Below are 1,153,433 nucleotides of genomic sequence, written 5' to 3'. Positions count from 1 at the left end.
TGCCTTGAGATGGCTTATCTAAAGAACAGACAGCAAGTTATTTAACTTCCTTCTTATCTTTGATATTGTATACATCATATCTATGGGCATTTCCTAACATGTATTTGCTCAGAGAAGTAACAGAGTGAAATGTTAATCTGCTTCTTGAATTCAGGAGCATAGCTCCTTCAAAACTCTCTCAAATCACAACCTGCCTACTAGCTCATACAAAATCATCTGTGGGAAATCTTCTACTAATGATCTTTTGACACAGATCCTGTCAGAATGCCTAGGAGAAAAGAAAGCAACATTAGAGAGAGGTGTCTGCTGAGAGTTAAAAGGGTCAGCGTGGTGTGATACCGGCTGTGATATTAATCAAAGACAGGAATTAAATTAGAGCACTTGGGGACCTTGCACAGATACTGTCAGTGCCCAGATTGATGTCTGAACTGTTATCATCCTGTAAAATGCCTCACTAATATCCACTTTGGGGTTACACTAGCCAAACCTATCAAAAGCCAATAGTAATATTTGGAATTAACTGAGAACACCCTGTCACTGTTGCTGTGCAGTCCATTGTAGTCTGGGAATAACTGGGAGAAAATGGCTTTGCATTAAAAGTTTCATTAATAAGGGTACCAGTCAACTATGGTGAGCTTGAGGATTCGGTTCTAAAACTTTGGAATGATTTCTCCAAATATAAAACTGCAATTCACAGAAGTGTTGCCTATATAACAAATAGTAGTCTCAGGCTCTGATTCAGCAAAGAAGTTAAGGACATGGTTAACAATAGCTGTGCAAACAGTGCCTTGAAGTTCCAGCTTGGGCTCTGAAGTCACAGTCTGGGAAGCGTGGTGCTGCAGGCTGTGTGGATTTATCCTTAAGGTGTCATGACAACACTTGAATCTTGGGGTGGGAGTGGGGAAACCTTAACATTTTTCTCTTTTTCTCTTTATGAAATATTATTTTGCTTAAATTTCCAAATGACTTTTGGAAAATTGGCACAGTTTCCTGAAACTTGAGGTATACTTTATCTTTACCCTTCCAGTAAAGTAAGTGTTGTATATTGTATTTGATTATAAAAACAAACACAGGGCTTTATTCTTTTATCTTGTAGAATGTGTTACACCTGTGTAAAGTGAACATGCCACTCAGAATGGTAGGTCTGACACCCGCTTGTCAGGTGTAAATGACTACACAAGTAGTAGAGCATTGAAGAAGTGGGCACATGCTCTTTTTGACTGGAGCATCTGCAAGGGCTTGCCTTGGTGATGACTTGCAGCGTGAGCCATCCCTTGACATGTAAAGAACGGTGATTGTTTTTTTTGGTAATATAAAAGTTGCAGGTTGAAAAAATGACAAACGTTAAAATGATGAATTTTTTTTTTCTCTTTCATGGAAAATTTGTTGTTATGCTTTGCTCTTCTTTGGCAACTTTAGGCCAGCAACCTAATGTTTCCAAACATTAACCTCACAGCACTTTTGTTGATCAAGTCATCTACCACTGAAGGGTATCCTTGGCACAATGGGGGAGACAAGGACCTGCTTACAGTGCACAACAACCTTAAATAACAGGAAGTGAAGGAGAATCATTTTTCCCAGTAAAACAGCAGGGGTTGTAACACACAACTTTCAGATTGTTAACCCTTAACGAACTGGCTAACCCGTAGGCATCCAAACATTTAAAGCCTGCTGGATCACTGCTTCCTGGCCAACTCTCTCTCACTTTCCAGGCTTCCTCTTTCCCTGCATGTAGTTTCTCCTGCAGTCCTTCCTTCAAATCAGAAAAACAATGTGCATCAGCAATAGAAATCGAGGAGAGAACTGGGTCCATCAATCTTTTATATTTAGTATTTATAAAAAGACAAATTTAGGAAATCTGGTTACTTTTACATGCTATAGTTTTTTAGTCAGATATGCTAGAAAGACTTCCCCCGAGTATGCTTCTCTAGTGCTATGATACATAGAAAACAGTCATTTAATCTACCGGAGGCAAGCATTGATGTTTTCTCTGTAGAATAAAATGATAGTTCTTGAAATTAAATTTATGAAAGATGCAAAAAGAAAAAAACTTGTCAGTTAAAGCAGAAATAATTACAGTAGGAAGTAAAGTGATATGATTCAGCCTTACAGAAAATGAGAATCCAAGAATCTGGAAATAATAGGAGCGCTATCAGTGGTTTATTATATTTGTTTATATTACTGTAGCATCTAAGAGCCAGTCATGGACCGGGACTCTGTTATGCTAGATGATGTAGAAACACTGAACAAAAACAACAATGTGGTAGTGAGGACAGGGCATTTCTACACCAACTTCAAGTGTATTATTGGACCTATGGAGACTTATGGCAATTTGAGAAGTGCTGTCACAGAAGTAGCAGGGTCTATCAGTAAAGAACATTATAGACCATTAGAACAGTGGTTCTCAACCTTTTTTTCATTTGTGGATCACCAACGCATTTTGAATGGCAGTGCAGACCCTTTGGAAATCTTAGACACAGTCTGCAGACCTCCCGGGGTCCACAGACCACAGGATGAGAACCACTTCATTAGAAGACTAACTTCCAGATGCTTTTGAACCACGAAAGGCCTTGTCTGTTAAGTTTCTTTAAAAAGAAAGTTAGTTTGAAATTTACTAACTGCTCTAGTGATAACACTGCCTGGAAAACTTAATCAGATATGCTGAACAGTTTTGCTCCCAGCCCATGGTGCAATCATGATTAATTCATTTTGTGAAAATTCTCATGATGTACCATTACAACTGTTTAAGAACTGTATCATAAAATCTGACAGAATGACTCAGCTCAACTGTATCCCATTACAGAAATGATATAAAATAATTTGAATCTATATGGAGCAAGCTTGCAAACCTTTAAGTATCCAGTTTGATAAATTGTTTAATCATAAAAATGTCAGGGACCCAAAATTAAATTTGATACAAAAGAGTGATATGACCATCTTGTACACAACAAAAATTTCAGATCTCCTGTACATTACTTTCTTAGCATGATAATACAGTTCTAAGAACTGACAAGTCTTTCTATCAGAAGAGCAGCATTTTGATTAGCTTTCTTCCATTCTCCCAAATTATTCCAAATGTTTTTTTGAACACAACAGCATGTGTTGATGTCGAGGTACCATTTTGATTTTTATTTTGCTGTATCATTTTAAAGATACATTTAAAGGTGAACTGCTTTGAATAAAAAAACAAACAAAAACAAAAAAGAGCCCAAGTCAAAAACTGGTTTGGGAGCTTAAATAACTTTGTAATGGCATTTAAGTGCAGACTTAAGCATTGCAAATAAACACATTTTAAAAGAAAATGTCTGAAATTCATCTCCTCCCACAGCTTCTCAAGCATACCCCAATTGCTGCTGATGTCACATGAAGCTCTTAGTGGATGTCACATGTAGCTGCATGTTCTGCATGGCCTAAGGATTGGCTCTGCTATCACATGATGGGCAGTGCTCTGGCCTTGGGTTGAACAAGGCTTTGGACTTCCAATATGGGATCTGTATGTTTTTCAAGTAGGCACTTCCAATTTTAGGGGGGATTATCCACAAGTCCTGCAATGTCTGTATGTTCACACATTATTTTTTTTTGGTTACTCAGTCATGACAATACTCACTTGGGAATGTGCAGCCAACCATAATGGGGTCACATTTAAATACACATCTGCACATGCCAGGGATTCTGGTGATGCTCTACCAATGGAAGTGTGAGGGTAGAGAGTCAGCTATTCACCATAATATCGTTGCTGTGACATATGCATGTTCATGTCACATTGCATTAACAGGGTGTAGTCTGGGTTATAAAATGGGACTGGCTTCCTCACAAGCTGCTTTCTGAGGAGTTTGGTTCTCTGCGGCTTCCCATGAATCATCTCCTACCACAGAATCTCTAAGAGTTTGGCTTCTATTTTGGCACATATTCCCCTGGGCACCCCGGCAGGCGTGTCCAGGAAATGTCTGAATACAGTGTGCTTTCCTGTGGAAGTACTAGGAACATCCCCTTCCTTTCTCCCTTGTAGCTTCTGATTGTGGATAGGTTCTTAAACTAAGACGTGATAATCCAGGGGCTCATGTTTAGCTTTTTAATTTGGCCTATGACTTCCTCATTGAGTCAGGATGGCAACTTTGGAATATTATGACTGCATCTATATATATTTTAAATATAGCTGCCAAAACACAGATGTCCTCCAATTCACTTCATACTCTATGTAGTTGCATTTTTCTTTGAAATGTCATCTTCAGGGACTGCCTGTCTACTTTCTCCATGATGCACTGATCTTACTGGATCCTTTGAAAAATCAGTGCAGCATCAGGGCCTTATGTCCAAGTTCAGCTGAGTTTATGTGCCCTGATTCAGAGCCACCCAGTCTGCATAGGAACAGCCCCAACTTACACCAGCAAAGGATTTAGAATAGCAGAGCTTCTCTCCACTGTGCCTCCTTTCCTGCCTGCCCTGCCATGCCCTACCCCTGGAATGCCTCCAACATGTCCCCTCCATCCTCTTACACTGAGAATGGGAAAGGGTGACTGATTTAGAAGCAGAAAGCTGCCTCTGCCAACTTATACCAGCAGAGAGTTCCCATATACATGCGGAATTTTCCACTAGCCAATGCTGGCTGCTTTAAAGCCCCTTTGCCTTGCTTATGTGGCCCAAAGTAGCATTAGTGGCTTGGAGAATCTGGCTCTCAGTGTCAGGGGATCTCCTTGATGACCCACCATACAGGCTTTAACTGAAATCAATTAGAGTTTTATTTAGTACTGCAGAACTGTATCTATGCAACAGTTATAGGAAATTCCTTCTCTTTCTTTACACTAATGGATTCTGGCTGCAACCTAGCTAGAGAGAATATTGAAGATGAAGTGCACATTTACCAAATATAAACAACTTTAAGTGTGCAATTTGTTGATCCAAATGAAGTATGAATCAAATACCATTTGCCTCTCTTGGAGAGTTTAGATAAGGATCAATAAGACTGAAAGTTCACATTACAGTTAATGTTTTTCTCAATGTTTTCTTTTTATCTCTTCTGCTTCTCATGTAGCCATATTTTTTTCTTCAGCTGCCAATGCTGAATATTAATTATTTAAAATACAAAACAATGTTAAATACAAAATTTCTTCCTACCGAGCCCACACTTTCAAGGTACCTGTAGAAGCGTTGGCTCCGTGGGAGGCCACAGCGGCTTCCTACAGACAGGGAATAGCTCGCACTTGGCAAATAAGTAGTCCTAATAGTCTGCCCTTAGGCAGGGTGAGCAGAGGCGGATTGCTCAGGCCCTCAGGCAGGGTGAGCGAACAAGGAGTCTATGGCTCCAACCCTTAGGCAGGGTGAGCAGGCGGATCGCTCAGGCCCTCAGGCAGGGCGAGCGAACAAGGAGTCTATGGCTCCAACCCTTAGGCAGGATGAGCAGGCGGATCGCTCAGGCCCTCAGGCAGGGTGAGCGAACAAGGAGTCTATGGCTCCAACCCTTAGGCAGGGTGAGCAGGCGGATCGCTCAGGCCCTCAGGCAGGGCGAGCGAACAAGGAGTCTATGTCTCCAACCCTTAGGCAGGGTCAGGCGGATCGCTCAGGCCCTCAGGCAGGGCGAGCGAACAAGGAGTTATGGCTCCAACCCTTAGGCAGAGTGAGCAGGCGGATCGCTCAGGCCCTCAGGCAGGGCGAGCGAACAAGGAGTCTATGGCTCCAACCCTTAGGCAGAGTGAGCAGGCGGATCGCTCAGGCCCTCAGGCAGGGCGAGCGAACAAGGAGTCTATGGCTCCAACCCCTAGGCAGGGTGAGCAGAGGATCGCTCAGGCCCTCAGGCAGGGCGAGCGAACAAGGAGTCTATGGCTCCAACCCTTAGGCAGGGTGAGCAGGCGGATCGCTCAGGCCCTCAGGCAGGGCGAGCGAACAAGGAGTCTATGGCTCCAACCCTTAGGCAGAGTGAGCAGGCGGATCGCTCAGGCCCTCAGGCAGGGCGAGCGAACAAGGAGTCTATGGCTCCAACCCTTAGGCAGAGTGAGCAGGCGGATCGCTCAGGCCCTCAGGCAGGGCGAGCGAACAAGGAGTCTATGGCTCCAACCCTTAGGCAGGGTGAGCAGGCGGATCGCTCAGGGCAGGGAGAGCGAACAAGGAGTCTATGGCTCCAACCCTTAGGCAGGGTGAGCAGGCGGATCGCTCAGGCCCTCAGGCAGGGCGAGCGAACAAGGAGTCTATGGCTCCAACCCTTAGGCAGGGTGAGCAGGCGGATCGCTCAGGCCCTCAGGCAGGGTGAGCGAACAAGGAGTCTATGGCTCCAACCCTTAGGCAGGGTGAGCAGGCGGATCTCTCAGGCCCTCAGGCAGGGTGAGCGAACAAGGAGTCTATGGCTCCAACCCTTAGGCAGGGTGAGCAGGCGGATCGCTCAGGCCCTCAGGCAGGGCGAGCGAACAAGGAGTCTATGGCTCCAACCCTTAGGCAGGGTGAGCAGGCGGATCGGGCCCTCAGGCAGGGTGAGCGAACAAGGAGTCTATGGCTCCAACCCTTAGGCAGGGTGAGCAGAGGAGGCAACAGCTTCAGGTGGGGTCATGAGAGAAATTCTCCTGGGGTGGCTAGGGAAAAGGGGAAGGGGAGGGGGACGCAGGCCCACCCGTCTCCACTGCGTCCCAGCCCAGAGCCCTAGCAATGGCAGAAGCGGCTGCCACTGTGCCGGCGGGACTCCCGCCGCAACACACCGGCAATACGGCGGCTTCAGCCACAGGCCGTGGCTGTCCCTGGGCTACTTCCTCCCCACTGACCCTAAGTACCTGTTGCCTCCGTGTCCCAAGGATGGTCCAGCTGGGGTAGCGTTATGAGTCCTTCCTCGTCGACCGGGGGCAAGGCAGGAAACTCCTCTTCAGGGGGCAGTTCCTCCAGGTCGTTGTAGGAGGGGAACGGGTCGGCCTCGGGAAGCTCCTCCAAGTCCTGCCCCGCTGCAGGGAGGGGCTCGGCGGCCGGCAGTTCCTCCAAATCCGGCCCGGCCTCCGGGAGTGCCCGCCACTCGGGCTGCTCTGGGGTCTCAGCCCAGTCTGGTGGTCCCAGAGCACGGCCCCGGGCTCGGGGTCGGGGTAACTCGGCCCAGTCGTCCTGGCCGGGTTGCCTGGTCCAGCTCCTCGAGGGCCCTATCCAATCCCCGGGCCCATGTGGGGCCGGGGTTCGTCGGCGGCAGCTAGGCTCCGGCCTAGGCCTTGGCTGGCGGGGCAGCACGTCTGTCTCTGCCGGCAGTCTGCCCTCTACTGAGCTCAGGGGCCGGGCTTTTGTATTTCCCCTTCCTGTTGGGGCTCCGCCCCGGGGCTGCCAATTGGTCTGGCCGGGTGGCCCTATCACGGCCCGGGTCCCCTGTTGCCGGGCAGACTCTGGGGCAGGGTGTGAGTGGGGCCAATCAGAGCTCTCGGGTCCTTCCCCAGGCTCTGGCTCCGTGGGAGGCCACAGCGGCTTCCTACACACCCCCCCCCTTAAGTCCGGCTCCCGGTCTCCGGGGCCGGCGGGCCTCCCGTTTTCGATTCGGGACAGGGCGTCTGCGTTGGCGTGGTTGTGCCCGGCGCGGTGCTGGACTTTAAAAGCAAATGGCTGTAAGGCCAGGTACCACTGCATGATCCGGGCATTAGTATCCTTCATCGTCTGGAGCCAGCGAAGTGGGGCATGATCGGTTACGACCGTAAAGGTACCCCCGAGGAGATAGTATCTCAATGCCTCCAGGGCCCACTTTACTGCCAGCGCTTCTTTCTCTATCGTTGCGTATCGTTCCTCGCGGGGGAACAGCCTCCGGCTAAGATAGAGTATTGGGTGTTCCGCCCCCTCGAGGACTTGCGTTAGGACGGCCCCTAATCCCACGGTCGAGGTGTCAGTCTGGACAACAAAGGGTCGGCTAAAGTCGGGACTGTACAAGACGGGCTCTCGGCATAGGGCCTGCTGCAGGGAGCGGAAGGCCTGGTCACGCTCCGGGGTCCACTGGACATGGAGGGGCTGGTCTTTCCTTAAGGTGTCGGTCAGGGGGGCAGCCAGCGTGGCGAAGTTTGGCACAAACCTGCGATAATATCCCGCCAGGCCTAGAAACTGCCGTATTTGCTTCTTGGTAGCCGGCCTCGGGTATTCTTGCAGTGCCTGTACTTTGCCGATGAGAGGGCGTAGGGTCCCGTGGCCCAGCGTGTACCCCAGATATGTTGTCTCCCTCCATCCGATACGGCACTTCCGAGGGTTGGCAGTGAGCCCGGCATCTCGGAGTGTTCGTAGTACGGCCGCGACCTGGTTGAGGTGGGTATCCCAGTCTTGACTGTAAATGACAACGTCATCCAGGTAGGCGGCGGCGTAGTGTAAGTGGGGCGCCAGGAGCCGATCCATGAGACGCTGGAAGGTCGCGGGAGCTCCGTGCAGGCCAAATGGCATACGAACAAAGTGGTATAGACCACTGGGGGTGGCAAAGGCCGTCTTCTCCCGAGATTGGACATCCAGAGGAATCTGCCAGTACCCCTTCGTGAGGTCCAGGGTGGAAAAGTACCGGGCCTCCCCAAGCCGATCTAGCAGTTCCTCAATACGGGGCATGGGGTAGGCATCAAATTTCGATATGGCGTTGACCCTCCGAAAGTCGATGCAGAAGCGGCGTGATCCATCGGGTTTGGGTACCAGCACAATGGGGCTGCGCCAGTCACTCGCTGATGGCTCGATCACACCTAGTCGGAGCATGGTCTGCACCTCTTCCTCTACCGCCGCTTGTAAGTGGCGGGGCGGTGAGCAAGCGCCGGTTCGTACCACCTCCCCCCATGGGGTGTTGATCATGTGGCAAACTTCGGTGGTTTCCCCAGGGACCGAGGTAAAGGTAGTGGCGAACGTGTCCACCAGATGCCAGGCTTGTCGCTGCTGGACGGTTGTCAAGTCCTCTCCGAGCTGGGGTGTCCCTTCCCCCTCCAGGTCGGGGACCTCTGGGCCTAACTCGGGGTCTGGGGGGTAAGGGTTGATTAACAACCCCTCCCGCTCCTTCCAGGGTTTTAATAGGTTAACGTGGTATATTAGGTTCTTCCTTCTCCGGTCGGGCTGGCAGATTTCGTAGTTCACTGTCCCCACTGGATGCAGGACCTCGTACTGACCCTGCCATTTCCCCAAGAGCTTGGACTCGCTCGAGGGCAGTAGCACCAATACCCAGTCACTGGGTTTGAAGGAACGAGCCCTGGCCCCCTGGTTGTAGGTCCGGGCCTGGTTCTGTTGGGCGGTCCGTAAGTGGTCCTGAGCTAGGGCCCCCGCCCGCCGCAGGTGGTCCTGTAGTTCCATGACGTATTGAAGCATCCCCTTGGAGGGGGATGGCATCTGTTCCCACTGTTCCCTCATTAGGTCAAGGATCCCCCGGGGTTGCCGCCCGTATAGTAACTCGAATGGGGAGAACTGGGTAGAGGCCTGGGGAACCTCTTGGATGGCCAGGAGCAAGGGGGGGACTAACTGGTCCCATCGCCGCAGCTCCTCCGGGGGGAACTTCTGTAGCATATGTTTAAGTGTCCGGTTAAAGCGCTCGATGAGGCCATCAGTCTGTGGGTGGTATACCGAAGTCCGGAGCTGCCTAATTCCAAGGATAGCACAAACTTCCCTCATTAGCCGGGAGGTGAAGTTCGTGCCTTGGTCGGTCAATAGTTCGTGGGGTAGACCGACCCGAGCAAACACCTTCACTAGCTCGCTCGCCACGGTGCGAGCGGTGGCGTTCTTCAGGGGGATGGCCTCGGGGAAGCGGGTGGCGTAGTCTACCATGACGAGGATGTACCGAAACCCGGCCGTACTTCTCTCCAGCGGTCCAACCAAATCGATGGCCACCCGGTCAAACGGGTTTCCGACCACCGGGAGGGGCACGAGGGGGGCGCGTGGAACGCCTGCCGGGGCTACTCGTTGGCATTCTGGGCAGGAGGCGCAATAATCCCGGACTTCTCGGTACACCCCCGGCCAATAGAATTGGGAAAGCACTCGGGCAAGTGTCTTGTCTGTACCGAGGTGTCCGGCGGCCGGGATATCGTGGGCCAGTTTCATGACTGCCCTCCGGTGCAGCTGTGGAACCACGAGTTGGGCGTGGGGTTCTTGCGTCTGGGGGTCACGTTCCAGGCGGTAGAGGCGATCTCTTTTAAGCTCAAACCGCGGCCATTGCATAGCCCGTTGGGGGTCTACCACCACCCCATCTACAGCGGCTAGCTGCTCGTAGGCCCGGCTGAGCGTAGGGTCCTCTCGCTGGTCTCGGCAGAAATCGGCCAGGGGCACGTCGGGATTTGCGGGGGTGTCAACCTCAGTCGGCATCGTCCCAGCCCCCGGGTCCTCCGCTTCCATGGGCGGGTCCGGTGGGGCTTCCCGGGGTTCCTCGCCCTCCGGTGGGTCCTCGTCCTCCGGCGGGTCCTCTCGTGTTCCACCCCCAGGGTTCCCTTGGCCGGTGTTGGGTCTATCCTTGGTTCGTTGGAGCATTCCGGCGAGGTGGGGCCAGTCCCGGCCGAGGATCACTGGATATGGGAGCCGGGGGGCCAGGCCCACGGTCAGCACTCGAGTCTCTGACCTAATAGTCAGGGGGACTGCCAAAGTCGGGTAAAACTTGAGGTCCCCATGAATGCAACGGAGGCCCACCTGTCCTAGGGTCCTCCCGTCCTCCAGGACAAGACCCCGCAGAACCAGGGTCTGACCACACCCGGAGTCCACTAGGGCCTCGTACTGCCGTCCCGCGATTCCCACGGGGATGGTCACGGCGGGACCGGATCGGCTCCGGGCCCGCCCTTCGCCGGCGTAGACGGTGCCGTAGGTGCACGAAAGGGCTGGGCACTGCCTTCGGAGGTGTCCCAGCTGGCCACAAGCGAAGCAGGGCCCCGGGGTCCCCGATCCTGGTTGGGGGCTACTCTGTCCAGCGTGGTCTCGGGGCCGCACCTCCTTGATGGGCCCATAGGTGGATCTGGTCGGGGCCCGATTAGTAGCCAGACCTGTGCTCCCTAGGGGTCGGGCAGGGTGGTTCTGTGTTCGCAGGATGGGTCCCACAGGTCCGCCCCGTCCGCCGGAGGCTTGAGCAGGTCCTACGGGTCTCTCAGCCGCCAGAAAGTCCTCCATCAGGCGGACAGCTTCAGCCAAGGTATTAGGATGGTGCCGCAGCACCCAGGTTCTCCCTTGGGCTGGCAGTATCTGGATAAATTGTTCCAAAATAACTTGTTCTGCCACAGCAGCCGCCGTGTTCTGATCCGGCTGGAGCCAGCGCCAACCGGTGTCCCGGAGCTCTTGGGCTACAGCCCGCGGGCGGGCCCCGGGAGGGTACACCTTCTCTCTAAACCGGCGGCGGAACGTCTCGGGGCAAATGTCTAGCGCGTCTAGGATGGCCGCCTTCACGGCGGGGTAATCCCGGGCTTCCTCATCCCCCAAGGCCCGATAGGCTGCCTGGGGGGCCCCCGTCAAGTAGGGGGCGAGGAAAGTCGCCCATAATGTCGGGTCCCAGCCGGCGGCAGTGGCGACGCGTTCGAAGGTCACCAGATAGGCCTCGGGATCGTCGGCCGGTCCTAACTTTGTCAGGCTCAGTTGTGGCCCGGCTGCTGGCCGGCGCCGGCCAGGGGCTTCCTCCAGGCCTGAGGTTGCAGGCCCGACACGGCCTCCCAGCTGCTGCACAAACTGCCGCTGCAGTTCCTGCTGCTGGGCTCCCAGGTCCCGGATGAGCTGTTGCTGCTGCGTGCCCAGGGTCTGTAATAGTTGCTGCTGCTGCTGGAGCTGGGCAGCTTGTTGCTGTTGCTGGGCCTCGGCCCACCATTTGATCAGCTTCTCAGCTTCCATGGTTGTCAGGGGTGATGGGTCGACACTCGCAGGGTCCCTATGCGTCAGGGCACGGTTGCCTGCATTCTCCACCACGTGTAGAAGCGTTGGCTCCGTGGGAGGCCACAGCGGCTTCCTACAGACAGGGAATAGCTCGCACTTGGCAAATAAGTAGTCCTAATAGTCCGCCCTTAGGCAGGGTGAGCAGAGGCGGATCGCTCAGGCCCTCAGGCAGGGCGAGCAAACAAGGAGTCTATGGCTCCAACCCTTAGGCAGGATGAGCAGGCGGATCGCTCAGGCCCTCAGGCAGGGCGAGCAAACAAGGAGTCTATGGCTCCAACCCTTAGGCAGGGTGAGCAGGCGGATCGCTCAGGCCCTCAGGCAGGGCGAGCGAACAAGGAGTCTATGGCTCCAACCCTTAGGCCCTCAGGCAGGGTGAGCGAACAAGGAGTCTATGGCTCCAACCCTTAGTGAGCAGAGGAGGCAACAGCTTCAGGTGGGGTCATGAGAGCTATTCTCCTGGGGTGGCTAGGGAAAAGGGGAAGGGGAGGGGGATGCAGGCCCACCCGTCTCCACTGCGTCCCAGCCCAGGGCCCTAGCAGTGGCAGAAGTGGCTGCCACTGTGCCGGCGGGGCTCCCGCCGCAACACACCGGCAATACGGCGGCTTCAGCCACAGGCCGTGGCTGTCCCTGGGCTACTTCCTCCCCACGGACCCTAGTACCTGTTGCCTCCATGTCCCAAGGATGGTCCAGCTGGGGTAGCGTTATGAGTCCTTCCTCGTCGACCGGGGGCAAGGCAGGAAACTCCTCTTCAGGGGGCAGTTCCTCCAGGTCGTTGTAGGAGGGGAGCGGGTCGGCCTCGGGAAGCTCCTCCAAGTCCTGCCCCGCTGCAGGGAGGGGCTCGGCGGCCGGCAGTTCCTCCAAATCCGGCCCGGCCTCCGGGAGTGCCCGCCACTCGGGCTGCTCTGGGGTCTCAGCCCAGTCTGGTGGTCCCAGAGCACGGCCCCGGGCTCGGGGTCGGGGTAACTCGGCCCAGTCGTCCTGGCCGGGTTGCCTGGTCCAGCTCCTCGAGGGCCCTATCCAATCCCCGGGCCCATGTGGGGCCGGGGTTTGTCGGCGGCAGCTAGGCTCCGGCCTAGGCCTTGGCTGGCGGGGCAGCACATCTGTCTCTGCCGGCAGTCTGCCCTCTACTGAGCTCAGGGGCCGGGCTTTTGTATTTCCCCTTCCTGTTGGGGCTCCGCCCCGGGGCTGCCAATTGGTCTGGCCGGGTGGCCCTATCACGTCCCGGGTCCCCTGTTGCCGGGCAGACTCTGGGGCAGGGTGTGAGTGGGGCCAATCAGAGCTCTCGGGTCCTTCCCCAGGCTCTGGCTCCGTGGGAGGCCACAGCGGCTTCCTACAGTACCCAAGATAAGTTTGTTGCGACACATCACTCTTCTACTGATATCTGCACTACTTAGAATCCCAGGGGCCAAATTCTTCCCTTGAGTAGTTCCATCAAAGTCAGTAGCATTACATCACCAATGAATTTGGTCCTTTGTCCATAGGTTTTTCTTTTGTTTTCCTTCCTTTATCTTCTTGAATGTCTCATTTGCATTTGCTATAAATAAAATCTGTCTTCAGGCTCTGTGGATCTGCTTTATTTTAATTTCATATGGTTAAAAGCAGTATTTTGTGTATAATAGTTATGCATCTTATTGTCCTTAATTTTATCACATTCTAGTCTGTGAGCTTTCCAATACTGATAGATATGAATATTAGTTTTAATTTGATTTATGCCATTTAAGCTCTTTCTTCCAAAGAATGCCATCTCAAATGACTGAGTTCATCACCATGTTCTAATGCACGGGTGGCCAGACCATGGTTTATGAGCCGCATGTGGTTCTTTTACAGTTAAAGTGTGGCTCACAGAGGCCCCTATGCCCCACCCCCATTCTCCACCTACCAGACTGGGGTGGGGAGCTCGGAGCTTCTGCCCTGTGGCAGGGTGGTGGGGCTAGCGGATTCTGCCCAGTGGGGAGGGCAGTCTCGGGAGTCAATAAGTTTGACCACCCCTGTTCTAATCTTTCTTTTCTGATACCAACACTATTCCATTTTCTTCTATAAGGAAGCATTAAAAAACAAAATTTAACTGGAAACATTCACGTTCTTGACAACTTAACAGCCACTTGTAGTTGAAATAAGAGCTGCGAATTTTCATCTCTGCTTGGATGGGCAGTGGAGACCTGGCATCTCATCAGCTAATTCTAACAAAGACGTTTAAAAAATACATTAGAATTGGGTTATCCTGAAAATGAAGGACTAATACTGTAGCATTTGGACCCCAATCCTACATCAATTCAATTAGTGGGAGATTTTTCATTGACTTAGATGGATGATGAATCAGGCCCTAGAGGCACAGTGAGCTAAATTTTGCTTGTATTTTACATCATCCAGACTTTGTTGTCTTCACTGGGGTTGCACAGGTGGTATACATGAGAGCAGAATTTGGTACAGTGAGGATAAGTGCTATGCAAGAGGAAACATGGTCTAGTGCGTGAGCATTGGACTGGGAGTCTGCAGAATTGCATTCTATTTCTTGCTCTATGGCTTTGGGAGAGTTACTTCAGCTCTGAATGTCTTGGTTTCCCTTCCCATCCTTTGTCTATCTTATCTATTTAGAATAGGAGAGCTATGGGGCAGGGATGCTCTCTGTGTGTCTTTTACAGTACTTAGCACAATAAGGTTCCTATCTAGGTTCAAAATGTCCCGCAATGACTCAAGAACATAAGTACCAACCTCAGGGCAGACTGTTAGGAAGCAGGGCATAAACCCCAAATCGCTTGTGAGTTTTATACTTCTATTTCACCAACCAATTATCAAGTGAAAAATCCTCAGGTATAGTAACAACCTTAACAGGGAGTTAAAGACATTCCCCTAGTTACCTGAGGTTTTGCTGAATCTAAAGCCCTTGGTAACTTTACTCTTTGCGAGGTGTTAGCAGGAAATAAATCAACAGGGACATAGTGCGTCCGGCCAATAGGTAGTTGATACAAGCAGGCAAACAAAAATGCTTTCAATCAGAGATTCTACTTTTAGTCTCCAGCACTTACTCACGTCTGCAACAGGTCAGTACAGCCCCCCCACCCAAATTAAGCCTTGATTAATAATTTACCCAAGGTCTTGAGGAGGTCTCAAGTGGATATCTGTAGATGTTCGGTGGCCAGCTTTCCATCTGCATGGGAACTTGAGAGATCCCTTCTGATCTGTTAGTTGTGCTAAGGCTTCAGATCAGCCTTTCAACCTGCTTTCAGCAATGAGCATAACAGTTGGTATTCCAGCTGCTGGCAGTGATCTAGGAATGTTACTGGGTCCTAGGTTACCAAAAATCTCCTCCTCCTACACTCTTGGGTACGCTGATCTGTCTCGCCACTCAGGCGAGCTATTTTGTCTCTTACAGCAAGAATCACAGCAATATTCTGGTTACTTCCAGTCCCAAAGAACCAGTCACCTCCAGGTAAATTGCACCTTAGATCTCACACCAAAGACAATGCTTGTAGTTCATTATAGGATTGGCTATCTAAAGACTTCTTAAATAGGAAAGGAAGTGAGTTATTAGCAAGATTAAAGCAGGTAAACATATGCACCATAAGTTACAATTTTAAGTTTCAAAAGGTAATAGAAGCTTCTGTAATAAACAAGATCTATATTTCTTTTAGAGCTAACCCAGGCTAAGCATCTGGCAATCCCATGCTTGTGCCTAGAAACCTTGCCCTCCAAACTCCAAGCAGCATAAAGATACAGATCCTTCTTGTTAGGGGTTTTATTCACCTCGTCCCAGGTACTCTAAGCTGTGAACTCAGCTGATGGGAGGAATCTACTTGCCTGACTCATGTCCATGGGGACTGGGATGAGAACAGAGAAACAAAGTCTGTTGTCCTCCTCAGTGTTCCACGGTAGTCCATCTGGTGCCAGTGTGCCTTCCCTACTGTCCGGGATGTAACATGTATTGGAGATCAGCACTTCACATTATTTAAGGCAAGCCTACACTACAAATGCTGCTTCATCAGTGTACCTGCAATGCTCTTGATGAAGATGCTATAAGCCAATGGGAGAAAGCTCTCCTATCAGCTTAGTTATTGCATCTCCACAAAAGGTGGTAGCTATGTCAGTGGGAGAAGCTCTCCCGCCAACATAGTTCTGTCTACACCAGTTTAGGAATCTCTCTTATCTGGTGACTTAGACAGTCACAGAGGCTTACCGTATAAATGTTTAAATATTACCTTACAACATGGGATTCAGATGCTATAAGTGAGACTATTGAATACGTATGAGTTTGCTGCATGCATTAAAGTCTAAACACATGCTTATAACCTAATACCTATACTAACACACATTGAGCCAGACCGATTCCAGCCATGGATTTGTCAGTGTTCAGTTGAGACATGGGGACCATAGCATGAGCTGGTACCTGGTCTGCCAGTGTGATAGAAGCCTTGAAATTTATGTCTACACAGCAGCAAGCCTCCCAGCCCAGATCAATAGCTAATAATAGCTGTGTAGACACTGTGGCTCCCTAGGGAGGGAGGTGGATTTCAGAGCCTTCTTTCCAGCCTGTCTACACAGCTGTTTTTAGCATGGTAATGTGAGCCCAAAATCTGTCAACCTGGGCTGGGAGTCTTACTGCTTCCGACTGTGTAGACATACCACAACAACTACTGTAATACAAATAACAAATTCACATGGGATCATATAATGTATAAGCTAGAGCAGAAGTTGGCCCTTATACAGTATCTTCCTACCAAGGCACCTGGGCTTCTGTGCAATAATTCATTAAAAATATATATATAACATACAATAAAAATAATGGCACAGTACAATTATATGCTCACAGCTGCAAACAAAGGAGGTACATGTAAAGGGTTAGGGTCATTCATATGAAGAAGGGGAAAGGTTCTAGAAATTGGGGCCATGGTATGATTGATTTTAAAAAATGCAACTGCTCAAAACATTTTGAATTTTCCTGATGCGGGGATAACCAGGGAAACTTTCTGGCTAAAAGGTTCATGGAAAAAGTTCCCCTTTTGACCATTAGAGACTTAGACTATCAGACTTACTTTAATGTTTGGAAACAAATACTGAAGTTTGGATCTCTTCTGGTAGAAAACTGTGGACACGGTTCTCAACACAAAGCTGTGGTAACCGGCCCCTGGACACCTTCTGCATTTACTTAGACTGTAAGATGTTTGGGGCCAGAGCTGACTTTTTGTTCTGTGCTTGTCAGGCATCTAGTAGGATGGAATCTTGGTCCATGAGTGGGGCTCGTAGACTGTACTGCAGTACAATAATAAATACTAATAGGAAAATCATTGAGCAGAGCCTCTGTAATAGATCCTTGTCACCCACTTCCTGGCTGTCAGTGTAGGGGATGTGGCCAGGAAAAAGAGAGAGCGAGCAGGGCTTCCTTATGTCCAAAGGATTCCCAGATGCTGGAACAAACTTGCTGTGACAGTTGTCACAAATTAGATCGGCCCTTAGGTTGCTCTAATTTATGCCAGGAACCCAAACTTGCACCTGGACAGCCCCAGGATTGGAGGGAAAGCAGAAAAATAGGTTAAAGCCATCATTGTATCCTCCATCTCAAGCTCTGCTGAGTGCTCGTTGGTCGTACTCTAGGGTCTGATCCTGGTAATATTAACCCACAAAGATGATAATCTGAAGATCTGTGTTTTTTTGGCAACCATGCTGTGCCACAGTGGAATGGTACTATGTTTCATATTGTTATATAGACTCTTTGGGATGTGTATTTGTAATGCTGAGCCAGAGAAGGTTAAACAAGCAGAAAGCTGGGTGACCTGTAAGCAACCTTTATGGACATATCAAAAGGGTGTTGCGATAGTAAACAGGGCCATTCCTTGTAGATAGTTATCAAAGTCATGTTAAGTAAACTAGAATATTTAACCTATTTGCCTGTTAGAGAATCAAAGAGTAAATGTTAATTGTGTCTGTTTACCTGCATCCTATTAGAGAGCTAACAATGTGATCTAATTTGCTTGTAGAGTCTAAATCTTGTTCCTGTTTTATAATGCTTCATTACTGTATTCTATTGACTCAGAGATCAACAGGGGATTTTATCATTTAGATAGGATTTGTGGTGTAATAATATTATAGTCCTAATCTCTCCTCAAAGCCTGTAATTCCACATAGTAAACTACTTGTGAACTACTGTATCTTGATAGTTTAAATGGCTGTTGCTAAAGATATTGTCTGAGAAAGGACCCATTGAATAGAGACTACAGACTGTTGGCTCATTTTCATCAAAGCCCACGTGCTGAAATTGCTTGTCAGTGCCCATCCTGCTTCAGTTGTAAAGAAAAGCTTTGGACTCAATCCTTTCCTCTCAGATCCGCTTAAACTTTAACAGGGAAGATCTAAACCATAAAACGGAGGTCTCCAATAATCCAGACACCTGGATTACTTTGGAATTCTCATGGAGAAACTCTAACAGACCCTACACTTGAACTGCCTATTGGACTATAATCCTTTGAATTGATTCCAGAAAGACTTACAAATCAGCAGTCTCACCATCTCTGCTATGAAAATGACATAAGGACTTTACATACATTTTTATGTCTATGTTTCTTTCTTTTTTCATTTTTATTAATAATTCTTAGATTTAGTTATTAAGGACTGTAAGTGTGTATTTTTGTAAGATCTGAAATATTCCTTGACCTGGGGATTAATGTGTCTGATCCTTTGGAATTGGAAGAACTTGATTTATGGTGAATAGGGTTTAATAACCTCTCACTACATCAGACTTGGTTGTCTAGATGGGCCTTTTTTTGTTTTTTTGTTAACTAGTGCAGTATCCTAGAAGCTGTTTTGTTACTGTCTTGGTGAATCTAATTATAGAATAAACCACCAGTCTGGGGGATTGTATGCCTTGTTTCTTGCAGTCTACTCTGAGTATGGCATTCTCAGTGTGGCCTATCCAGGCATCAGGGTCACAACATTAAACAAAAAATTAAGTACATCAGAAGCAGGAAGCCTGACAAACAATCAGTGGGGCCACTGGATGATTGAGTGCTAAAAAAGCATTCAAGGAAGACAAAGGCATTGTGGAGAAAATAAATCAATTCGTTGCATTGATCTTCACCGGAGAAAATGCGAGGGAGATTCCCACATCCGAGGCATTCTTTTTAAATGATAAATCTGAAGAACTGTCCCAGGGTGACGTGTCAATAGAGGAGATTTTGGAACAAATTGATAAATTAAACAGTAATAAGTCACCAGGCCCAGATGGTATTCACCAGAGAGTTTTGAAGGAACTCAAATATGAAATGGCAGAACTAACTGTGGTATGTAACGTATCACGTAAATCAGTTTCTGTATCAAAAGATTGGAGGATAGCTAATGTGACACCAGTTTTTAAAAAAGGTCCAGAGGTGATTCTGGTACTTACAGTGCAGTTAGCCTAACTTCAGTACCAGAAATTATAGTAAAGAACAGAATTATCAGACACATAGATGAACATGATATGTTGGGGAAGGGTCAACATGGCTTTGGAAAGGGAAATCGTGCCTTACTAATCTATTAGAATTCTTAGAGGGGTCAACAAACATGTGCCCAAGCGTGATCTAGTGGATATAGTGTACCTAGACTTTCAGAAAGCCATCGATAAGGTCCCTCCCCAAAGACTCCTAAGCAAAGTAAGCAGTCTCATGGATCAGTAACTGTTAAAAGACAGGAAACAAAGGGTATAAATAAATGGTCATTTTTCAGAAAAGGGAGGTAAATAGCAGAGTCCCCAAGGGAATTGTACTGGGATCTGTGCTGTTCAACATATTAATAAATAATCTGGAAAATGGGGTAAATAGAGAAGTGGCAAAATTTGCAGATGATACAAAACTATTCAAGATAGTTAAGTCCAAAGTAAACTGTGAAGAGTTACAAACGGATTTCACTAAATGGGTAACTGGGCAACAAAATGGAAGATGAAATTCAATGTTAACAAATGCAAAATGCTTTTAAGCAAAGTATCAGTAATGGGATAAGAGGGAAGGTCCTCTCCTGGATTAAAAGATAGGAAACAAAGGGTAGGAATAAATGGTCAGTTTTCACAATGGAGAGAGGTAATTAGCAGGTGCCTCAAGGATTTGTACTGGGATCTGTACTGTTCAACATATTCATAAATAATCTGGAAAAAGGGAGTAAACAGTAAGGTGGCAAAGTTTGCAAATGATAAAAAATGACTTGAAATAGTTAAATCCAAAGCTGATTGCAAAGAGTTACAGAAGGATCTCACAAAACTGGGTTACTGGGCAAGAAAATGGCTGATGAAATTCAATGCTAATAAGTGCAAATTAATGTACCTTAGAAAACATAATCCCAACTATATATACAAAATGAGGGGCTCTAATTAGCATTTGCCACTCAAGAAAAAGATTGTGGAGTCCTTCTGGACAGTTTTCTGAAAATATCCACTCAGTAGGCAGCAACAGTCAAAACAGCTAACAATGTTAGGAAGCAGTAGGAAAGGGATAAATAATAAGACAGTAAATATAATGCCACTGTATACATCCATGATACACCCACAACTTGAATACTGCAAGCAGTTCTGGTCACACCACCTCAAAAATATTAATATTCCAATATTAGAATTGGAATTGGAAAAGGTATACTGAAAGGCAACAAAAATGATTAGAGGTATGGAACAGCTTCCATATGAAGTGAGATTAAAAAGATGGGGATTTTTCAGCTTGATAAATTTAAGGGGGGATATCAGAATGGTCTATAAAATCATGAATGATGTGGAGAAATTGAATAAGAAAGTGTTATTTACCCCTTCACATAGCATAAAAACCAGAGATCACCCAATTACTTCAATAGGCAGTAGGTTTAAAACAGACAAAAGGAAATACTTCTTCACACAATGCACAGTCAATCTGTGGAACTCATTGCCAGGGGATGTTGTGAAGGCCAAAAGTAAAACTGGTTTAAAAAACAATTAGATAAGTCCATGGAAGATAGGTCCATCAATGGCTATTAGCCAAGATGGTCAGGGATGCAGCCTCATGCTCTGGATGTCCCTAGCCTCCTACTGCCATAAACTGGGACTGGATGACAGCAGTTGGATCACTCAATAATTGCCCCATTCTGTTCATTCCCTGTGAAACATTTGCCATTGTATCCTGTCTTCCAACAGTAGTCTGGGCTAGATGGACCATTGGTCTGATCCAGTATGGTCATTTTTATAGAAAAACTAGCTTGAAGGGCAGGCTGATATGATAGAGATAGTTAAATCTTTTACAGAAAGAACAGCATAGAGGATGCAGAGGGGTTGAAATGTACACATTTCATTTATAAGAGTAACACACTCAATTGAAGTTTCCCATAAATAATCAATAGCTTAGTAACAATTCACTATAATATCGAGAACTTGGGTAGGGAACAGTATTATTGTTTGAAATACCTCCTTCCACCAAATCCCCCCTGTAGCGGGGAGGTGTGGCCTCCCTCTGAGATTGATGCAGAGGGAGAGCCAAACCCCCCTGGGGGTGGAAACCCAGGAACGCAATGTGACCGGAAGCAGGTAGGTGGGACAAGGCCTTTAAATCCTTGGCCTGCTCGCTCAATCAGGGGCCAGCGGCCAAGGGAGAACGACGCCTCTCCCTTGGTGCTCGAGCTTTGGGCCGTGCCCAACATCAACCCAGAGAAGAAACTGCCGGATCTACCCATAGCGTGGGGCCCCGCGGATTCAGAGGAGCTGCCTGAACTGTATGAGTGGAGGGAGACCCCCGGATCCTATGACCTGGAGGAAGCCCTACTGGAGCTGCCTACTGCCTGGGACCCTGAGGACCTGCCGGAGCTGCCTACTGACTGGGACCCTGAGGACTTAGAGGAACTGCCCTCCACAGAGGACCCCACACACTTTCCAGACCTGCCACCAGTTGACGGTGAGGGACTCGTGGGACTCCTGCACGCCATCTACCCCAGTGACCCAGAGGGAGACGACTAGCCCCAGGTACTCTAGAGAGAGGGTGGGAGGAAGAAGCCCAGGGAAGACAACTATGGTTTGGCTGAGCTGACACTCACTGTGAGTCAGCACATTTTGGCCAGAGCACCGCTGATTCAATGACAGGACACCCCATCACTGACAGGACGCTGGGCTGGGATGCAGTGGAGACAGGTGGGCCTGCATCCCTCTCCACCTTTTCTCCTCCCAACCTGGGGTGAATGCCTCATTGAGTGCCAGAGCCTGTCCCTTACTGCCTGCCACGCCCTGCCGAAGGCCAAGTTTAGACTACTTATTCCCCCTGCTATGGGCTAGAGACTGCTTTCCCTCTGCCCTGCCCAGTCCTGTCCTGACTAAGGGCCAGGGCCTTGGTCAATTTCCTCACCTGCTGGGGCCATAGACTGCTGCTCGCCCTGCCAAGGGCTCGAGCCTGCGTTTGTTTGTCTGTCTGCCCTACTGAAGGGCCAGTCTATAGACTGCTGACTCGCCCTGTCCAGAGTTTGAGACGGTGTTTGCTTGCCTGCCCTCCTGAGAGGCTAAACTATAGACTGCGCCTTCGCCCTGCTGAGGGCTGTCTCCCGCTGTCGTCCCATCCTGAGCTGAGGGCCGGGCCGTAGACGGCTGGCACAGCCCATGGGGCAAGAGGCCTAAACCAAGAGGCAAGCAGCCCAAACCAAGGCTTGCCCTACTGAGGGCCGGAAACGGCCCCTTTAATTCAGACTTCCCAAAGAAGTCCCCATAGAAGCCGGGAGGTGTGGCCTCCTCTGAGACTGAGGCAGAGGGAGAGCCACCAGTGCTGCCCCCTACAGGGGATCCTCTACACTCCCCTCTACTAGAGTTGCTATCTGGGATTTTCAACCATTGCCTTTGAAATTTGCTTTGATATACTGTCTGGAAAATAGAAAGCCAAAGATATTGCTTAGGATGCATCTCAGAACTGGGGGAATAAAAGCTTCTTTGGGCTTTTGTGCCTCCCAGACCGTCAACCTTTTGAAAACCTCCAATAAATTATATAGAAAGAATCTTCATCTTATCTTCTACCAGCACTCTGTGTCTGTGGAGCATCCTGAGGTTTAAAAACATAATTATCTACTTTTTTTGCAAAGAAAATACAGAAGTAGGGCTCCTCTAGGTATGTTAACCAGGACATATTTACACATCTGGGGGTCTAATGCTACAGTATTAGTTATTACTTATTAATGTTTATATTGATAAATGTATTAAGCTAAACATTTAATTGGAAAAACAGAAATCTCAGCTATAACATATCTGCTTCTTGCTCATGTTAAGGGTACTGTAGGAATGTTAACACTTGAATTGCCTGATGTTTTAATTTAAATTTGCACATACCATTGCACTGACATAGCATTTTTAATTTAAACTGAATGTCCTACTAGACAGAGGATGCTGTTGTACAGAGGATAATGAATTGTTAATTGCAGAGCTATGCAGACAACACTAGCAAGTGATAGCAAGGTAATTACAAAAACAAGATAGCCATACCACTCTCTATCACAATTTTCCGATACTTCTCCTTTAGTTTCATAGGTAAGTATTGTACACTTACATGTTGAATGATATGCTTTTATCATTAAGGTGACCAGTAGTAACCATTAACTTCAAAAGAAGTCTCCTTCTAGAAATCTAAAGGTTATACTGCCATTTCTTAGCAGTATCAGCTTTTTTTCTTTTTCTTTACTGTCAATTTGTAAATTATTTTACATAGTGACAATATTCAATTTACAGATTACACCAAATACAGCAGGTGTCATAATAATGCGGTTGACTAGAGTTTATAATACAGTTTAGATGATGTAAGAGGCGCATGGGACTGTCACCCACTTGTTGATTTCAGAATGTCTGTGGAGGACTTTGCAGGAAAACCAGAGAAAGCAAAACTGATGGGGAAAATCTGCTAAAATACAGGACTGTTCTCTCCAGAGTTATGAAACTGGGCTTATTGTATCATTTTAATTGACTGCTTACATGTAGATTCTCATACATTAAAGGAAGTGTGTCAGGGTGACACTGGTGCTTTAAAAGGGAAAAAGGCTGTTGCACCTGTGACTGGTCCACTGACCCCAAATGGGCTTGAGAAGGCACCTGGGCCCCCAAAAAGAATTAATATGGGATTTCTCCAGTGAAAGGCCTGGGAAGTGGATCCCTGGAATAAGAGCTTAAGGAGTCTGGGAAAAGATTGTGTTTCTTTTATGGATAGATTGAGGGGAAACTAAAGCAGGTGAATGTGTTGTGCCATAGACTGTTGATGGACGGCACTCCAGGAGGGTGTTGCCTTATGACAGTGTTTTATGAAAAATATTGATGGGAGGGGGGTATTCAGAGAGTACCTTGGAGAACCAGGACCAGGTCCTCTGGTGCAATATAGCTGCTCTGCACCTCAGCACTAGGAGACTTTTCTCTATATTGGCATAACTAGTCACTGTGTAAGGGGAATATTCTGGTATCATAGACCCTAAGCCACTCTCGTTTGCTATCAGGGAGTGTTGGAAGAGGAAAGAGGATAGGGGAAGGATTTCCACTGACCATTGTGGCCATTTACAACTGACTGTTGTTAAATCACCCAGTATAGTGCTCTGGCTTATGCCCAGGGGGTGGCACTGCACACTGTGGTGAGTTTTTGAGCCATCTTTTTACATCCCAACTTGTGCTATGTGCATCTTGACCATAGCTGAAGATCTGGCCTCAGTTTGCAAATACTGTATGGTACAAGAGAGAGTGGTTCTTCTCTTTTACAGAGAGAGCCAGCTATTCACATAGATGTGACATTAAATCCTGGGTGTTCCATCCAGTGGAATTTGGGCTTTCAGTGGATAGCTGCAGTTATTAAGACTCAGATTTCTGCAAAAATTTTCCAAAAAAAGGAGCACTTAAAGCTTCAGAACAGCCACAGAGAATTTTTACCTCAGGGAGGAGACTCCGGAAGGGTTGTTCTCAGAGAGATGCCATGGCTGGTTTAATAGCTGTAAAAGTAAGAGTATATGTGGGTGGGTGGGGGGTTAAGTTTCACTTTCCCTGGAAAACTTGTCAGTTGAACACTAATACTTAGCTAGGATTGCAAAAGTGAAAATTAAAGGTTTTAAGCTTCAAAAACAGTCATGTGGCTGTTCTCCAGTTCAGGAGCCAATCCAACATATCCCCTCAGAGTGCGGTGGAGCAACCTGGGAGACAGTCAGACTGTTAAACTGACAACATGTAGGAACAAAATGTTCCTGTATTTGCTTCAGACTTCAAAAATGCCTAATACTGGTGTCCATGGAGAGCTTGTATGTGAGTTAGTGAATTATAGTTCTCCAAAGGCATTGCAGATCTAAAATATAGTTTTTCTTCTGCTGGCAAGCTGTGAGGTTTGGGCCTTTTTAATTAAGTTTGGAATAATGTGCACTCAGCTGTATGTAGCAAGGCTGTAATTCCATCAAGGAGTTATGCATTGAATGAAACATGAGAGAAAACACTATTAATATTAACCCTAACACCAAGGTGGAATAACAAGCTTTACACAAATTCTTGTTGTATGTAATTAAGTTAAATCAAATATCTATTCTATATTGGTCTTTATAGTGCACCCATCACCCTAGTATGAGCACCTTCTATTTGAACATTAAACAATATGACTACATATCTGACAAGTGTTTGTACTCTCACCCTCTCTCCAGAAGGAGAAGCATGTGCAGTGAAGTGTCTTGTTTTGGTAGAGTTTTTTATTATATAATAAATATACCTGTTGCTATGTGTTTATATTCAAGAAAGCAAAGTCAAAGAAAAGTGTCTTGCAGTTGGAACAGAAAATGATGAGATTTGTGACGGTCCTTAGTTTGGGAGGTGATTTTTTTCCCACAGTTTTGGACCATCCCCAGAGAAAGTTCTATCTCCCGCACAGACGAACTTTACTCTTATTGTTGAGTGTTCCATTATGCAAGAGGAGTGAAACTGTCGACCATACTTTCTCTTGGAACTTCAGATGTCCGAGGTATTCTGGACCCAGACTATGGAGTGCTTTGAAAATAAGGACCAAGGCTTTGAACTTGATTAGAAATTCTATAGGAAGGCAGTGTAGAGAGCGGAGGACACAATGCTCTGGATGTGGCCTCACCAGGGCCGAATGGAGGGGAATAATCACTTCCCTCAATCTGTTGGCAATGCTCTTATGCCATTAGCTTTCTTGGCAATAAGGGCATACTTTTGACTCATATCCAGATTCTTGTCCACTGTAACCCCCAGGTCCTTTTCTGCAGAACAACTGCTTAGCCAGTCGATTCCCAGTCTGTAGCAGTGCATGGGATTCTTCCATCCTAAGTGCACGACTCTGCACTTGTCCTTGTTGAATGTAATCAAATTTCTTTTGGCCCAATCCTCCAATTTGTCTAGGTCACTCTTAGGTCACTGTATCTTATCCCTATCCTCCAGCATATCTGCCATTCCCTGCAGTTTAGTGTCATCTGCAAACTTGCTGAGGGTGCAATCCACCCCATCATCCAGATCATTAGTGAAGATGTTGAACAAAACCTGTTCCAGGACCAACCCCTAGGGCACTTGGCTTGATACCAGCTGCCAACTAGACACCGAGCTATTGATCGCTACCTTATAGTCCATTCATCCAACCCATACTTTAACTTGCTGGCAAGACTACTTAGTATTTTTTGTTTTAGTTTCTTGATATCCAGTGTGGGGAATCATAAGCACTGTTTGTGGTTGGATGGGGAGTCTAACTTTAGTGTTACCCACAGTGCTGGGAGAATCTGATCTCCATTTGCAGCCTGCCCTGACCTTGGTATTTTCAGGTGGTCTTTCCTGGGCATGGACAGGTCACAGAGGCAGAATTATAGCAGGATCACAGAACCAGATCCTTTGAATTTTGGATCAGAACCCCATGCTATTCTGAATTTAAAATTTGATACTGAGAGTGTTAAAGGTTAAAGTTAGTTATGATGAGTGATCCATGATCATATGAAGCAATCAGATTGCAAGCCCTGAAAGATAGCCAGCGTCTTCAGCATGAGAGAGAAATGGCAGAATTCCAGTTGCAGGAAAAGCAAAAGATAGATGAGATGGAAGACAGAGCTCATCAAAGGCAGATGGAAGCAGCCAGAATCCAACTCTAGATCCTAAAAGTGAAAAAAATGTCTGCCATAGCCTGGAAGTCCAGCTCCTCTCAACAGTAAAGATTGGGAGAGTCTCTGTCCCAGTTTATAACAACTTTGATATGTTTAATAATTAAAAGGTAAATATATGTAACCAGGTTGATGTCATAACCCAGTCCCAGAGAGAGTATGAATGTAAATGTTCTGTGTTACCTGTAATCAACAGGGAAATTTGTGAAGGGGTGAGGGGTTCATGACTATAAGCAGTTAGATGTGTTTAGCCAGGTACACTGTGATAAGGAAGAGAGTATCTCTAGCCTTGGGATTGTGGAAAATAGCGACTTGTCTGTTCAGAAAAGCAGTTTATCTTCTGAGGAAGAAATTGTTTCCAAGTGTGTGTCTGTTAAGAATAGCAGTTTATCTGCTGGGGGAGAGTTTGTCTCTGGTGTTCTGTCTGTGGAGCAGGCAGAAAGTACCTCTCAGCTTATGCTGAACCAGAGGTGGTTCGGGATTCAACTAAAACCCAGGAAGTGAAGTGTTCCTAAGCCTATCTCTGTTGGGGGAAATGACCTGCCCCTGGAGGGAGCTACTCCAATCTCCAAATGCTTGTCTGGGAACAGCCATGTGGGCTGGGACAAGGGGGAGGAAATTTTAAACTTTGTGAATGTTAAAAATATCAGTTTATCTGCTGAGGGAGAGTTTGTCTCCAGTCTTCTGGCTGAGGAGCAGACAGAATGTGCATCTCATCTTATGAGGATGGGTGAGTTGTCTCAGAGTCGGTTCAGGACTTAACTGAAACCCAAAAAGTGTCGTCATGGCTCAGGAAGATGTTGTCAAGGGTTAGGACTTGATCCCTCTGAAAGACCTCCCTTGGCTTGAGTAGAAGTTGGACTAGCCTGGTAGCATACATCTGGTTGATTTCAGTTCTTCTCACTTTTCAGGATACCCTGCCTGTCTTGCCTGTCTCTCTCTCTCTTTTTTTCCCCCATTAAATAAAAATTCTATCATGCCACCTTATTTTTATTTCTTATTTGCATTATTGATGTTGGAATAACTTCTATAATAGGCAGAATATTTCTGTCCTAGACTGCCTACTTTCATCAGGGATATGAGGTACTGTTTTATAATCTGTTATTTATTTTTTTTCTTTTTACTGAAACTGTATAATTTGCCATCAGATAATCCAAGCTTTTTGTTCCGACAAGTTAGTGATCCCCCAGAGTCAATAATGAGTCAGTTAGGGAATAAATGAGTTTTATTATAAAAACAGGAGTAGTATAGATCTTCAACTAGTTACTATAAAATATAGACTAATATAATATGATATAAAAACAATTAACCACAAAACATAAATTGATATAAGAAAGTATTAAACAGGCAACTAACTATAAAAATCTAAACAAACAGTGGTTCCCTGCCTGGGAATCAAACCCTGGTCTCCTATATGGTAGGCAGGGACACATACCACTATACTACACAGACAGTTAGTTAATTATAGGACATAGAAAGGGGTTACACAGACAGATAACTGCAAGGCACAAACAGGCAGTTAACTGTAAGGCACAGAAGGATGTTACACAGACACACAGAGATTTCACACAGACAGTTAACTGCAAGGCACAAACGGGCAGTTAAACAGACAACGTAGGTGTAGAATACAGACTGATGGTTAACTCCTCACCTCACAGACTAGAATCCACAGCATTACTCGATTCGGCCGGCAAAAACACGATTCACGCTCAGGGGGAAGACACGGGAGCGGGAGAGTCGGGACCAGTTGATCAGGCTGGTTGCAATGAGGCTCTCAGTGGGATCTTGGGAAAGACCCCTCTTTATGGACTAAATGGGACATGAAGGGTTAACTGATTGGTCAAGGGATGGGATATGGGCTTCGTGCCAGCAACAGATTGGCCGGGGGACACTTGCAGTTTTCCTGCTTGCTGGGGAGTTTTGTTTCCCATAGTCAGTTACATTCCCCATATATGATATGGGAGCCAAAGGTGCAGCCGATTCCATGGTTACGCCCTAATAAGGTCAGGTCGTGGGTTGACTGTTAGCACCGAATGGGTAAGGGGGGGGGGGGGCGAGGGGTGGTCATGTGCAGGAATTGTGCTGCAACACTTTTAATAGGTATTTTTTGAATTTCTGTATTTTTCCACAGCTTGCCTTAAGAATTCTTTAAACAGGTCTGCATGATTCAATTTTTTGTGCATGTGCATTGTCCTGTTAATGTGTAATTTAGAATGGCTAGTGATGAGTTTATGCTTTGACAGTTTAAAAGGAAACTTTTATAGTTGTGTGTAGTGCATGTGCATTTTCCCAGTTCTCTATGTGGCTCCTAGGTTGTAGTCACAGCTGTCCTATTAACAGTGCACAGAACTGGCCCCCATTTCTCTGTTAAATCCTTCCTGTCTCAAATTCTTCATAACCATTCCTTCTCCTTTAATTACAGCCATTACACATCTAGGAAGCCATTCAATAGATGTTATTAGTATTGGGCTACATCGCTGGGTATGTCTACACTGCCAGCAGCATTGTCGGCAGTGCAGGATCGGTTCCGCAGGATCGATTGAGCAGCAGTGGAGACCCGCTCAATTGATCCCGAACGTCGATGCCATTAATCCACCACTGCAAGAAGAGTAATGCTATGTCAACCAGAGGACATTTCCCATCGGCGCAGCACAGTGGGGTCGCTGCGGTAAGTAGAAGTTAGAAAGTCGACAGGAAATACGCAAGCTACTCGATGTAGCTTGCATATGTCCTGTCAACTGCTGCTGAAATCCACTGGCAGTATAGACCAGGCATCAGTCACCTCTGCCCATATTAGTTTTGTAGCCTTTTCTTAAACTGAATTGATAGTTCTGTGTTAAACCATAGTATTCCTAGTGAATGAGTCTGGCTCCTGTGTTGCTACAGTTGTAAGATCAATAGGATGACAGTCACTCTTAGAGATTCTTTTAGGTTTGGAGACTTTAGGAATACATGAAGAACAAATACAGTGACTACAAACACACTTACAAGTAAAAGAATCTTATTTGTGTTATGAGTTATACTCACATACACACATACAAAACCTGAGAGAATCCACGTGATAGCTAATGCTGTATTCATACTCACATACCCAAAGATATCCTAGAGTTGGGTGGCTCTTTCAACAGGTGATCATTGATAGAGGGGTTTTCCCTGATGGGGTCTTCTTTTGGGGTCTTCCTACCCTATCCATACCAGGAAACCCTTTTTATCCTATATTATGATCAGGCCAACCATCTTATGCGTATACCTTATGCATGTCCCCTTTTCCTTATCTGTACCCCATAAATGTTGGAGTGCCCTGCTTTTCATAGGATGCTCTTAGTGCTCTTTGTTCTCATCAGCATCTTATTAATATCTACCTAAATGTGTTCCCATAGTAACCTGCAGTGACAACAAAACTTTCCATGATGTTACAATCAGGTGTCTTGCACTCTAGATGGGTACACTGTAGCACATTTTCCTGAACATCACATATTGGCACTTTTTTTAGAGTAATCTTATAACTTTACTTGTACAGGGTTATTCCTGGATCATCTGCTTATGTCAACCCTCCTGAGGCCTACTATGTCAGTGAAATGTCCCCTGTGATCCACAAGGGACTGCAACACCATTGAGAAGTATTCCTTTTGGTTTATGTACTCTGTGGCAAGGTAGCCCGGGGCTAAGATAGGGATGTGCATGCCACTTATCGCCCCCCCCTCCCCTCCCGCCATAGTTTGGGAACCCGATTGCGGAAAAGCCTTCCACTAATTGTCCTCCACATTTCCCAAAGTCACTACCCTTCTTAGCAAAAGTCTATTAATGGCACAGCACACTTGAATCACAGCTGCTCCCACGGTAGATTTACTGACTCAGAATTTATTTCCAGCTGATCGGTAGCAATCTGGCGTTGCTAGCTTTCACAGAGCGATGGCCACTCTCTTCTCCACTGTCAGAGTTGGTCTCAAGTAAGTATTCATGCATTTCAGGGCTGGGGAGAGATCTCCACAAAATTCAAACAAAGTGGCCTTTCGCATTCAAAAGTTCTGTAGCCATTGCTCATCATCCCACACCTTCATAACAATGTGATCCCACCAGTCACTGCTTGTTTCCTGGGACCAGAAGCAGCATTCTACTGACTGCAGATGGTGTGTAACAGCCTGCAGCAAATGGGAATTGTAGCAAGGTGGCCTCTGTAACATCACAATTTTCAGCAGTGCAGTACTGTCTCATCTCAGGCAATGGCATGCGTGTGGCAGCGAGTGAAGGTTTGAGAAAATGGCGCGAAAAGGAGATTGTCTGTTTGTTTGGACTGGGACATGAGAGGACAACAACCTTCCCAAAAGTCTCTGTGGCTACTTGCACTGTGGCTACTTGCACTGCTTTGATTGTTGACCCAAGCATAACTAGTGGGGACGTAATCCCCACCGATGCAATGAGCGTGGTGTGATCACGCTCCTCCAACTTATAAAATTTGGTGGATGAAAGTTGTTTTAAAATAAATCGACTTTACTCTGCAGTGTGGACATACCCTTAGAGAAAGAAATAAGTTACTTACAAAGTTAAAGTAGGTAAACATACACACAAATGAATTACAGTCTTAGGTTCCAAAAGGTGATAGACGATTCTATAATAAACAAGCTCTATATATCTTTTGCTTATACTTAGTAATTTTTACCCCTCAGAGTCCAATCAGCATAAAGATACAGTTCCTTCTTGTCAGGGATATTTATTCCCTTCTCCCCGAGTTCAGACTGATGGGACAAGTCCATGTGCATGTCTCCTCTTCATGGGTGTGGGGGAGGAGCAATTAGCAAAGTCTTTATTTTTCAATGTTTCACAATAGTTCATTTGGTTTCAATAGGCCTTCTTGGTGGACATGACCTAACACCTTCTGTAGGAAACCATCGTTTTACATTAGTTAATGCTTCTTTCATATTTGGTGAGTCACACAATTACAGAAGTTTACAATGCATTACAATAAAACTTAAATATTACCTTATAAGATGGGATACAGATTGTGACGGGGCCAACCCTGACAGCTATAGGAGGGTGCTACTGTTTACAAACGTAACGCCCGCCCACCGCTCAAGGGCCCTCCCCCAGCCTAAGGGGAGGAGCCACTGGACCAAGAATGCAACTGATTCCTTAGGACAATGAATGTAAAAACAGGAAAGGGCGTGAGGGTATAAACGAAGGGAACGGGAAGGGGACACCGAGCAGAGAGCCCCGGACAGCGCCCACTGCTCCCGGAATAGGAGGGTATTGGAAGGCATATATATCAGACCCAGGCGTAACAAATCCTTGTTCCCTGGGTAACACAGCCAGGGTTACTCCAGGTTAATGGGGTCACCTGAAGCCAATTAAGGAGCTTGCCACAGCAGGTAAAAGCCTCTGTTTCAGGCAGGCAGGGGCAGCTGAGAGGGAGTTGGATGGAGGAGCGGAGTGGAGCGGAGCAGAGCTACTGCAAGGCTTGGAGCCGGTGTAGGTGTTGTGAAAGCACCCAGCCACGGGAGTTAAGGAGAAGCCCATCCAGGCAAGGCCGGGGGAACACAGCCCCCAAAAACCTGAAGGAGGATCACAAGCAGGGGGGCCGCGGACAAGTGACCCAAGGAAGGTAGTAGCTCATGAACTAAGCTGTTTGAGGCTATTCCTTGCAGGGTCCCTGGATCAGGGCCCGGGGTAGAGGGCGGGACCGGGCCTCCCCCCTGCTCCCACCCAGCCACACCACCAGCATAGCTGAAGGGAGCGCAGACCCACAGGGCTGAATAGGCCTACCTCGCCACAGATATTATAAGTGAAATTAATGCATTCAGCTATGTACAAGCATTTCACAATATCTAAACACAGTTTTTATAAATCTAATACCTGTTTTAGCAGTACTAACATACAGGTGAGCTAGACTGATTTCTAGCTATGCATTTATCAGTGTTCAGTTGAGGCCTAAGGGTCTTGGCATGAGCTGGCACCTGGCACAATCTATACCTCTACTTTAAACTTAAATCTATTCATCACACACTGATTACATATGAAATAACATATGATTTAATTATGACAATAGATAACATAATTAAATGTTAAAGCGACTAACTGGCTACAGTTTCCACCACAGAGATTATGAACTTCAACAATGTATGGCACTTGGTTAATGATATTTGCATTAACAAGTCTGTAAATATGGTCTTGATACACTGCTAGATGCATGCTGGCCATTGTGTGCACTTCTCAAAAAATGAACACACGAGAGTGATATGGCTTGGTTTTTGTGCATTTTCATTGCAGTCTGAGCTCCTACATGGTTTTTGTGCATATGAAGGTGCAATTGAGCCCATAAGAATGGAAGTAACCTAATGAGAAAAAAATTGATTAAATTGTTCTTTTTGTCAGCTAATTTAAAAGCAAACAGGCTTTCAAAGTTAATTTCCAAGTTGATTTAATCTGGGCTGGAAATTGTCTTTTAAAAACAAAGTTGGGTGAGATGTTTTAATTAGATGGTCCACTAGGGACTCTGAAGTAAGTACCGGGTCTACAAACACACCTTCAGTTAATCATTATAATGCACTGTAATTTTTTTAAAAATAAGTTTATTTTCTCCAAAACAGCAAAATGTACAAAGGGAGATTCAACTTAAGATCTGGGTTTTAATTATCCACTTTGTGGAAATTGTTCTTAGACTGTCCCAAGAACAATTAAATGTGCTAAGGCTTCATTTTATGAGTTTCCAGGCTCCTTCTCACATCATAGTCTATGGAATTTAAAAGTGCTTATTACCTTGACAAATTGATTGGGCCTTCAATCAATATCTGTCTAAATATACTAAAAGTACTGGATGATGTAATATTAGGTGATGCATGCATATACATGTATAATCTAGGACCACATATCTATTTATCTTCTGGGACAGATTATAAATACATGTATATTTCTTAGTATGGCTCTGAGGCATGGAGCTATCCACTTAATTATATGTTTTGATCATACCCAAACTGGTGTAAAACTGAATTGTTGGGTTAATCATGGAGAAAATGGGAGACAGAAGCTTAATAACAGGTCTCTTTGAAAATCCTGAGATGATGGAGATAATACAGAATGAGTTCATTTGATATTTTCTGATACACAATAATGGAGAAAGTGAATAGTAAAATGGTCTGGGAAACCTCTAAGTCTGCAATAAAGGGAATTTATTAATGTTGTTTTGCATAAAAAGGGGAAAAGCAAAATCAATTGATGGAGGAGTTAACAGCTTTGAAAATGGAGAATAAAAATAAATTATAAAAAGAGTCAGTGTGTAAAATTATAGAAGTGAAGGGAAAATTAAATACTTTTTCTCTGTAAAACTGAGAATTTCCATGGATGCTTGCCATGGATGTTTTACAAAGGAGGGAATATAGCTAATAGGCTCCTAGCTTGTAAACTTAAGGCCAAAGCATTGGACAAAGACCGTAAAAGATAAATGGATTTTAACACATACTTCTAATCTAGGAATTAGGAGAGTGTCTTTAAAATTTTATTGAGATTTTTAATCATTTCCCTTTAAGGCTTCTGTTGAAAACTAAAAATCTATTTGTGAAAGTCTAGTTTGAAATTTTTGGATGAAAAGCAGGCTGATTTGTTAAATCAACTGCTAAAGTTGAAGTAGTAAATGCAAATGTTGGCGACATCTGGTGCTTATAGATACACTAGTGATGCCTTGCATGTGGAAACATGCGTCAAGGCATTTAACTATATATGATATATATTTTTAGGCAGGGTACAGTGCATATAAGGCTTCCAAAAACCTTCACCGAGTCAGGAATCATATTTTCACCAAAATATGGAAAAATGTATCAAATTTCTCTTTTTCACTGTCTCCCTTTTTAGTATTTGGATGCTAATCTTTTAATAAGAATTCTTATGATGAGGATGAAGGACATCTAGGCAACTAGAGATCAGGCTAGTAAAAATAACCTATCCAAACCTTTGCTCTACTCTGAAGGGAACTAAATTTCTGTGCAGGTTTGAAAGTACTTGAGTAATGTGTGTGTGATTTTATTTTTAATTTTTGACTGGTTGTGAAAGTAGAAGGGATAGAATAACTATAGGGAGAAACACCTTTTCCATCATATTTACGGCCCAGTCAAACCACAAGTTCTTTATAAGCCTATTTTCTTTATCACTGTCAATTAGGGGCAAATCCTGGGCCAATTCTGAGTATATGGCATGGGTAGGAGTAGAATATATTGTCCTCCCTGAGCCAGAGAGAGAGTGGAGCCACTCAGGACCATGATTATTACCTTTGCTTTGTATCCAGTGTAGCCTGTTCCCCCTCCATGCCACCTCATCAAACATTCTGGAGAGGAATTACACGACTGCTGGATATAGAGCCCTACATGTGTGAGTCATGAGGGCAGGATTTGTTCCATGTTACAGAATAATGCAAAAAGTTGCCCAGGTTTTTTTATGAAGTCACTATGTTTTTTTTACGAGACAGATAAATAGTCCATGAGTTATTTTTGCATGGGTTGATTTTTTTAAATGCACCCAGTCTCATTTTTTTTCTGTCAAAAATGATTTTAAGTGTTTTGCCCGTTATAAATGTATTTACTGCAATGATGATGTCAATGTTATCATCCCAAGATGGAGAAAACTCTTTCTATCAAATCTAGATTTACATACCATTGACCAGCTCTAACTTGCACCAGTCAAGAACAGCCCTTAAACCCACCAACCGTTAATAATGATTCTGAAAAATTAGTCTTGTGTCTAGAAGAAAGAAAATCTAACAATCTAGGCAAAATGTTTTGGATTCCATTGCATTCTAGGATCTTGTTCTCCTTGCTTTTCAGCTGTTGTAAATCAGAAATAACTCCACTAGAAAAAATGGAATTACCAGAACAAAAGATAGAAAACACCTATAAAATCATTAACTTGTAGGTCAGATCCAATATAAGGCTATCTCCTGGCAATATCTTTTATTTTTAAAAATGTGAGTAATCCCAATAGTTCATGGTTTTAATTGATCTGATGTGCTAATAGTTTGGGTGGTGTTATTCTGAATATTAGATTTTGTTTTTATAATACCTGTTTTCTAAAAATTTCAGATATTTCTACATTTATCTGTCAGCAGAGAAATTTTATGGATCATCCCAGTGAAGTGAATATTGCACAAAATGTTCAATAACAAGAACTGATTAACATGTCTTTAAACCTTTGTTGTAGAAATTAATCTTTAAACTCCTTGAATTCCAGCATGTGGTCTCTGAGGTTCATGGATGTGTGCTATGACCCTGACTCAGAAAACACTGAATCACTTGCATAAATTCATCCCACTTCAGGAGAGCGCTTAAGTAAATCAATGGAATTTAAGAATATGCTTAAAAGCAAGCATATGCTTAAGTAATCCACAGGGATGTTTTGCTGAATAAGGACTCATAGCCATGGAGAACTGAAGGGTAAAGATGTACTACAAATAAACTAGGCTGACTTTTGAAGTGTATATTTCATTTTAAAAAAGAACAAGAAACAGAAGCAAAAAAATGCAGTATCATGTCTGTCCCAGAAGTAGTTTGGTATCATTGATTCCCAATTTACCATTAACGTTGTACAACAAAATTCACCTGACACAGCAACAGACACTTTAAAAAGTCAATATACAGATGTTAGAAATCTGCCACTACAATTCCACTTTCTCACTAGACTGAAATTCCTAAACTAGAATGCTTAAAGTTAGGTGCTTAAACACATATTCAGGCACCTAAATGTGTCCTGATTTTCAAAGGTGCTGTAACTCCCATTTAAGTCGCATCTGAAAATTTGGTGTCTAAATATAGATTTACATGCCTGCCTTGAGGCACCTGGGTGAGAGCCTCAACCCCACTCAAGTCCCTTTATGCCAGGTAAAAGAGCCAGAGAGCTGTAAAAGGTCTCTCAAAGCCCCATATCTGGCTGGCAGAGGATTCAATTGGTTCAAGAACTGAGGAAGACAGCCATAAGGATGCCTTCTGTGGACTCTTGCAAACCCTGATGTAGCGGGCATGGTCAGGGTGAAACTGCAGCATATGATGCTACAAAGATTCCAGGCAGTGCTGGAATCCATAGACAGTAGGACACAGGCTGCTATAATTTAGACAACGCTTTGCCTAAATTATGATGTAAATCATGGAGAAGCCCAGGATCAGGAGAGCAGAGAGGTGGCTTAAAATCCCTGGTCAGTGCACAGTTTCACCACAGCATTTGAAAATTTTCGCCATTATGTCTAATCTGCATGGGAGATTTTCAAAGGTACAAACGGGAGTTAGGTACCCAGTTCCCATTGACTTCCAGTGGGAGCTGGATTCCGCTGTTCCTTTGATAATTTTCCCTTGTGTCCTTTGTGCCTTTGACATTTTTTCCCTTGTGTCCTTTAGTGAAGGCTTTAAGTTACTGCCTGATTTGGGGAAGAAGACTGGAAGAAACCATTCCTTAATGCCTTCCCCACACCCCTCAGACTAATGCTACCTTCCAAAAATAACAATAAAAGAACTGTTTAATCTTTTCCTTAATGATTAATTCTGTTGTGTCCACCTTTTTGCTGACTTAACCTTTTTTCTCTTTCTTAAATTTTGCCATTTTTGTACCTAGTCACTTAATTGTCCAATTCCCATCTCTTTCTCTGAGCCCAGTTAAAACACTCAGACTTGTTATAATATACACTAGGTATATCTATCATTTTTAGAGGCAATTCACATATCAGACTATTAGCTATATTCCAGCTACCTCATTAGCCTGAAATGTCTCTTCACTTTTTCATCCACCTCTTTTTCATATAGTACTATCCCAAAAATATCAGTTCACCGTAGGACAACACAAGCTAATACTTACTGATTTGTGAGGATTCCGGCTCCACTGCTGGATGTGGAGAACATTATCAGTTGGAGAGTATATGGAGCCATGCTGTAATGAGGGCTGGGAGAGACCTTCAGAAGACTGCCGAGGCCTGTAATGTATTCCCAAGATTCACAGGTTTCAAAGTCAAAACCTGTTTTATGGGGATGTGTAAACACCATCCAGTTGATGACAGAATTGCAAGGAAGCTCTGCAAATTCTGTAAACATCTTGTCACTTATCAATGTAGGCAATGAAGAGAATAATGTGGTGTATGCTTTTATACTTAGTTGTGTAAAGGTTGCTTTAACATGCCTTTAGTAGACATCACACACTTATTGCTATGTTCTTAATAAACTGCATGCACTCTAAAATTTACAAGAGGTAAAATTAAAAGACACAAGGTAGATAAGGTAACCTCTTATTGGAAAGAGGTAAAATTGGAATTCACAGTATTTTGTGCATATTTTTAATATTTGCAATTATTCAGTGGGGCAAATTAATTCTAATATGTTGGGTATTTTTGCTTCACACTGGATGCTCTTAACTTTTGTTGATATTATTGATATTAATTATATGATAATGATTAAATGATATCATATCAGTTATTGATATTATGTTGATAATATTGTAAAACATTTGCTACCAAACAAACATTGCTTTGTTAAACCATTTTTATCTCCATTACCATTCTCACTAATCTTAATTAAAATGACCATGAGCTAATATTAATTAAGTATCCTACTATAATTGCATACATCAATTAATTTTAAAATATTAAAGCCAAAACACTTAAACCCCAATCCCGCCACTTTTTGTACATGGTTGGATTGCTGTATTCCACATAGAGCCCATTGACTTCAGTGGTCTGCACACCCAGAATTTCAGGAATAGGACCTTATGCAGATACTCCTTCATTGGGGCCAGGATTTTACCCTGAATGACTTCCATTGCGAGTTTAGCTCTTGTCATAACCTTAATTAAATCTTAAATTCCCAGTGCCTTTTTAAAAACATTCATTGACTTCTAACTTTTCTTATTACATAGAAATGGAGATGATTGTACTTGTTGGAGATAATAAGCTAAATTTTATTATATCAAGGCAGAACTTACTTCTCTTAATCATATACTCTAGTGTTTTGGGCTCTTTGATCCCAGTGGGATCAGTAGTTACTGAAGGTTCTCAGTACCTTAACAGGAGGTATTCAGGCTAGGAATACAGCTCTTTTCAGTAAATCATTAGTAATCTTGTTTGCTATGCGGTTTTTTGTTTCTTGTCAGTGCAGTGGAATTCATTTGGCTTTAGGTACAATCCATCTTTAATTTAGTTTGGATTTTTTTTTTGCCTTTTTAAATGTTTCTTTTCTGTCTTTAAATTAAACACTAATTCTTCACCCCCAAAGAACAATGGAAAAAGTTTAATCTGTTATCTTTTTTTTCCTTTTTCTTTAATGGATAATGTTTAATGAAATTGTCTCAAGCTCTGACGACGAGCACACAGTATCATTAAAATCTACTCCCAAGTAATCCAGAGTAGTTTCTGTAAGATCAATACATAATTTCTGGGGAAGAGTAGCAATTAATTGTATTTGCCTAGTAAGTTAAAAGAGAACATTATCTAAGACAGTATATATTTGATGTTAAATTTCAGATTTAATATCCCATTTTATGCTGTAAAATTCTTGACTAGAGTATTTAGCTATTTAAATCCAGTTTGGAATTCCAAATTAGTTAACAATTACAGCAACCATGTCCTTCAGATTCTGCTTTCTATATTTTGATTATGAAGCTACAGTCAGACTTGGCTAGATCGTTGCAGGGTTTTTTAAATACAAGATCTATTGTTTTGTTTTTTTACATTCCTTGTTGCTGCAAATGGGTTCATTGTCTCAAGTTTATGCATTGCCTTTCTACCATGTCAATCTAAATTCTATATCTTCATATCTGGGATCAGTCTATAGACAAATCTAATGGGAAACACTGAATCTCCTGGTGCTTTTTTGAAACCCTCTGGCAGAGCCTGCATTTTTGGAAAAAAAATTCCTATTTAGCTGTATATTTTTGGATTATTGTTGTTAGAGAGAGTCACAAGCCAAACCCTGGATCACAGCATGCCAGTCTCTCTGCATGTTTAGATAAGATAAGAACAAAGCAACCACTACGCAATTTCATTGGTCAAGTCTTTCTCTCCTTCATACCCTGTCTGTGTGGTATAGTTTTGGCAGTATTATTTTTTTCATGTGATTTTTTTTGTTGGTTGGTCTGTTGGTTTGTTTGGCAGATACTTCAGCTCCATCGACTAATATATCAATGTATGTATCAGAAGTCATCCTGTACGTGCCACGTCACTCATGGTACTGAATAGACACCTAGTGTTACTGTCATGTAGAAATGGTGTCAAATCTTGGCTGTGGTTGATATAGTGGTAATGGGCAGTAAAATCCAAGGCCTTGTGTATCAGCTCGGCAAGGAGCTGAACAATCTTGGGGATGATTGAGCCTGTTTTGCAAGTGTGGAGGAGGAGACCACCTCCAGCCTGTTGGGCAGTGCGGAGCTACATGAGTGGCCAGGGAATTTATGCTTCCTGCCCCAGCTATTCCCTTCTGAGCAGTCCTATTCCTGACTGGTTCTGTTCCCTGCTGGGGATATGCAGGGTAATTACTGTCATTAGCTATGTAATAAATCTTTCCACAATCCCACAAGCCTGCAGAGAAACTGCCTTTCAACACTGCTGAAGGGTTTGTAAGAAACCGTAGTTATGCCTGCGTCCTTCTAGCATGTTTCTGAATATAAGAAATTGATAAGTGGTCTACACATTATTAGAAAAGTTCTTAATACATGAATACTGGTCAGTACTACTACTGCTGGGCACAATTATGATTATATAGAAAGCTAGGGGATATGTATAAGGGGATTCTTTATGAGACTACATTGAACATAGACAGTTCTGCCTGGCTTTCTAGCTCCCAGACTTTAAAAAAAAAAATCTTGTGGTTCTTGGACTCGACTTAACAGTCATGGATGGGATTGCTGATTACATTATGGTCTGTGTTAAGCCAAATGCTTAATATAACATTCTATGAATAAGAGTTAGACTCATAGTTATGAAAAGCGACTGAGACACTCCATAAAGCAATGGAATATGTCAAGTAGAATAGTGGGTAGGTTAAATGGATTGTAAATGTCAGTATTCTACCCTTCCGGCTCTGGGATCCTCCCCATCCTCAATTTTATTACTATGCATTTAAGTATGCATTAAATAGCAGCTTGTTTTTAATGAGCTTTACATCTGCAGTTGGGAAACATGATCATGCTTAGCAGGCGGTGTTTTAATTTTAATGTACATTTTAGAAAAGCTTACTGCTGGCTATTCAATTAATAATACTACAGCAGTATACAAGTTTCTGAAATTCAATCCAAATTATTTCTGGTAAGTCCCTGATATGGTTCCGTGTTAGGTAACTATCCATGATCTGCAAATCTGCTTTTGGAAGGACACATCCAGGGAACCCTTAATGAGAATACCTATTTGCTAGGGTGAAACCAGTGTCATGCAGTCTATTTCCAGAGGGACTTTGATTTTTTTTAAGACACTATATGGGATCACTGCTTAATTTTAAAATCTTGAAAAAAGACTATAAACAAAAGGATTGTCTTTCATGGAATTTTCCAAATCCCTATTATGCAATCCTGGATTCAGTAATGTTTTAATCTGGAAAGCATAATTAAGGTTTGAGTTACCTAGAATTTGGCAATATATATTGCCATCTACTTAAACCTAACCTTCTCTTTCCAGAAAATTTGCATTTAAAAGATAGATTTATTTATTTACTTTGATGATATTGAGCAAATGTTGATGTGTCCCTGAAGTGTGCAGCTGCAAAACACCTCGGAAAAGATGAAAAAGGGGGAAAAAATTACTCAGTTAGCTTCCTATGACCCAAACTCTGAAATTCTAGAACTGTAGAAACACTGAATTCTAGAACTGTATGTATGATATTGCTGGTTAGCAAGGTTGAAAATTATGACTAGGTACAACTTGGCTGCTATGAATGAAATTTAGTCCCCTTAGCTTTTGGTTGGCACTGTAAGGATGTCAATGTGAGGGTGTTGTTTTCCCCAAAAAAGTGATAGAGTGCATCACAGAAGTCCAAGTGTGACAGCTAAAAATAAAACAGCTTGTCCCCAATCCTGCAGTTGTTCCACACATAACTCCAAACTGACTTCAAAGAGTTATGCATATATAGACCTGTCAGAACCCTATGACAAGAAACAAGATTTTATATTTACAATAACATGAAAATATAAAAGAGATTATAGTACAATCTTCAGTCTGGGTCAATATTCACAGAGTTATCTGTGGAGTTAAATACACAACTTCCATTCACAATAGCTATGTGAACCACACTTAATTTAGACTATAAGCTCTTCAGGATAGGGTCTAGCTTTACCTGTTTGTACAATGCCTAGCACGATGGAGCTGGGACCTGACAGGCACAACAATAATAATAATAATAACTGAAAATTATCACAGCTATTAAATCTCTGTCTGAAATTAAAATAGTATTCTTATTTTGATAGAGAAAAATCACTGAAGGTTCTAGTGGAAAGTTATTCAGGTCATTTATCTCAGAAACAGAGGACATCAAGTTTTGCAATGAAGTAATGGGGTTTTGTGCCTAGTTTTGACCTGATTTTTTCCTATAAACTCTGCATAATTTCTACCATCATTACCAGAGAATTTCCGTATTTTAAATTTCGATCAGGTTCCCTTACTGGTCGAACAATAATCTTCAGGTCATGCTTTCTTCTATGTCCTTACTTGGAAGATGGTGCTCAGTCATGATTTCAAATTCATTAAGAAAATACTTGGCATTTAGATGGGGGAGAAGTTTGACTGGCACCAATGAAATAGATCAGTAATAGCATGAAGCATAAAGGCATTTATCATATAATACATGATGGTCTTTAGATCCTGATTGTTATATGCTGTTTACACTTTGCAAGGACTGACTTAGAAAACAGAGGATGTAATTCTTTGGTGCACATCTTTCCCCACTGTATTTAACACACAGTCTGGGATACTGTTCTAGCACTGTGGTTCTCAGCATTTCCATTCCGTGATCCCATGTTACCATGGCAATAGGTTTTGGGCTTCCCCCATTCATTTAACTATAAAGAAAGAGAGAATGGTCACTGTGACAAAAAGGGAAATTTTCTGCCATATCCTTGAGAGACCTTGTTGAATTTTGGGTCACCCCATTTCCCCGTACTGACTCAGATGTCTGAACGGTTAGGAAGCTGCAGGAAGGCACCAGGGATGATGAGGGCACCAGGCTTCCAAGGTCCATTGACACCATATTCCTTCACAAAATCATTCGAGCTGTTTCCCAACAGCATGCCTAACTTCTCCATCCTTCCAGATATTCCCTTCTCTTTGGACATAATTTCTCACCCAACCAGATCACTGACCTGAGTTCCGAGCCCCATACATCGACTCACGAGCTACAACATGGGAACTGTATGGAGTGACCCTACCCTGCCATCTTCTAATTCCTATTGTAACAAGACAAACTGTTTATGCCAACCATCTTCTTCCTCTCAACCATCCTCGCTGGGACCTCCATATCTGTTACCCGGGGTTCCTCAAACCCAAACCAAGTTACCTCTTGGTAACTTTATTCTCTGTGAGCAGTATCAGGAAATAAATCAAGGGAGATCCAATACCTCTGTCTGCTATGTGGTTGGCATAACTCACATAAAGTCAAGGGCTTTCACTTAAAGCCTTCACTTTATTAGTCTCCAGCACTCTCACAAGCATGCCTTTACTCAAAATCTCTGCTTTATTTAGTCTCAAGCACATACAAACACAATAGGTTATAGAACACCCCAAACTAATGGTTACAGTGCAAGTCTGGAGCAGTCTTTGGGTGAGTCAGCAACAGATTTCTGCTGGCCAGCCTTCGTGTCTGCTGCTGGAGATCTTTCCAATGTGTCCACAAAGCAATCTGCTTGACCCAGACCCCCAATTCCCCTCTTATACTCAAAAAGTTATAGAGACATGTCAGTCACAAATATTACATAGCTGACCAAACAAAATCAATCCTTGGGCAAAAAGCAGGTGGTACAGGAACATGTCACTAAAAAAAAAAAAAAATGTTAAGCAAGCAGTTTTGAGCCATTAGTCTGGTAGATTATTTCCCCATAACAACAGTCCTAAAATATATCCAGACTTCCTGTTTTTCACAGACTCATAGCCCAGCATATCAAGAAGGATATAGAGTCAGGCCCACTCCTGGTGATCGCTCACCCTCCTCCATGATAAGTTCCTACAAAGGCCTAATAAATGCAGTAAGCAAAACAATTGATAGTCTATTCCAATAATTGGCAGTGTCTTGGACACCCAGCTGGTTGCTCAAAATGCTTCTCATCAGATGAAGAAACTGAGGAATAAATAGGCAGAGAAATTGACTAAGGTCATTTAGCTTGTAAGTGGCAGAGCTGGGAATTGAACTCAAGTCTTCTGCCTCCCATTGTGTACCCCAGCCAATGGACCATATTGCCTGATAAATGAATGCCAAGGACTATGAGGATGAAAATGATCAAAAGTGCATAAAGTTGAGTGTAATGGGGTATACTGGCCCTTTAAGGTGAGACTATGCTATTCCAGGAATTGTGGTGTAGATGAGGGCCCCAGAAACGGCAGAGACGGGTGCTGGAAGAAAGGAACTGGTCCCAGGGTGGGATAGCTAATACCTGGGAGAAAAGCATGTTACTATTTCTTTAAGGGCCCAGGACCAGAAGCCCTGTGGTATAGGGTGGGAAAAGGGTCTCCTCTTTTTCTCAATCAATTAATCAATCAAGATATACCATAGAGAGAGAAGAACAGCACAAAAGGATCCCTGCTCGCACTGAGTGGGGGAAGAGAGCTGGTTTCTATGCCAGGAGACTGGCATACCCTCTTGGAGGAAAAGGGGTGACCCTGATTCTCCTTTCCAAGCTGAGGATGAGGGATGGAACTCCCTCCACCCCAAAAATCACTGGGCGGGAGGACTTTGTCTTTTAGATTTTTGTGTTTGAGAACTTTATTCTGGAAGACTTTTGTGGTCAACCCAGGTGGAGCTGGACCAGGGACTTGCTGAGAAAGAAAAGTGGCTTGGCGTAGTAAGCCTGTCACCTCAAGAAAGAAAGGAGGAGGTTGGGGGGGAATACAACTGTATCAATAGAAATGTACTTGGGTGGGCATGTATCAAATACCAGCATTTTTACCTGGCATTCATGTGAATCTTCCAGCAAATCATGAAGCTGTTCAATCTAGCATGGAGAGCTGAGATGGTTCCAGGATTTGGTGAAAGACCATGATATAGATGTCAGGTGAAGAAAAAGGCCGGCATTCAGGAAACAAACGAATGTGCTGCTTGGACTCATACATTTCAGATATTGGACCAAAAGAAAGCTCCTGTTGGATGTTAGCATAAGAAGGAAAGGAAAAAAGAGGGTGTAGAGGCACAGAGAGGGAGTTAGAGGAGAGGGAAAAAGCGACTGAAGGTTGGTCCTCAAGGGATAGAACATGTTGGAAGAGACAGAAAGAAAGAAAGAAAGAAAGAAAGAGGAGAAAAAATAAGAAAATGAGTATAAAATACAGAAAGAAGTAAATTAATGAGTAAAGGAGATAAAGATAGATATGGGAAAAACAAAATATTCAGCAAGCAACAAAGGGGGATAATCTATTTTTATAACTTTATTTTTAAATCAAGGAGAATGCAAGGAAAAGAATAGGTGCTCCTTTTAGCTGAATGAGTGTGTAAATGAAAACAGGCAAATAAGAATTTAACTAAAATATTAAGACATGATTTCATTAGTTTACAAATTGTTTTCCTGCGAAAGTATGCCTCAAATATCTCTAAATAAAACAGTCCTCATGCATTGGTTCTCATGCCATTCTAGATTTTAAACTCCTAAGGAAACACTAATAAACTTTCCATATCTTTTTTTTTTTAAAGTAATTTCAAAATGAAAACCTCCTGAAATTATGATGATGTGATGAGGTGTGCTTCCCACACAGACCCTGAAAGAGCTGAATTGGGACAGGTGGGCCCAGTCAGCTAATTAGGCTGCAAAAGGGGGTGGGGAGAGCTTTAGGCTGGAGGCAGCTGATTAAAGAGAAAAACTCACCTGTGAGGGACAGGCAGGGCTTCTACAGAAGCCATGAAATTGGAAGCAGAGGGGCCTTTAGGGAAAGAAACTGCATTTATTCCCTGAGAGAAGTGTTGGGGGAGGGCCTGTGGAGATGAGTTGCCTAAAGTTACTTCTTGGGAGGAGGGAGTGAAGAGACTGGCAAATCTAGAGGAGTGGGGAGGGCCTGAAGATATTGGAGTGGCTCAGGGAAAGGCAGCAAGATGCAGGGACTAGCCTTGGCTGCTGCATAAAGGATCCCTGAGCTGGAACCTGGAGAAGAGGGTGGGTGTGGGTTCCCCTGTCGACCACTGAGGGAGTGACACTGTGAAGCAGAAGACTGCTGGAGAGCAGGAACCTTGATACATTTCCTTGGCTGCCCTGGGGTGGGGAAATCATGATAGTGACCTGGCTGGAGGGCTGAGTCACAAAGAGGACAGCTGTGGCTCCTGAGCATGAGGGAGAAGCTGCAGAGGAGAAACTGACAGGGTGCACTGGCTGGAAGAGGCATAGGCCTGACAGAGCTAATGTCCAGAACCGCCAAGAGGTGTCATTGTCCAGTGGTGAGTAGAGCAACCCATCACAGATGGGCATACTGGTGGATAATCCATAGCTGGTGGTAATGGATTGAAGACACTTTAGACAGGCCCATCTTCCAGGATCTTATGCTGAAGAGTGACTTTTCATACCTCTTTGTAAAACTAACTCCTTTTTATATTAAGGCCTTTGCACCACTGAAATGTTGTGTAGTGCTGTGCACTTCTCACACAAGCACAGTTTTCACTACCTTAAGAATACCCCAATTTTGAATCTCAGTAGTGTGCTCTAATTCTTTTTTCTTTTAATTTTGTTGGCCACACTAACTCTTAGTGAAGGATTAAAAGATTAAGGCTCTTTCCCTCTCACTTATAAAAAGATAAGTTTTTAATTACTTTTTGTTGTTGAATTGGCCACAGGGGAGAGATTAAATTAAACTGATTAAAGGACTACATCAGCTACATTTTTAAACAATCTTTTCTATAGGCCTTTCTTGTTGCCTTTCTGATGATCCTCTGTTCTTCTGCATCTTTTCAATGTTAGGGAATTGAGTAATACGCAAGGAAAAAAAGCTTTATAAGTGGAGGAGGTTATTGCTAAAAACCTGAGCTTGAAATTGGAGACTTAGGTTTAGGATGGTATCAAAAGAAGCAGTCATGGAGTACAGTCCTATGCAACAGGTGCCTGAATTTGGCTCTAAGAGTATACTGGTAAGGAAGGAGGGGCAGAGACAGAGAGGCAGGAGAGGCAGAGGCATCTCAGGTTTTTAAAGACTTAACCCCATGTGTTTAAAATCCTTATGTCAATTTATTTTACATTGAAAAATCTAGATGTTTTTGAGGCATCTGTTGCATCAGGGTCTTAAAGTTCACCAGCACTGCATCACAATTATTGAAAATTCTAGAATCCAGTTGTATGTGTTTTTGTTTTTGATGATCCCTTGAGATCTTGTTCTGAAGCTTTTGTACGTATAACTTCACTGTGGAGTGGTTATTGGGTTCCTGGACCTCCACAAGTTTTCAGGGAACCAGACGGTGTTGTGGTTGCAGTGGGGAGCTTAATAAACTTAGGAACTTCCTAGTCAGGAAGTTCTCTAGTTGATGCTTAAAGCATGACTCTTGGTTTGTCCTCACACTAGATTGATGCTAACTGGAGAATGGTGATGAGTAAAGTTTATGTGGAACAGACTTGGAACAGAATTGCAATTGTCCCTTTTCCAGAAATCTAATGATTTATGTATTCATCTCATGCTGTTTTGAACCTATGATTATTTTCATATCTATAGCTAGCTATATAAAAGCTTCAGAATATTAAATATTAATTCAAAACACAAGATGCTTACAAAAGACATTGACCTTTTGAGGCTCTATCCATATGAACTGCTCACAGTCTGTCATTCCCCACCCCCCAAGTCTTCAATTCCCCTCACAATAGGCTTCAGTTACTCACATAGGGCCTCCCATTGACTTAAATGGGCATTGGCTCAAGCCCCTTTTCTCCAAATATCTCAACAGGCTCCTAGCACTACATAGTTCTCATGTTCCAGTCAGTAAGCTCTGGTACTTCACTATGATCCTTTCCCTTTCTCTGACACACAACCAACATGGTTCTGGGGACCTCATCCAAGAGCATTTCTCACCCAGACACATCTGGAGAATAACCACTCCATTCAGCAGCAATTTTTTGAGGAGTCAATATTTGCTCTAGTTCTGCACTGGAATGAAAATAAAAAACAGATTTGTGTTTGAAATGTCAGTTTTGGCTCAAAACATAATCTTTTTGATTCAGGATTGGTTTTGGGTCAAAGGTTCTCTAGTCAGAGACAGACACTCTCAGTGACCAGAGAGTGCTAGGCCTATAACTTTATAGAAACCAAAAGACTTCAACTTCAGTTTTGTCTAAGATGTTCTTACCAGCTCTACTCCGTACATTTGGATTTTGTAGCTCTGTAACAAAGCGCTGTGGCCTTCTTTGGAGCCTGGACCCAAGGAAGAGTCAAGGCGCCCCTGCTGGACAGAACCAGGCCCTGCAGGCCAAGCCACCCAGAAGCAGAGGGGAGGAGCCAGGGCCAGGGAGGGAAGTATAAAAGGCAAGCCCAGCAGCTCAGTCGGGGGAAGCTGCTGCAGGAGCCAGACATGTTTTCCCAGAGGCTGTGGTCTAGGCCTGACTCAGGATCTGTGGCTGTTTGGCACAACCGCCCCACCTACCAGAGCCTTCAAAGCCTGCCCGAATTGCCTTGCCCAAGTGACTGAATAGGGCTGCTGGGCCTGAGTGACTGGGTAGGGCCCCTGGATCCTGGTGACTGGAGAGGGCTCCCGGACCCTGGAAGCTAGGAGTAGCTGCCCGAGCCCATTGGGTGAGAGAAACCCCCTGAGCCCAGCTCTGAACTGGAGGAGCTGCCTGACGTGGAAGAACCACAGGAGTGGACCGAACCTTGTGGACCGGAGGAACCCCTGGAGCCCTGTGACCTGGAGGAGCTACCCTCCGCAGACGACCCTGAGGAGTTTCTGGACTTGCCACTGGTTGATGGTGAGGGATTCGTAGGACGCCTGCTTGCTGTCTTCCCCCAGTGACCTGGAGGGAGATACATGGATGCAGGTACCTGGGGATTGGGTGGGAGGAAGTAGCCCTGGGACAGCCGACTAGAGAGTGGCTGACTGCGTGCCAGACCAGTCAGCATGTTGCGGCTGGATCCCCGCTGACTCAGTGGCAAAACTCTTTGCCACTGATAGGGCCCTGGGCTGGGATGTAGTGGAGTCGGGTGGGCCTGAGTCCCCCTCCCTCCTTCCCTAACCACCCCAGGAGTACTTGGCTTCCTCTGCACTGCTGGCCAGAGGACACCAAGCTTTGCCAGCCCCACCTGAGTATAAGGCCGGGGGGTTATAGATCATTTACCTGCCCCACCCGCTTGAGGGACAAGGGCTATTGACTACTGCACCAGCCCTGCCTGGCTTGAGGGCTGGGGGGCTGTAGATTGTACCTGCCCCACCTACTTGGGGGCTGGGGGAAACATACTGCTTGTCTTACCCGCCTGGCTTGAGGGCTGTGGACTGTAAACTGTGGAGTTTTGCCTGCTCCACCCCGCCTGAGGGCTGTGGGCACCAGACTGTTTACCAATCCCGTCCTGTTTGAGGACCGGGGGCTATAGACTGCTTATACTTGCCAGCCCCGCTTGCGAGCCGGGGGCTAGAGACTCCTTTGCTCTGGCTGGGGGCAAGAGACTGCTCACCCACCCTGCCTGTTGGAAGGCCAGGGGTCATGGACATCCTACCAGCCCTGCCCTACATGAGGGCCAGGGGGCTATCGACTAACAGAGAAGCCCACCCCGTTTGGTGGCCAGGGCTACAGCCACATAAACAGGGAGCTTATTCCCCTTGACAAAGGCGCTGTGGCTTTCCTCGGAGCCTGGGCCCAAGGAAGGGTCACGATGCCCCTGGCTGTACTGTGCCACCAGGCTACAAGCTCCATTTTGACTCCCAGTCTTCTTCAGGAAGGTAGTTGAGGAAGTCAGGTTAGAGGAAAACAGTTAAGCTACATGAAGATGTTGGGCCAAATTATCAGGTGGTGTAAACTGGTGCACCTCTGTCAAAGGCAGTGCAACTACTGTAACTTCATCAGAGTTTGTCCAGTAGTATCTTTATATTAGAGAGAACGAAGAAAGGAGCACTGTGTAATGTAAATGTGTAATTTTTACTGAGATTTAAAGTTCTATTCTGATCTCTGTGAACAAGGGTACTTTAGTTTTCCCCCATATGTAAAAAGAAAGTAATGATACTTATCTACCTCACAAGGGAGTTGTGGGATTGAATGTTCATAGACGTAATTACCCTTGGATAACAAATGCAATATAAGGGTACTATTATGTATGAAATAGCCATGTTAGGAAAGAGTTAGCTGTTGAGCCTGTCAGAAATCTTCTTATGAAACATTTTCTTTTGGAGAGTGTCATTTTGCAGAAACTTGTCCATTTTCAACCAAATTTTGTTGTCTTGAGGAAAAAAGTGAAAGTGAAGCATTTAAATAATATTTCATTCCAATAATGTTGATAATGTTTCGATTTTTCATTTTGAAACAACTTTTTCATTTAAAAATTTATTTTACTTGTTTGTTTTAAAAATTGGAACAATGTTTCAATTGACCAGAAATGAGGTGTGTTTACATTTGTGGGAAGTTTGTAAAATGTTTTGGTTTCCTTCTGATTTGGAAGGATAATGGGGTTAAATGGGAGAGGTGAGGAGAGACTAAGTGGTGGAATAAGGAAGGCAAGAAAGGATCCAGAAAGAGGTGGGAGGCAGGACAATGTCAAGGAAAGGAAGAGATGATGGAAAGAGACTGCAAAAAGATCATGAATTGGGCATAGAATAGAGTTCATGGACTTTTTTTTTTTTTTTTTTAAATTCAGGAAGATTTGTGGCATAAAGCAGGGAGGCAGGACTGTCCGAAGGTTACTTTAGTTTTTAATTCAGCTGTCGCTATCATGAATATGAGGTTCTGGACCTTTTTATAGGCCCATTGGGACTCTGTGGATGGGTTCAAGATGGCCTCTTGTCCTGCAGCTGTGTCCAGTGTGGGGGATGGGCTGGTTACCCATGACTTCAGCCCCCGCTTCTGCGGCTGTTGGTGCCATGGGGCACAGTTAAGGTTGCTCATGCAAATGTAACATTTGCATTTACTGAGTTCTGAGTGTTTAAGAGTTTTACTTAATGTAGTTTTTGTAAGAAATTATAATTCAAGCAGGCTGTTAAAATATATTTGTTTTTTATACTACAACTAAGGTAATGAGATTGAAAAATAATGTATGAGGCTCTTGTGCTAGAAGCCAACTAAATGTGTCCACTAGAAAGAGGAGTTTGCAGTGACAGGCACTGTTATATAGTCAAATGTTGAATGAGCTCTTGAAGCCTTTCCCATAATGCATGGGATTTTAGCTGCAGAGCAAGTCAACATTAGTTAGGGAAGAAGCTTGTAATTAAAATTTTACCTATTAAATGATGTATTTGCACTGCTCCCAAGAGTGGTGTTTGCATAAACTTGTGGCCTTCCCTTTCACTTTAAATTGTTTCTGATTTTACTAGCTTGATGATCACGAATGATGATGAGTAATGCAATGATTTTACACTTGTAAATCCCTCAGCCCTGAAGTATACAGTTCTGCAGCCTCATGAATGTTGTATCAGCCTGTTTTCAAGCCATATTTAGCCACTCTAAGATGATCCTTCTAATGGCTTCACACGCCAAAAGCAATTTATCTGCATCCCCTCAGCCTCTACAGATCAGCATCAATACACAGTTGCTTATTTGGCACCAAATGGGATTTATGCAAATGTTTCAACTGTGTTGAAATCTAATGATTTTAGATCTTCAGTATTCCTAATTCTCTTCTTGTGTTCCTTATATAACTTACTGAGAAAATAACTCTAACCAAGCCTGCTTTTCTGCAGGGTTGGCTCTCTGTTCTTAAACAATGATAATGACAAAGAGCATGATATTGCAGTGTTGCCCATTTCTAAAATATTTTATGAAAGTGTCACTCACCTGAATTGTATTGACAAGCAGATTATTTTGGCAGCCTGTAGCTAGTGTATAGTTTACAAACTTTTTTTTAAATACTATTTCTACCAGTGGCCGTGTCTTCAGGTAGGTGGTGGAAGTCAGGGAACCAGTACTGTTCTTCAGTGTAAGAATCGTCCTTTCTAAAAGCTTTTCTTAATATGGCAGCAGATCCTGAAGTGGGGTAAGTCAGTATTTCAGCAGTGCTTAGGAGCCCCGGTATGGACAAGGACCCCCTCTTGTGCTAGGCACTGTACAAACACAGAGCAAAAAAGACTGTCCATTTCCACAAAGAGCTTACAATCTAAATAAATGTAGCTGCACTGAAACAATGGACCTGTGCTGATGGAGCTGGGGATCTGGCCTCCAGAATGCCTTTGGGATGGCCAGTATATTGATGTGTTGTGTTGTCAGTGTATTCTATATCTATATGCAGTACTCATGCGCACCCTATGTAATACAATGCAGCTTTGATCTGTACAACATTAGTGTGGGACTGTGGAAAATACAGTGAGGATAATTTCTTTTGACAATCTGAGGGAGAACTGAAGAGTGATGGAGGATGAAAAGGAAACATTTACAGATGAGCTTTGATTACAAATAAAGAAATGATACCGAGAGACACATGGAGGCTGCTCCAGAGGAGATGTTCTGCACGAATGGCAAGGATACTGAAGTCTAGAAGCCGATGCCAGGACAGGCACAGTGGATCCATGGCCTGCCTGGAACATGCTTGCCCACTGCTAACAGAAGCAGTCTGTGCTTCTCTATGAAAGCATTCTCATACTCACCCTGAAGCGTGCCCCTGTTTTTAAAAAAAAAAAAAAAAAAAACCTCACATGTTTTTCAGGAGTAAGATGCCGCAGCTGTGCCTGCTCAGTACGCCTGACATCCTAATGAGAGAGGTAGGCTGCCTGATGGACCACCCTGTCTGATTGGCTGAGGAACCCAACAGGCTGGTTCTTAAATGTTGCAGCAGCAGAAGCTTGCTGGCTGCTCAGTGCCCTTGTCCACGCCCTTTGCCCTGCACCCAGCCATGTTCTCATCCTGTCTCCGAACCAGCCCTACTCCTGCCCTCCCTGACTCCTGGTAATTTGGTTCCGACCCTCAGCTCTGATTCCTGACTCCCACTCTGTCTAGACCCTTGGCTCTGGCATTCAAACTCTAACTCCGGTTCTGACCTTTGGATCGGCTTCCTGGTTATGGCCCTGTTTCAACCCCTGGCTTTGGCATTTGGACTCAAACCACTAGACATGTCTCTTGCTCTGACCACTAGACATGACTGCCTATGACCTAGTCTTCTGACACTCCCTCACTTATTACCACACAGTTTCTAATCTCCCATTCTTCAGCAAACAGGTAGCAAAGAGAGAGACAACCAACATCATTTACTATCTTAGATTTTTCCTAATAGGCTTTAACTCAGGCTATAGTGTGGAAAAAGATCTGGTTGCATTCATGGATGACCAGGTACAGAGGTACAGCATCTCTCCTAATGATATTTAATGCATTTGCTGCTCTTGACATCCTCATTCATAGGTTGCTGTTGACTGGCTTGTGAAAGCTGGTGGGGGCAAGTGAGGCTGTTTTTTGTTTGATAGAACTTGGAGAGCATGTCAGTGCTGAGCAGCTGCTTCTGCATCCTGGAGGCCTTAATAGGGCCCAATTCCATCACTGCTCTTTGTAAACATCCTGGTGAAACCACCATTGAAGACTGAGACAACAAGAACTGTGCAATGTCAGCAACACAGTGAGGCTACACAATTGATTCTTTCTCAGCCTATGCATACAGGACTGTTTCCTTGCTACTCAGCACATGAAGACAATTGGAAACTGGATGAAAGACTGGGAAACTGATTCTTCATGGCCTTGAACATTATACAGCCTTAATGCCTGTGCAAGCAGTGCAAAGTGGGTGCAAAATGCTATCATTCTGATTTGCACAGTGGGTGCAATGCAAAGACCAAAGGGGCCAATATGTCATGCAGATGACTTGCTTCATATAGGGGGATATTCAGGAAGCTAGCATAGTCTTAAGAAATGGACTTGATGTTGGTGGCTGAGAGGAGGGGAAGGCAACACAAATTCACTTCTCCCTGTCTGGACAGACAGCTGAGTTGAACTATAATTTTTTTTTTTTTTTTTTTTTTTTTTTTTTTTTTTGTGATTGCTGCATAGTGTCCTTGTGACAGTCTGTACCCCTCTGTTTCCCCCTTTGCACAAAATGTATCATAATGTTGTAAAAGTATCATTTGAAAACTCATACTTTGCTGATCATTTTTGTCCTGGTAAAATGTCTGGCAACATTGTATGTAAAGTGATAAAATTCTACTGTATGAATTACTGAGATGTTCCACATTTAGAAAAACAGCCACAAACCAGTTCCTCAGAGAAAAGGCAAACTGATGCCTTAGCTACATGTCAACAAAATCAAATGGATCTTCAGTTGGTTAAGTAGCCATTCTTTGCCAGGAAAAAAGATGTGAGCAAGAAATTTACATCTTGGCAAAGAAACTGCTGGAGGAGAGGATCCTGTCCCCACAGATTGTCTCTTGAACCCCTGCTGGAGATTCAACCAGTAAGACTGCTACGACATGTGGGGAGAGAAACTTTTGCTTTGAATACACTAACTTGTTAATTTAGGTATTAGTTGCATTTTTACTTTTATTTTCATGTAATTAAACTCTGACTTTTATGCCTCATTACTTTTAATCACTTAAAATCTATCTTTCTGTAGTTAATAAACATGTTTTATTGTCTTATCTAAACCAGTGTGCTTGGATTGAAGTGTTTTGGAAACTCCATTTGAGAACAGTTTGTGCATAGGATTTGTGCATATTATTTTCTATTTATAAAATGATAGACTTCATATGAGCTTGTATTGTCCAGAAGAGGGCTGGGCAGTACTAGACATACATTTCTGGGAGAAATCTAGGACTGGAAGGTGGCTGGTGTTGCTCTGCAGTATATTCAAGAGTGACTGGCCATAGTACTCATACAGTATAGCCGGGAGTAATTTACATGCTGGAGGCTGTGAGAGACCAGACGAGGAGTGGTTGCTCTCACAGTGAAGAAGTGTAAAAGGCACGCGAGGCTGGAGAAATGAGGGGGCACAGCTATTCAACAGTCCAGATTGTACCCTGGGTATTGTCACAGTCTCCTCTTCTTCTGTGCATTCCACTTGGGGGGCTTGTGGTCACTCTATTTACATAAGTGTAAATGGAGTGGTCTTTTCCTCCTGACCCTCTAGCTTATTTGGAGCTAGCAGAGTCTATATCACTGATGTGCAGAGAGCTCCATATGTAGATGTGCTGCCTGCAGCCCATGTGCTAAAAGATTCACAGATTCCCAATCTAGAAGGGCCCACTGTGTTAATCTAGTCTGACCTCCTGTATAACACGGGCCATGGATTTTCTATGGCACACAGGCTCTCTACAATGCTGTAAAATTCCCCCTCCTCTGTTGCCTCCTACAGTGTTCACTGGTTCTGTGATTATATCTATTTCAAGTTAATGTTTCAAATGTCAATGCACTTACCTTTTCGATGAACTGAAAGAGTTGATTAACTTCTAGGTTAAATTTGTCTGTTGATGAACAAACATCTTCCAGGTACCTTTTTCAAACATAGGTTATAACTGTGAATCCCCCTGACTTGCAGTGCCATTGTCTAAAGTATTGGATAGGTGTACCTTTGTGAGACATTCAAGGGGTAGGAAGATGTTTTTGTGACTAAAGCACAGAACTGGGAATTGGGGAATAGGATTTATTCCCAGCTCAGCCACCACGTTCCTATGTGATCTTGGGCAAATTACTTTACATAGAGTTCTGCTCTTAAAAGTCTGTCTAAAAACAGTACCTCTGGCTAGGGATCAGCTGCCTGTGTGTATTCAGAATAATAACTGCTGACTTTAGTGGAAAAAATACTCTTTTCCTGTGTGTTTAATCCTGTTAGCCCTTAATAGGCATTACGATAGGGGAAGAGGGAGCTTGAGTGTGTTGCTTCTTGTGCATCATGAATTACTGGCTAGGTGGTAGTGCTGCTGAAAGGGATCTGAGGGATATAATGGATCACAAATTCAATGAGTTAAAAATGTGGTATTAACAAGTGTCCTATTTAAGACGTGGGAGGTAACTGTCCCGCTCTACCTTGACACTGGTGAGGCTCCACAGCTAGAGTATTGTGTCTAGTTCTAGCTGCAACTCTTTAGGAAAGATGTGGATCAATGAGAAAGTTTAGATGAGAGCAACAAAAATTATTAAAGTTTACAAAACCTGACATATGAGGAAAGATTTAAAAAAAACTGGGCACGTTTAGTCTTGAGAAAAGAAGAGTAAGGAGGGACTGGATAAGTCTTCAAATACGTTAAGGGCTGTTGTAAAGAAGACTGGTCAACTGTTCTCCATGTCTACTGAAGGTAGGACAAGAAGTCATGGGCTTAATTTGCATGAAGGGAGATTTGTTAGATGTTAGAAAGATTTTCCTAACTATAAGGGTAGTTAAGCCCTGGAATAGGCTTCCGGGGACTGTGAAATCCCTGTTACTGGAGGCTTTTAAGAATAGATTAGACAAACCTGTCTGGGATGGTCTTGGTTTACTTGGTCCTGCTTCAGTGCAGGAGGTTGGACTACATGGTCTCTCAAGGTCCCTTCCAGCCCTACTTATCTATTATTCTATCAACTGAACGTTACATCAGCTCTGCAGTGAGCATGTAGCTATCTTCAGTCACATATTCATTTACACCTGTGCCACTTTTCAGTTACTCACACTTACACCCTACTCCTACTTATAGTGGCATTTTGAGAGGGGTTCTAAACCAAAAACTCTGGAACTGAACACCCTCAAATCTGGATTTGGTAACCCAGTTTGAATTAGACAGGCGAAAGGGAAGAATTTCCCAGTCAACTCTAATGTTTGCCTTTGCAATCAAGCCATTCATATTGCCACTATAGTGATTACAAACCATTCTGTTTGTGTACAGTATATGTACACTATATTGTCCCATATTTTATTGTATCACATTGCTTTTTATTATATTGTAGCCATTCCTGGCCTACTTATTTTAAACATTTCAGGGGCCAGGATTTTGTTCAGTACAGTCAGCTTTAAAACATATAGTACATTGGCCGGCAGTGTATAAATACTGTTAATGCTTGTCGCACAAGAACCAGGTTGGATCATAACAGACAATATATATATGAAAGGCAACCTAATGTTATCTTGTTCTAAGCAGATCATCTTCTGCTTTATGCTACTAACTGGACTAACCAGCAGTTGGTCAAAATCAGAAGAGGCCTTCCTGCTAACGAAAACAAACAAACAAAAAAACCACCTTCCTTTAACACATGGCTCCTACCATATGTATTCCGAGTAGAAATACAGAGCGAGCAAGGGGATGTTTATAAACAGAATGCGTAAACTGAAGCAACTAAACTTAAGGAAAAGGCTCAAAGACTTGAACAAACCGCCAGTTATGCCTTGTAAGCAAATTGGGTATAATTGATTGCTATACCTTATACAGAACATTCACTCCACCACACAATGTGCTTTACATAGCACTATCAAATGCATGCTTTAAAAAGCTTAATGCTTTAAATGGTCCCTTAGAGCAGAGGGACCTGAAAAATCAATTGACTGGAACGGATGGAAATTTTAATGATAAGTTCTCCTAAAGAAAATCCACGTTTTTCATGGGAAAACACTGATTTTGATGAAATTCTTATTTTGTCTTTGAAAAGATTATTTTTTCATTGTTTTGAAATGGCATTCCAATATTTCAAAAGAAAACATTTTTGTTTTGAGAAACTAAATATATATATAATGATCTTTCCAAATTGAAATTTTTCACAACTCTATTCTGTGAAAAATTTTGGTATTTCAACTTATTTTGTTTTGGGATCATAAATTTTTCAAAATATCAGAATTTGCCAGAGGATGGAGAGTGTGTTTTCTGAACCGTTCTAGAAGTGGTACTATGGACTCATTGTTAGGTTGATTTTTCAGAATTGACAATAAGCCATCTAATATTTTACATTGAAGAGTGAGGCTTACATAGAGAGCCTATATTTTTTTATTTTATTTATATATTTAAAATGGGCTTTAAAGTGCTACATGGGCTTATTGAGTTATGTTGTGAGTTACAGTATGTTGTGAAATAGCTTGGCTGAATGAGGTTTTTTGTAGATCTTTTTTTCTTCGTGTATGGGTGCCCTACATTTTTACAGTGATTTTGTTTAATAAACATAGAATAAATAAAATTATTACTCTTCAAATTGTAATCATGAAGATAGGGAGAGAGTGATCGTAAAGAAACTTGAAGATGCTGTCTTCATTGCCATCCAGACAATGTTTCCAGTTATGATTACACTTTGGCTTTGGGGAGACTTCTAGATGTGGTGCAGGTGCAGAAAGAAACAATGCATCAAGGAAAGACATTATAATAATTGCATGTTCTATCAGGAAAATGAGTATTTTCCAAGAAAAAACTATTGCTGAAAAGCTGAAACCATTGTTCAAAATCCATGAGTAGTACATGAAATAAACTTTAGTCAAGAAACAGATGCGTCTATTTTAGATTTTCTAACTGATAAGAGGGAAGAAAAAGCTCATTTGATGATTAGGACTTAAGGCTCACCCTTAGCTTTGACATATCCTCCTTTAAATAGCATGGATGAGAGTGTAATGATGCTAAGGGCTTTCTGTGTATGGGTATTAATAGGTCCAAATTATATAAACTTGTGATGGTATTTGAGAAAGTGTGGCTAAATTGACTGAAATATTGATGTCAATATGCTGTTTTAGAGTTTTAGCACTGATTTTTATTAAAGTTTTTGAACATTATTAAAAGTTGAATCCTAATTGGTCTGACATTTTATTGGGTGGCTGCTGTAAAGGCATGTGTTGCTCACATATCTTCTTTATTTTGTTCACTCCAAAGGAATGAGGAAGACAAATATTTGTATGTTCCTTTGGATGGATAGTTATTTAAAAATGACAAGAATGTTGTATTTCCAGGACAGAAAAGTTTTTCATTTTTCTGTTCTGAGAAAATACTCTTCAGGTGTGAATTTAGTCAGTGTTAAAGAAGTAAGAGGAAGATGTTATATGGAGTTTGTTGAATGAGGAGGGTAGAAACATTTGCTGAAGTAAGTACATGATGGACGTGACAAGATGGTTAGGATACAGGATTTTTGTAAAACGTTATTGGAGGCTGATCAATAAGGACAAATGGTTAGGTGAAATACTAAAGTATTTTGAACTTGATGTGCAGTGGAATGGGGAGATGACTACAAGGGGGCATAGCTGAAATGACAGACAAAAAAAAAAGATTATTTTGGCACCAGGCTTTAGGAAGGACTAGACTGGGGTAAGGTGAGAATGTAGTATACCCTAGAAGAGGAGACTGTAATAGATGAGGTGGTAACTTGTAGCTCAGATTAAGATAGACAGTTATGTATCAAGAAATATGAACACCTTAAAACCCATAATTTGTAGTTGCTTTGTTTGTATATTTTGTGAATTTCCCTTGCCTACAAGCTTCAGCAAAATGCAACAACTTTTCAGCTGTTGCAAATAATTCTGCCCTGGGGGTCCATTCTTCTGTCAAACAAGCCAGCGTTAGTGCAAGATAGATCAAGGTCTTTTCATGATGCTTCCATTTAATTTCACTGAAGCTTCCACACCACTGTGGGAGACTATATTGTCCCCTAGACATTTTTCTTACCAGAAAGTTAAAGTAGTATGGGTTGGATGAATGGACTATAAGATGGATAGGAAGCTCAACGGGTAGTGATGAAAGCCTTGATGTCTAGTTGGCAGCTAGTATCAAGCAGAGTGCCCCAAGGGTTGGTCCTGGGGCCTGTTTTGTTCAACATCTTCAGTAATCTGGATGATGGGATGGATTGGCAGATGACAGAACAAGGATCAACGGTCTCAAATTGCAGTGGGGGAAGTCTAGGTTGGACATTAGGAAAAAGTTTTTCACTAGGAGGATGGTGAAGCACTGGAATGGGTTACCTAGGGAGGTGATGGAATCTCCATCTTTAGAGGTTTTTAAGCTGCGGCTTGACAAAACCCTCACTGGGATTATTTAGCTGAGGTTAGTCCTACTTTGAGCTGGGGGTTGGACTAGATGATCACCTGAGGTCCCTTCCAACTCTATGATTCTATGAATGCATCCCCAGCAAATTCACGGATGACACTAAACTGGGGGGGAGGTAGATATGCTGGAGATTGAGGTTGGTCCTGCTTTGAGCCCTCCTGATGTCCCTTCCAACCCCAATCTTTTATGATTCTATCTTCTAAGAAAAGAGCAAGCCAGGCCAAATTGTAAAATAGCTTGTCTGTTCTTCTTCCCTATGAAGAACAAGATTAGAAGAGTTCAATAACTTCACCGTGATGGAATGTGGTTGATATGTGGGCAATGGTTTCTTAGCAGGAACTATCTGGGATTTTTGTGTTGTAATAGGCAGGTATAGATGTAAGTTGCAGTGTGTTCCTAAATGTAATTTTAAAGAATTTTTCCAGTCTGAAAGGGATGTATAACTTTAGCACCCTTCACACACCATCCTTGGAATTTCTTAATTTATTGTCTGTCATGTTTGTTTTAATTTATTCTTTATGTTGAAGAGTTTTTTTCAGGGATTCTTTTTTTCTTTATAGATTTATTACTTTATTATTTCTATAATTGTTCTATTGGGGGCCCATTTTTAGCTGATCAAACTGCCCTCAGTTGGAGTTGTTTTTCTTCCTTCTCCCATTTCTTAAAATTGGGCAAATATTTGCTTAGATAAGTTTATTTTCCCCCCATTATGTTTTCCTTATTTGGCTAGTATCCCAGCAGACAACAATTGTGGTCTGTCTCCATTTCTTCCTGTGATAGGTCTTATGCCACCTGAACAAGGCCTCAGGTGCACGTCTCAGTAACAACTCTAATATTCACTGCTGGCTTTTCAGCAGTTTCTCCTGATAATTTGATTGTGGCATTTATTTAACTGGTTTCACTGTATCATTTCACCTTTCAATTTCTGTTATTGTTTTTTCACTGATTTTTCACAAGATTTTCTAACTCTGTTACAGCGTCAGCTCACACACGGTGTCTTTTAAACTCAAATGCATCTGAGTTTCCAACCAAGTAGATATATTGCACACAAAATGACCTTAAAAGAACGTTATTAAGTTTGCAAAGTCAAGCACTCAAATGTTAGTAAATGCCAGAGCTGAGGTTGCTTCTGCAATCTTAATTCAATTTCTGTAGTGTATGCATTATGATACAATACTTAATTACATCATCACTTACTATTTATTCCCATCTCATTCAGTACACAGTGCTCACGGTATGAGCAGCTGTTCAATACTTTGTTTTTTCCTCCTTGTTCAGTGCTTGCACCTGGGCCTTATTTACTTCACAGTATTCAAACCCTGCTCTGAAGACAAAATTATTAATTTCCTTATGGACTCTTCCATCATGCTCATCAGTATAGTATCTGAGTGCTTCACAAATATTAATTAATATATTTTCACAACACTCCTGTGAGATGAAGTGTGTGTGAGTGGGGGATACTAACCACATTTTACAGATGGGGAACTGAGGCATAGAGAGACTAATGTCAAAGGTATACACCATAAAGCTCATTGCCACGGAATGTCACTGCGGCCAAGAGCTGGTTTCAGTGAGAGAGGGTTGGGGAGAGGAAGGTAAGAGTGCCAGACAGGCAGGGGGAGTAGAGATGGTTTATAATGAACCCTGGATGTATCTGCTCAACCTCTATAAATATTGGTTCTGGAAAGAAAGAGGCCCTGGTGTGTACATATGGGGGAATAGGGAGCAATTGCTAGCCAGAGTTGTGGGAGTAGGGAAGGATTCTGCTGTGGGAGGGCTGTGAACTTTTGGGATCAGATTAAGGAGTAAATAGAGGGCAGGTAAAGATAAAGCATCTCTGAATGCAGAGAATGTCAAACCCCACATGATCTCTGACTCTGCCCCATTCTGGTCCCCATTACACCTCCCTTACACATCCCCTCCTCCCACCAAATTGCTGCAGGGAGAGAATTCTCTCTGGCTCCTCCCTGCTGCCTATACACAGTACAGGTAGCAGTTTTAACATGATGCTTTCTGTCATTGAGGGTACAGCTTGGACTACAAAAGAAACAAAGTGTGCGACATTCTAATAATTCACAATCACCCTCCTTAAACAGCTGAATATTTGCCTAAGATAGATTTCAGCGATAGGTTTTATATCCCTGTCCAACCTTCAGGATCTTTCAAATTAGTGACCTATAGGTGAATCCATTCAGGCTAGTAGTGACTGATAATGATTGCCATTTCATGATGGCTTTTTAGTAACTGGTCCACATAAAAGGAGCAGAGATTGGCAAAAGCTACAAAATTCAAATCCAATTAAAAAATCCAATCCAAAATTCAAATTCAAATATACACTTTGAGTATCCCAAATGTTGGGAATGTTTAGGTCTAAAGTTTTTTATTTGATTAACTAAAAAAGATAAGAGCCCATTGCAATATTGGTAGCTTGTTCCAGGTTTGGATTTCAAACACTGAATGCAAGATTTATGAAAATGGGTGTGGGTCCAATCCAATTTTAAGTGAATAATCCAGTTACAAGTACCCACATCACAAAAACCATTATCAAATTTTGCAACCTCAGAGACCAAGGGCTGACCTGGCAATGACCATAGACTAGGGGCAGAGAACACAAATTTACATTGCTTACAGTCTGGTATCATTTTATTTATGACTCTAGTAGTTTACATATGAGGGTGCATGTGCATACATGTCCACACACCTATTCTATACATATATTATATGTAAAAATATAAGTTGGTGTTAGTCATGAAGTTAACCAGCTCTGCTTGCTACAGTTCATCTAGCTGTGAATATAACATGGGTGAATGGTGTGCAGTAAAATTTTCATTTTTTCTATAAAAAGATGAGTTTAGATCATTGCTGTTTGATTCAGGTTGGAAACACTGTCTAAACTATCTGACTGGAGCATCAGATAAGAGTGTCTGGATCCCAGCCTGAGAACAAATTGATATGCAACAAGCACAGTGACAGAGAAGAATGAGTATTGAACAAAAGATGTGCCTCAAATGAGCTTGTGAGCCAAAACGTGAATAGGGTCCATCAAAATATATTGAAACCAGGTCTCTGCTCATGTACCTCTGGGAAACTTTTGATTAGCAAACTACAGTAGTACTAGCAGATATCAGTAAAAAGCAATTGAGTCTGCCAAAAATTTAATTGTAACATTGAATTTGTATAAATTCAAAGTCACCAAAGTGATTTAAGTTTTTAGAATGCTGTTTTTTTTTTTCTTTTTTTCAAGTGTACTCTCTGGCTTGGACCTTAGTTTGATTTTTTTTTTTCAAGCTTTTGTAACAGAAGATTATAATAGACAAAGCCACCCTCCACAGCCTGAGCTCACTGCAGTGGTAAAATGGAATTCTGAGCATTGTCTTTTTGGGTCCTAATCTTGCAATCTGATACTTGTGTATGGTTCCACTCACTTCAGGTTGCAAGACTCGGATCTGAGATCGTGGCAGTAAAAGGTACAGATATGGGGAAAAGCCTAAGAAAACACTCCCTATGCATCAGTAGTTTACCACAGGACATTTTGCTTCGTTACACTTCGAAGGCTATTGTGAGAGCTGAGGAAAAACTTGTTACAATCAGAACAAAAATAAGAAATACTTATCTTCAAACAGAGGATCATCAGTAAACAGAATGGGTTAGACAGGCAGCCTGAATGAGCTGTGAAGGACACAACAAAAATATTTAAAGAAGGTTTTTGCTTTCTTTTTAGAGGAAAAGAACTCATTTGTTGTTTTGACTTTCTAGTATCCCTTTTCATTGTATTTTTCATCTCTAGCCAAAATATGAATAAGATCATTTTCATATCACTGAGAACCAAAACAAAGCAAGCACTAAACTTAGTTTAAAGTGTAGCTGAAGGTTTTCATTTATTAAGTGTAAAGCAGTGATACTCAGACTGAGGCTCTTGAGCTCCAAGTGGCTCATTAATGTGTCTCCTGTGGGTCTTTGCAGCACATATTAAAACACTGTGATTTAATTATTAACCAATAAGGATGCTTTTACTATGTTGTTAACCAACTGTAATTGATAAAATAATAATTTTGCTGTGAGAATAATATATATTTCCTTTGCCATACTGTTTAAACATGAATATATAGTATTATAGTAAATGAAACAATGAATTCACACTACTGTGGGTCTCTTGGGTAACATTGATTGCTAATTTGGCTCCTGAACCAGTGAGGTCTGAGTAACACTGCTATAAAGTAAGGATGAAGTAAAAAGGATGAAATAAACAATCATATGCTAAATACAAATTTATTTGTAAAAATAAATTTACTAAGATTTAACCATGCAGTTAATTATCTACCATATAATTGTTTTCCAAAGCATTAATTTGAGAGCCCTGGAAACTAAAAACCTTTATTTATATGGGTAGTGATAGTGTTATGCTCAGTTTCGTTTAGCATGTAAATATTTTCCATATTGTGTTGATGCTATTTTGGCAAACAATCCTTGTGCTGTGTAACAGGGATACTACATATCCTGAAAACAGATGTCAGTCAAATGTCATATTTTGTTGTATTGAGCTGAAACCACATGAGCTCTGTTCTAGCCTTTATTTCCATGATCCATCCAGTTTGGGATCTGATTAGTACTAGGGGTAGAGGGGCAAAAGGAGAATTGGAATCTTTTTAAATATATTTCATGAAAAATAAGAACACATATGGGAAAAGATATTAGGCTTTAATTCAGCCCCTTCTCAACACTCCAGCACCACAAGGGGCTGTAAAGGAGCCTTAAACAGGAAGATGAAGATTCCCCTTGTGTAGCAATGGCACAGAACCAGGGTAGTTGACCACCACATGGTAGTCCTCAGCATAAGGGAATGATCAGAAGGAAAGCAAGGCTGGAGTGCTGTTTCCCTGGCATGATCCTTGATTAACAGCCCTTTGTCACTCATTAGGAGCTGCTTTAAATTACAACTATCAATAACTTCTGCTGCCTGGCCTCAAAAGTGGTTGTGAATAGTGTAAAGCCTCCTTTACCACCTCCTTAGGTTCTGTGACAATTACAGCTTGGCCAGATTTAAGGACCAGGACTATAACCTCATTTTCTGTTTTTCATTTTGGTTATCCACAATTTATGTATACAATATAAGACTTGTTTCAGCAAGCATGCTTATCTTTGAGCTTAAATGGGACAATTCGTATGCTTAAAGTTAAGCGTTCACTTAAGTCCTTTGCTGATTCATGATCATATACATCAAGCAACTATAAAATATATGGCTATTATGGAGTTTCAATGTCAAACTCAAGTAATTTTGCATTTGCCCCCCGATTCTAATGTTGACATAGTTCCAACTCAGAATTATAGATGTTTAATGCACACTAAAACATGACTGTTCCTTGGGCTTACAGACACTTATATGGGAATGCTTGACTGCTGAGGGTGAACAAATTAACATAGAAAGATATGACATCTATGTGAAAAGGTGGTCTAATTAAACTAAACCAAACACAATTAGGATTTAACTCAGATATTCCAGATGGTACTCCAATACAATGGAGACTGGGCCAATGCAAATAGATGGATTACAAAATGTTTTTCTAATTTTAATGTTTTTACATGTGAAAAGTTTTGGATCAGATTGATTTTTATACACACACACACACACACACACACACACACACACACACTGTGCCTATATAAAATGCAACTCTGGTTATCCAGAAAACTGATATTTTATGGCTTGATGTTGATAATATATAATCCGACAACACTACATGAAGAAACAAGAAAGTCTCTCTGAGCTGACAGCATCTGTTTCACATCAAAGAACTTCAGCAAAAAATAGGATTATTTAAAAAATGATTGAAAAATGAGGGATGGAAGTAGTGTATCTGATGGGCGGCATCTGTTCTTTACAATATTTGAAAGATTACTTTTGTGATGGTGATAGTGAATGCAATGGTGTGGCTACAGTTGGATCTTAAGGCTTCTTACCAAGCCCAGAGCAGAGGGGGTAATCGTGTGAATGGCTGTGACACCTCTAGGTTGAGCATAGATTGGGCAATTGTCTGTGTTGTGTCCAACAGTTTGCACCATATCACAGTCACAGTTCGGTGATTCCCTCACTTTGCATCTACGGAGTAAGCATGTGCACCTTCCATGTTGGGTGCGCAAATATGGTTTAGAGCTGTCCATATGCAGCATGGGAAGGAGAAGCTTGGCACTGGCAAAGTTGGGTAGTCGATTAGATTTTTGTTTGGAACATGGGCAGCCACTCATGTTTCAGACCATCTTTTGCCAACATCCTTATCTTCTGCAAGGAGGACTGTAGCATGAGAGCAGAAGGGTTTTCTTGAATTTGTTTTCTTTTAGTCTGTGGTGAGAAGGGGTGTTCTAGGTCATGGTCGAGCTGTAGTGGGGTGTTTGCTATGATCTTTAAGTACTCCTTAACTGTCATACTGACATCTAAATACTTGAAAGAACTTTGTACATAGGAGTTGCTTGCTGGATCAGAGCAGTAGTTCATGAAGTCCACGGTCCTATCTTTGACAGTGGCCAGTACCACCCACCTCAGAAGAAGATGCAAGAAACTCTACAGCAGAAATTTGAGATAATTGGATCCTAGCAAAAGTTTATTCCTAACATTCCTTAGTTAGTGGCTGGCTCATGTCCTGAAGCCAGAGTGTTTTTATTTGTTAATATTTATTAAGATTTTAGATATTCTTGACATCTATATAAACATCCAGTCTCACGAATTCTGCTGAGCTATTGGCCTCAATGATCTCCAGTGGCAATGTGTTTGACTATCTGTGACTGTATCAAAAAGTTTTGGTTTTGGTTTATAAATAGGCAGTTTGGTGTGGAGATGAATATTTAGCCCAAAAGACACCTGAAAAAAACCACATGCAACAATTTTTCTCATTTTTGACCCTGTGAGGATACTAAACAAATCCAGGTCCCATCTTGCACCAAATCCTCCAACTGTTGATATCAATGGAAGTTCTGAACACACAGTAAAGTCAATATCCATCCCCATAATAGTCCATTGTTATTTTATAGTCCTTTCTCTCTTCCCCAATGCCTGAATGTGATAGGCATTTCATGTGTGCCAAGTTCCAATGAAGTAACTATAAGAAAATGATTTTCTTCTAGGAGTATAGGACCCTATAATAGATCTTGGAACTGTGGGGTGTCCCCTATGCATATTTGTTCCTAACTTAGTGACACTCATGTTGGCTGATATAGAAAATTGTTGATAGTGTTCTCTGGATTTTCCAGGCAAATGGAAACAAGACAATTAGAAATGATGACTGTACTGCCTCTAAATCACTGAGTACTGACTTTTGTCTGAATTGCCGGTACTTTAGAATCACTGGCCACTCCTCTAGCGCTTTGACACAGAGGTTGTTTGCACTAAAATAATATTCATGGTTGCTTTTTATAGCACAGCGAGCAGGTAACTTTCCGAACAATTACTTCACTGGGGCTAATGTTGTCCAGAATCTCTTAAGAGGCTGTGACAACACCCCTCAAGATCAAGCCTATAGGATGAATGGAGTTTTTCCTAATAGAATTACTTCATAAGTATGGCCAATTATATGCTTGCACAACATCACAACAAAAAGCTTAATCTACTTCAGAAAAGCCAGAGTGTAAAAAATGATCTATGGTGTTTTCTAATAGCTACAGCCATTTAACTTGTTCTGCTTATGTACTTTACGCCATTAATTGTGACATTGTGATGTCTGTGTATAAAACCGGTACCATATTTATTGACTACTCGGGAACAACTGGAACGGTGGGACCGCTGTGCCCCCTTAACTCTCCAGTCTGGTCTAGTGACAAGTAGCCAACCCCTCCAGATACTGTTATCACTCAGACACCAACATACAGGGACACACCCAGATAAGTTGCATGAATGTTCTCTAAGCCCCTCATGAACTGCACATAGGGGGACACCAGCATATCCACCTAGCCTTGCACCCCGGAAGTGTACCATCTTACACTCCTCAAGACCTTCTCTTGAACAATGCAAGCTCATTAATTAGTTCGCCACTTTATCAAAGGATAGTGGACATGCAACAGCCTTTGTAATCTGAGCAGAGTCCCCAAGTATCTTAGACTAAGTCATTGGAGGATAAATCATTAAAATAAATTTATTAACTACAAATAGATTTTTTTTAAGTGGTAGGCATAAAGGTCAGAGAAAATTACCTAAGAAAATAAGAAGTAAGCACGCATTCTAAATCCTAAACTTTCAGATTAAGCAAGATTTGAATCAAACAGCTTTTCTCACCCCATTGCACATTGCAGACAGGTTACAGTTCTTAATACACAGGCTGAGCTTTCAGAGTCTGAGACCAATCTCCTCAGTTTGACGTCTTTGTCTTCCCAGCGTTCTTGTTGCCTTCAGAGAAGGTAGGGGAGGAGAGAGGTGGACTCATGATGCTACTCTCCCTTATTATATACTCTCAGTTCATGTCCCAGGAAAGATACTGGCCCAGGCATGTCCTGGTTGGCCTTGCTGAGTCACAGAGTTGAGCAATCCCCATTGTATGGTGCTTGCACAACTGTCTTTTACAGAATTATAAATCTCTTGTTTACAATTCCCCTTTTGGTCAATGGCTTGTGATGGTCACTTAACGCCCATTTGGGTTTGGGTCACCACCTTTTTTGTCACTGGGGAACTGGCAGTGGGCATCTCTCAAACTCACAACCTATTTCTATAACCATATAGCAAAATAACTTCATATTCTGACAGAACCATGAATTTCAGCAGTTCACGACCTTTCATATGTCTTACATGGTATGCCTTGTATGAAATATCACAACTGTATACCAGTGATGAATATCGAGTTACAGGTTGCTACTTTGTATCTTTGAGGTACAGTGCATCACACTACTATTTATTAATAATTTTATTCATAAAGCACTCTTCCCTCACTATGGCACTATACAATGTAATAATTAAATTCCTTAAAATTAGAACAATAAGAGTAAACTAGTGGATCCAATTAATAGAGAGAAAGGGATGTGGAAGGTGATGTAAAACTCTATGACCAAACTGAACTTAATTAAAATCACCTTGATTTAATTTTTCTAAAGTAGGCAGAGCTGGAGAGAGCTGGATATTAAAAAGGAATGAATTTCAGATATGAGAGACAATAGAATGCAAATAATCATACTACATTTCAGAATTATCATTTTAACAATTACATTAAATTATCATTTTAACAATGATAATAGGGAGAAGTTATCAAACTGAGACAACCTGTGTCCTGAGACAATTATAAGTTCTAGTATCTTGTGTCTTAATCACTATACAAGTTAGTTCAGGAAATATCATATTCAGTTTGAATATAGCACAAATTATAACACCTTTAAACCCCAAATTAGTTTTTTTTTTCCCCCTCTGGAACTTACAGCTTATCTGGAATCAAAACTACTGCTTTGTCAATCTACATCTTAAAATAAATAAAGTTTACATAAATGGGGCAAATCCTGTTCCAATTGACCTCACTGGATGTGGTTGGGCTTTCTCTTATCTATTGGCCTTGGATGATGCCAGGAAAATAAAGAAGAATGTTTAATACAAATAATTTCTTCCTGTGATCTCAGCTAAGAATGACTTGGTAAATGGATAATGACTATAATTCCTCAAGCAATAATATCCTTCGGGCCTTTTCCTTAAGGTAGCCAGCAGTGCAATAACAATATATGGTAAGCAAAATATTCAGACTAATAAAGAAGAGAATTTGCTCCAAAACTTCTCCCCTATTACAAAATAAGATTTCTGGAGGTATGACCTGATTTGATTTGCTAATAGTCTGATGTGTTTATACTGAAGATTATTTTTCTTACTTTATCTACTGAATAAAGTTTTGCATTTAATTAATTGTCGGAAATTATTATCTAAGGCTGTGATAAGCGCTCAAACTCATCCAGGTTTATGATCAACTTCTTCCAACAAGCACAGAAAATACTTCTGTGGTAAATAGACACCAGTATTGTCTATTTGTGTTGCTATGCTAATCTGACTGATTTGGGTACAAGCCTGGTTGCTGATTTTAAATTTCTGTAATGTTTGCATGGCATAAGAGAGCAGAATTTGGCCTTGAAGAAGGCAAACTATAGGTTTATAACTATGCACCATGTAAAAATACCAGCGTTAATGATATATTAAGAATGAGAAGCCAAACACATGTAAGAGTAAGGAAATAAACATATGAACAGAGTCATCCTCAACATCGTCCCCTTCTGTATATACTTAAAAACACGACAAAATCATTCTAAATTTATCAATTAATACAGTATATAATAGAAATTGGAATTTCTTATAAAGCCTTATACAGTTAGCAACCATTGTAGCAAGTAAAGCTTTCAGACATTACTTGATTTTTAAGACTCAACGAGATATGTTTAAAAAAAAAAAAAAAAAAGCCAATTTGAAGAAAAGTGGTTCAGTAGATTTAAAGCAATGAAACATGAACATTGAACATAATTGTCCTAGCATTGGATGTTAAGCCAAATTTCACTGTAATGATTGAAATGTTGATGAGTGTGCAAAACTGCATGGATCTAAACCTTCTGTTACTGTTTACACTGTTCTATAATGACGTGGATGAACCCAGCAGGACCAAAAAGTGCTGTGTGGCTTAACCTGATCATGGTAACCTTGTAATCAAGCAAGTTTCAGGAAGAACAAGATAGAATAAGGACCCGTTTTAAAGGAAATTAGAAACCACAGTAAATATCTCAAAATAAATAACATAGACCTACCCTACCATATTTTTAAATTCATTTTCAATTATTATATAAATATAGTCCAACCTTTTGTCTAGATTTGGGTATGTAATTGAAGACAAAAGGAAAGCATTTATGTACAGGCAATAAAAAGAGTTAAAAACAACTCATCTGAGGAAGTGAGCTAGAGTGCATAGTGTTGCTCAGGTCTGCAATTGCAATTTCTGTAGTTCTCTTCCTCTGCAGTTTCAGAATCAGCAAATTAAAATATCTACCAGGATCTATAACTGCCATCTTTTATAAGAGACTGATATCAGTGCTCCAGGCAACTATTAAACTCTGTCCATTCAACATTTTGATTAAGCCTTTTCCAAGAATTATTATTCACTGTTTGTTTGTTTTGTTTTTTGTTTTGTTTTTTGTTTTCAACATTAAAATCGAATAACTAAAGGGCTGCAAAGGACACTTTAAAAATCACACCAAATCTTCAATTGTCATGGTTGGAGTTGGGCTAGTTATTGAAATTGACCTAGAGATGAAAGTTAGCATTTACCACACCGCAGTGGATATGGTAGTGATCTTCTCAACATAGGGAGATATGTTTATTGCTAGTACATGGAATCTTGAATGTTGAGATTTTTAGGGATTCACTATGAGTATCTATTTCATTCATTCAATTACCTGTTTGTGCAGGTTGTAAATTATTGGTCTCTGGGTCTAGAGACATGGTTTATGATCAGGCTTGGACTTGGTATTGAAGTAAATGGTAATATGACTTTAATGAGGTCAGGATTTCACACTTTGGGCTCATCCAGTGATCCTCTAAGAGATCCCAAATATCTGACTGCTGCCTACAGGGAAATACTTGTAATCTAGGAAGAATTTCCTGTTAGAATCTCAGGCCTGGCATAAGACTTTCAGAGACTATTATTTTATTTAAAGTGTCTGCTTTACACAGAGGAGAATCCCATATAAAAACTAACCTTGGAATTGTCTTATTTCTATCATAATGTACTTGAATTTCTCAATTTTCTTATATTGATTCCAAATTCTGACACAGTTTATATTTCTCACCTTGGATAGCAATGCACTGCAACTTATTTTCACATGAGTTAGAGCCAGCCCAGGACAGATGCTTGGCATTAACTCTGCACTCCAGTGTCCATTGAAATCACAAATTCTATTAAACTGAGAATAGTCCACAACTGAGATTAGATATCTAATCAGTTGTCTTCCTTGGTTATTTATAACTCGGCAGAGAATGAGCTACTGTACTTACTTGCTGACAGTAGGACTCTTATTTAAACGGAGACCCTGAAATGGCATGAAGGCTTACTCATCATGTCTTTTTTAACTGCCATCATTATTTATAGGATCTTTCCTCTTATACTGTTGTTACCTATCAGTGCCACAGCTTTCCTGATTTTTTTCAGTGCTTTTCTTGCTTTGCCTGCCACTAGCTATCATTTTCTATGTGGAGACTTAATTCCTTGTGTATAATTTTATGTTAAGATCTTTCCTTCTATATCTGCATGACTTAGTTTGACTTATTACCCATCTTTGTGAAACTGTGAGATCTATGCAAGTAGAGTTCTGTGGAGGTGCAAAGCAATAATATTATTATGTAGTTGTTCTTTTGCTGAAGATTCAGGAGAAGATGGATGAAAATATCATATAACCTGTTCAGTAGTAATAATAGTACCTGTAGTCAAGTGCTTTCTAGCTGTAGATTTAAGGGAGGTAAGTATCATTATCTCCATTTTACAAATAGGAAATGGATGTGCATCATTGCTGAATGAGAAGACTGAGTAAGGGGCCAGGATATTAAGATGCTGTACAAAAGAATTGTATCTTTCCAATGTGGCAGATCAACCTAGTTCAATTTTTGCTCTGGACATGGGGCAATTATAATGTCATTCTTACCTTTTTTCTACCATGATCCCCCCCTCCCCCCTATATACCAGATCCTACTTGAGGGCCCATCCCATCTAGCTAGGATCTATATAGGACCACCCATTAGCAATGCCAAAAGGACAGGATGGGTGTAACCCCCAGGTAAATTGTGTTCATTTCATAAAACTGGAAAACAAAAACAAACAAACAAAAAAAACCTCTTGATTGATTAAGAGGTTCAGCTCCTATATTTTATAGTTACAGAACTGCTCAATTTTGTTTTGTGGTCCTCTCACCCTAAATTTCTGATATATCACAACTACTGCTGGGGAAAAAAAATCAGCAAAAACTATTTGTTATATCTATTCCTTTTGTTCATGACTTCTCTACAATAGATCATGATTTCTACAAATGTTTTCATGTTCAAAGTAGTCTGATAACTGGATTGTGCAAATTTAATTAAGGTGATAGATGGCACACAAATTAACAATAATTATTGCATATTCACAGTTCAGAATTTGAGCTATTTCATCAGACAAATAAATCACTCGGATTATTTTTGTTACCTGATTAGCAGAGTATAATTCTTAAAATCAGGTTTCCAGTGCAAATACTCACAAATATGAATTTGAAACTTGTTTCTCCATTTGTTTAAAAACCTATTTCCAAGCACATCTCCTGCCAGAAAATTCTCTATGCCAGGTCATCCACAGAAAGACAGACACAAAGGCTAGAAATCAAATGTGCATTTCTCTTGTGGGTTCATATAAATTGTACTTTGAAAACAATCACAGTAGTTATCTTTAATATTAAATGTTAATCATACCATAGCATATTGTGCTGTATATCACAGTATACCACACTATGGTATTCATTCTAAGTATAGTAAATACCATAGCAGTCATTACATGTGAATAATAAAGGAAAAGGTGTGTGGCTTTTAAAAAATTATTATAATTAAATAACTATATGTGTGTGATAAATTGACCTGGGAACTGGGGCTTTAATAGGATTATACAGATGTTTAAAGTAAGGCACGTGCTTAAATATGGCATCAGGGTTCAGGTGTCTCAATCATTTTTATCCTTAGATGAAACAACTGTTATACTATATAACTTCCATGAAAAAACTATGCAAATTTGGGGATTCACTAGTGGCACCCCATAATCAATGGCCTGCTCATTACAGGTGCTGAGGGCCTTCTGCTAAGGTATGAGTGCCCTCAACTTCCACTGAATCATCATACCATAAATTAATGGGAGCTGAGATCACTCAGGACCTGAAGGCTTTTAATTATGCAGTTCCAGTTGGGTATCCATAAATTTACGTGACTTTTGTCATGGAAGTTATAGGGTACTACCTTCATGCTACAAGGATTTAAAAAAATGAGGCATCTAGTCATAAAGTGCCCAGTTCTATTCAACACACCCAACATGCTTTATGTATAATAGCTAAAATAGAACATTTTTTTTAAATAATAAATTCTGTATTGAACATGTGCTTGCTAAAGGATTCTTCTGGAGAATCGTTTACAGTATTGAACCAAAAATGCCTAAAATGAAGTTACACATTGCCAATTCCCTCTATTTCTATTAACACGGTCTCTTTTAATCTAATTTATATGATGAGATTTACATCCTGTGTAGCCTAAATATTTGTTGTTTGTCTTTTGAGATTCAATTTTGTACCAACACTTGTGAAGAATCCATATTTTATAATTTCATTTGCTACAAGATGTCAAACAAAGCCATTATTCCACGGTTTAGTTTTGCCACAAACTAGAAAAGCCAGACCACAGCCTTAATGACATACAATGAGATATTGTTCTTAAATATGTAATAACTTAAGATGACTTGTGTCACAGTTCAGGGCAACTGCCCTACACCTGTATTTTCCCCTTTGTGGTCCAGCAAGGGCACCCGGTCTCAGGCTTCTGGATCCCCTGCTGTCACCTCTCTTGGGTGGAGATGTGTCTCTCTCCCTCCTTACTGTGGTATTTCCAGGCTGCATAGTTCCCTCTCTATACTGAATTCCCCAGCAAAGTCAGACTACCTAAATAGGCCTGCTCTGCTTCTGCTTATTCTTCAAAAGCTATAAACAGTGTAATTTCCACAGTTATAAGTTAGCACACAGCTCTTTCTAAGCAAGTACTTTTATTTAAGGTAAAAACATTTAAAACTATAAAAAAAAAAAAAAAACCCTACCTGCATGATGAAAAGCTTACCATACATCACCCCAACTTCAGCAAGGGCTCTGGCCAGTGAACAGTTCTACAAACCCTACCAAAGGATTTTCCTGTGGTTACAGGTTCATAACTGCTTTGGCTCAAGACAGCCACATCCATGAATCTGTGAGTCCTTCTATTATTCAGTTAAGGCCTTTTCAATCTTTCCTCGTGTAACTAATGTTCAGCAGACAAAAGGTTCCCTCCTTCTCACAAATTTTCAAAGGTTGAGTTCTTGCATATCCAGAGGAGATTATATTTCCTTACACCTTCCCTTAGAGACGTCCTGGGAAACCGACTTAACTTTATAAAGCTCACATTATTTCAAATAGTCCTTTGAAGCTCATAACACTTCCCAGGGCTTTACATTATTCAGGTCTCCTTTTTTGAGACATTACATAAAATTATATAATAATACATAAACATTTACATTTTTAATGAAATGTACTACTAATATACTTAAACTTAATTCAACAAATATTTGTTGTTCTCAGGCGATAATTGCTGTTCTGCATTTGGGTTGTTCACTTTTTGAATAATCTAGTAGGGTATGGATATTGCAGGTTTCAAGAAACACTTTTGTTTTTTGACTACATTGGGAGTGGTCCCTCTGGACACGGTTATCCAGTTGGGTATGGTGGGATAGCCTATGTTTAGGACACCTTTTCTAGCCCCTTCCCTGTATGGAGTGAGAAGAGGGGTTCCTAAAAAGGCCTGCAATGCTCCCAATCCCAGTCCAGGGGCACATGAAAACCCTCTTGCAGTCACCACCTGTGTTTGGTTCTGTTACTAGGGACTCCTGGTGACCACTTCACCTGTCCCCATTGCCACTCGCCCATTGCTGTAGGAATTTTGTGGGTAGGGAGTGGGGAAAAAATCTTCCTATGAAAGAACCCTGTGCGTGAGTAGTTTAGTGTGGGGAAGCCATTGAGCTCCAGCAGCCACACAAATATTGGCAGAAGAGGTACCCATGTCTGGTTCAAGGAAGTCCAAGATGACTGGCTATTTCTCTTCCATTGCAGCTATCATCCATCTTCGCAGCTGTTGAGAAGTAGTCTTGCTTCATCCATCTGCTCTGCCGTTGAAGTCTTTGTGCTGTGTTGTGTTGGTCTGCACTTTGTCTGGTACCTCACCTTCAACCTTGCTGCCATGGGTAACCCTACCAGGAGTTTTAGACTCCTGATGGCATCACTCTGAGGGTCTTCAGTATGCGCAAGCTTCTCCACCATGTCAAGGTGGCAACCCACGAGGAGAGATTCAGTGAGACAAGACGGGCAGACAAAAGCCACTTGAGGGAAAAAGGAGGCAACTACACTTTCTTCTGCAAAGGGAAAATAGCAAGTGACAGGCAAATACATGGTGTTGGCTTTGCAGTCAAAAACCTTCTAGTCAAGCACCTGACTGAGCTTCCTGTCAGCATCAAGGAGCTCCTTATGACCCTCCAATTCCAAGTAGTCAAGTCATTTGTCTCCATAATTAGTGCATATGCACAACATTTAAGGCTGAAGAACAGAAAGAATCCTTCTACACTGACCTTGACAGAAGTCTGTCATCGATTCCAAAAACAGACATTTTTTATCGTCTTTAACACAAGAGTTTGCTGAGACTCTAATGTATGGAATGGCACCATTGGGAAGGAAGGAGTGGGCAAAACTAATTCCGATGGCATCCTTCTACTCAGCAAATGTGCGGAGCATGGCCTTGTGTCACAAACACAATCTTCAGACAAAGCAGCCAGTATAAAACAACTTGGCAACCGCCCCCCATCAAAACAATGGTGCCTCTTAGATTGTCATTGTAAGAACACAGGATTTAAGAGATGTCCAAATCATCTGTGTCATGAGAGGAACCGATGATTGCTGGACTGACGACTGCCTGCTGAGGTCAGTCCATGTCTATCAGAATTGCACCAAAACCTAGAAAGCAATCCAAATCACTTAGATAGCAATACAACATCCAAAGACTTCAATCCTCAGAGTACCAAGAGAACTTTCAAGAACACTTCAGTGGAAAACTGACCATATGCACACCTGGAAACAGCAACACAAGTGTCAAAGAAGACTAAGAAGCCCTAAAACTGACAATCCATGAAGCTTGTAAGGAATCCATCGGTCTTGCTAACCACTGCAATCAGGACTGGTTTGACAACGACAACACTGAGATCACTGCCCTCTTGGACTAGAAGAGGAAATCTTTCTGCAATTGGCAAAATCATCCATCATCCAGTCAGAAGCAGAGCTCTTTCCATCAGCTCAAAGCTGTGGTTCAAAGGAGGATCTGAGAAATCAAAAATAAATAGTGGGAGGACAAAGCAAAAGAAATTCAAGCATTCACCGATAGATGTGATATGCAGAGATTTTTCTGTGAGAGACAGACCCTGTATGGGGTAGCCTCACACTGGTGAGATCTGAAGATGATAGTACCCTTCTTAAAATCCATCAGAGTGCTGGGCAAAAAGTTACCAAAAGCCTATAAATTGAGAATCATCTGTGACTGACACCACTGACTCCATCCCTCTGCACACAATCTGGGAAACTCTCGCCAACCCACCAACACCTAAGGAGGTCCGTAAAGCAATTAAGCAAATGAACAATAAAGCATCAGATCCTGATGGCATACCAGCTGAAATACTAAAAATGGGAGGCAAAGCACTGACAAACGAGCTCCATTTCCTGTTTCTCAAAATTTGGTGCACTGAAGAAATCCCTGTTGACTTGCGCAACACTAACATCATCACCATTTTCAAAATGGAAGATGGGGCTGACTGTGGCAACTATCAAAGTATCTGTGCTAAACTGTCAACTATTGCCCTCCGCTCCATCACTGGGAAGATTCTTGATAGAATCTTACTGAATTGTCTGCTCCTTCTTGCAGAGGAAAGACTCCCAGAGTCCCAGTGTGGCTTCAGACCATCTGGCACCTTTGACATGATTTTTGCAGCTGGACAGATGCAGGACAACACCAAAAAACTGTATACGGTTTTTATCGATCTGACCAAAGCTTTTGACTCTGTCAACTGTGAGGCTCTGTGGAAAATCACATCAAAGTTTGGCTGCCCAAGTAAATTTAGCGCCATTGTAAAACTCCTTCATGACCAGATGACTGCCCTCATCCTGTGCAGTGGCTTTATTTCTGAGCCCTTTACCATCCAAACTGGCAGAAAGCAAGGTTGTGTACTGGCACCCACTCTCATTTCCATTTTCCTAGCAGCTATGAAAATGCTAATCCAAGATAGTTTGCTACAAGGCATTAGCATCCAATATTGGACTGATGGCAACCTCTTCAATCTCTCTCGTCTCTGTGCCAGCACTAAAGAACCTCAGCAACAATATACAAACTCCAGGATGCAGATGAATGTGCTGTAGTTGCACACTCAAAGGAGGACCTACAAACAGCCCTTAACTGCTTCTCTGAAGTTTAAAAAAGCCTAAGGCTAACCCTAAACATTGGCAAAACAAAAGTTCTCCACCAGCCTGCTCCCGGTCAATCATCAGACTCCGCAAGGAAGATCTTACACAGAGAGAGGAACTGGAAAATGTAGAACATTTTACCTACCTTGGCAATTATATCTCACAAAGGGCAAACATAGACATCAAGATTCAGCACAGACTCAGCTGTGCCAGTCTTGCCTTTGGCAGATTCTCGCCGGATGTTTAACAACCACGCCATCAGAACACACACTAGACTCTTAGTATACAAAATGATGGTAATTCCAACTCTCCTCTATGGCTGTGAGATCTGGGTGACTTACAGAAAACACCTGAAAATCCTGGAATGCCAGCATCAACACTTTCTCTGGGAGATCTTCAATATAAAATGAGAGGAGTGCTGCACTAATGTCAGTCTCCTCATGGAGGTGAATATCTTCAGTGTTGAAGCCCTGATTATCCAACACCAGCTGAGGTGGAGTGGGTACTGTGTGCATATGCCTGATGCATGCCTACCAAAAAATTGCTGTGTGCCCAACACACCAAAAGAGAGGAAACAGGGAGGCCAAAAGAAATGCTTTAAAGACATCCTTAAGACAGACATCAAGAGATGTGGCATCGACATCATACACTGGGAGATGGTAGCGCAAGACAGGGCTAACTGGCGAAGACTTATCAGAGAAAGAACAACCACTTTTGAGGAAAATTGCCTCACTCTGGTTGCAGAAAATCACCAGAAAAGAAAAGAAAAATAACTGTCATTCAGCAATCATGGCCCAACCCTGCCTCCCAACACCACCTGCTATGTCTGCCAATGAATTTGTAGCTCAAGGATTGGACTCCTCAGTCACCAAAGGACCCATATAAAATTAAACCCAAGAAAGAGATCATCCTTGACTTTCGAGGACTGCAGCCACCACCAAGTTTGTCCAGGATGTTGCAGCAAATTGCCATATCTGCCAAGTTTCATAGAAATAGTAGTTAGCAAATCTGATTAATCATTTCCACAGGGGGGAAAATGATGCATGAATTCGCCATTGCTATTTACTGAATGAGTTCCAGGATTCTCATTTCAAAATAATTACCAGGTTCTTAATATAGCTGTGTTCAAGAGCCAGCTAAACACAGCGATATTTAGATAGATAAACTGTTCCTATGATGAGCTATTTTGGGCTTTTTAAATTAAGGCAAAGTGTGATTTTATTTATTTATTTATTTATTTTTTGTAATTCATGATTTTCTAATATCTAGTGTGTAGGACATTTACTTTCTGGGACAAAGTATTTTTTCAGACTTCTTAATACTGACCTATCATGTTGGAAGCTACAAAGTGATAAAAGCTACATATATAAATGTTACAAATATTTAATTTTGATTAAAAATGCACTCATGGGATTCTCTCTCTTCAGGGCTACCCTTTATGCCCATGCATAAACCACAAAAAGCAAAACCCTGCAAAGCCACTGCTTTACCCTCCTTTAAATTCCTCCTTAAAGGTTCATCTCAGCCATGACACACACAAAACACTGAAAAGACAACAGATGAACTAAAACCTCAGTTTATTGTACAATAATTTGCCTACTTTAGTGTTTCCCCAATCCCTCCCCAGGCCCTGTTTGTCTCATCCACATTTCATTTTATCATAATTTAGATTGATTACTCTAGAGAAGAAACTTGTCTGTGTAGCACTTGCATTTGGAGGCCACTAAACCTCGATTGTTGCTCTCAGTACTATTACAATACAAATAATAATTAATGATAGATGCCAGGTATGCGAAATGGACAATAGAGGCTCTGCCTGTAGGTTGCCAAGTCAGTGCCAGTTTAGGTTGTTCCTGACCAAAAGTTGTTATGGGGTGGCTGTTTAGTGACACATGATTTGGTGGTTTCGGTCTGGTTAGCAGTGGCCAAAAACCACAGATAGTCTTTGTCCTAATTTGTTAAACTATCACCTCATGTTTTCAGGTCAAAATGAAAGAAAATCACATGGGGAAACTTGTAACCTCACTGTCAATGCGCCACCTATTCTGTGGCTAAATACTGGGTTTTAGTCTCCAAGGCTGTCACGGTGATACTTCTCATCAGCATGAGATTCACACAGAATCAAAATGCCCTGCCACCTTCCTTCATTGGCAGCACCAACAGGAAAAAAAATACTCTGGCATTACTCCATTTGCTTTTCTTGAGGCGTTGAGCTCACAAGATATCAGTGATACAAGTTTGTAATTACCCTGTGTGACAAGATTATAAAGTACAGTGTTCTACTTTCAGACTAGCACAGAAGTTGTTAGAAAATCTTGATTCCCCCCCCCCCCCCCCCCCCCCCCCATGCTGTTCCCAGAACAACTTCTAATTCTTCTCCTAAGGAGAAAACAGAATGGCATACAGAAAAGCCATTGCAAATCTGAGCTTCCAATTACTGCCAACAAATACTTTTTCTGCTTTAATAGAGCTACTTTGGAACTGTTTCAAAGAGCAGACCTTCATCTCTGCTGTTTCCAGGTAAAACACATTTGTTTTTTTAAAAACCTCTCATTCTCCTGTTATGAATAATGGAACATGTTGCAATATTAATGGACTTTTATGTCACAATGCACTAACATGTATTAAATGAAATTGGCTATATTGTTTTGCATAACATATAATAGTAAATATAATAAAAATGTGTATTGGTTGCCTAATCTGTACTGGTATAGCCTAATAGCAGCAAAGAGCCTTACCCTGAAGACATCCCAGAAACACTGCACTCAGAATAACTGAAAGAAAAGAGTTTTATTAAAAAATATAGAGATTTAAGAAGCATTGTTGAAAACACTAGGTTTTTACTGTGCAGTACTCCCATATCTAGATAAAACACCTTTCAATATTCTACCTATGGAGTGAAAACCAAGTAGTCCTGGTACTCCCAGAGCTTCAGACCTCAAAACCCAAGAGCATTCATGCTACATGATCCGTTCTCCTTTCACCCCACATGGGGTTTATTCAGTTGAGGTTACAATTATTCTCTGTTTATATTGTGAGGCTGGTCACCAGGACCTAGATCTACAAGGGAACATAGGTGCTGTCTCTGTGGAACAGCTTCAACAAAAGAGAATGAGAGAAATACTCACATCATAATGTCCCATGCTCCAGTGACTAGGGCACTCACCTAAGAGGTAGGGTACCCCTATTCAAATCCATTCTCTTCATCGGCAGGAGGGGGGGAAGCAAATTGGGGTCTCCCTTATCCTGGATGAGTACTTGAACCATTGGGCTAAAGATTATAAGGGAGGAAACCTCTTCTTCCCCACCAATCCCTTTTTGTGTGGAGTTAGGTATGCTCAGATCAGGCCCTGTAGGAAAAGGTAGTCATCCCTCTGCCTATCTTACCCTGGTTTGTGGATCATGATCAAACTTAGGCATGCAATAGGTTTCTGGGTACCTGCCTCGGGCAGCAATGCGCATGTTCAGAGGCGGAAACTTAGGTGCCTTGTGAACTTTTATAGCAAAAACATAGGCACCAAGAAAATGTAATTGCCTACAAGGTTCAGCAGACGCCCCACGGGGGTTTTGTGGATCTCAGTGATTTCTGAAACTGGGCTTTTGTTGCTTAAGCCCTGTTACAGACTTGGTCTCTGAGGCCCCAGTCTCCACTGGGGACCAGGTGAGAGAAAGCTGCTACCAGTTAATATGATTGAGGTGGATAACTTGGGTGGGTCTTGAAAAGGGAGATTTCATTTATAACAGAAATATGTAGTTCAAACACCTGAATGGAAACAATAGCTGTGACTAGAGTGGAGTGAATGGGTGAATGAGGGAATTCTGTGGAGGGTATTGGGTGGGACCTGCAGTTGCAGTCTCCGAGGCAAATGTCTAAACTGGAGAGTGTGCAGAAGGTAACGAACGTTTCAAAACTGTTTAGAGAGAACAGATACAGGCTAATATGTTGAAAAAGTGGGAGCTTTACACAGGAGGGTTTGGCAAGCTTGATGAAGTCTGTGTAATAATTAGTGTCACAGGAATCAAGTGTAACTAGTGCTTGGCTCAAAACACTAGCATCTGAGCAAGTAACAATGATAATTAGCAATTTACCAACCAGAGTCATTAGCCTTATGGAGGATGAGCCTGGATGCGAGCTGAACACCACACTAGCTCTGGGAATTTACCCTTAACATTTATGTTTGTTATAGCCCGATCTCAAAAGCACCCTGTGAGCTGAGCACGATTGAAAAATTTGGCTAGTTTAATTAGGTGTCCAAACAGGAACTGAGCACTTTGGGGAAAAAGACCATTTCATTTACGTTACGGGACAGGCTTCCAACAACGCAAACTCCTCAGTTGAGAGAAGTTGGTTTTGTTGAAAACCTGTCTCATAATGTAAATCGTGATCATTATTGTTATGGGCTGAAATATAGCCTGTGTAATACCAGAAGTAGATGATTTCTACCAAAATGTTAATTATCACATACTGTATCATTGCATCCATTTAACACTCCAGATCCCTACTATCTGTATGAAAGTCTGCTGACTGCACTAGCTATTTGTGCACCTGATTACACAGCATTTCCTTTGTGTACCTGCCCTGAGTTCAGGCCTCTCTGAATCTCCTATTTAAATAAAAGGCAAGAAAAATTAAAGATTTACTTCAAATCAAATTAAAAAACAAACTAGGAGTAATTTAATTAAAACTTTATTATGATGAAAGAAAAAAACTTAACTTGTTGCATTCTTTGTTATTTCTTAGCTCACATAATTTAAAACAAAACAAAAACCAACCCTGCAATTTTGCAGCTCATTTGTTAAACCTGCACTATTTTGTAGGGTTGGGGACCAGTGTAATAAATACAAGAAGCTGGTATTCTGAACAGGTTACTTTCTCCTTCCATACCTGCCCCAATCAAAAATTCAGATGTTCTTGTGCCACATGCCAAATAATAGAAAGTAATAGCTCTGCCAAGTAATAGCCAAAGAACCTGCAAGGTCTGAGAAGCCATACAGGCACTGGCATGATCACTTTTAATAGTGCCAAAGAAGTTGTTACAGCCTTTGGTTCAGATCTGATTTCAAAACATCCCTAAACAATGACAGCATAGCCCCTGCCTGCAAGTTGCTCTGTGCACATGCACTTTGCACCAAAGAGGAGCCCCCCCGAAGCCACTGGATTCTAGTGTAAGCAGGTGGCAGCCTGATTTGAATACTTTGCATGATTGGGGCTATGGACTAGAGTATCTGAAAACAAAACTCAAACTAAAGTACTAAATTCTTAAAAGAAGAAAGAGAATGAAGACATCAGAGTACTTCAGAGACATGACAGAACTTTGAATTGAGTTATAAATGCTAAGAAAAAAATAAATAAAACTAGTTAAAAAATGGTCATTGTTTTTTTTTTTAAATTTCCCATGAAAATAATTTTTTTAACCACAAAACCTGAAAACTTTAATAAAACAATTTCCCAATTGAGGAAAAAAGCCATTTTTGGTTGTTAAAAAAGGGTTTTTTGAGAAAAATGTATTGACCGGGTCTACATATGAACTTCTGCTTAACAAGTTGTTCCTTATGGTCCATATTTTATTTTTCAAAAATAGAAAACGTGACATTTTTCTTAACAAGTGCATTTGCGTACTGGGGCTTTTTGGCATGTGTGGTCTGAGATTCAGATTAAGAGGGATCTCTCATGACAAGCCCTGAAAAGCTGTGTGTCTTATTCACAGTGAACAGTTTATGCAGCAAATTTAGCTTCTTTCTGCAGAATGTACATGAACATACTATTTAGTCATTATGGTCCCAATTCAGAAAGGTTCCCTTTTTTTAGAAGAGCACTTAAGCACATGCTTAAAGTTGAGCGTGTGCTTTAGTGTTGGAGTGAGAAGGGATGCAGAATGCAGTGTGCCTATGGGCAGCAGCACAGCCTGGAACATCTACAAAGCAAAGTCCTGCACCCTGATATGTCCTTCCTGCATGTAACTTCACCCCTTGGCATAACCCTATATCAAAACTTGCACAGGCATTTTCAGAAGGCAGTTTTGTGGTTGTCTTCCTAGGTTTCTGCACTGGGAAAATCCTCCCTGAAACACATTCAGGGCTTTCATGCTGCTCTAGTGCTTTTACCCCTCTTAAAGGGGCCAAGAGTTGAGGATCTCCGTTTCTCTTTCTGCAAGTATACTGCTTCTGGTGTGAGTATTGGAGTGTACCAACTTCAAATTAGCTAGCCCCGTGCATTTGGGTGAGTAAAATTGGAAGGCTGAGATGTTGGTGGAAACTGAGAAGCACCCCCCAAAAGGTGTAAGCACAGTGATAGTGAATACATTTTAAAGTTTGAGGAAATATTTGCAGAATTTTTTTGGTGGTGTTTTCCCAGCTTTATAAATACCCTCCACTAGCTGATTATATTAGAAGAGACACTGTCAACTCGATAGCTAGCTAATTTTAAAAAAAGTATCAGTTAATTTCAGGTACTACTCCTGACCCTGCTTTCCTCTGTCTACCTGTGGTTGTTTTACAACAAAATTTTCCTTAAACCAAAACATCCTTCCCCACCATTCCTGCGTTTTCTTTCCCCTGATGCTGTTTTAAAGACCCCCCACACTCAGGGAAAATAATGGCCCCCTGTGATTCAAGGACACAGAGGTCTGCCTATATAGAGTGTGTTGAAGGGGATTCCAGTAATTAGGAATACTAGCCTGCCACTTGGGAGACCTGGGTTCAAGTCACTGTGGTACGACAGACTTCTTGTGTGACTGGGCAAGTTACTCAGCATCTCTGTGCCTCAGTTCCCCCTCTATAAAATGGGGGGTGGTAATACTGCCTTGCCACACAATGGTGTTATGAGGATAAATACATGAAAGACTGCGAGATGCTTAGAAACTATGAAAATGTATAAATACCTAAGATTGTCTAAATAGATAGACCTCATTGGGAATGGGATCTCAATGACTTTTTTTACTTTTGGGACATGGTGATATTAACAACACACAAAGTGCTGTCAAAAGCAGAACAAATATTTCTAATCTTTCCGTTTAGTCAGTTGCTGTCTGTAGATAAAATATTCTTTCCACTCTCTGCCCTAGCTGATGAATTTTATTGGCTGATCAAATGACCAGCAAATTTCACCCAAACAGAAAGACCATCAGGCACCACCCCCATTAACATATGTTTGTGTTGGTTTGATTATATTATGGATGATCCCTCACTTCTTATGTAGCTATTATTTTGGTCCTGCATGTAAGCCATTTAGTTCTTCTCCTGTTGTCAAACAGCTTTGTGCCTTCCTATTCTCTTGTCTCTAGGCTACTGACAATGATTTAGAAGTCATTAAAATTCAGATTTTCAAAGCAGTGCTGGGGATTTAGCCACACATCTTCTATTAATTCCCATTTCTGCAGATCACATGATGAAACAGAGTGCATGTAAGTGATGGGAAATATAATGGGGAATTTAAAATATAATTACCAGTGAAATGTTGGTTTTGCCAAATAATTGTAAGCACATTTCCAATTCTCTCATTAGTAATAATGTTATGGAAACTAAAAGCAACTCATGTTTTCATCTTCTTTTAAGATGATTTTTGAAGTCATGAAGCTTGGGTTCAAAAGTGTTTGCTTATGTAGTAGGGTATGTATGTAGAATAATTTACTCCACTGTCAACAGCTGGGTAAAATTCTATGACCTGTGTTATGATGGAGGTCAGACTAGATGACCATGATGGTGGCCCTTTACAGCCTATGGATGATGTAGTAATTTTGTAGATAGGTAACAGAATCAATGCAAAATAAAATATAGAATAAAATCACCATATTTTCTGTTTTGTGCAATTCCTCCTCTTTACATTAATTCTTAAAACTAATGAGTTAGAAAGATACTTTTTTCATATTGATAACAGGGCAAACCCCTGACTTTTTCTGCCCTGTCCTACCTTTGCACATGTTGTCATACCACCCCTTATGCAAGTAGCCTCACAAAAGCACCCTTCAACAACGCCTTCAAAAAAAGTCTTTACATTTATCTGTTCTGTGAAGCATTGCAGCCATGACACTCATTCACCATGTTTATTCTGTTTTGTATTTCACTCCCTTATGTCTTTAGGCTGCATTGTCTTTGGTTCATGGTCTTTGGCTCCCCTGCTTCCCCATTTTTGGCACAGCTACCCATTGCGTAATGTATGGTGCACTTACACTATGGGACATTATACATCTCCCTCTCTACATATTCCCTATTTTACAATGTAAATCAAGATAATGATAATGGTGTTCTGCTTAGTTCTCCTGTCCTGTCAGAATCTCCTACAAACTCCCTCTTTATGGCACTTATTAATGTGCAACAATCACCTTCCATATTCCCTGCCAAAAAAATACAACAGAAAAATTGCAAATGGAAAGCTTTGTCTCTTGGGGAAGTGTGGGCTTGAGTTGAAGTGAAGAGAGTATCATTCCAAGATTTTATTGTCTCCTAAAAATAGCAGCTAGAAATGTCATTTTACTGAGCTGTTGTTTTAGACCAAAAGGCAAACTTTTTATTTTAAAAGAAAGTTAATAATCTGGGTACTAGTGACTATAAATAATGTTCCATGTTCTGCTGGCCCTAAAACCTGAATAAACATGGCCTTTTAAATTTCCAGGGCTGTGATTTGGATATGAAATTGCCTGCAGGACTGAAAATTGAATAGGATCTACTCTCTGAATCTTTGTTTCAGTTTGTAAAGACTGATTATAAAACACACACACAGAACAAGGTATTGTACTTTCTTTGCATTGTAATTATAATTCCATTCCTTAGACCTCACATAGAATATTGCAATTTCCTAGCTTGTTACGAAGTTGGAGATAAAGTGATTTTCTACGGACTTTTAGGGGAGCATTTTTCAGTGCTTTAAAATGTTTTTTCACATAGGCTGCAGAACCCCAGCAAAAGTGTTGGGAGGAGGAAAGTGTGTGAATGTCTAGACAATACAGCAGTGGTACTCCGACTGAGGCTCACGTGCTGCAGGTGGCTCTCTAATGTGTCTCCTGCAGTTCTTTTCAGCACATGATGTTAAAACGCTGTGTGATTTGATTATTAACTGATCAGGATGCTTTTACTATGTTATTAACCAATTGTAGTTGATAAAATAATATTTGGTCAGTCATTTTGCTGTGATAATTATATATTTAATATATATATATTTATATAAAACTAAATTGCTCCCCATCATACTGTTTAAATATGAATATATAGTACTATAGTAAATAAAACAATGAATTCACACTACGGTGGCTGTTTTGGGTAATGTTGATTGCTAATTTGGCTCCTGAGGTCAGAGTATCACTGCACTAGAGTTAAGAGGAGCAGGCAAATTGGCTCATTCTGTGTCTTTACTTTAACATTTCCCAACACACTTTACGTTTTACTGAAAGCCAGAGAAATATGCTTTATGGGGCCAAATCCTCCTTCCATGGAAATAATTAAGGACTTATCCTTTTCCTATCAAAGTCTAAAGCTCAGTCTCATCATATGTGTTACTGCACTGAGCCATGGATCTTCTCCCATTGGAGTAAAAACTGGTAATTAAGATACCTTGAAAGGATTCCCCTATAGTCTTACAAAAGAAACTCTTTTTGTAATTTCTGCCATTGAAAAATGAGCAAGTCAAACTAGATATCAACTATGGAATGCTACAGTTCAGTTTGGGAGGAACTGGATATGAACCAACCCTTCAGCTTCGGGGCTTGAGTCTGATAAGCTAAACTAATATGAAGCACAGCTATTCAATTTGGGAAATAGTAATGCTGTAAGAGATTTAGTACTGATAATGGAAAGCAAATTAGACATGAGTTTTCCATGCAAGATGGCAACAAAGCAATGCTAACTCAGATTTGGTCTGTATAAGCAGAAGCATGACATTATAAAGCTAGACGGTAACAGTCTATTCTGTTTGGCAGTGAAACAGCCACACCCAGTGATGATGTGTTAATTCTGGGTGTTTCATTACCTGAAAGAGATTGAAAAACAGAAGGGAATTCAGAGAAAAGCAACAAATATAATTGGGAGTAGGAGGGTCCTGACTTATAAGAAAAGCTTTATTAAGTCTAATATGTAGCTTGACTCTGTGACAACTAAAGGCTAGACTACCTCACTGAGATAAGCCTCTGTATGGGACCCTATATGAGTGGGTCCTAGTCCATCAATACCAAAATATGGGTTCAGTTGCCTCCACAGCACCATCCTTATGTGTGTAAGGGATAGGGCTGGACCGACCTGTCTTGTCCTCTACTAAGCCAAAGAAAAGACAACCTAGGCTTTTCCACAGTGCATCCTCCACCCCATGGAATTTCCACCTACCCACACACTGCTTTAAGAAAGAGGCCAAGGGGAGGTAGGCAAATCTCTGGAAATGTGGTTCTATTGGAAATGCACAGCTAAAAATTGGGGATGCTGGAGCCAGTGTAAAGGTACACAACCTCTGTGACAATAGTTATGTGCCTCTGGTGGATCCCCCAAGACCCACGGGTACAGGGAACAGAACTCCTTACTTGTTTTACAGTGAACAAACCCTGCTTCCCTGATGAATTGCTCTGGAGAATACATTGTAAGGAGAAACCTCATGGATTTTGCCTTCTTCCCATCTGTAGGAGAATAAAGAGTTAAAAGGTGGACAAGTAATCAGGCCTAATCTACAGGGAATGGAGTCATGGCACAGGCAAAACCTTTTTTCTGTTACTTGGTGTGAATTTTAGCTAGAGTCTGTTATCTCTCTTCTTTCCCTTCCTTCCTAACCATTTGTGCAAGGAACGAGACTAACAAATAACTATTCTCCCTTCTGTTCAAGGTCTTTGGTGGGAATACAGCATTATCTTCTTTCCCTCCCTTGTATACAGTATATTTAAAAGAATGTTAGTAAGTTTCAAGGTAATGTGCCTGACCTCTGTATGGTAATCCAGTAAACAACAAACAGGGGCGGGTATAATTATATTCATTATGTAGTTGTTAATATTCATTTTATAGGTGTCAGTGTAACCAGATAAAGGGTCTATGTGGAGTTGATGAAAATGTATTCATTTACATATTGTTATGGATAAAAGAATTCTAAAGTAACCCCCTCGTTGCTCACTCACTGCATTGAGATGGAACGAGCAGGCAATAAAGGGTTCTGTCTCCCCAATCCACCCCCAGGACAACCTGTTTGATTATTTCTAACACCATCCATTTTACCTGCTCCTGCAGAGTGTTCTGAAGAATCTGGTAATAAGAGGACATGTTGACAGGCCACATGTGTTTAAAAGGTGTAAACACTAAGAAGGCGAAGAATTATGTCTGGTTGTACTAGGGAAAAACAGCTAGGAATTACTAAATGAAATTGAGAGACTATTCGGACTGTTTAGCAGTAGTTAGTTCCTGAAAATATGAGTTATTAATGGTGACCTTGTAATAACTTTGGAGTGGTGGAACCCAAATCAATCGCTTTGGTCATGTGAAATTAAAGAGGATAAAATATTGGTAAATATACAATAGTGACAATTGTGTTTTGACAGGTAGAGTAGATGGCCTAAATAACCAAAAAGAGTTTTTTCCATATTTAACTTCAGTGGCTCTATGATTTCAGTTTCTTCATTTCTATTTTGTTTTTGTCTATCAATTTGCCTAATGCCACCTTTCAATCCTATATCTTGCAGTTCTTTGTGTGGTATAAGTAGCTGAAAGGAGACACTGGCTCACTATTTTCCCTGCCTGCTGAAGGGGCAGCTACCATTTTGTGTTTCAATTCCGATACAGAATGTTACAGAGTGAGGTACTCTGTACATATTCTCTACTATCTCATGATGACTTTGAGTAAGCCAAAGATTGAAGATATTTAGACTTTGAGTAAGCTCCTTACTCAAAGTTTAAATATCTTGAATCTTTGGCTTTAACTTTGTTATAATGAAACCTAATCTATTCAGGTCTTGACAGAGGCCTCAGCCTCTTTAAACTGTAAAAATGCCAGTGTGGTATAAAGGGGTTATGAAAGCCCTGCATCTAGCTGGAGGAGGATTCCTCTGGCCCAGGCACTGTAGAACACAACTGTACCTTCCAAGAAGTCCCTCATAAGCCCAGGAATAGGGGGCGAGACTGGGGTCAGGACTGATGCAGAGATTCCAGACAGTGCTGTGGGTTGGCCATAGGATGTTTTGGAGATGCTTACTTAGATGGGCCCCGAGAGGACTTAGATGGGCCCCCAGAGGACTCTTCAGCTCCTGAGGAGCCCAGGTTCAGGAGTTGCAAATTTGGTTTCAAGCCACATTAGCCCTCTCTTCCCCTGGGCCAGTGTTGCACTTTTGAGAGATACAGATCAGAGTCTCATCCTTTTGTATTTGTTTCTTCTTTGTTGTTGGTTTTTCTGTGTCTCCCTTACTAGAAATAAGTCAGGTAGGCTGAGATACATGTTTTGTTCTTTATATCACATATGGGGAAACATTAGTGCCTTGTGAAATCCCTCTTTAGATTAGTTCGTCTCTTCTTTCAGCTTTCCAAATGACTTAATCCTCCAGCATTAATTCCGTGCAACTCTTCACTTATCTCTCCTCAGTGTGATTAAAGTCAAAATTAGATTCTAATTATTCAGAATTCATTAGAAATTGTACTAACAAAGTTTGCACTCTTGCCACCATATACCACCACTTCTGCCTAGAAACTGCTCACTTGGCCAGGTTGGGTAGTGCCCTTTGTCAACAGCAATAACTTGCTTTTTCTGCCCAAGTGCTCCTCCTCGCCCCCAGCCCCACACACACTCTGGATGATGCTTCTAAATGTAGTAGTCTGGATTCTAAATATCTTTAATCTTTGGCTTTAACTTTGTTATAATGAGACCTAATCTATTCAGGTCTTGACAGAATCAGCAGGATGAGATGCAGAGTGGTGGCAGGGGAGCAATCGAATCAGTAATATGCTTTTCTATTTGCTATCTTTTCTCCTTCATTCTGACAGTGTTTTATAGCTCATTACTCTCTCCCCTCCTCTCAGACATCTGGAGAAAAAAAGGAGTGCACACACTTGCATATCAATTTAGTAAATGCTTTAAAAGGAAGTGTTTGAACAAATATATTTAACCAAGAAAAGAGTGCATCTAAATGCAGCTGATGGTATCCTAAAATGGGCCATCTTCTAAGTGAAGTGCATATTATACTTGCTGAGCCAGAAAGGGTCTACATTTCTGTTTTCAGTCCCTCAGGGATAGATAATGGATTTGGCAACAGCCTATGTGAGAGCATCACTGGGAGTTTAGCTGGCTAAAGTTTTCCTACCAATAGAAATTGCATTTTTTGCAGGAAAATGTAATATAAAAAAAATTGTTTTGATGTTTTTCAATGAAAAATTTGAAACGAATGTTTTGGACTTTTATTTTTAGCTATTTTTTTGTTTTTGAATACTAGAATTAAATACTTGGGCTCAAATGAAATCAAAATGAAAATGTTTATTGTGAAATGTTGTGCAAAAAATCATAACATCTTGAATGCAAATTTTCTGGTCTAAATTTTTTGAGAGTCTGCATCTGAGATCAATCTGTGACACTCTTGTCTCCGCTACATGGCACGTCGGAGGCAGAGACATGACTTTCCCTACTTCTCCTTGAAATAATATGCACATGTGGAGAACACTTAAGTAGCACTCCCCTGCATTCCCTCAAGTCAAAATGCGACTGACCCTTTCAGTTGTCCTACAGGAGAGAGAGAGAGGTTACTTAGTCCCTCCTCATCCCCATCCAACTGTGTGGCCAAATAAGGGAGGCCCACAATATAGCCCTGAATGACTGTAGAACCAAAATGGTCACCCGTACTCTTACTGGGACTGTCTACTTGAATGATAAAATACTACTCAACATGAGTATGGGTAGCAGAATCAAGAGCTGTGATTCCTTACATGATCAGTAATATCTTCTAGCCATTCCGTTCTTCCAAACTAGCTGTTAACTAGTCAGAAGACAGGAGGAGGTAACTGTTGCCATATTATGGTTTTTTTCACTCTTTTCCATAATGAATATATCCTGAAGAAAGAAAACAATAGTATGAGTTAAATTTTGAGGTATTCAAGTGTAGCTCAGATCAATCAATGGCAAATTCTGAACACTTCTGAAATTTGCTCTAAAAGTTCCTTGATTCTATACACTTCAGAAATCCTGGAAAGAGTATAGTCATACTCCTGAATGATCCGTGTAAGTGAAAAGATGCTTAATAAATACATTTAAAAAGTAAAATTAAACATGTCCTGCTGTTTAAATACATTTGCAAGCTATTTCTAGGTTACTTTGTAATTATTATTTTTGTTCTGCTTTTATATTCAAATTGCTGTTTTGAAATATGGTCCCAAATGTAATTTGTGCTTCGCCTACTGTAGATTCTCACATTAGCAATTTTATCAAAGCAACACACAGTCATCAGAGGTGATTTTATTTGACTTTTATAACTTATCTCCTCCTTCAGCTTCTCACTGAATGGTAACATTCTGTCTGCCATTGCAAAGTGTTGTGATTTTACCGTATCATTGAGCATATTCTAGTTCAGGGTTTTCCATTCTGTGGACCACCACATGAGATTATGTCACAGGCTACTTTTCCCTAATCACAATCTCACTCCATCCCTGTATCAACTATAATGCATGGTGAATTTCTAGAAGTATAATTAACATTAAAATCCAAACACATCTTTTATCTCTAGATATGGAAAGGTACAGGTAATAAACTTTTAAATTCAAATTAGTTTTCTTTCCAAAAATGTATCCTGCTCTCTCTGTTCTCTTCATTCAGTGTATGCTGCTCAGAGATGGTCATCAATTTTCTGACAAAATAGAGTTTGGTCAGAGAATGCTGATTCATCAGATGTGAGATGTTCCACAGAATCCTCATGGGTGTGATGCATTTTCATCATATCACAGACAGGGTTCCTGGCAGGTTGCTGGGGAGCCTGAGCTTCCAAGATCTGTGGCTCCAACTCAAAATGAAACTAAATTTCAAAATATCAAAATTTCCCATGAATCAGAAATTGTGTGTTTTTTAGCCTGCTCTGTCCTTGCTCTTTTATTCTGTCAGTTCCAATTTCCCTTACCGGGCATCTCCTCCTGGCTGCTGTCCTGCCTTTTCTGTTCTTCTTTGAAGTGCCTCATGGAAGGTCCATTTGTTCAATCCTTACACTGGTAAGCATTTATTCATGAAATTAGTCCCATTGAAATCAACTGATCTATTTGTACAAGCAAGTACTCACCGATGCGTGTAAGGGTTGCTGGGGAACCTCTTGGTTTTGGCTTTATTGATGACCTCTTGGCTGTTTTTCTTATGGTAGTTTTTTTATCTCCTCTTCTCTATTGGTTGCAGCACTCCCTAGTGGAGGCTGCTAGGCTTGCAGCTCATTCTTTAAAGCTTCTTTCTATAGCTGTGTTTGCATGGATGCCTGTAGGAACAGTGTTAAAGAAGGGTACCCCAGCACCATGTGACCAGCAGATCCCAGACTGAGAACTGCCTTTCTAGTTGTTAGGGCAGAAAGCTGGGAGTCAGGAATTCTATTACCAGCTCTGAACAATGGCCTGAATAATGGCTATGATTCTCTGAGCCTCAGTGTAAAACAGGAATAACACTACTTACTTTATCTAACATGGGTGCTGTGAGGTTTTTTGTTTGTAAGTACATTGCATTTATATCATACTTTTCATTTCAGGATCTCAAATTATTAGTATTTAGTGTCAGGACAAAGGAGAGCAAATGTCTAAGTCTTTCTCTTTTTTAAAGTTTGATTAAAGTTGATTTCCCATAATAATATCGACAGTCCCATGTTCAACTGTACTTTTGAACTCAGCTGAGGCTGCATATCTTCAGCAGCAGCCAGGTCCATGGAAAGCTAGGCAGTATCTAAACAACTAAATATATTCACAATAGATGAAAAATAGGTTCATAAACTATATTTGCTGAGTATCTTAAACATTACAACTTGCTGAATCTCCAAAATGTATCTTAGATAGATTGTGTGATGATGAACACAGGAGTAGATCTCTATACTAATACATCATCAAAACCCTGTTCTATGGTTTCTGTACATCACTGGAATGTCAGCACTCTGATGCATTACTATGGTATATCATGTGAATGAGGTACTCTCAGGCAGTGTCACTTGAAAGATAGCCCCGATCAGCAAGGATACCCACTACTTTTTAATGTATTTTGGTTACTAAGTGAAGTGGGGAATATAAAATGTGTGAGGTTCGTTCAAATGATTTAAATAATACACTTTAATTCTGAAGAGTTAACTCCATGTTTTTAGTATGGAGGCAAATCTGCCTATTTAAATATTTTGCATTTTTAAATTTAAATTTAATATTTATCTCTATGTAACGTGTATATAACACACGTGCATGTGAGTATGTATAAATATGATACAGACAGTAGCAGCTGCAACCACAGGAAAATTGCAGCTATAGTGAGTGTTCTGCTAATATTTTTTTATTAAAAAATATGACCTACTAAAATATATTTTCTCTTGCTGCACAGTACATTTTCCAGTTTTTTTCCTAGGCTTTTAAAAGATTCTAGCTCAGTGGACCACACCATGCATGCAAAGCTAATTTAGCTGCACAAAGAAAAATGCAGTGAAGCTGCACTGTGATTGAGATTGGTGCACAGGAGAGGGGCTCCTTATTTCAGACTTCCTAGGGAGTGTGGGATAGGGGGTTGTGGTAGTATTTAGGCAAAAAGTTTAATATTATAGAATTTATTTTTCTCTTTCAAGAAAACCTCGCAACTAAATAGACTCCAATTTCTGAATGAGATAAAAGCAGGCCCAAAGAAGTAGTATAATATTGAGAGATACAGGGCCAGATTTGAGATTTACAAACGTATCTGAGAAAGTTAGGTGCTAACTCCCATTGACTTTCAGTGAAACCCCAACATCTTTTTTCCACCTCTGTGGGGAAAAAAAAATTGAAATGTTCCTGCAGTGGGAATGTTTTGATATTTCCAAAATGAAATATACTTCCTGGGAACCCTGGCTCTGCAGCCGGTTAGCTGCTGAGGAGCCAGAAGCTGGAGAGCTCGTGAGCTGCTGGGAGCCCCAGTTCTGCAGCCACCTACCAAGCAAGCTGCTGGGGAGCTCAGAAACTAGGAGCTTGGGAGCCCTGGAGTGGGGGGTGGATGGCAGGAAACCTGACTGGATTCCATTGGAAGTTTTGTCAAGATTGACAAGTTCCCCTGGATCATTTTCATGTGACAGGTAGGCGTTTTCCAACAGAAAAACGTTCCCTTGAACAATTTCCCACTTGCTTTACATATGAATAGTAAAAGCTACTATTTCCGTAAATTCCAAGGAACTAAAGCTGTGTGAGCTATTCCCAGAAAATACTCTGTTCAACCAACCTAGTCCCTTTTCCTGTTTGCCACTATCCATTCACTTTTTTCTAGATTTGTTTGTGAGTGAAAAAGATTTGACAAATAGTTTACGTAACATATTTAGAGCAATAGTTGCAACAGATATTTACTATTGGAATTCACTCTCTGTGTTTGTGTGATTGGTCACCAAAGTTACCTGTTATCATTTCAGGTTCCTGACTGGATTAATCCCAAGCTAAAAAGAGTTTCCAAAATGGCCATGTGAAAATTTCCATCATGTATTCCCATAAGTAGCTACAATATTTTCCTTTTTCCATGAATATCCTTGCAAAGAATTAATAAAAAGGGCTATGAATATTGTTCATCTAAATTCATGGGTTTATTTAAACTTGAAAATTTGTGACTACTTGCAATATTTACCAACCTCTAGAAGGCAAGGTACAGTGTGTCTTATGATTTGTCAACAATAATTTATGTTCTAATTTATCACATCTATCACCACTGCTAAATGCAGATGCACCATGTATTCATACACACACACACACACATGTAAATCAATCAAACCATAACTGAACAACATCAAATCAAAGCAAGTTCCCCAGACCACAACAGAATATCAGCAGAAACACATGCATGTTTCAGACCATGCACTCAGTTGAAACCTGAAATAAACAAATAGGTCTTGCTGTGTTCCTAGAGGTCAATTTACTTGGTCTCTTCACACTAATGAGTGAAACCTGAATTCTAGAGTCAAGGCGATTCAGTGGGAATGCCTATCTTCCACCAACTTTAGCATCAGTCAGTGGGGAGGGAGGCGGCCAGATTCTTTACTGCATTATGGCCTATTTGCATTGTTCAGGCTGTCCAAATGACTACTCTGAGAATTAGTCTCTGTTTGAGGGAAACTCCCTGCTAGCCACAGGTAGACCTTATGCTTATGTTTCACCTCCCCAGCTATGCCAGTCCTCCACTAGCCTAGGGTCTATTATGTACCCTATAACAATAGCACAATGTAGAGTAGCCTCACTGCAGTTGAATGTGTCCCAGAAAATTAGGGAGCTATAACTGGTTTCCTGACATTTCTCTCTCTCTCATGCCTGCACGCGCACACACACACCTGCTCTTGGGTCAAGCAGAGCTCTGGTGCAGCAGAAGATTAAGCCTTTTGAATGTGCTTCTACAGTAAGACACTCTTCAGTACTGTGAACTTAAGTCACAGTCCAATGTGACCAACCCTGAAAATAAGGTTCATAATGGAAATAGAAAAGTAGCCCTTAACTATAGATGGAATGCTGTAATATACCCTTGATACAAAATGTTATCTGAGGTGGTTGGATGTTGAATTGTAATTTATAGTATAAAGTAGTATTTGTTTCAAATAGCACAAATGTGCATTGCTCTAATAAACTGAAGCAATTGTTGATGAATGCTAAGATTATGAAGGATCGTGTATTATCTAGAAAAGATATTAACAAACGGTGCAGTGCAGCTGAGCTGTAGGCTCACTGCATATTTGCTACTGCTTCTATTCAAGAGCAATGAAAATCCTTCTATTGATGTCAGCTCCTTAATGGCAGTGTTCTCACTACAACAATGCCTCAAAGCTTTTAGATATGCTGAGTGCATTTTTCTTCTGAATAATAATGCCGTCTAAGTAGTCCACTCAGTTTTGCATTTATATTCAATATTTCATAAACTTTAAAGGGCTGTGTGTTACAGAATAAATTATATTAGGCTTATACCACAGGATCCAGAAGGATGTCAGAAATTATTTTATCTTAAATATGTATTCTGATAAGTGATAAATCTAAGAGGGACACTCACTTAAGGGCATACCTGTTAGCAGAATAAATAAGTTAAATGGAAATACTGTATATATCTGTGGTTTTTAAACCCCAAGCTACCTAAAACATTATAGAAACTCCTTGAACAGAATATGATACCAGTTAAAAGAATAAAACATCTGTTTAACCAAGTTACTTACATCATGTGCAAGTATGTATATATACATAAAGCAAAGATTAATGGTATGATGGAACAGATATTATTGATTTATATTAAGTGTTGCCCAGTGGCACTCATAAACAGACATACATGGGGGGGGGAAGGGTACACTTTACCAGGGCCCAGAGGCCGTGAGGGGCCCAGTCCAGGCTCCAACCCCCATTACATATGTGGGAGGGGGCCTGTGTTACAAGTTTGTACTGGGCCTGAAAAAATTATGCTTGAGCCCTGCATGCATGTCCCTCTGTACACTCCACTGCTATGAAATAAACTGCCTATTCAAAATGGTAAAGCTGCTCTCTTTAACTGTCATCAAAGGCCCATTGGTTATTCTACCCTGCCTCCTTCCCAGAAGTGGAATCCCTGATTGAACCCAGTTAGTCATTCACAAGTGTATAAATTGTATTGGGGGACTCCCCCACCTATCTAAGAGAGACTTCCAATGCAAGGGAGGACAGAGCCTTCCCCAGCTGATCACATATCATTAAGCCTGGGAAAAGGTTTAAAGGGCCAGCATTGTATAGGACTGAAAGACACTGAATAGTTATAATACAATACAGAGCCTTTCATTGCCAGCTCATCTGTTCCAATTCATCCCTAGTAAGTAGTGATCAAAAGCTGTTATTGTTATCCTTGTAAATATAAGAAATAAGTCGGTGGTTTTAGTTCATTTCCTATTGCATAGATGTCCTTGTCACAAAATCCACAACTAAGTACTTTAGTAATGAAAGTCTTGGTCTGTAAGTTGTTCACCAGCCACAGATTGGAAATACTGATAGCCATAATATTGTGGTTAGCTTACACTGGACACATTGGTCAAATGCTTATTGGATGAACATAACTCTTCGACTGCTGTTTCTGGTGCATATACTCACGTTCAAATTTAAAATTTAATTTCCTGTGATTAATCAGTTAAAAAGAGCTGTTATCATAAATATTTCTGCCAATAACCTCTGTGTCTGGGATTCTGAATTCTGTTATATACACATGCTAATATTTGTGGATAATTTTTTGAAGTCTTCTACAATCTAAACTGTATTGTGTGTAGCTGTCTTTATTTATTCATACTGTGGTAGAGCCTAAGAGCCCTTGTCATTGACCAGACCCCATTGTGCTAGGCACTGTACAAACACCGAAGAAAAAGATAGTCCCTGCTCCAAAGAACTTACAGTCCAGTCTGTAAACTCCATCAGGCAGGTACAGTGAGTTCTTTGTATTGTACAGAGCTGAGCATACTGACCATGCTCAAATAACTAATCGAATGATCACAACCTTTTAAGATATTTAATTTTTATGTGACCTGGAGTGGTTCAGGGGAACTGAAAGGAAAGAGAGAGAGAGAGAGAGAGAGAGAGAGCAAATGTTAGGGAAGAAGACCGCAAAAGAAAGTGATATTTGTTGGTTGGTTGATCCATACGACAGCACCCCACTAGAAAGATCTGAATTTCAGGTTGATGCTACTCTATCATCAGAACTACACCTATTCTTCAAGGCTTTAGAGAAGTGGCATTCTCCCTTTGAAATATTCCCTTTGATTCATTGTATGTAGTTATCACATTCTGTAATAAGTGAAACATTATTTTTCATTAATAGAGCAAATGCACCAAAAATCCCTTCATACCTCTCCAGAGGGAAATGTATTAAATTCCTGAATTTATTGTATTTCCACAGAAAGATTTAGTCTCTTGCTTGGATATCTGATGATAAAAATATTGAGGTCTTAAAAAGACATAGTGTATTTTACTTCAATATAATAAGGTTGGAAATTCACATGGACAAAAGCATCTTATTTTTCTGTAAAACATATGAAGACGGTAAAGAACAATAGCTTGGTCAGAAGCAGCATCAGCAGAAGAGTTGGGTGACATTTTTTTGACAATTTTTTCTTCCACTGAAAAAATTCAGATTTGAGTTGTATTTCAGGTTGCTGAAATATTTTGCAAATTTGTGCTGAATTTGCCAAATTCTTCAGTGAAACAAAAATTCCAAAAAAGTTGAAACTTTTTTTTTCAATATTTTCAAAATGAAATGTTTTGACTTTTTTTTATTCAAAAATGACTTTTTCATGTTGAATTTTACTTCAGGGTTTTTTGTTTTTACAAAGGTAAAAAAAACCTCAAACAAAACAAAATGTTTCATTTTGGTTCCAAGCAAAATGGTATTTTTAACTTGTGAAAAATTTTTGTTTTGGGTCAATCTGAAATGATTTTTTTTTAAGCTTTGGCCACTGAACTGAAAAATTGTTTTTCAGTGATCAGAAATTTTGGTTTAGCAACAGTGGCTGAGATAGGTTTATTTTTAAATAAGTTGCTTCATTACAAAGGCTAATTACGATATGCCACCTTTCCTCCTTGTGCATTTGAGTTTTATTGTAAATTTAATTTTGTAATATTATAATAATCAATTTCCATTTTTGGTTCTGATGCACTAGAAAAAATCTCACTGACTGAGTGGGAGGATGGGATAAAATAGATAAGACACTTCAACAGTCAGAAAGCAGTATTTAACCACGCTGTTTCTTTTATAGATATCTAATTCTTTCTTTAAACTTAAATGAACTAGGGCCCAATCCTGAAAAGAAGTACAGTCTCAGCAGTAAGTCAGTTCAGTCATTCTGTATTTACCACTAGTGGCCTCACAGAAAACAAAAAGAGAACATTGCCCAGATAATCCAGACTCCCACAGAGTCAGTGGAGAGTTTGTGTGTGTGTGTGGGGGGGGAAGGGGTCTCACAAATGTAGATGCTGTCAACATGGACTACATGAACTGACACTGGAAAGAATGTGGAATTTCAGGACCATTGGCTTCAGTCATAGGAGACCTAGAGCAGATTGGAAAAAAGTACAATGAGAAATTACTTAGCTGTTAATTCCACTCTCATCAAAAACTTTGAGAATGTTGAGGAAAAAATCCTAAATAATGAATATTTGGAGTTTCTTGCTAAAATCCACAATTAATCAGTGACTCGCTCTCTATTATCCTGGCTTTGAAGAGAATGGAAATTAACGATTCCCTCTACCCACAAACTCTCAAATAGGATTTGGGATATAAACTGCATTGCTGCAATGTTGAATATGTAGAATGTTTGGAAATCGTTAATATAATTTTTAAAAAGGGATTATGACCCTTCTATAAAACCTACATTACAGCCAGTATAAATATCATTTCCCAGAGGAGGCTGATATAGCGTTAAAAATAATTTATCAATCAGATGTTTTTCTCAAATGGTGAAAATATATTTACATGATTTGTGCCCTATTGTATCAGATAATAGACTCATCGACTTTAAAGTCAAAAGGTACCAATATGATCATCTAGTCTGATCTCCTGCACAATGGAGGCCACAGAAACTCACCCACCCACTCCTGTAATAAACCTCTAACTTATGACTGAGTTATTGAAGTCCTCATATCATGGTTTAAAGACTTCAAGGTACAGAGAACTCACTAGCCCAATGACCTGGGCCCCATGTTCCAGAGGAAGGCTAAAACCTCCCAGGGCCTTTGCCAAACTGCCCTGGGGGAAAATTCCTTCCTGACCACTTATATGGCAATCAGCTAAACCTTGAGCATGTGGGCAAGACTCACCAGCCAGACATCCAAGAAATAATTCCCTGTAGTAACTCAGAACCCACCACATCAAACGTCCCATCATAAGGCATTGGCATATTTACCACTGTTAGTCAAAGATGAGTTAATTGCCAAATTAGGCTCTCCCATCATACCGTCCCCTCCATAAATTTATCAAGTTCAGTTTTGAAGCCAGCTAGGTTTTTTGCCCCCACTGCTCCCCTTGGAAAGCTGTTCCAGAACTTCACTCCTCTGATGGTTAGAAACCTACATCTAATTTCATGTTGTATAACAGATCAAATAACCTTAAACTAATCAGTTAAGATTTGATTTATATGTAGAAAGATTTACAATGTACCATTCAGGGATAGATTCTGACTCACCCTTATGCAAATATGCAAGGTGGCAGAAGGAGGAGCAGGTAAGGTGCCTGTTTCCTTTGCATACGCCACACAAGTGCCTGTCACAGTGCAGTGCTTGAACTCAGGATGAGATCTGCAGGCAAACATCACTGAAAAGAGGGCAGGAAGGCCAGGGAAGAAATTGGCTTATGATTTCTTTTGTTCAGTGTAGTAGTATTTTTGTATACATTTGACTAATTTTATGTGGTGAAATAGGGTTGATAATTTGGTATTCAGAGCTCCCTACAAAGTGCAAGACAAAAAGTGCAAGTGCAAGGGGAAGGAAGAGCAAGAGTTTTGTCACTAAAATTCCTTGAAAAAAATGTAAATAAGAATAAGAGAGAAAGGGAGGGAGAAGGGCTCAGATGAGATTAATTTCTTCTCTATTTGTACCAATACTAAAAACAAAAGACATATTTTTATCCTTCATGTCTCTTTATGACTTGGTTAATGGAGTGGAGAGCTTATAAAATTTGTGGAGACACCAAGCTGGGAGGAGTTGCTAGCACTTTGGAAGAAAAGATTAGAATTCAAAATGACCTTGACAAATAGGAGAATTTTGTTTGTTTGTTGAATTTTTTCTTGTTGAAGTTTGTTGTTTTTTGTAACCCACCACATAGACCATTGTTTGGTCATATCCATACAAACAGGTGCAAACCATGTTATAACACAATTGGTGTCAAACTATTTGGTCCAAATGTCATGGTCTAAGAGATCAGCACTCTTGATCTTTTGGAATGGTTCCTCGTTGGTGGTGCCTTCAACTCCCATTCAGTTCAGTGGGAGTTGAAGAGGCTCAGCACCTTTCAAGATTAAACCCTAATGTGTTCTCAGAAAGCTTTTATAAGCAGTCTCGGATTCCCTACAGTTCCCTTTCAGTTTCCAATTGTCACAGCACTTGCTTGGAAAGGGAAGTTTTCAGATCTGTCTGTATTGAGATACAGATGGAGATCTGATCTAAATTTCACATGTATAGGTTTTCAGCTTCTGAGAAGTTATAATTGTGGGGCACAATTATGTCTTTCATGAGACAGAGCTGAGCTAGACAGTGAATTCAATACTCAAGCAGGGGTGCTAGGAGGCATTATGCCTAGGCGATGAGATGGACCTCAGGTAATAATTACAGCTGGACAAATACTCCATCAAAGCATTTGCAAATGGTCACTGAATAAAACACACAAATTAACTCCATTATCCTCATCCTGTGAGCACAATTTTGTTTGGAGAAAGCAAAGGTGTCATAGAGTTTAAGGCCAGAAAGGGCCACTAGATCATCTAATCTGGCCTCCTCTATGTCTCAGGCCACCACCAGCACCCACACACTAGCCCCAACAATCAAAATGAGACAAAAGTACTAAAACCCACAGGAATTATGAATAACTTGGTAAGTTTGTAGTTGCCTGGGTATTCATGCCAGAAATGTTAGCACAGCCATCTTCAGAGGTCATTGTGTATTTCTGAGTCAGTCAGAGTAGAGATACCATGTAACTTTGATGACAAATGATATAAACTAGAGGCTGTAGTCGCTGTGAATTGAATGAGTAATCCAGAAGTGAAAATGCATGCATATAAGCCATCAACCAAATAAATGAATTCTGTAATTGAATCGTGTTTTTAGGTAATCCATTAACAGGTAAAGGGGCTACATTTATTGAATAAATAATTCAGTGAAAATATTCTCTTTGTTACGGTAGTAGTATTTCTTTTTAAAAGTCAAGATACACCATTGTGATTTGCCAAGAGGCAATATATCTGAAGCTAAAAGTCAAACTTTGTTTGAATTTAAGAAAAAATTGATAGGTACAGCAAGTGCAATTATACTTGAGGGAGCAGATCATCTCAAAAGATTGTCTCAGAATGGATTAATCAAGGGCTCTAACTGAATAAAAGAGTAACAATTTATTTTTCATGTGCAGATGGCAAACTACCCAGACTCCTGTAATATGTAGATCTGTTGGGTGTGTATCTAATGGATAAATAATTATCTGCAGATGGGACACCCTCTGTGTGACAATAGCTTACAAGGGTTTTCACTCCCCGGGCATATGCATTTTTTGTCTTTACACAATAGTTAATGATTTAATGAAGGCTTGAGAATAGTGGGGTCCCAGTGATGGGCTGGAGACCAGCTATGGAGGGGTTGGAGGCTGATTCCAGCCCTCTACCAGCTAGAAATGAGGAAGGAAGGAAGTCTGACCTGTCCTGTATAAATTATTAGAGAATAATTGCCAGATGAGTTAGTAAAATTTAATTTTGACTTTCTTCTGCATGTCCAGGACACAACAGGTGTATCTGTCTGAAGATCTTATTAAGGGCAAACTTAGTCAAAGAGATGAGTTTTGCTTTATTTCTGAATATACTCAGGTATGGCTACACTTCAAGCTGGGGATGCACTAAAATTAGAAAGCAGGCATGTTGCAAGTGGCAAGAAGGGATAGCTGCCCCAAACATGTGCTTGTCAGAGACCATAGGTATGTACTTGGGACAGCTAACTGTTCACACCACAATGGGCTATAACCTAATTTCCTTCTTTGACAGGGTTACTGGCCTAGTGGACAGAAGGGAAAAAGTAGACGTGATATATCTTGATTTTAGTAAGGCTTTTGACCATCCCACATGACATTCTCACAGGCAAACTAGGGAAATGTGATCTAGATGAATGTTTATGAAGTGGGTTCAACCCTGGTTGAAAGATCATAGTCAAAGAGTAGTTATCAATGGTTTACGGTCAAACTGGAAGGATGTATGCAATGGGGTCCCACAGTGGTCAGTCCTCCATCTGGTACTATTCAATATTTTCATCAATGGCTTGGATAATGGAGTGTAGTAAATAATTATAAAATGTGTGGATCACACCAAGCTGGGAGGGACTGCAAGCATTTTGGGGGACAGGATTAAAATGCAAAATGACTTTAGCAAATTAGAGAATTGGTCTGAAATCAACAAAATGAGATTTTAATAAAGACAAGTGAAAATTACTACACTTAGGAAAGAACAATCAAATTAACAAATACAAAAATGGGAAATAACTGGTAGGTAGAAGTACTGCTGAAAAGGATCTGGGGGTTATAGTAGATCACAAATTTAACATAAGCCAACAATGTGATGCAGTTCTGAAATAGGCTAAAATAATTTTGGGGTTTATTACAGGACTGTCGGATGTAAGACTCAGGAAGTAATTGCCCCATTCTACTCAGGCCTGGTCTACACTGCCACTGGCAGTCGATGGGAGATACACAAACTATGTAACTTGCATATTTCCTGTCAACATACTTATGTTCACATGGTGTGGTGTCTTCGTGGCACTTTGTTGATGGGAGATGCCCTTCTGTCAATGCAACCTTATTCCTTTTGGGGAGGTGGAATACTGGCGTTGACCAGACAGCCCATCTGGGATCAATTCAGCGGGTCTCCATCGATCACTGTGGAGCCAGCAGTGTAGACATATCCTCAGTCTTGTTGAGTCCTCAGCTGGAGTATTGTGTCCAGTTCTGGGTGCCACACTTTAGGAAAGATGGATAAATTGGGGAGAGTTCAAAGGAGAGCAACAAAAATGATAAAAGATTTAGAAAACCTGACCTATGAGGAAAAGTTAAAAAATGTGGGCGTGTTTCGTTTTGAGAAAAGAAGAGTGAGGGGGGACATAATAAAAGTTTTTAAATATATTAAAGGCTGTTACAAAGAGAATGTTGATCAATTGTTCTCTATGTCCACTGGAGGTTGGGAAAGACATAATGGGCTTAATCTACAGCAAGGGAGATTTAGGTTAGATATTAGGGAGAAAACTTTCCAACTATAAGGGTATTTAAACACTGGAATAATCTTATAAGGGATACTGTGGAATCCCCATCAATGGAGGTTTTTAAAAGCAGGTTGAACAAACAATTGTCAGGGATGGTCCAGGTTTACTTGGTCCTGCCCCATCATCTATGACTGGACTTGGTAACTTCTCAACATCCCTTCCAGCCCTATATTTCTATGATTCTATAAATTTAATGCTCTAGGGCAATGAGAGCTATGGTAGGTGTGCCTCGAGCTGGGAATCACACTTGTAGCTCAAAGAATAGACTTACCCTCAGTCTGGTGATTATTCTCATCTTTTTTGGGAGTCAGTTCCTTTCTCCAGATCTTGTGTTGTGAGGTGTTTTGGCTAGTGGACTGGCTGCTGTATCCCCATCCCTGGGGAAGTATCTTTGGGGAGACAGAAGGTCTATTCGCCTCAGTCCCCCGTTCTGTGGTGGGGCAGGGAAATACTACATCAGGTCCCTCTGCTACAGGCACTTTAAATTTCCTAGGACTATAATCCCCTAGAGAACACTGGGCTAAAGGAAAATTTAGTCTAGCCTAAGGGGAAAATATCTGAAACATATCTGAATGATTACTGGTGAGGTAAGACAGTTTACAACTTTCCTTGGAAGAAGAGATGGAAGGGATGCCTAAAATAATGAATAATCTAGATGAGAGAATGTAAGCCAGAGAGCAATGACTCCAATAAAGTGATTTAAAGGTAGTAGCTGTGGCACTAAATTTACAGGGCATTGCTCCTCAAACCAAACTGTTGATAAAAAGTATGTTGTTGTGGAAAAATATTGAAAGTGGCTAAAAAGGCAAATGCACTCCTGCAGTGTTCTGATAATCTAAATCCTGCCTGGGAATGAGTTGCCTAAAGCATATTATACACCACCTTTTGCTCACCCTATTGTATATAAACATTAAAGGCAATATGCTTTGTGTAGAGAAGAACTATTGAATTCCAAAGATGAGGCAGGATGTGATAAGAAAGTCAAGGACCATTATTGTTTCATTCTCAGATGCACAAGACTGAATGACTTGCTGGCAGGGCCTAATGGCAAAAACAAATTAATCTATGAGAGAGCAGAAGGGGTTGTTTTCCCTGTTCTTAATCCTACAACACAGGCCCAAAGGAATGATTTTAAAGAAGCTAAGCAAAGTTTCATCGTAGAATGCATGAAGACAATGCTATTATTCCCTAATGCTAATTGTAACCTTCCAGTTGTTTGGAACAACAATCCTTTCCTCAAAATTCCTGAGCCCTCTCTTGAATGGAATCCAGGGGAGATACCTCAAATGGGATGGAAGACATTAATTAGAAACTGAGCTCTTTTGATATTTTCATTTCAAAATGCTTCTGAAAGCAATATTCCATATTCAGCAGCTATAATCAATAGTTTAAAATTTGCTCAGCCTAAAAGTTGGGTAGAAAATGAATGTAGTATTTTAGGTTAATACAGCTGCAGGAGCAAAAGCAGCATAAAGATGTAGAAAACTGGTATGTTGCCATCTTAAAATTATTCTTGATTAACTAATTTTTGTAAACTGCTTTGGAAATGGAAAATGCTGTGTAAGTGCTCAGAATTATTATGATGAAGATTGCTAACTCTTTGACTGATCTGTTTAGACAGAAGAAAAAATATTTGAGATCCAGAATATTATGATGATGTTCTAAAGCAGGACATAACATATGATGATTTCTCATTCTCCTAACTCCACAAACATGCATTTACAGAAAGAGTTGATTGATTTATTCATTTCAAATTAACCTGTGTCACTTTGGACATAAAAAATAACTGTTGATCTGAAAGCACCAATTTTAGCATTGATCAATGTACCTGTTACATAATAAAAATGGGAAGGATAATGTAATGTACAAGCTTTTGTATACTGTGACACAAGATCCCATGGTTGCCCTAGTGAGAAGAATAGATGGGTTTTTCTTTTTATTAGCAACCCTTCTGTGAATGCACCCAAACCTAGGGAAATTCTTAGGCGCTACATTAAAGTCTTCTTTTAGTGCAGACCAAAGGGGATATAGGAGAAATTTCTATTATTGTTATCTGTGTAAAGGTCATTAAAATAGCCTGATTTTTAGAAGGAGCAAGTGCACAAAATTGCCATTGAAGCTAATAAGAGTTGCAGGCACTCAGCATCTCTGAAAATCAGGCCATAAACTTTCTTTATTGTAACTTTTTAAAAATATGACTGCAAGGGGTATACTGGCCTCTTAAGCTTGGGGGTGGAGGGGGAAGGGCGCAGAAGACTCTGTTCCAGCGATACTGGTGTGAGCATAGGTTCAGAATAGGGTTGTTACCTTTCTAATGGCTGGTAATCAGACCCTTAAGGAGCCCTGTAGTGTAGGGTAGGGCAGAGCGCCCCTGTCTTCCAGCCACTTGGGAGAAAGTATCAGAAGGAGGGTAGTATATATGCTGCCATCTCTCTCAGAACAGAGAGTATGTGGACAAAGGAAAGAAGCCTTAGCCAGAAGGCTTAGGCTTCTACTGAGCAAACTAAGGTCTCTGGGGAAGACAGGAGCACTGGAGATGAATATGAACTATGGGGTTATTATGATGAACTTTGCGTTTGGGACACTAAGCATTATATTAATTTGAGCTACTGACCCAGTTTCGTAGGGGGAAGGTTCTTAGCAGATTTCAGACTTGTTTTCACAGAATGTATATCTATGACAATCTTTAAAGCACACACAAGCATGTACACTTTATCACTAATTAGGTACCCAGTTTCAGGAAGTGGTCAATTGACTATTTTGGGTCATTGCCCAAGAGAAAGTCTCTGTGTTACTCATCACCAGATCTTTGTTCAGCCATCAACTTTTAGCTTAGTTATCATTCACAAAAGGAGTTGACACTGCAAACAAAGGTGGATCGAAGGACAAACACAACTATGGTATTTTTCCCAGTGCACTAGTGGGCAACCTGAATTGCTGGAAAATAGAGAAAGTCAAACATGCCCATCTGAGACAGGTAGTAGCTGTCACCATGAAGAATCCCAGGTGGCTGGCCCAGGACCTCAGTCTTCTCTTTTCCAGGTGTCTTCAGCTTTCAGGAAGTGATGTGCTGGAGATGAGTTATTTTATCCTATTTCTGCTGGGTGGTCCAACTTGGTTTCTTTTCTTGGAGGTGTTAGTGTGCTCCAATCGGATGGTGACCCATACTTCTGCTGAAGATTCAAAGAGTCCAACCAAAATGTGACTCATCCTCTTGCAACATCCAATCAGGAAACAAGACATCACCCTTTGTGTTCTTGTAGCAGGGATAGGAATTTTCCAGTTCCTATGCAACATATAATCACACTAGCTTTTATAAGACAAGTTAAGCCATAGCTGTTGGTACAACCATCTTGGGACATACCTTGAACACTGACTAGTTTGTTCCAGTTAGCAGCTTACTGCCACAAGTTGCTTAGGCCTTTTTGTGGTTCTTCCCTTGGCTAACTTTGCAATTATGTTTACTCAAGTTGCAGCTTCTCCATCAACATTCTGCTAGCTGCTGAAATGTCCACTTTAAAGTTAATGTAATTTATAAAAAGTCCTTCCGCATTCTTTGATGCTCTTTCAACTTGTTTAAACAGTCCATTATAGAATGCAAAGTCGCTTAAAGAACTGTTGTTTTCCAGCAGTCTGGACCAGCTGTGTAACTCTTCCATTTCTGTTCTTGTTTTAACAACAGTGGTGGGACTTTGGCATGTATGGATGAACAAAATTGTGCATCATTAGTCAAAATTATATTTCAGATTATTCAACTCTGTCAAGGTTTTTAAAAAGAACTGAAACCAAAGGGTGTGTTTATATTTATTTGCCTCTTTTAGTACATGTGTATTTCACTAACTTGATAGCATAAGCATGCTTGATTGAAAATATTAGCCTTACTTCTTTACTTTCTCACTTAAACTAAAATAAATCAATATGAACACACCTCCTTTCTTTCTCTAACATGATTGCCTGTGGGTTAAACGCTGTAATTTAGTTGACTTCCTTTTTATACATTCAACTTCATTAATCAGAACATTAGATTCCATCAAGTTCCCCATTTTCTTTCACTACTGTATCTGGCACAGCATATTATATATTAATGTTTGATATCAATTTAATATTTTCATTCATTCACAGTCAGGAAAAAAGGGAAATCTCTTCAGTTGCGCCAACAGTACCTTCTTCTGAAAGGTTTCCTAGGCAGCCTGAAGAAATCTTTAGACCTTGTTTCAATCCCCAGTCCTCCTCCTCACCTCCTTCCTATCTTTTCTACACAGCCTTGTTGGCTGGGAAACTGTTAAATGGTATTACCTCATCACTTTAATGCCTTACTTACTATATGTGATTCTGCTGCTGTGTTGCAACTTTCATGAATTCTTCCCTCCTGTTCCTTTTGGATGTTCCCATCATCCAGAACAAGTACTCATGATAGCTGTTTGTAACCGTAGTTGCTCCCCAGAACTGATACATAGGCAACATTTTTCAGTTCTAAGATGAAAGGCCTTCACTCTTAGAATCAGTAATATGCTTAATGCAGATGGGCTGCTTGAAGTTTTGAGCTTGAATATATTATTTGATAGTCTCCAAACAGTATGTCCACTTACTGAAACAAATATTGGGATCTGTATTTGACTCATAGCAACTATTTCCATAAGTAGAATTCAGGAAGTATGTGCCCATAGCAGAAATTCTCCCTTCAAAAACAAAACAGTTCTCACTTATTTTTATATGTAATCTTTTAACATCCCATTTACAGTATCCTGAGTACACAGAGAATATGGAATTTTAGGTTTTGACAGTTTGAGCTATTTATACATTTATCTGAACACATGTATAATTTCACTTGAAGCAAATTCTTGTGCAAGAAGCAATAGCAAAAATAGTACAATCTGCATTGTAAATTATGAGCTGGACTGGGTGAACCACTTCATATAAGAGAACCAACTTCTATCTTCATGCAAAATCCATACCAAAACCTTAAACCCAATGGGTTTAGAAATATTGTACATTTCTAAGAAATCTATTGGTAATTGATTCCTTTTTTAGGAATTGATGGAAAATGACTATATCTCTACATTAATATTAAAAAGTAAAAGAACACTTTCACTAAGAAGCCTGTAATAAACCATATATTAAATGGTCCTTTTCATAACCCCTTTGCACTGTATTCTATTATTCACTTAGAGAAAAATCCTGAGTTCCTTCCTCATATTTTTACCCACCCTTTACTCAGGCAAAACTCCTATAGACTTCAATGGAAGATTGTCTCAAAAAGGACTGAGTAGATTTCTCCCATTTTTTTTGTATAATTAAAAATTTAATGTTGTTCACGTCTAAACTAATAGTCATTGTCTTGCTCCAGAAAGTCCCTGTGTAGATGTGTTCATAATGTAATATATCTTGTGTATGTGATCTCTTTATTGTTCAAGCAAGCATGATATGCACGTAATATGTATGTGGCAGTAACAAAGCTAACTAGATGTAGTTGGATTACACACATTTTAGGGAAAAAATGCTTTTGCATATCTACCCGAGTATATTTTGAACAAGAATCATGGTTCCTGCAGACAGTGTGGGCTTTATGGTAATGAGAAAAAAATTCCTCTCAAGGTTTTTATCATCTTTAGCCTACAACACATTAATTCTAAAATCAATTAATTCTTAAGAAAATTTAGCATTTGTATGACTTAAATTATACATTTTAAGGATTGTGTGGTTAACATTTGTCTCCATCAGGAATGAGATTGATCTCAGTCTTTGGGTATCCCACTTCCACATTTTCGTCCTATTTAGTTAGTTTTGAAACTTATTGGACTTGTCATGTAATTGAGCAATGCAGTTGCACAAAGATGCAAGATGGCTCTGGTAAGTAATTAAGTTTCAAAGCTGAAATGCATCCCTTGAAAACTACCAGTACATAAATGCTATATTCCCCATTTGAATAGTCTTACATCTGTCATTTCAATAGTTCATTTGGCATCTGATTAATGGAACAGTCTGGAGCTGTGAGCAGATGTGATCCACCAGGCCATGGTGTCCTTACAGCATACAGAGAAGAGCTGGTTGGGAATTTTTTGACAATTTTTTAAATTGGAAATGCCGATTAGTCAAAAGTGCAGAAATGTATTGCTTTCTATGAAAAACATTGTCAGGTTGTAATAGAGGTTTCTCAGGTCCAGAACTTTTAATGTGGGAGACCCAGATTCAAGTTCTTATTCCGCCTGATTCAGAGCAGGGAACCTAAAATAGTTTGAGGGCTTCCTGGAGGATCCACCAAATAAAGTAGTGATACAAACAAGGCGGTGTAATATAAAAACCCATACAGAATGGAACGTGGATCTTTCCCAGCCTAGGTAAGGGCCCTAACCACCAAGCTATTGGCTAGTCTGGGGTTGGTTACCCCCTGAAAAAATCTGAAAGGTCTAGGTATCGTCTGTTGTAGAACAATCACAAATGTTAAAACCTTGACATTTTTTGCAAAAGGAGAATTCTTGCTTTTTGGCCAGTCCTAATGGAGAACTTCTCCAAAGAGTGAACGTATTTGTTACATTATGAGAACAGGAAGCTAATCAAGGATCTTCTCTGCAGCCAGGATCAAGGCACTAAGTCAAATCAGGAAGTCATTAAGTGTAAATTTATGTATTGCTGAGATGACATCCCAGTCTAGTGTAAAAAATTGTTTTGAGGATTTTTCTAATTAAATAATTAAGAACTGTGGGCATTGAAGCAAAATCCATCATCTACTCTACCCTGAGATGGTTCCAAAGCACACGCTTTGGAAGATTTACAACAAATCCCAATGATGGAAGAAGGAAGCATATTTCTTGAACCACAGTCTAGCCCTTTATAATAGTTTAAGCTTTTATCAATCAACTGTCCGCATATGGCAGAACTGAAAACCCATTTCTGGTCTGTTCCTACCACCAGAATCTTCGAGAAAACTGACAGAGCTGTGTAGAGGGTGAAAGGAAGGCTACACACTGAAAACCTGCTTGCTGATCTTGTATTTTTGGTATTTCTAATAAGATACTGCAATAAGGATATAGTGATTTGTCTTATGGATCTATGATTGCTATAATTAATGCATGTGATAGCAACTGCTCCTACTTATAGGTTGAAGAGATTCCATCTTCAAAAAGCAATTTCTGAGTGTTGAGACTTTAGACTGTTCTGAAGCCTAGTTAATTGTTAGGGACTAGTACAACTGAGAGAAATGTCTTCATCAAAATAATCTAAATGGACAAAAAGAATAGCATAAATATATTAAAGGTATTAGCTACACTTATTTAGAATATTTTTAAGGGGCTGATTGGAAAAAGGTGAGGAAGCATTTCTAAGACTGGGGAAAGTAAATTAAAGCAAATTCACTGAAACAATATAAGCCAATTTTGATGTTTTATTCTCTATTCCACAAAGAAATGTATGTAACCTACAGGAAGTCCTAACTGGGATTTCCAATTTCCTGTTCCTATGGTTCTCTAAGCAACAAAAGCTAAAGATCTATAAGGTTATTAAATCTAGTCAAAATTTTTATCCATGAAATGATTTTAGTTGTGGTAAAAATGAGCTTTTTCAACCTTTTGAAAACCTTCAAAACTTTTTGTGGAAAAATTGCCAGATTTGTTTACAGTTTCTGTTTGCAAAATTTTCCATGACACTTTTATTAATATTTTTCCATTATCAAAACCCCAGCCTTCAGTAAGATAAATATTTCAAACATGATTTCAATACAAATATTGATAACATTTCAATAACAATATGCATTCAAAATGACCAAATTTACACAAAAAGGAAAATGGGTTTGTTTTTAACGCTGGAGAATGGAAATGATTTAGCAATTTCAAAACTTTTAGAAAAATGGTTTTCCAGCGTGTTTTTTCCCCAACATCTGTAGCTAGTATAGGATTATCCTTTTTTTTTTTTAAATGAATCTATTCAGAAGTAATCAGGGAATCTGACCCTTTTGGATTCAGTGGCAAAAAGGGGAAAGTGGGCGTGCAGCGGGAAAAATAAAAATGAAAAAGTAGAAGAAAAATTTTTTAAAACCAAAAATTTTCAATTACAATTCTGAATAAATGAAAAATCATTTATTTTGGGAAGCTGTGAAGAGAAATTCAGATAACAAGATAGTGTAAAATCTCCAGCATTTTTTGACCAAAAATACTAATTTTAATTCCTTTTTCAATTTTTTTGAATCTTCTGAAGATAAAGGCTTTTCTGATGATAGCTGTATATGGACATATGCTCCTCTCTGAGTCTGAGCAGGAATTACATCCTGCATGTGCTAACGGCCGTGACCCCCTAATGGTGGAAGACTCTTCCTTCCTTAGACTTGTTCATCTTCTTGTTAATCACTCATAAACATGGCTCTTCAATATGATTTATTGGAGCTACTTACTGTAGAAGTGTAGTTTTATGAGATTTATGGTAATTCTTTTTCAGGTTGGATCAGAAATAGGGAGTTCAGAGGTAAAAATGAAAACGAGTTATTTCTCAGACCTTACATTTTTTCAGCCTTTGCAGCTTGCAAAGTGTTTCAAAAGTTATTTTGTCCTATTTCCATTTTAAAAACTGTGTTTATTTCACATCAATAGATTGGTGAATGTTTGAAACCAGTTTGTCCATGCCTATGTTGTAAATAACAAGACTTTTGGGTTCTGCTAATAATGCAAATAGGCTGGCAATGAGGGTTGGGATATAGTCAAAGTGACAGTACGGTATTGTCCATTGGGAAGGGGGCTGAACCTGTGGGAATATGTGTCCATTCCTGTGGGAGCTGAGAAATCCTCAATGCCACCTTGAAAGCACGGCCAGAGAAAGGAAAACTTCTCCATCTGCTTTTAAACCTTGATTTTCTGTTACAAACGCATCTCCTTGAATGGGCCTTGTAACAAAACTGAAGCTTTAAAGCAGCTGAGCTGTTCTTCATTGTTCAATTTCTTAAGTTATAAGCAGGACTGATTTAGTGCTGAAATTTGCTAAGACCTGCCAAGGCTGAGTGCCAGCCCCTCTTGTGAGGGAAGGTCAGATTAAAGGAAAGCAGCTTTCTTTCCCATCCTCTCCCATTGCTCCAAAAGCTGAGTTCCAAGACCTGGTAAATTATGCCAGAAAACATCTTGTCCAACTCATTATGCTAAGGACTTGGAGAAAACAATGAATACCTGCTGCACTCTAACGCACTTGTTACAAGTCATTTATCAAATCAAATTCTATGTGAGTCTCAAAGATCTTTGTCATTAGCAGTGTTGGCTGCAGCTTGCACAGACTTACTGATTTGTATAATTATTTTGCTGAGGAGAAACATGAAGAGAATGTGTGTGCCAGTCAGGGCAAGAATAGAAAAGGTGGAGGATGAGGTGGATTGCACCCTCAGCAAGTCTGCAGATGACACTAAGCTGGGGTGGCGGGGGGGAATGGTAGATATGCTAGAGCGTAGGGATAGGATACAGAGTGACGTTTGACCTATTGGACAAATTGGAGGATTGGGCCAAAAAGAATCTGATGAAGTTCAACAAGGACCAGTGCAGAGTCCTGCATTTAGGATTGAAGAATCCCGTGCATGGCTACAGACTGAGGACCGATGCGCTAGGCAGCAGTTCTGTAGAAAAGGACCTGTGGATTACAGTGGACAAGAAGCTGGATATGAGTCAGCAGTGTCCCCTTATTGCCAAGAAGGCTAATGGCATATTGGGCTGCATTAGTAGGAGCATTGCCAGCAGATCGAGGGAAGTGATTATTCCCCTCTGTTCGGCACTGGTGAGGCTACATTTGTAGTATTGTGTCCAGTTTTGGGCCCCCCACTACAGAAAGGATGTGGACAAATTGGAAAGAGTCCAGAGGAGGGCAACAAAATGATTAGGGGGCTGGAGCACATGAATGAGGAGGAGGAGAGGCTGAGGAAACTAGGCCTGTTTAGTCTGCAGAAGAGAAGAACGAGGGAGAATTTGATAGCAGCCTTTAACTACCTGTATGGGGGTTCCAGGGAGGATGGAGCTAGGCTGTTCTCAGTGATAGTAGATTACAGGAGCATCAAGTTGCAGTAGGGGAAGTCTAGGTTGGATATTAGAAAAAAAAATTTTTTTGCTAGAAGGGTGGTGAAGCACTGAAATGGGTTACCTAGGGAGGTGGTGTAATCTTCATCCTTAGAAGTTTTAAGGCCTGGCTTGACGAAGCCCTGGCTGGGATAATTTAGTTAGGGTTAGTCCTGCTTTGAGCAGGGGGTTGGACTAGATGACCTCCTAAGGTCCCTTTCAACCCTAATTTTCTATGATTCTATGGTGAGCAGGGATTCAGAAAGGGTCCACAGGGCATAATAGCTGCCTTATGCTTGTGTGTGTGGCAGCACCAGAACATACAATACACATCAGGAAAGAAGATTATAAATATAGGACAGAGTGAGTGCTATATTGGCGAATACTCGTTTCTCTGCGGCATTACTAATGCACATTTTGTCACTGGTTAGATGGCCATGACATCCTCAGGCAGTGCTCCCTCTTCTACAACAACAACAAAAGTTGCAGTAACCACTGCATCCACACTACATCATCTGGGACCATAGCTATCACATAGGGTAAATCACCATTGTATGTTCCCGATGGTGATATGTAGTGTACGTGTAGCTACATGCCACAGTGAAAAGCAGGCTGTATCCACACCTCCACACCGTGGTGTGTAGCTACATGTTTCAGTGAAAGGCTATGGCAGAGGAGAGGCAGTGGGGAAAGGCTTCAGCAGAGCCTTTCCTCGCTGCTGGAGCCTTTCCTTGCTGCCTCTCCTCTGCCAGAGCCATTCCCTGCAGCAGTGAGGAGCTGCCCAAACTTTCCCCCTGCCTCTCTCCTGCCAGAGCTTTTCCCTGCTGGCGAAGTCTTTCCTGCAGAGGGGAAAGGCTACAGCAGTGGGGAGGCAACAGGACACTACGCTGCTAAAAATAGCAGTGTAAATGAGAAGGCAGGCTTGGGCTAGTAGAGAGCATGCACAGTATGTACCTGAATACATGCACACATCCTTCAGGCATGTCTTTACTCTGCTTGCCTAAGCTGTGCCTCACCCACTACATGGCTGTTTATACCCATGCTAGGGGGCTTATGTGGCTGTCTACTCTACTCGCTGCTGAAAAAAGCATGAATCCTAGATGTACCCATAGACAAGAGTGAGAAAAGAAAACTAAGGGAAGGACTGTTTTGGCATTTATCACGGCACACTCATTTCACTCGTCTGCCAAATTTAGCGTCAGTGATGATGCATAGTTCTGCTTGAAGTATAAGCTGCTCTCATGGGCACCACCACAGTGGTATATGCTGCCAGTTATCCAGAGTATGACAAGTCATCTCATTGTATGAATGGTACCACTGACAACAACCACCTGGGCCCAGTGGAAAATTGAGTCTATCTTGGGAAATGAAAATATTGAAAAGGATAAATTATATGAATATATTGTTTTTGACCTATAGCCCTTTGATACAGAGAGAGAGAGACTGGGTCTCTGTTGCCAGTATCTGATGTTCCAGAGAAAGGCAAACCACCATTAGTGCACCCAGGCGTATTGTACAGTGCACGTGGCTGTTCACTCAATGATGGGTAAGGTATTAAAACTTACATGGGTTGATTAGAAAGACAATTCCCTTTCAGAAGCCCAAAGGTGGACATCATTAACAAGACCTTCTACAAGGCATCCTGTAATATAGTCTTTACAGTGCTCCAAAGTGTGGGCTGTGGAAGAACAAAAGCAAGGCCTGGTAGGCCTTACACTGAAATGTATGATGGAAATGTAAGTTAGCATGACCATAGATGGAAGAACCCACTGAAGACGGTTGATTGTGCTTAAGCTGTTTTCGAGAAGCTGTTTTCGCAACTATCTGCTCTTGTAATCGCTCCTAGCTATTCTTGTAACAGCCAAGAGGATAGCCGTTAGACTTGGGTAATAGATAAGGAAGTGTGTGTCAGACTTGTTTTGCAATAGAGAACTCCACTATGCGATCAATATGGGAAGAGCTATCCCATATAAGCCATAGGCATTCAAAGCTGGGGGGGAGGGGGGCTGTATCTCCTAATAGCAGCACAGAAACCCTGTGCTGTCCAGGGCTCCCCTATGGCCATAACTCTGTGTGTGTATGTCAGAATAAAGCTCTGCTCGATTCGACCCAAAAGAGAAGCTGCGTGATCTTTTCCATGACAGGGCCAAATCTCTTCCAGAATCAGACTGACATTAGGCCCATCTTTAGTTTCAGGTACCAACCACCTCATTTAGGGATTTGTTCAGATGGCAGTAGCAAGTGGATATATTTCTCTTCCAGCCACTTTTTAATTTGCATAAATAAGGGTCTGGAATAGAAGCAGATTAATGTAGTCATCATGGTTGAAATAGTTATGTGTAAACAGAATGCTATAGAGATACATTGTAATACTTGCTTATAGCATCATAAAGCTTTATTGGGACACTGCAAGTACCAATGCCAGTACACACAGGTGGAATTGAACATCCTGCTAACCCCCCAGTCAGATCAATAAAACAACATAAAGACCACAACTTAACACTAAAACAAGGATAGAGTACCATTGATTGGTGGATGTGCTGTCTACATTTAGCATTACAACTCCTCCTCTCCTGCCCCCTGGTAGTTAAATAAGAATTTAAACAGTAACACCAAGGAATCCAGGTAGTCTGCCACCCATACAGGTTTTCATGTTTGTCTGCCCACTTAAGTCCATTTTCAGTCATGGACACCTTACTTGTAGTTGGATTTAAATTATGAGCAAGTGCAAGGTTCGTATCCTCTAAGTCAGGCCTACCTGTTGTGGACAGACTATTAAAGATGGCAGTGTGCTGAAATCCCGAGAATACTCTGGTGATTCCTCCTCCACAATTGGTCTCCCACTATGAACCTCAGGAACCTGCTGAGGTACCTCCAAATCCTCTTCTTCATCCCTCTGAGATAATTGTTGAGCACTCTCAGTGTTTGCTCCCCCACTTCTTTCAATACATCTGTGCATCAGTTCTCAATGCACATAGTGACCATCCCCTGTCGTCCAGGCCCAGCTTCTGGCTGTCAGAGGTTTAGGGATACCCAGAGCATGGGGTTGCGACCCTGATCATCTTGGCTAATAGTCATTGAGGAACCTATCCTCCATGAATGTATCTAATTCTCTTTTTGAACCCAGTTATAATTTTGGCTTTTAGAACATCCCCTGGCAAGGAGAACCATAGGTTGACTGTGTGAAGAAAATACTTCCTTATGTTTGTTTTAAACCTGCTACCTACTAATTTCATTGGGTGACCTCTGGTTTTTGTGTTACGCTACGGAGTAAAAACACTTCCTTATTCACTTTTTCCTCACTTTTCATGATTTTATAGACCTCTATCATATCCACCCTTGGTCATCTCTTTTCTAAGCTGAACAGTCCCAGTCTTTTTAATCCTTCCTCATATGGAAGCTGATCCATCCCCCTAATCATTTTTGATGCCCTTCTCTGTACTTCTTGCAAATCTAATATATTTTTTAGATGGGATGACCAGAACTGCATGCAGTATTCAGGCATACCATAGATTTATATAGCGGCATAATGATATTTTCTGTTTTATTATCTATCCTTTTCCTAATGGATCCTAACATTCTGTGAGCTTTTTTGACTGCACACTGAGCAGATGTTTTCAGAGAACAATCTGTATGACCTCCCTGGACTTACTAGGTTGGAGCATTCCCCTAAAGGAGTTCTGCCTCTTCTTGGCAGTGCTTTTCTTTCTTGACAGATAAGACAGGAAAGTTTCCAGCTTTTAGCATCTGTAGCCATGCACAGCTAAAAATAATCAAATAAATCTGTTGGATACTACTGTCTTTTCATATCCAAGATGGTCTGCCACTTCATTATCATGAAGACCCTCCTGTTCCATTCTCTGTAAGCTTGCTGGCAAGACAATCCTGTTACCTTCATACATCAGCAAGTTGGTAGCTGGATCACTGAATAATCATTCTGAATTGCAGTGAACCTCACCAGTCTGGGTCTCATTTGGTAGAACTGCACTGACCATAACTCTGTAGCTGAATACTTTGTTTCCCTCTCATTTAACTTGTGACCTTCAAAAGTCTACCAAGCTGGTCAATTTGTTCAAGTGCAAATTTGACAGCAACCTTTGAGGCATCAAAGGTTACTGTAAATGGATGGGATGGATCCAGGAACTTAAGCACAGTATGGTTTAGAAATCTTTCCTTTAGTGACTCGAAGGCTTTTGATGTTCCTGCACCCAAAGTCACTCTTAGTTAACTAGTATGATGGCATTGCCTGTTCTGCAAGTTTTTTTTACAAATCTCCTGCAGAGGTGTACAAACTGCTGTACCTCCTCCAGGTTTATAGGAATCTTTCAATCCTTTATAACATTCAGTTTCTGCAGTTGAGGCTTCTGCCCATTTTTGCAGACTTTATGTCCTAGGAAGGTGATGTGACTCCTCAGAAACTTAAATTTGTTTCCAGCAAGTTCAAACCCTGACATCTTAAAAAGCTTTAGAATCCTTTTCACTCCTACTAGATGTTCCTGCCTTCTTTTTTGGAAACAAATAAAGTCATCTAAATACATGAGGATGTCTTCAGTTCTCAGAACTTGTGTTAGATCATTTGCTACCCTCTGAAACTTCCCTGGTGTATTCATGAGTCTGAAAGGCATTCTGTGGAATTGAAACAGTACATTGGAAGTCACAAAGGCATTTTTTTCTTGATTTGCTGTTGCCACTTTAATCTGATCTAGATTCCAAATAAAAAATACTAAAATATTTTATACGGTGTGTCTGCTATGTGGGAAAGTGGTTGGCTATCTTGAACTACCAGTGAGTTAAGTCTCCTGTAGTCAATGCATATCCTCAAGTTTCTGTTGTTCTTTTTCACAGTTGCAGTTGGGGATGGGAATGATGATGTTAGTTGCTTAGTCAGGCCCTCCTCCAGCATGCAGTTCAGCTTCTCTTTCACTGTGACCAGATCATTGGGGATTCCGAAAATGGGGCTACCTCACAGGAACACTCCTTGGCCTAAGCACAATCTGATGCTGTACCTGATCGTATTTCCCAGGCTTTTCATTATTCCATCTTGGAGAATACACTAGAATATCATAATAGCAGTTGTTCTAATTGCTCTCTTTCATTGCGTTCTATGGCTGCTTCTGTTAAGTCAATGACTGGGCTGCTTCACAGCTCTTGATCACTGCTCCTATGGGAGGATGTAAGACATAACCACATTGGACACTGTCCCCATGGTCTGATTTTTTACTAGCTGCACTTCCTGGTCAATCTCATTAATTGCTCTTACCCAGAACTCTGCCTTTGGCCCAACTTAAAACAGAGTTCTGCTAAATAACAATCCTGGCTGTATACTGGTATCTTCAAACACTCTGGCAGGTTCACGGCAGCAGTCTTTTGTCCTGAGGGATATTACTGCATAATGACCTGGCTTCACCACAATTTCATTCTGAGCTGCCACAGGGAGTAGCTCCTCTCTGTCATGCCGTAAGCATGGTAGAAGCATCTCATTTGAAGAGCCTCATGGTAGAGGGTCCGCATTTCCCACTACCCACAGCTAGTGGGGATTTCTGGATATTATCTAGGGATAAGTGAGTTCTGTTAACACCCCAGAAGTTCTTGTGATATTCTTTGATGAAATCCACACCCAATGCAACAACACTAGAAAAACTGGTCACCACAAAAACAGTCCATTTAGTAGGCAGAGACCTCAAGTTCAGAAGGAGATGGATTTTCTGTTGTTTCTGCAGTGACTGATGATTAATAGTCACCAATGTAACTCCTGCTGCACAAATTTTCGTCCTTTTCAGCATTGGGTATTCACCGTGGATCAGACTTATTTCAGATCCTCAGTCCGACGGCATTATGGTTTTCTAGCTGCTGATTTCTCCAGACACATAGTAACTGTTATCTAAGCAGCTCTGCACACAGACAGTTCTAATAGTTGCTGACTAGTGGCCTCCTGCATCAGCAACTTCTAGTTTCCCTGGTGTGTGTTCCCTCTGTTTGGGCAATTCATTTCCAATTGACTTTGCCTCTGTGCCACCTGCAAATGTCATCTAGCTTGGGGACCCAGTCAGGAAACAGTCTCTCTCCTCTGACCCATGGGACCATGAGACACCTACAAATAGCTTGCTTTTGGGCCTCCTCTAATTTTTTAGCCACTTCACTAGCAATCATTTCTTGAAGTGCTGCATCTGGCATAAAGGAGTCAACCTAAGGTTGGGAATTAGCAGCTGGTGCCTATAAGAACCCCAATTTCTGCTTTCACATTTTGAATTTTGCCTATAATCTGGTCCATAGGTTTCTCCAGTATGTTATCCTCCTTCATCAGCAGAAGCTCCCCTGCTAAACCATTTATAAATGGATTTTTCACATAGGATTCTCTCATGGCTTGCCACTGGACATATGCCCGTCTCTGTATTGCTCACTTGAGCCATCTCTCAGACAGCATGGTGCAGGGAGAGCCCTATCGAAAAACCTCCTTCATGTACACAAATAACTATGTAGGGGTTGCCCTTCCTGCCTACTCCTGGCTTGCCATTCCTTCTAGTATTTCAAAAAGTCCAATCCCTCATAGCGAGCACGTAAGTGTTTGCATCTGTCTACAAAACCCACAGTTCACAATGGCAAGCTGCTGATAAAATGCTTTCGAATCACCATCCAAAATCACTGCTAGGTACTGTGCCTCTTTCTCATAGTCCACTCACTCAGCAGAAGCTTCAAGTCTGTCAAGTATTCACAGATTCCAGTTTCATCTGCATGACCAGTACATTTTTTCTCAGGCAAAAGTGCTTTTGCCATCTTGAAGCTGCTACCAGTAGTTGTAATTCTCCCTTATAGAATCATAGAGATTTTTTTGGGCACTACAAGTATCAGCTCCAGGCAGGATTGAACTTTCTGCTAACCTCCCAGGTTAGATCAACAACGTAACAGACAAGACAAAACTTAACACTAAAATAAAGATATAGCACCATCTACTGGTGGAGGCTCTGTCTATGTGAAATATCACAATATCTCATTCTCTCTAGTATGATAATGGCAGTTCAGATATTGACTTATCATATTCACTGTTCAAGTTAACATACAGTATTCCATTCAACATGTTAAGAAAGCTGTCACCATAAACACAATATTCCCCCATTCATCCCCCCATACACCTATTAAGAAACGTAGAGCTATCTTCTAACCTCTGTTTTTATACACACTCTTCCACTGGCAACAGTGGAAGCCCCATGCATAGAAAATTAAACACTTTTAAGAGTAGAAATGCAGTGAAAGCCACATATCTAATTACAGAATTATAACAGCACTGAAAATCTTGAAGAAATGGGTAAGAAGAACTGAAGGATATGCTGAATGATCAAGTGGGGATTTAGGGCAAATCATGCTTATCTCCTCTTTTAGAGCAAGTTATCTAATATCTAATCAAATGTTACATTCTTCATGATTTCAGAAACTGTTTTGTAGGGTGCTTTGGCTGTAAGATGAGAGAGCTATGTCTTCATATTCAGTTTTACTTTCTTCCCCTCAATGCAGTAACACGAGTCAGTTTGAAATATTTCCAGCAGTATAACTAATGCACTCAGCCATTGCTGAGTACATTAGATTGGATATAGCTGCAGGTCTCTGAAAATCTGACACTAGCTTCCCAAGGCTCTGATTATCAGCCATTAATATGGTGAGGGCTGAATTACCATAACTGCAGTTTTAAAGGTGAAAAGGATAGGTGATTAACTGACTAATGGTAAAGAAAAGATACTATGGGTGCTACTGCTGTAAGTAACTGCATATTAGCACCAAGTATTTAAATTAATGGATTTAACAGATTGCGAGCAATTACTTTCTAGGTGAAGGAAAGCTTTTTCTTAAGAAATACTTACTTGAAAACATTCAGGATTATCTCAGAGTCCATGAGTGATGCAAGCAATTGGAAGTTGAACGTTCATTATTAAACTAGGAGGATGACTGTGGGATTGTTAGGTTAGATAGCTCTGTAATCTCTAAAAGGTTTGAGGAAAATATCATTTTCCCACTGCCACAAAAGACTTGATAATTCATGAGGGGGGAAAGCTTTACAAAAGTTCTGTAAAACTCTTTTTTTCGCCTGTGGGTAAATCTGACTAACATTATTAAGCTGCGGTCAATGACAGAGCTGTGTGAAAAGTCTGGGTTTTGACTTAGGAAAATGTCAGAAATTATTTATTCCAATTTCTAAAATGCAATTATAGTTGTCCATCCAGTGCTCAAAAACCACGTTGTTGTTTTTAAATAAAAGACTGCTCATAAATATATGCAAGTCAGCCCCCACCTCCATCAATAGACTGAGAAGACAGAACAAAGATGTCCTTTGGAGCCTGCTTGGAAATGTTTATAAATCTGGGCTCTGGTGGAATAAGGTGATGAATTGGATTCCAAAACTAAGGGCCCCAGAACACCCTGACAGCAGTTCCCTCTGAAGTGCCTCTTACTTATGGTTTTAGATCACAGGGAGAGTCCTAATCTCTCAAATAGTCAGGTACCAAACAATTTAGAACTGCATAAATTAAAAGCAACAGCTTGAGTTCCACCCACAAGCTTACTGGAAGAAGTCCTGATCATGGAAGGCTGATATAATTATGTTTCGAAAAAAATGCCAAAGCTAAAATCTAATGAATATTGATCTAATTAAGTACAAGTGGTTTTACACCAATAAAGTTCAAACTTTCTGTAATCATCTCATAATTTCATGCAAATTTACCAGCTATTTTTTACACCCTTTTTCCATTTAGTGATATTCTCATGGACATTCAGGAGAGCTAGAAATAATGCAGGATCAAAACCTTTTATAAGTCTATTGAAATTGAGAGGAGTCTTTCCACTGACATCACTTCTTTGAATCAATTCGTTCTGGTGTCTTCCTTCTGAACCCTTTTTGAATGAGATTCTCTGAGTAAAGGGAATTACAGTTTTTAAAATTAAAAGCAGATTTAAAAAAAAAAAGTCATTTTCTCTGCTCAGCTACAGATATCTAGGTAGAGTGGTGTTTGTATGATAGTTATGCAACCCTTGTTTTCCATAAAATATATCCTTTTTTTTTTAAAAAAAAATAACTAGAAAATAATGTTATCTTGCTGATAAACTTTAAAGTAAATGCAACTTCAGATACTATTGCAAGCTGCATAAAAATGATATTAAACAAATAGCTTAATAACTTCACTCTAACAAAATCAGGAAAGCAATGGCTTCTATAGTTGCTGCTGTTCCTCATGTATAATCAAAGAAGGAAGTTGGAAGGCTGCATCTGCTGTATAAATATGGTGAAAAGAGAGGGGAAAATGATCACCATACTCCTGCTATATAATCATAGCGGGAGGGGAAAGAGAAGTTGCTCTTATTGTAAGTCAGCTGTGCCATCTTCTCTGCAGAGCTGTCTTTGCCCCCTTCTATTCTTTCTCCTTCTTTATATTAAGGGGAAAATATCATGTGATCTATTTCCTTTACTCCAGTGCAACCCCTGACAATTTTCGTTGTTGAGTCCTGATGCAAATACTCCATTAACATCACAGGTGCCTTAGGGGGGAAGCAGTGCTGCTTTTTGTCCTGTCACTAAGCTCTCAACCACTTCTTATTGTTTATTGACTGAGTGCTGACAATGTGATTGCATTGTACAAACAAAAGGAGACATGATCCCTCCCCTATGAAGCTACAGTCTAGTCTACAGACGTAGACTAAACAGTTCAGACACATTATAAGGGGCAGTGATAGTGATTCTTCTGTTAAGGATGCCTAATGCTCCCCATTATAGGCCTTTGTTCTAATTGCTAAAGACTGTCATAATTTTAAATATTCAGGCTAAAATATTTCATTCATGATCTATTGTCTCAAGGCATGTCTACACTACAAAGTTAAGTCGACTTAAATTTAATCAACATCTAGCCGCCACAATAATTAAGTCAGTTGGGCATGTCCACACCATGCTCATTGTGTCGGTGGAGTGCGTCCTCACTAGCAGCTCTTGCATCGATAAACAGAGCAGTGCATCATGGGTAGCTATCCCACAGGGCAACTAACTGCAGAGGTGGGGGGGTTGGGAAGGGCTTGGAAAGCCTCATGAAACCAAAACATTGTCACAGAGGAGAAATGGAAACATGCTTTGGCCTCCTATGATGCAGTTTCCTCCCTCCTCCTTACCCTGTTATCAATGGCAAACTTTTTCATGCCTTTTTTTGTTGTTGAAAACCTGGCTTAACCACACGTATGCCTCAGATCGAGAAGCATGTGAACTCTGCTCACCTGTGCACTCTTGTTGAGAGCATTACAAACACCTCATGCCTTATCCTGCAGTATTTCCAGAGCCAAGACAGGAGTCACCCCGCGGAACATTATGATGTCATTCAAGCAGCCCAGCTGCAAGCCACAGAATGAAACAATTCCTGGTTGCTGCTGACAGTCACACAGCAGCTGAACAACTTGGAGTGCTGTTTTTGCTCTGGGAATCAAGCACTGACGGGTGGAATCGCATTGTTATGCAGCTATGGGATGACGAGCAGTGGCTGCAGAACTTTTGAATGCAGAATGCCACTTTCTAGGAACTTTATGCAGAGCTTTCTCCAGACCTGAAACATGGCAACACTAAAAATAGGACCTACTTTGACAGTGGAGAAGTCAGTGGTGATTGCTCTGTGGAAGCTTAAAATGCCAGACTGCTACCGGTTAGTGGGGAATCAATTTGAAGTTGGTAAATCCACTATGGGAGCTGTTGTGATGCAAGTATGTAGGACTGTTAATCAACTTCTACTAAGAAAGGCAGAGACTTTGGGCAACGTGTAGGACATAGTGGATGGCTCTTCCACAATGGGGTTCCCTAACTGCTGTGGGGCAATAAATGGCATGCATATCTCTATCTTGGCAACAAATCACATTGCCAAAGAATATATAAACCAAAAGTGTGCATCTTTAGGAACACAGGTCTGTTTGAAAATCTGCAAACAGGGTCTTTCTTTCCAGATCACAAACTAACCACTGATGATGTTGAAATGCCAATAGTGATCCTGGGAGACCCAGCCTACCCCTTGCTCCCACGGCTCATGAAGCTGTACACCAGCCTCCTGGACAGCAGTAAGGAACAGTTCAACAATAGGCTGAGCAAGTGCAGAATGGTGGTGCAATGTGCCTTTGGACGTTTAAAGGGTCACTGGCACAGTTTGCTTACTAGGTTAGACATCAGTGAAAGCAATATCCCCATTGTTATCATTGCCTGCTGTGTGCTCCCTAATATCTGTGAGGCAAGGGGAGAGAAGTTTCCATAAGGGTGGGGCATGGAGGCAGATAGGTTGGCAGCTAATTTTGAGCAGCCAGACACCAGGGCAATAAGAAGAGTCCAACAAGGAGCTCTATGTCTACGGGAGGCTTTGAAAATCTTTGTTCTGTTCTTAGGACCCTCCCCCAGAATTGAATGAAAGGGATACTGCACCTCCCCCCCCTTCCACCTCCTGGAACATTTGGGGGAGGGGGATTGGGAACAGGGCAATGCTTGCAGGCCATTCTGCAGGGGCTGCAAAGGAATGCTAGCTTCAAGCTGTTTTTCTTGACGCTTAACCCAGATGCCTCAACATGTCTGCTTGGTCCTTCATAATATGCAGCATCTCATCTGCGTGGCATGCTCATGTTCCTGGGATGCTCTCCTGCTCTCCATGTCCAGTTTTTCAGACAATGAAATCCTCTAGGCTCTTAGCTCCATATCAGCTGTTCCAGAGGCATTCATTATCTCATTGAACATGCCATCATGCATTCTCTTTTTCTGCCTTCTAACCTGCGAAAGCCTCTCCACTGGTGTGGAAGATGTGCTGAAGGCCACGCTTTCCCCTTTAGGGCATGCTAAGCACAAAGCAACCACTGTCGGTGCATACCCTAGTTCTAGTGCAAGGTTGTTATTTAAAAAAGACTCCCTTTATTACATTCAAGTGCAAACCAGAACATAATCAGAATCCTTAGCTATTCAATGAACTGGTTTGTTGCTCCAGCCATGGTGAATATGACCTTGTGACATGGGCAGTGGGACTTGTGCTGCAACTTGTGGGAAACCTGCATCTGGAGCACAGGTGGGTAGGTGGATGGTGCACCCCCAGCAGCATAAATGTTACTTTGAGACTAGGGACCAGTGTTGAGCCTCCCAAATTGTGGACTTTGTCCGACGCAGTTCCTGGGAAGGGAAGGGGGATTTGCCGCCATGAGAAAACATATGAAGCCCAATCACTGTTACATTTGGATACGTGGAATTTACTTGCACTCAGAAAGAAACCAGCAGACAGGGACACAGAGACATGTAAACATGTCTGTAAACACACAGACCAAGTTTATTCTTCAACTCAAGACCAGACAGAACTGGTTAAGCTATCCCATAATATTCTAGCTCTGTTAGCTATGGCAAGCTACACAGGACACACACAAAAATAACATATTCCTCTCCCCTTAATGGAAACATCCATTTATCAGAACAGTAACTAAACAAGGCAATGAGGGTAGACTGCCTTATTTCCTGGCTACACCCCAGGGATTATTCTGCCCCATAAACACAGGTTTGCCCTAGCTAAAGATTTAACCATTGAGGAGGCCTTCTCTCTCTACGTGGATTATGGAGGACTTCTGGTGTTCTCACACAGGAAGGTGTTATTGGTGTGGATCTAACAATGGACTCAGGGCTTGTAGCTTGAACAGATGAGGATGCTGTATGTGCTGCAGGGTGGATGAAGGAGGTGAGACAGGAATGGGCGACTCTTGGCTCGAGGATATCTCACCTGTGATGGTGAAGTCAGGCAGTGCAACTGGAGATGTCCTTGTGACATGTATGACCTGGCAACAATTCATCTACATGTCACAGCCAGGTGAGATCATTTGCAGTCTAGACAGTGTAGGAAACAGGTCCTGTCTGGGTGATGATGATAGCAGGGACCCATTTAGCTCTGGAAGCATAGTTTTGAGCTAGAACAGGCTGTTTTAAAGGTTTGAGTCTTTTGCTTTGTGTGAATGTCTGATGACTTGGCTGTGCTGTTGACGTTTCGCAACTTGTCATGCTTTGGAGGGTTTCAGCAGATCAAAGCAAGTGCACAGCTGTCATCCCTTCATTAGAAAGTCCAGAGGCACTTTGGTCGTAGCATGAGGTGTGTTTCTGTAGAATAGCAAGAAGGTGTCCAGACGCTTTTGAATGAACAAATGTCCCCATGCAGATTTTAAAGCTTGTTTCATTGTCTGCACAACCTTTCTGCTAATCCATTGGTGGATGGATGGAACTACAGTGCTGAAATGATGGGATGTATCCCATTTGCTTTCATAAAATTTTCAAACTCCTGAGAGACGAACTGCGGTCTGTTGTCACTCACAAGTTGTTCTGGCAGACCAAAACAACTAAAGATTTCACACAGTGTCTGGATAGTGCTTTCAGCAGTAGTGGACAGCATTACTGAAATTTCTGACCATTTAGAGTGAACATCTACAACAACCAGGAACATGCTTCCTTCAAATGGGCCGGCAAAATCAACGTGAATACGCTGCCATGGATTTTCAGGCCAGTCCCATAGGTTTAGGGGTACCAACTGAGGTGTGTTCCTCACAACTCTGACATGAAATGCAAGCTCTTGTCTTCTCTTCAATGGCATTGTCCAGGCCAGGCCACCAACAGTAGCTTCGAGCAATTTTCTTCATGCACATTATTCCACAGTGACCTGAATGTAGCTGTTTTAACATCTGTGATCTTATGTAGTGGTGGAATAATGACGTGCATCCCCCGCAACAAGCAACCAGAATGGATTGATAACTCCAATGTCCTGGACATGTAGGGACAAAGATTGAGTGAGACCTAAGAGTCCCGATGAGTCAACGCAAATTGCCTTTCTTACTTGAGTAGCAGTGATGGGTGTGGTCTGCACCTTTTCAAAGTAGAAGATTTCTTTCTGGCCAATATCTTGATTGTTAACTTGTAAAAGCTGTCTTGAGAGACCATCTGCACTGCAGTGCAGAGTGTATCTCTGATATTTGATCTCATGTGTGTGCGGAAAGCAACAATGCCCACCATTGCATACAACTAGCAGCCAATGGTGGAATGCCAGTGCGTGGTCCAAACTGATGTTAGAGGTCGATGGTCAGTGAGAAGTGTGAACTTCCATCCAAACAGGTACTGGTGACATTTCCAAATTCCGAAAATGATTCCAACTGCTTCACGTTCAATTTGGGCATAGTTAGTTTCTGCCTTGCTTAAGGTGCATGATACAAAAGCAATGGGTTTCTCCTCTCCAGAAGGCATAATGTGTGACACAACCGCTCCCATGTGATAAGGAGAGGCATCACAGGCCAACTGTAGAGATAAGGACAGGTCAAAATGAGTCAGAACCTCTGAATTTAGCAATGAGTGTTTAGCCTTGTTAAATGCAACATCACAGGCTTCAGTCCACTTCCAGACCTTGTCTTGCGGAGGAGTTCATGTAGTGGTTTTAGTAGTGTTGCTAATTGGGGAATAAATTTTCCATAATAGTTCAATAACCCTAAAAAAGTACAACGTTGGCTCACGTTTTGAGGAGGTGGAGGTTCCACAATAGCCTTGCTCTTTGAAGGAACCTTACGAAGACCAGTAGTGTCAATAATATGTCCCAAATATTCAACAGAGGGCTGGAAGAATTCACATTTGTCTTTGCGGACTTGTAGGCCATGCTCTTCCAGTCTTTGCAGGGCAGCAACCAAAATCTTAAGAAGATCATCTTCATTCTTGCCAGTAACCAGGATGTCATCAAGATAGCACTGGACTCCTGGCAAGCCACTCAAGATCTGGTTCATAGCCCTCTGGAACAAAGTTGGAGCAGGTGTTATTCCAAAGGGCAAGCGACAGTATTGGTACAGCCCTTTATATGTCATGATAGTCCGCAGCTCTTGGGACTTCTCATTGACGTGCATCTGTAAATATGCCTGACACAGATCAACCTTGCTGAACTTTTGTCTGCCAGCCAAGTCAGCAAAGAGGTTGCCGATGTGGGGAAGAGAGTATTGTTCTGCACACAACACTGGGTTAACAGTAACCTTAAAATCCCCACAAATCCGAATGGAGCCATCTTTCTTCAATACTGGAATGATTGGTGTTGCCCATTGGCTGTGGGTAACGGGTACTAGGACTCCATTATTGACCAAGCGCTCCAGGTCAGCTTCAACTTTTGGTCTGATGGTATATGGCACAGTTCTGGCTTTCAGACATTTTAGTTGGCTGTCAGGCTTAATGTTCAATTTCATAGTGATTCCTTTCATACTTCCCAGGTCCTCTCCAAAAACAGCAGCATGTTTCTTTAATACAGCTGTCAGACCTGTTTCTCCTTTAGCCATCATGTGCATTTCTGCCCAGTTCAGCTGGATCTTCTTAAGCCATGATCTTCCAATTAAGGCAGGGTAATTGCCATCCACCACAAACAGTGGCAATTGAGCATTCTGTCCATTGAGCTCTTCTTTAACATGAGCAGTACCTAACATGGGTACAGCTTCTCCACTGTACGCCTTCAGAACAATTTTTGTCGGCTTAAGTGGAAAATGATTTAGCTTCTCCTTATACACAGAGTCTGAGACCAGTGAAACTGCTGCTCCTGGGTCCAGTTCCATGTGTACGGTTTACCTTCCAACAGTGGGGTTACCCAGTATTCATGTGAGCCAACTGCCATGCACAAGATGTGGAGTGGCACTTCTTCTGACTGGGTTTCACTTTGATCATCCTGAGCCTGCTCTACCACATGCAGATTTTTCTTTTTGGTCCGCCAGACAGCAGGTTTCTTTTTCTCCTGATTGCCTGTTCTGTTTGACTCTTCTTTCTTATGTTTGCAGGCACGCTCAATGTGTCCCTTTTTGCCACATTGTTGACACACTTTTACCACAGCATTCTGATGCATGATGACCAGGCTTTCTACAGAGGTAACATTCCGGCTCCCCACTGTCTTGTTGGTAGGTTCTTGTGACACCTTATGCACGCTGGTTGATGCACTTAGTTGTTGTGCTTCCTTTGCTGTCAGTTCCATGGAAACTGCAATTTCAATGGCCTTCTGCAAGGTGAGCTTGACCTCTGTCAATAGGTGCTTCTGTATTGCTTCACTGCACAGATTACACACTAAGCTATCATGCAGGGTATAATTTAACACATCATTAAAATATGTCTTGGGGAAAAAAGTGCCTTCAGAATTTTCACAATGTCACTGTAAGATTTTGTGCCTGGCTTATCAGGTTGCACTAAGCTGTGCAGCAAATGTTTTAAGCTCCCATAACACTTAAGAAAGTTGCCACCTCCTTATCATCTTCAATTCCATTTGCAACAACTAAAAACTCAAAACGCTCAGTATATGAGCCCCATTGCTCAACAGTTTCATCAAAATGTCCCAGGGGCCCAGTAAGTGTAGCCATTGCTGTCTTTTTCTCTCTTTTTTAAGTGTCTTTTATTCACGTGTGTTGGGGCTCGTTCACATACAATTACTAGTAATTTCCTTTTACTAGAACTGCTTCCTCCCCCTTCCCAATCTGTGTGCTTTACTTTTGGTTTCTACCGTCAGCATGAACAGTGCAGCCACACAGAATGGCAAAAGGTTTTCCTTACATTTTACTTTTGCTTCTCACTGATGGCAGTACAGGTACAGGTCTGATGTCCTCGTCGCCACTTTCTTATGTTTGGATACTTGGAACTTACTTGCACTCAGAGAGAAACCAGCAGGATTCCTGGGCCATCCCTATGCGCATAAACAGGCTTTTCTGGGGGGCACCCTCTACGTAGTTGGGAAGCAGATACCCACTGCACCTCACATTTTCTTTATTTTAAACATAATACAGAAAAGCATCTAATACTTACCTTTGGAATGGAATTGAATACTCACCAAAGGTGCCTTTCCCAGCATCACCGTCAGCCACCATGCTGCCTGTGGCTGGCTGGACTGCTCTGAGGTTAAAAATAGCTCCTGGGTCTTGGGGGAATGGATCCTCAATTGCCTGTCTCCCATTCTCCTCCTCCTCTTCCTCATCCAGAATATCCTCCTTGTTTTTGCCTGAGGTGGCCTGGGACTCAGTATCCTGGGAGGTATCCATGCTGCATTTGGGGGTAGTGGTGGGATTGCTGCCGAAAATCGCATGCAACTCATCGTAGAAGACTAATTAAAAATCTATATTCTGATGCACATGCCCAAGGGGGAAGAATTAGGATTGCATAGTAACCTTAATTCTGGCATTTTCTAATTTTCAAGGGTGTGGCTCTGCAATTCTGATAATATTCCTTCAACATAGTTTTTGGTAGGTAATATAATATAATACATCAGGATGGTGGAGGAATCTTGCACAGATAACCTTTGAAAATGGGTAGAGAAGAACTGTGTTTGGAAAAGGAATTGAGGAGGTTATTTGATGTAGGAGATGAAAACTGCTGCAAGTGGTGCATTCCAAGTAACAGAGTGGGAGGAAGATATAAAGGTGATAAGAATTTGGAGAAAGGTGATAAGAATTTGGAGAAAAACAAAGAGGGCCTAGGAAAAAATGTGAGCTCTAGGATGTAAGCAAAGGGAGTGTTGTACAGGACCTTGAACATAGGGTACAGATGTGTGAACCTTAGGTAAAGGGAAGCCAGTGATAGGTTTCAAAGGGGGTGGGGTAGCTTGATTAGAGTTGCAAGAGGCAGAGATCCCTTTAGTAGCAGCAAATGCAGGCAACAGATAAGGACCAGATATCCCGATTTTATAGGGACAGTCCCGATATTCAGGGCTTTGTCTTATATAGGTGCTTATGACCCCTACCCCCTTCCCAATTTTCACACTTGCTATCTGGTTACCCTAGCAGCAGAGGAAGAGGTTGCAGTAATCTAGGTCACCAAAGGTGTTGTAGATGGAGATCTAGAAATAGGATTGGGGATGAAATGTCATATTTTAAAAATATTGTAGATGAAGGACTGAGAAAATGTGGTGAGAGTCTAGGCTTGTAGGGGAAGATGGAAGTTGGCTATGATGCAGAGGTTACAAGCCTGGACAATGGACAGGATTGTATAATTATCAAATGAGGTGGAGAATGACAGAGCAAGGGGAAAAGGGAGCTGAAAGGAAATATGGAAAACTACTATTTCTCAATAATCTTCTTGCAGGAGATAGTCTAATCCATAGTTCCAAATTTTTAATTGTGATTCCTTTCCTATTCTTCTTCTGTGATGAAAGCATTGCCATGATTCCTAGCATTTTGTATAACTACAGAATAAATGGGATGTTAAAATCAGAGTAACTAGATGGCACAGAAAGTACTTCTGCCCTAGGGCTACGGAGAATTAAACATCATTCTTTCTGACAGATTTTTAAAGTTTTGAGGTTTGAAATATTAAATATGAATATTTTACATGTTAAATTAAGAATGTCATATTCGTGCTTCGCTTCCTACCCTTTTGCATTCTGTAGGTTTATAACTGAGAAGTCTCATTGGTCAATCATAAAACTAGAAAGTTTATTTGGTTGAAGCGGATACATTTGCCTGCATACAAAATCACAGATTGTTAGCATTTAAATGCCATTTTGTAATAAATTCAGCTGTCAGTCTTTGTAATTTTAATAAATATTTTAATGTCTCCTAGGCTGAGCCCTTTTGTACTTCACCTTTTAATTTGCTGAAAAAGTAGAGCCCCAGTACTCAAACTATTTGCTTCTGTATTCAGAAAAGGTGGCTGACAGTGCCAATGAAATAAGCCAAAACAAGATTTGAAGCCTTTGCATTATAACCTTGTTGACATTCCAAAAATGATTCAAAGGTCAGACAATTGATGAAGAGATTTAGTGTCTGTGGAAGAAGAATGATATCTGTATGGAACTTATCTCTAAAGCTAAATTTCATGAGCACGTTATCAGAGTGTGACAGGGTGTACCTGGCCCTTTGAGACCACCTGCTTGAGGCCTTGAGATCCTACTACACCCCACTCCAAAAAGGAGCAGCAAAGGTGGGACCTCCAGGCCTGCCTAGAGAGGTCTCATGGAAACAGCCAATCAGAGCCCAGCAGGCTCAGATAAAAGTCACTGCATGAATTGATCAACTCAGTTAGTGGCTGGGTCTAGTGGCGTAAAGAAAGGTGCTCAGGCCAAAGGAGGTTGACAGGCTGCATTTGCTAAACCTAGGAGTGAGAGGACCTGAGTTCTAGCCCTAAAGCAATGGGAAAAGGTAAAGGGACTAGGTGGGAAGAGGCCCAGGGAATGTAGCAGCAACCAATTAAAGGAAGAAGTATGTAGCTGCCATTTACAGGATCTCTGGGTTGGGACCTGCAATAGTGGGTGGTCTGGGTTCCCCTACTGGCCACTGGTCAAGTGTGTAAGCCCATAGAAGGGGACCAGGCTCCATTAGATGCCTGAGTGAAGGGCTAGATTTAAAGAGCACAATGATGGGGCTGAAGATCCTGGTGAGAGCAAACAGTTTGCTGAAATCTTTGCTGCCTTGGAAAGGGTTCATTCATTTTTTACTGTGTGACTTGGCTGGAAGGCTGAGTCCCTGAAGACCCACCGACTGAGGCTGACAATGTACTGGGAGTGCCAGGGGCAGGAAAAGGCCTTTAGCACCTGACACAGGAGCAGGAGGTGCTCAAGAGGTTACAAAGAAACTTAATACAGTTTAATTCTTCAAGATTAGAAGATATTGGGCTAGATCCACAAAGGTATTTAGGGACCTAACTGCCTCTTTAGGCACCTATGTTCACCGTTTAGGAATCACTGATGCTCTCAAAACCACTGCTCATCTACTGCCTCATCCTGTAGGCACTTACATTTCCATTGGTAACCATGTACAAAAAGCACCTAAATCTTGATGCTTGGAGTCCTCCGTCAAACTGATGCTCTGGTGTGATTCTCAAAACAGGCATTACCCTGCCTATCTCCCAAGAGGGGCATGGTCTCATAGTTATTCTCAGAGCATGCCTATGGGATTGGTCTCTGCACAAGTCAGCCATGGATAAGCAGGTCAGAAATGCTGTGTGGTGGATGGGTGTCTGTCTATTCAGAATAGCCCGATAGTTAGGGTAATCACCTGGGATGTGTGAAAGTCAGGTGCAAGTCCCTCCTCTGCCTGAATAAGGACTTGAACCTAGGACTCTCACACCTGAGGGGAGTGTCCTAAGCACTGGCCTATTGGCTGTAGTGGGGTGGGCGTCTCTCTCTGGTTTTTCACAAGTAAGGTCTGTGTTTCATCTATAGGGCATGGACTGATCTGGCTTAGGCACCTACCTCCAGAAAAGGTTTCACAATGAGAATTCTGAGGAGGGAGAGGTGCCTCCCACTGGCCCATCATCAGGCATCGAGAGGCACAGATCAATTGGCGTTAAGTGCATAAATACCTTTGAAATTCAAGGCCTAAATCTCACTCCTTTCCTCTGGATTTCACTCCTGGCTAACTTTAGTGGCTTCCCACTAAGCTTCCTGAATTCTGAGGGTCCCTTTCTTAGGGGCCAAACTCTCCCCATGCATTGAATGGGGAGCTTGGGCACTTAACTGAGGGCTGAAATTCCACTAGGTGGCAAGTGCTCAGGGGTGAGGCCTTACATTGTCCCTTCCCCAGAGTATGTAAGACCAAGGGATTCAACCTTATTGTGTAACAAATGATATTTTGGAATGGAAGGGAGTTCAGCTCAGTTCTCCTATACTTCACATTTTCCCCCTAACTTACCAAAGTGCTAATTTAAAGCAACTAAAGTTAAAAACATGCTTCTTGTTCATTAGCTCAAGGCCAACATTAAAGTAGGAAACCATCTTAAAGTGCCAACAGCACCCCAATTCCACCCTTTCTATGCTGAATTGTAACAACAGCTTACAGGAGGCCAGCACAAGGCCAGTCCATGATTTAAGTACTCAAAATAAAGCTGAATTTCAGCCTGTGAGGAACATGTATTCTCCTTGCCTAGCAAAGTGACATTCAAAAATACATAAGGCCTTTTTGTTACATTAAATAGTACAGCTTGGTGGGAAACAGTTTTCAGATCCCATGAGAATCATTGAGATTTCAAACCTCTTTCCTGTCCCGAATGAAGATGAAATGTCAAAATCTTAAGTTTCATGAACAGAAAAATGTAAAAAATTTTCCAGGTTGAGTCAACAGAAATATTGTTTCAATAACTTTTAAAAGTTTCATTTTGATTTCAACTTTTTAAAAAACTTTTTTACCTTAAATTAACTTTTTTGAAAGGAAAAGTTGCTTTGAAATCACCACAACATCCTGTTTTGACATTTTGGGAATGGAAAATTTTTGCTGTTTTGAACCAAACCACAAAAAACAGCAAAACCTTTTCATTCCAAAAATGTCAAAACAGGATGTTGTGGTGATTTCAAAATTTCTTTTCAATTTTTTTTCAAGTGGGAAAACTCATTGAAACTGACTCTTGTAAATAGTTTTGCTTTTAACAAATTTGCATTTTCTCATTAAAAAGCTTTTTGATCAGCTCTGTTAAATGACCAGCTTGATTAAACAAGACATCAACCTTTTAATATTTATTATAGAGTATTCGAATTGTGGTAGTAGGTAGGAGGCCTAGTCAGAGAGCAGATATCCATTGTTCTAGGCTCTGTATAATCATAAGAAAAAGATGGTCTTCACCTAAAGAACTTTAGTCTGAGGTCAGCTCTATGCTAGAAACTTTTGAAGATATAATAATATTAGTTGGGGTGAGTTATTTTTTTTAATTACATTTCTATACTGCAAAAAAGTACTTTTGCTGGTGTAGTTTATTTCATTGGGGGGACTGGTAAAAGTTATACTGACAACAGCACTCTTTTGCCAGAGTAAAACACTGCTTATTGTTTACATTAGGAGACTGTCTACATTACGGAAACTTCACCTTGTCTACACTGGGAGTGTTGTTGGCATAGCTATATCAGTATATCTATACAGGCAAACTTCTCTAGTGTAGACGAGGCTTGATTATCCGCTGATCAGATTTAAAATCACCAGTTCACTCCCTACTTTTGCTGAGACTTTTTTCCTTAATTTAATGTATCGGTTTTTGTTCAGTAATTATAAGTTACGCAGTCCTTTGTTTCATTTTGTGTGTTTAGGCATTCAGTAGAGATGGTCAGGAATTTTATACTGAATGTTTTTGATGGAAAAAGCAGTTTTTGCAGAGCAGACATTTTCTACAGGAAAAGTTCAATTTTGCTGATAACTTTTTTGGCTGAAAAGCAAAAGATATCTGAATTATGACTTGTCATACTAAATGAAACTGTTAGTTGTGGGTAAACTTCAGCATTAATCTCTGTTTGCCTGAGCTGCTACTTTGCCTCACACAGGAGTTGTTTGGTTGCATCATACATCCATTATTCTCTATGAGCCGGACTTCTTGGTGGGATTAAATCTTCCATGATGCACTGTACCGCCTCCCCCACTGTCTGAACTGCAGTGCATCATCGGAGTCCCATGACCGTGATGCATTTTGTGAGATCTACTTTGTTTCTCACAAAAATTTGATATTTTGACTATCCTCCCAATTCAGGACAAAACCAAATGTCAAAATTTGTGATTTCTCATGGAAAGGAAATTCTGATATTAGACGAGCTCTGATGTTCAACTTATTTCAGAGGATTTGCTTATTCTCCCTGGAATATTTGAGGAATTTTTGTCTGTATCTAGACATTCCTTTTTCTTATTTTGTGTATTCTGTGTTTCCTGATCTTTGGTATGACCATTTGTTTTTGTAACGTTTAAAGAAAAAACAAACAAATTAAAATATAATCCTCCTGTCACATCTATTGCCAACCTCTCTGTTGTATTTCACTCTGCTGGATCCTTTAGTATGTCCTGAGCAAATCTCTGGTTTTAGAAAGGGATACTAAGTGATGCATAACTAAATTATCACAGTGCAGAATCACCCTTTCATCAGTCCAAAGCCACATGCTATTAAATCTCATGCTAAATATTCCTATGGCATTTGTTGTTCTACTGTTGAACCTCCTCACCATATGTTTGCAAAGTGAGACAAAGTCATTCTGCTGCATAGTACATTATATAGTAAATGCCCTCCCTTGGGCCATTCTTTTGGTCCAGAAAGTCTAATGTACGTTAGTTACAAGTGTGCTGTAAAAATGAAATCCATGAACTGCTACTTTGTTTTAAAATTGAAGCATATACATAAATATAAAACTGTTAAATGCCATATAAAATACTTATGCAAATATTAGACAAACTATATAAATGGTTTGTACAGAATAACATTGAGCAATATTAGGTAACAAGGGTTTATTTAGAAAAAAGATTCCTGGAGAAATCTTCTCTGATATATATTTTTTAAAAAAAATATAATTACAAAACTAGTAGGAAAAGGAGATTTATTAAACACCAATGGACTAAATCATTCACTGGTGTAACATTTGTCTTCACAAAGTTACACTCAGATGATTTTTTTTCTAATATTGACAAATGTGATCAAAGCTATTGTGATCAAAGCTCTTGGGAATTTAACTGAAGAAACAAGCATTTATTTGGAAAAATAAGCTGTGAAATTGATGTGAAATGGGTGAAACATCATTATAATCCACACAACACAAATGGCGGGGGGAAGGCACTGTTGGATCAGTATGCAACCAACCCCCCAATTTACGATTAGGAGATGTCTGGCTCTGCTGCAGTTATTGTCTAAGAGACATTGTGCAAAATAGAGATTCTAGATTCTATGGTTATTAAAGTAACATAGCATTTTTTCAAAATTTCCGGAAGGCAGGCCCTACTGCCCTAGAGAAATTTCTCTTTGAGTATGCCAGTCTAAAATAAATTTAAATCATATATTTGCTTCCTCTTCTACTCTGTACTTTTGTGTTATTGGCTGCTGTTTAATGACTTCATTGTTTCATCCCAGATTGTTTGCATTTCAGTGGTGAGTGGATGGACTTCTCTGTTTTATATATACATATACCTATGTCTATACTAACTTATTCAGAAAGAGTGGGATTGTGGAGGAAGCTTTCAAAGCACTTTAGGTTCCTCAGGGATGAAAACGGTTACATAAATGTAAGGTAGTTTAGGGCTCTGTAGGATATCAGAGTGAGTTTGCCCAAGAGCTCTGCATGCGGTTTCTATTTAGCAATGTATTTTGGTTGAAAGATTTTTTTAAACATTTCTGCAGCATGGAAAATTGTGATGGCAAAATATCTCCCCCCTCCTGCACACCCCACAACCACAAGGTCAGGTCAGGTTATGACTTGAGTACTGGGATGAAAAAGTCAAGCAGAGAAGAGACTCTGCGACACTATTTTCTTCTTCCCTAAAAAGCTCAAGGAGCAATGCTCCTCCATCCTTTATTTTTTCCCAGTACCACATGGCTCACTTTCTCCATCTTTCCTCTTTCACACAAATGCTCAGATCCTCCATTAGAGTAAATTATAGTAGCTCAGTTGTGACAAGGAAGCTATGACTATTTACACCAGCTGGGTCAGGCCCAGATGTGTGTTTGGAGGTATTTCTGCCTTCTATAGTTCTGGCCTCCCCCTTTTTTGTTTTAAAGTCAAAGGTCTTTTTTCAGAGTAGAAATCTGGGGTAAATCCTGGCCAGATTGAAGTCAGTGGGAATGTTGCCACTGACTTCTACAGAGCCAGGATTTAATTACTGATCTTCTCAGAGGACTGATGTTTACTTGTGTAAGTGAATTATAACTACAGATGTTGCCAGTGCAAAAAAACTACAAACTTTGATGTACAAAGATATTTAAATGAGTAATCAATCTGTAATCTGTCCATGATTAAAACATTCTGGCTGAGTGAAAAGAACAGAGAGCATGAGGGAAATGGTCATATTTTAAAAATAGCAAAATATAGTAAACTTGCAACAGTGTATTGAAAAGTTGAACCTAATAATCAAACTAGAAATGATTGACATTGGACCAATATTTCCTGTAATGTACACACACAGTTTTTCATAAATGCTACACAACTATAGACATCTGTATTTTTTTATTTCCAGAATGTGTGCTAGAATGAAATGTCTTAAGAGACTGAAGAAAGTTCAGGGCTGGGATCAAAAGACAGGGAGCTGCCTGAAAAACAAACATACATTTTCAGGAATGATTTTTCCCAATTTGATTTTTTTTCTTCATGTTTCATTAAAAAATAATATACCATACCTGTTTCCATTTCTGTTTAAAATTTCATTTTCATTTGATTTTGACAGTATCAAAGTTAGAGATGGGCCTGAACCGAACTATCTGCTCTGAACATCTTCAATTTTGGAAGACAGGGTTGGAACCCAAGCTAAGATCTGGACCCAGATTTCCTAGTTGCCCCTATCTCTAAAATGGGCTGAACCAAAACCCCACATCCAAACATCCTGGACTATGGTGGAGAAGGTGTTTCAAAATGTGGATCTTAATTTTTGTTACTCAGGACTATATCTAATCAGAACACTGACCTATTAAAATCATGCCAAGTGTCATGGTTACAGAATTAGCTGGACCTTTGATCACATTACACCTTCATACCTCTCACAGTGGAATCCTGATTTTGTCCCACTCAGACTGGGTCCCTGTGCCACAGCACCCCTGTTTACCAAGAGTGATTCCTCACCAGATCCAGCTGGGTGTGGCCCCTGCAAGAGACTCTTGATTTTGAGAGCTGGGACCATTTGGTAAATGCAGTGACCTAGAACAGCTTCTGCAAAAGCAATTAGCATTTATTTATCCACAGAAACATGACAATCATGGACGTGATATACCTTGACTTTAGCAAAGCTTTTGATTCGGTCTCTCACAGTATTCTTATCAGCAAGTTAAAGAAGCATGGGTTGGATGAATGGACTATAAAATGGATAGAGAACTGGCTAGAGCATAGGGCTCAACGAGTAGTGATCAACGGCTCCAAGTCTAGCTGGCAGCCGGTCACAAGCGCAATGCCCCAGGGGTCGGTCCTGGGGCTGGTTTTGTTCAACATCTTCATTAATGATCTGGAGGATGGGGTAGATTGCATCCTCAGCAAGTTTGCGGATGACACTAAGCTGGGGGGAGTGGTAGATATCCTGGAAGGTAGGGATAGGATATAGAAGGATCTAAACAAACTGGAGGATTAGGCCAAAAGAAATCTGATGAGGTTCAACAAGGACAAGTGCAGAGTCCTGCACTTAGGACGGAAGAATCCCATACACAGCTACAGACTGGGGACCGATGAGCTAGGCAGCAGTTCTGCAGAAAAGGACCTGGGGGTAACAGTGGATAAAAAGCTGGATATGAGTCAGCAGTGTGCCCTGGTTGTCAAGAAGGCTAATAGCATATTGGGCTGCATTAGTAGGGGCATTGCCAGCAGGACACGGGAAGTGATTATTCCCCTCTATTCGGCATCGGTGAGGCCACATTTGGAGTATTGTGTCCAGTTTTGCACCCCCCATTACAAAAAGGATGTGGACAAGTTGGAGAGAGTCCAGCGGAGGGCAACAAAAATTATTAGAGGGCTGGAGCACAAGACTTATGAGGAGAGGTTGAAGGAACTAGGCTTGTTCAGTCTGCAGAAGAGAAGAATGAGGGGAGATTTGATAGCAGCCTTTAACTACCTGAAAGGGGGTTCCAGGGAGCATGGAGCTAGGCTGTCCTCAATGGTGGCAGATGACAGAACAAGGAACAACGGTCTCAAGTTGCAGTGTGGGAGGTCTAGGTTGGACATTAGGAAAAAGTTTTTTCACTAGGAGGGTGGTGAAGCACTGGAATGGGTTACCTAGGGAGGTGGTGGAATCTTCATCTTTAGAGTTTTTTAAGCTGTGGCTTGACAAAACCCTCGCTGGGATTATTTAGCTGAGGTTAGTCCTGCTTTGAGCAGGGGGATGGACTAGATGACCTCCTGAGGTCCCTTCCAACTCTATGATTCTATGAATCAGAGAAAGGGTTTAAAATAAAAGGTCTACATCATATGACTTACTTAAAGCTCTCTCAAGCCCAGCTGCTTAAGACCTACTCTCTACATCAGCCTGCTGCCCTTGAACAGTTCCCTTTCCCATCCAAAGCAAGGGGAGTTGGGCTCAGCTTGGTCAGAGGCAAAATGTCAAAGGTGTTGTCACCTGTATTGTCAGTTACATACCGATGACTGAATTATCTAAAGCCACTATCTGCCTTCCTGTGGATGTGCAGTGTGCTCCTTTCGGAGTTTATCCTTTGAATCCTAGTAGCAAACAGCATAATAATCAAAAAGAAGCATACATAATGTTCACAAAAATAATAGATATCTCCCATGTTCTTCACACAACTACTCTATAGCTAGACTACAAGTGATGGTGACTATGTAGATATATTTTCTTTAGAAAAACAGAGAAATAACAATTATTTGTCCAAAACACCTCGTCAAACCAAATTCAATTCAAACTGAAACCTTAATCTTTTGGCTGTTTATACTTTATGTATGTCTTTACTTCACAACGTATCAGACTTCACCATCACAATTGTCTGTGTCCTCTCTGCTCACTTTATTATTGGAGACTTCAACACCCAACCATCTGGACAACTTTGAACACACTTATTATTGTAGAGTCTCCCACATACATCAGGACTCTAATTCTTGTCTTCTCAAGTTCTTCTCTTTTAAATATCTCTGACAATACCATTATTAATCACTGCTCCATGAAAATTCAGCTAGGTGACTTTTTTAACCCTCTCCATTCTCCTGGCTCACAAGCAATCCTGTACAGACATTTCTCTTCCCACTTAATTCCTTCCATGGTAAAGGCTCCTGTAGTGTCTCTTGGAAAAAAATGAGTTTGAACCAAAAAGCTTAAATATGTATCTAAATTTCCCCAGAACAATTAAGAGCTCAGAGTTCTGCTGTCACAAAAAACCAGAGCAGTGAGAACTTCAGTTCCTGTAGGGATGCTGTCCTCTCCTCAAGATATACAAAGCTTAAATACATCAAATATTAAAACTACAGGTTTAGGTTAGTTTTAACAAGAGTCACAGTACTGATATATTAACTGTGCTAAGTACTATTATATTTAACTCTATCCACAACACAGTTTTACCTATTTGCTCTACAATGGGGAAATAAAGACTTTTTGTGATACATAATTAAGTCACTAACCCTAGCTGTTGACAAAACTACAGTCCTAATCTTCAGAAAGGGTTGTCTGTTATGGGTTGTGACACCCTAATTTTCCCATCATCTTTCTCTATGCAGCACCCTGAGGAGTTTGCCGGGTCCCTCCTTTTTATACTAAAAAGATATAGGAGTACTGTGTTACTCAGAATAGATGACTATTTTTTTCTCTTAGTAGACCAGCAACCAGGATCTCTTTCTATTTCTTTCCTCCATCAGAGTCATCACCAACCTTCTCCCTAGTATGAAGAGACTTTATTTCACTCAACCACTTTCTAATTTTGTGGTGGCTTCCTGTCTCCCTACCTTTGGTCCTTTTATATCATTACCATCATCAGCTACTCAGTCTCCAGTAGCTCTTTTCCCGGAAAATTCTGAAAACTGCTGCTAACATTTCTGTTCTTTAAAAGAAGCTGTTTTTACCTCTTTCTCCCCTTCCATCCTGTCTAAAACTTGGATTTCTTTAGAAAATTTTGGATAATACTCTTGCCTGACTGACCACCTTTCCCAGTACTCTCTTGCTTTTTATTTTCTTTTATTAAGACCATTGATCCTTCTGCAATAAAAAAAGTTACTCTTTCCAAGTGTTTAATAATCAATTTCTTCCCTCTAAAATTTTCCCTTATTCTGCTCTTCAGCTGGAAGTACGTGGCTTTAGCACTCTCTTCTTGTTTGTATCATGCTTCTATAGCCAATCTAGATATCCTGATTTTATAGGGACAGTCCTGATATTAAGGGTTTTGTCTTATATAGGTTCCCCACCCCGTCCCAATTTTTCACACTTGCTATCTGATCACCCTAAGCCAATCACTTTTGAATTCTGATAGACTTTGTATTTTCCCTATTCTGTAGTGTCAGATATTATTCTGCCAATGGGAGTTGCACAGGATATGGATGTACTAATATGAGAAAAGACCCCATTAGAATCTATGTGCAAAATTCAAAGGTGAGTCATAAAGTGTTAAGTTATACCTCCCCCTGCCTCTCCCCCTTACGTTATGTCTTCACTGTGGAAAATTGTGTGTTTTTATTGAGATAGGTAACTTGAGTCCACTGTCTTCCTGTAAATCCTAGTGGAGATAAGACACAGGTAGTTTTTATCTTAATGTAGCTAGTTGAGGTAAAACTCAGGGGAGTAGTGTGAACTTCAACTAGCTATAACAAGATAAAAACTACCTGTGACTTGTCTCCACTAGGATTTTAAACCAAGATAGCTGACTTTGTAACATGATGTGACTTACATTTCTTTGTGGTTATGATGACTTCAGACAAGGAAATATGTATAGTCTCTCTCTCCCTCATACCCCCTAACCCCTCATACACAATCTAATGGAGTCTGACTATAAAGGGGATGAAGTTATTCCATTTTGTACATCATCTAATAAACCTTATGCCCATAGTCAGAGTCCTTTAGGCCTTAAAACATCCACTCTATCAATTTTTAAGGAGTCTTTTTTTGGTAGAACTTATACCTTCTCTTACGTCATTTGCATGCAAGGTAGATTTTGTGTGCGTGTGTGTGAAAGAGAGCCCCCATACACATTTCCTTGGTCTGAAGTCATCATAAGTACAAAGAAAGGCAAAGTTTGGTTCTTTTTCCTAGCTCTTTCCACTAGTGTCACAATTGTTCAAGTTGTCAGCACTCTTTCACTTTCCAGTCTCTTCACTACACATGAAGGTTCCTCCAAGATAGTAGTAATTGCTAAAGTGGCTCCATTGCTCACGTTAATCAGACATGATTTTTATCTAGAAGTTGGAAAACAGAAAAAGGTCACTTTCCTCACTGAGGTTTTTCAGTCACAGTTTGAAATGAGTCCTTCTGAAAATTGTTCATGTTATAGTAATATTCCTATTCTCCACCTAACCTCAGTTTTCTAACTTGAGCAGTAGAGTGGGAATAATAAACCTGAGCAATAGAGTGGGAATTCTTTGTGATGCCTGGCCAGTAGGGAATTCAACTCTCTTTGCCTAGTCAAGTTCTTTTGTTTGACCATCCTAGTTTCCAGTGCATTCATCACTGTCATAAGTAGGCCTGCTCATCAGGGTATGGATAAATTACATGAGCAGTATAATTATTATCCTAATTCACATGGTATTCTTTTCCCTTAATTCTGGGTACATGCACCAGTGCTGTTTTAGATGTATGCATGTTTCTATATCCAAGCTGTAGAGTAGAGAGAAATACCAGAAGAGAGGATTTCTGATAAGTGCCTATTTTGCATTAATTGAAAATTAGCTGGGTAAAGGCAAGATCTAGGGCTGGTGATGTGTGGCACTTCAATCCTATATGCATGAAGGAAAATATCTGCAGGTATTTTAAACTTCATTTTTCTAACTCACATTCCTTTAAACATATAGCTTCAAATCCTCTCAAACTTTCTGCTAATCAATTAATAGAACTATGCCACTTTAACAATGTCTGCTGAACAACCAACAGAAGGACTTAGATACTTTATTGCAAAAAGATAGATACCTATTTAAAATAATCTTCATAATTAATTACAAAAGACACAAATAAAAACAAACTGCTTCATAAAAGTTGTTAAAATAATCTCATTAGAAAGAAAATCTGTACAGACAGGAAAAGCAAAAAAAGGGAAAGGGAAATTACAGAAGTAAAGATGCAAATCTAAATGTGTTGGCCTGTAAAACATTTTAATTTGCATGTAAATTAAATATTGAATTAAGAAGATTTAAGAAAATTAAAGTATGAGCTACAATAGAAATACGAAGATCAAATCAAGAAAGCTGGGACATTTTTATTTGTTTCTTTTCAATTCCCCTTGGCATATATGCTTTGATGTTGATCATTCCCATTTCTATTAAGGAAGTGTAAAAGAGAGTAGATTTTATTTGATAATGTCAACCCACTGATAAGGCAAGCATCATCATTAATATGTAATGACTAATACAGTGTCTTGGATTCAAAACCCAGGAAGATTAAAAAAAAAAAAAAAAAAAAGATTGAAGAGCCTGGTCAGTTAGTGTAAAATCTGCTTTTGAAAATAACACTGAAAGGTTCACTGTATAAAATATTTATATATTTGTCTTTGTTTTAAACACACTTGAAAATGGTGATAAATAAACATTATTGCCACTGAGAATTACACAATGATAGTTCCCTTCCCTATGGAAGGGAATATCTGTTAAAGCAATATGACTGATAGTACACTTTGTCTGCTTTTACCTGTCTATAATATAAATGTATGTCTATTGGCCAAGACACTATTCTTGATAAATTGTTACTTTATGCAAAAGTAAGACAATCAATTACTATAAACTGCACCATTTCCAGTGCATGTACAAGAATATCTTTAAGTCTATTATAAGTCTTTGCTTTTAACTATAGAAAAATTATACAGATTGAATATGAAAATTAATAAAACATTCTTCCAGGAAGAAAATAATGCACTGTTTAAAATATCCACATGATAGTCTACTCTTCCCTCGGTATAAGTTTGTTTATCCCATTAGTGTCAAGAGGAGACATATTTGTCAAGGGGAAAACAGCCCTGCAATATCATTCATAAGTTTATATTAGATTTTTGGGGCTTATTTATTGGGCTTTCAGACTGTAACTGATTTACTATAGATGAATAATATTGCATGTTTTGTTAGAGAAACAATCAGGATGATTAAATACGGTAATTATTATTTTATTTTACTACCAGATCCAACTCCCATCAAGGTTTACCATTGGCTTCAGTGGCAGTTGGACAGAGCCTTTGTATTGAATCTGACTAGAGCAGCTAGGAATTTATTTTCAAGACAGAAAAAATAAAAGTTGGCATTTATGAATAACTACTGAGGGTTCCAAAAATATGAGCACCTGTTATGAATAAAAATAAACACAAACAGGAAAACAGATTCAAGTTCCAAGCCAAATTAATGTCTTTCACTCTGTGTTGAATGAAGGAAGACTACCAAATAAGAGTCCAATGATGCAACTGCTCAGTTTGCCCCATTCGGTTCCACCACTGCCTTATGGGTTTATGAGTTTGCAGAATGGGGGCTTAGAGCTCTGGTAGAATATCAAGGAAAATGAATTTCAGAGATGATGGGGAAGGTCCTGCTGTTGTTCATTGAAAAGGTTGATCCAAGGCACTGACAGCAAGACCCCAATCTGAGGAGAAAACTGCTTACTGGTCCACTAGATGTTGTTTAAAAATACCTTGTATAGAATCATGGATTCATAATTTCCAAGGCCAGGAAGGACCAATGTGATCATCTAGTCTGACAGCCTATATAACACAGGCCACAGAAATTCCTCAAAATAATTACTTGAGCATATCTTTTAGAACAAATATCCAATCTTAATTTTAAATGACCAGTGATGGAGAATCCACCATGATCTTTGGTAAGTTGCTCCAATGGTTAATTACTCTCACTGTTAAATATTTACACCTTATTTCCAATCTGATTTTATCTAGCTTCAAATTCCAGCCATTGGATCTGGTTATACCTTTCTCTGCAAGGCTGAAGAGACCATTAGTAACTATTTGTTCCCCATGAGGTACTTACAGACAGTAATCAAGGCTGTAATCAAGTTACCCCTAAATCTTCTCTTTGTTAAAGCTAAATAGACTGAGCTCCTTGAGTCTATCTCTATAAAGCATGTTTTATAATCCTTTAATCATTTTCTTTGCTCTTTGCTGTACCCTCTCCAGTTTATCAACATTCTTTTAAAATTGTGAGCACCAGAACTAGATACAGTATCACAACAGTGCCAAATACAGAGGTAAAATAACCTCTCTATTCCTACTTGTATTGTTAAAGAAAAGGTCTTGACCAGTGTAAGATGGTACATTTCTGGGGTGCCAGACTGGTTCTGGGGGAATTTGCTTGCCTGTTCATGAGTGACACAGTTCATGAGTGACTTGGAGAGCATTCATGCAGCTTAGCTGCGTGTGTGTTGTTGGCTGAGTGATAAAGGCTGGGTGTTGTTGGCTGATTGTCGGTAGCATACCATTGTGAGAAACTGTCCAGGCTGGAGTGGAAAGGGGGCTCAGCAGTCCCACAGTTCCAGGTTGTACCCCAGGGGTCTATCACAATGACAAAATTGCAATTCATTATAAACAAACAAAAAACACAAACAAATCAAATGAAGTTTTAGTTTTGTGAAGCTATTACCCACAGACAATTTTAAAATCCCACTTCTCTTGTCTCCCGTGGTCTCTGGCTGCCCCCTGGTCTTAATCTCAACTTTTGTTTTCATTTTAGCTGACCCTATCCTGGATCTCAATCACCGCTTTCCCCCTGCTGGTGGCAATTCCCTTATAGACAGTGAAGTTTAAGGATATGCACCACTCTTATGACTCTCTTTTCTGCTGCCTCACAACAGTCTGCTCCAAATCATTGTCTCATCAGTCTTGGAATCCACAGGCAAAGAGTAGTCAACATTTAAAGAAACCTTTATAGTTTTCCTTTATAGTTCTCAGGAGCCAGTAAAGAGTCTCAGAGAAAAGAGCAAGTATGTAGAGGACATTACTAAAATAACAATAGGTGCTTTCCGTGTTTCTCTCTTTTTTCAGTGTGCTCCTCCGTTGCTGATCCTCCACTATACAAACGCTGTGCTTCAGGCATTCTATTAATATTCCATTGAAATACATTCTAGAGCACAGTGGGTGCTTTCTACTGCTTTGGCAGCAGTCAAATAACTCTGATGAATGAAGTGCATGATTTTGCATCTGGAAGGTAAGGTGAAATTTGAAACAAAAATAAGCAGATTGACAGTTATAGTAACTTTCTGCCCTTATATGATGTCGCTTGTTCTTTATTTTCATAGTAATTTCTTAGAATGCTTTTTTAATTCGTTTGATACTCAAGTAACTTATCTTTTCAATTAGTACTTTCCAGCCTAATTCTGCCTCCTTTTAAGGTTTCTGTCTACTCAAAATTCTTTAGCCCAGTAAATGGCAACCTGCAATTTTTTATATCCTTACATGTTTTATTAATATTCTCTTTTTTATTTATTATTCCACTCCTATTAGAAGGACCCTTGAGGACATTTCCTTTCATATTTTATGGTTTGCTTTAGGTGCTATTGGTTCATAGCCTCTTCATTCACTATGATGTGTTCTCAACCTGTATGATTGCTGAGACTGTGCTATATCTCACCCTAATTCTGCTGTCTTCCTCAAAAGATACTCATGAAATTACACTTTCCAGACCGAACATTTCAAAGATGTTAATAAAAGCATAGAAATCATGGATTGTAGAAGCACATTAAACAATCCAAGGAATGTAGAAGATTCTCCACCACTTAAAATCTTTAAAATCAAGATTGGATGTATTTCTAAGAGCTACACTCTAGCTCAACTACTACAAGTTACTGGTCTTGCCACAGGACTTATTGGATGAAGATCTATACAATCCATGTGTTATGTAGAAGGTCTGACTAGATCATAATGGTCCCTTCTGGCTTTAAAATCTTGAATCTGTTAATTTATTCCATCTCCCTACCAGTACCAGATTTATTTTCTGCCAGTTCATTCTTAGGGTCAGTATCACTTTCAAAGCATCTTGTAATGAAAATCTTGACCCATCTATCAAACAACCAACATACGGATTTATCACACCATAGAACAGCATTCCTTATCCAGAACTGTCTTGTGTTAGCCTGGGTTTTGTACTGATATTTTGAAAGGCTGTAGACTTTGAAGACTTTGACTGAATGGGCAGACCCAACCCTACAGTTGAAACAATACAAACATTGAGTTAATGGTCAGTCTTACCCAGGGGTTTGCTTTCCTTGTTAACTTGACTGACAACAAAATAAAAAACCTCAGTTTAAACTTTCTTCAGAGATATGCTGTTCCTAGATTTTCACTCTTCAGGTCCCACTGTCCTTGACCTAATTCCTTTTCTTCAGAAAGAATCTCAAAAGCTTTTGTATATCCCCTGAGTTGGAGCTAATGGTTTAGTTGTGTTTATCAATAATCTTAGGTGTCTAAGTACTGTTGCTCTAATTTTTTCTTGACACAAACATTAGCTTTACAAAGAAATCACCAGTTTAGATTTAAAATACCTTTACTATAAAAATTATGTTGTATCCTGATTTGGCTGCTGGGAATTATAAAATAATTCAAATTTAAAACATAATGGACCAAAGATCTGATTCAATTTAGCAAACTGTCTTAAAATACTTCCTCTTATGCATCCTGTCCATCCCCTCCCTCTCCCCTCTTCATCACTTCTTCTTAATTGAGATCAGAGGAGAATCCAGGACTCCTTATTCTGAGGTTGATTGTCCTGCCATCCTGCCCCAGCCAGACATATTGAAAGTCAAATTGATGTAGCTGTTTCATTATATATTCCATTGTTAAATAGAGTGACTCTTACCCCACATTCCTAAAATGTAACTGACTGTAGTCTACTAAATTAATATAGCTATATTCCTTAAGAATTTACACAATTTATCATGATCGGACTACTGATCACTGAAAATACCCTGTAATGGCTACTTAAAGATGAAAATAAAGTATAATTCTGTGATTGATGGTCAGAACAGCCTGCTGAATTTAAGAAGCCAAGCTTTTATATTCAGTTCAATCTCTATGAGCCAAATCCAGCCCTGATGTAGCCCCACTGACGTCAGTGCAGTTTCATAAGGAATTAGTATAACATAAGAGCGGCCATACTGGGTCAGACCAATAGGCCATCTAGCCCAGTGTCCTGTCTTCTGACAGTGGGCAATCCCAGGTGCTTCAGAAGGAGTGAATAGAACTGGTAATCATCAAGTGATCCATCCCCTGTTGCCCATTCCCAGCTTCTGGCAAACAGAGGCTAGAGACACTTCAGAGCATGGTTTTGCCTCCCTGCAGCTTGGCTAATAGCCATTGATGGACCTATCCTCCATGAACTTACTAGTTCTTTTTTGAACTCTTTTATAGTCTTGGCTTTCACAACATCCTCCAGCAAGGAGTTCCACAAATTGACTGTGCGTAGTGTGAAGAAATACTTCCTTTTGTTTGTTTTAAACCTGCTGCCAATTAGTTTCATTTGGTGATCCCTAGTTTTTGTGTTATGAGAAGGAGTAAATAACACTTCCTTATTTACTTTCTCAACTCCACTCATGATTTTATAGACCTCTATCATATCCCCCTTAGTCATCTCTTTTCCAAGATGGAAAGTCCTAATCTTCTTAATCTCTCCTCATATGGAAGCTTTTCCATACCTCTAATTATTTTGATGCCCCTCTTCAGTGCCTTTTCCAATTCCAATATATCTTTTTTGAGATGGGGTGAGCAGGTCTGCCTGCAGTATTCAAGATGTGGGCATACCATGGATTTATATAGAGGCAATATGATCATTTCTATCATTATCTATCCCTTTCTTAATAATTTCCAATATTCTGCTAGTTTGGTTTTTTTTTGTTTGTTTGTTTGTTTTGGACTGATGCTGCACACTGGGTAGACATTTTCAGAGAACTCTCCATAATGACTCTAAGATCTCTTTCTTGAGTGGTAACAGCTAATTTAGACCCCATCATTTTATATGTATAGTTCGGATTATGTTTTCCAATGTGCATTACTTTGCATTTATCAACATATGAATTCAACATTCATAGGCAGCTAAAAAATATATGTAGAGAATAAATATTTGAAGAACTTTACTTCTCAGTCAAAAATAGATAATAATATCCTGATATGTAAAACAGAAATGGATATATTTGCCAATTCATTTTTTTCCTGGCATCTGTTCTACAAATGCTTGTTTAGCAGTGTCAGGACTTAGGGGCTGCAGCTATATCTTCCTAGTTGTCAGACAGCCAATGAGAGCATATAGGCCACAGCAGAATGACCTGGTTGGCTAAGAGAGTTCAGGTGGCTTGCTCTTAAATCCAGCAGCAGCAAAGGATCAGTGGATGCTCAAAGTACATGCCCATAGAGTCTTCGCTCCAAGCCCTTCTCCTATCTCTCTCCAAACTCTGCCCTGCACCCAGCTTTGCTCTAGCTTAGACCTTGCCCTACACCTGGCCCTATTCCAATCCTATCCCAGCCTTGCTTCAGCCCTGTTTCTGCCTTCGCTGGCTTCAGGTAATCGAGTTCTGACCTTTGGCACCGATCTGTCTTTGGCTCTGCCTTGACCTTGGGCTTTGACACTTGGACTGCAACAACTAGACCTGACTCCTGCTCTGCCCACTAGCCCTGACTGCCTATGACCTGGTCTCCTGACATCTGGGGTGACTGGCCCATTAAGGGGAGTTTGGCCCAGCCTCTGACAGATCAACTATGCTGAAATGGTCCTGGTCAAATATTAGACCCATAGGAGGCCTACAAAAGGATCTGCTGCCAATCCTGTGCTGAGCTCTACCAGCTGGGCTTCTGGCCTTGTGGTTCTTAAATACCTTTTTCTTTCTCAGTGTTGATGGCCGCTGACCCTTTCCTCTGCAAGATCTCCAAGTGATACTGCTGCTCAAGATCCCATATCTAACCCCCTGCAAACTGGGACAGCATCAGAACCACAATTGGAGGTTGTCTAGGATCTTTGCACTCCCTCTGATTAAGGAGGGATGATGGAGCCAAAATGCCCAGAAGCCTTCCTCGGCTGTGCAATATTTTCCCTCTTAAACTAGAGTTTGGAGGGACTGCAAGAGTTCCAACTCCCATTTCTGGAGATGGCCAATCAGCAAAAGCAGACCCAGGCAGTCCGCATACAACTCCGAGCAGCCCAGCAGAAGGCATAGTTAGATCTGTGAAGGTCATTGACAGTGCTTGAGGTGCAGCTGTGTTACCTTCTTGAGATCTTGCAGAAGGGTCAATGGCCACTCATATAGAGAAAGAAAGAGGGATTCAAGGATCAGAATGCTAGAACTCCCACCTTGAGAGCTGAGCCCATAAAGGGCCCGTGTGTAGACATCCCAGATGCCCGAGCTGGGTAGAGTTATCTGATCCCTAGCCAATCAGGGTCAGCTGGAAGCGTAGCTGATCTATCACAGATAAATCTGGGTCTGACTCCCATGAAAGGGCCAGCTTGCCTGTCATAGTTGGACATTTTATGAATAAAGACACATTTTCCTATCATTCTTCCCATTCCCATTTCCCTTTCCATCTATTCCTGTTAACACTACCCTGTTTACAAAAACATAAATGTTGTTATGGAGTTGAAATGTTGAATGCTAAGTAATTTTCTTTTAATATTACAAAAAGTATTTAGTTTAGAGAAACATGGTAGACCAGCTCTTACTAATTATTTCTCTTCCTGCAAATTCAGAGGCGTGACTCTCACCATTTAGTCACAAGCGTTCTTCTACATATCTTAGGAGACTCTATACTAAAGACCAAGAAAAATCATCACAATGATTGTTTTCTTTTTCTTTAATAATAAAATAAATAAAAACGCAAATAGAATAAATGTAATATACTGGTTACTTTTACAATCTCTTTTGCACGCATTTCTGTGGAGAGCTTTTAATAGAGATTACATCCTTGAGAGTGAACCAGCCTTTGGTGTGTCACTTATCTCTTTGTAAATTAAGACAAAAGTATATTCTGTCATAAAATTATTGTGAATTCAGTTTTAGAATATTATTAGATACTTAACATTGTTTATATATGGCAAAATAATTTAAGGGCAAGTGAAGCCTGTCTAGTTATTAATAATCAGATGAACAGTTAATAGTTGGGGAAAGTAAGCTATCTTAACTAAATCCTGTTAAAATTGAAGGAGATATTAAAATTAGCTATTTAGAAGAAGCTGGTTTAAGACTGGCCAGCTATGAATATTCGGAATCCTAAATCCAATTAAATCCCACTATTTCTCTGTTTACCAATGTTTAGCCTCTGTCTCCTCTCCAGAATTACGTGGTCTAACGTGATTAACAGGACAAATCGGAAATTAGTAATTAAGTTACAAAAGCATTTCAATACTCCAATAATATCATTACAAGAGTTTTAATGCAAATCCCTTGGCTATATCTTATTTAACTTTATCTGACCAATCCACGTTGAAGTCTTGAGGAGGTTTCCTTGGATTGGTTTCTTGTTGGGTCTTATCTGTTTTTCTTACCTGTCTGGGGCAGCTTGCTTGTGGAGATGTACAGGATGAGTTGTGGAATGCTTGCTGTCTAAGTAGAGGAGGTGTGTGTGTGTGTGTGTGTGTGTGTGTGTGTGTTTTGGGGTGTGTGCATGCTCCTTTGAAAGACTTTTATACACTTCTCCTTATTTTCATGAAATTATAGGGAAAAACAGCTCTTTCATGCCTGTTTAGAGTTAACTGTCATTAAGCTGATGTCATCCTTTCATTGCCTCCATTCCTTTGAGGTTGGTTTAGGTGACACTTTCAGCTCCTGAATATGCTTAATGAATATTCAACATTTCTTTAATTGCCTTTGTTCTTCATGTGGCAGGAAAGATCCAGATAGTTTGTAAAGTTAGTTTTAACTCTTTCTTACTTTGTATTCAGTCCATTTTCTGAGATTTTTATTAGAGTTTGACAGGAAATAAAATTCTGTTTTCGAAAAGTCCAAACACTCCTGTTCTTCATGTAGAAGTGTTTAGTTCTCACAAGTTTTTTAAAAGTATATAACTCATTCAAATTATTTAGCCTAAATTGTTGCCTCTACATGACAATTTTGAAACAATTTTTTTTTTGGTCTCTCTGTAGTGGGCGGGTTGTTGTTTGTGCACTGCCAATAATTAATAACTCATTAATATAAATATTCTATATTTAAATGACTTCTTATACTAATTTAGCAAGATCATTAGATTACCTGGGGTTCATAAAGCATTTTACCATTTACACAGCATGACATTAGGAGCTATACATTTAGCTAACACATTTGCAAGTATGCATGTCACAGAGGAGTTTACCAGTACAATATTGAAGGGGGGAAGGGAGTTTAAAACATCTCCAGTTGCACATGGTTTTTCTCTAACATTTTTAAGAACATAAGCAGGTTTCCTTGCATGGGGGTGGGGGCAAGGTGTTAGTAGAGCCCACTTTACCTATTTATTACTCTGATAACTTAACACTGCCTTCTTTTCACAATCAGTTTTCTTCCTAAAAGTGTTTACATGGTTTGTCTCTTGATGTTTGCTTGACCTTGAGAGGTAGAAGCAGAACCTTCTAGAATTTCTTTGATTAGTTTTAACACTTTGTAATATAATTAGCTAAATGTGCACTGTTATATTTTGAAGCATCCTGGCTATAACCTTCTGGTAGCTAGCTATATCTTAATGTTCAGTAAAGGTGCAAACAAGTTTGTAACAACTTAAAAAAATAAATTACGATAATTTTATTAATTTTGCTTCAGTATTGAGGTCTTACCCAAATTCCCATATAAGAAATTGTGATGGCTTTATTACCTGTTGCCTCTTCTTTAAAGAAAATAAGACAAGAAAAAACAAAGCAGAGATCTTTTGTTTATAATGCTTTTCTTTAGTCATTCAGGAATAAAAAACAGCTACATATTGAAACACTCATTCCTGCTATTGGTAGCCATCTATAGGGTAAGCATAACATTTGCAGGGTAATTTATATAGGTTCGGCTAATACAATACTTGTAATAGAGAGCATCTCTACATAATGCAGTCCAACTTTGTTCGTATGCAATTGTTCACAAGCACTGTATTTCAAGTCCTCAATCTTGCAATGTACCATGTGTGCACAGGCAGCTGCACTTCATGGAGCCCTATGGAAATCACTGCATCTTATTCTTCCCCATGCATCTCAATTTCTTTCTCCCTCTGCTATTCTTTGCCTCTAACTCTGAAGTGGGTCAACCCCCAGTTCTGCAGTTTGTATTGAACAGGCAGGCTGCTGTGCCTCTGAAGAGTCCTATTGAAGTCATGCTGCACATTGCAGAATCAAGGACTAAAACACTGGAGTTCACTCTGCGAATTAAGAGCTAGCCCCTTGCATTGGGAGGCACTTGAATCAGCTGGGATTTATCCAGCTGTCCAGCACCTGAAACAAATCTGCTGATGGAGTTTCTGCATGCACTATGGTGGCCATTTTTTTGCCTCCCTCACATTAATTGGACAAGATTTCAAATCTTTTTTGCAGTCAATCCAATTCAAGCCCTACCTCCAACTCTCTAGTTGTCTTCCCTCTCACTTCAGTTGTCAGTAAACCATAGTGATGCATGAGGCCAAAGCCATGAAGAGCATGCCTAGGGGAAACTCCCTCAAAGGTTGAGAACAAGTGTTTTAATAGTTACCAAACCTTCGATAGAGTAGTTTGTTGCAGCCCAAATGGACAATTTTCTCCCTCAAAATATTCAAGAATTATTGTGGTTTCACAGGGTTTCTGAGAGGGGACAATCAATAGATCGCCTTTATCCCAGCAGGAAAGTTGAGCCCCAACCAGAAATCAAAGCAGGCAGTGATTGCTCCATAACAAGTGAATAATTTCAGCATTTTCCCAATTCTATTTCCATTCCAAGCACTAAATCAAGAGTATGCCCAGCTGTATGTTTAAGTTTAAACTTGTTGGGAATCTCAGGAAGGCTCTCTCAGGAGGCACAAAGATGGAGACTATTACCACAGCAGAGGCATGATTGCTTTGAGGGATGAAAAGGCCAGTGCTAGATGAGCAGAGCAAGCAGTAAGTAACAAACAATCCCCACCCCCAGAGCCCCACACAACTTGCTTAAATATCATATAATCATTTTATCTGAGGGCCAGCTGCTATGCAGTTTCTATTGAACTCTTCTCTATTGTCTCTTCATTTAAAGCAGACTAGCAGATCGTGTGGGAACCATCTCAGGAAGTACACTTAGTCTTCCTTTGTCTAGGAATTCTTAAAGACTAAGCCTATAGATCACTGTGAACTAAGTTCTCTGTAAAGATCACAGGCGTGTGCTGAGTAGAATGATCAATTAATGGTAAAAATCCTGAAATGCTTGCTCATTTTATTTTACTTGATTCCTTACTTAAGTAAAACACTTTCTATTACAAGTATTGTATTAGCCTAACCCATATAAGGTTTTGAAGTAAGGAGAATTGCTGGAGTAAAGACTGATGACAAAGGGTGTCAAGAATTCAAAATTTGCCCTAATAAAGATAAAATTTTATCTAGTACACCCATGGCTTGTGCATGGTTTATACAGCAGTTTAACTCCTTTACAAATGCATATTGCATAATGTTTCAAATTCCCCTTGAAGTCAGTGGGAGTTCTTCTGCAGTAAACACCACAGGACTTGACTCTCAGGGTTTTGCCTAAGTGTTTAAGGAGTCTAATTCCCAACTCCTATACTAGGAAATTGCATTGGTGTAGCTACGTCCCTCAGAGGTGTGAAAAATCCACACCTCTGAGAGATGTAGCTATACCAGCCTAGCTCCAAACGTATACAGTGCTAGGTCAATGGATGAATTCTTCCAGTGACCTAGTCATTGCCTCCTGGAGAGATGGATTACCTGTGCCATAGGCATAGGTAGTTTCTACACTTAAAGCGCTACAGCAGCACAGCTGCATACCCTTAGTCACTTTTGAAAATTTTACCACAGTATTTAAAGTTCTCATGTGCATGTAGTCTGTAAATATTTGGTCAAATAAAAACAAGTCAATTTCATTTGTGTTCACACTTCTTTTTTGTTAACTTTTTGTACATATTCTGGTGAATGAGATTAGCAGTAGCAATGTTTGCTGAAAGAATTATTTTAAAGTGAATATTACAGAATAGTCATAGTAGGTAAATTCAGAATACTCAGACCCAATTGTTTTTCATGAGGAAAACTGATTCCAAACATTATTCTCCCCCAGTCAGGGAATAGGGATAATCTTGTGTGTCTCTCATATCCAATGAAGTCTGAAACAACTCATATTTTGAATTTGGGATATTGAATACTCACAATTTAACAGCTGAGGAATAATATAATGATCAAGAATTATTCACAGAAAGTATTTTGCCAATCTCCCAGGACACTCTGTCTCTGACCTGAAAGTTGCTATACTTCTATAAAAAAAACACTTCAAAAACAGACTTCAAAGAGAAACTGCTGAGTTAGAAATTATCTGCAAACTTGACACATTCAAACTGGGTTTAAACAGGGATTTGGAATGGCTATCTCATTACAAGAAGTAATTTGCTCTGACCACCCATTCTCGCCTCCTACTCAATGGTTGTCATTAGGCCTCAAGTACCCGGCTTTCATCCACCCACCCCATTGTTGTTTATGCCTTTGGATATGTATATGTTGCCTCCTATATAAGTTGCCAATATTTGTTCTATTATTTCAACCAACTGCATCTGAGGAAGTGGGCTGAAGCCCACGAAAGCTTATGCCTGCTGAAATTAAATTGGTTAGTCTTTAAAGTGCTACAGAACTCTGGTTGTTTTTGCTGTATACAGACTAACACGGCTACCCCTCTGGAACTCTTCTGAAAACAATGTTCCTCATGCTTAAAAACATGTCTGTTTAAAAGGCTTTCCCCTTTCTCATGTCAGGTTACTATTTCTCTTACCTTACCTCTTATGGGATTCTTCTTGCCCTTGCTTTTGGCTTGCCACTCTGCTGCTTGCTCATGTTAACTCTCTCCTTCTTGCAACACCTACTTCAGAGCCAGATATTTAGAGACCATGGTCCTTATTCAGGCAAACAGTCCTGTTGATATGAACCCTCTGCTCTTCCATTGGAAATGGGGGAATGGCTGGGAACCACAGTTTGTGGGTATTAGTATGTAGATATCAGTATAATTGTATTATTCTGGAATGCACTCAGATACCAAAGTGATGGGTAAAGTGTAAGAAACTGAACTGATGCATAGAATTATTATTAATAATTATTTGTACTACCATAATGCCTAGGAGCCCCAGCCATGGACCCCTCTGTGCTAGGTGCTGTATAAACACAGAACAAAAAGATAGTCCCTGGCCCAAAGAGTTTACGGTTGAAGAGTAGAATAGGATCAGATCCCTACAACTGAACTAAAATTTCAGTAGGTAAATTCCATCATATTTCAAAGGCATTCTGCTGTACTTTCAAATACCCTCATTTAGAATGAATTAAACCATTGACTTCCACAGGTAATAGAAATGTATGTGTCTATTTCCTTTTTGCCAAAGTGTTAACAATCATTAACAATTTTATTAGGAGTTAGGTTCTTGCTCATATTATTACCATCCTCCAATACTTCAGGAGATGCTTATTAAGTGGGATTGATACAGATGCTTACAGCTACAGAATGTAAAAAAAATGCCTGCACTGCACTGAAATATGGTGTGTTGCCCAGATTTTTATCACCACACAATTTACTTTTTTGTAATCGTGTGACAAAATGTCATAAAACATTCTCTTCATGAGCAGTAGAAGAGGCTACACCAGTCAGTCTGTGCCGAAGTGGGGAAATTAAATAAGTTACACTGTTTGTATAAGGATAGCAAGGTGTACATCATATCATTAGCAGCTAATCATCATTTATGGATACTAGAATCAATGAGAAATAAGTTGAAAAGGTAACTTTAAATGCTTGATAAAAGGTGGATCTATTCTGAAAAAAATCTCTGCCATGTTCATCAACTATAGAAAATATAGTCCCTGGATTTCAGAGGGCATTTTAGAAAAGATATGAGAATAACTTAAAGGAAGGCAGTTTTCCACCACTAGTCTCCTAACGGTCATCTCATCTCATCTTCCTTTGAAATTTCCACCATTCTCACTCCTCCTTTCTCTATCATATAGAAAATTGTCAGATTACCATCTTTAGAGCTGAATATATAGGAATCTCTGCAATAAGTATATACACCTGTCACAGTTTCTAAGTTAACTGCATCTTTGACCCTTCCTGCCCTTGGCTCCTTCAAGGCCACTTAAGGTTTCAGGCTCCCAGCTGTCACCTCTGAGTGGAAACAGACATTATCTCTCCCTCCAGACCAGGGTCTAGGTTTGCTGTCCCCCTGTGCGAGAGCTCAGTAATGCCAGCATAGGGATCATGCCATACAGGACTGGCAGCAGCTGAAGCACAGAGCTCCTGCTGTGGGAATTTGCCGACGCAATGTTCTGGCAGAGTCAGCTGCGAGGTGGTATCATCAGTGCTGCTGGCAAAGTTTCTTGCTCATCTGGCCTGTTCCTCTTGCAAAGCAAACTCTCTCACTGCTCAGCAGGGTGATTTGCATTGGAAACAGCCCTAGCCGCTGACCTGCCCCTACCCCTTAGGAGTTCTCCCTTTGGGTTAAAAACTACCTGGGACTAAACCCCTCTGTGTGATCTGGACAAGTGAGAAATTGTTGAAAAACCTGGCAACCCTGCATCCATCCCTGGCTGCAATCCCGCACACTTGCTTCCAGCAAGCCCTTCATGTGGAGTGGTGGTGCCGGGGGCCTGCTAAGCTGCATGGCATACACCCAAAAAGAGTTGCCAATAAATGGCAAGCCTGTCGCCAAGAATCTGGGGAGAGACACTTAACCTCCAACTTTATCAGCTATGTCATCTTGTGGAACAAATTGCATGTGTGTAATTTCTGTGTTCCCACAATGTGTCATCCTGTGAGATGCTGCTGTTGCAGTAATGGCCCTCTTTATCTAAGCTTCCTCCCTCTGAAGACCCAGTGGACTCTCACATGTTGAAAAACACATTTTTGAAGAAAGGGAGGTGCAAACGTGCATTTTTATGCCTATAGCTAAATTGTGGGCCCAAATCAGGTGTAGTAGAATCCGTATTTTCCAAACTGATTGAGGAGTTCATAAGATTGAACATCTCAGTTACAGTTGCTAGAATGCATAAGTTGCAGGATGGTGCACTTCATTGCTTTCTTGCAAGCAATTTCGAGTGGAATGTGAAGGAATGCTGATTTGTTCTTCATCGCCATCTCTTTCACTTTTCTTATTTTTTTGCTGAAGAAAAATGGTTTATATAACTGGTCATTCGTCAGTTTGGTGTTCGTAAAATTGAGGCTCTACTGCAGTTAGAAGTGCAGGTTTCAGATTTACTCCTACAATTCATTTTGTAAGCCCAGAAATAGGGGCACAAATTTTGTAGGAGCAGATTGCACCCGTAAACAAAGCAACTGCCACAGATGAAAATAGTTGTACAGAAATAACAGAAGACTCTTGTCTCAGAAACATGGGTCCCTCTAGCATATAAGGGCAAGAGCTCAAACTTAATTAATATATAAAAAGTGCTTTGAGATACTACTGTGGAGGTTGCCATAAAAGAGCAAATTAGACTGAATAATGAAATTAAAGGAAAATGACACAATATGGACTGCTACACATAACTTTCAGACCCCTGCTTTTCCTGCATAATAAATAAAAATACACAATTTATTAAAGTTTCCCAGAAAAATCTAGAACAATCTTTACAAAATAAAGTAGTTTACATAAATATCTTTATAAAATACAGGCAATATAATGGAATGGCTGATACAGGGCTCAATTAATAAGGAATAAAAAAGATGATAAGTTGATCAATGCAACTCAACATTGGTTTATGGAAAATAAATCCTGGCAAATGAAATTGATATATTTTTTATAAGATTACAAGTTTGGTTGATTAAGGTAATAGTGTTGATGTGATATATTTAGACTTCTGAAAGACGTTTGACTTGGTACTCCACTACATTTGATTAAAAAACCTAGAAGGATATAAAATTAACATGGAACACATTAAATGGATTTAAAAACTGGCTAACTGATAGGTCTCAAAATGTAACTGTAAAGAGGGAATTGTTATTAAGCAGGTCTGTTTTCAGTGGGTTCCCAAAGGGTTCAGTTCTTGGCCCTATGCTATTTAACATTTTTATCTATGAGCTGTAAGACAACATAAAATAATCAATAATAAAGTTTGCAGATTACACAAAAATTGGGGAGATGTAAATAATGAAGAAGACAGGTCGCTGATTCGGAGCGATCTTAAATGCTTAGTAAGCTGTATACAAACAAACAATATGTGTTTTAATATGACTAAATGTAAATATCTAGGAACAAAGAATGATGAGCCATGTTTACAGCATGGGGGGTCTCTATCCTGAGAAGCAGAGACTGAAAAAGATGTGGGTGTCATGGTGGAGCTAATGCAATTCTGGGATATATAAGGAGGGGAAACTTGAGTAGGAATAGAAAGGTTATTTTACCTCTGTATTTGGCACTGGTGCAACCACTCCTGGAATACTGTGTCCATTTCTAGTGCCCACAATTCAAGAAGGGTGTTGATAATTTGGAGAGGGTTCAGAGAAGAGCCACAAGAATGATTAAAGGATTAGAATACATGCCTTGTAGTGATAGACTCAAAGAGCTCAATCTATTTAGTTTAACAAACAGAACGTTAAGGGTTGACTTTATTAAAGTCTGTAAGTACCTATATAGGTAACAAATATTTAATAATGGGCTCCTCAATCTACCAGAGAAAGGTATGAGATGGTCCAGTGACTGGAAATTGAAGGTAGACAAGTCCAGACTGGAAATAAGGTGTACATTTTTAACACTGAGAGTAATTAACCATTGGAACAATTTACCAAGCATCAGAGAGGATTCTCCATCACTAACAACTTTTAATCAGCATTGGGTATTTTCGAAAAGATATGCTCTAGGAATTATGCTGGAAAAGTTCTATGACCTGTGTTGGATGGGTGGTCAGATTAGATCACAGTGGTTCCTTTTGGCCTTAGAATCTATGAATTTATCATTTGAACAAATCAACCCTACTAAAAGAGTTAATCCTAGGAATTACATTTAAACTGATTACATTTAATTCTACAGTGTAAATTATAACTTTATCATTTACCTTAGTACAAAATAATCAGGTTAGCAGAAGTCTCATTGAGCACAACGTGAGGAAATTGCTTTTATGTACTAAGTTATGTTGAAACAATTTTTTTTATCTAATCCTGCCTTTTACCCTACCATGGAGAAAAGGTGAAGGCAGTTCAATTCCAAATACTGGTAATTTTTTTTACTCTGTCAAAGTTTAGGAAGAAACTACAAAAGCATCTTCTTTACAGTTTGTGGAAGTGCAGAATCTTCGTCTTGCCTGTCTTAATGTTTTAGTTGAGCCAATAAAAACATTACTATGTGCCATTGTAAGAGAGTGGTAGGGTCTAAGTAAGGGAAGGGCCATTTTTGGAAAACTCAGTCTGTCAGGTGTTGGACTACTGCAGAGTCAGATGTCCTTCAATCCAGAAATATATGAAGGACGGGATTATCTCTAAAGCAGACAAAACTAGGCACCTCCTTCAAAGAAAATTCTAGTGATAGCCAAATTCAAGAGAGAGTTTGACCAGCTTTATTTTGTTTTGTTTTGTCTACATTAATAATAAAGGTAAGCCCTGTGAAATTGGTATATTTAGGCCTGTTATATTAATTTTGATGGAATATATGGACCCAAACAGATAAAGGTGTTAACATGACTCTGTCACTGCCCAGTATTAAACAATTTTAAACTAGGTTTGATATACAGAGACATCACCCTGCTTAGTACCATGGCAAATACTATCCTTTTAAAGCTTTTATTAAAGATACAGAAAAAGTAGAAACCTTTAAAGCATTTGAAATGTAAAGAATTGAATAAATCTTTGCAGTTCAGTCCTGTTTCCTAGAAGACTAACACACAAAGTTGAGAGAAAATAATAGAAAAAGATGGAAAATGCAGCTTCTGTCTCTGGTGTTGACTATCACTTTCAACTTTGCTGCTGTAAAAACACAGGCATGGCACATAGACTTTTTAGCCACTCTGAAACCTGGCAAACTTGTAGCAGGATCAGACTATTTTGGGCTTTTAGCGGTCTTTTTCTGGCCACAGACTCACACCAGTGAGAATATACAGTCTTAGCCAACTGAGCCAAACTCTTATTAGACCAAAGGCAAAAGAAGAGGAATAGGAATAGGAAATAAGTTGGGGGAGGAAAAGGAAACAAGGGGTGTGTGCGTGATGAAGTCTTACATCTCAGCCGGTGTTCAGAATTTAGCCACAACAGGTGGAGGTGACAATAACATCCAGGTTCTCTCTCTGGCCTGGTCTGGTCAAGATATTTCCAAGATCAGGAGGACAAAGGTCCAAGAGTGTTATGGTAGATCCTGTGCTACCAGGAGATGGTGGAGGTGACAGCCATAATGGTAAGGCTTGTTCCATTCTTGTTCATCTATTCCAACCAGCAGTTGTCAGATAGCTGCTTCTTGAACTAATTTTGCCCCAAAATGTCTTTTCTTTTGAAGAACCCCGAAAGGGAGTGATGTGTGGAATAGCCCATCCCATCATTATTTTATTCATCAGTTAAGTCTAATTTCTGCCATACCAATTTAGGTCCATTGATTTCCAGTCCCACACTTTTCTTTTTACCATGATCTGAACACAGCCCTTGGGTTATACTAATAGGTCTTTTTGTCTCCCATTTGCACTTTTTCTCACCAACATTTGTTGAGACATTTTATAAACTTTCACTCACTTTATATAGTTGAGATTACAATTAGGGTAAATTTGTAGGCCCAGTTATCACAGTAGAACTAATAAGGGTCTGACTGGTGGAAGTACTGTAAAAACTCTAGCTTGTGCAGAATGTATCTGCCTAGGACAGGCCTCTGAACATATCACCCTTGTGCTCCAGACCTCTTCTGTTGTCAGTTCAATGCGTTGGACCTGATCTTCAAAGCCATCATCAGCTCAAGACCAGTTGTATCAATGACCATGTCAAAATCCATTACTTAAATAGACAGTTTTGCTTCTCTGGGAAAATGAAATGAATGAAGCACATAGGAGCTGGAGATAAAGTATTATCTGTTGTGGGATTTTGACCATGAAATGATCTTCCAGAGGAGGTCAAACTAATCAAGACTCTTAATTGTTTAAGATGGACTTACGAGGTCATAGACCTTGTGCTAATTTTCTGCATGAAGGTGAATTTCACCAATAGGGACTAATTCACCATTCACTTTGAATTTATTTGGGAATGGCTTGTATATAGTGGCAATGGATTTTATAGAAAACTCTATGATAGATGATGAAGTCCATGGAATGTACTGTGCTGTTAATGAGGAGTTCTGCTTAAAAGATTGGTCCTTAAATTAACTGTAGTTGTATTATTTATAAATTGATGTAGGTGTACATAGATTACAAAACATAGAAAGACAAGCTCCCTGCTTTGAAGAGCTGTCAGTCTACCTTAGGCATTAAAAGTACATGAGAGAACAGTTCAAATGTAAGAAGTGGCAGATATTGCCACTGAGGAGATAACATTAGTTGAATTATAGTCCATGTAAGACTGTAATATTCACAAAACTTCCATATACCAGAGTATTACAATGCAGAAGGGTTGAGTTAAAATCCAGTTTAGTATTAACTAAGCTAATGAAAAATAATAGTTATTAATGACATTAACTGATTTTCCAAATGTTTAATATTCTTTTCACAGATGTTTTAAGTAGGGAATAATTTAAAAACCTTTAACGTTAACAAAGTTTTTTGTCTACAGATCATAAAGCCTTCAGTTTGCAAAAACTACTTTATAGACCTTGTCCCAATTGGAAACTTGCTTCCACACTTTGAAAAACAAACATAGCTTATGTAAGTAAAATCTTAAATCAATGAGATAACAGATAACACTTCAATGTGAGCAGCAAGCTGAGGAATCAGTAGCCATAATAGGCAAACACAAGAGATTAGACCAGAACAGCAGAAGAAAAACACCATGCAGTTGGTACTGTAGCTAAACAGGGCAGCAGAACCAGACTTTGTATACTCCTTGCACCAATAACTACATAGACTGTGATTGTGCCCAGATCGTGCACAGAGGTGACAAAGGAGGGCAGACTAAACCTGTTTAGGTTTAAAATATATAAAACTATCTGTACAGAAGCTCTAGACATCTTGACAATTAATTATAGCCACAATCCACCTAGGAATACATAAAACATTCAGCAGTATGACACTTCACCCCAGAAAAATAAATTAATTTGACAAAACAATAAATCAAAGTAGCAAACTATACACCATCCTATCTCACCAAAAACCCATTGTGTTTTCTTCTCCATCCTTGCTTTGTGTGTGTATGCAGGGCTGGATACAAAAGGGCTCCTAATATCTGTTCAGAGCTATAAAATGTTAAGTGTTATATTATAATCACTTCTGCAAGAGGTATATGTGGGATACAAGGAGTGATGGACCATGAACCACATGCAAAGTGAAGAGTGTGGAGGATCTTTGGAATTACTCTACATTGTATGTTCCATGGTATGAATAAATAGTGCTCATTGATCTGCAGTGGAATACTGTACACCAGGTGTTATTCATAGATATCTCTTTTTCTAACATTCATGCTACGGTGATTTATAGACTATTTGTTGATCACATATGGGTTATTCCTTTAGGGCCCATAAGATTGCTCTTGCAACCAGCTTGATTCATACTTAAAATTTCCACCTCACTTGTGGGAAAACAGAGGGGCAGCACTTAGTAAAATAAGAGGCAGGGGGTTATGTCATACACCTTGGCATCCCACTGCTATCACAAGAAGCGCATAGAAAATCCATTGTTGGTGTAATGTCTTTCCAGCATGCTGTTTTTTAAAAGAGAAAAGCTTGTTCAACGTTAGCATTTATAATGGCAGAAACGAAAGTCAGATATTATTGTTTTCTTAGATTAAAGCATACATTTTATGTTTGGGGAAGATTTATTTTTTGGTAAGCAATGCAAACTTGCATTTATTGGGAGTATACTTTCTGTCACAGATATGAGTTTCACTATCGGAGCAAAACAAGGTAAAGGGATAACTGCATATTAAACCTGTAACTAATATCTTTGTGTAATTCAGAGAGATGGAGACAACCATAATGCAAGTGCAGCATTAAAAATCCAACATGCTCTGTGAACAGATCTTCTAACACTAATGAAATGTACAAGATAGCAGTACATGTTATCCACCAAAAACCTGGCTATTCATATCATTGACTTACTTTAAAAATTAACTGTCCACCAATCCTAATTCTTTTTCCCTCTGATTTGTGTTAACAATTCTAACTAGTCATAAACGTTGTCTTCTCTCAATACTGATGATAGAGGCTCTGACTCAGTAAATCATCCCTACTCAGGATTTGAGCCAATGCTTAAGTGCCATCCAATTAAATGGGGTTTAAGCATGTGCTTAAATGTCCTGAATGAATATGGAATTAAGCATGTATTTAGGTGCCTTTCTGCCCCAAATCTAGATTCTGAAGCCAATATTGGTCTGAAGAACATAAGTGAGTCTTAAGCGGTTTTAGTCACAGGAGTCAGAGAAGATTTCCCTACATCATTCTAAGTAGGCTACGGTAATACAAAAATGGCTGCCCTTTGAAGTGGGAGCATATTTAGAATATCTAAAACTGTTTGTACAGAGGGATGCTATTTCCTCTTGCAAACAGAACTGTACATAGTAGCTCACTTTCAAAGGCTCTGATTTATCACATTTAGACTTATAAATGGAAACAACTAGCTGCAGGGCAGTGAGCAAAGAAAAAAAATTTCCTATGAGAATGGAGAGTCATATAATAGTATGTATTTCAGTAGATGTTGGCTGCAGCTGTGGACTGCATAATAATTACTAGCATGTTTATCTAAGGCCTGATTCTTCATGACTTTTGAATCTGGTGCAGTCGTTTACACCTGTGCAGAGTGGATATAAAATGCTACCAAGTCAGAATAATAAAATTTTGCACCCGCTTTGCAGAAGGATAAATGAGTAGACAGGATACAAGGAAGAGGAGAATCAAGCCCTCAGGCCAGATTCTCTAGTCTGTACCAGCTATCCTCTTTTCAGGGCAATAGATGGGGAGGGGCAAAGGTGGCTTAATCCCCAGGGCAGATCAGGAGCCAATTTGAGCCCTACGTACAGTAAGACACCTTGAAGGCAGCTCTAACTTACAGCAAGCTGCTCATGGCTCCAAGGAATTATTCTGGCAATGGGGAGAACAACCATTTAGCTCTACTCCTTTTCCTCAGTAGATGGGAGAAGGATGGCATAGATTCACTATGGTAGCTCTGGCACTCAGGATTCCACCTGCAGCATCAAGTGCCCAGATCTGCCAGGTTAATGACCACTCTTTGCCACCAGAGCCAAATCTCAATGGAGAATTTGCACCCCAATGTCTAGAAATCCTTCAATTTAGCTCCAGTGCCTGCTTGTCAGGATGTTTTTCTTTCAATTCCTTTATGTAATGAAGTAGCAGCATGTACTGAAATAATATCATACACAGAGCAAAGGCCACAGAAGGTGAAAGCAGATATTTTTGCTGCATGTATTGATTTTTCATCTGAAAACTGAAATAAATAGGATTTATTATACTTGTGTAGAACATTGGTTCTTCTAGTTCAGCAATAGCTAAAATCTGTTTACAGGTGAATTGCAAAAGAAAATGATGTGGATGTGTGCCCTCTTTTGGTTTTTAAAGATGTATAAAATGATCAGAAAGGTAATGGAGAGGGGAAGGGGTTATGTGTTTACATTTAGCTTGTATTTTTACCTCAGAAATACCTGGAATGACAAATGTTGTCCCTCCTGTTTTTACTAGATGACTCTTTGGGAAATAGAGAACAGGAATGGGTGTTTTCTTAGATTTTAATTGAAAGGAGTTGATTCTTCAACAAAGAGATCCCTTTCCCCAGCTGTCTGCAAGGCATCAGAATAAATAATGTTAACAAAAACAAATAAATCCCAATGGTTTTTTAAATATTCTAACTATTAATCCTTTCCTCCTCACTTGCTTGTTTCAAATCCTAAATAGTTCTGACTTCATATTTCTTCTACTTCCCTAGATGTTTGGGTTTTTTTCTAGGGAAAACTGAGTTAAAAATAACTGAATTTCTCATGTAAAAATAAGTAGAACCCCCAAAAGATTATCACTCCAGCATTCCTTATACATTAGAAAGAAACAAAAAAGTCAAACTCATTTGCTGGTTGGCTCTAGCTCAATTATAGAGTAATAGCTCTGTGTTTGCCTTCTGTCTCTCATTACTATCCCTATGTTTTCCCTGTGCCCTGCATGGCACAGCAGGACTTTTGCCTGCATAACAATTGCAGGAGCAGATGCATTATTTGGGATGAAATCTTTTTAAAAGTGGAAATAGGAGTTGATATCCAGAACATCTCTAATACCTTTCTCTCTTACTGGTTATTTTAAAACCTGATTTTTTTCCCCCAGTGTGTTTCTTGCATGTAGTAGGAAATCATTTGATATTCAATTCCCACATCAGCCTAGAGTACTGGACCCATACAGAATCCCAGTCAGTGTCACCTCAATATATAAGACTTAGATTGATCCTTTAGGGGCAACCCTGAGGACTGGGCAGCATGTGCTGGCAGTTGCCCTCCTGGAAAGACACACTTCTTCCTTGCTCCCCACTTGCTCCTGTGAGAAAGATGTAGTTTATTACAGGTATGAAAAAGCTGCTGCTTACTTCCCACCTCAAGCCCAGCCAGCAAGAAGGTGCAGAGCCATGGCTGTAGGGACCCCATGGCCACATTTCCGGTATCCCTAATGCAGCTGCCCTGAAGAATTTAGTCCTTACTCCCTTCTACTCTCCCGCATAGTCATGTTACAGCAATGGTTTTTACACCTGTGTAACTCCGTTGCTTTTAGTGGGGATCGCTCTGATCTACACTGATGTGAATGAGATCAGGATCCTGACCCTTAGCTGATTTAAAGAAAAAATAATTAAGTGAACTGCTTTGCTGCTGCCCACTAATGTTGGATGTTGCACGTTTCCAGAAGCACTGGTACTTTACTTCCTCATGGATCAGTGGATATCAATGAACATGGATGTTGTGCTCTGAAACAGTACTATGTGTGACTTGGCATAGAATGACAAAGGTGGAGCTGGTTAGAAAAAGGCTTTTTTTAAAAAAACAAAGCCAAAAAAAACCCACTTTTGACTTTTTGGTGAAAAGTTGAAATCCAAACACAAAACAAAACAAAATTGTTTGAGGAATCTCCCTAGAGTACTTCATGGGATTTGTAGTTCAGGTGCCTCCTGGGCCATTCTCCTCTATGAAATGGGATGCCTGGATAGACTCTATCACTCATGATGCACCACAGTCTTTCCTCTTACTGAGACACCATGGTGCTTCATAGGAGATATAGTCTGTCTGGGAAGCCCACTTTTAACACTGTATGCTGACTCAGCACTCTCACTTAAATCCCCACCTGTTTACACTAGCTGAGCCCTGATTGAAAGGCAGGCAGTTGACCGAGGTTATCAATTAACTGAATAGAACTACAGATGAGGGACTAATAGAGGGGGAAGCCAGCACGAGAGCAGGGATTATAGAAGCAGACAGGAAGAAAGTATTGTGGGATAGCAGGAAGGCAGAGTGTGATAGGATTGGCTGCTGTTACCGTCACCAGAGACAAGTGGGTAAACTGGCTATGGAATGTAAATAACACCACAGGTTGTAGACTGCTGAAAAGATACATTAAAGTATGATGGTGGTGAAGGGGACCTGGAGTGATTATGGTCTGTGATTAAGGTATGAAAGGATTCTCAGGGGGACCACCTATAACACTAATCCATTAAGGAGAATGGAGGTCTGAGGCTCCTGAACCATGTCTTCCATAAGGCACCATGACAATATTTCTGATTGAAATGTTTTGGATTTTCATGAGAAACTTTTGGCTTCTGTTCAAAAACCAAAACCTTTTCTGTTTTCAGGTATGCAGTTTTTGAGGGAAAAGTCTCAATTTTCCATGGTAAGCAGAGATTTTTTTTTAATGAAAAACATGTTTAATCAAAACCAATTTTCTAGACAAAACAGTTTTTGGACAGAAAATTTTGACCAGCCCGAGCATTAGGCTATTTTAATACTCTATACTGATACTCCTTTTTCTTAGTACGCATTACAGACCAATATTTGTATAATCTTGTACATTAAATTCAACAGTACTGGGCAAAATGCTGAGTTTTGACTTTTATTTTATTCAGGGAAACTCATTAATATTGTTGCCAACTCTTGCTATTTTATTGCAAATCTTGCAAAATGTGTAGTTTATTCTTAAAGCCTCAGCTCCAGTTGTCAGGTGACTACATAAGACAACTTAATTTTATTAAAAAAAGGTAGCTTCATGGTTACAGAGAAGCTTAAAAACATGAAATCTAAAGGTTCACAAAGAAAGCAAATAAAGAACCCCAAACTAATTATTTTTAATATCTTATGATTTTTGGTGGTCAGACCTATGATTTTTTAATACATGGGACTGGCAGCACTGAAAATCAGGAGGACTTTGAGTGAAAACTAAGTAGGACCTGCAGACTCCACCCAATATAAGGAGATGGTTCTACTTTTAAAAAAAGCAAAACAAAAACAGCAACTCTCTATCTGTTATACATTTCTGAAACTGCCTTCTAAACTAAAATGTCTTACACAAAGTTTTTAAAAACATTATGTTTCATTCTGCCTTCTCCTCTTATGGTGACAAAAGGGCTAGAAAGATCTTGTTGTTAAGAATTATAGAATAAATTCAGTGTTTTTAGCAAGTGGAAAGGCATGACTTGAATAAGGATTCTATGTACAAATAATCCCCACAGATCCGTTCAGCCAACTAAGCTTTAACATTTAACTGTACACGTAGCTGAAAAATAGAATTCCATTCTTTTTAACTCAATGTTCAGAATAATTCCTTTTGAGTTTACCTTCCATCAATAATGCACTGAATCACAGCTGCATTCAGAGCCTACCATACCTTAGGTTACTCAGCTCCAAAGTCCACTGAGTTTCTAAAGTATACCATAAAAATACATTCACAGTTCACTTGATATAGAACTATTAGCTCATTCTCTGCTTTTAGAAATGCTCCCTTATGCTTTATGCAAAATGTTTGCATCTGCCAGTGGGATACAAATTACTTTTTATTTTAGTACAAAATATAAATTTATGTCCTAGAGCGTGAGGGAGGCTGGTGTTTTGATATTAATCACAGATATTCTGCAGGTACAAAGGTTGACCAGTATGTCTTATGGAGAAAAGGCAAGGGAAGAATGGCAAGGATAAAGTGTAAATGAAAGATGTACAGATTTTCAGTGTGGACCCCTTATTAATGGATTGGCTTCTGGACCACTTCTGCCATTCATTAATGCACCAACCACCCTACCTCTCATTTCTGGTCATATAGCAACCCTCTGATTACTACCATGATCACTTACGTGGAAAATTAATATTAGGAGGGAATTAGTGGTCAAATGGCATTTAAAAAATCTATACATAGAACATATAGGTGGCAGGTTGGAACCCATATGCTCCTCAGAGCTCTATGAAGTGGGATGGGAGATCCACAGCTCTTGACAAGGGGTCCAGGCTGGGTTGGTGCCTCTCCTATTTCCCCAACAGCCACAGAGGAGAGTCAGGACATGAGGCATCTGAACTACATCTCCCATGAAGCACCACAGCAGCATTTCCAAATAAAAACTTTTGGGTTTGGGCTGAAAATTTTCAACTAAAAATTCTCAGTTTTTGAGTATTTGGTTATTAGGCAAAAAGGCAAAATTGTTTATGAAAAGTAGACACTCTGTGAAAAAACTTCAGTTAGTTGAAAATCCAATTTCTTTATTGAAAAGTAGTTTCAGTGGAAAATTTTCAATCACATCTAGTACTAACTTTTAAAGAAACTGATTAAAAATAGGGGATTAGAAATACCATATTTGTAGTTACCCAAGGACCAATAACTTGGCAGTAGCATGTTAATAAGCAAAAAGATTAAAGGGAAGATTCCTTCATTATTAACTCAGATATTTATTGCTCCTCCCAAATATAAAATCAGACAAAACTATTCACTTCCCATCTCAAGAACAGAAAACAAACTACTTTACCTCCAAACACTGACATGCTGTGTTCTAACTATCCAAGGAAGTGTGGCCTTTACTAAAGATTATATTTTAACACTGAATTTTTTTTTAGTGAACCGTGGAAACTATATCCAACATAAAAGAAAAAAATATAATACCAACTTTTCACGGAAGAGAAGTACACATGGGTTATCAAATTACAAAGCAAAGTAAAATCATTTTATTGCTTTTCTATTTTTATGGTTACAGTAGGAGAAACCAAGATTCAATAACAAAATAAACCAAAAAAAAAAGTAAGAGTCAGAATGAATTTGTTTAGGAGGAATATGCTTTAACAGCCCTTTATGTTTTCCTGGATGTAAGTAATGCATTGAGGTGAGCCCAGGCATCTACTCCCATGCTAAGTTCCTCATTCTCTAGGCTCTGTGTCTTTGCCAGGGGCTAGAATAAATTAAGCTAGAGTTATATTTGGCTGGGTGCTTCTTTTCACATTTTTCTCTTATCCTGCTCCCCTATAAATAATTTTAGCCTGTGACACTGTCTGAAAAAACACACAGAAGTCCATATTCACCAACGTCATGTAATTATGATATGTTCTGTAAAAAGTATGACTTGTGTGGTATTATTTTAAAAGTCTTGATTAATATCTTGTTGGATTATATGTGCAACCTAGGGTGACCATAAATCCTGTTTTTGTCCAGGACAGTCCCTCTTTTTAAGCCCTAACCCAGATGTCCGGACTTTTTTGGCAAGAGCAAACAGGACAAATGCCTGGTTTTGCCAAAAAAAAAAAATGGGTATGGAGCAACGTTTGGGGGGGAAGTGGGTGAGCAGACAGTGACGCCAGGCAGCTATGGCCTGCCTTGTGAGGGGGAGGCTTGGGTTGCCCCATGCAAAGGAGGAGGAGAGATGGCTCCTCATGGATTGTCCCAGCTCCATGCAGGGGCTGTGGCTTGGGCAAGCCCCATGCAAAGGGGGAGGAGAGATGGCTCAGGCAAGCCCTGCATGGCATCCTGTTTCCCCTTTGGAAAATATGGTCATCCTAGTGATACCATAGTATGTGATATTATAAAACATTGCTGAAACTGCTACTAGAATATGTGGCAAGGTGGGAAACTCCCACAAACAGTTTTTCAGGCACAACAATGGAGTGGCCAGACAGCGTTGATGGCTATCTCTCGCCCATTCAAACATGGATTCCACTAACAGGGACTGTTTATAGTGAAGACTTCACAGAGGGAAGCATGTATACCGTACATTACTGATTGGCCAATAAAGGTCACGAGCACCAACTGGTCCAGAAAGCTGGAAAAGGCTAAAAAAGAAGGGGAGTAACATCATGACTTGTCTTTTCTCCCCCACAGCTCAACACCTTAAGAATCGCCTGAAAGACAAAAGACTTTTGAATAAAGGTAGGAGGAGGGTCCGGGCTGCAAGGTAAAGTTAGCCTGTGAATGGAACAGTTGCAAGCCTGCTGGTATCTTCTCTGATTGAGACATTTCTAGATTTAAATCCTGTTAGAATTTAGACTGTGTTCTTATTTTTATTTCTTGGGTAACTTCTCCTGATCTCTTAAGCCTACAACTTAAGCAGCAGCACAGGAGCTAGCAAACAGAACTAAAAACGGGAGTTTGAGTGGGAATGTGTGGTGTTCTGCTATTGTAGGGGTGCTCATTGGGGATTGTTTTGGTAGGTTTTTTTGTTTTTGTATGTCTCACTGACAGGAACTAGGGGAAAAGGCTCTGACAGATATAGAGGTAATGGTAGTCACTCATGCAGTGGAAGAGACAATGAAGATGACTGGATGTGGAAGCTGTGGGATGTACATTATCCTGGAGGGAGTACCTCAAAAAAGCTTCATTTGTATGAAGTGCCACCTGATAAAGCTGATAGAAGAGAAGATTTGAGGGTTGGAGATGCAGGTGGAAATTCTGATTGAGGCTAGAAGGGGGTTTGAGCAGATTATGGAGCAAAAGAATGAGGAGGCTGAAGGGAAAAACCCAGACCTGCAGATAGAAGCAGGACCAACGAACTCTGAGGGGAGAATGCTGGGTGAGGAAAGTGGCCAGGGAAGCATGTGACTGTGAGAGCCCAATGGAGAAAAAGATGGGCTAGAGAAGGAGAAATCGAGCTCAGAAACAGGTTAGCAGAGTTGGAAAATGAAGGAGTGGCACAGAAGGTGGTTGCTGAAGGTGGGAGGGCAGGGAAGAAAAGAAGAGCAGCTAGTCCTCTGCAAAGAGTGGATGAGCCAATGGAGATACCACCAAATAAGAGCCCCAGGAGGATACAGGAACAGTTGCAGAGGATTGCAAAGGAGAATAGTAGACAAGATGATTTTCAGCCAGAAAGAACAGGGAGAGGCCAGAGAATCACACCGTCACCAGGAAAAGGCAGGTCTATGTGATTGGGGACTCCCTGCTGAGAAGAACAGACAGGCCTGTAACCACAGCTGATCTGGAGAACAGAAGGGTGTGCTGTCTGCTGGGTGCTAAGATACAGGATGTGGACCTGAGGCTGAAGAGGATCCTAACAGGAGCGGGAAAGAATCCAACGATTGTCCTTCATGTGGGTACAAATGATGTAGCTAGATTCTCTCTGGAATGTAACGAAGAAGACTATGCCCGGCTGGAGAAGACTCTTAAGGAAATTGAGGCTCAGGTGATCTTCAGTGGGATTCTGCCTGTCCCTAGAGAAGGACAACATAGGCGTGACAAGATTCTGATGATCAACAGATCACTCAGGCAGTGGTGCTATAAGGAGCCTTTGGGATGTATGGTCACTGGGAGGCATTCATCGACAGAGGACTGTTCTCTTGGGATGGACTTCACCTAAGTAGGGAGGGAAATGCACTTCTAGGAAGGAGGCTGGGCACAACTGATTAAGAGAGCTTTAAACTAGGAATTTGGGGGAGATGGTTGGGAGATGCACAGGTAATCTCCACATATGATTTTAGCATTGAGAAGGAGGAAAATGAAGTAAGAAAGGACAGAGAAGTGGAGAGCAGATTGGACATTAAGAGGAAGGGTAGTGTAAATACCAGTCTAATAGGTGATATTGGCAGTAGAATGATTGTGCCAAATCAGGTAAGGAAAATGAGTGAAGCCAAACAGCAAAAATTAAGATGTTTGTATACTCATGGAAGGAGCCTGGGTAACAAAATGGAGGAAGTAGAGCTACTGGTAGAGGAAGTGAAACCAGATATTATAGGAATAACTGAAACATGGTGGAATAATAGTCACAGCTGGTGTACAAGTATTGCAGGGTATGTGCTGTTTAGAAAAGACAGTAGTGGAGTAGCATTGTATATCAATGATGAGGTAGACTGTAAACAAATTAGAAGTGATGGAATTGATAAGACAGAGTCTGGTTGGGTGAAAATCACATTGGAGAAGAAAGCTACTAGAGGTTTTCCTGGGATAGTGCTTGGGGCATGCTACAAACCACCACAATTCTGATTTGGACATGGATAGAGACCTCTTTAAGGCTTTTAATAAAGTAAATACTACGGGGAATTGTGTGATTATGGGAGACTTTAATTTCCCAAATATTTTGTCTCCATTTTTAATGAGGCTAATAAAGATCTTAGGGATAGTGGCAGGGGGGCTAATCGGTTTGAGGATATGGAGGTAGAAATTACCACATCTGAGGTAGAAGCCAAACTTGAACTGCTTAATGGGACTAAATTGAGGGGTCCAGATAATCACCATCCAAGAATATTAAAGGAACTGGCACATGAAATTGCAAGCCCATTAGCAAGGATTTTTAATGAATCTGCAAACTCAGGGGGTGTACCGTATGATTGGAGAACTGCTAAAATAGTTCCTATTTTTAAGAAAGAGGAAGAAAGTGATCCAGGTAACTACAGACCTGTTAGTTTGACCTCAGTGGCATGCAAGATCTTGGAAAACATTTTGAAAGAGAAAGTAGTTAAGGATATCGAGGTTAACGGTAATTGGGATAAAATACAAAATGGCTTGCCAGACCAACCTGATCTACTTTTTTGAGAATATAAGAGACTTTTTAGACAAAGGGAATGCAGTGGGTCTAATTTACCTAGATTTCGGTAAGGCATTTGATGCGGTTACACATGGGGAATTATTAGTTAAATTGTAAAAGATGAGGATTAATATGAAAATTGAAAGGTGGATAAGGAACTGATTAAAGGGGAGACTACAAGAGGTCATACTTAAAGATGAACTGTCAGGCTGGAAGGAGGGTACTAGTGTTGTTCCTCAGGGATCAGTCTTGCGACCAATCTTATTTAACCTTTTTATTACTGACCTTGGCACAAAAAGTGGGAATGTGCTAATAAAGTTTGCAGATGACACACAGTCGGGAGGTGTTGCCAGTACAGAGAAGGATCGGGATTTCATACAGGAAGATCTGGATGACCTTGTGAACTGGAGTAATAGAAATAGGATGAAATGTAATAGTGGAAAGTGCAAGGTCATGCGTTTATGGACTAATAAGAATTTCTGCTACAATCTGGGGATGCATCAGTTGGAAGTGACAGAGGAGGAGAAGGACCTGGGCGTATTGGCTGATCACAGGATGACTATGAGCCATCAATGTGATGTGGCCGTGAAAAAAGCTAATGCAGTCAAGATATTTCCAGTCGAGAGAGAGAGGTGTTAGTACCATTATACAAGGTGCTGCTGAGACCTCATCTGGAATACTGTGTGCAGTTCTGATCCCCCATGTTTAAAAAAGATGAACTCAAACTGGAGCAGGTGCAGAGAAGGGCTACTAGGATGATCTGCAGAATGGAAAACTTGCCTTATGATAGGAGACGGAAAGAGCTTGGCTTGTTTAGCCTAACCAAAAGAAAGTTGAGGGGAGACATTATTGCACTTTATAAATATATTAGAGAGATAAATACCAGGGAGGGAGAGGAATTATTTAAGTTCAGCGCCAATGTGGACACAAGAACTAATGGAGGAAGTTTAGATGAGGAAGTTTAGATCATCATATTGATCCTTTCTAACCTTAGAGTCTATGAATCTATGAACTTATAACCACTTAAAATCTATTTTTTGTAGTTAATAAACTTGTTTAATGTTTTATCTTAACCAGTGTGTTTTGAGTGAAGTGTTTAGGCAATCTGTACTCTGATTAGCAGAAGTTGATGCATGATTTCCTCACATAGAGGGCGAAGTGGACGTACTAATAAGCTTATGTTCAACAAATCCTTGTCCAGCACAAGATGGCATTCTCTCAAGGTGCATTCCTAGGTAGTAAAGAGCTTGGGATCTGTGGGGGTTACTGACAGTGTCCTGGTTCTATGATGAGTGACTCAGTTCGGTGTGTGGCACCACCTTCTGTCATGTTAGATGATAACAGGGTCTGGAGAGACTGGGTCATCAACAGAAGCATATCTGGAAGTCAGCACAAGGCACAAGTGTAAGGAGGTTCAGCAGTATCCCAGATTTAAGCTGCATTAGGCTGCACCTCTGTGACGACTTGGGGCTGGAATAAATTAGACTAGAGTTATATTTGGCTGGGTGCTTCTTTTAATATTTTTCTTTTATCTTGTTGCCTTATAGACAAATTTTAGCATTCTCAAAATCACCCATTACTACCAGCTCCAACATTTTAACCTCAAAATTGATGAAGCTCCATAAGGTCTATATGTTCAGCTGTGCCTATGGCTCAAAACACTCCTTTCACCTCTGGAGATCTTGTTTTGGGTATTGGTATAGGCCATGCATAAAAGTTAGTTAGATAATCTCCTGCTATCCCCAGAGGTTGTCAGATGGGGTGCGACCGCTCTACAGCTTTTCTGAAAGTCTCCTCTGTGTGACTCTCGGTCTCCCTTAGCTCCTCCAGTTCAGCCACTCTAGTCTCATCAGCTGCTTGCACCAATGTACACAAGGCCGATAATCATAGATTCTGCATTCAGTGCAATAAACTGGATAGGAACTGGCAAGATGGACTTCTGCCTGCATTCTTTTTACTCTTGCAGGGTGTTTTGTTTGTTTGTTCTTTGTGTGTGTGTATGTGTGGTTTTTTCTTCTTTGCGGCGGGTTGTTATTGGACTAAGTTTAGAGAATGTTTAATAGGTGTATCTGGTTTGCACGCTCCCCCTCTAAATTCCCTCGCAAAACTCTCCTGTTCACCATTTACAGCATTGGCCGTGATAATACAAAATGCATTCCATTGTTGATTTCATTAATGGCAGGGAGGACCTTGGCACATAATTTAGGTTTAGTTTGCCAAATAAACATGATTTCTTACATTACCCATTAAAAGCAGGACTTACTGGTTGTTTGTGTGATGGCCATCCTCGTGGCTGATACAAAAGATTGCCAGAGCTAAAAGCATGAGTCTGTAAAGCTCAAGCTAAAGAGCCAAACTCTGAAGCTGAGACCTGCCACAGACTCTCATCCTCTGGATCCGGCATGGAGAGAGATACGTAACACACACTGGCCCATTGGTTGCATATTTCTTCTGGACAGAGGAAACTTACCACAGTAGTTCAAATCACAGGCAAGTCCATCATAGCCAGCAATGGAAATTGAATCAGGTGATCTGCTAGAGATGAAAGCATACCTGTCTTCACCTTGAACTAGGGATGCAGGTTCAGTAGCTAGGGGCTGTAACAGATTCATGATCTATGGTTTGGGCACACCCATCCATAGATGAAAACCCAGAGACCAATGTGAATGCAGGGGCCTAACTCAGGGCATAGGGGATGCTCTGGGGAAGGAATCCAGGGTGAGGGATGGAATTTTTTTTGGACATTGTTTGTAGGATGGAAAACTGTTTCCTGTCCGGCTCTAAAATGAGTGTAATTACAATGGAAACAGACTGATGGCAAAAATAACAATTTTTAGAAGAGATGGTTAAAAAAGAGAGAACTAAATTGAATGCAAACCTGTCTTCTGATTTAAAAACTTTAAAAGTAGAGCTCCCAAAAGAATCTGAGAAACTGAAAAGAAACTAATACAAAGAAAACAGGAAAAAATGAAAGAGGTCAGATTCAGCACATAATCGCAACATTTCAGTAAATTTGAGTGAAAACAGATGAAGATATTTGTGCTGCTGTTGAAGTGCTGATCATCAGCATAGCTGAGATATTTTAAATTGCTGACAAGAATATTAACATCCATTATCTTACAGTTTATAATCAAAGAAGTAAATGGATATACTACATTAGCTGAAAGTGAGAACATTGATTACAGAGATTTAGGATGATTACAAGGTTGTATAAAACACTAAAAACATAATATTGAAGCATTTGTTATTAGATTAGAATTGAGACAAGAGCTATGTCATCTTGTGGCTACAAAATTTCTTTTTTATACAAGCTAGGGTTAAACAGATTCTATTTTGCAAGAGAAAAGCCTAAGGTAAACAGCAATTTACTAATAGAAGACTGTATTTTTTTCTTGTTTCTCAATGCATGCTGAGAATTCAGAAGATCCCACAGACCTGGAGCTGATTAAATAGTTTAGCATCTATCTAAAGCAAATTCATGAGTAAAATCAAAGTGAAATTCACGTTGCATGATTTTATAAAATAATAACCCAGATTACCTTTTTCTGATAATTTGTTGGCAACATTGATCACATTTCATGCCACAGTACTACAAGAGTAGTACAATTATTTTCCAGAGAGATTCCTTGAGCTGCTATGGGAAAGTTGAGGAAATGGATGAACAGGTCATTGGCAGTGCAAAGTACTGTATCACATCTAAGGCATTTTTATTTGTAGGAAATATTTAGGCTGGATTATGCCATCTAAATAAATACGGTGTGGCAGATCTGATGATGAAATTATATTTCACTGGTTTCCATTTCATTGAGTTATGCATGAAATCACATCATGTTATGGGTAAGCACATTTCAATAGCACTCAGAAAACTTTCCCTCTCATAGTTTTATAGCAAAATTTTAGTCCAAGGATACAGGACACAAAGCTGGCACAACACCAGTGACCTATGCTGGGGATTGTGTCAAGCATGAGGTGGAATAGGAGTGGATGAGCTCTATGGCTATGACCCACAGAACTGCTCAATAGGACAGAGCATCCATGCATATAAGGTTCCTTCTTCCAGCCAGACCTCTGCAGATTTTGGTCCCACTGTTTCTGAAGATGAGACTTCAATAACTCCCGTGGAGCAAAACCAAGGAGGATGGAGGGAGAGGGACTATGACTGGTACTTTAATGTAGACAGCTGGATTTGAGTGAGTCATTGGGGAAGAAGGAAAAGTAGTCTCATCCTCTTTCCTCATTCCCATATTGGGTCTATTTCTTTTTGCTGGGTTCCACACGTCTCACTGCCAGTTGACAATCCTCTTCTGGCGCTGTGAGCCAGGAGATCCCTGTCTTGAGTTGTCACTCATTCAGTCTTTCTGATTGACAATGTGGAGGAAATCTCCCCTGTGCATATACAAGGTGCCTCCTCAACATCATCTCCTCACAGCTAGAGGGAAGAGCTATGAATTCTACCCCAGCGCAAGGGATGTGGATAATCATTTACAGAGATTCTACTGCATAGGAGGAAGGGTTTTATTCCACAGGATGTGTGGGAAGCTCCAGATAGATTTGCTACTTAGAAGAGCCAAGGGCCACACTTAGCCCTAAAATAATGTGAGTGATAGCACTTGGCAACCTTTTGCAGAAATGAGTAGGGTGCTTTCTCTCCACGAGACATTGCACGTTCAGTATACAAAGACTCCACTCTAGGTCAGGGACTGCATTAGCAAGGACATCTACTCAAAAAAAGTTTGGAGAGATGAGTAAGAAGTGGCCATCCTCAGAAGGAAATGATAGTGGTAAAATATACTTGGAGAGAGATACTACATACTCATTCTAAATACAATCCAATGAGCCCTTTACAAATGCCACATGACCCACGCTGACAAAAGAACAAGCAACGCTTTCAAATGACTAACAGTGGATGTTTAGAATTACAACTTGTGATAAAGTCAGGCCAGAGGGCCTCAAAAGGGCATACCAGGGCCAGAGTGTGAGCCCTGGAAGGCCAAAAACCCTCTTTCCTGCAAGCAGGGGGAGATGATTGCAGGGCAATTAGAGACACCTGGCCCCAATGAAGGGCTAGTCCAGGTGTAGTTAAATCCTGCCTTCCCTAAAGGGAGGGGGGAGAAGCCCAGGAGGAGAAGGCTGGTAGCAGCTGGAGGAGAAACGCTCCCGCTGGTCAGGAGATAGTGCTTCTCTGCAGCTACAGAAGGAGAAAACCCCTGGCCCCAGCCACCAGAAAGAAGCTGGAGCAAGGTACCTCCAAGGGGAGACAGGGTTACTGGGGACTCCCTGGCCCACTCCAAGGTGTTGAAGTGTGAGACCCACTAGGGAGAAGCTGGCTGTTTGTTACAAACTATTTTTGATTATGTTTAAATAATAAAGTCTGAAACATGTGAGTTGCAAACATTTTATTTTATGGCATAAAAATATTATGGTTTGATTTGGATTATCTAATGTGGGAGAAACTCAGTGAATGACATAAAGCACCATTTGGAATAATAATTCCATCCTTGTGATGGAGATACTCTGTCTGTTGGAGGAGCCCATTGTATTTTAGCACAGAATTTGACAAGTATGTTTTGCACAAGTAAATTCAATTACATTTAAATATTTCTTAATATAGTAAAATTGTGGTTTAAAAACAACTAAATTGCCAAGTCTCACAATGGTCCCAATTTTCTTTCCTGAAGATCCTTTTCATCAATAGTTCTTTCAGGAAGGACAACTATTCCATTAGAACATCAAAAGCTTAACAACTTTTCATAGAGGTTAAAGCTTGTCCTGAAGTTTAGAGACATTCTTCTGCACCTTTTTACCCATGCTAGTGCGTATTATGCATGGCAAGCTCATTCCATTTGGTGTAATTATGCAAATCATGTCACCTTTCCTGTTATTACAGCAAATGAGAAGTCACCAGGATCTGCCTCGAGTTTGCTAGAGGGTTTATGCCTTGGAAGAGCAGAAAATAGACTATTAAGTAGAGAGAGAAGGAAATGTGGATTTTACTAGAGGGGTAGAAAAAAGTGTTATAGGAAACTCAGGAGAATGTTGCTAGTCACAAAGAAATGACTGTGTGTTTGTTTTTTCAAAGCTGCAGAGACCGCCTTCTGAGAAGAAAAAAGAAGTCTAAGAAAAGCTATAAAAATGGTTGGGAGACATTTGCAAAGACAGGAGCCTGTGCTAAACAAGTATTAAAGGTCTTTGAAAAGTGTTTTCTTTTTTTTAATTTACCCAGACAGAGATTGTTAAATATGCCTTTAGGAGAAAAGGGCTTGGGCCAAAGAGATGCATAAACATCTTCAGTCTTTGCATTGATGTTGACTTTTTCAACTTCAGTAGGAGCTTGGAAATATCTTGTTGACATATGAGGGGACAACTTGCTTTAATTTTCTAGCATATGAATAGTTTTGAGTGACTTCCCACTGTGTAGAACTTCAGAAGATTTGCAGTAACACAAATAATCCATTCAGGGTTTTCATTGTGTCATCTTCCAGAGGCACAGCCAGGGACAGCCCCACCGCCTTGATGAAATCTGCTTTAATAACAATGTGATGAAATATGATACAGATGAGAAAGTGAAGTGTGACTAAAAAGGGGAATTTCTCCCTTACTTTTTAATTTCTGTTCTCTGCAAAGGAGAGAGGAAGGATGGTTGTGGTCCAGGCACAGGACTGGGGCTCAGATCTCAGTTCAATTTGTGAGTCCAGTCTGTCAGAGGCCCTCTAACTTTGGACAAGTCACTTAACTTCTGTGCATTTCACTTCTCTAAAACTGGGAAAATAGCTCTTCCTGTGTCATCTCAGGGTATGTCTACTCTGCAATCAGGTGGCATGATTGCAGCTTGTGTAGATGTACCTGTTAGATCAAAACTAGTTCAAGTAACTGTAGCAATGTAGCCACAGTAACAACATGAGTTAGTCTGCTGAGTACATATATAGAGTCCTGGACAGGGTGGTTCTTAGGAGGCTAAACCATCCCCCTGCCCCCTAGCTTGAGGATGCCTATACAAGCTGACTCACACCTCCTGAATGTCATGTAACCATATCCTTAGATCAGAGGTTCCCAAACTTTTCTAATTGCAGAAAGGACAGATCTATCACTCCTAATTAGAGCTGGACTTACAATGGATTTTTCAGTTTGCTGTGAGTTGCAACAAATGTTATATATTTGAACCAAAACCAAAATGTTTCATGACTTGAAAAGTCATAAAAAACATTAGTTTGGGGTTAACAGTGTTCTGCTGACACAAAATTAAATATTTAGTTTTCAAGCATTTTTCTATCATTTGAAAACAAAGGAAATTTTGAATAAAAAAATAAAAACATTTTTTGAAAATGTCAAAATGAAATGTTTCAATTTCAGGGGAATTTATTTAGTTTATTTCCAACCAAAACAAATGGGCAACATTGACATGAATTCACAAAATGTTTGTGTCACCAAATCTGCATTTTTTTCTGAAAATTTTGTTAAAAAAATTTCACTCTTCTGTCTGGGCAGCATTGAGGTTTGTATAGCAGACATTTTTAGGGTCCCAACACAGGGAAGCACTGCCCCTGAGTTTCCCTAGAAGGCTCTCCAAAATGACTTTTTTGAAAGCTTTACTCATGAGATAATAAACGGTGCACTGAGAGACAATTTCTACACCCACTCCAAAGTTTCTGAGTGCTTCCGGGTGGCAGAAACAATCTGGTTCCATTATCTGCTATGATGTGTTGGGGGAGAGACAGGTTTTCTTCACTAGAAGTAACAATTGGTGGATGTGTCCTTTTCAGAGAAGAAAAATTCATGAAAGAATGATATTTTCCTTTTTTTTTAAATTAAAGGCTAAAATTCAGAAAATAATTCTTATGTTTGCACATGGAAATTCAGGTTCACTCAGCCAGTTGGGGAGCAGAAACTATACAACCTGAATTCTCTGATACAGACACAGCTAATTATATAGTAGTGTACACTGCATTTTGTTATGACTGAGTATTAATTCTGAATATAGGGACAAGTGGATTTTTTTAGCATGTGTGTATAAATCTAAATAAATAAAAAACCCACAGCTTTAATTTTCATACTCATTATTTACAATGAAATGTCTGTGAGCAATCTACAGAATAATACATTTTTTAAAAAGCTAATTGGATTTGAATAAACTGAAATAAACTCATCTGAGTCACTAACAAACTGCATGCGCTGGAGAAGAGATTAAATCCATTAGAGAAATGATTTTTGGTGAAATTATTTATGCACTTCCAATAATAAAATAATAATAATAATAATAATGCTGTGCATTTCTATACTACTTTTCAGTCAGAGATCGCATAGCACTTGACAGACAGCATACGTGAATTAATTTAGTCTCACAACGTTTCTGTGACATCAGTAACTAAACTATCATCATTTCCAGTTTAAAGATTGGAAGCTAAGGGTATGTCTACACTGAAGCTAGGAGATGTGAATCCTAGTGTGGATAGACAGATGTGTGCTAGTTCAGCCTGATCTAGAATGCTAAACATAGCCAGATGGACTTGCAGCACTGAGGGGTGCCTCAGGTTAGTTGCCCAAGTATAAGCCCACTCGATCCCCTGGGTCCAAGCTGGGGTGACTAGGTCAAGCCGCCACATATCCCACAATGTCTGCTTTGGTATTCTGAGCTAGCTTAAGTCTGTCTACCTGTGCTGGAAATTACACCTCATACCTCCAGGTACTTGCCCAATGTCATACAGACCCTGATCTAGAATCCAGATCCCCTGACCCGCAGTCTTTTGCTGTAAGCACAGAAGAGCCATATATATAGTGATATCATAGGATCTCCCTTTGGAATTGGTAACATAAGAGGCTAGCATCTCTGTCCTCAACTTGCCTCATCTGAGCAACCAGTTGAGCTGTCAGACATACAGAACTATGCAACCCTTGATATTGCTTGAGCAGATATCTGTAAACTGTTGATCTTTTGAAACATTTCCCATGGTGTCAGTGTCCAAGAAATGAGCTACTATATTCTTCATTGCTTCTCTTTTCACTAGACAGGATGATGTAGGATTGTAAAGGGACAAGCTGGAGCCTACAACCAACCAAAAGAACTTGGGTGTAATCAAGGATGATCCTGCCCTAACGTGGATCAAGGCTCTTTAAACAGGAATCTGAGCAAAAGAGAGGGGACTAAAAAGCCATGCAGGCTGTTATTTGGGGAAAGGAAGGTCCTCACTTCATCTCATCACATCTCTTTTGCTAATGGGACTAGCTTGGCCCTAAAAACTTTGTCTGTGGACTTTAAGTTTGGGAGCTCTGAACCGAGGTTCTGAGGTAAAGGCCTTTTGAACAGTTGTTGTAACTACATCTTTGAGAACTTATTGAAGGGGACACACTTATTTTGTGAGTTTGTGTTTGGCTTCCCCCTTGCTTGGATCCTCTACAGAGAGATATAGACTAACATGCTGAGAAGTGTTTGTTCCAAGTTATGGATGTACCCTAGATTGATCACGTCTGTTATCCATTTTGCTAGTTTTTCCTCTTCTCCCTTTCCTATTTGCATTTGACAGAAGGGAACTGGAGGCTATAATTTATTTTATGAGATGGTGACACTGCCTTTCTATTGTTCGCGGGGGGGGGGACTCTCCACAGTGTGACCTTGTGACAGTGTGAACGTGCTGATGAGAAGTTGCTTAGTGTAATTGTTCTGCCTTTATGCTAGTTGAAATTGTCTAGTCTACAGTATATATTTGAAGCAATGGTTCTTGCAGAGAACTTGATGGTGTCAAGGCATGCATCTGATAAAAAGACTGCAGCAAGCAAGATCTTTCGTAACATTGATATTACATTTATGTTCTTAGTTGACTGGAAGTCTTTAGAGCCGGTAAAGGCTGCCTCCACAAAAGATATAGCAGCAGCCACGCACGCATCAATTAGTGCTGATTTTCCTCAATTAACATTTTACTTTGTGATCTATCTGGTCTTTAGGGAAGAAATGATCCTCAGCTGGAAGGCAAATATCTTTGGCAAGTAACACTAGTGACTTGTCTACCATGGATAACTGTACTGATGTTTCTCTCCTCTGTTGCAGCTTGTAAAACTGTACTTTCAGAACTCACAGGTGTCTCTGTAATTTCAAATGGCCCTTTATACAGAATTATCAATAGGAAAGAAATGATTGGTGCCAGCAGCTGCTTTGTATCTGATGGAGACAGGACTTCAGAGGCTTCCAGAAGAGGGAGTGCTGAATGGCAGCTTGTCAGCTGTCCCACGTTAGGATTGGTGAATTTAACTATAGCTGAAGGAAAGCATGGGAAGGTTAATAAATGTAGTTTATAAAAGTGAGGTGGTTCTGCAACAAAGATTGAAAATCAAGTAGGCATTTTAAACCAATTGTATTATCAGGAGATGTAAAATTTCAAAGTAACTTCATTTCTCTTTTTATTACTTATTGACCATTTCCTTTGAACTACAATAAAAAAACCAAAACCACCACAGTCATCACAGGAAAAAAAGTGCTTCTGTCACAATGCAGTTTTTCAAAACAGAAAAAACACAGCAATGGAATTTGCCACTTAAATGTACAGTCATCAATAATAAGAATGTGATAAACCTGTAGGGATCTCACTAATTATTCAGAAATAGGGGCTAGGGGAAGTGAGCCAGACTAATAGATTTGCAGGAACAAAAAAATAGGGGGAAAATATGAAGGTTATAAATAAATAATAATGTAACAGTCTTCTTATAGCCCAACCAGAATTATTACATTAAATATCTTTGATGTCAGAATATAATACAGTACTGCAGGTTATGACAACCTGTGAGAGAGAGCATCTACAAGATGAGGTCTATTTATAAAAATTGGTGGAATCATTTGTATTCCTAGTGGAAAAGTGTCCATAACACAAAATCCACGAAGGCACTAACTGGCTTTTTTGCAGGCAGTGTCAGCAGTGTGACAAAGGATAGAATGGACACAGAGGCATAACTATCTCATCACCCCTAGAAGAGATCTCTCTAAATCAGTATAAGAAAGTCTTTCCTCAAAGTCATGCCTGATATTGTCTTGTCAAGGTAGGAAAGCTTATAATGCTGCTGTCCAGGCCCATGGTGTGCAGGGAACGCAGGAGGCTCTGCACCCCTCAGAGCCTCCTGCGTCCCCTGCCTCCTGCGCGTTGTGAAGGGCCAGCCCAGCACCCTCCTTCAGTATGTCATTGGTAAGTATGTAACCAGTGTAACAATATGTAACCAGTATTTTAGTATTCCTTGGTAAAAATATCAAAGCTAAAAACCAAGAGAATATATATAATACTGTTCATAGAAATGAGTAGCTATTTTATCCTGCATAGCCAGTTCAAGTACAAATTCTGGAAGTGCATAAAGGACTGATGCAAGCTGGCTCCCCAAATCATATCATTTGAAATATCATGGTTAAAAAAAAATGCATGAGCCATGTGATGCTTCAGACAGTGTCTTATTCAGATTTTACACTGGATTCAGAAAATTTTTTACCAGCTCTACCATTAACACCATATTATTTATTATCTAAAAGGGACATTAAGTTAAATTTGTGCCTTCATTTGACAAGATCATAATTGCTTTTCCCTAGTTTGAAAAGAATTATTCCATAGTTAGAAGTGAGAGTTATCTGTGTAGGGCTTTGTGTATATTTCAGCAGTTTTTCAGAAATATGGGGTGAAGTCCCAGAAATGACCATGGTCTTCAGTGGAAACAGGATTTATTTCCTAGCAGTCCTTTTCTAGAGTTGAATTTTCAGATAAGTTTATTCAGGATTTAGCGCTGAGTTCAGAACTCATTGAAATCAATAGAAAGGCTGGCATTAGACCAGGCCTATTGTTCCAGAGGCAATCACTTATTGGTACAGTCAATATCATATAAGTTTAGAAGGAAGAGCTGTCCATACTCTCTTTCTCTTGGTACTCTAAGAGAGCTGACTGAAACCTGGTTGATTGGAAGGTTATAGTTTTGTGAATAAGAATATATTCTATTCTTGAGTCAGTATGAGGAGAGTGTGTCAAATGCAGCAACTTTTTTTTTCCCCTGGAGATTTTGTGGTGATGTGTAATTTTTGTATGAAGGCAAAGAAAATAGAGCACTTTCATATTATTTAATATTTTCCTTTACGTTAGGTTTTTCAGTTTCCTAACATTTAGAGTGATACTATTATTGATTTGAAGTATGCCCAACAGAATTATTTTTTTTTTTTGGTTTGGTTGGTTTTTTTGACACTCAATATCACTCTCTTCTCTTGTTACTTGAAAGATGGGTCAGTCGGAGGAAAATTGAAAATCAGTCTATCTATCTTTTTAGCTCTCTTCTTCTAAGTGTCTCCCCTTTATTTGCCTTTGCCATTTACAACACATGATATTACACAAACAGTTGGAAACTCAGTGATTTCCACTGAGCTTCTTGACTGTGAAGCAACTCTCATTATGTTGGGTTTTTTTTATCCTCTCATTTGTCATGGAGCTGATTGTAGGATGAGTTTTTGCTTTCAGCTCTTGGGCCATTCGGATATTGCTCCAGTGTGACTGGCTACCTAGGGTCAACCTATCGCAGAATCAGTTCTTTTTACCTGTAGAGGAGAAAGGAAAGTGCTGGGTTTTTTATGCCTCTGTCCTCATGATGATGATCTTCAATATGTTGCTTGGCTTCCTCTGTTCTGGTCTGGTGGGATTTCATTGTGTTTTATTTCAGAGGCAATATTTCTTAATCCTTTGTGATCCCCAGCCACTCCTTGTCTGAAGCAATGAATCTCCACTCGATACGTGTCACCTCTTCGATCATTTCTGTGAGTGCAGGCGGGAGAGTCGTACATGTAACTGGAGAGCATGAGGGGTGCTGCTTTGCTGCTTCCCTCTACTCCTGTGCCAGGGGATGTCTGACCCTTTTCAGAAACTTTTATTGGTTTTTTTTTTCCCAACTAGTCACAACTTCAAACAAGAGAGGGATCACTTCTTGACTGGGAGTGGCTTTGTTTTTAGCAGGCTAGGAGGGGGCGATTTTAGACTAGCAGTGGCAGGAGTGATTCTCTTAACCAGCCAACTTGTTCATCTACACACATCTAAATATAGGGTAACCTTTTCAAAAGCACCTAGGTGATGTGAACTTCTAAGTGCATAAAGTCATTTTTGAAAATTTTACCCATAGTCATTTAAGGACAGACTCAATCCCTAACTTCCTGATCCTACATAAAAGGTGCTTGCACGTCAAGAATTTAATTTAGTATTGACCTGTTCATTTTTATGTATGTGGTATTAATTTATTGTTGACATGTTCATATTCCTTATGTGAAATTAATTACTTAAATCTTTCTGGAGGTTTTCAAATATTAATTATACATGAATTGTTTGGGGTGTGTGTGTGAAATAATCTGTATGTTGGTCAAATTGCAGGACATTCACTTGAAGCAAAGCTTTCAGAAGAAGGGGGGTTGGGGGGAACCAAAATCAATTTTGCTCATGCTCTACACTGATAGCAAGTGCCAAGTCTGGCAAATCTTTTTGGTTCTTTTCCATTTGTTTGAATACTTTTTGCTTTATGATAGTCAGGTTGCTTGTCACCTTTTTAATATGTTTTGCCAGTCTGAATGGGGCATTTTATAGCTTGCCTTCCACATTTGTCTGTCAACTTTGTAGCTGCTCATCAGTAAGATTTTCATTTTTAGCTGTCTAGATCTGATCTATGCCATCAGGCAATCTGTCAGTCCTTTCTGAGAAACCTCTGGATCTTGTTTAAGTCCTTCTGAGTCCTCCTGATTTCATTTTAGGTCCTACTTTAATTCCACCTGACCCATTTTGATTTCTTCCAACGACTCAGTTATGTGTTCCATCTCACTTGAACAGGGGAATGCCAGCTCACAATTTCTCTGGATCACGGTGAATCTGCTTGTCTTCACTCAGCTTTTACCCCAAGTTAGCTAATTAGTTAAGTACACAACTACTTTTCCAGTGAAGATATAGCCTCTCTGTTAAACTACCACTAAGCAGTTCTTTCAAATATGATGTATATTATGAGTCAATGAGGGGCTATATAGATCCTTGGAAAGATGCAGAGGAAGAGAGTTGGCTCTTTGGGACCAGGCAGAGGAGGCTGGCCTGATGTTTCTGCCAAAGGAGGTTGGCCATATGCCATTTGCTACCACCCTGGCTTCAAAACACAGCCTTACATACATGTTGTGAAATTCAAATTGTGCAAAGAACCAGGATCTGTGTCATTGATTTCTAGTCAGAGAAGATTGCCAAGGAGGGAGGATGCATATTTCAAACTCCTGCCTGGGAGCTGCTGGAGCCCCAGACCCCAGAGGCCAGGCATGCCGAGACCCAGATGGATACCAAGCTACCCATGGAAGCCCAGGAGGAGATGGAGCCATTGGGACTGTGCCAACTGACAACCCCAGAGATCCCTGGACTGTGGCATGGGTGGGAAGTAGCCCAGAGAGACTAAACATTGATCCGGTTGTAGAACCAGGAACTCAGCCAGTAAGTTTTTGCTGGCTCTCCACGGATTCAGTGGCGAATACACTTACTGCTCACAGGGCCCTGGTCTGGGACCCGGTGGAGTAGGAGTGCCCGGGTCCCCCTACCCGCCCCGCCTCCCCCATCTTTCTCCAGCCATTAGGACACTGTCCTGTGACTGTCCATGGTCCTGTGACTGGGGGCTGCCATATTGAATCTAATCATTAGGCCACAGTTCCTCAAGGAAAGGCAGCTCCCCCAACTCAGGTCACTAAAGCTTGCCACCCTGAGGCTACAGGTGGTCCAGGACTTAGCTACAGGGATACAACACCCCATGCCCTGCTCAAAGGAGGGAACAGGGTGGACATACCCCATGACAGAGACACACGGTCAATCCCTACTCTGCCCTAAGCACTGGGATATTGTCTATTCTGGGATGCATGTCCCACTCTCATTTTGTATTAAAAAATTCAAAATATTGTGGTTTTGTTCTGATGCAGAACAAAAAAAATTCAAACCCCCCCCCCCCCCCTTTGTTTTTTAATTGTGTGAAATGGTATTGTTTTCTAGCCAGCCTAATTCAGACTCACAGAGTTTGGATTTTAATGATAATTGTATCACATATGTGAGTATCCTCACTACAGTAAACTAATGATATGGTCAATTAAAACTCAGCATGCTTCAGGGAATAAAGTGTATGCCTGTGGTCAGCAAGGTGTCTTTCTCCCAGCTGCGTGATAGTACAATTAGCTAAGACATTCTTTTCTTAATTTCCTACATATAATCAAATATTAGTTATTTTGCCAGAGTCAGAAGCTAGTCTAGATGGTATTGGACTCAGATCCATTAATGTATATTTGCTATATAAAGAAGATAGGTAGCATCACCACTGGTATCTGTGATATCACAAATGTTCCATCTCATTATATAAAAAAATTATTTTTTTTTCCTTGAAGGAAGTTTTACAGTCATAACATTATAAATCAAAAGCAAGACAGCAGAATAGAACATGAAGCTTTTAGAAAGCAGCCTCTTTGCATATTCACATCATCTCTGAAATTTATTGCCTGTTGGTTAAGAACAACTTGATATGCATGTATCTTGTTAGCAGAGATGAACTGCCATCAAAAGGTTTGCGATATGCAGGTGTCACACTGTCGGTAGTTACAAGATTTGCTATACTGCAGGAAGGTACAAAGAGGATTTGCACTTATACCTTGAACCAAAACCAAAACAAATGAAATGTCTGGAAAGTCTGATAATCCTACTATATTAGCCCACACAACAATATGCGATGGGTGAGGCTGGTGTGTGTGGAAGGTGAATGGTGCCAAACCTTTTGGCTAAATGTTTCATGACTTTAGAGCCTTGTGGGGGTTCATCATAACTCTTGGATCTGTGGCACATAGTGAGTTCATAATCTTCAGCTGGCCAGGAGGCTGTGACCACTCCCCTGTAATGCATGTTGCAATGGTCATCCACATCTCCGCAGGAAATCCTTTGAAACTGGCTCGAAACTCCAGCATTCAACTGCCCACCTTCTGAGTAGGACATGCTGCTGTGAACTTGTAGCACTTGTGCTCAGATCTTTGCACTGACTCTCTGTTAATGTCTAGGTAATTCTAGGGGCTAATGATGGTCTTTAAAATTTGAATGGTCTAAGATGGTCTAGGACACAGTTATTGTGCCTGAGAGTGTCTTAGTGAGGAGGCTTTTGCTGTGTGTTCCTGTGGTTAAAATACCCCAGGCCCTTTGACAGGGATTTATCATATGAGGGTACCAGACTATGGAATTTGCTCCCTTTGGCAATCCACCAGGCCCCAAGTATATTGAGAGCCAGAGCATTTTACCAGACACTTTTATTTGGTGTATTGTCTCTTTCTTAGGATTTGTTTATTAGGGTGTTGTTGGTTTTTTGGTTCTACTTGGGGTTTATTCCCAAGAAAAGGATTTTCATTTTTTAGCTCTTTGTAAGTGGTTTATTTACTTATTTATTTATTTGTTTTTAAATATGGATAGTGATTCAGTGGCTATAGTGATAGGTCCTCTAAAATTCAACACAATGAGCCTGTGGGGAAAATCTGCCCACTAGCTGTGCTTGTGGAAGAAGAGGACAGAGGCATCTCCTCCTCCCCACCCCTATACTAGTACAACACTAGTACCTCCAGATTGTGCTACGTTGGGTGTCTGAGTAACAACCAACTTTCTGCATTGTACCTTCAAGTGGGCATAGTCTTCAAGTGGGCATAGTCTTCAAGTGGGCATAGTCTTCAAGTGGGCATAGTCTTCAAGTGGGCATAGGCTGGTCAGACTCCCTGTGTGCCCCTCCCCCCCCCCCACATCTGCTGCAGTTTGCGGCAAGCACTAGAAAGTTCCTTATGGTGCTTCTTTAAAAAGTAGCAGTACCGCGTGCCACACTACACCCACTTACTTTCTCTTCTCACTCCCACTACCTTGAGCCAACCTGTCCAGCTCCTTTGTGACCAGATTCCTCTGCTCTGTTGCCCTCCTTCCCTGGTGAGCTACTATAAGTAAGGGTATAAACCCTACATCTAAATTAGTTCAATGTTGTTACGAAATAATCCTGTCGTCCTAATTCAGGTGAAAACTACCAATGCAAATCAAACGTCAGTGAAAGTTTTATCTGCATAAGGCTAAAGAATCAAGCTTGAAGTGAATAGAGAAGTGAATAAGAGAAGATGACTGTGTGACTTTGAAGGGCACTGATGTCAATATTGAGGCGATAAGGAAATCAAGTTAGAAGTTTCTCATTTTTGAGCAATCATGTGTGTTGTATTTTTGGTTCTTGAAACTAATATGAGCTATGTTTTTAGCGTGTGTTTATTTTTACTACATGTTTGAGTTTCCTAAATCTGCTGTCTCTGTACTGTAGGAATTGATCTATGGTAGAAGAAAGAGAGACTGAAAGCTGTTTCTTTGCCAAGTGTAAAAACCCACGGTTTCCCAGGCAGCCCTCACACCTGGGCCACCACTAGACAGCTCACCCAGAACTACTGGATGTGAGGAGCTAGCAGAACTCTGCTCCCTCCTGGAAGCACAGTCCATGTGGATACTAATTGGGGATGATAACTGTCCCTACCCATGGCCTGATCCTACTATTTAAGCCAGAAGGAGGCACAGGAATTTGTCTTAGCAACTGGGAGACTTCATGACTGGCTGTTGCACTGGACCTGACTCTTGTTTGATCCCTGGTTTCTGATTCTGGCTTTGACCCCTGACTTGGGCTCTGGCTTCAATCACTATGCCTGACCACTCCTGCTGTGACCACTGGACCAGAGCTCACATCTCAGTCCTGACACCCATTACCACATCTCGTCTGTTTGTGTGATCTGGAAACTCAGAAAGGGTGAATTAAATTGGTGGCGCACACATATAACAATCTATCTAGCATACAACTGATTGACATACCTTTTATATATTGCCTATACAAATATATGCTCAGTCAGTGTAATCATAACTACATTATGACTTCATGGAATGCCCGTAGACATTTTGGGGATTTACAAACACTGAGCTTCTCTATGTCAGGATACCATCCCTCTCAGCCACATTCTTGCTGACATGCCATTCTTTCTTTGCAAATCGAGGATTGCACTTGTAAATTAATTTTTTATAATCTCTAGGATAAAAATGACAAGGTTTTAAATCAATAAAATCTTAATCATTATATAATACCTAAGGGAAATGCTTTCCACTGCATTTTCACACCAAAAATAGAAGTGTGAACCTCATCCTCCCCCTTCCCCCACTTGCTATTCTTTTCTTAGTTCACTCAGGATTTGAAAAGCTTTTTACCACATTTTCTCTCACTTTGGAAACAAGTCTGACCCCAAAGACAGGTTTCTTCTCTATGTGGTAGCACAATGATAGATCCAGAAACAACAACATATTAGACTACAAACATATACTAGAAAAAGGTAACTTTTCTGAGAGAAAATACTAAATTTTAAGGGACTGTTGTAAATAACATGAGTCACAAGCATGCCATAAGTAAATTCTCTGCAGAAAGGCTTTATGAGGTCCCATGTTTACTAGCAGTCTTTGAACATTAAAACATATTTCTGGAGCCCTGATGCTCTCTTGCATCCATTATTCTAAGCTTTCAGAAAGGAAGGATAGAAGCAAGAATTTATCATAAATTAAATTAAAAGAAGCAAGAATTTATCATAACTTTTGGTCTCCATTTACTACTGCAATGCATTGAAAACTGAAAGGGTGGGAGAGAGGATGTTGACAAAAAAAATTCCCATTCTTTTCCTCAGCAAACACATATTTTCCCCAGGAACACTTCACTTAGTAGCATTTGGCACTGTTTGTTTTGTCTGTCTGATTGCTGATATTGTACTCCTTGGTAAAAAGAGTGAAAAATAAGTGATGCCAACAAGCTTATTCCCTGCATTCATTTCACCTCCCTTTCTGGAAAACCAAAGTATCTTGAATGCTGATATTTATTATTTGTATTATCATAGCACCTAGGAGCTCTAGTCATGGACCAGGATGCACTTGTGCTAGAAGCTGTACAAACAGAGAACAAAAAAACAGTCCCAAAGAGATAACAATCTATCTATAAGACAAGAGACAACATATAGATATGGACAAACAAGGAAGTACAATGAAATGAGACAATACTAGTCAGCATTACTAGCACTGGTCTCAGCACACCAGCAGCATAGCCGTTGTCAAGATTTTTTTGTAGGCATAGTGGAAAACAAAAGTTTTAAGGAGAGTTTTGAAGGAGAATAATGTGTTTGTTTTGCAGATGTTTATGGGGAGCTCCTCCCAAGTGTGAGAGGGAACATGGGAAAAGGCATGGAAATTTAAGAAATGTGTGATGGAGGCTGGCATCACTGGCCAATTGGAGGCAGAAGTCTACACCTTGAAAGTGAATGAGAGATATTAGGTAGGGTGAAGATAGGTCATGAAGGGCTGTGAAAGAAAAGACACTTATGTTTGATCGGATAGAGAAAGGAGAGCCAGTGAGGGATACAAAGAGGGCTGTCTGTGACCTAAGAGCATCCCAATACCAGAGAGCAAGTGGCTCACTGGTATCAGATTGCAGCTGGCTTGACCAATTCAGTGTACCCCAATTCACAATGGTTATATAATCTGTAGCTAAAAGGTGTCATGTAAGATATCACTGGAAAACTAAAAACTCACTGATAATTAATATTCTTGGGTGATGTATGTATGGTCTGTGTATTAAGAGCTATGAATATATGTTGGAATCACCATTAAAATGTGTTTTAGCTAGACATGTCAGGGGGAGTTGGTAAACAGTTGTCTGCCCTAGACAAAAGAATGTGTTTGCTTCTCTGGCCAGCCTGGTATTCAGGAAGAGACAATGAAGGTCCATTTATATATTAGGTAAACAAAGCTAAGAAGCCGGGGAGGAAACAGATTGGCATCTACACTCAGAAGGGAAGAGAAACTTTATCTGGGCTATAAAGACAGAGGGGTTCGAACTTCAAGTGATAAACAATTGAATCAACTAATTATATACAATATTACTGTGTTATAGTGACTCCAAGATCTCTTTCTTGAATGGTAACAGCTGGTTGATTATTGTTTTAAAGGTTTTAAATATGGTGCCTGATAAAATGTGCACACTTTCCTCGCATAAGCTACAGGACCATGATTGAAAATATGTGCTGTCGGTTTTAAGCCACTGAGTTTTGCTATTTACAACTGCTGTATATAGTAGTTAAAATGAACTATGCCAATATATGTCGTCTTGCTTTAATGATCAGTTGGTTGAAGTACCCATCTTTCACAGCTTGTAAGAGCTCTGGTCCCTTGTTTCTCTCTAGTGATGGATGCCAACATGGCTCTCTGTCTCAGCTTATCTTGCTCAAAGTTCAATTAACTTGTTTCAATCGGCAGGATGACCTCATGCAGTTCTTCCCTCCCTGTATTCTTCCCATCCCCCTGCTAATTTGAATGTAAATGTTGCTTCCATTGTTTTTGGTCACACCTTGCTTATTTTCATTGGAGACATGTAGATAGCGGTGATATTCCCTCCTGTCTGGGACAGACCTGTTTCTCCCATTGTTTTGTCACAGACTGTAAAACACAATGAGTATCCATAACTCCCTATGTAGTGTTAATATTATTGTGAACAGTATATATTAATTGTCGTGTCATAGGCTTTCATAACACACTTCACTTGTTATATTTCTATAACAGCTAACTTAGACCTCATCATTTTATATGTATAGTTGGGTTTTGTTTTCCAATGTGCATTACTTTGCATTTATCAACATTGCCTTTCATCTGCCATTTTGTTGCCCAGTCACTCGGTTTTGGGAGATCCCTTTGTAACTCTTCGCAGTCTGCTTTGGACTTAATTATATTGAGTAGTTTTGTATCATCTGCAGATTTTGCCACCTCACTATTTACCTTTGGTCATATTTTATTCCAAGGGGCAACTCTCAAAAGCCAGCACCTAATTAAGGAATTTGGGATGGTTTAAATATTTAGTGCAATAAAAAGAGGTCAGTATTTCCAATTAAAAAACCCATCTAGTTATTGTTTTGAAATTGCACAATCCCTCCCAACACAAATGCCATCTGAAAAGAAAGCTGAAGTATTTTTCATATAAGATAATTCTCTCATGTTGTTTACATTAGCAGTCATCACTCCACAGCTGAGTGGAAATGGTTATAATCCTAGGAACTTGATATAGAGGATAATGGCTTCAAGTAATGTTTATGTTAGAGAACAGAAATGCATGAAATAGCAAACCTTGAATGGATGATAAGCTTTTGAAATACTGCCATGGAAAGAAGCAACAATAAAAGGACCATCCTTTTAAAAATTATGAGCAAATTTCTCATAACCCTCAAAGAGAAGCTGCTGGTGAAATATTTAGTGGCTCATATGAATTCTTTTCATTCCAGAAGTCTCATGATGGATCTTTCATATTTGATCTTGAAACCTCTACTTATGACAGATTTTGAAAACTGAATGAGGTAACCATAGAAATCCCTAAAATTAAGACCACTCATAAAATACACATACTTACTATGACTATCATAGAACAAAATGAACACAGTAAAAAAAATCCTGATCACAAAGCTCCGATGGTTCGTCCTACCAGGAAAGTTTAACTTTGTTATATGAGGTTCATCAAACAGACTTGGTACTTACCCATTCCTGATATTTCTTTCAATTTTCTTTATGCACCCAATTCAGAGTTTCACATATTTGGTGTGTGGCTTGACATACAGTTAGAGGCTGGCAAGCATTATTGTTAAGGAAGAAGCTCCCTTTTTTTGGTATTTTGACTGCTAAATATGTACATGAATACTTTCATGCTGCTTTTTAGAGGAGTACTATAGGACAGCCGTCCAAAATGGAAGATTATGCTGTCTAAAACCCCAGTATATAGTAAGTCTCATTCCGGGTATTTTACTTCTTGGAATCCTAACTAGGATCTTATTTTTAGCTTTAAATATAGTTGTCTAAAGTACACAATGCTCAAAAACAAGAAACAAAACTTTTGCAGGATGTCAGGCATTGGACACACATTTAACACAGTGTTAAGCAACATCTACTTTGTCACCAAGAGCTAATCTGCTCTGTCTACTCCAGTGTTAAAAATAATCCAGAAAGCCAGTGCATCTCCATAGTTATAGATTCCCCCAATATGGGAGAGTCTCCTACTGGTATATTTGACTTCTATACTCTGACCCCTATTGAAACTCCAAACATAAGAGATGTGTCTGGTATATATACGTGGACTCAGAGCGGCCTGCAAGGACTTAGCTTTAGGATCGCGGGTCTCTGGGAGCAGAAGAGTTGCCTCAACTGAGGGGCGGGGGCAACCAAACAAGAATACGAACAGGGCTTTAACTGAAGAAATATGGCTCATTTATTTAGTCATTAATATTAAGTAAAGAGCATAAACGTAAACAATACAAACATGAAACCAAAGAAGGATACAAAGGCCTAATATTTTTCTATGCATGCAATCATTTCTCATAGTACACAATTCTACTATTGGTCATTTTATGTTTACAGACAGATCATCACTTGCAAACTCTCAGTTATTCTAATGCTTACAGACAAATGGTCATTTGTAAAATCCTAGTTACTCTTCACAGACAGATAAACAGGCAGATGTTCATTTGTTATCTTAAAGCAAGTGCTACTTTCATACATTACCAAAAGCGATTCTCTCCTTAAGCCTCTTCGGCCGAGTTGACTCTGATAAGTGTTAGCCATCCCTTGGATGCTGCTGGTTCATAGAAGGGCTCAGTCCAGCTACCGAGGATCCCAGTGGGCTGCAGTCCAAAGTGCAACTGACTTTAAGTACCCACAGGCTGATCACCAAACTGATCGGCTTGATCAGTATGTAACCAACCAGTGAACAGTGACACTTTTGCGGTCAGTGACATGATCAGTGAGCATTTCTGTTGAGTCATCCTGACTTGTAGGCACTTCCAGGCGCCACTCAGCTGGGTGTGGTCAACCTGGTCAGCTTTTGTTTTTATGTTTGCCCTCTATTTGTGCTGTGCTAGCGCCCAGACAGCCCTTATCAGGTCCTTCCAGCTCTTTTCCCAAGCTATATACTTTACTATTCTATCTTAAAGCACAAAACCCATTAACTATTCTTTCTATATTCTGATATGGGCTGCATTAGTAGGAGCATTGCCAGCAGATCGCAGGAAGTGATTATTCCCCTCTATTCGGCATTGGTGAGGCCGCATTTGGAGTATTGTGTCCAGTTTTGGGCCCCCCACTACAAAAAGGATGTGGAGAAGTTGGAGAGAGTCCAGTGGAGGGCAACAAAAATGATTAGGGGGCTGGAGCACAAGACTTATGAGGAGAGGCTGAGGGAACTAGGCTTGTTTAGTCTGCAGAAGAGAAGAATGAGGGGAGATTTGATAGCAGCCTTTAACTACCTGAAAGGGGTTCCAGGGAGGATGGAGTTAGGCTGTTCTCAGTGGTGGCAGATGACAGAACAAGGAGCAACGGTCTCAAATTGCAGTGGGGGAGATCTAGGTTGGACATTAGGAAAAAGGGTTTCACTAGGAGGGTGGTGAAGCACTGGAATGGGTTACCTAGGGAGGTGGTGGAATCTCCATCCTTGGAGGTTTTTAAGCTGTGGCTTGACAAAACCCTCGCTGGGATTATTTAGCTGAGGTTAGTCCTGCTTTGAGCACGGGGTTGGACTAGATGACCTCCTGAGGTCCCTTCCAACTCTATGATTCTACTGTCCTCTAGCAGTCCTCAAGGGACACACCATTCCCTTGGAGGCCATCGTCAGTGGCATAGCTCTGAGCTACTCTGGGCTTCAGACTGGCACAGGATCATTTGCAGAGCCTGATTCTGGAGTTGGCTTCTTTGCAATTCACTTCAGCTGCCTTTTGATGGACTGACTGAGGATTGTCAGGCCTAGTGCAGAAAGAGGGCAGAAGGGATCTACACCTTTTTACTGGGTGCAAAGTGTGGGATTGGTCAATAGGAACAGGCACTGAGGGCTGAGCGGGGTTCTCAGCAACAGGAGAGAATGGGAATTCCTCAGAAGGCATGGCTGTTTCCACGAAATAGTCTGCATTTGGAGACTGCTGAGAGGGCTGGAGGATTGGAGACATTTGGCTGGAAAATGGACTAAGAGCAACCGGGCAAGAAGTTGGGAGCACTGTAGAAGACAGTAAGGATGAATGAAGTGTCTTTAGTGATTGGAGAAAGAGCAGGAGGGAATTTAGAGAGAGCAGTGGGGAGTTGGGGGATTACTGGAATCAGGAATGGGGAAAAAGACTGGAGCTGGAGAAGGAGAGCAACTTGCCAAGGGAAAGAAATAGTCTGTGGATCATGAGGGGTGGCATCATGAGAAACGTTGCCAGTATGAACTGGAAACAGAGACCGCATAGCCAACATCCAAATAGTATGGTAAATAGAGATATAAACTGACATCTGATGTACAATATTGATAAAATGTTCCCTGATATAGTGACAGAGGCAGCTGAGATGTTTCCTGAAGACTTTCAAAAGGAGGTGCATGCAAAACAGGGTGGCTGAGCTGGATATAATGAGATTGAAGCTATCTTACTGAGCAGTAAGATATTTACAGCACAGGTATACATGCATAAATGTATCAGGAGGATTGCCTGGATTATGGTAAATTTAAAACTGCCTTGAACTGACCCCTGAGTATTATAGAAAAAAATGTCAGGTCTCAGGAAATGAGTGATGAGATTTATGTTAAAATTTGCAAATCCATTAGAAGAATACATACAAGGGGTAGATGGGAGCGCAGTTTTCACAATAGAGGGAACTTTAGAATCATGGTCATGGAACAAACTTACAAACAGTACACCTTGTATTTGAGAGCATGAACTGGTGATAAGCACCAAAAACCACTATTCTAAAATCTTGGATCCTGCAGTCCTTTCCCAGGCAAAATTCTGATTGTAAGACCGGGCTTCATATGATTAATGCCAGAGATTGCCAGCATAAGCAGCTGGAGGACATGTACAAAAGTGTGAATAAACATGCTTAAAATTGCGTACCCAAAAATGAATTGTGATGAGAAGAACTCTACAGCCTGTAGGGTAAAGTAACATTATATTTGTAAAGGTATTTCAAAACTTCACATTTTCACAGCACATATCTGCTCTTTGTGTGGCTTTTTCCCCTCTCTTTTTTCTTCTGAGTCATAAGATTAATTTATTAATAAATTTTTACTGCTGCCAGCAACCTTGCAAAGCCACTATATAAAGTGGCAGAAGATTCTGCCTCTATTCTACTTCTTGCATGATCAACACAATTACCAGAAAAATCCAGCACATTTGTTAATAGTGAAGACGAGAGAAAAATGTTTTTCTTAGCTTGATTTTCAGAGTTCAGGATGAGTTTGCAATGGAGGTGATTAAAACATATTTTTGACTTGTAAAGAGAGCACATTTAGGATGGAAATCATTTGTGGAGAATAAATATGGAACACCAATGTCACTTTCTTACAGTTTTTCATCTGCTTATGACCAGAGTCCAAACATAATTTTTGGCCCAGTACAAACTTGTAGCATGGGCGCCCTCCCACATACATACCACAATCCCTCATTCCATACATACAAGCTCATGAGCCATGAAAAACGTTTGAATTCTGAAATTACTGTTACATATTCTACATTTCTGAAAAATGGCCCCCCTTTGCTATTTTTATTTCTATAAATATCCTCAGGCATGATCTACAATTTAGCCTCAATTTTTTCCTCATGGTAATGAGGGTTGCAGCCTGGGCTGGGCCCCGGTAAAGTGTACCCTTCCCCCTCTTCCTTGTCGGAGCCCTGCTTATGACCAGACGTTAAGATAAATTAATAACTTTTTGGAAATTATTAAATGAACATTTTGAAGTTGACAGTAGCAAAAGACCTGGAAACCTGGAGATAACAAAAATATACATTGGTAAACAATGGTTAATCTTTTGGACATTAATGTGGTCTTTTGGACATCAGCATACGTGGTACACTTTAGGAAGATAATCCTCAAATTGCAGACTAGATAGGGACAAATGGGCACAAAACTCCCAAGAAAGGAGCAGAAAGAGGACAAATGATTCCCTACATTTGTGCTGCTTTTCTTTAGCTCTGCTACATCAACCCCATCAAGAAACAAGAGTAGAGCAGAATAAATGTTGACAGTGGTCAACCTTTCTCATAGAAGGCTAAGATCTGTGGGAATGGGACCAGTTCCTATGGACATTGGCCTATTCACGTCTCCACATTCCCTGTCCATCCCCAGCTCTTTTACAGGTCCAGTGGAGCAGTGCTTTGGCTCCTCTCATGCAATTGACTGGGCTTCCACTAGTTGCCTGATCAGACCCCTTCCATGGGAATGAACACCATACAGGTGGTGTTACTGCTGCTCAGGTAACATCTTTTTATTGAAACTTTTTATACTCGGGATTCGCAGTACACAAGAGGGAAATATGACAAATAATGGCAGTTCAGAATCCCACTCCTGCCTAGTTATGCCCAACTCTAACTATGTGGAACTGAGCTCTTGGGCTTCAGTAGCTGAGTGGTCATGTAGACTGGTGGATGCTGCAGCAGCTGCCTTTTCCCCTCCACATAGCTCCCTTGCTCATAACCCTTTTCCACTACCATTGATTCTCCTCTTCACTGTGCAGTGGAAGGGAGTTAAGGTCCACCAGAGAGCAAAAGACTAAAGAGCTTATAGAAATTTCTGCTCTTTTTTTGTAAAGTTGGTGATTTTCTGCATGTTCCGTATTTTACTTCCCTCTCCCCCAGCTCCTGGAACTGAGCCTCCTACCCTATGGATTACAACAATAATAACTCCAGAGTCTTTTGACATCATTTCCCTGCCTGTTTGTGTAAACTATATTGAGGGGTGTAAGTCAATTTACTTACAGTTCTGTTCTACAGAATTCTTCTATCTCACCTAAAGTATTTGCACAGACCATAAGTGCATATCCTTGTGAGAGACTACAGCTGGATTTTCTATAGGAACCCGTAAGATGGTCTCTCTCTCTGTCCCACTCTCTCTCTCACATACACAGACACAATTAACATTTTCCAGTTTATTTTTGTTGAATAACATCCAAAAAATAAATTGTGACCCATCCGTGTCTAGAGTAGCCACCTGAAAATGCTAAGGTCATGGCAGGCTGTAAAAGGAGAGCAGATTCTCCCAGCACTGGTGGGTGACACTGAAGTCAGACTTCCCAACCAGCCACAAACAGTGCTTCTGATTCCCCACACTGGTTATCAGGAAGTCAAAATAAAATATTCTCCGGCTCCCAATAAGCCACTAGGTCCAGTAAAGAGATCAGTTATTTAAAACTCTATGCTCTTTACCAAAAAGGTTTCTCCTGACCCCAAAGGGTCAGCCACAGTACCAGATCAATATAAGTTTAGATCTTACCCAAAGTACCACGCTGCCAACCAATCCTTTAGTAACTAAAACTAAAGGTTTATTATAAAAAGAAAGAAACAAACTATAAGAGAAATGTTAAAGGATTAAATCAATCCGATACATACAAATGATTTGAAAGTCCATATATATCAAGTTTCTAGAAGAATTATGGAGTTTGCAGTCTTGTATAGTCCCTCTGGTATACATCTAGTACCTGAATGGGTCTCAGTCCTTTGTTTCACAGCTTCAGTTCAGTTCAGTTGTAGATGAGTTGATCCAGAGGTAGGTAGGTGGCTGAAGGCGGACTAAAGACAAAATGGATGTCGTGCAACTGCCTTTTATGTCCTTTGGCCTTTGCCATGCTGCTTGTGGAATTTTACAGGAATAAAATGGAGTCCAGAGTCACATGAGTAAGTCCTGGTGAATCATCAGGTATATCCCTGGCTTCTCCCCCTCGGCCCATTGTACCTATGAATTTCCTTAATGGGCCATTAAGCATGCTAGTGCTGCAGCCATCCTGTCTGGGGTGTCACCCAGACACAGTACAATTTGAAATACAGATATATCAACCATATCCATAACTTCCATTACACATATAACACATGAACATGAACATTATCATCTTACTTAGCACATTATAGCCTTTCTAACGGTACCTGACATGGCATATCTCACATGAATTATTATGATTCTTATATATTGATGCTAAAACATATAATAACCCCCCTCCCCCCAATCCAGCCAATATGACACCCCCAATGCGAGATTGGTGTAGAAGGGAGTAATCAGAGCTCCTGAATACACCTCAAGGGCCCCCCTAATCCAGCCAGCGTCACATAAATCATTACAGTACAGCAGTTGCAATGCTTCCAAGCTACACTAACATCACTAACTAGAGATTTGTTATTTTCCTTTACAATGAAAAAGAGTATAACACAAAGCCTAAGACTGATTATATATCTTACAATCAGAGGCCTTCTGCTTTTACATAGGCTCGCCCTTGGTATTATGTTGATAATTAGATAAAACATTTAGTTGTACAACATAACCGATTGTTTCAGTATGAACAATATTGAGCACATACACAACTTTGAATAAAAAAAGGCTGACAATTATTGTAGCGGTTAGGCACACATGGTGTGTTTGGTTCAATGATGTAATACAACTCCTGAAGACATTTGGCTTCCAGCCTGTGATTCCTCCTTTATGGTGTTTTCCTAGTCTCAACCCCACTGACTTCTGTAAAATTACAGGAAACTGTACTGAGATCCAGCCCACAGATTTAGTCTGGGTTCCCCAGGGCAGTTCTATCTTCTCCCTGCAGGGCTGGGCTGCAGCTGATCAGTGCTCAACATGGCTACCAGTTTTGCACCCCTGCTAGAACTCACTACTGACTGGTCAGGAGCTTCCAGCTATGGGTGGGGGAGGGATAAATGTGTATATGCAGGAATGTCTGCCCATAATGATGCCTTTCCCACCAGCTTCAAAACAGCCATGCAGCATGGTTAACAACTTCCTGCACTACCGTTACTGTGCTCAAATAACAACTACTTGTTTGTGGTCACTCAAGCCTGTATACTGCCATCTTGTCTGGGAATGTTTCCATATCAACCCAGAGCAAGTAGAAACAGCTGCTGTAATTACAGCAATAATATTTTTGGCTGAACACCAGCCAAAAAGGAAAGGGGGTTACACTTGGATCAAGGGTAGGGACAGAATAGACTAGAAACTTCTGTTGAGGAGAATAAGGAAGCTTCTGCATGAGGTGCTATGGATAAGCAGTTTGTTGGGCCAATGATGAGACAGGGCTGCTTAGCCTCTCAATGGGAGGAGACAGCCTGACTCAGACTCAAAAAGTTTAGTTTTAGCTTTAGTGTTGAGCTTTGAGTTTGGGCGCTGAGAGAGAAGCAGAACAGCTTGGGAAGTCTGTGATTAACTTTGTCTCCCCACAAAGGGAGTCTTTGAAGGCTGTGGGATCTAGTGCATTGCTCAGACATTTCCAGCCCTGAGGAGATCAGTAGCCAGAGATCTGACCTTGTGCTGACTACTGAAAGCCAACTGAGACCTTCCCAGGATTCCAGGCCAGGAAAGACCCCTTCCCCAGCCAACATTCACCTTGCTGCAGTACACATCTCCAGACTATCCTCAGTGTTCCACTTGCCTGGGGATGTACCAGAGAGGGAGCTGGGAAATTTATTGATATTTTAGTATTTATTACTTAACCGTAACTGCTTCCTTCCTCACAACCTATTTTCCTGCTCCCAATAAAGGCTCCCTTTGTCATATTGTTATTTTGGGGGAGGAGAAAGGTCATTTATTTACCAAGATTTTATGTTGATGTCCTTCGTAGTTTCTTGTGTTGAATTCTATACTCCTTGCCAGTAGAGGAATCATTTTTCATTTTCCAAAGGGGCAGCACCTCTGTGTCTCAGGCACAGTGAGGATTCACCTTGGCTAGAGACACCAGCCATCACTAAAAAGAACCCAGGCCCAATCCATGTGAGAAGGGAGAAGCTGCTCCAAGTAGCAAGCACCAGAGAGAGGAGATTTGAGCCACACCTCAGGGGAAGGGCTGCACCTATACTTGATCAGCTTCACAAGTCTCCAGTCTTTAAAACCATGGGCACCCAAAACCACACTATTAAGTGGAGATATGAAAGTTTTGAATGTACTGTAAATGTATTCAGCTACTCCACCACTATATTTTATTGTTAAACAGGAAGAAGGAAATCCTATGCTGATTTATTTTACTGCTTCAAGGACTCTGGGAATCTCTTACCTCAGGACTTATTTCGAGCAATGAACTAGAGAAGGCTGTTATTTTTCATGTGTTTATACATTCTTCTGAAAGTTTCTCTGAGCTTGTGAGGCATGTCCAGGGAGGCTGACATCTCAGAGTAGTGGGAACACTGAATTGAAGTTGGGCACTTGAGCATGGAGATGAGCCCTTCTACGGGCAGCATGAAAGAATCATGTGGTTGAGAAGTCTGAAATTTGTTCTTCATTTCTCGGACATACACAGCTACAGCAACTTCGCTGAGGGAAACTGTGAAAGTTGCATCATTAGTGAAATGGTGAGAACCTGAACTATGCAAAAAAATCTATCAAGCCCCATGGTTAGCTAAAAGCTTCCTGAATAAGTCAGACAATAATGGGTCAGACAGATTTCTGCAGCAAAGCAGGCTTGACTAACATGAAGTGCTACTTCTGTCTTCTACAAAAAGGAAATGTATGGTTTTGACATGTGAAATAAAAGGACAGAGGATGACCTAAGTGAGTTAGAGCATTCAGTATGAGTCTAGGTGAAAAAAGGAAGAATGCAATCATTAAGGTTCAGCAAAAGAACATAAGGCATTTTGTTTGATGCACTAGAAATTTGGCTCACTGCCCTGCAAACAGGGAAACAAGTAAATAGATAGTGGCTTGTGTTTAAATACAGGCAATGTCTATCACACTAGTTCAAATACTAATTATAGTATGTCAAAGGCTTTTGATTGATCAGAACCACAAAGGTGACAAAACTAATGCCACTATCAAATGCATGGCACCTGGTTGAAATAGGACAGGCTTGCCACAGCAAAGCTAATGGAACTGACTGCAGACAGTGATGATAATAGCAGTGCAGAGATTGCTATTATTATTGATTTAGCCATTGCTAGCAGACACTTGCTGTTTAGGATAGAGCTGTTATTTCCTCCAATATAATAAGTGCCAAGGCATGTAATTGTTGCTGAGGAATACAGTTAATAGTAGCTCATTATTAATATAACAAGTGGTGGAATTTTTGAATGACTGAGTAATTATCCAGTGGCCAGATTATTATTTTTTAGATGAAGAAATGTTTGCTAAGATAGAAGCCCAAGAATTGTTTGTTTGATTTTATTTTTTTAACGCTAATAAAAATTCCAGATAAATCACATGAATTGGATTTGTAATTTCACATAAAGGAGAAGATCACACATTTGTTTGCTCTCTCTTTCTAAAACAGCCTATCAGGCAAATATTTGATAGGCACAGAATCTTATTTTGGGAGAGTAAACTGCCATAAAAGCAGCAGACTGGCCACCCATGGTTACAAAATATGCAAGTATAATAATTCAAGCAGGCATTTACCTTATTGTTCAGATACTGACATTTATTTACAGCAAAATCTAATATAAAACATCTGTAGTGAGGCATGTGGCTTCCCTCTGAGCCAGACAGGGAGGAGCAATCTTCCCTACCCTGGTGGGCAGAGCCAGAATACCTTTGCCCCTCCCACAGGAAGTAGGTAGGTGGGACAGGAAATATAAGAAGGAGGGCCTCTGGCTCAGTTGGGACTGAGACAGTGAGGGAGATGGATGCAGCCACTTTGTACTGACCTGTTGTCTGTGCCCAGAAACCCACTATCTGTCTATCCATCCAGGAGCCTCTGTCTACTGGAGAACTGCCAGGACTGCTGCTAGCCAGGCACACCACAGTGACTTAGGAAACCCCCAGGGAGCCAGGTACCCTCAATAGGAAGGGTAGGAAGTGGCCCCGGGGCAGCTGACTCAACTTGATATGATCGAAACAGTGTCACTAAGGTATGAAATTACTTTTAGAGACAAATGAATTACAGCCTTCCAAAACCACAAACTACAATCACTCTCTACTGGTCTCCATCCACTTGCTCCCTCAAGGAAGCATCAGATTTCAGCTCCTATACCTTGCAAGGGATGCAAAGGCAAATTCTATGTAACTCTTTACATGCCTGTACAAGGGTGGAATTGGGGTTTTACCCCTTCTTACTACTTTGTGTGGGCCTATTGGGGTAGTTACAATGTAGCCATAAGAGTCCCAACCTGTGAACACCAGCTCCCTCTGTATGGAACAATCACAAAGCAGTCAGCATCTTGGCTCCCTCATCCCTATTAGCAGAGACGCAGAAAAACCTTGGACTGTATAAATGTGATATGGCTATCAAAATGTGCAAGACTAATCACACTGACAAATCTCACAGTGCAGGAAGCATGTGGACAGTACTCTCTCTTTTTGTGTTGAATGCTGCTGAATGCAATGGAATTCTTAACATTGCATTTGTATTTATTCCTGGAGCAAAAATTATAATTATACAGTTTGGTATATGACTGCATAAACTGAAAAAAGGACAGATATAAATAACGGAGAGAGAGATGCAGTGCAGAGTCCTACTGCCCCAGAGGGAGCAGTGGGAGGCAGACTGCCTTGGGGAAGAGCAATGCAACTCATTGCTCCCCAGTGCAGAAGGGAGAATGCACACTGATATGCTTCTCTGTTGAATCCACTCCAACCATACTCCCCATATGTCACTCAACTTTTGTATTACGTTTGGAATTCTGTGCCGCCCCCAGCCCAGGAAAAAAAGGGGGGGAGCTGTCCTTGAGCTTGGAATAGAGCAGGGACTGCGATTCTGCCATTATGTAAGCTGAATACATACACACAGCACATAAGCAGAGATTATATTCATGTGATAAATTAATGTTTTGAACCTTTGACCTCTTCATCTGCCTTCTAGCCTCTACTACATTTCACTGGGACTTTAAACCCCTTTGAGTTGCTACAAATCCTGCTATTTTCTTTCTATTAATCTTTTCCACAAATGTTGAATTTTCTCCCCACAATGGTAACTTCGCCTATGGTCCAGATCAGGTAATAGTCAGTGTACAACTGCTAGTTTCTGTATGTATATAATTCACAGCTTTAAAACCAGTGTCTTGTAACCCTGTGGAACTTTATACAACTGGAAAAGAGAGTGTCGTGGAAAAGATCACGCAGCTTCTCTTTTTGGGTTAAATGGAGCAGAGCTTTATTCTGACACACACAGAGAGCTATGGCCATAGGGGAGCCCTGGACAGCTCAGAGTTCCTGGGCTGCTGTCAGGGAACTCCGCCTAGGTTCCTAAGCCGATGACTTATATAGGATAGCTCTTCACATACTGATCGCACAGTGGAGTTTTCCATTACAAAACAAGTCTAAGGATTACTTCCTTATCTAAGGCTATCTTCTTCTTTGTTACAAGAATAGCTAGGAGCAATTACAAAAGCAGCTAGTTTCAAAAACAGCTTAAAGTGCAATCAACAGTCTTCAGCAGGTTTTTCCATCTATAGTAATGCTAACTTACATTTCCATCATTTGTTTCAGTGTAAGGCCTTCCAGGCCTTGATTCTGTGCTTCCACAGGAGTTTCTCAACAGTTCTAGTCCAAGCTATTGGACTTGAAATTCATGGCATTCTTAGGTGTGCAAAACAAATTTTAGGCCAGTTTTAGAGATTTCTATAGCTCCTGCTAAGCTCTCTGGAGTTGGCCTGCTAGTAATTAATTTTGACTTCAGCTTTACAGATGAAAAAATGAGTCCCAATTTAAAAAAAAAAAATCTATACAGTATTCTTAGCGGTTTTTATTCTCTAATATATATGGGAAGTATAGAATACATAAGGTGTGTAAAGTTTCATCAGCTGCCATTTAAAATGCCTATACAGTTCATGAATGCAGCCCAAATGTGATGCAGAAAGGGTCTCAGCACTGGCAACCCTAGACTGCTATTGCAGAAGTACATGATGGGACAGGCATTGGTCACAGGATCTACATTTATATATATGCAAAGCACTATCACAGAGGATGCCATCCAGGGCTGTGTCAGTGTCTTAAATGAGTGCTGATAAAATCCTTTAATGCATATTTTTCCATGACTAAAATATCCAAGGAGAGAAAATTAAAAAAAAATTTCTCTGAAGAAATTTCAAGTACATACTCAGCAAACACCATAATGTTAGCCACTTGTTTTATACTTCTTTTTTTATGCCCTGTTGCTTATAGTTTTATGCTCTAAAGTTCTGTGAGTGAAAATTACAAAAGGAAGATATCAAGTTACAGTTATGTAGCATGCTTTGTATGGGTGGCAATTTTCTGAACTTAGAACTGGGCAAAGATAAAAACAAAAAATATTTGAATATTTAAATGAATTTGCTTCTGCCATGTTCTACCTCCTTTTGACAAAGTGAGTTTTGGTATCCACATTAGAAATTCTTCTGTATTCATCCAGTCAGTAAATAGGTCACATGATGATCTTTCTATTTGACCAATCACAATCAACACAGAATTTAAATATTCGTGACATGTAAAGTGAAAATATTAGTCTAATCAACTGAAATACATACATACAAGGAAGTAATATTCACTTGCATTTTCACAAAGAAGTTATATTTTATTTTTCACTTCAAGGAATAGTAAAAATTCCTACATTCAACACAGTGGGACATAATATATTACATGTATTTATTCTAACAATGTCACTGGAAAGTTGAATCAACAGATGTCATACACAGAACACTGTGCTGACAATAGTGTGCTATTACCATGCTCTTGGCGAGAATAGAAAGACTGTCTTGGCTCAGCATTGGTTCAATCTCATTCTTGTGTCAATCTTTGTAGGGATTAGAACCCAAAGTCCTAAACCCCATTAGTGAATATGTTGAAAAGCTCAGTATTGTACCCAGCCTAAAAGGGCTCAGTTTTCCTATCCAATGTGAAAATCAGGTCAAGGTGGCTGTGTGAATGTATGGGCTGCCATATGGAGGTATCTTTAAAAATGAGGATGAAATAATATTTCGTAGGTAATTTTTATTTCTGTATTTTTCTTAGATATTGGACTTTTAAAATAGCAGTTTCTTGCTCTTTCCAATCCATTCCAAGTTGTATGTATGTATCTCATTGTGCCCCTCCTTCAACACTAGTGTTCTGTTGTGTCAATAGTGTCTCTGCTTTGGTGAGCAATAGCAGGTAACCACGGCTTTGGAGGCCATCATCCCATGGAGAAAAGAAATCAGTGGTGTGGAGTCTGGACATATTCTTAGTGTAACTTGCATTATTTACACATATACACCAGTTTTGAAATAAGATGGTCAAGCAGCATGCAGAACCATTCCTTTTTCCAGTAATAACCGAACACCAATGCCCAGCTCCCTGGAAGCAACTCCTCCTACTCAAGAATTGACTCTGATTAGAGTCAAGACAGCAGCACAGGAGCCAGCAAACAGAGCTATAGACAGGGGAGTTTGAGTGGGAGTTTGAAAGAAGAGTTTGGGAAGGGAGTATGTACGGTTCTGGTATAGTCGTGGTGGTCACGGGGGAGTTGTTCTGGTGGGGTGTGTGTGGGGGGGTGTTCCAGACATACGTGAGGAACCTATGCCAGATACAGAGGCAGCAGTGGTAGTGATCCAAGCAATGGAAGAGACAATGAAGTGGAGGGGGGAGCTGCGGGATGTACATGATCCTGGAGGGGATACCACAAAAGAACTTGTTTGTATGAAGTACCAGCTGATAGAACTAACAGAAGAGAAGATCCAGGATTTGGAGATGCAGGTGGAAACTGAGGTTAGAAAAGGATTCAAGCAGATGGAGCAAAGACATAAGGAGGCTGATGGGAAAAGCCCAGACTTACAGATGGAAGCAGGACCAAAGAACTCTGAGGGGAGACTGCTGGGTGAGGAAAGTGGAAGTATGTGACTATGAGATCCAGGCAGAGGAAAATGTGGGCTAGTGAAGGAGAAATAGAGCTCAGGAACAGGTTTGCGGAGTTGGAAAATGAAGAAGGGATGTAACAAGAGGCAACTGAAGTTGGGAGGGCAAGGAAGAAGAGAAGAGCAGCCAGTCCTATACAAAAAGAGTGCATGAGCCAATGGAGATGCCACCAAATAAGAGCCCCAGAGGGACCCAGGATGGGTTGCAGAAGATTGAAAGGGAGCATAGAAAAAGAGGATCTGCAGCCAGAAAGAACAGGGGATAGGCCAGAGAATCACACCGTTACCAGGAAAAGGCAGGTCTACGTGATGGGGGACTCTCTGTTGAGAAGAACAGACAGGCCTGTAACCAGAGCTGATCCAGAGAACAGAAGGGTGTGCTGTCTGCTGGATGCTAATATACATGATGTGGACCTGAGGCTGAAGAAGATCCTAACGGGAGTGGAAAGAATCCACTGATTGTCCTTCATGTGGGTACAAATGATGTAGCTAGATTCTCTCTAGAATGTAACAAAGAAGACTATACCAGGCTGGGGAAGACTCTTAAGGAAATTAAGGCTCAGGTGATCTTCAGTGGGATTCTGCCTGTCCCTAGAGAAGGACAACAAATACATGATAAAATTTCTGATCAACAGTTGGCTCAGGCTGTGGTGCTATAAGGAGGCTTTTGGGATGTATGGCCACTGGGAGGCATTCATGGACAGAGGACTGTTCTCTTGAGATAGACTTCACCTAAACAGGGAGGGAAATTCACTTCTAGGATGGAGGTTGGTACAACTGATTAAGAGAGCTTTAAACTAGGAATTTGGGGGAGATGGTTGGGAGATGCCCGGGTAATCTCCATGCTTGATTTTAACATTGAAAGGGAGGAAAATGAAATAGGAAAGGATATAGCAATAGGTAGGAGAATGGACATTAAGAGGAAGGGTGGTGTAGATACCAGTCTAATATGTGATACTGGTGGTAGAATGACTGTGGCAAACTGTGTAAGGAATGTGAGTGAAGCCAAACAGCAAAAATTAAGATGTTTGTGTACTCAATGCGAGGAGCCTGGGTAACAAAATGGAAGAACTAGAGCTACTGATAGAGGAAGTAAAACCAGATATTAGAGGGATAACAGAAACATGATGGAATAGTAGTCATGACTGGTGTACAAGTATTGAAGAGTATGTGCTGTTTAGGAAAGAGATAAAGGCAAAAGTGGTGGACTAGCATTGTATCTTAATGAAGAGGTAGACTGTAAACAAATTAGTAGTGATGCAATGGATAAGACACTTTGCCTGGGCAAAAATCTCATTGGGGAAGAGCTTCCCCTGGGATAGTGCTTGGGTATGCTACAGCCCACCAGGATCCAATTTGGATATGGATAGAGACCTTATTTATTTCATAAAAATCATTACTAATGGGAACTGTGTGATTATGGGAGACTTTAACTTCCCAGATATAGACTGGAAGATTAGTGCTAATAACAATAGGGCCCAGATTTTCCTGGATGTGATAGCTGATGGAGTCCTTCATCAAATAGTTGCTGAACCATGAGGAGATGCCATTTTAGATTTGGTACTGGTGAGTAGTGAGGATCTCATAGAAGAACTGTGGTTGTAGGGGACAATCTTGGTTCGAGCGACCATGAGCTAATGCAATTCAAACTAAATGGAAGTATAAACAAAAATAGATCTGGGACTAGGGTCTTTGACTTCAAAATGGCTAACTTTAAAAAATTAAGGGAATTAGTTGGGGAAGTGAACTAAAGAACTCATGGATCTAAAGGTGGAGGAGGCTTGGAATTATTTCAAGTCAAAGTTGCAGGACCTATCTGAAGCCTGCATCCCAAGGAAGGGGAAAAATAAATAGGCAAGGGTTTTAGACCAAGCATCTCAGACAGGTGATTGAGAAAGCAGAAAACCTACAAAGAATGGAAGATGGGAGAAATCAGCAAGGAAAGATCTCTCTTGGAGGTCAGAACATGTAGAGACAAAGCGAGAAACACCAAAAGCCAAATAGAGTTGGACCTTCCAAAGGGAATTAAAACCAATAGTAAAAGGTTCTATAGCCATATAAACTGGAAGAAAACAAAGAAGTGGGACCGTTAAGCACCGAGGGTAAGGTGGAGGTTAAGGATAATCTAGGCATGTCCCAATATCTAAAACAAATAGTTTGCCTCCATTTTTAATGAGGCTAATAAAGATCTTAGGGATAGTGGCAGGGGGGCTAATCGGTTTGAGGATATGGAGGTAGAAATTACCACATCTGAGGTAGAAGCCAAACTCGAACTGCTTAATGGGACTAAATCGAGGGGCCCAGATAATCACCGTCCAAGGATATTAAAGGAACCTGCACATGAAATTGCAAGCTCATTAGCAAGGATTTTTAATGAGTTTGTTAAGTCAGGGGTTGTACTGTATGACTGGAGAATTGCTAACATAGTTCCTATTTTTAAGAGAGGGGAAAAATGTGATCTGGACAATTACAGGCCTGTTAGTTTGACCTCAGTAATATGCAAGGTCTTGGAAAAAATTTTGAAAGAGAAAGTAGTTAAGGATATCGAGGTTAATGGTAATTGGGATAAAATACAACATGGCTTTACAAAAGGTAGATTGTGACAGACCAACCTGATCTTTTTTGAGAAGATAACAGATTTTTTTTTTTGACAAAGGAAATGTAGTGGATCTAATTTACCTATATTTCAGAAAGGCATTTGATACGGTTCCACATGGGGAATTATTAATTAAATTGGAAAAGAGGAGGAATAATATGAAAATTAGAAGGTGGATAAGGAACTGGTTAAAGGAGAGACAAGAAGTCATACTGAAAGGTGAACTGTCAGGCTGGAGGGAGGTTACTAATGCAGTTCCTCAGGGATTGGTCTTGCGACCAATCTTATTTAACCTTTTTATTACTGACCTTAGCACAAAAAGTGAGTGTGCTAATAAAGTTTGCAGATGATACAAATTGGGAGATATTGCTAATACAGAGGGAGACAGGGATATTATACAGGAAGATCTGGATGTCCTTGTAAACTGGAGTAATAGAAAGAGGATGAAATTAAAAAGAGTGGAAAGTGCAAGGTCATGCATTTATGGACTAATAAGAATTTCTGCTATAAGCTGGAAGTGACCGAGGAAGAGAAAGACCTGGGCATATTGGTTGATCACAAGATGCCCATGAACCACCAATGTGATGTGGCCATGAAAAAAGATACTGCGGTCCTAAGATGCATCAGTTGAGGTATTTCCAGTAGAATAGGGAGGTGTTAGTACCAGTATACCAGGCATAGGTCATCTGGAATACTGTGTGCAGTTCTGGTCCCCCATGTTTCAGAAAGATGAATTCAAATAGGAACAGGTGCAGAGAAAGGCTACTAGGATGATCCGAGGCATGGAAAACCTGCCTTATGAGAGGAGACTCAAAGAGTTAAGACTTGAAATTAGTTGTAGATTTCTAACCATCGGGGAGTGACGTTCTAGAACAGCCTTCCAAGAGGAGCACTGGGGACAGGAAACCTAGCTGGCTTCAAGATTGAGCTTGATATGTTTATGAAAGGGATGGTATGATGGGATAGCCTAATTTGGCAATTGAGTGATCTTCTATTACTAGCGGTAAATATGCCTATTGGCCTCTGAAGCGATGTTAGATGGGGTAGGTTCTGAGTTACTACAGAGAATTCTTTCTGGATGTCTAGCTGGTGAGTCTTGCCCACATGCTCAGGGTTTAACTGATTGCCATATTTAGGATTGGGAAGGAATTTTCCCCCAAGACAGAATGGCACAGGCTCTAGGGGTTTTTTTGCCTTCCTCTGTAGCATGGGGCACATCTCACTTGCTGGTGAATTCTCTGTACTTTAAACTCTTTAAACCATGATTTGAGGACTTTAATAACTCAGTCTTAGGTTAGGGGTCTATTACAGGAGTGGGTGGGTGAGGTTCTGTGGCCTCAGTTACGCAGGAGGTCAGACTAAATCATAATGGTCCCTTCCGACCATCAAGTCTGAATCTGAGACAGAGATAAAACTACCTTGCAGCTTTCACAGATCTCAATCTCCCAACGCTGCCTCTACACACAATCCTGTGTAACTCAAAACTAAGGTCAGCAAAAGTCAAAATTTGCTCACACACTAAGAAAACAGAAGACTATGTGTAAGAGCATCACCTGCTGACTGTCACTAAATGTCATTAATGTTGTATACATTTATTGAATCTGTTTTCCATGCACCTCATTTTAAAAACCTGTAATTCTATAGCAGTGTCTAATGTGATTGCCTTTACAGTGGTTTACTTGATTTTCAAAGACTGGCCCTGGAAGACTTCCCTTAGTTTTAGAGACTTTAGAACACTTAAAATAAGGGTCAATTTGGTGAAAGTGAAAACAAATTTTATTTTTGATTAAAAAGTTCAATTACATTCTATTGCATGGCTAACTGATTGCGTAGGGATCAATTATGCATTGCACTAATCATTGATTTCTAGTCTGCTAGAAAGCCAAAAGGTCAGGAAGGACACATTTTTTTGTTTTTTATTTTGAGAGCAATCAGGTTTTATAATGGAAAACACCAGAGGACCTTCAACTGTGTGTACACTCATATAATCATAAGTATACTTAGCCTGGTAACAGTAAGACAATCAACTGAGCTACAAAAGAAATAGGATAATATGAAATACGTTACCTGCAGCATCATTCATTCCTAAAAGCACTGCTCCCCTTTTCAAATAGATGGCCCACTGTTTAGAGGTAGAATAAGCAGTAACTAGGATTTATAACTGAGAATGGTTATTGCTTTTGAAAGTTTAAACAGTTGCATTTTTCTTCTTTATGGCTTCAAAATGCACATTACCATGCTCTGAATATCCATTAAAATTAGTTGAGGGATTTCACTTTTAATCAATCAACTATCAGATAACAATTTGCACCCAAACAAACAAGCTTATGGATGCTTTAGTAATCCTTAGTGAGCTTTTTCTTCTATTTTTGAATTTCACTTTCTGTAAGTACAGTCTTTGCAGTTGTTAAAAATAAGTTGCACTGATTTTAACATCTTCATCTTTGCAACAGACCCAAAATGTGCTAGCTACATGTAAACTTTACAGGTAAACCTCTACCTTTTGATTATACTAGCCTTAAAATCTCTCTACCCATGAAGACTAAGAGCCTTTGTAGTAATTACATGACAGTTAGAACTCTCATAACTCTATGTGAATACAATTTTGGATTTCACCTTGGTTTGTCTGTGTTATGTTCCATGAGTTATATGACTAAAGACAAGGGCATATATTTGTGCTTAAATAGTATATTGGTCTGTTGATGAGCATAGCAGTGTAGATAGTAATTTTATAGCTAAGGTAGAGTTATTTCCATTCCATCTGACAAACAAACATGTTTCAGTTTACAGTGGGCTAAAACAGGTCATCTGGCATACAGGTTTGATTACTTTTTTCAAAAAAAAAGTAAAGTTTATATCCCTCATCAATATTTTAAAATTATAATCTGCTGTCAAATTTAGTTTTGGAAGCAGTCTGTCTTCTGAAAAACAAAACATTTGGAATACGAAAATAACATGAAAGCAATTTGAATCTGTAGTTTGGTTTGTTTATTTTAGTTCTGAAATATCACAGAAGAGGAGCATTTTTCAATCCAGTCTAAACTCTCGGTTGTATTTAGAAAAGAAAAGGGCCCAATCTATTCCCACTTCATTTTCTTGAACTCATGCCTCTAAAGCTAACAATCCTATGGAGTACCCAGCTGTTCTTGTTAATGGTCCAAGGTGCCCCAGATATGTTTAAATTTATTTTTAGTTAGAGCCAAGTCACTCATTTTAAATTTAGCCAAGGGTGAATATATACAGTATTTTACAGTAAAATATATAGCCGAGGGTGAAAAATGTACAGTATTAGTCAAATTTCACACATTTTAGATGTCTTCTCTAGCTTGCTGCCTACTGCTATACTATATTTCTCTTGCATTGCCATTGCATTTACCATAAGCTCAACCCAACAACCATAGAAATCAAAGAAACGAGTCCCAATGATTTCAGTGGGCACTGAAGCAGGTCCTATGTGTGTATAGTTATCTCTGTATGTTACCTCTAATAGTAAATAAAGAAGACTATTCTAGCTTGCTACAGAGGTCTTCACAGGGGACAATCTTTTATAGTTCACTCCTCCTTTTCTCCCACCTATCTTAATAGCAGCAGATATGGTTGAGCAAATATCCTGCTACAGCACTCTCCCACCGGGGAGCTTCCCAAAGGACGTGGCCTTTCATGGCCACTCCCGCCACAGAAACTCAAGTCTCTGTAGAGGATCCCCATCCCTGAAAAAGTGGTATCTTTTCTAGGTGACATTTTAGAGAAGAAATCTGGAGACTGAAATATCAGATAAAGAAGAAGAAATCTGGCTGTGGAGAAGATCAACATCCATTCAAATCTCTCCTTAGGGATGTCACCATAGGATCATAGGGAAGAGACTGAGAAATCTAGTCCGGTCCCTTGCTCTTATGGCAGGACCAAGCATTATCTAGACCATCCCCAACAGGTGTTTGGTGATTTAAGATCGGGTTAGACAATGATGGAGATTCCACAACCTCACTAGACAATTTGTTCCAGTGCCTAACTATAGTCATAAAACCACCATCCCCAACCTACCAGGAGGGGATGGGTTCAGGACTGCAATACTTAAGAGAATACAACAAACACAGGAAAGAAACACACCATCTGCCTAACCATAAGTACACTTAACTGCACATGCCATGGGTTTAGCAGATTTTTCTCACCAACGCTGTATGGTAGATGAAAACTTTGGGAGGCCCACTAGAGATACAATAGCCTCTGAAAGGGTTTTTATTTCATAAATCCTAGGCTGTGCCAGAAATTCTTTTTGGATACACACTTAAAAAAGGTCACCAGTGAGGACATGTGCAGCACCTGAGGTCAATAAAGAAGTAGACCGAAACCAAGGTGGACAATGATGGTATCGGTGTAGAAGCATGAGTTAAAGTAAGTTTTTCCTGCCAGTTAACTGAATGAGACAGCTGCAGCTAGGAAGCGAGATATACGTTGAATCCCTGGAGGCATCCATTAAGCAAATGCTCGGAGTGACTCAGGTCTTTTGATATTGTAAATTTGGACTGTCTCCAAAACAAAGGAGGCTTAGTCTGATAGAAGTCCCACACATATATGCATGTACCCATAGAATAATAGTGCTTAAGAAATAATCCTTTTTCTAAAAGAATGAAAACTGAATGCCCTAGCTATTCATGTCTGACCTCAATTTATAGGCTAATTTTCCATAAAGATGAGCCTGAGTTTCACAGTAAAATTGTCTAACAGCACAAGTGAGTGGGCTAACCAATGTGTATCTGCATCCTTGAATATTTTTCACTTATGAGCACAGGGCTCAGTCCTCAATGTGCAGCTGAGCCATGGGGGCTGAAACGACACCCTGTTCTATATTACACCCATGATACCACTGTGCTGGTGGAGGAACAGAAGTCCACCATGCGTTTCCCTTTCCCCATCGCATCATCCGCACCAAAGGTAATTCTTAGCTGCCCCTTTAAGGCAACGTACTGACACTTTTACCCTGCTGAGGAAGTGTAAAACAGATGAATCAGGGGCAAAGGATTGTACTTCAATACTTATTGTGTGATTAAATGATAGACTAAATAGTTGAGCCTAGCACCACAGCCCTCTGTTAAGCATGCAGAATCTTATCAAACATTTTGTTTAGGTTGAGGCAAGATGAAGAGTAAACGTTTTCTATCCAAAATAACCTGAGTGCCAAATCTGACTTTTCTTTTTATTCAAAATGTGCGTGAATGGATGTATTGATCCTTTGAGGGAGGGATGCTTCCGGACTTACAGCACCCCCCAAGATGTCCCTGGAGAAGAAATCTTTGCTTTCTTGTAAACTCTTGTAGAAACCGCTACAGCAGCATTTATCCAGGGTCAGCAGGAGTTAAACAACTGGATTTGTTTGGCAGGTGGGTCTTGTTAGCCTGTCATAGAAGAGCTAGTTAACCTCCTGATTTGGATGGGTGGGCAGCTCAGTCGGAGAGCCCCTAGCAAGTTATTGTTAAGCTGTAATGGGTGAGTCTGTTATACCTTGATGTATATTTCTTTAAGTGACTTATTAATGTTGGTTAAAGAACCACTAAGCCTGTGAGCTGAAGTAGAAGGAATCAGTGGTGGCCCCTATGCTTTTTGGCTGTTGTTTTAACCACCTCAATACAACACAGTACCTCAGGAAGTGGGACTATATATCCTTAAGAGGGAGTCTGGTATCTTTCTTCTGAAGGGGAACCTGGGCTTCATGACAATATGCTGCATCACAGGGAGAGTCAAATTCTCTCCTGTTCTGTACAGTCATTTATACCTTTCTGTAATGGCTATAAGCTACTCTTGTGACTTGGCAGTATTTTATACTCATTTGTGCAAATGTGACAGCTCAATGTGCAAAATAACTGGGAATCAGGTCTGTAATGCTGATCTCTTGCTGATCCTCCTCAAATATTTCAGAGTCATTCTTGAAGGAAGGTGACTCTTGGGGGAAGGCATCCTGATAAGGTTATCTTCTCTCATTTTCTATATAGAAATTTACAGCAGCTGCTTCTACTTAGTGTTGCCCAACACTTTGATTATAAGATGCTGTTTTCAGTTGCTTTTGTTGTTTAATGTAATGTTTAAAATCATTCAGGCTGAAATGTCCCATGCTGGGTGGTGTCTGCCTTCAGTGGAATCTTCTCAGAGTCTCAGCAAAACTGATCCAGCTGCTTCTGAGAACTAGCTAGAGCGTGGGGTGGAGAAACATTGTCTTGGCCAGCCATTTCGCTAAAAAGCTCTAGAGCGCCAACTTTAGACGATGGAACTTGATATTTGGCAGCAGGGGTTGTCCTGGTGCCAGAAATGTGCCTTAGCTGTTCTCGTGAAAGACTACAAACTTGGCCAAATAAGACTTACAAAAAACGTGCACACGCTCAGACTTGTAATTGAAAGGTTTTTAGCCACCAAACCACTGTATTAAGTGCTCCAATTCAAGGATGCAGTGGTTGAGCAGGACTTGCTTGCAATTGCTGCCACTGGTTGCTGCAGACCATTTGGGAGCAGGGCCCCTCTCTCATGAGCAATCAGTGCAGCCTTGCTGGTGCCCAGCCAGCATGGAAGAGGAGGAGGCAGCCCAACTATAACATGGCGGTGGGGATGGGGGGAAGAGGGGGATGGGGAAGGGAGTAGAGAGAATATCATTTCTTGGTTAAGGCAGTTGGATGCTGCTCTGGATAGCTAGATTCATCCCTCCCTCTGCTACAGAAATCTTAATAGTAGGCAAGTCACTTAAACCAAAATTTCACATGTGGCCACAAGGTGTGTTCCTCTCTTTCTGGATACCTGATTTTATACCCCTGGGTCTGATTTGCAGAAGTGCTGAGCACTCACAGTTGCAACTGAAGTCCAATAGGAACTGTGCTTTGAACATAAGTGCTATATAATGGTAAGGACTCTGAAGAACAGGTCATGGAAATCTCAAATTGGACACCCAAAACTAGTGCATACTCTGATCGTATGGTTTTTTGTTTGTTTATGAAAGGGTGATACACTCCTTCATACACCCCTGTGAGATGAAGCACACAGGTCCTCAGATACTATAGCGATGACATAGAAAGCCCATGAGGAAATCAATAATTTTCTCTCCAGAGAGGTTTGAATAGTGGGCAGTAAACAAGACCTCTAGCCACAAGTGGAATAATGAGGGGAAAAAATTAGAATAGCTGCTTATTAATTGAGTGTCCATCCAGTGCACTGCATGAGGTAGGAAGCCAGTGAAAAAGTAGTGTGTGATCATGTAATTACTGTATCATAACGCATACTTATAAGGGGGGCAAATTACAGTTGCACAAGCAACCTTAATTCTGTCATTTAACTCTTGAGTTCCCAACATTAATGATCTTTTAATATAACTTTGTCTGTAATTCGTATAAATAACCTGAGATGAGCTGCTGCAAATCTGACTTAAACATGTATTCTTGGATCAGGCTCTCCCTCACTGTCCTATATAATTGTTTCTTCCTCCTATATAAATGTGAGAAGAGAGATCATTGTAGTCTACTGCATGCAACCCTCCTATTATAATTCTACCTGTCTAACAAATTGTTTTAAAATCCTACAAATCCTGGGATGCTTGTAGTGTTTGTGTACACATATATAATCTTACAATTCATTGATTAGTGACAATGTGCTAGGTACTACTAATATAGAAAGGTACTAATTGATTAAGCTGGTGTAAATGAGATAAGAATCTGGCCCCTTGTCTTACTCTAGACAGTTTTATGAGGAGTAAATTATCCACAAAATTCTTAAACTATAGAAGTCACCATCTATTAGTGTAATGGTTATTTAAACATGTAGCTTTTCAAACATGGAAGCATTACTTGGAGATAACTCAGTTACAGTTGATATTCAGTGACTTGACTTCTAATTCCTTATTTAACACTTTTTTAGAAAACACAATCCATGAACTTCTCCATGCTCTAAAAGCTAAGATTATCTCCCAAATTTTGTTGGGGGCAACTGTACATCTGTACTGACCATGATAGACTAAATACAAGATAATTGGATAGGAAGAATAATGTATCTTAAATAAACATTGTGGTGGTTTCCTCAGTGAAGCTCAGATGAAGGTAAATATGCCACAAAAAAAATCAGAGCTTAATCTGAGGCTCTTAAACCACAATTTTGAAAGAGCTTGTATTCATTTATGCATCTAAAATGAAATGGCCTGATTGTCAAGTGTGGTGAGAACCCAGCAGCTCCCACTGAGGTTCAGCCCTCTTCAGAATAAGGCCACTTATTTGGATGCATAAATATGGGTTTAGGATCCTAGCTTGTGACACCTGTTTTTTAAATGTGAACTGAACTTTTCATAGGTTAGGCTTCCTAGGTTGGGAGATGCACAAAAACTTATGTCCCAGGACTTTATAGTAACTTATAAAAATTAATCGGGGGGTGGGTGGGGAACTTATTACTGCATAATACTTAATGCAAGCAATGTTCATTCTTTCCCCATTCCCTCCCCTCCCCCACTAGACCTAGCCATTATTCCAACAGATATGCATCTAATCAGATCTATTTCCAGGGTTAGAAACAGCTTGAATTCTTCTCTTCTTTGAAGTAAGAGAAAGGAATGCTGACTTATTACAATATACTGCTGTTCCTAATTAAATTCACGTTTAAATGCCAAATATTATTAAAATATATATAAAACTTTAATGTCACCACCACACAAATGTGATCACAATCTTAATTAAGAAAATCACATTGATCTGTGGTTCCTCAAACAGTCCAAGAATCTTATCCTTGTGCCTCGTTAGCTGTTTTATTTTCCATTTATCTTCCCTATCACAATCTACAAGAAAGCTTCCTAGCTTAAACTCAAGTTGATCATCATATCTTGCTCCTGTGAAGGAGGCAACCTCTGATCTTAGGCTTCCTGACTAGTAAACATGGTCACAAGAAACATTTGGTATGGCCAGAGCAACACATCACACCTCCAATATATCTTTGACTCCTTATAGACTATAAGACTCACAGAATAATCTTCTAGAAGGGGGAATAGCTTCTTAAGGGCATTGCTGCTGCTTATATTATCACGAACAAATGAATGTGCATGAGCTGATCATATTTATCTACTTGCTATAATCACCACAAGAGTTAACACTTCAGATAAAATTTGATTCTGAATGTCCAGAATTAATAAGGCCTGGATCCACAAAAGGACAAAAAGAAATTGCAATGGTGAGTGTTGCAACACCTAACTTCTAGGCTCCTAGAAAATTCCTGGAATAACACTAATTCACAAAATCTGAGTTAGGTGCCTAGGCTCTCTACATAAATGAATTGGGAGAAGTAGGCACCCTAGAATGCAATTAACGAAAAACAGTACATTAAACAGGGATCTGTCACCAAGATGGCAGGGTGTAGGATACTTTTCTGAATCTAGGCTGTGGGAAGGCACATCTCTGCTAGTAATCCACAACTGGAACTCCTCTCCTGAAGTCAGGTGGCTTAAGAACTTAAAAAGTTTGTTGGAGAATATGTCAGGTGCCTTCCTCACTCCATACAAAATGGCAAGAGGAGTTGGTGGTGGAAGTTGGAGAACTAAGTTGGGATGTGGGAGACTCAATTTAACCCCTGCCTCCCACTCAGCATAAAAAGGATTTGAACAGGGGTCTCTCTAAATGCTGCATACCCTGACCACTAAATTATGGAATTCTGATATGGAGCTTCCTCAGTTTCTCCTGTTAGTGAGAAAAGTTTATGTATAAATACTTATTCATAGGGTGAGTAACTCTATAGCCTTGTGGTATGGGCACCCACCACCCTTACTCTGATTACTTAAATATTACTCCATATTGGAACAGCTTCGACAGATTGAGGAGACCGACATCAAAATATCCTATAGCTCAGTGATCAGAGCACTTTCCTGACAGGATATCCCACACCTTTCTTTTTTTCAGGCAGAGCAGGGACTTGCACCTGGGTCTCTCATAGGTGAGTGCTCTTCTTATAGCTTGCAACCTAGTATGTCTTTCTCTGGCAGCCAGATTCTGAATGGGCTCTGACCCAGTAGGCAGCCTTTAAGCATGACTACCAGAATGGGGCCCCACAGATAATAAAAGCACTTGTAACAGGTATTTGCTCACCACCATGCACCTCCTACTGGCCATCCCAGGGAATCGCTCTGGTGGCCACTGAACCCCCTCCAGTCCTTTCTCCACTCCCAGACCCACATCTCCCCGTGCAGTCCCATCATCGCAGCACAGCCTTCCAGCTGTGTCTGTCTCTGCTCCTCCCCCTTCTGGGGGTGGGGAGGGGATTCAATAGTCCTTAGCTACTTATATCAGTGGCCACTGGCAGTCCAGAGTCAGGCCCTTACTTCAGGGCCCAGCTGCTCCCCGCCTGGAGTCAGCCCTGCCATCTCTGTTCAGCTCTTACTCCAGGGACCCCCAGCTGCTCTTCCCCTGGAGAGAGCCTTGCAGTCCACCCCTGCCCTTGCTTCAGGGCTTACATCTGTTCCTTCCCTGGAGCCAGCCACTACTCTATCCAGGGTGCTAGCCAGTCTTCTCCCACTGAGCTCCTGAGCATAACTGCTGCCTCCTTCCTTTGGCTGACAGCCCTTCTTATATGGGCCTGCCTGACCCTGATTGGCTGCTTCCCCTTTGACCCTTCCAATTGGCTGCTACTCCTGCAGTCTCCACAGGGTTCTATTAGCCGCTTCTCTGCCAGGGTGGGCTACCTGCCCCACCATAGCGCTCCTCTGCTTGTCTTCCACAGTTCATGGATTGTGCTGGGACTTAGGCAGGAGATAGGCAACTGGGTGCTTAGAATGAGACTGCAATGCACATGCACAGAGGCAGAAAGTTAGGGAATTTTAAACAGCAGAAGTCTAAGTACTGAATGAGTTTAAGCTGCCTACAGTGTAAGACCTAGCCAAATAGGGGTTTTGTGGATTGCAGTAGAGCCTAAAACTGGGATTCAGGCACCTCAGTAGCTTTATGGGTCTGGGCCTAAATCATTCTATTGACATGGGTTTGCTTATGTTGCAAGGAATGGCTCTGTGTCACTACAGGAGGAGGATGCCTGTTGCATATCCCTTTATGATGTGCAGCATTAGCCCTCCCAGTGCATTCAGCCAGTTTCCCTGCCTGATATACTACAGGGTGCAGCCTTTTGCCTGGTCCTTCTGCATGCCTTATGCCCTCAGGGCTATAGAGAGAGCGTAGCAGGACTTGCATTTTCATTTCTCTGCTGTGGAGGCTCCTTGTGCTCTCCCAACTACTTGTGTACCTACAAAGCACCAGGATGCAAATGCTTCATAAGATTAGTAGACTGCTACCTGATCAAGCAGGTTCTAACTACATCCAGTGGAGAGCAGTGATACACTTAAACATGAATAACTTCCCAAGAACTGGGAGTTGTTTGTATTGTTCCTTGTACAAGTTGCTTCTCACTGTGAGAGTCAACCATCCCTATTGGGTAACTAAGTACTACCTGCATTATTAAAAGGGAACCATTAAAAGGTGAGTGCAGGAACTGTAACTGTGAGAACAAGGAGGAGGAGGAGGCGGCACAAGGGTTGGGACTTTATGCAGGAGCCATCCAGTGTGATTCTCAACTCTTACAGTCTGTCCTGTGGAAGTAATCTTGGCACTACCTTGTACATTACATCCCATGATCAGCTGAACCAGCTGTTATCTTGTAATGCTTCATATTAAACAACTTTTTTCTATCCATCGATTCCCTTAGAAACCCTCAACTGTTCATCAGACTCAATGTTCACTTAGTTTATCAATATCCAGTAACAATAATAGATGATAGTTAATGGAAGGCTTAATTACTATTGTTTCTATTCAACAGCCCTGCACCTCCAACAAAGCAATAATGGTTCTGGAATAATCTTCTGTTTTAACCCTTGACAGATTATCACTGAGTCAGTCTCACATCTCTGCTATAAATCCCCAACTGCCTTAATGGACCCCCTCAGAAAAAAGTAATTCTAGGGTTTGTCAGGAGTCTAAGAAGGAGTAGAGAAGTTATTTTACCTCTGGTTTTGGCAGTGGCGTGACTGCTGCTGCAATATTGTGTCCAGTTCTGGCATCAACAGTTCAAGAAGCATGTTGAGAAATGTGGAGAAGGTTCCGAGAACATCTGTCAGGCAAAAGGTGCTGCAGCAGCTGTGCCTGCTCAGTCTCCTGACAGCTTAATGAGTACAGCTGAGCGGCATTAACTGGAAATCCTGATGGAATGCCTTGCCTAATTTGGCTGAAGAAGTGATCAGGCTTGCTCTTAAACACAACAGCAGCAGTTTGCTGGCTGCTCAATGCATTCACCCATAACTATCATAGCTTCTGCACCTGTCTTATTTTTGCCTTGTTCCAGTCCTTCTCCTCCTGCTGCTGTCGGACCCAGCCCTGCCTCACTTCACTCCAGGTAAGCTGGTTCTGACCCTGGGCTTCAATTCATTGTTAGTGAATCCTAGTCTAATCGCTAGGCATAACTGCCCACATCCCAGTCACCTCAGAAGAGCCATGAGAATGATTAAACAAGTAGAAAATATGCCTTATAATTAAGCTAAATAGACTCAAGAGGCTCAATGAGAAGGCTTAATTTAGAAGAGTTTATACTGGGAATAAATATTTAAGAAGGGGTTCTTCATTCTAACAGAGAACGATATAACAAAATCCAATGGCTGGAACTGGAGCCTAGACCCATTCAGACTAAAAAGGTGTACATTTTTAACATGGCATTAATTAACACTTGGAACAATTTACCAAGGGTCATAGTGGATTCTACATCCTTGTAATCTTTAAATCATTATATTTTAGAAAAGAGAGATGCTCTTGGAATTATTTCAGTAATGTTCTATGGCCTGTGTCCTTCAGGAGGCCAGACTAGGTGATTGGGAGTTGTCCCTTCTGGCCTTGGAATCTATGAAGTCAGGCTTCTTGACTTTCAGCAGTGTGTGGTTTATATGTGGCTTATTTGTGCACTCCCTGCAGACTCCTAAAAATGAAGTGTTGCCATGCTCAGCATCACACCACCTAAACCCTTTGTGGATCTGGGTGGCAGGACTGGGGAGGGGGAAGGACCCATACCATGTGATGAGAAGAGAGAAGCTGTTCTAAATATTGGTGGTCTGGGAGAGAAAAAGGAGGAGACTTAAGCATCCCCGTGGAGAAGGGGAAAAATATAGTCTACATAAGAGTTTAGTGTTCATTTTATTTAGACCTCCAAAGGAGGTTCCACTGACTAGCAGTCTGAATAACAAACTAACCACTTCCCAGACATATAGCACACTAGGCATAACGAGTTGGGAATCAGTTACTGTTTTTTACACTTACAGGAGCTGTAAGAAATAGCAGCGAAGGCAACTTCAATTGTCTTAGATGTAGCTCACCCTCTCTCAAATGTTAATGCTGTAGAAAATTTCAATGAGATTTTCTTTGTCATTGCCTTTCAGTCTCTTAAATCCTTGTCAGCCCTGAAGTAGAACATCTGTGTTGTTGTAACTTATGTTGAACGCTAGTAGCTTTTTAATGAGACTGGCTTTCAAAGTGTGTTATACATGCAATCAATCCATTTCCGCTAACCAGTCATAAATCCTGTTCAGGTGGTGATGTTCTCCAAATGGGATTGCTCATATGAGGAAAGTATGTAGTCTGGCTTCTCTTTCTGTCATGTATCTGAAGAATTGACAATCACTACTTTTATGGTCTGTCTCTAATCAGGCTCATAATGTTAATTTTTGAGCTGCTTTATATGAAGCTAGTGCTGTAAAATAGTATAACTCCTCTTCTCTTGTTAACATGTACCAAAAAAGCTGCAGGGAAAAAAACAGTGCTGGGTATAGAATCCTCAAAGGGATTACTTTTTCTACTCTGCTACTCAGACATTTTAATTAAACAAATGACTCAATAAATTGTAACTTACTAGTTGTTGGTCCTACTTTGTTTTACTAAAGAGAGAGGTGGGAGAAATGTCCAAAACATAGTTTAATTTTTGCCACAGCATCCAAAGGTCAGAAGTGTGACTTTTCTTGTGCTACTTTGTGGGTTGGAATCTGATCTTGTTTCTCTAGAAAATCTGAATTAAAATGGGACATTCTTAAGGGGAACCTTTTTTAGCTAAATTGCTTTCATTGTAGAATCATGATTTATACATACTAAACTGTACTAATGAAAGTTTGCAAAATATGAAATTCCACATAGGGGATTTGAAACTGCAGAGAACTTCATGGGAAAAATTGTGTTTTGATTATGGAAAGCTCTTATCAACTACTTAAACAGTTTTGGCAGGGATCAATAATCTGTTTTTGTTTTTTAATAGGAATAAATTTTAGGGTCTGACCAAGCAGCATCCAGATTATGCCAACCTTGTACACAACAAGTAGCATCTTATGTCACAAGTAGCCTTGTGCCAACCAGATATGAATAATCTTTTTCTTGCAAGACACTTAATTTACCAGTCAGCAAATATACTGTGATTCTGAACTCACATGCTTCTCATTGTCCAGTACTCTGCACCTCATGCAGTCATGGACCTGAAAAAATAAGTGCAAAGTAGCTTTCAAATTAATGGTTTTTGGGGTTTTCTTTGTGGTGGGAGACTTAGATGAGTAGATTGTAGATGCAAATGGCTAAAGGACATTGAATACATATATTTTAAAGAAGAACTATCGGCCTAACTCTGCTTCCCTTAAAGTCAGTGGGAGACTAAGAGATTCTGGAAATCCCACATGCCTTGGTAAATACAAGCAACACTTCTTATGTTTTACGGATGAAAATATTCTGACTGAAACCATCCTGTTGCCTCTGGACTCCAATTTCCTTATTTTATATATAAGACACACAGACAAAACATTGGCCAAAGAATCCAATTTCCTGTCTTCCAAGGAGGCTCCTACACAATTTAAAACTAGTTTGTACACTAATCTTTCAATTCTTGAGATTACTGGTAGTGATAAAAATGCATGGAAACGTTTTGAAGCTAGGCTTAAAATTATTCACCATTGTAGTCTCTCTTGAAGAAGAAGAGAGCAGGGAAGAGTATAGAAGCTGCCAGAAAAAGTTAAGTTGGCCATCTCTACTCTGTAGGCTTTCCGTCAGTCTTACACTGGAGTAAATCTGAAGTAAACTCATTAATATTGATTTACAATAGTGCAAGTAGCTTATTAATGCAATCTACATGTTGGCAACAAGAAGCCACTTGGCAAATCATTCAGAGAGAATGTTTTTATATTTTTTTCTTAAACATGATCCTTCTTTTAAAAAGCGGCTAATTTTCTACTAGTTGCTTTCTCAATCTGGGTCCTTACTAAATGAACTGAGGTTACAATCTAAAACTAAGGACACAAATAGAGAAAGCAAGTAGCACAAAATTAGCAGCTTTTTAAATGAAATATCATGTTTAAGGGGAAAAAAAATTCTTTCCCAAATGATTTGCCAAAAAGGCTTTATGCAAGTCTAATGTGCGTGAAAGCTACTGCTCCAATTTGGATCCAGACTCAAAATGGAAGCACTGCTCTAGCCTATCTGGACTAGAAATCAAGTAAGGGACAAATGAGAGCCCCTGAAAAGATATTGGTACTGACAGACAATCTGTCATATGACTCCTACATTTCTTGACTACCTGTTGGGTCTTGTCATTTTTGCACTGTCTTCCGTCACTCAATCCCATGGCTGCTTTTGTATTCCCTGATGTAAAGGGGGAGGAACAAGTGCATTACCAAAAAAGGACTAGTGTTGCTTCCAACACAGTTTACAAATGTATCCAAATGCAAATGTAGCCATGGCTGCACCTACACCTTATGCACCCCTAAGCACAGCATCTTCAGTGTCCCATCCCCCAGTCTACAGCTGACTGGGTTTTACAAGGGGGAGGGGAAGGGGGCTGGTGATCAGTTTGGTTGATTCCACATGGGGGCGGGAATATGCTCACCCCTAACCTCTGGCTTCTAGCCTGGCCAGGAGGTGGGGCTTGAAGGAGAAGAGGAGGAGCAAGGCGGTGGGACTCCAGGAGAGAGGAGCAGGAACAGACATCAGGGTCAGAGGCCCAGCACTTGTGCAAAGCTCCCACCTTGGCTGGGGCCCCAGGCATGGGCCCCGTTGGCCTGTGGGGTAATTAACCACTGGTTAGTTACCCCTAGAATGCTAATACCTTTACGCGTGTGCCTGCTGTGTCTAATTGGAAATCTACCCCTGGGTGCAGCTATCTGCTTTTTTGCTCTGGAGAAAAGCTGGTTAGATTTCCAGTTAATTTCTCAATTAATGGTCAAAGGAAGCAGCATACTTGCACACAATCCTGTAAGTATCCCACACTAAGTCTTTCCCACCTCCTCCCCACCACCACTTGATGAATCCTTCTAAATAGAAACATAAAGCCTACAGACTTGAAAAGAAATCCAGGCAGCAACTGAAAAAGCTACCTTGCGGCTCTCCTTCCTCTTTATTTTCCTCACTGTTTCCTTTAGGGAAGCAAACTCACCCAACGTAGAAAAGGCAGAAGATGATAGCAGGATAGACTACTGTAAGGGGAGTTTTATAGAACATTTAAAAATGTTATAAAGGCCCTAGGAACAGAAGATCCACTATTACAGGAAGGAATTGCACATGGCTTTCTAGCAGTCTTTAGGAGATATCAAACAGTATTTTCAGGCTAAATACAGAGGCACAACAGATTTATGAAAATACAATATTTGTAGGAAAAACTGTTGGTGCAACACATCCCATTAGTTATCCAATAACCTCCTTCCTGTTCTTTAAGAGTCCGGCACTTTAGTCTTAAACTCACTGTGACAAATTGCCAGCTTGGTTACTATGAGTCCTGCACTTTTCTTTTTCATGGAGGGCCAGGGTGCCCTGTGTGGCCCCTATTTCCAACCATTGGCCAGCCCGGGAATGCCCTGTGTGGGGAGTGGGAAGGGCCCAGGCCTACATACTTCTCCAGGTCCCAGCCCAGGGGCCCTAATAGTAGCGACTATGCACTGCCATTCAAACCACACAAACTGTAAAGGAACACAAGGTAAAGATAGGATGGGGGGGGGGGGCAAAGTAGGCTGCGAGGGGAAAGGAAGGGGTAAACTGCCTCAGGATTGCAAGAGAGCAAAGCAGAGGGTGGGGAGAGCCCTCCAGCCAAAACGTAGCTGGGGAAGGAAGCTGGGGAGGTCCCAAGGGGGAGAGGGGAGCAAGTCTGAGTGCCTGTGTGGTAGCAAAAGACCCCGCTTGCTGCTGCAACAGTCCAGATGATAAGCAAAGCAAAGCAAACAGCTGAGCTGGGGATGAGGAGACAATGTAGATGGCAGCTGTGGGTGGTGGAGGGGGCGGCGGCGGTTGTGGTGTGGAGTAGATGGATTGGGAGTTGAAGGTTGGATTGGGAATTGTGAGTTGAGCCCTTTTTGACCTCTGATTTTTATCTCCTTTCCTCTCACTACTCCAGTATCTTTCCACTTGCCAAATCCGTTGAAGGACAGAGGACAAACTATGAAACTAGCAAAGTTTATCCTCTAGCTAGTTTTTAAAGACTCTAATGAGACTGGGTAGATCCAAGAGCTGGTAAATCTATTCTGCTTTTGATGCATGTGCATAACTCCCATTAACTTTAATGGGAGTTATGTGCATATTGAGGGAAGATTACATCCCAGGGGTACTGTATGTGAGAGTCCTAGTTCAGTAGAGGGTGGACTCTTCAATCTTTTTCACTTGAAGGCATTTGTCTGAATTGGCTATAATAAAAACAAATCTGTCACTTCCTAAATCTTTCTGTGCATTGTTGCATTATTTAACAATTTTTTTTCTCCCGCAATGAATTCGTCATACCTCTTTCATTGACACTGCAGACTTTCATTGAGACTGCAGGACAGTAACTTCTATTTTGGCTTCCCATCTAAATTCCAGTATCGGGAAGGGGAGGAGAGAGCTCTGCGTTGCTCAGTGGCATCCGTCTCATTCATATTGTACATGAATGGGGTCCCCCCCCAGGTCCTTCTCCAGCACAAGAGCATCTAGTTTTGACTGGAAATTCAACTTTTCTTACCCCCACGTTAGTTTTCTAGAGGCAGGCCAATTTGATTTGACTATTCTGTTTTTTAGTGACTGTTGCACAATATGCCATTACTGAAGATTGCATGGAGTTTGCAAGGAAGCCTAGGAAGTAATGTTTTATTGGCTCTGTGCTTGTCTGTGGAAACAAAATAAACAGTGATGTATCTTAAGCTTTTTGCAGTACCCCCCCCCCCAATACTCTTTACATATAGCAAGCATATGAGAAGGATTGCTCTGCAAGTAAAGAAGTATTGTTTGCCTTATACTAGAAGGCTACTGGCTCTCACAAATGTTAGTCATTAATTTTTAGTGTGTAACACTCACTGCAGTCTGGCAATTCCTATCTACAATGAGACAGGACATTCAAAGATCTGAACAACCCTTGGGAAGGTGATTATTCTGTAGAATACCTCTTCACATAGGCTAAAGGAAATTAAAGGCCGTGTTCTGTATTTCACATCTCAGGAGATGAAGCAGAGAGGGGGAGGGGAGGGAGACAATTTAAAGCCACCTTTATCCTTATTCCTCCTGGATTCTAGGCTGCTGCTAAGTCTGATGCAGCTCCCAGCATAAATCAGAAGCCCGAGAGCTGCTTTAATTAAAGCAACTTCCTCAGAGCTGCCACTGTGCTGCTCCAGAAGCCAGAATAGCAGAACAGAACGTTCTGCCTGCTCCCTCTTTCACTGCCAACTACTCTTCCTGAATGCTCCTGTGTCTCAGGCTTTGATGTGGCTGGTCTAAGGGTGTCACTGCCTACACCACTGCTGTGCTGGGAGGTAGTCTCTAGAGGCTATTTCCACTCCTGTTTGTCTTGCCACAGTTCTGTAGAGAGGCTTTAGGGGTCAAATTCTCCCCCCACACACCCACTAATCTTCTGTTAATTCCAATATCTGGTGCAAAAGTTGTTCTTGCAAGATTTCAGACTAGTTTTGCAGCCATGAGAAGTTTGGATAACCATACTAAATTTTACATTATTAGCCATACATAATCAAAACTCTGAATCTACCGATGGCCACCAATTGCTGCATTCTCTTGTGTATTCCTTCCTTATTGTGCACTCTTCCTTAAAGTGCTGAGACACCTCTCCCCTGCCTCCACAGAATAATTGCCTGTCCTACCTGTTTTATAATTACTTCAAGGGCCAGAGAATCCGGCTCCAGCTGCTCCGTTACCAGTATCTTGTGAGAGTCTTCTGTATAAAACAGTGCAGAGTGAATTATGACAGCAGTAGTCACTTTGAAAACATTTAACAGATTGTTCAGCAGCTTTGCTTGGCTTTTTTCCTCCTGGTGGTTAAGCAACAGTAACTAACTCTTTAAGACCCATATCCATTGATGTTTAGGGTCAAACCTTAAGATGGAGCCATAGTAACTTCATCATGATGTAAATATATCTTCCTAATACTGAAGGAATTAAAATGTAACACAAGTAGTAAACACTTACGCTTTTTCTGTTTCCTATCTCCAATATTCTTCAAAGACTTCCCCAATTTAAAACAACATCCCTTTACAATCATGCATTATAGTGACTTTTTTTAGCTAAAGAGGGTAATTTCTTTGAAGCCCACCAATGCTTCTTAGAGATGAGTTGGAGGTGTCAATGAAGTGACACAAAATAGCACTTGTCCCTTGAAGCTCAGGTTGTTTTAAGTTTGACTAGAGAATTGCTTCTGACAGTCAAGTCTATGTAAACCAGATAATTGAGAACACTAATCTATGGGCACAGGCATCCTGCATTAAACACTGAAATCCATGTAAAATACCTGTATTAGCTTGAATAAGAACAAGGACCCTTCCTACTATGTTCAGGGAAACTAGACTAAACTTCAATGACTATGGCATTATTTGGAGTAAGATGAATGACTCCACAGTTCAGGCTGTAGCATGGATAGTAGAGCGTGTAAATATGCTAGATTCTTGGTGGTTAAAATTGCTGTAGCTCTGTTGGAGCTGAGGTTGAGTATGTGTCATTTTCTGATTCATGATATTTTGAACTCTTGCAAACAGTTACTTTGGTGGTGTTGTCCCTGAGCCATTTGATGTTAACAAGAACTCAGGATGTGTCTGAAGTTCACAAATGACTGTGAGACTGCACAAGAGACTAGTTGGATAAACAAGCATTCTTTTTTGCATACAACTTCAAGTAACTACTATCAGATGGCATTTACCTCTTAAATGCAGACATCTGAACCCACAGCAGGCTCTTAAAATTCTAGGGCTTGGTCTACACTTACCTCTGCAATTTGGCGGCAGTTGACGGGAGTTACACAAGTTCTTTGCGTAACTCCCGTCGACTGCTGTGCTTCTCTTCTGCACGCTGTCTTCACTGCACTGCGTCGACGGGAACACGGTTCCTGTCAGCGCAGCGCTGTGTCACTTACGGGGGTGGATTAATAATGTCGACTTCTGGATCAACTGAGCGGGTCTTCACTGACCGCTCAGTCGATCCAGATAAGTCGATCTGACGGTGGTGACTTTGCTGCTATCAGTGTAGACATAGCCTAGTTCTGCTGGCCACCAATCCTGTTCTGGAGATCCTATTGCTATATATGTCTGAATGGTGAGACAAAATAGAAGTCCTTCTAGTCATAATCTTAAACTTACTACATCTTTTTTTAGAGTCCTTATCCTATTTACTGCCTCAGTCAGCAAAACTCCAAAATGGGGGGGGGGAATGCCACACCACCCTTAGAAACAAATGCCACATCTAACTTGATCTTCCTGGGATAAACAGACCATTGAAAAGACAATAAAACCCCCTTTAACTTAGTGGATCATAAACTTAAGCCTGGCTGTAGGCAGGCCTATGCTAGATGGCATAGAGTGTAAATCTAACATCTTGGAGGAGGGGCATCCTGTGTTCTAAATCAGGACTTTTAGTAACAGGCTGTTACTGTAGATTTGCTAATTAATTGTGCATACACCAAGAGCTGTGGTGCTTCCTCTGGGAGATTGGATGTATACTGAGGATGAGCTAAGAAGAAATAATCAGATCAACTAATCTGCATTTTAAAGATTTTAAAATACTAGCTATGTTCCTGAACTCAGTCAAAACTACATTCTCATAAAGTGCTTGCAGCATATCTCTCTTCCCTTTCTTTCTGGCCTATATTGAATAAAGCATGCGGTTTTTAAGAAGGTGTTAGATGGTCACTGAAACAATTCCATTGTAATTTATTATCTTAATTTTTCTGTGTTCTATAAAATGTCCTATCCTTAAGAAGACTCTCTTGAATTTCATAATGACTTTTCTCCCTAGTGGGATGTCACTTGAACGTTAGGTAACTAACCTCCACACATCATCATTGAAGTCCTAGGTAGGAAATCATAGCAAATGGCTGTAAGTCTCACAGTTCTAATTACACTCTATAGATGGGTTGGGTGGGGAGGGGAGGAGGAAATATTGCGTTCTAAATATTAAGTGCAGAAGATATGCTGACTTAAAAGTAGCCTGCCTCAGGACAAACACTGATGTTGGATCAGGCTTTCAAAGAAGGCTGCTCAAAGCTGCAAAAGTGCTCTGATTCTTCAATTCCTCCACAAGCTGCAGGAGCCAGCTCATCTATAGATCATTCAGAAATACTGGGTCAGAGTCTCTCCACTGCAGTAAAGCTGCTTCAATAGACCTACACCAAACTAAACTATATGAGAATCTGGGCTATTATTTAAAGGTTGTGGGGTAGATCCTTTAGCCCCACTGCAGCCCAACTGCCATTTGGTTGGCATGAAGTGGATGTGATCTGCTTACTAAGTGCCAGCAGAGAAGTCCCCAGGAGTAGACAAAACTGTCTGATGGTGTATCTAGGCTGCTGGTAGGCCCTAGCCTGCTGCTACCTGCTACCTTTCCACCCCCTCCCCCGGGCCTCCCCTGGCATTGGGCTTGGTGGCATTTTGTTCTGCCAATCCTCCATTAATGGAGAGGTAGTTGTATCCTTCTACTGGCATAGTGTCCTCAGATGGCCAGCAGCAGTTCTAAATGGTGATGAGGCCTGGCCTCAGAATCAGGGAGGCAGAACCAACAACGGATCTGGTTTGTTTTTGTTTTCCCTCCCCCACTTAGCCTCCTGTGCTGAGCACAGCTGTGGAATAAGCTGTCCCTACATTATATTTTAACAGTAAACTAGTCACCTTTCTCTGTGATGAGCCCCTTTCAATTTTAAAGGTGTGCGAAGCAAGCAGTAGCTGATGAAGCAAGCAGAAGAATACTTCGAGAAGGCGCCCTGAGCCTGAGGGCCTAAAGACTAACCTGTCCCTGAATTGACAGACTGTTATCCCTCCCCCACCCATGCACACAACTTCTCCAATTTAAATAAGAAGGATCTTTCCTGTTAGCAGCAGAAACCCCTACACCAGGCATCAGTGCTACATTGCATGTCTCCATCACCCTGCACCAGAAGACAATACCCCAGAAGGATGAAATTGCACCTGATGCTTGGAAATGGTTTAATTGTCTGAAACTTTGGGGGGAGGAGGAGCCTCTCTGAGAGGAAGCATGCCAAATTTCAACAGACAGGCAAAACTTTGAGAGAGGTGTATATAATGGTCATTTTTGTTTGCTTGGGGCTTGTTCACGTAGCACATTGCTATATGGGAAGCCAAGTTGCAAAATGTACAGTGCACCAGCTTGTGGTGCAGTAAGGTCCTGTGTGGATACTGCTACACTGCAAGCTACTGTTCTGTAGATTTACACCTTGGCTTGCTGTGCAATAACTTGCTATGTTTACAAGCCCTTAGCTATTCCATTATAAGCAACCTTAGCTCTAGATATTGCTATGTGCACCACCTCTTCTACAAAAACAAACCCCTCTCAACCCCACAAAAGCCAGTCTTGCCATTTACATCAGTGGAGCTAAGATTTCATCCAGGGAAGTCAACACAAAAAAATACACTAAGAGTACAAGTGAAATATACAGCCTCCATGTGGTGGTGGTGGTGATAGGGTTGTGTGGAAGTTGCTGGCACTTGTAATTCATTTTTATTATGAAACGCTGACCATCTCACCTGCCTTCTGCTCTCTAATGTGTTTATGCCAGGGTTTGTTCTAAACTTTTAAATTGACCGAAGTTTCAATTTGTTGCTGCTGTCTTTCTTTTTATGTCTGTCTTACTCGTATGAGCCAAAAACCAAAGGGGAGACATTGGATTTTGAGTTTTCAGAAAAGCATTCACAAAAACTGTTTGAAAGTTCTACTAGGCCAATAGAAAAAGTAGAGGAAAGTCCAATATTTAATATTGTAACTCTCTAATCAGAAGCTAGCATTGGGGTAACTCTCTCCGCTGGGGAGAGGAAGGTGTTTTTTTTTTGTTTTGTTTTTTTTACACAGAATTTCATTATTTTTAAATTTTGGTTTAATTCCAATTCAGAATAAAAACCAAAAACTTCAGAATTGCCCACCATAAGGGATACAGCCCCATTGCAACCACCTAGTGGCTATCTTGGAACCCAGAAAGCCCAGACTCCCCACAACCCACCAGGTAGCTTCTGGAGGAACTTCATCAAAATAGAACCATTTTTGTGGAATGCTTCCATGTTGACAAATTGGAGAAAACTGATGAAAACATTTGTTAGAATTTTTCCAACCAGTTTTACTCATAGGCTATTCAATCAATCCTTAGCACTACTAGTGGTTTCCTACTTTATATCTTAGTGCAGTCTAGGTGGAAACATCCCCACTACTGTGACTTCTACCATGCTGTACAACCCTTGTTGGAAGCTATTCCACAAGGAAATGAATTTTGCTCTCAGAGAGCTTTTCCTGACATTCAGCATTCCTTCCTTTTTAGTTTTACTCCCTTACTCCTAGGAATTAAAGAGAAGATATGCAAATATAACTTGCCACTCTTTGTTTTACAGACTTAAAATACAAGGATGGCCATTAAATTACACCTTGATCAAGTATATATATTGTTACTTCTTAGTCCAAACAGTTAGTCAATATTTGGAGCCTTATGGGCTCTTTCCATTAAGAGGAGACATTTGATTATAGGTATTTCTTTGCTGTAATCCTATCTAATTACAAAATAGGTGCACAAAGTCTAGCTTCCCTGAATATAGTAGGAAGGTTGCTTGTTCACAATTTCAAGGCTGACTTTCTAGACAGCCATTGCAAAAAGTCTTCTGTCTTTCTCTCCAGGCCATACTTCCAGTCATTCTCTTGGTGCCTTGTATGAATGCATACATTTCCACTAATCAATACCCAGCTGCTGAATTTGCTTTCAATCCCCTAGGGGGGAAAACCACAGATAACATGGCTCACTTTCTAATTCAGCCATGCTCTGCAGGTCTGTGACTTGGGTGGTGGCTTCTATAGGTTTCCGTTCTTGCTAAACAAAGCGGCACTTAACTGCTGTCTAACTTAGCCTGAGTGAAAGGAGTCTATCCCACTTACAGGCTTCAATAGGTCTGTGTCTGCTGATAGAGCAAAGGCATATCTGCTGAGAGCCACCCAACTTCCAGCATAGAATTATTTATCTTAGTTTTTCCTCAGAAGATTCTATGTGGTCCCTTAATCCTTCTTAACATTGTCAGTAATAAGAACAAAGTAGTGCTTTGGTACGTCCTAGTCATTGCATGGTTACTAGGACAAAATACTGTCTACATAAGTATGGTTGCACCAGTGTGACAGATGTAGCATTGACATGTTGACCATTCATATAGTACCATTTTGGGGCTGTAGCCAATGCTCTTTTTAAGTCAGTGGAAGACTTCTGTTGGCATTGGATCAGGTCCTTGGAGTAGGACCCATTGTTTTTAGAACTGCTAGTAATGGCCAATGCTTTTGGCTGGCTAACTCAGGCAATACAGATTAGACTACTAGCAGTAGTCAACCAATTTTTCCGTCCTTGTGGGACTGGGGACTCTTCTGGCAGATGGCTAGTAGTTCCACTTTTTTCTGAGCTCAGCTGTGAGGGAGATGTGCTATGATGTATTGTACCACATAAAAAGATGCCATTAGATATCACTAAAATTGATCTCTTAACATGGAAGACTTTCTACTACAGTCTTCTCTTTTGCTTGAAAAAACTCATCATTTGGAGTCTTTCAGCATATGCAAACTCCAGTTTTCTATCTTAATGAGTGACTGTATTTTGGAAACAAGCAATAGCTTCATATTCATGAATAGGATTCATATCCTGAATGAAAGCTAGAGCCAGAGCTGTGAAACAAAGATGAGCAGTTCTGACACTCGTACTGTGAGCTAAATGTTTACATAAGAAAAGCAGTACTGCTAGCACTTTACTATGTGTTAAATAATATTGTAAATCATGAACAGATTTTTCCCGTAATGGAAATAATTAATAGAAAATGATGCTTTCACGAGGCTCCCTTAAACCATTCTGCAGAACTAAATAGAAAAACAGTATTCTTGCATGATATAGAATTCTGTACTAACTAAAAAATTTATAGAAAGTGTTTTATTTTCTAATTATGCTGGGACTGCTCTTCTGAAGTATTCCACCAAGAAATAAACAATTTTATATTTGTTATGAAACTTCAAAATGTGTACTAATGTTGTTGGCTGATGGCACAACACAATGGGATCCTGACTTTTTGTAGCTGAGCTCACAGGCTTTCAATTAATCTACATGGATTGGGGTGGGGGGGAAGGGAGGGAGAAGAGATGCAATTCCGAGTACCAAATTCCACCAGTGTAAACAATGAGATTGCACTAGTGTAACTAATGGAAGAATATAGGCTTGAAAATAGAACTTGCTTAATAACCTGTATTGAAATACCTCTATTTGAAGTGGGGACTCCACATAATTGTGGACAGTAGAATAATGTTTTCTGGTTGCTGAGTGGAAGGGGCAAAACTCAAAAATGGCTCCAACTTGCATCTAAGATGGCCAAGTCCTAAAATATTGGCTTCCTTATGCACATGCATTGATAGCCTTCAATTACATGATCACTTACTATCTTTCTCCACCTGCTTCATTCAGACCACTGCCTCATTTAGTGCACAGGCTAGATAGTGCTTATGGAATAGATCACTGTTCAATATTTCTTAATCCTCCAGTGTGTGCCCCTATACATTATTTACCACACACCTTCATACCCTATACTGGACACAAGACTATTCACTTCCCCCTGGGCTTTTCTGTGGTGCACTCACCATAGGATCTTTGTGCTTTCATAAACACTTACTAATTTCTTTTCTCAGCACCCTTTTAAGGTAAAATTTTTATCTCCATTTCTCAGATGGAAACTTATTTCTTTGCACTTCTCCACAAGCTCCTAGCTCCTTCCTTCTCTGTTACATCAGGTATAATTTGTCTTCACTGTCAAGTCCATTTAGGGCTTGTTCACATCTTACCTATAATCTCATTGACTATCAAGATGTTGACTCCTGCCTCCAATCCATCCATGATGCTCTGAGAGTAGAACTCAAGGACTTTTTTTATAATTGATCATTTATTGGCTGAAAAACACAGTTTCAGGTCAACTGAAGCTATTCGTGGATTCAAAAAACACTTTGGGGCTGGATTCACAAGGGGACTTACTTGCCTGTCACAAAACCAGAGCAGGTGGGGCTGCTCCCTCTTGTACCTAATGATTTGGTGATTTAGGGCACTCACCTGAGATGTAGGAGACTTTGGTTCAATTCCTGCTCTGGACTAAGGACTGGAACTCAAGTTTATCTCCTCTTTTTCTCTCATTGAGTGCCCCAGCCACCAGGTTATCTTCATTCCCTTTAGCTCAGTGACTATCCAAGTATTTTATTAAAAAAAGGAACAGTTTTAACTGGAGAAACTTAGGTAGATTCCCACCAGTCTACCCAATAGCCTGGTGGTTAGGGCACTTACCAGAGCAGGGATTTGAATGTGGGTTTCTCACATGTCAGCTGCATGCCGCAACCACCAGGCTATTGGTTATAAGAGGGCTGCCACCAGCAGCTAATCCTCTGTGTTTTCTGACTCTAGCCCTTCATAACTTTACTTTCTTTTAAAATAAAATACCCAAAATCAAAATGTTTCCTTTTGGGTCAAACAATATTTCCTTTGACCTGAAACAAAAAGTTTCTGACTAGGGTGCGCACAAGGAGGGACAAGCAGGTGCACAGACACCCCCCCTGCCCCCCCCCCCCCACACAAGTTATCAGCAGGGGCACAGAACTTCTCCGTTCCCTGGGGCTGGAGTGAGCAAGCTCCTCCAAAAGGGGTCAATTTTTTTTATTCCTGCACAGGCCCTTGTTTCTGACTCTTTCAATTGACCGAAAATTCTGAAAAACTTCACTTATACCCCAATTGAATTTTCTTCCTTTTTAGAATTGCCAGTGAACTGAAAAATCAGCTACTAGCAGAGGTATAGCTGAGACCAATGCCTGTCGTGCTGAACAATGAGACAATACTGGTTCCTTGTATTCTTCTGTCTCTCTGTAGTCGTCTATTATCTCTTACTTTGCAAGTTCTTTGGGACAGGGACCATCTCTTTGTTCTGTTTGTACTGTGCCTAGCCCACTGGAGTCATTGTCTATGATTAGTGCTTCTAGCTGCTATGGTAATACAAATAATCTTGTCACAGTTTAAACGTCAAGCAGTTTACTACAGCAGCAGATCTGTTTTTTTAAAATAAATTGGATAAACACACTCTTGTAAAACATTTTAAAAAATTGCTAAATGAACTGTCTGGTTACTGTCCTTGGTTGACCTCCTTGATCCATGTTTCCCTCCATTCCCCTTTCTTACCCCATATCTTGGGTCTCCATCTCTCAGAAGATACTCAGTGCTGCCAAACATTTCTGAAAGAAGTGATGTCAGTTAACTTGAAATAGCAAGATTCATTAATCTGCCAATATCTAAGTTTCAGAATGATTTAGCTTGGTCTTTGAGTTAACCTACACAAGGCTTCAGTCTTTCAGCTGCACTCAAAGGGTACATCTACAGAGCAGGCAGTATCCAGTGGCAGCAACTCTTGGAGTCTGGGTCTAAACACATGAGCTTGTGTTATGGTGCTAAAAATAGATGTGTTGAGCTTTGAAGCCTAGGGAGAGGGGTGGACTTGAGAGCCTGAGTCCAGATATCTACATAGCTATTTTTACTGCCATAGGGTTTCACAAGCTTGAGTCTGTAGATCCAGGATTTGAGACTTGCTGCTGCATGTTCCTGCTTGCTGTGTAGACATACCTAAACAGATTTGTTACACCACTGCAAACCCCGCATCCTACAAGCCAACATAAGCCAGGTTTAAATCGAACTTAATTGTGTCTGAAGTTAAACAAATTCAGTTTAAACTGGCTTCTATTGATTTTAATTCTAGAAGCCAAGCAGAGTTTAGCAAAGGGTTAAATCTGAAAAGAACATCGTTACATAAACTGGTTCAAATTTGAATATAGACAGGCTGAGTGATTCAGAGCCTTGGTTACAAAAGAATTCTAGGAATGATTTGTAAGACTAGTGAGAAGAATCTAGTAGAGCTCTATTGGCTTCAGTGAAATAATGGTCTCTCACTTCTGTGAGAGGAGAATCTGCCAAAAATCTGTGCCCATGAACCTGGCTTCTCTGATGTAATCAGAGTTCTCTTTTGGTTTCGTAAGAGTGCTGATTCTGGACCCTGCGCCTGATGCTTCCTCACCTTCCCTTCCACCTCAGTGCTGGGGCAAGAGTGGCTGGGGAATGAATGTTTGGCAGGCCTGCCGCACTGCTTTTGTTCTATTAAAGATGCTGTGTCCATGACTCAAGCAGACTTAACTCTGACTGGCACTAGGGCTGGCCCTGAGCATCAGGGCAGTAGAATCAGTTCTGACTTCCTCTTTCTACCATATGCACCAAACATAGGAAAGAATCTAGGAATAGGAGCATCAAGGCCAATATGTTCATTCGTCTATTGTGAAGCAACAGAGAACTGACAGCATCTGTCTTGTTTGGGATCAACAACAAACATGTCACCTTACTAGGTAACTTATAGCAGTTAAGTTTGCTAGCAGAGGAGGGGTATTGCCAGAGCTGTAGTAACATCACTACTGATGCTGGTGAACTGAACAAAACAAAATGGCCGTGTTAAATCCAAATCCCAATTTATCTCATGGCTGATAGAGGCCTGATTTCAGTCACTTCACTGGACTCTTTGTTTGCTATTTGTTTTGGAAATGTTTGCCAGTAATGTATTCCAAGTGCCTCATGCCATAGAATTTAGAATAATCTAATGGGGGAAAACACAGGAGCTAAACAATGTTGCTTGAATGGAGCCGGATTACTGGATTGAAGTGTTAATCTTAGAAATCACTTCAGCTATTCAGAGGGAGCCCTGCCACTCTGGGTGAGGTGCTTGCCATTCCCTCATCCCCCCTCTGCCAGGACTTGGAGATGTGCTGAGGAGTTTCGAGATAGGGGTTGCAGCATGCAAATCTGTACAAATTCCAGGCAGTACTGCAGCTTATGTGGTTTACTGTAATTCGGGCAGTCATGGGGACCCTGTCCAGCCCCTAGAGCAGTGGAGGGTCAACAAGATACAAAGGTGTCTATATGCAACCTTCCCAAACCTCATCCCACCCTAGATTATGCTCTTTATGCTGTCTTGATCAGGTGCAGCACAGAATCTCTGTCTCTGATGGGGGAGGAGGATGACCAAATGGCAAGTGTGAAAAATTGGGGTGGGAGTTAATAGGCCCCTCTGCAAGAAAAAAGCCCCAAATAGTGGGACTGTTCTATAAAATCGGGACATCTAGTCATCCCAGGAAGGAGCTACTATGTATAGGGGGGAAAAAGAGTGATCTTTACAGAGAACTTTTTAGAGTAATATGCCTGCCAGGGTGAAGATAACCACATGGTATGTTTAAGCTGGTAATATGGGACTTGGATTGCCTCAGGCCTTGATTCAGTAAAGCATTTAAGCATGTGCTTTGGTGAACAGGGATGCTTTGAAAATTTTACCTTAAGGGTCTAACTCAGAGAGCCTCATCATAGACTCTAAAACTGCAGGTGCAAGTTTTTCAACATCAACTATCTCAAATTAGTATAAGCAAATTGCATTTCTACTTACAAAACATGGATGCCTAACTACCCACTCTGAGTCTACAAAGCAGTTCTCTCTCAAATGAGGTTTTGCACATTGATTTTAAAGCCTGCTATTACAAACTTGGCCCAAAGATCTCTGTCTGATTTAGCCAGTTAAAATACTTTAATACTGTAAGAGGAAGGTTCTAAATGATATTTCATGAGTGCATTTTTACATCTTTCTCTAGAATAATATAGACTTCAAATGAATCAATAAAAACAGTTTAAGCTCCAAACAAATAAAATGTTTGTTTCTGTTAAAGTGGTACCTAGACACATCAACTGAGCCTCCTCATGTGAGACATCCCAGGAGACACTTACTGCCTGTAATAAGAGAGACTGCTCATTTAAGAGTAGAGAAGGGCCAAGAAGACCCCGTTACAGGAAACGGGAACAAAGCCCCAGGAAATGGCCTTGGAGTGGAAGAAAGGAAACCGTCCCAGAGAACTAACAATTAAAGGCCTCATCTACTCTAACTGAATTGACTTTGTTAGCACTTGCCCTCCCCATTGTTGTTTCTTACCCTTGGATGTATATATATACCTCCTGTCTGTGATTTCCATTTCATGCATCTGACCAAGTGGGTTGCAGCTCACGAAAGCTTATGCCTGCAGAAATTTGTTAGTCTTTAAGGTGCTACACAATTCTCATTTAATTTAATTTTTTTTTAAAAGACCTGGAGTCAGGAGCCCTGTAGTGCAGGGTGGGGCCAGGCTCCCTCTCTTCCAGCCAATCAGGAAGATTTCTTGGGAGGCGGTGCCATATATGCTCCATGTGGGGGGCGGAAGAGCCAAAGATAAGTGGGATCCTTTGGTTTGCAGTAATGGTGAGGACTGCTTGACACTGTGGACAATTATTAAACAATTTAAGCCCAACATAGAGGGTAGTGGTATTCATAACTATGGAGTTTATAAGGGGCCTTCCAGAGAGGAAAATGCAGAGGATGCTCTGGCCACACAGGTATGTTCAGTAAGTGGTCACCCTATTATGCTGCCTCAAAGAGATTGCAATTTAAATAGACAACATACCTACATTATCTTCATTTTACAAGTGGGGAACTAGGCCACTGGAGCATAGTGTGATGTCCTGTCCCTTTAAATGTTTGATTACTACCCCCATACCTTGCAAAGCCTCACTTTCATGTTGGTTTCAGTTTTGCAGCCAGAACAAAATTTTCACAGCAGCTAGCTGGCTTACAGAATAGGAAGATCATTTATTTTCTCCTCTGCTGGTGACAAAGGATTTTCTATCCCATATTTGTCCAGTGTTCTCATTGCCTGAACAACAGGAAGAAAAAATAAACAAATACTATAAAAAAGAAAAGTTCATCTAGAGGCACAAGGTGATATTGCTGCTGGGACAGCATGAATTAGCCGGCTAGAGAGGGGGGAATTGGAATTAAAAACAGAATGGAGGAATTGGCTCCTGCAAACAAAGCAGAGAAGGGGAAAGCAAGCAGCCATCTTGATTTACTTTGTGCAGGCAGGCAAACGGTTTATCCTGCACCAAAGGTCTATAGCCAACTGATGGAGCCCAAGTATGGCCAAGGAGAGAATTCTGTAGTGTTGGCACACAATCAGAAGAGGCAAGTGGAGCACAGATGGTGCAGTTTAAAAAAACAAACAAAAAAAATCTAAAACCTGTGGCAAAAAACAGGTCCTGGAAGGTGTGAAGTCCAACAGGAGAGTTGAGAAATGGTAATTATTGTGGGCAGTGTTGGAGAATTTGACCACAGCGAGTCTTGGATGATGTACCTTGAACATTCTGAGCAACTTGTAATCTGCACCATCATTCCAGGTTGAAAATGAGTTTCAACCTTGCTGACAGTGATAGGTCTGAAGGCATACAGACTACTATGTGGCTTATTATCTCCAGCTGTGCCCAGAACTGCCACGTATGTTGCTATTACTGCAGCAATACAGGAATTTTTTGTCATATCCCATAGATAGCAGAATTATATTGATCCCATCAACAACATCAAGGAAGTGGAGTCAGTAGCACAGTTCGTTGCCACTCTGTCTAGAGCATTGTCAGTTTGGACAATGTTGAGTGGTGCTCTGTGTGATCACTTTGTCTCTGGATAATGCAACAACCAGATCTGGAAGAAGCTACTGATGGTGTCAGTGCTTACCTTCTAGAAGGTGGCTGAGGTAGCAATGGAGACCACAGAGAAGTCTCTGTATTCTAGTGCAAATTGAGAAGCAAGACTGAGGACCATGAGACCATAAGGAATTGCCATGTGATTGTTGTGCACAAATTACATGCTCTGAGAAGGATGGCTGGGCATTCCAGGTTATTGACAGAAAGTGCCAGATGAAAGGACATATCTCCTATGACCTGTTGCACAGTTCAGTGACCAGCAACATCGAGGGTGGAAGTTGGGAATTCAAAATGTGGAAAAAGACAAGTTCTAGTGATTGACCGAGCAGTACATTTGTCATCAGACGCTGGAGTCAAATGGCATCTGGAGATCAAAGGATTTCCTACAAGAATGGAGCTTGATACTGGAGCAGCTGTTTCATAGACTTTCTGCATCTACCTATCACCAGAGTCTATCACAAATTCCTCTTGAAGAAACCTCTATGGGTTTTGAAGACTTAGATTGAGAAAAGTTATGTTGCAGCATAGTTCCTCCATATGGCCACCCCTCGCCCTCCCCCTTACCCATTTGTGCTAATAGTCAACCCACGACCTGACCTTATTAGGGTGTAACCATGGAATCAGCTGTACCTTTGGCTCCCATGTCATATATGAGGAATGTAACTGACCATGGGAGTTGAAACTCCCCAGCAAGCAGGAAAACTGCAAGTGTCCCCAGCCAATCCAGTGCTGGCACGAAGCCCATATCATATCCCTTGACCAATCAGTTAACCCTTCATGTCCCATTTAGTCCATAAAGAGGGGCCTTTCCCAAGCCCCTGCTGAGAGTCTCATCGCAACCAGCCTGATCACCTGGTCCCGACTCTCCCACTCCCGTGTCTCCCCCCCACTCCCCCAACCCCACACCGAGCGCGAAATGTATTTTTGCCGGCCGAATCGAGTAATGCTGTGGATTTTCGTCTGTGTGGTGAGGAGTTAACTATCAGTCTGTATTCTACAGCTGCATTGTCTGTTTAGCATTCCTTTTTATTAGTCTGTGCCTTAGAGTTAACTGCCCATTTGTGTCTTGCTGTTGACTGTCTGTGTGAAATGTCTGTGTAAAATCCTTCTGTCTTGCAGTTAACTGCCCGTTTGTGTCTTACAGTTAACTGTCTGTGTGAAATCTCTGTGTGTCTGTGTAAAAACATTCTGTCTTGTAGTTAACTGCCCTCTGTGCCTTGCAGTTAACTGTCTGTGTAACCCCTTTCTGTGTCCCGCAATTAACTAATTGTCTGTGTAGCATAGTGGTAAGTGTCCCTGTCTGCTACGTGGGAGACCGGGTTTTATTCCCGGGCAGGGAACCACTGTCTGTTTAATATTAGTTTAGGTTTTTATAGTTAGTTGTCTGTCTAATACTTTCTTATATCAATTTATGTTTTGTGCTTAAGTGTTTTTATATCCTTTTATATTAGTCTATATTTTATAGTAACTAGTTGAAGATCTATACTACTCCTGTTTTTATAATAAAACTCATTTATTCCCTAACTGACTCATTATTGACTCTGGGGGATCACTAACCTGTCGGAACAAGTTACTCCCAAAAGAGATATGAAGTGTGAAAGTTCAACTAACTGAACAATCCGTTTTTTTTTAACTCTTGTATGTGATTGCTGGAAAGTATCCACCTTTACTTCTCAGATCTTGGCTTGAGAAACCCAAGGTGAATTGGACTGAGATCAAGGCAATCGCAAAAGCACCTTGAAATCTTTCAGAAATACTGGGGACACTCCAAAGTTTTTAAAAAAGGAATTGGACAGATGAACAACATGAAGCATAGTGTTAAGTCTCACAGCCAGCCAAAATACTGCAAGCTCAGAGTTGTGCCTTCTGCTCTAAAGCCTCTGGTAGAAGCTGATTTGGACAATTTTTAGTGAATATCTGAGTTTTGTCATTGGTTTCACATCGTGAATGGGCTACCCCCATTGTACAGGTAATCAAGAAGGATGGCTACATTGGAACTTGTGGAGATGTCAAAAGTGACACTGAATCCAGTTTATGTGCAGACCAGTATCCATTACCTTGTATTGAAGACTTGTTTGCTACTCTGAATGGAAGACAGTGTTTGTCTATTGCATTGGCTCAATGCATACCTACAAATAAAGACCTGAGATTTGTGAGATGCCAGATAAATCAATATGTAAAGGATTATTTTTGTTACAACAGGTTAGCTTTTGGTATCTCATTGCCACCTCTCCTGTTCCAGAAAGCCATGTATGAGATCCTGAAGGAATTGAACATTGTTCAATGCTTTTGGATGACATCCTTGTTGAAGGAAAGGATCAAGAGGATCATCTTTGAAATTTGGATGCTTTCTGTCCATGGTTTTCCAGACATTGCAAAAATATATCAAGACAAATGTGAGTGTTCTCAATCCTTGATTTGAATACCTTGGACATGTAACTGATAGCAGGGGCTTAAGGAAATCTCCAGAGAAATGGAAGGTAGCTCTTCAAACACCCATGCCAGAGAATGCCAGTTATGTTCATTCCTAGTATTGCTTAATTACTATGGTAAATTGACAGATTATGCAGAAATATTGGCACCTTTACATGAACTGTTACAAGCAACCAAAACTGGAAGAGGGAGGGGAGTGTGTGTGTGTGTGTGTGTGTGTGTGTGTGTGTGTAAACTGACATCAGTTCACATTCTTACACATTTTGATGCTTTGCTACCACTGCATATTTGGCTTGTGATGCTTCATCATATGGAGTGTGTGTAGTTCTTTCCCATGCCCTCTTGAATATCTTTGTAATCCTAGTATGTGGATTCCTGTCTGTTTTTTGAAGCATCCTCTATATTTCCAGGGATGTATAGGCAGCAGCTGCAAATCACATCCACAGATAAGTATTAATTATAGATGTGGTTAAACAACATCCTTATCTAAGAGGAGAGAAAGACACCAATAAAGAGAAGCACTAACTTAGTTTTGCAGAAACACAATTCTGTGAAACCTCTTTGCCTGATAAGCAATCTGTTTGCTGTAAATGTTTTACAGTGTAGCGTTACATTTCTGAATCTTTGGAGAACTGTCTCATTACCATTACATGCTTTCATGATGCTAAATCATCATTTTAATGTAAGCAAATAACAGACCTTGGCTCAATCCTGGCCTTATTATGTCTGCATCACATGACTCAATGGGAGTCACGTGGCCTAGCCAGACTCAGACACTGTCATATAACTAGCCTAAGTAAGTGACCAGAACACCTCACTATTCTAGAAGCCTTATATACTGCTATTCCCTCTCCATCTCTCCCCCCGACCTTCCAAGGACTACAAATTCCTGATTTTAGCTAGGTGTGAAATCCTTATTTCTTTTGTCCCACTTAGTGACTTAAGTTCCGTCAAGGCTGAAGAACACTTCCCATCCACCTCTCCAGCCAATCAGCAAAAGAGGACTGGCAGAGTTTGTCATATTGTTCACTTTCAATGACAGCTCTATGGAACTTCCAGAAGTCACTTCTGGGGGAAAAGTGGGGGTCAATATGAAAGGTTCCAACTTACTCCCTAAGCATGATGAGTTCTATATACAGGGAGCTGACCACTTCCTGCAATACTACCATCTGCCCAAGCCCTCAGGATTTGTAAGGTCGATGTCCTGCTGGAGCATATGGCATACAGAGAGAACGTGCCCACTACAGCTTTGTAACCATTGGTCAGGATTTGTTCAGTGACTTTTTCAAAGGAATTAAATTACTTAATTGCTGTTGAACTGTCACCACCTGTGATTATTGTTGGATGAAAACATATTTGAGTTTATCTTCTGGTTGAATTGTTCCACGTTTGTATTAAAAAAAAATATTATCAACATTGTCATCTTATTATGTAGTTATTGCTCTTCTGTCAGTGTATAGTAAATTAAATAACCCTTGTCACTGTTTAAAACTTCCAAATACTTTATTTGGTGCTTTTGAAAAAAAATGAATTTCACTGATGGTGAAATGCAAAAATATCTTTATTTATGATGATACACTAAACTCATTACCTGATTTAAAAAAAAGAGTACTAAAAAATCCAACTAGGAAATACAGTTTTGTTCTTTAATTCTTAAACTAGCCTTCAACTGAATTCAATCATACCTGTACTTCCAAGCTATTTATCATGGCAATCATAACATTGTTTTCTGCATAACATTTTTTCTCATGAATAGACATGGACATTTCCTACTTCCTACAGGAGGATTGTCAAGACTGATTTAAAATTGTAACTCTGATATTATACAGTATAAAACTTATTTGAAGAAATAAGGAACATAGTTTATGGTGATGTTAATATTTTAAATCTACACATTTCAAACCTGTGATTTTTCTTGAAAACTATAGCCACATTTCCTAGCTTGAATACTTAAAATTAAGTATTTAATTCCATATTTAGATTTTTCTGCTCACCTGAAGTCCAATGGGCAGACTACAATAGTGTGCCCTAAGCATAAATGACAGCTGTATTTTACTGTAAGATATATAAACTGACGTGGAAAAATGTTTTGGTTCAAAGTGAACTCTTACACTTGATGAATTGGCTTTGATTTGACAGCTACAGCAATGCTTGGAACTAGAAGTCCATCCCAACCTCTCCTAAGGGAGTGAGTGGCTTGAAAGACTGAGATGTTGGTTATAAACAGCTCTCTCAAAGGTTGCCTCCCATCTAGGGTAAACTCAGTCCATTATTACTGTATGCAACCCTTTTTCTATGTGACCTCTACCTCCTGTATTGCTGGGTTATGATGCTACATTTGAAGACAGAAGTACTGGTGGTGCTATGCAGGTACTGCTGCTGTCAGAATGTAGGCTTTTAAAAACTGCATGTGCTCATAGGATAGCCAGTGCTGAACACTTCCGTCCTCAAAATAAAGCTGGAATTCTTTTACCTTTTTCCCCTTTGGTTTACAGAACAGCTTAGAAGACTAGGTGGCACAGAGAGACAAAGGGGGAAGGATTAGTGGATCAGAAGCCCTCAAGTGCCAACTGGCAAAAATTTCACTGTTCTACTACAGAAACTCTCCTCAGGCCTGACACCCTATTTTCATGGTATTTTTCCATAAAGAGTGTCTTGTGGAGATGTCCGATTAAAGCCAGTGACCTCACTGGTGGTCATAAGCATTGCAAAAGGTATGTAGGGCTGGTGTGCAAGGAGTTGAGCACTTACTAAAAATATGCTTTCAACTATGTAATAAGGCAGAGTTGTCCAAGAGCCTTGCTGGCTGGCAAAGCAGGTCTATTCATTTATTCTTTTCACTGATTTGAAAATTAAGCACTGTAAGGCAAACCCAATGGGAATTACATTTTGCATTCCAAGGGCCAGCACAATGGAGAACAAATAAGAGGGTATTTCAAAGGTTTACTGGACTATAACTGGGGGACAAGTAAAATTTTCTGTTATCCATTCATGGAAGAAACCCCTTGAAGGGCATGAGGTGTTCATGAAAGTTTGAATCCTGGTTATGAATGAAAACCAGTAGCTCTGCCAAAGATTGAATCCTTAGAAGAAAATCTGCTTTATTAAATAGGAGAGGTAACTATGAAGTGAAGACCTAGGATTATATTTTGTTTTGTTTAATATGTGTAACTTCTTGTTTTTACTTACTTACTTGCTTTACTCACCCTGTTTCTTATCAAAGGTTACATTTTACCATTGTTTCACTATATATGAATTTCAGTGCTATAATATTATGAAGCAGTTGGTCTTGAGTTGCATTAATCAAACAATACGTTCACTGTTCCTCCAGAGAGAGATTACCTGGTAATTGCTGTGACTGTCCAGTGATGGGCTGGACTCTGCAGGGGGAGCCTCAGCAGAGCAGTGGGATACACCAAGTGTTACTTTGACTTGTAGATTAAGGGCTGGTAAAGCCTTTGAGAGTTTTGTTTGGGAGCTAGTAGACTGGTGGTGTGAAGGAACCAACACCCAGCCTATCACCAGCAAGTCTCTCCCTTAACGAGGCATGGGGCATAACATGGTGACTCACAGTCTTAGGCATCCTGAGGAAATATCACGGGATCGCTCTTGTGCTTTCTAAAAGCTGTGGGAGATCCCACTGAGTTACTGACCTCATAATTATAAAAATCAAACATTTCTGTCAGCCTTTCCTGTAAAGCTCTCTGTGAGCCAAAGGCTGTATGCACCACAGGCCATTTGATTGATTGGCTTGAGATGAGATTAGAGAAGAGTAATTTTAAAAATTGCACTTTTCTCCCCTCATCTGTGGATGGTAGGGCAGTACAACTGCCACTTCTGTGGCAATGATGCTAATGAGACTAATGAAAACCTGACTCATTTGTTTTGGAATTAGCCCTTAGCTTGCCATATTTTCTTTAGGATGCAGTATGGGTCAAGTCAGGTTATGTGGGTGTTTGGGTGGTGCCCACAGTTACGTAAGCACCTCAAATTTTTTTCCCCAGCATTTTCTCTTTATTATTTATTTGTATTAGCACAGTGCATAGGGGCCCTAATCATGGACCAAGATCCTATGGTACAAAAAGACTGTCTGCCCCAAGGAGCTTATAATCCACATATAAGACAAGAGACGGCAGATGGAATATTGTTTTATTAGTACCTTTGCTTCTGCAGAGAAGATGGAAGAGGTAGAGAGAGCAAGTCAGCTGCCAGACTTTTAAAAAGTAAAAATTCACAGATCTTCATTTGTATTCTTTTTCCTCCAAAACAGAGGGGTTATTTTTTATATGTTGGGAGAGCTAGAGGCATCTCATTAGTAACTACTGTACTGGAAACATTTTACCACACTGTAGTGTCTGATTTCTAGTCCTGTTCTTTAATACAAAAGTTGGCAAGTCCATTCAGGGCTTCTATGTAATGGCCTATACTGATAAACCACTTTTTATTTTTACAAATACTTATTATTTTATAGTACAGAATAGGGAAGACGTGCGTCATCTTGAAAAATATATGCTGCCTCGAAGGAAGGGTCCTTGTATTTTGTCTCTTCTCTCTCTACCTACCCCCCTCCACTGCTACTACTTACAAAACCTCAATTGCAATGACACAATATCATACACACACAAATATGTTGCATTGTGTAAATAGAATGCCCCTAGTATTTTAGGTGAGTGTGCAATCCTGAAAAGTATTTGCAAATGGGGGATTTGTCCCACTCTAGTAGAGAAATTCCACTATGTACACAGTACCCCGCCTGACCTGCCCACTTTGACTTTCTCTCCTGGTCCTGTGTGAACTGGACTCTCAGCACACTGGGGAGGGGGTGAGGAGATGGGTGAGTTCAGGGGTTCCTGCGTGTTTACCTCAATTGTTCCATGGGCAACTGTGGGAAGAGACAAGGATGCCCTTATTCCAGGATACTCGTAGCTTACTTGTTACCCTTTTAACCTGTAATCACTGCAATTCACTTAAACATACATAATTTATTTACCCCCAAACCATTTTTGGGGGGATTAATGAACACTTCCCCGTGAAAGCACTGTGTGGAAAGGGCTAGCATGAGATTCAATGCAACAGCCTCTAAAGTGCAATAAATATTACAATTACAGCAAATTTGAATGTGATGTTGTCTTCCTGGAGCTAGATGTGCCTCAATGATAGTGCTTGGCAGCACTGCCCCAGGCTGGGTTTGGACTTTATGCACCGGAACCCATTCTACACCTTTGATTTTGGCACTCTTGACTGGTAACATTCCCCGCTGGGTCTGGCTCTTCATGCCCTCCCTAGCTGCTTTGGGAAAGGGATCCGTCTCCTTAGTTCAGTGCACATGACCCTGGTGCAAGAGCAAGATACCCCACCACTATCACTCTGATGTGTCTCTGGCCCCAGCTTCTGCTATGTTGCTTTAGCTGCTTCACTCTCCCTGTTTGTTCCTTTCCTTATGCTGCCCATGGCGCTCCAGTTCACATGGAGCATGGGATATGGGCTCTTGACTCCCTCACTGGTTTGCCCGTCTTGTCGTTCTGGCTGACTTCAATTGCTAGCCTCTCCTCATTGGCCTTGGGATTAGAGCTCTTCTGATTACACAGGTACTTGTCAGTCCAGGATCCTGACTCCTCCCCTTTTCCCTAGTATGGGGACAGGGCCAACCAACCCCCACCCACTAAGTTTCATAAGGGGTTAACAGCTCCTTTTTATCCTGTGACACATAGAATTAAAGAGACAACATGGTTTAAACCCCATATTTGTTTGTTTTTAAAATAAAAGTCTTTATGATACCTAATACAGATCTGTGACAAGGTAAAGGCACTGCTTCCTGAAAAGGGCTAGTACATCCCATCTGGTCACATGGCTGCTTGAGGCTGAGTATAAAAGGAAGAGGTAGCTGGGTCAGAGGGGGATGGGACAATTGCCCAATGTGTCTTGATTGCTTTTTTGTTTGTTTGTTTTTTATAGCTGTTTGGCACATCATAAAGGAAATCCAGAGAAAAGGCCTTATAACACTGTAGTTTGGAGCATTATTTCCATTTCCTAGCTTGTAAACCTGCCTGCTAGCTTGCAGGACCAATTGACTCAAGAAAAATTCCATGAAAATAGCATTTTTGGGGGGACAGGAGAGTGTGAAGAGAGTTTAAGGAGAAATTATATTCCTCTGTGGCACTGTGACCCCAACAACAGTAGTACTGAGCTAGTCCAGGAGACCCACTAAGTGAAACTGATCATAAATAACAGTTTACCATAATCAGTCTATTTCTTTTAGTCAAACTGGGCTGCATGATGTACAGAAAGAGTACACCTTAGTCAAATGCTAATTATGGTAGAATATAAATTTCTCAGTTTAAGTATTTTCAGATTTTAGTAAGATGTTTTTATAAATGTAGTTTCTTGACAGTGTCCCTTTGAAGGCTTATTTGGACACATTTTATTACTATAATAAGACATCATATAAAATCAATATAAATTGTCAGAAGAAGATAAACAAGATTTTTGCCAATTAGATGGACATCTGATAACAATCTTGTCATGCTTCAATTGCTTTTCTAAATTTAGCACGTGCAAATTGTTAACTTCTGTGGTATAATCCATCAAATCTATCTTTATAGAGCTATTTCTTGGCTGCCAATATATAGTTGATGCATATACTATACACTGTCACTTGTTTCTAATGACCTTTTGCCCCCTGCACTCTTTATTAGTCCAAATGGGAGTCTTTGTAGACTGCTCCCATTATACCTCAAATTCATAGCCGAGCTATTGTGACACTTACGTTGCAGCATTGTTGGGATGATCTAGCACTTGTTCAAGGAGTTGAGTGCATTCCATGAGAAAACAAAGGAAGAAGTAAAAGTGACTTACAGTCTTTGAATCTCCCCCCAGCGCTGTCAGTGTTTTATAAGCTGCTTCAGTGTACCATGAGAGCAAGTTTAAAGGCTGCCACAAAACTATATATATATGTGTGTGTGTTGTGTTTTTGCACTGCAGGGATTTATAGCACATTATTACAGTTAAATAATAGCTGCTGAACACAAAATTGGGAGTGGGGTGGGTAGAGACTGAGACTGTTTACTTGACGACTACCTAGCTCAATGCACTACCTTTTTAAATGCCAGGTTCAATCCAGAGGAGAGAAAGGATGATCCAATACTTACACCACTAGTATAGGACCTGAGATAGGTGGCTTCAAGTCCCTTCTCTACCACAGACTTCCTGTGTGACTATTGGAAAGTCTAGCTTCTCTGTGCCTCAGTTCCCCACTAGTAAAATGGGGATAATTGTATTTCCCTACCTCACAGGGGTACATAAGAATGGCCATACTGGGTCAGACCAATGGTCCATCTAGCCCAGAGTTTATCTAGTTCTTTTTTTTGAACCCTGCTATAGTCTTTGCCTTCACAACATCCTCTGGCAAGTAGTTCTACACATTGACTGTGCGTTGTGTGAAGAAATACTTATTTTTGTTCGTTTTAAACCTGCTGCCTTTTAATTTCATTCGGTCACCCCTAGTTCTTGTGTTATGAGAAGGAGTAAATAATACTTATTTATTTACTTTCTCCACACCAGTCATGATTTTATAGACCTCTATCATATCACCCTTAGTCATCTCTTTTCCAAGCTAAAATGACCTAGTCTTATTAATCTCTCCTCATATGGGAGCTTGTCCATGCCCCTCATCATTTTTGTTGCCCTTTTCTGTACCTTTTCCAATTCCGAAATATCTTTTTTGAGATGGGGTGAACAGATCAGCATGCAGTATTCAAGATGTGGTCATATCATGGATTTATAAAGAGGTAATATGATGATAAGATATTTGTTTTCTTATTATCGATCCCTTTTCTAATGATCCCCAACACAGGCGGCAGGTATAAGAGGCTTGGGGAGGCTCAGCCTCCCCAAATAGTCATCACTGGAAGCTCCTGCTCCTGCTCTCCCCCCTGCCCACATGCCCCCCACCACAGGCCCTGCTCGGCCCTCTTGTCCCAAGAGGTGGGCGAGGGACCTCGGAGGAGAGGGTGACGAGGCATGAGCGGCCATGGGGGAGCTTGGGCGAGAGGTCCCTAGTCTCTCTCACCGAAGGTGCCTGGAGTCTGGCTTGCACCCAGCCTTTGCAGGGGCTGATGCTGGGCACTGAGGGGGCTGCATTGCCCCGGCTGGCTACACAGGATCAAGCAGCTCCGGGAGCAGCGAAGCACCCGCTTCCTGCCTGGTGGCCCCGTCGCTCTAAAGGACCCCAGTGCAGGGTGCAGTCTGCTCCCTGGGTGGCTGCAGCAGGAGAGAGCTGGGGCCGCAGCAGAGAATCAGCGTGGGTAAGTGCTTCTAAGCAATGGGGTGGTCCCACAAGGGGGGGTGCTCCCGACGCACCCTGGGTCAGGGACTGACTGTGTGGGCTGTCCTGGAGCAGCGGGGAAGACAAGTTGTTCTGTCCCAGTCACAGTGGTTTAGCCCCAGTGCAGCTGGAGGGAGGCAAAGGCTGGGGATGCTCCAGACCCTTTCCTTCCCTGCTGTCCCAGGGCACCCCTACCCCTCAGTCAGTCCCTGACCCAGGGCACTTTGGGAGCACCCCGCATCCAGGCCCACAAAGGCCTGGCTCCGGGTGCTTTTGGTGAGAGGGTCTCAGGACCTGTCCTCCACAGCTCCCCCTGCCTGCCGCTAGCATCTCTTGCAGGAGGGGGCTGAGCAGGAGCGGGGCCTGGGTGGAGTAGGGATGGAGCATGGGCAGGGCCTCGGGGGAGGGGATGGAGCAGGGGGATGTGTCCCCCTGCCCAGCCTCCCCAAAGACAGGAGTCACGTGCTGCCTCTGATCCCCAATGTTCGGTTAGCTTTTTTGGCTGCCGCTGCGCAATGAGTGGATGTTTCCAGAGAACTGTCCACAGTGAGTCCAAGATCTTTTTCTTGAGTAGTAACAGCTAATTTAAACCCTATTATTTTATATTGTGGGAATACATACATTAAAAGGTGTGAAGCACTCAAATACTATGGTAATGGGAGCCATACAATTACCATAGATAGGTAAAGTCATTCGATAGCTGACCATCAATTTAATGCTCCACCCCCTTCTTTAACTTATAATTATGCAGGTTGGGGAGAAGAGGAGGTCAATCCGATGTACTGCCTAGATTTTAGAAAGTGTAGAAGGAGCCTCCTCTTTAAAATCTAAGTTTGGTCTGTTCTGCTGTACGGAAGTCTGTAAACACACAGAGTGAAAGCTTTATAACCATTTATGGTTTAATCAGAGAGTGCAAGACACCTCTGAGGACAAGTGACCCTGTTCTAGAGATCAGAGTAGTGACTTAAAAATGCTTTAATTTTCAAATGCATCTGTCGAAGTGGGTTTCTGCCCACGAAAGCTTATGCCCAAATAAATTAGCGAGAATTTTGTGGCACCTAAGGTTTTTTAAAAATTAAAACTCTTAACTTTGTACTTTGACACAAGTACACAGGTTCAGCTCCACTCTACTCTTTTTTTTCCCCCTGGGGTCAGAGGAGCTCCTCTTGCTTCTGCACTGGCTGGTGAAGTGAGGATTCATCCTGGTAGAATTTTATGCGGGAGCAGAAAGAGAAGCAGGTGCCTGCCTGGGGAAATTCTGGGCATCCTGTCCCTGTCCCTCCTGTCTGGAGGAATAGCAGCACCAGCTCCTGATAAGAAAAGAATTAAAATTGAGAGTGCCCTATCTACCTCCTATGTTCTCCAGCTTCCAATCCGTCCCAGTGCTGAAAGATGGAGAGACTTCAGACTCTAGCTCTCCCTTCCCTTCCAGGGAAATGGGAGACCCTGTCACTAGCTTCTTTTCCCCTTGCTAGAATGAGAATGGCCCTGTTAGTTCCCTCTCTGCTCCTGGCACTCAGTAGTGGGGTATATGTGGGGGTGGGGAAAGAGGGAGGAAGGGTTGGGTGTACAAAACATGTTCCCCTATGCAACTCCACTCCCTGGCTACTATCCTGATCCTGCTTCTACTAAAATTTGTCCCAACAAATGGATATTTGAGGTTTTTTGCAAGACTCTTTGCCCCACCCCCTGTGCAGAGCACAGGTTAGTTAGAGGATGACTAGGAAGGGGAGCGGATCTCCACTTCTTATCTGAGTGAGAGGCCTGGCTGGCTGGCGTAAGAAATGGCTGCTTGGCAGAGCCTCCCTGAGGAAAGGTAGGCCTGATGCAGGATTATCATTCTTTTGATTTGCTACCAGTGATGTGCCTGCAGTTGGGGAGGCAGGCAGCAGCTGGTGATGCCCCATCTGAAGGTGGCAAGAGACATATCGTTGTTGTTGTTGTTGTTTTCCCCAGCTAAGGACTCAGTAGTAGAGCAGGCCAGGCCCAGGAGTGACCCAGATCCCAATTCACCTTCAAATGCTAAACTTGCTTGAACAGTGAACTGAACAATTATCTTTGTAAGGGTTAGATTGCAACAGGTACTCCCTTGTATCTGTAAATAATCCGTGAAATACAGTGAGGCCTCAACAGGTCTAGCTGTCACTGCTGGACACTGTGTTTTCTCCCGATCTTGAGTCCCAGGGTTTTCTCATGCAGGGACAGAAGTCTCATTTGGTTCAGTGGGAGTGTCTCTTGCTCCCACTTATTCTTGGGTGGTGCTAATTGGGGAATTTTACGTCCCTTACTTCCCTTCCCCATTATTTTCTTCCCTCCTCCACCTCTATTCCCCTCCCCAAATCCTCAAACTTCCAGGGAAGATTTTCAGTTTTACCAGAAAAATCCTAAACCTTTCCTTCAGGAAAAATCAAAGTGAAATTTCATATTCGGTTAACTAGAAACAAAACACTTCTTTTCAGGTCATTTTGATGTTAATTGTGTCCCATGCTGCTGTGGTTTCTCATGGGAGTTGTACTAGAAGTGTTTCATGCCCCCGTTGTTCTCTCGGGGTCAGGCTTCTGGTCTGGACTACATCAATCTTTCACGATGCACCATGGTTTCCCTTCTTGCTGAGCCACTGTGGTGCACTGTGTGAGACAGCCCATTTTGGAACCAAATTGCTATTGGATAACCCAGTGGACAGGATTAAGAATTAGAGCTGAAATCTCGTCTCCACTCAAGTCCAAGGCAAAACTTCCGTTGAATTCAATGGGTTTAGGATATCATTCTAGGATTCAGGAGATCTGTGTGATCTTGAATTAGCTTCTCTGTGCTTCTGTTTCACTGTTCTAAAAAGTGGATAATAGCATTTACCCCTTGCCCATAGGAAAGTGCTATGCGATTTATAGATGAAAAGCACTGTCAGTATACTAAATTATAGCTGGAGTAAAGAATTATTTTATGTTTTGGCTGCTCTTAGTCTGTAAATTTTGTTTCTCCCTTGATCATATAAGTCCAGAGTTAACATTCGTGTTCTGTGCTTGTTCCCTAGCATAAGCATATTCTATTGAAACAGTGATAAGTTATAAACAAACTTGGCCATATACTTTAATATAATAGGGAGATACATTTGCAATTCTGCATAAACTATGACTTTTCTTCACTAAGCTTATTTACATAGTGTTAGCAGCTATAATTTAATATGATTCATCTTTACTTGGAGCAGTTGCAATTCTTAAACAGAAAAGTGACATCATTTTTTTTAATGGTGAAGAGCCAGCTTAATCTGTTTTTACATAACTTCATTGTGTGAAGTAGAGTTTGCTGAACCTCAATAATGTATTAACTAAACATAGATAGTAATCTGTCGACCTTTAGTCTGATAGAGTAAAGACCTAATGTGTGTGTACACTGCATCTGGGTTTATGCTTACCAGCACTGGTAGACAGAGACACACTAGCTCTGCTTGAATTAGTGTGCTAAAAATAGCAGTGCTATGGTAGTGTAGGCATCAGCTCAGGCTAATCACCCAGATCCTATTGGCAGCTTCTCGAGCAGCTAGCGTCAGCTGCCATACCACCCCCCAGCTACACTGCTATTCCTAGTGTGCTAGCTCAAGGAGTACCTGTCTGTCTACCTCAGCTGGGAAGCATTCTCCCAGCTACGGCATACACATACCTTTAAGCTTTTTCCAGAATAATTGATGCTATAAAATGCAACATCCACTCCCATATAAAGATTTGGCTATGGGGATTATTCATTACCTTCCTAAATGATAATGGGTGGATTTCAGATCACAACACTGAGTGTATATTTTTCCTGTATAAAAGGAACTAAATCTCTAGTAACTGACGACATAATTTATAGCAGGCAAAATGGCATGTCTTCCCCAAACCCATTTTTAGCTAACAGAAAATTGATTGTTAAAAGTAATTTTTGCTTTTTTAAAAAGGAAACAAATTTACAATATATGACTCAACCCCAAGTAAGTCACTTAGCGTTTATGAGGTGACATATTTCAAAAGAGAAAAGTAGTCTGTAAAGTGTGATAGTATTTAAAAAAAACTCCAAACAGTTAAACCATTTTTTAACTTTCCTTCCATCCTCCCCAGACATACCCTCGATCTTTAAATGCAGTCACTGTCATTTTTACAGTATTCTTTGTAAAGAAAGTAGAATAACTAAGGATTTAGTTACACATCTGTTAAACTGGCTTTTTGTTTTCTTGTCAATCTTCCCTATATTTAGCCTCTTTAAAAACTCTGATCAGGTTTTCTACAGTAATATGTAATATGGACTCGGAGAGGCTTGGTTTTCCATTATCCTTTGTGTGCTATATTCATGTGAGAATTTTAGACTGTATATATTAGAAAAATAAACCAAAAAAAGTAATGTCAGATTTACTACATGTATCCAGTCATTAGTCAGATTAATGGATTTGGCATTCTGATTTATTAATAATATTTAATATCTCTTGGAAAAAAGTATAAAACATGAAAATAAAAGGAAGATGGAAAACAATGTATTTAGACTGATACTTCCTACTGCCTAGGATAAGCTTACTATTTAAACAAAGTTCCTTTTTTGCTCTCTTGTTTTTTGCTTAACTGCGCACCTTTCTGGCATTCTTCTGTCTTTTGCCTTCCATCTTTCCTGGTACCTTTTTTAAGATAGAGCCTTACAGTGTGTGTGCAAAACCTTTTCTGAGCATATATGTCTGCATAGGTAACCATGTGTGCAAAGCTCACTTGCTGTCATCGACTGGGTAACTTGATGTTTGTAACCAGTTTTTAAAGACTTGAGTCTTACTGAGCTGCTTTTCTACTTTGCGTATAAAATTGTTTGGTTTGCTTTGGAGAGCACTGAGCTAAGAGAGCTACTCATAGCACTGAGAGCACATAGCTACTGGAGAGCACTGAGCTACTGGAGAGACAAAATATTAATATAATGGGACAAGCCATGGAATGTTAACTTGCTTAAGTGTTATCCGTTCCCACTCTTTGGGGGTACTTCAGGCTATAGCCTAGACAGACATTCAAGTCCTTCTCACCTGGTGAGGGACCATGGGGAAATACAGCATCTGGTGGTGGCTGAAGTTAATTTCCCCCATATATTGGCAGTGTGCTAACTATAATTAAAGAAGCTATTGTGAAATCTCTGCTAAGAATTCAACTCTACACATGGACAGTCTTGGCAACCATTGGCTTGTTTCTAATTTGCTCTTCTTGAAATGGTCCTTGAGCAGGTTGTAGATAGATAATTCTGGAAGCTCCTGGAAGCTCTGCTTTCCTTGACATCACCTCCCTCCCCTCAGATTGTAGATTTGGATATGGTATAGAAACTGCACTGCTTCCACTGTTGATCATCTCCTAGAAATAGCTGTGGTGGTTTTGTTCTTTCAGCAGCCTTTGATAGTCTTGACTGCTAAGTATTATCCTTAACAGGTGTGGCTAGAGTTATCTTTTAGTGACTCTCTTTTCTCAATGGTCCTGGAGCATATTTTTAAGTAATTACTATGCTCCAGCAGGAGAGGTCCCTTGGGTTAAAAGAGAAAAGACCTGGTGCCTCAGTGCCGCAATGATTTGGTGCTTTCTTCTGGATATCACTGAAATAATAGGTTGGGGAGGCGCAGCCAAATGCACAGTTACATGTTTAGGAACAAGAATACTATAGAATGGGGACTGTGTCCTGGAAAGCAGTGGCTCTGGAAAGAACGTAGGGGCATAGTGGACAAGCCACTCAGTGTGAGCACTCAGTGCAATGTTATGGTAAAAAGTGCTATTGTGATCTTGCCTTGTATTTTTTTTTATTGTCAGTTCTGCTTCCTCTGGCCTTATTGCCTCCATAGTATACTTTTCCCACAATCATCTCCACATTTTTTTCCAATACCTACCCATGGAATGTCCTATTCTTCTTCTATAACACCCATAAGGAACTTTTTGACTAAGGGCGAAAAAGTCTCTCAATCTTTGTTTAATACTACATACTTGTACTTATTATAAAAAATCTGAATAACTCATTAATCGGTTTTTAATATATTAAAAAACTGTTTAAATCCTCAACTGGAACAAATAACAAGATGTAAGTATAAAAACAGTCTGTCCTCTCATCTACACTAAAATCTTTTCATATGCATAGAAATATGACACTAGATGTGACATGATTCACTGAATGTTTTCTAATACATTTCAGTGGCAATTGTTGCATTTTTTTAAATTCATAACACATTAAAACATTAGTGTAGTGAATAAAATGTCAAAAATAGCTTGGTAGCTTCCATTTAAATGAATTGGGGGGGGGGGGGGAAGGGGGCTTAAGAACAATAAGCATTGTTTATATAGTACATATGACATCCTCTGACAGCCAATGAATCTATTAGCCAGTTGATTCCAGATGTTCTCAAATATTGTTTCCCAACAGTAATGCAGATTAGGTGCTTGTTTCAAAATGTTATATAGTTTACGTTGTAAACGTGTAAGGTTTGCTTTCTTTAAAAAAAAAAATGCACGTACTTTATTTACTTTATTATTTACACAGAAAATTCCCTTAAAGGAGTAACATAGCTTTAAACACCACTCTTTCTTTCAATGTGTTTTCACAGCAGAGCACAGGTCATGGAGTAACTTTCTCTTGGGTTATCCCCTTATTTCAATTCCTGCCTTGTAGAGAAACTTCTGGTCTCTTTACTTTAGGAGTTGAAGTGGAAGGTGAAGTCAGAGAGGGTCACATGGGTCTTTCGCATCATTTCACGGAAGGGAGCATGGTCTGCTGGCTAAAGCATGGTCAGACAGTCCAGAGTTTTGGGTTCTGTTCCTGACTCACTGCGTGGCTTGCGCAAGTCACATAGAGCTCAGCCATGCTGTAGTCATCCTATGTGGAGGCTGAAATTTACTTTTGGTTTGGAGGGCCACTGCAAGTGCTTCTTTAAAAAGCACAAGGGTTGTGGAAAGGAACAGTAGACTTAACAACTGTGAAAGGGTGTCTGTATGTACCCTTTATATGCTGTTGAAAGGTTTCCATGCCAGCTTCACACAGATCAGTGAGGAAGGCTATGATAAAACAGGCCAAGGGCTGATCTACACTGGTGGCAGCGGTATTTCCCTTCAATGTACTTAAGTTGACGTACCGCAACATCTTCACAGCACTGTGTCAAAGGCTGCTTCGATGGGAGGGCGTCTCCCCTACTCCTTTCAGGGAAGTGAACTAATTTGAGTCAACCAGAGAGTGCTCTCCAATTGACTGACTGGGTCTATGCAGACTTGCTCAGTCAGTGCTGCCACATCAATCCTTGCAGCCCCAGCAATGTAGATATACCCTGAGAGTGTGTGACTGGCTCCACATTCACTTGGTTCTTATGGCCCAATAGCTCATGCAACTAGTGCAAAGATGTGGCTGTGGAGAGCTGGTTAGAATAGCATCATGCAGGTGTTCTCCAGCACTCCATTCACCTGCAAGCTAAATATTCAGGTTCTACACAGGTGGAATGAATTCACAGTCAAGAGGTCAAGAGTCACAGTCAAGAGCCCTGTGTCATTCAGCATTTGCTTTTTCAGTATGCAGTTAACCATATTGATGGAGTATGTTCCCCACAGTAGAAGGTGCACAACCATTGACAGTACGGTCCAGTGGTCAGGCAGGCGTTGTCAGGTCATCTCCCCATTGACACACAATACTGTCCTTCAGTGCCCCAGTCTTCCCCTTTCACAGATGGGTTTTGTGGGCTGGGCCTTTGAACAGCTAGTCTCTTCCAGCTGGTCTTTCACCCTAGGCTAAGACTCTTGCAGTTGTATTGTCCTTTCTGAGTGGGTAGGGGAACCCAGCTCTTCCCACTCCACTGGGCTGTAGTCCAGAGCCAATGTTAGGCAGTGACACCCAACAACTCAGGGATCTAAGCCACTGCCCCCTTTGGACCACTTCCAAGACCAGTCTCCTTCAGATTTCCAGAGTAGATTATTCCAACAGAGTCTTTGGCTGCACATTCTGCCACTTCTTTTGTCGGTTTGAACAGCTCTCTGTGATGAAGTCCCAGGCAACAAGCTCTTAGACAGACAGTACTTTGCCCTCAGAGCAGTAATTTGCTCCCTTCTACTGACTCCCCATTTTAAAGCCCTGCCTCCAGCTTGCACAGGATTTGCAGATGTGTCTGGGCAGGACTGCCTGGGCCCTGAGATGTTCCTTAACCCTATGCTCTCCAGTCTGGGGTTTCTATACCCTGCCACACCCACAGTCAATTAAGGTGTTGATGTGCACCTAAGAGGCCAATTAGGCTACCTGGCTGTCCCTGGAGGGTATGCCAGGCTTAATTAAAGATAGGAGAAGAGGTAGGTGGCTAATTTAAAGGTGGGAAGTCTGGAACAGGAAGGAGCTGAAGGGAAGACAGGAAGGAATTCTGTAGCCATAATCTGGGAGTAGAGAGGTTGTGAGGAGAAAGTTTAGGGGGAGAGTTGTTCCTGGGTCGTCTGAATAGGGGAATCTGGCAAGTGGTAAGGAGAGACTTGGGGCAGCTATTGGGGGAAGCAGACTCTGGCGGTAAATCCTGATAAAAGGGCAGGATCTGGATTTCCTAGGAATGTGTTCCCATGAGGAACAAAAAGGAGGAAGCAGCAGTAGAGAGAAATGTTACTAAATTGCATAGTCAATTGCTTGGCCACATTTTGGTTCATAATGAAATATATTCAAGAGACCAAATAGCCAATATCAGTCAGGATTATTGCTAAAATCCAATAAGAATAAAGTACAGGACAAACATTCAACACGATACTACTCTTGTATAGTGGTAATAGCTTCACCTTATACGGAAGGTGTGCTCCCAAAGTCACATTCTGGAAGCCATCTTTTTTTTATACTCAAACTGTTTACAAGTAAAAGTTTACTGTATAAGTCATCTGAAACTAGATATAACCAGTTCACTTTCTACCCTTTTTTTTCTTTTCCTGGTACCAGGGTGTGCCCCTTATCTCTTTGTTCTGAACACATGCATTCCAGTACCAAAGGCTGTGAAGGCACCTCTTAGGTCTGTATTAGGGTAGAACAATCATTTGTCTTGTTCCCTTCCTTTAGGACATTCTAGTACAGTCCTGTGAGAGTAACTTCCTCTCTGTTGCTATGGTAAAATAATCATATGTCCTGATCCTGACAGCTTTTCTATATACTTAAGCCAAAATGTTAGCTAATGCAAGGTGTTATTGGATACTTGCCATAAGTGAACCAGATTATAGGAAAGGTATAGGCCAGCTTAGGTTCCATAACTGCTATCATATTTGTGCTTAATGGAGTGTGAGTGTGTATGATATATATATATATATATATATAGATGGTATGGCTAATATATATTATTATGATATATATGCACAAGCCAGCATATGTTGGTCAACAAATAAAAGGTCAGACCGGAGCAAGGCAGAAGTTGATTTAAGGTCATACTTGCAGTTTGGGATTTTGTTGGGGGATTCCAGGGGAGAGCTCTGTATTTCCAGTGCCTGAAAGAAAGGTGAACCTAAAGAGGTTGTGGGGGGGAGGTCTGCTAAGATCCTATGATAGGAAGAAGTCCAGGGAGGCAGCAGCAAGGAATCAACCTTGGCTGCTGGTTATATGGACCCTGGGCTGGAATTTGGTGTAGTGTTCCGCTGAGTTCCGCTAGCTGCCAATGAAGGTGGTGTGAGGGCAAAGAAAAGGACAAGGATGACTGAGGGTATGTCTGCACTGCAATTACACACTCATGGCTGGCCCATGCTAGCTGAGTTGGGCTTGTGGGGCTCAGGCCAAGAGGCTGTTTAATTGTGGGGTAGACTTTAGGGCTTGGATTGGAGCCTGTGCTGTAGGACCCTGCAAGATAGGAGTGTCCCAGAGCTCAGGCTGCAGGCCAAGCCTGAATGCCTACACTTCAATTAAACATCCCCTTAGACCAAGCCTGAGTCAGGTGGCAAAGGCCAGCTGTGGGTGTCTAAATGCAGTGTAGCCATACAGCAAAAGTCCTGAGAGAAGGATGTAAGGACTACAGGGCCCAAAGCTGGGGCTGAAGACATTTTTGTAAGGACATTGGGATTCTTATTTGTGGGACTCTGTGATACTAAAAGGGGTGGCATTGAATCATGACCTGGCTGGAGGGCTCAGTTACAGAAAGAGACCACAACAAGACCAGACCAGCTGTTGGTAGGGGGTGCCAGATGGGGAAGAGCCTGCTATGTCACACACATCCATGAGGGGGTGCTCTACAGTGGTGAGTTAACTCTTCTATGCATACACACAAGCAAAGCAACCTTTCTTAGTTGCACACTTCATAGAATTGACTCTCTTATGATTAAAAATGTACTGCCAGTGAAGAAGATGCAATGATGAATGGGTCCTCTGCCAAGTGATGCTTAATATTGACTGAAACACTGGCTGACACTTCTCCTGAGTGAGGACAATTTCCCTCAGCTTGCACAAAATGACGTAAGGCATCAATAGAATTACACCAATTGCTACCAGTTGTGACTCTGACCCTCTCTCCAGTCATTTTGCTACTAGATCTTTTGGGAGAAAAAACCCACTATTTTCATTATAATGGAAAAATGTATGTTTTCTCCACTGAACAAAGTATTCAGGGGTGAATTCAAATTTAATGTTTGTAATGAAGTATATCTAAGCTTTCCTATTCACATCACCCATAGCACGTGATAATGTACTTGGAAATTAATGAGTGCTTTTGCCCTCTATCCAGCAGAGCATTAAATCATATAATCTAACTTTAAGCATATGATAGTTCTGTGCATGTAAACACAATCTTAAAGTTAAGCATATACTTATATGCTTTGTTTGAATAGGACTAGGGTGCTCGGCACCTGGATGGATCACACTGAGTGATCTACTGGTTTGAATGGAGGTTGGTAATATAACTTGAGTCTATTCAGAAACTTCTGTTTCTATTTATTATCTATCTATTAACTTAAAAATAACTGTTTGAGTTTTACAATGGAAAAATAGAAGGGCTACAACAAAAGGAAAAGTAATGTATTTGATATGCTGGCGTGGAAAATCAGGATAATTTAACACTGAACATAACCATTCTTACTGTGTCATGTTAATCAGAACATGAAAAGGAATAAAAAATTTTACTGGTTCCATGCTGCAGATACTGTACTAATTCAGAAGTACGTTTTTAGCTGCAAGGTTAGAGAGATTGGATGGACTATTGTTGTTGCTTCATTGCAAAACAGCAGGCTGTTACATATTAATTATAAAAGCATTGCCATATTAAATTAAACTAAATTTAGGGCTGATAGTGAAGCGTTGTAACAGAAATCAAGTAAACTGAAACAAAACTCAATCGCTGCCAGGATTGTTATGCTCCCACACATTAGTGCTCTGAGTGCAGACATACAACATGTGCAGGCCAGGGGTTGTACACAAGCATATTGTTGGTTGAATGCACACATCTGAAGATATGGTTGTCATTTTTTTAATGATGCTGCCAGATATTCCACATCTGATACAGATTGGAATGGTTTTCCAAATCAATATGTTGGATAAATATGGCCATCCACATTAGAGAGCCAAGACAGTTAGTTTGTGCTCAGTTCGGGGTTTGTAGACATGTAGAGTGTCCTACAATAGAAGGATTATTAGAGTCAGAATGATGTGGGTCGTCAGTCTGCTGCTCCACTCCAGGTAAAGCCACCTATTAATCTAATCTCTGGACCACGCAGTTCCATCCCTCTCCTGAGAAAGAAGATGGGAGTGAGGGTGGATGCTGATGGTGACTGACTGTCCCCCTTCCATACACCTCTCACCCAGTTCTTCTCGGTGGGTATTGACATCTGCCCTGCTAAAATTATTTGTTTAAAAAAATAAAGCACCAAAAAAACCCCAAAAAACTTAGACTTGGTGTCTTCTATCTTTTTTTTTTCTATCTGCGCCACTTCTTGTAAACTGTATTAAACCAGCAGATTGCAAATGTTACATATATAATTTAATCAACTTTTTTCTTTCTGGTTAATCTTTCACACAATTAAGGATAAATCTAATGTAATCCACACAGTCAATGTAACTGAATCTGCACAGGAATTCATCTATGACATTTCTGAAATAGAATGATTCAGTAAGCTTTCTGCTAGATACATGTGTGTTCTTCACAGATGATAATGCCAATGGTATTGAAATGTTTTCTTTCATCCACTATTCATATCCACAGGAAATAACCTAAAGTTCATATCAGCCACCTTGCGCGCGCGCTCTCTTTAACTGCGGAGGGCAGTTATGGGGGAAATATCCCGAGGACTATTTTTCTTGTTTGATTACATAAACTTCCAGTTGATATTCTCCATTGCTTCTCTATTTGAAAGACATTAAAAAAGAGCAGGAAATAATTCTGGAAGCGTATGTTTTAAAGGGAAAACAGGAGAAGAAAAAGTTATTTAAAAACAGGTGAAAGAGAAGCGGAGAAATAGGGAGGGGTGTCTGAATATGGCTGGGGCACGAATGTCAAATATTGTTAGCATGCAGAGATTTCACACTGCTGAAGTCCAGATATACACATAACGGATCTAGTACAAACGTACCTTGGGGTGTGTGTGAATATATAGTTAGTTTAAACAACAGCAAAAGACAAAATCTCTGCTCAAGCTTTCTCCTGTGCTTGGCTGGACTTTTTCATGCAGAACTGTTTGCTCTGCATCCCATTTTCTTATGTCCAGGGTTGAAGATAATAGGACCCACATGCCCGCATAAGTCGGCAGAAATAATTGCACCATTACGTAAGGTTCTATTTCCTGACATTGGGGTGACTCACCTGTTCACTGCCATCTGGAGAACCTAGTCAGTCCCATCCAACTGGCACTTTGAAAACGTAAAGGTAGCAGAAGAGACTAACTATTGTGGCTTTACTCTTCTATGCATCCTGGGGGGAAAATTTGCTTCTGTCTAGTTAGCCTGAGTCACTGATACCTTAAGGAGTAAGAGAAGACCTCGAGTTAGCCTCACTCCTAGCCATTCCATGATGCAGCAAATCCTCATGGTGTGCCAGCTTATTGAGAAGGCACATGAATTCAAGTGCACCATTCATTTTGGGGATATCATTTGTGGATATCAAAGCCTTGTTTGATTCTGGCAGGGAATCACTTTGGCTGAATTTAAAACCTGCGGGCCTCCCTGTCAAGCTCTGTAGAATGTTCTATCTTCTATAGGATGACTTCTCAAGCTGTGTTCTTGTAAATGCGGAAAACTGCCTTCTTCTAGATTAGGCTGGGCATTCAACAAGTGTGTGTTGTGGTCTGAGAACCCTTCAATGCCTATGTAGATGATGTGCTTAACTAGACACTGGATAAATTCAGTTTGGCATAGGTCTTGATGATAAAACCTCACCAATGTCAGTTGCCGATGACTTACTGCTAGTTATCAAATCAATGGAGGAGCTAGTTGCAGCATTTAAAGCCCTGAAAATCTCCATGGCAAAAGTCATCCTGGAAATTAATTGGGGGGTAAAACCAAAATTATTCCATTTGGTGATTTTTAAGCACACTGCAAGCTTCAGCATCTTAATGGGCGTTCACCCAGTAAAGATTGTTGATGATTTCACTTACCACATGGGTGGTATTAAGAGAACTGGAAATCTGCATTGCAAAACCTCAGTAATTTGGGAACCACATCAAGAACCTCTTTTACAAACCAAATATCCTGATGAGTAGAGACGAAGCTAAATATATGTAATGATTCAGTGGTCAGCATTCTGACCTAGAGGATTGACAGTCATGTGTCAAGATTGAAAAGGAGTTGAACACCGTACAAATTCAAGTCAAATGAAGGTTCCATTTTCTACCTCAGTGGGTTCCACTCCTTCAAAATTGCCCAATGGTCTCTTAGGTGGCATATTCATATGCTCTGAATGTCTCCCATCTTGTCTGTGAGAATCCTCTTCATCTTGGACCTAAGAAAAGCAGAATGGAAAACACAGCACCCTTCCCGGGGCAACTTGATGATGATGATGGCTGGTGCAAGACTTGGTAGAGCTGTCTCTGTCAGCAGACGTTCCCTCTGCACAGGGAAAATTGTCCAATGGCTGCCAAATTTGGTTTTTATACTCTCAGGCTGATTAAACCAGTTATAGATATTGATAGTGATTTGTGTTCTCTGAAGTATTCTGGAGTCTTGTCAAATATAGTATCTTTGTTTCTTCATGTACAAGAGGTACCTGTCTGAGTCCCCTCAAGTGATCCAAGGTTTTGGAGCATACATGGTAATTCCTGATGCCATAGTGACTGAGCTTAAGAAAGGAATGAAACATATTTAGTTATGGAGAACATGGAGGAAGGAGAGGATCAGGAATAATGAAGTGATGAGGTGTATAAACCCCATACTGGAACTGAAGAGGCTAAGGAGCAACTCTGGGCTCAGGTGGCCCCCACCCACCTTCACCTGGAGAGCATGCTCCAGCTAGAAGTGGAGCTTAAAAGGAACTGCTCAGAAGGGGCCTGACAGGGAAGAGAGAGAGACCTACCCTGAGAGCTCCTGAAGAAAGATGCTTCAGAAAGTTTTCCATCGGAGAAAGAGCCTGCTTGCTGAGCGCAGAGGAGCTGAAGATTCAGTTCTTCTCCTTTTCTTTGCTACTATGTCAGACTGCAAGACTTTGGGGCGGGGGGAAGAGGGGGTAGGAAGTGGCCCGTGGAGGCAGTTACTCCAAGGTGGTACTTAAGGTACTCCAAGGTGCCAGACACTATTGCTGCTCACTAAGTCAGTGGAGTTGGGGAGGGCCCAGGTTCCCTTATGAATCACCTTGTTATGGAGGGCATGAAAACCCCCTCTTCCAGACTCCTTCTTGGGGAAACCCAGGGAGGGTAAAGACTTTGCAAACTTCACGGCTGGGACTGAACACCCACAGGGATCACTTCAGACTGAATGTCCTTTGGGAAGGTGTGGGCACGTTACCTTCTTTGTGACTCTGTCATCTTGGAGAAGAATATGTTTAATTAGCAATCTGACCAGAGGGTCAGGTTGATGCCCAACAAAAGGCAGTCTGCCACGCAACATGACAGTAGCCAATGAGAGACATTGGAGGTGGGGCGAGTAAAGACTTTGTACCCTAACCACTAGGCAACACTACTAATGAGCACTAATCAGCACAGATACTTTACCTGATCAAGTCATTTCACTTCTGCTTCTCATCTTCCTAAGCTATAGAATAGGAATAATATTTACCTATCATGTGGAGTGTTGTGATCTTAATATTTATGAAGTGTTCTGGGTGTCCCCTGAAAATCTTGAAATTACAAGATGTTACTTTAAGTTAGAGTGGTTTACTGGCCCTATTTGTAGGGAAGCATTCAATCTGGTTCTCATTCAGTCAGTCTGCAAAGAGTCACCTGAGAGCAAGGGGGGGTTGAGTTGTGCCTTCTTGCCTTCAGTGTTACCCGGGGTTCTGCCAGCCTAAAGCTTGTGGTAACTTTACTTTGTGCGAAGTTGTGTCAGGAAATAAGTCAAATGGAGACACGGCCGTCCAGCCGATAGATGGATTGGTAGAAACAGTATAACACAACAGTGCTCTTACTACAAAGCTATGCTTTACTTAGGCTCAGCCACAATATGAGAGTGCTCTTACTTTAAAGGTATACTTGTACTTAGGCTCAAACACTTACACACATCTGCAACAGGTTAGTAAAACACCCCAACCCTTAATAATTACCGAAGTCTGGATGGCTTTTGAGTGGGAACAGCGACGACTTTCCATTTGGCCTGATCTTCCAACTGTCATTGTAGGATCCAAAAAACACTCACTGAGTCCAAACAGAGATATATCTCCCCCCCCCCCCCCCCCCCCCCCGCCATTTATCCTTGTTGGTAGACAATAACACGTCAAGGAAAAACAAAGAAGTTTCAAAAGCTAGACCTAAGATGACCAGAGTACTTAATTAACGAGGAATGTTCTGACAGAATTTGTATATCTTGAGGCTGGGACAAACATTTCCCACAGGGCATGCATAAATAAGCTTATTGGTCTTTTCCTGAAACACAGATCCCAGCATGTCCACCAGAGCATCAGGGAGGGAGAGTAGAGTCAGCAAAGGTTGATAAAGGTGCTCCCCTCCACTCCTGGCTTAGTCATGCTAAGGCTACACAAGCCTGCTGAAAGGCCTATCAATTTTGGCTGCTGTTAGCAACAAGTATGATACACTATCACGTGGTCCTTGGCCCTTTTACTGGTCTATTCAAAATCTCCCCGTACATCAGGAACAGCCTGTTGTGTTTAAAATTCTGGATTCTAAAAGTGTTATATTGCAACCTTCCAGAAAGTGTTCTATGTTTCTATTTAACTTGTATGTGTGTATGCCATGTACATAAAAGACTGAGTCTTAAAGGAAATCAGATATTTTTTCACACAAGTAAACAGTAACGAATGGGACAAATTAACAAATCATCTCTCATAATCTCTAATCCAAGACATTTAATGCACAGTGAACAACTCTAACCTAATCTTCACATTGTGGAACTTTATTGGATTGTGAAGTTTTTCTTTTGCTTGTGTCCCTTTTCAAGTGACATGAACAAACTGAGCTTACATGAGGAACTGAATTTTTGCATGAACGTGTTCATAGCACACACGTACATACCTGTTAATGAAACAATGGCCATCAGATCATGTGTGTTGCATATTTATTACACAAATTAACAGGAAGTGGATTTATGCTATCTCTGAAAGGTGAAGTTGACAAATGATTGAGGGCAAGATTGCACCTGATGACCACTGGCCCATATTAGGGGCAGTGTTTTAGAATGTAACCCCAGTCAGGAGTCCCAGAGGGGTGTATACGTTGGGGATGAGTAATTCCTCCTAGAGCTCCCAGACATGTCTTGGGAGCATGCTGACTGCTCTTTAGGGGTGTAGCATGCTCTCATTCTTCTGGGGCAAGCCAGTTCTGTTAACTCACATACAGGAAGCTGTGGCCTTCTTCCTCTGTTAACTAGCATACTAGAGGTGCTAGAAGGGTGTATGCACAGGGTATGGGCTCATTGAGCCTTCTCAATCTTATCTTGTGCATCTGTGCTGGAGGTGGCTGCATTTTGGCCCTTTCTTTCTTGAACCATAGTGATGCAGAGGGAATGTAGTCTGGCTCTTGATTCAGTTGCTCAGACTTGTGACACTTGACTGGATTGGCATTCAGAACAAAGCTTTTTTTATTTGGGCTTTGCACTTGTGTTATGTGACTTGACCTATAGAAGAAATTCCCTAATTTCATTCTGATCTACTTGTAATGAAACCAACAGCGAGCTCTTTGCATAGGTTTCTTTAATAAAAATCAAAGGGTACCCTGCAGCCATTAAGATTTGAACTAACCCTTAAAGCTGTTTTAATATCATTACTGGAATTGTGGTGCATATGTAGCATTTCTGGAGTATTTTGTAGAAGAACAAATTGTAACCAGTTGAAACAACCAATACGCATATCATAAATATTAATACAGTAGTAATTCTCCATGGAGGACTATTCTCTGAGAACATCAATATAAAATATGTTGTAATCTTTCTTTCAAATGTAAGATTTTAAAATATGCTTAATTAACATGTTTTTTTTTCTTCCCATAGTTACCATGACTTTGAGAGTTTCTACAGCACTCTTCTTCTTTATAATCAGGCTGATTTAGGTTTTTAATCTAATTTCAGTTTCAATCCTGTATCTAAGGAAACATAATATGATAACTTGAATGTTGTGTATTGTTTTGGTTGTGTGGAAAAAATGTTCTTTAGATGCTATTGACTGATGAACTTTTTTTTTGCCTCTAGCCATATGGAATGCTTCTCTGAATTGTAGCAAATATATTGTCCCCTGCCAGCCTTTTTATAAAGCAAGTTTGGTCTCAAAACCCCCAGAAAGAATAAAGAAAAAACTGTGCATGAGCTTTTAGCATGATGTAAATATATTATGCACACATTGCTTTGGTTCCATTGCTTTGGTTCTCTCCCATTGATGTGTAGGGGAAGTTGCATGTAGACTGGCAGGATGTTTCCTTTAATCAACCGTGCCCCTTTCACCTGTTCAGTTTATCCTATGTAGCATCACAGCTGTTTGTTCATATCCATCCTTCCCTCAAACAACAAATTTCCAAAGTTTCTGAATACTTTTCTTCACAAGTAACAAGCACAAGTGAAATTTCGTTGAAGTCTAGGAACAAAGAATGTAGGCCCTACTTACAGGAGCGGGGGACTCTATCCTGGAAAGTCATGACTCTGAAAAATATTAGGGGTCATGGAGAATAATCCCATGAGCTCCCAGGGTGATTCTCTGGCCAAAAGAGCTAATGTGCTCTTTGGATACATAAACAAAGGAATCTTGAATAGAAGTAGTGAGGTTGTTTTATGTCCATCTATTGCCTCTCATTTTATACTTTGACGGTAAGCTCTTTGGCCCTGTATAAGTAGAAAATCTTTTCTGTTTGTACAGCGTCTAGCACAATGGGGCCTGGTCCACAACTAGTGCTTGTAAGTGCTGTGGTAGTAATAACATTACTAGAAAAAAAATGGTGATTACTACTTATAAAGCACCAAACATAGAAACTCATGGCTATCACATGAATTTCAGGTCAGTCAAAAGGTGCCCAACAGTTTTAAGCTAGGTATAGAAGCAAATCAGTAGTCTAATAATTGTCAGACACCTCACACATGGATTAGAATAGAGAGATGTGGGGTTCTAAATGATCAAACAGGATTAGTGGTGGTGATGTATTTCTGATTCCGTATTTAACATAATAATTGAGATGCATTATTAATCAATGCACATACAATGCATCATTACTCCCTCCACCCCGGGAAAGCAAAAATATCTTTTCCAGCAAACATTCTTGTGCTTGAGATGAGACCTGATTCTGAACTCTACTACACTGGTGAAAATCCAAAATTACTGAAATCTGTACTTAGCCTTGTATAGAAACTCAACATTACCTCAGAATTTCTGGGAGTTTCCTTTCATGCAACAATTTTGGATAAAGAAAAAATGATGGAAGGTATTCAAGGTCACTAAAATTTTTATGCTAAGACTTTTTTATTGGAGGGTTGTTCAAGTGAAGAAAGTCCTGTTTTAAGGCATTTAAAAAGAAACTGATTGACCTACTGATATAGCTACAGCAAACCTTTCATAATGGAGAAATGCATCATCTTCAAAGGCTTCTGAACAGATTTAATGAACTGACACCAAGGAGCATTGTACTGTACAAATTGAGAGTTCCTTTTTATCCGAGAGATATGGAAAGGGCTACAATATGAGATACATAAAATGTGTAGCCAATTACTTCATTATGTCATTCATTTATCATTGTTATCAATGGTTATGGTTGTTTCATGTGTAAATTGTAGGTGTAGATAGGATTATAGAAGTTAGTATGTATATAAATAAAGCAGTGTTATAATGCAAGGCATACAGGCTGAGTCCTGTAAGATTTCTACTTTGCTACACTAGGCTAATGGAAGCTTGACATAAATGGGTGACCAAAGAATAACCCTATGCCAGTAAAATCACAAGGTTACAAGATTACTGAAAAGATTGCCAATAGGTGGTGATCTGGATATGTTATAATGCAGGGGTAATCAATTATTTTTTTGTCAAGGGCCACATTTCTTGGTCAAGGGCCAGACTCTAGAGAAAATAATACCAAATTAATAATGGTAATAAGTAAATAAGATTTCATGGTCCATGCAAAAGCGTTTGGCAGTCCGGATTTGTCCTATGGTCTACCTGTTGACTACTCTTACTGTAATGTCTATGCTGTCGAGACTGTAAGACAGCTGAGTGTAACATCATAAAGTTTTGGTCTGACAGCAGGTTACCCTGGAAATAGGTTGATGCAAATGTTAATAAGATGCTAATAAGAAAAAGGAGAACTGTGAAAACAACCTATAAAAAGCGGGGCACCTCAACATTTATGGGGTGTAGAAGTACTGATAAGGAAAAGGTGGGTGGTTAGAACTATATGATAAGTTTCTCTGACTGGGCTAGAGTGGGAAGACCTCATTGGGAAGGCCACCCAGCAGGAACCATCCCTCTATTGATAACCACCTGTTGAAAGATCCATCTGACTCTATGAAATCTCTGGGTATGTGAGTATAGATATGGCATTGGCCAATGCATGGACTCTCCCAGGTTTTGTACATGTGTAACTTATAATACAAAACAAGATTGTTTTACTTGTAACTGTGTTTGTGATTACCTTCCTTGTTCTTTATTTACTCCTAGAGCCTCCAAATCTAAGGGTGATTCCCACTCTATCTGTAGCAGCAAGAGACAGACTCACTGTAACTTACCATAGAACTATCACTTCATTCAAGTTAATAAGAGGCTACAATGTCTCATGTTTTCAAGCCTAGGGAATTTCCATTAAACCATGAAAATGTATCTCTGCCTTTTCTGTTGCAGACATATGCTCAGTCTGTGTGGTGTTACAACTAATTTAAGAATGTGTCCTATCAATGAATCCAGCTAAATACTGATCAGAGCAGGACCCAAATGGGGAGGACACAGTTTACTTAATCACCTATCTGCTCTCCTCAATTTGAAGAGAGCTAGGCATGTGGTTTGGCTCTTGGAGTAAATTAGAGCAATTCAAGGGCTGTTCTAATGTACGTGGGCTGCAATGTGGCAGTAGGAGCTATTCTGCCAGTCCAAGTTGCTTCAACTATGTGCCCTTTAGCTCTCAATATGCTTACTATATTGTTGTGGAGGGCTGATTGGCTACCATAGATGTGTCTATGAGCAATCCAAGGATTCCTATACATATAGAGAATCCACAGCTGCCATCTTAGGATAGCTTTCTAGTGGATGCAAAGGGGACTGAGGGTCTGTCTCGTTTTTCTGCTAAAAAACTAGGGAAGCAAGTGGTGATACCTTCAAAAATAATTAAAGGGGATAATGAGAAGCCATATTTGTAATAACATGGAAATGACTTAAATGTTCAAATGTCAGCTTATTTCTTACAAATGTATTATCTTCTAAGTTTTTTGAAATAATGGAATATCTTCTTATTTATTGCACACTCTGCTCATAAAAGAGGACAGGCAAAATTTGAGAAGGTTGAGCTGGTATTTTAAATGTCAACCTAATGCTACCTTGGGGGAGAAATAATTTGGAACTATTCTTGAAATTACCTTGACAGATCAGAATTGTAACACGGGAAGGTTACATAAGAGAGCTGACAGACTGCTGATCTGCTTAGCTGAAGTAACCATGATCAGAAAGGCTATTTTCATTGGTTAAATTAATCTTTCTGACACATGAGAATAACTGTAGCACGTTTTAAAAAAAACGACAAAAACAAACGAAAAAAACAAATTTGCTGGAAGTTCTGTTGGTGCTGGTTATGCACACAGATCCACCAATAAATTTGGGCTTCAGTTCTGATCCCCTTGGCACGTGTCTTATGTTGGGAAGTAAATGGAATGACACTAAAATCACCCTCTATTTGATAAACTATTATTGGGCCCTTTGTCTTAATTTTTTATCTTCAAAATGATAAAATCTCTGGACCTGAGGTAAACATTCTGTATGATCTTGAAGATGCAGCTAAAATCCTACTAACAGTTAGTATGTAATTCTATTGACAGATCGCTGATTTTAAAAATGATTTTGTCCTGCCTTGAATTAATATTTTGGAAAGGGGGCTCGTCCATATGGATGTTCTCGATGGTTAAATAGATTGGTTGGAAATACCCATTTTGAGATTTCTTTACGGTTTAACAGAATTTCTGTACTGTGGTGGGAGGGAGCCTTTTCACTTTCAAAAATGGCCACGTAGAATTCTTCAAATTGGCAGTTCAAACTAAGAAGAAATTAGACTTTTTCAAATACATGTCCCATTAGTTTTATGCCTTTTTAGCATAATACAAATCCTCATCAGTGCAGCCCAGGATCTTGATCCCATGGGGGAGAGGGGCAGAGTATTTTGTTCATACATGTATAAAATAGACCTTTTTCCAAGTTTATCAGCAGCATAATTAAGTTTGGTTACTCTTGATCAATTTTCCCCTTCTACTGGTGACTCACTGTCTAGATGGGTAGATTTTTACATGCCAGTTAAAGGGTTTTTAAATGTCACTTTGACCATAGCAATAGTTCTTGGTCCTTGGCTATAAAGATAAACCAATTTCTATACAGCGTTACACCAGTGTAAATCTAGAGTGAGAGCAGAGAGAAGAATCTAGTCCCACATTCTCTTTTACTATACAGACTTTTATTTCGGGGGGGGGAACTTGATTTTAATTTTTAAATGCAATATTGTCTCAAATATCTACATTTTTAAATAAAGGACCTTACATTCAGTAAATATTTTCTCACCTATTTATAAAGTACATATTTACAATGGTTCTCAAATAGAGGTGCATGGTGAGGGGTAAATATAAATGTTATAAGAGCTACAGGGTTTTAGTTCACAGAAAAGTGAAAATCTCTGTCCTGAGTTAAATTCTGGTTTAGATTGTTTACATTCTTCCATCTTCCATGTTTTCCACTCTATCCAATCTAAGTTCTCAGCCCCATGTCACTATTGACAAATCTCCCTTTTGTTTCTTCCACTAAAGGATCAGATCTAGAGCTGCTGAGTCCTGGTCTTAAAACAATGATCTTGTTTTATACTCAAGTGGCTAATCAATTTTCAAGTGTTTACAGGTTGTTTCTATTAGGAGGAGAAATTGATGATAGTCAGCTATTTATTTGATGTAATCCTGTATATTTACAAATAATTACAAAGTCGTGTTTCCCTGAATGCAGGAGAAACTGAACAGAAGACAGTTTCCTTGTTGAATTTGAAATTTCTCTGAGCCAACACTTAACACAAAAGCTCTTTTTCTCAGGGTCACGGTACTACGGCTTCTGACTGTCTGGACTTCTTTGTTCTTTCTGTCCTTCTGTGTGCTTCTGCTGCTGCTTCTTTGTCTCACACATACATGTACACCTTGACCAATCAATACCCTAGCCCCTTCCTTTGCTTTCTACCACCAGAGAAATTCTTTTGGCCACATGGTTCAGCTTCTATGCAAGCCTTGTCATAACCTGTGTTTTGGGAAGTGACTCTCTGTTATCTGATTCAATATATATACTGGCATATGTGACATTTGCCCAACCATTTGATGACATCATCATCAGCCAGGCGGAAAGCCGGTAGCCCCCCATTGAAATAAGTCAGTGGACACTCGTAAAAGATATGTGACATAGTCTGAGGTTGACCACAGTTGTATCAGGGGTCATTAGAAAAAAAACCTTTAAAAACATTTTAAAGACTAACAAATTTAATATCAGCAGGCATAAGCTTTCATGGGCTGAAGCCCACTTCCTCAGATGCAGTTGAAGCCCACGAAAGCTTATGCCTGCTGAAATTAAATTTGTTAGTCTTAAAGTGCTACAGAGCTCTTGTTGTTTTTGCTGTATTCAGACTAACATGGCTACCTCTCTGGAACTCTTTTAAAAACATTGTTCACATAGTTGCCTTGTCCTGTTTGAAACCAGTTCAGAGGTGACCACAGGTGCCTTGGCAGATTAAAACCTGGTGAACAGATGGTTGGGTCAGTGACAAGAGAGTGATTAATGACTCAACTCGTTGCACCAAACAGATTCCACTGTCATGGCCTAAATGACTATAAAGTGTGTCTAGAAGACAGGTGAGCTAGCGGGTGGTTAAAGACATCTATGTGCAAAGGCAAGTCGCTATTCTCATGGATCCTGGCCAACAGCATGACAGAGGCCTTCTCAGGGCCAATACGTGTTGAATGCTATGTTACTAAGTATTGGTAGCCATGGCAACACAGTTGCTCATAAAGTCCCAGTAACAATACACATAACAAAACTCTATACTGACCAGCCTCAAGTGAGACAAGCAACTCCAGACAGAAGCTCAATACTCTGCTGTTGAATAGCCGAGGACAAGGGCTGATGTTCTAAGTGGCCGGGCGTTGCACCCCAAGCTGAAGGAGCCAGTATTCTGAGCAGGCTGTTCTGAGTGCCGACTTTAGCTTCTTTGGGGGACAATGGATCAGTGTTCACATTGTGCTCCCTGTCAGTACCCGGCCCTGGCCGGGGAAGCTAACGATCCAACCAGTGGATCAAATCTGGCAATGAGTCCTGGTAACATGCTGTCTGACTGTGACCCCAATGTGTTGCTATCCCTTGACTTTGATTCCAAAAAGGAACTTGATTGTTTCTGACCTTTATTTTGAATGCAGGGCAGCAGTTACACCCCACCAGTTTCAATGAGCTTTGCCCAATCTCCCAGCAGAACAGTACACTTTTTTGAAAAAAACACCTTAGTATATTTGCCTGGCTCCAACATCAACTGCTGTTCAGACCCCTCCATCTTTTCATGTAGACCGCTGCTACCTGTTCATACATGTGCAGCCCAAGGGTATGTCTATACAGAGTGAGTGCATGGCAAGCATGACAGCTCTTGGGAATGCCTGGCACTAACTGGCCGCACACTGAAAGTTCTGTAGTGCACTTTGACCTACTGCTATTTCAAATCGTGACTAATTAAACAGCCGGGGAGTTAATGCAGCCACTCAGTGTGTGACTTCTACTCCTGAAATACAGTTCTGCTTGTGTGAAAGAGAAGATGGATGTGCCTTCAAGGAAATAATAATGTTGAAGACAAAACTAAATCTTTTTTCATTTCAGTGATAGTTCATTACACAGATATAACTTAAATACTTGATTAAAGTACAGTAGATTTAAAGCTAGATTTCAAGACAGAAGGCTTATTACTTTTTTTCACTGATATTTTATAGGTGCCATTTAATTGGAATGAGGAAGAATTGGCTGAATATGCATATAATGTATAGCAGACACTCAATAACATTATTCAACAAATAACAATGCTAAATTACTGTATAAATAACACCATTAGGTTGGCCAGTACATATCAGGTTCAAAATTAAAATGGAACCCTGCTGTTCAGTCTAACACTGAGTCTTCGATATAATTGCCATTCTGATTATTAATGGTCCCTGGAGTACTTACTATTTGTCATGTTGCCCTGACAGTCTGAGCAGTGGCTCTCCTTTAATATGTAATGCTTATTAAGCCATAGATTAGGCAAATGGCTCAATTCTGCCAGTATTACTACACTGCAATTCTGTTAGATGAAAATTGTCATTTCCACTAGGTTTATCTGTATTGATACATTACAAATGGCTTTTCAAATTTTTATAAATGGCTTTTCTTACTGCACCTGACATGTCCAGACACGTTAACTCTTTATTTTGTTCTGTTTTTAATATAGGTCTCCACAGATTTTTTGTATATATGCTATATTTTTTTGTAAAATAAAACAAAGCATAAAGCCATGAGAAATCAACTTTTATTGCAGGAAGAGTGAGACAAAGCCTCGGTCTTGTAAAAACAAGCTAATTTTCCACACACATCCTTCCGTTTGTTATCTTGTATGCACATTCCCTTTTGTGAAGAAACATCCTGAGTGCTCAGTAAACCTTATTTCTACTTTTGTAAGGAGAAAGCTTAATAATAGAAGTAGAAAACCCAAACCACTGCTGACAAAGTTTTAACAGTGAAGATCAGATCATGGCACTAACTTCCTGGCCTAAATGTAGATCTCTGATGATATGATGGAGAATGGGTGAAAATGTTGTTGACGCTTGTAGGTTTGACAGCTGCCATTCAGTCAGGATAAATGTAAGAAGCAATTAAGCTTCTTTTTTTGACTAAAATAGCTGAAACAATATGAGCCATTGAGCAAACCACAGGCCACATACAAAGCCTTTTAAGAGCTGAGTTTTGTGGGTGGAGGGGTTTCAGTCAGGATGAATGCAAATGCAGAAGGCTAAGTATTGTTTGGTGGATCAGTGTCTGTGTGTACAGAGGCATCCACAAAAATAGAGAAGCAGCAGGAAGCCAAAGAGACAGTGAGGGGAAGCACTTGCAGAGTGACCCTGGAAGAAAGCCAAGAGAGGGCTCTTCTGTCAGAGTTGTGGCTGGAAAGAGGCTTAGACCTGTGAGCAAAGAAGCAAACTTCTGTTCCCCAAACAGGGGGTAGCATTTTTTTTTTTTTTTGGCTAAATAAACAAATACCTCCACCAAAGAAATGCCTGGCACTATCATCAATTTCTCATCCTAATGGAAACAACCTGCAAGACACTGAATATTGCCCAACTACTTACTGCCACACTCTCTGACTTATTTCAAGCTCTTTCTCTCTGCATTCCTGTGCAATATTGCAGTATTTCAGATAACCTACTTGGGAAAACCAAAAAAATGCAAATATTGTGGTGAGCAGCCAAGCCTACAGCTCCATCTCTACATGTGCTGGGGAGCATTACAAAATGGATTTCAGGCTACACATGGAGTAATTGCCCAGTCAGGCCACCTATAAACATCAGTAGGCAAGCAAGGCCACCTGCTTCCTGAGCCATAAAATACATTGATGTGATTCCTGTAATGGAGATTTGTTGAGCAGCTTCTCTGTGAATTTTGGAGTGAGCCAGGAAAGCTCCTCACTCTGAACATTTTCTGGTAGAACTGTATGTGCAGTGCCTATAATTTGTAAACTTTTTGACACTGAGACGTGAGTGTGTGTTTGTTTGACTATTTTGATGACTGCAATGCATTTGTGAATCCGAAGGATGAGGACTGAAGTCTGTCTTCAGACTGTAGACAATGAACATGTATCAGAAGGTCCAGGTGGCTTGTTTTAAATTACATTGTAGGGACTTGGCACTGCTCAGCTAAGTCTGATCCCAGTTAATACTACCTTGGTCAGAAGGGCTTCATAAGATTGGTCCAGCAAGTAGGGTGCTATCCAGGGTTCTGGGAAACCTGGATTCATTTCCCCACTGTGCCACAAGCTTCCTTTGGGGCGCAGGGTAAATTACCCAGCCTCTCTGCGCTTCAGTTCCCCATCTGTGAAATGGGGTGGTAATAGCACTTCCCAGCACCCCTCAGAGGTAGGGAGGATAAACACATTGAAGATCATAAGGTGCTCAGATACTGTGGTGATGAAGACCAGAGAAAGGGACCAGAGATGAGATCGAGACACTGAGTTAAGTAGCAGGACAGGAGCAGACATCAAGAAATGCATATTCTTACCTAAATGCATAGTAACTTCAATATGTTCCCTATCTAGCAAGGCTGTTACCCAGATCCTACACTAGACATTATTTTATATCACATATGTTGATCTGCTTTGATCTTTATGGTTCTAACTCAAACCACCCTATTTTTAACTTAAGATAAATTTGGAATGATTGGACCTGAAGCTCAGCTGTGCCGAAGGAGGAATGAGGGGCAAAAGGAGCCATTTGCACCCTTGATCCCAACTTCATAGTTAAGCATAGTTTAGATAAGCATTAGGGTGGCTGTAAACTATGCAGGCTTCTAGAGGCCCTCCAGGACCTTTCACGAAGCTCAGGACCATTGAGATACCTGAGCCATTGCAGTGCCCTCCCCGGGAGCCCTCTCTGCACTGGGGCCTGGAATGGGGGTGGAATAGGAATTGCTAAGGTGGCCCTATGCCATCTGGAGGTTCCCTTTAAACACCTGAACTCCAGATTGAAGTCTGATTTGTGATGGGGCGATCAGCACACAAGAGACTTCTTGGTCTGATAATCAGGCCAATTACCTAGCTATTTTTTTTTTATTTGCTGCTGAGTCTTCTTGATAAAAAGGCACCTGCTCAAAAAAAGTGCTAGAGAATAAAGAGATTAAACAACACAGCATGATGAGGAGCAGGACTGGACCAACTTGAGGTTAGAATTTTAAATTTACCCTTAATTTACCCATCTTCAAAGCCACTGAGAGGTTCTGCCTGAGTGAAGAGTGCCAAATTATTGCTTTAATCTGAATTTATCAACTGTGGTCCAGATCCTCTGTTGGTATTGTTTGACACTGACTTTCATGGCTCTATGCTGATTTGTACAAACTGAGGATTTGACACGGTTCTTTTTGTTATTTTTACAAACTACTAAGACTGAGAAATAACTTAATTTTTAAAAGTCTAAACAAATTATGCTAATATTTATTTTTTATTTTTGTTTTTTGTCTGTGTTGCTTTTTTCCCCACTCCCAAGATTAAATCAAGTAGATCAGTCCATTGCCTGGTTAAATCCTAAACTTTTATGTAGTATCCTTAGGTTCCTTCCATGTGCAAAAGATGCATCCTTATTTACCTTTCAAAGGTTATTCCATAATTCAGTTACTTTCTGTATAAAGAAATTCTGTCCAAAAATTTGCCTAATGGCTAGATTCTCTCAGCTTTAAAGCATTTTGTTTTGTTTTTTCTCTTTGTGAATCTTTTATTATAATTCAGACTCCTGCTGTAATTTTGTTGTGCTTCATCTCTAAGACTGAGGGCTTTGCAGCTTCAGTACCTCATAAACTCTCTGCTGTCTCACTTTGGTGCAGAGGCCTGATATGAAAATATTTGAAGAATTCATGTCATCACCCAGCTGAGGAACTCTGCAAGGATTGTACATAGCCACCTTCAGCAATCATAGTTTTTAGGTCCTAGAGAAAATTGTGATTTCCAAACTTACCTCTTTATTTTGTTAAATCATTTTATCTGATTTTGCACAGCAAAGAATTCAATAAATGTATTATCCTAAACTGGACCCAACAGCTCTGCTAGAGATCCCAGATTCACCCCTCCCCCAAAGGTAAATAGACACTATAATCATAAGAGACTGACACAAGAATATAATAAAAAATCACATAGAATTTAATAAATAATTATGCACCATGTATGAGATGCTTTTAAACTACTCAACAGAAAATAATTCAATCCTCTACTAAAACCTACTGGATTTGAATAACTTCTATAGAAGAATCCTGTTCAATTTCTATAAAGGTAGTGGATGCTACAGGGTTTTATAAGGGGCTATACCATGTTTCTTACAAAACCATAAATTATTCCACATTTTCTCTCCAATTTATTTTTTTTGAAAAGTAATATGCAGATTATAAAAAGTCAGTCTTTACAGGGCCAAATTATGAAATTAGGTGTGTAGCATGTCTGCAATAACATACAAACCAGGTATTTGCATACACCCACAGCCACTTCGTATCAGCTGTTGAACTGGTCATAGATTTGTGTATGTTGGTGCACCAGATTTGTATATTTAAGTTAGCTGTGGAAAATGTATGCAGTGACTTCTACCTGCCTAGCTTTGAATATCTGGACAGCATTGTTTTGTACTATTCTGTTGCACAGAAAATTGAGGGAATATAAATTAACAAGCAAATCCTTGTCTCAGAACTGTGCAGAGATGTTAATACTGATACACAAAAAAAATTACACTTATGATAGAGCCTGATCCTTTCAACTGCCACTGATACAAGTAATCCTTTCTTTTTGAAGTAGTCTCTTAATGATTAACTGGACTACTCAAATGAGTAAGGATTACAAAGGTGGCTAAGTGGTTGAGAGATTAGACTCTTAATTTCAAACTCTGAAACAGTCAAGAAATCATTTTTTTGCTACATGGGCAAAATAGGTAATTATTTGGATCTAAAAATGTAACTATTGAAAGGACTTTCAGGTTTTTGGAGTACCTCTAAATGGGAAAAAAATGTTTGGAAATCACCGTTCTCAAAGATTTATTAGAAAAACACTTTGGCAGTTAAGTGGGACCTTATTCATACCCAAGGGGTATAGATTATTTAGAATTAAATAAATATTACATGGCCATCCAACATCTTGACAGATGAAAGGAGATGCAACAACGTCTGTCCGTCAATGGTGCTTCGCAATGGTATGGAAAAAGAGCCCGAAGCGCGAGCAGCAAATCTTTGCACAGTAGCTACAGGTCCACTCGCCAGCTGGAAATTGAAGCATACTCTGCTTCCTGACTTTCCTGTGGGCCTCAGCCTGGGTTCTCTGATGGCTCTCCACAGTGACTGCACCGGTCTTAACTCGGCTTCTCCAAACTGAACGATTGTGGACAGGATTTTCCCAGCTGTCAGTAGGAATGCTGAATTTCTTGAGGCCTTGCGTGACCTTGCTCCTGTATTGAAGCTTTAGCCTTCCTTTGCATCGCAGGCGATTCTTAAATTGGCCACAGAGCAAAGCCTTTGGCAGATGATCTTGAGGCATGCAATCCATGTGTCCCAACCAGAAAAGCCTACAAATGTCCAGCCTAGACTGTAGGCCAGTTCTCTCAAGAATCTAGTTATTGGTACCAAGTAACTTCAAGGATTTTTCTAAGACAGCAGAGGTGAAAACGGTTTAATCTTAGCTCCATCTTGGAGTACGTAACCCAGCTTTCACAATTGTAAAGGAGGGTACTAAGGACACAAGCCTGATAAGCAGATACCTTTGTGTTCAGGGTTAACAATTTGTTGTTCCAAACATGTGAGGTAAGTTTGACAAAGGTAAAAAAAACTTTACTGATTCTAGCATCAAGTTCCTTTTCAAGGTTAAGTGCACTAGTAAGGACTGAGCTGAGATAGTAGAAGTAATCCACCTGTGAAAAGGAATATTAGGCTGTAGTAAATCAGATTGTGAACACAGTTACCATAGGAATCTTACTTCCAGGCACCTATCAAGATGTGAAAAGAGCTGCCGAAGAAAAATAACCAAGAGCTATAGTTCTCCTGGAGACTTGAACCTAGATCCCAATGCTAATTACATCTGCTTAATCTGGTGTAACTCTCCTGAAGTTAAATCCCTGTCTCATTCTGGGGGGCGTGTGTGTCCCCTTGTGCTTCACGTGAGCATGCAGGGTGGGAAGGAGGTGGGGCAGAAGGGTATATGAGGCCATACCATTGCCTTGCAGAGCTTTAGAAGGCCCAAAAACACCAGCATTTTTTTTTGACTGCTTCTTCCAAACTTTCCCATGGGCACAGGGCTTCTCGTAGGGGGGCAGGGCCATGCCACCCCCTCCCCATTCTGCACTTGTCCATGGAGTGGAACTGAAACATCAAGAAGATATAAATGGCATCCCATAAGAATATTACATTGGTAGAAGAGTGAGCCAAAGAACAAGTGAGCATGGGGACCCTGATTTTAAAATGTGTCTATATTAGGGCTCCCAGTGTTGTATTACATTGGCCAAAATGGTACTTGGGCACTAGAATACTTTCTTTAGGCACTTACTGAAATATACCAATGCAAAATTGCATACCCTAGCTAAAAAAATAACTTCTGAGGTTTCCCCAATGCATCACTATCAAATAAGCAGTTGTGCTTAATAACTTCGCATCAGTCTGAAAAGATCTAGTATTCAATAGCACATATTACCTTTTTTTCTTACTACCTTCGTTTCTCTGATGTTTAGATACTCAACAGGAGGGACATTTCAGACCCCTTAAAGAATACTTTGCATTAATGTATTTTTCTTTTCCTTTCATTCTCCACTTATCAGGATATGCCGTTGGATTTCTGCATGTTAATGAGACAAAGTCTTAAAGATGCTAATTTATACAATCCATGTCATGCTCAGGAGGAAAAAAATATAATGAAAATGTAAGAACAAAGATTCAGCTCCACTTTCCTTTTCTCCCAAAACTGACAATGGTGAAGATCTGAAAGGTGGTTTGCAGAAGACATGTGGCTAGCTACAGAATTTGGGTTAAGAGATGAAGTTCAACTCCAGCCCAAAGTTTGGATGAAGGAGTAGATCTGTGATTTTTGACTTTGGCCCATCTCCAGAGTCGGGCTCTTTTAAAAATGACCAGTTCTGTTTTATTAATGTAATCTGTTTTACTCATTTAATCTTGCTTCAGTTGAGGTATGTATATTTTGTTCAGTGTGTGTAGACTCAACTGTGCCTACAGGGTGCATCAGAAACCCGTTTACATGGAAGTTAATCTTAAATATTTCCACTGGCAGCTCTACCATTATATTTTTAGTGCAGAGTAGGTGTCTGGCGCTCCTTTGAAGTACACTCATTAGTTTCCATACAGCAGCAATTCCTTAAAAGAATGAAACCGTGCACATTGAAAAATATTAACTTTAGCAGGTACTAGAATTATTCTACTCCTACCCCATTATGCTATTTTTTTTTTAAAAAAAAAAGTGTTTATGATGCTTCTATTCTGATTAGACATAGAGTAGCTTATTAGACCTGAGAGTAATGGTTGTCTGGATTTTCCAGGTCGTAATAGTGAAGCAATGCTTTTTCTCATTACTTTTATGCTACTGCTGTTGATGAAAAGAATGACACTGTTTCTTTCCTACTAGGGAACACAACAGCCACTTAAGTCTGAGGAGAGATTGAAAGACCCTATTCTAGCTCTGCTGTTTAATTTCTGTCCTTGATACTTCTAACAGAAGCAGCACAAGAGGAAAGATGCCTTCATTTAAAACAACCTCCTCCTACACAGGACGTCTTTGCATTCTCCATTCTCCCCCAGACACTCCCTCTGTGCCATCCTCTCATCCCCCTCTATTTCAGGGACTCCCTGAAACCTCCCTACCACTTCTCTCATGCCAGGAGCTTTGTGTGTCATTCCCCCTCCCGCAATAGCTGGGTCTACCATTCTCTTCTTTCCCTTCCAGTCTCTGTGCTCCCTCATTTTCCTTCCTCCCTTTCTGTCTGGGATTTAATTCATTTAGGATGCCCACATTTTAAACTACACTGGGACCAGTGCCATAGGGGAGAGAGGGGTAATGTTATTGCTGGAAGCTTTTAACAGCTGCCATCAACTGTTTCTTCGATTTAGTCAATGACACAACTGATTAAAGATGCTTAATCTGCTAACCCGATGTAAGGGGCTCTCCCCTCCCTTTTTTTCCACCTGTGGTTTTCCGGTTTTCACCAGAATCAATTGAGTTCTGTCCAGTGATGCCTAGAACATTCTCTAAAATTTTAGAATTGATAGGATGCAGCATTCAAGTTAGTGTTTCCAAACAGAGAAGTTGAGTGTAGGACTCACTTTACTTGGCCACTATCTTTCCTCCACTAGTGAGAAGCACCCAGCACAGGAATGCTGCTTTCCCCCACTCCCAACAAGAGGCAGAGTGAGCCATCTGTCAGGGACCAGTTGCGGAACTGAACTTTTTGGATTTTGGGGCTTTGAAACCCTGACTTTAAGAAGCATTAGGCTCAGAGCCTCTAAATTATTTTGATGCCTAAGTCCCATTGACATTTAAGGAGGTAAGTGGGACTTAGACACATCTGAAATTGTTACCCCAGTATCTGCTGTTTGCAGTCCCACCACAAACACTCACCAGCATTGCTCCTTCTCAAGTCACATCCTTGCTTTTCATCTATAAGAGTGGGGGGGTCGGGGGAGGAAGAAAGTGGTTGAGAAGACAGAGAGCGTGCATGAAAGTGTGTTTGATTTTTCTTTCGCTATAATGTTGTTGTGTGTCCATGTAGGTGTAACTTCCTAGTGCTAGTATATTCAATCAAACAGCAGGTCCTCTTACAGCAGGTGAACTATAGTGCTGGAACTCTGATAAAACCTAGTATGGGAATGTTTTATGTGTGCATGCATTTAGATGTACTTTTCTGTATCAGGGCTTGCTCTTCAAGTCTTATTATTCAAGCACTGTCAAACATTCACCAGGCATTTTGCTCTAAATTGAGAGACTCTGTGATATACTCCTCCAGGTTAGATTTCTATTTCAGTGGGTTCCACTCAAGGAGGCAAAAGAGTCATTTAAAAAAAAAAAAAAAAAAACAACCCAAAGCATTTGTTTAAACATAAGTGTTTAACTGGGTGTAAGTATAGGCAACCAGAAAAGAGTGCCTGTTGTCTTTTGTCCCCTCATTCCAAATGAGGAGGGATACAATGATTTTGTCTAATTCCCAACCCAATATAGGTACTAAATTTAACTCCAATTGTACTGCTTCTTCATTCAGGAGAGATGTGAGGGGGGAGGAGAGAACATTGCCTAGACAGTGCAAAGAAGAATAATACTGTTATAAAAAAACAGGTTAAAAGTGAAGCAGTCAAGGTGAATGGCAACTACAGAGAGTATGTGGAAAGAGGAATAAAGGGGAGGTAGACAAATTCCAATGAAAAGAGGACGTTCTGTGTAGGGCTCCTAAGTGTGCAAACCTAGTGTTTTGAAAGGGTTTAATCAGGAGAGAAAAAGGATGGTCTGTAGTTGACATTAGATGGGAACTCAGGAGTTCTGTGTAAAATTCCTGGCGCTGCCACAGATTGTGCTTGACCTTGAGCATGTCCCTTATGGGGCTAGATGCACAATGGGACTTAGGCATTGTGATGCTGAGTATCAAACACTCCACTTTTATGTCTCTAGAAAATTATAGGAACAACACTGCAATTCACAAAGTTCGAGTTAGGTACCTAGGCTCCCTATACAATGAATAGGATGAGAGACACCTCATCAGGCTCAAAACCCATCAGGCTAGGTGAGGAGCCATCTAAACTGGCCATTGAGAGATGCTGATGACGGGCTTTTGTTAATTCCTTCCTTTCCCATAAAAGTATGTGCCTAGATCCACAGCCCAGAATCCTGCTCCTGGAGTCAGGTGCCTTAGGGCTTGTCTACAGGGTGAAGTAATGCGCACTGTGCAGGTGTTATTTCTAAAGCATTACATTAAAACACACTAGGGAATCTTTAATGCACACCACCAACGTCTACAAGGACCAATTGAAGTGCAACACACTCGTGTGCTTTAGAAATCATACTGGGTATTATCACACTGTGCTGCCAAACTCTTAGACCCCTAAGGGTAGATTTACACTGCAAAAACAAACAAACAAAAAAAAACCCCAGCCAATCTCAGAGCCTGAGTCAACTTACTCTGGCCTGTGGGGCTTGCACTCTGGAGCTAAAACTAGCAGTGTAGGTGTTCGGGCTGGAGCCTGGGCCCCAGGACCCTCCTCCCTTACCAGTTTTCAGATCCTTGGCTCCTAACCCAAGCTATCGCTGCTTTTTTTAGCCCCATTGTGCACGCCCCAGTCAGTTGACCTGGGTTCTGAGACTCACTGCCGTGGGTCTTTTTATTTATTTATTTATTTTTATTTTTGAACATAGAAGTACCCTAAGGTGTTTGTTGTGAGAATGACTTACGCAGGCATCTAACACCACACAAAATGGGGAGGGGCACTGGATGGATTTAAAGTGTAATTAGGTGAGAGAGAATATGATGCTGAAATCTGGTGGTTAAGACGCCTACTTCTGAGGTGAGAGATTAAGGGTCCAGTCCCTCTGCTCTAATGACTCTATTTATTTATACACACAGAAACAATTTCAACAGGAAGAGACTGAGAAACCCATATCAGACTATCCCATAGTTCAGGGATGAGAGCGTTCTCCTGAGAGGTGGAGGATACATGTTCAAGTCCCTTCTTTTCCTTTTGCCTGAAGGGGGGGAATTGAACCTGGGTCTCCCACAGCCCCAAGTGAATGCTCTAACCACTGGGCTAAAAGTTATAACATGGGGGCACCTCATACTGTTCTGGATAGATTCTTGACTGGGACTGGATCCAGTAGGTGGGTTCAGAAGCCATTCACCAGAGTGAGCCTTGCATTCAAGCTAGGTAGGTGAATCCCTATCTTTCCTGGTTTGTGAATTTCTCTGGGGCTTAAGCAGGAGATAGGCACGCAGTCACCTAGAGGGAGGTAGCAATGCACGTGCCAGAGACAGAAATTTAGCTGCCAAGGGGACATTATCCAAAAAGTTAGGTTCCAAGTGAGTGTAAGTGCCTACGAGGTTCAGCGGCAATTCTGTAAATTGCAATGGAGCCTAAAACTGGGAGGTAGGTGCCTAAGTATGTGGTGAATCTGAGCCTTAATTTCTTGGTCCCTCAGGTCTGCATTAGAAACTGGAGATAAAACTTCCTTTCTTGGTCTTGTCCATTTAGATGGTAAGCTCTTCAGGACAGGGACAGTCTCGTACTGTATTTATATAGAGTACCTAACATAATGGATCTTGATTGTTGTCGGGGCCTCTCTGTACCACCACAGTATAAATATCACAGGGGTCCATTTAGCTGGAAAAGTGTGTGCAGTAAAGGAGAGGTTGTTTGATTAATATTAATTCTGGAGTGTTTGCAGAGAGTAGAGACCCAGGTTGCCATAGGGGCAATGACTCAGTTGTGCACTATGCTCTCAAGTACCGTGGATGCAATAAATAAAAATAGAGGGTCATAAACAAACCAACCATGAGTTTTGCCTATCTCCAAACCCAGTTCTAACAGTGCTCTTACAAGTATGGTCTTGCTAACTAAGGATCTGAAATCCTCTACAGTGTTATCAGAATACAGTACTTTCTGCTATGGGCAGATACATCAATAACAGTATTTGTGGCTCAGCTGCAACTGAATTATATTTCTAGTATTAAAAAGCATTTTATGCAGGAAATAAACTGGGGAAAGTAATGATTGGTAAGAGGGCTGCCATAACCCTACTTCCCCACAAAAATGTCATGTGTCTTCTTTTTTTGTTCCCCCACTTTAAATTCTACCTCTTTTGGCTCCAACCTTTGGTATTTCTGCTTTATACTTTCCTGATTTTCTGATCCATTCAGTATATGAGAGAGATTATAAACAGGATGAAATTGACTACATCCTTATCTCTCTCAATATCAATTTGTTGCTATCAACTCCAGACTGAACAACAGGGGAAAAGATGCAGAAAGGTGGAGGTTTACCTATTTCTAGAAATATATGCTCCTCATTGTTCCAATTACATGGAAACTGTTGGGATGTATGTGATTCTAAAAAAGGAGCAATATTCTGTTTTCACATATTCCACTGGATAGCTATAGAATTTCTGTTGCCTTCAGTACACTGGTGTAGCAGCAGAATCTGGTCTAAGGTTCTTGTAGACTCTAGTCTTTGGATCATGTAAAAGAGGAATAAAGTGAGAGCAGAAAACAGATAATTTATTTATAGACTATGTGTAATACTACAAGAAAGCCTTTCATCAACCAGTCTAATCAGATTGATGTTGCACACCGAGCAGATGTTTTCAGAGAACTATCCACAGTAACTCATGATATTTCTTGAGTGGTAACAGCTAATTTAAACCCCATCATTTTATATGACTATTTGGGAATGTTTTTCAATGTGTATATCTTTGCATTTATGAACGTTGAATTTTATCTGCCATTTTGTTGCCAAATCACCCAATTTGGTGAGATCCCTTTTTAACTCTTTGCAGTCAGCTTTGGACTTGTGTATCTTGAGTAATTTGTACCATCAACAAATTTTGTCATTTCACTGTTCAGCCCATGAAGTTTTTTGCACTTAAAATACTTATCTGCAGACAATATTACTGATCTATTTGTGTGTGCATGCATTCGTGCGTGTGCTTTATAAATCAGTGCAAAAATGTGAGTGTAGTGTTTATTAGCCAATAGTTAGGAAATAAAAATTGAGGTCCCTCCAGCAGCATGAGCTGAGATGTATCGCACATAAGTAATATATTTTAGTCCTGTTTTTCTGGGTAAATGTGTGCTGTAATATATGATGGGCTATGTATGAAATATAGCCTACAAAATAATCAGGATGTGCATTGGACACGTTTTAGGGACCTCAACTTTTTAAGTTGCCTGACTTAAAAAAATATGAATTCTGCACCTTAACATTTCTTTTTTTTGTAGCTTTTGCATTTAATTTTCTTGAATTTGCTTTTTAAAGGAAAAGCAGAAACAATGTGGGCATTGTCCATGAAACTGTCACATTCTAGGGTGCGGTGCAGTCCAGACCAGAGAGGGGTTGTGACATCACTTACTGTGTAACTCTAAGTGCGTTAAAATGGTCTGTTGCTGTAGCTCCCTTGGCTGGAGGCTCCCAGACAGCATACACAAAGTGTCCATGTGATAAACCACCCTGGACCAGCTGCTCTGTGCCCTATTTGTTATATCACAGCCACATTCTGGACTCCACCAGCCTTGGTTACGCCTGGGAAGATGACCCCAACACTCTCCAGGCCAAAGTTTTCCCAAAACACATGCTCTGCAATGATCCTTTCCTTGATCATTCAGAGGAATAATAAGGTTCATTTTCTCCTCTAAAGTGACAAACTGCACAGCTTATCACTTTAACTGGAGTTAACTATCATTTTAAATCAAACATCGCATTTGATTGGCTTCAATTAAAAATAAAACAAGTTTATTAACAGAACAACATAAGATTTTACGTGAGTTCAAGTACAAAGGATAAAGTTAGAAATGGTTACAAGCAAATAAAAGTGAAAATGTTTTCTAGTGGCTAAGACATAATGCAACAAGCTGTAGCCTTTCTGCAAGTTAGGTTCCTTACCAATCAACCTACCATCAAGATGGCTAACCACCCCCTCAGTCAGGATCTCTCACAAAATCTGAGGTGCTCGGTTCCTTTGTCGTCTTAGGTGAAAGATAACTGGGGTTCTTTGCCCTCTTTTATAGTCTAGTGAACTTTTGAAATAGATTTTTCTGAAGGTTATCTCCCAAATAAAAGTTAATTTACTTCCTGTGAGGAAGGAAACATGAAATCTACTAGTGAAGTAATTCCTATGCTGTCTTCTTCCCCTGCTGGTGTTTGCTAAAATGCAAATGAATGGCTACTTGACAAGTGATTGCTAATCGACCCCTGGCTATGTCCTGATGCCACTTGGCTGGAGGCATTAGCTTGTCCTATTTCTGCAGAAACCTGTTTACCCACTCCCCTGTCTTGTCTCGTAAACATTATAGTTCCACATTTCCTTCATATTTGTATAGTCCCTTCAGTGTTTACCATACATACACCACACAAGAATATTACTAATCAGTATGTTGTTAAATTTCTCTATCTTTCATTACACGTTTTAGATACAGGTTATGACATTAGTGATTTGGGGTACATTGAACTGGTCAGGCCAGCTGAAACTCACTACCAGATACCAGTGAGTTCCTCATCTTCTTGCAACTGGGATACTGTTAGGGTCACAGTGATCTTGACAGCACTTTCAACATTCCAATAGTTTATGACTCCAAGTTTCAGAAATCACTAATGATTTTTGGTGCTTAATTTGTGGCACCTGAAAGGAACCTGATTTTCAGAGAGTGAGTGCTCAATACTAGCTAAACATGAGGCCCTTTTAAGGAGACTCAGCCTGGGCACCCAAAATCACTTGTCACCTCTGACAGTCTGGTCCTATTTATAGTAAATGTCCCAACTTTTTTAAAAATAGCTTTGTTGTGGTTTTATCTGAGATTGAAGTTGACTTTTGTCATCTGCTACTTTCACTGTCTTGCTGGCTTCAGGAGCGGGGAAAGTGGGTCTCATATCATTTTTGACAGAACATAAGGGAACTAATAGATTATAAGGTTAGGAAATCAGCCTACATCTTCACAACCTTCTCCAAAGTTTTATGGATAACAGGGGGATCCTTTCCCCCCATATCTGTCAAAGTCAAGACTCAGAGGAGAAACTATAACAGTTTGAGAGATCACGATCAAGAACACCTGGGAGATAGACTCAGTGAGGAATGGGGCTACCAGATGGCTGCTATTAAAGAACTGTTCAGGCTGCAGCAATAGTGCTTTCCCTTAAAGCTGTTTCTGGCCTTCTGCCCTCCTTGACCTGGTACTGGCAGTGCTCAGAAAAATCCAGTTAAATGTCTTACTGTCACACACACACAAAGTAGAAAAATGGTTTCTCTGAGGAGAAATAACCACTGGTGGTTCTCACTAATAACATCTGTTCATCTGCTCCTTTTGTAGCAGCTATAGCTGTTTTGACTGGCTTCCCTGGAGGGGAAGAGGATTCAACTTTCCCCAGCTCTTCCTTACTAAACTGTCAGTAATATAGATGTGAAGATAAAGAGGACAGAAGGGAGAGAGATTTTACCTATCTCTGTGTGTATCTATCCCTTTGTTTGTATATATAAACAAACAAGATGAAGAGGTGCACAGGTGAAAAAGAAGGTATTTGTCCTGCAGAAACTTCATTACTACCAAAGAAGATAAAACCAAGTTGAATTTTCAGATCCCAAGGCCACTTTACAAGGGTCAGAAATCAGGATCAATATATTTTAATTTGTAAGTTGAGTGAGTACATTTGGTCTGGAACCTACTGAAACACAATGCATATGCAATCCCATGATGTCATTTTAACACAGTCACTTTTCAGAGATGAAAGGCACTTTGACATCTGCTGTCAGTTACAGCAATATATTGTTACTCAGATTATATGAAGTCCAGAAATAGGTGACAGAGGTATAAAGCTTCTCACCAGTTTCAATTTGCTATCAGTTAATATTATGAAATAATATTTTACCTTAATATGATGCCTTTTAGCCCCCAGTAGTTTACAGATAGGGTGACCAGATGTCCCGATTTTTATAGGGACAGTCCTGGTATTCAGAGCTTTTTCTTATATAGGTGCTATTACCCCAACTCCCTGTCATGATTTCTGGTCACCCTATTTGCAGATTACAGCTATACATTCAGTGCCACTGAAATGCACTTCTGGGGCGGAGGGTGGTAGCCAGGGTGGCAATGCACTACAAAGCAATCAGTGAAGGTGGTCAGTTCTCTTAACTCAAGTGCTTTTTGTGGTTCCCCAAAATGTATTATTATTTCTCGACAACAAGTGCCAAAGATTGGCCTGGTATTTTTCCAAACAACTAAAAAACCCAAGATCCCTGCTACAGGGAACTTGCAGTCTAAGTTCCAGTTTGACAAAGCACTTAATCAGATGCTTAACTTTAAGCAAGTGTAATCAGTGGGACTGACCCAACAGCTGGGAGCGTGCTTCCAAGCAAGAGTGGACAGACACGCTAGCTCTCTAAAACTGGCAGGATGCCTACAACAGCACAGGAAGTGACTTGAGCTAGCCACCTGAGTATGTACCAAGGGACTTTGGTAGTTAGCTTGAGTTGCTGCCTGTGCTGCTGCAGCCACACTAATATTGTTAGCGCACTAGCTCAAGAGGAACTATTGTATGTACCTATGCTGGGAAGACATATCCTTAAGCACATGTTTAATTGCCTCACTGAACTGATATACAATACAGGCAAGTAAGGAAGAATGGAATGCAATGAAAGAGAGCAGGGAAGTTAAGTGTTCATTTTGTTAGTTCCATGGGGATTTTTTTATTGATTTTTATACATAAAATATTTTCTTCCTTTTTTTTGGTAAAGCGTATGACAAATTTTTGGCCCCATAGAACTACAAACTGCAATAATAATAATTTGGGGACTGCATGGAGCAGCTCTTGAATCGAGGGCATATTTTAACTATTCTTGAACTGTTGCACAGTATACTTGCCCACGTTTCAGCCTGACAGTAAAACTTATTTTAGACACTGAAATAAGCAGATATATCTCTCAGTACTCTCCAAGAGCAAATTTATTGTGTAAGATGGTGATATTTTTAGTCAATTTTCAGGATAGAACTGCACTTTGAGAGGTTTCATCTGAGGAATATCTTTTAAAAAGGTGTAAAAGCCAGCTGTGTTTTTATTTTTACTATCAGTTCATGATGTATAATAGTAAAAGTAAATGTATAGCAATGATACATTGATACCCCCAGTTTCTCACACACACATCCCATAATTTTGAAATCCATAGGACTACATGGTGAAACTCGAGGAGAAATCTGATCTAGAATTTGAAGTATACCAGAAAATTAAAACATTATATATTTCATGTCACTTTCCTATGTAAGTCTGTATCTGGAGGTACTTCAGTGCCACAGTGATGAGTGGCTTAAGTGCGTATATGGGCTTTTACTTTTTCTAGACAAGTGAATTGCCAGTGTATTCAATATTTTTTTTAATTTTATTTTATTGTATACAAGACTTCAAGGCATAAGAACAGAGGAGAATGCTCTATTTTTAATATGCAAAGGAAGGGATTATGTGCATACTCAGTATTTTTTTTAAAAAAAGATTGATGTTGAAGAAAACAGTTGTAACTCATGTCAACATTATTTTCTTATGTTATGCAAATATTTACTTTGTTGTTCAGTTGGGAAAAAATACTTTAATGTCTCTGGAACATTGTTTTGTTTTGCCAGTGAGCTACTGAATGTTGCATTTAAATAAAAGGCTGTCATATACAGTGGGGAACACTGGGAGCTGAGATATTTTAAGGAAAGGACATGATTGATTAAAATATTTTTGCTTTTTTTAGCCATTTCCCTTACACAATAAGTTTTACAACACAAATTAAAATTCATGCTAAGGAAACTGGGAACTCTTGAAGTAAGGAGGAGACAGGGAGAAGTGAGTGAACATGGTGGTTTCTTTACAGAGCTACTATTAACAGTTTCTTTTATTTATCTCTCTATTAGTGCCTGATCTAAGACAATAAACTGAATGGACTTCATTCTGCTGTCACTAACACCAATTCCACACTGGTGTAATTCCATTGACTTCAAGAGTTACTATCAATTTACGCCAGGGTAACTGAAGGGAGAATTAGTCCCACAGTGATTTTTTTAAATCACATAAACTATGCAGATTGCTCCCTTAAGAAACACACTAGTATTTTATTTAATTTTTTTTAATTCCATGAGAGTCACAAAGGGAAACTGATTGAGATTATATGGAACATTTGAACAAATTAGTGCAGTTAGAGAAGTGAGTGTATGGATATGTGTATTGCCTGGGGCATTAGTCAATGAGGTGAATGTCTTGAATTAAAACGTAGCAAACCTTCAGAGATGCATGAGAGCTCGAACGGGACATGCGTCTCTGAAGGTCTGCTATGTTTTTAATTTTTAGACATGCACATCATTAACTAATCCCACCAGCATTTCACGTGTGTGTGTGTGTGTGTGTATTCAGAGTGGCCATTTAGCAGAGGAATCAAAATGTTTTATAGTTTAGTACAGGGGTGGCCAAACTTACTGATCCCTCCGAGACCTTCCTCCCTGCTGTGCAGAATCCTCTAGCCCCACCACCCTGTCACAGGGCAGAAGCTCCATGCTCCCCACCCCAGTCTGGTAGATGGAGAATGGGGGGAGGGAGGCATAGGGGGCTCTGTGAGTCGCACTTCAATTGTAAAAGAGCCGCATGCAGCTCACGAGCCACAGTTTGGTCACCCTTGGTCTAGTAAACTTTAAAACAGGCCTGTATGTTAACTGCAATATTTGACTGACCTTGTACCAGTCACATACAGGAAGTAAAATTGGTTGCCAACCCCAACTCCTGGTAAATTTATAAGATAACTCATTTCTGAAGGTTGGTAAATATCCAAAATCTTCTGAAGTTTGAATTATCACTACCCAACTGCAATGACTTAAATATATTTTGTTAGTCTGAAAACTTTAATGTCACAGAGAGTTCCTTCTCAGTATTAACAAAAAAGGACTCCTAGGTTTTTTTAACTTCCCTTTGTTGCAAAGGCTGGTGTTCAAAATAATCTCAAAAGAGCATTGTAGTGTTTGAGGATTGTTTTGACTTGCAAAGTCCTCTGATGCAGTTTTTTTTTCAAATGGCAGCTAAGTGACAACTTGGAAGTAGATGTTGAGGGCATCTTAGCAGATTCCCCCCCAGGAGAAATCTGAAAAATGAAAATAGGTGATGTGCAAGGCCTAACTGAATATTTTCAAAATGGTATGAAAGAGTGTGATCCTGTGAGATGCTGAACAACCTCAACTCCCACTAAGTTAAGCGAGAGAGCTGGACATTTAATGCCTTGCAGGCTTGGGATCTAAGTGCATAGTATTGTTGCTAGTCAATGAAAGACTAGGGAACAGCACTTGGGACAGGAGATCTGTGCTCTCAGCCCTGTGAGCATTTCAATAAACTTTGTGTCTCCAAGGACAGTGGTAGTGCTTTGAAATTTCACACTATTTCTCCTTTGCTTTTTTTGTTTTCTTTATATTGTTAAAATTTATTTTGATTTTTCCCAAGTTTTGCTAATTCAAAAACTATGAAAACCCTATTCCTGTCTTTCCCCAGGCTTCGTTTAACAGCCAGCTGAAAGCACCAAAGAAATGTCCCTTCATTTACATGCAGAGAAGTTACGTGATGTGTGGTTTGGGGCTGAAGGAGAACTGGAGGGCTCTGCAATTAGGAAGATTCTAGACACAGAGTCTGATGCTGTTAGAGCCATAAATGCTACAGAGGAAACTGGAACATCAGGGGAGTGTTGTGTTTTGATGTGGCTTCAATGGATTGAGCTGATCCATTTCTGAAAACTCAGAACCTGATGCTAATAATACTAATAATGAAAAGGGGGGGACAGATCCTCAGCTGGTAGAAATCTATGTGGCACCACTGATTTCAATTAAAGTCCATCATTTTAAGCCAGCTGAGGTTCTGGCCCCACATACATACCAGTAGTGGAACATATTATATATGATCAAAAGCAAATGAATTCAAAGCGATCAAGAGTATTTTGATCTGGAATTCTTTAATTTATTTCTCATTTTCAATTATTTACCAATTGTGTATTTAAATTAGTTAGTTTCAGATGCAGCATTGTTCATATGGATATTTTGGTTTTAGTTTACAGAAGGTACATCTAGCTTACTCCAAAATTAAATCCTCAAACTACAGTAACAAAAACAGGGCAGTGTTCTACACTAGGATACTTGTTAGAGCAAGGCAAGCTGAGTTTGATTTAATAGTTAGAAATCCAATAGAATTATTAGATCACTTATTTCACGCTGCAGAGATAGTGAACTTGTATGGATATGTGCATCAGTGCTTTCGTTGTCATTGATTTGGTATCACATGACATGGGCTGGTCAAGTGATTGAGTTCATGTTTGCATGCACTGAAGTCAGGCAATAGATAAATGAAGTCTGACAGCATATTCAAGGCAATAGACGTACAATATACTAATGTGGCATTACAAATGATAAAAAGTCACTGTTTTGAGAGGGAATAATTTTCCATTTGTCTTATAAACTAAAAGTTCAAAGGTCTGAGTTTCAGCTGCAGTTGATGGAGGATTACTAATATTTTCACAGCCCCTCTGCTTCTTGTCCGCTCTCTGTACTGCTATGCTAAATGGCTTGTTATGAGACGCCAATGGCAGCTACAGATGGAATATCTACAAAGGATTAAAATAGGCTAAGTGCAAAATTCAGTGTTGATTCATCTGTGCTTTAGTGAATTTAACACAATTCAGATTCAAGACCAAAGGAGATGATGTGACAGTATTGTTCTGGAAGAGTCTTCTCCTCTAATGGAAGAAAGCTTAAAGCAGCTTTTACTATAACTGTACAATAGCTCATAAATCTGAAAAAAGGATGACATGTCAATAGTAATGCCAGCATTTGTCAGTTGCTCGTTGATTTAGGGTTAGAATTAGAGGCAAAAAGAATAGGCCTGTGGCAAAAACTGTGTGGGGACCTGAATCAGAATACCTGGGATTCACATGCATTCTTGTGTCTCATGAAGAATGAAGCTATAAGTTATCATGAGTGCAGCTCACAAAGCTGGTAATAAGAGCAAGATGCTAGCTGCTGAAGCCTGAAGTCAGTTATCACACGACAAAGATGGTTACACTAGAGGAGCCTTGCAGAATTGGCACGCTGTCTTTTAGCAGACAGTGAAGTCCCAGTGTCACCAAATATCTAGTAAGAAACATATGGAGTCATAGAGTCTTATTTTACTGTTTCTTTCCTATGTCTCTCTTGATGTTTACAGGGTAAAAAGGGAGGCTGAAGACGGATAGATACTTGTGAATACTCCTCAGAAATTTAACTTGTTAATTATTGTATTCAAACTGAATGAGCTGCCGTTTTGTTACATTGCACAATTAACCAGCAGTATCTTCAGGCAGGACGTTGAATCAACCCAATCAGTGTCAACTGCTGCTGTGACATCATTACAGCTTTCCTAGTGGCAATTCTTCAGTGTCATTATTCAAGATATTTGGAGGTAGATGAAGTTGTCAAAAATTGGACCTTTCTGAGAATCCTTATGTGCCTGGAAAAATGATAAAACAAATTTAGAGAGATGGTGGAGCTCTCATGGGGAGTCAAGAAATCCAGAAAGACTGGTGCAGGAAAGAATAACAGAAACAGAATAATTAGGAAGGTGAGATGAATAACAACATCTCAGGCTGTGATCTAGTCAGTTCTCACAAGCTAAGGAGGGAACGAATTAGTATCCTGCAAGGGGTTGTATGTAGGTGCTGCCGCACATAGTTTGGTGTAGTAAAGTGGTCATCAAGGGGTTAATTGGGTTACTCAGAATATTATCAGTTACCTTACCCTTACCCTCAGTCAGTGGGGATTTTCCCCCCACTCTGTTTATTATGTAGACAAATGAAGCAGCACATTCCCAGCCTGAAATACTGTAAGTATAGTGTGTTTATTGTGCACTGAGTGGTCCCTTTACAAAGGTTGGTGATTCAATAGGTGGCATTCTTCCCTTGCAGTAAGTATGGAGTGGTAACAGTGTGAAGACCCTAACATGGCAGTAGGTGGCACTGAGCTATGGGAGTGTCATTTCTCAGAAATGAGACATCAGACCAAGACCTGATCAGTTGACAATCTATGTAAGAACAAAAAGCTTTTAGCTCTGCTATTTTGGCCATATTCTAAGAGGTGAAATATTTGGCACTTTCATTTTTTAAAAGTACTTTTTTGCTTTCTTTCCAATTTGGTAGTGTTGCTGTCCACTGTCAAAAAATGACTAAAGTTCATTGATGAGTTAGCTACATTCTAGTGGTTAATGATTCCTGTTTAAGCCCCCGTGGCCTAAAACTAGAGAAGATAAGGAGCTCTCTGCTCCCATCTGTTGATGAACGGGGAGAATGGCTGCAGAGCTGCTTCATCTACATAAGTTGTTTACCCAGAACTCCAGTTAGCCAGATGCTACAGAGGTGAAGGAAAAATTGGCCATCGTCTATTGGTAAACAGGGGGAAGTACAGCTATAGGGAGAGCTTAATTTGCCTAAGTTTTCTACCCAGAGTTTCTCCAATGACAGTCCATGAGTCACCATAACTGAACACAAACTCAACTTTGGTTGGGTAGTGGACCTGAAGAGGAGTCTCCTGTATTTTTGAGAGGACTCTGTAGTGAGAGGAGGGGAAGGTAGTTCTTTGAAGTTGCTTTAAAAAAAAAAAAAAAAAAAAACACAGCAGGATCGTGCTAATATGTCTCAGGACTCTGGGATTATGCTACCCACCAACCCTGAACTGTGAGTGGGGCTTAGTAGATGGGGGAAGGCAAAGTGATGTGGTAAAGAACACTTGTCTGGTGTGCGGGGAGCAGAGTTAACAGACTACTACCAAAGTTACTGTGAGAGGATGTTTTGTCATTCATATAGATTGTTGCTGTGTTTCCCAATTGATCCTGTGTTCCCTCTTCTGCTAATAAAGTTTTTCTTGTTTCATACACAGACTCTGTGCTTACAACTGTGGAAGCATTGCTTATTAAGATTGTCTAGGAAGGCATTTAGTGATCCCAGAAATTCTGGGTGGGGTCTCAAGGCAGTGCTGCTTGTTAATTTAAGAGGGATCCCTTCCTATTTGAACCTGGCTATTATTGCTCGTGACCACCTGTTGGAAGGGTTATATCTGTGTATGGTTTTTATACCCTTTTAAATCTGTGAAGTGTATTGGGACGAAAGATGAATAAAAATAGGAACTCTTACCCAATTAGAAGTGAGAGTGAGAATTGGAAAGAAAGTTAGGTTTAGCTCTCCCTCACTTTAATGCAGTATTATTTAATATGAAAGTTAGTTTACTTGTGCATTTATAGCTCTATATAAATTGCTAAATACAAAGAGTCAGATTTCTTCATGTCCTATGAGAGCTAATTAGGACTCTAGACTTAGTTTATGTTAGTGGTTGTTTAAATATGTAAGGCTAGATTGTCTGTTGCTCGGCAGGGAGGTGGAAACTACCATACACCTTCTTCAGCTGCTGTGCCAAGGAGATATTAAGCCTTCAGAAAAAGAGGTGGATAGTCTGTGTATCCACTGTTGCCCTTCATCGGAGTTTCTGCAGGAAGGAAGGGTAGTTTTGAGGCCAGCATTCTATGTGATTATAGACTGCTTTCACTGTCAGACAATATGGATGAATCTGAACTTCAGAAAGAACTACCAGTTTTGGTCTAATCAAGTAGACTTGATAAGATTCAGGAGGAGGGAAATGTATGGTATTGTCATAGTATATGCTGGATAGTGTGTTTAATGACTTTCTTGACCCAGGCTGCTTGTTTTCTTTGTCCTGTTGCAGAAGTAGTGGGTAGCACTTTTTCATGGTTAGCTGAGCTAATGATGTTCCAGTGTAAGATTTTTTTTATACAAACCATTTATTTACTTTTTGTTGTTAAGAATATTGGCTGTGTGTGTGTGTGTGTGTGTGTGTGTGTGTGTTTGTGTGTGTTATATAATGGATCCTTTTGAAAATTTGGCTCTTCCAGAATTCTCATGTATTGTACATATGTGTTTATTAGTTGTAATGGAATAATTTCAGAACACAAGCCTTGAAAGCATATTAATGCTGAATATTTCACTGTGACTCACTTTAATATGAATGACTAGTATCTTTAGACCAAACATTTCAGTTGAACTAGATAGCATAGATTGCGATCTGTTAATATAGCTCTCCTGTTTATAGCAGCACTACAAAAAAGTCAGCATAAAAATTAGGTTTATATTTTAAGGTGATCTTTCTGACAAGTCTAATTTTTCATTGTAAAGTCCAAAAATCCTCAAAACAGATGTGACTCTATTGGCTATATCTCCAGGTATTCCAGTGGAAAGAGTGTTTCAAATTCTATCCTACTTTAAATCTGTGCCATTCAGTTGAAATTAATGGTATTGCATGAGTGTTAGCATCCCACTTGGCCCCAGAATTTAGCCCCATGACCTCTAGTAATATTTGATATAACTATCCCTTTGCATGTACAACATCCCTGATTCTATTGCAACGAACTGATCAGATTGTTGTGAGTCACACCAGGGATGAATCTAACCCAGTTAGTTCAGTGAATTTTACAACCTTACCATTCAGGTACTTTATGATGTCTCCAGCCCAGCACCTAAAGTTTAAAGAAGCTGAATGAAGAGGGCTCTTTTTTTCAGATTTCAAAAGCTTTTAGTCCTGCTCTGTTCCATTTCTAGTAAAAGCTTCAGTCTTACCAATCTGGTCAGAAAAATTCCTGCAAGTTCACAAATATGGGCTTGGGGACTTCATTTCTTTGGTCCTTTCCAGTTATGAAATGGCCTGAGAATAATGATGAAGAGCCTCTTTCAAACTTGGCATGGCATATCTCTCTGCTGTGTGTCTACTGAAGTGAAATTATTTTCTCCATGTGGATAGAATTCCCACTCTTTCTCAAACTTTTCTTAAAAATAACCTGCAGTGACACACATTCCCCTAGCTCTGTCTCTTGGAGAGCCTTTAAATTAGGCTGAGGACACTGATAAATGTCTGGTTATAGTGACAACTGAGGCATCTTTACTAGGTACTAGGAGATTTTTCAGGGCAAAGTTACTCTTTTCCTTGTTCCAACTAGTTCTCTTCCTTTCCTGCTGCAGGTTCCTCTTAGTCTCACAGCTACTTCAGGATTTTTGGTAGATACTTCTTCCTATCTCTTCAGGTTGCTGAGTGAGACCTTAAGTTCCTTCTATCCCTGGGGAAACATTAATGGTGCAATTTTCAATGGAGCCTTAAATTAAATGAGTATGGGTACCTAACTCCCTTAGACTCCTTTGAAAAGCTCAGCCTTAAATGGATATCTTTCATTAGAGAAGCTAGTTTGCCTTAAGAGATTCTTCAGTTTCTCTGTGTATTCAAATATGTTGTTTGGCCTCTGTCATTCACTTGCTAGGACCTGGCTGCCTTGCTATAGATCTTGCCAGGAGATACTTCAACTTGTTCCGCTGTTAGTCTTTTCTCACTCTTTGACGCTTTGCTCCTGTTTTTCCAGGTAGGCTCCACCGGCACCATTTCTTTGTAATTCATGCAAACTTCATAAAAATCAAACTTCAATTGATTTGTTTGAAAGTATTTATAAGTTGAGCATTAGAGATGGATACTCGTAAGAGCAATGGAACAACAACAACAGCTAGGATTACCTTTGCTATTTTAGTCTGTCAATTTGTGTTAAAAGGCTTTGTGGACCTGGTCTGAAACAACCACACCAATTTAATTTGCACTGTAATCTAAACAGAGGCATTAGCCCTATTCATTGGCTGTTTGTCTCCACAGAGTGCATAGCACAATTTGTGTGAAGAGGTGCAAATGGAATCATGGACTTCTCTCTGATATTCTAGGATGGACAAGGCTATAGCAACACACAACAACCTCAAATGGCCATTACAACAACTGGGGATGGCAAGCACAGATAAATCCCAGATACACCTTTGTGCTGGAACCATGGTAGTGGGGTGATGTTGGAACTGTGCTGTGGGGGCTTGCGGTAAGAGAGAGCTGCCTGGGCTGGCTTCACTGAGTTAGGGCAGTTTTGCACCAGGAGGCTGATGCAAAGTGACCAGATGCAATCTAGGATCAGGGCCTCTGGTTTTAACCTCTTTTGAATTAGCATTTTTATACTGTTTGCTTTGTCTTATAGTAAAGACACGGTCAAAAATAAAAATCATAATGAGAGAAAAAAGCTGACTTATGGGAACCCTTTGCCCTCTGACTCATCTTTTTTTGTGAAACATTAAAAATCATAATGCAGCTGGAGAGCTGAAGAAATCAATCAATGGAAAAGATGTTGAATTCTAGAGTTTATATCATTAGAAACAGTTTTAAGTGCTGAATATCTTCACTAATTAGATATCATCTCATTTATATTCTTTCCTTTTTGAGAAAAGAGGCTCCTTTTAAAAAAAAAAAAAAATTATTTTATCCATAGGAAAATTAGAGCCTTTGGGCTTAGCCAAAGTTTACTTTTTCAACAAACTCACTTGCATCTGCAATTTCTGTTTTATAAAGTCCTAGATTATTCAAGCATTCTATCTGCAATGCTGTTATTTACCTGATAATCTGCCTCTGGAGCTGAATGCTGTCAGTACAGAATATGCTTCCTTTGAATGCTTATCTTCACCCATCTATTTTAATGGACATCCTAGGTCTTTATAATCTCCTACATTAAATCCTACACTTACCTAAGATTATTCTGATTTTCTTGCTGCCTTCAGACTCACTCCAGACAGCCTAGCAAAGAATGTGATAGAGAGTGTAATGGCCTGATTGATATCTTAATATTGATGATAATAAATAAATAAACTGCCTTGGCATTCTGTTTCATGGAAATCTGTGCAATACAAGTACCACAAATAGGTTTTTCAGGGTCTGCCTGCCTAGGGTCAGACCTTCAACTAGTGTAAATTATCAACTCCAGTGGGTTCAGTGGAGCTACAAGTATTTACACAAACTGAGAATCTGACGCCTTATATTTTCTTTTCTCCTTCAGAGGAAGCTGGTCTTTTAGTTAGTATTAACAGATATTAGGAGCAATATTTTTATTTATAAAATCTTTTAGGTTGATTACTAATATTTTTTTCTGTCGGACTTCAAGATTCTAATATTATGCATCAATGCACTGTCTTATCAGAGTCGGTGAAATTATTCATTGGATATAAATTATCCGATGAATGAAGACGTTTTTTCCTGTTTGCAGGTTGATCTTGATGTCTGTGAATTTATTCATAAATATTCCCTGAATAGTTTATTCACACAACTTGCAGCTTCTGGAATGTTTGCAAACTGTTCACATTGAGTGTTCACATTGTTGTATATGAATAACATGATATTGTTTTTACACCCTAACTGGATGACTGAAACTTTTAAAACAGGAGATTAACGGATAACTAATGGCAAATTGAGGTGTGTTTGTTTATTTATGACTGTGATTTGCAAAGAAGCGTAAGGGAATGGAAATTCATTGAGACTTGGGTGCCTTGTTCTCTTTATGCTGCTTTTTAAAATCCCAGTCCATAGAGTGCAGTCATAATAAGACTTCAGTCAGAATTAGGGCCCTGCTGTACAAACACATAGGAAGATGCAGTCCTTGCCCCAACGAGTTTACAACCGAAGTAAAGACGAGAATCAACAAGTGAGCATAACAAATAATAGGAGAGAGGAATTGGGTCACAGTTATAGGATTTGCTTGGTTACATAGGCTAATCATATGCACAATCGGATGGCTCTAAATCCTCTAACCTTTTTTAAATTATAATTTTAGAGGGAGATTTTCAAGAGCACTTTGGGACTTGGGCTCCTAACTCCCTTAAGAAAGTCAATGTCACCCAAACCCCAAAATCCCTGATTCATTTTTAAAAATTCCCTTTAAGAATTTCCTTCTTAGCAATACAGCAAGAGTTCTATGGCACCTTAAAGATTAACAAATTTATTTGGGCATAAGCTTTTGTGGGCAGAAACCCATTTTGTCAGATGCTTCTTAGCAATGATTCCCTCTACTTCCTTTAATTCCCCAAAATAATGACCAATAGTGCCTTTTATTTTATAGTTTATTTGTATTTTCCCCTCCTATACAGGTTGTCTGAAACTGCCCCTGTACCTATTAGTTCCCATTTAAAATAAAAACTATCCCACCATTTGCTTAAACAATGGGGCCCCCTTTCTCTCCATTAGCTCATTTCATGCTGTCCCAACTTCAGCTAGGACTTGGAGGCTTTGATGCTTCTCCTATTCTTCTGGTGTCCAATGGGTCTCTACAGTGTCAGGTGCAAGAAGGCAGAAAGTCCAATAATCAGTTCTGGAGTGGACACTGATCTTACTGCAGGCCCTGGGATGGTGAAGATGCCCCCGGAGCCTCTCTCAAAAGTTCATCTTCCAGCCCCAATTTAAATAAAAAGCTCCGAGTCTGGAACCCCTGACTACAGATGGTTAAATAACTGGTTGCTTTTTTCACTGGTGGTTCCAAAAAATCAAAGAGAATTTTGGGTCACATTAAAACCAAAAATTCTGAAAAATTTCAGGAACTAGGAAGAGCTGACAAATTCTGTTCTGGGTTGAACAAAATCTTTAGTTTCCAGGCATTTTTAGATAAAAAAACAAAAGGAATAAAGGGCTAGATTCACAAAATCTCTGGTGGTGCCACTGCTCTAATAACCTTATTGGTTAGTGCACTCTCCTGTGATGTGAGAGACCTGAACTCAGTTCCCCCCTTTTGCTTGATGTGGAATAGGGACTCGAATGTGGCTCTCCCTCACAGGTGAGTGCCCTAACCACCAGGCTCTATAAAGTAGTCTAGGTTGGATGTGTCTCAGTGTCTCTTGCTGAAGCTATTCCACTTTGTACAAAATACTTGAATAGTAATTGGGCCAGAGAACAAGTGATCAAGAATAGCTCTATAGCCTGGTGGTTACAGGGACTTATCTGGGAGTTGGGAAACCCAAGTTCAAGTTACTGCTTCAATGACTTTAATTACTTTCTGTATAATGGAACAGCTTCAAGAGAAGAGATTGAGTGACTACCCCCAATATCCTATATCCCAGTGGCTAAGGCACTATACTTTATTGTGGAAGAATTAAATTCCTTCTGCACATCAGGCAGAGGAGCGACTTATACATGGAGCTACCCCATCCAAGGTGAATGCTGAAACCACTGGGATAAAAGATGTAACTGAGGCATTTCCTTCTCTGGCTGTTTTGTGGATGATGCCTAAGTGGTTTGGTGAATCCAGCCTGGGAAAAAAATGTTCAGCCAAATTTGTGTCAAATTCGTAAATAATTTTGGGTCTACCAAACTTCATTTTTCAGGAATAGATGTGTTGAGCTGGGAAAAAGTTTTGGACAACGGCCGACAATCAGGGCTCTGTGGCTCCAGTGTATTCCCTATTACACGCAATACAGCTCATCCCCATAACCCCACACACAGAGCAGAAAATTAAATACCCAAGCTGAAGTACAAATAGTGTGAAGTAGGCCCAGAGATTTCTTTGGTTTATCTGGTTAATTTCTGCTTACTCCTTCTTAAAAAAACTGCACCCTTTCTACTCTGCCATTATCTGAATTCTGACAGCTCATTCTTTATTGCCTTTCTTTAGTTTCACATCTCAGCTGCTGCTGCTAATATTTTGGACCTTGTTATTTTGGTTAACCACAATGAAAGCTTTGCTGTTTGGCTCCTCTTCAAACATGAGGTGTCTAGCTAAAATTCAACTAGTTTACTTAATTAGGCTTCCTGTCTCTAACTAGATCTCTTCTTTTTTGTCTCCTTGATATTCAAACAGTCTCAGAGAATGAAAGTCCTATTATAGTTGATCATTATAATCGTAGCAGAAAAACTCTGAATAAAAGATACATTATCAAATAAGGAGAGAGTGTTTTTTTTAATAGATGGGCTCTTGGCTGCCCAATATCTCTGGTTTGATTTAATTGCCTTAGGATAAAATGGTTCTGCATATTTGTCAGAGCTGGTTGCTTCCCCTTTGCTCCACCCAGCTAAAGCGTAGCAAGAGACTACTGTTGGAGAGAATCCATCGGTTGCTATCTCTGATATTTAAGACACAGTGCTACACAGAGGCTTATGCAGAGCTGTGCTGAACTAGTGTAAGTTTAGTCTCTCCCACAAGTGTTAATTTCAGGAAAGCATCCCTCTAGGAAAACACTTTGAGCACATGCATAAATCCCAGTGAAGTTAATGGAACTTAAGCACATGCTGAAGGGATTTCTTGATCAGGGATGGATTTAAACGTGCTTGAGTGCTTTCCTGACTCAGCCCTGTGTTGCTACTTGTGCCTGGGAGATGTTAAATCTACTCCAGTCCTCTCCGCCCACATTTTGGAGTCCTATTCCTCAGAGGGAATTAACGGTGACCCACTGCCCAGAGTTCAGGGACTGCTGTTTGGCCCATGTACGGTCACAGAACAGTGGGAAAGCTTCTTTCTCATCTCTTTTAGTGTGTGGTTGTGCAAGGGACACCCATAGTCTAGCGCAAGGAATGTATGTAATTGAGTAAGATGGATCATGGAGCCAGTGATATAGCCTCTTTTCTAGAGCAAATCTCACTTAAATCTTCCACATAAGTTAACTTGCTCTCAGATAACCCAGAGGGTAGTTGAAAAATTATGAATTCACTCCACATTCTTATTTTATTATTGCTGTATCTGTTATTTATGTGCTATATAATTTAAGGCTCCAGACTAAATGCTTATGACACATTAGCCTATTTATCCTTTTCCTTAGTGTTCCACCACAGAGGTAGCTATGTTTCTGATACCTGGATGAAGTGATGCCTATGCAATGTGTTCTTTACCAATAACTCTAAGTAAGTCAGAAGCTCTTGTGATCAAGCAAAGTGAGAACTGGACAAAATTCATTGCAGAGTATAAGACCTATTTGCTTGGCCAGGTTCTTAATTTTGTTTTTAATAAAGGTTGTTATTTTCTGTTTTTCATTTGTTTATATGAGGTGCGCCAGTGTCTTTGGGACTAGCACCCATGTACATTTCTTGATTAATTTTATTTATAAAAGGCTTTGAATTCTTCTGATGAAAGGTGGTACAATCCATTCACTATTCATTTTCTTTGGTGTAGGGGAAATTGGCATTTAGGGCTTGATCCAAAGCCCACTGAAGGCACTTGAAAGACTCCCATTGACTTCAATGATCTTGGTATCAGACCTGAACAGTATAATGATTCTCAAAAGAAAAGTCTTCCCATGATATAGTTTTATTGCTGTATTTTCAGGCAAGATGTAGCTTAAAATGTCACATTTCAACCAGAATTTTCATCACAGTGCAAATCTATGGCAGTATTTTGTGACAGATGATTCAGATTCTTTACTTTAGTACTTCTGCATCTCTTTTTGAATGCAGCATTTGGCACTACTGATGGCAGCAGATTAGACTGTTAGGTAACAGTTGGAATCATGCCATGTTATTTGAAAATATATATTAAATTAACTGAAGTTGGCAGGTTCCCAAACCCCTCAAGTAATTTTTACATTTTGCTTTTGTTTATAAGTCATACATGACAGATGATAATATCTGGAAGTTAGGATTTCATGTGGTTAGAAGCTTATTTGAACAATAGACATGATCAGGCTGCTGTCCTAAATTATTATGGTTTTAATAAATGTTTAATGTTCCTTCGAACACTCTCACGCCTGTGAAGGTAGTCTGAAATCAGAAGTCAAATCCTGAAATCCCCTTTGGTTTTACCTAGTTCTCACTTAGGCAAAACTCTTACTGAAGATACTTTTTACCCAAACTGAAACTGACTAAGGACGTCAGTAAAGGTCTATGTTTAAGTAATTGCAAAATTATATTAGTAGTAGAATTTCTAGAACTAGACTGGGTTGAAAAATTGTATTTGGAATAGCTTTCTGCTGGAAAGCATAGTTTTTGACAAAACTGAAATATTTTGAAATATAATTTTTTTCAACAGGTAAAAGTAAAAATGAATCATGGACGTTGTTTCATTTCAATAAATGCCAAAATATTTCTTTTGGCTTTATCATTTTGACTCTTTGTTTTAACTTTAATATTAAAATATTAAATTTGATATTATATAATATGTCTGTATATATAATGTAGTTTAATATAATTGTAGCTGGTTGAAAAAAATGACTAAATTTTTTCCATCCAAAAATGCTGTTTTGGTCCAAATGAAAATGTTTTGCAAAAATTTATTGGTATTGATGAAAATTCTGACCCATCCCAGTATAGCCATTAGCCTGGTGGTTAGGGCACTCACATGGGGGACTCAGGTTCAAAGCCATGCTCCAAATCAAGGAAAAAAGGGTATTAAACCTGTCTCCCCACATCCACGCTGAGTGCTTTAAACCCCTTGCTAGCTGCTGTTGTGGGGTGGAATTCTGTCTCACCCATGAAAAAAAATTCAAAAGGTCTTGTTTTATTTCAATGTGGAATGAAAACAAATTTAAAAAACTCAGAACTTTTTGCGAAAGTTTCTAAGGCTATATATACAATGGAGTACTCAGTAGATATATTCTGGTTTACTCAGATTCAGTTTCAACATCCATCAGACTTCCACAGAGGATGACGGTAGCACACAGCTAACCCAGAGCTCCAAAATACTAGAGATTGTTCAAAAATGGAAAAGCCATTTTGTAATTTGAAAGTTACCTCCATTTCACATGGTTTGAAATGGAACAATTTTTTTCTTTTTGTTTTCTTTCAAAGTTTTGTTACCTGAATTTTTTTCAAAAAATTATTTATATTAATTTATTTTCCCTACTACCCCTGTTTTTGCCAGTAAGTGTAACAGAATGAGTAATGTCTAGTTTCTTTTCCAGTATTTTTTTTTTTTTTTTGCTTTTGCTTTTGCTTTTGCTTTCACTCATTTGCTATTCTGTAACTTTTCAAAACTTCTCTAACTTGTGAAAGGTTACAGAATGGCAAAGGGATGTGGGAAGAAAAGAAAAAAGTGGAGGGAAAACTTTTGTTATAGTCAGTTGGAATAATGGAAGGGGAATAAGGAGAAGGGCAAAAGACAAAGATTCAATGTTTCTGAAAATTATTCTGTTTCCAGAAAACAAACAAAAAAAGTTATCAATTTGAGACAGAATGAGTATTTTTATTTCAATTCAAAAGTTCCACTAGAAAAATAATCACAAAAATTGAAAATATTTTTGATGAACCTCTATTTTTGGTAGGTAAATAGCAACATAGGAACTGCCACTGGGTGTGAAAGCTGTGGCCCATCTAGTCTGCAACAATGGCCAGAACCAGATGCTTCAGAGGAAGGCGTAAGAACCTTGCAAATTTTTTTCACTGAATCTACTCAATACAGAGCCCTATCATTTGTTTCTATTAAGTCTTGCCCATGTAGCTGGTGAGATTTGTATATGATATAAAGCTGTCACTCGTAAGTCTTTCTGTCTCTTAGGATATGTCTACACTAAACACTAAGCCTGAGTCAGTGGGACCCAGGCTTGTGGACTTGTGTCGAAGCCCATGCTTGAGTGTCTACACTGCATTGTAAACATGGACTTGGGTCTCACAGCTATGCTAAAGTGTCCATACTGCACTAAACAGACCTTCTGACTGGGGTCTGCAGCTTTACTTGCCTCCATGCTGTGAAGTGTGGGCTCTGACCCACCCCCCAACAGGATCCTAGGCCCTGAGTGCTTGCTGACCCAAGTCAGACTGATTTGTGTGTGGACAGAAGGGAGGCCAGGGGCCTAAATACTTTTGAAGATCTGGGCCTTTGATTTAAATGGGACTACTCATATACTTAAAGTTAAGCATGTGTTTATGTGTTTAGTTAGACCAGGGTAAAAGTGCTGAGCATCTGCAGGATCAAGCCCTGTTTAGCAACTTATCTCATTGGTATCCGAGCACTGTACCCAAAGTCACCAGTACAAATGCAGACCAAGATGGTAGTGGCTATTAATTAAGCCTCCAGAAAGCCTCTGTGAGCTTAATCAATGTTGTAGCAAGTTTTGGACACAGTGTTGTGGTGTTATAGCCTTCCAACTGTTGTTCAGTAGCCTACAATACTATTACTTTTTACTTGCATTGCGCCATTCACTGGAGTGTCTCCATACACTTTAGCAACAGTAATTCATTTAGCCTCACAATGCTGCTCTTGTCCACAAAAGTATAATGGTCCTCGTTTTACAAGCGCAGGGTGACACAGGAAGTGTGGGGGAGAGCTACTGTAGAGACTGTCCTGCTTACTGTGTGTGACATGAGAGCCTGTTCTGTTAGAGTAGTGGACACTAAAATATAAACCCTGCGAAAGCGAGTCTCAGAGCCTGGTTCAACTGTCTTGGGCTCTCACTATGGGGCTAAAAGAAGTAGAGTACATGTTCCTGCTCAGGCTGGAGGCTGGGTTCTGAGACCCCTCCCCCTCTTTCCTGGGTTTCAAAGTTTGGGCTATGCAGCTATTTTTAGCTCCATAGCATGAGCGGAGACACTTGACCTGGGATCTGAGAGGCACTACCATGCACCATTTTTTCTATGTAGCTGTACCCTTAGGGGTCTGGAGTTGACGGCATACAGAAAATAGGGTCAAACTACTGTAGCATGAATTAGCATCTTTCTCACTTTCACACAGATGCCAATTATTGAGTTAACGATATCACAGTTCCCAGGACTATCAATCTGATATTCTTCTCAAAGACTTAATCTATTTCCTTTTTAAAAAGTGAAATGAAATAAAATCTGGCTTTCTAGCTTTTGTAAAATACATTATACATGCCCATAGATTGGATGTGTCTGGGTAATTTTTACTGAATGGATTGTATCATTATAGATAAGCTTGTTCAGCATTTCTATTATAAGCATTCAGTTTCAGATTTTAACATCATGGATACAACAATTTATACTAAAAATCAGAAGACAAGTTATATATTTAGCATAAATTCTTGCTATTTTAGGAGGAAATTATTCCAAGACTTTCCACAGTTCCAAATATTTTCTTTTTAACTTCTTAATCAAAACTGACTTGCTTATTCAATTTAATCAAACTGCAAGATAGAAGAATTGGGCCCTAATATACACCAGTATATTAGTGTAACTTTGGAGACCTATCACTAAATTTAATGGAGTGACTCCAGATTTACACAGATGTGCTTAGAGTAGGATTTGGCCCCTTAGTTCAGTACAACTATATTAAAGACAATGCCCCAGCAAAGCACTCAGTATATACTTAATTTTATATTTATGTCCCATTCCCTTCCTCTTGACTTCAATGGGACTTAAGCACATACTTAAAATGCTTTGCCAAATCAGGTTCTTAAACTCCATTGAGTTTACTTTGTCTCTTGTCTGGTATTTTGAATTAAAAAGCATTCAGTGAATGAGCATTTTTATTTTTAAAACTAAATACAAGATGGCCAATGTTATCTTTAGTGGTTTTTAGTTCTCTATCCAGTGAAATAATATTTTGCATTTATATAGTTCCTTTCTTTCTGAAAGATCACAAAATGTTTTTCAAACTATGTATAGAACCATTGAAATGGAGCTACCTGTGGACAGCAGCCAGCCAGCCAATTACAACAATGATAAGGAAGGGTACATATCACCATGTTGAGCAACTAGGGTCAGCTGATAGGAACAATCCATCTGAGTCTTCATTCTTAAATTAAAAAGTCCCAATTTATATTAACAAAGAGGGGGGAGAGAGAACATTCTTTTCCCTCAGCAGATCATTCATGAGCAATTTGTAGTATTTGATGGTCAAAATTCAAGCTCTGTTTGGTCACTTAAGTGCCATGGTATGACTCTGTTCCTTGACTAGATGAGTCTAACTGATAGATCCAGGTTTCTGGTCTGAAGACTCAAGGAACTCAAATTTAAAGTTTAGCTTTTGCTGAATATTTTCTGATTCACTTAAAATTGGGTATTTTCTGCAAATGTTCTTGCCAATAAAGTATTTTTCTAGAACATCCATAGAAAACACACACAAAAGGGTACTGAATAGAGCTGAAGCAAATTCTATCTGTTGTCCCTGATACCAATTCCACTGGGAGTAGGGAACAAAGAAGTGGGAATTTTCTTCTGTGCATGAATCCCCACGTCCTCCCTGAGCAGTGTTCCTGCACTCTGTGGTAAACTTAGCCTGTGACTCAGCTTTATATTACGGACGAGCCAGGACATTCGGAGACACTGGAACAAGATTGGCAATGTCAAAATCAGATATGCAGTGATGGAAGACATAGTGGGAATAAGATCTCTGGTCCTGAGAGGGGCTTTCTGAGGACAGATAGTATTGAAGGATCCATATAGCAATAAATTATGTGGTTTCTCCCCTTAATCTGCCCCCAAACTATTGTGCAGGAAGCCCCTGTGAATCTGGGCACTATTCTGCATTGACCCATGTACATACACTTATGCTACAAATCTTCCTAAACTCTGCTTCCAGAAGCCTTTTTCACCTGTGAAAGTAGGTTCACAATTTTCCCTTTGATTATTAAATAAACACACAAATAATATTCATTTTTCTCAGCTTAAATTTCACACATTAATGGAAATGAAAATCTTACTTTAGGAAGACTTTCTAAAAATTCTAAATCCTCAGAATATACTGTATGTCTCAGATTATTATTTTATAAATTACAATCTGATCTTTTTGTATAGCCCTATTGACACCGTACTCGCATTTAAAAATTTAAAATGACTGAATTTTTGTCAATAGTTGCTTTAGCTGAGAAACCACAAAACTGATGCTAACATGGGATCAGTTAGACCTAATACATCTTCACTATGACTAAACATTACACATGATAAATGCAAGTGAAATTATTTTATTTTAGCATTTTGTGCCACTGCACATCACCACAGTATGAACAACTTTCTCATAAAATCAAATCTGTAACACTGAAGTCAGTGGGACTATCCGGAGTGTGCAACGTTAAATATGTGCATAAGTCTTTGCAGGACCAGGGCCCAAGTTAGTATTTTTCACTATATTCATATTTTAATTTCCTTCTCCTTCCCTCTTTATTTCCCCCTTCCTTTGCCCAAACACACACACAGTCTGAGTGCCAACATGACATTTTCTCCTGAAGGTAAGATTGTGAGGTGGAACTGCTTCAGCACTATTCATAATCACAATTACAGCACCACGTCTAGAAGCAGAAAAATGCAACTGAATTGTGATCTCCCACTTGAGAATCTATACTGTCTTTAATTGCTCTTGCCTCACGACATGCAGCAAGCTGTAATGTCTAGGAAGCCCAACCTCAAGAAAACCATCTCCTTCTTAATCACTATAAACAATGAATCACTGTTTGGATATAAAACACAAGTGTTTCTATAATGGTAGGTCTTAATTTTTTTAGTGGAATTAGTATTCAGAAATTAGTTGTTAAGAATGCTTCTGGTTGGTGTTCCTTTGCCTTCAATAAAACTGAAGGGCTGATTCAAATCTTATTATACACCTTGAGTAGCAATGGTCTGTGCCAATAACTTAGCAATAAGTAAACAAACAAAAAACTGGCCGATACTTATGCTTTAAAAAGTTTTCTTACTCATCGATGTCAACAAAAGCTGCTAAAAACTACGTCTACAGTATTCTGTTTTTTGTTCATTTGTCTAAATGATTTGTGAATGATAATCCATGCACTTAAGTCACCAGTGGAGTTTTCCAAACTGCTGGGAAGGACATGCCAGCAACGTTAAATGTATGTCAAGCATGACATTTTATTTGGGAAATGCCTGTCAGTTGTTGCAAAATTAATTTGCCAATTTTTTTTTTTTTTTTTTTGAACTGGTTCAGTCTTTACTTAAAAGAAGTTGACATATTTTACCATTATTTCTTGAATAATTTATTTGATGTGTAGTATTCAACCAGCTATTAAACTGGTTAAACGTTACCAAAAGTATATGTCAAAAATTATTCAAGAAATAGCAGTAAAATACTTCTAATAAAAAATGCAACAAATAGTATTCAATCACCTTTACTGTTTTTACAAGTTCTGTGTGTTGAGACTGAAGACACTCCTTGGCTCTATATGACCTTATAAACTGCCTAAAATATGAATGGACCTTTCTCTCTCTTTCCCAAAATGAATTGTTAAAATTATGGTAATTGATTTTATGAAGGGACTGTTACAGTAATTAAACACTAAGATTTTCCTCAATTTATTTTTAAATAATTATAATAAATGTATGCCAAATTGAAGCATAATTTGCAACAATCTTCATCTGAGTTTATGGGTGGTAGTTTAGTACAGTACTGTGCCTGCATACATACATGTCAATTAAAAACACTAAAAAGTGTTGTACTTTGGTGCTTTGTGACACTGACTGAAAAATGCATATAATAAGAACTGGTAGTGGTGTGAGATTTTACTTGTTACAGAAAAAGACTACAGTTATGTATTGTCATGTAGATTAAGGCTATGTCTTCGCCGCTGTCAGATCGACTTCTCTGGATCAAGTGAGCGGTCAATGAAGATTCGCTCAGTTGATCCAGAAATCGACATATTAAGACCACCTTCTCAAGTGGCGTAGCGCTGCGTCGACGGGAATGTGGTTCCCGTCGGCACAGTGCACTGAAGACGGTGCACAGAATGGAAGCAGAGAAGTCAACGGGAGTTATGCAAGTTTTTTGCATAGCTTGCGTAACTCTGGTCGACTGAAGCCGAATCTCAGAGGTAAGTGAAGACAAGCCCTAAGTCTCAGGAAAAGCTTCTTAAGTGTAAGAACAATAAGACAATAGAACAGACAGTCTAGGGAGGTCATGGAAGCTCCTTCACTGGAGGTTTTAAAGAGGAGACTAGATAGCCATCTGTCTTGGATGTGTTAGACACAACAAATCCTGCATTTTGGCAGGTGGTTAGACTAGATGACCCTTGCGGTCCTTTCTAACCCTGTGGTTCTATGATTTTATGAACTGAATAAATAAGATTGTCTGTCTGTTATAAGCAACCTTGTGGAAAAATGCAAACACTTGTGGATATTTAGATCAGATTTTCAAATGCAAGTGCAAGCAGATTGTATGACCTGTGGTTGAATCTACATGCATATGTATTTATATTCTAGGGAGATAATAAACTTCACTAAAGGGAGAGGGACTCTTGCCATTGACTTCAGTAGGTTTTACATCAGGCCCTAGAATGGCTATTAGCCTCTGATTCAGTAGTTCAACCATATTCTATAATGTGTCAAACGAATGCTTACATGCTCTGCTGAATTTGAACATTTTGTACTTGCGCCGAATGTCATGTGCCAATGTGGAATTTTGTGTGTGCAGACCTTTGTGGGCACAATTGTTGTACCTTCATTACCCTAAAGAAGTACAGCAGCATTTGGGCCTGATTGTGGCATTAAGCCTCAGATCCATTTTGGGAGTAGTATGCAGGTTCACATCCTTACTGGGAGCTGCCCAAAACATTTTGCCTCACTCATACACAATACATGCCTATGCTCCACACGGTGAATCAGCCACTCCCCTTCATCTGAAAGGAGGCACCTTTTTTGGCTGGAGGGAGACTGGGCAGGTCCATGACCCCATGTAATCTATCCTGTGTGCCTTCCATATTCCTTCTATAAAATGGGGAAAATAATTCCCTACCTCATAGGAGTGTTGTGAAGGTCAAAACCGAGTGATTGTTACATGCTTAGTTAGTATTGTGATGAGGGCCATATACATATATAGAAGATGAGAACCCCTCTCTGCATCTTCTGTTGAGGCTGATGTAGGTCCTAGAATAGTAGTCCTAACAAAGAGAAGGGAGAGGACTGACCTATTAACCACCCCCCCCCCCCCCGCCCCGGAACAGAAGCACACGGACTGAGAAGAGAGGCCTCTTGCTGGCTGACTAAAATACTAAATAAACTTTTAAGTGTTCATTTTGATCTCTTAGGTTGTTTTAGCAGTCCTCTTTCTGGGTATTCTTTAGTCCTATTGAGGGGCTAATAACAGAACAATTAAAAGTTGTGGAGTTGGAAAAGAACATTTCATCATTGATGGTGGCAACACTGCTCTGCTGGACACTGCTGCTGTCCTGTATCCATTTCTTCAGCACTACAAAGGCCTATCTTACTTGGTGCTGGCATGCGGAGTTGCTCAGAGATGAATCAAAGAAAACATATGGGTTATAGATCTACTGCTTTATGATTCTTTTGAAGCAGAAGGTGGCCTATGCTGGTCTATAGGGATGATTCAAAACTAGTCTCAGCAGGGTTTACTTAGGCATGAAAGAAAACTTTATTATATTGACTCTCCACATATTGCAAGTGGCCCAATAGACTGGTACGTGTCTGAAGAGATCAAGGTAAGATCATCTGAAGGAAAGCTGAGTGATCTGGGTGTTCAAATGCAAGAAATGTAGGATTATTCTCCTTTCCTTCTCAATCCATACAGATTAAAGCTCTTTGGGAATTTTCAACAAAATGTTTTTCTTCAAAAATAGCCATTTGTTGGTACTAAAACATTTTGTGGAAACATCTATTTTTCATTAAACTTTCATTAGGAAGGTTTCACAGCTCCAGGATGGAATTCTGATCAAAACAAATGAAGGAGACAACACTAGCCAATAGCTCAATGATTAGGTCACACTCACCTGGGATGTGAGATAAGTAGTTTCAAGCCCTTGCTCTGCCTAATTCAGAGCAGGGATTCCAATGGGCATTCCAAAGGCATTCCAATGGGAGTTGTTGCAGACCAATAAAGTAAAGCTTTAAGGTAAGAGCACTTGGTTTTGACTTATCTATAGCAGCCATATAGCATGTGGAGGTACTGCATTTCCTTTGATTTATTTCCTGATACTGACTTGCATTGGCTAAAAGTTACTGAGGTGAGGAACGCTGGCTAACACATGCATGTGTGCTTTTCACAATTTTTTTTTTTTTTTTTTTAGTTTTTATTCTGATGGGGAATGAAACACATTTTTGAAATCTCACAATTTTTCATGGTACAGATTTATCATTTTCTGGCCAGCCCTAATAGAGAACAAACCTCTAGCTCTTCCACATGCAGAGCTGCCAGTGGCAATGCATGGAGAAGCATTATGCTCCAAAGTAAGGCTGCATTCTTGTCACATCGGTCACTGGAGTCATACATTCTGTGATTGCCATTTTTTTTAAAAGTATCAGTAATATTCCACATTTTGTACATGTCTGAGTGGGTGGATTTGTTAGCAAGCTGGGGACACTGACTTGCACTAAGAGCTGCCAACATAAAACTTGAAACACATGGGAAGCCAAGATAGTAAGAATTCTCATAATTAGGGCTAGTGGTTTGTCATGCAGTAGGGAGTCTGCAAAGTGCAGTTGCTTCTGCTGCTCTGAGAGTGGCTGAGACAAGGGAGCAGCTCTGAAGAATATACAGACAGCAATGACCCTCCTCCACACCTGCTGCTGTGGGGCTGAAATGGCAGGCAAAAGGGTAGTGTTTTTAAGTGTCTTTAAATTATCAAATGTTATCTTCATTGCAAACTAAGGAACTTCTTGCTAATGTGGCTATTGACATTTTGTATTGTGAATGAATGACTTTAGCTGCCTTTTCTATGACCAGCCTGTGTTTGTTTTCTACATAATTTACCCTGAGAAGCCATTATAATAGACACATAAATAGACAAAAAGCAAAAAGAGCTTCATTCCCATATTATTTCATGAGACCTCCTTTGTGTATGTGTATATAACATATACACTAGAAGCTTTTAATTAATACATTTCTTCAAAATTCACAACCAGATAACATAAGGCATATTCATTACACACTTTCACCAGACACAGATCTGAGGTGAACAATATGGTGTTAATTGTAGCCCTTTTTTTCCCTTCACCCTGTGTGTTATCACTTGTAATGTTATTTGTAAGCTTAGATTGTGATCCTGGAAAGAACTCCAGGTAGGAATGGTAGGCCACCCATGCCGTGCTCGTTGCAGGATTGGGGCTTTCATTTGAAAACCCTTGGATCATCCTGGGCTGTCTCTCTCCTATATTCTGTAAAATATTTAGGACTTGTTATGTACCACATAAATAAATAACTAATAATAATGAGATGCATTAATTTCCTTGAAAATGCAAACCAATAGTAAAAGTCTCAGGGTGGGGGGAGATCAAACTGACAAAATAAAATAGGCCTCCTGCTTCCTCTGTTCTGCATGAGGAACTGAAGTATCAACTTGGTTAAAAAAACAGCACAAGTAATTAAAAAGTGAGAAATCATGGTTCTCCGACATGGCTCCCCTCCAAACATGCATTTAGTTGGGCTGCTGTGGGCTTGGAAAGGGGGTGTATCAGGGCAGGAGTGGAATTGAAGGAAGACCTGTGGAAGCAATGCTATTTATAGCTTGCTCCCCAAGTAATTTGTACATTTCCACTTTGAAATTCACCATGGAAGATAAACGTTGGTCAAATGGATGTAAGGGAGTCCAAGTTGATATGAATTATATGCAGGGGAGGTAGGAAAAAGGTGTAAGAGAAAGTAGTTCCCACTGTATTTCTGGTGCTTAAGTAACAACAACTTGGACTCCTTAAACATTGATAGAATGTATGTAAATAGGGTCAGAGGGTTCAGCATGATATATGTTAGACTCTCTTAGGCTACAGCTACAATGATGGCAGCAAAGTCGCCACCGTTAGATCGATTTCTCTGGATTGGTGTACTAAGACCACCTTCACAAGTGGCATAGTGCTGCATCGATGGGAACATGGTTCCCATCGGCGCGATGCAGTGAAGACAGTGCGCAGAAGAGGAGCAGAGAAGTTGACAGGAGTTATGCAAGTTTTTTGCGTAGCTTGCGTAACTCCCATCGACTGCCGCCAAATCTCGGAGGTAAGTGTAGATAGATAGTGTCTTACTGTAAGAGTATCTTGCATTAGTTGCACATCACTTCTGAACTTGGCCTTCTGATTCTAGAAATGAGGAGTCAAAATGGCATCAATCACACACATGCAATTAAACAAGCTGACAGTATTTGATCGCTTACAACTGGCCGGGTTTTTTTCACTACATAATCAACTAGTGGCTATCATGTTCTCTAGTAAATAAACATCTGCCACTTACATAATGTCAGAGTTTAGCAACACTTACGTGCAGAATGGAGGAAATTCTTATCCATATTTTTGCTAACCCTAAGGAAAGGCACCCAGAGCTCAAGAAAATATTTCCAAAGCCAAGAGAGGGGAAGACAAAGAGCGGAATTAAAGGGAGGGATGCACAATATTGGCAAAATATATGTGCCCAGGAGAAGATAAATGTATAGGCAAAACTAAATTGTCCCATTTTTACGATGACCTTTTCCATAAATCTAGATATTCTACATTCTGGCTAGGCTGCTCATGATCATTTTGTTAAACAATTGCCGACAGGACTGTTAACATGAGTCAAATTCTTCTTACACCCCTACACATGCATGCAGTCTAAGTCACAATCTAGCCCTATGCAATTTATAAAACTGTGTTAACTCCCAACAAAAGTTTGTGTTTTCTGGTATAATGTGGCAATTGCTTTCTTCTGATTTAAAAAAAAAAAAAAAAAAAATCAGAACTTGTTTTCAGAAAGTCAGATCAACTCTGATTACCATTCTGAGCCAGGCTGTTCAGATGCACTTCTGCAATTATAGATGAATATTTATGGTCTCTTAATGGTTCATTCATATAGAAAAATCACTGCCTTAGCATAACAATAACAATATAATTGGTGAGAATACAAAAAAAGGAGTGTATTAAAAAACTGAACGAGTTTTTGGTTCATTAGCTATAAAATTAGTATCTCTGAATTTTTCACTAAACATTGTTTTGTAAATAAATGCAATGTTTAAGACGTAGCATGAATAATATTTATTAGAAGTACATAGGTTTTTTCCTAATGTGACAATTTATTTGCTTCCATGCTACATTGATTTTAAAATGCAAAGAGGGATTTAAAAATAGATAGAGAAGGAGGTGTCTATTTGCAATTAAGATATGCATGGAAATATAGAGCAGCCAGTGTGAACTGAGTATACAAGTTTGCATTAATATCTATGCATGTTACATCACTGAATGAACATGCTCTGAATGAGCATTTTTAGAGGAAAAATGCCAGATGAAATAGCTAGCAGTAGTACTGTTGCCTGTGAATGTGCCTGCAGTTACATTGAGCAGTGAGTGTGACAGACGGAGATTCTTTGCACAGCATAATGGAGCAAGCCATGCTGTGTCAAATAATTAAAAGTAATACCTTCTTTCAGTAATTTTTAACTGAATTTAGAAGTGAATTGAAGGTGTTAGGCTCACATCCCATCTGAAATTGAATTGGATGCAATTCAACAGCAGGTGTTCACTGAAATGTTGGCACTTCTCAGTTAACTGATATGTATTTTTAAAAGAATAGGATTGGCCAAACTTAGGGTCCAATGCAATTGGGTTGCTTTCAGTCTCTGAAGCCACTGGAGATTGACAGAATTCATTACATTTCAGAAGTCATTTGGCATTCAGTGTTTGGAATCCTCCTGGGACTATTGTTTTGAGTACACACATTCTATATCCAAAATATAAATCAGAGTGGTTTCCAGCTGTGTCCTTTGGTGGTTTAACTGTGTACCTATTTGTAGCCAATAATCTAGGATATCCTGTTTTCTTGTTATGATGTCCTTGTGGTTAAAGTAGTGGAATGTGACTCAAAATTACCCTGTTCTGTTCATTGTTCTGAAGTATCAGGCACAGGCCACCATCAGAGACAGGATGCTGAGCTAGACAGACCATTAGTCTGACCGTTCTTATGGCAAAGTTAGTTTCTCTTCCTGACCCTGTTTAGGCAAAATTTTTCAAAAGTAACACTGTTTGGGGTGCCTCAGTTATTAGATGATTAACGTGGAAAGCAATTTAGGCAGTTAAAAATGGTGGCAACAGAAAGTATTGGCCACTTAACAAAAGGACTTTTAATTTAAAATAATGAAAGATGTTTAAATGGGGGATAATAATAATTTTACTATCTCTGGAGTTTCAGGAGGAAAATCTGTTAATGTTCATGAGATACTCAGCTGCTATGGCGATGAGCATCAGCCTATAAATATTTTAGCCTTGTTTTTATAGTAAGTGAGAAATGATTGCATGCTTGAAAAGTGCACTACCACTATCAGTTCACAGCCCATCATATCTTATTAACGCTTAAAAATTGCATGTATTAAAGAGTATCTGGAATAAGATGCCACATGTTTTATTGCCATTTAGTAAGTCATGTAGGTGGTTGCTTTATTATTTAAACTGTGGTAGTACCTAAAGGCCCCAATGAGGGATCTGGCAAAAACAAAACTCAATGTACACACACACAATAAGAAGACGGTTCCTGCCCCGAAAGAGCTTACAGTCTAAACAAAAATGTTGAGAGGTGAAGAATGCTGGTCAATATGCAGTAGTAGATTGGCCCGATATCATTAAAACTCCAGGATGCCCTAAAAGTCCCCATGACTCCTTCATTTATCTCTCCCATGACTCTGTGTCTCTGTTCCTTTCCTAATGGATTCTGATCTTCACCTTCCCAGCCCACAGAGATTTTTGATGATTCTGCCCTCATTTACACCTAGGATCTTCATTCAAATCAACAGAATTTTGTGGGTGTAAGTATGGGAAGAAAATTACCCTTGATTTCTCCCTGGCTCCATGCTGTGTTGGGCTCATTCAAAGCACTGATCCTATATTCCAATGATCTTCTTCCTTGCCAGTCCTTTTGTAGTATCAGGTATATAATTTTAGCACATCACCTATAGAATGCAGCTTCACAGGTCTACCAGAGAACTGGTTACAAATAAACAAATTAATTTGTTTCCCCATTTCATAGAACAAAATTTAAATTTGCCCTGAGGCTGAAACTCTGTCTGCCAATTTTTTTTTATCTTGGAGTCAGTTCTATGACTAATTTATATCCACCTAAAAACAAGGTTGATAATAAAAAGGTTGGCAAACCATTGATATCATTAAGCTGTATATTGTACTACAATAAGAAAGGTCAAATTAGAGATCTGATCTCAGAACAAGAACTATGGGCAAGAATGGTTTTTTGAAATGAATAATAATAGATTAGTATTTGGAAACTGAGCCAATTAGATTTTTTTAGTGGAAGATATCAATAATTATTACTCAGTAGGACAAAGAACATGCAGAATAAACACTATATGTTGCATATGGGGATAAATTCTGGTTTCGCAAACAGCCATGGAAAACAGTGAACTCAATGTGTATCAGAATAATTTGTGCAACCATTGCTCACAAGCACCCACCACACTCTGGTTATAAGTGGAGTGCACAGCAATACCTGTAAGTAATCTTTAGCCTAATTGATCTTTTCCAAATGTCTGTAAACTGTTATTACCTCACCCACCTAGTCTAGCTCAAAAGATATCTTTTTTGGGACCAACTTCTGTTGGTGAAAGAGACAATCTTTTGAACTACATAGAGTGCATCAGGACATTTTCCATGTTTGTTCTTAAACTGAGAATGATTAGGGTTTCATTTTCAAAAAGGATTTAAGCAGTTAGGAGCCAATATCCCACTGACAGTCTGGGATTTAGGTGCCAAAACACCGAAATACCTTTGAAAATCTGGGCCTACGTAATCAGCACACAGTAAAACTGGTGTGACCAGCTGGAGAATCAGGCTTATTCTAACTTACTGTCCTTTACTAGCTTCAACATTTAAACAGCAGCTACTGCTTCCTTTTTTATGTACCTTACTGAATAGATAAGATCATTCATCCACTCCATCTCCTGATCTCCTGTTTTCTCATATTTCATCCCCTTCTGTTCAGTTTCTTTGTGAAGAGTTCACTTGTACTTTATTTTCTGAGATTCCTTTTTCCTTACTTTTAAACTTGTCAGGTCACTGGCTGGTCTCTGTTGCCTCTCGTACTTTGAGAAAAAGCCTAGATTTCTGTTTTCCTTTGTATCTACTGTCAGTCTTACTCAGTGCTCTAGAATAGCTTGCATTTATTTCAAATGTCAAAAGTATCTTGTGATAGGGAAAGTTTCAAAGATGTATAGGCATACGTGTGTTTGTACTCAGCATACTATTGTTTGAAACACTGTAGCAGACTAGTATCTGAACAAAATAAAAACAAATATCCTTGGGTGAAGGAGTATTGTGAGTGAAATAATATCAATTATGTAAATTATAAACAAGGCTTCTGAAAGCAAATTCGTTTTGGGGTTTGTAAGTATATTTCTGTAATGAGAAACAACTTCATCTATGCCCAACCCCACCGACTGCCTTTGAAACCCTAGAACAGGTTCTCAGCCATGCTGGGTGGGTGTGGCAAGTCGCATGGTGTTTCAGTGGTTATGGAAGATGTATGGGAGGCCAAGCACCAGATCACAGCAACACTTACCCAGGTTTGTCCCAGCCACCATTCTGTCATGGTCAAAGTGTAGCTGGGGCCAAATTTCAGTGAGTGGCGTTACGACCTGGCACAGGCGGCCATAGCCACCCTGCCACCCTAGGCAGAATCTGCTGCCTTAGTTTTCCTATAGCCGGAGCAGCCTGGCTTGAATATGCATGCTTCGATTCATATTTTCTTTTGAGCTGCCTGACGTCTGATATGAAAACACACAGGCATATAACAAAAGAATATCATTTTCCATGCAATCATTAGTGCTTATTGTGAGGCTTAAATGACCCTGAATATGCAATTTTGTTACTCTTTTATTCAGAATCTATAATGTAATGGTATAAAGGAATACATGGCTCAGTGCCAGTTTTCAAGCTAACCTAACAACTACAACCACATTTCCACAAACTTTGGCTGTTACAGACACTGTTTGTTGTCTTTTTCCTTCTTCCAGAATTACAGATACCTTTAGAACCATGAATTTGATCAGTTATGTTCAAAGAAGAAATATAGTGTAGGAACAGATCCTTTTGACACCTCACCACATTTCAATGTCTAAGAGGGAAATCCACTCCATCAGCACCACTTTGCTTGAACTCCTACTCTGAAGCTATGATACTCAGCTAATATATCAGCCTAATTGGAAATAAGAATTTAACCTCATAAAGGTCTCCAATTATGTTCAGAATGCAGACAAATTTGTTAAACCATCTTTTAATAAATTGCTTTGCAAATCACAAAAGAGGGCTGTAGTTTGTTTTGTGTTGCATTAAACAAGGCCTCTGTTCACTTTTATTGCCTATTTATAGCTATGTTGCTTGAGAAAATGAGGCCATAAATATTAGAGCCTCTAAAGGTAAACAAATCTCTGAAATTCATTTTGGAAAAAAATCCTTATCTCTAAATTAAACCAGATATTAGGGTCATTCTGTAATTTAAATACATCTTAGATAGATGGAAGGAAGTACAACAACTTAGACATCTAAACAAAGGTTCCTGTATTTTGAGATTACAATTTTATACTCAAGATGTTTTAGCATCTTGAGAAATAAGGAACTGTTGAGACCAAAGTAATTTTATGGCCATTCTGTTAATTTCAAGGTGAAAACTTTGAATTCCTTTCTGGTAACAAAACCTAAGGCTTGAGTGTATAGCAACATTAGTTATCTTTCATGTTTCTAGTTATTTTTTTTACTAGTTTATTTAAGTATAAAGTAACTTAAGTTCATAGTCATAGATTCCAAAGCCAGAAGGTACCATTATTATCCTTTAGTCTGACCGCCTGTATAAGTCAGGCCATAGAACTTTCACAAAATAATTCCTAGAACGTATCTTTCAGAAAAATATTCAATCTTGATTTAAGGATTGCCAGTGATGGTGAATTCACCATGACCCTTGATAAATTGTTCCTGTGATTAATTATCCTCACTGTTAAAAATATACGTCTTATTTCCAGTCTGAAACTTTCCAGCTGCAACTTCCAGCCAGTGGAGCTGTTATACTATTCTCTGCTAGATTGAAGAGCCCATTATGAAATACCTGTTTCCCATGTAGGTACTTATATACTGTAATTGTCACCCATTGACCTTCTCTTTGCTAACCTAAATAGATAGACTCAAAGAGCTCAATCAATATAAGGCATGTTTTCCAATCCTTTAATCAACCTCGGGGCTTTTCTGTGAACCCTGTCCAATTTTTCAACATCCTCATTGAATTGTGGGCATCAGAACAGTACATCGTATTCCAGCAGCAGTCGCACCGATGCCAAACAGAGAGAAAATAACCTCTCTACTTCAACTCAAGATTCCTCTGTTAATGTATGCAAGGATTGCATTAGCCCCTTTTTTTTCCCCCTTTCTTTTGGACACAATGTTGCACTGGGAGCTCACATTCAGTTGATGATTCACTGTGACCCCAAAATCTTTTTCAGTCACTGCTTCCCAAGACAAAGACCCCTTCCTGTAAGTATGACCTACGTTCTTTGTTCCTTGGTGTATACATTTACATTTAGCTGTATTAAAACACACATTGTTTGCTTGTGCCCAGCTTATCAGGCAATCTAGCTTGCTCTGCATCAATGATCTGTCATCTTCCTTATTTACCACACATCCCATTTTTTGTGTCATCTGCAAACTTTACTAGTGATGATTTTGTTTTCCTCTGGGTCATTGATAAAAATGTTAACTAGCAAAAGGCTAAGAATGAATCCCTCTGTGAAATGAATAGAAACACAACTGCTTGATGATGATTCCCCATTTATAATTATATTTTGAGACCTATCAATTAGTCAGCTCTTAATCCACTTATTATGTACCTGTTCATTTTATACCTTTCTAGTTTTTAACCAAAATACTATGTGATACCTAATCAAATGCCTTGCAGATAAGTATGTTACATCAATACTATTATCTTTATCAACCAAATTTATAATTTCATTTAAAAAAAAAAGATAGTTAGATAGGATCTGTTTCCACAAGTCCCTGCCGATTGGCATTAATTATATTGCACTCCTTAATTCTTTGAGTCCCACTTTATTATCTTGTCCAAGATCAATGTCACGCATAAATTACCTGGGTCATCCACTTATCTGCTTAAAATATTGACACTTTAGCTTTCTTCCAGTCTTCTGGATCTTCCCCAATGTTCCAAGACTTATTGAAAATCAACATTAACAGTCCAAAGAGCTCCTCAGGTAGCTCTTTTAAAAACTCTTGGATGCAAGTTTTCCAGACCTGCTGATTTAGAAATGTCAAACTTTAGTAGCTACTGTTTAACATGCTCCTGAGCTCCTAGTGCAATCAAAAAAGTGCTATCATATTATATGACTACATCATCTTTTTTCCTCCCAAATACAGAACAGAAAAACTGATTGAAAGTTTCTGCATTATTATTGATAATTCTGCCATTTCCATCATTAATGGATCAGTACCATTGTTAGGATTCTTTTTGTTCCTAACATACTTAGAAAACTTATCCTTAGAGAATACTTAGAAAATGTCTCCTTATCTCTGCTGGCCATACATGTACTCCTATGTCCCTTTGCTTCCCTTATTAAATTTTTGCAAATATAAGTAAACTTTTAAGCCAGTCTCTGTTTGATAGTGGATATGTAGATGTAAAGTGAATGTTCAGTTATTGAACATCTGCTTTCTATAACAACAGGACATATAAAAATTAAGTCACACACTAATTTATTTGAGACTATGGTGTGTCTAATTAAGATGCAAGCTCCCAAAAATTAGATAAGCATGAGTGAATTTGGTTTCTGTCGTGGAACTCAGAGTGATGAGTGACCAAGCCGGTCTGATATTAAATATAATGGTTTTTATTTAACGTCAAATTATTTCAGCTGCCATGACCATCAAGATGCCTAATTTATCAAGTCAGAAAAAGTGATTTATATAAGGATCCTTGCATCATTAAATCAAAAAAGCAGGAAGAATTCATGCATGGCTAAGCAAAACCCTTCTTGCTTTTTTATTTGATATGGGGGGAAAAAATTCCCTCTAGAGGAGGACTTATAAATTGTTTCCTAATTAGCAGTCTTCTAGGGAAAAGATCCCAGTTTATAGTCACAGTGATGCTGAAAATTTCGTACGAGTCCAGTTTTGGATGGGACAGGGCCCCTTTTAAGACCTGTCCTGGATGTCCTGAGTTTTTTGGGCAAAATTGGGTATTTAACCCATTTGCTCTTGTGAGCTAATAATCAGTTGGCAAGAGCAAAAAGGAAAAATGCCGTTTTGCCAAAAAAGTGGGGCGTGCCTCCGTAGGAGGGTATGGAGGAGTGTTCAGGAGGTGAGCAGCAACATTTGAGGGGGTGTCTTCCTGCAGGTAGCCCCAGGCCTGTGCCCTATCCCCCACCAGGTGGCTGTGCTTGAGCCTGTCGATGTCTCTGCTATGCCTTGTCCCTCCAGTCAGGGAGTGACGTGGTGTCATGTGATTACTCTTCAGCCCAAGCAGAGGGCAACGCTGTCAAGGACCTAATTCAAACTTTTCTCCATAGTTTCTATGGAGATGGTGAGGCCAGCTCAACCCTGGGCCCTACTGGGAAACCCAACTGGTAGAGTCCCACAGCATCCACTTGTATCGAGGCACTGAGCACAGCACGGTCTTCCCCAGAACCCCACCCAGCCCTCTTGCCCTCTGCCCCCGAGCAGTCCCAAGAACTCCCACCCCGGCCTCATGTCCTTACCACTCCCATCCTTCAGGGCCACTCCCTACAGCCCTCTTCAGCCCCACCCCCTTTCCCTCCTCACTCCACCTCCAGTTGACCGATTCTGCCACATCCTGGTCTCCTCCAACCTTCCCCCAGGGCTGCTGTCTGGAGTCTCCTTGGTTTCTCCCACTATCCAGAGCCTCTTTCCTGCCCCTCTGTTATCCCAGCCCCCAAAGGGGCATCACATTGCTAACTGGATCATAGTCCAATAGCTTCACCTCCTGGCTCTCAGCCCAAAAGTACTCTCACACACTCACACCCTGCTTTGCTGCCCAGATCCCAGCCCATACCCATTCCTCTTCCCCACTGCCTCCCTCTCTGCTACTTGACTCATTTGGGGCCGCGGAGCAGTGAGTGGCGATGCCAGGCAGCTCATGCCAGCACCATGCATCCCGTTTTCAGTTTAAGGAAATACGGTTAGAGGCCAAATCCCACAGACCTTAATCAACGTTTAGTCAAGCAAAATTACTTTACGATTTTTCCTGAGTACAGATTGAGGGTCTGAATCTCCCCTTACTTTACACTAATGTAGCTCCATTGACTTCAGTGGTTACTCATGAGTTACACAGGAGTGAATGAGAGCAGACTTAGGCCCTAAGTATGGACTGCAGGATTTAGCCCCTGATAAATAGGCTTCTGTGGCCCATGTTGAAATTCTGTCTCCTGAGTTATGCAGAAGGCCAGTCTAGCAGATCACAGTGGTTCCCTTGTGGCTTTAAAAATCTACAAAACCTGCAGAGTGAGCTCCAGTATGCAAATGAAGAAAACCATTTTTAATTGTACTGAATGTTTTTAGAGTTATAGTAGTTGGGTTTGTTCTGATATATTTGCATATAATATAGTATGATTTTCACCCCCTTTTTGAAACCTGGGTGGCATAAAGAGTGGCTGATGTGGCAATGGAGAAGCAGCGTATCAAATGTTATTTTCTCAACCACTCCTGCCATTCTTCCCTTTCCCTAGCCTCCAAGGAAAACCCTAGAAAATGTACAGGCTTTGCAATTTGATGTCAAGGTCAGCACATCTAGACTTGAGTGGTCAAAGGGAAGAAATTTTGTTCTAGATTGTATCCCTCTCATTGAGAGTGGCTAGATGGCAGCCATCTCCCATCTAAGCTGGGGGGGTGGATGGAGGATCTATTTAAACTGATGGCCTTTATCTCAGGTGCTGACTGCTGCACGGGGAGAGAAGCAGTGCCTGAGTAAAAAGGGTTTAAACCATTTATTGCTTTATAGGTTAAAAGTAACATCGTGAGTTATATCCAGATGCCAATGGGTGTTTTGGAATTAACTTCAGCGAAGCCAGGATTCCACTGCAAGATTTGACAAGACCTCCCCTAATCAAACCTGAGTTACAAAATTCAGCCAAACAATGTCAATTAAGGGAGCTGGTATTGCCTCCCCAATTTCTTTGGGTGTTGTTTCCCATGCTAGCACCATTGCCTCCATCTTAACTGGGTTGAGCCTCAGCCAGTTAGCTTTTACTCAAGTCTGTTTCAGCTGGGCAGTGGGTAAGCTGATCTACAACTGTCTGTTTTAACGAAATAGAGATGTAAAGCTCAGTGTCACCTGCATAGTCTCCACAATGTATAACACAGATTTGAGTGGACAGGAAACAAAAATAGAGACTATTTTAAAAGGTTAAAATTATCCAGCAAACTGCTGTCTTTCAGAGATTCTGCAGAAAAATGAAATTCTGAGGTGCCTTTCTTGTGAGTGAGAGAGAGAGAGAGAGAATAAGGCAAACTGAAAATGGCTCAGAATTAATTTGTTCTCATGACAACAGTTTTAATGGAAATGGGAAAGGAAATTAACTTAACCCATTCTCCCTGTAAAGTGAAGATTGTAATCTATATTCATCCCTAAATGCTGAGCCCATAAAGGCTACAAAATTGAATTAAAAAAGGGAAGTACAGTGATTATGCTTCTATTTGCACGTCTTACTAGTTCTCTTTGAGTGCCAGAATGAAGCGCATGGTATACCACGTGGCACTGGATGAGGGAAGGTTATATTCTATCATGCTGGGCTATTCATCATGTACAAGACAACTGGACAATTTTGTAGGATCTGAAATATTTAGAAAAATAGAACACCATTAACGCTTCAGTTTCATAGGGCCAGATTTTGCCACTCCTATTCATATTAAGTAGTACTTTCCTGAGTATTTCCACAGAGTTCAACAGGATTATTCCTGGAGTAAGGAACTGCTCAATTTACATAAGAGTGAATGTCCAATAATTACTTTTATATTGACAGTGCAAAGCAACACAGTGTGTAAAATGGATGTGAATGGCATTATTAGTTTGCTCTACTGTTCTCATTTAATAAAATGCACACTTATGTCACATTTCTGTCTGTTGTTATTATGCTACTTTTACCTTAAGTGAATTTAATTTTAAGCTTTTTACTGGTGTTTACTAGTATAATTAAGAAATGGTTTTAATTAATTTGATACCACCAGTTTTAACACTTGGAAAAAGATCAGTTTTAGAACAGCTTTGATATCCTAAAATGAAGCATATTTGTATGCAAGAGGCTTTCCTCTGGGGCAAATTAACAATGAACTGATCTGGAGAAAAAACACGTGGGTGAGAACATGAGGATGAAGGAAATGAGGGTGTTTATAATGGAAATTAGAATGCTGCGTATATTTAGGCTGCATTAACAGTCTCTTTATATGTTTGTTTGAAATATATGAAACATTAGGGAAGACTGTGATGTATGCAAATCTCTGAGGAAAGTAACCGCTCAGCTTAGTGGTGGAACAAGACTTTGGATAGAGGGTTGACCTACCAAAGGAAAATGTTTTGGCAGAAGACAAATGCTCCTTTAATTTGGTCATTCTCCAGATTATAAATCAGTTAAGATGTATGGCAGGTCCAGTGTTGGATACATTTCCAAGTAGTCTTCTGTGTATCAAGTTTGTCTGACAAGTCAAAAAAGAATATAATTGTCAATTAAATTCATGTTAATGATTCTTTATTACTTGCATTGTGTTAGCACATAGCAGGCAAACCAAGCAGTAGAGACCCATAGCATAGTGCTCTACATACATATAATGAAGACAGTCCCTGCTCCAAAGAGAGCTTAGGCCCAGATCCCCAAAGGTATCTAGTCTCTTAACTTCCATTTGAAATCAATGGATGTTAGGAGCCTAAATAAATGTGAGGATCTGGACCTTATTAGGTAAACAGGAACTCAAAAGGTGAGGCTAAGCAAAGTGGAAAGAACAAACAGTCAAGCTATCATATTTGGTACAGTTAGTGGCACTCACAACATGCCCAATTTATAGCCATTGGTCAAGAGTTTTGTATGCATTACCACATGGGTGAATTTTGAGGATGGATTTGAAAGAAAACAATGCAGTGGCTTTGCAGATTTTTTTTCCAGGGAGCTTCTCCCAGGGTGGCAGTCTTTGATAGTGTAATAGAGGAGGAAGGGTTTGAATTTCATATGAAAGTAAAGTTGTGATGTGTAACGTTGAAGATGAAGGCGATTTTCAAAGGCACAAACTGGAGTTTGCTTCTTAACTGCCGTTTGTGTCTTTGAAAATGGCTCCCTGCATAAATAATTGAATCCATGTCAAAGAACTTTCTAATTTTGGTTTAGAAATTTTTAGAATGATTGAAATAAAATTGCACCAGTAGCAAATTTAGCAAATTTAGAATAACAATCACATTCAGGAGTCTTTCACCAGTTTTGTCAAAGAAAAAATGGTCAGATTCTACCATCCTTACTCTCACCGAGTAGTACTTTACATTTTCAAGTAGCCCTGTGGAAATCAATGGGACTACATATGGAATTAAGGTACTCTGCAAAGTGAGTATGGGTGGCAAAATCCATCCCTGAGAGTGGGAATAGATTATATCCTCTATTTTTGTCTCCTGAAATTAACATAAAGGGAGATTTCAGTGGCAGTTTGAGCTGTCCCACAGCTAAAAGCAGCTCCACAGGAAAGTTAATATAGCTTCCCATGGGGCAATCAGTATTGTCAACTCTTGTGATATTTGAGGCTTTCATAAATTCCCAGCTGCAGGGAGCATGTGATTACCTGAGAACCTCAACTTTCATTTTTTTTAAAGTTGAGTTTCTATCTCTCATGGTTGCTCAGAAAACTTGAAAGCATGAAACCAGAAGATAAATAAAAAGCCCTTCAAAGTTATTACATTTTAAATCCTATGATTTTTAAACCAACTTCCTTATTATATATTTATTTATTTAATTTATTTATTTACAGTTAGGGGTAGCAATACTGGAGGGTGTCCATGGCCACATCCTCCCCTTTTGCTGATGCTGGGTCCAGGGTGAGAAATGACATGGAGTTGGCTGTCCTAGTCTTCTTTCTGGGTGAGCAGGGAGAAGGCCCTCTCTTCTGGCAGGAGGAGCAGTAACTGGAAGAGAGGAAGCCTTGGAGTTTTCTTATCCACCAATGGCAGATGGGAGGAGGGGGAGCGCTGGCCTTTTATTAACGCAGAGGGAGATGGCTCCTGTGAAGGAAGTTCCTCTGCTGGCAGGCAGTGCTGAGTGTATGCTTCCTGACAACAAAGTGCTCGGCTGTTCATGACACCCCAGTTCCCTTAATTAAAAGGAAGCAACATAAACTTGCGAAGTGAGACATTAGGCTCCATGTGTTTCTTCAGTTGCCCAGGGGAGTGGCAGCAGGACAGCTGTACCTGATTACCAATAAGGGAAAGTATAAAGGTAGTCTGCAAAGGGGGGAGTAAACATTACAAGTGTATGTATGCCCTTTGTTGGGTATTGAATAAGCTGCCTGGATGCACTGAGGGTCTCTATGAAGGGACTCTGATTTGTGTTAGGACTCAGAACAAATTAATACAGCCTTTTGTGCAAAAGCGGTTATCCTTTTACCTCACAGGGGACTTCTGCTCTGTGGGAAGGACTCTGCGACTGGGACCTGGGTACAGTTTGTAAATAACCTGTAAGCATGGAGGAGAACTGGTTGATAGAACAGCTGCCTACAGATAGCAAGCTATCTAGATCACAGCAGCAGTGAAGATGTGGGTTTTGAGCAGTGTTTTAAAATAGGGATGGGCAACCACTAAGATGGGGTAAGATGGGTAGACTGTTCTGTATAGCTGATCAGAAGTAGCAGCACAGGGATCAAACTGACAGAAGAGACAAAGGAATGAGGGGAGGTAAAGAAGCCAGCAGTGGCAGGGCTGAGAGAACAAGCTGTGGTAAAAAGTGAGATGAGAACACAAAGATAGAATGGACGGGGCAGGGCATGAGCATGAAGGACCTCTAAAAATACAGTTCTGTAACATTATGATATGCCAAAAGTAACCCTGTCTGAGCATGGCTTTTTTCTTGTAGGGGCAATTAGCTATGCTTTTAATTTACTGGCAAGTAAAATGCATACTTAACTCCTTTAATCTCGGGCAAATGATGTAATTTAAAGATGGGAGCCAGGAAATATATGCATCTATTGAGGTAATGTTACACAGCTTCCAAGAAGCAGATTTGTTTTGTAAGTACCAGAAGAGAACACTGCCACTTTGCACAGTTGAAGACTCCTTGACAACGTGGCTAATCTGCGTACTCTGTTGTTTTGTTTTTCTGGACAGATGGTTGCATGTTCTGCCACCTCCTTGTAGAAAAGAGGTGTCAGTTTGAGCAGTAAAACACCTAAAGGATCATTTTATGTGACTTTAGTGCTGGTGTAAATATGAGACTAAAGCCAGGCACCATGGAGGCAATTGCTATTCAAGCTTCCCTGTACAGCAGAGATGCTCTGAGAAGGTGGCATTTGAATTTGTATTTAGAGAAGAATTAGGCAGGAGATTGGGTTTCAGGCTCTAGACAAAATGAGGCCTAGATTTCAGGTCTGGGTTTGATGATGCCACAGCATTGGGAGCTGTTACTTCAAAACCTCAGAAAAACTCATGCCAGGTATTTTATATTACTGGATCCTTACACAGCATTTGATGCCATCGGCCATGAACTGCTGCTGGTTCCCCTTGGAAACTAAGATTAGTGGTAAGTGGCTGCATCTGAGAGAGAGCTTATTTTCCAGAGAGTAGTGAAAAGAAAGTACAACTCTCTGTCTCCGGAATGCTCTTATAAAGTTCTATAAGCCCTCATTTTCTTACCTCATTCTATTAAAATTTTATGTCAAACCACTGGAGGAGATTAGGTACCTTAGACTTGAATGCCAGCAGTACATGTGTACACACACACACTTAGCTGTAAATGTGCTTAACACCAAATGCAAATAGTACCATTCATCAGATTTCCCAGTGGTCTGCAAGATATCAGCACCTGGGTGAAGTGCCACTTGGCTAAAGCAAAACCCAGAGAAGACAAGGATGATGCTGGTAGGAAGAGGAAAAATATTAAAGGAGCCAAAAATATATCCTCCTCCATGAAAGGCTTCTGTTTCCATCCTCACGCCTCCTTGTACAACAGAATGCAGTCTCTTTTATTCCTTATAACAGCTGCAAAAAACAACTTCTACTTATGGCTGTCCAGGAAACTATAGCTCATCTTAACAGACTTCTAGGCTACCAAGAGACCACAGCATCCAGTTTGATCACTGCAGTGCACTGTACCATAGACGCTATAAAAGCTCTATCTGGTGTAACCTGCTATCACTGATTTCCTAAGCAATGCAGGTTGCTGAGCATATCACTCTTGGGCTGTGATCATAACACTGGCTTCCAACTTAATACTGGATTGCTTAAAGTCTTGGGCTTAGTCCTGATTATCAAAATTCTAAATGGATTATCCAGGGCTATGTTGGTGATCACTTCTCCATCCCGGACCCCACACATTGAATGCACTCCTCAAGGACAAAGGATATATTTATGGCAGGAGTTAGAATAATATGAGTGGGAGTCAGAATCTTCTCAGTGGCTGATGTGATTGTGAAACAACTTTCCATGAAAACCAAGTATGATACATTTCCTCTTCATGGCTGAAAAGTTAATGAAGAACCACTTCCTCACTGTGGCTTTCCTTTTAAATATATAATAGTAACTCACCTTATTATTTTTTTTTTTTAAATATCTTTTAGGCAGCAGAAAGGGAGCTAAAGAGAAAACTTCTTTAGACTTCATCACAATTTGTTTGCCTTTTGTAGCCAGTTGAGAAAATAGTGGCTGCTTGTGTGTATCTGGGAAGGCAGATTACATTTTGCCTTTCAGCCTCTATCATGCTGCAGCTGAGAGGAAAGCTCTGTGTGTGGTGTGGGGGGAAGAAGACTTGTGCAAATCACTGTGGCAAGTTCAGCTACAGTTTAAAAAAAAAAAAAAAAAAGTTAAACATGTCTCAGATTGGTATTCTTCATTCACTTCCCTACATCACTGAGGCACCTTAAAAAGAGAAACACAAAAGGAAAACAAAATAAGAGACAGCCCCATATGGCAAGTTTAACCACAATACAGAAATTATTCTAGTATATTGTAGTTTTTCTTTATTTCATATAGTTGTACTTTTTGGTACTTTTTAAAAAAAATATACTTTCAACATGTGATTAAACTACAGAGCTCCGTACCATAGGAAATTGTTGAGGCCAATAATTTAAGATTTGAATGGGGATTAGATATTTATATGGATCTCCAGAGTTAACATAATTAATGACAACCAAAATGTTGTAAGGGCTATCAAACTTTGTGCTTCAGGTTTTAAGCCAATGTCTAACTATTAGAGACCAGGATGAGACCCAAGCAGGGGTCAAATTAACCCACGTCTGCCTACTGTAGTGTTGTTAAACCTTCTTCTGAAGCATCTGGTGGTGGCCATTGTCAGAAACTGGAAACTGGTTTAAATGGATTTTGAGTTTGACTCAGTAAGCAATTCCTATATTTCCTATGTTAAAGATAGAGTTGGGTGAAACTTGTTTGGTGAATGAAGTATTTGCTGAAATACAGTTTTGATTGACCCAAATCTATTCCCATAGTTTGCTGAATGGTTTTGATGGAACTGAAAAACTCAATGTTTTGGTAATACCAAAACAAATGTTTTGTTTCTACCTGATTCAACATTTTTTGTTCTCAGTTTGGGCATTTTTGAAAGAGCAAAGGACTAGATGCACAAAGCATTGGGGTGGCAGGATGGTGAGGAGGAGGAGGGCTTAATTTATAATCTTTAGTCCTGTGGTTCAGGTATTTTCCTGGGATGTGGGAGATGCTGGTTCAATCCCACCTCCTGCCTGATGTTGAGAAGGGATTTGAACTTGGGTCTTTCTCATGGAAAGAGATTGCCATAACCCTGGGTTACAGGATATTCTGGCATAGGTATTTCTTCATCTCGCCTGTTGAAGCTGTTCTACTTTTGCAGGGATACGAATTTAGGTCTCCCACATACTGGGTGTGTTCCCTAACCACCAGGCTATAGACTCATTCTCTCCCTCGCTCCCTAATGGCTATTCATTGTCATTGACTATGAATTGCCACTATGCTTCTTCTCCTGCACTGCCATCCCTCCCTCTGGTGTTTTGTGAATCTAGGGCCTGGATTTTGCAAAAATGCCTGAAATCAAAACTGAAAATTCCAGATTGGATTGAAATAAACATTACATTTTTAACCCAATTTGGTGAAATTTTTCATTTTTGGTTTGATCAGAAACAAGACTGTGATTCCCCCCCCCCCCCCCCCCCCCCCCCCCCCCCCCCCCCCCAGAGTTGCCAGCAAACCAAAAAAATCCATCATTTGGCCATCTCTAGTTAGAAATGTGCGATAAATACTGACAAGCAAACACAAGAAGTCAGAGACATTGGGTCAGTGCTTTTTTCCCTAAACAGGTTCAATTTAAAATTCTCATCGTCATTGTGACAGATATGGCAAGTTCCTGCAGCATCCTGGACAAGCCTTATTAAATTAAATATATGTACCATGGTGGGCCAGAATTGTATGTAATTGTATAGGGAAGAAGGACCACATTTCTTCAGGAACCAAGAACAGTGTGGTGTTCTTGGAGGCAAATTCACTCACATTGTAACACCCCTCAAGAGGTACCACCACCTAGAGAGTCTTGCATGTCCTGGTTCAGACTGGATTCTCCAGAGAACCAACAGCCAAAGAGAGGACTTTTGGATAAATAGCCTGACTGTAAGCTGATCCAGGAAACAGATAATACCTTCCCGCCAGGGGAGGCCACAGTCCTTCCTGAGAAGTGGTGGAAGGACTTGGTCTATTCAAGGGAGTGCTTGTTCTGAGCTAACTGCTGTTATGAGCTTGTTGTGACCCATTCGTGCCTAGGGTAGCCATCTGAAAATGCCAAGGGCAGAGCGGGCTGCAAAAGGAGAACAGATTTTCCTAGCACTGCTGGGTGACGCTGAAGTTGGACTTCCCAACCAGCCACAAACAATGCTTCTGATTCCCCACACTGGTTATTAAGAAGCTAAAACAAAATATACACAGCCCTCATCACTGCTCCCAATTAGTCTCTGGCTCCCAATTAGCCACTAGGTCCAGTAAAGAGAGAAATTATTTAAAACTCTATGCTCTTTACCAGAAAGGTTTTCCTGACTCCAAAGGGTTAGCCACATTACCAGATCAATATAAGTTTGGATCTCACCCAAAATGCCACGCTGACAGCTAATCCTTTAGTAACTAAAATTAAAGGTTTATTATAAAAGAACAGAAACAAACCTTAAGAAAGATGTTGAACTGATCAAAGCATTCAGATACATACAAATGATTTAAAAGTCCTTCTATATCAGGTTTCCCGGAGAGTTGTGGAGTTTGCAGGCTTGTATAGTCCCTCTTGTGTACATCCAGTACCTGGATGGGTCTCAGTCCTTTGTTGCACAGCTTCAGTTGTAGATGAATTGATCCAGATGTAGGTGAAGACTGAAGATAACAAGGATGTGGTGCTGCTGCTTTTTATGTCCCTTTGTCCTTTTCCATGCTGCTTGTGAAAATTTACAGAAATAAGATGGAGTCCAGGGTCATATGAGTAAGTCCTAGTGACTCATCAGGTGTATCCCTGGCTTCTCCCCCTGGTACCTGTGAGTTTCCTTAATGGGTCATTAAGCAGCTAATTGCTGCTGCCATCCTGTCTGGGGAATCACCCAGAAACAGCACAAGTTGAAATACAGATACATCAAACATATACATAACTTCCAATACAAATATGACACATAATATCATCTTAGCAAATTGTAACCTTTCTAATGTACCTGACATGGCATATCTCATATGAATTATTGTAATTTTGAAACATTGATGTTACATAATATTATAAACGGCCCCCCTAATCCAGCCAGTGTCACACTTGTTACCACAGAAAAAACTCTCAGTGGGATTTGAAGGATTTACCAACTGCCAGAGCCATTGTTGGAATTGAGTAGTCTCTGGTAATCTTATCAGCATGTGTATAGGTTCTTTTATTGTTTTAATATATTTTCTCTGTAATGTTTTCACTTTAGGAATAAATGCCCCTGCTTAGGAAAGGCTGTGTTAGTAATTTATGTTCAAGGGCAATTACACTGATTATAGCCCTTGAATAGAAAGCAAAGCGGGTCCGCTTAGGCAGTCTGACTGGGGAATTCACACTGCAGGCAGGGAATTGTGGAAAAAAACCCAGTTAGGAGAGGGAGAGATGAGATGTGATGGCCAAGGAGTCTAGAGCCTAGAGTGAGTGCCCTTGCTGGACCAGAGAGGGGATATGCAGGTGCAATTGTCCTGAATGGCAACATCCCTATTGTAAACAGGATCTTGCTTACACATTTTGAACCAAACTGAAAAAATGAGGCCAGACATGCAAATGCAGTTGTTTATCTGCACTATGTTTGTAATAATGTTGTGGTCAATAGCACTCTCAAACTGTGTAGCTGTACTGTGAAGCAAATGGTCATATAAGTATTTATGGGGTGAATAGTGAGAGTGCTGGAATCTTTCGCCAGAGCACCACAAATAGTAAGCCACTTATGCAAATAAACATTCCTCTGATTTTATTTTAACAGGTTAAAAATGGTTCTGTTACTTTACACATGGTTTTATAAAATAACTTGGGTCTTGATCCTGCAATGGGTAGTCTGTTGGCTGACTGCTGCACCACTACCAAGCCCAGCTGATTTCAATGGATCTCTAGGCAGGTGTAGCAATCTTCCTGTACGCTATATATATATCTATATATCTGCTTATGAACGTTGGGCTTGATACAATATATATCAAGCCCAAGGTTCATAAGCATGTGCAATTGCGTACGTGTGTGTGTGTGTGTGTGTGTGTGTGCGTGCGTGCGTGCGTGCGTGCACGCGCCAGAATTAGAGCTGGTTGGGAATTTTTTGCCAAAACACTTTTTTTCATCAGAAACTCAAACTTTCTCGGAGAAGAGCTATTTTGACAAAACTTCTGTTGGGAAGGCTTCTCAGGGCCAGGATGGAATTTCTGGTGAGAGAGAGAGAGAGACCACAGGCTATGGGCTATTCTGAGGTGGGTCTCTCTCACTCTTGCCTGTTGGATCTATTCCACTTTGTAGAAATAAGTCATAGATTCCAACGACATAAGAAGCCATTGTGATAATCTAGTCTGACCTGCAATATACAGTAACACAGACCATAGAATTTCCACAAAATTATTCCTACAGCATATCTTTTAGAAAAACATGCAATCTTGATTTAAAAATCACTAGTGATGAACAATCCACTATGATCATGGGTAAACTGTTCTAATGATTAATTACCTTCACTATTAATATTTTACACCTTATTTCCAGTCTCAATTTGTCTAGCTACAACTTCCAGCCATTGGACAGTGTTATACTTTTCTCTGCTAGATTGAATAGCTCATAATTGGCTCTTTGACAGAGGCCTAGTCAATAGGAGGGAAGCAATAGATGTGATATACCTTGATTTTTAGTAAGGCTTTTGAGACCGTTCCACATGATATTCTCTTAAGCAAACTGGGGAAATGTGGACTAGATTAAATTATTATAAGGTGGATGCACAATTGGTTGAACAATCATACTCAAAGAGTAGTTGTCAATGATTTGCTGTCAAACTCTGTTGCTAAATTGTATAGTTAATTGCTTGACCACTCTTGGTTCATTATTTCCTTATGAAATATACTCTAGTCCAAATAACCAGTGTCAGTCAGGTTTATTGATACGGAACAGTGGAAAAAGGTTCTATATGATACCAGTCTCCAGGGAGCCGTTCCATGCAGTGATGTTATGTTCACCTTACGCAGAAGGTGTGCTCTCCACGATACTCATTTCAGCTGGTATTATTTATATGAGTTTATAAGTTATACATTTCTTTACATATTACTAAAATCCAATCCATCAATTTGTTCCAGTTCCCTAACTTTGTTGTTCTGTTCCTTCTTTATCTTTGTTTTAGATACTAGCATTCCAGGTACTGATCTGTGAATATACTTCCCTAACTTGTACTAAGACACAGAATAAATGTATTCTTGATTTTGACAAGTTTCCATTCTGCTTCTGCCAATGCTTCAGTAAATGCAGTGTGTTATGGCATCTTTAGCATACAAAACAGGATTATGACATAAGTCAGTTTGGGCTATATCACTGTTACAATATTTGTGCTTAATTATTATTGGTGCTTTTTGTATACTTATATATAGTGTGGATAATACATATTATTAATATAATATGTTTATATGCTAGTCAGCATATATTAGTCAACAGGCCCCACTTATTGCCTTGATTATTATAGTCAAGGCAACTCCTTTCCCAAATTAGTGTATGAAATAGTGGTGAGAGCCTTTATATGTGATTTTAAAGTGTTTTAGTCAACTGCGTAAGCAGCAATACATAATTAACATAGCTTAAACTAATACACATTGTAAAAAACACGAAAAGCCCTAAATGCAACTTTTATTCAAGTATAGGAAGTATGAGTATTTCAAGATCTCCATCAAGGATAAAGTCATTCTAGGCTGTTTTGTCTTGTACATATCGTTGTTCATATGAATAATATGTGTGTCGTCTTTGTCTGCTAATGTTTTAAACATTAAAGTGATTAATATGCACATGAAAAATTGGTAGATCAGTTTCAACTTGATCCTCATATTGGGGCTCACTCCAAATGATAGATACATTTTGAAAAAACTGGGATTGGCGTTATCATAGTGGTATTCCACAGTGCTACATACATGAGGAGTGAAACAGAAATTTGGAGTAGTGACACTACAAGTGAGACCTTTGTATATACGTTTCTTGTAATTAGTTACTGTACAGTACTGTCCATCCATTTTCTATGTTACCCTTATTGCTGGTTGTCACCATCTGGTAAGCTTCAGCGGGCAGTGTACAGGAATGGCTAGGTTCTCTGTCCCATTGTAATGGGCTGAACCACTGTGCAACTCCAGTGTGTGGTCAATGTCAAAAACATCTCATCAGCACGCGTAACCCTTAATAGAACAACAAGCTGTGTGTGGTTCCCTCCAGGTTTGGTGTCCCACACCACAACACAATAGTTGTAGTAGATCCAGTTGTTTCTTATAGGTGCTGTCTTCCAGCAAACCTACTGAATAGACAGTAACCAATTTATTGCTGTGTCAAGATCCAATGTAGTGATACCATGAAAGAAATGTACGTATCTAGCAGGGCCCCCTTGGGTCCAGGAATAGTCAATATTTCTATTAATAATTTGGATAATGTAGTGGAGAGTGTGCTTATAAAACTTGTGGATGCCACCAAACTGGGAGGGCTGGGAAGCAGTTAGGAGAACTGGTCTGAAATAAACAAGATGAAATTCAGTAATGACAAGTGCAAAATTTCATTCATTTAGGAAGCAAATATCAAATGCAAAACTACAAAATGAAGAATAACTGGCCAAGTAGTATTCCTTCTGTAAAGGATCTAGCGGTTATAGTGGATTACAAATTAATGAGTCAACACTGTGATGTAGTTGTAAACAAAGCTAATATCATTCTGCAGTATATTAACAGGAGCAGAGAAAACCCATACCTACCAATAGTGGAGGGGCAGAGTGAGGGCAGTGGTTTCATCAGATGTTGCCAAGCAGTACATCTGGGGGGAGGCACATGACCACACGTGCCCTCCCTTATGTGTCACCTCTGAACAGGAGTGGCATATGTAAGACAAGGGAGGTAAATGTCCTGCTTTACTCTGCACCTGAGAGTTCTCAGCTGGAGTACTGTGTCCAATTCTGGATGCTACACTTTTAAGGAAAGATGTCGATAAGTTGGGGAGTCCAGAGGAGAACAACAAAAATGATAAAAGGTTTAAAAACCCTGACCTATGAGGAAAGGTTAAAAAAACTGGGCACGTTTAGTCTTGAGAAAAGAAGACTGAAAGGGGACCTGATAAGTCTTCAAATATGTTACAGGCTCTTATATAGAGTACTGTGATCAATTGTTCTCCATGTCCACTGATGGTAGGACAAGAAACAATAGGCTTAATCTGCAGCACAGAAGACTGAGGTTAGATATTAAGAAAAACTTTCTAACTCTGAAGAGAGTTCAGCTCTGGAATAGGTCACCAAGGGAGGTTGTAGAATACCCATTTTAGGACGTTACTAATAACCAGTTAGATCAAATCCTGTCTAGGCTTACTTGGTCCTGCCTCAGTGGGGATGAACTTGATTACTTCTTGAGGTCCCATCCAGTCCTACATTTCTATGATTTGTTCCGCATGTGGGTACTTACAGGCTGTAATAAAGTCACCCCTTAACAAAGAGAAGGTTAAATTTAGTAGATTTAGCTCTTCAAGTGTATCTCTATAAAGCATGTATTCTAATCCTTTAATCGTTCTCGTGACTCTTGTCTGAATCCTCTCAAGTTTGTCAACAAGCTTCTTGAATTGTGAACACTAGAACTGGACACCATGTTAGAGCAGCAGTCACACCAATGCCGAATACAAAGGTAAAATAACCTCTCTACTCCTGCTCGAGATTCCCCTATTAATGCATCCAAGGATGGTGTTGGCTCTTCTGGACACAGTGTAGCACTGTGAGCTCATGTTTAGCTGATTATCCACCACAATCCCAAAATCTTTTTCAGAGTCATTGCTTCCCAGGATAGAGTTCCCTATCCTGTATGTAAGGCCTACAATTCTTTTTCTTAGAGGTATACATTTACATCTACCCATATTAAAATATATATTGTTTGCTTGTGCCCAGCTTAGCAAGTCTCTAGATTGCACTGCATCAATGGCCTGTCTTCTTCCTTATTTACCACTCCCCCAATTTTTGAGTCACCTGCAAAACTTATCAGTGATGATTCTATGTTTTCTCCCAGATCATTAATAAAAATGTTAAATAGTATATGGCCAAGAACCAATCCTTATGGAACCTGACTAGAAACACACCCATTCAGTAATGATTTCCCATGTACAATTACATTTTGAAACCTATCTGCTAGCTTTTAATTCAATTAATATGTGCCATGTTAATTTTATATCATTCTAGGTTTTCTAATTAAAATGTCATGTGATACTAAATGAACTGCCTTACAGAAGTCTTAATATATCACATCAACACTATTACCTTTTATCAACCAAACCTGTAATCTTGTTTAAAAAAAAAAAGAAAAAAAATCAAGTTAGTTTGACAGAATCTATTTTCCATAAACCGATGTTGACCGGCCTTAATTATGTCACCTTCCTTATGACTGTAGTGAGTTTTTTGTACTGTAAGTCTTCAAATGTGTTGATGTATTTTTCAAAGAATGTGCCTTGCATATCTGGATGACAACAAAAAGAGGAGTTGAGGTAGTCTCCAAGTAAAATAATAAATAGGTTCTCATTCTTTATTCTACATATTTATAATGAGAAATCATTTGGTCTAAGCTTTGCTAGATGTGACAGTTTGTGCCATTCTCATCTGGTGTAGAAGAAGGGAGTAGGTAAAAAGGCAGTAAAATATGGCCTCAAAGGAATTGTGGGGGAAGCATTGGAGGACATTGGTACTGGACTTAGGCAATGTGTCCTCACTGCAAAGTGGACAGGGATTAAATCCAAATTAAAGCAGAATTTAGGCTATAAGCAATACCCTCAACCAGGTCACATAGTCTGGGTTTAAAGCCCTCCAAACCTAGGTCAAAGATTTGTGTGTGTGTGTATGGTAGAGCGGTTAAGGGAAAAACCTAGTTCAGAGCCCAAGTTAACTCTGCAATGGAGATGTATAGTTAGATCTGGATCCTGCAACAACTAGTAGGGGTTTAGTAAAGTCATAGTTTAATTTTAAAAGTCTATTAATCATAAGGTGCTGCTTCAGGGATGAGCACAGACATACATTTAGAAAGAGAGAATATTCTCTTTCTTCACATTAATTCTGGTTTGTTTAATTAGTTGCACACAAGTAAGCAGTACAAGTTGTACTTGTAACAGATCACATGGGCTTCCAAACAGCCTCTCCTGGCAAATCATGTTACACCTACTCCAGTACTCTAATTCCATAAAATTCATGTTCCACACAGGGAATAGTTGGCTTTCCATCAGTAATTGAGATGGGTTTTTTTACGATATTGCATTAGAACCTACCATGGTACTGATTCAGTACATATTTAGCAATGTAACAATACAGTATTTCAAAGGAAAACACTATGTTTGGATTGAGATGACTGTTGTCAGAAAGTGTGAGATCTAGAGTGCAGCCAAGCAGATCAAAGTATGGAGCAGAGGAACTGTTAATCATTCTGTAAATTGGCTGGTCAATGTGACTTCTTTTTTATATCAAATTGTGTCCATGACATCAATGGTAATTTTTGCTTTCTGAAACACTCTATATATAATCTAGCTTTGGGAATATAAAATGAAATGTCTAGTGATATAGTATCAGGCTAACAATGGTCCAAAAACACAGTAAGTCAAGGTCAGTTGTAAACATTGCCTGCAGCTCCAAACCTTTTCAGAATGGGAATGGATCAAGAAGGGTGATGAGTTATGAAAGTCTAGGGGAGGAAAAAGCTTGGGGGTATAGTTTTTAATTTCACTGATAAGATTCTAATGACACTGCATTCTGCAGGCTGATCCCTTTGCCATACTGAACTTTGTTTCCTTTCTTGGCTGAATAGTGATGAAAACTTTTGAGGCATTTTTTTAAATCTATTTAAAATGTCACGCAGAGGTAAAGCAAAAGAGGCTTGCCCTCCACCTCCTTTTGCTTTTTTCAAAATGCTATGCTCTTGCTGACCCTTCTATTTTTTATATTTTTTATATGATCAATTTTTTAGAGGGCATATTAAACCTAATCAGATCCTCAAGGAATCTGTAATGTGTCGATTTCTGTGGCAAGCTGGTAAGAGAAACCTGCTGCAGATTTCAGAGAAGTCTGAGACACAAACGTAGAATGATATTCTGCAGAAGTCACCGTCTAGCTGCAGAACACCACGATATCTGGTTTCTCAATTCCCTGGCTATGTAGTCAGTTACTCAGTATTCAAAATACTATATTTTAAAAACTTTTTTAAACCCCTTTTAATGATCTCCTAAAAGTCTTGGTGGGAAGGGCTGTATTGTTAGGACTCATAATGGCTGTGATGTAAACAATCAGTCCAGTTTTTGTGTTTGGAGTATATGGTCCTATGAATTGTATTTTGTAATATGTGACTTCTGACTGTTCTTTGCATCAGTTCACAAGTTTCAATCTGGATTTTAGGAGCCTGTGAAATTTTGTCATACACAAAACACCACATAGGTAAAAACTAAAATAGGTGGCTTATCCTAATAAGCATAAATGTTACTCAGATCTTGCAATCCTTGCTTAAGCAAAATTCTCAACCCAGTGAGGCCCTAATCCTGAATGAGTCTTCTGGGCTCTACTATCAAATAAATAGCCACGGGCCATGGAATCACTTGCTGAAAAATTGTCCATATAGAAATACTGGGCAAAAAAATCTTTCTGCTCCAAACATATTGAGAAATGGCAGTATTTTATAGCCAAGTGCTGCGTTATTTCTCATCCAATTATTCTCTGACAGCATGTCAATAAATAAACAAGAAGGCAGAAAAACAAATTGAAACTGAAGGACATGGAGGGGACAGTCTTTTAGATCATGTTTCAATTTTAACAGCTTTTTAAAGCAAGTTTTAAGAGCTTCTCAGATATTTCTCTGGGAGGTAATATGTATGTTCTTTAAAAGGGATCTGTGACAGACCTTTGGCCCTGTAAATCCAAGCTGATCAGAACACCTATCCCAAGCTGGTTCTTTTGCTCAGTTGAAGAGAGGATTTTTCCTGCTATTCACAACTGGAGTAGAATGCTTTGCTATATTAAAGGAAGAATAGCAACTACCGATGTAATTAAGATTTCATGAGCACCTTCCCTCTAGCTAACTGTTTTCAATTGCTCATGCCTTTATGAAATGTTTACCATTGGCACTGGCATTTGTCAGGCATCAGGTATCTGCTTTTAGGTGACTTTGAAAAGAAATGGCAATTCTGAGTATGAAGACATTGATATAATATACTCTTACTAATATAAAATAAGTCTTACAACCTTTTTTGAACAGCTCCACAACAAAAATAAGTTACTTTTGGGTGAAAAATTGAATTTTGTGTGAAAATGATCCTCATTGGGAAGAAATGCCTCTGAGTATTTGGGTGAACATTAACTGGGATTTGGCCAAGTTAGAACCACTTGAAAACTGCACTCTATGCCAGATATGGTACATTGTGCTTTTTAAAAAAAATACTACTACTACTTGGGGTTTTTTCTTGTTACTGTCTTCCTGCTACATTCATCAAGTGTGCATCTATGGAAGGCTGCATGTCAAATACATGTGTGGAAACCTAACTCTACGCATACACACAATTGTAGTTGGAGTTCAGAGGCTGAGGCCTTGGCTCCATAAGATGCAAAAGTGTTAATGGGAGCTGCAGCCCACTTTGTCAGAAGAATCCCCAGTCAGGGCTCCAGAACCTCCTTATGATATCTGGCCACATAGTTCCAGGTCTTGAAATTTACCCATGCTTTCAAATTATTGCCGGTCTGCAGTGATTTAAATTCCTGGAAAGTGATGATCCTCTTTATTTCTCCCTTGCTTTACACTTGGAAAAATACCAAAAGCACACACATGAAACAAAGAACCCTACATCCTACATTAAAAGAAGGTAAAAAAATTTCAAGGTTAAATACTCAAAAATCAGGAAAATTCACATTTTAAGGCTACATACACAACCTTAACTGATTCTGTTATGGGTAGGCATTGCTGTACAGTTATTAATTACACAATCATTCATACTTCTCAGATCATACAGTTATACACTTTCTTTCTGACCGCCTTGGATTCAACCTTCTGTCTTTTTTGATGGAATTGGTTCATAGCTGGGCAGTGAACATGCTTGTTTTTGGCGGGCAGGGGTGTTGACTATGCAAGGGAATTTGTTGTTATTGGTATCTCTACAGTACCAGGACACCAGCTGCTGTACAAAAAGATGCTCCGTCCCCTGGAGTACTTACACTCTAAGTAAGAATATAGATGATAAAATATAGACTGACGAAGGTGTAAGGAATGAATGAAATAATATTGGTCAGCATAGCCTTGGCATACAAGCAGTCGAACTGTTGTCTAGTATTTTGTAGGAATCGGGGAGAAGAAATTTTAAGTGGGGTGTAAAAGAAAGATATTGAAGTAGCTACTCCCAAGGGTCAGAGACAACACAGGAGAAAACATGAAGGTGCTTGTTTGAAAATGTAATATGTGAGCAACAGAGGCTGATCAGACAGGGGTCAACATCTTGATAGTGAATGAGAGATGATAGGTAGGGTGAGGATAGGCTGTGAAGTGCCTTGAAAACGAAGGACTGATTTACACTAGGAATTTCCATTCCAAGTGTCTCTCAGGGGTGTGAAAATCCACATGCAGCTGCAGTGATGCAGTTGTGCCACTGTAGTGTTTAAGTGTAGACAAGCTCAAATAACAGAAGCTTATGTTGGTGAAATAGAGAAGGGGGTTGTAAATTCTTTAAATAAATTCAAAGGGTCAACTCTTCAAACACCACCTCAGTTTTTACACCTTTGAATTTACAAACAATTTATGGGTGTAAGGTAGGTCAATTGTGTCTCTGTATACCTAATTTGTTGGTGCAATAAGTTAATTAGATGTCTAAATTACATTATTAGAACCCATACAATTGCAGGTGCAAAATTCCTCTTCCAATTATTTGTATTCCCAAACTGGAAGACACAAAAAGAGAGGTTCTTGAATTTTACAGCCATTACTAAATCCTGCATGCTTGGAACTGCAGACAGTTGCATGTTGTTATTACCACTGCCTAGAAAAACCAATAGCTTCCTAAATTATGATTCACTCAAAAAGTTCTTAGTCTTATGCCAAAAACTGGCACAGAAATAACTCAGAAATAGGTGCTCCATGTTATAGACCAGCGGTTCTCAACCGGTGGTACGCGTACCACATGTGGTACTTTGAAGAAGGCTGGGTGGTTTGCGAGCCGTACCGCACCGCCGAATCTGCTGCCGAAAGTCCCCCCACTCCTCCCACCCCCGTGAAACCCTGCCGCCGAAAAGGGGCAAACAGCGGCAGGGTTTCGGCGGAGGGCATTGTTCCCCCCATGTAACCCCGCCACTGCGAAACGCTGCCGCTGCCGCCGAAAGTCTCTCTCCCCCCCCCCTTTTTTTTCCCGAGTGGTACTTGGGGGGGAAAAAAAGGGAGAACCACTGTTCTAGACAGAGAATATTGGACCAGAATTCCTAGAGCTGTTGAGCTTTTCAATAAAGGAACAAATATGTCTTAGATTTTCAGTATATTGTGGTTACAATTCACTTAAAATGTGAGTCCTCATCAGAAGCAACCAAAAGACTTATATCGATCCTACCAGTCTCATTTTAAACAGCATAGCAAAACACAGCTTGAACATTACATCTTTACAAGTGATGTTTTCTTCCAAATCAGTTTCACTTCAGGCCAAGGTTATAATCCCCGGAAAGCATAGATCAATTTGACTAACAAAACTTTTGTTGAATTTGATAAATGTGAGGAATGTAGCACAACGACTATAGATTTTTTTAAAGGCTTTTGATACTGTGAATCACACTGTTACATCAAATAAACTGTCACTGCAGGGCAGTCATGGGCATTATTTATGCTGGTTTGAGGTCTTATCTGTCTACCGGGAAACAGACTATAATATCAAACATTCCCGTATCAGGTTTTGCAATGGTGGGGAATATCAGAGCCCTACTAGCAATGTGACAAACACTCCAAATATAATTTAGATAGGCAGTGAACTTGCATGGTCTCTGGTTCTTTGCTCACAGATTTTATAGGCACCTTCACTATAACTTCTCTTTCTGGTTTGTTGGCTTTATCTGGCATTAGGCAGATACCATCGATAAACATTAACATTAGGTCTGTGATCAAAAAACCATGTATCTTTAGAGATGTGCCACAATGTGTCGTGACATTCTGTTGCTCATGCTGTTGCACGTTATTCTATATAAATCTGAATTATAATATATTTTTAAAAACCCAGTGTTAATCTATGCACTTTATTTTGTGAGCGCATACTGAAGAGCCCTGAGCTAAATAGACAGTATTGAAAAGGTAGAGACAAATTGGGTAATGTTGAGCGCACAACAAAAAAAAATCATTAGTGGCTAGAGAGTTATAGCCCTATTAGCCATTGCTTCATCAGAATCGTTTAAAAACTAAGGCTGAAAAAAGCATTCAGGCTGCTCTCACTTACACCTAGCTACTTGTGGCCCTAGGGGCCATTCTGGCAGTTGGAGATAGCCAAAATAGTCTTGCCACACCTCTTCTTTCCTGTCCATATCTCCACTATTTCATGGCTCTTTGCTTTGTGCTTGCTCTGTGTGACCTGGGGATTCCTCTTATACAAAGGGAAATCTCCAAGTATACGGTTAGGATGTCTTTGCTAGCAGAATGGCACAGAGCAGCCAGAATCTGGTATATCAACAGACCCAAGATCTGTGGGCTGCAAAATGGGCTAATCTGTTCTCTAGTGTCAAGCTATGGCACATCCATGCAGTAAAGTCAAGGGATAATAGGGTCAGGTGGAAAAGATGACCACAATCCTGGAAGATTAGGTCTGAGACCAATGAAAATGAAAGTAGAGGTTTCACTGACAGTGCCAGGAGAGAGGAGAACCAGTGCTGATGGGCCCCTAGCAGGGCTATAAGTATGACTCATAGAATATTAGGGTTGGAAGGGACCTCAGGAGATCATCTAAACTAACCTCCCTGCTCAAAGCAGGACCAACCCCACCTAAATCATCCCAGCCGGGGCCTTGTCAAGCTGGGCCTTAAAAACCAATCAGAATGGAGATTCCACCACCTCCCTAGGTGAGAAAGTTTCCACCAGTGCTTCATCACCCTCCTAGTGAAAAAGCTTCTCCTAATATCCAACCTAGACCTCTCCCACTGCAACTTGAGACCATTGTTCCTTGTTCTGTCATCTGCCACCACTGAGAACCGTATAGCTCCATCCTCTTTGGAACCCCTTTTCAGGTAGTTGAAAGCTACTATCAAATCCCTCCTCACTCTTCTCTTCTGCAGACTAAATAAGCTTAGTTCTCTCAGATTCTCCTCACAAGTCATGTGCCTCAGTCCCCTAATCATTTTTGTTACTCTCTGTTGGACTCTCTAATTTGTCCACATCCTTTTTGTAGTGGGGGGGCCCAAAACTGGACACAGTACTCCAAATGTGGCCTCACCAATGCCGAATAGAGGGAATAATCACTTCCCTTGATTTGCTGGCAAAGCTCCTACTAATGCATCCCAGTATGCTGTTAGCCTTCTTGGCAGTAAGGGCACACTGTTGACTCATATCCAGCTTCTTGTCTACTGTAACCCCTGGTCCTTTTTTGCAGAACTGCTGCCTAACCGGTCGGTCCCCAGTCTGTAGTAGTGCATGGGATTCTTCCGTCCAAAGTGCAGGACTCTCCATTTGTCTTTGTTGAATTTCATCATATTTCTTTTTGCCCAATCCTCCAATTTGTCTAGGTCCCTCTGTATCCTATTCCTACCTTCCAGGGTATCTACCACTCCCCCTAGCTTAGCGTTATCTGCAAACTTGCTGAGGGTGCAATCTACCCATCCTCCAGATCATTAATGAAGATGTTGAACAAAACCGGCCCCAGGACCGACTCCTGGGGCACTCCGCTTGTTACCAGCTGCCAACTAGATATTGAGGTGTTGATCACTACCCATTGAGCCTGACAATCTAGTCAGCTTTCTATCCACTTATAGTCTGTTCATCCAACCCAATACCTCTTTAACTTGCTGGCAAGACTACAGTAGGAGACTGTATCAAAAGCTCTGACCTGGTCCTGTCTTATTTTTAGCAGTGCCCTTCAAACGTGTAGAGGAACATGCTGGAGCACATCAGTAAAAAGGCATCTGTCACAGACACCATGTTGTGGCCCTCTAGGGAGCAGAACTACTGACACTTTCAGGTTGGACTTGGTCACCCCCACCAATTCTAGTTGCTGAGTCTGCTGTGTCCAGCCCCACGTGCAACAATGTTCTCATGACAAGTCTACCCTCATTGACTAGGGAAGAGAAAGAGAACTGTCTAGTGGTCTCTGGGAGCAGTTCTCTGAACTTTTCCATGGAGCCCCATATATTAAAATCATACCACCCCAGCAGAGCTTGTTGGATAGCAATATGCAGCTGTAAATCCCCTGTCAAATAAATCTTTCTACCAAATAAGTGCAGCTTTTTAGCATCCTTTCATTTGGAGGTGACAGCCTGGTGCCCTTGACATGCCACTCTCTCTCTCATTAGAGGCTTGTCACATGTAATGAGCCCACTGATGGTACTCCAGTACTTGGAGAAGTACTCCAAGCCTTGGGAGGAGACACAATATTTTCTTTCTGCCCTTTTTTAGGTGGGAGCAGTGAAGATGGAGTCTGCCATAGGGCCTTTACAGGTTCTAGTATCTCCTCATTAATTGGCAGAGCTACCTTGAAGGGACCCATCGATGATAAAATATCAACCAGGTGATGTGAAGACTCTCTGACCTCTTCAACCTGTACACCTAAGTCTGCAGCCACTCTCTTTAGCAATTCCCAATAAACTTTAAAATCATCAGGAGAAGGTAAAGTTGTGCTGGACAGAACAACCTGCTCTGGTGAGGACAAAGAGAAAGCCAAGACTGGAAGGGGTAAAATCTATTGTATTGGCTGTTTGCTCTGGCTCTGGGACCCTCTTTCTGATGCTCTGTACCAGGTTGGTACCAGACTATAGGGACAGAACTGCTTGGTGCATAGACGCAGCTCTTCTAGCTGAGGGCACTGAGTATACACAACATGGGGAAGATCTGGAAATTGGGGCAAAACCCCCAGGTTTCCAAATTAGCCATTGATAGGGGCCGGGGTCCCATTGTCCTGGCCACATTCCCATGGAAGGTCCCATTTAAGTGTCATGGTGGTAAGTGGGAAGAACTGATCTGTGCAGAGACCTGCAGCTCCTGCTTTGGAGTTGAAATATGTACAACCCCACCTCTGAGTCCAACGAGGATGATTCCCTGTTCTCTGCCCATGGTGGAGCTGATCCAGTCGGTGCCAGGGACTGGTGCCAGGTGATAGGTGGTGATGACATCATAGCAGGCATCCCCTTGGATGGTACTGAAAGACTGCCTGTCCGGGAAGGAGGTAACTGTGGTACCAAAAGTTGAATCGCTGACAGCAGTGACCAGGGCCTACCTCTGTACCATGAATAGAAAAACACCAAAGGGGAAAACAAGAAGACCAAAAGCTCCTCTTTTTTTTTTTTTAATGCACTACGTTACACAAAGGCTGAGAGAACTGTTCTGGTATAGAACAGAATTCCAACAATAGCCGGTGGTAAGAAGGAACTGAGGGGAGCTGGGCAAGCTGTGCCCTTTATACCTACATGCTGGGGCGCGCAATAGTGGGGAGCTCAAGCTGCCTAATGGGTATCGCTGAGGGAAAAGGTTTCTGATGGCTATGCACTGGGCACATGGACACCAAGAGTGGAATGCACATGTGCAATCACTCAAAGATCAACCAGCATTTCTTCTTTCCTGGCACGTAGACTGATTTGATTTCATTCCTGGTAGCTGTCTAATTAATAATACTAGCATATAGAGAACGGTATTAATTCTGAATAGTTTGCACTCATTGTTTCAAACTTATGATGAACATCAAGATGAACATCAAGAGTTTATATTTTGCATGTACTTGAATCTGCAGGAAAGTGAGTCATTTGTGCTACAAATACCTGTATCTAATGAGATGGGTGATTATTCCAATGCATTATTTGTGAAAGTGCTGTGTCTCTTTTGTTCACATAATTTTGCTATAATTAATTCCCCAATTGTTTGACAGTTGAGTTAATCTATCATATGACTGCAATTAGAATAATTGCACTATTGCTACAGGGTACTCCAGGAAGGGCAACTAATGCTGATCATTTCTATCACAGAAACATCTTTGTGTTAGGGTTACCATACACATATGTTCTAACATAGCTATAGTATTTGCATGAGAAAGAGATGATTTTCATATAGTTGGTGATTACCGTACATATTTGTTCTAATGTATATGCATGATTAACAGATGATCTTACTATAGCATTGACATTCAGCATATCCTTCCTCACACCTTCACATCATGGCCTGTACATTTTTTCCTTAGAATTCCACAACTCTTTAGATTTGTCCAAAACTTTGTGGACATGGTCCATGTTTCAGACAAATTTTACTGCCCTAATTCCCTTCCACATAGCTCCAAAAAGACCCTTTTAAGAATCAGGGAGTAGTGGTCCACTAATATGTTCTCATTTTGATTGTTAGTTGCAGATCGGCACATTAAGATATCCCCCTCTACTGGACAATTGCACAAATTCTTTAGGCTTTTTTTCCCCTCTATTAGAATAATTTGCATACTAGACTAACCCTTGGATATTAAGTGAAGGGTTTACTTTTAGTTATTGTATATTCATGAACCAGTTGTCATACAGCATTAACCACAGTAGTGCCTATGTTGTAAATGATTTGTTATTTTGAATCTGTAAATTAACATAGAATCCCATCATGATGATACAGTTTTTGTAAGAGTAGTACTGGTGATACACCACATCAGCAAAAGTGGTTACCCACAGAGATGTATGCACAGTGTCAGGTCATTCTTCCCATGCTTACAGTGAAATGGGATGGAGTAACAGACACCAGAAAAACAACGAGAGTTCTGTGTCACCTTAAAAACTAACATTTATTTGGGCATACGCTTTCATGGGTAGAAAACCATTTCTTCTGATAAAGTGGGATTCTGCCCATAAAAGCTTCTGCCCAAATAAATTTGTTAGTTTTTAAGGTGCCACAGAACCCTCGTTTTGCTGAAAACAGACTAACACGGCTAGCCCTCTGGAACTTGTCAAGACACTAGAAAGAACACTTTTAAGAGGATGGAGAACACTCAGGATAAAATATCAATTCACAAGATAAATGTCTTAACTCACTTCTCCTGTTTGTAATATTGATGCCACAATGGACGCATCAGTTGGCTAAGAGAAACTGAGGCACTTCATAGCTGGAAAATTGGCAATTTAGAATGCATCACCATGTCCTGAATACAAAATAAGGGTAAGAAAGGAAAGAGACTTCCATAAAATACACAATACCAGATATACACAATAAAACCATCAGATACAAAGACGAAGATCGCAAATACCACTTTTTCCAGTTAGAGAAATAGAAATTGATTGTGATGTACCCACTTCATCCAAAAACATCCTGCTCATTGCTCTTTAGGTGGATGACAACTCCCCATGTTTCCTGCCATAGGCCTTGCAGGAAAATTCCTTCTAACTCCAAATCTATGTCCAGATTATGCTTGCATATAATTTCCCCTGCTCTGCGCAGATGCCTTCCAGTACTGATACCCCCTATTCCCTCTGCTTCTTGCATCTCTTGCAAATGGCAGGCTGTGTTGTCTCCCCCACTAGCTCCACATAACTTACACTCTCTGGAATGGCATTACTTTTTCTTACTATCCCCTTTTTATGGATCTTCTCCATGTTGGGGGAACCCCCACCCTTTCATGGAGATGTAAGGGAGTAGCCATTGCCATGGGTGTCAAGTGGACCAAAAGCCCATAGCTTAGTCCATTGCATAGATCTTGTGGTTTTCTAATTCCTCAGGACAGCTCCGCGGTTTACTTTTTGGTGGGGGAATTCCACCACCCTTCGCAACGTTTAGGGGAGAAATTTCATGAGGAATTGGTCTTGTTCCCAATTCCTCTGTCCCACCCCCACCACTGTACATCTCTGGCTACTTTCCAATAGTATTTCCACAGGAGAGGATGTTCTGGGCTTCAGAAACATTAAGCATATGTGGGCATATTATCAGAAGTTTGCCTATCACGTAATGAACAACAATTATGTGCACAATTTTGTAGAGGAGAAAAAAAATAGCCTTATCAAGCCCGTGCAGACTGGGGAGACACTCAAAAGGTTGCATACAGTTTGTGTCAGACATGAATGCCCAGGATCAATTTACAGTAGCATGACAGGAGCCAAAGATTAGCATGCTCCCCATCAACCAAGTTTGTGGCTTTTGATGATGCACCAAGGACCGAGCAAAGCAATCAGTTGTTTCCAGAAGTAGATTTTGAAACTTGTGGATTTCAAAGGATAGAAAATTACTTGAACACTAACGGTATTTCAGGATATAAAGGGGGTGTGGACCCCAGTTTTCAGAAGAGTTTGCTTGTTTGGGGAGTGGGGATGGGAAGAGGGTCTAAGATTTTGGATGGCCAGATTCTCCCAGTGCTGACTTCCAGAAATGTTGAGTACTGATAGCTGGAGTAAGGGGTGGAGAAGGTGAATATCTGAGGCAAGACAAAGGTGGGATGGGTTGGAAGGAGTCAAGATCTCTATAATGGACTGTAGGATAATTCCAGCACCATAGAATTAAAATGGTATAAAACTGGTGCAAGTGAAAGGGGAAACCAGGACTAGCTGTATTAGGATTAACTGTAGAATCTAGTTTTCCATTGTAAATATACAGCTATCCCAGTCTAAACTCATGTGCTTCTCTGTAAACCCAGGCTTGCAGAAAATGGGCAGGAGACTACCAAGAAAAGTAGCACATGGATGAGTTCTTCCCCACCGTGCCCCTCACCTTTCCTGCCACATCAGGTCTATTTAAATGCTAACATTACTAAATGAGAAGGTATTGCTTTAAAAGCAATCAAGAAAGTAAATACAAAAGCTAAGGGCAAAATTGCCTCTGTGTCATTGCCCTCCAACTCCATAGAACGCCTCTGTGGGGGTGGGCTCTATGAGTGGGGATGATACATGGCAATGGAAACATTCTCTTTGTGGCATTCTCCCTCCATCAACCCAAGAGGGGATTTCCTTAGTAATCCACTACTGACTCCTTTATTCTCTCAGCAACATGAATGCACTGACAGCAGAGGAGTTCTAGAGGAAGTGGCTGGTAGAGTTGTTCCTCGAAGCACAAGAACAGGGAAAGCCAGGAGGCACTGCAGAGACACAGAAGCTTCCTGTAGATGAGCCTGACGCCCTAAAGTCTGTGTGGATCCAAGAGTTATTTGGTCTCAAGGGCATGTAGGTCAGCAAGCTCTGAATGCATGAAAGAACAGTCATTGGATGAGGTAATAGATGTGCTGAGCGAACATTTCTCCTTAAACTGATGCAGAGGAAGATTTTAAAATTGTAACTAAAGAGACCAGGTATCTGTGCTAAAAATGTTTGTGTCGATTCTTGCCTTTATTTCATATCATCAGGCTGAAAAGTAGAAATAACAGGAAATGTTGTTTTCAAAAGTCATCATTATTTTGTCACCTAGCTATATTGTGAGTCACCAGGAAACCTGGAGACAGGCCTATAAGGGGTACACTGTACAGCACTTATTCCTTATGAGTGTATTTAAAAAAAAAAATCAAAATGTTGGTTGCTGAGTATTTTTTCTGAAACACAACTATTTAAAGAGTGAGCTGCAGCTGAAAATAAGATGTGACTGGCTTAATCAAGTGCCTTGCTAACATGAATTTAGAGTCTGAATAGCTACAAGACTTACCATTCTTTTTTTTCCTCACGTGACTCAGACTGTGAGCCATAGGTGCTTAATCTAAAGCATTCAGTGAGCACTTACAAGAAAGGAATATATTCAAAAAAAATCAGGACCAGTCCACTAATGAAAAAGAGTGACAGTAATTTTAAAGATTCATAAACAGAAATAGTTTGACCACTTCTATGTATATAACAAAGCAATGATTTAGCACAGATTGAGTTAGTTATCCACTGTACTACAAAACCAGCCATTTGATTCCTAAACAGTGATGGAAGCTTCCATTCAGTTCCTGCATGGAATATACCATGTTCACACAGTGTTTATCCCCTTTAATCATTAACAAACAAAAAGAGGATTCTTGTCCATGTATATGATTAAATATGTGCCAAAGTACATTGTCAGACCAGAGCTGTCTACATGCTACCATGCTCTGATGCTTTTCTATTGCTAAATGCCTTTAAGACAACACACGCAGTACAGCTTTCTTGGATAAAATACCCTGATATTCAGAAGCTTTAAAACCATTGAGTAAGGCCTGTAAAGTTAAGGAGGTTTAATGTCTTTGATGCCAACAACATTCCTGCAACCCTGGAGTCCACACTGTATTTTTATTTCAGTCATCCTTTTGTAGTCAGAACACAGAGTGCATATCCAGAGCTGTGCTGCTGCCCTTTTTTGGATATCAATTGTAAGACTCAGGCACTGAAAACTTGTGTGTCCTAAATGCATATTCTTTTGTGAGGAAAGTGTGACAACAGGCTCTCTTTAATTAAAATAAAATAAAGTAAAATAAAGATTCTCAGGTGGTTGAGATAGGAAAAAGTATAGGAGAAAAGTATAAACTGACTGTACAATTTTAACTAGCGTTCTCTAAATGATACCCCAATTCAGAATCTACATAAGTTTCTATGAACACCTCAGTTCTTAGTGTTTCACATTAATAATAGATGAGTTCATAAGTGAAAATCAAAAATCTTATAGGTTCCAAATTTTTATCACTGCCATTGATCTTCCTGGGTCAGAGAAAATGTTAAATGTAGTGTTCTCAGGAATGGTTGTCAAGATGTACATTTTTATTAACTTAAGCAGAGCTAAATTAATTTGTATGTTAATTTAAAATATCAGTTAAAGGAAGCATATCCTAGGATAGCAGGCAAGAATTTATGCCATTGAGGCATTAATGTCTTATGCTTGATGATTTATGACATTCTGAGAATTGAAGGTTGGATCTGAGAAGAGAATATTGATACGACTGTTTTCAGAAAGAGTATTTATATGAGGCGGTATGGTAAAAGGGAATGACCACTGGACAGGGCTAAATCAGGAACTCCATGAGTTCTAATTCTGTCTCTGCCATTCACCCTGCTGTGTGATCTTTGATAAATCATTTAACATCTGCTTCTTTCATTCCTCATCTGTAAAATGAGTCTTACTTTTTGATGGCCCAGGGGGGTTGAGAAGGTGAGTAGAGGTTAGTACAGTACTATGGGGACCAAAACTTCTATGGCTAAATCTGCACTGTGAGCTAAGTGTATGAGTCTCAGCTTATGTACACACACTTGTGCAAGCTCTCACTGAGCTAGAGTGAGTATAAAGAGCAGTGTAGCCACAGCGCCATGAGCAGTGGTAGGCCAAGTATAAATTTCATGGCACTGCTGCTGCCCGTGTTATGACAGCTACGCTACAATTGGTATTCATGCTTGTTCAATGAGAACTTGAGACTGTGAATGTGAGCTGAGAATAACACTCTGAGATCGTAGTCGGCTAAATGGAGTGCTATGTATTAGCAGTATGCTGTGTCAGAATGGAATCCTCTATGTTTCCCTTGCAAATTCAGGGTCCTACCTGCTCTGGTTGAAGTTAATGGAAAAAATGTGAAGTGCTAAGCCCCCAACTCCTGCTGGTTTCATTACGCTGTAAACCGCAGTATTGAACTTCTTACATTTCTCTTTATGGCTTTACATTACATGACACCTACTATAACAATATCCCTCAGAAACATTTTCTTCTCGCGATGATGCTGAGCCTATCTCTCCAGCCATCTGCTGAAACCTCAGCATAGATTTGGTATGTCTGTGAAGGTCTAATGATCTGAGCAGGCAACAAAGTTTGGATCAGGCATGAGGAGGGTAGGAAAAGACATAATTTGAGAGGTAACTGTCAGAGATGCCAGGCTTGCGTCCAAGGAGAACTACTGGCAGTCAGAAAAGGAGGGAAGAAGGAAAGTCAGGAGGAAGGAACTGGGAGAAATTGATATTTTGTATGAAATGTGGCAATTTTGGTTTCCAATAGATATTCTTGCATTTAAAAAAAAATCCCTCATTTAGTTTTACAACTTGGAGAGAACGTCCTTCAAAGCCATCTATCTAAAGTTCAAACAGATGAAAATGATCTAAGAGAAAAATGGGCGATGCAAACAACTCTAATAATATAAGAGCTGCAAAACTGTATCTGAAATAAAATCCTGTCTCCTTGCTCACCTCTGGATGCCTTTGGCAATGCACAACTTTTATGCATGACAAAACTGGATGTTGTTAAAAAATCTGAACATTTCAGCCTCTCTGAAAGTCAGTCAAAAATTAGGAAAATGTACATGAACATCTTCTAATTAGGTGTGTTTGAATAGGTCCCATTCTTCTTCTGGTTTTCCATCTGTTACATGCTTCATAGACTTCTGCATTGACAGCAGACTAGGAAAATAATGTGTTTCTGCTCCATGAGGACAAAAGGGATGAGATCTGATCTCTGAGGAGGCTTCCTGTGTGTTATGGTTCACTTGTACCAGAATCTAACTTTCTGCAGAAAGTGCAGGCTTGAAGTATCCTCTGTTTTACAAGCAACACAAAAATAAATTAAAGGAATCTCTAACACTTTTCAACTGTCACTGTTAAGCTGATGTTTCTCTTGAAACTTGTTGTATTGTACAAAACATGGCTGACTCAGAAATAATGATTTATTTTAAAAAAATCGTTCTTACACATTTGAGGCTAGATGCTGGCCTCCAGTATGGCCCTTTTGCTCTGCTCTGCTGTGGCAGTCAAACTGGCTTAAATCTGGTGTTTCGCACCCTCTCACAGTACCAAAAGGGCCATGATAGGCCATTTTCTTGGGTGGACCCAGTGATTGGCAGGTTTCCAAGCTCTGTGCAGTTCATAGGGGATCCAAATGTTCTGTGGACTGTACCACCAGCTTCTTGCACTTAGGGCAAGAGTGGAGAGTAGAAAGTAACACCGAGCCTCAGTCTGGAAAAAATTCCATGAACCAGACCCTGGCATCTTCTGTGGGCTGCTTTGCTCCCCATGGGTGGCACAAAGCAGTCAACAAGCCAGCAGACCTGCTCCATTAGAGTTCCCCCTAAATTTGGGAATCTTTGGTATTGTACAATCCCCATAGGTGCTCATATGCTGCCCCTTTCCTGGTCCTTGCTGAAAGGACATGTCTGGAAGATTGGGGTCATGGCTGGGTGACGAAGCTAACTACAATTGCCAGAACAGCCTTTAAGGTTGTGGAAGCAGGCCTGAGGTTGCTCTTCTCCTTCCCCATGGCCATGACTAACCTGGCGGCTAGTCTCCAGATGAGGGGGAGATGGGGTGCATGAAATTATCTGTGTAGCTCAGACACAGCCCAGTATCTGGACCCATGATTCCAATGTATTAAAATAAGCAATACAGAACTTAATACTGTTCAGTAAGTGGACCAGGCACTTCTTGCCTTGAATCTTATGGTTTCTTTGCCAAAGTTAATAAAAATCTGTGATTTACTCAGGTCAGTATTGACCTGGGGTCATATTTTGAAATAAGCTCCAGTAAAAAGCAATGTATTCCCAATCCCACTGTGGCAAACCTAGATTGCTCCTTTTTCTGAATTACTTTCTTTGATGTGGACAAAAGATTTTATTCCGGATTCTAGAATTTAAAATATCAGCTAACCTGTAAACTTTATTCAAACTTCATTTTCTCTCACGGGAAAATGCTCAGCTTATTGTTGTTAGCTTCAATTAATATTTTTGAAACTTAATGTCCTGCAATTATACTTCCCAGGGGCACCCAGGGTTGTGAGGCACTTTGCTGCCATCTGCCCTTGACATGAGGGAGAATTGTCTGTGCCTGCTGGGGGTTCGACTCCCCGATTCCACTGGCCATGGACAATACAAGCACTCCCTTCTCGGCCTCACTGGTCCCACTGTCTCTCTACAGGTAGCAGTTGGCACCCACAAATCCTTGAGCTCACCAAGCATCTCCCTAGAGTGCCCAGCTGCTGGTCCACGGGACACTTGCAGTATTCAGTTTAGCTGATTTTAAAGAAACAGTACACCCCGGCTTATCAGCTCCATCTCAGATCTCCACTCTGCTTAACATGTAGCATGTAGATATGCTTATAGTGAAAACAAGTATAAGTTTATTTTAGAAAGCATAGAGATTCAAATAATAGCAAGTAGAGGTATTGGAAACAAATGGTTACATATAAAACAAAACCATAACATGCATTAGAGAGCCTAGACATGATTAACAAAATGTTAATCTTGTAGAATATTATTCTTCCAAAATCCTTGCAGTGCTTTACAGCTAGGCTGACTGTGACCTTCCTTTCATAAGACAAAAATGCTGTTAACTTGCCTTCTTGGTGAAGGATTCTGTATGTGTTTCACTGTACCCCCAGCTATACCCTAACAATCCATTTTAGCCTGTGAATTTCCTTTCTTGTAGATTTCACAAACTTTTCTCCTGCCTGTGGCTGGCTCACTCAGTATGCAAATAGACCTACATTGTGAGGTGTACAATACACACGAGACCAGACAGAAGATAAGCATCTGTTACCTCTTGCCTTAACGGAACATGTCCAAGATGACCTGCCTTAACTTTAAGACTTTAAGAACATAATTTTCAGGAAAGATGCATAACTCCTTAAATATTATCTGTACATAGATTTCATAATAATTACAATGCCCAGTGGGCTACTGACCTCTCACATGACCTTTTTTGGTGAACTCTTATGCATATAGTTGGGGATCCCTGTAAAACCCTATGCATCCCCAAGAGGGCACCAAGAGGTCTTGATCACACGTCTAGACTAAATCATTTGTTTCAAGTTCTTCTAGTTGTGGTTGATTTTTCATCATAAAGTTACAAAAGCTATTCCTCTGGTTTTATAGGATTAATAGCTGCAAAAAGTTAAATAGTTGCAGAAGAAAAAGGATGTGGAAAAATTAGCTTTACTTTGCTTTGGATATCACTATTTCGTAACCAATTTTTTGTTGTTGTTGGCACCATCAGCAGCAAAGGTTAAAAAATGAGCTACTCGTGTACATCTAAAATTCTCCCCATTTTATTCCAAGGCATAATGTATCCAGTTATTTCCCTGATAACCTATTTTCCTCACATGCTTTGGTTCTTTCAGTTCTTTTTGCTACTATTTCTTATTATTTATCGTTTTTGAACAAACAAGAACGTGTTTGGCACACTCAGAATCAAGACACTGAATCATTCATTTTTACAACAAATTTTGACCTCTCTTCTGTTCGTAAATTATCTTCCCCACAATCGATTCTTTATTGTTTTGCTTGCTGCAGCATTCCCTCTGATAGGGACATCTGACAAAGCATGAACATTGCTTTTGTACAGGATGGTGTATGATCTTTAAATCTTATTCACTTCATTTTTGCAACCACTTGAACAATTGTCCCTTGGCATTGTTTAGATGTATGATCTATTCTGAGCACAATTTCCCCTATATACGTAATTGCAAAAACTGTTCAATAGCTTTAATTACTGCTCAAAATGGTGCAATAATTTCTCTCAGCAGAATTCAGATTTTAATTGACATATGCCACCATCATTTCCAGGTCTCATTCTTTAGACAAAAGTGCACCAGTCAGCACTTGTATCTGTGTTTAATTTGAAAGGGGATCTGAAACAAGAGTGAGCCAACAATGGAGTAAAATTAATGAGCAAATACCAAGTCCCACTCTAGTGGCCACTCCAGCTTCTTTTACCATTTAATTTTTGCAGTTGCTTAGCTTTATTTGCAAGCCTCTAAATTACCATTCTGGTATAGAAAAGCCCTAGAAAATTGTATATGCATCTGTGAATGTTTGCTTTGTGGGATCAAATAATGGTACAAATGCACTATTTAAGAGCGTCCATAACAGGTTCATCCAAAATAATTTCAATCTGAACCATTTCAGTGTTGGACTTCCATAAAGGTATCATAGAATCATAGAATATTAGAGTTGGAAGGGACCTCAGGAGGTCATCTAGTCCAACCCCCTGCTCAAAGCAGGACTAACCTCAGCTATATCATCCCAACCAGGGCTTTGTCAAGCCTCAGCTTAAAAACCTCTAAGGATGGAGATTCCACCACCTCCCTAGGTAACCCATTCCAGTGCTTCACCACCCTCCTAGTAAAAAACTTTTTCCTAATGTCCAACCTAGACCTCCCGCCCTGCAACTTGAGACCGTTGCTCCTTGTTCTGTCATCTGCCACCACCGAGAACAGCCTAGCCCCATCCTCCCTGGAACCCCCTTTCAGGTAGTTAAAGGCCACTATCAAATCCCCCCTCACTCTTCTCTTTTGCAAACTAAACAAGCCCAGTTCCCTCAGCCTCTCCTCATAAGTCCTGTGCTCCAGCCCCCTAATCATTTTGGTTGCCCTCCACTGCACTCTCTCTAACTTGTCCACATCCTTTTTGTAGTGGGGGGCCCAAAACTGGACACAATATTCTAAATGCGGCCTCACCAATGCCAAATAGAGGGGAATAATCACTTCCCTTGATTTGCTGGCAAAGCTCCTACTAATTCATCCCAGTATGCTGTTAGCCTTCTTGGCAGTAAGGGCACACTGTTGACTCATATCCAGCTTCTTGTCTACTGTAACCCCTGGTCCTTTTTTGCAGAACTGCTGCCTAACCGGTCGGTCCCCAGTCTGTAGTAGTGCATGGGATTCTTCCGTCCAAAGTGCAGGACTCTCCATTTGTCTTTGTTGAATTTCATCATATTTCTTTTGCCCAATCCTCCAATTTGTCTAGGTCCCTCTGTATCCTATTCCTACCTTCCAGGGTATCTACCACTCCCCCTAGCTTAGCGTTATCTGCAAACTTGCTGAGGGTGCAATCTACCCCATCCTCCAGATCATTTATAAAGATGTTGAACAAAACTGGCCCCAGGACCGACCCCTGGGGCACTCCGCTTGTGACCGGTTGCCAGCTAGACATGGAGCCACTGATCACTACTCGTTGAGCCCTATGCTCTAGCCAGTTCTCTATCCATTTTATAGTCCATTCATCCAACCCATACTTCTTTAACTTGCTGATAAGAATACTGTGTGAGACAGTATCAAAAGCTTTGCTAAAGTCAAGGTATATCACATCCACTGCCTTCCCTACATCCACAGAGCCAGTCACCTCATCATAGAAAGCAATCAGGTTGGTCAGGCATGACTTTCCCTTAGTGAATCCGTGTTGACTGTTCCTGATCACCTTCCTCTCCTCCAAGTGCCTTAAAATGGATTCCTTAAGGACCTGCTCCATGATTTTTCCAGGGATTGAGGTGAGGCTGACCGGTCTGTAGTTCCCTGGATCCTCTTTCCTCCCTTTTTTGAAGATGGGCACTATATTTGCTTTTTTCCAGTCCTCAGGGACCTCCCCCTGTTCCCACGAGCTTTCAAAGATAATAGCCAATGGCTCTGAAATCACCTCAGCCAACTCCCTCAGCACCCTCGGGTGCATTGCATCCGGCCCCATGGACTTGTGAATGTCCAATCCTTCCAAATAGTCTTGGACCCATTCCTTCCGCACTGCGGGATGTTCGCCTCCTTCCCATTCTGTGCCACCCAGTGCAGCAGTCTGAGAGCTGATCTTGTCTGTGAAGACAGAGGCAAAAAAGGCATTGAGTACCTCAGCTTTCTCCACATCCTCCGTCACTAGGTCGCCTCCCTCATTCTCTAAGGGGCCCACACTTTCTCTAATCTTCCTCTTGTTGGCAACATGCCTGTAGAAACCCTTCTTGTTCCCCTTCACGTCCCTTGCTAGCTGCAACTCCAATTGTGCTTTGGCCTTCCTGATTGCATTCCTGCATGTTCGAGCAGTGTTTATATAATCCTCCCTAGTCATCTGACCAAGCTTCCACTTCTTGTAAGCTTCTTGTAAGCTTCTTTTTTGTGTTTAAGTTCGCCAAGGACATCTTTGTTAAGCCAAGCTGGACGCCTACCATATTTGCTATTCTTCCTGCACATCGGGATGGTTTGCTCTTGTGTGTGGTTGGACATAAAGTGACAACGCTCCTGCGATAGAGCTGAAGCATGAGAAAACATCTATCTAAATCCGAGATAGTTCACCCATCTTGTCTGTGGCTGATATGCAATGTAATAGGAAGCCCATTTGAATTTAGATATAAAATCATCATTCATAAAGAAAGGGGCCACTAGTGTAATGTTGATTGATGTACTCTTTTATTGACTCAGCTTGCTAAAATGGCTGGTTCTATGATAGTTATTGAAAATAAATTGTAATGCATGATATCTTCCTAGCTTAGATAGGACTTGAGAAAGAAAACTGGGCTTCATAACTTCTACCACATAACACTGTGGGTGAAATCCTAGCCCACTGAAGTTACTGAGAATTTGGCATTGATTTCACTGAGGTCAGAATTTCTTCTATAGCGTTTATATGAACTTTTAACTACTTCATATTCCTTCTGCCGCAAGACAACTTCCACCATTTCAAGCTTTGGAGCAGCTGAAAGTAATCCTTATTTGTTTCTGTCAAAAATAAATGTCATAAACATTTACCCCACTCTCCACACATACAGGTGGTGGTGAGATACTAATTCTAATGTGATAAGCTAAAGTGCCATATTACAAATTACATTTATAACAAATTGCCTAAGTGTGCATATCCTCTGCAGTGGCTAGTCTGCATATGGATTAAAGCCTACTACTACTGCCAGCTAAAGGAGATATTCCTTTAGTTTATGTATTAAGAGTCTGCGCTTTTGCTGCTGAAGGTTTTGAGTTCTGACAACATGTAGTGGGATCATTCTGCATTTACCATACACCTTACATTGCCTCATTTACAATCTGCTCATTAATTCATCCCTCCCAGGACTATTTTGGATATTCCAAACCTCCTGAACAGCTTCAGAACAGATGTCATTTAACATTTCTTTAGCAATTTTATTTTAAATTCTTCCCTTCAAACTCCATCTTCTGCACCCAGTTACACTGATCTGAGATACTGCAGTGAAAATATACATCTGGACCTTTTGACAAGTTTAAGCTCCTATAGTTTAAGACCCACCAAGACTAGCCCTGGGAGTTTCTAGCATATGTAAATGAAAATTCCTAGATTCCTCCACAAGAAATCAAGAAACCGTCAAATAATTTTCAGAGGTTTCTTATTTTATTTCTTTACATTCCCTTTATTTCAGTGTTACATAACTTATGTCTTCTAAAATGCCTTTGGAAATCCATAATTTCCCATTGGTGCTCTAATTTAAAGTTTGTAATTAAAAATTGATAGAAAGCTTGCCTCTTCAGATAAAGGCCAGACTGGGGCCATGATTTCTAAATGTTACCAATGCAAAATAAATAACAGTAAAATTTACTTCACCTACTTGAGATGGAGAATACTGGATATTAATAAAGAACTGCTTTTTAAATGAAAATAAGGTATTTAAGAAGTCATAAAGATGCCAAGGAAACCTTCATGTTAAGGTGATATCAAGACAGGTTTAATTCATAATGATGCAACACGAGAGACACTACGATCCTGGCAATGCTATAATAAATAACAAAACATTATTAATTTGTTTGGTATTTATTTAGGGCCTGATTTAAAGCCCTCTGGTGTTAACAGGAATCAGATCAGGCCCCTACTGCATTTGTTTCACATATACAGAATGTATCTTCAGGTGCTGTTAAGGACAAAACAAGTTCCAGAACTGACACTTATAAATCATTTATGCTTGAAAAATGAAACTCTAACAAACTCTGTCAAAGGCCCATGTAACATATAGCATTATAACTTTGTTCTTGCTGCACTTGAGTTCCTCTTCAGTGAAATACATGCTCTAAATTTTAGAATTAAAGCTTCAACATAAAATATGCTAATTGTATTGAGTCCGGAAGATGAAGGGAACATTTTTGAAGCTGAAGATTAAAAATGAGAATATATCTTATCTTCTGTCCACTAGGTATGTCTGTGACTGAATTTATATGGAGTAGGTCTATACTTACAACTACATGTCCAACTAGCATGCATACAAATAGTAGTGTAGACAGTGAAGGACTACTCAGGCAAGTAAAATAGAGAGATGCCTGAACCTAGGGTATATATCCTACATGGTTCTCTGCATGCCCAAGCAATGACTTTCACATCTACACTGCTATTTTTAGCAGTACAGTTTTCTGCTGCCTCCCCCTTGCTAGAGCCTTTCCTTGCTGCCTCTTCTGCCTCCCCCTGCCACAGCCTTTCACTACCCCATGTAGCTACATGCTGCCGTGTGTGGACACAGCCTGCCTTTCATTGAGACATGTAGCTGTATGTTCTCTACACGCTGCCACAAGCATAGAAAAGGCCATGAAGTAACATAGGATGTCTCTTTCCTTTACTTGCACCCTAGATGCAGTTCTTCCTTTCCCTTTTCCCACTTTTCAGCATCAGTTATCATTTTTTCATCTTTTTCCTTAAAGTCTTCTCTCCTCTTATCCTTTATTTCTTTTTTATTGGAACTATTTTCTAAGCTTAAAAGTTGCCAGCTATAGAGTGAGTATTGGGAAGTGTATTGATTCCAGACCTCATGCTTAGGGATACAAGCCCTCATGGACTGGGACTACAAGCCTGTGCAGGGGGCTGAGAAGGTGTGAGAAAATTCTTTATGCTCCTGCAAAGGATATCCGGAGGACTTCAGGTCTGTGAATGCAGGAGGAAGCAAACACACAGTTCCTGCTTACCAAGCAGCCTGGAAGGGTGTGTGCAGATTCTGCTCCCCCCCCTTCCAGAGAATCAGTAGCACTTTTTCATGTCCTGTGAACTTCAATGGGACTACTACTTGCAGAGTAAAGTACTGCTCAACCTGAGAAAGAAGGGCAAGATGTAACCCATAGCAAGATGGAGTGTGTGCGTCCTACAGAATCTCAGTTAAAGCTCCATGCAAAGCCCAGTGAAGTCTTTTAACTGATTTCATGAGCTTTGGATTAGGTCTTAGGAGTCTTTGCCTTCATTTGTACTGACCCATTTGAGCAGTTAGTTTGTAAAATTACTGGAGCTGGTCAATGTAGAATAATTGCCCTCTCCTCCTCTTTTTTTTTTTTTTTTTGGTAAACCAGGTCTAAAATTGACTTACTGTATTCAGTTGGCCAGTATCAAATCTTTGGCCTTTATGCTAGTCATTTTCAGAGGGAGATGATTATATTTAAACTCGTGGATACCAGTGCAATGTATTGTATGTCTAATTAGTCAAAAAGTCTGGTGGAGAATAGTTTCATCTATGTCAAATTTTGACACTATTCAGTGTCAAATTTTGTACAACCTGAATCACAAGTCAGACCTTCCGCCAATGGTGCCAACTGTGTGCGTACTGAAAATTGTACTCTTTCTTACTATACATATATTTTATGAATGTCAGCAGTTTCACCAGGACAGGAGATCAATAGATCATCACCAATGTAGATTTGTGAAGAAAATTTTAAGTGTTCAGCAGAAGGTTTTCATAGCCTCCTCTTCGTGATCATTACTGAGGAGAGAAATCCATCAACTCTCATACTTCTGCCTCACAATGAGGCTGATCTAAATTACACTGAAGATAATGAGAGCCATTTCCGTTCACTCCAATGGGCTTCAGTATCAAGTCCAGCATTGAGATTCTTTTTCTTCTATCATTCATATGTCTCTGTGTCCTCTTTGTAGAGGAGTTACATTCACCTTCTCCTAAAGTAGGACACCCCATATTCAACAGAGAATGGGGAAAATCTGTAGGAAAACCATGGGCTTTAGTCCCTTTCATTGTATTTGCCCTTCTTGCAGTCTTTTCTCACTCAGACCCTTATGTTAGAGAACAAACAGCCCAATAATTATGTAGGAGCAGAATTGATCACATATGGCAAATGTTATAATATAAGAAAACTATGGGTATTTAAGTGGCCTGTGCAATAAGAAAGACAGACATTTGTCAAGGATTTATTTGTAATGCTATTTTTAAAAGCACTTGATAAGCTTCCATATAAGAATGATGAGTTAAAGATAACGTTAGTCAAATTTTGACCACACGTACAATTTTTAAATGGACTAATATTACAGATATTTTTAGAGCAATTATAAACTTGAGGTCTGAATTTGACTTTGATTTAATTACAGGCCAACTTTGACATAGGCAGATAATCTTTTCTGCTGTTACGTAGCTCCCTCACTACTTCTATGCTAGAAAGTACAACAGACTCTCTTTTATGATTTCCCCCCCCCAATTCTTCATTTCCATGGTGTTTTCACAGATCTTATTTGCTCACCTGTGTTCCTGATTGAGATGAAAGCTACAATTTTATAAGTAATAGAATGAAAAGAGTGATATTTAGATTCTGTTTTAAATCAATCTTATGATGTGCAAATGCCCTATCTTTTTCCAGGCATAGAGACACTGCAGTGTCGTTGTTTTAGTCATTTAGCTCCTGATCCAAAGCCCATTAAAATCAATTAGAGTCCTTCCATTGAGTTCAATGGCCTTTAGATCAGGACTTGGTTGCATTGGCTTCTTCTCATAATGTCATTGCATTGGAGAACATCTCAAGAATGTGAGAAAAAGAAGGATGGATGATTTGGGCAATGGTCTGATTTAAGACTAACCTAGAAGTTTGTTTAGCAGTTGCTGGGTCAATTTCAACAAGCCTGATGCATTTCTAAGAGTTATCAGTAGGAAAACAATTGTTGGCACCAGTTCTTCTTTGGGTGCTTGCATATGTCTGTTACACTGTAAGTGTGTGTGTGTCCCTTACATCGGTGCTGGAGAGTTTTCCCACATGTTACCCACTTGAGATGGCCCCACCAACATACTACCTCCCTATGCTTTGTATGAGGGTATAAAGCATGGAGCCTCTCCTCCTTCACTTCTTTCTTGTGATCAGATCCTCTTGCTCCACCTGAACCAACTTATTGCTGCTTAGTTACTTACCTGTTGGTATTCTATTTTATAATTCGACGTTTGAATTTTTTTCTTGTATTTTCTTTATTCTTATTTTGTTTTAAAATTTCATTTTTGTTCAAATGTTTCCAGTTAGGTGGCCTTCAGGCCTCGCCTCGTCTGGGGGTATCAGGAATCAGGACCTGCAGCAGTGCCAGTTTGGAAGCAGGGCCTGCACTAGAGCTGGTATCCAAGCATGCTAATGAACACTGCTGGCCTATAGTAGGCTGTCTGATTGGCTATACTGCCCAATTGGTCGGAAGAGTCAGACAACCTCTCTTAAACCGAGAACCAGTTCAGCGACTGCTTAAAGCATACACCCATGGCTGCAATAGCTCCTGTACCTGCCTGTTCAAGTTTTACTCCTGTCTTGTTCCAATTCTGATCCTGCCTTGAATCCAGCCTTGCCCCTACCTTGCCTCACTCCAGGTAACCCACTTCTGACCCTCAGCTATAATTCCTGACCTCAGCTTTGATCCTTGTCTCTTGCATGTGGCCTCTGACTCCGGTTCTGACCCTGGGCTCTGATTCCTGGCTACCAACTGCTATTCCAACCACTAAGCCTGCCTCCTGCTCTGACTATTGGGCCTGTATCCTGCTCCAACCACTAGGCTCCCCTGTCATTTGATTTGGATGTAGGTGGTCATGCCTATGCTAAGGTTCCCAGGTTTCAAACATCACTTGTGTTGTCCAAAACCCATCCCTGTCAGCGACTCTCATTTGCACTATTTCAAGTGCTTAGGCATGTCTCATGTTAGAGACAGATGTGCCATTGATTATGGATTCGAGATCAGGATGAAAAAATTGAGGGAAGAGTTCTTTGGCAGATGTAGAAGAGCTTCTTCTCAAGGCAGGGGATTTTATCACCAATATTCCTGACACCCAAAGCCAGAGGAGGTCTCAGATCTATTCTAGACCTTTGGAAACTGAACAAATACATCAAGAAGATAAAGTTCTGTATGGGATTCCTTATTATAACCATCCCTTCCTAGATCCAGGAGACTGATATGCTGCCTTTGACTGGCTTCGGTTTCCCATTGCTCTTCTACTAAACTTGTTGATATCAATGGGAGGTGGGGCCATGTAGTTGGAGTAGAGCATTGAAGTTATGAATCACTGGGCAGAGAAGAGACGTTTGTCCAAAGTCTCTTAAGAATTAAGTTGAATTCTGGAAACTAACTCTTCAAGCAAATGTTTACAAATTTATTTCCTGTGTATCTTAAGTGAACCAATGGAAGTAAAAATAGTCAGGGGGTTGCAGTGGCCGTGCCTTGTATACATGAGGTCTACCACTTCAAAAGGGATTGAGTATATCCCTCTTGTTTGTGAATCTTAAGATATGACTGAAATAGAACGTATATCAAATACCCAACTACAGCTTGCATTCCCTACCGGGGTAAACTGAATTGAATGTGCTGGTGTTGGAATCACTGCTGAGGCTTATTGTACTGGGAGGCTTCAGTGTCCATGAGTGACAGTATTTTAAGTCAACCATAGGATCGGCCCAGGTGTTTTTTGGCTTAGTACACTGATTTTAGGGTCATGCTTCAGGAGAACATCCCTAATCAGGACAATATTTAAATATTTGGGACTTAAACAAACAAAGTGTTGTCCTGAATACAGATGTTTTCCTGAATCATGGTGTAGCTGGACAAAAATTGTACCTTTATTATAGTCAGAAGAAAAATTCCTTTTAATTATGGTATAAACTACACCTTTTTAGTAGTTCTTGAGGTTCTGATCCAAAGCCCAGTCAAGTAAAAGGAAAGACATCCTATGACCCCAGTTGACTTTGCATCTTAATGCTGACTGCTTAATGGGTATTATAGCACATAAAGGATGTCTTAGAAATATAAAAATTCCACTCATTCATAAGTCGATGTAGGACATTCAGCCATTTAAAATGCATTTATCTTAATTAATAGCATTGCATGTCTGAAAATCTGGTAGTAGCTGTAAACTAGGAGGACAGCTCTTAAAAAAATATATCAGAGATTAATATGCTTGTCAAAGTTTTCCATCAAACATCATTGAGTGAATATCCAGCCGAGATCTTCATTTGTCAGTTTAAATCCACCCACATATGTCCTCAAATTGAAAGCAGCACAAAAACAGACTGCACGGAAAACAAAATTATCTTAGACAAATGCAATGTTTGCTATGAAGTAACGCACCCAATGTAATTACCACTATAAAAGGACTGTTAAGAAGACTGTAATGTTTTGATTCTCCTCTACCTCAACACTTTCCAAGCCAGCTACAATATATAACCACTTAACTTCCATATACTGCCCTTCAATTATTTAATTAGATAAAAGGGCCTTCTGCCATCTCAACTTCCCACCATAGTCAAGAGACCACAGCAGTTCGAAGTCTATCTTGCTATATATTGTCCACAAACAACGTCCTTCCCCTACTTTGTATTGTGTGGCAAGTCACAAAACCCATTTTTCCCCATCTGCCCTCTTTATCTTATTCGCTCTTGCAATACGCATGTAAGATCCAGACATCCAGCTCCATAACATCCAGTTTCAAGATACTGGTCACAGACTCAAGCTGGATGAAATAGTTTGGACAAATAGTTTATTCATGGGGAAAAAAAACAGTTTTGGTCAACCAGAAACTATATGCAAATTTGACACCAATTCATGGAATAGTTTGAGTAATTTTTTGGGAGTGGGAGGAGGAATTTAGGTGGCTGGTGGGAGGTAGAGGTAGTGCTGCCCTTCTTATAACTTTTATCCCTGTGGTTAGCCCACTCACCTGGGCTGTGGCAGACCCAGGTTCAATTCCTCCCTCTGCCTGATGTGGCGAAAGGATTTGAACTTAGTCTGCCACACTGCATGATTGTGCTATAAGCACTGGACTATGGGATATTCTGGTGTGGGCCTCTTTCTGTTGGAGCTGTTCCACTTTTTTATAAGTAATTAAATAGCCTGTGGAGCAGGGACTTGACCTTGGTTTCCCATATCCTAAGTGAATGCCCTAACTATTGGGCTGTAGAGTCATTCTCACTTTTTTCTCTAGTCAAATGACTATTCATTGTTGTTATGAACTGCCACGTAGACATTTGGCTAGAGAGAGACACACATGAGAATGATTTTATAGACTGACAGTGAGGACACTTCTCCATATCAGGCAAGGGTGAAATTGAGCTTTTGGTCACTTACAGCCTAGATGAGTACCCTAACCACGGGGCTAAACAGCAGCTGGAGAAGGTTGCTACCTCATCAACCTCCTCTGACCATTTTGTGAAATTAGCCTGAAGAAATCCATTTCAGGTCAAATGAAACATGTTTTATTCAACCCAAAACAGATATTTTTCCATTCCCTGAATGTTTTTTTAATATTTGGATTTGATCTGACCCTAAACAATTTTTTATTTTATTTTCCAGAACTGCCAGCAAACTGAAAATCAGTTATTTGTCCAGCTCTGTCAAACAGCCTAGAATACCTCATTTTCTGACAAAGGGTAAACAGGTAGACTGTAGCCTCCCCTTAGGAAAGTTGATGTGTTTAAAATAAATTACTATTTCATTATTAATAATGTCAACAGCTGACGTCAGTGTAATTACACTGGTGTAAAACTGTTGTAAGGGGGTAGAGAATCAGTTCTGTCTACTCAGCAGATCTGCAAAGGACTTCTGTGTATAAGGAAACCTTCTGGACCCTCCTAGTGTATCCATTGTAGGCTGGAAAATGTATTCTAGCATAGCTTCCTTTTAGAGATTTTGAACATTCTCGATACCCTGCCTTTGATTCAGTCCTGCAAATACCATTAGATATTTTTACCTACTGAATCCTAAAGAGAATATTCTTTAAAGTGGACACAGAAGAATGTTGAAAGCCCAAGGAATTTGTAACCTTTCTGCTGTTCGGTGTTGACAGCAACAAGGGCCGAGTTCAATATGTAGGGGTTTCTTTCAACAATATAACACAAAACTGGCTCAAGCCCCCACCCCGTAACCTGGGACAATTACACATCACCCCCTGGGCATCTCTGGAGGCAATACTTCCTCTCTTGCAAGCACAGAGATTGAGTGTAGAAAAGAGACTTTTAATAACGAGGGAAAAGTAACCTAGCATTAACTTAGGAAAACGCCACAAGAAGGATTCACACACATAAAACCATGAACAAAACACCCATCCCAGAGTACATAGAGCAGTTTCCTTTTGCTTCAGGTTTTTAAGTCCAGCAACAAGAAATTCCTTTAATGTGCCCCTCCCTTCACAACACCCCACTCATAGGTGTTCTTCTTAGTCAGGGCTGACCCAGAGTCTAGAGGTGCAGATGCAGAGTTCACCTCCCACCCTGGCTGGGGAGAGATTGGGAAAGAAGGCACCTGACTCACTCGCCTCTGTGACCGTTACGTTCCAGTCTCCCTGCCAGCTGCCCTGCTGGCCGCTCTGCACACCATCACCGTCTGCTACCACCTGCTTCTCCACTTTGACCTCTGTGGGTTGGTCTCTTGAGATTGCACCCTGTTCCCTGATTCTCAGGTCTCCGTGATTTCAGCTCTTAGTGACTGTCAGCTCTTAGAGGGTGAACCTCACTGCTGAAGCTGGGCAGGAGCGCTGTCCCACAATAGATGAGTTCAGCTCCTGAGAGCTCTTAACAAAAGAGTCCGAATGGAATCTTAATTAGCTCTCTCTTTGAACAGTGGGAGGGGCAGGTTAAACAATGCCTAGGTCTCTTCCAGGCAGGAATATCTGTTTCCACGCCCTATCAACCTCCACAGGCCTCTGGCATCTAAGCCCCTTGCTTAGCCAGTTCGGTTCTGATGACAATGACCCTTCAATCAGAGCAGGCTAAGCACAGTTCTGCTGCCCTTTGCTCACACAATAAGGGGAACAGCATTTTGTTATTCCTCCATTTAAAGTGATTTGAAACCCAACATCAGCCAAAGGGGATCATTGGGGCAAACAGTCCCATCATGCTGAGCACTTAAGCAGGGTGGGTTTGCTCACACAAATAGCAGCTCGGCCGAGGAGAGTCCAATCAGACCCTGCTTACACATTGTGAAGTTTCACCTTTGTTGCTCATTTCAAGCTGTCATTCAGTGAATTCAGCAGTGTCACCAATGTCTTGTAGTCTTGAATTTGTATTGATGCCTCAGACATTGCCACAGTCAGTTAGTACAATTGATATATGTCAAGCATGCTTTGAAAAGTTGCCTATGCCTTCATTGAAAGGATGAATTACCCTGATTCACCTGAAGCGTTCATTAATTTATGGGTAAAAGGAGTTGCTGGTGCACTTTATGGACTTGGACTCAACTTTTATATTTATTTAATACCTATTATTTCAAGGTTAAGGCCCACCTTTTCAAATATAACCTCCGATTTTTGTTGCCTCTGTTTTTGGATGCCTAACTTAAGGCAACTGTAAGGACAAACATTCAGAAGTGCAGAGAACCCACAGCTCTGACTGACTTCAACCGGAGTTGTAGCTGCTCAGTGCTTAGGAAAATCAAGCCAAAGCTACTGCCAGTTACACATCCAAAAACTGAGGCATCCAGAATCTGAAGCCACCCTTGAAAATTTGGGTTTAAATATGTAAAGGGAAGGTGTGGGGGTAGGGAGAATGACTGAGGTAAGGTGCAAAACACATGGCATGTAAGTGGGACTAGAAACTGTTCTTTAGAAATTGTTGACTTTAAGAAACTTGAACCTCAGTCCTGCACTGTGTAGCATATGGGGTGGACTTCTGCACCCGCACAGAGCCCATAGATTCAGTGGGCTCAGCAGATTCAGCAGTCTATCCATGTGCTGGCACAATACATCTAGTGAAAAACTGCATACATGGACATGTTGTAAAAAAAATATACAAAATGATATCCCCAATACATCTTATTGTCCTCTTTTTGCTTACTCACTTATTTAGTAAGACCAAAATTCAACAAGATACATGCTGACCTTTTTAAGCATGTGAATAGTCCCATGGGAATTGATGAGACTGAGGCATTCTTAAACTTAGGCACAGCTCAACTATCTTGCTGAATGGCGACCTAAAATGCCGTCATGCACTTTTACACAGGCTTGGTCATTAAGTCCATTGTAAAATTCCTCATGCTGGGGTGAAGTGTATTGATGTCATGTAGTCATTGTGTATAGTTCTCTGAAAACATCTACTTGATGGGCAGTGGCAGTCAAAAAAGCTAACAGAATGTTGGAAATCATTAGGAAAGGGATAGATAATAAGATAGAAAATATCATATTACCTCTTTACAAATCTATGGTACGCCCACATCTTGAATACTGCGTTCAGAACTGGTCACTCCATCTCAAAAAAGAGATATTGGAATTGGAAAAAGTACAGTAAAGGGCAACAAAAATGATTAGGGGTATGGAAAAGCTTCCATATGAGGATAGATGAATAAAACTAGGACTTTTCAGCTTAGAAAAGAGATGACCAAGGGGAGATGTGATAGAGGTCTATAAAATCATGACTGGTGTGGAGAAAGTAAATAAGGAAGTGTTATTTACTCCTTCTCATAACACAAGAACTAGGGGTCACCAAATGAAATTAGTAGACAGCATGTTTAAAATAAACAAAAGGAAATATTTTTTCACACAATGCACAGTCAGCCTGTGGAACTCTTTGCCTAAAGAACTAGATAAGTTCATGGAGGAAGCTGGGAGGAAGCTGGGAATGAGCGACTGGGGATGGATCACTTGATGATCACCTGTTCTGTTCATTCCCTCTGAAGCACCTATTATTGTCCACTGTCAGACAAAAGGACACTGGGCTAGATGGACCATTGGTTTGACCCAGTATGGCCGCTCTTATGTTCTTTTGATGTGCAGTACATTGTAATGATGCTTGGAAACAATAACCTTCTCCCAAGGAACCCATAGGAAAAGAAAACATTTTCATTTTTGTATTTGACGTACTTGGAGGATCAGAGCTCTGTAATTTACCATTTGTGTTCCAATTAATATTCAAGTTTACAAAGCTTTTATAGAGACTGTCCAGCAAAGTGCCCTATTGTGTCCCATCCTTCATATCCAGTGCAAAGGAGCAGAGGAGGTGTAAAGTGCTCCTTTACTCAGTTGCCCCAGTGTGCCTCCTTTCTCATGCAGGTGTACATGAGGGAACAGAGCCTTAACTCTGCTTCACCCTTCCAAAGTGCTGCAGCATGCCATAGTTCTGCTGCTACATTGGGGAGTTCATACTGTAACAGGTGTATAGAACGCAGAGCAGTTAGGAGACTGGGAGAGGGATTCCTCAGTGGGTTGGATTGCACACAGATGATCAGGCCCAAAGTGTTAAACTTGCTTAGTCTTATATTGTGTCATAATCAGTGGATGATCTAGATTAAAATCTCGCCACGTGGATTCTAGATCATAGAGAACTTAGTTTTAAAACAACTTTTATCTGTTTTTTTGGGGGCGGGTTGTTTTGTTTTTCTAAGACATTTATAATTCAGCTAATCTTTCAGCAACAGCATGATCTGGGACTCTTAATCTCTGAAAGATACTGTAGATGGTATTTTGATTTGAGTTTGGCTCCCATGTTACATGCATGTAAGCAGAGATTAAATGTAGCAGAGATTTTCTTCTGTTCAGAAATAGAGTTACAGGGGAGATTTTTAGAGACACAAAGGGCACGTTAGGCATCCATTGGCTTTCAGTAGGAGTTGAGTACCCAAGTGACCTTAGTGCCTTTGAAAATCTCTGCTTACATGCTGCATGGAATATCTAAAAACCTGTCATTTTTCTGGTACTTCTGCTCCTAATTACAGATAGTTTAAAAATATCATCGTAAGGGGAAAATATTTCAATGATTATACATTTGCTTTGCAGCTATGAAAGGAAACTTTCTATAAGCTTGAAAGGCAATTGTGTCTCAATTACTAGTCCTCTCGGAAAATGTAGGTCTGATAGCATACTATCACATCACTGTGTTTATTTTTAACGGATGTTTAAAGAATGATACAAAATGATGGCCTTCACTAGGACTGCCAATGGAAATAGAAGTCTGAGAAATACACTCATGCAATGTGCTGGGACCTTCTGACATGCAGCTAGTTCTACATATAGGCTGGGAAAGCATTTCAAGAGCAGTCTGCTTCTTACTGATTTTTGTCAGGCAAGCTGGTATCCTGCAGAATGTTATCTAAAGTCAAGGATAAGATGAGTTTGTTATATATTCAATATAAGTGTTAGAGGAAGAGAAACAATTATATTTTAAAGTACTCCCCTCCCCCCATCTTTGAGGGCCTAATCCAAAACCCATGGAAGTCAGTGGAAAGACTCCAATGGATTTCAATGGGATTTGCATCAAGGCTTTATAGTATATCACAGTTATTTACTTTGACTGTGTAGATGTTGATTTTTACCTAGACTGTTCTACCCCAAATCTCTGACTCAAACTTTCTCTTCTAAGGCTCTGTATAACTGATAATTAGTTCTGGTAGGGCCACTTACCAGTGTGATGGGGAGGGGGACAGAAGAGGAGGAAAATTGACCATACAGTGAAAGCATGGCCTGGAGATGAAGATTGAAATAAAAGCATCAAGATAGAAGAAAAATGCAAAGGGGAAGAAAAGACAGGTAGGGGACATAAAGGGGAAAATAAATGGAAAAGGACCAAGGAGGAAAAAACGGGGAGTGAGCGAGAAAGGGATTGATATAAAATCAATCAAATCAATCAAAAAAGAGAAGAAGCTTTAGGAGGGGCCATGCTTCTATATAAAATTCTAGTTGTGGCCCAATTCAGAAGGGTATTCAATTTTCATAACTCTTGATAATTTAAACAAATATTATGAACTGCTCAATGAACAGAAAATGTACAGGACAGACAAGAAGAGTGATCAGGGTGTTCTTACTCAGTAATGTACAAAGGCACATATCTAACTTTAAGCACATGCCTGGGACTTGGGAGACCAAGGTTTGATTCCCTTCTCTACCTCAGACTTCCCATATGACCTTGGGCAAATAACTTAAGGCCAAATTTTAAAGGAATTTAGGTGTCTAGAGATGCAGAGAGGGTTTTGTTTTGCTAATCTTATCAGGCTGCATCTTTAGGTGCCTAAATACTTTTAAATATCTGTCCCTTAGTCTCTCTTTGCCTCCTTTCCCCCACCTGCAAAATGAGGATAAGAGCAATTCCCTACGACATATGAGTGTTGTGGACAAATACATTCAAGATGGCAAGATACTAACTATGGTGATAAGTATTTTAGGTTGATAGATAAGTAGTCCCATTGATTCGGAGAATGGGGTCCCATTTGAAGATATGGTTCATTGTTTAACTATGGTATTGATCACAGATTCTTTTTCACAACATTGTGTTGTTTGTACTTTAAGGAATATACAGAAGAAAAATTCCTAATTTGTTTTGCTTAGAAAAGGCCACAAAACAATTCCTCCCATCTTGCATATGCTCACAGGGAAACAGGACAAGTGACATTCTATCTAAATCTGCCAGTGTACAGTGCTGCTTCCTGCTTGTGTGGACAACTGCGATGTGGCATTGACTGGTCATGAATGTTGCTTTTCTGTCACTGACATTTTCAATAGAATATTTACCTTGCATCAGCCTCTCATCCAGATGGTCTCTGCTTCTTGAAACAGATGTTCGATATATACAGCGTGTTAATCTCTTGATTTTTTTTTCCTTCAGCTAGCACTATCTGCTTGATCTTTATCCCCTTTCCTCTCTCCACACAAGCACACACTCCGCTTGTTGCTCTCCGTTTCCATGACTTTCCAATAAAGCTAGAGTTAAGATCTCTGACTCAATCTCTTTCATATTTGGTTGCCTGCAGGATCCAAGGTTTCTGATCCATCTGTCTGACTATTGAAGACTATTTCCTGAACTCTTCTTATCTTTGTATCTAAATGTTTTCATCTAAGCATCTATACACTGCAAGAGATCAAATCTGTACTTTTATCGGCCTGAGTTTTGCCAACAGAAATTCAGAATCCTGCTTTGACTCAAATGCCAAATGGAGCTGTGCTAAGACAAGTGAAGCTGTGACAAGCACCCTAAATGGTATTAGAAATAGCCTTCGATTTTCATAATTTGCATAGTACAGCTCCATTTCTTTAAGAGGTAATTGAGTGGGAATGCTGGGATAAACCCAAGTTGTTTGTATGGTTAGCATAAAGTGGCATGGAATATTACACACAATGGTCACAATGAAACCTACTTTGCCAACAGTTACCACACAGCTACATCTAAGATTACCACAGGATTGCCTTACACTTACAACAGGAGATTATCTGTAGTAGGAGCAGGCAAATGACATTCTAATGGCTTCTAAATAGTGATTGCCACTATAATGTTCACCATTTATCAAGAGTTGCTGCACATTGGTGGCTAAATTATCAATTCTTTCCTATTCTAGAAAATACTGACTTTCTAATAGCAACCACTGTATCTTGCACAAGGACTGATCTGGACTGCTTATATCAATTTGAGAAATTGCTGAATAATGGAGAGAATATACTGTAATCAGGCCACATTTGGATACTGTTGTATCTTTTTCAGCTAATCATTTGTGAAATCCAACACTAGCTCAAGCCACTCTCATCCGAATGAAAATAGGAATTCGAATGAATGTATACACTCATCAATACAGATGGTATCATAAGCAAAAGTGAGATTAGAACACCTGCTTCTTCCAATGTGAATTCCACAATTGCAGCCATCAACTTCACACTAAATGTGTATTATCATTGCCATATAAAGTTCAGGCAGGTGTAGCAAGACACTTTATTATACTTTTTTTGTAGTCCTGATTGTTGGTTTCTGGGCAAAACAGACATATATATATATATATGGAAGTTCCTTTAGAGCGTTATGTGACAAATTGAGTACAATTCTCTTTCACGGGCTATTAAATATGTACACACTTGTTGGTTGCAGTCTTTTCCTTTCTCTGTAATAATTACATTAATGTGATTGCTTATCATCCCTTATTTCACACACTCCAATTCATGACTTTGTATTGGTATTTCACCATACACTCACTGTCCTTCATGTAAATTGGGCAATGATCCTGCTATTGTGGGGAACTTTCCTGGATTATACACTACCCGGTGTTATTGGTTAGCAAAAGGATCTGAGTCCTTGCTCCCACTCCCTTTACCCAGAGGCCTGCCTGATCTCAAGGACTGGGGTGGGTGGGTGAGGTGCTGTCGCCTGCATTGTGCAGGAGGTTAGACTAGATGATCATAATGGTCCCTTCTGATTTTAGTCTATAAATCTATGAAACTCCCCTTCCACTCTCCTGTGTGACAGAGTCCTTGTAAGCCTGACAAGGCTGGGTCCAGGATTCCTGGGGCCTCAACCCCCAATCTTGTCTTGGTCACTTAAGACAGGGCTAGGGTGTCCCCACTCTGGGTTACTAACTCTGCACTGGGTGCTTCCATGACCCACTGATCATTGAGTATAGTTCAAAGCAAATACAATTTATTAAACAGCAATCAATTAAAAAATAGAAAAAAAGGGGAAGGTTAAAGGAAAACACTTAACGCTGGCCTGTGGGCACAGAGAAACCACACGCAGCATCTCTGGGATGCAAGGGAAGTTCATAGTCTGTTTCTCACATGTTCCAGGCCTCCTTCAAAAGTTTTGGCTGTGCTATAGGGAAGCAGTGGGTTGGACACTTGCTCTGACAGTGGCCACACATCCTCAGGCTATAGGTGGCAGGACCCTTCCCCCCAGCATGAGCACTCCCATTGGGATTACGATCCCCCTCCAAGTCTGGCCAGCAAGACTTCTTGGCTGGTGGCGTCTTCCTGCACTGGGCTCTCTACTCAGGGTCCCCCTTACTCTCCCCAGCTGTTCACTGCACTTGGCTATGGACTGCTCCAGCTCCAGCCCCATTCTGCCTCAGTGCTGCTGCTGCTGCCCTGCCTTTAGCTCAGCTTCCTGGGCTGCTCCTCAGGCAATGGCTTCAAGGGTTAACCATCATGTTTGAAATACCAATTTTAGACTCTAAGAAAACACAGCTCCATAACTTGCAGGGTAAGCAACGATCCACCCTTCAGAAAGCGATTGAGCTTCTACACTTAAAACATTGGTTGACAAAGCTATGATACTTGAGAGTGTGAAAAATTCACACTGCTCTGCTCCCTAGTTACGCTGTCTTAACTCCCAGTGTAGACACAGCTAGGTTGATGAAAGAATGCTTCTATTGACCTACCTAGTGTTGCTAAGGAGGTAGAGTTACTACAGAAATGGAAAAAACCCTTCCATTACTGTAATCTGTGTCTGCACTATGAGGTTACAGCAGCATAGCTATGGTGCCTTAACTATGATGCTGTAGCATCCTCAGTGTACACATGGCCTCAGTCTGGTGTGATGGTGTTTGTTTTCAAAACGAGGTATGTGTAGCATGCCCACTGCTGAAAGTAATTGGCCTTTATTGTCAAGTAATTCTTAATTATCCAGTTCTAGCGCAGTGTTTGAAACACAATAACTCCTACATTAGTAATGGATGGGTTTTGTTTGTCTGTCCTTTCTCTCATTCAGCTTTAAAATTCATTTTTCATTTATCTTGATAGCTAATTCCATTCTGATATGCTGGCTATGGATCTGAGTGGAAATTTAAAAACATGTCCCTGTAAGATAAATTGGTAGAAGGAATTATTTTCCATGCCATAACCTGTTTTTTATTTAAAATTTAATTGTCACTACTTCTTGTTTTATCACTTGACAGAAATCCAAATAAGTGATTCAGAGCCAGAGTCACTAACCTCATCAATTATATCTCACTGTGACAGTGAGGTACCCTGACAGGGATTCAACCTAAAGGAGATTAGCCACTCTCTTTTTGTGTTTCTGCTGAGAGAAGGAGGAAACAATTTTACCTCAAAATCCTGCATACACCCATGTGCTTCGCTTTAAGTGTGTGAGCAGTCCAGTTGACTTCAGTGCAACCACTTAAAGTCAAGCTCATGCAAATACTGGGAGGACTGCGTCCTTTAATTCTTGCTAGACCTCCATAGGAGTAAGACAATACAAGAAGGCACATATGCTGGATGCTCTGATAACAGTTCATTCCCAGTCAATGATGCCCACCTTTTGGACTGCATGGCATACTGTGTCCCTGTTACCCGAGTTCAAGGAAACTACAACTGCTTTTGGCCTCTGCTACCTCCTCCCTATTGGGCTCTCACTGGAGGTAGAATCCCTGCAGAAAATCTATGCTCCTCATCTTAAATTTTCTTAGTTAAAAGGTGTTAGAGTGGTTATAATGCAGATTAATCCCTAGGTTCTCATCAACCACCAACACACACTATTTTTTTTGGCTTATGCTAGCTACTGCCACCCTGTTACACAAAGCACTTGGCTCATATTGTTAATGCCACCAACCATCTTTTTCCTAGAAGCAATGGGCTTAAACCAAACCCCTGAAGCGGAATACTCAAAAACCATCTGCATATGTGTGGGGGTTGGATTCTGCATCCAGAACTAAATTTGGTGGCTCAGCCCTGTCTCTAGTTTCTAGGACACCAGTTGGGATAACAGAATTTCCACAGCTGCTCTGTATATTTGGGGATTATATATTTTGATTTTCATAGGCTGCACTACTAGAACATAAGTCTCTCTAAAATTTAATATTCCCCTATTTGTAGGCAGAGACTATTGGTGTATAATTTAGGCACGCTGTCTATGATCATGAGCCCTGTGGATAAGTACTTTAGGGATTATTATCCCCAAATTACAAAAGCCTTCCCTTAAATTAGAATAATATGTATTGGGCACTAGTGCAGTCCTATGAGAGAGCCAATTTAAACTTTGGTCCACCAAGCTGAGTTGTCCCTAGAGAGTTTTTCATTTATTTACTTTTGTTTGGAAGTGTTAAGAGACCAAATCTGAAATTGAAGAATAGTTAGAAATATTTTTTGTGATAATTAAACATAATCCAGCACAGTGTTTTGCTATTAGTTAGTATTAATATATCTTTTTCAGAATAAAATCTTCTCTGGGTTTATCATTTACTTTTGTTTCTTTATTTTATTTCTTAAGCAAAGACAAAAGAAAGCAACTATGCAATAGCTTAAGGTAACTGTATGTCAGTTACAATATATCTGACAAATTACCAATACATAATAGAGTAAATATTGGGATGTGGTTTGTAAATACCGTGGCCCTGACTCTGCCATTGTCTCTGTGTGGATGGACCCTGCACTGTTTGGAAGCTCCATTCTAAATGTTTGGTGGTTTCTTTGTCCAAAAGTGACTACTTCCTTTTTCTTTCTTTTGTGGAAAGTCTGAAAAAAAATCACGTAACTTGCAAAGCCTAATAATGCCTTCTGAAGGTAAAATTCTTTTCTCAACTTTAATAACAAAAAATGTGATGCTCTTTTTGCACATAACTGAACTTTGAAATATAATGATTCTCATACAGGAATACATCCATAGTCAAGCTTGAATAAATTTGGCTATACAGTAATAGTCATGTAAATAATAGAGCTAGTTGAAAATGTTCTGACAGAAGAGTTTTCTGTCGGAAAAGTCTCATTCAATGGAATCAAAATGTTCTATGGGAATATGTCTATTCTGTCAAAAATTGCAATGGAAACTGCCTGCCTGGTTTCTGGCAGCCCAAGCTGCCCAACTCACAGGTTGCCAGGGAACCCATCAGGTGGCCTGCATGGCAGCATGGGACCCTGGGGAGTTTGAACTGGAAATTAAAAAAAAAAGGTCAGTTATATTTCTTCCAAAATAGATATTTTTGACAATGTCCATCCTGTAGAATATTTCATATCTTTGATTTTTTTTTGTTCCAATGCGGAACAAAATTTTTAGTGGAAATACAAAATTTTCCATGGGATGGAAATACCTGTTCTCGCACAGCTCTAATAACAAAAGTCTTTAAAATGACATCTACACCTGCAGTAGAAAATGTTGTCTGAATGTTTTCACTTTCACAGTGATGCAGTGTACTTGTGTACATCAGGGGACTTTCAGCACTTTGCTTTCTTTAAAGAAAAAGAGAGAAATTAACTATCAAAAAGTTACTAATGCAACATTCATGTTGTGAAGTCACACTGAAAGCCAGGAAAAGCAAAAGTCACCATTCTGTTACTCCAGTTCTATTCCAATGTCACTCCATGTTAACTCAGCCACATTATGCATACAATCCAGTATAGGGTATTTTCTGTACCTATGTATCTTGCTAAATTAATAGCATAAAATATTATATATGTACCAGGTTGCTGTAGGAACCATGATTTTGCTATTACTGACACTTTGTTTAATGGTGGTACCTTAACATGGCATATACAATTTTACATTTAATATATAAGAAACAAATCTTGTCCATCTCTGAGGGTAAAAACAGTGTAAACATTGTCTATGAAAAAAAATACTTCGTGAGATAGTACATATAGCCTGAAGCTGAGGGTATATGCATAATCAAAAGAACAACTTTCCCTTTGGCATTATATTTTTTTACTGCTATTACCTCTGGATATAGTAAATGTTTGTCTCACTATCCCTTTGGATTTTAATAAGCAAAATCCTTATCTACAGAGGCTTCATATTATTAAAATAGATAATTTCCCCGTGCAAGACATGTTGGAGGGCCCAGCCAACACTTTGGCTACTTTTTCCTCTGGTTAGGCATCAGGCATCACTGATGACATTAGAGGTAGAATGATTGTAAGAAAGCAATGACAATAGCAGAAATATTTAATTCTGGCAACATGGTACATTTTAACCAAGCAGATGGAAGAAAAAAACTTCTCATCGAGATTTTATAATATATAAAATAATGTGTATATAATATTATTTTACAGAACTCGGTATTTATAATACATTTTATCTGTATTTGAGGATCTTAAAGCACATTGCAAACATGGGGATTATCGCAGCTTTATAGATGATGAAATTGAATCACAGAGTTCATTGTCTTATCATCACACTGTCAACATTTTCCATACTCTTATGTGAGCTCTCAGTTACAGTCATCCCATTTTAAGTATAGGGAACTACTGCAATACTTCTGATAGCACCATGTGATCGTAGTTATGCAATTTCAACGTTTTAGGTGTTGATCCTTTTGCGTATGTATGTGTATATGTACAGAAATAAAAAAACATGTAAACTGCTTTTAAAATCCTTCAGAATGAAAGGTTTATAAAATTGTTAGATACTTTCAGTATTTACTGGCATGGAAGCAACTGGAATAGAAGTCAATATGTTAGCCCAGGAAATTGCACAAACCTTACGAAGGCTTTCATTTGGCAAGAGAAAAAAGTCAGAGAAATAGAACTATTGACAAGTCCATAGTATTAATAGTTTTACAGCATTAATAACTTTACTGACTACTAACCTGACTGTGGCACATCCATAGATTCGTAGACTCATAGACTTTAAGTTCAGAAGGGACCAATATGATCATCTAGTCTGACCTCCTGCACAATGCAGGCCATAGAACCTCACCCATCCACTTCTGTAATAGACCCCTGACCTATGACTGAGTTATTAAAGTCCTCAAATCATGGTTTAAAGACTTTAAGGTACAGAGAATCCACCAGCAAGTGAGCAATGCCCCATGCTACAGAGGAAGGCAAAAAAAACCCAGAGCCTTTGCCCAATCTGCCTTGAGGGAAAATTCCTTCCTGACCCCAAATATGGCGATCAGTTAAACCCTGAGTATGTGGGCAAGACTCACCAGCCAGACACTCAAGAAAGAATTATCTGTAATAATTCAGAACCCACCCTATCTGACATCACTTCACAGGCCATTGGCATATCTACCACCAGTAGTGAAAGATCATCCAGTATTGTTCCACTTTGAAGGAAATGTAGTATTGCTTCTATTCACAAGGAATTTCCAAGTCTAGGAGAAAACCAACTGATTAGATTCAAGTTGGAATTATTTCTTTAATTATTATTTTTAGCAGATTTTTGACAAATCATAACAAAAAACGTAGGAGCTCAAATGTGGGTTTTGGAGTTCATGACAGATCATTTCTTCCTAGAATCTGCCTGTAAATAGAGCTTTCTTCGATATATTTCTCATTTGCCACCTACCTTCCCTTTGCATTCTCTTTTCTTGGTGTTTGCTAATAGAATATAGCAAGGCTTATTGGTAGAAAAAGAATTTTAGCAATAATACTTTTTCTGAATGTACCATTATCAATTCAGGAGTCTGATCTATGTCACTGATTCTAGGGGTTTTCCTTCTCTCACTTTTGCCCTCTCTCCATAGAAGAGAGATTAAGAGACTAAGGGGATAATGTCAAGGGTCTGATCCAAAGCCCACAGAAGTCAATAGTAGAACTGTCGGGGGGACAATGATTCTGTGGCAACTTCTGTGGTTTTGAAATTTGTTTTCATTCCTCATTGGAAAGAAAAAAAACCTTTGGAATGTTTTTGTGAAAACAGAAGTGGTCAAAAAGTATGTTGTCAGAGAGAAACCTGAAGTCTTTGATTGGAGAGGGGATTAAGGCTCTATCCTGGGATATGGGAGATGCAGCTTCAAGTCCCTGCTCTATCTGATTTAGAGCAGAGCTTTTCGTCACAAATCACTCTGAATCAGCCAGAGCAGAGACTTAAAGCTGTGTCTCCCACATCCCAGGCCAGGCCAATGCCCTGACTATTACACTATAGAGTGTGAGGGAAAGAGAATCTCTCTTTTCCCCAGCCCACCAAAGGGTTTGGATCAGTCCCTTGGCCCACATCCGTAAAAGTACTTAGGCATCTAAGTCCCGTACTAGTGCTCCACTGCGATCCACAAAACCCCTGCTTGGCTGCCACCTAACCACATAGACACCTGAATTCACTCAGCACCTAAATTTTCAAAGTAAAAATTCCATAGGCACCTAGGTTTCTGCCACGAGGTGTGATGAAGTGGATGTGGGATGTTCCTTCAGTAGACTTGGCGTCTGTGAAGCATAAACTATATTTTGGTAATACCGTGCAGTGAACATACAAAGTAAATGTTCAGATTAATTAGAAAGAAATAATTCTCTCTTCAGTCATTGATACAACATAATTCACCCCTGATTTCAGTACGTTAAGCTGCATATCACATTCAAAAATCTTTTTGTACATTTAAGTTCCTTATTCTCAATAATTTGATGTTTGAAGGTAACTTAATGTATGAAAAGATTTAGTATGGTTTTTATTTCCTTTATTTAATAAGCTGGCTATTACTGTTCAGAGGTCTTGATCCTTTAGGGAAGTGAGTGGTGCTCTGCACAGATAGAAGGAGGGCCCTGCATAATTTGCCATGTAGCATTGTTCCTAACAAAGTGGCCATGAAAGCCATATTTCCAACAACTTTTGTTGGATCAGGCTCCTGCATCATAACTTATGGTATGCGCTAATTCTGAACATTTAAATGGTCTGATTCAAACTCCAATCAGACTGTTATGCCATGCCCTTCAATTTCATTTGAACGATCCATAGATTTACAATGATGTGTCAGATCTGACCCTGATTCCATGATAATTTGAACATTCTTACAATTCCTCTTTGTGATGAGGTGGATAAACCCCACACTGAAGATATAAGGGTTCAGGAACTGTAGGCCCTGGAAGATCTGCCTCAGCAGGCCTGCTGGGCATGCTGCAGTTGGACGAGAAGCTTAAAAGGGAACCTCTTCAGCACATCAGGGTGGAGAGAGACATGCCTGCACTCGCTGCTATGGAGGGGTTATGTTAGGAGAGTATCCCCAAGAGGAGGAGTGCTGCATGAAGCTGGAAGAGCCTGTAGACTGGGTACAAGAAACAGCTAGGTGCAAGAAACAGCTAAAATGTCCCTTCCATTGCAAAGACTAGGAGTGCCATCCATGGCAAAGACTAGGAGGCTGAGCAAGAATGTTCCAGGACACAAAAGCCTAGGAACCCAGGGAACTTCCCTGTCCATCATTGCCTCAATGGATGGGGTACATATGTTGGCCCAATGATGGGCAGTTGCATCAAGTGTGGGAAGCATGGTCATTTTTGATGTAACTGCTCTTTTATGGATTCTAACTGCAGGCAAGCCTGGACAGCCATCCCTAGAGCTTGAAAACGGATCAACCAAAATGATAGTCCCAGTGAGGGCCTACAGATCCAAAGTGATGAGCTTAATAGATTCAAGGTGCAGCCAGAACTTCATAAGGGAAAATCTGGATGAGAGCCACCAGACAGCAACTTACACAATCTTCTTGCAGCATATACATAAGAATGGCCATACTGGTTCAGACCAATCATCCGTCTATCCCAGTATCCTGTTGTCCAACAATGCCCAATGCATGGAAACATATACCTATACTCCATGAAGCAGGTATGGCTGACAGTGGGGACCACACCTAGACTTCCCATGTGGGGTGGTAGCCTCTGTCAGTACCCAGTGGTCCTAGTCTATGACAGAAAGTTCTTGGGTGAAGTCTTGCAGGTGTGGGGGAAGGACTTGGCTGCAGGGGATGACCATGACTCCAAGACCAGGGAAGACCATGGACCCATGGAGCTGGCTGATGCAGGAGTGATGAAAGACCAAGGTGAGGCTATCAGCAACTGAGTCATGGACCATCTTTCCTAGTGGTTGGGGTAAGAGTGCAGCCTACCAGTTAGAGCTTAATCCAGATGGGGTAGGTCCAGGAGCAAAGCCAATGTTTATAGCTGGGAGTCAGAGACCAAAACCTAAGCCGAAGGGTTAACTGGAGTTGCAGTCAGAAGGCAAGCAGAGCATTGGAACTGGGAGTCAGAAACCAAAGCCTAAAATAAAGAATTAGCTGAAGTCACAGTCAGAAGGTGGAGCTAAGGGTCTGAACCAGGAGCCAGAGGCCAGGAAGGAGCTGGGAGCTGGGGTAGGTACAGACTGGGGCTAGGAGCAGAAGCAAGGCTAGAGATAGTGGAGGCAGGAACAGGACCAAATGCAGCAGCAGGCTAAGAGAGTGTTGACCAATTACTGGACAACTGTTGCTGCTGAGCTTACGTATCAGACTGCAGTTTCCTGCAGCCTGGCACAGTCACTCAGACAGCTTCTATCAGGGCCAGCTGCTCTCATTGGGTTGCTAAGAGATTGGATCTGATACATGTTGGCCCTTGACACAGGGGATTTCACAACATGCAGAAGTGCCCTGGAGGGACAAGTAGCTCAAGACCACCAAGATACTGTATGGCTGACCCAAAACAGGAACTTCTTAGGGGAACAAAAGGGAGATTCCACCTTGTGATGAGCATATAAATAGCTCACTGCTTTCAACAGGAATTAGTTGACTGATAAAAGATAACACAAGGCCACACTTTGCGTTGAAAGAGGAATGACTTGCCACTTAGTACGTGACCACCAGACCAAGCAAGTTTGGGCCCAACTCCTGTAACCTGGCTCTTTTGGGGGGAGTTAATTTGACTTCCGCATGTGGTACTGTGTAATGGACATCTGGGAAGGGAGAAAACCCTTGAAAGCATTACTATTGGCTGGACAGCTGCAAAGAGGAAAGGAAATACTACATGAGCACTTCAAGGGATCCCCTGATAACAAAGCCAGTAGTAGACAATCCCTTTGAGAGAATTGGCATGGGTTTGATAGCACTGCTAGGGAAGAGCATGAATGGACATGAACACATCCTGGTGATCATGGATTATGCAATGCAGTACCCTAAGGCCATTTCACTTCGCTCAACCAGCCTGAGCAATGGAACTCATGAAGATCTTTGTGAGGCTGGTGAACCCCAAGGAAATAACAATAAACATGGGGATTAACTTCATGTCACAAATGATGAAGAACTTGTGCGAACTACTGAATAACATACGTCTCTGAGGACATCCATCTACCACCCCCAAATGGATGGGCTAACCAAACACATCAGTGGGACCCTGAAAGGGATGCAGAGAAAGTTTATGTCTGAAGTCTCTTGTCACTGGAATCGCTTGTTAATGCCCCTCTTATTTGCAGTGCATGTGGTTCCCCAGACTTTGAAGAGGTTCTAATCCTTTGAGTTGTTATAAAGGAGATAATGCTGGGGAATCATAGACCCTAGTTCAGGAAACCTGAGAGGAGCAAGAGCCCAGAGGTACTGGCGTAATACAGTATGTTTTCCAACTACAAAAGAAACTGAAGACACTATAGGATTTTGCAAAGGAAAATCTCTTAAAGGGACCAGACTGTCAAGAGCAAACCTATAATGGGGCCCCCACCTGCATGAATTCCAACCCATCAACAGCGTATTGCTGCTGTTACTCAGCTCAGACTCAAAGTTAATGGATAGGTGGCAAGGGCCTTTTGAGGTAATACACCAAGTGAGAACAGTAGATTATGAGATCTGGCAATTTTGGAAGAAGAAGCAGACCCAGATTTACCACATTAAGTTTCTGAAGATCTGGTGAGACTGCGAGATCTTATTCATAACATCTTTCCCCCCTGAATCCAGAGCTGAGCCCCCAGACTTTGTTACCCAAGGACCCAGACACAATTCCCTTCCCAGGAAAAGGGCTCCACCCACCACAGTGGACTCAGATGTTACATGTGGTCAGATCTTTCCTTTCTGTGTTCTCATCATGGCCTGAACAAAATCAGCTGACTTGTTACTACATCATGATGGAGCCTGGATAGAAGGTTCAGGAGAGCCAACATCCCCCACTCAGAAAGATGTAGGACATTGTTCATCAAGAACTGTAGACAGTGTTGGACCTCAGGATGGTAGAGGAACTTCACAGCAGGTGGCAGAGTCCTATCATCTTAGTGCCTATGGTGGATGGAATGTCTCAGTTTTGCATCAAATTAGGAAAGTGAGTGAAATATCTACTTTTGATATCCTATACCCTGAGTTGACGAGTTGTTAGAGTGATTAGGGGCTGCAAAGTATATCTCAACCTTAAATTTGACCAAGGATTACTAGCAGATCTCCTTAACAAAGCAATCTCAGGAAAAAGCAGCCATTGCAACGCCTTTCAACTTGTATCATTTCAAGACCAGGCCTTTTGGCCTTTATGGGGCTGCAGCCATCTTTCAATGGGTGATGAACATAGTTCTGCAGCCACATGGCCAGTATATGCATCTACATGAATGATATAGTTGTTTATAGATGTGATTGGGAGAAACATCTCAAGCATATATCAGTGATCTTATGGGCCCCTGAAGAAGCCGGCTACATGGTGAACCCAGATAAGTGCTGGTTGGGGTTTCATCAGATAACAATACCTTGGATATACTATTGGAAGAGGCAAACTTAGGCCTCTGATTGGAAAGGTCCAGGCCATGACCGATTGTCCTATCCTGTGAACAAAGAAACAAGTGTAGATTATTTTTGGGTCTGGCAAGCTACCATAGACGATTCATAACCAGCTTTGCTACAACAGCGGCACCCCTCACGGACTTATGCCAGCTCTACTACTCTACGCTGACAATTCACACTCCTGAGCAATGTAGTTATACCGACCATAATTTCTTATGTAAACAGCATGATGTGGGCAGGAGAGCTTCTCCCACTGACATAGCTACCACCTGTCATGGAGGTGGAGTTATTAAGTCGACAGAAGAGCTCTCTCCTGTTGGCTTAAAGCAACTTCACTGGAAGCAGAACAGCAGTGCAGCTGCACTGATGCAAGTTTGTAGTGTAGAGTTGTCCTTAGGGAAGAACACTAGCCCCAAGAAGATCACCTATGACAAAAGCCTGTAGGGCCTTGAAAAACTGTTTGAGCAAAGAATTAGTCCTCTTTCACCCTGACATCACATGACAGCTTATATTCCACACAGATGCATAAGACATGGCATTAGGAACCATGGTGTCCCAAGAATTTAATAGGGAAGAGCATCTGATACTCTGTATCAGCTAGAAACTGTTTCTCCATGGAAGGCCTACTCGACTATAGTGGAAGAGGCCTTGGCGGTGCAGTGGGCCATAAAAGTAATGCAGTATTACCTACTGGGAAACCCTTTCCACTTGATAACTGACCACACACGCCTCTGCTGGCTAAATTCCATGAAAGACACCACCCCCGATAATGAGGTAGTATTTGACCTTACAATCCTGTGCCTTGTAAGTGGCCCATAGGCAGGGGGAAAAACACCAGAATGCAGATTTCTTTTTCCAGGATGGTGGACTGTGAGGCTTGGATTCAGACACACAACACCAAATTTAAGGGGAGTATGTGATGGGGTGGATAAACCCCACACTGGAGAAATAGGGGTACAGGAACAATTATGATCCCAGGAAGCCTACTGGACATACTTCAGTTGGAGGAGGGGCTTAAAAATGAGTCTTTTGAGCACAGTAGGGTGGCAGGCAGAGACATTGACTGCTACAGAGGGGTAACACCAAGAGAATATCCCCTGGAGGACTGCGGCATGAAGCTGGGACTCTGCAGCCTGTAGAGGCCTGCAGGCCACGTTGCAAGGGACAACTGTGAACCATGTCATCCACCGAGGAGGGGACAGCAGTAGGAAGAGACCCAGGAGAGGATGTTAGCTGGATTGCAGCTAGCAGACAGTTTCCTTACAGTGCTGAATCAGAACCTGGTGGAGTGGGGCACCCGGGTTCCCATACCAGTAGGTCGGATTCTGTCAAAGACACTAACATCTAAGTGGGGGCCTCCCCCCCCCATTCACACTCTTCTTCAGATGTGTGCCTTCCCTAATATAATTTATATGGCATAAATTATTTTCTAAGTAATGTTTTTTAAATATTATGATTATGTAAATCATACACAGAGTGATTGCCATTTAGAAACTCAGTGTTCACTACTCCAGGTTTCTGTGGCAACTGTGTTATTTTCCTATATTTAGAATAGGAGATACCACTTTTACCCTGGAGCTCTAAATGCTGATTTTAGTGATGTCTATTCCACATGCACATACAACTCCCTGTGACCCATTCTGTCTGCCATTTAAAAAAGCAAAATGATTCATAGGCATCAGGCAGAGCTCTCTAAGATACTGCTGAAATAACAAATAACAATGGTATCTCAGATACAATGGGGCAGTAAATGAGGATAAATGATGATCTTCCAGATGTGGAAGGCTGGAGATGTGGATAGTGGGAGCTGTATTAAATGTGCTCCCACACAAGCAGCAGCAGCAAGAATAAGAAGAGGCAGCCACTGCAAAGGGTCAAGATTTGGAACTGAGCTGCCTGCACCCCTCCTTAGCCAGGGACATAAAAGAATAGGTAGGATTCTTGTTCCTGCAGTACTTAGAGAGGAAGCCAGGAGAATGAGAAGAGTGTCGGAGTGCCACTAACTGAGGAGAACACTGATCAGGGAAGCCTATGGCTTGGCAGCAGCCCAGAGAGTCTGTCAGCTGTTGCAAGAGTGAAAAAGCTACTGGGGCCAGTGTTGAGACCCAGCTGCAAAAAGCTACATTTAGAAGGCTCAGCCAGGTACTCAGTTTCCCCAAGGTCCCAGGATACTACCCAGAGTAGACTAGAACTATCTAGAGAGGTGCAGCGAGGGGGAGTAAAGCCGAGTTTGGTGGGGGGAGTCCAGAAGGGTTTCTCCACAGTCCAACCCCCAAGAAACCCTAACTGTACATCTTAAGTGTCTGAGGGTCAGGTAGGAGCTCCTTATTTGGGGAGTAGTTTTCAGTGGAATCTGATGGAATCCCTCCCAGGTGACTGTCCCATGTGGTCCAGAAGGGTCATTAACTTGTGCCTTCCCCAGTGCTCCGAAGTGGAGACTACTGGAGATGGTTTAAGACTCTAAAGTATTAGATATATAGAAGGCAGATGGACATCTCTGTTCAAGGTGGATGGAAGAACAGATAATATGCTATAGTGGGATGCTATTTGACTTTGAGATTTATGGGTTTCATTTCCTTCCTGGGGCCAACCCATAATCGTAGTTTTATGAAATGAAGGTTTTCTACTAGGAGACATATCTTTTCATTCCTACAGTGGCTCCAGGAGAATGGCATTTGTTCTCACAAGGGGGAGGCTCAGGGTACTGATCAGGGCACTTCTGGGAAGTAAAAGGGCAGTGGCTGATGGAAAATGTTTTATTAATGAGTAGCTGTGCATGAATCCTCATGCTCACAAGCTCTTCTCCGTTATAGGACACAGTTTGACAGAACAGTGTAGCTCTTGACAAAGGAAGTTTTATATGCACCCATCCCCATCAACCCAGGTTGGGCTCAGCCCCTTGTCCCGTTCTGTCCCCACCCCAGTCCAGATCTCTAGATCCAGCTTGCATACCCACTGCATAAACTTTCAGTTACAATTAGAGCTGGTAAGAAATTTTTGGATGGAATATTTTTCTGTCAGAAAATGCTGATTCACAGAAAACAATTTTTTTTGCAAAAGCATATCATTTTTTACATTTTGTTTTGAAAGAAAAAATTGTTTTGACATTTTTTAAACATAATGTTTTGATTTTCTGTTTCAAAGTGATTTCATTTCAATTAATTTCCATTTTGATTTTTGTATAGACTATGATATAATCAGAATGCCACGTTTTGATTGACCTAATCAAAGAATCTCATTGTTTCCTGGGGCATGTAAAAAAGTTTTGTTTTACATTCTCTTTTGGAATGGAAAACAATTAGAAATCATAAACTTCCTGAAAAACTAAAATCTGGTTCCCACCAAGCTCTAGCTATAGTGTGAATAACAGCTAAAAAACACCCTAAATTCCACTTAAAAAAAATGTACTCATTGCATTAAATCTCTCAGGATCCACCTCTAACAAGTTTTATGTAGATGGACAAGGGTGCTTTTAAGAGCCATTAATCAACAATGAAAAGTAGGCTTCCATGGAAAAAAGTAAAGCAGATTGCAAAAGCAAAGTCTTCCTACTAAAATAATTATGAAGATAAACCAACCAAAACTGCATAGAAAATTGTGATGGGAGTGTACTACCTTTAAAGCCTGGCCAGGAGCTGCAATCAGAACTACCTGCATATAATTAACGAGGCTCCTTCCTGCTCCTGAGGACTGATCTGGTTAAAACTGGAAGAGGAGGCAGGGGAAAATGTAGAATGGAGACAAGAAGATGCATAACTGGCAAGGGATGGTGTTAGCTGATTTAGCTCTTGGAGACTTTGTTTCAGGACTTTTTTTCTGAGTAGTCCAACCCTGGCTTCTGAGGTAAGAGCCTTTAAATTCTTATTCAAGGCTCTTTTCAGAGGGCTTCCTTAAATGGAGACACTTATATTCATTAGAATGTGGCTTCTCATTGCCTCATCTGTTAAAGCAAACCCATTGCTGCCTCCATTGAAGGGCAAATTGAGGCAGACCTCAGCAGATCCATGCTTTGCCAGACAGTGGCGTTACAGTGTAGGAATAAAAACTAAATCTGTGGGGATATTTTACAGCAATTGGCCACTTACTTTTAGAGAAAAACAGGAATTCATCATCTATTTTATAATGCAACTCCATGGAGTCACTACCAGGTGTCTCCATAATGTTATATTTGTTAGACCCATTTGTATCTAGGCTGCTCCAAATCACACCCATTGTAAAAGGAGAGGTGGTTTTGTGTGTATAAGTGTGTGTGTATGTGCATGCATCTATTTCCTCCCCCATCTGCCTTCCTGCAGCACAAAGCAAATTAACCCTAGAAAACAAAACATTCATGAACTTCATATTGACACAGTTATTCAATCAATCAGGAGCAAATTCTGTTAAATGTCGGAGGAGATGGTGTGTATATGTTTTGTCTACTCTAAACCACAATTACAGAGAAAAATATCAGATTGGTAAATGAGACACATTACCAAAGGGAGAAATAGATTCAAAGTATGCCTAGGAGTCATTTATCATCATAATATAGAGCACAAATTAATAAATGTATTCTTCTAAAGAGCAATAAACATTTTAATTCAATTTTATTTAAATAATAGTTAAATTGTTGCCCCAGTCAACCCTTCACTGTGGTATGTACAATCTACTAAGATAAAAAGTCTACAAAAGAGGATAAATAAGCTTCTTTTCACTAAATATTTATATGCTATTTATAACAAGAAAAAAAGCCTCTTTATTAGTTAGTGCATAACCCTTAGCCACATAGTAAAAAGGGGCAACACTTTACCAAGTTCAACATACAGTGAAATGTCTGAAGTCAGCTTGCTAGCCACTTACAATATAGCATGGAACAGATGTTATTTTTAGAGAAAATGGACTTTTAAGTGCATCATCACGGTTGTGAGGCTAGATTCAGTAAACCTTTATAAGTGGGATTTTTTCCCCAGAGAAATACCTATTGATCATTTCCAGATGTCTTGCATATTACTTGAAATGTCAAGACCATGCCCCAAGAGACCATTCCAATTTGTTAAATTGATATTTTAAAAATGGCATCAATGCTCACTCTGTGTATTAAGTGCTATTATATCATGCCCAGAAATGCCCCTTTTAGTGACTGTACATCCAAAAAGAGGGAGGGTAATGTAAGAAGGGGGATAGTATTGTTAATGGATTGGACTGGTACTCAGTGTTCAATTCTTGGTTCTGCTACAGACTTCCTGTGTCACCTTTGCCAAGTCATATAGATTCTCTGTGCCGCAGTTCTCTATCTGTGTAGTGGGGATAATACTTCATTACCTCATAGGTCTATCGTAAAGATAAGTACATTAAAGATGGTGAGGCAGTAATATGGGGAAATAAGTGTCACAGTTCAGTGCAACTGCACCTGTATCTCCTCCTTGTGGTCTAGTAAGAGCTCCCACTCTAGGCTCCTAGCTATTATTTCCAGCTGCACGATTCCCTGCCTACACTGTGAATTCCACGGTAAGTCAGACTGTGTATGTAGGCCTGCTTTGCTTTCTCCTCAAAGGCTGGGAACACGGTAACTGCCCATAGCTATAAGCTACCACACAGCCCTTCCTAAGCAAGCACATTTATTCTTAAAGTGAAAACAGTATAGAGACAATTAAGAAAAATAAAATAACCACATATATGTTATTGAGTTTACAAGAGATCACCCCCAGCTCCAACAAAGGATTTGGCAGATAATCAGTCCTTCAAAGACCACAAAGGAGTCTTTCTGTGGTCATAAATTCATAACAACTGTTAGCTCAGATCAAGCACTGCATTGAATCGTTCATTCGTTCCTTTATACAGTTTTGGCTTTTATCTTGGTAACAGGTAATCAGCAGTTAGGTTCCCTCCTGAGGGTGAAGCTTCAGAAGACTGAGTTCATGAATAACTGGAGGGGGTTCTTTTGCATAACCCTCCTCAGAGAGATTTCCTGAGAAACCTCCTTTCCTTTTAACTTTGTTTGCCCCAAAAGTTAGTTTTTTGTCTCATGTTATTTAAAATAGTCTTCTGAAGCTCATAACATTGGCCATGTCCTCCCCCATAGAGAAGTTATATAAAATCTCACAATAATACATACAGTTTGCATTTATAATACAGTGGACTTCAAAGCTATTTAAACTTAATTCAATAAGACCTCCTAAATATACTGCAGGAAAACTGGCACAATAAGTACCTAAAACAGACAGATCCCTGTGTGACTTTGGAAAAGCTACTTAATTTCTCTGTTCATATTGTGAAGTGGAGTTCAGTGAGCATAAATTAATTAATGCTTGAGAGGCATTCAGATTATTATTCTGATGGGGCAATATAAGTAGATAGTATAATACAAACATCATTCTGAAATTATGACTACAGTTAAAAAAGAGCATTTCAAAAATACCATGCTGATGCATTTTTGCTTCCTAAAAATGAGCATATATTTATGTGTCTTGCTTATACTACTAAATTATGAATTTCATGTTTTCTGAATAAATTGCTGTGGGTGTTTTTATGACTTTTAGCAACCCAGGTTGGAGTTGCATGAGGGCTTAGTTTGCCCCAGAGTCTGTAACTCTTGGGAAATGTGGTATCAGAGCTGAAACTTCAGCTCAGATATTTCATGTTTCTGTAATGTGATAATCTTGTTATATACATATGCAGACACAAAAAAAATGCTGTAGAGTGGGAATGTGTTGAATTCCTGCTTACTTCTGATAGTAGTCGTTTCCTTCCCCCTCAATGATTCCAGTCAGTTATACTGAAGTGGATGGAATACTTCCATGTATACAGTCCAGGAAACTGCAACTCCAAAAGAGTCTCATGACAAGGGTCTTTGAGCAGCTGCGGCCACATAGGGAAGAGTCAGGATCCAGTCAGGATCAGGAAGTCAGGAAGAGTCTCTTTAAGGGAGGAGGTAGGGAAACACTATTATGGGATGCTACAGTGATAGTGGCCCAATTAGTAGCTCAATAGCTATAGAGAAGTAGCAGATTACATCAGGTGGAGGAGTGGAGCTGGAAAAACTGTTAAATACCTGTCTTCATGGCCAAGCAATTCATTGAAGGTGTTCTCTTGCACACAATTCAGTTTCACCTTCACTATTCCTTTCACCTTCCCTTGGGCCCCCGGCCATAGGAGCAACACCCAGAGGCAGATATCTATACATCAGGGGGAAGTAGCAGACAATAACTCTTTTACCAGCCACCTGTGTAAGCAGTGAAAAGACAGGGTGAAGGAGGGCAGTGTTGTGGAGGGAGGCAGAGTCACCTGGGATTAGGTGGGACATGAAGCAAGGGGCAGAGCCACCAGGTTTTGGGGGGCTGCAGTAAAACATAGGGTGGCATGAGTTACTTAGGAGAACCTTCTCAGTGGATGAAAAAATGAATAGGACATAAGCATGAGGCAATGCAGAAGTATATAAAGGGGGAGGGATATTTGGCATTTGTGCTGGGAGTTCATCTGAATATTATGTCACCAGGTTACAAGGAGGGGGGGGGGGAAATGATATGATGCTTAAATTCAGATACTCTGGGCCAGATTCTTAGCTGGTATAAATCAATATGGCTCAATTGACTTCAGTGGAGCTGTGCTGATTTACACTAGATTCAGACTTTATCTGACTACATGTCAACTGTAAAGTAAAATGTGAGCATATACGTTCACCTATTGCAGTATGTAGCCGGGAGGTGTGGCCTCCCTCGGAGATAGACACCAAGGGAGAGCCAAACCCCTTCTGGGGGTTGGAACCCGGGAGTACACCACCTGACCAGAAGCAGGTAGGCGGAGCTAGGAGGGTAAAAGCCAGGCCTGCCTGCTCAGTCAGAGCCTAGTGGCAGAGGGAGAAGGACGCCTCTCTCTTGTTGCCTGAGCCTAGGGCCACACCCGACTGCTCCACGGATGAGAGGATGCCGGAGCTACCCACTGCCTGGGGCCCTGAGGACCTGGAAGACCTGCCTGAACCTGGCGAGCTGGAGGAGATCCCTGGATCTTGCAACCCGGAGGAGAGGTTGCTGGAGCTGCCCACTGCCTGGGGCCCTGAAGACCTGGAGGAGCTACCCAAGCTGCCAATTCCCTGTGAGCCAGAGGGGACTCCAGGACCCTGTGACCTAAAGGAGCTGCCCTCTCCAGATGACCTGCCGTCATGCGATGAAGTCGAGGGCTTCTGGAGTTTCCCTCAGACAGAGTGCCCCGAGGAGCCAGGGTACAGCTCAGGAAGAGGGTGGAGGAAGTAGCCCATGGGAGCGTACTACAGTCCGGCTGAGCTTGCGCTTGCTCTAAGGCACGTGTTTTGGCTGGAGCCCTGTTGACCCAGTGTCGGGACAGGGCCCCAGATTGGGACCCCTCCCCGCGTCCTACCCTGACCTAGAGGTGAATGCCCACTGAAGGCCAGAGCCTGTTCCCTTCTGCCTGCCCTGCCTAAGGGCTGGAGCTTTTGACCACTTCCTCACTCCTCTGGGGGCTAGAGACTGTTTCCCCATTGACAACCCGCCCTGCCGAGGTAGGTCTGAAACCATTGCCTCACCCTGCTGAGGGCTGAAGGCTGTTTCCCACAGCTGATAGTCTATATCAGCTCGCCCTGTGAGGGCTGGAGACTGTTCCCATTTGCGGGCCCGCCCTGTCTAAGGGTTGGGGCCCTGAATTGCATGCTCGCCCTATTAAAGGGCTAGAGACGACTATCTCTAAGGGGCGGGACCTGAACCCAAGGCTCACCCTGCTAAGGGCCGGAGATGGCCCCTTTATTCTGGATTCCCCACAGGAGGCGGAGGCCGAAAGGTGTGGCCTTCCTTGGAGATTGACAGTGAGGGAGAGCCAGCGGCGCCTCCCACTACTGAAGATCCTTTACACAGTACTTCTGAGACACAAGGCACTTTCTTAAAGAAATACATCAGTAAAGCATACAGACATCTGGGCCCATGTTCTCAACCCCTGTTCCAGCCAGTCTGCACTGCTCAGATGGCTCTCAGGTCAGATGCATGTTTCCCTCATGTTGGAGAACTGATGAGCTGAGATGTTGCCCAGCCCAGACTATAATATCTATTTTAGGATTGACTATAGCATCAATTACTGTCATGTTTAAATATGTGTATGTAGATGAGTTCACAGGGTGGTGCATGATTTCAACCCTTTGACAAAATTGTGCCCTTCCTGACACTCATGCAAACCCACTGAAGTGATTCTGTATTTGTAAAGTGCACACCAAAGGTCTTAATTTGGATCTGTAATGCCAAAAGCATGATAGTCATTTTACAAGCTACAGTTATAGCAACGTGTGTTTCACAATATCGTAGTCTTTTACACTATTTGCAGACCATATTCTATATGTAAATTCCATGATCATATTTTTAACTAACGTTAAAAATTGTGTTGTAGATAGAAATAAGAGTACTCTGCCTTCACAATCTTTCTTTTCAGTTCCATTGTGTAGACTAGGTTACACAGCCTATTTACTCTTACAAGTTAGTTATTTAAAGTGACAAATGCCATCATCAATTACATGTTAACCAAAGACTCATAGAAATTTTGAAATTTGTAGATCTTAGGATATCTTTAAAACACCAGAAGATAATTTCATTTTCTTGTGATGAAGAAATAGTGATTATGAAAATAATTAGAGGTTTTGATAGTGAGGATAATTTAGAAAAAAATATGGCTGATAATGTTCTTACTGTTCTATATATATATATGGAGTGTTAATTGTTCACTTACTCTCTTATTTTTGATAATTAAAATTTTATCTCTGTCTTTGTAATTAGTTATGAGAAAGCAGATTATTTTTCCTGAAACTAGTTAATTGTTTGTTATAACCTTATTCAAATTCCATTATGGATTAAGAAATTATGCATTAATCAGATTCAAGATAACTATGGATTGGCATAACAGAAGATTGGCATAAAGGAAACAGAGAAAGGTAGCAATAATAGTCAATTAAAGCAGTGTACTGGAAGACACTGGGTGTATATGGCATTTGGAACCAGGAACTAGGTCTCCAGGTTGAGAATTTGACAATGTTGCTTTCTTAGTGGGTCATGGAACTCTTTCCTTCAGTTTCAATCTGTCTGGGTTTACACAATCCAAATTTAACTCTGAATTTCATGTTTGAACAAGTGCAAAATCTCCAAGCGAAATTCAGTCCAAACTGATGAGTTCCACCTGTCTTTATGTAAAAATAATGAATTTTACATGTTGTTACTTCATAATCATGCAAAATTCATCATCTCAGGTTCACAAAAAATTGGGTCCCTATTTGGTTCTGCACCCATGTGAGTTTCCAAATGGATTTAAGATGGAGTTCTGTGTAGAGCACATTTCAATAATCTAATCTCAAAGTAATAGATATGAATCACGGTGGCAAGATCTGTAACAGAAAAACAAATGATTGCAACCTCCTGGCCAAACAGATTCCAAGAGGCTCTTTTGACCACTGTTAATTTCCTAACCAGAACGCCAAATTGAAAAACTTGGTGACAAATGACATAAATATTTATAAAAGCAGAAAGCAAACTCTTTGCCATATTTTCTAGCTGCTTTACCCTGGGATTCTTAACCCTTTTTGGTCTAGACTTTGCTCTTTACTGAGGTAGGCATTTTAGGTGGAACCTTGGAACAATGTGAACAATTCAGAATTTGGGGATACTATCTGCACTTCCTACATTCAAGATAAACAATGCAAAAGGCTTCAGACCCTTTGACAACATGGTAAGCTGTTTGATATAGTGCTGCATATATACCAATTGTTGAGGGAAATACATTTGGAATCCTGTTTACTAAAATAACATTTGTCGTCATTTTTGTCAAATCTGAATGCTAAACAAAAGTTAATCTTTTCTGATACAGATGATGGAAAAATAAATCAGTGCTGTATGTTTCATTTCACTTAGCATCTTGAAATTTTAGGTATGAAGATCTTCTTGTCAATAGTGATCATCCTCTCTGATTGATTACCTAGCTTTAAATAGTGGTATACTGAAACTATCTGCAGTGTTGGACATTCAAGATGGACAAATTAGGAAAAAATTACAAAATCTGCTCAGGGACCAAGATGAATCCACTGTGGTGAAAACAATAGCACTGACCCAGAGCCCATGGAAGACAATGGGGGGTCTCTTCATTGACTTCAAAGGGGCCTCAGATCAGGCCCATTTAGAGAAGCCAATGCACCTTTGGCACATATGTCAGAGTCTTTTTTGATGTGTGTCCCCTATTCTTTCTCTGACAGAGACTTCACAGATCGAAGCCCTTGTCATCAATTTAAAACAGCCAGTGGCACCATATGTATTCCAGTCTGAGAAAAAATATCATATAAATGCTTGCTTTGAGCATGACAAACTATAGCTGAAGTCAGCCAGCGGAGATGTTCATTGACAAATGTGTTCTCTCTTAGCAATAAAACGTCTTAATTGTATCTTTGAATGCATGTGTTTTTAGTTCTTAGAAAATGTCAGTCTGTCTTACTTGGTTAAATATGCTGTACATGCTTGACGACATTCTAATCTTACCTGTAATGTGATTTCACCCTGCATAAGAATCCTTGTATTGTGTTTGTTGCCTGGAGCTCAAGATGCAATATACTGCATTACTCTTAGTCTTACCCAGAATTAGAAGAGTGACAGTCAAACTTGTATCATAGAATCATGTGGCACCAGCATAGTAGTGATAAAAATAATTGCACACATTTAATAGGGTTTTGAGAGAGTTTAGATCTGTAGGGTGGTATTCCCACCAGAAACAATGGCCTGTGCCTAATATAACTTAGACCAACTTGCAAGATCATGTGATGGAAATAAAAATAACTTGCTGCACTTACTATTGCTGAAAGCATGACTTACTTTCTTTTGTACTTTAATTCTTTGACTTCATCTTCACATGAAGGAAAAGGGAGCTACCATTGCTATCGGGGTCAAGAAAGATCTTTGATCTTTTTGCAGCAGCTGGGAATAAACACATTGATTAGTTTATATCAAAGTTTGTGAAATGTACAGGGAGGTGGTTTCAAAAGCTCAAATAGAGAATAATCCTTGCTGGAATCTAGCTCTACAACAGAATCCCTACCCCATGCCCTTTTTATTGGGACAGTCTAGAACTAAACATTGCACGTTTCATAGATTCTGATTTTCCCCACACACTTCCTCTCCCCACTCCCCCAACGCTCCCAGATAATTTATATCTGCTTGGTTTAGTAACTATGCATTTTAAATTAAATTATGGGGTTGTGTTTCATAATTAGTATAGGACAACCTTTATTGTGCACCCCGGGAGCTCTTTGCATCTCTCCATCCTCTGGCACAAGATCCCTGTGTGCCATCCTCCCATGCCCCTCCATTTTAGGGACTCCCTGCAACAACCCCCAGTCTTCTCCTGCCAGGGGTTCTGTGTAGTCCCCCATTATTTCTCCACCCATACCAGGTTCCCCCATGACAGCAGCTCTGTGTGCACCCTCATTTATCCTCTATCCATTGCAGGGGCTTTCAATGCACCTCCATTCCCCTTCCCCCAATACCAGGGTCTCCCAACGCTTGCAGTGGCTCTGTATGCCCTATTCCCATCTTTTTCCCCATAGCAGATTTGGATTCCCCTATTTTCTGCCAACCAGGGATTTTGTGCATTCCCCCTATTTCCTCTGGCCAGCTCTTTTCACCACCATGACTCTTTCTGTCTAGGAGATAAGTCATTGTGGGTGTCAACATGTTAAATCATATTGGGAGGATAGGCAGAGATGAAATAGGAGTATTTTTATGTTGGAAGGCAATAATGGGTGTCACAAACTAGTTGTTTGATCTGGACAGACAATCGCACGAGTACTTGAAACTGTAGCTGTGCTAAAGAACTGGCAGGGACTTCATGTGTATCCCATTTTTCACATTTTGGTTTACCAGTTTTCTCCCAAATCAATATCCTTTTGACCATTGATGGCTAGAGTATTCTCTGAAAACTTGGAATTGATCAGATGTGGCATTGAAAAGTTATCACATTAGACAGGTGAATAGAGAAATGCTGAGGAATTGAGGGTAAGGCTTTCCCAAGCTGGGCCAATGATGTCCTTCCTGAGCACAGTATGAAAATGGTTGGTTTGTTTAATTTTGAAGAAGAGGATTCATTTTCAAACTCATGGGCCTTTTCCTATCTATTGGTTTAGCATATCTCAGTTATAGTTGCAGTGTTGCAATCTCAGCAGATCCATTTAAGTGCTTCAACTTAAAGATACATATATATGCACATGGATAGTAGCAGATATAATTGATGACTTTTCTAGTACTTGTGGGGAGGAAAAAAAACACACACACACAAATATATGACCAGAACTGACAATTCAAATTATTCAACAGATGAACAGTGGGAGAGATATCTATTTGGCTTGCTGATACAAATTGCTCAGTTAATATCAATCACTATTAAGAAAAGACTTTGTATCTCCATATTTGAAATATAAATGTGTTCAACTAGACATAAAGTCTATCAAACTGCATGTTCTCATGCATTTATCAACTCACTACTTATTTACTCTTTCCAGAGTAACTCTATTAGCTTTGCATTTAATCTGCATAAAGTTGCCTTCTTTAGTATGTTGTTTCTTGATGGCTCACTGCTCCCTATTGCAGTTAATATTTATAAAAGTAATAAATAATTTGAACAATAGCGCTTCTATTTGCATCAGCTCCCAATTTACAGCTGGAGATCTTTCAGCCATAAAAATTAGACATGAAATAATGCTGTGTCAAGAGCGGTATGGGGGGAAGTACAATGAAACATGAACTAACAAATCATTTTGAATGGATTCCCAAATACCCTCTACTTCCTCAAATGTGTGGAATTACCTCTAAAATGAGAGAGAGAGGTATTCAGAGTGTCTGAACTTCTGAATAAAACCCCAGCTCCCCAAATCCATTAGACTGTTACCCCAACTCCAGACTGAGAGGAGTGTCCATTAATTTCAGCTAGTGCTGTAAAATGTTGCCACTTTAACTGGTGAGATGTTTTCCTGTCCTTGTAGCTCCACATAGTGTCAGTGGGATGAAATGAGTCATCTAAGCATGGCCTCTTCCTCCAGAGAGGGGGCTCCGCCTATTGAAAGGCTCTGCACAGATCTTATGGGCTAGTCTAAAACCTAATAAGGGGAAAATCAAAGGATCACTACCATGCAAAACCAGAGCAGGATTGAGTACATTTGCAATGTCCAGTATCTGTAAATAAGGTGCTTGCTCCATTTCCTCGTGGTTTAAAGTTCTCTCCTCTGCACAACAGCCCTTGAAAGGGTGGCTGAGTGCCTCGCGGAATAACCACTCAACCCATATGCAGCGTGCATCATGCAGCGCCTTATTAGGAGGGAGCAAAGGGGCTGAGCAGTACAAAGATGCAGACAAGGCAAGGCAAGGCACAGGCGGGCGGCTAGGGACCTGACGGCTGGATAGGTGGCCTCTAATGTGGTGCCTTTTAACTGAAGCAGGGAAAGGGAGAGCGGGGAGGGTCTGATTGCCCCCTCCCTCTTGGACTCCCTGCAGACAGGTCTATTTTGGTTCTGGGACATGGGCCAGCCTCCCCCAGCCTAAGAAATGACTGGGTTCAGGACTCAACTGATGTCAGGGGAATGAGAAAACAGGAACAGATGCGAAGGTCAGAGGGCTAAATGGAGGGAACCTGAAGGGGACAGCGTCCACTGCTCCTCAAAAGTGGGTAAGGAGTCAGCTGACCTTGCCAGGAGGAACTCTGCCCAGATCCCTGATGGGAAGGAGACCTCAGGGCTGGTGGCTAGATGCCTCTCCAGTTCTAAGACCTCCCACTCCAGCAGCTCTATCCCCGCCTCCCTCTGCCGGCTGGCCCCAGTAGTCCAGGCAGAAGAGCTGCCCTGCAGGCAGGTGTGCTTGAAATCAGCAAGCAGGGAGCGGCCTGGCCTGTTTGAAACCTACCTTCCGGCCCCGCCCCCGTGCCTCTCACTCAATCGGCGGCAGCAGCAAGCCTATTGCCAGAAGGGAAAAGCAACCAGAGCGTGGCTGTCTGCGGCAGGGGGGACGCGGGGGCTGGATAGGGTGTCAGCGGCCCAATGTGCGCCCTCTCCCCAGGTCCCGCCGCCCCTGGGAGAGGTTCCCGCGCCAGGCCAGAACTCATTAGCCAATCGCTGCTGCAGCCGCGTTACACGGCGGCGGGCGGGGGTTCAGCGGCCCCCCGAGGGTAAGATCTCTCCCCCAGCTCCTCCTCGGTGAGCCCCGGCGAGATTGCCCAGCTGGGAGAGGCGAGCAATCGGCAATATTACCGGGGGGATACCGGGTGTAGCGTCTTTAAAAATGCATCGTATTACAAGCGTCTCCAGACACGGGCTCAGAAATCCCTAAAACCACCGCCTTGTCCACGAATGTGTGTGCGTCTGTCTTCCCTTCTCCCCCTCCGGCCCCCCACTTCCCAAGGCTCTGTGTGCACCTCGATCCCCCCCCCACCCCAGAAATGCAGCCTCGCATCCAACCACCAGCGATGAGAGGAAGAGGCAGGTGTCCTGGGCACGGCGCGCACGTGAACTGGGTGTCACTGATTTGTTCCGTCACTTTCACCGAGCCTTCAAAGGGGCTCTGGAGAAGGGCAGGGTTCCGCCAGAGCCTCCCGGTCTTTGGTCCCGGACCCGCCCACGTTCCGCTGCATAAGCGCAGAACAAATCTGGTGTCTCCCACTTCACACACGCCCGCGCTCTCTGAGGCATCCCGGCTCCGCCGTCTGGATCGCGTTGGATCTGGCAAATGCTTTGCTCCCGGTGTTTCTACTCCATAAATGTAGAACAAGCGGGTACTCCTCCTTCACCAACAACAGTCTGGACAGGGCCGCATCCTGACGCCAGGGAACAGCAAATACCCAGGCCTTACGGCCCCGGCATCCTGCGAGATCACTCCATGTTTTGACCCTCCAACGTGCAAATTCCAGAGTCTAATTAGCGACCGACCACCTTTACTTGCTCTGGTCGCACGGAAAGAACCGCGTCACGGCGCAGGGCAACATTAAAAACTTGCATCCGGCGTCAAGCTTTTTGCCAGACTCTGGCCAGAAAACCCAGAATAGAGAGCAAGCTTCATTCTCCTATTCCACCAAGCCACCCTTCCCCAAACGAAGCTCCCCGCCCCCAACAAATCCTGGAATAAGCAAGCCGCGAAATTGGACAGCTTGCTTATACCAGGATTTACTTGGAGCTGCATTCCCCCCGCCCAGGTTTACTACCTAAACTTTAGTGCATGTGGGGCTCCCCGAATCTCGAGGCTCCAGGTCCTAATTTATCATGATGCAACAACGCTCTGTCCTCCACCACCCCTCAAGTGACATCTCACAATTATACAGAAAGCTTCAAGTACTAGTTTAACTAGTGAAACTGCAACAAGTTAGGAATCTGTTTCTTAAACGTGTTGGTAATAAGAGCTGGAGGCAAACCGCAGATCTGAGATGTTCCATAAATGATCAGCCATGCAAATGATGAAGTATGGATCTTTGTTTATGTATTTACTGTCAAGAATAGTAATGAGGGCGTTATTTTCTTAGCAGATGGAATGACAACAAAGTCAAAGTACAAGAGCCCAAATTAGAAAATAGCCCAGTCTTGCTAGATTGCGTGATGTAATTGACTAGGAACTGGGTGAAGACTGTAATGTTTCATTTAATATTGGAAATTGTCTCTGTAGCTTTAAAAGAGTCTGTAAAAAATCCTAGGCATAACTTTTTGCTGAATATAGAACTTAATGTATTATCCTTTCCATCTGCTAAGGAATAAATAAAGTGACAGGCCACACAATGGGGAAAAATTGCATTTCATGACGTCTGGTAAGAGTGGAGCTGGTAAAAACAGCGTATACAAACCTAAAATAGCCATTTCTAGCAGGCTACAAGTGTCAAATTAAAATATTTGCCCTTACAAGATTTGCTGGGGGCCGGATTATTGGGGAAATAGTGGAAGCAACGCCTTGTGCTCGGTTGTCAGGGCGCAGTTCCTGAGGGTTCGGTGAGACTTTGGCAGGCTCCTGATGTGGGATCTAAATCGGTGCGGTGTTTTGGCTTTTGGGCACAGCAGGGTGGGGTTTTAAGGCACAACAGGAAATACTAACTGACTCCTCTGTTTAGACAATAGAATGTGGACTTTCGAGGCCAAAAAATAACAGGATCTATTCATATTCAGTTCCAGATCAAGGTTTTTTGGTTGCCCTGGGGCGCATTGATGACCCTGGTATAGATTTAGGGAGGTTAGGAGGGTGGTACAATAGCGAATCTACATTTATTCTCTATTCCTGTGGCAACATTTGTACTTGTTCTTTATTTCTACAATAGGATTGGGGGGGAGGGGTAGAGCCCCCAAATTGGCTGGATCTGTCGGGATCCAGGTGGAGGTTTCAAGTTCTCGTGGCGCTGTTGCACTGGGATAGGTTGGGAGCAGGGTTGCTTTGAAACAATATAGGAAGGGCAGGATTTGGACTCCGTTTAGACAGTGGGAAGTGAGGGTCGGCCAAACTGACAGGATTTTTGCAGGATCCACTTTTCTCCCTCTCTGGCTTCAGCTTTGCCTCCTCCCCTCCCCTTTAAAGCGCTCTCCCCAGCAGCTCCAACTTCTCCTAATCACGTGTGATTTCCTTTCGGGGGCTCTCCTGGGAGTGAGAAGCCGCCTCTCTGAGCCGGTCTGAGTCTGGAACCGCGATCCCGCTCCTCAAGCTGCGATCCCCTCTTCAGCGGTGCGTCTCCCCCTCTGATACCCGAGAGATTTCGGACAGAAGCCCTGCTTCCTCCCTGGTCAATCGCACACGCTGGACTTTGCAAAAGGCGCTGTCAATTTCCTGCCACACGCCCTGAGTCCGCCTGATCATCGTTCTCTCTCTCTCTCTGAATAGGGTCTGACTGGCTAAGGAGGACTTAGCCAGGGACCTGAGCCTCGCCGGCTTTTCTCCCGAGCTCCACAGCAGAGAATGCCGTGCAGACAAAACCCAGCTACCCCGCGCGCTGCGAGTCCCAGTGGGAGCAGATGAAAGGAGAAAGCGGCTAAGGCGAGAGGCGCAGGAAGCAAGTTGGGGGGCGGGCAGGGAGCTGGGCGGCGGGCAGGGGGCTCTCAGTGTCTCCGATCGACACCAGCAGGGATGGACAGCGCCTCTGGACGCAGCAGCCCCGGGGACACAGCGCTGCTGCTGCTGCTGCTGCAGGTGTTTAGACAGCGGTTTGCCTCGCTCTGCTGCTAAAAGGGCGGCGCTCCCTAATCTCTCACTCCCCCCTCCTCCCCGCTGATTTATTTATTTATTTGATTGTTTGGGGGTGGACGACAAGGAACCCCCCTCCGTGTAACTGCAAGCGGGGACAGTGGCGTCATTCCGCTCCGGAGTTTGAGATTTCACCAGCGACTTCAATCCGGTTTCTTTTCTTGTTTTGTTTGTGTTTACACAAATAAGAGTGTAACTTTCCGGAGACTTTGATTTAAATCATGGGCACTGAGATCGGGGGCAAGGGGAGAGATTTTCCTTATTACGCCAAATAAACGTGGAAATGTGCCGGAGTGCTTTGGAAATACTTCGGACTTAGCTCTGAGAGGAGATCCGAGGAGTACAAGCTCTGCAGCGTATCGGCAACTGAGAGCAGCTCGCCTAACGCTGGCATATTGGCAAGTAAGTGCTTCTGGTTTCAATCCGGATTACCTTTATCCCTGGTGACTTTTTGCAGCTGTTGGTTTGAAACTCCTTGTCTGGAGGGAGGACGGGAGTCAGTGAAGTCAGCTGCAGTTTTAGATCTCAAGGTCTATTTATTTGAGAGGTTTGTGATAGTGAGAGGGGCTCTGTTGCAACACAGCATTGGTCCAACAGTGTTGAAGTGCATTGTAAACATCCTTTTTACAGCACCCTGGCAGGAACTGTCTTAAAGAAATAGTGGTGTCCACTTGTGCAACTACAGTAAATGGAAATGAGGCATTATATAATTATTAGCATATGAAATGTTTTCTCTCTGTGTTTGTATGTAACTAAACAATGGGAGTCTCTTAAAAGAGTGTATTTTAGCAACAGCTTTTGTGTGTATCTCACACCTTTATACAATGTAAGACAGTTATTGAATTTGATTTGCATAGCTTTTAACTTTTACCCATGCTGTTTTGTAATTTTGGGTTTTTTTTCTGATGCTCCTTCTCTGTGTGGGTTTTGTTTTTTAAACTTCTGGTAATTGACATTTGCCACAAAACAGAAGCTGAGTCCAGTATGGTTTCAGTTTAACAGGGCATACAGAAAAGGTGTAGTAGGCAACGTGGCCAGTCCTGCTCCCATGGAAATCAATGGCAAAACTCCACTTGGGAGGGAGCAGGAGCAGGCCCAGGAGGCTATTATCTCTTGCTAAAAATTCAGTTTAAAGTAGTTTGCTCAGAACTAATCTGCCACAGTGCAAAACACCAGATCTCCTATTCACCTTAGCTAGTGCATAAGCTAGCTGACCTGCCTCATCATATCTATTTCCTATCCAACGCTGAAATTCAGGAGATAAAAAATTGTGATTCTGCAGGGAATGGGCAAACAGCAAACTTCAAAGCGTGTTTAATTACATTTGCATTTATTGATTTTTCTTAGCATATTCTCTATAAGTCTGAGAACCACAGTTTTTTACCTTGATGAGCATTGTGCTTTAACATGAAGGTTTCACAGAGTAAAAAGCAGTTACACAGATTTATGGCCAAGCACTGACATTTCGCTAAGAGTGTGATGAGTTCCAGTGAGTAGTGTTATTGGTGACAGGTGGGTTAGAGGAAGAGAGGGACGTTGTATTTACTTTTAGGAGTGAACTTTCTTCACCATTACAACATAAATAATACTATATACCAGCTGCAAGTAACATGGAGGGACTTCCTTCTGTAAAAAAGTAAATGAGTATGAAATAATTGTGAGGTTTTTTTGTGTTTTTTTGTCTTACTTTCTGATGAGAAGTGTCTAGTAAATGGAGATAGGTTTTAAAAAAAATCCCAGACCTTTCCAGGTTAATACACTTTGATTTGTCAGCGCTTGTCAACTCTGAGGGTTTAGAAGAGGGATCTTTTTATATGGAGTTACCTACACTTTTTCCATATGAGCAACATTAACCTAATAGGATAAAAAGGCATAGGGTTGGTTATACACTGAATATGTGACTAAACCACCAGTTTATAGCAAAAGGATGAAATAAGCCTTTCCTTTGTTGGTGGATGAGTCACCTACAGCATGTCTGGGATAAACAGTCTGAGATGAACGTCAGCTGTTTGAATACACTTTCAGAAGAGCTCTAACATGGTTTAGATCTCTGACATGCACAAGATCCTGTGAAGTGTGCAATAAGACTACTGCCACAAGTATTGTTAGATACTGTGATTAGCAAGCCTTTCTTTTAATTAAAGTACTCAGATTCTGCTCTCTCTGTGTGGGTATGTGTGAATCCACTATATTTCTAGAGCGGTATACTGATGGGTTTACAGGAGTAATTCCCTCCTCTGTTGCGGAGTGTCAGGCTTTCACTAAGTGTGTGCCAGAGAAATTGTAAAACACTGAAGCATGCATTGAGCTGGAATTCATTTAGGGTATATTACTGTGGTTCCTTCCACAGGGAACATAAGTGATGGCTAATGGCTTATTATATAAATGAATGATTTTCCAGAAATCATGTCAGCTATGCCACCTTAGATGCAAGCTACACAATGCTTTATTTCTGTTCCTTTATGACATTAGGTTACATTGCATGACTTAAAGTGAAGCCATTAACTTCACTTAATCTCTGTTTGCCTGGAGAAGAAGAAAAACCATCATTTTAAGGATGGGTCATTTGACTTTTGCAGTACGTTGTATGGTTGTTATGAGATAATCTAATGAGATGCTCTCTTCACTGAATTAAAGAAAATGTTACTGTTTATCCTTTCACTTTTTTAAACTATACTATCAGAAGGATGATTTTACTGCATGGCCTAAGAGACACATTTTCACTGAGTATGAATGAGAAAATTAATCCGTTATATTCTCCGATAAAACTGAAAACAAAGGGGAAGGTTAATATTAGGTCTTGAACTATTCAAGAGTGTAACTAGAGTAGCAACTACATATAAAATATATTTTAAGAAATTGATCAAAGACCTTCTTTACCTTAGCTCCTTGACTGGCTTGGTAGTCACTTGAACATCTTTCTATGTATTGTAATATACATTTATAATTTTTAATTATGAAGGCTGAAGTATTGAGTAAAAGTTATACACTTTTCCACTAGTTTTATTAGACTGGTACGGTAGCCTAGCTAACTTATGTCTTTTAAATTACAAGTTTCCAAAATGTAATGCATATTATGTTCAGTTCTAAAGTTTACATTTTTATTTTAATACATCTTGGATAACACAAGTCTCTTTAGCATAGAAGTTGGTGATTTGATTCAGGAAGCCTGAGGCACAAACAAACAATGCAAGTCCTTCGTAACTTTGTTATGCTTGTTCAGGAATACTATTTGCTCATTAGATACTACTTTCATGGATAGATATAAACTGTAAGTGAAGTTGAGCATATTGCTAAGAAAGAAAGGTTTATATAGTTATCTCACTCATAAACTGCATCTTTTTTTTCTGCTCATATTTTGATGAACAAAAGAATATGTGTTTATAGATTGTTCTCAGTCTTCCTCCATCATGCAGCACTGAGATTTATAATTTCCAGATGCTAAAAATTTAGCACTACTCCTAATGTCTCAACTACTGGGAAAGCCATTCTTTTTTTTAATGCCACTTCTTAGCAGTCATGGCTGGGTTTGCTGCTTGCATGCATTTTTATGGGGAAGAAATGGTAAAGTGTGTAGAGTAATTCCAAATGAGATAAAGTTAGTAAACAGGGGTCTTCACTTCAGATTACAAGGTAGAGGAGTAGGAATTCCAGTTTAAATTTACAGCATTGGCATGCACCTCTTGTACACGGGAGCTACTCACAGCTTGGTGACACCATTCAACGTCTAAACATTCAATGAGTTTCTTGACATGGGTTGGCAGCAAAAACTGGCATCAGAGCCAGCCTATATTTGCTTCCATCCTACCCTATATCAGAAGGGGGAGGAGAGAAAGCTATCTATAATATTTTTAAATTTTTTAAAAACAAACATAGTTCACATTCTTACAATCCATCCACAATATATAGGCAATACAGTGGAGCCTAGTGGTGGTACCAACCTGTTAATACATTGCATGTGTCTGCGTGTGAGGTGCATATTGTACATAATTACTAAAGGGCCGATAATCCAGTGGCATTAATGCCAAATCAGGATTGGACTGCCTCCACACTGTTCCTTGGGTCAGCCCCAGCTTTTCATCCTCAGTGACAGGGAGGTTAGGTTGAATTGATGCTGTGCCTCTGCTTATGTAGACGCAATTCTATAATGTCAGAACAGATCTGTCTCTTTCTTGGTTTTTGGGGAGTCTGCATTTGAGAGAGTAGTTGTGGCTTACTATCTAGGCCCTTAACTGGTCACTTAGCTCTAGCAGGAGTATCTCCTTCAACAGTCACCAAGAGAACTGAGAAATGCAGTTGCATGTTGAAAATATGGAGACCCCCAAGGAGGTGTTTGGGGCCAGGGCTGGTTTTAAGAGCTTGGGTCCTTCAACCTCTTTGGTAGCAGGAAGAGGGACAGAAGGTAGGACATAGGCTCATCATTTTGACTCTGGGCTCAGTTCCACTGTTGTATTCCATTGTAATTAGTTCTTAGTGTGTGGGATGGCATAGGGTAAGAATCTAGTATTCACTTCTTGCTGATTAATTCTTAGGTGGAAGTTAGTAATGCGTTCGCTTTCCATGACTTGCTCAAAGATGAATATAATCAAAAACCTGGTTGAATGATACTGCTGGACAAATTTTGCCACAACTGACTCCAAACAAGTATTCAGGACATCATGAGCAGAAGGAGAAACTGTTGGGTTGTGTACAGCATTGCTGCATGCGTCGAGCATGAAACACAGGAAGTCTTCCACCTAAAAGTGGATCAAATATAGTCTGTCCATTTATATACCATTTATGGGATGGAACTAAAATGAAACTGGTATGTAGTGTACCAATTGCCCCATTGCACTGTAAAATCCTTACAAGACTGTTGAAGTTTCTCATTGGGATGGAACTATCTGCAGTGAGGCTGACAGTGCTTGATGATTTTAACATCTGCACTGGTTGCTCAGGATATCATGGTTGACCTAATGACCATGGATTGTTGGCTCAGTTCATACTGCTGGTCACACTCTTGATTGAATGTTCGGTTTCAGATTAGAGGGGAGGCAACTGAAAATTTTAGCCATATGATTTGAGTAGAGGTGCTTGTTTTGATGGTGGACTTCTAGAAGCTAACCGACCCTGATTATTTTGGTAGTGCTCTGAGGAGGCCCGAGAGGGAGAATATTGGTCCTCTGACAATCTGGTTGAGGGGCTTTTGCTCAGTCACCATCAACCTGTTTTGTTTCAAGTAATGGACAGTCTAGCTAATCCAAACTGTCTGCATGTTGCAGCTGACACAAGTTCCTCTTGTTTGTAAGGACATTTCCTGTCACATTGTTGATAACATTATATAAATTTACACTGAAATGTATATTAAAAACCATGTCACGAAAAAGTTATTGTTGTCTTGAAAAAGAGAGAGACTGTTCCCTTAATCATTTTTTCCTTCAGCTGTTATATTAAACTTATTTAATAATACATGGTGATCTATAATCGGGAGCTACATGACTTTAACATTTCTTCATTTTCCATTCCACAGCCAAAGTGATTCTGTGCAGATGACAGAGTGCAGGCAAAACAATAATAATTCCTTGACTTACATTTCTTTCCTTCTTTTTTGGGGGGTCTTTTCCTGTGTCTGTTGAAGTCAATTGCAAAACCCACAGTGATTTCAGTTAGAATAATATCATGTCCTCCGGGATGTATAAGGTTCATAAGTTTAGAGTAAAATTGTTACAACTTTGTATTAAAATAAAACATTGTTATTGTGGCCTTCAACTTAATTACATAATTGGTTTTTGTTCATTTTCTTTTTTTATATTCAGAAGTAATTAGCCCCAAAAGGTTGTGTGCAAACAGCATTACATACCCTAGCAAAAGTTATGCAAGTCACACAATATTTTGATGGACTTTGTAGTAGCTGTTGTTAATGAATCATATGATTAAGCTTTGGCAGCACAAATGAGCATTGATTTTTCTTGGCTTTTTTTTGACCCTAAAGAAGTAATACAATTAGAATTATGCCCAAAAGAGAATTTACTCCCAGTTCTTCATATGATTTTGTGTAGTCAAAGAAAGACAGCATTCTCCAGGAAGAGCTTTAGGCAACTGATCTAAATTAATCAAATGTTCTGGTGTGAAAAGGGATGGGAAAATATCAATTCTCCAGTTTAGAGAGGCTGTAAACTCAGTTTTCATCACATAAAGCCATCTTCCTGTGCCCACTCCCAGTTTTATGTTATGTTTATGTATTTACATGAGTAGACTTCAGCACACCACAGTTCAAAACACTTTATTCATATACCACTGTGGTAGTTGGCTATTGGATTTCAACATAAATCTGCAGAGTGTTTGACTATAATGCAGATCAGCTGTTGTCCGATATTAAAACTTACATCAAGCCATGCATGGAAATTTCCATTGAAATCTAAGGGTTTTTCTTTGTAAAAATCAGTGTCAGGCTGTGTCCCATGAAATCCTGTAAATCTTGAATTCATTTTGGAATTTCTCTGTATTCAAAATACTAAGGATTCTGTGTTTTATTGCTCTTGTATGGAGTGACTTTGAGAACATTGGGGCAGTGTATGTGTGACGGGGAGAGCACATGTGTATGTACTTGCATAGACTATAATGAGACATCTCTTCAAAGCCACCTTTGGATTTTGCGCCATCGAGAAATGGATTTAAAAGCACATTTGAGTCATATGGCTCTGAGAAACCAAAGTGTTGATGTACTAGGAATGTGACATGTTCAGCTGCCAACGAGGAGACAATCTGTAGCAATACTCCTGCTAGAAAACTAAGGAACAAGGTTGGTTGTAGCTGTGAAAATAAATATTTCCTTGCCTTTTCAGCGGAAGAAAGGTTTTATTAAAATTTTTGATTTTCATGAAATGACCCCACTGGGGAAAGCTTGAACTTTAACAGTGCTAGGCATTTGTAGACAAGGGATATGAAGGTCACAAGTTTATGTAAAACATAAACCTCTCATTGTCCATCGAATTGCTAGGATTGGAAATGACTGGGTTATAGAGTTCATCCCTCACCACAGATAGAAGACTGTTTTCTGCACAAGGTCTTTAGTCTTCTAACTAGTGTGCTCTTAAACATCTCTAGTGATATTACTTCAGCTACTTCCCTTGGCAAGTTACCACATTATGCAGTTTTTCTCCTAATGGTTAAATTACATCTTCTCTTGCATTAATTTTGGGCCACTAATCCTTCTTATGGAATAAATTTCCCCCTTTACTACATTACATAATCTCTTGCCATCTTATGTTGTTTTTCATCTCCTCATAACCAGTGATATAGTCCATTTTTGTTGCATTTTTTCATGCTCTAAATACAACATTTCTTTAGATTCTTGTAGTATCTCTCTGATCCTTCTAATATTTTTGGAGCCTAACTAATTTATTATTGTCTTAATTTTTTTGTTTTTAACTAGCAGAAAGCTCAGCTCTTAGTACTATAAAAGAGGTATTCCCGTTTAACTCCCTGTTCCTACCCATCACATTCTTTCACATACATCCTACTAGAACTGTTTAGTTTTTCCAATGAATTTGTGTTGTGAACGTTATAACTAATTTGCTGCTCACTAACATCACCAAATTCTTCTCTGAATTACTGTTTTCCAAGACACAGTCTCCAGTCTGGTATATCTGCTTAGCGTTATTTCTCTCCTTTCATGTGTTGTCTGTATTTATATTAATAAAATGTCATCCCATTAATATTTTTCTCCTATCTGATTCTATAATGTCTGCCATTGCTACCATGTTTAATGTATAACATTCTGCCTAGAGTGTGAATATAGATATTAAATAAGTATTATTGATCCCGTTTGAAACCACACTTAATATTTCTCCTCAGTCTGATTGATACTTATAATTACTTTTTGTTTATGGTTTGTCAATCACATAATGTAGTCGTAGCAATGGCAATTGATTTAGTAACATCTAAAGGCTCGTGGGAAGGAGAAAGGTTTATTGGAAAATAGGAAGGAATGAAATCAAAGTGAATGATTTGGGGCAAATCTACTAGTAGCATATTTCAATGCTCATCAAATGAACGGGAGTCTTTCTAGGATGAACTATTCATAAAAAGTGTGCTGGTTTGTCTTTCTGTGGACTTCCATTGACCTCAGTGAATGTTGGATCAGTCTCAGTGTTCATACTCTCTTGATTTCAATAGAGTTTTGATCACTTACACTAGCAGTCAATATGTCCTTTAAATGACAAAATTACCTATACAGAAAGAAACCAAATTACATCTATGTTTTAAGCACATTGTGCAGCTTAATCTCAATTTGAAACAAAATACTAAGGTTTTAGTAGATGGCTAATAGTTATACTTGTGCATGAGCCATATATGTTTCATTAATCACAAAGGCAAGTTCGGCAGCTGGCCCTAACACAGTGCCTACGAAACAGGCCTTCAGGTGGTCCTCCTGTACTCATGGACACAGCATTTCATGATGAATACAACAAAATATTCATCTAAAGGAAAACTCATTAAAATGAGCTATAGGGAATTGGTGTCTGGTTGAGAATGGGGTCAGCACAGAGACTTTTTATTGAAAGACCTGTATATGTCATGGGTGGCCAAACTGTGGCTCGTGAGCCACATGCAGCTATTTTACAGTTAAATGCCACTCATGGAGCTCCCATACCATCCTCCCCCCCTCTTCTCTGTCTACCAGACTGGGGTGAAGAGCTTGGAGCTTCTGCCCTGCGGTAGGATGGTAGGGCTAGAGGATTCTGCTCAGTGGGGAGAAGGGTCTCAAGGGGTCAGTAAGTTGGTTGCCCCGGTATATGTGAACACAAATACATGTGTAGAACACATCAAATGGCTCAATTTTATGATTCAGTTCCTTAAAATATTCTGCAGCAGTACTTTACAATTCATATAACTTTCATTCAAATTAATCAGCTCTGATATTGCAAGCTAATAACTATTAAATTCAATTCTAAAAAACTAGGCAATTCAGGAAAGCAGTTAAGCACATGCTTAAATTCCATTGGCTTCAGTGAGGCTTAAGCACATGCTTAAGTATTTTCTTAAATAGGAATGCTTTCCTGAATTGGGGGAGAAGAGAGCAAATCCTGCACACACTGACCACTGGGGGTAGTGCTTACTGTCATTAAATCTGATCAGATTATTTAGGATTCTAAGTGTTACACCTAGTAGTAAGTATTTTCAGGATTGGACCCTAAATTATATTTACGTTTACAAAGTTAAAAACCAATAATAATTGTGTTTGATACAATCTTAATTTATCTGTCAGAAAAAAGGATACAAGAGAAATTTTGGTAGGCTACAGAAATTAATAAAATTGATACCCAAACTGAACAGACCCTTCTGTGGCTAATTTCACCAGTGATGCTATCTTTTTAACAAACTACTTCACTTTTTTAAGGGCCATACACTGCTCTTGATCCACACCAGAATGTCTTTTGATGGATGTAAGGTTTCATTCATGGGCGGTACATATTCTTTAGACATTATAGGCCAAATCCTGCCCCCTACTGCAACTGTGCATCAGGGTGGCGAAGAAGTCCTAGGAAGTCCTCCCTTTGGGCAGCAGCATGAAAGGATTGTAAGACAGTACTGAATGCATGCTTGGGAAATGTTCCCAAACCTACTGATGCACTGTGATCCCAATGAGGTCAAGGCCTGAGTGCTAGCAAACATGCAGGGCCCTCAACTTGATAGTGCACATCAGCAACTATGTCAGTACAGGAGTTCATGCCATTGTAGAGTCGCAGTCATGTGAGCCCTGACATGTGATATATCTGCCCATGCTGTGCTGGCAGAAATGTTCCTGTGATTAGTCCATGCTTTGCACTTCTCCACTCCTTTGCCACCCTATCAGTTGCAGAATTTCACCTCAATTCTGTATCCTATAGGTAGTACATCACATTATCAAAAGGAAGGGAAAAAATTATGAATCCCAGCCAAGACATTCCAGGCCAAATTAATAACATTTTAAATAAAGAGACTATTTATTTATTTATAAAAGCTTTCTTTATATCTGGGACATGATTACTAGATGCAGTTACAGCCTTTAATGGCTTATTATAAAGCATGTTATAAAATGCATTAGTAATGAACATTTAACAGATGACCAGCTGTTAGAAAGTGTTATAAGATATAGATTACTTTGTTAAAGTAACATATGTTCATGTTTAATACCTGAATTTCAGTTATCTGATAGAAAGCATGTATAAAGTGTTCTAATGACTCAAAGTGATAAGCAATGAATGCTGCTGTGATATGTCTGTTCTTTCGCTTACGGTCACCACCGTTAAATAACAGCTTCCCATCTAACTAGGATTACCCGGAAACATGCAGCTGCACAATAAATTCTTCATGGTTCATTGATGATCACAGAACTCCTAGTCTGGAGCTGCCAATGGTGGGGCGGTGGGGGAGGGGGGTTGAGTCATTGAAGTGGACTGTGTCAGAAGAGTGGGAGAGTGGAATGAGTTTGTTTTTGTGTTCTTTATGTTGTGACATAGGGAGGAGGTGAATGACTATGGTGGAAAGAAAGAGTGATTGGTTGAATTTCTGGGGGAGGTGGATGGAAGACTATTTGAAGGGCAGGAGCATGCTGTTAAAGAAGGGATGGGAAGGACTATTTTTGGTGGGGAAAGTGGAGTATATGTTATTGTGATGGGGAGGATTTTGTCACTTGTGAACTACTGTTAATTTAATATTAATTCAGTTCCAGCAAACTTGTTCAAGGAAACTGTATAACAACTGAAGATAAATTTTGGTTTTCAGCCTTCTGAGATATTATTAGCCATTCTGAAAGATGGCAGCTGTCATCTTTTTAATGAACTTAATGAGCTATAGTTTATGACCTCATCCAAATGCTGCATCACACTATTAGGTCACATTATGAAATCTCTTCAGGTATACAACAGGACTGAGAGGACCTGACAACGGTGTGTACGCTGAAACACATCTGTTGCAACATTTCTAACTGAGCTGTCTAAGTAATATACCATACCTACCGAAATGGTGAACTTAACAGCTGGCTCCCTATTAGCGTTTTTTTTTTTTTTTTTTAAAGCCTGAAAATTTTAGAGTTCTTGTTGGTCCCATTATTAACAGATTTACATAGGAAAATAAATGGAACAGATATCAACTTAAATTACTTTTGTTTGTTTTTTCCTTTTATTCAAATACCAGTAGCACAGAGGTGTTTTTCTTCTTCTTCTCAATTGTATATATGCATTTATTGTGCATAGAAATAAGTGTCATTTCAGTTTTCAAATGGGTCTGGTTCATTTTTGTATGGGGACCCCTTATACCGCCTCTACTGATATAAAGAGACCATAAAGGTGGTGGATTCAGACTCCAGGGAATACATGACTTCCTTGTTTGGCATATAGCTAGAGTGTTTCAGCCATATCCCCGCTCTGGGGACTCCCTCCTCTGGTGACAGAATGTACTGGCTGCGTAGGGAGAATAGGCAACTTGGGAACATAGGCAGCCAGGTACAAGTTGGTGCAGCCAGGTTAGTGGAGATGCAAAGGTTTTATAAAACCACCATGCTCCACTCCTTCCCCTACACACCTACCTTCTGTTTCTATCCCGGCTAAGCTTCTGCACAGGAATAAATGAGGCCTGATATGTACTCCAATCTTTACAGCATGTTCTCCACACTGCTCAAAAAATGACTCCTGCTATGCAATTCTAATGTTCCTAGAAAAATTGCGTAGGTAGATTCCTTTCCAGTTGAAGAGCTTGAATGAAAACCTCCCTCTAAAAACACCTTAATAAAAATGCATATATTATAATAGGGATGCCTCTAATTACCCATCTTCACTTCTCATAGAGTGGATTAGAAGGACTCTAGTTTCATGACTCAAGTACTACTGTCTCCACAGTTCTAAAGTGATACACAAGAATAGAGTAACACATCATGCTGTTCATTTACAGTAGCAGAGGAACGTGATTCAGGTGAATGTATATTGGAAAAGCTATTTTAGATTTCTGTATAGGCATTGAAGTGTCAAAGACAAAAATATGTTTTATCTATAATGGCAAAACTTCTATGATATGTAACCTCAAGCATCAGGATTTTCAAACAAAACATTGACACAGGATGCCATTTTAAGGACAATTAGTCCTTTATTTGTTTTCCTTTTAAAATATACATCTGTAATAGTAAGTCATGTGTTTATTAAACTGTCTTTATTCAGAGACCTATAGATTTAACCAAAATATCCACCTGTTTCAATATCCAATATTAATCAACTTCATTCATTAAAAATAAAAATAGTGATTTTAAATGTCATGTTTTTATTGTAGAATGTTTTCTAAAATCATCCATAAAATAAAATAAACTGTCTTATTTAGGAATTGTATGAGGGCAGACATCTTGAAAACAAGTTTTGTAAATACTGCAAGGTAGTTACAGACATCTAAATTAATGTTTTTGCACAAGCTGTTTGTTTTCACATTTTGTGGCTTGTTTTGGATGCAGTTTGAGGGCAATATTTGACCTTAGAGTTTGTGATTTTGCAAACAAATTTTAGCACAATGAGCATATCCTGCAAGATGCCATAGAATTGAGTAATATTATATATTAATGATTTTTATCTAAGCAGCATAGGATATATATAAGCATAGGATATATATAAGCATAGGATATATAAGCATAGGATATATAAGCAGCATAGGATATATATATATCTGCATTGCCATGTATATAATAAATATAATCAAAGTCAGATGAACATAAACCCTGCAACCAGAGAGATGGTCTTTTGGTTTTAGTATTCTGGTCCTTTAAACGTTAATGATACTAATGACATTCCCAGTATTTCCTATTGAGCCCTAACACTCAAAAATCATGAGTACCTTTCAAATGATATTTTTGAAGGAATGCTGCAATTCTCATGTATGTGAAAGACTCCTGGATTTGAGGCTTTAAGAAAAATTGCCAAATATCATGAGATTGTCAATGAGATCATGAAAATTGTGTAGTTTACATTTAGGCTTTGCAAAATTCAATTTTTATTTTTTAAATAATTTCAACAGATAATATCAATGTTAATTTAAAAATTGATATAAAAATTTTCACAGTTGTGCTGAATTATTAGTTTTAAGCACTTTTTTTTGTTTTATTAAATAGTCATAGTTTTGGGAAATTGTTGGAGGGGGGCAGACCATTATTTAATGACAGTAAACATTGCGATTAAAAACATTAAAGTTTTAAAATCATTAAAACAAATTGTCAACATCACATATCAAAATATGCACAGGAACTATCCTTAAATCAAATTCTAATTTCTCAAGCAGCAGTTTCTTACTTTGCCTGTCTATAAATGTAAATGATTATTGATAGAAATATTTTTGTTGGTTTATGTTTGTACAGAGAAACTGACATTTACTGATCCATTTTCAAGCCTACTTATAGTAATATATTTGTGTTGCCGGTGGAGTGTGGATTGGTTAAGGAATAGTATTGTCATCACCAATAAAGTCTAATTTCCTTAATCAGGAACCCTACCTAAATCTCTTAGGATATGTCCACACTGTGATAAAATACCTGCAGCTGGCCTGTGTCAGCTGACTTGACACAGAGCTTGAGTGGTGGGGCTATAAAACTGCCATGTAGTTATTCACCTGAGGATGGGTTGAGGGAGGAGCTGAAAAGTTCTAATAAAGTCTGAAACATTTTGGGGTGGGTATAAAATATCAACAAAAATATACTTGATATGGAGCATCAGGAGCAGTGGAAATCCTGCTCATTCTCTGATTGGCCTCATCCCTATAGTTGATGGAATACAGGTAATTAGAATTGGAGCTTCTTCCACAGTTCCTCCATCCACCCCTTGCTTGTGGGGATTATGACAACCAGCATAGTCATTATCCTTAGTACCATAATATTTCATGGTGGCTCAGCCATCAGGAGAAGTCAGTGTTTCATGGGAGATGTTGTCCAGCCAGGAAGCAGAGCCCCTGGAGAAGAATGGGGGCATGAGAGACCTAGAACTCCAACTCCCATAAGGCAGTGGTGGCTCAGGCAGATACAGAGATTAACATTGATCCTAAATTGAAACATTTCTGTTTGTCATCCTATTTCATTTTGGAATGTTAAAACATTTTATTTTGATTGTAAATATTTAAATAGATTTTTTCTGAACATCATGTTCCATTAGAAGTTTTAATATTTCAACTTTTCATGTTGACTTGGAATCAAATGTAAAAATATTGGAATTTCCCATGGGACAGAAATATGTTTTTGGTCAGCTCTAATAATTACAAATAAATAAAATATGCTATGATGAGGTGACTGGCTCTGTGGATGTAGGGAAAGTGGTGGATGTGATATACCTTGACTTTAGCAAAGCTTTTGATACGGTCTCTCACAGTATTCTTATCAGCAAGTTAAAGAAGTATGGGTTGGATGAATGGACTATAAAATGGATAGAGAACTGGCTAGAGCATAGGGCTCAACGAGTAGTGATCAATGGCTTCATGTCTAGCTGGCAACCGGTCACAAGCGGAGTGCCCCAGGGGTCGGTCCTGGGGCCGGTTTTGTTCAATATCTTAATTAATGATCTGGAGGATGGGGTAGATTGCACCCTCAGCAAGTTTGCAGAAGACACTAAGCTAGGGGGAGTGGTAGATATTCTGGAAGATAAGAATAGGATACAGGAGGACCTAAACAAACTGGAGGATTGGGCCAAAAGAAATCTGATGAGGTTCAACAAAGAAAAGTGCAGAGTGCTCCACTTAGGAAGGAAGAATCCCATGCACAGCTATAGACTGGGGACTGACAAACTGGGCAGCAGCTCTGCAGAAAAGGACCTGGGGGTAACAGTGGATAAAAAGCTGGATATGAGTCAGCAGTGTGCCCTGGTTGTCAAGAAGGCTAATAGCATATTGGGCTGCATTAAGAGGGGCATTGCCAGCAGGTCGCGGGAAGTGATTATTCCCCTCTATTCGGTATTGGTGAGGCCGCATTTAGAATATTGTGTCCAGTTTTGGGCCCCCCACTACAAAAAGGATGTGGACAAGTTAGAGAGAGCCCAGCGGAGGGCAACCAAAATGATTAGGGGGCTGGAGCACAGGACTTATGAGGAGAGGCTGAGGGAACTGGGCTTGTTTAGTCTGCAAAAGAGAAGAATGAGGGGGGATATGATAGCGGCCTTTAACTACCTGAAAGGCGGTTCCAGGGAGGATGAGGCTAGGCTGCTCTCGGTGGTGGCAGATGACAGAAAAAGGAGTTACGGTCTCAAGTTGCAGGCGGGGAGGTCTAGGTTGGATATTAGGAAAAAGTTTTTCAGTAGGAGAGTGGTGAAGCACTGGAATGGGTTACCTAGGGAGGTGGTGGAATCTCCATCTTTAGAGGTTTTTAAGCTGAGGCTTGACAAAGCCCTGACTGGGATGATATAGCTGAGGTTAGTCCTGTTTTGAGCAGGGGGTTGGACTAGATGACCTCCTGAGGTCCCTTCCAACTCTAATATTCTATGATTCTATGCTGCTGGCCTAACTGTACAAGGTGATGTATTTTTGGATTATTTGGTTTAAATGTGCCTCACCATGACTCTGTTATCCTTCTTATTTTGGTGGAAGGTCTTCATTCCAGTTTCGTCATATGCTTTTGTAGCAATGTGTGTGCCTATTTGGCTTCAAGAATCTCAGTTCCTTTTCAGAACATAGCAGGCTTGACATATGACCTGCTTCACTCTGTCAAATATGCAACTTTCTATCTTCTACAAAGACGAAGAGGCTCTTCTAGAATAAGTCCAGTTTTCATTAGTCTGTGAAGGAATAGCCAATTGACTTTCTTCTGGCTAGAGCTCAAACAATATTTTTTAAACAGGGGAATTGTTTCTTTTTTACACTTTCCTCACAAACAAGTTATTTTACACTATTGCCCCTTTTGGCCTGAGTTGGTTACCACTGTTCGGGGCCTTACTGGATTTTTTCCATTAGGAGGATAAAATGATAGATATTTTTTTGGTGCAATCCTGTTGATTTACAAAGAAAATACACAAAGTCCTGTTTCCCTGAACACTGTAGAAACAAACAATGGCAGACAGTTTTGTTGCTCAGAAGGCCAAGGTTACCTTTCCAGAGAGTACTGTGTCTAAAAGAAGTTATTTTGGCTTCCTCCCAGTGCTACTCTCACCATTGCTTCCCCCCTTTCTTCTGCTTTCAGTCTCTCACATAGACAGAGACACAGCTAAAACCAATCAGTCCTCTAGCTCCTGTATTTGCAATGAGTCCATAGAAAATCATTCAACCCTCATGGTTCAGCTTCTGATTGACCATGCCAGGCAGCCCATGAGTTTGGGAGGTTGCTTCCTATTGTTTTCAGCTATCACTATATAAAGGGGAATTTAATTGCTCCTTGTAGGTATCTGTAAGAAACACATTCAACATACCCATCAGTTTTAATGAGGTCTTCAACTGTCTAGAGATCAAAGACCAACGTGATGACTGCCATTAACCTTTCTGCATAACAGCATTACAACAATGATAGTGTGATCCCATAGAATGTCTGGAACCTGATAAAAGTATGGCAAGTTCTTTGGAGTAGGGACTGTCTTTTTGATCGGTGTGTGTATACTGCCAAGCACAAATGGGTCCCTGATAAAATAATAGTAATAATAATAATAATAAATAATTAATAATTACCCTGCAAATGTAGAGAGGAACATCAATTTATTAATAAAAAGTTGGGGTTGATGTGACCTTTATTCCCTTCACTTGTTGCACCTGCACTTACATATTATATGGGGAATATGTTTCTCTTTAATCCTCATCATGTTGAACTCTTGCTTCTGAGCCCAGGTTTTTCGTTAAGGAAAGACAAAACATAAAATTTGTAACTCCAGACTTGTCGGTCTTTACAGCTTTTTAATTCTTGGATTTAATATTAGCATCAAATTTATGATGGCCTCCTTAAACTTTTGTCAGTGTTTCCATTGTAACCCACTGTTATAGGTTTATCACTTGGCCATAAAAATATACTCCAGGCTAAAACATGGTGTGTGGTTTTACATTCAAGTAATCCACTAGTCTTTATAATAATACATTCCTAGTAATTTAACATTCTTTGTTAGATACACAGTTAACATATATACTGATATATGATAAGATATACTATCTTAACTCAGGTCCATCTCTTAGTCTAATCTAAAACCAACAGCCTCTTCTCACTGTCAGCTCCTGCATCCTGAAGATTCTATTCATTCTCTTAAAGCCACAATAACACCACATCTCCTTTTTTTTCCCAATTAGAACAAATTTATTCTTGTATCTATATATATAACGTCACAATTATTTCAACAGCTTTCTATAAGTTTTTTAGTAGAGTATTCTTCGATGCAATGAATTTCTATATTTGCTGTATTATTGAAGTTGTTCTTATTACTTAGGGGAATTATGTTAGTTTCATTTTCTTGCTACTGTACTATATCGTTTCTTCTTTCAGCTGAGTCTGGTCTTGCAGGTAACAATTGCAAATGTCTCCGATTTCATCTATATACTTGTCCATTATTAGTTATGATGTCATGAGATTAAGGTACTACTTCTTTTATTATAGTGGCTTTTTGAACCCAGTTTCTGCCATTATAGATATGTACTCTATCATTCAGTTTCAAATAAGGTAGCTCATATGATCCCCTATCATAATAATTCTTTTGATACAAACTCAATTGATATTTATACTTATTGCTTTCCTTATATTCTTCTTGAAAAAACGTAAGTAATCTGTTTCTAAATTGTCTGTTAAATAACAACTGTGCAGGTGATAAACTTTGTATTGATGATGATCTATAATTTAATAATGCCAAATATAAATCACTATTTGTTTCTTCAGCTTTTGTTCGTAGGTTTTTTGTTTTTTTTTTTTTTTACTATTATAACATCATTTTAGAATGTCTGTAACCTGGACTTGACATTATAAGTTTGAAATCACATACCTTGGCAAAACTTTTAAACTCTTGACTGTGAAACTGAGGTCCATTATCAGTCATTACTGAGTTGAGAATATGACGCCTTTCATAAGATTTAATTTTATTAATGACTTGTTTGGAAAATGCAAAAAATAATCAATAATTTTAACACATGCAAGCCCTTTATATTGAAATAGATCTAAACCTACTTTGGTCCAAGATCTTGAGTTTTTTTGAATAAATGTCATAGGTTGTTTAGAGTGAGAATTTCTGTATTTTTGACATGTCATTCTTCTATGTAATCCTCTGTTTTGGTTCATTTGTGGCCAATACAGAACCTCTCTTGCTTTACATTTATATTTTTCAATGGTTAAATGTTCCCCATATATCCATTTCAACATCTCTGCTGTTCACCCTAAAGGAATTACTAGTCTATTATTTTTAAACAGAATTATGTCAATTTCCTGAATAAATTGATTATATTTTTTTGGTATCACTTTTATTTATATATCCTTTTTCCATAGCTGTAATAACCCTTTGTAAAGTCTCATCCTGTCTAGATGCTTGTACATTTTATTCCCATATTCTTTCTGATATAGGAAACAATGTTTAAGTACATCTACATGTATCATGTCATCGTCTTTAATTTCATTGGCTACATCATAGGCTCTAGAAAGAGTATCAGCAACAATTAATGATTAGCCTGACCAATATTCTAACTTTAAATAATATAAATACAATTGCAAAAATAATCTTTGTAACTGAGACAGGATATGTCTGTTATATTCGTTTTTGAAATATTAACTAATGGTTTCTGTCAGTACAGAACTACCCTATGTAAACATGGTGGGTGGGTTGGTTGGTTGCTGGTGTGGAAAAATGAATTCCAAACCGTCTTTTAATATTTGAGCATACTAACATTCCATTTTTTTGACATAGAGCTAGATGCATAAGCAACTGGTTTCCATAGATCACCATACTTTGGTAATAGAGCTGCTCCTAGCCCCTGTTTGGATGCATCTGAAAACAATTTTGTAAATCTGGTACTATCATAGTTTTGATACTGGAGCTGTTTTTCTTAGTTGCTTAAGATATTTAAATTCTTGTTGCTGTTGATAGTACCATTTCCACTGATTATTTTTACAAGTAAAGTCCTTAAATGTATTTTGTTTTTGTTTTTGCTAAGTTAACTATGCATTTTCCTACAAAATTACTTATACCCAAAAATTTCGGTAATGACTCCTTATCTTTTGGGTAAGCAATATTATCAATGGCTTGTATTTGTTATGGATCAATCTGTAATCCGACTGGTCAGTTTTCTCCTAGAAAGATTAATTCTTGCAATCTAAATTTACATTTATTTTCATTTTAGTTTGTCCTGCTTCTTTTGCTCTTGATAATGTTTAGTTACCCTTATATCATGCTCTTTCATAGTTCTTCCCCATATTATTATATCATCTATACTTATGTGCCATCTATATTTTCAACTATCTTTTGTAATGCTCTGTGAAATACCTCGGGAGCCAAACATAATCCAAAAGGTAATCTTTTAAAACAGTAATGTCCAAACGGTATGTTAAATGTGCATAGCAACTGATTTTCTTGCTCCAGTGGTATTTGCCAAAATCCATTTGATGCATCTAAAGAAGAAAAATATTTTTGCTCCTGACATTTGTGGAAATATTTCTTCCCTGATAGGTATTTTAAAGTGTTTCCTTTTTAACATACTTATGGATATTTTTTATGTTTAGATCTAAAAAAAAATCTTTCTTTTTCTACCGTTACTAATGAATTCACCCACTCAATCAGCTCTTCCACTCTTTCTTTTACATTTAAATTAATTAACCTTTCCAATTCCTTTTGTATCCTATTTCTTAAAGCCAAGGATATTTTTCAAGTTGCATAGAGGTAAGCAAGGTCTGAGTGTCTGAGTGGCACTCCCCCTGCTCAGCCAGCGAAAGGAGGGGAGGGAGGCACTTTTTGCATGGGCTTTGTATTTAAATGAGTACAATTAAGTACTCAGCATGATTGCACTGTATCTGCATAAACACACCTAGGTGCTGAGCATGATCGAAAATAGTCAGTATGGCTGGTATTGGGTTACAAATCACTTTTGTGTTAACTGCTGCTGTAATGAAATGTTGTCCTCCGATTGTATGAACAAATGGCAACAGAACTGTTTTTAGATTTCTGATTAAAAATTCACTCTCATCTAAACAGAACCCAGCAAGGGTGGCATACAGATGCTCAAGCATTGTAAGACAGCAGGAAGGAGTGGGCGAGTGGGGGAAATCTGCTGAGATTGCACTAGTCCTGGCAAAGGGTTATGCTTAAGCATTGATTATCCCCTCCCACTGTTAAAAGGTAGAAATAATTATTCCTTTTGGGATATGTCCTCACTGACGGTGGTGAATCGATTTCTCTGGATCAACTGAGCAGTCAGTGAAGACCTGCTCAGTTGATCCAGAAATTGACGTATTAAGACCACCTTCTCAAGTGGCGTAGCGCTGCGTCGATGGGAATGTGGTTCCCGTTGGCACAGTGCAGTGAAGACAGTGCGCAGAAGAGAAGCAGAGCAATCGATGGGCGTTATGCAAGTTTTTTGCATGGTTTGCGTAACTCCGATCAACTGCTGCCAAATCTCAGAGGTAAGTGTAGACAAGTCCTTGGAGTCTTTTGTTGTGTTAAAAGCAGGGGCATTGCTCCTGTGTCAGCAGATTTTCACATGAGCTGAAATTCACTAAAAGCTGAAATCACTAAAAGAACAGGGAAACTTTGAATGGCAACCAGCACAGAGGACCTGGCAAGTCCTGCAGACAGCATGAGCCAGCAGTGGTCAGCACCTGCAGATGGCGGAAGACAGCAGCGGAGGGGGTCCCAGGAGGTGGGAGCCAGCAGTGGTTGGGGCCTGCAGATGGCAGGAGCCACTGGAGGGGACCGGTCCAGCTGTGTCTGGCAGGAGCCAGCAGAAGGGGCTGGCTGAGCCCCAACCGAGAGGTGGACACTGCACTTACGACAGTCAGGAGGGCAAGGCAAAAGCGAGAAGGGAGAGGTGAAGGACACGCCCCATGTACTCTAGGGTGGGGTGGGTTCAGCTCATTGTGTTAATGAATTCTGTTTGCACTGTTTCCCAAACTAGTGCTGTGTTACTTCCTTCCTTTTATTAAAAGGTTTATTTTCTACACTCAGACTCCGTGTTTGGAGAGGGGAAGTATTGCCTTTTGGGGTGCCCAAGGGATAGTGTGTCATTTTCCCAAGGTGACTGGATGCAATCAAAACAGTTTGGTGTTGTATCATTGACAGAAACCCCTAGATCTAGAACCCAGCCCTTGCTACTGCCGACTCTGTCTGGCAGAAGGGTTACATATATAACTGGTATCTTTGTTTCATTTAACTCTATTTTATACATTATATCTTATTTGCCAATGCCAGTAAATAACTCTGTAAATTGATGTTCCATAGCCAGTGTTTCAGAATCCTTAATAGTCTAAGTTCCATCAGTTAGATTTAGTGCAAAGTGACTCCGTTCCAAAATAGAAAACAATTTTTTTTTCATTTGAATGTCAGCTCTGCATTCCTTACTCAGCAACTTCTCTGAGACTTTTTTGAATTTTGAATTAAATGTCTATTTCTGTTTTTCTAGACTTCTCTGTTTATAAACTTTTGCAAAATGGTTCTTTTTCTTGCAGATATGACAGGTTTGATCATATGCTGGATATTACCTAGGTTGGTGCCTCCTTCCACATCTAGAACATTCTTTCATATGCTTATGTTTTAACTTGAATACTTTCACTCTCTTTCCTTCCATAGACTTGTTCTTTACTTTTTCTTAAGTCTATATTCACATCAGTTTGTTTTCTTTCCAAAATGTGCAATCTTTGTTGATTAAGTTTAGCAGTTTGGAAAATTCTCACTACTTTTCTGGATTTAGCCCTCTGTTGTTTACACTGATATCTTTTCTACCCATCACAATTTGATCTCTCATCATTGATTCAGATTTGAGAAATTACGTCTGATTTTTCTTATCTTTCAATATGTTACAAACAATTCAAAAGTCTCTTCCTCCATTTGACTTCTTGAGTAAAACTGAAATCTTTCAAATGTTTCATTTCTTTTTGATGAACAGTATTCCTCAAAGATTTTTAAGGTAGATTTCATAGATAGCTCGTTCTCTAACATTACGTTCAAATGAATTATATAATGAAATTGCTTCAGAATCTGCAATATTGGGGAAAAAGGCAATCTTTTGCTCATCTTCCTTATGAATATATCTTAGTGCTCTCAGAAATATATCAGATTCTTATTTAAATGTTTTACAATTTTCTGCAGCATTTCTCGAATTTTTTTAAAAATGGGGATCCCCTTAATTGATCCATCTTATTTCATTCACACTTATTTTTTACACTTCTGAGAAACTTTTACCTTAGGTTGTGGTTGTTTGTTTGTTTGTTTGTTTTTAAGTTCTTCCATTTCTTTTTATCACTTCCTTCACTCCTGGTACCATGTGTTGTTTTATATTCAAGTAATTCACTAGTCTTAATAATAATTCACTGCTAGTAATTTAACAATGTTTTTTATTGGACATATAATTAACATACACAGAACATCTTAACTTGGGTCAATCTATCAATCTAACCTAAAACAACTGCTTGATCCCATTGTCAGCTTCCACATGCTGAAGTTCCTATTCATTCTCTTAATGCCACAGTAACACCACACATGGCTTGCAAAGTACTATCATTGTCAAGTAGGAAGGAAAGATATTTGGAATTTTTTACTAAATCTTCTCCTGCCTTGACACCAGCCATATTATTCCTTGCGCCCTTGAGTCCATTTAAAAAAAAATCCAGGGCTAGAATCATCATTCAGACTGTATCACGTCCTTCTGCATCCCTCTGCTGGGCCCCCCTTATCCATCTCTTGAAACCTCGGCTCCTTGCCTGCATTTAGTCCCACCTTATTTATTAGATTGTGTGTGTTAAGTTATATGGGCTCACTGAGCTTTAACTCTTGCCACTGCTCTACCACTGATAGTCTTAATTGCTCAGATGTCTGCATCTCCCTCAGGCCCCTCGGTGCTTTATATTTTGCCAATCCATATGCATGGGAAAGACTTCCTATTAAATTTTGCAACACCGCCACTTAATCCTTTTTTAAACACCTCGTTAAGCCTTCCTGGGCCATGATGCCCACTACTATTTGGCATTGATTAAGGAAGGGCAAAGCCTAGACTTTACATTTTCTGCGTAAGTGTTCATTTTTTAAATCTTTTCCTCCAATACCCCTCAGCCTGTCTGACAGTTTTGTCTGTCTAATTCTGTCTGACTCCTTGACTGTAGATTGTCTGGGGCTGGGCCTGTCTGCTTTGTTGCTTGTCTATACAGTAGCCCAGTGGGGCCCTGATCCTTGATTGATGCTCTTATGAACTACCATAGTATTAGTAACAAAACAAATGAGTTATTTAGATTTTTTTAGACAAAGTGAATGCAGTGAATCTAATTTACCTAGATTTCAGTTAGGCATTTGACATGGTTCCACATGGGGAATTATTAGTTAAATTCGAAAAGATGGGGATTAATATGAAAATTAAAAGGTGGATAAGGAACTGGTTAAAGGAGAGACTACAGTGGGTCATACTGAAAGGTGAACTGTCAGGCTGGAGGGAGTTTACTAGTGGAGTTCCTCAGGGATCGGTCTTGGGACCAATCTTTTATTTAACCTTTTTATTAGTGACCTTGGCACAAAAAGTGGGAATGTGCTAATAAAGATTGCGGACGATTAAGCTGGGAGGTATTGCCAATACAGAGAAGGATTGGTATATCATACAGGAAGATTTGGAGTTATAGAAATAGGATGACATTTTATAGTGGAAAGTACAAGGTCATACATTTAGGAACTAATAACAAGAATTTCTGCTATAAGCTGGGGATGCGTCAGTTGGAAGTGACAGAGGAGGAGAAGGACCTGGGCGTATTAGTTGATCACAGGATGACTATGAGCCACCAATGTGATGTGGCCGTGAAAAAAGCTAATGCAGTCCTTGGATTCATCAGGTGAGGTATTTCCAGTAAAACTAGGGAGGTGTTAGTACCATTATACAAGGTGCTGGTGAGACTTCATCTGGAATACCGTGTGCAGTTCTGGTCCCCCATGTTTAAGAAAGATGAATTCAAACTGGAACAGATGCAGAGAAGAGCTACTAGGATGATCTGCGGAAAGGAAAACCTGCTTTATGAGAGGAGACTGAAAGAACTTGGCTTGTTTAGCCTAACCAAAAGAAGGTTGAGGGGAGATATAATTGCTCTCTATAAATACATCAGAGGGATAAATACCAGGGAGGGAGATGAATTATTTAAGTTCAGCACCCATGTGGACACAAGAACTAATGGATATAAACTGCCCATCAGGAAGTTTAGACTTGAAATTAGACGTGAGTTTCTAACCATCAGAGGAGAGAAGTTCTGGAACAGCCTTCCAAGGGAGCAGTGGGGGAGAAAAAAACCTAGCTGGCTTCAAAACTGAGCTTGATAAATTTGAGGATGGGATGGTATGAAGGGACAGCCTAGTTTGGAAGTTGACTGAACTTTGGCTACTGGTGGTAGATATGGCAATGACCCGTGAAGGGGTGTTAGAACGTGTGGGTTCTGAGTTATTACAGAAAATTCTTTCTTGGATGTTTGGCTGGTGAGTCTTGCCCACATGCTCAGGGTTTAACTGATCACCATGTTTGGGGTCAGGAAGGAATTTTCACCCAGGGCAGATTGGCAAAGGCTTTGGGGTTTTTTCATCTTCCTCTGTAGCATGGGGTACAGGTCACTTGATGGTGGATTCTCTTTACCTTAAAGTCTTTAAACCATTATTTGAGGACTTTAATGACTCAGTCATAGATTAGAAGTTTATTATAGGAGTGGGTGGGTGAAGTTCTTTGGCCTGCATTGTGCAGGAAGTCAGACTAGATGATCATCTTGGTCCCTTCTGACCTTAGAGTCTACGAGTCTAGGTATGTTAAAACTGGTATGCAGTTTTCTAATTTACAGTACATGAGTGTCTTAAGCACTTTTTAGAAAAACGGCTTATATAAGATAAATACATAAATGGGCCCCAGTCCTGCAACTGGATCCATGCAGCTGGAGTCACAGCAAAGATTGAAACACATCACTCCCTGGGCAAAATCCTGCATTAAGGCATCACCTGACAAAGCTCTAAATCAGAGCACATTTTCACCTACTGCATGTTACAGTTTCTCAGCATATTAGAGAAATAATTACTGAGATGCTTTGTTGTTATACCTATGTACTGGAGAACTGTGACTGAATTTTAAGCCTTTTGTACTTCAGTATTTGCTGTAAAGTGAAATTCAGAAAAGTTGCAGGAAAGGTTCCTCACCGAAGCCAAGTGCTAGAAATTTCAAGCAAAAGATGATTTCCAGGCAGCTCCTCTACCAGAGAGACTGTAGATTGGATAACTTAACTTTCAGAAACTGAAGTGAATCAAATTATAGTTTTGAACCTCTGCAGTAGACGCTGTGCTATTGTTTTCCCTCCTAATTTGTAACCGTCTTTCTATGTAATGTAATTGCTCAGAAATAATAGAAAAACTTTGGACCAAATTTATATAACTTAGTGAGAGCTAAATCTGCTTACACTAGGTCTGAATTTGACTTTTTGCCATATTTCTCCCTTGTTTAGTTTACTTCAGAATAAAATCTACTTAATCCCAACAGTTTCTCAGTCTGCACCCCCCAGGAGCCGGGGTCCAGAGCTGTGGACTGGCCAGGAGTGCAGCCATGGCTGAGGGCTGGGACCAGGAGTGGGGCGCAGCCATGGCCTGGCAGAGCCTGGGACCTGCTGCGTCCCCCTGAACGTTCTTCTGCGCAGCCCTAGTGGGGCTCACCCTACAGTTTGGGGACCACTGACCTAATCTAAAATGTTGTGTATTAAAAATCCCATCATAGAGCATGAAATAAATATTAACTAATTAAGAGCTATTTAATATATACTTAATTCAGCAGAACCATGAAAACTGTTTAATTGGAATGTTTTTAGACATCTACATCAAGGTAATACCTAGAAGACGAGGACAGATTCCCTGGAAATGTACTTACATTCAGCTCTGTCTTTCAGACATGATAATGAGTCCCTGTTTTTTGTTTAAGAATGAGTTTTCACTATTTGACATAAGTCATGAGAGTGGCTACTGGTTAGGTACCTATGGCCTAATCTTTGCTTCCATTGGCTTCAATGGCAGCAGGATCAGGCCCTTAGAATTAACATAGTTTTGTGTAAAAATTAACAAAAAGACTTTGAAAGTAACTGCTTAATTGGGTGACCTTATAAATATCAATTTGAACATATAACACCTACAATAGTGGATGGATGAAGGAAAGTTATGCTGTCAGATCTGCTGTGTGAAGAGACCCGCACTGAAGATTCTAATTACGTATGTGTTAAATCCCCCGCTTATGACAATGAAATTTCAGTGCAGAGATGAAATATGTAAAAGGAATCATCAATGCAGATCCGCTTTGCTGTCTGGAAGCTGATCTTTGGCCTTTTGGAATTAAGTTATACTGGAGAAAGTGTGGAGGCAGGAAGAGCAGATACACTACTGTGAAACTGTGATAGCAGTGGAGATAGCTAGCAAGAACAAGTGAACAAGTTAAATGCTGACCTTGATACTCTGATATTTCTCTCCCAAAGGAAAGAAAAGAAACATGGTTCTAGGATCAAGAAACTGTGGATGATTTAACTAGAGATGGGTCCAAGCCATAACGGTTGGCTCCAGAGCAGAAGTGCCTTATCTTTGGGATGTTTTTGCTTTGAGCCTATGTCTAAGCATAACACGAAAGGAAGGGAGGTGATAAAAATGGTGATTAATTGTCCTCACTGAGTGATATCTACAAATTCCCAAATAATCTGGATTCATCTACCTTGTACGTTCAAACCACCCAACATGTCTTCAAATGGAATATTATTACCAAGCATGCTGTCAAATCACATGGCACTTTATAAACATCAGTGCACACTCCTTGCCTCTGAGAGTTTGTCATCCAAATATGACAAAACCAACACATCACTTTAGGAGTGGAAAGGTAATGGTTTATTAAGAGAGGAGGAGGGGTCACTTGAGGGAATGGATTGAGTAGTCCAACCCCATGTCTATAAAGCCTAATGGCTAGGGATTAGAAGGACCTAGAATTTCTGGATTAGGTTGCTGTACCCCTGATTCACTGCATGGACATGAACAAATCACTTCAATTTAATTTGTCCCAGTTGTCCCATTTGTGAAATGAAGTTACGGCTAGTATGGATGGCTAGTATCTTCTGGCTTAATTAATTAATTAATACTTACAAAGAGTTTGGATATCCTTAGTTGAAAGACACTCTAGAAGTGCAAATGGACAGCTGGGCTAACCCCGAGTAACGCTGCGACACTGGAGGCTGCAATGCCTGGAACAGGGAGTTGATCCCAACCAGGCCTGTGGGACTAGAGCCACTGGAGCTGTCCTGTGACCCCTTGAAACATTCTAGCAACCCAATCAGGGGTCATGTTCCACAGGTTGGCAAAACCCTGGAGTGTAATGGGAGCATTTGGAGGTCTTAGCATTTGCATGCTAAAATAAATGCTTAAAGGGCAAATCCTAGCTTCAGTGAGTTTTGTCTGAGAATAGAGTGATAACTAAGAAGTGAATTGTTATGTGCCACTTTCTACATTTTCACTTTTTTGTTTTCCTGCAAACTTTTTTTTTAACAGAACTTGTATGCAGAGTACTAAAACTTATCCCAGTATTTTACCTTTTAAAAAAAAAAACAAATAGCTGAGAACATACTGTAGTAACATTAAGCCCCTTAGTATAGTATGGCTGTTTCAGCATCAACAATATCCTTTTCCTGTTATGGTAGACTCTGAGTCTAGCTGGAAAGCAGATTGTACTTTCATTTGCACTTTTACAAACCTGTGCATTATAACATGGATTTGGTAGTTTACATGTTACCAATTCTAGGGTAAGAATTTGAAGCAACTGAACTATACCAGCTGTTTGGACAAAAGCAAGAAGGTGAACTTTTCTGTAGCCATATCATGCCACATCTTCCACTAGGAAGTACATGCAGATTCACAGAAAGTACTTCCTTTATATGGTCTAGGCAAAGCTTTATTTCTGTGTTGCTCTCAGGATTCTCAACTGATATAAACTGTCATAGTTTCATTGTAGATCTAGAGCAGTATATACCAGCTGAGCATCTTCACCTGAGACTTTAAGAGCATGAGAAGAAAGGAGTTAAAGGCTTTCCTTAATCTCAAATTGTATTTTAGAAAGGATATTGCACTAGCTGAGTCATCAGATTGGCTCATTTATTTTATTTTTATTTGCCATTATAAGAGTTAAAAATATCTAAGTGCTTCCTGAAAATATGGGAGATTAACACTTGTACTAATGCATTTTACATTGTTTATTATGTCTTGGAAACAACTGTCCATGTAAACAAATATAGGTTGGATCCCCCTTACATGAGTAATCCCATTAACTTCAGTGGGCCAATCTACATGATTTTTCAGGATTGGCTCTTGACCATCTTCATTAATACATCCTTCATGATCAACTGAGCAACTAATCAAAATCTGGGGAGGGAGGTTGGTTGTTGTTGTTGTTTTTTTTTTTTTATGGTGCTAATTATGAAAAGTTAAAAGGCTCAAAAGTATTTCAGTTCTGAAAAACACACTTTGATCCTGACTTAAAATTAAAGAAGCAGAACAAATTTTATGGAGAAAATATGTTCTACATATTCATCTGTATGTAAAGGGAGCTAGGCGCAGCCTTTCATTAATGCTAAATTTTTATCCATCAAGAAAATATGTTAGAGAGTTAGAATACATTAGAGCTAAACCAATTCATAGACAAATCAACTGAGAAGACTTGAGAAAAGTGTACAATGCAATAATATATATTTGTTACGTCAACCTTAATGCATGAAGTCCCAAAATGGTTTACCAAGAGGGTCCATTGTATATTAGGGAAGGTCTGGTGTCATTCACAGCATGTGTAGGCAGACTCACATGACCTCAGCTCGAGATCTCAGTCTAAAAAAAGTAGTGTTGATGTTGTGGCCACCTGACCTTGAACCCAGGGGTTGTGTGGGCTGGGATTTGGGTGGCTAGCCAGAGCCATTGCCTGTTTCACAATGCCTACACTTCTCTTTTTAGCATGCTAGCTCAAGCTGAAGTAGCATGAGTTTGTCTCCCCATGCTGGAGATGATACCTCCCAGCTGAAGTGTAGACATATCCTTCTTGTATTAAGCTTTGAGCCAGCAAAGACTTGCACATGTACTTAACTTTATGCACATAAGGATAAACAGTGAGTTCCATGGGACTAATTGCATGTGTATAGTTAAATCAAGCCCTGAGGCCTCAGTTCAGCAATGTCTTATGCATGTGTTTAAGTCTCACTGAAGTCAATGGGCACCTTTCAATTTGATTTCAAAAGGAGTTGGATCGGTCCTTTGAGATTTCAGTATTTGAGCAATATTTTTCACCATAGTGAAATATTATATAATATAAAATTTGTATTTCACTTTAACAGATGTATTATATAAGAATAAACATGCAACTGTGTAATAGGTCACATGTTTTCCCCTGAGGAAGCATTCTGAGTTCATAACCATGGAAGAAGAGTTGAGTGGCTTAGCTCTACAGATGTTACTTGGATTTTCTCAGAGTGTATGCTGTGCTACCAGCTGGTAACCAGACACCAAAACAGCAAGTCTCCTATTTGGTGCAATGGTATGTGTTCTTTACTCTTTAGCAGCAGATACTCAAACTGCTACTCTCATCTTTAGCAGGTCAGTCAAAATAGAGCTCCATCAGTAAGCCTGTAGATCTAAGATTTTTCTCAGCAGTAAATTGTTGTTTGCAATACAGTATTTTAGCATTACATTATTTATGAACATTTTTGTTTTATTTGAGATACTTTTTCTCTACATTTGGTTTTCCAGTGTCACTGTTAGTGATAGATTATACTTCAAATTGATATACACTAAGTACTCCTGACCCCATCATCATAATATCTGAGCATCTTCCAAACAGTCAAAAAAAATAATAAAAAGAAAAAATGATATAACTTCAAAATTTTAATGCTACATCAAAATTACTTTGTGGTGTTTGCTGCTCTCTGAAAAGTTTTATAAACTGTTGTATATTAGTGTACAAGATAAATAACCATGTATATCAAGAAAGTGTTTTGAAGGGTTTCGTAGTTTCACAGTTTAAAACCAGAAGGGACCATTAGATCAACTAGTCTGACCTTCACAGGTCATTAAATTTATCATTTCAGTCCTTGGAAGACTAAGCTTTCATGTGCCACAGGCAGAGTACAGGAAAGACTGAAGTGCCACCATTGCCTGAGGCCCCTGCCATTGGTTAGGAAGAATATGCCAAGCTGATCCCTGCAGGGAATTGGTTAGGTGGGATATGCTCAGATGATCTCAGCAGGCAATCTGTACCTCTTGTTAGAGCGGAAGGCAAAACATCCTTCTCAGCCAATTGGACCTGGGAGAAGGTTCCTTCCCGACTCAAATCTGGCAATCAGTTTGACCCTGAGCATATGGGCAAGGCACGCCAGGCGGGCATCTAGAAAGAGGATTTCTGTACCACTGCAGAGCACCAGTACACACCATCCAGTTTCCTGTCCCCAGCTGTGGCCAAGCCTAGATGGTTCAGAGAAAGGCAAACAAAGAAACAAATCCCAGAATGTAGTGGCCAACTATGCACTGGGGAAAAAAATTCTTCCTGGCCCTGCATACAACTGGATGAAGCTCTGCAGCATAGATTTGCTTTTACTCATTGTGATATTGCAGAGCTGCAAGTGTTAAAGGCAATGCATAGCATTCTGTTCTCTTTTTAAGGCCCATGAACAAAAAGAATGAACAAGGGGATTAGTAGATTAACAGAATCACAGACTTCAAGATCAGAAGAGACCATCACAAACCTGTAGCCCTCCCTCCTCCCCCCCCCCCCCCGCCCCCACACTTGCACACACAATTTCTCCCAGAAGTTGGATTAAATAATATTCTTTGGAAAAATATTAATCTTGGCCCTGGTCTACACTTCCCTGGCGATTCGGCGGCAGTCAACCGGAGTTATGCAAACTACATAGAGTAGCTTGTGTAACTCCCGTCGACTGCTGTGCTTCCCTTCTGTAAGGCGTCTTCACTGCTCTGCACTGACGGGAACCGCGTTCCTGTCGACGCAGAGCTATGCCACTTGAGGGGGTGGTTTTACAGCATTGATTTCTGGATCGATTGAGGGGGTCTTCACTGACTCCTAAGTCAATCCAGAAAGGTTGATCTGACGGCAGTGACTTTACCACCATCAGTGTAGACATACCCTTGTTCTAAAGACTCTAAATATGGTAAAGGAACTCGACCCTGTATGGGGATATATGATTTAGGGGTGTTTGACAGGGCATTCACCCTGGTGCTCTATGGAGGTAGCTGCTCCAGCTGGAAAAGTGGTAGGAGGTGGCCCCTCCCCTCAAGGGGAGGGGAGGTATAAATTGGAGGAGAAGAGGGGGATGATGGCGGGACAGAGGCGTGCAGGGGGAGCCTAAAGAGAGACAGAAAGAAAGTCTGGGAATAACTGGAGAGAAATAGGCTGGGGAGAGGGTAGCCAGAGGGATGGACGGAAACTGGAACTGAAAGAAAACTGAGAGTGAATGGAGAGGCTGAGGTTGGACAGGACAGACAGGTGTGCAGGAGAGGGTCCCCTCAGTTAAAAGCTGGCTGGTCAAGTCAGTCTGTGTTTTGATGGCATGTTCCTGAACGTTGGATCTAGTCATCTTCTGTCATTGATGCATGTTGTCCCAAAGATACAGAACAGGAGAACCAAAGGACTTTCCGATCCATGGGTCTTGTCTGATGTGCACCCACACACTCAAGCACCACTAGAGTCAAGTCCATCTTGTCAGGAAGTCATGAGAGGGACTTGAGACTTGACTTGACTTGAGAACCCAGTGAGCTATTTAGGGAAAGGGAACTCTGAACTAATTATAACAACAATAATCTATAAAATAATAGCCTGTACGTACAGAGATATAGAGATTTTTTTTTTTTAATTTAGAAGGTTATAGTTAGTTAAGGATATCTTTTCCATGTGTAAGTACTTACACACAGTGATCAAGTCACTTTTCAACCTTCTCTTTGACAAGTTGAATAAGCTGAGCTCCTGAATTCTCACATTGAAGTAGTCTTTTCCAGCCCCAGGATCATTATTGTGGCCCTCCTTTGAACTCTCTCTGGTATTTCCACATCTATGTTGAAGTAAGGAATCTAAAAATGGAGTGTTCTAGGGTTCTGGATAAGAACACAAGAATGGCCATACCGTGTCAGCCCAGATCCCTGTTTCTGACAGTGGCCAGTTCTGTATGCTTCAGAGGAAATGAACAGAACGGAGCAATTATTGAATGATTCATTCCCTGTTGTCCATTTCCAGCTTCTGGTAGTCAGAGGTTTAGAAACACTCTGAGCATGGGGTTGTCTGACTGACCAGCTTGACTAATAGCCATTGATGAACCTATCCTCCATGAATTTATCTAATTCTTTGTTGAACCCAGTTATACTTTTAGCCTTCACAACATCCTCTGGTAACAAGTTCCACAGGTTGACTATGTGTTGTGTGAAGATGTACTTCCTTATGTTTGTTTTAAACCTGCTGCCTATTAATTTATTTGGGTGGCCCCTGGTTCCTGTGTTATGTGAAGAGGTAAATAATACCACCTTATTCACTTTCTCCGCACCATTCATGATTTTATAGATTCTCCCTTAGTTGCTTCTATTCTAAGCTGAACAGCCTCAGTCTTTTTACTCTCTCCTCACATGGAAGCTGTTCCATACCCCTAGTCATTTTTGTTGCCCTTTTCTGTACCTTTTCTAATTGTAATATATCTTTTTGAGATGGGACAACCAGAATGGCACACAGTATTCAAAGGGGTCAGCATATCATGGATTTATATAGTGACATTATGATATTTTCTGTCTTATTCTCTATCCCCTTCCTAATGGTTTCTAACATTCTGTTAACATTTTTGACTGCTGCACATTGAGCAGAAATTTTCAGAGAACAATCCATAGTGACTACAAAATCTCTTTCTTGAGTGGTAACAGATAAATTAGACCCCATCATTTTGTATATATAGTTGGGATTATGTTTTCCAATATGCATTACTTTGCATTTATCAACATTGAATTTCATCTGCCATTTTGTTGTCTAGTCACCCAGTTTTGTCCCTTTGTAACTCTTCTCAGTCAGCTTTGCACTTAATCTTGAGTAATTTTGCCACCTCACCGTTTACTTCCTTTTCCAGATCATTTATGAATATATTGAACAGCACAGGTCCCAGTACAGATCTTTGGGGGACCCTAGTATTTACCTCTCTCCTTTGTGAAAACTGAATATTTATTCCTACCCCATGTTTCCTGTCTTTTAATCAGCTACAGATCCATAAGAGAACCTTCCCTCTTATCCCATGATTGCTTACTTTGCTTAAGAGCTTTGGTGTGGGAACTGGTCAGAAGCTTTCTGAAAGTCCAAGTAATTTATATTGACTAGATCACCCTTGTCTACATGCTTATTGACCCCCTCAAATAATTGAAACAGATTGGTGAGGCATGATTTCCCTTTAAAAAAGTTGTGTTGACTCTTCCCCAACATATCATATTCAGCTATGTGACTCATAATTCTGTTCTTTATTATAGTTTCAATCAATTTGCCTTGTGAAGTTGGTTTTATTGGCCTGTAATTGCCAGGATTATCTCTGGAGTCTTTTAAAAAAAAATTGGCATCACCTTATCTGTCCTGGAGTCATCTGGTACAGAGGCTGGATTTAAGTGATAGGTTACCGACTAGTTAGTAGTTCTGCAGTTTAATATTTGAGTTTCTTCAGAACTCTTGGTTGCATACCATCTGGTTCTGGTGACTTCTTATTGTGTAATTTATCAATTTGTTCCCAAACCTTCTCTACAGACACCTCACTATGGGACTGTTTCTCAGATTTGTCACCTAAAAGGAATATCTCAGGAGTGGGAATATCCCTCACATCCTCTGCAGTGAAGACCAATTCAAAGAATTGATTTAGCTTTGTCTTCCTTGAGTGCTTCTTTAACACCTTGATCATCCAGTGGTCCACTGATTGTTTGTTTGGCAGGGTTCCTCCTTCTGATGCATTTAATGAATTTTTCTCTTTAGTTTTTGTGTCTTTTGCTCTTCAAATTCTTTTTTTCTGCCTAATTATACAATTAAACTTGACTTGCCAGAGTTCATGCTCCTTTCTATTTTCCTCAGTAGGATTTGACTACTGATTTTTAAAGGATGTCTTTTTGCCTCCAACTGCCTCTTTTACTTTGGTGTTGAGCTATGGTGTCATTTTTTGGTCATCTTACTGTTTCTTTTATTTGTGGTGTACATTTAATTTGACCCTCTATTATGGTTTAAAATAGTTTCCATGTAGCTTACAGGCATTTCATTCCTTGTAACCATTCATTTTCATTTCCATTTAACTAGCTTTCTCATTTTTGTGTAGTTCTATTTTTGAAGTTAAACACTACTGTGATGAGTTTCTTTGGTATCCTTCCTCCATAAGGATGTTAAATTTAGTTACATTATGGTCGCTATTACTAAGTGTTTCAGCTCTATGCTCATCTTGGACCAGATAGGATGATTCACTTAGGAGTAAACGAAGAATTGCCTCTCCCCTTGTGAGTTTTAGTACTAGCTGCTCCAAGAAGTAGTCATTAATGGTGTCTAGAAATTTTATCTCTGCATCCCATAGTGAGGTGACATATAACCAGTCAATATGAGGATAGTTGAAATCCTCCATTATTATTGGGTTGTCTGTTTTTAGTAGCCTCTCTAATCTCCCTGAGCATTTTACGGTCACCATCACTATGGCTACAGCTACACTGACAGCGGCAAATTCGCTGCCGTCAGATTGATTTCTCTTGATCAACTGAGCGGTCAGTGCAGACCCGCTCAGTCGATCCAGAAATCGACGTACTAAGACCAGCTACACAAGTAGCTTAGCACTGCATCGACAGGAACGCTGTTCCTGTCGGTGCAGCACAGTGTAGATGGAGCGCAGAAGAGAAGCTCAACAGTCGATGGGAGTTATGCAAGTTTTTTTGTGTACTTTGTGTAATCCCGTCAACTGCCGCTGAATCTCACAGGTAAGTGAAGACAGGCCCTATCCTTGTCAGGTGGTCGATAGTTTATTTCTACTGCTATATTATTATTCACGCATGAAATCTCAATCCATAAAGTTTCTATGATACAGTTTGATCTATTTGAGAAATTTACTAAATTTGATTCTATGCTTTCTTTCACATATTGTGCCAGTCCCCCACCAGCATGACCTACTCTGTTATTCTTATATGTTTTGTACCTTTTTACCTACAGTATTCCATTGATTATAATCATTCCACCAAGTTTCTGTGATGCCTGTTGTATCAATATGCTTATTTCATAACAGGCATTCAAGTTCACCCATCTTAATATTTAGACTTCTAGAATTTGTATATAAGCACTGATCAAATTTGTGACTATTTAGTTGTCTACCATCATGTGATGTAATTGAATGGAACTCTTCTTTGTTTGACTGTTTCTCTTCAGTTCCTATCTTTACTAACTTCTATGCTATCCTAGGATATAGAGTATCCCCTTTAATAAATCATCTGCTAAGAAATGTCTTTGCCTGAACCATGTGCTCCTCCACACCTGTCTTATTTCCCCCAGCCCTTAATTTAAAAAATTCTCTACAACCTTTTTAATTGTACATACCAACAATCTAGTTCCATTTTGGTTTAGGTGGAGTTTATCCTTCCCATACAAGCTCCTCCTTTTCCAAAGGGCTCCCTTAATAAATCTAAAACCTTCCTCCCTGCACCCTAATCTCATCTGTGCACTGAGACCCTGTAGTTGTGCCTGTCTAGCTGGCCCTGCCATGGAATTGGGAACATTTCAGAGACTGCTACCATGGAGCCCCTGGATTTTAATCTCATACGCAGGAGCCTAATTTTAGCCTCCAGCATCTCTTGCCTACCTTTTCCTGTGTCATTGTTACCTACATGTACCAGAACCACTGGCTCATCCCTGGCACTTCATGTAAGTCTACCTAGATGTCTTGAGAGACCAGCAACCTTTGCAATGGACAGGAGTGCACTATGCAGTTCTTCCGGTCATCACAAACCCAATTATCTATATTTCTAATAATCAAATCTCCCATTAGTATTACCTTTCTCTTCCTAATAATTGGAGTTCCCTCCTCTGGAGGGATATCCTCAGTGCAAGAGGATACCATGACATCATCTGGAAGGAGGGTCCCAACTATGGCATCATTTTCCTCTGCTCCAGCTTGATGTTCTCTTTCCCTGAGACTTTCATCCTTTCAGCACCACAGAGGCTGTCAGACTGGGGCTGGGAGTTCTTTGCTGTGTCCTTGAATGTGTTGACTGACTAGTTACCTCTCTGTCTCTCTCAACTCCTCTAGTTCAGCCACTTTGGTCTCAAGAGCCTGTACTTGGTCTCTGAAGGCCATGAGTTGCTTACGCCAAAGGCACACATATGCCAACTGTCCACAAGGCAGGTAATTGTACATGATGCATTCAGTGCAATACATTGGATAGCCCCCACTCTGCTGCTGGACATCTGCCTGCATTTTTTTTTTAAACCTTTGCAGGATGTTAGTTTGTTCTTTGGGATTTTTTTGGGGGGGGGGCATATGTTAGGGTTATCTGCCTCACACACTCCCTCTCTAAACTCCCTTGCAAAGCTCCCCTGTCAGCTGCAACTGTTCACTAGTTCCTCGTCACTTAGGAGCTGGCTTTTTAAACCCTTCTGCTCCTGCAGTTAGCATTTAGATCTAGTTGCGATCAATGTGCAGTGTGTGGTACAACTGGGGAATATACTTAATGAGTACCTCAGGGCCTAATGGATATAGTGTGCTATTCCATCAGTTTGGATGAATATTCTTTTAAAACTGTTGCTGAGACGGGATTATTTCTACTATTTAGTATATAGACTAAGAAAAGCCATAATCAATGGCACCAGATGTTTTGCAAAAAACTCTTGATTGCATGAAAGGGTGAAAAAGCTTTTGCCACAAAATTCTGGGCTTCACAGTTTGTCATTATCCCATCAAAGAGAATAAAATAATTTAAAGCTTAGAACATTTAAACCAGAGCTGCCCAACACAACGTCCAAAGGACTAAGGAGCCTTCAAACCTCATTCAAATGCATAGCAATAATATTCCAGAACTCCTATATGTAACTAAACATGACATTGAAACATTATGAAATGGTGTGGTCACTCTTTCTGAATATGTGATCTGTTAACAAAGGCTGGAAATTGGGGCATGGAAGAGTGACATATGTCAACTAGAGGGAATCAAAAGGTAAAAATTCTATTATATGCTTAGTTACATATAGGAGTTCTGGAATATTATGTAGTGAGATGTTTTGATGTGCTCATTGGAAATCTGAAATGTCCACCTCTGAGCTTCAGTGTTTTGTTGATATCCAACACACTAGGATTAGCTTTTGCTACTCCTTTATTTTTGGGGAAAAGGGAGTTGAAGAAATCAACACAAATTTGCAAAATGATTGACAATCTGCATTTTTCAGTGGAAAAATTTTCTCTGAAAAATTTCACCTAGTTCTAATGATTACTCATAAAAAAAGTCAACATTTTAACCTGCATCAAAGTTGGAAATTATTAAAAACAGTTGTGTACATAAATGCTTATGAAGGGGGAATAAAAGACTTTTCCAATCCTTGCTCCACAGACTTTTGCAACACACACATACAAACACACAATACACAGAGACAAAAACCCAAAACCATAGTATTGCACAGATCAACATAGGGAGCAAAATGGAATCTGGGAGAAACCACATCACAGAGATTTGAAAGATGGTGAAAAGATAGTTAGTTCTCCTTTGGGAACTCAGGTGATACATGTGTTGGGGCTCCCCTGAGACCTCTTCCACTTGGTTCCCCAAGAATTCAGGCCAACTCCAGTGTTGTCACTCAGGTTTCTTGATTTGGCATATAGCAAAGATACTCTGAGTTGATGAAATTCAAGCTTAGGGGCTGGATATAGGGCATGCCACCACTTTCCACAGCAAATCTCTTTCTTTATACACATTTATGCATTGCATTTACTATACATTGCATTACATGTTTTGGGTTTAGCTTGGTCACCTTGTAGGAACCAATCCCTGTACAGCACGCACTGTTCATGCACAGCTTACTCTTTCCCTCATCTTACATTCCAGGCTTATATTTTCTATTCTTATCTTGTTCATTGTAAACGGTTCCATGGGTGTTCTGCCTTGTCATGGGTTGTAGATACCCTTTGCTGGCTGGGCAAAAGGAACTGCAGGCCAGCACTGATTGGCAGTCTCACAGTAGCTGGAAGAACAAAAGAGCTGAGAAGCAGAGGGGCAGGAGAGGGAAATTCTTACCAGCAGGAAGCTGAGAAGCCACCCAAAGATAACATCCAGAAAAGGGGTGACCGGATCTGCAGGCTGGAGAAGCCTACAAAACCAAGGGAGGAGGAAAGGAGCTCAGGGTGCTGCAGAAGTTGCTGTTGAGGCCAGAGTCTGCTTGCCTAGTTAAAAGGCCATGAGCTGGATGCCAGTGGAGTGAGTGGGTCTAGGTTCTCCTAGTGGCCCCCCTGAGACTTAAGAACTGAAGGGGTTTGCAGACCACCTAAGAACCAGGACCAGCTGACTCCACCAAGTAGAAAGGGGAAAATCCATACACCCCCATGGGACTGAGACTAACAGCCCAGAATGGGACTACCATAAAAATTAGGGTGACCAGATGTTCCGATTTTATAGGGACAGTCCCAATATTCGGAGCTTTTCCTTATATAGCCGCCTATTACACCCCCAACCCCGTCCAGATTTCTAACATTGCTACTTGGTCAACCTTCATAGAGACTCAGGCAAGAGGAGCAGATTGACCGCCTAGCCAGACTGAGCAAATGTTGTACAACGCTCTGTCTGACCAAACGGGATGCCATTGCATCAGCACACCAGTTCATGCCCCTTTTCTTCACTAGTACAGACACTGTTTCCAGCCTGCTCATCCATTTACTTCCCTAATCTTGTCTTCCAAGAAAGGAGGCCTTACCCATGTCCGATTGTTCATGTCAAGGCAGGCCCACAATATGAAGAGTGACTGCTAGCAGGTAGCCATAAATAAGACTTGAAAGGGTGAATATGATTAAAGAATTAGTCCTCCTGCAATTACTTACACATTAAATGAGGGCAGACTCCAAAGTAAAAGGTTAATGCTCTACAAATAACGGGACTAGTCTTGAACAAATCTCATAAGCTCATCAGTCTAAATAATAAATAGGAGCATATTGTTTTCAGGAATGTGGTCATTGTATAAAAGCACATACTGTCCATCCATGTGCAGTAAGTGTCACACTTCTGTGAAGGTCTGACCTAAGGTGACCTAATAGTTTCTTTTCTCGTGTTTTTCATCCTCTCCTCCCTTGCTAGCCACTCATTACGCTTTGCATTCAGCTGGGGAGAACATGCTATTGCCTTTTTTCTGGTGACGATGTCAGCAATGTGTCTGGCCAAAATGAAGGAATAGGCACTTTTATTTAGTGGTAAAGATAGTTATTCTGTTTATCAGAAGACTCAGCATGCCACCACTGCCTCCACCACCTGAAGCCTGGGAAGGAAACAAAATCTAGCTGCTAAATTTAGTCACTCCACAAACAATAATGGTGAGCAGCAAAAGACGAGCCAAGTTCATTTGATTGGAACCTATGAATGCCATTTAGGGGGAACACATACTGGTCTGTGACATCATTCCCAGCACTGCTGTTATATGAACAAGTGGTTAGAACAAATTCATGTAACACCTATTGCTAGGGTCAAATCTAATTATAATTCCATTAGCTTTACTTGAAGTTTTACCCTGTTCTTTTTCCCCCTGCAGTTATAATTAAACAATTTCTTAAACAAACAGCAAAAAATATTAAGTAAACATATTATTTATCTCAGAGCATAATGTATGTTTGGAATCTAGCGCTTGAGGTGTAGATAATTATCTTTTTGGCAGAAATAGATACATTCAGTGATACCTGGCCTAGGGCCTAAAACCAGTGAAGGGCAAATTTCTAGCTAAGTAATAATGACATTGATGAGATTTAAAAATCCACAGTAAAAGACCGAGGTCTAAGGTTAATCAAAAGTTGTAATGCCATTATCTGCTGCACATTTTTTGTCTCAACTGGAGGAATTTATTGGTATTCATCTTAAACTGAGATCTTTTCTTTGACAATGTAACTGTACATGGTGGTTACTGAACAGTAATTGACTGTGAAATGGGGAACTGGCGCTTCACAGGCAAGGAAGAATTTTGGCCCTGATTCTCTACCACTTTGCTACCTTACACAGTCTGAGTTACTTAAGCAGCAAGCCTCGTGGCCTGGGATATTGCAGTGTCGATGTTGCAGCAGAACCGAGGCTGGGATAATGCAGACATACACTTACACCTGTGAAAAGTGGGTGTGAAAGGCTTCTCGATGAAAATGGTAGCATTTTATACCCAATTTGTACATACTTTTGTATGGGTGTAAATAACTACCTAAGGAGCAAGGCAGTGGAGAATTAGACCCTTTGCACTGTAGTACCTAGCAGAATGTGCTTCAGAACAATGTGAATGCATGCAAACCCAAAAGGTCAAACCCCATTTTACTCCCGTTTTTGGTTTTCTTCTGGCAGATCAATGGAATCCTCGTTGGCCCCAGGTTAACATATTGACTTTGATTGAACCTTGGCATCTCTTGGAGCCAAAAGCTAAACTATAGAAATACCACTAGATCCTATTTGCATGAAATTTCTAGCACCAATACTGCTGACCCAAGAAGTTCAGAAAAGTTGTATGTGCATCTGCTAGCCAAACTCAGATTTTTGAGGCTCACCCATCGTACTTTAGATTGGCCGTGGTAGACCTCAAATGGGTCTTCTTTCTTGATCTTTACTTCCTGAATTTGAACCATGCCCGGTACCTCCATTAACTGTGGTTAGTTATTGAGATACTGGAACCTTCAGCAATGTAGTAGACAACATCTGCTAAAACAATATAATGGTACTTTATTAATGCTTAAAATATTTTTACTAGCCTGTGTTGCAATATTTTCTCTCCTGTGAAGGTGGTAGCTTAATTTGCTATATTTTTGTTTGTATGTTCCCTTTTTTTAATTTAACTCTTGCATTATTTCTTTATCCTGCTTTATCCTGATTTGTTTTTCAGATTTTTTTAAGAATTGTGAGCCCTCGTTATTTTTCCTCCATCTCTTTAAAAAAAAAAAAAAAAAATTCTCCTTTCCCTTAATTTTTATTATCTCAATTCCTCTCTTCCTGTATAACTCATCTCTTCACCTTCATATAGTTACTTGTTTTGAGCGTTGGCAATTATTATATGAAATGTCATGGTTAAAGAAGATACTTATGTGTTTCATTGAATGATAATATTTCAAAGTGTATTTTTTACTTGTAAAACTGCATTACTCAGTGACTTAATGTTTAAGAACATTAAACAGATGTCACTATTCAATTGACCTTGACCAGAGATAAAGAACAGAACCAGTCACAAGACAGGCATTTAAAAAAAACAAAACAAAACAACACAAAACCCAATCAGTGACTAATAAGAACTGATGTTAAAATTGTAGCTCTAACGTGCTGCTTCTCAACCTTGACAATGTCCCTTCATCTTAATTCCTGTCTTTGCTGCTTACTTGTTATGAGCCTCCAATTGTCTTTTGGAAGTTAGCTAGGATTTCTTTTGGCTTGCTGAAAAATATTGTCCGCCAGAAAATGCTTTTTTTTTTTTCTTTTCTTTTCACAGATTCACTAAGCTCATCCACATTCTTGTCATTACAGAAATGGATTTTTTTTTATTTCATGATTGGTGAGTCTAGAAAGAACGTGCTTTGTTAAAACTTCAGTTGAACCACGTTATTGAGGCAAGGTTACTTACCATTGTTAGGTGAAAATGGTATTCCTATGGATCTTTATGTATTAGTCACTCCACTGGGTCCCTGTAAACCTTGACTCCTGGTATTTTATTGTACTTACTATTGCAAGATCTCCCTGTATGAGACTTCAATTCCTTTTACTTGCTGTAATTGTACATTTTCCCTCTAGATTTCACCCCATGGCATACAGCATTTGGGTACTGATTTGCTTAAATATAAAGATAATATAATGGCATCAGAGCAAATATTAATCATAGTAAAAGGCAGTGAGACTTACAAACTGACATTGGAAAGACAATTATGTATATTTGGTACATCTTTTTCAGTGAAACTTGAAACAAATGTTTTCAATGAAACAATGCATCTCTGCCTCCAGAACTCTGGCTTCAAGTACAATAGTCATGAGTGACAAGGGAGCTCCTGGGATTTGTCTGTTTTTCTATTGTGTTTGTACTTTGTCTTTTACTGTGTTTGTATTCTCTATATGTATAGCATATATTACACCTGGCGTTAAAACTTATATGATAAATTCTATTTATTGTGCACCTTTACTAACTCTTCTGCATTTTTCCAAATAGTCCATCTCCTGCAGGGCATATTCAAATATTCCAAACCTCTCAGCAACTTCAGAGAGCTGCCGTTAAAGGGTGGGGGAGAGCTATAAATATTGTTAGTTGTTATTCCAAATATGATAGCACCTAGAGGCCCCAACTGACATAGAGTGGAGGTGGGTGCAACTGACATGTACAAACACAATCTCTGCCCTGAAGGGTTTATAGTCTAAAGAGACAAGACAGATATAAAGGGTGAGATAGGAAACTGAGGCACAGAGAGATGAGGTGACTTAATTGAGGTTACACTGCAGGTTAGTGGCAGAGCTAAGAATTGCACATAGGTCTCAGAGTCCCAGCCTTATCCATTAGACAATGCTGTCTCTCTCCTCCTTGAAAAGGAAAAATGTTTCCTTCTTTCTCTGAACTGTAGATTTTTTTAATTTTTATTTATTTTTTTAATCCCCGAAACACTCTAGGCTGGTGTACAGGATGGTCAATACTCAATGCTGCACCAAATATTTTTAGTGATTGCCATTCAATGATGATAGGGCAGATAATTTTGAAATGTGAAAACATTTCTGAAAGTAATCTTGTTACAGTCAGTTCACACACAGTAAAAGTCAGTATCTGTTGAATAGATTCTTACAGATTATATACTCAGCTCTAGCACAAATGATGTAGTATGATTGTGTGGCTTTAAGGTAGAAGGAATGAAAAATAAATATTTATTTTAAAACACTCTACAACATCTTTAAATATGTTTCTATGTTAAACGTGGTAAATAAGAATATACGATGGTGGTGTTTAAAGGCTTTATTGGTACACGTTTGGAGAGACCTCTCATGGCTTTATGTGGTGGCTACCATCTTGGCTGGCACACTGGGTATTGAAAGAGCATCCTCTGAGCATGAGGCAGCTACAGAGCTTGGAACATACTCACAGCCTCTGTAGGTCAGGTAGAGAGCACCCACTGACCAGTGGATTGCATTTGCGTAGTAGGAAGTCTATTTCAAAAACGGTGCGGGGAGCCTTGTACATCTCCCTGCCATATCTGCCTTCTAAAATGAGAGGTGTTTTATGGGAGGTAGTGTGTGGAGGAGGCATGACTTTCCAATCTCACATATGCATGGAGGCTACCAGAGGAAGAGATGATGCCTCTGTGTTGCTTCTTCAGTCAGTCCTTCTTCCTAACAACATAGTGCTGCTAGGTGTGACAGTAATGTCTGAGACCCTGCAGTTTTGCAGCAGCAGCTGTGTAAGGGATGCTGTAGGAATCAATGCTGCTACCAGTCCCACCCTCCAAACCCTATGGAACCCAACCCCCAGGGAGCTGTTATGGGTTGTGGAAGATTAGTGACACATTGCTATTCTTCACTCCTCTCCAGCTTTCTTTCCTGTGGAGGAGGGGAAGATCTGGCCAAACAGAAGAGCTAAATTCTGCTCTCATGTATATCTTCTTCAGTTTATTAACATCAGTGGGTTTGCACGTGGGGGGGGGAGTCAGAGAGTTTCATAGAATCATAGAATATTAGAGTTGGAAGGGACCTCAGGAGGTCATCTAGTCCAACCCCCTGCTCAAAGCAGGACTAACCTCAGCTATATCATCCCAACCAGGGCTTTGTCAAGCCTCAGCTTAAAAACCTGTAAGGATGGAGATTCCACCACCTCCCTAGGTAACCCATTCCAATGCTTCACCACCCTCCTAGTAAAAAACTTTTTCCTAATGTCCAACCTAGACCTCCCCCTGCAACTTGAGACCGTTGCTCCTTGTTCTGTCATCTGCCACCACCGAGAACAGCCTAGCCCCATCCTCCCTGGAACCCCCTTTCAGGTAGTTAAAAGCCGCTATCAAATCCCCCCTCACTCTTCTCTTTTGCAGACTAAACAAGCCCAGTTCCCTCAGCCTCTCCTCATAAGTCCTGTGCTCCAGTCCCCTAATCATTTTGGTTGCCCTCCGCTGCACTCTCTCCAAATTGTCCACATCTTTTTTGTAGTGGGGGGCCCAAAACTGGACACAGTATTCTAAATGCGGCCTCACCAATGCCGAATAGAGGGGAATAATCACTTCCCGTGACCTGCTGGCAATGCCCCTCCTAATGCAGCCCAATATTCCATTAGCCTTCTTGACAACCAGGGCACACTGCTGACTCATATCCAGGTTTTTATCCACCGTTACCCCCAGGTCCTTTTCTGCAGAGCTGCTGCCCAGCTCGTCGGTCCCCAGTCTATAGCTGTGCATGGGATTCTTCCTTCCTAAGTGGAGGACTCTGCACTTGTCCTTGTTGAACCTCATTAGATTTCTTTTGGCCCAATCCTCCAGTTTGTTTAGGTCACTCTGTATCCTATCCCTACCCTCCAGGGTATCTACCACTCCCCCCAGCTTAGTGTCGTCCGCAAACTTGCTGAGGGTGCAATCTACCCCATCCTCCAGATCATTAATAAAGATGTTGAACAAAACCGGCCCCAGGACAGACCCCTGGGGAACTCCACTTGTGACCGGTTGCCAGCTAGACATGGAGCCATTGATCACTACACGTTGAGCCCTATGCTCTAGCCAGTTCTCTATCCATTTTATAGTCCATTCATCCAACCCATACTTCTTTAACTTGCTGATAAGAATACTGTGCGAGACAGTATCAAAAGCTTTGCTAAAGTCAAAGTATATCACATCCACCGCCTTCCCTACATCCACAGAGCCAGTCACCTCATCATAGAAAGCAATCAGGTTGGTCAGGCATGACTTTCCCTTGGTGAATCCGTGTTGACTGTTCCTGATCACCTTCCTCTCCTCCAAGTGCCTTAAAATGGATTCCTTAAGGACCTGCTCCATGATTTTTCCAGGGATTGAGGTGAGGCTGACCGGTCTGTAGTTCCCTGGATCCTCTTTCCTCCCTTTTTTGAAGTTTACCTTTGACTCTTTCTGTAGTAAGAATGTGCTCTGTAACTAACAATGAACACCTCACTTTCCTTTTTTGTGCTCCAGACTTATTCTCTCAATTCTACTGGAATTCCATAAGAGGTCTTCTAAAGAGCTCTTATCAGCTCCAGTATCGCGCGCGCGCGCTCTCTCTCTCTCTCTCTCTCTCTCTATATATATATTCTCTCTCTCTCTCTATATATATATATATTCTTACTACTGTCTTTCTGTGTACCATTATGACATCCCTTTCACCCAAATAATTTACCAAGCAGGGAAGATGCAATGAAAGTATGATTCTGTTGTCCATTCATCTTGTCAATTGATGACATCCTACAAAATGTTTCTTTTACTCCCCTCATGTGCAAAAACATTCCCATTGCCAGACACTGATCTCAGTGACACCAGTGGAAATATGGACTAACTCCATTTACTTTAGCAGAGTTACTCCAGGTTTCCACAAGTGAAATTGAAAGCAGATTCTAATCCCAACTGCCAGGGTCAGATCATGTCAGATGATATCTTAGAATTCCTTACATTCTGAATATGCTATAAACAGCTCAAACACAGTCTATTCACTGCAAATCAAGCTGTTGCTTTGTGGAAACTTATCTTGCAAAATGATTTTCACAACGATATTAAGGTCCCCTTTGTGACACTGATGCTTCATTGTTGTTTTTCCCTGTTGATCAGAAAGCCACAAAGCCCAGTTTAATGCTTCATCACTTTTTCAGTTCCAGTGGAAGTTTTCAGCTTGGTTCTGTTTTATCATAATGTAACATTGTTTGATAACATAGTTTTGAGAGCGAAATAGCCATTAACGAAGTTATGGATGTCTTAGATTTCCATACATATGGTGAAAGGCTTTTCTTCCCTCTCTGGTTAGTTAATAATAGATGCATAGTTTATTTATTGGCACATCTCTCTTGCAGTTCTGCAAGACTGCTTGAACAAGTTGCTGTTCTGATAACACAACCTCAGCATTGTTTAAACCCTACCCAGGGTCACCAACTCTTGTCTTTTTACAACTGGAATGTAATGCATCTCAATTACCGTTTTCACCACTGATACTTTAATGAGACACTCAGACATAATTTGTTCGCAAGTTTAGTCTACGCATTGATTTCTGCTGTTATATCATTATTAGGTCTGTAGTTATCTTTGTATGAACCTGGAATCAGCTCTTTCAGTGGCATTTGTGGTAGAGTTAAAGAGAAGAGACCTGAGAACTGGTCTGCACATGAATTTGCACCAGTTTCAAGGTGTATTTTAAAACTGATTAGGTTAAACTGATGCAAAAAATGTGATGCATGTTCTTTTATTGGTTTAATCCTGGCTTATAGCAGTTTAGCTTGCATCAGTAATTTTATAGGCATATGCCAGAGTGCTATAACCAGTGTTAAACCAATAAAAGAATGTCTACACAGGGACTTACCAATTTGACTAACTCACTTTTAAAACTGATTTTAGTTAAACTAGTGCAACTTCATTGTGTAGAAAAGGCCTGATTCTCCACTTAAACTTTTTGTGTTCATTTATGCCTACCTGAGTGCAAAGTGAGTGTAAATTCTATAGTTTAGAATGCATTCATTTTGCATTGGTGGTAGCGGTGGATACCTGAGCGTTCACTTCAACCAGCTAACTCATGTTAAAAAGAAACTTGCCTATTTGCAGTAGGGTTTTTAAATATTCTATTTAAAAGAGCTTAGCTTACATTTAAAAACACAAAAACAAAACATGCCTTTTTCATAGGCCTGGTCTACACTGGCCACGGAGATCGACATAACGTCACTTACATCGATCTCTGAAAGCCTGCAGTTACACTGGCATGGCAGGTCTGTCGACTTAACGCACGGCAGAAGTCGACGTAATAAAACCACCTCCGCAAGTGACATAGCACCTAATTCGATTTTATTGGTTCAATTTTGCATCAGTGTAGACAAAGCATAATGTAATTCGACGTTCATGGGCTCCGGGACCTATCCCACAATGCCCTGTTGTGACTGCTCTGGAGATTCACGCTCTGCTGTTATGTGGTCACGCTCAGCAGAAATGGCCCCTCCCCTCATGCCCTGGGAAAATTTCAATATTCATTTCCTGTCTGGCCAGCGTAGAGGGAGCTTGTAGCTGAACTCCTTATGGCTACTGCAAGACTCAAACATGCTCCAGCATGGAGTTGACCAGATGTACTAGATCTCATTGGTCTTTGGGGTGAGGAGTCCGTTATGGCTCAGCTCAGAGCCAGCAAAAGAAATTTGGACGTTTACGGGACGATATCCCAGGGCATGTTGAAGAAGGGGCACAACAGGAACGTACAGCAGTGCCATGTGAAGATCAAGGAGTTATGGCAGGCATATCAAAAAGTCAGGGAAGCTAACAATCATTCTGGCTCCTCGCCCAAAACATGCCACTTCTACAAGGAGCTGCATGCCATTCTTGGCGGAGACCCCACCACAGTGCCACCAGGCAGCATTGATACCTCTGCTCCAGCCCACTCCAGGGACAATGATGAGAACTCCGTGGAGGAGGAGAGCAGGGTACAGGAGAGTGAGGTGTCCCTTCTCCCAGACAGTCAGGACCTATTCCTGACCCCAGAGCAGTCCAGCAGCATGTAGGACAGCAATAATGATCCCGGGGAAGGCACATCTGGTGAGTTGTTTTTTTTTTTTTTTTTTTTTTTTTTTTTTTTTTTTTTAATTCTTAGCAGTTATGTTCTTTTTTAAGGGGGGTGGGGAGGAAAGGGGATTTCAGGGGTTTAGTGGACTGTCTTGGGTGGCTACTCCTGGAACAGATTATTTATGTGCAGAGAGATGCTCCGAGAATCACCAGTTGATATCTCAAGGAAACTTTCATGTAGGTAATCTGTTATCCTTTGCACAAGGTTTTGGGGCAGGGCAGCCTTGTTCCTTCCTCCCCAGTAGGATACTTTGCCACACCATGCTGCAATCAAGGCAGCCGGAATCATGGTGGAACACAGCATAGCAGCATAAGGGCCAGGCCAGTACCCCGCTGCGTGCAGCAAATTTTCCCTTTCCTCGAGCATTACCCTCAAGAGACTGATATCGCTCATGGTCATCTAGGGAAGATGGTGAATGTTTAAAATATCCAGGCTGTACAGTAGATACCCTGTATCTCTCTATTTCCCATTGTAGTGTCCTACTAAAATCACTTTAATTATTTTGCTTTGGTTTCTGACGAGACTATTAACCCCCCACCGTGCTGTCCCTAGATCCCTTGTGGCCACTTCGTGACAAAATGGTCATCTTAATTAAACTGTGGCGCCCAGTCACCCCTCTCATACAGGGTATTTGAAATGAGCTTTTTTAATCCTCTCTAAAGCAGAGTAAAGTGCCCCTAGCTTACCATCTCTGTAATGGCACAGCGAGCCGACCCTTCTGGGATGCGTGGAATGGAATGAGGGCCTGTCTTACCCTTGTGCACAGTAAGAAGAGTTTTTTATACATTGTTGCATTTGTTTTATTTCCCTGGGTCTGCTAACAATGGCAACATTGTGCATTTCTTTTTGTTATGTAAACACCTCGGCCTTGGCCCAGCCCGCTCAAACTGCTGCAGAAAGACTATTGCAGATTAGGAAGAGGAAAAAAAACCCGAGACACAACATGTTTGGCGAGTTCATGAATGCCTCCGCGGCCGCAGAGACAGAGCTCCGATTCAATGAAAAGCCGCGGTGTATTTATGACACTCACAATAATAGTGTAGAGTTGAGCTGGCTCCATGTCTCCACAGCAATGGCAAGCACGCAGCATAAACAAACGGCATGAAAATCGGTTTCCTGTTTGTTTGCGGGAAGAAGGGAGGGGGAAGGAGCGTTGCATCATGGGCCAATGAATCTCATCCCAACAGCCACCGCGGCTAGTTGCACTGTGGAATAGCTACCCACAGTGCACTGTTTTGACTACCGACACAATAGTGGCGCGTGTGGACGCACAAGCCCGGTACAAGGAGCGTGGTGTTGACACAATCCAGTGACTTCTAAAAATTGGCAGGTGAAAGTCAACTTTGTTAGTCGACTTCACTCTGCAGTGTAGACATACCCTATCGTTTCCAAATGGTGGCTTTTTCTGACAGTCTTAAAAATTCTAAGGGTTTAGACTTCTTTCCAGATGTATAGGAAGGTCAAGGCTCATCTGGTTATAGCAGATAAAACTCAAAAACTGCTTGTTTAATCACGGCACACAGCCTTAGTCCACAATATTACATAAACTCACGGGGCCTGAATCCCCATTGCCTTACATCACATGTAGTCATTTACACTTGTTGAAAGTAAATGCATTCTGAACAGGCATCAATATTCACCCTGGACAACTAACAAGAGTTAAACTACAACTGGCCCTGTCTACGCTCAGGCTTTGTAATGTGTTAGGTGTGTCTCAATCAAGAAAAGGTGAGATTAGGCTGGAGCTACATACCCTCTAGTTAAAACGTAGTTGATAACACTTTAAAATTAAAAAAAAAAAAAGGCGAGTGAGTTTTATCCCAGTTATAACAAGGCCTAGAAGACTTGGGTGCGAGTCTTGGTCACAGTTTATATCTCCACAGCATTTGGAAGTTTAAAATCCAGGGCTTGTCTGCATAGCACAGCGATGCACGAGAGGGGTGTGATTTGTAAAGTGAACTAATATGCTGTGCTAGAGCCTGCTGGCATGCTCTAAGCAGAACCTAGATCACATTAACATAGAAACAGAACCATGTTAATGCAAACTAGGTACCTTTTAGACCAAGGCCCTATGGGACAGTTAGATTACCATGCATTAGAGCATTTACAGATCACACACCTCTAGTGAGTTTTGCCTGCACTGTACAGACAAGCCCTCAGTTAAGAGAAAGACTGAGATAAAGACTTGAAATTACTTGTCCCACCCCCTACCTCAGGCTACTCAAGATTTGCTTCTAGCCCCACCCTTTTCCCTCTCATTTTATATCTGTGTGTATGAAAACCCTTTTCCAAACAAATAATTCTGCAGCCTTTCATTCAGTTACTATTCCTGATTTCTATCCACCCACCAATCTTCCGGTTAGCACCTTGTTTAATGCTGCTCCAATACAGGAGCCACCTTCTGATCTTGTGCTCCATGCAGATCCAGTCTCCTCCTTATTAGCCTTCTGATGCTGAACTCCACCTGTTTGCTTGCTGGATTTTGCTCAAACAATCAGTATTATAACTTAAGAAAGAGACAAAAACCAAACTGCTACTGTTGATTTAAAAACTACCAAACCTATTTCCATGATTAAAATGTGTACATGCAACTAAGATGTTTATGTAACTAGAGTTCCAGCCCTACATTTCAATGATTCTTTAGGTTATGAACTTTTACTATACTTATTCTTGCACTTGCCATAATGCTTTCCTTAGACATCTATCCTTTGTCGTCCTTGCTGTGCCATGAAATTAAGAACTGCAGCCGCAGATGGAGTCAATACAAACCAAAACTGCAGTGATCTCCATACAGGTAAACAAAGTGGAGCCCCAGGGATTACAGTGGGGCTGTCTGGGGGCTCAGAGGGCCACCCACACAGAGCTCATAGGATTGGTGTCTTAGCATTACGCATGTGGTATATTGAAACCTAAAAATTGTAGGCAGTCTCTTTCAATTTTAGGGGGTTTTATTGGTCCTGCTTGAAGGCTAGGGGGTTGTGTCAGAAAATGCGTCATCTGGGCCAAGCAATGATCAGTCTGCAGCCAGCCAGCCTAGAGTAAGGTGGGGTGAGTTGTGCTTCTCTGTTATAGGGAGCAGCTTGCTTTGTGTCTCTCTGTTTTGGTGTTGCTATGAATTAGTATTCTGAATTCTTAGAAATAAGTAGGATTACATTACAAACGTCCAGAAAAATCATTAGTTTTTTTTAATCTAATTTTTGTGTTTGCCATGAACATAACAATGCACACCTGTATAAACTATAGGAAACCATGTATAACCATGCAATAGCTGCATAAATTATAGCAATTTCACTGAACAAAGCACAGCAACTGCTAATAAAAGTACTTTTGTAAGACATCCTGATGGCATAATGAGGAAAGCAACTTGTAAAGCTTTTCTCCTTCAAGCAATTAAGGGTTGAAAACTGCACTCTAAGTTACAAGAAAATTGAAATAAAATTCATAAAGAAACAAGTCTCCATGCATTTTTGGTATTTTGTTTTTTCTATGCCCAAATGCCATGATTTTCCTAATGGGAGAATTAATATATTGGCCTGAAGGTTGTTATTCTTAACTGAGGTTATTGAGTGGCATCATAAAATTCATATCCAGTACTCAGATTTTATAAACCCAAGGATTAATGTCTCCTGTTTTTGTACAAATATAGATGTTTATGCAGTACACACCGAAACAGTTTTTTGTGTGAATAGCCCGTCAGAAGTTTGTTAGTTGAGAGGTCCATGAAGCAAAACTAAGTGATTCTGGCATCCAAGGGCCTTGCAAGATAGCATTCAAATAATCATAAGAGACAGGTTCTCGACACACATTCATCATTTGTGTTCAACAAGAAAATAACTATTAGTTTTGAGTTGGAAAAGAGGTCTTTTTTTAAAAAAACAACTGGTGGTTCCTCTGGCATTTTTATACACATTGAAGGCATCTTTTCACTGAAAATAAATACTGAAATAATTATTTTTGATGTTAATAATATGTCATGGGAAAAGTGTGGGATGTGATTTATTGTGCACAGATTGAGTCCTTTCAATTCATTTCCTCAACTCTGTTTCTTTGGTCACAAATGAATAACTTGAGCATACACCTGACAGCAATAAAGAGAGAGAGAGAAAAAACATTCATTTAGTAAGTATCTTGCTGTCCTGGTACCCCTTTCAAAAGCAATTAGAGTAGTTGTTTTTAAAAGAACCCTCTTCACACAAAGCTCTCTCAGACCTATTTATAAATAAAATAGAAATATATTTTATATGCAAAATCTCAGGATGCTTCCTCTCCCTAACAGCTGCTGTAATTTTCTTTAGAAGATCCATGTGTTGCTATTTTATGCATAACCAAAAGTTATTTCTAAAAAAAACAAGCAGCAAGTTGATAAAATGAAATGAGGAATGACTAAGCAATCATTGTTTGCCCTCTAGGCTGGCCAAAGATTTCCTTTAATGGAAACCTCACAGCTTGGTGTGGGTTAAATCCTGGACCTATTGAAGTCAATGGGAGTTGTCACCCTGTAGTTTTAATTTTGCATGTTATGAATTTTTGCATTGCTTTGACCATGGAGGCATAATTATAGTAGTTCATTACATGTGAGGTTGGAATAGGTTCTGGCCAACAATTTTTGTTTAAAAAAAAAAAAAAAGTTCTCCAAAGAACAACTCCCAAACTTCTCCTACCAAAACAAATCTCCATTGGCCAGGGCCTACCTATTTCCCTCTGCCTGCATCTTGCAAAGAAGTCTGGAATGTTATGGCTGGCAAGAAAAAGACAGATTTTTCTCCACAGTTTCTTTGTACTGTCATTTGGCTGGAATGAGGGCTGTATAGGACATTCTTTTCTTTTTGGATTCATGCTTTACATAATGCCTGTGTCCACAAATCCCTTAACAAAATATCTTCAGAAGTGGTGCCATTTTTATCTCATTGTACCGATTCTAATTATTTAAGAAAAGATATTATTAAGGTTGCTAAGTCAAGCACTCAAATATTAGAAAGTACCCACACAATCTTAACTGAGCCTTCTTGATCATACCTTATGATACAATCTTATTACTTGATTGCATACTATTCTTTTCCACAAGATCCCTGTTTCATTCAGTGCACAGGATGGATGGTGATCTGTGAATAAATCAGGATTAATTAATGAATGAGTCTGTTATGTTACTCATGTTATGCTCTCATTTTGCTGCTGTGTAATTATTGAGGCTGTGGACCATAGAAAGAGAATGGATGATCTTGTGTTTACCGCAATTGAATATCAACCAGAAGAACTTGGCTCTGTCCGTGACTCTGTTGTACTTCCTATGTGATACCATTAAACTAACTTAAACCAAAATCTTTAGGATGTGCCACTAATCGCAAGTTCTTCATTTTCTGAGTTTAGTCTGAGATACCTGGCATTCAGAAGTGCTGAACTCTTACAACTGCAACAGAAATCAATAGATACTGTGGTTGCTCTGCAACTCCAAAAAAAAATCAAGCTCTGAATTTTTTAGATGGGTACCTCATCACTAAGGCCCTCGAAATAAGTAGATATGTTAGTGTATGTAGTGTTTTTTTAGCCATGTTGGTCCCATGATATTAGAGAAACAATGTGGATGAGGTAGTATCTTTTATTGGACCAACTTCTGTTGGTGAGAGAGACAAGCTTTTCAGCTACAAAGAGCTCAAAAGCATGTCTCTTTCACCAATATAAGTCAGTCCAATAAAAGATATTACTCCACCTTGTCGCACTAGATATTTTGGAAATTAAAATTTGTGCCTCAGTTTCTTATCTGTAAAATGGGGATAATAACACTTTCTTGTCTTACAGAGGAGTTGTGAACATGTACTAATCAATGTTTCTCAGATACTATACAAAATTCATGAGAAAATTAATAATTCTGTATTCAGTGCAGGGTTTGGATGGTATGCATTAAATAAGGCATTGCGAACGTGCACTGAATGGTTAGGATAAAAAGGAATATTGAACAGCTGTCTCATTCTCTAAACAAAGTTCATCCTCTGCACTGAATAAGGGAACCTGTGGTGACAATACAATCTTAATTCTGGCATTTCCTAATTTTCAAATGCTTGACTTTGCAGCCTCAGTATTCTTTTATCTACTTTTTTTTTTTTTTTTTTTTTTAATGTAGTACACACAGATATCATTTTATGTGGTTTGGTATGACACAGGAAATACTGAACTTTCTCTCAATTGCTGGACTGAATTTGGCATTTGTAAACTCTTTGTAAACATTATTTTTGTTAAATTAGGATAATTCAGATGTACACTTTCACTTCTAAAAAGATATTCTGAAACTACCTAGATGCATATTTTGATTGTCTTAATATCCTAAATCTAAAACTGCCACTCATCATGTATTAACTCGACAAAAGCTGTTTTTAATCCTTTATTCAACAGATGGATGATTTTACTAATCTATCCTCATTTTTAGTGGATCATAGCCAATTGTTAGGGTGGAAAGAAAGTGTTCTTTTATGCTGGTCTTAAATATTTTTAGAAAGTATCTGAGAATAGCTGATGGTGGAAAATAGACTAGAAATGTAATTTAGCGCAAAAGAACCAAAAAATAAATGTGCTGAACATAGGCACAGTCTCCCAAAATATGAAGTATGTATTCTTGTTACTAAAGATTATTTATGAAATAGTAGAACCCTTTTGTATAGTAAGCCTTCTAATATGTGCAGATGCCTAGTGTAGTAAACACTGACCTTCCTGAAGCAGATTTAGTGCATATTAAATATAAATGAAATCAGTACATTTAATATAGGGACAAACACTTATCACAAATAGAAACAAAGTTAGGAACTGGAGCAGAGTTTAATGTACTATGAAAACTCAAGTATAGTTTAAGATGCCAATAGAATCTGCTTCAATCTCAGCATGTAGAGATAAGAATTTATATGAACATTTTACCAAAGCAGATAAAGGACTAAAATTGAAAAAAAAAATAGCTCACTCAGAGGAATCTTTTATTACTGTATAACCATTACATTAATTTTACTTGTATATAAAGGAATTAGATTCAGAAGGCTTTTGGCGCAACTAGGAAGTGAAATTTAGTTCTGTGGATGTTTACAACATCTGACCATTAGTTACTGTATTTATTATGCTGAGTTGTTCAGGGAGTAAAATTCACCTCATATAGAAGGCCAGCGGAGGGATTAAGTGGTGCATAGGCCTCTGAATGGGGATGGATTTTACCCAAAAACAGAACACCATAGCTGATAGCTAAGGCAGTCCTAGAAACATTTTTCTGAAAATGAAATATCCCCACTGTTACTTAGGGATGCTTAAATAAATAATTTCAGGGGAGCTGGCAGCAACCCGTATATTTAGGTTACCGAACACTTTCCATTATAAAGGACTCTTCTGCTTTTTTTTTTAAGAGAATTAACACAGCCCATCGTTTGCAGCAGGTCTTTGATATTCCATGAGGAGAAAGCCCTGGGGCTAGATAAATGCCTTTTCTTTTTCCCATTAAATTCATATTTAGCTGAACTGTAAAGTATTAAAAATCAGCATTTCCGTTCCCTCACTTGCTTTCTTCAGGAAACTTTGGTATCTTGCCAAAATCACTGAACATTCTAAAAAGCCTGGCCAAATGCTGCTGCTGCTGCTACTGCTGCTGCTGCACACCGGGACTGCTCGGGAGATGGCAGAGCAGCTGCATCAGGGTTGGAGCCAGGTTGGGATTTCCTTGTTGATCCCTCCCCTCTGGATGCAGCACATGGCCACATTGTTCTATTTCTGCTCCTCAGGGAATGAGTGGCACTGCATGAAAAGGTTGTTACAATTGTATCTACTATCTTCCTTTATAAAAAAAAAAACCCCTAAACAATTACATATAGAATGTCTTCTTAACATTATATAGAGTGCAGAGTCCAACACTTAAAAGTTAGAAAATGGCAGCTTTGTTTGCTGATGCAACTGTAATTTGGCACCCTTATGGGTATGTATTATGATCTTTAGTTACTTTCTCACCCTGTGTTTTTCTGCATGTCCCCTGCCTCATTCAGTGCAGAGGTTGAATGCACAAGAGAAGCTGAATTAAGGTTACACAGGCAACTGCAAATTTGGCATTTCCTCACTTTCCAGTGTTTGACTTTGCAACCAAAATAACTTTATTTTAATTTAGTTATTTTTATGGAATAATAATAATAATAATAAAAGTTGTACTGGGAAGGACTTCAGTCAACTAAAAAGCAAGAACCTCTTTTTTACAGTACAGGTACACGTATTATACATTGCCAAAGAAAGGCAAAATGCAAGTTTTGGAAAGGTCTCCACATGACCCTGGATGGACACGCTACGGAAAGATGACTTCTTTGGTTTCCTGTTAGAATAAAATTTGAATTTTCCACTAGGGTAGTGAATTAACCCACTGTTCCTCTGATAACACATGTGCTCTGATTCTCTGTTCTGATACACCAATTTTACACCTTGTTGACTCTATTGCTTGTGTCACAATTCAGGGCAACTGCACCTGTATTCCCTTTCCACAGTTACATGTGGGCACCCTCTCTAGGCTCTCCGCTCTTCAGCCATCACTGCTTTTGGGTAGACACCCACATCACTCTCCCTACTTACCAGGTTTTGTCCAGGCTTCATAGCTGCCTGCCTACAGTGTGATATTTCCAGCAAGCCAAACTGACTGAACAGGCCAGAATCTGCACTTTGCTTTCTCTCCAGAGGCTATGAACAGTGTAATGGCCCTCAGTTGTAAATTACCATACAGCACTTTCTAGCCAAGCACATGTAATCTTCATATGAAAGCATTATAGAAAAAACATATTAAAAATAATAGAAGAACCTACAGATATGCTGAAAAGCTTACCAGAGTTCATCCCCAACTCCAGCCTTGTGATGCCTACCTAAGCCCACCTTCAAAACCCACATCTCAGTTTTCCCCGTGGTTCCGAGTTAATAACTGTCTCTGATTCAGAAGCAGAACAACCATTTATACAACCTTTATATAGCTTAGGCCTTTGATCTTGGCCTCATGTAACAAGTGATCAGCAGACAATGGCCCACTCCTCAGGGTGTAGCTTTAAAAGGCTGTTTTTTTACATAATTGGAGGTGGGGAATTTGCATTCATTTAACACTTGTGTTCCAAAAGTCCATTCTTGACAGGCCCATTATTCAATATAGTCCTGTGAACGCCCAGCTCTGACATCTGTCACATTTCCTCCCTGAAGAAATTACAGCCCACAATAATACATAAACCATTCATTTAACACAGTGGTTCTTAACCTTTCCAAACTACTGTACCCCTGAAGCCTGAGTCCCACCCCCACGGGGCTGAGGCATGTAACTTAGTTTCATGGCGCCCCTGTGGCTCCAGGCAATTGCCTTTCTTGCCACCCCCAATACCAGCTCTGCACTTGCGACCCCTCTAAAACCCCAGGTTAAGAAACACTGATTTAACACAATGGACCTCAAAGATACTTAAACTTAATTCAGTAAGATCTCCCAAGGATATTGTAGGAAATTGCCATATCTGTCACAGCCTTTATCAGCAAAAACCTGGTGTTAAAGAGTGAGAATCAGGCCCATAGATATGTGGATCCCATTCCATGTCCCCCTTCCATGCACACACACACAATCTCATCTAACCTATCCCAAATCTTCCCGCCACCCCTGCAGGGTGTTGGCATGGAACTGAATTCTGTGTGATGCAGGGATGTAGACTTCTTCCTATGTGGGCTGTGAACTGTAAGGCATTTTGTCCATTATCTGGCTGTTGGTTTGAGGAACACAGAATTTATCCTAACTGCTTGTTTTTGCAATCATTTCTCATTTGTGTTTGAATCTTCCTTGCATGTAGTTCCATGTCAAAGCACCACTTATTAATGTATCCGTATCATGTGTTGCTTTAATGCCAATCATACATACTTTTAGTATTCAACTGCAAAGGTTAAATGGGTGAAAGGACATATTTGGAAGTGGTTTGGCATTCATTCTTTATTGACAATATTTAGTGTCCTTCCCACAGCATTCGATTTGAACTACTGTAACAAAGATCTAAAAACTCTACATAACCCAAAAGTAAAGTTAGATTTGGTACAAATGGAAAAACAATTGTATTGTACTGGCAACATTTATCCAGTTGAAGGAATGGAATTGGAATTGTTGTCTAGTACTATACCACAGGACGGGAAGCCAGGAATCCTGGCTTCTATTCTTGACACTGATTTGCCATTTGGCTTATATTATATCTTTAGACTCTCTGCCTAAGTTCCCTCAACTGTAAAACGGGGATAGTTAAATTTAATTGCCTCCTATGGCTGTTGGTGAGGCTTAATTGATTACTTCAAAGTATCTCAAGTTCCTAATATGAAGGGAGCAGTATAAGTTCAAGGTATTATAGATTGTTCTTAAACAGACAAGGTGGATGAGGGAATATCTTTTACTGGACTAACATTTGTTCGTGAAAGACACATGCTTTTGAGCCATAAGCTCAAGCTTTTGCAATAAGTCATAAATTCAGTGTCTTTATCATGACCATGAGTTTTAGGATCTAGCAAAGATATGAATTTAGGCTCCCAGGTTCATCTTTTGAAGGTATTGGGAAGGTTTCTTTTGGGAATGAGAACTGAGAGATCAGAAAGTTTTGTGAAAAGTGTTCACCGACAAGTGATATGATATGGTTTTTTTGTCTTTCATCAATTTTCTTTGAGAGTTCATTTGAGAGTGTGGTGATTGTCTGCTTTCACTCATATATTTGTTGTTGGGGCATTTAGAGCATTGGATGAAGTACACCACATGTGATAGGCATGTGTAGGGCATATGAAAGTTGTATTGTTGGGAGGTATTGATCGTTATCTCAATAAAGACACTGGGTTTATGGCTTATTACAACAATCTGTAACTCACTAACACCCCTTTTTTTTGTCCTATGACAGCAGAGGTGTTAAAAAACCACTTCACCTTGAATTGTCTCTTAGAATATGTATTAACTACTTGTGCTAAACAATCTATTCCACTTCGTATTTAGCTATTACCTTCTGAGTATCTTTCCCAGACCTGAAGAAGAGCTCTGCTTAGCTTGAAGGCTTGTCTTTCACCAATAGAAGCACGTCCAATAAAAGATATTATTTCATCCATCTTGTCTGTCTCTAATATCCTGGGACCGACATGGCTACAAGAACACTGCAAACAAACATAGAATGGTATTGTTAATTAAAATAAATATATATCTCCTATATTGACTTTATTTTCCTAGTTTGTTTAATTTAAAATGTTTATAATTTTGTGTGTTTATACATACATTTAAGAAACTGCTTTTTAAAAAAGAACACAAAAAATTGAGCAACTGTCTGTAATAAAATGTTTTCTCTATATGTTTCTGAAAAGGAAATATTTCAGTAATTTAGGTTTAGTCCAGAATTATAGTTACTCAGAAAGAATATCAATGCCATGTCCATTTGGAAACATCTTGATTTTGGGAAAATGACTGAAGCTGACACTTCAGGTCAATAGATGGAAACCAATACACTGGATCAAAGTTCAGTGGTACGCTGGATGGTAAAATTCAGTTCAAGAAATAGAAATCCAATCCATATATGCAATGAAGAATCCCTCAGCAGACATGAATTGATTTTAATGTCAGCTTCAATTCTTTGTCAGATACTGAGTCATTTTCAGACAGTCTTTGCCTTGTTATCACCAATTTCAATGGTTTATTTTTCTTTCTGGACTCTTCTCGGCTAACACATCTTGTTCATCTGTTGCATACATGTTTCCAGCTGTTTTAAAATGTGTGCTACCTTTTGAGCTGTCTAGAAGAGTTTTGTTGGCAGAGTTTGGGTTAATTTTCTTTGAGAGAAAAACAAGCAGACAGATAGAGGATAGTCTTCTAGATTTTGCACAGCAGTTGGGGACAGGTTTGTGTGTGGGAGGATTCCGGCTAGAGGCTGAGTGAGAACTTGCCAGAGCTCTGAAAGTACTGCTGTTTCTTTGTAAGTTTTGCTGCTGATTATACTGTTTAGCCTCCTGGTTCAGAGCATACATAAGAGTTATGAGCATATTGTAGATAAAAAGAAAGACTGGGAGAGATTCTCATTAGGGTTGTGTTTACTCATTTCTCTCCCAACAAAGAATGAACATATTCCAGAAGTCCAAATATTTCTTCACTTCTCAGAAACCAGGACAAATGCTTACATTTCTTGGGCTAACTGGGCAACTGGGATACTTATTTTAATTGGTATTTTCTTAAACATATATTTTAACCTTCCCAGATCTTAATTTAACCTATGATCCTTGACCTTTAAACTTGAAAATTATCTCTCTCCCCCACATCATACGTAAAATGGCCCCTGAATATCTTCACTGGAAGAGTCATTAGGCCACAGTGATCAGAACCATGCTAAAACACCTTAACCTTTAGGAACTATATGCCATTGAACCACAGACCTGGAGCTCCAATCATGGTTAGCAAAGGCTCCATCTTCCTTATCATCCTTAGTTTCCTCTCTTGTAGCTAGATTCTAAGGACACACCATGGACCTGATCCTGCTTCCATGGAAGACAATAGCAAAATTAATTTTTGCAACAGGAAGGAACCCTGATGCTTTGTGTGGTCTGATGCATGTATTTAGTTCATTTCATGCAGCTTTCTGCTCTCTTGCTGTTTCTTTAAAGCTTCAGAAACGTTGGTTTTAGCATAATATAATTTTATAACCATTTTGGTGCTTCAGACAATGAGAATTTTTAAAAATAAATTAAGACATTAAAGTGAATATCGAAAAGCCCAGTGGGGACTTCTTTCTTCCTTTATATTTGGATGGGCTTTGAGCACTTCTGCAATACAAATAACCATCATCATCTTTGCCAGTCAGGGTCCAGTTTAAGCACAGTTCCTCCCTGCAGGCAGTGCAGAGCTGCATCACCCCTCTGGGAACACAGGAAGACTTCCTCCCTGATGCTCTGGGGAAGTGTTCCTGCTGCTGCACCCTTTCATGGGATGACACTTACTGCATCAGATCGGCCTGAAAGGGGAAAGGTGGAGCGATGTTCATACTTTCCTTTCCTTCCCACCCACTTTCAGAGCCTCGGGGGAAGTAAAGAGGGAGGAGTTTCTGCACTCCTGAGTATGGAGACTGCCATTCTATCTAGTCCTTAAATGATCTGTGATAGTGAGGGGACCATAAAACTTTCTTCCCAGGAACTCAGACGAAGGCCAGGTATAATCTAGTCTTGTAATGGCATCTTTGTTTTCTCTGTGCGCCAGTGAAGAGCACAGCAGCATATTATTTCCATGTAAAAGACACAGCTCCTACAGAGGTTTGATTTTAAAGAGTTAACAGATATGCTGTTGAATAATTAGGGACTGAATGCAATATACATAACTCCCTCCCCCCCCCACACACACACATACTTCGCTTCTAAAAATAGCAGGGTTATTAAAAGATAGGATAGACATTGCTTTGAAATCTTAGCGTTAGTGCTTTGGCATACAGCTGGGGTGGAGGTGTTTTACACTTCAAAGGAACAAAATGTTATTTTAAATATGCATTGGAAAATAAAGAGACATAATAAAATTAATGTTCCTTACCTATTTAAAGAGTTTTGGAATGCAATACTTCACTGCCAGCAAAAAATTAAAAGTCTGTTGTAATGCAGGCAGCCTGAGAAGTCTTCAGGGAGATGTTTTGACTACAACAGAAGGCAAGTAGCATCCATCAAAGTACAAGATTCCAGAGGGGTATTTACATTATTCAGCATGTAGCTGAAATATAACTACATTTAGATTCAAGGATGATGGAATACTCATGAGGCTATTGATGATATTATGATATGAAGGAGATATTCTGTAACACGATCAGTTTATAGCCAGATTATCTCATGATATCTGATGTCGTGTGAATACGAGCTTCTTGTAAAAGAGCTGTAAAGTTCTTATCTTTTCCAAAAGAAAGAGATTATGATGATAAAAAACCCATGTTGGTGGAGGGTAAAACTAGATCTTGTTTTCTTTATGCACAGTACAATCATACACCAGCCAGCTAAATATGATTTTAAAAACTTTCCTTTCAGCTAGAGGGAGGTGAGGGAAAATTTGCTTATTTCTGCATGGAATTCAGTATCCTTGCTAGGACAACATTCGTGATCACTGAGGGCTGCTTAGATATGTGCAGCCTGGATGATGTGGTATTTTGGGTGATTGTCAGTTTTTTACTTGACATAGTAAACATTCACAAACTTAGTCAAGGTCTAATATTACCTGTTTCTGCTCCTAAACTGTTATAGAATAATAGAATCCTAGAATATTAGAGTTGGAAGGGACCTCAGGAGGTCATCTAGTCCAACCCCCTGCTCAAAGCAGGACTAACCTCAGCTATATCATCCCAGCCAGGGCTTTGTCAAGCCTCAGCTTAAAAACCTCTAAGGATGGAGATTCCACCACCTCCCTAGGTAACCCATTCCAGTGCTTCACCACCCTCCTAGTGAAAAAACTTTTTCCTAATGTCCAACCTAGACCTCCCGCCCTGTAACTTGAGACCGTTGCTCCTTGTTCTGTCATCTGCCACCACCGAGAACAGCCTAGCCCCATCCTCCCTGGAACTCCCTTTCAGGTGGTTAAAGGCCGCTATCAAATCCCCCCTCATTCTTCTCTTTTGCAGACTAAACAAACCTACGTCCCTCAGCCTCTCCTCATAAGTCCTGTGCTCCAGCCCCCTAATCATTTTTCTTGCCCTCCGCTGCACTCTCTCCAACTTGTCCACATCCTTTTTGTAGTGGGGGGCCCAAAACTGGACACAATACTCTAAATGCGGCCTCACCAATGCCGAATAGAGGGGAATTATCACTTTCCGCGTCCTGCTGGCAATGCCCCTCCTAATGCAGCCCAATATGCTATTAGCCTTCTTGACAACCAGGGCACACTGCTGACTCATATCCAGCTTTTTATCCACTGTTACCTCCAGGTCCTTTTCTGCAGAGCTGCTGCCTAGCTCGTCGGTCCCCAGTCTATAGCTGTGCATGGGATTCTTCCTTCCTAAGTGGAGCACTCTGCACTTTTCTTTGTTGAACCTCATTAGATTTCTTTTGGCTCAATCCTCCTGTTGCTTTGTTTTTGTTTTGTTGGGAAGGGGAGGAGCAAATTTCCACTCTGCAAGAAATCACAAATTTTTGCTTACCTACCACATGTGAAAATCCCTTGTTGTCATTCATCATTTCTGTAGTAAAATATATACATATATTTGGCCTGCAATAATTGCTTTTGTTACTATGGAAGAGTGCAAACATTTTGAGACAAAAATGCTATTTCATAGATGAAAACATGACTTAAAGAAATCAGTTCTGCTCATGGAGTGATTTCTTTTTCTTACAGCTTTGTTAGTGAGAATATGCATTTGACTGACAATTCAACCTGTAGTTATGATTTCCTTTGCCATAACCTTACTGATGATCAGTATCAGAAAATTATTCACCAGTTTCTGCAGCTTAATCAGCAAAGCATATTAATCTGTGTATTTAGTCAATAAAGAGAGAAATATCCATTGATCATATTTTCTTCAAAGAATAATCTCAACACCATGGATGTAAGGAAGATTTTGTCACTCTAGGAAACTCAAGGAATTCCCACTCAAATTTCACTAGAAAGATGATACCTTCAATATTATGTAGTAAACCTTTTGCACTAAACACTGCTTAAGATAGAGAACCCTCCTAGAAACATTTTGCATGTTTAATCAAGTAATAAGGATCTCCTTTATAAAATATGGAACCTTTGAGACCGTCCCAAATTTTATATTGTTACCGATATGGGAAACTTTTGAATATCCCTGCCTAAATTGCTTCAGGAAAAATAAATGAGCTGGCGTTTTAACATAGCAAGTGGTTTGTATGGATCACTACCTTCCAATGGATTGAACAGCAGTCCTCCCCAAGTGTGTCTCATAAAGCCTAATACTGCTATAGCTACCTTAATCTCTGAAGAAGCCCGTGATTTTTGGGCAGAAGGACCCTAATTCTATCCCTGTTTATATCTGTGAAATCCTGTATTGTTATGGTGTAGTATCAGAAGAATTGGGTGGTTACTAAGTTGCCACAGACCTGTTACAATAGGCAAACGGGTAGTTACTCATTCAAAATAAATTCCGGATACATGTGGAAACGAGATTGAATGCACAGTTACTAGTTTTGCTCTCACAACCTAGTATTTTGCATGCATGGTTGCCTGTTTGTGCCTGCACTTCCACAAGTAGAGTTCCAGCTTCATCTCTGTTGTTTACCAGAGACCACACTCTGCAGAGTACTCAAATTCATCTAGTGGGTTAATAATACCCTGCAAGTAAACAGATCATTATAATAACTAGTGTATGAAAAGAAAGCTATATACATAAGTTATGTATGGAACTTTAGTCCATTTTAAAAATAAATGTGGGTCTACATATAGTAGAAATATCCTCCTACCTGCAGGTTGGGCTGTTGTTTGTGCACTATCTCCTACTGTTAATGATTCAAAGATTCTAAGGCCAGAAGGGCCTGTGATCATCTAGTCTAAATCATCTACCTTTTGCTATCTAGTCTAGATCATTTACCTTTTGTAGAACACAGGCCGCAGAACTTCTTTTAAATTATTCCTGTTTGAACTAGAGCATATCTTTTAGTAATAACTTTCAAACTTGATTTAAAAATTGGCAGTGAGGGTAAAATCCACTATGACCCTTGCTAAGTTGTTTTAATGGATAAATACTCTCACTGTTGGATAATTTGATTACTCCTCTGAGGTGGAGAAGGAGGAGTTGTAGTAAATACTTACATTATGATAGTGGTCAGAAGAAGTTGTACAATTCTGCGCAAAACCTGTAGGGGTAACCAGTCTAAAGTTATCTCCACATCTGAGAATCCTCTCTGTCATGTGTATTCAATATAACTTCTTGGTACATCTGGCAACCATTTCACTTCTCCTCTAACTTTGACAAGCAGCATTATTTCTCGGATGCATTTTTGTGGAGTCAAGTGGAAACAAGTAAACAAATCTGGAAAAGATCAAGACCTGATGTTCAGATAAAAAGAACTAAAAGACTTGCAGGTGTTACATCTGTCTATCTAATAGCTGTATGTGTCTAAAGAATCTAACACAAGGTGAAGAAGTGATTGTGGCTCACAGGCAGAGCAGAAAAGGTCAAGTAAAGATTTATTCAGTGAATATAATTGAAGGAAGCAGTAACCGACATCTGCATCTGAAAGTAGCACTGCTAGATATGAGAAGACTGCAAAGCCCTAAGAAGAAATACTCATGGGAGGAAGTGGGATAAACTGCAATACAAACTTCTCACTGCCTAAGAATACATTGACTCCATTATTTTCACCTAGTCATGATAACTCTGAGGCACAGTAAAATAAAATCAGCTTGGCAACTTTTCTTTTACTACACTGATTATTGTAATGATACGTTTACTTGCAGTGTATTATTAACCCACTAGATGAATTTCTGTGCTGTGCAGTGTGGTCGCTGGTAAAAAACAAAAACAAAGCTACAGTGTATTTCAGGTGGATGCCTGTAGTTTATAGTTGTGGGTCTATAATAAATATCTCCTTTTTAAGGAGTACCGTGTTTCCATGTGTCATGACAGTTCATTGCTAGGCTGAAATAAAGGTAAATACTGTTGCTGAAATTACATTAGAGAGGACAGATTAGGAACAATGTCAAAAGACCAAAAAAATAGAGAGAGAGAGAGAGAGAGAGAAGGGAGAACAAGAGGATGAGACTCACAGGGAAGGATGAAGAAATCTTCTGAGTTTTTTCCCCCTATTTTATCTCTACTTCCTCATTCTTATTAGCAATTCTAATACTATAAGTCATTGTTTAATACACTGTGTCCATGGATTTTTTTCCTTTCTATTTTTCTCTCATCAGTTCACCTCTTTTGGGAATAAAAAGAAGGCAGTACTATTTCAGACAAGGCCACCAGTGGTCAAACCACCATGCGTTGAGCAGGTTTAGATTACATGATGTTGATCAGCAACTGGCCTATATTTAGCACAACCAGCAGCAGAACTGCACCACTGGGAAATATGAGGCAGATTGAAAGGAAATACAGAGATGTGGGGGAGAAGAGGACAAATGGATGTCGAAGGGACAAGTGATCAAATACCAGACTAAATCATATCCATCAAAATGCATCAGGCATTGTTCCAGTCTGTCAATTTCCAAATGGCATGTCAGTAGGAAACATGCAGAGAAATCAGCATTTGGGTGAGTCACACCTGCATCAGCCTCCTGCAACAGCAACAGCTATGATTTGTCCCAAGTTTAAATGAACAGCTCCTGCATTTGCTCAGGACAATAATACTAACATCATCAGTGCAGTAAAACTTGGTAGGCTGTACTTACTACTTGAACTTGATTGTTAATAACCTTATAAAGGATTTCTGCACTAATAGCAGTGTGTTCAGGATGAACTGTGGACTATATCTTTCCTGGAAATGCTTCCCTATTTCCAAATCCCACTCTCCTCATCAATAATAATAAGAATTGAAACTGAGTTATAGGAGGAAGTTAAAATTTGGAAACATGTTTAAGTGCAGAAGCCCTCACTTCTTGGAACTGCATTTACTGGATGCAAAATACGTTGGCCACATTTCTTGCATATTAGCTCAAGGGCAGAATGAAATCCTTTAATCTCATAGAGACACAGATTGCTGAAAGGATGTTCTCATAAACAAAATGATGAAGGACATGCCACTTGCTTCATTTCTCTTTCATGTTCTGCCTCCAGTCTAGATGACAGAGTTTCTTTAGAGACATCTGATAATACAGAATGAGGACGTTAACAAAGTAACCCTACTAATAGCAGAAACGTGTTAGCGCGCGCACACTATTTCTGAGTTCTTCAAACATATGAATAGCTTGAGCAGATTGGATTTGTTTAGGTAATCCAATCTCAATCTTCCTCTCTACATTAATGAAAAGATGTTACTTGGGCAAAGTCCATGAATGCCAAATTCTCTTAGGAGTCTGCACCTGAGAACTAATCACTGATAAGTGCTACCCATTTACAAGAGTGTGATATATAATGTACCTTCTAATACCTGCCAACTTCTATTCAGTTTTGCATGCTAAAAGACAGAGGTTCTCAAATGTTTCACACTGTGGATGATATTTTGATGCAGACTGTCTTGTGGAGCACCTTTCCTCCCATTTATAAATCCATTCCTGTGGGAAGAAGAGCAATTGATTGCATGGGAAAGTATTTAATATGTTTTAGTGTGAGGTGGGTAGGTGATAGGGAGAAAGTAATGTGATTTAGCTGCTGGAAATAAGGGGGAGGAGACAGCACAGGATGACCTTATTACCTCTCTGTGAACTGTAAATGGGTCCACAGATAACAGTTTTGGCCCTTTTAACCCTCACACACAATAGAGGTTTGACCTAACCTCAGCATTGGATTTTTCATCACTGACCATTTTTAATTCAAGATTGGATATTTTTCTAAAAAGATATGCTTTAGATATTTTGGAGAAGTTCTATAGTCCGTGTTCTATGAGAGGCCAGACTACAGGATCACAACGATCCCTTCTGGCCTTGGAATCTATAAATCATTATAATTGCTTAGAGCATTCTAATCAGCAAGCACAAGGGAATGGAAGAAAAGCAGCAGAGATGCACTGGGGCCCATCCCCAAAGTTCCATTATTAAGGTAGGAAGGGGGAGTCTAGACATTCAAAGTAATAGGGTCTTGTAACAGAATCCATGAGAAAGGGGCACTTTAAGTGCACTGATAACACTACACAAATTCTGGGTCTAACACTGCCTGAAGCTGCCCATCATTTTCCATATTAGAAGATGGACTGCTCAGACAGAAACGCACTGGTTTTCAATCTTACTGCTATGTGAATAAACACTGGTACTTCAGGCTAGTCATGACCAGTGAACCTGTCCGCGTTCTTATAACAGAATATGGATTGGGAACCAGTGCTTTTCACTCCAGGAGTAGTCTATCATCTAATGGGCAAAATGATGGGCAGCTTCAGGCAGTGTTAGACACACAGAATTTTCACAGTGTAATCATTGAATTTAAAGTGTCCCTTTATCAGTCTTTCAAAGAAATTGAACTGAAAATCTTCTCAAGTTATGGAAACCCCTCTTATACCTCAAAGGAGAAGGCTGAGTAGGTCGACCCAGCTTCGTTGCTCAGAGGTGTGAAAAATCCATACCCCTGAGTGGCATAGATAAACTGGCCTAACCCCTAGTGTAGACTGAGCTAGATTAACAGAAGAATTCTTCCATTGATGTAGCTACTGTGTCTCGGGGAGGTGGATTACCTTCGTCAATGGGAGAACATCTCCCGTCAGTGTAGGTAGTGTCTAGATTGAAGTGCTTCAGCAGTGCAGCTGTGCCACTGTAGCATTTCAAGTGTAGACAAGCCCTTAGTTGAGTCCTGATTCAGTTAGGTACTTAAGCCTGTGCTTAGCTTTAAGCATGTGAATACTCCCACTGATTTAATTGCTACTTAGTAGAATCAGGGCATTAATTTATTAAATGGCTGTTTTCAGGGCTTAGCTTGAGCGAGTATATAATACTGACACCTCTTTCATACTGTCTTTTTGTTTTCCAGAATTTAAGCCTTCATTTAAAAAAAAAAAAAAAAAGACTGTTATGATTGAGATACTCAGTTCATGTTTTCAAGTCTAACTACAGGGACATCTGCCCAGAAGCGACACGTGGGGGGAGCATGCAGAGTCGCATGCCCTCCACACCAAATTTGCTGCTTGGCTTGTACTGAGAATGCTCACACAGACTAAGCATGCTCAGTAACACTGCTGAACCCGTCTTCCCTCACTCTTCCCTCCTCCCACTATTGGCAGGCACAGTTCGTCTCTGCATCTGCCTGCATTTGCAGATCTTGAAACAACAGCTTTGAAAGGTGTGACCTGCTGCCTTCGTCTCAGTGAGTGCTAACAGAGGTACCCAAGGATAATACTTTAAAGGTCAATATTGTTGACTGTTTCACTACACATCAAAGTACATAAAAGAGGAGAGGGACGGTTATATTCCAAAGATCTGCATAATCCACTGTGAGAGAAGGCTTATTTTGGCAACACAAGTTTGGCAACAACCTCTTAGGAGAGGTCTATCACTCCCCCTTCCCCCTCAAATCAAAGAGCCAAGGTCAAGGAATCTAGCAGAGTCCATCAAGTCATACATGGGAGATCGAAGCATGAGGAGCCAGGCACAGTTCATTGATGTAATCAGATCCTATTGAGGGGAAGCAAGTCCTGGAGCCCAGAGAGGATTCATGATCATACTTTGTATTCATTATTCTTTTCATTTTCAAAGTATATGTTATGATAGTTGCATTTTAAAATATAGTCCCCAAATACATTCAATATTTAGGATTACTGCTCATTGCTTATAATTTAGTATTCTGTGTTCTTGGTGCTTACTTTGTATGAGTCATTAAACATGCCAATTTAAGTCCACTGAGCCTTGATCTTTAAGGAAGTGCACACCATCACTGTGGAACTATCTTCCTGTCAGTTTGACGTGCTAAATAACACTCTGTTCTTAAATTCAGGTTAAATAACGTTGGGATTTTTCTACTTTTTTTAACAGTATAAAGTCCAAGGGATTTTTTGGTTCAGGAATGATGATGGTGCAAATGGTATTGCAGTATTGGATTCAGCAGGACAGAGCTGCAGATTCCTTCCCTATCTCTACAATGATTGGCTCTTCCCTGAAACCTACAGAGTCATTTTAGTCCTTTGCAGGGGTTCAAATGCTCCATTGGTCCTTGTATTGGGTGAGGACTTCCTGGCTCTCCAATAGGACTCTTCTTCTTGGCCCACCATTGCACAGCTCCCAGCACTTTCTGCTGCCTGCATGGGATCACCTGAATCCTGGCAAGCTTCCTGCCTGCCACTAGACTGATGTTAGTGCAGAAGAGCCTTCCTACTCCCTGCAAGTATCTTCCGCGGTGTGAACATGCATCCCACCTTACTGGAGGCACTGTTTCTGGATTGCTGTCATATGGCCTTATGGCATCCCAATGCAAGAGGGCAGGGCTGTCTGATATCTGGTAGTGAGTTTCAGCTAGCCTGACCAGTTCTGTGTACCCCAACTCACCAATGTCATAACCTGTATCTAGAAAGATATCAATAGAAAGCTAATAACATACAGATCATTAATGTTATTGTGCGGTATATGGATAGAGGACACATTCAAAATTACAAACATATTGGAAATTATGTTATCAAAATGTGTCGGTCAGGCAGAGCTAAAGTTATCCCACCTAAAACAAAGGAATCTGATTCTGCCACCTGAAAGTATTTCCAAGGTACATTAAGAGACAATGGGAATGCAATTTACATAGAAAGTAAACAGGGCCATCAAACCAATAAGGGGAGGACATAACCGCTCAGCATCACAGCAGGGTGAGGAGATTGCAGGAAAAAGATTAATTTGCATTTTAGCAAACACCAGCGGGGGAAGAAACCATCTTAGAACTTCTTTCGCCACCACAACCCATGTCATTTTCCTCACGGTTTGAGTGTTCTTTATGTTGTGAGTTAATCTTCAAAAGAATCCATTTCAAATGTGCACTAGGCTGTAAATGAGATGGGCAGAGAACCCCATGTTATCTTTTACCTGACCACCTTGTACTTTTTGGGAGATGACCAGATGGGTTAGTCAGTCATTTGTCTGGAAGGTAGTGTGGTAAGCCTTGGCTGTAGCCTGTTTTGTTAAGTCTTAGTCTCCAGAGAGTGTGTTTCACTTTTATTTGTTTAAAACCATTTCTAACTCTATCCTTTATATCTGAACTCACTTAAAATCCTATCTCTTTTTGTTTTGTTTTACTTTTCATATAAACCAAATCAGTGCTGTGTTTGATTTAAAGTGAATGTTAACACTAGTTAATGTGGTAAGCTGCTGGCTATCATGTCTTTAAAGGAACAAACCTTAATATTTTTCTGAATGGTCCAAGAGATGGTTGGACATTGCAGAGCACACAATTTTGGAGAAATTTGGGACTGGGGGAGTGTTGGGGTCCTCTTGTTAGGAACAACCAGAGTGTGGTTGGGATGTAAAAAAGCAGGCTGGTGGAATGAGAATTGCTGTGTCAGAGCTGCTTAACACACAGAGAGTCAGTTCAGGCTTATACACTGGCTGGGAGTGTCCAGAGAAAGACACTACAGCATCAGAGCAATTTAAGGCACCCAGGATTACAGGGCAGGCAGTCACACACCCTCTCACTGGTCTGGACTGCGCTTCAGAATGTGATATCCATGCTCAGGGCAGCCCAGATCACCTTGTGACATCACTCTTCCTTTACAACTAAGTTGCATGTAACAGTTTTGTTGGTTGTAATGACTCAGTGGTCTGATGGTGACTGTACACATGTGCCAAAAGTTTTCATGGATAGATTACTTAGCCCAACTGTCTGTCGCGGCTCTTTAAAGGTTTCATTGCTGCACACTAACTTGGGCATCAGTGCTTGGAAGGCTCCCATGGCCCGGCTATCTCAGCTCCACTGCACGCTGAGGCAGTGCTGCCAAGGCAATGGGGGGGAGTGGCAGGGGACAATATGAAGGGAAACATATGAAAAATGTCCCTCTTAAAACTCTGTTTAATCTAATCAGGGACCATAAATGCTAAAATCCCTTAATTGTAATTACACAGACATTTTATGGTGATAATACAGGACAGAGTTAAGATTGTTGGGGTGCCTTAACCATCCATTTCCATTCCTTAACATGCTGGATTTTTTTTAAGTGTAACTTTTACTCTGAATTTCCTGGGTTTGTGGTACATGACATTTGAATAATTACAATATCCCCTGTAATGTTTTTTACCCTTATGTTATATTGATATGTACTCTCAATGTTAACTTCATCTTAACATAATATTTTCTGGGAATCAATAGAAAAATACTTAGCAAAGACTGGTCTGAAATGCCGCTAAATCTGCTGGTCCCGGTGCTCCAGAGAAATTCAGCTTACTTTCCTGGCTTTAAAGAAGGCATTCCATACAAAAGACCACTTAGCATGGTCTGTTTTTATTTCAGTGCTTTCTTTGGTCTCATTTATTTAATAAGCACACAGCAGTCTGACTGTCCTGGCAGCTGCATACTTGTATTTCCCAGTGAAATTCATCTGAGTTATATGCTCGCCTTTTCCCATTCTCTAAAGTGGAGATAATAGTGCTTCTCCACCAAACAGTGGTATGGGGAAGATAAATTCAGTAAAGTTTGTGAGGTGTTCAGATATTTGACCATTGAAGGCTATATAGGAACTGACAGAGATGTAATTAGTTGAATGATTGTACTACTGGATTTAAATTTGTCAGTATAAAATTAAGACTTTTTTATTATCTGGACATTCAAATCACTCTGAATCTTCTCAGGCTTCTGGCATCACACAGTTTTTCACTAGGCATCATCAGAGACTTTGCACAGACATTAGTATATAGTCAACCCATACTAACACGAGGCAGACATTTGCACAGTCACTCCACATTGTAACCTTTCCTTACAAACTCTCTGCACATCTATTAGCACTGTTACAGTAGCTGTTCATAAACATATTTTTGTTTCCATTTTTATGCTAGTACATTAACAATCTTTCCATTCGTATCACTCATATCCAGTGTTTTTATGGTGCTGACAATGTGTCCAAATTTATGAACTCCTATTTTCTTCAAACTATCCTGACTAGAAGACAGACTACACCATTTTTAGCAATTATTTAGTGGATGCAGGTGCTGTATAGACAGAGAATGTTGTAAATAGACTTTCTGGAAAGCAGTATCTTAATTGAAAGTTTGTCAAAATTTCTTTGGAAATCAATATAGAAATTCGGATTTAGCAAAAATCTGTGTTTTTCAGTAAGTGAAAAATCTCAATAAATGATTTCATAAAACACTTCAATAAACATTTCAGTCAAATTTCTGTAAAAATGCTAGTGGAAAGCATAATAAAATATTTTGCAAAAAATGTTGTAAAAATGTTAAATGGATCTATTCTGAATTCTGTAAAACGGAAACAACTTTGCAGTTATTTTCCACTTTAGTTAACCCAGAGTTTACCCTAGTTATGGGAGTGGGTGGGAAGGAATACTTTAAAGTTGTTGCATTATATTGTCTGGTGATGAGTGGGTTTCATGAATAAATGAGCCACTTAATGGGTTGGAAAAGCATTATGACATAAGAAGTCCTTTTAGCTATTGATTAGTATCCTTTTACAGAAATCATTCTAGAATAGTCTACAGTAGAACAAGTTTTTAGTAGTGATCAGACAGTGTATTGGGTTATTACTGTAATCATTTAGGCTCTGATTCAAATGAGCATTTAAGCATATACTTAACCATAAACATAAATAATCCCATCCTTATCCAACAAAGTACTTAAGCAGGTTCTGAATTTCATACATATGTTTAAATCTCATTGATTTGTAGTACCTTATTTTAGTTTCTGTGTTTCAAATAGAACTTGTGTTGATTATCCTCTCTCTGCAGCTTTCTCGTGATGATTGAGATTATGCAAAAAGTTATAGCCAGTGCCTGAGAAAATCAACTAAAATGTCTTCTGCTAATTCCTGACTATGCAGAGTAGGTTAGCCAATGAGGGAACCACAAACAATGTCATGTGACATTTATCACAAGTAACAACTACCAAAATCAGCACAATGTAAAAATAAAGTTGTAAAACTTTGTCATGCACTTTGCACAATTATTCTAACAACAAAAATATGTATTGATAACAAAATGTTGTTGGAAAATTTCAGAGTTTAGAAAAATTAACTTTGTGTCAAGGACTCCAGAAAAGGAGACTTTTGACCAGTGAAAATATACATTATCATTATTTTACCTAGGGATAAGGTTTATATAATGAGTAAAATTAAGAATTATTTATGCATGTAGCACAGTAATGCTTGATTTTAGTCGATATGTAAAAAGTGTGCTGCATTTGAAATCTGAATATTGGAGTACATATGGGGCAGTCAAATGAACCTAATGGATTCTGAGCCAGTTCCTTACCTGGTGTAAATTAATTCTGGTTGAGAATCTGGCCCCATAGCTCTAAAATCAGTATTACAGTGTACAAAATAGTCAGTAATAAGGAAAGGTTTTACAAACCAGAACTATGACACTTTAGGAGCCATTTAATTCTCTCTGTTTCAAAAATCCACTTTTAAAAAGGGCCTCATTGCAGATTTACATGTCAGACCACAATATGCAATCTGTGAATTATCTATTGAATTAGGCTCTTGAAATCGAATGCTTTTCCAGGCATTGAATCAATATACATACTTCCACAATCACCTGGAAGGAGTTACCCCATTAGTGAGCATCTGCTTTGTACATAGAATTAAAAGAGTTTATGTCTGAAATATGTATTATTTGCATCTTATATTTAGCCTTTTTGACACTGAAAAATTTAGGAATTTTTTGGGGGAAAACAAATCTTGTCTTTTTGTTACAGAGAAAAATAAATTATTCAAGATAGTTGTTTGTTCTGAAACAAGATGAATAAACATACTGATGCATGTTTGTCACAGAGAAATAAAATTACAGAACAAAGGCATACACAGTTTGATAAACCCAATAGCAACTATCAGAGGAGCTTAATCTACAAAAATGGGTATTAAGAATTGCTGAAACTATTCCTAATAAATGATTACTTAGTGGACTACCTACAGCCCAGAAAGTGTAGAGCACTGGAGAAATAGTCTGACTCTGACATAGGGATTTGATGAGCTAGTCACTAATAAATAATGTACATGTGGGAGTAAGTGATAGTTAGGAAAAGTGTTCAGGAAAAAGGAAACATGGAACATGGGCTTGCACCAAGAATTCTGACTTTGAGCTATTGCTGGGGTTCTATGTGCTGAATTTTGCCTCTGGCGTAAAGTATGATGGTTTCACTTTGCAGAAGTTCAGGCAAAACTTCCTTGAGTTTCAAGGTAAGGCTGTTCAGAAATTTTCCATTGAAACTATTTTCAACAGAAAACGGGGGGTTTAATTAAAGGGTTTTTTTTCCCCCATATAAAGTGTCTGCTTTCTGCAGAACATTTAAACTTTTCATCAAAAGCATACAGGATTGCAACGCCACTCAGGTTTGGCCCATCCACCCTTCTCTTTCCGTCTATGGAAGGGCGGATGTGCCAAACCTGAGTGATGCCAGGTCACAACACTTGGAGCAGGCAGTCAGACTCAGCCCTGTGGGACACGAGCCACTACTGTGAGGTGAGTGCAGGGTGTGTTTGCTCTCTAAAACCATCTTCCTATCCCTCCAACAGCTATTTACAAGATTTCACTGATGTTGTTTGAGCCTCTGAGAACCAAGCACAGGAAATGTCTTTTCGTGTGGAATGCAGTGTTGTTGTAGTTGTGTTGGTCCCAGGATATTAGAGAGACAAGGAAGGTGAGTTAATTTTAATAAAAGAGTCTCTTTTATTGGACCAACTTCTCTTACCTCGTAGACTTGAAGATGAGCTCTGTGTAAGCTCGGAAGCTTGTGTCTCTCACTAAGAGAAGGTGGTCCAATAGAAGATATTACCTTACCTACCTTAATTATCCTATGGAATGCATTGAATCTACATAAAAGCAAAGCCATAACGCCTGCCAGGACTCTGTGACTCTGTTTTTTTTCCTGTACTTCTGCCATGGAATTTCCTAAATATTTCCATGACAAAAAATTTCCATGACATTAGTCATAACAAGCTCGTTTTTATATTATAAATCTTTTAGGAAAGGGTCTGTGTCTTATATAATCTAACTCAGTTCTTGTCCAGTAATGGACAGATTAAGAAAAGAGATTCATTAAGATACCGTACTCACACTTTCATGCAAGTATTTAACAGAAAATCCTAAATGGGATATTAGCTATGTGTGTGAATTTCTTGCAGTTACATCTTTAATTCAGTATTTAGGCCAATATTTTCAACTTTAGGTGTACAAATTCAGGTACCTAAATCTGTACTGAGGTACCTAAATAAAAAGGTCTTGATTTTCTGAGATTTGAGAATTCAAAATTTTAACTGAAGTCATTGGAAGTAGCAGATGTGCCACACCTCTGAAAATAAGACTGCACTTTTGTTTAGGTGCCTAAGTATGGATTTAGGTGTTTGGGCTTAGGAACTCTAATTTGTAAATGTTGAGCGTAATCCATTTATTTTTACAGTACAGGTGGATTAGTAATACCGTGGTATGCAATTACATTATAATGTTAATACTTTGAAAAATGCTAAGGGCAAGATTGTGGTTTTCCAGTCTGCCCTGGGTAGCTGCACTGCCTCACGAGCAGTGCAGAAGCTGGCTCCCAGAGGGCAGTAGTTTGCTACCACAGCAGACTGGTGGTCTCCTTCCCCTTACCCATGTGATACAGAGGTGGAGCTAAGGCTTGCACATTTTACCACCTATCTGTGTAAGCTAGGGAAGAATGGGCATACAACGCCAATTTACTCATATAACAATGTCTGTAGAGGCTGCATCAGGGTATGGGCAGGATCCCATTCTCCCTCATGCTCGTGCACAGCCACACAGTCCAGACCAGAACCTGGCTCTACATATTTTTGTAATAAAAAAAGACCTGAATAAGAGAGACCATGAATAAGTTCCCCTGTATGTTATGTTCTTTTCCACTTGAGAGAGAAGACATTCTGGATGATAAATAATAATATATGTTAAACTTTAGGTTTCTAAACCCACCTTACAACACCTAGGTGAGCAGCTAGGAACTGAACTTCGGTAGACCAGTTTGAAAATGTGGCTCCCTATGTAACTACCTTAGTCTATAGAATAAGTCTATGATGCCATAATTTTAAGTCCCATGGCTCTCAAAGGAAGCTTACATTAAAGCAAACGAACAAAAAAAAAAAAAAAAGTAAATACGGGTATATATTCAAATGGCACTTTCAGTTTGTCAGTAACAGGACTATTTTACAGAGACACAGAGACAGAGAAAGATGTAGATGAAGTGGTTGATGTAGATTTGCTAATGTTACCTGTGAATGAGAGGCCACATTAAAATTTCTTATGTGTTCAAAAGAAGAAGGAACTATATGGATGTGTTTGAAGAGTTGTTTCTTGCACTGTTCTTCTATGTATGTACGTAAATTTACAGTTCCATAAACCCAAGATACAAAAGTAGCTACCAAGTGTGCACATGCAATGTAAGGACATGACTGAGCTCATTTCAGCAGTTTAGAATACCCACACAGAATGTACATGGAAATAATGTAGTGCTGTATGTATCAAAGTTAAATGACCACCTGTTACAATAGGGAAAAAATAGTTTGAAAAAATTCATTCAGTACAGTACCTCTGTAGTTTTTAAGATGCATATTATATTTATCAAGAGGTCCACATTGTTTGTATCCACACATAATTTGAACAACTTGCCTCATCTCTAAAGAATTTGTTTGCTACCATCATAACTTTCTAATGTTTATTAATGCATTTTTGGATAATACTATTAAATATGTAAATTACATTCATTTTGGGATAATAAATTTTATATTAAATTCCATTTGATCTTTAAAATTACTTTTTAATTTTCATATCCTTTTTTCCTTGTGTTAATTAGTAGCTAATTCTTTAGCTGCACTTGTAAATCCATTTCCTCTGTGATTTGCTTTTAAAGAAACCTGCATGATACCTTTTTCTGGTTTTGTTTTTCTCCCCCCCATGAGCTGCAGATGTTGATAACGCATAAGAACATCTGATTTCTTTTCATACAGGTGTAATTTCTGTAGAGACAAGATTTGTTAAAGTATATCAAAATGCAGTGATGGGGCTGCAAATTCTATTCCTACTATTATAAATGGAGTATTTCAAGCACCTCCAGTTTAGATTGTTGACATATGGTTTGTGTCTGTGTGTAAAAGGAGAGTGGGTATCAGACTTGTTTTTCACTTTGTTCACTTATGGGCAATATAAACTTCTTTTGAGCAAAGCAAAGAGGATTCTTTATGCATAAGAGAAAATATTATGCACAGCAAATACCATATTGGATCAAGCCATGTGTCAGTCTATCCCAATATCCTGTCTCTGATAGTGTTTGCTACCAAATGCTTTAGACAAAGGTGCAAGAAATCCACTAATAGATCACTTATGGTAAACTTGCCCCTGGGGGAAGTTTAACTTCAGGCTGCTAGAAGATGGCTTATGCACTGAAACATAAGGTTTTGTATGTTGTTTTCTATTGTGTCTAACATGACTGTGAAAATTCCTATTATCCATATAAATGTTGAATACTTTTTGGAATCCTGCTACACTCGTAGTCTATGTATTTCAACAGTGAGTTACAGACATTTTCTTTCTCTATTTTTTTTTTTTTTTTTTTACAAAGTGCATACAATTATTTCTTTTCAGTTCAAATTTCAATTTACCCCTTTCATTTTTATTGTATGTCCCAATGAAATGTGATGTATTATATTGATGAGCATCACATACATAGACTGCTGGCAGGTTTTGTTAGCTATGGTAGAGTTTTATGTGGGCAATTGAAAAATTCCTAATAATAGTAGTAGTTAAGGGCACTTGAATATGTATCCCCTTTCCTCCAAAATAGGAAAAATAGGGGAATGTTGTTATGCTCAGTGCATTAAACCATCTCTTCTCCCCATCCTGTATTTAGAGTCCTCAAGTTTCTATTAAGATTTCTGCTATGGACCCCACTTTTCAAAGGAGTACTATAACTTGGTCAAACTTTGCTCCATGTTGAAATGTGATCTTATCAGGGACTATGTTAGGAAGAAGAGACAGAATCTTTGCTGTGTGCTGCTTCTGCTTGGCACAATAATGTGACAAAGGGCTTTCAGTAAGTTGGTTATGGCTCTTTGATTTTCTGACCCATGACCCATAGAAACCATTTACCTGCTGGGGATAGCCAGAATGACATTCCTCATCCCTGCTGAAAGGCTATCCCCATTCCATTCCCCTCCCACACACCCACACCCACCCACACACACACACACCCACAGAGTCAAATTCCCAGAACACCCACTGCACAGGGCACTGAAGGAAGATGTAGGAGCCTGCTCTACTGTCTGTGTACTCACTGGGACTTCCCCACTGAGGGAGTATCCCCAGCATCTCAAAGGAAATAGTATGGAGGTGACAGCTCGTAAGGCTAATATATGGAACATAATAACTGACAAAGATGCAAAATGATAGTCGCCCCAAATTATTAAAAAATGCTGTGGGATTCCCCTAGTGTAAATATTTTTTCTGTAACCCCAGTTTTAGGAATTTTTTTATTGATGATATCATTTTCAATAATTAAAGTGAGAAGGCAGCAAATTTGGATGAAAGATAGGGAACTGTAAACTAAAATGAGAGATGCCCAGGTATTTTTGAGAGCAATATCTTTTTCAGAGGAGTCTCTAGGGAGCCTATCTTTCCTCAAACTTTGTCACCAAGTTTAGTGGGCTTTGAAAGTAAACTAAATGCAGAACTTAACATTTTTAAAACGCAGAGTAGCCAGAAATAAAAAGAAAAGTCGAGAAGCTGAATGGGATACAATAACAGTAAGGAATATTAACTGCAATGAAATGGCACTGAGAATATTGTGGGCCACCCACCTACCAGCTGCTTGACAATACTGGCAGGCATGCTAAAAATATAGCATTTCCCTCCTTGCAACAGCTACATTTGATATCCCACCGAGGAAAGGTGAAAGAGAAATATTATTGTCTCTTCCAAAGTGCTTTTGTGTGGCAGTCCTGCTGAGCTTTCTTAGATGCCTGCCACAAATAAGTAACCCTCTGTCATACTTGCTGCTCCTATCAAGAAATATATTAAATAAATGCAGAATGGCTGGCAGTGTTTTTCATTTAGCTTCTCTCCCTGCTACATGTAAACCCGAGCTGCTGGAAATTGTGGTATTCTACTAGTTAGAACAACCTATTGAGAGGAGTACACAAATTACTAGAGGAATGTTTAATATGGGAAAAATATTCACTGCAAGTTTTGTCCTAATATAGATATATATATTTTTTTTAAATCCTGGGATAATTTATTTAAAATCCTTTAAAAAGTCAAAATATATGTTAGCTATATTGCAATGTATTTGTTATTTGTATTACAATGGCCCTGATATCAGGGTCTTATGCTAGGCACTGTACAAAAATCATGAGTCATCTGAGATAATTACCTGAGAATCCTCAGGGTCCAGCCAATCCACAAGCAAGGATTTAGCCAGGTGATCCTAAGGCAGGTTCGTAGTTTCCTTAATTCATAGCTTCCTAATGAAAGTAGCCATTCTAGTCTTCTCAACATCACTGCTATGTCGCGGATACTGCTAGCTGCCTGGTGGTGCTGGTTCTGAGATATAGTCCCTCACCCACAAGGCTTACAGTCTAAACAGGGAAAAGAGACAACAGATGGGAGAAAATAAGATGGTGAGGCAGAAATGCACAGAGATCAAGGGCCAGATTTTCAAATGGCCTTTGCACCCACTGGAAAACCTATCATAAGCATTACAAAGAACTTAGCATACAATATAAGCCCTTTTAAAAATTTGATGTATTGTATTGCCGAAATGCAAGCTGATTTTAAAAATCTAGTTTATAAGTGACTTCCCCAGTGTCATACAAGAAATCTATGACAGCGCCACACGTATTCCAGGCTGGTGCCTTAAGCACGAATCTATCCCGTCCATCCATGCTTCCAGAAAGATGGAATAGGGCATCCCTAACTTTATTTCCCCCAAATATGTTAAAACTATTTTCATAATAGAAAATCCAAACATCACCATATTTGTTGATGTTTTTGTGGTGTTGGTGCAGAACATGTCTGGTGAGAACACATGGAGAGGGATTACTGAATTAAATCTTTTACCTTAAACATGGTCATATTTTAAGAAGAAAGTTCAACGAGTTCATTCTCTATAGCGCTTGCTCAAGGAGCTAATGATTTTGAATGATAGAAAGGAAGGATGGTCCAATAGTCAGGACACCAGTCTAGGTGTTAGAGACCTGGGTTCAATTCCCTGTTCTACCTCAGAATTACTAGATCAAGTTACTTAGCCTGTCTGTGGCTATGTCTATATTTACGGTGGCATGTAGAGTACATATATGGCTGACCCTCCTTGCAGAGGTGTAAATAGTGAGGCACTGTTTAGGTGAGTAAATACACACCAGAAACTTAAGGTATGTACCCTACCAGTCTCTCTACATGCCCAAGCAGTGCCTCTCATGTCTACATTGCTATTTTTAGCAGTATAGTGTCCCATTGTGTTTCCACACCGCCACAGTGAAAGACTCCAGCAGCGGAGAGAGACTCTGCCAGATCCTCTCATTGCCAAGTTTAGCTACACACAGCAGTGTGGATGCAGCCTGCTTTTCACTGAGGAGTGTAGCTACACACTGCTGCCAGTGTAGACAAGGCCTGAGGCTCTGCTTCCTTGCTGTACGGAGGGGGGATAATAGTAATATTTCCCACCTCACAGGGAAGTTGTGAGGATATGTACATTAAAAATTGTGAGGCTCTCAGATACTATGGTGATGGGGATCTTAAATAGGTAGCGAGATGTGCTATTTTGTTGAGAGCCAGAACAGTTTGCTGTCATGGGGGCACTTAGGGACCCATGTAAAAATGAACATTATATGTGAGTAAACATTCTTAAATATAACATTTAATATTTCAACTCTACTTATTACAAAAGATTGACCTATTAATTAGCACCTAGTAATGGTGCTAACCCATTACGTCTTGAACCTAGGCCTGCAGAGCTGCCAGGCAACAGATATCTCCATACTGTCACCCAGCGAAAGCTGTAATCAGTTTGTGCTCCACTACCCATGATTTTCTGGGGACACAGCTCAAGTGAATTCCCAACTCAAGAGATCTGGCAGGCACCAGCCTCATGGCTCCTGGTTGGTTCCCCACTCTATATAAACCCAAAGGGTGTTCCCAGAAGTATCCAGGCAACAGTGTGGTTTTCCTGTAGCTGCCATGACCATTCATGCTCCCTGTTCATGAACTTCCGGCAACAATCTCACCTCGATTTGGACCTCATCTCCTGAGGTGGACCCTGAAACCTGACTCAAACTCTGATGCCATTGGACCCCAGTCTGGAACTTTCCTTGGACATGACTGTCCTAATCAGGATTCTGACAAATGGAAAACCGTGCACAAGGAAAGTGTTATCAGGACAAATATTTTTCACAAGTAAAATAAACCATCTTTTTGAAATCATTGGCAACCTTGGAGTTTCTCCTGTTGCTTTTTCTATTGCTTTTATTCCTTCCCACAAACTTTTCACCCCTCCACTTTTTTGACATCCCTCTTCCACTCTCAGGTTACCAATATGTCAAAATTACCTTACTCATGACCTGAATCTCACCTCTACATTTCCTAACTTTTCTCCTCAAATGTTTCTCTTTTGTCATGCTGAGAAAATAAAATGACTTGTTCTTTCTGCTGTGGGTTTTGCGCATGATACCGAAGTCCTGGTCTGCAAGGTCATCTTTGTTTTTGCTTTGCATTCACTTAAGGATTCAGGTTAGCAAGGCATTTTTTTTGTAATCCTTCCCAAAATCTGTATTAGCAGACCCATTTTTAAACAGGAATCTTATGATGTCTCCTGTGCACTGCAGTCAGTCTGACAGTGTGTCAATGAATTTGCTATAAATTCAATAAAAAATATTTAAGAGAGACAAGCAGAGCAGCTGGCAATTTAACGTGTTAACCCCCCACCAGTATTACCCAATCAAACAGCACAACTGCAGACACTGTAATCTTTGTATTGCAGGTTACAGTACCTTTGGCTGTCACCTCAAGATTCTAGCTGAATTGAGTTTTCCATCCTTGGAACACATATGGCTACAAACAACTGCACTGTATTTCTCCCCATTTCCCCTCTCCCCTCTAGTCATGGGAGATTAAATAATTTCAGCCAAATCCTATGTTTGCTTCCCCATATCTACAAGTATAATGTTAATCTTAGTTGCATCTCAGCCTCCTATATTTCATCAAAACCCCAGTATCCTTTACTAGCTATACCTTCTGTAGAATAATTAGCAGCAGCACCTTTGCTGCAAAGTGTAGTGCTGATAGTATTAAAAAAGTTTGTCTGGTCTCATCCACACTTCTGATCTTCCCTCTCCTTTACCTCCCCATTCACTTTCCACCTCTATAATTCTCTCTTGCTGTGCTCCTTCTCTTTCCCTTCCCTTCCCAGCACCCCATTAGAGAGAATATTTAAGCAAACTGTATAATACTTCAGTTTCTAACCAAAACTGAAAAGTTTCACCAGTAAATCAAATTGGGTTAATGGTAAACTGAATTTTATTTACTTTAATGATGTTTGGCTAGAGCAGAAATTTTGGAGAGATGAAAACAGGTGAAACAAAAAGGATAGAGATCTGTGATTTTCTTTGTGAAATGAAATTCATTGCATTCCCTCTTCGTCACCCCACTCTCCTTTTTCTTTCAAAACACTTTTTCTGTATCAGTATTTCACAGTATTATCTGAGCCCCAGTTCCAGCATTGGTTGCAGCTGCTGAATGTATTTGAACCTCCTCTGTTCTTGAATATAAATATTCTTTCATTCTTAGTACAAGTGTAAGGCTTTCTATTGCACATATCTTTTTCATACCTTTGAGATGTGACAGCCATTAAAAACAGTAAGAGGACCTGTGACAAGATGAACTAGGTCCAGAGGCCCCATGCTGGAGGCCTTGCAGCCCTGCCCCAGGATAGAGCAGAAGAAAAAGTCCTGCATGCAGGCTAGAGTGGCTGCAGGGGAGCATCCAATCAGAGGGGCTGCTGGAGTGACCAACTGGGGGCCAGAAGGGCCATATAAAAGCAAGCAACAGCATTCAGTTGCTGCCTGGAGCTTAAAGAAGAAGGACCAGGTGCCTGGAAGAACAGCAGGACTGCAGACAACCTACTGCACACTGGAGGGAGCCCCAGGGAAGGCTGTTGAAGACTGGGTGCTTGGCTGGCTGGAGAAGCAGCAAGTGTACTGTGATGGGAACTGGTTGAAGACTGAGCCCAGGGAGTGCTGCCAAAAGGATACCAACTGGGGGTACTGATGGGCCCCAGTTGGGTTGTTAAAGAAGGCAGTGCCTCCAGGAAAGAAGCCTTGGTGCTATAGCTCCTTACCAGGGCTGTGAGAAAGAACTAGAGACTGTATATCCTGGAAGGGGGGACAGTGTGTGTGACTTAGCTGGATGGCTGAGTTATTGAAGACCTGCCTAAAGAACCATTGGTGGGGGTGGGGTGGTACTCGCTCGAGGCAGATGCCACCCTGGTGTAAGAACTAAAAGAAAAGCAGGCTCACACCCGACTGGAAAGAGGGTGCCCACAAGAGGCAGGTGTTGCCTGCTCAAAAACTGAATGATTACAGGCACATGTTGGCCAGAAGGGGGCGCTCATGAGAGGCAGGCACCGACTGTGTTAGAGGACCAAGAAAATGCCACCATGTCTAAACAGAGTAAAAGAGTCAGTTAGAGACAAAGTTATCTGTAAAAACTGGAAGTCAAATCCTAGAGAGGAAAAGAGAAGGGAGCATAAGTTCGAGCAAGTCAGAAGCAGGAAGCCTGCCAAACAGTCATTGGAACTACTGGATAATCAAGGTGCTAAAGGAGCACTCAAGGAAGAAAAGGCAATTGCAGAAAAAATAAAGGAATTCTTTGCATCAGTCTTCACTGCGGGCAATGTGAGGGAGATTCCCATATCTAAGCCATTCTTTTTAGTGACAGATCTGAGGAAGAGTCTCATATTGAGGTATCAGTGCAGGAGGTTTTGGAACAAATTGATATATCACACAGTAATAAGTAACCGGGACCAGATGGTATTCACCAGAGTTCTGAAGGAACTCAAATATGAAATTGCAGAACTGCTAACTGTGGTATGTAACCTATTGCTTAAATCAGACCTTTACCAGCTGAATGGAAGGTAGCTAGTGTGGTGCCAATTTTTAAAAAAGGCTCCAGAGACGATCCGGGCAATTACAGGCTGGTAGGCCTAACTTCAGTATCAGGCAAATTGGTTGATACTATAGTAAAGAATGAAATTATCAGACATGTATATAAACACAACATGTTAGGGAAGAGTCAACATGGCTTTGTAAAGGGAAATCATGCCTCACCAATCTACTAGAATTCATTGAGGGGAGGAATTCATTCAACCATGTGGACAAGGGTGATCCAGTAGATATAGCATACTTGGACTTCCAGAAAGCCTTTGAAAAGGTCCTTCACCAATGGCTCTTAAGCAAGTGAGCTGTCATGAAATAGAGGGAATGTCCTCTCATGGAATAGTAATTGGTTAAAAGATGGGAAACAGGATAGGAATAAATGGTCAATTTTCACTGTAGAGAGGTAAATAGTGGGGTCCCCCAATGACCTGTACTGGGACCAGTTCTGTTCAACATATTCATAAATGATCTGGGAAAACGTGTTAACAGTGAGGTGACAACATTTGCAAACAATACAAATTTATTCAAGATAATTAAGATCAAAGTTGACTGAAGAACTACAAAGGGATCTCACAAAACTGGGTGACTAGGCAACAAAATTAGAGAGACAAGGTACGCGTTGGGGGATAACTTTTGTTGGACCAACTTCTGTTGGTGACAAGTTTTTGAGCCACACAGAGCTCTTGTTCAGGTTGCGGAAAGTTATTCTGAGCATCATGGCTAAATACAAGATGGAACAGATTGTTTATCATAAGTAGTTAGCACATATTCTGAAGGACCATTCAAGATAGAGTGGCCAGTTAACATCTCTGCAGCCATAGGACAAAAAGGAGGTAAGTGGGATCATGGGAAACAAAATGGCAGATGAAAACTAATGTTAATAATTCACACTGGAATACATTATCCCAACTATATACATACTAAACAATGTCGTCTAAATTAACTGTTACTGCTCAAAGAATTATTGGAGTCATCCTGGATAGTTGTGCTGCTTAATATGCAGTGGCAGTCAAAAAAGCTGATAGTGTTACAGACCATTAGGAAAGGGGTAGATAAGAAGACAGACAATATCAAAATGCCACTGTATAAACACATTGAAAATCCACACCTTGAACACTGAGTGCAATTCTGGCTGTCCCATCCCCAAAAAGATACATTGGAATTGGGGGAGGGAAAATCCAGAGAAATGTAACTAAAATGATTAGGGGTGGGGAACAGCTTCTGGAGGAGGAGAGATTAAAAAGACTGGGACTGTTCATTTTAGAAAAGAAATGAATAAGCGGAGATATGATGAAGATCTATAAAATCATCAATGATGTGAAGAAAGTAAATAGGGAGTCTTATTTACCCCTTCACGTAACACAAGAACCAGGAGTCACCCAGGTTTAAAACAAGCAAAAGGAAGTACTTCTTCGCACAGTCAGCCTGTGGAACTCATTGCCAGTAAAATATTGTGAAGAATAAAAGTATACCTGGATTCAAAAAAGAATTAGATAAGTTCAGGTCTATCAATGGCTATTAGCCATTATGGTCAAGGATGCAACACCATGTGCTGGGTGATGGTAAAACTCTGATAACTATAAGCTGGGACTTGATGATAGGGGATGGATCACTTGATAATTGCCCTGTTCTGTTCATTTCCTCTGAAGCATCTGGTAGGAGCCACTGTCAGAGACAGGATACTGGGCTAGATGAACCATTGATCTGACCCAGTATGGCCATTCTTATGTTCTTGGTTATGGCATGACTTATTTGTCAGTAGTTTTCAAAATACTTCTGGCCTTTACTTGCTTTTCATTACTGTAGTGTGTGTATTGTACAATAGATCAGTGCTGTGTGATGATTGTAACAAAAAAATTGCTCCTCCAAAATGGCATCTTCAGACTCAGTCCTGTTATCCAATAGACTGTCCCACACAGAAGTTATACTACTCTCATGATCATAGAGTTAGTTAGTGACTGACTACCACTGACCTTGGAGGTTTTGGAGCATTGTTTTTTACTACTCATGTGTCAGTGCTTGCAATTGCTGACTTCATAAAATAGGTATCAGTGCATACTCATATATCAAAGGGCCGGACTGAATTTTCTGCCCAAAACGTTGAGAGTTTTGATGGACACCAAAATCCTTTCTTGGCACCTAAAAAGAAGCAGACAAATTTTCAGAGATGGTGAATACCTACAACTGCTGTAATGGCAGCAGTGGGTGCTGAGCACTTGAAAATCAGGCTGCTTCTATTTTGGAGCCAAATTTTCGTGACAGGATTAGACCAGATGGCTACCAGAGAGTGCTAGAAGGTTGATATATCAGCCCCAGGATCAGTAAGTCCCTTTTCCCCTGGTAGTTGAGCAGGGGTTACTCCCGGTTAATTAATATACCTGAGTCAATCAAGGCTCTGCCCAGGATTTGTTAAAAAGCCTCATCTCCAGAGAAAGGATGTGGCTGGAGTTGTGCGGGTGAGGCGAGCTACCAGAGTGTGTGAGAGCAGGCAAGACACTGTCAAGAGCCAGGAGGGTTTAGGAGAAGGAGCAGAATGCTGGCAGAAGAGACCTATGCAGGTACAATGACTGAGGGAGGGAAAACCCTGCCCAAAGAGGACAAAGGACCTTTCCAAGGCCTGGAGGCCTAGGGGAAGAGACCCTGCCAGAAGGGAAAGATTGAACTGGATATTTGGTTTGGGCACTACCATGCCTGTGGGGCTGTCAGAGGTCAAGAACCTTCCCTGGCAGGGAGGCCAAGAAGGGCCCCTGTCCAAGCAGGGTATGGGCATTAAGTCAAGGAGTATGGAGAAGTAACCCGGAGAAATAACCCAGGGAAGCTAGCAGCTTTCCTGAAGCCACAGCGTGAGGCTGCGGCTTGTAGGCTGCCTGGGTTGTGGCCCAGAGTTGAGGGTGGGACCGGTCCCCCCCTCACCCCCTACTGGTCATTCACCGGAGAGGCAAGAGCCCTGGTGAAGAGGCAAGGCCTGTGAAAACCAGAGACAGGACCGGGAGCCAGCAGGGAGCGGCCATCTTAGAGCAGCTGCATTACCCTCACCCACCACTAGAGGATGGAAGAAACACTAAGGGGTGAAGCAATTCTTTGACCTACTGCTAGAAGGAAGCGCTGGACCCACTGAGGTAGAGGAAGAGCTTTGTCACACTTTATACACTGAGGATTGACATTTTTCAGCAGTGTATTTTAATAAAATCAGCCTTTTTCAGTGTGAGGTCCTAAACAGATTGTAAGCTTATTCGAGCAGGGACTATCTCTTGCTATTTGTTTGCACTGTGTTTACCCAAGAGGTCTGATGCTGAGTAGAGCCTCTATTTGCTGCCATAATGCAAATACTGAATAAATTGGTTTTAGTCCAACTTTTCTTTCTGTTTTGTGCCTGAAGGGCTTAAAAATTATGCAATCAAAATAGATGTATTAACCTTGCCTTAAACCCCCTCTGGTTACCAAGTGGGAGTTCTGTTTACGTAGTCAGGCAAAAGTCAACAATATCAGGTTGGTTTCAATAATACAAGTAAATGTGATTATCATGTAGCTTCCTAGTTTACCCAGGGGGTGGTCAATTATTACATAACTCTCATTCATTTCAGTGATGGAAACTTCATTCCGGGTTGCTTTTCCAATTTTGTTTGTGTGACACTTGGCTTGCACAGCCAGCATATTTATTTTATGGAGTTTGCTAAATTGCCCACAATGTTTTTACAATTGAACATTTTCTTGACAGTTATTTATTATATTGCAGATGGCAGTGTAGTTATGACTGCTGTCCACAGTATGTAACAGGTTCTCGCTGGGTATAATGGACAGAGGCATCATTCATTTTACCTCAGGCTTATAAACATAGAAAAGAAATGAAGGAATGACTGAGATCAATTACGGAAAAATAACCCAGATTGACTCATAACGGTATGGAATTTTAATATGAGCCACAGGTGATATTTTGAACAAGAGATACATGTTATTAAAATACTCACTACCTCTGTTTTACAGCGTTTGTGAGCACACGTATTCCCATTTATCTGTATATCCAGCCATAACATCTTTCCCAGAAATATTACCTCTAATAGGCAATACTTTTGGAAATAAATATGTAATAATTCATGCTTACACAAACACCAGTACTACACAGTTTATCATTTCACGCACATACAGAATATGAAAGATGGAATCCATCTCCAAATGATGGCAAACTAATAGAACTTCCCCACTAGCTTATTTTTTTAGATGGGCCTCCCAATAGCCGTTTTCTCCAACACAGCTCACCAGAAAGCAATAGTAAACAAAGACCATAGGTTAAATAGTGCAGGTTAAAGAGTCAGGGGCAGATTCTCAGCCAGCCTAAATCAATATAGGGTCATTCAGTGTCAGAGACAGAATACTGGAATAGATGGTTCACAGGAACAGGACAAGATGAATGAAGCCATGCCAGTTTGAACTAAGCTCTTTTGAGCCAGCCAAGTATCCATCCTCTATTGTTTCCAGCGCTTTTGGGAATTAGGTTCCCATGTGTCAATGTACGGAAGAAAGTGCTTCCAAATATTGGTATGAATAGCAAAAGAGCCCTGTGACGTTCCCCTCTCCAATCTGGACTGGTGAACCACTGTGTCACCCTCATCACCCCAATTCCTGGAGCCTGTCTTACTCTGCTTGCTGTGTGAACTTCCACTCTTGGGCAGCTCATGCATAGCCACCAGCAAGTAAGTTGCCCCCCAACTCAGTGAGTGAGTGATTCTAGCCAGCCACTCATGGGTTTATGCAATGGTATGACCCCAGTCAAACCCCCAGTGCCAGATGCAATCCTAGGAACCTCCATTTTACAATGTTCAGTGCTGCCCACTGAACCCTGCAAGCCCATATGTTTGTCAATTTATCAAAGAAATTGATATGAACCATTCTTGTCACTTCAAATGGAGCCTCTGACACACCTTAAACCAAATGCACTGTTTTAGATAAAACAAACAAATGTATTAAGTACAGAAAGATTTTAAGTGATTATAACTCAAAAGGAAAACAAGTCAGATTTGAGCAAGAGAAAACAACAAAAAATAAATCACATTCTAAACTAAGCTTCACACTCTGAGCAACCTTACAAACTCAGATGATTCTCACCACAGGCTGGCTGGTCTGCCTCCAGTCAGACCCTCCACCTGTGATCAGCACTTCAGTTGCTTGTTGGTGTTTGAGGAAGAGAAGAGAGGTGGAAGAGAGAGGAGAGAACAGCAAAATGTCTCTCCTTTTTAAAATGTTCCTTCTCCCCTCTGGGGCTTCACCCCCCCTTCAGGTGACAAACTATGTTCTTGTATGGCTTCATCCAGGTCCAGAGTCAGTGAACATCCCCTTACTGTGGTTCCTTTATTGATGCTCAAGCTAATCCTTTGTTCCTGGAAGAGCTGGGTTTGTTTTATACATGTCTTTAGTGAGGTGCAAATTACCACTCAACTCTTTAGAGATTTGCCTAGATTTCTCTTAAGCCATGAGACGCAGTTTGGGAATATTACATAGCGAAGCCTCATAACCATACACATGACATTGCAACAAACATATTACTATAACAATACTGTTCAATATGTCATGAGCATTCCAGAAACATCTTAAATGACATATTTTGCATTAACAATACACAATTACACTAAACGGGTGAACATGGGGGGTGCAGTGTGTCACAACCCCCCCCCCCCCCCAAACACTTTACCATATAACTGAATCAATGTGCTTTACCACAGTTATGATGACACAGAATTTTTTAAGGTTTGCAGTGCTTTTTATAGTTCAGTTCTGCAGCTTGCTGAGCTTCACCTTATATCATTTATAAAACCTGCAGAAATGAAACATAAAGAAAGCAGTGCACTTACTCATGATGTTAAGATATCCTAAAGCAAAGGTTGAAACTGCTATTTAATAGACTGTAATAGGTGAAAGGAATAAACAAGTGCAGACCCTTATGGCTATGTGGTATCTGGGCCCCATGCATGCACTTCCCTGTGTATGATCAGAGCCATAGTGAAATGCTGACTGAACACACAGATTTATTTATATGTGTTTTAGTTGAAAGGATGTAAGCGTTAGTGATCCATCTAGACCAATATCTCATTTCTGGCTGTCACAGATATTCAAGAGGAAAGTGCAAGAAAGTCTAGGGGCAGTGGAGTCTGGGGTGGGAAAGGGGAGGCTCATGCCCCCCCAATAGAAATATTGTGGGGGCTTTGCCCCTGTATAAATTCATACACACGAGGAGAGGGGAGTTTGGGGAGGAGGTGAGGAGCGGGTCCCAGAGGGGCTGGAGTGGCTACCCTGATTCCCAAGATCAGGCCTAAGAGCAGAGAATGGGACCTGCAGGGACTGGAACAGGCCTGGGAGCAAGTGGGAACACCTGGAATCCTCCTTGTCAGCCTCGAGCCAGCTGCTCCCCTCCCCTTGAATCACAGTACCTCTCATCATTCCTCCTCCTATCCCTCTGCCCCCCCATATGCTGGGAGGCTCCCCCTGAGAAACTCTGTAGTGACAATTATGGCATAACCTGTTCATAAGTGGAATTTTTATCTTCCTATTGTCCATTACAGGTAGGTTTATGCCCTGAAGCAACAAGAATTTAGGTCCCTGCACTATTATTTATTCATTCTATCTAATGTAACTGTAGCTTTTGGAAAACTCAATAGATCAGCCTCTTGCTGGTGTTCGGGTGCCCATTATTGTGGTGATGTAATGGAATTTCATTATCCCTAGATATGTCATGTGATGACTGTGCAAGCAGCCCCAATTGGTGCCATGTTGCACTTTAAAAGCCTGTCTAATTTGATAAACTGTCTTTCCTCCCATTGAATGTTTTCTGCATGACCATTCTTTAGATGTATTAGCCAGCATCTTTCTAGGTTGAGGCTATTTTCTTTCTTTCTGTCTTGACATTTTGGCTTAGAATTTAACAAGGTTTAAGATGTTTAAAATTTCCCCATGCAGGAAGGCAAGCTATAGAAGTGGCAAAAAGCATTCAGTATGAGCATACCTCTCAAAGAGAGAAGATGTGTTAGAACAATATGATTTTCAACAAGCCCATCCCCTACTCTGACATGGAGCGGGAGGAGATGACTAACATACTTGTCCCTTCTCATCTTTTTATGATGACCCTCCTCAGTGGAGAGTAGTGTGATAACAATTATCTTCCTACACTAAATCAATTAAAGAAGCACATGGTGCCATGCAAATTCACCTATAGAGACCAAATACATTTTTTTAACAAGTAGCTGACATTAAGAGTTATCCTTTGGCCACCTCTGATTACTGTAGGCATCTCTTCAAATATTCTTGTTTAAGTGGCTCCAAGGCTTACCATTTATCTTGGGTAACAAACCTTAAGGTCTGAGGGACAAAAATAATATCAGACCTAGCTTTTATATAGAGCTTTTCATCAATAGATCTCAATGTGCTTTACAAAGGAGATCATTATTAATTATCCTGCTTTATGGATAGGGCAACTGAGGAATAGAAGGTTGAAGTGACTGGCCCAAAGTCACACAAAAGACCAGCAGCATAACTGGGAACAGAACCCAGGATTCCTAAGCCCCAGACCAGTGCTCTGTCTACTTGGTTACATTGCCCCTCTGAAGAAGAGTTTCATGTCATTGTATGATTGTTTTCAGTGATGTAGCCTTTTGCAGATCTGACCTTTCAACAAACCAGAAATAATTGTCCTGCAAGGACCGGTTGTTGGCCTCAGGTTTCTGGTGTTGAATCCAGGATGCACATTTTACCACTGCAAAGTTCTCTGGCATGTTCAGCTACAAGATCACTTCCCAGCCATTTTTGGGAGAAAATTATTGGATTTTTATCCTGGCTCTTCTGTATTGGGAGTTCTTAGTGGCCAGGAACTTCTCTTTGAGCTGCTTTTAAACTGTTCCTTCTTGGTAATGTATTTCTACTCTAGTAAGCTCTATGTGGGGTCTCTGTGGTTTAGGGGCTCTCCAAAACTATGAATCATTGCTGTGAGGAGACCTACAGAAACACAAAACAGCTCTGGGTACCTCAAAGGTTAATTGAACATTGCTACACAGTTTAGTTAACAGATGGTTATACATTTTTGAAATTCTGCATTATGTTAATGTTAATTGTTAACTGTTATTGTTACATTTGACTTGGGAAGGAAGATGTGGGGAACTGTACCTTTCAGAGGCTCTGGCATGAGCCAGTTGGAACCAGTTCTTATATTGTGTTATATAGAGGCTTATGTTATGCAAATACAATGCTGATCAGTTAGAATTTAGACCTTGAAGGAAAAGTAGACTACTGGATTCCACAAGAGAGACCCAACCAGGAGAACTACCATAGTTATGTAGTTATGACAATAATCCCCTATAGGCAGAACCACCACCTGTGAAGGATGAATAACACTCTTATTAGCAACAACATTTCAATCTCTTTTCTTCAGGACTTACTTTTATTGAGTCGCATGCAAAAGATTCCAAACTAAAATAAACCAGTCATCACAGGGTTCTCAATTGCCAGAGACCTTTCCAGTTTCTTATCCCGCTGAAAGGGGAAAGGACACACCTTCCCACTTCCCTGTCCACCAGGTAGCTGCTCCCACAGTCACTTCCCCACATCCAGAGCTGGTCAGAAAATGGGCTATTTTTCAAAGGAAAATTTTAACTTTTCATTGGACAGCTGAAAACACAAAAAATGCCCACCCCCCATTGGGAGTAATTGAAAACTAATAAAATTTAGATGAAAACTACCAAAAGCCAGAAAATTACCAGAAATATTATCCAGTTTTCCAATGATCAATTAACATTTTTCAAGGGAAGTGGATGCTTTTCATGGCAACATTTTATTATTTGAAAGCCCAATTTTCTGTCCTAAATCAATCAATCAAAAGATTTGATGGAATATTTTTGATAAACTCTACCCTTTACTTTTATAGTCTTAGCCCAGTTACTCCCAGGACAGGAGTGTGGGTTAACCCCTTATGCACTGGGGCTTCTGGAGTGCTTTTCTATCTTATCAAATCCCGCAGTTCCCCAATGACCAGAGACTTGGAGCTGTGGCTAGAATGACATCGGTCAGTGCTCTAACCATCTCTTCTTGACCACAGGGACTTGCAGACAAAAAACAGGGATCAGCAGCTGGAGCCAGGTTAGAGCACTCTAGCCAGAGACCAAAGGGCAGGGAGCAGCCAGAGCTTCCCCAGCCAGGAAGAAAGAGTTAAGAAAGAACCAAAACTTGGCAGTCAGATAGGAGCAAACAGCCCAGCCTGAGAATTCCCCAGCTGATGGGTTGGGTGCAGCCAGTTCTGCCTCCCACTACAGGACAACCAGTAGCCTCAGCACAGAACAAGTGACTCACATAGTTCAGGAAAAAAATAACCTGGGAAGAGCCTCAAGGAACCACCAGAGTTACCTGGATATCCACCCAGGGACATGCTAGAGTCTGCCAGGAGCATGGCAATTTCTTACACTCTCTTTGTACCGTGCATTTGGTCTCCTAGCACACATATTTCCCCTACGCAAGGTATCTTTACTCAGGCTTTGTCAGAAGACCAGGATTTTAACTTATGTGTGTGAGAACTAGCTTTTAATTATAGAAGGTTGAAAGCCAACATTTCCTAGTCTTCTGCGGAGTAATAAATTAACTTCAGTGTGATATTTAATCCTACTCAATTCTGCTCAATTTTAAAAGGTTTACACAGCTTTACAAATCAAAATCAATGATGGGAATTTGGTTCAGATAAATTGAAGCCATAACTAAACACCGCTGTTTTTGGCTTTGCAAATCAAAACCTGACTGAAAATGTTTAGAAAAATTAAACACAACCTGTTTTCTACATTAGAGGGTTGGAGGAGGGGGAATAGAACTTTTATTTGACTTTTTCTCCATCCCCCTACTCAGCCTTTCCTCCAACCTCCAGATGTTGCGATGGTTTAGTTAAATAGATCCTGGGTCTTTTGGTTTTGAAAAAGAGTTTTTCTTTTTACCTATCTGCCTGATGAAATTAACAAGCCTTGAATAAGGTTTCAGGATCTCCATACAATATGACAATACATTATCTAATTGCAGATCAATATGACCCAAGTTACTAAAATCCCACTAAAACCTTATTACCCCTAAGCTTGACATAAGTAATTTAATATCCTGAATCACTTTTCTGAGGGTCATACTTTCGTAATAGGAAAACAATAGTCTACTGTACATAGAAATAGGCATTACTACTTCAGATTTAAAATGTACAATATGCAGTTGTTAGGTATGTATCAGCTACCTTTCCATTGCCCTTCATTTCATTTTAAATTAATCATAAACTGTTTTAAAATAAATACAAAACCTTCTGGAAATCCCTCATAAGAATACATGTTTCTAGTGGAATTGTGCAAAATTGTTTTATGAATCAGTCTCTTTTACAGCTCCTTACTATGACCTGGTTTAAGGACATTATTTTTCTCTATATCGCTGGCTACTTATGATGATGACATCTCAAAACTCTAAAACAGAGTTAGGAATGCACCTTCCTGCAAGCTTTGGGATGTTAGTCCATGAAGAAATATCCAAGAAACGCAACAACCTGAGACCATAGATTATAGGTTTGACAATCCTTTTGGCAGTGTATGACTCAGTTCTAGGGAGCATAATTACATTCTTTAAATCTTCAAAAATATTGTGTTCCTTTTAAGGTGCAATTCATCATGTACAGAGGGGGCCCCCCTTAGGCTCTCTCTCTGTAAAGGGCTGAATTCCACTCTTGGTGAATTGGGATTTTTGTATCTTTTAAAAGTAGTTCAGTTATCCATGTAACAGATGCACCTTTTGGCCAAATGTTTCTTCCTGTTCTATACTGGATGAAAATTAAGATGAGCTGGATAGTCCTAGGCATGCTGCGTATTCTTTGGGAAGTGCCTGCTCTTTTCTTGTTCCCTTTACTCACCTCTATTAGTAATGGGAACTGTATACACCTTGAAGTCTTTCCTCAATCTGAGCTCTGTTGGGTTTACAGAAATTTCAAAGAAAATCATCTTTATGCTCTGGTTTCTATACTACTTGAACTTTAAAACAGTACAGTTAGTCTTTATGGAGATAAATATGCTTGCCTTGTATCTTTATTGTCATACTTCCCTTGGTGTAAATCCACTGTTCTTACTGAGATGGAAGTTCCCCTCCGCTGCCCATGTTGTATTTTGAGATTTGGCTAATATCTATTTAGCTCTCTCTACCACACTTACTATGTGTTCTATATTCAGTCTGAAGAAGCATTAAATTATTATTACATCTTTGTTGAGACAAAACTTCTGGAAGGGGGGAGAGGAAGTCATGTCTCACTAAACAGAAGATCAACTAAATCTGCTAAATAAAAGATAAAGCAAACAAATTCTATATTCATAGAAAACTTGTCAAGTGACTACTATTGAATCTAGTCACCTAGGAGACACACAGCATGAAATCTTCATGTTTTTTTAATATTGTTCTTCTCAAACAACTTTTAGAGTTCGTTTAGAGAAATACTGCTTGCTCTAACATATACAAGCAAACATTTGATGCAACTGTCTCACTTCTGCTTCATCTTTCAGTCACACCCATAGGCTATAAAACTCTTATATTATTTTGTTGTGTTTTTGCTTAATAGAACATACAATGACTCCAATTCTGCAATTTTAAATTTGCCCTGATTCATTTTCTCTGTTACATTTATCATACTATGCAAAAAGTACATTTATTAACAAATGCTGAATAAAAACAGATGATAATGTAGCTATCATTTCCAAGCAATACATTAAATCTGGTTTTATGGTAGTTAACTTTGTGACCAAAACCATCAATTAGTATAAGAACTGTCAACTTAAAATCCTTTTTTCTTGCTAGGGATAGCAATCCTACTACTGGAATTCTGCCTGTGGCCCCAGATTTAAATAAAAGTGACACTGAGCTAAAGACAGACTGACTAGAATTGAAATGCATGGTACTTTAGTGTCTATACGACAGTCCCTATCTCAAAATACCTGGGTATCTCTCAGGATTCAGGGCCATCAAACCATATCATGTCATTCCTGAAAGCACTGATTTTGAAGGCTTCCAAGAATCATTTCAACAGTCTTGCAGTTTAATTTTCTTTAGGCTTTTCTTTACATCTGCACCCTTTCCAGTCCTCTTTGCTGGGAAAGTTGGAGCATTTCCTCTGCCAGTTCAGTGGTTATTAAATGATGCAACTGATCATATGTTGAAGTGGAATGTATCTCTTCATTTTTACCACCCATATTTGCTGTGATGTAATTCTATTTTCCCAAAGGGAAAAACTGTTCGATTGCTGAAAATATCCTTTCCACAATGACAAGTGTGATACTTAATGTATCAGTGAAAAGTAGGACTGTCTAACTAGTGCAAAAATCACAATTGTGAGATTAAAAAGCAAATTTGTGATTAATTGCAGTTTTAATTGCATTGTTAAACAATAATAAAATACCAATTTAAATTTATTATAAATATTTTGGATGTTTTTCTACATTTCAAATATACTGATTTCAATTACAACATATAATACAAAGTGTACTTTACTCACTTTAATATGATTATTTTTATTACAAATATTTGCACTGTCAAAGTCAAAGAATGAAGGGGAATATGAATGTTTAGCATATATGGTATGTAAATACCTTGCAATGCTGGCTACAACAGTGCCGTGTGAACTTCTGTTCTCACTTTCAGGTGACATTGTAAATAAGAAGCAGGCAGCATTATCTCCTGTAAATGTAAACAAACTCGTTCAGCCAATCGCTAAGAGAAACAAAAAGTAGGACTGAGTGGACTTGTAGGCTCTAAAGTTTTACATCATTTTGTTTTTGAGTGCAGTTATGTTAAAAAAAAATGCTACATTTTTATGTTGCACTTTCATGATAAAGAGATTGCACCACAGTAATTTTATAAGGTGAATTGAAAAATACTATTTCTTTTGTTTATCTTTTTTACAGTGCAAATATTTCTAATAAAAATAATGTAAAGTGAGCACTGTACACTTTGTATTCTGTGTTGTAATTGAAATCAATATATTTGAAAATGTAGAAAAATATCCAAAAATATTTGATATATTTAAATTGGTATTCTATTGTTTAATAGTACAATTAAATCTGTGATTAATCATGGCTATTTTAAAAAATCTAGTTAATTTGTTTTGCATTAATTGCTTGAGTTAACTGCGATTAATTGACAGCCCTAGTGAAAAGTTAATTTTTTTGCCTCCTTCAAAATGGTCAGAATATTTTTTCTGTGAAATCCATGTATGTTAGAATGCCTTCCTTTTTTTTTTTTCTTCCACCCCCCCCATATTATAGGCCTCTCACCTTTCCCACAGTTAGGTTAGTTTATACTAACCATCTATCATGCCATACCCATCTTTGGCCTCCAGGTGTGAAAGCATGCTGACTCAATGGCCTTAGCTGAGAATATTAACCCGAGATATGCTCACCCAGTATTATTCACACAGTTGGAGGTTCTTTGCTCATTTCACCTTTGTTTCATGACTATTGGGAGACTGCTGTAAAACTTCTTTGCCAACTGAAAATGTGTCTCAGAGTACAGCTTTAGGGGTTTTGTCTTCATGATAGAATTTCCATTAAAGTTTCAGTTACACTGAGAGACTGGATTGACCCATCCCTAGGCCTTAGGCAAAGATGCACTTCTACACCCTTGCTTTGTTGTAGAAGGAAGCATTTTCTTTACCCAGTGAAATTATGTGGATTTGTGCATCATGACAGAGGACTGGCCGGGCCAAATTTGGGTGGCATTGACATCCCATGTGCTGCGTTGCAATGCCACTCACTCAACAAGTGAGTTTCTTTCAGTTTATGCACAAATCTGCATTGATATTTAAAAAAATAAGCCTCCCCCTGAATTGTTCCCTAGAAAATTGCCTAGTTTGCCTATGTGTTAATCTGGCCCTACTGAGAGAAGAATAAACCATTCAGGTGGGGTGATGGCCTTTCAGTGTTTAGGCCCAAATCCTCAGTTTCATGGACCACTTTGCACTTGTCAACTGGAAGAGAACCTCAGTGTAGAGCACAGGTTCTCAACCTTTTTTTGCTGAGACACTCCCTCCCGCCCCATGCCATGCCACCTTTACTAACATGTGGTGGCTGACAGCTCACGTCTCCCCCCTCCAGTAACTTTGTGATCCCCTGAGAGGTCACAACCCTCCAGTTTGAGAACTCCTGGTGTAGAGGATCTTGTAATTGTAGTGGTTCTTACATCACTCCACCTCTCTGTGACAGTATAGAGGTCGGGGGAATGGGACTGGGACTCCTCTGAGCAAAACGGACCAGTCTGGTTTACAGACAGTCCAGGATCAGAGAACTGGAAAGGTGTTTTAAAGTTACCTCTACACCTCTCCTCCACCACCTCCTGCTTCCGCTGAGAATCATGGCCTTTGAATTCAGACCTGTACTACGCACTAAGCGAAGGAGAATAAAGACAGAAAACAAATGTTTTCCTACAGATAGGTTTATGGAAAGAATACACCTAAAAGTAGTTCAAGAAAATTCATTCTATATAGAGGGACAAATGCTGCTCATCTTGTTTGAAAAAGTCCCAGTTTTTTATGGGTCAAATCCTCCTCATCAAATATTTGCAATATTTGCTGAGTGGTGAAATCGTTGTCAATACAGTTTGTAAAATATAGTCCTAAAGATATAGAGAAAATATGTGTTTATCCATTTGTGATAGGTAGCCTCTATCCAATAGAAAGAATACATTAAGTATATTGTAAATGTATTAATGCAACAGATTACATAAATGAAGCATGCAAGATTGGCTTATAACATATTCAGGGGGAAAATACAGCTTATAAATGCATGTGCAAAGCTTCTGTTGACTTCATTGGAAGCAATACATCTTCAAGGGTCCAGGATGGTTCTGTGTAAATAATCTAAGTCAATGATACTAATGCAGTCAACATAATTATTTGGTTGGCTACCCATATATGCACAGGTAAGCAAACATTTGTCTTACACTGCATATATAACATATAGAAGCCAGCCTTTGGACTTGTAATTTATTATGAACTAAATTGCCAATGTTTTCATTACTTTGCAACCACTCTCATCTGTAAAGTGCTTAGCATACATTTGGCATTATATAAAAACTAACCAATAAGTACATCTGTCTTTAATCCATTAATGATATTATTGATGCTATATATTGCTTTCAAAAATGTTTTTCTAAATTATGCATTGTACACAACTGAAGATTCTACTCATAGAAAATTTATACTTGAGCTCTTTCCAAGAAATAATTCATTTCTAATTTAGGGAGAGTAAAAAAGGCTGCAGTAACTTAAATAGCAACACTTCATATGAACTTTACGTGATGTATTTACTTTATTGCTGAGGGGAGATTTACGCTGTGAATATTCAGTACAAAATCACACACATTGGGCTAATGTAACCCACTGTTCAATGTAAGTTATGCATCTTTTCTAGTGGCTGAGCCACAGAGAATCTATGGAGAATGCGTATATTGCAGTCAGATGCTAAAGTTGCTACCTATTTAGCTCAAGTGATAGACAGTTATGCTTTTAGTGCTGAAGGTCCCAGGTTCTATATATGGTGATGACTATAACTGGCATAAAAATGGAATTTCCATCTCACGGGAAACTCCAAGACTTCAATTTTTGGTTTTGAAATCTCAGAGTTTTTCACAAAATGAAATATTCTGAAGGATTTTGTTTCTCTTATCGAGATTTTCATTTCAACTTATATATTATATCATACTTTAAAATATAAATATATAATAGTTAAAATGATAAAGTCAAAGTAAAACATTTCAACCTTATCAAAACTGTTTTGATAATTTCCCTTAGCTAATTTTGACAAAATCAATACTTTCACATGCAACATTTCCATTTGGTTGAATCAGCATTTGCAGACAGAAAACTGTTCAGTTGGAAACTTTTCTACCAGCTCTAGTGACAAGTCATCACAGCAGCTATTACAAATAGTGGCTTACCTGGGATTTCAATGGCTGTGGACTTCAGACACTCAGGACAGCTTTACTCTCATGAGAGGAAAAATGTAACTTGCTGTTCAAAATGAATACCTCATAAGAATGGTCATACTTGGTTGGACCAATGGCTGGGCAATAGATGATATGAGTCTACTATAGCTACTAACTAATGGAGTGACTCCTTTAGCTCAGGTAGTGGTAGTTAATTCTTCTGGCACTGAAAGTCCCAGATTTAGTCCCTGGTGAGGATTCACAATGGTGCTTCTACTCATCCCTGAAGCACATTGTGATTTTCGATTTCAGAGATAAAAGGTACCCTGTTAGGAAAGATTGACTCACAACAATGTTATAAGCTTTGGGTCCAGATAAAAATAGTGCATTTTGTATTAAGTGAACTCACTTCAGGTTTCCTTTAGAGTAATAAGCAAGGCTTTCCTACAGAGTATATGTGGGGGATATTATTTCATTTTGAAGAAATATCATCACTAGTTCCCTTGTTAGTATTCATCTAGAAAATCTACTGTACTTGTTTATGAAAAATAAACTATTTATATCTGACAGTCCTTTTATCCTGTTATAGTTGGTTGTAATTTCTAAGGCTGGGGAATTGTGCCAAAACACAAATAAATCTGAGCCTACTTTAGTATGCAGTTAAGGCTGTCAAAGTGAACTTGAAACTTACCCTTCAACATTTTAAGTTTTGAACAGATGTGGCATAATTTTACACCAGATTCTTGGCTTCACTGTAGTCTGCAGTACAGACCATAATCTAAATATGTGCTCCTCTTCCCCTGGGTTCTTAAATGCTAGGAACACAACACAGGGAGTACTTGATTAGACCCCAGCTGTTGGATACAGATGGCTCTTGGTAGGTCTTCAATGGATAAGTGCATCACCCACTATAAATTTGATCCTTGTCAGAATCATCCAACCCAGAATCCATGTCTGTGAGAGTTGATCTGGAGCAATATATAACCTTGGACTTTGAACCCATCCCTAATTTCTATTAGACCAATAGCAACTAGTGAATAAAATAGTCAGGTCTTGAAAGGAGATACAGATACAGTTTTATATGAGTCTTCTGAGTTCCAGGTCAGTACTTACCCATTCAGACAATGGGTAAACACTAGTATTGGTATATATGTAACACTCTTTTTTAACTACCAGTGAGTTCTACTTTTGGTTCTAAAACTTCCCCGTGCAAACCCTTGGCTAAAAATAGTAGAAGTATAATGCTTTAGTTACAAAACCAGGGATGTCTTATAGTCTGTTACAAAGTCAAACTCAGCCAAGGTTTGCAAACTTGATACTGTAATGGACTTGTATATGGTTCTGAGGCAAAGTCAGGAGAAACTCAATGATTTTGACTGAAATTTGCTTTGAGATTTAAATGCTAAAACTTAGACCCTGTCTACACTTACCTCTGAGATTTAGCAGCAGTCGACGGGAGTTACGCAAGCTATGCAAAAAACTTGTGTAACTCACGTTGACTTCTCTGCTTCTCTTCTGCATGCTGTCTTCATTGCATTGCGCCGACGGGAACCGCGTTCCTGTTGACGCAGAGCTACCCCACTTGTGAAGGTGGTCTTAGTACATCGCTTTCGGGATCAACAGAACGGGTCTTCACTGCCCACTCAGTCGATCCAGAGAAATCAATCTGACTGCAGTGACTTTGCCGTCATCAGTGTAGCCATAGCCTCAGTTAAATTTAGCCTCTATGAGCCATGATTAATTAAACCCAAAGAACATAAGAATAGCCATACTGGGTCAGACCAATGGTCCATCTAGCCCAGTATCTTGTCTTCCGATAGTGGCCAATGCAAGGCTTCAGAAGAAATGACTAGAACAGGTAATCACCAAGTGATCCATCCCATCAGCCATTCCCAGCCTCTGACAATCAGCAGTCCCTGCCTATCCTGCCTAATAGCCATTGATGGACCTATCCATGAACGTATCTAGTTCTTTTTTTAATCCCATTATAGTATTGGTAAAACATTGAGAATCATAATTGCTGAGCTTTGTACAGTTCTGCCAGTTGGTACTTCATAGGGTTAAATTTTGCTCTATAAAATAATTTCCCATTTCAATATTTTGTATGAAGGACTGTACTAACCTATGCTCTGCCATGTCATGTTGCCCATAGATCAATACAAGCCTATTATAGAACTTTCTTTCCATTTATGATTCAACATGTAGTTCATCCCAACTACAGCATGAACTAAACAACTGGAAAGATTTCCTACTTTTTATATTATGCTACTTCTTAAATTATTTTCACATTAGTAAGCTTTATTTATATAAAACACAATTTAAGAAAACACAGAATAACCTCATTATTTTAAATATGTAATTATATTTCAATAAACAAAGAGCCCAGCTTCTGTTAGCACCTGATTAAACTGAATGGGATTATTCACATGAGTGAAGTTATTCATATGTTTAAATACTTGTAGGTTTGGGTCATAATTATCAGATACAGTAGTGCTAGTAGGAAATTATTTGTTGATCTGAGACCAGATTTTCAGTAACATTCCCTTTGAGCAGACTCAATCAATTAGGCATAAAAATAGAAGTAGTTACACATCTCTTTCTGATTCTACTGAAATCAGGTAGGTGTCTAACTGCTAGTATCTGTGCTTGCAATTCATTGTTGCAGCAAAAATATGGATGGAACTATTTCCAGCCTTAAGACAAAGCATCAAAAATTAGACTAGGGCCAAAATCTGGCCCATATAACATTATTCTACCTCACACTTGACTCTGTTTAGCTTTAATGGGAGTTTCATTTATAGAACGGCGGAATTGGGAAGAATAGGCCCAGAAAAATATGATAACTCTTGTTTTTTAAATACTTAACTTAAACGGTTAGTTTTATTCACAGGAATAAAGTTGCACATGCACTTAATTATTGATAGGAGGGGGACCTAGGTTTGTAAATTATTAATTAATATAAGGAAATTCCATGTCAAAATATGTCTAATACATTAAATGATCATAGATTTTAAGGATGAGGGTGATCCTTTTAAGGGTGAGGGTGATGATCCAGCTTGACTTCCTGCATTACACAAGCCATAGAATTTCACTCACTAACTTCTGCACTGAGCCCATAGCTTCTCATTGAACAAGAGCATTTCTTTTAGAAAGACATCCAGTTTTGAGTCAAAGCTGTAAAGTGATGGAGAATCCATCCTAAGTGTGTTTTTCCTCCAGCTCTGAAAACCCCCTGGCTGATAAGGCCTTGTGGCCTATGGTACCTTCATCAAGAGCCTTTATTATTATTTTTTTGCTTTAGGGTCCTGATACAGTGCATTGTAGGAGGAAATAAAAGAGGCTTGCTCCCTGGCTTAATCTTTTATACTGCTTGCTCTCTTCTCCCAGCCATCCAGCTGCTGAGCTAATTATCTCATTAATTAGCAAGGATCCCAGAGCTCCGGCTCCAGCCCAAGCCCAAATGTAATAAAAGCCCAACTGCAATAAAACATCCCTTTAGCTGGAGTCAGCTGGCATGGGCCAGCTGCGGGTATTTAATTGTGGTGTAGACATACCCTAAGTGACCAGAATCCTGCTCCCTTAAGGGGCTCTGTTTTTAGCTACTAACAGCGCTCTGTCACACTCTCACAAAATATGCAACTTTATTTTCAGTTTGAACTTGTCTAGCTCCAGCCATTGGATCTTGTTATCCCTTTACCAGCTATCAGGTGTGATATTTTATATTTTAAAAAGAATACTCTTCACCATAAATTTGAATACAACTAATCCTGTCCCCAGATGGTTCAGCATTACTGTATAAGCTAAAACTTAATATCCATGAACGGAAATGCTGTAGTTTGTGTACTGGCCTCAAAATGTACACGTTGTGCAACATCGATCTAAGAACAGCTGTTTGTAACCAGTTCAATTTCTGCTGAGAGAAAAAGATTGCAAAAACAGCTGGCTATCACATTATCAGAGATAATGTCTAAAAGTTGGTGCAATTCAAATAATTATTTAATTGTTTGGTTTATGGTGACAATTTTGTTGCAGGGGTTTTAAAGATTAGTCTTGGCCAATGTCCCTAGAATCACTAACTAAAATAAAAACATCATTAAGAAATATACATAATTTAGTTTTATGATAAAAGAGGACCATTATTGTAAAATCTGACTTTGTTTCTCCTTAATTCGTGGTCTAGCCCCAATGTAAAGTTAGAGCTCACTGATTTTGTGTATTCAATGTTACTGAAATACGGTTGTGCTACCTCCTTCCCCTGGAAGATGACGGTTAATTTACTATTTGCCATATACTTCTGAGAGTGGATGGGAGCCTGTTTTCTTTCCAATGCCCTAGATTTTCAGTTAAGCTAAGAAGCAAGCCTCATCTTAAAACTGATTTTTTACACTTATTGGGCACAATCCTGGCTGCCCCTGAGTGAGTCAGCTCAGGAGGGAGAGGGTGAAATGAAAGTGTTTTCTCTGTGCTTACAGATCATGCATAAATGAGACAGATTGTTCCCTTGTGTGCTAGTCAGTGAGACCAGCCAGTGGACCTGGAGCATTCCACAAACCCTTGGGAGCAAAACCAACTGGGTTGGAGGCCTGTCCAAGCCCTGACCCGTGTACATCTGCTAGCATCTGGCGAGCTGGATGATGGTTATTCAGCTCTATCAATGGAAGGTTCAAGTATTTTCACCAGCTGTCACTGAAGCAATCTGGAGTTCTAACACATTCGGTATAACATTCCTCTGAATGACCAGATCCTTAGATCTTTTGGCATTTTTTTAAAATCAGTTTGGAAGCAGGAGAGAAACTGACTGTGAGTATCTGTAAAGCTGAGACCAGTCTCAGGTCTCCATAGACAGCTGCTGCCTCTGTGCAGAGAAGAGGCTATATGTGCATTGAGCTGAGTAGGAATAAAGATTCCTCATATATGAGCACGAAACCCTACTTCCACCAGAGCAATGCTGAAAAGTGCTAAAATGGGGTAACATCATGGCTATTCTGAATTCCATTTAAAGATTCTTCTTATCAGAACCACTGGTAGGCTGGAGGGGGAGAGAAAATCGGACAAAAAACCTCCCTAGGAAGGAAGGCCACAGAATGTGTTCTTGCTGCTTTGTATGAAGACAGAATATGAGCTCTTATTATCTCAAGTGCTCCAGTAAGGATTCAGCTTGATTAGATTCAGATTAGGAAGATTTTCTGTCTAGATCTTAAGTAGTGCAGAAATGTTATCAGTAGTGAGCTAGCACAGCAGTGGCTACTCACATAGACAAGATAAAATTACAGCTAAGGAAACTAATTTTATTGTGTCAAGCGACTTTCCTTGAATTATCAAAAATTGGTCCTCTCCAAAGCCTTGCATTCCGAGGGATGAGTTCTATGTGCTGTCTTGCTGTCATTGGAGCCAGTTCGCTGTTGTTAAGACACTCAATCAGAGTTGGAAATTAAGCTACTGATATATGCCAGAGAAGCGAACAAGCAAAGAACAGCTTCATCTGAAAGCATTAGAAATGCTGACTGTTGGGTCTTGCTGAAATGCTGAGGGTCTAACTGATTGCCATATTTGGGGTCAGATTGGCAGGGACCCAGGGGGTTTTTCGCTTTCCCCTGCAGCATGGGGCACAAGTCACTTCCACGTTTAAACTAGTGTAAATGGTGGATTCTCTGTAACTTGAAGCCTTTAAATCATGGTTTGAGGACTTCACTAACTCAACCAGTGGTTATGGGTCTATTGTGGGTGGGTGCGTGAGGTTCTGTGGCCTGAAAAATTCAGGAGGTCAGACTAGATGATCATGATGGTCCTTTCTGGTCTTAAAGTCTTTGAGTGGAAGAGGTATATATCACCCAAAATAGAGACATGTGGACAGCAATACTGAAGTGGAAGTGTATGCCAGCAGAAGCCATGGGAAGCACTCCAATACAGTGTCTCATGTAAAGCCACACATGGACTCTGTTGCTTATAGCTAATATACTTTTCCAGACAGCAGGAGTGGAACAGATGATAGAATTAAAACAGCAGTGACAGCAGGCCAAATACGAACATGACAGAATTTCCTGAATCTCAGATAGCACAGCCAGTAAAAGTACAACCAGCACCTAATGACAGAGACAAAGAAGGGCAGGGTCATGTATACAAAGAGTAGCACCAAGCTTATGCATGGTAGAGTTAAAAGGACAATTCTAATGCTGCATCCATCGTTTCCAAAGTACCAGCCAAGGAACAATTGTCCTCAGGTAGGACCCTAATGAGTCACAAAGCTCTGACTTCATTATCTTTGATTCTTAATTCTTAATATTGTGATGGATTTGGAGATGTTTTGTAATAATCTAAGAATACTGATATGTAACCAAATTACTGAGGGTGACATATTGGGGGTAGTGAAATATTTATTATACGCCTAGAATGCTTGAATTCAGGGGGGATTATGCAGGAAGGCAACACAGTGGCTCCCCAGGTAAGAACATCACAGCTCACATTTGAAGGATAATGGGAGGAAGCTTCATTCTATGTTCAGTCTCCTGTGAAGATGCACAGGTTTCCCTTTGCCAGGCTGGTAGCTCAGAAAGCAAAAAATACTGACCAGTTAAAAGCCCTTTGAGGAGAGAAGGGGGACTTTTTTTTGTTGCCAAGGACAGTCCAGAGAGTAATCATTGAGCTCTGACATGGACAAGCTGACACAGAGAAAGGTTCTTCAGAGGAGTCTATAGGAAGTATCAGGGTCTCCATGTGCAAGATGGTAAAACACCTGGTAAGCCAGACAAATGTACAGTCTGTTTTTTGTTTTAAAATCTGTTTTCTCTTAAATGCATAAATTGTCTAAGTAAACAATACTTTGCTTTAAGGAGGCTGTTTGGTTACTGATTACCAGTGTCGTTGCTCTCTCAGGGAACAGAATTGCAGGGTCTGGACACAAGTCCAACCTGTTGAGTTAAATCATGGAAGATACTCAGGGGAATGCACCAGAACCCAGTTTGAGTGTAGAAGAATCACATGATTCCACCCTGAGACAGGTGAAAGGCTAGAGACCTCAGACTTGAGAGAGGGTGCACTTGAAGAGACCAGGAGAGGTCAGAGGTGCAAATAGCCTGGTAAATAGGACCTATGTGATTTCTAATATATTAGCCCATTTGCCAGTTTTACACGATGAAACTAACTGGTGTATGACAAAGAAAGCATGTCCCCTGAGGATATGTTAATTGTGGACATGCTTTCTTTGTCCATCCATACACCTCTTACTAGTGTCCATGCAGCCCTGAAACACTACAGTACTCACAGCTATTCCTGTGCATTTGCTTTGCCCCAGGAAGTAGAGTGTTGCCCACTGCTGAAGTGACTCATTGCCTCCAGTCAGCCTCAGCAAAAAATTAAAGTAGTAAAAACCCTTTTGCACCCACTTGCTCTGATTTCCATTTCAGGTTTGCTTCACTCATTTATACCCTGCAATTGTCAGTTAGTTAATGGTCCAGATCTTCAGCCGTGGTGGAGGAAAGCTCCTGGGGCCATAAACACAAGGCAGAGTAGCCTAACAGTCTAACTTGCACCTGTTTCTTCTGATCATAAGGGGCTGTTAGAAGTGCTGTGATTTGCAGGAGCATAAGAATTCCAGTTTCAGGAAGTTTGGGTGATATAGGAACCAACTTATGCCACTCAAGAATCACTTCAGTGTGGGAATCCTCCTGCAGGTAGATAAGTCAATTTAAGGCAACTTTTTCACTGCCTAGAGCATCTCCATATAGAGCATCTCAGTGCACCAGATGATCTATCCCATTGACCTTGATTCTTCTTCCATGCTTAGTTTCACCATTGCTTTACTTCCTTTGCTAACCTGGGATTTTCCTGTTATATGCTAAGAATTTGGGCTCTCTCTTTTTAAATCTAGTAAATGGTACATGCCATGTTTTCCTCTTACCTAACAGTTTCCTAGAAGTCTGTAATGTCTGACACAAGGTTTGCGTGGCTGGCATTGACATACACTAACTGAAGGGATATAAATATGCTGTTAACTGTCAATCCGTCAGCTAGACCCAGGATTGAAATATTGAAATTGGTTAGCATCTTGATTCTGTTTAATATCTATTTAATAATTGTATATATAAATCAAATCAAAACAACTAATATTTTAAAGGGTGTGCAAATCCTGCGACTTTGGTATATCTCAGCAACTTTGTCGCTACTTTGAAAAAATAACACTTTGCAAAGCAGCTGTATCTACTCTATTACTTGTCTTTAGAGATGGTTGAAACTCAAAATTTCCATTCCGCAGAAAATTCTGATGGAACAAAAAGTTGCAATTTTTAAATATCCTGAAAAACAAAATTTCTGAGGGGAAAATTTGTTTTGGGTCTGTCAAAAAGTTTTGATTTAATCTTTTATAAAACATTATTTTATATTTTCATATTACTTGATATTATTTTTCTTGTATGTTTTATTTTTATATTTTAAAACGAGGGTTTATTTCAAAATAAAAAACCAAGATGTATGTTTTTTTATCATTCTTCTTAATTAATTTTATGGATTTATTTTTATTGTTGTCACACCTGCTTTGGGTTTATGTAAAAGAGGACTATTCGTTTCTTAAGTGTGCTTTTCTCCTATCCTGTTAATGTTTCTGTGCATTACCTGAGAGGATAAATCCTTGTTCAGATCCCACACCAGTGTTCAAGACAGTAAAAGGGCAGGACTGATAACTGCAAACCTAATTAGGGTCTTGGATGGTTAACAGGGAACTATATAAAAACAGCTACTTCATAGTCAAAAAGGTCTCTGTGAAGGGAGAGCTCCACACTAATTGATACAGGGCTGGACTGTAACCACACCTATTTACAGTTAAAAATTGAATAACCTCAGGTTTTCACCTTGGCTACTTCACTCATCCTCATACCCAAGGTATCTCTTTGTTATAGATCGGGGGGAAAATGACAAATAAAATTCATAAAAAATAAGTCAGTCAGAAAATGAAATCAAACCACTTTAAGATATTTGCAGTTGGTCTCCCAAAAATGAGGCATCACAAATCACTAGTCTGTCTTGAAAATTTGGGCCAATGAAATAATATAGTTTAAGTGATACTGGAAAAGGGCAGATGTCAAGAGCCCAAGAACTGTGTTCTTTACAGACTGCCTATTTGGGACCAACCCTCTCTTCTGCCTCTTTTCTATTCAGTATCACTTTGACAATTGAAGGTCTGAAAGGTTTGAGATTCTGGAAAAGGCCTGAGACATTCCAATAAAGCTCAAGTCTTTTGTGAAAAGCTTGAGGTAGTAACCCAAGTTGTATTTTTTTCAATTATTTAAAAATCTTATTTCCTTATTTCTAAACAACATAATCTGAAATCTCAAGAGCAAGAGTTTGAGGAAATCCTGACTGAAAACTTTATTTTTATTGTTCTGGTTGAACAACCATCATCAACTTTGTGCCACTTAATGAAATTAAAAAGACAATCCACATTTACACTCTCCTGCTTTCTAATCTCCCTTAATTAGCTATTTCCACTGTTTTTGTTGTTCATTATTTTCAGGGTTTTTTTGTCTCCTCTGTTTTCAGATATGTTTGGGGGATGTATATATGCATTTTTAGTCATGTTTGTATCACTCTCTTCTTAATCTTCTGTCTATCCAAGGGTTTGATACTGACATCCAACACCATAGAACATGAGCACCTCCCATATCAACTGTGTTTGGAAAACATGGTCCCTAGTGAACTTCTTGAAGTCTTCTACTCCGCCCTTCTCCCTTTCTTGATTATGAAGCTGCTGCTTGGAGTAGATTTTTGGTTTTGTTTTGGTTTTTTAACCATCTCAGTTTGTTCCTTGCTCTAAATCCAAGCCTAGCTTATTCCTCTTGAGGCTCTTGCCAAGGAGGGAAAACCTGTCCCATTTTTACAGAGCTGCCATAGTGATTTTCCCAAAAATAATCAGAATGTTACTGAGACCCACAGTTAATTTGTTTGCCCCTCTGCTCTCTTGAAGGCTACTCATCCGTGACACATTACCATGTTTGTCATATTAATACACAAAACAGAATAGCCAAGTTTATTTTTCAAACATCTTATTGCATTGGTTCTGAAGACTGTGTGTGTGTGTGCTTTTATTTGGCTGTTAGCTTTGTGATTCTTCATTGAATTTAATTTAGCATTGACCTTGAGCAGTACAATAGCTGAATGAAGTTAATTGTATTATTATGAAATATGGGAGATGTGTAGTGTTAAGATTTAGCAAAAAATAAGAAACCTTTAGCAAAACATAACAAAAATCTGAAATTGTCTTGAGATGAATTACATCTATAATATTTCACCTTTAAGAACACCCCCTCCTCAGTTTTATCATTTAACAAAAAAGTATGACTTGATCTTCATGAAAATGAGGAACACACAACACTAGCCATATTTGGATATAGTGTTAAGAAATGTTGGGTAAACTTCCAAATCTGGCTTGCCTATACACACCAATTCTTGTCATTTGCAGTGGTAATTCCTAGTCATTCATGATGACAGTGAATAGCCATTTGGACAGGGAAAGAGAGAGTGAGAGAATCTATAGTTTGGTGGTTAAGGCACTCACCGACAGCATGGGAAACCCCCATTAAAGTCCATGTTCCAATGACTATTTAAATATTATATACAGTGGAACAGCTTCAACAGAAGAGGTTGAGGAAAACTGACTTTTTGATTTGCTAAAAAGTTCATTTTTGATTAAACCCAAAACATTTTTTTTTTTGAACAGCCAACAGTGAAAAATCAGCATTTGCCCGTCTCTTGTACTAAGCATCCACAAATCCAACCGAATTCATTTTTCTGTTCTCCCCTTGCTCACCTCTGTTAAGCATCTCTCAGAAGCACATACTCCTTCACTTCGGGCTACACTGTTCAAGCATGCTGTTTCATAACAGTGGGGTACCCTATAGGTGTGGATCCCTTTGCAGAACTTGCCTTCTGTTTTTTCTCTGGGATTCATTTCCTCTCTTCATCTCTTCTGCTCACCATGAAAGGATGCTCTATCTTAATGCTGTTCACCTTCTTTCAAAACAAAGAGAACAAAGTCTATTTTCTACATTAGCAAATTGTTTTAAGCCTTTTCTTCTGAATAGTCATTTTTCCTTGGATGATTTAAAACTTGAGCTGTATGGGTAAGATTTCATATCCAGGCCAAGGACAGGATACACACACATTCCCTGCATTCTCCTTTGTTTATGAGTTCCCTCTCTCTCACTGTCATGTGCCACTATTGAACTGGCTCAGCCAAGATAATATTTTTATTTTAATTTTTGGTAGTAAACGTAGCTAATTGTGGAAGTTCATGGACTGACAACTGAAGAGACTGAAAATAGTTAACAGTGAGGGTAATCAACCATTGGAAAAATTTATCAGAGGTTGTGGTGTATTTTCCATCATTGACAATTTTTAAATCAAGATTGGATTTTTTTCTAGAAGATACACTCTAGGAATTATTCTGTGGAAGTTCTATTGCCTGTTATAAAGGAAGTCAGTCTAGATGATCACAATGGCCCCTTCTGGTCCCAGAATCTACAAATTTATTAAACCAATTCCCCTTCTGCTTTCTCCACAAAAGAGACACTGCACTGGCAGCTAGCATTCAAGCTACCTTCAAATGTATCTCAGCTCTAGCCTGAAAGGACCCTCCTCTCAGTGTGAGAAGAGAGTACAGCTGGTCAAAAATGTTCATGTGGAAAACTTCAATTCTGACAAAAAAAAAAATTTCCATCAGAAAATTTTGAAATAAATTATTTTGGTTTGAAATTACTTAACATGATATTTTGTTTCAGTTTTTGGAAACTGAAACACTTTGCTTCATTTCTTAATTTCATGTGGAAAATGAAAAATTTTCACTGTGAATTTTTTCCATGAATTCTTTCAAGGGAAATATTTTGCTTTTATAACCAGCTCTAGAGGATAGCTCAACTCTGTTGCTCTGCCTGTTCTATAATTGGCACTTTATAAAACCTGCCAAGAACAGTGTTTATAGTGGCAATTGTGGTGATTTTTGATTTGCATGCTTGTGCTGTAGACATTGAACTATGATCACAGCTCATTTCTTGTAGATCAACAAAGAACCATCAGAGTAATGACTTTTTGTCTCTACTGAATATCAGTGGGATTTTCATCAACATCCTAGTGGTGAAAAGCTTCATATGCCACTACCAATACCCTGAGACATTCTGTCCTGCAGAGCCAATTGAAAATTCAATTCACTATACTTCTCCGGAAGCAAATTATGACTTTTCATCTTCTCATAAGTTCAGAAGTTCTTATTTTGCTGCATGTTCTTGATCAGAAGCACAGATGTAGTTTAAATTGCAAGGTTCCTCTTTTTTTTTTTTTTTTTTTTTTTTATAGTTACTATCTAGTTTCGAGCTCACTCTTCAGCCCCCACTACTGCCACTATCTGAGTCCCTTTATCTTTAAAAAAAAAAAAATAGGACAGCAGAACCTTTCATTTGGATTTGAATATGAATTTACTAGTAAATATATTTTCAAATGATCCATTGCTAAAGAATTCCCAGGTAAAATAACAGGACCTCTTTTCTTCTTCATATTTATATATAGTATAATTGAAGTTCACATAATTATGTACAATATAAAGTAAGGATCTCATATAGACCTGTTCATCCATTAAAGTTCTTACTATGCTGAAGATGTCTTGAGCGTTATATGTGTTACTGAAGTCATTTATAAAGTGGTAAAAATCCAGAGGTCTGCCTTTGATGGTGGTTTTTTATCAAGCATAAAAAAAAGACAAATCTTAAAATATTAAGATTGCATTTCAAGCTGAATGAACAAGTAATATTTCTATTATACTTACAAAGGGCCTCCTTTTAATTCACATTTTGATTTTCATTATCCAAGCCTTCATTTTGTCAGTGGTGGCTGAGGCATGAAAATATATAATGATTATTGATTTTTTATAAGTCTTATAATCAAAGTACAAACTGTAGATTCTTAAAAAGTGCAGGAGCCACATGTTTCATTTTTCATCTTGACAAACTTGTTATCAAACAGCTTGCATGAGCTGTGAGAAAATATATACTTTTTTTTTTTTGCTTTTCTTTAAGGACAAAGATAAAAAGAAGATGCAAGCTTATGTCTTCATAGACATGCACAAGAAAGGAAGCTTTCTTTTTTGATATTTTGTTTTTACAAATAAGTAAATATCTTGTCTTGAAAATCTACAGTAGAAAGAACTAAATGAGAAATTTTGCAGTGGTTATTTACAATTTATTGCTGTTTTAAGTTAGTAAAAAGTTGCACTGACATTGTGTGGACTTATTCTTCTGGTTATGACTTCTCAAGATTATAACAACAAAAAAGGGCAAATGTTCAGGATTTATTACAGTAGCTGGGCTATTAATAAAGAAGAACTTATTTCTTGAAATTATTTCATGTTTGATTAACTATCTTAAGGACTTATATTGCCCCATCACTGTAATATCTGAGCACCTCACAACCAAAAACTGTACTTCTCCCTATGACACACCAATGAGGAATAGACATACTATTATCCCCATTTTACAGATGGGGAACTGAGGCTCAGAGAGGTTGTGACTTACCCAATGTCACAGAGAAAGCTGGCAGGAGATCAATTATCTTCATAATTATAAATATCTTTATTGTAACTGAATCATAGTCCTTTGGGCACATGCTTGTTACAGAGACATAGCCCATATAAGGCCAGGGTTTTAGGCATTCTAGTTACCAGAATGAACATCGTACCAAGGGATCAGGTGACTGCCTGTGGAGACTTCATAAGAAATAGTTGGAGCTCAATGTGGGAAAGACCAGAGTTGGGGAAGGATTGTGACTGCAGCCCAATTCTTTGGTGGTTGATTATTGGTTTCCAACTAATACTAATTAAAAGAGTTGCGGGTGATAAGATTCTAGTCCCAGAATAAGGCACAACAAAATCAAGATTATCAAGATCAATATCTGATTGAAAACCTGAATATCTGATTGTGCACAGTGAGGACATGGACACTGTGGAGAAAGCAAAAGCTTTAACCACTTTTATTAGCACAATTACTAAAGACAGAAAAGGTTCAAACCACATAAACATATAACATTAACTTCGTATTACTGTTATCTTTTGTACTGTCCCTTGCATATACTTTATACTCCCAGCCTTCATTGGGGATCTGGTAGTGAAAGACAAAGAACCTGCTCTGTCCCTGGCATGCCAAAGGAGTCCGATGGTCCAGATCCAAGTCGAGACCTACCAACCCTGTTTACATGGTTGTCTGACATATTATAGGACCTAGGGCCTGTCGTGAATACTCATTCAAACGTCCAGCCTGCCTTGTCCATAACTAACTTCCTCACTCTAAATAACGTTTGGGTGCCTTTATCCTATAGATTAGTATATTAATAATTTTAGCTTATTACCATATATATCAACTTGTTGCGAAGACAAGTTCATGCTTAAGCATCTGCCAATAATTATATCCTAAAATATCCAAGCCTAGTATGAGTTCAATGTCCATGTGGTTATCTGGTATCTGGTATGTACAAACTTCCCCCATAGGCATGCTATTCCCAGTTCCCCAAACCTCAGGGTTATGTATGCCAAAGTTCATAGGCCTCCAGCCTTACGCTAACTGCTTAAGCTAACGTCTTTCAGGATACAAACCTGTAGGTTCCTTGCATTAGTGCTAAGTAAAATAAAATGCTAAAGCCAGCTCTACGGGTGACAGTGACTAGGGCTGTCCATGGAGGATAAGTAGGAGGCCTGGGAGTATAGCATAATAGGGCTTTAGCCTGAAAAGGGCCCCAGGGAACCCAAAAACTCCCAACCAGGAAGACACTTTATGAAAAGCCTAAAATGAAACAGACCATAAAGGAAGCAGCCCAAGAGGAAAGTGACACACATGTGTCAAGTGGAATGGACAGATTTTGCATATATGTGGTCTGTAGGATGGAAGCTGATGTAGAGGAATGGCCTGGGTTCCTCTACAGTGCTGTCTTCAAGTGGTGAAAATAAATTGCTGCTCTGAGGAGAAAAGGACTGACTGAGTCCTAAGAATGGAGACCAGAGCATTTGGATCATGATGGGAAAAGAATTGGCTAGAGCCTGGAAAGAGGGGCCTGAAAGGAAACGGGGCAGTGGCCTAGCAAGAGGTGCACTTTTTTTAATCCCCAGAAGAGGAAAGAGTCGTATAGATGTTTGGCCAGAAGAGTAAATCCCAAATCATCCAACCCGCAGATTACTACACTGGCAGGGAGAGACTACAGGTTAGCTGGAAAACTACTCTATCACGGGGAAACTGAGACACAACATGCAGGAGAAAGGTATATCACCCTTTATATAAAAATAAATGTGACTCTTAAGTTCACTCACCTGAATTGTAAGACATTTCCTTGTACTTACTTATGTACAAATTCATTTATTTTTTACTAATTAGTTGACTACTCGAATCTAGGCAAATTGTAATATTTACAAACTGTTGTTAGATCAATGCAGTCAAACTTTTTTTTAAGCGAGAAACTTATTCCTTTTATATCTATTTACTACAGTAGATATAGCAAGCTTAATATAATGAAAGTGTGTTCATTAACTTATTATCCTTGCTAGATGCTTTCAAGAGAAAGCAAATCAAGTATGCTCTTTGAAACACATGCTTTGGATATATGATGATATAGATGTATGCAGAAGGAAGAAAAAGACAGATGCTTTTTGGTGATAGTGATTTTTGAAAACTATTGGATTATTCCAGAGGCGTGTTAGGTTAGGTCTCGTTAGGTCAGAAATAGAGACTAATCACACTGATAGTACACAATATTGTAATTCTTTTTTTAAAAAAATCACCGTACTACTCAGGTCTAAATTTGGCTTGGAACCAGAGTGCACATGCTTATTAATGGGCTCTGTAATGTAAAGTTGTTAAAACCAGGATTTTGTATCTGATTCTCTATAGCTTGCACATTGTCAGAAACAATTGTGGTCAGAAACAATGCAAAGTGGATGTAAGATGCTGCTTTTGTAGCATTTTTTGCCTACTTTTCACTGACATAAATGACTGCATAAGGTGCAGGGCAACAGAGAATCATGCCCTAGAAATAGAAGCTAAGCTGTGAAATTGTATTGTTATAGATATGAATGGCATAATGTCATGTAACTACATTTGTCATTGGTAATACTGACCACACAAAGTCTCCAATTTTGACAGGAAATTTTTGCAACCACGTAAAATATACAGACACACTACTGAGTGTCACTGTTGATGTGTCAACATCTATGAGTATTATCAATAATGATTATGAAATGGCATTTAAGTAAGTTAAGTTGTGATTCAGTATTTGATGTTCTTCTTCACTCTGTCAATACTTTCTGAACTAGGGCCAGCAATTCCTGCATTGTTGGATATGGCATATTTTGATATATTGAATAAAAATAAAACCATGGTTTAAATCTCTTCTGATAATTAAAGAACCCATTAATAAGGGTTTGATTTCAGCTTCCATGCCAGATTTAAATCCAAGTAATTACACTGCTTCTATATTAACCAAAAATCTCCCTAGTTTTTAATGAACAAAGTAGTGTTTGCTTCCAGTGCTAATCTAGTGTATTGTGTTTATATGCTTTGTTGCATTTCACCCTAGAATTGGCTGCAGTACAGTTACACACTGCACAAAGTGACACTGCATTTTCAAACCGCAGTATCTCATGAGAAGAGGTATTTGGAGCCTGATGAGAGTGGGAGGAAGGTAGTCATGTTGCCCTGTGAGGCAGAAATGCAGGTGAGCCGAGGAACACTCTGGCAGGTCTGGATACACTAGCCTTGCAAAGATGTTCACCGAAATGTCCCTGGAGATATCGAAATGTTTATGGATTAGAAGGACCATTCTCCAGGCAACTGTCAGGTAGACAATCTTATCCTTCATGACTGCATGAAGCAGCAGAAACTCCATGACCTTGTCTCCTGTCTTCTCTCCTCTTTCATGGAGGGGTTTGTTCATAAGCATCTACCTCCCATCTGTGTACATTTCTTATCTCTTGTGTTGGTGTTTGCAGGGTGACATAGGGGGCCAGGCAAGTATTTCCTGATGCTGCCAAGGGAGTGAAAAAGCAAGTTCCCTTAGTCCCATACTCCTGTTACTCCATAGTCGAGGATGGAAAGGTGTTTTGGTTTGTTTTTTGTTTAAGTGGCTCCGTGCTCACCCTTACTTTCTTCCAAACTCTCTTTGCTGCCAGATCTCATAATACAGGTGTCTAAGGAGTGAAACATGGGTTTCATCTTCCAGACTCTCAGTGCTCCCCAGTACATGGGTCTAGGGAGTGAAGACATCACACATCAGTTACCTCAGGAACCCTTACTTAGCTGTCTCAGGCACTTCTTAATTTCCTCCCAGCTGGCTGCCCAGGGATTGCACCTCCCCTTGGCTGCAATTGTCTATAGCAATTTCCTCGTAGCTGGCTCCCTGACCTCACTGAACATGCCTCTGGTGCAACGGCATGGTCCTCCTAACCCACAGACATTATGAGATCTCCAGTGACATCAGGTGCATCTTTGAACATCATCATAGAGCTGGAGGCATCCATGGGAAGGGCTAGGCTTGCCACAGAATGAGTATTTGTATTCAGTTGGTGCTCATGGACCCTCCCACCCAACTGCTTGTGTGGGGGAAATAGGGTCCTGTCTCTCACCTACCACCCACAGGTGTTGCCACTGCTCTGAAGGGTTTGGCTTGTACCTCTCCATCCCACCAACCCCTGTCATGCTCCTCAGGATGATTTATGGGGGAGAAGAATTGGTCATCTGATCACTGAGCAATATCCTATATGAACCCACATAAAATTTGATGGCTATACGTCCATACATTTGGAAATCCAGCTATTCAGCTCCCTGAGCTAGAAAAGGCTGCTTCCCCCACTTGATAGCGGCAGGGTTAGTTAGAAACCCTCTGAGTTGAAATTTCTGGAATTCCCCATACAAATCTACTCTCTCTCGGATTTTCCCATGGGACAACATTATTTGGCCCTTCAATGGATCCTGTCAATTTCAAGATAAAAAAATTATAATGAATATAGATCAGATTATTTTTCCTGGTGGCTTGTTTGTGCTTAAAATGTGACAGTGGCACAGCTATGCTACTGTAGTGCTTCTGTGTAGATACTACCTTTGCCAAAAGGAGAGGTGAGCCCATAAATATATGTAATCCAACCAGTGCCAATGCTACTCCGTTGGGTGCCCTATGCAGGAATATTTTGCCCCCATACAAAATATTTACTAATAATTAATAGGGGGCCCACTTGAGCTGCTCAGGGCCCTAAATAATCGCTTAGTCTGCTTATGCTTAGCGCTGGCTCTGATACTATCCATCTTCCCAAGAGGTGGTAGCTAGGTTGACGGCAGAATTCTTCTGTCAACTTAGCACACTCTGCACTTTAGATCGGCTTAACTATGCTACTAAGGGGTGTGTATTTTTCACACTCTGGAGTGACATATTTTAGGGTTGTAGCATAGACTAGGCCTAAGAGAGGCCAATCTCAAAAACTGTAACATCAATAATAATGTTAAACTTCTTTAAGACTAATTGTGCCATTTGGGCGCATTGCAAATTAAGGATGGATAGAGGGAACACTCTGACGCCCATCTGTAACAAGTATTGCATTTGTAGCATATCATATTTGTAACAAATTTAAGGGATACATATTTGCACATTTGTAGTCTTCAAATGAACCTTACCTATGATGATGTGAATTAATTAGCTGTTATTCCACGTCACTTGTGGTGTTTTATATTAACAACATTTCCTGAAAAGGAACACCATCATGCTTCAAATTTGTAGGTAATAATATTTTTGGTTTCGCTATTGTGGGTATATTAGACACTTGTGATTAAACATGCTAATTTTGTATGTCCATAATTAATATTTATTGTTCAATGCAAAACATACACGTAAGTACAAACAAATGAACTGATAATTGAAAGTGTTACATTTAGTAGAATCTTCTGTTTGAACACAAGCATTCTAAACCAACTGCTAGAACTAATTGCATTTTTTATTTAGGGACAATTAACATTAACCCTATTATATACTGTTCCACTGTGTGTCTTTTAGTATTCCAGTGACTACAGTGATATGCTGCATGCCCCATCTAAATAAAACAGAGAGATAGCACAGGAATTTTAGATTTAAGGCACTGGCCTTCCATCTGAGAGCTGTATTTAGGGCATCACAGTACAGTATTGAGCCCATTGATTACAATAGCACATGTTATTCCCTAATGAATTGGTCTGTCCTTTTGGTGAAGTCAGGATTTTGATTTTTTTTAATATCAAATGTTGGTTCATGGATTAGATTTTGTTTGCTAAACTTTCTATTGTATGAATTATCAGGGTCTTTGAATAACACTGGTCTTCAGTAATTGGGAAAAGGAGAGGTATAGTGTGAAGGAGCGGGTTAATGTTTATGATGTTATGTTAATGTCAACTGCAGTAGTTCTATTTTTTAGCAACAATGATTGCAAGCCTCCAAATTTCAGCTGCATTTAGTAAAAAATCATTACCTTGGCAATGAACAGAAAGAGAAGAAAAAAAAATCAATCTATTTTAATAATCCACTCACTGGTTAATGTCTATAGTTTAATGAAGTATAGCCTTACATAGGGGCTAGTTGGCCATTATTACATCTAATTTGATATGATTAATTGTGATAACCTGTAAATGAAGTATTGTTAAATTAGATATTTTGCAATCCACAGCTGGCTGATCCTTTTGTCTAAAATAATAATAGCAATAAGTATTCACTTAGATAGGAGAAATATTTATGGACTGCATTTAGGATTAGAGTTGCTAGGCCCAAACTCAACTGGCACCTTGACAGCCTTTCAGAGCTGAGGTAACTTTTTCCCCCTTTGCCTGGTGTCTGAAATTTGACAGCACTGTGAGTCTTCTGTGAGATCTGAGTGAACTTGTGAGCATCTTCCCTAGTGTAGCCTTTGAAGATTTCACACCTTAAGAAGTGGTTCTCTTTGAAGGTGTTTTATTTACAATTCAACCCACTAAAATTATAGTCAGATAAATTCATTTACTGCGTCATGCGTTCAAAATTAAACTATCAAGACTGAGTCTTGTATAAATACATAATTAGCGACTCTCTTATGTAGCAGCTGTATGTAGTTTATATCTTCCAACTAAGATTTTTTAAAAATCTAGCACCACGCTTGTAATGCGCTACTCCATGCAGTAAATTCTTAGGGCTAGACTGTCTTTTAAATCTAAGCCCCATTAGGGGTGCTGCAGAGCTATGAAGCCTGAGGAAGAGCATAGTGCTTCAGATTGTGTTCCTTTTCCACTCTAGAGAAAACAGAAAAGATTCCAGGTTCTGCATTTCCCCATTCCTTTAAAAGTGATGTTTGGGACTCTGCTTCTCCCCAGTCCTTCAGCAAAGGCAACATCTGATGCAATGTTCCCTCACTCCCCCTGCTAAGCTAATGATAACTCAGCTGTACACTCTGTGCCATTCTCATTCTTGGGGGGGAACAGCAACTCAGATGCTGCTCTACTCAATTGTCACCCAACCCCCTTCCAGGGAAGGAGCCAGCCCTTGCCCCAGTCTGCTCTTTGCCTGGGTAAAATTTCTGTTTGTCCTGGTGAGCGGATATTTCAAGCCTTATGGCTATAAATGTCAGTTACCTTGAAAGCAAAATATTGCACTGAGGTGGTGGGTGGGTGGGGTGTGTGTGTACACAATATTCTTGCTCTTTCTCCCAACTTTAAATTCTGCATTTGGCTTTCCCCCATGTATTTTATATCATGAAGCTGGTTACTGGTGCTATCATCCACCTGTAAGAAGATTTTTAGGTATTTTGGAGTTGACTCACTGTGTGTCTCAAACCTTAAGGAAACATTTCAATTTAACTTTCAAAATTAAATTAAACAAAATGAACTAGAGCTGCCCTATTGATGTAGTATCATTTTGTATTCCATGATGGGATGATCATATGAAAAAAACTCATAACATACATGATAGCGTCCCAAAACTAACTCTGACAAGGAAATGGTTAGCACGCTTCAGAGAACATCGCATTCTAAATTTTAAACAGGGAATAGCTATTTGTGAGAATTGCAATTTACTGCTGTTGGCAAGCTTGAATGATAAACGTGATGGCAAGTCTCAACATGTGAGTGTTTGTCATTTTAACTGTTATCAAGCACATGTTAATCCTGTCAAAGTAATGGGTTTTTAGTTAACCACCAGCAGAAGTAAGGTATTTTGCGCTCAGAAGGTATTTTGATTTTTTTAATTAAAATATAATAGAGGGTATTAAAAGCTAATTCTTTGAAGTTTGATTTTATTGCATTTCCTTCTAGTATATAGTACATCTGCCTCCATCTACAGTGAAATTATCCTCTTCAGCTTCTGCCCAGGAGGATGGTGGGGCTGAAGCTGTCAGATTCTGGGGGCTGCAGGGATCTGGGAGCTGTCAGCCGCCACAGGACCACAGAGCCCCAAGCTCCTGTTGGCAGTCGGAGGGGACCCCCTAGAGATCCCAGCTGCCAAGGGGGCCTGCTGCAGCCCAGACCCACCACATGTGGTGGGTGGACCCCACAACCTCCAGCTGTGGGTAGGGGTGGACCCCACTGCCCTGAGCCATCAAGGAGGAGCTCAGAGACCCAGCGCTGGTGGAGATTGCTGGAACCTCCCCTCCTGTAGTGGGGCTAAGGCTTTCATCCCCACATCTGGCTTCAGTAATGCCCTCAGCCCCCCTGCCCATTATTATTATTAGTAGTAGTAAAAGTCACAGATCATGGGCAATACACAAAAATCACAGAAGCCTGTGACCTGTCGGTAACTTTTACTAAAAATAACTGTGATAAAATCTTAGCCTTATTTATGAGCTACCTGCTGAACACATTTTAGGAATGTATTTCCAGGACACATCTATAATTCTTAGTATACACCCAGAACATACATCTCACAATGTTTTTTGGGACCAGTATGTTACCAGTGTGTGTATGATACCTTACATGACCTTTTTGATACAGATTGTGACAATAGTGTGTTGGCGGCAGAGGGGGTGTCAGGCCTGATGGGAACTCCTGTTGGGAACCCCGCAATACCAGGCTCACAGCCAGATCAAAGATGTTAAGTAGAAAATAACCTGTGCTTAACATGTTCCTTTAACTTGTATGCTTTTGGCTTTTGCGATCTTGGTAGAGATAGGGTATCAAACGCCAAACTCCGGACACAGGGCAGTTTCTTACGCATTCAGGAACAAGTCACTTTTCCATCATAAGGCAATTTCCAGGGAAGAATTATTTAATAATCTGAATTGTCATGAACAGAAGCAAAAAAGCCTGATTCTCATGTATAATAAGGCCCATTCATACTACCAGAGTAGTATAAGGGGGCTTAGTATACATGAGAATCAGATGCTGTCTTTAAAATATATAGTTCACACAGTGCTATCCCTGATACAAAGATGAAGCAACTTGATCATCTTGATTTACTAAAAGCTGTAAATGACTTTAATATTGCAAAATATTATTCCTTTGAAGACAAACTTGATGGATTGTCTTCTTCTGAGTGACTGACATACATTCACAGTGAACATGACAAACTCTCTGCTCGGAATCATGAGCTTTCGGTTTCCAGCTCTCTATTAAGAGGAGAGAGAGAGTGTGTGTGCATGAGCATACCAAAAAGCATTTTTCAGCCTCCTGATCAATGCCAAGTATGGGTGAGGACTTTGTGGAATACCATCCTGATATTACACACAAACTACCTCTGGCTGATACATTACAGAAAGGCTGAAAACTGACCAAAGAACTGGTCCCAGATGTTTTTATGCCATTTACATGTAAGAAGGTACCCTTATTTTTCTGCTCACATTTGAAGATTGTTTCATTCATTCTTCAGCTAAAGTAATTGAATCTGTCACTTTGGTCAGAGCAAGTTATTGGCTGAACTAGAAACTTGGGAATTGGGTACAAGAGGAAGCACTTACAAATGAGTCATTTATTGACCAATTCTAAACATCATTTCAGCAAATATTTTTTTCAGTGTTTGGAATCTCTATTTTTAGTACCAAAATTTTCTTCACAAACTGAAGATGGTTTAGTTAGGCACAGATCCTGGACTTGTATTTGTTCTACACTGTTCCAGAGATTTAAAGTAGCAGAAAGTCAGCTCAAGTGGCCAGCTGGAGATAACTCAGGTATGCTGACACAGAGCCAGCAGAGCCTACTTTATGCTGCCTCACCCAATAAAGAGGAAGTGTGTAGGGGGCATGGCTGGAGCACAACGTTAATCTACTGAGCCCTGACTGACTGACCAGGCCAGTTGGGGCTAGAACTGCAGGTTGCTTTAAGTCATTTCTTGGAATTGACACCTACCACCCAAAGATCAGACCTACAAAGCTGGTTTGGAGCTATCTTTGCATCAGTCACCAGGACCAGTTGGTATTCACCCAAGAATTCTGAAGAAACGCAAATGTGAAATTGCAGAGCTATTAACTGGTATGTAACCAATCATTTAAATCAGATTCTGTATCAGATGACTGGAGGACACCTAATGTGATGCCAATTTTTAAAAAATAGGCTCCAGAGGTGATCCTTGCAATTACAGGCTGGTAAGCCTAACTTCAGTACCAGACAAATTGGTTAAAACTATAGTAAAGAACAGAATTATCAGACACCTAGATGAACATGATTTGAGGAAGAGCCAACATGGGTTTTTGTAAAGGGAAATCATGCTTCCCTAATCTACTAGAATTCTTTTATGAGGTCAATAAGCAGGTGGACAAGAGTGATCCAAGTGGATATAGTGTACTTAGATTTTCAGAACCTTCTGACAAGATCCCTCAAAAATGTCTCTTAAACCAAGTAAGCAGTCATGGGAAAAGATGGAAGAATTTTTCCTGGATCAGTAAGTGAAGATAGGAAATGAAGGGTAGAAATAAATGGTCATTTTTTCAGAATGGAGAGAGGTAAATAGTGGTGTGTCCCCACAAGGGCCTGGGACCAATACTATTGAATATATTCATAAATGATCTGAAAAAGGGAGTAAACAGTGAGGTGGCAAAAAGTTTGTAGACAATACAAAATTACTCAAGATACTTAGCTCAAAAGCTGCCTGAGAAGAGTTACAAAGGGATCTACAAAACTGTGATTGGGCAAGAAAATGGCAGATGAAATTCAATGTTGACAAATGCAAAGTACTGCACATTGGAAAACATAATCCCAGCTATGCATATAAAATGATGGGGTCTAAATTAGCTGTTACCATTCAAGAAAGAGATCTTGGAGTCATTGTGGATAGTTCTTTGAAAACATCTACTCATTGTGCAGTGGCAGTTAAAAAAGCTAATAATGTTGGGAATCATTAGGAAAGGGCTAGACAATAAAACAGAATATATTGTATTGCTTCTCTATGGTATGCCCACATCTTGAATATTGCATGCAAATTTTATTGCCCCATCTCAAAAAAAGATATATTGGAAAAGATACAGAAAAGGGCAACTAAAATGGTTAGGGGTATGAATAAGCTCCCATATGAGGAGAGATTAATAAAAGTGGGACTTTTCAGCTTGGAAAAGAGATGATTAAGGAGGAAGATGATAGAGATCTATGAAATCATGACTGGTGTGGAGAAAGTGAATAAGGAAGTGTTATTTACTCCTCCTTATAACACAAAATATAGGCATCACCAAATGAAATTAAGAAGCAGCAGGTTTAAAATTAACAGAAGGAAGTATTTCTTCACACAACGCACAATCAACCTGTGGAACTCCTTGCCAGAGGATGTTGTGAAGGCTAAGACTATAATAGGGTTCAAAAAAGAACTAGATAAGTTCATGAACGAGAGATCCATCAGTGGCTATTAGTCAGGATAGGCAGAGATTCCTGTTTGCCAGAGGCGGGTATGGCCTATGGAATGGATCACTTGATCATTACCTGTTCTAGTCATTCCCTTTGAAGCTCCTGGCATTGAACATTGTTGGAAGACAGGATACTGGGCTAGATGGACCATTGGTCTGACCCAACATGGTCATTCTTATATTCTTATTGTATGGTAGCATTGCATAGGTACAAGAGTCATAGCCCTTCTGATATCTGGGTTTTTTTTCTCACATATTCCAATACAACATAAATTACTCTTTTTCCTCAAATGCTGGTATGCCTTAATTTTATTGGTTCTACATTCTTCATTGTTACAATGAGAAGTCTTCAAATAAGAAGATAAATGAGAACTAACAGAAAGCTCTTGTAATATTATCTGTGCAAAGCAAGACATTATTGCAGCTGCGAGAAATAATTCACTGCCTGACAGCAACAAATTATATTTTTCTATCTTCAGCTGTTTTAAAGATATACTTGATTCCTCTTGTGACTAGTCAGGTACAATTATTTGTTTCATGGCAAAAATATTTAATATTGCTGAAATGCCTCATAGTTTGTAAATTAAATTAGGGTTTTTTTTTTTTTTCTATGTTGGCTACAGACTTGCATGTCTCAAAGATAAACTGAGGCTACATCTTCACTAATGGCGGCAAATTCGCCACCATCAGATCGATTTCTCTGGCTCGACTGAGTGGTCAATGAAGACCCACTCAGTTGATCCAGAAATCAATGTATTAAGACCACCTTCTCAAGTGGCGCAGTGCAGTGAAGACGGTGCGTGGAAGAGAAGCAGAGAAGTCGATGGGAGTTACGCAAGTTTTTTGCATAGCTTGCGTAACTCCGGTCGACTGCTGCCAAATCTCGGAGACAAGTGTAGACAAACCCTATGATTCTAATGGGACCTGCTGGATGCTCAACACTTCTGAAAACAATCACTTATTTAGGTGCCTATCTATGAATTTAGAAGCCTAGATTCTGGATTTGAAAAATCTTGGCCCCCCACTAGAACTGTCTGCTTGCCACATTCAGTAATCTGTCACTTGTAATCAATTGTTTTTAGAAAGTGTTATTAACTAGCCTACCTATTGCAGCACTCACATTCTAGGAAGAAAATAATATTGCAAACCTTTTGGTTTACATTTTATAGGTATTGCATGCAAATGATTACTCTGGCTCTTTCATGATTCTGTAGCGATAAGGTTTAACAATGTGTTTAATTTATGATTGTTTTGCAGGAAGCTTTGTGGGTTTTTTAAAAATCAACAACAAAAAAACGCTATACCACTCTTCTTTGAAACTACTGTATTTAGGGAAGTGAAGAAAATATGCTGTTAAATCACACTGGATGTTTGAGTAAGTGAGGATACCAATGAAGCTGAACAACACATTTTTATTTTAATGTTATTGTGTACGTGTTCTATTTGTACTCCAATATCTAGCTGTGGGGCCCACACACAACCTTTGATCTGAAACATATTCTGGACATGATCCTCACTTGGAGCTAGGTTGACTTACTGCTACTGAAAGACAGATTCTCAGCTCCTGTATGAAACTGTCAGTGGCATTTTACACAAGTCTGCCATGGCTCTAGTCCTGGTCTATTTATTTTACTATTGCATTACTGTTAATTGACTCTGTAATACATTGCCATTAAGAACTTATGTTGAACATAAATATGAGCTTTGGTGGTGAACTTCAAAAAAAAAAAAAAAAAAAAAAAAAAAGGTAACTATGACATCTCTGGCAGACTGATGTTAAAACAGTCTTTCCAGGTCACATTTTCAAACCTGGGTGTAATGGTGTCCCAATATTAACTTACATTTGTGCAAACTGCTGGGCATTTCTTCATGCAAATTAGCTAATTGTGTGGGCTTTTATCAGATTTTTTTCAGTCAGTTTCTAGGTGTACCTATTGTGCCCATGCAGATGTCCAGGTCACATGTGCACATGCTTATCTAGCTAAGTCTCTAGCTAGCTGTGAATAAATCCAGCTGTAACAGTTTAAATATAATCCAAAAATGTATAAATGAACAGTCATAGTAGGATGAGTCTGTATCTTTTATTTTCCCAAATATATGTAAAGCAACTTCTAGCTACCTTCAATCAAAATGACTTTCTTTTCAGAGTACAAAAGCCAACAAATCAGAACAAAATAAAAAGACCTGATTCTCTACTGCCTAGCCTCTTCACTAATTTATATCTGTGCAAAGCGGTTATAAAGAATCACAGTGTCAGGGTAGGGGTTGATTGGTTTGTTTTACTATCAGTAAGATAGTGGTGAATCAGATCCAAAGTGTGTTCCTTGCTGACAGCCTGTATTAAAGGGAACATAAAATGGCTCAGTTTCTACTGATGGCAGAGCCCTTCAAAATTTAAAGCTGCAGTATATAGAAAGAAAGTAATAACCATTACCACACTGCACAACTTGTGTAATATGACCATTTTGAGAGACATTCAACTGTCTTGCATTTCAAGTTCTCCTAATCTTAAGACAACAACTACAGATTAAAATAGTACATATGCTTTCTAAAACTGATCAACTGTGGTTATAGAATCAGCACTGACTTACAGGATTCCTCCTTTCCCCATTCAGTCTTCAGAGCAGTTACCTTTGTATGGTTATGTGTTTTGATTTAGACCAGAATGGTTCATTTGCATTGTAAGAATTTTTTAAAAGCATGGTGCTATGATACTCTAGAATCTGTTTGCATTAAAATTTCAAATAGTTCAACACAATGACTTTGTAATAAATACTTTTTAAGTCTTCCTCATCTTTCATGCAATAATGGTAGTAATTACATGACTCCAAAACTAAGTAAGAATCTCTTTCTGGAAATTTTATTTAAGCCCAAGTAAAAGCAAAGGTAAAATTAAGTCCAGATTTCAAGGACCAAGGCTAGGAGAGAATGAAGTATCTCATAGAAAATGTAAAATTGAACTACATTGGTGAGTTGGGCAAGGATTATGCTAGCTACTTTAAGTGCCGCTTATTTCAGCATCACAAGGGACAAAGTCTTGTTGTCCAGATTGCAAGCTATTGTGTGTTTATTTCCATTTGAAACAGTATTCATCTCAACTGGCACAAAACTTTGAAAGCTGGATAAAAAGCTTAATTCTCTAAATGAGTGGGTGAAGGGAGAATTGATGACCTTCCAAGTTTATCTGACAGGAATCAGTATTTCAGAACTCAAACATATACATCAGTTTTGTAATAGCGTATGTGCCAGGAGCCAAGATCAGTGTGTCATTTGTAATAGAAGATTCAGACTTCAGATGTAAATTTGTGGTAGGAGGTTGAAATAAAACACATTGATTTTTGTGTACGGAACACTTTGCAATTATTGGGTATAACAATGAAATTTGAAACTCTACCGCACAAGGAATAGCTTTACAGTGTATGATAATCGCAGAAGATAAAACCAAGAAAAGAAGTAGTATATTAGCATTCTAGGAACCTGTCCCAATTTTTTGGATGTCTGGGTATGCTTAATAGAATATGATTTGTGCCTTTGTTAGGACTTGTGGGCAAAATACTCTGCTTAGCATTGTCTGACTCAGCAAACAGCGTTCAGCTCAATGAACATGTTAGCTATTGATATTTCAAACTGCAGAAAACTGAGACATGCATATAAATGAAGAATAGCACTAAGTAATTTCTTCAGTGCAGGCATTTTGTTCTTACTGAAAAGATAAACAAGGCTATGCACCACATACACTTTTGTTAGAGCACTTTCATTAAAGGGACTGGGAAGGGGGAAGAGAAACAAGATGGGTGAGATAAGACCTAGCTATTTGCTCAGGGGTGTGGAAAAATTCACATCTGAGAGATGTAGTTAAGATGACTTAAGCCCCAGTACAGACACCACTAGGCCAATGGAAGAATTCTTCCATCTACCTAGTTACCGCCACTGCAGCACTTGTAGTGTAGACAAACCCTTTGTTTGGGACAGCTTTCAAACTATTTATAAACCACCTATCACTTTCAAAAAGCACCCATCTTGCCACTTTGTAAGCATTTGCTGTTAACATTTCCCCTCTGGTCTCTTAGGTGTATTGTAGAAACTCAGCTGCTTCAATATATCTAAAATGAACATATACAGGATTAATGGATAATGAACACACTTCATTGACTTACATACTTGAAAGGAATTTTAGTTACTTAACTTCCTTTTACTGATGGCAGAACTGAGGCACAGCAAAGCTAAATGACTCACCCACAGTAGAGAAAAGTGACTGCAGTATATTCACTGTCAAATGCCTTGGGTACTTTCTTCTTTGTTTGCTCCGCATTATGTTTAACACAGTGAGAGAGATACTAGCTCAATTCAAGTTAATGGAAATTTTGCCATTGAGTGACTTCAATGGAGCCAAGATTTCACCCAGCATGATGAGGAATGATTTAAGACCAAGCTCTTGGACAGAATAATTGTTTTGAAACATCTTATTTATTGCATGTGTGAGAGATCATATAAAATTGTTAGAAAACATTTTTAATTTAAAATCTCCCACACAATAAATTGAAGGTGTTTCAAAACAATTTTATATAATGTGCACATATGCTGTTAAAAAAATGGGAAAACATATCTGTTTTTGCACAAAAAAACCTGTCCTTTTGTTGCAATGTGTTTTGAAATTTAACTAGGTCTAACTGTGTTTTCATACGTACTATGAATCATCTAGTTTTTTGTCCACAGAAAGGGACATTTTCAAGAAGTCTCATGTTTTGGGCCCTCACATTTTGCACACGTGAACACAAACTCTCTACAACTGTAACAACAAAGGAAATAGACTAGTTAACTAGGTAGTGATGCAGTGGGATTCTTTGAAAGGTACAGGAATGTCTACTTCCTCAACTACACGTCTGCCTTCCGCTGCTAAGTCTCCTCTATCTACTTCTGGATTATGTGTTGCCCAAAGCATTAGATTAAGAGCGCTAGAAACAGCATTCTCTGGCAGGGGGTTTCCAGTGTAAGTTTATAGAATGATATGAAATAGACAGCAGGCAGAAATAGTAATGTTATATAATCTGTGACTTTAGTGTGAGAGCTGGTGTTTTATGAAATCAACCTGTAATCATAAAGGTGGAGAGTTTTGCAGTCATCTGCTCAAATGTTCATCTGCACTGTTATTTCAGTAGCTAAGGAGGTATCAACATAAGTAGTATCTTCAACTTCTCGTTATTTTCACCAGTACAACTTGTATTCAGAAAGTATGGGTAGAATTTCCATCTCTCAACTCTTCTTAATCTGGCACGTGTGATGCTGGCAGATCAGATGCCAGTTCATGCCACAGCCCCAGGCATCACTGACCACTTACAAATGCATAGCTTCTAACCAGTCTTCTCTACCTCTGTGTTAGCATCCTCAAAATAGATATTAGATGATAAATTGATTAGATTTTTTGTTGGTAGGATGCTGCATGTATTGATTTTACTTATCTCTGTAGCCCATGGTAGAAAGTTATATTGAGTCTGTGTTGTAAACCTCTGTAATGGTGTAACTCAACAAGCCGGAAAAGAAGCATTGGTTAGGTTAAAGTGTTCACCCTGCATACAAGAATGGCCCATTGAAAGCAACTGATGTATTGTGTAGCATCAAAAGACAAAATTTTGTTGACTCCATTCCTAAGTCTCTCCAGGAAGGAGAGATCTACACATGAACGCATCCCATCAGTTATGGACTCTGTAGAGAAAAGGATTAAAATCACTGACAAGGAGAAACTGAATCTTTTATCCTGTCTGGACTCTGATGGGCAAGAATTCCTAAACGTAAGCATAGAGATTCCCATACTTCCTGGCATGGGTATGACCTGAAAAAAAGACATTTTTGAATTGAGAGACCACTTTAACACTGTCACTCTTAGGATTTAGACTGAAACACATTTGCGTTATATTCTTGCTTTAACCTGTAAATAAGTTATTTATTTCCTCCAGTTAATAAACCTTTAGTCAGTTTCTTACGGAATTGGCTACAGGCATTGCCTTTGGTGTGAGATCTAAGATACTCACCGATCTGGGGTAAGTAACTGGCTTATTGGGACTAGAATCAACATGAATGTGTTGTGATTGATTGATCCTCTGTTCTGTGTCCTTGTCCGTGTCCAACCAGTTACCATGAAGTCCACCTTGTCTACATAGCAAGATAGACTGCAGAGTCTAAAGGGACTATCTCGGTCTCTATGATAAAATTGATATGTTGATACAGGTGTTCCCATTTGTTACTGATGTGGTGAAATCTAATTATAGAACATACCACCAGTTTTGGGTATCTGCCCTGAGGTAGCATTCAGTCGTGAGATCCTCTGGACAGCATGACAGTGTGCTCCCTTGATTTCAGTGGACTAACTCAGGTGCAAATGACAGCAGAAACTATTTAAATGAGGCACACTGTGATAATATCAGATGCAGCAACTCATATTTGAGCCCTGGGTGACAAAAATATATGCCTCCTTCCACTCCATGTATATGCATATACTGGCAAGTGTTTTAAATAGACTTGGGATGCAAAATGACTCAATCATTTAAAAGTAAACCAACGTTTTGTGAAATGGCCTCTACTTGAAGCTTAAGTGCTGCAAAAAAACCAAACAAACAAAAAAAACAAACCTTCATCCAGTTATATTTTATAGTTTTATAAAACAAAAATGTATATAAGCAGCGTAACTATGAGGAATTATCTAGTATAACTAATTCTGCCTCTCAGTGGGGGAGGGGAGGACTATGTGGCCTCTTGGGGTCCATTTTCATCCTATCATTCTATGTTTCCAACCAGACTACTCCACTTCGTTTTAAGGATGGTAGGCTTACATAGTCCTAACCTGACAATCTCTTCAATTGTTCTTATATTTACATGGTCTGCTTCCCGTCTGCTCCCAGAGCACATTTAATGGCCTTCCCATCTGCTTTATTCCTAACTCAGAAGAACTGAGACAAATAGATTTAAGTGACTTACCCAAGGCCACACAGTAAATCTGTGACAGAGCCAGAATCTGACTCAAGATCTTCCGAATAGAGTTGTTCAGGAGATGTCTTGTTCCCTCAAAAAAGTTGATATTTTAACTTTTGCCTAAATTTTATTAAGTTGCTTTTTCAAACCTGAAAGCTTCCTTCCAGCACATGAACAATGAACATTCTGCCCAAAGTGTTAATTTTGAGCTGGAAATTTTCAGTCATTGAAAATTCAAATTATCAGTCTTTGATGAACAGCCAAAAAAAGTGGTAGAAAATGGCACTTCCTCTGGAAATTTCCATTTTGACTAAGCTATTTTTCATTGATGAAACATTTTGAATAAAAAAACTACATCCAGCTCTACTCCTGAGTTCCAGTCCTGTCCTTTAATGTTAAACCCCATTTCACCTCTCTCAGGGGAGAGCTGCTGAGACAACCTGTGCTGAAGAAAGTACATGGGAAATGCCTGGTACATCTTTAAGTAAAAATAAATAGCACCATCTCCTTGCTTTTTCACTCCCTGCCTCAAATTGGCACCAGGCAGCTGGGTTCAGCTTAACCAGGTGAAAGAAAGGCGATACTAGGCAGAAGAGTGAAGAACTCAAAAAAAAGGATAATTAACATTGGAGCATCTTGTACAAAATACTCTATATTCTAACATGAACTAGGGAGGCTGTTGCATGTCAACTCAGTTATGGGGATGGGATTATAGGCAGTAAAAGACTGCGTTTTAAAATACAAAGAAAATATGTACTTCATTTTAGGGCCCATAGAAACAGATATCTTAAATGACAGAAATTCCTGTAACGTCTTCTAAACATCATAGCTGCCAGCTAAAGTAAAAGCCCCCAGCGTTGGAGCAGCCTGCGTTTAGGCTAAACAAGATGTGTTGAGACTCTTGCAGCTCTCTGTAAAGCCTCCAGACTACACTCAGGCTCCCATATCTCCCGGGAAAAGAGTTTCTTTAATTCCATCCACATTTAAACCCAGTCAATCAGCAATTGCTTTGGGTCAGACCTCTCCTCCATAACAGGATATTAAACTACTCCTAAAGACTTTTAACGCTGCAGTGTGTTTCATTCAGCAGAGTAGTGCTGAATGCAGTTTAAGTTGAAAAGTCACACTTTGTTAGACCCTGTGCTCTGCTCTGTCCATGTGGCTGTGTTGTACAGCTTAAAGCCCCATATTCCCTGTACCACTGGTGTCCCATCTGCAACAATCTCTGCAGGGAATATTGGCCCTCTGACTCCAGTTCTACTGATCTTGATACATCCTCCCTATTTTACAAATACTAATATAAACATTAAAAACAAATAGATGCCCAGACCCCCATCCACCCTGCCCCTTTGGCTAGAGATTGCTAGCACATAGCTGAGTTGGAATCTCATCTTTACCACAGACACAGTTGGTTACATAGTCTGGTCTCCTCTCTAGGCAGCCACAATGGGAGTGATCTTTTTCTATCCCCGAGTCTAGCAAACCATTTATCTGTGGAATCTACTCCCTCTTTTTTGTGGGTTTGGCCTCCAGAGGGTTCTCTCTCTCTGTTCTGTGAGAGCATATAGAGGTAATCTGGGGATTGGATCTGCTGGTTTATAAGTATCTCCTTATCCTTCCTGCATAGCCCCCTTGTATGACCTGGTTGCCATTCACCCCTCAGAACCCCTTTAGTCTGCTCCTTCTGGTCTTTCTAATGGCTGGATCCTCACAGGAGTGCCTGTTTCCTTGGCTGTCCTGGTTTCTCTGATTGTTGGCCATCCCCTTTCTCGGACGTTGCCAAAGACAACAACAAGGTGTGAATTAAAATCAATTTATTTATTTCATTTGTTAGCAACTTTAGTTAAATTGACCTTCACCTACTTTGGAATAAAAGTGGCTTATACATGTAGAATGGTCTTGAAATTCCTAAATCAGTTTTAAGAGCCTGAGGTAGTTATGTGGTACATGTTTGTGTGTAGACCAGTCCTTTATAGGAGCTCACTTTTTTATTTAATGAGACTTTCATTTAATCAGACTAGTATCATTAGTAATGATACTAATCCCCTACACTTTAGTACAAAGTGACCAAGTAGTCTTCCAGGAGCTGGGTGGTGTAGTTCAAATGAATGTGGACTGTGATAGAAAGAAAGAACAAAACAGTGGTGTTCATGGAGAGAAGGGGGGGAGAGGGAGGAGCGTTTAAATTGAACAGAATTACCTGATACTCTTTGCACTTTCATGGCCAGAAAACATTTAATCCCTATAAATGAATTGTAGAGTACATTTTTATTGGTTTTGAAAAGGCTGCTATTTGGATAGAAGCTCTGCACAACAGAGGTAGAGTTAACTGAAGATTTCCTAATATCTTACTTAAGTCAATGAAGTTGCCTGTGTTTGCTTCAAGTTTGAATTTGACCATTAAGTCTTTTTTTTTTCTACTGAAACATTAGTTCCTAAAGTCCTTTTGTATGATTGAAATACAAGCTACAGCATGAAAAAACAGAGAATAGTTTGACATCTGCCTTTATCTTATGGGCAGGGGTTCCCTGCAGAAATCTTGGGAGGCCCCTCAAGCATCTGCCACACAGCCAAGCCTAGGCTAGTGGTCTTTTTATTATCAGCACAGAAAAATAGTCCAAAACAACAAACTCACTAGTCTTGTGTGAGACACATCTTCCTCCACCAGGGCTCTGGCAGTTCACTCCCTACAGAAGTCCTGGACATGTCTCTTCTGGGGAGGGAGGCAATGAATAGAAGTTGTGTTCTCCTCCCTGGTCCGTCATGAACTGTGCTGTTCTCTTCCATTTTTATCTGCCTGATGAGTGCAGAGGTAGCAGGACAGGACACAAAAACAGCTCATTAACACTAGCTGGCTCACTAGGGGGTTGGTATACTCTGTCACAGGCTGATTTAAAAAAAAATCTAGCAAGTAAAAGACACTTGATTCTTTAAGTTATATTATCTTCCAATAGACTAGCCATTAAAAAAAGTCTTAAAGTTGCATTGCCCCCTAGGAACCACATTAGAGTGGCAATTCCCCAGTGTGGTCTTCCTCTTCCCACAGAGCCCCCAAAAAACAAGTAATACCTGGGGGAGCTGCTTCGACATGGCAGAGAATGTGACAGGCAATATCATGGAGGTAACTGTCCCACATTGTGCCTCCCACACCAGATCTGCTACATCAGCATCATCTCCACTTATGTCCTACCTAAAATGAAGGAACTCCTGGAAATTCCATTTAACACCTTTGCAGAATGAAGAGGATCACACATACATAAGCTGCAGACCAGACTGTGCCATTAAATGATGAATAATAAGCACTTACAAGGGTACAAGTGGTGTGCAATATATTTAGGTGGACAATGGGTCCATATATTTGGAAGGACATTAGCAAACAATTGTGAACATAACTTAAAATATCTATTGCTAAACTCATGAATTCCATGATGCTGACAACTGTACCCTACATCAGTTCAACAGTAACATCTGAAAATGCATACAGAGTTGTCTTGTACGCTGTTGGGTGATTTAAAACTCATTAGCCCTTCTTGTTCACTACCATTATCATACATTATCCCCTGTATTAGATTTTTTTCCATGTCTTAATGGATCAGATATAATACTCAATCAAGGCACCATGCTGCCTTTCACTCAATAGCTGAGTATTGTCAGCAAGTAAGCTGGTCAAAACTGAAGCAGAGAAAATGATTTACAGATAAAATATTTTCCTTTTATTCCCTAAAGGTCTTTCAGAAAAGGAAAAGGCAGCTTTGATTCCCTCCCATTCCCCTTTATTCTTGTATGAGATGAAGCCTTAAAATATGTTTTTAAGAATTCAGTGTTGGAGAATTCAATTAGTTGTGCTTTTCTTAAGTGCTTCAATGCAAGGTTGATCTTTTTATAGCTACTCAGAGTGAATGGTCAGAGAGAGAAAATGCCAGGACTCAGTGAGCAAACCAAGTTGCTGTGACGTACCCCTAGTGCAGTCTGGACTGGTGAATCACTGTGTAACTCCAATCCCCCAGTCTTGGAACCCATCTTACGCTGCATTGTTGAGAAAACTCCCTCTCCTGGGTGTCCACACACCTCCAGCAAGTAAATTGTCCCCAACTCAGTGAGTGAGTGCTTCTAGCCAGTTACTCTTTGAGTTATACAACAGAATGACCCAAGTCGCTATCCCCAGTCCCAGATGCAACCCCAGGAACTGCAAGCTCATATGTTTGTCAATTTATCAAAGAAATTGATATGCACCATCTTTGTCACTGCAAATGGAGTCTCTAACACACCATAAACCAAATGTACTATTTTAGGTGAAATAAACAAATTTATTAAACTACAGAAGGATTTTAAGTTATTATAAGTCAGAGGAAAGCAAGTCAGGTTTAGTCAAAATAAACAAAAGCCAAATTAATTCTAAACTAAGCTTAATACTTTCAACATCCTTACAAACTCAGATGACTCTCACCACAGGCTGGCTGGATTCCCTTCCAGCCAGGCTCTCCCCGCGGAGTCAGCACTTCAGTTGCTCAGTGGTGTTTGTAAATGGAGGTGGAAGAGAGTGCCAGAATGGCAAAATGTCTCCCCTTTTTAAATTTTCCTTCTCCCCTCTGGGGCTTCACTCCCCCCGCCCTTCATGTGACAAACAATGTCTGTATATGATTTCCTCCATGTCCTGAGTCAGTGAGGTCTTGTTGATTCCTTTTTTGACGTCTGGGCTATTCCTTTGTTTCTGGAATATGGAGCTGGGTTTGTTCTATAGAAGCCTTAATGAGGATCAAACTGTCCCCCTGCTCAGAGAGTCTTGCTTGGGTATGTTTTAATCCATGAGACACATCTTTGGGATTATCACATAGCAAGACCTCATAACCAAACACATGACATTGCAACAAACATATTACTATAACAATAATGTTCAGTACGTCATGAGTATTCCAAAAACCCCTTACATGACATACTTTGCATTAAACAATACACAGTTACTCTATAAGGGTGATCATGGGGGGTGTAGTGTGTCACAGTGACATTTTCCAGGTTCCTGTATTGTCATGTTATTTAGCTACTTACAACTCAGCTAGCTCTAAAACATTTTAAATTCATTTTATACCTCAGATGAAGAGTCCTCTCTGTCAAGGTAGCTAGAGTGGCTCATGACTGTAAGTGCCAATCTCAAGGCAGACTGTTGAGAAAGAGGAGACAAACTCCAAAGTAGTTGTGTATTTCATACTTAAATTTCACCAGCCAAGTATCCAAGCATGAACTCCTCAAGCACTACAACAGCCTTAACATGGAGTCATGGACAATCCCATTGGGCACTCCACTGTATCTTGCCACCTAGGCAAGCTTGTGTGTGTGATTGTCCCTTTAATCAAAAATCACAACAATATTTAGGTTACTCCCAGTCCCAAAGGATCGATAACTTAACCCTAGGGTGACCAGATAGCAAGTATGAAAAATTGGGACACTTTTTTGGGGGGGGATGGGAGAGGGTGACAGTTGTATATATGTTATGGGATGCACCCCCAGGGTGCAGCCTAGAAGCTGGGGTACTGCTGTGTCCCCTTAACTATCCAGCTTGGTTTGCCTCTCACAATGCTCTGCTGATGACAAACAGCCAGCCCCTCTGGACCCTGTTATCACCCAACATGACAGCAGGTGGAGCCACCCACCCAGCTGAATTACCTGGTTGCTTTCCAGCTACTCATGGACCAGCAATGGATAGAAAGGCACCAGCCAGTTCACTCCAGCTCCCTGTTTTGCACTCTGAAGTTGCCCTGGGCTGCCCTTGTCAGAAGCCTCACCAAGATAAGTTTATTACCTAGTCCGTCCCCCTTTGATCTGTGGAAGACATATGCCAGCTTCTATTAACTGAGCTAATATTTCCCAAATACTGTTTTAGATAAAATTATGAAACAGATTAATAAATTACAGAAAAATAGATTTTAAGTGTTTATAAATGATAAGCATAAAAAGACCAGAGATAGTTACCAAAGAAATAAAAATATGTTTGGATTCTAAATTCTATAAAACTGAACAGGATTTGAATTAGGCATTATCTCACCCTACCAGATGGTACAAGCAGTTCCTTAATACACAGGTTAGATCTCCCTTCCCAAACCGGGGTCTACTTTTTTCCCATCCAAAGTTCTTTGTCTTCCAAACATTCCTTCAGGTGTTGAGTTGTGGGGGAGTGAAGCCAAGTGATGATGTCACTCCCTCCCTTTTATAGCCTCTCCTGCTTGTTGGAAAGGTCCATGTATGTGACAAGGGAGGTGCCTCCCATTGGTCAAACAGTGTCCCGTTGATTACATGCTTCCTCAGTGAAGTCTCTAGGGATGGGGATTGGGAGGGCAGATTCTCCTTATTGGCCTGTTAGCACATCTGGCTACTCCATTGTTGTATCTGAAACGTTGATTTGGATGTTTCTCACCTCACAGCATGTTCTAGCAACATATACAGCAATAGTTCATAACTTCACATACAATGGGAGTACATGCAATCCAGCAGGGTATTAATGTTTAGCAGATCAAGACTTTTAATATGATACCTCACAAGCAAACTTTGTACAGAACAATCATAATTATATGACTGCTGAATATGGGGTTTCTGGGCTGTTGCTTTCAGACACAGGGTATGTCTACACTGAAGAGTGAAGGCGACTTACTTAAAGTCAACTTTTACCTGCTGATTTTTAGAAGTTGCTGGATTGTGTCCACACCACGCTCCTTGCGCCGGGCTCATACATCCACACTCGCCATGATTGTGTCGGCAGTCAAAGCCCTGCACTGTGGGTCGCTATCCCACAGTGCAACTAGCCGCGGTGGCTGTTGGGACGAGATTCATCATCCCATGATGCAATGTTCCTTCCCCCTCCCTTCTTCCCCCAAACAAACAGGAAACCGATTTTCGTGCCATTTGTTTATGCCGCGCGCTCACCATTGCTGTGGACACATGGAGCCAGCTCAACTCTGCACTATTATTGTAAGAGTCACAAATACATTGCGGCTTATCATTGAGTATTTTCAAAGAAGAGCGAGAACCCAAAGCACAGGGAACTGCAATGTCACCGAGGCTGCCCTGCTACAAGCCATCGAGCAGAAAAATTCCCGCTTGCTGAAGGCCATAATGCATTATTTGCAGTCTGTGGTGCACCGGTTCTGGTCCCGGGAAACAAGCACAGACTGGTGGGACTGCATCGTTATGTAGCTGTGGGATGATGACCAGTGGCTGCAAAACTTTCGTATGCGAAAGGCCACTTTCCTTGAACTTTGCTCAGAGCTGGCCCCATCCCTGAAGCGCGTGAATACTCGCTTGAGACAAGCTCTGACAGTGGAGAAGAAAGTGCCCATCACTCTGTGGAAACTGGCAACCCCCGACTGTTACCTCTCGGTTGGGAATCACTTCGGAGTCGGTAAATCTACATTGAGAGCTGCCGTGATTCAAGTGTGCAGGGCCATCAATAGACTTCTGCTACGAAGGCTAGTGACTTTGGGAAACATGCAGGACATAGTGGACAGCTTTGCCGCAATGGGGTTCTGAAACTGCGGGTGGGGGCCATTGATGGCACGCACATCCCTATCTTAGCGCCTGCCCACCTCTCAACCGAGTACATAAACTGCAAGGGTTACTTTTCCATGGTCCTGCAGGCCTTTGTGAATCATGGGGGTCATTTTACAGATTTCTATGTGGGGTGATCTGGAAAGGTGCATGACACGCGTGTATTTCGGAACTTGGGCCTGCTCTCTAACATGCAGGTGGGCACTTTCTTCCCAGACCAAAAAATTCACATCGGGGGTGTTGAAATGCCAATAGTGATCCTGGGGGATCCTGCTTACCCCTTGCTCCCTTGGCTAATGAAACCGTACACTGGGCACCTTGACAGCGAGAAGGAGCATTTTAATAGCAGGCTAACACTTGCAGAATGGTTGTTGAATGTGCTTTTGGGCGTTTAAAGGCCAGATGGAGAAGTCTCCTCACTAGGCTGGACATGAGTGAAAAGAACATCCCCTCAGTGATATCTGCATGCTGTGTTCTTCATAATGTGTGTGAAGCGAAAGGGGAAAGATTCCCCCAGGGTTGGGCTGTGGAGGCAGAAAGACTGGCTGCCAATTATGAGCAGCCAGATGCCAGCAATACACTGAGAGCTAACTGCATAGCGCTTTGCATTAGGGAAGCTTTGAAAACCAGGTTCTGCAGTGAGATACAGGACTGATTTCTGTTCCTGTATGTTATGTGCCTTTGCTTAACATCCCCCCTACCATGGATATCAGTACCCTCCAAATCTCTCCCAAGCAAGCTTTGATTTAATAAAGAAACATGTTGAAACGATGCAAACTTTTATTTATGAACATTCAAGTTGGTGGGGGAGGGGGACTAGTGTTCATTCACAGTCTGAAATGGTAGCGTGGTTGCATGAAGGCCAGCTGTTAGCGGGGCTGCTGCTGCTTTCTGCTCACCTCCACTGGGGTGGAATGCGCCACATACCGCAGCCTGGACATTGTCCTCCGAGACTGCTTGGGGGTGGGGGAGGTGAGGGCAGCAAAGCCATAGGTTGAGGAGCGTTATAGAGGGGTTGCAGTGGGACTCTGTCTGGCTTCCGCTCCTCCTGAAGCTCCACAAGCCGCTGGAGCATGTCTGCCTGGTCGCGCGTGATTCGCAGCATCTCCTGCGTGGTACTGTGATCATGCTCCTGCATCACTTTTCGACTCTCCCTCTCCATGTCGATGTTCTGGAACAAGGTCAGCCACCACACTCAGAGCTCTGTCTCTGCGGCCGCGGAGGCGTTGATGAACTTGCCAAACATGTCGTCTCTTGTTTTCTTTTTCCTCTTCCTAATCTGCGATAGTCTTTCCGCAGCAGTTTGAGCGGGCTGGGCCAAGGCTGAGGTGTTTACATAACAAAAAGAAATGCACAATGGTGCGATTGTTAGCATACCCAGGGAAATGAAACAAATGAAACAATATATAAAAAACTCCCCTTGCTGTGCACAAGGGTAAGACAGACCCTCATTCCATTCTGCGCATCCCAGAAGGGTCGGCTCACTGTACTGTTGCAGAGATGGTAAGCTGGGGGCACTTTACTCTGCTATAGAGAGGATTAAAAAGCTTATTTCAAATGCCCTGTATGAGAGGGGTGCCTGGGTGCCACGGTTTAATTAAGATGACCATTTTGTCACAAGGTGGCCACAGGGGATCTCGGGACAGGGTGTGTGAGGGGGTGTTAATAGTCTTGTCAGAAACCATAGCAAAATAAGTAAAGTGACTTTAGTAGTGCAATACAATGGGGAATAGAGAGGTACAGGGTGTCTGCTGTATAGCTCAGCAATTTTAAACATGTGCCGTCTTCCCTAGGTGACCATGAGCGATATCAGTTTCCTGAGGGTAACGCTCGAGGAAAGGGAAGATTTGCTGCATGCAGCGGGGTACTGGCCTGGCCCTTATGCTGCTATGCTGTGTTCCACCATGATTCCGGCTCCCTTGATTGCAGCGTAACGCGGCAAAGTATCCTACCAGGGAGGAAGGAACCAGGCTGCCCTGCCCTGAAACCTTGTGCAAAGGATAACAGATTACCTACATGAAAGTTTCCTTGAGATATCAACTGTTGATTCTCGGGGTATATCTCTGCACATAAATAATCTGTTCCAGGAGTAGCCACACAAGACAGTCCGCTAAACCCCTGAAATCCCCTTTCCTTCCCCCACACCCTTTAAAAAAGAACATAACTGCTAAGAATTAAAAAAAACCCACCAGATTGCCTTCCCTAGGATCATTATTGCTGTCCTGTGTGCTGCTGGACTGCTCTCGGGTCAGGAATAGGTCCTGACTGTCTGGGAGAAGGGATACCCCGCTCTCCTGAACCCTGCTCTCCTCATCCTCCTCCTCGTCCACAGAGTCCTCATCATTGTCCCTGGAGTGGGATGGAGCGGAGGTATTGATGCTTCGTGGCGACACCGTGGTGGGGTCCCCGCCGAGAATGGCATGCAGCTCCTTGTAGAAGTGGCATGTTTTGGGCGAGGAGCCAGAATGGCTGTTAGCTTCCCTGGATTTTTTATATGCCTGCGATAGCTTCTTGATCTTCACGCGGCACTGCTGCACGTGCCTGTTGTGCTCCTTCTCCAACATGCCCTGGGATATCTTCCCATAAATGTCCACATTTCTTTTGCTGGCTCTGAGCTGAGCTATAACGGACTCCTTGCCCCAAAACTGATGAGATCTAAGATGTCTGGTTGATTCCATGCTGGAGCGTGTTTGGGCCTTGCAGTAGCCATAAGGAGTTCAGCTACAAGCTCCCACCATGCTGGCTGGACAGGAAATGAAAATTGAAATTTTCCTGGGGCATGGGGGAGGGGCCATTTCCAGTGAGTGTGGCCACATAACACCAGAGCGTGAATCTCCAGAGAGGTCACAGCAAGGCATTGTGGGATACCTCCCACAGGCCATGAACATCAAATTACGTTACGCTCTGTCTACACTGAAGCAAAATCGACTCAATAAAATTGAACTAGGCGCTACCCCATTTGCAGAGACGGTTTCATTACGTCGACTTTTGCCATGTGTTAAGTTGACGGAACCACCATGACAGTGTAGATGCATGCTTTCAGAGATCAATGTAAGTGATGTTACGTTGACCTCCATCGCCAGTGTAGACCAGGTCACAGTGTCACAGTATATAAGACAAAGCCCTATTATTGGGACAGTCCCAATAGTATCAGGATGTCTGTTCGCCCTACTTACCTAAGGTCAGTAGTACTTCAGATCTCAAACAAAAGACAATGCTTGTAGTCATTTCTATAATACTAACTTAAGGTTTTATTAACTAAGAAAAATAAAAGTTATTTACAAGTTTAAAGCAGGTAAACATATACACAAATGAGTTATAGTCTTAAATTCCAAAAGGTAATAGAAGTAGTGGTAATATGCAAGCTCTGCATGTCCTTTAAAGCTCATCCCAAACTAAGAGCATGAGGATCCCTTGCTTAAGTTTAGAAACATTGCCCTCCATTTTCCAAGCTGCATAGTGATAAAGTGGCTTCTGGACAGGCATTCTTACTCCCTTCCCCCAGACTTAAAACTGATAGAGCAAGTGTTGGTATCCGTCTGCTCTTCATGGATATGTGTGGGGGGGAGGGTATGAGAAATCAGTCTTTATCCTTTGTTTCACAGTGGTTCCTCTGGTATTAATGGACTTCCTCGTGTGTTAGACCAGCTCTTAATGTTAATTAATGCTTCTTTCCTGTTTGAGTTACACAATTACAGGGGTTTACAATGCAAACACTCATACTTTATACGGTGAACTACAGATGTTATAAGTGAGATCAATACATGCAGCATCCTATAAGCATTTCATCAAGTCTTAAACATGCTCTTATCAGCTTAACGTCTACTTTAACAATGATAACACACAGGTGAGTCAGACCAGAATCTAGCTATGTGTTTGCCTGTGTTCAGTGATGCCTTATCATGAGCTGGCACCTGGTCAGCCAGCATGTCATTCTCCTCATGCTACTGAAATCTAGTCATGATTATCTCTCTCTTCTCAGCAGGGAGATGCTTGCTGCTACTGGGTGTGGCATGAAAGATAGACAATTTGCCCATCAGAAGCACTTATTCCCACAAACATGACTAATTATGATGTAATCAAAATTGATTGAATTTTGAAACTCAGGATATAAAAATTGCATAAAACATACTGGGTCAGACTAATGTGCCATCTAGCCCAATATTCTGTCTTCTGGCAGTGTTCACTGCCAGATACTTCAGAGGGAATGAACAGAACAGGACAATTTTGAATAATCTATCCCATGTCATCCAGTCCCAGCTTCTGGTAGGCAAATGTTTGGGAAACCCAAAGCATGGGGTTGCATCTCTGACCATCCTGGCTATTAACCACTGTTGGACCTGTCTTCCAGGAACTTATCTAATTCTTTTTTGAACCCCATTATAGATTTTGCCTTTGCAATATCCCCAGGCAACGAATTCCATGGTTGACTGTGCGTTGTGCAAAGTACTTTGATTTGTTTGTTCAAAACCTGCTGCCTCTTAATTTAATCATGTGATCCCTGGTTCTTGTGTAATGTGAAAGGGTAAATAACACCTTTTCCCCCCACACCATTCATGATTTCATACTCCTCCCCTTAGTCATCTCTTTTCTAAGCAGAACAGTCCTAGTCTTCCTACATTCTCCTCCTATGGAAGCTGTTCTCTACCCCTAATAATTTTTTGCCTTTCTCTGGACTTTTTCCAATTCTAATACAGTATATCTTTTTGATGGGGAGACCAGAACTGCATACAGTACTCACACGTACCAGGCATCATATAGTGGAATTATATTTTTTGTTATCTATCAATTTCCTAAGGGTTCCTAATATAGTTAGCTTTTTTGACTGCTGCTACACATTGAGCAGATGTTTTCAGAGAACTGTCCACTATCAGTCAAAGATCTTTCCTGAGTGGTAACTGCAAATTTAGATCCCATCATTTTATATGTATAGTTGGGATTATTTTTACCCAGGTGAATTAGAATGCATTTATCAACATTGAATTTCATCTGCAATTTTGTCTCCCAGTCACCTAGTTTAGTGAGATCCCTTTGTAACTCTTAAATCCGAAGCTGATCGTGGGTAATTTTGTATCCTCTGCAATTGCCACCTCACTGTCCACCCCTTTTTCCAGATCAGTTTATGAATATGTTGAACAGCACAAGTCCTAGTTACAGATTGTTGGGGGACCTCCCTGTCTATCTCTTATCATTTGGAAAACTGATAATTTATTCCTTCACTTTGTTTCCTGTCTTTTAAGCAGTTACTGATCCGTAGAAGACCTTCCCTCTTCTCCTATGACTGCTGACTTTGCTTAAGAATGGAGTGGGATCTTGTCAAAGGCTTTCTCAGTCCAAGTACATTATATACACTGGATCACCTTATTCATCTGATTGTTGACCCTCAGTGAATTCTAATAGAGTGGTGAGGCATCATTTCCCTTTACAAAACCCGAGTTGACTCTTCCCTAATAGATCATTTTCATCTGTGTGTCTGATAATTCTTTGATATTGTTTAAACCAATTTGCCTGGTCCAGAAATGAGATTTACTGGCTATAATTGCTAGGGTTGCTTTTTGAAAAATTAATGTTACATTAGCTATTCTCCAGCCAGCTGGTACAGAGACTAATTTAAGTGATAGGTTACACACCTCAGTTAAAACAAGGAGAATCCTGTAGCACTTTAAAGACTAACAAATTTAATTTCTGCAGGCATAAGCTTTCATGGGCTGTATTGTAGTGTCCAGGAAGTGGATTTCTTGTGTGGACTGGTCCAGGCTGAGGTTGATGGTGGGGTGGAAATTATTGAAATCCTGGTGGAATTTTTTGAGGGACTCTTTCCTGTGGGTGATGAAAATGTCATCAATGGAGCGTAGGTAAAGGAGAGGTGCTTGGGGACAAGTGTTGAGGAAGCGGTGTTCTAGGTCAGCCATAAAAATGTTGGCATACTGTGGGGCCATGTGGGTGCCCATAGCTGTGCCACTGACTTGAAGATATAGATTGGCTCCAAATCTGAAGTAGTTGTGGGTCAAGAAAAGTCACAAAGTTCAGCTGTCAGGTGTTACTTCAGCTACCACAGTTAGTAGATCTGCAATTTCGTACTCTAGTTCCTTCAAAACTCTCTGGTGAATACCATCTGGGTCTGGTGACTTATTTCTGTTTAATTTATCAATTCTAAAACCTCCTCTATTGACATCTCACTCTGAGACAGTTCGTCAGATTTGTCACCTAAAAAAAAAATGGCTCAGCTGTAGGAATCTCCCTCTCATTATCTGCAGCAAAGAGCAATGCAAAGAATTTCTTTAGCTTCTCTTCACTGGCCTCGTCTGTCTTGAGTGTTCCTTTAGCATCATGATCGTCCAGTAGCCCCACTGATTGTTGCAGGCTTTCTGCTTCTGAAGTGTTTAAAATATTTTTTGCTCTTTAGTTTTTGTATCTTTTGCTAGTTGCTCTTCAATTTCTTTTTTTGGCCTGCCTAATTATACTTTCATACTTGATTTGCCAGAGTTTGTTCATGTCTCTCTTCATTAGTAGGATTTGACTTCCAATTTTTTAAGAATGTCTTTTTGCCTCTAAATGCCTCTTTTACTCTGCTGTTTAGCCATGTTGTCATTTTTATCCTCTTCCTCTTGGTTTTTATTTGGGGTGTACATTTAGTTTGAGCCTCTTATGATTTTTAATAGTGCCCATGCTTTTCACTCTTTCCTTTCATTTTCCATTTAATGTTTCCACATTTTTGTGTAGTTCTCCTTTTTGAAGTTAAATGTTACTCTGGATTTTGTTGGTATCTTCACCCACCCCACAGATACCCCAGGATGTTAAATTTAATTACATTTTGGTCACTATTACTGAGCAGTTCAGGTACATTCAACTCTTGGATGAGATCTCATGCTCCACTTAGTACTAATCTAGAATTGCCTCTCTCCTTGTGGGTTCCAGAACTAGCTGATTCAAAAAGCAGACATTAGTGGTATCTGTCTCTGCATCCCATCCTGAGGTGACATGTATCCAGTCAATATGGGGATAGCTGAAATCCCTGATTACTATTGGGTTTTCTAGTTTTGGTAGCCTCTCTAATCTTCTTGATCAGTTCACAGTCACCATCACTGTCCTGGGCAGGAGTATATTCCTACTGCTATACTCTTATTATGCATGGAATTTTTATCCATAAAATGTCTATGATACATAGTTTTATTCACTTTAAATTTTTATTATATTTGACTTTTTTCATATAATGCCAATCCAAGAATGTGACCTACTGTCATTCCTATTTACCTAATCATTTACCTTAATGTTACTGTGTCCTACTGATCATCATCAATAGCCTCATTTAATACTCAAGTTCACCCAGTTTAGTATTTAAACTTGTAGCATTTTATTCTAGTACTTATAAAATTTGTCAATCTTTAGGTGTCTGCCTTCATGTGATGTAACTGAATGAGACTTCCACTTGAATATTTCTCTTCAGTTCCTACCTGTGCTTTATCAACTTCTACCCTATCCTTTTTACTAGAATATAGAGTATCCCCTTAAATAAAATTCCCCTAAGAGATATCTCTATCCAAACAGTGTGGTCCTCCATACCTGTTGGCTTTCTGCCTGCCCATAGTGTAAGAACTCCTCTCCTCTTTTCAAAGGGCAGAGGGTCACAAAATAGTTCCACTCTTCCATAGCCCATCAGTAGGCTGTTTGTGTCACATACTCAGCACTGGATCTTCTGTTGATACTTTGCTTCAATGTCTTTAATCTCCGTTCCTGTTGGAGAAGGAAAGAGATGAGGCCCCAATCCTGTAAATCTTTACATGTGTACTTAATTTTAGGCATGCCTGTAATTCCATTGACCTCTATGGAACTATTCACATGCTTAAAACTAAGCATGCACATATGTATGTGATAGTAGTATGAGATCCTCAGAAAGGGAAACCAGTGGAGAGGCCAAACAGAGGAGCAAAACCCATGAATGTTGCAATTCTTTATTACTTTTGGCTGAAAAATCTTGAGTGGCTAGTTCATGTTGCTTCCTGAAGGTTCTTTGATTATATTAAATGGCATAAGAAAAAATTGGGATACTATACATCAGGAAGAAACAAAACTACTTAGGCTGTTTGTCATTTATAAATGTCATTTTTGCATTTACTGTGAGAATCATAGGTTATGACTCGGCACAAGAGGAATTAATGGCATGAAAACTTCTACTTACTATGAAATCTTGATATCAAATTCCCTTTGTCAGTTCTGCTTACTGCTGTGTACTGTGTGCATTTTCTCAGTAGGTAGAAATAATTTTCCCCTACTAGTAACAGCATTAATGAACAGATGGCATTTTTTAGGTAAGCATGTAGGGAGGGAAGGCTTAGAAATTCAAGCAATCAGCTACCTGTATGAAACTGTCATACCAAAAAGATGATGGATTCTTGCAGAATGATTAAGTGCATGAGGAGGTGCAGTTTGAATATAATATTCTTTCTCATCACAAAGCGAGAAAATAAACAGAAATATTTAAATGAATTCAATGAAAGTGCTGAATAAACTACACAAAAGTGACTTCAGAAACAACTAGAGCTTTATGAATTATTTAAATGAATCCAGCAACAACACAGCAAAACTCAAATGTGACTTCATTCTGTTTTCATGAAGTTGTTGCTATTGTGCTTTTTCTTTCCCCTTCTTTATATAACACCTCAATTTCCACAGCGAAGCATTTAGGTCCTGGTTATTTTGTGGCCTTTACAAAAGCAAAGGCCTAGATGAAGCATGTAAGCTAATATCTGAGATATATTTCTTCACATCGTAAACAAAATTATCTCTTGGTATAGTAATCCTTGTAGATCTGCCACAGAAGAAAAGAATGGAACAGAATTACAGTCTCTATCTTTATAATATGTATAACTTTTGGGGAATGTGGGGGGGAGGGGAGGAGGAGTTTGAAGTTCTAGTTGACCTATAGTTGGTTGTATCATCCTTGCTTCCTTTTGTGATCTTTACTGAAGCAGAGGGAAATGTGGGAAGTGTGTGATGACACAGACTGAAACAAGGAATTGCTCTGGTGGAAGACAAGAAGACTGTATTGTGGAGGAAGAATTCTGATTTAATGTGCTTAACTTAAACAAAAATAAAATAAACCATCGTGTAACCCAATATGTGTAGCATCACTCTGTATTAGTAATAAGTCTTGTTAAAATGCTGTTATAAACTCTCTTCCTTCTTTTCATCTGTTTTTTATAGTGTAAGCTTTTTGGGTGAAGGAGTGCTCTCCCCTGGCTTTAGAAAGTGCCTAGTGCATCTTGGATGGTACTACCACAGTCTGAATGGTTTGTTTATCAGATTGAAAATTGTAGACTTGAGCTAAGCTGATTGTGTTCCTTTAGATTGACAAACAGAGTTAGAAACCCTGGAAAACCTTCAGGTAAATTATTTTAATCATCTTAAAATATCTGTGTGACAAACCCAAGTCAAATTGTTGAATACTGTAAAGTGTTATAAATTATCTAAAATATTATGTACATCAGTAAATTCATAGACCTATTTTAGCAATCCATGATTAAAAATAAACCTCTTCACATTCAAGATCCAAGGAATCTAAATCAAGTGCACATGTAATACAAGAATGTTCCCTAAATGTGTTTTTTTAGTATATTCTATTGTTTCACACTTTTAATTTGATTGTGTATCATTCCTTTGGTTGTATGCTGTGTTCATTTTGCCCTGATTCTTTTTGTTAGATTTTCATTCTTCTTTATGAGCATTATGGATGTAGAAACCAATCAACCAACCAAACAAAAAAAACTCTAATGCGAACATTTTGTCTTGAATTATTGAGAAGCATGAAATTGTGGTATTGCTCACTTTCTTTTTAAGAGTCAGCATAGAAGGCTTATGCAGGCTCATATGTCTAACCAGATTGTAGTTCAGTGAAAACAGAAAGTTACACATCCACATCTATGCACAGGCTTATGTCTTTTTTTAGCTCTTGTTTTTTACATAGTTTCATTACACACCCTCCATCTCTTAGTGGTTCTGTTCGTTGCTGAGCCTTCCTCCTGAGTGCATTAAAGTACATGCTGGTGTTATCATGGTATGAGAGGATGCAACAGTTATTCATAGCCTTTTGAATGCAGGAGATCAGATACAAGGTGTAGCTCACATTATGCACATCAAATATTAAGCATGTCACCTTTGTAGGAGCACTGAGGTCACTTGTCAATGACACAGCCATGCTTGACCAGTCAGTTACCTTTTAAACATAAAATCTCATGCCCTTACTGAACAAGAAATGAGACACAAGGTGAGACACTTCACTTGTCATAACAGAGAACACATTTATGAAAGCGGTATCATAGGATTTTAAAGTACAAGAAATTATTGTTACAGCTCATATTTGTAGGGAACACTACATAAATCAGACATTTTTCATTTCTGGAAATCACTTTTTGAGGCTGTACTGAGATTTTTAAAGATTCAATCAGCAAGCATGTGAGGCCACTTCAGTAGGTGTTTAGTCAGACATTCCCATTGCTGTATGAGCCCACTACATTTAATGAATAAGTAATAGCACTTTATGGTAAAAGAAAATTCATCTCCTTGTTTGTAATACAAAAAGGGCTTTTCCATTGACTTCTGTCGGCTTTGGCTTATGTTCTTACATATGAAAATTGACCTAGCATACAGGTGTTGAACAAATTGTGAAGCTCAAGATAAATTTTAAAAAAATTTACTGTGAATTTCATTAGTCTATTGTCATGTATTTTGATAAAAAAAAAAAAAAAAAAAAACTTGCTAGGTAGAAATGTATTGCTTTATGCCACTGAAGAGTGACAACACAGGTCCAGTTCAGTAAAATGGAAGAAGCTTCACATGTCACAGAGGTAACACGTGACCACCTGGGAGATGAAGCTGAGGAGGCAACCGTGACTGAAGGAAAGGACACACTCTAGAGTGGAAGAATAGGAATAAAAAACTAGCCTTTGTAAATGACACTGAAACAATGTTAGAACTGTACAGGCAGCTCCTTATCATTTTAGGAACTAGAAATACTGAGCTATAAAATACCTATACATTATTCTTCTATTCCTTAGTTTATTATTTTAAGTGTGATGTGTCACTATACAAGCTTTTTGGGTTTGTGGGTTTATTGACCCTCTTCAAGAGAGACAGTGTCTCTTGCTGTACTTATGGCTGGGAAAAGCAAACTTCCCCTTGCAAAGCTGAAAGATGCTGTATTTTTTTCTCCTTCAAATTGTCACTTCCCTCCTCATTCAGTTGAGTGATAGTGTAGGAAGCCACTGTGGCCTCCCACGGAGCCAGAGCCTGGGGAAGGACCCGAGGGCTCTGATTGGCCCAACTCACACCCTGCCCCAGAGTCTGCCCGGCAACAGGGGATCCGGGCTGTGATAGGGCCACCCGGCCAGGCCAATTGGCAGCCCCGGGGCGGAGCCCCAACAGGAAGGGGAAATACAAAAGCCTGGCCCCTGAGCTCAGTAGGGCCCAGACTGCCGGCAGAGGCAGATGTGCTGCCCCGCCAGCAGAGGCCTAGGCCGGAGCCTAGCCGCCGCCGACAAACCCCGGCCCCACCTGGGCCCGGGGATTGGATAGGGCCCTCGAGGAGCTGGACAAGGCAACCCGGCCAGGACGACTGGGCCGAGTTACCCCGACCCCGAGCCCGGGGCCGTGCTCTGGGACTACCAGACTGGGCTGAGACCCCAGAGCAGCCCGAGTGGCGGACACCCCCGGAGGTCGGGCCGGATTTGGAGGAACTGCCAGCCACCGAGCCCCTCCCTACAGCGGGGCAGGACTTGGAGGAGCTGCCCGAGGCCGACCTGCTCCCCTCCTACAACGACCTGGAGGAGCTGCCCCCTGAAGAGGAGTTTCCTGCCTTACCCCCGGTTGACGAGGAAGGACTAACAACGCTACCCCAGGTGGACTATCCTTGGGACACGGAGGCAACAGGTACTAGGGTCAGTGGGGAGGAAGTAGCCCAGGGACAGCCACGGCCTGTGGCTGAAGCCGCCGTATTGCCGGTGTGTTGCGGCGGGAGCCCCGCCGGCACAGTGGCAGCCGCTTCTGCCACTGCTAGGGTCCTGGGCTGGGACGCAGTGGAGACGGGTGGGCCTGCGTCCCCCTCCCCTTCCCCTTGTCCCTAGCCACCCCAGGAGAATTGCTCTCATGACCCCACCTGAAGCCGTTGCCGCCTCTGCTCACCCTGCCTAGGGGTTGGAGCGATAGACTCCTTGTTCGCTCGCCCTGCCTGAAGGCCGGAGCGATCCGCCTGCTCACCCTGCCTAGGGGTTGGAGCGATAGACTCCTTGTTCTCTCGCCCTGCCTGAGGGCCGGAGCGATCCGCCTGCTCACCCTGCCTAGGGGTTGGAGCGATAGACTCCTTGCCCGCTCGCCCTGCCTGAGGGCGAATTGCCTAGACTGATCTCTCGCAAAGCGCGAGCTATTCCCCTATAGGAAGCCACTGTGGCCTCCCACGGAACCCGAAACGCTTACAGATAGATAGATTTAATATATTTTAAAACATTTTTTCTTTAGTATAGAAGGATAAGTAAGACACATACATACACACTTCGACGTATTACAGCTAAATCTCACACAAAATGAGCATGAGAGAGAGAGAGTTGGTTTAATATTCCATAGGAGTCAATTTTGTGAACTTGAATCAGCTGAGTACATCTCTTAACATTCTGTGACTACAGTAATTCTAATGTTAAAATATTTTGGAAAGATGTCTATTTACTCTGCAAATTTCTGATAGTCTGCATTAAATCATCCAGAACATTCATGTCTTTGATATGATTATGATGATCTACTTTCCTATGAATCCAATAACAAAACCACCGTTGGATAGTCTTTTGTAGTTATGACGGTTGGCGGCTATCCCTAGTGTATTTCTAACTCATTATCTGTCTGAGAAATGAATAATATAGCTGTATTTTCATCTGTTTTCTTTTTGATTCAGTTACACACTATGTAATCTGACCCACTTGCATATTCACTAGATAATTAATTCATGGCAAACCACATGTTTTTCCTTTCTCTTTACCAGTCTAGTTATCTATATTTTACAGTCAGGTCAGGGTACTTACTTTGAGTTCCTGTCACAAAGACACATGTCCCTGCATGGCATAAAGGTGATTATGACTGTATGTAGAGGTACAGGACGCTGAGTTTTATAACAAGTTTGCTGACCATGTGGCATTAAAAAAAAGTTAGTGTACTGCTGCTATAGAAGGGGGGTTGGCTCATTTCTACTTTTTTAATATAGTGGGACTGAGGGTTATGAATAATATATATGGAGAAATGAAATATAGTCCTATGGCTGTTTTTGACAGAATAAAGAGCCATTTCTAACTTTCCTGGGCAAACCATGCTATTGCTCTGAAACATATTCATTATGGTTCAACTGATATAAGAACGCTAAAGCAGAATGGAATAGAATAATAAAACTCTCAGCATCTTCACTGGGAGCAGCAAGTGTTCCAGAGAGCAAATATGCCCACTGAGGTCTTCAGTGCCTAGATTTATATGGAGATATTCATGGTACCTTAGAGTTTGCAGGTCTAGTGGGCTTTCTATGGGTCTTTCTTCAGAGGACCTATCTAAACGCCACCTCATCTGTGAATCTTTCTGGCTATATTTACTCATATTGCACTAGCAGATGTATATAAAGGGTCTGGGTTCTTAGGTTAAGTTGATACTAACAGTTATCTGTTTTATAGCAGCTGGCTATGGTGTAACCAATCACTTGTTGATGGTGTCATGAGGAGATTTACACAACTGAGGGTCAGTCTATCTCCAAGATTAACTCCCCTATGTATATTTTACACAGTGCTTTGAAGTCGATTAAATAGTTAAGAAATAGTTCCACGCCAATACAAAAAAATTAGTTAAAACCCACTTAAGGTAAGTGAAAAACCCACTTACCTTGCAACTTCTTTGCTTTGAAGGGTTTATCTAAGAAATCTGCTTTCACACTGACATGGTGCGATAAATTTAGAAATTGCACCTCCACAAGGAACTCCCACTTCCAACAGATAAAGAAGCTCACTATGTCCACCATATTACACTCATTAGCACTGAAAGGCAACCTTTAACTTCAGCCTCAACAACCTTAACATTTACTGTAGACTTACATGAGCTGGTTAATTGCATAAGTTATTTTTTTATTTGTGGGGTAAATAAGTTGCCTTAAATGCTATGAGTCCAACTGTGCAGGCTTCGGAATGCCAGAAAAAATGGTATTAAATAAGCCTCTAAAGGTAATCTAAAATATATATTTTTGTAAGTTAAGATCTCTCACACTTAGGGTCTGATTTCTTATAGCTTGTCCAAGCTACAAACAAATACTTTGAACTATACAGCTGCAAAGGAGGAATTCCCAGCTCTTCTTTGACATAGGGCAGGTATTTCTAGTCTGGAGAGTTTAAAAAAAAAGAAGAGTTCTCTAATTACAACACTGAATTGGGTGATAAATCCATGACTGAAGTGTGTCTGTCTTGGGTGTTAGACAGGAGTAATCATGAGGGGGCAAATACAACACATGGGAAGACAGAAGAAAACATGGTTTGTGGGAGGCTCTTTTTATAAAACAGTTTTTGTGAAAGCTGCCCAGAAATTTAGATGGTTGGAAGTCAGAAATAGATTAATAGGCAGAATAAAAATGGGATGATAAAAGATGTATTGTCATATGTTTGGAAAGTAGCAATGGATATCACCACCACATATACTGTAAATTGTATATATTTGTTTGGAACATAACTGTTTATAGTAATACCTGAGATTGAAGGAATGCTACATAGTTTTAACTACCCTTCATTTGGGATGACTGCCTTTCTTGCCTATGGGAAGGGAGTTTAGTTTCCATGAACATTCATTCCTTGCCTAGTCTGCTTAGATCTGAAACAGCTGTCATGATGATTATTATACATAGAACTGTCCCCTAGGTACTGTACTGAGATCACTAACTTGTTTCACACAGGACCCCAAACGTAGCTATCTTCTGCTAACAGCTGGTCATTTCTGATTTAAATCAGATTTGAATTAGTGACCTAGAGATGAAAGGTTCTGTAGCCAATTACCAATATCATTGTACTATGCAGCCTTCCAAGATTTATAGGGTGAAATCCTGGCTCCATTGAAATCAATGTCAAGATTCCCATTGACTTCAGTGGGTCCAGGATTTCAGTGAAATAGCTCAATACACTGCTGTATTCATAGACTTCCTTCCATCTAACAGCACTCAATTTTTAAGTCACATTTTATAATACAGTACATTTATTTTAAAAGTGGATGAGACAATAAAGCAAAGTTTTAATTGACTATCAATTTTAATTTAGTATATTAAAAAGAACAGGGAAAGGAATACAGGGCCTGGTTATTTTTTAAAAGCTTTTTTTTTTTTTTTTTTTTTTTTTTTTTTTTTTTTTTTTTTTTTTTGCAAGTAATTGGAGTACTTGAAGCCTTCACAACACTTTCAAGGGAATGTATGGTTAGTCACTTAATATATAGTTGGTCACTTGTTCAAATCAAGAAACTCACTTGCATAACAGAATTACATTATACTGAATAAATATGCATAGAAGATTATCCCATCATTTAAATAAGGACAAACCAGATTTGGCTCAGCTCAGCCCACTTGAGAAGTGGTCTGAGAATCCAAGAGGAGATGAAGATTATGGTTCCCCTAGACTTCAGGCAAAGACATAACTGCTTGCTAAAAGTATGAATGGAAAAGGACATTATTTGTAGAAAGAAAAAAGGACCATAGAATTTTTTCATAAAAAGCCAAAATATGTTTATTAGAATAAGGATATTGGAATATGATTGAATGTATAGGAGCTGGGAACATAGCAGCCTTATTAATTATTCATGCTACTGAACTTATTGCAGAGTTTTATCATTCTGCTGTACACACCTTTTCATCTTTTAATTTAATAACAAATTGGGGACCAAGTGCTCCGTTCAGATCAGAAGTATTTGAAGGTACCCAGGTATGTGTCGAATGGTATTTGCACATAAAAATGTGTCATGAATTTGTGACAATCTCACTTATTTTTATTGCCCAAGTGAAGAGAGAGGCTTCCAAAATGTGGTGACTGAGTTAGTGGATAACAGCCAGAGTACACAAACATACATTTATTATCAGAAAAATAAATAAAAAAGTTAACATGAACTAAATATATCCCAACTCAGACTTTTTTTCTATCCCAAATACTTGAATGGCTTCTGTTGCAGAAGCCTTGGGTTTAACAGGTAGTGTCCATGTGCCTCAGTTCTTGTTAAATGAATCTTACTCACCTGTGTCTCCTTAAATTAGCCCTATTTAGGCTGGTCAGAACCCAATAACCATCATAGTTGTCAGAAAGTAGTTAACAGATTCAGTCTCTTCCCTGATCAAGCTAAACAAACAATCCCCAAGCCTCCTCTAAATAGAACACAATCACTTGTCCTTCTCTGCAATAAGAATGCCTACCTCTTTGAGCCAGGGAGAAAAGGACAAACCTAACTGAAGCTTCCCCTGCCCACCGCACCCCCCAATAAATAATATAGGTCTCTTGTAGTGTAAGCTGAGCCACCCACCAGCATCCTTCAAAGAATATTTAATCCTTTAAATAGGAAAGAAGTAGTTTATTTTCTGCTAAAAAGGGTTGGAAAGGTTAGCCACCTGCTGCTCTTTAAATAAAAAGAGGATGAAAAGGGGATAAATCCTGTCTGCAAATCTTATACATCACCCTCATTTGCTGAAGATCCACAAGAGAAGGAATTTTCTATGCAGAGAAGGAGCCATAAATTAAACAAAGAGCCATCCTCCAGTTAATGTGAAGGGGGAGGAATGGAGATGCCACCTCTTCAAGAGTTTGGGGATTAGTTAACCAAAAAGAACCAACAGATCCCTTCCACTGAAAATCCTCCTGTTCCAAACTCCAAATAAGTAAAAAAGGAATGTTAAGTAGTTAAAACGTAACATAAGATTTGCCATACTGAGTCAGACCAATAGTCCATCTAGCCCAGTACCCTGTTTTCGGACAGTGACCAATGCCAGGTGCTGCAGAGGGAATGAACTGAAAAGGTAATCATCAAGTGATCCATCCCCTATCACCCATTTCCAGCTTCTGGCAAACAGCAATCCCTGCCCATCCTGGCTAATACCCATGGATGGACCTACCCTCCATGAACTTATCTGGTTCTTTTTTGAACCCCGTTATAGTCTTGGCCTTCACAACATCCTCTGATAAGGAATTCCACAGGTTGACTGTGCATTGTGTGAAGACATAATTCCTTTTGTTTGTTTCAGACCTGCTGCCTATTAATTTCATTGGATGATCTTTAGTTTTTTGTGTTATGAGAGGGAGTAAATAACACTTCCTTATTTACTTTCTCCACACCAGTCATGATTTTATAGACCTCTATCATACCCTCACTTAGTCGTCTCTTTTCCAAGCTGAAAAGTCTCACTCTTATTAATCTCTCCTCAGATGGAAGCTTTTCCACATCCCTAATCATTTTAGTTGTCCTTTTCTGTACCTTTTCCAATTCCAATAGATCTTTTTTTGAGATAGGGAGATGAGATTTGCACGCAGTATTCAATATGTGGTTGTACCATGGATTTATAAAGAGGCAATGTGATAATTTCTGTTTTATTATCTATCCCTTTCCAAATGATTCCCAACATTCTATTAGCTTTTTTGACTTCTGCTGCACATTGAGTGGATGTTTTCAGAGAACTGTCAGAAAGACTCCAAGATCTCTTTTTTGAGAGATAAGAGCTAATTTAGACCTCATCATTTCATATATATAGTTGGGATTAGGTTTTCCTATATGCATTTCTTTGCATTTATCAACATTGAATTTCATCTGCCAGTTTGTTGCCCAGTCACCCAGTTTTGAAACCCCTTTGTAACTCTTTACAATATGCTTTGCACTTAACTATCTTGAGTAGTTTTGTATTATCTGCAAATGTTGCCACCCCACTGGTTACCCCTTTTTCGCATCATTTATGAATATGTTGAACTGTACTGGTCCCAGTACAGACCCCTTGAGGACACCACTATTTACCTTTCTCCATTCTGAAAAATGACCATTTATTCCTTCCCATTGATTCCTCTCTTTTAACCGGTTACAGATCCAGGAGAGGACCTTCCCTCTTATCCCATGACTGCTTACTTTGCAAGAGCCTTTAGTAGGACCTTGTCAAAGGCGTTCTGAAAAACTAAGTACTCTGTATCCACTGGATCGCCCTTGTCCACATGCTTGTTGACCCTCTCAATACATTTTAGTAGATTGGTGAGGCATGATTTCCCTTTACAAAAATGATGTTGACCCTTCCTCAACAAATCGTGTTCATGTATGTGTCTGATAATTCTGTTCTTTACTATAGTTTCAACCAATTTGCCTGGTACTGAAGTTAGAGTTTCCAGCATGTAGGTCAGCATCACCTCTGGAGCCTTTTTAAAAATAATTGGTGTCACATTAGCTGTCCTGGAGTTATCTGGTACAGAAGTTGAGTTAAATGATAGGTTATATACCACAGTTAGTAATTCTGCAATTTCACATTTGAGTTCCTTCAGTACTCTTGGGTGAATACCATCTGGTCCTGGTGACTTATTACTGTTTAATTTATCAATTTGTTCAAAACCCTCCTCTATTGACACCTCAATCTGGAACAGTTCGTCAGATTTGTCACCTAAAAAGAATGTCTCAGGTTTGGGAATCTCCCTCACATCCTCAGCTATGAAGACAAATGCAAAGAATTGATTTAGTTTTTCCTCAATAGCCTTTTCTTCCTTGCATGCTTTTTTAGCATTTCCATTCTCCAGTGGCCCCACTGGTTGTTTAGCAGACTTCCTGCTTCTGATATACTTTTTGCTGTTACTTTTTGGATAGCAGTTCTTCAAATGCTTTTTTGGCCTTCCTAATTATATTTTTACATGTCACTTGCCAGAGTTTATGTTCCTTTCTATTTGCCTGAATAGGATTTAACTTCCACATTTTAAAGCTTTTTGCCTCTAACTGCTTCCTTTACTTTGTTTAGCCATGGTGGCACTTTTTACCCCTCTTACTATGTTTTTTAATTTGGGGCATACATTTAAATTGAGTCTCTTATGTTGTCTTTAAAAAGTTTCCATGCAGCTTGAGTGGATTTCACTTTTGGCACGGTACCTTTTAATTTCTGTTTAACCAACTTCCTCATTTTACTGTAGTTCCCCTTTCTGAAATTACATGCTATTGTGATGGGTTGCTTTGGTGTTCCCTTTCCCCTTCCCCCCCCCCCCCCCCCCCCCGAGGAATGTTAAATTTTATTATGCTATGGTCACTATTACCAATTTACAGAACGTTAATGAAGTGTATCTACCTCCCCCCACTCTGCCACTCCCTCACAACTCCCCTGTTAGCTGCCTCTGATCACTTAGGATGGGGCTCTTTAAACCCTGGTTCTCCCTGGGTGGTCCTGCCCCCTAGTTAACGGCTGATGGATGCTAAAAGGCTTGGGGATAAAAGCCTGGTTAAGAAACTCTCAGCCTTGCCTAACAGGCTGCAAGGATCAGCACACGATCCCCCAAACAAACCACAAGAAAATCTTTCTACACAAAGAAGCTTGCAGGATTGGGGCCACAGCTTAGTAAAAGCAGTAACCCCTCAAAAAATTTAACTTCAAGCCATTACATAAACTAAATAAGAAGGGGGCTGGAGTCGAAAGAGAAAAAAACCAACCAGCCAAAACTCCACAGCAACACACAGATGGCTGAAATTAACATTAATTAACAACAACAGAAACTTACACTGGCTATTTTAGAGAGAAGAAGAAACCAGAGAGACTCCATAGTTTGCAGAAGAAGTGGTAGGAGAAAGGAAGGATTCTAGATTCCTTAGAGGATTTTAATCTAAACCCAAAGATCATATGAGTAGTGAGGAAATGCAAACAGGTATGTGTATTATTTTGTCTAGATCTGTTTATTTCTTATGGTCCTAAAGCAAAAGGTGATTATTTTTTTGTGGAGAGGGGAATCCTTACAAAGTCTGAGTTTCTGTTTGCTTCACTGTCATCTGTCCTTGAAGAGGTAACTATAAACTATAAACAGTGTGACCACAAGATTGGAGATCTGGGAAGGGCAGTGCTTAAGTTGTTGGGGGGATGGGAGGTCAGAACTAGTCCTAGGGGCCAAGGCAGCTGGAATGTGGGGCCCCACTTCTGTAAAGGGGTGATTGTCTGGGCACAAGCTCTGTCTATGTGTTAAAGGGGAGATAGTATTAGAACCTACTGCTGAGATGTAGAGCAGCTTAAGCATGCCTGGGCCCAATGTGTGAGGCGCATATGCAGCTGCCTAGTGAGCGTCCAGTCAGGGGGAGTTCTACCAGGGCTGCAGTGTGACAAGTATCATGCTAGAATCTTGAGGACAGCATAATAATGAAAGTCTGAAAATATCTAATGTAACTGGAAGGGACAATAAACAAAGATTAATATGTTATCTTGGGTTGTCCAGGTAAACATGCAAGTTAATAAAAGATGCAAGTTTCTGGAGAAGGTACTAAAATTCTTGTAATGCTAAATATGTTTTGGTGCTAGCAAGAAAATAAGAGACTTTTAATGATCTAATCCTAAAAAGAAAGTGTAGCAAAAGAAATTATAAAGAAACAGAAGAAAATCTAGTGATTGGGGACCATTTCAAGTCAAATATTGCAAGGTACAAAATATTTGAAGATATGCAACAAGTCCTCATAATTTCAGAGAAATCTTTGGGCCAAAATCTGGCCACCGAATACAGAAGTAAATCCTTTACGTAGGCACATATTATGCTGTTTTTGAAACATGGGTGTGTACTCAAATGGAGGTTGCAGAAGCCAGAACACCTTCCCGGGGCCTAATACACACTCTGTACCAGTTTTGCTGAATACTTGTAACATTGTAGTTTTGTTTATATATTCCAGGTAGAGTAAATTTAGCCTTTTGATCGGATAGTATAGTGCAGAAAAGAACTCAGTGTACACATCTTTATATTCTTTGTTCTGACATCAGTATTGCTTAAAATAGCTGTGAGATGGAAGTACATTTTAGGTATTGATATGCAAATCAGCTCACCAAACATCCCACTTGCTTCCACAATCTGTATGTCCTCTTCTAGCAGCACAAGTAACTCTTTACACTGGAGCAGCAGTATTCACATTGCATAATCCTCTTTATCAAGAACAGATCTGATTTAAATGTGCTAGTTTTCAACAGCACTCGTAGTTTCTTTAGATCTTTGAAGTCCAGTTGCATAATTAATAGATTATAAACTTCATGAGAGAAATCTCTCATTTCCACAGTTCTAAATGGCCTCTACTCTGCTTAGTTACTTGAATGCCAATAATTTATTCAGCGGGAGAATACAGCAAGACATAGATCAATAATTAAAACTTTGGAAAAGCTTGCAATATGTTAGTACCAAATTTTAATTGCACTGTGTGATTATCTGCTGTTCATGTCATCTAAATACATATTCTGTTTAGAGTTTGCATCACTTAACTCTAGCATATATCATTTTGCATTAGATTTAGACTTAATTATTTCCCCCCAAAATTTTTTTTATTACTTTGGCTGCTGTGTTAAAGTAAAATCCTAACCTCTCCTCACTCACATGTACTTGTGTAATTGTCACACTCTCTGGAGCTGCTCACAACTGTGAGCACTAACCTCAGGGCAGACTGTCAAAAAAGCAGGGCAGACACCCCAGACTAGTGGTATGATCTATAATTTGTTTTCATCAACCCAGTTTTCACTTATTACACATACATGATCCAGGCAAGCCAAGTAACACCACAGCATTTTTATCAATCATGTTCAAGGCACAAAGACCTCCAGGAAGTTGAGGCATTTTACAGGCCCTAACAATATGTCATGGTTCCTGACTGTCCACATTGACATAGTGGGATGGCTAAAACACCACTGAAATTCCAGTACAGCACAAATTTCACATCCAGCACAAATCCAGTTCAGAAGCTTTTGTGGTAAATCAAACCTGGGTTGATGTTGAGTAGGGTCCAAGACAAGATAATTACTGGTCACTTTCTCTGCAGACCATAAGCTTGTCATGTATCCTACTGTAGATCTTTCATCTGGTAAACTTAGAATCATAGAGTTGGAAGGGACCTCAGGAGGTCATCTAGTCCAACCCCCTGCTCAAAGCAGGATTAACTTCAGCTAAGTAATCCCAGCGAGGTTTTTGTCAAGCCGCATCTTAAAAACCTCTAAAGATGGAGATTCCACCACCTCCCTAGGTAACCCATTCCAGTGCTTCACCACCGTCCTAGTGAAAAACTTTTTCCTAATGTCCCACCTAGACTTCCCCCCCCTGCAACTTGAGACCGTTGCTCCTTGTTCTGTCATCTGCCACCACTAAGAACAGCCTAGCTCCATCCTCCCTGGAACCCCCTTTCAGGTAGTTAAAGGCTGCTATCAAATCTCCCCTCATTCTTCTCTTTTACAGATTAAACAAGCCTAGTTCCCTCAGCCTCTCCTCATAAGTCCCCTAATCATTTTTGTTGCCCTCCGCTGGACTCTCTCTAACTTGTCCACATCCTTGTTGTAGTGGGGGGCCCAAAACTGGACACAATACTCCAAATGCAGCCTCACCAATGCCGAATAGAGGGGAATGATCACTTCCCGTGATCTGCTGGCAATGCTCCTACTAATGCAGCCCAATATGCTATTAGCCTTCTTGGCAGCCAGGGCACACTGCTGACTCATATTCAGCTTCTTATCCACTGTTACCCCCAGGTCCTTTTCTGCAGAACTGCTGTCTAGCTCGTCGGTCCCCAGTCTGTAGCTTTGCATGGGATTCTTCCGTCCTAGGTACAGGACTCTGTACTTGTCTTTGTTGAACCTCATCAGATTTCTTTTGGCCCAATCTGCCAGTTTGTTTAGGTCCTTCTGTATCCTATCCCTATCTTCTAGGGTATCTACCACTCCCCCCAGCTTAGTGCCATCTGCAAACTTGCTGAGGGTGCAATCTACCCCATCCTCCAGATCATTGATGAAGATGTTAAACAAAACCAGCCCCAGGACCGACCCCTGGGACACTCCACTTGTGACCGGCTGACAGCTAGACATAGAGCCATTGATCACTACTCATTGAGCCCTACACTCTAGCCAGTTCTCTATCCATTTTATAGTCCATTCATCCAATCCATACTTCCTTAACTTGCTGATAAGAATACTGCGAGAGACCGTATCAAAAGCTTTTCTAAAGTCCACCGCTTTCCCCATATCCACAGAGCCAGTCACCTCTTCATAGAAAGCAATCAGGTTGGTCAGGCATGACTTTCACTTGGTGAATCCGTGTTGACTGTTCCTTATCACCTTCCTCTCTTCCAAGTGCCTTAAAATGGATTCCTTGAGGACCTGCTCCATGATTTTTCCAGGGATTGAGGTGAGGCTGACTGGTCTGTAGTTCCCCGTCTCCTCTTTCCTCCCTTTCTTGAAGATGGGCACTATATTTGCTTTTTTCCAGTCATCAGGGACCTCCCCCAATTGCCTTGAGCTTTCAAAGATAATAGCCAATGGTTCTGAAATCACATCAGCCAACTCCCTCAGCACCCTCGGGTGCATTGCATCCAGCCCCATGGACTCTCGTATGTCCAATCTTTCTAAATAGTCTTGGACCTGTTCCTTTAGCACTGCGGGATGCTCACCTCCTTCCCATACTGTGCCGCCCAGTGCAGCAGTCTGGGAGCTGACCTTGTCTGTGAAGACGGAGGCAAAAAAGGCATTGAGTACCTCAGCTTTCTCCACATCCTCTGTCACTAGGTTGCCTCCCCAGTTCTGTAAGGGGCCCACACTTTCCCTAATCTTCCTCTTGTTGGTAACTTATCACCATGGGCAACCTGAGGCAGATGATCATGTGGTGAATTAAACAAATCTTTAATTAGCGGTAAATATGGCATGTCCCACAACTTCAGCAGGAGCTTTACTGCACATTTCTCTCTGTGAACACTGGGAGGAATAATATTTCAGAGAGCTGATAACCATGGCAGAGGAGTAGACTTAAGTGTGCCTGAAGTAATACACATGGTGGAATTAAGTTGTGTGTCGATCATCTTTGTGTGATACAAGAAAGCCCATACCGCAGCGCAATACTCTGCCACTGAGTAAAAGAGTTTCAAGGCTAAAGTGTGTAACATCTGGGTATTGGCACTCTAGGTCAGTTCTGGCCAGTTTTCCATGCATTTTGACCTTCATCACTGTCTTTGTAAGATGATCACGATATACAAGAGCTCTGTCCAATATGTCTCCTAGATTAAACTTGGTATGAATCATGCTTTATTTGCTGACCCTTGAGAACTATGTTCAGCTCTCTGCCTGCTTGTGCATGATAAGTGGAAGAGAGTAGACAGTCTTATTTCCACTTGGTATCAGGTGCCACCAGTGACAATAATCAGCCATAGCTGCAATATTTGTATTCAGAACATTCGAAAGTATGTCAAAGGAGTGTGATGTAAGAACGGCTATAGTGGGTCAGACCAATGGTCCATCTAGCCCAATATCCTGTCTTTTGACAATGGCCAGGTGCTTCAGAGGGAATGAACAGAACAGGTAATCATCAAGTGATCCATCCCCTATTGTCCATTCCCAGCTTCTGGCAAACATCAATCCCTACCCATCCTGGCTAATACCCATTGATGGACCTATCCTCCATGAAACATCTAGTTCTTTTTTGAATCCCATTATAGTCTTGGCCTCACAGCATCCTCTGGCAAAGAGTTCCACAGATTGACTATGCATTGTGTGAGAAGTACTTCCTTTTGTTCATTTTAAACCTGCTGCCTATTAATGTCATTTGGTGACCCCTAGTTCTTGTGTTCTGAGAAGTAAATAACTCTTCCTTATTTACTTTCTCCACACCAGTCATGATTCTATAGACCTCTATCATATTCCCCATTAGTCGTCTCTTTCCCAAGCTTAAAAGTCCCAGTTTTATTAATCTCTCCTCAGATGGAAGCTTTTCCATACCCCTAATCATTAGAATTGCCATTTTCTGTATCTTTTCAATTCCGATACAGCTCTTTTGAGATAGGGTGACCAGATCTGCACGTTGTATTCAAGATATGGCTGTACCATGGATTTATAAAGAGGCAATATGATATTTTCTGTTTTATTATCTATCCCTTCCCTAATGATTCCCAACATTCTGTTAGCTTTTTTGATTGCCGCTGCACATTGAGTGCATGTTTTCAGAGAACTGTGCAGCATGACTCCAAGATCTTTCTTGAGTGATAACAGGTAATTTAGATCCCATCATTTTACATGTATTGTTGGAATTAGGTTTTCCAATCTGCATTCCTTTGCATTTATCAACACCGAATTTCATCTGCCAGTTTGTTGCCCAGTCACCCAGTTTTGTGAGATGCCTTTGTAACTCTTTGCAGTCTGCTTTATATTTAACTATCTTGATAATTTTGAATTATCTGCAAATTTTGCCACCTCTATGGTTACCCCTTTTTCCACATCACTTATGAATATGTTGAACAGTACTGGTCCCAGTACAGACCTCTGTGGGGCATCCCTATTTATCTCTCTCCATTCTGAAAAATGACCGTTTATTTCTACCCTTTGTTTCCTATCTTTTAATCAGTTTCTGACCCACGAGGGGACCTACCCTCTTATCCTGTAACAACTTCCTTTAAGAGCCTTTGGTGAGAGACCTTGCCAAAGGCTTTTTTTAAATCTAAGTACACTATATCCACTGGATTGCCCTTGTCCACACACTTGTTAACCCTAGCAGATTGATGAGGCATGATTTCCTTTTACAAAAATCCATGTTCCCTCTTCCCTAAGAAATCGTGTTTATCTATGTGTCTGATAATTCTGTTCTTTACTATGGTTGCAATTAATTTGCCTTGGTCTGAAGTTAAGCTTAGCAGCCTGTAATTGCCAGGACTGAGTGCCAAGGCATATTTTATCTGCATAAATAAACTCACAAGACCTGGTATATGGTAGATCATTTGAATATAAGTTGAATAGCATTGGAGATAATACTGATCCTTGTGGGAGGTCTTGTTCTGTCACCTACAAGCATTTGTTCTATCACTTGTATGCACACAGAAATGGTGATTTCTGAAACAGAGGCATTACACATACTTACCAACCTGGTGTACTTCTAGACAATTTCGCCAAAAGGCCTGGATGCCAGACCACATTGTATGCCATGGTCAGGTCAAGGAAGACTGAACCAGTCTTCAGCTTATGTTGGAATTGATTTTTTATGAAAGCTGTAAGTGCCAGCACTTAGTCACATGCACTACAAACACGGCAAAAACCAGCTTGCTCTGGTGCCAGCATGCCTTCCACAGCTGGTGAAATTCAACCCAGTAACAAATGGGAACTCCCAAGGCGATATAAAAGCTTTACCATGGAGTCCCAAACAGTTTCCTTGGGCATTCCAGTTTATTTTGACACCCAGGCAAGCTGAATTAAGTGCTGGATGGTTGCCATACACAAAGATGGCAAAAAAAATGCAGGTTGTTTCCAATCCCAAGAGATCAGTCACCTACCCCAGGCAAATTTGTTTTTCAGCTCTCACACCAGAACAATGCTTATAGCCAATCATACAGTAAAGTTACTAAAGATTAATTAACTTGGAAAAAGAAATTAGTTATTTACATGTTAAAGCAGTCAAAATATATATACGAATGAGTTAGTCAATGGTTTTCCAAAAGGTGACGGAATAGTATTAATGTGTCATCACTGAATGTCTTTTAGGGCTAACTCATGCCATCCAGCAGGGTATCTCTGAGTCCACACAATATAAAAGATGCAGTTCTTATTGTCAGGGACACTTATGCCCTTCACCGCAGAGGCCAAACTGATGGGATGAGTTCATGTATAGGTCTCTCCTTCCTTGAGGGAGTTAGGAATGCAATCAACAGGGCTTCTGTCCTTGATACTACACAATACCTTATTTGCCTTCAGTGAGCCATCTTGCATGCAGGATGAGCATCATAACTTAATGCTGCTTTTCCTGTTTGAGTTACACAATTAAAGAGGTTTACAATGCAAATGCTCACCCTGGGCTATGGAGGTTATATAAGTGAGATCAATACATGCAGCATTTTACAGGCATTTCATACAGTCTAAACACATTCTTATCAACTTAACATTTAATACCTATTTTGATCATGCAAACTCACAGGTGAGCCAGAATGGTTTCCAGCTATTCCTTTATAAGTGTTCAATGAGGCCTTGAACTTTGGCATGAGCGGACACCTGTTGTGTCACTGTCACACTAGGGGCTTGTCTACACTTACCACCGAGATTCGACGGCAGTCGACCAGTTATGCAAGCTATGCAAAAAACTTGAGTAACTCCCGTTGACGTCTCTGCTTCTGTTCTGCGTGCCGTCTTCACTGTACTGCGTCAATGGGAACCACATTCCCGTCGACACAGCCCTATGCCACTTGAGAAGGTGGTCTTAATACATCGATTTCTGGATCGACTGAGTGGGTCTTCACTGATCGCTCAGTTGATCCAGAGAAATCAATCGGACGGCGGTGAATTTGCCGCCGTCAGTGAAGATGTAGCCTAAGAGTGCTTGGCTCTGTTCAGCAGCATACACCTTTTCTAGTGGTGGATCTGGTTTCCACAACTGGCATTTGGTTACAGCTGGTGAGCTAAAGTTTGCAATTGTGGTTTCTTCATGTGAATAACTCTATAACTTTGTTAGAATTGTATAAAATTAATGTCCAGAAAGAATTTTTCTTTTTGCTTTCTGCCACCTCTCTCGTCTCCTCTGTCAGCTCCCATTTCGATTTCTCTTCCTTCACCCCATTTTTGGCTTTCAGTCTTGCTTTCTCCATAGCACCTCAACTGGCCACCTCACCCCTGTTCCCTTCTGCCTTATTCCAGCTCTCATTCCCTCCCTCTCTTTTATTTGAAGTTCACACTCTTTTGGCTCCTTTTCTTCTGTCTATGAGCAGTCCCACCCATCCTTATCAAAAGCCTTCACTACCAACCAGCTTGTCCTACTACCATACTATTTACCTTTCCCCCTTTCTCTGAAATAATTAAATATGATGATGGGTGCCTAGATTGTACCTCCACCAACTCTCTCCTTGATCTTCTCCAGTATTTCCTCTGCACTCCTCCTTCTGCTGAAAACATCCTCTATAGGGACATCACCCCCTCCTAGTTAAAAATACTTCTCTATTGTTATCCCTTCTGATGATTCTGCTGCCTTTAATGCACCTCATCATTCTCTCTCCTCATCCAGTTTAGCACCTTTCTAAGTTTATCCAGTTCACTGATCTCGAGTTCTCCTCTTGCCTCACTGACCAGCCTCCAGTATTTCTTCCCTTGATTCTTTCTGTTGGGGTCCCTCAGTTCTGTCCTTGAATACCCTCCTCTCCTACCTGCCATTTTTGCTTATCACAACCTCATCCATTCCCATGGCTTTCATTACTATCTCTTTGTGAATGACTCCAAAATCTGCCTCTCAACTCTAATCTTATTTCCCAAGTCCAAATTCTCCTTCTAACCTATCTATCCATGGATATCCGGCAACCATCTCAAACTTTGTTCAGAATCAAAGATGGTTTTATTTTTTCTTCTTATCCTTCTCTACCTTTCATCCTTATCATGAATGAAATCTCCACTGTCTCTTCTGTCATCTAGCTTTGCAACTTCACTATGACCTTTGATTTGTATCACCTCTCTTATTCAGTCTTTTGATAAATGTTCTTGGATATCTCACAAATCCTTCCTATTCTGTCTCCATTGTTGGGGGGGGGAGGGAAGCTTTCCCAGTGATCTATATTGTATTTAATGTAGACCTCCAGACTGTACTCTGAAGTCACTGTGCCTTCCCCCTATTTAATTTAAACTTCTCCTCCCAGGCCCGGCTACATTTCAACTCTCTCCACTCCACTCCATCCCAAACATTGCTGCTAAAGTCTGCTTCCTGGAAGTGCTCCAACCATGTCATTCCACCCCCAGAATCCTTTAAACTGGCTTCCTTCTCCTTACATTCAGAGTCAAGCCCCTCTTCCCTCCCTTTTCAGGTCCTACATAATCATGCTTCCCCCTCTAGCTCTGCTCTCATTTCCTCCCCCTCATTCCCTTAACTCTCTTGTTTGTGTCTCTTTAGCTCCCTTTGTTATCTCTGCCTAGTCTTGTATCTCCATTTGCGCCGCCCCCCAAGTATACAATAGTCTCTCATTTCCTGTCTGCAAGTTACTATTTCTTTCCCCAAACCCTCTATAAATCTACTTTAAAATCACTACTTCTAAGAATTCTTCCTAACTTGTTCCCCTGACAAATTATCTCTCTATAAATACCTCTCTAGTCCCATGTCTCCCATGCAGGATGTTTTAAAGAGGTTGCATGCAGTGTTTGTAAAGTGCCATGTAAATTTACAGTACTGTAGTAATGATTAATATTATCATGAATTAATATTATTTCTCACATGCTTAGAAAATAAAAAGCATAAGTATCTTATATCTCATTATGTTGGCTCTCACTTCGTAATGTACTTTCCACTTTGCTGAAAGTATGATAATGAAGCATGCATAATTGAAATGAACATCTCTTTAGAACCCCTTATGATTGACTAGACTGTGAATCATAATCAAGGACTTCTGAAATTACACAAAACTACACATGATGATGCACAGCAAAAATCTGGGGCTCTGCATGAGTTACTTAGTTGGTCAACATACTGTCCTTAAAATTACTTTAATTATGAAAAAATAGCAGGGATACACAACTGGGCAATAAAACCAATCTTTTATATGCACAACAAAGGAGCTCTGTGAATTAAATAAAATGAAAATGATAGAAGTTGGACACGTTCTGTTCTGGAAATGACCTCCAAATGAGCAGTTTAAAACCTGCAAGAACAAAGAAATCTTCACATCCCAGCTACATCTACAATTGTCTGTAAACGGAAGCACTATAGATGCAATATTCCTGTTAATATCAATATCTATACACTTATTTTGCAGTGTGAAGATATTCTCCCCTAACGTTTGAGATAGTGATTTGTGGGCATTAAGCAATTACTTTCTGACTATATACATAATTTCACAAACATCTATGATGTCCCTTTCCAAGGGCAAATTTCCTTTGTTTATTAGAGCACAGTTGAACATAGGATGCTTTATCCCTCAAAATGATGTCCACTTAGTCAGTATTACAGAGACCTACTAAAATGGAAAATTATTAACAAATATTTCATCCCAAAAACTGAGTTAAAAGAATGGGAAACTTGCAAAGTCAAGTGCTGAAGAATTAGGAAATGACCGCATTTCACAATCATAATGTGGTGCCTTTGTGCATGTGCATGATGCTAGTCTTTAATTATATGATATATATTTTTTTCCACAGGACACCCGGCCTCATTCAGTGCACTGGATAGAGGGTGCTGACAGAATGTTGGTTATTTAAATGTTTCCTTTTCTCCTCATCATTCAGCATGTCTCCCTCCCCACCATGCCTTATTTAATGCACATCACAGAAACTCTGCACTGAATACGAAACTGTTTATTTCTTCCTGGGCTTTTCTGTTGTGCTGTCATCATGATATCTGAGTGCTTCATAAGCATTAATGGGTTTCTCTTCCCAACACACTTGTGAGATGAGGTGTTATTTATTAGCCTTATTTTACACAGGCAGAACTGATGCATAGAGAGATTCAGGCCAAAACTGTCAAATGTCAACTAATTTTGGCTGCTCAGCCTCTGGCCTGACTCTTTCTTTTTCCAGAGCATTGCATAGCATTTCAATGTTCAGAGCAGAGCTCCCATCGATTTCAGTTGCAGTTGTAAGTGCTCAGCACTTCTGCAAGTCAGACTCCAGGTATCTCAACGTAGGTAATCCGTCTGAGGAATGTAGAGTAACCAGAGGTGAAAAGATTAGTTTAAGTGATTTGTCCAGCATCATATAGGAATTCTGTGACAGAGGCAGGGGTAGAATCCAATTCACTAGCATACTGCCTTTATGCAACATTGACATTCTTTTTTAAGTGGTTTTATTTTGGGATGTAACTTTTTAAAAAAAAAAAAATGCAAACTGAAAAACCAGAAATTTCACCGCATGGAATCACATTGATCCCCAGCTTGGGTCATCAGCAGAGTTGGGATGTTTAGATCCCCAGTACCGTCCTCTCCTACTTGAGCTGGTGGAGTAACTGGTAGCAACAGAAATTATCTTCTGTGTGGACCAGCTGAAAGAGCGGAATAGAGAGAGACACTTTGCCAACTGGGTTTTACAGCTATTTGCTAGACAACATAGAAATACTGAGACCCAGGAATCCTGGGTTCAATTTCAGGTCTGTAGAGGTATGTGTTCAATGGTTACAGACCATTCTGCCCCTGTCCTTCCCCCCCTCCCACTCCTGTTCTTATCACCCTCCTCTGCTTCTGTCCTTCTGTCCCTTCCTGCCTCTGGCCCCTGCCCATTTTCCTCAGGTCAGCTCCTATCCTCTCCTCCCTCTTTGTTGCTTCTTTCTTCCTTCCTCCATATGCTCCTTCTAACAATTTTAAAAGCAACTTATTATTCTTTGACCTTGTTCTTTGAAATGGATGAACCACTGTAGCTATATCATTTAAAAAAAAAATCAGTTGGAGGCAGATAACTGGCACAGCAAACTTCAGCCAGAACAGTTTATGCAACTGAAAACAGGATCTCAAATGGAAAGTGTTGAGCAACATTAAATATAGGTGCTATTATATGCTCCACTTAAACACTTTCTGCTCCCTCCGCACTGAGGAATACAGATGTGTAACTTTATCTTATCCCTGAAAGTCTTCAAATATTTGGTATTTCAGGGTTACATTTGGTCCCCTCTATTGTTAAATATGTGTAATTCTTCAGTGAGCGGTTGGGAGGCTTGGGTTGTAACCACTCTGAAGATGGCATACACCTCTAACTTTAATTGAATATGGATTCTTCTGTTATGGACAGACACTAGTTGAAAGCTGCAGATCTGAACATCTGCAACACTTTGCAGTGAGTTGTAAAGTTTAGAACCTAAATTTATTTTTCATTCCTACCTCTAGCTCCTCTGCTTCTTCAGTACCTAAAGGAGCTTTGGACATGGGTAGGAGTATATTGGCCAAGATTCGTTCCAGACAAGACTGAAGAAATGAACTGGGTTGAAAGATTCTTTAGAAGATTGGAGGAAGATTGGGTCTGGCCTTTCAGTTGAGGGCGTTGTGCTCTCCTTTTCCAGCAAGGTTCTACTATTTCTGTATTGTTTTGTGATGTGCAGATGGCAGATGTGGTCTGTAGTTCCTTTTTTTCCCATTAGACTGGTTATTAGACAACTCTTCTCTCAGATGCAGAAATCTTGTAGTGGGACCATGCTTTTGTCACCTCCATGTTAGTTTCTGGAGCTACTACAGTAACCCATCTGGTGCAGAATATAGTGTCCCATCTCCTGAATGGGATGGGCTAAAGTGAATACAAAATACGTGTAATGCTCTTAAGAGGCTATCCAATTTGTTACAAATTGCTAGTGATAATCTTTTAAAACAAAACATAGTCTGTGTAATCCAGTTTTCTATCTTCAAGTGATTGCTCATATCCATTCCACTATAGGTGTGTGCGCGCCCTGTGCACAGATTCCCGGAACTTTTTTCCCCTTAGCAGGCCCCGTAGGGTCAGCTCAGGCACCCCCTGGAGTACTGCGCTCATGCCGTGGTACATAGGGCGCTGCCGACCCCGCGGGCCCTCAGTTCCTTCTTTCCGCCCGTTGACGGTTGCTGGAACATTGCCTCTTGCTTTGCAAGTCGCAGCCCCTTAGTAGTTAGTGTTTGTTTGGAAAGCAGTTAAGTAATTAGGTAGTTTAGGAAACCGTCAGGGGTTTTTCTTCGCATTGGGCCATGCCTGGCTCAACGGGTTTCAAGCCTTGCACCGAGTGTGCTAAACCTGTCCCTGTGAGTGATCCTCACACTCGCTGCCTCCGATGCCTCGGGGAGCAGCACCGCAGGGGCAAATGTAAAATATGCAGAGCCTTCAAGCCACGCACCCAGAAGGAGAGAGAAGCGCGGCTGAAGGCTATTCTGATGGAGTCCACCCTCCGTCCGGACTCCGAACTGGCACGTTCCCCTGCGGCACCGAGTGTCTCCTCGGTGCGGAGCGCTCCACCGGCACCGGCGTCGTCAACCAAGGGCCCGGCACCGAAGTGCCGCAAGGACTCCGCGCACCGAGACTCCCCCGCACCGCCGACCCAACCCCGGGGGAGTCAGGAGATGCCCCAGCCACGTGCCGTCGAGATTACTCCGGCACTGGCATCTCCACGCAGGGAGCCTTCCCCGACTCTGCGGAGTGGAGTAGTGCCCTTGTAGGGACCGTCAACGCCAGAGGCGTTCGCCGCAGCACGCGCCCTCATGGGCCTGCCCACACCTCCGTCCGCCCCCTCGGCCGAGGGGACCTGCGTCTCGGGGTAAACCCACGCTGGGTGGCCCCGGTGGGTGGCAGAGACAGGAGTCCAAGTCTCCCCCAAGACAGTCAAGGAGGGTGGAGAGTGCGGGCTCCCCTCCCAGCTCCGGCACCAAGTCAAGCTCCTCGACACCGCGGCACCAAGGGAGGTCGAGGAGTTCACAAAGGACTACCTCTCAGTCCTCCGTGGAAAGTCCGACTCGGCACCGCAGCCCACGGCACCGGTCCCGATCCCCGGCACCCAGCCCGGCGCGGATCCCGGTGCCCTACATGGCGGCACTGCCGCCTCCGCCTCTGCCTCTGGCACAGGCTCCGGCACCGCTGCCTCCGGCACTGCTCCCGCTGCCTTCGTCGGCACCGCTGCCTCCGGCACCGATGCGCACGACATCCCGTGGTTGGTCCCACTCGTCACGGTCCTGCTCCTCTGGTCGGCGCTGATCCTCGTGGTCCCGATCCTCACACCGGCACCGATGGCACCGCTCCTGGTCTCAGGGGAGCAAACGTCGACGCAAGTCGTTGAGAGGGAGGAGACGCTCGGGCTCCAGTAGCTCCTCTCCGTGCCGGCACTGCACTCGACGGCACCGACATTCGCCGTCGTCGTCATCCTCCAGGAGCTGCTCCCCCAGAAAGGGGAGTAAGTGGAGATCTAGTGGCTCCGGCTCCAGATCTCGGCACCGGGTGTCCCAGTCGGCACCGATGCCAACTCCAGTGTGGCCTCAGGGGCCTTGGCAGTGGCCATATTGGGGTCCCTGGGGTACACAGGTGGGCCAGGCTACCACCTCACTCCACTCTTCTGCGGCCCCGCCACCACCTCCTCCTGTGACCACAGGGCCACTTCCTCAGTCCTCCTCCTCATCCCCAGATGATGTCACCTCCTGGGACCGCAAGACTCCATTGCCTGGCTTTAGAGTTCACCAGGACATGCTGAAAAGGGTTGCCAGCAACCTGGGGTTAGATCTGAAAGAGCTCTCAGAGGAGGAGGATCCCCTATTCGGTGTTTCTGGGACGGTAGGCCCATCAACAGTAGCCCTCCCCATCCATGAGAGGGTGCTCAAGGTGGTGAAGTCCCTCTGGCAAACCCCTGCCTCGGTTCCTCCTACTGCTAAGGGAGCCGAGAAAAAGTATTTTGTACCCACCGAAGGGGTGGAGTACTTATATAATCACCCTGCACCATGCTCACTGGTAGTGGATGCGGTGAACCAGAGGGATAGACAGGGGTCAAGGTAACACCCCTAAGAACAAAGAGGCCAAAAAACTAGACCTGTTTGGCCGCAAGGTCTACACGACGGCATCTCTACAGCTGATGATCGCAAACCACCAGGCGCTCCTCAGGAGGTACAATCTCAACCTCTGGTCCTCGCTGCAGAGACTCACCGAGATCCTCCCGCAGGTCCTACCCCAGGACAAGGCTGCGGACGCCACTAGCAGGGCTATGGCCTCGGCCATAGTCATGAGATGGTCCTTGTGGCTCCAGTCGTCGGGGTTGTACCAAGAGGCCCAGCACACCATTCAAGATCTCCCTTTCGATGGTGTTGGCCTCTTTTCGGACAAAACTGATGACAAGCTGCATGCCCTGAAAGATTCTAGGGCTATGCTGCAGTCCCTAGGGCTCTACACCCCACAGGCCTCGAGGCGTCAGTCTCGGCCTCAGGCCCAGCGGCAGCCTCAGCCACCTCCAAGACAACCCCCCAGACCTGCTCAACCCAGGAGGGGTCAGGAGCGGTTCCGAGGTCCAACCCGCCGCGACCATTCAGGGTCTTCGGCCGGGGCCCAGCAAGGCCCTAATAAGGGCCAAAATAATAAAAAATCCTTTTGATGGTGCGCACGAGGGTGGCACTCTTCCTTTCCTCCTGGATCTCAACCGGCCCTTTGCCCACAGACTCAGGCCGTATTATGCTCACTGGCAAGCCATTACTTCGGACCGATGGGTCCTTGATATTGTCCGCAGGGGCTATGCCCTGCAGCTGACGGCCTTCCCTCCAGACTCCCCTCCCAACCAATCCCCCTTTGGGGGCCCCTCTCACGAGCAACTCCTCACTCAGGAAGTCTGCTCCCTCCTCCAGCTAGGAGTGGTGGAGGAAGTTCCCTCGCGGGAAAGGGGAAAGGGGTTTTACTCCCGATACTTCCTAATCCCCAAGGCCAAGAGGGGTCTGAGGCCCATTCCAGATCTCCGCCATCTGAACAGGTTTATCAGACGCCTCAGGTTCCGGATGGTCTCCCTAGCCTCTATCATGCCTACCCTAGATCCAGGGGACTGGTATGCTGCCCTCGACTTAAAGGAGGCATATTTTCACATTTCTATCATCCCAGGACACAGAAGGTTCCTACGCTTTATGGTAGCTGGTGCCCACTACCAGTTTGCAGCCCTGCCCTTTGGCCTTTCATCCACCCCAAGGGTATTCACAAAGTGTATGGTGGTAGTAACGGCCCATCTGTGCCGCAAGGGCATTCAGATATTCCCATACCTGGACGACTGGCTGATCCGGGGCAGGTCCAGGGCCCACGTCAGGAACAGCCTGGAGCTCACGTGCACAGCATGCACCAACCTGGGGCTGCTCATCAACGAGCAGAAGTCTATTCTCACCCAGGTGCAGCGAATAGAGTTCATTGGGGCCACACTAGATGCCACCCAGGCCAGAGCCTTCCTCCCAAGGCCCCGCTTCGAGGCGATGGCTGCCATAATAGACGACCTCCACAGGTCCCCCACGACAACAGCCAGGCGGTGCCTCCAGCTATTGGGACACATAGCAGCCTGCACATATGTGGTGAGGCTAGCTCGCCTCAAACTCAGGCCTCTTCAGATGTGGCTAGCCTCAGTGTACGCCCCAGTCAGACACCCTCTGAACAGGATGGTCACATTGCCCACCCCAATATTGGCTTCCCTACTATTCATAGGGAAGGACCCAAGGGAAGTGTTGAAGGGAGTTCCCTTCAGGGAGGTAATACCGTCGGTGACTGATCACGGACGCCTCAGATGTGGGGTGGGGAGCGCACGTCACCGGCAACCTGAGCACCCAAGGGCGCTGGTCACCAAGCGAGATGTCCCTACACATCAATGTCAGGGAACTCAGGGCAGTCCATCTGGCATGCAAGGTCTTCCTCCGGTTCCACAAGGGCAGAGTGGTACAGATCCTAACGGACAATACAGCAGCCATGTTCTATATGAACAGGCAGGGGGGAGCGCACTCCTCATCCCTATGCCAGGAGGCCATACAACTTTGGGACTTGGCAGTGAGACACGACTTTCATATATCTGCCTCTCACCTCCAGGGGATCAGGAACGACAAGGCAGACCACCTCAGCAGGTCGTTCCTTCCCCAGCACGATTGGTCACTGCACCTGGAGGTGGTAGCTTCCATCTTCCTCAGGTGGGGTGTTCCCCAACTGGACCTGTTTGCATCGTCCTGGAACAGGAAATGCCCAAGGTTCTGCTCGCTCCGAGGTCGCGAGCCGGGCTCCATCTCCGATGCGTTCCTTATAGACTGGACGGGGACCCTCATGTATACATTTCCCCCGATTCCCTTGATACCCAGAGTCCTCTTGAATATCAAGAGAGACAAGGCGGATATCATATTGATCGGCCCAGCTTGGCCGAGACATTACTGGTTCAGACTGTCCATAACCACGCCCCTGTCGCTCCCGAGGCGTTATGACCTGCTCTCCCAGGACCAGGGTCGCCTGCTCCACCCGGACCTGGACTCCCTCCACCTGACAGCCTGGAGACTCTGTGGCTAACGGAGGGAGAGAGAGCCTGCTCCATGCAGGTACAGCAGGTCCTGCTTAGCAGCAGGAAACCTTCCACCCAGGTGGTGTACCGAGCCAAGTGGAAGCATTTTACCTGTTGGGCCCAGTCCAGGGGTATCCTACCGTGCTCCTCGCCAATACAGGCGATTCTGGAGTACCTCCTTCACTTGAAGCTGCAGGGCTAAGCCCTGGCCTCCCTTCAAGTGCACCTGGTGGCCATCTTGGCCTTCCACCAGCCGATGGAGGGTAGATCCTTGTTTTAACACCCCATGTCATCTAGGTTCCTAAAGGGGGTGAAGAGGCTATATCCCCAGGTCTGCGACCCGGTGCCTCTCTGGGACTTAAACCTGGTCCTCACCATGTTGACAGGACCCCCCTTCGAGCCCATGGCGACATGCCCGTTGCTCTTCCTCTCCTGGAAGGTGTCCTTCCTAGTGGCCATTACATCGGCTAGGAGGGGCTCTGAGATAAGGGCTTTAACCTCAGAGCCCCCCTACACGGTTTTTTATAGGGATAAGGTGCAACTGAGACCCCACCCGGCCTTCCTGCCTAAGGTGGTGTCTCAGTTTCATGATAACCCAGATATCTTCCTCCCTGTGTTCTTTCCTAAACCGCACGGTTTGGAGGAGGAGCGGAGATGGCACTCCCTGGATGTCAGACGAGCTCTGGCCTACTACATCGAGAGGACCAGGCCGTTCCGGAAGTCAACGCAGCTGTTCGTGGCAGTGGCGGACCGGATGAAAGGCTCACCTGTCTCCACCCAGCGCATCTCCACCTGGATCACCGCCTGCATCAAGACCTGCTACGAGCAGGCAAAGGTGCCGCTTCCAGGAGCTGTGACAGCACACTCAACCAGAACCCAGGCCTCATCGACGGCCTTCCTGGGAAGAGTGCCCCTGCAGGACATCTGCGGAGCAGCAACCTGGTCATTGTTCCCCACCTTTACATCCCACTACGCCATCATGCAGCAGGTGAGAGAGGACGCGGGGTTCGGCAGAGCCGTCCTGGCAAGGGCGGCGCAACGCTAACTCCTACCCACCTCCAAGGTATGGCTATTTAATCACCTATAATGGAATGGATATGAGCAATCACTCGAAGATAGAAAACAGGGTTACTTACCAGTAACTGTTGTTCTTCGAGATGTGTTGCTCATATCCATTCCACACCCACCCTCCGTCCCCACTGTCGGAGTCGGCAGAAAGAAGGGACTGAGGGCCCACGGGGTCGGCAGCACCCTATGTACTACGGCATGAGCGCGGTACTCCAGGGGGCGCCTGAGCCGACCCTACGGGGCCTGCTAAGGGGAAAAAAGTTCCGGAAATCTGTGCACGGGGCGCGCACACACCTATAATGGAATGGATATAAGCAACACATCTCGAAGAACAACAGTTACTGGTAAGTAACCCTGTTTTCTAGGAGATTACCTTTTGCCCTGGGCCCACTGTGGCAGTTGAGGTTCACCATGCTGTCTTGGACAGCACAGCCTGGGGCAGTAAAACATTATCACTTTCATTCCCCTTCCTTTGAACTCACTTTCCTTCACTTTTCATCAGAATAAAAGTGTGTGGTGAGTTACAAATCACGTTGCAAGGATTTCCCATTGTCAGTTTTTAGAATGAACATTCCTTTAACAACATGGTTTGGATTAGGCAATTTTATATAGAAGGATGTGACATAGTGAGTCATCTAATGCCATGTCTAAACACATATTGTCTTTTGTGTCAGGAGCTGAACAAGATAATTGTTTTTTCTTAATGGATACTAAGACATAAACTAGACTTAAAAAAGCATAATAGGCATAAAAGCAAAATGTGTGGTGCCTTTGTGCCAAATCTGATGTCTTTCTAAGATCTGATGCAAACGTTGCAGCATCTTCTATGTCCAAAGGCAAATGTGTGCCTCTTGATAAAGGCTAGACACTTCAGAGCAGTCCATGAATAAGTATTTGAATATTACAAATAAAAATGTGAAAGCTCACCATGTTACTTGTAAAATTCTGATAATTGTTCAGACAGTTTAAGGATTGAATTTAACATTTGTTAATAATGCATAGCCCCTACGTTCTAGTAACCACTGGTTATAGTGTCCAGACAAGTGTCCTGATTTTACAGGCCTTCTGCAGTCAGAATTTCTTCTTTCAGAATCCTGGAGAGTTTACAGGCTTGAGCTCCTGATTTTGATCCTGATTGTGTGTGGGTTGTTTTCAAGGCTCCGTCCTCCCAAGGTGATGAGCACATCCTGGAATTGCTAATTGCCCTCAGCTACTACTGAGTACCAAGACTTTTAAGGTCCAAGTTTATGACTAACTTAATTGTATTTAATTCTTTATCATCAGTGTGTGTATATATAACACTGATTACAAAAGTCAATAGCTACTTTAATCTACTGTTAAAAATAGTTAAGTCAAATAGGAGCTGATGACTTTGCATTATCAAGATCTTATCTAGCTTTGAGGCAGACTTTTAAAAAATCCATATGTATGTTTCAATGGTGAAATCACTGCTCCAGAGCCTTTAAGACTAAGGTCCTGATCCTGGAAGTTGATGCATGTGAGTAGATCCCTTCTCATAAAGTTATGCATGTGCTAAAGTACTGACCTCCTTTTTAAAGTGCTTTGAGATTTATTGGTAAGTGCTGTATAAGAGCTAGGTGGTATTATTTACAAGAGTGGGACCTAAAATTTTAGACCAGATTTAATAAATAGGCAATGCAGGATGAATAAGAGGAAAGAGAACAAGGGTAACAAAAATAGCATGCTGTTACTTTAGGTTGATATGTGCATTTTAGCATTAAAAGTATGTGGGTAAAAGGCATCCAATTTTACTTATTTCAATTATTTTATTTAATTTGACAGATCTTTCATGTTGCTTCTAAAAAAAGCTGCTATTTCTAGGTACTGGAGGAATTGGGTTTGCATTTCCTAGTCAAATCCTTGACTTGCCCAGGATCAGGGTCAGATGCTACTTCCCTATCTCTGTTTAAGATATTATACATTTTTTTGACTCTTGGGGGACTGGAAAGCCCTCAGTGACTGACTGCCTGCACCTTAAATTGGCCATATATGTCAATGAAATAATGGGGAATTCTGGAAGAATAATGTTGTACCATTCTAGAGGCCTACGGGGGAAAGACAATGAGTATGTGCATCTGTATGATACCAAAGCCTAGAAAACATCAGCTATATTAAGGATAACTCAGGTCTTCTAAAAACAAGATGTTACTTTGGTTTAATAATTGATTCCTCCCAAGTGCTCTATGCAGGCAGTGCTAGACAACACAGCAAACTGCCAAGTAAAGCACAGAGATACAAGTACATGTAGAATATTTATATAGTATTCCCTTTAAATCAATAAAATCACTGAAACTAAAATTCAACATGATGGATGTTTCATGAAACAGTTCTTTCAGCTCTTTTTGCATTATTTAAGCAGAAAAGTTTCCTATTCACATCTCATCCCTAGGTTTCTTTCTACATTCCTCTGGTGGGTGGAGGGAGTCCCATGCTTTGTGTGGTGCCTTATGTCCTTCATGACTACTTTGCTTGATTTTTCTGCCCCATCCTCCTCCAAACTAAGCAAATTCCTTTTCAATCTGGCCCTTAGACCTGGCGCAGTCCCCCTTCATATGTACTAAGTTTACTCCTTCAGAACTCTCCTTTGAAACCCACATCTTTTGGTTTATTGTAAATTCCTGAATTGAGTGGACTAGGCATAGGAAGTGCCAAAGCATTAGGCTGAAAATCCTTTGAGAATAAGGGCAACAAAACACCAAACAGGTAAGAAATAACCAACCCAATAAAAATTAAACAAAACTAACAGTTCTCCTAAAAAGGCAGTAGCTGAACCAAAAACACATTTAATTGGTTAGGCAGGAACCAAGAAAAGCAATGGCAGTACACACAGTGATTTAGAAGAAAATGCCTCCCAGGGTAAAATTGTTGTAGAGCTCACATTTACTGAACTGTTAAAACATTTAAAGGAGGAAAGTAAAAATTGTCATCAATAAAACAGAACAAAATTATGGAAGAAGTAGGTACAGTTGAGCAAGGAAAAAAAATGAAACTAAAAATTGGAGTGGGGTAGTCTGAAAGACCGAATAACTTTTGGAAGGCAAACACCTCTCTGAAAATAGAAAACCAGGAAAAATTGACTATTTGGAGAATCAGTCCAGAGGCAGTGAAGTCTAGTTAGTTTTCTTCTAGAGCACACTAATCTGCAAATTTGGAGGGTTTATTACAATCCATGCTAAAACTACTCAACAGCAAAAGGATAGTGGTCATTTTCTGATGAGTGGGCATAGAGTGTTCTATCCGGGAATCAACTATTGCCCTACTCCAGGCAGCTAGCCAAGGACTACTAGGATGGCAAGGAAAGAGTCATGGTAGACAAACCAGGAAACTGGGCTGATATAATCTGGTGAAAATTGTGGCGTTTCTATTTTTTTAGGATTTTCAATCCAAAATAAAAGGAAAAGTTAAATGAAAGCTATGTGAACAACTAGTAAACTTACCCAGCTCTGAGAGTGCAGTGAGAGAACAAGATGTAGTTGGCTTTTTTTTTTTTTTTTTTTTGGCAACATCAGAAGAAGCCCTTCTTATTTCTGAGCAGAAAACTAATCTGCCACAGCAAATTCACTTTGTGAATAAAAGTGAGTATTTCACATTACTAAACTGCTGTAAAATATTGGTGTGGTCAGGTTAACTTGAGTACAATAATGAACAGAACTACGTAAAATGAGAGTCTCAATGGACCCAATTGTACAGGACTAAGAAAGTTTAAAATATCCTCTGCGTTTTACAAAGCCCATCAGCAAAAACTTTCAAGCTGGGCCAAAATTTTCAAATATGTACATCTCTAAGGCCTATGCATCTAGAGCCACATTTATGCACATAAATATGGGACCTGATTCATAGCCCACAGTTACTGAATGACTCTGAATATTGTAACACTAATTCTCTATCACCGTTGGTTTGGTTCTTGAGCCAGACCCACAGCATTCTCCCATCCAGAACAATCCTCAACTAGTGAAGCTATACAGATTTATACCAGATGAGCATATGGCCCTGAATCTTTATCAGATTCCATAATTGTTTTTGCAACCATAGGCCAGAGATTGGAACTAGAGGCATATATGCAATGATAATAGTCAGTGACACTATCATACCACTTACTGCAAATTTCATTTCTATGGGCTCGTCTTAACTTTGTTTTAGTAAATTCTAGCTATAACTCAGTTGTTGCCCCTCACTCAAGCCCTGAAAACACACACACACACACACACCCTTCACTCACGTTGGCTGGCTCAAGAGGGTATATAAAACTTGAATGAGCAGAACTCTCCAGAAGCTAACATGGATGTTCTAGTGCGTGGATGCAGACTAGCTCTAATCCAATGCTGTTAGTCCTCCAGTGCCTTACTGTGATTCTCTCCCCATGCCCAAAGGACAGATGAATTATCCCACAACTCACTGGGAAAGGATATATAGAGCAGCTCTGCTTCTTGCAGTGCAAAGAGCTATGGCAGGTCACCCCAGAAGTCATTATAATCATGTACTGGTGAGTATAGCACCAAAGTGGACACAGCAGATCAAGAGTTATTTCACAATGTGGCCACTCTCACTCAAGCTAAACTACCTTGGAAGGAGTAACTCAAGTGTAGGTAACTTCAGTTAACTCTGCAGTTAAGACATAACCTATATGCTAGAACTGAGTGAACTAGTCACAGCAAATACTTCTTGAGAAATTGATTGGAGCCTCTTTTTCTGTTCAGAAATGATCTGAAAACAGGTTTTAATTTTCAACAATATGTGCATGGAAACTATTTGAATGTTTTATGTGGAGATATTTGTCCACGAATTGCACGCAAGTTGTTAACCACAACTATTATTTCTACTGTTCACTATTTATATTTGACTACTCATGTGATACAATGCTTCACCTGTCACATGTTCATGCTTCTCTTTCCCTGATTGGATGACTTCCAAACTCACTAAGAGCTTTCATGAGGGCTGCACAAACTCTTCTAGGGAAATACTTCTACAAATATAAAAATTGCATAGGTATTCACAACATTTTCTTGATTCACACATTTTGCAGGCAAATGTACATTCTTATTAATAGTTGCAAATAAGCCATGTGTAGGGGTTGTGAGTATAAAGCAAATTCACATGAATGATTATCCATTTTTGTTTTGTTTTGAATTTTGCCTACTTGGTATATAAGCAGATAGTTTAGGAAAAGTGAAGAAGGAGGAACAGTGCTATGATCATATACCATTATTCCCCAGATACTAATGGAGGTTCAATTAATTATGGTAAGAGTGAATCCTAAAAAATTGTCCTAATTTTTTTGTACTACATTGTGTTTTAAGAAATTGAAGGACATTATTAAAATACAGTATTCAAAATCATCTATAGAAGTTCTTATTTGATGCTGAAAAAGCACTAAGATGGCTGTTTTGACATTCAGCAATATTCTAGGTATATAACTTGTTTCCAGTGTCCTCCCCCCACCCCCATACGGAACACTTTCAAATGCTTTACCGAAAACTTCAATAGAAGCTTAATAAAACAGAAGGTTTCTAAGTAAGATTGACAAAGAAGAGGTGGCTCTGAGGAGGAGCAATAGTGGGGGAGTACAACTGAGGAGAATCACAAGGAAGAGACAGAGTTAAAGACTGGAGAAGTGAAGTGAATGAGTGAGGATAGAGAGGTAGGTTAAGTCCCTAAAATGTTTAGATTGCTAGGATAACAACTTTGAATTGGATTCTGACATGGACAGGTGGTTACTAATGTGATATACATATTATTCAACTAGCCATGACCAAAATATAGGAGATAATCGGGAAACAAGACACACTATAAAAAACAAAACTTCAGGATCTGTAAAGTGCGTTGTGATACAGTTCTGTTTTAATTTTCTGTTGCTAAAGTGGGATCCTTAAATGATAGTATACTATTTTCAGTTACATTATTCAGCACATGTAATAGTACTCTGACATATCTCAAACCTCTCATAATGTAGAGTAGTTGAGACTATAATATGGTCCCAATTTTTCTGGAATGGTGGGGTAGGCCTAGTCTCTGTAGTCCAGAAACAAGATTAGAAAATCAGGATTATTATAAGAAAGTTAATTGCAACAAAATAAAGACCAGAATGAATTTAAAGCATAACTAAGAATTCCAGCAGAGGTAGAATTAAAAATAAAAGCAAATTCTGACAATGATTAAGACTTGAACAGGAGACATGTAAGAATGGAAAAGTACTAATCTGAGTTAAGGAGAAAGGTGGTAAATTCAGACACTTATATTGAAAACACCTTGTGTGGCTCCTTCTGCTTCTTATGGTCTTCACAAATAATTTTAATCCTGGTGCCTAAATTAAAGTAATTAATCTGAGGTTAATTATGCATCATCAGATTGTCTGTTCATTTGTATAATACCATTGTTCTGCATGAGTTCATTCCAAAGCTCTGGCAATTAGTGTATTTTTTCCTATTTCATATAATGTTATAGCTGCAAAAGTAGAATTTATTTATAGAGTTGGTAATCCTCCGCTCTTAATGTGTTTGTTTGGTTTGCCTTTTAAAAACTACATTTTTTATTAACTCTATTAAATGCAGTGAGAGGTGAGAATCTGTGTGCATCCTGAAAAAGCAATAACAATACTCGGTGCTTTTTCTGCTAAAGAGTTGAAAGAACCAACATTTAAGTCTTCTGTCCATATATTCGTATATACTGAAATGAAAGAAATATTCTACGAAACAGAAATCCAGAAAAATGTTTTTAAAAATTGTAAAACTTTATTTTGATACATTCAAAACTTCTCCCTGGTGTGCTGATGGGGAGCCAGGGCTCCCTAATTCCTGGGCCAGTTGGCTTCATAGTTATCTCACTCATGGGAGAAAGGCAGTCCAGGGAGTCAGCTACCCCAGAGAGTTGGGAATCCCTGGGATCCCCAGCCCCAAAGCAGTCAGCCCTGAAGCTACAGACTCTGGAAGATCTGGAGTCTCTTGTTCCAAGGCAATCTGCATGGCAGGCTGCCCTGGAGCTGAGAACTTTGGAAGCCTGGGCTCCCCATCAATCCACCAGATGATTTGTTGAGGAGCCAGGCAGGTAAACTGGCTGGATTCAAAGGAACAGTTCATGGAGTGCAGGGCTTTGTCGGAAACCTTCCTGAGTTCCATCAGAGCTTTATCAAAATTGAACAGTCTTCATGGAATATTTTTATGTCAATGAACTGGTAAATTCTGACTGACAGTATTTGTTGGAATTTTTCTGACCAGATCTAAGTGTGTGTGTTGGGGGGAAACAGAGATAGGATGAGGAGCCTGGAGACTCAAACTAAGACTGAGAGTCCATGTGGGGGAGAGGAGAAAAATCAAACAAGGAATTACGAAGGAGGAACTGGGACTGGTTGGGCAAGAAGACAGGGATTGGGTGTGAAGTGAGTGGGGAGAGATGGGGACTTGGGTAGCAAGCCCAGAGCGGGAGACTAGGATGAGCTGGGCAAGGAAACTGGGAATGGGATGAGAAGCCTGAGGAGTGAAGCCTGGGATGGAGTAGGCAAGGAGAATGGGAGTAGGACAAAAAGCTCAGGGGTGGGGAAGAGACAAGACTGGGATATCTTCATATAATTACTATATCATAATCCATGCACACAAGGGGGCACATGCAACCTTAGTACTTGTGTTTTCTAACTTTGGATTGTTTGACTTTGCAACCTTAATGTTCTCTTTACATGGGGGGGGGGGGTGTGTGTGTGTGTGTGTGTGTGTGTGTGTGTGATATAACATAAGTGCTGATAATATCTACCCCAACCCTTACAGATAAATAAAATGTCTCCCAGAGAATAAATGAGGAAGGTTGTGTGTGTGCGTGCGCCTGTTCTTTGACACCCTTTTTTGTTTGTTTCTATATCCACTCTGTCATTCTTTCTTTCATGCCAGGTCAGATGATACTATGCCTCATACAGTGATCATATTACATTAAAACTTCTCACTACTTAATAAATTATGAACACCTATGTAAGCACATTAAATGAATAAGAAAACCAAATGCAGGTTTTATTCATATCGGCAATGAACACATCAGTATGCTTTAAATGTTCATAATGGTCTAGCAGGCACGCTACAGATTTTCTGTCTTTGCAATTTTTTTCCTCTGATGTTAAATGACATTTCAGTTTTTTCCAATAGACTTATCAATATTTCTGCTTGAAATTAAAATACCAACATTAGGTAGACTACTGCCATTTAATGCCACTTAAAAATGCATTATTGTATCTATTAACATTTTGTTGTCTTTTACAGTCTAGATCGCGTACTGTAAAATGCTTTATATTGAGTTGGTTCATGTCTACTGTAGCAGTGTTTTTATCATTTCTATTTGATCAGAGATAACTACATTACCAATATGCAGTTTCAACTCATTTGTAACAAACAAGAAAAAAGTATAAAGCAGCAACAAGAGATCATCCTGACAGATGGCCTTTAGAAGGTTAATTTGCTGTCTAAGGACATGATCTAAAGACCTTTGAAGTTAATGGGGGTCTTTCCATTGACTTCAGTGGGTTTTGAATGAGGCCTTAAATGTTCTTGCTACTTCAGAGTTTTGCATGACTGAAATTGAGCAAACCAAATATCTAAATAGAGCTGGTATTCAACAGCGTAATTATATTCTTTCCTGAGTACTTTTAGCTATGATTAGGTGGAGATGGAACTGAACAGTGTTGGCCATAAGTTGGGATCTGATTTGTAGTGAAGGGTCAGGATAGCTGAATACAGTGCACTCTGGAGTACATCCTACTGCTGTTTCAAAAAAGAGCACAGTGACTACCTCTCTAGCATATGTTGCTGACCTCAAGAAGTGTTAAGGTCCCAGGCATTATAGGTTAGGGGATTTTCAATATGTACTCTATAATGTATATTGGTGTGTGTCTTTATGTTCTCTGAGACAAGGTGGGTGAGGTAATATCTTTTATTGGACCAACTTCTGTTAGTGAAAGAGACAAGCTTTTGAGCTACACACAGCTCTCCAGGTCTTAAATTCTCTCTCAACTGAGTGCATGAAAGTAATTTCATTAATCGTGACAATGATTTTAAGAATTGTGATTGTACTAGCATACTACATCAACCTTAGTAAGAAATGTGCCATTTAATAATGTTTCATTGGAGAAGGTTCAATCTGAAAGCCAAGTGTGAGAATGTCTCTCACTCTAAGGTTGCCTAGGGCATGAATCAGTAAGTAAGGAGACTCGTTCAGCCTCTAGGGAAAAAAATGAAAAGAGTAGCATAGCTTCACACACACACCCATCCTCGATGAGGTTGAGTATAGTTTTCATTTCACTGGGGCCAAGACCTGAGCAGGATGCCAAAATGGTTGGACAAGAGTATCCAGAGTTTATAATAATTAGAGTTTTGGAAGGGATATAAATACTGATGTTTCAGAAGGAGAGGATTCAGAGTGGTTAGAGTGCTGACTTGGGACTCGTAGATTCAATACCCTGCTCCTCCACAGATTTCCTGTGTGATGTGGGGGAAGTAATTTAGTATCAATGGGCCTCCCTTCTCCATCTGTAAAATGTCCTTAGTGGTTTGAGAATAAATACATTAAAATATGAATCTGAGACACTGTGGTAATCTGGGCAGAGGCAAGTAAGCATAGATGAGGAGAATTTCTTTTTACTCCTTACAGTAGGAGTTAGGGAATTTTTTGGTTCAGGGAGGGGAGGTTGTAGCTTCTTCTGAAGCATCCTGTACTAGCTTCTGTCAGGGACAGAATGGATTAGCTGGGTCACTGGTCAGATCCAATATGACAATTCCTATTGAGGTGTTCAAGTGATTGCTCAGCTCCCAGCCATAAGGTTCTGTGGAAGGGGCGATTAGTCAGGGAAAAAGCAACTAATTAATAAACTCATGGAAAACTTTAGTGTTATCTCCACACATCCCAACTTGTTTATTTCCTGAGTTACTTCATCATGGTAGTCTGAGCTCCTAACTAAGTTGACGAATTAAGGGAGGCACCATATGAGAATGTGTCAAAGCCTTCTGTTGCAATAAATAAAAAGCTAAAATTTAATCCAGAATTCCTTCTGACAAAAGTTGCGGTCCACATGAAGAGTGAAAATTAAATAAAAGATGGATGACTGAAACCAAAATAGTACTTGATCCTCTGAGGCACCATGCCATTTTTACTGTGTAATCCGTAATTAAAAATGTGTATTCTTAAGGAATACAGGTTTTCTCTGGGACAGAGTTATCGTCTTTGCTTTTAACTGTCACTTTTGTTTTCTGACCTTACCTAGATCTTTTGTACAATCACAAGACCTTATTATAAGGACTGTGATGTTGCATGTTTCATGCTTTGAATTCCGTCAGTAACATCCTAGATTAATACGAAGAAAACATGACAGTGGGGAAAAATAGATTTTGTTATTCTTGTAACGAAGTAAGATTTTTAAATAGTAAACTAATAGCCTTTAAAGGCTATATACTTTTCCTGTATTAGCTACTCTACTAGCACAGGATGGAACACCTAAGATAAAATAAGAATATACTTAACCCTTTGGCTAAAACTAAAAATGAATCTTATTGTCTGGGGATTTTTTGTTTTGTTTTGGAGGATGAGAAACAGGCCATTTTTCCTCATATTTGCATCTTTCCTTGTTCTTGCCAGGATTAAAAGCAGAAACGCCTAAATAAAACACACATAGGCCTGTTCTCAAATGTAGAATCATAGAATCTTAGGGTTGGAAGGGACCTCAGAAGGTCATCTAGTCCAATCCCCTTCTCAAAGCAGGACCAACCCCAAGTAAATGATCCCAGCCAGGGCTTTTTCAAGCGAGGCCTTAAAAACCTCTAAGGATAGAAATTCCACCACTTCCCTGGGTAACACATTCCAGTGCTTCACCACCATCCTAGTAAACAAGTTTTCATAATATCCAACCTGGACCTCCCCCACTGCAACTTGAGACCGTTGCTCCTTGTTCTGTCAACTGCCACCACTGAGAACAGCCTAGCTCCATCCTCTTTGGAACCCCCCTTCAGGTAGTTGAAGGCTGCTATCAAATCCTATCTAGCCAGCTTTATATCCACCTTATAGTCCATTCATCCAGCCCATACTTCTTTAACTTGCTGATAAGAATACTGTGGGAGACTGTATTGAAAGCTTTCCTAAAGTCAAGATATATCACGTCCACCACTTTCCCCACAGTCACAGAGCCAGTCATCTCATCATAGAAGGCAATCAGGTTGGTGAGGCATGATTTGCCCTTGATGAATCCATGTTGACTGTTCCTGATCACCTTCCTCTCTTCCAAGTGCTTCAAAATGGATTCCTTGAGGATCTGCTCCATGATTTTTCCAGGGATTCTGTTGAGGCTGACTGGTCTGTAGTTCCCGGATTCTCCTTCTTCCCTTTTTTGAAGATGGGCACCTTTGAGTGAAGACAGAGGCAAAAAAAGCAAAGAATTCTTCAGCTTTTTCCACATCATCTGTAACTAGGTTGCTTCCCTCATTCAGAAAGGGGCCCACACTTTCCCTGACTTTCTTCTTGTTGCTAACATACCTATAGAAACCCTTCTTGTTACCCTTCACATCCCTTACTATCTCGAATTCCAGTGGTGCTTTGGCCTTCCTGATTTCACACTTACATGCTCAAGCAGTATTTTTATACTTCTCCCTCATCATCTTACCAAGCTTTCACTTCTTGTAAGCTTCCTTTTTGTGTTTAAGATCACCAAAGATTTCTTTGTTAAGCCAAGCTGGTCGCCTACTATATTTGATATTTATTCTGCACAGTGGGGTGGTTTGTTCCTACACCCTCAATAAGGTTTCTTTAAAATGCAGCCAGCTCTCAGATGCCTTTCCCCCTCATTAGCCTCCCAGGGGATCTTGCCCATCAGCTCCCTGAGGGAGTCAAAGTCTGCTTTTCTGAAGTCCAGAGTCCATATTTTGCTGCTCTTCTTTCGTCCTTTTGTCTGGATCCTGAACTCTACCATCTCATAGTCACTGCTGCCCAGGTTGCCACCCACTTCTACTTCCCCTACCAATTCTTCCCTGTTTGAGCAGCAGGTCAAGAAGAGCACGGCCCCAGGTTGGTTCCTCCAGCACTTGCACCAGGAAGTTGTCCGCAACATTCTCCAAATGGACTGTCTGTACCAATGCACTCCCAGAAGATTGTATTGCTCTCCCAGCAGATGTCAGGGTGAAAATTCAACCCAAGAACCAAAATTCAACTCCAGCGCCTGTTAATCCATCTTAAATGGAAATACTAAACAAACAAACTCTCAGAAGAAACTATTCTTATATCATTACCAGCCCCATGTTGCAGACTCAAGAACTCTGGATGGTTTGGATAAACCATAATTTTAGCTGTTCTTCACAACTAGAGGTTTCCGATCACTAATCAATATCCTATCCAACGTAGATAAAAACTTCCCTATTTAAGAAGCTTTTTAAAATAGCTGTTACTCTAAATATATTCACTAAATATATATATCTTCCCAATATATTACAACTTCCTTCTATTTTTTTGGAGGGAAGGGGTATTCCTGTATAGATTTGCACAGTTTAATAGAGTTAACAAAAACAGAAACAAATTAAAGTTGCAACTCAAAACAAGGCATATCACTATACACTAAAACACTTAGCTTATGATTTCGTTGTTTTATTCTAAGGCTACATAAACGTTCAGGCAGAGACACTTCCATTTATTCTCCCCGTCAACACATCCACAAATACAAACGCTATTACGGACCATTACACAAACAGCTAATCTATCTAAATTTATCTATTCATACCACAATTGTGTTTCATGGCAATGCATAAAATCTCAATACCCTGTTTTATTCATACAAATACTGTACAAAGCCTAGATGTTAATATAAAAGCAAACCATCCAAAAAAGCAAGGCCACTATTACAATTTCAGATTAAACCTCATGCACACACAACAATCTTTTTCCCCTGAGAAAATAATTACATGCAACCCTTTTAAAATAAATCTCATAAGACACAAAGCTAGTTTATGAAAAATCCTAAATCTTATGCAAGATAATAAAACTGTACCTTATGTGGGAACATCAACTGTTGTTGTAACAAACCATTATAGCTAGTGATAAGAGCAAATGTGTATATAAACCCACTTATACAAGCAATACTCTGTGTAAATCATATTTTTCAATTCTCCATATGTTATATATACTTCTCCAGACGGTGTATATAGAACAAAGTATGTAAAACACTAACAAAGCCACAGGGGTAGTGTTAAAATTGGTATGGCAGTGGTTAGCAAGCAACTATTTTATTGGTGGGGGAGGTGTATGTAAGAGATCTGGGTGTTAAGGTTGATATCAAAGTTCCGTAATTCTAGCTTTCTTTTATTTCAGTCCCCACACTTAACCTTAAACTAACATAGATTTTTTTAATGGGGTTGGGGGGAAGATGGAGGGAATGTATACTCCTGGTTTTAAAAGGGATCAAGTATTTAACTCTTTTAAACCTTTTCAAACTTCACTATGGCAGCATGGAGAGGGGCATAGAGGGGAAAGTGTCAGGAGAGAATCCAGGGGCCTGAGACTGTCCTGGAGGAGACATGCTGTACAGTCTCAGTTGACATATGTCTGATGAGATTTCCAAAAGTCCCAGTACTACCTCTCTTCCCCCTGAAGCCAATTGTAAAACTCCCATTGATTTCAATGGGAGCAGAACTAAGCCACCGTTTTTGAAAACCCATACTTCAAGTTTTTGCATATAAAATAGTACTTCTACTTAGAGAAGAAAGTAGTGCTGTATGTCTCTGACTTCTCTGCTGTCATCCTAGCACCCGACACATTTCCTGTCTCTCGCCATGATTTCCTAAACCTCTTCTACCCCTACTTTTACTTTGCTGTTCTGGGGAGTACAGTTCTCCAGTCCTGGTTTATTTGTAAATATGTACATAAAATATTCCACATAAATCTTGACTGGAAAACAGTGCTCCCTGGTCCCAATGCCTCCTAACCTCTTCCCTGCCATACTCCACCAGGCTCCTTTTTCCCCTCTCCAAGCATCCCTTTTTGCTACTCCAGAATACCTCCATTTTGAGTCTGAGAATCCATGCCCCGTACTAGACGCATGCCTGCGCCCTCCCACACCGTCTCCTCTCTTCCATGTCCTTCTCCAATGATTCACTTCATCAGCTGCTGTCACAATTTGGCACTAGATCAGTGTATTGTATAAATGCTTTTACCATAAATGTATTTTCGTTTATATGCAAAACAGCTCTTCATAACTTTGCATTCCACACCTAATCCGTCACCTGACATCCTAGAAGCATTTCTCCCTGTCATGGGAACAAAACTATTCTGGAATTTATAGCTCAAGCCATTTTTAACTCACAAGGTGCTAATAAAGCTAGAAAAATCTTTAAAAGCGAAGGACAGGGAAACTTTGGAAACACATTGGGCCACATCATAGGCTAGTGTATTCTGGCATAGTTCCATTAAAGTTAATGCCTTGTTTGCACCAGCTGAGGAGTTAACCCTCCAATTTATAAACTCCCTGTGGGACCTTTTTCTGGGAGACTTCCAGAAAAAAATTCTACCATGAGGGAGGCAGTGGTAGGTAGCATGAGGGCTGTTGAAAATCAGACTATAAGTGGAAGGTAGTTGTTCCTCTAATTAGAGAGAGCCTGGGTCCCCCTACAATGTTGAGCTCACTAATAACACACAGTGTGTTTTAGCTGTTTTCTTAATCCCTTCCACTCTTTTTGTTTTGCAAAGATGAGCTACTCCTCTTCTTTTAAACTGAATGATTCGCTGACTCTGGATGACTCATCCAAAACGCATGGTTTGTACTACAATTCTTAAAGGTATGTGGTTATACTGTTACAGTAATTTTGTTTTAATTTTATAAAATAACTATCTGCGCAGACAGGTCCACCAGGAATGGAGCAGGTAGATTAAATGCTCAGATGTTCAAATATAGAGCTGTGCAGACCCTCCAAGTTTAGTTTTTAGATTTTTAACAGTGGACTAATCACATCTGCAGAAAAGGACCTGGGGGTAACAGTGGATAAAAAGCTGGATGTGAGTCAGCAGTGTGCCCTGGTTGTCAAGAAGGCTAATAGCATATTGGGCTGCATTGAGAGGGGCATTGCCAGCAGGTCGCGGAAAGTGATTATTCCCCTCTATTCGGCATTGGTGAGGCCGCATTTAGAATATTGTGTCCAGTTTTGGGCCCCCCACTACAAAAAGGATGTGGACAAGTTGGAGAGAGTACAGCAGAGGGCAACAAAAATGATTAGGGGGCTGGAGCACAGGACTTCTGAGGAGAGGCTAAGGGAACTGGGCTTGTTTAGTCTGCAAAAGAGAAGAATGAGGGGGGATTTGATAGCGGCCTTTAACTACCTGAAAGGGAGTTCCAGGGAGGATGGGGCTAGGCTGTTCTCGGTGGTGGCAGATGACAGAACAAGGAGCAACGGTCTCAAGTTACGGGGGGGAGGTCTAGGTTGGACATTAGGAAAAAGTTTTTCCCTAGGAGGGTGGTGAAGCACTGGAATGGGTTACCAAGGGAGGTGGTGGAATCTCCATCTTTAGAGATTTTTAAGCTGAGGCTTGACAAAGCCCTGGTTGGGATGATATAGCTGAGGTTAGTCCTGCTTTGAGCAGGGGGTTGGACTAGATGACCTCCTGAGGTCCCTTCCAACTCTAATATTCTATGATTCTATGATCTGCTGAGCAAGAGGGCTGATTCAAGACCCAGTTGTTTGCCAAGATGTGCTGCAAAATGAGCTCAAATCCAGGCTTATCCAAATTGTTTTTCATTGCCCATGTTCATGCAGCCCTCCTTTAGTATTCCTCAGCAGTCTTCTGCAAAATAGACTAGATTAGGTCACACCAGCAATTTGGCCCTGCCTGGTACTAGTTCTAGTTGCTCGGTCATTGCTACTGAAGGAAGGATGGCCCAGTGGTTAGGGCATGAGTTTAGCACTTGGGAATCCTGAGTTCAAGTCTGTATCTTGCCACAGTCTTCCTATATGACAGGGGTGGGGAACGTCCGGCCCGCGGGCCGTTTAAGGCCCACGAAATCATTTGGTCCGGCCCGCGGGCCCATTCGGCAGCGGGGGGAATTCGGCAGCATGCGCAGTTCCGTGGGGGGGCAGTGCCCGCCACCGAAACCCTGCCGCCGTTTGCCCCTTTTCGGCGGCGGGGGGGAGTTCGGCGGTGGACACTCATCAGGCCCTTGGCACAAAAAAGGTTCCCCACCCCTGCTATATGACCTTTGGCAATTCACTTGACCTCTGTACCCCATCTATAAAATGGGGATAATAGTGCTTCACAAGAGTGTTGTAAGGGTAAATGCATAAAATGATTGTCACGCACTCAGATGCTATGGTAATGAGGAGGGGGCACATAAGTGCAATAGATAGCATCCTTTAAGTTGAGAGATGCTTAACAGTGTTCTGCAAACTTCAATACAGAATGTAACTCACTTCACCAATGAATAGTACCTATTGCTGAGGTGGAGGACGTTACACAACACCACCTAATACCAGTGTAGTGCAGTGTGCCCCTCTGGACCACGAAAGGACTCAGAGACCCTCAAGCTTGCAGTCACCAGTGGTTTATTTATAATGTGCACAAGATTCACCCACCACCATACTGGGGCTGCTTGGGGTCCAAGGAGACTGACTGGCGCTGGCTTCGGCTTCTCTCACTGTGCCCCCCTGCCCCTTTTCTCTTGGGCCTGCCTTATAAACTCTGCTGAGCCAGCAGGGCAGCTGCAGCTCATGGCCTAATCAAACCTCCAGCTCCCAACCCTCCCCAAGGCTGCTCAGCCTGTGCCTGTACACAGCTGCCTCCCCTCAGGCAATCAAGCCCCAGCTCAGCTACCAGCAATCTACTGCCCCCTGGGCTAGCTAAGTTAGCATGGCAGAGGGCTGACCAGGGGTTCAACTCACAGCACCTTGTCACAACCAGGTAGTGGAAACTTTAGCCAAGGACATGGGCTAATCCCATCTTGTGTTTGACCACGAGTCATGGTATTTTTAGTGTCCGTTTGTCATCTTGCAGTCTTATCTGAAAGGCACGGTAAACCTAGTGCTGGTTGGGAAAAATGCTGGCAGTTTTTGTAAATAATTCTAGAAACTTTTCATTGGACAAAAAAACATTTTTGATATCTCCAAATAAAATACTAAGAACTAAACTTATTTATTGCTGGAAGGATGAAGGGTGCCCCGCTGGCAAGAGAGTTGGGGGCGCAGTAGCATTCCCTGATTTGAAGGAAGAATAGCAACCGAATGCCTTAGGATTTTGTTCAATGGCTTTCAGCACCTTCACTATAAAAGTTATTCTTGTGTCCCTGTCTGCTGGGATCTGAAACAGTAGTTATTGCTGTGTAGATTGTGTTGGTGCCAAAAATGTTCTCAGCATGTTTCCGTACATTCTTGAAAACATATTCCCAAAAACTATATAACCTACAATGATAGCATAAAATAATATTTCTCTTTTTCTTAATATTTATGACACTTGGGTATGGTGATTTTCGGTGTCTTAATGATATGCCTGCAGTAGATTACTACTAGATGCTGAGGAATACATTTTAGTCTTTGGAGAAATTATATATTTAAAGGCTTTTTTCAAGGCTCAGGCACTATTCCTCTCTTTGTCTGTGTATCTTTTACTATTAAAAAGTCCATATTGTCTTCAATATTTTACTGATGTTTGTATGAAGAAACGTTGTGGCAAATGGCCTTAATATTGTGTCTTGCAGTCTCTGTTACCGTTACATAATATTCACAGGTTATGACTTATGATAGCTAATGTTCTCAAGGAATGTATTTGGATATATTAAGCCTAGATGATAAATGATGCTTGGGCATTCATTGCTTTGATCTTTATTCATATGCTTTGATTTTAGACATAATGTACATCAAAAATGACAGGGATCTGGGAGGGAGAGGGTTGATAGAAATTCTCATTGTTTTATGAGGGAGATAAAGAATTGTGGAAAGTATCAATGTTAGCAAGATTTAAGTTGTCCCTAAAAAGGGATAAGGAAATAAAGTCTCCTCTTCAATCACTATGTACTCTACATGGCATCACAGATTTTCATGTAATCTAAAATATGCTTTGAAGTAAAAAAGTGAGTTTTGCATCCACCCCTACCCCTTCAAGTGCTACATGCCTGCTGAATGTTCACCACTCTGTTACCTTCTGGATTAATGATACCAAATCCTTGAGGTCCTTTGTTACAGACAAAACTTTTTTGTCAAGCAAGAACAATAAGCTCCTATTGAATTAATCAGTGCTATTAGGTTTTTTATTTAATTAATACACCAAAATCATTATCTAGGACCAGATTTTTTTCTCTCCCTGTCTATTTGAATAGTAATTTAATCCCATGACTAGTAATCCATGTGCATTAAAGTATCAAAATATGCTAATAAAATTTGCTAATATTAGACCCAGTCCTAAACTCTTTACAGGGATAAAGTACTCCTTGAAATAAATGAGTTTCGCCTGAGGCATGCAAAACCGCATCTCTGTGGGTTCGAACAGCTTTGATACATAAACTTAAATCTACAGCTCTTCCAATTTACACCAGCAAATAACAGGTTTTTTAGAAGTACTGTGAGCAAACCAATTATTTTGCCTTCATTGCTAATCAAGCCTTTGATTATTAAAACAGGATTCTAAATATCCATTTTTCTTCTTGCAGTTTTTGTCATTTACTTTTTTGCACTTATTCTAGAGATGAAAATCAGTGGAGTCAGTTCCCAGTCAGGCTGAGCTTTTCAAAGAACCACAAAGAACTGAATGGGAGTTGGGCACCTAGTTTTTTTATGTTCCTTGAAAATCTGTCTGACATTCAGTATGTCATCTAAAATGTTTGAGTTGCCACTACTGCAGGGGGAATATTCATTTGTTTTAGAAGCCTAATTTCATTAGATTTTTGTCTTTTAATTCATGGAAACAATTCTATTGAGTGTTTAGTTTTACAAACTCTACATTTCGGGCCAGTTCTGAATTGAGAGAGTTCCTTAAATTTAATCACCTTTAGTTCTCCAAAATGCAAGTTTCATCAAATAACATTCCTTTATAGCCTTGTTTCACTGCAAATTAACTCTCTCTGATCCCATCCTTTAAGTGGAAAGCATTCCTGTAATTCAATTTGTACCAAAATACCAAATGAGCCATATCCTCCTCTGTTACTTACTAGGAACTGGCTGTAGTCATCAATCATTCTTTACAATCATTTCTCAGCAATACTAGTGTAGATACATTTGTTTAAACATTTTCTCAAGTAGTGACAGGCATACCTCAAATGGCATGCAATTTCCATTCAGGTAAGTGCCAGAAGCCTGCATGTTTATCTGAACTGACGTTTGAACTATTCAACCTAGGCTCTGTAGTCTCTAAAGCTGCGTAAAAGAATACTGTGCGAAGGTGTTCTTGTGATGTTTTGGCACTTCAGCAACTAACAAGACCAGAAAGCATGGAGATATTTGAGAAGCTAATTTTTTAAAATTCCAACTTTGGTTAAAGTTTGGATTAGTTCCAGGATTATTTCACTCTTCCCACATCCTAGGTGAACTGAGTCACTACTGTAGGTGAATGCTAGCTTGTAAATTAAAATTACATAGTAAAGGGTGGCCAAAATTTTCCAGTTGAATTCTCCTTGCCTGTGATGACGTTTTTGCCAAATGTCATAAATTGATAGACTGGCCTGTTTATAATGGTGATTTTTTAATTTTCCTTTTTAGAAGCCCATTTTGTTTTCAAAACGATGCATTTTTTTTAGCATGATGTGACCTGCAAGCCACGTACAGAAGTGGATCTCCTCAGAATGCTATAAATATGTTCTATGGATAGGAAGTGTCACTGCCAGACATAATTACACACACAGACTGCATAATTTGATCCATATATTAACAGGCATCCCAAACTTTACCAAGTGTGAGCTCAGTGGCAACAAGCAACAGCATGCAAATTTGAGTGCCACTGTTCCAGCTGTCCCTGCATGACCCCATACACACAGGTATATGTAACTGTAAATATGTGCCTAGGATCAGAGACATTTTTCTTAACTGAGACTTCCTATCCTAATAATTGGGACATTAATGGCCACCCAGCAATATCTAGTCTAGATTTATAGGCTTAGTCTTCATAATCAATCTCTCAGAAAATCACATTTCTTCTTTCTCTGTACAACCTTTCTAATCCTAGAAACAAACTATTGTAGACAAATTCTGCTCCCCCTGATTTCAATAGTGGAAAGTTCAATATTGACTTTACTGAGCAGGATTGGGCCCTCCTGACCTTTTCTTGACCAAAGTTTAAGGCCTAAGCATTTTACTTCAACACCTACATATCAGACATTTCTATAGCTTTAGTCAAAAAAACTCATCTTAAACAGAGCTCATCTCCTTGAACACTTCACTTCCTATTTCTATTCTGTTTGGATTCTTCTGATTTCCTTCCAGAAGCATATGAAGGACTGAAACTAACATCTGTCAGATGTGGCTAATTTTTTTTAATTTTCTCCTAGAGAAGGAAAACTGTTTTTAATAAATCACATGTACTCTCTGCTAATGTTTGCAGGAGCAAAGGCTAGGCCAAAGAAGTGTGCCTTTCATTTAAAATGAAAAGGCCTCAGGTGTGTGTGTTTTTTAGGAATCACAGGTATTACTTTCCTTCCAATTCACAATTGCATAACATCCCTGTGGCAGCTACAATGGAAAAGTAATATGAAAATACACTGTGTGATTTTTAGTGTACTTCATGTAACAGACTGGCTGAAAACAAAGAAGAGCCAGCCAGCATTTTATGACTAGACAGCTCTCCTCACAGTGATGACTGATAGCCAAAATAAATGGTCTGGTTGCAGGTGGACTGAGGGGTGCACTTTATCTTTCTATTCTCCTGTCTAGAAGGACCCTGTTTCAAACCAGCGAAACTGGTCAAAAACCAAAGCATTCTCAGCTTGTGCTCATCAGCGGAAATACTCTATGTAAAAGTCAAGACTGTTGTTTCGACTGTCAGGAGGAGTCCATGCAGAATTCTTCTTGTAGCGTTGGTAGGAAGGTATCTGTGGGTTAGTGTGTTGTTCAGTGGTGTGGTGGAAATATTCCTCGAGTCGGAGCCACTATGGATGTAGAAGCTCTCTACACCAACATTCCACACAAAGATGGACTACAAGCCATCAGGAACATTTTCCCTGATGATGATATGGAAAACCTGGTAGCTGAACTTTGTGTCTTTGTCCTGACCCACAACTACTTCAGATTTGGAGGTAATCTATACCTTCAAATCAGCGGCACAGCTGTGGGCACCCGCATGGCCCCACAGTATGCCAACATTTTTATGGCTGACCTAGAACACCGCTTCCTCAAAACTCGTCCCCAAGCACCTACACTATATTGATGACATTTTCATCATCTGGACCCACGGGAAAGAGTCCCTCGAAGAATTCCATCGGGATTTCAATAATTTCCACTCCACCATCAACCTCAGCCTGGACCAGTCCACACAAGAAATCCACTTCCTAGACACTACAATACAAATAAAGGATGGTCACATTAATATCAACCTATACCAAAAACCAACTGACCTCAATACATATCTTCATGCCTCCAGCTTCCACCCTTGACACATTACACGATCCATTGTTTACAGCCAAGCCCTAAGATACAACCAGATTTGCTCCAATCCCTCAGACAGAGACAAACACCTACAGGATCTCCATAAAACATTCTTAAAATACAATACCCACCTGGAGAAGTGAAGAAACAAATTGACAGAGCCAGACAGGTACCCAGAAGTCACCTACAACAGGACAGACCCAACAAAGAAAACAACAGAACACCACGGGCCATCACCTACAGCCCCCAGCTAAAATTTCTCCAACTCAACATTAAGGATCTACAACCTATCCTAGTAGATGATCACTCACTCGCTCAAGCCGTGGGAGGCAGACTTATCCTTGCTTACAGATAGCCACCCAATCTGAAGCAAATACTCACTAGCAATCGTACACCATACGAAAAGAAGACTAACCCAGGAACCTATCCCTGCAACAAACCCTGTTGCCAGCTCTGCCTGCACATCGACTCTAGTGACACCATCACAGGTCCTAACCACATCGGCCACACCATAAGGGGCTCAGTCACCTGCACATCTACTAATATCATATATGCCATCATGTGCCAGCAATGCCCCTCTGCCATGTACATTGGCCAAACCGGACTTTCACTACGCAAAAGAATACATGTACACAAATCAGACAAAAAATGGTAACGTCCATAAACCAGTCGGAGAACACTTCAATCTCCCAGGATACTCTGTAGCTGACTTGAAAGTTGCCATACTTCTACAAAAAAAACCCTTCAAAAACAGACTTCAGAGAGAAACTGCAGAGCAGGAACTCATATGCAAACTTGACACAATCAGACTGGGTCTGAATAGGGACTTGGAATGGTTATCTCATTACAAAAAGTATTTGTCAGTGTTCAAACATTCTCACCTTCTAATCAATGGTTGTGAATAGGCCTCATCTACTCTAACTGAATTAACTTTGCTAACACCTACCCTTCCGATTGTTGTTGCTTACCCTTGGATGTATATATACACCCTATCTGATTTCTATTTCTGGCATCTGACAAAGTGGGTTGCAGCCCACGAAAGCGTATGCCTGCAGAAATTAAATTTGTTTAGTCTTTAAAGTGCTACAGGACTCTCATTGTTTAAATGAAGTTTAACGCTTTCAGCAACCTTAAAATCTTAGATGATTCTCACGAGAGGCTGGCTAGATTCCTTCCCAGCCAGGCTTCCCTCCCCACCCCTCAGGTTACCATTTCAGTTGCTTGGTGGTGTTTATTGATGGAGGTGGAAGAGAAAGCAGCAAAATGTCCCTCCTTTTAAAAAATGTTCCCCTTAGGGTCAAGTGACAAACAGTGTCTGTGTATAGCTCCCCTCATAGCTCCTGAGTCACTGTGGTCCTTTGGGTATTTGTTTGTTGACATCTGCACCAGTCCTTTGTTCCTGGTATGCTGATCTGGGTTGTTCTATACAAGTCCTAATGAGGTGTGAATTGCTTCTCAGCTCTGAGTTTTGCTTAAATCTGTCTCAAACCACGAGACACGTATTTGGGAATATTACATAGCGAAGACTCATAATCATACACATGACATCGCAACGAACATATCACTGTAACAGTAATGTTCAGTGTGCCATGAGCATTCTAGAAACATCTTATGACATACTTTGCATTAAACAACACAGAATTACACTAGAAAGTTAAACATGAATGATACACAATCACACCATAAAGGTGTACCTGGGGGTGCAATGTGTCACACCAGGACAAGCAGATGTAAGACACGGGAGAATTGTTCTTTTTTACTCAGCACTAGTGAGGCCTCAGCGGTGTCCAATTTTGGGCACCACCCTTTAAGAATGATGTGAACAAATTGGAGAGATTCTAGAGGAGCAATAAAAATAAGAGGTTTAGAAAACATGACTATGTGGAAAGGTTGAAAGAACTGGGCATGTTTAGTCTAGAGAAGAAAAGGCTGAGGTGAGACATAGGTCTTCAGATTTGTAAAAGGTTATAAAGCGGACAACGATCAATTATTCTCCAAGTTCTCTGAGGGCAGCACAAGAGGTAATTGGCTTAGTTTGCAGCAAGAGAAACTTTAGTTGGATATTAGGGAAAAAAATCTACTTTTTAGGATAGTTAAGCTCTTGAACAGGCTACCTGAGGAGGTGATGGAATCCCCATTGCAGGAGGTTTTTAAGAACAGGATAGACAAATGCCTATTTAGGTGTACTTGGTCCTGCTTCAGTGCAAGTGATTGGATTTTTCAATCCCTACATTGCTGATTCACTTGCACTGAAGCAGGACCAAGTACACCTAAATAGGCATTTGTCTATCCTGTTCTTATATATATATATTTCATATTCATGGACATGGAGTTCTGTATAAATGAAAACATGGATGAGTTGGGGGGTTTTAGGATTCCATTTAATGTAACATTTTATAAGTTTACATGAGAGCATTTAGTGTTACAAATACCTAGAAATCCCCAAAGGGGAAATGGAAAGGGCTGGGAGCCAAAACAAAGGCTCAAAGAGTGATAAGGAAAAATCAAAGATGAGAGAGCATAAAAAACCCAAATTCCAGAGCAGCTCTTTAGGGAAGGTCATATAGAGACTGTTGTTTTGCAGGGAGTTGATGGTGATTATCCTTTGAGCTTTTTATTATAATCTATATTTCAAAGGTGCTTATGACTCCTATTACTAGAATATGTGAGCACCTCACAATCTTTAAAGTATTTATATTTACAGAACCACTGTCAGGTACCCCATTTTACAGATGGGAAACTGAGGCATGGAGACTAAGTGGCTTGTCCAAGATCACACCACAAATCTGTGGAGGAACAAGAAACTGAAACCAGGTCTTCCAATTTCCAAGCTATACCAACCCACTTCTTTATTCATAGGATACCAACATATGACTAGCTCTGTACATGAGTAAAAGACCATCCCATTCCCAGGGGTTTGCTTTTCCTGTGTAGGTAACTTGTAAAGAGCCAAAAGGCCATACATTGGACAGATCTGATCTGTTTATCCCATGACAACTAACTAGACATAGCAGATAATTTGACCCAGTTTCTTTACCTACCTTGTATCATATCTTGTATCATATGTAGTTTTACTCTGTCTTAGAGCCCATTCTTAGATCAGATTTGCCTAGAAATATCTGAAAAGGGTAGTAGGAGACAACAAACAACCTGACATAATTCAGCCACTCAATGAAGCACCTTACTCTTGTCTCTATATACAATAAACCTCTGCTTTATAGTTTACAGGTGTATGCTGGACTGGATCTCATTCTAAATGTAGAAAGTTTCACCTTAACTGGTGTATATTAATGACACAAAAGAAGCCTGTAAATAGAGGAAAAATCTGAATGAAAACCAAAAGTCAGCACCTACTATAGCCATTGAGGTAGTCACTCCACCAAGGAATACTCTCGATTTACTAAGACAGGAGGGTTCTCTTAAAATAGTCACAATCAAAATTCCATTTCTTCTTTAAAGCTATTTCTGGGTCCCTCTTCAGAAACTTCTTCGTAGTTGTTGTGTTTTTTTGGTTTTTTTTTTTTTTTTTTTGTCCTATGCTATCAGCACTTTCAAAGCACCATGAGTTCAGAGGACAACAGGAAGAGGAGGCAGGCAGTGCATCCATGATTGCATCTATACAGCCCTGATAGGGTAGGCTAGCATACTCTGTTTTGCCTGAAGGAAGCAGTTTCTGAAGCAATTTCTCATGGTATGTTAAATCAGCAGCTCCTACTTTCAAGCCATTTGTCCCACACTTCATCGGGGAGGACAGTCTGCTCTAAAGAGGGCTTTCTCCATTTGAACTCCCTTGGTATGGATTTGGAAGAAGAAACCTGGGACCTGCTGGTGGACTCCTCTTCCCCTTTGCTGTGCAGATAGGATGAAGGAAAGGAAGAAGACCGCAGAGCCATGGTTATTTCCTTTCTAAACCATGCCTTTTTCTGAGCCTGCACTGTATCTAGATGGCACTTCCCTTCCTTTATCACAACAAGTGTTTGTCTCATTTTGGTGGCTGGGAAGGGTTTCCATCCAAGTTCTTCAATAATTCCAGACATGCCCTGTCCCCTCCCCCCCTTCTTCCCCTTGCCCCCTCACATTATCACTGACAGTACAGAAGAGGAAAATTTCTGTCCTCTGAGTATGAAGCAGAGCACCCGGATATGGAGGGTTTCTGTTCTGGGCTAGAGGAACATGTTAAGTAGGTGGCCAAAACACTTAAGATTCAAACTACTGGGGAGAGAGAGATCCTCTTCCCTTCCTATCTTCTGGTATAATGCTGAAAGGAAAACACCTTACCTCTCTTCAGTTACGTTGCTGAAATTTCTTGAGAATCCCTAGATGCTAGTGTTTCTGTGGCAAGGTCAGTGCCCAAGCATTATAAATTAGATTGTGAAACTGAGGGGCAGACTGTACCAAGTCCTCTTCCATCTCCTGGAGTTCCTATGGCTGAACTTTTCTGAAGCAGTCTGATATCATCTGATTTGGGAAGCTAAGCAGAGCCAATTTCTGTTATACTCAAATGGGATCCTGCCTGGGACTATCATTTGGTTTTAGTACAACATTTTCCCTAAAGAGGAAGATGTTAGCGGATACTTAGAGGACACTTTCCTTTCTAGGAGGATTATGATCCTAAGGATCAGATCTTTCAGGGACACTCCTGCATAGAGGGTGAGGTGATAATTTACCTGCATAAGACTTTTCTCAATCAACTTCTATTCAGAACCCTCGGAAACCTTTAGACTTCTGGCCCCCTCCAGGTCAAAACTTTCTATGGCTAGATTCAAAGTCCTTTCCCTCACCCACAGCATCCTTGTCTTCAGTTTATCCAGCTTGAATCCTAGCTCTCCCCAGAACATGGTTTTGAGAATTAGGTCTTGTGTCTTCTGCCCACACATCGATATTGCTCTTCTAGACATGGAATCCATGGGATATCAGAGGCAGGTTGGCAAGTAATTGTGAGACAGCCAGTGCTAAGCACTCTTCCTCTCCACTTTCTGTCTCATTCCCATTCTGTCTCACTGTGCTAGAGAGGCCCAGCAGCATCAAGGGAGTCAGCAAGGAGAGCAGACGGATGAGAAGAGGAAGAATTAGCTACCAGCTCCACGGCTCAAACAGCGCCTAATATTCACAAGAAGGGACTTTAGAAGAAACTTTTTCTTGCTCCCTGCAGCCCTGCTTCTGAATGATAGAGCAATAGCAGGGACAAATGTGTGGCTGTCACCCCAGATTAGATACTTGGCAGATGTGACATTGGTCTGTCTGATGTTCCTGGAGTGCTACTTAAATCAAAGAAACGAGACTCATTAGGGAAAAACAAACTGTAACTTTGAGCTGCTTTGAACATGTCTGCACTGTGAAAGTATTCAGCCAGCCCAGACGCAAATTACAGCATGCAGTGGGCTCATTGGATGAGCAAGATAACCCATCAGATGTTTACAAAGTCCTGGTGGAGGAACCTTGGGGCTATCCCTAGGATATTGCAATCCTCCGGAAACTTTGTATCTGAATTACTTTGTCTGATTTGCTTGCAAGCTCTGTGGGTCAAGGATGCATGCTTTTGACTGTTTTGCACACCTCCAAAAATGCTGTTGGTGCTTAGCAAAAAGTAAGTGTGTGTGTGTGTGTGTGTGTGTGTGTGTGTGACAAAGCTCCCTCTGTCTGTAAGCAAAGTCCAGTCAAACTGAATAAAAATAACATGAAAAGAAAAGACTTCTAAAGCTTTGCTTTCAGAGAATTTCCTATTCACTCTTCTGAATCTGTGCCCTATGAATTCATGCAGTGTGTGTTAGGGACTCCCTTGCAAATTTTTATATATGTTCTCATTTGCTATTGAATTTTGTCATGATGTAGTAAACTATCTACTTCCCCAATGCCTAAGCTTCACCAAACATGTCAACACTTTTAAATCTCTTTCCTAACCCATTTTAGTTTATTGGTCTATAACAATTTCCCTCCACACCAGCACATCGTTACTTGCTGGAAGAGGCTGCATTTTTCTGGCTCTAATGAGTAAGATGTGTTTGACTCCAGAAAAGTAGCCAGGATTTCTAATTTTTCATGAAGGCGAAGAAAAAGGGCTTTATGCTTTTAACGGTTGCTTAAACATATTTCTTGAATATGTTCTGTGAGGATAAGTTATGATGAGCTTATCCATGAATATGACTCGAAGTGGTGTTTGGCCTTTAATACTTGTGATTCTAATTAAAAATGTAATAAATACTGATATCTTTAAGCCTGTCATTTTATTTATAATAAAGCATAACAATAAACAGTTGATGTTGTGGAAATCTTACTAGAATCCTGATTATTAATCCAGTTTCTTCCTTTAGCTTGTAGGCCTTGCATCTGTGACCATGACAAGCTTAACATGCAGAGAGCTCATTATTTTTTACTGTACATAAATAGTTTTCATCCTGCCTATTCAGAGATATGTTACTACTTTTATAGAATGGGACTGCTCAGGAAAAGGTTGAATATACTTTTTATTGATATTCCTGTCCTGATGTGACAGCCAGGTCCGTTCTGATGAAGCAGTCAGAAGAAACCATAAAATTAGAGAGATGTTACATTCACTGATGGCAATTTTAGACAGCAGTTAGTTTCTACCGAATGAGAAAGTAAAAAAAACAAACCCCACAGCATGCACTTGTCATTCTTACAGTGAAATAAATGGCTGGCTCACCTGGAAACCTCATCCTAAAAGGTTTTGATGAATTATTAAGAGCTGTGCTTTGGATTCAGAGCTGAGCTTGTCATTAGTAAATGGAGTTTTATTTTCAAGTCACCAATTTTATCTGGCTTCTTTTGGCAACTATCCAAAACTCCTATCATCTGATGACTTTTTTGTGGCATATGTATAATAAAATGGTGGTCTCACTCCATTTCCATACTTCCATACTTGTCAGGTGTCCGTGTCATAAAAAACAACCACTGTACAGTGTGGATAAATTGGCATTCTTTGTGGTGTTCTCTCAACAAAGACGGTAGGAATTGGAAAAGTAAACCAACTTCTCACCACTAGCGATTGATCCATTGAATTCATAAGTCAGGTATATTGGTGGTGGAGTGTAAGGAAGGTGGCACTATCTTTGCTAACATTGTACCTTTTCTGTGGTTTCTTTCTAATACAGTCAACCCAGCACTTTGTACATAAATTCCATAAGTTAAAATCCAGTGTTTCCATTCTATCTTATTTCAGTCTAAGATACATAGATATCCTCTCAAGGGTTGTCTCCCTCAGGAGACCACAGATCTGTTTGTAGACCATTATTTCTATTTTGCAAGCTGTTACCTCATCTGAAATCAATGGGCTACTGCTATCAGATTTTTCCATCTTTGTTTGGAAAAAAAGTTGTCATACTAGATCATTGTCACATGCATTGATGACATTAAGTGGACTCTTGTTAAACACCTTTGCTTTTATGGCAGTGGGAATTTCAGTGGCAAATAGTTTTCAAGTATCATTTTAATAGGAAACTTGGTACACATGGGGATCACATTTTGCTCTGAGTTACACCCCACCAACAGTAGGATAAACAGATTAAGCAGTTGCTCAGGCCACAAGCAGCTCAAGGGCACCTCCTATTCACTTTTAATTGTGTTGGGAGGGGGGGAGCAAATATATTCCTGGTTAAGGCCCCTAATTGGCTATCACAGCCTTACACCATTGTCTCAATTTTGGGAAGGGCTGGCAGGGGTTGCAGCTAATCTATAAAAATGGGCACAGGTGAACCCAGACCTATTTCTGTTCTATCATTCATGCTGCTGGAACTCCCACCTTCTCACTCCCTTTTCAGGGTTGTGAATTGTGTGGGCATTTGTTTCTTGTCCCAGCCTCCCAGCCTGGTGGTTGCTTGTGCAATGATCAGAATTTCAAATGGCTATAGCCTTGAAATAATCCAGGTGCGCCAGGCCAAAGAAATTGCTGATGCTTAGCATTTTAGTATTGAAAAGTGGGTGGGTCAGTGACTGCGTAGGGTGGCTGTGGCCTTCCACCCTCCCCCTTTTCCCAGGTAAAATGAAAGTTTGTCTTTAGGAGATATTAAACCTTTTACTTAAAATAAATCTGTAACCACTTGGCTGAAATATTATAATTTTTGTCTTTCTCCTCACTTTCCCTTTGCCTTTCACAAAAATGTTAATATTTAAATGGAGTATGTAATTTGTCCTAACCTTTAGTCATATCTGGTGCAATGGCTGGTAATAATCTGGGATGTCATCTTTAAAGGTTAACATTTTTACAAAATGATCATAATTAGGGATTCCTGGAGCTTAGTTTTTTTGGTTTGGGCTGCTGTTACTTTTTGGTTTCTTAGAACTTTGGGACATCCTAGAGAAATCAGAGTTTGAACTTAATGGAGACTTATATACAATGAGCAAAAAAATCTGCTGCTTCATCGCTAGCAATGAAACAAAAGGACTTAACAAGGACTCAAACAAAAACCCCTCAAAACTCATTAAGCATGGCTTTCTTATGTTCTCACCTGATGTACATTTGTTTCCATTTAATAACTTCCTTGATGAGCAGTGATTGGTTGCTAGGCTGCAAACACATCAGTGGCTTCCCTAATGGAATTTACTGAGTCACAATAGGAATTGCCTCAGGTGATACCCATCCCTTGTGTTGTGCAGGTAGCCAGGAAAGGATGATCACCCATTCCGAATTGGGTGGGACAGTCCCGAAATGCAGAGTTCATGTCCTGTTCCCACACTGAATGACTCCAGGACAGCATTTGTCCCGGATTCCCTGTGACACTGCTCCATGTCTGCCCAAGGCTCAGGGGCAGCACCAACCTCTTCCAGGTGGGGGAGGATAAAGTTGTCCTTAGCTCCCTCTTGCAATGGGGCCCTGCCCCCTTCTCCTCCTCTTCCCCTGAGTTTATGCCCCTGGCCAGGCCAGAAGCTGGAGCCAGGCAGTAATAAAAGTCACCCAGGGAGCCCAGACTGCTCTGGGGAGCCCTGGGGGGCATGGACATGAGCCAGGGGTTGCTCTTTGGTCCCCCAGCCTGTGCAGATGGAGAGTTTGGGGCTCCCCACATGGCCCAGGCTCCCTGGGCAACTCTTATCATGGCCTGGCTCCGACTTCCAGCCTGGCCAAGGGGGTGGGACCATAGGGAAAGAGGAGGAATGGGGTGGAAGCTGATGGGAAGAGGGACAGGGGCAGGACCTCAGGGGGGAAGGGAAGGAGCAGGGCCACGGGGCGGGAGCTGTGCTCCTGCATGTGTCCCACTTTTGCCTTTTGAAAAGGTGGTCGCCCTAAGCCAGGACCATGTCTCTGCCCCAATAAAGCCCTAGGGAAATTCAAAGGGAATTTTATCCTTAATTAGCACTGCTCGGGCGATCCCCGGGGCCAACTGCATCACTGATTGGGCAGCCTGAGGTCAGCTGCATTGGCAGCTGCAATTGTGGAAGTCAGAGGTTGCAGAAAGTCATGGAATCCTTAACTTCCACAACCACTGAGATAGACTTGCAGTCTTAGTTATTACTAATACAAATAACATTTTTCCAGGTCTTTTGGTAGATATCCCACTTTCTTTACAAGTGCAGCAGTTGAGCCTTCATTACATGCCTCAGCCACTTTCAAATCAGCCATTATTGTTTATCTTATACTGCTTTTTTTTCCTACCCTTTTAAAATCAAGAGAAAACTTTAAACGAAGCTGCTAGACCTGATTCACCCATTTCTAGTGTTTTTGTCAATCATTTAAAATGAAGTTTTTACTTGTTCCGCAAAGAGACACTGCAAACATGAAATTTTGTCAATATCAAAAAAAAAAAAAAAAAAAGAGAGAGAAATAAAAGGGTGGGGGGAAGCATGACTAAGAAATTATAAGGCAGATCATATGAACTGAACAGGAATTTATTAACGTGTGGATCCCTTTCATTTCAAGCTCTCTACTACTAGCATTTTAGCAGTGCAAAATGGGGGGTGTAGTAATAAGCAGCTTAAGAAAAATTTTGCATGTGCTCCATAAAAAACCCTAAACTTAACACACATGCTGATCAGTGTGTCCTTGCAGTGCAAAATTTACAGTAATCTCACGAACAGAATGTGCAGTGTTTTTTCCAAGATCTGTTTCCAAAATACCTTGTCATTTCCTAGAGGTTTTGGGGTTTTTTTTTACCCCTTCAGACTGGTTTTAAAAACAATGCTTAGAAATGTTACAATTAGTTATTTTCTATGTTTTTGGTTTAAATTAAAACTGGAATCCATAACCATATTTATGATGTATTTATATGGAATACACCAATATCAAATAACTAACCAGTTAATAAATAACATAGCATTGCGTGTAGTGACCAGATGATGTGAATACAGTAAAAGTTGGACTACTTGCCATTACAAATAATAAAGTTGTGAACTAGAATCACATAGTAAAGCCTCAAGAGATCTTGTAAGTGATCCAATCTGACCTTCTCACGGGCCCCATCTGCCCCATCTGGCATTTTGCAGAATGACTCATTGCATCTTTACTACTAACACCTTTTGTCTAATTTGTTCTGGAATATCTTCAGTGATTGATATCTTGAATTCCTCCCTTAGCACTATGTTTCACTTTAATCCTACTGCTGCACCAATAATTTACAGTACTCTTAATATGTAGTCTACATTTGTCATCTTTTAGCTATTGCTCCATGTCCTGCAATCTTCTGAGAAGATGAATACTTTTCTTCTGTTATGTTGATACCTCAATGGTATCACAAATTAACCCTTCCAAGTCATCTGTAAATATTTGGCTTCATTATTTTCATTAAAAAACTTATGTACATTTGTGCTGCCTTTCTTTGTATATTTTTGCAGTTTTGCTATGAACTGTGTCCAGTATTTAAGTATGGTTGCCCAAGGGTGGTGTAAAGTAGCACTATTATTTTAAGTAGCAATCTTTACTATATATGCAATCGCCTTTATCTGTATCCCAGAACAGAGCTGGGTTTCATTACATTTTATTTAATTTTCTGTGCCTTATATTTACAATCATGGCCCAATACAGGATCTTGCTCTTTCTCTTTTTTGGGCTTGCTACTTTCCAGCTAGTTTCCCCTCAATTTTTATTGATGCTATTTGTCTTTTTTCAATCACATCTCATGGCATGCAACCCACGGCTCTATTATTCTGAAGTGGCATGGCAGTTTGGTTGTCTCTTGTGTTTTCTGCACATCTGATTTTGCTAGTGTTGCAAAAGTTGATCTTTGTTGACCTTCAGCTAGATAATTAATAACCCATGTAAATAGGAATCTTGATAATGAGCCTTACACTACTCCATATGATATTGGTTATATGTCACAGTAAGTGGTGCGTTAAATGCTAATGTAGGGCCAGATTCCCCCACATAATCTGACTCCAGTAATGCAAATCAGTCACATCTTTATTAGGTGGTTAAACTGGGTTTATGGCTGCTTTATGTAGATGGAGTGGTACAAATAAGATAGAGTGTGTACCAAGTCTTCTCATTTTTGTTAGTGCTAGATTGCGTTGCTATATCTCAGATTATGTCCTGTATAATGAAACATAACTTCACTTAATGTAACTTGACATGGTATGAAACAATGAAAAAGATAGTAAAACATTTTAATCTAACACTATTATACTTCTATAGAAGTATCCAACTCAAAGGTAATGAGAATGACATGTTACGAAGAAGTGCATATGACAAAGCCTAGCTTATGGTTGTGAATTAAAACGATCTCTGCATTTCATGTGTGGCCATCTTCCATCAAGTATACTTACCCCACTTAAATAATGGAAATTGACAACATTACTTTATAAACTGAAGACAAAAGAAACTACAGCTTCTTTGTTTTAAGTTCTTTCTTGCTCTGTTTCCCTGCTGTGAAACTCTAAATGATCAAGGCTGACCTGAAGGAACAGAGTCAGCAGATTTAAAAATGTATCTGGTTCATAAAATGTATAATGTTGAGGCAGTGTAAATTTCTTGATGCTATGACAGTTTTATGTTAATCTTTGCTAAATAGGCATGTTTATTTTTTCTTATGTCTCTTTGCTCCTGTACCTCTTTCTGACTTCTCCATTTTTCTCTGTAAAAATTTGTTGTTATAAGATGCTGCTTCTTTAACCTTCCTTAAAGACTTTACCTCTAAGATGGGCAGTTAAAAATTGCTTCACATTCAAGTACCACACACATTCATTTTTCCTCTGCTATAATGGACAGTTGAATCAGTGGATATGCTGGTATGATCAATGTGCTATTTCAGTAGCATTAAAAATAAAAATAACCTTCCTCCTGGAACCTCAACATTTTTTTCCTGACCCTCTGTCTCTTCTGTTAGATGTATAAAATCTGCAATATTTAGATGCCAGTGAGAACCATCTCTGAATTACTTTGTATTTGGTATATCCTGCATATTTGTTTTTAAAGCCTCATGATAGAAATGGTGCCTTTCAAGAATGCATAACTTAAACAAGCTCTGCATTATTTAGAGTAGAGTGGAATCATGAAGAAGCTGCACACTTTCTAGTGTTGAAGCTGTGATTTTAAATCGATTTCTCCAGCTCTGGTTTTTGGAAGCTACAACCTATGGCATTTAGCTATGCTATATAAACCTTTTCAATTCCACTTTTGCACAGAAAACTTTCCCATCAAATGTGGTTTGTATGTGAATTGTTAATTGTCCCTCTCTATTCAGCATTGGTGAGAACTCTGCTGGAGTACTATGTCCAATTTTGGGCACCACACTTGAGGAAAGATGTGGACAAAGTGGAGAGAGTCCAGAGCAGAGCAGTACAAATGTTAAAAGGTTTAGAAAACCTGACCTATGAAGAAAGGTTAAACTGTGGGCACATTTTAGTCTTGAAAAAGAAGTCCTGTTATAAAGAGGACTGATCAATTGTTCTCTATGTCCCATGAAGGTTGAACAAAAAGTAATGGGTTTAGCCTGTTGCAAGTTAAGTTAGATATTAGGAAAATCTTTCTAACTATAAGGGTTATTAAGCTCCGGAACAAGCTTCCAAGGGAGGCTGTGGAGGTTTTTAAGAACAGGTTAAACACCTATCAGGGATGGTATCGGTTTACTTGGTCCTGTCTCAGTGCAGGGGGATAGATTTGGTGAACTACTGGAGGTCTCTCCCAGCCCTGCGTTTCTATGATTCTATAAAATACAAAATCTCATACTTACATTAGTGTGAACAAGCTCCTGATTTCAACACAGTTCATTACAAACACTCAGCCGTAGCCTATGTTCTCCTTTGAGTCTGGGCTTGTTCCTCTCAGATGCTGAACCCTTTGATATATTCTACATGCTCTTAACTAGCAGAAGTTCCAACTGACTGGAGGGCACTTTGGTCCTTTTAGCTGACCACAATCATAGTAAGAAAAGAAAAATGACAGTTTGATGCAATAAGACAGAATGCAGGTATCAGTGAAAATTTGTATTGTAAAACTAAAATGTAAATGACCAACCCAAAGATAAAAATAGAAACAAAAGACATTGTCCAATAATTGATAGTTACAGAAGATAATATATTTAGTATTGACAACTCCAACCATTCAAAAATTTTTGAGTCAGGTCCCCAAATCAGGAGTGATTTAAAAATCATGACTTTTTAAAAAAATTGTTGAGTGCTTCATATTTATCTTTCAGAATCTGAGATTTGAGTTCACATTTTCAAGCTCTTCTGCGTAAGCACGAGGACTAGAAACTTACTAGGTATATAAAATGGATAGCCTCATGTAATCATGACTCTAGGAGTTGAGGTTTTAAGAAAAACATTCAATGTCATGAGACTTGTAATAAAATGGGGAGAGTTCACATGTGCACTTGTATGCAATGGGCCTCTACAGGTCTCTGATCTAACTTCTTCTCTGGTTCTCCCAATGTATCTCATTTGTCGGGATGGGGAGAGAGAGGGGAATGTCTACCTTTCAGGCACTGGTCCTGCAATTTGTTGCACATAGGCAAGTTTCCATATGAGCATGCCTTTGACTTCAAAAGGAAGTAACATACAGACACAACAGTCTACCAACATGTCACAAATGGTACGATCGATACCTTAGGTTAGTGGCTCTCAACCTTTCCAGACTACTGTATCCCTTTGAGGAGTCCGATTTGTCTTGTGAACTCCCAAGATTCACCTACTTGCTTACAAAATCTAATATAAAAATACAAACGTGTCACAGTAGACTATTACTGAAAAATTGCTTACTTTCTCATTGTTACCATATAATTATAAAAGAAATCAATTGGAATATAAACATTGTGCTTACATTTCAGTGTATAAGTATATAGAGAAATATAAACAAGTCATTGTATGAAATTTTAGTTTGTATTGACTTTTCCAGTGTTTTTTATGTAGCCTGTTGTAAAACTAGGCAAATATCTAGATAAGTTGATGTACCCCCTGCAATACCTCTGTGTCCCACTAGGGCTTAGGTTGCAAGCTCTTCAAGGCAGGAACCATCTTGTATCTTGTTGCATGTTGTTGAGGCATTTAGCAAATATAAAATAGAAGTAATAGTACATTTCTACACATAGTTAAAGGCTAGCCCTAATTTTATCTTGTTTAACTTAACTGTTGAGATGGCTGATCACTTTCTAATATAGTTATCTGTACAGTTTAATATTTTAACTGGCTAAATTACTTTTTTCCATTGGATACATACCTAGCACTGGAATGAAACAAAGAAATGTTCAGTTTCTAACATTGATTTGTTCTTAGAACAGAATATTTATTTCCATTTTTGTGATGTAAGTAAAGGACATGTAATGCTCTGCCAACTCTAGCTTGGTCCATAATGGCCTCCGTTGTAGCTCTGATGTCTAGAGAGACTAACATCGTCCTTTGCACAGTTGCCACCATGCAGCATACACAACAACAAAATAGTCTTGTTTAAAAACTGTAACATACAGGGACATAAAAAAAAATGAAGAATCCCTTTGATTTTTAGTTCAAAGCATTTAGAATGATGACACAGAATATTACCTACCTGACTTGGAGAGTGAATATGCTGAAGTTGCTACCAAGTCCTTTAGTTGCTTTCATTTGATGTTTGCAGCATTTAAAAAAAAAGAGACAGGAAATTAAATTCCAAGCTATATTCTGATAAATAACATTGAGTCTTCTGTTAGCTTATTTTTATTAATGGAAAACCTCAGTGTCTTCTGCTAATTTTAATGATGTGTATGAAGTAAAATATCAGTCCTGGATGACTTATCTCTGCCATTGCTATTTTATGCATGCTAACATATAATTATAATATTTGCAAAATATTTCCAAAACTTTGCACCTTAAAGGAGAGATAGTTGGCAGCACTAAGGACCTTATCAATCAGAAACTTTCTATGGACTTCCAGACCAAATATAAGCAGGCCACAGATTCTGACTCTATGTCGAATTCTGAGAAAAGGCCAGCCTGGTGTGGATGGATAGCCACCAAATCTTGCCTTACTCCCTGCTCACTGCCACCTTGTTGTGGTGTGTTCTAACTGCACACTGGATATGAGTAGAAAGGAGCTAATATTCTGCCCTGCATGTAAGGTCTGAAATTGATGCTGCCTTCACTAACACCTGCCAGAAATGCCAAGCTGGGGGAAGGACCCTTCTGTTAATCAGGAGGTAAGCAGAAAATAAAAGGAAGAGTGCACTTCCAGAGAGCTGACTTCTCTTAGGGAGAGAGGACCTTTCTTGAAAGCCTAGAAAGAATAGCATCCCAGAGCACTGAAAACTACAGCCTGCCAGCAAACGAGGAACTGAAGGGTTTTTTTCTGAAGGGTAGGGCACAGGTTGCAGACCATTTATCCATCAATTCAATGGGTAGAAAGACTTGATAAAGAAGAATCTACAGACCAGTTTTACGTGGTCTTTCCCTCTTTTCAGCTGCTTTCAAACCATTTGAAAATTTGGTGAATAAGAGAGGCCCTTCAAGAAAGGGAAACGCTAGAAATGGGTTAAATAGAAGGAAAAGTTTGTTTGGAAGCTGACTCCAGTCCACTATTGTCTTGGATGACAAGTTTGTTGCTTCTTGGGCTTTCCATTTGAGGAAAGAGGATTTCCCCCCCTACCTACAACTAGAAGCCCAGTTTCTTTAAACCTCCTACTGCAGTGCAGGGGACCTCTGCTAATGGGGGCAAGCTCACATTCCACATCTCCACTCTGTTATTCTTTAAATTGATCTCTTTAATGCCACATCCATGACTATCATTGAAAAAGAAGGAATCTATTCCTTGTAAGATGGAAAAATCTCAGCAGTTTGGTTAAAAAAAGTATCCATATGATAGGATGCTTATCAGAATCTTATTCAAACTTTTCTAACTGGTTGGGTATGCCAAAGTGAGTTAGAGAAACATCTAGGAGAAGAGTTGAGTTCTTGTGGTCAAGATAAAACTATTATAAGAAGCGTGTGTGTGTGGGTGGGTGCATGTGAGCTTTAGACGCCTGCTCCTGGTCTCAGTAAGAATCATGCAGAAGAAAATGCTTAGAAAAACAGTTTTTAAGATGTTTTCCATTTGATTGACGAACACCTGTTTGAAAGCCTTCTACAAACACTACTTAAACCCTTTTTAAGTATGTGAATTGCTCAAACTCACTAAACAAGTCAGTGGCAAAGATGGAATGAGAGTTCAGGTGTCATAGCCCAACTGGTTTTAATCTCTGGACACATTGGTTCAATTCTGATTTCAATGTCACTGGCGTAAATGAGGAGGAAATCCGTTAAAAGAAATGAAGTATGCCAGCATGAGTGAGATTGAATTCAGATCCATGCCTCTCAAAACTAAACATAAAACTACTGCTTTCCAAAAAAAGCAAATACCAGAATTAACTATGCTTTAAACATATAAAAACTGGAACCTTTTAATCAAGCTTGGTATTAATCATTAGTTGTAATAAAGAGACTTTTAAACCACTATTAAACGTTACTTGCTCTTGGGTATAAAATGATCTGTTTAGATGTTCAGTCAACAATTCTTCACTTATAGTCACTAATTACAGTAGCATTTCATCTGAAAAACAAGACCATAAAAATGATTCAATTTTTAAAAGATTAAATTTGCTTACCATTTGAGTGATGTTTCAAATGGAAAACAAGAGTTAAATAAAGCTAATCTTGCACAAACATAGAGGTGTTAACCACATTCTTTTTGAAGTGTCTCCAAATCATTTAAAATAATTTATCCAGGCACAAAAAAAAGCTTTCATGATCATTGCGAATGATATAAACCAAAACATTAAACAAAACCTTCATTATTATATACTGTATAGAAAGGCAAACCATATTGCCCAATAAACTTTCCAGTTCTCACTACAGGGCAAATCTAAGTGATTTTGCTTATCACAATAGTCCCAGTGATGTCCTCAGCTGATGTGAATAAGATTACGTGGATTTCGCCCCAAGATCATGCCATTATTTTACATGTAAATGACCAGACAGAAGATTTTAGGGTAGTTCCTTGGTTGGTATAAATAGTCATTGCTCCATTGACTTCTATAGAGCTATGACAGTGGAGCTGTAAAGTTTACACCAGATGAAAATCTACCTCTTTTTATGTTCAAGTACAGTGAAAAGTCTAGCCAGAAATATGGGGTGAAATGCTGGCCCCATTAAAGTCAATGGTTAATTTCTCATTCATATTAGTGGAACCAGGATTTCATCCATAAAAATCTAACCATAGAAGATATTACTTCTGCACTAAAAATGTTTTGATTTTCCCCCAAAATTTGCTGAATTCGTAACACTTGGGCAGACTTCTGCTCCAATAACTGTACACTAGTGTAAATCTGGGATAACCAAACAAGAATGGCATCTAATTTTGTCTATTTTTGTCTTCAGATTCTTTCTTTTCTTTTCTAAAAGATACAATATTATGAAATTGCAAACTTCCATAATTCATTACTATTTCAGTACAATATGCCCCATAGGCAATGTAAAATATCCTAAATTCATTAATGTTCAAAGTAAAATTTGTTAATTAAGCGAGATAATTTTATATATTTTAACATTTACTTTAAGTAGTACTGTGAAGACACTAGAAATGTATTACTATTCATTGTGCGTAATATTTAAGATAGATCTATGCTACAAGTTAGGGGTGTGATATTTTGTCTGCTCATGTACACTTATTAAAAAGGTTGGCATGTAATTGGAATGGCTCTTCTGTGACTCTGCTGCAGCTCTCCAGGTTCCCACATCCACACATATTCATACTTGACCTATTTCATGACAGATACCAGGAGTATGTGTACAGTTCACAGTGTAGACATAGCCTTAGAGGACAGATTCTTCTCTGTTACATAGGTGTAAATCACGAGTAACTCCACCCACTTGGCTGAGGTTTTTTTTTCCTGTTTTAATTTACAGTATCAAAATATTTTAGATTTGTTTGAATCAGAACTGTAATATTTTAAGACTACAAATGAGGTTTGTTTTTATGGATTTTATTATACGCTTAACTTGTCCACACTAAATACAATTTGTAAATCATAGGCATTTATTTTATTAGAATTTTTTTAACTATTGGAAGCATAGACCAAAAAAGATCTGTTTAGCAATTTCTATAAAAGAAATTAAGTGTTATTTCATGAAAAAGCCTCCTTATCAAACAACTTTTCCTCCAAACTCCTTTTTTATAATTATTTTCAACAATTTTTAACCTAATTGAATAAGATTTTAACTTCCTATCCTAAACTGTTGCATAGCACTGTGATCCAAACAGGAGTTGTTTCTCATCTCAGAGGTGACTGTATTCCATCAGAGGTGATTGTATTCCAGTGGAATTTGAAGAATTTGGAAGGAAAAGGACTGTGCAGTTGTAAATTATTGTGGTTACACTTTCATTTTAAAAATACGTATTTAACATTTATATTGTGGGGCTCCCTTGGATTGGGCACTGGACAAATAGAGTAGATGAAAGTCCTTGCTCCAAAGATTTTAAAGACTAAAAGTAAATGTATAATATGATAGCTTTAGTTAAAAGGAAAATCCATTGTAAAGATTATCTAAAGAGATCTGAGCATTGTGAAAGAAAAAATAGTTCTATTCATTCTCTTTAGATCTTTGACTTCAATCAGGTCTATCCGTGAGCAGCCAGCTGCACAATCTGGGCCATTGAGTAGTCCCTTACTCTTTAAGTAACCTGATGACAGGACTACCTAAGGAGTAAATGACTACTCAGATTGAGTAAGGGTGTCTGAATCACGGCCTCAGAAATTTCTTCGTATTGTAAGGATTAATTGTCATTTTTAGCACTCAGTTGTCATAACCTAGCCAAGTACCCCTTCTCTGGATAGACATCTGTCTGATGAGTGGAGCCAACTGCTGGGTCCAATGGGTCAGGGCAGATCCACATACTGTACTGCTAGAGTTGCAGATCTGTGCAAAATAACAGTGCTGTGTTCTCTTATGCCTCCCCTTTCTCCTTAGACTAATTGCCCCCCTGCTGTGAGTCTGAGGCCTGATTAGCATTTTAGGCATAGCCAGAGTCTGTCCACTCTTTGTCTCTCTAGCCTGGTCTTTTGGCATGGCTGTGGATGGCCCCCTTGGTCAGAGACGCTCCCCTTAAATACAGGCTCTGTCCCTTTTTATCTGTGTGCTCCAGATATGAAATCCCTGGTCAGGCTTCTGTATAGAATCCAGTTTCCCATGGTAAAGGACTGTACTTGAAACACAAAGCTAATGGCCATAAAATGCACTATGATGGCTTCTCAGTCATAGTTATTCAGCCAGGTGCCAAGTGCCTAATAGAAAATGGATGTTCAATCCAAAATGAAGATTACATTATGAAATGAAGATTGCTGCAATCCAAGATGGAGGCTCCAATACAAAATGGAGTTGACAATTTGATAAACATTCCACTTTGTCACATCAATTACTAACAAAAATATATTTTAACTCTAACTAGCCACACTGTAAACTCACTAGGCCGATTTTTGCTTTCAGCTATATTGCTGTAAAATTGGGGTAACGCTATTTTGTCCAATAGAGTTGGTCTAGATTTTGCTGTACATGAGACCAGAATTCAGACCAGAAGTTTATAAAAAGTGTTTGGTTTTGTGTGTGAGACTGATATCCATAGAATTAATGGATTTGAAATTCCTTAACTATGTTTTGCCATGCTTAATTTTCAGTCAAAATCCCATATGAACATTGTCAATGTAATGCTTGAAAAGGAAATATCCTATTACCTTAATGATGGGAAAAAGTATGCTGTTTCAGGGACTTATTCCAATTTTTACCCTATCTACAGTCTGTACTGGAGGTTTCATAAATGAACCTGTTATGCTACAATTTCCGTGTAAGAATATAACCGGGTAACTTTGTTGTTCTTGCTAAATTTCAATTAGAATCACAATCTCCTGATTATTGTAGCAATCATATTCATAGCAAATGATATACATTAATTATGCAGAACAATTCCCCTTTTAACCTCATTTTCATGTATTTGTAACTTTGTAACATTCACCTCCTGGGGTTGAATTTTTCTATGCCTGGGTTATTCATGAAGATTAAATTAGTTGGCAAATTTGAGTAAAACCCTATGATTGATTTTTTTTTTTTTTTTTTAACTTAAGGGAGAAATTGCACTTTCCCATATTAAAAATAAAACTCACAAAAACAACAACAACAAAAATTCTTTTAAATAGCCTTGCTTCCAAACTGGCTGACATCTGAATGATGAAACTTGGCACACCATAGTAATCATTTAAGACTAGTGTCTGGTTTGAAAAGGGTTGGTTTTAATTTGCTAAAGTTAGAAGCAATTGAAAATTGCATCCTGACAACGTAAATAATTCAGAAAAAAAGAACAACTTAGCAGATGCATGCAGCTATAGAAGTGTGCTGTCTTCTCCTGTTCCTTGGACTGACCCCAGTCCCTTTTGAAACTTTCTGCCTATGAATTGTGTGCGGTGAGGGAGGGAATAATTTTGCAATGTTTTTTGATATTTTAAACCAGTCCCCAACCTTAAAGCTATAGATAGATTTAGCTTACTTGAGCTGTATGAAGGCTGAGAATCTTCTAAGTTGTGAAAAACATTCCCCCAAATCTCATATTACTTCTCGTCTTATGTTTTTTCTTATACCCTTAGAAATGTACAGTTTATACATGCTTGAATATGCTATCCATAGTTAGAGCCACATTCTGTTTTTAGTTACAACTTGGTAACCCCGCTGAATTAGTGAGAGTTACAGGGATGCAAGTGAGAGCTTAGTGTAGCCTTGGGTCTGTAGTGCTAACTTACTTTTGATGACCTCTCAGGTTCATGCACAAGTGGGGGGCAAGCAGGAGGACGCCTCCCCCTGCAATAATCATAGAGGACACAGAACTCCTCCGGGGCTGTGGTGGAAGAGCGTGGGGGAGAACAGGGTTCTGCTGCGGCCTGGGTGGGGGAAAGGAAGGGAGAACTCCTGTTGGGGCAGGGGGAGGGAACAGCGAGCTCCTTTCAGGGCTGCGGGGCCGGGGGCCACAGGACATGCTCCCACCAAAAGAGGTCAAAGTTAAATTTCTGGGCATCCCCCTGTGACCTCTTGTTAACTGGGGCCTGCTGCATCTTCAAGTTCGTTGCTTATGATCACCCTTGAATGGGAGTTGGCTCACTTGTGCCTATTATAGAACTGATGACTTTTTATTTTTTGTTGTATTTATATATGAAAATAAACATTTGCAAGAGGGTTACAAGTCCCTATCTCTGCTGATCCATATAGCATATAAACTGGTACAGCCCTATTCATCAAGCTTTAGCTGAAGCTGTGACAGCTTATCCTTTAGCTATGGAGGTCCCTGATTTCATGGCAGACCTCACACAAACAATGAAGTTCAAAAACCAATATTAATTTAGCCCCATTGCATATATGTAGTAGTTTACATTTCTGCTTTAACTTTTAGAGCGCACTATACTGTGCAATATATACAGTGTGGCAAAATAACATTGTTTGAATTAGCTTTTGCATCCCTATTTCCTGCCTCCTTTTGTTTGAATTTGTTAGCCTACTCCTGCATTAATGCAGGATTTTGCATTATATTGATTTGAGTGGTTTTAGAAGGAAAATATGGGGCGGATGGAAGTTAGGCCATTTTCTATAGCAACGTATCTGGGGTTAGAAATTCTCAATCATTGAACCCCAGAAGATACTGTATTAATTAACATAATAGAACATCAATTTGTCAGCCAACATACATAAATGACCTCTTTCCCTAGATAGCACTCCCCCTACCTGGCATTACAACCAAGGGAGTTCTTACAAAACTCTCGGCACAGTTTGCCTAGGCATGAAGCCTATGCTTTTCATTAATTAGAACTGACTGTACTTAGTAGAATTTATATGCCAGACATACTGTTGTAAGAATATGCCAGCTTCTGTCCCTCGGCTTGCAGCATTTAATTTCAGCCTGGGTCACTATGGTAAAAGCACAGTGAGCACACGCCAACCATATGCTATTGACATTAATTTCCCTTTGTGCCTGAGGATCAGGGAAAAGCATTTTGGTCTCTACACACTTTCCTACATTACAACAGAAGAGTAGAAAAGAGTGGAGCTCTAACAATTTGGCATGTTTAATATTTTTATACTTAGGTTCTTCTTAGTAGAATGCAAAACCTGCTTCAAGTGAATTAACTTGACATAGTTCTGAGAAACCTGAAAAAAGGAGATGGTAGAATGTAATGGGTTGCATAACTTTAATCTGAAAGTAGCATATGTGTTTTAAGATGCTTTGTTCCATATTTTGAACTATGAAGGCTTCTACCCATGAGGTTACTGTGCTCAGTAGTGTGTGGAGGAGGGGAAGGGGTAAGGGGTAAAGCTTCTGTTTATTCCTGAAATAACAAGAATCCTAAAAGCAATTTCTCAGACATGCAGCACTGTTTAAAACACAATAATCTCTGCCTGATGGGATCAGAGTATCAGTATCCTCCTTCCTCCACATACCCATGGACTACTGGCCCACCTGAGCCACTTCAGCTCAGTCCCTGATTCATGTACCCCCATCCCCTTAACTCAAATGAGGGGGGACCCTTAAAATAATTGTCGTCTTCTTTTCTTCTTCCTGGTCAGACAAAGCCCCCATGGAACCCTCCCCCCCACACACACACATTTAAGATTGTGGGGAGCACATTATCAGTGAATGAGAATTAGCAGCTGCATAAGCAAGTTAATTATGTATTCTTTTTAAATAAAGGCTACTGTGGAGTAGAAAGTGAAGAATTTGGCCTGGAGCCTAAATTCAAACTGCACTTCCATTTAACAACCATCCATTTGATGTTGAAGTTAAGTTAAGGTTTATGTGCCATAGATGCCCTCCTGAACACAGCCCATCCATCAAATGGTTGTATATTAGGAAAAGAAGTCTTTTTAATGACTCGAGACCGCAAACTGCTGTGCATCACACTAAGTGGTAGCTTCTTTTGTTTTTCCCTCTTCAGGTGCAAGAACAATTTGATATTTCTTTTTAGGCATTTTCCGAATTTCTGTCTACCGATGTCTGTCTGGTCAAATCTGGATTAAATTGCCATCACAGGATATCAATAAAATTGACAAAAAAAAAAATGTCCGGACCTGAAAGGCATCCTTCTACACTAGTGGAGTGTAGAGGTTAATTTTGTTTTCCAAAATGAGGCCTTTTCTGTTTCTGTACAACCATCTGGTTTTGAGAGATGATACCTAATGGCATCCTTGTAGGCATGGAATAAAAAAATCTTCGGTTTTTCAGGCAATTCTCAGAGCATAATAGATTAAAAGACGTAATCCGCAACCTTCCTGTAGTTGGTGAATGTGATGTACTCCCTCATCTGAATTCAGAAACAAATTATCTATCACTAAAAGATGGGAACTGCAGTTCTGAGTATTAAAGGATAATCATTCAATCCCAGTTTTGGGGTGTTTATTGGTGATCAAAGACTGTGTATTCATGGTATGATCTAAGAAAGGATGTTTAAAACCTAGTTTAGCAGCACCATTGGGCTTTTTTGGGATAAAGTAGAACCTGGTAATAGGAATCTGGGGCCTATGCAAACTTCAGCTGAGACTGAACAGAGGGAGAACTACTGTAGAAAAGTAACAAACAGGAACGACAGAGGGCTGAATAAAAGAGAAATTGATCATGGGGAAGATAAAGACAAAAGTCAAGAAGGTTGGAAGAGAGCAAGAGAAGCAGGTTTTGTTTTTATTAATGATTATTTATTGATGTTAGTTGTTGGCAGATTTGGACAGTACTGACAACCCTAATAGAAGTGATGGTGGTTGTCCCAAGGATCTTCCACTCTACACTTAATATAGGAAACATTTCCGGTTCATACAATATACAGATTGGAGGTTTAACATCAGTGTGGTCCAAGTATCCTTAGTGAATATCATTGAATGGATTCACATAAGAAGCTTGTCTTTTGAAGGAGGGGTCTCTATTAAGAAAAGAAGTTTTTATGTTATTATGAGACTTGCAATAGTGATGCATTCTTTAATAGCCCCAGCTTCTGGAGTGATGCTGAGATTCTCACAGTCACTTTTTATAAAGAAAGTTCCTAGCCCATGTGCAACCTAAAAGCTCAAAACTCAGAAGGTAAAAATATTTTAACCTAATTCTTAAGAGAGTCTCAAGATTTTGTGGTTTGACTCTTAATTTAACACACTTAGGGTTGGCAATATTGCAAATTGAGGCTAAGGTTCCTTATATGGGGATTGGGGCCAAAGCACCAGATCCAATTTGTAACCTGAAAAAATGGAGGTCGTGTATCAATGTTACTGGGTAGGAGTTAGCCAATTATTTATGTCTTGTCTGCTAGTAAAGAAGAGTTCACTGATGGGTGGTAATATAGCTCATTTGAGCTATCTGAAATACTGTAACACAAAATGCTAATTTTTCTATTTTCTGATCTGAAGACTGCAAGGTGAAGGCTCCTATTAAAGCAATTTCTGTATGGAGGTGAAGTGAATTTCCCTGTTCTTGCTTTGACTAAAGACATGCAAACCATTAAAAACAGATGCACTGCAAGAGCACTTTTAAGCACTTATATTTTCAGTATAAAGGAAATACTGTTAATAGTATTACAGCTGTGTCCGATCATTCCAAAATCCCTTGCTTACTACTAACTGAAGTATGTTCTCCGATTTACTAATAACTATATGGTGGAAGTACTGAATCTCATCTCTTTTGTCTCTAAGAAATATTGACAGATTACATTCAGATTTGACTAAGCAGGTGACAGATTCTAATAAAGAATGTTTAATTTGAAGTATTTTTACCAAAAATCGTAAGACATTCACAGAAAGCATGTTCTTCCTTACGTTTTCCTCAGTGAGGCCAGAGGAGCAAGAAGATTAGCACCTCTTGATGATAACATTTCCATTTTCGCATCAGGGAAAAAGAAAAAAATATCAGTTCTGGCCTATCCACTAACATCAAAATGATCATCGGGTTTAGTGTTATAACTGATGGCTAGTTTAAACACTTGTCATATCACCTTGTAATCATCTCTCAGGATTGACCAATCCCAGTCTAATTAATATCTCCTTATACTATCATTACACCATTCTATTTACCATTTTTAGTTTTATGCTATGCTACATCCAACTAAATGCTGACATTTAAACATACAGTTAACTGAAATACATAAGAACATAAGAATGGCAATATTGGATCAGACCAATGGTCCATATAACTCAGTATCCTGTCTTTGACTGTGGCCAATGCTGGACGCTGTAGAGGAAATGAACAGAACAGGGCAAAATTTCAAGTGATCAAACCCTGTTGTCCAGTCCCAACTTCCTGCAATCAGAGGTTTAGGGACATTAAGAGCATGTGGTAGCATCCCTGAGCATCTTGGCTAATAGCCATGATGGACCTATCCTCCATGAATTTACCTAATCCTTCTTTTAATCCAGATATAGTTTTGGCCTTCACATCATCACCTGGCAATGAGTTTCACAGCCTAAGCCTGTGCTCCTTTATGTTTGTTTTAAACTTGCTGCCTATTAATTTCATAGGATGACCCCTATCTCTTGTGTTATGTGAAGGGGTAAATCATGCTTCCTTGTACATTTTCTCCACACCAGTCATGATATTATAGACCTCTGTCATATCCCCTTATTTGTCTCTTTTCCAAGATGAGAAGTCCTAGTCGTTTCACTATCTCCTCATCTAAAAGCTGTGCTATACCCCTAATCATTTTTGTTGCCCTTGTCTGTATCTTTTCCAATTCTAATGTATCTCCTTTGTTTGTTAATAGGGTGACCAGAACTGCAGACCATATTCAAGGTGTGGGTATATCATGGGTTTATATAGTGTCTTTGATGTTTTCTGTCTTATTATCTATCCCTTTCCTAATGGTTCTTAACATTACGTTAGCTTTTTTGACTGTTGCTGCTTTTTTAATAGATGTTTTCAGAGAACTAGCCACAATGACTCCAGTTGCCTTTTGAGTGGTAACAGCAGCTTAGACCCCATCACTTTTTGTATGTAGTTGGTGTATGTTTTCTAATGTCCATTACTTTGCACTTATCAACATAGAATTTCATCTGCCATTTTGTTGCCCGGTCACCCAATTTGGTGAGATCCTTTTATAACTCTTTGCAGTCTGCTTTGGACTTAACTATCTTGATTAATTTTTGTGTTGTCTGCAAACTTTGCCACCTCGCTGCTTACCCATTACTAGATCACTTATGAATATGTTGAATAGCACTTGTCCCAGTACAGTTCCTTGGGGGACCATGCTATCTACCTCTTTCCACTGGGAAAACTGACCATTTATTCCTACCCATTGTTTCCTACCTTTTAACTAGCTACTGATCCATGAGGACTTTTCCTCTTATCCTATGACCTCTTATTTTGCGTAAGAGCCTCTGGTGTGGCACTTTGTCAAAGACTTTCTGAAAGTCTAAATACACTAATCCACTGGATCATCCTTGTCCATCTGTTTGACACACCCCCAAATAATTCTAATAGATTGGTGAGGAATGACTTCCTTTTAGAAAAGCCATGTTGTCTCTGCCACAATTATATCATGTTCATCTATGTGTCTGATAATTCTCCTCCTTACTGTAGTTTTCAACCAATTTGCCTGGTACTAAAGTTAGGCTTACTGGCTTGTAATTGCTTTTTAAAATGGTGTCACATTAGCAGTCATCTGGTACAGAGGCTGATTTAAATGAGGGATTACATATCACAGTTAGTAGTTCTTCAATTTCATATTTGAATTCCTTCAGAACTCTAGCATGAATACCACCTTGTTCTAGTGACTTATTACTATTTAATTGATCGATTTATCCCAAAACCTCCTTTATTGACACCTCAATTTGGGAGAGTTCATCAGATTTGTCATCTAAAAAGAATGGCTCAGGTGTGGGAATCTCCCTCACATACTCTGTAGTGAAGACCAAGGCAAATAATTAATTTAGCTTCTCTGCAATAGCCTTATCTTCCTTGAGTGCTCCTTGATCATCCATTGGCACCACTAACACTGTTTGGCAGCCTTTCTGTTTCTGATGTACTTAAAAAAACCAAAGCCCTGCTGTTAATTCTTGTCTTCAGCTAATTGCTATTCAAATACTTTCTTGGCCTGCCTTATTATACTTTTACACTTGTTTGAATTTATGTTCCTTTCTATTTCCTTACTAGGATTTGACTCCAACTTTTAAAGGGCATCCTTTCATTTTTATTCTTCTTTTTAGCATATGGTGGCATTTTTTGATCTTCTTACTGTCTTTTTATTAAGTGTTTTATTTGGGGTATATATTTATTTTGAGCCTATATTATGGTGTTTTTAAATAGTCTCCAGGCAGTTTGCAGGGAATTCATCCTTGTGACTGCTCATTTTAATTTCCATCTAACTAGCTTCCTCATTTTTTATGTAATTCCTCTTTTTGAAGTTAAATGCTTCTGTGCTGGGTTCTCTGGCATTTTTCCCCCTACCACAATGTTAAGTTTAATTACATTATGTTCGCTATTACTGAGCGGGTCAGCTATATTCACCCTTGGACCAGATCCTGTGCACCACTTAAGATTAAATCAACGCTTGCTTCCCCCAGTGGGTTCCAGGTCAAGCTGCTCCAAGAAGCAGTAACTAATGGTGTCTATGTCTGCATCCCTTTCTGTGGTGAGACATACCCAGTCAACATGAGGTAGTTGAAATCCCCATTATTATTTCATTTTCTGCCTTTGTAGCATTTCTAATTTCCCTGGGCATTTCACAATCATTGTCACCATTCTGATCAGGTGGTCAGTAGTATATTCTACTGCTATACTTGTATTGTTCCATCAAGGAATTTATATCCATTGGGCTTCTATAGTACTGTTTGATTCACTTAAGATTAGTTCTATATTTTGCTACTCTCATTCCTATATATTTTGTACCCTGGTATTGGTGTCCCATTAATTATTCCCATTCCACCAAGCTTCCATGATGCCGATTATATCAATACCCTCATTTAATGCCAGGGACTATAGTTCACTCATTGCAGTATTTAGACTTCTAGCATTTGTGCATAAGCACATGTACACTTTGTCAGTGTTCAGGTTTTTGCCTTCATGTGTTGTGCTTAAATGTGAGAAGGTTTTTTACATTTAACTGTTACTCATTAGCCTCCTACCTTTACTTTACTAACTTCGATTGTATCCTCTTTCCTAAGACATAGAGTTCCCCCCGTAATAAATTCATCTCTAAGGGATATCTCCACTTGAACAGTGTGCTCGTCCATACCTATCAGCTTTCCCCCAGCTCTTAGTTTAAAAAAAAATTCTCTACAACCTGCTTAATTGTACGTGCCAACAATCTGGTTCTATTTTGGTTTAGGTGCAGCCCATCTTTTCTGTATAGTCTTTTCCTTTCCCCAAAGGTTCCCCAGTTACTAATATACCTAAGCTCTCCTCCCAGCACCCTCGTCTCATCCACGCATTGAGACCCAGCAGTTCTGCATGTCTTCCTGTCCCTTCACATGGAACTGGAAGCATTTCAGAGAATGCTATCATGGAGGTCCTGGATTTAAATCTCTTACCTAGCAACCTAAATTTGGCCCCTAGAACCTCTTTCCTACCTTTACCTATATCATTGTTAGCTACATGTACCATGACCACCAGTTCGTCTCACAGCACAGCACATAAGTCTGTCTAGATGTCTTGTGGCAGGCAATTTACCATGTGATATTCTTGGTCATCCCAGACCCAACTATCTAGATTTTTAATAATCAAATCCACCATTAAGGCACACTATACCACATGTCAACACAATATCCTTTTATTTATATAATGTATCACTGCTTATATAAGCCAATAGTCTATTACCCATTTTTAATGCCACTGTATGCTGAACCAAGAATTTCAATGTTAGGCCTGTAAATCCTTTTCCTTTACTGTATTAACTAATTGTCACCTAAGCACGACTTAACTTGGGAAATATTTTCACCCAAGTATATATACCTTTATACATAGAAACATTAAATTTAATATTCAGATCACTAAATTAGTATGACCTAAAAAAGACTCAAAACAGGTCTTTCCCTTCTGCATTATTTCTTCTGTGTTCATATGAGAAGAATGGTACTTTAAGGTGAAAATACAGGGGAATACAATGGGTGATTGCACCATTTTCTGCTCTTCCTCTTATCACCGATGGCTTATCCATGTATATAATTATGACTCTTGTCGCTGTAATTTCTGAGTGCCTGAACTTCAGTTTCTTTTGTTGCTTATTCCTTAGCATCCTCACTGGGATGGGAGGGGGAACCTAAAAATTAAATACAAAAATAATTAGAGAAAAAATCAGTATAGAGTGCCTAAATATATTAAATTTTTAATAACAGATTTTAAAATGTCACATTTTGAAATAGAGTTCTTGAGTCTTCTTCGAACATGGACCAACTGAGTCACAGCTAAAAAAATTAAGGTGTTGTTTATTAATGTTTGTTTGGGTTTTTTGTTTTTGGGGTGTTTTTTTTTTTAATCAAAATGCATGCTGTAAAACGCAACTCTATAAATGTTCTCTCCCTGAGAATCAAGAGTAATTATGATAGCCAGTGTATGTTTGCAATTTTACATAATTTATTTATTTGGGCTACTCCAGATTACATGTTTCAATAATTCAGATGTTGGCATTTTTCAGAGAAGAATTTTTGATGATTTGGACCCTAACAACACTAGGGAAAATGTTTTCCTATACTCTATCCAAAAGTGTAATTCAGATATGACCAGAGCAGTAAGTCTTGGGTTATATCTACACTTATGGTGGCATGTAGAATACATATACTGCTGACCCCCTTAGCATGGTTATACATGGCAGTGCAGATGATGAGGCATTGCTTAGGTCAGCAGAGCAAAGGCGTGGCAGAACCATAAGTTGTATACCCTATGTGACTCCCTATATGCCCAAGCAGTGCCTTCCCATCTACACTGCTATTTTTAGTAGTATAGTGTCCCACTCTCCTCTTCCAGAGCCTTTCCTCAGTGTTGGGAAAGATTCTGACAGTGTGAAACGGCTCTGGCAGCTACCTCCTTCATGAATCTTCTGTCCCTACAGCAAGACTCAGGAGTAACTCCATTGTAATCAGTGCAAAAGTGGAATGACCTCATTGTTAGTAAATATTAACATTTCAGTCCTCTTTTTCCTCTATATTAAATCCATTTGCATATTAGCTATTCCCCCAAAATTTTACAATTTTAGCAAAGAGTGTCTCTCTCTTCATCCTGGTCTGAGCAACATGGTGGTCATAGCCACCTGGAGCCTTCACTGCAGTGCCTTCCTACGAGGTTCCTTTGCCTCTCATCAGAATAGCTGTGGGAGCACTGAACAAAATCAAAAAGGTGGTCTATATGAGAGACTGATTTTTTCAGGCTTGGGCAGCAGCTTCTAGACAGCTGATCCTAATACCCTCAGCTACGGGTTCCACCACACTCCTCTTTCATCAAGTCCTCTCTCTCTACTGATGCCATTAAGAACAAATTGATCCAGAATGAAGGAGCCATAGGACTTCCTTCCAAGAAAAGTTCTCAGCATTGTAGTCCAACTTGTTCATCATTCAGAAGTGCATAGGGGGAAATCAGAGCCATCCTGTATCATAAAAGGCTCAACAAGTGAATGAAGAAAACAAAATTATGGGTGGAGGCCATAGTTTCTAATGCCATGCTGTGTCAAGGGGTCTCCCAATCTCAGCAGACCAGGCAGGCGCATATGTCCCCATTCCCATCTGCACATTCCAACACAGATTATGGTGATTTGCTTATGTCACAGTGCAGAACTAGTTCCAGATCCTCCCATTCAATCTTTCATTGGCCCCATGGGTCTTTACAAAGATGCTGGAGATGGACATAGACTCAGTTCTTAAGGGACTCCCCTGCACACTTTTTCGGATGACATTATAATCAGAGCTCCAAAAAACAGTCTGCAGCGCACACCACCACAATGTAAACTCTGGACCTCCTGAAGGTCTACAGTTTTCTGATAAATGTCAAGAAAAGTTCCTTGATCCCATTGACAAGGATAACAGACACTTGAAGTGGTTAAGATCTGCCCATCACTCAGCAGGTTGCAGAAGATCAAAATCCCATCTGCACCTGCACAAGTGCACCAAACCAACCATAACTCAGTGCCTTCAGCTGCTGGACCTCTTGGTGTCACACATAGCAGTCACCCCGTGGTCAAGATCCCACATCAGGCATCTCCAGGCCTTCCTTCTGATAGTATGGGAGCACTCCCCGGAATGCATGAAAGATCAGATCCTCGGCTATGTTGCATGGTGTATTATTCTTGGGAATGTCTGCAAGGGCCTTCCATGTGCATTCCAGACCGTCTGGTTCTTGCAGTTGATGCCATCATGCTAGGTTGGGGAGTATAATTGGGATCCCGAATGGTGCAGGGTACCTATAGCCTTGAGGACAGGAAATAGCATCAATCTCCTGGAGTTCAAAGTTGGATTTCAGAAGATTCCAGAGCTACCTACATGGTGATCATGTCCTGGTCTAGTCATGTAATACAACTGTGGTTGCATACATAAATAATCAAGGAAGCACAAGGACCATAGATCTACATGCAGAAGTAATGGAAATAATAGAATGGGCAAAAAAAAATCCTACTTTCCTATTATGCTCCCTGGAGTACCCTGGATTGTACCTCACTACTACCTGCCTTACCATGAAGTAGTTTTGTCTGTGTCTACTATAGTTCAGCCCCCTGAAACCAATAGTCTCTCTGGCAACACAAGTACTGCCTTCCAGGCTTCCATAGACCTCACTCTCTGAGTGCATGCTAGTGATGGACACACACCAAACCCTGAGTCCTCAGAGCACTCTCTGCAGTGTTCAGCTCTTAATCACTGGACACTCACAGAAATTACCAGCTGTGCTATCCCAAAAGAGACAGTGTACACACTAGTCTGTTTGATTCAACTGAGGACCGACTCCTAGAAAACAATGCTAAGATTATAGTGAAAACAGTCATAAACCTATTATTAAAGATTAAAATGTAAGAAGTAGCAAGTAAGGATAATGGAAACAAAATGGTGGCGTATAAAACAAAACCATAAAACAAAAACCTGGGTCTACAATTACCAAAGGTCAACTTTCCTATATAATAAAGTAGATTTCCCCCATCCATCCCCCGGTTAGGTCCTTTGCAGAGAAAGCTGGTTTCAGATAAAGCAGGAATGAAGTGTTCATGAAGCACCTCCCTTCCGTTAGGGGTTTTCTTCAGTGAATGGATATTAAAATATCTCCTTACAATCTTTTTATATTCTTTAAAGCCCATTTTTTGCCCCCACAGACAAAACATCTCCCTGTGATTTAGTCTCTGGGTCTTCCTATCCCCCTGTTTGATATCATATGTAAATTGGGCTCCCATTGTGTTGGCTTGCAATGCTTAATTTATAGGTGAATATACATCCTAATTCTTGTCGGGAAGAAACCTGTTTTCTCTTTGATTAGTGACAGACTTTTAAATCATATTTTTCAGTACATATACACATCTCCTTAAATATCCTCCATGCATACATCTTGCAATGATTATGATCAGTATGACATAAGCTTTTGTTAGAGACCTCACTTGACCCTTTTTGTATAAATAGTATGAAAGTAGTTGGTTAGGTGTAGGGAGCATATTGACTCAGCAGACCTACAGTAAGCAACTTGGAATGGTGCCTCAACCAGGAAGTCTTCGATCTGATCTCAAGACATTCGGTTTCCACTCAATCAGTCTGTTTGCAAGTTGCACTAAAATCGAATGGATGAAGTACTTCTAGGGAAGTGAATTCCAAGTCCACGGGAACAGATGCCCTATTGCACAGATGTCTGTACTACCACGCTTCCCCCTCATAGGGAAAGTCATCCAAAAGATGGAGTGGGAACTCTGTGCTGGCCAAGGAGGCCCTAGTTCTCTGATGTGACAGGGCTGAAGTTGTAATCACTGTTGCAGCTGCCAACCAGATTGGACATTCTTTTCCAAGGCCCTTTTCTCCACCTGGGCCCAGACTGTCTTCAGTTGTCAACCTGGTTATTGATAGGCCTTGTTCTGTTAACACATTACTATCTTCTGAAGTTTTCAGGCCTTTGCTCACATCCAACAGAGTCTCCAGGATGAAATCCTATTTCTTCATCTGGACCAACTTCAGCTTTTGGTGCCAGGAGAGCAGTACTAACCCAAGAGATCCTGGAATTCCAGATATCCTGGACACACTCTCGACTTGCTGAACTAGTTAATAATAGCTGCAAGAGAAATTACAGAGACAAGGTGGGTGAGGAAATGTCTCTTATTGTCTTAACTTCTGATGCTGAGAGACAAGCTTTTGAGTCTTACACAGAGCTCTTCTTCAGGTCAGCTCTGTGTGAAATTCAAAAGCTTTTCTTTCATCAACAGAAGTTGGGATACTAGATATTACCTCACCCTTGTCTCTGATATATCCTGGAACCAACAAGACTACAACAACACTACATAGGGAAACAGTCAAGATCTAGAGAGAGACACATAATGAACATACTGCTTTCCAAATTTCTCTTACACGAGATATTTGGAAGACGTCTAAAACAAAGTCCTGTTTAAGATGAAAGTTTAATCAGCATAATTAAATCTTGCATTTGAGTTCTTACTTGATTGTACTTGAAAACATGTATACATTTATGAATTCCATGAACTACGAATTTGTGAGAGGCCTGTTATAATATTATGCTGTCGGGTTTATTTACTGTGAAGTAGCTTTTGTGGTGACACTCTGTCAAAATGCATAAATAGAGAACTTGAATTATGCAGAACACATCATAGAAGGAAAATGTAGATCTTAAATTAATATAAATATTAAACAAAAGGAAGAGGGGAAACCAGCAAGAAACATAAAATAATCAAATGATCTATTCTCTGAGGAATAAAGTGGCCTGTATCCAAACTCTTTCCTATCTTATTTCTTTTATTGCCTTCCTAGATTCTAGTTAACCAGTATAGTTGTGACATGCTCTTGATCTAATTTAGACTGCAAACTGAAAAGCACAGGGAACTTGCCTGTATCTGTTTGTAGAGTTCTGTGCTCATCTATGATGTTGTGTAAATGTTACAGGCAGGCTTGGTAGCTATTATTAAGGTTGTCCAACACTTCCCACTACAAGATTGCATACTCAGCTGCTTATACCTTTTTTTTTTTTTTTTTTTTTTTTTGGCCAAACTTTTACCGTTCGGGCTGAATTTTTTTGTTACATTGTTTTGGCCATTTAAAAATGTGACTATCTTTCTCTTGTTCTTTCTTTTTGTATCTTTCTTTTGAAAAACGCTAGCAATCCCATGCTTTGGAGTGGGGACTTAAAATATGGCAGGGGATTGATGTCTATAGGTGAGTCTACAATCTGTGGCTGGCCTGTGCCAGCTGACTCAGTCCGAGCCCTGTGAATCAAAGGGGTTCTTTAACTGTGAGGCAGACATTTGGGCTTGGGCTGGAGCCTGGGCTCTTGGATCCTCCCGTATCCCGCTCCAGCCCAAGCCCAAATGTCTACACCACAATTAAACAACCCCTTAGCCTGAATCTGAGGCCAGCCGCGGGTATGTAATTGCAGTGTAGACATACCCTGTATCAGGGATGTGCCTTTTCTCGTCTTGTGAAAAACCATCCTAAAGTGGGATAAGACTTTGAAAAATCACATTTTGCAGTGCTGAGGAGAGACTTGCTAGAGCTTAATCAACATTTCCAAGGATTCTATCCTCCATGAGCATGCTCAAGCTTCTCTTAGCTCCTAGTCCTGACCAGACTGTGCCCATGCCTTCCCACAAAGCAAATGAGTATGCTCCATTCCCTCACTTTTAGAGAAGGTAATGTGCTAACGTCAGGTATAGTATTTCTTTCCTCTTCCTAGAATTCAGCTTACCTTTCTGCTCTGGCACAGACCAGGGTTCAGCCTTTTCAGGCCTTTCATAGATATCTAGCTATATATTATAGAGTGAACTCTGTGGTAGAAAAAGTGACAAAAATCTCTAAAGGAAAATGTGTACTCGTTCATTATACAGACTACTTAAGGAAAAAAGCAGTTTAGAGTTTCCTGGTGTCCTGACCGCCATATTTCTGAAGGGGACAGGAATGAGGTACAAGTTCCACTCACATGTAGTGTAACTTCCCCAAGCCTTTGAAGTGGGAAAGAAGTTCCTCTAGGATTGATACCAAAGTGTGCTGTTTATAAGTGGTGATATAGACTAACAGGAATGTTTTAAATGGCTGAGTCTAAAAAGAAATTACACAACATTGTAGTCCTGTCGGTCCCAGGATACTGGAGAGACAAGTTGGGTGAGGTGACATCTCTATTGGAACAAATTCTGTGTGTGAGAGGCAAGCTTTTTCGAGCTGGCAAAGCTGCTCTTCAGGTTTGTGAAAGCTACTGAGGGTATGTCTACATTGACGGCAGCAAAGTCGCCACCGTCAGATCGACCTATCTGGATCGACTGAGCAGTCAGTGAAGACCCGCTCAGTCGATCCAGAAGTTGACGCAATAAAACCACTCCCTCAAGTGCTGTAGCTCTGCGTTGACAGGAACTGTGCTCAGTGCAGTGAAGACGCCACACAGAAGGGAAGCACAGCAGTTGACGGGAATTACGCAAACTACCCTGTATAGCTTGTGTAACTCCCGTCAACTGCCACCGAACCTCCCGGTAAGTGTAGACCAGGGCTGAGTGTCACAGCTAAACTTGAGATGTAACAGATAGGTAGTTAGCGCCTATTCTAAGGGACCATTCAAGGTGAAGTGGCCTGTTAACACCTTTGTAGTCATAAGACAAAAAGTGGGGTTAATGGGTTATAATGGTTGCAATAATTCATAAATCTAGTGTCTTTAAGACCATAATTTTTAGTTTTTTGCAAAGTTATGAATTTAAGCTACTAGGCTTGTCTTTTAAAAGTGTTGGACAGAGGGAAAGAATGGGAGACATTGATCATAGGGAACAAAAACAAGAAAATGACTAATATGTAGGCGGGAGGGAGAGAACAACACAAAAATAGAGAAGTAAGAAGGCAGAGGAGGAAAAAGTAGGTCAAATTATAATGAGAGAAAACATACCGAAAAAGAGACACCACAGAAAGAGAGAAGTAAACAAAAAATGGAGTGAAGGAACACAAAAGGAGACAGTAAGCAAAGGAGACAGAGAGAGAGCCTTTTAAAATATGTTTGATATTAAAGCGTTATAATAAATGAAAAGATACAAGTTTGATAAGTATGCAGTAATGTGTGGCTTATAAAATTTCAAACTCCCCCCTCACTTTATCAGGATGTTTGTGTGTAATATAGATAGTAGGACTGGAAGGGACCTTGAGAGAGCTTCTAGTCTACTCCCTTGCACTCAAGTCAGGACAAAGCATTATCTAAACCATCCCTGACAGGTGTCTGTCTATCCTGCTCTGAAAAATCTCCAAGGACAGAGATTCCACAACCTCCCTAGACAATTTATTCCAGTGTTTAACCAACCTGACAGTTAGGAATTTTTTCCTAATGTACAACCTAAACAGCCTTTGCAGCAATTTAAACCCATTGCCCCTTGTCCTATCCTCAGAGATTAAGGAGAACTTCTTTCTCCTCCTTGTAACAACCTTTTATGTATTTGAAAACTGTTATCAAGTCCCCACTCAGTCTTCTCTTCTCTAAATTAAACAAACCCATTTTTTTCAATCTTTCTTCATAGGTCATTTTCCTATACCTTTCAACATTTTTGTTGTTCTCTGGACTTTCTCCAGTTTGTCCACATCTTTCCTGAAATGTGGCACCCAGAACTGGACACAATACTCCAGATGAGGCCTAATCAGTGCAGAATAGAGTGGAAGACTTGCTTCTTCTTCTTCCTTATAACACTTCTGCTAATACATCTCAGAATATTTGCCTTTTTGCAACGGTTTTACACTGTTTACTCATATTTAGCTTGTGATCCACTATGACGCCAAGATTCCTATCTGTAGTACTCCTTCCTAGGCAGACACTTCCCATTTTGTGTTTGTGCAACTGACTGTTCCTTTCTAAGAGGAGTACTTTGCATTTGTCTTTATTGAATTTCATCCTGTTTAATTCAGACCATTTCTCCAGTTTGTCCAGGTCATTTTGAATTTTCATTCTATCCTCCAAAGCACTTGCAACCCTTCCCAGTTTGGTGTCATCCACAGACTTTATAAGTGTACTCTCAATGCCATTATCTAAATAATTGATAAAGAAACTCGACAGAACCACAACCAGATCTTCATACGTACTTCCTGCTTGACTGTGGACAACTGATAACTACTCTCTGAGAACAGTTTTTCAACCCGTTATGCCACCCACTTTATAGTAGCTTCATCTAGGTTATATTTCCCTAATTTGTTTGTGAGAAGATCATGTTAGACCACATAAAAAACCTTACTAAAATTAAGCTATAACATATCTCCCACTTCCATCCACAAGGCTTGTTCCTTTCCTATCCACAAGGCTTATTCCTTTCAAAGAACGCTATCAGGTTGGGTTGATATGATTTGTTTTTGATAAATCCATGCTGATTTTTACTTATCACCTTATTTTCTTCTAGATGTTTGCAGATCGATTGCTTAATTATTTGCTCCATTATCTCTCTGGGTTCTGAAGTTAAGGTGACTGGTCTGTAATTCCCTGGGTTGTCCTTATTTCCCTTTCTATAGATTGGTACTATATTTGTCCTTTTTCCGGCCTTCTGGAATCTCTCCTTTCTTCCATGACTTTTTGAAAAAAATCTATTAAACCTAAAATGAAAAGCCAAAATATCTTTTTTTTCAAAAACACACCAACAAAATATTTTGAATTTTGCCTGTTAGAAACCACATTTTCTGCTGGGATTTTTAAAAATATTCATGTACATACACATGGCTTTGGTGAACTGAGGGGGAATTTATTTGAACAACACTAAAGATACTAGCTGGCTCATTTCTGCACACCTATCTGGCTTGATTAGGATGACCAGATATCCCGATTTATAGGGACAGTCCCTATATTCAGGGTTTTTTCTTATATAAATGCCCTATTTATCCCCCCCCCCCACCATTTCCTGTCCTGATTTTTCACACTTCCTAGCTGGTCACCCTAGGCTTGGGGAAGAGAGGAAATGGAGAACAAAGGATTAGGTGGTATCTGGGATAGAGAGTACAACATTATGTGTAGGCACAGCAAGAAAATCTTGGAGGAGAAGGAAGGGGTGGGCACTGGCAGAGAGTATATGACAATGTCTTTGGTCAAAATACCATCAGGGCTATTTTCTACCTATCACCCTGTGCATATCATGGTGTACTGGAAAGACTTTAACCTTCGTTTTAATGCATTTTTGCTGTATACTGTTCATTTTCCTAGGTATAAAATTCAGTTTGTAAGAACACTGTAAGAAAGCCACTGTTTCTACCAAGGGCTTCTAATTCTTTCTTTTAGCTGAATTTGCTTCATCAGCCAGGAGCCTGTGATGATGCCACATTTTAATAGGTGTTCTTGTAATAAAATTACTTGAGCTAGCAAAAATTCATTGCTTCTGCCAGGACTGGATTGGAAACAAACAGGTCATTGGAGTGAAGTTTTTGGATTCTCTGTGAATTTCTGTTGCTTGAAAGAAGTTGTTGTCGCATTTATCTTAGCTATCTCTAATATGTAAGGAGAGCGCACTTTGTACAGAAAGCCAGTGACATACTGAATTAGAACAGGTAAAGACAATGTCCCTCAAATGATAACAGTACATATCGATGCTGACGCAGGAAACATTCAGATACATGTACTGAGCTCCTTAAAATTAAACGCAAGTTCCAAGTTCCAAATGCCAAATATGCATGTCTGGGATTTGGCAAACCTGTCACAAAAGGAATGATTAAGGCAGTAAGCTCAGCTAAAGAAAGATCATGCAGCAGAACAAAAGACAAGACTATTTTTGGAACTGTTGACGTCAGGTGTAGCCCAGGGAAAGGACTGGCTGCATGTTTTCAGTGTAAGTGACAGCAGTGGCATCAGGGAGAGCTGGAAGGACATGTTGCAAGTAAATGGCAGGGATGTCATATTGAAGTCTGACATAGGAGCACAATGTGACATGGTGGCCTAGCAGACGTTCTATAAATTGAATGTCAAGAATGCTATTTCTTAAAAGTGTCAAAACATTGTCTTGCACAGGTCGACGTACCATTCTCTGTGTTGTAGGCAAGTCAGTTGTACAAAGCCCTATTCTGACAGTAATATGAACTTAAACCAACATTGAAAGTTAATTGAAATTCAACTTGCTGCTGAAGCTCACAAGTATTAAGTTGTAACAGACTTGTGAAAGTAAGTCAGACAATATTTTATCTTAACCAGTACATTCCATGTATTTTCCAAACATTTGGTAGCTGAGTATCCCTACAGAAAAATAAAATCAATGATAAAGGCAGTCACTCAGAGTAGATTGCATAGATCTTCTTAAGATACTTCCTCTCCTTTCTTCCATGCTTTGAAAAGTGCAATAGTTTACAGTGTTGACATTTAAATTGTCATTGAAATTTGAGTGAGAATCCATTAGGACAAGTCAAACCTTAGAGGTAGGGTTGACTGGGCCCAGACTTTCTCCTTAAGCCCTTCTGTCCCATTGGCGGGGGGTAGTTACACCTGCCATCACAAAGCTATTCTGAAGAGTTAGAAGTACCATCATGACAAGGAGTAACCAAGCACTTGAATGTGAAGGAGACTTGGTGAAGATCAGGTGAAATGAAAACTGGTAGTCATGCCAAAAATTCTGTTAAAAATAGAGGGGAGAAAACTCCCTGCACAAACTTTGTTTCCTTTTGAGATGGCAAGTTAATATTTCAGAAATTATAAAGGTCTTAATGTAGCTACCCAACAGAATCTTCCACAATCTGCTGCATTCTTTCAAATGAGCTGTATTTAGAAGTCTAATAACAAGCAATCAAGTACTGCAACCATGTGATAGTAAGAGCTTATAAAACAAAGCATATGTCAAGAACTGAGGATAAGGTGGAAGTTAAGGATAATCTAGGCATGGCTGAATATCTAACAAATACTTTGCCTCCATTTTTAATGAGGCTAATGATGAGCTTGGGGATAGTGGTATGGTGGATAATGGGAATGAGGATATGGAGGTAGAAATTACCACAGTCCAAGTAGAAGTCAAACTTGAACAGATTAATGGTACTAAATCGGGGGAGGGGAAGGGGAGTATAATCTCCATCCAAGAATATTAAAGGAACTAGCGCGTGAAATTGCAAGACCATTAGCAAGGATTTTTAATGAGTCTGTTAAGTCAAGGGCTGTACCATATGACTGGAGAATTGCTAACGTAATTCCTATTTTTAAGAAAGGGAAAATAAGTGATCCAGGTAACTACAGGCCTGTTAGTTTGACCTCAGTAGTATGCAAGGTCTTGGAAAAAATTGGGAAAGAGAAAGTAGTTAAGGACATCGAGGTTAATGGTAATTGGGATCAAATATAACATGGCTTTACAACAGGTAGATCATGCCAGACCAACCTGATCTCCTTTTTTGAGAAGATAACAGAGTTTTTAGACAAAGGGAATGCAGTGGATCTAATTTACCTAAATTTCAGTAAGGCATTTGATACAGTTCTACATGGGGAATTATTAGTTAAATTGGAAAAGATAGGGATTAATGTGAAAATTGAAGGTGGATAAGGAACCGGTTAAAGGGGAGACTACAACAGGTCATACTGAAAAGTGAACTGTCAGGCTGGAGGGAGGTTACTAGTGGAGTTCCTCAGGGATCGATCATGGGACCAACCTTATTTAACCTTTGTATTACTGACAGTAGTGGCCGGGAGATGTGGCCTCCCTCCAAGACTGACTGTGAGAAAGGACCAACCCCCTGCTGCGGGGTGGAACCGGGAAGTCTACCCCCACCTGACCAGAAGGACAGGGGTGGGACAAGAAGGGGCAGTATAAATGTCAGGCCTCCCAGCTCAGTTGAGAGAAGGCGGCTGAGGGAGAAGGACATTTCTCCCTGAGCGCTGGGACTGGACCCTGACTGCTACCCTGGAGAGAAGCTGCCAGAGCTGCCCACCGCCTGGGACCCTGAGGATCTGTTGGAGCAGCCTAAGCCTGGTGTACCTGACAAAGTACCTGGACCCGGTGACCTGGAGGAGCTGCCAGAGATCCAGGACCCCTGCGTGCTGGAAGAGATACCTGGCCCTTGCGACCTGGAGGAGCTGCCATCCGCTGACTGCCCCGAAGAGCTGCCAGACCTGCTACCAATCGACGAGGCCAAAGGGTTCTGGAACCTCCCCCTGGCAGAGTACCCTGAGGAGATTGAGGGTAGCTCAGAGGACAAGGTATGCCAGGGAAAGCAGGGAAGGAAGGACTCCAGGGAAGCCAGACACTAGACCAGCTGTGTTGTGGCCTATAGCCAGGTCAGCGCATTTTGGCTGAAGCCCTGCTGACTCAGTGATATCCCATCACTGCCAGGGCTCTGGGCTGGGACACAGTAGAGCTGGGTGGGTCTGTGTCCCCCTTCCCCCTTCCTATCCCGAACTTGGGGTGAGTACCCTGCATGGTACTAGACTGTCTGCCTCATCGGCCCGGCCCTGCCCTACCTGGGGGCCGGTTGTAAACTGTTTGTTTACCCTGCCAGGGGCTATAGACTATTCACCTTGCCTGCCCTGCCCTGCTGAAGGGTCGGGCGTTGGGCTCTTTGTTCGCCCTTCCCAAGGCTAAAGATTGCTCCTGCCTTGTCATGCTTGAGGACCAAGACCTTTGTACTTGCTGCTCACCCTACCCTGAGCTTGAGACTGCTACAGCCCTGCCTTGCCTGAGGACCAGGACCTTGAACTATTTGCATGCCCTACACAGGGCTAGAGACTGCTTCTGCCTCGCCCTAGCTGAGGGTCAGACCTGTGAATCACCCGCTTGCCTGATAAAGGCTAAATTCCTCGTTAGCTCAAGCCTCCCCACAGGACATAGTGTCCAGGAGGTGTGGCTTCCCTCCAAAATTGACTGCAGAAGGGCCACTACCCCCTCACCTACACTGGGGAATGCTTACACTGACCTTGGCTCAAAAAGTGTGAATGTGCTAATAAAGTTTGAGGATGGCACAAAGTTCAGAGGTATTGTCAATGCAGGGAAGGATTGGGATATCATACAGGAAGATCTGTATGACCTTGTAAACTGGAGTAATAGAAATAGGATGAAATTTAATATTGGAAAGTGCAAGGTCATGCATTTAGAGACTAATAAGAATTTCTGCTATAAGCTGGGGACACATCAGTTGGAAGTTACAGAGGAAAAGGACCTGGGTGTATTGGTTGATCACAGGATGTCTATGAGCCGCCAGTGTGATGTGGCTGGGAATAAAGCTAATGCGGTCCTTGGATGCATCAGATAAGGTATTTCCAGTAGAAATAGGGAGGTGTTAGTACCATGATACAAGGTGTTGGTGAGACCTCATCTGGAATACTGTGTGCAGTTCTGGTCCCCCATGTTTAAGAAAGATTAATTCAGACTGGAACAGGTGCAGAAAAGGGCTACTAGAATGATCCGCGGAATGGAAAACCTGCCTTATGAGAGGAGACTGAAAGAGCTTGGCTTGTTTAGTCTAATCAAAAGAAAGTTGAGGGGAGATATAATTGCTCTCCATAAATACATCAGAGGGATAAATACCAGGGAGGGAGTGGAATTATTTAAGTTCAGCGCCAATGTGGACACAAGAACTAATGGATATAAACTGGCCATCAGGAAGTTTAGACATGGAATTAGATGTAGGTTTCTAACCATCTGAGGAGTGAAGTTCTGGAATAGCCTTCCAAGGGAAGCAGTGGGGGCAAAAATCCTAGCTGGCTTCAAAACTTAGCTTGATAAATTTATGGATGGGATGGTATTATGGGACAGCCTAGTTTGGCAATTGACTGATCTTTGATTACTGGTGGTAGATATGCCAATGGCCTGTGATGGGATATTTGATGGGGTGGGTTCTGAGTTATTACAAAGAATTCTTTCTTGGGTGTTTGGCTGGTGAGTCTTGCCCACATGCTCGGGGTTTAACTGATTGCCATATTTGGGGTCAGGAAGGAATTTTCCCCCAGGGAAGATTGGAAAAGGCTCTGGGTGTTCTTCGCCTTCCTCTGTAGCATGAGGCATGGGTCGCTTGCTGGTGGATTCTCTGTACCTTAAAGTCTTTTAACCATGATTTGAGGACTTTAATAACTCAGTCATAGGTTAGAGGTTTATTACAGGAATGAGGTTCTGTGGCCTGCATTGTGCAGGAGGTCAGACTATATGATCATATTGGTCCTTTCTTACCTTCGAATCTATGAGTCTATGAACCTTTGCCCCCCCCTGAATTTTGTTAATAGATGCAGAGATCTTTTGAACAGGTTAGTTCAGAAAATGTTGTCATATTATAAATTATTTATTAAATTTAGTAGTGATCTGTGTTTAATTTGTGAAAGTTTTTATTTGTCAGCTATGGGCATAAGGAGTGTTTTGAAATAAAACAAAACACAAACTGCCTGCTCTTCCCCACCCTCCTCACATGGACAAAAGAAATGGGATGGGACCTAAGCAAACTACCACTGTTGCTTCTGCTCAGGCAGACCTGTCAGCAAGTGGAAGAAGGGGCATAGCCAGCATGAGTTGTGCTGCAGCTTTGAACCATCTCCAGAAGCTGCAAAGAGGAGGAGAGCAGCCCATGTGTAGCAGTGGGAGATGCTGGGCTGCGGAAAGATCCTTTATTTATATAGAATATTATACACATTCCAGTAGAAGTGGGGGTAAATCAAAGTAAACCAAGGAACTGTTAGCACTTGTCAGGAGGGCCCACATGGACACCTACTGTGTGGCAAGCTAGTGTTGGGTAGCTTTATAGCCCAGCTTGCCACGAACTAAACATTCATGTAAACAGGCCCTAATCTACACCAGCTGAGGATCTGATTCAGTATCTGTATAAAAAATGTGCATGATGGTGTGGTGTAATATAAATGTTTTATCAGTATGAGATGGAGGTAATGCAGGATCGAATCCTGAAGTCACCATTGAAGTGAAAGGAACTTTTGTGGTTGAATTGTATGAGAGCAGGATCAGACCCTTTAGTGAATTAGAGATTAACCCAAATAGTTCCAATAAAATTATTGTCATCCCACTCCAGTCATGTGTTCTGCATATGTTAGTTTATTATGTGAAATATGTATCTTACACTCTAAAAAATTTCTATTTAATTTTTTTATTGGTATTACTTTTCCCAGTGATCCAACTGGAAGCCAGTCTGCCTTACTTTCCATCAGTCTTACTGTCTTGGCCATGAAGGGATAGAATATGTTTAGAAACGTCTAAGATTTCCTAAAATGCCTTTTCCATACATCCTCATGAAATTTGAAAGTGTAGTACGCTTGGACCTTTGAGGTTTAAATGCATGTACCATGTGTTTTAGTACAAAGCTGGATTCTCCTCTTTCCAGTGGTATAAAGCTCCTGTTTCTGTCCTGTTGAACATGATCTATATATGGTAAATCTGCCATCAAACAATATAATTACCTCTTTTGGACCTTAGTCCAGTGCAATTTTAAAGAGAGAGATCTGTATTTGGGAAGGAAATAGGAGCAAAGGCTCCGATATTTGCAATATCTATTTAAGCAATTCGAAAGAGCCTTACATATGAAAAACTAAAAGTGCTTTACAAATACTAATTTACTCTCCCAAATCCCTTGTGAGATAAATAGGCCGTACTATTTTACAGGCGGGAAACCAAAACACTCTAGGGTGATATTTTCACCCTCACCCCCCCTACACCAGGTATGAAGGGGCTCTAACTGCCGGGATCCATCTCCGGATGCGTATGCTTTGGGGGCTGGATTGGGGGGGAAGAAGGATTCCCCTGGCACAGGAACTGAGGAAGATAGTCACAAGCTGTTTTCCAGGTATAGTGAGCATTCCAGGGCTGGCGGTGGGGAGGAGGTATCAAGAGTAGGGCTGTAGTGCATACAGGATTCTGAGAAGAGCTGCTGCCTATAGGTTTCCAGGAACAGGCTGCTGTAATTTAGACCATGCTGAAGCACTAAATTATGCTAAGTGTTGTTATGGCCACTAGAGCAGCTCAGATTAAGGAGGGCGTAAAGGTTGCTTGGAACTGAGAGGGGGTCTAAGATGGCTTTAAATTCTGCACAGAATCTTATTGAGAGACATTAAGTGAATTGCCCAAGGTCACAGAGGAGTTCTATGGCAGAGCAAGGGACTGCCCCAGAGATCTCCTTGCCCCAGTCCTGTGCCATAACCATAAGACAAACTTGCCACATAAAGTTGCCTCATCCTTGCTCATTGATCCATTCCTGGTGAACTGTTCCAGATTGTTCTCAAATCCAGATTGTTTTTTTTTAACCTTCGAAAGGGGTTTTAATTATTATTACTTATTGGTTTGATTTTACCCAACTTTGACAAGCCAAAGGAAGTCTGAACTTCAGAATAAATTAGTTTGTGAATGCTGGAAAACAACAGTTCTAAACAGGAGCCCAGCATAATAGTTACTGTGGCATATATTCAGTCCTTTTGTATTGCCTTGTGCTCCTTGATTCTTACTTGAAAAACTTCATGTTTGTACAGTGAATTCTTAATTGGGCTGGCTGATTAAGAGCACTTGCAATTAAAATAATAAATTGTGACTGGCAAGTAAATATTTTTCATGTTTTTAGCCAATTTAAAATGAAGTTAACATTTGAAAAGCTGTTAGTGACTAATTGCCAACTTCAGTTCTTTTGAAGCATGAGCTTCACTAAGAGCTGGACATTTAATCAAAACTCTTTGTCAGGTGATTACTTCCTCATTGCTGGAAGAAGAGCTTACAGCATGGGTGAGTTTGCAGAGTTCATCCAAATTCCAACACTATAACCAGCCACTAAACCATATACTTAAAGTACATGAAGCTTGATAGCCTCAAACTTTGAGGGCTTGTCTATGTGGCAATTTAGTGTACATCAAGCCAGGGTATAAATCTACAGTGGCTTAGCCAGATGCATGCTAACTGTGGGTCTGTCTGTATGGACCCTGCTGCCATGTGTTAACAGTTTTACAGCACACAAGTATGTCAAAGTGCACTATGAAACTTCTAGTCCATGGTAGCAGGTTCCATATGGTTAGTTAGTATGTGGCAGGCTAGAGGGCTACAGATTTACAATCTTGCTGCATACTAAATCACCATATGAACAAGCCTAGAGTATTTATTAGCTTACATGAATTTACTAAGACACCATTCCTGCAGTGGGCATTTATTAGACCCCTTCTTCTGCCTGGAGTCCCCTTGACTTCAGTGGGGGTGTGTGGGGGTGCAGGGATCTGTATATGCTGAGCTCTTTGTAGGATTGGGGTCTAAATCTTAAAGTGAGTCAGAGCAATAGATTGTTTACCATGATCTTCGTTATAGTAAATGGCTTTATTAATTGAATTTAAAAATACAAAAGGTATGGTTCCTGTAATAACGAGAGTTGGTTGAAATATATGTTTAGATGAGAACTTCACTCCAGTTCCAGCTGAATCTCCTCTCTCCCCCTCCCCGTCCACCCTCCCCCCCTCCCCGTCCACCCCACACACACACACACACTTCTCCACCAGTATCTTATCACTTAGATATTTTTTTCCTCCGAAAACCTAAAAGAGGGTTTATTTTTCAAGAAGTACCAATTATATATAAAGTTTGAGTTCTCTGTTTGAAATAGTTTTTGAATTACTGGCCAGCAAGAAAGTTTTGCAGAGCTAATAAAAATGGTTTTGTTTTTGTTTTCACTCTCCAGCAATTAAAAATTGGATGAAGGGATTTCCTCAAACTCACCTCCTCCCCACAAAAAAAATGTTTCATAGGTTCCAAGAGCAGGAGGGACCACTCTGATTCTCTAATCTGACTTCCTATGTGATATAGACCATAGAACTTTCCCAAAGTAATTCATGGAGCATATCTCTTAGAAAAACACCCAGTCTTGAGTTAAGACCGAGGGGGATACTTACAAAGCATGTGTGCCAGTGAGGGAACCAACTCCTAACCACTATTATGTCTTTGAAAATCTCACCAAGACACCTACCCTGCAATGAGCTCTATTTGAGAGGAGCTCTATTGATTTAATGTGGGGGGGAGCCTGCCTATGATGAAGCCATTGCTTGATCAGGGCCCACAGGGGGAACATTTCATTTCCAAAGGAGACTTTTGTGGTAGTTTGAGTTTCTGGGCGTGTGAAGGCAGTGGGGGTTATACTGAAAATCCAAACATAACCTGAAAGAGCTTTCATAACGATGATAAGCATGGCTGACTAAGTGCCAGGAAAATTCTTCCAGCTGAGTCCAAGCATTTGCTCGCCTATTCAGGGGAATAATGGGGAGAGAAAAATGTAATATTTTACTCATCCCAGCCCCCAAAAATTATTACTATTCCTAGACAAATATGTAAATAGACTAAGGTAAGTTTTAGTTATCAGCTAAACTTAATTCCTGAATATATCACTTCTACATCAACTTATTTGTGCAAACAATATTGTATTCTTATTGTGTGATTGTAACCCAGAGAATGAAATGTGTTTGTATTGCTTTTAATAGTAGTTCTACTCTTGGCTAATGGTATGTTTGTTTATTACTGCTACTAAAAATGCATGACACTTTTGCTACCTATCAGTTTATTAAATGGTATTATAATGCCCTATCATGAAGCTACATTGTGAAACTATATCTCCTGTACCACTAAAATACAACCTGATTTATTAAAGAAAGATCAGAGTAGCTACTCTTAGCTACTCGGTGCATTATCCTAAATGAAGCAGAATTACTTTGTCTCCAAGGGCTGCCATACCCTTCAACTATACTATTATGTTTTTAGCCATAGATTTCCCTTTAGAACAAGAATGCTTGAATAATGCAATTCAGTAAATGTTTGTGCAGTAGTTAATAAATGCTTGTTCTGTTGACGATGTGCCAGATTCAGTTCCTACTCTCTGCCGTGTGTTATACTGTTTGCACATAACAGCAGAGATGGGCTAAAGAAATTTGGTAACTCAGAAGTATTTAAGTACCTGCTAGACACAAGACAATTAGAGAAAACACAAGAGAAAAACTAACTAATTTTTCTAAGTCTCTGTTTATTTATATATCTCCTAACCTGTTCCCCACTCTTATTTTTCCTGCTTGTTTTGTTTGTACATCTGGAAGCTCATATGTTCTCTTATGCCGCTATTTAAAAAATAAATATTCAAAAATAAGCATAGTATAACAAATTAGCTTGCTCATCATAGATTGCACATATTTAATATGGACAATTTATTACCCAATAAATGTTTACCTGCTTTGTTATATAGAGTTTTTTAACCAATTTATGTGACTTGTTAAGACAGATTCCTATTCTCAAACTTGGATGTGTAACTTTATCTTCTCTATAGCTCCAATTCAGGAAAACACTTAAGCATGTGTTATGTCCATCCCTATTCAAGACAGCAATAAAGAACATACTTAATGGTCAGTGCTGTCCTTAATAGAGAAGCTTTCTGGAAGACTTTATTTTTGTGTTGTTGTGACTTGTGTGTCTTGTGAAGACAGATAGCTTTATTGATAATGACTAAATGCAAGTGATCGTATAGTAGTCACTGGGCTCAAAATCAGTAACCTGGAGTTACATTATATGTACTGGCATGAAGGAAATGTTCAAATCTTCCTTATGGATCAATTGTTGACCCTTTCACCTTTCCTCTTTGTGATAGGCACAAGTAGCTCGGAACATTTCCATAGCTCATGCACTGACAGAATCATAGGACCTGAATATGGAAATCATTGTACAACTTGTGTGACAGTTAAAAGGACACACTTATAAGTCTTGAATAGCAAGCTTCAATAAACAAGATTAGGTTTCAAAACACTTTGCTAAGGTGAGGCAAATTGTGAGTCCACATCAGCTTGCTTAGCATTCAGAAAGGAGTGCTATAAATGTGTCAAGAGAACCAGTTTCATTGTACATGTCTAACCCTTCAATGAAGAAAGTCTCTTCAGAATTGTAATAGCAACTGTGCTTTTAATGAGTACTTTGAGAACATAACTATAAATGTATAAGTCTATTAGCTCCTGGTGAGCTTGTAAAACATATGAGGAGGGAGTAATGATGTGTCTCTCTCAGTCCGCTGCATCATAAACTGAGAAGTCATCTAATGCTGCAAAGTTCAGAGCACAAGCTGTGAGATCACAAAACAGACTGATCACCATAAATAGAGAATATTAGCTCTATACCTACATGTGTGGTTGAATCTACTTCCACCAGACACCACCACATCTGCTACCATTTAATTATGGTAGCATAAACTTATACATATTAACAGCTGGAGAAAATGCAGGTGCCCATGTAGGGATTTGACTGGGCTGTCTACTTGAAGAAGCATGATGATATCCCAAGAATGTTCCTTGAATAGTGAATAAACAGATCTTAGCTGTTTTTTCTCTCTTTTTTCGTTACTTTTTTAGGTTACTTTTCTTTCCCTGAGAAACAACACAAATAAACACCTGGGCCATAATAGTTGATTATTATATCTGAACAAAAGACTTTTTGGTTAATTTCACATAGTTCAAATGTGTGGTTGTTGGCATGCTTACATGTAATGCAAATATTCTCCAGTGACTAAACATCCACTGGTCCTGGATTTGCTAGATTTAGCCAGCCCACTTGCAAATTGAAGGCAGCCCTAGATCCTACAGCAGTTCAGAGACTGCTGTTGTAGGGAGGGGGAGTTAATCAGAGACCCCCTGAGCTGTACTGCTTTTGTCTCATCTCTCACGACTCTGTTTGAAACTGAAATTAAAACTAGTTTTTTGTCTCTGAGTCAGGCTGACCCCTCCCCCTGAGGGTCTGAGTGGCCCTGGCACATCATTGGGCCAGCAAAGTACCTGAGCTTATTACCTCATGCAGAAGCTTCCCTGTTGGCCTCAGCAGAAGTTTCTAGTTTATTCTGTCCCCATCCCTGACTCCAAGCATACTGGGAAATGATGGCAGAAGACGCTAGTAGCCATTACAGTTTGTGTCCATACGGTAGGATCCCTTAGGTTACATTGACCCTGCAATACAAAACAAAAATACTGCAGTGAGTCTCCGAGTCCAGGGCAACTGACTCGGGCACCCAGAATGCATGCTATGGGCTAAAAATAGTAGTGTAGACAATCCTGCTTGGGCTGGGGCGCAGGGCCTGAGACCTATCTCCCTCGCCGGGTTTCAAATCCTGAGCTGTCCAAGTGGGAACATGTGTGCTGCTATTTTTAGTCCCGTAGCATGAGCCTGCGCCAGCTGATTCGGGCTCTGAGACTCGCTGCTGTGGCTTTTATTTTATCACTGCAACTAGATTCCCATGGCTGGCTCATGCCACTTGACTATGGCTTGTGTGGCTCAGGCTAAGGCATTGCTTAATTGTGGTGCAGATATTCGGGCTCAGACTGTAGCCTGAGTTCTGGGTCCCTCCCACCGTGCAGCGTCCTGGACCCTGGGCTTCAGCACAAGCCCAAATGTGTACACCTCCATTAAACGGTCCCTGAGCTGAAGTCAGCTGGCATGGATCAGATCAGGATCATGGATCAGATCAGAGTTTCAGGAGCTGGCAAACTCCAAGTGGTTTCTGGATTATGCAAAAAGGGCTGAGACTCAGTTTCTCCTTCCTCTGGAAAAGATCCTTCTCAGTCTCTTGTGATTCTAACTTTAACCGCACTATACTGCACTTTCTCTAAGAAAAGGTTAATCTTCACTCGCTTGTGCACTAGGATGATGTATATGCCTTCCCCTTCTTTTGCTCTTTTTGTATTCCTCTTCTCTTGGCCTTGGAATTTTGTGACTGAGTGTGCTTGGGAGCCTCTTACAGGGCCAGTGATTGGGTATTTGCATAAGGATTGCCTGCAGCTTGCAAGTAGGCATGGTTATTTTTACCCAATTGAAATCTGTGCCAATAAATAAGGTTTCTGATTGGCTGGATATTATTCACTGGTAAGTTTCAAACAAAGTAAAACCTCAATTGTCAGAAACCAGCCTGTTCATAGGAGCATAACACACTTGCAGAGGGAGGGGGAATTATGAAAAAATATAATACAAGACTGAAGCTATGATACTGTTTTTTGAGCCAAGCAGAATCTAGAAGGCCAATAATGGCACAGTTAAATAAATATAACTCTACAAATGTTGTGGCTTGTGGTGAATCTTTATTTACATCTCTCGTTCGCTCCTCTAATTTATTATATATATTATACATTTGTCACCATGTGTTTCTTTTATTATCCTCATGTTTCTACACAACTCAGACCCTTTCTATGAAGGTCTCTCTTCCCGTCTGTTGTTTAGGCCCCAAACCTGTACACACTTACGCATGTCCTCCAGAGGAGAGCAATAAAAATTATTAGGGGACTGGAGCACATGACTTATGAGAAGCTGAGGGGAACTAGGTTTGTTTAATCTGCAGAAGAGAAGAATGGGGAGGGGGGGAATTTGATAGCAGCTTTTAACTACCTGAGAGAATGGAGCTAGGCTGTTCTCAGTGGTAGTAGATGACAGAACTAGGAGCCTATGGTCTCAAGTGGGGGAGGTCTAGGTTTGATATCAGAAAAAACTTTTTCACTAGGAGGGTAGTGAAGCACTGGAATGGGTTACCTAGGGATGTGGTGGAATCTCCATTCTTAGAGGTTTTTAAGGTGCAGCTTGACAAAGCCCTGGCTGGGATGATTTAGTTGGGGTTGGTCCTGTTTTGAGCAGCAGATTGGACTAGATGACCTCCTGAGGTCTCTTGCAACCCTAATCTTCTGTGATTATATGATTCTTTGTCCTTAACTTTCTACATCTTGAATCAAAGGGAACACACACACAGCAAGTAAAAACAAACGTATATATGTAAGTTTTGGCTTGATTGTGACCTTAGATTGTAAGACATTTGGGGTAGCAACTATATATTTTATTATATGTTTAGACTTGGAAGGATTAGATTGTTGTTGGTAAATGCCAGTAAATGTCGACTTCACCGCATACCCACAAACCTATTAAAAAAATATTTCCATCACTAATAATTGAAATTTACTGCTAGACTAAGTTTAAAAAAAAAAAAGTTGCTGGAGAACTTATTAGAGTTAATGATGTTTAGTTTGTACATTTTGACGTGATATTCACTATTTGTGTTTTACCCATTGTTATAAAACTTTTAACTTTTTGAATCTCAATGTCCACTGTCATTAAATAATAATTGTTTGACTTCCACCGTAATTTCTCACAATTGTGAAAAGTTAAATTGATTAAAAAATAAAAAAAGTTTTAAACCATAATTTTGCTCAACTGTGAAAACTTAAATAGATGAATGAAAAAGCTTAGAAATAAACACTGATATTATCCATCAAAATTATATATAGAAATTGAATTCTGTCAAACATATGTATGTTTGACAAAGAAGCTGCAATCTTGGTTGGGGCCTCTAGCACTACGGTAATAAAAATAATAAAAAACTTATTAAATGACTGAATTACAGGAATCAGTCAGAATAATAGTAATAACACCATTGCAATAGTTCAGTGTTTCTGGACTTGGAAATAAATGTCTCTTTTGCCTAGGAAATATTTTCTATAAATGCCTCTCTTTTGCATCAGTATTTATATTGTAGCAGGACACTATTATGCTCTAGCATCAATTTATACCATAAACATTATTTCATAAATAAAGTAAAAATAGCTAAATGCATCCAAGTGTGTATTAGGATGAATATGCTGTGGGTACAGGCCCACCATAGTAATAATTCCAGTATGTGATGTGCTGTGATATTTTACATATTACTGATATCTGTAACATTCAGTTCTTCTGTAGTTATGTGTTTCACTAAATTTGCTGCTCTGATAATTGAAGTTAGCTCTCTTGGAGAGATAATATTAGTAAATAAAATTTTATGAGTCCAACAGAAAAAAAATATTTATGCATAAAGCTTTTTAATTAGGGAAAAAGAAAAAAAGTCAACTTTTTACAAAAGGGAACCTTATGAAAAGCAAAACTTAATTATTTCTTTTCCAGAGATTTATTTTCAAGTATGCTTACTTTCAAAAATAAATGTGGGAAAAAACAACTCTCAGTTTCAAATAAAAGGTCAGAAATACAGAAGAGTACATTTGAATGGCTGGTGCAAAGGGGCGATTGATAGGCACATCAGCTCTCCCTTAATCACACTTAATAAAACCAGTTGGAGGTTTCATAAAAGCCAAGAACAATTTCTACCAGCTCCATATGCATCCTTACCCTCCTACTGACTTAGTCATTCCTGCTCATAAGCAATGACTATAAACAAAGCTCACACACAGGAATGCAGTGTCTTCCAGCTTAATTTAGATAACTGCTTTTTATGTTGCAATCTGTCTGTTCTATTTGCGGTACTGAGTTCTAATGAAATCTTTCTGTCTGTTTTAGGCAAATATCACTTGCTGTGCCATAGCACATGGATTTCAGGACCACCTGTGAAGAGGTAGGGTCAGAAAGTTTTCTTTTCCAATCAGTGATCTGAACATAAATGTACTTTTTAGTCTTCTGTACTCAGTCTTTTCTTTCTGAAGTGCAAGGAATTATAACATCACATGGAACTGAATCCGAAAATGTGACTAGATAATCCCTATACAATGACAGTGGGGTTTTCTAATGGATTATCAGACTATCAGCATTCATAATGAGTGCTGAGTTCCATTATGAGTACTGAGAAAATAAGACTGAGTTGGAACCTGATAACAGCCTTCAATGTGTTAAAAATAGTATGATAAAGAGGATGGTATAATCAACTGTGCTTCATTTCTATTGAAGATAGACCAAGAAGTAATCACTTAATCTGTAGCAAAGAAGATTTAGGTTAGATATTAGGTAAAATATCTAATTATACTATTAGATTATACTATACTATATTATACTAGTCTAACTATCAGAATAGTTAAGTACTGGAATAGACTTTCAAAGCAGGTTGTGGAATCCCTGTCACTGGAGGTTTTTAAGAACAGGTTAGATAACACCTGTCAGGGATGGTTTCGTTTTACTTGGTCCTGCCTCGACGTGGGGGGACCTCGCGAGGTCCCTTCCAGCTCTACATTTCTATGATTCTATAATTAAAACCCTGAATCCAGCAATGAGTTCTGTGTGGAAACACTCCTTCTGTAGACCTCATTTGGGCTCCACACATATGCAAGGTCTGCCTATGTAGACCTTGTTGCAGGATCAGGTCCTAGATGCTTGAAGTCTGTACAGAATGATATCACTGGAGAAACAGGAATATGCTGGCAACATAACATGCTATCAAAATCAGAGACAAATCCATGGGAGTTTTGGGAGTGTTTTTTGTTTTGGTTTTTGTTCAACTAAAAAAAAATTGAAAACTTTTTTTCATTTCTTAATTCCCTTCCCCTCCCCCCCAGTAATAGCAAGCATTTTGTGCAGAAGTGAAATGTGTGTTTTAATACACAATATGTGCATTTTCAAAAATTTAATGCAAGTCAAATAATCCCACCATCCAAGATTTAGTTTTCCAGGCACAAAAATTTGTTACTTTCAATACCCACTACCAATTTTTTTCTTGCAAAATGGTAAAAGTTCTTCCAGAAATAAATTTGCAAATGCATGTGAAGACATCCAGTTTCTTCTTTGAATATACATGATGTAAAAAAAAAAAAAAAAAAAAAGGTATATTCTCACAACTTTAGCGATTATGAGCCTCTGTGTTTCACTATTAGGATTGGTGCCAGTTACATCGACCTGGATAGCCTTTAAAATACATTATAGCAAAAATCACTGAGTGGGAACCTCTGCAGTCTATGGACTGAAAACAACAAACAAACAATTGGAGATGATAACTGGCAACTCTTATGATCACTATGGGTCATAATTTTGAAAACTCCTAGATTGTACACCTGAAAATGAGGCTCTGATTAGAAATAGGCTCTGTTCATCGGATTCGTATATTGCGATTAAAATTATGAGCAGATGTTGTTTCATATGAATTCACTTCACTTCAGTCATGCTTGACAACCAATAAAGAGACTTTCCGTTGGAAATCAGCTTCTATTGTTAGCAAAAATAAAATGGATATAATTATTAATCTAAACTATTGCTAACTCATCAATCCTTGTTCACTGCTTCACTGTTGTCTGTTTTGAGGCTGCTGGAGAGACATCACAGCATTATGTTATTAATGTGAAACAGGAAGAGTGAAAACTATTTTATTCTCTTCAGATGAAGAACGAGAGAAAATAAGAGAAACTTGTATTGACGTCACAAATAGAAACCCATAGCATAGCAAACTGAATGATAAATGTTCTTTAACAAATATTAGGCCCAGATCTTTGCATGTGGTTGAAATGCATATGTTGAAATCAGGTGGAGTGAGCAAAGATGGCTTAAAGCTCTTACTTTGCGCTGTCCTGGTGCTGAAAATGCTCTGTGAACAGCTGTGCCATTAGAGCACCTTGAGGGCTTTTCTAGCTGTGCCAGTCTGTATTAGTAAAACTTCAGCACAGATTGATGTGGGGAAGCAGAGAAGTATCACAGCTTTGCCACCTCTTTCCCATTAAACCAGCTGAGGGAGGGTGAGTGGTTTACAAGGCCCTACATAGCCTCTAAGCCACTGCAGCATCAATATTCCTCCATGGTAGATTTTGCAAAGCAATGGCACTGCATTTATTATTTGGTGCACAGCTATAGATTTGTTTGCCCATGCACCTAGCCATTCATTGGCCCACCATAGACATGAACCATTCAGTACCCCTCCTCTACACAAGCCCATTCAGTCATCACTCTTTGTTTTCCCCACATGCATCCAGCCAGTCTATCCCATGCACTTCACAAATACATGTGCACCCAGCTATTCACATCTGACAAAGTGGGTTACAGCCTATGAAAGCTTATGACTGCAGAAATTAAATTGGTTAGTCTTTAAAGTACTACAGGACTCTTGTTGTTTCAGCTATTCACTGTTCATTCCCCAGGTACATGGGAGCAAGTGTTGGGAAGTGGCAATTTAGGCTGAATATTGGGAAACAGCTTCTGACAATAAAATAGATTGGAATATAGATGTTTGGCAAGGGAAAGAGAGGAACATCTTTTAGTTGGTTTTTAAAATTAGAATTAAAAAATGCCTTTAATATGGATGAAACAATTCTGCACTGTCTGGGAGATAGAGATCAGTTAGACCATGCAGTCCAACTGCTGGGATTCAACCAAGATTATCCTGGGAGAAAGTATTAACTTTTATTTTCATTCTAATTCTGCCTTAAATCAAGTATCTGAGTTGTCCTCCACTGATTCAGAGACTGGATAAGAATGGAAGAGTTCAAATGTTTGTCCAAACCATATCCAAATTATCTGAACCTCTGCTAAAAAATTCCCAAGTAATTCTTGCTCTTGTACTGTTTTGGTGCTTCCATTTCTAGAGCATGCTGAGTAGACAAAAATGAAAAATAGTGAGAAAAGTTGAATGACATTATTGTATTCTCAAGGGCTTGGCTTGAATTTATTTGCTCATTCCTAATTAAATCTTTAATTGCCGCTCTGAGAATCTGCCATGTTTCAGTGCTCTGCTCTTTCCCATGTCTATTAACGCTACTCACAGGTAGGAGAGGAAGGGAGGTAGTGTAACAGAGGATTTAATTTGGAGCTGTATTGCAAACCAGCTTTCATACAGCAAAAACAATAGCTACTTGTGCTTCATTACATTTTAGAGTGTTCTATGTAAATTAGAGTTGTGAACAAGTGTGATCAATCTTTCAAAGGGCCAAAATGTTTTGCTATTCCCATGGTTGGCTTCCTTGTTCAAACTGAATAGACCCTGCCCATTTGTATCTAGCTACTGACTTGACTTGTAATTTTATTGTAATGCCTAATTGTGTCTGCTATGGTTATGTGCCACTTACTTCACGCAAAGAAGCCCCTCCACTTTGTGCAGAAATTTTCTCTGGAGATTTTTGTAAGGTAATTGACTGAATCAGAAAGGTGCAGTCAAGTAAAGCACCACTGCTAAAATCAATATATTAAAGGTAGAATTTATCCCATTGCTCTCGAGGTGAAGTTTACTGGGAGTTCTTGATGTTGAACATTTACAAAATCTTTAATATTTCCTGCTGATGCTTGTACAAAACTAATGATGTTACAAGCTCAAATAGTAATATTGTCGTTTTGGTGGGAGTTAGAGAACATTGTAACTTACTTTGTGGCCAGATTTGAGTACAGCAGGTCAAAGTTTTTAAACTGAATTTTTTACCTAAAATGCATTTTTAAGGTAGTGTTGACATTACAAGTGTGTTTTATATTTTTGCAAAAATTGTGATGTTTTAATATGTAGTTATATCAAAAAAGTTATTGAAAAGATTATCAAAATTTTTCATTTAACAAAACTCAGCTTTCAGTAAATCAAAAATGTCTACAGCCTATTCAGTAATACGACAGAAAAAGATCAGGAAAGACTTTGAAATAACAAAAGGGTGGGCCATTTGGAATGCTTCAAAATGAAAACAACTTATCTCCCTCCCTCCCACCCCAATAGACTTTTATATTATAGTTCTAAATTTGAACGTTTTCTCTGACATCCTTTTGGCCTGGGTAACTTTCCAATGACAATCACTGAAGAAAGCAAAAAGCCTTGCCCTTTAGCACCATTCTTGACACAGTCAATGGCTTCCTATTTGCCATTCTCAAATGATAGCTATTCCAGGAGTACTTGTCCTTTTGATGAGAGAAGGTGAGGTCAAGCACCAGCTTCTCTGTATGCTTGCTAACAGGAACTTGGTGTGAACATATGTATTTTGGGCTTCCTCGATATTCTGGAGGAGTTGGCTGGGTTGTGACAAAATTAATTATATATGACATATTCAATTATAGGTGTTCTTCTGCTGTTCTGCCTCACCCATCTATACTTGACGTGATGCACTGCACAATAGTTAGGGGCTCCCTTCCATCTGAATTAGGCTCCTGCTTAGCTTGTTTTTTTCTGATTATGTGCCTTGTTATGATTGTGCTTGATGTGGCTCTCTATGGACATGATACCTCACATGGGGGTAGGGTTGCCAATTTTGGTTGGATATGTTCCTAGCAGTTTCATCATTTTCATCATTAAGCTTTAATTCCTGAAGACTCCAGGACAATCCTGGAGAGTTGGCAATCCTGCATGAGTCAAGACCACATTTAACTCTCCTAGTGTAAGAGGGCAAATTGTACATGTTTGATTGCTGATGTCCACGGGAAACCCATTATTGTGTTGATTTGTGCTGTAGCAGTAACAGAACTGAGTATGTGCCAATGTGGAACAATATAGAGAGCACTTGGGATCTCCAGAACCTCTTCTAGGCCTTGTGATGTGTCTTATTTCTTTGGTAGAGCAACAAAATTAATGATTCTTCTCCTAGTCCTCTCCACTCAACTGTATATACGTATGTACTTTCTGCACATTTTTGAAGTAAGGGTCATCAGCTTATTAGTGGGAGCTTCTCCTCAAAACCCATTAGTACTCCTTATCTGTGACGGAGCAGCTATAGTTCCCTTTATCAGATTCAGCAGACTTCTCAGTTTAGTCATCTCCCTGGCAGAGCGACTCACGGCAAGCCATACCATTTCCCTGACTTCCACCCCTTCCCAGGACTGAGGAAAAGAAACCCAACAAGTGGAATCCAGCACCTTTTGAAATCAGTGGGCATTTTACCAACAATGTGAATGAGACCAGGATTTCACCGGCATGTTTTATTAGCAGTGTACAATTCTCATGATTCCTGGACTAGAAATCCCAGAATTCTTCTGACTTTGGGAGAGAACTTGTTGCAGAAGTGAGATGAATTCTAAACCTTCTTAAAGGCCCAAGATCACTCTTTGATGCTATCCTAGGTCACTGTAGAGGGAGGGTGCTGGTGTTGGGTCTGGTAGCAGTTGAACAGTTGCTTATTACATCCTAGAATAAGGACAGTTTCTCTCTCATATTCACAGACCCCCCCCCCCCCACTGATTGATTTTAAACAGAAACTGACACCTCAGGATGTAGGTATCTGTTCTTGCCAGTTGGTGGGATTGTCCAAACATGTTGGCTAGATGAAAAAAAGAGAAAAATAATAGGAAAAAGAAATGTTTTTCTGCCTCAAAATTAATGGGTTTTTTTGTTTTGCTTTTAACTTTGTAAAATGTTGATGTCCTTTTAATATCAGCTTGTGAACAGTTTCCACACACCCCAAAAAAACCAACTAATGCAAAATCTCTGGGTTCCTGTCATTTTGGCTGCGGGCATTGCATGAAGTCTTGTACAGAGAGATTTTTGCTATGTATTTTCAACACAGACTCTGAGGTAAAGATTAATATAATTATGCATGCACCCCTTCAGCCACTTGACTTCCCAGACCTTTCATGTATAGTCTATAAGTAAAAGTGGTTTAAGAGACAAGTCCCACAGTGCCACTGTGAATTAGGTTAAAAGCACTTTGATGGAAGTTGAACAATTCTACTGAATTTCTGTCTTATAACAGTGTTGGTTTTTTTTGTTTGTTTTTTAAACATAAAAACTAAAAGCCATAGCATGAAGCAGGATATCAGATGAAGCTTGGTTTTATGATCTCCTTTTCTCTGTCTGCTTAACTTCATCCTGCCCAATTTGAAAAGAACGACAAAGGCACAGGGTGGATTGATTTAAATCACTGATTTTAGTCATGATTTAAGTCAGCAATCAAGAAACCGTTATTTAAATATTTGATTTTAATTTTGTTATGCGTTTGTGTTATTTTGCTAAAAAAAGGTTGATTCTTCTAATTGGTTGGTAACCGCTGAAATGTTGATTTGCAATTTACGATAGCCTTTACACTAAATTTGGTACTTTTTGATAATCCAAGGATACAGATTGATTTAAGCAACTATTTAGCTTCACATACATTATTCAGATGCATAATTTTTATGTTTTTGTTTGAAAATGGTGAATAATGCATTTATTTACATGATGATGAATTTTTACCTCTGATTTCTGTCAAGGTGCATTGGGATAGAAATTAGAATTCCATTAAAAATGCACAAAAACAGTATTTTAAAATTGTTGTATAAGTTAAATAAAACTACTTTAAATATGTGGATACATAAGGGAAAAAAGGAAGTTTATCAAAACATATTTTGCATTTCAATCTAACTGATTTATTAAACATAAGAAGTATTACCTGTAGTTGGAAGTGAGATGATTGTTTCTCATCACCATGTCCTTCAAGATTTTTAGGACTAGTAGAATTCATCGCCTCACACTTAATTTTTATTCATAAATTGGAAAAGGAAGACAAGTTTTCCTGCTATTTCAATTCCTAATCAGTTTCTCAACTTTGAATGAACTAATCATTTAATTGAACTAGTTGAATAAATTGAAATGAACAGAAGATGATACTTCTGTCAAATACAGTCTAGCACATCAAACTCTTATTCCACACATTAGCCAGTCATTTCTATCAATGGTTTGATTTTCTTTCATACATCTTCAGCAAACATGTAGTGCTTGAATATTATTTGTGTGTTAATTTAAATGATTTTTATCCACTCTGAAATGGCATGACTAAATACAAATATCCACTCTGAAATGGCATACCCTTCATACAAACTAGGGATTGTACATGACAGTATAATATTGGCTTTTGTGTAGTACTCTTTTTGTTTATGTATGATTATTTTGGAGATGTTAAACTCAGTTTCCCTCCCTTCGTGGTACGTACTAGTGCTACGATGGCTGTTATTATCTCCTGAGCAGATGGATTAGGTATCCAGCAGTTGATTAACTGACACGAAGTATAGCACCCTACTCTTGCTTTCATTGTAGCTAGTGACAAAAGATTTATTAACTTATGAGCATGATCAGGCCCACAGTATTTAAAAAAAGTCAACATTTCCCAACTGTTACAAGTAACTGAGATAATTTCAGATACTCCTTTGTGATAACTGTTGTAAATATTGAGTTAAATTATGGTGACTCCATTACTAATAGCGCATCTAAGAAATATCAATAAATCTGCTTTATAATATGGGCATTGATGATAATTCAATTTGGAAACTAAGCAAACTTTTCTCTCTCTTCCTTCCTTTGAAGACAAAGACAGGGATTTGTTTGCTGCAGGATGGTAACCAGGAGCCTTTCAAAGTGCGACTGCACTTAGCCAAAGATATTTTGACGATCCAGGAGCAGGATGTGATCTGTGTGTCTGGTGAGCCTTTCTATTCTGGTGTAAGTAGTCTTTTATTCCTTCCGTTAAAGATTCATTTATAAATGAAATCATGGTGTATATATTTTATCATTCATCTATCTTGATCTTTCCTTTGATGGAGCTATGTCTAAGTATATACAAATCTGGTATCCTGAGTTAATACTTACCAGTACTGATCTCGGAAGAAGCTGCCATAGGTAGTGGTAAGGTGTTCCCTTCACTATTCCATCATAGGGTATTGTTTGAATGTTGAGACCATCGTATTTTGGGACCTGGATAATATATAAATGATATGGCTGATGTTTTTCCATGTGATGCTATGTGATCCAGATTCTTCAAGGCAATTACATATGTGAGTAGCCACTTTAAAATCAATGGACTCATCACATATTAAAAGTTATGCCTGTTGTTAGGTGCATTGATGGATCAGGATCTATGAATGATGTGAATATTGCCTGTTGCTGTTGGTTGCATAATATATTACCATGATACTGGACCTTATTTAGGTTCAGTGTCCATGCAGTGGCTATCACTTTGAGTTCAACTAGAACAATGTATTAGTGTTAGGCGTCATTAATTCAAATTCAGTACTGTAATCATTGAGTCATCCATAGATGATGTGTTACCATAGGATAGAAATGACAGACCTCTCATTTAAATGCCATATTAAATTCAATAGGCATGAAACCAACGTGATTCTATAGTTTAATGGTGTACTATAGAAATTACTCTAGAGACCTTTAGGATTTGTTAGTTCAAAAATCTATAGTAAGGATGTTATTCTCTATCTGACAGAATTCTATACTTCAGATATATATTTTTATTACATTTTAGAAGATGCTTCCAAAACTCATGAAACGCAGTCACTATTCATTTCTATTGACTTTTGCATAGAAGCTATAATTATATTTTATGAGATTTTTTTCAGATTGAATGCAAACTATTATAAATACTTTTTCTCCCATTCAGCTTAGTGAAGCTATCACAAGATTTCATGTAACATCTTGTGAGAGAGAACTGTACAGTGTTTGTAGCTGTCAATTATCTATGACTACTGTATGTATTGACAATAATTACTGTTTTGCCCCTATATTTTATAGTAACTCTAAATAAAATTGTAATGTGGCTCCCAACCTGGGCTGCTCCCAACTAGCCCACCAGCCTGCAAGTCACACTCTGAGTGTCTGTGTGCTAGATAGCCCTAGTTCACAGCTCTGACCCCAGCGGCCTGTTTACAGCTCATAGTTCCACTCTGGTTTCCACCAGCCTTGCAACTTGCTGCGTGACTTCAACACACTCCCAGTCCCCAATTTTTCCAAAAAATGTGTGTTCTGCAATGTCTGGCCCTCTCCTGGACACTTAAGGTATTAAGGCTCATTGTCACTTTAAGGAGTCAATATTCAATAGTTTGTTACATAAACTGGAGTTACCAAACAGTTCAGTTTAAACCCAGCACTAGATTGATTTAGATTAAAAATAAAACAAGTTTGATCCCAAAAGAAAATAGGATTTTAAGTGAATTCAAACATGAGAAAAAGTTAATAATTAAACTTCTCATAAAAGAGAAAGTTAATAAAAAATGTGATTTACCAGCAAATAAAAATGAAAACACACATCTAAATGTCTAAAACTTAATCTAGCAAGTTTTGGTTTAAGGCTTTGTTCAAGATGGCCTTTCTCACCCACAGTCTTCCAGCAAGATGGTGATTGTGACACTCTCCTTTGTCAGAAGCCCTCCCAGAGGCGCAGCTGCCTTTGTCTTCTTGGGTGAAAGAGAGAACTTGAGGTTTACTCCTTTCTTTTATAGACCAGCGAACTTTTGAAGTTGATTCTTCTGAAAGTTATCCCTCCACATAATGTTTACTGAAGCAGTGAGGAAGGCGACATGGAATCTGGTGGTGAAGAAGCTCCACGCTCTTTATTCCCCCACTGAAATTCAAATTGTTCTGTTTCCTGCCCTCTTCTCCCTGTGCTATCTCAAGGACCCTGTTTACTACTTATATGTAAATTGTGGTAAACACACATTCCTTTGTTTAGGGTAGACCTGTTTAATGATTTTTGCCAAGGCAGGGCTGGTTTTGAACTGGTTTTGTCTGGTTTTGAACATGTGTTAATGGTGCCATACAGGGGGAATTCATAACTTTATGTATAATAAAAACAACAAAAGTCCTGTAGCTCCTTAAAGACTAACAAATTTCTGTGGGCATAAGGTTTCGTGGGCTGCAACACACTTCGTCAGATGCATGACGAAGTGGGTTGGAGCCCACGAAAGCTTATGCCCGCAGAAATTTGTTAGTCTTTAAGGTGCTACAGGACTCTCGTTGTTTTTGCCATATACAGACTAACACAGCTACCCCTCTGGAACTTTATGTATAACGTTGTCACATACATTTCATGATATTGACCAGCAAGTCATTAGTTTTGGAATGATACCTCACAAGGCATATTTCGAATGATACCTCACAAGGTATATTTTGTACAAAGTTTGTTAGAGTAGTGCATAGGGTGTGAATACAGGCGTGCTTTCAGTCAAACCTCTCTCCTTACAAAGCTGCAGAAAGGTGAGCCACTGGCTGGCCCAGAGACAGCAGATTAGAACCCTCTTCCCTGGACAGGGAATCCGCCACCATGGATTTTCCCCCCCTTTTTATATGTACAATTTCCATATCCTATTCTTAGAGTATGATGCTCCACTGTAGTAATTTGGAATTAGAGCCTTTAATTTAGAATAATCTAACTAATGGAGAATGGTCAATTAGTACCCTCAATTTTCTGTTCAAAACATAGGGCTGCAACAGCTTGACTGCCCACACTATGGCATAACATTCTTTCTCTCTGACAGAATAATTCTGTTCGTGGGTTTCAGTTTCTTGTGTCAGGAAGCAATGTGGTGTTTATTGTTGTTCTCTCCAGAGAACGTTAGTACGGCCCCTTAACCAGAGTCTGATGTATCTGTAAACAGCTCAAACATTTTTTCAAAGCCAGATCAGGCTTTTCAGATAAGAAGACATTCAAAGTGTGACCTACATGCTGGTAGGCTGGTTGTGAGTGGTCCAGATTTGGAGCTATAACAGCAAACCATTGTGAGTTGCTCAATGTTACAGGGCAGGTGGTGACACAATTGCCAATTGGTCTGGATTGAATGCCACGGAATATACTTCTCTATATGCACTGAAAGGATATGGACACATGCACTATAAATAGTTTGGTGATTTGCATGTACAATGTGATTTCAGTTTTTGACTGTTCAGTCCTGTAGTAATGAAGTGTGTACATCACTGTTTGCTGATGCTGGTTTGTGTACTACATGAGGAGTGTGGCTGTCACTTTCATCAGCCATGGAGTGCTGTAGAAAAGCTGTGGCTATACCTCCCATTCCATAGATTACCCTCAGCAGCACATTGAGTCTCCATGGCACCCAGGCAGAAGGGAGCATGAGTTCAAACTCAGGCCTGGGTTGTTCCCTTCATAGTGCCACGCTGCAGCACTGCTCCTTCACCAGGCCAGTTCTGGGTTTATTTATTAAAAGATTTTATCACTCCCAAAATGACTTTCATTAATATGCTGTAACATCTATTACTTATGCTGAATTTGGCATTGAAAATAACTTCATGGCATGCATATTTAATATTTTTCATTAAACATGAAAGCTTCCCCTTACAATTGTTGTCTTCTGTCTTTTCAGAAGATTATTGTAAAAGTTAGCAAATGATTTGCTTCATTGATTATCCTGCCCCAGAATAACTTCACAGTTTATATCAATATGTATATGCGTTATATCAATGTGGTGATGAGGATTTTCTATTCTCTTGGCAGTGCCACTGTTGGGCTAGACACTTTTGAGCCCTTTACCCTGATTTCGTCTGGGATTAAGACAAGGTACTAAATTAATAGGTTCATTCTAACTAAGGATGATAGACATTTCACAGACTGTTAACTATCCTTTTGTCACAGACCATTTAAATCATCTTGAATCATGAGCTCTAGTTGTCTAGGCTGATTCAACAGGTCCCAGGGGGCTTCTCTTCTTTTACTCGTTAGATCTTTTTTTCTGTTTAATTCCTGATGAGTTGTTAGTGTGTTCTTTGTATAGCATTCTAGTTAATATGAATGATCTAAATGTAAGTGTTCTGATTTATATCCAATATTGAATCGTTTATAAAATGTACTATATAGGGGGGAAAAAAGAAAAGAAAGAACAATAATCATATCAAACTTTACAAACCAATAGACATAGTAGCAATCATTGGTGATCCTTCATAAGTATATATTTTAAAATTAATTTTAAAATACATGTTAATATCAAACTATGCTGCCCTAACAAAATTGGAATAATACCTTCCTTTGGTCCCAACTCAGCAACTTTTTTATTTAGAAAGCATAAGCATAAGCACATTCTTAACTTTAAAGCAAAGAACATGTTTACGTGCTTTCCTGAAAAGAAACAGTGATTTCCTGAACTGGGTCATCCAAGAATAGTGCCATAGAAATCAATGGGACTAACTGTAAATAGAGGTACTACTTCATATGAGTGAATGGCTATTAGAATTTAGGCCTTAATGAGGTCCACTTAATGTTTATTGCAGAAGAGGTTTTAATTTTCAAGTGCTAGGGAGATATGGAGGATCCTTTTTCCTTCTCTTGCTATATAAGACTTTGAATATGTGGCTAAAAACATAAAATTAATTTTAAAAAATCAGTTAAATGGGAATAAAGTAGCACTAATTTTTCACAAGTGCTTTTCTTTCTATAGCACCTTGTACCAAATGTATTAGTTGTTAGGTAAGAAAGATATGTGAAACTCAAATAGCAGAGGGTAATGGCTTCTTTAATCCAAATGACTCTCCTAGCCAATAGATTTTGCTAGTGGTACTCATGGTTATCTCTGATGAGAAAAACATAAAGTTAAGATCTGATGACTACTAGATAAAATACATCCAGCAAAAAATGTTTTTCTCAGAACTGCACTATCATAGAATGCCAGTTTATGAAGTGGAACAGTATTGCAATCTTAAAAATAAAGAGAACTTCATCCATAGGCAGAAACTTCCATGATTGCTGGAGACTCTGGCTGAGCAGTAATCAGGATAATTACTCCTTTTATAAAAAAACAAATCAAAACAAAACAATATCAAGCAAATAAACTCTCATTGTGTCAGACACAGTTTATTATATAAGCATATAAATAAAAAAATGAATAAACGATTGAAAGCACCAAGAGAGTGTAGAGCATCTCCTGGGCCACAAGAGGGTGTGCTTGATGGTGGCACCCCTATAACAACAATACTTCATGAAAAACACTAATTCATAAGTGACAGAAGAATAGAGGAAACTCTTTTCCCTAAAAAATCCTTGCTAGCAAATTGCTAGAATGACACTGAACTTAACCTTGCAAGAGACTGACTACTTGCTGTTCAAAAGAGAGGCAAAATATTGCACAGATAGTAAAAGATCAAGGTCTTGTATTGATCATCCCTTAAGTCCAAAGTCCAGCTTATTCAGGCATGTAGATGGGTAGTCTTCTCTAAGATAAATTGTGATAAATTGTTCTTCTTAATCACTGAATACAGGATAAGAAGTTATGGGCTTAAATTGCAACAAAGGAAATTTAGGTTAGACATTAGGAGAAACTTCCTAATTATAAGGATAGTTAAGCACTGGAACAAATTACTTAGGGAAGTTGTCCAATCTCCATCATTGGAGGTTTTCAAAAAACAGGTTACACAAACACCTGTCAGGGATGGTCTAGATAATACTTCCAATACCCCTCAGTGCAGGGGACTGGACTATATAACCTATCAAGATCCTTTCCAGTCCTACATTTCTGATTCTATAAGATGGTTCAACAATCATCTAGGACCTTCCCCATCGCCATGAGTTTTCAAAGACTCTGTAATGGCTCTGTGATCACATGAGCCAACTCCCTCAGCGCTCTCGAATGCATTGCATCCGGCCCCATGGACTTGTGCATGTCCAGCCTTTCTAAATATTCCTGAACCTGTTCTTTCAGCCCTGAGAGCTGCTCACCTCCTCCCCATTCTGTGCTGCCCAGTGCAGTAGTCTGGGAGCTGACCTTGTTTTGAAGACAGAGGCAAAAAAAGCATTAAGTACTTCAGCTTTTTCCACATCATCTGCCACTAGATTGCCTCCCCATTCTGTAATGGGCCCCCACTTTCCCTGATCATCTTCTTGTTGCTATCATACCTGTAGAAACCCGTCTTGTTACCCTTCACGTCCCTTGCTAGCTGCAATTCCATTTGTGCTTTGGCCTTCCTGATTTCTCTCCTGCATGCTTGAGCAGTATGTTTATCCTCCTCCCATATCATCTGACCAAGCTTCAACTTCATGTAAGTTTCCTTTTTGTGTTTAAGCTCATGAAAGACTTTTTTGTTAAGCCAAGCTGTTTGCCTGCCATATTTGCTATTCTTTCTGCACATCGGGATGTGTACCTTTAGGGCTCAGGACTAGCAGCTTTGTGGCACAAGGTAGAGGAAGGCCCCCCTCTCTCCCAGTCAACTGTGACAAGACCTGAGAAGGAAGGCAAAGTATATATTGTCTCCTTCCTCAAACAGGGGAAGCTAGCAGGAGGCGGAAGCCTGTCTGCTCACCTCTCCAAGAGTAAGGGGGAAAGGACTGAGTGGGAAATGGGCCCAGCATGAGGAGAAGCTGGCTGAGGTCTGTAGCTGGCCTGAAGTACAGCCCAGCTCCTAGAAGGGCTGGGGACTCCTGAATGTTGGAGTGGAATCCAAACTGAACCCCTAAACAGACCCCACAAGGGCTTGGACTTCGGGGGCTAAAGAGGTGTTTGTGCTCTAAAAGAGTTAACAAATCATACGCCCCACAAAAGAGGCATATGTTGGAAGTGTTCAGGTCTTGAATAAATGATTGAAAGCACCAAGATGGAGTAGACTCAGTAGAGGGCAACATATCTCCTGGCCCCCAAGATGGTGTGATTGATTGTGGCACCCCTACAATAACAGTTCTTTATGAAAAACACTCATTCACCAAGATGAGGAGCCACCAAGTTCTGTGGCATCATTCTTGTTGTTTCTGTAATAGGTGCTATTGAGTCACTAACACGTGCTCTGAAGGAGTTTTTTGCTGAAGTGGATCCCTATGCCGGTCCAGAAACCTAACAACGTGAAAACCGAGTACTCTAAAGCAATGGATGCTTCAAATAATTTCTTCTTTTTCTGTAAGACTGCTATAAAAATAGTGTGTTCAGGTTGTCAAAGTGTTGCTAAAATTCTGCAACACAAGACATTAATTACTGGTATTCTGTGGTGTTTTTCTTAAATTCCAGGCGTGCACTGAAAAGTCCTAGGGTAGTCTGAAACAGCACTTCTTGGTCTCATCCTAGCTGTTAAAGTATCAAAGCAAGTATTACTGATAGCTGTTAGTAATTTCCTTAGATTTAGTAACAGAGTTACTGCTTTAAAATCCAAGGAGCATCTGTTCAAGTCCCATCAGGATTCAAATTTTTTCCACATTGACAAGGCACAGATCATTGATTCAGTTTGACTGGTCTGATTCTGTGTTATTGCATAGTAAGCATAAACTATCTGAAGTACATTTTTGCAGAATTCTGTGATTAAGGATCTTTTAGCTATATTCATATGGACAACGTGTAGATAGTTCATATTTTGAATGTTAATAACTAGTTCTGATATTAAGACACACTTTTGAAAACCTTAAGAATGACAATACCTTGGAATATTATAGCTCTGTCCATCCAAGGATTTCATTTGGGTTTGAGCTTTACAAACATATTTAAAGGTATCCTAAGGGAGTATTTGTCCCATTTAGTAAATGAAAAATCTGAGGCACCAAAGAGTGGCTTTTTACAATGTTATCAGAAAGGAAGTCACAAATCAGTATTTATTTTTTATTATTTGCAATTTGGTCCTTGTGAAAACAAGTGAATTGATAGCTTCATAGACAAGGGCTGTATGATGTTTTAGAATAGAGATGAACAAATTACAGAACGTATTTGATCAATTTTACGTCTTTTTGTTTGTAGAGTCTCCACAAACATCACTATTTCTTGAAATTCTTCATTTTAAAAGAATTTATGCTATTTGTTACTTTAAATTGAAAATTCAGAATTTTGCTTAGTTGTGATTCATCAGATAAATCAAATGGTGTTTTTTCCCTTTCCTCACTTACACATTTTAGTTTTGGAAACTTACTAAAAGTGAATTTTATTTTTTTCCCATGAGTACTTGAGTGTGGAAGCTTAAAAATTAAGAACATAACATCATAATGGCCATAATGGATCAGACCAATGAACCATCTAGCCCAGTATCCTGCCTTTCAACAGTGGCCAATGCCAGATGCTTCAGAGGGAATGAACAGAACAGGGAATCATCAAGTGATCCATCCCTTGTTGTCCACTCTCAGCTTCTGGCAAACCGAGGTTAGGGACACTCAGAGCATACTGCTGGATCCTTGCCTATCCTGGCTAATAGCCATTGATGGACCTATCCTCTAGGAATGTATCTAGTTCTTTTTTCAACCCTGTTAGTTTTGGTGTTCACAACTTCCCCTGGCAGTGAGTTCCACAGGTTGACTGTGTGTTGTATGGAGAAATATTTCCTTTTGTTTGTTTTTAACCTACTGCCTATTAATTTCATTGTTTGATCCCTACTTCTTGTGTTATGTGAAGGAGAAAGTAACACTTCCTCCACATCAGTCAAGATTTTATAGATCTCTGTCATACACCCTCTCCCCTTAGTCATCTCTTTCCAAGCTGAAAATTCCCAGTTTTTTTAATCTCTCATCATACAGAAACTGTTCCATACCTCTAATCATTTTTGTTGCCCTTTTCTGTACTTTTTCCAATTCCAGAGTATTGTTTTTGAGATTAACTTTTGATATGTATTGATGCAAGTCAAAGTCAATTACAAAAATAGTTAAAAGGTGAACATTAGAGGAAGATAAACACAAGTGAAGCAACTTTTTTCAATTTTTTGAACAAACGTTTTTTTCTTAATATTACCTTAGCTCTGTAGAATAATACAGCTTGAGCAGTACCAGGGAAAGCTTCCTTAACCCTGGGCAAAAAGGTTAGTTCATCCTTGGTTTCTCTACTGAAACTGGCAACAAAGATGCCATTTATGATGGTGATTTTTGTAATGTGGTTATCTGTCAACGAGGAAGAGGACTCAGACTGCCAACTCTTTTCACAAAGGCCACCAAAAAGCCATCAGATCGTGGTAACTTTTGCTCACGTCCAGCTTGGACAGCTTTTAACCAATAACATAGAGCTGACTGATGTAAATACTATTATCTAGAGACAATCAAATCCCCTGTTTTTCTGCATCTATTGAAAAATGTAATTCATTGTAACAATGTATTGACATTTCAAAATAGAACTGCCTTTTGCTAGGCCAAATTTGAAAGATCACAATAGCCTGCCTGTTCTCTGAGCAATCGGGTATTTTCTTTCCTCAGAAAGTGTGATGACAAAACCCACAAAACTCAAAAGCCAAAGCATCATTAATTAGTATAGAATGTAAAGAGCTTCCTCAGTTAGCAGCAGGTGTTCAGGTTCATAGTGACTTTGTGTGTTTTTTGTTTTGAATATACTAAGCACATGTAGTGTTTGTGAAAGAAACTGGATTGACAGAATTGGAGTTGATGCATGCCTTTCTCAGGAACTCTGAGAAACTGGGATGAGCAATTCTAGCTAAGGGCCTATGCTGTAGCAATGGCAATCTTTTTTTGGTGTGAGAACAAGCAGAGGGCTGGATGATCAGGTCCACTAAGGCCAATTTGCATGGCTTATACAGCATATGATAGTTTATGCCAATTACTCTCCTTCCTCAAAGTAGGTGTGGAGGAGCTGGGAGGTCCACTTTGCCCAAGCCTCCACTGGGATAAGGGGGGCCATCCATCCTCCAATCTCATACCCTTGCCACTTAGCCTGCCTCGATGGTGTGTATGAGCTGAGCAGAGATTATGAGGCAAACTGGCAGCATCACAAAACGGACGTAGCTGGCAGATCTGAGCACTGCTGTTGGCCGGCCTTGTCCTAATTCAATTGTATAATTATGTGTTTAATTTTAAAATGTCACAGGTGGCTTGTGTCCAAGATGTTCTCAGAATATGTGTGAAGTTTAGAGTTTATGGGGACAGTGGTTTTTCATGTAGAGGAATCCAAATAAATGGAAGCAAAAACAGGACAAATATTCAAAATGAGAACATTTAAAAATCTTTTCAAAACCTTTTAAAAATCTAGTAAATAGTTCACTAAACAAAATATGAAAATCTAATTCTTATGTAAAAGTGTAGTGATAGTAATGATGGGCAATAAATCCATTAAATTATGAACAGAGAGGGATTTCAACTTCAAATATCAATGCAGCTTTGGCTCTGAAGTTGTTGCCAACGGGTCCATTTTATTTGGATTTTTTTTGTGTTCTTACAGTATATGTGGTATAATTTTTCTTCTTTTCCATTATCTTTTTCTGTATCATTACCATAAATCCAATTCTTTTTCTAATCCATTATCTTTTCCCCACATACTTGTTTTTTCCTTGTGTTGTTGTCTCTTCCATAGACTCTTATTCCCTTCTATGTCTGTACCCATTCACTGTGAAACTAGCTTTTGTGTTCATTGTAGATGTAAGGGGGAAATAACTCTTAAGGCTGTATAGTGAAAAAAGTTTCCAGGATAACCTTTCCACCATAATCACCAGTGTCCCAATTTGAAAGCATCCCTTTGTGTCTTAACATGAAAGATGTAGCAGGGAGAATTGGAGCATCAGTTATATAAAGAGCATTGGAATGTCTTGGTTCTTCTTCTGTCCAAGTGAAATTCAAATAGTACCTTTACAGGCAAGTTAACAGAACACACTACATTTACTGGCTCACTCTTGAGGGAGTTTAATATACAGAAAATGTTACTAAATAATCATTACTATTAAGAACCAGCTAACCACTGTCATAATTCTTTTCCCAGAGTCAGTTCCTCACATCAGTTATAGAGTCATGTGAATTATTTTATATCAAAGTACGTTCATAATTATTAATATTTGAGAGCAAGAGAAGATTTAATAATTTATTTTATTAACTAATGGTAAATGTGATCATTAATATAGTAGTATATTTTACTTTAACGTTTCTGTATTCTACACTTCAGTTACCCAATATTCAATTTAACACCTGTAGGCAAATGGCCAACTGAGATTGTCTGCCATGCAAAACATCATCTTTTTATACTTACCTTGTGCTCTCATTTCACTTTCCACTCTAATTTGTCTGTTTTATTCATGTGTTGCATCTTTTCATAAGCCTAGATTGGAGGCACTCTTGGTACTAGTTTGTATAGCATCTAGCACAATGGGCCCCTGGTCCTTAATTGGGGTCCTTAAATAGTACTCTAATAAAAATATTTAATAATAATTCAATTTCAATAAACTTTGGACAATATTTTCAAAAGTGACTAGTAATTGGGGGTTTGTGCCTATTGTGAGACACTTTAAAGGGACTTAAATTTTTAGAGGGTTGGTGGTCAACACTTTCTGAACATCAGGCTGTTTTAAGATGTCTCAACCTGGGTACCCAAAACATTAATCACTTTTGCAAATCTTGAGTTGCTAGGACATTGTTTCACAGGTGGACATTTAAACAACATGTGAATCTCTTATGCTTGTAGTGACAGTCTCCTTTTCATGGGTAAACCCAATTCTACAGGTTTACAAAGAAAATTGTTTAGGTATCATAGATTTTCTGAGACCCATAAAACTTCCTTTACACCTTGATCTGTGATGAGTAATTAAAATGATGATGTTTCTTGCTTCGTTATTATATGCTTCTCGTATGGGTGGCTAACTTATGGTTAAAGATCAGCTTCTTTCTCGTGTTTTTTGCAATCTTGACCTTGCCCACAAATACATCTTGTTGTCTTGGATACTGCAGTCAGGCTGTTCTTCACTAAACAATACCTCTATGAAGGATGCAGGCAGTGGGCATAATATAGGACAGCCTCCAGATGTAGAACCAGTTGCAGAATAGGGAAGCCATAAGCCATTCCTTTGCAGCCTCCCTACCCTGCTGTGGTCACCAGTTACTGCAAGTAGCACATAGTATAGGCCATTATATGCATTCACTCTAAATTACATGTAAATAGTATTGGTTTAATTTGGGGGGCTGAATTTCTACTTGAGTCTCCTCTTTTTCCTTCTACACTTACTTACATTTTGCCTACGTACTCCTTTGATACTTTTGCTCTCTCCCTTAGCACTAGAATCACTTCTATCACTTCTACTTCTGTTTATGCTACTGGAGGGTCTGGCCCTTTAATCATTAGCTCATAGGGTGAGTCATAAGTAGAATGCAAAAAAAAAAAAAAAGGTAACTGAAAAGTTATGGAACTCAGAGGTTTGCACTGGGCTCAATATTAATTTTGGGCATTTATTCAAACTAGTTTGCTTATTTCTACTTTTTATTGGTTTTGGTAGGAAGTATATAGCAAACCAGGAAGTATCTGTGTTTTGGATTGATTCACAGGTCTTTAAAGTTCAGTCTCCGTATGAAAATTCTTTAAACAAGTTTTAATTTACATTTTGAAACTCCCTTCTATGAGACATTGGCCTTTAAGTGTGCTACAGTCAAAAAATGTCTCAATTGCACTAAACACTAGTCTTAAGACACTACTGTTATTTTTCATTTTGCATTAGTGTAGTGCTATAAGGAAGTAGACTGGAGTGCCATTGTGTAAATGCTGTACAAACACATATTGGACTTATAGTCTAAGGCCCTGATCTTGAAGAGATGTGCTTAATTTTAACCATACAAGTGATTCCATTGAAGACCCATTGATATCACTGGGTCTACCTGAATAATTAAGTTAAGTATGCATGCAGGGTTCAGGTCTAAATTAAGATAAGATGTAACAAATTGCTGTAATAAATCTGAAGAGGTGAGGGCGATAACATGAGTATGACCATGACAGGAAGGTTTGGTGATTACATATAGTAATTGTTTGTACCATTTTCAGTTTTGAGGATGAGTTTTTTTGTTTTGTTTATAAGTAATTGTTACTATAAGACCATCCTGTATTTGAGTTTGAAAAATATACCACAGTAGAAATGGGAATTGCAAGAGTGCCTAGATATACTGTTCTCTAATTTTATGACATTATTTATTGAAAATAAGTGCAGCTCTATATATGATATTGAATATCTGCTGTGATATTGTGAATCTAGTGTAAAGATACAACATATACAAGGAGGGGGATTTAGAACACCCATCTAGCAATCCATGGAGTTTATAGCTTTGGGATCTGTCTTTCCTATACTATTTATAATATTACATGGACATCTTAAGTTCTCAATATGCCCTTAATTCTGCTTTCATGATAATTCTATTTTTCAATTTCTTTATACATTTCTATTTCTATTCCAATTAAATTAGATACATTTTTTCCTAATAGTTTAGAAAATACTGCCTCATTGCCCACCATAATTATTATACAGGTTTTTAATGAGCATTTTACATAAAATTCTGTCATGTGTCACTTTCTTTGCATGTAGCATGTAAATCTAGCCAAGTTTTTCAATATTTTCAACTTCCTTTATCAGTCATTCCTCACTGAAAATTGTTGGCTTGCTATAAAACAGAAAAATTAACCCCCAGAAGATGGAGAAGATTAAAAAGCAAAGGTGATTTTACATGCAATACTCCAAATGCCATAAATTCAACTTAAAAGTAAATATTGGTTTATAAGTTTGAACCTACATGGCAACCTCTTTAATGAATGATTCCAAATCATGGCTGCTACGTAGAAAAACACATGGGTATGTGGAAGGGACAGAAACTTACGATACTGTCTATTAAATCATCCCATTTTAGCCTTCTGTGTGTGGAGGTGTGTGTGTGACAGGGTTAAGGGAGTGTTCAGCACTTTGTCCTTGGTGGAGTGAGGGGGGAAGCAAGTCCTTCCAAATCTATGAATGTCCCCAAGATCCACATGGAAATCATATGTCAATACTAGGCCCTTTATGGAGCATTCACACTGAGACCTAGTGCCTTTGTGATAAGGTCCTTCCATGACTTCTCTAGCAGCATGGCTGCCTATAGAAACATTTCAATGCACCTTAAGGGAAAATCCATAAAAACAATGCTTGCCTGGCTTTGAGATGGAGGATGGCATAGAAAATACCCACTCCTACACCACACATGAGGACAAGGTTTCTGCATAGTTAGAAGTAGAACACATGAAATTATGCTACACTGGCATCATTTCCAAACTTTCCTACCTTCCAATAAAATTATATCCACTTTTGCCCTCACTAGGATTTTCTGGAGGCCAGCATCAGATCCTGCCCAGGCATAGATCTTACATTAAAATGTCCTAGATACCTTTTCCTTTTTTTTGTGTGTAGCATGACATAACTGCTGTATGTTGGTAGTAGTATCACAGCCTTGTAAAGGTGTTTATTGTAGCCTCATTATCAAACTGTTACTGTTCCTCAGAATGTGTGTGTGCACAGATGAGCTTGACCCTGGACTTCATATTTAGAGTACAAACCACACTGTGTAACACAAAAAGTGTTAAAGAGGTAGAGGCAGTGTGTTCAAGCTGACTAAAATAAGTATGAAACTGGTAGCCAAACCTCCCAAATTCTAGATCTGACACTGATTTGCTGTAAGATCTTTCCTTGAGCAAGTCTTTTAACATCTTTGCCAAATGTGGCTCACCTTACTTATGCAGGTAGTTCAAATGATTTCAGTGTAACTACCAAGCTGAGTAAGGAAAGCAGGATTTAATTTCTATGGCTCTGATTCACCACTATCTTACATTAGATTTACACCAATATAGCTCAGTGAGAGTCAATGACATAGCGTCAGTGTTGAAGTGGAGCAATGTAGTGGTTCTCTGTGCCCATTTCCCCATCTGTCATAAAATGGAGATATTTTTTATCTCATGCAGCATTTGTCAGATTTAATTAATGAATGTTTGTAAAGCACTATGAGAACTTCAAATGGAAGTCATTAAGTCAGTGAAAAGTGTTTAATTATAATTACATATTTGCATTGTTAGTTAAATTCACCATAATGGGCTCAATTATTCAATTTCTGGAGTTCAAATATTTTATTAATTCTAAGAATATTATATAAAGATGAAATCTTTTCTATAAAAGGGGATTGTAAATAAATGGAAAATTACAAGGATTAGTTAATTCATGTCTTCTCATGGTTGAAGACTACCCGAATAATAGATATTTGTTTGGATTTATCATAAACTATCAACTTCAAAAGAAATACAAATTTTGTTCAAGTAATCAATTTTCCAGCTAAGCTTTCCAAAGTTAATGTGAATCTACAACATATTTATTACAGGGCTACCATTCTTCAGAAAATATTAGCCTATAAAAACTAGGATCCGTTACCTTTATTAAAATTAGTAAGCTAAGATTTGGTGGGGTAACTTATTAATGACATTCATGGGAAGTCTAGTTCAATATAATATTTTATGGAGGTGAGTAGTCATGGATGGCAGGGAGGTGTGTGGGGGGGTGGGTATGTGTAAAGTTTATTTTTATATTCCTTTTGTTGTTTGCTTTTTATAATTGTGTAGATACTGTACCGTACCATATCATACCATAAGGAAGATATAAAATGCCTAGATATGATAGACCAGGCCAATTGTAGTCTTTTTTTTTTTAGGAGGACAGAAATCTTTATTTTTAGGAGGACAGAAAAATGCATTTTGCCCATTCAGAATTGGGCAAAACAACACCCTCACCCTAGCCTTACTCCATTTTTAGAATCAAATTCAAAACATGTCTTTTGTGGTTCTTAAAAGTTTAAATAAGAGGTAGGTAGGGGGAGTGTGTGGGGTTGTTTGTTTGTTTGTTATTTTTAACCTTCTGTTCCTAGCTGCATGCAGAATGGAAATGCCAGAATATAGCAAGGAAATTGGTTACTGGAGTATTTCAGCGGGGATAGGACATGGGATTTTCAGAAATGACTCTAGAGAATTGTCACAGTTACACTTTTATTTAGATGTTCTTTTACTGCCATATGATTAATGCCACATCTTAAGGTTCATTTGGCCTGAGCCATTAGCCAATATTCAGGGCCTTAGAGATTGTTTCTATTTGCAAGAGACATTGATGAGAACCAAATATTTCTTTGGTGTGATCCTGTTTATTTACAAAGAATGTACACAAATTTCCTGAACACGGTATGATCAAATGACAGAATACAGTCTCCTTGCTCAAAGCCTGCCTTTCAAGTCTGCCCCAAAATCTCTCTCAGGGTCACACTACAAATGCTTCTCTTACTGTCTTATGGCTTTCCTGCTGCTCTCCCAGTCTGCTATCTGGTGTCTTTTTTACCCACACACAGAGAGATTAACAATATCAATCGCCAGCAACTGTATTTAGTCTAATCTTTGTGTGGTAGCTGAAATGTTTGAAATAGTCACTAAATGAAAGGGCACTTATTTGTTTCCTCATTTAACCTGAAAGAAAGGCAGCCATTGTGCCCATCACCTTCAAAAAGGTCAGCGACTGCCCATAGATCAAAGACATGCTTGCTAGGAGCCACCCAGGCTCCAGCAATATTTAGCTCTTTATAGTGCTTTTCCTCGTAGATCTCAGTGCTTTATGAAGAAGGAATCATCCCCATTTTACAGATGAGGAAACTGAATCATGCAAAGGAGAATTGAAGGGCCCAAGGTCACACAGAAAGACAGTGGTAGCGTTGGAATCTGGGTCTCAGGAGCCATAGTCCACTATTCTGTCCAGTAGGCCACACTGGGTTTAGGCTTCAGCAGCTCAGTAACCACACGTTGATAACCTTCTATTTGGAAATCTTAGTGTGCAAGGCAAATTGCAAGTTAGAACCAGAAAGAAAAATAAACAGAATTACACAACAGAGAGAAATCAAAACAAATACAAAAAAACCCCAACCTCTTTTGTTAGGTTAAGGAACAACAATGGGGAAGGTAGGTATAAGCAAAGTCCATTCAGTTAGAGTAGTTGAGGCCTATTCACAACCATTGATTAGGAGGTGGGAATGTGTGAACAGTGACAATTACTTCTTGTAATGAGATAACCATTCCAAGTCCCTATTTAGACCCAGTTTGATTGTGTCAAGTTTGCAGATGAGTTCCAATTCTGTAGTTTCTCTTTGCCATCATGTGCCAGCAATGCCCCTCTGCCATGTACATTGGCCAAACTGGACTGTCACTATGCAAAAGAATAAATGGACACAAATCTGACATAAAAAATGGTAACATCCATAAACCAGTCAGAGAGCACTTCAATCTCCCAGGACACTCTGTAGCTGATTTGAAAGTTGTTATAATTCTACAAAAAAACTTCCAAAACAGACTTCAAAGAGTTGTGAATAGGCCTCAACTACTCTAACTGAACGGACTTTGCTTATACCTAACTTCCCCATTGTTGTTCCTTAACCTTATATATATATATATATACCTCCAATCTGATTTCTATTCCTTACATCTGACAAAGTGAGTTACAGCCCACGAAAGCTTATGCCTGCAGAAATTAAATGTGTTAGTCTTTAAAGTGCTACAGGACTCTCATTGTTTTTGCTGTATACAGACTAACACGGCTACCCCTCTGGAACTTTTCAACCTCTTTTGTGTTACTCTGGGTTTTATACCACTCAGTCTATAGAAAACTGCCAGCTGTTCATACCAGTCCTTCCAAAAAATTTGCAGTAATCTCCTAACTTAAACTATTTTCAATGTGCACACTAGTCCACCTGGATTGCACTCAAAACATATCGGCCTTCGCAGTCCAAATTTTGGGCAGTGTTGTAGTCGTGTTGGTCTCAGGATGTTAGAGAGATAAGGTGGGTGTGGTAATATCTTTTAGTGACACCTTGTCTCTCTTAGTAGTCCAAGAACATATCAACAAAAGCTCAGTTCTTAAACAAAAGTTCATTCAAGAATGCCACATGAATCAAGTTCTTCTAAACATGACTCCAGTGAAATTATTTTAGGCCTAGAGTCCATTGGGCCTAAATCTGTAATAGACTGTTTCAGAGATAGGCCAAGTCACTTGATCTAATTGTTATAACACAGTCTTTTGTCCCAGAAAATACTGGGGAAAAAAGACAAGACACTGGGAATATTGTTTAAGTAGACTGTAACTTTATTAAGTAACTTATCTGGGAACTACCCAATAACTCATCCAATACATATTGTTAATACCTTTTAATAAATATTAATCCTTTTAGTTATTTCTTTTTGTATATTTGATTCATTTATATATTAACTATTCTTTAGAATTTTTATCTTTAACAAAGAGGACAGCTATCTCAATGCTAAGGCCCAGAACACTGGTCCTTGACCAATAAGTAACTCTGTTCAGAAAATTTATTCATTATGCTGTATTTATAACACTTGGGTGCCTTTATGTGTATACAATTCCAGATGTTTGTAAAAAAACATCTCCTTAACACATATAATCTTGGGAAACTAATAAGGGATCATTTTAATAGTGGATTTTTTCTGTTGCGGAAATCAACATTGAAGAATGATTGTGGGGTAAGAAAGAACCAATGAGAGATATTAACTTGAAGAATTGTTAGTCTTCTCAGATGTAAATAATCATGCCTTCATTCGTAAATCAGGTAAACTGAGACTATATAGAAACAACATGACAACATATATTTCTGGGGAAATATTCTGGTCAATGAGGTTTCCTTTGTCTAAAACCCTATATAATGATACTGATATGAGAACTTGGGGGGAATGAACAGTTCACATCTCTTCCAGATGCAAAAGAGACATATACAGGTCTTAGTCTGACAACAAAAGATGGTAATGTATTATCTTCTTTTCTGTGTAGTGCTGTACTAATCTCTGATTGATAATCTCAGATTAAATAATTCCAATTGAGCCTGTTATTTTGACAATTTTGAGTCATTACTCAAACGTGCAACAAAGTGGTAACCCCAACGTGATTGTCAATAACGGTATCAATTGGATCCAGATGACCTGGGATAGAGACCTACATTTTCTGGTAAAGGCAAGGAACAGTTTACAGATGGTTTTCTCTACTGTTTCATTGCCTGAATGCATCATGCATTCCAGCATTCAGCAGTAAAAGGTACCTGGGGAAAAGAATAAAGAAATTTTAAGATAATAAAGAAAACCTTGAGATAGGTTTAATAAGAAAAATATCATCTGACAAGGGGAAAACCTTAGAGAATTTTATAATGAACTATGTTATTGAACAAGGAACCACTTTATTTGCATTAAAAGCAATTTATGAAAGTGATCCTTGGAAATGTGTGTAAATTGCTCGAAAAAGAGACAGAGAGAGACTGTTAAAAGGCATGGTTATATAAGGTCTGTATGTAACTTTCATGGCTTTAATTATGGTTAGTAAAATGAGGGAGAAAATAAGAGAATTGGAATATGATTTGGAAGCATAAAAGGAGCAAAACATGGAAGTAAAACAACAACTGAAGGATGTCAGTAGTTTAAACACCTCCTTGTCTTGTAATTTCCAGGAGGCAAAGGATAAAATAAGGAAATTCCAGGAACAAATCAGTCAGGCGAGATTAGGGTGGAAATCACAAGCAGAGGATCTGAAAAGTGTAATAGTGCAGAGTCAGGTTACATCAGCAAGTCTCCCAAGTGTGAAAGACCACAGTAAGTGTAAACTGAGAGAGAGAAGGATTTAAAAGAACAGAACATTGATTTCAGGAGGCAGATAGCAGCTTTAAGACTAGATCGTCTGCCACCCACAGTACTTCCGTATCCAGACCCTGGAGATAGATGTTTATTGGGCTTGTCAGGAGTATGATTATGAGTATGTGGAACCCTGGGTAGATGGGGAGAGTGAGAGAGCATGTGGTGAAAGGATTAAGATTCCTGTAGCCATAGGGAGAAGGAGACAGTCTAAACAAACAGCTGCCAAATGTCATCAGAGTTGATTGATTTAGGGGAAAAATTTGAGGAAGAAGCACAAGAAACAGGATCTGAGGAAGAGAAGGCAGAGCCCAGTGGCATGCCTTGGCAGCCACTAGGGTCTTCTTGCAACACTAAAATAAATAATTAGGATCTTCCACTAAAACTGAAAAGTCAGGGACTGTTACTAATATTAAAACACTAACATTTGCAGCTCAACTTGTGGGTCACATGCAAAAAGGAGATCCCATCTCTCTGCATGCTAGTAGAATTAAACAACAGGAGCTACATCATTTAACTCAGGAAGACCTGATTAAACTGTTGCAGATGACAGTTGACAAGGCAGCATGGAACGTGCTTCTGGACTGTTTCAGAACTGACCAAAAGGGCTTTGATGAAACATTAATACAGTTACAGGGAATTTTAAATCCTGGGCAAACTGGGATTACTCTGACGGCAAATATTAGAGTCACCAGAGGAACATCCTACAAACTATCATGAGAGGCTGTCTTCTGCATCACAGATGAATAAGATAAATGACACTGTTAATTGGCATCATGGGCCCCAGTATGTAAATTTGCTGGTTAATAATGCTAGCACTGGGATCAAAAATAAAAATGGAATTAGCAGTAAAACCAGACACCCTCTAAAAGAAGTTTTGGATTTAACCAAAGCCAATGCTAATTGACACCAGAGCATCCATTTCTCTTTTGCACAAAGGTAACCCTTCTGTGATTCCTCTTCCTCTGGTAAGCCTTTAGCTTTGGAAACATTTGCTAGTAATTCTGTATCTTCTACTCTTTCTTTACCACTACCTGTGATTATAGGACCAATACAACAAGTGCATGTGTTTGCACTCACTTGTTTGCCTGAACCACAAAATATACTTGGTTCTGATTTTATGGTTCAACATGAGTGCATAACTGAGCTTCCTAATTGCTTGTTGCATGCTATTACTGAACCTTTCTGTGTAACTAATCCAACTGCCATTCCTGATTCACATGCAATTGCTATGATCAAGAACCCTGAACAATACAATGTGTCAGCAATTTATGAGACTCACTCTTTGAGGGATATTCTGGAACCGTTAGTGGAAGCAAATGCTTCAGCTTTTGCTCAATACAAACATGATTGTGGCAGGATGGCAGTTACTGTAAAGATTCCAGGACCAGATCCACTCCCTCAATGCCAATATCCTTACCCAGATTAAACAAAACCATATATTGCAGAGACTATTGCTTTGTTGGTACAGCAGAGCTCCTGCACTTCCACAAATAACTCTCCTATTTGGCTAGTGACTAAATCTGATGGTTCTTGGAGACTCACAATTGATTATCACAAACTGAATCAGGTTACCCCTACTGTAGCCACACCTGATTTGCTGAAATTGTTTTCTCCAAATATGCAGGTGTTCTCTGTTTTAGATATTTCTAATGGATATTGGGCCATCCTTTTGGATCCCAGATGCCAATATAAACTGGCTTTTATCTTTCAAATTGTTTGCTCCAAGGACTAAAATGCTCCTTCTATCTTTCATAGGCAGATGAAACGTGCACTGTTACCTTTCTCTAAACCATCTAGTCTTCTTCAGTATGTTGAAGTGTGCTTTGCTACAGTTACCCAGGCTGGGCATCTCAAGTTGCTAGATGAACTACTGAAACTATTACAACAGGCAGGTCTAAAGTGTAATCCAACCAAAGCTCACCTGCTGACTCAATCAGTTTCCTTTTTAGGAATTATTCTGATTTAGGAAGGACTGACCCCATCTCAACAAAAGCTAGACCTAATTTTGCATTTGCCTCTACCTACTAGTGTGTCTACCTCAACATGTCTTCTAGGTCTTATTGGCTACCACAAAGATTTCATACCTGATATTGCCTCAGTCAATGCTCCCTTGTACCACATTCTTAAAAAGGGCGTGCAATGGTGCTGGACAGAGGAACATACAAGGCAATTACTGCTTTAAAACAAACTGTAGCCTCGGCTCCAGTTCTGGCAAAACCTGACCAGACCAACACCTTTCATTTGGAAGTTGCCAGAAGAGAAACCGCGCTCTCTGCTGTTCTCTCTCAAGAAAGTCATGACAAAAGAAGGCCTGTTGCTTATGCCTCTAAAATATTTTCACCAGTGGAACTCAAGTATTCTCTGTGTGAACGTAACTTATTAGCTATTTACTGGGCAATCAAACATTTTATCTTCTTGATTGGTCTCTCTCCCATATTTAACACACACCTACTAGCTTTCTTTTTCTGCTCGGGAAAAGGACGGACAGGTCTCTAATGCTCAATTAGCTCACTGGTCACTGTTGTTGCAGGACAAGGACATAACAGTCTGCCCTGTGTCTACATCTTCACCTCTCCCTTTTGCACTTTTGTATTATGGTACCCCTCACGAGTGCCCTATGTCTACACTTCCCTTTTCGCTACACCAGTTTTTCAAACCATAACCTCCTTTCTCTGACACTTCTTCATTCCTGTGTATTTTCATGGATGGGTCAAATTTCTGCAAAGATGGAAAACCTTTTACTGGTTTTGGGCTCTTCATTCTTTCTCCATCTGATTCTCCTCTTTCTCTTCTTTGTCATATACACCCCACTCAACCCAGTATGCTGAACTCGGTGCTCAGGCATGTGCATTGGAACATTTTGCTTCCTCTACTTTATATTTGCTTTTCCTATCTGCTTTTGCATGGTCTGTTATGCTCTTCCAGAATTTCCCCCTTTTTGGCATGCTCACAACTTTGTATCCTTTGATGGATCTCCTTTGGTTTATGCCTCCCTACTTTCTTACATTGCTTCCTTTGCACCGCCCTTCCTTCCCCTCCCTTTGTTTGCAAGGTGAAAAGCCATAGTAAAACAGTCCCTATTCATGTGGAAAATTGTGTCACTGATTCTCTTGTGAAATGAGGGGCTCAAGAGGGCGAGAAGTGGAGATATTCACACAAAATCATGAGCACTCCAATTTCTCCAATTAATACTGCAGAAACTCTGTCTGTGTCAGCATTCAGCACACTTAAATAAATTGGAGACAGAACAGCTCCACCTCCTCTGAAATAGTGTGCAGTAGTTTCAGAGGTATGGTACAAACACAGCATTTGGATATGTGACTAGTGCTTTGTTGTTAAATAAAGGCCTCATTCCTATGGATGCAGGACAGCTTTTCTTAACTGTAACAATAGATGAGGAGCTTCCAGAACCTGATAATAGCATTGGAAGAGCCAGTGTATTTATCACGATCATCTCATGAAGTGGTAATCCTAATTACCTAGTCCTATTAGCAGAACCTCCAACTACTGTACCACACATATTAACTACACAAAGAGAAGCTGTGACCACTTCATCACCTTTAAGATGCCCTGATGTGGAATCTGGATCACCAAGTGGCTTAACTGCTACTTCAATACCTGGGACGTTGCTTAATAATGTATAATTTATGCATATACCTTTTGTGTTAAACCTCTCTCATTGGAATTTGGTTGAAATTGCAACATGTACAAAAACTGAGGTTTCAGAGTTGCATCTTACTGCAGTAATAGATAAATTGGCAACATATGAGAACAAAGCCTAGGACCCCTCTAGCTAGACAGACATTTGCCTCGCAACCTGGTATTTTTCGAATCAGACAACTCCAAAGGTTAGATGGAATTGTTGGTTCTATTTTGGGTTTGCTTGGGTCAGGCATGTCAATATGGAATAGAGCAGATTTTGAAAATATAAAAAGGTATATCAGCTACTTTGAACACCAGGAAAGAAAATTAGTGTTACAGCCTGTAGCAGAGGAAATTGATGGTTTGGCTCAAGAAGAAAGATTTACCATTTTTAATTTTCATGACATTGGTTGTTTGTTCAAACAAACACCAGGATAAATCAATGAGTTAGCTGAATAAATAATGAGGCAAAAGAACAACAGATTGGCAGGGAAACTATGTGTACTGCTTATAGCAGTTATATATCGGATGTAATAAGCAATTCTTTAAAGGATATTGAAAATGGAAGGATACCAGATCTTGTTGAAGGATGGGCATTTGGTTAAATGGCATTGCCCACAATGTGTAAAGGGAACGTCTGTAAATTGGCAAGGTGCAGAAAAATGTAGGCAAATTCCATTTAGTACTATTAGAAATTTGGGATCAGTGACACCCCATCCTAATTAAGGCACATGTTATTTAAAGAAATCTTGTTCAATAACAGAATAAGTCTGTTCAATTCTTTTATGGTATCTTTACCAATATTAGATCCAAATACAGCTGTTTTTAATAAATTAGCAACTGTCCATTCAGTAGGTTACCTAAAAGAAAAAATCTACAAGAAACTACTGGATATGCCACAGCTACTAGTGTTTCACTCAGCAACACAAACATGGAGGGTATTTCATACAGCTTGTTGCTCTGCAAAGGGGTATCAATATGTTTGCAGGTGTGATGTTTTTGATGTTGCAATATTTGTCTGTGGCCATGCAGATCCTACACATGCCAATGAGACAGATAAGCTAGCTGCAACTTTTTTTCATGCCTCAAACTTTTGATTTTTCCTTATGAACGAAGCATAATTGGTCAAACTGTAATTAATTATGCCTGTAACAATTTTTCAAAAAGAAACTATTATCCAAAATGAGCTCAAGCACCATGAGGATATTGCAAATAATATACCAGTTCTTAATTTACATATTCATCCATTGACTTTAAATCTAAAATCATTGTTAAATTGGGACGATACACATGTTCAAATCAGCAATGACATGTATGCAGCAGAAAAGGCTTTAGAAGAACTAGTACATGATGGGGATTTTAACTTGCTTTTTTCTCATATATGGATAGAATTTACATTTGAGGCTCTAGTTACTTAGGAAGTACCGTTAGGTTTCTTTGTATTGATTTTATTTTGTCATTTATGTGTATTACTCAAGCAGTAAAAATCTCACCTGAACACCTTAACTATACTCTCATACAAACAATTAGCTAAGTAATTTAGTGTTGCTATGATTAGTCAACAATAGCAACAAGGGGGCAAATGTTAGTACTTGTTAGTAAATATTAATCCTCTTAGTTCTTTCTTTCTGTATATTTGATTAATTTATTTTTAAGTATTCTTTAGAATCTTTGTCTTCAATTTACGTCTGAATTCTAAGGCCCAGAACACTAGTCCTTGATCAAGAAGTAACCCTATTCAGGAGTTTATTCATTAAGCTGTATTTAATAACTCTTGGACACCTTCATGTCTATACAACTCCAAATGTTTGTAAAAAAAATCCCCTTAACATATATATGTTGCTAATAAGGGATGATCCGTATGGTGGATTTTTTCTGTTGCGGAAATCAACATTGAAGAATGATTGTGGGGTAAGAAAGAACCAATGAGAGATATTAACTTGAAGAATTGTTAGTCCTCCCAGTTGTTAATAATCATGCCTTCACACATAAATCAGGTAAACTGAGAATGAATAGAAATTACATCACAACATATATTTTTGGGAGAATGTACTTGGCAATGAGGTTTCTTTTGTCTAAAACCCTATATAATGATACTGATATGAAAACTTGGGGGAGGGGGAATGAACATGCGCATCTCTTCCAGATGTAGGACAGACATATCCAGGCTTTAGACTGACAATGGTAATTTATGTTCTTATTTTCTGTATTCTGTATAGTGCTTTACTAATCTCTGATAATCTTAGATTAAATTGCTCCAATATAGCCTGTTTTTTTAACAATCTTGAGTCATTAATTTAGACACACATCAAGGTCATCTTTCCTTTGTAATCCATTCTACCTGGTGGGGCCCCGACCCCCACTCTACACCTGGTCCCTGCACTGCTTTATTGCAGAATGGTGCCCTTGAGCAGGGAGAAAAGCATATTATCCAATACAATTACACTGCACCTTCTCTCCAACCCGCAACCCCAGAGCCCATCTCCTCCACTTCAAGGAGGGATAGGGATTTACAATCCTTAAAGGGGACAGAGTTTTTCTTTCCCATGCTGGGCTAAGGCTCTGGGGGCTTGTGGGAAGTATTTGCAAAAGATTTCCATCCTAGTTTTTCAGACTGAAGAGGTTTGGATAGGTTTCTGATAAACATTCAAATATTCAGATTCTTGGTCAAACCAAAACTCAACTGGAACTCTTTTGACATTTGCCTGTTCTAATCTTAAATATGTTTTTATTTATATATTGTTTCCCTTCCATTTATTTATGTTTACAGAATTTTTCTGTCTGTTGAGATAAGGTGTTTTTGAAGCATGTTCTCCTCTTAAACATTAAAGACTGGCTTCAGGAGAAAATATGTCCAGTTTTCAATCAGAAAACTGTGTAAAGTCAAACAAGTCCGCAAATACTGTTTCTTGTTTTTCCATTTGTTTGTTTTTGGGGTTTTTTTGTGGCGTGAGTCATCCTGCACAAACTTGTATAATGAGGAAGCCAAAAAGATTTTAACACTAAGGTAGACAAAATGAGTCAAAAATATTTTGGAGAACAGTTTTTGTATTAGGCTTCTTAAAGGTGTAGATTCCATTTACAATGATGCAAAATACTGCCTTTTAAGAATTTATTCTGCATAGGGCCACCATTTACCTTAGAACACTTGTTTACTAAGAACAAACTTCCTACAACAGAAAAGATTTCTGGTGGGTAAACATATATTAGCAGTTTTCTGGTTATTGATTTGTTGATTTCTTCAGTTATATGTATTCCATCCTCCATTAATTATAAACATATAATCTCTTATTCTCTATTTCCATATATGAGTGGCAGTTTTATGGGCTATAGTTTATATTGTAACTTTTAAGAGCAGAACCAAGTGATGCAAATTTATTTGTGATATATATTTATTTTGTAACAATGTATTAAATAATGTTTTAGGTGTTGTACACCATATATTAAAAACATTTAGAATAGATTTTCAACCATGCCCCAATGCATGTCATAACATGTGATAGTCACAAAACATGTGATAACGTGATAGTCACAGAAACTAGAAACAGACTGTGTTCTTCAACAACTGATGACTCTTTGGTGACCGATATGAAAGTGGGGGAGAACAGTTGATACTACATGATACAGATGACACTAAGCTAGGGGGAGTGGTAGATACCCTGGAAGGTAGGGATAGGATACAGAACAAACTGGAGGACTGGGCCAAAAGAAATCTGATGAAGTTCAACAAGGACAAGTGCAGAGTCCTGCACTTAGGACGGAAGAATCCCATGCACAGCTACAGATTGGGGACCGACGAGCTGGGCAGCAGCTCTGCAGAAAAGGACCTGGGGGTAACAGTGGATAAGAAGCTGGATATGAGTCAGCAGTGTGCCCTGGTTGCCAAGAAGGTTAATAGCATATTGGGCTGCATTAGTTGGAGCATTGCCAGCAGATCACAGGAAGTGATTATTCCCCTCTATTCGGCATTGGTGAGGCCGCATTTGGAGTATTGTGTCCAGTTTTGGGCCCCCCACTACAACAAGGATGTGGAGAAGTTAGAGAGAGTCCAGCGGAGGGCAACAAAAATGATTAGGGGGCTGGAGCACAAGACTTATGAGGAGAGGCTGAAGGAACTAGGCTTGTTCAGTCTACAGAAGAGAAGAATGAGGGGGGATTTGATAGCAGCCTTCAACTATCTGAAAAGGGATTCCAGGGAGGATGGAGCTAGGCTGTTCTCAGTGGTGGCAGATAACAGAACTAGGAGCAACGGTCTCAAGTTGCGGGGGGTGGGAGGTCTAGGTTGGACATTAGGAAAAAGTTTTTCACTAGGAGGGTGGTGAAGCACTGGAATGGGTTACCTAGGGAGGTGGTGGAATCTCCATCTTTAGAGGTTTTTAAACTGCGGCTTGACAAAACCCTCGCTGGGATTATTTAGCTGAGGTTAGTCCTGCTCTGAGCAGGGGGTTGGACTAGATGACCTCCTGATGTCCCTTCCAACTCTATGATTCCATGATTCTATGTACATGTGGCTAATCTCAGTGGATGAGCAGTAACACCCAACAGATCACACAAAGCGAAAAGTTAAAGATGTGGAGTTCTGGCCCAGATTAATTTTCATTTCTACATTATCCCTATCAGATATCACCATCATATCTTGGTGTCTAGTAGTAATCAAAGGCTTCTTATGAGAGCAGTTTGTTGGCCTAAATGAAGTAAATTTGTGGTCTCAGTCCTGTTCCTAAAAGTCCTACCTAACCAGGAGAAAAGCACACTGATAGGGCAGGGTAGGCAAGTGTGATTTTGCTGTATCTGCTTGTGAATAAATACACGAGTATAGTCTTCAAGTTTGTAATCCAGCATATATCATCTGGACATTAAAAAAGTGTAAATATTGAACAACAAACTAAAACAGCCTTTACCCAGAGATGATTAACCAACATTAACAAGTTGCTCTAACTAAATAAATGAGAAATTGTTGTGTAAAGTATTAGAAAGACAAGGTGGGTGAGGTAATATTTTTTTGTTGGACCAACTTCTGTTGGTGAGAAGGACAGTCTTTTCAGTTTACATACAGCTGTTCTTCTGGTCATGTGTAAAGTATTAACATGCAGGGTTCTCTCTACCCCTTCTATCTTTCCATCCAGCACAATGGACTAGCTCATGTCTGTTCTTTCTATAATTACACAATTCATTTTTATCACAAATAGAGAATGGTACGAGGCATGTGTATTTTTCCTCTGATTCAGTAAATCCAAATTCTCAATGATTTCAGTGTGTTGCCTTACATTCCCTGCCCTGTCCACCTATGAGGTGAGAAGGAAAAGTAGTGGCTCTGTAGAGCCTGCTTCCCTCTTGCCTTATGTCTCCTTACACCTTTGCATTGACACAGAAACCAGCTGATAGTGTGGCCTTTAGTTTAAACTATTGTCAGATTATTTGCTCTACAAATTACGTAGAAAAGAGCGCTACTGGCAGACCTATTCTTGTCGCACTGCAAATGTCCAAATTTTATACTATCTTTATATAAAATAGATACACATGTATATATATCCATATGTGTGTTTATTATTAGATGTAGCTTTTGAGTTGTTGATTTCATACACATATAGATGGAAAGGCATCAACATTTGTGTGTGTATATATATGCATCTGTGTGTATGGTATATGTGTACAAGTGAAATATGGTTTTCAAAATTAAGTAAAGTAGCTAATATTAAATGTTTTCCAGGAATGAAAGTGGCCAGGGGAACCTACAAAATATTTCATACTTTATAAATATACATTAGCAAGATTGATGTATAAATCTACAGTATATCAGTTTTATACTTTGAGTTTTAAGAAAGCACAGTGCATGGAAAATATTGGTTATAAATATTGGACTGTGACAACACAGACTGATTCATTTGTTAATCAGGCAAGATTAATTTAGTCGTTGCTGTTCAATTCAACACTACCATAAAAATTAAACAAAAGAGTTTTAGATTGAGACAAGCACTCTACTTTTTCTCCAGGTCTTCTTGTTTCACCTACAACATGGGATTTTTCTCACTCTGGAATTGACAATTATATTATGAGAAGGCAAAAGTATAAAGTCTATAACAGTCTAAAACAGACCATTAAAGAGTTAATATAGATATTGTGGCAGAAAACATTAAAACTAACTGAACTTGATTTAACTTTTTCAGGAAAGAACGGTAACAATTAGAAGACAAACTGTAGGAGGATTTGGATTAAGTATAAAGGTAGTATGCATTTTTTTTGGTTTATTTTTCCACAGGTTACACAAAACATGTTTTTGTCTTCTAGTTAATGTATTTTAATGAAGGCAAATTATATTTCAGATTACATGAAACAATAGCGCAAACAAATTCTAAAAGGGTTAGTTAAAGTATTTATTTACTGTCACAATAGGCAATCAGCAGAAACGTTACCTGGTGGAAAGAATGGATGGAGGGTACATCCTCTTAAGATTCAGGATGGGGTCTCTCTAATAAAATTTTACATGAAAATAAAAAAGGGTATGCAATTGCACAAGACTATTCTTTTGTTCAAAAGTGCTCTAATTCAAGTGTTTGTTAATAAATACAAAATTACAGTGTCAGGCACAGGAACAGCTAATGAGTTCATCATCAATTCTGTTACAAATAATATCACATTAATTCACTTTTAGTCATTAATAAGACTGGAAATGCTATTGTTTCTTCATATTGTTTATTTTGCGGTAAATGAGACAACTGTAGCAATTTATCATGCAACTTTATTTTCTTCATTCCTTAGGAATATTTAAGGAACATTAAAGACCTATGGGGGTTCTTCTTTAAAAGAGAGAGAGAGTTAAGCATTTTGAATACCTTACTTCAACCTTCAGTCACAGTGCAGATAACATGGCATTAATTCTATCTTTCTTCTAAACACAGCATTCTTCAGCTTTAAGACAGCAGTGGAGAAAATCAAATATGCTACACATGAATGAATGAAAAAGAGCCTTAAGTTATGCATATGAAGTTAAGAGTACAGATTTATTTTGTGCATATTGCATAGGGCTGACATTATATACCAGAAAAAGTGACCCAGAATATGAGATGAATGTGCACTTCCCTTGTGTGACATGGATAAGAAAATTGCTGAATAGAAAGATTAGTTCTTAAAATGTTTTGATACTTTTGTTTTTATCTTATTGACCCCTAAGGACTCCAATTCATGGAAAACTAATTGCTATATTTGGCTAAAACTGAGTATGAACTAAGTCAATGGCAAGCCAGTTGTTCTCTTTAAATGTCATTATAGGTTGTTATTTACTTAATAATCATGAAGTACTACATGTCATTGTCAGGTTACTAATGGGCATGAGTGAAATTGTGAAGCTAGTATAAGGGAAAAAAAACAGAACCTGGGCCTGGAAGTCAGGATTTTGGGGATTTGGAAGGTGAACTTTTTATGAAAACTCACTAAAACAGATTTTTATAAGTGTACGATACTGTGAAGTCACTTATAGAATACAAAATTTGGGGGTGGACAGGGTGCAATAATCTTATTTAAGTAACAGACAAATAGTAACAAATAAAATAAGATTACTAAACATAAGTAAGAGTCCTTGGGAAGTATGTTCTCTCCACTGAAATATGAAAGCTGCATGTTTTCACAGCAGAGATGTGAATTCTCTCGAGGCGTTTTCTGGAGAGTATACAACTGTTATATACTACTAAGTAAAAAGTTCTACTTTCAAAAAGCTGGAAAGTTTGAATTGCTAAGCTTGTAAGCTCTTTGGGGCAGGGACTTTAATTTGTTATGTGTTTGTAAAGTGCCTAGCCCAGTGTGTCCCAGACCCCTGATTAAGGCCTAAAGTGATACTGCAATACAAATAATAATCATATGCCAAGGGAATTGGAACAAATTATAGTAAAGTTGCTGAAACATTACTTTAAAATTAAAAAAAATAATTTTATTTCAGTTTAGATAATTTATTATGTTTTATTAGTATCACACAGAGAACCTCAATCAGAATTAACTCTAATAGCTGCAAGCTGAAGCTCCATAAATAGGACCTGCATATTTAAGACAGGGTAATTAACTACTGGAACATTTTATGAAGGGATGCAGTGGATTCTTCTTCACTTGAAGTCTTTAAATAAAGATTGCATGGTTTTGTGTTAAAAGGACCTTTAGCTCAACCACAAGAGATGATTCAGGAGCCACAGGGTTGAATTTTATGGTCTATATTGTGCAGGATATCAGACTGACTGATGATAATTGTCCCTTCTGGGGCCCTATATATGCTATGTACTTTACCAACAGTAGAGTCCTAAGAGTCATAGTCTAAGAAGATAAGGGATGTAGAGAGGGTTGGAATAGGGATACATTCAAATAAATATAAACACATAGAGACATAATATGTATTTTATCTATATGTTTGATAATGAATAAACCACTTCCAGGACTATACCAAAATGTTTTTCAACTTTCCTTGGAATATCAGTCTTTCATACAAAGATTGCTATCTATTTAGTTATTCTTCTTCCTGTTCGTGGACAATAGCGTTTTCCCATGATTCCCCCACTTTTACTAGCCAACTAGTGAAAGTTGGTGGAATTCTTAACTCTTTTTTTTTTAAGTGCATGCTTTAGCTCTTATTGAAATACTGACATGCTATCCGAAAACCTCCTGTTCAGGACCAACTAAAAGGAAGAAACTTTTGAAATCTTATGAGATCATGTCCTATCATGTGAGTCCAGAACTATTCTTGAGCACTAGGGAGCTTCTGACCATTCATGTTTCTCTTCAACTGTAGGACAACACAGAGATCATTCTAACCCCATTGATTCATAGAATTGCATATTTTAAGGCAATAGGGACAATAATGATTATCTAGTCTAGGGCATAACACAGTCTATAGAATATCAAACAGTAATTTCTGCATCAAACCCGTAACTTCTTGTTTGAAGTATAGCACATCTTTTTGAACAATGGCTAGTCTTAAATTTAAGACTTCAAGTGATGGAGAATCCACCACATCCCTAATTAAGTTGTTCCAACTTAATGGTAAAAAATTTGCACCTTATTTCTCATCTGAATTTGTCTAGCTTCAGCTCCCAACCACTAGATTTCTTTTTACATCTTTTACATCATTATATCTTTACAGCTAAAATAAAGAGCTAAGTACTATGAAAAAACTCTTCTTCATCTTAGTAATGGTAGACCATGATCAAGTCACCTCTGAATCTTCTCTTGGATAAACTAAATGGATAAAGTGTCTTAAATCTCACACTTTATGGCATGGTTTCCTGACCTTTAGACACACCTTTTTCTTATGAGCAGGAGGAGAATATGTTATAATCTCCTTGGGATGCAGCACTCCTTGCCTATCTGTTGATGACTAGTCTTTGGGGAAAATCTCCCCCATTACATTACCACTGGTGCAGCTCTATCAACAGTTGCAATGGTGGGAGAATTAGTTTAGTTTAGTGGGGGACTACATGAATGATTAAGTACTTCTCAGTGTAAAAACATAAGACTGAAGATCCTTTTCATGTTTATATTTTCTTCTTCTGTATTTGGACATCACTTTGAGACCAATTGTTTATGTATGAATACAGGAGAGTCGCTGTCTTTCTTTGCAGGAATGCAGACCCAGTCTCCTTAGACCTTGGACCTGATCTTGCTGTCAGTGAAGTCAATAGCAAAACTTGAATTGACTTCACTTGGAGTAGCATACGTGATCTCTGAGGTCAATTATGTGCATCAAACTTCAGTCAGTAATTCAGATGGATTTATTTTCTCAAACTTCTAAATCTCCCTTCCTACCACTCATTAATAAATCATTGTGATAAAGGATGACCACAGAGACAGATTTAGAGATTGATGAATAATCAGTAGTATTTCAGTCATGTATTCATATCTTACTGACAAGATTAAATTGCACAGATTCAGAGAAATATGTTGCTAGGTGTATGACTTTTGAAAGAACATTGTGTTTCTCAATAATCTGACTGAGCATATCATTCCCACTGAAGCAGGCAATAACATTGATAGTTCATTAAAAAAATTAAGTTTTACAGTTTTATTATTACTCCTGGCTCTCAGAGGCCTGTACAATGTTCTTTCTTCCCTTGTTTTGATTATTCTTTTTTACCAAATAATCTGCATAAGAAGCCAGCTGAGTCAGAGTCTGACATTCTGTCTGGTTACAAACAAAAAAAGCTATAAACTAAATGTGTACATGCACATATATATATACATTTTGTACATATATGTAGATGCATTTTTGCAAAAAAGTTTGGTTTTGAAGAATCAACATTTTCTAATGAACAAAAGTGTTACTGAAAAATTCCCAACCACCTGGATATTAATGTCTAAATATCACAATTCCATCTTGAGCAAATACATAAAGAGTATCAATAAATCAAGTACATGAATGTGTATTTTACTGGAAAATGCTTAGTCTTCAAAACCAAAACTATTTGCAAAAATATATCTTTCAATGAAACTTTCTGAGGATGAAATTTGGGGGTACAGAGGTGAAACAATCAATCTTAAAACCATTCATAGTGCAGTGGTTGAGCCATTCACCTAGGCTGTGGTAGAGCCAGGTTTAAGTCTGTGATTTGCCTGATTCAATAGTGAGTATCCTAACCACCAGGCTATAGAATCCATCTCTTTCTTTCTCTGATCCAGTGAATATTTAATTATTTATACAAAGTGAAACAGCTTCAACAGGAGAGATTGAAATACTGACTCTATAGCACACTTATCTTGGATGTATGTGATCTAACCACTGGACTATTGGCTATTCTGAGATGGGTTTCTTACACTCCTACCTTTTTTCATAAAACTTTCAAAAGGTCTCTCTGTTTTTGTTTTGTTTTGTTTTTTCAATGTGTAGCTAAAACAAATATCGGAACCTTAAAATATTTAGTGCAATGGAATTCTTGTTTTCCAGCCAGCTCTTTGTGAATATAATCTTTGTATACTTTCTCTGAATTTCAGATTGAATCTATAACATTGGCTAACCTTTAAGCTGGTGTCTTCTGGTGTCTGTGGCATGACTAGGACACAGGGAGGGATGTTTACTATTAAAGGTTGGGGTAAAATTTGTTGAAGCAAATGGGTGTAATTGGTGACTTCATTTAAGATAATAGAAATGGGTAAATCCTTTATGAATAATAGCAGTCTTGAGGTATTTGAATAGGAATGTATGGGGAGAGACAACAGAGAAGCACACAGAAATACAGAAGGAACCTGCAGACACAGCCAAGACAAGCATTGTGTGCAGTTCTGGGAGAAGTGTAGAAAGAGGTTTTGGGTCAGGTGCAGGATGAAAGAGGCTTGTAAGAGTGATCAAGAAAACTGTTTACTGTTGTTTGATTCCTCCTATGTTCAGGGAAACAGCACTTTGTACATTCTTTGTAAATAAAGAAATCAAAATTGCATCAAAGAAATACTTGACTCCATCACCAATTTTTCCCAGTTTGAACAACTTACACATTTTTGGCTTGCTGCTCAGGTCAAAAGGAGTAATATTATTTTACTCTGTGTGGTACAGCTTTATGCTCCTTTAAGCACCAATTTATATAGTGTTGAATAAACAAGGTAGAGGATACAGCCAGGTTAGGGCTGCATGGCCCAGAAGCAGCCTCTCTCCTCCCTGTGGACTAGTGCTTGAGGAAAGGAGGAGGCAGACCAGGCTGCTCCGAAGGTGAAACCAAGTAAATGACTGTGATGAAGGAAGACCAAAGCCCTAAGTGCTGTGTTTGAGCCCTAAGATGCACTGGACAGAAGGAAGTGTCTGGTTTTCTGTGTACTCATGTGAAGCCAGGATTACATGGGTTGCGGGGAGTGGGTTGGGAAGGCATTGATAGTGACTGACTTTGTTTAGAGGTTGTGGAGAGAATTATGTGTGTATGTAAATGAAGGTATCTGAATGGAAGGTGAGACTTGTAAAGTTCCCTGACTTGATCTGGGTTATTTTAGCCAAAGAAAGGTCTGTTGATGATGATGATGGATGAAAAAAACCTCAAAGGATGTTTAATAATATAAAGTTGTACATTCATTTTGTAATTTTGAACAGTTCAGCTGAATCCCTGCACATATGTGCAATCAAAGGGAGCTTAGATTCTCTATCTACTAACTGAACAATCAGCCCACATCCATGACAGTTTATGCATTGTGCATACCTGTAGAAGCTCCACCCATACACTGGCAGTAGAAAGTATAGGGCTTCCCTTCTTGCATCCAGTTGCTAGGGGATGTCAGTGGGTTCCCTAGCTTACAGTCAATGCGTGAAGAAATATTCTCGTTCTCAACCACTTCCAGAAGTGTTAACCCACTCCTACTGCTCCACGAAAATTTCAGGCCACTTCCTGCCATGGCCACAAGGACACATTTACATTTGTGAGAGTGGAGATGATAGTGGCTCTTACCTGGCATCTCCTATTCTTGTCTCCACCCCCAAGGAAGCTACAGAGAGGAAGAGAGACCATCTGGATATAACTATTCTGGGCAGTTGGGGTCAGCAAGACCAATAAGAGATTGGATTAGGAGAGGGACAAAGAAAACATTTTTCAAGGAACATTTCCCTGAATAAGTTGGTTAACTAAGAGGAACGCAACATCTGGTTTTCATTTCCATGCTTAGGTCACTAGACCATGTTATTCACATAAGAGATCAAAGTAAAGAGACCACTCGGCTACAGGCATTTGGCCATTGCCTGGAAAGGATACGTAGCATCCCTAGGCTATGAAGAGTTGTGCAGATGGCAGTGCTCTGTCGTATAGCTGTGAATTAGTCTAGGGGTGCTCCTCAAAACTGAGGAACCCAGTGGTGTGGGTGTCATGGGTCCCAAAGTTAAGCCGTAGTGTTTGTAGGTGGGTTGCGATGACAAATAGCTCTTAAGCAAAAATGATGGTGACAAGCTATCCGTTTCAGTGATTTGAGTTGCTATCGGTATTAATCAATTTTACACTTTCAAGGTGACCTCCACAAAGAAAAGAACTAGAAAATTATGATTAGCCTTGACCTTTGTAGATCACTCCTAAAATTGGGCAGGGTGGGGCCTGGAGCTTTGGGGTCTGAAGTCCCAAATTTCATCTGTCTACACTTGCCTACTTTTCATTCCTTTGATCTCCCCTTTTTTTTTTATTTTAGCTTTACTTTTAATATTGGCAACATACGGGTATACAAACCAACAGGGAACATTGAATGAAACAGTAAAGCTGAATGCTTCTTTAATACTATGTGGTCCAGTTTGTTTTCTTTAGTGAATACCTGCTGCTCAATTACTTAGAGACCCCTTTTTTGTTCCTTGTACTTATTCCACTGCTTGCTTATTCTTTGTATGTGATGACAGACAGAAACAAACAAAATCTGATAACCAAACCTCTTGCTTTTTTGGCCATTTGTTTGTCTGTTTCTTGCCAGCTTGAAAATAAAATGAGTCCAGCATTTTTGCTAATACAGCATTATGCCCATTTCCCCTTTGTATGATACAGAATTGATTTACTCATTTGTAGAGAATTTGGAGAAACCTGCAGTGATTTTTATTTTACTTTTATAGAATTTTGTCTATCATTCAGTTAACAGCCTGTTTAACTGATTTCCTGTAAGGCAATAAGTAATTGATTGCCATCCTATTAGAAAAACAGAAAGAAAGCCATTAGAGAGAGGCTGCATTTTATTTTTGCCTGAAAATAAAAGTTGCTCTCTGGAAAATGCACAAGATATATTTCAGGTTATAAACATATTTATGAATGAAAATAATTTCAATGAGGTATGAATGACTGTTTTCTAATTCTAGGGTGGAGCAGAACATAATATTCCAGTGGTCATTTCCAAAATTTCCAAAGAACAAAGAGGTAGGTGCCTAATAACAAATGCAGTTTTATGAATTTCAACCCATTGCTTAAAACAGTGAAGTTTTAATTCTTTTGGTTTTGTTGGCTGTTTTGAGATATGAATGCTGTAAATTGTGCATAACTCTGCTTTGATGTACCACTTGTGTATGTGTTACATAATGAATTTTCTCTAAATTAATAGTTTTCTCAATAAAATGCAGAACAGGGGCCAATTTTTTTGAGTTAAGATAGCTTTTCACTCGGAAAACATGCAACAATTCATACTTCTGCATGTCTCCTAATATGAAAATGGGTTTTTTTCTTTTGCTAAAAGATAATTAGCCAGATTGTGACTCTTTCTGAATTACTTATTCCTCTGAACCAGATACCCACATTGTGAACAGTGACATGGGGTGGGGAAAGCAGCCTCCACAGAACTGTTGTTTGTCACCCTGTGCTGGTTGTTTGGGGAGTGGGCAGGCGGGCAGGGAGGGAAAATAGCAGATCCTTAATTCTGTCCCCTAGAAGACTGGGAGGCAATGCATGGGGACTCTGTGGTATAGATATAGATCTATACTAGTATAGATCATGCATAGAAAAGCTGTCACTGGTTCAAGATTAAACCTTGGCCACCCTAGATCTTGGACAGGTGTAATTTTGTAACTATATTCCATCTTTTATGGGAAAAAGAGGCAATGTTCTTTGGCACACTGTTTGTTTGTTATTTTTTTAAGTGGCAGTGGTGCAAAGCAGTTGGAGTAGTGAAGTAAAGTTCATGCGGACAGAGTAGTTGATGGAGGGCAGATGATGTGGTCAAAGCTATATGAACAAGTCACTGATCATGTATCTTTGTGTGTGTATATATCTCGTTTGTATCTTATATACATTTGTGTGTGTGTATATATTTGGGGCAATGCAAAAGTAATAATATGGTATTATGGCTACCCACATCTGTGTGTTAAAATATCATCCAACACGGTGAAAATACTCTGGATTTAAGTTTAGCCACGTATGGTAAGGAGGAAAACATTTCCTATTTTTTTTCAACTGCTCTGTTTTGAACTCTATTTACAATTTAAGCCTAAACATATACAGTGTTACTGGTGTGGGGGTCATAAAAATCTTTTAATCCTTAGGAGCAAGCTAATCTCAAGTGTATCTTCCCTCGGGAATAGCTATTTTTACCATGTTTTGGGTGGCCATTTGGAGGTGCCCTGCCCTGGATGGGTGATGTGGGCTGGGCTGGACATCTAGGGTGGAAGAAATCCTGCTTGACCCACCTGAAATCCATCTCTCTTGTGCTTTGCAAACTTTGTGCGTCACTACAGTTGCTTTCCAATCCCTCCCTGAGGTCATTGCACAGGAAGATGATGGTGGGTCTCATCAAGTGCTGCTGAGGACAGGGAAGATCCAGACTGAGAGAGGCACTCGGGGGGGAACCAACAGGTTTAGTGCATGAAGCCATTAGCCCATGTGCTTTCAGGAAGGAAAGACCCTCATTTCCTCTGAAGGAAAGGTGATTCTATTTGACAGAATAAAACATCTGAGATACTGAAAGTTGGGGACAGGGCTATGTTTAAAGCATTCCAGTAGAGCTTTAAGCACCACAGCTTGGATTTACAAGAAGGTGAATTGCAAGGCCTATCTTTTAAGCACCTAGAAGAATCACTGCAATAATACTGTGATTCACAAAGCCTGAGTTAGGAGACTAGGCTCCCCATACAATGAAAGGGGAGAGACAGATGCCTAAGAATGTGATCCACAAAAGTCATATTGCTTACCTGGGAACTACCTAAGTTAGTCAATGTGAGATGCTAAAGAAATGGATGTGTCCTAAGCCCTGCCTCTCTAACAGAGGTAGGCACCTAAGTGCAGGTTGCAGAGAGATGCCTATCTCTGCATGTGATTCACCACCAGCAACCTTTCTGCTGAAGTCAGAGGCCTTAGGCTCCTAAGTCATTTCTTGTGAGAATGAATTAGGTGCCTGCCTCACTCCATACAAAATGGCCAGAGGACGACAGCCCACTCACCTTCTAACTCTTAGCCCAGTGGTTGGCATGCTCACTTGAAATGTGGGAGACCCAGGTTCATCTCCCCCCTCTGCTTGTGGGGGAGGAAGGTGTTGAACAGGGGCAAGGCTGGCTTATAGTATTGGTGCTTTAGCCAGGAATGGTTCTCAACCAGGGGTACATGTACCCCTGGAGGTATGCAGAGGTCTTCCAGGGGGTACATCAACTCATCTAGATATTTGCTTAGTTTTACAACAGGTACATAACAAGCACTAGCAAAGTCAGTACAAACTAAAATTTTATACAGACAATGACTTGTTTATACTGCTCTATATACTGAAATGTAAATACAATATTTATATTCCAGTTGATCTATTTTATAATTATATGGTAAAAATAAGAGAGCCATTTTTCAGTAATAGCGTGCTGTGTCACTTTTGTATTTTTATGTCTGATTTTGTAAGCAAGTAGTTTTTAAGTGAGGTGAAACTTGGGGAACGCAAAACAAATGAGATTCCTGAAAAGGTTATGGGAGTCTGGAAAGTTTGAGAGCCACTGCTTTAGTCAGTAAGGTAAAAACTACAGTAACTTTATTGATTCTGCCATTCCTCATTTTGAGAGGGAAAAGGACAGAACAATAAATAATCAAGAGACAGCCCAGAGGCTGTCAGCATTAATAATCTCACTATCAAGTCTCAGGCAGTAAGTGGATTGTGCTATGCCCTTACTGACTTTGTTCTTTTCTTTAGCCCATTTATATTTATATCCTGTTGTTTTAATGGCCTAACCTGCTGCAGCTGCTGCAATCATTAATTGTCCTTGATAACAAAAACTGGTTCCCAGGTGTGTGCACTGGGGCTACAATCATCCAGGCCTATAAACTAAACCCAGAGGGAAGAAAGCAAACAAAATCCCAGGCAGCAATTTAAGGCATTTAATCACTTTTGCACAGGTGTCCAATTTGAGATTTTAAAAAGGGCGTGACTTTTTAGGAATGTTGAACATCCACCCTTTGAGTTCAATTCACATGTGTGAGGTTCGTCCCAGGTATGAGGAGCAAGTAGGACCAGATCCTGCAGCAGAAAAATTGAGGTGGAACTCCCCACTCCTTTGAAATTGATGAGAGTTTAGCCATTATCTTCAATGAAGCCAGGATCTTGCTCTTGGTGACTTGTGTAAAGCCTTTGTATGCTATGTCTAACCTAGTGATCAATTCTGAAAAGATGCAGCTGAGTACCTTTATTGCTATCAATAATGTTAACACTAATGGCACTACTCATGTGAGTAAAATTACTTTGATACATACATGTTTGCAGGATCAAGCCCTTGGACTCCAAACTCCAGGGACTTTATTTTATTTCTCTATAATATGCCATACGAACTGATGGCATTGTATTAGCATGCATTCTTTTTAAAGATATTAACTAGTAAGTGGTTTGGGTTAATTATTAAATACAGAACCCTATAATAAGTATCTATAAAATGTATTTCCACTACCTAATGTGTTTACAGTCCGACTCTGGTCTGGGATTTTTAAAAAAATCATCCCTGTTTATTCTAGTACATACTTAATTCATATTCTGTCACATTAGATTTTAAAATACACATATTTGGTGATTTGTTCTCCCCTTGTATGTATTGTTTATTCAGGAGCTAAGGTTTAAAGAACAGTAGTAATTATGGAGGGAATGAAGCAGTCTCTGTCTGCCCTGAGTGCCAACTACTAAAACATTATAGTGGGATTAGGCAGACAACCCTTTGTCTGGAACAATGTGTAAAGGTGTAACTGAAAAGTTGTTTTCATCTTTGTATGGCTTAAAGAGTGAGACCTTTCTTTCTAATGTGACCTGCATTTGCCACCTCGAGCAGGAGGGTCTGGAACAATTTTTTTTTAGTGGGGGTGCTGAGAGCCATTGAACCAAACTATAAAACCTCTTATGATGGAAACTACTTCAGGCCAGTGCACCCCTAGTTCCAGCACCTATGATCTCGAGTCCAGACTACAATAAACTCTGCATGCATGTTAATGCAGGGCATCATACAGAGAGCTGTGATGGAGAAAATCCTGCTCTGATTTACTTGGAATCCAGAGGCATTGATTTATGGTACGTTTCTGGATGGAGTTCACAATACTGGTTTTGAATGTAAAAAGCTCTAAGTGGTTTGGGTCCCCATTATCTGAAGGACCTCCTCTCCCCCTGTAATTTACAGATGCAGCTGAGATTGGCAGAAATGCAAGACTTGGAGTTTGCTCAATTATAAGCAAAGGGGAAGTAAAGTGTTTGAAAGTGATTCCTATAAGTGCTTCTTGACTCTGGATTGGTCTTCCCTTTATGGTTTCTCAGAGCTTGGATATGTTAATCTTGTGCATTGCAAAGTCCATCTTTTCTCAGTCATTTAGGACCAATTCAGCAGTTTATCCTGATTCAACAAAACACTAAACATATGCTGAACTCGGGCTGTAAGGGAGATTGGAGATGAAAAGATGATCTGCTGGGAATCTCTCATAAGGTTGTGTAAAAGGTCTCCCTCCCACCCCTTTTGGTAAAATCTATATGTTGGTATTTGTAGTTAAAAATATGAATCAAAACCACGTATTGATACATTTTAGGGTTTTTCATTATATGTTTTACATTTTCAGAGCCAATCCAACCTGAGGATATATTCTAGATAAACTGAGAAAATAAGTGTGTGTGTGTGTGTGTGTGTGTATTCAGTATGCTGTATACCACTTGGACAAAATATCAAAGTAAAAAGCATGCTTTCTGTTGTTTACAGCCGAACTCTCAGGTTTGCTCTTTATAGGAGACGCAATTCTACAGGTATGTAAAACTGTTCAAGTGTTTGTTTGTTTTTTAAACTCCTGAAAAGTAAACTACAATCTGTATTTATGATGTACAGAGTCAATCTTATCTTTCTTTCCCTTTAACAGATTAATGGAATTAATGTGCGAAAATGCAGGCATGAAGAAGTGGTGAGCTTGTATTCATTTTCTTGATCATTGGGGTTGTAATGTACATTGACATTTAGTGCACCACCATTGCATTGTTCATCATTACTCTCTCTAAGCAGATATGACCATGCCTCCTAGGTTGCCAGCCTTTAATACAATTTCTTCTCCATAGATTTGCTGTCCTCAAATCAGTCCTTCTAGAGTGGAGCTGGGTACTTTACCACCAGTAGTGTGGATGTACTTATTCCAAGTTTGCTCTGTCTGGCCCATCTCTATTAAATTTCAGCAGTACTGTTGCTTTCTAGCTAAGGGAGATCATTTTAGTTTGAAAAGTTTTTCCAATCACTCCAGATTGGTGGAAAATATTCCAAGGAAGATCATCTGTTTTACATATCCGCTTTCAAATAAGCTGTCCTTCAATTAAACCAACTGCTTTTGGTGAAAAACAGGATATTAAGGAGACCCCTTTAAAAATAGTCATACTGTATTTGAGAGATCTACAGTATTCTCTCTCATATCAAGACTGCTTTATAAAGTCTCCTGTACTCTGGCTCCTAAGCTATTTGCCAGTCCCTGTTGACCTCCACTTTCATGTATAATGTAAAGAGTTTGGCTCCGCTAAGTCCTTTTAGACATGGGGAACTCTGTACTGTAAAGGAGAGATAAATAACCAGGAATGAAAAAATATTACAAAAGAGTATCCTTAAATTCCATTTAGATCCAGGGAATTTATAGCCAGTTTACAATGTTGTGTAGTAATGATATGTACAGAAGTTTAATCTGTATTTAGTCACAAGTACAAAGATCTATATTCACTTATCAGCCTGTTACATTTCAAAACTATTGCATGGTGTTATATGGTATGCTGTTGAAGATTTGCCATTCAAATGCAGACAGCATGCTAACAGACAAACTGAGATGTGATGGAACAGATTAGTGCAGTATGAAAGTTTAAACCATTCTACTAATGGCACTTCTTGAGAGTGCAGATTCACTTTTGGATTTGTTCTTGAGATTTGAGTTAGAAAGGATTCACCAACCTTCAGCATGCAGCTTCCTCTAAGAAAGGCTTAATCATAACAGCTTTGTGTACACAGGCCCTTCTTAATTACTGTATTTGCAATCTTTGGCCTTTCAATAGTGATCATATTTTCATCTTTTCATAAGCCTTACTGTAGTGATCATTTAAATTAATGTGGTAAATCCCTCAGTGGGATTTAAAGAATGGAAAACCAGGGACTAGTAAAGATGAACACTCACACACCCACACACAAAGAAACATTCAAAACTGTGGTGATATGCTGCCAGTCATTATTTCTGTTCTGAGACTGTGATTGAGGTAGAGCTGTAGCTTAAGAAACAGCAGACGGTGTCTTGTCAGGATATAAAATGCAAGTTACGGTGTGTTGGCTTCTGTTAACCTAATGACACTAAACCAGGTTGATCTTTATCTTTTTTTAAAAGTAAAACTATATATTTGGCTTGCAGAGCATTTCTTTCTTGGAAAGTGTGTAAATATAGCTTGTAAACAAATAACGGACATCTTAGTATTTCCAATGGTGTTAAGACATTATCTTGTATGTCTGTTTTCAAACCTTTTACTATTTTGATAGCACATACAAATGAAAGAACCATGAAATAGTTTTCCATTGAAATAATCATATCCATAAGAAAGAAGATATCCATAATCAGTTCCCATTGTCACCCTAGACTATGCAGGAGCAATATGATAGATGTTAGTGAAAAAAACTGGGTCCGTGGTTTTCTAGACTTTATCAAATGCATCTATTATGGTGGTGTTTGTGACTTCAGTGTGCTGAAATAGTATGTTAGAAACAAAATGTAACCACTGACTGGTACTTCCAGTAGCTGTGGAGAGCTTCTTCAGCGTTCTAAGTCTGGTTTTATTATTACTTTACTGCATGCATTTATGGACAACCATGAGCAACAGGCAGTGCCTGAGTTGCACCGCCTCAGGAAGCATTTTGTCTTAAATGTTTCATGGAGGCAAAATTGCTCCCACATTCCTCTCTTGCAATGGGGAAGGAGGTGCTACAGCTCTTTGCAGACTGCAGCATGTTCCCTACTTGTATCCTGTCAGCAATGCTGGCTGGAGAATAGAGGGAATGGAGCCATTGCTCCACCCACTCCCTACCCACTTGCTCATGAGGAAAATTAGTAATGGAACCCTAATCACTGTTGTGCCCCTTCAATCCCAGGCAGGACCCCCACATGGAAAGAAAAAGGGTTCACTTTACTGGGGTGGGGAGCCTGGCCCAGGCAGCAACCCTCATGGGCATGTGTGTGGGAGGGGGCCTGTGTTACAAGTTTGTACTGGGCCCCAAAAAATTATGCTTGGGCCCTGAGCCCAGTCATGGCAAAAGATGTGTTCTGAGTGGGTCTAAAGCATACAAGTTTGTTGGTGTTGGGGCCTTACTGCTCTCTTATTGACTGTGCAGCAGTATAAGACCTGGCCACAGTCTAATTATATGACAATATGCCAGTCTTGATTTGTATGTCTTAGTATCCTGTAAAATACTATTTTTAATAAACCAATTTGGTGATTACTTTGTGATGCTTCCAAGTGAAATCAAGCTTGAAAGATTGAGGTATGTGCAAGTGACAACAAACAACATTCTGTACATTTTCTTTAATCTCATGCCTCCTTTCCTTTTTTTATTCATGAAAAGATCCAGGCCTACCCAATCTTTTTGCAGGATGCAGATATATTTTAAACAAAGGTCACACCTACATAGTTCAGCAATGAATAAGCCTGTGAAATAATCAGCGTAGCATATTGTGTTACAACAATGATAAATTGTCCCTGGAATGTTGCTGTGCTTTACTGACAACTGTACTAGGCAAATAAAAATATGATTTTACATCAAAATTCTTATTAAACAGTTTAACCAAGTGAGTGCTGCTTTATATAGTAAGTAAAAATCTATTCATGCTTTCTTAATAAATTTAGCTGGTTTCATAGCCTTGGAGACTGAGCAACAGAACTGGTACAGCATGAAGTGATGCAAAGTTCATGACGCTCCACCAATGTGCTATAAGTCCAAAACTGGAAGGATCAACAGGAAAGGGAAGAGATAGAACTCTCCAGTGGTTAGACCCTTAGCCTAGGAGTTGGTAGATCTGGGTTCAATTCCTTGATTTGCCACACCCTTGCTGTGTGACCTTGGGCAAGTAATTTAGGCCCAGATTTTGCAAGGTATTTAGGTGCTGAAGAACTTGGCATTGTAATGCCTAACTGACTCAATCTCTGTTAAAAACGAGATTTGGGCTCCTAAATTAGTAAGGTGTTGTACTGCTGAGTGCTGCAATGCTAAAACACCTTTAAAAAACCTGGGCCTAAGTCTCTGTGAGCCATCTGTAAAATGAAGAGAATAGCTCTTCCTTACCTCCTGGGGGTGCTGTGATGGGTTCAAGTATGGTGGCAATGGGGGTCATATTGATACCTGAGGTAAATAGTGTGAAAGGATGATTCAGTCTTAATGATTTGTGGGGGTAAAATATATCCCATTGTGGAGAGTAAGTATGTACCACTTAAGCCAAAGGCCTTTGTTTTAAGTAGTGCATAGAACCTTAGACATGTCTTCTGCTCTGTGATGAATACACCTTTAGGAGTCTGCTCCTGCTCCCATTGGTCCATATCAGCCTGGGAGGAGACTCATGGAAAGGAAATCTGTATGCAGAACCCCTCCCAAAGATCCCCCATGTTATCCCTTCAGTTTGCCTCCACAACTGCAGTAGCACCTTGTGCAATATAGGGGCTTTCTAAGATCACAGTGATCTTTCTACCCCTGACCTCCCTATTACTCCTTTTCCTTCCCACTCCCATATCAATTTGCCAAGTCTGTTCCTTTTCAGGGCTGAAATTAGGGGTCATCGACATTGGCAGCCATCTAGGGTGATCTGTCACACTCTGAGGGTGCTCAGAACCAGATGCCACTGTGTAACCCCTCTGCCTCAGCAAGCGAGAGCTTTGCTGGAGCTTAAACTGTGTGTCAGGTCCTTGTCACGTCAGTGTGTCCAGCTCACAAGCAAACTCCTCAAGACTCTGCCCATTTAAACTTTGTCTTCCAGGTAACGTTCAGTGAATCCCAGTTCCATAGCTCCCCAAAGACTCACAGAAATTAAATCCACTGTCTCCAAAGAGACAGTACACACACACTAGCCTATTAGCCCAGCTGAGGACACATTCTTTACCTTAACACAGTGTCGAGATGGTTTACAGAAAAACTAAACATAAGTTTATTAATAAAGAATAGAAATTTAAGTGATACTAAGCAGAGATAATAAAAACAGAAATGCTGACATATAACAAAATAAAACATGCTTTCCAATGTCTAAAATTTAACAGATTATAATCCTTGTCTCAGGCAATTTCTCACCTAGTCAGTCCTCAGCATCCTCAACCCAGAAAGTTGAGGGGTCCACCTTTCACAGAATCCAAGTGTGCAGGTCCCATTTGTCCCTTAAGTGAAGGATAACTAAGGGGTTCTCTTCCCTCCTTATTATAAACCATTGAAAGGTACATGTTTGAAGTGTAACACTAGATAATTTTTTTCCTCCCATGCTGCTTGTGCTCCGGGAAGAAAATGCCATCCTGTCTTCCTCATCCTCCTCTCAATTTGCTTTTTCTATGGGCTGAGAGCTTGTCTACACTTAAACCACCATAGCCATGCTGCTGTGCCATGGTAGTGCTTCAGTGTAGACATTACCTATGCCAACAGGAGGGATTTCCCTGTCAGCGTAGATAATTCACCTCCCCAAGAAGTAGCAACTAGGTCAACAGAAGAATTCTTCCATCAACCTAACACTATCTACACAAGATCTTAGGTCGGCTTAACTACATTACACAGGGCTGTGAATTTTTCCACATCCCTGACTGACGTAGATAAACTGACCTAATTTTCTAGTGTAGACCAGGCCTCAGATGCAAATGAACTTCCATTGTCTCTGGCATCACCTTGCTCAATTTACAATGAAGACTCAGGCAAACAGGCAGAAAAAACATCCTTTGTTTATGACAAACTTGTTTATCAACTGCCTCCACCATGTATTTTAAGAACATATTACCAGCATACATACATAACTCTTCATACACAACCCATACAGATACCGCACAATGATATTGATGACCAATAGGTGATGAGTTTTTATACGAACAAGTTATTGTTTGGCTAAATATTCTGACAGCAACGTGTGGTGTGTGCCAGCTTGTATAAAGGGGCTGTTAGGGTCATAGGTGCCTAACTTTCAGGGGTAGCTCCTGGCTAGTTGGCTCCTTCCTCCAACACAAATGTCCCCACCATACCACACCACTGGGGCAGCAGCAGCCCAGACTGGCAGCCCAAATAGAGTTCTGGTTCCTCCATCCAAGACAGCTGCAGACAGCTTTCCCTTGAGAGTACTGCAAATGTCGTGGTGGCAGCCAGAGCTGTTAACAGCCATCCCAGCATGACTCAAGCCTAGCCCAGTCACCCCATTCCCACAAGTCAGGATAGATTTGGGGAGGAGGGGGGTCCTGTGCTGTGCTCCTCTCCTGGAACCATCAGGTGGTAGTGACAAATGGTTCTGAAATGGCTAGTGTCAGCTATGCCCCATACTATGCAGAGGTTCCTCTGCTGGACTTGCTTTGCAGGAGGTACGTTGGGATTACAGTGCCATGGAGCTAGCTGAGCCCTTTTCATGTGGAAAGAGGAATCAAGATGGGACAATAAGGGTCATTAAAGTAAACAGCAAGACTCCTCTTGACTTCAGTGACAAGATTGGGCTCTTAATCCTTGGCCTCTGTGTTGAGACTATGAACAAAGGGCTCTAATTAGTGCCAACAGTGAGGGCTGTTTCTGTCATGTGGCTACATTGGAAATAAATTAAGACTATACTTTTTACATTTGTATTACCGTGGTGCTACTGAGCCATAGTCATGGATCAGGACCCCATCGTGCGAAGCAGTATACCCACATTGAACAAAAAGAAGAGCTTACTGTATATTATATGGTGTGTGGTTTGCTTTGACTTTCTAAGAGTCAGATCTTGATTGTTGCTGAGCATCTGGCAAGTCTCATCAACGTTAATAGGAGTTTCCTGGTGTTTATCTCCTCTAGGGATTTGGCCATAATTTAGGAGTTTATTTCCCTAGGAGAGACAAACGGCTTATTGTTCCTCCTCACATACTTGATTTGCTATCACATATTACAGCTGGAACTGGCTTGTATTGAAATACAACCAACATCCTTCAAAGTCTCATCTAGAGATGAGCAAGTGGGCAGAATTTTGTTTCAGATATTATTTTTCATTTTCCCTCATGTCCAAATTCCACATTGAATTTTGGATATATCAGAATCTAAAATATATATGAACTGAAATTATTAGTAAATGCTAAGGGCTTGTCTACACAGCGAGCTAGTGTGTGGCAAGCCAGAGTATGAATCTACAGCACACCAGTTTGCCACGCACAAACTCGTTGTGTGGATACTCCTACAACACAGTGGAAATCATGAGCTGCTTGTAATAGTGACCATACAGGACATTCGTGCACTGCCAACTGGCGCACTTAGTATGCAGCAACCCAAGTTGTGACACTCTCTCCCCATGCAGGCAAGCCCTAAAATAAGTTATACCACTGTGTAAGTGATTTTATTTTTTATTTGCAGATATCTATCTGAATCCCAAAATGACCTAATTACATCATGATTTGAAATTTCTATCTGATGTTTCCAGTAAGTGCTAGTCTTATTTTGTGACTCCCTGTAATATACAGTACCATAAAGATTGGCATTTATGAAGAAGAAGTTTGGGGGGGGGGATTGCTTCATGCCTTTTAGTTGATCCCTGACAAGAAAAACTGTACATGAACACTAAAGTGATTATCAAACCAGATTTGATCCAAACAGAATACATAAAAGAGAGAGTGCAAATGCTCAATGTAGCAGATGTACTTAAGGATAAGTGACAGCTACATAAAACTATTTTGTTTAGGATGTTGCTTTTGGTATTTTCTGAAGCCTGTTATAGTGAGATGAAATCTCTGCTTAATATGCCAATAAGGCCAAAAAAAAAAAAAGAAAAAACAATAATAAAATATACCACAGTAGAAAGTGTTTTCTCTTTTTTTCACAGTGAAATGTGCTTTCTTTTTGGTATTAATGTAATGTGTTGGGAAGGAAAAGTTCAATTCCTACCCAGAATAAACAGAGTTCTGTGTAACTGCTGGGGATAAGGAGGAGATGTGCTGCAATTAGTACCGAAGTTTGATGTGCTGTTTTGTAATCTAGGGGTTACATTAATGATTGCTGGAGACATTTCAGTGATACATAGATAATTAAATGTATGGTTAGATTTTTGAAAAAAAGATGGTCAGCATCCACTTGCTAAAAAGCAAAACACAACACATGCATGCACCTACATTTATGCATGCAAATTTGTACTCATGGACACTTTGCATACACAGTTAACCATTTGCACACTGATCTGCAGTCGTGTGAATAGGGTGTGTATGTGCATTTATTTTTACACTTGGCCCTCATCCTCTTTACTATCTCTGTGAAGAATTCAGTTAGAAAATCCTACTAAACTGAGGTGACCAGTATGCAAAAACACATCTCCTTAGACAATGACCCCTTCCCCTTTTCACCACTACCACTCCTATGCATTTGTGATAATGTTTGTTATTATCCTTGTCTGTTGTTCAGTGCTGGAGTTCGGTCAGTGCCATTACACTACTAGCACAAATGGGACATAGGGGATCCATGGCATGCATCATGAACCTGGTGTGTAATGTATGTGACAATTAAAATGTTGCTATGTTAGTTTTTTTAAATTGTCACTCTGAACACCTCATGGTTCCCCGAGACATCTAGATGTCTTGAATCAAAAGAAAACATAATGTTGGAGGTTAGGCAAGGACCTAGGATTCAAACCTCCAGAGTCCTAATACTGCATGCCACTTGACTCTCCCACTGTGTTACTTTGGACTAGCCATTCCCCTCTGTGTCTGTTTTCCACATGCAGAATAGGAGAACCATTTCCTTACCTCATGGAGGAGTTACGATCCATAATTAAAGTCTGTAAAGCACTTAGAGACTGGATAAAATTGCAAACTATTATTATTCAAAGGAGAGATTTGGAAGGTGGTAGGAGAATTCAGAGTGCTTGTACATCTAATGCAAATCTAGACAAGTGCATGTCCAGACACATGAGCTTCTGCTGCCATTGTGTCAAGTAATGCATCAATTAAAAATGGAGTCCCCCCATGTCAATGGCGATGTTTTGACTTCATAGTCTGTAATTGTTTCAAAATCGCAAGGCAATTATTGTCTGTTGTTAAAATCATTCTTATTTTGTATGTTGTTGGTTACAAAGTAGCAAATACAGTTTTTTGAAACTAAGTCCATAGGATGAAAGTTCTTATCTGTTTTTCTTGTTTTTAAAAATGGTGAGTTAGTGTATGCTGTTCAAACATACAAAACACATAATTCTTCTTCTGTCTCTGTAACCTCTTTCCATAACCCTTATTTGGAGAACAAATGTTATATAGCTGTAAAGGCACAGGTCTGAGAATTAAGAGATCTGGATTCCATTCCCATCTTTGTTTGGTTGAGTCTGTGACCTTGGCCTTATCACATATCCTTTCTGTCTTTATTTCATTGTCTGCAAAGTGGAGATAATACCAACTTCACAGGACTATTGTGAGCTTCATTCAGTATTCTTTGTAATGTGTTTTGAGAGCATCTGATGGAAAAGGTCGCTGTGAATCACCTATTATATTAATGTGTTACATGACCGTGGTGATGGCAACACTTTTTTCAAGTATACAGTAACATTCTTTCACTATTATGGTGTTGATCTTTATGCTATATTGCATAGTTTATATCATGTAATTATATATTACCCTTTCCCGTGATTTGATTAAATTAGACATGTATTCTAAGACCTTTTGTATGGTGGTATCCTGAGCCCAGAACATTAATAACTCATAAATTTATAATTGAAAATAAAAGTATTTCTAAATTATTATACCACAAAAGATTATTATTCATCAGTAGCCAAAAGCTCTCTTGCCCTGCCCACCAGCTCTTCTTTTCTATGCTGATACCACCTCATTTTATTGATACTACCAATGTATTTACACTGTATTTAATGAATGGTATTTGAAATTAAGCATAATCTGTTTAAATGTTTCAGTAATTATATGAAATGAGTGTACATTGGCTGGCAAAGATACAAACAAACTGTACATAATAACTTGCCATATTATTCTATGTTGTATAAATAGTTTTTTAGATAGTCGTTCATGTTGGGCTCATTGATTCTGCAGATGTAATCTTGTATGTATGAGTGTCTTTGACACTTTTTTTTTAATCCAAATCTATCTGTGGTGTGGTAATTGTATTTTTAGCTAAACTTGTGCCTATCTCAGATAAAGTCTAAAAATAATAAAATGTATTAATCAATATTACATGTTTCCATAATTTATATTTTTTATTTCATCCCCCTCTTCAAAATATGTGTAGTTACACAAGAGTTGTGTAATTGAGTATTCATCTCTTTCCATCACTTGGCAGTCCAGTTAACAACCTCTAATATTAGAATCTTCACCATGAATGGGATTGAGTGAAACAGCAGCAATGAGACATATCTTGCTAAGAAGATTGTTTGTTTCTTCATTGATTAGCTTGGAAAATATATTTGCAGTTAATGCTCATGAAAGTAAGGATCAGAGAGTAGTAGCTAGAGTGAAGCCTGATGTGAGCAGGTAGCATATCATAATATTAGAAAAGTTTTTTGTCATTGCCCACCTGCCCCATTTTGAGGTAAAACTTTTTATTACTGTTCCAATTCTGAGCTTCTCTTGAGCAGACTGATTGATTGGTTTTGTAGCATAGACTACTTTGTCTAAACTACAGGTGTAGACCGCTTTGCTTGTGACCTGATTTATATTGATATATTATTTTACCCTACAGTTTCCTTTTGTTTCACTGAGAAATCAACATGAGTAGTTTTTCAAAATGTTCTTGGAAGCTTTCATGTTGTAAAGTACATTCCAAATACAGAGCTGTATTGATTTGGCTTTGGTGTAGGGAGTCCATCTTTATTTGCTTTGTAAAATGCTATGCATAACTGTAGCACCGTACAAGTAATAAAAATAAGAATATACATAAAGAGCACCAAGCCTCAATTACCCTAAATCTGTGAATGTGTGGCTTATATTTGAAAAATATGGAGCCACCTCTGTGTTCTTTAACTGAAATAAATACGCCATAATAACCCAGTGGAACTGGGCACACAAATGAAAACAAGCATTATCAGTGTTTCTCTTCACTGGAGGTTGTGCCAAAGAACAACAAATAACGGTATAAAACATTTCACAGATTGAAAACAAAACAAATGTGGGAAGGGGAAAAAATATTTTAATCATCCCCTGGAAACCATTCCTAAGTGAAGCAATTTATGTGTACACTGGTCACCAGCAAAAAGTCAACATTTACAAATACTCACCCCACAGCAGTATGCGAGATACAACTACTGTTGTTCCTCTAAACAAGAAAAGGGGGAACTATGTGGCATATAGATTTTTGCATGGTGGTTGTTAGTAAATGGGAAATTATTTTGGCCTCAATACATTCAGAAGTGCACAGGGAGGGGTACTTAGTGCTTGTCTAACACCTGAAGTTCTTTAGGTCTTTTTTTTCCCCCTCTACAATGGGTCTTTGTCTTTTGACAGTTTGTTCGGTGGAGGAGGAAGAGGAAAGGAGAATGGACCCTATGTATTTTTCAATAATATCCAGTGTTGGACTGTTCCAGACAGATACTTGGAGGTTTCCAGAAGCCCACCCCATACTTCTCAACCACTAGTATGGTATAGTATGGTACTTGGGGAATTGGTATCTGTATGTCAACACTGGGCCCTTAGTACCTATTTTCCAGGTTTGTATCCTTCTCCCAGTCTAACCCTGATAGCACTGGTGTTTCTTTATACAAGTTTAAAAGCTAGCACTTGCTGTTCTACATGAGGTGTTTGTTTCGCAAGGAAGGGCCCAGTGAAACTGGACACAGTAGTAAAAGATTCCTTTATAACAGGACCAATATCAGTAGAAGAAATGGTAATAGAAACAGGATACTCCTCTCATTTAACATTTACTGATGATGCAGAGTCTGTAGAACTTTTGGTATAGGGTCCTGCAGCAGTTGCTGTGACCATCGTCTTTTCAAATTGTTACCGGTTTTCTGTGATAAATATTTCAGACTAATAGCCTATGGAAATAGGCAGGAGAGTGAAGATTTCAATGATAAAATGCTACCATCAAGACAATGATACATGTCATTTAGTAAATTACAGTTCTATATTACTTTATATGCCCCTGCTGAGTCAACAAAGACATGGATATAGAAGACTACAACAGTCCTCATCATGTAGACAACAGAAAACGAATACCTAGATGATGATTTCCATAAATGACAGCATATTGGTGTGTGTCAGAAAACATTATGGACACTTTTGGAATCATTGCAATATGTTGTTCTGAATAAAACTCCTTTTCCATAACTACAAGCTTCTACAAACATGTTGAGGAAAACCACCATCACCACATCTCCCTTACATACTCAAGTTCTCTAAGCAAGTTCTTGTAGAAATATTTACATAAATAAAAATCTAATATAAAATTTCCCTTGTTCAAAATCACTGAATGTATTACAAATCCTATTATATTGCTTCTGCATTATCACTGAGAGTTATTATAGAATAAAACACACATACAGTATATCCTGAAGCATCCCAAAATTTTAAAAACCACATGCAGGCATCACTTCATCCCTCACTGAATACAGGCATCTTTGAGGTAAAATGGATCAACAATTTAACAGTCCACAGCAACATAACAAAATATTTAGGACAGGGTGATAATACCTTTTCCAAATGAAATGGGATGGGAGGAAGAGGCTTTAGAATTTGCCCAGGATAATGTGGTAAAATTCTACTTTTACAAATACTATGGGCATTAATGACCCTGCAGTCAAGATCTTGGGTATACATCTCATCCAAAATATGACACCTTCAATAATATAATTCACCTTGGAGCCATGCATTGGTTCTATAGTGACTCAAAAGAATGTCTGCTTCTTGAATTGCCACCAGCAATTGCCTAGTATCTACATGTTCCTTAGAGCTCTCCTATGAAGTAGTATCTCAGCCTGACCTTGCTTAGCTTGTGAGATCTCACAAAGTTTGACAATGCAAGCTGATCTGGGATCCCAAAATTACTTGGGTTTGAAATATCTGGATTTTGTAATGGTCAGATTTGTAATTGGTGGATTAATTTTGTTGAAAATTTCAACACACCTGCCCAGAATCAATACAGCAGCACTTTAAATATCATTTCCGGTTTTACTTTTGTTATTGGTGTTCCAGGTTTTTCTTAAGAGGGGAAAAAACCTCTCATGTATTGCTGTATATAAATTATGACTTGTAATAAATTATAGCCCCAAATGGTAATTAACTGTTGGCAAGAATGGATTTCTCTGGGTTTACTGCCTAATTAGGAACTGAAAAGAAAATAAGAGCTGCAAAGGAATAAAGTTAAATATGAATGATAGCAAACACAATTTTAGCTTTATGCTAAACTATGAAAATCCTAAAAAACTGTATACTACAGGCAGATTAAATCTGAAATTCAGATTTTCATAGAGTGAACTACAACCTAATATTTGCACTTTTATGGAGTTATTTATTAATCCACAAATCTAAAATCTCTACCCTACCCAAAAATGCCTATTGATTCTTTGCAAGTATTGAATATCTGAGTGCATCCAACTCTGCTATAAATATGAATCCTAAAATATGGATGCTAATAAAAATGATCCAAAACTTGTTAGATCATATTGTTCATTTTATTTTCACACTGTAGGATGCGAACTATATTAGGGTTTGATTCAGCAAAGCAGTTAAATATGTGCTTAAAGTTATGCATGTGAAGTACTTTGCTGAATTGAGGCCTTTTAGTACTTTGAACATTTTGTTCTTTTTACATATTTGCAATCTATTTCAAATAGATACAATACAATTATTCATCTATGTCTGAAAGGCTGTCATTATACAGAGAGGCAGAAAAGAGTTTTTATATGGCTTTCGGGAGACAATATAGTTCTTTTGTCATTGACCACATCTACTGCAGAAGTAAAATACCTTTTTCAACAGAGATTAGAGCCTGGGCAGCCTAGATAAGTGGAGGTAGCTCCAAGTATTGATCTAAAGCATTACTTCAAACACAAGATTGTCAAAAGATTGTGCTTTATGTCAAGGTGAAGTTCTGATAACATTCAGCATTGAACAAATAGTAAAAGACTTCTCCATACATTTTGATTCAAATTTGAAAATGGATTTTGATTTCAACCACTTTAATGATCTTTTCCAAAAATATCTATGTGCTCATGCTTAATTAGTGCAAACTCTCATAAAAAGTAAATGTTAAGGTCCTGTTTCCCAAAAGCAATTTTTAAATTGCAAACTTTACATTTAAATATTCTATTTGCTCTATATGTGTCCTCAGTCCTACAATACAGGTTTAGCAGAGGCAGATCCTTATGTCTTCATGGATCTTTTTTAGCATCAGTGCCTTGGCTTAGTTCCATGAGTCATTCAGGCCAAATTTGAAGGAATCCCTCAAGCATGTTCTGAAGTCCATTCTTATTCAAACAGCACTTAAGGGCATGTTAGTTTATTAATTCCAAGCCTCATTTAGGAACAGAAGTAATGTCGTGTAAATTATGTAACAAACCAATATATGCACATTTTGAATATTCCTTACGGCCTCTTCAGAAATCATGTACAGAACAAAAAATGTAATAGATTTGTTGAACTCCAGGCCCAAAAGCCTGAACACTAGCCCTGATCCAGCAAAGCATGCAATCGCACGCATTACCTGAAGCATGTGAGTAGTCCTGTTAGATTTTATGGGACTACTCACAGTTATAAGTTAAATGGGTGATTAAGTACTCTGCTGAGTGAGGGTTAGCGAGCTCATACCTGGCAAAATTAAGACCATTCGGAATAAACTAGAATTTAGTCATCTCTTCATTAACAATTTGCAAAAAGAAAAATAAATCGAACACGTCTGATTTGAATTATTTCCTCATTATAACTGTCCCACAGGTTGTTTGAAGCACTTGCCCCATTAGAGATTTTCGTTCTAGTTCAATGACTAATGGTCATCCTTAGTCACTATTTGAAAATGTTTTGTTTTATTTTTCCCATGGAACATTTTAACTTTTTGTTGAAAATCCAAATACTCAAACATTTTTAGCTGAAAATTCAAAAATGGTTGGTTGTCAGTATAATTATTTTTCAGTTTGTCATTTAGATGAAAACACACATTTCTGCTGGAAAAGAGTTTTGATGGTAAAATTTTCAGTCAGCTTTAGTCACTACCCATCTCTATCCTGATATTAGTTGGGTGCTACAAAAATCCTACAGGTAGATCTGGTACTATTATTATGGAGATTATTTGAAGAGGTAACTGCACTACATCCATGATGAGCAGCAATACCACAATTTCCTTAACTAGCCTTACTTATGGGTTTAGTCTTTTCTTTCTGCTGAGTCTCATATGAGACCCTTTCTCTGGCGTAACACTTACGTCTCTATGATCATTTACCCCCATTTCCTGGCTGATGGTTGAAAAAACAAAAGTTAAGAACTATTATGGATTTTTGAAGAGGCATGCCATCACATTTTCTGCAATATAAGCACTTTTCAGACTCTGCTCATAAAAGATTCTGACCGTGTAATTAACATGGTCCCTTTCAATTTTCTCAGTCAATGCCAACTATTCATCACCAGTCATATGATCGAGTAAGTTCAGAATATGGCTAAGGCCTAAATCATTTTTAGCTTTCACTCATTTTCTCCACTTTATGTTGCTGAATGAAATAATTGGGCCTAATGATACTTTCAACATTGACTATTTTAGATGGCAACTAGAGGGTTTCAAGATCAGCATTGTATATTGTTTTCCTTTTGGTTACAACTTTGTAATCAATAACATATTTAACCATGTAATAGGAAAATTCCTTTTGGTGTGTATGTACATAAATCTGAAATTCATTGGATTTTGGACCTTTTCCTGGATTCAGAAAGTGTCTCAAGTTTTCTGTAAGTGGCCTAAATGAGTGCAGATCCTGCAGACCTTCCCAACAGGTTTGTCACCTGCATTCACTGTCAAGAAAATTTGTATGATTGAGCTAAAATAGGTTTTCAAACTGTGGTCTGTGGATCACTGGCAATCTGCTGAGCAGTTGCTGGTGGTCTACGAAGTGCTGCCAAATCATGTGGTGCTAGCTTCTTCTAATTGTTTCCAGGGGTTAAACTGCATTAAAAGACAGCTAAAATACATAAATAAATTTACTATTCTACATAAGCAGTTGCTGTAGTTGCCACAGGGATTTTATGCAGTTGTGAATGTGAGGGTAGGTGTCAGAGACAATCTGTGCATGAAAATATATTCCAGATTTTGAAAATGTAGATAACTCCTGAATTAAAACAGTAGATTTAAGTGGTGGATCTTTTGAGGTGACAATCCTTAAGTGTGTGTGTGTGGTTTTTTTTTTGTTTTTGTTTTTAAATATATATAGCTATCATTATCCGCTCAGAAGAAGCCATATGCAAGGCCCAGGAAAGTGATGTAAACTTTCTCCAGATATTTCAACTTTTTTTTAATGTTCTCAACAAGTCTGAATGAGGAAAAATCAACTTGTAGCACTTCCTGTTTAGCAATGTATTCTGCTGCCAATGTCTCTGATTGGTGGATAGTCTCAGAATTACTTATGAATGGTGCCAGAAATTGTGCCTAAAATAAGAAATCTCTCTTCGCAAGCCAGCGGAGGATAACCAGTTGTATACCTACTTTATCATACAGTTGGCAAAAATCATGAATTTTCACTTTACTTCTAACAAAGCTATCCTAACTTTGGAGTACAGCTCTCTGTATAATCGACATTGTTACCTTCTGTTTTGGTTCAGATTAAAGGCTTAGTGTCTCCCACAATAGTATCCAGAAGGATACTATAGGAAATATTTAGCTGCCTTTTCTAAATATATAAATGTATAAACTAAATTATATTCACCTATTCCATTGTGTTAAGCACTTTTCTGGTGCAGTGCAAAATGTTGATCATTGTTGTGGAGATGGTGTGGAACTTGTAAGAAGACCAGTGTAACTCAGAAGAATATCTCCTCTAGTTTCTTCAACTTCGGTAAAAGTTTTTATTTGAAGCAATTCATTTAGTAAGTGGGTAAGTAATTACATATCTTCCAAGGAAGCCTTGAACATAAGAATGGCCATACTGGATCAGACCAATGGTCCATCCAGCCCACTATGTTGTCTTCTGACTGCGGGCAATGATAGATGCTTCAAAGGGAACGAACAGAACAGGGAAATTAATAAGTGATCCATCCTCTGTTGTCATCCATCCCCATGAATTTATCTAATTCTTTTTTAATCCAGTTATAGTTTTGGTCCTTCACAACATCCTCTGAGTTTCATAGGTTGACTTTGTGTTGTGTGAAGAAGTACTTCCTCTTGTTTGTTTTAAACCTGTTACCTATTAATTTCATTGGGTGGCCTCTGGTTCATGCGTTTTATGAAGGGGTAAATAACACTTCTCTATTCACTTTGTCCATACCATTCATGATTTTATAGATCTCTATGATATACCCTGCCCCTCAGTTGTCTGTTTTCCAAGCTTAAGTAGTCCCAGTCTTTCTAATGTCTCTTCATATGGAAGCTGTTCCATACCTTTAATCATTTTTGTTGCCCTTCTCTGTACCTTTTCCATTTCTAATTTATCTTTTTTGAGATGGGGCAACAAGAACTGAATGCAGTATTCAAGGCGTCGATGTACCATGAATTTATATAGTGGCTTTATGAAATTTTCTGTTTAATTATCTACAATAGAACCTCAGAGTTAAAAACACCTCGGGAATGGAGGTTATTTGTAATTCTAAAATGTTCATAATTCTGAACAAAATGTTATGGTTGTTCTTTCAAAAGTTTAAGCTGACGTAATACAGCTTTGAAACTTTACTACACAGAAGAAAAATGGTGCTTTTAACCATGTTAATTTAAATAAAACAAGCACAGAAACAGTTTCCTTACCTGGTCAAATCTTTTTAAATCTTTCGCTTAATTTTTTTAGTACACCTGATTGTGTATTTCTGGTTCCTCAGTTCATAACTCTGGTTTTCAGAATGCAGAGGTTCTACAGTATCCCTTTCCTAATGGTTTCTAACATTCTGTTAGCTTTTTTGACTGCTGCTGCATATTGAGCAGATGTTTTTAGAGAACTATCCATGATGACTTGATGATCTCTTCCTGAGTGGTAATAGCTAATTTAGACCTCATCATTTTGTATGTATAGTGGGGGTTATGTTTTCCAATGTGTATTACTTTGTATTTATCAACATTGGATTTCATCTACCATTTTGTAGTTCAGGCAGCCAGTTTGGTGAGATCCCTCTGTAACCCTTCACAGTCTGCTTTGGACTTAACCATCTTGAGTAATTTTTCATTTCTGCAAACTTTGCTACCTCACTGTTTACCCCATTTTCCAGATCACTTATGAGTACGTTGAACAGCACTGGTGCAGTACAGATTACTGGGGGACACTGCTATTTACTTCTCACCATTCTGAAAACTGACCATTTATTACTACCATCTGTTTCCTATATTTTAACTAGCTACTGATCCACGAGACCTCCTTCCCTCTTATCCCATCACTTCTTACTTTGCTTAATAGCCTTTGGTGATGGACCTTGTCAAAGACTTTCTGAAAATCCAAGTACACTATCTCTATTGGATCACCATTGCCCACATATTTGTCCCCCTCAAAGAATTTTAGTAGATTTGTGAGGCATAATTTGCCTTTACAAAAGCTGTGTTGACTGTTCCCCAAGAAATCATGTTAATCTATGTGTCTGATAAATCTTTTCTTCACTATAGTTTCAACCAATTTGCCTGGTATTGAAGTTGGCTTAATGGTCTGTAATTTCCAGGATTGCCTCTACAGTCTTTTAAAAAAATTGGTGTCACATTAGCTGTCCTCTAGTCATTTGGTACAGAAGTTGGTTTAAGTGATTGGTTATATACCACAGTTAGTAGTTCTGCAGTTTCATATTTGACTTCCTTCAGAACTCTTGAATGAATACCAGCTGGTCCTGGTGACTATTTTATGTAATTTATTAATTTGTTCCAAAACCACCTCCACTGACACCTCAACCTGGGACAGTTCCTCAGATTTGTCACCTGGTCAATATTGGTCTCATCAGTTATTAGTCCTAAATGGAAGATTTTTGGATTTGGATGTCTAGAAACCATGATATTCTACATTTCATTTTGATCCCACATATGACCTATTGGACATCTTGTCAAATGCAGTATGTTGGTATTATCACTGCATACTTATGTTAGAGTTCCTCCCTTGGGACACTATTTTTATGTATAGACGAGTGGTAGAAAGTTTATCTAGTATAATTACTAATTTAAATATTCAGGCTAGAACTTACATTATTGGATTTTTAAAAAATGGTCATAGCTGTTGAGACTGACTAGTTTATTTTTTTAAGAAGATGGTGATTGTTAAAAGAACTATCTGACACCTGTAATCTAGCATTGGAAATAGAAATTAAAACATTCTGCACCAGTGGATTTCAGAATTCGCTATTTTTGCCAGTTTTGGAGAACTTATGGTGAGAAAAATTTACAATTAAGTTTTAACGACATCAAGGACCTTGTTGTCTGATTTTCATAAACAGTCTCAATATTTTTGAGTAACCTGCTGGATTCTTCTTAGTATCAATTTTAGAACTGAATGACTAGCAAGTTGCCAGTTATGACTGTTGTTTATGTTTTTTTGAGAAGCATCTCAGTCTAATTGTTAAAGTGGGGAGTCAGTCTTGGAAGTCAGAGGATCTGAGTTGCATTCTTTGTTCTGTCAATATTGCAGTGTGACACTTGGCAATCAGTTAACCTCTGTGTTTGGTTTTTTTTTTCCCCCCTGTTTGTACAATGATGTATAAAGATTTACTGGTAATATTATTTTTAAGCCCAGGCCTGTCAGTAAAATACTTAGCTACAGTACCTCACAGGGGTACTGTGAGGCTTGATGTGTAACACTTACATATGCAGAGGGCCAGCACAAGGGTTATGTCACTGCTCAAATCAAAGCTACAGAGGGACTTAGGAGTCACATAGCCCTTGTCCAGGCTTTCTACACAAGTTTGAGTTCTACCCTAATGTTTAGTGCTTTTAAATCCTTTGAAAGGAGTCTGTATGAAAGATAAGTGTTTATTTATTCTGTGATTGTTGATAGTTAATCAGCAAAAAAATTAGGACACATTAACTGTTCTTAAGGTTCTACTGTGTCACCATCACAGATTCACTAAGTCGTGCAGGACGTAGCAATGGAAGCAGATATGGAGTAGGAGAGGGTTTAAAAAAAAAAAAAAGGCAGATGCCATCCTAAAATTTTGTTCCATATTTGGCAGAGATCCAGCAATTGGGTACATTCTTGTTAATTTCTTAATTTTTCATTAAAATTTTGGGTGATGAAAATTCTTATAATCAAATTCTCATGAAACTCCATGGAAATGGGAAAATAATTTTCTGTTTTTCTAATAGTGACATCCATATTTGTCATAGGAGCAATGTGATGGAATCATCTTGTTCACTTCTTTTGAACAATGAAATGCATAGTCTTTACATGTCTAGTGTTACTTCTTCTCAGTTAGACTTCCACCAGAATGTATAATATAAGATTATTCATATGTAAGGAATATTAGTTAAAATATATTAGTCTCAGCACTGTAAATTATCCTTGTCCTGCACAGCACACAATACAGTATTATACATTATATTTAATTACATGTTGGTAACTAGATGACTATTGAGCTGGATGCTCACTGTACACACGTGTGGGTGTGTGTGTGTGTGTTGATGAATTTTTAAATAAATTTGTTTCAACTGTGGTCCTTCTCTATTTGCTCTTTGAGAATATTCAAGCAAACGAGTTTACTGACAGGAACAGTCACCGAAACTGTAAATACTAAATAATGTTTCAGAATATTCACAGAAAATGAATATTGAAATTCATATTTTCACGTATTCACACAGGAAAGCTGCTCAGAAGAGCTTTTGCCCATCCAGTCATGGAACAGACTTGAGTGTCCAATAAAAACAATGAACATTTTTAATTGTGAATATCAAATACCCATTGCAATACTTGAAGCAAAGAGCTGGGGAGCATTCCAGAAGCTGAAATGTATTCCATAAAACATTTGAATAATTTTGAACAACAAATGCGTTTGTAAATTGTCTTCCATTGATGGACAAGAAATGAACAGACAGAGAAAAGCTAAATTCAGTGAATAACTTGTTTGTTGTGAATAGTTAGCCAAACATTACCAGTAATTGATCTTCTTTTATTTTATTTTATTTTTTTGACTGAAGGATCAAATTCTGGCCTTGGAACTATGCTGCATGCATGTATCAAGAAAATGAAAATCCACATATGGCCAGAAAAATATTTGGTATAACTAGTAGATAATTTGGTACATTCATGCAGAAATGGATATCTATTCAAGCCCAACGTTTGGGAGAGACTGGAATATGGATTAGAATTAACAGGCTGAACGTCCAGTCCAGATAGGACTGAGAAGATGCTGATAGTTTTTGGAAGCAACCAAAAGTATAGTAAAGCTGGTGCTCTCCAGCCCTATTTTTGGGTGAATGTTACAGTCAGCTAGCTGAAGAATACGGGCTGATAATTAACTCCTTACCACCCAGACGAGAACGGGACACAGCCTAATGAACACAAAAACTCGAACTTGGCCGGCTAACAAACGATTCGCACTCGGGGGGGACGATACGGGAGCGGGAGAGTCCGGACGAGGTGATCAGGCTGGTAGTTCGGGAAGGCTCTCAGCGGGGGCTTGGGAAAGACCCCTTTTTATGGGCTAAATGGGACATGAATGGTTAACTGATTGGTCAGAGATGCAGCAAGGGATGGGGCTATGGGCTTTGTGCCAGCACTGGATTGTCTGGGAGACACTTTCAATAAGTTTAGTTTCCTGGTTGCTGTTAAGTTTCGTTTCCCATGGTCAGTTTCATTTCCCATATATGACGTGGGAGCCGAAGGCACGGCCGATCACATAGGCATACCCTAATAAGGTCAGGTCGTGGGTTGACTGTTAGCACCGAATGGGTGGGGGGTCAAGGGGTGGTCATGGCAGAATTGGTGCAGCGACAATTATATGTTGAATGACTGCAGAAATAGGATGCAAAAGTTTGGCTTACAGTTTTCTTGATGTTGCAATACTCAGATGTTTCATAGTTCGTTTGAATTCCTGCTTTCTGTCCCCAACACAGATTGTTTATTAATTGTAGATCTTGGAAGTCATGGCAGAATTGGTGCAGTGACAAAGAGATTACAGCCACTTCTTTCAGACATGTACCTTGCTACTACTGTTCATGTCTTTGTCACCTGAAGTCTGGATTACTGTAGTACGATCTACTTGTGGCTTCACTTTAAATCTATCTGGAAACAAACTGTTGCAGTGTGTAGTAGCAGGTTTGTTAAACATGACTGCACAGTGGCAGTATGCATTACCAGGGCTCTGTGATCTGCTCTGGCTGCCTGTTTGAGTGGAGTATAAGATGTTGGTTATGACCTATAAAACTTTAAATGTCTCAAGTCCTGCATCTTTTCCCATGCCAAATTGCTTGCCACAGCAGAAGCTCATTTGAACCCCACCCACCCTCATTATAAAAGAAAGGGGCTGCGGGCAAAGTATACTCTGTAAGGACCTCTTTCCTTTGAAATGGTCTCCACCTTCCCACTGCCAAGGTCATTCAAAATCACCTGAAGTTTTTTACCTTTTTGGACAAGGTGCAAAACCTTTCAGAATAACTGAGCATTGGTGAAGAGCTGAGGCAGTTGTGGTGGGGGTTTTAAATAGTTGTCAAATGACATGATTAAATGGCATGTGCTAGGGTGGGAGGAAGGAGAAGTGCTGCTGTTTTGGGTTACTTGTGTTTTGTAACTCCCAGATTCTTATTGTGTTTAAACATATGGTTTAAATGCTTGTCAGGGGTGCTTTGGATAGTCCTCTTTGGTGTGAAGTTGCTTATAGACCATAATCTAAGTACATACTTTTAAATTCCTTGGTTTTCATAATCTCTGTATGGAGCAGATGGCCTAAGTATGGTTTGAAATACTGTGGAGGCCAGTAAATACAGTATTTAGCAGCTCAGAGCTAGAGTACATGATCTGAGAATGCATTGTCTGATTACAGCAATGTTCTTTTGGATGACATTCATTAATGGTGTCAAGTGTTAGTAAAAGAAGAGCATGAAAACGCTGCCATAGCATTTTTTTCATGCTTCAGTTTTACAGAACTTTTATTCTCATTCATTTGCATTGTTCTTTTTGCTGACACATCTCTTAATTAATTTTGAGAGCATAAACATGCAACTAATCATAATCACAGGTCTATTGCTATCATGACTGAAATATTATTGCACTTTGTAATGCTGATTGAAGAGCATAGCACTATTTAATTGAAAGGGTTGAGCTGTCCGAAAGATTTATCTCAAGTTCTTCACTAAGTTTTGTAGGCTGTTCACTGATGAGTTTAGAAATAGTTGATCTTTCAGAAAAATGTAGCATATATTATGTCTCACTTCATTTGCTGGAGTTTTTAACTGCCCTTTGGAATGGTACTGGAAAAAGACAGGTTTGTATACCTGAAATGTGATGTGCTTAAAAAGTGATGTGCACATTTCTGTGTTCTGGGTTCCTGTCCATTGAGCTGTCCCTATCCTAGTCTGGGATGAGGGATATATCCTCCCGCTCCTCTCCTCCAGCAATTCTTCATCCACAGTGGAGTGTAGCCTGTGGTCCTCATCTGCTCCAGATTGTGGAAATTGAGAGTCTCACACCCCATGGGGTGGTGATTCTAGGCCCATGTTCTCTGGCAAAGCTGCGTAAAGGAATCCTCACCCACCTCAGAAGCAACAACTCTTAATGCATCCAGGAAGGCCAGACTGAGCCCTTCCAGGGTATGAGAGGAAAGATCATCTACAATCCTGGAACACAGTAAAAAGAGGCTCCAAGTGGTCCAGGTTGAGGTTTAAATTAATGAAAGGTGAAGATGAAGGTCCAATCAGCTCTTTTCCTCTCCAGGCTTGCCAATGACTGGCTAGAGATGCTGAAGGGGTGGGACACACCTGCATCTCCTCAGTGTATTCTCCTCCCCTATTTAACTAGGACTGTCCCAACTCCAACTAGTTTCTCACACATTGAGGTGGGTGGGTGGGTGGAAATCTCTAGGGATTTGGATTAACCCCATAATGTTACCCCAACAGGTTGATATTAGGTCCTCCACAGTTCCAGGGAAGTGATTTACATTACACCAATTGAGTTTTTCAGTATCTATCTACTTTTTTATTCTGTTCTGGTGGGTTTATTGAGGTGGGTCTGTTCATCATATAGACTATTGTGTAAGCTTCCTGACACATTGTAACCTACTGGGGTACTATTCAGACCAATAGAGGGCTGTCACCTCTGCTCTGCAATTTTGGGTGCCTTACTATGCCTTGCTGAAGTAGCTTCCACAGGGCTGCTCACAACCAGCATGCAAGCCTCACCCTGAGTGTCTGTGTGCAATTAGATCCTGCCAGCCACACGTTGGTTACACTCTGGCTCTCACCAGCCTTAGTTACACTGCAGGGTGATCCCAACACATCCCCAGTCCCAGATTTTCTTCCAGAAATGTATGTCCTGCACTGCCCAGCCCTTTCTTGGACAGGACAAATATATTAAGTTTGCTATTCTTTTAAGGGAATAATTTGCCTGCGTGTCTTGACCCAACACCTCTCTACTAGCTACAGGTCATTGCACTTCCATCCCGTTAGTCAGGAAATTAACTATTTTCAAAATGTGAAACATTTCAGAACTGAGAAATATTCTGTTGGTTAATACATAGTTCATGAATTGGCATGCTCTGTGTGTGTATCTTTTTTGCATTTACAAAATGTCTACAATGACACCACAACACAGTTGCATAGTCAGTTTTAGATACTGCTTCTAATATGTTGTGATCCTATCATCATTGCTTCTGTATGCCCAGTGCTACAGGGTGGGATTTACACACACAATTCCTGTAGATTTATGGGGAGCTCATGGAAGCTATGAATATAAAACCTCTGTGCATTTATGGGAAAGATTTACAAAGTAGCCCTTGATAAAAACAAAATTGTTTAAGAACACTGGAGAAGAGAATGTAGCAGGCTTCCTGGTTTTGGCTCTTTTTTTAGATGTCATGTAGTAAGTCCTAGATCAATCATGAGCTGTGTGAGATCACTTGGGTTTTATTTACAACTGTTACTGTCTCTTGAAAAATTTATTTATGTCGTCTGTATTGAATCTTCAGGTTCAGGTTCTTCGGAATGCAGGAGAAGAAGTGACCCTGACTGTGTCCTTTCTGAAAAGAGCACCTGCGTTTCTCAAATTGCCGCTGAATGAAGATTGTGCCTGTAAGCATTTATGACTAACTAAATGAAAAATCCATTCATTGTTCATGTGAACCTATATTGTTAGTTTCCAAATTTCCTGTGCACTGTCAGTGATTGACAGGAGCTGCTTCAGTCAGTTTTGTGGCCTGAATATAAACATTTGATATCACCATGTGCTATGTTGACATTCATTTCAAGCTAATGCTATCTTTCCTTTAGAAACAGGAGTCCCATACCCTGAGCTGGTGTGAATCAGCATAGTATTACTGAAATCAATAGATCTTCACCAGTTTACACAAGCTATGGTTTGGGCCCAAAGTATTTAAAGATCCTTTTTTGAAACAAAATTGAAAGGTTTTACATATTCTAAATGTGAAACTGAGATTGAACATCTACATTTTAAGGTCTTAACTTCTCAATTTAAATTTCATTCAGGGACTTTAGTGGAGATATAACTTTAACTTGAGATGAATATACTCTGGACTGAATAGTATTTTGTTTTAGTCAACAGAATTTTAGTTGACTAGTCCCAATGGGAGCTTGAAAGAGATGTATGGAAGCAGCTGCCTCCTTTTAATTATAATAAGTTATAATTGTTGGTAAGTCATTGTAGATAGCTACAGTATATCTGTGCATGTGTATCAGTGTGACTGTCTTTATTCACCCCTGATTATTTTCAGCTTCCTTCTTCAGAAAGCATAAAGATAATGTTTACTTTTTAATTTTAAAATTTTAAAATTTTGGTCTGAAACCTATTTAATGTGTGTGAACACACAGACACACTCACTTATATATAATATGTGTGTGTAAGAAATCTGTTCTAAAATATTCATTGTATATGCCTGAATTCATTATCAATTCCTTATTTTTCACAAATGTCGTACATTCAGTGTTTTTGTTTGCAACTGATCAAAATATTTTTGAAACTTTTTTCCATTGAAAAAAGTTGTCTTGTCAAAACCAGAATGTTCCATGAAACATTTCTGTTTCAATGATTGTTTTGCAGGAAGGTTTCTCAGTTCCAGGAAGAACTATTTTGCCTGCTCATTATAGGGCACTGATTGGAATGTACCACTAAAGCAGAGTGGGGACTTGAACCCTCACATCCCAATCCACTGCCTTACCACTGGGCTATTGAGTGAGAGTATGTTTTTTTACTAATCAGAGAATGAATTATGAATAGCTAATGCTCACAGTAATACTCTGTGAAAAATTCATAGGTTGACTATTGTTCATGTCAGTTATTCATTGCTAATTTTGAATAACAAATACATAAAAATCAGTCTGTCTGTGCATATTTCCTGTGATTTCCATATTTCAGTAATAAAAAGAGAAATAAATTGTTCTCTGTGAATAGCTCAGTTCTAGCCATGATAGTGCTTAGGACAAAAATATAATTGTTTAAATATGAACTCTAACATCAGGTAGTCTGGGACAATATTATATGCATGAATATTTTTATATTAGGTGTTCCTAGTGACCAAAGCAGTGGCACATCATCTCCTCTCTGTGACAGTGGTTTGCATCTCAACTACCATCCCAACAATACGGTAAGAGATTGTTTTACTTTTCAGTGCTAATTCATTAATGAGGTGACAAATAATATACCAGAAGTAGCATGGAAAAAATCTATAAAGTTAGAAGTATATGGGAATCATCTAAATAACACTGGATTTGGTTGGTAACTAAGAGTTTCCATTTAGTCTTGGACATATCTATAAAATTGTTGACTCATCTTGTTCTGAGGCACCCTCTACTGATCTTCAATTAAACTTGACTGAGTGTATAGAATAGTGAGGTAGGTACTATTTTTCATTTTTTCTGCCCTTTTTTGAAGAGTACCTGCCAAAGAGACAACATACTGCATGGTATGATTGACATGAGGCACATACAGAAGGTAATGGAATGTCAGTGTTGTATATTTAATGAAGTGGAACTGGCAGACGTTCCATTGCTATCTTAATCAGCTACTAGTGAGAAAACAGGTATTTTGAAATTAGAGAGCATTCTTATTGCATGTTTGTATAATCAAGTCATTTGTGTCCCTTGCATTTTAAATGCTTCTTATAAAAGTATGTGTAAGAAAAATTTAAGTCACTCTGGATGCTGCTGCTGAACTATAAAATAATTACAGTTAGTTGGGAATTTGTTGATTAAATGGTTTTCACCGGAAAATGCTTATTTGTCAATACTGAAACTGTTCACAGAAAAAGGTTGGATGTGACAATTTTCCTGGTTTTGAAAAGAAATTGAGACAAGTTTGAAATTGTCAAAACATCCCATTTTGACATTGTTGAAACACAAAAGTTCTGATTTTGGGTCAAAATGACCTTTCATTTCAAAATTTAAGTTAATTTATAGGGAAAAAGTAAAAAATTAAAATTAAACTTTTTGAAATTATCTAAATGAAATGTTTCATTGACACAATCTGAATTTTTTTCCAGATTTTTTTCCCATAATCATTTTTGAGGTTTCAACTGTCTGGTCTTATTTGGAATGGGATTATTTCTTTTAATTTTGAAAATTCCCCTGGGGTATTCCCCCAAACTCTAAAATTAATCCCACAAAACATACACAGCATATACAAAACAGAACATTGTTCAGCATTTATTCTTATTTCTATTTTAACACATAAACAAACAAAAAAATACCAGTTAATTATGAACACCCCTCCAAGAAAGCAAATCAACCACCATATTCCACATAAAAGAAATCTGTCCATAAAACCAAAATTTCCCCATCCCAGCTCTCTCGCTAAACCTGAAATAAAGATATCTGTCTGTTGGCCCCCTATATTGAGCTACATGGTATGGAAGAGAGCTGCTGAGCCAAGGAGAAACTATTTAGAGAAAGCAGTTACATAAAATCTTATCCTTTCTGCAGAAAACATCTTTGTGATTCATCAGTGCAGAAAATGGAACATGGACAGGAATGATGGAGATAAGGAGGCAAATCCTCAATTTGACATCAATGGAGCTATGACAATTTATACCAGCTGACTGTCAGGCTCTATGTATATACTTAATAATTGTATACGGAGACTGAGAGCACAGCAAGCCAAGGTGTGAATGTACAACACTCTAGCTACCATATGTGCTGTGTGGACCCTGCTACTGCCCACTAAAAGTTCCATAGTGCAGTTTGACATACTGCTAGTTCAAACCACAGTACATCAAAGCAAGCTAGGGGACTTTTAGTGCACGGTACCAGGGTCCATGCAGCCTGTCAGTGAGCAGCAAGCTACATTCACACCCTGCACATTCACACTCTCTGGCTTGCTGTGCACTGACTGCGTAGTTAAGCCAATGGAGTGACAGGGATTTTGTATGTTTGTCTCCTTACATTTGGTGACCTTTGTAATTAGAGCTCGGCAAACTGATTCATATAAAATGAAAACTCTTCTGGACTTTCTCCCAAACCTTGATCTGAACTCAAACCATGCTTTCGTTGTCACTTCTAAAAGCTCATTTTCTGTTGCAATCAAATGAAGATTATATTTTATAAGGTGGAATATTTAAGTGTATCTTTCTGCCTGTTTCTTAAAGAGGGTGTATTTTAAATTTCATTACTTAGCATCACAAAAGTGTGACTTAGCATCACAAAAGAATGAGAAACTGTCATTTAAAGATTAAAATCTACAGATAAATGTTTAGATTAATATTCAGAGATGCCTCTGGAGAGTATGGTACACTTTCTTCACAACGTAGGAGAAGACAAATGAATATAAAGTGAGGTTTTTTTATGCAGGAAAAACAAAGTATTGGTCCCTTTATTCAGTCCTTGAAGGTAATATTTGACATGTAATAATCTTTCTGATGTGTTTCAAACAACTCATGAGTGGGTTTCATATGCTAAGCAAGAATTTGCACCTGGAATAATCCTTTATAAATCATACAGCATATTACCAGTAATATTATAAACCACTATATATGCCATATAATATCAGAATTTGAATTGAAAAGATAAGTGCTTATAAGCACTCCACCCTCAAGCCACTTTTGAAGCCACGATTGAATTCTGACTTCATTGGAACTCTGCACTGACAAACAAGTCTGCCTCCATGGATTAGACTTCAAGATCAGGCCTTAGTGCTGGTCAAAGCGTATTTAAAAATACATTCATGAGTAAATGTTGGTGACTTTGCTCCTCTGCTATTTGAGAGGATCCCTTTATTTGTGCTATGGAGACTTCAAGTTCATAAAAATATTTAACAATTTGTGGAAATACTTGTGAAACTTTGGATATTTGTATTTATTCAAAAATATATACTAGGAGGTGTTTGCTGTTCTTCATTCCTTATCTGTTATTCTCCTGTGTAAAAGCTTACAGGGAGCAGAAAACAATTCCTTGTGACAAATCACAAGCCATGAATATTGTAACTAAACCATTACTGCACTACACATAGGCTGAACATTTTTGCCAAATTTTGCCCATTTTTAAAAAATTGATGAATACTTATGAATAACCAATGAATGGGGGGAAGGGTTACATTTGCAACAAACATTATTCACAAAAAATAATTCAACTTAATCGGGTCTATAATGAAACTCTGGTTGTACGGCTACCAAAATAACTGCAGCCTAATTTCAACCAGAGGTTTTCATAGAATATTTGTGCTGCATCCAACTGCAAAATTATTTTGGAGAGTAAAATAGTAAAACATATTGTAATATGTTTGGTTTTTAAATATGGTTAAAATGAGCTTTTTTCACATGTGTTGACTGGTATGCCATTTAATAGTACATCACAACTTATGAAGGATGAATGTCAAAAACACAGTGGTTCAGGGAACCACCTAAGATATTACATCTTTATCACATTCACTTCTGCCTGTGAAATTGGGCTAGAAATTTTCTTTTTCTTTTTTCTTTTTTTTCTTTTTGTGATTGATTTTTTTAAAAAAATGGAAATACAAATGACAGCATGTGTGAGATAAATGACTTTTTGTATGCTAACATCCTTCTTCTCCCGTGGGTGGAAACTGAAGATGCTTTAATACATCTGATTTCCCCTGTGTGTCTCATTTGTTCCTCTTCTATTCCAATGGAGAAAAATTAGGTGCCTACAGCGGTGGCTGTGTGAAGGGTATGAGCTAGCCTAGCTAAGATGTACCAATTTATCCTCTCCCTCATATAAAAGCATCTGTATGGGGCACCCAGACTTGCAAATTGGGAATAAACTTGTAATTTGGAAAAACTGGCTGAGCAAAGGGCATCATATGGATTTCCCAAATAGTCATTTATGAGGGCTTTGCCTCTGCTAACACTGAAGTAGCATTATGACCTCCCACCTCAGTGGAGAGGCAGTACTTACAATCAGGATACATGCTAACATATCAATTTTGCCCTGACACCCTAGAACTGCCATAGACCCCAGAGCTACTGGGAACTTATGGAAGCATTTCATGTCCACTGTATATGCTTTATGAATGAAGAGAAGATCCATTAGGCTGGAGTTATTTGTGAAAGCATAAGAAGAGGATTTATCATAGCCCTTAAAAGTATGCACTGGCAGAGCATAATATGTAATGCTAAAAATACCTCTTTGGATTCCAGATTATGCTCAGTACAGCAAAATATCTTATTCAAAATGTGTTGAATGCCACAAAGTTTGCATGAGATACTGGCCTTATTTCTGTTATTTATTGGCACTATAATAAAGAAAAGGTATCCTGATGCACATGCTATGGAACAGTCTAACCATCAGGTAACTGTGCAAAGAGGTGCAAACCAGTTTAAACAGTGCTCAACTTCAACCACCAAACCTCTGCTGAAAATTATATCCTAGGATATTTACCTGTTAAACTGAGTTTAATTCTGCAACAAATACTTTGGTTCTTGAGAGCTGCAATGATCACCAAGTGCATGATTTTACAAAAATGGAAGAGTAGGCTTATGCCCAGAATAGACCAGTGATATTCAGACCTCCCTGGATCAGCAGCCAACTAACTGAGTCTCTGAGTTGTTATGCTTCCTTGTGGTGGGCGGTGGAGCTGAGATAAGCAGAGAATACTTGGTATAAAATGTCATTTGCTAGGCAAAGCAAGAGCTGTGAACAGAAGCAGCTCACATGAGAACTTTGGAGGGAGTTGAGAGAGGGAGTGTGAGAAGCTTTCCTTCCAGGTTCAGCACCACATGTGATACCAAGATGCCCAGCGATGAAATGGTGATGGCCTGCAATGGATGTACTATGTTCTCTTTCCTGCCGGAAGCCAGAAAGGATTCCTTGTGCATGAAGTGCATGTTGGTGGCTGTGTTGAAGGGAAAATGTCTTGGATTGGAGGCATGAGTTGAGGCATTAATGAGAATCGGAGAACTTGAGGAGTTCCTAGACAGCCAGGTTCAGGAAACACCACTACTCCAGGTTCAAAGAAGAATGGAGGTGGCTACCAAGGAATTGGGGAAAGGAAGTTAGAGAGGAGGCCTGGCGATTCATAGCCATGAGAAGCAAGAGTTTGTGGTGGCATTCTACATTGATGGAAACAGATGGAGATAAGCAGGCTGAGGCCACGAGAGAAGCTAGAAACAGAAGGAATTCTAAACGGCTAGAAGTTTCAAATTGAAGCAAGGTCTTCAATGTGGAAACTGTGGAAGATACCTCTCAAGATCCAACAGGAGATGAAGAGATATATGTACCATGCATGTGGGTGGCAGCTCAGCCCAACCTGTCAGAAAGTGAAGCTTGCTCTCAAAGAATTTTCCAACCATCCAAGAAAGACAGACTATCCTTGTTGGAGTTTAAATACTCTGAAGAAGTGAAAGAACATTTTGCAAGGACCACTGGACAACAGGACAATGCACTGCCTTCCCAGAGCCATGAGACATCACTCGAAAATTGGATAGGCTTCTGAAGTCAATGGGCAAGGATCCATTTAATGATGATTCCTATCAGCGCTAATGACATTGAGTTGTGGGATATCTTGCAGATAATAGCTGACTTCAGGGAACTCGGAAGTGTGTTGAAGAGGAAAATGTCTAAGCAATCTTTTCTGAGATCCCTCCCATCCCACAAGCAAAGGAAGACAGAAAGCAGATGATAGGTGGTGTAGAATGGAGAGTTTTGGTTTTGTGGAACATCGATCCACCTTCTATAGCGAGAAGGGGCTGTATAATTTGGATGACGTCCACCTCATTAGAACGGGAACTAATCTTTTCAGGGACAGGCTGCTTAAAGTAGTCAGGATAGCATTAAACTAATAGCAAAAGGAGAGGACAAAAACAAGGAAGATGTGTGAACTCTGCAAAAAATTGATATGCTGAGAACAAGAGAGAGGGAATGAATATCTTTTATTGGACCAACTTCTGTTGCTGAGAGAAACAAGCTTTTGAGCTTACACAGAGCTCATCTTCAGGTCTGGGAAACATACTCAGTGTGTCACAGCTAAATACAAGGTGGAACAGATTGTTTAGCATAAGTAGTTAACACATATTTCAAGAGGCCGTTCAAGGTGAAGTGGCCCATTAACACCCTTCCAGTCATAGGCGTGAAAGAAGGGGGAAAACAGCAGCTGAGATGGGGGGTTGTTAGTGGGTTATAGATTGTTGTAATAAGCCATAAATGAGTGTGGCTTTTCAGTCCATGGTTTTTAGTGTCTAGCAAAGTTATGAATTTAAGCTCCCAGGCTCATCTTTGGAAAGTGTTGTGCAGGTTTCCTTTGAGGATGAAGACTGGTAGGTCACATACAGAGTGATTGCTTTGTTAAAAGTGTTCATCCACAGGTGATATGGTGTGTTTGTCTTTTTATCATTTTCCCATGTGAGTTCATTCCAGAGTGTAGTGATTGTATGGTTCCCCCCACTGTTGTTGGGGCATTGAGTGCACTGATGAGGTATGCCACATATTGTGATAGGCATCTCTAGGACTCATGGATTTTGAAAAGTGTCTTGTGGGGGATGTTGATCATTGTAGCAGTGGAGATATGTTTGCAGGTTTTGTATCTGTTGTTCTGGCAGGGTCAAGTGCTGCTTTGAGTTGGTGTGTCCTAGTGTGTGGGGAGCTTGCTTTGTATGATGAGCTTGGAGAGGTTGGGGAATTTTTTGAAGGCCAGAAGAGGGATTCAGGAAAGATTTCCTTCAGGATTGGGGTCCACATTGACTATGGGTTATAGTTCTTTGTTGGTACCCAGTATGGATTCCAGTTTGGGGTGGTAGGTGACAACTAGGGGTGGGTGATCAGAAGGTTTTATTCCTGTATTGAAGCAGATTCTCTTGGGGTATGTGGGTGATCTGTTCAACTATGTGATCTACTTTCCTGGTGGAGTGTCCTTGTTTGATAAAGGCAGTTTCAAGTATGTTAAGGTGCATATCCTAGACTTTCTCCTCAGAGCATACTTTGTAGTATATGAATGCCTGGCTGTAGATAACAGAGTTCTTGGTGTGTTTGGGGTGGTTGCTGGATCTGTGAAGGAAGGTATGGTGGTCCACGGATTTCTTGTATTTAGTTGTCTGTAGGGTTCTGTTGTTGAAGCTGACTGTGGTGTCCAAGATGCTGATGCTTAATGTGGGACTATTCCAAAGAGAGTTTAATGAACATGTGGTTGTTGAAGTTGTGGTAGAAATCTATGTTGAGAACAAAATTAGTTACAGAATCAAAGGATGTGAAGAGAAGTCATTTTTTATTGCCTATATACCAATGCTAAAATGTTAGGTAACATACGAGAGGAATTAGAATTGCTCATTTATGAGCATTAATTCTATCTAATTGGTATTACTGAATCCTGGTGGAATGATTCATACTATTGGAATATTAAAATCAATGGTTACAACCTTTTAAGGAAGGATCCAGTGAGCAAAAGGGGAGAGGGAGTGGCAGTCTGTTGAAAATAGCATTACCTGTTTCCAAGTCACTCATTACACAGAAGAAAATGATCTTGAATGTTTATGGTTCAAGGTCCTAACAGATAAAGCACATGGTTAGGGTATTAATTTGTATCTTCTGCAGACCTCCAAAACACACTAGGGAACAGGATGATCGCCTCTTTACACACCTACCTATAATTTTTAGGGGAAAATAAAGCTTCATGATCGTGGGGGACTTCAATTTGAGTGACACATGCTGGAGGTCTCATGCTACCAGTACTAAAAGATCCTTATAACTTTTAAACATTTATAGATGACAATTTCCTAACTCACAAAGTATTACAGCCAACATAGAGGAATTCTTTATTAGTCTGTGTCTCAACAAATAAAGAGAAACTGATGACAGAACTAAAGATTAATGGTAGCTTAGGTACAAGTGATCATGACTTGATCACATTTATAATTTGCAAACAGAATAAAGTCCAAACCAGTAATATATATACTTTGTGCTTTAATAGAACCAGTTTCACAAAGCAGAAAACAATTATGAGCCAGATCAGCTGAGAGGAAGAATTTAATCAGAAAAATGTGTACGATAATTGGGAATCATTTAAGAACCCCTGAGTAGATGCCTATAAAGCTGCAACACCATAATTGAGAGAGAAGGCTATATTGCTTAAAAAACTGACCTAGTTTAGCGGGGAAGGCAGTAATATATAAAAGATGGAAAAATGGGGAATTTGATAGTAAATCAATATTAATCTGAAGTTAGGAATTGTAGAAAATTGATAAGGGACACAAGGAAAAATCTATGACCAGCAGATGCAAGGACAATAAGAAGGAGTTTTTAAAAAAAATATATTAAGAACAAAAAGAATCCTGACAATGGTGTTGATCCATTATTAGATGGAAATGGTAGAATTATCAGTAATAATGCAGAAAAGGCAGAATGGTTTGATAAATATTTCTGTTCTGTATTTGGGGAAAAACAGATGAGGTAGTCTTATCATATGATGATAACACTCTTCCCATTCCATTAGTATCTCTGGAGGATGGCAAACTGCATCTACTAAAGTTAGAAAATTTTAAACGAGGAGGTCCAGATAACTTGCAGCCAAGAGTTTTAAGATTGCTGGCCAAGAAGCTTTCTGGGGAATTAATGCTGATTTTCAATAAGTCTTGGAGCACTGGGAAAGTTCCAGAATATTGCAGGAAAGTTAATGTTGTTCCAATTTATAAAAGGGATGACCTGGGTAATTATAGGTCTATCAGCCTGACATCGATTCCTGGCTAGATAATGGAGCAGCTGATATGGGACTTGATTAATAAAGAATTAAAGAAGGGTAATGTCATTAATGTAAATCAACATGGGCTTATGGAAATAGATTTTGTCATATTAACTTGATATCTTTTTTGATGACATTAAAAGTTTGGTTGATAAAGGTAATAATGTAGATGTAATATATTTAGACTTCTGTAAGACGTTTGTTTGGTACTGCATGATATTCTGATTACAAAACTAGAAAGATATAAAATTAATATGGCACACATGGATATGGATTAAAAACTGGCTAACTGATAGGTCTTAAAATGTAGTTGTAAATGGGGAATCCTTAGTGAGGAAGTGTATTTCCAGTGGGGTTCCACGTGGATTGGTTCTTGACCCTATGCTATTTAACATTTTTGTCAATAATCTGGAAGAAAACATAAAATCATCACTGATAAAGTTGGCAGATAACACACAAATTGGGAAGTGGTAAATAATGAAGAAAATAGGTCACTGATTCAGAGTTATCTGGATCACTTGTTTAACTGGATGCAAGCAAACAACATATTTTAATATGGTTAAATATAAATGTATACATTTAGGAACAATGAATGTAGGCCCTACTTACAAGATGGGGGACTCTATCCTGGGAAGAAGTGACTCTGAAAAAGATTTGGGGATCATAGTGGATGATGAACTGAAGATGAGCTTCCTGTGTGACACTGTGGCCAAAAGAGAAATTCTGGGTTTCATAAAGGGGGGAATATCAAGTAGCAGTAGAGAGATTATTTTACCCCTATATTTGACAATGATGTAACTGCAGCTGGAATATTGTGTCCCGTTCTGGTGTCCATAATTGAAGAATTATTTTGAAAATTGGAGAGGGTTCAGAGAAGAGCCATGAGAATGGTTAAAGGATTAGAAAGCATGCCTTATAATGATAGAGTCAAGGAGCTCACTGTATTTAACTCAACAAAAAGAAGATTGAGGGGTGACTTGATAACAGGCAATAGTATGTACACGGGGAACAAATATTTAATAATGGGCTCTTCAGTCTGGGAGAGAAAGGAATAACAAAATCCAATTAAAACTAGACAAATTAAGACTGAAAAGTAGGTGTAAATTTTTAATGGTGAGAGTAATTAACCATTGGAACAATTTATCTAGGGTCATGGTGGATTCTCCATCCCTGATCATTTTTAAATCAAGATTGGATGTTTTTGTAAAAGATATGCTCTAGGAATTATTTTGTGGAAGTTCTATTATATAGAAAGTCAGACTAGATGATCACGGTGGTCCCTTCTGGCCTTGGAATCTATGAATCTAGGAAGAAATTTGGACCCCATTTTTAGATTCATTTGGATAAAAGACTTTCAGACTGTGGAAAGAATGCCAGACCTCCATTCCACCTAACTCCTCCTCCTTTTTCTCCCCTCCCTTGTTCCTTTTTCCCTTCTGTATCCTATTTTCCATCTTCCTATTTTACTACTATAATCCGCACCCTAAAGTGTTATGTATATATAGCATTACTTGGTTTTGTTTTTTCTGGCCTTGCATATTTGAGGAGCTGTAAAATTAAATAATTCTACTGGAGATTCCAGAAAATGTGTGGTATTTGGAAACATAAGGGCAAGAGATATGCTGAGAACAGGCTCAGAAATTAAAGTTTCAGAATTTCCTGCTTCTGGACGTACAAGAAATATATCACAGCTAGGCTTTTCCTGACACATTTGACATTTCTGCATCTGGTCCCAGTAAGTAGCCAAAATTCACAAGAAATGAGGAGGGAAAAGTTTAGAAGTTATCCATTAGTTCATAGCTTAAAATAGCTTTTGGTGGGTTTTATTGTTTATTTTTATTCTAGGTAGTTTATTCATTCCTTAATTAAAACTAAAAACATCAATGCTGATTGTGACAGAAATACAAAGAGAAGGATTAATCTGATCTGGAATATCGGAAATGAAGCAGTTTGATTGTATAAAAGGAGTGAGTGAATGTGTGTGAGAGAGGGAGAGAGCACAACTGGCTGTACATAAGTTTATCAGTGTATTTTTCCCCCCTCTTCCCTCAATGTCCAGATTCGTACATAAATCTTTAGCGAGCAGGTGCACCTTGTAATTTTCCAGTGTGTGATTTCTGTGTAAGAGCTGCAGAGTGCCAAAGCTTTAAAAACTCAAGCTCCCAGACCAGCTTTATCTTTATAAAAACCTTTTCATGTGGAGAAATAATAGTAGGTGTAAACAACAATTTTGCTTGAAAAGGATGAATTTATAAACAAAGTCAACAGCTGAGGGATCAAACCCATGCCCATTAGATTTACAAACAATGACTGAAATGTCAATGGAGTGTTCTCTGTGCTTTGATAAGCATTGATCAGGAATCCACTTTTCGAATGTAGCTGGACCATGGAAAAATAATTGGTGTGCAAAAGTAGGATTGTATTTAATGTTATAATCCCAGATCCTCACATGCACTAGAACTCTATTTGGTTTTAACCGGTATTTGTGCTCACTTAATCCCATAACTGGCTCCTAGAAAAATTAAGGTCAACATTAGGGGTACTCTAAAGTTCTCTGGCTTGCAACAGCCCCTGAGAGGCAAATTCTGAAAGCTGCATATTACAGGAATACAGTGCTATTTAGGATATTTTCTTGTCCCCATGCTGAGGGCTGTGAGGGATGATGCCATAGACTTGAACATCACCTAGGATTCACACCCAATGGGACTGGGAAAATTATCAGCTACATGTTTAAAACAGTTTTGTGGTGTAGTTTTCTGCTGCCAGAGTAGGAGCCAGGAGCTGGTCCTCATGCAAACATGCAAACAACGATCATGTAAACTGTAGATTTATAAGATATGAATTTATTATCTCTATTGAAAGACAAATACATGTTTCAGTAGAAAATAAACAATTCAATTGCGAGCATTGCTGTCTTAGATTAATTTTCATCTGGAAATTCACTGTAGCCTCTCCTGTAAAATATACCCTTATTTCAAAGTTACAAAGTTAAAATGGCTTTCTTGTGCATATGCATTACAATACATGATTACACATAATTTCCCTAATGCAATAAATATATCTCTTAACTTTCCACAACTTTAGATACAAGATACATCTTCTAATGTTTGTATGCCTTGTAGAGAGAATCATGGAAGTCATTTATATGCAAGATAATGAATGAATGACTCCTGCTGAGTCCTGCCTCATTTACTGTAGGTCTTAATAGGTTCACCTTTCAGTAAAAATACTGTACAACACATTTCATTATCTGAGTTTGTAATTATATAGTGTACAGTATAACATATAGACCAAAGGAGCAGAGACAAGGTTGCTCAGGAAATCTAAATATACATTTCCTGTCTTTTGAAGTTTGAACCGTGTATCCCTAATTATGGAATTTTACAGAGTTTTTCCTTTTAAAAACAAAAGTTTATAATTTGGAGATATTTGTGCAGTCACCTTTAGAAAACCTTAATTTATGCCAGGGACTCGATGATTCACTTCTATTGTTCAGTGGTCACCTTAGGAAATGTGCTTCAGTCAATACACACTTTATGAATGAGTCACCAGCAAAAAGCTTCCCCTAGACCCAAACCAAATAACTTAGTGGATGGATATGAAACAACGTCAATAACCAATGACCTGAATCTTAATGGAGTGTTCTCTAAGCTTTTAACAAGCATTGATTAGGAACCCACTTTTCAAGTATAACTGGTCCATGAAAAAATCATTTGTGTCTGAGTGTCTGCTATGGTCTGATAAAAATATTTTTGATTTGGCTGGATTTTTAAAACACAAATTCTGTCTCCATGGAATATGTTTAATGATAAGGGTTCTTTCACTAATGAACTCCCTCCATTCTTCTGCCACTACACATGTGTACATAACATAGACCTCTATTTTACCGTGTGAGTTACACACATAGAATGGGGGATTGATGCAAACAGTATGACATTCTGTGGTCCTGTATCTTAGTATGAGTTATATCTTATTCACAATTACCATGAATCTAGTGAAACTGGTGGACTGGAGAGTATATTGAAAACAATATTAAGCAGAAATAGATTTATTACACATTATGCAATTAGTAATTAAAAGGCTGTTTTCACTAAGTAAATTACCACACATAGGTGTAACTCAAAGTATATTGGGTTCTTGGTAGACAGAAAGGACAGTGGTTACTGGTTCCATCACTGATATGTAGTGAATGGTGTAGGAGTAACAAGGATCCCTGCCTTGTTCAGAAACAGGTTAAATATAGTATATGATCATGTGACACAGTATGACTAGAGGACTGGTGATTGCTGTAGTTAATATTGTCTATGTGTTTCCATTTTAGCCCCTTTTTCATTCTTAACTTTCTGAAACTTTCACTAGGTCTGGGGTGAAATCCTGGCCCCTCTGAAGTAAAGAGGAATTTTACCATTGACTTCAGTGAGGCCTAAATTCCACCCTGGTCTCAGATTAAAGAGTGTTGTGGGGGCTTTTTTTGTTTGTTTTATGTAAATAGTTCTGCTGTTCTTGACTAAGAATAGAGAAAGGGATAATATAAATCTCTCATTTATAATAATGTAATTCTTACAATTATTATTAGTGGTAGTTGTAATATTACAGTTGCCCCAAAACACCTCAACTCAGGGATTTGTGTCCAATAGTGTTAGGCACAGTACAAGATTTTATTTAAAAGACAATGCTTGCCCCAAAGATATTCTTCAGCATTTTGGTAATAACTCAGTGTGAAGGACTAAGGGTAGAAACCTGAACTTTGAAAAGGAAATTATTCTTGTAGAAAATTGCCTTGGAGTGTCCTAGTAAAATGTATTGTATTGTGTAGGTCAAGAGAGCATGTATAAAACACATGTACACGCGCGCACATACACACACTCACAGACTGCTCCCTGTGAAGATATCATTCTGTTTGCTTTATTTTAATGTCATTTTTATTTATATTCATAGGATCCTAGAAACATAGGGCTGAAAGGGACCTTGAGAAGTCAACAAACCCTCTGCACTGAGGCAGGATCAAGTAAACCTAGACCATGCCTGACTGGTGTTTGTCCAACCTGTTTTTAAAAACCTCCAGTGATGAGGATTCTGCAAGTTCTCTTGGAAGCTTATTCCAGAGCTTAAATACCCTTATAATTAGCAAGTTTTCCCCCCTAATATTGACCCTAAATCTTCTTTGCTGCATATTGGTATAACACATGACAAGTAAAAGGAATATGGTGACCCCTCGAAGTAGAAGACATTTTACAGTTTGGTACTAAAGCAATTGCAGGTTGCCAAGCATGGCAGTTTCAGAATATTTGTGAAATACTATGAGAAAAGCCACAATGTGGCATTTTAAATAGCTACTTTTATATTCAATACTTAAAAATATTGTACTATACATTTGAATTTTGAACACCTTCCTTGGCTATTCATTGCAATAACATAATTCAATAATATGCAGTTCTGTTCTTTTGTTTTCCCCAGTCTTTTGATATGCATTTTCATACTTTACAATGTAGAGTATTGGTTGGGGGCAGGAGGGTGGGAGATGGCAGTTCCTCCAACCATATTTGGGTGAGTAGTTTTAGTTTTTCTTTTGCAGTCAAATGTTGGGGGCGGGGGAAGAAGCTTGGATTCTCTCCACAGCTTACTAAACCTGATAAAACTGAATTTTCAGAAATGTCTTTATTATATTAAACAAGGTACCAAATACATGAAGGAAAAATGTATCTCTCTATAGTAGATAATTATGATAAAGGCCAAAATTCAAAAGTGTTTAACATTTCTTCCAGGATACGCTATCATGTTCTTCATGGCCAACATCACCAGGGCTTAGGTGGGAGAAGAGGTGGTGTGATCTTCGATTAATCCCACTCCTTCATTCCCGGTTTTCCCAGTACCTCCCAGGATCAGATTTGTGCAGGTAAATAAGTATGTATGCTTGAAATTTGTCTTGCCTATGGATAGATATAATCTTAATGGTAATTTACTAAATCAGCACTTTAGTTGAAAATAGTCATGGGCCATAGAGCTACTTTCAGTCCTCTGACTACCTGTCACAGCTTAGTTTAATGATTCCACTGTTGATAGTAGCTCTCAAGCCAGTATTAATAGAAATCAACAAGGAAGCTGAAAAATAGTAATCATGCTTGAAAGTCTTCCCAAATATTTTGCATTTAAGTTGATTTATGTACAGGAATCTTATAAAACAATGATAATAAGCACATAAACATTTTAATGGCCTGAACACTTAGATATCATTACTGTCAGCTCTACCAGCAACATACAACAATAGAAATTTTCTAGTAGCTGTCAGTATAAATTTTAATCTGGTAACTAGCCAGTACATTTCTATACTTCAATCTACCACCTATAACTTGTTCTTAAGCATGTAGGAATCACAGGAATTAAAATACAAAATTCTGATGCCAATGGTAACAAATCAGTTACCATATAGACTTCACAATTGTCCACTATTCGTGACTAGACCTGAGTAAATATTTATTTTTTGGTTCAGCGGCTAAACCAAAAAACTCTGGTTTGATCAAATCCTAATTTGTTTTGGGTCAAGTAAAATATTTCCCTTTGTTTTCAGGTGGTTTTCCTTTTTTATTTATTTATTGATTGTTTGTTTGTTTGTTAAATCTAGGTAAATTTTTAAATGAAACATCATTTAAAAATGAAAAATCAAAATACGTTGTTTGGAAATGTAAGAATGTGTTGACTCTTTTGCAATTTTTCACCCATTTCCTTTTTTTCCAAAATTATTTGCCAAAATTTGAACTAACTAAATTCGCCAACAGTTTCAGTTGAACCAGCTCTTTGATTTTACCTGCTCTATTCCTGACATCAGCTTCATTTTCTCTTCTTTCTCAATGCTTATGGCGGAAAAGGATATGGGTTACTCTTCATTAGTAGGTAGTGATGGATGTTTTGTGAGAAAAAGAGAGAAAGCATTTTAAAAATACAAATAAAACAGGGACAGGAAACTTTTCTGGGAAAATAGAAGGCATGCTATTACTCTAGTCAAATTTGAACACTGCTCTGCTTTAAACTGAACTAAGCAATTGAATTCAGGGGGGACTGCTCACATGGTTAGAGTTAAGCATGCATGTAACTAGTTTTTGGATCTGGAGCCTTAAAGTTTAATTTTGAACATTGACAAAATACAATTATTTTCTATTCTTTTGGTTCTAATGCTTACTATTCATAGACATATTTCATGCGTAGGCACAGCATATTTCTTTTAAGAAAGTAACCATACATCTGAAAGTCAAGTCAAGCCCATGATTTCCAGAAAATAAATTTGAGTATGTTTAGTTCAAACTAAGGATGCTTTGTATTTTCATCCCAGAATAATTACACAGTCTCCCTGTATCCTCCTATATCAACTATATAACATGAACATTTAACACAACAGTACTTAACTTAGAAGAAAATTGAGTTGGCAATGAGAAAAAATTGTGTTTTGGTGGACAAGATTTTAAAAACAACTTTTAGTTGTGCTGGGAAAGCAGGCTATGATGACCCTTCTGATTAGTGAAAATTATTCTGGAATACAACACTGTCTCAAGAGGTCTTGTTATCAGAGGAAGGCAGATAAATTCTTAACGTTGATTGAAAACACTAAAGCTATTGAAAGCAATATTAATAAGAGGATATCAAAAACAGTATTAAGTAGAAATAGATTTATTACATATTATGTAATTATTAATTAAAAGTCTGTTTTCATTAAGTAAATTGTTACATGATGTCTTTTTATGTCTTAGTTAATGTTTGTCTTTTTAAAATAAAAAATACTTAAGTTAGTAACTAAGTATCATTATTGTATCCATCAGCATTATCATTATCATGTTTCTACTTCTAATGGACCATTTTATGGACAGTATTGGAGAGGAACCCTCTATGTAATTTGGAGGTTAATTCAGGACAATGTTCAAAAAGATTTTGACGTGGTTTCAATTGTTTTTTTACAACACTTTAAAAAATATGAATTTATAGAAATATTCTGTATCAGACACATGCTCATGTGTATGCTTACCCAAATTCTTGCACACAGCCTTGATAACATGGATTAAAGTCTAAACTAATATAATTGGCAATGTTTGCAACATACTAACACTTCAACCTTAAAATAAAGCTTCATGCCATCAGTCTTATGACTTTGGCTTATTGGTTTAAAACCTTCCATGAATTTTATGCTGCAGAAGCCAGAGAACCTGAATACTACTCTGGCAGAAAGTAAGAAATCAACTTGCTGACCGAGCCTCGTGTTCTTAAATATTTTCTACACCAGAGAATAGAAAAATGTGGTGCAAACCAAAGGGTCTTTCAAATCAGTTTTTTTCCCTATACAAAACAAACCATGGGTTTGATTTATTTATGTCTGTGTGATAGTGTATCTGAACATCAAAGGGGTTAAAACTCTTCACTGGGGTTAAAAGAAGAGATTCTGTGTCATCTCAAAGCTTCCAGGCCTAGAGGAAAAGTTCTTTATCTGTTGCTCCTTAACCTTCAGCCAGTAGAAGGGCTTGTTTGGGGGTATGTTGTTGTTGTTGTTGTTTTTTTAATTGATTTCCACTTAGGAAGAGCTGCAGTTGCTCCTTGATGATAAGGAGGAAACCAGAACTGGCTTTCCTGAAACTAATGTCCAACTACTTTGTGTGTGTGTTTGAGTGCATGTGCATGCGAGTCTCAATACCCTGCTGAAAAGGGATTTTCACCTTGCTAAGAAGGAACTCAAGCTGTCTGCTGGCCAGGAGTCCTGAAAAAACATTCTCTGCCCAAAACAGAGAATCAGTTTGTTTTCTTGAATATGGTCTCTGTTGAATTTGTGTCAAATAAAGACCTGACTTTCAGTCAGAAGGGGTATTTAAAGGGAAAACAGGTGTGTCTTTGATTTGAACAATCCAAACATGGGATGGGTCTCAGGATGAAGGAACAGAGCTTATATACCCTCCCCTGGGTGCACAGGAGCCAGTAGCTTACCTGAGCCCCACCAGCTAGTCCACCTACTCAGGTAATGTCTACCCCCACTTCCCAGCCTTTTCCAACCCAAAAGGAGGAGGAGAGAATCTTAAAGGAACTGCTATCCATTTTTTCCAGGTGGTTCAGAAAGACTCGATGTCTTTGAGGTTATAGTGGGGGCATTTAAAGGGAAAACATGGGGTTACAGAGCGACTAAAACAAAGAACATAAGTATGCTAGATATACAGCAGCTACACATTCCACATAATTACAATGCAGTTTTAAGAGGCAAAAAGAACCTTTCCAAAATCTCTTTTATGATGTCAGGAACTGATTTCATTAAGTGAGACCCAATCTTTTTCTTAAAGATGACTGATTGTGGATGAGCTAATCTCAAAGTATCTGAATGACACGTGCCTAATTTTGAACTATGAATTTAGTGCTGAAAGATAGAGTTGTCACAGAATGCCAAGTGTGTCATGACATATTCTCCGTGTGCTTTGCAATTTTTTGTTCTGCAAGATGGAATCAGGTTTAACTTTTGTGGCTCTTAAGCCAGAGACCCAGGAACCTCCTATAGACTAGATGCGAGAAAAGCTGTTTACTGAAGAAATTAAGTTCCAAAGTACTTAGTATCCAAAAGTTGTTTTTCTGTTCCTTTGTAATTGCCTGGCATTCAACTGCAATAAATCAGTCCGTAATGCATGACAACACATTATATAACTTCCCAGAATGGTACTGATATATAGGATACTTGGATGGCTTCCACTTACATCAGTGGGTGTCTCATAGTCTTCCATTGTACTTTATGCTCAAATATTGCAGAAAGGCAATATGAAAAAACCATTAACGCTATGTGGATCATTCTTGAATTCCTCCAATCCTTTCATAAGTAGTTTAGAACAGGATAATTTTTAAACTAAAACTCTATCACTTATAGGACCCAACATAGGGCAATTAGACATGAAGCTAACTGCATTTAAAGAATGGTTTAAAAATCAAATCTCTTAGGGATGTTGTATTCTATGACACTTCATGAAACCTTGATTTCAACATTTGATAATGAATTTCTTACATTTCTACCTTTTCACTTTATATAATAGTTTTTAAACTTCCAAATAATCCCGGATACTGTTGTATAAATATTGAATTGCTTTTAAAAATGCATTCTCCTTTATTTACTTCTGAAGCCATTCAGGTAAATGTTTTGAGGAGACTCTATGAAAAACATTGTTCTATAACTGATGTAGAGGCACCAGAACTGAGTGATCATTCAGTCTAAGGGCCAGCATTTTCAAACCTGGATGCCTAACATTAGGCTCCTAAATCCATATTAGGAACTTAAATCAACTGCCTAAATATAGATTTAGGAACCCAACTTTAAATAGTCAGGTTTAGCAACCATTCTTATCTTTGTACTTGTGCCATATATAGAAGTTAAATATAGTATGGATTGACCTTTTATTACATTCATTTTAATAAGTCAAATATTTTATAAAATGGAAAAACCAAATAAGATATGAGTTTAGCACTTGACCATTGTGGTTGAAAGAAAAGCATTTCTACATGTATTGGTAAGATGGTATTTTAGAACAGATGACTTTTTCTTCTGACCTGATCTGTTGTGACATGTCTATAGGCAAAATGCATTCCAAGTAATTGCTGTGGATGGGGTTTGCAGTGGAATAATTCAGTCTCTCTCTGCTGAAGACTGTATCGACTGGCTACAAGCAATAGCAACTAACATTTCCAACCTCACAAAGCACAATGTAAGTATGGATCCAAGTGGTTCAGTGGATTTCCAAATCATATTTTATCATAGCCATTGTAAAATGCCTTACACGGCTTATGGTTTTAAGCGTAGAATTATCTGTGCATAAACAATGCTTGAGACTTACCTAGGGAAGTCAACTCAGTCTATCATGAAATCAGGCTTTTTGAAAACTCTTTGAAAGGGAAATCATTCTCTCCCCAGCTATACAGTCCACTTCATCACTATCAGGATTATTTGCTTCTGAGTGGTACCTACCAGATTTAGAGAAACAGAGCTTGAAATTTAGGAAGGTCAAGTGTGTTGGTTATGCATGTCTGCAAGTAAAAAGTAAATGTTGTTATTTATACATTTAAAAATACTGAAATATATTTTTTCAAGTAAGCCCACTGGAGCAGGGATCTTGTCTACCTTTGTGTTTGCACATCACCTAACACAGAGGGGCCCTCTGGACGCTTCCATAATATCAACACATGAAATTAATAATTCATTTGTGCTTCATGCTCTCTACTTTATGCATGGTTTAATCTTATGTGAGAGATGTTTCATATTGTACTAAGGGCACATTTAATGCAAAAGCTTTTTCAGATTACCTTACTAATAGAAATTGCAGGGTATTTGGTAGATTATATATCATTTCCATATAAACTTTTCATGGCATGTTTTCTTTATTCAAGGGCAGCAAATGCACATGGGGCTAAATTTTTCTGTAGTATAAGCCACTGAACTCACACCAATGACCAATTCAGCCCATTAGGTTTTAATTTAGATCCCATAAGATTTACTTCAATCTGAATGACCTTTTCCTACCTGCTTCAAAATTTGTTTTCATTTCAAATACCAGGAACACATTGAAGGTGATTTATATTCTAGTTTCAAAACTATGTTCCAGCTGGCAGCAATATATAAAAGTCAGTGTATTGTAAAAACATGACAAAAATGAATTCATCCACCATCTGCAAGATTCCATGCAATGCAAGCCAACTTTCATGGCTATTTATTCACCCCTATAATGTTGTTGCTGCGTAGAGCTGCCAGTCTCATCAGGATGCTGACAAATGAGGATGCTCTTTCCGTTACCAACTTCAGATCATACTATAAACTGTTTTTGGTATTTAAAGTAGTGCATTTGTTTTCTCATAATAATGCGTTGTTGCACACAACCATCTGGCAACACTTTAAGTGGCTCCAATTATGCTGTAATCACAGCTGCCTCGAGTAACTGCATTTTGGTAACACATTGTAGTTACATGACAAGTCTTATTTCAGTGCCTTAAAATGAGCACAGTATATAATTCCACAGTCGATTCCATAAAACTCTGGAAACAAATAGACAACATGAAATAACCAGAGATAAAGGGATAATCATTCCTTCATTGTGCAAAATCTTTGAAATTTGTTGTTTCATCACAATGGCTCACAGGAATGTCTTTAATTGAGGGTCTGCTGAGGTTTATAATCCCTCTATATAATAATTGTCCATATGTATATCTTGAAATCTAGCCTGCCCATGACCAGTCTGAACTCATGGGATGTGATAAGAACTCTGTTATTTATAATGTAGTCATACTGTTCTTTAAAAATATCAGTTTCCAGTAAGAATTACAGTTGACCACCTACAACGATGAGCGAACATAAGAACATTTAGAGACACAAATATGAGAAAAATGACTGTGCTGCTTTGCACAATGACCAGATGAGATTAGAGGTGCTTCTGATTCATCTCAGTACAGAATGGTTATTGACATTCACATACTGTTGATGTTAACAATGTTTTGCCTTAGAAAGATAAGGCATTTAGCTGAGGTACCAACTGGTTCTGCTTTAACTTGACATGTCACAAATGACAAAAAGGTTACAGGGATTCCTATAAACATGAAGACAAACTAACATAACAACTCTTGAGTTTTTGGTTTGAATTACATTCTTATTTGCTTCCTGCGGTTGTGTCAATCAGAGCCAGACTTAGGGGAAATGGAGCACTGGGCAAATGGGGGGGCAGCTACCTATACAGTGACTCCTCCTCCCATGGCTGCGGGGCGATGGGGACAGGAAGCATGGAGGGGTAGCGAACCTCCTACAGCCAGTTCCTGGAGGTTCCCAGAGGTGGGTCTGATCCAGCCCTGAGAGCGAGCCATGCAGGGGAAGAGGAAGTCTGCTGGGACTAGCAGCTGGAGCCAGGTGAATGGTAGGAGCTCTGGCTGGGGCAGCTCTAGCCCTGCCCCTCCCCAGCTCCAGGGATTAAAGGGACCTTGGGCTGTATGTGTGTGTGTGGGCTTTGACCATGGCACCCCCAACCACAACACCCTGAGCAGTCACCCACTCCGAAGGCTGGCCCTAGTCTCAATGTATTTACTTCTCTGAAAATGCAGGGCTGTATTCTTCCCTTTACTCTGTGGCACAGCAGAACACAAAAGCAAGTAATAAGGGTCAGAAAAGCTTCAACAGCCCCTGAAAGCCTCTTCTATAGCCACTGTGCACGGCTGAAACTCTGTTGGTTACTGTTTGGATACAGGTAGAGGAACAGCTGGGCGGTGTAGCATGCTGCAGAATAATAGCTGGAAGTTCTGGCAGAAGTTAATACTGTTCTCAACTGGTAGAACTCAACAGGAGAACTTTTAATCTATGACCCACAAAATGACTCAAATCCCACAAACTTTTGCATGGGAGAGGGATAAGGCTTTCCCTTCTCCTCTCTGTTTGTACAGTGCTTAGTTTGAAGAAGTCAGAAGCATTGATCTATGGCACCAAAACTCTTGATCTCTTCTAAGTGAGGCCTGTGTGGATCAGGATGAGGATGGGAAGCTGACAGAGCTACTGCCAGTTTGGATGATGGGCAGAAGGAGGAATATAAATGGGGAAGTAGTGGGAGGAGATGGAAGAAGGGAGCAAGCTGATCCTTCCTTCTTTCCTTTACCCAGTTTCCCACAGGAACTTTCCGAGAAGGAGATTTTGCTCTTCTCTGCCAATGTGGTGTGAGACACAGGCCTCCTAACGGCTTCAGCTCAGCAAGTAATTGACATTTCGATTAAGTGGCAGAACCAAAAAAAATCCAGAAAACAGTTGTTGAACCGAAGCTGAGTTTTGTTTTTTGTTTCAGCAAGACAAGGGAGAAAAAAATCATTTTGGTCAAATGACAGGTTTCAAATGTCATTTTGATTTCTTTAAAAAAATTAATACTGTTTGTTTCAATATTTTTGAAATTGTTGACCTTGTTTTTTATTCAGCTGAAAGTAGTTGCCAAATTTGACTCAAATTCATGAATAGCTTTGGTTGCCCTGGAACTGCATTTTTTGTCAAATTTCCCATTTGACTGAAAAATTTCACGCAGATTTACTCCTAACCCACCTCTTGGTTGTCCTGCACTGTTTGAGTAGTTCTGCTGAAAGAAATGTTAACTTCTGCTCAGCATATCTACTCCTGTGGAGTGGAAGCTGTGTAGTTGTGTGAAGGTCTGATGGTGGCAGCCAATAGCACTATGGATTTTAAGGGAACTATGCTAGAGAAGACTGAGGACTGACTCAGGGGTCATGCTCTTTGTGAGGAACGTTTGTGTCCACCACTGGCCATTGGTACAGTGTATTCTTGAGGGATTAAATCTTTTCAAAATTTAAATGACTTCATTGGGGACAGAATTTCAACAAAGAGTTATCAAGCTCAGCTCAGTTCAAAATAATGATGTGGCACAATAAGCTATACAAGTGCTGTGATCATGAAAAAAGGATAGAAGCTTTAAGTCTTTGTTATAGGTAAATACAGTGCATCAGGTCAGGTGCCTAGGACAGAGCTGAACAGTATATTTGGGAGGTTATCCCGTGTCCATTTGTCACTGTTGCTCATTCCTCTCTCTGTGGCACATTTCTACATATTGTGATAATATCTCCGCCATTTCTTTCCATTCCCCTTTCAATTTAACAGTTTTGCTTATGCCTGTTACCTTGGAGCTGATACTCTATGAGGAAATACTTTGCAAACATTAACTCCAGAAAGACAGCTAAACCTGGTTACATGTCATCCAGGAAGTGAATTAGTGAGAAAAAGAATTGTAAATTTAGCACAGAAATGCTTATAAGATCTTGTGAGATTAACTACAATATATCAGTTTTATTCAATGCAGGGAAATGGTGATATTGCCCACTTTCCAGATAAATCTTACAAGATGTCACATACCTGTGAAATTACCATACCACTGCCATCCTACCCTCTAGAGGAAGAATGGCCTTGTGGTTAAATCAGTGGTTTAGGATTCAGAAAATGTACCCCAAACTTCTTGGATGACCTTCGGCATGTTATTTAGGGATAAGTTCAGGAAAGCATACTTTTTCCGCAAGGCAGTTCTGCATGTGTTTTAATTTCTATTGACGTCAACAGTTCTTAAGCATGTTCTTAAAGTTAAACATGTGGTTAAGTGCTTTCCTGACTGAGGGACCTAAACTCTTTGCCTCCATTCTTCCTTTGTAAATTGGGTATAGTAGAACTTTCCTGCCTCCAAGACGTATCTGATTCAGGTAGAAGAGGGACTTAACCTGGCTCTCTCACATTTCAGATGAATGTCCTAGCCAACAGGCTATTGACTGTTCTGTGTCTTTCTCCTCTCTCCTGTCTCCTCTGCCCCTCACTTTCATGACAAAAATTTTGTTCTAACAGATACATTTCTAGAACACATTTTGGTTTCAATAGGGAAAAAATGTTTTCTAGAAACATTTTCAACCAGCTCTAGTTGACAGCCTGTAAGGAGGAAATGGAAAGCTAAAGATGAGTGTAGCCTATCTGGAAGGGAAGGGGGGAATATTATGTACAGAATGGTCTTAAACTTGTTATCTAGAAGTGTCTATCAGGCCAAAAAGCCTGCTCATTTGAGATAAAATGGGTTTAGTTTAAAGTGTGTCCAGCTGTCCCCAAAACAGCATTATATATCCATGTGACTAAAAATACCTTGCTGCTTCTTTCCCCTCTCCCTGTCTGTATTGAGAAGGAGATCATCAAGGCCCTCTCTCCCATACTGCTTGCCCATTTCTGTTATGGTCCTTCTGGAAACATTTACCTCATCAGAGAACTCAAAATTGAACTCACTTGCAGTACAAAGATGAGACGTACATTTTTGTTTTCTTAGTTTTCTTGAGACACGTGGACCTGATTAAAAACATTCATGCATGCAAAATGCTCAAAATTATTTTAGTCAGCTCCTTCTTCTCCTGTTCTTCCAATCCCCGTAAATGCCGGTTTATGATCAATCTGCTAGTTGAAGATATGTGTGCTTATGTGTCATTGGTAAGTTTTGCTGTGGGTTGCTTTTACTTATCATGTATTCACTTACATTTTATGTAATTTGCTTACTTCTTACTTCATTAATTTGCTGGTTACACCTTACTGACTGTGGAACTATGGTGTAATTTACACCCTTTGGGGTGTAGTTCTGACTGGGTTGATCCAGATTTACGTTATGTGCAGACCCAGAGCAAAGGTATGAAGTTAAAAAATTCCTTGATAATGCAACAGTATGTTTCACCAACTTATCCAGAAGCCCTTTAATTTGGGCAAATATTGCTACCATGAGGAAAGGGGACACTCTATCAGTGAGGGGGGAGGGGAGGGGAGGAGAGGAGGGAAAACAGTTTCAGGAAATGAAATGAAAAGGGATACGCTTTTGTATCCATGACACAGTAGACTAGTGTAAAGCACAAAGGATTATTTCTTAAGAATCAGGCTTCACAGATGGGACTGAAGAGGTTTATTCACGATATCGGGAAGTCTGACAAATCAGCTTCAACTTCATGGTGTTACAAAGATCACTTATATACGTTTTTTTTTTCTCACTTAAACAATTCATTTACATTTCTTTTATCTATTTACTTACGAATACAGACCTTGTTCTTCTCAGTAAGAACAGGGATGATAAAGACAGAGACAGAACAGGATTTCTGACTATCCTTGAGGCCTGGGGAAGGGGGAGGGAGAAATGGGTGGAATCTTTGCAGATAAGAGGGTACACCACAAGGGGGGTGGGCGGAGTGTATGGAATGTGCTGTTCTCATGGAAAGGCAGAATCACTAAGTGGGCATCTGGTCTTCGAGTTATCAGGCATTTACACTAGCCATTGTCCTTGAGGTTTTGTTATGCACGTCTATTAATTATTGTGGGTTTTGGTTGGACTGAAAACTGCTTTCAGGTCTAACACTAGCTTTAACATTGTCTAGGATTAATGCTAACTTGCAGTAGGTTCTCTGCTTTCATAAGCACTACAGTTGTTAAGAGGTGCTCAAATCACAGTGAGAGTGCAAGATGACAGGTCTTGGGTTTAGAATACAGCTTGATGTCTTTGATTTAGTCACTGTAGGTATTCAGGCAGCTCATGCAGCCTCATTCTTACCTGCATCCATAGATGGGTTGCTTTTCATTTACCCTTAAACGTTCCAATTATTTTTTCACGATGTCTATTTCTTTTATGAACTAAAAAGAAAGAAGAGCTCTACAGTGTGTTACTTATTACTTTCCCAGCTATAACTATGTAATCAATGTCACTTGATGTAAAATATTATCATTTATGCTGCCATAAATTACTACAGCCCCAAACCACAAGCAGTGTGAGAGCAAAGTATCCCTAGAGAGACAGATTGAAAAGCCTTGTGTTTTATTAAATACTTCTTCAAGCAGGAGAGCCATAGTTTACCTCTAAAATGTTGTAAGCTTTAAAAGAAAAATTCATTCCATTGGCAAACCAGCTGCATTACACTGATGCAGAGGGAATTCTTTTTTTGTTTGTTTGTTTTGTGAGCATTATTTCAATCAGGCTGGCTCAGAAGTAGGAATATCTGCTCCCTCACTAGTATGTAGTCAAATTATAAATGGTAGCACTGTGTGTGCATTGAACTGAAAAAGGAAATTGCCAGAATAGTTTTTCTTAGGGCCCTATATGGGATTTAAACTATAGCTTTAAGGCCATTTTTCTCCCCATTGTCTAGATTGAATTAAAGTTTGTGTGCGGTTACCGATAGTCCAAATGCATACTCTGATTGGCTGCTACATCCTTTTAGATAATGCTCTTCCTACCCAACAACCCCCAAGGGAGTAGAGTTGGGACCTTATCATTGAAAAACAAAATCATAATCTCTAAGCTCGTTATATGAAGTACTAAAGGGAGAGTTAATGGGGAGAGGGAAAAAAAATATTACTATCAGCCTGAGAGGGAATGAGGAAAGGCAGCTGGGTTTTTCCAGAGAGGGAGTGAATAGAGGGGGAGAAAAATGATAATTTTAAATTGCCCTTTGCTGCCAAAATGCCAAATTAACCTTTCAACAGCAGAGTGAGGACTTCTAGACACTTACCCAAATTTCTATTGTAATGGGAACTGTTCGATACCCCAAACTAAGTTTATTGTAATAGAAAGTGTTGAAAGTAACTGAGTCACTAACTGCTGTTGATAGAACATCCAGACTGCCAGGATTGGGAGGGGAGATAATGATAAAAATGCTTAGTTGTTATGTAGCACTCTTCATCTGTAGGTCTCAAATCAAATCAAATGAACCTATTTTTTTTAGGTAGGGAAACTGACTACATATATATTAAATGACTTTTAACTCCTCTTTTCTCTCATTGCCTTAGGAAATATATCTCTTAGTGATTGATACGTTGGAAGTTTCATCCTTCTCCCCACTAATTTATTCTTAAACATCTTTTTTTCTAAAATTGTTAATGAGACATATAGCAATAAGCCACATCAGGGTATGAATCATTAATAAGCTACTACTACGCTTCTTGAGGGGTTAGAAGTACTCTCTGCTTGGTCATCTACTACAGAAGGGCTATAGGCACATATCATGAGTCTAGTAATTCAGACGCTATGGTGGCTTATTATTATTGTCAGATGGACACAATGGGCAGATTCCCAGCTGGTGTATATCAACATAATTCTACTTTACTGGAGCTAGACCTATTTACAACAGCTGGATATTTGCCCAGTCACTGAAACTAATTTTAAACAATATAGAGCAGGAAGTGATCAATTCCATTTAATAGGATCCAATTTATAAAGAGCAATTGAATAATTGCTCATGTCAGCATATCCCACTAATATTTACAGGTATACAAAAACTTCCTGTGATGAGGGGTGGATAAGCCCCACACTGGCAACAAAGGGGTTAACAAGAGCCTATGGGCCTAGTTGGCTCTGCCCCTCAATACCTGCAGCAAATGTCAGGCATGGAAAGGGAAGTTAAAAGGAGCAGACTAGCCCAATTCAGGGTTGACCAGGAAGGAGAGCAGAGCTCTGCTTCTCTTTATGGAAGAGATGCCTGGTTGTAGGTCAGATACTGAGCTAGCTTGCCAGGCAGATGGGTCCCTGCTAGGAAGGACATCCAGATCCAGAGGGATCAGCAGAAGCACAGACTGTATGAAGACACATCTTGAAGAGACAAAGGCACACTTCAGTTCTACTTCTTCTAGGTTGTTTAAGGTCCAGAAAAAATCAGGAACCAAAAAAACCACCACAATACAAAACAGGATTAGCCAATAAACTTTTGGTGGAACCCGAGAGACCTGCAGCTGGGTGAGTCGTGCCCTGATGGGCCACAAAGGGGAGCCATAGGGGCAACCTGATCACACTTCCTTTGTAATGATGATTGTCATGCCAGCACAAACTTAATGGGGCTACTCACCATATGTGTTTGTGAGGCTGGATCTTAGAATTTTATGATTTATTATGAATATGCTTATTTTAGCTATGTGAGATGTGTTCTATCCCAAACAAACACTATTATTGTACCCAGGATAAACATAACCTGAGACATTATGGCTCTGGTCTTTAGCTGGCAGCATAGCTTCATTGGCTTCAGTATGATTACTCTGACTTACACCATATAAGGGATTGACCCTGTATGATGGAAACGGGTGTGCTCACTGAGAATTTGTATCTAAACCTAAAATATGGCATGTGTATATAGGATTTCAGAGATGGTGCAGACAATTTCAGCACATTCCCAAGACCTGTGATTGTGAGTCATTCGGGGCTTGTGTACACTTACCTTGGAGATTCAGTGGCAGTCGACCGGAGTTACACAAACTATGCAAAAAAACTTGCATAACTCCAGTCGACTTCTGTGGTTCTGTTCTGCACGCCGTCTTCACTGCACTGCGTCAATGGGAACCACATTCTCGTCAACGCAGCACTACGCCACTTGTGAAGGTGATCTTAATACGTCGATTTTTGGATCGATTGAGTGGGTCTTCACTGACCGCTCAGTTGATCCAGATAAGTCGATCTGATGGCGGCGAATTTGCCGCCATCAGTGAATACATAGACTCATTCACAGTCTTAGGCTAATTGTTAAACAATGGTGCAACATTTACAGAAGCATTTTTCCTAGATGGCTTGACTGGCCCACTGGAAGAAAGCAGCAGGAGGCAAAAGGAAGACTTCATGTCCAGGCCCTGTAACAAAAGCCACTGGGCAATATGGTAATTGGGATCAGGAAAGGATGGTGGAAATTTGAGAAAAGAGATTTTTTTCTGAAGGGGTAGGATAGACTAGGGGTGAGGGGAGAGATTGTGCGGAAGGAAAACTGACCCCATGCTCAAGAGTTCCTATGCTTCCTAAAAGAATCCAAGCTGGGTCTGTTATTTTCCTGTAATTTGAGAGGGAAGTCCATCTAAGTTAGCATGTAGTGAAACATAGGATTAGACTAGGCTAAATACAGGTATAGATTGTCTTGCAATCATCCTCTCTAATGCTTTGTTCCATTTGCAGTTAAACATACATTGATCTAGATATCAACAGCCTTCTTAAAACATTGATCACAAGGTCCCGAAGGAAAGACATTTAGGTGTTCAGTCAGGCCAACTAAGTAATAAGCAATTGGCATAGATAAGGTGTTATACCCATCTTCTAATGTAAGAGTGGGAGAACTGCAAAATTCCATTCCAAGACAGGCAAGGACATAAGAATGGCTATACTGGGTCAGAAAAATGGTCCCTTTAGCCAGTATCCTGACTTCTGACTATGGCTGGTGCCAGATACTTCTGAGGTGATGAACGGATCAGGGCAATTTACTGAGTGATCCATCCCCTGTCATCCAGTCCCAGCTTCTGGCAGTCAGAGGTATAGGGACACTCAGAGCATGGGGTTGCATCTCTGGTCATCTTGTTACAACTATTGATGGACCTATCCTTCATGAACTTATCTAATTATTTTTTTAACCCAATTATACTTTTGGTCTTCGCAGCATCTCCTGGCAATGAATTCCACAGGTTGACTGTGTGTTGTGTGAAAAAGTACTTCCATTAGTGTGTTTTAAACCTGTTGCCTATTAATTTCATTTGGTGACCCCTGGTTCTTGTATTACATGAATAACACTTCCTTATTCACTTTCTCCACACCATTCATGATTTTATAGACCTCCATCATACTCGCTGTCCCTCTTAGTCATCTCTTTTCTAAGATGAACAGTCTGTCTTTTAAAATCTCTCCTCGTATGGAAGCTGTTCCATATCCCTAGTCATTTTTATTGCCCTTCTCAACATATTTTCCAATTCTAAAATATTTTTTGAGATGGGATGACCAGAACTGCATGAAGTATTCGAATTGTACCATAGACTTACATAATGGCATTTTGATATTTTCTGTTTTATCATCTGTCCCTTTCCAAATAGTTCCTAACATTCTGTTCACTTTTTAACTGAGTGGTTGTTTTCAGAGAGCTACCCACAATGACTCCAAGATCTCTTTCTTGAGTGGTAACAGCTAATTTAGACCCCATCATTTTGTATGTATAGTTGGGATTATGTTTTTCAATGTGCATTACTTTGCATTTATCAATGTGGAATTTCATCTGCCATTTTGTAGCCCAGTCACCCAGTTTTGTGAGATCCCTTTATAACTTTTCTCAATCAGCTTTGGATATAACTGTCTTGACTAATTTTGTATCATCTGCAAACTTTGCCACCTCACTGTTTACCCATTTTTTCAGAATATTTGTTAAACAGCATTGGTTCCAGTATGGATCCTTGGGAGACCATGCTATTTACCTCTCTGCACTGTGAAAACCAACCCTTCATTTCTACTCTGTTTCCTAACTTTTAACTAGTTACTGGTCCATAAGAGGACCATCCCTCTTATCCCAGGACAGCTTACTGTGCGTAAGAGCCTTTGGTGAGGGATCTTGTCAAAGGCCTTTTGAAAGTCCAAGTACACTATATCCACTGGATCACGCTTGTCCACATGCTTGTTGACACCCTCAAAGAATTCTAATAGATTGATGAGGCAAGATTTCCCTTTACAAAAGCCACGTTGACTCTTCCGCAACATATCCTGTTGATCTGTGTGTCTGATAATTCTGTTCTTATAGTTTGAATCATTTTGTCTGATACTGAAGTTTGGTTTAGCAGTCTGTAGTTCCCAGGATCATCTCAGAAGCATTTTAAAAAATTGGTATTGCATTAGCTCTTCACCAGTCATCTGGTACAGAAGCTGATTTAAGCAATAGGTTACATAACAAAGTTAGTAGTTCTGCAGTTTAATATTTGAGTACCTTCAGAACTCCTGGATGAATACCATTTGCTCCTAGTGACATATTACTGTGTAATTTATCAATTTATTCCAATACCACCTTTATTGTCACCTCAGTCTGGGGCAGTTCTTCAGATTTATTACCTAAAATGAATTGCTCAGGTCTGGGAATCTCCCTCACATCCTTTTCAGTGAAGACCAATGCAAAGAATTCATTTAACTTCTCTGCAACAGCCTTTTCTTTCTTGGGTGCTCCATTAGCCCCTTGATTGTCCAGTGGCTCCACTGATTGCTTGGCAGGCTTCCTGCTTTTGAGGTACACCAAAAAATTGCTGTTAATTTTTTTGTCTTTTGATAATAGACCTTCACTTTCTTTTTTGGCTGGAGGAGTGATGCAGTGATAGAGCAGCTGGAGTGGGAGGCCTTAGAGATGGAGAGGTGTCTGGTAGCCATCTCCGAGAATCCATCCATCTGCAGAGTGTGCTGGGAGAAGCGGAAGAAGCTCTATGCCCTTGAAGATCTTCGGGCTCAGGGTGCTTTGGTTTGATCCCGCATCTGTCTTCTCCAGGAGATAGATCGTGGCTCCCGCTTCTTCTATCCCTTGGATAAAAAGAGGGTGGGCTAAGAAGTACATCACCTGCCTTTTGGAAGAGGATAGCGCCCCGCCTCCATTCAATGTAGATGCTTAGGTGGGCCAGAGCCTTCTACACTAGCCTTTTTTCCCCAGGATCCGACTGATGCCAAAGCCTACAGGGTGGTTTGGGATGAACTCCCGATGGTCAGCATGGGCAACCACGACCAGCTGGAGCTACGTCTCACTCTGGCTGAGTTCTCGGAAGCCCTCTGTCTCATGCCCACTAATAAATCTCCGGGCATGGAAGGGCTGACTGTGGAGTTCTACCATGTGTTGTGGGATATACTCGGCATAGATCTTGCCATCATCCAGACCAAGTCTTTAGGGAGCAAGGTGCTCCCCCTGTCATGCAGGCGAGTTGTGCTCACCTTGCTGCCAAAGGAGAAGGACCTCTGTGACCTTCAGGACTGGCATTCTGTCTTGCTCCTCAGCACAGACAATAAAGTTATAGCCATCACGCTGCGGCTGGGTCCGTGCTGGTGGACATGGTCCATCCTGACCAGACCTACACCATCCCAGACTGTACCAGTTTTGACAGCCTCTATTTGGTCCAGGACCTCCTCGTGCTTGGGTGTAGGGATGGTCTGTTGTGTTCCCTCCTGTCCCTGGATCAGGAGAAGTCGTTCAATGGAATGGACCATGGGTATCTCCTGGGCATCCTGCAGGCATTCGGCTTCGGCCCTCATTTCGTGGGTTTAATCCAGGTGCTGTACCCCTCAGCGGAGTGTTTGGTCAAGCTCAACTCATCCCTCACCGAACCAATCAGCTTTGGGCCAGGGGTGCATCAAGGCTGTCTGCTGTCAGACCAGCTGTATACTCTGGCCATTGAGCCCTTCCTCTGTCTCTCTTGCAGGAGGTTGACAGGGTTGATCAGAGCTGCAGGTGGGCCTGTCAGTGTATGCTGATGATGGTCCAGGACCTAGGTGACTTGGTGTGGGTGGAGACCTGCTAGGTTGTCTACTCGGCGGCCTCCTCAACTGGGGTCAACTGGGTCAAAAGCTTTGGCCTGATGGTCGAGGCTGGGTGGTAAGTGATCTCCCTCCCACCAGTGCTTCAGGCCATCCAATGCAGAGTGGGTCCACTGCCTTATCTGCAAGTTTACCTTTCCACCACCCATCCCTCCACACTGGAGAACTGGCAGGATTTGCAGGGCAGGGTGACTGAGTGGTTGCAGAGGTGGACAGGACTGTTTTGATGTCTTTCCCTGGAGGGCAAGGTGATGGTGCTTAACCAGGTCATCCTGTCCATGCTCTGGCACTGGCTCACTACCCTGAGCCAGACCCTGGGTTTCCTGGCCTATCTCCAGAAGTTAATTCTGGAGTTCTTTTAGCCAGCACTACACTGGGTCTCTTCAGGGGTCCTGAGTCTCCCCCTGGAAGAAGTGGGGCAGAGTCTGTGCTGCCTCCACAATAAAGTCCATGTCTTTCACCTCCAGGCCCTGCAGAGACTCCTTTATAGTACAGGTAGTCCATTGTGGAGCACGTTGGCACATACCTTCCTCTGCCACCTCTGAGCTGCCAGTCTTCTACCAGGGCCTCCTCCGAATCTGGAGGCTGGTTTCAGTGACCAGGTCCATGGTGGCCATCAAGGGGATAGATCTCCTTCCAGAGGCTCTGCTACACAATCTCCAACTTGGTGTGCAGGTGGTGGAGTCCTCCTTGGTATGCTGGAGGTTGGTCCTGGCAGGAGTCACCAGGATCAGAGACCTCCTGGACTATGACGGGGGGACTGGATGAATTCCCAGGCACTAAGTCAGTGCATGGGGCTCTCCACCCTTCAAACCCTCTGGTGTGTACTCTAGGAGGTAAGGGCAGGCTTACCGCTCACCTCTCAAGTTTACCTTGTGCGGGTCCTGCAGAAGGGGCTCCCCAGCCACTCCTCACTCTGGACCTTCTAGATATTTTCATCAGGCCTCTACCCTGCAAGCCCTCCCTCTTCCCCAGCCTCCCCCTCCTCATGGACCGAGCTGGTTGCGAGACTTGCAGCAGGTTCATTTCCGAACCACGCTGAAGGCACATCTGTACGTACTCATGCTCCATGCTCTCCGTTTCCTCTCCCTGATATCCCACCCTAACACAAAGTGGTGGGACTTTTTGCCATCTGTTTAGGGTGAGGAACCCCAGTGGGCCAGCCTCTATTCCACCCTGGTTCCACAGCTCACCAGAAATATTAGCTGGCAGGTCCTTCATGGAGCTGTGAGCACCGACGTGTACTTGGCACGGTTCACCATGCTCCCTGACACCTGCCTTTTCTGCGGCATGAGGGAGATATCTATTTGGAGTACACCAAGTTGCAGCCCCTTTTCTGGCTTCTCAAGAACCTGCTTCTCAGGTTCTGACTGTACTTCTCCCCACACCTTCTGATCTATGCACATCCCATCAGTGGCCCAACGAAGTCGTGAGACCTTCTCTTCAAACTCCTCCTAGCACTAGCCAAAGTGGCCATGTATAACAGGGAGAGGATGTTGGCTGAAGAGGTGCTGTGTCCACCTGAGGGGCCTATTTCAGTTCCTCTCTCCATTCATGCATCCAGGCAGATTTCCTCTGGGCCGCCTTTGCTGGCTCCCCAGACATCTTTGAGGAGCAGTCGGCACTATCCAGAGTTTTCTGCTTGGTGTCCTCTTCTGGTTCCCTATTTTGACCCTTTGTCTCCCACACCTGTTCCTGTTTTTTCATTAGTTGTGCCCCATACTTAGTTGAATCCCAGGCTCAGTAGCTCCTCCCATTAGGCTGGGGGAGGGACCTTTAGTGAGGGCGAGTGCAACCCAATAGGACCAGGGACAAGGGGGCGCTATGAGAAAGGCCCTACAAAATTCATGGCCGTGAAAAACATGTCACGGACCATGAAATCTGATCTCCCCTGTGAAATCTGGCAATTGTAGGGGAGGGGCAGGGCTGGGGGCACAGCATCCGGGGCCTCCTACTGTGGGCTGGCCTCCAGCGACTAGTCCCAGCCTGGGCTGGGGAGGGATGGGACTTCCTTTTCCCGTGCAGCAGCTGTTCCCAGAGCCAGGACGGAACCATCTCTGGGAATCTCCCCCAGAGACCAGGGCAGGAGCCTGTGGCTCCAGCTGTCAGCTCCTGATCTGGGCGAGAGGCTGCTGGAAAACCCAGATGTATGGTAACCCCACCTCACCCACCATCCCCTATGACCCTCACTTCTGCGATGCTGCTGGCAGTGACACCGGCTTTAGAGATTGTCACCCAGACAGCAGCGGCTGCTCTCCAGCTGCCCAGCTCTGAAGATCGCATCCCTGGCCAACAGCAGAGCAGAAATAAGGATGGCAATCCCACAACCACTCTACAGTAGCCTCGCAACACTCCCCTTTTTGGGTCGGGACCCCCACAGTTATAACACCATGACATTCCAGATGTAAACATCTGAATCTGTGAAATGGATTATTTTAAAAATCCTTTGACTATGAAATTGACCATAATGGATAGTGAATTTGGGAGGGCCTTACCTGGAAGGTCAGGATGCTCTACTACAATTTCCCAAGGATAGCTTTCAAAAATGTTTTGGGAGTTCATAAATTAACTAATCTGAGGCTTCTGGGTGTTACAGTCATACAAATAATAATAATGTAGGGAAGTTGAGCATGCGGAGTTGTTCGCTTTGTTAATAAAACATGGAATATATACATTACTATAAGCAGGACTGGCCACAGCACCACCTAAAATTAAGGTTCCTTAAACACTTTCCATTATAGAACACTGCTTGCAGTTGCTTTTAATTTTGTTAAACTTTTTAAAACAGTTGGGCTGAAATTCTCCATGGCATGTGTCTGCCTGAGGCTTTTTTTAAATTTCAGCCAAAACAGTTCAGCCTTGTCTGAGAACAAGGCTAGAGGAAATAATGCTGGTAACTTGGGAACCCCATCCTTTGGAGCAGGGACTCAAAATCTGTCACTTAAAAGTTAAGAAATGTCCCTCTTGCAGTTATAAATCGTGATAGTCATTAATTACATGATAACATGCTACTTTTTTTTCCACAAGACCTTTACCTCATGGTAACATGCACAGAATGGACCTGATGTGGGAAAGAGTCAGGGTTGTGTAATGAAGGAGACAGTTGGAGCAGGGATCCTACACACATTTGTTGTAGAAGTTAGAAGTTGTGTAGTGAGTGAAGCAGAGGGTTGCAGGAAGAGAAAGGATGGTCTCTTGGTTAAGACAGTTCAGTGCTTCCCTGAATAATTAGATTCTATCCCTGCCTTTTCTCCAGATCATTTTGTGTGATGCTAAGCAAGTCACAGGTGATCAGTAATTCTGTGTCTCATTTTCTGATTTCCTGATTTTAGACCGTGGGGTCTGATTTCCAGAAGCGCTCAACGCTCACAGCTCTCAGCTTTGAACATATGAGTGCTTTGAACAGATAAGGTGCTGTATAATGATGTGTACTCCTAAAAGTCAGGTCCTAAGTGTCTCAAATTGGGGAGCCAAAAATTAATGGATACTTTTGATCTTAATCTTTGTGCGTCCGCTCCCCTTTTATAAAATGGGGATAATACTCACCCCCACACCAACTTCACAGAGGTGTTCTGAAAATAAATAGTGTCTAAGTACTTTACAAAAATCTATGTTGATGAATGCCAAACAAAAGTCCATGAGGAAGTTATTAACTCTGTCTTCAGAGCAGAGTTTGAATAGTGTGCAGTAAATAAGGCCTGGGGCCACACACTGTGCCATGAGGAGAAAACAAAATATTGAATAGCTGCTCATTAACTGAGCACTATTCATCTTGTGCACTGAATGAGAAAAGGGTCCTGTGAAAAATAGTGTCATGATGGTGTAATAAAAGACTGTATCAAAATGCATTCACACAAAGTAGCTAAAGTAAGGTTGCACAAGCAAGCTTAATTCTGGTGTTTCCTAACTTTTGAGTCGTTGACTTTACAACCTTAATAATCTTTTAATATAGGGGTTTTATTGTCTAATAAATATAAAATGTGTTGCATATAAACCTGTTTTCCTTTATTATCTGTATGAATTGAAAATATGTGTTGTTTTGCTATACTGAATAAATACTTCAGGGTTTAATCCAGAAATCACATTAATCTGATGTATTTGGTTAATATCAAAATAATTGTTAATTTTTATTTTGCTCAGATGATGGACAATTTTAGGATCCATCATATGCAATACATTTGGCAAATTTTAAAGTAAAACTATAATTGAGATTAGACGTTGATAAAGGCTAATCTTTATAAGTCATCAAGTTTATGAATTCAAACAATAAATTTAAAAATAAAGAGAGAGAACAATAAAGAGAATATGAAAATATTATAATGAAATAATAATAAGGGTTTTTTTTACTTAGCTAGAACAATGAAGTAAGCTTTCTAGCATAAAACACCATACAGAAACAAAGCTAAAATGGAGAGAGGGTATTTTTATTAATCTGGTTTGGTCTGTTGAAAAGGAACAATAGACACTATATGTCCCCCTGAAGAGTGCATTACGCTTTGTATCTTTGCTTGTGGGATTTTCAAGTCAGAAAGCTTTCTTTTTCTGCTTGACTTTCTGCTAAGATTTGAAATGTGTTCTTTATAAGCCAAACCCATGGGTACGTTTTACTGAACCAAGGCTTCATACACAACCACGTATTTGTATCATTTCTGTTTATGCTTCTTTCTACTTGAAACTTTCATGACCTCTTAACTTTGTAACATAATTAATTCATTGTTCTCCAACTCTCTCTATATAGACTTTCTTGTTGTGAATACAAACTGGCTTGTGTGTATCAGATATAAAATAGCATGACTGTGAGTGAAGACAACAGTAATAATAAAACAGTCCATAAAGCCCAACTAGGTACCACAGCATCTCTTTGTGTGGAATACGCTTGAATGGGCAGAGAATGAGTTTAAATATTAGAAGGGCTAAGTATATGCAAAGAATTGGTTACATTCTCACAAAAGGAGAGGGAAATCACAGAAATATTTAAAAGGTTGAATTTGGCAATCAATAGTAAATAGGTATTGTTTCTGACAGATTCGGCAAAAGATGACCACTGGACTATGCTTGATAACAGAACAGAAGAAATCTGTTCCAAAATGGCAGTGGACATCCCAGGCTTTGGTTTTCAGAAGGTCTGTTAAGAAGATAACCAACATCTGGATTTTAGGAGGTTGATAAAATGAATTCATGATCTATGTATGGAAAGGACTATGTGCATGTATCTCCCCCACTTGGCTTCTTCCACCACAGCATGCCCCCAGTCCGTATGTTAGACTCTTCAGAGATCCTTGAGTTGGGAGGGGAAGGTCATGCAGGGCATTCATCCTCTTCTACCAGCTTCATGGAGCTCAGGAAGCAAATGTGATAGGTCTAGTGGTTGTTCCTTCACCTTTAAGCAGCAGTGGGAGGGTTCTCAAGGAATGCCACAGGCTTCATTAGCCTATTCATCATGGTTCTGTTGAAGCCTTACCACACTACCAGGGGGTTGGGTGGAGAGTATTGGGGAGCCAGGAGCAGTACAAAGTCACAGGATTTAGTGGAGTTGGTTGGTAGGTTCTGTGGCTTACGTTAAATCTGAATTTCTAAATTAATACTTCTATGAGATCACTTTACTAGCAAAAGCATTCCAAAGACGTCTTCCTGTAACAGATTTATCACGATTTTTTTGTAGAAGTTAAAAGGGGAGCAGATCACTCCACGCTGGAGATTCATATTATAGGACTGACATAAAATTAAAAAAATAATTTGGCTCTTATTTACTTCAGACTGAAAAACAGTAATTATTTTTAATGTCTCTCTATTGCAATTTTTGTGAATTTGGATTAATTAATATATTTAATACTTTATAGCAACTATCCACAAAATAACTAGAACATAAATACCATAATAACTGGAGCCACCACCAGTATTGACAAAATAGTGATTTCAGTTCTTCATTTTCCCCCATATGTTAGTTTATTTATAATATTGCTATCTCTGGAGACCTCTGCATGATGGGGAAGGTATTTGAAATACCTTGAAGAAAGGGGCTGCATTTATAAGTGTTATACTGTAATAATTCACTAATTATTGGAGATGTTTAAACTGATCAGGGGGGGTGTTCAGATAAATTTTAATTCTATCTTTACACCTTTAAAACTTAATTTTGTAAAAATGTCATTGAAATGGCAAAAGACAAACCACAGACTATAGGCTTTGTGTACTACAGTATTTACGTTTTTCATGATGGTTTGGTGAAAAATAAATTGATACAAAAAGATTTAAAATATCACCCCCTTGGTGATTATTTACTGGATTAAATAAATAACCTTTGTAACCTTTGTGTAAGAAATCTAACTCTCTGGGACCCATCCATGGTCCACGGTGTTAGTCCTCATGTGCCAGTCCTCATGTACCAGAATATTGGTTATGCATGGGTAGTATTTGTCTCCAGAGCATTTCAGAAATTTTTGTCCATAAAAAAAATATATGTGCCAAACTGAACTCAAAGGAATTTAATTTGATGACAGATCTGCTTTGGTTGAATACTAACAATCACATCTGGAGTGGAGGGACTGAGAGATTCGTCAAATACCCCTCTAGCCTAGGGGAAAGTCAACTGAGCTGGGAAAGAGGCAACCAGCAGGTCAAATCTTATCCCCTTTAACTGCTGTGTGAGTTCCCATGCAATTCACTAAGATTATGAACCCCAACAGAGAAGGCAGCTCAGGAATGGCTGATGAAATCTGTTACCTTCCCCTTCCTTCTGTTTTTAATTCATTATCAGAGAGCTGATAGGTCAGTGAAGGCACAGAACATAGTCTCTCATATGACAAACCCCAATCTTAAACCACTGGGAAAGTGTGTGTGAACTCCTCCTCCAGTGACTAGTATTCAAAGGGGCTAGCAATAAGGTCTAATGTAGGGATCCTGAAAGTCCAGGAAGTCAAACACTGCTGCTGATCTCTGGGAGGCTGGGGTTGGTGCATGTGATTCACACACCGTGAAAAGACCTCTCGAATACACATTTTGTACTTTAAAACTGGGATCATCTCTAAATTTATAGCATGAAAAAGCAAAGCACACAAGATTCACGTCAGTCATGTGTCACACATTTGGTTGTGTAACCCCCCTGCTCAGTGTGCTATGTATTCCTCTCCCCCATGCCCCCCAATCCACGAAGGATGGAAGTCTGACAGCTGTGTTTCAGACTTTGGCTTTTTAGGACAAGCTATAAAGACTTCTGCTTTTAGATTTGGAGGTCATCAATTCAATCCCCAGTGTTGGTCAGCATGACAGCTGTCATATTTGAAAGTGTCCCACACTGGCATGTTCGTACACAGAGAGATTTTTTCATACTGTCAGGAATAGAGGCCCAGAGGAAAGGGAGTGCAATATGCACTTCCTGCCTTCTGGTACAATGCAGGCACACACTCTACTTCTGCAGCTGTGTTTAGTTTCCAAAAGTTTGTGACAGGCTAGAGAGCATGTAGGGAAGTGAGTGATGACACGCTCTCCTGGGCGGAGGTTCTCTGTAGCTTGGAGGTTATGTCATCGCTGTTGAACATGGCGGGTTGCTCTTGGAGTGTTTACTTCCAGTAACTTTGAATCAGCATAAAACATTTATTGAGGCACATGACAGCCTCTCATGCTCTTCAGAAGGGTCAACTTCATCAGGAGCAGTTTCAGCAGTGCAATTTTTCTCTGATTGCCAGACTGGTGCAGCTCTACTTCTCCTTGACTCTAGGGGGCTATTAACTGAATATACTAAAGCTGTATAAAAAAAATTCAGAAACAAGCTACTGAAAACTGTTTGGTAGCTGTTGACATTGTGATAGGGCATGTTCCACCCACCCAAAACCTTAAAATATTGGAAACAAGACATTAAAAGGAAAGACTTGTGCATTCCTTTCCATCTTTGTACAGCCTACAAAGCTACCAGTAACACATTCCAGTGTTCCATAAGGCTGTCACTCCATCTCCAGTAGATAGAAAAAAGAAATGCATACCCCAACTTCATCAAACTTGCACTCTAACAGAAAACCTTAAGAGTGACCTCAGCAATGCTAAGACAGAATATTTTTGCATGTGTTTGGAATAGGTGACAGTCGGGTTGTTGATCTGTTGTTATAATAGATATAAAAACATAAGCAGGGGAAGGATTTTTATGTGCAGTTTTGATGAAGTCAGTACATTGTTTTTGGTATTGGTCAAAGATGGAGGTGGAAACATCATGGAATTGCATTATCAATCATATTGTAGGCAACATGATAGTGGAAAGGAATGCACAAGTCTTTCTCCTTAAGTTATATTTGCATTCTTCAAAGGCTTTTGGTGGATGGAACAGGATGGACCACAACTTCAGTTACAACTAAATGTAATTTTTGTTTGTGTAATACTTCTATATGTTTGTACATGGCCAAATTCTTACTGTTGCTACAACCCCCTTATGCCAGAGCAGCACAAGTGGGTCCCATAAAGCTGTTCTCAACTGAGCCGCTGAGACTTTCCAAAGGGTAAAAAATTCCTAGCTGGTACCGTTAGTAATGACTGCTCTACACCACCTGCTTCTATTTTCTGGCAATCCATACATGGCTGAGTGGCCTCTTGAGGCTGCTCTAACTTTACACCAGAGACTGAACTGGAGCCCAACAGTCGCATGGGGTTACGGGAATACAAAGGAAATGTACAACCACCAACTATGGCTTGGCCAGACCGGAGTATTGAAGCCACTGAGTTTGTGGCCCATTGAGTTTGTGAATAAAGTATCCTGTAGCTCATATAGTGTTCTGAGTTTCTTTCCAATCAGTGTTTTGCTAGTGGAAGTTCCTCTGGGGAGGCAAAGATAATCCAGTATTTTTCATTTGTTTGAAAGCAGTGGCAACAGTTACATAGTGAAGTAGAGAGGGACAAAAAGAAAGCAGCTGTTTTCCTTTTACTATTTCTCCGTTCATTGTAGTTGTTGCGTGTGAGTGTCTCTGCAAATGAGCAGATGCTTTGCAAATTAGGATTTCCCAGCTGAAATGTTTGAAGCATGAACTAGCTTTGTTTTGCACAACAGTGCTGACCTCCAGTTGCTCAGGGAAGAACTCTGTCCCTTCTGTTCAATTGATTATGATCTTGAAAGAGAAAGAGGAAATAACAAGGGACAGAGTGAGAGAGAGGATGTTACTACAGAGAAAGGAATAGACACACTCTTGCATATACATTAGAAGTAGCATCACAGGCAATCCTCATGACTGGCTCCTGGACATGGCACATGACTAGCACCTTGACAAAGAACTTAATGATTCCTACTTCTGTGTCATTCTATGTTCCCAGTTTTCTCAAGAAGATCCTTGAGCCCCTAAGTTTCAAGCATGTGGAACACAGTTAGAACTGGTCAGAAAATGGGTGTTTTCCTCTAAAACGTTTTGACAAAAAAAGGAAAAAAATCATTAATCAAAATTTTCCACTGAAATGTTTAATTTTTCAGTGAAAAACCAAAGTATTTCATCTGAAAACTAAAATATCACAGTTCAGAAAGGCTGCCACATGCCTGATGAGAGTTGTAGGGTGGTTGCCTCATGCTCTCATTGTTTCCAACAGACTGGGCTCCCTGATTGGACTACATCTTGGGTGACCAGCTAGCAAGTGTGAAAAATCAGGACAGAGAATGGGGGGTAATAAGTGCCTATATAAAACAAAGCCCCATATATCAGGACTGTCCTTACAAAATCGGGACATCTGGTCACCCCAAATACATCTTCCATCATGCATCAGATCTCCCTTCCCATGGTGAGGAGAGAGTTACATCATGGGAGATGTAAAGAAGTATGGGTTGGATGAATGGACTGTAAGATGGATAGAAAGCTGGCAAGATCATCAGGCTCAATGGGTAGTAATCAACAGCTCAAAGTCTAGTTTGCAGCTGGTAACGAGCAGAGTTTTGTTCAACATCTTCATTAATGATCTGGAGGATGGGGTGACTTGCACCCTCAGCAAGTTTGCAGATGACATTAAACTAGGGGGAGTGGTGGATATCCTGGGAGGTAGGGATAGGATACAGAGTGACCTAGACAAATTGGAGGATTGGGCCAAAAAGAATCTGATGAAGTTCAACAAGGACAAGTGCAGAATCCTGCACATAGGACAGAAGAATCCCATGTACTACTCCAGTCTGGGGAGCAGTTCTGCAGAAAAGGACCTGAGGAATATAGTGGATAAGAAGCTGGATATGAGTCAGCCGTGTGCCCTTATTGCCAAGAAGGCTAATGGAATATTGGACTGCATTAATAGGAACATTGCCAGCAGATCGAGGGAAGTGATTATTCCCCTCTATTCGGCACTGGTGAGGCCACATTTGGAGTATTGTGTCCAGTGTTGGGCTTCCCACTACAGAAAGGATGTGGACAAATTGGAGACAGTGCAGCGGAGGGCAATAAAAACGGTTAGAGGGATGGAGCACATTACTTATGAAGAGAGGCTGAGGGAACTAGGCTTGTTTAGTTTGCAGAAGAGAAGAATAAGGGGGGTTTTCATAGCAGCCTTTAACTACCTGAAAGGGGGTTCCAGGGAGGATGGAGCTAGGATGTTCTCAATGGTAGTAGATGACAGAAGTAGGAGCAATGGTCTCAAGTTGGAATGGGGGAAGTCTAGCTTGGATATTAGGAAAAAGTTTTTCACTAGAAGGGTGGTGAAGCACTGGAATAGGTTACTTAGAGAGGTGGTGGAATCTCCATCCTTAGAGGTTTTTAAGGTGCAGCTTGACAAAGCCCTGGCTGGGATGATTTAGTTGGGGTTGGTCCTGCTTTGAGCAGGGGGTTGGACTAGATGACTTCCTGAGGTCCCGTCCAACCCTAATCTTCTAGGATTCTATGTAATCTTGCTGGGGAGCCTAGCCTGTAGAGGGAAAAGGGGGACATGAGGAAAACATACAACTCTATTATACTCTATTACAGGAGTGGATGGGTCAAGTTCTGTGGCCTGCATTGTGCATGAGGTCAGACTAGATGATCATATTGGTCCCTTCTGACCTTAGAGTCTGAGTCTAACTCCTAGAAGCAAACATGGCAGTATATTCAAACCGAAATAGTTCAGTTTGTGGGCATATTTTATTGCAAAATCAGAATTTTCAATGGAAAGAAAACAATTCAGTCATGCTTACATTCACACACAAAAGCTAAACTCCCAATTTTTCATCAAAAAGCAGTTATGATGAAAATCTTATGACTCACCACAGTCAAAATATCTGTCACATGAAGCTAACAAATTTTGGCCTTGTTCTGATTTACATTATAGTATATTGAAATGAAACATTTGTTAGTCTGTCAGATCACTCTACCTTTCCAGCCAGTTTAATTGGTGTCCCCACATTTTGTGCTGTCTTATTTATTTAAAAAAAAAATCAGCTATAACTAATATGGTCTCTTAACTGAGTTGCAGAATATAGATTTATTTAGATGTAAGACTCTCAGAATGCTCAAGAAAGCAGGAAGGCCAGGTCTATACTACAGGCTTTTCTTGGCATAACTACATGGCTCAGAGGTCTGAAAAATCCACACCCCTGACTGGCATAGTTATTCCAACCTAACCCCCCATGTAGATAACACTATGTCAATGGGAGAGCTTCTCCCGTCAACATAGCTAATGCCTCTCGGGAAGGTGGCTTAGCTACACTTATGGGAGAAGATTTCCTGTCTGTGTAATAGTGTCTTCACTAAAGCTGTGTGCTGTAGTGTTCTATGTGAAGATGAGTTCTAAAGATGCAGATGAAATTGATACAAAGAACTAAGCAGGGAGGCAAAATACTTTATTGTTAGAACAGCATTTTGGGAGTCAGTACCCCTGTTGCTAATGATACTGCCATTTCACATATGGGGGTGTCTATACCCCACAAAAAAGAGAGTAGGGCTTTATTTTTGCCTCTACTAGTAACTTGATAGGTGGCTTTAGAAAATAATTTAAAGCCAGATTCTGATACCTTTACTCTCACTGTATAGTGATTATTCATGAAGTAATTTGCTACTTAAAGTAAGCAAAGGTATCAGAATCTAGCCATTTACCTATCTGCCTCAGTTCTCCTATTTTTAAAATGGGGATAATGTTGCTTACCCTCTTTTGTAAAGTGCTTTGAGATGCCTAGATGTTATATTAGTGCATGATATTATTTTTTGATAACTTTCCTCATGAATTTATCTGGGACACTTCAAAGTTGTTTCCTCAGGGACTTTGTCTTTAAGGTTGATTATTCAGAAACTTACCCAAACACAAATAATAACCAAGCTTTAAGGAAGGATGGTGCTATTATTACAAATGTTATACAACTTAGGAAGAATTATTTACATTCTGGGTTTTCACCAGTAAATAGTGCCAACAGTTCATCAGAGCTGGGCAAGGTAACAGTTTGCCCATCCCATTTTGGAGTCTTTGGAAGATTTTTCCATTCTAAATCAGGAGAAAAAAATTGAATATATATATATTTTTTTTTGGTAAAAAAATACATTGAGCAAAACCAATCCTTTCCCACGAAAAGTTTGTTTCGATAAATCGGCATTTTTTATTGAAAAACTTTGAGTCAAGAAATTCCCAATTAGCTCTGCTAATGTAGTTTCTGCATTTTGGTAAAAAATGCCCTTTTCAGAGAGTGTGTGCAATATGGATGCAGCATTCTTTATTTTTCAGTGTAATAAATTTGCATATATAAGACACAAATATACCTGTGTATGATGGAATCCAATGCTCAATCACTCATGTAACAAATCTTCTACCACTCAGTTAATTCTCTCCCATGTTGAATACATAGGTTACTTATTAAACCAGATGGTTTTGCTTATTTTTATGGAATTTGCATTCTATTAAAATATTTATGCCTCATTTTCTTACAGTAACAGTATTTTTCTAATGGTATGTTTTCCTGACATTATAAACGGTGGACTTCAAACAGTAGCACAGAAATGTCCTTAGGCTAACATAAACCCGCACCATATTGTGGAACTCAATGTTTTGTTCACATTCTCTTTAAATAATTGATCAACCATAGTCTGTAGTGTTTCCCTTTGATATTAGAAGTCTCTCCCCGTTCAGCATCCAAACATAAGCGCTCTCGGGGTTGCATTCTAAATCCTATCTGTGTACTCAAGCAAAATTACTACCATAAAATTATAAAAGTTACTTTTCTTTGACAAAAAAAGTTCTAAAACAGTACCTGGCACATATGCCTACAGGGGATTATCTGTAGTCCTTAGGGCCATCTGAAAATTTCAAGAAAAGTTTCATTGTTTCAGTATATAAAGAAATAAATCTAAATAATTAAAACTTACCATATTTAGCATGAGACCAGAAAAGGGAGGGTGTGGGGTTTAAGTCTGCATTGAAATAGGTCAAAATATTTTTGAGTTATAGAGAGATGAAAAAGTTTATGGGTGTAGTTTTCAGGAGTGCTATGTCTTGGCTTATCTCAGCTCCATTTAATTCAATAAGTATTCCTTTTGACTTCAGTGGGACTGGAGTTAGAACAGCGCTAAGCCCTTCTGAAAATCCCACCCTGAATGTTTCAGAAATTGGTCCAAAACTCAGTTAAATCAACTGAAAGATTCTCATTAACTTCCATGGGCTTTGGTTTGGTCCCGTAAACATTTTAAAAAAACTAACACTTTCTGGGAACATTATAACTCATCTGGCTTCATTTTCATACTTGAAATTAAAATGCTAATACAATCAAAATAGTGCACAGGATATTTTTGAAAAAAAATGGTATTTAAATTGTACAGTTATTCAAGTTTTATTGTGAACAGAGTTGTTTGCACTCCAGATGCTCACTGAAAATGTTATAAGAGAAATATTTTTTTCACAGCTAAAGTTCTGTAAGTGGGAGGATTTTTGTTTGGCGAAGAAAGGACTATTTTTTTTAGTTTAATTTTGCTCTATTGTTTAAGTTTAAAAAATTGCATGTTGCATATTGAGAAACAAAATGAATGGCTAAACAATAGTGATGAAAATTCTCTATGAAAGTTTTTGATTCTAAGACATAATTGTTGACTGAGAATGATTTTAATGACATCTGAAGATTATTCATTCCTTTGGTGAAAATATGGTGCTGAAATTAATCACCAACATTAAGAATTAGAGATTAAATATTGTAGAATTGTAAAGATTCCTTGTAAATTGACCAGTTAATCGACAATGGTTGAAGCAATTTGATAATCAATTAATGTGAGTATTAGAATTTTCCAAAGAAGAATTGCTGATGGTGGTAACTGACTGCTTGGGGATGAGGGTTTGAATGGCATATGGGGATGGGGCAGGTGGTCATTAGAAGGAGGACCCGTATTGCTCAGGGTATAAAATTATTAAGGTATACTTATTCTATAGGCTGTCAGGTTCGTGCGTATTAATAACATATCCACATCCTTTCCAAATGGTTCCAGATGGTTTGTTTATCTCACATTTGTTATTTCTGGACCTTTTTGTGGGTTCTGTGATGTATCTGAAGTTTACTCAGGGCATAACCTGAGACAGCCCCCCCTTCCCTCATTTTGCTGCCTCATGACTTATCTAGGGTAAGGGTTATAACCATATTTGTCTTATCCTTTAACTCATCATTACTTATCTGGGCCAAAGGTCCCAACATATGTATGCTGATTGCCTTAGCTTTCATACAGGATGTGGCCTGTAAGGTACCTTGCATTACAGCTATAATACTTTAATATGAATCTATTACTCTTATAATAAAACAATACTTAAATCTGTAAAGAAATAGAGATCTATCTATCTAGCTATATATGCAAGCAAGCAGGCTAGTTCTATACGCTACAACATCTTAGTGGCAGTTAGGTGCTTAAGTCCTTTTCTGAATCCAGCTGGTTGGTGCTAAGTAATGTAATTATAAAGTAGCACTTGTTATGCCTTCAGAAAACATTTTTTTTTAGCCTATGCTCTTATCAGAAAGCCTGTTATCAGCTCCTTAGCGGTCTCTTTTGTAGAATGTTGTGATAATGACTGGATTTTATGTGGCACATGGGGAATGTTATTTTTACCTGAGCATGGTAGGAACAGAGACCCTCAGTGCATGCATTGTGTCTCATACAGTAACAACACTACCAGTGCTAATAGAACTTCTTCATTATTCAGAAACCGATAGCTGGTGATATATTGCAGTATGAGATACTTGCATGTTTACCCATCCTGCTAAATTGTGGGCAGCATCAGAAGGGGCATGCACTGCAAGCTGCAAAGACATCCCTGCAATCAGAATCCCAGTTCCCTCACAGAGTATGGGCAACTTCAAAGGCCTGAAGCCTGGTGGCCTTGAAGAAAATCTCAGACTCACTGTAATGTCTAATGGCAGGGATACTACCTATGTGTCTATAAAACCTTTCGAAGTATTAACAGTTTGACAAGAATAATTTTTTAATAGTGTAAATTCTTTATAATTGAATCCAGTACAAAGAGAGAAGAAATACTCTAGAAGTCAGCAAACATGTGGAAATCATGTCCTGATTACGCCAGTCGTAAGCCATAAAAGATTCCATTTCTGCTCCGGATTCGTTTGCTGTATATAGAAATTTGCTATATCAAACAAAATGGTATTAAGAAACATGCTAACCTTTGGATATAACTTGCAACATAGGATGAATGTGGTTTCTGATATAAGCTCTTTTCATTTGGCTATGACTACATTTAATTGTTCATGCAGTTAGTAGCAGCTTAAATGGCAAATCCTTTACTAATTGCATCACATGCATGAATACATACATACCTAATTAGTGCTAGATACGTCAGTACTCAGATTGGGAGAATAAAAGTGCTGGCACTGTATGCTCCACTTTTGCCTTCACACACAAACTTCTGGTCCCCATTCAGTTTAGAATATTTTCTTTCCCACCCCTGAACAGATAGTCTAAGCTGAATGGGGACCAGAAGTTTGTGTGTGAAGGCAGAAGTGGAGCATGCAGTGCCAACACTTTATTCTCGCAGTCTCTTCTTCCCATCAGACCCCACATATGGCCCCAATTCAGCAAAGCAACTGAGCACATGCTTTTCTGAATAGGGTTGGGATTACACAGGTGTTTAATTGCTTTGCTCAACAGAGGCCTGGTGTTCCAGAAATACTGCACAAATTTGTTTACAAAAAAATACCTTTTTTAAAAATAATGTTAAGGATGCATAGGTAAAACCTCAAACATTAGGACACACCAGAATTAAAGTTGCACTATGGCATAGTTTACCTACATACACTGCAGGGAAAAATGCAAGGAAAAATGGTGAGACATAACATAGCATTTTATAATTCTTCTATTCTTACAGAGCTTTCACTGTTGTGGTCCAGTATATCTTTACTGACACTTTTTTATATAATTTCTCTCTAAGGTATTGTAATGTAGTAATTTCCTCACTGTGCATGTAACATACTTGATACTGAAAAAGAAAGTGTGATATTCTGTGCTTAACAACTGAAACTTCATTAGCACAAAGAGAAAGAAAGCATAATATTAAATAGAGCTCTAGAGAACTGGATTCACAGCACATTCATTCCTTTAAAAGATAGTTGTCTAATAAGCTGGCACCATAATCCAAGATAATATTATTTGATTTTGTGATTCATGGTTTAATCAGTTTTATATGAAGAAAATGGGGAAGATGAATTGGTTTACATGTAGTGATATCCTGAAACAAAGGCCTGCATATTTTTATTAACTTATTGTCTTCCAGAAAAAAAGTCTCATAAGACTCTGTTGCTTCCTAGTGAAACCAAAATCTATAGTTTTGTCCAAACAATCTTTTTATTTCAAAATTAGATAATGTGTTTCTTCTCTAAAAATATATATTGGTACAAATGGACTTACAGTGAAAGGGCTTAAATTTCTCTTGAACTTTATAAACTTTATGATAACGCTCACTCCTGAGGACATACATCCTTTTACTGAAATGTCTTTTACAATTCCTATAAATAAATTGTTCTCAGTAGAGAAATGATCTTAAGGAGCTGATGTTGTGCCTGGTGTAATGCAGTGAAATGTAACTATTAGTTTATTTCTTTATCATAGTTAAATCTAGGGTTGTCAATTTGTTTTGACTTAACTTGATTAAAAAATTAATCACGATTAATTGCCATTTTAAACACTGTTAAACAAAATACTAATTTAAATTTATTATAAATATATTTGGATATTTTTCTACAATTTCAAATATATTGATTTCAATTACAACACAATACAAAGTGTACAGAGCTCACTTTGTATTATTTTTATTACAAATATTTGCACTGTAAAAAATATATACAAAAGAAATAGTATTTTTTTAATTCACCTCCTACAAGTACTATAATGCAGCGTCTATATCATGAAAGTGCAATTTATAACTGTAGAATTTTTTGGTTACATAACTGCACTCCAAAACAAAATAATGTAAATCTTCAGAGCCTACAAGTCCACTCAGTTCCAAAGGACATGCTTCCATGCTGATGACACTCATTAAAAATATAATGTGTTAATTAAATTTATGACTGAACTCTTTGGGTGAGAATTGTATGTCTCCTGCTCTGTGGTTTAACCTGCATTCTGCAATATATTTTGTGTTATGGAAGTCTCAGATGACCCAGCACATGTTGTTCAATTTAACACTTTCACTGCAGATTTGACAAAACGTAAAGAAGGTACCAATGTGAGATTTCTAAAGATAGCTTTCTAAAGAGGAACACTCAACCCAAGGTTTAAGAATCTGAAGTGCCTTCCAAAATTTGAGAGGGACAAGGTGTGAAACATGCTGTCAGCAGTCTTAGCAGAGCAATACTCCAATGCCAAAACTACAGAATTCAAACCATCAAAAAAGAAAGTCATCCTTCTGTTGGTGACATCTGACTCAGATGATGAAAATGAATGCATCAGTTTGCACGAATTGCTTTGGATTATCATCAAACAGAACCCATCATCAGAATGGAAGCATGTCCTATGGAATGGCGATCGAAGCATGAAGGGGCATATGAATGTTTAGCATGTCTGGCACATAAATACCTTGCAACGCTGCCTACAACAGTGCCATGCACACCTGTGTTCTCACTTTCTGGTGACGTAAACAAGAAACAGGCAGCATTATCTCCAGTAAATATAAATAAACTTGTTCGTCTTAGCGATTGACTGAACAAGAAGTAAGACTGAGTGAACTTATAGGCTCTAAAGTTTTCCATTGTTTTATTTTTGAGTGCGGTTCTTTTTTACATAATTCTGCATTTGTAAGTTCAACTTTCATGATAAAGAGTGCACTACGGTACTTGTATGAGGTGAATTGAAATACTATTTCTTTTGTTTCTTGTTTACAGTGCATATATTTGTAATAAAATAATATGAAGTGTGTAATTGAAATCAATATTTTTGAAAATGTAAAAACATCAACATTTTTAAATAAATGGTATTCTATTGTTTAACAGCACGATTAATCGCGAATAATTTTTTTAAATCACTCAAAAGCACTAGTTAAGTCTGAAATGTGCAATAAAGCAGAACTCTCCTATAAACTTCACCTTTGGAGTACTTCTAAGATGGCTTATTCATTTAAGACTTAAAGAAAGTGGCAGAACCCATAAAGTTTTAATCTTTGATTGTGTAGTTCTTAAGCAAAACAGTTCTTGAGTAAGGATTGCAAGATCAGGTCCTTAACTGGAGACAAAGTAAACTGGTAGATGTACTTCTGTCAGAGAGAGAGATTCACTCAGCTAAATTCACTGGCAATTCATACTAGCATACAAAGTGACCAAATTACCTGGGGACAGGAATATCACCAGAGGACCAGGTTCTAGCTGTATGAAACAGCCACAACTTCACTTTTGTGAAAGAAAGAATAAAGGTTCCCTAGGGGTCAACTCAATGCTGACATCTGAAAAGGGGAAGTGGGCAAGGTAGTCACTGATGTACTGGATTTCTGAAGTAGGTCCTCTTGCCAGAGTTCCAACAAGGCACTGACACAGCTTTCCTCTTCCCTGTGACAGTTCTGCTGTATTTAGCTTGTCAACTGCTAAAGATTTTACAGTGTAATAGTATTCATCCCTTTCACTGCCAAATTCTTTGACAAATTAAAGATATGCAATACAAAATTAGTACACAAAAGCACAATTTTGTGTGAGTTAAGGTTGCTATCTATGTAACATACCTAGCACAAAACAAAAGAAAAAAATGAAAATTTAAGGCACCTAACATGACCATTTTTCTCCTATGTCAGGAGAGAGATACCTTAGTACTCAAACAACCATCAAAGAACACACCACAACCTCAACTGTGCCCCAGCTTCTCTCCTACAATCTGTTCTGCATAATTCTGGAAAAAAAAACCACACACAGTCATGTATGGGGGAACAGAGACCTGTGAACAGTTGCACAGAACTCCTGATCCAACAGCTACTGCATTTCAGCAGATCTTGTTCATCACAAACCATGGTAATTGTGATGAAAACCAACCATTATGATGTAAAACCCTAGTGGGTTTTTTTTTGCTTGTTAAAATAATAATTACAAAACACCAGAGACCTCGTCACATCTGAAACTAGAGGGGCCAAACAAATCATAACATTCAGAATGTGAACTCTTTGGGAATAGAGCAATCTTTGTCATTGACTAAAACTTGGCAACTAACATTTTCTTGTAACTCCTCAAAATTCAGATTTACCCAAAGATCATCTGCTAAAAATATGGGGCAGTTACGCTTTTTTTCATATAAAACAAAGTTTTGGGTTTGGTTGCAGAACAAAATACAATCTTAATTATGATGGCACAAGAGTGACACCACAAAAAAAAATATGGTAAGTAATATAGAGTTAGGTTCTGCCATCCTTTCTTCCACTGAGTAATACTTTCAAAAAAAATAACTGCCATTAATAGACCAATACTGTAAAGACGGTACAGTTAAGAGGAACATGATTTCAGTAGGACTGTTCAGAGAATAATGTGTGTAAGAGTGGCAGAATCTAGCCCTATATTAATTGGTATATTTCATTACAAGTTGTGGAAACATTTGGCAGTGTACTACAGCACAATGAAGGACAAATATTTCTTTTAGCTATATTCAACTTTCTCACAGAAGATATTGTAAATAGCTTGACAATTTCTATATTGAGCATCTGAATATCAATTTAAAAGTTTTTTCTATGTATTGCTGATCAAAATTTCAACAATATTATTTACTTTATTGTGTGGAAGCTGTATCCAAAGCTTTGCATGTATCCATTTAAAACTTACATAGAATGCAATAACATTCTTTCAAAGAAAAAAAATCATTAAAAATGCCAATAGAGATAATGAGTAAAAAGCATATAAAATAATTCAGTAAAAATGAAACACCTACTACTAGCCAATAATTACTTCCTTAACATTTTTTCCCTTAGCCATTAATGATGGCCAGAGGAGTTGAACCTTGTCATTAGCTGTAAGAGAGTGCTTGAGCTGGAAGTCATTGTTATAATTTTTGTAAATTATAAAAATTATCTATGGCTGAGCTAAAAAATTCAGCTCCAAGTTGTGATAAGACTGTAAATAGAGAAAGTAGTATAATAGTACGTGCAGGAAATTTGGGGCTGAGATTGTGTTTTCATTTTTTGTTCTACCTCTGACAATCTGTGCCACGTAACCTTTTGTTGCTCTTGTTTCCATCATGAGTAGAATACTCTTTACCACTAGATCTGGGTGTAGAAAGGTAATCCATTTCATGGAGAATTTCAATATTGAAAAATTTGGTTTAATTCTGATTCAGAATGAAAAATCAAATTCCAAAATTCTCCAGGAAAGGGTATGGAGTCCTAACTTTGGGACAGTCCACCTGGCAGGTTGTCATGGAGCCAGATGCTCTGGGGTCCTGGACACCAAGGCAATCTACCTGGTGTTCTGCCCTGGAGCAATGGACCCTTGAAACCCTACAAGTCAAGGATGCCAAGGAACCAGGAGATTGGGAGCTGGAATCCCAAAGCTTCTGGACTTTTTGCTCCTTACCAGACTGGACTGCTGTGGAGCTGGGAGGGCAGGTAGGCAAGCTGGGTAGACATGCTTTCCTCGGAACTTTGAAATCTAACTGTCTCTGAAACATTTCAATTGCAATGAATTGGCAAATTCAACAAGAAGAAGAACTTTCATTGGAATTTTCCTGACAGCATTTCTTCCTTTGCAAAGCACTTTGTTACTCTGAAGTAAAATATATTATCCAGAGAAACAAAACACTTAATCAGATGCTTAACTTTAAATATCAATTTATGTCCATGCTTATTCAGCAAAGTACTTAAGGACATCGACAAATGTCTTGATGTTAATGGGAATTATGACTATTTTTAATATTAAGCACCTGCTTAAGTGCTTTGCAGAATCAGGGCCTCAGAGAATAGTGTTGTAGAGACCACAATAATGAATGCTGCATAAGCATTTTCATTCAAATACCCTGTTTTAAATCACTTCTCACTTTCCAACATTTGTCTAGTGAGTTGAATAAATCCATTCTTTCTACATGCCTGAAGGTGCACTTCAAGAAGTTTGAGTCAAATAATTTTGCCATATTTGAATAAAAAGGAGAGTGGAAACATACTTTCTTCATTTAAAAAAGAAATGCAACTTTTTAAAACCCCTATAGACAATTATCATGTACAGCACCTGACTCTGAACTCCTTTTCTGACATACTTTCTCTTTACCCATCCCAAACTGGGAGCTTATCATGGGGTGTATATGCCCCATTCCGCCATGGTCATTAAGAGGTTAACAGGTAGGTTAGCTAGATGAGAAGAGACATGCGGCTGCCAGAGAGGATACCAAACCTTTAAGAAGGGAACTAGATTCATGGCATCTGAAGCTAAGAGCTTAGTAACTTTTTATATAAAAAACAAGCAAACTAAGGGGAATTACAGACTCTCTTCATTAAGGCAGTGAAAAGACTTCCTTCCTAGGATGAATTCTTCTCTGAAATGAGACTGTCATAGCTGGATGGGGAAGGAGAAGATGGCTGTGATTTAGTCAAATGCCATATGCAGCAAGCCAGTCAGGCCTACAGAAAAACTCTTAAACCATGCTGCCTCAGGTACAGATATTTGTCTATGACAATGGCAATTGCCAAATGTATTTGAGTTTAGCAGCAGAATCTCTCACATCCATGCACCACTGCATAAGTGTTACATATATTTTAAAAACACCAACCGTATTCCCCGAGGGTATCAAGTTCAGTCAGGAAGTGGTGTTTCATTGGCCTATATTTTATATTATTGAGTAAAATACGTCTCTTTTTTATTATTTTTCCTTCTACTGCCTTTCCATCTTATAAAACATTGATGCAAAACTGCCAAATTTCATTGATTTACCAAAGTGAAAACTCCTGAACTTGCAAAACTGATTGCACTGAATACAAAGCTTGTCAATGTCATAGTCCAGACCTGTTTGCTTAAATGTCTGCTACTGCATTTCTTAATACATTTTGAAGTAAGGTCATTTTACTAAGTCTACTACAGACATTTGGCCAAAGCTAGTACTCCGTTTACCATGGATTCTGTAATAAGAGGCAAATCTCTGGAAGCAAATAAAGGTGTGTGGGTATAAGCAAGAGAATGTGAACCATTAGTTAGGTTTTTTTATTTTAGTTCTATGCAGTCATGAAAGCATCAGTTATTCTAAATAGAATGGAGGAAGGATACCCATAATATCCTAATCCCTTAGATGTTTTAAATTGTCAACTTCTCTCCCCAAAACCCTACATTAGAACAAGCCTGTATGTGGGAGACATTCAAATATAGAGGTGACTTTTGCGGCATGAGCCCCCCATCTCTAGTGTGGAGTCACAAATTCATGAAGAGAATTTATAATATAGAAGATATTTTTCAAGACACAGCCCTCCAGCTCCCATATGTGTCTATGTAGATATCTCTGCTGCTATAATATAAATCAGTTTACATTAAAAGCAAAAGTACTATAACAGATTGTGCTACAGATTAAATAGCATATTAATTGTAGCAACGTGAAATATATATTTACATTTTGAAAAATATTGGCCCCAGCTCCAAAGAGTACTTAAACAAATTTGATGAGTGACATTTCTTAATCCCAAAATAATCATTAAATTAGAAGAAGAAGATTTGGCATTTTTATGGCACTTTTAATCCTTAGAAGCTTTCAGAGTCTTTACAAAGGTGGGTAAGTTGTCTTCATTTTACAGATGAGGGAAATGAGACACAGTGATTAAATTACTTGATTAAGGTTACACAATAAATCAGTGACAAACTGGGGAGCAGACATGCAGACTCCCGGTGCCAAGTCTTTTACTCTAACCTCTAGTCAAGCTGCATCATGTTCTAACAATGAGAGAGTTTGGAACTATTAGATGTTTTAAACTGAACTCAGGTCATGGATTTGCAGTCCATTAATAGAAGAGTATAACAACCAACCAGGTAAAACATCATGCCATTGAAAAGTAAGGTAGAATTTCGATGGGAATTTCCTTATGTTTTTAGACACTATAATTGAGCATTTGGAATTCAAATAAAAAACCCAAAGCATTTATAAGGGGTTTCTTACTGCTTCCAGAAGCGAGTTGATCTAGAGAATAGTGCTGCAGCTGGTGTGTAGGACTCTGAAAGTATCCTTGGACAGGGACAGTCTAGTGTATATAATTTGAACATATTAGTATGTAAAGAAGAATCCTATTTCAAATAAGAGACCCTGACACACAAAGTGAAGTTGGTTGGGTTGAAAGTTTCTGTGTGTACTGTATCTTGACTCAGGGGCCTATATAATTTTCCTCAACAAAAGCTAAAAGGAACGTAGCTTATCTGCAACTCATTTATATATATTTGCATTGTACACTGTTTTTCTTAGGCATGTAGTAAAACTGTTAAATGGATACTCGAGGAATATATTCCACACACTATGAGCCAGTGTTTGTTGTGTTGCCTTTGCCTTCTTCTTTCCATCCAAAATGATTGATACCTTTAGTAGCTATATTCCATAAGCTACCAGCATTATGATATAAACCTCAGTTATGTTCCATTTCATCTATCCAAGGTATTGTGTTGACACTAACTATACTTCTAAGGTTAGTCTAATTGTTGTTTTTATCATTTGTTTGCAACTGATCGCATTTCAAGTCCTACTGGTAAATCTTCAGCAGTGAATCAAACAAACAATGTGTTTGTCACTTCCAGAAATGGTCACAGTAGCTTTCTGATATTGAACTTCCTTTGTACATTCAATAATATGGATACTAGCAGATGTAACAGCTGGTACTTTCATGTATGTCAAGTATAGAAACTCAGGGATGCTGACAGACAGTGGTGCTTATAGTACAAACTGGTTTGTTATGATAGAGCAGTAGTGATGCTACTGTTGAAGTTGTCAAGAGTTTTCAGTTAAGCAAAGGGTGTTCAACTGTCAGGATGCAAGGTCTATATGATGTTTAATATAAGGCATTCAGCCATGCAGTCCAATAAAAACATTTGAATTGAATTTCAAATGTGGTCCTGTTGTTGGAATGTCATTGACATTGTCAATAAGGATCCTCCTTCTAACATTGGTCTACATGGATCCCACTGTAGGTGTGTGCGCATTTCATGGTCCTGAACCTAGAATCATTTAGCCAGCCGTGTCTCTTGGGGCTGCTCGTGCACTCTATACACCCGCATCATCTACAACCAGGGCATAAAATACAGAGCATCCCCAACTGCTATTCAGTTCATTGTGGCAGCAAGTCAGATCCTAAGGCATTCTTCTCATTCCCCATAGCTTTGTATAGTTAAGATCCGTGTTAGAGTTAATGCAGTGTTTCCATAGCTTTGGATAAATTCATTTAAGCACATGAGCAAAAAAAACCCCAACATTTTTTTCTCTTTGTCTTGCCTGGGCACAGAGGAATGAGTCCAACAGAGATCAGGTCTCCAGATTTTAAAATCTACCCTGCCTGGGGGACTGCTATGCCCGCAAATGATGCGCACACAAAGTGTTTGTGCTGTTTAGAAGAGACTCACTTCCCTAGCAAGTTTGCTTTTGCAATTATTTTGCTAAGTGCTCACAGAAGCCTTTTGATGCCCATCTAAAATTGCTTTGGTTGAAAAATCTGTGTGCCGTGTGTCTTGATGCTGAGGTGCCCCTTCAGGAGCAGCCGCTTCCTGCTTCAAAGCCATTTTCAAAAAGTGCCCCAACTCCAAGAGACATCATTCCAGGAGATAAGAGACTTGCCTGCTGCTAACAAACCCTCTGAGTCAGCTCTCAGCCCTCCTCGGCTCCTGCAGCCCAAGGCCAGAAAGATGAAAGATTTTTCGGTGGACTCGGCCTGATCGCTATCCCTGGTACCAACCAGAAAGAGGGCAAAGAATCAACTTGCTGACGTACCTAAATCGACTCTTTCAAAACCGTATTGATACTGTAGTCATCTTAGGGTGGGGAATTGTGTTCCTCAGCTTTGGTTCCACATTCTGTACTTTCAGTGACCAGTACCATTGTTATGTGTACCATATGCCTCAGTCGCTGGTACTGGATTCTGGCAAGACTTCTGGGACTGCTTTTCACAGTACTTTGTCATCATCAGTACCACCTCCTTCAGATGCAGTGGCTGCATACCCATCTCCTGCAGAATTAATGATCACTCCTGAACCTGAGTCTGCATTGCTGGACGTCTCTCCTTTGTCTACTGTAGCTAGAGCTCTACTGGAGCCCCAGGTACCAAAGATAAAAATAGCTGTCCACTTAACCTCGACGGTAGCAGTAGCTGCCTTTTGTAGTATAACATCTAAGGCTGTTTCTCTTTATACACCTCAGGACTCTACTCCATTAGAAGAATTTTATTAGAAGAATTTTATTCATCTTCTTTCTCTTCTCTGCATGGTAGTAAGAACCCTTCTTTTAGGAGGTCTTCCCCCTCACCCAGACGGATTTCTTGCAGTGCCAATGGATAGAGTCCCTCTGTCTCCACAGATCCCATGCTCCAGAGCGATCACACATTCCTTGATTCCCAGCTTTGAAGCCACATATGTCCTTCACTTATGGGGCACAGACCTGGCACTATTGGTTTCCAAGAAACCTCAGCCTATGCTGTCGGCTCCCTAATCAACAACTTTGAGATCCAGAATAAGGTCATCTCCTACTAAAGTTCCCAGTAGGGCAGAGGTCCCTAAACTGTGGGGCGTGCTCCCCTAGGGGGGCACAGAGGAACATTTGGGGAGGCGTGGCTGGGCCTGGGTCAGCCCCCACAGTGGGTGGGGAGGGAGTGCCACCCAGCCCCACTCTGCCCCGAGCTCTGCTCTGGCCACGGCCTCTGCCCCTAGCTCGGCTGTGGCCTCTGTGACCGTCCCCTGATTCAGCCCCCAGTTGCGGCTCATGGCTCCCGCCTGGGCCTCGGTCACAGTGCACGGCCCCCGCCTCAGCCCCTGGCCTCGGCTGCTGGGGCCCACCATGGCCTCTGGCCAGCATGGTCTCACTTCCCAGCCTTGGGCCCACCTGTTGTGGCCCTGTTTCCAGATGCAGCCCCGGCCCAGACTATGGCCCTGTTCCCCAACCAGAGGCAGGGGGCATGGACAATGGTAAGGGGGGAGTAAAAAGTTTGGGAACCACTGCACTAGGGAGTATCAATCATCCCTTCAAGAGCTCCTTCAGTTTGATGAACAAGAACCTCTTAGCAAGGAAGAAGACCTTGTGGAAGAATATGAGAATCAGCTCTTCCTCATTCATATAATCATCATCACTTGACACCCATGAATGATTATTTCAGGGCCTTCCAGCACCTCCTTACAAGAACACCACCTTGGAGATCTCCAAGTGGTCATCCAGGAGAGGTTTCATAAATCATTTGACATTCTACACTCAGTGCCCCAAGGTCATCTAGTCATGTCTATTAATGAAGGCATTCTTGAGCCTGCAAAAGATCTGCACCTATTTTGGCCACATCTAGGAGAGCTGATCAAAGGTACCAAGTTCTGTCTAAGTGACTGGAATACTCATTTTAGATATTCACTACCTGGGTCTTTCATTGTAACAACACTAATGAAAAATCTAAGTTTCCTGGGCCCCCTAGATCTATGTTCAGAGATAAGGATCCCAAGGTGATGACTCTTCTGGGGAGAAAAGTTTACTCATCTGCCACTTTGCACATTTTTATAGCCAATTACAACCCTGTGATGCTGCATGATTGAAATATGGCCATGTATATCACTGATATTGACATTGTTAGACGATTGCAACAAATCTTGTACAAAGTATATCATGTAAGGTGTCAATAGAAAAGTTATGAGTTGCTAACTGAGCTTATCCTGTTTAAAGCCATGTATCATCACTATATCTGAAGTTATGAATAGTGATCATATACCTGTATTTCAAATGTTTGCTCCTGGGTAACACTCACAAAGTAGTTTACATCCGAAGTAGCTTACAAAGTCTAGCCAGCCATTGTGAATGACCATTCAAGCTTGATGGTCCATCAAAGACACTTAAATCCAACAATGAGTAATAGAAGAAGCTCATCCTGACCAGTGAGCCTGCCTGTGGATGCCCCAGCTATAATACGGGAAATGGCTACCCCTGAGAGTCAGCAAGCGATGTAAGGGCATGTGACTTGCTCACGTGACCCTGGACTCCACCTTGTGCCTGTAATTTACCACAAACTATGCTGTGAACTTTGTTTTTGAATAGTAAAATTCCAAGGACATGGCAGAGGGTATAAAAGGCCCATGAATCATCTCCATGTTGCCTCTTCCCTGCTCTGATTTTCTAGACAATGGACTATGTAATTGAAAGGAGCATTCTAATCTATGGACTGAGGACCTTCCAACCTTTTGGAAGTTGGCAAAGACTTTACAAGCAGTAAAGTTTAGTCTATCACTGCTACAAACCTGATATAAGAACTCTGCAATAATAGTATGTATATGATCTGTTAACCATTTTAACTCTTCTTTTTTCCTCTTATAAATAAACCTTTAAATTTTAGTTACTAACAGATGGCCATCAGCATGATTTCTGTGTAAGATCTGAGTTATATATTTCCCTGGCTGTGTGGCTGATCTTTTGAGATCAGAAGAACCCTTTGTTTGATGAAATTGGTTTTCAATAACCACTCATCATAAAAAGTCTAGTATCTCGGTGATGAATCAAAGCCTGGAATGCCTAAGACAAAATGCAGTCTCCTTATTGTTAACAGGTGTGGTGAGTGTGAAGTTTACTTTTGTTACTGGCTCGGTATAATCTAAGAATAGAATAACAACCAGTTTGGGATGAATCTGTCCTATTTCTCAGCAGTTTGTCCTGAATTTGTCATCCTCAACTGTGACCCACTGAGGCACGGTGACAAGGCCTTACTGGCTAAGTTCAATTTTTCTGTAATGGGACAAGTACCCAGAAGCTGAAAAATACCAAGTGTTACCAATTGTCTGAGACACCAGAAATGTATTGAAGGCAGTGGCTACAGCAGGCTAATTGATGGCAAAGACAGATTTGCTGGTCTTGTTCTAAAGTTACAGCCAGGTCAATGACCACTGTGGTCACTATAAGAGCACTATAAGAAGAACTGCAGTCATCATGTATCCTAAAAAGGGTTCAGGCAGTTACTGAAGATCTGCCTTTTGAGGGCCACAACTTTTTTTAATTCCAGAATTGATGAAGTGCTTCACTCTGAAGGATTCTAGGGCAGTGCTTCAATCTCTGAATCTCTACACTCCATCACAGAAGAGGAAGCATATGCCAACTGTTCTCCATAGAGAGACTTCCATTTTCCTTATATCAGTAACAAAGAACTCCTGATTTTTCTAGAAGACCTTGCTTCCAGAAAAAGAGACCCTCATTCTATGGCAACTGCACATTCTTTGACACACCGAAGATCCAGCCCGGGTGTGTCACTTCTGGTAGTCTGTCCTGCTGCACCTAATAGTCAATCCACATCTTCCACCTCTGGGCATCATTTTACAAAGCCAAGGCCTACTGCTATATGCAGATCCAGAGTCTCTACCCTTAACAGCCTGGAGACTGGTTGGCTGTTCAGCAGCTGTACAAGAGGTTTTGATGCACAGCAGAAAGGTATTTTCTACCAGATGAAAATACCAAGCAAAATGGAAGCATTTCTCTTTATAGTCTATGCAGAATCACTTCATTTAGTGGTTCATCTATCTTGGACTACTTATTGTTTTTTAAAGTGAATGGGGCTTTTAGTTAAGTCTGTTAGGGTCCTTCTGGCCACTACATAAGTATGTTACATGCCTGTTGATGGTCAATGTCCTAGTCCACATTTATCTACCAGTTAAGGAGCCATTCTGTACCTGGGACTTGACCATAGTAATTGCATCTTTGATGAACCCTCCCATTAGCTCATGTCATTCTTGTCTATGTATTCCCTTTCTGTTTGGGGGGGGGGGGAGGGCGGAGGAGAGGAGGAAAAGGGTTTTTAGTAAACATCACCTTGTTTTCCAGGCTGGGCAAAATTCAAGATCTAATGACTGAACTGATAAATTCTTACCAAAAATAGCTTCTGAGTTTCACATAAACTAGTTTAGACATCAACCTATAGTTTTTTTCCTAAGCCTTATGACTCCCCTGCAGAAATCAAACTCCACGTGTTCATAAATCAATATATTTTAATCTTTCCAGAACAAAGAAATTTTGTAAATCACCAAGACTTTTTGTAGTTTTTGGTAGTAAGTCTAAGGGGCAAGCCATATTCTCTCAGAATATGTAAATGGATTATCAAATGCACTAAAATTTTCTATTTGTTGAATAAATTACCTATTCCCTCTTGAATTACGGCACATTTTATTAGGACCCTGTGACACTGTATTGATACCAATATTGCAAAATTACAATGAATCTTACAAGATATACCATGTAAGATATCATTAGCAAAGTTATAATTTGCTAGGTATGATGATCTTGTTTATAGGTGTATATCACCTTTATATTGTAAGTTATGAATATATGTGATATATCTGTATCTAAAAAGTGTGCTGTGCTACTGGTGCACCCCCAGTCAGATTAGCATCAGCGCTATGCAGTCTGCTTGATGGCCTATCAAGGGCAATCAACTTGTAAGCCGGTGGCACGGTCTGGCTGGGGCATTGCAACCCTTCCTCGGGCCCAGGCTCCGAGGAAGGCCACAGTGCCTTCCTTTAGGGGAATAAACAGTGCCCGTTTACAAGTCTTTAGCCCTGGCCCCAGCAGGGTGGGCTTCCTTCCTAGTCTGTAGCCCTCCGGCCCTCCCGTAGGGCAGGGCTGATTTGGGGTCTGTAGCCGCAACCTCCCACATGTGGGGCTAGTGCAGGAGTCTGGTGCCCCCGGCCCTCAGGCAGGGCGGGGCAGCTAAGAAGTCTAGAGCCCCTGACCTTCCCAGAGGCAGGGCTAGTCAAGCAGTCTGGTGCCCCCATCCCTCAGGCAGGGCAGGACAGGCAAGCAGTTTGCAGTCCCTGGCCCGCAAGTTGGGCAGGGCTCATTGGGCAGTCAGTGGCCCCCGGCCTTCCCACAGGTGGGGCTAGTAAAATAGTCTGTACCCCCCGGCCTTGCAGGAAGGCAGGGCAGGTAAAGCTTGGGACCCTCTGTCTCCCAAACTCCGAGTGTATCAAACACTCCCGGGTGGCTAGGGAAGGGGAGAGAGGAGGAAGCAGGCCTACCCGACTCCACTACGTCCCAGCCCAGGGCCCTATCAGTGGCAAAGTCGTTTGCCACGGAGTCAGCGGGGATCCAACCCTAACATGCTGACGGGGTTTAGCCTCTGCCTCAGCCACTTTCTAGTCAGCTGTCTCTGGACTACTTCCTCCCAGCCTGTCCCCGGGTACCTTCAGGTCGTAGACTCCCTCCGAGTCACTGGGGTAGAAACAAGCGGCAGTCCCACAAGTCCTTCACCGTTGACAGGTCTGGAAACCCATCTGGCTCATCAGTGGAGAGCAGCTCCTCCAGGTCGCAGGGTCCCAGGGGTTCCTCCAGTCCACAGGGTTCTGTCAGCTCCCGGGAGTCCCTGGCATCAGGCAGTCCTCCAGGTCAGGGCCAGCCTCAGCGGGTATTTCCCACTCAGGAGTCTCAGGTGGCTCGTTCCAGCTACTAGGGCTCGGCAGCCCCACCCAATACTAGGGCTCAGTGGCCTCCTCCAGTCACTAGGGCCCGGCAGCCCTATCCAGTCACTCAGGCCGGCAATCCAGGCAGGTTTTGGATGCTCCGCTCGGTGGGGCGGTTTTTCCAAACAGCCGCTGGGTCTGGATCAGGCCTAGGCCACAGCCTCCAGGAAGATACGTCTGCCTCTGGCAGCAACTTCCCCCCTACTGAGTTGCTAGGCTGGCCTGTTATAGTTCCCCTTCCTGCCTTGGCTCCACCCCTCTGTTGCTGGGCAGTTTGACCTGTAGGGCCCTGTTCTGCTCAGCAGGGGCATCGCCACCCTTCCTTGGGCCCAGGCTCTGAGGAAGGCCACAGTGCCTTGCTACACAACTATACAATGCACCCAGGGAGAGACGCCAGGGGTTATGCCTATGAGTCAGCAGGACATGTAGGGACATGCCTATGGATAGGAGACTCCAAATGCTTTTCCATGCCCATGTGCTGGGAGTATATGTTTGGCACAAGCCACATAGCAAAACATATAAAAGGCAGCTGCAACATTTCCATCTTATCTTTACTCCTGCTTCTTACCTCTGGATTAATTTCTCTACAAGCTGAAGTTTTGAACAAAGGAATGACAGACCCATCCAGGTACTGGATGTGCTCCAGAGGAACTATATAAGTCAGCAAACTCACCAATACTGCTAAGAATCTGATATGTATGGACTTCGAAGTCATATGTATATATCTGATTGCTCTGATCATTTAACATGTCTTTTCTTGTTTGTTTCTTTCCTTTTACAATAAACTTTTGGCTTTAGATACTAAAGGATTGGCTGGTAGTGGGGTATTTTGGGTAAGATCCAAACTAACATTGATCTGGTAATGTGGCTGTGACCCTTCAGGGATCAGAAGAACACTTTGTAAAGGGAATATAGTTTTAAATAACTTATCTCTTTATTAGTCCTCGTTGCTGATTGGGAGTCAAAGACATACTTGCAAGGGGGGCTGTGTGTTTCTTTTGTGGGGGTTTCTTGATAACCAGTGTGGGAAATCAGGAGCACTCTTTGTGATTCGTTGGTGAATCTAACTTCAGAGTTTAGCCACCAGTTTTAGGAGAATCTGCTCTCCTTGTCACATCCTTCCCTAACTTTGGTATTTTCAGGTGGGCTACCCTAGGTACATTGGGTCTCAGGCACAATCAACACCTGTGGCTTGTTTAAGAGGAGTCTCCATCCTTGAAATTAAATCTCTAAAGCAGCTACCTGGAGTTTGGTTAGTACATTTAACAATCACTACTCAATTGTTACAACTTCTGGTTCAGAAGCACAGTTCAGCAGAGCTGTTCTACAATCATTATTTAAATAGGGACTCCAATCAACCACCTCTTTCAGGAATAATTGTTAGTCATTCACCTACAGTGAGATCCAGGCAGACAGATGCTCAAAGAAATTCCTCAAGATGCTTGAGTCCACACAGTTCCCGTGACCTATCTTCCTTCCCATTTGGTATGGAGTCCTTACATGGATTTCTATATGAGTGGAGAAAAACTGAGTAGCAGTTAGGGCTGCTCCACCTGTGTCATCATAGAGGTGACTTGGGGGCATACAGAGTGCACATGCAGCCCCAACAGATACCGCTGGCTAAAAGAATCTGGGCTCGTGTATGAAGATGTGTGTGGACAAAAACATCTTGAAGAACTCCAGTTATTGTAAAGTAAATAAGCTCTCTTTACATCATCCATAATTTCCAATATTTTCATGTGTTTATTATAGAGTATCTGATTCTGAAGAATAAGTAGAGCAATTTACTATAACGGAAATAAAATATTTCTTGCTACCCAGAGAAAAATAGTTCAGGCAATTTGTGTCTGGAAAAATGTTAGAACTTGGTAATTACAGCAAAACTTCAATGGGAAAATATTTATTACACACAAAAAATAAAATCTTGTTAAATTTGTGTGTGCATTTACCAATGCAAGGCTAGGCCAAGCAATTTTAGTTAAAATTGTGAACAAATATTTGCAGTAAACTGTCTCTTACTTAAGTGGAATATTTTCAAAGACACAAAAGGGGATTTAGGTACCCAATTCCTGTTGACTTTCAATGGACGTTAGATGCCTAAATTCCCTTTTGTGTCTTTGAAAATCTCTCCCTACAAATTGCAGATCAACAAAATACTCAGCCATGTTTACTTTACTCTCGTGGTCTTTACATTCACCAAGCAGTTCGGCTCAATTCTGTGTAAAGTTTTTGGATGATTGGTTATCTGTGTGTCTATTTTACATTTTCTTCCAGGGATAGTGGTAAACATTCAGAAGTGCCTAAATCTCAGGAGTTAAGAGTTTAAGGTTCAGATTTTTTAAAAGGGGTTTAGGCACATTAGCAGGCAGAAATCCACCATGTAGGCTGCACTGGAATATTGAAAGATTCAGCTCAGGCACCACTAGGTCCAGTGCCTCTGGCTAGCTCTTGCATGAGGAAGGTCAGCTGCAGCCCACTGATAGGGAAGAGCAGCACAGCACACACACACAAGACAGCCAATGGTGCAGGGAAACATGGAATGAGTGAAAGACAAAGAAATATAATTTGGCTGCTAGGATATGGATTAATTAAGGTGTCTGACCTGGCTTAGTTGCCTAAAGAGTGTTCATGGCCGAGGATCTTGAGCAGAGGGAGTCGCTTCTGTCTATCCTGTCAACCAGGTGCACCAGATCAGCACCTCCTGGCCGGCTTAGATGGTTCCCAACTCTGCTGACCAGCTTCTGAAAATCCCTTTCTTAGGTGCCTAACTCTCCTTATATACTCTATAGGGAGGCTGGGTAGAGACAGCTGCTTAACTTGGGTCTGAAAACTTCTCTAGGCAGAGGGCCAACTAGGTGTTAGGCCCTAAGCACCTAAGCGTACATCTAAACCGGAACAAAAGCATGGGTGCGGCAGCTGACTTGGGCTTGCTGGGCTCAGGCTGTGGGGCTAAATTTGCTGTGTAGATGTAGATGTTTTTGGGCTGGAGCCTGGGCTCTGGGACCCTCCCACAGCTCAGGCTCTAGCCTGAGCCTGAATGTCTACACAGCAATTTTACAGCCCTGCAGCCTGAGACCTTGCAAGCCCAAGGCAGCTGGCCAGGACCATTGGTGGGAGTTTAATTGTTGCGTAGACATACCCTAAGTGACTTTTGAAAATGAAATTAGGGTCCTAAATCATTTAGGGCATGTCTAGATTGTATTGTAAACCAGGGCTCAGACTCTGACTCAGGTCAGCAAGTGCTTAGGACCCACCCGGGGGGGGGGAGGATGAACCTGAATCCTGCTCAGATATGGGTCCAAGCCCTCTCATTTTGCAGTGTGGACACAGCTCATGTGGCAGACCTGAGTGAGAAGTTCTGCGTAGTGCATCATAGGCACATTAGCACAGTTATGAGACATCTTTCTGGTAACTGGGAACCCAGGTTTACAGTGCAGTGTGGATGCTCAAGCATGGGCTTGGAAACACTGAGTGGAAAAATTCAGGTCCCACAGACCCAGCTTTACAATGCCATGTAGGTGTACCCTCTGGTGCATTTGAAATGTTTACCTTGGATGGTTTAGAGGATATATATTGGGATGGAAATATTTATGCTACCATTTACAATCTGTCCTAAATGAGAAGAGACAAAAAGCCATTTCCATCTGATAGCTTTTTGATGGTCTATGTCAAATGAGTTCTCAGACCCAAGGACCTATATCATGGAAATCACAGCTTTAATTACTTAGCAACTTGATAGGTTCGTCATTTGAAAGCCCAAAAGTATGTGGGATGGAGTCTGTATTAATTTTTCGTCAATGAGTGAAAGGCACATTGCCTCGGCAATGTGACAAAACCTCACCTGATGTTGTTCGCGATATGCTCAGCCTTTGATTCATTAACGTCATTTTCCAAGGCTTAGGATCCAACATCTTCCACAGGCAAAAGAGCTGATTCAGCTCTCTTCATGTCAATGGAAATATTGCCAATGGAAGCTGGATGAGGCCCTAAATTCACTTAATAAAAATATATTGAGAAGAAAAATCATATTGTTTCTTCCAAACCTACACCAAGGCTGACAGGCTATTTCAATATATTCCCATTTTTCTTCAGAACTGAGTCTCCACAAAAGGTTTAATTTTTTTTAGGTATTCTTTAACTACCAATCTTTTAAGTAGCAAGATATCTAGTTCATTTTGAAGTACAATACAAAACAAAACAAAAAGTGTTGTTCTAGGCCATGAAAATAAATGTGGTTATGCCAAATTATCCTGAAATAATGCAAACAGTCAATAGCCTGTGAGCAAATTTGCAATCTGTATTCTTGCCACTCAGTTTGGTCCATTGCTGACCATTCAGAAACGGCATTTGTCTATTTTTTAGCCCTCTTCTCATATTACTTTATAACATGGTATAATTATATCCAATTGCATGTCTAATTGTCAAATGTAATACAGCATAATGATTAACATTTAAAGGAAGATGTTTTTGATTGCATGCTGAAGTATGCAAATATGTTTTTAGATGAGTTGATATCTGGCAGTCAAGCACCAGGGGGTTCTGTGTGTGTGTGTGTGTGTGTGTGTGTGTGTGTGTGTGTGTGTGTGTGTGTGTGTGTGTGTGTGTGTGTGTGTGTGTGTGTGTGTGTGTGTGTGTGTGTGTGTGTGTGTGTGTGTGTGTGTGTGTGTGTGTGTGTGTGTGAGAGAAAATTCTACACATCTATGTGTCAAAAGAGGAAACCTGACAGAATTCAGTTACTTATAATTCATGTCTTGCAAGCAATGTCAAAAACAAGGCTGGTTGATTGCACAGTTACAAAGATTATTTTCCCCCAATATGATTGCCCACTCCTTCCTTTAGCACTAAGGGGGTTTTGGTAATTTGCTGATTTTTCTCCCACTGTAATTTAAGAAGTAGGAAATCACTTTATAGCAACAGCTTAATTTTAATGTTTAAAAAACAGCCTCTCCTCCTCCTTCCAAATACTTTTGATTGCTGGAGGAGTTAGCTAATTAGAAAACCAAAAAGCATTTTTTAAGAGTTCCTTTAACTGTTTCCTTAGCCTTTGAAGCAGTGATAGAGTACTCAGGCTGATATGTGAGTTTATGGAACTTTATATCTTTTACCATGGATATCAGCTGGGGAATTATCATTGTTGGAATATCTACATGACAAATATATCCCATCATGTTCATTGCAGCAATAGTGATATGTCTGGAGGTTTTGCAACTGTTGTTCTGGAAGGGTATGATGCTGCTTTGCTTTGGTGTGTCCTGGTTTGGGGAGCTTGCTTTTGATGTGCATGGAGAAGTTGGGGATGTTTGAAGGCCAGAAGAGGGGGTTCAAGAAAGATTTCTTTCAGGGTATCTCCTCTGCTACAATGATCAACACGCCATGTAACATCCCTTTCAAGATCCATGGGTCCTACACATGCCTAGCACAACGTGTGGTGTACTTCATCCAGTGCACTAAATGCCACAATAACAGCTATGTGGGTGAAACCAGACAATCATTGCACTTTTGAATGAACTCACAGAAGAAAAGAAGACAAAAAACCACCATCTCACCTGTGGGCGAATACTTTTCACAAAGCAATCACTCTATATCTGACCTATTAGCCCTCATCCCCAAAGGAAATCTGCACAACACTTTCAAAAGATGAGCCTGGGAGCTTAAATTCATAACTTTGCTAGGCACTAAAAATCATAGTCTTAGTAAAGGCATTGGATTTATGGCTTATTACAACAATCTGTAACACACTGACTCCCCTCTTTGTCCTATGACTACCGGGGTGTTAACCGGCCACTTCATCTGGGGTGGTCCTTTAGTTTAGCACAAGCAGTTTGCACATATTCTATCTGTTCAAGCTTGTTTTTAGCTGTGACATGTACCTTTCCCAGACCTGAAGAAGAGCTCTGTGTAGCTTAAAAGCTTGTCTCTCTCTCCAACAGAAGTTGGTCCAATAAAAGATACTTCTCCCACCTTGTCTTTCTGTATAGACTGAGGTATGAATATGAAAAATTAATCAAGTTCAGACTAACATATAGAAATCATCACCATGCATTTTGTACTGATATGCTCTATTTAATAAGGGTAAACATTTTAAAAGTGCCTAAGTAATTTAAGAACCTAAATCCCATTTTCTAAAGTGACTTAGGCATTTAGGAGCCTAAGGCCCATTGACTTACAATGGGACTTATGCGCCTAAATACCCAAAATTCTGTTGAAAATAGGTCTTAGGTGCTTTTGAAAACTTTAGCTTACATGACTTAGGAGTCTAAGTCTATTATTAAAAGACAATATATCCAACTATTTTTTGTTAAAATGTGAAAGTACTTCTGTGCAAAGCATATTTTTCGTTTGCTTTGGAAGAACAAAAAGTCCTGTAAGTGAAGTTAAAATTTGACAACTACCTATCCAGAGCAATGAAATTGACTACAATATTTGCTATATTCCCTGTTGAAAGTATAGGGAATATCATAATTATGGCAAAACTTTAATGGTACCTACAGGTAGTGACAGATGCTGTCATTTGGGAGTCTTGACTTTAGGAACAAAACCTATAAGGCTCAAAATCTTTATACATCATCTATCTTATTGCTATATCTATGTCTATACTTAAAGTGGCATGTAGAGTACAAACACTGCACGTGTAGCTGCAGTGAAAGGATCTGGTAGCAGGGAGGCAGTGGGAAAATGCTCTTGCAGTTCCTGGCTTCTTTCCTCACTGCTTCCCCCTGCTAGAGCTTTCCTCCACGGCCTTCCCCCACCAGAGTCTTTCCCCACTGCCGCAGCCTTTGACTGTGGTATGGGAAGGCTCTGGCGTCAGGGATGCAGTGGGACACTACACTGCGAAAAATAGCAGTGTAGATGTGGGAGACAATGCTTGGGCATGTAGGTGCCATGTAGGGTATATACCCTGTGGGTTCAGGTGTGTAGGGCACTTTACTCACCTAAACTATGTCTCACCGCTGTTTATACCCATGCTAACTAGGCATCCAGTGTCTATACTCTACCCACTGCAGTACGTGTAGCTGTAACCTATATTTAATGTACCTGCTCTTGTGAAAAGTGCCTTAGGATAGATAGTGTACAATAATTGTACTGAATATCTTGGAAGAGCTGGAACATTCCTCTGCTAACTTTCTTGGCCTGGACATGCGTGAACCCAGAAGACAGAGAGACACCAAGACTTTTGTGGGGAGGCTTTGCTTTGAGACTCATGTAACATTTTGGTTTCAGGGTGAATCCAAAACCCAAAAGAAACTCAGCAGCTTCTGGCAAATTTTTGACAGTGTTAAATATGCTTTGATAACAAAGCTGTGGGAGCTGCCAGTTCAAGACTTTCAGAGTGTTTAATCAATGATAACCTGGTGAGGTGTTGATACTGTGGTAAAGTACATCTTTCTTTTTTTTTAAGTTTACCCATTGTAGTGCTTCTTTCAACTTTTCGTGTGGATGTTTATTTAGATGAGATTATAAACTTTGGAGGAAACACATTCTCTAGTGATTCATTTTATGTTCCCATAAAATGTCACGCATTTCACTGGAGTAGTGTAAATGTTATGTTCTGCTTTGTGGACCTGGCTGGCTTTACCATTGATGACTGGTTGACAATAGGGTTTATCCTTTAATGTTTGAATTGCATTTTTCTCATTTCCCCTGAGACACAAAAACAATTGGCAGTAAGATGGTTTAGAAGATAAAAAAATAAACCCTAGAAATCAAATCTAAAGCCTCAGCTAAAAATGAAGATGGTAGAATTACAAGAATTCTACCAGGTTCTTTAAGCTTATTCTGAAAGTGTGTGTGTGTGTGTGTGTATGTTCATGTGTGTGTTTGTGTTCTCCCAAGGTTGGAGGTGGTGTGCTCTGGGCCTTTGGTGCTACCTAAATTAGGATAGCGGCTAGGCATGACATCCATATCCACATCCAAACTTCCCCATGATTCCATGAGTTTAATATGGGCTAGCTCTATTTCTTAACTTGTGTTTTTGCTATTTATTATATCAATGTAGCTTGAATAATCTCAAGGACTGAGTGCTGTTCTCATGTTGTTAGATATTTTGGTGCTTCCTGGGTTCAGAAATATTACCCAAAGGTTAAAAATAAAATTAACTTAAAATTAAGGTTTATAAATTTCTAAAAATAGAAATGAATGGCATTGTTCTCCATTGATTTTGTAAAGTTGAGAATGAAATTTGCATGTATTGTAATATCTATAAGCTTGGGTAAAATTTGACTCAATTCAATATACTGTGTTTAGGAATTCTCCTTTCATTCACAACAATAAGACACTGGTATCACTCAAGTGGAGTTACCCCTGATTTACAATCTGGAGGAGAATATCTCACAAATATTTCACACGTCATCCCCAATGCCTGCCATTGTTGTATTTATTTGCTATATTTATTAATCAATTTTTTATTCATTTTATAGATAAAAAAAATCAACAGGAATTTTCCCGTAAACCAGCAGGTAAGAAAGAGAAACATTTGGAAAATTAGTAATGCTCAGAGTATCTGTGTTGGAATTGTTTAGAAGCTCTGGTTTTTTGTTGTTTTGTTTTTTTTTTTCTCCAGAGAAGGTAGGAATGTTATCTCTTAATGGGCTTCCTTTACACTGGGTCATTCAAAAAAAAGGGGAGTTAGGTATTCAAGGACAGCAGGATTTTGCTTATTGTTTCCAAAATGCATCTGTGTATGGTTCTACTTTTTGTACTGAAAAGAGGGATGGATTTATTATACTCTCTGTATATAATATACTGTGTTTTGATAATGAAGACGTTTTGAAGAATTCTCCTCTTTGGCGACACTTTCATTATTAAAGCTGACCTGGATTTTAAAAGAATTTATCCTCCCTCTCATTCCCCTAAAAGATGTTAGCCAGCCATAGAAGTAGAGATTGCATTCACACCACAAGTATCTATAGGACTTCTATCTTCACTGAAGATATCAATTCACCTTGAGCTTCTTCAAGAACAGTCACTGTAAAATCATTTAGTACTTTAGCATAAAGATTGCTGCTGCCTGATCTGAGAATAAGCAGTGACAAAGTTGCTTAGCAAACAAAAGATAACTAGCAAGTTAAAGTTTTTATGATGGGTTTTTTTTCTGAATTCATCCCTCAAATTTAAGTACCAATCAACAAAATATAATAAAAATAAAAGCTATAATGGCATAGCAGGCTAGTGTATGAGTATGTAATGTTTTCTTCTATTTTGGACTTTCTGGCACCAGTGATTAGAATGTAATTTGGTTCCTCTTTGTTAGAGTTTCATTGGCTTGGAAAGCAAAAATAACTTGCTTGACTTGAGTGGTCAAGTTGTTGGTCATCCTATCTGTAAAGGAGTTTGCAATTAATATGTTTTTCCCTTATGCGTATCCATCATTATACATCAAAGGACTTACCATAGAGAATTTCAGGGAACAGCCAAAATATCAATTTGAAGGGAGATCGATAGATTAGGGAATGAGGTTGTGCTGTCCTTTTCATATATAGAAAGGAAATAATCTACTGAACTATGAAGATATAGGAATTCAGGGGATCAGTGATTTCAAAATCAGATGCCTTTTCTGGCTTGATTTGAACAAAGGTTTTTGTTTTTTCCCCAAAGATAAATAACATATAATCTTAACTGAATGCTGTATATCTGTTTGTTGAGGAAAAGATTCCAATCACACACAAATTTAAAGCGAATTTCTGCCTTCTAATATACAGCAGGTATCACTACGAACTTCAGGGAAGGATAAAGCCCTTTTGTTGTTCCACTCACAGTGCATTATTTATCTGCTTATTAAATTATGGTCTTGTGTACCTTTGCCATTTCAACATTTATTTTAATAAAATGAGTTATTGTCTGTCTGAGGTTGAATGACTATGGGGATACCAGAATTAACTGGTTTGTTTTATGAAAGAACATTATTAATGTGTCCATGTAAAAAGAAACCTTGAACTCTGAAATTGATCTGATTGGAAATTAGATTGGGGGATTCTTACAATATCATATTTTAGCTAAAGCAATCAGCTCAAAGTATGCATATTTGTATTTCTTTAGTATGCAAACACTTTCAGGGAAACAGCTATCTCATTTTATAAATCCTTTTAAAAACCCATGAACAGCTAAGTTGCTATATATAAAACAATAAGAGATATTAGGATAGTGTTCAAATCTGCCTACTGTATACATGTGACCAGCTTTACACATATGAAGTCTCATTAAAGCAAATAGGTCTACTTAGGTAAGTAAAATTATTTATATGCTTGTCTATAGCACTGAGTCCATATTGGTCAGCTATTCTGTGGTAAACATCTTTATATTACTTTTATTGGAAATAAACCTGCTAACAAAACAGTTATGGAGAATATTATATTTTACCATTACAAATAAGGAATGGCTTGTGTGAGTATTTGGCTATCAAATTCATTTGTAAAATTCAAAATATTTTGTTGAATATATAAATATTGTTTGAATGAGACTCAAAATATATTGCTGTATTTCTATATTTAGACATTTGCTTTCTCATAAATATCCTCCTTCGCTAAAATTTTAGCTACTAATATCATTGACTTTATTAATTTTAGACATTATTAATGATTCAGATGTGCATAAATTAATTGACTTTTTCATCTATGTTTATCTGGGCATAGAGAAGCCTCATAGAAAATTTTCCCTTGGCAGGGAGAAGTTTGCAAATACATTAGATGTGTATTTTTCCTTGGTGCAAAAATATGCACACAAATGTGTACTTTCTTTAAATACAGACTGTGAATCTCCTGTAAAGAGGCTGAGTTGGTGCCACACATTTACTGTGTAAAAACTAAGGGGGGAAACGGACAGGTCATTGTTATTAAAGAGGAGGAAATATATGTGGATTTCAATGTCATTTTATAAAAGCAATAGCTAAAATAGTGTTAGCCTTTTTAGAGCCAAGCAGCTAGCCAAAAATGTGGGGTCTCTTAGACTGTTCCAGTTAGGAAGAAAAATCCATGATAGGTATTTCTTTGATGCAGTTCTGTTTGTTTACAAAGAATGTGCAAAGTCCGCAGAAGGAATCAAATAGCAGGAAGCAGCTTCTTTTATCACACCACCAGGAACACTTTTCAGTCTGCACCCCTCACCCAAAAACCTCACCCCAGGCTTCTTCTAGGGTCAGACATTATGCTTTCAGCTGGTCCTTCAGCCTGTCTGTGCCACTCTTTTTCATTCTGTGTTCTGCTCAGGTTAAGAAACTTTCTAACTGTCAGGGTAGTTAAGTACTGGAACAAATTTGGCAACAGAGGTTGTGGAATATCCATCACTGGAGGTTTTTAAGAAAAGGTTTGACAGTACCTGTCAGAATGGTCTAGTTATGACTTAGTCCTGCCTTGAGTGTAAGGAACTGGACTAGATGACCTACTGAGGTCCCTTCCAGTCCTACACTTCTATGATTTTATGATGGAAAAGGGTCAAGGGAATAGGATGTATCCTTAAGGGGCTGGATGTCATGAAGGTTTTGGGAAATGGGGAGAATAAAGTTGGAGCAGCTGAGGAAGGAGAATATTATAGTAGTGAGGTGGTGGCTTGTAAAGAAAATACTGCTTCAAATAAGCACAATCTTAGAACTGAATGCTTTTTTTTTCTTTTATCTACACCCTATCCATTCTCCATATCTAATGTTATCTAATAAAATAAATAAAAGTAATTGAAGAAAAAATAGATTTAAATTAGTTTCATACATATTGAGCAGAAAACCCATGACTTCAGTGGGAAGAGGATCAGGCCAATTATCAGGGAGGCAGCAAGGTTAGAATATTTCAAGGTGATAGGCAAGGTGATATATTTGATCTGCCAAGGTGGAACAGAAAACACAGATATGTTTCCTTTTCTTGGAGCTCATCACTGTTGTGCAGCTTTGTGTGAAGCACTGAAAATGTCAGCTCCTGAGGGAGAGAGATCATTAGGCTAAAGTGAGTTCTAAAAAGTAATATTGACTTCTTTGTTGACCCTTACAACATGGATGATTAATATACTTTTTCTCAGTAAAGTATATTGAGGTATTGAGGACATCTGTAGGTCCTGATCTCATACACTACCTCACCATGAGTACTTCAACTATGGATTGCTCAGCCTAACCATAATTGCTTGCCAATTGACAGATCTCAATTTGAAATCTACTTTACAGCCTGCCAGGGACCTCCTGGATTAGAAATCTGACCCAGGCCTTCCTACCAACTTTTGCAGCCCTTCCTGGTGAGGGGAGCCAAATCACCTGCCTCCCAGGTGCTGAATACCTTGTTGCTAATTCTGAGTATGTTCCCTCACCAGGTATTGGGACTCTCAGTTTCCATTTGTGATCCACATGGACCGTGCCTGGTGATTGTAGGGTTAACATGGTGTTGAGGCATTGTTCAGAGCAGAATTATTTTTATAATGGAGTTAGGGATTCAAGGCTGAATCATGCTATAGGCTGAGTTTGGATTCAGTGCTGCCAAATGAAATTTTTTACCCAAAATTTCAGAGGTGTGGCACATTCTTAAAGGGTGAAAATTTCAAAATCCTCTGCTCTCATGGAATTTCAGCTGCAACCAAGCCTTTCTGGTGTTCAATTCAACCTCAATCCATTCCAATATCAGAGAGAGAGGGCTGGCATTCATGGTTTTGAATCTAATCATCCTTGAAAATTACAAAGGGCTGGATTCAAAGTTACGGCTTTGGCCCATATCTGATTTAAAATCAAGCAGTTTCTTCACCCAATTTTAAATGTATACTACCTTTTTTAAAATCTCATGAGTTAAAATTATCCTGGATGATTTACATGATGCTAAAACACAGGCAGTACCAAGTTCATCATGAAACAGTCAAGCCTTCTTCTGCCCATTTGTAAATGCTCTCTAATTGGTAACTCAAGGATTCATCACACTTTTTGAAGAGAGTAATCTGACCAGTACTCCCTGTTTTGAAGATCATTTTCTGAAAGAGCTAAGGGAACATTCCAATAGCTTTCCCATCACAGTTATTACATTATTGTAAAGTACTTTGGAGGCTCACTTTGAGTTGGAAAGGTGCTATGTACATAGAATCAAGTCTTAATCTATTCTATGACTACCTACAGGAGAGTTTGCAAAGAAATACTGAACTAATCTGCATGGCTGCTATTTTTTTATGATCTCAGTTTTTAAACTTATTTTCTCTTAATTAAAAAAATGTTTTATGACTCCTCAAGGAGATCAAGAGACGCAAGCGCAGGTAAGAAGAAAATGCTTGTCTTTAAAGGACAGCCCTGTGTTGTGGATGGTAGATAACTGTGCAGCCCCAAGGGAAGACTGGAGAGAAATTTAGTCTCAGGTACAGAATTTTTCATTTTCTTAGAGCAGGAAAACATCCCTTCTTGTGCTCTGTGGAGCACATGGGGTTACACAGATTGTACAATACTAAAATGGGGCACACTGGTCCTGCTGCCCCAACATGTCCAACCTCGTTGGTGGTGCAGCACAATCCTTGGGGTGCACAAAGGGAGCAGTCTCTGTAATCTGTGCTTAGGAGAGTCAGCGGTTGTGCTGTGCAAAGAGGTGGTGACTCTTTGGGTTCTCCTCACCACACTCCCACAGTGAGAAGAAGCTATAATACTTGGTTAGTGTGTACATTTGGCTATGTTCAGCTGTGGAATTCCTTTACATACCCTCAGACTTGTGTGCCTTTTTTTTCCCCCCCCCATTTTACTAAATCTGGCAATCTTGGGGGTAAATTCAATATCAGGCAGTATATTGTAATCAGTTGAGTAATTTTTTGTGTTATTGGTTTACAATTACATTAAAGTGCACTTTCACCAGTACATTATGATCATCACCATTTTCTGCTATAGAGGCAAAAAACAAATTGCAATTACATAGTATTAATGATGAGCTGACCCACTTAAAACAGAAAAAATATTATGTACATGAGAAGCTGCTGTTGAGTGATATATTAGATCCTCTGTTTAGAGGAAATATCCAAGATTAACGTTTTATAAGTAAGTCAGATAACTGCTTTTTAAGAAATTCTTCTATTTATTTGAGTTTTATTATACTGATTAAAATAGCACTGGAATATACTGTTATATTGTTGTGCTTATACAGTACATGAATGTTTCTTTCTGTTTTAAGAGGCAAATTTCTATAGCTGGTTAACATTCAGCCAGTCTTCCAAAAACTACTGGAGCTTTACCATTCTTGCTGCTATATTGCCATTTTATTGGCCAACGAAAATGCCAATTTCAGGCAGAAATAAAGGCATTATTTGAATAAAGTCATCTTCCAAAAAGCTCTGTTTTTAAAGCTTAGGCTAATCTACTCTAGCTGTGATGCTGAACAAAAGGAAAACCATAAATAGCACAACATACACCTAATGAGGCACACAAACATGGCCGTTGCAGCTATCTCATTGCTAACATTGGTTAGGGTTTCTATTCTCTTCAAGGGTACTGGATGCTGTAGGCATGACCTTGAATGGAAGCATAGATTTTTAAAGAGCCTCTTCACATACACCCACCTGAAAAACATGTTTGGTTTTTTTCTTCACCTAGCAGCTCCACTCTGCCATACTCAGGGGTTGTCCTCTCTGTGCAAATGATTAACAGGCAGGATGGATCCAAATAAAGACAAGTTGCCTGAGATTTGGGGTCACTAGTGATAGCACACAGAGAAACAATTGCTACTCTGCCTCAATAAAGAGCTCACACATTCTCACAAAAGGTCACACTAGCCTGCCAATTTATCACAGAAAAAAAAAGGGCTATCTGCTGCTACCTCCTTGGGTGTCTCCTTGGGTGTCTTCTGGCTACATGACGCTACCAGCAAGTCGAGTGATTCCCCTGCTTTTGCACACATACTCTCATCAAGCTAGTGCGAGTATAAATAGCAGTGTAGTTGCAGTAGTTCCTGCTTTTTTCTCTTTTTTTTCCCCCTCGGGTCTGTAGCTATCATACTGTCTCAGTGATGTAGCCCCAAAATCCACAACCCATGCTTCAGAAAGGTCCCCCTCGCTAGACAAGTTCCCTGCTAGTCAAAGAGGGACCATAAGAGCAAATATCATTTTCACTTGCCAAACAAAAAAATCCACTGACATGATAAGGTCTTTTTCCCTGAGGTAAAAAATGGTCAATAGGTATTTTCAAGCTGACTGGAGGGGCTCAAGAGCATGAGTATCAACCTCAGGGCAGACTATTAAGAAGCAGGACACAAACCCCAACTGGTTGTGAATTCTTCACTTATATTTCACAAACCATGTACCAAGTGTAAACTCCTCAGGCTCTGTAACAGCTTAACCATGAAGTCCCAGACAGTCCCCTTGGGTGCTCCAGCCTAGATAGATAGATAATACTTAGTCCTGCCTTGCGTGCAGGGGACTGGACTAGAAGATCTCGAGGTCCCTTCCAGTCCTACACTTATATGATTCTATGACCTTGCTACCTAGGCAAGCTTGCCTTTGTGATAGATGGTCTCTTATACTTTAAATCACAACAATATTCAGGTTATTCTCAGTCCCAAAGGACCAGGTACTTATCCCAGGTCAATTGCACTTTAGATCCTACACCAAAGACAACACTTGTAGCCAATCCTATAATAAACTAACTAAAAATTTATTAGCTAAGAAAAAAAATGAGTTATTTACAAAGTTAATACAAAGTAGGTAAACATATACACACAAAAATGAATCTTAGATTTCAAAAGATGATAGAAGCTTCTATAATAAGCAAGCTCTATATGTTCTTCAAGCACTGGGGATCTTTTGCTTATGCTTTTTCCCTCAGAGTCCAACAGCATAAAGATACAGTTCCTTCATGTCAGGGATTTTTATTCCCTTCCCCCCCAGTTCAAGCTGATAAGATGAGTCCACCTGCATTGCTTCGGAAAACGCTAACTTAGGAAAAGTTGGCAAACTTCCTGGAAAAATTTGGCAAACTCAATTAAATTCTTAACCACTTAATAGTCTTTATTTATCAACTTACTAATACAACTACTAGAATTAAACTTTTCTCTTACTGATTCACTTTGTATATAATTACACACAACAAAAATTGATTACAATGATTAAATTCTAGACACAAAACTTACTAATACAACAACTAAAAAACTTAAACAATTTGTTTCACCAAAAATCTTATTCCCTTATTCTGTTACAAATTCTTAGAACACAAACAAAGCTAAGAAAACAAAAAAGACTTATACATACAACACTAACAACAGTTACTATTACTGTTACACTTACAATAGTTCCTGGAACACAAGTAGAATTGGTATACCTAAACAAACATTGAAATTAACTACTCACCACATGTAGAAATGAACTCAGTAGCAGCAAAGTTTACAGATGTTTCATGACCTGATCTTTTTATTTAGAATTCTAATTTTTCATCTAGGCAGAACCTCTATCGTATTCACACCCAGGGTATTTTTCTCCAGGTGGAACCTCTATCGTATTCACACCTAGGGTATTTTCATCCGCAGGACAAGTCCCAACGGGTTATCAGATCAGTTACCTGACTATTCTAAGATAATGTAGAGGCGACGAGAGCTGGAGAGAGGCCAGAAGGCTGATCAGACCCTCTTGCAGGAACGATTCAGGTGTATCCCTTGGGGAGGCTCGGTGGTCCTCACAACAAGACTCTGTAATCTTTGCTTTGTCTGACAACCCTTTTATCTCCACTCCAACCTATACATCCGCCAGACCAATCATGGGTATTCCTACATCACTTTATCGGTCCCTCCTTGGGAAGTCCCCAGACCAGAAGTTTATCCTAGACCGGGTATAACTTCCAAATAAAAGTTGCAGCAACTGCAAACTTCCAAATTTGGGCCTAGGAACTGCTGTGCTCACAAGTTACCCCTATTTCAAGTTCAACCGATTACTTTCGGTCAGAGTTTTTGCTGCCTCTGAGCTCCTCTCCCATGGGGCTTACAACTTGTACCTCTTTGTCCATTCTCGAGGCTAACAACTTCTCCTTATCTCCTACAAAAAATAACTAGGAACAATTACAAGAACAGATGGTTACAAAACCTTGCTATATAATGAACTATCTTCAATGAACTTTTCCATTTATTACATATAAATCAATTACTTGTTCCTTTCTCAACATGGACTCGGGGCACACACACAATTCAATGAATTTAACTTGTTACGACAGAACGGAGTTGTGATTACTACATTTTGGTTCCTTTGCTCTACTGTTGAGTGTCTCAGAAAATTGATAGTGAATCCCAAGCTCTACCAATGAATCCTGGAGAACAAAGTTGGGGTATGTTGGTGGAGCAGCATAGGGGAGTTTACATTCTTGTTACCTATGCTGTGCTCATTCTCTAGATAAAGATTTTTTCAGCCTCTACTGCTGTCAATATGGCATCTTTCACTAATACAATATCCCTTAAAGAAACATAGAGGGGAAAAATGTTAGCGTTTAAGCAGGACAACATCTCTTAGACCCAGAAACGGCACAAGGATTTCCCAGGAGAGCCTTCTCAAATATTTTTCTTGCCTCTGCAGAGGAGGAGATCTTATTAAAGATTTTTAACTAACTTTTATAAGAAGATTCCTTCTCTCTAGGATTTTCATATCCATGTGGAGAAGGAATTTGTAGATAACTGAATTTTACAAGGGGACTTCACACATCAGTGCTAATTCACAATTTGTCTTCATGGAGAATATCTTAGTTTAGGTCATGTTATAGTCATGACCTATAGTTATGTGGATTCTCTGTACCTTGAAGTCTTTAAACCATGATTTGAGGACTTCAATAACTCAGTCATAGGTTAGGGATCTATTACAGGAGTGCGTGGGTGCGGTTCTGTGGCCTGCGTTGTGCAGGAGGTCAGACTAGATTATCATAATGGTCCCTTCTGACCTCAAAGTCTATGAGTCTATGTTTAATTGATTTTGTTTCTGTTTGCTGAGCACTGTCTCCAGTTCCAGAAATGTGTTTAATTCAGATTTAAAATGCATAATTGAGGGTTCAAATGGTCCTTTAAGAGGCTAAATAACTCGAGTACAATTGTGCACCGAAAATTCCGCTCCACTCACATGGAGTTCTGTAAAGCCTAATATTTTACATGTGCACTTACTTGCTCATTGGAGCACACAATTGCATGTGGAAATATTACCTGTTGTATTTGATTTATTCCTGTGGAAAAACAATAATATTCAGCTATGCATGTGCAGTGGTGCACGTTATAATGACCATAGTCCATATTCTAGCTTCATATGCCATGACACTGTCATTGAACTCAATGGGAGCCAAACAGTTAGAATCATCTCTATGCAGGCTTACAAATCAGTCTTTTTAAAATTCAGATTATGGGATTTCCTTTGTTTCATAACGTCTAATTTATAAAAACAGAATAAAATGTAGGCGCACACAAAGGCTACTGTAGCCTGCCTCTCTGTCACTCAGGCAGATGCCATTTATTGCACCCTTGTGTTATGTATTTACTCCACTCATAAAGGTGAATGGCATTACTTGGGCAGGTTGACAGGTTAACATCTGTTTGAGTGATAGACATCTGTACTAGAACATACTTCACATACAGATGTTTTGGTTGTGGGATTATAGCTTCCACAAAGACATCACTTTTTTATTTTATTTTTTTTTGAAAAAGTGAAATGATGAAAAAGGATGTTCTTCTGAAAGATGAAATGTTTCTAAAATAAAATTTCCTCATTGTGATTCTAGCAGTACAGGGAAGACAGTTTTATGTTCTGCCTTGTTTGGGGTTTTTGACTTTGCAGGTCTATTGAATTAATTATTTTTCAGTACTTCATAACTGTTGCTCAGAACCACCACCCTGCATTTCATGACTGACAGTTAAGGAACTTTCAGGTCCTACAGTACATCTGCACTATCACCATCTGCTGTCACTGTGAGGTTTTTGATTGGGTTTATTTCGAAGGGGAAGACTCTAGAATGAAGCTCCTATTCTCAAGTGTTTATTAAAACTCTAAGGAAAAGCTGAGTTCTTGCTGTTAAATTAAGCAGAAATGCACAATAAGGTGTAAATTCTGCTGTGATCATTCCCTTTTATTGCATTGTCAACCATGTATGCAACTAGGCATAGATTACTCCATAATTTAAGGCCAAGAAAGTCTTATATTGATTAAATATTTGTATTCTTCTTGAACAAAAAAGGAAATATACACATTTCAAACTGACACCCCTCTTTCTCTCCATGGAGGAGATGGGCTGTAAAGTAGAAGAAAAGATGTCTGCTGAATGAAATATAACTTAATTAATTTAAGATGCTTCTGAGATTCTTACTGCTTTAAGACACTGATCCCTAAACCAATGGGAATATGGTTTGTTTGTCTTTCCCCCCACTCACCCTCCTCTGGCTTCAGCATAAATCAGAACTGGTTGTTTCTTCTCTGTACCTCAGTTAGGAACCAACTATTCAAAACCTCACTGTCAACTTTAGCCCTCAGAATACTGCATACTTTACAGGTGGATTAAACCTGCCCATTGGGAGAAACTGACATCTGAGATTAGGCCATTGGATTCCTTGCCAAATGGTGTAGAATATCTGACAGCTGGAGGGCAGTCATGTTGAGAGTCTCTTGGACAAGCAGTTAGTGAGATTTGGGATAGTCCACAGCAGTTTACATGCATACTATACAGTTGACAAAGAGATTGAAGTAATTGGGAGAACCGTTGAAGTATCATGTAGCCGGAAGGAGAGGTCAGATCACTCCCTTTCTTGGATTTCAGACTACAAGTTTCATATTGAGGGTCTTTTCCCGTAACAACTTTGTTGCCTGAGCCCTATTGGCCATTTCAATTCTGCCTTCAGCATTAATCTCTTCCTCATTTAGTCTCTTTTAGTATCCATTCTCAGACTTGTTTGTTTTTTATCTCTAATAGAAACACTTCTAATGTGGCCTTCTCCATAGTGTCAACAGTACGTGCCACAAACTGATATTACCATCTGAAATCATGTTCATTCCTTACTGGAGTTTGGTTTGTAAACATCAACAAATGTCATCTGTTGGTGTGTCTTTTGAAGAAAAAAGTCTTAGATGTTGTTGTATTTGGTGTTGGTTAAGTTTTCAAAGAACTTGGATGCTTTCATTGGAAGTGCAGATGGTGCAGTGATAGACTCATTACAAATGCCTAAGACAAATAACAAATTTATATTTTTTTCTTGAAAGCTGCCTTTAGAAGATGTTTGAGCTCACAGTTGACAGTGTCAGCAGCATTTGGTAAAGCAACAAATGTTCACTTATGATTCTGATAGTTTTAATTTGCATTCTGCACACTTACATTTTATTGTTGGGGTGGTGTTTTTTAACTGGCATCAAAACAGGCATTGAAGCAGGTCTATTTCACATAGAAAAGCAATTTTGTGTAAGCAGAGCATTTGTCTACAAACAGATGTCCCATATGATGACCAGATGCTGGACCTCTCTCGCTGAAAAGAGGTGGCTAACCCAGAGAATGAACCTGTCACAATAGCACTTCAGCTTAAAAGACAGAAGGTTTCTCCATTATGTAAAGTCCTATTTAGAAAGGCCAAATGTGGGGACAACAACTCAACTCTGTCTAAAACTCACCTTAATCATCTCAGCCTGGTGCATACTTGTCAGACTTGGATTTGTTATCTTTGATCATTTTCGAATTTTCAATTGAAGCTGATGTTAGAACTAAAACCACTGTAATCACTTATTGTGACGTCTCGTTTACTGCATGAAGTGAGAATGTAAAAGTTCCCAAGGATAAAATTATTTTTATTAGATGAGAATGAAAATCTTCAGTAAGCCTACAGAAATATTATTCCTTGGGGAATTGTGTCAATTAAATAAATTAATTGGAACCAATGAAGCAGATACTTTAACTAGTAGTATCTTCTCTTGAAAAAACTCATGGGACTCCAAGAACCTTCTGAAAAGATTTTTAATTACAATTTACAGGGAAAAAATGTTTGCAATGGCATCTTGTTTTTCATTCCCTGTCTTACATGTGCTCAGAGAGTCTGATTTCACATCCTATAACATCATGGTGTCTACCAAAAACCTGATCTGTCACTCCCCTTCCCCACTCCTAAGAATATGGCACTGCACAGCTCTACCTATCACAATCCACTATTGATGTTCCTCTTTTCTTTCAATAGCACCAAGTGGGACAAGAAATACAATTATAAGAGATTTGTGCGCCAGGAGGCAGTGGATAGGGCACTGGTTTGGGACTCAGGTGACATGGGTTCTACTACTAGGTCTGCTATTAGGGTGCTTGGTAAATTAGGGCAAGTGATTTTGCCTTAATTTCCGCATCTGTAAAATGAAAATAATGCTACTTACCTCCTTTTGTAAAATGCAATGAGATCCACAAATTAAGTGCTATCCAAGTGCTAAATATTATTCTTATCATTATTTTAATAACAGGAGCAGATACTCAGTAGACACTAGACATTTTATTAGTGCATCCTTTTTACATTGTGGCATATTTAAATTTTCATAATCTCACTGAGATTACAATATTTGTTTTATTTTTCAGTTTCTTAATATCTTTTACAAAATATTAGGCATCATTTTACTTTATCATCATATTAGAACATTGATAATCTGAATAAAATCGATTCAGCCTGGTGCCTAGAAATTACAAATATACAGCCTACCACAAATAATAGTGTGGTTTTTCATGGGAGGCTAGGGAAGAAAAATCTATTAGAGCCCTACATCAATGCATTTTTAAAGTCTTAGTTATTGATCTCTCAATGGAATACTGTGTGCGGAATCCTAACTACAACTTTTTCTAGCTATACAATGTCTTTCTCCTTTTGTGTATGTATGTTTATATATAGCACAGAAATTAGAAATTTCTCAGTAGACAAGAAAAAAAAAACGCATACACTTTGTGTACTCTGTATATGTGTATAAAAACTAGACTGATGCATTGTTACGCTTGCACAGTTAAGCAGGCCAAAGGCAGGAAAAGTAAATGTTCAGTCTTCTAACCCTGCTTTTATGTGTATGCATGGGTGTAGGTTTTTGGGGAGGCAGGGGTCATTGTCCCCCAAACAGGGCTGGCCTTTTGGAGGGATGCCTTGGTCAGGGGGTGAGGCTCAGTGCTCCAGCAGCCCACCCTACTTCCTCCTCCTCCTTGCCCCCCAGCAGCCTGAAGTACTGGCTGTTTGGTGGTCCTAGAGGAGTCCATGCTGCTGCGTGTCTCTGTGTGGTGCAGTGGGGAAGCAGGAACCTGGCATGCAGCATCCCCTCAGCAGCACCAGGAGGCACCTGAAAAGTGGCAGCATCAAGGCCAGCTGCAGCACCAGCAGCTCAGGTAATGCACAGCCCACCCGCCACTCCAGCAGGGGCAGAGAGACAGTGAGCCAGGGGAAGTGTGTGTGTGTGTGTGTGTGTGTGTGTGTGTGAGACACATGACCTCATTGTCCTGTCTGACGCCACCCCGCAGCTATAGCAGTCAAACTCCGCCTATGTGTATATGATTCCTAAAGTCATATGATAGGCAGTAGAAATGCTTATTTTAGTGGTGGTTTCTGAAGTAACTTCAGAAGAAAACAAAGCTGAGAAGCAATAATTAGCAAAAATATTCCAAGTGGAGCTGACATTAAAAATAATAGACTATCTAAACAAATACAGTGTAAAATATTTTTTCAAAAAGTCACTCAGATTTCATAATGTGTTACACAAAGCTACAACTTTTTGTCCTTTCAGGCAGTTACTCCTAGTAATAGACACTGTGGCAGGTATGTCATTTAGTGAGCAGTAAATAACACATTGTATACATTTAGCACAAAGGAGAACATTTGGTTTATATATTCTTGGGCACAGATTTATGAAACTGGTGCTATTTTATAATACACTGAATACCACATTTTCAAACTCCCAGTCCTCAAGAGATTGAGGCATTTATTTTTAAATCTTATTGCTAGACTGTTGCCTGGTAACATGAGTTTAGAACTAAGAGTTTATCCTTACTTAATAAAAATCAGACAAGGAGATCCAAATTGTGGTTATAATGATGAGTCACCGTAAACTTTTCAAAAAAATCTGATTAGATATGATATCAATGGACCTGATGCTATTGAAGATACTTTTTGTCTCATGCTCAAAGCAAAGCTGAGGTTTTTATTAAAAATAAATAAAACTAATTCAAGGTGGGACTTCAAAGGCCAAGAAGAAGTGTCAGATAGATCTGAAGGAGTTCAATGAAAGGATGGCTTCCAGCATTTTCTCCATTAATGATGGAGAAGCAATGGTGGGATCAGTCCTTCATGTTCTAGTGCTTGAATATGTGGAGGCTTGGACTGGTAGTGACATTCCATTAAAATAAACTGGTTGTGATTCTTAAATTATCTAGATTATTTTAAGACATCTGACTTTCTGGGTTTGGTGATATAGGAACCTAAATGTCATAGAAGAATAGATTTGTAATATAATAATCAACAGTACTATATTTGATTGGTTAATGATCTAGAATAATTTAAGATCGATAACAAACAGTCAAACTTGCAATATTTTTAACCCTCCAAGAAATATTTTAAGTATATTGCTCTATGATTTCTTTGCCACAACTCAGTAGGGCAGACATTATTGAATAGCTTCCCTTCCTTACAGTTGGTGAGGTGCATATAGAGTTTCATTTCCTGAAGGAATAGTCTACAAATATGGGGTTTTTTTGTTTTTTTTTTTAATAAAACTGGATTCATTGTATTTCTCCCAGCTATTGTCACATAGCTAAAATGCTCATTTCAGAGTCCTAAAAAGAGTGGCTAATAATAGTTTTTTCATTTAATTGCAGTGAGAGATGAATATTCTATGGGGCAATATTGTTAATAAGCCATAATATTTTTCTGTCTTCACCCTGACTAATTTTCTAAAAGAAGGTCTTCAGAGCCTGTGAATAAAAAGCCCCTGTGGCTTATGAAATAGTTCAGTAGGGTGAGATAAACTACCTTTGGGGCAGGTTAAGAGCATGAAAGAAACATAAATATAGCCAGTATGATTCATTGAAACATATTGATTATTTCATAAGCTTGAATAGCAGTGTGTTCTTCTAATCTTATTTGTTCTCTGATGTCCCATACCATGTGGCAGTCCACCTCCAGGCATTCCTGCAGCAGGAACTAGAAATATTCAGTGTGTTTCTATTATTTGAAAAATTTATTGCAAGCTGCTTGAATGCAAACTCAGAAAAATATCACCCACCTGCATCAATGTGTGGGGGAACTTGATGGGACGGTGGTGAAAGGGGACAGTTTCAATGGCAAGGGAGGGAGACACTCACCAGGGACAATGGACATCTTTCCCCTCTCCCTCCCCGGAGTCTCTGTCACCCATTGGCCACCTGGGACAAATAGATGCTGATTGGCCAGCATTCCCCAGCCCCCAAGATTTAGCCCAGTGCAGGGGCATGTGAAGACTCTTTTGACTCTGTTTCATCAGGCTATCTGCCCACCTAAACTAGGAATGAGAACCCGGCTTGACAGATGCTGCAGGATCTAGCCAACTGCATGTATAGAAGGGTCAAGAAGGAACTTTTTTCTGCCATGGTCCAATTGTAAGAGGACCATGGCATTTTTTGCCTTCCTTGCAGCATCTTCAAGCCAAAATGGGTTATGTAGAAGTATGTTTAGTACCTAACTGAGGTACTGGGCGGGGGGGCATAGTTTATTCATTGCAATTTGTGTCTGGTTTCCAGAGCAGTTAAAAGAATAAAATGAACAGTTCTCAGAGGTAAAAGTCCTGGGATTTTGGTGATGGGCCTTGGGCTCATGTAAGATGTTGAGACCTGTGGCCCTTGAGATCCCCACCCTCTGTCACCCGTGCAGTGGGGAGGTGGCTAGGATTCAGCAAGAGCTGATTTCTGGGGGGCAGGCTAAGGTGAGTCTATCCAACATTATGGGTTATATTGTAAGGAGCCCTATAGCCCCTGCACTTGAACCAATGAAATGCCTGGTATAGGAAAGTAGAGTGATGGGTGGGTAACTCCCCTCCTCTGTGTTAAAGCATGCTGCTTAATTCCATGCATGTGCCTGTCCTCATTTTGCTGCTGTGTTCATATCAATAGATTTCATACACAATATCTGCATTTTGGAGATTCAATACCTTTACATGCAGAGTTTTTATGCATTGCACCATGTTAAATGGATTAAATGCTGGCTAACTAATAATTAATGAAACTGTAAATGGAGGATCATCATTGAGAGGGTGTGTTTCCAGTGGGTTTTGCAGGGTTCATTTCTGGCCCCTATGCTGTTTAACATGTTTATCAATCACTGGTAAAACAAAATTATCACTGATAAAGTTTGCAGACGACACAAAAATTGGGGAGTTGTAAATAATGAGGACATGTCTCTGATTCAAAGCGATCTGGATTGCATGGTAAACAGGGTGCAAGCGAGCAATAGATGTTTTTAATATGGCTAATTGTATACATCTAGGAACAAGGAACGAAGGCCATGATTACAGGAGGGGGGACTCTATCCTGGGAAGCAGTGACTCTGAAAAAGATTTGGGTGTTGTGATGGATAATAAGCGGAACATGAGCTCCCAATGTGATGCTGTGGCCAAAAGAATTAATGCAATCCTGGGATGCATAAACAGGAGAATCTCAAGTAGCAGTAGAGGGCACTCTACTTCTGTATTGGTACTGGTGCAACAACTACTGGAATACTTTGTCCAGTTCTGGTGCCCACAATTCAGGAGGATAGTGATAAATTGGAGAGGGTTCAGAGAAGAGTTATGAGAATGATTCAAGTATTAGAAAACAAGACTTATAGCAATAGACTCAAATATCTCAGTCTATTTAGCTTAACAAAGAGGAGGTTAATAGGATGATTTAATTAATTAGCTTATAAGTATCTGTATGGGGAACAAATATTTAATAATAAATTCTTCAATCTGGAAGAGAAAGGTATAACACAATCCAATGGCTGGAAGTTGAAGTGAGACAAATTCAGAGTGTCAAAAAAGCACACATTTTTACAGTGAGGGTAACTGACCTTTGGAACTATTGACCAATGGTTGTGGTGATTATCCATCATTGACCACTTTTAAATCAAGATTGGATGTTTTTCTAAAAGATACGCTCTAGGAATTATTGAGGGGATGTTCTATGGACTGTGTTATAGAGGAGATCAGATTAGATTATCATAATGGTCACTTCTGGCCTTGGAGTCTATGAATCTTCCAGTACAATGAGACCTCTCCCATTAAATAGCAATAGTAGAGGGTCCTGAAATTGTATCTTTGATAACATCCTACCGTAATCAGAGATTATATGTATGACACCAATGGTAAAGTGTACTATGGTTATAATACTGCATATTTTCATTAGTTATGAGTTTTTTCTGTTAATTTCAGTATTTGTTACAAGCAGGGGTTTAAGACATAGTATCATTTTTTGGCCCTATCAGGTTTTTTGTTTGTCTCGCTAATATCTTTCTTTCCAAACGTTTGGGTAAAGTTATAATATTGGGTTTTTTTTATTGCCTTCCTCCAACATAGTTCACTCTCACAGAAGGTGAAAAGTTGAAAGCTGTCACTTCACAGATTCCATAAAGGAATACTATTTCACTTTAGAAATTATGTACATTATACAGTGGATACCAATCATAGTAATCATTTAAGGCCAAACTTTGGCATTTAGTCACTGCTTTGTGATTTTTTTCAATACTGTACACTTTTCTCTCATTTTGTCAAATTCACTTACCATTATGAAATGCATTTGCTTGCTTTTTAAAATGTTGTCAAAAGCTACAACTTCTTATTTGTATCAAAATAGTGCATTGGAATAAAAATATTTCTCAGCCAGCTCTACTGATATATTTGACGTTAGTGAGATCTCGCCATGAATTGCTGCTGCCACATCCTGCTTCCTAGAGCAGTAATGTTTTGTCTTCCTTTTGTTTATGAGAATTAATCCCCACAAGTTTTTTAAATATACTTTGACTCAAAAGAACGTTGGCTAAGTGTTTGGAGTGTCTCAATTGATAATGAAGCTGCGATAGAACAGCAACTCCTGGATTTAGAAGTAATAGATTTTGTTGCAATTTCTAATTACTGTATAATATTAAGTGAAATGCAAGAAGAAATGCCAATGCATTATCAATTTTTAAGATCAAGAGAGGTACATTGATTGTATTTCTTAGTTAGCAAGCATGGTTAAGTAGAATAAATTATTTTTAAACTGGCTACCTTAGCACAGTCATTTGTGACTGCTTTGACTATTACATTTGTATCTTGCCAGTTTGTGATAATGCCACATTTTTAGTGCAGCACTAGTGATGGTAGTATAATGAGAATACACTGTACGGAATTTAGAGAGGCAAAGAATACCTTCAGATCAGCTAAGCTTTTTACAGTTTAGGGTAATACTTTGTGGCTGCAAAGCATTACTGCAGTAATTTATCAATAGGATCTAACCTCTTCACTATGTCACTCTCTTAGCAAACCTGCCTGGAAGATGATTATGTGCACTTCATGGAAGGCGTTGATGCCTGTAAAATTTAACTTTAATCTGATAATTCTAAAGAGATCATTATACTTTGTATAGCAAAGGAATTGCTGACTTTGTTAAATCAGTTACACCCAGATGTAGTCCAGTGTCATTGTGGCCCAGATTTTGAAAGGTATTTAGGCATTACTCCATTCAGTGTAACTGACTGAGGAGCTTGTTTCTATTTTCAAAAGTGACTTAGGTACTTAGGGCCCAGATCCACAAATGTATGTACTAATTTCAGCAAGATTTTTCTTAAATGAAACTTAGGCTCTTAAGTCAGTTAGGCCTTGCAAAGATGAGTGGAGCAACACCAGAAGTCCTTTAAACATCATAGAATCGTAGAACTGAAAGGGACCTCGCAAGTTCTTCTGGTTCAATCCTCTGTACTTATGGCAGGACCAAGCATTAGCTAGACCATCCCTGACAGGTGTTTGTCTAACCTTTTCTTAAAAAACTCCAGTGATGAAGATTCCACAACCTCCCTAGGCAAATTATTCCAGTGCATAATTACCCTGATAGTTAGGAAGTTTTTCCTAATGTCCAATGTAAACCACCCTTGCTGCAATTTAAGCCCATTGCTGCTGCTTCTATCCTCAGAGGTTAAGGAGAACAATTTTTCTTCTTCCTCCTTGTAGCAATCTTTTATGTACTTGAAAACTGTTATCATGTCCCCGCTCGGTCTTCTCTTCTCCAGACTAAACAAACCCAATTTTTTTCAATCTTCCTTTATGGGTCATGTTTTCTAGCCCTTTAATCATTTTTGTTGCTGTCCTCTGGACTTTCTTCAGTTTGCCACATCTTTCTTGAAATGTGGCGTCCAGAACTGGAAACAATACTCCAGTTGAGACTTGCTCAGCACGGAGTAGAACAGAAGAATTTCTTCTCGTGTCTTGCCTAAAACACTTCTGCTAATACAGTCCTGAATGATGTTTGCTTTTTTGCAACATTGTTACACGGTTGACTCATATTTAGCTTGTGATCCACTATGACCCCCTGAGCCTTTTCTGTAGTACTTTTTCCTAGGCGGTCATTTCCTATTTTGATGTGTGCAACTGATTGTTGCTTCTTAAGTGGGGTACTTTGCATTTATCCTTATTGAATTTCATCCTATTTACTTCCTCTGAGCCAGTTTGCCCAGATCTGGCCCTGTGTTCTTGATTTTAAAACTGGTTTGTGTTACTGATTTGTGGTTTCTTTTAATAAATTATTTATTGGCAAATTGTCTCTGGAAGCCATTTAGCCTTTTGGGTAACTATGAAATGGATTCATTCAAACAGCATTTGATTCATTGCACATATTTTTGAGAATGAAGATATTCAAAGGGCCTTTTTACCTGGTTTAATAGTGTATAATATTTCCTTTTTTAATATTTGTGTGGTTTAAATAAACGTTCATAGTCTAAGAAATCAACTCCTGTCCATTATACCTGTATCACGTTCATTTTATAGTCTCCCTTCCTCTAACCACCAAATGTCTTATTGGCCCTCCCTTCCCAGCTATGGTTTTCTGACAGTTATTGCTCTTTGGCACCTTTTTGTCTTCTCTGTGCAAAGAAGTATATAGGAGCTGATCCTACACCTACTGAAGAGTCTGTAGGACTCTTTCCATTGACTTCAGTGAGCAGTGAATCAGGCCCACAATGAGTATATCTCAGTTATATGTCATTTGCATTTCAGAAGAGGCTCAGCAAGCTTAGCCAGGAACTTTCAGGTATCAAAAGCTGCTCAGAGTGACACAAGCATTTTGACTTTAGCCTTCCAGATAATTTCTGGGTCAAGAAACTGCACCAGTAATACAGGTTGTTTTTAAAATGACATTGCCAAGTACATGTTTTATTGTTTTCAGTTTTTTCTTTTATTATTCATGCTTTCTACTTCCCTCTGATTGGCTTGAAAATAAATTTTCCTTCCTTGATTATTATGTCCTCTTTCATTGACAAACATTGATTTCTCTTTCGAAAGATGAGTCCACCTGTGCACTGCAATGGAATTGTGTGGGGAATTTGGATTTATATTTATACATTCCAAAGCTCAAAACATGGTGACTTTGGGCTCTTGTTGCCTTAAAAAAAATTAAAAATCATTGAACTTACAGTCCTGTGTGTATGCCCAGACTGCTAGGATGGATATCTCAACTATGACATTATGCCACCACAGAGTGTGTATTAATAGGTTATTTCCATTACCCCTAAACAGCCTAATAATGGCAACCTCTTTAACAGCTTTACAGCTAAAATGCCTGAGCTTTAAGATTCAATATTTGACCTGGCAATGGTCTTCACTCAGAAGCAGTTTATGGCATTATTCTAGAGAAATTTGATTTTGGTTTCACCAGAGTATAAGCATTTGAATATGGGGTTCGGAGAATGAACGGTCACATACACTTGGGCATTGCTAGCCTCATTAATGCCTTGATCCTGCAAACATTTAAGTACATGTATACAGTTACCTGAATGAAGTCACTGAAGTCTATAGGACTACTCATGAGTAGAGTTACACATGTGCTTATGTGTGTCCAGGTTCAGTGCCAGATACATTAGCTTTGAAGAGACTGGAGGCATCCACTTACATACACCCTGGTGTGGCTTGTTGTTGTTATTATGGTTATTTTTTTTTTAATATAGCAAGTAAAGCATGTTACAATAATCTTTTTGAAGGTGACAGTCATGGATAAATATGGCAAACTTTGCACTGGAGAGCAAGGGCTGCAGCCCCTCTCAGTCCCTGTCCTAATGCTCTTAAGTGTCTCACGATTTGAATTTGAGAAGCTTATTATTTATTTTTATTTATATAAATAAATGAGGCAAAGTAAATGAGGGTCTCAAATTCAAAGCGTGAGACACTTAAGAGTATCACGACAGGGACTGAGAGGGGCTGCAGCCCTTGCTAACCAGTGCAAAGTTTAGTACTATCATGTTTAGTACTACCCAACCTCAAAGCATTAATAAGTCTCTCTCCCCCTACGTGTATACACTGTATATAAATAAAAATTTTACAGTGTATACATGTAGGGGGAGAGAGACTTGTTAATGCTTTGAGGTTGGTAGTACTAAACATGATCAAAACAATTCCGGGAATTGATGGGAGAATACTTTTAAACTACTCAGATACAGATATTTCTGTCTGTTACATCTTTTATCTTTTCTGAGGCCTGGTCATAGGGCAGCCTGGTCTGGAGCACCCTCCTGCAGCAGGCCACAGCACAGCCAACACAGGTGCCTCAGTTTCTCTCCTTCTGAGTCCCCATTAACTCTATGCCAGGCTCTTTTGCCTCAATAATACCCTTCCTGAGCTGGTATGTTACAAAAACACTGCAAATATTCTAAAATAGAAGTCCCAACACATAGATTATTTGCCATCCCTTGTGCATATAGTCCCTAAAATCCAAGGACTTCTAGTCTCTTGATGCTCCACATACCACACTGTGGTGTCTTTGGCCATACCTGGCTTTTTGTCAAGCCTTTCCTCTCTGTCTGCCAGTACAGCCACCCTAACCCTTCCAGGTGCTGTACAACCCTGCTCTTCCCAACAGGAACCCCCACAGCCTCTCTGCTGGGATACCATCCTCCCCAGAAGAGAATTCATCCTCTCCTCTGGGCTATTCATCCACTCCAGTCCTCTGGCTCCAGCTTTCCAGTATGGAGACATCAGCGAGTAAGCCCCTCCGCTTGGCCAGAGAGCAACAGAGGCAGGGGACTTCATCCCTGTTTCTGGGTAGGTCAGTCAACAAATCCCTCTTGCTGCTCTCCTACTTTCAACCTTTCCCAGGAACCTCCTCCAGTCTCCTAGTCTCTGGCAGGTTTCACCTGCCCTTTTCCTGACTGACTCCTCTGAATCACCAGGTCTCCCCCTCTCTGATTCTACCTGATAGTCCCACATGATGTCTCACCCTCTTATCTGGCCAAACTGGGAGCACCTATTCTGGCTCAGAGGAACTGGAACTGCTTCATTTACATATGCCAGCTACCCTGTGACAGGCCTCAAGAAAATCAGAAAGCTTGTTCTATATTAAATATCAAGAAAACTGTCACCTCACAACAATACTTAACTCAATTAATAAGTTCACTAGATGAGAAATGGGCATGCAGTCAGTTCAAAATCTGTCCTTATTTAACAGATATGACTTTTTTCAGTAGAAAAGACTTCACCGTGGCTGCAGTTGTGCAGCAGCAATGAGAGAGGATGTTGACACTATGATATAATAAGTTTGTAGCCAGAACATATGGGGATCCTCTCATTATCAAAGTGTTTGTTGAGAGGTGCTCTATTGAGAATGACAAAGAATGTCTTGGCATCCTCAAGTTGGCTGCAAAATTCTTGTGAAGGCAGAAGGATGAGATCCTTCAGTGATAAAACTAGCAGCCAAATTAACCTGATCAGGGATGTGCTAAAGTGCTATGAAGATGAATTACATGGCAAGTAAACAAGAGAAATTTCCACAAGAAGAAAGGAAGGTTCAGATCACACTAGATAAAACAAAAAGTATATTAACTTCACCAGTTGGTGCTTTAACTGTTAGCCAGGCAATCTTCTGATTCCATTTTAATCAGAGAGAGAGAAAATTTTAAGTGACTATGCTACGTTGACACATTCAGCACATTTTTGCATAAGAACTGCCCACTCCAGTTGGTGTATTTAAAAATTATTCAATCAATGCTCCTTAAAGCATAACTTGCACAAACTTTTTTTGTACTGCCATCTCCTACTACTGTTTAAAAAAGTGGCAATATAAATCAGCATCTAAGCCTGCTGCTTGCATCAAAATCTGGCTGTGCAAAGAAAGCTCCATTAGCGTTTTCCCATATATCATGAATGGTAAGTACTTTTCCTCCCTACCTTTGGAAAAATCCTTACCATTGGAGAGCCACGCTTCTTCAATGCTAACAACAACACATTCATACTGTAATGAATTTTAATTACATGAAATTGTTCATTGACCTGAATAATCCTGAGTGGGAAAACAAACTTGTTTGAATTCTGTCATTTTGACAATGCATGAAGATATCCAATTAGTGTCTGAATTGGCTTTGTCACTGAAGGAATCTGTTGCAATGAGTGATCACTTTGAAAATTTAAATAAGAGGGAAAAAGACTCTTGAAAATAATTTCTACCTGCAACCCGGGTGAGGAATTGAGGTATCTTCATGTCCCTGATTAATAGACTCTGGCAGTGAGATCACTATGAAGAGGCTAGGCAGGCAAATTCTGCCTCCTTGCCCATCCAGAAGATCCTTTAAATACCCAGACCCAGTAGCCAGCTTGTAGCAGAAACTTCCCCAACAACTTGATGGATGTGAAAAGAGTGGCTAACTCTATTTACCATGAAGAGTAGGAAGGTGTAAAAAGGGCTACCCAGTCCCAGAACTGTAGTGAGGGAAAGGAGGTCAGTCAGGCTTCCCTGAAGACATTTAAGGTGAGAGAAGTACAAGTCATTGGGACTTGTTAGGGGATGGCGGAAGGCTGAGGGGTATGGGAAACTACTTGTGATCCTTATGCTTGTGAACCTTTCACAAATGTGGGTTTAGATTAAAAAAACATTTTGTGCTTTGAACCAAGGTTACATTTCAAGTTGTCAGAATGCACTGCAGATGTTTCACAGAGCTCAGTTATGAAATATAGTACAGTAATAAACTGCAAATGTCATTCTGGCTAGTTATTCAGTGCAGTACTACCTATAGCTCTTAGTGTAGCAATCCTTGCTTGCTTAAACATTTTTACTTCCTCTGAGATTATATTCTTTTGTGTTCAAGTGAGCAAATATTCCAGATATTATGATATGTCTATTTTTCAGTTACATGGAGAAAAATAGAAAGATCCTCCTAATTCAATATGCAAATAGCTGAAATTTTTTTCTAGTCTCACTGGAATCTGCTTAGTTTAAATCTCTGTCATATTTCCTCAAAAATTTACTTTATGGTTAAAAAAAACTCCAAAACCCTATCTTCAAACTAGCTATGATGACAGGGTGAAGTGGAAATTAAATTCTTACCAGGAAGGAAATTTAAGTACATTAAATAGATTAATATATTTAATTCTCTGATCCCCTTGAAATGGGAATAATGAGTTAATTTAAAATTAAATAACCTAGAAGTAAGCATCTCATGTATGGCGGTGTTTCCATTCCATGATTCCAAAACATAAGGAGTTGAAATGGGGCTTAAGATAGGAGAAACCATCAGGGAGAGGAAAAGGGGAGAAGAATAACCCCTCATAATGTCAGTAGTACTTTTATTTCTAGTGTATTAGGTATTTTTCATATCTCTTTTTCTTTATTCTTTTCCAGGATTTCTTAACATTTTTTGAATCACGCCCCATGTTAGCCTTGAGTTTTGTTTTTGTTTTCTTTTTTACTTGGACCTACCACACCTTATAAGAATGAGAAGGATACTGCCACCTAGAGTTGTTAATGCATTTGATGAAGAGATACCAGGCAAATTGCTTACATCAAAATGCAAGTCGAGTGGTACTATAACAATACCCCTTACCTTTACATGTGAGCAGTGCTGTGACTTCGTATGGCAGGTCACAATACCACTCACTCAGATTGTGCCTGCTGCCCCCTCTGTGTTGCCAGCTGGGACGGGGTTCTGCCCTTATGCCATCCAATTCCTGTCAGGGGTCATTGTTCCCCTGATGAATTCAGGTTCTCAAAAATGTGTGTGTGTGTGTGTGGGGGGCATAAATCCCCTGTTTCAAAAGAAGGGAGTATGGCCCTTTGCCCTTCCCCCCACCTCTGGCATCCACAGCCATGCACCCTAAAAAGTTTAATGCACTCCCATCAGTTGAGAATCTATATTCTATCCCATTGACCAAACACGTATCTACTATACGTCATTGCAATACAAAGTGAGTGCAAAAGAGTAAGAGATTCTAAAGTGCATTGTCTGTGCTTCAATACAAAGTAATTCCTACATCAAATCAGATTTTAATGTCAATAAAACAGGCTGTAATACTTCCCATTAAACCGAAAATGACATTATGCAAGATTAAGGATACAACTCATTTTGTTCATTTTATTTACCTTTTTACCAGGTTGTCCCATGTACAGATTGCTTTAGAAGCCATACAGTGACAGTACTGTAGAAACCTAAATGTTTCTCTGATTTGAATACTTGTCTGCAGTGCTTAATAAGCCAAATCATTGTTAGTGCAAGGACTAGGGGAAATAACTGTCCTTTGCTTTGGCAATCACAATCATAATAAACTACTGAGCTAGTATATTGCTTATAATTGAAGTCAAAATTGTACAGCAAAGAATTACTTTTGATAAAATATATGGGGGGTGGGTTTAAACACAGATAAAAATATTCAAAGGCACTATAGTGGAGATCATCACAAAATACATGTAAAAAAACCTTGCAAGATTAATATTTATAGAACCTGATGTTTTCCTTTTGGTGGAATAACAAATAAAGGAATACACCTGTGTTGAATAGTAAAGGATAAATATTGCCAGTTCTATTTGAAGCATCATCTTAAAAACAAACACACACCACATGTAAAAATCCCTTGTGTATTGTGTTATATCTCTGTTCTAAATAAATGGTGAAAGGAAAAAAGCATGTTAAAACAAGGGATTTACACCAATAAATATACATTTTCAGAGTTCTGGAGGTTTAGCTGCACAATTTTCAATGTATTTATTTTGAATTGCGAAGTTAATGATATGAAAATATATGAGTCTCCTTTATGTGAAGGATTCTTATCACAGTTACTGTAAGAATCAGTCCTATTATATAAGAATGAGAGCTAAAATTCTCTGGGGTGGGGAGGAAATGAAAGAATAAATCTCTAAAATCATAAAGCACCAATCTCGTGAAAATAATTCCTCTCCACAGCTATGAACAAAATGACAATGCTTTTTATTAAAATAAGTATTTTACCCCTCTGTGAGCTTTGTCTTATCCAAGTTGAGATTCCATCAGATGTCTTGTATGCACCATCTAATGCAGAAATTAGTACTGAGATGGAATAACAATGATCATTTGAGACAGTAAGATAGATCAGAGTATATGCATATTGAGGATACGTCAAGGCATGCCGCCTCATCCATTCTCTTGGTGACTTTATATACATATTGCTGCTGTTGTTCAATATAATCCCTGGAGGACACTATATGAGAGGGCATTTGGAGTTGATGATTAATTATTTAACAACAAAGATGGGAAACTTCCCAAAAGAAATTAACAGAATCTCTATAAAGCAACTGTATTCACTTCACTTAGTCTCACGAATAGGGTGAACTTTACCTTGGGCCTGATTCAGCAAAACACTTACCTGTTTTGTTGGAAAATTCCTGACCAGCTCTAATTACCGGCATTACAAAAATTAATGAAGTAACTGAGGCCTTAAGGCCCCTTAACCAGAGTGTAAATCAGTTACAAATCTCACCCTTTCCTGATTTTCTCCGATGTGTTGGTCAATCAGCACCCCCAGAAAGATAGGCCTCAGACTGGATTTCAAGCAAACAGATCTTCAATATCAAGTACTTTGAGCGGTAATTAAATCTCCTTATAGTTTATCCTGATTGGCACCCAACAATCCATAGCAGAAAAACTAATAATAAGCATCTCTGGGAAAGGATCCTGGAGATGGATGTGTGTGTGGCCTTTTTCTTTTATATATCAGCAAACCTGACCCCGTGTTTCAGGTGCACAGAACCTGTCTTTGATGCATCCTGTTTACTTAGTGAAGAAGACAGAAAATCACTTACAGAGCTAAAATGGCAAGATTGCTACATGGGAGATTATTTGTATGAGCTAGACTCTTTAAAACCCTGAACAGCTCTGCTAGGCATTTGTTTTTCCATGTCTATATGTGAGCAAAATATTTTTCTTCATATTTATTATTGCTCTTTCATTCACTCATATTCAGACATGGTGAAATCTTCTGATGTCTTAAAAAACAGTTGCTTACTAGGGGGGGAATCCTAATCCCATTGACGTTTATGGGAATTTTGCCTTTGACTGCAGTTGAACCAGGATTTCAGCCCTGGATTACAATCATCTTCACAGATTTTTTCGTTTGGGTGAGTTTTCAGTTTTAACCATAAACCATGATAAAATAAGGCTACTAAGCTGGGACAAGAATGTCAGTAGCAGTGGGGAGATGATTATTATAGCTCTTCAGCAAGCCATCAAGATCCTCCTTCCTGCTGTGTGACATCTTCATTTGTCCTCTGGCTTTATCTTTGTGCTTTTGCCTGACTCTGTTGCTGCACAAAGTATTTTGTTAGTCTGAGAACTACCAGAGAAAGTGGCAGTAATTCTGTCCTGATCTTTGAATTTATTTAATATTATTTTGTGACAATTTTCTTGGGGTAATATCTTTTCATTCTTTATAAAATAAAATTAAACATTCACATAAAACTCTGAAAAATGACTCAGAGCAGAAAGACTCTTTTTATTCTATTAAAGTAAATAATTTTAACAGCATATTGAAATGTGAATACATGTTGGCAAGTTATGGATTATTGTCCTGCCCAGCAACAGTGTCTGCATCCTGTAAATAAATATTGAACTGGATGTACATGGATTTTTGACTGAAAGGTGGGTTCTGGTTCATTTTTCATGTGGATATAGAAATTTTTTTCAAGTGAGAAGTGAGATCTTTTTTGAAAAGCCATAATAATTGATTGAGTCTTTAATGCAGAAGCAACTTGCACTAAATTAATTCATTTAGTATTACTTATTGCCTTTGATGAAAGGCCTACTGCAAGCAAGTTGGAAATTACAACAGCTGCAAAAGTTGTCTTGTGGCTGGAAGTTTATCAGAAATAGGACTTTATTCTCTTTTTCCATGATACAGGACTGAGCAACTTGGCAAGCCTCAAACAAAGCTGCTGCTTCTATATGATGAAAATTATATTCAAGTGTATAAATATTATAGCATTTGGTCATGTCTTATTCCTCTAGGGCCTCCACTCCTTTTCTGTGTGTGTGTGCAGTATCCATACCACTTCTGAGATATTAAGTTGTATGGTGCGCAGCTCAGTTCCTTCTACTGGCTAAATTAGTAGAGATAGTCCTTTAGCTAAGTGAATTGATATTTAAGTTCTATTTTGCATATATATGATAGGTATATATGAGTGCAGCATTTGTTTGTATGCAGCCAAGGATCTTCAGGTTCTAGTGTTGCAAAGCGAATCAGAATCATTGCCCTTTCTTTCCGTGTGGCATCCGATTAAATTTAATGAGATTTTGTGTTGGAATCCATGCATACAGATCCTTGTGCAGGATCAGAAAGACCTTCCCTGGTACATAATTCCTTGGGTCATCTTTTGTGTTTTAAAGTTTTTATTTTTATCGCACTCCATAAATGAGCCATTGGTCCTCAGAACTAAGAACTGTTCATTTTAAGTGAACGAACTTCCCATTGTTGTTCAAGAGTTTTCCTTGGAATCAAAGTTAGTATGTTTATTAGCATCTAAAATATCACAAGGCTACGGTTTCTATTTTATCTCCTGAAAGACAGGATATTCCTTATCCATTTCCCATAATCTTTAATGCAGGCAGCACCAGTGTTTTCTCCAGTTTCACATGACTAATTTATTCATAAGAACTTGAGGCCACTGTGGTAGAAAATAAGTAAAATAACTTTAGACACTAATATGTTGGAGCAACTTTTCTATTCTTTAGAATTTGTGTGGGTATGTTTTATTAATTTAAATTTCAGAAAAGGGATTTCATAAATATACTTACTGAAAATCTGAGTCTTTTGCTTAATAGTTCTTCTGTAGGTTTGATGGTGGTTATTTAGCCTGAAAGAGAAAAGTCCTTTTTTGTTAATGAACCCTTAATAAAAGATATTTCCTGAAAAATAAATGTAACTTCTTCTCATGGCATGAAAGGAAAAAATCAAATATCTCATGGCTGCTTTGGTATTGAAGCAATCAAATGTAAAATATCAATACATCCATATAGCATGAGTGACTTTATCCTGTTAGGCTAGTGCATAGTAGCAGTAGAAATTTTATAAAATGTAATCAGAGTTGTTGGGAAGAGAAACTACTAGATGAACACAAATTACTTACCAAACTACAAAAACATTAAATACCTTCAGGCAAGGTGATTGTCCTGTTCTGGAGTGCAATCCATACTAGTGTCACCAACTGCCCCGTAAACTTGGGTGCCTCACGGTACTCTGCTGTTGTAATGCCCAACCTGGGCTGCTCACAACCAGCATTACAGCATGCAGGTCACACCCTCAGTGTCTGTGTGCTAGACAGCCCTGGCTCAGCAACTCTGTCCCCAGCAGCCTGTCTACAGACCCACTGTGGTTCCCACCAACCTTGGTTACTATTTGCAAGGTGACCCCAACACTCTCCCAGTCCCCAGTTTTCCCAGAAACGTGTGTTCTGCAATATCCAGCAGTAATATCTTGGACAGTTCAGAGAAATATTAAGGTTTGTTGCCCCTTTAAGGTGTCAATAGTCAACAGTTTGTTACATAAACTAAGTTATGTTACATAAATTGTTACATAAACTAAATTACCAAATAATTCAGTTTAAACATAGCTCTGGATTAGTTTAGATTAAAAACAAAACAAATGTATTAACAAAACAAGAGAGTAATTTAAGTGAATACAAGCATAAGAGATGAAGTTAGAAATAGTTACCAGCAAATAAAAATGAAAACACTCATCTAACAGTCTAAAACTTCAACAAGTTTTGGTTCATGGCTTTGTTTCAGATGGCCTTTCTCACCCACAGCCTTTCAGAAAAATTGTGACTCACTCTCTCCATGGTCAGGATCTCTCTCAGAGACCGAAAGGTTATGGTGTCTTTGTCTTTTTAGGTGAAAGAGAGGACTTGGAGTTTTCTGCCTCTTTCTTTTATAGTCCAGTGAACTTTTGAAGTGAATTTTTCTGACAGTTACCCCTCCACATAAAGTTTATTCAAGCAGTGAGGAAGGCAACAGGGAGTATAGTGGTGAAGGAAGCTCCATGCTCTTTCTTCCCCCACTTGTATCTGCTGAAATGCAAATTGTTCTGTTACATGCCCTCTCCTCCCCCTGCTGTCTTGAGGACCCTGTTTACCACTTATATGAAAACTGAGGTGAACACACATTCCTGTGTTTAGAATTAGACCTGTTTAACAATTTTTGACTAGGCAAGGCTATCTGGTGTTGAATGTGTGATAATATTATCATACAGGCAGAATTCATAACTTTACATATAATGTTGCTTCATATATTTCAACAGAATATCATTGACCAGCAAGTTATTAGTTATTAAATGATATCGCCAAAGGCATATTGTGTACACAGATTGTTACAATGGTGTGCAGGGTTTGAATGCAGGGTGTGAATACAGGAATGCTTTCAGTCACAATGGTATCTTACTGTGTGTCCAATTCTCATGAAACAAATAAAAAAAGCTAGAACCTAATAAATTCAGTTTAATTCTATTCAGAATGCAGCTGTATCAATCTCCAGAAATCAACAATCATTTGCCATTTATCTGACACCAAAAAGAATATTTTGCTAACTCTGAGCCCAACCGTGCAATTTTATGTGTGAGTAATTTTACTCACGTGAGTAGTGCCATTTAAATTGAATACCTCTCCAGGCTCCCGAGAAATCTCAGGCGCACACTTCTGATTTTTCTGGCATAGTGAATGGCATCAATTACCATCAATAAAGGGAATTAAAACAGGTTTTTCAGTGGAATAGTTGTTAAAACCTTGCCTCATTGTATTTACAATTGTCTCTCACTCTGAGTAGTAGGCAGTCTCAATCTCACATTTCTCCGAATGAAAATCTGGGGCTGATTATCACAAAGGTTAAAGTATAACACTAATTATACTTATTGAACTATTGCAATTTTTCCTGGAATCTTACAAATAAGGTTTAGGTCTATGCTTAATTTTGCTCATTGGAGTGGACCCATTGAATTCATGGATCTTAAGTCCAGAAGGGACCATTATGATCATCTAGTCTGACGTCTGGTATAACACTCACAGTAATAAAATATATAAGAAATGCATTTAAACCCTGTAGGGTATGTCTACACTGTAGTTAGAAACCCATGGCTGGCCCATGTCATTTGACTTGGGCTTGCAGGGTTCGGGCTAAGGGGTAGTATAACTGCAGTTTAGATATGCAGGTTTGGGTTGGAGCCTGGGCTCTGGGACCCCATGATGTGGGAGGGTCCAAGATCTCAGGCTCCAGCCTAAGGTCGAATGGCCTACATTGCAATTAAACAGCCCCTTAGCGTGAGCCCCACAAGCCCAAGTCAGCTGACACAGGACCGCCATGGATGTTTAACTGTGGTGTAGGCAGACCCCTAGAACTGGTAATGATATAGACCTATTAATTTTGGAGCAATAAACTTGTGCATGTTGATTCTGCTCTTAAAAATGATGGAACATTCTTTAGCCAGAGTCCTGAAATGCCATAGGTTGAGTCAAGACCAAACCATGCAAACAGGAATGTGAGTCATTTTACTCACATTAGTAATTTTACTTTATGTAGGTAGTTCTACTGACTACTAATGTGTATAAAATTACGCATGCATAAGCATTGGCCAGACCGGGCCCTTTGTATCTCTGTACTCAATCAGCAATACATTAGAACCCTGGACAGAGAAAAACCGATGCTTTTTACGGTAGAAACAAGTTACACAGTCTTATTGCTCTAAAATTACAGGTCTATTCCATTAACAGTTCCATATGAAATTCATATTAGTTTGTCTTTTTTCTGTGGTATCTTCCTTTCTACACTGGAAGTTCATTTATTATTAACAAAAGAAATGTATTAGCTTATCAAGTGTTCATGGGATGTGTTTAGTCCCTGTACATGGTTTCTCCACAGCTTGTGATACCGGTGCCCTGGAAATACTCTGGTTCTTCTGTTTTTTATCATAACTCATACCACATATGGGTACATAATTACATTCTGATTTAATGACTCAGTTTCCAAAGAAGAGATGGTGGTTGTAAGGAGTCCCCAGCTTTCTGAATCCATTGTAGATATAGGCTAAGATTTTCAAAAAGTAGCTGTCTCAAGACAAGTTTCTAAATCTATGTTAGGCACCTAAACAAGGGGCCTGATTTTCAAAAAGGTTGATCACCCAGTAACTCCCATTGATTAGATACAGTAACCAAAGGTTGTCATGAGACAACCATAAAATTGTATCAGGTGAATGTAGCTGTATTTAAACCATGATATAACAGTTTTACTCCAGTGTTCCTTCTTTTTTCTTGCTCAGCTTCTGTAGTGGTGATGGTGAAAGAGAGTGGGCCTATTTTTTGTTTGGCAGAGAGGCTATTGGATCCATCTCTGTTTTTCATAGTTGTTACAGCTCTTAGAAAATGTTCAAATATGTTATGCAGGATGCTATAATGAATATTACATAAGCGAAAAATAACAGAAAACAAAACCAAAATCTGAAACCAAGTATAAATTGTGTAGCATTCGTTTCTTAACCCAAGTATTTAAAATTACAATTATGCTTTTCAAGTTTAAGGCGGGCATGTTGCTTCTAACTTAAGAGAGTGTGTATCTTCTGAACTGGAATATAGTTAAAGTGAACAGTATACTAACAACGTGAATGATTCTATGGTGCATTCAGTTGATGAGGTGTATACAATATTTCAATTTTAATATGTATACATTATATTTGCGTATTTTAGCTTCTTTGTTTATTTTTCATTCATATTGTAGTGAAAAATTTTTTATAGTGGTTAGTGCAGTGTATTGCAACTGTGTTTTAATTCACCCCTCTGTCAGTTACAGGCTGTGTGATCTTGAATAAATCACTGAATGTTGCTGACCCTTAGTTTAGTTGTATGTCATGTTAGTATAGTAATATCAATCAAATACCATGAAATTAGATTAATGTCTGAAAATTATGTTGAGGTCCTTGGATGAAGCTATAAAATTGCAAAGTAAAAATAGTATGCCTGCTCTCTCATACTGAATCCCTTCTTTCCACAGAAGGTGACAGACCACTATCCAGGATTACCCAAACAAGAGCTTTCAACCATTGTTTGATACTTACTCTAGCTTTGTGGTTACTTAGTTTTTTATTCTTCAGTTGCATTACAGTCCTCTAATTTGAATTATTCAGCATATTTAAAATGACTCCAGCAAGTTTTCTATCGGATTATAAACCTCTGATATTTGCTAAATATATGTTTGCCTTTTACTTACATTGGTACAATGGAAGTTTGTTCTGACAGTTTCCCATTATTATAGGCTTTCTTTACATGATTATATAATTATAGGTGAGTTATTAATATGTCATTTTGAGTCAACAGTTCAGAATCTTTAGTTAAATTGGATTTGAAGGGCATCAACATATTTGTATGATGAACATATAATGTATGTGGAATTCATCAACACTATCATTTTTTCTGTTAGATAGTCTATATGGGCTGGACAGAAGAACGGGAACAAGACTCCCTTCAGGACCGAATGTACACACCAAAGTTTCTAGCACTGAGGGGTTCCTCTCTTTACAAATTTATAGCACCTCCAGTAAGTATATGTCTCATGTTTAGCATGGAGAAGTGTATTTAAAATAAGTATTCCAGACAGTGCATACAAAGGTTTCCACACTGTGATATGTGGATCTTTCCTCTGTCTACCAGGATTTCTTTTATAATAGTGAAAAATTATGGGGAATAAAATGTTAAAGTGCTGTAAAATAATTGCTTCTCAAAGATACGAAGTGCAGTTAGCAAGCACCTTTCTGCCTACTTACCTGGAGCACTTGGAAAAGTTGGAAAGGAAACACACTTTCTGTTTGCTGCTATGCATGGGAAGATCAACCAGCCTGAAGCAAACTGGATAGGTTTGTGCTGAATCAGTCATTCTTTCAGATTCAGACAGCTAAAGTCATGGGGAATATCAGAGCCTTGAGCATGCTGTGGAAATGAGATACTAAAGCTTTCAGAACAACATCTCTGTCTCCAGATTTCATCCTGAATGGGACTTTTTATACTGTATGTGAGCAGCAGATGGGAGGGAGATAGGGGAAAGGGAAAGTGAGATGAGTAATATCTTTGGTTTAATTTAAATTTAACCAGCAAAATGTTTACGGCCAAGTTTTACTACTCTTACTCATGTTGAGTAGTACCTCACTTGAGCCCTATCTCGACAAAACATTTAAGCAATTTTTTATCTTTCTTCAGCAAAGCATTTAAGCAGTCCTAAGGTCCTATTACAGTAAAACACACGCTTAAGTGCTTTGTTGGATAAGAATAGATTTAAGCATGTGCGTTGTTGCCAACTCTCCCAAGTTCCTCACCAGTAATGGGGTTTGGGCTCATGATGCTGTGAGAAGCTCCAATCTTCATGCAAATTGTAGCCCTGCCTCAGGGAAAACCCGCTCTGACTGGCTAATGTTCTTCCAGAGGCAGGAAAGTGGGGAAGGCAGCCAATCAGGGCTGCTGTAGAAAGCAGTCAAAGCTCTCCCCTCGCCTGTCAGGAGCTGAGATGAGTTTTTGGCTAGGGGTGGAAAGAGGAGGGAGCAGATAGAACCCACCAGATCAAGGAGGCTCTGCTCCATCCTCCCTCTTCCTTCCTGGGAATATTTGAATCAGGCTGTGGGATGGGCAGATGTGAGGCTGAGAGGGCAAAGTTGATGTAGGAGCAGGGAGGATGCATAATGAATTGCTGACATGGGGAGATGTGCAGCAGGGGGAGGGGCACATTTGATGTGTGGGTTGAGGATGCATAATTAATTGCTGGGCCAAGAGGTAGGCAGTTGAGGGTTTGAGGAGACACAGAATTACTTCATTAGAATCCAGTGGGCAGGGGAGAAGCTCCAAACTGTGCACAATCAGGCAGCCCATGAGAGCTCCTGCAGCAGGGACCAGGATCACCTGACTGGATGAGTTTGACAGAGTTGGCAACACTGCCACTGTTGACAACTCTCAGGATTTCTATGCAGGTTTGGCCCAGGGCTGGTGACAGTCTCAATGATGTGAGACACCCGAGCCTGCTTGCAAATTTCAGCTTAGCCCGGAGGAGAACCCCCTCTCATTAGCTGTTTTCCTCACTGCCCCACCTCCTGGAAAAGAGTATATTTGTATTAAAAAAACCATACTTCATAAGAAGTTCCAATGAACTCAGTAGGACTACTTCTGGAGTAGGGTGCTACTCAGCACCAGTCAGAACATTAAAATCTGGTCCTAAATGAAAAACATTTAAAAAACCTCAGATCTCCTTGAAAGAGTTCCCTCCAAAACTCACAAATGAATTATTGTGCTTTCAGACTCATCCACCATTATTCATAGTGAGTAATAACGTTCAATCTGCTTTATAGGACATACCATTTTACTTCTCTTTCCCTCCCATAGAGAAAAGACTTTTTTTTTTTCTCTTCGATTCTAAGATTTAATTTCTCGGTAGCCCCATTGAAATCACTGAGACTTCTTGTTCAGGTCCTGATTAATCAAAGCACCTAAGCCTAGGCAATACAGTCAATTCCAAGAGTTCAAAAATCATGAGATTCACTTGTTTTTGGTCTGTCTTTTGAATTTTTGCTACTCATTGCATGAGAGTTACATTGCCAGTCTGGACCCTTTACATTGGGTAAAAGGTTCAAGGAGCATAAAATGTCCCTAAAAGCTCTGGATCTGGCCATGGAAGGATTTTATTGGCACAGGTACTGTAGAAGTTGGCCATAATACCTCCCCCACCCCCAAATAGTGGGTGTGCTGGGGGCAGATGAGACCAGTATTGCAAAGATTCCAGGCAGTAGTGCTGCTCTTAGAGCATCTCCAAAAGGATGCTGTAACTTGGACAGTCCCCAGGGCTTAAAGCCACCATACACTTCCTTTTTCCTGGGCTGCAAGTTCTGGGCAGGAAAATATCCAACCCAGTATTGTTATCCGGGGTTCTGCCAACCCAAAGCTCGTGTAACGTTACTTTGTGTGAGGTGGTGTCAGGAAATAAGTCAAATGGAGACATGGCTGTCCAGCCGATAGATGGACTGGTAGAAACTGTATAACACAACAGTGCTGTTACTACAAAGCTATGCTTTACTTAAGCTCAAGAACCACATGAGCATGCTCTTACTTTGGAGGTATACTTTTACTTAGGCTCAAGCACTTACGGATGTCCGCAACAGGTAAGTAAAACACCCCTACCCTCAACCCTTAATAATTACCAAAGTCTGGGATGGCTTTCGAGTGGGAACAGCGACGACTTTCCGATTGGCCAGATCTTCCAACACACTCATTGAGTCCAAACAGAGATCCCCACCCATTTATCCTTGTTAGTAGACATTAACACGTCAAGGAAAAATAAAAAAAGTTTAAAAAACTAGACCCAAGGTTACCAGAGTACTTAATTAATGAGGTATATTCTGACATAATTTGCATATCTTGAGACCGGGACAAACATTTCCCAGAGGGCATGCATAAATAAGCTTATTGGTCTTTTCCTGAAACACGGATCCCAGCACATCCACCAGAGCATGAGGGAGGGAGAGCAGGGTCAGTCAAAGGTTGATAAAGGGGCTCCCTTCCCCTCCTGGCTTACTCATGCCAAGGCTGCACAGGCCTGCTGAAAGGCCTGTCAATTTTGGCTGCTGTTAGCAACAAGTATGATACCTGTTTCACATGGTCTTTGGCCCTTTTACTGGTCTATTCAAAATCTCCCCATACAGTATGAGTAAAGCTATCAGACTCTGGCCCTTGGTTCCAGGCCCCCCACATGGAGGGGGAAAGGGTACACTTTACTGGGGCCCGGAGACCCTGGAGGGGCCTATGCCAGGCTGCAACCCCCATGGGTATGTGTGTGGGAGGGGGCCTGTGTTACAAGTTTGTTCTGGGCCTGAAAAAATTATGCTTGGGCCCTACTTGATTCTAAGACAAAGCAAAGAGAAATTAAAGTTTTGAATCAGAGACAAAATGTCTTTTTCTCTATGTGCTGAGAGGGAAACCAAAGTAAAATTGTACGTCCTATAGGGCAGATTGAAAGAGAATGACACTAAAGGTGCCTTAAAAAAAGAAAAGAAAAAGACCCTGTGGATGAGTCATTTCCACCAGGCAGTAAGTGTAATGCATGCACGTTTTGGTGTATTGGACAAAATTGCTTTATATCCCAAGATTGCAATAGTTATAAAAAGGATTTAGAATATCAGGTTTTATAACCATACACATTTGTGCACACTGTTATGTCTGCAATCATACAGATGTACATGTTCTTTTTTTTCTTGAAATTTTCAAAGATTTGTATCAAACTGTTCCAATAATACAAGTTTTCAGCTTCTAATTATGGCTTACATAAATGGGAGTCATAAGAAGACTGCAGCTTTTTGCAGTGTATGCTCCCTGAATCATGCTGCTTTCTAAACAGGCATGTGCTGCCAATATTTTTACAAGGAGCTCCCACAGAAATGTCTTTTTGGCCTATGATAAACTAAGTAAACTGGGGTGCATGTGCTTACACAGAGAGAGTTATCTGCTCTTTATTTTCTTTCAGTTTGAACAATAACACTTTCTTCTAACCATGGGTGGCTAGTGAATCGCCTGTTCGGGGAGGCTAGCCTCTCGGCCCTGCCCCTTTCACCAGAAGCCACGCCCTTTCCTCTCCCTCTCCATCACAGCTCCACCCTGGGCTGGGTGGCCTGAGCACCAGCCAGACCAGCTGCATGGTGTCCCCCCCAGCGCTGGAGCATCCCAGCACCAGTGGTGGGTGGCCTGAGTGCCCCCAGAGCCCACATCCCAGCGCTGCCCCACCCCAACTGCAACATGGTTGGTCCTCCCCAGCTCCTGGAATACCACCGGCCCGACCCCAGGCTGGCCCTGGACGGTCCACCCCAACCCCCTAAGCACTGCTGGCCCATGCCACACTGGCCTGCCCAAGCGCTGCCCCCACCCCCAGGCTAGCTTGTGGCCAGCTGGCCTGCCAACCTACCCTGGCCAGTGCACCCCCAGCCACCAGCCTGAGCACCCCCAGCCCCTGGAGCGCTGCTGGCCCACACCGTGCCACAGAACTGGCCCCGGCCAGTCTGCCCCAGCTGCTGGAGTGCCGCCAGCCCAAGTGCTCCCAGCCACCAGAGCACTGCCGACCCACGCCATGCTGGCCTACCGCCACAAGCCCACAACGCACCACAACACCAGTCCACCGCGCCCCCAGGCTGGCCAGTGGGTGGCCTGCCTCACTGCTGGAGTGGATGCCAGCCCATGCTGCTTCAACAGAGAGGCCAGGCCAGACCAGCTAAGACTGCCTGACTGCCTCCACTGCCAAGTCCATGCAAGGCGGTAGGAGGGGGCAGAGTGTGGGCAGGGCCAGCCTGGCTGCCTTACGTACCGGGCACCCATGCTTCTAACTATACTTAAAAAAATAGCAACCATGGTACTTGTTTATCTTCTTTGATTTTTTTAAAAAGTTCTGAAAGGTAGTGTAACCCTTTTGCCATTCGGCATTGGCAGCAGCAAGGGGTTCTTTTCAACAATACAACACAAAACCAGCTCAAGTCTCTACCCAGTAACCTGGGACAATTACACATCACACCTTGGGTGCCTGTAGAGGCAATACTTCCCCTCTCACAAGCACAGAGACTGAGGATAGGAAAGAGACTTTAATAAAAAGGGGAAAAGCAACCTGACATTAACTTGGGTAAATGCCACAAGCAGGATTTACATGCATAAACCCATGAACAAAACACCCATCCCAGAGTACGTTGGGCAGTTTCCTTTTTCCTCAGGTTCTGAAGTCCAGCAACAAGATGTTCCTTCGATGTTCCTCTTCCTTCACAGCACCCCACTCATAGATGTTGTCCTTAGTCAGGGCAGACCCAGAGTCTAGAGGTGCAGTTGCAGAGTTCACTTTCCACCCTGGTTGGGGAGAGGGGGAAGAAGACACCTTGCTCACTCTGTTGTCTGGATCCTTGCCGCCCCACTGGCTGCCTTGCCATTAGCTTGCCACCCTGCTGCTCCACCAGCTGCCCCGCCAGCTGCCCCACCGGCTGCTTGCCACCCCGCCAACCACTCTCCCAGCTTCTCCAAAGCACACCTTCCCCTCCCACTGCTACCTGTTCCTCTTCAGGTCAGTCTCCTGAGGTTCTTCTCAGCTTTTAGTGATTTTCAGCTCCTGGGGGGGAATGTCACTGAAAAAGCAGGCTTGGCAGGGATGCTGCCCACAGCAAGTGTTTTCAGCTCACTTAACAAAACAAAAAGACTTCCAATAGAGCCTTAATTAGCTCTATCTTTGAACCCTGGGGAACGGCAGGTCAGGCCATGCCTAGGGCTCTTAAGCAAAGCCTGAACCTCCCAGCAGGGACATCTGTCCCTACCCCATCTACCTTTCACAGAGGTCTGCATCCGAGCCCCCTGCTTCCTAAGTTCAGTTCAGATGAGTGTGACCCTTCAATCAGGACAGTCTAAGCACAGTTCTGCTGCCCTCTGCTTATACAGTAAGGAGAACAACATTTCATTAACCCTGCATTCAGCATTAAAAAGTGATTTGTAACCCATCACTAACCAAAGGAATCATTTGGGCAAAACAGTCCCATCATTCTGAATACCTAGGCAGGGTAGGTGCATGCAAATACAGTCTGATCCTGAAACCTGTTCCCCTCCCCTCAGCCAGCTCGGCAGGGGAGAGCTTATTCAGACCCTGTTTACAATGGGTAGTTTTGCCTCTTTAACTTACTGTCTTGATGCTTTGTATATTTTCGAATGATCAAGTGTGTCAAGTCTGGTGTCCTTGATTTTACTATTGTACTTGTTGGAGGTCGCAGATATAGATTTTTAGCTGTAAGTAATTAGAGGTGTGCTATGTCTTTAACAAAGATATCATTTCTCCTAACTGCTACGCATGTGTTTGTGTTAAAATGATATTAACAAAACAGGAACACAACAGTTTTCCAAAGCTCTTGGAACTGGATGACACTACGGTTACCTTTTGTTTTGAATATACCTGTTTAGAATAAACTTTGCATCTTAAAAGAACTCTCTCACTAGGACAAAGGACATCTTCTTTTCCAAACCAATCTTCATTATAAAGGACTAGACTGGGCCTATAGGCTGAGCCCTGAGTGGCTGTGCCACCCCAGGAGCAACTGCAGAAAGGAGTTGTGCCTCAGGCACCCTCTGAGTCACATTTCCTCCTCTGCTCCTTTTCTTCCCTGAGACAGTATTCTTGCATCCAGGCAACTATGGTGGCCAGTGTTTGGGAGGCTTGCTGGGAGACAGAGTATCATGCATACCATCCTCATGCCCAGAGCTGGGATCTGAGTTCTGTATGGGCAGTGGGTGCTTCTCCTTTTTCCTCTGTATAGTCAAGTAGGACTCACTCACAAAGTGATTATATATGTTCACATCATTTCTTGTTTCTCAGTGGTATCTCTGAGCATGTCGTATCAAATATGTCTTGTCAACTAACAGCATCTAACTGTCCTCATTCCGTATGTGTACATATGCTGGCATGTATTTATAACTTATTTGCAGTACATTTTACCAAACATAAAATGTATGGACATGACACCGTGGGAACTTTTATTCATATGAGTAGTCCCATTTATTTATCTGTGATTACTCATGTGAGGTGTGGGACTATTCATATGAATAAAGGTTTGTAGGATGGTAACTCATATTAGGAAAATTTCCTTCATTTGTGTTCCTTTATGGGCTTCTCTGGTTGCCACCCATAAACCAAGAGAGCCTTACTAAATGTAACTGAGGATATAAGAGAGGTTTAGAGGAAACAAATAAAGACACAATCCTGCAGTCTTTACACAAGCAAAAATCCCTTCCCCAGAAATGATGTTTTTGTTTGAGTAAAGACTGCAGGATTTGGATATATATGATTGAATCTAAATATCCTTTTTATCTTGTATTGTAATAGAAAGGAGGGGGAAACTATGTAATGTAGATGACTGTGAATAATTAGAACTCTATTAAAAGAGCAAATATAACACTTTAATCTTTTTGATCTTTTCATTACTGAATTTATTTTAGTGAGATAATGTGATTGGGCTCATGCTTATCTTGTCTGCGTTTCAATTATTTTAATCCATATGTTCAACTAAGATTATATCATGCAACTCTGTAATCAAATTAACCATAAAGGTACAGCATCATCCTTTAGCAGGTCTCATTTATGTAGAAAATGGATGCAAAATAGAAATTTAAATGGGTACGAGCAAACATCTTGGTGTTTTAATAGTTATTTTTAAGTAATCATTATAAAACAGTTAAACCAACCCATGCATAATACAACATAAAAAGTGGGCAAAAACTTTATAAAGTCCTGGATTGCTATACTATCTCAACAACCCTTCCCACAATAGCTCCTCAGCAATCTCACATACCTCTCTCATGAATGTCTATGGTTTTACTTAGGCAAGGGATAAGTTCCCTCATATATTTTTAAGGGACATTTTTATTCTCAAGTCTTGGAAACCAAATATATTTGCTCTTTCATGTCTCCTGTTCTTGAGTATCGATAGCAATGATGTCTCAACCACTTTCCTAGTGATATGTTCCACTGTCCAATTTTTTTTTCTACCGTTAAGAACTTGTTTCTAATATATAACCTGAACTTTTCAGACCATTGTTCCTTGTTCTTCTGTCTTCTGAGACTATGAATAGTACCTTTCTTTCCTTCTCACAGTTTCCTTTAAGGTATTTATAGGTTGTGATCATATCTTTCTTGATTCTTTTCCAGACATTATAAATTTAGCTGCCTTTTTCTGTCCTTCCTAAGTCTTATTGATTAACCCTTATATCATTTTATTGGCCCTGTTTTATCATCTGTAATGTTTCTGTGTAACATAATTGTTTTAAAAAATAATACTAGTAAAAACAGTCTTATGTCCTGGGATGAACTTTTAAGAGAGCCAGAAATATTTTTCAGAACTTAGGGTTTGAAGGGGAGCAAGAGTAGACACTTGTACAATTCTACATCCATATCTGTTGTCTCTTGTCTTATATTTGGATTGTAAATTCTTCGGGGACAGTCTTTTGTTAGGTGTTTGTACACTGCTTAGCACAATGGTGTCCCAGTGTATATTTGGAGTCCTTACCACATACAAATAATAAAAATAACACTACATAAGGGCATGGGTGGCAGGCCTTTGAACATCGGCTTGGGGAGGGGAAGTGCAAAAAGAATGCCCTTTTTACATGTCCTTTGCAAAGATCTGTCAGGAGAGTTTGGGGACTGCTCCTTCAATGCATCCACAGCAGTACTACAACACTCCAAAGGAGACAGGGAGAAGATGGAGGCTTGGCCCCACCCCTCTCTCTATCACCAATGACTGAGCTGGACCCTCCAGGAAAGCTGGTTGCGCCATCCTAAAGGACGGCACTGCCTGGACACTGTCCTACTGTGCACCAGGACTCTCAGGGAGGGACAGTGCTTCCCTGAGGCACAATCTCTCTCTTTGGGCTCCCTGTGGGGTAGTGTGCCTCCTCAGCACTGCCTGCTTGAGGGCTAAATGTGTCAATATGGCCCATGGTAACAGTTTTCTAAGGCCATATTGTGTGTGCCTTGAGTGCACACTCAATGTGTCAATGAAAGAAGATCTTTGGGACAAGATGAAATGGTCTATAAACTGTATCATTGAGACAAAGAAAAATCACATGACTAACTATGTTTTTGTTTGTTTTTCCAAGGTCACCACGTGGGATTGGACACGAGCTGAAAAAACGTTTTCAGTTTATGAGATTATGTGCAAAATTCTCAAGGTATGAGGAGCAAATGTAAAAAAGTCATTGTGGTGGCAGCTGGAAGGCAAGGGGGGAAAACATCACAGCTAGATAGATTGCACAGCATGCTGTCAGGAGGAGCTTGAATCTTCTCCCTTTGGAGTCAATGGCAAAATTCCTGTTGACATCAGTGGATATATTATGAGTCTTTATGAAGCAAAGCTTTTAAAAAAAAATGCAGAATTTGATGTAAACTGAGTTTAACTAGGTAACTGTCCACCTTGGAAAGTGTTTTCTCACCATGTTCTAATATGTGTTTTACATTGGCAAAGCATTTTATAGTTTCACTATATTCGTCCATTTGATCAATATAACTTTATAATATAAATTATTTAAACTGAGGAACTACAAAAATAGGGATAAATTCTGCCTTCAGATACATAAATACAACTCTTATTGACTGTAGCAGAAGGTTGCACTCATGTACCTGTGGACTGGATAGTGCTCTGAAAATATATACTATGGTGTTTTCAAAAATTTGTCATTTCCTACTTATACCATACTTTACTCAATATGCTGTACTCACAATACATAGAAGGAGCAACTAAATAATTTTAAACAGTTATCTTTGCAAGTGGCTAGGGGACAACATGTTGCATGTAACAATATTATGAATTATATATTTAATGTAGTTTCATGATTACTATTATGGACATTCTCTATTTTAAACATCATGGGAATTGAACACACTCCAGGTGTGTAATAATTTTCACATATATTAAATGCAATGTAAAAATTAGAGATAACATAACAGGGATTAGGAAAATGTTTCTCTTTCCATACATTTGAAATGATACTTTCTCTCATTTGTTTTATTTATTTTTTCTTCCTGATATGTATAGAAGGGAATTTGACCATTTCTCAAATGTCTTCTAATGGAGGCCACATTAAAAAGTTATCATCTGGCAACACTATCCTCTGTTCCCTTCCTTGCTACCTTACTCCCTCCCTTGCTTTCTTACTCTTTTAATTCTTCTCCCCCATATCTCCTTTTCCCCTATTTTCCTCTCTTCCCTAGGAGGTCACCCTTGAACACCTTTCCAAATGATAGATTTCTTCTCTCCTCTCCTCAACTGAATGGCAAGAGCTTGGCTTCCATAAAGAGAAAATTCACTGTAAGCCACTTCTCTTCTTGCCTAGCTCCTGACACTGGCTGGAGGTTAAAATAGCCCTCTGCACAATTTATAGTAGGTGCAGTACTATTCTAACATATGCAGACTGGAACAGTCCCTTAGAAATCATTTGGCTGGCCAAGGAGCAACAGATTGCAGGTGCTCTGGCCATACCCCTCTCACTTCCTGGCTTGGCTCGCAACACGTTCTATGTGCACAGGGAAGGAGCAGGTGATATAGTATATGCCATGCTGGGTCTATCACCAAAGGATTCCCCTAAGAGAGAGAATTTTTCTAAAGGCAACTTTTAACTTTTTCTTTATACCACTGAAGCAGTGCCAAGGGGACTTAATTTGGGCCAATGGCCTTGCCCAGTTATTGCCTAAAAATATTTTAATTACTTCATAATAAGACAATTATAGCTGAAATTAAACTGATGCACGGGTGAGGATGAGAGAGAAAGAGAGAGTGAGAGAGAAAGAATCTTCATTATGTATTTACTACTGTAAAAGTCCTTGGGGTCTGGGTGCCCTCTCTTGGTGGCATCAGGGAGTCAGTATGTTCATCAGCCATTAGTTGGATGGTCTACCTTGTGGCCACACAATCACCCAGATAGTAGTTTCAGGATTCAACACACCACCATTCATCTGGTAACCCCGGTCTCCTGGCTGGGTGCATAGCAAAGTCTATGGCTCCGGCCCACTGAGTGTGGGTGAAACACTTCAATGGTTTATGACCCTCAGCTTCCTGGCCAGGGTAAAACAGCAATAGGTTAGGGCTCTGGCTCTCTGGCATGGGCAGAGTAGTTAAACAGTCTATGTCACTGGCCTTCTGGTCTAAGGGTTAGCACGCTGTCAGCACTGCATCCCAGGGCAGGGCCATAATAGTGCAATCAATCCTGCTGCTAGGTCAGTTGGTAAATGTGCGGTTGCTACCTTCAACCTGGCAGCAAAACAAGACCAAAGTTTTGTTTCCCTAGGCTACTTCCTACCAGTTCCTGCTGGTGCTATTCCATCGCCACTGGGACCTGGCTGTCAGCCTCATGGTCTCTCCCCAGGGTCTTCCATCTCCTGGACCAGGGGTTGCCTTTTCCCTTGCTGCCAGTCATGGGCTCCGCTGAGGGTGCAGCTCCCTGGGAGGGACGTCTGCCTTCTCCCCCATTTAGACCACAAATGAGTTGCAGGGCACTCTTCTTATACTGCCTGCCTCCCTACCCCCTGCACTTCCTGCAAAGGGTGAGGGATGGGGTTGGCTGTGCCCACCAGGGGGAGTTAACCCCCTTTGTACTGGAGGGAGGCCACTCTGCCTCTCTACAACTACTTTATTAATATTTAAATATTTCTTTGTTATCTGCAAGCCTGGGCTAACTATTGAGGTGTGAAACTGAGCCAGAGTTGATTCTTCAGTTGAAATAATTGTGAAATAAGAGTGAAATGCCCTTACTCTTCCAGTCTTTCCAGCCCTGCTCAGTGTATACAGTAGATTTTGCCTCGGTTATGTCTAAATATAAAAGCATTAAAAAATTATGCAGTTGCAACTTCACATTACCAGTAATACAGAGACTCTGTGTAGAGATTGGAGGTTATTCAGGTTTTCTGTCAGCATCATAAATCTTGCTTGATTTTAGCAGTGCATGCTTCTAGATACACTCTCTGGATATTACTGAAACAGATACAGCTAAGAAAAATGACTTGCTAACGTTGTCTATTCTCACCTCCAAACCCCTTCTCTTCTATAGTACATTGTGTGCTTCTTTTGCATTCGATTTGTTTTCTTTAAGGATGAGTGGGGGGGGGGGGGGGAAGAATGACAGATGTGACTGCAGTACTTATGCTGTAACTTTTATAGTCTTTAGCCAAAGCTGTCTTGCTTAGCTTTCAACACAGAGAAAATTTCCTTCCTTCTGTGACAGAAGGGAGACTCAGTGACCCTCTCAGCACCATATGCCACCCTTCCAAAGGCCCCTCTATGTCATCTGGATTCTGTGCCAGAAGAGGGTTGGAAATTGGGTGGACCAAGGAGAGAAGTGGGTGGTCTGGGAGAAAAAAATACTACAATACCAGGGTCTCTTACCTGTATCACAGACCACTCCCCCACCCTACACCTTTTTATGGAAGCAGCTGAATCCTGGGGGTTCTAACACATAACTATTCTTCTCAGCAGCCAAAGAAAGTTACCCTTGTCTTTCATAGATCCCTGGAGGTCTGTTAAGTTTATGGGCAAGCTGTGTGGCCCTTTCCATAGGGAAGCAGTGTTGCCATTTGATTGGATTATACGTAGGAATCTTCACAGAGATTTGTTTCTCTTGGATGGAAAACAAACTTACATTCTCCACAATTTACTCATGGAAATGGGGGCATAGGCCTCTTGATTCATTTAATAGATGGGGGATGAGTCCCTTCATATTGACATCCATGAAGAACTGCAAAATGGAGGGTTAATTAGATACATATTGGAGTGATCATGAAAATTAATCATCACAAACCAGGTAAAGGAAGAGCCTAAAGGAATTCTAAGAGATTAGACTGAGAGGAAAGATGAGAGAAGAAGGAAGTCTTCATAGACCAGTGATCTAGTAAAGAGAAAAATAAGAGCAGCACACTTGTCAGGATCAAGTGTAGTAATCAGTGTCATATCTTTCTATACAGCAGAAAGGCACTCCTGTGCCCTTATATTTGTATATAGAATCGTAGAAATGTAGGGCTGGCCGGAACCTCAAGAAGTCATCTAGTCCCTCCCTTACGTGTTGAGGCTGGACCCAAGTATGCCTAGACTATCCCTGACAGGTGTTTGTCTAGCCTATTCTTAAAAACCTCCAATGACAGGGATTCCACAACCTCCCTTAGTAACCTATTTCAATGCTTAACTATCCTTATAGTTAGGAAGTTTTTTTTAGTATCTAAACTAAATCTCCCTTGCTGTGGATTAAGCCAATCAGGATTTGTCCTACCTTCAGTGGACATGGAGAATAATTGACCACCATCCTCTTCAAACAGTCCTTAGCATACTTGAAGACTGTTATCAAGTCCCTCCTCATTCTTCTTTTCTCAAGACTAAACATGCCCATTTTTTTTAACCTTTCCTAATAGGTCATGTTTTCTAAACCTTTTATCATTTTCGTTGATTTCCTCTGGACTATTTGCAATTTGTTCACATCTTTCCTAAAGTGTGGCACCCATAACTGGACACGGTACTCCAGTTGAGGCCTTGCCAGTGCCAAGTAGAGTGGCACCATGTCTTACACTCTTGTTAATCACCCCAGAATTATCATATTTTTTGCAACTGCATCATATTGTTGACTCATCTTCAGTTTGTGATCCACTGTAACCTCCAAATTCTTTTCAGGAGTACTACCACCTAGCCAGTTAGTCCCCATTTGGTAGCTGTGCATTTGATTTTTCCTTCCTAAGTATAATACTTTGTTCATGTCTTTATTGAATTTCATCTTCTTGATTTCATACCAATTCTCCAATTTGTCAGGATCCTTTTAAATTCTAATTCTGCCCTCTAAAGTTCTTGCAACCCCTCCCAGCTTGATGCCATCTGCAAATTTTATAAGCATAGTCTCCACTCCATTATCCAAGTCATTAATGAAAATGCTGAATAGTAACAGACCCGAGGACAGACCCCGGAAGGACTGCACATCTCCAAATTTGACAGCAAACCATTAATAACTACTCTTTGAATACATTTTAAAATCTTTTAAAATCTTTAATATTAAAATTATGCACCCACGTTATAGTAATTTAATCTAGACCACATTTCCTTTGTTTGATTATAAGAATGTCATGTAAGACTGTGTCAAAAGCGTTACTGAAATCATCAGGATAGATCATGTCTACTGCTTCCTCCTATTCACTAGGCTGGTAACCCTGTAAAAGAAGGAATTTAAGTTGGTTTGCCATGATGTGTTCTTGACAAATCCATGTTGGCTATTACTGATGATCCTATTATTCCCTAAGTGATTACAAATTGATTGTTTAATAATTTTGTTCCAGTATCTTTCCAGGTATTGAAGTTAGGCTGGTCTGACTGGTCTATAATTCCCCAGATTCAATTTGCTCCCCTTTTTAAAGATATGTACTAGGTTTGTCATTCTCCAGTCTTCTGGGATTCCACCCATCCTTCCTGAGTTCTCAAAAATAATGGCTAATACTTCTGAGATTGTTTCAGCTAGTTCCTTAAGTACCCTAGGGAGAATTTCATTAGGCCTTGCTGACTTTGATACATCTAATTTATCTAAATCTTCTTTAACCTTATCTTTGCCTAAACTGTCTTTTGTTCCTTCCCCATTGTTGTTAATATTATGTTTATAGCCACTCTAAATATTTAAACCAACTATATTTTTCTAAATAGATTGTATGGATTTCTAAGGTATTGACAATTTTTAGGAAAAAATTCCTTAACTGTCACAGACTTCTTTTATGATTTTGTTCCAGTAATTTAAAGTCTCTGGCCTTTAGTTTTCTCATAGGTGGCATTGTGCCTTTTTTACCAATCTTACAACAATATTGAGAGATTTAATCAAATGATGTTTATAAAGCAGTTTTAATACCACAAAGGGAGGTCCTGTAGAAATGCAAATACCACTGATTTATATGTTCATTCCTGTTAAGAACATGCTTAGTGCTTTGCTGAATAGAGATGGAGGTTTGTTAAGTGCTCTGCTATCTTGATTATGATATATAAGTACCTTCATGAGAAGAAAATACCAGGTACCAAAGTGCTGTTTAGAGAAAGGCATAATGGGAAACAATGGCTGGAAGTTAAAGCTAGACAGATTCCAATTAGAAATAAGGCACACATTTTTAACAGGGACCAGGATTAACTGGATTCTCCATCTCTTGAAGTCTTCAGTTCAAGACAGGATGCCTTTCTGGAAAATATGGTTTACTCAAACACACGTTATTGGGCTCATTATAGGAATGACTGGATGATATTCTATGACCATATTATATAGGAAGTCAGACTAGATGATCTAATGTTTGCTTCTAGCATTAAAATGTATTAATATTACTTTCCTAAACTTTCCTAGGTCTAGATTTTCCCAGCTACTACATCAGGGCAGGTTTGTGCTGCACTGCTGGTTTTGTCCAAGATAAAGATGCAGCATTTAGAGTGTCTGAAATTCTTAAAAAGACAAAGAATGGAAGTAGGGAGGATGGAATGTTTTCAGTGATTGGAGCAGAGCAGGAAGAAACGTGTGTTAACAGACTCTATCTTTTGTGTGTGGTGCTCTGCCAACTGCCAGACAAATCTGGCTTCTTTTATGCACACCAGGATTGACCAAGAGAAACCCCTAGACCAAGACATGAGTTGCCACAGCACCTCTCCAGAGGTAGGCCCATTTCCTCAGCCCAGACCTACAATGTGGAGCCAGTTAAAAAGGTGGCTGCCTTTATGGTATGTGATGTAGTTATTAGCATGTGTAAACATAACATGTTCTGAGGTTCTGAGAGAAAAGGCACTACATAAGTTAAACATTTTGTTATTTAGACCATTTTAGGCAGCTTATAGAAATTAGACTAAAATATTATATCCAGGATAGTCAAAATTGCCTTTATTTCCTAAAGTTAGTTTTTAGCACCATAAAAGTCTACACTTTCAATCATGAGAAAATCCCTTCTCTAGTCTGATCACCTGCTTTCTATTTCCTAGATCTCAAATCACAGATGTTTTGTGACCTATGTAAAAATGCTATTTTATTGGGCATGAAGCAGTAGTTGTAGTCTGATGGCAAATTAGCTCTGAAATGAAATAGGGGAATGATTATGTCCACACAGGCAAGGTGTCAGGATGGTGAACAGCTGGAGTTTACACAAGGCATTATTCATATTAGTGCAGTTATTTCTGTATTATATTGCCAATCAGCTCCAACCTGAAGGCAGAAAAGACTCATGTCACATTTCAACTCTCACTTCCCAACTATCCTCATGTGCCTGTGACTCCCCAAATGCAATTCTTCTCATTTTTATCTTGAATGCGCTAATGATGCATTCTTGACTCAAATTAAACTCCTGGTAAGAACAGCAGCATCTGACCTTAAGTTTTTCAGCACTGAATAGTTTTTCTTGGAGGTGAAAATAACTTCTTTTACTACTTCAGTATATTTTTATTATATAAATATATACGAGGTGAAAAAGGGAGAAATACAGGAAACAGATATGCATCCCGATAACATGACAGACCATTGCAAACCAAAATACACTACAGATACATATAATCAGAGAGCTGGAGTCTCAAGATGCTATTTGACAATCAGCATAGCTTGTTGTGGACCACAAAGGTGGCTGAGCCTTGGGTCTGAATATGGTTTCAAGAAATGACTTCAAACCACCTCAAGGCTGCTGAAAGCATTATCCGCTCTGAACACTGACAAAGGGATGTTCAGGCAGGGAGGCTCACTGGTCACAGCACTTGTGCCGTGTTGAAAAAGCAGAGATGAGGAGCTGGCTATACAAGTTGTGTACATTTGAAAGAGTCCCTGATGCAAAGAAAATTCTCAGCTAGCAACTTCGCCTGCCTTTAAATCTGTTTTTTGCTGCCAAAGCAATGCAGACTAGCCAAGGATCCAACATTGATAGGTCCAGGAATTGAGACGAAGGCCTTGTTTACTTTAGTTCCATTTCATGTGCTGCAGGGTAATGTTCTCTAGTAATTAGTCACTTCTGCTCCTGCCCACCTCAGCCTCTCCTCTCCTCAACTCCTGTTCTTGTCCCTTCCACTGCTCCTATCCCCATGGACTCTTGCCTCACTTCTCCCAGCTCCTGCTACTGAGCCTGCCATGTTTCCTTTCTCCATGGTCCTGCCTTACCCCCCAGTTTCCTCCTATCCTCCCTTCCCCCTCTATTCCTTCCTATATTCTTCCCCTCCACACACACCCGCAGCACAGTGTCATTTGTCCCCTTCTGTTCCTGCCCCTGTCCTACCCCACCTTCCTGTCTCCCGCTGCTAACTAGCCTTTACCCTGAACTCTTGTCCCTATCCCCCAACACACACCCTGCATCTCTCCCACCCTATTCCTCAGCACTCTGCAGTCAAGACAGGCTGTCTCCTCCTTTTTTCCATGTTGCCTGGGCCTCATCAGGGAAAGCATTGAGAGAACAGGAGAAACATTATCCTTTTTCTCAATTCCTGGCAATACAGCAGCCTCCAGAAGATACAAGGAGCAACAGCGGGGAACGTTCTGCTTGGCAACCCTGGGATGGAGCAAACTCAGTTGCTCTGTGGGGATGGAGCATGCTCAGTTTGCAGTCTTCGGAAAATTTAGCTGCCAAGTCTCTACTGAGCACGTGTGAACTACCATTTTGCAGAAGTTTTTACCTTGGCCAAATTTGCACAGATATTTATGGGGATGGCAAAAAGCACATCCCTGACATCAATCCCACCATCACCACCCATCATCTCCAAATTTCAAGTCCATGCTCCAAAGCTTGGAAACAGCCAGGCTTGTCAACACAGTTGTGCAAAAGTTCTTCAGTATTGGCAAAATAATGTAGTTTTTTGTAATTTCAGTCTCAGAACAGATAAACTGTTTTAGCTGAAACTTAATTTGAACATTCAGCCTGAAGCAGACACCCTTCATGGAAAATGTCAGCTCAAGCCGTTAAAGTTTGGCAAAGTTATACGCAATTGAAACTGCCTTCTTATAAAGGAAAGTGTCAGGCAACCTTAGCTTTGGGCATCACTACTTCCTCCCCCTATAATAATAATAATGATATGTAGTCCTCAAGGGCCTGATCCTGCAACATGCTGAACTTCATTGGCAGCTCAGCACATGTTCAGCATGTTGCATCTCTCTGCACCAAGGCTTTTCTCACATTTCCATTTGGTGAATGCCGCCATTAGTGCTTCTTTGCAATGTTGGAAAAATTGTATAATCTCAGTGTGCGCACGCACACACACATGCACGCGCGCGCACACACACACATACACAGCGTGTTACTCAGTAAAGAAATACTAGGGGCTATTTTCACCAAACAGAAATCTGAGAAATGTCTCGGTACAGACAACAGATGCGGGCTGCATATGTGTGTGTGCATGTATACATGTGTGTGTATATAATTTCTCCTCCCATCAGTGGAACTGGAAAACTGCTCACCACTGTGAGCAAGGGATTCAGTCTAGCCCAATATGTTCCATGTGAGTTAGCCACACTTGGGTGACCCAGTCTTGTAAGCTGTTGCTGAGCTCATAGTGCTAAATTCTGAGCACCCTCCACTCCGATTGACTACAGTGGAAATTCAGGCCATTCACATCTTGGACGATTGGTCCCAAGAAAAGACTACTTACTAGTGTTTACCAGCTACAACTTAGATAGTGAGTACCTTAAAAAAAAAAAAAAAAAAAAAAAAACAAGTGTTTATCTGGAGAGTATGGAGTTTTCAGAGAAAATATACCTTGGAGAGATATGAAGATAAAGTCACTATCCAATAATTGTGAAGTCTTCCACTTTAGCTTGATCTTTTCAAATTAATGAGCCATGCTAGTTTCCCTTGGAGAAATTCCCTTGCTCTTACTTAATAGGTACATCATTATTAATTAGGCAAACAGGAGTCACCCCTCTTGACAACAGATTACACGGCATGTGGATGTGAGCCAAAGACCTTCCTGACAGTCAGTTCTTCTAGGCTTCTTCTTTGGACTTTTTGTAGTTATAGACAGACAGACAGACATAAAATGACCTATTTTGAGTGGTGAGTCAGGAGATTGGTACAACTTTCCCTTCTTGTGACAATTCTTTCCCAGAGCATTTTTTTTTATTGTGGTCCCAGGCAAATACTACAACCACAGACTAAGAAGTTATCATAAAAGAACAAATGATAATCACTAAGCAAATGTCTGAATGCATTATATTTATAGTGAAGTGAATAATCAACAAAACAACTTCCATAAGAAGAAAAATTACTTAATAAGGATGGCTTCTTAGTCCAGCTCAGTGTACAAGACTCCAGACAATTTTATCTCATACTTGCAGAGTCCTTTAGAGAATTTATCATGCCTTCTTGGGAGTAGAGTTCTACTCTGAACTAATGTTTTATATGGGACAGGTGTGTAGCAGTCTTGTTAAAAATATTTACACACATTGGTCAGTCCATTGACCCCCTTACTATTTACAATGAAGTATTCCATCACTCCTTTGGTGGGGTATGATTAAAGTATGTTGGCAGAGTAGTTTAAAGAATCTGATCTTACTCTGTGCATTACCTCTCCATGGGTAAACAGAAGACATATTTTATAGATGCTTCATTACTTTAAAAAATGTATTGTACCCCTTATGAGAAATGGCTTGTTCAGATGTTGGAAGTTATGCATGTGGCTTTCTGTAAACCCTAGAACCACTATGTTGTTAAAATGTACAGCTCTTAACATAACTCCTTGTTTCAAATTCCTTCAGATGTCAACATTTAGGCACAAGTCTTCCTTTGCAATTCCTGAATTTTTACCTGCTAATGCAGTATGTACAAAGTTAGTAATGATGAAATATATCGCTAGATTTGAGGCATTGATATTTACAGTGAGAAATATTAATTATGTATGCCAGATTATATAACTTCAGGTTTTCATCAGGACAGTGATCTGTTGGATTGTCGGAAACACTGCTTCGGTGTCCAATCTGAATCTGGAGAGGACCTCTACTTTTCTGTGGAGTTAGAGTGTGACCTAACACTATGGGAAAAAGCCTTCCAAACAGCAACTTTTTTAGAAGTTGAACGAATTCAGGTGAGACAGCTGCCATAATGAGTATGTTTTGGGACATAAAAAACTGATAGTCAGGGAGGAAAATTAATAAAATAAAAGCCAAAATGAGATGGAATCATCTAACCTTCTAATGGATTGCTCATATTATTACTATTGTAGCTATACAGTGTCCTTGTTTTTCCTGGTGCTTTGATTAAATGTCTGTCTAGCATTTCTCTTTATTACTGTTTTCTAATTACAAGAAGACACTGTCACCTTTCCCATGGAGTTTGTAATCAAAGGCCCATAGAAGGTACTCACCCACCTCAAATTTATGCCTTTAATTACCATGGATAGGTAACTCAATAAATAAAGACAAAGGGGCAATGGGCAAGTAGAGATAAAAGAAGAACAGGAGAGACAAAGTTTAAACAACAGGGAGGTAACACAGCTGTTTGCACAGCATTGTTGTACAACCAGATGATATAAGGGACCTAATTTTGACCTCACTTGCAAGGATTAAACTCTCATTGCAGTCAATAGGTGTGGCACCAATGTGAGGGCAAAACTGAGCCTAAGATTTTTGTTTTATTTTTACACATATATCTTGATTGTCACAATTTATTTGTAATTATCAGATGCCAGAGTGGGGAGTAAAGAATAGTAGTGGAATATTCTATATTTATAATTATAGAGCAGGTTGAGTAATATTTGATGCCCAATCAGCATTATACTATGAAATTAAGATGACCAATAGAGCATGATAGTTTGTGTTAAAATATAAAAAGAACTTCCAAGTCCTTTCTGTTTCACCCACTAGTTGATATAGCAATCAGAAAAACATCATTTTGGGACACATCTGCAAAGATGTTGCCATGATTACTCTTCCAGCTGCACCCATAAAACCTCATATTTGCATATAAGTAAAATATTTGTGTAGCTAAGAGTTAGATTCCACCCCTATTTGGTACATATAAATGCTGGTTTGTGCTTAAAGATGAGTTTCTATACATATATCTTTTGTGCCCTCATTTGAACATCTGGCTCTTATTGTTTAAAGAAAATGTTAAATGTTTATATGGTAACACCCTCCTGATCTCAAAACCAACATCAGAGCTGAGATGACATAAATTCAGTTTATAAGATTGGTTCCCATATGGCAGAATTACAACTGCTGTCACTTTTCATGCATATAGCTATTTTCAGTAGCAGTAGTCTCCGTGGCAGTTTTAAGCTTAAAAGTGTTACTCTTCATTACATTTTAGAGGAATAGTTCTCACCTTTTGAACTTTGATTACTGTGCTAGAAAACATAGGTGCAGTTTTACTATTTAAAAAAAAAAAAAAAAGAAAAAGGAAAACAAATAATCCCCTAATTGGGAAATACTCAAGATGCCTCTTTCTTCTCATATCATTACCTGAAGCACTGTTTGTGACTGCACTAGAAGGCATTCCACCAGAAGAAAATATAACAAAATATCTATAATAACCATCAGCGTTCAAGTTACTTCAATTTTATCTCTTCTTATATGGATACCTGCTGTGCCACTTTTGTTTTTTGGCTCTTCCTCTTAGTTTTTAACGTTCAAATTTATTCAGTGTGCTCCAACGTCCCCAGTAATACCTCCTCTAACAGTCTTATTCCCATATCTCCCCACTGTGATCAGCAAATCTTATCTTCGTGGAGCTGAAAGTATTTTTTTTACTTGCCAAGGCTGCATTTTCATTATAGCAAATGTGAGAAACTGAACTATCAACAGTGAAATATTTTATCATTTGTTAACTGACAGAAAGCCAAAATTCACAGATTCAGTTCCACCTTTTGTATGTACACTTCTAGCTCCACTTCTAATCTTCCTACCCCCCGCATGTGGGGGAAAGAGGGATGGGCAAAATTCCAATTCCATTACCTGAATTATTTTTAGTTTGCTCTAATTTTATTTCAACAGTTGGTGACTTAATCTTTGCTCCCACAAATTGGTCGCACGTTTATCATCAAACACATAATAGGTTTTCAGTAGTTGACAAGTGGCATGATTGGGTTACTGCCTCTGTGAAGTGCCAATGAGTCTCATCAGTCCGTGACAAGGAAGGAGCTAGTGGGCTCATGGATGGGTGATCAGAAAATTAAAAATCAATATAACTATTATTTGAGAGCATCTCTTCATAAAATCAAGTCTGTGCGCAGTCACGTGCACAAGCAAATGGGCACCTGCATTCAGTGACTTATTTACATATACAACAAACTGTGAATGCAAAGCCAGGTATATGCAGGTATTTCTGCACATGAACTGTCCATATCTTTTATGTTTTCATTACATTTAGGATTTTGTTGATTTTTATTTTTTTTAAATATTATCCAAATGTAGGCTGGACTCTACTGTAGTCACACGTAGACTGGCACAATTTCTTTACTGGTATAAAGTGACAACTCCATTGAAGTCAATGGAGCTATGCCAATTTATAACAGCAAAGAACATGGTCTATAAAGTTTGTTACTAACATAGTTACTTGAAAATATACCTGATTAAGGCCACAATTCAGCAAAGTACTTAAGCACTTGCCACACATTAAGCATGTGAGAAAGACCATTGAAGTCAATGGGACTACTCATGGGCCCCAATTAGGAACCTTGCTGAACAGGGACCTAAATTCATCATTTTTGCAGAGGGATATCTAACATAAAAGTAAAGAGCAAACTTGCCTTTAGGAAAGACTTAGGTTTTAGGAAGCCAGATAAACAATAAAGCTGATAGCAGTTTGCCATTAACATGTCATGCAATTTATAATACTGTAGAGGTGCCATTGTACAGTATTTTACAGTAAATTAGTTTTCTATAGCGCAATAAGGAACATCCATGCATATAATCAGATATTTAAAGAAAAAACAGAAGTCACATTGATAATGGAAAAAAGAAATCCTTTTCCCTGGCTGTCTTACAGCATTTTTTTTATGTGTGAGAAGAACACAAGACATCTGCAGGATTTATAGTTGTGTTCAAATTAACTGAAGTCAACTGAATGTGGCTGACGGTCTCTCTTGAAGTCTCTTCTATTTTATGTTGAATTTTTCATTCCTTGCTTTATGGCTTCCTTTATGGGCTTTCTCACTATCTTTCTTCTTTTTATTATAGTTGTTCACTCCAGAAGACGAGTATTATTGTGCAATCTGCCTTGTGATTACGTTTTAAAGTTTGCCCCTATGGAAGTTGTGTTTGAAAAGTTGAGTTTTAAAGTCTGAATTGATTCTTGGGCCTATAACCCAAGTGTTTTCAGGTTCTCCAGGCTTCAGAAATAGCTTACAATAAGCTTACAGCACATCATGCCTTCGATAATTTAAACAACTCCTTGGAACTATAATGTGTATTGAGGCACAGGTTCTGAGGAATATAATGTTTTGGGCTGTCTTCTTCTGTATCTGAGCTCTTTATTTGTTCATGGACTCAGTTTAAGATTCTACAGTGTGGGACTGCACAGGGAGTAAGACAGGAAATATTTTATGGCTTTTTATTGAGGATGCTTTTTCACAAGTTTTCATGTTTTTTGTGTAAGAAATCAATAATCATTGTCAAATCATTCCATGGTTTGTATAGCTGATATGGAGTCATTTAGGTTTGTATTAAAGCTATAATATCTTTGACATTCTCTACGCTACTGGCTAGTATTGTTGATTTTATTCTCTCCAAGTTCATGAAGGAAAAGCTGAATTAAAATTAGCAGAAATATTCAAGATGACAAAAAGTTTAGAATAAACAGAAATAACTAGTTTATCTTTAGCTTATAATGCATATTCCAAACTCCCTGCAACAATTTAACAATAATAAAGTATTAATTAGGATTATTTGTATTACCACAGTGCCTGTGAGCCCTTGTTATCATGGACCACAACCCCATTGTGCTAGGTGCTGTACAAACAAAGAACAAAAGATGATCCTTGCCACAAAGACCTTAAAGTCTCATTTGCTCAAAGGCTATTATAAACGTTACCCTTTTTACAGGTTTTCTTATCCTGCTAATTGCGTTTTGGATACCTCTGCAAGATTTGTAGGAGTAAAAATGATGAGCAGGACACTTAGCCTAAAGTGATAGATTGAGGATGATCTTGCATGTAGGTGGAGAGACAGTTGCTGATTGTTGGGGTAGGAGGTCAGTTCAGTTAGAGCAGAATATTGTTCCCAATTTAAGATATTTTATTTTTGCCAAATTTAGTCCTCACTGTAATTTTTACATATGCTTTGGATAACAGGAGCTACATAAATAAAACAGTTGTTGTTTTATACATATTGTAGTGAGTTAATAATAGAACTCTGAAGCTACCAATTTTTGCTTTACATGCAAAACCCGAGAGATTTTCGGTATTTGGGAATTCATAATCTGATCCAATGTGAAATGTATTACTTTCCACTTGTGAACCCATTTATTTCTTTTAATGGAGTGAAACATTGCCAAAGCCAAAACCATCTATTTTTTCCTACATTTGACCCAGGGAAAAAAGTTTTAATTTGTATAATATAATAGCATTATTACAATACAGTTGCAGTGAAAACTGCCTCTCACTCCTGCAGACCCAACAAGTAAAATATCAGTTTAAGCCTACAAAATGAAACTCTGATTTTTCAATAAAAGTGGGAGGTGTTTTTAACATAGCATTAGTTAACCTTTTTAAGGAATGGGACTACATCAATATAAATTGCAGTTCACATTTTGCATGGTTGAATGGTTGAAGTGTGTGTGGTACCACTTATTCCTACTGCAAGGAACTTAGACCTACTCTATCATTCATTTATTAGTGGCTGGCATAAAAATGGCATATCTGCCCTAATGACAAGTAATAGAGATTTTACTTTAGTTTAGGTGCTAGATGTCTGCATGTTTAAAGCTGAAAGACTTTAATTCCATGACGCGCATGTACAATTTACCTAACTCTGATATATATCTTGATGCAGCTGTCATCTTTATTCCATCCTAGAGAGAAAAGTGGTGCATCTATATATCAGCTAGCACATTAACTAAACAGGATGCAAACATTTCAGTTCCAGAAAATATATTTATCTTTAAGTTTTCAGAAAGTCAGTGTTCAAATCCGAGAATAGTCTATCAAGTAGTAATTATTTCCAGCAAGATAAGAAGCGGGTGTAAATGCTTCATCTCTTTAGAGCAGAAAACCTTTCCAAGGAGAAAATGTCATTTGTGTTCCTTGTAGTCAGGGAGCTGCCCATTTAACTGTACTTCAAAAAAGTAAAGCCATCTCATTTGTAGCTGTAAATAAATAAGTGTGTGTGTGCATACACGTGTATGTGTGTATTTATTTATTTAGGGTGCCCCCTATATGGTGCAATGTTAATGTCAAAATAGCACTTGATTCAAGTGAATCAATAGCATTTACAGTAACAAAAATGTCAAAAACGTGATGTGAATATCTGCAATGCATATTTTCCACAACCATAAAATACCCTAGCTCCTGACTTTTATTGTGTTTGTGCTATGAAATATTTCTTCATGTTTGTCATTGTCAGGTTTCCTGCTATGTAACATATTTTGATGCAAATTGTCAAAATATGCAATAATATGCCATGACATATATAACTACTAAAATATTAAACGTTGGTTTTCAAAAAAACTCAGCATCAGCCTAGCTCTGCCCCCGCTGAAGTAAATGTAAAAATCCCATTGTCTTCAGCGTTAGACCAACACTGACCACTTTTGAAAATTCTGCCCTAATTTTCTATATTTAAGGAAACAATAAGATCAACATTTCTAAATGAGGGTTTCTCAAAGTAGACCCCTAAATCCATATTCAGACTCCTAACTAAACATAGTTTGACTTTCAGAGTCTCTGAACACCCATAACTCCCATGCTTTACATTTTGGGACAAAAGTCAGGATTGTTAAGAACTCAGGGCACAATAATAAAGATGCTCCACTTATCTTCACTGGGGGCAGGATTTCACCTATAGGGTAGCTCTGAAGCCAGAACCATGAGAAAAATAAGACAGTGTTTTTGTTGGGGGCGTTTCTTGGTAAACAGAAATCTTAATAAATTCTATTTATTTATTATTCATTGATTATCACAGCTCCATATGAAATAAGTGCCTTCATAAAGACAAGACTTCAATAACCGACTTATGTCCAGTATTAACTTATGTTAATAATTAATACTCAGTCCTGTGACGGGGTACTAATATCTATAAACTGGATGAAAATGAAAGATCCTACAATCTATGCTCTTGCTTAGGGTTCTCAGCGCAAAGATTTTGGAGAATTTAATTGTCTCTGACTTCAGTCTGAAACATAAAATTCCCATAAACATTTCCCTTGTGATGCAGCTGTGTGAAACATGGCCTTTTAAAGCACTTTGGTGTCTTGGACTTTGACATAATTAAATATTTTTGACAAGGGAAACCAGAATTTGTGTTGAAGAATGCAAGTTTGCCATTATGAATTTGAAGCCAGCTTTCAAGTAGAGAGCTCAGTTTGATCAAGAAAATGTCACTAATTGATTTCTTATGTCATACATCAAAATGTCATGTTCTTTAAAAAAGAAACCAAAGAATGAATTCTATTTAAAATGTCAAGGTTTTTTCATAGAAGTTTATGGTTAGAGCTACATATTATCTGTTAGTTGATGCTGAAAGTTAGAGAACTGATTGTAAAAATTATTTTTCACCATATTGACACATCTGCTATAGGTTGAGCAGATAACTAAAAAGCAAACAGCGTCTCAAACAGATATTCTTTGCAAACACAGTTATTTATTCTAAATCTGGATCTATGAGTGTTTAGTAGATGCTACTTGGTTTTATCTTCTAAAACAAATGTAAAAATCTGGCTATCAAATGAGACTTTTCTTTTAGCAGTTGCCACATTAAGCTGTTAAAATTACTCTTGAATTATGTTTTTATTTTTTTCACAATGAAATGAGAGGCTCTTTCTATTGCATTGGAATAATTTCCTCTCTGGTGTAAATCCACTGATTTTAGCTACGCCGAGGATGAAATTGACTTATTACCTATAAACAGTCCTTTCTCGGACAATACTTTTGAGATGTGTGCGTTAGAGCAAACCAAGAGAACTTACTGGAGCTAACAGATAAGTTCAGCGCTACTTAGTATAGTAACTGTGTTTTCTGATTTTTTCAGTGCAAGACATATGCCTGTGTTTTGGAGAGTCATCTCATGGGGCTTACCATAGACTTTGGCATGGGCTTTGTCTGTTTTGATGCTGCCACAAAGGTAAAGGTCTGAGATCTGCATCCAATATGGTATTAATATCCTTCTTCCAAGTATTGTGTTTTGAGATATAGAGTTAAACCATCCTTGAAATGTGTTCTTTCAGTAGGCCATCATATGTCAAAATCCTTGTGCTTTATTCTAATACTGGGGTGTTGTTTCTGAATAATATGGGGTGTTGCAGTTTGTAATGTGGTTGTTACAGACAAGCTACTGGTCAAGTATCAAATCCTCATACTATATTTTAACAGAAGAGCCCAAATGAATTCAGGTTCACATAATTCTCCTTTTGTTGCCTGCTTTTCATCGAATTTTAAAGGGAAATCACCCTCTAGGAATCTATAGTGGTGCAGGAATTTCTCTAAGAGAACCCATCATTCCTGATCTACCATTGCACTAGTGGAAAGTACTATTATTATTGCAATTTCAAATAGCTATTATTTCATATTTCTATTTCTAATGTTTGTAATTTTACAATGCAAAAAGTCATCACACAAATATCTTGATCAAAGTGACCTTTTCTAGCTTTCCCATCAGGATAACACAGCCATCTAAAAGGAGCAGACAGCAGCCATTGGATTCAGCCACTGTCTGTATACCTTGTAGTATTCTCATGAACCTTAAAAAAATTCTATTCACTTAATCACCTAAGGCGAGTAATTTGTTTGGACAGAGAAGTTGTTATATCATCAGTTTTTACATTCTGATTATTATAGACCTGATCCAAAACCCATTGAAGTCAGTGGGAGTCTTTTTACTGACTTTACTGCACTTTGGATCAAATTCAAATAAAGCTGCACAAAGATACTGCAAGTAACTTTCCCTGACTATTTGCTCAAATTAAAGAATAAATGTACTTTGGTCCATGCATCTTTTGTGTTCACTTTCGATGCACATTAAAGCAGTTGAGTTTTGCTTACATGAATTCTCACAAAAAATAAATGTCAAGACTCAGAGATAGTGAATTTTAACCATGCTTTGCATCAGCATTTATGCAGACGTTTTGTTTGTAATTGCTTTGTGGGTTTGGGAGTGTGAGGGGAGGAGGTAGGAGATGAGAGGTGAGAAGGGAAGGGAAAGAATCAGAGGCGGATAACAAGCCAAAAACAGTAACACTAGCAACAATAAGGAGAGGCTGGATGAGGCAAAGAGTGGTCCTACAAAAAGCAGCGATAGCAATCTGCTGTCATTACCATTTCCTCCTTGACCAGTGTTTTGAGAAGAATGTGGGGATATAGTTTGGTGAAGAATTTCAAAGCCAAACAGATGTTCACATCCAAGTGTGGCATTGTAAATCACGTGGCAACTTGTGTCCTACGCTCTGCCCCCACTCCCCCATCGTTGGGCCACATGCAAAGGGAGAAAAGGAAAGCACAGACTAGAAGGCAAGAGTCACCAGGCAAAGGGGTAACTCCTCACATTAGTATCTGGGAATGGGGGCAGAATTAGCAAAGGAAAAATGAGGGCTCAAGGCAAGAAAGTGATGAATAGGATCTTCCTGCCATCTATGAGGGTGGCCAAAGTGAATGTAGTTGCATATCTCAGAATGGCAATTATCAGAGAGTCTGAGCCAGATGGTGGAAGAAACAGACCCAGAAAAAAGACCAGCAGGACCTGGACAAATGCTGGCAGGTGGAACTGCCATAGAACCTGCTGGATTTCCTAATCTTGAATAAAACTGGTATGTACGTGTCTGCAGGCTCACTGTCTAACCTTGCTATTACTCAATGCTGTTATGCAGTTCCATAGCTGCAGTGCTAGGGACCTAGCCACTGTGTGGACCATAAAGCATACAAGATTACTAGGTGCATCCAAAAGAAAGGGTGCCACTTCCTTTGTTGCTATGATTATGCGTGCACACACACACACACACACACACACACACACACACAAATACACATTTTGTAACAATGACTGGGGGAGGATGACAGAAAATTGTCAACTAGTAAATGCAGTGCTCTTGGTGTATTGGGTCTGGATGGAACATTACTTAACACTACAAGGGGACCAATGTCCTAAGAGATTTTCAAGGCCCTGGCATGTGACATAGGCAGTTAAATGTGTTAGACAATGAGCAGACAGTACCCTTCACAACTAGAATTGCACATATGAAGAAAATGTCTTTGTGTGAATATGGTGAGAAAATATTGGATGTAACCTCTGCACCCAGTAAATACATTTTATAGGAGCCAAATTATTCTAGGAAGAATCCCTCGAGAAAGGCCTGGGTGGGTGAGAAAGTGAAATTTCTGAAATTCCATAATTCTAATTCATAAATCTGCTCCATCTCCCCAAATTACTCAGAGTTTTAAAGCTCCGGAAGCATGTCAGACCTTCCACCTGATAAGAGAGATGTTCTTCCAATAAGAGAACACAAAAAATATCACTTGTAACTTGTGTGACCAATTTCCAGCTAGCAGACTACAAGCTTAAATACACAGTGAACTATTTATAATAAATCCATGGGATTAAAGTTTGTGTTGACTCTCATTAAAAACTTGTCAGGTGAATTTGAATAATGAATAAATTTAAGGATATCACAATCTGTTCATGGACATTCCACAGGCAGAAAAGAGGCTAAATTCCATGAGTCAAGTACTTGCTCAGCTTTAATTATTATGGTCAGAGTAGGTGAATCAATTTTGAGCTAGTGCTGATCATTTTTCAGGACAATTTTGCAAAGCTTATTTAAGTTAACCTATTATATCTCTCCCTACTGATCAAATTAACTTTGCTGGAGGCTTCAAATGAGCTTTGGCTGGGCAGGAAGGATACAGATGGAAACAATGCAAAGCAGAGATCAGTATGCAAAGCAGGAATGTGATTAAAACTAAACTAAACAAAAAAAAAAAAACTGTCCTAAGAAAAATTTAAATTGTAATTTTTAAAATTAGGATTTTTACAAAATCCCTTGTACTGTTCCAACCACCACTAGACATGAGCATTAATGAACACTGGAGCGAGGAAAATATACCATTTCCAATAATTATTTGTGCTTTATTTTGGCACAAGGATGTTAATAATTGAAAGACTACTTGACTTGTATTTGTTTTTAATTAAAAGATTTAAAAAGAAATTAAATTCAACTTCAGACAAGAGTTGTGAGAACCTTTCACAAGAGAACCTATCATCGAAACTAGTACATTTGGAATTTTCACTACCAGCCCAAAATGCGTATATGACCTTATAAATGAGTCTGTTGGAACATGCTTGACCCAATTTTGCTTCCACCAACACATACAAGCCATTGGATTCTGTTTCCACCAAGCGGCCCCAGGCTCACATCCTTTTGTCATTTTCATTTTCAATCCTCCCTCTCCTTCCCAGAGCATTTCATCTTCTTGGATGTGGGTTGGCATGCAAACCCTTTTAATATATTTATAGACTTTAAGGCCAGAAGAGACAATTAGATTATCTAGTCTGACCTGTTTATCATAGGCCATTACCTTTCATCTGGTTAGCCTAGTATTGAGCCCACTTCTACTGTCTTTAGAGGCAGCTACCAATCCCCCCTCCCTGTCCCAGAGTATTTCATGGATGGGTGGCTGGATAGCCCATTCTTCTACTTGCCACATCTTCAGAGGAGCTGGCTGCCTCCATCCCTCCCTCATTTGCAGCATCAGAATCCAGAGTGCTCCAAGAGAGAGCATGCTTCTGCTCCCCTAGTTAAAATTACAGCACATTCCTCCAGAATATTTCATCTGAACTTTTTTGCTTCCTGCGAGTGCCTTGTGGTTTCTGCTGCAGAAGCAACAGAGTTATTGTTGTATTCTGAAACTTAATTATTGGGACCAATAAAAAGCAGTTGGAAATTTGGACTGAGTGCACAAAATGAGCTGCTGTAGTGGAGAAATCCTGTTTCCTGATTTTGAAACCCAGAATGAAGCTCAAGAGGAGTGAGCTCCAGTTAACTGAAACCCCAAAGAAAAGCTTTCCCGAACTCCTGTGGCTTCCTACCACTGAGTGTTTCTAAGTTCCACTACTGACTTCTTTCTGCTAGGGCCTTATTTAGGATATCACAGCTCCAGGATACTACTGGAAATTTTCCTGTGAAGAGGGACCTTGATACTCTTATAAAATGCATTTTCTTCAGTGTCTATGCTGAGAATATTTTAGTACCAATTTCATACTTGTATTCTTTGCTTATCAAGGCACACCTTCCTTAAACTTCCTTTTGCCTGTCTCTGATAGTTCTCCAACTAGAAAGTTAAAGTGCTATGATGTTTCTTCAAAAGAGCGAGGGATTAATAACAGGAAATACATTTGGAGATCCTTGTTCCATTTTTACTCAGTCCCTAGTCAGACAAACCTCTATTTAAGTCAGTGGGAGTTTGCCCGAGTGAGAACTGAGTTTAAAATAAAAGCGACACTTAAACTTGGGTCTTAGAAAAAAGACCTCAGGAGTTGGCCTGGCTCTTAAGTGCATAATGGCTGCTATGTATGCCTGAACAGAGCATCCATCTAGTCTAATAGTCTGTTTGAGATGACAGATTTCCTTCTTGTAGCAAGATTTGTTCTATGCTTCAAGAGTACAGATAAATATAACTGATGTATTTCAATGCACATCTGTGCTTCTGAAATTCCTACCCATTTGCAACTTTGCCAATGGTAATATTTCATAACCAGTCACATGCTGTTGGTGCTACATATATAAATAATATGTAATAATAACTGATGGGAAATCAGCCAACAGGAAGAAAAAAGCACACTGTCCATATCTGTCACCAATCTCAGAAAACAAGCTCACTGATGGATGATGAGACAGTGTACAGATTAGGAAGTTAGTGTGGGATTTACCTGGAAATCTTAATAATTTATGTATGGCAAGGATCAAGAATTATGTGAAGTTAAACCTTAGTTCCAGAAAAAAAGGGCTAAATTCTGGCATATCTTGAACACAGTATGACAACCCCTTTCAAATAACTGGAGTTGCACAAGGTGTAAATAGGCCCCCAAACAAGTCAATGTGCAGGGTAAAAATGTATGTGTTACTTGTACAGATAAAACAACCAAATCTCTGGGTATAATTGTTGCTGAATTTCAACATTCCATCCTGAGCGAGGTAGCTGCCACCACCTTGAGCTTATTTATTTATTTATTTTTTTAACCAGAACTTCAACTTCTTTTTGCTAGATCACTGTACTTCTCCTATTGCCCTTTTGTGCATTATACTTTCAAGGTACACTTGAAAGATCAAGGTTAATATGTAGACATTGCAGTGATTAGGCTCTTCAAGAACGATTGCTGGGCATATTCATAAGTAAATTATCTGGATCATATAAGAGTCAGATTAGCAATGTCTAAACAAGTTTATAGACTCTTAAATGTTTCATCTTTAATTATCTATTTGAGTAAATACACTACTGTGGCAAATTTGGCTTTTAATTTGTCGCATGTTGATGTTTCTCAGGACAACATTTTGTCCTTTTCCCCTGACGCTACTCAGGTGTCATCTTCTGGGCATACTTGGAAGGCGCTCTCCTATATTCTGGTATGTAGGGACCTTCTAATCCCTCACTTGTGTCCTACTAATCTGCCTCTTTACAATGTAAACACTGCTGTAGATCCCACAGTCACCATGGGATTGTGAAATCATCCCTTATATCCAACAGGCCAGATTATTAATTCCTTACTCACAATGGTGAGTAGTCACTCAAGCAAGTAGTCCTGTTGAAGTCAATGGGTCTACTCATGGAATAACTGCACAGCAGTGTGAGTAAGGGTCTGACAATCTGAACCAATATGATTAATAGTTCTACAGTTCATTAAAAGACACTTAGCTAGTTGTTCTGACAGTCAGGTTATTTAAGCAAGATAGCAGCATTTTAATTGTCTTTATTACCTTAATCCCAACCTATCACACTTCCTTTTCTTTAATTACTTGATTATTCAGATTAATAACACTTTATTCAATATGATGGCCAAATAATGGGCCAAAGTTCACAAATGTGATAAAGAAGAAAGTCATTAATAATGCTAACGTGTGAGTTTGCATGTAAGTATGTCTCCGTGTAAATTCACACTTCCAATCCAAAAAGCATAAAAATCTCCATTGCTTGCTTCCTTGTTTAGTGTAATTTTGTGAGCAGTAATGTTTCACTTTGTAGTCTTAAATTAGTGATGCAGACTTTCATCTGTATTGACCATATTTAAATTTGACCACATCATATTTCAGTAAAAATATATAGAAAATAGGTTTCTGAATCTGTGCAAAAATTAACATAAATATGGTCACGAACCCTATTTAAACTGTGTTATTTAAAATAAATCCATAGTGTGATGTGATTAAAACATATCTTTGCTGTCTGTTAAATCTCTCTTGCTTTCTCTCGCTCAGTCCCTGACAGCTCAAAAACAGGGCCAACCTCAGTTTGTCTTTGACAGTTTATGTTGCTCTATAAACAAGCTATTTTGATTAGAATGAACAGACATTAAAACTTGCTAGTTAATTCAGATTCTTCTAACCTTACAGGAAAATATCAATTACCTACTGAAACAGTTTTGTAAACCACCAAGTAGCATCATGATGGCCTTAAAAATAAAGAAGGAAGAATACAATTCTCTTGTCCCTTTGACATAGGAAAGTTATCACTCAAAGAAGTATTTGTTCTTCTAAAGAACTCCCTGGATCTGAAGTTCAAGAGCAAGACATGTTCTTTTTTTATCATTCAAGATTTACAGTGTAATGAAGCCCTGCAATATATAGCTTCTTAATGATCTTAGCAAGTGTTTGATTAAATTCTACCACATGCTCACTTGTTCATGTTAATGACATAGCTGTGGTGAAAAGGCCCTATTTGTTTATGTGGGGGCCATAAGGACAAATTCACAAGAAGTGCCAGTTGTAATTGTCAATATGCATGTCATGTAAAAGACCAGTGCAGGATTCCTTCCTTTTGGCTATCCAGGCACATCTCCACTGCTTCACTGGCCCTTTTGTTACAGGCCTTCTGAGTCTCAGGCATCTAGTTTACATGGACCACTGAAGTCCCAGAGGCTCTTTTCCTTTCTGTAGGCTCCTAAGGTATGTCTACTCTACAATTAAAAACCCTCAGCTGGCCTGGGCTCAGAGGGCATGGGCTAAGGAGCTGATTAATTGCAGTTTAGACATTGAGGCTCTGGCTGGAGTCTGGGCACTAGGGTCCCGGAGCTAAGGCTACAGCCCAAGCGCAGATGTCTACACCACAATTAAACAGCCCTTTATCCTGAATTAGCTGGCACAGGCCAGCTGCAGGCGTGTCATTGCAGACATACCCTCAAAGTTCAAGAGTGTAAGGCAAACATTTTACTTTCAGTTCCAGGTTCCCAGCTGCTGCTGTCAAAGTGTGTGTTTGTGGGAGATGTTTCCCTTGATTCTTCAACATTGCAAAAGGTTACATCAAGTTATACATTTCTTTAATGTCAGCAGTGTCACCTAGTTACTGTCGTTAATTGGTATTACAGTTGCATCTAGAGGGCCTCAGTTGAGATCAGGGTTCCACTGTGCTGGGCCGTATATGAACACATGCTAAGAGTTTACAGTTTACATTTGCCTTTGTTTTCATTTCAATGAATGTAATCCCAACTGAACATTCTGGTCATCACATCTTGGATTCTTGGTGTACAGCAAGTAATCTGGATACACTTCTGTACATCCTTTCAGTGTATCTCATTTTGGCAGTGGCGTACCGTGGGTCTCTGGCACTCGGGGGCCAAGCCTGATTTCACATTAGTAAATCTGTTAGGTACTCAGATACCAAGGAAATGGGCTAAAAAACATAGAGTGTGTGTGTGTGTGTGTGTGTGTGTGTGTGTGTGTGTGTTTACACCGATCACCTTGGTATGCAAACATAACACTTTTGCATAGTATACATTGCATTATGTATATAATACACATATACATATATATCATCTTCCCCATATTCTATCATCTGGGGTTGGATCATAGTGCAAGCATTTGCCATATTTGTCCATCTGAAGTGGCATAAAGGTCCACTTGCTTACCATCTTCTTTGATGTAATCCATCCATCACTTCCTCAGCTTTACCCAGGTGTCTCTTTCCTTCCACTCTCTCCTGCCATGCTATCTTGACTAGGTCCTCTTCATTTATCTTCAGTATGCGACTGAACCATCGAAGTAGTGCTTTTTGGACTTTGTCAGCCACATCACGTACTTTGACTTCCACTTTGACTTCATTCATTTAATTCTTTCCTCTTGAAATCTGTCTCTTTGTGTAACTCTTTTTATAGAGCAAAGATGTCTCATCTCAAATACCTGGAGGCACTGAACCTGCTGTCTCTTTACAACCCATGCTTCTGCACCATACAGTATTGCAGGATGCATTATTCTATACATCTGGGCTTTTGGTCTTAGTGGCATACACTTGTTATATACAACACTTGAAATGCTAGGCCACACACATCCAGCATTCCCCCAGTCTAGACCGTGTCTCACATTCAAACTTGCTGTCTTCCATAACACCAGCTGTCAAGGTAATTGGAATGGCCAGTCTGATTTCATCTCACTCCATTAATCTTTATGTCCAGTTTCCCCGTGGCACTGCTGCTGACCCACATGACCTCAGTCTTAGACATGTTCATTGTCATCCTATGCCAGTTTAGATGGTCACACCACTGGTTTACTGTTTCCCCACAGGCTTCTCTTGTGGATATTTTTATTACTATATCATCTGCATATAGTAGTTTCTCACTTTTTCCAATTGGGATCATCCTAATGACATACTCCATCAACATGATAAACAGTGGCAGACCAAGGGCTGACACCTGATGAGGTCTTAATTTCACTTCAAAGGGGCTTGTCTTCCCAAAACATGTTTAGATCGCTGTTTTAAGTGATTTACATAGTGCATTCACCATAGTTATTAAATCCTCACACACTAAATATTTCTTCAGCAGCGGTATGAGCATTCTTTTGTCCACTGTATTCTATGCCTTTTCTAGGTCTGTCAAAGCCCAGAAGCTATCCTGATGGTACTCTAGCCACTTCTCTATCACTTGCCAAATTACAAATATGGTATGTGTGGTTCCTCATCCTTTACTAAAGCTGAACTTTTCTTAGAGGAGGGGTTCCACCAGTCTCCTAATCATAGAATCGTAGAAGGCTAGGGTTGGACAGGAACTCAGGAGATCATATAGTCCAGCCCCCCACTCAGTGCAGGATCAACCCCAACTAAATTATCCCAGCCAGAGCTTGTCAAGCCAAGCTTAAAAACCACTAAGGAGGAGATTCCACCACCTCCCTAGGTAATCCATTACAGTGCTTCACCACCCTCCTAGTGAAAAAGCTTTTTCTTAATATCCAACCTAAACCTCCCCGTCTGCAACTTGAGACCATTGCTCCTTGTTATGTCATTTACTACCATTGAGAATAGCCTAGCACCATCCTCTTAGGAACCCCCCTTCAGGTAGTTGAAGGCTGCTATCAAATCCCCCCCCCCCACTCTTTTCTTTTGCAGACTAAATAAGCCTAGTTCCCTCAGCCTCTCCTCCTCAGTCATTTGTCCCAACCCCCTAATCATTTTCGTTGCCCTCCACTGGACTCTCTCCAATTTGTCCACATCCTTCCTGTAGTGGGGGGCCCAAAACTGAACACAATAGTCCAGATGTGGTCTCACCTGTGCCAAATAAAAAGGAATAATCACTTCTCTCCATCTGCTGGCAATGTTCCTACTAATGCAGCCCAATATGCTGTTAGCCTTCTAGGCAACAAAGGCACAGTGTTGACTTATATACAGCTTCTTGTCCACTGTAACCCCCAGGTCCTTTTCTGCAGAACTTCTGCTTAGCCGGTCGGTCCCCAATCTGTAGCAGTGCATGGGATTCTTCCATCTTAAGTGCAGGATTCTGCACTTGTACTTGTTGAATCTCATCAGTTTTCTTTTGACCCAATCCTCCAATTTGTCTAGGTCACTTTGTATCCTATCCCTACCTTCCTGCATATCTACCACTCCCCTCAGCTTAGTGTCATCTGTGAACTTGCTGAGGGTGAAATCCACCCTATTATCCAGATCATGAATGAAGATGTTGAACAAAACTGGCCCCAAGACCAACCCCTGGGGCATTCAGCTTTATATTGGCTGCCAACTAGACATGGAGCCATTGATCACTACCCATTGAGCCCGATGATCCAGCCGGCTTTCCATCCATCTTATAGTCCATTCATTCAACCTATAGTTCTTTAACTTGCTGGCAATAATACAGTGGGAGACCGTATCAAAAGCTTTGCTAAAGTCAAGGTATATCACATCCACCACTTTCCACACATCCACAAAGCTTGTCATCTCATCATAAAAGGCAATCAGTTTGGCCAGGCATGACCTGCCCTTGGTGAATCCATGCTGACTGATCCCAATCACCTTCCTCTCCTCCAAGGGCTTCAAAATGGATTCCTAGAGGACCTGCTCCATGATTTTTCCAGGGACTGAAGTGAGACTGACTGGTCTGTAATTCCCCGGATCCTCCTTCCTTTTTAAAAAAATGAACATTATATCTGCCTTTTTCCAATCATCCAGGACCACCCCAGATCACCACAAGTTTTCAAAGATAATGGCCAATAACTTTGCAATCACATCAGCCAACTCCCCCAGCACCCTCAGATGCATAACATCTGGACCAATGGACTTGTGCATGTCCAGCTTTCTAAATAGTCCTGAAACTTCTTTTACTGCCTCTTTCCCATAGTGTGCTGCCCAGTGCTGTAGTCTGGGAATCTGTGAAGATAGAGGCAGAGGCAAAAAGAGCAAAACCCTCTCATCTAAGATTTGTTCTGGTATCTTCATCTCATGCGATAGTAACATTATCCCTCAATAGTTTCTGCTTTCATGGATACTTCCTTTCTTATGTATTGGGACCAAAATAGGCTGGCACTAGTCTTGGGGATTTCTCTTGTCTCAGCATAAAGCTTTAACTATTCTGTTCATCTGTTTTATGCTTCTCTCACCCAAGACTTTCACCAGGTCTGTTGTCACTTCATCAGATCCTGCTGCCTTACTGTTCTTCATTTCCTGGACTGCATTCTTATCTACTCTTCTGGTATGTCACACTCAGGCACCACATTAGGATCACATGTTGGCAGCTTCATGCGGGGAGTTGCATCATTTAAGAGACTCTCAAAGTATTGTTTCCTCCTCTCCTTCACATGTTTGGGTGTTACTACAAGTTTCCCCTCATCATCATTTCAATGGTGTTGCAGTATCATCATCCTCCCCTTTTGTCTAATTTTTGCAATGTTATAGATCTTTTTTCCAGCCAGCTGTGGTAGTTTACAAGCTCATCTCTCTTTGGTTTTCTTTACTGTCCACTTGATACTTTGCTTTTTGGTATTTGCTTTCATTTGCACTGGATGGATTTATTTCTTTTTCTTTACATGCTATTTTCTTGTTTTGGATTCCTACCTGCATTTTGTTAGTCTATTACCACTCCTTTCTATCCCTGAGTTTTCCCATCTGCATTGTCCACAAACCTCTTCCGATGCCACAATCCATGTTCTTTTTCGATGTTCCAGTCCTCTTTAGCTGATGCTACTAGGGCTACTGGATGATCCAAGGAATGGAAAGCCCATCTTATGAGAGGAGACTCAAAGAGCTTGGCTTGTTTAGCCTAAGCAAAAGAAGGCTGAGGGGAGATATGATTGTTCTCTATAAATACATCAGAGGGATAAATACCAGCAAGGGAGAAGAGTTATTTAAATTAAGCACCAATGTGGACACAAGAACAAATGGATATAAACTGGCCATCAAAAAGTTTAGGCTTGACCTTAAGCAAAGTTTCTAACCATCAAAGTAATGAAGTTCTGGAACAGCCTTCTAAGGGGAGCAGTGGGGGTAAAAAACCTAACTGGCATCAAGACTGAGCTTCATAAATTTATGTAGGGGATGGTATGATGAAACTGCCTACAATGACATGTAGCCCATCTGCAATTGCTAGCAGCAAAGATCTCCAGCAGCTGGTGATGGGACACCAGATGGGGAGGGCTCTAAATTACTACAGAGAATTCTATCACAAGTGTCTGGCTCATGGGTCTTGCCCAAATGCTCAGGGTCTAAGTGATCCCCATATTTGGGATCAGGAAGGAATTTTCCCCTCAGTTGGATTGGCAGAGACCCTGGGTGATTTTTAACCTATCTCTGGAGCTTGGGGCATGGGTCATTTGCAGGTTTGAACTAGTGTAAATGGTTGATTCTGTGTAACTTGAAGTCTTTAAATCATGCTTTGAAGACTTCAGTAACTCAGCCAGAGGTTATCGATCTATTACAGGAGTGGTTGGGTGAGGTTTTGTGGCCCGCAATGTGCAGGAGATCAGACAAGATGATGGTCTCTTCTGACCTTAAAGTCTATGAATCTATGCCAAATCTGTTTCCAGATACTTATCCTCTACTGCTTTAATCAACCTCTCTGCTGCATTTCCCCTTTACTTTCATCTTGTATCTTTCTCTCCTTGTCCAAGGCTTTATTGTAAATCTGTGCCATAAGAAGTTTGTGGCAGAAGTTTGTAGTGCAGTGCAGTGCTACCATCTCACTAGGTATCACTTTGCAGTCCATAACTTTACTGCACTGAGATTTCCTCAGCAACATCATATCAATCTGGCTTCTGCGTGCACCTTTGATGACCAAATGATCACTTTCTTTTGGAGCCATGTATTGGCTATCATCCATTGACTGGCAATACACATGTCTAGTAACACTTTCCCTTCTCATTCCTGCTGCCTACGCTGATATTTCCTAAGCCCATTTCATACCTCCTTTGGTTTTTGCCTCTGTGTGCATTCATATTACCCAACACCAACATCAGATCCTCTGGTGCTGCATCTGCTTGTGCCTGCTAGGCTTGGTGGAAACTCTCCTCTTCTTCATTGCATCCTTGTTGAGGTGCATACGCTGATATCACAAACAGTGCACCCTCTTTTCCTTGGACTCATTCAGCAATTAGCCTGCCATTTACTCTAAAACTTCATTCACCATCTTCTTCAGCTGTCCTCTCACTACCACCCTGACTGCATCATACCTCTTTTTCACCTGTGTGGAAGAGTTCACAATCTAAACCCAAATCATCATTGCCTTTTCCATCCATCATGTTTCAGGTAGGCACAGAACATCAGGACCTCTCCTTATGATCTATGCTTTTCTCCCTTGACTTGCCAATCTGGATATATTCAGTGTTGCTACTTTTATAATATGGGGTTTCTTTGGCTTTGCAGGTCACTGCTTGTTCTCTGGCTTTTCATTTGGCCACCATGGGCTCTAGCAGACAGCTTAGATGCTGGCTGCCAGAAATTCTATTGTCCTTAGGTGCCAGACTTGAGGCAGGCAAACTTCTAGCTAGGGCTGAGACACCCTCCCATCATTAATAGTAGCCCCTGGCAGAAAAGCATATAGTCCAGTCTCATCCCTCTTTGTATCTGGTATCTACTACTGCCCTTTGGTAACTTGCCAAAAATACAAAACTGCACCAACATAGTCACGAGTGCAAAAAACAAAAAATCACTACAGTGTATTGGGCCACCCTTTCCCCCAACTGAACTAAGTTCTGGCCATTCTCGTCCCACTTTCTTACCGCAGACCTGGTGGACTGCTAGAAGGTGGAAGTAGGATGTGTGGGTGTGTGTACACACCACTCGATAGCTAATTATATAGCTACTCATTTTTGTGTGCTTATATGCATACATGCACGTACAAAATGTATGTAATATTTATATACACACGTGCACATACACATTTACAAGTACTCATATGCATGTATGTGTGTGTACTTTATGTATATAATGCAAATATATTCCTATGCAAAAGTGCCATGTTCCACTCCAGAACATTTACTGCTTTTTACAATGGGAGTCGAAAAATGAACATTTGTCAGAAGAAGAATTCATTCCTGTAGAAAATTATAATAAATGTAAGTACTGCTAATTATACAATGCTGCTGGAGCAAAGTAACAAAAGGCTCCCTAATGGCCCATACAGTGCATATCAACAAAACCCATTGTGACTGTCATCTGGTCTTTTACAAACATATTGCTTCATCAAAAGAACAGAATACATTATGAGCAATAACTAGCACAGCAAATACCTTTACGTTTTTCATGTGAAATGGCTACATAGCCAACTAGTACAACTCTTCATTGTTCCTGAAATAATAAACTCTGTCTATGTTTAGGTTATTTTATGATGACATACAAAAGAAGCCTACCATTTCTTTAATTTGTACTGGCTTAATATGCACTTTGGATATAGAAATTAATTGATTCAGCATATATTAACATTCTCCTCAATGCCAATACCAGAATTACCATTCAACAGCGCAGATACCAAACAGGAACTGGACTGGGTTCAGAGGTGGGAAATTTAAAATAAGAATTGTGTGTTATAATGATAATTTATTATGTGCCTAGAGTATTAAAGTTGAAATAGTGGCGGCTACAACGCTAGTTCAAAGAACCAGGCCCTGTTGGTGTAGCCATGTAGTCCAGCAGATGAACCAAAGGTGAGTTCCTGTGGTTCATCAATCTGCACTAAGAAAATAGACTGTACTCTGTTAAAAATATATAGGATGTTAGAGTTTGCCAAGATTGGTTATTTTATTAGTAGTGATTTTTCTCTCTCTCTGTTTCTTTGTCCCCTTCTGTTCTCCACTCTCCAGGTCCTCTTCTGTTTTTCCCATTGTACTTATAAAGCCCTGCCAGTTGACAAAGGAAATTGACTCAGATCATAATTCTTTATAGTAAGGCATTCCTGTGAGGTTGGTAGCAGTGTGAAATTGAGAAGGAACAAAATTTTGATCCAAATCAGTTCCATACTACTGCTAGCAATATGGACAAAATGTCACTTCACAGAAATGCAATCTCTCTCAATTTCATATGAGAAGAAGCAATGTGTTGCCAAATTAATCCACATCCCAGGTGCCCAAACTACCAATTACTTTTATCCTTGACAGGAAGGACCCACAGGATAGATGTATCTAGCACTGATTTGGTTTGAGTTGGTAGCAGCACCACTTACGGTATTGAGCAGACAAATAACATTAGCTTAAAGGAGTCAACTGCAACTGAGAATAATTCTATATTTTATTATGTCTTCAAAAGCTGTACAGAAGCATGATTTAATAATTCCAAGAACTGGATAAGAATAAGATTGATTAAGAAGTACAGCTAAGTCTTTTGAAGATATATTGTATCAAACAAAAGACTGTCATTGAGACTAATATTTAAAAATATAGCCTCCAGCTTTGCATCTTTAAATAATAAGCATGTTCTATAGCATTTGCAGTCACTGTCTGGAAATTAGTTGTGTAATCATTGTAAAATCCTTATATATACGTTTAATTGTTTCCAGGCATAAAACTGGAGGCCAAATAAAGCCCTTTGTATTTGTGTGTTGCATCAATGAAAGGGAGTGTTGAAATTGCTGCTGTTGGTTGTATTTTATTTTATATACCTGTAGTACAACACTTCATAATACAGGGTCAAAATTTGAAGTGTGTACACCTATGATTCATTTCCAAAAGCTGTGTTTATCCATGGAAACTCGTATCTGCATTCCTAGATTAGGTAGTTACTTACCTAAGTACTCATATGCTCATTACTATACCTGATTTACATGTGCAAATACTACTTTACAGGCTCAGTGAAAGCATGTTTGTTTATTTTCAAGTACAGCTCAGGATTCATGATGAAGAAGAGGGAGGACTTTGTTGAAATGAATATAAAGTTAGTCCTTTCAGGAAACCACTAGACAATTTAGTTTCTTCTACTCTCTAGCTCCTAGTCTTATTAAGCATAACCATTGCTTGCTAGTGTTATTAGGGAGGACTTCTCTAATTCCTAGCCTGGATCAAACAGTCATGGAAGGAGCTATTGATTGCTTTACACACTCACACATAATCTGGCTAGGAGTATGTTAAGTAAATGATACACAAACAGACCTGATTATTCTGAGTTTTTTGGGGAATTCATATTTTTCTGGATTAAATAAAAAGCCTGAATAATCATAAAGCCATTGTGGATTACTTATTATTTTTCTGATGTTGTAGGCAGAACAAACTAGTTCAATCTGTACCATTGGAAGAATGCAATACATCCTTAGAAACACACATATTGTAGCACAAGAATGTGAGATGGCAAAACACCATATGACTTCAATATAACTGAAAAAAATGTCTAAGTTTTGTTGAAGAACTTATCTTTTAGAATTAGAATGAGAAAAAGAATGTAGCTTTCCTCAGTTTGTGTGATTCTGAAGAACCATGCCAAAATATTACAGAGGCTGGAGGCATTAGCTTTCCTTGGTGCTATGCTATTTCACTAATGCTTTGATAATGTACTTATAAAACAACTATACAACCAGTGAAAAGTGGTGTGTCTATTATAACAATGTAACACTGGCAGGACATATTAGGCAATAGTATTACGAAGAATATAAGGAAACTCCACCAGAAAAGCATTATGGATCAGGCCACCCAAATACCCTGAGAGAACCTGTTTCAGTACAAGGAAAAAATATCATTGACTACACATTCCTACTTGTCACCTGCCACCTCACACTAGAACCCATATGGGGTATCATCAAATAATTACAATCCATACTTCATGGGGACAACATCCTGAAAGAAATCTTTCCCCAAACCCCTCTTCTGGCCTTCACACAACCCCCCAGCCCTGCAAAGCTCATCATCAAAAGTAAGCACCCCACAGACCAGGGCACCCCAACTCATGGTGGCACCAGACCCTGCCACAATGCCAGAGGCAAAACGTGCAGTCATATCTCCACTGCTGTGATGATCAATATCCCCCACAACACACCTTTCAAGACCCATGGGTCCTACACATGCCTATCACAACATGTGGTGTACTTTATCCAGTGCATCAAATGCCCCGACAACAACTGTGTGAGTGAAACCAGATAATCACTACGCTCTCAAATAAACTCATTGAAAATGATAAAAGATAAAAACACCTAATCGCCCATGGATGAATCCTTTTCACAAAACAGTTACTCCATATCTGACCTCTGAGTCTTGTCTTCAAAGGAAACCTGCACAATACCTTCAAAAAGACAAACCTAGGAGCTTAAATTCATAATTCTGCTCAACACTAAAAAAACATGGGCTTAACAGAGACACTGGTTTTATGGCCTATTACAACAACTTGCAACACATACTGCTCCTTATCCTATGATTGCAGAGGTGTTGGTCAAGTTGTCCTACAGTGGCCCAAGAGCATGAGTACCAACTTCAGGGCACACTGTTAAGAAGCTGAGTACAAACCCCAAACTGGTTGTGAGTTCTATACTTAGATTTCACCAACCAATTATCTAATGTAAACTCCTCAAGCACTATAACAGCCTTAACATGGAGTCACAGACAGTCCCTTTGAGTACTCTGATCTATCTTGCCACCCAGGTAAGTTTAGTTTTGTGATAGATGGTTCCTTATGGCAGGAATCACAACAATATTCAAGTTACTCCCAGTCCCAATGGACCAGTCATTTACCTAAGGTCAATTGTACCTTAGATCTCACACCAAAGACAACTCTTGAGTAATAAACTATCTAAAGGTTATTTAACTAAAAATATAAAATAAGAGAGTTATTTACAAAGTTAAAGCAGACAAACATACACACACAAATAAGTTCCAATCTTAAGTTTCAAAAAGTAAGATGCTTCTATAATAAGCAAGCTTTGTATGTCCTTTAGAATTACCCCAAGCCAAACATCAGGGTTTTGGGTTGTTTTTTGTTTGTTTGTTTGTTTTTGCTTATGCTTAGTAATTCTTGCCCCTCAGAGTCCAGCAGCATAAAACATACCGTTTCTCCTTGTTAAAGTTTTTTATTCCTTCCCCCTCCTTCTGCTTCGAGTTGGAAATTCAGCTATGGGGAGAAATTCACTTGCACATCTCCTCTTCCAGGGGCAGGGGAAGGGAGCAATCAACAGTCTCTTGTACGCTGATGTTCCACAACAGTTTATTTGGTGTCGATGGGCCTTCATTAGTTGGGAAGGAGAGCACACTTTCTGTTGGAAACTAGTATTTCACATTCTTTAATCCTTCTCTCTTGTCTGGTGATTTACAGTTACAGAGCAAACACTTAAATATTTCCTTATAACAAGGAATACAGATATTATAAGTAAAAGTAATGCATGCAGCAATTTACAAGCATTTCATAAAATCTAAACACAGTCTTATAATTCTAATACCTATACCAGCACACAGGTGAGCCAGACTGGTTCCAGCCATGTATTTGTCAGTGTTCAGTTGAGACTTAGGGGCCTTGGCATGAGCTGGCACCTGGTCTGCCAGTGGCACAGTGTTAATTGCCCATTTTATTGTGAGTGGACTTCTACAACATGTGCAACCCCTTATGCTTAATGATTGGTCCCACTTTCTATTTAGCTTGAACATTTCTGGTTTCCTTCTCTAGACCTCAAGGAGAGTTCAATGAAGCTCTAACCCTTGTCCCTTCCACCAATAGAATATAGGATACACAAATCCTAAATGGTAAATTATAATGAAATCTTTCTTAATTAAAGTGTTGGGGTGAAATCAATGGTAAAATTCCTTTCCACTTCACCGAAATAGGATTTCACTTTTTGGCATTTCCAAACTACCATAATGTAGCACCGTTTCAGGGTATGTCTTCTATCTAGTTTGTCAGGTGCCTGTTTTGTTTAGTTGCTTGGATTATTTTCCAGTAGTCATTGAGGCTAAAGGTCTGAAATGATGCTATAGCATTAGTGATAAAGCTCTAGAGATTTTTGAATAATACATGGAACAGAACACCTAATATAAGGTTTGTTTGTTCAGTGGCATTGTCTTCCATAATATATATTTCTTTAAGAACTGGCTAGCTTTGTCAGGTTTTCTGAACCTGCAGAGTTTCGTTAATGTGGCCAGAGAATTCATCTCAGAGTTGGAGGACATTTTACATTCAGGTTGTTGATTTTAATAAGTATTTAAAATATCTTTTTTCTCTTATCAAGTCTGTTAGAGTGACCCATGCTATAATGCTTCCTAAAAAGTGTACTTACTTTCATTTATGCACAGTTTCTGTGGATTCATACAAAGACATAGTTTTTTTAAAATTTCTTGTTCAATAGAGGACCCTTTATCAGAGCTGACTGTAGAGTACCTAGTACAATAAAACCCCAACTTGTTTGAGGCTTGTAGTCATTACTATTATACAAATAAATAATAACAATAGAGCGGGGAATAATTTATACAACAGATGTAGCCCCCTTTCTATTTGTGAATAGACTTCAATTTTTACAAATTTAATTATTATTCAACATTTCACCAGTGGCTTATGCAAACATATTTCAGCCTATATTTCACTCATGAGCAATGATTCGAGTAACCTGTATACTTGATTTCCTATTGGAGTTGTGTGATTGGTCACCTAAGTCACATGATATTGTTTTCCAGGGGAGTAGCCATGTTAGTCTGTTTTTAGCAAAACAGTGAGAGTCCTGTGGCACCCTAAATACTAACAAATTTATTTGGGCATAAGCTTTTGTGGGCAGAAACCCACTTTGTCGGATGCATCTGATGTTGTTTGTTTCCTTACCAAATGGCTTCTGAACCCAAAAGAGCTTTCTAGATGACCATGGGGACACTTTTGATGTGAATCCTCATTAGAATTTGTATGAGTATTTATGTATCAATATATATCCACATGAATGTTCAGAACACTTTTTCTCAAACACATTTGCAAACAAAACTTGCTTCTTGTGAATGTCTATGAAAAATTAATAAAACTTGGGGAAAGCCATCAAAAGCAAATGTATTGCTTTTGTGTTTGTGAATCCTTTTTTGCAGTATTTGTGCAGATTCTATCCCTTACTACATACAAAAAGTAAGATAGGATTGCCTCTATTAAATATTTTTTTGAACTTTCAATTCTAGGAATTATATTCAAAAAGATAGAACAAGTGAAATCTCATTGTGATCATGTTGTCTGGCTATTCAGGAAGACAGACAGGTGGCACTGAATGTGGTTTTAAATAGGCTGAAACTTTATTTCTTAAGTATTTGGGAGTACTCAACAGATAAAATTGTGCAGTGCAGGTACTTCCATATATCTGGGGAGCTGCTGTCAGCCTTTTCCCTTTCCAATCTGTTCCTATCTATCCCATTGCTGAGGCCTCACCATCCATCCTTGTATAAGGATTAAGGGACACTAGAAAGTGGAGGGTTGACTCTCTTCCATACAAGGTCTGGGAGCCATGAGCCCCGCCCCCATTCCTACCCCCACCAGTTCCATAACTCACTCTGGGCAAGGCAAAAAAACCAACCTTGCCTCAGCCACTGGCAGTGAAGGAAAATTCCTTTCCAGACCCCTGAGAAAGGGAGCAACTAGCATAATGCTTGCAGCGTATAATGACATGGTATTTTAACTATGCCCACGGATGGAAGGGTATCTGCTGCTAGTCTAGTCTGCGTTAAGTAGGACTTTCCTGGTACTGTCCTAGGTATAATCCTGCCCCATTTCCAGTCAGCATCCCCCTGCACAACCTATTCTAGCTGTACAGCTTTCTGCCTCTTTACCTGGAATCAGGCAATCCTCTCTGAGTGGTCAGAAACCTTAAATGAGGCAATGATCCCCGTCCTAGCAGCCTACTGGACATGCCCCATCCCTGCAGTTAAATGGGGCGACTAGGGTGACCAGATGTCCTGATTTCATAGGGACAGTCCCAATATTCAGAGCTTTTTCTTCTATAGGTGCCTATTAGCCCGAACCCCATCCCAATTTTTCACGTGTGCTATCTGGTCACCCTAGGGTCAACTCACCTTCTCCATCCAGTCAGGCAAAGGGTCCCATGGCTTAATGTGCTGTAAGGACATTCTGGCCACTAGAAGTCTTTTGTCTCTTTGTTGATATAGACTATAGTACAGAAAAGTACTTAAGCAGGTGCCTAACTGGAAGTATGACTACCCACATGCTTATAGTCAGGATCTGTTTAAGTACCTTTCTGAATCAGGGCATGATTTGGTATGACCACCATTCTCTGTGCAGCTAAGTTCAAGGACTTGACTAATAGGAGTGATGTAGGTAGAGAATGAGACAATTTGACAGAGCTGTGTTGGGAAGCTTATGAGTGTAGCAATGCTATTGATCCTTCATTTTCATTACCACTGATTTCACCCATTTTTTAAATTAAAAAAATGTCATTTTTAACAGTCACAAGCAAAGTGAATTTGAAATTAAACTGTTTGCCTATATATCCAACAATCCGTGCATCATACTGCCTGTTACTCATTAGATTTATATACTATTGTTAGGGAAAGTAAGGCCCCAAAAAAGGGAAAAAAGTTAAAATTCTGAGCTATCAGAAAGCTTAGTAACATTCTTTTCTGTAGCAATTGGCAGCAAACAATAAAGTTCTAAATGAACACTTTGAGATAAAATTTTCTTCACTTTTCTGAATTTTCCTCTATGGCATAGAGGCATTTTATTTAAGAAAATTATTCAAAGTTTGAGATTCTGATGGAAAAAGAACAGTGCTAATGAAGACAAGCAGAAGAAGGAACAGAAGATGAACCCGATAGACATTACTGTGAATATAAACAAATTTGGTAGATTGCAGATTTCTTAGAGCAGGAACAAGAAAGAATTCAGCCAGTAGCAACCAGTAGTAGTGTGAAGTCATACGTACATGATTTCTGGCACAGTGATCATCCCAAATGTTCCCTAATAGTTTTGCTCATTATTTACATTTCACTGAGACACATTTCTTGTCCATCTCACTTACACATCAAATGTGATATTGATTGGAGGCTGTTCATTGATTCCACACTGATGGGTGTGATGTTCTGTAAAGCAACAGACTTTAGGTACAATGTTCCTATATATTCTTCAGGACAGTACTGCATTGTTATGTCTGGTTATAATCTGTTACCAGATGAGCATTGTATTGTGTTGTTTTCATAGTCATCACAGATTTCACAGAAAATGGGAGTTGTTTTGATATTTGCCTTGGAAAACAAACAAACAAAAAATATCTCCCTGGAAAAACTGTGAAAGATCAACCTTTTTGCCATTTTACACCTGCTGTTAGAAATGCTGTGCAAAAGCCTTATTGGCCAAAAAGTCTATGTTTAATGTAGTGTCTGTAATTTGTGCAGCACACCTGCTAATGTTGTTGGGGCCATTAGCTCTCATTAGAAAGAATAGCATATAGGCTGGGACTTTACTGTAAGAAGAATAATCTGCCTGGGAAAAGCAGAGCAATTCTGGCACTAAAGTTCAAGATTGCAGAAAGAGGCAACAGGCAACTTCCCAATAACATTAAAGAAAATCTGAAGATCTGAAGCTCATCCTACGTGGTCAGTGAACTAATTTTGCCATGTAGTCTATTAAGGCCTGGTCCACTGATGTAGGCCATAAACCATCAAACATTCCACCCTCATTAAAAGGAGAGTGCCATTCTCCTGAGTCATCATAATCTTCAATCTTCCAGTTACTGTTTTGGGAAAAAAAGCCACCTTAATTATCAGTTGGCTTGCAAATCACCTGTATGAACTTGCCTGCCAACACTCAAATATCAACTACACAGTGCAAAAGGAAATAACCCCTATATATTAACAAATTTAGAACAAATAACACAAGAACTTCAAATAGCATACACAACCAATCAAAAGACATAATCCCTCTGCTTCAGTACCTGGGAGGGCAGTGGGGGTGGGGAGAAGGGGGGGAGGACTGAAGAGGGAAGGCACAAGATAGGACCTATCCTTTCTAGAATGTATGGACTGCACCTGGCATATTCTGGGCACTAACATACACAAATCATCATAATAGCCCTATACTGGCCCTTAGAAGTTTGAACTTCTTCCGCAATACCTGCTGGTATCCTAGGGAAAAGCACAGTTTAGAATTTTTGGGATATTAAGGAAATTAGCCCAGTTGCTCTGGAGGAAAAGGACAACAGCAAGTCAGCCGAGGAAGGCTAGTGTAGAACATATGCCAGATTTGAGAAATACTTTTGTCAGTAGTATTTGTGTGCCAGTCTACAGTGAAAGTGCTGGAAGATCTGTGTCACTTAATGTAGCACTGCACTTCTACATGATAAATGCAGCACCACAAAACGAATGCATGTGCATATATACTATACAGTATGTTGCAGCAGAATATTTTCCTGGTGCAAAAGTTCCAGAATGTTTTTAATTGATATTTTTTCCAAATTTGTTGCATTTATTTAAAAATAATAGACAAATTATCCTTTTCCTGTATGTAATTTTTCAATGCATATTTCCATGAAATTAAAAGTGAGTGGAACTTTTGGGGGTTTTTTCTGGTATATACTGAATGTTCAGCAAGTAATTAAACCCATTGACTTTTAACTACTTACGCATAAGTGCTTGATTGGACCAAAGCCAATCACTGTCCATAAGTAAGCTCTACCTGTACATTGTTGTTTTCATCTTTATTGTTTTGTTTATTTTTACTTTTGAAAATACATACTTTAATTTTAGTTCACCCCCCCCCCCTCCTCCCACACACACACACACACACACACAAATAAAATACCAACTCACATACATGACTTGCTTCTATGGAAAAATAAATAAATAAATAGATAGAATAATGTAATTCCATGATACATTAGCATTTAAAAGATGGAGTCTGACTTATCCACAGGGAAAAAGGCTTTTATTTTTTGACGTAACAGTGAATTAAGTGACCCTTTCTTTTTTGTTAACTAGGGTTGAATAAAGCTTAAAGGGGTTTCAAAGAACATTTCACAAATGCAATCTGACTGATCTGAATCAGACACTGCCAAAGTGTAATACATCCATCTGATCAAAGGGACTTCAGGCTAGATGGCACTACATTGGTTTAATTATGTACCTTAGGCAAGTTAAAAAAACAACGTAGGCAGGAGATCCTGTGTTTCTATTGCACCTTTCTATGTTAACTGTGTTGACCGTTCTGTGTATATTTTGTTTCCTTTAGGCTGTACTTTGGAGGTACAAGTTTTCCCAGCTTAAAGGGTCTTCAGATGATGGCAAGAGCAAAATCAAATTTTTGTTCCAAAATCCAGATACTAAGCAGATTGAAGCAAAGGTAAAAAACAAGAAATCCATCGTATTATAAAGCCAGAAGTACATTAAAACTGGTTGACAACAAAACAAGTAGGGAATGAAAGAATTAAAGTCAGTCTAATTTACTGATGCTGAGAGGATCTTCAGATTAATGTGTGAAGTTAGTGAATTAAGTGAAAACACAGTAGATACTAAGCGGAAGTGTGTGAATAGGTGCACAGTAAAATTGGTTAGTTAGGATTTTTAGTACCTAAAAAGGAAGGTTTTAAAATATTTTATTTAAATTAAATCAATATGTAAGTTTTATGTAAAATAGTCAGTTTGCTCTTTTATCACAGAAAGAGAGAAAGCCAAGAGGCATATCTAGTTGTCTTGAACTGGTATGTTTCCCACTTTACATTGTCTTCATGCTACTCTCCATGAGCAGCAGCAGTAATATGTATTATATGCCAAGGTACACATGGACCAAAGGTATTGATGTGCTAAAACCCCTTTGAACTGTCTCAGCGGTGAAAGATGTAGGGTGGATTCAAATCACCATACATAAGAGCTTGTCATTACAGTTCTGGTTCCAAGTCAGATTCAAATTCGGAGGAGTCTGCTTTCCTGTTCTGGTTTTGCCTCAAAGAAAACATTAAATCAGTAATACCTGTGAGATTTCTTCATGGGTTGGTGGACATCTTCTGAGAATAAATGATTTCTACTATCCCAAATAGTCTAACCCTTCCAGGATGAGCTGATCTCACAAGAATTCTATTAGCTAGAGCTGCCTTTGAATCTGAAACCTAACTGTAATTTGAATAAGAAACCCCAAACCTAATGTGTATCTAAATTGTATCCAAACAGCAATAAATTGACCATCTCTAGGCAGGTACCATACTGTGGTGCAGCACCACTAAAGCCAATGGAGTTTAATCTTGCTGGGCTGGAGGTAAATTGACCAAATGAGTTTAAATAAGGATAGAGCTCTGAAATAATAATGGAGCTCTGAAAGTAAACATAAAATGTTAAGTTCCAGAGGGGTAGCCGTGTTAGTTTGTATATAGCAAAAACAACAAGAGTCCTGTAGCACCTTAAAGACTAACACATTTCTGCGGGCATAAGCTTTCGTGGGCTGCAACCCACTTCGTCAGATGCATCTGGGGTGCAGCCCATGAAAGCTTATGCCCGCAGAAATTTGTTAGTCTTTAAGGTGCTACAGGACTCTCATTGTTTTTGTTATAAAATGTTAAATTATTATATTAAAGAATTATGCATCTACATTCATTAATGACATGATAAATTATGTTAGGGAAAATACACTATGTTTGGGCCAGTTGTTAAATTCAAGAAAAAATGGTTGAGGTACAGTAGTCACAATGCAAATCTAATCTTTTCTCCCTACACTTTTCTTTGTTTTAGTAACATATGTATATTACATGATTTATACTATGAGTTATACCTAACTGTCCAATACCAATCTTTTCCTCAGGTATATAAAAACTCACATTGAAATCATCAACAGCGAAGGGTGTCAGAATTTGGCTCTCAATACATTAGGTTTTTAATGCATTTTAAAGAAAGACATTTTCCTTATTATTATTTCCTTCAAATTATGTATTAATAGGGTAGATTGTTTTTTCTCTTAGCTAATAGGAAAGCAAAGCCCACCAACCCAGTATCCTGTGGTACTTTTTCTTATGGCAAATAATTAAGAACTTTTTATCATGCTCCTAAGTAGCTACAGTGCAAAATAAACCACTACGTTTTTTATTATCTGTCTTCTATTCTGTTCTGGTAACATAAGGTCTTCCTTTTACAACTGGTTCAACTAATGATGAAATATTTCTTCAGGAACTTCTAGAAATGCAAAGATGGGCTAAAGGTTCTTGCTTTTAGATAAATGAAAAACAACCATGTTATGGCTGAAATTAAACATAATGTTTATTATAAAATGTGTATTTTGAAGGAACACCACAGTTGGACCCTGCATATTTCTGTGTTTCTAAATTAAAATCATAGGGCCAGATTTTTAAAGGCAATTAAATCCCATTGAATTCAGTGGTGCCTAAATACCTTTAAAAATCCCACCCATAATGCTTACCTACCTTTCTGAGATCCTCTTGAAAATACTATACAAGTTCTAAGTATAACCAAAGGCCAGATTCTGCCATCCTTATGCATACTTATATAGCTACTCCCCCAAGCTGTGGCTCAAGCATTCTCCCTGGTGCTTGCTACTTGGAATGTCTTCTTCCTTTTCCTCAAGTGATGAGTCCTGGCTTCTTTTTTGTGATGTCTCCACCCCTGGTGACTTGTCACTGTGCTCAGGATACAAGGAGTGCCGTCCCTTAGGAAAATGAATACTACTACTAATGGGCAAAGAATATAAAACCCAATAGGTAAGAAAAACAAAGCACATCAACACAAACCCCTAGCAAAAGGACTACACACCCAAAAATAACAGTATAACAAGGGAGGACTTCACAGGGAGCAGGAAAATGAGATCTGGAGAAGGAAAGGGTTAGGGTTAACTAATAAATACTAATCAACAAATTTGCCACCTCCCAACACTCACAACTCTTCCCAATCCCCGACTCACTCTGTGGCACCTTCCCAGGCAGATGGTACACTGCGTATTAGTCTAGAGATGAGTGCCACAGTGCTGTGAACATTGGACAGCTTAAACAAAAAAGGGTCCCCTCCTGCCTCCCTGGTTTGGAGTCCTGTAGAGGTCTCGGCTGGCTCTTAGGAGCCAGCTATGGGTTGGATCACTGCCACTCTGGAGGCTGGTCTCTGCAGGGCTGGGGAGGAGCAGTTAATCAGAGACTCCCTGCGCTGTTCTGCCTTTCTCAGCTCTCAAATTCAAAGCTCAAGCTGACGCTAAAACTAATCAGGCCGTCCCCCTCCCACTGTGAGGTTATGAGCAGCCCTGCTTGTCCATATCATGCCATGCAGAAGCCTTGCTATTGGCCTCAGCTGGAGTTTCTAGTCCATTTTGTCTCTACCCCTGACTCCAGGCATTCTGGGAAATGTATCAGAAGGGTTTGGTCACAGTTACTATTTTGTCCACAAGGTAGGACACCTAGAGGCTCAGTCCAGAGTTCCAGGAGCTGGCAAACTCCAAGTGGAGGTTACACTAAATAGTGCCTTAATCTGAAATAAATTCCATTGAAGTTAATGGGACTTTTCATAGAGTTAGATGTTACTCATTTGGATGAAGGAGGCAGAATCTAGCTCTAATTTATTATCATTATTATTATATGTTATTAAAGTCCCTTGTTGCTTTCTAATGTTTTTGCTTTATCATGGTGGCACATTCTCAGTACAGCAAAATGGAAGAAAATGTCTGCTAGTTTTATTGTATTTATTTTCTCCTAATGATCAAAGCATAACACAGATCATAACATGAAGTTTATATTAAAGAATCTCACAGTATTTCAGCATTGGAAGGCACTGAGGCCTTTGTGTTAGGTAGAGTTAACAATTACAGGTTGTTCATGTTTGAGCTGATGCACTTTAAGAAATGTAGATCATCTGACATAGCTAGTCTCCAACACAATTCAGAGTGTTCGTAAAGTGATAAGATTGTAAACTAAACTGACATTTTAATAATTTTGGCCCTGCTTCCTCCACACTTACTCATGTTAAAATATAACTTACTCTGGCAGTAGGCCCATCAAAATCAGCATGAGCAAAGGTGGCACAATCTGGCCCTCATTATTTTGTTATTTACAGTGTTACAGAGCATGGTATTTTACTATTTTAAGATTGGGGAAATGTTGATTGAATTTTCAGAAATATTTATTATCCTGGATTTCATGTACTGGTGTGCAGATTTTGTTAGAGTTAGAGCATGGGAATTCTGCACTGCATGTGAATATTCCTATCATTACTTACTAAAGGCTAAATGACCTGTAGGCACAGGCCTGTTGTGGGTGGGTCAGACCCACACTGTCCCAGGAGGAGCATAGGGAAACATTATGCCTCAGACAGACACAATGCTTCCTGCAGCTCCCCGGCTGCACTGCAGAGAGAGTAATTTGCCTTATAAAGGGCGCAACTTACTTCGTTCTGTATGGCCAGCCAGGTGTACTGACCAGCTATCTGGCCCACAATCTGGGAGTCCATACCCACAACTTTTTTTCTCCCCACCCTGGCATTCCACAGTAATAGTGAGGTAGCAAAGACAAGGCATACAGCTGCCCCACGCTTTTGTATAACCAATGGATCTGAGACAATCCTCTTCCCACTCCAGAGGCTCATCATGTGCTGCATGAGTGGTGCTGCCCGAAAGCAGAAGAGAGAGGCCGTCTTCTACAGCATGAACAATGAGAGTCCTGTAGCACTTTAAAGACTAACAAATTTAATTTCTGCAGGCATAAGCTTTCGTGGGCTGTAACCCACTTCATCAGATGTAAGGAATAGAAATCAGAGAGGAAGTATATATATATACATCTAAGGGTAAGGAACAACAATGGGGAAGCTAGGTATGAGCAAAGTCCATTCAATTAGAGTAGTTGAGGCCTATTCACAACCATTGATTAGGAGATGAGAATATGTGAACAGTGACAATTACTTCTTGTAACCATTCCAAGTCCCGATTCAGACCCAGTTTGATTGTGTCAAGTTTGCATATGAGTTCCAGTTCTGCAGTTTCTCTTTGAAGTCTGTTTTTGAAGTTTTTTTGTAGAAGTATAGCAACTTTCAAGTCAGCCATAGAGTGTACTGGGAGATTGAAGTGCTCTCCGACTCATTTATGGATGTTACCGTTTTTTATGTCTGATTTGTGTCCATTTATTCTTTTGCATAGTGACAGTCCGGTTTGGCCAATGTACATGGCAGAGGGGCATTGCTGGCACATGATGGCATATATTTCTTTAGTAGATGTACAGGTGAATGAGCTCCTTAGGGTGTGGCTGATGTGGTTAGCACCTGTGATGGTGTCACTAGAGTTGATGTGTGGGCAGAGCTGGCAATGGGGTTTGTTGCAGGGGTATGTTCCTGGGTTAGTGTTCTTGTTGTATGGTGTATGGTTGCTGGTGAATATTTGCTTCAGGTTGGCGGGCTGTCTGTAAGCAAGGATAGAGCCTCCATTTTTAAATATTTTTTCTGGCAGGCTCCATCTCTGACTCTCAACTAATGTCACAGAGAGGATTTGGCCATTTTATTTCCTTCACCCTGATTCCTTTTCACCCTGTGCTACCTTCACAGCTTGGGAGGATAATGTAGCCCGGTCACAGACCTATGTGAAAGTGCTTGATATGAATCTCAATGTGCAAACCTCACTACGCCAAGACTGAGATTCACCTCACCTAAATATGTCCTCAGACTTCCTTCACTCCATTGTAGACATTGTTACATGTGCCATGCATCCCTTGCTGACCACATAGCTCTCTGAGCCTTGGCATAGGCTACCTGTGTGGTAGCATCCCACTGGACCAGGAAATAGGATGGCTAGAATCCCCAAACCAGAAGTATTGGTTGAGTCTAGAGAGGGGGGAATTTCAGAGTGATTAGCTATTGACCCAGTGTGTGAATGAATTTGTTAATATTTTATACATAATCCCAGAAATGGATAGGCACATTTTAAAGAAATCTAAATAACTATGCACTTTAAAATTTCGCACTGTAGCCGGTTGTGTTGTCCAGCAATTCTCCTATATTTTGATGGACTATGTAGCATTACCACTATTGATGTTGGGAAAACCTAAGAAAACTACTTGCCTCCAGAGGATATAGAACAGCATCCATTCAGCAAAGTCAGCCTGATTTTTTATAGACATTAGATCATCACCAGAGTTTATATTTCTGTGTAATGACGGAAAGCCCTTCAGTGACCCTGATACTTAATGTTTTTGTAATGCCACTAGACTGTGCTTTTTTTAGTGTTTTTCTTGCCTAACTTAACAAAATGCAAAATTGACATGCTTTGAGGTGCACATCATCATGTGCTATAGATTTAGTTACAGCTTTAGCAGGTGTATTTCAGAGGGAAAATCATTGAGCATACATTTTAACATTTACATTACTTTGCACAAATATCATGCAAATATAGGTTACTGTTATTTAATGACTCTCTACTAGGCCAGTGTTTTAGTAATTATGTTTCTTTATAGTCCTTAGCAATTTTACTCCGAATAATTAACCCTTAATAGGTCAAATTCTGGAGTGTTTATGGAGCAGTGCCTAGAAGGAGCCACCTGCACTTGATTGGCTGCAAAGTAAAGCCTAAGTGGCTCCTGAGGAGAAAATCACTCAAGGGCAACATTAATCACGGATACCCTCCAGAAGCTCTGATTCCTAGTGGCTATTTCCCAGCTGTCACTCAGCTGGAGGGACTGCACAGATTCATGCAGCCACACAGGATTTTCCTGAATGAGAACTACAAAATAGAGTTGTCAGCTTGGGGGACAATGAAGCCCGGCATTCTCTTTACTGCCTCCATTCCCTGAAATCAGGGGATGAGACAAGGAAGAGGAACAAGGGCAGAGCTTACTTCTCCCTCTGAGTTACAAATGTGTTTGGGGGTGGTATGTCCTATCTTTCTAGTTACAATTTTGTGACTCCTTAGTGCCCTTTTTCTCCATTGCAAGAGCTTCCTGGGTGTTAATGCAGTAGCAGGGCTGGAGTAACCTCAAAAGGTGCTGCATTTCTCAGTTTTATCCAGTTCTGTAAGGAAACGATGAACTAATACAATGCATACAATTCTGATAAAACAGAGTATTTTAAATCATATACGAGATTCTGTTTTATTAGTGATAGCCCCAAAAAACAAAGTACCATTTACCATCCAAACTGAGCCACTGGCATTGAGATTCTTTCATCACCATACCTAATTTCCATTTGAGGTTAGTAAGCAAAGAAACAAAAAGATTCCATAAACTACCACTCTGTATGCCCTGATAGAATTAAATGGGATTGCATAGTTTGTAAATTAGAATAGATTTTAGCCCTATATGATTAAGAGGCTTACTTTTAACATACATTGATTAAAGTATATGTATCTTACATTTGTGCATTGCAAACTATGTAGCAAAGTATGCAGCATTAATGTCGAATTACAACCATGACAACTATTCAAAGATGTCTGAATTTATTGATTTTATCTCTAAGGGCAGAAAACAATCATTTCAGTCTATGCTAAAAGAAGGGCAATTGATTGCAAGTACCTCATTGCAGGATTCCTTTTACATCATTGATACCACAGCGAGAACAATTGCAACTGCCATCATAATGCGCAGGTCATCAGAGCTTCACTCTGCAGCCCTTCCCAAACAGCTGAAGTCAATGACTGACGATCTTCCCTTTGATAAGGTGAAGCTCTTTGCAGATAACACTGATGAAGTCATGCATACCATGAAGGAATCTAGAGCTATGCTCCGCACCCTTAGGAATTACACACCTGCAACAAGAAGAACTTTTAGGTATCAGCCTTATAACCCCAGATACCAACCTTACTTGCAAAACAGATGGTATGAGCAACCACACACCCGCCAAAGGCCTTAGCGATGCCGACAAAAAAACCAGCAGCCATCAATATTTCAGGCTGCTCTCCCAAAACCACAATTTTGAGGATTTGCTCGAGGGTCTGCATGACCACCACCACCTTTCAGAGACAGAGTCTATAATACCCACCATCCTATTCAAACATCGACTACGCTTCTTTTATCAACTATGGGCAAACATAACAACAGACAAATGGGTATTGGAAATTATCCGATCTGCATATACTATCCCCTTTACCTCCATACCTCGTTCCTTATCCCTCTTTAGGGACCCATCTCACGAACATCTATTACAACAGGAGGTTGAACATTTGCCCCAAATAGATGCTATAGAACACGTCCCTCCCAACACAGAGGCAGAGGCTTCTATTTCCATTATTTCCTCTCCCAAAAGAAGACGGGTGGTTGGAGACTCATCTTATATTTAAGGAAACTGAACAAATTTATAAGGGTACAAAAATTCAGGTTGGTCACTCTTGCTACCATAATACCAACATTGGAACAGGGGAACTAGTTTGCAGCCCTCGACCTTCAGGATGCATATCTCCACATTACTATTCACCTGGCCCACAGAAGATTCCTAAGATTCACACTAGGCAACAACCACTATCAATACATGGTGCTACCCTTCAGCCTTTGCATGGCCCCAGGGGTCTTCTCCAAAATACTTGCCGTTGTAGCAGCCTACTTTCACAGACTAGGTGTCACCATATTTCCCTACCTGGAAGACTACCTGATAAAGGCACGCACCCACATGAGGGCTGCTCCAAGCAATCCAAATTACAAGAACACGATTTCATACACTAGGGCTGATGATAACCGACAAGAAATCCATCCGACAGCCCGCACAACAACTAGAGTTTATAGGCACACACCTGGATGCTCTCACTACCAGGGCATTTCTACCAAAGACCAGATTTGATACCATTGTGAATCTGGAATCTATAATAGAAAAAAGCCTAACCTTGAACATATGCACATGTCTCCAAATGCTAGGACATATGTCAGCCACCACCTTTGTAGTACAACATGCATGATTACACATGGAGCCCTCCAAATGTAACTCGTGACAGTTTACAGACCACACAAACAATAGCTATACAAAATGGTGGTAATGCTGAAAAAGATCACACAATCATTAAAATGAGGGACACAGTCCAACAACCTTCAAACAGGAATCCCATACATATGGGAAACACCTTCGATCATGATCGCTACGGATGCATACCTTCAAAAATGGCATAGATTTTCTTTATGTTGTCAACAGAGGAAACTCATCGAAATAGTTTCACCAATCCCCATTATATTGGACTATCTTCTAGAAATAAAAAAGTAGGATTATCAATTAACTCACTTAAAATACACCTGGCAGCTATTAACACCTTCCACAAACTCATAGATGATAACACAACCTTTGCACACCCACTTGTGAAACATTTTATGACTGGCATACAAAATGTGTACTCAGACATACGTCCTCCCACAATACCATGGGATCTCAATTTAGTCCTAAAGACTATCATCAAGCCACTATTTTGAACCCTTAGTGACTTGTTCATTAATGTACATGTCGATGAAGGCATCATTCCTAGTGGCAATCACATTGGCATGATGCGGAGGTGAGTTTGGAGCACTTATGGCCCACCCACCATGTACAATATTCCACAAAGATCAGGTAACACTGCAATCTAATCCAAAATTCCTCCCCAAAGTTACATCAACATTCTATCTTAATCTAACCATTCATTTACCTACATTTTACCCAAAACCCCATGGTAACGCACAGGATGAGGCCCTCAATACACTAGATGTCAGACGAGCCATAGCGTTTTACCTAGAAAGAACAAACACATTCAGGAAATCCCCCAAAACTTTTTGTATCAATTGCAGAACGCTCCAAGGACAACACCATATCCACCCAAAGACTATCAAAGTGGATTTCCAGCTTCATTCACACATGTTACAGACAATCAGGGGTAACACCATTCCAAACAGTTATGACACATTCAACCAGATCAATTTCTATGTCCATAGCCTTCTTACACAACATACCAATCACGGAAATATGCAAAGCAGCTACCTGGGCTTTGGCCCATACTTTCATTACATCATCGATCAATCATCAAGACACGATGCAACAATCGGACTCCCAGTACTCTCTTCCATACAACCTAATAACTCCGAAGTCCCCTCCATCAACTGAGGGCACTCCTCGAGAGTTACCTGGAGTGGAGCACCCACAGGGACACTACTAGAAGAAGAGAGGGTTACTCACCTTGTGCAGTAACTGAGGCTCTTCAAGATGTGTATCCCCGTGTGTGCTCCACTACCCACCCTCCTCCCCTCTACTTTGGAGTCAAATGTTAGGTACAGGAGGAACAAAGGGGGTTGGGTGTCATGCTCTGAAAAAGACGCCAATGGTGCAGCGAGACAGGGATGGCATATGCGTGACCAGTAAGGGCACTGCTAACAAAAATCTCTGATCAAGGACACAAGGTCACACCAACACCTGGGACATACATCTCAGAACCTCAGTTACTGCACAAGGTGAGTATCCCTCTCTTCTCTCTTCTAGGACAGGATCAGTCAGAAAAGTATAGCTCCTGATAAAGAAGTTTTTATGTGTTCCCTTTTCCATCAGTGAGGCTTGCATGAATCTGTGCCTCTCATCAATCAGGCTGCTGTACCGTGCATAAACCTTCAGTTATAATGTGAAAAATAGATAAAGGTGACCCTAAACATTCAAACAAACAAAAACTACTCATTGCTCTAGATCTATTTAGAATCTACATCTTTACAAAGTTTTTTGTAGATAGACAAACTTTTAAAGAGATTTCAGTTAACAATGGAAAGTAGAACTGTCAGGCAAAAATTTTAGCCAGAGCCCGAATTCAAAGACTTCTTATTAAATCATTATTAAGAGAAACCAAACAAAACTACCTAGGACATAAAAATCCTGTATGACATTACACACTAATTGGCCACCTACTTTTAGAGAAACACAGGAATTTGTCCCATTTAAAGCACATTTTAGAATGCAACCCTAACAATGAAATCGCTGTCATGTTGATATCTCTATCATATATGTTTTTCTTTTTCATCAGTGGTTTAGATGTGGAGTTTCAATGGCCTTTAATTGACATGAGCACAAGTCACATAAAAAGTCAATGGAAGTTGTGCTTCTAAGTCATTTGGATTGTTTTGAAGTTCCCTTAGGTCTTCAGAGTATCATAGAATATTAGAGTTGGAAGGGACCTCAGGAGGTCATCTAGTCCAACCCCCTGCTCAAAGGAGGACTAACCTCAGCTAAATATCCCAGCCAGGGCTTTGTCAAGCCGCAACTTAAAAATCTCTAAAGATGGGAATTCCATCACTTCCCTAGGTAAGCCATTCCAGTGCTTCACCATCCTCCTAGTGAAAAACGTTTTCCTAATATCCAATCTAGACCTCCCCCACTGCAACTTGAGACCAGTGCTCCTTGTTCTATCATCTGCTACCATTGAGAACAGCCTAGCACCATCCTCCCTGGAACCCCCTTTCAGGTAGTTAAAGACTATCAAATCCCCCCTCATTCTTCTCTTCTGTAGACTGAACAAGCCTAGTTCCTTCAGCCTCTCCTCATAAGTCTTGTGCTCCAGCCCCCTAATCATTTTTGTTGCCCTCCGCTGGGCTCTCTCTAACTTGTCCACATCCTTTTTGTACTGGGGAACCCAATACTGGACACAATACTCCAAATGTGGCCTCACCAATGCCGAATAGAAGGGAATAATCACTTCCCTCGATCTGCTAACAATGCTCTTACTAATGCAGCCAAATATGCTATTAGCCTTTTTGGCAACCAGGGCACACTTCTGACTCATATCCAGCTTCTTATCCACTGTAACACCCAGGTCTTTTTCTGCAGAACTGCTGCCTAGCCCATCGGTCTCCAGTCTGTAGCTGTGCATGGGATTCTTCCATCCTAAGTACAGGACTCTATACTTGTCCTTGTTGAACCTCATCAGATTTCTTTTGACCAATTCTCCAATTTGTCTAGGTCACTCTGTATCCTATCCCTACCTTCCAGGGTATCTACCGCCCCCCCTAGATTAGTGTCATCTGCAAACTTGCTGCGGTGCAATCTACCCCATCCTCCAGATCATTAATGAAGATGTTGAATAAAACCAGCCCCAGGACTGACCCCTGGGGCACTCCACTTGTTACTGGCTGCCAGCTAGAAATCAAGCCATTGATCACTACCCATTGAGCCCCAAGATCTAGCCAGCTCTCTCCATTTTATAGTGCATTCATCCAACCCATATTTCTTTAACTTGCTGATAAGAATACTATGGGAGACTGTATTAAAAGCTTTACTAAAGTCAAGATATATCACATCCACCACTTTCCCCATATCCACTGAGCCAGTCATCTCTTCATAGCAGGCAATCAGGTTGGTCAGACATGAGTTGCCCTTGGTGAATCCATGTTGACTGTTCCTGATCACCTTCCTCTCTTTCAAGTGCCTTACAATGGATTCCTTGAGTACCTGCTCCATGATTTTTTCAGGGATTGAGGCTGACCGGTCTGTAGTTCCCTGGATCCTCTTTCTTCCCTTCTTGAAGATGGGCACTATATTTGCCTTTTTCCAATCATCAGAGACTTCCCCCAGTTGCCACGAGCTTTCAAAGATAATAGCCAATGGCTCTGAAATCACATCAGCCAACTCCCTCAGCACTTTCGGATGCATTCCATCTGGTCCCATGGACTTGTTTATGTCCAATCTTTCTAAATAGTCCTGAACCTGTTCCCTCAGCACTGAGGGATGTTCACCTCCTCTCCATTCTTTACTGCCCAGTGCAGTGGTCTGGCAGCTGACCTTGTCTGTGAAGACAGAGGCAAAAAAGGCATTGAGTACCTCAGCTTTCTCCAGCTTTCTCTGTCACTAGGTTGCCCATTCTGTAAGGGGCCCACACTTTCCCTGATCTTTCTCTTGTTGGTAATATACCTGGTAACATACCTTCATCCATTAATTTTCCCTTGGTGTTACTTACTGTAAGGGACTTGCTCCTGAAAGCATAAAATGGTGCATTAAAGATACTTGGATATTTAAAAAAATAGTACATTGATGTTTCGGGTGACTGAACTATATACACTTTATTCACAAAATATTTCTAATATGATTGTCTATTTACACACATGTCTTTTCTACTGCTATTTTTATTAAATATAGAAATGTTTTAATAGATGACTTTCAACTCTCTGTAGAACCAGTTATATCTTTTGAGTGCATTATGCAGGGTTCTGTATCATGACTAGTCCTGAGGTATATTTCTAAAATCACAGCAGCGCCTTACATGAAAAGAAATGTAAGAAATGAGAAAAATCTACCTTATGTCCACAATTGAACATTTTTCATTGCTTTCAACATCACCATCTAGTTCTTCACTATATTCCTCTATTGTCTCCTTCTCCAGAAACCAGAGTACAAGTATGTGTCTCTTGAATTGTGCTTCAGATGCCTTCCCTGTAGATTTTTTCACACTATTGTTGTAAAACTGTTGAACCCAGGTTCTGTAGTTTTCCTATTTTAGTGCTCATTGACTGGTTGGTGAACACTTCCCCACTGGGAAAATATTATCTGTGATTTTTATCAATCCCTATGGTAATCTAAAAAGGTTTTCCTGGATTACCACAAAATAGCTTTTTTAAGTAAGAACAAGCCTCAAGTACTAGTCTGTTCACATATTTAGTATATTTGAAACCAAGTGTTAGTGTTTTATAGTATTCTGCCCTTCTCTCCACAATAATACAAAGTAACTGCTATTAGCTTTCATATGTTACAATCTGTGAATTAGTAACCAATTAAAATTAGTCAGTAGAATAACTCAATGTAGCTAAATTTTATTTAAAGTGATAGTAGTTATTATATCCCATTCTTAGGGTAATACTCATCAGGGTTAGTCTAAGTGATCAATATAGGTATCTAGTGCTCTTTCAAGTAAAGTTGCAAGTACACTTACCTGGCAAGTCTTATAGTTAATAGTTTGGGAAAGAAGGAAACAGTACAATTTAGAAGTAGAACTGGCACTATTGGCAAAATCAGCAATAAATCATTGTTTTCCCTAGTTCACAAATAATGAAAAGTTTGCATGTTCATTTTTTCATTGCTGAGTGAGAGTGTTTATTCAGATGAAAAAGTATCATTCATGTCAGTGGTGCAGGCAGGAAAGACTATAAGTAAGATTGTCCCTGACAAAAATCATTTTCTTCCTGGGAGGTGATCTGGGACCATCTTCTCTTGCTCCCTGGGTGGAGTTCTACTGACAGAAATCCCCCTGTGTTTTCTTCTATTTATTTTGGGATCTATGAGTTCAGGTAAGCTGTTTGTGTGACCCATGACATCCTGACTACTATCCATTGATGAGCAAAATTAAAGTGTAATGTATTACAATTCTCAGCAGCACTTAAGTTCAATTAATGTTTTTAAAATGCCTGCATGTAATTCTGAATCCGTTTTTTATGATGCACAAACCAAGTTTATCAGTTGCCCACTTTTCCTCTAAACCAAATGATTGACTGCAAGGCTGTCTCATTATTATTATTACAAATATGCAAGAATTTTGACATACATTGTTGAGTTCTGTGGCATTATGCAATAGTGATTAGTTGGATCACAGCTGGATCCTTTAGGGTGTGGGAATAATAGTATGCTATCGTGAAAGCAATAAAAGTATACTTTATTCCAATGTTTCCCAAACTTTTGAAAGTTGAGCTTCCCTGTTCATGAAAATTAAACTAATTGTGCCTCCTGCAACCCCTCCGTCTGCTAAAGGCCTATTCATCATACTTTATACGTCTTTTGCACCCTGACCCTGGCTATGCATTCATGCTCAACTCTTTGGAAAATACTGTTGTAGATTTTCATAACATGATTCTTTCTTTCCTTTCTTACATGCTTTGTGAGCAGTTAAATAGTTAACAATGTTGACCTTTTAATGTATTGTTCTCTATATCTGCGTTAGTACCCATTGATATGAATGGTGTAGTTTATACCTCAAATCTATATCTGCAGGCTCTTTGCAAACTCACATGGACGTGTTGTTTTCAGATAATATTCGGAAGGTTTTCTTCACAATCATAAAAGTTAAAGATTTTGTGGTTAAAGAATAGAGATAAAAGAAAAGCTGAGTTTCTGGAGAGGAATTGAGTCTGTCCACACACCCATCATTAACTATTTTGGGGGAGGAGCATTCCACAACTTAGATGCTGCTGCTTTAAAGCATTGTTGTCTTCACAGTTTCTTAGGTGGCTATATTCCAGAGAAGTTAACAAGGTTGTTTTTCTGGTCTCCTTTGCTGTATGTAGTTTGGCTCCTCTGATTTGCTGGCTGGTGGTGTGAAAACAGAAAAAACTGGGATATCCTAAACAGCCTGACATTGGTTGGAATCTTTAGTTAAACCTCTCATATGCATTATGATACATTCCTTTACATGACACATGACAACATACTAATTTTTCCACATGATACTTGCCTAAGTCAGTGCACAAAGTGGATGTACAAGGAGGTAGAATTAAGGTTCCATAGGAAACTAAATCTGGCATTTCCTAACTTTTAAGTGCTTTACTTTGCAACTAAATAACTTTATTTTGATGTAGTATTTTTATAAATAATAATAATAATAGCAGAATCTTTAAAAAATCTTAATGAACCTCACAGGTACTTGTTTGTGGTCCAGGAACAATGAATCTTCCCAGTGTGTTACTATCACAGAAATACTTGTGCTAACTGATAATAATTATGCTTATGCACTGTGAAATTTTAGTGTCCAGTAATGACAATTATGACGTATATAGGAACATTCAGCTAGTAAGATTACTGAACTGATTTGAACAATCCTCAAGATATAATATTAGATTTAATGGGCCTTAGTCTGTTGAGGAAAACAAGTGGAAAATATGTGCATTGTATACATAATACCTAGTATCAATACAATAAATATTTCAATGTTCCAGTGCAATATTGATTTATGTCCTTAAGCTTTGGGTATCATTTAATTGTATTTGCTGAAGGATGAGTAGAAAAAGAAATGAAACACTACTTTATTATAGTGAGTGTTGGTTCATGTTGCAAAGCAGTTTCCATGACAACACCCTGCTTTCTCATGCTCAAAGCTTTCTAAATTTCCATACTTGGTTTCTGCCTGAAAATAAAATTTTGTTGGAAAATTGGAGTAAAATCCCTGGCAGAGCAGTGAAAATTCACTTCTCCCAATGTTTAAAACAAAACCCGTTCTAAATGTTTTTGTTTTTTTTTTAAATAAAGCACAGATGGCAGACATGTGAAACTTGGCATGAACTTAATAATTTTAACTGAGAATTAGTGGCTTGGGGAGTTTAAAAAAACTCTGGAGCAATTAAAAATTCACTTCTGAGCATGGCCAGCAGACATCTGTGCAGATTTTAACAGAGATTAATGAAGCCCCACCCATTTATTCCATTGTTGAGCAATCCCCCAGCCGGGGTTTCTGTTTTCAGGCTGTTTCAACATTTTGCACAAGGTTGGAAATGTTTCATTGAATTACACAGGGTAAAATTCTCTAGAAAAGCCTCAGCACCAGAGACAGGAAAAAATTAGAGTCTTAAAAATATCACAGATGCAGTCATTTTGGAGGGATCTGGCAATTTTTGTTGACTATGCAACATAGACAATATATAGACAATAGAGCAGTCTTAAACTCTATTTTAGACACTCTAAAAATATCATACAGCTACAGAGTGACAGAATAATCAGCCTGTAAAAGGACCCTATATATTGCTTGGCAACATGAAAAAAAGAAGACGTCATCAAAGTGTTCTCTTTTTCTCTTTTTGTTTACATCGAAATAGATGGACCCTGGCATTTCAGTGGGAATTTTGAATGTACTCAACTCAGAAATTCAACCATATTTGCCACAATACATGATTCTTTCATTCATGGAGCTAGTGCAATGTTCAACTTCCCACAGTGAAAAAGAAAGGCAGTCATGTTAGTAACCTTCTATCATACAATTAAGACCATTTATGTTTGAGTCTCAGCTCAGTGATGGGAATTACTTTGTGATGTATTGTTTTGTCTCTTACATTTAATCTCTTTGCTTTCACTTTCAGGAGTTGGAATTTTCCAATCTGTTTGCAGTCCTTCACTGTATCCACTCGTTCTTTGCTGCCAAAGTGGCTTGTTTGGACCCATTGTATGTAGGCAGTCAAGCCACCACTTCTGCTGTTGCCACAACTTCTGGTACTGGCAAATTAAAGTATACTACTTGACATCTTGCATTTCAGCACTGCCACTTACCAACAGTACATAATAATGTATAAATATTCATCACATCGAGACCTTTGGAGAACTGCGAATATGGAAACCAATCCAAGAGGCAAGTCATGTTGCAGTTTCAGCAGAAAAATGGTCACATGGGATCATAAATTCATCTCTGTTCTGCAACTCCAGTAAATAATCCTAGCTGAAACCCTGGAATAGGATGGATATGCTTTTAGTATGATTTATTTGTACTTACATAGTGCTTTAAGCAACACCGGAGGCAAAAAAAAAATGACACAGTGAAGTACTTAAGTATTTAATAAAATTTTCAGCTCTCTGTAATAATACACAACTAGAATCGTCAATTACTTGTTTTCAGATGTTTTTATATGACAACATACAAAGCTCTGAATATGAATTTAGGGCAATATCATAAAATTATAAATGACATAACAGTAAGCAAGAGGCATACAGTTTGTGACAACAAGGAGATGAGCATGAAAAAGCATTTGTGTGAATATCTCCTTAAAGAAGAAAGCACTTTAAACACTCTTGTAAGTCATACTGTTTTCCTACATGGAAACATGCTATTGTTATTTATTTTGTTGTCATTCTGTTCTAATAGCAATGATAAAATTATAGCCATATTGGTCTAGCATATAAAGAAAAATTTAGTGGAGAAACTTTCCCAGACGCAGGACCCTCTTCAGGTCAAAATAGGTGAGATATGAATTTGGTTTCAATTATAAGTTAAGTACAACATAGTTCAACTCTGGTACAACAATTCCTGTGTTCATTCTTCTGTTTTAAAGGGAAGGAGGTCTTGTAATCGAATGGTATTTGTTCACAAAACCTAAGTATTGAATTTTGTTTCAAACATAGTACATGTAGCACATTGTTTCAGTATGTAATCGTGATTTCACATCACAAGCAAGGAGGCAAAAACTCTTTTCCACTCAGGCTCTTAATAAAACAGGCACTAACAGTTACCGTAGAAAAATGAGTCCATATTTTGAATTATTACCAATTAAATGACATTATTCATTTTTATTTTTATATTTTTAGCTCAAAATGGAAACAACTTGAATAAGTTGCAAAAGAATATTAAAAATATGATATAATCTGGGATCACATATTGTACATATTATTCTAAGAGCCTCATTTCATGATGAATGTAAAGCTCAAGGAGGAAATGTGGAACTACTGTCTGTACATCCAAAGATATATTACTTGAATATGATCTTTGCAAATTAGTTTAATTTTGAACTAGCAGCTATATCTCTGAACATGATCAAATGTGAGAACATGTGTGTGGTGTAGCTAAAACCTAGTGAATTGAGGAGTTTTTTGAAAATGATCACATAACTCAAAAGAATCAAATATTTATACACATAATGCAAAAAATTTTATTACAGGAAAATAGTCCGCTGCAGCTCTAGCATGTGTGTAATTTTTTAAATAGTAATGATTAATCTGTTATTGCTGGAATATGTTTGGGTCAAAGTTCAGAGGAGGAAAAGCAAAAGTTCCCACGTTTGCAAAAGGTTTCAGCCATTTAAAAATAAAAAATTAAATACTCTAGTATGAATATAAAGTAACAATTTAACATTTAGGCCCCAGTCCTTCAATGTAAAATGCATGGGCCGACCCCTGCATGTATGCTGGGATCCGTCCATGTGTCATAAATGTCAGGATGGGGGTATAACTCTTCCATGTGTGTTATCAGCTACAAATTTACATATCAGGTGAGGGTTATGGACACATTTTTTATAGCTCTGCCTTATGTACCAGACAGATTAAATCCATCAGTGTTCCAGGTAAATATATTATTATTATATCTTCATATATAAATTTAGAGGAACATTTTTTTCAGAAGGGGCACAATTCAAAATCAGTTTTTGGGACATATCTGATTGCTTTGCTTCTGTCTCTGACTGTTTATCACAAGCACTTGGATTTCCTCATGTAAGAGGGAATCCACCTTTTTGAAAGTCTGTACATCAGACTCACAGTAGGCGCCTGACTCTCAGGAATATTAAGTAGAATTACAGTGGTTGCCCCATTACAAAAAATTGCCAATGCATGTTACATGGTTAACATAGTTATTTTTCATGCTAACTACAGTGAAGTATTGTGGTATCTCAGTTACTAGTGTATTAACTGTTCGAAAACAATGATTTCTTAATAGCAACTACTGTGTTATAAATCTTCCATACACTGAAGGCCAAATTCCGTCCTCTTGAAACCTATGAACAATGCTCATTGACTTCAGTGGGACCCAGAATTTGGTTCTGAGATAATATGAACTCCAGATGTTTTTAATCTGAAACTGTAACAGTCTCAGGGGTTAAGCATAGTAAGTGGGCCTCTTTTGCTGTCGAGAAAGCATCTACTGGAAAAATTATGATTCAACAAGGACAATTTTAAAAACAGGAGGCCAGTTTTCTTTTAAGAATAGTTTTACTGCCTCTGTGTTCCCAAATCTGCCCCTCTTTTATTGTGACTCTCAGATTTTGCAGAGGTGATATAAATAAATACTTAGATAAATAGATAGTTGGGGATAACAGAACTAAAAAATAATCAACATATATTGGACTAAAATCTGTCCTCAGTTTATACCAGTACACATTATACACAGGACTCCATATTAGAACTGAGAGCATAATTTACCCCAAAGCAATTTACAAGGTTTTCTTTAAATTCATATAAAACTATGAATATAGCAGTGAATATGAAACATAATTGATAGCATTCGACATGAAGGCACTAAGGTTGGATGAGTTTCATACAGCAGAATGTGATTTGAAATCAAACATATTCTACATAGTGCTGAAAAGAATCAGTGAAACATTTGGGGCAAAATCTTCCAAACTACACAACAGATTTGTTACATTATCTGTATGTAGAATTGCCAATGTCATCAATGGGAGTTCTGTACGTGTAACAAGCATAGAATATTTAACAGGTGCTGTATTGCAAATTGGAGATCAGAATTTTTCCTTGGTTTGGAAGATCTAAACTGACGAATGGGATTCATCAGTATTTTTTATTTCAAGAAGTTGAAGCAGATGTCATAACATTAGCACTAGCTGTATTTCCGTCTTGGTATAAAAATACAGGAATGTCTTGCATAATAGTGAGACAAGGTGGGTGAGGTAATATGTTTTATTGGGAGAAGTTGGTCCAATAAAAGATATTACCTCACCCGCCTTGCCTCTCTAAAATCCTCGGACTGACACAGCTACCACAACACTGCCTAATAATGTCACAGAAATAAATCTTTTCCCAAATTATTCAGCAATGGATATGCCTGCTCTTCATCCGAGAGAGGGGTAATTGAAAAGTCAAAATTTGGGACCAAGGGAGGCAAATTTTAAAGTATGTATTATGCAGACTATACAAGTCATGAGAAATGGTGAAACATAAGTTACAAAAAATGTTTAAGAGCCATTCACTTCTCTTTATGAGTCTCTCATTTTAATCACTAAGCACTTCGTGCACAAGTGTCCAAAGGCAAAATATATGTATAGTAGAATAAACACAGGAAATATTACAGTCAAAACATTGTATGTATTAAAATATTGTTTATAATTCTGTGCATCCAAGCAACTATCAAAACTGTATACAACTAATGAAACTATTATTTTCTGGGAAAGGGCTGTGTTACAATTAAATACCAACCTTTCTGTTACCAAACAAACAAACTTCTGGAATATGTAAGTCATACTGTCTATGGTATTGATCCTTAGAGTTGGTTTGATCAAAATATTTCTTTACACAAAATGTATTTTGCCTACTGTTTTAACATACACAACTCTTAATTGTAGATTAAAATACTGGGTTTGATTCGTGATGGAAAATTTTAGATTGAGCGGAACTTCACAAGCTGCTATGTTTCATAGGTATAGCAGAGATGTAATTCTGTTAAAAAAGTACTGTAGATTCGGAGTATGCAATGTTCTAGATCTCACCGGTGAAGAAACTATGTTTCACTTTCCTATATCTATAAAAAAAAAAAGATAGGACCAGATTTTTGAAAGAATTTAGCACCCAGCTGAGATCTTTTGGAAATAGAGCTCCAAGTATGGGTGCTAAGCGCTTTGAAAACCCAGCCTCTAGCTTCCAATTCGGACTACTCAAACCTGAATTCTTAGGAATACTGTGAGACTCATTCTGTAAAATAACAGTATACTGTATCGATATCATTTAGAGTTAGATGCCAAAAAAAAATTCTCACCAAATTAGGCCCCAAGCCTGCAAAGACTTACTCATGCTTAACTTGACTTCAGTAGGACCTCTCACAGTACATAAAGTTAAACATATGAGTAAACCTCTGCAGGATTGGGGCCTTAATGGCTGATTCTGCTCCCAATGAAGTAAATGTCAAAATCCCATTGGCTTCACTGTGACCAGAACAAAAGTGCCAGGTCCCTTAACTAAGGGTATGTTTGTCCTGCAATCAGGGGTGTGCACAAGGGGGGAATGACCCTGCATTCCCCCCTAATCATTGGGGGCACAGAACTCCTCCAGCCTGGGGTTCCATGGCAGGGGGGGGGAGAGCAAGCTCCTGCCTGACCGGGGGGGCAAAAGGCACAAAATTTGCCCCTCCAAAAGGGGTCAAAATTAAATTTCTGGGCACTCCCCTGCCTGCCAGCCATCAGGTGTGGTGGCAGCATGAGTAGAGATACCTGAGCTGGCTTTGATCTAACTAGATCCAAGCTAGCTTGAATAACAATAGCAGTGAAGCCAAAACATCACCAGTGGCTGTAGGGCCTCCCCCGACTCACCCAAGACCCTGGATGCTGCAGTCAGGCAGCTACCACCACACTGCCTTGTCCTCACTTCTATTGTTACTCAAGCTGCCTTACTCTAGCTAGAGCAAAGCTAGCTCAGGCATGTCTATACATGCTGCCTTCACACTTAACTGCAGTGTAGCCATTCCCTTATGTCTGCGGCGCATTGTTTTAAAGAAATGCTGTTAATTCCTTCAATGCCTTAAGGTGTATCTTGTGTCCAGTAGAATGACAGCCAGGCCTAAGACCCAGTGAATGTACGGTGGTTGCCATTAAAAAAGCAGCATCCAACACTTACCATGCAATGGTCTGTACAATGGCATCGTAACTTTTCCTGTGCTTAAAATATGAAATAATTCAGGCAATTGTGTGGTGACTCGTTGGGCAAAGGCTGATGTATGAATAGTGATCACCGTACATTATATTGTAAGTGCCACTAGCTCCTGGGGAGCACTTTTTAAAGGAGTGGCATCTGGGAAAATGTGGCCTAAAAGAGGATAAACTGATTTGTAAATCTTTAGTTTTGGATGGGCAGTTGTGTTCATGTGCTACATTAGGGCCAAAGCCTCCTTCCAGTACCCAGCCCATTAATTGGGCATGTTGTGAGGAACTCCATGGCAGCAAGGGGTAGAAGAAGCACTCCACCCAAAGTTGCAGAGTGCTGGTCCTGCTGTGAGCAGGGGCTTGGGCTAGATGACCTCCTGAGGTCCCTTCCAACCCTAATCTTCTGTGATTCTCTGGTGGAACCCCAATACAGCCAATATTTGAGCCTAATATGGCCCCTTTCCCTTTACACAAGGTGAAAAATCTGGGGAGCAATGAGTAATAGTAGCTCTACCCAGCCATTGCCCTGCTTCAAACATATCCCACCCAGAATCACTGCATGCATGGATAGCCCCTGTGCTGCCTTCTAAGCTCCTTTCCCCTATCCCTGTCACGAAGAAGTATTATATTGCTTCAACTACATGTAGGACCTGTTGTATCTGTGGAGAAGGGGACAGTATTTGTCCTTAATAAAGAGTATGGTCCTGTTCTGGAAGGGTGCTTAAGCATGTGAATAACTTTAAGATTAAAGTGATTAAAGCTAAGTATGTGCATAAGTGCTTTCCTGGAATGGTCTAAAGCATGCTATTAAGTGCTTTCCTGAATCAAGGCCTATAATGTAAACTAAATTCTGTACACAAGTTTCCATTTAAAAGTGATCATTTTCTAGCAGTGGTATCTGAGATGTGCCAGTTGTCTTCTATTGAGAGTGTTGGAAAATACTGTGCTATCAGGCATTATAGTGCCATAATCGGTGGCAAATTCTAGCAACCACTCAACTCAGCCATCATCTTTTCTCAAGGGAATAAAAATAGATTTTGTTTGGATTCTGTATATTATTACAGAACCTCACCGAAGCATAATCTTGATAAAAATAGACTGGACAATGTATAATCTAACCATTCTCCTTCAGATAATATAATCAGCTGTTACTTCTTAAAAGTATGTACGACTTCCAGCTTCAAACCCTTACAAATAAAAATCCCAGCCAGATAGTATAGAACAACTTGCTTTATTCAATATATATTAAGAAAAATACGTCTATTGGGCACAACTTACCAAAACAAGCATAAAAGCCTAATACATTATCTTTTAAACACTTCACATGCTAAGAATATGAATTTAAAGTAAAATATGTATGTTAGTTAAAGAAATTACTATTACTTCAAAAGATGTGCTATCTGGATATACAATAAATAAGTGGATTATCATTAGCAATCTCACTTTCCCATACCTCCAAAAATGATATTTTTGAATTATTTTTATCCCTTAGTACATTTGCAGTATAACTCATGTTTTAATTTCTTATGGAGAGAAATGACTGAACAAATGTAACAGAAATTGCTATATATTTTCTAAATATTAAAGATTTAAAAATTAAGATGAAACCATTCAAATTATTTATTTCATTTTAATTATGTTTTTGTGGCTGTTTGTGATATGTATGTGTGACAAACATAAGTCACATAGTTGTTTAAGATCATTAATGTACACTAATAAAATTTTATCTCTGTTTTGTTTTTGGTTTTTTCGTTTTCTTTTTGTAAAGGAACATACCAGAAAAAATAGAAAATAAATACTTTTTAAATTATTTTTTTGTGTTCAGTTCAGTGTGTGCATGTTATATTGTTATAAGCAAGTCTGAGAGATCCATCAGAACAGCTGACTATTCTGGGGTAATAAATAACTGCTGAAAGTCTAATACTACCAACTGGAAGAGGTAGTTTGATGGAAGTGGTCGTCCAACACTCAGATCACCATATCCACTTTCCTATATGATCATATATCATTTGATTACTGTTAATGCCTGATCACCATGGTGTTGTGGCTTTGAATTAATTTATAAAGTATGTGTGTATGTGTGTATATATGCATATGTGTGTGTGTGTATATATATATATATACATATATTGTTTTACACGTTTTTTCCCATAGCTGAAATACCCATAGACTTGATAAGAGTTAAAGGCATGCACAGGCTGAAGGAGGATGATGCTTGTCTATGGCCTTGTGCATGCATGCACACTGTGCCAGATATGGTACAGGGTTTCTCTACATATTTAATAGCTATTAATTATACAACTGGATTGCCAAATAATCAAGTAATTCAATTAACAGAATCATAGAACCTGATCCTGCACCATTTAAATCAAGGAGATGTGTAACACTGATTTTAACAAGAGCAGGATTAGATCCATAGAAGTTAAAGATATATAAGGTTTACAGAATTCAGCAATGTATTTAAGCAACTATCTCAATTTTAAGCATGTGAGTTAAAGGTATCTTGTTGAATTGGAGCCTTAGAGTTTAGTTGTGGACACTAAATGTCCAAAGTGTAAAGGGAAAGGGGCCATATTAGGCTCAAATATTGAGGTTCCACCAGAGAATCATAGAAGATTAGAAGGTATCATCTGAAGCCCATATCTGTGGGGAACCATCAAAGATGGTTTCCTGGAACCCATGGCTGGTAAGCCCTCTTTGTGAATTAAGCAGCACAGAAAGCCCAACAGGGTACTGCCACCATGCATCTTGCTGTTTATGCTCCAGGTACATCACAATATCAGAGCAGCTATATAAAGCCCCCTTTCCTGCTCCCTGGCTCCATCTGTTATACTGTTTGCTTTCTTGTCAGCACTAGCCACTGTCTTAGCTCATCAGTTTCTTAACATACCAACCTTGACTGTGTCCCATTATCTGTTTGGTAATTTTACTCTACACTGAAGGCAGCTGATAGCTTACACTTATGTTACATGATGCAAGAATAAATTATTGCATAAGGAATTATTTGGCTAAGTGCTAATTTATTTGAGCAATAAAAATAGAGACAGTATGTAGTCCCATCTCACCACTGATTCACCAGTAAATTTCCCCAGTGTTTCAAGCTGCTATAGTTTTTTTCCAGTTATTTAATACTAACTCTTATTCCACGGGCTTAGGAAAAATAAGCAAATGATTTATAATCTTTTTATTTTCCAAAAGCATTTCCCTTTACAGTGCAACCTATATTAGGTACACCTGGCGAACTAAATCCTTTCATTTCCTTACTGCAAAATTTAAATTCACTGTGTGCTGTGCTGTGTGTATGTGAGAGAGAGAGCCAGAGTCAGGATGTATGATGAGCTGGGGTGTGTGTGTGTAGGAAGGAGCCAGTGACCTGATGAAGAGGAGGCAAGGGTGTCCGTAATCCTGAAGCTAGAGCTGCTAGCTTTTTTTTTTTTTTTTAAGTTGAGAGGGGAGCAGAGCAGATGGGGCTGCCTAATCATTTCCAGTAGGGAAGCTGTAGGGAGCGGGATTCACAGCAGAGAAACTGTTATGGGTGCAAAATGCTCTTGTGGTGAGGTGGGAAGAGCCCCAAAGAGGGTTGGTTGGATGTCTGGCCAATTTTATTTAGACAATACACGTTTTTCCACTGGAAGGCAGGTGGGAGGTGGAAGTGCCAGTCCCAGTCCCACATTTCTTTTGACCACCAGCCACCACTGGGTAGAAGAAAATAAAATGATCCGTAAAGGAGTAGGGAAAAAAGGGTCACAAGAAAGCTTCTCTTGACGTAATAAATCTCAAGCATTTATCAAAATATGTTCTAGTTTTAAGATCAGACAGTATAACTGTGAATGATTAATCTATTTGCCCCCTATTTTCTGCTGCTGTAAGTGTATAGCCATTGAGTTGGGGCAGAACCTTAAATATGTAAGCTGTACTATATGCTTCATATTTGGGTCAGGAATTCCCAATGTTTCAAAGATCATTTTCATTTTATACATACAAACTCTTCAAAATGAGCTCTTCAGAACACAAGAAGCCAGACTCTTCCTGTTATGGCTAATAAAAAGTTGGGCATATCTTTTAACTTTTTCAGTTTAATTGTAAAAAAGCAGGACTGATGCTTAAATTGCACACCTGCTGTTTCTCATGAACAAAAAAACAAACTATGGTGTATCCATTTATTTTAATGGCTATTCTAGCTGCATCAAGGTTTCTAAACAAGAAACAAAGACCTCTAGGATACAAGAATATCCAGAGTTTAAGACTGAGAAATCTCCCTGAGGCTATTAATATAGCAAGTGTGCAGAAATAAATTTTATTTGAAAACATCTCGGTGGCGGAAGGGGGGGGGATTCGGCGGCGGCCAGCTTTCTCATCGGCGGCGGCGGGGGGGGGGAACGGCGGCGGCAGGGTTTTTCGGCGGCGGCAAGGGGGGGGCATTCGGCGGCAGCAGGGTTTATAGGCGGTGGTGAGAGGGGGATTCGGCGGCGAAATCGGCGGTGAATTTTCCTTCACGTACCACCGAGCCGTCTTCCGCGTACCACCAGTGGTACGCGTACCACCGGTTGAGAACCCCTGCCTTAGAGACTTGATGTACTTGTACATATTAATCTGTGCATTTTTGCACTCACTGGAACTCATATTGTGTCATAAACAACACATTTTTAAGACAGTGAAATGTTTGTAATCTGGGCCAAATCATAGAACACCATGGAAAACACTGGGCCAAATTCTGCCCTCAGTTACACCAGCATACATCTGGAGTGACTATGTGGACTGAGTTGAAATCTGCTAGTAGGTGATCTTGAGTAGCTAAAGAGGGTATAGTTTGGAATTGTATTGCTCTGGACTTACTGGCCAAAAGTTCCTCCCCTCATCTTCCATCAAACAGGGACAATCCTTGAGCTGACTTTCAAGACGTTTCTGAAAATGACACATCCCTGCAAATATATGGCCCATCTGGCAAGATGCCTACAAGAGATGAGTTAATAATAATTACACAAACTCATTTAATATATATAATATATTGAGCCATCAAGCATGCACGTAACTAAATAGAGTGACCATGGGCGTTTGTTCCTTTAAATCCATCCTTCCTCGTCTCATATATTCCCTTGTATTTGATACCTTCACCCTTCATGTTATCTTTAACATTAGGCCCTGGTCTTGCAATGGGACACCTATGTCCAATGTAGGCCTGGGGAACTCACAGAGTGCACAAGGATCTAATTGCAGAACTAGGGCTTTAGGTTGTCACCTCCTTAGAGTAGGGTCTCCATACTCCTGATGCCTTCCTCAGTGAAGGCTAATGATTCTTAACTATTTTCACTTTTGCTCCCCATTGCATAAATTAATGATTTGACCGGTATATCACCACTTTCTGTGTGAAATTGCATTACAGTTTGGAATCTGGTGGAGCACGTCTGCTCTGGCTATTTTATGGCTTTATCACCTAGAAACTTCTAGTGGAGAACAGAACCTTTGGTATTTTCTTTTCCTCTTATTTGGTTCAAAATGTCAGCTTCTGACACCCTTTCATGAAACAATGGAAAGAAATCAGTCAAAGAGCTGAGTTCCTCTAATAGCAAAATAAAAATGGTGTAAGAATAAGGAAAATAGAATTATCCTAAAGCTGCATAAAGCTTGGTATTTTTAGGGTAGCAGTGGTAGAGTAGTATTTTTAAGGTGGCAGTGGTGAATTATGATGGACCTGAATTGCTTCTCCAAAAGCTCTTAGAAGAGATGATGTATTTACATAGTTTAAGTAAGTGGACATAACAGCCTGTTTTGCTGGTTTATTTTCTCATTGGATCCAAACCCATGCTAAGGGTCTGAGTGTACTATTTCTTGTTTTTACTCTCAGATATTTCAGTAGTAAATTGGTCCTCTCGCCACCTTGGCAAATCGTTATTCATTGTGAACAATTTTTTGATGAATACTCTTTGCTTTGTAGTTTTCTGTCATGTTACATGTTTAATATGAGGCAAATGCTGCCTCCTCCTTCTCTTCAGCTGCAGAAGAGCTCTTCTAGCCAAATCAGTATGGTTCTTTTCAGGAACAATAATTATAAAGGTACTAAAATAAAAAGCAGCATTCAAAATGCAATGAACAAGATTACTAACAAGGTTTAAAAAAAAAAATTACAAACATAATGCTGGACTTTGAATGGAAAAGTCCCTAAAAACCCATATAAAAAAAAGATAAAGAAATACTGACGTTTTGAAGTCAGGACACTTTCTAATACCACCAAATAAAAACTAGGGATTATGATTTTATATATATATAGTATACTATATATACTGATTTATACTGATTTTCCCAGGGAGGTTAGACTCCCAGTTTGATTTAATTCTAAAGCAGCATGTCTCACTGTAAAGCGAAATGGTAGATCAGAAGACATTCCCTATAACGTTGTCTCTCTCTGGTCAACAATTTATGATAGATTCCTTTGAATTATCAGCAGGATTGCACAGTGTTTTTACATTTCTCCCCACAGGGAATTTCAGTCTTCTTTGGATGCCACTATTGCTGACCAAACTGTATGTAAAGTTAAAAAATAAAATTAAACTGTGTCAGAGCAGTAAGATTTTATTTGACTTACTCAAACACAACACATAGTCCAGGGGACAGGGCACTGGCCTAAGATTTGGGTGACGGATTTTAGTCCTAAGAATTTCATTATCTTGCTGTGTGCTGACTTTGGGCAAATCAGTTCTTCTTTCTGTCTGTTTCTCCAGCTATAAAATAATTGCTCTTTTGTAATGTGTTTTGAGATCTGGGAATAAAAAGTATTATATGAGAGCTAGACATTGTTATTTAGTATTAAAATGCCTTTGGATCTGCTTTTCCAACACTTACACTAGTGTGAAAATCAAGAGTAACTTCATTAAGGTCAATGGAGTTAAACTTGTGTAAGTGAGAGGAGAATCTGCCCAATGTGTTTTGTTTTCTCTTTAATTTAAAAATTTGAAAATATTATTTACAGAAAAAGGAGATTAAAAAGCAACAATGTGATTGCAAGATAATATAAAACACCGGTGATTAGACATTTGTATTGAAATCTTAGTTTCTCTCATTTTTTTTCATTTTTGATGACTGTGACTTGGACAACAGACTGGGTGGCATCTCATTACAAAATATGTATTATAAATACAGTTCTGCCTGTATGTGAAATGGTTCTCTAGTTGTAGATGCTCAGCAGCTTACTTGCCTAGGTCTTTCAAGTGCTCCAGTTAAAGGAGAACCGTTTCCCATGCTATTTCTCACATTTTAAGAGCAACAAGGAAAAATGACATTGGTCTATCATTTTTGGACCTTTAAAAAGAATCTGTTTATGATATTGTTGGTATTAATATTATGTATTGCAGTAGCACCTAAAGGCCCCAACCAAATTTGGTCTCCATTGTAATGCTTATAAAGCTTAGCAAGAAATATCATGCCACTGAAATTAAAGGTATGAAATATTCTACTGAATAATATTGGCATGGAAATGAGCAGCACTTTTAACAGCATTTAAGCAACGAATTGATTTAAAAGGTTTTTGTCGGAATGCCATTATAAATTAAATTGAGAAAGTTGATAGTAAAACAGCTATGGTCTATTGTATTTTTAACTTGCTTTGGGGCAAATTCTGCTCTCAGTTACACCATTTGTAAATCTGGTGTAACGCCAAAGAAGCTCAAATATTAATAATCATAAAGTGAAGCCTACATAGTCATAACATAATCAGGACAAGAATGTGCAGCACTGCCTGTGGCAGCTGTCAAGTGAAAAAATAAAAATATAGTGAGAAGCATTGAACCTTAAAAGGAGTTAAAATTCTTTCACAACGTATTTTACAACTCATCATTGACAAGTGTTTTCAGCACATCCCAAGCTAATGTAACAGTTTCTGGCTCTTTTTTGGCATACAACATAGGATGCATGTGCATATAGTCAAAGCAGTCAGGTAACCTACATGCATAATTAGGACAATAAAATAGAAATAAATAATACTTGGGAAGATTGATAAAAATAACTTGGTTTAAAGCTGAGCTCTGAAGGAGTTTTTAAAGCCATTTAATTAAATTCAATTTGGAGCTTTGGTGATGAAGTAAAGCAATAGAGAAGACTTGAATAAAAACAGTTCCTCAGCTATTTCCTGAGAAAAAAGTAGCTCTCAGCATGTTACAGGTCTATAGATGCCCTTCCCCCTCAAGACTTTGCGAGCTGCTTGAGCCTGAACGCCTCTGTCCCGTGACCTGGATGCCATGTGGAAGACTCTGTCATAAACTACTGCCACTTTATTGGTAGGGACGATTATTCCCTCCCCCCTCCCATAATTTAATCTTTATTGCATGCTTGAATCAAAAGTAATTAAAACTTTGACAAATCTGTACATGAAACCCACATGCAAAACTGGTGCAGTGTTGCCAGCTCTCACAATGTTATTACAAGAATTGGGCTACTTGGGGGCTGGGCCAGACTGTAGAAGTGTAAAGGATCCTTGGTACATCATGACATAGTGCCCCCACATGGCTCAGTCCTTGTGTCTTTCAACTGTGCCCCTCTCCTCCTCCCCCTTTTAGAGTAGCAGGATCTTGTTCTCCCCAGGAGATGCAGCAATGGTAAAGGGCATGATGTGAGGTCATGTAAATGAAGGTGCTACATGGGGGACAGGTGACTATGAAGGAGCATGCAGACAGAATGAAAGCATGGTAACTGGCCATCATGTCCCGCTAGAGAGGGGGACAGAGAGGTATAAAAACAGCAGCTCCCTACAGCCAAGGAGATCTAAAGGTAAGTGGAATCCCCTGCAATAAGTGAGCAGGGATGACGCATTTTTGTATGTGCAATTAAGGTTGAATTTTGATCCTGAGGTGACCACACATAAGTTGAAAAAAAATCAAAAGGCAAGTGAAAAAAAATGTTGTTTTCTTTTCTTTTAGTGTCATGATATTGGGACGGGGATGGGAGGGTTGATTCATGATTTTTGAACAGTTCAAGTTGACAATAGTGAGAATATATACTAGAACATCAAATATAAACCATGATCATATATACTTCAAAAAGAGTTATAGGTTTGTAAGACTACAGGGTCATGGCCATAAATGTCAAATGCATGACAAATATAGGCCTGATTTTGCAGATGACAACATAAAATAGGTGTTCCAGCACTAACTGCACTCTTCTCCTATTTCTGGTTTCCCTGAGTACACACAGCTCACATCTTTGGCTTCTTTCACCTGGTAAAATCATGTGAGTCGTCTGTATTTACAAATTTCTTAAGCACCCTTCAGGTCCAACTGGGTTTCGAGTGCAGGTGTTTCCTCTTTTCAGGAATCTGTGACCAGTGATATTGACAAACAGCTTTTCTTTAGACAAATCATCAGGAAATGAAGAAAAAAAAAAGACTGTAAAGCAAAAAACGGCTTACATGCAGATATTCTTACCTAAAGTCCTACTATGCCATACTGGTGACCTAGGAAGACCTAGAAAATATCACTGGTTTCCGTGGCTGAGCGTTTTTTTTCCAATATGGCTTCCTGGTTGTATCCCCGAGACTGTTCTTTTAAATCCTGAAAGGGTTCTTCGTTCCTCAGTGATGACAGGCTTTTAGTCTAGTCTGGTCAAACCATTTCCATAGGCTGAGAAGAGATTGAGCCAGACTCCAGAGTTAATAGGTCAGGTGTTGTCCCTGAGGGACTCTTAAGAGGACACTAATGGTGCCCATCTTGAGGCATCCCCGCTTTCCTGCCTAACCCATCTCAGACAGCCCTCTAGAGAGAAGCACTTAATGAAGCTATTTGAACAGAAAACATTAGGCCAGAGTCAGGCCAACATAGAGTATAAACAGATTATTACAGAACAGCTCCATAGGTAACACAGTAGGACTGCTATATCTGCAAGGAGGCCCCATTGATGTTAATGGGATTCCATGTGAGCACAACAATGTATACAAATGCTGTCAGGTGCAAGTCCAGGGCCATATTTAGGATATTAGTGTCATTATATTTCTATACTGACTCACCACTCAGTATTGAGTTTTGTGTTTGGAAAGTCATGCCTCATACAAAAGCCTGATCTTGCAGTCTGTACCTATGCATAACTCTCATAGAGGTCATTGGAAGTGGCACATGGATAAAGACTGCAGGAGCAGCCCCTAAGTGTCTTGTTTAGGGTCAAATCCTGCTCCTACCTCCATAGCTGAGCAGTGTTCCCTGGCAAAGAAATTGATCCAATTTACCTGCTACAAGGCCCCGCCCAAAAAGAGGGTGAGCGGGAGCTGTGAAAGCTACTGAACCTCAAAGCTCTGGGACATGGCTCATTTGCTGGTGGATTCTCTGTACCTTAAAGTCTTGAAACCATGATATGAGGACTTTAATAACTCAGTCATAGGTTAAAGGTTTATTACAGGAATGGGTGGGTGAGGTTCTGTGGCCTGCGTTGTGCAGTAGGTCAGACTAGATGATCATATTGGTCCCTTCTGATCTTAGAATCTATGAGTAACAGCTGTGAAACAGCTCCAAAGCCACTTCTCTGCCAAGGGGGAAGGCACCCTTCTCCCAAGTCCCATGGAGAAGACAATAGTGCAGTGTGCAGCACTCAAGCTTAATTAATATAACTTAATTATCTCAACTACTTTGAGCTCAGTCTTCCTCACTCTTAATGCTCTAATGTTCCCAAGCATTAAGCTGCTTTGCTTGACCAGAAACTTTTTGTGCCTCACCCCATGCTCCCTGTGAACAGCAGCAGCACTGAGGCAGAATGGGACTGGTGCTGGAGCTGGAGCTGGAGCAGCCCACGGCCAAGTTCAGTGAGCAGCTGGAAAGAGCGAGGGGGGGATCCTGGGCAGAGGGCCCAGCACAGGGAGACGCCACCTGACAAGAATTCTTGCAGACTGGACTTAGAGGGTGATTGTGACCCCGACGTGTGGGCTGACACTGGGGAAAGTGTCCTACCACATAGGCTGGAGGACTTGTGACCACTGCAAGAGCAAGTGCCTGGGAAGGAGGCCTGCGACATGTGAGGAACCAACTGTGAACTTCCCTTACATTCCCGAGATGGTTGTGTGTAGTGTCCCTGTGCCGAAAGAGTAGGGTTACTTGTATCCTTTAATCTTTCCCATTTCCCCCCCCCCTTTTTTTTTAATTTGTTGCTGTTTAATAAATTGTATTTGCTTTGAACTATATGTACTGAGCCATGGGTCAGAGAGAGTGGGGATACTCTAGCCCTCTCCTAAATGACCATGACAAGGTTGGGGATTGAGCCCTCAAGGTATCCTGGGCCCACCCTTGTCAGGATTATAAAGACTCTGCCACATGAGAGAGTGGAAAGGGAGTCCTCAAGGTCAGGCAGGCCTCTGGGTAAAGGGAATTGGAATGAGAATTGAGATTCTTCAGCCAGCCAATTCCACCAGGGTAATGTATAATCCAGGAAAGTTCCCCACAACAGCGGGACCATTGCCCCGCTTTCATATGCATTACATAACAGAACAATGAAGCAATCTTAAACCATGTAATTCAGCAAGAGTGGTCACCATTAAAAGGGCAGCATTCATCAAGTTACTATGCTCTAGCATCTGAGATTATCACAGTTTTCTATTTATTTGTAATAGGACATGTCTGCAGTAACAGTGTGGGGATGATTGGTCCATGCTGAATTTTAATGCCGAATGCACGGCTTCTACTGTATATGCCACTGAAGGTAAATGAGCAGCCAAAATATCTTCAGGGTAAGACACTGTAGCTTTTACTCAAGCAAAACTTTGAGGCTTACAGTCCCTAAGAATAAAAAGTGATGAAGCCATTATGATAGCTTCACTTCTTTAACATAAAGTTACTTCTGTTTGTTTTTAAATGGAATATCAGCAGATAATAAATAACAAAAGTTCATGGCCAAGTCTCCAAATCATTCATGTTTTATCAAAACTTTTGCAAGAAAACCAATAGTTTGATGTGAATCTGCACAGTGTCACATCAATATTATAAAGGCACCAAAGACTATCAGTCATCCAAGCTTGCTTATACCTCTAAGGAACAATATGTAATCAAAACCAAATCACAGAATTGAATCTTTGTGCTTTATTACAGCTGAAGCAAGCAGGAAATTTTGAAGACTTCAAGTTAATAGAAATGTCCTTCAAGACATCAGTACTTCTTTTGCTTTCATCCTGAAGTGATGTTGGAAATACACATCCAGTACAGAAATCAATGTAATCTGCCAATTATATTTTTGTTGTAAAAACTACATAGCTGGATTTCTCAGAATTCAGCAATCTCCCACACTGCTGCAGTTAACTTGCAGTAAGAAAGGGGTTGCGTCTTTTAAATTTGGATGCACTTTGAATTCTATTTGCAGGCCTCTGTTAAGAAATATTTGTAATACTATTCACTAAGTACACTAGTTTGCAATGACTCTCTAGGGCTACAGATCCCCATCATGGGCCCAATCCAAAGCCCAGTGAAGTCAAAGGCAGTCTTTTCTTTGTGGTCAGCAGGCTTTGGTTCATGGACAACGTGTTTATTTGTATTTATTATGTTTCTTTAGGCTTAATTGTTTCTATCACATAATCAAGACACTTATAATACTTTTCCTGTGCATTAACAAAAAAACACACCCAGAAACCAAAGCCCTAATTAGAGCTGAGGTATTTGCATAATATAGTCCTTACAATGGACGTTTCAATATGTTTGTGTTGTAAGCTCATGGACACACATATTTGAAGGCTCATTGGTTTTTACATAAAAAAGGGACTGTTACCATGGGAATCATTATTGCTGGATTTTAAGTCTCCAAGGTCCTTTCCTTTTATGCATCTACTTTGAAGGGATTGTGACAGGTCTTTGCATGGGGAAGGGAAGCATACAAAGAACCTCCCTCCTCCTCCCTTGTAGAACCTGTTGCAATTGCAGTCCTTGTACTCAGGGGAATACAGGGATTGATCCTTCGGTGCATTTGAAAGGTGCACAGTCTAAAAGAGGATAGGAAGGAAGCAAGGCCATGGCTTTGCTGTTACTGACCTACAGACTGGGCCAGCTATATTAGAGGGAGAAGGCTGCTCCATTCTAAAAGTGGGGCAGCCTGCATAGTCCACTTGTGCATGGGGCTGCTGAGGCAGGCACTGTATTTCCCTTCCTCAACTCTCTAGGAGGCTGTCCAACTCTGCAACACCCCCTATGGGACCAGAAGCTGAATGACACAACTTGGTTCTCAAGATTTACTTCTCCAAGTATTGGGTGAGGACTCTGGTATCTTTCTATCCTTAGAATATGAAATACAGCAGTAATGCAACTACTATTAAATATTGGATGCTAAGTTGTTCAGGACTCCCATTGTATTCTTATCTAAGTGTGTACTGTAATTACTTGGCCAGAGAGATAAGAATATATACCAGAGCTTTTAAACAAATCTCAGTCTCAGAGATGACCTCACATCATTTGCAGTAGAATTAAAAGCATTACCATGAACTATACTGTAACCTTCCATTAGTTAGGAAAGGTAAATGAATAGAGCAATTTATCAGCTCTCCCTGAGATACCTAATGAGGACAACCAAAGCAACAGAAGTGAATCGTGGTCTTACTCTGCAATGAGATTCAAGCAAGAAAAATATCTTCACCTAACGATAAGACTATTAACCTTTTTTCAATGAAGCAGTCACAGCACAGTGTTGTGATCCATATCCTTGCCCAAACATTTGCAATGCATCATTCTGAGGCAAAAACTGAGACTATTAATTAGGCTGACCATATGTCCTGATTTTATTGGGAAAGTCCCGATATTTGGGGCTTTGTCTTATATAGCACCTATTACCCCCTACCCCCCGTCCTGATGTTTCACGCTTGCTACCTCGTAACCCTATTACAGCTCTGGTCAAGATCAAAAATATTTTAGGGAATTGTGATTATCAGCCTTATTCCCTGTATATTTTGTGTGTGAACTAAGTTTTAGCTTTGTATTGTAATAATCACAGTATTTTGCAATTCCATTGCTGCTTATACCCAGTTCTCTACAGTAATTTATAAACATGAATGTATTTACAATAATAACATCTGTGTGTTTCTATTAAGGGTATATTGCAGCACATGAGAAGCCTGAAATAGAAAGACTAGAACATAGCTCTCCTGAGTCATGATCCTGGCCTTTGCTACAAGCCATTTTAGTTTGGCTTACCCATAAGAAAAACCTCTTCAATTACATCACACAAAGTACTGGATTCATTTAATGTACAAAAGCCTTCTTGAAATCTGAATGGCAAGTCATAAACAGACAAGCTGCCGCTCTGTCCTTAACTCCAACATGCTGCTTGTGTCTCTGCAGTGGATTGAAATGGAGCAGCTAGTCAAATAAACGCAATGCCAGGTTGCACAATTAAAAATTTAGACAATGATGCTGCTGAAAAATTAAAATAAAACATTGTGAGTTATGAATGGAAAGCACATTAGGAATTCAGCCTTCACTCTCAATTGCTTGTGTTTTGTATGTTTCAGTTACTTTCAAGTGGTCTTTTGTGATTTAGCTTTTTGGGGAAAGGTATACAGTAGCTTGGAGAACAATATAAACATGAAAAATTAAAATAAAACCAATGGGCTAGGGAAATTAGGTTTTTACGGATGGCTAGGTTTTAAATGTGTATAATTTTCACAATAATTTCCAGTACTTTCCAAGTCATCAAGGGCAATCCCTGGTGGCAGCGGCAGCAGACGCATTAGAAATTAGTATGGCTTCTGGCATTCACAGCACTCTGAAAAACTACTTCTCCACAGAAAAGCAGTGAGGTTATGACGGCAGACAGATTGAAAGAGCCGAAGTTTGAAATGCTACAATGCTGCATATCATGGAGCACAAGCTCATTCATCTTGACTGGTGAAAACTAACCTTATAAAATCAGAATAGCTTCAGCTGTGTCACAGTATCAATGGGGAGCTATGACTCCTGCTTAACAGACATTTTTCTGCAACTACCATCCCTTTTCAGCCTCCAGCTGTGGAACTGTACCACACTACTAGGTGTCATAGCATAGGAATTTGGTGCAGGCGGGGAATTGGCCACCCTGAATGGTTGAACCATGCAGATCAGTAGGCTAGCCTCAGGCAAATAGGTAGGTTTGAATCTACACTGTCTGCAGTATACCCTCTGAAATGACCCAGAGCCCGTCTTTAGTTGGTGTCAGCCATACACCCACCTTGAAGCTAGAATAGCATTGCTTCCTTTATCTGTGTGTCTCCCAAGTAGCCTTTGCACGCTGTGTCTTTGAAAGGTACTTTGACAGTTCCATTTGCTAAATTTTTAAGATGATAAGTCCAATGGGTTTAATAGTATTCATGGTTGTACTATTACTAGCAAACTTTTGAACTTCTCAATAGATTAAAAGATGAGCAGGATGACTGATATGATTTTTGGCTTATTTAATGTTGCACTGTACAATAACTTGATGTTATTAGCATCACCACATATGCTCAGCTACAGATCTCCTGCTTTCCTATATTGACAGGCACGTCTTTGACAACAACAAACTGACCAGTGCTGAATCTTTATACATCTGAAAAATGTCAGTATAATGGCACCTGACTAGAATCTACAGATATATAGGGCTTAGTGCCAATGTGAGAATCCCAATGCAAAGTTTCCCATTATTAAGGGATGGGAAGCTCCAATTATTAGACTGGCCTAATACAGAAACAGAGACCAGCTGCAAAGCTCAACTCTTGACCGAAACTATCCAGTGTAGAGAGAATAATTAGTGGTAACCCCCCCCCCCCCCTTTGGTGATTATTTTTACACTGGATTAGCTCCTTTTGCAAGAAATTGAAACATTCTGGGGCCTGTCCTTTAGCCACATTGTCATGCCTCATGTGCTAAGTACTTAAATATCAGTGGTAATGTTTGTCTACAGAGCATTTTATAATATTTGAGCCATAACTGCTAGTTTGTGTGCCAGGGTGAGCCTACTGCATTTGATGAGAATGCGGTAGCAGGGTGAAAGCTGTCATGCACTTCTGTGGGCAACAAAAAAATGAAAGCGCGTGCATGCAAGAGAGAGAGAGAGTATGATTAAATGTTCCAGAGGGGTAGCTGTGTTAGTCTGTATACAGCAAAAACAATGAGAGTCCTGTAGCACTTTAAAGACTAACAAATTTAATTTCTGAAGGCATATGCTTTCGTGGGCTGCAACCCACTTCATCAGATGCAGCCCACAAAAGCTTATGCCTACAGAAATTTAATTTGTTGGTATGATTAAAGATGGCCATTTGTATAATTGCTATTCATTATATAATTGATATATAACCACTGTTATCAGTGGAAAAGTTATGATTTGCTAAAAGGATGATTATCTTGTTTATATGCATGTATCATGTTTGTATCAGAAGTTATGAATATTGGCTATGTACTTGTATCTTAAACATCTTTGTTCCTCAGTGATTTCCCCAGTAGAATTTACATTAGGGCTAGACAACTCTGTATTGCTGTATCATCAGGGACCTGCCGCTCTCAAAATGGGCCATTGAAAAAACGCATTCTGTCTAGCTAGCTTTCCCTGCAGATGCTTCAGACAGTGAGGCACCAATGGCCATCCCCTCCCCATGATTCATCAAACCATGTAAGGACATGTGACCCTGAACTTCATCGTGGGTCAGTAATTTTCCAGGCACTTAGGCTGCAGGCTTTGTTTGGTACCCTAAATTTCCAGGCACGTGGCAGAGGATATAAAAGACCACTGAGACAACTTGATTTTGTCTCATTCCTGCTCTAATTCTCTGGACAGTTTATTTACAACTAAAAGGAGTAATTTTGCCCATGGACTGAGGACCATCCAATCTTTTATAGAATCATAGAATATTAGAGTTGGAAGGGACCTCAGGAGGTCATCTAGTCCAACCCCCTGCTCAAAGCAGGACTAACCTCAGCTATATCATCCCAGCTAGGGCTTTGTCAAGCCTCAGCTTAAAAACCTCTAAGGATGGAGATTCCACCACCTCCCTAGGTAACCCATTCCAGTGCTTCACCACCCTCCTAGTGAAAAACTTTTTCCTAATGTCCAACCTAGACCTCCCCCTCTGTAACTTGAGACCGTTGCTCCTTTTTCTGTCATCTGCCACCACCGAGAACAGCCTAGCCCCATCCTCCCTGGAACTCCCTTTCAGGTAGTTAAAGGCCGCTATCAAATCCCCCCTCATTCTTCTCTTTTGCAGACTAAACAAGCCCAGTTCCCTTAGTCTCTCCTCATAAGTCCTGTGCTCCAGCCCCCTAATCATTTTTGTTGCCCTCCACTGTACTCTCTCCAACTTGTTCACATCCTTTTTGTAGCAGGGGGCCCAAAACTGGACACAATATTCTAAATGCAGCCTCACCAATGCCGAATAGAGGGGAATGATCACTTCCCGTGACATGCTGGCAATGCCCCTCCTAATGCAGCCCAATATGCTATTAGCCTTCTTGACAACCAGGGCACACTGCTGACTCATATCCAGCTTTTTATCCACTGTTACCCCCAGGTCCTTTTCTGCAGAACTGCTGCCTAGCTCGTCGGTCCCCAGTCTATAGCTGTGCATGGGATTCTTCCAAGTGGCGGACTCTGCACTTTTCTTTGTTGAACCTCATCAGATTTCTTTTGGCCCAATCCTCCAGTTTGTTTAGGTCCTTCTGTATCCTATCCCTACCTTCCAGGGTATCTACCACTCCCCCCAGCTTAGTGTCATCCGCAAACTTGCTGAGGGTGCAATCTACCCCATCCTCCAGATCATTAATGAAGATGTTGAACAAAACCGGCCCCAGGACCGACCCCTGGGGCACTCCGGTTGTGACCGGTTGCCAGCTAGACATGGAGTCATTGATCATTACTCGTTGAGCCCTATGCTTTAGCCAGTTCTCTATCCTGATTTCATTCCTGCTTGTTCGAGCAGTGTTTTTATAATCCTCCCTAGTCATCTGACCAAGCTTCCACTTCTTGTAAGCTTCTTTTTTGTGTTTAAGTTCGCAAAGACTTCTTTGTTAAGCCAAGCTGGAGGCCTACCATATTTGCTATTCTTCCTGCACATCGGGATGGTTTGTTCCTGTGCCCTCAATAAGGTTTCTTTAAAATACAGCTAGCTCTCTTGGATTCCTTTCCCCTCATATTAGCCTCCCAGGGAATCCTGCCCATCAGTTCCCTGAGGGAGTCAAAGTCCGCTTTTCTGAAATCCATGGTCCGTATCCTGCTGTTCCCCTTTCTTCCTTTTGTCAGGATCCTGAACTCAACCATCTCATGGTCACTGCTGCCTAGGTTGCCACCCACTTCTACTTCCCCTACCAAATCTTCCCTGTTTGTGAGCAGCAGGTCAAGAGAAGCACGGCCCCTAGTTGGTTGCTACAGCACTTGCACCAGGAAATTGTCTGCGACACTCTCCAAAAACTTCCTGGATTGTTTGTGCTCTGCTGTATTGCTGTTCCAGCAGATGTCAGGGTGATTGAAGTCCCCCATGAGAATCAGGTCCTGTGAACTGGAAACTTTCCCTAGTTGAGTAAAGAATGCCTCATCTACCTCATCCTCCTGGTCTGGTGGTCTATAACAGACACCCACCACGACATCACCCTTATTGTTCTTGCTTCTAAGCTTAACCAAGAGACACTCAACTGACTTATCTCCAGTTTCATACTGGAACTCAGAGCAATCATAGTGCTCTCTTACATACAGTGCAGCTCCTCCACCCCTTCGCCCCTGTGACAAGTGACAAGAGAGAATCTTGCAAGCCAGCAGTCTAGTCCATCACTGCTACACACCTGATATAAGGACCTTGCAATAATTTGGATGTGTATGCTCTACTAACCATTTATAACTCTCCTCTTTTATTTTATTAATAAATCTTTAGTTAGTTTACTAAGGATTGGCTGATATTTGGGTAAGATCTGCAATATATACTGACCTGGAGTAAGTATCTGATCCCTTGAACCTCACATATGGTGAATTAGGTTTTCAATAACCTCTCACTGTATTAGGTTGGGTTGCCTGGTTGGGAGCCAATGGCTGAAATGCCTAAAGGGGCCCATGTTTGTCTTCTTGTCAACCCGGGTGGTGATACAGAAGTTCTTTGTTAATTCCTGATAATCAATATTCTGCTGCTGACTAGTTATTAGTTGTGTAACTCACTGGACAAGTCCTGCACCAGTCTGTAAAAGGGTTTGTAATTATTCCTGTAGCGCAAGTAATAAGGATTAAAACTAAGACCTTGGAAGGTCGAGGTTCAAAAGCTACTGCTGATCTATATGAATGGGATACATATATTTCACAACAAAAAGATTTCTTTTAAAACAGATTTTGTACTTAAAAACTGTGACAACCTGTAAATTATGATTTGAATCACCAAAATATTCGTTTTATATTTCAATAATTTATCATACTTTGCCCCCATTCAATCCACAGAAGCTGGGAGTCAGTGACAGCTTTTAGCTTAAGGTCTGAGATCTTTAGCATAAGGTGTGAAAATGGGTGCTTTTTAGCTCTGGAGGTGACTGGTTCAACCCCTTGGCACGTGCCAAGCCGGTATCTGTCATACTTGTCGGCGTCCTACAGGGGCACAGTTGAAAGGTGTGCTTCATACTGGAAAGGCTGGGGAACCTAGAAGAAGAATGCAATAACCAGCCCTGCTGGCTCATGCGTGCTGCAACTACTACTGGATAGGTCCAGCTTCCAGCAGTCCATGAGGGGCTATGGAGTGTCTTGGGAAGGGAGTGATGACACCGGCTCTTCCACAGAGGTTTCCTCCAGCTGACAGGTTATATGATAGATAGAGGGCTGTTTTTGGAGTGTTTATTTCCAGTAACGTTAAATGGACATAAAGTGTTTTAGACAAAGGGCTAGCGTCACAAGAGGAATTAGGCCACTAAGTGCCACTTTAGGCACCTAAATCTAACACTTAGGCATCACTGGCTTTAATAAAACCCCTGTTCAGCTGCCATCTAACTCTGTGGACACCTACAGTCTCTAGGCATGTGAGAGCCACAAGCGCCTTTATTTCAGTAGCTACGCATATAGACAGTTACCTCAGTCCTGACACTGCCCAACAACTTGGTGCCTAAGCCCCAGTGGGATTCACCAACTAGATGTTTCCTTACCTATCTTGACCTCGGGGGCTCAATCCAGTAGACATTCCAGGGAGAACTAGTGACAGTGTGAGAATGGCAATAGCACAGTGTTAGGCCACTCATCTGGGAGATGGGAAGTTTAGGGTCTGCCAGCTCCTGTGCATACTTCATTATTTATATACAGCTTCAACAAGAGAGAGTCAGAAAGAGCTGATTTAGACCATCACATAACCCACTAAGTAGGCCAGTCTCCTGCGAAGTAGAAGACTGTTGAAGTAAACTGCTTAGGCCTTAAACTTTAGACAGGAAAAGTATGTATTATGGATAAAGGGAGGGGGTAAAACAGAGAGTGAGACAATGCAGAAGAAAAGAATGTAAACAGTGCTGAAAAATATCAACTGTCTTAGCTGAAAATGCTTGTACTGCAGTTTGCCTATGTCTGTAACCTTGACTAATGATAAGAAGAATGAATGCTGTAATTCGAACACTGTTATAAATATATGTTAAAATCTGCCTAAGGGCGGAGACCCTTTATTGACCAGAAATAACCCTGTCAGTGGCTCTCCCCTAGCATATGCTTGTGCTAATAAAAGAGTCTCAGATCTCTGATGAGCCTCAACTAAAACGCAGAGTGAAGCTTTGTTTCTTCCACAGGACCCAAATTCAAATCCAAGTGCCCTCCATCAAGTAGATAGGAGAACTGAATTTAGCTTTCCCACATGATGGCTGAGTGCTATAATCAGTTGACTAAAGGTTATAAGGGAGGTTTTATCCTTCTCGCCTTTTGTGAAGGAAGGGCTTAGTTGCTAACTCCAGAGGGGGGTTCATGGCTGTGAATCTTAAGTGGACATATTCAGCACAATCTGGAGGAACCATTTGATAGGACTTTGCAGCCCTTAGTCTCTGACATGTTTACGCGGAGGCACATGAACAGCCATAAAGCCATTCCTTGGGGTTTACATAACTGAACAATGGTGGCATTGGAGACAAGATAACTGAAGGAGGGTTGGTCTCTCTCCCTCTCATTTAGGGGAAAACCTTGAGAACCACGGCTCTGAGTAACCTCTAGGACAACCCAGTATCCAGTGCTAAGCTGAGTCCCAATCAAAGTCTGAGCTGTGTTCCCATTTTATCCTCTAACCTTTTAGGATGTCTTAACCCAGGGGGTCTCAAACTCTGCAGCCCATCCCCTCAAGATACGTGGGAGCAGGGGTCAGGAGAAAATGACCTTTTCAGTGCAAAGGGAAGAGGATGGGAAAATATGTCTTGGGGCCGGGGGGAGGGGAGCGAAGGCTTTTCTGTGATGCTTCCCTGGGGGGGTATATGATTCTGCAATGACCTTCATCTCTTTCTAATGTGTTAAAAACCACCTTTGTTTCCATAGGGAACAGAAAAGAAACACCAGGTGAGTGGATGGATGGAGGGATAGTTACAAAGGTATGCACAGTAGCTGCTAGATAAATAGAAGGGTATGAATAATACAGTGACAGATACAGGAAAACTAAACTATTTTTCACTCAGGATCAAGTCATACATCTTACAGAACTGTTCATGAAGTGGGAAGGGGAGCTGCAGTCTGCCTTCTGCAAGTACCTGGCAGCTGGGGCAGTGAGGAGGGGTAGCTATAGCCCTCTTAGTGCAGAGGTTGGGGTGAGGGGTAGGAAAGGCAAACCAGCAATGGCAAGCCCTATCCAAGGCCTATTTGAGGGCCAGAGTCGGGGTTCTGTGGTGATCCTAGTCCGTTGACTTCATCTTTGTTTTAAGAAAGAAAGAAAAAACAGGTGACTGTCTATAGGTTCTGGGCAAATACAGAGGGATGCATGTGCTGACTGACAGATGTTTAATTTTCAAAATAAAAATTTTAATGTAAACTATTTGAATTCAGGGCACAGTCAAGCAGTTCAAAAGGTAGTTTTTCCATGTATGAAGGGGACCCACAGACTATCCCCTCCTGGGTGTTGTAGGAGGAGATGGTGAAGGTGAGGGCGAAAGAAGGTCTACAAATGTTGTTACTCATTTTAGAGTTCCCCCTAATGGGGTAAGGGAAGTCCAGTGACGATCCTGGTTTGTTTCTAAGCCCTTGCAAAGCAATCTCCCATAGACCCCAGGAAAGAGAGAAGAGCCACTGGTGAGTGGCTACTGGCTCCAAGCATTCAGGGAAGGAAACCAGGACTGTGTGGGGAGAGGGGGAAAAGTGTTTGTCTGAAGCATGTAGTGGCCCGAGTAACAGAAACATTGCCTGGGAGGGGGCAAGAGGAGGCTACTGCCATCCCAAGGGATGCACGGGAACTGAACTCTGTTCCTGAGTGCATAGATATTCTACCTGACAGGGGAATGTTCTAGCTGCGCAGGTCTTAGGACACACAAAGTTGAGTGTGGGATGTCAGCTGCCTCCCCCGGTCCTCCAACAACCAACAGCTCAGCCCTTTCTGCCAATGCCCTTTCCCACTCATTGTCCCAGTTCAGGAACTCCACAGCTCATTTAATGACACTGCTGCACTGTGCCACAGAATCGGCACCGCTCTGCCATGTGCATCAGTGAGCCACGGAGTACCGTTAGGACGGGGGGGTGGAAGCCATGTTGATTCCCAATGGCGGGAAAAATGGTCGGGATACATCAAACAACATCAAAGGACCTACTATCCACCATTAGGTTGATAGCGGGTAGTCACGTATCAGGAAAATAAGATACAATTCTCTCAAATCATAACAACACTGATGGGACCAGAAGGGGGCAGTCAAGACATGCCCCTTGGGATCTAATAAAACTCCCGTGGCAAGAACGAACGGTGCTTCAATGACCCAGACATCAAATGTCCCTGATAGCCCACCGAAGCTTGTTAGACCCGGCTTATGCTGCATGTTAGCGCGGTGAGTCGTCTCTAGACGCGGTTGTTATTCCCCTTTCCCCAAAATAAAGGTTTTTCCTTGCATAAGTCTTGCTTGTTGAATTCCATCCTCCGGACCACATTAATTGGCATCACGAACAGGATGGATCCTTCAGGCAACTCTTTGATAGTTGGGGAAAGGAACTAGGATGGGGTTCCCCACAGTGGGTGGGGGAGTGGATCAGGGAACATTGGGGTTCCTCCGAAGATCTTAAAGCGGAGTTTACTCAGTGGCAAAAGGCCAGTCGATGTAGACGGGGAAAGGGCAAGGATGCCTTCATAGGACTTCTGTGTCAAGCCTTGGATGCAGCATGCACAGAAGTACATGGTTTGAAGGAGACTGCACAAGGCAGAGGATTCTCGAGCTGGAGCAAAACGAGATGCCGCTGCTTGGCGCTCCAACTGTCTAGCTACACAGGGGCAGGTTTCCCTCTTAGAGAGAAAATTAGTCCCAATGACGCAAAGAGCCTTGGAAGCTCAGCGTTGTCGTCCGGTTACTGAAGCTCTAGTTCGGGCTGCCATTTACCGGGACGAGGAAGATGGTGACTGGGACGATGGTGTTCTTAGTCCCAGACCCAACCCCGATTCACTGCCTGACCTCGGGAAGGAGAATGAGCCGGCCCCTCCCTACACAGAACAACCAGGGGATCTAATACCTTTATACCCTGTGATTAAGGAGGAGGTAACGGACCACTATCCATGGGGCCCCCAGAGGGGACCGGGGACTGGGAGACGGCAGGCAAGGCAAAGTAGCCCTCCCGACTCAGCAGCCATAGTGAGTCAGCCTGGTACCCGACGAGTTCAGGCATATACAGGGGAACAATTATGTAATTTGAGCGATCGCTTTCATAAGAAACCGGGTGAGCGCTGGATAGAGTGGCTCAGCCGTTTATGGCGCGCTGGAGCTGCCTTAACATATTTGAATGAGGCAGAAGTGGCAGTTCTTTCTCTCGGTCCAGGGGTACAACTTGTAGCACCACCCAAAACGACAGGAGGCATTTTTACTCTCTGGGAAGCAGCTTTGGGTATGGTTCGCGCATTGCCCAAAGATGAACGTGAATTCAAGATTCCTTCATGGTCTACTATTGACCAATTCGAGACTGCTACAGAGCAGTTAGCTATCAATGACCTCCTGGACCAACAAGGTGTTGGGAGGAATCCCCTAAGCTTGGTGGCATCTGATGGGGGGCGTCGACGTTTAGCCAAAGCTGCTTCTGGACACATGACAGCTCTGGGGGTATCCCTCCAACAATTGCGCGGACCTGGGGACCGCCAACCTACCTGGGCAGAGGTGGTTCGTCGTGGGGGAGATGACTGGGTGGTTTTTGATAAGCCCCTTTCGAGCTCCCGCATTCGTGCAATGGCAATCCCGTCTTTCCAAAATGAGCGCGGACGGGGAGGCACCCGACCTCGTGGCCGTTTAAATACCAGTGGCCAGACTGAACGGGGACGTTTATGGCGCGCCTTATTAGATAAGGGATTCACACCCCAACAAATTGATAGACTTCCCAACCCTGTCTTACAACAACTTTTAACAGGACAGAAGCCAGTTATGGCTATGGCCACCGAATCAGACTTAGATCAGGCAAGCTCTCCACCGAACTTGCTTACCCCCTCGGCTCCACCGTCGCCGGAAAACTGGTAGTGGGTACTCGATTGCCGGACGGGGACCCACCTATTGTTACTATTTTCCGGCAAACCCGACTCCTATCCCCTCACCCTAGTCCTCGGCTGATGGTGCTCGTTAACGATCATCTCCCTGTTGATTTCATTCTTGATACCGGAGCTCAAATCTCTATGATTAAAAATGATCATACTCCCTTAGTCCGACCTGAAAAGGGGCAGTTTGTTACCGTCATTGGAGTGGGTCAAAAACCCCTGCAATATCCCGTGGCTAAGGTTAAACTTCATTTTCCATCCGGTCTTGATACTCATGCTCATCTAGCACTGGGCCCCATTAGCCTTATTGGGATGGATCTGTTGCGCTGTCATGCTTTATCGGGTGCATGGGGAAGGTGGATTCCTGCTGAGGCAACATCCGATTCAGCAGTCTACCTTCTTCAGCCAGCCCCACCACTGCCTCCAACCGCATTGGTCCATACCCGACAGTATCGAATTGATCCTACAGCCACCGAAGCTGTTTCCAATTTAATTACTGACCTTACGCAGAGGGGTATTGTAATTCCTACACACTCTCCATACAACTCTCCCGTATGGCCCGTGCGGAAACCCAATGGAGGTTGGCGATTAACTGTGGACTACCGGGCAGTAAATAAGGCCACCGACCCCCTACATGCTGCAGTGCCCTCAATACTAGAATTGAAGTTTGAGATTGAGCGTGCCAACCATCCATGGTTGGCCGCAATCGATATCAAAGATATTGTTCTTTATGATTCCTCTACAACCTGGGGATAGTGAACGGTTTGCATTCACGTGGAAAGGGCTCCAATACACTTTTACTCGTTTGCCTCAGGGATTTGTCCACAGCCCCACTATCGCCCATGCAATGCTTGCCCGAGAATTAGTAACGGTCCCGCTTCCTGAGGGGGTGAAATTATACCAATATATTGATGATATCCTTTTTGGGGGCCCCACCGAGGATGTTGTGACACATGCCATGACCGCAGTGATCTCCCACCTGGAATCCTTAGATATTGTCATACCAGCTGTTAAGCATCATGGGCCCACTAAAGAGGTCATTTTCTTTGGAATTAAGTGGGTTGGGGGTAGGGAGCTAATTCCCGAGGAGGCGCTGTCCGAACTCAAAATTCTGGCTACTCCCCAATCAGTTAAAGATCTCAGGGCTGTTCTCGGGACCTTGGGGTTTTGGAGGCACCATGTCCCTGCTTTTGCCCTTGTGGCACGCCCACTTTATGACCTTCTCAAAAGCGATCAATCTGGCATTGGACAGAGGTACACGAGAATGCCCTGCGCACTCTACTTACTTCCGTGGAGCAATTTCAGGCCCTCGGACCGGTACAAACTGGGCTTCCTTTTTCCTTACACGTTAACATCTCGAACCATGGTTATACCTTTGGTCTATGGCAACGGGGGTCAGGGAAACCAGTGGAGCTCCCTATTATGTTTGGAAGTAAGCGATGGCAGGGGGCTCAGGAGCGATATTCCCCATGGGAAAAGATGGTTGTGGCCACTCATGCAGCTCTGTTAGGAACTGCCGACATCACCCAGGAGGACCCGGTTGAACTTAGGGTCCCTATTCCCATTTTAAAGGGGATTAGAGAATCACGCCCTATCCCACAAGGCACTGCCAATGCCAGTACTATGCATAAATTTATCATGTATATCGCTCATCGAGCCTGGATAGAAGGTAAACCCCCACTGATTAGCAGACTTACAGAAGTTTATATTCCTTGGCGGGAAGGTGAACCTGGTGTCTCTATGTCTTCCCCTTCTCCTATTCGTGATGCTCCTCCTGTCACATCTTTTGGCCCCGATTCCCGGAATTGGAAAGGTGTCTGGTTTACTGATGGCAGTGCAAAATGAATTAAAGCCACCTGGAAGGGGGTAGCTGGTGCAATTGAACCTGCAACGGGTCGTACCCTCCGTGAAAAAATTGATGGTACTGCACAGGAGGCTGAATTATTTGCAGCCCTTTTAGCTGCTCGAGCTGGAGCGGACTACATATATACTGATTCCTTTGCTGTATGGGCAGGGGCCACTAAGTGGGTAATAGATTGGGAAGCTCGAAGGTGGGAGTTGCGGAGAAAGGCTGTCTGGCGACAGGAGTGGTGGCGTGAGCTGTTATCAATAGCTCGTACTCGGGAAATTGCAATCGGCCATGTCTCGGCTCACCAGCGGTCTACTAATACCGGAGACGCTGCCCACTGGAATAACATGGCCGACGCTGTAGTTGCCATTGTTCATGCTAGTCCCGATCGCAATTTGCTAGAGTGGCTTCATACGTCGTTGGGTCATTCTGGGGAGGAAGATCTCATGAAACAAGCAAGTCTGAGGGCTTGGTCTTTCACTTGGCAAGATATAAAGGATGTAATCTCAGCTTGCCCAGTATGTTGTAGTCGTCGACAGACCACCCATGATGGCCAGATTTTTGCCAACCTTCGAGATGGCAAACTTCCGTGGTCAGCATGGCAGGTTGATTTTATTGGTCCTCTCCCAATTGCCTCCAAGGGGTGGCGCTATGTCCTTACGGGGGTTGAGGTCCTTAGCGGTCTTGGTATGGTATACCCATGTCGGTCAGCCACTGCTGAGGCGGTTATTCAAGGTTTATCACAGTGGTTCTCTCACCTTCCCTGGCCAGCTGAGATACAATCGGACAATGGTTCGCATTTTAAAAATGCCACCGTAAAACAGTGGGCCCATAACCAAGGTATTCGTTGGATATATCATATTCCATATCATCCTCAATCCAATGGTCTCATCGAACGTTGGAACGGAATGTTAAAATCACAAATGACCAATCGGCTGCCGCCAGGTACCTCTTCCCCTCTGAAGGGGTGGGGAACAGTTTTATACCCCTCTGTAACTGCCTTAAATAACCGACAGGGTCGTACAGGCTCTCCACTCTGGAAAGCATTCACCTTTACGGATGAGCCCACAGCACCAGGGACAATGGAATATGGCACACACTCGAAATTATGTGTGGGTCAAGCGGTGAAAGTTAAACACCCAAAACGGGGATCTATGTCAGTGACTTTGGCGAAACCAGTGCGGGGAGGGCACTGGGTGGCTATTGATGATTCAGGGAGGGAAGTACTAATCTCCTCTAGGTGGTTGTCCTAGAGGTAGTATCTCTTTGTGTTTCAGAGTATGAATTCTAGTGAACCGAACGACTGGTGGACCCAACAAGACCAGTGGACCAACTTAAAGTTCTGGACTGACTTGTCATACCCTCCGGCTATTATTTTGTTTACTGTTAGTGTGTTAGCCATTCTTATTTTCATTGTGTGTTGCAAACCACGATTATAAGGGTAGGATGATTCTAGTACTTATTGCTGTAACAATAATAACGGTGCAGGGAGCTTGGTGGCGCTCATTCCCAGGGGAGGACAAAGATTGGCGGGATAACACCTTCGTGACTGCCACTATTGCGGTCGCCAAGGCCCTGAGGCTATCAAAATGTTGGATATGCGGACGACAGCCCCCGTCAGCCAATGAATCTCCTTTCCCCCTCTCCCCTATAGAAGGAAACTTAACTGACTTTGAAGAGTGGTCAGAAGAGATTGCAACCAAAGACCGTGCTTGGGGAATAAGCCCCTTGTTCCACCATGTGTTCTTTAATGACCCTCTGCCTCAAGCTGAGATATGTTGGGAGGTGGCACCTAAACCAGGAAGAATATTTTTGGGAACCCAGGAGCGATGTCATTTGACTGTTAATGCCACTCACGCCGCCCTCACCAATGGTTCTATCTTATCAGCTGCAGAGGTGACTAAACGAGGCTTATTGCCATGGAACATCACTGACCCCGATTGCACTCATAGGCTGCCATATGTTAAGGCCAGAGCCTTAAGCTGCACCGATAAAAATGAAACTTGGCATTGGAATGCCCCCATTGGCTCTGATGATGGACAGGTCTGTTTATGGAGATATACCAATTCGGACGCCAAAACATATTATTGTACTGACCCCAATATTATTCGATCAACCAGGGCCGGACATCTCCTCATCTGTGGCCAGCATGGTTATTCAGGATGGCCTGTAGCCTGGTCTGGACGTTGTACCTTTGGATTGGCTCTACTGGGACCTGGGGCGTTGTTTAATGAATCTGAGCTCCCTGAACAGTGGCCATCACGACCAAAACGAGCACCAGCCTGGTGGAAGAATCTGCTTCGAAGTCTCGGTTTATTATCACCGGGTGTCGGGTCATTCATTGTAGATCAACGAGTCACGGAACTGGCCCATGCCCTAGAGACAATAGCTAATGATACAGCTACCGGTTTGACTTTAGTTAAGGATGAAGCGAAAGCTAACAGAGAAATGACTTTGGAAAATCATTTGGCTTTGGATTATCTCCTCGCTGAGCAGGGAGGTGTGTGTGCTTTAATAAAAGGGGGACCATGCTGTACCTTCATACCCGACTATTCTGGTAATGTAACTGAGGTGGTTAAAAACATAAGGAAAACAGCCTCCGAAATTAACTCTATACGAGGATGGTCACTTTGGGGATGGGCTGCCACCAAACTCGGGTTGTGGGGACGAAAGATTCTTGAATACTTACTCTGGGGGGTGGGGGTTTTCTTACTTTTAATTATATTGTTTAGTTTGTTGAAAATGTTAGTTACGCGATGTATTGCAAACTTTATTAATATTCGAATTATACAAACACCTGTAGACATAGTGGGATTTGAACACCACTGGATATGAGCCATCACTTCTTCTTCTTCTCCTGTTTGCCCTTACGGCTTAAAGGTTCTTCATGCGTTGATCATTATAGTTCCAGACACTTACCAATTTGTACTGTAACGTTTATTGTTATTTTATGATGGGTGATTTGAGAGAATCAAGGGGTGGAGTGAGCCACGGAGTACCGTTAGGACGGGGGGGGGGGGGGGGGTGGGGGGAACCCATTTTTATTCCCAATGGCAGGAAAAATGGTCGGGATACATCAAACAACATCAAAGGACCTACTATCCACCATTAGGTTGATAGCGGGTAGTCACGTATCAGGAAATAGGATATGATTCTCTCAAATCATACCAGTACTGGTGGGACCAGAAGGGGGCAGTCAAGACATGCCCCTTGGGATCTAATAAAACTCCCGTGGCAAGAGCAAACGGTGCTTCAGACGACCCAGACATCAAATGTCCCTGATAGCCCACCGAAGCTTGTTAGTCCCGGCTTATGCTGCATGTTAGCGCAGTGATTGGGTGAGTCGTCTCTAGACGCGGTTGTTATTCCCCTTTCCCCAAAATAAAGGTTTTTCCTTGCATAAGTCTTGCTTGTTGAATTCCATCCTCTGGACCACAATCAGCTGCTTGCTGCAACAGGTAGGTCTCATGGTACAAGAGAGATTGACTCTAGTGCTTGGGCACAGGAAAAACATAATAAGTCTGGTTAAGGAGACAAAGGACTTGTCTACCAGAACATTTAGTTTGCAGCAAACTGGTGAGTGAATCTAGCCTGAACTAAGCTCCGGCACTCTAACTGGTCGTGCGCACCCACCTGATGTACAACAACAGTCCACAAATGCACTTTGATCTAGCCCTGTTTCAAAGAGGACTAGATCAAAGCTCTCTAATAAACGGTTACTGGGTGTCAGCAAGATGCACACAGTTAGACTCTAGCAGGCTATTGGTGCTACCATCCAATTGCTTGTGTAGACAAGCCCAAAGTGCAAACGAACAGGCTTCAGCGCAATAGGGGCAACTGCTGTGCTCTGTTTTTCTCTTTCTATAGGCCATTTATTTCCTCCCACAGCTATGACTACAGTCATTCGGAGTGACTGTAGTATCTCAGCCTGCAGCCTCTCCTATTCCCATCTTTCTAGACCCCTCTGCAGCCCTGATCTGTCTCCTCTGGGTGTTTGCTACCCTCTCTGTGTTTTGGGTCACCACAGCTATGATCATGGTGATTTCACACCAAAGAAATACCTTGTAAGGACACACAGCTGCAGTGGTTTGAAGACTTTTGAGTTCAGCTGGTAAGCCTAAAAAGGATTTTATCTGGGCTGCAACCAATCAGAGGGTGTGGCTGTCTTTGTGATGGAGGCTTCAGGTTTAGGTCAGAAGCAGGAGTCCAGATTTCAGTCTGTTACCACTGCTGTCTGGTGATTATACCCATAGTGAGGCCTTGGCTGAGGCAAATTGCACCACCAAACTGAGAATTTGCACAACTCTTTTTGCTAGGACTATGACTCACTGCAATGATTCTAGCAGATTCATCTTTAAATTCCAACAGAGATAGGTAAGGGAATTTAATTGTTATTGATTATATAGATAGCTAGATAAATGCAGAACTTAAAAGTCATCTTCAGGGATTTCACAATACTTACCAGGTATGTCCAGGGTAGGACAGAGGATCACCCCCTCTATTCAGTCAGGATATGTATGAACTTCTGTTCATAGATTGGTTGGGTGAAGCCCAAAGAGGTGCTAAGCAAGTCGTGTAGACTCCAGATCTAGGGATCATCTCCTTTACTTCATGTTAAATATGGGGAAACGGCTGTTCTCGTCTCTTCTGAAAACTGGCTCCACCAAACCTGGGCATAGGGTGGAACCACTATCCAAGAGGTGAAAAGCTTCTGTCCCCAATCACCTAAGCTAGTCAGCTCCTAGTTTGTATGCGTACCCATTCTTTTGTAGTAAGTCATGCAACCCTGTTGTCACCACGTGCTGTACTCGTTCACTCTTTCCTACCCTCCATTATAGGCTATACAGTGAAGGGAATGAAAATACTGCTGTCAGGAAGGCACAGAAGGAGGGTCAAGGTCAGTTAGGTGAGTACATGGATGGGAAACCACAAAATAAATCTTCACAGCATTTCAGGGAGTGATTCAGTATAAGTTGCTCTAGGCACGGAGTCAATATTGATCTCAATCCCCTAGCAGAGTGCTACATGTACACAGTGCTGTGTTGCAGCGAGAGGAGTGGGTGACTTGGTATAGGGTACTCTTCCCTCTGAGATTGTACTGAATCAAGGTCCAAGTACGGTGTCAGTTGGCACTGTGGGGCATAATTGAGGCTTTAACCACTGGCGTTTAGAGCTCTCCAGGCAATTTCCCTAAGAGTCAGATTTTAGCCTCTGCATCTGGGCAAAATTACAACTTGGTTGAAGATTTGCGGCCTCACCAAGTGGCTCCAGCAGTCTGCTTCCTTATCTAGACTCCTGTATAGTGTTACTGTCACTGTGTGTGAAGCAGCTTTCACACTTGGAAGGGCTTTAGCCTACCTCCAATGGCTTGGAGGTCCATTCTCCCCCAGTTTTGGCCTGTAGCTTGGTATGTCGGAAACTCCACATGTTTAGGCATAATATTCTCTCCTTCTCTGGCCCAAAATTAACATGAAGAGGGAGGTGCAGGAAGCTATTCTGGTGTTAAAAATGGACTAGAGTCCTTCAGCTACCTCTTGACAATGCACAATAAATAATTGAGAGCCAAGTTAGGTGAAGTAATATCTTTTATTGGACCAACTTCTGTTGGTGAGGGAAGAGCCCTGTGTAAGCTCTAAAGCTTCCCTTCTCTCCAACAGAAGCTGGTCTAATAAAAGATATTACCTCACCCACCTTGGCTTTCTAATATTATGCAGCAACACCAAATACAATAAATATGTGTCCATTTAGGTTTAACTATAACTTTTTTGATTAAATACAGTACCTTTTCAGATTAAGAGATTTTATAATAGCTACTACTTGTCATTTTTGTAACATCACTAACATTTTCTTGTACCTCTCTCAGACCAAAGTCATCATATGCCCCAAAATTCAAATCATTGACGAATCTACTGACCCAGCATCCTCATTTTAGCCTATGTGCAAAACCATGCTACAAATACCAGGACATAAACTTTCACCATGGATTCTGAAACAGGTAGTTTTCAAGGACAGGAACAGCAAAAAAGTTAAGAAACTGCCTGTTCTCTGAAACCTTCAATTCTCAGTCACTGAAGCTGAGATAGAAAAGAAAACCCAAATGGAGATGATTTTCTGCAACAGTTTCTCTCCTCATTGAATTCTTTCAATGATCAAAGCAAAGACACCAGATGATGTGTTGCATTTACACAGCTGGTTCTCAATGGCAAGTCCTTTCCACATCCCTTGCATCCTGGGGTGTTGCATTGCTTTCTTACAGCTGTTGTTGGATCTGCCAGCTCCACACTTTAATTTAATCACATGAACCTTCCATTCCATGTATTCATCAGGGTAAAATCCTTTCTTCATTTTCACAATAAAAGGGGGGGAAAGAAAGTTGTTAATAAAAATAAAACTAATCCATTTTAAAAAATCTTAATTAATTATGGTGGCTAAGAGACAACAATGTACTCATCTATCATGTCAATTACACAACCCAGGTGCTTAAACAAAAGGAAATGACTGGTTAAAGCATCACAGAGCATTCCTTACTCATAATAAGCATAATTATATGAGTCCAATTGAAGATAAAGAAATATATTACAACACCACAGCCATAATGGTGACCTTTCTTTTAATCGATTATTTAATTTTATTGACTTTTGATCTGTACTATTAAAGCTGTATTCCTTATAATGGCTTCATTTGATGGTGCTTATGGAAAATTGCACCATAGCCCTGTATTGAATATGCAAGTTCTAGTTATAATCAGGACATTTACTGGAGCTACCTGTGCCAGAGAAACATCATCTTTATCTTTCAACAAGATGAGATTAGTGGGCAGCAGATACCACAGGATAATCAGATGGCCTAGTGTTAAACTGTGCAAGGGGGGATTACACATCAATTTGACATCCACTGAGGCTGAGTGCTCACAATGGCTTCTGATGGTGCAATTGCTTAGTCCAGCCTGTACATGCAAAAGGGTCTTCATAGACTTCTACCTGTTTGTTGCAACTGGGAGTCATCTTTAAGAACACATAAGAAATAAATCAGGTTCATATGAGGCTACAAATGTGTACAATCACTGATAAAAAGATAGGTACTAAAAACACATGGTCATCGTTTAATACATGGTGATAACCTAGAAATGATGCACAACGGGTAAAACTAGGGACAAAGACTCATGAAAGGTGATGATCACAATGGACACTTTAAAATTAACGGGGTTGAATACTGGTAAATGCCAGTATTTTCATGTTACTGATGCAAAGAAGCAGGTAGCCAGCATTTTTCATTTCCTCACTTACAATCTCGTCTTTCTGTAGCCAGCATGCATTAATTACTACCACAGTTTATTTTGCCAGCCTTTTTACTGTGCCTACTGCTTTTTCTAAACATGTATGTCAAAGATCCTTGAGTCTGTGGCACAAAAAGGAACCAGTGTATTATCTAAATTGTTTCTCCAATATCTGATTCCCTTACGGGAATTACGTACCCTGGTCTCCTTTGAAAAATACGAGCCTGAGCTGGATTTCTCAACTGCAAATAGCGTTCACCAGATTGGATGCAGGAGCTTTAACAGAATTCCATGATTAAAAAAAAGTGACTTTTCTTTTATTCCAGGGAATAAATTCACAAAAGGATTTAGGCACCTAACTCCTAGAATCAGGTACTTCTGTGATTCACAAAATCCCCACTCAGCTGCCATCAAACCCTATAGGTACTTAAATTCACTTGGCACCTACATTTTTTCTGTAAAAGCTCCCTAGAAACGTATGTTTCTGCCTCTGATCATGTACACTGCAGTCCCATGCCAGGCCTCTGGACACTTAAGAGCTAGTGCCACCCACAAACTGGGGAAGGTAGATGTACCTCTGCCTAATTTACCAGATTGGGTCCCGCAGGGAAACATACTCAGAGCTTGCCTAGGGAATCAGGCCTTGTATGCAAAATTGCACAAAATAGTGGGGAGCAGCTGCAGCTTTTAACTCAGTGGTTAGGGTACTCACCTAGGATGTGAGAGACCCCAGTTCAAGTCCCCCATCTGCCTGAGGGAGAGAAGTGATTTGAACAGGGATCTACCACCTCTCTGTTGTATTCTCAAACCATGGAGCTATTGGCTTTTAATGGGATGGGGGCTCCCTCAGTCTCCCCTGTTGAAGCTGTTCCACTGTGACCAAGAAGGAGCAAGAGCATGAACAAGCATGAGAATGATTCTGTAATATGGTGGTTAGAGCAATCACATGGAAGAACCAGGAGCCAGTCCCCCTGCTTCTATGACTTTTTGTGGTCTATAATAAAACATATGGGTGAGATGGCATGATTTAGGGGCAAGTGGACTGGATTGGGACACAGGATGCCTGTGTTCCCTTCCTGGCTCTGCTTTGACCAGCAGTGTGATCTTACGTAAATCATTTCAACTCTTTTTACCTCTGTTTCTCCTCCCATCCTATGTCTGCCTTGCCTATTTAGATGATAAACACTTTGGGGTAGGGACTATCTCTCACTCTGAGATGCCTCGGACAATGAGACCCCAGTCTCTGCTGGGCGCTCTAGATGCTATAGTAATACAAATAAGTACTAATCTCTCTCCACCCACATCAATGTTCTGAGGGAGGCATGGCGCCAGCGCAGGACTGGGAATCAGGAATACTTGAATGTTAATCCTGTCTCTGACACATTGTTTGTGGGCAAATCACTTAAACCATCTTCTCTATAGCTTGTAAAATATGACTAATAATAATAATTTATTTACAGTACTTCATGGTGGTAGGAGAGGTGTGAGGCTTACCAAGTTAATGCTTGTACAGTGATTTTTACATGGGGCTTAATTTTCAGCCCAGCTTTCATGGCCCAGTCCTAGAAATTAAACATGTGAAGTAGTGCCATTGAGGAGACTGGGACTATTCATGTGAATGAAGTTTTTATGCATGTAAATATTTGCCGTATAATAATCCAAATGTATTAAATACTAAATATTAATACACACTGATTTCCCCCTTTAAACACACATAGTATTTTTCATGTATTTAAGGCCATAACTGGAGTTGCACGTATTTCTCTGAGGGCCTTTATAGTTTAACCAGTGATGTACAATTCTCCTGTTCTTTTCTTGTTTCATAGGTTGTAACCTTGTGCAGCTGTAAGAAAGAAACTATTTATTTTGCCTTTGTTCCGACATCCTTATTTTATGGGGGGGAGGGGGGAGGGGAAAAGGAAAATAGTAGAAAATGACAGCGGGCGTCAATGTCAGAAGTGAGATTAGAATTCAGCAGTACCTAGTGTCCAAGCCTGTCCTCCCACTTTTAGACTACACCCATTCCACCACTATGGTCTTTAGGCTGCTGATTTCTGGAGTCCAACATTTCCAGTAGCTTTATAATTCCAAGAAAGAAAATTACTCCTTTTTATTTACATGCATTGAGCTACTCAAAGTGTCTTTCAGAGCAGTGCACTATAAATGCAATATTTAAACACTTGGCTTTTTTTATATATATGTGCAGAGCATAGCAGTGATGTAGGAGAGAAGGTCTATTGCACTGTAAAAATGTGGAGTGGGGAAGCCTGGTGAGTATTAAAGCAATTTACCTGAATGGTCTGTGGGGAAGGGCATCTGAAACTTTGGGATATAGGGGCACTCAGATAAATGGAATTGCTATTTTGAATTGCAGATTAAGTGGTAAAGAAATACAGGAAACAAAGGGAGTAATGCTGATGTTTGCTTAATAGTTTGTACTTTAATAAAGGGTAAAAACAATTTGAGTTTACTAAAACACTAAAATTGTATGGACATAAACTGTTATTGCTGTCGAAATGGGATTAGGTCTGAGTAACTGTTGAAAACCACTATAGAAATAAAAACTTGTTGATTAGCACTAATAGACACTAAGAGGCTAATTGGGAAGTTATTAGCAGGTGATAAAGTAACATAAGGCTACTATGCAGTGAGATAACTAGGATTTTCAGATACAGGGAATTCAGACAACTGGAAATATACTGTATGTTTGTGTTATTAAAAGGCAGTAAATCACAGACAGCTCATTGCTTTATGTTTCCTCTGTAGATATATTTTATAGCCAATCTCATAAATGTATACCTCTTGATCAGCTTTTGCACAAAACTTAATAGCTCTTATTGACTGACAGTAGTTAGGGTAATTACCTTAATGTAGCCTATGTAATGTTATCAACATATGGCTATGTTGTAATGACTCAAGTGGGCCGATAAATATCTCAATTACTGTGCATATTATTTTCAGTGCCGTGTAGTTTTGGATCACAACCAATCACCTTCTTTCCCACCAAATAACTATTTTGATCTCTCTGTGGTGTATTGAAAACTATGTTAAAATTGTAAGCTGTCGCTTTACATTTCAGGAATTTCCTGGTCTTTCTTGCGGACTAAAGGTCTCTGTAGTGAAACATACAATACTGGACGTAAAAGCAGTCAGCAGACAGACAGACTAGAGTAAGTGGGGGTGGTTTGTGCCTCTCTTTTAGGGAGCAGCCTGCTTTGTGTTTTTCTGGTTTTGGGTACTTGTGTGTTATCATTCCGAATTCTAAGCAGTAAAGTAGAGCTTCACTGCAATCTTCTAGCAAGAGTATTTATATTTTTATTTAACTCCGTGTGTATGCTGTGAACATAGCAATCTCAGCAGAGGCTGTCATAGAGTACATTCAAAATAACTTTTTCTAATCCAGGCACTTTATTTTAAAGCTGCCATTGATGCCATAAAATTATGCATCACTGGAATGAATAATTAGACACCTAAAACATCACAAACCAAAAAACACACAGTATCAAAAATTGTATGGTTATCACTGAAAAACTATAAAAATGAGAGAGGGAAAAGAGTGTATACTCTTCTCACAGTTATATTATTTTTTGTTACATTTTGCATCTACTGAATACTAACACCACACTCAATTCATCAACTGTTATCAAAAAGCAAATATTTAATAACAATGTACCACCTCTGGCAAATATGTATGTGCTTTGAGATGACCACATTGAATATCAGTATTAAGCTAACAACATTCTCATCAACTCAGTCACTTGAGAACAGAGAGAGAAACAAATGAAGTTATCATGCTATATTTAATGCCTTGTTTTCCAGAGACTTTATATGGAAAGATGTGAGGATTTAGAAGGAATAAAGTAATTTGAAAGTATACTATCAAGTTTGTCATCTTTGGTTTATTAGTTTTATAGATGTCCAGCTGTTTCCATGAAATCTAGGCACGATTTATTTCTATATAGCCTCCAGATGGTTATTTGGATATTTGTGGACAATTTGAAGAGAAAGCATCCCCACTAAGGATATTTGGATTGCAACCTGGCTAGCTAGCCTGAGTGGCTTCTGGCACTGACCAAGCTTTTTGTGTTGCAGAAAGATCTAGCACCATGGAGAGTGCTCACCATTAGTAAACTGTTTGTACATGCCTTTGACTGACAATTGCTTGCCTAATTATGCAAATCATTGGAATTGTGTGCACATAGGGCTTGATCCAAAGACTACTGAAATCAATGGAAAGCCTCCTATTGATGTAAGGACTTCATATCAAGCTCATAAATAATTTCAGCAAGCTGTGCTCTGGAATCTAAAAGCTTCCAATAAACAGAAGCTCAGGAACAAATGGGCAGGTCTGTGGTCATGGCCATCAGTTAAGTGATCAAGGGTCTACAAATTAGGTCCCTAATTGTGGAGCTGAACATTGGTGACATATTATCAGAACTGCTGCAAACTTCAGCAAACAAACAAGTCACGTGCATTATAGATTTAGCTTTAGTAACTTTAGGCATACAGCAATAAAAATGACATGTAAAGTCTACAGAATTGTTTGGTTTATGTTGCCATAAACGGAACCCAGTCCAGCCAGTTTTTAAATGTTCTGTTCTGACCTTCTTAAATTTAGAGGATTTTCAGCTTTTCTCTCAAATGGTGATACACTGTCTGTATCTTACATAAGGTATTTGGTGCCAGACCCATAGCATCTAGATGGTCAATTAGCCTTCCTCATGCAAAGTCACGAGCAAAGGGGAGCACAGTATCAGTGGTCATACAGTATAAACTAAATTATAAAGACAATAATAATTTATTCCACACAAAGATCTACATTAAAAGAACATTAGCAAGGTTGCAAAGCCAGGCACTCAAAAGTTGGCGAATGCCAGTATTAAGGTTGCTGTGCAGCCTTAATTCAACCGCACTTGTGCATACTCATTATAAGACAGGCTTTAATTATATGATCTTATACTACTTTTTTCTCTTTCAGTGCACAGAATGGATTATATTCACTTAATTCAATATTTCTAGTCACTGTTCAATGTTTGGCCCCATGACATATTGAAATCCTGCTCTGAAGACAGAATTATTAATTTCCTCATGGACTTCTCTATGTTGCTCATCACTAGATTATTTGAGTGTTTCACAAACATTAGTGAATTCATTTTCACAACCCTTTGAGGTAAATGGGTGGTATTGTACCCATTTTATAAATGAGAAACTGAGGCACAGAGTGAATCAGGTCAAAAATATCCATTAATTTTGCATTAATTTTGCATGCCCAATTTGACACACCGGTGACCCAGTTTTTCTGTGGGAAAAATATAGTATGTGATCATGTAATTAAAGTCTGTATCATAATACGTATGCACAAAGGGGCTGAATTAAGATTCCACCAGAAACTTTAATTCTGTCTTTTCCTATCTTTCAAGTGCTTGAGTTTGCAATCTTAATAATGTTCTCTTCATGTAGTTTTGTGTGTCCTTTCCTACGTTTCTAAAGGAGCAAACTAAAAAACAGAAATTCTGTTATGTGCCATCATATTGACAACCCCCATGGTTCAACAGCAGGGTTAGAGCCTTTAGATCCAATGCTAAGACCTCTGCCCTTTGAGGTAATGGAGTAACTGATAGTAGTAATAGGTTGTTATCTACTATGTGGACCAGCACTAGAAAGGGACGGGAACCTTTGCCAGATGAGGAATGGTGAGACTCAGGAATCTTGGGTTCCATTCCAGGCTTTAGTGGACAGACTCTTCTGCCCATTTTCCCTCAATCTCACTCCCATCCTCAAGCTTGACCCATTATGCCCCATACACTCCAATCTTTCCCTGTCTAAGTCCTGTCAGTAGTCTGTTGGTTCCTTCTCACAGTCCCGTTTGCCTCTTCTAGTCACTCCCAGTTTCAACTCCTCCAACTTCTGATCTCAGCTCCAATCTCCTTGCCCAGTAACTCATAGTCTCATCCCTTCAGTCTCCCTGTCCCAGTCTCCCTCTCTCCCAGTATCCTTGCCCAGCCATTCTCAGTCCTCCCCATAACACAGCCTCTGTCTTTGTCCCCAGTCTCCTGGCCCAGCCAGTCCCAGTTATCTCCCCCACTGCATGATCTGTCTCTCTCTCCCTTCCTGGTCTTCAGTCACCCTCGCCCATGTTCCCCCTTCCCTCTGTTTCCCAGTCCCAATCTTCCTCCACAGACTTCTCAACAAATGTGTGTGTCCTTGCCTCTCCTAGCTCCTTGTCCCAGTCTCTTTGACCAGCTGTTCACTGTTCTCTTTCTGCACCCCAGCTCCTCATTAGATCTGTTTATCTTTCTTCCTGCCCCACTGATTCCAAGACCTAATTTCCTTGCCCAGCCAGTCCCACTTTGCTCCCTGGGTCCCAGTCTCCATGTTCTCCCTTGTTCCTACTCCCCAGGCTCCTTGTCCAAATCTATTTTCTCAATCTTCCCCTGGAAAACCCTAGGTCCAGCTCTTGTCCTTCCTGCATTTGAATCACAAAGCTTCCTTCTCCACACTGTCTGGGTACCAGTGGGAGTAGGGATAGAGGGAAGATATCAGTAACAGCACAGGAGAGACAGGCTCAGCAGCTATGAGAAGCCATTATAGTGAAAGTCCTTCTTCACCCCCATAGCTTTGGGTGGAAGGAGCAGATTTAGATGCTCCATGGGGAAGGTGTTTGCACAGTCTGCTCAGCATTCACAGCAGAGGGAAACTTGAGCATGCTTAACGAGGGCAGACTCTTCTGAGATTTTAGCTATTAAGATCTAGCAAGTCTCTACTGTTCATGTGTGAACTATGATTTTTCAAAGGTAACTTGGCCAAATTTAGGTGGATTGTCACAGGGATGGCAAAAAGGCTCATCTCTGACACAAAGGTCACCCCCCACCAAGTTTCAAGTCCCTGCTCCAAAGCATTCCAAAATAGAGGTGACCAGATTTCTTTTCTTTTCTTTTCTTTTTTTTTTAACACTGAACAATGCATTTTTTCCTCTAGGTTCCTTCTCATAGAGTTTAAAACCAGAAGGGACTCACAGATCATCTGGCCTCCTGTATATCACAAGCCACCAACACCACCCTGCGCACTAAACCCCACAACTGAAATTAGACCCAAGTATCACAGCTGAGTCCTTTTGGTTGAATGCTCCAGAACATTGGAACAAATAGCAGGAATGGAAAATTTCAGCCCAAACAGTTAAAGTCTGGCAAAATCGTAAGCAACTGAAAACAGTGTTTTATAATGAGCTGTGTCAGGCCACCTTAATAATAGGCAGTGCTACCAGTCCCGCCAATAATATTGGCAAAGTAACCATTAAACTGATCTCTATTAGACTTTGATGATTAGATCAACTCATCTACGCTGGTCTTGTTCTTGTACTAAGTTGTATAGCTGTGGCTGTGTTTCTGTGGTTTCATTTCTCCCATTTCCTTGTTTAATAGAACGTTATTCGCATGTCTTCTTCCTCTGTTTTATGGTCTTGCTTGACATTGCATCTAAACATGCTGGTTCATAAAGTTAACATCCCTTTAAATGGCACAGCATGTATTAGAGGAATAATTAGTTAACAGCTTCCCTCTGAGCATTTATTAGATATTCCCAATGCCACAAAACTCCTGTTGCATTGCTAGCATACTCAACCAATCTCAGTTAACTTCACTGAGAAGAGAGGAGGTTCAATACGCTGGAAATGGCTTTGAACAGAGAAAGGGTGTTTTCCCTCAGGGTACGTCTATACTGCAATAAAAACCCTGTGGCACCAAGTCTCAGAGCCCAGGTCAGTTGACTGAGGCTCACAGGGCTCAGGCTGCAGGGCTAAAAATTGTAGTGTAGATGTTCAGGCTCAGGCTGGAGCTGGGGTTTCATAGCCCAGGCTCCAACCTGAGTCAGAATGTCTACACAGCTGTTTTTAGCTCTGCAAACCCGAGTCAGTTGATCCAGGCCAGCTGTGGCTGTGCCAAGCATCTTTTATTGCAGTGTACATATATCTTCAGTGTCCCAGAAATGGCTGCTGCTATGTTTTCCATTCAGAAGGAGCAAACAGTTATCATCTAGATTACTTTTATTTGAGATTAAGGCCTTGTCTACATTACAGCGTTTTGTCAACACAAGTTATGCCAGGGTAAACCGCTGCTGCATGTGCTCACTATGCTCCTTGTGTCAGTGGAGTGCATCCACACTACCAGCTCTTGCATCGACACATACAGCAGTGCACTGTGGTGGGTAGCTATCCCACTGTGCCACTGCATGCAGGGCGCTTTGGGAAGGGTTGGCAGTGCCTCATGGGGCAGGCACAGCGTCGCATGATGAAGGTTTCTGAGTCCCATCGTTCCATGGGCATCCAATTAGCTTGACAGTCACTTTTTAATTGCCCTGTCAGCCAAATGGATATTGCTGAACACAAACTCAAGAAGCCCACAGAAGCATTTAGTATTTCTAGTATTCTCGATTCAAAACATGGTACTAACTTATTTTGGAGAGGGGAAGAGACTGGGAGATATGTTAAGGATGCCTGAGAGTCACATTTTGCTTTGTAGGAGGTAGAGCTACGCCAGTTTGGGGGAGAGAGTCTAAGTGTTCAAACTATTAGAGTCTGAAATTTAAGAGATATTTTATCTAAAAGGAAACACCAATCTTAATCCAAACTCTTAAGAGTAAAATATTGAAACCAGTGGTTATGTTTTCCCATATATTCCTCCAGGAAAAAATATAGCTATAGAGCGGTAGGTTTGTTTATTTTCTTTTTTTTTCAAGAATTCATCAAATGGCTGTGTAAATGATCAATCCAACGAAATAAGCTATGATACTTTGGTTAATCATATTCATTGCACAGTGGTGCACTGAAAGTGACTCCTGGGGCTGCATTGAAAAGGCTGTTCTAATCAGCTAAAGAGACAGAGGAATGGGCTTTTCTCTAGAAGAAAGAAACAAAGGAGAAAAATATATTCTTCACAGATGTCAGTAAGCAACAAGCAATACCCACTCTGACCCATTAGTGCATTAAGGTGAGGTAAGTAATTTTGTTCTTCGAATTGGTGTGCTTATTTAAAACAACACAATAACTCCACACCACAAAAAAATAAAAAAATAAATAAACCTTTTTTCATTCACTGTTAAAGCTTATCCAGTGAACATCAAGCAGATTTTTAGAACAGTCAATTCCTAGTTCAACAAGCACATATTGTTTCTCAACATGGTACTCATTGGCATACTCCTGCCCACAGCTGGCTAAAGGCATGATAGATGCCAAGACACAAAGCAAAATACATTTAAACATGGCTTGATGCAGTGCATGAAGCACTTAGGTTTTCAGAGTCTGCTGCTGGCTTTCCATTTTGGTAACAAAATAAGTGCTGCTGTAGACAGGAATTTGAACATTGCTAAGTAATGAAATCCAGTTGAAATCCAGCCCAGAGTGGTAGCAATGGAAAGTTGCTTCCAACTGATAGCTGTTTGGTTGACCTTATGAAATGACGTTGATTTTTCTTATTTCAGTTCCAAAAGAACAAGTGTCTCACCATCCAAACCTCTCCCCCTCACCTCCCCAATAGACTATCTCAACAAACAGATCAAGGAAATGAAACTGGATAGTATAGTCTCATTGTCCAAAAAGATCAAAACCTAAGCAGCACAACAGTGACACTTGATATGAATTTTAAAATTATTCTGGCATTAACAATCTAAGGTGGCACTAGTAAATATTTATTTCTTAAGGTAGGAGTTCTAATCTGACACTCTCCCTTTAAATTAAAGGAGCTACAATTAAAACTTTAGTAGGACATCCATAAGCTGCACAATTATAATAAAAGTGTTGGGATCTATTAGCCTCTTGATTTGTTTGCGGGGAAGGAGGCTGGTGTTACTGTAAAGTAATGCACAAGTGCTAAGTATCATTAATAATAACTGGTCATATCATAATTTAATTAGTCATTCAGCAAATATTATTTCAGCAGTCATTAACCACTAGTCATTTTTATAACTCCATAAATGTGCATGGTGCTTTACAGATATAAAAGAAAACACATTCTCTACCATAGAAAAACATAGACAGGAAAGGAAAACAAAGATAAGACACAGAACAATAATTTAAATGAGGAATGGTATGAAAATATTATTTTTCTTACTTCTTCAGATTTAAACAATAATGAAAACATATGTATACACACACAAAGACTCTAGGCATTAGTGAGAGAGAACAAGAGTGTGCGAAGAGAACAAGAAATTCTTCAAGAGTGGGATTTTAAAGTAAGTTTGAAGGAGGAGGGGGAGGATGTTTAGCTGACTGAAAAGTCTCATTTCCTAACATGGTGGGAAATGAATACAGTCCTGATGCCAGGATTTGGGAGAAGTAGGTGAAAGAATCAATGAGGTGAGAATATTGTGAAGATCATGGAAAGCTAGTGCTATAGGAGAAGGAAGTGAAAGCCAACAAAGAAATTGGGATAAGATTATGTGAAGTTTTGAAGGTGAGATGAGTGACCTAAGTATGATGCACCCGGCATTGGCCAGTGTCGGAAGACAGGATACTGGGCTAGACGGACCTGATCCAGTATGGCCGTTCTTATGAGATCAGAAGCCAGTGAAGGGATTTAAGGATGAATCTATGATGCTGTCTAAACAGATTACTAGACCTGTGATGCAGAAAGACTAGCTCAGAACAGAGCAACAAGGCAATTCACTTGTGTATGAATATCAAAGAAGGGTTGAGTGTGTCAATATGTATTCAGGTCAATTCACTTGAGTTGATAAAAATCAACAGAGATGTTGATTTTATTGTTTTTTGTGATTGTATGTATAGTTAATGTGATTGTATTGTTGATTGTATCCTGTACTTAATTAGAATTAGGTGAAATGTGTGTTAGTGTATTAAGAACTGTGAGAAAAGATAAGTTTAGCGGCAGCATTTTGGTCCCACTCCCATCAACATAAAAACTGGGAAGAACCTCATAGATATGGCTTTTTCTTTACCCTCTTCATGTGAGCTGTCTTGTAGGAAAGGATGATTGAGTCCTAAGATGTTTTTAAGTCATTTTGTAATTCACATCCAAATTTTAACCTTTAAACTGAATTCAGTTGAGGTCCTTCTTGATATTCAGTTAATTAGAACAAGGTTATTGTAATCTATACATTATATGTGATTTCATCTTTTATGTACATAATAGATGAGTCACCTTAGAACCCAATGTCTCATTATTGAAAGTTGCACAATAGGTTTCATTGTTACACCACATATAGATGTGATGTTGCATGCAACTGATTTGTTGTTAAACCCTCTTGCCCAGCAATTAGCTATTAATATTGTCCTCCTCCATATGACAGAAAGCTTTGTTGTTTGGTAGTTTTCTTATTACTTCATTAGCAGCCCTTTTAATTAAACAATGCTGAGGGAGATGCAATGGGAGATGCATTTCCTAGGGACTAATGATTGACTGGAAGGAATGTATAACCAAAAGGCTCTACCAAGGACCGTTAACCACAGATAATCATTAATTCTTAGGGAGTGCTTTGCACTTGGTTCATTATTGTTAATAAATTAACATTGACCCTCCCCCCCCCCCCCCACACACACACTCGGCTTGAGGAGTTTTGTAACTGGTGATGCAGTTTCATCTAGCATGTTCAAGGCACTTTACTAGAATGAATGCACTATACACGAGCCAATCAGATTTCTTGAAAGATCTTTCATTCTATTCCTCTTTGTAAAAGGAAATAGAAATTCATATACTTTTAATTTTCTTTTCTTTTTAGTGTTTTGACCAATATTTTAAAGTGTTGGACCAGTTTTTAATCAGACAAAGCTCCCACTGAAATCAATGGCAGTTTGCTATGAGTAAGGCCATAGTAAAAATTAGTGTGTGTCAAAAAAGAAGAGCAAACCCTGTGAAAAGTTTAGAAATTTCCAACCTATTTCCATTTTGCAGAGTTCAGAAATGGACCTTTGTTTTCTTTATTTAAAATTTTGTGTGAAAAATGTTAACACAAATGTTAGGAACAAAAAATTTACAGAAATCATTATCAAAATGGTTATTCAATATGTCATTTATTGAAACCATGTTCCTGGCAAATGATTTACTAACCCGTGCCCCCACTTATTTTCAGTAAATGAAAAATTTTGATACATGTGTAATAAATACATTTATTAAAAATCATTAAAACTATTTCAAAGAAGTCAGCAGTTTTTTTCAAAATATTGAAAAAAATGCTTTTTATGAAAACTTTACATTTGAAAAGAAAACTCCCTCAGTAAAAACTGAGTTAAAAACTTCAACTTTAAGCCTATGTATATGAGAAGCTACAGATATGACCAGCCCCGATGCTTCAAAGGAAGGCAGGGAAAAAAATACAGAATATAATTGTAGATGAGTCTTTCTTCAGTCAACTAGGGAAAGTTTCCAGTTCACAGGACCTGGTTCTCATGGGGGACTTCAATCACCTGACATCTGCTGAAAGAGCAATACAGCAGAGCACAGAAAATCAGGAAGATTTGGAGAGTGTTGTGGACATCTTTCTGGTGCAAGTGCTGGAGCAACCAACTAGGGACCGTGCTCCTGTTGACCTGCTGCTCACAAACAGGGAAGATTTGGTAGGGGAAGTAGAAGTGGGTGGCAACATAGGCAGCAGTGACCATGAGATGGTAAAGTTCAGGATCCTGACAAAAGGAAGAAAGGAGAACAGCAGGATACGGACCATGGATTTCAGAAAAGCAGACTTTGATTCCCTCAGGGAGCTGATGGGCAGGATTCCCTGGAAGGCTAATATGAGGGGGAAACAAATCCAACAGAGCTGGCTGTATTTTAAAGAAACCTTATTGAGGGTGCAGGAACAAACCATCCTGATGTCCAGAAAGAATAGCGAATATGGTAGGTGCCCAGCTTGGCTTAACAAAGAAGTCTTTGGTGAGCTTAAACACAAAAAAGAAGCTTACAAGAAGTGGAAGCTTGGTCAGATGACTAGGAAGGATTATAAAAATACTGCTTGAGCATGCAGGAATGAAATCAGGAAGGCCAAAGCACAACTGGAGTTGCAGCTAGCAAGGGATGTGAAGGGGAACAAGAAGGGTTTCTACAGGTATGTTACCAACAAGAGGAAGATTAGGGAAAGTGTGGGTCCCTTACAGAATGGGGAAGGCAACCTAATGACAGAGGATGTGGAGAAAGCTGAGGTACTAATGCCTTTTTTGCCTCTCTCTTCACAGACAAGGTCAGCTCCCAGACTACTGCACTGGGTGGCACAGAATGGGGAGGAGGTGAACATCCCCTAGTGCTGAAGGAACAGGTTCAGGACTATGTAGAAAGATTGGACATACACAAGTCTATGGGGCCAGATGCAATGCATCCGAGGGTGCTGTGGGAGTTGGCTGATGTGATTTCAGAGCCATTTGCTATTATCTTTGAAAGCTCGTGGCAATTGGGGGAGGTCCCTGATAATTGGAAAAAGGCAAATATAGTGCCCATCTTCAAGAAAGGGAAGAACGAGGATCCAGCAAACTACAGACTGGTCAGCCTCACCTTAATCATTGGAAAAATCATGGAGCAGATCCTCAAGGAATCCATTTTAAGGCACTTAGAAGAGTGGAAGGTGATCAGGAACAGTCACTGTGGATTCACCAAGGGCAAGTCATGCCTGACCAATCTGATTGCCTTCTATGAAGAAGTGACTGGCTCTGTGGATGTGGGGAAAGTGGTGGACGTAATATACCTTGACTTTAGCAAGCTTTTGATAGTCTCCCACAGCATTCGTATCAGCAAGTTAAAGAAGTATAGGTTGGACTAATGGACTATAAAATGGATAAAGAGCTGGCTAGATCATCGGGCTCAATGGGTAGTGATCAATGGCTCCATGTCTAGCTGGTCACAAGCAGAATGCCCCAGGGGTCGGTCCTGGGGCTGGTTTAGTTCAACATCTTCATTAATGATCTGGAGGATGGGGTAGATTGCACCTTAGCAAGTTTGCAGATGACACTAAGCTAGGGGGCATGGTAGATACCCTGGAAGGTAGGGATAGGATACAGAGTGACCTAGACATATTGGGCAAAAGAAATCTGATGAGGTTCAACAAGGACAAGTGCTGAGTCCTGCACTTAGGATGGAAGAATCCCATGCACAGCTACAGACTGAGGATTGATGAGCTAGGCAGCAGTTCTGCAGAAAAGGACCTGGGGGTTACAGTGGATAAGAAGCTGGATATGACTCAGCTGTGTGCCCTGGTTGCCAAGAAGGCTAATAGCATATTTGGCTGCATTAGTAGTAGCATTGCCAGCAGATCGAGGGAAGTGATTATTCCCCTCTATTAGGCATTGGTGGGGCCGCATTTGGAGTATTGTGTCCAGTTTTGGGTCCCCCACTACAAAAAGGATGTGGACAAGTTGGAGAGAGTCCAGCAGAGGGCAACAAAAATTATTAGGGGGCTGGAGCACAAGACTTATGACGAGAGACTGATGGAACTATGTTCATTTAATCTGCAAAAGAGAGGAATGAGGGGGGCTTTGATAGCAGTCTTTAACTACCTGAAAGGGGGCTCCAGGGAGGATGGTGCTAGGCTGTTCTCAATGGTAGTAGATGACAGAACAAAGAGCAATGGTCTCAAATTGCAGTGGGGGAGGTCTTGGTTGGATATTAGGAAAAAGTTTTTCACTAGGAGGGTGGTAAAGCACTGGAATGGGTTACCTACGTGATATAATCTCCATCGTTAGAGATTTTTAAACTGCGGCTGGGATGATTTAGCTGAGGTTAGTCCTGCTTTAAGTAGGGGCTTGGACTAGATGACTTCCTTAGGTCCCTTCCAACTCTAATATTCTATGATTCTATGAATTGTGTGCGGGAGAAAAACAAAATCCCTCCTGAGCTCTGCAGCTGACCATTTGAAGCCCTGAAGCATGACATATGATTATAGTCATTGTCTTAGTGTAGAGTTGTGCATAGCCCTCAGCAATAACACAACTTCCTATTCTCTCTCCATGGCTCATGAAGGGAGGGAATGAGTAGGGTGGATTTCCAGATCCCAAGGTCAGAAGGAACCCTCATGACCATCCAGCCTACCTACCCCAGGCTATACAATTTCTCCCAGAACTGGATGAAAGCACATATTTTAGAAAAATATCTAATCTCATTTTACAAAAATGCTGTATCCATCACTTTCTGGGAAACAGTTCCAATCTTTAATTATCCTCATAGCTAGAAATTGTATCTGATGTCAGGAGTGAATTTGTCTAACATTCACTTTGATATACACAAGAAATATTAATGATAACCACTTGTACAGAGATATAATAATATAGATAAAGACCCTGATACTGCAAAGACATGCACATTCTAACCTTACACTTAATGAGTAATCCCACAGTTAACTTCAGTGATGCATAAGTCTTTGCAGGATTGAGGCCTTGTTTTACTGAAACCATCCAGTGAACAGATCTTCAGTGCCACTTATGTCAATGGATCTGTGCCTATTAACATTTGCTGAAGATCTAGTCCCTTGCTGTCATATCCTTCATTCTGTGAAGGTAGGTGTCTTAGTTACTATGAATACAACTGTGCAGGACTTAGAGAGAGAAGAAATGTCTAACTGGAAAGGACTTTTCGGAGAATACAAATAAATGCTATATTCCTTGTTGTAAACTGGAGCTTTATAACTTGAGAAGTACAGGAATCTCCTCCTTCTAATAGTATGTGATTTATGACTAACCTGAGTAGCTTCCACTACAGTACTAGGTTTAAAGACACATAAAGACATTTGGTATATGTGGCAGGGTGTATAAATCCTGCACTAAGACTGAAGGAGTTAAAGAAAAGCTTTGGACCCAGATGACCCCCATCCCGTCACACCTGCAGATCACGCTCCAGATAGAGGTGGCACTTAAAAGGAAGCCAAACCCCTTAGAAGATGGCTGACGAGAACCTTTCCTGGAAGCTCCTGAGAAGGAAAGCTGCAGCAGCAACTCTGGGAAAAGAGGAGCTTATCTGCTGGGCCCAGACAGACTAAAGGTGCAGTTGTCTTCAGTGCCTGTTACTACAGACTGCAACAGGATACTAATGTTCTACAGACCACGACTTTTAAAACGATACCTTACAAGGCATACTTTGTACAAAACATATATGACAATGGTGAATATGGAAATTTCAGGGTGCTGCTCTGAGACACAGAGTGTCACCCCTAGCACTTAGGCACAGCTATGAGCAAGAGATGGTGTGGAAGCAGCTTAACAGACTATGTCTACACTGCAGCTGGGAGCACGCTTCTCAGATCAGGTAGGTGAACACGTCCTAACTCTTCCTGACCTTGCACACTAAAAATAGCAGTGTGTAGCTGGGAGTAGAGCAGGAGGCAGCTCAGGTTATTCATCGGAGTATAAATCTGCCCGGACCCTCTGGGAATGTACTCAGATGGCTAGCGTGAGCTGCTGACCTTGCTACCTCTAGCTACCCTGCTACTTTTAGCACTCTAGCTCTGCTTGATCTAGTGCATGTCTTTCTACCTATGCTGAGATGTACATTCCCCAGATGCAGTGTGGTGTATCTTCAGAGACACAGTTCTGAGTAACAATGCCTCCCTTATATCCTCCTTGCTACCAGGAGGTAGTAATCTGTGGTTAGTCTATCCCAACAGCAAATTATAGCACCCCACATATCAGCCAAGAAATAGTGGGAATGGAGCCACCCACTTAATCTAATGGGGTGGGGGAAAAGCTGACACACAGCATCTCTTACTCCTATGTGCTGAGAGACAGGGTCTGGGTAGCATATCCAGAAGCTCATGGGAGTTCTTATTGGTTCTTATTCCCTTGGATGGGGACATGAGTCCAAGTCTCCTTCTAGCCCAAAGTGTTTTTCATATAATATCTTTTACTCCAAAATCATATGCTAGTGCATAAACAAACCTTTGATCTTTGTTGGAGTCCATTAAGGCAGTGTTACCCATTTCCTGTTTCCCTTTTTTGTGCAGGTCATCTGCATTTTGAAAAGAACATGCAGGAAAAGGTTGAGGTCCATTTGTTAATGACAGCTGCCTATGGCTTTGGATAAAAAAATGTTTGGTCCGTATGGGAACTAATGAGAAAATAAATGTATGTGCATTTCCAAACCTACTTTATTACACCCTGGTACTGCTGTTTGTTTATACTCTAGTGTATACTTATTTCAGACTGCACTCCAACTAATCCAGACATTATTATTAATGTAGAGTTCATTCTTCTGGTGTTTGTCTTGGAGCCTATTTAATCATCCAACCTAAGGCACATAGAATGTGAGGTGCTGCGCACCCTGATCACTGTTTCAGGTCAGTGAGAATTGATAGCATGCAGTATTGAGCTCATCCACTTTTTACGTCCATGACTTAATCCTACATTGAATTATGGCAATTTAACAGCTAGCAAATTAACTGATTATTCTCATAGCACTGTGAAATCAAGTTGGCATGGTTGAACTTTATGATGATAATGGAACTGACATCACAAGGACCTGAATTGTTTGGGAATTGTGATAATTATATAGTATTCTGAAATAGTGAGACTGGTGAATCATTTCCAACTCTTTTTCTGTAGTCTTGCAAAGATTCATGCTTCAACATTTCCTTTCTTCTTTGTACAATAAATTACTTCCGCCCGGTTGGGTGGTGGTTTTTCTTACTACTCTTACACTGTAACAATGTGTTTCTTTGTCTCTTCATTGGTAAATGTGACCTTGTAATGGGCAGACTAGAGTTGCTCAGGGAGTCTTCTTCTTTAGCTCTTTATTTTCCCTCAATTCATTTGCAACTGACACTTTGAGTTGTTTGGTTTCATTTTAAACATATTTTCCTTGATTCATAGCACAGGAATTGTCTCTAAAATGATCCCAACCGCCTGTTTTAAATTTCTTGGTGTTTTCAATCCATGCTGTGCCTAAAAAACAGCTGAATATATTTAATTCAGGTATTAGGAGAACATTGCAGCTGAATTGCCAGTGCAAGTGCTACATCATAACATAACATGATCTAACATGATTCAGTTACAAAGTCCCGTAACATACAGAGAGTAAAGTCTTGGCTCCACTGACTTCACTAGGGCCAAAATTTTCATCCAGAGGTTTAACTTTCAAAAGGGACTAGTGATTTTTTCTGCCCAACTTGTAACACCCCAAAGTGATTTTCAAAAGGCGCTATGCATCCACTCTCTGAAAATCAGGCCCTTTTGAGCCACCACAAATCACTAGTCACTTTTGAAAATTTGGGGCAAAGCTTAAAGCAGATGATGCAGTTGACCCATATATGTGGCAAGATTACACATTTCGATATAATGAGGTCTATATGAGAGACACAATGCATGGACAAGGACGCAAAATTAAGGACACATGAAAATGAATAAAGCAGAAAGCTTAAAACATTATGGCATTGATATCTTATGAGTTAATGCAGAATATGCTCAACCTTAGATCTTATAAACCGGTATTTCTGATGTCAATAACTGCCATTAAAAACAGATTTCAGGAAGTATATTTGTGAAGGACACAAATATGGGTCTAACACCAAGTGAAATGGCAATGAGTTGTATTTCACTTTACCTATCATCGCACTTGGATTGCAAACAATCTTTTTTTAAGGGACATCTTTATTTCTGACTTTCAGAGGTTTCATCAACTCACTAATACAGTGCTATAACTATAAAACACTCCCTGGTATTCCAAATAGTCACATGAAAGGGTTTTAAGAGCCAATTAACACTTTGTCAAAGTTTTACAGCACAAAATCTCAAGTGTGTCACTCCTCAAACTGTCCTTTGCAGGGAAAGCTAAAAAAACTCTAGCCTTTTCTGGGACATAGTGCAGCCTAGATTTTCAGCTGGTACAAACTTGGGTAGCTCCAGTCAATGACCTCATTGGAGCTATGTTGACTTACTATAACTGAGGATCTGGCATCATTTTTACAACACTAAGCAGACTTGCACAAGGCTCATTACTTGGAATGATTGTAAAGCAATTAATCCTAAAATCTTCTTCTTGGGTAACTACTGCCTACCTAAATCCCTACCTGCTGTTTCAGGAAGATATGACATTATTATTAGTGTCCCAGACAAGATACACTACAAGACAAGAAGAGTGATAACTTAGCCCCTGGTCCTGCAATTGGATTCTTAACTGTCTATGGAGCCAATTGGGTAAGCACACATTGAAGTCAATGGATATCAACATGTGCAAGGATCTCCACACATGAATGCAACTGCAGGATCAGAGCCTTAAATTTTAGTATTGCTATATATTCTTTTAGCATTGCTGCCTTTCACCCCATAACTACCTTGCATTCAATGGGTGAAGGACGGAGATAAATACATGTGGGAACACTCTACTCAAACACACACAACTCTCGTATAAATTAAGGCTGACGGCAATTAGAGTAGAAGTGACCATGAAATGATAGATTTCATTATTCAAAGGGAGGGCAAGAATGGGAGCAGCAGAAAACGGACAATGGCCTTCAAAAAAGACAGACTTTAACAAACTCAGGTAAGATCCCATGGGAAGAAATTCTAGGGTATAAAGGAGTTCAGAAGACCTGGCAGTTTCTCAAAGAGACACTATTAGGCTCAACTACAAACTATCCAAATGCAAAGGAAGATAGAAAGAATAGTAAGAAGCAATATAGCTCCAACACGAGCTCTTTAATTACCTGAAAAATCAAAATCAAATAAAAATGTGGAAACATAGATAAGTTGCTCAGGAGGAATACAAAATAGCACAAGCATGTAGGGACAAAATCAGAAAGGCTATCAAAATGAACATGAGCTAGCAAGGAACATAAATGACGAGCTTCTTTAAATACAGTAGGAGGAAGAGAAAGATGAAGGAAAATATAGGTTTTCTATTTAGCGGGAAAGGAGAGCTAATTGATGACATGAAGAAGACAGAGATGTTTAATGCCTATTTTGCTTCAAATTTAATTAAAAAGGTTAATGGTGACCAGATACTCAACACAATTAATATTAACAACAAGGGGAAGGAATGCAAGCCAAAATAGGGAAAGAATAGGGAAATAAAATTTAGATAAGTAAGATGTATTCAAGTTGGTAGGGTCAGATGAAATTCATCCTAGGGTACTTAAGGAACTAGCTGAAGCAATCGCTAAACCATTCACAGTTATCTTTGAGAATTCCTGGAGGACAGGTGAGGGCCCAAAGGAAAGAAGAAAGCAAAATGTAGTACCCGTGGACTCAGAGTGGCCTGGAAGGCTTTAGGATCGCGGGTCTCCGGGAGCAGAGGCGTTGCCTCCACCGAGCGGCAGGGGTGACCGAACAAGAATACAAACAGGGCTTTAACTGAAGAAATATGGCTCATTTATTTAGTCATTAATATTAAATAAAGCACATAAATGTAAATAATACAAACATGAAACCAGAGAAGGATATAAAGGCCTAATATTTTCCTATGCATTCAATCATTTCTCATAGTACACAATTCTACTATTGGTCATTTTATGTTTACAGACATATAGTTGCTTGCAAACTCTCAGTTATTACAATGCTTACAGACAGATTATCGTGTAAGTTCTCAGCTATTCCAACTCTTACAGACAGATGGTCATTTGTAAAATCCTAGTTACTCTTTCACATACAGATAAACAGACAGATAATCATTTGTTATCTTAAAGCAAGTGCTACTTTCATACGTTACCAAAAGTGCTTCTCTCCTTAAGTCCCTTGGGCCAAGTCGACTCTGATAAGTGTTAATGGATGCTGCTGGTTCATAGAAGGGCTCAGTCCAGCTACTGAGGATCCCAGCAGGCTACAGTCCAAAGTGCAACTGACCTTTTGGGGGGGAGGGGGGTTTAAATAACCTTAAACTGATCAAGCTGACAAGTTTACTTGTCACAGCTTGCTTGTTACAGATTACTTGTCAGGCTGACAAGTTTATTTGTCAGGTTGCCTTATCATGTGACATGATCAGTGAGCATTTCTGCTTAGTCATCCTGACTTGCAGGCACGTCCAGGTGCCACTCAGCCGGGTATGGTCAATCTGGTCAGCTTTTATGTCTGCTCTCTATTTGTGCTGTGCTAGCACCCGGACAGCCCTTTTCAGGTCCTTCCAGCCCTTTTCCCAAGCTATATACTTTACTATTCTATCTTAAAGCACAAAACCCATTAACTATTCTTTTATATTCTACAGTGCCTATTTTTAAAAAGGGAACAAAAGCGGGACAAAGACTATTTATATAAAGTACCATTTTCAACACGGGAGCCTGATAGTGCCACAACCCATTTTGTACTCTGTACCTCAAAATAGCAAGTTGGAACCCCCCATATTCACCACAGTCATATAATTATGATATGCATTGTACAAAGCATGGCTTTTGAAGTATTATTTTAAAAGTCTTGATCCATTGAACATTACTATCCTGTTGGATAGTATAACTATCATTATATGTGAAGTTATGAAGTATTGCTATTTATGTTACTGAACTATATTGTGAGGTTGGGAACACTCACAAGCAGCCTTTCAGTTATGACACAGGAATAACCATCAATAGCCAGACTGGCACTTAATACCTTATCAACACCCAACCCACTATCCAGAGACTCCTTAGAGAAGGTATGTACACAATGGAAACTGCTTGACCAGTGAGAACTGCCTGACCCAAACGTCACAGCAAGGATCTCTCTAGAAGCAGGGAGAAGATATAAAAAGCGAGACGGAGACATCATCATTTGGCCTTTCTTCCCACCACCCCCATCTCAACACATGAAAGCACATCTAGAAGACAAAGACTTTGACCTGGGGGAAGTTTGGTCCCAGGCTGGAAGGCAGTCCAAGTCAGTGTACTATAACTTCTTTGTACCATTTGTCAGGGTGAGAAATTAATTGATTCATCTCTAGCTTAGACTAAACGTTTAGGATTTAGAATGCATATTTGCCTTTTATTTTCTTAAGGTAACTATCTCTGCCCTTTATGCCTACCACTTATGATCACTTAAAATCTGTCTTTATGTAGTTAATAAATCTGTTTTCTATTTTTTCCTAAACCAGTGTGTTTTTGATTGAAGTGCTTGGGAAACCTAGCTCAGCTTACAAAGGCTAGTGTGGATCCATTCCACACTAATGTGGGTCTGGAGAACTATTTAATGAACTTGCACTGCCCAAGGGAGCACTGACCAGTGTAAAACGGTACAGTCCTGGGGTGTAGGCATGGAGCTGGGGAGACCTGGCTGCACCTCTCTAATGATGGTTCATGAGTGGCTGGGAGATCATTCACGTAACATAGTTGGGTGTGTCCCTGCTTGGGGATGGCTGTGGAAGTGCTGTGCCTATCAGAGGTTTGTAACTTGACATCAGCATCACAGTGTGAGAGGCAGCCCCGGTTGGTGGGTTTGGAGGGCTCAGGTTGCACCCTGGGGACCCCATCACACCCATAATAATCTACAGCCCTGTAGCTAGGCATTCTCCTGTAAAGATGGAGTTACGGGCTCCAGTCCCTTGTCCATATCAGGGAGAGGAAGGAAATGAGTACATCCTGGGGTACTGCTCGAACCACTGAACTAAAGGTTATAGGAAGTCAGCTGCTCATCCTCAGCTTTTTGTGAGAAAAGGCTTAGGTGCCTAGCACCAGGAGAAGGTACACAGCTGTGAATCTTGAGTACAGCGATGCATCTCCCTCTGGCTGGGAGGGAGGCCACACTCCTCGTGGTGGCTTTTGTGAATTGATTTCTTAAGTGCCTAATTCTCCCCATGCATTGCATACAGAATCTGGGCACCTAACTCCAGGAAGTGTATTCCCTTAAGTGACAAGGCACTAAAGTTAGATGTTGCAGTGTTGAGCCTGAGTTAAGTCCCTTTTTTGGATCAAACGCTTAGGCACTTTTAAAATGTTTACCCAACACCTGATTATTCTGTAAAGAAAATCTGTTTGAGTAGCTCTTTCTCAGAAAGGACTACAAAATCTCTCCCCCCGCCCTCTCCTAGAACCCCCACCACCAGCCTTGCACCTTACTTCCTATTTTCACATCTATTTCTGAATCATCTCTGTAATCTAAACATTCTCACAGGGCAACCTACTTCTCTAGAACACTCTTGAAGCCATTCTACCTCCAAGAATTCAATATGGGGGAGGCAGAACTGGCTAGTTTTCTGCTGGAAACCAGCGCTGCAATTTTTTCCCCCCTCCATGCTCTGTTTCTTAGGGTTTCAAAGTTCCTGAGAATCAAAAGATGTGATCTGTGTAATTGGCAGGAAGAGAGATTGCTGGGGTCTCGTGAATGGAATCCTTAAACTAGGAAAGAGGGTGTGTGCTGAAGGAAAAATATGGGGAAGTATTACAGCCAGTGGAGGTTTCTCTGGTGAAATATAGAAAGAGGGTGCGAAGGGATGCTGAAAAGTGATAGAGCCCCCAAGGCAGCACAGCTATAGAGAGACTCAAGAAAGGCCATCTATTTAAAATGCCATTCAGTGAAATGGACAAATTGAGTTTTACCTTCAGTCAGATTGTGCTACGATGTTAGTTGGAGACTGTCTCCTCATGAAAAGTATTTAGTTTCTAGTGCACAAAGTCCATTTTTAGAATGTGAGATTTTTCCTTCATCTAAATGGACAACATTTTTCAGTGGCTTTTTGTTGTTGGTGGTGATTTACTCACTTTATTAAACCCTGTAGAAGAGAAGCTGCTAATTGTTTTTAGTATCTTTTTGCATTTAATGTCATGTTTCCCTACCCAATACTTACTGGTAAGTTCCAACTACATTGCATATCCTACTGGGATGGTATTTTGCTGTCATGGTTCTTTGCTGCTATTTCAATGGTCTGACCACTGTATTAATGGAGACAGAATCCTGCTATGTAGTAAACGGCTGCCAATCGAAATGAACAGCAGCAAGAAATGGACAAAGGGGATAACATGTCAAACCCTATTTTGGACAGCTTATTCTTACACAGTATCTTGAATGAACTCATACTTGCATACAAATCATGCTATAGTCTTAGGCTTTAGCAGGCCGGATGGAGGTTTCAGGACCACAGTTAAAATATGGCTTAATATTGTCTATATTAATATGGTGTCGGGCAATGTCACTCCCTGTTGCCATAGTCCTCAGCATGGTAGAAGTTGCAGTGTAGAGCGATGGAACCTTAGAACTGCAAATTAGATTTTGAACCAAAATATATGAACCCCAACCAACCTCTCCCTATAACTGAGAAGATAAAACTAATCAACTGCAGGTTTCTATTGATGATTATTCAAACAATAATCTAATCTATTCAAAGTTACAAACACCAGCAAACACGTTTATTTGTAGAAATGTTCTGATCTAGAAAATTCAGATCCATACCCACATTTTGAATAGCAGGCACACATACCCACCCCTAATATATGGGTGTTCAAAGCCTAAGCTTTCAGTGCAGTCTCCTGCAAAAATGGGGACCAACAACAAATTTCGGAGCTGAGTGTAGGTTCAAATAATTACACTGCTGTTTGATATCTGGAGTTTTCATTTGAACCTACTCTAACTGTGAACATTTATGTTTAGTTTTAAAATATATTGATATGATACTTGCAGCTTTCCAGGTAATATATTTTGGACTCCTCTATGTTAGCATAATAAAAAAAAAACAGAGTTCAGTTCATCCTTTAACTTTATATATTGAGCTAGCATATAAAACCAAATTGATAAAGGAATCTGAGTGCTAATTCCTGGAATTATAAGGCAAGTAGACAAAGTCAAGAAAGCCAATTATAACTGTTTTAAGCACTATGAAAGTCATGAAACTAGAGGTGATAAGAGGGCTGATGATATTCCACTGACATTTTATAATTCCTTTGGACTTTCAAAACATTTTCAGCAAAACTGGTGCTGTGTGTGTTCAGTGAGTTCTGCCATAAAATTGCTTCACTATTGATAAAATATACCACACCCACTTTGCTCTAAAACTAGAGGATGCTCGGTGGTATATATCACCACAAGACAAAAATCTATGGGGGAAAGATATGAATATAAACAGGAGACAGATGTCTGCTGTTTTAATTAATGTATTATCCTGTAATAAAAGTAAAAAACAGCACTATATATTAAGAAAGCAACATGCTCCCTATGTATCTGAGAGGAGGAAAAATATTATAATGTAATCCCTAGAATTTCGTGCTTTTGAATGGGGGTAACACAACAGTGTTCTTGTCATGTCCCCCATGAGTGCCCATACATACCAGGGAAACTGATGATCCAACCAGCAGACTCCATTCAAAGTCACTAGCCAGCCAACATTCCTGATGCAATTCCACCCCCTACCATTTGAGCTATCAGGCTAGCCCAGAGAATACTGCACCTTAACGTCAAGGGATTGTCGGTAGCCAAAAGAAACAATACTTCTGAAACATCTTGGCCAGTGCAATACATTTTAGCGTCTTTCAAATGAAAGGTAAGATTATTACTAATTCTATCTGCTGTAGGCAATAGCTCTGTTATGAAGCAACAATTCTAGCAAAAGAGATACAGACTTGTCACATGTTTTAGTGCTTCATAATGTGGAAGAATATCATCATCACGTTACCCACCTAGCTTTTTCCCAAAATCCATCTACATTACAGTCATGATGTACTGTCAGCAACACTTGCCATCTGTTGGCTCCCATGTAATACAGGTCTGTAGGTACACACATCACTTAAAGAGCTTGATTTTAGCTTATAGTAAATGGTCTTTATGGGATATATTTGCAAATTGATTCAAGCAGTGAATCGATTAGCTGATAACTAATAGAGGTGAAGGTGTTTTTTTCAAGTACTGGTTGACTGATTATTTGACAGTTCATGTGAGCTTTTAAATATGGATGGAACATGTAGTATAATTTAAAATTTTATAAATGTAAAATTAGAGGTGAAGGATAAAGATAGACATGAAGATGTTGATGTTTCAATAATTTATTGAAATAATTTGGTTTGGTAACCTTATGCTTATAGTTACAAATTGGGGGTCTTTGCTCCAGTTTTAAATATTTGTTACTCAAGCAACACCCAGAGTTGCCTAACTAAGCAATGAGTAAAAGCTTACCTGAAGTATCAGCCCTATATGTGTTTGAAATATTCAGTATTCGATTTTCAACTGAAGAAAAATAATCAATACAGTTTAGACTCTATGGGTCTGATTCTGATGAATACAAAGGCCCTTTTACATTGCTAGGGTAGGATTCATGTAATGCAGGGATTAGTGTAAGATTGAGTCTAAATTATATATACAACCATTTTAAGGCTCTTTTATATTCCCAGAGTTGTGTAAAGGGGCCTTAGTGTAAATAATCATCAGGCTCTATGCACTGAATAGACAAAGCCTTTGATGAAATATTAGTTTAATATGAGCATTTCTGTGGGGATGATGAATTAAAAACTTAGAAACAGCTTTTACTGTTGTGCATACCAAGTAGTTATTTGTGCACAGAGAATAAATTCTGCCTTCATTGCACTCATAGAACACCATTGATTTTAGTGGAAAATACATGAGTAAAATGGAGAATGAATTTTGATTTTTCCCTTTAATGACAGTTCTAGTTCTTAGTAGAGGAAATTACTCCTTCTGCACTGTACTGCCCAGGGGCCTTGACAAGAATTTTGTTGTGTCTTTTTCTGGCGCATGAGAATACAGCACGGTAGATCTACTCCACAAGATCTGTCTCCCCTCATAAAACAAAATTAAAATGCCATTTTATAGAGGTACTTGAAAGCCGACCCTCTAGGAGTTACATCTTGTCCCTGCCCATCAGAATCTTTCAGCGTGGTTATATCATTTATGAAACATTTTGTCCTTTTGCAACTGCTGAGAAAAGAGTACGGCAGCACATCACTCTTTTGAAAAGCTAGAGGACAAAGCAGTGCCAAGGGTACTTATAGGTTTTCAAAAATGATACTCTGTGTTTGATGAACCAGTTTGACTTATCTTTGTTTTGTTTATTAAAAAAAAAAAATCTTCTATGCTAGCATTTTTCTCATGCTGCTAAGGGCATCAACATGTATCTTCCTATCGCATTCACTGGATAATCAAAGTGGAAAAACGGTGGCTGCCGGAGCTTTAGAATAAAATATTTTATGTGGGTTTTACTCTCTCAGCGTGATTGTTAAATATTAAGCACATTCATTATGATATATCAATCTAAAACTCCATTTTCTGCACCAAGTACATGATACTACTTGAATAATGGATTATTGTTAAAGCCAACATTGTCTGCCTTTCTAATATACTCCACATTGACACTGAATGTCAGTCTCTGTATAAATAGGAGGTGCAAATATATTGTTTTCAGTTGCTTGGTTGCAAGGTGATTATCAAGCGAGTACTGAATATATTAGCCATAACACAAATAATATAACTCCATCAGCACATAAAACAATATGATCTTTTCTTTATGTCCTCAAAAATCTCTTCAATATATGGAGAATTTTTATCTTGTAAACTTACAAAAAGTTAGCTGCAACAAGTTAGAAAACCATCTTTTCTCTTTTATTTTACAAAAAAAAAATCAGTATGCAGATGGAAAATATTTCCACTTATTTTAATAAAGGGGTAGCTAGAATAAATGCCCGTATTATGATCAGTTGCTTTAAATGAGATGTGATTACCCATTATGTAAACTGTAACAACCAAATTCAAGCTTAGTTAATTCCATTGGCTTCAGGAAAGTTGCACCAGATTTGAATTTGGCATTTTCTGTCTTATGAAACTATCATATAAATACAGTTAATGAATAAATTGCTGTAATGTATGTTTAAGATGAAGACTGTCTTTCACAAATTGACAAAAGAGAAGAGTATCAGTGGCCTGCATACAAGGTTTATCTGTGGTTAGTCCTTGCATTCTCAGTTACCCCTGCTTTCTTTTCTTTCCTCTCTGACCCTGACAATTTCAGCAAAACAATTAAAAACGTCTAAGGATTGAGGAGGTAAAAAGAGTTGTCGTTGTGGAAGGGGGCACTCTCAACTGCTAGAGTTCTTTTTGTTTACAAACCGTGTACAGTAGGTCTGATAAAATGTAGCCATCTGCAGGATGTTAATTATTTAGTTCTGTGGACCACCAGAAAATAAATAAAATTTAGGAACCAATGAAGATATCATTGTTCACACCACTACTAATACCAAGTGAGATTCCATGATATGGGACCATGGTGATCATGTACTACTTTGCTTCATCTCTCAATTGCTCTGCTGGCTCAGGATTTTGCACGTTAAGCATAGACAGGTTGTACTGATGCCAGTTGCTCCTACTCCAATTCTTAGCAGGGAGTGGGCCTAGCTGTAGTGGTTACTGCTCAATACAGTCAATTAGACAAAGTGATAATTGCCAGAATCTTAGGAATGATTAATTGTCCATCACTAGGTCTGTCCCTATATCCCCATAAAGCACAAGGATAACAAGCAGCCAGAAGGCAAAGATTATTTATCTGTTATGGATCCAGTTTTGGATTGGTAAAAGAGCACCAGCAGTTGCTTTTCTAAATGAAACCATTCCTTCTAGAAGTGCTGATGTTGCATGGCAAGGAGGAGAATAGTAAAAAACAGAAGAACCATTTTATGGCTCATAGAGGGGCGGGGAAGGCAGACAAATACTTCTGCCCAAATTAGAGATCAAATAAAAACAGACATGGACTGGCAAGAGGACCGTTTACCATGTGAGTGACAGTTGACTGCCTCTAGCATTCTGCCATCTGTTCTTCCTGTGTACTGGCCCCACAGCTCTTAAGCATCTTTAACAGCAGTTGGGATTGGGAGCATGGCTAGAGGGGTATTAAGTGACAGCAATGCAATTTGAAAGTGACTATGCAATATTGTAAAAGCATTCTGGGGTATATGAAGAGTACATTATAATAGTGAAACTGATGCATGATGAAGAAATTATGTTAGTACTTTCATCTTAGTTTACTGCATATCTTTCAGTTAAGTGCAGACATATTACACAGACACCTTCACATGAAGATATATCAAAAACACAATAGGATAAGATTTCAAGAAGGGACTAGTGACTTGGGTGCCTCCATTTTGGGATGCTCCAGTGGAAATTATTTTAAAGAGGTCTACTGGGCATGAACACCCATCCACTGAAAAAAAATCAGACCCCTTTTAAAGGTCCTTTCAAATTAGGCACCAAAAAGGGAAAAAAATCACTACAAAAATGAATCCGCGGACTCATTAATGAAAAGCTATTAAAAGTTATCATTGTTAGCAGGGACTTTTAAAAACAGTTGCACCTCTGATGAGTTGGAATCAAAGTCCATATTTAAAGTGTATTTTGACTAGGAGAAAGCAATCAACTACATTCTAAATTCCTTCAAACTTCCTGCAGTTGAAATTAAGTCATGGAACCTATTCTTCTGAAAGCTTAGAGCTCCATGAAGACACCTGTAAATGGAGGATGAGGAGAGCTTGAGATCACTATATTGGAATAAGTCTCCAAATGAAAGTCTGTTATCCTTCAAGTCCCTTCTATTTCATTTATTTTTATAAATGGCTTCAAGTGTGCCAGATATTTCAGATATATTAAAGACTGTGGATGCTTTTTTCATATTCATCTTAAATCTTTTTTTTTTTCCCCAGCCTTCATAGAGCAGTTTAATTGTGATGAAAGAGATGGAAACTGGTCTCGGATTGACATGTGGAATGGATACTAGTCTGCTGGATACATATAACTGAGTCTCATTATCATAATTATTTTGTCAACTCAATTAAATCTCAATCAGTTGCACTCACTAAGCACTGCAGTACAACTAACTCTGCTGCTATTAATTTAGACTAGTGCTGCTGGCTCCTCAGTTAATGACTCTGATGAGTTGGTCGTTTCTGACCTTGTTCTCATCACGTTTCTGATCGTGCCCCCAGAGGATGTATTGACATCACAATTGCTTTTGCTGCTCCTCTGCTATAGGTAAAACTAAAGATGGTCAGCAGCTACCTAATCCCTACATCAAACCTAAAACAATTAATATTTATGTTTTCTTAAAAAGCCAGTACTCAAAAATAAACAAGAATAGAACACAAACATACATGACGTTTGCAGGTCCACAAGTTCTTCAGGGGTTTGCTTGTGAGAGGCCAACTCAAATGCCTTTCTTTTCCACACTCTCCTAGCTATGAGTCTGCATGCAGCTGATCAAAAAGCTGAAATTCAGTCTGCAGGAATGTCTCACAGCAAGAAGAATTTACCATTTGATCTCTACCTCTTCTCCATGCTGTGATACAAGTGTTTCATTTTTGCAAAGCAAAAAGTGTTTGGATAGCAAAAAATAAATAAATCTGTATTTCTCTTTGGGGTAGAATGTGAAATTGTGTAATTTTTATCTTTCAAATCAAATCTGTCCCCCTGGCCTTCTTCTTTATATGTGATTGCTTCACTGACACAATGATCATAGTATAATAGACAGGCTATCTGGGTGAAGGGTCCATGTAAAATCTGGATGAAAATATCCAATTTTGCTTCTCAACAGTCACAGTGAAAATCTGAAATAGCTGTAAATATTTTAAATTTTGAGTGAGGCAAAGGCATATTAGTAAAATGCATGGTAACTTTCAGCATTTTCAGGAAATTCTCATTTAGAAAATATGCAATTTTTACTGAAAATGTTTCAAATTAGGCTGTGTTCCTACTTTCACCAGTGTCAATTTCATTGGGGGGGGTGCGTGAATTTCTTTCTTGTAATGCAGTGAATACAGTATGGAGGTGACCAGTAGGACAGACACATTTTCTTTACAAGTAGTGTTTATCATTTGAACGGAAAAATTAAATTGTGTTTTGCACAATTCTAGTCTCTTTATACTTCTATAGTCAAAGGCCTCCAGGTAAACCTGTCTCTCTATGCCTAGCAGTGATCAGATATATCAACATGAAAGTTGTCAAAACTGATAAGTTCCTTTAAAAAGTTTCAGTTTCGAGACAAAAAATCATTTAATCAGAAAATTCCCAGCCATCTCTGTGAACTTTTGGAACATTTGGATCCACCTCTGGAGCTGAACTTCACAGCCGAGGCCCATCTCTAAATTACATTTACAATGAAGTTAATTGCTGTAGCATGTCAGTTTGAGATGGAAATAAGTTTAATTCTATTGTTGAATTAAATAAATTAGAATAATTTTGCTGAGTTTTAGAGAAAATTGGTAGTCTTTCAGTCACTGTGTGACTTTAATCCATAGGAGGTTGTTCACGAATAATAAAACCATCATTTTTCTCTTATCTGTCTTAAGATGTGTCTTATGTAGAATGGGAAAACTTTTTTGATCTTTGGTACACTTATCTCAAGTTTCATTTTGTTTAAAATATTTGGGGCTAACTGTGCTGAAGATGAAGTTGGTTTGAAAGCAAGATGTTTTAAAGTACGAAAATGCATTGCCTGAGTGAAAAAGTTCAAAGAAAGCCTTCTCTTTAATTATATACACTGTATGTGGGAGTGCAAATATCCTTTCTGCATACTTGGCTCAACAACAGTGAACAGAAGCAGTTCATCATCCTTTCAAAAGCAGGGCATCTAATCATTCTGTCACCTGCAGCTTGGGACTTAGTTTACTTTGACCAAGCACTATTGTAAATCTTTGATTTCTTTTTTAATTAGCACACACACTCAACTAAGAGGTAGAAATTAAGGCTTTTGATGTAAATGTAGCAGACAAAACAGGAGAGCCTAAGATGGCACATTGGAATGCACAGAATGGATTGCTAATCTTTGATATTTAATACTAAATGTCAAAAGAAAAAAATACTAAAATTCTGTCTCCATACTGCAAAGCACAGTTTTGGGCTGGTACACATACTTCAGGCACTGATAGCATCATCATCTGTTTGCCACCATTTTCAGAACATAAACATGATGCATGAACCACTGTGTCTGGTACCTCAGTGGGTATTCTTTTGGTCACATCGTATGGTAGTAATTGTAGTAAAACACACAAACAGGCAACCTTTGTGGGACTATAGTGCCAGGACGGAGTTATCATGAATGCTTGGATTACCTTCATTGTTATCATTCTGAGGTGGATAGAATAAGGCTAAGATGACAACAACTATATGTGCTGGTAAGAATTAAAAGCTACAGTCTTGGTCAGAGGATAAAGCCACTGAAGATGTGCATTGAACATGGTGTTCTTTGGACAGCAAAGGCACAGAAAGAGAAAACAAACATATTGGATGTTATTAATGAAAGCAGTGCAAATGCTGTGAGCCACTGTGTAACCTCTCTAACTCAGAAAGAAGCAGCTTTGCTGGAGATTAGACTGTGTGTCAGCTCCCAGCCACAGCAAAACCCTCACCAGCCAAACCCTAAAGGCTCTCCTAGCCCAAACCTCGCCTAGTAGGTAACAATCAGTGACCTCCATTTGCCCGAGCTCCTCAGAAATGTTTCTCTGTAATGCACAGCCCTTGCCTCTGTGCATTCACAGAATATATTGTCTGCAGCTTTTTTTTTTTTTTTTTTTTTTTTTTTTAAAAACAGAACCAGTACATCATAGCTTATCAACTTAACTGGGGTAAAACCCCCTTCACTTCAAACACCGCACTGAGGTGGTTTATAGCACAAATAAAACAAGTTTATTTACAAAAGGACATGGCTTATGTGATACCAAGTAGAAGGACTAAAGATGGAAATGAGTACAAACAAAAGTAAAAATATGCTTTCTAATGGCTAAGACCTAACTTAACACGCTATACTTTTTGTTCAGGGTATTTTCCTCACCTATCCTCCTTTCCCAGCAATAGCTGGCTAACTCTTAACCAGGATCCCCATGGAGTCCAAGACACTGGTTTTCTTTGTCTCCTCAGGTGAAGGGTAATCCAAAATCCTTCTGTGTGTCCTTTACATCTCAAAGTCTGCCTTTGTTTCAAGGGTCAAATTGATCCCTTGGGGTTCAATCTCATGACTCCTCTAGGGGGCTGACTCCATCTTGATTAAGGTGTTACCTGGTGTTTTCCATTGTGATGCTTCCTGCTGCCATTTAACAATGTAAATTTTATTTTCCTGCAACCTCTGACACAAATGAATAGCCTGCTAAATTTGGCCACACCACATTTGAGGTGTTGGCCTCTTTCCTTTGTCTCGAAAAAATCTGTTTATGACCTCCCCTAAACACGTCTGGCTTACATACCTTTTAGTCATAGACTTTAAAACATAGTATCAGTGAGTATCCATAATTCCACATACAGCATTGTCACATACATTTTACAATGATATTATTGACCAGTGTTAGTGGTTTTCAAATAATGCCTTTCAAAGTATATTTTGTACAAATAACATTGCAGTAGCATGTAGAGTGTGGACACAGGGGTCTCTAGGGTCACAATGATGGTCACCGGGTGACAGAGGAACAGAAAGAGAAAGCAAGCACATTGGGCATTATTGATGAAAGTATAGAGTAAATGCTGAGTGCTGTAATAAAAGCAGGGTGAACCTTACGTCTGTGTGTTTCAGTCTTACAGTGATGGTGAGTGTAGAATCCATTAGACTGATTTTAACTAGGCTATTGTATAAGAATTTAAAAAAAATACATTATAACTAAAATGCTTATACATATGCTTTTAAGCTCAACAGTTTTTCTTTGATATTATCTCAGTGATTAAAAATGGTGCACAAAATGATCAACAGTATGTTTCTTAATCTCTCCCACATATACCCTTCCCCACCTCTATCCCATACACACTTTAGATACCTGGGCCTTTAATGTGAACTTATACCTCAAATCTTTGGTTCTGGTTTGGTTGTTTTAATCCATTGTTAGCCAACAGTTTCCTCTCCTGACAGATTTATATCTAAAGAAGCTGAAAGTGGCAACTAATATCTTTACAGAAATGAAGCTCAAAGGTAAAGTTAAGTGTGCTGTGACATTAAAAGGATACAGAGGCAAGGGATTGTATGGGAATAAAGATTAATTTGTCCCTAAATTAATAAATCTCTTTGGACTCATTTGCACCTGTGTAAATGACCACACGAGGTGTAAGAGAGTGGGGAATCAGACCTGTGCTATTAGACTTGGTTAATGAAGGATCACGGGATGAGAAACCAGTTGGAAACTCATACAAAAATGAAAAAAAAATGTAATAAGAGCCTCAGCAGAAAATAGTAACGACAGGAAGCCAGACAGAATATATACACAGACTTGTAGTAGCAGCAGCAGCAGCCACCTGCCTGAAAGGAGAAAGATCAGTTCATGGAATTCTCAAGTTCTCCAGTCAGAAGTAGCATGAAATGAAGACCCTTTTTATTTGGTGTGGGATACTTCCTTTCCACATCAAATGACAAGTTGTAAATAAGGTGTTTTGCACCCAAAGCACTCAGACAGGAATCTTTTCAAAGATGAAAATATGACTGATGTAGTGCATTATTCAGCATGTTTGCAGTGGGATGAAAAGACTCCTGCACTGGTATTGCAAAGGTTCAGATGCATACAGCTGGCAATCTCAGTAGATCTGTGTCTAAAACAGATGGATTCAACAGTAAAATATCTCTGGAATTCTCCTAGCTTGTGAACCATAAGTAATTAAGATTAATAAATATTGAACGATATATAACATTCTGCCACCAAGCAAACCAGAATAAGTGGTGGTGTTTCTTGCCATTTCTCATGCTGTTGAATGGTTCAAAGCGAGAGAAAAATATTTATGAATAGAATGGTTTGGAGAGTTATGTTCTGAGATGCAAAAGATATTACTGCCACTCATTTAGCCTCTAAGTGGAGGAGGAAGATTTTTTTCCTGCGTGGTGGGAACGTGCCTGGTTTCCTTAAAACAGGCAAACATGTTCATTTGACTGTATCTGAACTATTAGTGAAGAAAGTTATACAGCATGATGCCATCTCCACCAGTGGTCTCACTAATACCTCTGACTACTGCTGTTATTTCATTAATTTGTTCTCAGTCAGATACTGTAATACAGGACTTCTGGGTTGCATCATTTCTGTGAGATTTAAATGCAGTTTAAAATTAGATTTTTAAATTATTTTCAGTTCTCAAACATTATGCTTAAAAAGCTTGAAATTAGATTTTGTGTGTGTAATAGATTAGATTTCATGTGTGTAATATTATATATATAAAAAACAAGATAAATGTCAGTTAACATTTGAGATCATTTAAAAATAAAGATACTAAATTAGGTGCTGATCGTGCAAATGAATCTGTGTTGTCCTGCATGGTTCTCCATTGATTTCAATTGGGATTTGTATAAGTGCATAGGTCCATCGAGATCCAGAAGTAAGAGCAGAGTCTCTGTTTTTCCCTCACCTTAATAAGTAGTATTTGAGGTTTGCTGGCCAAGCACAGTGGCTGCCATGGAAAGAATCACTATTAGTCAAGCATCTCTAACATCCAAGAACCTCGCCCTAACTTTGAATCATCCAGTTCCTTAATGTTATACACTCCTGTGCAATAAAGATCTTATTTTATAAAATGGAAAAAAAAAAAAAAAAAAAAGTTAACACGGTAGTCAAGAAGATTTCTAAACACTGTTTCTTGCATAAATTCACCCACTTGTACTATTTCTACCTCTGATATTGTATGGGGGAAATTTTGATGGTCCAGTAAAAGGCCATTGACCACTATCGATAGCAACAAATATGATCATCAATAGTATACTAACAGCAGCCAAAACTCATAGGACTTTTTGCAGGTCTGACCAGCTTAGCATGACTAACAAGTTTTTTGTCTGATGTGTCATTGTCTACTAACAAGGATAAATAAGCAGGGGAGAGGTTTGGACTAGTGAGAACTCTTCATCAATGCATCTTAGGGTCTCTGCCAGCAGAGTGAAGATTGGCCATCGGAATGCTGATGTTGTACCACTCAAGAGCCACACCAATCTACCTGAGGATGCAACAGGTATGAAGAGCCATAATTGGGCAGGTGTAAAGTCAAGCAACAACCATCAGAGTTCAGGCAGAGCCTCCCTTCCTCCCTACATCCCACAGAGGGGTTTCATGGACAAATGGACAATGATGCCGTTCCCTCAAATCCCGTAGTGTTGGGGCAACTAGGATTCCCTTGATGGGGAAGCCAGCACCAGAGCAGCAGAATAGTTTTTAAGATAGTCTAGTACAAGGGAATCCCTAGAGTTTATAAAAAAGTTGTAAAAAGGAGCCTAGTAAAATAACTTTATTTTAGAAACAAAGCCTCCTTTAGTTTTCCACAGGCATCATGAGAGAAAATACTACATTTGTTATATGACATTAGATGAGTTTTTGATCCTTGACCTCCCTGCAATTTAGCTGGGTCTAGGCCTACACATGTTGATGGGCACATACGCACACTCTAATTGTCCCTATTTCTTTGTTTCTTGTGTGGGGAGACCACAAGGAGTGAATGTCCTGGGGGAGCAGGCAGCAGCAATCCAAAGGATGTTACTTAGCCAAAGAGGTACTGCAGATGCCATTTCTTAGACATTACCTGTCATATTTTAATCCTTTGAGTAAAGAATTAAAATATATATGAATTTGGGGGATTTGTTTAATTCAGACCTCCTTTTACCTTTCTATTGATGATTTAATATTTAGTGTATCTCTCTCATTTTATATTTATGGGTAAGTGCCAAAATTAGAGTTGGGGGGAGAAACTTAATACATCAAAGTTGACATTCCCTGTTTTTAATGTTAAAGAAAGTTCCAAAATAATGCTCTAAATGGATCAAAAACAAAGTTCACAGTCAAAGTTCACCTTGGACCAATGCATTTTAATAAGCCAGCCATTAAATTCATGCATTTAAGTGTTTCAAAACGAATACATCAGATCTATAACAGTAGTATTGAAAAAATTCTCCTGAAAGGGATTAAAGGGAAAGAATAGACTGAGCTGTTATTACCTGTAACAGAGTGCAAGAAGTATAATTTTAGAACTAGAATAATGAAGATTATGGAATTTATAATGACTGAGGCAAAACTGGGAGAGGTTAAGGGACGCCCTCTTTTGGAACAGTAGATTTGTTAGAAGTATGAGAAAATTTTGCCTGATCCAAGTTATTCTGATTTATGCAATACTGAATAATTGGCAATGTTACCACTCACCACATGCTGATCATCTGTAGCATTTTAAGGAATATTAAATGAGAGGGACTCATTGATTTTTAGGAAAAACACCTGACATTTAACTATATGAAGTATATTTCTAGTTTTCATCATATTTGGACTAATTCTCAGCTGATGTAGATCAGCTTAGCTCCATTGGAAAAAATAAACAGTGGAGTTATGTTGATTTTCACCAGTTAAGAATATATTGAAAAGCATCGTATAAATCATTACATTGCTATCTTCATTTATTTAAGAGGTTACATAGGATTAAACATAGATATACACACCATAATTTATCTTTTAAGTGTACAATAACATTCAGAGTACAAAATGTACACCAGGACTATGAAACAGGAAAAACAAATACTATTGTGCTCTGTGGAGTTCAAAAGCCTTGATATCTCGAGATATTTCAAAGCTTTGAGAAGCTACTTTAATACAATAGTGAATGAAAGCAATGCACTAAATTAAAACCAAAGGAAAAGCATCTTAATGGCAGATGATCAAATCAAAATGGAATATTTTAAAAAAGCAGTTAAGAATTGAAAGAATAGAAGGGAAGACCTTAAAAAAATTCAAGTGAAATCAAAGGTAAACTAAATGAGGCTAACGAGGGAAAAAAGAAAAGATGATGATGATGCTGGGTGGGGAAAAAAGACCAAACAGATTAAGTTACAAAATGAGCAATGCCAGCAAAAGAAAGCGAAGGGTATACTGAGAGACTAATAAAGGAGAATATGTTAAAGGAAGAGATTAATATTTCAAGAAGTGTTGTTTACAAGCTCAGCATGGTAAAGTATCAGGAGTTACTACACTATAAGGAATAAAGTTACAGTAGGAAGTTTACGAGTAGCATACATCCTGAAGGACACCAGAAAATGCCAGACATCTCATTAATTCTGACAGACTAACAAAAAGAGGTGTAACCTTTCTGCCGAGTAGCAGAACAGGGGCCAATAACTAGGGGGTTCATCTTAACAACACAAGCAGAACTGGCTCAAGCCTTGACCCTGTAATCTGGGAAAACATACCACCACCCTTGGGTATCTCTCAAAGGCAATACTTTCTTCTCACAAGCACTGAGTCTGTGTATAACAAAAGAACACTTTTTATTAAAAGGGAAAAGAGAGTCCAGTATTAATTTAGAAAAAACACCACAACCATATTCAAAAGCATGTAACCATAAGCAAACACCCCCTCACAATACATCGGACAGCGGCCTTTGCCTCAGTTTCTCACCTTATGGTGTGAAAGTCCAAAGAATGAATGTTCCTTTAACATGTCATTCCCCTCTCCATCTGCTGCACCACCACCTCACAGTTGGCTATCCAGCTGACCCAGAGTTCAGTATTTAAACAAATATTTAAACAATATTTAAACATTTTATTAAAGATTATATTAAAACTATTTAAAACGCTAAAACACAAAAAGTTTCTATTCATCCAGGAATAATGCTTAAGTAATCGAAAAGTAGCAAGTTTGGTTTAAAGAGTCATAAAATGTATATAGTACATAACCTGCAATATCCCAAATTAGGGTTAATACATTTAACAGTATAATTTAAATATCAGTATTCAAATACTCAGATACATCACTCATGGGATGCTATACTAGGGACAACTTGCAGAAAATAAATGCCGTAATGAGTGTACATTGTCCCTCAGTAATTGAGAATTTAAGGTAGGTCGTCCTAAATAAATATGGAGATTTGTAACCAAAAAACAGCCAAAACTGATCATTTTGGCAAAGCAGATCCATCTGCTGAGCACCTTGGCAGAGTAGGTATGTCTATGCACAAACAGTTTGCTCCAGAAGCCTTTTCCCCAGCTCATAACTAGATGCCAAGAGAAAGCTCATGCAGATGCTGGTTACAGAGGCATACCTGCCTCAGTCATTGCTGAAATGCTTTAGTAATATCTTGATCATTAATATATAATCAAAAGGAAACTGTTAAATTTAACAACCTGCATGAAACTTAGAGGAAAGACCACAAGTTGCAGAAAGGATAAATTTAAAGGAGGCACCAGTAATTCAGTCTGTGTGAACATGGGTAGAATGCTATTTGCAATGATATTTAACTCTAGACAACATTCCTGTTGTTTGTAGAGGACATTCCAGAAGTAATATTCAGATCCTGATGATAGCATCCAGATAAAATAAAAAGTATTTATGATTTTTTTTAATCAATAAGGTTTATATTTTAAGTAGAAGGTAGTCTCTGTGGAACAGATTCTGATCTCTAATTCTGGTGTAAATCAGAATTCAGTAAACATCATTGTAACTGTGAGAGGAAGATTATATTCTCTTTTTACTGAGGTTGCCAAATGAAGCATCAGATATTTGTTCATGATATTTTAAATTAAATATTATGTAACTATACATTGCTGTAGTATAGGATATAATGAGATTATCAGCTTGGTTTCTAAGTATTTCCCTGTATGTGTTCCACTGAAGGCCATCGCACTAAAGGATATGGTATATCATTGTAATTGAGGAGTTAGTCTGCTTGTAAATTCAAGGACTGTGAAGGCCAGTGTCATCACAATTTCCTTTTTAGGCTTGAGTCCAGAGTTTTTATTAGATTGCATTTTTATTTAATAATATGTATAATTCACATTTCAAACCAGTATCCAATTTGTACTCTGGAATATAGCTCTGCTGAAGTAAATGCCCTTATGACAAGGAATTATGAGAAAGTGGCAAGGACACTACATTACACAATCTGAGCACTATAACATAGAATCCAGAGGGGGGTTGGGGTTAGCATTTTTTTCAGTAGAAAGTTAATCTGAGATGAAGCTAAAATATATTGGGCTAAATTGTCACTGAGTGTCCAGACATTAGCAGACATTCCAATTTAATATTAAGTTGCTCATCTAATTCCCCATGTTGTGCCTTAAATGCTTTAAACATTTTCCCCTTCTATAGTTAATACCAACTAAAATGCATTGGTGAGATCTGTCATTGGGTAGATAGGCCATAGGCATATTATCCCTGCTGGGAAGACAATGGCCAAATTCAGAGGCAAAAATCACCAACACTTAGCACTGACAGTCTGACTATTGTCTAAGTCAGTAGCACATATTTTCTGTAAGACAGCATTTACAGAAAGTTTGTGGGAAGACAATTCTCCATGTACTGAGATGCCTCGGGTCCCTTCGACCCGATACAACTCTACATATTCCATTGCAAAATTTTCTACAAAAAAAATTAAAAATCAAATATAATTTTACCAAAAAATGTGTTGATTTTCAATCATGGGGGACTGCTTCCCCCCCCCCTCCCCCCACACACACACACACACAACTGCTCTATTTAATAAAAATACTACAGGTCAAATTATTCCCTCAATTATAACCAGGAAACCATTTTGTCATGATATTATGCCCTCAATTACACAAGTGCAATGTCATTAACTTTCACTGCTCATGAGTAGCCCTTGATGAAGAAATTATTGGACTATAGAATGCAGGAGGTCAGACTAGCTGATCATAAGGACTGTTCAGGCCTTAAAAATGTATGAATCTATTAGTCTAAGTATAATGCAGACATCTTAAATTCATGCTAGCAAAACCTTTAAACCACACCACACTCATAGTGAAAATTATATAATTAAATACTAACTCTCCAGAAAAGCTAATGTCATGATGATATGCACTATGCAAGCAAAATGAAGAGATGGCATACTATAGCGTAAGTTCTCCAAGAAATGCAGAGATGCTACACTTCCTGTACATTCTAGATTCAATCTTTCATTTCCTGACACAAACTTCCTGCTGAGGCAGAAACAACATCAACAAAAATCTCAGGACAGGGCAGTCAGAGGCTGAGGAAGTTTAGTAACAGTTTCTGTTCATAACAAAACGCTTATTTTGACACTGGCCTGCTCTTCAGTAAGATACTACGTTACCACAAGTGGAAGGCACAGCATGCTGGAAGACTCAACGAGAGAGGTAACTCTGGAATAACTGCTATAGAGTCTGTGCAACTGCAATTAACTTCCCCACCAGCCCTGAGAATCAGGAGAAATGCTGAATATGCCTTGAAAAGGTTCAAACACAAATTTGAGCTGTATATGAGGACCACAGGGGCAAGTAATCTGGAGTCAGAGAAATATTTTGCTCTGCTCTTAATATTGACAAGCACAGAAGTAGTAGATGTCTACAGCATGTTCCATACCGATGGTGGTCAGGTGAAAGAAAAACTTTACAGAAATAATGAAAATGTTTGAGGACCATTGTGTCCCTAGAAAAAAATGTTTCATATGAGAGATACTTGTTCAGTGTGAAAGCACAAAATGAGGGGGAAACAATAGAGGAGTTTGTCTCAGACTTAAAACTGCAAACATTCCTGTGAGTATGGAATCTTAAAAGAATTTTGTATTAAACGACTAGAGTACACAAATGGCAGTTATGTGACATACAAGGAAGACATACTTGGGCACAAGTAAATGTAATAACAGAAACTGAAACAGAGATTTAAGGAGCACATGAAAGTGGTAGAGCCAAAGACTGTAATGGAGGAATTCCAGTGTTGGAAGAGTGCACACTGACATTTAAATACAAAGGGAAAATGACAGAATAAGGATTTGTGGTGGTACTCAGAAGCAAGCAACCCTTCCAAAGCCTACACATGTGAGGTGCTTGGACTCACTAAGAAGATGTAAGCCATACAGAAACAAAAGGACAGCACAGAACCAGCTATGAAAGAATTAATGTAATCACAGAATCATAAAAATGCAGGTTGGAATGGACCTTGAGATGTCATCTAGTACAGTCTCCTGTATTGAGGCAGGAGCAATTATACCTAAATCATCCCTGACAGGTGATTGTCTAACTTATTCTTTAAAACCTCCAGTGATTCCACAACCTGCCTTGGAAGCCTGTACCAGTACCTTATCATTTTAGTTAGAAAGTTTTTCCTAATATTTAAGCTAGATCTCCCTTGCTGCAGTTTAAGCGGATTACTTCTTGTCCTACATTCAACGGACATGGAGAACAATTGATAACAGCCCTTGACATGGTTAAAGACTATTATCAGGTCCCCCTCAGTTTTCTTTTCTGAAGACTAAACATGCCCTTTTTTTTGTTTGTTTAATTTTTCCTCTTAGGACAGGTTTTCTAAACCTTTTATCTTGTTTGTTCCTCTCCTCAGGACTCTCTCCAATTTGTCTACATTTTCTTAAAGTGTGGAACCCAAAACTGGACACAATAGTCCAGCTGAGGCCTCACCGGTGGCAAGTAGAGTAGGACTATTACTGCACGTCTTACATATAACACTGCTGGTAATACACCCCAGAATTATATTGTCCTTTTTTGAAATTTCATCGTATTGTTGACTTATATGCAATTTGTCATCTACTATAAATGCTAGAACCTTTTCAGCAATTTATTATTTTACTGCTTAGCCAGTTATTCCCCATTTTGTCAATGTACCTGTGATTTCTCCTCCTTAAGGGTGGTACTTTGCACTTGTTTTTATTGAATTTCACATTGTTGATTTCAGACCAATTCACCAATTTGACAAGGTCATTTTGAATTTTAATCATGTCCTCCAAAGTGCTTGCAATCCCTACCATCTTGGTGTCATCCACAAATTTTATAAGCATACTCTCTACTCCATTATCCAAGTTATTACTGAAAATATAGACTAGTACATGACAAAGGCCACTGAAGATAATCTCGGTCCTAGAAAACTTAGTGTTTCATCACCCTTTTAGCCTGTAGCCTGTTTTCAATTTGCGTGAGGAGGGTTCAGAATAAAAGGACTATGCCCTTTGACCTGCTGTTAAAGTCTAAATTATTTCCAGTAAGTATGGAAAACCACCCAAGGGCCCAATCCAACAAGGCACCTAAGCATGTAAATAGTCCATCTGGTTCCGGCTCTTATCTTTGGCTTGGCACCTGGCTTTGACTCTAGCTCCGGTTCCAGATTCCTGACTCTATCCATTAGGCATGACTTCCCATGCCTTGGTCCTTACATATATTGTATGTGCAGAATACACACAAACATTTTAAACAGTATTTCTTTCCCTGATCATGTAATCATAACTCATTTTAGCTGGTATTTTCTTACAGGAATGTACTCTGATTGAATGCACTCAGAAGTAGATGATCAATGTCAGATTACAAGTAGACTGTCAATTTACAGTAACCTGTAATAGATCAGCCTATTTTTCACCTCTCTAAACATAATGGGTCCAATTCTGCCCTCACTCAGAGTGGTACAAATCAAGAGTAACTTAACTGATTAGGATTAACTTCAGAGTAAAACTGGCATAAATGATAGGAGATTCAGGTCTTCAAAATGCACTTCCAGTTCAACACATATGCAATTTCTCCTCACTTAAAAGAAAAGCTCTCCAAGACAATTCAAGGTCTTCAGCCTTGATTTAATAAGACATAAAGGGTCAGATCTTCAGTCTTGCTATGGCATGGTACAAAGTGGCTTAATTAGTCAGCATATGTTTCTTCCTGCATCAGAGAACTTACAGGTGATTACTATAAAACATGTGGAACATGTCCAAGGGTTGTCTTATTCTGGGCATCAGATGGGGTTGGGTCTTATGCCAGGGACCAACCTCAACTTCAGCCAAGCCCAGCATATTGTGTGTATATTTCCAGCCTCAAGTGTTCGAACATAATGAATCACATCCCCACAAACACACGACATAAAAATAATGATGTTTTTTAAAAACAATAAAATTAAGATCTCTTTTAAACTGCTATCTGGAGGTTCACATCTTCAAGTTTTTCTTCAAAACCATAGGGGCTAGAAACTTGCTTCTTTTTTAAATGAAAGCTAAGATGTTCATGTGATTGCATGACTCCAGGAGCTGGGGCTTTAAGAAAGAAAACAAACACCAAGAGGCTCATGATAACAATCACAAGCGTTGGCAATAGTCAAAAGCCACCTTCCCCTGCCCTCCTAATTGCAATTAACACAGTTCAGGCACAGCCCAGAGGTTTGCCACTGAGTTAGAAATAGCTTCATTTTAGCTCATTAACAACACACACACACACACACACACAAAATCAAGGCTAAGCAAATAAAGAGGTACATGGATGAGACCATGGACACCCCCTTATGTTATAAGCAAAAGAAGAATATTGTTTATTTCTTTTTCTCACATGGCACTTCTGAGCTACTGCAACCTGACCAAATTATTTTTAAAGTGATGGGTTTGAGCCAATTCTAAAACTGAACTTCCCTTGCATTTAGTATTTCTCAATGTACCGGACTCTCAGCCACAAACAGTTAAAGCCTGAAGCCCTAAGAATTGTAGCACCACCACAAAAATTGACATCCTCCCTCCCCCCCCGGTATGCTGCTGATGATACTAACAATTCAAATTAATATTCTGTAGCACTCATCCGGGTATCATAATTATGTAATCATAGAAGTCAGGGTGAAAACAATTGTTACTTAATATAATCTTTTGCCAGCACAGGACTGTTCCATTCAGTATGATTTCTAGCCCATTGCCCATATTTAAGGTCTCATATATTGAAATTTTAATTGCTTTTCCTAGCAACTAATCTATTTATTCCACAGTCTAACATAACAGATTGCTAGAAAATTCTTCCATCCCCATTTAACTTATAACCACTCTCAGTTTCATTCTCAGTTTCATGACCTTGTAGCACGCAAAACAGTTCTTCCTCGATTTTACAGTAGAGTTGTAATGAAATTGCAGTGATTCAGTTTCGATTTTAAGTGACTTTTAATCTCTGACAATTTGAAATTAGACTAATCTTGACTCCCAAGAACGAATCTGATGGTCACTTTACTGTCCACCATTGCCCATTACAGCCTGGCAGCCCAGTGGCCTGTGAAGCCTATGTTGAAAATCAGACAATATGGTTTCATTTTCTGTGGACAGATGTGTGGGAAGAGGAGGTACATGACTTAGAAATTTTTCCTTGGTTAGTCAGAGTAACTCTAAGTGTAATGTTAAATGGATGTTTCTTGAATGAATCTTATGTCTGGCTAATCCTCATCAGCTATGAGAAAGCATCCATAAACACATTGAGAGGGTTAACAGAGCACCATAGACAGCTTTTCAGCTATGTCACAACTACCACAAACAGTACTCAGAAACATAGAGAACACTCAAGTTGCATCCTCTGAAGCAACATCGATACTCTGTGCTAGATCCTCAGGTGTATTGAGTGGTTCTTGACACAGGGATAGAGGAGCAAGCAAAAGATGTCTTTACAATGGGACTCTGATTGAAAAAATCTCAAACACATTGTAAAACCCTCACATCATATAAGAAGCTTTCACTGTTACCTTGGTGCTTATGAGCATTAAGTAGAGGCTTCCACCTTTTTCATTCAATCTGCTATGGCCCAATCCCCTGAGCAATGGCCAGGGATAACAGTGATCCGCCCTGTAGGGTCTTCGTATTTCTGAGCATAAGAAGTCTTATTTTTTCCAAGGGATTAGGCTCTTTTTACTCTCTCCCTCACTTGAAAGCCCATGCAGGGCTGGGGAAAATGCCACATGAAATCTCCCAAAATTATGAAGTCATAAGTACCTAGCTGCACTTTGAAATAATTTATTTGGAAACACCTGATCTGCTTAAAATCTTAATGCAGTTTTAGTTAACTTTTTGCACTTCAAAATTCTAATGAAAAGAAGCAGTGACTCAGAAATGAATGTTGTGTGGCACTTTATTGAACAGAATATTTCTTTAAATGAAATATATAGCTGCTAATAACATTGTTCTTTACTGGTACCATCCTTTGCATTTTGGGATAGGACATAAAACAGTGTCTCCTTCCTGTCCACCAAGATCACAAGATCAGAATTTGTATGTGATATTGGACATTTCCAGGATGTGGCGATGTAATGTACTCAATATCTGTCATGTCTACAAAAAGACACTTCCTGTTAAATATTTGTTCATTTGCATATTTTGCAGAATGAAAACTGGAGGGGTAGGGAGAAAGGGAGAAAAGTATACTTACAGCAGTGACACCTGCATCTCCATATTGGAAATGTGTTGCAATACTGTTCATAATAAAAGATATTATATTTTAATATTTCAAGAAAAAAGAATGTTCCTAGACATTCAGATTTTCATCTTTTAACATCTTTGTTTTGCAGGGAATCTCTCACGGAAACACCATATAACCTATCCATATAGAAAAATAACCTACCTTATAGACATTATGGGATGCACAACTGTATTTTCCTATCTTGTAACATACATAAAATCAGCTGATTCTTTGGTCTTTTTCCAATTTGTCTCTTTTACAGTATCTGAAATACCGTCACCATCTGACAGCCGTAAGTATAATTTGGCACAACATGCTGTTTTACTACACATAAGGGAGCTGTTAATTATCATTAATGAAATTCTGCCTGCCAGTTCTGTTCTTCAGCGTCACTTAACTCTAGCTTTCAGGAATTTTTGTGCACTATTCTAAGGAGGCACCCATTTTCTTAGCACTTAGAAACTCTTTAGGAATAACAATTAAGGCTGTAATGAAGATTCTTGGCCCAACAGCTCACCCTGAAAACTGATTTCTTTGTAAACTGTAGAATGAAGTAATAAGATATGGCAGGCCATGCTGTGTGAAGATTAATGCACACCTCAGAAATACAGTGAGGCATACAGTGCAGAAGTCTGTTTTCCTATAACTAGGGCCGAGTCTTTTATATAATCCCATGGTAACAGAATTTGCCACTGAAACCATCCCCTGATTCAGAATGGCACAAGAATCTAATTTATTAGATTCATTTCCTTTAAAAAAAAACAAAATAAAATTGATAGGCCATTATAAAAACCATCTGACAGTAAACTGATGTAGCGATTTTCTTCTGATGCTATGTCTACACTTAAACAGCTGCAGCTGCACTGTTGCAGTTCTGCAGCTGCACAGTGATGGGAGAGGTGTCCTGTCACTGTAGTTAATCCACCTTTCTAGTGTAGACAATCAGCACAGTGACATAGGGGTCGACCTAACTTTTTAGTTAAACTCCTGTAAACTGTCACAATGGCACTGAGAGGTTAATCCATCTCCATTCTAAGAGGTGGAAGCTAAAGTTGATGATCAGAAGATTTCAGCTTGAGTTGGACATCTGATGGCTGGTTCCCATTGTGGAATCAAAGAAATAAGCATTTTTATTAATAGTGTAAACTGAGCCTGTAAAGCCTGAAACTGAAATAGAAGCCCCAGGAAACAATGGCCACAAGAGGTCTCTGAACCACACCCGAGAGAGCCTTAAGTCTAATTGAAGTCTGTGAACAGACTTCACCTGTTTGATAAGTACCAGTACTTGTCCCTTTGTCTTACACAGTGTGTTGTATACTCAAGTGACTCATTGGGCATCTCTGGGAGGGCGTCTGATGTGCCCACTATGCATTGTGATTGTCTACTTTTTTAAGTATAAACTGTTAATCCAATCCCACTATTAACATGTAAATGAACCTAAGCAACCCCTTATAAGTCTTTTGTATCTGTTAACCAGTTGAAGTACATTTGCCCAGCATCCAGACATGCTGTTGACTTATAGCCACCTGGGTTTTCCCTATGGCTATAGTATTCCCCATAGTTGGTTATGATTCTGTGTGTCACAATTAAAGCTGATGTAGCAGTGTGATTATTTTCCACGACACCATCAAGGGTTTCTGGGATTGGGAACTAGGCAATCCTCCTTGTGCTCCCCCAAAACAACACTGAATTCCTATATTATCATAGAATTATAGAAATGTAGGGCTGGAAGGGACTTCAAGAGGTCATCAAGATCAGCCCCCTGCACTGAGGCAGGTGTTTGATCTTCTCTATCTATAGGTCAACAAATTCTGAGTAGCACCTGATTGTGTAAAGAGTGTAAAACAAAACAGTGTGTGGGGGGAGGTGTGTCAGACCAAGAACCCATACTTATTTCTGTTGTGATAGTATCCAACGACCTAGTCAAGATGGTGCATTGCTAGGCAGCTTGCAAACACATTTTTCTCACTGTGAAAGATTGAAGGAAGCCACAGCTTACTATACCAACTAATGTTGCCACACTCTTCCAAGGGACTGAGTGTAGCTACGTCTTCTAAGAAGAGTAAGATGTGCTCTCTCAGTTGCTTGGGGTTTGGGAACCTCTAAATGATGCACAAAAGGTGGCAAGTAACATTAACTGGATCTTCATTGTCTGCGCTAGAAAGAGGTTGACTGCAAACACTGAGCTCCCAATGCTATGCTGTGGCTGAGGGTACGTCCACACAGCTCATGGCAAGTCTCAGAGCCCAGGTCTACAGACTCAGGCTCATGCTATGGCACTAGAAAAATAGCTATCTAGACATTCAGGCTTGGGCTGGAATGTGGGATCTGAAGCCCAACCCCATCCATAGGCTTCAGAGCCCCAGCCCAGCCCTCAACATTTACACAGTTATTTATAGGGCCAGAGCACAAACCCGTAGACCCAGGCTCAGACTCACTGTTGCAGGCTGCCACTTGCTACGTAGCTGTTACCTAAGAGGGATAAGATACAGTTTCTAGCTGCATAAGCACAGGAATATTCAGTAGGAGTAGGAATGTGGCATTGCCTCTGTATACAGCACTGGTGAGACCATTACTGGGATACTGTGTCCAGGTCTGGGGACCACACTTCAAAAAGGATGTTGAAAAATTGGAAAAAGGTTCAGAAAAAAGAGCTACAAGAATGAAATGAGTCCTGGAAAAAATCTGCCTTGCAGCGATAAACTAAATAGATTGAGCTTTTTCAGTGTATCAGAGAGAAGGTTGAAAGGTGATGATCTCAGTTTATAAATACTCACAAAGGGAGATAATTTCAGTAAATTGAGGGTTCACTACTCTAGTAAACAAAGGCATAACAGGATCCAACAGTTGGAAGCTAAAGCCAGATAAATTTAGGCTAGAGATAAAGGTATGGAAAGTCAGAATAGTCTATGGCATAGAACTGCAATCTGCCATGTGTGTGTACTACCCTTACATACTATAATATGAGGCTTTCTGTTTACATCAACTAATGTTTCTGAGTGGGTTTCAGGAGTAGTCCCACGCAGAATGTATTGAAATAATCCAGTTATGGATAATTGGTCCATATTGAGAGGAAAGCTCACAATCTCCCTGCTAAGAAGAGATGGGGGGAAGTGGAACATGGGGAGAAAGAAAAGAAACACTTCTTTAGACACAGCTGCTATCTGGACATCCAGAAACAGCTCAGACTCTAGCAGGACCATCAGTGAACTAGCATCACTTCTGTCTGATTGAAGTTAACCTTTGCTCAAGCAGCTCATCCAGGGCTCAGACTTGGCTGGAGTGTGGGAAATCCAAACCATTGCACTATCTGAGCCTGGAGAAACAAATGTAGAGCTTACTGTCATCAGCGTACTGATGGCAACACAATACAAACACTGAAGAAAAATGAAGCTGCCCTATACACATCAGGCATAAGGACTAACAGAAGAGACTCCTGTATCATATATGAGAGCCCTTCAGACTGCTCTTTTGGTCCTCTTTCCTAAAAGGAACTGAGCTTCTCGTACATCTTTCTCTGCCAGGTTTGTAGAAGGATAAACATCACCATGTTGATCAATTCTATCAAGGATGGTGCTTGACAGGCAGTGGCTCAGCAATAGGTCTTTTAAAAAAAAAAGACAACATAGGCACTTCACTTGTGTCAATGCCAGAAAGTGTCCATAATATACCCAAAATAAAAATTGGATTGAAGAGTCAAGGGTCTCTTTGGTCCACAGGTATTACAGAGCTGCACCTCTACAATCTGCTCAATAATCTTCCCCTCGTTCCCAAAAAGTAATATTAGCAGCAGGGAGATAAATGGCAAGACTATCAACGCCAAAGATTGCCTCCTTGATTACAGGCCTAAATTGCTTATTCTGAGAAATGCTGGTAGATTTTGCCAGCCAAGAGACGCATGGTTCCAAGTCAGAGGTCACAGTCCAAGTCAGCCCTAGCATTTCTAGAGGCTCTAAGTGAGACTGGTTGGACTCCAAGCAGAGAAATTTGGACATTGTTAACAACTTAAATAGATCGTTTATCACAGAAGTGACTAAATCTGTCTGAAAATGATCAGAAGTATCCAGCAAGCAGACAGAAAGCTCCTCATAGTGAGAAATATTTGACTCTCTGAAGAGAGACTACCTATATATGCCAGGCTGTCCACCGATCAGAATGGTTTTACTGGGAACTCAATGGCAGGGTTTTTCCCCCCATTTGCTTCAATAGAATTTCCATCAGGTCCTAAATCAGGATGCTGTAAATACCATGGAGGAAGAAAATAAAGATCTCTTTGCCACTAAGCTAGAGAGTCATTCTCAATCTCTCTCTGTCTGACCCAGTGCATCGGTCTGTTTATGTAATAAGCTTTCAGGATTGTCACTCTGTGTATCATTCAGAAGCTTAGACTGTTGGTGGTGTCAGTGTGAAGCAATGGAAATAGCTACAAGTGTGGCTGAGTGCTCTATTTGTTCAGAATATCATCAGGTTCAAGCATTCTTGGGATTCGCATTCTGTTACAATCCAATTTTTAAGTTCTCAGGAATTTTTGGCTTTAACATTTTACAAAATTATACCCATACAGGAGCATAGACTTTCACTTTGTACTTAATTATTTATACAAAATAGAATCACTTCAGTAGGAGAGCTTCAGAGAGACCAGAGAAGCCAATAGGACACTCCACTGTGAGGGGCAGAGCTGGTTTCAAGTCCCTGCTGCAGAGTGGTGATTCAAAGCTGGCTCTTTCACATCCCATACAAACGTCCTAACTATTACTGGGCTATTGGGTATAGGAATAGGAGAGCAGGGAGTGGCAGAGACACCTTCTACCCCTCAGTTTTGTGGATAGCAAAAAAAAAACAAAACCCAAAACCCTGAAGCTTTTGTCCCCAAAAGTGCCAAACTGAACCATTTCAATATTTCCTTTGGGAGTTTTATGATGGAAGAAATTCACTGAAATTGACATGGATTTCCTGAATGTTTTGGTGAATCCAAATCCATAGTTTTTGTGAAAAAAATTTCAGCTGAAATATTTTGCCCAGCTCTGATACATATACCAGCATGGGGATAGTAGACAAATGTACAAAGATAAATTAAATTCAACCATAGTTTAGGACTTGCTCCGATTCATTTTTAAAGTTTTTTTGTAAAACCTCTCTCTCCTTCTTGTGAAATTCATGGATTGTGGCTCTCTTCTAATACATATTAAAACTCACAGACACTTCATGGAGAAAAGCAATCTTATTTAGAAGCTTTTCTGTTAAGTATTTTCTCTCTCTCTTCTCCTATTATTCCCCAAAAGACATTTTATTAATAGAATTTTAGCAGGTCGTCTCCTTTTGTCCCTCACCTGAAGTAATTCCATGACATCACAATTTGTTGCTATGGAAAAGAAAAAAACAAACAAACAAAGGATTATAATAAGGAAAGCAGCAGGAGAAAACAAAGGGTTTACCAAATAATAATCCTATTATTGTGCAAATGCCCTTGAATGCAATCCTGAAATCCTTACTCAGATTAACAGGCCACGGAACTGAGATCTTTTGGGTTTTTTAACCTGACCAAGGGCTTCAATCATATGTCAGTGGAATTTCATGGACTATAACAAAAATATTTACAAAGATTTCCATAAGGCATGAGATGGTCATTTCTTGACAGATTAAACACACAGCAAGGATTCAAGAAGTAGTGTAGTATAGAGCTGGAAGCTTTCCCCTCCTGCTATTGAAAACCTAATGAATCCATTTTCCTTTATGAACAATACCACTCATGCCCACTTCCTCGGTGAAAAGACAAAACTGTTGATGATAACCAAATACATTCTTCTCCTTGGCATCTTAATAGCACAGATCTGTATAAGGGTGTCCTCCAAGAAAAATGTTGCTATGGCAATTACTCTATTAACAGCAGTTACTGTGGCAATACCATCCCAGGCAGATTGGTAGCTGTCAGGTTGGAAAAGGCTGTTGCATTTACCTGCTATTTGTCTGTACAGTTGTCTGGCTTAATAAACTAAACATGTCACATACATTACACCAAGAGCACTCCCTTTTTATATTATCAGGCTGTACCTTAGTGGAAGGCTTCTCTCTTCCCCATTTGCGTATGGAGAGAAGAGAAGCTAATGACTAATGACTAACAGCATACTGTACATCTGGCATTTGGAAATTACTGGTTACGTAAACTACCATAAAGAAGATATATGACCCTGAACAACTGTTGCACAAATCAGTCAAACTGTTTCATTGTCATCTCTATTGTCATATTTCTCTGTAACCTGCAAGCATAAAATTCAATTAGGAAAGGCATAATGGGAGTTATGAAGCTTAATTCTTAGGAACGTGAGTTTTACCTGCACAGTAAATTCTGATTCTTGAAGGCAGATTCCCTTTTTTCCCCCACCATCCTGATTAAAGATCTTGGAATGGCTTTTTATTTTTGTGTTTCTTTGCCATCCAAGAGGAGGTGGTGTTCATTGAAGTAAGGGACAAATGCCATTGACTAGAGCCCATACTCATCCCTGCCAGGATGATATGAACATTTTGTCTATCTGTATTTCCCAAGCAAAGATTTGCTGAATTTGTGTGTGTGTGTGGTGGTGGTGGGGTGGGTGAGAAGGGGGACAACTTTAATTAAATGTAATGCATGTGACAGATTGATAGAGTTATTATCCACAAAGTGTAGTATGAATAGTAGCACTTCTCCATGGTAGTGCCCCAACCCATGTACCTCAACTATGGCTTTCGTAATGAAAATAGTTCATTTTCCTTCCCATGCAGTCATTCCCTCTGAAGCAGATTAAGTAAAATTTCTTAATCTACACAAAGATGAAGCAGGCACCTGCCTACCTCAGTAAGCCTGCTTGATTTGGTTAATCATGACCAAAACAGAAGACCCAAAGTTAGGGTTCTCCTACGATTGGATCACATCATACAAGGATCATATTTTATAACCCCAGTGACATGAAGGAAGGAAAGGAGTTGAGTGGAAAGTATGTATGCAATACAGTTATGCTGCATAAAAGCTGAAAAGTTGCTAAGGAGGAAGCAGGAACCTGGGTGATGAGATCAGAGCCTTTTATTTATTGTTTATTAGAAGTTTCTATTGGTACCCTTCACGTAGGGTGACTAGATGTCCCAATTTTATAGGGATAGTCCTGATATTTGGGGATTTGTCTTATAGGCACCTATTACTCCCCACTCCCTGTCTTGTTTTTTCAGACTTGCTATCTGGTCACCCTACCTTCACCAAGTACCTGGATACCTCACATCTATAAAGCCGCCAAACAATTTTATAACAGCAGATTTATTTTAAGGATCAACTACAAGCCCCTTGTTCCATAATTAAAATTGCATTGTTCTCACTATGAATACAAGATCTGACAGAGACTTGGCCAAGCAGAAAGTACACTGGCTCAAGAGAGGCAGAAATAGTCTAACACCAATGCTTTTGAAACCCAAAGCTGTAATTCCTTAAACGCAAGCTCTGACAAACCACTTGACAGAAAGTGAGTTGTGAAAGTCTGTGATCAATCCACTGAGAATACCCTGAAATGATAAATCCCAGCTCAGATATAATATAGGATTAAAAAAAAAAAAAAAAAAAAGGGGGGGGGGGGAGGATCACATGAGGAGAGGTGATTTTTCAGATCAGTGATTCCCAGCGCATTTAAGGCTGCCTAAATAATCACCAACTCCTTGAGCTGTACTCAGAAGTGAAATGGTAGCTACATCAGAATGTGTTGTCTGTATGATCATATAAGTCTTGCAAAGTGACTAGCAGCTTTGAATCAAGTCCATAGCGATGCCTTACTCTTTAGGAAAGCTTTTGGAGTCTGGACTATTTTAAAGTTTTGGGTACTTTTCAAGAATACGTCTACGTGGAGTTCATTGTAAAAATCCAACTTGGAGATTTAGTGACATGGGTCTTTGTGACATGGTGAAAAAAAGAATGTCCACAGTCTCTGTGCCAGTGTAGACTTAAAGTTTCACTGACAACACCAGAGAATCCAGATGTGATAGATCCCTCATGGATTGGAGGGCCTCATTGTAAGCTCTCACTCTTCAATTAATACACTTTTCCACAAAAGAAAAGTGCTAAGGCTTTGGAGAGATGGCAGGATGCTCAAGAAGCAGCACTGATGCAGGAGACTTGCTTGGCATGCCATAGGCCTCCAATGTCCAAATGTTCAGAGATGTTGAGTACTCACACCTCACACTGTAATCAATGGCATGTACACCTCTGAGACTCGAGCACCTGGTCATTAGCTTGATAAATTAAAATAATGCCATGGAACAAGATTTGAGAAATCAGAGGTAACCAACAGGGAAACTTCCCCATTTCTAAACGCAACTAATCACAGTTCTGATCTGAAAAATAGGACACAGAGAAAGAAAGATGGATGTTTTTAGGAAAGCACAAGAAAGTTATTTGAATTCACCTTTTTCTCCTGCCACAAAGAAATTCAGAAAAAAATTAGTTTTAGACCAGGGGTTCATTAAATAAGGCTTTTTCCACTTAATAGAGCAACAAGATTCTGATCACAGAAATTGACTGAGATTGGCAATGTTTAAAAAAAAAAAAAAAAGAAAGACACTTTCTATTCTTTTAAAACTCCAATATTAAAGTAAAAAATGTTTGGAGACATTTGGGAAAGATATGAAATACTACATTTTTCAATGAGCTAACTAGACACTTAGTATTCAGCCACTTCTGAAGCTTATCACATTCTTGGAGAAATATATTTTTGAACATTTGAAGACTACTATATTTTAAAAGGGTAGAAAGAATATATAATGGTCTTTGAGATCTACTGATGAAAAGTGTTGTATAAAAAAAGAGCTAAGCATTATTGACAGGGCACTGGCCTAGGACTTGAGAACTGTGTTTGATTCCTAGCTTCGCCACTGATTTCTCTAAGATTTTGGACAAGTAGCTTAAGCTAACCTGTGCCTCAGTTTCCCCAAAATGGGGACAGGCTTTCCTTGACCTCATAGGGCAGAGGCAATGATAAAAATCCATATATGATTGTGAGGTTCTCAAGTATTGCAGCAATGAGGCCCATGTGCATACCTAGACAGATACATCTCTTCCCACAGGCCTTGCCATCTTGTTGAGGCCCATATGGCTAAATTCATAGATAAGACTGAGGAAGACCACAGTAAGTTTAAGTGGTTGTAGTGGACCGTCTTTTGACCCCCCTGAATGTGTTCATTACAACAACTTTAACCTCACTCTAAACTCCATTGGGTTCATCTAAATAGAAGTCCTTCAGACCCATTTACTACATGTTGAGATTTTTCACATACCCTTCTCCTTGAACGACTTCAATACCTGCAAGTTAGGCACTTTCCTTCCAAGTAGGAATGAGATTAAACTGACACCATTTAATAATGTAATTGCAAGAGGATTTTTTTTTTTCAAATTATTGTTACTTCATATTGAATTTGTAGATTTGAAATAGGTTATTCTATAACTTCCCAAGCAGTTTTAATTTTTAAAAAAGTAAGATCTTGTTATGTTTTGGACTATTAGCCATGGGTAGAAAGAAATAGGAATATTGCATGTTCAATCTATACCTTACGCACTACATTGTGGTTTACCTCTAATTTATCCATACATTCAGGTTATTATAGCAATAAACTATAACGATGCATGCATAAATAGGCTATAAGTGAGGCTTACATTTAAATGCTGAAATATTTCAACCACACAAGAACTGCACCTGTTCACAGACACCTTGGAGTAGTCTATTGCTATTATCATAGTGCTCATTCACTTCACATTTCACTTTCTGTAAAAACCTATAATAGTTTTGTGGGGATTTATGCAGTGTTTTTTCACTAATCTAAGCAGCTCCTAAAGGAGAACCAGATTCTGTGTCTAGCTCTTCTCCCTGAAAGAGGCAAAGCGAGTGGAAATTAACTGTAAATCTTTGGCTGTGGACATCTCTGGCATAAGGGAATCCACAGCCAGTGTAGAATCAGTCTTTATGCTTTTTTGTTAACAATCCCTGGGACAGGGGACATGTTGAGGATTGGGAGGGAGTAAGACCGGTGCTTGCTCTAGGAGTCAAGGTTGTGAAGAGACTCAGTGAAGACTCTGATATGCCCTCTCCCTTGGTGGACACAGCGGGAAATCTGGGTCATGGTAATAGGAGGGAAGAGGGTATTATATACATATATATGCACAGTTTTCAGTCGGTGTGGTTTGTTAATGCTCTAATATTCTCTGTACCGTTTGGCTGCTCTTCCCCGTCCACTCCCAGGAACCTAGCAGCCTGTTCAGCAGAATTTTTCAGCCCCAAAGCCACTTTCAACTTGCCTTTTTTAATAAGAATTTGAAATAGTGAACAGCTCCCAATATAGCTTTTACACTAGAAAATGAGCTAAGTTGCTGAAAGAGCAGCACATTATTGCAGAAGGGGCAGCTTTTGGGATCATCCAATTGAATGGCCTCAGGTTTGAGAGTAGCAAATTGATGCAAGAGTTACAGCATGACATTCCCTGTAGGGTTTCAATTTGGTTGGATCTCACCAAGTCAGTGATGGGCATTTTATTCGTTTATTTTTAATATGTCATGTGACACTCAGAATCCAGGCCTACCTGAGTGATTATGAAGGTGGAGAACCACAGCAGAGCACATACGATCATGTTTTGATCTTCTGCACAGTCTTCGGAGAGTGAAATCTCATTTGGATATCTGAAGTATTCAGGGTTTGGCTTGAGGTCAGAACTTGGCAGAATACCACCACTCCCTCTCTCTGCCCTCATTCACTCAGATTCCTATTACATAACAATCATGTTGGGAAAAATAGCCTGTGTGACTGAAATTAAACATAGATAAGTCACAAATTCTAAACAGGTACCTAAGTCAGTAGGTGGATTTTAATTACAATGGCTGAAAAAACAAACCCCATCTATAGAAATGCAATTAATCAAAAATAAAAAACAAAAATCAAAGAGAAATGGAAAATGTATTGCCAGTATGAGATTAGTAATTCATAGGAAGGTAGAGTCAAAAGGGATGTACTGGTAAAACACAATAAATTATGTAACTTTTATAATACTCTGCCATGACTCAGAAATGACCAGGCCAAACCTGAATGGCATTGCAACCTTGCACACCAGGTCACACTACCACTCATTCAAATTTGTCCCAGCTATCACTCCGGCATGAGGGAGGGGCAGCTGGGCCAAACCTTAATGGTGCTGCAATGCCTAGAACGGGGAACCAAGCCCAGCCCTGCAGCACAGGAATCATGGCTGTGTGGTGAGTGTGGATTGTCTTGCCCTCCAACCCCTCTCATCCCTCCAAGAGGCCTCCCTTCCACACCAGGCCAGGACAGGAGAGGAGTGCTGGATCTGGGGACTGCTGGGGGTGCAGCAGCACCCTCTGGCTTGAAGTAGTTTCCATCATATACAGGGTTTACAGTTTTGTTCAATGACTCTCAGCATCCCTACTATACAAAATTGTTCCAATGCCACTGGACCACAATTAGGGTTGCAGTGTCACGGCAGAAACTGCCACTGAAGGTGATCAGTGCCCTCTTAGTGAAGTGAGGAAGAGATAGAAGAGGGAGAGAAGGGCACTAGGCTCTGATTTTGGGCTTCCCCCATGAATTTGGACCCTGGATGGGTTGCAAAAAAACCCGAATGCAGTTGGTGACTCAACTTGGTAAAAAGTTTGGGAACCACTGCTGTTGACAACCAGTGTCTCCAGTTATAACCCCAAAAGTAATTTCTGTACTATGTTAAATTAACAGGAACCAAAGAATTGGAATGAGTACAGGAAATTTGTACATGAAAGAGCTCATTTTATGTGGCATGGATATCAGAACAGAGAGTGAAAAATCCCTCCTCCTCCTTATCACAACCTGACCAACTGACTGACCTGCGAGCCTCTCTCTCAATGACAAACTGCCTGTCGTGGTCATATTATTTCCATTACCTTCTCTCAAGGCTGTAGGTGCTAGAACTAGGGGTGCAGCAACACTCCCTGGCTTGAAGTGGTTTCCATCATATACATGGTTTACAGTTTTGTTCAATGGCTCTTAGCACCCCCACTATGCAAATTGTTCCAGCACCCCTGCCCAAAGCCTTTTAGGAGATCACATAGTGAACCACTCCAAGTGACTACTAACCTTCTCCCATGTCTTTAAGAACAATAGACCACATCCTTCTGTCATTATTTATGTAAGACTCCCACTGACTTCAGTTCTTCCTGAACAATGACTCCAGTTTTGATGCATTATCCTTTTGAGGCAACTCATAGGAGGCTCTAAATAGGAATGTTTCTATGAAAACACATAGTATTTAAATATGTAATTGCTAAAGCAAATTAAGTGGCTTTTAATTACTTTGGATATGCTGAAGATTTTCTGAGCCAAGTGCAGTTATACAAATCAACAGAGAAGACTCTGATAGTAAGGTTATAGACGTACATTTGGCAAATAAACACTCCAGGAAAGCATAACAATTAAAATTATGCATATTTCAGTTAACCACTTGCTAAATTGGTTATTCCGATTGCATTATAAATAGTATCAGTAATGCAGCTGGACATATACCTTGCCTTTCAATGTTATTTAATTAATTACTGATGAATATTAAGTGGCTATCCTCCTAATTCAATACACTTGTCAGGAAAGATATTCATCTATGACATTTTATTTAATTGGGCTATCAGCAGCAATACGTCGATTTAGTGATGCAGGCAAGCCATCTCCATATTTAGGTGTTTTTGCTGATTGTCCAACCTGTTTTGTTAATATATAGACAAAACACACACAGTCGTATTAGATGAGTGTGCATAGGCTGGGGTTGTATTTATCATTAATGTGCACATATAGAAATGAATAAAAATAGGAAACAAATAGAAAGGGGTCCTTGAACCTATTTTGGCATCTCTCATTGAGAATGAGTCAGGAAAAGGAATGTGTACAATGTGTACAAGAGATTCTCAGCAAGCCCTAAAGTTGACTCAGTTCTGTCAGTCAAAATCTCTAGAGGAATTGCCAAGGGTGACTATTCAACAACAGGTAAAAGAAGAGAAGACACTGAAACCAAACTTCCACATTAGAACAACACTATGGAAGGAGCTGAAAAGAGCATTGTACCCTAAGGGAAATCATGCTGATTAACAACAACTAGCTTCTTTTGTTGAGAATTTGCATGACTGAGCTTACCCCTACCTCTGGAGCTAGCAGTCCGATTCCCAGATTGCACACAGACATACTCAGGCTAGCTCACTAAAAATAGTTGTGTAGCTACGGTACATGCCATGGGCCCCAGACACAAGCCTTTCTGAACCCCTTTGGTACATACTGGGGCGGGGTGGGCGCTAGCCCAATAAGTTGCTCACTGATGTCTGTGCTACTGCAGCTACACTACTTTTAGCATGCTAGCTCAGAGGAGAGCTAGCATTTGTATGTCTACATGAGCTCCAAGTGTAGACGTAGCCTGAGGCAATTAGAGGTGCTTGAGTTAGAGGGATTCTAAGGCAGAAAAAGCAGGTTCCTTTTCCACACTTAGTTTTCACGTGCTGCTATTGTGGATATATTATTGCCATTTCTATTCCAGAAGTGCCTAGAGACTAGCCAGTTCAGAGTTGCATTGTATCCTAGACACCATACAGATTTCACAAAGTGATGGTCCCTGCTTCAAGGAGCTGACCAAAAAGACAAGACATAGCAGGTGGATGAGACAAAAAAGCAAGTCAAGGTTGGGGTAAGCATATTCACACACAGGTGCTAATGGGCCATATGGTCAAACTTCTAGTGTACTTAAAATTAAATATCTAAATGACTATAAAGATTCCTGCATTCCTATTTATGTGCCGAACTCTGCCTTTTGACCTGTAATGCAGGTATTTTGTTGCCTATATACAGTCTTAGATGTCTAACTAGGCACTCAAGTTTGCATATTGACTCACTGGAAACTACATGAGGAGGTTAGTTAGTTAGTGAAATAATGTTGGCTATCATGACTCATTCAAAAAATGCAAATGCTTATGATCACTAATTGCCATAATGGTACTACACAGCTTCCTCAAAATTCTAGGATTCTTGATAGGTTTCTCTCGGATACTCTATTGACCTACTTAGCATTCTATTTACCACTGTCTAGGATAATAGTGTGTTTTGTTTGTTAAACAAAGCGTGACTATGCATAAGGCATGGTTTATTTATCTTCTTATTATGGACCCAGTAAAATTAGGTTTGCTTTTCTGATATTTCACATTTCAGACATGAAAATCACATAGCTGGTCCTTAAAATAATCTGTCAAGATCATACATCTGTATTTTGGTGACATTTAGGACAGTGCTCAATGGAGAATGGATATTTCCAGAAACTTTATTGAAGTGCCTGTGCATGTTACATTTCAGGCATGGGAAACAACCTACTAAAGAACTGCATGATTTGTCTATGTAAAAGGCTATTAACAAAGATTTACTAAAGGTCAGCGTGATCAACATTCCAGCCTAAAATATTGTTTTTACTTTTATTACTAAACAAATACCTTTTTTCTGTGAAATAAAAGCATCACTGTTTTAGGCAGTCTTGGAGCGTGGTCCCTCCTCTATACCTTATGTGAAAAGGAACCCGAAGAGACTGAAAAGTCCAAAGATAGTAGTTTTAATTTGGATTAGTGTCTTTGGGTCAGCGGCAGAGGTAATGTGTAACTTAATTTCTATATGCAGGATTCCCCTTGTTGGGGAACAATTAAAAACCTAGGCCCTGAACTGAATAAAGCACCTCAAAATGTAACGGGCAAAATTACTGACAAGGATTTTTAGTGATTTAAAAGCACAATGCTAAAAGTCCCCTGAAAAGCATATTTGGAAAAGATAAGACTATGCTGACATTAAGGTCGTGCTTTTTCCCATAACCTCTATTTTTATATGCATAGAAAAGTTGTTAATGAATAATTTACAATAATCCATGTATACCAAATTATATTAAAATATGAAGAAAATTGCTGAATGGTAGAAAATAAGGGTTACATTTTGTTAAGTTTAGGTAAATATGTAACTGAGTACATGTAATGTTAGAAAACATTTTTCCTTTTTCATAATTAGTTTTCATGTGCTGCTATTGTGGATATATATTGATACGTCTATTGCAGTAGTGCCTAGAGACTAAGCAGTTCAGGGTTGCATTGTATACTAGATACATTCATACAGATTTCACAAAATGATGGTCCCTGCTTCAAAGAGCTGACTAGAAAGACAAGACATAACAGGTGGATGAGACAAACATGTAAGTTTGGAGAAAAACTAATGAGTATGCTATGTGGAAAGGTATAAAAGAATAAGTTGACAAGGCCCCCTTGGGTCCCTACCTGTTCCATCTTATCTATTATATGTGTGTGGTAAGAAACTATAAGTAGCAGTGATTCTGTCTGACAATTTGTAAATACAGGCAAAAATTGATTAAGCCTAAATTGGGTAGACTTGTGCCTCAGTTTCCAACCTTTCAGGCTGTAGAAAGTGCATTGGTGTGTGCGTGTTTATATAGAATGTGTAGGTTGGACTGCAGAGAACATGGATTTTGCAGGAGCATTGGAGAGCAAAGGTATGAAGATTTCAGTAGTGGGGCTACAGAGAAGGAGAGTTCCTGCAGACCTGAACCAGTTCATCAGGACACAAACAATCCATGCCTCCTCCCCATCCCTGCCCCAGTAGAGCTGCAACAATGTCATATTCCAAGATTGATTTAGGTCTAGACAGTGAAACCCTTATTTATATTGTGGGGGGAGTGAGAAAATTACTCCCACATTGAAGTCTGTGGGACTATTCAACCTGAGTAAGGGTATCTAGCTTTTAGGAAGCTAGGTACAATATATCTACAGTTTAGATTAAGCGTGTCTGTTCAATTGGATGTCTAAGTTAGACAAGTCAGAGAAATTGGGGATACAGGCTCAGCTAGGGTAGGGCACCATAACTCTACTGACTATGCCAATTTACACCAGCTCAAGCTAAATTGTTGACTTGATTAACTGACCAGCTGTCTAACTTTGATTCATGAATGTCCAGTCAGGAAGCTTATTTGATGCTCTTTTCGGGCAAGTATAACTGTAAATCCACAGCCTACAATTTGGGACATCTGTAATTTAACGTGTAATCAGCTGAGAAGGCTCACCATAATCCTTTCCCATCCTGATGTATTATTTAACTACTCATTCATTTCAAAACAAGGTCTGTGTTCATAGCTTTACATAAGATAACTTAGTACATATTTTCCTAACATAATTAAAAATATACAACACTTCTGCATCTGAACTTCTGACTCTTGATAGATGAGCAGAGCACTTGTCTCCTTTGAAGCTGAAAGAGGTTGCCTATACATACACAGTAGTGGAATGGAGGCAGCTATTGTTGTGTGTGTGTGTGTATGGAAAGTCAGTCTTCAATCATGTGCATTTTGAAGTACAGTAGCATTAGAAATAACTTATTTGCACTAAGACAACCAGTCAGAGTAATGAAATCTCGGGGTTTTTTTCCATTTGGGAGTATGAGTTTTGTCTTTATGCTCTCTCCTGAGCCAGAACACTTTGAGAGAAATTCAGTGGAAGTGTAATTCTGTCAGAATTTCCAGACTTTCAGACATTTGATTTTATTGCAATTACTGCGCTATGCCTGCAAACTGAAAAAAAAAATCATGTTTGGTTGGGAATAGAATAGTCTTTTCCATGCATGATTTTTATAAAATTCATGTTCACTGACTGCAGTCCACACTGCTGAGTGCTGGTAGTTATGATAGTTTATAGTTTAAGTGCTCCACTCACTGCTTGTCTGACACCTCCTACTGGTCACTCTGGGGATTAGCTCAAGGTGGACATCCCTTCCCGTGGTCATACACCATCACACTCTCAGGGCTGCAGCTCCTCTCTCATCCTAGGAACTGCAGTGTCCTTTTTGGACTCAGCCTTCGGGCTGGGTCACTCAGCATTTCCCCTCTTCTGGGGTACAGTCTTTCAATTCTCTGTCACTCCCACAGTGACCAATGCAGTCTTCCTGTTCACTGCCGTGCTGGTCTATACCATGCCCTTGGTGGCAGGTAGGAGAATGTGGGCCCGCCCACCATTCCAGGTTCCAGTCCAGGGACCCTACAGTCAGCAGTTCTGGGCTTTCCTCTCTCACTGCTCCTTCCCTAGACTGCTTCCTACACTTTTGGTTCCCTTCCTTTGTCTGGGCGCACCAGCTCTAATCCCTTCCCAGGGAGAGACTGCCCTTTCCCAGCAGTAGCTCCCTTATCCATCCATTGCAAGCTTCCTGTATTTATAGTCCCCGCTTGTTCCTGCCCAGCTGAACTTGCTAACAATCAGTTCCCTGCTCCATGTCTCTCTTTCCAGGTGCAGCCTGTGGAGTAAATAGGCCTATCTGGCCACCTTAACCCCTTCCAGTCCTGTGGGGGGTGGACACCCCATCACAGCATTACAGCTGTTTTAACTTCCTCTAACTGTAATTATTGGCCATTTGTAAGCATGGCTGGTGAACTTCACTAATGACTAACAGCATTCTGAAAATAAGGAGAAGGCTATTTGTAAACAATAGCTTGTTTCAAAAGTGCTGTGTGCCACTGACAGATGGGCATCATTTGAATCATTTTCTAATTGCATTACTGCTTTGTGTATATCCTTTGGGATTTGTTCACTTTTTTGGAAAGTGCTACTGTTGTAAAGATAAAATATAAACCTTGCACCTAGCTTCTTCCCTGAGCTTAGCTGTTCCTACAGTTTCCCTTGAAGCCTCATCTGTCCCTGGTTCCCTCTCTCTCGAGAGCAACTCCTAGTGAGTAAAATGTGTGTGCAGGGTGGGGAGGGAGAGAGGTTCAAAGAGGTCACAGACCCAGCAAAAACGTTTCTTTTATATCAAGCTGGGTCACTGAGGGGCACACTTGAAGCACTGTCTTACCAGAGCTGCTGTTCCCAGACAATAAACCCTGACTTTTTTCAGTCTACTTTAAGCACTGGCTACTCCCACTTTACTTATAAATCAGGTGATGTTGACAAACCAAACCTGGCTATAGTAGCAGCGGAACTTCAGCAGCTTTATATAGGATTCAAATACCTGCTCCTGTTACCCATTTCCATATACATCTTTCCGCACAGAAAGAAATTCAGGGTGCATTAGCCTTTAGTTTTTCCTGTGCAGTCTACTCAAAATCCAAGTCCTGAAATGTCACGTTGTTGCCACAAGTATGTGGAACTGTTACTAGTTTCTTCACTTTCTATGGTGCTTCTTGTGCCCTGATCCTGAGTCAGATTTGTGATCCCCTGCTCCAAATATGTCTTGGAAAAGTGCTTCCAAGGTTCTCCTTAAGGCAAGGAGTGGGACACCACTTCTGGGGGTCATCATGTGAGAATACATATTCCATCATTTAGCTGCAGAGCCAGAGTACCGCTCCTTCATGTATATTAAGGAATCACAGATTTTAATATACTTAGCCTTCTGAAAGGTATTTGACTTTGTGCCACACATTTTGATGAACAAACTAGGAAGACACAGAATTAATGTAACGCACTAAATGGATTAAAAACTGGTTGACAGAGCTCAAAACGTAATTGTGAGTGAGGAATTCTCATTGAGTGGGTGTGTTTCTATTGGGCTCCCACAGGGTTTTTTGCTTGGCCCTATGCTATTTAACACTTTTAACAATGTCCTGGGGGGGGGGGGGGATCACTGATAAAATTGACACAAGCTTCAGGAGAATGATAAATAATGAAGAGGAAAGATCATGAATACAAAGCAATTTGGATCACTTGGTAAGCTGGACGCAAGTAAGCAATATGCATTTAAGTACGGACAAATGTTAATGTATACATCTGGGAGCAAAGAGTGCAGGCCATGGTTACAGGATGAGGGAACCTATCTTGGGTAGCAGTGAGTCTGAAAAGGACTTGGAGGTCATAGTGAATAATCAGCTGAACATGAGTTCACAGTACAAAACAGTGACCAAAAGGGCTAATGTGACCATCAGATGTATAAATAGAAGAATATAGAGTAAAAATAAAGAGGTTATATTACCTCTATATTTGGCACTGGTGTGAAAGGCTCTGTTATGGTGTCTGCAATTCAAAAAGGACAGCAAAACAAGGACACTGGACTTCAGAAAGGTGGATTTCAGCTGACAGAAATAGTAGGTAAGGTCCCATGAAAAGACCAATTAGGAAGAAAAGGAATCGAAGTGGGCTGGCAGTTCCTAAAAGATGTAATACCAGAGATACAACATCAAGCTATTCTGACACAGAGGAAAGATAAGAAGAGCCACAGAAGGCCACTTTGGCTGCACAAAGGAACTTTTTAGCTACCTAAAAACCAAAAGGGATACATACAGGAACTGGAAGGAGGGGCATATCACCAAGGAAGTATTCAAGAGAATAACATGAGTGTATAGGAGCAAAATTAGGAAAGCCAAGGCTGGCAAGGAATGTTAGAGACAACAAGACGACAAATACATCAGACAAAAAAAGAAAGATCAAGAATGGAGTGGGTCTGCTGCTCATTGGAGAAGGTGAGCTGTTAACAGAAGATGATAGGAAAACAGAGGGGCTCACAATGCCTACTTAACTTCAGTCTTCTCATAAAAAAACATGTGACCAGATGACTAGCAAAGTTAACACAGACAATAAGGAGGAAAGGATGCAGATTGGGATAAGTAAAGAATACATCAGATCTTCTGAACAATTTGAATGAATTCAAATCAGCAGGGCCAGATGCTATTCATCCGAGAGTACTGAAGGAATTAACTGAAGAAATCTCGGAGCCACTGGCAATAATATTTACAAACTCATGGACAACAGGAGAGGTCCCAGAAGACTGGAGAGGTGTCTTTAAAAGGGAGGAGGGGAAAGAAGGAGCTGGGGACCTATGAACCAGTCAGCCTGATTTTGATACCTGGAATGCTACAAGAGCAAAGTATAAAAGGTTCAGTTTGCAAATACCCGGAGAATGAAGGGGTAATCACTAGGAGCCAGCATAGATTTACTAAGAACAAATCATGCCAAACCAGCTTGATTTGCTTCTTTGACAGGGTAACAGATTTGCTGGATAGGGGAAATGTGAGGACTAAATATACCTGGATTTCAGCAAGGCTTTTGACACCATCTCAAATGACATTCTGATAGATAAGCTAGAGAAACATGGGCTTGGTGGAACTATCAAGTGGATACCTAATTGGTTAAACAACCACAAACAAAGAGCAATTATTAATGGAATGATATCAGTTTGGAGGCAAGTTTCAAGTGGAGTACCACAGGGATCTATTCTGGGTCTGGTGTTGTTTAACGTCTTTACTAATGATCTGGATGTAGGAATAGAGAGCATTCTGATCAAATTTGTAGATGACACAAAACTAGGGAGGGTTGCCAACACTTTGGAGGCTAGAACTAAAAAATTCAAAGGGATCTTGATAAATTGGAGAACCAGGCTATAAACAACAAAATGAAATTCAACAAAGACAAATGTAAGATGGTACATTTAGGGAAGAAAAACCAAATGCACAAATACAAAATAGGAGCTAAATGACTTGGCAACAGACTGCTGAGAAGGATCTGGGAGTTGTGATGGATCACAAAGTCAAAATGAATCAGCACTGTGATGCTGTTGCAAAAAAGCAAATGTAATTTTAGTTTGCATTAATAGAGGCATAGTATGCAAGTCACAGGAGGTGATAGTATCACTCTACTCAGTGGTGGTTAGGCCTCAGCTGGAGTACTGTGTCCAGTTTTGGTCACCAATGTATAGAAAGGCTGTGGAGAAACTGGAAAGGATCCAGAGGTGAGCAACAAAGATGATCAAAGAGATGGAATGCAAGTCATATGAGCAAAGGCTGAAGGAAGTGGTTATGTTTAGTTTGGAAAAGAGGATATTAAGGGGGAACATGATAGTAGTCTTAAAATACTTCATAGGCTGCCATAAAAAAAAGATGGAGAAAAGTTGTTCTTCCTTACCACAGAGAGCAGGGCAAGAGGCAATAGGTTCAAATTATAGCATAGCAGATTTAGATTAAATCTGAGGAAAATCTTCCTAACTGTAAGAACAGTAGGACAATGGAACAGACTGTCTAGGGAGGTTATGGGAGCTCCTTCACTGGAGGTTTTCAAAAGGGGGCTGGATAGTCATCTGTCTTGGATGGTTTAGACCAGTGGTTCTCAACTTATTTATCATTGTGGGCCACATATGCAGCTCTTTATTTGTTATGTGGGCTGAATCCACACAATATATATACTACTTGTATGGCCTTGAGGATGTCACAACTCTGTGCTGACTGGGTCGCAAGTGGCCCGTGGTTTAACAACCACACAACACAACAAATCCTGCATCTTGGCATGGGTTTAGACTAGATGTCTGTTCTGGACCCTTCTACTCCTATGAGTCTATTTTGATAAATTGGCGAGGGTTCAGAGAAGAATCCCAAGAATGATTAAAGGATTAGAAAACGTGCTTTATGGTGTTAAAAAAAAAAATCAAGGAACACAATCTATTTAGTTTAAGGAGAACAGTAAAGAGTCACTTGTCAGTCTAAAAGTACCTATATGGGGGACAAAACTTTGATAATGGGCTTTTCAATTTAGCAAGGAAAGGTATAACAAGATCCAACAGCTGGAGCTCGAAGCTAGACAAAAATCGACTGGAAATAAGTACAACAGTGATGATAATTAACCATTGGTTGTGGTGGATTCTCTAGCACTCTAAATCAATACTGGATGTTTTTCTAAAGGACATGCTTTTGTTGAAACAGGAATTAATTCAGGGAAGTCCTATGGTCTCTGTTATGCTGGAGGTAAGATTAGATGATCACAATAGTCCCTTTGGCTTTAATAATCTATGAATCTTTGATGGACTATAGCAGGGGTGGCCAATCCATGGCTCGCAAGCCGCATGCGGCTCTTTGCTCAGACAAATGCGGAGCTCGGGAGAAGAGGGGGAGTGAAATTGCCGAGCTGCCACCAAAATTGACAGATCAGTGCAAACTGTAGGTGGCAGAGAGACGAGGGGGAGTGAAATTGACGCACTGCCTGAGGGCAAGGTAACTGCTGCTCTTTGTCTCTCACTGGTTGGCCACCCCTGGACTATAGGGGTTACATTTCTTTGTGTGTTCCAAATATCCCACTTGAAAAATGCTTAATAGAAAGGGCTGCTAGCTCTTCCACTGCATTGGGAGAAAGCTTTTCTCAGCTCCCTGCTGGAGCCCTAGAGTCTATTTCTCTCCATAAAGTCTCTTCTGTTTGTCTGAAGAACTCTGATTTAGACATATGAAACCATGGCTATCATGGTCTTGTATCTCTCTGCCTCCAAATATTCCTCCATCTGCTACACAGTGTCTGCCAGTGTGTATGGCTGGTGCCAATGCATCCACATTTCCACCATCCTAAGCAAACTTTCTAGTGTGTGTACTTTTCCAATATTATCAAGTTCACTAGTTTCCACTATTCTTTGGGTCTCAGTGACGAGCCATAGAACCAAACCACCACCAGTAGGTACTGCTTTTAAAAAACTGTGGCAGGGTGGGGATTCCATATGTCTGAATATGGAGATTACTCTGAAGTGATTATCTGAGACAGTTAAGGAACTTTTTTTTGTAATGAAGTAACTTGTCTTGCTCTGTATGCAAGTGAGGCAGCTAGGATGTGATATCGCATGGGCAAACTCTGGGTTTCTGCATAGTTATTACTTGGGATCATGTAATGTAGCTTCCTTTATAACACTTGAATTTGGAATTTGGGGGGGGGGTATATATTAAAAACTATTACAAAATGGATATCAAAACAAACACCCAAATCCTTGACAGCCACAAAAAACAGAAGTCTGTTTAAGTCGATATCCAGAATTATTTAATAGATTTAGAAAATACAGTCAGATGTGCTAATGGAGAAGGAATTAAAATGGTGGACTTGATACGTAACAGAAGCTAGCACAAAACAAACAGCATGAAGCTATGTAATAAGCAAAGGAAGAACATTGCTCTATTGTTCAAGGATAGTATTCATTTGACATTAGAATCAGTTCTTAGAGGATAGTTCTGTGAAACTGTGTGAACTAAAGTTTCTCAACATATATTTGCCATTCAAGCATTTAGGCTGTGGATCATTGGAGTGCATATTGAGCTGTTGTAGAGAAGGACATCAAATGGACACTGAATAACATTCTCTATACTGACTAGAAATGCCACTGGTATTCCTGTACAACAGGAGCATCTTCAAAAGCACTGACCATTACCATTATTTATTGAATGCTACTTTGATAGAAAATGAATCTGACTACCCATTGTTATCTAACAGATAGTGAAGTGTTGATCTATTGATGTCTTTCTATATATGGGATGTCGAATTTGTGTCAAGTCTTTCCACAGAAAGATTTAACACTTCAGCCTTGTGTAAAGAAATATGGATTTTGGCTCTGCTCTGTCAAAATGCTAAAAAGTGATGTTACTTTGGCGGATCCATTTCTTTTTTTATGTAGTATTTCAGTCAATAAATAGGACCTGTGAAAAGGGAATGAGTGTGATGCAGTACAGTATAAATCCCAATATCCTTTCACGCCTCTGCTATTGTCCTAATGGTTGATTAGCAAATCACATAAGCCTAAATTTTCAAGAGTAGCCTCTAATTTGGTCTGTAACCATTTTTGGGTAATCAAATTGAAATACATGCAAGGACCTGATTTTAAGAAGTGCTAAGCAGTCACAATACCAGCTGACGTCAATGGGAACTGCTGATAACTCCAGCACTGAAAGTAAAACCTGTAGTAACTTTCCCCAGCTCAATTTCCTGGACCACTACTTGTTTTGATTCCATTTAGTCTCTGGGAACAGGCGTGTGCCATTTCCCTCTGCTTCACCTCGGTAGGGTTGACATACTAATCTTTTACGAGCACCCTACACAATCTTTAATCACCTTAACAGAAGACAAAAAGCAACTGGGAAGAGAATCCCAGTGGCTGATGCAGGAGCTTTATTGATTTTGATAGAACTGTGTTGACCTACTCCAGCAGTGCTGGGCTCTGTAACACCATGTTGGAGCAATGGCTTGGTGCTAATTGAGGAGAGACCTATTCACAAAATTTAATCAGAAATGGACTATGCATTTATAAAAAAATGAGGTAGGTTACATATCTGAAGACATTCTATTAGAGACTTCTGCAAAGGTTTCACGAATCTTGTTTCTTTCCAAATTGGTCATCCGTATACCTGATGATGACAACATTGAGTATAATAGAAACTGTTTGCTTCTTTAGACATAAGAGTGAAGTTCCAGTGAGATTTAGGAAGGTCACATCTCAGCACAGACAGGATTACATGCTTCAGCTAGTAAAATGAATGAAACATCAACACTCTGCAAATACCATTCCCTATCCACTCAATCTCAGTTTTCCCAATGTCAAAAAAACCATTTAGTGGTTATTTTCCCCTTTGTGCAGAGAAAGGTCTTTATAGGCTTGAACAGCAGCAGTTTGCCTGAAAACTGCCCCAAGGGTGAATGCTAGAGATAACCAGATTGAGCAAGCTTTGTAAGGTTGTAAAATATAGATTAGCAGGTGCCAAGGTTTTTGCAAAGCTGAAATTTCTCCTGTCCTCTCCCTTCTGTCTTTTTCCATGTATTTTTGCTCACGAACTTGATAAAATTAAGCTGAAGGAATGTGGGGATTTTCAAAGGCACAGTGGGAAGTTGGGCTCCCCTTTGTATCTCTGAAAGTCTTCTCCAGAATATTTAATACCATAACTCCATATTTGTGGAGACAAGATTTACTTCAATTAATTTTAAGTAATATAAAAAAAGTGTAGTCCTAATCACTGAGATTTTTACAGATGAAACAGCTACACTTAAAATAATTGCACACATTTTCCAAACATGGAAGCAAAGACTCAGACCCAGAAAGACAATACTTGCCATTATATATTTACTTTTATTGACTTTTATCAACCTGTAGAATCAATTCATCCTATCTTGAGTTTATGTTTTTCTATTTTAGTAAAGGTGTATATAAGGGTAGGATATAGTATCTCCCTCATTGGTTTGACAGTCAACATTTCACTCCCATATAGCAGTATTACTTGCAAGTATGCCATCACAAGTATTCAAGAAAAGAATCATGTGACAGATCCACAAAAAGTTAGTCATTAAACTGCCTTAAAAATCATGCGATTTAAAAAATACTACATTTGAAATTCTTATTGTTTGCTTTTTGGTACTGAGTGGTTTCGAATCATGTTGTTCTCCAGGATAAGAAGGGCTAGAACTGTCATTAAAAAGAGCTGAAATTCTCTGGCAATAACCCAATTTCTGTAGCTGGGAGGTTTCAGAAACCTGGAAAATTAAGTAGGTAGCTAACGCTGGGATTCACTATGGAAGAGAAAAAAAGGACTTTCTGAACTCATTTTTGTGATTAAAGCTACTCATCGTAGTTTCACTTTACAATGCCTAAGAATATTTTAGCACTAGGTAGCTGAAGAAATTAAATGAGTCAAAGAAATCCAACAATCCTTAATGTGAGAGTACTCACAAAAAGATGTGCCACTCCTAGAGTGGTGACAGGCAGTTCCCCTCCTAAGAGAACATGGTTTCTATTTCCACTCCTTCAACCTCGCTCCATCCACACCCACCTGCAACACAGCTAGTGGGAGAGAGATGGGCTACTTCATCATCACCAAGATAATGGAAAAAGTGGGGGAACTGACAAGTGAAATTAAGCTTCCTTCCATTTTATTCTTACTGGATTTACAAACAGGCTCAATGGTACATGACCCTGCACTTTACAGTGAGGTGCTGCACACCCTGAATTCCAGTGGGGATAATAAATATACTCATTATCTGTAAGAATAAGGCTCATTATTATTCTTAGACTCCTCATATCAACTGCAAAGGAAGTTATATCTGTAGATGATGCCCCCAAACCTGCAATGAGCTCTGTGCCTCATGGACCTCACTGAAGAACTGGGGTGTCTATATGGGACTGTAACAGGGTTGCACTCACCATTCTTGTGCCTCCTGCTGGTTTGTCTGGGAAATCAGCTCTGCAGGTCCCAGTGCCCCACACAGTTGCATCTCGCCTGCCATTACCTCTACCTGAGGACCCACGACTCTCCCAAGCCCACAGCGTCTGTTTCATGACACAGCCCTCCAAGCATGCCACAAACTGTGCTCTCCCCCTTTCTGGGGGATTCTACAGTCCCAGTCTAGCTACTTCCTCCAGTGCAGCTGCAGTCCATCATCTGACCCTTATGTCAGAGCTCTCACATGCTCCTTCTCCAGTGCAAGCCATTGCTCTGTCCAAGGTGCTGACCACCCTTGGCCTGCAGAGGAGCCAGCCTTCCCTCACAGAGCTCCTGGGAGTGACTGCCATTGCTGCTGGCTGCCTATATAGCGCCTCCTCGGCCCTGATTGGCTGCTTGCAGTGCAGCCTCCCTATGACTTTATTAACCCTTTCCAGGCTATTGTGGGGCAGCTGCCCCACCACAGGGACTCTTGTACACACACACACACACACACACACACACACACACACACACAAAAACCCATAATAGATTAATGGGGTGACCCATTTGGGGAAATAAGATCAACAATGTCAGACTTGAATGCCTAAAGTTAGGCTCCTAAATAAACATCCTAATTTTCAGAGGTGCTGAGCAATCAGAGCTACTCTTGACTTCACCCACTCTCAGTGAAGTCAAGGATAACTGTGGGTACTCACTCCCTCTGAAAATTAGGCTATTCATTTAGAGGCCTTACTTAAAATTCCAGAAACTTATTTGTCAACACTGACCTGTGCACAGTGGAATCTCACTATTTTCATTTAGCTAATCCACACACTTAAAAAGAGTCTCTTCCCATTTCTCAGAGAAATTATACAGAGTATTGAAAAGACATCTGACTCTTAATGCTTCATTAGTTTTACAAGTTATCTAACAATGTTTTTAAAGAGGCTATCACCATAGTACTGTAGCTAATATAAAGTGTTTCATGAAAGATTAAAACTACACTTATCAAGTGAACAAAGGACTTTTTCTAATACATTATCCTTTCATTCTTGTTTAGTCAAACTTCAGTTAGTGAAAATTATTGAGGATTTATTATAAAAATGGCTAATTATTCAGGCAGTGGTGTCATTTTGCAGATCAGATCTGAGATCTTTTTGTAAACTTAGAGAAATGTAATTTTTTAAATAACATTCAGTAGGGCACTATTGCCAACTTTCACTAGTGCAGAAGGAGATTCATCTGATTACAATTAAAAAGTCAAACATATAGTAAAGCCAAAATTTAAAGGATCTAATTCTCATCTAATACTTCTGTAACACCACAGTGTGGAAGAGTCAGTCAACCAATTTGCAAATGGAGTGCAAAAACTCTTCCAGGCCCTCACCCCCATCCCTGCCAAAGAGTTTGAACACCTCCCAGCTCATGTATTTGTACTTTGTGCTCATTTCAAGATTTTGCCAAAGGCAATTTGCACCTTTAATCCAGCCCTGAAAATAGCCTAGCCCATAGTCTGAGCCCCTGCAGCAGCACCACCAAAGGTGAAGGGAAAAAAACTAAAAAAGGTAGAAAAAGGGGTCAAGGGTAAAGTCTGGTGAAAATTCAAATTAGTTTCTATGAAAAATATCAAAGGAAACTAGAACTGGTTTGGCCTGAGATGTTTTGCAGAAAGTTTTGTTTGTTGCAAGTTTAAAATTGTTTTGTTTTTTTCACAGTCCCCCCAGTAGTGGTAACTCTTCCCCTTCTCTCATTTTAACTCCCCAGTGCTCACAAAAAAGCTTGGCAATTTTTATTTCCACCCAGTTGTAGTCAGAAGCCTTAAGTTCAAGAGGTCTGAATACACTGCCTTAGAATCAGAGGTGAGACATTACTGGGACCTACTGGGAAACCTATGCTATAAACTCTGTTCTCTGGATATACGTAGTGGATGTCAGCCTTCACATCTGTCAAGAGAGTATGATCTTACCTATAAATAATTTATTTTTATTTAAAACACAGCTTATCTGGCCAATGACAGAGCTATGACTTTCTATACATTTATTTGGAATATTGCTAGTTTTTAAATGAACAGGCTTGGTCACGTTATCAAAACAAATATCAAGATGTCAAGGTTGAACAACCCTGCCTTTTTGTACAGTATTTTCAATGTAGAACATATGTTCCGTTTGGAAGGCAGTAGGCAAAAAGCATTTCAGTAAAGCAGGATATAATACATTTTGAGAAAACAGATTTTTCAGTTTAAAATTATACCCATCATTCACATTTAACCAGGCTTTATAACTGGGATAAAACAACTGAAGTTTCCAAAATATGTAGCAATGGACACTTTATTAACTCAGATTTAAATCACTTTCTCTCTCCTACAGTATTTGCAGAAGAAAGAGCTGTACATTTGCCCCTCCATAGTTAGAAATTAGTAAAAGTCTCATTGAATGAGTGAAAAAAGTTCAGAGTACATTGTACACAATGAAAAATACGGTAAACTCTTCAGGATATGAGCCATTTAAATTGTAGAGGGTCACCACTAAAGTATAAGAAACAATATGGTGGTGGCAGTAAAGAAGTTCAGTGATTGACATAGTACAAACACGGTTACTTAGTTTAGGTTCTATAAATGATCCATATATCTTTACGATTCCATTATATTTTAGAATGGAACATACTTCTTGACAGAATTAAGTTCTTAAGAGAACCTAGTGGCTAGGTGAACAGAGATTAATGACCCACAAGGGCTGAATGCAAAGGTCTGTGTCTGGCTGTATTCTGCTTTGGACAGGATGCAAAGAGTTTCATGCTATTTCTAAGCCTCATCCCATCATACAGCTATCTGTACAGAGGCCTCAAGGGGCCACTGTGGCTAATAGAAATCCCTGGAATTTCTGCAGTCCTCAGGCCAAGTGTCCTTTTCCAGGGATAGGATCACACCACACTCATGCACTGGAGGAACTGTGGAGAGAGCTGAAGAAGAGCTGGTGAACATGTGATTTTTTACAGTTCATGAGAAATTTTGTCTTTTCAAAATTTGGGTTTCTTCTCAATCAGAAACCATCTACCCCAGGAATCCGAAAGCCCTAGTGTCTCTACCCCCAGGGCAGTCCACATGGTAGGGCTATTCCAGACCTGGAGACCTTGGGAGCCAGACTCAGGACTTCCAGGCTTCCAGCTCTGCAGCAGGGAGCCTGGAAGCCATCAGAGCTGCGAGGGTTCCCAAGTTTGCTGCTATGGAGTAACTAACAGGGTCTTGGTTTGAGTCAGGATTCCTAGGGTTTCCAGGCTCCTGGATCCATGAGACAGAGCCTGCAAACCCTGGCATGATGGAGCTACCCCCAGAGCCTAGGGTCCCTGGCTCCTGCAGCAGACCGCATGGCAGAGCTGTCCTGGAGTCCATCAAGCCACCTGGCAGGATTTCACTGGAACCCTTCCATAGGTGAAAGTTCATCAAACCCAACCTGCTTTTGCAAGAAAATTCAGTTTCAATGAACTGGCATTTTCCAATGAAACAAAAATCTCTGGAAAAATCTTTCCCTCCTCCCTCCCCACCCCAAACACAAAATATGCCTCCAATTCCTTTCTTAGCTGCTCGTGTCCTAGCAATTTGTTCCCTGCTACAACCTATTCCCCCTTATGCTGGTTCCCAGCCTGAGGGGAGGATCAGGAACTAGGAGAAGAAATAAATGGATCATTTTAAGATCAAACACTAGGGAGTGCAAGGAAGGAAAGATGTTTTGATGAAGAGGAGCTGAACTCACTTCAAACAAGTGTCTTAAAAACACATACTCTGTAGTCAGGCATCTTCTGTTGTGGCTAGCCCAGAGCTTCTTCAGTCAAAAAAAATTCCTTATAATTAGCCTGTTCCCAGTTGTTTGAAAGCTGGTATGTAAATGGTGAGGTTTTCAAATATCACGTTTACAATCCTCCATTTGTTGTCTCCCTAATTCCTAATCTGTGTTCTCTTTTTAATATTAACTTGCATTTTCAGTAGTTAACATTTCTTCCCTCTCCATTATTAGCAGTAATATCAATATCCTTTCAGGAATGAAGAGTCACATTATTTCAGAGCTGGCAAAACCATATTTAATGCACATTAGATTCTAAAAGTTCATCCAGAGGCTTCTTCCCAGACCTGATGCAATTTAGCATCTCAAGATCTTTGATCTTATGCGCTTATCAAAACTTCGCTTTGTCACATACAGTTTTACGAGTGATTAAACAAACATTTTATCTTTTTTCCCCCTCACCTCAGTTTTGTACAGTTCAGTTGGAGACACTGAGGTTGTTCCATACTGCGTAACTGTAAGTAATAAATCCAGTATCAAAAAAATTTTGAAGTCTTCACTTGTAGCTAATTGCATGCATTCCTTCCAAACCCAGTTAAAGCTTCTTAATTTCCCCCAAAATGACTGAAAAAGATACTCAGAAGCTTAAATATTTAATGACACACTTCTATAATAAAGAATGAAGTCACAAGCTTTTGAACATGAACTGCTGTGAAAGGCTGGTAAGGTTTATCTGTAGTTGAATAACTAGTTTTAAGTGGCAACATAATTTGTTGATATAAAAGTTATTTTCCTAGTGTATTCCATGACCTGGGGAATTCTATTTTCCCCCGTACACGTGCAAATCAGTGTTTATTTTTAGCCATATTGTCAAGGAATAGGCGCAATAATAGTCTCAGAAAGAGCACTCGATGGATCAATGGCACCACCACCACTAGTTGGGCTATGGACATTTATGAAGACAACTCATGCAAGCCATCCACTTCCAAATGAATATTTGATAAGTCCTTGTTTAATACACATGAGAATCAAAATGTTTTCATCAAAGCATTTTTTGGGGAAAGTTTGCTTGTTGACCAAAATTAATTTTCAGTGAAAATTTTTATTTTGGTCAGTCTGAAAAAGCCTAGGCAGCAAAAAGCGTTTTCCAGTGAAAATATTTTGATTTTTTTATGAAGATTTTACTGAAAAGGTTTCAATTTTGTTTAGTTTTTAAAAAATCATGAGACATTTGAAAGGCAATTTTGACATTTCCTGCAAAAAGACGTTTTTCTAAATAGCTCTGATACACATTATAATCTGATCCCTCATGACCTGGTTTGAATACTGTTGGACATTAATTTCTAGTTTAAATTGTACCTTACCAAAGGTAGAGATAGTAATATGCTGTAGAGACCAATCCTGCAGTGCCAAGAGCTCTATTAGAAGACTTAAATATTTAAGTATGTCGTCTAGTCTATTTTAAAATTACCAGAGTGATTGGATTTGCCCTATTGTATCCTTCACAACTTTCATATGATTGGTAAATATGGAAATTGTTCAAGAACAATATTTTCATCCTCAGTAATTATGCTAGTTATGTTAACACTGATAAACCTTGAACAGGTTTGGCTATTTTGGTTGAAACATTTTTTTAAAAGTGATTAAATTAGTCCCTCACAATCAGTGGACTACCCTGTTTTCAGCAATATTGTTATACACTGAAGTGACTCCACTGAAGTAAGACAGTACCCCAGGCTTTCACTGGTACAGTAGAATCTCAGAGTTACAAACACCTCAGGAATGGGGGGGGAAAATTATGGTTATTTTTCAAAAATTTACAATTGAACATTGACTTAATACAGCTTGGAAACTTTACTACGAAGAAGAAAAATGCTGCATTTAACCATCTTAAAATAAACCAGCACAGAAGAGTTTCTTTACCTTGTCAAATCTTTTTTTAACCTTTTTTTTTAAAAAAGAAGTTTATATTTAACACAACACTGTACCTTGTTTGCCTTTTTTGGTATCTGCTGCTGCCTGATTGCGTATTTCTGGTTCCAAATGAGGAGTGTGGTTGACTGGTCAGTTCATAATTCTCATGTTCGTAGCTCTGAGGTTCTACTGTTTAACTGCAAGTGAAAAGTAGTGACAATTTTTACCGTATAGTATATTTGTATTAAATATAGTAATACACATTAAATCAAGTTACTGATGCTATATATATTTGGAAGGATTTTGGGGGGAAGTTCACTCATCTCTACATTTTCATATTGCTGGTGCAAATAATGTGAGCATAAGCTCTTTGGGGGAAGGAACACTTTTTTGTTACACCTTGTTATATACACAGGTCCATGACTGGGGCTCCTAGGTACTACTGAAAGACAAATACTAAAATAATTCCCTACAGCTTCCTGCTGGGAGCTGCAGGAGCTGGGACTTCCAATTCCCTTGGGAGAAGGAAATAGTTACATCAGTATAACACTGGCACGAGAGAATAAAAGGTTTTAATACCTTATTCTTAAACTCATCCCAAAAGGAGCATTCCCTGTATGGATTCCCAACAATCCCTTAATTGCCATTTGAACTCTCAGTTCCCAAAACACTTAAATTGACTGCGTCCCAAATAGTCCAATGATGTACCATCCTTAGATCTTAGTACACCAAAAAATGTAAAGCAAATATTTACTTGAGAAGAGTTTTGCACTTTAAATATCACTTGCTGCGAATAGGTATTTTAGCCCTACAACTCTCTAGTTCCAGAGGCTCTTGTAAACTGGCAGCTTAAAATTAATCTTTAGAACACTAGGAGTCAAAGGACATAATTGCAAATTGCATTTTAAGACTTCTTTCCATTGCGCATGTTTCTAACTATGAAACGGTATAAACAACAAGGTCACATTTGAGGAAGTACTAAAGGGAAACAGATGTGACCTTAATGAAGGTTCTTAGTAAGAAGCAAATCATGCTGAGTTCACATAGGCAAACTAGCAGAGTCCAAGCCCAGGTTTAATCAAAATAGCTCTATATAGTAATAATCCTTACTGTTAATTAACTGTTGCAATTGTCTCAAACTCTAGACAATGTAATTATTTTAAAAGACAAAATTAGGTATTAAGAACTGCAGGTAAATTGTCCAACTTGCTGATTTAAATAATTACCTGCTAGTATAGATGGAATACTGGCACTAAAATGAAAAGTTTAATTCACTGTGAAGTGAAAAAAAACTTTGTATAGCTCTGCAACAGTTGATGATAGGCTGCTCCAGTGACAATGAATTCCTTTTACCATATTTGAAATGCATTTTGAGTATATTATACACACAAGTGGGACCATGTATGGCTCAGACATTTGCTTGAAACCTCTGTTACAGCTAACAGAAGTTTCACAAGTATCTGAAGCCCTTAGTGTGTATTATCCCACTCTATTGTCCCCCTCAATTTTAAAATATTTCATTCATAAATTGATTGTAAGCACTTAAAATCATTTAAATAAGCAAAAAATGCTTTCTAGTAGTTTTCTGCGCTTGAGGAGATGAACAATGCTACCAATTGAGGCCAAGCAGTGCCAGTCCAGTGAAACTAAATACCTTTCAAACCTTTAGAATTGCCTAGCACAGGGCATAGGACAACAATTTAAACTTTGGGTATTATATCCTTTGGCATGATGGCAGGGAAAGGACTTTAATGTTCTAATGTACTTTAGCCTATGGCTTTATTCAATCACACTGAGGTGATTCGTCTGGTTCCAAACCAGATTAAGTCAAAACAATGACTGAACAATGAGAAGATTGTTTCCTCCCCACTGCAACAGAAAGGATTAGTACTGTTATGGAAAGAGTCACCAGGTGCCACTGATACAAATGGTCTTCCAAGAATTTTTTCTTTGAATATAAAGAAGTGTTCAGTCTGAGGAAGAAATACTATATATTGTTGGTGGTTCTCACTTGAGTACTTTTCTGTGTAAAGAAGCTGTGCAAGCGACAGGAGACTTTGCTCTCTGCCTTGGTTTCCAGTTGGAATAGATTCTTTAGGCAGATATGCTCTCTGGGAAACAGGAGAAAATGATTGGTGCATGCTGTTTCACCAGGCTTGGTGTATGGGTAATAAATAAAACAAATTACACTTAAAATATACCCAGACTCCAGGTCACTGCTTTCTCCTCCATTGGAAAACAAATCTACAAAGCCTTGGACATCAACTACCACTCAGCAGAGAAGCAAGAGTATTAAGGTCAAATTCTGTGCTCAGTAACCTTCATGTAACCTTGATTAATTCCATAGGGCTAATTCTGTTCTCAGTAACACCTGTATGGTATTTATATCATTGTACTGTATCAGAGAACATAATATGCCCTTAATGTCTACTTTTCACTTGTTGCATTTCTTTCCTCAAGCTTTAAACCTCACTCTTCTAATTATTCTTAAGAAACATGTCTAAAATAAAATGTGTCTATTTTTCTTAGCATCCATTCTTAATCTGTCTGGTGCTTAACTAATTCTAGTCAATAAAGAATCTATTTTTTTTTTAATTAAAGAATTACAGTGAGTGCTTTTAATATGAAAAACATTCCCCTATCTGTGCCCATGCTGACAACTGCAGAGAGCTACAAGTTCTCACATACCACATTTCTTTTAACTCAGACCTTCCACTCACTTGAAATGAGCAAATTGCATTCCTGATCTACTTAAGTGCCAGTGTCAAAATGGCAGCCAATAGGGCTTTTTCTGGAGGAAATGCAATGGCAGTGGTACAGTAGGTCCTCTTTTACAAATGGCTCATCCTTCTCAATGCTTACGTGCTTTCTCAGCAGGGGTTTTATGTTCCTGTGCTAATCCTCAAATGCCATACACCACTTACAGAAATGCATGGCAAAGCGTCATTTTGTGCTCCCATTAGTGACCCACAGTTTAGATGACAATAAAGCATGCAGGTAAATCATAAGTGAGATTCAATAAGATTAGCCTCTCCCACGCTAATGGACTTGAGATAGTGGCTGCTGCTGAGGATCTTATATATGCAACATCTGCTCAAGTGACTCAGAATTGCTAGAGTGCATGCCATGACAGGTGGGGAAAATGCACACCTTGCTAAATTGATTAAACATGAAAAATCTATAGCAGCCACTATACATGATAACCAGATTTAAACTAAAATGCTTGCTGCCTGGAAATACCTGGCAAGTAGGCCAGAATGGAAGATTTCTTACCAATAATCTCATTTCTGCTAACCGCATCTCCCAAATTCTGAGACACCTGGGCTGCTCCTCTTCAGCTCATGGAGGTCGACCAAAGTTGCAGCACCACATGAGCGGACCATGCCTCCCTGCTCTTGCCTGCTGCCAGATGAGTCATTCCAAAGGGTCCAACAAAAGAAAATATTTGACCTTTTGGGAAAATGCTATCCAGGGCTGTTAGAATTGTCAGAGATGCTGCTAGCAGAAAGTAAATTATCAGCAACAAATCTTTCATTCAATTGCCCAGTATCTCCCACAATTCTGAGATATTTGGGAAGTAGTGAGCTGTGAACAGAAGTTGAGAGGATAGGGTAAGAATTTCGGCAATAAGAAATAAAAGGGAAAAGAAAAAAAAAAAAAACAGAGGATCACCTCTTCTGTAAGGATTGCTCAAAAGGCAACATCATTTTTGGGCCATCACCTACAGCACTTTTCTGCCAAAGGATGCCTCTGATGGTGAAACCTTATAGTGTTTGATGAAGGGGCTGGCTGACAATGAGGTGGCTGCACTGCAGATCTCGGATGTGGAAGCTCTTGCTTATTCTACACACCAGGCAGGAAGAAATACCCTCTGCACAGGGATTTCTGATGCCTTGTAGGCCTCAGCAATACAAATCCTAATCTATCTAGTGATGGATAACTTGGAAACTCAGATCTTAATGGTTAGGCTGGAAAGACATGAACAGGGCACCTGCCTCCTTGTGGAATCAGTATGCTTGATGTAGATTTTCAGAGCTCTATTGACATCTAAGGTGTGCCACTTTTCTTGTCAGACATTGTGGCTTCAGACAGAATGAAGTAATAACAGCTTCTTGGGAAGTACTGAAGGGAGAGCTTACTTTAGGAAGAAGAGGTGGAGCACAATAAGGTGGACCTCTTTGTGTGGACCACAATAAGGTTTTTGCATAGATTAAACTGCCAGCTCTGATACCCATCTAGCAGATGTGAGAACAACCAGAAAACTGTTTTTTATTAACATGTAGAAGCATGTCACTGAAGACAGGGACTCAAAGAGATGATCTCTTAAAGCCTTCAAAATCAATGGTTGATCCCAATTAGAGAATATTGCACTGACAGCCGGCCTACTCAGCCTGACAGATCTGAGGAATCTGGAGGTTCCCTCCCAGGAATCCTGCAGATCTGGCAAAAAGGACACCACTGAGAACAGAAACTTGGTGTGCTATGGTACTGGATTGAAGGCCCTTGTCTAAGCCATCATGGAGAAAGTCCAAAATGACTGGAATTCTAGATTCCTTGGGGTCCACACCATGCTCTCGGCACCAGACACTGAATCAGGACCTGATGGAAGAGTTTGCCTTTAAAGTCAATGCTCCTGTGGATGCTAGCAAAGTAGATAGACCCAACATTGCCACAGATTTACTTTCAATCACCAGGCTATCAGCTGAAACCAGTCCAGATCTGGATGAAGGAACAGGTCTTGGGAGAGGATACTTAGTCTCTGTAGTAACTCTAGTGGAGGTTCCATTGTCAGGTCTATCAGGATGGAAAACAAGGGTCTCCTTAGACAATTGGGAGTTAATATAACTTTCACCTGCAGCTTTTTATTTTCTCAATTACTGTCCCCAGGAGGGGAAAAGGTGGGAACACTTAAAGTAAGCCCTGTGGCCATCTGTGTAAATGGACATTTGTTTCTGCAGATTCAGGATCTGTCTCTACAGTAAGGTATCTCGGCCTCTTCATATTCTCGCAGCTCATGAACAAATTACCTGAAGGATGATTGAATAGGCCTGAACTCAGACTGAAGACCTCCGGATTCAGGCACCACATCAGGTTGTTGCATTTGTATCTGCTAAGCCGGTCCACCTTCTGGTTCAGTTTCACTTTTATGTAGATTGCTCTAAGGGAGAGGAGAGACTGTTCTGCCCATTTCCTTATTTCCATCCCTTCTGCTTGTAGCCTTGGGCTCCTCACCCATCTTTCGTTGTTTATGTATGCAACAGTAGTTATATTGTCTAACTGGACCAGTACATGGATTTCCCTCCAAGGAGATGCACAACTTTCACAGAGCTAGCTTGACTGCTCTGATCACTAGAAGGTTTATGCAGTGTGTCTTTTCATCCAGGCTCCAGGTTCCCTGGGTGCTCTGAAACCTTAGATAAATACACGAGGCCTTCAGGCTGGTTTGGTAATAAGGACTAAAGGATGTGGAAGGCATATGGGCAGGCCTTTGCGGATGTTCCCATGGATGGTCCACCAGTCTAGGGAGCTAAGTTCTAGATTGCTATTTTTACGTAGTCTTTCATGTGTTCCGGGTACTAGGAACCACCATCTCAGGAGGAAAGTTGAAAGGCTCCTGATGTGCAATCTTGCCCATGAAAGGATTCCAATGCATGATATCAGAAGGCCCAGAAACTGAAGACACTATGCTATAGAAGTACCCTTGCAGATTTGGAGTAAGGTGATAAAAATCCTGTATCTGGTGGAACTTTTTGAGTGATGTACAGAATTTTGCTATCAGGGTGTCAAGGTCTATGTCCACTTCTAGGTGAGAGATGCTAGATGAAATAATCTGGGAACTCTTTTTGACATTGATGTTGAAACCATGAGCCTCCAGGAGATCCAGGGCCCAAACTGTGGCTTTTTGCACCTCTGAACAAGATGTCATCGAGGAAGAGTATAGGTGAATTCCTTGTGCCCAGAGCTTCACTATTATCCCTACCAGCACCTTTGTAAAGACCCTTTGTAAAGTCCAAAGGGAAGTGTTTAGAACTGGTAATGCTTCCTGTAAAAAGTAGACCACAGCAGTCTGCAGTTACATGGCGTTAGGGGGATGTGGAGACAGGCATCCACTGGATCCACTGAAGTCTCCTTAAGATAAAGACAAGACCATTGAGGCCCAGGTCTCCACCCAGACTTTGTCTTTCTTCTCCATTGGTTGAGCCTCTTGAGCTCACCTCTGCTTACTGCACTGTAAGGAAGATAGAGTAAAAAGCTCAGACTCTCTTCTGAAGGCACACTTTCTAATACTTACTTCCAGAAGATGAAAAATCTCATTCTGGATCAGCTCATGTTTTGCAGGAACATTGGAAACGGGGGACTGCATGAAGAAAGGATGAGGTGGAGCCCTCCACTGGAGGCAAAGGAACCCAGCTGTGGTTCTGAGGTTTTTCATGGCTTGCCTTATGCAGCACCTAGAGCCCTCTCTGATTCTTTCCCAGCAGCACCTCAGTTCTCTACAGCAGGTGAAAGAAGTTTGCTGCCTTTAATCCACCAGCTCGAACTGGGGGGGGAGGGCTGTTTATGAGCCCCACTTCTTTTCCCAGGGCATTTAGAAGCCATTTTAAGACTTGGATGGCTACCTGATGCAAGCCTGTTCACTTTTGAGGCCTGGAGTACCCAGGGCTTTACCCCCAAGCAGGCTAAGGACCTCACATGCCTGTCCAACTTGGAACCCTGTGCCCTAGTGGACTTAGGATTGGTTGGCTGGTCCAGGCAAGGCACAACTCACCATCTGCTGAGCCAGGGAGGATTGCTTTGCAAATGGAGCACCTTTTGGATGGGTCCAGTGCTTCCTTGGCTGCTCTGCCATTCCTGGGAGGGAGACAGAGAAGCTGGCAGAGGAGCTGACACTGCAGCAGCAGCTCCAAGTGGATTCACCATCAAGTCACTGAAAATCACCAGAAAAGAGGAGAATGGGCTAAGAAGATCCTGCTTGTCACTGCTAGAGAAAAAAAACCAAACAAACAGAGGAACAAAAGAAAGCAAGAGCAGCTAAAACCACCAACTGACCACTACCACAAAGGCAGAGAACCTGGTGGCAAGCTGGAGCAAGCGGCATGGCCAGTTCATATAAAACTGCAATTTTGGACCACCTCGATGAGCTGTAGGGTGGAGATAACAAGCCCATAGGTCTCAGAATTTTGGGAGATGCTGGGCTGCAGAAATGTCTGTTAGAGCTTGATTGTTTTGTTAAACATGCTCTACTAGAGGGCACTTGCTTAGCCCAGCGGCTGTTGCAGCACTCATAGCTGGCAGAGGAGAGAATTAAAACCCAAAGTACCTGCTGAACCCAGGTTTTGCTCTCAACATCTTCTGCAGTCTCTTGTCCATACTCCAAATGCTCTGTGAAATATGCAAGTTGTCATCATTTAGTGCCTATTATAATCCCCCCATTTCTGTAATGCTTTTATTTGGTCAACATGTTAAATCAGTTGTGAAATTCTGATTTATAACCAGCTTACCAGGTTGGCCAAATAAAAACGCTACAGAAACGCTGGATTCTAGCTGCAGAGTTTCAGTGCCATTAAAAATACCATTGCAGATAGATGCATGTCATCAATTATCTGCTATCTACTCACTGTAACTTGCATTAGATAAAGAATTAATCATATGGACATACCTGAAAGCACCAACAGCTGCTACTTGCTGATCTCAGTCTATTCCAATACTCTTTCAAATGAATTTAGTTTTGTATTTCTGCTTCTGCTGAAACAATCTGTAAGTAGAGTTTAACTGAAGCATGACAACATATGTTTCTTCAGTACAAAGCAATACATTAAAATTAACTATATGCATTTTATATGGTACTTTGTATAACATGGGGTGTATGACAGAGACAGTTTATCTATCTCTGTAGCTACAATACTCAATTTGAAATGAGGTATTTAATACGTGAACAATCATAACATCTACTCAAACAGCAAAATTAAGAATCTCAAATTGTATTTAATAAGTTTAGGAAAATGGAACATATCACATGCACTCTAGTTGTTATCCTGGAATTCGAATATCACTCTCTGTTTACAAGAAGGGGGAAAAAAAACAAGCAACATAATAAAAAAACTACAATGTATCAATGGCCCTTTGGAAAGATTGATGGAGCTTTTGTGAGAAGATATACAATGAAAGGTTATGTGTGCTGAACTACAAATAATGGACAGCAGGTGATCAAGCCCATGTTTGCTCTGGTTATACAATCAAATATCATCTACTAAGGTCCTTGTGCTATTACACTCTTTCGACTTTTTTCCATCAGCCGTCAAATAAGTTTTAGTCTAAGAATAAACACTTGCGTTAGTATTTGGTTATATAAGCTTCTGAAGAGCCAGAACCGAGTGAGTAGCAAAAGAAACCCTTTACCTTGGTCTCTGATACTTGAATTACAAGTGTGAAAGTATAATAAGACAGGCCAAGAAAGAATTTGAAGAACAACTTGCTAAGGACACAAAAACTAACAAAAAATGTAAGAATATCAGAAGCAGGAAGTCTGCCAAACAAACAATCAGTGGGACCACTGGATGATCAAGGTGCTAAAAGAGCGATAAAGGAAGACAAGACATTGTGGAGAATCTAAATGAATTTTTGCATCAGTCTTCAGTGCAGAGGATATGGGAGAGATCCCCACACCTAAGCCATTCATTTTAGGTGATAAATCTGAGGAATTGTCCCAGACTGAGGACAAATTGATACATTAAACGGTAATGAGTCTCCAGAACCAGATGGTATTCACCTAAGATTTCTGAAGGAACTCAGATATGAAACTGCAGAACTTCTAACTGTGATATGTAACTTTCCACTTAAATCAGCCTCTGTGCCAGATGACTAGATATGATAGCTAGATGGATAGCTAATATAACTCCAATTTTTAAGAAAGGCTCTAGAGGCAATCCTGGCAATTACAGGCTGGCAAGCCTAATTTCAGTACCAGGCAAATTGGTTGAAAGTATAATAAAGAAAAGAATTATCAGACACAGATAAACATGAAATGTTGGAAAAGTCAACATGGCTTTTGTAAAGGGAAACCATGCCTCACCAATCCCTTAGTATTATTTGAGGAAGTCAGCAAGCATGTGGACAAGGGAATCTAGTTGATATAGTGTATTTGAACTTTCAGAAAACTTTTGACAAGGTCCTTCACCAAAGGCTCCTAAGCAAAATCAGCAGTCTTGGGATAAGAGGGAAGGACTACATGGATCAGTAATTGGTTAAAAGATAGGAAACAAAGGGTAGGACTAAATGGTCAGTTTTCACGATGGAGAGATGTAAATAGTGGGGTTATTCAAGGATCTGTAGTAGAACCTATTCTGGTCAACATATTCCTAAGTGATATGGAAAAGGAGGTGAACAGTGAGGTGGCAAAATTTGCTGACATTACAAAATTACTCAAAATAGGTAAATCCAAAATTGACTGCGAAGAGTTACAAAATAATCTCACTAAACAGGGTGACTGGGAAACAAAATGGCAGATGAAATTCAATTTTGGTAAGTGCAAAGTAATGCACACTGGAAAAAATAATCCCAACATATAAAATGAGGGAGCCTAAATTAGCCGTTACCAGTCAAGAGAGAGAACTTTGAGTCATTGTGGATAGTTCTTTGTACATATCCACTCAATGCACAGTGGCAGGAACATTAGGAAAAAGATAGATAATTAAAAAGAAAATATCATAATGCTGCAATATAAATCCACTGTATGCCCACACCTTCAATACTGTGTGTAGTTCTGGTCACTTCATCTAAAAAAAATATACATTAGAATTGGAAAAGGTGCAGAAAGAAGTAACTACAATGATTTAGAGGGATTTAATCTCTCCATACAACGAGAGATTTATAAGACTGGGACTGTTTAATTGAAAAGAGATGACTATGGAAGGATATGATAGAGATCTATAAAATAATGAATGGTGTGGAGAAAATGACTAGGGAAGTGTTATTTACCCCTTCACATAATACAAGAATGAATGGGGATGAATTGATCCTAAATGGGTAATATTAAACCATTTGTTGATATACTATAAAAAAAAAGACAGCAGTTGACTTGGAGAAATAATTACAAAATATATTAATCAAAGGTAGAGTTTATACTGTCACTGGGCTTTTATCCAGGAAACTCATACTCACTGGTACAGATGGCCAGAATTTTTTCAGTCAGAAGATACTGTTTCAACAAAACTGAACTTTTTCACACAACAGAGTTGTGTTTAAACCACGTTTGGTATAAAAATTGGAAGGAACATTTTCAAACTAGCCTGTTTTGATTTTTTTGGATCATAAAACTTTGATTTCTCATTTCAAAATGTACTTTTATGTAAAATTATAAAGTTCAAAATTGAAATGAAATGTTTTCAGTCCCCTCTTGGGACAGATCTATTTTTTAATCTCAAAATTTTTAATGGGATTGAAAAAAAATTTCCAGTCAGTTCTACTCACTGCAGCTCTTTAAAATCTGTCCATTTAGTCTAACAAAATTTAGATTCTCCTTTCGTTTAATATGGAAAATACCTCAAAGATTTAATGTCAAATTATTTAAAGATAAAGTCAGCACCCTGAAATAACTATTTGCATAAAGATCCTTCTCTTCTTTACTCCCCAGAAAGAATAATAGAAGCTGTCATCCCACTCAACTAATTTAAAGATAATAATCAGGAAGATGGAATTTTAAAAACTTAGACAATAATTGGCTTTGTCTAAATCTAATAACTCATGGACTACGTAACAAGGATGATTAAGTATGATTGTGGAAAATGACTGATCAACCAACAGAATGGGGAAAATTTATGCTATTACAAAGAATTAGCACATTATTGTAAGACAAGAAATTTATGACACATTGCTGCTGCTGAGTGTTCTTGGAATAATTGTTTTATACGTGGAAAAAGGTATTTCCCATATGGGCTAATCAAAACTTTTTGAGGCAGAGCTTCAGCTAAGGCAAGTTAGCATAACACCACAGAAGTCATGCTGATTTACACCAGCTTAGGAGCTAGCCCTTTGATTACAACAAATCATTAAGTGGTACTCTATTTTTACTGGTATAAAATATTCTTATTTTCAGCTGGCTTCTAATCAGGTCACTGATTTATATATATATATATATATATATATATATATATATATATAAAATAAAAAAATTTTCAAAAACTTTTGGGTGAAATTGCTTTTGAGTCCAACAAAGTGTAAAAAAAAAAAAAAAAAAAAAAAATCTTATGTGCAGTTACTCAGTGTTACTGTGTGCGTTTCCAAGTATCCTTGTGTGCAAATGTCTTCAGTATATCAGAAGATGGGAACTGTAGAAAGGAGTATAGAATAAGTGTATACATTGCTGGGGAGACATGGGCCATAGTACTACCTGCTATCCCTGTCAATGGAAATATACCAATGGTCACGGTCAGCCAATGGCCAGTTTGCCTGGTGTGTACATGTGGAGGTGTGTAATGGCGAATCTGGGGCGAGTTGACCTGGGTCAAATGATCCTATAGAATAACATGACATCAGGTGGCTGGAGGGGAGTAGTCCCAATGAGTGAAAATCAGCTGATCCCTGCAGCCGCCTCCCAAATTATGAATTAATTGGGATATGCCATATAATTTGCTGGCAAAGCATATTTTGTATACTTTGGAGACATGTGACTTCTTGGGGAAGGAGGTATAAGTATTGGGAAGATCACATGATATCTAGCTTTTCTATCACTCTCTCATATATCCAAGAGGGCTGTATCCAAGATACTGTCGGACAGAAGAATGATTAAGACCAGAGGGCCTTAGGGTAACCTAGACCCTGCTCTGACAGATCATAGATCAGAGGGCCTCAGGGTAACCAAGACCCCACTACAGGGGACTCAGAAAATAGACGAAGGACTTGAGGGAACCTGAGGAAGAGACAGTCATCACCTAGGAGTGGTAGCTATCATACTTTGCTTACGAATCAGGATACTGTGTGGGGCCAGTATAGTTACCAAGGGTTTATGCTTGGGAAACTGAGGCTTACTAAGGAGAGGCATTGTATAATCCTTTCTATTTGTCCGTGATATCTGCTTTTCAATAAACAGTAGCTCTGCATTGAAGATACTAACTTTTGGTCTTCACTGGCATGGTCACTGGGTGCCCAGCTGTGGGCGCACATGAATTGATTTGAATTGGTCCCCGGCTCAACAGGGCCTCTCTTCTACATGCTATGGAACTATGTTCTGGGAGGGGGGGGAAGAAAGAGGGAAGAAGGGGCAGATTTTATCCACTAAATGAGGAATGTTAACTATCCATTTCTTTTCCAGATTCAGAACTCCATCCATCCACACAATGTCAGGAGTTGAAGTGACTGTGAAGACTGTCTGGTATTTGTCAATGAGAACAACCAAGGGGCTCAGTATTTAATCAATCCTTATCTTATGTATCATTTGGCTGAATCCATAATCCAATATGTTGCTCTCCCAGAACAATTTTATGTAAGGGCCCTCAAAGCGCAGGGGGGACTTAGTGGTGTAAGTCTCCCTTGTTGAGCAAATTCACTTTAATTTTTTCCAGTTACTATAATTCACCCAGAAAAGCCAAAAGCATATAGTGAAATGCACAAGAGCTGGAAGCAAAATCTGTTCTCCAATCTGTGGGCAGGATGCGAGTCTGCAGTGCAGCCCTCCTGTAGCCACTGTGGGCTGGACGAGCAAACAACCCCTCTGCACAATGTATACAGGTTGGCAGAGCCAATGAAGCCATGCAGTTATAGATTCTCCAATGCCTCAGCCCAGTTTCCAATGCTAGCCTATACAGAGTCTCTATTCTGTGGCATGCTGGATGAACAGGGGCTCTCCATGTGGCTGCTTCACTAACAGCTCCCCTTGGTCAACCTTATCCTGGGGCTTAAATGGGAAAGAGTGTCCAAGACTGGTTTACTGCATAGAGGTGAATTTCACCGTGGAGTGAACCTGCATCACGCATTCAAGTAAAGCCCACCTATTTATAACATGTTATAACATACACAGTATAAAATTGGTCCTGGCAATTCAGTTTGTTTCTAGGGTCGTATAACAATCCAGACCAAACCTCTAACAATTTTTGGCACAATTACAAAGCTGAGACAAGAGATCCTGACAGGAAAATTAATAATGAAAAGAATAATTTTTTTAAACTAATATAAAGAATGCAGGAGGGAGACCAGACTTGTGGGTCTTACTCAGAATAATCCTGTTGTGATTGCAGGCTTGACAAGAAAGGTCATTTTTAACATCGCAACTGCAGCATTTCATATGCAGAGAAGCACCCAAGATGAAAGACAGTTGAATGACTTTGGAATTCCAGTATTGTTGTAGCTATGTTTGGCCCAGGATATTAGAGAGACAAGGAGGTTGAGGTAATATTTTTATTGAACTAGCTTATCTTGGTAAAAAAGATGAGCTCTGTATAAGCTCAAAGTTGGCCCAATAAAAGATATTACTTCACCCATCTTGTCTCTCTATTGTAATTTTAGAAGACTAGTGCTGCTCCAAATTATGCATAATTTTCTCAAATCTGTTTTCCGTTGTGAATTGCCTTTAAAAATCCACATTGGAGCTGCCCCATTTTCTGTTTTGCAAGCTATGAAACCATTAATAAAAGTAAGGTAGATCAGGGGGATTACTGCACTCTAAGATCTAATCAAGGGAGGCAAGGATGTAGATTCTGAGTCAGATTCCTCCTCCCCCATGTAGGAAGGTAGGAAGAACTATTTTATGCCTTCCGTCCATGTTCTCTAACATCAAAAATGAAGGAAGATACTTTAGACAAACTCTTTCATGGTGTTTTCATCACAAAAGCTATAGTAGGAAGTGACCACATGTAAGTTAACTGAGTTTACATGAGCTATAAAGCTCATAAAAGCTATGAGTTCTCTTCAGTTTTGGATTAATTGTTTATCTGAACTCTATTGCCCACTGATGTAAATTTTTTAGTCAGAGCGCATTGCTTTGGGATTAGCTGGTGCTCTTGGTTGTTTTCCTATATTGAGCCCATGCCTATTGTACTTAAACTCCTATCGGACTTCTCTACATTTTTACTGCACAACAAAATTGGAAAGACTATGAAAGATAGTTGCATGGTCTTTGCTGGTGCCTTCTTGCTGTGAACCCCATTTCCAAATCCTGTGGAGCCTCATCTGCATGAAACCTTAGTGAAGGGGAATCTCCAGGGATCAAGGGATGGAAGAATGCACTGTCAGGATGATATCCACATGCAGTTTCCAGGGGAACAATCTGGGTTTAAGTAATCATTTAGAACAATACTCTTTCATTACATGGGATTCTTACTATTTCAGTCCAAATCTACAAATGCAAAATTCAGTATTTTTTTTTACCCTCTGTAAGCCTGTTTGAGGCTAAGAAATTTGACAGGTTAAACACTAAAATTGTTGTTTGGAAAGGTCACTTTGCTCATCTTCCAAACTCCTTATTTTAGAGAGCAAATGATATTAAGCTTGATCTTGCTTCCTCTGAAGCACATAAGACTATAAAGACTTCAAAGGGGGTAGTACCATTGAGTGTACCAGATCATCCTCAAGTTTTGTCTGGAGATTCTGGAAAATTTTCTTGTGTGCTTTAGAGTCTGTATCCAATTTATCCACTTTGGCCTTAAGCTTCACAGTCCTAGGACAGTATGTGTCATTCTTCACCTCCTGTCTCTGTACAGCTATGTCAAGATTTCTAATGTAGCAGTTTTTGTTTTAAGAAAACTAAGATAATCCCTCTCCTTTTAAATTGAGAATGTGAGCACTGGTCACCATTCTTCACCTACTCATTTGATAGGTCTCTGCAAGTAGGATGCTGTCATGTAGACCCTCATCTCAGTGATTCCTTCTGGAGCAAAGTGGCAAAAATTTGTCCAGTAAGCCTGAATATTTGAAAATCTCATGCTTTTAGTGATACATCTATATGAGAAATTTGAAGTCCTTTTAAAATGATCACTATTTAGTGATTTAGCTTTTAAGTAGTACCAACACATGCCAATTTTATCAGCATATATAATCTACTATTTCTATAAATTATAAATTCTATAAATTAGCTTTAAAGAAAGAATTATGTTTCAAAAGCCTCTGCAATAATTTAATTAGCGAAAATATAAAAGACAGTCCCTAATTAAGTTGAAAAACATACAGCCAACCAATGGTTACCGCGAAGTTTGTAGTAGAACTGTCAAGAGATGGAACAATAAAAGGCCCTTAAAATAAAAAATTTAAGATTCAAGCTGTTTCTAAACATATCACAAGTTCTAACATCAAATTAAAGGAATTCTAAGCAGAGAAGTACAAAACAAACCTCAAAGAAACCTAATAGTGAGATGGAAAAATAACTGTTAGATCATCCTTGTGATGATTTTTCCTCATACTACATTTTCTGGTGCATTGCCCAAGTTAAGTGTAAGACTCCTGAGTGGTTACTTCCCTTGGGAGACTATTCTACACAAAAACATTCTTATGTCATGGAATTGTAACAGGGCAACGGACCAGAGGAAAACAGAAAAAAAGTTAGCCAGGGGACTAGGTTCTTACATGCTCAGAGGTAAATTTTTTCAACATGTGAAGAACAAGCTTGAAAGAGCTTTGGGGCTTGAGTCGAAGTCAGTGGGACGTCCTTATTTTATAAGAGTGTTTATCTGTGCTTTGGTTTCTGTGTAACTCATTTTAAAGTCAAATATTTGAACTCTGAAGTATCAATAGCCTAAAGTGAAAAGCTTTATTAGTATGCGTTGCTGACATTTGAAGAGGCTTTGCATGCTGAGACTCTAAAGCACATATTGTGTGCCATGCACCAAGGTGTATTTTTAATCAGGGTTGGCCAGAACACAAGATTTCTGTTTCACAAAAAAATTGAAGTCTTGGAGGTTGTTTTTGCTCCATGTTGGGATGAAATCAAGTCTTTTCAGAAAAAAAATTGAGTTTAAAAAAAAAAAAAGAGAGAAAGAGAACCTGTCCCAGAATAGCTATTGGCTCAGGCACATATCTGGAATGTGGAAGATCCTCATTTAAGTCTCAGCTATGAATCAGGCAGAGCAGGGAGCTGTACCTGGATCTCCCCCCGCCCAGGTAAGTGCCCTAATCAATCGCCCATTGGCTATTCTGGGGCTCTTAGCCCCTTGCCACCCCCACCCAACTGAAATCTGACAGTCCCTTTGAGGAAACTAACCTTTTCCCATGAAAGTTTCAGTTTCAATGTTTTGGCATTTTCAAAATAAAATAAAATAAAAGTTGTTGGAAAATTCCCAAATAGCTCTACTTCTAATGTAATGTACAAAGATCAGTACATTAGTGTAATTTAAAAAGCTCATATATTTTAATTAAGGCATTTATTATTGCACTTAAAGTTCTTGTTTCCTATCAACATGGTTTATTGCTAAGAACTTGTGTGCGCTTAATACTTTCCTCCACCCCCATAAAAGGTTAAAGTTAATCATTGGTTCCAGCTCATGTGGTTTAATTTGACTTAAATAAAATATCTTCCCTACAATTTTATGGCTGTACTTGCTGTAAAAACAAGAAAAATGAGGATGAGAATAAAAACGTGGCTACCTTGTTCTGCCTAATTTCATGTATGCTACATATGAGAAATATTAGGGAGAGCAGTTACTACTTTAAAACATGAGTCTTCAGACAGGGGAATGTGTCCCCATTACAGGGGCATGATAAGTTCCAGGTGGATCATGGGTACCTTCTCTTTCCTGATGGAGAAAAATGAGGGGTTCCTTCCCTCTGCCCCATTTGAAATATGGTGTCACAGGAAAAAAAGAAGTTGAGAACCACTGTTTTAAAGCCCAAGTTTTGGAAACATTTTGGTTTATAGTACTGTGAACAAATGCACTCCTCCATTTACACCCTATTGTAATACCCTGGAATGTGATATTTACTAAACCAGCTAGGGCACTGAGATTTCTATTTCACCCTCACTGCAATGCCCCTGCCTCCCCTGCAGCCCATATTGATATAAGCAAACAAAGTGTCATAATCATGGAATCTCGTATATTTCACTGATTCTTCAAACACCTCTCTTCTGTAGAGTCTAACCTAATCATAGATCTAAATTATGATTCCAAGGTATAAGAATTATAAGGCTTCTCTTTCTAGAAGGAATGCTATTTAATAGCACACTATTCTTAAAGACGATAAATATGCATGATCTCAAATGCTTTGCATTTAATCTTTATACACAAAACTTGTTTCCTTAAGGCATTCCCATTGTCAATCCTTTGTGGGATTGCAACTGTACATACAATACTAAAGTATCAGTCCTTCTATGATACATTTTCTTTTCTCATTCTGTACCTATCCCCTGGGTTATCTGTCTTGGGGACAAATTCTTAAGAGTTTACTTAGTTTTTACTGAGACTTTTAGACAAATTGCCATTGAAGTCAATATAAATCTGCCTAACTAAGAACTGAATTCAATAGGATCCATCCTTAAGATTTATTATAATGCTCATCACCAAAATATACTCGTACATAGCACTGAACCAAGGTGAATACTGCATCTCTTGTACAATTATTTTTTTGTTACCTACTAGTTTTGAGCTAGAATGTTATCATCTGCCCTAAATAAGGGACAGCATGTTGGTAAGCTTCCCCAGAACAGACCCAGGAATGAGTTATGACTTTGAAAGATAGTTTCCTCCCTGGCATCATCTCCATACTCCAAGGCAAGACATGTAATCTGCTACCAATATATGCTAGTATACAGATCAAGCACCCTTTGCAACGGCCCTGCTGGCTGGCTAGCATGTTAGAAAAGTGGAGTTAAGGCTCCATCTATTCCCTACCCATTCAAAACGCTTTCACAGGAAGATGAGTAGCAGTCCCATGGCATCCTCTGTCTCCCCTGCACTGTGGCCTACAATGTAGATAGCCTGCACAGGGTAGAAAAGTGGCGTAATATACCCCTTATGCACCTTTACTTCACTGCAAACCATGATCTTATCTTTCAGTTACAGGTTGTCAGTATTTGCTCCTAAAGAATCGTAAAACTAGGAAGTGCTAGGAGATTAGAGATTCCCTCCTGACATGCAGTCATACATTTGAGGCCAAACCATGATCTTATTTATACAAGTATTCCTTTGCACCAAATCCTGAGGCACTTAGTTTTTCTTGGAAAGGCCTGAGTAAGGAATTTAGAATTTGGTCCCTTGACTTCAGTGCAACCAGTTGCATGTGGAAGAAAAGTAGGATTTGGTCCATCAAGTAAGTGTTCCAACAACATACTCACTCAAACAAAAAATCTCAAAAGAAAAATCAAGCTTCCTTCCCCCTACCCTTCCCACACCCTCCATAGAAAGCTGGTCAACAGTAATATTAACTATTTGTACTCTAAAGGGAAATAAACATGTTATTCTTGGCCATATAGGAATTAGTTATTACATGTCACCTCAAAAGGCATGGACCAGTAACTAAGTAACAAGCAATATCCATTACACAGAATTTTATATCTAAAACTCATACTCACATGGGATGGAACACAGCTTGATATATTTCACAATCGTAAATTCTTATTATAATATATTCAAGACAACACAACATTTAGAGTTAAATTTCAAATGATAGATCAAAGCATCAGTCCTCAAGTACTGGCACACCCACTGCATCTTGCCTCCCCTCCCCTCCCTTCTCCTCCTAAACACCCACTTCACACACACATTCACAGACTGATTAGTTGCAAGTCCACGACTAATTATGCTGTTTTCTGATTTGCATAGATTCACCAAGGGAAAGTCATGCCTGACCAACCTGATTGCTTTCTATGATGAGGTGACTGGCTCTGTGAATGTAGGGAAGGCCGTGGATGTGATATACCTTGACTTTAGCAAAGCTTTTGATACTGTTTCTCACAGTATTCTTATTAGCAAGTTAAAGAAGTATGGGTTGGATGAATGGACTACAAAATGGACAGAGAACTGGCTAGAGCATAGGGCTCAATGAGTAGTGATCAATGGCTCCATGTCTAGCTGGCAACCGGTCACAAGCGGAGTTCCCCAGGGGTCGGTCCTGGGGCCGGTTTTGTTCAACATCTTCATTAATGATCTGGAAGATGGGGTAGATTGCACCCTCAGCAAGTTTGCGGACAACACTAAGCTGGGGGGAGTGGTAGATACCCTGCAAGGTAGGGATAGGATACAGAGTGACCTAAACAAACTGGAGGATTGGGCCAAAAGAAATCTAATGAGGTTCAACAAAGAAAAGTGCAGAGACCTCCACTTAGGAAGGAAGAATCCCATGCACAGCTATAGACTGGGGACCGACGAGCTGGGCAGCAGCTCTGCAGAAAAGGACCTGGGGGTAACAGTGGATAAAAAGCTGGATATGAGTCAGCAGTGTGCCCTGGTTGTCAAGAAGACTAATAGCATATTGGGCTGCATTAGGAGGGGCATTGCCAGCAGGTCACGGGAAGTGATTATTCCCCTCTATTCGGCATTGGTGAGGCCGCATTTAGAATATTGTGTCCAGTTTTGGGCCCCCCACTACAAAAAGGATGTGGACAAGTTGGAGAGAGTCCAGCGGAGGGCAACAAAAATAATTAGGGGGCTGGAGCACAGGACTTATGAGGAGAGACTAAGGGAACTGGGCTTGTTTAGTCTACAAAAGAGAAGAATGAGGGGGATTTGATAGCGGCCTTTAACTACCTGAAAGGGGGTTCCAGGGATGGGGCTAGGCTGTTCTCGCTGGTGGCAGATGACAGAACAAGGAGCAACGGTCTCAAGTTGCAGTGGGGGAGGTCTAGGTTGGATATTAGGAAAAAGTTTTTCACTAGGAGGGTGGTGAAGCACTGGAATGGGTTACCTAGGGAGGTGGTGGAATCTCCATCCTTAGAGGTTTTTAAGCTGAAGCTTGACAAAGCCCTGGCTGGGATGATATAGCTGAGGTTAGTCCTGCTTTGAGCAGGGGGTTGGACTAGATGACCTCCTGAGGTCCCTTCCAACTCTAATATTCTATGATTCTATGATAAATGCAGACGACATTAGACTTACCATTAAGTTGAGTTTGCCTGGGCCTGTAGCATCAGGCACTGAAATAAACACTTTTCCTAAAGGAATAGGACTACATTTTCTCTTTAAAGCGGATGCTAGTTTCTCAAGGAAAAGATTGATGCTTAGCTGTGATCTAGCAAATAACTGCAATCTGCTTCCCACACCCCTGGCAAACTTTGTCTTAAAAAAAAAGAAGGAATTAAGCAGGCTTACCTGAAAGCTTCTGGAGGCTGAGTACACCCTTCAGCACACTAGAAGCAATCCATTTCCTCAGGTTTCTCCTGCCTCTAATGGGCTCCATTCCACCCTAGTCTAAGGGGAAAGTTCCTGGTCCCTCCCCTTTAAAAAAAAGCCTTTTCTTTCTCTTCTGTTTTTTGGTGAAGCAGAATCACCTGGGTCTATAATCACCACCTATTTTATTCCTTGAACATTGCCTAAGGAAGAGGCGCCTCCACCCCCCAAGCTAGCACCTGAGAGGAGGAGACGGAACAGAGACTCCTTTTGAGGAGCACAGGAACACAGGGGCATCCATCTCTAGACCTGACATCATGTCCTGGGAAGTGAGTAGCCTGCAGTTCCCTTCTGAGACACTATGGAAAGGTTGCTACTGCTCATCTGTCCCTCTGCTCATTACCCCATGCGGGGGTAATGGCAAGCCCATCATCAGAAGCAAGCTCCCCACAGACCAGGACACATCAACTCAAAGCAGCACCAGACCCTCCCAGAACAGAGGCAAAACATTTAGATGCATCTCCACTGAGGTATCAATACCCTTCACGATACACCAGCTCCAGGGGTCCTACCCACACCTATCCCAAAGTGTGGTGCGCCTCGTCCAGTGCACTAAATGCCCCAATAACTATGTGGGTGAAACGATATAATCCCTATACTCCCACAGAAAACTAATGACAAAAACACTACTTCACCCATGGGCGAACGCTTTTCACAAAGTGATCACTTGATATCTGACGTCTCAGTCCTTGTCCTCAAAGGAAACCTGCACAAAATCTTCAAAAGACGAGTCTGGGAGCTTAAATCATTTTCCTACATAAAAATCATGGATTGAACAGAAACATTGGATTTATGGCTTATTATAACAATCTACTCCCTGAAGTCCCATAAAAGCTTTCTTGCCCTATCTGGCAGGTATGGCAAATTCTGGTATGCAAGGAAGATCCACTGCTCAGAATTAACCCGTTGGCTCCCTGCCAAGTGGTTAAGTACTAAATGAGTGCTAAGTCACTGTAAATAGAGAAAGAACTGGAGATCTCCAATTTAAAAAGTTTTGCTCTTGATTCATAATGAGGGATGTACAAGTATGTAAACCTTGTGATAAATGATTTTGCAGTTTCATTGGTGGACATTTCACATCCACTCAATTTGAATGTTAGTATAAGTTCACAAAATGGTTACATTTTCTATTCCAAAATCAAATGATTTTGAAGTGAATGAAACACATAGGGATACCTATAAAGAAATACATTAAATAAGAAATACATTAAAACCATAGGTTTTCCCTCAAACTGCAACAAAATGAGAAATTCTAATTCTAATTCTATGTTCTAGCTTGAAGGTTGTGAGAGTGACATACCAAAAAGAGTGTAGATCTGAATTCACTCTCGCCCTGAAAAGGTCTTTGATGTTGAGCTTCTAGCATGATTGAATTCCATTCATTATCCTTTACAGTACACAGGGTGAGTTTGACACACCACTCTGGTCCCTTTAGACCAGGTAAAAGGACCCTCAAAGACCCAGGTCTGGCCAGGATGGGAATCCCCCTGGGGCAGGTATTAAGGAAGACAGCCATAAGGCTGCCTTCTAAGGAAGGCTTTGCAAATCCTGGCATAAAAGCACATTGGGGGGCAGAGCACATGTACTCAATACTGCTGCCCACATGGCAGCCTAAGAATAGGCTATTGTAACTTACACAGATCCCGAGAGCTATTTAAGTGATGAAGGCCCTGGACCAGTCCAGGACTGATGCTTAAAGCCACCTCAGTAACTCTCCCATCCATTTTCCCCTGGCATTGTGCTCTGTGCTGCACTCTCAGAAGCAAAGCACACTCTCCCCCTTAATTTTTAACACAACGGCAGACTGGATGAAACTGCTGAGTTCTTTTAGTTCAACTGTTGAATCAGAAAAGCACCAAGAAATGTGTAACTGACACGTCCTATGAATACATATTCATAACAAGGAAGATAACTTTCTTCAATTACTGGAAAGTTTATTTTAAATTCATAATCCCCCAAATCCTTCCTTTTAAAAAACACTAAGCACTCCTGTATCATTGAAGTCAATTAGAGTTTTGGCATTTATTTTAATGGCCACGAAATGACCCCTAATTGCACTTCAGTGTGAGGAGATTCTCTCTGAAATGTTCTTAAAAAAAACCCACTCCCCTAGCAAGTAGATACCTAGAATGAGGTCAGATTTGCAGTTACAGTACATAAAAAGGGGCAGCAAAAAATAAAAAAAGACATTAAAATAGTAAGTTACTGCAAGGAGAAAGTTAACCAGCAAGGCTGCTGACATAGATTACAGCTCTCATGCTGAATGCAGCACTCAGTGTTTGCCATTTAATCAATTCAAGAGCACCTCATTAATCCTCTTATATTAGACTCTAAATATTCATTAAGAAATGCAATTAAGACATTTAACAAAATTCGTATGGGGCAACAATACTTCTCATTGCTTTCAACTGCCTTGTTCATTTACATTTCCATTATTTGAAAGAAAACCTTGGTGCTTAAGACTGCTAGAGCCACCCACAGCATATGCTCTGCAAACGATGAAAATCCTTGATTTATGTAGAATCTTAAAATCCACCCCCCTTGTGGAGGAATGAGTAACACCCTGTAAAGTATTTACAGTAGTACATATATTAAATATGTATATGGAGAGAGAGAGACCAACCTTCCCCACAAGCAAGACATCAGAACAAAAACTTAGAGTTTAAGGATCCTGGAGTGCTAGAGGCACTTTTCTGAAGAACCATAATATATTGTACATTCATTGCAAAACCACTTTCTGCTCCGAGAAAATCAAACAACAGAGGGTGAAGCTAGTTGAAAAAAATAACTATGATTATCATGGCATATTGTGATGGGCTGATTAATTTGATACAAGATCCAAGATCTGCTCTAAGGTATGAGTGTATAAAAATAGAGTAATTCCAGACTAAAGTACAATTACTCCAGATCAGTGCCCTCTGTGCTGTCTTTACTAGAGCTCCATGCAGGTGTGGGGGGGGGGTACTATATTTCAGGAATATCAGATCACAGGAACAGAATAGAAAGAAAAGTTGGTGAAGGAAAGGAGATTGGGGAGCTGGTGTTAACGGAGTTGTGTGTCTGAATACAGGGTGGAGTGGCAATGAACACTGAGCACCAATCTTTTTTGGAAAAGGGAACACATTTTGCAAAACCTCACCAGTTCAGATGACATTTGCTTGAGAAACTAAACTTTGGTTTGCTTGAGGGTTTACTGGAAACTTTATTGGAAACTTCAGAACACCAGATTGTTAAAGCTGTCATTTTAAAGCTGTCATATTGATATTACCAGGGAGGAGCATAGCTCCTCCAGCCTCACTTATTTAAACATGTCTAACTAGAATCTTTTTATGCTACCTTTGGACTTTAAAATTGTCTGGCCAGTCCAGCTCTATTTGATAGACATATTTCTAATGGAATCAGACTGGAGACACTAAATCATGCAGCACAGTGCAGAGACCTCTACTTAAAAGGGCGGAGCACAGAGTGTTTAGATCAGTGTTTCTGGCCACTGCGGTATGTTATTAAATAATTCTCCTAGGGGCACAGTCATCTCATCAGGTGCACATGTAAAGCTCTTGTTGAAGTCAATGGGATTTGCATATATACAGCAAACAAGATGAATGGGTCCCTAGATTTTCCTTTAAGTGATAGAGCTTTAACTTTATTAAAATTCTTGAAAAAGGAGATTTGGATCATGTTAACTCTAAGGTTGAACAGTAAAAAATCATTTTAGCGATGATTTAAAAAAAAGCATTGCTTAGTGTCAGATAACCTAATCTGGCATGTCTGTGTATGAGAGTCCCTGATGCGTGACTGAAAAAAAATGGCATCATCATCCCAGGAACAAATACTGCAAATACAATAATTTAAACCTAAGAATTCTTTATGTTAGGCTCTCTGCTGCTTTATAAAATAACTCTGCCATTGGGAAATACTACAATCAGGGCTGTATTCATTTTAGTATTTATGTTTCTGCCCCATTGGGATTCCCTCTCCCCAATCCAGTCTGTTTTTTGTCTCTTTAAACATCTGCTAGAACTGTGCTAACCTTTGAAAAGAATTCAGTTAAATTAATCAAGGGGATTAAGGCTTTGACAATCAGTTTTCATATTCTAGGTCATTAGTAACTGAGCATAACCCACTCTTCCTACTAAAATGATGAAATACTATTTTAATGTATCAAATAATGAGCATTCACATTATTTTCACCACAGGCACCAGGAAGACTCTGAACATTTTAAAGCTGCACAAAATAGTTCTTTAGAAAGAGAGCTTTACCTGTTATTGGCAGGCCATCAAAATCTGCCTGTAATTTTTTGTATTTTCCCTCCCTGTAAAGATAGATTTTACCCATTTCCTTTTGGAAGAGGGAAATTTTATTTAAGATAATTGTAGGATATTGCATCCTAATTTTTCCCCCACAAGTACGATTGTCCAACTTTTGTTTAAAGAGCAAAAGGCAAGTGAAGGAGGTATTGAATTTTCAAGAACAACTGCTGAGAGAAGTAAGAGTACTGGGCCAGCAGCTATATAGCTAGATCAAGGAATAATTAGCCACAAATTTCTCTCTTTATCCACAACACAAAGAAAAGAAATAACAGATCTAACTTCTTTCATATTATTTCTCCAATTTTTTCCACATTCATTTATGTAAGCATATAAAAACCTCTAGGATCTTAAGCTAAATTTTGTAAAAACTGTGTGAACAATGAAGATAGTATCTTTTTTTATATATACACACAAGATGTGCATGAGACAACACGGCAACATAAGGCTGTATTTATTATATCAACTTTTGAATTTTGTGACATCTCTAAAAATAAGACAAGAAGCAGTTTAGGAAAGGATCCCAAATGCTAGCTTGTTCTAATTAAAGATGCTGCATGAGATATGGGTCCCAGGTATAAAGAAGAGTAGGGAAACATGCCGTCTGAATGATCTGGTAATTACTTTTAAAGTATCCTTACAAATTTTCAATGTAATGTTATTAAGTCTGCACAAAACCTGTACATTTCCATTCAAATAAGGTTTGGTTAAATGTCTTTATTATTTTTTTATTCCAATGCGTGCAATTTGGCAATACCTGAGGTTTGCTTTGGATTACAGATTTGAACAAATCAGAGGAGAAAGTGAAATTTATTCAAAACATCAGAGTGTCAGGTTTTGGATCAAAACCACTGAATGTTTTGTGGTTTTTTTTTATCGGAAACCTATAAATCTTTCACCAGCACTTGCAGGCCGACCAGGACTTCTTCAGACCTCGTTTGTAAACTCAATGCAATGTGCCAAGTTTGGGGTCTATAACAAAGCCACAAACCATCAAATTTTGACAGTTTTAGTTCTGATTCCTGAACTTCTGCATAATTCTAAACATGATATATAGTGACATGGGGTAGAAACTGTACATTAAAATATGTCAGTGGAAACTAAAGCAGAACTGCAGAAGACTTCCATTCCTAAGAACCTTCACAAATTTGAAGTTTTGCATCTTTAGGTTTTCGTTTCTGCCTCAGGGTGGAATGTGAAGAGACACCTGATAATCCAAACTTCTGATGAACTGAAGATTTCAGGTATCAACCTAGACCTGTTTGAAATAAAATTCCCGTCTGGCAGTACAAGTCCACACAACCTCTACTACAGAGAGCTCCCCTAAATGGCACAGTTTAAACCAAATATAAGAGATGGACAGAGATAAGAACTCTAAATCCAAATAACTTTGGGGGAGTTCAGAACTAAATACAAATCTAACTCTATAGCATATGTTAGAGTTCCCAGCCCGAAAACGAAAAGACCAGAACAAATACTTGGACCAGTAGGGACCATCCTAAATCACCTACAAGGGCAAGACACCCATTAAAGTCAGTGGGTGTTTGTCTCAGTAATGACTAAAGGATTTGGCCTCTAGTGAATGAAGTTGATGTGATTTAGAATTACTGACCTGTTCCCACGTATCTTTTTGTCCTATCAATTTGTTAGCCTTTAATATTTGCACAGAAACTATAGCTAGCAGACCACCATCCCGCTAGGGGGTGCTTGTGCATGTGCAAGTAAAAAATGTGGCACACAGTGGGACACTTCTCCAATATGCCATCAGTCATGAATGCAGACTAACAAAAGAGCAACCATCACAGAGGTGAGGTCAGAAGTGCCAGGATCAAGTAAAGAATGCTGATTTATGATAAAAAATTAAAATAGTATTCTATGACCATCCCTCACAAGACCTAAAACACTCTTATTTCTATAACAGCTGTAATTTACCATTCTCTGAGCTATATTAGGACTTAGCCTAGAGAGAGTCTAAATTTACACATTCTTCCAGGCTCGAAGTCTGTTATACTTGCTTAGACATTCAGCAGTAGAGTAAGCTATTGATAGTAAATTGAGAGGAAAGACTTCCTTGAGGCTTGTGTCATGCTGGCTGGATTGTTGGGGGGGGGAGGGAGGCATTTATTATGTTATTTAACATCAATGTGTCAGAATGATAGTAATTCATGTGAGATATGTCATGTCAGGTACTGTTAGAAAGGCTATAATGTGCTAAGTAAGAAGATAATGTTTATGTTCATGTGTTATATGTGTCATGGAAGTTATGGATATGTTTGATGTATCTGTATTTCAAATTGTGCTGTGTCTGGGTCACACCCCAGACAGGATGGCTGCAGAACAATAGCCTGCTTAATGGCCCATTAAGAAATTCACAGGTACAAGGGGCCCTGGAGGAGAAGCCAGGGATATACCTGATGAGTCACCAGGACTTACTCATGTGACTCTGGACTCCATTTTGGTTCCTGTAAAATTCCACAAGCAGCATGGCATAGACCAGGGGACATAAAAGGCAGATGCCCGAGATCCATTTTGTCTTCAGTCACCAGTCTTTAGTCTGTCTTTCAGTCATCACCTACCTCTGGATCAACTCATCTACTGAAGCTGTGAAACAAAGGACTGAGACCCATCCAGGTACTGGATGTATACCAGAGGGATTATACAAGCCTGCAAACTCCACAATTCTTATAGAAACCTGATATATATGGACTTTCAAATCATTTGTATGTATCTGATTGCTTTAATCCTTTAACATTTCTCTTTGATCACTGGCCATACTCTATAACTTGATACCTTCCTTCTGCCTTCTTGTGTCATGCTTCAGCTCAGATATATAAGTTAGACTTGCATGTGCACCTCTATGCTTATGGTTTAAATGAACAGAGGAAATAAGATAAATAAGCAAATACAAAAGAGTAAAAAGAGCACACTGTAGGTCTGGATCCACAAAGGGACTTAGTTGTGAAGCTGAGTGTTGCAACATCTCACTTTTAGGTATCTAGAAAAACACTGTGATTCACAAAGCCTGAATCAGGTGCCTATACCAAGCATGGTGAGACACAGGTGCCAAAGGATGTGACCCATCAAGTCAGCATGCTAGGTTGGGGAGACACATAAGCTAGCTGACAGGAGACGCTGATGAGAGAGGTACAGCCTGAGCTAGGTCTCTAAGTCCAGGCTGCAGGGAGGCACATATCGCTGCTAATGATCCACAAACTGGCGAAAGATAAGTGCTGTTCTGCTTAAATCCCGTGCAGGGCCTCATCCAATAGGCATGCTCAGAGGCTGCCTGACCCAATACACACTGCCAGGGAAGGGAACAGGCTCAGGAAGCAATCCTTCATTACAACCCTTAGCCCAGTAGTTAGGGTACTCCCATGGGATGCAGGAGACCCCAGTTCAAGTCTCCTCTCTGTTTGCTGAGGAGAAAGAATTTGTACGGGGATCTATTACCCCTCAGGTGAGTGCTCTAACCTCACTGGTCTACAGAGTGATTCTCACTATCTCTGGCCCAATTAATATTTAATTATTCAGTTAAAGTGGAACGATTTTCATAGGAGAGATTGAGGCAGTCCCATATCAGAATATCCCATAGCCCAGTGATTAGAGCACTCCCCTGAGAGGTAGCTGGTCTCTGCTCATTGGGCAGAGGGGGAGCTTGAACCAGTGCTCTCCCACATCCTGGATATGTCCCCTAGCTGGTGGGATAAAGGGTATAAGGGAAGTATTCTTCTGGATATATTGTGTGAAGGTAAGCAACCTCTGAGCACCTTGACTGGAATGGACCCTACATGTGACTTACAGGGAGGAGGTGCCTCTCTTCCCCCAGTTCACGTATTCCTCTGGGACTTAGGAGGGAAATAGGCATCCAGACACCGAGAGGAAGACACATAGGTGCCTACAGAACTTTTACTGCAAAAACTGAGATGCTGAGTGAGTCTAAGTGCCTACAGGGATAGGCGGCAGCTGTGTGGGAGTTTTGTGGATCACAGTGGTGAGTAAAAATGGCACCGAGGCACCTAAGTGCTTTTGTGGATTCAGGCACTACAGATTTCATTTCAACAGTCCCTCTTAGCTATGCTTTATTTTTTGTCCAAGTGATTCCAGCTCTCACTTCCATTGCAATACCTGGGGAAGGAAAATAAACAATCACAGGAAGTGAGACACAGCCATAGATGATTATAGCCATGAAGGAGACAAAAGCAGTTCAAACACTCAGATTTCATTTTAAAATGGTTGAGAAACAAACATCAGTCCAGCATAAGAATATAGATAAATAAGTAGAAACCAGCTCAGTTTTCTTTAATATTTGGTCTCCCACAGGTCATAAAACACTGCTCATTTGAAATGCAAAGAATATTTAGTATCGGCTTTTCCTACACACAGTCTGCTTACTGTCCATAAGAATATGAAGCACATAGATACTAGCAGATAATACATTTAAATGTTACTCAATATGATGGCATGTCTACCCCACACAAGTGAAGAAGGGGTTAATCCCAGGAGTAAGCAGTGGAGGTGAGTCCTCCAAGCAGCCTAGAGAGGCTGCGTTGGGTGCAGCCAATAAGAGAAGGGCTGCAGGGAGCAACCAATCAGGGTCCAGCCGGCTCACATAAAAGAAGCTGCTGGGGGGGGAGGGGAGCTACAGTGAATCAGTCACTACCTGGAGCTCAAGGAGGGAGGACTGGGTTCCTAGCAGGTGGATGGAAACTACCACCCTGGACAGAGCAATTGCTGGCAGGGACTGGGGGGAGTAATAGGGAGCTCCTGGCTGCTTGTTAGGACTGACATGCTGAGACCCTGAGGTAAGGGCGAAGAAGGTGCTGAGACTGCAGGGAAGTGGCCCAGGGAAATGTATTGAGCAGTTGGAGGGGATGCAACATGTGGCTGCCATCTACAGGGTCCCTAGGACAGGACCTGGAGTACAGGGTGGGCCTGGTTCTCCCCTCCCCCATTTGCCACTGGAGAAGTAGCTTGGAGAATGGATTACATCACACTTACCACACAAAAGGGGGAAACACAGACAGTGACACAGCCCGAGGATCGAGTCATGAAGACGATGCTGCTGTTCTGGAAGTGATGCGGGTCAGCAGGCAGATACAGAGTGATTGTGTGCAGACCATAGACAGGAGCGCTGGCCTTGAGCTAATACCTAGACTACCCAGGAAGAGGCACCTCTCTGGTGGTGAGCAGTGTGCTCTGTGGTACTCAGCATGCTCAGAAATTAGTCTTTGTTTTCTATTAAAAATAGTATCTGCTATAGAAGTCATGGACAAAACTTGAGAGGGTGCGGTGCACCAGTGGTTGATAGACTTTGCTGATTAGATGTCACCTCTGTATCTGGCCCTTATTATTGAACAATAAGATGTAACAATTAGTGGCAGAAATGAAGCAATGGCACATTTTTTTCTTTAGAGAATTCTGACTATGAAGAAAGGATTTGGGGAAAGAAGCTACAATTTAAATTACCAAAAAAATAAAATAAAATATGGAAAATCATATAGAATTTAATAGGGATAAAAACCCTTTAGGGGTCCCTAAATATTTAATAGGGAGCTATACATATCACTGTGAAATTCTATAAAATAAAATAGATAATGAGATTCTTTCTCTATAATAAAAACAACGAGAGTCCTGTAGCACCTTAAAGACTAACAAATTTCTGCGGGCATAAGCTTTCGTGGGCTGCAACCCACTTCATCAGACGTACATCTGACGAAGTGGGTTGCAGCCCATGAAAGCTTATGCCCTCAGAAATTTGTTAGTCTTTAAGGTGCTACAGGACTCTCGTTGTTTTTTGCCATATGCAGACTAACACGGCTACCTCTCTGGAACTTTTCTCTATAATTTTAAACTGTCCTATGAAATTTAATTTAATAGAGGTTCTAGAAATAGAATTCTTGAGGTTGGTTTAAAAATTCTATTAAATGGCTATCATTCTTTAAGGGGGAAAAACATAGATTTTAATAAAAGAGGGAAAATGTTCTAAAATGTACAGTTTCACAATTGCAAGTCTGATGTTTTTTCACTTTGAAACAGGCTTCACACTGAAGCATAAGCAGTTGTATGTATGTAGTTGCACTACCCTGATTTATGCACCTAAACCAAGTATTTGTGGAATCCATGGATCAGTGTGTCCTTCTGTGCCCAGTCTGCATAGGATACGAGTCTGGGACAGCCTCTAGCTACAGGGCATGGCTCTTTAGCTCAAGCTGAAAGGAGTCATGCTTTTAGCTCTGATGGTCTCTGCTTCTGTTAGTGGTGTGTCAGCCAAGATAGTGATTGTCACATTTGTACATGGCCAGTTAGGGCACAAGATATTTAAGGTGTTAGAATGTGATGTGCTTAAGGCAGTCTGATGACCCTCACCAGAGGGGTGTAAATTGTAGAGTCCTCTAAAATGATGTGCTGTAACTGCCCTGTGAAGACCCTGCTGACATATTCTAAAAGGTACCTAGTGTGTGCTGATGTAGTCTGGTTTGAAATAACACCGTTAAGATGAACTAGGTACCTTTACAGCTAGTCAGCAGGGTCTGCATGGGCCTGGGGCACTTACAGCCCAATACTTTACACCGTCTTTGATTAAATTTTAAACCCTCCAGTGTGCATTGTTGCACCATGTCAACAAGCCGTGACCCTTCCGTGCCTAAGGTAGCCACCTGAAAATACCAAGGTCAGGGCAGGCTGTAAAAGGAGAGCAGATTCTCCCAGCACTGGTGGGCGACACTGAAGTCAGACTTCCCAACCAGCCACAAACAGTGCTTCTGAGCTGGTAGGACTATGAAACATTGTGCAGGACATTGTGGACATACTGTACAGAACAAAACATGACATACACCATCTTGACTGTGGAGTTTCCACAGCTTTCATTGGTATGATACTTCATCAAGGACAGGGATATGCAGGCATGTATCTCCTCAAAGCACACCCTCATGCTCTGAGGTGCACACTGCCTCAGCTTCTCTCTGAGGTTCCACCCAGAGTCTTTAAAATAATGTTCTCTGTAGCAGCTCCTACAGCAACTTCCCCTTCAGCAGCTGTCCCCTGACTGGGCTTGAAGCCTCCTTTTGAGTTATCTGCCCAGTCACCAGAACACTCCTCTAATCCTTTCTATGTTGATCTAATAACCTCACACATCTGTCTATGCTGCCTGGGAGAGAAGGGAGCTTTATCTTGCCCAGTCTACAAGACTCCTGTCCCTAGGCCCTTAATGGAACAATAGTTTGGGTTTTCTCTATACTTCCCATCTCCCAGATACTAACTGCTCCCTGGGACTCTCTCCCATTGACTGCTCCAATTACTCTGGACACCTGGAATGGAGTATGTGACCTCTCACACTATCTTAAAAGGCCAGTACCCCATAACAGGATGTATCAAAAGCAGAAACCAACAGAATTAAGTGAACATGTATGTAAGAAACAGAAAAGGGCTATAGAGGATTTGCAAATTATAGGAATTAAACCAGTAAAGACAGAGATTTAGGCCAAAATTTTCAAATGGGTTCTGAAGTTAGGTACCGAAAGGCATATTATATTAAATTAAGCAAGTGGCCTGAATTTCAGAAGTGCTGAGCACACACAGTTCTCATTTAAGTCAATGGGAGCTCTGGGTGGTTGGCCCTTCTGAAAATCAGGCTTCTTATTTAATTTCCTAAATATGACATTAAGTACCTAACCTTAGGGACCCAACTTTGAAAATATTGGCCTTAATGACTCAGGTAAAATCATACAGGTATCAAGAATCTTCTTTTTATAGTAAACAGGTAAATTGCTCTTCAGAATACAGTTAAATTTTCCATCATTTCTCTACTCAGACAAGATTGTTATGAACCTCATCTTTCTATTTTGGAATAGCCAGGAATAGGCGGACATAGTCCATAACAGCTCTAATTCTTTTCATTTCACTTTGATCTTTTCCTTTTCGGTACAGTAAACATGATTGTGGTGTTCTACATATTTATCATGAATTCAAATTCCCCACTATTGGGGAAGTTGTTATTTTTTTAATCAGATCTTCAAAGTTTTCAAAAAGTTGAGCAAACTTTTTTAATGCCTCTTTTCCTCTCATTAAAGATTGCTGAAAACCCTCATTAAGAAATCATCTCTTTCTCTCAATTTGTATTCTAGATCAGTCTCTTTACCATTCTTGTCAGGTCTAAAAATGTATCTAGTATTCATGTGGAATTTTTCAAATAGTATCTGTAGCCTTTTAGACAATGTTACATACACAAGAAAATCATACAATCAGTTTACACCAGCTGAGTATTTGGGTTCACTAGCTCATGAAATGCTGAAAGCAGTTGTATAATAGTCAGTCTCTACAGCTTGCTTTCTCTGGGCCAATGCTGAGGACTGGAGCCATGTTAACTAATTAGACTGCACATGTAAATGAATGCTGTTCACTGAAAACTATTATTCAACACTATAGCAGAGCTAGTTGGAACATTTTGGAACGTCACCCCTAGTGCCCGGGGCATGCTGGAGAGGTCCCTGAAGGCTGCCATCCATGCACTGTACATGGAGGACCTGAAGAAGAAACCTGACCAGGGAAAGGCCTTCAAATTGACCAGCAAGTGGGACGCCAGCAACCACTTTCTGCCAGGGGGCAGTTTCACCCGATTCACAGACTGACGGTTCATCCACCGTGCCCAACTCAACTGCCTCTCGCTGAACAGGGCCATCCACCACGGAAACCGGGACAAACGCTGCAGGAAGTGCGGGTACAACAATGAAACATTGCCCCACATCCTCTGCAGCTGCAAGCCCCACCTCAGAGCCTGGCAGCTGCGACACAATGCGGTCCAAAACCGGCTCGTGAAAGCCATCCCACCTCACTTGGGAAAGGTCACCGTGAACTCCGCCATCCCCGGCTCCAACAGCCCGCTGAGGCCGGACGTCGTCATCACCAACAAGGACCAGAAGAAGATCATTATGGTGGATGTCACGGTCCCATTCGTAAACAGGACCCCGGCCTTTCACGTGGTCTGAGCTTGTAAGGAGGAGAAATACGCCCCCCTGGCCGACGTCCTGAGAGCAAAGGGCTACAAGGTTCAGACTCACGCCCTGATCGTCGGAGCCCTGGGCGCTTGGGATCCCCACAACGAGTTTGTTCTGTGGGCCTGTGGTGTCGGTCGGCGCTACGACCAGCTGATGCGGCGCCTCATGGTGTCTGACACCATCCGGTGGTCGAGAGACATTTACATCGAGCACATTACCGGGCACAGACAGATGAGTAAACCGGAGCGCCACACCGGGGAATTTGTAGATTAAAAGACTATCTTCACCACTTAACTGACTCAATGAGGGACAATCCACTATTATGGACATACCTACTCCCCATTAACCGCATCCCATGTAACCCCTGCAATAAGTGATGTTCCCGAATTACTGATTGCTTGTACTGTTAACCGTCATATCTATTACCCCCCATCCAGGATACCACAGATTACCCTTTCATTGTACTCTCTGTCTCCCAGCCAAACTCTGTACCTGCTGATAATCTGTACATTATGCCTGGGTATCCAGAACTCTTCCGTTTAAACTCTGTACCTGACTGTTTTTTTTAAACATTATCTTTAATAAAAATTTCACAGTGAGGCTCTCCTACTGCATAGATTTGTGGTTAAGACCACTGGTCTGGGGTGGGGATTGATTCAAATACCTGTTCTATGTGAGTCAGAGTAGAGTTTTTCATCCCAGATCACTCAATCCAGAAAAGCAGGAACCTGAACCTGGATCTCCCACATCCCAGGACACACACACACACACACACAGATACCCCCATCCTGAATTGAAAAATTAAGATACTGATCAGAAAAAAAATGGACATTTCAACACAATTACATTTTCACAGAAAAGTTCAAATGTTTGATTTCATTTCAGTAGAATTTGAAACCACAAGAGTTTCCATGAAAGGGAATTATCATCTTTCAGTCAACTCTGCGTTATTGCACAGGGTAGGCACTTGAGCTAACCTTGCTTTCTGGCAATGATGCTGTCCTCACATTGGTTGTGTCCACTTCCATGCATTCCTTTCATGCCTACAGTATGTTCCCTTTCGCAAGAAATGGTTGTGACAGTTGGATGCTCAAAGCATAAGTACATAAAACTGAGAGTGAGAGAAATACAGATACTACATGTCCCAACATGCATCTTAACCCAAGCAAGTGGGCTGCACTGTAGAACTCCATAGGCCACATTGAATCTATAGTCTTCACTGCAGCTAGTTCTGCCTCAGATCCTCCAAAAGTCCTACATGCACAACTCACCATTCCGAACCAGCCTGGTAACAGTGTAAAAAAGTGACTTACAATGTCCTCAAGTCCCACTTCACTGTAAACTATGCATCTTTTAATCTGCCAGATGGATAGAGTTGTTTCACTACCTTGATCAGATAGAGTATGAATTTTTTTAGTTTTATCTTTTCATCTTGCTCGGCAAAGATGCCTTATAGCATTAGACAAAGATTTTCTCCTCCTTTTGGTTATTAGAAACAATGAGTTGAACTTTGAGATTTTTTTTAACTTTCTACTGAGTTTATCAAATAAATATTCACAACCAAATGATCTTTTTTAAAAAATTATGCCTTCACATTGAGTGGTCAAATTAAGAAAATGAAAGTGCTTGGAGGTAAAGAGAGATCATCCAGTGAATCCAAAATTCAAGTGATTTGTTGGTTGAAGGTTCTGACTGATCAAAAAATTACTTCAGTGGAACTTAACTATGCTCTGAAATGCCTTACTGAATACGAGAAAAGCATGACAAGTTTTGTGAATCGTCCAGAGCTCAAGGACATTTATATAAAGCTTCACTTCCTGCCGGGGACATAACGCTTGAGTTTGTAAGCCTTCGAGGTGATACGCCAATCCAATCAAAGCGGCATCGATTATAATTGTCTTAGTAGGGAGAGGTTGGGAGAATGGAACACTTGCACATACATTGTTCTGGTCCATCTACCACTCTAGGGAATGCATGAGGGGCTGATGAGAGGCCAAAGAGAAGTACTGTATGCTGATAATGTTGGCCTGCTACCACAAATCTAAGAAACTTCCTATGACTAGAGAGCACTGCCAATGGAAGTATGCATCCTGGGAGATTGAGGGCAGCAAGCCAGTTATGATCTGATGACGGAAGGATTGACACTAGGGAAACCATGAGAAATGTCACATATTTAATAAATTTGTTGAGATTCCAAAGGCCAGGTATGAGTTTTAGGTCACCCTTAGAATTTGGGACTAGAAAATACTTGAGTAAATACTCCTCCTTGAAACTACAGGGAAGCTTCTTTCTGTCCTCTAAGGAAAGCAGAGTCTGGACCTCTTGAACAAGCAGTGACTCATGAGATGGATCCCTGAAAATGGATAGGGTAGGAGAGCGGGAAGGGGAGACAGAGGGGAATTGGATTGAATATCCCAGTCTCACGGTTCTGAGGACACACTTGTCTGTTATAATGGCCTCCCAAGAACCTAAAAAGTGGGATAGTCTGTTCCCAAATGGGGGGAGGGATTAGCAATGCTGCCCTGGTGCTGAAGTAAAGAGCCCGGGAGCAGCAGATGTTGCCACCAGTCCAGTGAACTCTTGCACTAATGGTGAATCGGGGACAGACAGGCAAAACAAGTCTTTCACAGCCTCATATGCGTGCGGGATGGTAGGTATTGATATCAACGGCGCCAAAGTCACCGCCACCAGTACCGGAGCCAACAGACGCCACATGAACTGTTCTGGAGCTAACAGTATGGTACTGGGATCCACCCACCTTGGTACTGGGGAGAAATGGTACTGGGTCAACATCCCAGTTCTACCCTTGTACCTGGTAAATCCTGGTGCTGTTCAGAGCCTCTCTTTGAGGAGGACAAACCTTTTCTGGAGCCAGAATGGCCTTGGTGAGTTTTATAGGTCATCTTGGGAGGAGTTCCAAAGGAAGACGTTCGACCTCTTCTCCTTCTTAGAGAGAAGTCAGAGTCCATGGGCCTGTTTAAGGCTTCTATGGGATTAGTGGTTGAATGTATGCAGACAAGACGATCAGGCACTGGTGCTAGGACAGGCCTCATGGCCTGTTCTATGAGTTGTTGCTTGAGACAATGATCCCTAAAAATCTGTGCATGCTTTTTGAGGGAGCACCAAATGCTTCACCTCTCCTTTACCTGTCCCTCACCAAGCCATAATAATCAGCCTGTGTGGGGAATGATTATCAAGAACAGACACCCCACATGACAGACAGTGCTTGAATCTTGGAGAGCCTAGCCTAGCACCATATGCCTAGCACCATAAAACAAATAAAAAGAAACATTGATAAAAAATTAAAGAAAACATAACTATAGGGGATTAAGAGCTAACTATTTATAGACTTGTAGAAGCCAATCTAGCTGACTAGGATGAAGAAAAAATTGAGGCGTTTCAACTCAGGGCGTTTCAATTCAGGCCATGAACGGTAAGAAGGAACAGAACAGGTTCGCGGCGGCACCACCCTCAGATAGCCTCAGGAAGGGGCATGTGGAGGAGCAACACATAATGATGCACCAACAGCTACTGCTGTGGAAAACTTTCTGCTTTCAGCACGCTGGGTGTGCACACACATGAGTGGAATATTGTTAGAATATAGATATTTAGGCCTGCCTGTAAAGGCCTGTATTTTGTAAGTATATCCTTATTAGTTAGCTGGTTATAGGGATATAAAATAAAGACTCAAAACCACAGGCCTTCTCTGACTGTGACTGTCTGAGGCCTTGTACTTTGGCTCAGATGCAGGAGTGGCGGCCATAAGCTGGGAAGAGTGCAATCACATATGCGCATTCCAACATAACATCTAATACTAGGCTGTTAAGATGGTGATCCAGTCTAACACCTCCAGATAAAGAAAAAATCCTAGAATATTCAAAGGAAACTTGGTTTGATAGCACTCTATCTGGCAAAAGAATTACTTATCAACAGTTGTGGTTGTAAAATCTACACTCCTTATTGTTTTGTCTTTATGGTATCCAATTCTCTATTATCTATTTGAATGATTTCTGTCTGGGTCTTTGATTGTTTCACTCTGTCGCATAACTAAGTGTGATCAGTTTAGGTGGTGGGATATGATTGGTTAAAGAATCATCTTGTAATATTGTTAAAGAAATGATAGGTTAAGATACATTATAAAAACTGAGGTAAAACAGGAAGTAGGGGGAAAGATTTATTGGTGTAAAGGACTGGCAGGTCCTAATGGATGCTTGCTTGAAAAGATCCCAATAAACCAGTCGTATTGCCTGCTGTTGGACTCTGGACTGCTGCTTCTGTCAGTGAACTAAGAACTGAAAAGACTGGGTGGCTCCTAACAAATACATGTCAGCAAGCACTCAAACAACAAACCTGCTCCTGTTTGCTATTGAAAAGCATTACCGTGGTACTTCATTTTATATTACAATCACCCATACATGAATCTTTCAAATTAGATATGTATACCCTAACCATATTTCTCTTGCAAAACAAAACCGTAATTACTTATTTCACAATAATGTCTTTTCATGAAGAATTGTTGCCTTTTGGCCTGGTAAAGCCTTTAACCTCCATTTTTTTCCCTATTAGTAAAGGCCAGAGCCACATGACAAGAAGATGATGCAATTAAGGCTACATTTCTTCGCTACAGTTTTTGGTTTTGATCACAGTTGACTTATACATTTGATGTCATTGAAAATTAAGTATTATAGTCTCTTTCCAATGACATTTGTAGCTAAGCACATTAATATTAACGGTGAATGTCCTTTTAAGTGGATCAATAAGAAATTTGATACTGCAATATATTATTAGAATGACTTTTTTAAAAAACATATCTAGTTTCTTGGGTCCAGATTATGCATAGCCTGTCTGCTATTGCACAGTTGAGGGAGGCAGCAAAAGGATCATTTCCCATAGTATAAATGCAGCCCTTGTGTTCTGGGAAGTGCCTGGCATGTTCCCTCACTATTTTCCTGGGGCATCTAGCAGACCTAGAGAGATGGGGAGGTTGAAGGGACTTACCTCTGCTCATGATGTTGGGGACTGTCCCACTAGCTCAGAGAAATCTTTCATAGGAGCAATGGAGAAACATTTTCAAAGGAGAAATGGACACCATAGCATCAGAAGATGATTGGACACTGAAGCTGAATTCAAATGGGGCATAGCTTATCTCCACTAAAGGCGCATCTGAACCAAGTGTACAGGTAAATAACAAATAGGAAAAGAAAATTTGTAACAGTAGCAGGGAAAAGAAAGTCCCATTACTGTGTTAAAAATATGTTAAGAGTCTGGTTCCTCAACAGGGCTTCACTCTTTGAAGTGGCAGGGAATCAAGATATCTGGGGACAAGTTTGAGGACATCTTTCATGGGATAGGGAAGCTTTCAGGAGAGTACAGAATAAGAGCTAAAAGAGCACAACCACCCCACAACTCATGCCTCTAGGAAAGTTATCCTCACCCCAATGCAGAGGCTAAAGGAGGAGCTGGATACACCCATTGTGCTGCATATCAAAGCGTAAGTAGTAGAAACAACAGAATGGATACACTCATTGGTCTTCATACCCCCCAAAAAATCTTTGCTTATGTGTAGCCCCAGAAGAATTAAACATGCTATAAAGGGAACATTTCCCACTATGTACAAGGATGCATCATCAGGGATCTGGCTGGTGCTCTTAGAAAAACAGAGTATGTTTGTGAACATTTAACCCCCTCCATGAGAAACAGATTGCTATTTGGGTTGTGTTTGGCACCCAAGGTATTTCAAAAGGAAAATGCAATACATTTTAGATGGTAAAGAAGGTAGTAGGGTTTACATAGGTTATGTTTTGATCAGGGGAAAAATAGCAGAAAAATGTGACCAGAGGCTTTGATCAGCTCTGGAAAGAGCAAGAGCTGCTGGGCTAAAACTAAACAAACAAAAATGTAAGTTTCATGTAATAGAAATAACAAAAGTGGGAGAGAAGTTATACAGCAGGGTGTACATGTAGATCATAGTAAGGATGATGCCTGCCCCAGCAAACAAGGAAGGGGCAAAAAGATTCCTTGGAATGATGAACTATGTAGGGAAATTTGTGCAGAACCAGCAACCTGAGGATATTATTGTGCAAAGATGTCCAATGGACACAGGATGAAAATCTTAATAAAAATTTTGAGAAAGCGAAGGGGTTAATTAAAGAGCCTCCATTCCTGAGACACAACAGTATGCACAAAACTAAATCATCTAGGCATGTTTTCATGAAGGGTATTGGCATAGTCCTCTTACAATATGCTCAAATACAGAAGGAGGCTTTGGCCTTAGTCCATTGGTGTAAAAAGTTTCATGTCTTTTAATTATGGGAGGCTAGTGTTAGGTGAAACTGACCAATAACCACTTGCCAAAAGAAGCCTTTCAACCCTCCCAAAAATACACAGATTCCTTTTTGCAAGTTGAATACAAATGTGGGAGCAATTTGGTGGGTGCAGAGACACTTTAGAGAACATTTGACAAAAGTGCAATGGAGCAAAATCCAGAGCTAGATTTGTACATGTGAATCTGATTAAGATATATCGGTCTGGTCTCAGAGAATATGTGCATTGTGATGGCCAGAGCTACAGCTCAGGAAGAGTCCCTACAGAAAGGGACAAAGGCTATTAGCACAGGGTGGTCAGGACAGCATGGTCCCACTCTCTATTAGCAACTCAAGGAGGAGATCTCACTGCTAGGTGGCATTCTGTTTATAGGTCCATGATGAATATCTCTAAGGTGTAATAGAAAAGTATGTTAAAAAGCATACATGCAGGCAATTCAGGAATTGAAAAAATCTAGCAGAAGGGCCAGACACATTTTATATTGGTTTCAGATGAACAGTGACGTTGAGAAAGCTGTTATAAGACACGTCACATGTGGCAAAAATATAGGTCAAGTCAAGCAAAATGTTGGTGGCACAGGAACAAATGATCCCATGGAGCAAAGTAGGGATAGATTTTACATTAAGAGGAAAACACTAGGTACTTGTCTTAGACTATAATCCTCCCTTCCCTGAGATAGCCTTACTAGAAGCCTTATTAGAGCACACTACAGCTAATCAGGTGATTGTGCATGCGCATTCTATTTTTGCTAGACAAGGTATAGTAATGGCTGACAATGAACCGCAGTTTAGTGGGCAGGAGTTTAAACAGTATTCATTGAGAATTGGGCTTAGATATGTAACTTCTAGTCCCCATCATCCCCAATATATAAAGTTGGTGGAAAACTATAACAAAATAACAAAGGGCTTTCTGAAAAAGGATGCAGAGTCAGACTCTCATTTGTATTTAGCAAAGGCCAATTACAGAACAGCCCCTGTGAAGCATGGATTATTACCTGCTGGCATTTTGTTCAATAGAAAACTGAAAACAAGAATGCCTGAACTTCTAGAAATTGGTTGCCAATGTTACTGAGATCTTGCAGATGTATAAAGAGACTGATTGGACAAATAAAAAAAAAAGCATAGTTATTGAGGGAGGACGGCTTCTGACCAAAACTATATAAGGACATATTTTACCATGAAGAGTAGACTAATAAAAGAGAAACTTGAAAACGTGGTGAGGAAACTCTCTAAGTAGGCTAAGGCAAGTGGCATCTGAATTTTGAACCAAACGTTGATTACAATTTGCAGAAATGTATATATTTGTAGGATACAGCATAGTATCATGAGTGTCACCAGCAAAATGTCTTGTCAACCTCGTGAAGATTTGACCTGCTTAGTAGGAGCTCTACTTTTGATTAAGCAAATCTAGGCTTAGACAATAATATAACATAATTTGGGGGAGTGGGGCATTGGAAGGTATCATAAGAATCATCACATTACTCTCTCTGTTATTCTTTGGGAGTAATAATACAAGTGTTTGGTAGATTTAGGCAGCAAGTGTTTGGTAGATAAAGTTCAAGCCAGTCTCTTTCTTGCAAGGACACTGATTGTCCACTTAGAAAACATTTGAACCTCAACAGCATAAACCCAGGTTTTAGCTAGACAAGCAAAGGAAATTGGTCTGGGATAGCGAGATCCCCTTGAGACAGGACAGACAGAAAGACAATTATCAACTATTTTGTACCATTAAACCAGCACTTACTCTGCAATGTATGACAGATCTAACTGCCACTTCTGGTAATTCTTATTTTGAGTATCTTGAATGGTTCTTGGAAAATGCAACACGAGAGAAAGAAGGAAGGGAAATAACATCAAATGAAAAACGTATACAGTACTAGGCAAGGACAATGTGACAAATATTGCATGAGTGTCTGGAACCAGGTAGGAGAGGAAGGGGGGCCAGGCCAGCAAGGAGAATGCTGCTTCATGTGTTTCTATTGGGTACTGACCATTTGTTTTGCAAAAGTAAAATTTATTCATTACAATAATAGAATTACTTCCTGTGCTTGGAACAGGACAGCCTCTATCTTTCTGTTTGCCAGGCATACTCTCTCTCTCTCCTCCCTAAGTCAAACTCATTTCCTTGGGCTGGTTTCCCATTGCCAGCCTCCACTCTGCTGCATTTCACTTTTCTTAATCCATGGTCATATTTTCAAAGCATTAAAAAAAAGTAAAGTAGAAATATTAAAGTACATGTCAGAAATCTGTAGTTTCACCTTTTTCTTGGGTTTTTTTGGGTTTTTTTTAAGTTGCTGCTGCTCTTCTGCCCATCATTGTCCCTGCCCAGTTTCGTATAGTTTCATCTGTCAGATCTTTGGGAGGCAGAGTTTCTGTCTTCTTATTTTCTTATAAACTGCTGCACAGAAGTAGGATCTGTATTAACAGTTTATCAAAGTGAAGTTGTTTTTTCTATAGCAAGGCTTCATTAAGAGCATAATTCTCCTGTCCTTACTCAGGAAACACAGCCACCAAAGTTAATGCAAGTTTACCCTGATTAAGACTGCAGTAAGTACAGAAATCTGTAATTTCATTAGGAGCATGCCTGTGGTTTTCAATACATGCATGGTTTTATTCACAGGAAATAATCCCACCGATAGCAGCATCAAGAATTGCTCTCATAAGACATTTCCATTTGTCATGTGATTCATTCTGGGCGTTTTCTTAATGAAAAACTGACAAATGATGTATGTGACTGTCTGAAGCATAAAATCAAGCTGTCACTTTCCCCCTTAAGTTAATGTGGCATTTTATGTTGTCCAAATAAGAATGTGCATTAAGTGATGGGGACATCAGATCCATACTCCCTTTCTCATCATTCCACTTTTGTCAGTTAGACTGTACAATGTCCACATCCATCACATTTCCTGTGCTCTCAGCTGCTTTGCCAATATTCACATACACATTTAATTCTATTTCAAAGAGAAACCTCTGGTGGTTGCACTTTCTCAGCACTTCCATAAAAGGTGGGAGAAGTTCCTCTATCAATAAATCTATTTTTATATTAACTGTAGATTATAATAGACTGAATCAACTGAACCAAACCCCCACAACCTCTGGATAATGTCAAGCAAAATTATCTACTGTCAGCTAATTGCCACTGAGGAGTAAGCAAACATCAGCCTTCCATAAATCTGTGGTCACTGGAGGTGAAATTCATCCACATAACCTTTTGGTAATGTTTTTCATGATTCCCTGATCCTTTATCTGTATAAGTGACTAGAATTTGGTGACAAGCAAAATTAGCATGACATTACAAAGACTAATGTGTGCATGAGTAGCATAATTATACAGAACTACTAACATTTATCCATGGGTTATATAGCATTTATTATTATTTTTTTTTTTTTTTTACTAAATTAGGTATTTCTTAATATCCACTGTGTCATGCTTGCATTGATCTTCGCAGTCTAATCCACAGGCAGCCAAAGCTAGGCTTGCTCCTTTAAAGACTGTGGCTTTTTATTTAACTTTGACTTTATTTGACTTTAAGCTGCCGGTTGGCCACTGACACAAGCTTAGGGCAGCTCTGAAGGCTGCCTATAGTTGTGTTCAAACTGCCATGATCTCTATGGGCCATACACAGCTAGGGATTAATTGGAGTATAAGAATGTCCCAGTCACACTGCCCCCAAACAGTCCCTTTCCTGGGGCTCCCATGGGGTGCACATCTCTGTGCCTGGTGCCTAAATGAGTAGTACTCACTAAAGGGCTCACATTTAAAAAAAAAACCCAAAAAACAGTTGCTTGGAGCTGGCTAATCCAATGTAAATGGGCCACAGGGATGATGAATCAGGCCCCATTTGAGCATTTAGGAACTATGTTGTTCTGTCTTGCTATCTGCAGAGTTACCCATTAGAGAGCTCAAAAGAACTCACTTGCCTTCTGCTCAATTTTTTCTTTTTACTAAGGGGAACTAGGCCAATTATTATGCTTCCCTTACCAACAGCATAGATAAACCAGAAAAGCAATGCCTCATTGCTGTGTATTTTTCCTTCCCATATTCCCGTCCTTTCTACATTGCTCCTTGCCTCTGCTCCCGCCCCCCACCCCAAGTCTTCTTACATTTTCTCATTGCCTCATGAGTCATTTTCAGCCATTTTGGCAGGGGAGAGGTGTTTTTTTTGTTTGGCTTTTTTTTTTTTTTGGAAGGAATGTGTTTTCCCAGCATTTTTAAAGGCTTAAATGCATTAATAAATTAATACGTCCCGAATACCATTTCACTGATTTTCACTGAGAATTGGGAAAGAGGAACACAGGAGGCGTCAGCTTCATTGATTAAGCAACATCAGCTCCCCTAAATTCCTTATGTCTAGAGTTATGTTAGACAATAAAAGGAGAACAATTACCCAGGAATCTAATTTAGGAAACTGTACACTTTTACTTTATTATAGGCAGAGTTCCACTGCAATAATATATTGTATTTATACAATATTTCTAACTCCTGGATCCCACAGCACTCAACAATTCATGGGTCTGATCCTGACGTGCTGAGCACCTGAAAATCTTATTCAAGGGAAGACAAATTAATAACATTGGGGCAATGCTTTTCAGCTATCTGTGCTCTGGATAAGGAAGGCATAATAAAGTACAAAAGTACAAGAAAGTACAAAAATGTATCAGAAGGCCAGTGAGTTCTTCTGGGCCTTCTAGTAGGTAGCTTTACAGAAAGAATGACAGGACAGCGTTGATCCTAAATGCTCACTGAGAGTTGTGTTTGCTTGGATCCTCCCAGAATGCCCCACTAGAATCACTATAACGACAGCTAAAATGCAGCCACTTCTAAGGAGGAAGGCAGCAAATAGACTGTGGTAGCAGAGGAAGAATGGACATTTTGGCTAGGGACAATGATGAGACTTCCAGGGACTCTTTAATATTGGTGATGAGGAGGATCTTCAATGTCCATGTAGCAAGATCTTAGTTTTTAAGGTCTCACTCAGAAAACACACACACGCACACAAAGTAAAATGAATGGAACTTAATGTACATATCTCAAAAGGAAGAAGGGAAAAGTGAACCCAGCAAAGACTTCAAAGCTGTGGTTCTAGATAATATAGGTATTTCAATCCTGATGCTTAGACCAGTAAGCCATGCTTCTGGCACTAAGAATATAATCCATTTACAGAATTTGTTTCTGAATCCAAATTTATCTAGGGCATTAAAAAAATAATCCTACCTTACTCTGTCAAAGTCCTTTCTGGCATTAAATGGAATAGCAACTGTTTGATAGTCGTCTGCAGATTGATATTTATGAAGATCAGAAAGAGTCTCATGATTTTATGCAAGTATCTTCCTGCAATAAATTCCACTTTGTTTGGATGTACTGAATCAGGAAGAACATTTTCAAGTCTCCTAGCTAGTATTTTTGTGAATAATTTAGAGTCTATACTGTTTTTATCTTATTTTTGTCATAATCTTATTACTTAAGACAACTTAAAAGGAGCAAATATGTATCATGTAATACACAGAATGTGAAAGAGCACTAAAAATTGCAATAATTTACCCATTATGGATAGAATTCTTGTTCTTTTTATTGGGATGTTTGTTTTTTGGCAGGTTAGTTGAATTTTTAGAGAACCTGCTGATTTTTTGTTATATGCTTCTTTTATGGTGTACATAATACATCATAGCTGTGAGAGGAAACTGTCTGCATCCAGGAAAATACATAATTATCATAAAAGTGGAGGATAAGAGAACACAGATGAAGATACTGCATATTAGAAAGAGATAATGAGTACAAATGGAGTATCAATGTCAATTGTACACAATCAAAAATTTCTTTCCTCTTTTAGAAAGGGTAAGAGATTATTGATACATAAACAGAAAAAAACAGATTAATGTTGATTATAAGACCAGGTTATTCTGTTTACTTGATTGGAAAGGACATTTATGTCATGCCTGTACATTTGTCTTTTCAATAGAATCCCTCCGTTGCTCCACTAGTGTTTGATCCTAGTCATATAAAAGGAAGGAGACAGTCTCATGTAGATTTGTTCTGGTGACCAAGGCCATCCCATTACAGGCACCAACAGGTACCAACAACTCGGGGCTGCTTGCAAAGCTAAAATGAGAGTTAAAACACAAATAGAAAAGTGGTGAGGGCAGCCACAGATTGGCAGGCGGATTCCCTCAGAATAGTAGCAGGTAAGACAAAATTGTCTTGGTCTCAAAGTAGAATCCCTCCACAGCTTAATGAATCTACCTCTGAGACATAAAAAGCTGTAGAATAAAAGGGATGGTGAATAAGATAAATATGTCCCTATTAAACATAAAATAAAGGAACTAAGACTGAACAGAAACAGAATAAGAAAAGGGAACAGCAGCTTTTGGATTGTGTCCAGGAGACTCTGTCTCTTGTCTGTTTGGATGGGAGAGTGTAGCAAGCTGAACCTTTGGAGGTAAGGGGAGATAATTCATTCTGATCAACAGAATAAATGTTTCCACAGTCCGTTGGTTGGCGGTCACATGGGTGTAGGCCTCAAATATAAAAAATGCAAAGTCCCCTTGATCAAACTGTGATTCATTAGAGATTTATTTGAAGCTTTTGGTAATAGAAAGAGTGGAATTGTGGTATCTTTTTGCCCTGAAGAAGCAAAAGAGCCCAAAGGAGAAACTATAGCTTCATCAGAGCCCTACCTGGGAAGATCTGCGCTTAGGTGTGAACTTCTCTCTCTTCTAGCGAGGCACCTGGAGTTTGTCCAGTTTAGTGGAGTTCAATGCTGTCAAATGGGGCTTGGATGAGATGTGATCTGGAGCTGGATTCTGCATTTCTTCACTGGAGTCCAATGTTACCTTATCATCAAGCACAGAACAGAACAAAAGGATAAGCAAGTTATATCACATGATGCATCAAGCATATAAGAGGGAGGGCAGGACAGCAAACCTTCATGAAGGGTACTGAAAAACTTATTGTCTGGTTCTTGCCCTTGCCAATGCTAAAGCCTGATGTACCTATAATAGAGAGTTTGAGCCATGGCATGGGAGATGAATCTCAGAATATCCTGACTGGGATCTGTGGATAAAATAGATCTTTCTGTGTTTAAAGAAAACTCTAAAGCTTTTAATGGGTTCACTGGCCATCAAGTTTGCAGTCGCAGAAGCATTTTGACTGCTGTAATCAAGATGCTGTCTAAATAAATGATCTTTTTTTTCACTTGTAGAGACCTTAGGAAATGAATGACTGCTCTCATTACCATTGTAAAAACCCTTGAGGCAAAGTAAAGATCAAACAGTATTACCTTCCATTGATGCAGCATTTCTTTCCAGGAGATGCTTTGTTATGTTTTTAACTAAAATACTTGAGAATATTGATAAGTATTTATGAGACAGTAGTTCAAAACTCCTTACCATGATATTCTTTACTTGCTATTTTTGCCTAGCCAATACATCAGCTGGGTGAAATCCTGTGGTTGAGGCAGAGCTTTTTCCACCTTGATAAGCAATTGTTAACACCCAGCTCCAATGATATGCCTCTGCATCTGTTCCACCATTAGGGCTGACACACTGAGAAATGTGATAAATGACAGGACTTTGTTTCTGAAATGGAATTCAGATAATCCCATTTAACAGATTTCAAAATAGTCTAACATCCTTAACAAAGGGAGTCAAAATTGAAAAGAAATTTAAAAAAAAAAAAACTTGGGGATCGATTGAAACCTTTCATTTCCACAAAATTAGTATATTTTTATACTTTTAATATTATGTACAATTTTTTTCCTAAAAATTGAAACAAAGTCATTTCAGAATGAAAAATCTATATGTTTCATTCCAAAATGTCAAAACCTGACATTCTGAAATTGTCAGAATTTTTTTTTTCTGGCTGTTCTCCAAAATGAAATTATTTGGATTTTGCAAAGCCTTTCAATTTTGACAGAACTGCACTTTCTGATGGAACTTGGTTTTGTTGAAGTTTTACCAAGAAGCTTTAATCACAAGCTTTCTATGAACAAATCTGGGAAAACTCTACCTGACCATTTTAAAAGGTGGATGATATGCCAGGGAGAAAAATAATATGCCTTCTTCACAAATAACATAATGTAAATGTTATTAATATAATACAAAAAGGTCTATAATTTCAAGAGTAAATAGTGATTTTAGATGCCAAACTTGAGACATCTTACAAGGGATCTGATTTCAGAGAGTGCTAAGCACCCATGCTCTGAAAACCAGTCACCTTTAAAGATGTCTCAGGTTTCTCACTTAAAAATGGAAGCATCCCAAATCATTAGTCACTTCTGCAAATCTTGACTCAGGTGATTATGTATAGGTATTTCACAAATGCCCACATTTGTTGGCTGTTATTGTTGGTGAGTTTTTAGTATCAAGAAAGAAAAAAGGGAGAAAGAAGGAAAGAGCAGAAGAAAAAGAAAGATACAATTGGATCAGGATTATGTAAGAATAGCATGAGACTCAGAAGCAGATAGCTAGTTTCCATGTCTGAGTTCAGTAAGACTTTTGTCCATATGATGAATTTCTCTGACTTTTTTCCATTAGATGAGAAAGTGTCTTTCTTCTCAGACAAATGGGCTTAGCTCACAGGGAGCTGAATGTGTCGTTTTAAAACCCGAGAGCTAAGTGTTTGGAAAAAAAATACTTACTTTAAATCTACTATTACAAGCAAACATTTTTTTGAAAATGTAACTTTACTTATCTTCAGGCACAGAGTAAAATAAAGCGAGTTGTGGTTTCAGATTAGATATTGTCTATTCATCGGCATGACACCCAGAAAATCTGCTGTGTGGGAACTTATAGCATATGATTTATCTTAATGAAAGCCAGAATTAGTAAGTAGATAAAAAGTACTTTCCACAACTGCTATGAAAGCAAAATAAATCATTGTATAACCTCTCTCATTTTCAGGCCTCTTCCAACCCCAAACGTGAAGGCTTCTCTATTAGATATACTTGTGTTTAAAAATCTACCCTGTGTAAACATATTCATCACATTTAGGGTTGCCACCTTTCTAATTCCTGGTAACCGGATCCCTGAGGCCCTGCTCTGCCTCTTCCCCCCAAGATCCCAACCCCATCACTTGCTCCTCTCCCCTCCCCTCTTCCTGTTGCTCACTGGATCATCTCCACCTCCCTTCCCCCAATCCTCAGCGGGGGTCCCTCTACTCCAGGGCTAGGACAAGATCTGCTGCAGCCTGGCAAGGATCCTGCCAGCAGCTAGGAGGCAGCCCTGGCTGAGCTGGGGCTGGCTGTGGGTTTATGACCCGGCACTTCCCCCACACTGCGGTAACTGGACTTTTGGTGTCCAGTCAGTACATCTGATAGGACACTGTCAGGTCCCCTTTTTGTCCAGACTTTCTGGTTGAAAACCAGGCACCTGGGAACTCTAAATGTTACCTGGACATAGAAGCCAAAAACTGGATTGTCCGGTTAAGAGCTGGACGGATGGCAACCCTAATTACATTTCCATGCACAGATTTGCTTTGAGAAAAATTCTTAATTTGGAAACCATATTACACTCTCCTCCACGGAGCAGCTGGCCCTTTAAGCCAATCTGGAGACAAATAAGTAAAATGGGCCTGGAAGGTTGTACAACATTCTCTAGCTGCACTGAGGCGTGATGTTTGACCTGATGGGAAGAGACAGAAATGTAGCTATTCAGACTTTACTTCTGACAAGTAGGAAAATGTCACGGAATGCTCCACAGCCCTGAATGTGTAACACAACAATATAATTCAAGAATGCAGTATACCTTTTGAGGGTTTGACGAAAAATATCTACACAAGAAGAGAACATCTACTATCCTTTAACTTTGGTACAGTGCTAGCTTTTTTTCTTTTCAGTTTGCGGTATGGCATCTGAAATCTTGAGGTGCCTGCAACCTACCTACAAATGGCTAAAACTTCTGAATCACAAATCCTAAATGTGGGGCGGCAATATGAAGAAACTGAGAATGTCAGGAGGAAAAGCTCATGTCATCACACGTATAGAAACATTATCCTCTTTCCCCACTCCCACTCCCAAACTATGGTTCTGATTGTCCTGCAGCATGAATAACTTATATTGAAGGTCAGTGGGAGTTACTGTTAGCTCCAAGGGCAGATTTGGGGCTCCATTGTACTAAGTGCTGTACAAAGACATAGGAAGAAACATCTCTTCCCACAAAAAGTTTACAGATTAAACTGAAAGAAGATGCAAGGAGTGAATGTAGTGGACAACAGGAGGGAAAAAGGAGAGAGGATGAGAATGATATGAAGTCAGAGCCAATATACACAACAAAACCCACACATAAGAGGGGGGATATACATACCTTGACTCAGAAGTTAATCATTAAGGGCCAGATTGTGGCATTAAACCATTAGCTGCTGTGGCACTGATTGCAGTAGGAGCCTCTGAGGAATTCTTGCTGATTCAGTCAGATTTCCTCCCGGGACTTCATTTGAAGGGTATGCAGCCCTCCTGCATTGGGTCAGCCCCATCTTCACCTCTATGTCATGTTGCACAGCACACAAGCAAAGAAGTTAGATAAAAACATAAAATACTCCTGCTGAAATGTAACGTTATTTTATTTCTTAATATACAGAACCAAATACACAAGAACCAAAAAACAGAGAAAGCAAAGCAGGATGTTCCCTGATGCAGAGAGGCACAACTCACCCCATCTTACTCTAGATTGGTTGGCTGCAGACTGGCTAGGTTGCACACTTCCATACAGAGCACCCTAGCCTGCAAGTAGGACCAGTAAATCCCACACCCTCTTAAAGTGATAGCCTGAAATTCCACCACAGTCCTTGATACACCACAGGCCAGCTCTGTCTTCAACTAGTTGCTGCTTAGATCATGTCCAGACTCTTCACAATGGTGAAAATGTGAAGGCAGACTTCTTGTGCACCTTCTTCCAGGCACAGCTACACCAGACTGTACATACTCTGCTCAAAGTGTGTAGAAGAAGCAAAAGAAGACACTCAGTTTGGGGGAAGATTTCCTTTGCTTGCTTTCCTACAAAGCAAATCACCATTTATCATCATAGTAGAAGATTCCAGTAGATTCCATATGATACTTAACAAGGAAATAGACTATGTAAAATATGTTTTGAAATTAAATCACTACCTTCAACTTCACAGTGAGGTTCTCTCTGTTATTGAACAATTTCTTGGTTTCCTCCTAGGTCACTACATTACATTTTTATGTAGAAATAACCAAACTGTTAGGGGACTGCCTGCAAAGTCTGAGACAAATTAAAATGTGATAGACTGGGCGGCTTAAATAAAGAGCCAGCTGTGCTTTGTAGGGAAGTGGTTCCTTGTTACCAACTTTTTTCGTGGAACATTCAGTAATCAGCTATGGCTTTCTTTCTGAGACTCAATGATTTATGGTTTTAATGGCAATATGGAATAGGAATGGTGCACTTCACATTTATAAGTAGTAATAAAACTTTAAATGAACAGGCAGCTCTTATTTTGCTTGAGTAACCCACTGGGAATTTATAAAGACTTCCAATTCCACTTCATCATTGTCCAGTGGCCAGGCATGTAAAACTTGAAAAAATAAAGTAAGGTATATAATTCCTTAAATTAGGTACAAAACCCACCCTTCTAGATTAATTTCATATTACAGGTATTCTTAACAGTTTTTTATCCCATTTATGCAATGCTACTGTGACCATGGTTGCTGAAAGGGCCCACTGAGAATGCTCAATCAGGGCAAACCGCAACAAATAGGCAAACAATCCCCAAAACTGGTGGTTTATTCTATCATTAGAATTACCAAGCCAGTAACAAAACAGCCTCTGTAATATCTTTCTGGTTACCAAGAAGCTAAAATACAGTTCCCTTTAAGTAATCCAGACATTGGCTCCCACCCAAACAGCCAAGTCTATATAGTGAAGATTACTTAAAATCTTATTCAATATATATAAAAAATTCTACCAACCACAAGAGACATTACCTACCAGGTCAATGAATATTTCAGCTCTTACCCAAATACATGCTTACAGTCAATTCTTATTAACTAATCAAAGATTTATTTTAAAAGAAAAGAAAGAGAGCTATTGTGGTTAAAGATCATTATATATACAGATATGAGTAAAGTTCTTAGGTGAGTTTCATAGTATAGATGGTGAGCTGATGATTTGTAAATGGCCTTCTAGAATCAATATAATAGGTTATAGTCCACAGGCAATACATGTGCAGAGTTTGTTCAAATTCATCCATGAGAATTTTCAGGGTAGATCCAGGGTAACTTGGAGAACTCAGTCTTGCGACTTAAGACTCCCTGAAAAAGTCTAAGCAGATGTGAGATAAAACAGGATGGGACCCAAAGCTTCCTTTATAGTTCTTTAGCAAGTTGTGTGCTGAGAGGTAATTCTGCCACATGGGTTTTGATGAAAGCAAGCCGACAGTTTGACCTCTATTCAATGGGCCCTTCCTCAGACAATACATGAAGCCATTCAAGCAGTGCACAACTAGTTTTACAATGTGGAGTCACACATAGAGATAGAAAGGAAAGACACTGCAGTAGGCAGGAGGTTAGGTTGAATAGAGGAGGAAGATGGAGAAGCTAAAGGAAAGGAAAGCAGATAGGGAGCAGCAGAGGCAAATAATCAATATTTTAAAAATGAACTAATGATATTGGGGACCCAATTTGAAAGCTATGAAAAGAGCATGATTTTCAGAGGATAGGTGCTCAGCCTTCATAAAATCAGATTGCTTTAAGGTGTGTCAAGTTGGGCACCAAAAAATGGAGGCATCCAATATTATTAGTCACTTTTGAAAATCTTGGCCTTATTTTTAGTCACTGTAGTTCCTCCCTCAGGCTCTTGGGGAGCCACAAAAGAGTCCACATCAGGCAACAGAGAATAAAGATCAGCAAATGAAACCTTAATTTATTTGACCCCAAATCTTGATGATGCTTTTTGTTTATCTCCTAGGGTTGAGGCCAGTGGCATTGGATTGCTTTAAACCTTTCATAGTCTATATGAGTAAATTGCAACACACAACTAAGAGTTTTAGCTTTGAAGTCGAATGGTTGCGAGTGCAGAAACAGAGTTATGGTGGGAGCTCAGTAATGCTTAAAACAACACATATAGATTCAATGTGGGGACTCAGGGAAGATCATCTTTTTCAAGGACAAACTCATATGTCTCAGCTTCTCTTAACTTTAAAGCCTAAAACCAATTTTAAGACAATTAAAATGTAAAGCTACACAAAATGTAAAGCTAAAGCTATACATATTAGCATTAGTCTTTTTCCTGGTATCATGCTCATCAGTTTTATTAGTCTCCTTTATTTTTCTCAAGTAATGTCAGCAACTAAGCTGTACCAATTAGCGCAACAATAGGTTGTCACTCTGGAGATAAAGCCAAGCAACCTGTACCACCATCAAGAGGAAATATCTTATTCTATACTTAACATGAGGCTACCTGCCAGTCTGCCTTATCAAATGAAATTTATGTCGCTGCAGCACAAGCTGATACTTGCTGAGAAATAGTCCACAGCATCTGACAAAAATCCTTTGCTTATCCTGGAGATTACGCTGAAAAATTAACAAATAGCTTCAGCTTGTTTTGGAGATAATACTTCTAAAAATAAACAGAATTATAGAGAGCAATCCAATTCTTAGAAAAGCTGCAGTTAAACTTATTTTTAATGTTATGGATTGAAGGATAAATCACTTTTATTGTAAATTGAGAAAAAAAACTGCCTTCCAGAGGATTTTGATCCAAACTATTTTAGTTGGGCTGCCAGATTTTATGAAAAAGTATATCTAGGCATCCTGAATAACACTTTGTTCATTCCTAAGGCATAATAAAAGCAGAGAATAAGGAAGCATAGATGTAGACAACTTTTCCAAAGCTTATCCAATCCTTTGTGCTCTACCTTAGTTGAATATACTACAAGATTAAATATAAATACAAATACATGATCAGATCACAGCCACACAGCCAACTAAGTTGACAACATGATGACAATATCTGACAAAATCAGATAGATGAGGTCCATACACACACATATATCAGGATCCTCCATAATGTGAATGGAGTTCCTACCTGCTGGTAATCTGAACATAACTATTACACATTAATCTCTCTTAAAATGGTGAGTTTCACATATGCCACAAGGTGCATACGGTTTGCTGTCCATACTCTGGATTTTTACAACCAGTAGGAAAAGGCCTACTGGATCATCTAGTCTACCCCCTTGTTGGTGAAGGATTGTTCTTAACCCCTACAGTACATATTCTAGGGTTTAGCCCAGTACAATTTTAAATGAGTGTGTTTATGTACACACACACACACCCCCGCATACACACACATACACAAAGCAAAACTGCTTCAAACAACTAAAATGGATTCCCACCTAAACTGAGGAACTATGGTATTCTTACATCAGTAACCAATGATAGTGTATAGGATTATCCTCATTTGTCTGGTAAATCCATCATTTATATTGTGAGCTCTCTGGTCAGGGACCATACGTTATCTTGGCAGCACCTACAACTTTGGTAGGTATGGTAGGTAGAATAAATATCTAAATAATAATTAGTTTGCACTTAGCCAACTCACACATATTTAACTCTTTTAATCTTTGCTGTCCTCCCTCTAGAGGAGTTTATGAGAAAATGCATGCATGGTGTTATTGATTATACCCATGCATTCCCTTGGCCCTCCAGTAAGTAGATCCTTCTTGCACATTCCAACAGAAGGAGCAGCTGGGAAGATACAGAGTGTCCCCACGAGGGTATTCTGCAGTCTGCTCTGATGAACAGTAAGAACATTTCCATTGTGTTTTGGCCCTCTGCAAATGCAAGATCATTTTATATCCCCTTGGTACTGAAGTTATAATTACCAGAAATTACATTTGTTTGTGGCTACCCAGTAATAGAACAGTAAAGTTTACAATGTATATAGTGAAGCATCCTAAACTGTACGAATGATATGGCTGACGTACAGTATTGTTACGTCTGTACCAGTACAGACTTCAGTATTGTTACTTGTGCAGATTATCTATACAACTATATTTTTTAAAGGTATGCTGTTGTGAAAATAATTTGAGACACCAAAACAGAGCTGCAAATTTGAAAACTGATTAAAAAAAGCCCAAATCACATACCGTTCACAAATGGTTCACTTGGTGGAAAATGTTGTCGTGGCTGTGTAAAGAGATAACATTTTACTGGAAAATGTTGGTGCTCAACTATTGGACAAAGAAAAGAATGCATTGTTTTCTGACTCTGATTACCTCAACAACAATAAAGAATACTGCTACCATGTCTGCTGAGTCAGCACAACTAGCAGCCAGAATCAGTCAACTTCTTTTCCAGGAATCCTAGACAATAACATTTACTGCAACATTTGATAGCCATATTACAAGCATTTTAACATCTTTTGTTGGTTGTCTCCAAAGTATTCTGCAATCCAATCCCATCAAGCAAGTAATATGTTTTCATGATGATTAACATTTATCATGTATTTAATCTTTGTTAACCAAATGAAAGGTCACAATCATTATAATATTTAAAGTATAATAAAATTGATCATCTATTCTGCTTTACTTTATTGTATAAGTCACAGTGTGCAGATATTAAAGTCAACCAGAAGTTATATCTCTTTCAGACTAAAGTATAATGTTACAAAATTCTCAGGCAACATACTATAAAGCTGTCTAAGACAAGGTCGATAGTCACAGTTTCTCAGTGTAAAATTTATTGCAATAATCAGGTTAATAAGGGTCACATTTACAGAAGCTGGGTAAGAAGCATTGACATTAATTAGCATTTTAGTCAACATAAATTTAACAATTAGAAAGAGAAGACAATTAAAGATCTGACATATGCCTCTCAGCTACCCTTCATTAGGAGCAGTGCTCCATTTACTGCTATTGTGATTTATTAATAGGGAAAATATTGCATGATGAAATTACGGCCATACAAAATAGCATCGTGGACTAAATATTTATAGCCCATTTTCAGCTTTTCGCTCTACCCATAGAGGGTCTCTCTTTATATCTAAGACACTTCATTTTAATATTACGCTGATGCATTGCTTATCTGTCTGTGAACCAGTGGTGGAAATTTCACAGTATCATCTAGGCATCTCGTTGAAAAAAATGGAATGACCACAGGAATCTTAAAACCCTTCCCACAGGCAACTTTCAGCATTGTACAAAGTTACTGCCTCTCTCTCAACCCTCCTCCCTTTTCAGTTATTCTAAGGTCTATACATTTTCTATTTATAAAACAAAACCAACTATACACAACATGGTTTCCTCTTAAGAACAACCAGAAAGAGATACATTGTGCTGATTTGACTTGTTATCTGAACTTGGACTCAGTCTAAAATGCCAATGAGCCTGTTTTCCCATATGAAGCAGTTTTAACCCTTAGGAATCGGACTAATTTCCTTGGGATTGGACGTTGGCTAAGAGTAGATCCTGCTCTGGAGGGAGAAAACAGGGCTCTGGACCCAGGTGACTATGTCATGAACTTTTAGGAGGGGTGAATCCAGCTGTGCTTCACTTTGGGACAGATTATGCTATTCTTACTCATCATGTTCAGGTCATATCTGAAGTCAATGGGAGTACTTCTGAAGCAAGGGAATCACATTCAGGCCCTACATTGGAAAACCTCCCCATTTTGTACTGTGCTTCTGACATAAATTGTATGAAGCATCCCTGCTGCCATTTCCTGACCCTCTTCCCCCAGCTGGAAACAACCAGAGAAAAGATGTCTCATCATGAAGTCAGCCTAAGGGTAGCTAGGAAGTGGTATGGATGTTAGCCATAAACAAATTGGGGAGGAGTGGCCGGTGATGCAGCAATTCTGATGAGGAGCATGAGACCAACAGCACACAAGAGACAAGATCGTTGGGCACTTAATGGGTGTATTGTAAGGAGGCTGTAGGAGGATGTGTGGATGTGTGTAGGAGGGGTATCTCATTTTGTTCAGAGGAGGGGAAAAGACAAATAAAAATAATAAGGGTGAGGTTTCAGTGTCGGGGAAAAGAAGGGCATGTTTAATATCCCAGAGAAGAATCACACAACCTCTGAAGGATTAATAAACATCATATTTTATATTCTAGTAAACATAACGTTCTCAGTTGCAAGAAGGTATGAGCTGCAAGACTTTAAACTGTAATAATGAAAACAAAAATTAGAATTCCGAACATTCAGCTTGATCTAAAGCAGGAATGGTACTTCCACAAATCAGAGACAATACTGCTGATAGTGATGTCATTCAAAATGGCACTCTGAACAATCGTGGTGTGCACTAAGGATGAGGTGAGCCAATTAAGCTGCAAGTAGGTAGGTACTGAATTGCTATGTTTAAAAGGTTCACATAGCTTACAAATATTTAAAGTGCTAAAATATTTTTGCTGACTTGATTTTAATTAAGCTCCGTTTAGGCTGGAAAGCTTAATTAAACTAATGTCCAATTTTGTGGGATGCTGAGAGCCTCCTCCAGTGATGTGTTGAAATTCCTCAACTCCCACTGAGTAAATCAGGACTTTGGAAATATTTCTGAAGAGGCTGATTATGGGAAACACAGATTATTCACCCTTGGATCAAGGGCCTGATCTGACCAAAATAAAAAATGACTACAAGTAATGAGCTTCTGACAACCATGTTAAACTATGTGTAACGTATGTGAAATGAACTGGTGCTTTCCATTCATTTGTAGTCCAAGGTTCCATTACCACAGAACATGCTGTACTTCTTTTGTGGAGAACGAAACTTCTCTGTGCAGTATTTCCACAGTCTATTATGTAAGCAAAATCTGCACCTCAGACTAACATTCCAAGCTCTTTTAGGCTAATTATTTTACTGACATAGAAAGTACTCAGAATAAAGTTTTCTTCTGTTTCTAGAGTCTTTAGAGCTGAAAACATGAGCAAACTGAAAGTTTCATCTAGTCTTTGAAATACATGAATCATAATACATTTCTGAAACATTCATAAAGAAGTACACAGTTTTGCCTTTGAGTGACTTATGAAAAATGTCTACTGAGGACAAATACTGTACAACAAGAACAGTAGGTAGCCTATGGAAGTATAAGTCTATCCTGCCTTTTCATAGTATATATATATATAAAATGAAACTTTCAGCCTCATTATACACCAACTAGTATAAAGACTGTTAATGTTACACTGGTGTGACATCAATAGAAAGAAGCACAACAAACACTCTTAAAATAATGTAGATATACTGTATACAGGGCCGTATTATCCATTAGGCCCAATAGGCACAGTGCCTAGGGCCTACAAAACTTTCAGGGCCTACGAAAAAGAAATTTATATATAATTTTTTATTTTTATTTTAAAAACTATTTATTAATAGCTTAAAATCAAATTAATTATTTCGGTCAGGGGGCCTATGAAGGCAAGTGTGCCTAGGGCCTACGAAGGTCTTAAAACAGCCCTGACTGTGTATAAAGGCAATGGCACCTTTGGCACAGGATGACAAGAGGATTATGTGCATCAGGAATGTACAATAACTGTCCATTCTGCTAGGTCTTCTGAATTACACCAGGAGTTCCTGTCTAAGCAGTGTGTCAGGACCCTACAATATGCCAGTAAAGAGGGAATGTTTTAATGTGCAGACCATGGAGAGGCAGTTGACTCTTTGTATCCAGGCATATATAGGTATAACAGCCTTGGAGGGACAATGGTGGGTACTCCAATCTACTCCTACACATTTTTATTTCAAACTAATGTCTAGGCACCAGAAGCTGTATACAGTACTATTGTGACAATTATTTTTTCACTTCTTACTATTGCTGTCACCAAAGCTCAGCTAAAGGCTGTGCTTTGTAGTTTATATAGGAAATCCCAGATTCCACATGCAATATCTTATTGTACACTGTCAGGCAGCTCTAAATAATTTTATTTCAAACTTTAAATTTATAAATCTAATAAAAAAGACTAAGAGCAAGGGGGAACAATAATAATTCAATAAGGGTTTAACCCTTTATAAAGTCCTAACAAGAAAATTAAAATAACATTGACATGGTGTTATTATTACATATAGTTCCTAATAGTAGGACGGCATTTGTTCACAGGAATGTTTAAATATGGTGGTTTGTTGGTGCTCGGCTATTGTTACTGGTTTATTTTTTCCCCATTATTTTGTTTTAAAAAGGACCATTGGAGTTTTTTTCCAACTGGGTTAAAAAAAATCACACATTGAAAGGATCACATAATTTGTGCAAACATATAAAAAGGAAAAAGCTACATTAGATCAAATTTGGGCCACCTAACTTGACAATATTATAGTGCCCCTTTAAGTAAAAAATGTGACGATCGCTGTGTTTAGATAATATACTGTATATATGTGTGAGTGAGTGCATTTATCAAACTCTAAATAAATAATATTGACAGAAGTAACCACCAATTGATAGTGAAATATTGTTTCACTGGAAGACGAAAGGAGATTAAGAGACTATTTTGATCTCTCTAAACTCTAGTAAAATAGTCCATGCCTGGTAATGTTGTATAAGATATACAACTCAGAGAGGAGGTCCATTTTTATTTATTTTATTTTTTAATAAGAGACAAAAACTTAAAATATTGGCAGTAAAATTAATTCCAAGGGTTAATTGTATGTTGTGAATTTTGGAAAATTTATTTTGCTGTGAATAACAGTAGACCAGAAGAGGCAGAGATACACAGTCAGTAGAGTTAACTCTTCTGATTATCATCTGCTTTTAGACAATAGCATCTTCTAGTCTGGATTTTTCTTTTCCTTCCAGCTCAGAGTTACTATCTAGGAAATTATTCTGCCTTTACTTTTAAATAATTGAAGTGAGAAGAGCTATATTATTCTATGCCCATTAATGTGTGCATTTCTGACAAGAGTTAGAATTTGACCCTAATAGTGAGTTACATATTTTATCATCTTGAGAAAGGTGATATCTCTGAAAAATTTAAATTTGACCTTGGCTATTTGAAACCTAAGTACTAATCCAATAACCCACTCAACACGCATCATCATAGTCCTATGACCCACCAATGTACCAAAAGGTAAACTTAGTATGTCAGTAATAAAGAAATCCATAATATGTATTAAGAGATGGGCTCAAACTAAGAACACCATATCCCTGAATTTTCAGAAGGCTAGGACCCAGCTTCCAGCTTTGAAACAGTATCTCAGCTCTAATATTTTCTATGAGCTCCACTGTAGTATGGTAGATGAACAGAATGGATCCTGAAACTGAAGGACTGAGCTGCAGGATATTAATTCTCTGGAAATGCCCTCTCATCAAAACATAAGCTGTTCGCATTATGCTCTCTAATCCATGTGCTTCAGCAGCAGTCTCTTCTGGGCAGGCTAGCCTCATGTAATAAATGGCATTGCTGATCACTGGACTGGACCAGAGTAGCCTGATCCAGCAAAGAACCTAAGCATGAGATTTCTCCCATTGACTTCAACATTACGAGTTTAAAAGTTATGCAAGTGTTTCTATGTGCTCAGCAGTTTGCTGTATCGGGCCCTAAATCTATGTAGGTGGCAGCCATAGTAGGTCATTTCTTGATAGTTCTTCTCATGTCCATTGCAGTCACCTTCGTTTTCTGTTTGCATGAATATTGATTTAGCTGTTTTCCATTTTATTTGAAAATTGTGAAATATAATAATTTATAGATCTGAATGTACTTACATTATTAATGTTTTTGGCATTGTTTTTAAAAAAGAGATAGTACTAGTCAGTGTTTTAACGGTTTTCCTCCCATAGATTTCCTTCCCCATACCTGTCAGCAGCTACCTGCAGTTGCATTACAGGAGATATTCCAACATAGTTGCTGATAAGTCTTATTAAAAAGTTATGCTTCTGTGCTCAGGATATATATTGAACTGGTTTGGTTTTTGTAAACATTGTATAGCAAAAATAGAAAAAAACTTAAACACATATGCATCTTCAAAAAAGTGCATAATATTACCGGTGTGCTGGCAAAGGACCTGGAAGAAGAAAGCAGGAATGTCCCCATTGATCCAATTGCAGGCTGAGTTTAACAATACTTGGGAAATGATGATTAGGTGGTTGTATTCCAGTGAAAATCAGGGTCTTTAAACTCCAAAGAAATTCATTAAAATACCTTGCCTAAGACCATGGCATGAGGCAACTCCCTCATTATGGGAAATATTTTCCACACAATGAATACAAGATACTTACTCTGGTACTGCCTCTGGCACTGCTGAGGAACAAGAAAATGTAAAACCAAAGGGAAAGAACAGGGCTTTTTGGAACCTCAGCTTTTTCAGGGAGAAAAAGACCTCCCTCCAAACCCAGAATAGGAACTTCACTTTCAAGGTCCTTCAAAAAAAAATGCAAGTGGATTGTCTGACAGATATGTCAACTTCCTGCAATATCCATATACTCTAGTGAATTAAATGAAATCTTATTGAATGAACTTTAAGTATCTTAGTAATTCATTGTGTTAGAAATGCAAATTTTGGGAATTTATCATGGGATTGTGTATCATGTCATTAGAGGGGAGACATGACTAATGCAAACACTGGGAAATATTATGAGCTTCAAAGAACTATTTAAAACAATGGGCCAGGCAAAAATGAACATTTAAAGTTAAGTGGATTTCCCAGGAAATCTTTAGGGGATGTTTATGCAAATGTACTCACTCTAGTTATGCAAGAACTCAGCCTTTTGAAGCTTTGCCCGGAGGAGAGGACCTTTGTCTACTGATCATCTGATACATGGGGAGAAAATCAGAGGTCCAAACTGTATAAAGGAGTGATTCTGATTCATGGATGTATATTAGAATACATATGTCTAATCTGTACATATTTAATATTAGAATTAGAAAAAGAACAAAGAAGGGCAACAAAAACAATTGGAGGTATAGAACAATTTCCATATGAGGAGAGATTAAAAAGACTTGGACTGTTCATTTTAGAAGAGAGACAACTGAGGGGAGATATGATAGAGGTCTATTAAATCATAAAGAGTGAGGGGAAAGTGAATAAGGAAGTGTTATTTACCCCTTCACATAACACACAAACCAGAGCTCACCCAGTGAAATTAATAGGCAACACGTTTAAAACAAACAAAAGGAACTATTGTTCGCACAACACAACACACAGTCAACCTGTGGAACTTGTTGCCAAGGGACGTTGTGAAGGCCAAACAAATAACTGGGTTAAAAAAAGAATTAGATAAGTTCATGGAGGGGGAGTTCCATTATCCAAGATGGTCATGGACATAATTCAATGATCTAGGTGTTCCTAAACCTTTGACTGCTAGAAGCTGGGACTGGATGACAGGAGTGGATCACTCAATAAATTGCTCTGTTATGTTCACTCCCTCTAAAGCATCTGACATTGGCCACTGACAGAAGACAGGATACTGGACTAGATGGACCACTAATCTGACCCAGTATGGCCATTTTTATGTGGTAACTTATAGCTGTAGGCACAATCCCCACTGAGGAGAAAAACAAAGAAGGCCTGCTTAGGCAGTCTGATTTGCTGGGGAATTCACAGGGTAGGCAGCAAACTGTGCAACCTGGAAATACTCCAGTCAGGAGGGAGTGAGATGCATATTTCTGCTAAAAAATGCTGATGGCCAAGGAGCCAGAAGCCTGACAGTGGGTGCCCTTGGTGGACCATAGAGGATGAACACAAGTGCAATTGCCCTAAATGACAGATTGCAAACACACAGTTTCTCTGCTTAGTGGAGAGTGCTAAAGGGAACATATATGGTCAGTACTATTTGATTCTGATGCAATTCAAGATGTTGATATTGATCTTTAAAGCACCAAATGATCTGAGCCCCAGCTGTCTGAGAGACAGTCTCTTCCCATGTTTTACTATGGAGACTGGCATGGAGACTTAGCCCTGGTCTACATTTACCTGCAAATTCGGCAGCAGTCGACCGGAGTTACGCAAGCTTCCGTTCTGCGCGGTGTCTTCAATGCACTGCGCCACTTGAGGAGGTGGTTTTACTAGGTCAACTTCCTGATTGATTGAGTGGGTCTTCACTGACTGCTCAATCGATCCAGAAAGATTGATCTGACGGTGGCCACTTTGCTGCCATCAGTGTAGACATACCCTAAATGTACATGTCTGGGAAGGTGGCAACTGGCCATTTTTGGTGGAGAGCCTTCACTTCTGGGATTCACTGATGGTGGTATGGAAAAGAGTACATGTTGGAACTACATATCCTGTGTAATCCCAGTGCTCTCTACTATTCTGCACATTGAAGTGATATTTTTCTTAACCCTCACCTAGTATACCCTGATAATGCAGTGCTTCTCAGCCCCTGATATGTCAGCCAATGCTGGTACTGTACTTGAGACTATTGTGATTGGTTCCCTAGATTCTCCCTCTGCACTTCAGGGCCCCATTCTCATACACTGGAAATAACACATGTAGCAGAGGTGAAATTCATGAATCCTCCTCATTCTACCATGTGGAGGAAGGAAGCAGTTTGCCATTTTCCCAGCTCAGAAGAAAGTGTGGGCTGCTCCTTTCCTTGGAAGAAGGAAAGGGCTTCTTCCCACTGAACCAGCTGGCCCCCAAGATCCATCTAGGTCTCCGGGAATGTGCCGGAGGGAAGGGGCACTTTCACTCATGCCCTTTGCTTCTTTCCTGCAGCCTAGCCCCTCTGGTTTCTGCTTCCCCCTAGACAGTGAGCTGTGCTCCCAGGGGAGCCCTCTCCTGGGCTGTGCCTTTGGGATCCACATTTGGGGGATCCACAGTATGGCTGGGAATATAGTCTTAGGCTGTAGTCACTTGAGCTGCTTTCCTCCGTAGATTTGGGCAGGAAAAATCTGGAGCATCTCAGCTCACTCCCCTGGTGCCTCTTCATCTAGCTAATCCAAAACTATTGTTCTGAATTCCTATAGAGTCTCTGTAAAGGGGCTCTGCAGGTCCTAGAGAAGGTAAGGAGGTGACCCTGGACCTGTACTCTATGAGCCCAGGATTCCCTTCCCACCTGTGCAGACCAAGCAGAAAGGAGTATGGGATCCTTAATGACAACTCTTGTGCTCAGTCCCTGTCCTCTGACACTGCCCCCCTCTCATTCATTTTTTAAAACCACAGTGCAGCTTGATGCATTTTAATCTTGGTCCTGAGAGATTGCCAGATATTGGCACCCACATCAAGCTCCACTGCAGGTGCACAGCTGAATGGCAAAGATCAGGCATTAGGCTGTACAGTCAAAGTCTTAGGCCAGTAAACAAGGTCAGTTGCCGAAAATCACTGAGAACCCTATTCAAATCATCTCATCGTCAAACCACTATAGGATAAAAGCAAATGGAATCATTATTTGGATAGAACAAAAGTGAAATAAGAAAAGGGTTAGAATTAGAATTTAGAGGTTAAACAGAACTGTGAGGCCTTTAAATGCCAAAGAATAGATTAATGTTTCATAAACATGCATTTTGTACTACATTAGCTCATGCTGCCTAAATCAACAAGGATCTCAGGGTCACACTGCCACCTCTTCTATTATTCACATGTATGCATTTCATGCCATTCCATAAATCAAATATATCTCCAATGCGATTATCTTTCCTGTGATCACTGTTTTCTCCAGTTTAAATTATTTCCATAAGTCAGCAACCTAAAGTACTTCATTCACTGCTGTCATCAAACTTGTCATACAAGTGCCTCAGCCTGTGTAGACTTTCAATACATTATTGATGCATATCAGTGAGTAATTTACAAAAATGTTTACATTTGTCTAAAGGAAATGACTTACTTTGGAATGTGCATTTGAATTGCTAAAATTTAAATAACAGGAAAGGAAATGGAAGTGAAAATTATGAAAACAAGATTTTATGCTGAAGAACAATGAGAGGGAAATAGTCAAAATATTCAATTAACTATTAATAGCAAAATAATTAGTAAATATTATAACGATTGTCTTGATGTTGTATAGGGAGGAGAAATCAGTGAGGCAAGGAATAAGTGGGACCATTTTACAACAAAGTGGAAATGATAACGATGGATGGTGCAGATATTGTAGATATCTAGAATGAGTTGGGGGTGAAATCCTGGCTCTACTTTAGAATCATAAAATCATAGAATCATAGAGTTGGAAGGGACCTCAGGAGGTCATCTAGTCTAACCCCCTGCTCAAAGCAGGACTAACCTCAGCTAAATCATCCCAGCCAGGGCTTTGTCATGCTGCAGCTTAAAAACCTCTAAAGATGGAGATTCCACCACCTACCTAGGTAACCTATTCTAGTGCTTCACCATCCTCCTAGTGAAAAACTTTTTCCTAATATCCAACCTAGACCTCCCCCACTGCAACTTGAGACCATTGCTCCTTGTTCTGTCATCTACTACCATTGAGAACAACCTAGCTCCATCCTCCCTGTAACCCCCTTTCAGGTCATTAAAGACTGCTATCAAATCCCCCCTCATTCTTCTCTTTTGCAGACTAAACAAGCCTAGTTCCCTCAGCCTCTCCTCATAAGTCTTGTGCTCCAACCCCCTACTCATTTTTGTTGCCCTCCACTGGACTTTCTCCAACTTGTCCACATCCTTTTTGTAGTGGGGGGCCCAATACTGGACACAATTCTCCAAATGCGGCCTCATCAATGCCGAATAGAGGAGAATAATCACTTCCCTCGATCTGCTGGCAATGCCACTACTAATGCAGCCCAATATGCTATTAGCCTTCTTGGCAACCAGGGCACACTGCTGACTCATATTCAGCTTCTTATCCACTGTAACCCCCAGGTCCCTTTCTGCAGAACTGCTGCCTAGCTCATCAGTCCCCAGTCTGTAACTGTGCATGGGATTCTTCTGTCCTAAGTGCAGGACTCTGCACTTGTCCTTGAACCTCATCAGATTTCTTTTTGGCACAATCCTCCAGTTTGTTTAGGTCCTTCCGTATCCTATCCCTACCTTCCAGGGTATCTACCACTCCCCCCAGCTTAGTGTCATCCGCAAACTTGCTGAGGGTGCAATCTACCCCATCCTCCAGATCATTAATGAAGATGTTGAACAAAACCGGCCCCAGGACTGACCTCTGGGGCACTCCGTTTGTGACTGGCTGCCAGCTAGACATGGAGCCATTGATCACTACCCGTTGAGCCTGATGATCTAACCACTTCTCTTTCCATTTTATAGTCCATTCATCCAACCCATACTTCTTTAACTTGCTGATAAGAATACTGCAGGAGACTGTATCAAAAGCTTGCTAAAGTCAAGGTGTATCACATCCACCGCTTTCCCCACATCCACAGAGAGAGCCACCTCTTCAGAGAAAGCAATCGTTGGTTAGACATGACTTGCCCTTGGTGAATCCATGTTGACTGGCCCCATGGACTTGTGTATGTCCAATCTTTTTAAATAGTCCTGGACCTGTTCCTTCAGCACTGACGGATGTTCACCTCCTCCCCATTCTGTGCCACCCAGTGCAGTAGTCTGAGAGCTGACCTTGTCTGTGAAGACAGAGGCAAAAAAGGCAGTGAGTACCTCAGCTTTCTCCACATCCTCTGTCACTAGGTTGCCTCCCCCATTCCTTAAGGGGCCCACACTTTCCCTAATCTTCCTCTTGTTGCTAGTATACCTGTAGAAACCCTTCTTGTTCCCTTTCACCTCCCTTGCTAGCTGCAACTCCAATTGCGCTTTGGCCTTCCTGACTTCATTCCTGCATGTTCGAGCAGTATTTTTATAATCCTCCCTAGTCATCTGACCAAGCTTCCACTTCTTGTAAGCTTCTTTTTTATGTTTAAGCTCACCAAAGACTTCCTTGGTAAGCCAGGCTGGGCGCCTACTATATTTGCTATTCTTTCTGCACATCGGGATGGTTTGTTCCTGCACCCTCAATAAGGTTTCTTTAAAATACAAGCCAGCTCTCTTGGATTCCTTTCCCTCTCATATTAGCGCCCCCCCTCCCCCCCCCCGGTGATCCTGCCCATCAGCTCCCTCAGGGAGTCAAAGTCTGCTTTTCTGAAGTCCATGGTCTGTATCCTGCTGTTCCCCTTTCTTCCTTTTGTCAGGATCCTGAACTCTATCATCTTATGTTCACTGCTGCTTAGGTTGTCACCCACTTCTACTTCCACTACCAAATCTTCCCTGTCTGTGAGCAGCAGGTCAAGAGGACAATGGCCCCTAGTTGGTTGCTCCAGCACTTGCACCAGGAAGTTGTCCGCAACACTCTCCAAAAACTTCCTGGATTGTCTGTGCCCTGCTGTATTGCTGTTCCAGCAGATGTCAGGGTGATTGAAGTCCCCCATGAGAACCAGGTCCTGTGAACTGGAAACTTTCCCTAGTAGACTGAAGAAAGCCTCATCTACCTCGTCCTCCTGGTCTATAACAGACACCCACCATGACATTACCCTTATTGTTCTTGCTTCTAAGCTTAACCCAGACACACTCAACTGGCTTATCTCAAGTTTCATTCTGGAGCTCAGAGCAATCATAGTGCTCTCTTGCATACAGTGCAACTCCTCCACCCTTTCACCCCTGCCTGTCCTTCCTGAACAGTTTATACCCATCCATGACAGTGCTCCAGTCGTGTGAGTTACCCCACCAAGTCTCGGTTATTCCAATCATATAATAGTTTCTTGACTGTGCCAGGACTTCCAATTCCTCCTGCTTGTTTCTCAGGCTTCTTGCGTTTGTGTATAGGCACTTGAGATAACTGGCCGATTGCCCTCAGTGCAATTTATCAGTGCAATTCCAGAGGCCTCCCCTATTGCACTCTCCTCCTTCTGCTTCCTTGTGGTGTCCCACTTCCCCACTTACCTTCGGGCTTAGGTCCTCTTCCCCCATCAAACCTAGTTTAAAGCCCTCCTCACTAGGTTAGTCAGCTTGTCTGAGAAGATACTTTCCCCTCTCTTTGTTTGGTGAATCCAGTCTCTTCCTAGCAATCCTTCTTCCTGGAACAACATCCCATGATTGAAGAATACAAAGCCCTCTCTCCGACACCACCTGCGTAACCACACATTTACTTCCGCAATGCGACGGTCCCTCCCTGGGCCCTTGCCTTCAACAGGGAAGATGGACAAGAACACCACTTGTACCTCAAACTCCTTTATCCTTCTTCCCAAAGCCACATAGTCTGCAGTGATCCACTCAAGGTCATTCTTGGCAGTGTCATTGGTGCCCACGTGGAGAAGTAGGAAGGGGTAGCGGTCTCAGGGGTTGATGCATCTTGGCAGTCTCTCCGTCACATCCTGAATCCTAGCTCCAGGCAAGCAGCACACTTCTCTAGTTTCCCGGTCCAGACGGCAGATCGATGACTCATATCCCTTAGGAGGAAGTCCCCGACCACCTCCATCCTTCTCTTCCCTCTTGGGAGTGGTGGTCATGGAACCCCCATCCCTAAGACAATGCATCCCATGCCTTCTGATCAATGAAAGTTTTTCCATGGACTTCAGTGAAGCCAGGATTTCACTCCTCGTGTTCAAAAGAGATTAAAGTTATGTTTCAGAACACAGGAATACAGTTTCCTCTGGAAGGAGGAGTTAAACACTAAACACTCTTTAATGATTTTTTAAAATTAATACAATCAGAAGAAGCGATGCACAGAAGGTTTGAATTTAGAATTTAGCTATGGGTAGCGAGGACACCAGAGGAGGGTTCTTTTCACAGCAGCCCTCCGAAGATTGCCACATTACCAGAGAAGAGAGGAGTGATTAATGCAGTTCCCATTTTTAAGAAATATCCCAGTGCCAGGGAACAGGAAACTACTGATGTGGGAGCTGAATTTCAGTTGCAAGGGAGGTATTGTGACAGAATTATAACAGACACATATAATTTGGCAGCGTTTAGTGTGAATAGACCCACAGAAAGAAGATAGTGACTGAGAAATGGGTTTGAAATCCCTGGCTATAAAACTGAATAAGTAGATTAGCATGCAGCAAAATGTTTGCGTGTAATCCCTGAATTGGATATATTTCAAGGAATCTGTTTGACACTTCATAGAAACGCATGACTCTCATTAGACACTCCAATACTGTGGGCCAGATTATGCTTACATCTCTGTGGGTTTGCCAGAGAGATGAGAAGGTGTAAGGGACCCCTTTGTCCCTACAGCACATCCAGAGAGGAGGAAACAACAATCTGGCTGGCTGCAAGAGTGGGGGTGCTAACAATCCTAGCACCCAAGAGGGGAGTCTCTGCTCAGTGCAAGAATAGGACTGCAATCCTAGGCAATAGGGTGACCAGGCTTTGTCTTGAATAGGCACCTACTACCTTCCACCTCTTGTACCAATTTTTCACATTTGCTATCTGGTCATCTTACCTGACAAGCACAAGCTAACTTGTTGCTCAGGATTATCAAACTCCTGCCCAGCAAGTGGTCCACAGTGCCTCTGAAGCCATGAAAGTATATAACAAATTACTCCATATATCACATTGCTCGGGTAATGCTACTCCCTCTTCTTCTGAGCATAGATTTACTTCTGCAGAGGAATAATTGAGCCCTATATTTACATGGCGCTTAGAAGCCTCTGCTCAGAATTATGCTGAGCCTCTGCAAAGGCACTTTTGTTGCAAAAAATCTGCAAAAATTCATTTTAATATCTCAGAAAAGCAAAAGATTAGCAAAGGATAACCAATTCCGTGCAAAGACTTTTCAAAGACAACCCACTTATTTTGGGGAATACCTCACAAAGTCCCAGACAAACACCTTCATTAAATTGGAGTTAAGGTGGTAAAAGTATAAATATTTATGCATGAAAACAGAAATATAAACATCCATATCTACCCTCCCCAATAACTAAAGGCATGATCATGCTTTTTTCCATCATATATAATGATTACCACTCCCTTTCTGGTCTCTAAGCACTGTGGATCTGCTGGGAACACAGTCCTCAGCTCTCCATTCTTGTTTTTTCTGGGCATCACAGCTCCATCTGAGCCACACTAACAGGTCTTCCTTAGGTTGCAGCTGCCTCCAAGACACTATCCTTTGGCACAGGCCTGCCTGCCTACTTCCCTCCTGGGGGCTGATGTTGTAGGAAGAGAATATGGGGAATACCATGACAGAAGAAACTGCTCCCCGCTCCCCACATCCTTCCCGCACACTTTCCATGCAAGATGAGAGGATCATCAATTCTATAAATATACACATTAAGATAAAAATACTAAAATTTAATAAACCTGGGAAATTCCCACACATGAAAACTTTGTTAAATGATAGTTATATTTGAAAGGCTGTTACCATTTACTACAGTTAATCTAGCCAATATATTTAAACTCCTTTAACAGACATATATGAAAAAAAATCCCTAAACATTGGAAAGTCTGGAAAGACACAGAAAAAACATACTACCCTCATACTGCATTCCTTAAGCATTTTCACTTGATAGCTTACTAAAAGAACTCGGAATAAGCTAAAAAAATCTTAAAATATTAAATTCAAATTTCAGTCTGAATTCTACTCATTATGGCTAGTAAATGTCACCTAATGTATTTCCCCAGATCTTTTGATCATCCCTTCACAGTTAATAGTGTCTCAAGATGAAATGAACTCGCTTTCATTTGTTGTTGCTATGTTGCACCTCTCTAAAAAAACAGGGGAAAAAAAAAGCAGCAGACAGACTAAAAAAAATAAAATAAAATAAGTAGGTTGAGCTAAATCAGAAACAGATTTCCACTCCAGGCTTTCTTCTTCATTGGAGCCAAATTGAGATTTCCTCTTGACCTCTCAATTAATGTTTGAGAACAATAATTGAACATGACACCAATGAGGGAGCCAGTTTAGTTAATTCCCTTGGGATACGTTTAAATCAGAAACTGCTGCATAATGTTGTGGTTTAAAGGTTGCAGGAAGTGGTTCTGGCTGCATTTTGTTGTCAGGCACATGCACAGCAAGACTATATATTTAGAAATAAGTTGTAGTCTGGATAATTTTCAACCTGGTTCATAAAAAAATGTGTTCATTACTTTCAAGTGTACCTGCTGTTTGATCATAACAAATAGTAGCAGATGAAAGGTAAACAAAAAAAATCCAAATCTCCAAATCCAGGTGGGTATAATTTGATATCACAAATGCAACATTTCTTTTAATGACAAAAACTTAGAAAATATGCAAGATCAGAATATTTAATAAGTACTGGTACGTACTAGAAGGGGAGAAGAATTCTGAAAAATATGTGCTTCGTTAAAATGCATAAGACTCCAGAACACTCACTCCCAAGGCAATTAGATGTCAGAAAACTGTTAGCTGATTGCAGCTTCAAAGCAAGCTGCAGCATCTTCAGATGAAACTTCAATCAGCAGGGGCCATGGCTGGAACACAAATGCTGGTTTCAACAGATTAGTAGTTTCAGAATACTGAAGGTTTATTCTTTGGTTTTACGTTGATTAAAATATGTGTGTACACATACACACAGAGAGGTCTGATTTTTTTCTTATATGAAAAAAACATTAAACATTTTCCCTGTTTCTTTTTCTTTTGGGAGTATGTTGGTCTGAGGAAAACAAATATGAGTAATACATTCCAACCCAGCTAAAGCACTGTGGTCCTATAATAAGCAGGTCTTTAGTAGAAAAAGGAATAACAAGAGCCAATGGTTTGAAGATGAAGTCAGACATGTTCAGACCAGATATAAGAAGCAAAATCTTAACCGAGAGGATAATTAATCACTGGAACAGTAGTTGAGCAGGGAGTTTGACCTCCTGAGGTCCCTTCCAACCCTAATCTTCTATGACTCTATGGAACAGCTTACCTAGGGATGTGGGGCTTCTCCATCACTTGAAGTCTTTAAATTAAGAACAGATGTCATTCCAAAAGATATACTATAGCTGAAACAGTTGTTTGGGGCTTGCTGTGGACATTACTGGGTGAGGTTCTTTGCCCTGCATTACACAGGAGGTCACTCTAAATGATTCATATTGATCTCTTCTGGCTTTAAAATCTATGAATCAGTGGAAATACTGACGGGGCTGAAGTATGTTTCTTTCCCCACAATATCTTGCAGAGGCAAGAGTGGGATCCGGATATGTTTCCATTGCTGTGCACACACAGTGGGCGGAGGTGAGAAAAGAAATTGGAGAAGGAGCTGGAACAACCACCGCGTTGCAAGAGATCTGGCAGGCCACTGGAAAGCTGGCAGGAACAGCTCACCTTATTCCACCTTCCAGCCACTGAGGGCCCTAGTGGAAATATGCGTCCCAGGGAAGGAGCAGGAGCATATGTGCCAGCTGCTGGGATGGGGAACAAGGCACCGGCACTAGCCACCAAGGAGTGAGGGGAGCATAGGGTACCAGGCCCCTGCCATCAAAGAATGATGGTAGGAACTGCCAGGATGCCTCTTTCCAGCTTCGATCTGGCTGTCTCCCCCTCCCTGCAGCTGAGTCTCAGAGGATTCCCTTGCTCCTTCTCTCTGCTCCCCATTCACAGCAAGCTTCTTGCCCCCTGTGAACCCATAAATTGAATAATGAACTCTAGGGCTCACCCAGTACCATTTCTGATACAGTCAATGGGAGCTGGGGATGCTCAGCACCTCAGGAGGTTCTATGTAAGATCAAACCCCTTTAGGAATGGAACCCCAATGACACTGAAGAGAACAGCAAGTTGCTCCTTTAACTAAAGTAAGATTGATAAACCAGAGCCACCTTCTAGACCATTGGCTATAAAAGGAGATGTGGATAATTCTTTACCCTCTCATCCTCCTCAACATACTCCCCATTATCCAAGAAGCCTAGGAATAGTCACACTAGATCAATCCAGTGGTCGATCTAGTCCAATATATCATATCTCTGCAATTGGTCAGTCACAACAAAAGTAGCGAGTAGCTTCATAGAAAAGTTGAAGAAACCTCATAATGGATAATTATGGAAAAGCTTGCCCAACGAACCCAACATAAGCCTAGGAGCTGCAGGTAATTTCCTCATCTCAACAGATCCTAGACCATAGTGGATGGTCTCTTCTCTTTTCCATGGCAGCAGGCCCCGCTCACAGGCATACCATTTTTAGCACCCCTACCATAGTTACACATTGTTCTTCCTCCTGGAAGTGTTAATGCTGTAATGGGATGATCAGGATTGGTCAGACTAACATTAACCTTTGCAGAGTTTTGCTGCAGAATTGTGTTCCTTGTATCAGGGGAATCGTACTACATGCTGCAACACTTCAACACACTCTCCCCTAAACCAGAGCCCTAACCTCACAGGATACTTGCAGAGGAATATCTGTGGGCTGGGGAGAGACAGGAATAAATTACAGATGCTGCTCCCCTATTTTTGTACTCTCTCAGATCTGTTTCTGCCAGCTTCTGCTCCCCTCATGCCATGAGCAGAGTGGAACATTTTACCTTTTGTGACATGCAGTGTTTATATCTTGTACCTGTTTGGAACAATTTGCTCTTGTTTGTTACTATAGAAATCCATGAAACTTAAAAAGCCTGAAGAAGAGCTCTGTGTCAGGTCAAAAGATTGTCTCTTTCACCAACAGAAGTTGGTCCAATAAAATATATTACTTCACCCAACCTTTTCTCCAGAATATTGGTGTTATGTTGTTTTTCTATCATGAAGGTAAATGGAACACAATACTGTAAGAATTGCCACACATTATATCCTACAATTTCTCTCTTTTCCTCCCTCTCCCCACCTTCATTTCAGGTTTGTTAGAGGAAAAAATCACTCTTGTTCATAATGTCGGAACATTATTTTTTAAATGTGCATTCAATAATTCATGAATAAGTGAATGTTCAGACACTTTCAGAAAATGTCATGAACATTTATCAGGTTGTTATAATCATGCATTTGTTCTTGACAATTCATGAATTAAAAGTTCATGAAAATTCATAAAGGTTTTAATAAAGGATTCACGACCATCCACATACTTGAAATGTCTCATTCTATTTTCATATTCTGACATGAAATATTTATGAACATTTTACCTGGGGATAGAGCTTTAGTTTAGCAGATAATAACTGACAGATTATGGACGACCCTGGTCACATAGTTAACATGTAACTATACAGTTAATATAATTGTTCTCTCCTTTAAGATAAAATTAATATACTTTTTCTACTGAGTCTGACACTCAGCATATGCTAATGTCATTCCTTAAGAAACTCAGAGTGGACCTCCACCATTTTGATCAGACATTTATCCTGTAACTAATTAGAAAGTCTGAATGTACATTTATTGCATCTAATCTTTGCCCATTATTGTTGGGGTTTGAGGTTTTTGGTTCCACGCACCATTTTAACAGTTACCCACACAAAGACAAAATAATGCTTAAATGCTTTGAACATAATTCATTTCCTTCTGCTGCCTTGTGATTAAACTTTAAAGGAAGTTATCCTGCTCTTTGGTCAGACGAATTAGTAAAGACTTTTTAGCTAGCCGTTCTGTATTGTTTTCCTGAGCAGCATCTGAATGTCAAACTGGCCTGTCTGGCAAGAGTCTGAGCCAGAGCCAAGAATCATTGGACAGAGCAGTAAAAGAGAACAATGGTTACTCAGGGAGGCCCCAGTTCAGCAAATCAGGTGCTCATATACCACTCATATCTAGTATTTAACCCTAGCTCTGATTAAATACTTTGCTGGATCAGGACCAGAGTGAGGAAGTCAATGGAATATTAAACAAATATTAAAAAGAATCACATAGTGGGGTCATACACCAGCTGGTACACCCCCCTGCGGCTGATTGTGGGGTAGCAGCCTCTTTGGGTCCTGGAATCCCCTGTCAATGGTCAATGAGCCTGGGGTCCCTTGTCATTCAGCCCTCCAGACAGATCATTAATAGTCCCACCCCCTTCCTCGGTGATAAAGAGTCCAATAAAGCACAAGTCTAATGACCCTGTCTCAGATCTTTGGCCCACCCTGGGTTCAATAGTCCTTGTGCCTCCCTTTGTGTCAGGGATTACTAGGGGGTTGGTAGGGGAAACCATGCCTGCTCTCAGCTGTGGGCTCTAGCCCAGGGACCCTGTATTAAGCAACTAGGATGTGCTTTCAAAGATTCACTGTTGTTTTCCTGGGCCACTTCCTACCTTCAGGCTGATGCACAGTCCCCTTGGGCTCCCTGACAGCATGCAGCCCGCACAGGCTGGGCCTCCTCCTCCTCCTTAAAGCTATCTGGAAGGTCTATCCTTAAGTTCCTTTTCCTGGGAGTTCCTCCTCTCTGTTCCCTGGGCGCTCAGTCAACTCCTCTTTTCTCGTCTGCAGTCTCCTCCCTCTAGGAGGCTTCTCTTTCTAGGAGCAGCCTCTTGTCTGATCAGCCACTTGGTAACAGCTGGGGAAGTCACTATTCTGCCCGTTAACCACTTTGTGATTGGTACAGTGTGGGGTTTACACACCCCCTATCAGGTCAATAAAGTTCAACTGACTAAGTAAACAAAATAAATTGGAAGTATAGTATAATATTGTATAGTATTCCACTACACTTGGGGGACTCTCAGAATATTCATAACAGCTTCTGATAACAGGATTTGGAAGGGTGAAATACAAGTTTACATTATATATATGCAACTCTTTCGTATGTCTCCAAATGTTATTGTACTTTTTCCAATTACCACCTAATGTTAATTTCTCCATTAGCAAAGTGTTAGATAATTTATTCAGCCCTCTATTTAAGTTGTCGAGAGCACTGATTTCCATTGTATAAGAATGATTTTTTGCCACTTATAGGTACAGAAAGCTATTTTGTCTCATTTATTAGTATGCATTCAGTTCAGCCAATAACCTTAACCATATAATTTGTCTGAAGGCTGCATAATGTCATAGAGTTCAACATACAAAGCTCCAATAAGTCTAAAATGTATGGCAAGACAATAAGATATTAATTACAGATAAGTATTTTCCTTAGTGAGCAACTACAAGATTTTATTATATTATTATTCATATAAAGAATTAATCTCCTTTCTGTTAGCCTGTATGCAGCTATTGTGGTATTCTTTGAGTGTTGCCATTTTGGCATTCCAAAAGGTGTATACCTTTTACACAGAACAGAACGAGACGTGCCTATGTCACACAGATTAGGTATATAAGTCCTTTGGAACCTAGCCAGATTTCTTAGTTTCCTGGGAAAGCTGGCCAGGTTTTTGTGTGGCCACTAGAGTACTGGGAATTGTAGAGAGTCTTGGCCACCGGAAGGAGGAATTGGGTTTGGATTTCTGCACTAGGGAGTTCCGCCCACAGTTAGGTTCCACTCTCTTTGAGATAGCCAGAGTGCTGAGGGGAGTTGCTGGGACCCATCATTTCTCTTAACCCAGAAATCTGCAACAGCAACCCAGAAAGCAGCAAGCTGGGGCTTGCCTTCCTGGGCAAGAGTGGTTCTGATGTAGCTAGGGGCTCAAAACCAGGGGGCAAGAACTGTGGGGCTCTGCAACTCCTCAAAATATGGCTTCCTCAAACAGCTAATGTGGAGGCTAGGAAAGGGACAGAGTGATAGAGATGGTAGGCTCATTTTTAATGGAAAGGATCTCTTCTCAAATGGTATGGGCCACATGGAGGCCAACAGGTGCCTCAGATCCTCAGGATCCTTTAATAATACAAGTCTCCAATACCTCAGTAAAATGTACAGATGGTGAGTTGTCCTTTAGATCTTGAGGGTTAGGCAGCACCTCTGTGGCTAAGAGGAAATCCGTTTAAATTCTAAAACCAAACTATTTTGAGATTAGAGCACAGAACTGGTGCCCTGGAAACCTGCGTTCTAATCCTAACTCTGCCTTGTGCAAATAAACCGTTGGCCTCATTTTATCCATTTGTGAAATGAAGGTAACACTCCCCTATCTCATAAGGAGTACTGAGGAGAGATTATACATTTTTGGTCTGCTTCAGTTCTACCAGTGGTTTTACCTCACTGCAATTCCACTGACTTCAATGGAGTTATTCCTAATTTACACCAGCATGAATCATAATCAGGCCCTTTGTCTCTCTTGAAGCCAAGAACCTTGCCATACTGTCATTCCAGATGGAAATCTAGGGCTTGCACTGAGTATTTGCAAATTATATTAAAAACAAAAAAACAAAGTGAGCAAAACTCTAACCAAATAATATCAAATTTCATGTGAATGATTGGATAGGTTCCAACAGGCCATTTCTACAAAATTCCCCAAAAGGATGCTTATTTCATTCAGAATTCCTCAAGCAATCTAAAAATTGCCTCTACTAATTATGCTGTGTTTTCTATTTCATTTCCTGTGTACAGGTCTGGAAAACTCCTTTAGTTTGTTTACTCATTAAATTGATAGATTTGCCTTATCTTTCCAGACCAGTGTGTCTTCATACACACATTTTCACAATTAGTATTTCAGGGCAGACGTCTGCTTTCAGACCTACTCAGTTAATCTTACAGACTGTACTAACTTGCATGCAGCTACACATATTTTTACATTAAAACTGTAATATCATTTCAATGGGTTTCCAATAGCAGGTTGTAGTTAGTCATTCCAGTTTAAATGCTTCACATTAATTGTGAACCAACAGTGTGCTTGAAATATTAAATATTCTGCTGTGAATAGATTAGTAGTAAAATATGTGCCCAATCCTGTAACCCATATGTGACACTAAAGGGAATTTGGCTGAGCAAGAACAGGGTAAAGAACTGAAAATAGAACTGTGCATTTTTTGCTTTCTAAGGAGAGGAATACATATGTTGATGATAGCCTTTTATAATTATTGGTTATGGTTATTTTTGAAATGCCAACAGTATGTCCAGGCCTATACAATATACAGAAAGACACAGTCCCTGACACAAAGAACTTACTGCTTAATGGTAGGGGAAGTTGAAAAGATTCAGAAGTTCAGTTCAAACAAACATCCAAGTGTCCAAGACCTTGATTCTAGTTTCATTGCACTAAGTTTACGCTGGTGCAAACATATTGGTTTTAGTGGAATTACTCCAAAGCAGAAGCAAGAACCTGATGTTTTTCCCAATTTTATTTGAACCTCATGGTTCTACATAATTGGTCTGGAAATATCATGAGCATTCTGGTACTTCCTGCTTCTGGATGGGATAAAAGGATCACAAGAACAGTTGGTGGTATAACAACACTTTTGCTTCTGGTTTCAGCTGCACTCAGCAAGTACAAAATGGAGCAAAAAATGAAGACAAACTAGATGAAAGGTATTCAAATTAGAGCTGGAAAAAACAGGGGGGAAAGTTTTTCATAGACACTTTGGCAAGTTAGAGACTGAATTTTCATTTGCCACTTTCACACTCCCTTTTATAAACATTTGTGTGAATGAAATTTTGTTTATACAAACGTTTGCATTGTATGAATTTTAACCTACTGCCATAATTTGTTTAGTAAGTCTAAAATTCATTTTGGGCAGAAATAATATATTACCAGTTTTTCCCAGCTAATTTGTCAAAAGTAACTGCTGACTGTATGCTTCTGATGGTTTATTATTATAATTATTAATTATTTGTATTATCATAGCACATAGCAGCCACAGTCATGGACCAGAACTCCACTGTGCTAGGTGCTGGACACAAACAGAAGAAGATAGTCCCTCCCACAAAAGGAGTACCAGCATGAGGGATTCTAGGATTCTCTTGGGCATCTTCTTAAAGCTAAAAGTGTTATTTGTGTTTTTGACTGACACTTCTCTCTACCGCTACCTCTTTTGTTCATCCTGTGTGCTGATGACCAGATAAGGACAGATAAAAATAGAACAATATTTAGGGTGGAATTTTCAAAAGCACCCAAATTACTTAGAAGCACAACTCTTATGGGACTTTGGCTCCCAAGTCTCTTACATGCTTTTGAAAAAATCTCACCATTATTTAATAAACTGTGGGAACAGACGTCACCTCAATTTGTCTTACTGATCAGATGATTGGCCTACCTAATTTTATGTGCCTCCAGCTGATACTGCTGAGGAAGGTCAACCACCTATTCTCACATATCGCACCTAATGTTTTCTAATTGAAAACAACAACAACAAAACCCCACCTGACAATAAAAACATTTTTAATTTAAAATTTGTCAAATTTTTAATCTTTTTCATTCTTTTAAGAAACACTGTAACAATTTGAAACAGGGTGCCACAGCACCCTCTACTATTGTTTGAGCATTACTGTAAGCTGCTGATGCTTTTTGATTGTTTGGTTTGAGCTGGATCTTTAAACATTTGACTTTCCCTTTTAAAAGCTCTTTTATACTGAATGCATTCATTTGCAAACACCTGGTAGACTTTGGCTGCAGTGAACTAAAGTTGAACTTCAGGTTTTTTTTAGTTCAGTGTCATTCTACCAAATGCTACTGACAGGAATATTCAGAGGAACAACTACATTTAAAGTGGACAGAACACTTTCTTGAATTCCCATCATCCCTTGGGCTTTCATGATACTGTCCTCTCCTAGTTCTCCTTTCACTTCTCTGATTATTCCTTCAGTCTCCGTTTTGGAGGATCTTCATTCAATGCATTGTATAATCATCATCAAGACATGGCCAGTCATCACCTTGACCACTATAACCATTTGCTGTACACATTTTTCCTACCCTTTACTTACCTATCTGTTTTCTCTTTTAGATGGTAAGTTCTTCAGGGCAGAAACCAAGCCTTGTTGTGTGTTTGTACATTGCAAGGATGTTGTGGGCACTAGTGGAAAAAAATATTAGAGAGTATTTAAGGAAAGTGAATTCTGAACTCCTGTTCAAGCCAGAAACCCAATTTTAAGCATTATATTCATCCAGTCAGGCAACAGAAGCTATAAAATGTGTCCATGCAAAATTAGCCAACACAGCTTGAATTTCAGTCGTTTAATACACACAATGAGCAGCTTGTAAACAATCTACAGCTTAAGAATAATTCAAATAAATTAGATGGTGAATAATTGTGAACAAATAACTTAACCCCCCACCCATGAATTTGTAGATAATTCACGAACAGAAAGAGAGGCTATGTTCATTCAATAAGTTATTTGTTATGAAGCATTTGCTTAGATCTAGTCAAAAAGGGCCAGATTCTAATACCCTTACAATCAATGAGTAGCATCTTACTCTTCAAGCAGTCCCATTGACTTCAGTAGGGACACTTTTGGGCCCCCCACTACAAAAAGGATGTGGACAAGGTGGAGAGAGTCCAGCGCAGGGCAACAAAAATGATTAGGGGGCTGGAGCACAAGACTTATGAGGAGAGGCTGAGGGAACTAGACTTGTTTAGTCTTCAAGAGAGAAGAATGAGGGGGGATTTGATAGCAACCTTCAACTGCCTGAAAGGGGGTTCCAGGGAAGATGAAGCTAGGCTGTTCTCAATGGTAGTAGATGACAGAACAAGGAGCAATGGTCTCAAGTTACAGGGGGGGAGGTCTAGGTGGGACATTAGGAAAAAGTTTTTCACTAGGAGGGTGGTGAAGCACTGGAATGGGTTACCTAGGGAGGTGGTGGAATCTCCATCTGTAGAGGTTTTTAAGCTGCAGCATGACAAAGTCCTGGCTGGGATGATTTAGCTGAGGTTAGTCCTACTTTGAGCAGGGGGTTGGACTAGATGACCTCCTGAGGTCCCTTCCAACTCTATGATTCTATGATTCTAAGATACAACTAAAGAGTATCTGCTTCTGCCCCATGATTTTAAATAAAGGACAGCATCTGTCCATAATCCTTGTTATATGTACCTGCAGGGATATTTGTATTTTGTAAAAATGAGGGTTTGTAAAAGCCAGAAGACTGAGTTCTAAAGTAACCCCTTCGAACAGAAATGATCAGTATCTGGAATAGAAACTGCAATTCCAGACAAGCTCCAAAATTACTAGTGGGCAAAAAATTCTGAGACCTTTGCATGATAAATCAAAACCAACTTATCAGATAAAGGGTGGTTGGATGGATAATAAATCTAGTGAATAAGAATTAAATCTGCCTGGTGTTGCCCATAGTAGACTTCATAGAGAATTCTTCTCTCTACCGTTCCCAGGCCCCAGATTCTAAGAAGGTCTACATAGGTAGCTTGTTTGGTTGGGCATTTTGTTTGTTTACTTTTAGTTAGGCTTGGCAGAATTTTTTTTCTTTTGATAGTTTTGACAGTGATATAAATGTTTATTTTAAGTATTTTTTAAATATTTTTATTGATTTAAAGATTCACAGTTGCACAAAACCATGACATTTATGCCTTTTAAAACTTTTAATAGATTTAAATTTATACAGTTGCAGGAAAATATGGGGTTGGTCAGACAATAGTTGTTTAATGACAGTAAATGTTTCAAAAACTCAAATTAAAAATTTATAACTGTTAAAACAGAAATTATCAAATGTTAAAATATACAAAAGTAAATATCTTTAAATAAACTTTAATAAGTTCTTAAGCAGCATTTTTCCTACTTTGCCTATCTGTACATTTCTATTATATTCAATGGAAATATTTTTTGGCTGGATTGAGTATGCATAAATTTAAACTGATGTTGTAACCCTTCCGTGCCTAGGGTAGCCACCTGAAAATGCCAAGGTCAGGGCAGACTGTAAAAGGAGAGCAGATTCTCCTAGCACTGGTGGGGGGCACTGAAGTCAGACTTCCCAACCAGCCACAAACTGTACTTCTGGTTTCCCACACTGGTTATCAAGAAGCCCAAAATACAAACACACACAGCCCCCTTTACTGCATTTCAATCTCTGGCTCCCAATCAGCCACTAGGTCCAGTAAAGAGACCAGTTATTTAAACTCTATGCTCTTTACTAAAAGGGTTCCTCCTGACCCCAAAGGGTCAGCCACAGTACCAGATCAATATAAGTTTGGATCTTACCCAAAATACCATGCTGCCAGCCAATCCTTTAGTAATTAAAACTAAAGGTTTATTATAAAAAGAGAGACATAAACCATATGAGAAATGTTAAAGGAATAAAGCAATCAGATACATACAAATGATTTGAAAGTCCATATACAACAGGTTTCTAGAAGAACTGTGGAGTTTGCAGGCTTGTATAGTCCCTCTGGTATACATCCAGTGCTTAGATGGGTCTCAGTCCTTTGTTTCACAGCTTCAGTTCAGTTGTAGAAGAGCTGATGCAGAGGTAGGTTGGTAGCTGAAGCTGAATCCCGACTGAAGAACAAAATGGATTCCCAGGCCTCTGCCTTATATACCCTTTGGCTCCTGCCATGCTGTTTGTGGAATTTTACAGGAACCAAAATGGAGTTCAGAGTCACATGAGCAAGTCCTGGTGACTCATCAAGTATTCTCTGGCTTTTCCCCCTGGGCTCCTTGCATCTGTGAATGCCTCAATGGGCCATTAAGCAGGCTATTATTCTGCCACCATCCTGTCTAGGGTGAGTCTCAGACAGCACAATTTGAAATACAGATATATCAAACATATCCATAACTTCCATTACACATATAACACATGAACATAAACATTATCATCTTACTTAGCACATTATAGCCTTTCTAACAGTATCTGACATGGCATATCTTACATTAATTACTATGATTTTGACATACTGATGTCAAACAATATCATAAATGCTCCCCCCCCCCCCCCATGCAATCCCGCCAGCGTGACAGATGTTTACCAATATTTACTGATAAAAATCTAATCTTTCCAAAACTACTTTTAATTTTGCTATGGGGGGAAGCTTTGGCAAACATAGTCTTGCAGTGTATTATAAAAATATTCAGGGTTGCCATAGACTAATTGCCACTGGTAATTCATTTAATAAAAAAGCCCCTTTGACCAAGAACATTTGGGGTTTCTTCAGATAAATCGAATCTGGAGGCATTATCACAAATGATTCTCCTATCATTTACACAAATAGTATTCCAAGGAAATCAGTGATAAAACCCCCCACATTTTTTCCTAACACTGGTGGGGAAAGTAACCTTATGCAGTACGTAAGTACTTACATTTTCCATAGGAACTAAGGGAATTACAGAATAAGGACTTAATGCCAAGGTGATGGGCATAATGCAAAAAACTAAAAAGACAGGAAGTGGCAGACAGATTAGGTATATTAAAATATCATATACCAAAAAATAAACTAGCCAACTGAAAAAATGTAAGCATAATTTATGTAAAGAACCAAGTGAAAGAAGAAAATCTCTGAGTTTCTAGCTAGTTTTATATAAGGTGTTTGACCTTATATAACAGTCAAAAACTGTTTGTTCGAAACCTCCAGAGATCATGTTCCTTTTGGGAAAAAGAACCCTGAATCAAGAGTGTGATCGTGGAACACAGTACATGCAAAAGCCTTGGAAAAAGCTATAGGTCCAGTTTTAGGCCCCAGTGCCACATATAAGATCAGTGAGGGAGCAGACGTTTGCCCACAGACTATCAGTTAGAGCTAAATATTTTAAGATCCTAAGTGCCCAACTCTCTTTTGAAAATGGGAATTGAACTCTTGTTTCAATTTTACTTTTAGAATTTGAAGCCACAAAGAAGAAAGCTCTACAATTCAATAAAAATCCCTTTTGCAGTTTACCTCACGTGGGAAGGAAGCTCCAATCCACAGGTGAAGAAGATTACATAGTTCACCACAACCTAGATGGCAACAGTAAACTCTCTCTGTTCTGGTGAGAAACTTCAAAGATATTAAGTGGAGGATGGAATTTAGCAAGAGAGCTTACAGAAAGAATTTTCTTAAATAATTCCTTCCAATCCACAGGTTCCGGGATACGCAATTATCATATATTATTTGATTTCATGTCATTTCCTATTGTTTCCCATACTCAGGGCATGTCTACCATACAATCATAAGTCGACCTAGGATAGGTTGACTTGCAGCCACCGCAGTGATTACTGCGGTGGCTGATGTCCACGCTACCCTCCTTCTGTTGGTAATGCACATCCTCAGCAGGAGCACTTCGAACAACTGAAGAGGGGCATTGTGGGGAGCTGAGCAGGGCCCAAGCATAATTTTTTCAGGCCCACTACAAACTTGTAACACAGGCCCCCTCCCACACACATACCCATGGGGGTTGCAGCTTGGACCGGGCCCTCCAAGGCCTCCGGGCACTGGTAAAGTGTACCCACCCCCCCCCCCCCCCATGTGGGGACCCTGGGGCTAAAAGCCCTGGCTCTCAGCTCTGCGCAGCTCCCTGTCGGGAGTGCAGTTGCCCCCCAGGCTTCTCGCCTCCCTCCTCCTGGCTGGGAGCTGGGGGGAAGCTGCCTGAGCTTGTCAGCCTTTGACATGGAGAGACACACCCAGATTCTGGTTGGCTGCCGTGCTCCCAGTGGGGAACCGAAAAGCCTAGGAGGGCAGCCAGGCTCCCAGCCAGGAGCCAGAAGCCTCGGTGCAGCCGGGATCCCTACCAGGATCAGGGAGCCGGAACCCCAGCGGGCAGCGGGGCTTGGAGTGGAGAACCAGCAGCAGCCCGGCTGGGGAGTCGGGAGCCAGGCTTTCTTGGCAATTTAACAGATCCAGCAGAGCCGTGAAATTGACAAGATAGCCCACAGCTAATGTAAGGCACACGGTATCTACACAGACACTGCGTCACCCTACCTACACTGACATAAACCCTACGTCGCCTATGGAGGTGGAGTTATGTCGGTGTAGTAGGGCACTTACATTGGCAGGACAAAGCTGTAGCATGCACATTGGCATAATAAGGTAGACATAAATAACCATACATCGACCTACCTGTAGTGTAGTCAGGCCTCTGAGTAGCAGAAGTTTATCCTTTACTATGAATCCTGCTATAAAGATTTGGTGCTGTCATTTCATGCCTCTTCAATTTTATCTTCAATAGTTTTCGCTTCACTTTGTGTAGGCACAGACAGTACAATTCTAATGTAATTCTAAACTGTTAGTTTGATTTGAAGGGATTGAAGTTGAATGGTAGATTCTGAACAGTGCAAAGGATTATTTCTAAAGAAACTTACAATAATGATTCAGATGCTGTTTGTATGGAGTTAAGTCTTTGATCTATCCGTTAAAATGCTGTGAAGTGCTGTATGTTCTAAGGGAAACTGTGGAGAGAAGGAGTGCAGAAAAACAATCTACCCTTCATGTCGTTAGTCTCCTGTGGTGTTGCAATAGGAATAAATGTTTCCATATTTCTATTATCCTTCCCCTTCCATCTTCCTGTAAAAGACCTAATTAAGTGAGAAAAGGTAGAATAAAAGAGGTTTCTTTACAGCCAAATACACCAATTAAACTTATGACATTAAATTACAATAAAATGACAATTAGCTTTCTGAGATTAATACCTTCCGCCAGGGTTGGGCTGTGCTAGAGCTTCTCCCAGATATCAGAAGAGAGAAATATTTTTAAAAGCAAATAATGTGAGCAAAAATGTAATAAAGTATTTAGCAGCACAGAGTCACTTCTTTTTCTCAGAGGTGGCAGTGACAAGTGGAAGATGGGCTTCTAACTATAGTTGGTGGAAAATGAACAGCTTTAGTAATTTTTTTTTTTAAATCTGCATTGTTTTCATTCTGAAGGGTTTGAAACAGATGACTATTTTATGCTTTTGAATTTTTTTACTTATAAATTCCCCCCCCCCATTTTCAAAATAAAAAATGTTATCAAAATGGTTAACAAAATGTTTAATTTACTGAAAACCCAGCTTTGAGTTTAAAAATTTGATAAACACTGATAACATATTCAATAACCTGTTTGATGACAATTCTGAAAAACAGCATTTTTGCCCAGAAAAAATTGACTTTAAATTTTTAATGAAAAAATTCATGAAAACATTCATTTTTGAAAAGCAATTTAAAAAAATCCCTGTTTGAAAATTATTGACCTACTGTACTTACAACCCACCCACATTGGCATCACCTCCAGTGGTCCCATGGGTGATTCACCTCTATCTTCTCTCAGCATTCAGATGTAGCAGATAGGTATATTTATGTGGGTAGGAGAGTGGTTTATACTGCCTCGCCTCACCTCACCCCTACACCTCAGAGAGTCGGGAGCAGTGGTCATAACAAGGACCTGCCTCCAACTTTCCTTAGATGAAGCCTTGTCGTTGAAATGTATATAAAACCACAGTACAAATTATTTAGGAGCCTATTCTGACATTTCTATGCATTTTGAGGACTGGACCACATTTCCTCTGCAAGTAGTCCTATTGGTTTCAATGGGATTATTCACATAGTAAAGTAGTATTCAACAGAGGGCAAAATTGGGCACTTAGCATCAATGTATTTGTTTTTAGAATTTTTAGACACAAATATACATGTCTGGAAGCGTTCTTAAGAAAGGTACAAAATTATGGAATGATGTTGCTTAATTTTTATTTTTCTATTTTGTTTTTTATTCAAGCTACTCTGAATAACGTCTCATTATCCACAGTGAAGAAATAACTCTATTAGAAATTGTTAGATGTCTGATGTGGGAGAGCTCACCTTTAACAGGGATATAGCATAGCACAAAGGAGAAAATTATAGGATCCTTATTAATCCTAGAATTCACCTTTGCTAAATTTCTTCCTCAGGGTATAAAATATTTCCTTGTATAGTGTGAAACAATGCAAAAAATGAAGTTATTTAGAGAAAACAGTTTATACGGTACTAATCCTTTAAAAATCCAATAGTAGAAATTTTTCTTATAATGGAATTTGCTCTCTCTTTCTAATTCACATGTGAACTCCCATTTTATTTATTCTTGTGGTGCTAAAATTGCTTGCTACTTAAAATGAAGGCTCCTTGGGGCAGGGACCATCTTTTTGTGCTGTGTTTATACAGCACCTAGCACCATGCAGTCCTGGCCTATGACTAGGGCTCCTAGGTGTTATGGTAATACAAATAATTATAGTAAATATCTCCTGTAGGACACAAACTTGAAATTAACACATTTCTCTCTCCCTCTTAAAAGTCTTATATTTTTCTGTTTACATTATGAACATGTTGATTGTGTACAGTACAACAGCATTCTACAACTTTTTGTTTATTTTAGTCTCTAACTTTTATACTGCTGCCCATCAGCACAGTATATGAATGCAATCCACATAAAATCAATTGCAATAATGAATTTCTTAGTGGACTTCATGGAGTCTCTGGCACGTCTCCCAATTTGAAAAGAAATTTCTCAAGATTTTAGTTTTTGTTGATATACTTAAAAAAAGAAAGAAAACATCTTCCAAGTTTCCTCAAAAACTGTGTATTTATTCACCTCAAGACGGAAAAGCATCAGCAGCTTCTATCAAATGTGGTCATTTATGGCTTATATGCTATGGCCTATACCAAGGATTTATGCACCATTGATGTGAACACAGCAGCAAAATGAGGGCCTCCGCATGCATGGAATTAAGTGGCAGACTGCACCTTTTATTAAACACAAGGGAGGGTGCTCCCTGCCCATCACCCATACTCTCCTATATTAGGCACTTAACTGGTTCCAGTGTGGGGGTTACAGGGCTCTTACCATATAACCTATAACACATGATGGCTTTTCTCAGCCTATCCCCCAAGACTCAGCTCTCTCCAAGTCCTAGCACCCTCCCCCAAACCCACAAGAGGGCTAGGGTGCATCAGGGTGGGGACCTCAATCTGCAAGGGCCACAAGCTCTGACCTGAGCCTATGAAGACCATAAGGTCTCACCCTATCATATGAGCCAAAGGCTCATCACCAAAATACCAGATCTTTTACCTCTGGAAACTGTTCATTTTATTATTTTAGCCACACTGAAATCTGCACTGGAAGGTTGCAATGAATAAAAACCTCCACCCCAGTACTCAGTTAGGTACTAAGCACATTCCTATTTAACCCACTGTCACTTGAAGGTCCTGCAAGGAAGACAGAAAACTCCCTGCCAATTGGCCCATGGGAAAAAAAATTCCTTCCTGGCCCCAATACGGGCAATTGGCTAGATTCACAACATCTGTCAGGCTGGGTTCGCATTCCTAATTGTGTGGGTGGCATGGGTTGCCAGAATGGACCCAAAAGGGACTCCACATGGCCCCTGCACTGGGATAAATTCAGGGAGCTGGGGAATACCAGCCAGTCAGCATCCTTGTCTCCCAGATGGCCAACAGATGCCAGACACTCCTGGGAGAGAAGGTACTTATTGTCCCTTGGCAAGTTCCTCCCTCCTTTACTACTGGGACTGTCCCCCTTTCACTGCTGGCCTCCGTCAGTTTCCCTCACCTGTTGATGCAAGTGGGTGGCATTTGCAGTCTCATGTTAAAAGACTGAGGCCCACGTTTTTAAAGGCATTTTAGGCAATGATCTGCCCAGCATCACAAAGCCTTAGGCAGCTAAGTCCCATTTTAAAAAATGACATACGGTATGTCTATACAGCAAAATCTGTTCATGGACTAGCCGATGTGGCTAGCAGTGAAGATAGCACAGAGTGAGTTTCAGAGCTGGTAGTGAATCAAGCACTGACCTGGGGTCTGTGCCAGGCTTATACTAGCTATGCTGAAGCCTGCACTGTCTTCACCACTATTGTTACTCATACTGCATCTGGAAGCTCACCTCAGACCTGTTCGCCAAGTGTGGCCATAACAGGAGTACAAGATTCCAGACAATGTAGTTTTGAGGGTCATTGGGATGCACAAACCTCTCCACCACAACTAGATAGCAGTCCAAGGAGAGGCCAATCAGTGGTAGCCTCATTAGCATGAGTCTGTCATTCACACCCTTTGGGAAATTCAAGAGCTTGCTAACTAGCTGTGTTTTGATAGCAAACCCAACACCAGCTTCACTTTGCTCTTCTTTACTACGGCCATTCCAGAAGAAGGAATAGGCGGCTCCTTTTTCAGTGAGTTGTCCTTCTTCAGCTAGGTGAGTTTCATTCAAGACCTCTATCTGGATGTTGCATCCGGCCAGTTCTCTACCGACTAGAGATGTTCTTCTCTCTGGTCTATCTGCTGTTCTTGTAAGGTTCCAGATTCTGAGGTTCTCATACAGGTAGGCATTCCAAGTATTCATACTCTGGTGATGAAATCACAGATGAGATTGGCAGGCCATGTCACCAGAATGTCAGATGAGTGACTGCCAAAGATGATCTTTTATGGTTAGCTCAAAAGGAAGGAAAGCCCTCTCATGGAGGCCAGAAGAAACATTTCAAGGATTCCCTTAAGTTATCCTTGAGGCATTTCAGCATCAGCTCAGAATTTTGGGAAGTTTTCTCTCATGATTGTTCTATCTGAATATGGTGTGAAGCCTCATCCGTTTTGGAGTTACAATATATGAGCAGAGGAGAACTGCTGAGGCAGAGCAGAAGCACCAGCAGCCTAAATCTCATAACAGCAGCACGTCCACTGTTAATCAAGTAACCCATAGTGGCATCTCTTGTTCAATGTGCAACAGACAGTTCAAAGTTCAAATTGGCCTGACCAGCCACTCACGTGTTCGCAGAAACCAAACCAACCAATGATGTCATTATCATCTTCAAAGCTGAAGGACGAACAACAATATTCATGTTGTGTAGACATACCCTTAGGCCAATGTTTCTCAATCTTTTTGATACCAGGGACTGGCTTCCTATACGGTGTCAGGGAGATCTCAGGCTTCCTATACTGTGTCAGGGAGATCTCAGGGACCGGTGCTGGTCCATGGACCAGTTGTTGAGAAACACTGCCTTAGGCGACTAAGTCTCCATGAAAATCAATCGGATTTAGGCTACTAAGTCACTTTTGAAAATGGGAATTAGCTGTTTAAGTCACTTAGGCCTCACTACACGGAGTACGGAGCAATAACTAACTATCCTTAATAATCTGGGCCTCAGGGCCTGAGCCTGAAAAGTGCTGTGAAAAGGAGAACTGAGTGGACTCAACACATTGTAGGAACATGCCATAAACGAGGCTTACGTGGTACACTCGTGAGCCCTGTGCATTGGGGACCATTTCCCTTTGGGAATACAGACTATTTTAATTTTTCAGAATTTACTAAATTTTGTTTAGAATGCTAATTGAACTTTCTTTTTTTTAAATCACATGTACTGTATAAATAGTTTCAAAGCAAATTCAATAGTTACTCCCTTACCAATGGGAGGCGAGGGTGCACTCAGCACCTTGTATAATTGGGCCTTCCATGAACAACTCATGTGCTTTTCTGAAATGCAGATTAATATATTATATTACGAATCCTCTCTTCAGTCATATTCTCAGTCATATTGTAGCAGCTGGACGACCAGTTCTGAGCTGCAGGGACAACACACACTTTGGTGCTACTGCTATCGTATGTTCAGAACTCTGGCTGTCTTTGCTTTTGTTTGTTTAATCTCACAGAGATTATTTTCCCTCATCATGATATAAACACACAAATACATTTATATTGCTAATCATGTTAAAAGGAATCATCCTTTTTGTATTGCGCTTGGCTTCCCCCCCGCCCCCTTTATCTTTATCAGAGGCTTTTAAATTGCTCTATAAACCATACACAAGCAGTCCAAAATTACAAATATTGGATTTTTGAATGGAACTAATATAGAAAGTAGCTGCACTATGGGACACATTCAATAAACATTCCCTCCAGTTTCTGCATCACAGAAAAAAACACAAAAGGACCCTTTTAGCCCCATTTTGGGGGACTGGGGGAGAAGGTTTGTATGAGGCACAAACTGGATGCAGTTTTTATTGAATCTGGCCCTAAAGTCTGCAAATCTGTCACAGTTTTTCAATATGCACTTGGATGTGGTTAAAATTAGAAATGTCATAATGTGTCAACATTTTAATCAGTTGTTTTTTGAGCCACCGTATAATGATGCCAAAGAGTTCAAACTCCTGTAATTAGTCATTTACACCTACACTATCTAGTAGTTAAATTTAAAAAAAAAATCTTTTCAACTGATTTGAATGATGTCTATTGTCGCACAAGCACAATGTTAATGAGATAAATAAAACAAAAAATGAGGAATCAAAGTGAAAGTAACACTTCATAATGAAAAACAGCAATTTGTGTTTTAATACCAATGACAACAGATGCTTGTTCAGTTCCACAATCAAGTAACATATTACAATGAAATGAAATGATTCTCATTTTCCATATCTGTTCAAAATACAGTCATAAGCACACTGATCACCAAAAAGCAGCAGTATTCCCTAGTATGTGAAAATGTGAAATAATACTTCACTAGCTATTCCGTTAAAGAATGGTTCCATCTTAAACATAGCTATTTTATTAAATTAAAACAATGTCATAGAATCATAGAGTTGGAAGGGACCTCAGGAGGTCATCTAGTCCAACCCCCTGCTCAAAGCAGGACTAACATCAGCTAAATAATCCCAGTGAGGGATTTGTCAAGGCGCAGCTTAAACACCTCTAAAGATGGAGATTCCACCACCTCCCTAGGTAACCCATTCCAGTGCTTCACTACCCTCCTAGTGAAAAACATTTTCCTAATGTCCAACCTAGACCTCCCCCACTGCAACTTAAGACCGTTGCTCCTTGCTCTGTCATCTGCCACCACTGAGAACAGCCTAGCTCCATCCTCCCTGGAACCCCCTTTCAGGTAGTTAAAGGCTGCTGTCAAATCCCCCCTGTGTAGGAAGACTCAAGAGAGGCACAAACTCTCCCAGGGCTGTTTGGTGCTCCTGAAGGATACACACTGTGCATCATCCATTCTGATGGCGCAGATGGATGTCCTCAAGGCTCTCTTCTCATCTCCTTTGGGGTGATTTGCTAACCAGGGGGAGGATAAGGTAAGCAGCCTTTGCTTACAGGGACTGCTACTGTTATCTGCCTTTCACAGACCACACAAGGAGGAGGGAGGTGTCTTGGGTCACAAACACAATTTGGCCCTGTGTGAGAAATTGAGAAAATTCTACCTCAAATCTTTGCCCTGTGAACATTTTTTTTTTAATTCCATGAACCAGCACAAAAAAAAATCCTACATGATAAAACTTCACACTCTGATTATCTCATAATGGGGCCTAAATCAAAGAGAAAATCAGCCAGCCTGGACTATTGAAGTTTTTGCCTGCTCATTTTCTGAGGAAGAGGAAGGAAGTCTGGCTATTAAGCCCACAGTTCTCCTGAGATCTGCATGAAGACCAAGGCCTTCCTGGCAAAAGTCTCTCTGTACTGCTTCCTGGTCTCCAGAGAGACATACAGGAATTGTGCTTATATTGGCTCTCCTGAAGCTGACTACTTGCCTCCCGTCCCCAGTTGTGGAGGAGAATTCAGAAGACAGCATCAGTCAATTCTGACTCATGATTAAGTTATGTCCAGGAACCCTTCAGGGTTGTATAAGAGAGAATGATCCCCCTGGCCTTGCTCTCTCTACAGTTGTATGGATTCACCAGTGAAAGGGCTTCTCTGGGTTTTGGGGAAGTAGGGAGAAAGCTGCAGAGAAAGAGTTTCCTCTTCACTAGCCCTGATCTGTTGTATTTTACTCCTCTCTGCTTAGAGAGGTGGAGAGTAGCATTTTGCCCATACAGTTTACCAAAGCTTCCAGCGTGGCTTTATACAGAAGTTAAATCATGCAAACAGTTCTGGCGCAGAGTCAAACTCGCAGGTGTGCACCCTGTTGCAGACATCTTGGGAGTTAACACCGCATGCATATGAAAAGGAGGCACCTTCTGTGCATGCATTGCAACACACATTTCATAAGAAATGTTTAAAAGTAATTGCAAGGAGACTTCCTCTGCCGTAAGGAATAAACAGCTGCCTGCTGCAGAAAGAAATGTCAGCTCTTAATCTTAAGCCATTTCTTAATTAGAAAGTGTCAGAAGTAATTTTGGGATTTTAATAAAATTTGAAGAGCTTTTATAAATAATTAAATTCTTTGCTGAATTTTAAAGAAATACAGAGAATAGTAAAAGAAGCATCCCAAGGCAAGGTGTTGCCTGAAGCCACTGCCAATGACTGGGGCTGGCAAACAGTGGATAAAGAAACAAGGTAGTTCTCAGTCATTTAGCATGAAGCAGCTAAAATGCCTACAGGAGCACAGGTGGAGCTCCACACTACACTCTTTTACTAGGTTCAAATTCCTCCAGCTGGTATGGAAGAGGGTGGGGGCACTCAACCCTTTCTATTCCCCAGTTTGAGAAGTTCGTATCACAGCTGGCACTAACTCCAATAGCAGTGGTCTCATTCATCAGGAGTCCGGTCAGAAGGACTGGGATTTTGGCTGGCTCCTGCACAGGAATAGCACTTTGATGCCTCCTGTCACTCACCTGAAGTACACAAAATGGAAGGAATAAAATGTTCTGTCAGAGGTGGTCTGGAGCTGCCAAGCATGTGGTGGGGCTGTGCCATCTGGATGCGAAGAAGGGTTCTGGGTCAGTGACCTACCACCATTTATTTAAAAGACAAGCAGTGTAAATGTGGTGATACTTTTATGTCTGTTATGGACTCTGTTGAGGAATTTCACACCCACACAAGAGTTAGACACAATCCAGCTCCAGGAATATATATATATATAAAAAAACTCCTGTGCATGAAACACTTTGTGCTATTGATTTCAAGATCATGCACACAGGGCACTAACACATGAACAGGAGGGAAACAGCCCTCTTGCCAGCAGTGACATGCAACATGAACATCTGCCAATCATAGCTGCCAGCACAACTCTAGAACTGCCAGCCCCAGCACACTGGCATTGTGAGATGGACACCTTGTCTGCTAGGCCCACAGAAACAGCGCCTGTTCTCTGTGACCCTGAGCCAGAGAACAGCAGGAAGATAGCATCAACAAGAGACCCACTGGTGCTGGCCAAGAAATCCCCACATCCTGTGCCCCTGAAGTCCCTCCAGCTTGGTGAATAAAGTAGAAAAGCACTCTCCCTCTCATCTCTGTACATCTGGGTAGTGGGCCAGATCTGCTATTTCCCTGTTATCTTATTGATGTCTGTCCTGAAACTTCTAATCATGCCCCACAGTGTTCTTCGGATAGACGAAGAGAGGTATAGTCTCTCCAAAGACCATACCCACAAGGGATAATAGAATTATAGTACCTGTGGTATTCAGGCCCAAGGTTCTTGAAAGAGATCCCCTTTTATTCAGGAACTCAATTTCCAACAGCTTCTGCATAACAGAACATGGGCTTCTGCAGAGCCCATTCTCCCGACATGCCGGTGAAGTTCCAGAAAACTAGAAGAGAGCGAGTGTTGTGCCAATATTTAAAAAGGGTAAATGGGAGGGCCCAGGCCTCTTGGTCTGACATGAATCCCATGTAGGATAATGGAGCAGCCTATATGGGACTCGATTAATAAAAAATTAAAAGAGAGGTACTATAATTAAGGTCAATCAGCATGAGTTTGAAGAAATAGATCCTGTAACTTGAGATCTTATTTTGATGAGATTACAATTTTCATTAAAAACTACAACAATATGAAATTAACATGGCACACATTAAATGGATTAAAATCTAGCTGACAGTCCTCAAAATGCAACTGTAAATGGGGAATCATCATCAAATTTCTAGTGGGATCTCGCAGGGATTGGGTCTTGGCCTTACACTATTTAATATGTTTATAAATGATCTGGAAGAAAACAAAATCATCTGTTTGCAGATGACACAGAAACTGGTGAGCAGTAAATAATGAAAAAGAGAGATTATTGGTACAGAGCACTCTGGATCGCTTGGTAAACTGGGCACACAAGCCAACAATATGCATTCTAATATGGCTATATGTAAATAGGTACATCTTGAAATGAAGCAGTTAGGACATACTTACAAGATAAAGGATTTTATCCTGGAAAGCAGCAACTCTGAAAAAAAATATTTACGGGTGGGAATAGATAATCAGTTGAACATGAACTCCCAGTGTGACTCTGTGGCTAAAGGGCTAGTGAGATCCTGAGCTGCAAAAACAGAGCAATCTCAAGTAGGAGCAGAGAGGTTATTTTACTTTAGTATTTGGCACTGGTGCGACCACTGCTGGAATATCGTGTCCAGTTCTGGTGCCCACAATTCAAGAAGGATGTTGATAAATTGGAGAGTGTTTAGAGAAGAGCTACAAGAATGACTGAAGGATTAGAAAACACACTTTATAGTGATTGAGCACTTTGAGTCTATCTATTTAGTTTAACAAACAGAAGGCTAAGGGGTGACTGCATGGGGAACAGGTATTTGATAGTGGACTCTTCGGTCTAGCAGACAAAGGTATAACATGATCCAATGGCTAGAAGTTGCTATTGACAAATTGAGACTAGAAAATAAGATGTAAATTTTTACAGGGAGAATACTTAATCATTGGAATAATTTACCAAAGGTCATGGTGGATTCTCTATCACTGTCAATTTTTAAATCAAGATTAGATGTTTTTCAAAAAGATCTGCTCCAAGAATTATTTTGAGGATGTTCTACAGCCTGTGCTCTACAGAAGGTCAGATTAGATGATTACAGCAGTCCCTTTTGGCCTTGGAATCTCTGAAGTTGGGCTCTTCTGCTTGACTTGGCCTGCATTTTTTGCATATGATTCAAACTTTGACAGCTTCCTCAATGTCATTGTTAATTTGAGGCCTCGTTATTCAGTCACATAGATCCCTGCTGCCTCTACATACATAAGCAGGGCATGGGCTTCTACAGTGCTCCCTCTGCAAGACTTCCTGTCTGGGAACCTAAACTATTTAAAAGTACAGCTCTCAATACCACCCTCTAGCAAAAATGTTCCTTTCAGCATATCTCCTCCATCACCAAAAATGCTCTTTTCAGGGGAAAAGGAGAACCCAAAACACTTCAACAGTTAATCTGGAGGCAGAAAAGGGAGGTGTGTGTCCATGATGCTATGACAGTGATACTCAGACTGAGGCTCGTGAGCAACAAGTGGCTCTTTAATGCGTCTCCTGTGGCTCTTTGCAGCATATGATATTAAAGCACTATGTGATTTAATTATTAACCAATCTATCTATCTACCTATCTATCTCTCTCTCTATATATATATATATGTTGGTTATATATATTGGGGTTATATATAAAAACTAAATATTTCCTGTCATACTCTCCAAATATGAATATATAGTACTATAGTAAATGAAACAATGAATTTACACTACTATGGCTCTTTTGGGTAATGTGGGTAAATTTGTTACTTACTTGTAACTGCTGTTCTTCGGATTGCTCATGAGGGATCATCTGCTAGGATAGGTTGTAGATCCTTAATGATGTGTTGGAGAGATTTTAGCTGGGGGCTGTATGTGATGGCCAGTGGCGTTCTGTTGTTTTCTTTGTTGGGTCTGTCCTGTAGTAGGTGACTTCTGGGTACCCGTCTGGCTCTGTCAATTTGTTTCTTCACCTCCCCAGGCAGGTATTGTAGTTTTAAGAATGTTTTATGGAGATCCTGTAGGTGTTTGTCTCTGTCTCAGGGATTGGAGCAAATCCAGTTGTATCTTAGGGCTTGGCTGTAGACAATGGATCGTGTAATGTGTCCAGGATGGAAGCTGGAGGCATGAAGGTATGTATTGCGGTCAGTTGGTTTTCGGTATAGGATGGTATTCATGTGACCATCCTTTATTTGAATTTTAGTGTCCAGGAAGTGGATTTCTTGTGTGGACTGGTCCAAGCTGAGGTTGATGGTGGGGTGGAAATTATTGAAATCCTGGTGGAATTCTTCAAAGGACTCTTTCCCATGGGTCTAGATGATGTGAATGTCATCAATGTAGCATAGGTAAAGAAGAGGTGCTTGGGGACGAGTTTTGAGGAAGCATTGTTCTAGGTGAGCCATAAAAATGTTGGCATACTGTGGGACTATGCGGGTGCCCATAGCTTGCCGCTGAGTTGGAGGTATAGATTGTGTCCAAATCTAAAGTAGTTGTGGGTCAGGACAAAGTAACAAAGTTCAGCTACCAGGTGTGCCATATCATCATCAGGGAAAATGTTCCTGATGGCTTGTAGTCCATCACAGACCCAACAAAGAAAACAACAGAAACCCAGAGGTTAAAGTTTTACCTGACCAGGAGAGCCTGCTGATTGGCAATTCAAAACTGCAGGCTTGCCGTTGAATAAACCTTTCTCCCGAACAAGTGCAGTTTTTTGTTGTCTTTATTTTTCAGTGTAGAACCGGGTTTCCCCTGTCTATTTCTCTGGTTGGCTGCATCTACCACCAGGGTCCCAGGAGAGGGGTGGGTAAACAGGTACTCGAACCTCTTGGCTGGGACATAATACTTTTTCTCAGCTCCCTTAGATGTCAGGGCCTCTGATGAAGGGGTCTGCCACAGGGACTTCACTATTTTCAAAACCCCTTCATGCACGGGAAGGGTTACCCGAGCTGGGGCAGCCGCTTCTAAGACATTGAACAGCTCCTCCACCTCCAACCCCAAGATGGCATGCCCCGCTCCTGGCAAAGTCTCAGCTGGGACTGTCCTAAGTGCTAACTACCACTATTAACAGTACTTAAGATCCCATCTACCTAACTAACACAACAACAATGATTAAAGTTAGAAACAAGGGGAACTGGTCACTTGCAATGCAAGTAGAAGCAGTTCCAACAACTGTCACAGGTGGAAGAGAGGAATTGAGGGCATAGGGCCAGCAGTGCTTCACATACCACGGCATGTGCGCAGGGCTCCCAAGGGTGCCGAAGCCGGCCCTACGGAATCTGCTAAGGGGAAAAAGGTTCAGGTAACTATGCACAGAGGCATGCACAAACCTATAATAGAATGGACATGAGCAAGCACTCAAGGAAGAAAGCTAATTTGGCTCCTGAACCACTGAGGTCTGAGTATCACCGTGCTAGGATAATAAAACTAATAGTGACTGTACCTGGGAGTAGTACCAGTAAATACATATTCACAGAAATATAGAACATCTCTCAGCCTTTTGCTTATAGGCAATACACCAACATCTCAAGAAATACTTTATCCCCTTGGGAAATATTTTACTGCTGCTGTCTTTAGACATATTGCTCTCCGTACAATGTGCACACACACTTACAGGAGGTACGTTGCATTATTCAGGAGAGAACACTTACAAAATAATAATGTGAAACACAGAAATCAGACTATAAAGCACACACATAGCATTAGTCATTCAAAATACATAAGCCCATGAGAAATATAGCCAGGTGCATACAAATATCACTAGATAGAACAAACACCACAGAGACAAGACATACAAAATATATATCAGGCAATATTAAAAAGAAAACACAGCACAGATATGTATTATACACTCAAAATTGTGAATGCCAGGAAAGAACAGAATGACTATTTATCTTGAAAAAAAGAGTGGTAGCACTTTTAACCCATGATTTATTGAGTCAAATCGTATGATAATGCACAAGAAGTATGTTCTGCAGAGTCACACAAATTGCAAGGATGCATTATTTGGGCTGAGCTGACCAGTCTGGAAAAAATAACCATACAGATCCACACATGACCTTATTCAAATTGCTTCTTAAGTCTCATTTTCTCCATGATGACCATAAGAAATAACTCAATAATAACAGAGAGACACACACACACACACACACATATATAGAGTTTTAAAACACAGCAGAAAACAAACTCAAAACAAAACCATAAATGTGTCATCTTTCTGCTGTAACTCATGCTCTTCTTCAGCCTACGTCCTCACAAATGGTTTGTTACACTTTCATTCACTACATCATGTCTAAAATTAAATTGTTAGTACTTCATGGCAGAGACCACATTTTTCTGTCTATAAAAAATCTAAAGACCATATGAGTGCTGTGAAAATAATAAATAGAAATCTTTGCTACACTTCTTCCCGTTCTCCCTCCCCTAAGCAAAGTAAACTCATGTATATTTTGGTTCTGATTAGTTCAGAAAAGGATCCTCTGTTCCCATCCCAACAAATACATTTCCATCCCATCAGGTTTTGCATTAATACATTAATAAAAGTATTGAAAATGCTGCAAAGTTGTTGTGTGCGTATGAAGAGGATGAGAGATAAAAGGAGATCACTGGGGAAGAGAAGAGAAAGTCCTACTAGCAGCACTGCATGAATGTGGTTCTTCTAGTTATTTAGGAAATTACTGTAAAGTGGAATAGGATTTTCAGATTAATTCCCAGAGCTACAGACAAGCTTTTGAAAGATGTGTGTATAACACACACGCGCACACAGAGTAAATTATTGTACAAATAAAAGCAAGCAGATTGCCAATGAAAGAAGACTGATTGAACTACCAGTTGTGGTATATTTTGCAAAGTTTCATTAGGAAGTGAATTATGGAATATAAGGATAACTTTGATAGAGTGGCAAAAATCACTCCAGTTGATGTGAATACAGCTTTATTAAGGGGCTCAGATGGAGTCTGCACAATGGTGAAAATCACAGCATGAAAATGTCATGACACTCATTGGATAAAACTCTCTGCCACATGGTATCAGAGCAGCAATTTCTGTTTGTATTAAACTTGGGAAGAAAGCAACAAACTTTTCTATTATTGTTGCTATTTTGTACTTCTGTACAACACCACAGTAATTAATATGCATATGCTGCTGTTACATATGTACACTAGTTCAGTTACATACCAAGCATTCTCTCTCTTAGGTGCTTGACTGTCTGGTCCTTTCTCACATACTCAGGACTTAACTGATTGCCATATGTGAGGTCAGGAAGGAATTTTCTCCCAGGTCAGATTGGCAATGACCTTTGGGTTTTTCACCTTTTTCTGCAGCATGTGGTTATAGGTCACTTGTCAGGATTATCTGGATATATCTCACTGGTACATCTCGGTCCCTCCTATTCTTGGCCTGTGGCACATAACAGCCTAACTCCTATGAGCTGTAATGTTTTGGTCTAATTTCAGTTGTTGGATATAGTGTGAGAGTGCTGGATGGTGTTGGTGTACAGGAGGTCACATTAGATGATCTGGTGGTTTCTTCTGACCTTAAATTCTGTGATATACATATGCATATATTTTGGCTATACATTCAGATTTATATAATAATCTAGCTGGTGTGGCTTTTGATAAGCGATTGGGGTTTTTCTCTCTCTTGTTTTTTACAGTTCAGATAGTATATTAAAGGTAGAATATTACACTTAAAGAATATAGGGTTGTCAACACACATGGAACCATTATGGCTGAAATGTGGCAGTTAGCCACTGATACAAATAGGGGCTGTTATAGAATCACATTGTCCCATGGGAATCTTAGAGTGTGATTTGCCTCACTATTGTGATTATTTTTATTACAGTGAAACCCTAAAGACACCAACCAACTGAAATTCTTTCACAGATGAAGAGCTTATACCCACCCAGATTATACCCACACAAGCAAATGTTCAGAGGTATTATAAGTAACCTGTTTTACATTTTTCCCTGTACATGCAGTCCCGCCTCTAGTCTGAGTGGGTCTTTCACACAGCAATCCCTGTGGGGCAGTGGGGATTTAAAAATAGTAAAATGCAATTGTAAAACCATAAATATTGGGAGAATGACTCATGGCTGACATACTTTTAACTGACTAGATTTCAAATTCATAATCCTGTAACAGAAAAACTGTTAGAACAGTTATGAAACAGAACAACTGTCACAAGACACAACTGTCACAACTGTCAAAGGTGGAATCACCATCACTAGAGATTAAATTTGTTACTCAACCCTTACGGACAGTAGAGGCAAAGAATAATTAAATCAATCCAGCCTGGAGGTAGGAAGAGGGATTGAATGACTCACTAGAGTCAACCTTTGTAGCAAACTAATTCTAGGACTCTCTTATGTAGCACCTATCTGTCACTAATTTGTTGGGTTGAAGTAAAATTGTTGCAGCAAAATGGCTACTGTTGTGTATATTTTACTGTGTGAAAAGCTTAATACATTCATGCTATTTTCTTGTGTGATCAGGTGCTATATCCTTTTAATGCACAATGAATAAATAAATTCCAGTGAAAATGGGAAGATAAACAAGGAAGGTAACAGCATGAAACTTTTGCATTGTAAATCAGCTCAGTGGAAATAAAAGTGGAAAAATCACTAGACTGGAACCAGTGAGTGACAGTTAAATGCTCAATTCAGCTGCCTGAAAGTCACCCTGCTGGCCCTAAGTGGCAAGTGCCTGAAGTTAGCCCAGAGTCCTGATCTTACATACAGGTCAGAGCACTAATTACTGAACTATTAAGCCAGCTCTGTGCCAAGTTGTTGTTTCATTCTCTTGGATTGTATTGTGCTTTCTTTTGCTATGCAAATCCCCCATTAAAATGAGTAGGAAGTTCAGGCTGTATGACAGTTAGCACTGAGAGCCAGATGATTTGAAAAATAGCTGGAGGTTTTTAATAATGTTTAAAATGACAGGGAAATAATGAAAAAACATAACCAACAAGCATTCAGAAGCTAATGGATACAAAAACAAATAAAAACTGAGTTTCAGAGTCTGGATGGAGAGACACAAAGGATGGTAGCAAAGACTCATGCACATCCATTTCAGTTTGAAGGGCTTTGTGCAAGTCTTCCTTATGTTTCAGTTGATTTGAAATTACGCTCCCTGACTTGCTTCTTGAAATGTCAGATTTAGTTGACCCTAAAAACCTCAGTGAAATTTTAATGCCATATGCCATAGATTTGGCTGGTTTGGAGTGAACTAGCCAAAAAGGAATGGAGTTTTTTTCTAATTTCTCCTACATAAATCTGCCCTTATTCACCCGAAACTCAACTAAGGTTTTCCAAACTTTGCACAAGTGTAAGTGTCTACACAAGGTGCATCACAGTTGAGAATCAGTCACACTTGCCCCTAATAGAGGGGTTGTTGGCAAAGCAGGCTGGGAAAATTATACTGTCACTGTACTGTACTTTATCTAGCAAGAAACAGAGGATTTTGGTTTCTAATAGCAAGTTAGCACTTTCTGTGATATCTACATTTACTTTTAAAATGTCTTCAAAAAAGTCTTCTTTTTAACCACACACAAAACATACCAACTTTAGAAATAATTCACCATTCAACTGAGTAAATCCAGACATGGTAACCTAATTTTATATCATTTGGCTTTTACCATATTATAGACATTAAAACATTTTGAACCAATATTGCCTTTTTTAATCCATCCTTATTTCCTTCCTCCTTTGCTGTTTAGGAAAATAACTGAATAATCTGAATACATTTCTCAACTCACAACAAAAAAAGAACGGATTCCAACATTAAAATACCTAATGCTGTCAGAACCACTAAAGTTTTCATCTTGAAGCTTTGTTTTCCAAAGGTATCATGCCTTCTAGTATACACAGAATCTTTTTCTAAAAGAAATTAACCAAAAATCAGAATCTCAGCTGCTAAATGAGCCACGAGAGGGAGCTCATAAAATCCCATGAATGAAACAGAAAATCTATCAAAATTAGAAATTCCTGAACATATTGGGCCAGATCCCATCAGCATAGTTCCACTGAAGCCTATAGCAACTTTTGTTAAATTGAATGTAAATTATATGAATTGTCCATTATTCTCCCCTGCACCTGAGACTGTGAGCATCTCAGAGCACAAACTGTACTTTTAAATGTTTGGAAAGTGCGTACCAGATAGTGGGGCACTATTGAAAATAAATAACAGTCAGTGGAGCTCTACCAGTTTATATCAGCTGAGGATCTGGCCTTTTATTTGAAGTGAGTTGGAAGGAACTTTATTCTTCACTGGGTATTGTAACAGCCTCTAAGGAAAAAAGATCAGATTTCTTTTACCCTCTTAAAGACCCATTACTTCAATGAACTCCACAACAGTAGCCCATTTCAGGGTTGGGAAATCACTCTTGTAAGTAAAGGCTTCAGGATCTCCTAGTGCATCTTGGTTTATTCATGTTTGCCCTGCCCTTGGGTTAGAAACTGTGTTTGCCTGTGTCTTCTACAGCACTAAGCATGTTGTCAGCACTTTAATACTTATGATACTATTTTGTTTCACAGTAAGAAGCAGTAAAGGAAAACTAATGACTGTCCCTTTGTTTTGGCTTATAAGAATAATATAGCTACAATGGCAGATGAAGACCGGAACTATGGTTTTACCTGTTTAGTCAAAGATAGAGTCAGATTTTGGAAGTGCTAGGAAAAAGAAGCAACAGGATCTGGCTGAAAGTCAAGAAAGAGGGCAAAGTTTATGGATTTGAGTAACAGGGAGTGTGGAAATATTGTCAACGGTGAAGGAGGAAGAGTGGGAGAACAGGGAGTTCAGCTTCAAAAGCGGAGGAAGTAAAACTAACTTCCCTGTAATCCATAAATTTTTAGTAGGTTTAAGGAAAAATTCTCCTTTCCTCTGTATTGAATTTTGCCCATCTCTTCCCCTTCACTCTCCATTATTAGCTGTTCCTTTATTTGTGTTATACTGTCCATCAATAACATTCTCCTTTTGTCCTCCAAGATACTGGGCCAACTTTAGACTTAGTGTAAACAAGTGCATCTCCCCTAGACTCATTTGTTTTCTAAAAGCACTCCTCATCACTTTAGCTTCTGATTCATTCTTTCAGTAAAACATTTCTGATGTGGTTTATGAAATATTTAAAACATCATTGTATTATTACTATTTTTAATCCTGTTTATTACAGTAGTGCCTAAGTGCCAGCCAAGAATGAGACCCTACTGTGTTAGACACTGTACAGACATAGAGCAGTAGATTGTCAATTCCTTGAGCAGCTCACAATATAAACAAACAAGACAAAGGTCAGGGGTGGGTAGAACATAGCAACAGAGTCAACAATGTAATTCCAGTAAATATGTTAGTGCCACAATTTCTTAGGGGTGAGGTTACTTAGAAGAGGATCAGCTAAATGGAAAGAAAGATGAAGGAAAGGGCTGAGGGGGACAAGGTGGGAACATGGGTAGGTTTGGACTCTTGGAGTAAAGCTGAGAAGATATTGTGGGGTGCCGGGAGAAGGTGGGAGCAAGCAATGAAACAGCACACGGAAAAGAAAGTCCAGTCAAAACTGTGCAAAGATCTCTGAATGTCCAGAGGTTCCTGCCTGGGCTGCTTCTGCCCTACCAGTTGGAGTCTCTGTCTGGCTCCTCCTCTCTGCAGTTTTCTCCCAAGGGCAGGTGGCAAAAGGAAGGGAGGGAACACCTGGGTCCTAATGTCCCATATAGTGTGTGCATGTAGAGGGTCTTCCTGCACAGTTCTGAGTCCTGGGGGAGGATGGCCCTGGCTGGGCCCCATTTTACCCTCTCCTTCTGTTCAGCAGTCCCTGCTTTGGCTGCTTCTGCTCCTATCGGCTCAAGTCTCTGACTGGCGCCTCTTTGCATGCTGACTGAAAGAAAACTACATGCAGTTTCCAGACATGAATTTTTTTTTGTATGATTACATATTAATTCAGCTCAGAAATAAAAAAAAAGCAAACATCTATTGTGAGAAGCCTGGGGGGGGGGGGGGGTCATACACACAGCACCATTTGCTGTACTGTCTGAATACCACAATATAAATAATATTTGAAGTCATCAGACTAATGCCACTTCACAGTGTATTCTTCAGGTTCACTTTGTAGAATTGGTTGTGACACCACATGGTTACAGTGTAGCAAAGACTAGAAGGACAGCATCTCAGCTGTGCCAAAGGTTTCCCTTGAGCTCACTTCAAGTGCTGCCCATTTACCAACCAAGATACACTCTCATGTAACAGCCTTGCTGCTTGAAAGTAAAGAGAGATTTTTAAGCTGAAATTCCTAAAAAATGATGCCTTCCTAAGTGACAGGGGTATCTGAATGGAAACTTTCCTCAAATCCTTCGGGAGATTAGTCATTTCAGTAGCCTAAGAGATAAGTTCACTCCTGGAGCTAGAAGTATATCTGTTGCATACTGGCTGGCCAGACAAACCAGTGTTACATCAAGAGTCAATCACAGATAAATTGCACTAGACTCAGCATAAAGCACCCCTTGTGGTTTGGGACAGTTAGTCAATCCACTTGGGAAAAGAAGGTAACTACTCTACATACTATGTGTCCCTTACAGAATTGTAGGTAACCTATCTATAAAAGTATGCTGCCATTGTGTAAGCCTTTGGAACATTTGTTAAACACAATTAAAATGAAAATATATATATATACCGTCAACAACTAGCAGCAATAAAAACAATGCCCAAATAATGTCACCCCTAGTGGCATAGGGATCTTCAACTAACTACCCAAATTAATCCATTAGGGCAGAGTAACTCTTCTTCACACTTGCCCTAACTTAGGAAAATGCCAGAGTCAACCAATGGCCCAGAAGACTGGTCCTGAAGGCCAACAGCGACCAGACAAGGAAAAGGAGTTCCAGAGCCATGCCTATGCATGAAGTAGACCTTGTCCACAGTTCCCCTAACATCCAAAATTAGTAACTATTAACGCAAGGGCTTTAAAGAGTAACAACAATATCTTGAAATTCACCCAGAAGCAAACAGGAATCCAGTGTCACAAGTAGAACACATGTGTAATATGCTGAACATGGCACCTTCCGTATTCTGCATTAGCTGAAGCTTCCAATTGAACCTACAAAAGTAGCCTCAAGTGGAGCACATTTAGTATAACCTAGATGTGAAAGTCATGGATGGGTGTGAAAAGTTTACGTTTGAAAGATAGCGACACAGCCTTCTAGACTGTGTGAAGGGGGATTCACCACTAGAGTATCTCTTCATGGCTGGGCATGGTGAGAGAATATCTCCATATCTGGCTGCCCCTGTAACAGCTGCTCTAATCCTCTGTTGGTCCATCTCTTCCCATGACTCAGTCCTCTGGCCACATCACAGTTTAAATCCACCCCTCCTGGGATAACAAACAGTCAACAAATAAAAGTCCAGATGTCCTCACAAAAACTCTTCAAATCCAACTCTGGGCTCCATGGTCCTCACGCCCTTTTTTCATGGTTTTCCACTGTCCTTTTCCCCTTATATCAGGAGAGCTTTATGTCACATTCCCTGGCAGCTGGTAGGAAAACCCAGGCCCTCCCACTCTTCTGGGTTCCAGCCCAGGGAACCTGTATTGTTTGAGTGTACTGAACAGAGGGAGGTAGCCGCACCCAAAGCTAAAGACTGGTCACTTCAAATGAGGGTACGGAGTCATTGGACCCAGCCCACAACCCTTGAGTAAAATTCATGGCTTTGATTTGGTGATGTGCAATTAATATATTACTCCACTGGCAAATTTATTGGTGGAATAAAGTGATTGTTGATCTGATTGAAGTAATAAAAGATGAAAAAGCATGTTCAGAACAGCCATAAACCACCATGAATGTGTGATCAGCATTAATGGCTGACTGATAATAATCCAATCCAATCTCATACACTCAAATCCACTAACTCACTTTTTATGTTTTCTAATCTTCCTCCAGCACACGCCTTAATATATTATATACATAAAAGGAAACAAATGCATTGAAAAGTCTGCACAAAAAATTCAGAAATGAATTTGTACCGATTGAATGATTTCAGTTTGAAGGAATATTGTCAGATTATCTACAGTTCTTCATTTACTAATTCTGACCACTACTTCTGACATGAATGGAATAGTTTCTATAGAAGGACTGGATTAAGTAAATATAAACAAATAGTGTGTGTAATTTTCCTGTGGTACATTTACGATCAAATTGTGATAAATTCTGGCTATGTAGGGTCACACAGTTGTAACTCTGAGGTTCATATCTAATAACTTTCAACTTTACTAAATATTTCTCCACGGTATAGACATTTTACTTAGCACTAACTATACAAAACTCTCTCTGCACAGAATGGGCTCAGTGCAAAACCCAAGATGGATTCTTTCTGGTTGATTTCTGACCTGAAGAAGAGCTCTGTGAAGATTGGAAGCTTGCCTCTCCCACCAACAGAGGTTGGTCCAATAAAAGATATAACCTCACCCATATCTTGTCTCTTTGAAAATAGTCATTTTCTTTGGCAATTCCAAAACCCTGGTCAGGAATTAGAAATGGTTGTTGCCAGGATATTACAAAGAACCCAGGAGGATAGAGGGTGGATTAGTAAGAACAAGGAAAGCATACAAAGGATGAAAAAACACAGGAACTTGTGTTCAAGGAAATTTCATCCAAAGTTTCCATCACTCAATATACCATCACTCAACATTGACATTCTCTTCTACCAAAACACACCCCAACTAACCACCCCCCTAAAAAGGAAATAAATCAAATCTAATAATTTTTTTAAAAACCTACCTCAGAGGTTTTACCCTGAAAACAGAGAAGTGCCAGAGATTCACGAAGTACACTAGGCACTTCACTGTTGCTATTAATTGTGCATGGAAGACACTCAGCTAATATGGTGATGGGAGGCAAAATAAAACCCTAAGATAAATAGATAATATCAACCATACATAGGCCTTGTGCCATTATAATTCATATAATCAAAAGATGCTTCCTTGTTCTCTGACAATTACACGTTGTACTCAAGTAGTCACATGGCCAAATATCACCCTGGCATCACTATGCTCGTATAAGCATTTCCATCATTCTAGATGATAAATACCACACATTACAAGTATAGAAGAAACATGCACCTGAATATAATATTGATGACTAGAGACCTAAATGTATAAAACTCTATTTTTAATAGTTGGTCATGTACTTCTCTTAAACAGACATTGTATTAGATTCCCCTTTAAAACATTTCCCAACTGTACTTTGCTTTTACCCAAATAATGATATGGGGAAGCATGGACATTTTATTTTAACTACATCCCAAATTGGAACCCTTAGCCACTGAACTGAGACTAACAGTGGGTTCAATAGTTGTGACTATAACAATATCTATTAGCCATGTGAATGAGCAGAAGGTATTTTCCTTCCTTTTACTGTGTAGCAAATTACTCTGGTTATGGAAATTCCAAAAAATGCATAACAGATGCTCAAGGTAAAATAGATTGTTAGTCTCAGAAGGATTGTCTTGTGTGATCCAGAGCCTGTGCTGGTAAGTTACTTTGCCACCTGTGCTAATAACAAATGAAATGTGGAAGCAAAGGTTGTGTATTAAATAATGCAATAAAAAGTGTAACCTCCACTTCCCTCTTACAAAGTGGTTTGGCATTCACCTTACATTAGAGATAATGTCCTAGTGCCTTGCAACAGAAAATAAGAAAGCAAGAAATTGATGGCAATTCACTCTCGGTGTGTACTGCAGTCTCCAATTACTGCTAACAACAGAGAAAATGTGCGATTTAGCATACTCATTTTAAGTAATATAGTACTTAGATTGCCATGTGCATATAGCTAGGCTCTGTTCAAATTCATTTCTAGTTCTCAACTTTAGATTAATTTATTTCAAATGAAACTTCCCACCTTGGGGGTTCAGAGACCACTCATATTCAGATTTAACTGCATGGTGCTGTAGTGATTGCAAAACATTTTCTCTATTTAGGAAGAGAGGTATTGTTCTCATTGCCAGTAGTCCATTTAGTGCAGTATCCTGTCTTCAACAGTGGCCTGTACTAGATAGCTCAGAGGTGTAAAATAAGCTACACATCCACATTATAACTTACATCCCTACTATCACCAATACTCCCAGAGGTCAAATTCAACTGAAATTTAAGTAGATGCAAATTCCAATTATCTTTAACAGCCTGACTATATCTAAATATTCTGCTAAACAGAATGAGTAGAATCTCAGAGTTACAGAGTTACCAACTGACCAGTCAGCCACACCCCTCATTTGGAACTGAAAGTACGCACTCAGGCAGCAGAGACAAAAAAAAAAAAAAAAAGGAAAGGAAACATTGAACAGAACTCTACTGTGCTAAACGTAAAGTACTAAAAAAATAAAGGGGAAGTTTAACAAAAAGATTTGACAAGGTAAGGAAACTATTTCTGAGCTGGTTTCATTTACATTGTTGGTTTAAAGCAGCATTTTTCTGCTGCATAGTAATGTTTCAAAGCTCTATGAAGTCAATGTTCAGTTGTAAACGTTTGAAAGAACCACCAGAACGTTTTGTTCAAAGTTACAAACATTTCAGAGTTACGAACAACCTCCATTCATGAGGTGTTTGTAACTCTGAGGTCCTACTGTACTGTAGCAGACAATTGTACTTGTAAAATATCCACCAATGGACCTGGTAATGGTCCTGGTGGTCTAGATTTTAATACATATGCATGTGTATTTCCACCCAAGAAAATGTTCATGTATAGTTTATGGTTACATGTATTTGCTAGGTAGGGCAAAGGTATAAGATAGGGTAGTAATGTAGTCCACCTACAGGCCTGTATGATGATAGCATAGCTAAAGAAGGCATAAGGCCACAAAGCCTAAGGACTTGTCTACACTTAAAATGCCCCAGCGGCACAGCTGCACCAATTCTGCTATGCTGATGTAGTGCTTCGGTGAAGAGGCTACCTACACCGTCGGGATGGCTTCTCCCTGAGAGGCTGTAGCTATGTTGACAGGAGAAGCCCTCCCACTAACATAGCACTTTCTACACTGGGAGTTAAGTCAGTATTACTGCATCACTCAGGAGTTGGATTTTCACCCCTGAGCGACGCACTTATATAGACATAAATTGCTAGCGTAGACCAAACCTTAGCATAAGCAGCTAACCAAGATTAATCCTAAATCATAAAATATCCCAAGATAGAATGCTGTAATAGCTAAACTGCTGACAGATAACCACAAGATGCTAGTTTATACCAGCATGGGATATTTTAAGTTGTGGACAGATATCTGCTGATGTTCCTAAGAATGCTATGGTAACTAATTGATGTATATGCTAATAAGTTTGAGGTAAACAAACTAGAAACCTATGGGAGAAGGGCACCCCAATATTAGTAGGATGAGGAAAAGCAAATAATAACAAGGAGTCTAACCCCTACTTAATATGCATTAGGCACAGGGGCATCAGTGTAACACATTAATAAAGTTGTATCCCGGCCTGTGCACCTTGGGAGATGTAACTCTTGGGAAGTGCCAGGATTATGACCCTCATGATGATGGTGACAGTAAGTCTGATGATGAGGATGATGACTACAACTTTAGGTTCTTTTGAAAGGGATAGTGTAAGTATATGGATGCTTAGACGTACATTTATATTCTCTCTATCTACCTTGCTGCATTGAAGTGTTTGTGACATTACTAATTGTATTAATAAAACTATTACAAATACAAAAGGTTTTCCTAAGTGTGAGTGTTGCAATAGCACATGTCAGGGCTCCCAAGTGAATAGCAATTTTAATAATACTGGGCCTGATCTTGGGATGAGAACTTCCCAAACCTCAGAATTTTAATTGGGAATTCTTAAGTAATCAATATAATTAATACACAATCAATAGATCAGGCAACACATGCATAAACAGAGTGGGATAAATATGTTTTTAGTAAATTAATGGTGTAACAGAATGACACAGCCTTATTATGAAAGAAAACACATTAGCTGTTAATATTCTGGAGACAATTCATTCAAAATCCTTTCATTCTTGCAAAGCTATTATCCCCAGAATTCTGCCAATTTCTGAGGTGTTGATTATTTTATTCAATCAGCCATTGGTCTCAGTACAGCTAACAAGTATCACAGGTCTATCATTTCAAAACTCATTAAACGTGTCTTCTGATGTAGGTGGGAATCCAACCCATAAATTATGGCCTCAATCCTGCAAAATGTATGCACTTGCTTATGTTTATGCATGGTCAATTGTCCCAGTCCCTTCAAAGGGTCAGCTCATAGTGAGCAAAGTTAAGCATGTAAATAATTCTTTGTAGGAGAAAGGTTTACAGGGTTAAAACAAAGATAAATGGGTAAACCTAAAACTCTGGATAATGGATTGTGAAGGACCAAAGCAATGATCAGTCTGAAAAGACTAAAGTTTGCGTGTAAGTTTAATTGTCCCAACTTTGGCCAACAGTAGATTTTGAATAGAGGACTTGAGGTAAATATATGAGCCTATATCACTTGAGCTAAAGGACTTAGCACCCTAGCTAATAGCTGTAGGTGACTCATTAAACCTCTATGTTATCCAATCACTAGAAGGAAACTAAGATCCACACTTAGCAGGGTCTATATAAGCAACATTTCTGGAAGTAGAACGTATCATTGTGGAAGGAAAGACAGGAACTATCATGTTCTATGCTCCTGGGAAAATCTTCTTCCCAGCACTGCGTTCGTTAGATCACTTAAATTGACAAAGACATGAAAAATTCTCCCACAGGATGCTGTATTCATAGGAACTGGCATAAACAGTTCATATAGAATCTGTTAGGAAGAGCAAAGATTTTGTACTTTGAAATATACTCAGATGGTTTTTAACGTAATTTAGCGTCCCTTAAATTATTCAGTCAAAAATGTTTAGTTTACTTGTCAGACCTTCCTTGAAAATGTCATGTTCCACTAATCAAATCAGTAGAAACTGCTGGTTCACAGTGACATCAGAATTTTAAGTTCCTTTAGCATAACCTCATCTGTTTCTTCTATTTTTCCTTCAATTTTCTTAAGAGTGTGATTCTCAACTCTGCAGACAACTTCAGTTTCAGCAAAGTCTGAAACAATATTCCCGTTAATAAAGTCAAGCTCACTTCTATCATACCTGATAAAGACAATTCCCTACTTAGATAATTCTGATGACTTGGTGAAATCTAGTTTATAAACAGAGAGAAGTACCACAGTCATATAACTGAATGAAAAATCTCATCCCTAAAGCAGCAGTGATCTCTGTGGATGCTCAAGCTATCTCTACAACAGGAGTATACTGTAGTTTAGATTGGAAGGCTATAACATTTGTTTGAGAGCACACTTGGCACCGCTCATAACCCACCACGTCATGACGCAGGAGAACAAAACTAAAAACAGCACAATGATGAGACTAGGATATTAGCTTGACTACACTGAAGAGCATAACCATCAGGTATTTTAGCTAAGGATGAAATAATGTTGTTATAATTATCCAGTTTTAGGAGCTTCAGCATGTCAACCGCATCTGGTGTTCTTCCTCAATAATTTCAGAGTGGCAGACTTCCCATAAAAATCATCCTTCTGTAAGATTCAAAGAATTCACAGTACTTTGCAGATTCTACAGTGCAAGAAGGTAGAGATGACAAAACACCACCATCATATTTTTGAAAGCTCCATATGATATTCCTGCAAAATAATTACAAACCAGAAGCACAAGATGATTGCAGAGCAGGGCTTGGCAAAAAGGCTACTGTCGGTATTCAGGTTTAGCATCAATCTGCATTCTAGGACAAAGTACAAGTGGATCATAATTTCAGATTCAAAGGTAAAACCCTTTGGGTGCTGTAGAAAAGCCCAGAGCGGACAGAGATAAAAGAATGAAACACAGTTATTGTTTCCATGTCCACAACAATGCAACAGATAATCAGATCACTGGCACCAGGAAGAAATTCCATGGTAGAAGCAGCAAATACTGGACCTCTGTCATCTCACCACTGGAAATTATGACTGGTAGTGTATAATAAGAAAATGCAGCAACCAAAAAAGTAAATTTTTCTTAAGCCTGGTCTAACTGGTCTTATCTGATTTAGTTAAACCAATGCAACACCCTGGTTGGACACTTATCATCAGCTTAAACCTGTTCCCAATTGATTTAAATTAAACCAAAAAAAGCCGCTCAAAGTGATATAAGGCTACGTCTATACTATGAGCAAGGGGTTTGATTCCCCTGCTCATGTACACATTCTCATGCTAATCCTCATTAAGCTACCGCAAATGTAAATACCAGTGCAGCTATGGTAGCAGAGGTAGTGGCTATGCCAAGTACATTCCCAAGCAAGAGTTTGCTCTAGCTCAGCTAAATACATTTACATCTTTTGTTAAGCTGGTACTACTTTCTCACGTAGACAAGCCCACTCAGTGAGATGGGAAACTTGGGTGGTATTTGTCTTCATACTGTTATGCTGGATGTTGGGCAGCTCCCAGAATGTGTGTCTATGGGTAGTCTCAGGCCTGATCTACATCTAAATGTAGGTCAACCTAGCTACATCGCTCAGGGCTGTAGCGCTTGTAGTGTAGACGTACCCTCAACCTTCCTAGAAGCTGATCTACCTGATACCTGCCTTTCATTCAGGCGAAATGAGTGTGCAGTTACATGTCCCTTTGTTTAATGACAGTCAAAACAATGGAAAAATTGCACTCCAGAGACTGATAAATGCCACTTCCCAAAGTTTACACTGAATGCAAACGCGCGGTTGGGATTCATTTGCGTGGAGCTGTGTGTCAGAAGCAGATACAGTGACAGCCAGAGAAGTACTTGTAGCTTGGCCTTGAAAGAAAGCCGAGAGAGAGAGAGAGGCACAAGACAGCACTTCGAAGAGTGCTAGCTGCAAAGAGATTTAGGATTGTGAGCAAAGAAACTGACTTCTGTTTGATGCTGTGTTCAGAAAAATCAGACTTTTGTATACATTTTTTGGAAATAAAGAAGGTGTCATTAAAAATACCTGTCTCTCATCAATTTTTCCTCCTAATTGGGGGAGTTGCGGGGAACCTGCAAAGCCCAGAATATTGGCTTGCCACTCAAGTCAAAAGAAGTAACACTCTGATACACATGCAATAGAAATAAATGTTTTAATCGAATGCTTGGATAAGTTCGGTTTACGTAGCACACTGCCTTCATTCATGGGAAATACACAGATAAATATTGAAGCTTCTCCTCTGTACATCTGCTACTGTGTGAGCAATATAATAGACTTGGGTACATATGGTTCAGACAGATTGTAAAAGACAACTTGAACCAGAGGGACAAAATACACTTTACAATCTGTCCCCATGTTTACACACTGCACGTTGTACTTGCCTAAATGATATTAATTCTAATGGGAGTTGTGAAAAGTACATCCTCATGCTGCAAATTAATGTTCATTTCATTACTTTTTAGCACAATAGCTAAAATAATCCTGATTCAGGTTTACTCCTGGTCAAATGGTGTAAAATGTTCCACAACTTCTCACAGATTGCACAATTAAGCAGGTTAAATAACTAGAGTTCAATCAACAATTTGCCATTTCAACTGTTTTCTGGGGAAAATTGGGTTTTGGATTAAACTATTTTTTGTGACCAGTGTCTACTCTCCATAGAAAATTGAATTTTTGTCAAAAATTGAATACTCGTAAACCAAATTATTTTGGTTTTCAGCTGAAATTTTTTGGTATTTGAATTCTCACTAAAAATTCAAAATTTTCTGTGGAGAAAAATACCTTTTTCAATCATTATAAATAATCTTCCCTTTTCGTCTTTTTCTATGACAATCTTTAGCATGTTACTCTACTTATTCACACCTTGAATATTAATTACTAACCACTAATGAATTAGAGGATCTTAAATGTGAGGATAAAATTAACCATTAGCCTGATAATGTGATTTGGTAAACACCCTCATCATCTTCCAGTTGAATTATTGAGAGTTATGATTAATGTGAGACAAACCAGAGTGGCGGGAAGGGAGATTGATCTTTATTTCCTACCCCCAACACATTAGATGCATCAGGATCACAAAAAACTATACTCACGTCACTTGGAAGGAGTTAGTATCTACTAACTCCAGGACTCTACAGGAGTCACTTAGCACTTCACAGGTTCTGGCTCTAACACATTTAATGGGTGGGCTTGCCCGATATTAGCAGAGGACTTTCTTGATAGACATTGTGTCCACACAATTCAGGCTATCTATTTGCTAGAGCTATTGTAAGACAAACATTGGAGGGTGGGGGAATATAAAGATTCTCCAACTCAGCAGCCTCTTTTCTTCAAACACAGGCTTTGCTGTTGTCTGTCTAACAGCAGCAGTGTCTGATATGAACAATGTCAGGAACAGGAATCAGTCATTTCCTGGCCCAAGAGAATCATTACCTTCACCTCAAACAAATCTTGTTCTGCCCACGGCAACAACCTGAATATCATGACAGTAGTTGCATTTTGCTCTTGGATAACCATGGCACAAAGGCCAACTCCTAAAATAGCCAGGGATTTAGAAACCCATAACAAATCTCAGCTATGTTTTAATATGGGCAGGATGAATTAAATGAATTACTAGCCAGATTAGGTCAAAGCTTGGAAGTGTTTGATTTGCTTGAAGAGCTGAGACATTAATCAAGGTTTCTTTGAAGTGTACATATGGTGCTTGATGGACTCTGAAAGTCAATATTTTAATAATTCAGAGCATAAAACCCAGAAGATTTGAACCGTTTAGAGCACAAAAGCAGCTCTGTTGGTCTACAAGTTAGTTCACCCCTGCACTTACTCCGCCACTCAGGAAATAAAGAAATCATAAAGCAAAACGAAGAATGACGAAAGCATCACACCATCCACTGGAAAAAAATGTTAACCTCAAAATGTCAACTCAAATTCTGTGATATTATGAATTATATATTAACCATCATTGTATGTAATCCTGCTGCCATTCTTGTCTAAGATTTTCATTAACAAAGCTTGCTACATTCATATATATATGAAACAAAAATCGAACACTTAATATTAAGGGTTTGGATGAAATTCTTATAAGACCCGGAAAATAAAGACATAAATGGAAAACACAGTCTGAAGCTCTGAGATTCCTGCTCTAGCAACCAGCACTGTTATTCCAGTTGGCAGTGGAAAGACAATATTATCCATAAAGGAAGGCTGGAGTGTTTCATGTAAGATGAACATATTTAAGTATTACATTATATATTAATATAACTTTATATACTACTATTTGTTATTATACAAGTTCCTAAAAGCCTCAGACAAAATTGTGGTCTCACTGTGTTAGGTATTATACAAATATGTACCAAGATACAGTCCCTGCCCTGATAAGCTAACAGTCTAAACAAACAAGAGAGATAACCTGTGGGAGAAAGGATTATCCACACTTAAAGATGGGAAACTGTGTTAGAGAAAGATGAAGTTACTTGTTCAAGGACAGACAGGAAATCAGTGGCAAGAATTTGAATCCAGATCTTCTGAGTCCGAGTCCAATGCCTTAACCACAATAAGATGATTAATTTTCCTAAGAAAGTCTTGCAATACAAGACTATTATTGGTTTTTGAAAAAAATATTTAAAATTTTCTCTGTATTTCTTATTTCCCTAGCTGGCTCCCTGTGAAGAAGTGCACTCACTGCAAGCACCGCATTGTGTCCATGCTTGCATATAGCAAGCTCTCCTCTTTGCTGCTCACCATATTGACCTCCTTTCATGACTCAGCTTTCCACCCAGGACAGGTATTTAAATCTACCTCTTTCAGTGTATATAAAGAGTCTGGCAATCGATCTCTCTATGGTCAGGTGAAGGGCTACAGGCTTCTCCTGGGTCAAGGTTTTGAGGTATTGCTCCTTCTGGCCTCAGGGCCTTCTCTTATCCAGAGTCCCCCATATCAGGGATTGACTTTCTGCCATCTGCACCCCTTAGAATTTGGTAGGGGACTCCAGGGCCACCAAATCCACTAGATTCCAGTCCAGAGTCCAGCAGCAGGCAGATAAATTCTGTATCCAACATGCTGCTTCCCTAGAGCACATCCTACCAGTCCCCCCATTTCCCAATGGATAAACTCATTAAACAACTGGAATCAAAGGTAAAGGCTCAGACTTTCTGAGTATCACAAGTCCCTTCTCTGTGAGTTTGACAATATCACCATAGCCAGAGGTCTCAAGCAGCTGGACCTGCTGCAGTGCTTCTTCCCCAGGAGCTGGGAGGGTCGCTCAGTTCACCTCCACTGCCTGACTTCCTACTCAGCTGGTCTGTTCTCCTTTTGTGCTCCTCCTCCAAGCCATGCAGGTTTTTCAGGTTGGCATGGTGGGGCAATCTGCCTGGACCTAGAGCATCTTCTCAACTGATTCCTGTGCAGGGTGGGGTTTATATACCACATCACATTCTCAAATTTGGAAGAAGATAACTCTTACTCAGTGGATAAAGGCTAAGGTTCTTTGCTGCTGCATTTTCCTGGATACTTAAAAATAGCATTCAATAATATACTCAGGAACCAGTTTGCAATGTAAAATATCTACTATCAGTATTTATGGGAGGTCAGCCACTATAATATCAAATATATATCATTTTATTGCCTTTTTACATAGCAAAAAAGCACTAGTCAGTGTTATGGGCCAGAAACACAAGCTCACATCTCAAAATATGGCACATCCTGCACACTCCCCTTTCACATTCTGGAGCTTCAGAAGGGCCTCTCTCTCTGGATGACAAATCTCCCACGAGCTCCCCAACAAAGGGATGCAGCTGCATAGATGGCAGGTATAATATGCTTGGGGAGGCTAAGCCTCCCCAAACAGCTGCCA

At 40.0% G+C, this 1,153,433-nt stretch overlaps 1 protein-coding gene and 1 long non-coding RNA gene across 3 annotated transcripts; both read left to right on the top strand.

Annotated features, from left to right (window-relative positions):
• Positions 1 to 156,825: 156,825 nt before the first annotated feature.
• LOC137156866 (uncharacterized) lies at positions 156,826 to 183,259 on the top strand. 2 transcript variants are annotated; one of them, XR_010920932.1, is made up of 3 exons: positions 156,826 to 156,930; positions 174,429 to 174,476; positions 183,140 to 183,259. It is a non-coding gene; the product is annotated as an uncharacterized lncRNA (long non-coding RNA). The 2 variants fall into 2 exon arrangements; XR_010920933.1 differs by lacking the exons at positions 156,826 to 156,930; positions 174,429 to 174,476 and adding an exon at positions 182,180 to 182,301.
• A 233,326-nt stretch (positions 183,260 to 416,585) lies between these two features.
• On the top strand, positions 416,586 to 920,394 carry SNTG1 (syntrophin gamma 1). Its single transcript, XM_067553875.1, has 18 exons — positions 416,586 to 416,824; positions 670,150 to 670,204; positions 677,801 to 677,935; positions 707,412 to 707,468; positions 715,016 to 715,073; positions 719,840 to 719,883; positions 719,994 to 720,035; positions 744,511 to 744,613; positions 746,060 to 746,142; positions 760,442 to 760,572; positions 765,256 to 765,385; positions 817,883 to 817,921; positions 852,269 to 852,385; positions 861,484 to 861,555; positions 872,259 to 872,411; positions 879,508 to 879,600; positions 903,534 to 903,644; positions 920,236 to 920,394. The coding sequence occupies exons 2-18, from the start codon at positions 670,178 to 670,180 to the stop codon at positions 920,392 to 920,394; spliced, it is 1,554 nt and encodes a 517-aa protein (XP_067409976.1). The 5' UTR covers positions 416,586 to 416,824; positions 670,150 to 670,177.
• The last annotated feature ends 233,039 nt before the right edge of the window (positions 920,395 to 1,153,433 follow it).

Source organism: Emydura macquarii, unplaced genomic scaffold (assembly GCF_026122565.2).
Source record: "Emydura macquarii macquarii isolate MOO-44397 ecotype Brisbane River unplaced genomic scaffold, CSIRO-AGI_Emac_v2 contig_1477, whole genome shotgun sequence".
Lineage (NCBI taxonomy): Eukaryota > Metazoa > Chordata > Testudines > Chelidae > Emydura > Emydura macquarii.
Note: the sequence above shows the minus strand (reverse complement) of the source record. Positions and strands in the feature narration are given on the sequence as shown.

Excerpts from the sequence above, each read along its gene's own strand:
- SNTG1 (XM_067553875.1), top strand. The coding sequence starts at position 670,178 with ATGGATTTCAGGACCACCTGTGAAGAG. Across the intron at positions 720,036-744,510 it reads AATGCAGGCATGAAGAAGTG|GTTCAGGTTCTTCGGAATGC; the intron begins GTGAGCTTGTAT and ends TTGAATCTTCAG. Across the intron at positions 852,386-861,483 it reads ACAAATTTATAGCACCTCCA|GTCACCACGTGGGATTGGAC; the intron begins GTAAGTATATGT and ends TGTTTTTCCAAG.